Source organism: Emydura macquarii, unplaced genomic scaffold, assembly GCF_026122565.2.
Source record: "Emydura macquarii macquarii isolate MOO-44397 ecotype Brisbane River unplaced genomic scaffold, CSIRO-AGI_Emac_v2 contig_1483, whole genome shotgun sequence".
NCBI classification, from domain to species: domain Eukaryota; kingdom Metazoa; phylum Chordata; order Testudines; family Chelidae; genus Emydura; species Emydura macquarii.
In genome coordinates this window covers 20,125,033-21,167,615 of record NW_027131620.1, presented here as the reverse complement: position 1 = coordinate 21,167,615, position 1,042,583 = coordinate 20,125,033, and the positions used below count along the sequence as shown (strand labels likewise).

Sequence of the window (1,042,583 nt, the reverse complement as noted above, 5' to 3'; positions counted from 1 at the left end):
CCAAGATCCGGGCCCCAGCATGCTAGGTTCTGTGCAAATGTAGTCCTTGTTCCAAACAGTTCACAGTGTCAGTAGACAAGACCTACAAAGGGTAAGGGGATGGGCTATAACACATGAGAAGAATGATAGTTTGGAGACATAGACTATGTCTACACTTGGAGTGTGGGGTGTGTGATTCCCAGAGTGTGTAGCTACACTCATGCTCACTCTCAGTGAGCTAGTGGGCTAAAAACAGTAGTGCAGCCTGACTACTAGCAGCTCATAACGTAGATGTAGCCATAGAGAGATACCTCCACTGAGCCATTGCACCTCTATTGTGGGTGGCAACCACCTCTCCTGTTCCAGACCAGGGACCCCACACCTAAGCCAGTCCACCCCATTCCTGACCTCAGCAACCCCTGCAGTTCTTGTGGTGGGTCAGTGCAGTGCCTCAGTCCAAAGCCCACGGAAGGCAATGAGTGCCCCTCCGTGGATTTCAGTGGGCTTTGGATCCAGTCCTAGAGCAGTAGGTGGTGATCATGCCCATGAAGGACTAGACTAAGAGTAGGGAAAACGTTTTTTCTTGTGATCGATTATAGACAGAATCTGAATCCAGGTCTTCAGGGATGAAGCACACATGTATTTATCCACTGAACCAACCACCCCAAAGCAGTTACAGTGAGGTGCCTGTTAATGTTATCCATTTTCAGTGGTGACTGTGATTTAACTTTAATATACAGCAACTTCAGACAGGCATGTGCATTCTCTACCACAGCTAAGGAGCTGGATGATTTCCTGTCTCTGCTGCCTCTGGCATCTCCCTATTCCTGTGTCTGTTAGAGACAATTATTGTTACTTAAAAATTAAGATAGATACTTAACACAGCAACATGACAGAACATGCAGCGAAGGTATAGGTGAAGAGGCAAGCCAACTTGTTCAAGGAAGAGACTGTTTTCTCCTCAAGGAAATCAGAAACAGCTACTTACAATTATCAACTTTTACCTAGTTCTTCTAAAGAATTGTTTTTCAAAGGGCAGTGGGGCTACAGTGATTTACACCAGCTGAAACAACGAGAGTCCTGTAGCACTTTAAAGACTAACAAATTTAATTTCTACAGGCGTAAGCTTTTCTGGACTGCAACCCACTTTGTCACCAGCTGAGAATCTGGTCCAAAATGAGGGCTTATGTGCTCTCCCACCCCTGCTGTGCAACATCTATGTGGACCACTACCTAGCGCCAATCATGAGAGGCTCAGCCCTCCAGCTGTGCGCAGGAAAGTCCACCTTTAGCAAGGTTGTGAGTGCATGAAAGGAAACAGACACAGCTGGACTGTCACACAGATGGGGTAGGAGACTTTCCTCAGAGAAGCCCGCAGCCAGGCTCACAGGCTAGTCTATAATACTTCCACAAGAGTGGTTCAGTATCAGGCAGCAGTTGTTCAAGCAGCACCAGCCCATCTCCAGGTGCTGAGGACTAGGGGCCTGCTTTCTGATGCAGTTTGCCCATAGCTTTGTGATATTCTTCACTTTACGCTCCTGCCTGTGAGTCTGACAGCTCTCACAGGTATGCCAAGATGGGGCTGGTTGAGCTCACAACTGCCTATGAACCCTGTGTGGGGTTTGCATACGCCATTGCAGGCACCAAGACAGTTTCAGAGTTCAGTCCCACTGCTGTGAACCCACAGACACCGACTGTAAACAGATGTACACAGATGTACACCAGCATGAATGAGAACAGATTTAGCTCATTATGTCACCTTCACTCGCTGCATCGAAAAAGCTTCCCAGTGTGGCCCGTAGGTTGACCAGACAGCAAGTGTGAAAAATCACGATGGCTGGCAGGGGGGAGTAATAGATGCCCATATAAGAAAAAACCCTGAATATCTAGACAGCTGGTCACTCTACTGGGTCTCATTCCACAGCTGATGCAAACTGATGCAGTGTCAGTGTAGCTACATTGACTGACACTGGCTGAGGATCTGGTCCCAAACCAGGGAAAGATTGTTTTCATGACTTTTAACAATTTAATTTTTGTGTTTTATGTGTCTCCCCCACCTTCCCCCTTTACGTTGAAGAGAAAAATCATGTCTCTGGTGGGGGAGGAGGGCAGCAGGGGCTAGATGAGAGAGATGATCCAAGATGGAAAAGCTCAGGTTCTGCCGTATTCCATTATGGACAGGCTGGATAATCTCACAACTTGGCGCACATTTACGTCTCACAGGTTTGGCCCACCTTAAAGATTCTGCCCTCAATTACCCCCAGATCAATTCAGTTCATTGGAGTTACTGCAGATTTACACAGGGGTAAGAGAAAACAATTTGACTCTCTCTTGTTTTTTATGGTGGTGGTAATTATTTTTCATCCATGCCCTGGAAAACAGCAGCCAGCTTTACATGACACCATCAAGCAACAAAGCTTAAATTAACAATGAAAGGGAATGTTTCAGTTTGACGGGCTGCTGCTGTCTGTCTGCCTGAATAAAAATCTAGGGACGTGGTAGCCTGGGACTGTCCTGATTTGCAAGTGATTTGTGAATGGCAAAGTTATATCTGCTGCTTAGCACGTTCCTCTTGCTTTTGTGTTTGCCATTCATTTGAGTAGATGATTGCTATACCAAAGGCATTAGCTGCCCTTATTCTAAAGGGATGAATTCTGGCAGAGCCCATTTGTTCTGTATATTGACAATAATGCCTTAGTTGCCTAAAACCACAAAGGACCTTAACGTAAATACTAGCTACAAGAGCAATACAACTGTGAGCATTGAGAGGCAGGCAGAGTCAAAAAAGTTGGGCACTCAGTGCTGTGTACACAATACACGCAGTGCAACAGTCTACCTAATTTGCACCCACATGTGGCCACAATCAGCCACTTGCACAGTTCACAGTTATCCATTTTGTACACTCAGGTCCATATACAAACTTTTCTAGGGCCCTGGGCCTTCCTGTATATGGCGCTGCAAAAGTAAGACATTTTAAAGACAGGGTTGCTTTGGTTTTTTTATGCCTTTCCTCCCCTTCCCCCCCCCCCCCCCCCCAATCCTGCTCCCAATGAAATCATTGATGCTATGGGTGACTCAGCCAAAGAGGATGAACTGTGCCAGTTGGAGGGGGGGAGAAGGGGGCACATCACACTGTGGAGTTTAGAGGCAATGCCCTGTGACGTTCACATGCTCTGTGCCATAGGATTCATGCCTTTTTTTTTTCAGGCCTGCTCACCTGTTGCTTTGTAGGCAGCAGATGCCTGCAGGGTGCAGAGGACTGTTCACAGGCTGAGGATACTTTTTCCTGTGGGTCACTGGGTCTAATGCAGGGTCGGCTGCGAGAGCTTTACTGTTACCATCCAAAGGCTGTTTAGCCATGTGCGTTGAGCTTGCTGGGTCACAGCTTGGATCCCAGTCACAAGGTGGTCTCCTGCACAGCTGGCACAAACTGGACTTTGTAACAAACCAGATGAAGCAAGAGAGCCCAATGGTCTGATTTAGCCTTGCAACTCTACCTTGTTTTATGAAACCTTAGCTACCCAAAAAAAAAAAAAAAAGCATCAAGCATCCAAGCAAAACCTTGTTTTAATGAAGCCAAGGATATAACAGGCTCTGCAGTGAGATGGGTACATTACACTCTGTCAGCACTACATGGCGGGGAAGCAGCCCAGAGGTGCTTACCAATAAGCTTCAATTTTTAGTTGGCCTTTGAGTGTGATGATCCATGTCTCTATTGGTGTCTGTATTTGTTTGTATCTAGTGTCCCTGGGCTGCTTTGGATTGCTTTCTAGGCACTGGGACACTCAGTACTGCTCTGAAACTATTGGACATTCTGTTAGCTACTATGCTTGCAGGGCCTTTGTCTTGTTTGTTATTAGTGAGGGATTAGAAGTTTAAGGCCTCTGAGCTTAATGGCCTCAGTGGGTAGAGAGCACTGCACTAGCTGTGAAAATGACAAAAATCAATAGCTAATCCAGTGCAGTCAGTCAACCTTTTCAAAGCCTCATCCGTATTGATTTCCAACTGCTGCTCTCCCTGTCCCTTGACGTAATCAGCCTGTTTGCTCAGCAGACAGACTCGCTCTCATTCTTGCTCGTCCTCTCTACGCTTCACATTTAAAAAAGGATCACTTAGATCCTTTCAGCGTTCTGGCTCTTGGGCTGCGGAAAGCGAAATACTTGTCCTGGAGGCAGCAAGGAGGACAGCTCCAGACCAAGAAGGTGCTGCACTGGTGTCAGATAGTTGGGAAGGGGGCTCCAAGTAAGAGAAACAGGGTACGTCTGATCAGATTACGTATCTATGGTCCACGTTGTGGATATAGATCAAAATGGCTCACCAGGACCTTCCTCTCCCTTCTTTGATGAGGCAGCACAGCTACAACACTGATAAAAAAGATCCCAGAGAGCTGATGGTTTTGTGGACCAGGGTCACATTCCTGTCTCTGTCACAGCCTCCCTGGATGACTTTGGACAAGACATTTTTTTCTCCCTCTACCTTGGTTTGTGTCCCTGTGAAATGGGTTCTTGCATCCGCATTTTGATAAGTGCCAGGCAGGGATAAATCATCTCTCTGAGATATGAGTCAGCTACATCCAGAGAATGGTTCCATCAGAGGCAGAGAAATTATTCTGCGCCTCCCTTCAATTTAGTAGGGAATTTTAGCAAATGACTCCCAGAAGCCTTCTCTAACATAGCGCTGATCTGGACTCCGTTTCATATGTTTGTATGCTTTTAGTGTTGGCTGTGCCAGATGTTCGGGAGTTTGTTCCTGACAGACCTTGCATAGTTTAGGGACGGGCAATGAGATCTAGAACCTTTAACCTCTAGCTCTCTAATTCAAAGCAATCCCAGGCTCATAGTGGCTGAAAATCCTTTCAGTTTTATATTCATTGATTGAGGTTAATATGTTAGGAGCATCAGACCAGTTCCTTGTACATGTGTCTACATCACAAAAAACACTGGCATTCATAGGCATCCTTGTTGGCATTTTCAACACAGTACAAAAATTAAAGGGTCCAAACAAGTAAGATTTTCATAAATTTCTCTCCCTTTTTGCACCTGCAAATTGGTGTGCATAAAAAACTTCAGGCAGAATTTTGCATCTGCACTTATTTCAGACATAATTACTGCTATCTGAATGTCTAAGTACCCAATTTGCAATCCCAGCCAGTTCAATAGGTGTCCACGTGCAATTGGATTTACAAAAGTGCCCACACTAATGTGTGTCCATAATTTTGTGATAGCACTCAAAAATATGCTAGGCATATTCTGACCAGAGGAAGACTCAGGTCCCGCCTCAGGGAGCTTGCAATCTAAACAAACAAACAGGTGAACCGTAAGAGGAAAGGATACAATAGCAAGCAAAATGATGAGGCTGCTGGTGGTGGTGATTTATATTCTAGTAGCGGCCAGTGCCCCAGCTGAGGCCAGGGTCCCATTGTGCTAGGCACTGCACATACACATTGTAAGCTACTTCTTCCATCAAAGATCTTACAATCTATATACATGACAAACAAATGGTAGGGGCATAAAGAGGGAAAGTGACTTACTCGATATCTCATGTCAGTCAAATGCAGGTCTCCTGGCTCCCAGTCCAGTTTCCTATCTGCTAGGGCATGATGGTTTTTCTATAGAAGTTTTAAACTTTATTTTGCATGATACAAGCTTCTGGGGGGTGGGCGGAGGATGTGGGGAGGCGTTATTCTGTTTAGGGCCTGATCAGTCATAGCCCTGAGCTACGGCAGCATTGCGAAAATGAGGAGATAAGGAAATATAATTTGCTGTAATTTCCCCCTCCCCCCTGAGGCTGCTTAAATGTGCTTCAAACTCAAGCAAACAAATTCTGTCTGTCATACCTAGTTACATTTAATTCCATCTTTTGTAGCTGGTTTCAGAGGGCAGATAGAGAAGCGACTGAATTACTAAATTATGTTCCTAAAACAGCCAACCAAACAATACAAAAAACACGCCTTCTTTCTACTACTGCCATTTAATGGCTGGGAATGCCCAGCTTTTTTCTCTGTGAATTACGTTGAGGCATTTGCTGTCATTTTAGCTGCAGCTATAGCTCTGGCTTAGTTAGTGCTCATGCAGAATAGGAATACTGAAGGGAAAAAATTTCCCCAGTGGTGAGCCCTTTGTTGATAAGGCCCTTAGTACTATTTCTCCTCTCAAAAAGCCATTTCAGCCACGAAAACCTCACTCTCCAGATTCTCCTGTTTTTCAAGAGCAGTCACCCCTGTGTCTGCTGCTCCATTGTGCTAGCGACTAATACAGAAGATAGGTTTGTCTGCTCAGTGGCAGCAGTTTATTATGCTTGCAGTCTGGGAGGTCTCAAAGGCTAAGAGGGGAACAGCCAATATTGACATGGGAAGCTTCCAAGGAATATATAGGTGCGGTAGGATGTGTTTTTGGTCAGTCAGCACGTGGTGATTTTCCTCTGAGTAGGGCTGAACTAGTACACTGGTGTGTTGTTACAGGAGCTGTGTTGCTAGAGGTGCTGTCCTTTGTTTGAGATGCCCAAGTCTTGACTGCTTGTAGCAAAGATCCCTTTTTAAATGTTCTGTAAAGGGAGCAGTTTCATCCCTAGTGCAATGTTAAGCTTGTTGTGCTTATTATTATAGCCTAAATTATTGCTTGCCCACAATCTCAGTTTGTTTTGTTTTTGAGATTATAACTTTTACAGGTATTCTCAATGCTTCATAGTTGCTGTATGGGCTGTAGACACTATAGTGATGGGCATCACTACAGACTAAACTACATTTAAAAAACAAAGCTGAGGTTTAATCAAGCCAAAATGTTTATACTTAATTGCCTTACGTTAGACTCTGAAGTCTGTATTTAGGTTGCTAAATAAAAGTGGGTGGATTAAAATGGAAGATGCGGGTCTAGAACACCTCTAAAATCAGGCCAGTTTTATTCAGGAGCCTAATATGAATGTAGGAGTTAACTTTAGACACTCAACTTTGCCAATTCTCGCCTACTTGTCTAAGGGACATAACCTGTGATGGGATGAGCTTACCATTATATAAGTAGTAAATAGGTCATTATTTTTTAATCACACCATCAAACATTTAACCAGCATTTCCACATACAAGTGACATATAACAAGGTAGTTTCAGCAGGTTCATTTCAGAGTCAGTTTCCAAAGATGCTAATTGACATTTAATAGTATTGTAATTGATCTCTGTCTTCTTATATTGTGGGAAAATGCCAGGACATATTTCAGCAGAATGGAAAGCAGAACAATTTAATGTAATATTAATGGTATAACCAAGATACACATTCATTGCTGCTGCAAAAAATGAACTATATTACACAGGAAGGAATGTGGCATTTCAGAACTACATTAATTTTCCATACTTTTTTCAAACTACCAATAGAATTTCAGGAGATGACAATTTCAAATGGCAATTAAGTAAATATGTACATGTGAATGAATGTGTGCATACATGTATATTTACACAATAGATATAGCTATACATACACATTTAGTTCATTGCCATTTAAAATTATTGTGTGGGCGGTGTGGCTGTGCATAAGTTGCACCAAGGCAAGGGACAGTTTACATTGCTACAATGCATCTAGTGGGTTGCACTGATATAGCTACATTGGTGTAGCTACTCCAGCTTAAACCTCACTGTAAACAAGGCGTGATTCATCTAAAGATGCATACATTGGATGTTGCAGGTCATTGCTCCTGGGCATTTAACATGTATAATTCACCAGTTATTAGGTTTGCCCCCTTCCTACTTCCATTTGGTAACATAGTATGCACCAGATTGTCAAAGCCATCAATATTTATCACCATTGTCTGAACCTTTTAATGACTTAGCTCCCTATATCAAGCTGTTTTCTCCGTATGTGAAGCTATTATCTCTGTATAAATAATCTCTCTGTGACGACGCTTTTCATGGCTTCTTACTCCCTCTCTTTTGGTTCATGAACTCAGCGCTCACTCGTTATCACCCAGAGGTTTTAATGTCAGAAGTCACAGGACAAGTAGGCTACTCAGCATCTCAGAATTGTATTTCTTACTATTTTTTTTTTTTAAAGGGACACTGTCAAATTGAATTGATATGCCCTAAAATGTGACCTCCTTTATATCTGCTGTAGGATTCATGTAATTCTTCAGAGGTGTTCTTAGGGGACTAGTACTGGACTAATGAACTTATTATTTCTATGTTACTCAGCTGAAACTACTGAAAGTTAGTACTTATTAGCAGAGCAGGTTAATAACTAAAAAAAAGTGCTAACAAATTGTTCACAAATGTTAGAGCTTTGATTTGAACATATGCCTGTAGCATTTACAAACACACAAAACTTAGAATCTGGGATCTGTGATTCAAACAATTCAGACTGATTAATTCTGATGCCCAAACACCAACAGTAGATATTTGCAAATAACTCACAGGCTGCCATTTATTTGCTTCTAATAATGATTGAATATTTTCGTATGCTGAATAAATTGCAAGTCCCAGGACTAGTCTGTGAATGCCTAAGAGAGTCAAACTTCACTGTGTTTTGCCTTTATTTATGATTTATCATTAATTTTAATTATGTAATAATAAAAACTCCTATGCATAGTTCTAGGTACCCCCTAAGAATTTTTTAAAGATACAATTATTATAATTAACAGCTCCCACAATCACCTCCTAACTAACAGCCCATCAACAGAAAAAGAAAATAGACCAGTGGTTCTCAACCCGTGGCCTGTTTGCGACCCAATAAGCACACAGCTGTGGCCCATGTGATATTTTGCTAAAACTATTTAAAGATTGCTGTGAGGATTACCTCACTCCCAGGTCCAGGCAGGGTCAGGGCCAGCTAAGTGGGGAGGTGGTACCACAGAGCTCTGCTGGGACAATCCCACCCCTGCCCTGCCCTGCCTGCAGACAGCGCCTGCCTGCCTATCCCTGGACCCAGCGCTCACAGCTAGAGCAGGACGCTGCCCTGTAAGTCCCGTCTCTGGGGGGAGAGCTGGTGGGGGTCCCCCATGGCTCAATGAGTGGGATCAGCCCTGCTGCTCAGGGGCTTAGTTTGCTGGAGGCAAGGGGGGCATTGCCCCCCAAACAGAAGTGAGGCATGGGGGGGGGGGGGGTATGTGCCACTGCACCACCCATTTCTGTGAGTGTCAAGCTGCCATGGAGGGTTGCTCTACTCAGCCTGGTGTGGGGCAGGGGCTCTGTCCTTCCCACACAACACCTCTCCCCAGCAGCCACGCCCAACTGGGGAGCAGAGGGGGCAGGATAGAGCCGCTTATCCTACCAGCTGAGGATGCTCCTGGCTGCCTCTGCAGCTGGACGCCACATCCCAGGGCCTGGTGCCTGCCTATTTCCTGTACAATGGTGAGTGCCTGTGAGGGGTGGGGTGGGGTGGGGAAAAGGGGATAGAGGCAGTGGGTAGTAGTGAGAGGTAGGAAGAAAGCCAGGGAGAAGTGGGGAGGAGATATGGGGGTGGATGGTGGGAAGTGGGAGCCCGGCATGTGGCATCCCCTTGTCGGCAGCAGCCCCAGCAGGGCTCTGCCCCCGCCTCAGATGAGCTCCAGATGGGAGGTGCCCAGGGCACAGAGCTGTTGTGCGCCACATGATGCCCCCTGCACTACAGCACAGCAGCCCAGAGGAGGACACACTGCTGACACGGCACCTATTTTATGGGCCCAACTCCAGCAAGGCTTACAGTGAGCAGTGGTGCAAGGGGTCACAGTCCTGGTAAAAATGAATTAAAAATGGAGTCGGGTCACTAGGGGATGCACTTTAAGCACTGCCCTACCAAGTGCACGAACATTTATTTCACCTGGGGTTATCATAGACTCTTCCTCGCCCCTCATAAACACACACGTGCTTTTTCCAGGCCACTTTAAGCACTGAGCTCAGGGATTCACAATTATCTTGCACTGATCAACAGACCACAACAAGCCTGACTGTTGTACAGAAACCAGCTGACTCACCAAGACATTAACCGTTAATGTTTTGACTTATTTTGCTAACTTAAAATGCTCTTGGTAGACGTTTGTCAGTGTTGATATGAAAGGTACTATATCAATTTGAATTGCATTGCCGTCAGATAACTACTAAACCTTCTTTTTTTGGTGGCTGTACAATAGAATATATATGGTGCGGATGCGGGCCACATAACACACACAGCTGCATAAGCGGCCCACGATGGTAAATAGGTTGAGAACCACTGCAATCCTGCCAGAACACCCTTACAACTTTCTCTTCCCATTGTAGCATGCCCTGAAGCCTATGTGATTGAATTAGTTACAATGTAACCAGTACTACATCAATTACTTATCAAGAGGGTTCAACTCTAAACCATTGAAAGCCATGGCGGGCTTTAATGTGGACCCATGTCGTACTTTAAAAGGAACACATACTCTCTTTCCACACATTTTTTCAGTTGAAAGGTCCATACAGAGGCTATGTCTACACTACACCCTATGTCGGCAAAACTTATGTTGCTCAGGGGTGTGACTATTCCACCCCCTTGAACAACATAAATTACAACAGCATACACGCTCGTGTGCACAGCTGAGCTTCTCCTGCCGCCATAGCTTCTGCCGCTTGCGGAGGTAGGGTTTTTTATGCCAATGGGTCGGGAGAACTGTCTTTCCTGTTGGCATGGAGCGTCTTCACCATACATGCTGCAGCAGCATGTATGATCTGTACAGCTGCACCACTGCAGAGTTGTGTATATATAGACATGGCCTTAGCAGTTTTTCTTAATCAGTATGAGCTGTGATTGACCTAAGACTTCCTCTTTTCAGATGTTGTTGGTCATTAGTTACACTTCTTTCCAATCCAGTATCAGTCACTCATATGAGATGTTTCTTTCCTTTGTTTTTTGCCCCTTTGCCATTTATTTCACAAGTGATCCCTCCTCCACATACCGGCACTATAGACACTGCCATTAACCTTAGAGATTTAGCTGTTTAAAAGATGGAAAAAAGAAAGAGAATGCTGCCGTTCAGAGAAAAGTGGGTTTTTTGTTAGTGAATCACCTCTACTGTCCCTAGTCATATCACCGTATGGCCACTGAGTGAGTCATTGGCTCTCCCAGTACTTAGCACTGCATGGGCTGCCTTTGTAGGAGAATACTCACACTTTCGGAGGAAATCAGTGGCTCATGATGAACCTTATCCAAAATGAGCCATTTTTAAAATGTTTTTTTATGCAGACAAGCAAACAGCAGGCACTTCAATAGCCACATGCCAGTTAGTGCTTAATTTATTTTAAGCTCTGAATTCTTTCTAGGTACTTTCTCAAGCAAACCTCCCATTAATGCTTCACCCATCTTGTGTCTCTCGTATCCTGGGACCAGCATGGCTACAACAATACTGCAGAACACTTCTGGATAGTTGTCATTTCGACCAGAGCTCTACCACTAACTCACCACTAAAGGGCTTCATTGAGTTCAGCCCTTAGTGACTCAAGAGTGATACAGAAGTACATAATTTCTATTGTTTCTAAGCTTGTAGACTGTAAACTCTTTGGGGCAAGGATTCTCATGTACTGTATGTTTCTACAGTCCCTAACACAATGGGTCCCCAACCAGGTTGAAGGCTTTAGGTGCAATTGTAATAAATAATAGCAAAGCAGTTCATTACTGGATAATTAGAGGTGTACGGTAAAGTCCCTAGTGGATTTCCAGGGTCTGCTGCTCTATCTACCCTGGTAAAAGAGATTCTACTTGGGATGCACACCTCTTTTTTTTTTTTTTTTTTTTTTTTAACTTTTGTCAACAGGCCAGTTCTTGACATCCCTTTTCAGTTTTTACTTAGGCAAAAACTCCCGTTGAAATTAATGGGACCTTTGCCTGAGGCAGAGTACACACAAACTAAATTAGGATTTGCAAAAAATGATAGTAAAACTGCTCCTCAGATCATCCCAGCCAGATAGACATAGACAGACATGAGTAAATGAGAAAAGAGAAGTAAAAAGGGTATTAAAAGATGGGACAGAGAAGTACTAGGAAAAACAGAAGCACCTCTCACATTTCAGCCTCTAGAAGATGCCCAAATGGTCAGGTGTATTCTGTACCATGCCTTGCCACTCCCAAAGATAAAGGTGGATACCACATTGCTTGAGACAGTTAAAATTAGCCTGGACAAAGCACAAGAAAATACATTAGAGAAAATCCTGTACTGGCTAAGGAGCTGGCCTACATAATAAGTTTCCATCTCTAATGACTAAGATTCTATGAACATACTAATACCAGAACTGGGTAAAATTTATGCTTCAGGTGACATTTTTTTGCCCCAAAATGCAGATTCAGGTTGTCCAAAATGTTATGCAAATGTGTGGCTTATTGGCTGAATTATTTCAGTTGGAAAACAAACAAAATATCCCCCAAGACTGAAGCATTTTGTTGCCACATTTTCTAAAAAGCTTTTTGTTTTGAAGTTCATTTATTTAAAAATGACTTGAACTGTTTTATTTTGGGTTCAACAAAATGTTTCATTTGACCCAAAACAAATTGTTTTTACTTTCTAGTTTGCTGAAAAATGCAAAACACTTTCATTTCCTGTTGGCCTGAAATGAATTTTTTTCACAACATTCAGTGAACTACACAACAACAACAAAAACAAACAATTATTCATCAAATTCTAAATGTGACCACTTTTTTCCTGCCTCTTATATCACAAGTGACCAGATGTTCTGAATTTCCTGAGAGGGAGCCTCTGAACCTGTGTCATTGTCACAGATAACCAGTATGTAAACTGGGCTGCATGAGTTAGTTTTTTAGGCCCTGATCCTGGAATCAGCTCTATCTGTGGCTCCAATTGCAATATCAGGACTTGAGATGGTACCATGTCAAGTCTCATGCTGGGCGTACAAAGATTTCACCATTATTCTCTGGTGGTTTACCCACTCCAGGAATTCAGGAGCATTTTTCTCCGTTCTCTCATGCAGTCTTCTTACCAATATAAGAGCATAATATCTGGTTAATCAGGGCGCGTTTGCACACACACATACACAGCATACCTAGTAATAGTGAAGAAGTATGGACATGTTGGCCACATTATTTAATAATTAGGAGGATTTTATTAATCCACATTATGTGAGAATTTTTGCAAAAATAGCTGTTTTGGAATATCAAAAAGGCCAAGCTGCTTGTCATCATTTTGTTACAGACACACCAGAGAAATCAGTGAGTCTGCCTGTGGTTCATACAATTCTGTTGCCATCTTCTTGGAAAGGAAATGTCATGTATAGCAACTTGTTTTTCTATTGCACCAATTAAAGTACATAGGAGACCACAAGAAAAATCAATTCAAAACTGGTAAATCCTTAATGAATGACTGATTTCCTTGCCTAAAGAAATCTCTATCTAAAAGCTGTCATTCTCACAGTTAAGCGAGAAAAGGCCTTTTCCTGATTTTTGATGTTTCTATAATTTTTGTATTTGTATTTATTTATTTACGTTGTCCAGTGATGTCCCATTTTTCTCACTGCATTTGAGTGTTTTCAGAGGAAATAATCTTCTGATGTTTATGTGTCAGTTTTTAGGGGGATCGCAGTTTGCACCCCACAGAATTTGTGCCTGGGTTGTTGCTTTTTTTATACCCCCAAAGTGGATTGCATGTGTCACTATAGTTACTTGTGCCTCTAGTCTCTGCTGACAGTCATGTACTTGGAGATTCAAGCCCTCAGCTGTGCACAGCGATGGGCCTAAATGTAAAGGGTGAAAAGGGGAGTCTGCTCATGAAAATGCATCCCTTTTAGACCCCAGTACTGCAAGTACAGTATCCAGTACTGAGCGGGTGGACCTTTAGACCCAAAAACATTTCTTTGTTTCCCAGGCCTGCTGAAACAGATAAAATCAATCACACTCCTTTTTCCAGGGAGTGAAGCTTCAAAGGCAGGGTATCTGCATAACCGGCCACTGGGATTTTGCATTACTCATCCTTAGTTATTCAAGATTCCACAGGAAATCTACCCAGTTATCCAGGAATACACAAATATATATAAAACACTTTATTGAAACAGTTATGAATATTCTAGGGCCCATAATCATCTGGCACATCTCAACGTTATAGTCTTTTTGAGCCACCCCTTGGCAGCATGAAAACTTCAAACACACACAACATTTATAAAGCGGATATAATAAGCTCAGAATATACCTGCATTCATCATATCTGTCACACAGTGACCAGACAGAATTCTTAAAACAAAGTATTGTTTAATCTTAACAGTAGGAACACAGCATAACATAAGAGCGACAAGATTTTAACGGTCTAGATGCATGTGTATCTTATCTAAGGCTTACCCTCCCCCTGGAAGCTTAGAAAGTCACAGCTGCATCAGACCACCTCTGCTGGGTCTGTGTCTTTGTCACCCTGTTCCTTGCAAACAGCCCCTGACAAGTGCTCCCTCTCCCTCTATAAGATGATTTTTTGTAACCATTTCAAGTCCTTTTCATCTGTCTGTTCCCAATCCTGGCAAAACGTTGGGCTGGAGCCAAGGCATCGGCATCTTCACTGTTAATAGCTTGGCACTGTTTCTTAATGACTCTACCATGTTTATCAAGAGGTTAGAGACATTGTGCTGCTTTCCTGCTAGCTTCTTAACAGCCCTGCTATTAAACTAAATCAATGTATGCACATAGTAAGCTTTCCAATCAACCAGTATAGCTATGCAGTAACTAGCTCAATAACCAGGTCACATACAGTATTCATAACTTATTACAGATCAGCCCCACGTCCTTTACAGATGTAACCTCATTTGTTTAATTTTTAAATTTCATCCACCCTTCTATCTGTATCATAGCCAGATGCCTTTTTAATAAGAAGTGGATAACACTTGCGATTGTAGCCAGGGCCTCTGCTTATGCACTGCATGTTATTGCATTTACTACTGTTGTTTTACAGCCAAGTTGCTGTCTATTGCTGGAATGGCTCGATACAGTGTGCTAAATGCTCATTGTTTCTGTCACATTCTTAACCTATTTCAGTAGAAGGAAATCAATAGGAATTGATTTGAAAATGTCCAACCTTATCAAGAATCAATGGGGACGTTGGGACAGATGCTGAGATGGTGGTGCAGGGTATGGATTTTAACAGGGAACAGAGCCCTGAATATGACAACCTAAAGAGGATGGTTGGACTCCAAAGTGTTAAACATATTTGTTCCTCTTGATGACCTTGGCTTTCAGATGATGCCATCTCTCGCAGCTAAAAGCTGAATGTTATCAACCCTCAAAGTTGTAGAAGAAGATTATGGGAGGGAGAAAATGTTGCACTTAGAAATAAAAATGATGCCAAGAAATGCTATTTCAGCAATTACGTATGTTTAGTAATTATGCTAATGTTGATTCTCAAAAGGCAGTTATTTGCTCAGCATGTTTTCGGTACTTTATCTCTCTACCTGCCTAACCCTGTATTTTCACTGTAGCTATTACTGGTTGTTTGTCAAGTTAAGTGATGTTTGCAGTGCTGAGTGTTGTCAAGGCACTGTTACTTTAGCAGAATTCCTATTTTTTCCTTCTAAATCCAACAGAGCCTCCTTTGATTTTCTGCTCATCATAAATACGAGGGCTTGGGGAGCTGATTTTATTGCTCTTGAGAAGACTCGGGTACTGCAAGTGTTATCTGGATGTTCAGCTGCAGAATAAGTGGGTGGCTCCTGGATTCTCTGACTACACATTTGACAGGGTGGTGATTGGTGGCACAATGCATAACTGCTGCGCTCTCTTATGCTATTGGAACAGTAGCTTATATTCTGCCACTGCAAAACAGCTGAGTGCTAACAGCTGTTTCATTGACAAGGAACTAAAGCTAAATTAGACATTTAACAGTTCAAGGATCCACAGGGTAAGAATCTATGAAAATGGCCACAGGAAGAGCTAACAGCTTAAACAGTCGAGCTAAACCACTCAGCAATATGAAGGCAGAGGCAGCGGTATAGCCACACAAGAGACTGAAGCCAAAGACAAAACAGACAGGAAGGGATCCCCTGCTTGGCAATGTTGGACCATTGCAGCACACCCTCCTTGAGATTAGATAGTAGCCTAGTACAGGAACTGATGGGCCAGAGACCCAAGATTCGACTTCCCATGTGGGATAGGCTACTGCAGCCCAGCAGAGGAATGACGGACAGTTTACAGAGGCAGTTTAGAGAACACCAAGCTAGGCAGCCAGCTCACTACAACAAAGGCACCAAGGATCTGAGATCTATAAGCACAAATAGCCACACAAAGGAATGGTAAAAGGCAACAGTTCAAACTGCAGTGGGGCGCAGGTCATAGCTATGGACTCAGGACAGCAGAGGAGAAGAAACTGAAGACAGCTGTGGAGTAGCAGCGGACAGCGGGCACTCCCAGACAGATGGAATGAAGGCCAGGGTTAGGAGGACCTAGAAAGAGCCTCAGCCATCAATGGCCTGATGCAGTGGCAGAAGGAACAAGATAATCGAGGATCAGAGAGGTCCAACAACATGCCTCCAAATGGAAGGAAGGCAGCAACAGCACATAACCAAGTGCCCCCACCAACAGCAATCACAAACAAGAAGAGGGGGACGAAGACCAGCACCCTTGAAGAAATATGAGATCTAACAGGCCACACTGAGCTGTCAGTTAAGGCCTCATCCCTATGGCAGGCTATGTACCAGTGACCTCTGGCACCAGCACATCAGCAAATGCTGGCACAAAAGACACATCAACAACACAAATTCTTAAGAAGAAAAATGTAGCAACTTGTATGAGACTTGGAGGGAGGAGTACAGGTTGCAGGAGGGAAGAGTTTGGAGGAGGCATCAGGAAGCCGGTCTGTGTGCCCATGGCCAGAATGCTAGCTGCAGTTGGAACACTTCTATAAATAGTTCTCTTAATAAATAGCCAGTTTAATTTTAGAGAGATGCAGTCATCCTATGATGTTATTGAGCATATGGGACATAAAGCACAACACAAAGTGTAAGGCTCAGGATAATCAAGTTCCTAAACTCTTTGAGTACCTTGCCACCTGTTAGTTTTACCTTAAAAAAGTTCAGTATTTAGTTCTTGACGCAGCAGCAAAGCATAATACACAGTATAAAATGTAATTTTCCAGACATTTTGCACACAAGCAGATGTTGGTATAAAGTAGAGAATGTATCTTATTTGAACTTTATAGACTGCGAGTTCCAATTTTTTTTTAATGATTTTTCTTGTAATTGTCATTATGTTTCTGTTATGTTCAGAGAACAAATGAGGAACCCTCCTGTGGCTAATATAGCATCTATTAGCTTTTTCTATCAATGCAATTGTAGATTAATTCGGAAGACTTTTTTTTTTTTTAAAAGAAAATAAATTACATCTGATCTGAAACATTTTGCTTGGAGAAAAAGCCAAACTCAGAAAAGAACACTGCTACCACATAATGATGTGCTAGGTCTAAAAACATGCCCGCAAAGGTTTAGTTTCTTGAATCGTCAAGGCAAGTAACATAGGGCTAACTTGGCATCTCCTCTACAGTTTATTAAGTCACACGTGGGAGCTTTAAACTGGAAAGAGGAGTGACCAAGCTCTAATTATGTCTTCCCTAATGGGGCATTTTGAACAGCAACCGCTTTTGTAAGGTGGCTTTTTACACACACATCACGTCGTCCTACAGATAAAGTGTTCTTTATCTATTGGCTTTTCTTTTCCTGGTGAAATATTGGATCTGATCTGGGTTCTAAAGTACCGCCCAATTCAGAGCAGCTCAAAATTCAATAGTTCTTTCTTCTAGTTTCCTTTTGGAAAGGCATCAATGAAACCCTTGAAAATGTATTAAATGACCAGTGTAGAATAGTATTTTTTTTAACTACATAATCAGACGTGATTGGCACTGAATGCATTTCTGGGCAGCTATATATACCTTAGGAGGTACTTGAAGGAATGGGGGATAAAGGACGAATGACTTTTATCTTCCCCAAAAGGGGGAAATAAAAAGCCATACATGTACTAACTGGGATGTATCACTAATAATCTGGAATAGACCGTAAACCCCTTGTTTGCATGGGTCTGGAGTGAAATTTCCTCCTGTGCTATGAGAGCAATGCAAGACCCACACACCACTTGTTCATTGTGCTGACTTTGCACAATGGGAGAATTTCACCCTTTAAGACAGAGTGCATGAGAGGAAGCATGGCTCAGTGAATTGAACTGTGAGTCAGAAAACCAGGGCACTCACTGTATGGGCTTGGTCAGGTCACTTAACCTCTCTGTGCTTTATTTTCTCTGTCTGTATTTGCTCTTTTTTTTTATAATGAACTTTGAAATGCTCACCTGAACATTTCCATACAATTGCTAAGTATTGCCACTAACTACTGCCAGCTAACACAGTGGTATAGGAAATACTGGGCCCTCCCCTTTACAGATAGCCTCTCTTTTCTTCAGTTTAACTAAGTGATTAGGGTGCCATTAAGCAAGATACTTAAATGCATACATTACTTTGAAAATGTGAGTAGCCTCACTGATTTCAATTAAAAGCCTCACATGTTTAAAGCTAGCCACATTCTTGAATACCTTGCTGAACCTTGGGGTCTTAATGGTGATGAACTTTCACTAAAGTATATTTAATCAGATGCCCCACCTCCTGAATTAAAAGTAAATAGCTGTTCTAAATGAATGCCTAGTCCTATTCCATTATTGCTGAATATTGCATAACACTATCATGCATTGTGCCACACCATACACTGTGGGCCTGATTTTTCAGATCAGCTAAGTGTGCAGTTTTTCCCAATGTGTCACTACCACTGCTGTGTATGTGCAAGTGGGCCAACTGCAAATGCAGCTCTCTCACTGGCTGCATTTGCACATTAAATTATCTGATTTCTGTGTGCAACTGCATGCTCAGATAAGCTGTTAAACTAAGAATCTAAATAGTCCTAAAATGAGGCCTTTCTAACACCTGACATTATTTTGAGTCACATTTCCATTACATCCTGTTACCATACATATATTTGACAGTGTGCAAAGTATACAGATTTGGGGCCACATCTTCAGTTGGTATATATCGGAGTGGCTCCACTGCCTTCAGTGGAGGTAAGCCAATTTACACCAGCTGAGGATCTGTCTCCTGGAGTTCAAATCAACCTTTCCCTATCTGTTAAAAAGGACTCAGAACAGCAGATGGGCTTGAGTATCATCTGCCCTCATTAATGCAACACCTAGACCCCATAGGTTGGTCCCAGAGCTTTTCTGTTTTTTATCTTTGTGCATTTGAATCAGCCCCATAACATTATTTGATTGAAACATCTTTTTAATGAATCGGTTTCAAATGTTTGTTTGACTTTCTGCTCTGAAAGTCTTTCCATGCTTATTTATCACCTGAGCTGAAGTGCAGACCTGGATCTCAGCAGTAAATATCTGACAGATGAGCTTGTGTAAAGAGCAAATGAGAACTTCAATGCTCTGTGTGAGGATTAGAGTTTTCTGTAATAGCTTTGAGCTTAGAGCAGCTTGAGAATGTAGAGGAGATCTGATTCAGAGAAGAAATATGATAATTGGGAGCCAGAGGAAATCAGGGAGAGCTTTGGCCGAATTGCAAATTACCTTTTGGTGCTCTTTTACTGTAATCCCTGCAACTCCAATTATAGTGGCATGATAAACTGTTTGATTATGTCTTATAACACCCTGCCTCATACATGACTTAATCCATCCAATAAGTTTTAATGAAATAATCATCCTGATGATGTCTAATTATAGTGGCTTTTGCTTCTAAGCATAGCATAGTCTAAAGCAAGGTGTTGAACTAACTTATATTTAGCAAGTAAGAGAACAGACCAAGGATCAGCTAGTAAAACACTTGGAAGGCTGTTACTGCTTCTAATTTAGCAGGGGATTGAAGCTCAGGGTGATGCATACAGGTGCTGGAGATATGAACTGGTTTGAGAGTTCTGGAGTGTTAGGCAAAGCTGATTGCTCCATTTGACCTGAGTTTATCTGTAATGCCTTTAGGTCTTATAGCAGATGCACTGTACAGTAGTCTCCTCCTGTGCCTAATCAACCTTCCAGTGCATAAACAAGCTTGATCCAGGATAAGAACAAGAGCTAGTTGGAAAAAAGGGTTTGTTTTCCATAGAAAATTTTGACTTTTGGCAAAAATAAATGAATAAAAAAACAAAATATTTCAGCCAAATGACACAATATTTAGATTCTGAAATGCTGCCATGGAGTCTCATAGTATTTGTACTTCAGGTGCCTTGTGTTGCTATTCTCTTCTTTAAGATGGACTCCCCCCCCCCCCCCCCCTGCCTTGGACTACATCTCCCATGCTGCACTACAGTCTCCCCACTTGATGAGGGAGGCAACATATACTGGGAGTCAGAGGGCTGCAGTGAGTCATCGGAGATGATGTTCAGCTGGTGAGCCCAGCCCATAGAGGAGAACATGGACCTGCAGCAACTGAACTACAACTTCCATGAGGCACTGCGGCAGCATAGCCAAATCAAAGTAGTTTGGTTTTCACCCGAAAACTATTATTTTGGAGTGCTCAGTTTAAAAACAAACTATTTTGCAATAAATAAATAAATCATTTAGTCAAAAACCTAATTTTCTGTTGAGAAAAAATTTGAATTGAAAATTTTCAACCAGCCCTAACAGTTGTACATGGTAATATTACAATGAGGATAGGGAGATGGAGGATCCAGTCAATCAGACCATAGTAGGCAAATTAGGTGTCTAGGGTTTGCTTTTCCACTCTCTTACATCTTGTGTAGTCACTTACAAGTGTGCGGAGTATTGATCACTAGCAAATCAGTGTAGCAATTTGCACAGATCTAGATGATGATGCAAGTTCCAAAGCCTCAGAGAATCATGCTGTGCTTGAGCAAGCATTTTGCAGGGCTCCTAAACAGCTTGATTTATAACATCCAGGGGATATATCTGGAACTGATAGGAAACATTGTGAACACCTTCAGCTACATCCAAAATCCTAAGCATATCCACCTGCCTTCTTACTTTAAAAATATGCAAGGTAAAAAGTTAGACTAAGAGCTAGGTGAAGATCAAGTAAACAGAGATGGGCTGTTGGAGCATGTCCGCTTCTGTCTACTTGAGCAGTCCAATGGTTCAGAGTTTGACTCATAGAATTCAGGTCCCATGTGAGTGCATGAGATAGAAGGGGCTTTATAAGGGAGTTCTAGTTTTAACAACTTTTTTGATTAACAGCTCCCACTAGTCAATTAAACTATTGATTTTAGAGGAATTTACAGCAACTGGGAAAGTCTCCTGTATTCTTACACATTCTTCAAAGGGGACCCCACTTCCCAAAGGCTTACTCTACATTAAAAGACTAACAGTCATGAGGGAAAATGCTATCATGGTAATTAGGAACACAGGAATTGCCAGTTTCATACCCAATGTCCATCTAGTCCATTATCCTGACTCTGCCAATTGCCAGAACCTGATGCTTCAGAGAAAGGAGTAAAAACCCTGCAGTGGCAGTTGTGAGATAATCTGTGCTCAACATCGGTCTCATTTTGATCTGTAATAGTTAGAGACTGGCTTAAGCCCTGAAGATTTAATATTATTCCTTTCTACTACACTTAAGCCACTTTTCCTCCAATATACTGATTTTTTTTTCTTAAGCTACGGCTACACTCCAGAACCTTCCTCTTTTCCCCTCTCCCACCACTATACTTTCAATTAGGTTTTACTTTAAATTCTCCATTTGCCTTGTTGCTGGTCAGCAGGAGACTAGATTCCACAGAATTATATCTCAGCTATCTATTTTCGCTCCCAGGCAGACCTCAATTTTCAAGGGCAAGTTTTGGTCAGAGTTATTTCTGACTGATTCTTCACTACATATAAATATACACAGCTCTTGTACACTATACCTCTTCATACATACTATTTGAAGTTTAATAAACTCTACAGGTTAGAAAACCTGTGCCCACAAAACAAAAACCTATGGTAAAAAGTTATGTCTAAGCTATAAATCCCCAACTTCAAGGAAAAATGATGTCAAAACTCTCAAGGCGCCTTTAACTCTGCATCAGAATGCCTAGGTATTTGTAGCGCATAGCATTTAACCAGGCACTTAACTATAAGCACTTCCTCCTGAGGCTAATTCAAGATCTACATGATGATTTAGGGGCACAGGTGCATTGAGGGACCCATAGGCCTAACAGGTTCCACCATAGATCTGGTGTGAAGCAACATCATGCCTTGGCCCCAGCCCTGTTCTGGTGTACACTGGATTGACTCCTTGAACATAATAACATAACTTTCAGTTCAAACTCTTTTTCTAATCTGGATTATTCGGATGATATCATCCTCGGTCAGTTTGCAAACTAGATCAAAGATACCCTAGTGAGCTTCCAGCTCAAGGCAGCTGCCCTTGGGCTAAGGGTTTCTTGGGTAAAAACAAAAATCCAGAGTTTCAGTGCAAAAGTTGTGATAGATACCTGTGCTTCCAGACAAACTGTGGAAATAGTGGATGCTTTATCTACCTAGGCAGTAAATTGTCATCAAATGGACACAGCTAACCAGGCATCCTGAGGAAAATTAGTTTAGCAGCTTTGACCACAAAGCATTTGTATAGGATCTGGAACCAAAAGAAAATGAAACTATAAAGTACAGATTTATCAAACCTGCATGTTTCTGAGTCTTGTATAAGGATCTGAAACGTAATCCTTCCTTAAACAAGACAGCAGGAGGCTGAAGGCAGCTAATATGCTTTGCCAGCGGGGACTACTGAGTACAAGATGGTTTGACTTTATCAATAATAGGGATGTATCATTGATAACTGACCATGAGAGAACTGAAGTCCTCATTGGCCTCTGCCGGCTGGCTCTTTTTCCCACCTTGGCGACAAAGTCCCTGCACATCGTGCTCTGAAGATCAGACTCGAGGCAGGAGGCATCAGTTCATTGCCTGTGATTAACCTGGCTGCACCAGATCAGTAATAATCTTATCAAAATGGAATAAAGCCAGGAATAAAGCCATACAGAGTGGTCATGCACACTCGGTGCTCTGGACCTCTGTTGTCTAAGCATGTTGTTGTTAACTATAAGCACTGTCTTAAGGCCTATTGCCATCAGTGGGGGCTTAAAGCTAAGCACATGCATAGGTGATGTCTTGAACAGAGATGTTTCCAGGGGTTCTCATACTTTTTTTGCTGGGACCCACTCTGAAAATATTTGAGGCTGTGACAACCTCTATCCCCAAAAGTGAGGACCCCCGCATGCCATGCCACCTTTACTTCTGTGCTGCTGTTGGGGGCGGTGCTGCTTTCAGAGCTGGGCACCTGGCCACTGGCTCTTTGGCCACCCACTTCTGAAGGGCTTGGGCTGTCAGCACCACGCATTTCTAAGAGCCAGAACCCCGGCATGCCTGGGGGCTAACATTTTTCGTGACCCCCCCCCCCATAATATCCTGGCACCCCCAAGGGGTCACGCCCCCCCCAGTTTGAGAACCCCTAGCTAAAATCAATGGAAAGATTACAACTGTTCATAAAGAAAGTGTGCAAAAGCTCAAAATGAAATTTTAAAATTTCAGATGTGTTAAATCCTATTTTCAAGCAAAAATGTGGTATTTTAAAAATACTGAAATTCAAAATTTCTTCTGGATGCAAATAGTTTTGCACTAAAATGTTGAATTTTATATGCTTGAATGATTCCTAGATACCATGGTGATAGACACCTTATAAAGGCCTTGATGGATAGACAAATAGATGACAGACAGACAATGGCCATTTCAGTAAGAATGACATGAGAAACAAAATTCCTGTGTGGTGAAATATCCTGGATGGAAAAATGGAAGGGAGGAGTGAAACTTCATAAAAAATATGTAGCCACTTTCCCATGGGTCTCTCCATAATTCAAAGATGAGACACAGCCAAAATCATGGAACTTAACACCCCAAATTCAGGGATGTTGACATCTGGATCCAAACTTGGTGGCTTTGGACTATCTCAGATGCATGGCTATTGTATACAGTATGTCAGAAGGTCATTGTAGAGACAACAAAACAAAATATAGCTTGTATGGCTATACCAATTACCTGATCATCAGTTGTGAGCAGAGGTAGATGTGACCACATATAAACTACTCCTGAATGTTGTTTTGGATAAGACCTGCCAATTTGCTGGCATTCATAATCTTCTTTACTCTCTGAAGTCCTGGTTCAGCAAGTACCTAGGAACATGCCTAACTTTAAACGTGCATAGTACAATTCGTTGCAGCAAGACTACCAGTTTGCTTAAAGTTAGGCACATGTTTCTAAACCTTGCTGAATCAGGGTCTTATCTATGAACATTCAGGTAAGCAGAGTTTATTCACAATCAAGTGTTCATAGATAGCAAAAGCCTCCTAAATACTACTAGGACTATTCAGTCTATAGCTCCTAACTGACATCTTGAAAAGTTCCTTTTATTATTTTCAAGAGAGATTTGTTGAGCAATTACAAATGTTGGTGGATAATTCATTAATAGAAAAATGCTCTCTGTGCATAAAGCTAATGTCGACCAATCCAGGACCAGAAACAATCCCATTTTACTTCTCAGGTCTATCCTAGGGGATGAATAACCAATTGTAAATATGCATAATGCTCATTTTGCAAAGAAATAATCTATGGGCTAAAATGTGCGCACTCAGCATTTATCAAACAATTGTGAGTAATGAACAGATAAATCAAAAAACACAACTGGTTTGCATATGTACCACAAACAGAGTAAAACAAACCATTCTCTCCCTCTTCTGTGCTGCTGCTTATGTCAGCATTTATTGCCCATTTGTTATGTTTTCTACAAGCACTTTTGTGCTTTCTCCCACACTGCCTCTTGAGCATGGAACGAGTGCCCTGTAACAATCTGCAAAGCCTCACTGTCCTTCAAATTTCTCATTAAAACTTACCTATACCGCGAAGCCTACAAAATACTTGGCAATTGCTAGGCAGTGCATGCACAGTCATAACTGCTTATTACACCAATCAATCATCTCAGTTACCTAATGTGCCCTCCATTTTTTTGTTCTATCCACCTGTTGTCTCTTGTCCTGTTCTTAGATTATACCATGCTGGATGTGTGTGTGTGTGCGAGAGAAAGACATACAGTGCCTAGTAAAATGAGGTCTAAATCCCTGAGCGGGGTCAGACAGTGCTATTACACTGCAAATTAATAATAATTATTATGACTACATTCATCAAATAATTTATTTTTAATTAATACTTCCACCAGTTCTAGTTGTGAGGCATGGCAGTGGCCAGAAAAACTGAGCAGCTCTAAAAACTTCCCAAATTATAGCTGCCTGCATTTCTTTTAAATACAGTAACATTCAACTGGCCTTAAAAGGCAGAAGATCACACGCAACCCACATATATAGTAACTCTGGGTATAAAGCTGGCACCATGTAAGCCAGGAATTACATGAATAATTGGGGAAGAGAGTTGCAAAGATCAAAGGATTTCCCCAAAGCATATAGGTAGGTGACATACTCATGAGAGAAAAGACAGTCTTCAAGATATGCTCTGTGGGTAATATACTCTGCCTTTGCATACAGGTGTCTGTGTTTACATGCCATTTTGTGTGGTTAAAGGTGTGACAGATATTGCAATGCCATGCGGTATCTTTGTGATCCATAGTTTTAAATGAATGCTTTACATATGATTCTGTTCTACTATAGGAGGGAGGGTTATCACAGCTACTCCAGGAACTAAAAGCAGTGGGTGGTGATTAAGGCAATTCAGCCAGGTTGTAAACCACCCCAAGAGAGGTACCACTTGCATATATTGGTTCAAACTACATCCACCAGGACCAACAGCCAAAAGAGCCTGAGTTTAAATTGACTTAGGGCCTTCTTTTTGATCCAGCAAATGGACAGGTTCTGCTATCCAAGGGGGCCCCAATCCTTGTTAGAAAGACTTTGGCCTAATGGGGTCCCATAAGACTGATGGGTGACTTCTGGTAAGCTGTTAGCATGCATATAGGAATGTTTATTGGGTTTTTTAAATACATTTTCTCTGTAATGCTTTTACCTTAAGAATAAATATGCTTGCTTAGAAGAAGCTGTAAATTGTTCATAGCCCTTGGAGAGAAAGCAAAGCATAGCCACTGGCCTTTTTTGGCACACTGACTTTCTGGTGATATTGCAGTGGAAGACAGGGAGCTGGTGCTGCATTAAAACCCCTGGTCAGGAGGGAGTGAGTCTAGGGTCCTACCCAAGACAGGTGATGGCTGGAAGCCAGAAACCTTTAAGTGTGTGTCCTTGAGGGATCCTAGAGGGAGAAAAACAGGTGTAGTTACCCTGAAACTGTGACATATGTGGTGGCAGTGGTGGGAACTATGACAGTGTGAATTGCCATAAGTCCCAATAGTAGGGAAAGCACATGCTATAGAAGGGAAAAGTACATAGGAAAAAAAGTTTCACAGTTGTTTTGTAAAAGGAATAGTGAAGAGAGACAGGGGAAAATGAGTTATGAACATCTGAAGAAAGGTCATCTGCTTGCTTTATGTAGGGAAAGGCAACTCAGTTGAGGAGCAAAGGCACAGTTACTCAGCTTGTTATATTTTGAGGACCAGAAAAGGAACGATGATACAGAAACATAGGGAACATCCATTCCAGTGACAGAGAGCCCAGCAGGCAGGAAGAAATCTCAGAGCCAACCCCTGAGGCTGCTGATAAAGGCAGAACCCTTGTTTCATCCAGACCAAATGCACCACTGTAAGAAATAGTGGGCAGATCTGCAGGTAAACCAAGAGAGGTGATGGCTGGGATCCGGAATGCCCTCAAGGGACCTCAGAGAGGGAGTACAGGTGCAGTTACCCTGAAACTATACAAAAGGAAGACACTTTTTGGGTGGGTTGTTTGGTTGGTTCTTGTTCAGATTCTGATATCCTCGCATTGAGCAGATTGCTGCTCCACAAGTAGTCAATCCCACTGGCTTCAGGGGGACTGTTCATGGAGTAAGCACTATTCAGCATGACTCAGGGTGTTGCAATCTGGTCCTCTGTGAAAAAGGTCTGGAATCCATTGACTTTAGTGGGAATTGAGAGGACCATCACCTCTTTGGATTGCTTTCACTTTGCTGCCAAAATGGCCAAGTTAACAAGTAGCCTTCTCTAGAAAGTGGAAAGTGAGGGCTTGGCGACAGTCATTTGCCTACTCACTTGACAATGTCCAATTGCTCATGATCGTGGAGCAGATACCATAATTCTTTGGATGTCATTTTTAATTGATTTGGGCCAGATCCTATTTGCAAGCCTTTGATAATCCATGGGCCCACTGCAGACAATTTTTTTAAGTGACGATTATAAGACCAAGAGACAGTAATGCTGACTTCTTTCAGATCCTTTAGTTCTATAGTGTATAGTAAATCTATTCAAAATAATATTTTTCACTTACATGGCATTATTCTTTGATCTTGACAGTCTCCATGTGTTTCACAAATACTGACTGATTAATCCTCAAATATAGGTGAGTGAGTGCATTAAGTAACTTTGCTATGGTCACACAGCAAGTCTGTAGCAGAGGTAGGAACACAACCTAAAGGTTCCCACTCCCATTCTTCTAGTCACTAGATTCCATGCCTAACCATACAGAACGTTACGCTTCCTGGGTTACAATGACCCTGCCCCGCTGTGTATCTGTGTTTACCCAAATAGTTCATTCCAAAATAGATATTTAAACTGATGATTTCCTGAGGCCAGTGCAAATCAGACTATCGTTGCTGATGGCTGCACTGATCAGCTTCTCGAAACTGGCCGACAGTATGAAAAACTTTCTGTGAGCATCAAAGGTTTTCTTTGATGCTTCTGCTGCTGGCCGTGACCTTACAAGAAAAATTGCTAATGATCCAGTGACTGTATTTTATTTCAAAGGCATTCATTTATCTACCTCTGTCCTCCCGCATAGTGACACCTAATCAGTTCTGGGAACCTCTGTCACTTACTATTGACTAAGTGCTGTAGTCAGTCCTTTGTAATTTCAGAAAGTCACTGGTGACAAATTGTCTTTCCCAAATAAGGGCCCCAGAGCCTTCACCCTGGTTATGCCTTCTTTGTGATACTAGAGGAGTGTGCCCATTTATTTCGGAATTCAGCATTTCAAAGGGCTTAATGGGCAGTTTCCTGTCAGTAAGGGCTCATTTACACTGTAAGCAGAACTGTGTGTTTGTAACTAGGTCATGACACCCACATGTGACCCAACTGCACCAATCACAATTGAGCTGTGTCCATGAAACAGCCTTTTCACAACACACACAACCCTACCACAAGTGTTTTAGTGCATCCACAGGCAACAGGCTGCCTGCCTGTATTTGATCATGTGCATTCTGAGAAAATCCACACAGCTGCCTCAACAGCAGATGGAGAGTCCAGAAGGCATTTACTATGGTGATCAGATGTCCTGATTTTATAGGGATAGCCCCGATATTCAAGGCCTTGTCTTATATAGGTGCCTATTACTCCCCACTCTCTGTCCCACATTTTCATACTTGCTATTTGGTCACCCTAGCATTTCCATAGAGAGGCACCAGAAGAACATAGGCTGATGTGCTCTGGGATGTCCTACCATACAGAGATGGAAGGGAGGATGACTGGCCAAACTAGTTATGGCTCAGTTATCCTAACAAAGCACTGACACCAATCTGCTGTGGCAAGTCACTTAAACTCCTGATGTCAACTTCTGCTCTGAACTTTGCTGGTGTGAACTGGTAGCAGCTCCACTGAAATTTATGAAATTTCTCTGGGTTTAAACTACTATTAAGTAAATAGTTTTCTGCCTTCTGTTTCTCAGTTTCCCAATCTGTAAAATTAAAATAATACTTAGATTGTAAATTCTTTGGGGCAGGAGCCATCTTTTTGTTCTGTGTTTATACAGCACCCAGATCACTGGGATCCTGGCCCAGGAGTAGGGCTCCAAGATGATGATGATGATGATGATAACCTACCTCACAGGGATGCTGTGAAGATTAACTGGTTAATGTTCCTAAAGCACTTTGTAGATGAAAAATGCTCGGTAACTGCTAAGTATGATATATTATCATATAGATTGAACCTGCCACCAAGAGTTACTTTTGTACTTTAGTCATTTCTCAGGAACAGCAACAATTCTTAGCACTCTGTATAATTTTCATTCAGAAATCTTATCAAGGTAAGGCAGTAACATTGCCCCTATTCTTCAGATGTAGACGCTAACTTACACAGAGAGAAAGTCGTTTACCCAAGGTCACGCAGTAAGTCAATGTCAGTCAAGAACAGAACTCACAGCAGTTCCAGTTGCTTAGTAACTATTAGACCATACTGTCTCCATAATTGCATTACTGTAATAGTTTTTTGTCTGGCTTTCTCCATTCATTCATTCCACATTTACAGTCTAGTCAAATTTCTGAGGAGCATTTAATCTTCTCTGCCACCCATAACCCTCATGTTACCCCTTTACTGAGGCAATTAAACCTACTTACAGTGTATTCTTTTAGAATTTAAATTTATATTTTTAGTGCTAGTTTTTCAAGTGCTTCATGCTTTGGTTCCTTCGTAGTTGCAAGATTTAATTCATGTTTATATTCCAGCTCATACCATGCTCTCAATATCTGGTTTATTCTCATCACTAGAAATCCAGAAAAACTGGTAAACCCCATGGACTTTCACTGGTCTGAGAGGAGAATTAGGCCGATGCTTGTGAGTTGCTAAGTGATTCTAACATGTGGTCTTGAAAACATTTTTATAGTAAATAAAATACAGTGATATAAAACCCACTTGAGTCAATGAAAAATCTCCCCCCTTACAAAGGAAGATGGTCTTGTGCTTAAGGTACCTGCCTGGGATGCAAGAGACTCAATTTCCTGCTCTGTCAAAGACTTTCTGTCTGGCGTTGGGCGAGTCTTTCTGTGTGTCAGCTGTAAAATGGGGATAATATGTCCTTCCTTCATACGAGTGGTGCGAGAATAAACACATGGAAAAGTGTGAGTGCTCAGACACTATGGTGATGGGGACATGTAAGGTAAGAGCCCAAGATAAACAGACAAATTTCACAGTCTTTGGATCAGTCCCACTGTGAGGTCTCATCTCTAGATGAGATATAAAACGGAGTCCCTGATCAATAATGACCCAATATCATTTTTTAATAAATTTGAATCCTAATGTTCTAGCCTCTTAATCAAGGGCGGAGGGCTGGAAAAGTGGGGGGTGGGGGAAAAGGAGAGAGAAAAATTCCAACGAAAAGATACAATATACTGTCTACCTGTCTAGGTTTAAGAGTGGCCATCTTCACGTTAACTGGCCATCTGTGTATAAGGAACGGGCACTGCATCATTCCATTTTTTTTCCTTATGGGATTTACATAACTGAAAAACCTCTGTAACAAGCTTAACTTTTAAAGGAGGAGAAATGCCTCAGAGTTTGATCTAGCATAGCAAAAAGTGACACCCTCCGTCTCACCAATCTCTGGGGGTGCTTTAGAAGATCAGGGAGTTGGTATAAAGTCACTGCCTCATGAAAACAAAAGCCCAAAGGATTGTGTCTCAGGAACCCCCCTTTAAAAAAAGGTGATTGCATATGGGTTTGGCTCACCCTCTGCTGCCAGCCTAAGATGCTAAACTTTAGCCTCTGAAAATATGTGCTACAGACCCTGACATCTTGCCTTCATCCCCTTACTCACAAGCAGGAAAGTTGCCAGCTATAATTCTCCAACCCTAGCCATCAATCTTTCCGTTATTACCACGGTAAACACCGCATTTGTCAGCCTCTAATGTTTCCTGCAATCAGGGCATGATGGATTATACTTCAATTAAAATGAATGGTCAGACTTCATCAGGATTAGATCATAGCAGTCTGAGAGCGCCCATGTTTAATGCCAGGTTGTGATAAAGCCCAAATCCCCCCAGGGCTTCCTTGTCCAAACCCTTTGGGGATATTTTTGAAGCCGCTTTTAAAACTGGGAGAGAGGAAAGAAGGGACAATATATGTTAAAAGAATAATATTGCTTGGCACTTACATAGCACCTACGGTATCATGCAAGGTTCTCAAAGCATTTTTATACACAGTAATTAATTCTTACAAACCCCCGTAGGAGGCAGGTAAATGCAAAATGGAAATCAAAGGTATTAAGTGATGTGCCTAAAGTCACATAGTAAAAGAGTGGCAGAGCAAGGCCACCACACAAGGTCCTATGCAACACTGAAGTCCCACATAAACCCCAGTTTGAGGACTTCAGTACTACATACACCTTTTGCTGGCTCAGGAGAAACTGAGGAGCCCTGACTCCTAGTTCCCCAACTGCCCCTGATCTCAAACAATGCAAAACTGTTTTGTTAGAACCAAAATATGTATCAAATCTAAGTCCCTCTTATAACAGGTATGCGTGAATCATATTCTGACTCAGTTTCTGATGTGGAAGACAGCAGATAATATCCAGCAAGGTTATTAGTCTCTGCTGCGTGACAGAAAAGATATCGCTTTTCACTGTCACGAATCCTTAGTTCAAATGAATGGAGTAACACAACATAAACATTTCTTTGGAGGAAAGATTCTTTTCAAATAGCCACCTTTGCCTGTTTTAAAGGCCCAGCATTTTGAAGAAATCAAATTGGTTTTTGCCTTTGTTTAAGGTCTACATGTGTCAGTCGCCTGCGCCAAGAATCAGAAATCAGAGACTGGCAGATGACTATGTGCTCTTTTTAGCCACATTGGGTACAATTCAACCCCATGCAGAGGCCCGGCAAGAGGCCTATGCACTGCTTAAGTCTTCAAAGCAGGGATTATGTGGGGCTTGAGTGTGGCGTGGGCCCTCTGCACAGGGGTAAATTTCACCAATGGGCTTTCCTTGTGGTTCCACTTCATTTTCTGGGGAGCTAGCCCTGCAGTAATGCAACAAGATCCTCTCCCTGGCCATCCAGTAATCCTAGTAAGCTTAAGTTTTGGAATCAGATAGCTCCATTTTACCAGTTAACATCCTCTTTTCCTTGACATCCTCTACAGCACATTTCATTTGCTCTTTTAATTTATCTCTGCTTTCTTCACAAGTTTGTTCTGGTTTATCCACTTAGGCCTCACAACTGTGTTTATCCAAGTAGACAAGGTAGATGAAGTAATATCTTTTATTGGATCAAATTCTGTTGGTGAGAGAGAGAAGCTGTCAAGCCACATAGAGCTCTGTTTCAGAATACATTTACCCTAGATGGCTACTTAGCAGATTTGTTACCTAAACTGGCTATGACCTGCCTAGTTTCTCCTGTATTTTATTTAGCCCCTCCTATCAATTCATGGAGCTTTGCTTGGTGTGTTAGGGATGTGCCAATGGTGGATGCTCTACTAATGGAATACTAACCCACTGTCATGTGCTTAGTTTCTCCACAGCTCCCCTTTGGGATGTGTGACAGTGCTTTACTCACCCAGCCTCTTGTCCAGTTCCAGGCAGTGAGCAGTACAGGTCTAGAAATGGAAACTCAGCCTTGGGATGGGTTTCACTGGAGCATACCCCTTCCAGGGCTTCAGAGAAGGAAAAACTCAAAGCAAAGGAAAAATAAACAGTCCCCAACATGCTATAGGCCACCCGTCCTTCAGGGAGCCTCTGGCAAACCACAGTCTGGCTCAATGTCCTCTGACAAGCTACCAGATATTATCTCGGGGTAATAATTTGGAGGCCAGCCTGCCTTCCTCTGAGAGGGGATTGGACAGTTGTTTTCAAGTCCTTAGCTGGTGTGGCCAGAAAGAAAAAGAAAGAAAGAACCAGCAGGAATGTGTACAAAGTAACAGCAGCTACACAATTTCACTGAACAAATGATTAGCCACTGCAAATCACCAAGGGGCACTTTCACAAGTATACCAACCAATGCACATGGACTGAGCTACATTAAGTTATAGGACATCATCAAAAAGTTTGACCTAGAGCTGCCACTGTCAGCCAGAAATATCTACTCCCGCCACAAGACAATCAGGCGGTCTAGCCCCTGGGCTGTTTTGTTTGCTTATTTTATTTTTATTGGTGTTTAACTCAGCACAAGTCTTGGCCTTTTGGTATTTTCTGCATCTGAGAAAATACTTACATAAATGTCAAGAGAGCAGACCTGTTCTGAGCTGGGTAAAGCACGCGCGCACGCGCACACAGACACACACACACAAACATTCTAATACAAAAAAACCCCAACTTTTGGGTGACACTTTTGAGACAGCTGCCCTTTCATTCAGATTGGAATGAAGATCTCTCCATTACTAGCCAACCATACAAGGGCTATTTCTCATCATTAAACATATGCCATGGATTTCCAGTTTGCACAGCACACTGAGAATGTCAAACAGTGATACAGAATTGTGTGTCTGCTAACGTAGAAAAGCCGCGGCAAGAATTAAACTTGAAGCTGACTGTATTTCTGAGGTCTAAGGACCCTTTCTGAACTCTCCTCCTGAGAGAACTCAGAAGGTGGTGAAGTCAGGCATATCCAGAGAGGTTGCTCACCCCCTAGGAGATAGTATGGGCATGGAATCTTTCTTTTCATTACATGATTATTTTCCTTTCTTTAACTTATTATTTAGTCCTTGTAGGGAGAGAGGAAAGGAAAGGAGTGGAAGGAGGTTGGGAAGGGAATTAAAAACACACAAAAGCTGTCTTGATATAAGGGTTTATGAGGCTTACAACCTTAAGAAAAAGGTGTAGTTTGACGAGGTTCAGTGATTGCTGTACAATGTCACAGCAAACAACAGACCTTCCATTAGTTTGTTACAGTGCTGGGCTTACATATGAAAGCCCCAGGCCTGCAAGTTATTCCATGTTCATCTATTCCAAGCCCTATTGTCCATTGGATGTTGCTCAGTTCCTTGCAGGACCGAGCTATAGTTACGCAGTAGACTTTGCGAATGTACCTTTGCCCATTGGGAGCTGAGGGCACTGAGCATCTCCAGCACTTTGTTCAACATCTAGCAGGACTGAGCCCTTTGTGCAGTCAGCATTAATAATGGGCCATGTTATAGGCTTTCTGAGAGCTGCCCTGGCACATGGCAGCATTCCTCTCTAACACATCCCTGATTTAAGCCCTGATAAATGGGAGGATTTAAGCCATCTCAATCAGAAGTGTTCCCCCACCTCCCCCTTCCATTTTAAATTACCTTTCAGCTCAGCCCTAGACTGAGTTTATGGGAAATGAAGCGCATGGTCCATGAGGAGATGATGGTTACCTAAGCGCAGCAAAAAAAGAGGGGTGAAAAAGATTTATGCCCTTCTGGAACCCACCTAAGGGTGATAAATCAATAGGACTGTTGATAGCTCTCCTTCTGGTGCAAGCTTATCGTTCTGTTTGATCAGAACCCGTCATCTTATGGGCTAAGAAACTGGAGATAAATAGCAAGCTCCAGAATGACAAAGAAGATATTAAAGATAAAAAGTTTCCCCCATGCCCCTATTTGTCTTTGCATGCCAATTTCTCTGTGGATCCATCTGTATAGATTTCTCTCTTGCCACCATTTTAAAAATTAAATGACCGGAAAAAAAAAATCGCAGAAGTCTCACGTGATGCAAGGCTCATACATATGGCAATCCTGAAAAGAGGCAGTGTAATCACTCAGGGAGGAGCCTCCTGCAGAGTGTCTCATTTCAGTGACCTTTCCCAGCTGTGAATATTAACAACAAAGGATCGGCCAAATCCTGCAGTGCTTCCTCAGAGTTAGCTAGTAACCATCCTTTCATTCTCGCACAGGATGAGTCACGGGGAGGAAATTCTATCAGGTTCCCTTGTGGATTTCTCTCCAACAAGGAACAGGGTTATCTCACCCTTCCCCCATCTCCATGGCACCTGAGTTCCATTGGAGTCATGTTGAAGATGGCTGCTTCTGAGATCTCACCCAGAAAGGACTCTGCAGTGCAGAAGGAGGTGCATTCAATTCACTTCTGTTCAATGACACATCGCTAGCATGAGAAGCTATACAAGTGTTGCACAAGTGTCTCTCTCTCAAGGGTGGGTAAAATACACCCAGGTTAGGGCTATACATTGTATTTGCAGTTTGATCCAGGGTGCTCGGGTCTGAGCAGCGTCCATTCCTGATCTGGAGGCATATTTTCTCATTGCTTTCTTATGATTCCCCAAAACTGAAGGAAATGTACCTTTCTCACGAAACAGAAAGGTGAGTAAAAACTGGGCTGTAGTGCCTTTTTTGTGGACTTGCCATGAAGCTGGAGGCGGTGGGGAGCAGGGAGGGAACAGACATAGGGCATGCGTGTCTCATCACCCTCAGTATTCTCCCTCCTGCTCCTGCCAGCTACTTTCTAATTTTGTTGTAGTCCAGATTTAGCCTTCTGAAGAAATACGCAATTAAAATGTAAATTTAGTGACCAAGGGTCGAGCTTGAACCTAGTGTAAGTGGCTGCATGAACATACACTAGGTCTCAGCTTGGCCCATGTGCCTAGAACAACAGTGACCTATGGGCTGAAAAGGAGCTCTGTGCACAGGGCCAGCAGTAGGCTCATGACACCACTTGTGGCCTCAAACTTGGGTCTTGATCAAGTCCCTCTGCACAAGGGTAACTTTCACTCCTGCTTATCAATGTACCATACATCAAGAGCCAACCAGGTGATATTGTCACACTGTATTAATATTTACATTTCATCCCATCAAATCTCTTCACAAAACAGTTCTATGGCTCCATTACCATAGTAGCCATTTACCATACCTACCTCCATTATCATAGTAGCCATAGTAGGTATTTACCATACCTACCTCCATTACCATAGTAGCCATAGTAGGTATTTACCATACCTACCTCCATTACCATAGTAGGTATTTATCCTCACAACAGCCTGGTTAGGTAGGGCAGTGCTATTGTTCCCATTTTGGGGGAAACTGAAGACCAGCGAGACTAAAGTCAAGAGCCTCCATTTCAATGGGCGTCAGGTGCCTAAATACCTCTGAGTATCCAGGCCTAAGACCCAGATTTTTAAAGGTATTTAGACATTATTCAACATTGCAATGCCTTACTGATTTAGGAGTCTAAATCTCATTCAAAAAGGGATTTAGGCACTTAGGAGACTAAATCCTATTGATAGTTAATTGGATTTTAGCACCTCAGTTCCTAATTCTGACTTGAAAATGAGATTTAGGCTTCACAGTGCTGACAAAGCAATGCCTAAATACCTTTAAAAATCCAAGGTCACACATGAAGTCCATGGCAGAGCAGGGAATTGACTCTAGATGTCCCAAGCAAGCAGCCTAACCCCTGGGCCAAACTTCCTCCCTATATAACATGGGTATAAGAAATTCCAGACCCATAGTTTACAAGCCTATCTCACTCACATAGTTATAGTATTTTTTCATATATGGGTTTTATCTGTAAACCATCCCTTTTTGGCATCTATTCATGTATTCAGTTGAGCAACAGAAGCAAAGCAAATGGTCTGTAAGCAAATGGCTCTAATGCATGGGAAAATTCTCAGCATAGCAAATAAGGCTATTTTGAAAAGTTCCAGAGGGGTAGCCGTGTTAGTCTGTATACAGCAAAAACAATGAGAGTCCTGAAGCACCTTAAAGACTGACAAATTTCTGCGGGCATAAGCTTTCATGGGCTGCAACCCACTTCATGCATCTGACGAAGTGGGTTGCAGCCTCTGAAAGCTTATGCCCACAAAAATGTGTTAGTCTTTAAGGTGCTACAGGACTCTTGTTGTTAAGGCTATTTTGATTTGTTTATTTTTCACTCCCTGCCTGGCGCAAGTCACTTGTACCCTTTTTGAGGGGAGAGGGGGGTGTTAATGTAGTGTTGCTGTGAGGCACTGCATTGTCTGCTTTGCTACAAGATGTGTGAACTTTTATCTCCTAGCTGCAAGAGGAGAAGTAAATCAGAACAATCTGACAGCTTTGTCTTTCAGACTGTTACCCTTGGGCGAGAGGATGCCTCCCCTGAGATCCCATTAGGTGTGCTGTCTCCACCACTAAACTTTCAACAAGCACATTCACTGAGCCCTGCATGTCAAAGATAGTCCACCCGTTAATGAGCACTGGGAATTCACACCCTCTCTCTCTCTCTCACAGTTTATTCGCAAGTTTATTAAAAATAGGCCCCCGTTTAGTGAAGGTGAATCTCTCAGAGTGGAGGTAATATCCATGGTTAAATGTAGGCTGCCTGTTGCACAGAATATGGGATCCCTGTCTCCAGCTGCAAAGGAAGCTAATGTAAATCCTGTCTTTGCCTCTGCTGAGCCAAAGAGAGCAAGAGACACGGTGACAGAATGAAATAACTAGATACAGCAAACCCTCATTATGTCTGATACGATGCTCCCCTCCTAGATATAATAGAGCTAATCATTCATAGACACAAGAGGAAGCCAAGCCTGGAGGTGATGTGATTTCCCCCCGCCTCCCTTTAGCTGATGCGCACATCCCTGACTGAGGTAAAAACCCGTCAGTGAGTATGTGTGGAGAACTCCAAGGCTCTGCAAAGTGAAAACAAAAAATAAGAACACCATGCATTCAGGCACATGAGGAGGAGGAGGCTTATCCCATACATCATGCACCTTGATGACTCCACAGTCCAAGTCACCACTGATTTAGCTTGTGTATGCGGGCAAGAGTGATCTCTGCAGGAGAATGCAGCTGAACCGACCTGTCCAGCACTTCAGTGGCTATACAGACCCTTTATTAGCCTATCTTTAGCAGGAGCCCTTCCTGTTGGAGGCCCAAAGAGACTGACAAACAGCTTCACAAAACTTGGCGGCAGGGAGGCTGCTGTGGAAATCAATCTGTTTTAGTGTTCTCTGTAGCATCCCTCACTGCTATCTTTAAGCAATATTTTTTCCTACCAGAAAAAGAGGGGGGGGGCTCTTTTCCTCAGAGAATGTTACATTAATAAATAATGTTTTGGGGCAACATCTCCCATGATTCGCTTCGTAGCAACAACTAGAAATCCAGGTGTTCCCACTGGAAACATGCTGGTAGCCCAACAGGGGCAGTGACCTCGGGGTGAAGATTCAGTTAAAGTCCTCAAGAAACAAGCGGCTTAGTTGGCCCCATGGTAAGTGCACTCATCTTTTGTCTCAGCATGCCTGGGTTCAGATTGGATTTATATCACAAAGGCAGGGGAGTTTCGTGGTTTTCTGGCTGCACTGCACACACCCTAGCATGAATGCCAGTCGTGGCTCAGGCCTGAAGGAGCAAGGAGTGCTGCATTTTAGGACTAAGGTTCAGTGGCAGAATCACATGGCTTATTAAAAACAGGGAGTGAAGATCAGGAAATGATGTAAAATAAGCAGCAGTGCGTAGGGGAAACGTGCCGCGTACTTGCCAATTACAATAAAATAAAGGCACTAGGACCCAGTGGGGAAGAAATTCTCACCCCTGTCTCTGCGTCAGTGAATAGCTTTCCATAAATACAGAAAATCAGCAATTATCTGTAGAACTATTTGAGCTTTATCTACTTAGAACCAATTCACATCACTTTACCCATATCCATGAGCTCAGCATAAACAAGTAGGAAAACAAAGCCCTCAAACATTCTCTCACTGTCGTTTACCAAAATTTACTATACGCAAGAGCTGGAAATCAGGAGGGCCCAAAGAGAGCCGTGGAGTAGAGCTGGTTATAAAAAAGGGAATTGTCATCAAGGACAACTTGATATCTGTGTGTGTATGGGGCGAAGGGGAGGGGGAGGTGATAAGAGCATAGACAGGCTACAGAATGAATTTACAAGGAAGGATGGTTCCATTGAAGGTCCATAGTGATACTGTGATTTATGCTGTCAAACCCATGAAAGTCAATTAATTTCCTCACACTGATAAGCCCTAAATGGTTCCATCTTACGATAGTGGTGGTTGGAAAAGAGTGGACCTTTTCACGAAAATAATTACATTTTTTCCTTGATTTAGTTTTTCAATCAAAATTGCATCCAGCTCATTGGAGGCTAAGACCATGTGTGTAGAGCCCTGCCAATCCATGGATAGCTGCATTCTATCTACAGACCATTTTCTGTGGAAGGAGGAGCGGATGTGGATGGTCACAGAGGTCATGGATTCCATGACCTCCATGATATCTGGAACAGGGCTGGAGCAGCTGTCAGCCCCAGCTCCCCCAAATGACTGATCACCCGCCGTGCCGGACAAACAGCTGATCAGTGGGGCAGTGCTGGCTGCCAAACAGCTGATTGGTGGCTTGGGGCTGCTGCTGCCACTGCGGATGCAGATAGGGCTATCCATACAAGATGGAGTGCGGCTCGTGGATTGGATGTAAGCTTATGCTCACGGATCTGGATTTTTGTATCCACATAGGGCTTTCCTTGTGTGTTCTTTAGAGGCCTCCTAGACAAGCCATGACCCAGCTCGGTCTTATTTAGCTCATGAGAGAAGGTCCAGAGTACAGCACAAGGCAACATGATAGTGCAAAAAGGAGAAGTAGTGCCAGGATAACACAGCATGAGTTTACATTGCTACTTAGTAACACAAGAAACCATGGCAAGGTACAAATTCTAGACAGCTGGTTGGAGGCGATACTGAGACTCTATGGCCTGAAATATCACTGATTCAAACAGCAGCGAGAGGGCTATGTAGTCTTTGGAATGCAGTGGATGGAGGGCAGCAGCCTGGCAGAATCGCTCTCTTCACGCTCCAAGGGATAGGTTACTTTAGTAAACTACCTCTTTTATTTCAACGTAATGTACTGTAAAGTGTTTATATTAGCGCTACCCATATTAAAGTGTCTGCTGAAGGAGCAGCTAGATGTGTGTGGCACATACATATATTTTGGGTCAGTGCGCTGGGGTATTTTTAATAATTAGTTTTCAGATAAAGCAATAATGACGCAATAAAAGTAAATAAAAAGCCCCATTGTATCAACTGGAAGCAGAATTCAGAGCCTGTTGCTATTTCCTTGTGTTCATCATAGTTGCTGTGCGCTGATCCTGGCTCAGCAGAGCAGCTTCATAATACTGCATCTCACAGCTTTTAAGGGCTGCCATTGGCGTGCCCATGCAGAATGGCTTGGTCTCAATCACAGTTCCTGAGGCTGAAAGTGTGGATGGGGTTTAAAGAAACCTTGATGTTTGGGGACTGCTATCGACTGGATGTAGCTAAGGTAACAGGAAACACAACCAAGAGAGGACCAGGAGGTGTAAGAGAGCGCCTTTTCCCCTCTCCTGAGCATGAATGCTGAGGCTGAAGGAAAGGAATCCTAATGAAACTAATTTACTGGTGCTTCCTAAGTGTCAAAAGACAAGGAGAGCAGAGATGGACACGGTGCAAAATTTGCCTCCAGAGTTAAACACTCCCCTCCCCCCCCCCCCAAAAAAAAAAAAACAAAACTTTGGATTCTTTGGATCCTATGGTTTGGCTCAGTCCTTTGTAAGGCAGCAATCCACATTTCAAACACCCTCAAAGTTCATGGGATCCATGTGGGTATTCAGTGCTGAGGCTTATCTCAATGTAAACCTGTTGGCCCAGAGTATGACCCCATTTGCATTGGTGTAAATCAGTGGAGTTAGCTGCCACCAAAATTTGGCCCACTATGTTCCATGCACTCACTCTCACTCTCTCCTTCTCGCTCAGAAAGGAGAAGAGGGCATACCAGGGTATTACCCAGTGGGTGCCTACACCCCACTTTTTTATGTGGCCAACACTTCACGTCAGGGGCACAGCAGGCTGCTTTGGTAACTGTGAGTCAGGATGACAATGCATTGACAGCACTATAGGTGGCCTCGGGTCTAGATTAGCAGTGTGCATTATAGGTCAGGATGGAGGTGAATGAATGGTGCTGTGTGTAGGGCCTGCCCAAACTATGCATGGATGTAACCAAACTATCAGCAGCCTTAAAATCCTTTCATGAACCATTCAAGTAGGCAACTCATATCTTCAGAAAGGTGCACGCTCCCTCCCCATTGATGGTTACCTACTAATAGAGTGCAGTAGCGCACCCCTAATCTGAACCTGCACATGTGTTATTAATGGGTCGGCATCCCTGAGGGAACAGCAGGAGAACTTAGGGTAAATCGTCAGGATATGTCAGTATTTCAGTCCCAGCCTAGCTCTAATTGAAATCTCTGTCATTTACTCGTCAGGAACGTAGAGCTCTGCCTTTGAATGAAACATTTGACTCTGCCCTGACAGCTCCAGGTGGAAGATTATTCGGTAGCTTAATCGCTCCCTGACAGCACTGGTTACTCCCACATCAGCATCTATTAACCTTTCATGCATTTCCTTTTGTGTTTCTTAAATCTGGGGCTCCTGGTGCCTTTGAGCTTCAGATGGATGAATCTAAAATAGGGGCTGGGTTTCAGTTCAAGTAAAGACTGCAGTGTTTGGATGCTCAACTGGGTTATCTTCACCTCTTGGGTCAGCAATTCTGGTCTGGAAATCTTCATTTACTATGAGCCTTGCAATTTTTGATATATTAAATAAAGCCCTAGCTCCTGGAATCTAGAGATTTGCGTGAGAATCTTTCTTTCTTTCTGTTAATTTCTAGTCCTCATGGTTACAAGAAAAGCTTGAAAAACGTGAACCCAAATGGTCAGAAATCAGAGAACAGCTAAAGAGAACCCAATATTTATTATTTATGAAAAATCTCATGATTTTTAAGCTACTCATTTTTGAATGCTTGCGTTTGGCACTACCACAGAGCAATTTATTAATTACTATTATTATTATCCAGAATCAAGGAGTTCAGGGATATGAGAAAAGGGAGGAAGATTTCCTGATTCTTTGCAAAGGTTAAGTGTTTTAGTTCATCTAAGGTCTGGACAGATGTTTTCAGACTGGTCCTTGTTTCCTCTGATCTGGCTTGATCGTCCCTGATTTGAACTGTGTTATTCTGAATCATTTCACATTGTGGCTTACTGCTTTGTTCCACAACTATCACCAGGCTTCACAGCTCTGAGGTGAATAGATAATAGTTTCAGGCTCATAACTGTATTCATAGTCCACCCCCCTTGGCTGGGTTCAGAACAACATCTGCATGGCTGGGAAAAGAAGGCAAAGCTTGTAACGGTGAGTAAATTGTGCTGTGTTGAAGGACTGATTACTAAAGAGAGTTGCTTGGGATTTTTCAGTTGCATTATTCTCCATTGACTCTAATGCATTAATTAATTTTGTTTAGAGGTGACTTGATCACGGTCTACAATACCTACATGGTGAAGAGATTTCTGATAATGGGTGACTCTTTATTCTGGCAAAAAAAGGCATGATGAGAGAACGGTTGGAAGCTGAAGATAGACAATTATTTCAGACCGGAAATAAGGCATGAATTTGTCACAAAGCTGGTAATTAACCTTTGGAACAATTTACACAGGGATATGGCAGATTCACCATCACATGGCGTCTTTAACTCCTGACTAGATATTGTTCTAAAGATATACTACAGAACAAACAGAAGTGATAGACTTGAAGCAGAAATCACTGGGTGGGTTCTCTGATCTACCGCAGGTCAGACTATATGATCACAATGGTCCCTTCTAGCCTTGGAATCTATGAATCCCTCACCCAACTGTTCTGCAATTATCCCCTAAGTTTTCCTGTCAGTCTCTTGGATTTAGCTCCCAGAGCACATTACAGCTGCCGGATAACAGCAGAGGCCTGGGAAGGCTGGGATTAGAATGATAGAATTGTAGGACTGGAAGTGACCTTGAGAGGGCTTCCACTGATGGCACAGCAAGGATTGTGGGGAGTTTTAAAGAGAAATTAGAAGGCGAAGGGAACAATTGTTTTGGCTACTTGATGGGGAAAAAAAGGAGTGTGTTTAAAGGATAGTGGGGCAGCATGAGAGGAGGTATGAAGCCAAGAGTGGGACAAAGACACTGAGGGAGTAGAAAGGCAAAAGGGGCTGGGAAAGTGTATGGAGAACAAAAATGGAAGGAATAGCAGCAATTTAGGGAGGGCTGGATTATGCAGGTCAGAGTGAGCAATGTAAATTTGATGCAGTAAGAGGCAAGAAACCAATGAATAGATTCGAGCACAGGGTTGGTAAAGAAAGATGAGGCTAGCAGTGACTGTCTGGGAGCAGGGGGAGAAGCAAGAATCAAGAGTCTCAAACAGGGAAAGCAGACAGTAATGAAGAAGGGTGATGACCAAAGTATGGACAAGCATTTCAGTCACGGGAATGCAAGGGAAGAATGGATTTTGGATGCTAAACAGCATTGGCACGTGGCCATTATCACATTTTGAAACTTCAGCTGACTTTTACTAAAAAAAGAAAAATTTTGGAAAACCGTTCCTGCATTTTTGGTACAGCTCTAGTGCTAAATATATAACATGGCACATCTAACAGTAATCTAGTCCCATCCAATATGGCAGCCAGGGGTGTGCACAAGGATTTAAATGTGTGACTACTTCTGGAGGGGCATTTTTAAAGACCACTGCCCCCCCCCCCCACCCAGTGCCCCCTGGCCTCGTTGCCTCCTCCCCCCACCCACCATTGTCCCAAGCTCCCTTCTGCACATCCCAGGCAAGCTCCAAATACTTACTGGAGCCTGTGGGTGAGGAAGAAATGGGACTCAGAAGGCTTCCCCGTGCCCCTTCTGGCAGAGCTGTGCTGCAAGCCCACCTTCCCTGCTCCAGGTGCTATCTAGAGGGACTCAGCAGGAGCGCTAGCTACAGTGCCTTTCCAGGACACATCCCTTCAGCCAGGCGCAGCCCATCTCCCACCCTGGCAGAAAGGAGAGAGGACAGGCTCGGGGCAGAGAATTCTGGGACAGGGTACCAGGGCAGAAGCTGGGGTGATGGCAGAGCTGATTATTGGGGGTCCTGTGCCTCTGCTTGCCTCCCCCCCTTTGTGCATGCCCCTGATAGCACCTGTGACACTTGACATGTCAAGGTTAGTAGTGAATTGGATTAAATAAAATAAGATTGCACTACATTCACACCAATGGCAACTTGACCTTAAATTCAAATCCAAACCAAAGATGTATAGATGTTAGAAACATTTCCAATGATATTTTTTCCCAACCTCCTATTTTCCAAAATCTCTGCACTATCTGGTTATGGTGAGGGAGAGGGTAGAAGCAGAAGAAATGCTAAAATACCACAAGAAATGCTTCCCTATTGGTATTTCGAACTTGACTACAAGCTGGAAGTGCCAGATATTGCACGAGAAAGTCTCTTCTCATGAAATTTCTAGGCCAATTTCACAGATTCAAGTGGTGTGAACAGTTCAAAAACGATTCAGAGAAACTTTTATACTTCTGGGCTCTTCTCTGAACTGAACCAGTGAATCTACTGAAGGTCACACATCCCATATCATATAATGTACCACAAGGCAGCTCAGAGGTTTGTCATGTCATTTCTCTGCCAACAGCCCTGGATATTTTCAATTTGGAGGTTTATATGGAACCCCAGTTTGGTGTCTGTTTTTTGGGTGCACTGTTATAGAGCAAAACACTCACGTACATACACTTTAAAAAATAATCTTCTCCAGTAATTCAAGTTGAGGCCATACCATCTGGATCCAAATTTCCAGGGTGTGCTCATATCCATGGATTTGATTCAAGCTCACCTCTACCAGAAGAGAGAGAGAATTAAAGGCACACTCCTGAATTTAGATGGAGATATACAGAGTAACATCAGAGGGCGAAGTAGAAATCTCTGAGAGGCAGGGACTGATTGCAATAGATAATTTCCTTGATTTCAGTAAGGATGAGGCATCCTCATTTGGATGGTTGGTGGCATCCTCTTATGCTCCCTGTACAAGGTTAGAGAAAGAATGAACATTTTTGCTGCCAGTATGTTTTTGCTCTCTGAATTATGGGAGTATGCCACATAGGTACTTCATAGTAAACCTATATATGGGGTCAGGAGTGCTAACTATGAGGTGTGACTTTAACACTGACAGTTCTGTTTGCACAGACAATTGTTAGGATTGCATTCGTAATTTATAGCACCCATACAATATCTCACCTTAGGAGCACAAGTACACTAAAGGCCTCAAACAACTATTGCAGCTTATTTACAATGACTCCCTGAATCAAAGTGTTCTTCAGGTACGTATTAAGGCAACAATAAAGGAAGCTAGAGTATTTTTAAAATCTTCCTTTATAACGTTGCATTGATGACATGTATTTAAATCATCTGGATGCCATCAAACATGGATTCCAATTTAAATGTCACCGTGGAAACACGCTCTCTCTCTCTCTCTCTCATCCTTTCACATAGTCATTTCTCACCCTCCAATTCCTGGCAACGAAGGGAAGTGAATATAAAAGAAAAGCCAAACAAATGAAACCCTATTTATTAAAACCTAAAATCTCAACACTGAAATCTTTTGCTGCGTTTTTTTTTTTTTTTTATATAAAACTTCCTTGCAGAAAAAGGGGTAAAAGAACCCAGCTCGTTGTGTAAAGCTAACAAAAGGCAAAACAAAAGCGTGCTTAAATGTTAACATTAAAAATCAAGCAACATCCATTTTGGCTCATCTCCTTGCTGCCACAAATGGATGTTTTACCTCTTTATCACTGCTTTTAAGCATTGAAAATTAAGTAAGCAGAAGAGTCTCTGGCATTCTTTAGTTCTACTTTCATGAAAAGCAGCCTCATTTTCCACAAGATTAAAATATGCACTTTGCTAAGGCAATGTAACAAACTGACTTAAATGCTACAATATATTTTTTTCCTAAGAATTTCTAATTTATTTCATGCCGTATCAGAACACTGTTCTGGACCTGAAAAAAAAGTGACTCTGGGAGTTTTCTTTTGACCAAGTGACCTTGTATACCTTAGCCAAAATATTATTTATATTAATCAAATATTTCTATAATGATGACAGCCTATGAAACTGTTAAATTATTATTATTTAACATTTATATTGCAGTAGTAACTAAAGGACAACCAAGTCAGGCTCCAGTATGCTAGGTAGTGTACAAACATACAGGGCAGTAATTGTAAAATATGTTTTTTTATATATAAGGCCAAATATTGCAGTCCATAGACAGGCAACACGCCTACTGATGTCAAAATGCAACCTACTGCCTGGACTAGTCATCTTATGGGGAAAAGTATTTCATGTTACATTGAAAAACTGGTTTTGGTGGACAATAAGCTCTCGAACTTTTTGCATTCAGTCCTGATCCTGCAAATACACAAATGTGCAGCTTTTAACAGTGTTGCCAACTCTCACACCTTTTTTTCCAGTGAGTGGCGTTGCAACCCTGCGAGCCAGATTGCAATGCCCCTCATTCAGATTTGGCCTGGCCACCCTCTGTCATGATGACAACATCAGAGAGGCCAAATTTCAGTGAGCAGCACTGTGACCTGGCATAGATAGTGGCAGAGATGGGTGAGGAGGTGACGGGTAGCTAGGACTAAAGGGGGCACAGCCCCCACCACCAAATCTGAGCCACCTACGTGCACAACCCAACATGGCAGGCGAAACCCCATCTCTGGCAGCGCCGGGGCCAGGGCCAGCGCCGTGTAGCGCTGCCTCAGTACTGATGAGCAGGGAGAGTCCCCAGAGCCCAGCGGCAGGTGGCAAGGTGAGTCCATGGGGCCCTGGCATGGGGCTGTGGGCAGAGTCTGCCCAAGTGTGGACAGTGTCCAGGCCACTAGCCCTGTTCCTAATGCAGCGATGTTGGTGCTTTCGAGCAGAGCTGGGCTGGTGCCAACAAGGAGACAGAGGCAGGACAGGTGAAGGAGAAGGGGGCTGTGGTGGAGGGAGCCAGACATAACAACAGCCAACTGCAGCCGCCGACACTACCACATGGCTCCCTGCATTCCCAGCCCTCCAACTGCTACGGACCCTCAAATAACCCTCCTCTCCCACTGCTCCCCATCCACCTCCCCTCAACCCCATTCACAGCCCCCACCAACCCCTCGAATCACCCCCCCACCCAGCCTCGCTTAAAGCCACCCCACTCCCTGAAACCCCATCCCTAAATAAACCCACAGTCCCATTCCCCAAAGAAACCTAACACCACAAAACTCCTTGCCACAGCCGCCCACTCATCCCACCTCCCCAGCACACCAACACCCATCTCCCCAAATAACCCCGCCCATTACACCCCCATAAAACATGACCCTGCCAAAACCGTCCCTGCACTCCCCATAGCTCCACATCCCCAAACCCTCCCCCACCACTGTTCACTGTTCCCCCAAATCCCATGCCCCAATAATGGGGAGGCCCTCGTGAGTGGGGCTGGAGCTTGTGCCTCCTGCAGGGCATGGGGCTGGGACAGAGAAGCCCCAACTGTGCCCGCTCCCCTCAAGGCCTCCAGGTGTCTATGAGCTGGGTCTGGCTCTAGGGCACAGGGTCTCAGGCCCCCCACTTGGCCCTGGAGAGAGGAGAACTGGGAAGCCTTCTTAGTATAACATAGCAGCTCCCCGACCACCACCACAGCCCACATGGATTTCTTGAGAGAATATTCACAGAAAATGTTTTGCAGCTCAGCCCCCTACTGAACTAGTCCCCGAGTTCTTGCCCATTAATTCTACCTTGATCCGGCTTTTCCAGAGCTGGGCCCCCCTAAGGCAGATTTAAAGTGTGTGTTATTGTTGGCTTGGATTTTTTGTTTGTGTTTTTGTTTTCTGGGCAAAGAAAAAGCTCTCTAATCTAAGGACTAAGATGGAGACCAGCAAATTCATATTGTTCCTAGCCTCTGCTTGCCAGGAGCTGGGAGCGGACACCAGGCGATGGATCCCTCGATGATTTCCTGTTCCGTTTATTCCCTCTGAAGCACTTGGCATTGGTCAACGTTGGAAGATGAGATAATGGGCTAGACAGACCATTGGTCTGACCCAGTCTGGCCATTCTTATGTTCTTATTCCATGGGAGTTACGAAGCACGGAGAACCATTACACTAGTCACAACAGACAGCACACCAACGTTCTAAGCACTGAGAGCTCCACCAATCATAGCAGAAGACACATGAACATTTGAAGATATCAGAGCCACCTCATCAGATGACAAACCCATATCTTCTAAGTACTCTTCAGAGCGCATTGGGTGTTACTTGTGCACAGGCTGCATGGCTATTAGGTAGACAAAGCCTGACGATGAAGCACACAAAATGCATGTTCAAAATGAAGCATAGGTGAGCCTAGGTGACAGCACTTGGGGTTGGAGGAGAGCTTGGAATGCATGTCTGAGGCTGAATCAGAAAGCAGGTTCTGGAAGGACACCTGGCAGTGCTGTGTAAGGAGGGGTGCTGAGGCTACAGGGAACAAATGTTATCCTCCACCTTGGAAGGCAGGTCTGGAGCTGCAAGGGTCAGCACAAACAGGGTCTTGCTGCAGCCTAGAGCAGGTTCTCATTGCGGTGTTGTGTAACGTTTAAATGTAAATAATGTAATTCTTAAACACAAGCTCTCTGTACAGGTTTGTTTTTTTTTTGATAGTGCCAGAATCTCATGTAGTCAGCTGTAAAAAGTGGAGGCTAGTAGATATGTCTGAGGGTTGCATTTAAAGATGTGGTCTTTTCTCAGTAGCACTCAGATGGTACAGTGTGAGTGTATACATGTGTATGTATGCACACACACATTAAAACTCAGATGTCCAGAACAGAAAGATTAGTACAATTATCCTATAGGCTTACAAAACCTAGAACTACACCCAAGACAATCTTTACACAATCCCCCAAAGCGAGATAGATTTTTGATTGCTGACACAAGTACAATTCACTGCACATATTTTTTTTCAGAATTCTGTAAAATGGCTTATAATTAGGAGAAACTAAAAAGTCATGAGTAATACTGAAACTTGGATAAAGTTAAGGGGCATTTTATTTTTTCGGTGGTGGAGTGCACAATAGTGTGAAATGGCAGAGCAGTATAATGGATGTGCTGAAAGGGAGACTAGCATGCAGCACGGGTAGGTTGGTGTTTGAAATGGTGTTAGGAAAACAGGATTAGTGTTAAAGAATGAACTCCTTGTAAAATAAAAGGACTTGTGACCAAAAAAGTAAATAAATACAGTAATTAAAAATAATATGCACTTTATACTGGCATAGACAATAGATCTGACAAGTTTATACAGAGAAAGAAAGACAAAAAATATCCATCTTCCTATCAACTAGGGGCAAAAAACTCCCGTTGAAATCAATAAAAAGAGTCCAATTGACTTCAGTGGGAGTTGGTTATGGTAAGGACTTCAGGATGCCAAGGACTATAAGGATTGTCACTCCTTGGGAAGGCATGACATGGGAATCAATTTCCTCCCATGATACAGCACAATTAGGTACCTTATAGGAGTTTTGCTCTTTCCACTGAAGTATATAGTTATAGTCATGATTAGGGGCAGGATCCTGGAGTGAACACACCTTTGCTGTGTTTGAGTATGGAAAATCTGATGTTATTCTCGACTCAGAGATACGGACCAGTCCACAGCTGCAGAGGAGCCTTAATTTCACACGTCTCTCCTATGTGCTGCCTCCAGAACCCCTGAGGCATTATCCCTAGTCCCCTGCTGCACTGGCATAATGCTTCCAGATGGCCCTGCTCGCATGGTTCTCCCCCTTGTCCTTCCTCCCAATAGGGCTCTGGCTGCTGGAGTCATACGAGAGTTTATAGTAACTAAGGTAATTTTAGAAAGTGCATCTCAATCCACTACCAAACCATTCCTATTCACTAGCACACAGGCATCCCGCTCCTTGTTTTCATTCCTTTACGTCTTGTTGCTGCCACTCTGGAAACTATGCCACATTGTCCAAGGCACAGGAGCTGCTGCCCCTGTCTATGGAAGAGGGAAGCACTAAACAGTTAAATTAACAGCTGCAAATGGCTCACGGACTGTGGATGAAAGTAAATTGGGGTTACTCCAAATTCATTTTTCCTAAGTGAGGCAGGGCCCATACACCCAGACAGCAAAGCAGAACCACCCTGGCTCAGGGCATGAAGCAATCAAACTGGAAGGGTCTGTGGCAGTGTCTATAATTTCACATACCAACAAACCTCCACCACTGGGGCCAGTCCAGTTAGAATAAAAACATTACAATGGGAAACAATAAAAAACAACCCCCCCCCGCCCACACACATTTTGCAGCTGATGGAGAAACCTTAAAAACCAGTTGAAAATCTAAGGTTTGCACAGCCCTCACCCTGGCACTCGGTTGGGGGGTATTTTTTCTGGACCGTTTCACCCATCCCTACATGATGATATAAAAAGTCAGCGCTTCATTGAACTTTCTAATAGCCAGGACATATTTCCTTCGCAACCCCTGTGCTCTCTCTCGCTATGATCTTTCTCCTAAGCAGCATGCCACAGCATATTGTAAAGGGAAAATGGTAATTAGAAGGAACATTCGAGCAGAGGAACTTGTCTGGAAAAATACTTTAGTTAAATGAAGCGATAAAGATTGTTTTTAACTTAATCTGTTAAACACACACACACAGGGGTCTATCCGTCCTCTCCTTTTAAAATAAATAGGATTATTTTTTAGGACAAAGGGGAGGATGATACAGAAGAGGGGTTTGGAATTTAGCCCTGGACTAACCCTTTCACTGCTGGTTCCTGCCTAGAGCTGGTTGGGAATTTTTGACAAGGTGTTTTTTTGTTGGAAAATATGGCTTAATCAAAACAAACTTTTTAAAGAAATGTACCAGATTCAGCTAAGGAGACGTTTCTCATGCCCAGGATGGCATTTCTGCTCAACGCCAGAGAGAAACCAACCTCAGATTAGGCAATAGTCTGGCGATGAGGGCACTCACCAGGACGACCTGATTTAAATCCTTTTTCCAGATCAGGCAGAGTTCTAGGTGAGCACCCTGATCGCTAGACTAATCCATGGTCTCTCTCTCCTTTTCACGTTCCATCACTCCCTTCCACCCCTGCAAAAAAAACCAAAAAACCTGTAAAGGTTTTGATTTTGTCCCAATGTGGAATGGGAGTTTTTAAAAAAAAATCTCAAAATTTTTCCCAGGACAGGAAAGCCATTTTCCACCCACCTCTATTCCTGCCACCACTTCCAGACAGTCACACACTGGTGCTTCAAAGATGATACCTTGGCACATCAGAGTACACCAGAGCTCAATTTGCCTGATGAGAATTAAACTAAACAACTAAACAGCATTAAGGCTGGTTTATATCTTGTGTTTCTAGGGATTCAGATGCAGGGGGTTGGAGTCAGGAAGGGACCTTCCCCCTCCTTCCCGCCCAACTATATTCTGGTTTGTTTCTTTCCTGCCTTTGAAGCACCAGAGATGGCCATAGCTGGAGAAAGAACACGGGACATAGTGAGCCAGTGCTCCGAGGTGGTACTAGAGCTTAAATTCAGTCAGAGCGGTCCAGAATGGAACGCTGGTAAAGATTTTCAAACCCATGGAGCAGACGCTCCAAGCCCTGAATGGGGGCGGGACATGGGGAACTCTGGAAAATACTATATAAGAATTTAAGGCCAGGGTGGCACCAAGAATTCTCTCTCACCTGCTTAGCTGGCTGCTATTTCCTCACATGCCTTGGGGCTAACTGACATATTTGGGGTTGGAAAGGAATTTTTCCCTGGGTCAGATTGGCAGTACCCTTCAGGAGGGAAGGGGGAGAGGTCGCCTTTCTCGACAGAATGGAGCCGCATGTGGGTCATTGTGACCCATAAGCCCCCTGAGTTCCAACTGGCAAGGGTGTTACAAGAATAGCCTGATTCTGGTATGTTCATTCTGGTTCACCACAGAATGCCACGTGAAGTCTTAAATGAAAGCCAGGGTCATGCTGTCATTACCATCACTGTGAAATGTATGCACAGATATTATGTAAGCAATTACACGTGTATACTGAAACTATGTTCTTAGGTCACAGCAGAGGCATCACAGCAGAGGTAGAGAAAAGGATTTCCGGTCAGACAAAAGATGTCCTCCTCCCCCGCCCCCACTCCAGCTCCTAATTCCCTGAGACCCCTGGTCTGCTACAAGGCATTTCCTGAGCCTTTGTTCAGTCCAACTCCATGGAATGAGGTTTCCTGGCCCCCTCTACTCTTAAAGAGACAATATACCACATTACAAATCGTTTCCCTGTCATTTCAAGGGCTTTGGGCATTGGTGCAGCTCTGTCCCTCCTATTCACTGCCTGTGGCACATAATAATTGAAGGTCCTGTGGGCTGTAATACTTAGGTCTAATTTTGGTTGTTGGGTTAAGTGTCTGGATGCCAGGTGTTGTTGGTGGTCTGTGACATAGAAGCGGTCAGACTGGATGATCTGGTGTGCCCTTCTGACCTTAAACTCTAAGACTCAATTACACTTTAATTCTGAATAAGAATGTCCTGATTGGGTCTCAATGTAATTTAACTAATCTGCTTTAAATTCATAGTTTTAGTTAATTCAAATCAACTTTCCTGAGTACCCCTGTGTAGATAAATAAGACCCTAGGTTTACAATCTGTTTATGGTAGCATGTAAGCTGTGTAGAGTCTTTGAAGAAAGGCTGCACTTTTAGTTTTGGGAAATAGCTTCTTTTTAGGGAAGCTGGGGCAAAAAGCAAGGGAGTTTGATATCTGCCTTATTCTCTCTAACTAACCAGAATAAATTCGTAGAGCAAAGCTCCTCTCTAGGAACTGGTGGTTGGGCTGAAATTCCTGAAAGAGGAGACGGGAGACTGCATGCTATTGGTGATTGCCTCTGTTCAAAAACTGGTGCAGGTAGTGTAGATAAAAGCAGACACTGCATCACTGTTTTCTCCTGCAGTGAGGAGCCGACCTGCAAGGCCCAGATATCTACTACTGCCTGCCAATGCTTTCTTGGATCAGTTTAATTTGGGAGAGGGGTCACCAAATTCCATATTTGGCAGAAGAAAGAAGGAAGCATGTTTGTGATAGGATCACTCCTTTTAAAAAATGGCAGCTGTTTAAAACGAGTTCAGAGATCTGGATGTCAGAAGTAGTCTTGGTATAGTTGGGTTAGTGGGAAGCATTCAGGTGAGGTGGCCAGAGGTATGTTATAAATGTGACATAGCACATGGACGTCACCACCACAGAACTGTATAAAATTAATGAAGTAGGCTCTGACTGTAGAGGTTTGGGTATGAGCCAATGGACTAACAGTCAATTCAGAATTAATGACAAAGAAGAAAACAGTAACTTGGAAACAGTACTGAATTGCAATGGAAAGGGTGGGGGAATCTGTCTAATACTGTAGCACTGATCTGAGCCTGGGAGTGGCACACAGGAAAGTATTAATACAGCAGGGTGGGCATCACTACAGAACAGATCAGACACTCGCCATGTTCTTTCTTCTCTTTTTCATACTGATATTTGATATTTCTATTCAACCTCCTGCTTTATTCTTTCAGACTCTGCATCCCTTTTCCTGTTCAAATAGAAAGATAGGAAACTTTTCAAAAGGCTGAATTTCTTTTCTGCAGGAAAATATGGGGTGGTGGCGCTCAACCCCTTTGTGCTCCAGCTCCTCTGAATAAAGCTTGAAGGTCACGGTGGGAAGGGAGGGTTGGTGGATCAATGAGGTGACTGGTTTTTATATTTTGATTCAAAACCTCTCCTAAGAACAGAAATTGCCAGACGGGATCAGACCAGCTCACCCAGGATCCTGTCTCAGGTAGTAGCCAGCACTAGCTGCTTCAGAGGAAGATGCAAGAATCTCACAGTAAGCAGATGTGGGACAATCTGCAACCCCTGAAGGTCTTATCCCAATCTCCAAGAGTTAGAAACTGATTGAAGCCTGAAGCCTGAGGTTTTCTCCCTTCCAAAACTCTTTTTGCATTAACCAGTACAGCTCTGGCTATTCTAATTATCCATAAGTGTCGAGTTCTTCCTTGAATCTTGCTAAGAATCATGCTCTCTTAGATGGGAAGTGAAATGAGTTTGGCAGTCCTACTCAAATCCCATCTTTCCACTCCCTTACCCATTGCTCTGGTTATGGCTACACTGCCGCATAATGCAACTATGGGAGCGCAGAATGCACAAAGGCGTTGAGCTCTAACTGCCCCATATAGATGCTGCTGCCATGTACTAAAAGATACCCAGTTTGCATTAACATAAACCTCTTTCAAAAGGACTATGTTAACCCAAATGAGATACCTTTTAGTTTTCACCAGCAGTGTTCCCAGAGAGCAACTGAAGTGAAGGTTTGGTGCACTCTGGGATTCATTCTCCTGTAATCTGCATTGCAGCACAGTGTAGACAAGCCAGCAGTTAAGCACCCATGTCTAGGGAGATTGCAAGAGACTATAAATGATTTCTTAATTATAACAACTGTCTGCAAATTTGCTGTCACTGGGCCAAATTCTGCTTTCTGTTTCATTTGTGTAAATCTGGATTAATTCAATTGACTTTGATGGAGAGACTCCAGATTTACACTGATATGAGAGAGAGGACTATACAGAAGATTCCTTGATACTAAATGGGGAGATAAGAAGGTGAACCAAAGGAATCAAGATGGACCCTGATTAATCAGTTTATCTGCTCTGGGATATTCCAGGGGTCCTCCACCTTCAACCATGTGAGGTAACATACTGTAGCAGAATCTCCACTAGAGACTATCAGTTGAAGAGAATTATTTCTCCTAGACTGCTACTTTTGTTACTTTTTTTTTTTTTAATTAATGTTTTAGGTAAAAATTGAGAGTGTGGAAAGTGCCACATTCTCAATCCTAGAGACTAAATATCTGTCCACTGAGGTCTGTATCAGATTTCCCCATCACTATAATGTCTTAATTCCTTCTTGCTTCAGCCAGAGCTTACACACATTAGGGATGAAATCCTGGCCTGCGACAGCATGCACCCACCTTTTGTGAGCACCTACGGTCCCTTGGGTGTGATCCTGTCCTCTTTCTCTCTTCTCCTAGCACTCCCTGTCAGCTGTTACCCTCATCAGGTGACTCAGCCCTCCAGCTAAGTCACACAGTCAAAGATGGACAAACCCCTTCTGGGGCTACAAAGGTCCAACGAGGACTACCCCCATGCCTTTGTTGGTGTCTGCAGCCCTATCTCCGGGCTTACTTTCAGTCCCTTCTGGGCTAGCTTTAAGCCTGTTCCTGCCATGTTTTTGAGCACTACTCCCAGGGCTTTCTCCCTTGAGAAGCTTTGTCCTCAGTGTTTCTTTGGTATCACTAAGTCCTGCCCCTCACTTGGGTCTCTAAACAAGCTTTATCTCCTCCTCAGGGGTTAAGGCCATTCCTCCAATGGCTGGTGGAGGGACCTGAGCCTGCCTGCCACGACTCCAGCTTCCAACCCAGGGACCCTATAAACAGCAGCCACCTGCTGCTTCCTTTAATCAGTGGTTGCTGCTGCATTCCCTGGGCTGCTTCCTATTTGGTCTCATCACCTCTTTGTGTTCTCTGCTTACGCAGGGTCTTTCCTAGGCCTCCTTGCCTGGAGAGTTTCTCTGATTTCCAGTCCTTCCTCCTCCCTCTGGTCCCAGCCAGCAACTGACTTGCACAGCCCCTGTAGCTCATTTTAACTGAGCCTGCTGTATTCTGATTGGCTGCTTCTCTACAGCCTTTCTAGGCACGCCTGGAGGACCTACTTCACTGCTCTTTTCCTGGGCAGGGTCTGATAGGTCCTTGAGGCCTCCACTGGGGGTCACAAAAGGCTTGGGACACCCGATCATATGGCCCCCAGTGAAGTTTCTGGCAAAACTCCCATTCCATTCAGCGAGGCCAGGATTTCATCGTAGATGTGCTTCTAATATACCTGCTTCCTGGGGCTTGCCTTTACTCTAATATATAGAACAGCACCAGCATAAATATCAACTTGTCCTTGAAGTTGACTGTTTCTAGGTTTTTCCTGCTAGGCTCTTCTGTTCCTGAGTCAGAGAAAAGTAACTCCTTCATCCTGGATGAGAACTAATATGGGTCCACCTGACCTGACATCAGAGTGAATCAGCTAAAAAAGAAACTTGCATCTCTACACAGGATTCTGAAACTTGGAGCGCTGCTATGTAGGTCCAAAGCTCAATTCTGTTACATAATTCTATTATTAAGGACATTAAAATACCCTCACGCTCTTGTACGTGACAAACCATTACAGCAGTTTTTCTGTGGCTTTGCATTTTGACCTTGCCTCTTGGCTTATGTAACAAAGATCTGCTAACTATTAATAACTTTTTAAAACCACCATCTGCTCATTTGAAACCATCATCTGGTCATTAATTATCCTGTTTGTAAAGTTACCAAAAATCATGGTTGTGAAATTGTTGCTATTGCTGAAGTACATGTGCTCTAAGATTGCTCTTTAAAGTAACTTCAGCAAATGTCCTAAAACAAAACAAAACAAAACAAAAAACCCATTGTTAAATGAATTTACCTTTGTAATACTAACAAATGTTTTAAATTTAAAAAAATTTTATTGTTTCTAAAGGACTTCTGAGTTTTTCAGTTACAAGTTTCAGTTCAATGTTAAAAAATTAGTGTGTAAATAAATAAGTATATAAGGTGTGTACATAAAACTAAAAAGTAACAAAAAAATATGTCAGCCTCAAATGTTCAAGGAAGTAAAAATAGCAACTTTCACAACCCAGCTGGCCAAAAAATGCCCACCCTAATAACCCTGGGGACCACCTCAAAAAACAAAAACAAAAACAAATAACAACAATGGTCACGCTTGCAAAGTATGGGTGATTAATAATCACTAAAAAATGCAAATACAGCATAACAAAGCAAAACCCATCAAGTATCATAAAAGCCTATCCCTATAACCTGCCCCCCAAATAAGAATTTTGGGTTTGGTTCCACAATCATCCTCCTGGAGCATCGGTGCACCCCAGCAGACCCCTGCTCCCTCCCTCGTGTCTTAGCCACCTGGCCAGTGGACTAACATGAGCAACTAAGGCTGGTAACTATATTCCATCTCTGTAGAACTTTGTGTGTGTGTGTGTGTGTGTGTGTAAATGTATTAAAAATATATTTTTAATTGTTTTTTGTTGTAAAAAATTTTAGTATTCACAATAAACATGGCGTATTGCCTTGTCCCCCTAAATAAAATCCTGCTGTTTATGTTATAAGTATAACAATATTTATAAATTTTTATAAGTATATACAATACTTAAAATCTGAGATATTTTTAGGGGGAAAGGAGGAGGGAAGAAGACTGTGATTATGCATTTGATGAGTCACAGTGGTTAGCTGGCACTAGGTGTAGCAGTGCAAGTTTCCCCATATTGTCCTACCAATGTAGCTCAACCCTAATTTGAAGGGACCACCTCTAGTTTTCAGAATGGAGAGAGGTAAATAGCGGTGTCCCTTAGGGATCTGTATTGGGGCCAGGGCTGTTCAACATACTCATAAATGATCTGGAAAAAGGGATAAATAGTGAGGTGGAAAAGTTTGTAGATGATATAAAATTACTCAAGAGAGTTAAGTCTAAAGCAGACTGTGAAGACTATACATTCTCATCCTCTATCACATTATATAGAATTTTAGCACAATTTCAATAGGACCCTATTGGTTTTAACCTTATAAAATTCTAAAGCGTTTTCCCATAAAGATAAGAAAGTTAAAAAAGGAAATTGGAGCAACCATGGAACTCTCTCTCAAATCCTGCCTCTCAGCTATGGGTCTGAATTAGCCAGCTGGACTTAGCCAGTATACATTTCTGCACAATGTAAAGTGCCACTGCATTGTTATCCATATGGACCACTGAACTGTTGAACTGAGCAATGGCTGACAGCAATGGAAAAATCATCAGGGTACTGCATAGCTGGTCTTTGGTAGGACTTCAGCTAGTTGCATGGAGAGCCTGTCTAATCAGTTGACTATAAGCATTATTCTCCATCCCAACCTCTTCTCCATCCCCCCAGTTCATGTATGTGATTTTATTCCTGTCAGCATTTTCACTTTGTATATAAGTCTTTTGTTGAACAGACACCCATCCCACCTCATCCTGCCCTTTTCCTGGAAAGTAGTGAGGTGCAGAACACCGTTGATGTTCAGTCAAGATGTGCTTCTCTGAAGCTGTCTCATGAACATTAGATACGAAAGTCACCTAACATTGGATATGAATTAAATAGGACAACTACCTTTTTTTTAACCACGTCAGTGCAGATGGGCAATAATTCTACCCAACTGCTACATACATAGATCTGTCTGGCAAATATAGAGAGTGCAAGGAGTTGTAGGGTCCTGGACAAGTTCTGAGCCAAGGGAGAAAAGCTTCCCTCCCTCTGGGGATGTTGATTTCTGAGAGGGTTCCCCGCCTACGAGGACATCCAGCTCTAGGCCCTGATTCAAAGCCCACAGAAGTCAATGGGGGTCCTTCCATTGTCTTTAATGGAATTTGGATAGGGCTTCTAGAGAGATTAGCCAGTGAAGTCAATAGGTGGGAGAATGTTCCAGCCCTCTCATTTTCAACAGCTAGTTTCAGATCCTATGCAGCCACCTGGATATCTAGCACCAGAACTGTTCTCAGCTACCTTAGCCTGAGGCCATTCTGGTGCTGAAACAGCGGCACAGACATTGTCTCCATCACACTACTACTGAGCTGAAAAATCTCTGACCATGTTTTAAAGCTTTGATGAATTCCTGCTGGTGATCTGCTGAAATCCACCCCCCTTCCCCCATGTAATTATAAATTAGTGCATTATTAATAAGGAAAGATGCCATCACTTTGCATTCCAGTACTCAACTCTGACCCATCAGTGGATGCTTTTTCTAAGAGTAGTTTAGCAATGAGTGGGTTACTTTGTCACATCGGTTAATAATAGAAAACAGCCTGAGACCTGTTACCAGAGGCATGTAATTCTTTCTGAAGTTAAGAGAGAGACCGAAAGATTTTTTTAAAAATGTGTTCGTATGACAATTGCATCTGAATGTTTACTTTAATTGCCTCATCCTATGTTTACCATGCTAAAAAGATAGGTGCATTAGCAGGGCTTCCAAAGCAGAGAAGGGTTTCATAGTTTTCAGATGGGCTCACATAGCAACCAAGGATCCTGAAAACTTGAGAAAAAACTCATCTATTTTGAGTTGCCATTTTAAGTTTATTTTCACCCTTGTATTGTTTGCCCTAACTCTGGAGCATGTATTATTAACATGATACAGCACCAGGCCACTCTCTTATATAGCACCTATCCTGCAACACATTCAGTTCAGCCCATTAATAAAGAATGTAACAAAGTGATTACTCCACAGCACGGGTCACCAAAACTGGATACATCTCCACATCTTAATTCTGGCCATAACAAAATAAAAATAGCAGCTAACACTCCCATCTCTGATTCTAGAGGGCATCCATATGCCAAAAATTGGCTGGATATTCTATGCAGAGTTGGGGAGATGTCATCTCTTTATAAAGCATGAAATATCAGCCTCTGCCATAGACAGGATACCAATTTTGATGCACTAATGGTACATCAAAACATACCAATGGTCTCATTTGACACAGTAAATCCTGCCTTATGTTCTTGTGTAAAGGTGAGAGATCTAAAGCCTTGAGTTCAGCCTAGGAGGCCCACAAGGCCTAAATCATTAGTATTCAGAGTCCATTTAAGGAGGTAAGATACACAGGACACAAATCAGTAACTAGCTGAAACATATAACCACAAATTGAGCAATGTTTCATGTAATATGAAACTGAATGAGGAACTAAAACTTTTATTTTTTTTCTTGTGGAGCTTCTATTTCTTGTGACAGACCAGTGTTGCTGAACATACATGCATACGGTGAGGCACCTAATATATTTAGGTACCTAAATACCTGGCCTGATTTTCAGAAGTGCCTCCTGTTGAAGGCAATGAGAATTGTGGGAGCTTGGCAAATCAGGCCACATATTAGATGCCTCATTATGGAACTCAAGGTAAACTGTTCCTGATGTTCAGAAAAGTTCAGTTAATTTACAAGTATCTCATATTTTCTTCATGTTTCTGCCTCAGATGGAAGGGGAAAGACCTGACATATTAGGAGATCACCTGTTTTTGTGAAATTTTCAGCCCAAGTTTCCAGACTCAGGTGGTTCAGATATGTTGCATAAGTGTCCAAATTTTGGGCACCTATCTGAATGGAGCAGTTGAACATTTTTAGGTTAACCCATCACTTAATAAGGCTATTGTTGGACTAAAACAATGTTTTAAAAACTGATCCAGTTTGTGTTTAAACCTGTTTATACCCTGGGTCCCAGTGATGCCTTCACTTTTTTTGCAATGATATCACAAAACATTGCTTATAAAGTAGCCAAAAGACCCGTGTAAGTGGATTGTGGGTTATACACAGAAAAAAAATCCTCTTGCCTGAATGGAATCTTCAGAGCAGTGTGCTAACCTCCTAGGTGTTTCCAGCTGGAAGGAAGAAGTTGTGCTGGGAATGGTCTCATTGGAGAAAACTGAGGAAGGGTGAGAGGAAGGGAAGGTGACCTTTGAATGAAGAAGTGAGGAAGTTGTGCAATAAAACTAAGGTAAAGGAGAGATGTGCAACTCATTGGGGCTGAAAGTCTGGCATATTCTGCCTCACCTCCATCCTAGCTGTTCCCTTTCCCGCTGCTTGGAGATAGCCAAGAGCTTCCTTTTTAATCAAGGACCATTGGAAAGCACCAGCGGGCTTCCTCTCACAACACATTGATTGACTTCCCACCGTAATGACAATTGCATCCTGTAATCAAAATTGCAGTTATTAATGGCACGATTATTCCACCCCTCTTATAGCATTGAGCAATGATGACTTGGAAATGAAAACTAGAGTTGATGATTACCTATACTGAGAATGCATGACAGCCACTGGAAAAGACATGATTGCTAGACCTCACTAACAGCCAGCCCCTATTCCAGCATGTTAAATACTTGTTTGGAAGCTGGTGCTCATGGGGGATGTGTGACTGCAGGGACTGATTGAAAATGTAGCGAGGCGTCTGAAGGGACTCTACATGGAGTCTACCTTGGCGTAATTTAAAATTTTTTCCAGCCTCTGCCCCCTTATGGATTTCATATCATCTTAGAATCACACCCACTTGTCAGTGTAGACTCCCATAGACTCACTGACCAGCTTGTAACTTGAGCCAGTGTGCACACGTTTTAACAGATTATTTAATGGATACTTCTTCTCCCATTCATAATCATGTAACAACTCCTCCTCCCTCCCGACCCCCGTGGTCACTGGAGCAGTCACGCTCAATAACCTCTGGTAAGTATGTATTTCTAACTGTCGTTAATGCAGCGCTGGTGTTGCTCATTCTGAAAACAGTTTATCACACTATCTGATTTTATGAGTCCTGTAGAAATGCCCTCAGTGGCCTCTTCTTCTGATTTTTCCTCCCATCTGAATGTAACTGCTAGTGATTAGATAGAGAGGAGTCATTTATACAACCAGTGTAATACATATGCCTAAGCCCCTCTGACGGGAAAAATGTTTTCAACTTGCATCAGACTGATTTATTACCAAAGTTTTTGTAACAGGTGACTCTCAAAGGTTAGGAAGGTTGGTTCAGCTCACTTTTGGATAAGTATTTTAAAATGTTTATTCTTATTGCTCTTCTCTGAGCTTCTTCTAACATTTTGGGGCTGGAAAACATCTTTGGCTAGGAATTTTGGAAGGCTAGGCTTTCTTGCAAGATTTTCAATGCTTCTTCAGACATAATGCATGATCGGTGCACTAGTCGATGATAGCAGCACGCCTATTGTATATCTTAGATCTGTGTGAGTAGAAAGAAATAATGAATTTGCAAATAAAAGCACCGAGTTCAGTTTGCTGTGATTCACCGGGTTGTTATTTGTAATTTACGTGTACTATGACAAACAGGTGGGTATTCACAAAACTGTTTGCAAGCCTGGACATTTCATGGCTTATAGCATGAGTGATTATTTGTCCAAAAATTGTATCAGTAAATTCTTCACTCACTATTTGTTATGGACATAATTTAGGAGAACATTTATGCGTGTACTTAATTTAAACATATGCTTACATCCATTGACTTTAATGGGACTAAAGTACATAATTAACATTAAGCATGTACTTACGTGCTTTCTTAAATCAGTGTCTGTTCTATTGTATTCAGTTATATGGAGCAGATAGTGTGACTTAGGTGATCAACCACATAGTACAAATGAGGACTATCAAATAGTTGGAACAATCCATGGGCAGAAAATTATTCTTGTGAACTAACTGGCAAATACTTACCAGTAATTTAAAGCTTTCTCAGAGAGTCTGGATCATTTTGTGATGGATTCACTAACCAAACAGAGGCGAAGTTAGTAATGAATATTACTTGTAATCAATTGTTTAACAAGGCCTAGTGTTTGGAGAAAATAATCCTCCAGGATTTAGCCCTCAGGGAAAAGAGGTTGGAAAGAGGAAATTGTAGGACTGAGCTTGTAGGAATTAATTGAGCCTGATTCTCATTCATATTAAGGCTCCTTTACAGGAGGGTTTCTCAACCTGTGGGTCCTGACTCAAAATTGGGTTGCTAGAATGTGTCAAAGGGTCATGCGGGAGGCCCTGGGGCTGGGACAGGTTCAGAAGCAGCCCCACATTTACCCCAGGGTGGTGGCTCCTCCGGTTCTGGTCTTGTAGGCCTGGCTAGGCTGGGTCCACTGTCTGAGGTATTGTGACCTGGCACACAGGGTCACAGCACTGCTCAGGTTTGGTCCAGCCATTCCCTGTCATCATGATGTGGGGGGGCGCGGATCAAATTTGAGCGAGTGGCATTGCAGCCTCATGCACCGGATTGTAATGTCTCTCACACAAATTTGGCCCGACTGCCCCTTTCCCCCCACAAACCTGAGCCGTGCTGCAACCCCAGCAGTTGCAATGCCTTAGCAGGAAATTCAGTCCAGGCAGCCCTCTGGAACAGAAGCCACCCCTACGGTAGGCATGGTGTACTTATTTACTACTGATTTGTGGTAATATGTATATTATATGTCGTGGATATGAAATATTTAGTAAGCCAGCAGGTTTTTTCACTAAAGCTATTTACTAGCTTGTGACAGGCCATTAAGGCTTACAAATGGGGCCTGAGTCCAAAAAGGTTGAGAACCACTGCTTTGTACCACTCTGTCAGTGGGAAGGGCCTTAAAATGCACATCATGTAAAACTCCTTTATATTGGTGAAGTGACAATGGTGTCCATGAGAATCAAGGCCCTATGTTTTTCCTATAACTGTGCTATAACAGTAAAGTGGCTATTTAGTTATGAAAACCTGAGTGCGTCTCTTCTCTTCAGCACTTGCATACCTCCAGACTCACACAGTGCAGCAGCCTGTCTTGCAGCAGATCAGCACCTCTGCTTTCTTCTGAGAAGTGCAGAGTGGGGAGGAAATAAAAAAAAGAGTTAACTTTTCCAAACTGCAAACGCAGAGTAGGGTTGTTTTGGTTAGTGTCTTCTGTTTTTAAAAGCTCAGAGTCAGTTCTTATTTTATTGTAGCTGGTTCCTGCATCCTGTGAGCATGGAGGTCAGCAAAGAGGATGGGAGGTTTGAACGAAAGGAGAGGCTTGATACAAATGGTGGTTACATTTTTCAAAGTGGGTGAACTTTTTAAGTTGGATATTTAGGCTTGGTCTACACTGGGGATTTCAGCCATAAGTGGCCAGTCAAGTGGCCTTGTCACTGCCTGAAAGCAAACCCTTAGCGTAGGTAGGCAACTTCTCTAAACCATGATGTGAACTGATGCAGCTGAACTCTGCTTGAAACAGAATTAAAAATATGCTGATGTAAATTGTGTCTTTCAGAGACTTTGTCTGCCGAAAGAAGGAGCTTGCGCTGTTGCAGCTACTCCACCAGCCGGAATCAGGATAACCACCAGTATAGACTAGATTGTAGGCTGGATTATACAATGCATGTAACAGACACACAAAAGAACAAACATGTGCAGCACAAGCTTTTTTAAAAGCGCATTATTATTAACTGGAAATAGCAGCCAGCATCCATCATGTTCGGCATGCCCCACATCAATGCTTCAGTAACAGTTTAGATTATTTCCCTGTAATTGCCTTCCTGAGCTAGCTCACAGCCTAGATTCATTTCCATTAAGGCTTGGGAGGAAGAGATCATTTAACATCTTTTCCCCTCCCTTGCTTTCCCCCATTTGGTAAATTATGCAATTACATGCTCACCACTGTCCCCTGAGCTATGAAAGAGAAAGTTTAGCACTTGATGTGGCAATGAAGCAGCCCAAATGGGAGTAAGTGAAGGCCATAATCTCTGGCATATGTTTTCGCACCATCGCCCTGCAAAGAATATATGAACAACAAAATCAGTCACAAGTCATTTTAGTGACTGTTGCGTCCATTAAATTTGCATAGAACAGTTTGGTGGAAGGGTCAAGAGAGAAACAATAATAACTTTAGAACAAGCCAGTCTGGAATCATCTGAGAGCCAACATCAAATTTACAAATCCTGTGCCAGTTTCTGCCTTTGGTAGCTGCTTTACTTAAAAATGATCTCAATAAAGACTGAGTTTCTTCACTCAGAAGTTATTATCAATGCCTCACCTGCCTTGAAATGAGAACTGAATGTTCTTTGATAAATGGATTGAAACATTTCCCTAGCTTCACTGGAGCATCTGTAAATGCCATCTGAAATACTATTTGGGATTTACTGCAGCACTATTCCTTACCAAATAACAACAGATATTCCTATGCCTCCCACACTAACGGAACACCTATTCTTTTTTCCCAGTGATGCAACAGCTCATACCTGCCCATACCAACTCAAATACAAGTGTTTTACATGGCTGACACGAGGATCAATTATTCAAGGTTGAATGCAAGGATCATGCCCTGTTAAGGACACACATTTTCAGTGCAGGAGAGTTTCATGAGATGTGTACAAATCCTTGAACATTTACCAGTATGATTGTGAAACAAAAGGCAGTATTACATCAGAAGTTCTGGCCCTCTCTCTACCTTGATGCTAATAGGTCCTGTACTTTTAAATATAGGTCCAAAATGACCATGTTACCATCTCCATTCCTCTTTCTAATCTGCACAGGAATCTGATAATTGTTATCACATAAATGAGGTATCAGATGTTTTAAATCTCTCATGTTCTGCAATTATTATAGTTTGTTGCAGTGTTCTTTCGAAGAAGTTTCCGTGACACACATTTTCATTAGTTCACCATTCTATTAATTTCCCATCAGATTTTGATCTTGTGGCTTTATTGTTTTGTCAGTGGAGGGAGTGCAATTCTGCCCAGTGGACCATGTAAGGGGTACAATTAGGCCTCTTGCATGCTCTTCCCCCTGGCTTACCTGTGCTAGGCAAAATCAGGCCCATCATAACTTTTGCTGGTCTCAGCTCTGTCAACTAACTAGAGAGACATGAAAAGTCTCAACTAAGTGTCTCTGAATTAACTCCTGACAACTTTAACTTGGGCCAATTCAGAATCCCCATAAAGGGTGACACCTGTTCCAGACTGATAACTCCATGTTGTGAATGGATATAATTTACATTCCAGATTGCAAATGGGGGTATAGCAGGGAAAGCAACCAATAGGAGAATGAAAGATATAGTAGAGGGCCCTGCTTTGTGTAGTATATGCTTCCCCTTCCCCACCCCCCTCCTCAGGCTGCTCCTCCACTTCCATCCTCAGCCTTCCCACTCAGGCATGTAAATTGCACCGATTTACAGGATTACGGATTTACCAGCACGTAATTTAGGTCACCATTGACATAACCTCTGAATTTCTCTCCCAGCATATTGATCAGATGGCTTTCTGCTTTACAGCTTTCCTAAATTACCCCTTGTTCCTGGGAGGTGCCAAATGCTGTCTCGGCTCTGCACCACCTGCTCTTCTTTACTGTGCATTGGTGAGGGGTGAGGTGGATAAGAAGGGAAAGTGGAGGGACCGCCAAGCTGAGTCAGATGATTTCCCTACAGACCAAAACCAAAGACCTAGTCCCAAAGACAGATTTAACTAGTACCTGGTCCAGATCCTCACCTTGATGTCAGTGGAGCTATGCTGATTTACATCACCTAAGGAGCTGGCCCCATCCATCGATATGAAGAGTAGAAAATTTGGCAGGAATTATTGACTCTGTCATTGATCAAAGCAATTGAGGGGAGGGCAAATCAGATCTTACAGAACCAAAATGCTAGGGGAAAAAAATACCATCCTTTGATGGAGTTATTTTGTTTCAGTAGCCTGGCTTTGGAGAGACATCAGGTACCGAAAACCGCCACCCTGGAGGGGGAAAGAAATACTCATAACAGAGATAGAGATAAAGTAATGAACACAACAACCCAGGGATACACTAATGGAGAGAGATTGTGTCCTGAACTCTGTCACCAAGAGGGAGGGAGGAGGAAAGGGAAGGTCATTTGCTGAATACAGATACAGAAGAGTGAGAGGAAAAGATGCAGTAACAGGGGAGATTAGGTTTATGAACACATCCACGTATGAGAGAGGAACAAGACACACTAATGAGCAGGCTTCAAGCACATGAACACAACTGCCGAGGGGACGGAGGAGAAAGATCCCCATCAAGCATATGAACACAGCCACTCAGGGGAAAGAAGATGGATGCACTGATGTGAAAAGAGACTCCGGGAAGAACTGTTTGGCATATACAGCTTGAGTCAGAAAACACTCTGCTGTTACCTTATATACAAGGAAAGAGAAAATAGGCTCCAAGGGTTTCTTCTCTCACCACAAATCATGTTCTGGAAAGGTTAATACAGCACACCAACATCCCGCATCTCCCCTTGATTTCAATGGGGTTTGTGGGCGTTCTGCACCTCTGGAAATCAGGCCATTTTTGATTAAGTGCCTAAGCACAGGTTCAGAACCCCCAGGCTTGAAAGTGCTTGGCCTAAGTCTCTAGCCCTCCTGGCTACAAAGAAAACCTTCAGTGTGTGAACAGAGAGTAACAGTGACATCAGCCTGAGTTTGCAAAGTGCCTGAAACACTAGCTGTGAGTGGGTGAACAGCCTTATTCTTCTTTAGTGGGGTCTTGACTGTGAAGTCCAATGCGGATACGTTAAATGTCTCTAGTTTTAATTTATTCTCTGCTGGGTTTCTTTTAGGAAAAACATTCAGATTCTTCAGCACCATTGGACATAGTGGCAGATACTGATAGGGTGGGGGGAAGGAGTGGTGGGTGTATTGGTGCAGATAGCTGTTGTCAAGGTTAGCTGGGGTGATGAGTTTGGAATTTTAACATCATCCCTCTCCCCACTCAAAAACGTAAAGTCATCTGAATCCCTGGCCAAAAGGGGGAAGGAAAGAGTAAATACCTTCCCTGTCGCCAGCACCAAAAACTTCAAATGTCTCCTAGCTGTGAAAACCACAACTGACTCCCAGACCTTCCTGGCTACCCAACGCTGCAGCTATCCCTGTCCAGCTATAAAAGCCTCCAAATTTTACACCACCCCACCCCACCGTGTCTGCAATGCAGATGCATTTTTTTCAGTGCATGGGCTTATCTTCATATTGAATATTGGGAGCCGTGAAAAGTAAATTGACTTTGCTATCAAAACAAATAAGTAAATTGGGTCCAATCCTGACTGCACTGTACTGGAGGGGAGGACTGAAGGGGGGGGCGAAGCAGTGAAAGCAGAAGGGATTGAGGCAGGCAATGCTGAATATTTCTGAGCTTCATACACATGATCGTGCTTCTGCCACCTCCTGCTTTTCTATCCCCTGATACAGTATCAGTTTTCTTCCATTCAGGAGGAGGTACACAACCCTCTGTCAGGCTGACTAATTGAATGGTCACCTAGAAGGCCATATTTCCATTGAGCAAAATCTCTTATTTTAATTTTTTAAAAATGCAATCAATTAATCCCTAATTATAATATTTCCTGTCCCTGTCTCTTCTGCCCCCACTCGGCTCTGTGTTAGCCTGATAATGTCACCCCATGGAGCAGATTCAAGTTTACTCGTCCACCAGGGCTGTTCTGTCAAATGAGGAATTGCTAAATATTCACTCTCAAACAGCTGCTGATGTTTAATTTTTACATCCAGTGCTCTGAAAATAGAGATGCAGCGCATTTAGCAGCTGCCAACACTTCGTTTTATTTCCACGCTGGCCATGGAACGTGAGGTGCTACTTATTTCCATCTGCACTGCCACCAAGTTCACTCCTTTGCATACCTAGATTCATATACAGCTCACGCTCCAAACCCTTGTACATTTCAACTCCAGGCTTTCGAACAGTCCCATGCCTGTGCTCCCATTGCAGAGAAATCATTGGTTTAGTTCTGCTGCCAAAAAACAAAACCCCACTTCAAAGCATGGAATGGTTTTTACTTCTCCATTGTTTTTGCACATCAAAGAGTGACTAGTTCTTTCTCCATATCACCGGGAAACATACAGCATGTCCTGCTCCGCCCATCGGAAGTCTCATTTCATTGCTCAGCCTCCTAGGTCAGGACACGGGTTGAACTCTGTCAAAAGTCTACAGGTTGGGGAGGGAGGGAGGAAGCCCATGAGGATCACCTATTTGCTTTGTGGTGCCTGTGAAATCAGACCATTAGGAGAATGGCACCTGTTTGTCTACAATACAGAGAGTGGAATTGAACTATGGAAGCTACGGCAAAGGAGAACACATCGGCCCCTCTGCTGTGAGAGAGCTTGGTAGTGGAGTTCAGACAAAGGTATCATGATGTTAGCTCAGGCTTAGGATGGTTTCTAACAGCACACAACACAACACAAGCTTTCCAGAAGATGTGACTTTTGGGGAACTTTAAGGAATAATTTGTTTAAAGAGCAGCTGCAGGCAATGAATTACAGAAGAGCAGCCACACACGAGGTCAGCATTCTCAATCTGAACAGTCGTAATCCAGAACCTGATATGTTCATGCAAGGAATCCAGCCATGTATCAGGACTTTCATCAAGGATCTCAAGATTCTAAAGCAATGGCTCATCCCCTTTAGCTAAAGAACCTCTATGGCACATGTGACACTACCAATGATACTGGACAGTACAATTACTCTAGTGCCTTTCACCTGAGCATTTCAAAGTGCTTTGCCAACACTGAATAATTAACCCTCCCAGCACACAAATACATTTTATACAGGAGAAATCAAGGCACAGAGAGGTAAGTGATTTATCCAAGGCTACACAGTGAATCAGGAGCAGAGCCACGGCCATTACCCATGGGTGCTAGACAACACTGCTTCTCGAGAGCACAGCAATGACATATCTTCCTTCTAGGCATCTGGTCACCACTGAGAAACCTCATTGCATCCCACCAAAATGAGAAGACTATTAGAACTGTTCATTTAGTTTTAATATGCAGACAGCTAGGGCTAAATGCTGCTAACACTCCTCTTCTTCAATAGGAGAAGTCTTGTGAGCCAAACTGGCAGAATGTGGCTGTTAATGCCTTACAACAAACACTTCTGGGTATTTTTTTTTTTAAATCTTGGGTTAAATTTAGTTCAACAAAATTACCAAGAAAGCATTTGTGTTACATTTTGATGCAGCATGCTGGGCAACATGAGGGAGAAAGAATACAGATACCAGATCTCAGGCAGGGTGTTCCATGCCAGGATTAATGGAAACTGACATGGGAGCCAGAGAATTATCATGACGAATTAAACATAATCACTAATAATGGAAAACAAAGATACCATGGACAGCATCTTCTTGTAAGTGCCTCTGAAATGTCTTCCTTAGAGTGAAGGAGGCTGGGGAGGGAAAGAGGGGAGATGACATTTGAGGCTCCTTTTTCAAATAAACTCGTCCACTAAATACGTATGTGTATGTGTCAAGGAGTACTTGGGATGCAGAATTGTCCATTCCTTAGAGAAGGGAACTGGGAAGTGAGAGGCCAGAGTTCTGTTCCAAACAGTAAAGGTGACTCCTAGAGAACTTTAGGGACAGATTTTAATACCCTTATTCACGCTGAGTAGCATAGTACTCCGAATAGGACTTCACACAAAGTGAGGCACATCTCAGGATAAAAGTATCAAAATCTAGGCCTTCATTGCTTGAGTGTCCATAGGTAAAATCCTGGACCTATGGAGGTCAACTGAAATTCTCCCATTGATTTCCAAAAGGGTGGGATTTCACCCCATGGATATAAAATGAGAATTATCCTATTTACCCTCCACCCTTTGTTAAGCACATTATTTAGATTTTGACCATGAGCTAATCACAAGAATGTTAGTTCAGTTACAAAATTTGAAACAGACAAAAATTGTTGCAGGCTGGTTCACTGCCAATAAAGCAGTCATTCCCACCTATCAACCCTCAAAGCCCACCCCACCCTCAACCGCCTCCTGAAAGCCAGGGAAAGAGGGCATTCAGCAGAATGGCCAGACATTTATCAAATCTGGACTCTGGCAGATCGAGATCTTTGGAAGACAGCTGCTCCGTAAATGCAAAGTGTTAGTAGCACTGTACATGCAAGTACACATGGCATAGCCCTTGGCACCTCCAATTACCTGACTGCATGTTAACATACACATTTCGTGGCTGCAGCTTAGGCCCATGGGCCATATTCTGCTCTCAGCTCCACTGTTATAAATCTAAAATAACTTCATTAAATGCGGTGGGTCACATTCATCCCTGCAGCAGCACAAGGACAGAGAGGAGGCTATTTGCACTGTTCTTAACTTGTTGCCGGGGTCTAAGGTGCAGGCAAGGGCAAGCTCTGAAGCAGCTCTGAGTTGTGCCGTGTGCGGCCATAGCTACTCTCGGGCTTGCAGCAGCAGAGAATCATCAAGGCACAGGTTTACCCCAATCTCCTCCTAGCCTTGACACAATCCCTATGACCGACCCCACCTTTGGCCCACCCCATCTTCACCTCCAGCGCACTGCAGAAGATCCCTGTGATCCTGTGGAGGCTGTGCAGACTCACCTTTGTGCTGAGAGTTGTGTTCTCTGTACCGGGGGAGCTGTGCAGCCTCTTTGTGCCCAAAGTGGGACCTGCACAGAGGTGCATTCTCCCATCAGTATAAAACCAGTGTGGAAGATTAGAAGCAGGGCCTCCCTCTAACCTATTATCTATTATCAAGCAGGTGCTAGCTGAGATCAAGGGTAGGATCATTTTAATATCTGGTATGTCCCCACTTTAAAAACTAGAGGCCTATGAAATCTTAAAGGTAACGAATCCTTCTTTCAGTTTTCACATGGGGGGTTGGTAGCAACAGCATCACTTACAGTACACCCAAGAGAGACACCTTATACAAAAATCAAAAACATCACTCTGTCACTAGATAATGGGCTGCATTTTCATGGAGATCATCCTTTAAGAAGAGGCTTTGCCAGACCTCAGAAGTGGAGGAATTTGCTCTTTTTATATATAGTGGATGTCTCATTTTTGAACCAGTAAATCCTTTGTACTGCCATATATAAAATATAAATTGGCAGGGGGCCATGCAGAGCAGGGGTGGGCAGAACAGACTAATGGTGCTCTCAGTGTTTCTATAAATTAAGAACACCCGACTTGACAATGAACAAGTTGTCTTTATCAATTTACTTTCCAAGACCATGCCAGTGCTTTGGAATAAAGCTTCTTGTCCATTTCATACCTAATCATGTGTAGCATAAATCCCACAGATCAGAGGCTGCTTGCAAAGCTGAGAAAGGATCAGGAAAGATGTTTATCCTCTGATATGATCAAGCCAAAACATCCCCACCCTCACTCCTCCACCATTTCAGATGTCAGGAACCTCAGCCCACTGAACAGTCAGTTTTTCCTTATCCTAACACAAGGTCCCTGGACTCCACCAGTGATGGTGTGCTTTCTGCCCCATGCATCTTCCCATCTGCTTCACTTATAAACAATCCAGAGATTATCAGGAATTGCAAGGGCTCAGCACTTCTCAGGTTTTGTCTCCCTATTTTTAAAATACAGCACAAACTTGCTTAAGCGATTACCCTGATTATCTGAAACAAGGTCACATCCCCCAGTCTCTGATGAAAGAAAGAGTCAATGAATATCTGCAATATTTATAAGCATCCTGTTTAAAGTAAAGGAGGCAGGGCGTTTAGAAAAGCAAGGTTCATTTCATAGAGGATGTGTTGCATTTAAAAACAGTGAGCTGGATTCACCTGTGCCCTCCAGCTGCTTCGGTTCACTGGAGCAGGACGAAGTAGCCAGCCCAAACAACTGAATTTTGCCCATTGGAAATTGCACATAAAAGAGACTGTGGTCTTCTCTCTTGCATCTATCTATTACAACAGTAGGATCTGTTGCTGCACTTACCCTTCCAGATTATATTAGGTGAAGCTGACAGGTCTGCACGGGTGTAAGTTTGATTGGAGGTCTGTGGTCTGAGAGAAGAATCAGGACCTTAAGCTTTTCTGTAGCTGAGAAAAGTTCTGCAAGTCCTGTTAGAAGAACAAAGGGTGTTGCTTGTCAGCAGTGCAGTGCTTTGGCAGAGCAGAGTGGAAGCTCAGGATCATTGCAGGTGATGCAGTGCAGAATTGAGGTGGCTTGACCAAGCTGCAGGGAAGCTCAGGACTGAAAAATCAGGGATAAATAAAGTTCATTGGCAGATGTGAGAATTAGGGAGTTTCCTGCTCTATGTAATTAAGATAGTCAAGCTTCCCATTTTCTCTTTGCAGACTGAAAGAGAACGTCCTTTTCTTATCAAGGACCATCTGCCAGCCTTCTATTTATAGCCCTACTCTAAATAGCCTCTTCCTTTCTTAGGCCATCGTACACTATAACTGTATATTGGCATAACTACATCGCTCGGGGTGTGAAAATTCCACACCCGAGTGATGCAGTTATACCAACCTAACCCCCTGTGCAGACAGCGCTATGTTGATGAGGGGGCTCCTCCCGTCAATTTAGCTACGGCCTCTCATGGAGGTAGATTAACTACGCTAATGGGAAAAGCTCTCCTCTTGGCAGAGTAACAGCTTCACTGAGCTGCTACAGAGGTGCAGCTGAGCCGCTGCAGCGTTTTAAATGTAGACCTGCCCTTAGCCTCATGTGGGGTATATCCATCTTCTCACAAGCCTTTGCAATTCCATCTCTGACTCCCCACAAAGCATGAAAAGACAGAACCCTTCAGCAAAGACAAATTATACACAAGCCATTTTGGAAATGTGATAAAGGGTAGGACGTTTTCAAAAAAGACAATGACAGGGATTTAATAATAATAATAATCATCATCATCATCATCATCATTTAAAAAACCCAATAACCCGGACACCTTTTTTCACTGATTGAAATGAGATGTGGTTTGAGAATTTCCAGGGGAATTACAGCTCTGACACTGTTGTCTAATCTTGTCACTGAGAAGGAATGCTCCAGGACACCCTATTACTGATTCTCCTTTCACTTTGGCCCCAGTTCAGAAAAGGACTTAAGCATCTGCCTAAATCCATCCTTATTCTGCAAAGGATTTAAGCACATGCCCTTAAAGTTAAGCATGTGCTTAAATTCTTTCCTAGGTAATGCTAAGCACAAGCATCCATGCATTGCTGAATGGTGTCCAATTGCACTGGTGTAAAACAGGAACATCCCCAATGAAGTCAGTGGAGCTACAATGATGTAAAATTGTGTGAGAGGCAAGAATTGGATATCATATGTACCTATGACCACAACCCTCCTCATGTCACATGCTAAGCATAGGTGTTTCCATCAATCCTTAAATAATATGTTATCAGAATACCTTACTGATGTATGAAATATAAGGGGGAATGGGCGGAGGGAATCTCTAGTTTACTTTGCTCTGTGAGTGATACAGGGGAGATTACACAGAATCCATGTGTGTTCCTAAAAGAACAGCATGAACAAAGGACCATACTACTCTTTAAAATTACTGGACTGTCTAAAAACAAAAGGCTAAACATAATAGTATGGATTTTTAAAACACCTCCTTCAAGCACCCAGAAAATTGTGAGCCTCAATTATTCATGCACGCAAAACTGCAATGGCAAAAAGGGAGGCCAGGTCCAGAAATGGTTGAAACTCAGGTCCTGCTTGGGCCTAATTTTCAGAAAATGATACCTAATTTGCCCTTGCAATATGCATAGCACAAATAAGTTATTGTGCCTGAGAAACGTTTGAATGTACAGGACATAATGCATGTGCACACAGGCAATTCAATGCACACATAAGATCTTTGTTGGCACAAGAAATTTGTACATGTCAGTTTTCATGTGTGGCTATATTTCACATGGAAAAATATAGGCTCTGAATTAAAAAAAATCTGTGCAAATTTATCCCTGGGGTAATTCCACTGAAGTCAATGGCTTACTGGGTTTACTATGGCTGCCCAAACCTGACCTCCCCCACACATCCATATGCCGGAAGCAGAGGAGGCAGAAATGTTGAACATAAACAGTGAGATAATATGTAATTGCAAAAAAAGACCTGATGATTATGGCAGTTGATAACACATTCGTTATGTTAGAGCTTTTGAGTGCTATGGGCAAAGGAAAGCCCACTTCCCTCCTCCCTATATACAATTACTGAGTATTTGCAATAGCTTCCTGGATAATGTTTTCATGATTGGTCGAGTAACCATTTGGAAACAAAAATCCTGCAACCTTTCATTAAAGGAAATAGGAAGCCAGGAAGATAGCATTATATACGCCATTTTTATGAAACATTAGGCACAAAGTGATATTCATATTATTGAATATTAGAAAGCTCTGAAGGATGCTCAGACAACATGATAGCTTGATTGTGCGAACATACTAATACATGTTTTTGGGAAGAAGATACAGGCTAATAAAATGGCTAACGGGCCATATTGTTGCTGCTGAGAGGGTGATTTTTAAAGCAGAACCACAACTAATAGTTTTAGTTACTTAAAAATATAGATTAGTTTTTAAGACAATGGAAATATTCACAGCTGCTGGCTAATACACCATGTTCTGATTCTCCTCACGCTTACATCAATGTAACTCCACTGGTTTCAAGAGTTTACTCCTGATTTACAAAAGTGAAAGTGAAAGAAGAATCAGGCAACATAGTTCTCCATATAAGCCCAATTCAGCAAAACATTTAAGCACGATCTTAAGTCTATCAATTGGTGAGCAGTTGCTATCTGAGATCAAATGTGGAATCATTTTTATGTCTGGTATTTCCCCTCTTAACAACTAGGATACTATGAAATCTTCAATATAACATCCTTTTCTCAGCTTTCGCACCCGTTTGCTGGGGCCATGGACAGCAATAACATCACTTACATTACCCCCAGGGGAAGCACCTAGTAAAAAAATTGAAAACATCACTCTGCTTGCCTAGACAATGGCTGCATTTTCCTGGATTCTTCCTTTAAAGAGAGGCTTTGTCAGACCATAGAAAGGGAGAAATTTACTCTTTTCTTATTTATAGTATGTGTCTCATTTTTGAACCAGTAAATCTTTTTTATTCCCATAAATGAAGTATAATTTGGCAGGGGGAGCCTGCCTATTTAACAAAGCACTTGGGTAGATGATTAAGCCCCACTCAAGTCAACATGCTTTGCTGAATAGGGATGAACTGCTGAACCAGGGACTTAGAAGCTGTCTTAGATTAATAACTGCACCTTTCCCAATGAACCTTTACAGTACCCGCTACAGAAGAAAGTAATTATGTTTAAAAGTAGCTACCTGTGGTATGAAACAACACTGAACTTGAAGCTGTAAGGGAAGGTAATTACATATGTGCAGCAACTCAGCTAAACCATTTGATAAATACCTGCCCCCTCTGTGCAAAAGAAATACAGATGAAAGCAATATACATACATATTGGATGACATTTTTTAGCAGCCCTTCCTAACTGCTTTTGCAAAAACTGCAACCCATCCATTTTGTGCATGGATAACTTGCATTTGGACATGCAAAATAGGAATGTACATATGTAAATGCCCATGTGCACAAATCAGTATTTTCACACACAATCATTGGTTTTGCACATGTAAGATACACTTGAAAATATTTCAGATGCAATTAAAAAGCCTGCTGGAAATTTGGTCCTTTATCTTTCACATTAAGTAATACTCTGTGTGACACATTCTAGATTTATAGGGCACGTTATTTAAAAATGCTTTCCCGTTTTGCACCGACAATTAACTGGGTCACACAAATGCAGCAGCAATTAATTTCAGACTCAGATGATGGAAATTACACACTGGAAGGATCAGCTTTTCAAGTGCTCAGGGCCAGATTTTCAAATACTCAGCACCCACCATGGGGGTCAGATATTTATGAGAGTTGAGCTCCTATATGGGGTTTCTAATGTTATCTTCAGCACTAGAGACCTGTGATTGCTGCACATGAGGCATGCAAGGCCTGAGATAGTGCCAAACCCTTAGTAGGGCCACAGAGAATGGGATGACTTTTTGCACCCTGTACCAGGCTGTTAGCGTGTTGACCCTGTCGGGATAGAGTGAATTGTGCACAGCTGACTCATTCAGCAAAGTGATTTATTAGCTCTCCTGGATATAATTAGGCTTGGCAGAATTCAATTTTTTATATAATTTCAATGCACAATATTGATGTTTATTTTTACACATTTTTATCAATTTAAATGTTCACCATTGCACAAAATTATGGGTTTTTCAGCTTTTTTCTCTTTTTACCTATTTAAATTTTCACAGTTGTGAAATTATGTGGAGTCAGAAAATGGGGGAGATGGGTGTGACAACAATTATCTCATGATGGTAGATGTCGAGATTCAAAAAGATAAAGCTTTATAACCATTATAACGCAAATTGTCAACATTACATGTCAAAATGTACAAAGTAAATATCCTTAAATCAAAGTTCTCTCAACTCTGAGTTCTCAAGCAGCATTTTTCATACTTGGCCTATCTATACATTTCAATTGTTTTGATTTTGTTGGTTTGTGTATGGTGAATTCGATGTTTACTTACATTTATATCATCCATATATATGGCTGTCTAGATAAACAGGACCTAGAGTGTGGACTGAGCAGTCCTGAAGGAGGAACTTTATGAGCAGCCCAGCCTAGGGCTATTTTGGAACCCAACATACAGCTCAGTGCTCTGTGCTCCTATCTGCCTGACAACTCAGCCGTGGTCTCCATCCCATTCCTCACAAGCAAGTGTCAGCAGCAGAAAAACTTCATGACAATTGGCACCTTTTTTGATCATCCTCTCAGGCAAGCTGAGATCTGAATCAGCCATGGAATCTGACTTGTTCTCCTGGTAGACCCTGTGTGCCCCATTCTGATCTCACACCAGGGTAAATTAGGAGTAACTCCACAGAAGTCAATAGTTAAACCAGTGAGGCCAATAAGATTGTTTCATACATAGATTCTCTGGTTAGCTGTCTTTTGCTTGGTACTTAGAGATCGCTATTTCCCCTTCTGCTGATACTTTCTCATTTAGTTGGCCATCGGTGCAAATATTAATTAACTGAGACTGGAACAGTTCTGCTGTCAGTTGCAATGCTGTAAAATCAGAATAAATCTATTGTCTAAATCTATGGGCTTATTCTAGCTTTACACCAATGTAAGTGACAGCAGAATCTAACACTCTAATTGTCCATTCAGCATTCTCCGAGCAGTCTAGCCAGAGTTTTAAGAGACTTAGGCAGTGCTAAAGGTTTTAGAGGACTTTATTATAACTAAAGTTTCCCAATTTAAATCTCAATTTCCTTCCTCATTCTGCAACTGCGGTCACAGCGGCAGGGGTAAAATGTGGAATGTGTCTCATTATATACGACAGAAACTGAACCAACAGAAATAAAGGAAAGTGCTCAACACATAACTATAATTGTTAGAGTGGAACTGCACTAGCCTAAATGGAATTTCACCTTGGGGGAGACTGCTGAATTGACTCTAAACAGAGGTGAAATTCCCCAGGCAGATGGCAAGTTCTGTGGTTGGCATGCTCACAGTGCTACATTACTTCTTCAGTCCCATAGAGTCCAACATTAAATCTATGAAGTGCTGTTATTAGGGAGATAAGAGCAGCTGTAAGTGCCTCTTCCTGACAGTCGGGAAGTGGGGAGTGCTAAACTAGAGAGTATAATACACGAGGAAGAGGAATATAGCTCCACCAAATTACTCCAGGCCACTGAGGTCTGCTTATTTCAATTAGCACTGGTACAATGAAGTCCTCTGGAGCCCACCATTAACTCTCACCAGGTTCCTTTCCAACCTCACATACAATGGCCTAGGCTGACTAGATCAGCCACCTTTTACTCTAATGAAGCCTTTTTCTTTCTTTCTTTCTTTTTTGATAGCACACTCTATGGCAGATACCAAAAAGAAAGAGGGTATTTAAAATAATGGGCCAAATGCATTTGAGGGGTAATTCAACTGAAAGCATTGACGCAGAATATTTAGTTTAGCTAAGTGGCTAGGAAAGTCAAGAAGTGGCAGAAAAGAAAGAAAACATAGATTGAAACTAAACAAACAAACAAACCAACAAAAATTGTTGCATTCCACCCCCCTCTCTCCCAAGAAGTATATGATGTTTTCTGCTTTGAAGTGAAATGGTTTAAATTAAAGTAGATAATTCTACTATATCTGTACTCAGTACCACTGGTTCAAGAACAGGCTAAATTGAAGTATTTGGCTCACGATGTTTTGCTTTAATACTCTTTGTTTATTCTCAGCTTCTTTTGCCTGGCTTGGTTTAGTGCTACCACATACAGAAATGGCTTGAAGTTGTTTGAAAAACTCAGGCTGGCACATGAATTAAAGTTTGCTCCATGTGAAAGAAGGCGTGTTTCGAGTCCTCAGGTCCCTACACACATTTGGGAATATTCTCATACTTTGACACACTCTTTGCTGTCTGGTCATGAGGGGAACGATGGATTGTATAAATAGACAGAGTACAGGCTAGAGACAAGTTTAATTCCCAGCCCAACCATAAACTTCCCTCTGTGAAGTTAGGAAAGTCACTTAATCTACTATGTGCTTCAGTACCCCATCTATAAAATGGAAATGATACTTTTCAGAGGTGATGAAGGATCAAGTCCATTAATGATTCTGAGGCGCTCAGATCCTACAGCAATAACAGACCAAGTTTGTTCAGAGATAGAGTCCCATGAGGGTATTTTGAGGGTATGAGGGTATTTTGTTCTCAACTCCATTGCTTACAGTACTGCACATGGCCTAAACCAAACCACGTTCGACTTCTTATCTGCCCCCCAAATAGCACCAGCACTATTGAGGAAAGAAAAAACAACTGGGAGAGAAGGTGTGGAATGGGATACAGTCACATGAAACCCTGCATGGGGAGCTGACTGAGGGCAGCATTGTCTGTTTATCATTTCAGAAATGATGTCTATTGATTTTTTTTAAATAGTTTTTAGGGGGAAACTTTCAAAAGGCCCTAAGGAACAAAAGGCCCATTGAAAAATCAATGGAGGTCTGTCTTTCTTTTGAAAGTCTCCCTCTTATTGAGCATTTTCAATATTTATGCTAACAGAAACAACTGGCTTCTTGGGTAGGGAAATTACATGCCAATTGTGGCAAATGGCTGGCTCCACTATGGTGGGTCCCGCTCTTTTCTCTCGTGGTGGGTCAGGGCACCTCCTGTTGCCCCTGTCTCTGGGCATCAGCCTCTCTGGTAGTGCCTGGTGAGGGGGAAGGGACCCGGGCCTGCCCTCTACTCCCAGAGGCCCTATGAATAGCAGCTACATGCTGCGGACAGTGCTTGCAGATGTGCTTCTTTCCCCTAGACTACTTCCCCTTCTCTGACCTCTTGTACCTTTCTCGTGGCTCTTCTCTGGTTCCTCTGCTCAACTGCAGCACTCCTCCCACACTACGACCAGCTCTCCACACTCTCCGGCTGGAGCAGTGGGTTTTTATCAGGTCTCTGATCAGGTCTTAATTGGCATCAGGTGCTCCTAATTAACTTGTAGTAACCCCTGCTCAGTCTACACAATATATACCAGAAAAATTATACAGTAGGTCAGTATCAACTTGAAGATTCAGTTAACATATGACAGACCTTCTTATCTGAGATCAGCTTTGTTATTGTAATTTATAGGCTCACATGCTTTTCTTGGGAATGCCTCTGCATTGGGACTGCATCTCTCACCTAAGAAAAGCTAAAGGATTTTTCTCCTTTGACATTCAATAGGAACCTGTGGTATTGTGATAAACGTTATCCAAGATAGGATGGGAATGTGGCATGCTAGTCTTGTGGCAAAATGTGGGGCATAATGACTGGCCCAGTGACCAGCACATAGGCCATATGAGTCTCATCTCACTCGCACCAGTTTTGCCCCGCTGTAGCTCTCTGGACTTCAGAGAAGATGATTCCCACCAGGGGGATTTCACAGACAAATGTCTAACATGTAGTATTTGTGAGAAATTAAAATAAATAAGCAGTTTTTAACAGTCTCCACTTCCCCAACTCCCATTTCATGCTCCACTGTCTCCCTTTCTTCCACAAATACAAATAACTGTGGATTTCTTCCATGAAAAAAAAAATGTACGTCTACCCTCTGTAGCAACGTCTGCCAACAAAATTTCTTTCAATCACCAGTGCCCCCATTCTGTTCAGGATCTGGTTCCTGGTCCAAACTTCCCAAAATTCTGGGTGTTTGGATCTTGGAATTTTTTTGAGCCTCTCTCTAATGTGTCTGTCGGTGACTTTGGGCATATGAATGAATGGGCCCAGTTCTGTGCTGGCACACACCCATTCAATCTCCTTGTTTCCAGTGGTAAGTCAAAGGAGAATATAGCTAAATAGATATTTATATATGCATGTGCATGTGTTTACTGCAAGCCATAGCATTTATTACCTAGAATTTATTTCTTTGCTTTGCTTCTGATGAAAGGTGTGCCAGATCTTTAATTCCCCCGAGCATAGGGGAAGGGGAAAGCAAGGTATAAAACAACACAACAGCAATCAACATCTGGTAACTTTGAGGAGAAATTTAACAAACTTTTTTTTCTTTCTGCAGCATTGAGAGTTTTTTGGTTTTGGAAGAATCTATCTGTTGGAGGAGATATATTTCACTGAAAGGCCTATTTTTTATGGAGCTAACGTCCCTGCCAGCCAGTGCTAAAGAAAACTGAGTGATAAGAAGAGTCTGAAAACTACTGCTACGAGGGAAAGAGGACGAGGAACAAGGATGGCTATTTTTAAGTTGTGAGTGGTGCAGTAGTATTGCCTGATGTTCCTACGGCACCAAAATTATACTTCTTGTTGACCACACAGTTATTTTTGCATCTCTCCAAATCCAGGGTCAAAATTGTAATGTGTGTCCTGTGAATCATTTGCAATGGGCACCAAAAAAGAAAGCTACATGTGAGAATGGGTCAGTGCACTAACCTTTAAGGTCTGAAGTCTTGGATCAGTTTGTGAAACCTATTGCACACAGATGCTATAGGGATGAGAGAGATAAATGCCTATATTAGACAAGCAGACAAATAGAAAGAGCCAAGAGATCTTATATTAAGGGAGGGTAATACATCTGTGCTATTTAATTAGAACTGGTGCTATGTAGCCCACAGATGAAACAGCAAACAGTTTCTGTTAATTATTATTCTAGATGCTGAAATTAAGCACAGCAGGTAGGGAAGATCCTGCAGTCAGATTTCAAGGAGATATTATAAACTTCTGTGCTAAAGTGCTTTTTAAAAATCATATGCTGGGACACGTTGGTGAATGGTAACCCTAAATTTCCAGTGGTGGAATCTGTGGACTGAAGTCCATGCAGAAGCTAAGAACTGATGTTCAGTGCTGACCTGCTGGCTTTTGATCAATGCTGAGCTGCAATCCGTTCCCCTTCTCCTGGAGTAAACACAGATGATATCTAATTAACCTAGTTTAGGAAAAAATAAAAAGATATATTCACTGGATTTAAGTGGAATGAAGAATTGTACACAAACAAGCACAAGCCTGCAGCAGCTGCAGTCAAGAAATCAAATCAACTACTTATTACTTCTCCTTTCAGTGTTTTTAAACATTTATGGAGTGCCGTCAATAACTGAGTTAATTGTGAATGGCTGATGGTCTATTTGCAAAGCCTTCTTTAACCTGCAAGAATCAGAACTGCTGATGAAGGAACTTTTCATCAATGGCAATAATTATATGGCCTTTAAACTGCTTTTTGCATGCCTTATAGCATGATCCTGTTCAGCTCGTCATACTAGGCTTTGAAATAACAACATCAATGACTGGGGCTGTAGGGCACAGAACAAATGGAAATGATTTATTTATTTTTGTGTGCACATTCATGATCACTGAAAATGAAAGAGCCACCATTTTGCTAAGCAAAGAATCCTCAAAACTCACATCATCAGTGACCCCTGTACACTCTCTGCAATGTGTTGAGGTAGAAAGTCATCCTGATTGGCCTCCTGAAGCCTACTGCTAGTGGCAGCCATCTTGCAAAATAAAATAAAATAAAATACATAACCCCCAACAGTTGTGTGGGAGCCCCATGCCAGGGATGGAAAACTGGTCCCCAGCCTGATTTAATAATAGCAGAAGATTAATGTTAATATTGAATGCTGTGACAAAATATCTAATCACATTACTCTGCTGGCATTTCACTGGCATGGCGCATTGTTCATTTGTAGCTGTTAGCCACTGGCCCACATTGGGGATGGTATGGAGTTGCCTCACGCTAGTGGAAGCTCCAGAAGGCACTGTGCCCTAAAAAGACACAATGCCTCCCAGAGTTCCCAGGTCAGCGTGGTGAGGATGCCCACCTGCTGCTGCCTCCCTAAGAGCTGCACCATGTATTCCCCTCTGTGGCTGACCTGTTCTCCTAACCAGGAGCAGGAGGTTTGGGTAGCGCTATGATTCCACTATCCACTTCCTCCTCATCTCCTTTTGGTTGGCTGGCTGGTGCCTGTGAAAGCATTAACAGAGAGCAATCTTTGAGCCTGGCCGCATAAAAGCACGGCAGTTGCAGCCAGCCAGGGCAGGCACAGGAGCAGGGGGACAGAAAAGTGGTTGCTTGCATTCTCCCCACAACTTGCCATATCCAAATAAAAGCCAACAACAATACACCCCTAAGCGAGTTAGGTTTATTCCACTGGAGAAGTGGATGACTCACTGGAAAACTGATAATTTAGTGACAGAGTGACCAACACTCACAACTTTCTTGCACATTCACAGCAGCTTGTTTCTTTTTCTTAAAGACCCAGATGCTGGAATTGAACAATTGCATAAGAATCTCACCTTCATTTTAAAATTAAAAAAGGGTGGAAACATGAAGCAAATGTACTCCAAAGACTCAGAAAGCATATGAACTCAGCATTCATTATTTAAAAAAACCCAAAACCACAGTTTTGGAAGCCCATCTCATGATTTTTTAACCCTTGGGGTTGGCAAAACTGCAGTGGTCACATAGACAAGGCTGGTAGCTAATCCTGTACCAGTAACTTCAGGAATAAGACACTTAACCAGTAAGTCCAAACACACAGGCATTTACCAGACAAGGTAAAGAATCAGTTCCAATTGCTCTACCAAGAGAAGGAAATATATACACAGCAGCAGGCCTGACAGACTGTCAACAGAACAGAATGGCGCACCTACATATAAGAACACAAGAATTGCTATGGTAGATCAGGCCAGTGAGTGATCTAGTCCAGGATCCCATCTGTGATAGTGGTTGCAGAAGAAAGGTGCAAGAAACCCTACAGGAGGCTGTTATGGTATAACCTGCCCATAGGTAAAGTTTTCCTATTCTTCATTATTTAGAAGTTACCGCATGCCATAAAGCACTAAGGTTCACACCCATTCAGGCATCACAGCAAAACAGTAACAGAACAGGTACTTTTCCATTAGATATTTTCTGAACAATTAATTTATTGCATTTATTGATTTTGTTTATTCACAACTTTGTGTTTAGGAACAAACCACAAGGAGAAGTAATTTACAACCCCTGACTGCCGACTTAGCCTGTGTTTCTGGGACTCTCTCTTTAGCAAGATGGCTGCCATCATTGGAAGTACTGAGTAATATCTTTATTCTCAACAGTAGTTTGCTGATTATACCCAGTGAGAAGTGTTTTAGAAGGTTATGCTAAGCCAGATAGGAGTGTGGAGAAGCAGGCAGGCTTTCTTTCAATATAAAGCTTTAAAACAGTGTTGAATCTTCAATAAATGAAAATTAGAACACCTGGCTCCTATGTGGGGATGCATAGAGAGTCCTGGTTTGAAGAAGCATCCACTGCTTCTCCAGGGAATATGTCAACATATCAGAGAGAAGCATAAGTTCCAGGAGGGGATATTTAAAAGAGACTTTCCACTCAGATTCCAGGCTGTCGCTCTTGGAATTAGAATTTGACTCCTCCCTTTCTGTACTGTAGCCAATGTTGGTGTGAGAAACCTTGTCTTCAGTGCCTGCCATCTGGAAAAGCTTTTCTATGTCTGTCTGCCTCATCAACTCTGTCTTTTTTACAGATTTCAGCTGGAAAAAAATTAACTTTTCTCCATTCCCTGCCTCCTAGGTTTACGCTTTTTCCGCTCTAATTCTATTATATAAACCTGTGAACATACTAGGCCAAAATCCAATCTAAGTTACCCCAGCATGAATGCGAAACCACTCCACTAAAGTCACTGGACATACACGGGGGGTAATTCAGACCAGAATTTAGCTCGATATACATTTACTGAGTTCTTATTTCATTATTATCTAGTATTTATAGTTCTCAATCATTTAATTAGGCATGTACAGTACTAAAGAGAACTGAAGCAGGACATGTTTTGGACCTAACGACCATGAACATTGTTCTTTTAAGATGTTCCAAAGTTCAGATTCTACAGAAAGCATGATGAATATGCAAAGGAAAGCAGAGCACTGGTAGAAACAGATTCTACGGATAATATAGATGAGCTGAATAGTTCTGGCCAAATCATGTACTGTAATTCTGGATGCTCTTCTTCAGAATCATGCTTTGGGTAAGGAAATGAACAGGACTTCTGCTCAGGCTCCAGCCCAGTCATATTAACAGCACTAGAACCACACATCAAACTGCTGAGTGGGTCCAGATTGTACCCAGTATCCATGTGGATGGGACACTATTTGCATTATTATTGCCAGCATTCTGTGATCAGAGAATTTCAACCTCCAGTGCTCTCATTCCTGTACCTTTAGCCATCACAGTGCAGGATAAAACAAACCAATCAACCAACTCCCACCCCCTCTTTCCTACAATTGCCAAAATAGCACTGAAGTGACCATTTCTTGATGTGTCTGCCGCCTTTTCTATTTACTCTGGAAGTGCCTGCTGTGGCTCACTGAGAACCAAGAAAAAACTAAACGCTCCCCACTAGCAAATGGGGAAAAGAGATGCATACAAATGTGAATCGAGATTAAACACGACATCAGTGAATGTTTTCCTTGCACTTAACATAACCTGGCTGGTTTTCTGAAAAGCTAACTCTGAAGAAAGGCAGAAGTAACTTCTCAGCCTTATAATTTTGTCAGCTTCATTTGAAATCTATTGTTTGCAGAGGAACATACAATAGGTATCTAATAGGACTGGGAAAGCCACATATTTCTCATCAACTGCACCTTTAAAGTAAATTGACAATATTGAGTAAAGGGGAACTAATTTTATTTTGCTTCCCTCCAATAAGACAAAGAATTCTCTCTCTCTCTCTCTAATAGCCCCAAGCAATGGTCTTGGGAGCAAAGAATTTTTTATGTCATAATGCAGCAGCAGATCTAATTCACTCCAGCAAATCCTTTTTAATCTGTGGATTTGTATCATTTGCTGACTAGACTGAGAAATTTTGCTGTGTCTAATCCCTCAGCTTCTGAAGGGAAATGGCTTATTTAAATATTGAGCTGCACTTTGTCAACAGCAGAGGGGCAAAAGGTGATAGATGACAGTAATTATGCCGGGTGCATCTCCATTAACATGTCACTTTTTCCAGGTACGAAGTCTGCTTCTCTTAGGGTTTGTTTAATGATCAGGACCAGAAGGGAATTTTAATGACTCTTTGGTAATTATCATGCTCATTTTGGGTTGGATCTCAGTGCTCAAGCAAATGGATGATGAGTTGTGTTGGTTAGAGCACTGGAGTTGGCAGGTGCAATGCAAGCTTCTTTCACACTTCATGATAGTTCGAACTTGCAATGCCCAGCAGTTAAAGTAGGCCAGAACATGACAGAACAAATGGCACTTTCATTCTAAAGGACTTTGATAGCTTTCTGCCTTCTTAAACATCAGAGAGCATAGCTTTTGTGTCACATATGCATCACAGCACCTGATGCTACAGGCCTCCCAATAGCTTATTTTACATCAACAAATTGTATAATTTGCAGTTTAATCAGGATTGGAGACTAGGCTGAAATCTTGGCCCTATGGACGTCAATAAGAGCTCCAAAAGAGCAAGGATTTCACCCTAGATCTACACAGGCAGTAGTCTGGAACATCTCCTCAAGCATCATATTCTTATTACTCTACAATGAATGTCAGAGGCAGTTCATGCCCATGAGTGAACTGCAGATACAAACCTGAATATTTACACTTTACGGTGCAAGTTTAAATAGAGTTGAAGCCCACAGGATTCTATAGAGTGAAAATCAAGAAACAATTTGGCCCCACGTGTTCATTTACACTATGGACTTTATTCTTATTGATGTTATTTGCATTACAGTGGTGCCCAGCAGCTCTGATTATATACCAGAGCTGCATAGTACAAACACCACAAAAAGCCCCTGCTCTAAGGAGCTGGCAGAATGAGAGTAGGCCAAATCCTGGCTCCATTGATATCAATGCCAAAACTCCCATTGACTTAAATGAGACCGGAAATTGGCCCCATGGCAGCATACAATGCCACTGTCTCACACCTAGATATTCCAGGAGAAAAGAAAATATAAATGAGCTACTGGCTGCTTGATTTAGCCTGCAAATATAGGTTTTGTAAATTATTTTCCACAGCCTAAGAGCAATAGAAAAGATTTTATATTCATTTGTGTTTGTTTGGGTGTAAAAAATATCCAAACTTTAGAACGCTGGGCTAACGCATGAGAACCAGAAAGTGAAATTGACCAGAAGAAACCTACTTTCACTGAACAAACTGAGTGAAAAGTAAATAGACACTATGAAGAGTAAAAAAGTAAATGTGATTTTTAACCTTTTTTTTTTTTTTTTTATTGTTAATAGCTTTTCATGTGGCTCTAAGAGATGTGTCAAGACGGAAACCTTCAATACAAAGCCCTTTACGTTATGGAGTGGGTGGAGCTCAGAAAAGTTTGTGCAACATTCATTTACTATTAATGGAAGCAAGGACATGAATCTCACTGTCCCACATTCCAGGTGAGTGCCATAACCACCAGGTTATAAAAATCACACTCTTTTTCTGTCCCCCACAAATGAATATTTATTTACACAAAGTAGAACAGCTTCAACAGGAGTGACTGAGGAAGGAGTGACCCAGAATACCCAATAGTCTGGTGATTAGGGCTAAAGCTGAGCAAATAATTGATTTGTTTGGTTCAGCATGGAGCACGGGTCACCTGCAGGTTTAAACTACTGTAAATGGTGAATTCTCTGTAACCTGAAGTCTTTAAACCATGATTTGAGGACTTCAATCATTCAGCCAGAAGTTAGGGGTCTATTTCAGGAGTGGGTGCAGTTCTGTGGCCTGCAATGTGCAGGAAGTCAGACTAGATGATCATGATAGTCCCTGCTGACCTTAAAGCCTATGGGGGGGAGAACCTGCCCCAGCGCCCAAAAATCAGAAAAAAAATGTGCTTAGTTTCAAAGCAGGTTGTTCTTGTCAAAATAAAACACTGAAGATATTTTGTTCAGGTTAAATAAAACATTTTGAATGTCAATTTGAAGCTGACATTTCATTGAGAAGATGGTGATTTGAAACAAAATGTCAGAATGATTTGTTTCAACGTTTTCAAAATGAACCCTTTCAACATTTCTGAAATGTTTGTTTTCAGGAGTTTTTTCAGCCAAAACTATTCACCAAATCCAACCTGAATTTGTGGATAGTCTCAGTGTCTGGAAAAGTGCATTTTTTATTTTTGCCCAGCTCTAGTTAGGGCAATCACTGGAATGTGAGCAACCTGGGTTCAAATCCCTGCTCCAAATCAGGCAAAGCAGGGTCTTGAAAACAGGTCTTCTTTGGGTATGTGAGTGCCCAAACCAATTGATTGTAACAGGGCAGGGCACGTGCTTGCTCTCTCTTTCTCTGCAAGAAAGGGCTGACCTGACTTTGGCACCTAGCTCCAGGAAAGGGTTCACAGTTGAGACTCCCAAACTGAGATAAGCATCTTCCTTTGGCCGGCCAGTCAGGCACCAATGGTCCACATCTATGTGAGTTAGGTTCCTAAGCACCTTCGTGGATCTGGCCCCTAGTCCCTGCCTTTTCCCTCTGCATTTCATTCCTGGCTAGCACTGGCGCTCCACTCAACTTTCTGGCTTCTGAGAATCCCTTTCTTTGGTGCAACAGGGTACAACTACACTGCAAAACAAAAACAAGCAACAGTGAAGCTTAGCCCAGGTGAACCGACTTGGGTTCACGCTCTGGGGCTAAAAATAATAGTGCAGATGGTCTCGCTTGGGCTGGATCCAGGGCTCTGAGACTCATCTCCCTTGCCGTGTTTCACAGCCTGGGCTCCAGCCCTAGTGAGTATGTCTACACTACTATTTTTAGATCCCTAGCAGGAGTCCTGTGATCCTAGGTCAGTTGACTCAGGTTCTGAGACTTGCTGCCACAGGCTTGTTTGGGTATTTTTGTTTTGGTTGCAGTATATATGTGCCCGAACTCTCTCCACACAATACCTGGGGTAGTCTGGGTGCCTAACTCAGAGCTGTGAATTCCACTTGGCAGCAGGGCACCTAGGAGTTAGTCCCCTTTGTGAACCTGGCCCTGGATCTCTCTGTGCCTCAGTTTCCCATCTGAAAATGCAGTCGATAGCAGGTCCCTACTTCACAGTGGTGTTATGAGGATAAATATATTGAAGACACTGAGGCCTTCAGATATTGCATTTACGGGGGCTGTGTAAGTACTATCGATGGAAACTTCGACTTGACCTCTGAGCTTGTCTTTGGACCCGAGAGCATGAGTAGGACTTGCAGGAATTCCTGTATTCTCTTCCTTATGTGCCAAGGGCTTTCCCCTATGTGTGAATAGCTTTTTATTCACCTACTCACATTCCCTATCCTATCCAGAATGTTTTCTCAGATAGTAGCTGGATAAATTCACTGTCTTGTGACTGATTAGTTTTGTAGTTACATATAACAATTATATACATTGGGTCCAATCCTGTAGAAACAATTCCTGCTCAGTGGGAATTGTACTCGTATCTGAAGGCAGAAGTGGGTCATGTGTGTGGCAGACAGGCAAATCAAGGTTATTGTGAAGCCTTACAGCAACAAAAGATTGTAAGGCCTGAGTCCCATTTCAATTACACCAGAAGTTAAACCCATCAAGATAATTTGGGATATGCTGGCATAAAACAAAGTAAGAGGCGAATCAGGGTCTTTGTATTTAAAACACCATCAGTTAATGTACAGTGCTTTGAAAATATAAAGTGCTCTATAAAGGCGAATAATATTATATAGGGTGATAGGGTCTTCCGTGGCCAGATGGCCCAGTGGCTAGATCACTGGTCTTTCCGTCTGTAACGCCAGAGGGAGTGATAGAGGGACCCGGGCCCTCCAACTCCACCGGGTCCCAGCCCAAGGCCCTGTGTAGGTCAACCCCTGAACAGGAGAGATAGATCTCCCTCCCGGCGGGGGGATCAAAACCCGCTTCCCTGGGCTACTTCCAACAAGTCTCTTAAATTTGAGGCGTGACCCCTCTAATCCAGTTGCCATACTGCTGGGGATAATTTTCAGGCTCCCCTTGGCAGGCAAGCCCTTATTTTCCTCAAGTGGCTGCACTAGCTGGCAGATAGCTGATCTGTCCTTTCAGGCAGGCAGACAGAGAGCTCCTGTCTCTTTGCCAGTCAGCCCCCAACTGAGCCAGGTTCCCTTCTTTTCTCCCCCCTCCAGTCCTGACACTAGCTGCAGGTGGGAGGCGGGGGCTAAGGTTAGCTGAATCCAAAGATTTTCTTTAAGCGCTGCTGGGCTAGGTGGGCAGTTTCTCTGCTCCTTCACATATACATTTGTTTGTTTTTTACATTGCTGAACAGTGACTACTTCTGGCCACTTAGTGGTTTGTAGTTATGGGCTCCCAAGACATGGCTGTGCCTATGCTTTAGGGTCTCAAGAAAGATGTTGGGTATTCTCAAGGCCCCTTTAGGGAGACAAAGAAATTTCTCTTCCCCCAGACTAAAAAAAAAGTCTATCGCAAGGTCTCAGATTCTTGTAAGCAGAAGCCATTCCAATGAATCTTCCCCAATTATTTCTTTGACTATCAGTGCTTGTTGGAAAGATCTGTAAACAAAGGTTGCAATGGGCAGTTTTAATCAGTCAGTCTAGAGCTCTAATCTCAATTCTCCATTTCACCCTTTGCTGAAAAGAAACATACAGGGGCCTCCTGAAAAAGTAATTAAAGCCAGACCACACGATGTAGCTACACAGTAGTGCCATCTATTAATGGGAATGATGGATGCTCTGCATTAATCTTGCCACAGTTCCCAGCCCTACATCCAGTCCAAGAGAATCAGCTGCATGAGTGATTCAGTGAAGTTGCCTCTTGCAAATTGTGTTAATATTTCAACCCAATGGCAGAGATCTGCTCTTTGCAAACTAATCCCTTCTTTCCTTGATGCAGAGGTGGGCTAACTGAATGTTCCCAGGGTTGAGATATGAATCTATTCTGCATGTGCCCATCAGAACAAGCAGTAATAGAGAAACCAGAGGTGTAAGCAGCAGCAGCAACTAACATCACATTCCTGCCATAATGACTACCTTCTCTATCAGGAGCTTAGAAAGCAAGGATCCCTGCCCCAAAATGGATATGAACTGCAGTCTGGGAGGGGCCATCACTGTCTTCAGGCTATACCACCTTGAACTGTTATCCTGTTAGATCTAAACAGTGGAGTCATGTTGACGCTGCTCAGTACACGGTTATGGCAATCCAGTAGGTGGCGCTCTTCCTTCAGCAGAGGGGCTATATTCCAGCTGATGTCCTGACCACTTGTGGTGATTAAAGACCACAATTTTACCAAATGAGAGGGGTGTAGAATTGAATGAGTAATTTGCAATGAATAATTTATTTGATTAATTTAATCTTTCATCCTGTTCATGAATTGTCTGTGAAAAGATCACTTAATTCTCCGATTTCTGCATTATTCAAAATTATTTGTGCATTTTTTCTTCAATCCACCTCAGAATCCCTGACTTATCATTCTCTATAGTAACTATTATAGCTGCTCAGCACTTTGATGCACCAAACCTTGTAACATTCTTGGTATCATGTCTGTTATATTATGACAGAGGCAAACACTAGAGGCTTTCCAGCCATTAGGCTTATAGGTCCTAGCTAGGTCCCCATGAGCACTCAGACATATGAGTGAAGTGAATGAATACTTCATAGGGGCTGACAGAAAAAGGAAAGGTTGAAAATGCCCTAGGAACAATGGCTTAACCAGTTATAGTTAAGGAAAACAGAAGTTCCTAGCTAGGCCGCTGGGCACAGTCCAAAGGAGAGGTAGGGCTTTTGACAGAGTGCCCGAGAATCAGCAGCAGAACCAATGCTCTGATCACTGTTTAATCAGATAGGCCCCCAGGGGAAGATCTATTAAAAAAGGAGTTCCTGATTACCCATCAGATTAGGGTTGGGTAACTAATGAGTTAATTAGCCCTGTACCAAGGAGACTGGATGGAACAGCACAGGAAGAAAGTGCAAAGTGCGAGAAGCAGAAGAGAGAGAAATGCCAGCAGGGCCTGAAAAAAGGGAGTTCTCTGGGAGGAGAGACCTTTTCTCCCCCCAACATTGGAGAAGGGGTGGTAAAGCTGCAAGATATTGCAAATACTGTGACCGGACCAGTGGAGTGAAACACTATAAATAAACTGCATACCATAGCACCATATGTACATAAGGGAAGGTATCTGAGCAGTCTGTGCGACGCAAAGACGACAGGAGCAGATGGTGCCCTGGGCTCCTCAAGCCTACGACCTGCAGCAGCCTGGGTTGTGCCAACTCTCATGATTTCATTGCCACTTCAGTAATTCTGGGTTTGTTTTTGTTTTTTTTTAACCTGTCTCATGAAAACACAATGAAAGGCGTGAACTCTCCAATTTCCCCTTAGTCAAAATGAAGCAAGATGGCCACCATTTCCCTACAGTCTATCTGCATGTGAAAGTGAGGCTTCCTTAAAAGTCAGCTATCACCTCACACTGTTTTCCATGAAGCCAGGGCCACAAGCAAAATGGCAGCCACTCCCTGGTTCAGACAGGGTACAGGAACTGTGAGGAGCTGCAGACATACTATGAAAAGGGGATGGGAAGAATGAGGGGGGCAGGAGGCTGCGGTGTCTCACTGAGGGCCCCTTTGCGTTGTCACCCTGCTGCGGCTACAGCACTTCCTGCCCTGCTCTTGATAACCTGCAGCTCCAGATGTAGAGTTAGCTAGGGTACAAGGCCCAACGCCTTCTCCAGATGTATATAGTTGCTCTTTCCACAGACATTAGTCCCTTATCATGGGTCCAATTCCTTGTCAGAGCACAGCAGCCACTTCCCAGACAAATAGCTAGCATCCAGGGCACTCTGTCTGCAGTAATCTTCTTCAAGCTTCTGTCCATTGGAAGGGCCGGAGCTAGCTGCTGGCTCTGTGTCCACAAGAGTACCCTTCAGGGCCCTCTTTGCTATAAGCCTCTGGCTACAAGATCCTCAGCTGGTCTCAGCTGCTGTGATGACTTGGTATACACCTGTATCGAACTGTGACTTTCCATTGCCATTTTAAGCACCACTGTGAAGAATCTGACCTATGTTTTGAGTATGTAACTGTACCTACCTAGAGATGTCAAGGACAGACTAAGGGCAGGGTATTGCAATGCTGTCAACTCCTGCAATATTAACACAAGAGTCATCAACTAGGATTGTCTTCCCAATCAGAGAGGTCCACCCTCAGAACAATGGGTTTGCTACAGGGAGTGGCCAGGCTGAAGGAATCTGGTTTTCCCTGTTTGGACTCCAAGGGGCCTGGGGTTTCCCAGCTAAATGAAGTGCTGAAGCTGACTAGCTGTTCACATGACAGAGGTGACAGAAACCTAGCAACCCAGGATGACAATCACCCTGATGTTGCCTCTTTGGCCCTCCAGCCAGTTAACATATTTTAGACCCACACCTTGCAGGATAGCAATGTCCAATGAACAAGAGTCCAACAAATAATTCCAAGGCCTTGTGTCAGGTCTCCACCCTCTGATTCTGGGCCCGGAGGCCCTTACATCTTGTTTCAGAGTTTTAAACCATTCTTATCCCCTTATGTCAGGAGACTCATAGACTTTAGGCCAGAAGGGACCATCATGAACAACTAGTCTGACCTTCTGCGCACTGCAGGTCACAGAATCTCACCCATCTACTCTTGTAATGGACTCAACCTCTGGCTGAGTAACTGAAGTCCTCAAATCATGGTTTAATGACTTCAAGTTACAGAGATTCCACCATTTACACTAGTTTAAACATGCAAATGCCCCATGCTTCAGAGAAATGTGAAAAGTTCCCAGGGTTACTGCCAATCTGACCTGGTGGAAAATTTCTTCCCAACCCCAAATATGGGCTCATTTAGACCTTGAGCATGTGAGCAAGACCCACCTGCCAGACACCTGAGAAAGAATTCTCTGTAGTAACTCAGAGCCCTCCCCATTTTAGTGTCCCATCATTGGACATTGGAGATATTTGTGGCCAGTAGTCACATATCGGCTACATAAAATTGTAGGCAGTCTCATCATACCATTTCCTCCATACAATTATCAAGCTCAGTCTTGAAGCCAGTTAGGTTTTTTTGCTCCCACTGCTCTTCTTGCAAAGCTGTTCCAGAACTTCACTCCTCAAATGGTTAGAAATCTTCATCTAATTTCAAGCCTAAATGTATTGATTGTCATTTTATACCCATTTGTTCTTGGGTCCACATTGGCACTTAACCTAAATAACTCTTCTCCCTACCTGGTATTTCTTCCTCTGAAGTGTTTATAGAGAGCAATCATATCTCCCTTCAGCCTTCTTTTGGTTAAGCTAAACAAGCCAAGCTCTTCAAGTCTCTTCTCATAAAGTAGGTTTTTCATTCCTCAGATCATCCTAGTGCCCTTCTTTGCATCTGTTCCAAAGGTTCTGCCAATAACTTTGCAGCTGCCTCCCCAGACTCCTTCCTACCATTATTCTTGCTTCAGGTCTTTGCCCCATTTCCTTCCTGGGCTCCTTGTAATGAGGAGCATCTCTCAGGGCTTTTCCTTGGGGATCTGGCTTTACCTTTGTGTCAGAGTCTGCCACAGGAGGTTGTTCCAATCGTGCCTTTTCTAGCTATCTTCCCTCCCTGGGCTTCCTGTTTCCTACAGGTCATTCCACTCTTCAATGGCAAGAGAGTAACTGCAGAGTTCTTACAGCTAACCCTGCACTCCCCTTCTGCTCCAAAACCTCCTCTCTTTATAACATCCCCCATCTGGGTTTCATCTCGATTATGCCTTTCCTCCTAGATGCAACAACCTTTCCACCAAGACTCCTCATCACAGGCTCCCCTTACAGCAGCCTGGCCTGAGCTGCCTTTGGTGTATGTTATGGCCCAGAATCTCCACAGTATTGAGTGTCCCCATTATGCCCCCTCCCTTGCACAGTTTCACCAACAGCATACCATCTACACCAGGGCATATGCAGGGGACAGTGTAGGTCTGCTCACGTCTGCCCTAGGCTGCTTTGACACCAGGGGAATTCTAGCCCCTATATGCTACTGGAGTGAAGCCAGTATTGACCCCTGAATATCTTATTTCTGTTTAATTAATAAGGTAAAGTTCAAGTCTGTGGAAGAGACTCTCACAACACTAGACCCTTAAATGTGTCTCTTTTGTTCAGTTTGCCTGGATTCTCAACCACTCAATGTTAAAAGTCAATTTCAAACATACCCTAGGAACCCTTGCTCTGGTCAATGAAAGGAACATTTGACAAGAGAGCTGCGGAAGTTCCAGAACCAGTCAAGTGTCTTTTCACAGTTTGTTCACACATCAAATAATCTTGTTTCTGTGAGTTTTCATGTGTCATGTTGCACAACACAGCATGAAAACGGGAAGCCATTCTCTGCTGCTGGTTATTTTAAGGAAGCAATGCTCTCTTGTGCCCACATTTGTTTTAAAATTTTCCAAGCAAAAAGAACAATCACACAATTCATTAAAGAGTTTCTGTAGACCAGAAACATAGGTAACTCAGAGGACCAGTTCACTATATCTCTGCAATGACTACAAAGTGGGTGCAGACACTACCATTCTGATTATATTCACCGTGCATTGGTGTAAGTGATTGTGCAAAGTGCAGGACACCAATGAATTGGGCTCATAGTCTAACATACGAAGTGAGCTGCTTAAAATGGCTTGAAGACTGACAGTAATACCTTGACTCATTTCAAAGAGGATACTACTAAAAATATTCCAGGATGGTTGGTAGTTATTTGCAAGTACATAGAAAAAGATTAAATGTAAGAAGAACTAATTACCTTGTTGACAGTGTCAGAAATAACTGTGGGTAAAGATGCTTTCACTGAAGAGGCTCAGACATTTTCATTAGCAGACACTAACATTATAAGCATTGTATCTATGACAAAAGATGGAGCTCATTGTAGAGGCAGTTGTGATGAGGATTGTGGTGCAGATCTCATTGTTATGGTGAAGACTTTAACTAAAAGAAAACATGCTGCCCTAATTTATACTTTTTAAAAACTTTCCCAGTGATAAGTTGATACTTGTTTTTTCTCTGTGATGGGCCCAGATGCCACTGGGAGCACTAAGTTATTTAATTAAACAAAAAGTTTATTTGTTTACTCTGAAAGCAGGAAGCTATGGTCTGAGCCCATCCATGCTATCATACTGATGTGGGCATCTTGTTTTTGTTTTATGATGTGTGGATTCCTTCTTAACTGATAGGAAAGTTAAGCAAAGACTGGCCAGATTACTAAATCCCCAAGCATAGCATTTTTGAATGGTGCGAGTAACCTTTGGAGCAGTGGGTTGAATTCCTGGAGGACAGAGCCGATATGCTTGCAAACTCTTCATGAGTCTGTCTGGTAGAAGCAAGCAGTGGTAGCAGGCAACAAAGACAGAACAATCATAAATTACAGGGAGGAATTCCCCCAGAGCTTGTAATAAATGAAGCAACTTGAAATAGAAAAAGAGACCCTTCTTTTCTTTGTAGCCTGCCTCACTCACTAACTAGAGTCAGATTTCTTGTTCTGCTGACACCCCATACTCTTCTTTCTCCTTCCTTTCAAAGACAATGGTAGTGACTTTCAAAACTGTGGAAGAGGAAAAGAACAAAGAAAGGAGGTAGACAGAAGTGAGCATGCAACAGACACAGAAGACAAGGACAAGAGAGACGGAGCACGAAAAGCAAAAGAGCAGTGTTGATCATAGGAGTTCTCCAACATCACCTTGAAGAACTCATGCTCAATCTGAAATAAGTGGTGGTAAATGAGCCTCTGGAAGACTTGAACCTAGAGTTTAGTCTCTGCATATTATCTGATCACTATATTGTAATTGCTTATAAAAAGAATAGAGTTTGGTTTTATATAGTGTCTTTCATACACAAGGTATAGGAAAGTGCTTTGAGAAATGAGATATATATTATAATTTATGATGGCAGTTAACTGCAGGCAAACAGAGAAGCCAATATGTGCTCCGCAATACTTCACACAGTGCCTCGTACAACAGAAGTTGTTTTACCAAACACAAGTATTTTGGGCTGGGACAATGAGGTTATCGCCCCCAGAAATAAGTACTTTGGTTTACCACTTCTTTCAATAGTGCTCCTAACAGCATCGCATCCCTTGAGTGTTGTATCTGCAGCATCAATGCCAATTAAAGATGTCCTGATTTTGTTATGGGACTGGAACTCCGATCTGCTGACCCAAAGGTGGGGAGAACGAACATACCACAGTATATAAACCACAAACATGAAAGGAGCATGAAACTTTCTTAACTTTGAACAACTCTAAAAATCCAGTTTGATTTGCTGAAAGCTTCCCAGTGGTTCGTGAGCCAGCACTGAGTTGTACATGAGACAGGGCCACATTTGGCCAGAATTAGGCCAGTCTATGGTTTCACACCAAAGTCAGTTAACCATCACACTTTCAAACATGTTTCGCTGTTCTGTATTAACCCCCTCCCTCTACATTACTGCTGCAACTGTAGAATTGCCAGGCTGCAGGACCATCTGTCCTTGTTGTTCAATAGAGGCATCTGAATCAGAGCTCCAGCCTGCAGTCTCTGCAGAAACCATGGGAATTTCTGCAATAATGAATAAAAGTAGAAAGACTATGGAATAGAAGATCCCGGTTTGGTGGATGGAACAACAATGGTCTCCTGTACCAGTCACTTTGCACAGGACTGGTGGAATGATAAAGGTCATGGGCTTTATGCTAGTTCCACATAAGAAAAACCCATAAAAATAAGGGAAGGAGTTAAATTGATTTCACCTCTGGAAATTACATATGGGCTTGAACCGAAATCCCAGAGCCAAACTATGGAGTATTCAAAATCCCAACCCTAAATTGAATCTAAACTTGCAAATGGTTCCGGTTCTTACAGTGGCCAAACCTCCACATTCCTGGATCAGAAAATCCCAGACTTTGGGGAGAGAAAAATTGAATCCCGATCTAAATTTTGCAGCCTGCACAGATCTCCATTGGAAAAGTGATCAAACAAAGGCAGAAGGGAGGTGCACTGGCAGAGCTGCAAGGGGTGGGGGAGGGGCACACTGGAACAATAGCACGCACTGCAGATCCACAATGCAGTGTATTTGCCAAGCAGTATGTGGAACCTTTCAGAAGTCTGTTGTCTTTGAACCTACTCCCACTCCCATTCCCACTGAAGTCACCTGTGATTTCAAAAGGAGTTGGAGATGGTTCATTTTTCCTACTACCGGCTGGTTCTATTAGTCCCTCGCCTGAACCAGGTCATAGAATCATAGAGTTGGAAGGGACCTCAGGAGGTCATCTAGTCCAACCCCCTGCTCAGAGCAGGACTAACCTCAGCTAAATAATCCCAGCAAGGATTTTGTCAAGATGCAGCTTAAAAACCTCTAAAGATGGAGATTCCACCACTTCCCTAGGTAACCCATTCCAGTGCTTCACCACCCTCCTAGTGAAAAACTTTTTCCTAATGTCCAACCTAGACCTCCCCCACTGCAACTTGAGAGCATTGCTTCTTGTTCTGTCATCTGCCACCACTGAGAACAGCCTAGCTCCATCCTCCCTGGAACCCGCTTTCAGGTAGTTAAAGGCTGCTGTCAAATCCCCCCTCATTCTTCTCTTCTGTAGACTGAACAAGCCTAGTTCCTTCAGCCTCTCCTCATAAGTCTTGTGCTCCAGCCGCCTAATCATTTTTGTTGCCCTCCGCTGGACTCTCTCTAACTTCTCCACATCCTTGTTGTAGTGGGGGGCCCAAAACTGGACACAATACTCCAAATGCGGCCTCACCAATGCCGAATAGAGGAGAATGATCACTTCCCGTGATCTGCTGGCAATGCTCCTACTAATGCAGCCCAATATGCTATTAGCCTTCTTGGCAACCAGGGCACACTGTTGACTCATATCCAGCTTCTTATCCACTGTTACCCACAGGTCCTTTTCTGCAGAACTGCTGCCTAGCTCATCGGTCCCCAGTCTGTAGCTGTGCATGGGATTCTTCCATCCTAAGTGCAGGACTCTGCACTTGCCCTTGTTGAACCTCATCAGATTTCTTTTGGCCCAATCCTCCAGTTTGTTTAGGTCCTTCTGTATCCTATCCCTACCTTCCAGGGTTTCTACCACTCCCCCCAGCTTAGTGTCATCTGCAAACTTGCTGAGGGTGCAATCTACCCCATCCTCCAGATCATTGATGAAGATGTTGAACAAAACCGGCCCCAGGACCGACCCCTGGGGCACTCCGCTTATCATTTAAAATAATAGAGAGAAAATATGCTTGAGTCTTTTTACTGGACACTAACATCCCCTTTGAGCATGTTACTAAGTTCAGGTTGAGAACCAGGATCAATTGCACCTTATATAGTTTATATTCCCTTCCTTCTCCTCCCTCCCACTAATATATGAATACTGAACTTCAGTGTATTCTCTTTGATCTTTTTCTGGTCTGACCTATTTAAAAAAGCAATCAGATAAGATCCTTGAACTCCTGGTGCATATTCTTAACAGCAGACACTGGTTGACTATTGCTGGTTTCAGTTTGATGCAAACTAGTTATACGGTCAAGCACTGCAGGTTACCACAGGAGAGCTTTCACAGTGTGACGTGCACATGGGCTAATTAAAGTTGTAAATGATCTATGATGAAATTTGTCCTAGTGGATCACTGTACTTGGCAGGTCCAGGACAAATTTGCTCACATATATCTTTAAAAGAGAAATTGTGATTTCCCTGGCTCCCTCACCTGGCTCAATAAATATAAACAAAACAAAAATGAAATGTGTTCTGTTTCCTAGCGAATCAGAATCTGCAGCAATACCAAGCAGCCAGCAAATTCTGCAGGTAAATTGGCTTCTTGAACAATCCAAAATAAATCTCAGGGGATAATTACAGAACAAAGAAAATGCCATAAATTCAATTTATTTGACAGCAAATGGAAGGGGAGCAAGAGGCGAAAGAGATTTTTTTTCTCCTTTCTCCAAGTCTTTGGGATATCCAGAGAGTGGGAAGGGTGAGAGATTCTCAGAAATAAAGCCATCCTCCTACGATAATAGGACTGAAGTACCTCAGTGCATGTGAGGTACTCAGCTTCAAGGCAAGCCTCATCTAGGAAACCATCAACCTGAATCCTTGCTAATGGATTCACAATGAGAATCAACCATGAGAAAAATCAGGTTAACCTGAATACTTTTGTACTGCAGGACCTCTGAACCTACGTATGGTGATTTTGAAATGAAAATTGTGAACTCAGCTTTAAGGATTGAGACAGCTTTATCTGTAAGCCCTAGAATCCTGGTACCATTAGCAGGATCAGACAGTAAAGCATGAGCTGTTACAGACAGCAGAGCTTGTTGCTGGAGCCACTGTGTTCACCTGGATTTACTTTCTGCAGATATTAGTCCATGTTACTGTTACCATCTGGAGACCTTGTTCCAAATCCCTAAGTATTTCATCTGTGCTGTATGTAGCCATGTAGGGGAAGTGAGGTTAATACAATGTCAGGTAACAGCCTGGAACCAAATCAGCAGAAATCTATGCGACAGGGTCAGACTAGATGGCTACCAGCGAGTGCTACTATTTGGGTTTGCACCTGCCCATGGCTAAAATCCCCTTCCCCAGCCTAAGGGGAGGAGCTACTGAGCCCCGGACTCAACTGATTACGGGAGGACAATGAATGAAAAAACAGGAATGGGCATGAAGGTCAAAGTCCTTGTCGTCTATCTGGACTAACTCTTAGAGGACGACACAACACACTTAGTCAGCAGGTTACTCAAATATTTGCGCTCTTGAATTTTGACCAGCATATAACAGGACTTTTCTGGGAATATTCTTTCCTCCCCGCATCTTTTTCCTATGGCTTTTGGGGACTACTCAGAGTGTGGCAACAAAAGAAGATATACATTTCTGTATTTGCCCAGAGATACTGTTGTTCACAGACGCAAATGTAAAATGCCCTTGAAAATATATTGCTAGGGAAGCTGAAAGGTTCAAAGAGAACCCAAAGAAGGCTGTTGGCAGTAACACTGCCATTTTAGTTCCTGTAAGCCCAGTACAGACAATACACGATACTATGAAAGAATCAGTTTAGCCATGCTGGACATACTGGCCCAGGGGACCATCTAATTTTAAATACCTGTCTAGTAGCACCATCATAGAGTCACTTCTCAGGTGGGCTCAGAAATCAAGCCACGATAAGCACATTAGCATTATGTCTACACTTGGAGCTCAGAGTGCGATTCCCAGCTTCATTAGACATACTCTTTCCAGCCTTCATCAAGCCAGCATGCTAAAGACAGTTGCTGCCCATGCTACTGTGGCCACACTACTATTGTTAGCATGCTAGGTTTATGAAAGCTAGCATGGGTATATCTGCTTGAGCTAGCAATTACAACCCCAGGTCTAAGTGTAGGCGAAGGCTAGGAGAATGAGGATGTCCTCTTTCAGTGTGGCACTGAAGCAGGTTGTGTTAGGAAACAGTTCTGACAGTCACACATGATGGTCCCTGGAAAGGTCTTACTCACATTCTGCTTAGTGGGATGCAGCCTCTCCTAAACAGACACTGTCATCCACAGCAATCATGTATCACTATTAGGTGGTTGACAATGGATAGTGTCCCTCTGGCTGAGCTGCACTGTGAATTTAATAGCCTACTTCACATGGCACATATCAATACCAAATCAGCTTTTGATTCAGTTGACAGGTCAGCACCTTGATTCATAAGAACCTAAGAATGGCTATACTGGGTGAGACCAATGGTCCATCTAGCCCAGGATCCGGTCTTTTGACAGTAGCTGGTGACAGATGCTTCAGTGGGAGTAACCAGAACAGGGCAATTATTGAGTCATCCAGTCTCAGCTTCTGGCAGTCAGAGGTTTAGGGACACCCAGAGCATGGGGTTGAATCCCTGACCGTCTGGCTAATAGCCCTGGCTGGACCTATCCTCCCTTATCTAATTCTTTTTTTAACCCAGTTATACTTTTGGCCTTCCCAACATCCCCTGGCAATGAGTTGCCATCCAAGATGATTTGCTAAATCTGGACTGTGATCTTCATATTGGTACCAGTGCAAGAATACACACTGGTTCACGGCTTTCACTGTGTTTCTCCACAATCCCAGATGTGCAGCAGGGATGCATTCCTGACCCAGCAAAATTCTGTCAAACTTTGACTGGATAGTCGGAGTTGTGGCTCCACACTTCAGAATCAAGGTTGATCAAGACATATTCACCAACGAAGACTATGCTGATGACACTGTCTTGCTTGTGCAGAAGCCAGAGAATTTCAGTCCTGCCCTTAAAAGTTTCCAAGGCCAAAGCCAGAGATTCATGGATTTGCAGGATTGAGCCAGATCTGGGACTTTCACTCGGTGAAGCCTGGTGTGATGCTATCCTCCTTGCTCGCTATGCTATCCACCTTGGCCAGCACAATGGTCCTCTAGACTGTGCACATTTGATGATGATGATACTTCCCTAAATTCTATAGAAATTTTCAGCCATGGATCTCTAAGAACTTTACAAACATTGTTAAGCATCATAATCTCCATTTTACAGCTGGAACCATTGAGGCACATAGAAATTAAGTGACTTGCCCAAGATCACACAGGAAGTCTATGGTTAAGCAAGGAACTGAACCCAGCTCTCTGTGTGTCCCAATGTGTTAGCCATAAGACGATCTTGCCTCTCAAGGCTGTTTTGCACCCACCTTCTATGGCAGTAGCTGGTAAAGCCACGATCCAGCCCTCCTGTTGAATACCAGGAAACCTGGAGGGGAGGGGGGATTAGTAATCCAGGAAGAGGAGAGAATCTCTGAATCTAGACATTTCTACCATGCTCATCATTAAGCTACAGTGAGCAAAGGCCCCTTTACTCCTGAATGAAAGCATCCACACACACAGATTTAATACACTTTAACTTATGTGCAATAAACTTCACACCTGCAGTTGATTTGTCTAAACTTTCCTGAGTGCCCCAATGTAGATGTGGCCTGAGTGCCTCAGTATCAGAATAAGCTGTATCTCCACTGACTCTACTAACACAATGACTGGATAATTAATGCCTATGTTGCGTGAGCTTGAAATAAATCTCAGTATCTCCACATATTAGCTGCCGCTTAGTCAAAGGGCAGCTCCTTGCATTTTCAGTCATGTCCAATTGTTCCCTGACTCAGTCCTGCCACATTCTAACCTTTTGTTCCCCATGATACAACGCCGTGTAGCTATAAAGCAAAATGTCACTCCACACAATGCACTCCACACATCTCGTAATTGCCTCTGCCTTTCCATCCCACCTGGCAGAGACAGGCCCTTTTGCTCAAAGAGATGGAACCCAACTATCAATAAATCAAAATGTCACCACTGATACAATGCACACATGTAAGTGGAGTTCTTTCTTTAGTTCTCCTTGGCACTCTGTGTCCCTGGAGTTGTACAGAAAGGTATTGGGAACAGCTACCACTCATTTGTCTTACTTTTGCTATAAAAGATTAACTCCTGGTGCCTAGAAAGAACAGAGACCAAATGAGTGGAGGAAGAAAAAATAATACAACCCACCTGCTTAAGCAGGAGTCAAAGAGCACCTCTCAGGTACACTTATCTGTTGTTTGCTTTAAATAGGCTGTACGCTGCTTTCCCCCTCTGATTTCAGCAAGTAGCATTTAAAATTCAAAGTCACAGGCAAGCTTCAGGTCTGCTTTGCCTATGATGAAAAGCATCCTAATAAATAACATTATTTGCATATTTGTGTGTGCTGGGGTGTGGCGGGGTGCAGCCACAGGCCAGCTAAAACTGGACGCCTGCTTGCCTGACCTTTTGCTGGATGATGGAAGGAGGAAGTCATAGATGGTTAATGTTAATATCGTGCAAATTCGATGTTTAATTGGCACCTGTGACCTGGAGAGAACCTTTCCATCAACGTGTGTGAGCTTCAAGCATAAATAGTCTGATTAAACTCAGTGGGTTTATTAGTCTTGGTTAGGAATCTGGGCCCTGATCTATCAAGCACTTCAACATGCGCTTACCATTAAGCATGAAATCAAAAGGACTACACATGTGCTTACGTGCTTTTGCTGAAGCAGAGACCATATTCCCAACCAGGACTCTGGAACAACAAGACTGACTTACCCTCTGAGAATCCATCCCTAGTTTTATACTCAGGCCACTATATGTACTGGGTCAGGACTTGGGGGTTTCTATGTCAGTGCTATTTGCACATGCAGGGTAGACACAAAGCTGATAGTTATCTTCTGCTCCTTTCCATCAAGTCTCAGTATTTTGCTATAAGGAACTCCCAGTAAGCTGGGACGCACCAGCACTTTACATCAATACCGAGTACACTTTGTTAGCCTCAATGCGCAGTCCTGACCTTGGTTAATAACATGTAGCCCCAGGATGCAAATAGACTAGAATTGCCCATTGTGGCTTATTTACCTGAGCAACCCAAAAACTTCTTGTGTCGGGCTGTCCTGGTGGCTGAATCACAGTTTCACAGTGACACCGTCAGCTGCTTCTGGGGCAGTCTCTCTAGAAGTCCCAGCTGTCTCCTAAACTGGTCTCCCTCGATTCACCTCAAGTCAGCCCAGTCCATCAACATAACCCAAAATGAGTTAAAATAGTTAAACACCCCTTAAACACCAGGGCTTGCACTCTTCCTTTGTCTCTATTCAGTTTCTTAGAGGCAGCCTCCATAGGGCTACTGCCTCTCCACCTCTCTGTTCTCCTTCCTTTATAACTGGGCTTGTTTTCCTTATGGCCCCAGCTGTGCATGCCTGCCTCCATAATTGGCAATTCTGGCAGCAGTACCGGAATGTGGTCACAGTCCGGTTGCCTGTGAGTAGAGAAGACTCTACTCTTCCCTTCTTCCTATGACTTGTAAACACCATTGCACAGCCTAAGGCTCCTCCATACATCCCCCAAAACTATGTAAACCTCATGGAGAGCGAAGGGGTTCTTGGCATTTTGGAGGAATCAAGTATTTCCAAGCTTTCTACATGTGCCTATGAATGATACAGCCTTCCTATCCCACTCCATCCGCTCAATCTGTCAGCCCTATCTAGCTATTTCTGTATCCAAATGGAAATTGAAAAGGGTCTGACATCTTTATTAAACACTTTCTTAGACGCTGACAAAGAGCAAAGAAATCTCACAACCCTGCCTGACTGTATGAGCAATGTGTCCTTTGTTCCACAGCAGTTCAAGATCTTTATCAGCATATACAGTCAAACTTTTCCTATCTTTCATGTGAAGGTCCTGGTTCTTTTCTCAACAAATTAGGATGGGTCATGGGGATTTGTTTGTGTTTTAACTATGTTTATTTTAAAATTTGTTTTAACAGATCTTTCTGTGTGTGCATGGGAGAGGAGAGGATCAGATATTTATTTTCATCTGGTTTGGTATCAGCACCGAAACCAAAGAGGGGGGCTGAAGTGCAAAGTTCAGATCAGAACCCACATGACCTCACAGTTCAGAATGTCCTGGCACCAGAGCTTGCCTTCCTGGAGCACTGAAAAAGACTCCCATTGACTTCAGTGGACATTGGATCAGGCTCTGAATAAACAAGACAGACAGGATCAGGCACCCAGAGTTTGGGTTTTAAGCCATCGCAAATGTAAATCCATTTCCTCTCTCACCCCTCTCTTTTATATCATTGTCTCCAGTCTGTTTCTGACAATCTCTTCCCTTCTCCTTTTTGTACCCATATTTCTCTGTTGTTGATTATTGTACTGTCTGCCTTTTTGTCTTCCTCTCTCCTTTCTTTTCTGCTTATTTTCCTCTCGGTTGTGCCCTTTTCCTTTTCATGCATTGTATATGCCTGCCTTTCTTTGTGTCTAGTTTTGAAAGTAAAATCATGATGCTGTGTATTCTGGGTAATTATATTAGTCTGTACCTTTTGGCATTGCCAATGCTTTTAAAAAGGCCGGCTCATTGCCCTTAAAGCAATTTACATAGCATTATGGATTTTTGCATTGAAATGTACTTATCTGTATCTCAAAACATAGATGTGTTTGGGAGATGATTACAGTATGTTTATCAATAGTTTAAAACAGAGCAATGATAAAAATTCCAGTGGGGTCAACAAATAGCTTTCTTGGCCTTTACTGCTTAAGTTCAGTACCACTCTATGTCCAGCAGTTCAGGATTGTTTCTGTCAATGGTCTGCCCCACCACCAATGGATAGATCAGAAAAATGGGATGATCCCATGATTTTCATTCACTAAAGTAAAAATCTGAAAAATGCAACCTGAACCATGAGATTTGATTATCCATAGCTCAGCTAGCACAAACTAAGACTTCTCATTGGGAGGGGAAAAAATTACATGGACCTCGTTTCAATCCAGTGTGTGGGCCCAGTTATCAGTGCTGGATGCCTATGTCAACAGCCCCATTGCTGCCTTCATCTAAGTGCCCACCTGCACCAATATAATTTCTTGAGATGGGAGTTTATAAAGGCACTTTGATGCCCAAGTACCTGTTTTTGGCTCCTAAATTCAGATATAGCAAATAAAATTTGACAATCAAGCTTGCTGGGCCAAATTCCTCTGTGGTGTAACTCCATGGGCTTTGACGGAGTTGTACCAGGAGTGAACTTATGCTTCCTCATTTTTAACACTATAGTGAATTCTCAGTAGACTGATGGGGGGAAGAGGTTTGGTAAATACCAACAGCTCCTTCCAAAGCACAAAAAACAAAAGAAAAGAAGTATTTTAAACCAAGCCCTGATTTATCACTTTAATACCATCTGTGAGCAGACCATTCAAGCTGTTTTTTTGAGGATACATCATTCTTCTTCCATGCCCGGGGCATGCCAAATGCAACAGGGAGAAAATCAGTGGGGCAAAAGAGAGATCAGCTATACTCCTCCAACTCAGTTTGCTCAGGAAGAGCACAAACAAAACGAATGTCATCATCTCATTGTGCCATTTAAGGATGTTAGTGTCTTTGTGTGGCAAATAGGTGACCCGGATCCTTTTTTGGCTGCTCAGCACTTTTCGCACAAAATGCTCAAGCAGAAAGGACAAAAGTCAGAGGAAGACGGAATTTCCATTATGTTGGTGCCTTAAGCAATAGCACCATGAGTGCCTAGAGACTCTCTGCTATGCCACCATGGCATATTACATGTTACAAAAGATGAAGTTATTATTGGCATGATCAATGGGTGGGATGACTGCCTAAATACCCAGAAGTAAAGACTATGGGACAAGCAGCACAAAGGAGAGAAGGGAAAGGTGGAAACAGTTAAAGCACAAATGATTTTACAGTGTGATGGACTGTGTTCTCCACCAGTGAAAACAACTGGGATATCAAAGATTAGTGGATCAAAGAGAATGTGCACAATACAGACTTTGAGAAGAAAAAACTATACAGTGTGACATGGGAAGCAGATTCACTTTAGGGCACCAGTAAAATCTCAGATGCACAAATTTGCAGAGCCATTAGGATATATTGTTTTCTCACTGCAATTCTTCAATGGTGGATTGAGCAGGGTGATTTGCAGTGATAGCAGAGGGAATCACAAGGTTAAATCCCTGTGTGCCCCTTTGAAAATCTACCTCTTTTGTCAACCTGATGGCTGTTTGGAGGTTTACATGAAACAAGCTGGAGATCTCAGCCTCATAAACACAACTTTTTTAAACACATTGTTAATTGTTACCTGTGAAGAAGGGAACTTTCAACAGGATTCCGTTTTAAAATAAAACAATACAAAGGAGAATAAAATGATCAAACCTTTAAAAGTCTGTCCTGCCACTTCAGATTCCAGTTTGCGAAAGGTTTAAAAATTCACTCAAACTAGCCACTTCCCCTTCTTTGGGGTGTTTTTACTGTGGTTTTAGTATTCTTTTAGGAAGAATATTATTACTATAGTCAAACAACAGGAATGGATCATAATTATTTAAGAATTTTCTATAGGCTCAAACACTAAACAGAGGTAGGCATTCTGTTCAGCTTGGATGCAGAAGAAGGCAAAGGAACAAGAGATGCTCTTGGCTATTAATGGTTTTTTCTTGGAACTGGGTGAGCTGAAAATCAGGCCCAAGGATTCTTGTGTTGGCCTAGCAAAACCTGAGGCACCAAAAAGATCAATAGCCATTTTTGAAAATATTGGCCATAAGCTACAGCCAAAGGACCTTCAAAGAAAGCTGTTCCTAGGGGAGAGCAATGGAGAAGTATTGTCAGGCCTTCCTAAGTTTTACTAGTCAGCACTGTGGTATTCTACAGTGATAGCCCCAAACACTACAGGGAGGAAGGCATTGCTGTTAGGAGACAGCACTAAGACTCAGGAGTAGACCAAGATAAAAAAAATTCCACTTTTTTGGGGCCAAAAAATGCACATTCAGGTCAACTGAAAAAATTAGGAATTTGTGGGAAAAAACTCACACAACACCACAACACTAAAATATCCCCCACCCCCAAATTAAATGTTTTGTTTTGACATTTTTTAAACAAAATATTTAACTTTTTTATTTGGAACAACTCTTAATTTGGAAATTAACTTCAGTTTTATTAAGTAATTTTTTTTTAAATCTCAGAACAAAAACAAAACCTTTTGTTGGTCCAAAACAATTTTTTTCCACTTTTCAGATTGCTGAAAATTAAGTTTCAGAATGGCCAACAAACCAAAAAATAAGTTAACACAACTCTACTCAAGAGACTTGTATTTAAGTCCTGGCTTTTTCACAAATTCCCCTATGCAACCCTAAGTTAATTACTCAGTTTCCCTGTGCTTCAGTTACTCTTTTGTGGAATGAGGATAACAGCACCTCCTTGCCTCACAAGGGTATTGTGAGAATAAATATGTTAACATTTGTGAGGTGCTCAGATAATATAGTGATGGAGGCCATGGAGGCCATATAAGGAGTTAAATCGTAATTCTACTGTAGTTTTCAGTGATTGCTGCCGTTAATGTAAAATACTATTGTACTTCTTATATAGAAGAAAGGACAAGAGTTCTTTCCAATTCACCACCCTCTTTCAAGGACATCTCAGGACCCTTTTTATATGGAAGGACTCACCCAGTAACTAGAGATAGATGTGAGCCAATACATCCAAATCTGGATATAACCTTTTCAAAGCTCAAGGGTATTCATAATTAGTTTTGTTTTGGTGCCTTACAGAGATTAAGGGAGCATTATCTTCCCCCCACCCTCCGCCTCTCATACACAGTATGCAAAGTGTGGCTATAGTCAGCAGAAGTGAGGTAAAAATGTCACTGTGGCGTTTTATATTTATTCTACAAGGACCCATTAAAGTCAATGGAAATACTCCCAAGAACTTCACTGGGCTTTAGATCAGGCCCTCAGTCACTTTCACCGGGAATCTGAAAAATCAGGCTGGGTTCTTTCTGGTTCTGTATCATCACCAGTAATTAAGATTATGCCATCAGACCTCAGCTAATAGTATTACCGATGTAATACACGAGAGGCAGAATTGAGTCTAGCTCACCCTCCACAGGACTGAGAACAAAGTTTTGTGTTGCCAAGTGAGCTGATATTATTCAAAGATACACAGAGAGCATATACAATCGAATAAGGAGGTAGCAGTTTTACATACTTACCTTCTGACCATATCATTTAAATGCAAATCCATTGTATAATACAATGCTGGTTTCATCACTGCATCTTCAGAAACTGACATAAGAACTTTGCAATCATTTGTATGTATATGATCTATTAAGCATTTATAACTCTCTCTCTTTTTTCCTTTTATTAATAAATCTTTACTTAGTTTACTAAGGATTGGCTGACAGCTATAAATTTGGGTAAGATTTGAGATTCTGATTGACCTGGGGGATAAATGTCTGATCCTTTGGGATTAGTAAGAACCTCACATATGGTGAAATGGGTATTCAATAACCACTCACTATATTAAACCTGTTTACCTGGATGAGAGCCAAAGGCTGAAATGCTTAAAGGGGACTGTTAGGCTTCTTGTTAGCTAATGTGGTAATACAGAAGTTCTATGGTAATAATTTGGTGAATCTAATTATAGAATAAATTACCAGTTTTGGGGGATTGTCTGCCCTATTTCTTGCAGTCTGCCCTCAGTGTGTCATTCTCAATGTGGTCCATCCCAGCACCCGGTCACAGTACCTTCTTTCATATGAGAAGTTAGACTAAGGGTCTGACACTTGAGATTCCAAGGGACACAGGAAGGTTTAACTTAGGTATCCTAGTAAAATTGCAGTTGTGGCTTATTGCATTCTATCTTTCTAAAAGCACCCTGCATTTCATTAGACATAGAATTCATTTAATTAGACATAGAATTCTCATTTCACTTCCTGTCCTAAATAGTTTTGCAGTGCTACTGTCTGCTGTTCCATTGACACACTTCTTAGCTGTATTTCAGTGGGCAAGATAAGTAATTCTTACATATCAAAGACCTAATTCTGATTTCACTACACTGAAGTCAATGGCGTGTAAAATTATTGTGAGAGGACAACCAAGTCCCATCATTTTCAGAATCTTTGGAAATAAAAAGATGCAATCTAAAATGTAAGATATTATACTATTTATTACTGTATATTAAATCCATGTACCATAGTAGTGCAAGCACAAAGTATAAGCAGCAGGCACAGGTTGGTGGGTTCTCCATAGGTCCGTTTTTCTCTTTCCCTGGGGAGCTGTCCCATGTATAACAAGAGGTGAGCAGCAAAATAAGGGGCCAACAAAAACAAGCTGTTTTTTAGTCCTTATAGCAGAACACTTGACTCTAACAAGATCTTCACTTAATATTTTCACATTTTCCTGTTGCAGTAAGTCTATTGGGATATGAGAGGGTGCAACAGAAAAACCCTAATTCAGGGCTAATTTCTAAATACCTGAATCACCCACTCATCTCCATTTATCCTCTTCTGCTGAGATCCAGTTTTTGAAAAAATATGCAATTTCATAATCCTAAAACAAATAGATTTTCCCCCATAGAATTTAGCTGGAAATAACATTGTCTAATATCATTCTTCTGCAATTCCTTCATATTGTCATTATCCACAGCTTACTCTCAGTGCAAGTAGCCATGCTGTTCTTCATGTTAAAGCAAAGGGAGCTTGTATTGAACACCTCAGTTATGTTTTATTTAAAGACTACACAGCTCCAAATACAACAGAGACAAGAACCTGCCATTCACTGACGCCACCTCACTACCCCTGTGGTGCAGAGCCCTGTTCTCCAATATAGAGGGTGACTTTACAGCCACACCCTGTGTCCTTTATACAACAACAGCTGCTCCACACAGTAACTATGGGGCCCACTAAAACAAGCAAACGAACAAAACAAAACAAAATTGAGGTGGGCACTACAGGAAGCAGGGGGTGGGGTATGAACCGTTCCATGTGTAGGCCCCCAGTTCAAATCTTAAATTGATAATGACCAACAATTTAAAAGCTTTGGGGTGCACAGACTATCCTTTTGGTCTGTGTTGGGACAGCACATAGCACAGTAAGGTACTGGGTCCACATCTGAGACTCCTATATTCTCCCACAACACAAATAATGAATAATAACCATATCATGGAATGATAGAAATGTACAGCTGGAAGGGACCTTGAGAAGCCAGCAAGTCCAGCTCCCTGGGCTGAGACAAGGCCAAGTAAATCTAAACTATCCCTGACAAGTGTTTGTCACAGGACTTATGCACATGGTTAAGTGCTTTGGTGAATCAGGGACTGTGTTACAAGACCTTTTAATAAAGTCACTTTGCCTCTCTCTGACTCAGTTTATCCATCTGTAATATGGGCCTAATGCTGATAATAGCATCTTACTTCACAGGCAGTGTTGTGAGGATTAATCCATTTATGTTTGTAAAAGTGCTTTGAGATCTTCAGATGAAATTCTTAAGGGGAAAAAAGTCTGCTCTAAAATAAGGAATAAAAACCAAATCCAAAGCACTTTGGCCGCAGTGGAAAGACTCCCATTGACTTAAATGGGCTTTGGATCAGACCCTAAAAGTGTTTGTGGTAGATCTTTTCTTTTTCTTTTTTTTTTTTTAAACAGAGAGAGAGAGAAGCATCATGAAGGAAGACATTGTGTGCAAGTGAGAGAGATTACATATCAACTCCATCTAAATAGACAACCACAAGCTATTTAGGAAAGGCGTCCTTGACAGTCAAGCTTAAAGAGATCCTTATATTTCCATAAATATGCAATAGGGCTGAGATAAACATTTCTGTCTTTGAAAGCCACAGTTTTTAGAAGAGGAGAAAACCACTGATTAAAAAACAAAACAAAACGAAACAAAACAAAAAAACCCTCTGCCTAACTCCACTTTCTTTTTGTTGATTTTCCCTCTGTCACAAGTTTTTATTTATTAATTTGGGTAGCTGATTCCATTTCACACCAGAAAACAAAGGCTATTGTGAAGAAATCTTGACTATAAAGAACACCTGCATTTCAAGCAGCTCAGACACTCCACTTATTTACTCATGGTTTTCTCACTATGTGAATTGCAGAAGTTACCAACTATTCAACTCCATTATCTCCTGTAACAGCTGCAAGGTTACAAGACAGCATCACTCTGGACTCCTTTTAGTCTAACCAAGGCTGACACATCAAAGGAAAGCATCTCAAAAAGGAAGGACATTTGTTGCGGGAGGTAACAGCTCTGCATTCAACTCTGCTGTGTTTTGTTTTTGTTGCATTTGTGCCAAACTCCAAAACTCGAGTGAAGAAATTACCAGGACAATGGCACTAGCCTACACCTACTGATTAAGGCTATGGCTCTGCTAATGAAACTGTTTTCAAAGGGAAGAGGTGTCTAGTAGTTAGAGCAAGAGACCTGCAACCCAGAACTCTGGGTTCTCTTCCTAGTTCTGCATTAGCTTGCTATAAGACCTTGGGAAAGTAATGAGCTAATCTCTCTTTACTTTATTTCCCCCCTTCGAGGACCCTAATAGCTGCAGCTCTCTCAAGGGGATTGTGCAAGTCTTACTTAATACTGTAAATTACTTTCAGATTCTTGGGCATGCAAACACCCTTTGAGTGTAAAGAGAAGTATGTGATGACATCTGCAGTCATTCTATGGGATACACACACAGCCAGTTAAACTGATAACATTTGGGCTAAGTCTTCAAACAAATTGAATGGTACTTTACCTAGTTGGTGCTGTTCAAAATACAAATAGAAAAAAGAAACCAGAAAAGACCACGCTCACAAAACTTCATTCAGGAAAGACAAATTAGAGGAAACCAAGAAATATATCACAGAAACGTGGTTCCAGTTGGTAACTGGTCTATATAAAATAAGTCTGTGGTCTCCGACCATTTCTCCGTAATCACAAGAACTGCCATCGCATTTGGTGCCTACATTGACATTATGAGCAGCATAGGGTCTGAATGGGCATATACTGATCTTCTATCCCTACTTGAGAGCTAGTTCTCCTTTTTCAGTTTAAGCACACTGATGGCGCAATGGAAGAGACGTTTGACTTGCTGCAGCTGCTGCTGTATCTCTTTTGTAAGCAAAAGGGAATCCATCTGTAGGGCCGTCAATCCAACACCACTCTCAGGCAGTAGATTCACTTTTAAATGGAGATAGATACCATCAAATGTAGGGAAATGGCCATTTTCACTCAGTGTTGCATTTGGGTCAAGGAACAAATAATACTGTCAAGATTAATAGCAAATGCATTACAAAAGAATACTGGGACATTTGTGAAAAGAATGAAAAAAGACCCGCATGCAGTAGAAAACACACTTGCTTTTATCACATTAACTCCAGGGCATGAAAAGACATCTCATTAACTATTAGAAGGGATATTGACAAGCTATAACAGTTGGTATATGTTTATAAATGATTTACAGTGGGAACCAAGAGGCAACTAATTAAACTCTCCCATTGCAAATTGCTTTCGTCCAGTTCATCTCTTGCTATCAATCCTCCAGCTCAAAGCATGTAATTAGAACTCATATTGACCATCTATAAATCAACTTTGCTACATCAAGAAAGGGCTCTTCTATCTTAACAAAAACTAGATTCAGCCACTTTATAGCCTGATTCCTTGGTCCAAATTTTCATCATGTATATTGAGGTAGTATCTAGAGGCCCTACCTGAAATCAGGACCCCATTGTGCTAGGTGCTGTACATACACGTGCTAAGAGACAGACCATACCCAAAAGAGCTTACACCCTAAATGGACAAGACAGCCAACAAAAAAGAAAGGAAGTATTATCACCCCATGGGACAAGTGAGGGAATGGAGGAAAGGCGAAATCCAGTGACTTGCTCAAGGTCACATAGGAAGTCTGAGGTAGAACTAGCAGTCAAATTCAGATCCGAGCCCCATTTCAGAGCCTTACCCACATTCCTCTCTAAAAATCAAAGTAAGACTATTTCATTTGGGGAGGCAGGGCCAGCCTTCTTCACACAAGCCGCACAAAGGAAACAGACAGGGTCATGTTTTGAAGTGGGGAGCAGGCGCCTGGCCTTGCACTCACCTGGCAGCTCAAAGCCTGACTGTCATATCCAGCAAGGGTACTATGGAAAGAGGAAAGTCGCTCCCAGACAGTGTTCTGGCCGTCCAGCAACAGGATTGGAGGAGCGGAAGACTAGATGGCCCAGTGCCTCTCTGGCCAGTCCAGGCCCTGTCCTTGCTTAGGATCATGCAAATCTGAACCTTTCTGGGGAGGGTGAGAATTATGGGGAGGTAGTAATAAGGCGCATAAAACAGAATACATTTAATTTCAAGGTGGACAGTTGGTTATTAAAATCCAGTTTGGGATTTACCTGAGACTGCAACAGGAGTGTCAGTGCAAGACTGGCAGAGGATTCAATCACTCTACTGCTGCACTTAGCTTAAAGGGGAAGAGAGCATGACCTGGATAACCATGCTTCCTGGAATGGCCTCTGCTGTTGCAGGAGAGATTTCTACTCTCTAAAGATATTGCATTTCAGGGTCTTTGTGCTTTCTCCTTTCCTACTTTATTTGAAATGTAAGGTTCTTGAGCATGAACCCTTCCTTTGCCTCTGACATAGTCCATTCTTAGCACCCCCATCCTCCCCACCCACACACTGCATCTGATATAAATTATACCTCAGACACATGGGAGGTGCCAAGTGCCAGGCCAGACACACAGCAGAGTGGTGACAAGAAGACAGAAGAGGCGTGAAAAATGCATTAACTGTTCTTTGTCAGCTCATGCAGGGGTTTCACAAGCAATGTGGTGCTCAGAAAGATGGCTTGGAATTTCGCTTACAGATTCTTTAAAAAGAAAAAGAGACAGAGAAGAAAGATTTTCAACACAATGGCCCCAATTCACAGCTGAGGTGCAGCAACTTTGAGCTGCAGCATGAATGGAATCTGGCTGTACACACAGCATATGCAGCCTTGGGAAGATCAGTGCTAGAGCAAAGGGCCATGCGATAGCAGTTAAAGCTGGTGGACTTTTTTTTAATGTTTTTGCCACAGAAAATCCTAATTAATGGAAACCAAAACTTTTCACAGAAGTGCATCAGTCTCAATGAACCTTTAATGGGCAAGGTTGCTCAGTTCCAGGGTGGAATTTCTAGTCAGGAGAGAGAGAGAGAGAGACACCAGAATAGCCCATACTAAGGTATTCTTCTGGGATGCAGAAGACCAGGGTTCAAATCCCTGCTTTGGATCAGACAGAGCAGGGACTTGAACCTTGATCTGACTCCATAGCCTAGTTGTGGGAATCTCTCTCCTGATACTGCTCTAACTTAACACAGGGTGATTGATTCTGTGGCTTAGATAACCTGAGATCTTTATACCATCTCTGCATCAATTCAGGCCTGTAGTGTGAGCAGTTCAGCCTGATCCAACTGAGATCAAAACACTGAGACAGACTGACACCATGGGCTGAGCCTGGGGCTTTTCTAATGCTTCTCGAAATATGCTAACGTAAAGGCTTTCTTTTGATTTCACAGCTGCCTTCTCCATGGCTTTGGCAGACTGCTCTCTTCCTTTTATAGAGTTCTTACCTTGGGGGGAAATGGGCTTTTACTGCAGAGTGAAAAGGTAATTTTTACATAGACTCCATTACCTATTTATAATTAAAATAATAAATCCCTTTGTAGGAGAATTAATACCTTCGCCTCGTGCTGAAAGACGGTTTCATAAAAAAGACTCATTAAAGGAACTTGCAGCTAATGCTGTAAAAATGAAGAAAAAAATAAAATTATTGGCTTTTATTGCACCATTAAAGAAGGAAGGGTGTTTATTTTTCCCCTTCATTTCTTACAGCTCATCACGCTACAGCAATGGCAGAACAATCGAATCCTTTCTAGTTCTCATTCTTCCCTCACCTCCTGACAGGGGGGGTCATCTGCCTAAAAGCAATGCTTTGGACACGCCAGCATTCTGAACTCAACTTGTGGGAAAACAGCTGTGACTTCCAACTCCGACACACCCCTGGGAGCTACACACATGGCCATTCCCGGGAACCACATCCGCTCTTGTGCGGGTTCCTGACCTCATGCTGCCCCTGATCAAACCAGCATTGGAGCATATGAACAACTTGCTTTTATTTCTCTGAATCAGTCAACCCTTCTGGGCTTTTCAGGCACGTGGAGAGATGTGGTTTCTTAAGGCCTTTATATCTATCTTTGAAGCAATGTAAACAAGAATGTCTTGTCTTTCTGGATAAGTGTATATAGAAAGTTGCAGGGAAACACTTCTGAACTGCTTAGGTGAGTCTAAAGCACTTTGACCAAGGCCAGACAGAGTCATCTCTGAACAGAGATGTAATTGGAGGCTTACAATGTCAGCTACTGTATGTATTTCAACAAGCATCTCTATCTCAGTGCTCTCTACTTACTGCTGGGTGGTGTTCCCTTATAGCAATTCTGGGGATTAGCTCCACTGGGTTCAGCCCCTCACACCTCCCCTTCTTCTCTTCCACCATTATGGCTCTCCACCTGCTCACAGAGTCACAAAATGGCTGCTTAATGACTCGGCCTTCCAGCCAGGTCACACTGTGATTTCCCCTTCCAGAGAGGTGGTGTGTGTCTTTCCAAGTTTCTGCCACAAGCAGTGTCAAATAGTCCTCATAGACGCTGCCCTGACTATGTCATTCCCACGGTGACTCAGGCAGTCTTCCCCTTCACTGCCCCAAGTAATACTACTCTGCAGCGGATGGTGGGGATCCCAGGCCAGCCTTTTAGTCTGGGGTGCAGTCTAGGGCCATACAGCAAGCAGTTGAGACTTGGATCTTCACCAACCCTACTGCACTCTTCCCTAGACTACCTTCCTCCCATGCTTCTTTGAGCATCTCATCAGCCTTACTAGTCAGAGCCCTCCCACACCCTTTTACCTCAGAGAGAGGGATTGAAGGCTTCCTTCCTGCCACCTCCCACTGTTGCTGGCCTCCTAGCTTTATAAAAGCCACCTGTTCCCTTACAGATGAGCTTCCTTCTAATTAGCATCCTCCACTTAGCCTATATCTCCCCCCATTTGCAGCTTAATTGGCCGATTGAGCCCACCTGGCCTAATTTGACTCTTTCAGGGCTGGTGTGGGAAGTATACCCCACCACAATCCCCTTGGATGTGCTATCCATTGAGTTCAGTAGCAGAACTGAGAGCAGCGGATTGCATCCTGGAAAAGGCCAGGGTGCAAATATACACACGTTCATACCTCACCCAACCTTGCTCAGATCCAAACCTCAGCATGTTCCTGATTAGATACAATAAAGAGTGAAGGTTCCACATCAACCATGCTCAGGATTATGCAGTGTTTATGCCTCTGCAGTCAACAGAGTAACAGGGCAGCAGGACTGTACTGACAGCATTTCCAAGTTCCTCCTTTGCATACTGGGGTCCCTGCTTCCCTAGAGCTCCAGAATCCATGAGGGCCTTCCTGTTCTTTTCTTGGTAGCCCCACAGAGCTGCATGATAGAGTGGCTGCCTGATACCAGGGGGAGGAAAGCATGTGGGCAAGGCGGGGGTTCAGACCTCCACTTCAAATGTGGAAGATAAAGGTATTCCTGAGGATGAAGGGGTCTCAGGAGAAGCACAATTGGAATGAGGGAGCACAAGGTGACGGCTCTGCAGCCCTCTTGGCATTCAAACAGGCCATACATAGTTTGTGCAGCCTACCCAGCCAAATCCTGCCTGGTCCATTCACCCCTCTATGTATGCTCCTTCACCCTGAGCAGCAGCATGCCATTAATTAGCAAACAATATTGCCAGGGCTGGATATGTTCAAGAAGACATTGTCAGTGATGTTGGTGCACAGACAAAGAAATAAACTGAGTAGGTACCTATGTTAGCTTCTGCTGCATTGGATACATAAGCTGTGATCAGAGTGGTGGTGAAGTAATGGGGCTCTTCATTGTTATCAGACCGCAGAAGCACTCAAAGGCCTCACTCTGGATCAGGGCCCCATTGCAATAGCCACTATACACACATAAGGAGGAATGGCACTTCCCCTTCTGCAAAGTACTTATAGGCAGAACTGACAGGTCAGATAAAGAGTGGGGAAGAGACACACTAGAAGGGAAACTTACCAAGGCCCATTATTGTGACATTTCTAAGGTAGTGAGTTACAAATGATGGAAAAGAGAAAAAGCAGCTAGCTACAAACTACTTTTACAAGGCTCCTTCATGCACTAGAGACAGATACATTAGGTAGAAATCATTTTGTACATCTCACCTTTGGAGCATCTCCTTGCTGTGGGGAGAGTTTCTGGCTTACTATACCAACCAGCAAAGCTCCAGAGAATGAAACAGGTTTGTTGCGTTTCAGACATGCCAGGCAAACAATGATAAATTCAAAGGCTGTCCTCCTTTAAGGACTCTCTGTGCTTGCTGCTTTTATGCCATTCTGGAGCCAAAGAAGTCCTGTATAAGCCACACACACATCTGATGCTAATTGAGGTATAATGACTTGGAAATGCAAAAAGCCAATCAACCAAAAACAGCATAGCTTTGATGACTTCTTCGAGGGTAGTCTGTGAAGAGACAATACCATTGTAATATCGAAAGCAGGGACACAGAACATAAAAGTGTGACACAATCACACTTGGCAAAAAGGCCACAGGCTGATCGGTAGTTTATTGTAACCAAGAATGGACATCCAAAATACTCCCATACTCCAAAATAGGAGAAATGGGCAAAATGAGGGTAATGCAAGTTCCAGAAAGGAGCACTGGTAAATAAACAAAGTCCTCATCTAAGGCATGGGACACTGTGCAACAGCATTTGTACAACCAGAGCATTGAAATAACTTTAACTTGCCACAGTAGCAAGAATGAAGATGAGTCAGAGGGAGGATTTTGGAAGTGGACCAGCTCCAAGACGAAGAAAGAGTCAGACAGGATTAACATAATAATGCATTATCTGAGAAACTAAAATGACACAGGGATGAAACTAATAGACCAGAAGCTTCAGAAAGAGAGAATTTGAGTGTCAGCCAAAGGGAGGAGTGTGTGTGGGGGGGAGAAGGTGGGGAGAACAAATAGAAAAAACCCAGACAAGTGTGAAGAAGTTGCTACAACTTGAAAAAAGACAGTTGAAGTACTAGTAGAATAAGTGAAGAAGGGCATCGAAGGGGGGATACATCACTTTGTCAGAAGTTTTGAAGAGCTGTTCTGACAAAATAAGAAGCGCAACAAGGTCAAGGAAGTCAAAAATGAGGAATGAGATAGCTTTAATGTTCTGACAGATACGTAGTTCTCAACTGGCCAAGGCCCATATTTGGGACAACGACCTGAAATAAGAGACGTGAGATGAATAGTGGTGCAGAAGGATTTTAAATTATGTAAGATCGATTTTTTTGGCATAAACAACATTTCCTATAACCTCCATTCTCTATGAGCTAGCATTTCTGATTGTAAATAATTGACACAAATTAAAATAAGATATTAACAAGTCTGTGTGGGGTAAAGGCAAATCTGAGTCTATAAAGAAAGTCTGTCTTTGTTTATGAGGGATGAGTAAAAAGCTGTCACGATCCTCTGGGTACATGGAACTTCCCAGTCATTAAGCTGTAAATTGGGATAGAGTTTAGGACTTGTTTCAGAATGGTAGTTCCAAGCCACTGATCTTAAAAAGAATCTCTATTAGCTCTATTGTTATTAAGGCTTATATCCACCATGCACCTGGCTATAGAGGGCATCAAAATCACACCTACGTGAGAGGGTTTAATATTCTATGCACCAAAAGGAAATGGTGACATCTATAGACAAGCTACAGTGGAACAGGGGGTTGAGATTTCTCCTCACCTCATCATCTTGGATCTTGAATCGGGTAACTTTATTAGCTCATGATCATCTGCATATATATGGAGGCAAATTGCCTCCATCTCTCCTTCCACAGCGTTCAAATAAGTAACTAACTATAAGGTGGTATGATCTGTCGCCATAGCTAAGAACTGAGGTAAAGGGGGAAATTCAGAATTATCAAGGAAAATAAACGAATGAATAAAAATTTAGACAAACTGAAAATATGAACTGGAGTCTAGGTCATTTAAAATGATAATAGAAGAGAACTAACTTTATGAAAGAGATTAAGGGATGATTGTAGGGTAGTTTAAGAGCCATAGTTTGGCTCTCTGGCTGAGATACTTCCAGAAACTCGCACGGAACCTTCTGCAAAGTTCCAACTTTTTTTTTTCTTCTTTTTTGTGCTGGGGTGGGGGAGGAGGGGAGGAATAATTTGCTTTTTCTCCTTATTTGTAGTTTTAACGCCCAGGCCCAGAAGTGGCCCTGCTGAATCATCACAAGGAAGTGACAATCTCTGTGGCTAGACCAGGAACACATAAGCATTGGAAATTTCAAATAAAAAAATTCCTATTCTTGTGAGATTTCCAACCGAATTTTGCCAACACAAAGGCTCAGATATTTTGAGTATTTATCCACATATAATCCACAAGCTTTTTGAAATGGGTCCATCACTGAGTGTTAAGTTTCTCCATACACAACAAGTAACCGTATACTTTCACTTTGAGCAGAGAGGAAGGGATGGGCCAGTTGTTAGGTCACTAGTCTAGGATGCTGAAAGATCCAGCTGCAATTCTTTGCTTTGTCAAAGTCTTCCTTTGTGACCTTGGGCAAGTCACTTAGTCTCTCTATGCCTCAATTCCCCTTCTGTTCAATGGTGATAATAGCCCTGTTCTGTCTCACAGAGGGGTGTGGTGTGAGGATAAACACATTAAAGATGGTGAGGGGTCCAGATACTATGGGATAGGGGGGTCTGTAATAGGTGGCTTGTCCCTTTAGATGCGCCTGGGGCCAGCCAACCCTAGTTATTATGTAGACACACCTGAGTAGGGATCAGGTGACTCCCTCCTGAGAGCAGCAGAAAGCTGAGGGGGAGGGGGAGGGTTTCAGAGAAAAACAACAGAAGGAAGCTGTGGCAGAGATTTTACAAAAGCTGCTGTGAGCAGCAGTTATATATGTCTCCAGCAAGACCCTTGTCCAGAGAGAAGGGTTTGGGCCTCAGTGTCAGGAGGCTGGGTGCCAGGGAGCACAGATTACATCAGAGTAGAAACAACTCCAGCCAGAGAGGGCTAGGAGTAGGGAAGAGTGGCCTGAAAGGGGAGAAGAGAAGCTCCAAGATGTTTTAGCCTGTTTTATGCCAATAAATCACATCTGGGGAGAATGGGTATTAGTGGACCAAAATGCCTGTGCGGCATTCACTGAAAGAGTCTCTAGAAGGGGAAACACACTGGAGGGCAGGGGGTGCTTTTTAACAGGGGCCTATAGGTTCCTTAGACAGGTAAGATACTTATTTTAGATTAATGTGTAGCTCATTAAGAAACGTAGCTGCAAAGTTTTCTGCAGCTCCATGTGAGACATTTATTTGCAAATACACAAATTAGCTGATTTAGTAATGTGTCTGTTTGCAAATCATGGCATGTGACCAAAAACTTTAGCTTCTGAACATTAAATAGACCATGTTCAAGCAGTGACAAACATAGGACAGGGCGCTGAAAGAAATCTTGCAGCTGAAGCAGGTGGGTGTTGCTAAAGCATATCTGTGGAGTAGATGACTCCCAGGTGGGTGAAGCTACAGAAGCTGAATTTGTTGGTGTGTCAGGGCAGAAGACAGGGGCTGCTGGGGGTCTGGCAGAGGAGCTAAGGTGGTGTAGGTGGCTGGGCAGCAATTCAGAGCTGGATTTGTGGGGTGTCCAGGTGGGGAGGGGAGGTGGAAAGTGGGGAAAGCTCAATGACCGGGTGAAGCTAGGGACTAGCAAGGCCTACAGGGGCATCCACGTGGGTAGCTTGGGACAACTCCCGCAGTGTTGCAGACTCCCATGATTTCTTCAGGTGTGATGGGATTTTGGCCAGGGCTGGAGCTAGTCCGACCATGTTGGAAGAAGCTCCAGCCATCTAGCGAATTTCAGACCTGCCCAGAGAAACCCACCCCCCAGGATTAGCTGCTTGCCCACTGCCTCGCCCCCTAGGCTAGAGCATCCAATCAGAACTGTGGCAGAAAGCAGGTAGAGCTCTCTCTCCATCCTGCCTCCCCTCAGCATCCTGGAGGGGAGAGAGACAGATGGACCAAGAGAGGCCAGGAAGGGGACCCTGTTGCAGCTATCCCCAGACCTAAGTGGGATCAGATCTGATCTGGGGGGTGGGAGGGCTGGACAGAACTGGTGTGAGGGCAGAACTGATGCAGGGGTAGAACTGATTTTAAGGCTGGGGGGGGGGGAATTAATTGGTGGACAGCTGGACAGATATGCAGATGAGAGCTCCTGCAGCCAAGGGCCAAAATCATCTCACTCAATAAATCTGGACAAGTGTCACACATCGTGAAGGGGGGGGGGGGGGGGGGGGGGGAAGGAGGGAGTTCTAAATACAAATGAGACCAAAAACACAACATGAACTTTTTCTTTGGAAAAAAGTCTCAATTTTGGGTCCAATCTCATGCTTTTTTTTTTTTTTGGGGGGGGGGAGGGGGGGTTTGACAGGATTTTAAAACCTCTGCGGTTGGCGGTACTGCACCTAAATTTGCGATGAGTGACTGGAGGATTATGGGGGTAGCAAGGGCTGGGTGGAAAGGAGTATCTGAGGAGAGGGGTTGAGTGCTGGTTGATGGCTGAGGAGGCCTGGGCCCCTTTCACCTTTTGCCACTGCTTCCCTGCCCTTTCCCCGCAGCTTTTTCCCACCTCAGATCCAGCCGTGTGAGCAGCAAGACAGAGGCAATTTGGCTGCCAGCTCAGCAGACAGCAGTGTGCTTCTGGAAGTGTAAGATAGGATCACCGACCATTCCTGTGTGACATTCAGTCTGGGTGGAGGGTTCAGAAATCATGAACGAGCTGCCTCCCTTCTCCTGACTGAGCCAGGCCCTGACTTATTGGGTCTCTCCTCCCCTTAGGGCCCCGATGTCCTCTTTTAAGCCAGTTGGCTTAACTGGAATGTACTGAGAAGGCACAGGTGCAGTGGCCCTGTGCCCTCCTAAAAGTCCTGTGTTTCCCTGTGACTAGATTTTTATTTGCTTTCTGTGCACTAGGTCATTTTTCCATTACCTTCACAATCATGAATGCTAGAATCTTCTTTTTAAAAAAAAATAAATAAAAGCTAAACATTTTCCACCTAAATCACATGTCTCCAGGCTCTGGAGCTCTAAGAAATCCACTAAATACCATGAGACTTGTGATAAAGGTCACCAGAGTAGGAAACAGTGGGAATATGGGAGAGGTGGGCTGAATTCATACATGCAGCCTCATGCACTTTGTCTCTGTAATATCCTGGGACCAACCTGGCTACAACATAATACTTGACAGGTCTGACTGTCTTTTTGTTGTGGGGTTGTACAGTATCTATTACAGTGGGGTCCTGGTACAAGGCAGGGGCTCTTTGGCAGTACCAGAGTACAAGAACGATGAAAACCACCACCACAAGTACAGAGATCAGGAAGACACACAGGTCATTTCCTCTGTTCAGGCTGCAGCAGTTCTGAGAACAATAGTTTTTATGCTGGGAGAATTCTTAGATGTGTAAAAGGTGCAGTCCACTGAAAGCAAACTGTTTTACAGCTATATACACTACAAAGAGATGAAGCTGGTGGGAGGGAAACCACGTTTGGGTGGATCAGTGGGATTCAGAGGGGCAGGGGAGAGAGAGGAATTGTTCCTTCCATTGGCATTCAAAAGACAGACTAAGCAAAGCAAACCTATCCCAGTTAATACATTACTAGCCTCAAAGGAAAGGTATTAAATCTAATAGGACACAATCAAAAGGTAAGAGCTTAAAAATGCCTGAAACAATGTGTAAAACAGCACACCTGGTGCCTGCAGAGATTAGAGAAAGCCCGGCTTTTTGTCTGTAGCTGTACAGTTAATGAGATACATTCAGCCCTCAAATACACGTATGGAACTCCCACTGACTCCACCGAGAGTTGCATGTGACTATCTGAGGCCTGGATTTAGCTCATAAAATGCAGGCGGTGTTCAATAAGCTTGATATATCATTTACAAGATGCTGTGAGATAGAATATGCAGTAATCATACCAGAGCACAACAAAACAGAGACAAGACAGGTATGAAAAATTGCGATGTGCTTAGTCATTTATCACAGGCTTACAAGTAGTTTACCAAAGTTGGAGGCAATAGAACAACATGCACTTTTGAGTCTTTAAGCCAACCCAGACAGCAAACACACTGCAGCAATAGGATCAGTGGAATTCTCCATTTCTACTGGGGAACAACTAAACACAAACAAAATCTCTTCATAGGTCTTGTCTGTCTCTTATCTCTAGAATTCCGGTAGGAGGAAGCTTTGGCATTAACTAATTGTCCATTATGGGGTGTCTTGACTTTCCTCTAAAGCATTAGGTACCAGCCGCTATCAGAGATAGGATACTAGACTAAATGCTAGTGAAGGAGGAAGGGTAGCCTTATGGTTAAAGCACTGGAATGAGACAAGAGATATGGGTCCAAGTTTCCATGTGTAGCACAAGCTATCTGGGAGAAATTGGTTGCACCATTTAAACCTTATTGTGTCTCTGTTTCCATCCACAAAATGAGGATAATGCTTCCTGCCTCCCACACTCTGTCTGCCTTATCTATTTAGATTACAAACTCTCTATGGTGGGGCCCATGTCTGTGTAATGTTAGTACAGTGCTTGACATAATAGGGCCTTGATCTCAGTTGGGCCCTTCAGGCACGATTCTAATACAAATAATAAGTAATAATAGATGAACTGCTGGCATGGCAATTCCTGTGTATCCAGCCCACCTCCCCGTCTCAGCAGGATCTCTAGTTCTTTTTAAAAAAAAAAAATGTTTCAGACACTTTTCATCTGTGACAATAACTGCATGTTTCTCTTTCTTCGTGAAATGGACTCACACAGTGCATTGGATCCAAAATCAGCTCTGTGATCAATAAGCTGATAAGAGAGGGCTATAAGAGATAGTAGCATACATGTGGCCAGGAGAGTGCATGTTTTTCCAATTAATAATCACTGAAATCTTTTAAATCATAAGTTAAGTGAATTGCTGCTGATGAAAGTTAGAAATCAATAGCACCAGCAGCTGTATTTATGATGCAAAAGCTATTGCTGGCCCAATGTTCCAGCGAAGCTCTATCAAAATGCATTTCATTCCTCACCTGCAACATCTCTGCTATACCTGAATGCCCAGAGCAGAGCTGGCCATTCAGGCCAAAATGAATGTTATAGATAAATAGGATTCAGATACTCATTAAGATCACTGAAGTAATTTTCACTTGAAGGCAGATGGACAAATACCACAGCACCTAGATCTGGATTTTGAATAACACAAAATTAAGACATGTTGGAATTCAGGATTTTTGGCCCATTATAAAAACAGGAGCCACTTGTAAACTTTGGATCTGGGCATGGGTTTCACATTTGAAAATTCCCAATGTTTGGTTTGAATCTACCCCACAGGTAGACAAGATTGTTTTAACTTCATAAATTTCATAGTGGACTTTATTCAGACATGAAGAAGAGCTCTATGTAGCTCAAATGCCTGGACAGAAGTTGGTCCAATAAAAGATATTACCTTATTTACCTCATGTCTCTCATAGTGGACTTTAGACCTTTTAGCAAACGTCATCCTTAAGATCTTTGCCTTATGGAGCTGACTATATAAAACCATCTGACTTACGCTACATACATTATATTATCACACACACATAGATCTAAGTACTTAGATGTCCCCATTAACCATAGCGGATAAGCACTGCACAAACATTAATGTATTTATCCATACAAACCCCTGCGAGATAGGGAAGTATCATTAAAAACATTTACCAGAAAAGGAACCTAGCCACACAGAGATTAAGTGACTTGCCAAAGTTTACATACACAGTATGTAGCAGAGTCAAGAACTGAACCCCAGATCTTCTGAACCTCAGTCTAGTGCCTGATCCATAAGAGCATCCTTCCTACCCGGCTTCGTTCTCATGCAGTCAACAGAAAAGCTCTTCACCTTGCTATTTTAAGAATAATTATTCATTAAAAGGAAATAAATAAAAAATGCATAAAAATGTAGACTTTGTAAGAGATCATTTACTTTTCCAAACAAAGGAAAGGAAGATAAGAACTAACACAAACAGCTTCCTACAGATATTGCATCTGATTCGGTGAGTAAAATGTGATGCGTGCATACAAATGGTGCCTAATTAACCGCTTAAGGACAGATTAATTGCCATATGTTACCAAGAATGATGGGTGTGCTTCCAGTGCAGAATTAATCGATTACAAATATGTCATTTTGTGAAATATACTGCCAGAAAGAGTTCCAGCCCTGAGTAAGAAGCAGCAGGAAGGAGTGGGGGTGGATTGCATGTTCCATTGCTTTTACTCTTTCTTCTGTGGCTGAACGCTAGCATGTTTCATTGCTGCTTTTCTTTCTGCTGTGTCTGACTGCTAGCAGCAAGCAGCGCCAGAGAACTAGAAAGGAGGAAGAAAGTCTTCTTCTTTCGCAATGCAGCAATCAGTGGGTTGAGACTACCGATACTCATATTTAATGCTGCCTGAGCTGAATGGATTACAGTGACGGAGGTATGGGCAGCAAAAGCAGCTGGGAGCTAGGTTCTGCTATCCTTATGCACAGTAAATAGCAAGTGAATCTGCAAACAGTCTCATTAAAATCAACAGGATAATTCAAGGAGTAAGGTGGTACTCCTTTCCCCAGAGGTAGTGATAGCAGTATCCAGTCTCTATATGGCACTTCCTTCCAAAGCAGGAGTGACCATATATTAAATACTTCAGTAATTCCTCAGATCAAACTCCTTTAAGAGCTGCTGGATTTAGCTTTAACTTTGCATGTTAGTTTTCTTCCTATTTTTCTACTTCATTTTATTTTTGCTTCCATTAAAACAAAATTTATGTTATTCTTTTAACTGTTAAAATGAAGCTCTTTGAGGGAGGGAGAGTGAATGGGCAATAGCCCCATGAAAAGCTCTGCTTCTAGAGTGTCTGCCCCCACCCCACAAATTGCACCAATATTGGGCCTGATCCAAAGTCCATTCAAATCAATAGGAAGATTCCAATGGGGTTTGGTTCGTGCATTAAAGCCCCACTGTTTTTTCTGCAGTGCTCTGATGAAGGATGGCTGTAGATGAGAGTCATTGAAAACTTCAAAGAGGACAATCAAGAAAATGTTCTTTTAGCAGGCTGAGTGAGCCTGACGATTCTTGAAGAGAACTTACCTTCATCTTCAGCAACACCAGAAATGAAGGAATCTGAAAGCAGTGCAGCAGTGGTGCCAAAGAAATTAAGTGCTCCCATAATGCTGCTCCTGCCTTCAATGGGAGAACTGAAAAAAACAAAGTTGAGTTGGCAGATGTTAAATATAAATTAATCCAGCAGATCTCCATATATTTTTTCAGTGTGGACTAGATCTTAATAAAGGATTTGTCTCATGGACATCTCCTCTTTCATTCACGTTCAAGTGGCCCTCCTTCCCACCAATTTGTGATCTCATAAAATCCCTTTGAATATTTTCCCATGAAAGTTGCCAATGTCATTTTATCCATCTTCTATTGGGATTCATCAGCTAAAAAACGAGGAGAAGGAAACAGCACTCTGCAACCAGCGGCTCTCTGAAGATTGCCAGCAAGTCCTCTGAAGACTGAAAGTGGGCCATACTTTGAGAACCACTGAGTTATGCAAAAAAGCGTTTTTCTGCAGAAGATTAAATAATGCTGCAAAGTGGATCTGACCAAAAAAGTCCCTGTTGTTGGTACATCCATGGATTTTTTACTGCCAAAACTGAACAGAAAATGAAGAATGACTGTTGAAATTACTGGAGTTCAGGGAAACCACTTTTGTACAGAAAATGTTAAACCAACTTTTAAACCATGACCAGGAGCACGTAAATATTGAAATAGAGTGGGTTCATTGAACATTAAAGCAGAACCAAAACAAGGGGAAGCATCTAGAACAGCAGTTCTCAACCGGTGGTACGCAAGCCGCCGCCGGAAGTCCCCCCGCACCCGCCCTCGTGAAACTCTGCTGCCGAAAATGGGGAAACGGCGGAAGGGTTTCGGCGGCGGGTATTGTTTTCCCCATGAAAGCCGCCGCATGTCTCTCCCTGCCGCTGCGAAACCCCGCCGCAAATCCCTCCCGCTGCCGCCACGAAACCCGCCGCCGCCGCCAGTCCCCCCCCTTTTTTTCCCCGAGTGGTACTCGGGTCGGGTACAGTCAGGTCCAGTGGTACTTGACCTGACTGTACCTGGCCCGAGTGGTACTTGGGAAAAAAAGGTTGAGAACCGCTGATCTAGAATACTGAGAGTAAAAGTATTATGATTTCAAGGTAAAAGACCTGATCCTGCAAGAAGCTGAGTGGACTGCAGAATGCCTCTTTAACATGCAATGATCTTCTACACCAACACGCTTTGAGTTTAAATACTGCCTTTAAAAGAATGTTCTGTGCACAGACATAATTACAGCAGGATGGGGAGAGACAGTGGGGATTAGTTTTGAAACAGGGAATAAGATTGCCTTCCCCTCCCTCCTGCATTTGGGAAGACAAGGAGAATCCAGCCTTTTCAACTCTCACAATTGTATGGAAAGTCTTGCAACATTTGATATTTTTCTTAAACCCAGCTGCTGGAAGCAACCGGTTAAATGAGTGAGGAAAAAACCCCATACAATGTGAAAAAACCCAACCAACCAACCACAAAGGAAATGTATAGCCCTTGTGGTTGTGGGAGCCCTCCACTCAAAACATGCCCCAAGTGCACCCTAAAAGATCAGACCCCACAAGACAAATAAAAAGAACCCAAATATTTGTTTTAAAACTCTTTTTGGGTGGGAGGAGAGGCTGACTTGTTTTTGGAACACGGTTGGCAAGACTGGGACGCACGGGGCAGATTCTCCTCCCTTCTCTCACTAACTGCTAGCCTCCAGCCAACTGTTTCACTGATAGACTCAACAGGCAGTAGAAACTGCATCTGCAGTCTCCCAACAGCAGGGTCTACTATGACCCTTGGCGAGGGCATAAAAGAGCAGTGCTGAGGGGGGCAGCAACTTCTCCTCCCCTCCCAGAAGAAGGGAGGGAGCACAAGACTGAGGAGCTATAGGTGCACAGTTATGGGGGGGAGGGGCAGCGAAGGAGGGAGAAGCTATGTGGGGGGACAGGCAGAATCATCTCAGATGTCCCAGCTTTTGTACTTCAGAAGTGGCAAACTACCTGCTTCTTGGTTCTTTGTTATGACCTCAGCCCTCCAGCTGCATCATGGATTGTCCTTCCCCTCTCGAGGTGGTAAAGAGTCTAGTGCGTCTGGAGGCCGACTGTCCAAGGTGAAGGGAGTACAGACTCTGGCCTCCTCGAGCATGGCTCACACATTCGAGGCCTTAATAAACCCCCTTATGGGATTTGGCAGGAGAACCCACACCTGCAGGCCAGGGACCCTGTATGAAATGGTTTTGCACCAACCCCTTACTGCTTCCCTAGCCTACTTCCTACTGTGCGCCCGTCTTGTAGGCTGTTCCTCTTCATCGCACCCTGAGATCCTGTCATCCAGCTTCCGGAATGGTTTCTCCCTGGCCTCCTGCTGATTAGTCCTGCTCTCCAGGGCTTCATAGCTTCTTTGGCAGCCCCATTATATCCACAGCTTGTGAGACGACCACCAACCAGCCCCAGCTGAGCAGACAGTTTCCTTATTAACTCTATAGTGACAGAGCCTGGAATCTGTACACAGAGTAGAAAGGCAGAAGGGAAGGAGGAAAGGGAGACAAGGGGAGGGTTTTGGATACTGAGGTAAGGTGCAGCAGTTTAGTACTGGGACATGGGAGAAGATAGCGTGGTGCGAGTTGGGTGTTTCCTGAAGAAGATGGAGGAGACGCTGAAGGAGTTTGTGGGAATAGGAGCATCAGAGAAGATTTCACATGGGGAGCAGGAGAATGGAAACCCATCCATTTGACTGGACATACAGGAGGGGAGCCAGTCAGGCAGTGCCCCAGGAAGTGTGGTGAGAAGGTGTCAAAGTAAGTGCTTGGGGTCTTTATTTAAAAGGGGGCTGGGAAGAAAGGAGCATATGGGGTTGTTGGAAAAGTGTTGCAGGGAATGGACTTAGTTACTTCTCAAACTACCCCATTAATTCTACACCAAGATGGGTTAAATGCCAGAATTTTGTATTTTCACTCCCCCGTCTCAAAATCTGGATCTCTGTTCCTAGGTTAGCATAGGAGTGGTGAGCAGGAGCATTTTCCTGCCAACATTTGAACTCCCTGCTGTCCTTCTATAGTGATCTGCGTCTCTGAGTTTGCAAATAAGTATAATCCTCTGTGTGAAAATTTCATTGCTGGGATGATTTGCACAATGTTACTGAGGCACCTTTTCTCCTCAAGCAGCTAGTCAAACTTCAGGGCCTTGGGGTTGTTCCAGTTAGGCGTAGAAATTGGTAATAGTGAGGTATTTTGTTAATGCAATTTTTGGTTATTTACCTGGGATATACAAACACACAAGAAGCCAAGGACAAAAGGAGCAGTTTCTTTAGTTATGGCCCCAAGCATGTTTAGTCAGCAGACTGTCTCTATCTTTTTCCAAGGTCACGTTGTGCGCACAGGCTAAGGTTTGCTTTTCTTGCTTTTTGCCTCTGTCTGCTTCTCTCTTTGGTCTTGTTTGTCCTCAGTTTCTGTGTGTTCTCCCCCACACGCACCTGATCACAATGCCCCATCATAACCTCCCCCCACATGTGCTAGTTTCTGGGCAGATTCTGGTAAGCTTTGTTTTAGGTGTGGTCCCTGTAACTGCCTGTTATAACTATCTTAAACATCAGATTGAACAAAGTTTTAACTCAACCCATTATAAGGTTTCACCCAGCTCCCAAAACTACAAAGTTTAAATGGTAACTGCAGGGGTAATGCTCATAAAGTATTGTTTTGGGAACTGGGAATGTTTGTTTGATGAAACATTTTTTAAAAAAAACTGTGATAACAATATGTCTGCTGCGTGTGAGAGAGAAGAAGAAAGATGGTAGCAACAAGGGGTCAGCTTGTTCCTTGTGTAGGAAAAATTTGTTTAGGAGATAGATGTCAGCTCTGAGTTCTAGGCAGTCAGGCCTGGTGATTGGAGAGGAGGCTGAGAAAAGGCACCAAGGTTCAAAGCTGGCTGAGACCTATGAAAGCACATGGTTGCAAAGAGGGAAATGTTCTGATTGATTTAGTACCCCCTGAAAAGTAATTAGTGTACAAAGCAAATGTGAACAGGCATATTTATTTAGAAATGAACTTTTATAGTGTAGGGGTTTTAGACTAAATCTCAAGGATGTATACTCTGATTTTGTCTAAGTATTTGCTAAAAACAGTAATTTGGATAATGATGAAGACCTTTAGACATTATTTGTGAAATATTTCCTTTATATCTTAATTGGTCAAGTAATGTAAAATTGTGGTCTATATGTTTAACTGAAAAGGAAGTGTTGTGCTGTGAGGGGTTAAAAGTCTGTAAACTACTCCATAAAACCTAATCCTGCAAAGATTTGCCCACATGCTTAACTTTATACATAGGAGTAATCTCACTGACTTTAAAGAGGCTGCTCATGTGCATGAAGATAAACGTGTGTGAGTCTTTGCAGGATCAGAGTCCTGGAGGGCTGTCTCTTTGAATAAGCAGATTTATTAATAAAGCATACATTTATGCTTTAGGTTTCATATTTCAAGGTTCTCTTTGCAACCATGAGAACTAAAAGCTTTTTTCCTCCCTTCTTCTTTCCTTTAAATGAAAACTGAGGTTCTGCCATAATCACATGGCTCCAGGAGGTAGTGCTTTAGGAAAAAACACCTAATATATATGTGCAGACCTCAGTTTAGAAACGCTGCATAAGTGCATGGAATTTGACAAATTAAGAGACTCACTGAAAACAAAAGGGACTAAAACCCAAGTGCCAATTAAGGGAAAATGGGGGGGGAGGTCAGTTTCAACCCCCCTTTCCCTCCCTTCCACCCCCCCCCAAAAAAAAAAAAAAAAAAAAAGGTTTTTGCACTTGCTTCAAGTTATTCTTTTAAGGAGTGGCAGGACAGCTACTGCTGGAGTGGTCCGGAGAGCTGTTCCAACCTTGAGCCTCAACACCGCTGAAATTTGACGGAGCCTTTCCCCCATTCAGATGACGGGGTGACTGGGTCACATTTCCGTGAGTGGCATTGTGAGCTGATGCACAGAGTCCGTACACCACTCAAATTTGGCAGGCTGCCCTTCCATCCAGATGCAGGGGCAATTGGACCAAATGGTATTGTCACCTGGCGCACAGGGGATCTGTTCTTGTATGGTAGAATGCAGGGGAGTCTACCCAGAACTCAACTGCTGGTGGCACTGACACCTGCATTGTGTGGGCAAGAAAGAGGAGACTTTCTGGCTGAGGGTCTCTGTGCATGGCAGGCATCAGTGGGGACCAGAATTGGGTCCTTGCTGGTGGGGAGCAAGGACTGGAATTTGCCCTCTCCCCCAATACATGAATTGGCGTCACTGACCGAAACCCTGACAAAACTCATCTCTGTCTATAAAGCAATAAAAGATTTGTTCATAGCTCCAAAGGATCTGAAAAAATTCTATTGAAAAGTATCATTCACAATAGATCAGAATCAGCTTGTGTCACCATCTTGCAGTTCCAAGAGAAACCATTTGGATTTTTTTTTCCAGCAGATAAGTCTTGTTTCATTCTCTTTTATTGTCTTATACTGATTATTTTTAATAGTTCTTTTCTTCTTCAGAGTCATAAATATAAAAAGAGGAAAATTATTTTCTACAGAAGCATGTTTCCCCAGCATCCCCTCCCCTTTAGAAAATTGAAAAAGACTTTCTTTTAGGAGACTAAAAATAAGAAGCTAAATATAGACAGACAAGAACTTGTCACTTATATTGAGTGTTTTCATAAGATCCAGTAATTTACAGACAAACGAAGTTCTCCAAACTGATCCTTTAGACAATTTATGTTCGGTGGAGAGGCGGTGGGGTTGGAATAGAAAAATCAAGGAGTTACTAATAGTAATGAAGTGCCCTTGATGAGAGATGAAACGGTTTAAAACACTTTTACTTTTAGGGTTTTATACTGCTGCCCACCAACATAGTATCTGACCACCTCCCGTGGAAAATAGATTGACAGAAGCAAAGTACGTATGGAAATTCAGGCTCTTCTTCATTTTTGGCTTATAGAAAGTTCTGCTTGGGGAATATTTTTTGGGGAGGAGGTCTTGGTGAGGGTGCAGGAGACAGCATAGCTGATGTTGTGACATTCACTCTAGTTATGATGGATGAGCTTTATCAAAGAGGAAGGTCTTGCAGTGATTTTAAAAGTTTGTACGACTCTGGATTTTTCCATTCTCCTTTGGACTTTTCTCCATTTACAGAGCCCTTGGATTGAAAAAGCTCTGTCTCTTAAGTGCTTCTACTTTTTAGAATATGTTTGAGAAAACTTTAAAAGGTTGTCATATTGTCACATTAAAATTTTAAGCAAAAATATTTTAAAATCATAATAGTTTAATTTAATTGGCCTTTACATTAAAATATATATTGTCATTTTCTAAAAATTGCATTTTTTATTACAGTAATGTCCATTTCATTGGACAAAGTAGATTAGAATCAAAATTCAGAGGTCTTTGACAATTTTGTAGGCTAAAATTTTTATAAGACTTGCACAATACTTATCTTTATATTCCCTTCATTTTAAAAAATTTTTTTACGTTATTTCCTAAGGCTTTCCAGTAAAGGTTAAATGCCTTTTCATTGAGTTAATTTCCCCAGTAATGATACTGAGTAAATCTCCCAACTGGATGTGAATTTATCTAATTTATTGGGATCTTTTCTAAAGTTAGACACCAGCTCCGTCTCCTCTAATATCACGTCTAGGACCATTATTGTCACAAGTTACATGATATGCTATTACAGTGAATATTGAATCTCAAATTATGGGTTTTTATGTTAATCTGGATTGTGCTGTGCAGAATAATATTTGAACATGACTAACTATGAAATACTTAAAATGATAAAATTAAAGATAAAAGGGCTGAATGAATCATGCAATAAAGGGAAAAAGACTTAGTCATATTTGCAAAAGTGAAGCTAGACATATAGGGGAGGCTGGATCAATGATATTGTAACATCAGGTGCATCTAAATGTAGGTTGCTAGACCTCATTTTCATAACATATGACAATTCTTTAATGCTGCTAGAGCCCTCACACAGCTGTGCCTGTTTCTCCCACAGATGGCAATAGACTGCATCACCTAACACCATCATTTCCCCCTCCTCCATCCTATCTCAAACCACACCCACCTGCAGTTCAGCTGAGGTGTGGGGAGGGAAGCCCATTATATTATTTTCTATTCCTTCTATAATTCAAAGAAATGAGTCATTATGACCATAAGAACAGAGTTAATATATGTAAAAACTAAAAAGATAAGGAGGGTTAATTCAGTCTAGCCTGGTCTCATACATGAAAAGAAAGTATTTGTGGAGATATTTTAAATGCCTAAAGACAAAAGTATATAGTAGTAGGAGATCTTAATGGTGTTAATGCTCTTGGAATTCTTTTAGAGCTCCTAGTACAATTTCCTAAATGTTGAAAAATCTCTTACGTGTTATTTATACTGCTGTATATGCAGACATGGCCCAGGATCCTATTGTGCTAGGCACTACACAAACAGAAAACGAAAAGGCAGTCACTGTGCCTCTGGTATATGCCTGGAAATGTAAGAAACCTGACCAATGGACTATACCTTTTTTGCATTATATCACTGGACACATTCCAGGATAAATATATGATCTGATCCTGCAATTGGATCTATGTGACCATAGCCTTTTTCCTCTACAAAGCCCTGTTGACTACAAGTGCTCTCTGTGCAGAAACAAGATTCTATCCATGTAAATCCAATTGCAGAATTAGGGCCATAATAAGTGTCATGTGGAAAATATTGTGAACTCTGGCTTAGGACATGTTACTGTAACGGATCACACACCAGTCACTCTTTATTCTAATTTAAATAGACCTAAGTATCATCTAATACAGTAGTCGGCAGACAGACTGCTCTTGCAGAATGAGGAAGTAATAAATTAAATCAATGCAACTGATATAGTCAGTGAAACTAGCTATTAGCAAATCAGTATTTTGCAAAGCCATCTGGATGCAGGTAAGGCTACTTTTGGAACAAAGATTACGTTAATTGTTTTCTGTCACAAGGAAAAGTAGCATCTATTTAAAACAAGTAAGAGACCAGCATAATTAATTTAGAGGCACTGCAAAATAAGTGCAAAGAAAAAGGACATTTTTTTAAAAAGGATGTAATTAATGTCCTGCAGATAAACACAACTGAGCAAACTGTGACACGAAACATTGTTCAGAAAAGACAAAGCCAAAATAGTATTGACACTGATGTGTAAGAGACAAACATCTTAAAGACTGCAATTAAAAACAAGATAAGAACATAACATAAGAATATAAAAATGGTCATACTGGGTCAGACCAATGGTCCATCTAGCCGAGTATCCTATCTTCTGATAGTGGTCAATGCCAGCTGCTTCAGAGGGAATGAACAGAACTGGTAATCATCAAGTGATCTATCCCCTGGTGCCCATTCCCAGCTTCTGGTAAACAGAGGCTATGCACATTTCAGAGCATGGTTTTGCATCCCTGCCCATCCTGGCTAATAGCCATTGATGGACCTAGCCTCCATGAACTTGTCTAGTTATTTTTTTTAACCTTGTTATAATCTTGGCCTTCACATCATCTTCTGGCAAGGAGTTCCACAGCATGACTGTGCATTGTGTGAAGAAATACTTCCTTTTGTTCATTTTAAACTGCTGCCTATTAATTTCATTTGGTGACCTCTAGTTCATGTGTTATGGGAAAGAGTAAATAACATTTCCTTTTTCACTTTTTCGAAACCAGTCATATTTTTATAGACCTCTAGCATATCCCCGCTTAGTTCTCTCTTTTCCAAACTGAAGAGGCCCGGTCTTATTAATCTCTCCTCATATGGAAGCTATTCCATACCCTAATCATTTTTGTTGCCTTTTTCTCTACCTTTTCCAATTCCAATATATCTTTTTTGAGACGGGACAACCAGATCTGCATGCATGGATTTATAAAGAGACATTATGATATTTTCTGTCTTATTATCTATCCCTTTCCTAATGATTCCCAACATTTTGATAGCACCATTGTCAATAAAAAAATAAGACATTAAACAGGATTGTGTTCCTACTACATAAATAGATATCATTCAGAACTCCTCCTGAATAATAGTCACTTATTATTCAATCAGCATCCAAAGGTGTACTAAGCGCTTCCAGAACATCAAGATAACAGGGTCCCTGCTCCTAAGAACTTAGACCCAGATCCACAGAGCTACTTAGACCATGTCTATATGTATAGCACTGCAGAGGCACAGCTGTACTGATACAGCTGCTCCACTGCAGCACGTGTGGTTAAGATGCTCTATGCTGACGGGACAGCTCTCCCGTCGGCATAAAAAAACCCCACCTCCATGAGCAGCAGAAGGTCTCCTGCCGACATAGCGCTGTGCACACGAGTGCTTATGTCGGTGTAACTTATGTCACTCAGGGATGGAATAGCCACACACCTGAGCAACGTACGTTTTGCTGACAGAGGCTGTAGTGTAGACATAGCCTTAGACTCCTAAGTGAGGAGTTTAGGCACTTAAACACCAGCTGTGGTTCTACTGTGATCCACAAATCTCTCCCCAAAGCCTGTAGACACCTAAACTCACTTGGGGCCTACAATTTCAGGGTAAAAGTTACCTTAGCACCTATGTTTCTGCCTCTGGGCATGGGCACTGCTGCCTCCCTCTCGGCATCTTAACACCCATCTCCTGCCTAAGTCCCAAAGCAATTTACAAACCAGGAGAGAGAGGTGTTCAGCCGCCTAAGTAATGTGCAGGGCCCAATCCAGCAGGCATGTTCAGAGGACACCTATTAGATCAGGCCTAACAGCCCAAGGGGTTAGGGCACTCACCTGAGAGGTGCAGATTCCTATTCAAATCCTTTCTCCCTGTGAGGAGGTTGGGGGGACTTGAACTAGGGATCTCCCACATCCCAGGTAAGTAACCAATGGGCTAAAGGTTATAAGGGAGGGCTCACTTCTCTCTGGATGTTTTGTGTGAACTCATCTGATTCGGTCAACACGCTCAGAGGTCACCTACCAGATTGGGCCCCTTCATGCAATTGACATGGCCAGAGTCTATCTTGCCTGGTGTTTGTGAATTGCTCAGGGGCGTAGGTGGGAGATGGGTGTCTGGCCTCCTATCATGAGGCAATAGTGCACCTGCTCAGGCAGGAGATAGGTACCCACAAACCTAGAGTGAGACTGCAGTGTGCGTACCTTACTCACCAAGTGAGTTTAGGCACCTACAGGGTTAGGTAGCAGAAGCATTGTGGAGCACAGAGGTTCCTAACAATGGGACTTGGGCACCTCAGCATCTTTGTGGATCTGGGCCTTACAGTCTAAGGACCTGGTCCTGCAATGACTTCTTTGCAGGCAGATCCGTGGACACTTGCATAGAACCTCATTAAGGATTGGGGCCCTTAGGACACCAAAAAGCTAAGCAGCAGCATATATGTTTATATGGTCAAGGCTTAAATTACCTTGACACAATGAGTTGGAAGCAAGACGGTATTAAAGGAAAGATAGGTAACATCAGGAAGATACTGCAGATGCTCAGTGAGGAAGAGTGCCTGGTTTGACTGAGTCGAGAGGGTTGCTGGGGTGTGCTGGTGTTTCCTGTTTAGAATGAAACCAGACATTCTGATGTGATCACCTGACTCCAGGAGCTTCAAAGAAAAACACCAAATAGCGTGAGACTGATCACAAAATCACAAGAGTTTGCAAAATGGGATGAGAATGAGGAACAGGAGGCCCCTGCCGATCAGCTCAGGCAGGAAGAATGAGGCAATGAACCACTTACAAACATTCAAACAGTTGCAGCTTTCTCTAAGAACAGCGGGACAACCCTCTGGAGTGGATCATCTAATGTGATTCAGTCTATTCAGTTACAGATGGTACCTGGGCCAGAGGGACTCCCAAAGTTCTGTAAGCTGCTTGCACCTAACCTCGAGCTAGATCAGTCCCTTTCAGGTACAAGTTTATGAGCAAGCATAATAAGCTTATGCCTAGAGCTTTAAACTGCAGGCTCCTAGGATGACATCACTGATGCTATCTCGTGATCTTGGATTCCATGAGGAGCTGACTGCCTGCATCAAGCAACAAGAGAGACAGACTGTTCGTCTGTCAGCAATGCCACTGAACTGGGCCTCCTCAAAGTAAAGCTGGACAAACCATGGCATCTCTGGAATGGGGTGGAGGAGAGGCCCTGGCTGATGGTGTTAGGGCAGCTGAAGGTGCTTTGGACATGACTGTTCCTGGGGTGGGCAGAGGTGTGGAAGAGAGAAAACAAAAATTCAGTGGTGATGTGGAAGGTAACAAAAGTTAGATTCCCTTACATTCATTTAGGGCTCATCTACACATTGATTTAGCCTGCAGGCAAGCCAAGGTGTTAATCTACAGTGCCCTCTCCTGCCACCTCCCTAATTGTCATGTGGACTCTGCTGCTGTGCGCTAAAAGTGGGAGTACATCAAATCGCCCTGCGAAACCTGGTAGCAGGGTCCACAAGGTGACTTAGTGCACCGCAGGCTAAGGTGCTGTAAATTCACATCCTGGCTTGCCACACTCTAAATCACTGTGTAGAAAAACCTTTTGTTTTCCATAAATCTGCTTATGCTCTCTCATTTGTCTGTCTGTTGCTATAAGGGAAACTTGCTTGCTGCAGGGCTGGAATTGAAAAGCAAGAACGGCAGCAGGAAGGGAAGCAAAAATGTGCAAGTTAGAGTAGCCCTCACCCTACTTTATTTACAGATTCTCACTTCTTTGAGCTTCTCAGTGTAAATTGTAACTGTTTAGACTCTCTTGCACATCAGGAAGGATGGGCAATAATTGAACATAAGGGAATCTATTTTACACCGCCTCATCCCTGAATTTGGCCCTCTTAATGATGGAATTTCAGTTATTGTTCTAAGTTTGCTTGTGTTTTGGTTTAAACCAAATCCCTAATTTTATATCAGCCTGGTGCTTTCTTTATGGATAAAGATTACAACCCATTTTCTGTCTCGTAATATCTGGTTTATACTATGAAATAGAGATCCCTGGTGCCTGGATGCATGTGTGTCTCCTGAGAAGATTCACAAAAGATTTAGAAACAAACAAACAAACAGTATTTTTCAGCTACAGCAGAGAATGGCTCGTGTCCACCTGAGCACAAAGAAGAGATGCAGGTTTGCCACTTGCCATCTGGGATTTTTCATTCCTGCAGGCTGCAGACTGAGGGAGGCCATGTCATGTGGCTGAACTGCTTCTGTGAACACTCCTGCCAACTGTGTCTCCCTGCCAAATGCTTTGTAGTTGTCACTTGAGGCTCTTTCTTAACAGCGGAAAACTCAGAGAGGGAGGGCTACTGAAAATGGGACTAAGCACTGCCTGGAGGGGCATAGCTCATGTTAGGACGACAATTATTTTATGATTTATTTGTGAGTGCTCCCACCTTCCATCAGGTCAGGGAAGATGTGGAGGAAGAACAATTAAGGAGTCCTGCATATTGTTACAAATTATTTATTTGTGAATGTCAGGTTTCTTTGCCTTTCCAGAGCAGAAGTAAGCTTTTTTAGAGAAGCAACGTGAGAATATTCTGTAAAATGCACAGACTTTGTAGGGATGTGAATTTGGCAAGGACAAAGGATTGTAAAACTTCATGAATTCCGTAGCATCCAGAATGATAGTTTGCTATGTGATCTGAGTGGAGTTAATGGAAGGGAAATATCCTATTTGGCGGTTTTGTGAAGCACTTAGAACTTTTTTTTTGTTTGATGGTCAAAACTGAATTCTGCAAAAACATTCTATTCTGCTCCCTTAGTCCCCTGTAAATTATGCTAGTCTTTTTCCAGGAAAAATGTAATTTCAAAACGAAACAGTTTTTTCAAATGAATTGGAAACTTGCAGTACAAAGAATTTAGTTGGAAAGTCATTCTTGCTGCCTATTTATTTTGCAATATTCTATCCTAAAAATGTAGGGTTGGAAGGGAAATTGAGAAGTCATCAAGTCCAGCCCCCTATGCTGAAGCAAGAGCAACTAAATTTAGATAATCTCTGACAGGTGTTTTTCTAACCTGTTCTTAAAACCTTCCAATCATGGGGATTCCACAACCTTCCTTGGAAGGCCTAGTCCAGTGCTTAACCTTCCTTATTGTTAGAAAGTTTTTCCTAATACCTAACCACAATCTTCCTTGCTGCAGATTAAGCCAATTACTTCTTGTCCTATTTTCAGTGGACATGCAGAACAATTGATCATTGTCCTCTTTATAACAGCCCTTAATGTATTTGAAGTCTGTTATCAGGTTACTCCCTCTCCGCCCCCCTCCCCCCACCCCAGCCGTCTTTCTTTTTCTTACAACCAAACTATCATTCCCATCACTACAGTCTCTAAGGAGGCTGCTATTCAGAACTAATGTTTTGAGAGAGCCAAATGGAACAGGAATATCAAGTTCTCTTCTAAATCTAGAACTCGGGTTCAAACTGGTGTAATAAATCTGCAGAAGAAACTGCAGTTTGTGTCAGTAAGGTTGTCTTCTCAAGGGGTCAGTTTATAACAAGAAAACAAAAGAAGTTAACACAAGCAGAAAAGGAAACTGAAACTTTCCAGGACATGGGTCAGCAGAGAACTGTGAATCTGGATGTGGAACCCAACATTTCCCTATGGACAGTATCAATATGATAGTATGAGCACCTGTGCTAGAAGAAATAAAATTGAGTTTGGTTTAAAACTTTGTTTGGCATTCACTTAGCAGCATTCTCAGCTCATCACACCAGGATTTTCAAGTGAATTCTAAAGCCAGCAAAACAAACCCTCCCATTCCTAATAGTTCTTCACGTCTACAGTTGTAAGTGGATTTAGAAACAAAACCCATCATAAAGTACAGTAGTAGTAGGGTTATATTTGGGGATCATGATGTTAAAAAATTAGCTGGATACACCTTCTTGGCTTCAATAGCCAAAACCCAATGCCTTCTGGACAAAGCAGAACTGTTGTACCTGTGCAGTGCTACTGTCTAGGGTTGTGGGTTTTTAAAATAAAGCAACAATCTTTCTGCTTTAGTCACAGTTTATGTTGTACACTCAACTGAAAAAGAAGAAATTTTAACCTTCTGCGCCACTGTAAGGATGAAAGGAGAACAGCAGGATACGGACCATGGACTTCAGAAAAGCAGACTTTGACTCCCTCAGGGAACTGATGGGCAGGATTCCTTGGGAGGCTAATATGAGGGGGAAAGGAACCCAAGAGAGCTGGCTGTATTTTAAAGAGACCTTATTGAGGGCACAAGAGCAAACCATCCCGATGTGCAGAAAGAATAGCAAATATGGTAGGCGTCCAGCTTGGCTTAACAAAGATGTCCTTGGCGAACTTAAACATAAAAAAGAAGCTTACAAGAAGTGGAAGCTTGGTCAGATGACTAGGGAGGAGTACATAAACACTGCTCGAACATGCAGGTATGAAATCAGGAAGGCCAAAGCGCAATTGGAGTTGCAGTTAGCAAGAGAAGTGAAGGGGAACAAGAAGGGTTTCTACAGGCATGTGGCCAACAAGAGGAAGGTTCAGGAAAGTGTGGGCCCCTTAAAGAATGAGGGAGGCAACCTAGTGACAGAGGATGTGGAGAAAGCTGAGGTGCTCAATGCCTTTTTTACCTCTGTCTTCACAGACAAGATCAGCTCCCAGACTGCCGTACTGGGTGGCACAGAATGGGAAGGAGGCGAACATCCCGCAGTGCTGAAGGAACGGGTTCAAGACTATTTAGAAGGATTGGACATTCACAAGTCCATGGGGCTGGATGCAATGCACCCGAGGGTGCTGAGGGAGTTGGCTGAGGTGATTTCAGAGCCATTGGCTATTATCTTTGAAAGCTCGTGGCAACAGGGGGAGGTCCCTGACGACTGGAAAAAAGCAAATATAGTGTCCATCTTCAAAAAAGGGAGGAAAGAGGATCCAGGGAACTACAGACCAGTCAGCCTCACCTCAATCCCTGGAAAAATCATGGAGCAGGTCCTTAAGGAATCCATTTTAAGGCACTTGGAAGAGAGGAAGGTGATCAGGAACAGTCAACATGGATTCACCAAGGGAAAGTCATGCCTGACCAACCTGATTGCTTTCTATGATGAGGTGACTGGCTCTGTGGATGTAGGGAAGGCGGTGGACGTGATATACCTTGACTTTAGCAAAGCTTTTGATACGGTCTCTCACAGTATTCTTATCAGCAAGTTAAAGAAGTATGGGTTGGATGAATGGACTATAAAATGGATAGAGAACTGGCTAGAGCATAGGGCTCAATGAGTAGTGATCAATGGCTCCATGTCTTGCTGGTAACCGGTAACAAGCGGAGTTCCCCAGGGGTCGGTCCTGGGGCCAGTTTTGTTCAACATCTTTATTAATGATCTGGAGGATGGGGTAGATTGCACCCTCAGCAAGTTTGCGGATGACACTAAGCTGGGGGGAGTGGTAGATACCCTGCAAGGTAGGGATAGGATACAGAGTGACCTAAACAAACTGGAGGATTGGGCCAAAAGAAATCTAATGAGGTTCAACAAAGATAAGTGTAGAGTCCTCCACTTAGGAAGGAAGAATCCTATGCACAGCTATAGACTGGGGACCAACGAACTGGGCAGCAGCTCTGCAGAAAAGGACCTGGGGTAACAGTGGATAAAAAGCTGGATATGAGTCAGCAGTGTGCCCTGGTTGTCAAGAAGGCTAATGGCATATTGGGCTGCATTAGGAGGGGCATTGCCAGCAGGTCACAGGAAGTGATTATTCCCCTCTATTCGGCATTGGTGAGGCCGCATTTAGAATATTGTGTCCAGTTTTGGGCCCCCCACTACAAAAAGGATGTGGACAAGTTGGAGAGAGTGCAGCGGAGGGCAACAAAAATGATTAGGGGGCTGGAGCACAGGACTTATGAGGAGAGGCTGAGGGAACTGGGCTTGTTTAGTCTGCAAAAGAGAAGAGTGAGGGGGGATTTGATAGCGACCTTTAACTACCTGAAAGGGGGTTCCAGGGAGGATGGGGCTAGGCTGTTCTCGGTGGTGGCAGATGACAGAACAAGGAGCAACGGTCTCAAGTTGCAGGGCGGGAGGTCTAGATTGGACATTAGGAAAAAGTTTTTTACTAGGAGGGTGGTAAAGCACTGGAATAGGTTACCTAGGGAGGTGGTGGAATCTCCATCCTTAGAGGTTTTTAGGCTGAGGCTTGACCAAGCCCTGGCTGGGATGATATAGCTGAGGTTAGTCCTGCTTTGAGCAGGGGGTTGGACTAGATGACCTCCTGAGGTCCCTTCCAACTCTAATATTCTATGATTCTATGAATTAGTGACAAAAGAACCCATCAGCATTTGCCTTTTCTTCTTTGCTTAGCTCAAATATTTCCCCCTAATTCAAGACTAGATATTAGAGGTTAATTCCCATGAACAACAGTCTTGCCACCTTAATGGTGCTGGATAACAAGTACACCAGAGTCGGTGGGCATGGCCCCAGCAGCACTGAAAATGCATACAAAGGAAGGTTGAGTTGCTGAGATGCTGTTCACACACGTGCTGAATGTTCTTCATGTCTCTTAGGCTGCTGGTATAACACAAGATCATCATGTGGTTGTCTCCTGCAGACTGATAACTACCATTCTGAGAAGTCAGTTACTTCGGCCTGCACAGCCTCTCCTGCTGTTTTCAGCAAGTCAGAAACAGGGAGACAGCAATACCCAGAGATAAGTCTCAACAGAGGTTATAGGCACAAAAGAACTCATTCATTTAATTCCACCCCTCATTCGTCTCATTCATCCCTGTTCTGACACTAGCTGGTGCAAGGTTAGAGGAGGGCCAACTTGCGCCTTCCCTGTTCAGAGACTGGCTTGGCAGCCATAGCTCCTATGGGCCTTGTGCCAGTAGGGAATCATCGAGATGCAGGACCACCCTAACCATGGCACCTCCTGGCCCTGATCTGTCCCTTTCCTTCCCATCCTATTCTGGACTGCCCCTACATCTGGGTCTAGAAATGTACTCTTTACAGTGCACTTGGTTCTCTATGTCAGGTAATTTTGCTCGTTTCTTTCAAGTGGTTTTCATGGCAACTGTACACTTTGTCTTTCTCATAATTTCCCAAGAATCAAAGCTATACTTGAGTCTCAGTTTGAGTAAACAATGCAGCTCTTAGTCAAGCTAAAAATAAACAAAACCCCCTAAATTCTTATGATAAAATTCTCCCCTCGTTTATACCTCTGCACCCAAAGCTAGAATCAAACTTAGCTTCAAAGGAGTTCTTTATAAGTTGATAAAGTTGTATACATCTTCTCTGTTTTGCATAGCGCATTTTTCTGTCTCTCTGTGTGTGCATATCTTTGTGGGTGGGTGTGTCCATTTCTCTGTACACATTCACTTGATTTTTGTGGTATCTGCCTCAGTGTATATGTGTGTGTCTGTGGGGTGTGTTTTTAAGACTCAAAGAAATTAAAATCTTAACACTCACATTTGTTTTCCTTGGATGGAAATAACTTAGTTTGTTTTACCCTTACAGAATAGTCAAATGATGATTTCACAAAACCACTGTGCTTGGTTGTATCAAAGTTTGGCAGAAACACCAGGCCTCCTGCTGTGTCACTAGCTCATGTCGATAAGGGGGGAAAAAAATCTTTAAACAAATCTTTACAAGCCTTTACAAATAAACTTGTGCTTATTGTAAATTCTTACCACCAAGTTGGTTGGAAAAGGTCATTTCAGGCCCAGAGTTTAGGTTAACACTTCCTAGAAGGAAGCATTGCATCAACAGCCGTACACATCTTAAGGGCATTAAAAATTGTAACGTCCTGAAATGGAGGGGTATCTGAGGGAAACTAATGATGACATTTTAGGTAGGCAGGTTGCTTACACAGGGCTGGCACTGTTCGCTTAGTCTCTTTGCCTCTCTCTGACACCTCTTGACTTTTTCCATTTGTAACTAAAAACACACAACACACAAACTTGTCCTTTCAGTTTTCATCCCACCTTGACGAAGAAACAGAGCTTTACAATTCTAATGCTTCACTGCTGTGCTTATGCCAAAAGTTTGCTCCTAGAATGGCAGCTCATACAACAACACAGCCTTATCTACCCAGCACAGAGATTTGAATGGGTTTAAAAAGGCTTGCAGAAATTCAAATGTGGACTTCTTTATTTAGCATCCTTTCCCAACGTGTTCTATATTTTCTGAAATGCTCATCCTCCCCTCCCCCACACCCCATCACCTCACCGCGCACTGACTCCCTGCAGCATTCACATACACATCTCACTCCCATCACACTCATACCCTAATGCTCTTCTTTCACAACCCACTGGATTGCTCTGGGAAAATACAAACTACTAAAAATGTTAAAAGTTATTTAACGTAATGAGTTTTGTTAATTGTATGGAAATGTAACCTCTTTTACTCCAGGGATGGGACTTTCTCTTTAAATAGAAATTATAAACAAAGGCAGGAAATTTAAAGCAAAGAAAAAAAATAAGCAACAGTGTGTTAGGAAGAAGAGACGAGTTGGAATGGAAGTATAGCACAAAAAAGTGATATAATACACTGCAGTATTTCAGTTTCCATGTAGTCTTTTCATATTTGTTCTATAGATAGGTTTGGCAGAATTCAATTTTTATTTATTTTTTTACAATTTCAATGAATGTCAATTTTTATTTTAAGCATTTTTTATTTTTATCAATTTAAATTTTCAGTTGTGGGAAATTATAGAGGGTCAGACAGTAATTATTTTATGACAGCAGATGCTGAGATTCAAAAAGTTAAAGCTCTATAACCATTAAAACACACTGTCAGCATCACATCAAAATTTTAGCCTTCAATCAAACTCTAATAAGTTCTCAAGCAGAATTTTTCTTACTCTGCCATATCTGTGAATTTTGATCATCGTCAGTGGAAACATATTTTCATACTTTTGTGTTTGTGTGGTGAAATTGACATTTATCGACCTTTATTAATAAAAATCTAATCCTTCCAAACCTATATATAGAACATTGGGAAAAACACTGTTCCAAGATCAGTACAGCTGTGGTGAGCAGGGAGTGCTTTGCTGCAACAAATTGAGCTCCCTTTAATGCTTCCATAGTGAGTTGTCGTCTTTGCATTTGCATGTGTATTGATAAAATGTGCCCAATGGGACAAGGCCCTGGTCTACCAGTGCAAGAAACGCCAAGTGCAATCTGTTTTCCCTATTAGACATGATGAAATGTCATTGAGGGTTTGTCTTGATTAGGAAGAGAGGTTGGGATTAACATGACCTTTTCCTAGTGTAGATTCAGGTCCACACTGTCTACTTCAATTTAGAACCTAAGGTTGACCTTAGCCAGCTAAATTAAAGAGAAGAGTGTCAACCAGGGAAATGGTTGGGGTTTGGCTGATGCATTAGCTGATTTCACATCCTCTCTTCTTCAAACCGATGGACCCAGTAGGATTAGGAAATGGTTTTAGGCTTGTGTAATTTCATTTGCTGAGCAGAAAAGAAACAGAGTTAAACCTTGAGTAAATAAAGTGAGAAAAATAAAGAGGAGTGGCTGGCAGCTGTAGTCTCTGTGCCCTAGTAGAACCTGTGGAGGAGACGCATCACATTCACCCATAACTGTGTTAATTTAAAAAGCAAGTTTTGGGTTGAGTTACACAGAATAATAGTATTCCTGAGAAATTAAAGCTGTTTGACTTTAAAGATGCAATACCCCCCTTCCCCATTCAGATACTACCCCCATATCAATTTACAGGTTCCTAAACACCATAAATGCTCCTTCCTTGGCACCAACATACATGCTCTTGAACTCCCTAGACAGACCCCTACCAACACCCAAACACAGCTAGCACACATGCATGTACATACCACAAAACAGACTAGACTCACTACAAAAATGTGTGTCTCGGCATAGACACACAAATCAAAGCCAGATTTGCTAAGAAATGTTTAAGTTTGCAGTCCACCAAGGGGTGAGCACAACTGCTAGCAAGACTGAAGAAGACTTTAATCCAACTGAATCACATTGCTGAATCCCAATATGTAGAGATTGTAATTTAAACAATCAGGGAGCTGGTTGTATAAGCTCAGGGTGCCCTGATATGTGACCAAGAAAGGGAAATCTTAAACAAAGACTGTTAGAGCTCCCCTGCCTGTCTCTTTCAGTTCCCAGATACGTTTTCAGACAGAAAGCAGCAGTCCAGAGTCCAAACTGCAGGCAATGTGATGTTTATTGGGGCTAAAAAAGCAAGCATAAATTCATAGCCCTTCACTCTGGTCAGGCTTCCTTTCCCATAACCATATCTCTATATGCCGGTAGAGTTTCCTTCCCCTCAACCATAGCTCTATACGCCCATAGAGGTCCCTCTTCTCTTCACCATAAGCTCCATATGCCGACAATGCTCCCTCCCCGCCTCCCCCCTTCTTCTTGATAGGCTTAATTATGCCAAGAGTAGTGCCCCTTCTCCTCCCGGTATCACCCCTTCCAATTCACGGTCATGTTCCATTTTGGAGGGTCTTGAGTCTGGGAGCTTCAGCACCACCTCTTTTGTACCCCTTGGGAGGGGTAGGGAGTGAGGTTACATTTTGGACATGCTCACATTATGGCCTGTTAGTGTTCTTTCTCACATCTCCTTTTATCTGCTTCACCTTGCTCCGATGTCTGTCTTGAAGAGCTTTCATTCATTTGTGCGTACATATATCAAACCCCCACTACACCTTTTAACTACATCCCTTATCTTTTCTCACAGTAATAAAGAAAACCCACCTGGTTGTGGGTAGGCAAAAGGAACATACTATGTCTTTGTTCTTTGTTTACATGTGTATCTGGAAGACCTTAGTTTTCAGGGAGGCTAGCTGGCCCCAGGGCAGGCCCAGAATACCATTCAGGCAGATACACAGGGCTAAATACTCATACAAACCTAAATTATATTGCTACTAATCCTAACAAAGACAACTAAATATTACAGCGAAACAGCTGAAAAAAAAGTGGATTTAGCGCTTTTTTTCTCATACTGGATGAAATGTGTTACCCAAATGCTTAATTATGATCTTTTCGTGCTGTGTGTCGGCTTTTTTTTTTTTTAAAGGTTAAACCTATCTGCAAATATTATTTGTTTAATGTTCTCTCTTAGTTCAGGAGGCAGAGCATGCTCTTCTCAGTCCCTCAAAGCATTAAGACTGAGAATGCTTAAGGCTACCCTGTTTCACAAGCCTACAAGAGAGAGGAAAGGAGAAGTAAATTGAAAATAATTGCATCCTGCAGTGATGGAGTAATCAGCATGAAAATATGATTAGATTCCTAGGAATACATTCAGCTCTCAGATCAACTTGTGTTCCCCTGTTAGCACAGAAAATTACATACCAAGCCACTACTCACCAAGCTGCATTCAGGGTCCCAGTTTGGTTCCACAATAGGATCGTTATTTTAAAGGCAGGAATTAGCCGCAGCCAAAACAACACAATAAACATAACATTGACAAAAAAGTTAACACTGGCTTCCCCAGACCTGAAAGAGTAAAATTCAGACATATTACTAAACACATTTCTGTGTTAACCATCCTGTCCAAAAATTGTTTTGTCTGGTACGATCAGAGTTTCATTCTTAGGTGTTAAATTAGTATATTGCATGTACTAGCATAGTCACACACAACCTGATTATTTACTTGGTTGTACCTTGCTTAGTCATCTGCACATGTACAAAGTTAGGTCCCAGTCCTGCAAATTCTGAAGCACATGCTTAACTTTAAGCATGAGGAGGTCCCATTGACACCACTAAGAGTACTCACGTGCTCAAAGCCAAGCAGATGTGCAAGTGCTTGCAGGTGCAGGGCCTTAGCGTAAAGTGCTACCCAATCAGGAAGGATGCAGTTTACACTCATTTTGCCCTGATGCAAATGACTAACAGTAGAATGAGGCAGAGGTAAATCAGACTCATAGCTTCTTTTCACAGAAGACATTGCAGAGGGAGGCGCATAGGGAGAGACCCACAGATATCTGGGGTAAACATTGAGGGTTTGTTTTTTCTCCAGTATGTATATCAGTCTGAAAACAATAGTCTGTTTCTCTCTGCTTTGAAATATATTAGTTACTATACATATAATATTGCCACTGGTTTGGGACAAGTTTAATCATGTCTGGAAAGGCTAAAAGCAAGTGGGAATGAGTCATGTCAGTCACCTCTAAACCCAAAGCCAAATTTTGACTGGAACCTGTATCTAGTCTGAAATTTATACCATGAGAAACATAGGAATTTATGTTGCTTATTATGATAGTACATATATTGTACAAATGTGTGTAAACTAGGCTGTTTATGTATTATAATAGATATATTAGCATTTTTATCTGTACAGTATAATTATATACAGGCATGCACACATACAAAAGTAGGGTGGTTTATTTCCTCCTCTGTCAAAGCCTATTCTTCTCACCAGATAACTCCATAGCACCAAAATAAACAATAATTTCAGTTCTTTGCACATCAGCATCATTTTGCGAGACAGCCCCTTGTTTATTTCACTGTTAGTGCAATGGGTTGTATAAACCTTGACACACAAAACCATCCAATAGTTTGGTTCTTAAAAAAGACATTTTGCCATGTCTTCAGTTGTTAGTAGGAGGATTTGGCAAAACAAAACAAACTTGGTCGGTGCAGTCATGTGCTATGGATGCATCATCCTCAATGTAAGATTGTTAATACTTTATCTGAAACAGAGAAATTATGCTATACAGAGATGTGGGTAGATTATTATGGTACTTACTGTTATTGTTCCACAGTGTTAGGTTATGATCCCTGTGGTTTGTGATGTAACTAAAACCTTGACACTTACTGAAAGTCCAGAGAGTTGCCAGCTTCTGAAGTGTGTGTCATGGTTAATTGTGCTGTTGTCTAAGGACCCGATTCTTCCACCTTTACTCATGTTGAATGCTACCTTGCCCCAGGACTATCCTCATTGGTTTCACAGGCAGTAAATGGTGGTGATTCTATGTGAGCCAGATGTGGATCTAGTGGAGGAATGGAGACCTAAACTGAGACTTGTTTGAGAGAAACTATAGGGACTTGATCAGAGCATGAATCTGGATTGAAGAGCTACTCATGTAAACTTGAGAGAGTCAAAACAGAGAGACCATTTAGTGCAAACTCTTACTCTGCATGAAATTCTATGGACCAAATCCATCCCTGGTATAAGTACACTGAAGTCAATGAGTTTCTCTTGGGGCAGCAGAAGCTCCTAGGTTGGTCTGGCTTCAAAATATATGTCCTGTGTGGTTAGTCAGTTGTCTTTACAATCCAAGCCTTCTCTCACCCATAATTTTAGAGAAACTTGAGATCTGCATGGGAGGAGAGTCTTTCACTACTTGTCTGAGCTGAAGGAAAGCTCCACAACGTTACACTTTATACTAAGGGTGCATTTACAGCGTTTGCAATAGGTTAATAAAGGATCAATAGGTGTTAAGTATGTTTTAGATATGGAGCACATTATAGATGATTATAAGCACATCAGCAGGTGTTTGAGAAAGGTAAGCAACCTATTGAACTACAGCACAATTAATTCACCATATATTAAAGCACTATTAATCATTAAATATGTATGCTATTTATAAATACACCTTTAATATGAAATGCAACACTTCCAGTGCCCAAACACAAGCAGCTATCAATAAACCGAGGGTTAAAAAGAGCACAATGGTCTTTCCCAGAACAAACAGGTTGGATACTAAGGACATCATCTAGGTGTTCATACCATATCACCCAATACTTAATCTCATACCATTTATCTAATATGTCCTACAGAAAGTTGGTGTGAATGGAAAATGTATTGCAACATCTACTATACGCATTTAGCTGTTTTTTTCAGATGTCACAGTTACATCTATTTCAGTACAGAGAAAAGCTTACAACACAGGGCTAACTACTCTCAACACCTTTATATATATATATATATATGTATATGAGTTTGGGGGAGGGATGTAGCATTTGAAACTGTCAAAATTAGATTCTTCAAATGGGGAACACCCAAGAATTTATGAGCAGCGGCCGCTGCATGTAACAGCTGGAAAGTGGAATACCACTGACCTTGCGTGTATGTACACACACACACACACCTAGATAAGATGTCAAAGTTGTCTAGTACTAGAAACAACCACACACAGCACTCCTACACAATATATAAAATATTCAAGGCTTTGTTTTCTCAAGTATCTGCCAAAGGTAACAGATCTCTACATGTTACCATATAAATTTATAGATTGTCATACGAACTAGCATTGGGGGAAGATCTACAGCAGCTGATGTCTGAATGGGCTGACAATGAGCCATCTTGAAAATTATTGTAGCCTTTTAGTTCTTTTGTTCGACATCTCACCACCTGCTACAGACACATGTGAAGAAGCAGCATGTTTAATGTTTAGAACATGTGACTGGGAACTAGGATTCTTGGATTCTAACCTCAGGTCTATCACCAGTCTACCGGGGAAATTTCTTCACCTTTCTGTGTGTTGATTTCCCCATCTGTAAAAATGAGATCATAATAATTTAGAAGCACCAATAGCCTCAGGTGGTCGACTGACAATGAAGGGGTGGAAAGGAGTTTTGTGTAGGTGGCCGAGTGTCTATTTGTATTTTGTTTAATGCTGCTGAGATTTTGTTTTATTACTAATAACATCTTGTATAGCCTGGTCTGCGATTTATATTGAAATACAAAGATTTGTTATTAATCAGTGCATGTCAAATATTTTGAGATCTTTAGATACAGGGATTAAATGAAATGTCAGTCATTATGATCATATAGATGACGTCATCAAGCACAGAGTGGCCTGTTTCAGCAAGGCTTCTTCTTGCAACTCACTCCAGAGTTGTGGCAAATGGGTTTCTCTGGCATCAAATTCCCGCTTCCAGTGTATTGTGGTAGTCATTTTAACACTAACCCTCCCTGTGTAATTGTAGCAAGTTTATATCTATCAAGATATTGACAAGCTATAGTGTTGCAGCAGGGAAAACAACATCTCTGTGCATGGTGCACTGTTCTGCTTGTATTCTGGAAAACAGTGGGTCCTTCATTGTCTGGGAGTAATAGTCTGCCTGCCATTTTGACTGACTGAATCGTACAGAGAGGTGCAAGCCCCAAGTTTTGTGGATATACAGTGAGGAAAGACCGTGAGCCTTCAGCTGGTTGGTGAATGGTTGAAATCATTGGCTCATTTCTCTTCAGAGTTCTTTTGTGGTGTCATTCTAAGCCATAGTAGATGCCAGAAGAAAATCCAGCACAGTGTTAGCGGTCTCTATTCAGGAGAGATCCAAGACTTGAATAGCAGGGAGGTATTGCAAGTAGTGAGCTAATGATGGGAAAGCTTTGAAAAACTTTGCTTGGCTTCACAGCAGGTGTTTATCAAGTCCATAATTTTCATAAATACCTAGTTCTCAGATACCTAAACATCTTAACCAGAATAGGACGGCTGGTATGTTGACCCCTTCTCTTTGCTTCTGTTGTGAGCCTTAACGATAATGTAAAATCATATGCCCTTCAGCACTACAACAAACAGGTCTCTCATCACCTTTTCTCCACAATCTTACCACCACTTATGCTGGCAGAACTGTGCCCCCCACCCCCCCACCAGGCACAAATGCCAGAGTCTCTTAGTAAAACATTAATCTTGGATCACAGATTTATTGTATGGATTTGCAACACAGGCCATATTACAAACATTGTTTGGGAACATTTACAAGAATAAATAAGATGGACTCGCAGTTGTAAAAAAAATTACACTTCACTGTAATGTACAGTCAAAAAATATATCTGATATTCATTGACTTGACATTATTTACCTTCCTTCTTTTAAGCCAGAAAGGAAAAAAACACTGAATGCACAGTGCTGAGTTTTTTGTTTTTGTTTTTTCATTTTTATTGTACCGTGCTTTATCTATCAAACATCCAAACTGTACAAGTGAGCTTTACCAGTAATCATGAGGACTGGGGGAAACTGCAACAGCAAAGAGATTTTAGCTCTCATGCAATACTCCTCCCAGCCAGCAAAATAGTTGCATCCGGGAAGTTGAAACAGGAATTTAGCAGCTGATATAGGATGCTGCTTACCCAGATGCTCACTCAGTATTGCTGGGTCAGGTGATAACAAGTTTAGTAAAGAACTTTTGAGTGAGGCTTAGACATTTCGGTTTCAGCAGGATGGTGGAAAGGTCAGTGGGGAGGTGGATTTAGCTCGCATGAGTTGAACACAGTGAGATTGCAGCTACATCTTTTGGCGTAAAGGACAGCATCAGTACTGGAGAAGTAAGAATGGCTGAGAAGGCTGAAAGGATAATGCCAGTTCTGTTTTGGATACATGAGGGGCATCACTGGATATTGTTCAAAGCTTGTGACTTCACCATTTGCCTGAGGATGATTTTTAGAGTGGCAGAACGCAGAAAAGCATGCCGAGTAGTGGCAGTGCTTCCACATGCTTAGCTCTCCATTCACAAATACAGCCCCCCTTCAGCAACTCCACATGAATGTGGCTCTCGGAAGCCTCCAGAAACCACTGGCTGATGGACATAACCAGCAAATAGGCCTCCCTAGTGCTACACATCAGAGGTACATCGGCTGCAGTATACACAAATATTTGGTATAGGGTCCTAGTACCTGATTCTGATCTCACACTGGTAACTTCCATTTACCATTATGCTGATAGACATCCAGTGTACATGAGATCAGCCTTGGTCTTAAACAGTACACACTTCTATTTGGATTTCCTCTTCTATTCCAAAAGCATGATACAGCTGGGTGTTGGTTATAAATATCAAATTTATAGAGGCCTCGGTGGTTCCCATTTTGGTGCATTTGAGTCTTTTCTCCATATCAATCATTCATTCCGCCAGGAAAGCCCCCGCAATCACCAACATTTATCATTCAGTTTAGTGCAAAATCTTCCCATTCCCTGCACATTAATAGGTTACATTACAAATGCAGTGTTTTGCCATCTGGATTTCCCTGCGCCTACTGGGAAATCCAGGTCTTTCAGTCTAGTGCATAGTTTTCTGTTTTTGGAGGATTAGGATGCACTGAGGGTAATGTGGATCAGGGAATCTGATAGATGCTTTGAGACAGGCAGAGGAGGGGATACTGAGGTCTGCCAAAAGTTTCAGCTTGAGACGAAATTGTGGGTTACTCTGTGTAATTTGCAAAGTACAATGAAGGCTTTTACAAACAGAGGCAAATCTTCTAACTCAACAAATAAAGTCTCAAGACTTGGAGCCCTTTGATGTTGGTGAGGGTTTTGTCATTAACTTCCCCACATTCCTGTTTTAAATCATGGCAAATGGCACATTTTTCTAGCATACGTTTATAATCCGGCAAAGCCCTGGAACAGCAGGACGAGTTTTTATATGCTTTCTAACTTGTTAAAAAAAATAGAGCATGGTGGTTGTTTCCAGTGGCACCCCTAATAAACTGTTGCAGCCCAGCATTGCTACTGCTTGCTTATAAACCTGGCCCTGTACCTAGAGAAAGAGGTGCCAGGTTCTTCTGGAGAGAGGCGACACTTATGTCTTGTCAAATGTCAGTCAGGAATCTGAAGATGACCAACAAGTAAATAAACAAATGCACATGGGAATTAACAACATCATCATCACTGTTGTATTGAATACCTAATGTTTACCTTTGGATTAGCTGGGCACCCCTTCTAGGCTAATGAATTGGTTGAGGTGGGGAAAAAGAGAGGATGACAGCAGTTTTTTTTTCTACCAGATGCTCCAGGATCTTCTAGGAGACCTACTACTCAAAGCCCTCTGGCAGCCATTAGTGGACTAATGCACAGCCAATGGCCATTCAGGGGATTGCATTTATGCAAAGTACCATATGTCAGATGGCCCGCCTCCCTCGTGGTCATTCCCCTCCACCCACCCTCACACATAGCACGTCTGTTCCAAACTAAAGCAACTGAAAGAACCCTTGGAAGTACAACAGGCCCACAGCAAGCTTCTGAGCTAACCCTGGCAGTGTTTGAACTTCTGTCTGTGGATACAGCACAGTGGCATCATCAGGTGTAATTGTACCACAGGAATTTTACCACTGGGTAATGCTGATCTCTTTAAATTAATCACAAGGCAATTACATTTTCAGGGCAGAGGGGACAACTCTCTTCTCCTCACCCCGCATAACCCATATTTGAATACAGCGGTGACATGCATGCCTTGGTGAGCACTTGATCGTGTTCTCAGTTTGACAAACAAGGATACTTTAAATTTCAAAGAACTCAGCTTGAGCAACCCTTCTGTGTATTATCTCCCAAACCTTCACTTCCTTCTGCTATGCCCTGACTTCTCCATTTGGGCTCTGGGGGTCTTCAGAAATTGGGATTTGGTATTACCTGCATTCTTCCCATCTTAGCATAAACACAGTCGTGCATAATGAAAAGGGTTGTGTATGAGAATAACAGAGAGAGAGAACAAGGTGAGAGTTTCCTAGGTGTACCAGGATTCCATTTAATCATCTCTTTCCAGTGTTGTCTGTTTTCTCCACCCACCTGCCCAGAATAGAAAGAACAAGGGCCCAACCCTTCTGTTCCAAGAGCATGAAACAGCAATGTTTGGAAAGGGATTTAAATACCAGGTTTATCGAGGCCTTGGTGGGCCCCAACATCCCTTTAAGTAACATTCTTTATTTTGTTTGGTCATTCTCGTCAAGTGTTTGTGTGTGAGGAACAGTGACAGCATTTGCTATTTTCAGTTCTGCTAAATCCCCACAGATACAAATTATCATTTTTAGTTGTCCCTAGATATTAGAGGTTGGTATGTAAATGACATCTCCCTGTATCTGTATGGTGGTACATTTGTGTGCGTATAAATGTACACACAATACATGACCCAAAGAACTAAGATACATTGAGTACTGATGTTGTTAGGATAAGTAAGAATGGCTCAGTGTACTGGGATCAGCCACAGAGACTACAGTTTTTCTATAGATGTGAAAATCTTTTATTTTGGCCGAATGGCTCATGCACACAGAACAAGGGGTAAATATTACAAACTTAAATGCTTAAAACTCGATTAGAGTGATAGTCAACGGAGCATTAAAATCTGGCTAGAACAAGACCTGGTGCAAGGAGACACTATGTAACATATAGTTGTTCTGTACACCTCTGCTAAAGTACTTCAATCATGAACTGAAGCACTTCTTGTTATTCTAGTCCAGGGTTTCTCCTAAGTAGAGACTACTGGTCTTGTCAAATGGTAGACAAGAATGAGATCCCCAAAATCATCTTTATTTGCTACCCAAAGGCTCTGTTCTGCCATGCTTATTTACAAATGTTACTCTTGCAAGTAGTCCCACAGACTTCAGTAGAACTACTCATCAGTGGAAGGTAGTACTGAATATGAGTGAAGGTGCAGGAGTTGGGCCCTAAGTTAAAATTTGACTCGCAGGGACGTTTGGTTTGCACTTATATATCTGAAGGCAGAATTTGTCCGGAGGCTTCCAGAAGTTAATTCAATGGGAATACCTGTATCTACTCATTGTGGCGGCAGCCCAATGCCCCTCGTTATTTAGCTGAATCCCACAAATGAAAGGGGTGTGATAACGCACCCATGAATGGAGAAATTGTTCATGATTTGCAATGTGTTTAGCGCCCCAGGTCCATATACAGAATATAATGTGCACTGTTCCACACCAGTAGAAATTTGAAAAAAATAAATAACTGGCACATGCCCTAACTTTGAAGGCATTATGTGAAGGTAAAAAATTGTATTAGAAGATCTGCTGCTCTAATATACCGGTTTTTTTGTTTTTGTTTTTTTTACCCCCTCCCCACACCAAAAAAAACAAACAAAACAAAACCCATGAACGAACCACTCAGAGCTTGTCTTTACGAACAGTTAAGATCTAAAGCTACAGCTCACTAGCATATCACGCATTAACTGTCCATGTGGATCCTGCTATGTTGCACTAAAAGTTCTCTACTTCACTTTCATCTCCTCCTGTTTCAAGACAGGATAGATCAAAGCACACTAGGGAACTTTTAGCATGTGGAAGCTGGGTTCATCCAGACATCTACTGCACAGCATGCTGGTGGGCTGTAGACCCCAGCTTGATGTGCACTAACTGTTCTGCTAAACAAACCCTTAGTCTCTTTCATCTACAGAAACTCATCCAGCTATCCCTTGGATTCTTTGCTTCAATTACCTTTCTTAGCAATTTATCCCACATGTTAATTACCCTTTGCAAGAGGTAGTTCTTCCTGTTTCCTTTATTGTGCCATCCATAAGCAGCATGCCATGGACACTGAGGAGGGGTTGTAAACTAGGATAAAAATTCTCCATTAGTATTCCTATTTTTCAAATGAAAAAATTGATTTCTCAAATAAATTCTTCTAGTTTTTCAAAGAATCATAGAGTTGGAAGGGACCTCAAGAGATCATCTATTCCATCCTCCTGCACTGAGGCTGGATTAAGTATACCTACACCATCCCTGACTGGTATTTGTCTAATCTGTTCTTAAAATCTCCAGTGATGAATATTTCATAGCCTCCCTAAGTAACGTGTTCCAGTGCTTAACTATCTGTAGGGTTATAAAGGTTTTCCTAATATCCAACCTGAATCTCCCTTGCTGTAAAACAAATCATTTCTTGTCCTATCCTCAGTGGACATAGAGAACAACCTTTTAAGTCATGTTTTCTAAATGTCCTATCAGTTTGTTGCTCTGCATTGGACTATCCTCAATTTGTCCACATTTTTCTTGAAGTATCTTGCCCAAAACTGGAAATAGGACTCTGGCTGAGGCTTCACCAATGCCATGAAGAGCAGAACAATGATGTCCTGTGTTTTACATACTACAATACAACCTAGAATGACATTTGCCTTTCAACAACAGCATCATCCCGTTGCCTCATAGCTAACTTGTGATCCACTACAGCCCCTTGGTCAGTCTCTGCACTACTGTTGCTTAGCTAGTTATTCCCCACTTTTGTTATTTGTGCCTTTGATTTTTCCTTGCCAATTACAATACTTTCCACTTGTCTTTACTGAATTTCAATTTGCCGATTTCAGACCAATTCTCCAATTTATCAAAATAATTTTGAATTGTAATCCTTGTCTCCAAAGTGCTAGTAATCCCTCCAAGGTTAGTGACTTCTGCCAATTTTATAAGCGTACACCCACTCCATCATCCAAGTCATCAGTGATCATTCTGAATAGAACTGCACCCAGGACAGATCCTTGCAGCACCCCACTAAATAGAATTTGATAGTGAGCCATTGATATCTACTTCTTGAGAATGGTCTTTCAACCAGTTATGCACCCACCCTCTAGTAATTACATCTAGTCCATATTTCCCTGGTTTGCTTAAGAGAATGCCATTTTGGACTGTTTCAAAAGCCTTACCAAAGGCCAATTCCACTCCCCACTGACTAGTAATACTTTTCAGGATTGATAAAGCCTCTGTTAGCTCTCTTCAAAGCTTCTATTTTTCTTCAACAAGAATAAACCCAACTCCCATAACCTTAACTCATATTTACATTCTTCAAACGTGGTGGCATCTTTATTGCTGTGTGCTGCACTCTCGAAAGCAGTAATAGCCTTCTCCTGGTATGGGACCAGGACTGCACGCACTATTTCAGATAACGTTGAATAAACAACTTTATTTTGTACCTTGGCTAGTACTCTTTCTTCCCCCATCCCTCCACACACTTCCGGTCACTTCTTTTAATCTACTTAAAGTAAGTCATGTGTAGAATACTATGTCAATGAACTCAAACTGATAACTTTGAAGCCTTACACAACTCTGCTCCCACCTTTGCTCTGTTCTCACTTCAGACACCTACTTCTCTCCACCCAAGTCTTCTTCATAGCTGCTACTTTTGTCTATTAATCCACTTTCTTTCATGCTACCCCTAAGCCTGGAGCTGCTTTCTCCTCGTCATGTTCCAGTATATCTTTCTTTCTTCCATTGACAGAGCTCATTGACCACCGCTCTGCCCCTTTTTGTTTGAACTATTGTCCAGGGTATTCTACTTCTGAATTAGACAGAGACCTTTGCTAGTATGTTTTTGTGAATTTCCATGTACAATTATAGCACACTCTTAATATTAATTGAAATTTTTATGATATTAACTTCCTCGTGCTGGTCCTGCTGGTGTGTCCACTGCAAGCAGTGAATGAGGTCTTAAGAACTCTCACACTATGAAAGGATTAACAAAATAATAAAAACCCCAAATCCAACAAACCCACAACCAAAACCCCCAAACAGGAATAAATCCAGGAAGAAGAGACAGTTCTTTTTAAATAGCCTGACTGAAGATGAGTGAACTGTGCCTTCCTCTGTAGTATGGGGCACGGGTCACTTACGAGCCAATAACTCAGTCATAGGTTAGGGGTCTATTACAGGAGTGGGTGGGTGAGGTTCTATGGCCTGCGTTGTGCAGGTCAGACTAGATGATTGTATTGGTCCCTTCTGACCTTAAAGTCTATGAGTCAAACACAAAGAACTTTTTCTTTGCAGGGGATTTGGGAGGGTGGGAATTATTCCCTTTAACTTGATGGACCGAGTGAACCAACACTAACTTAATATCTGCCACTGGACAAAAATCTTGGCCTGTTTTGTAGTGCTTCCTTTCCTCCTCTGTACAAATGGAATTTAGCAGCACACTTGTGGCACCACATAGCTACAACATGCTGCCTGGCATCTAACCACTAATTTTTATACCTGCCTTTTCATTCCCTGCACAATAGTTTCTCCACTCTTCTTATATTCTTGCAGGATTCTTTGCATGGATGAATGGCAAAAAGAGAATTTCTGTTTTCATAAAATGACACAAACGCACTACACACTCATCTGCGGTTACACAACATCATCTTGTGGTTTTGTTGCAAACAACAGAAGGAACCAGCTAAAACAGGACACAGAGAATGGGTGTGGGCAGACACAAGGACTGTACTGCATACAGGATACAGCAGGGACAAAAAGGGACTTACTTGCTACCTTATTTCAGGCCTTCAGGACACACACTTGTAACAACAAGCCTAAAATCCAGAGTCTCTTGATAACATGGGAGATCTAAAGAGTGTCAACTAATCAGGGATGCCTTCTGAACTAAAATACATGGTAATATATTTTTAAAGGAAAACAATACTGATTCATAGATTCCAAGGCCAGAGTATACTCTTTCTGGTGATCATCTAATCTAGCCACAGAACTTCCCCCAAAATAATTTTTTTTGAACAACAGCATATCTTTAAAAAAAAAAAAAAAATCCAATCTTGAATTAAAAATTGCCAAGGATGGAAAATCCACCATGACCTTGGGTAAATTGTTCTAATGGTTAATTACCTTCTCTGTTAAAAATTTATGCTTTATTTCCAATCTGAATTTGTCTAACTTCGCCTTCCAGCCATTAGACTGTGTTATACCTTTGTCTGCTTGATTGACAAAGGTAAAATGCAATCCAAAGACTGAAAGCTGAATCTAGATAAAGTTATGCTGCTTTCCACATTTGAAAATCAATGTGACAGAGGGTCCAACCACAGTCTCTATGGTTGGAGAATCTAGGTACTGACCAAAAGGTGGAAAAACTATGTTGGGGGATGAGGAGTTAAAGTTCTGTTAAACTATTTTCTTCAGTGAAGCTTTGATGGACAGTCTATATTTAAAAAAGCCTGCATTTCCCAGAATCTAGCCAAATGCAGACAGCCATGTCTTATCACTGCATCCTTAAGATAGATGGCTAAATAAATAAAAATCCTGAATCCTGAAAGATCTGGTTTGTCTAAATCAATGTACACTGAGATTAAAATCCAACCATTTCTGATTAACCAGTTAACACACTTTTCTATAGCGACAAAGAAATAAGACTGGGCTGCAGGCTTAGGCAACACATATCCAGTGCTTATTTTTAAGAATTAATGGAATTTCACAGAAAATTTTGCAGAACAAAGCAAATACCTGTTTGCTTGTGATGTAAAGTTTCCTGTGCTGCTGAAACACTGTTCTTAGCTTTTCACAAAATCAACAAATGCCAAACTAGTTTTCTGTTTATGTGCATAACCTTTTGGACAGTCTGAATGGGTAACGGTTTAGAAATCTCAGGGCCTGGAGAGCTGGATAATCACACATTTAGGTCTGATTGTACAACAGCTTGGGAACAGAGTGTAGAAACTTAATCAAACCCAACATTGAGATCATGCTGTGGCTATGCCTACAATGCAGTTAACCCGGCTGATCGGAACCTGGATCTGAGCACCCAGGTTAGTTTAGCCCAAGTGTGAGCATCCCCACTACAAAGATCTACCCAGTGTCCTCACTGCTTCTGCATTTGCCCGTGTGTGCCTGGAGGCATATCCCATGTCATTTGTTCTGAGACGCTGAAAGATTCTTTCCCAGTCTATTGTGTAAGAGCTTTCTGTCCTTCAGGGGGAATTGTGGACAGGACATTGGAGAGCTATCAGCACGCGAGTGATTTAGCCTGCACCCTCACTGCAAAGTGGTCAGGTTTTAGATAGAGTTAAAGAGAAGCCTGGATTCTAATCCATACCCCCAGTTGGGTCAGCTAGCCTGGTCTTAAAGCCTCTCCATAATCTGGTCAGAAGTTTTCCTGCATGGATGGTGGAAAGGGTGATTGGGCTAAATCTCAGGTAAAAACCCAGATTAGCTGTGCATTGTAGACATACACAGACTATAAACTCAGAGGAAGGGATTATCTTTTGTTCTGTGTTGGTACCTGGCAAAATGGGATCCTGGTCCATGACTAGGTCTCCTATGCGCTACAGTAATATAAATAATAATGATCTACAGGATATTATCATCAACAGGTATTTACTTTATGCTCTTCTTTTTAAAGAGGCACTGCACCCCAGCTAATGTTGAAAAATGTGGTAAAAATTACCAGAATTGCAAGCTGAATGCAATTGGTTTGATGGATGTATATACTTTTAGGGTTTGTTTGGTCAAATGGCTGTGAAACACATTTTTATTATTTGCTTCACCAGCACTGACACTAACATGAATCAGAGAGATGTAACCGGTTCATGCACAGTCTTAGAAGTCAAGCAGGATCTGGAAGGAAAAGCTTGTGTAGTAGTTGGTGCAGTGAATCCATAAACCGCTTCCCAATTCCACCGCCTAGGCTTTTGTCTAGGGAGAATGGGAGGGAGGAAGAGAATTTCAGCTTCTCATTGATGGCATTTTCATCATTTGAAAAAATAGATCATGTGGATTAATTGTAACCAAAAGTCTCCATGTCCCCTGTGGTTCTCTCATTTTTCCAAATGGCTGATGCATGAAATTCAAAAATTAAAGGGTGGGATTTGAGAAGAGAAAAAGGAGCTATTTAAAAGACAGAATATACCAGTATTTTTTCCTTTGTATCAAGGAGAGCAAAAATACACATCCAAAGTGGTAGAGAAGAGGTTGGAGGGGATTAGAAAGCAGAGTCTTCCAGCTCATCTCCTGTTTTGCCAATTTGTATGCTAGGTTATTTAAGAAGCGGTAGATGCTCCAATAGAAAGCAGGCAGCAGCAAACACAGGGATCACCTCATCCTCCCAATGGCATTGAGGTCAGTACAGTCTGTCTCTTGCTTCAGTGTGGAAAGCCTGGCCTTCCCCACACCCATTACTGCCTTTTAGTGCGGGGAAAAAAGTGTCCTTCAAACTTGGTTCTGGAATCCAGGAGGCACCCCGACTCTGCTAGGCTAAAATGAACTCAAGTATTCCAGTGCAACCTCGTATACAAATTTATATTGTTCCTGAAAGAGAGAGAAAAGGACAGTGTTAAATTGGTAGCAGAGAGTTTTTAACAGCCTGATTCTGCAAAGTGATGAGAACCCTCCGTTCCCATTTCCACTCCATTTGGCAGGATCAGGCTCCAAGAAGCAAATGTTTAATAACTTGTAGACGCAACTGCACTTCTCTAGCACTGGCAGGGCACAAAAAGGGTACAAAAGTCATTGGAAGGAAAAAGCAAACCCATACAGACAGTCATGATACTGAATATTCATCATTTCATGCACATCCCTACTGCAACTCATACACATACCTGAGGGAAAGCATTCACTCTAAGTGACTGATCTAATTAACCCTGAAGTGTTTTGTTTTGTTTTTCATCTCATTTTTTACTCATTGCACCCTACGGAGATGTGTGTGTGAGGGGTACTTACCAGTGACTCCACCATATTGGATTTGTTATTCCGTAATGTCTTCACTATGTGGAACACATCTATGATGTTTTGCTGCTGAATCATTTCGCACACACTGCAGATGGCGCAGAAGGTGCCACTGCGTCCACCGCCATTCCTAGGCATGGAAGAAAAGAGGCAGTCAATAAAGGGATGCAGGGGACTGTCTCTTGGAGGCAAGCACCCTGCAAAGGGCAGTGCTTTCCCAGAGGCAAATGCATGCACCAGCGGAGGTACCAAATGCAGGCCGCTTCAGAGGGTTTGAAGATGAGGAAGACAGCAGTCTAGAATTTAGAATATAAGAATGTGACTTGGAAGACACTGTCACTGACTAGCTTAGTGGCCTTGGGCAAATCACTTCACCTGCCTGTGCTTCAGTTTTCTCATCTTTAAAACAAGATGTACAAACTTTAAAACAGACACTCGAATGGAAAGTGTACAAAAACTAAGTGATACTAACAAACATTACACTGACCATCATGGACAAGTCTTGCCACTTCTGTGATGCAGATTATTTATATTACAATAGAGCATTGAGACCCCAATAAGGATTGGGGCCTCTAAACAGACATAAGTAGACAGTCCTCCTCTCAAAGAGCTTACTGTGTCAGAAAACAAATAGAGTTCTCCCACAGGGCAGCTCAGCACACTACCAATGGTATGTTACTGTTCAAAGGATTGATAGGATATCCCGCTGCTATAAGCAGCAGTGTTTTTGTGACCACTCCCTATTCTTTACAGTGGTATCACGATCCATCACATTACTTCATTACTTCACTTCATTTGCATCTTGAATGCAATTTAACCTATTTTTCCCAGCTCAAGTACAGGCTGGCCATCAGATTTCCACATTTGTAACTAATTCTTTTTCTCTTTTTGATCTGAAGTATTTCCAGCCATACTTACAGGCAGTGGACAACAGTGCGTCCATCTCTCCCATCATACTGCTCCTGCCATTTCTCTAGCCGTCTGACCACCTTCAGGAGGGAGCGTTTGGAAGGAGGGATGTCCCGGTATGCTGGCCAGCCAATGTACTGCAAATGTTGAACTATACGATATCCATCCTGAGGCTAAAACAAATGGTAACCCACTTCCATTATGCTATCAGAAAGGTTGTGAGGGAAAGCAAGATTATGAGGGGTGGTGGTGGTTACATGTTACATATTCATTGTTTCCACCAAGTTTAACATCACCAAAATATGTAATTATTCTTAGTAATCAGTGTACAAATTAATAACAACATAACTACAACTAAGCTACAGGCCAAAAGGAAGCACACCACAGCTGGGTACAAAGCCTTCATCTCTTTACATAGAACGAAAAATATGACCCCAGAATTAGGGTGATTTCTGGTTTTGAGGACAAGGAAGACTTTTGTGGAGAGGCTTTAGTTGAGACTGCTCCAAGGCTGAGGAGGAAGTGGGGCTCTGAAGACAACTCTTTTTATTCGGGAACACAGCCATCTCATGGGGGAAGAATGAAAAAAGTATCTATTCTCTTTCCCTCTTGCCTGTTCTGGAGGTTGGAGATACCATACAAAGAGGAGACAAAGCATTAGTTTAAAAAACCAGTGGGGGGAAAGAGCTAGTATGGGATCCTCACGGTGATTTTACCAGGAGCACAAGCAGTGTACAATTGCCTCTTCAAAAGCATAACCAAGCTATTGCATAGGCTCAGGCTCAGATTCAGAGGTGGATACCTGGGGCAGAGGGATCATTTTCAAAAGTCAACTGGTATCTCCATTTCTGAACAGGCAATATGGGCTTAGAACCTAACTGATCCAGAAACCTATATTGAAACAACAAAGTAAATATCAAGGTTATCCACTACAACAGTGCAATAACTGTGTTTGGGTCCATTATACTGATAAACCTGGTTTGTGAGCACTGTTGGGGCTGTTTTCCCCTATCTGTAGGGTTGGGGCTAATGGGTGTTGAGTGAAAAGATGCTACAAAGATGACAGTTCCTTATAAATAAGGGCACAGTGGCAACTGGGAACCCCAACAGTTTAGCCAAGCAATACTGCACGTAACTTCAGAGATAGGAGCTACTGCACCCTCCAACACAAAGGGTTGGCAGAGAAGGAGTGGAGATAACAATGTCCTATTTAGCTAATAGAATTACTGATGATTTTACATTGACTGCTATCTGATTAAGGTAACATGCCCTCAAGGATGTATAGAAAATGCTTTCTAGTTAAGCACAGAAATTCAGTTCACATGATTCACCTTGTGATTTCATTGAGAGGTCTTTTACCTCCTAGAGAGTGATGCAGCTATAATTTTCCACCTGTGACAGCAGCAAGAAAATCTTGCAAGGAATCTTGTACCCGACCTTGGGATTTGGTGGCACCTCTGCACCACATGCCCCTTGTCTGTTTGAGTCTGTATTTTACAGAACAGGACTGATGAATGAATAAATGGGGCATCTGGGATTTCACTGATCTTACCCTGGCCATGTTGCAGATACGGAATATTCTGTTGATGATATCCTCATCAATGTCTGCTGAAACAAACTCCACCTGGATTGGGCCATAACAACAGGACGTTTTCTCTGGCCAGTACTGCATGCAGAGCTAGTCAAGATGCGAGAGAAATAGAAAGCAGATCATATACAGGCTAGGAAACTCTCAGTCCTCTCTTATTTTAACCCCACATCCAGTTTAAGAACTGTAATCTAAACACAGCATTACAGAGCACATCCATTCAGAAAAGAACTCCTTTCATTTCCATGAAAGGGTAAATTTTGGAAGGCCTGGTCTTGTGTTTGTGTGTGTGTGACCACAATGTGTAACTGACTGATATTTTGGGTCAAAAGGTATAGTAAAGTGGCTCATAAACAAAGCTTCTGAAGAGGTACAGATTTAAAGGGAGTGTTAATAGATTAATGTCTGTGAGTTAATTTAATATGAAGCATAGAGGTTTTGTGGTGCGAGTTAATGAGGAAACACTCAATACCAAGAAGATTAATCTTAGTTCAAGCCAAGTGGAACTTTTAATTCTCCATGCAGCCAACTTTTTTATATTCTGAGTTTACTAGCAACTCAGGAGGGAGCAATCAGGTTTGCCCTAAAAAAATCACACATCTCACACCTTAAATCATGACTGAACTTTTTTATGAGTCTTTTTCTTTCTTTTTATTAAAACTAGCTCAACTTAAAAAAAAAAAAAAATCACACACCTTTTCATTTGGTTTGTTTTGGCTGAATTCAGAAGTACCAAAATACTGCAAGACAGACTATGATCAAAATATCTGCAACCTGGCTGGAAATAGGTAGTGCCAAAAATTTTGTGAGGAATCTCAATAGAAAGCCTTTATTATGAAGATATTTAGTTACTTTTTTAAACTAGGAAAGTTTAGAAAAACCTGTGATAAGTATTAAAACTTCTGGAGGCTGATCTGAATTGGAACTGAACCTCTCAAGGCTCTATCATCACTATAAGCAACCCAGAAGCATGTTGCATCACACTTGATCTCTCTCTATATCTTCATGCATACGGAACTGAAACTGGCTGGGGGTGTTCCTGTTAACTCATGCACCTTTGCACTTCTTGCTGTTTTTTGTGAAAGGCAAAAGCAAACCAGGATTTGCATAAACCATTCCTCATTTGAAGGCAGGCTTTACTCCACCTCCGTACTTTCAAATGGGTTCCGAGTTCTTCTCCCAAAATATTTGTTCCAATAGTCAGTCAGATTTGGGCTAACCAAATGGTTCAGGGAGGAAAACTGAGGGCCCAGCAGAAGGTGAAGTGAAAAAGTACTCCCCTTCCCCTACATTACAAACTTGGTTTTCATGAAGCAAGACCTCAGAAGTTGATTCATGCACATTTGTGCTTTTTTTGTATTTGTGTTCTCAGATCAGCCATTTACATCCACATTGGGTATAATGTGCCATTGATACACACCAATGCAGGATCTGTGTGCAACTGCACAAGCAAAGGAAGGCATACAAATGCACAGGCAAAACTATGGATGGATCTACAACTCTCACTTTACGAAGATCAGGCCTGTATAGTTTTGAACTATGTCAATATATAAATGATTAATACATAATGATTGGCAGGCGGTGCGCCAGGCTGGCCCTTTGCGACAAGTGGAGGGCAGGGGTCTCAGGAGGCTCTGAGGGGCGCCCCTCAGTGCCTCCTTCCATGTGTTGTGAAGGGTTGGCCCAGCCCCACTCTCCAGGCTGGGGGCAGGGAGGGGAGGTGGTGAGGCCACCCCATTCACTCCGGCGCTGAGCTCTGGGGCTGCCGCTGCAGCAGGAGAGGCGGGCGCTGTGCGGCAGGTAAGTGCGGGGAGGATGGAGGCAGCAGAGCCAAGCCTGCATTTGCGCCCCCCCCCGGCATGCTTCACCTCCCCCCTCTTGAAGGTACAGACCCGGTCTCCCCGGGGCAGTTGGGTGCAGTGCCAGGAGCCCTCCTGCCCTGTGCGGGGGGAGGGAACGTGAGGTGGGGAGGGCGCAAATGTAGGCTTGGCCCACGGGCACCAGAGACCCTCAGTACACCACTGTTGACAGATGAACATCCTCATTTCTAGGCATTATATAGGAGCTGTTAGACTTGCTACCCATCTGTGATCCTGCATTAGCAACCCAACCAGTGAAGAGCTCTCCTCTGTTTTGCCAGGGTGGATGTAGGATTGTTGAAGCTTCTCCAGAATGGTTCTGTGATGTTTTAATATCATCATCACACCATGTAGTGGTCTTCATAATTCAATTTTAAAACTATTAATCTCTATGATAATATGGTGATGATAGTGGCGTAAAACGCTTAGATTAGGTAACTGTGGATAGATAGGTAATTACAATGTCGTACAAAGATAGTGTGGTGCGCACAGCATCCGGATTGATTTTTCCTTGCAGAAAACTCACCTTCGTAAGTGATATAAAACTAATTCCTTGTGCTGATGGCTCACAAGGTCTGAAACTTTAAAACTGTCATTGGTCCCTTGGTCTAGCAGTGTTTTTTCACATTGGTCCAGGACTTAGTTTAGCAGACACCAGACTTCAGGACAGTGTAATTTTCAATTCATTTTTAATCAGATGCTTCACCAAATCCCCCCTTCTTCCACTTAAAATGCAACAAGGAAAAGCAAAGCATGATATGGCATTGCAGGTAAAAGGTGGCCATCAAATAGTGGAGCTCTAATCCTGGAGGATTTCATTTTTCCAGACACTACATGTAAAATAACCATGAAAAGAGGTTTTGTATTTTCAGAGAATGTACAGGACTGTTTCTTTCCAGTTTGTTGGGCAACCAACAAGATTAAAAGCTATTTGGATTCATTCCCAGGACATAAAAGCAGGTTTGATGAATCAGATAGACGATAATGAGTCCTGAGGGACAAGGGATGCTAGCAAAATCGTATTTGAGACTGCAGACACTTAGGACTCAGAAAATTGGTCATGCCAACAGCTTGGTCTTTAGAAAGGCAGAACTGGTGGCCCCTTAATGCAGGGGGGAGCAGAAGAGAATTAGATCCCACATCATTCACTCTGTTTGGAGAACCCTCCTGATGAGAATGCCATTGGTTTTTCCTATTAGCACTAATAAAAAGAGCATCATAACTGCTGCCTTCAAGGGGGGAAATATTTTGAAGACAGTGAGCAGCAGATGAAGAATTAAGTTAGAAAATGCCAAGTGCTCAAGGGCACTTCTCCTGCTGTTTAACAAGAACTACAGTGGGTGAAGTAGTAATGTCACATCGCAAATTTCCTGCAAAATGTGTGATCACCTCACCCCCTTTTGTCGAAAGACTGTTCTTGTGCTATCATGAGGCTGACTGCAAATGCCAGTGCAGTACAAAGAGTAACTACTGATCACCCTGCAAGCTTTAGTACTGAAAATAGTTATAGGTCTGCTACCCAACTAAACAATTTACACAAAAAGGAGGAAAAATAAATTGTGCAGTAAGTATCCATATCCCATCACATACACAACCTGCCTTTTTGCTGACCTGATAGGTACAGTAAATCAGTTTCTCATAATGAGTGATAGTTCAAAAGGTTTGGTGTTGCATTTTGATTAAAGCACCCAAAACATCAGGTGCATCTCCACAACCTCATGCAAATTATCCAACCCTTCCAACTTTGCAAAACTGGACTGGGGATCTCAAGAAAAAAGGCTCGGTCATATGATTTCCTATAAGTCCTACTTCCAGTCAACAGGCAATACCACAAGGACAGGCTTGTTGAGAGAGTTTTAGCATTTCTGGGTCTGGTCTCAAGTGGAAAGTGATGGGCAAAGATAAAGAACAATGGGTGAAAGTAGTGAACCAGGCTCTTCTGAACTACAAAGTTCACTTTGAGTTTTGGGTGAAGATTCACTCTGGATTGTACTTACAGTTGTCCACCCATTCCTACCCAGTTTCCCTTTTGCCTTGAAAAGCAACGGGGATACCTGACGCTCCTTTGATCTGTGAATAAGGCTGCTTGACAGAGCTATAAGAAATCCACCTACCTGGGCAGCATCCATCTCATTCAGCATCACTATTGAGGAGCAGTTGTAATCAAACACCAGCCTCCAGAAATCTGGTACGGTGTTGGGTAAAGGGTGCTGGGTAACAATAAAGGCAGCAGGTTGCTTGTGGCTCTAACAAAAGAATAAGATAGTTAAAAATAAACAATCCACTTTTATTCAGATGATTATTAGACCTGGGAGGCTAAGGCTATGCAATCTGAACCATTTAACCCGATGATACAAATCACACATCCTCTTCCTTGTTATCACTGTGCAATGAAAGAAGCCATCATAATGGGACCCTTTTGCTCCCAACGAACACATTTCATTAGAGAAGCGTCACAAGAACAGGAATTATCCAAATAAATTATTTACGATTTGGGAGTCAGCAAATAACAATAATAATAATTAGAACGAAGAACAATCACTGCTGGAAGTAGAATTTGTCTTCTTTTCGCTGCAGTAGACTCTAGAGACCAGCCAGGGAACTATCCCTCCCCCTTTGATTTTGTTTCCTGGGAGCAGAAAACTAAAGAGCTGGCACATTCAGATGCGAGAGCATCCTTTCAGGGATGGAGTGTGGGGAGTTCAGAGTACAGGACTCTGAAGCTCTCTTCCTGACTCTGCTCTGTGTGATTTTTGTACAAGTCACTTGACCTCAGCGTGCCTCAGCTTCTCTGTGTGTAAAAATGTTTCAAATTATGCTTCCCTCCTTCTGGAGAGTGTTGAGAGGCTTTAATGAATGTTTGTGAAGTACTTTGAGATCACAGGATGAAAGAAGAGTACAAGTGCAAACAATGCACAGGTGAATTAAAAAAACTATAGGATTCTGCACATCTGTGATGGGAACCTGAATCAAGATGAGCAATAACTTTTGAAAAGCAATGTTGACAAAAGGGCTTCTCCTGTCAACATAGCCACCACCTCTCAGGGATGTGTAATACCTATGCCGACGATAGGACCCATGGGAGAGCTTCTCCCGTCTGCATAGGTATCGTTTTCACTAAGTGTTACAGTGGCAAAGCTACACTAAGTGTCGACAAGCCCTGAGTCTCCTGGCTAACTTTCTTGGGGGCTGGATGAGCCATAGGTCGACCATGTGGGTGTGTATCTGGCAGGGGAGGAAGTAAAGGGAAAGAAAAAGGAGAGAGCTTTCTTGAAGTTACAGCTATGGAATGGATCCTCTTCTTTCCTAGGTTCTGCATTTTATGACCCAGGAATATAAGGAGGGGCAAGCCTATGCCTTGTTGATTGGGGTAGGGGTAGTAAAGCCAGTTGGCAGCTTATAGAATTGGGGAGACCAGACCAGCAGAGGCAAGAGTAGTTAAAAGACAGAGGGTAGAGTGCAGTCATTTATTTGTATGTTAACTAAGTCTAAAAATGATGCTAAATAGCACAGATCCCTCCATTCTCTTTTGTGGGGACTGCTGCTGGAACTGCATGTCAGACACAAACTGTATATAAAACAGCTTCTGCTGAGTGAAGCACCAAGTCCCTCTTTCTCTCCCTCTCTGCTGTTAGATAATGGAGATATACTTTTGATGACACTGTGTCCAGTTCACTTGGACAAAATTGGATATTATGTCTCATCCCATTTCTAGGCTTATTTTGTGACAGAGCAAGCCAATAGATTGTACCACCAATTATACAATCCATTCAATTTAACAGATGTTAGACGACAGATACATCTGAAGGTTGGAAATTGTGGTGCCTGGGGGGGTGAGTTAATAAATTGCAGACCGTGTACATCACTGCTAGAGATGGGGAGTCTGGAAGCTGAAGCACAGAGACATTAAGGAGTTATGCAGGAAGGCTGTGGCAGAGCGGGAACAAGACAAAGGTCTGTTGATTCCAAGTCCTGTGCCTTAACCACAAGACTGTGACAACATCTCAAAGATCTGAGTCTGGGATTTGGACATGACCCCTTGCTTCTGTACTAGGCCAGATTTGGGTCCATTCTCTAACACAGTGGCATATCCGATAGATCTACGGTTAATGTATGCCCGGGTTTTCCCAGACATTGCCTTTTTTTTGAGCTTCCTTCCTGTGTCTGGGCAGATTTCTCAAATAACTGACAACATCTGGGGTTGTTTGCAGAGCAGACAAGCTGCAGATCAGAAAAAGCCCCAACTGATCCCTCCCCTGCATCTACAGATGATTGGTCCATTCCCCTGCAAGTCACAGCTGCCGAATCCCGCCCACCCAGGCCCCAGCTCCCAGCCACCCTGACAGGGAGCAACACTGGCCCCTGTCACAGGTACCTCCTCCAGCATCCTCAGCTGTACTCCCCAGATTCTCCTTCTCCCCCTCCCCAGCTCTCCTCCCTCTGGCAGCGTCCTCTTTTGGGAACCTGAAATATTGTAATCGTAGTTAGATCCTTATCTTCAGAAAAGTTGGAGGTTTGTGCCTCCAGAACTCAGTTATCCATTCCACCAAGAGAAACATTACACTTTACCCCAACTATCTGACTTTTTTGTCCCCCAGTTGGAGGAAAATTGCTGTGACCTTGTGACAATACACAGAGCACGCTGAAACTCAGATAAGGGAGAAAGGTAATAATGGAGGCACTTGCAGTTGCAAGAGGTACAAATGAGAAATGGGAGAAGTAAAAAATAAGCAGCACTGAGACCGCATGACCCATGTGAGCTCCCTTGGAGCAAGGTGGGCAACTTGGCAGGCTTCAAAACACATGGAACAAACCAGTGATTCATATAAAGGCAAGATGGGATGGATTGGTTATTCTAGGTGTAATGCTGGCAAATCAGGTGCTAGCTATTGCCGAGGCTTTAGGCCTTAGACAAGCACTGAGAAATTCATTGCTGGAAACCAGTTTGTTTCACTGGTGTGTTAGTATGGCTAAAATGAGTATTTGATTTATAACAATGGGTTTAGTGTTTAGACTTTACAGAATGCTTGTAAATTGCTACATGCATTAATCTCACCTATAATATCTGTATCACATGTTCTAAGGTAATATTTAAGTTTTTGCCTTACATCTGTAAAAAAATGTTTGTCCTGAAACTGTCAGCTTCTCAGAAGGGATCATCTCCTGCTCATTAAGAAGGCTATCAAAACTAAATAGGCCATTGTGGGACACCACAATACAAAGATTGTTAATTGCCCCTTCCCATTCATGAAGAGGTTCTATGCAAAATGGCTCATTCCATCAGCTTGAATTCTGGAAGATGGAAATAAAGACTGATGAACAAGAATTTTTTTCATCTTTTTTTTGCTGTTTGTACTCCAACAAAACCACTCCAGACAGTGTGACACTAGGATCCACACTATGTTCAAGACTGCAAACAATAGGCTAGTGCTGAAAGGAAGGAATCCCAGCCCAAGGAACCATCTCCCATAGGAAAAAAACATTAATAATATGGTTCTGGATGTTCCAGGCTGTGTTTATTCAAAGAGCACCTGCTCTCTCTATAAAGCGGTAAATAAAGAAAGGCAAAAAGTATCAGATGAATGGATTAATTGCAATAGCAGGTCAAGCAATTTGTTTATATGAAAACGTGCATTGGCACAAATGGTGTCACAGAAATGTAAGATGTTATTATGTTTTAGATATTGGCACGGGGGCGCCCTTGACATACTGCACACAGAACAGTAGAACCAGAGAAAAACCGACTGTGGTTTTGCAGATTTGCCAAAGCACAAACACATACACTTTTTCTGATAATGAAAGGCAAATGTGCAAAGATGATGTCAAAAGGTCTTTGGAAAATATTGAAATTCTGGCAGGACAAATTCTCAACTTAACCCGTAACAGGTAGGAATGTCACCATCTAAAACAAAAGCAAAAACCCAAAACCAACTACCTACATTGGTTGGAAGAAATGGTAACACTTCACTTTGTGTCAGATTTACACATGCTCAAAGAGAAATAATTGTTAATGTCCTTTCCAGGCATGCCTGCCCAAAGGCCTCTGGGTACCTTAGCAAAAGGAAACCATCACTATAATTTGCAATAAAGAAGTGACCCACCCAACTGGATTCTACTGTGTAAACAAAGTGAAGGGGGAAAAAACAGCCCCAAGGCACAGGTTCACATCAACCTAACACATGCTTTTAGGCTCTAAAGTGTTGTACACATCTGACCTCTCCCCTGATGTTCTTATCTCTGTAGGCTCAGATCAAAGGGTTGTCGGACTCCCAGCACACTGCAACCTTTTCTTTTCATAGAACTGCCTATGCAGCTTCTCCTTGTTTCCCATTTCTCTTCCAGAACAATCCACCAGCCACCACATAGGTATAGATCCTCCACCCCCTTGCCTGTCTGCGCATTCAAGATAGCATCCCAGGCTTTCCTTTCATGGGCCTATTGCTCAATAAAGCTTTCTGCCAATAAAGGAAAGAGAGCCACCCAACATGACAAACTATTAAGGCATCAAAAATATCCTCAGAATGCCACTGATGCATTTATGCACATATATGAACATCGGAGAATCAGCACGTAGCTGCTCAAGTTGCAAGATGTCAGCAAAAGGAGCCCTGAAGAACAAACATGTCTTGTGTTTGATCAATTTCTCACAAGCATGGAAACAAACTGAGGCCTAACAAACCTGACACCAATTGAGATTGGTTCCATTGCTAACAGTGCCTGTAGGTTGTGCTTACATCCATGAGTGCAGCGTTGATGTAGTTGCTCGATTCACCATCCACAGAGATAAGGAAGGGGAGGCACCGGTCCAAGGGCAGCACATCCATGCAGCGGTTCTTGTCATGGTTTCTTGGCAAGAGGCCAATGCTGCAGTCTTCTGGCCGAAGACGTGGTGTCACAATGTTGAGGGTCTGTAATTGGAGGAGAGAGAGAGAGCAAAGCATTTTAGAATTTACTTCCAAAACTGAGTCAACAGTGTCACACTGTTACCAAAAAAAAAAAAAAAAAAAGGTCCTTTCCAGTCCTACAATTCTATGATTCTAGGAAAGGGGTGTCATTAAACATAGAATACAGATAGCCAACACACTTTGTAGCCTTTACTTTCTATTTTGAAAAGACCCACGAAGCTGAGATCAAGACGTGAAGCTTCCCCAAACATGGGGCTGTTTGAATGCAGGACTTTACTTTGGCCAATTACAGAGCTAGGTTGGGGTAACCTATTTAAGCTTGGATCTATATCCAAACTTCCCCAAAGTTTGGGGGCATTTGCAACCAGGATTTTAGTTTGGACCCACTCTGACTTTGCAATTTCATATTTGAGTTCCTTCAGAACTCTTGAGTGAGTATTTTCTAGTCCTGATGACTTATTACGGTTTAATTTATAAATTTGTTCTAAAACCTTTCCAACTGACACATCAATTTGGGGCAGTACTTCAGATTTGACCCCCCCTCCTCAACAGAATAGCTCTGGTGTGGGTATCTCCCCAACATCCTTTGCAGTGAAGACTGATGCCAAGAATTCATTTAGCTTCTCTGCAATGGCCTTGTCTTCCTTGAGTCCCCTTTTAACACCTTTGTCATCTAGTGGCAGGCTTCCTGCTTCTGATGTTTATCTGCACAATTAACCATCCAATTCTAAGACACCAGACCAGGTTTAATGACATTTTTCTGTTCTCTCATTTAGATTGCAGGTGCTGTCATGGCTACAGGACTAGATGCACCTCTGACCCACTGTCTGAGTGTACCCACGCTGGTGTCAGGCCTTGTGCCTTTACCTTTCCTGGGGCTGGAATTGTGATTCACCAACTTAGACCTCATCTTGGGCTATGGTATCCTGTATATCAAACGTGCTTACTTAACAGGTCCAGCTAGGCTCAGTACCTTCAAGTCTTCCCTGCAGGTCCAAATGGATTTGGTACCTGTGGTTCTTTGCCTAGGCAGTCAGTGACCAGTGCTGAATATACTGACCAGACAGTCTTCTTAAACCAAAATATTGTTTTATCTTAATAGCAGGAATAAAGCGTAACATAAGAGAAAAAGGATTTTAAAACAACAAAAGGTCTACATGCATGTTGATCTTACCTAGGGTCTTACCATCCTCTGGTAGAGACCCTAAGCAGATCTCACTTTCCCAAGCACCCCTAACCTCTGGGCCTAGGGGGGAGTGTCAGTCTTTTCCCAGAAGCTTTCTCTTACCCTGATGGAGAGAGTATGTCCTTTTAAATCTAGATGGTGTCTTTATTCTCCTGTATTCACAACCTTCCCCTCTGCTGACAAACTAGTCCGGTGAGCTCAGTAGAGGGTTGAAGGTAGAACATCAAAGTAAATGCCTCTTGCACTATTCTCTTAAGTGTTGGTAGGCTGATGTCTATTTGAAGCTATTATTCCTTTTCCTGCTTGCATGCAGACAACCTCTTCTTGAATTAGCCTGATGTATTCACATAGTTAAACTCCCTTATGACTACCAGACAAACATCCAGAAGACAGCATTAATATATTATTACAGAGGAGCTGCACTAGTGCCACAGAGGGACATTGCCGCAGCAAACTTAGGATCTGGACCATGAACTTCAAACCATCTGAACATGCAGGATGTCTGAATCTGTGATCCCATCAGTAATTTAGATGGAATGTTACTGTTTGTCCTAAATTGAAAAGATCACTCAGGCCTGTGTAACTGTCCATGATAGATTTCCATTTCTAGACAATCTGGCAGAAAGAACAATCCAATATCTCAAATCCCTTCTTAAAACACACCTCTGTCATGATGTCCAGGGTAGGCTGAGTAATGAAAATGGCCAGACGGGTGCCCTGTTAGCAATTCATCAGTATCTCATTCATTTGTCCAATAAACAAATATACATGTTTTAAGCCTCCAAAATGCACACTTCGTTAAGGATATCGGCAACCCTGTATTCCTATTAATAGCACGGTCTTCCCCTGCTGTCCACCTCCATTGTGTTCCAGCCTCACACCCCACCATTGCATCTTGTTCCCATTCAGATAATAAAAACTACTTGGGGCTGGGCCTGATGTTTTTGGCATGTTTACACAGTGCTCAGACAATGAGAAAACTCTGGGTGCTATTTAAATACAAATGAAAAATAATAATAAATTGATAGCTATCAAATGGTTCATAAAGATGGCAGCTCCTTATATATTTGGGCATGCCTCCGTGTTCTCCATTAAGTACACAGCAATTAGGGCTGAGAAGAATGCTGTGTGTGAATGATGGCCTGTAAACATAGCTTTCAACAAATAGAGGGAGAAGGACACTCATAAGCAAACGAAATAATTCCCTTTCCACAGGAGCTGCCAGCCTCCCAGAGCTTGTAAAGCAAATGAGCAGGATACATATCTGTCTCTCATATCCTGGCAAAATAACCACAAATGTCAGTGTCATTGCTTAAAAGCACGACCTTTCAGGAATCTGGGCTTGGGTTCATTTGACAAGTAAGGTGTACAGAGCCAGAAATGCTTTACAAAGCATGGGCCACTTGAGAAAAGCAGATGTATTAACTGCATTGCCAGTCATTGGGATTCAAATTACAGTCTCCCTGTATCCAAATCTTGGTAAATATATGCCATGTATTAATAGAAAGGATACAGACTCACTTTGCATATAGAGGGTTGAGGGCTGGAAAGGGAGAAAACCATTTATTTGGAATATGGTACACAGTAGCCATCACTTAAAACTGCAGAATGTTATTACTGTAGGTTGGTGCTGGTCAAGACACTACATTGTAGTGGAGATTGTCTGCAGATGGAGAGTTCTGCACTTTACTGTTAATGGCTAGAAAGGATAACTTCTGAATTAACGAATGCCAAAATCCCTCCTCCTTTTCCTTCAAAAAAGCTTTTCAAAGACGTGGCTTTCCCATAAACTAGAGTTGGCTGAAAACACAAGAAGTGATTTACAAATATTTCAGGAGCAGTGTGTTCAGTCCACTGTTATTTATGGGGTCATTATTCATTGTTCCTGAGTTGTGTAACAGCCACCTGGTACTTGGGAAAATGTTTGTGCAGCCTCAGAGTTTATTCTATTTTAGCACAAATGACTCTGCACTTGAAAATCTGCACCTGAAATAGCATTGCTTGTGATTCTCCTTTATACAAAACTTCAGTCTTTCAGTCAGGGTGGAGAAACAATCCCATTCAACTTGGACAGTCACTCACCCATCAAGACTAATGAACATCACACAGTCAAAGTGATCAATTAATAAAGAACCCATAGGCTCACATTTTTTCACATAAACTATGTAGTGAAATTAAGATTAAAATCTTTGTTGAAATTAGGATTGGGTCATGAATGGAGTAAAGTGCAATATTAGCAATGAATATTATACCCACTTTTGGCCTTCTGGCAATCATGAAATAAGACAAAAAATGATAAAACACATATGTAATATGCCAAGTGCAATTGGTGCAGACATGAAAAGGGTCATTTGATCTTACCTGAAATTCATCTTTTATCTGGCTGGAATTTGTCTGTGGATCCAGTCTGCTAATGTTGTAATATATGGACCTGAACTCACAAACGGGAATTGCTGTGTTGCCACAGAGACATGCCTCTAGAATGGCATCATGGACAAAGACGTACTGCTCCTGCAGAGCACAGGGAAAAGACGTTGCAAATTAACCCCCTTCTAAATAAATATCACAAAACTTCACAGGAAACTTAAATACCTTGGAGTTGTAAATGCTGATCCTGTTTAAATTGTGCTCACAACAGATTTCTAAATGCATGTTTTTGGATGCATGCGCACACACATTCGTGTTGTGGAAAATACAACGTGAAGTGCTCCCTCAACCAGTTGCTGAGTGCATAGCCACTGCTACTGAGAGTCTGGTCTTGGCCCTGAGCTACTTCTGTCAAGGTGGCCTGTTCAGTATTGTTCTTTTTACAAAATAATTTTACCATGTGAAAAGAAAACTTGGATCTTATAGTTGGACACAGTTCTCTGCTCCTTAGAAGTGACTGTGTCCCTTAACTCATTTATAATAACCCACAACACAGGAGTAGATGATCCTACTCCAGCAATGTTCCCAGAGCATGGTGGGCAACAAAAGACAGAGATCCATACATACTTCTTATGCCATAGATTTGTAGTGTAGAATGTGTCATCAGCACAAATGTTCAAGCAGGACAAAATCCAAGTACACTCATTATGCCCATAAAAATCTACATTTGTGCATGTAAATAGACAGTTTGCTGATTCAAACTGGAAAATTCTGCTTGCGGATATGTCACAAGATGCACAGTTACAGCATTTTGTGGGTGAATCTGTTTGCCCACCATTAAAAAAGTGGCTTTGTACAACCTCTTTCAAATTTAAATATAAAATGTGAAGCCATCAGCCTCTGGACTCTAGGGACATAGCAAAGGGGGGAAAAAATCAGTGCAATCACTTAGTCTAGGCTGAGTAGCCCACAAAGAGTTTAGGAGCAATTATGCCCTGGCGGGTGGTGATGGACTATCTATAGGTCTTACTGTAATAAAAATAACAAGATGCACTAACAGGTCTATTCCATCTCCCTCTTCTGTAATGGACTTCTGATTACTGGCAATTGGGAAGATGCATGGTATTCCACATGATAAATGGAACGTTCTTTACGGAGACCAAATCCTGGGAATGGAGTCCAGCAGAATTATAATTGTTCCCCTCTTTTCAATGCTCTATTGTCCTGATTCTGCAAGGTAATTAAGCACATATCTAACATCAATCAAGTGACTAGTTCCACTGAAGTCAATTGGTCCATTTACATGCTTCAAGTGTGCTTGCTCATGTACTTAAGTAGCTTGCTGAATCAGAGTCTGTAAGACTTTGGACTGATTAGGGAAATGTATTTTGGGGAATGTTTCACTTATTTATTTAGCTACATGTAATTAATTGATATCAATTGAGGTTTCAGATACTATGGTGATGAGCGCAGTATAATAGAATAGCAGAAAGGGTAGGGATTCTGATGGGTTAATGTACGCTGCAGCTATGTGAGGTACCCACTACGACACACAGCAGGACTCATGAGGTAGTTTGATGCAATGCAAACGGATACAATGCGAGACAAAAATGGAACAAGGCACCAATAAATGAGGAATAAGGTTTATGATTTACCCTCATGCCTTGGGTGCACTCAATATGTGCCTGGATGTGGGAGTATTTAATACATGTCTACTCAAGTTTACTCAAGAATTCCATATAACAAGCTGATGGTAGAAACAAGTGTTGACCTAACTCACTGATGGTCTCCTAACTCACTGATGGTCTCCTCAGCAAAGGCTGACAGGAGGGCTGTCAAACAAGAGAAAATAGCTGCAGGCACCTACCTCTGTCTGTACCAAATTGACCCTCTGGGATCGCAGCTCTCGCACGCAGTTAAATATGTCCACGACACCTTCATTCTCTGCCATGTCAAGCATGATGTCAATGGCAATAAAGCACCCTGTCCTCCCAGCACCAGCGCTGCAAAAAAGAACGAAACCCTGATCAATAGACCACGAAGAGGCAGGGCTGTCAAGAGGAGAAAAAAATCTGTGTGTTGCAGGCACAGTTGTCTTCCTTCATTAGCTGCCCCTTTGCACTGAAGGGCTGGTCTTCTGCGTTGCTGAAACAGCATGAGACATAGGAGAGCGAGGCTAGATGGTGTTCTTGGGAGGGGAAAAGAGAGAGGGACAAGAAGAAATTTTTTTTTCTTGGACACTAATAGGAAGATCAATGAAAAACGATATTCTAGCCCTGTCCAGCAGTATTCCATAAACACTCGAGTTACAGAACATCTTACTATATTGTGAACTGTGACAGAGAAAAAAAAACCCCATGCTCTTTGAATTACAGGCAGCTTTGGAAAATATATTCTGAAAAGGGTTCTCCCATGTGACTGTTTAAAATCACTCTGCCTTATTCAGGTGGGCATGTTGGAAGGGGAACCCAGTTCTGTACTTGCAAGATCCTTCTCCTGCTTTAGTCAGTGGGAATTACATTCAGTACATGGAGAACTGGGTCTGGAGTGCAGAGATTCAAGGTGGCGGTTGTGAGACTGTAAGGAAGGGAGCTTTGGGCTACTCAAGTGCTTAAATGTAGAACCTCCATTGCTTATGAGACATAAACATCTCACATGAATGGTGTTGTCAATGAGTCCCCTCTCCCACCTGGAAATCATCTGAGTTGTCTAGGTGCGAAGGATAAAGAGAGGAGGCAGTCTTTCCCCATTATCCTAGAGGAAAGAGGGAAAATTCAGCTAGAGCCAAGAAAACTTTCAATGTATGAAACGCCAAGCGGTGCTGTAAAGCAGGGAGATATGAATGAACATGAATTAATGCGCCAGATTAATCAAGAGCTGAACAGGGGGAAGATATTTTTCATATGCAGAGTTTTAATGAATAAGTGGCATTTCCTCTTCCTTTATCTCTCTGCTTTTCAAAATTTTAACAAATAGTTATAGCATTTCTATATTTAGAGGACACTGGCAGTTCATAAATATCGAGCAGTGATATTATCCAGCAAGGCACTGGTAGGGAGAATTTGGTAATTACCACTTAGAGCGAGTCATTAAAATTCAAAAGCAGATAAATAACAGGGAGCGAATGGCATTTATTCATTAAATCGTGAAGATTGAAAAATCTCTCCCCTCTTTCTCTGCATTGATGAATCAGGACCAGTCTCTTTCCAAGGCCAGGTCCGTGTCACAGCTCTGAAGTAGCAGATAGAAGTTCCAAGTTGTGGAAAAGAGTTACCACCTGCCAGCTCCTGTATTTTGTATTTTATTATAAATCTATCTGCATGCCTGCCTGCTCAAAATAGACTGAAAAAACAGAGATATTAATTTATTTCCTCTTTTAGGGTGGTCTTGGGATTCACCTCACACACACACTCCCTAAAAGGTATTGGACAGCAGTTGTAACTGGCTTATCATTGATTTGATCTGGAGGTGAAAACATGGGTCAACAACTGTGTTCTCTGACCTTTTCACTAGCTTTACATTCCATCTATGCCTCTTTTATAAACAGATACATTTGAGTGTTTTGTTGGGATGGAAGCACTGAGGAAACAGCTGCTATAGAGTATTTCTTTGTAGACGTCTTTCTTGCAATGGGATACTGCCAACTCTACTTCAGCGGCTGGCGGCCACAGTGCTATTATATGCATATATTAATGCAAATACAAAGTCAAATGCAGCTCAATTAAAAAAAGTGAATGGATAATTTTGTGACCACCACTTGTAGATGTCCTCACTACGAATGGTTACCAAGACAGCAGCTCATCGCCGCAGTGTGGAGGAAGGGACTTTTCACACCTGGCTGACATTGCATAACTGGCTGTGTGAATTTTGGAGGGCCGTTGCCTCTCTCTGATGTATCTGGCACCAGCCGCATATTAGATATGATGGCCCACTGGTCTGATCCAAACTAATAAAAATAGCATTCCAATGCTGCAAACTGATGCAGGGACTTCACTACGTTCCCCAATATATATATTTACCAGGAGTCATTTTCTAGCTTTGGGAAGGCTCAGTACTGGCAAGCCTATTGGCAAAAGGTTGTAAACCTGTACCAGAGAAACAGCACGGTCTAGTGGGTAGCACACTGGACTCGGTAAAAAGATCTGGGTTCTGTTTCTGGCTTTGCCACTGAACGGCTGCATGGCCTTGCCTAGCTCACTTTACCTCGCTGTTACCCCTGTCCTTCATCTGTCTTATACATTTTAGCTTGTTCGCTCTTCAGGTCAGGGGCTGTTTTCTCATCTGTTTGTACAGCACCTAGCTCAAGGGGGTTCCAGTCTCAGTTGGGGACTCTAGTGGCTACTGTCATATCAATTGTCATTATAACAATGACCTGAATAATACTCTGAGTTAGTGAGCAGGTGATCCAATATTTTGAACCTTCTCCCTTCTTAAACAAGCAGATGTTCCTGGTACACCTTGGTCTAATTTGTTCTTAGGAAGGTACCTGACAGATTTCCAGAATGAAATTCAGCTCCCAGCCTTTGGGCTAAGTAAAGGCTAAAAAGACATACAATAGCTGGTGTCGTCCACAGGGCACAGGAACAGGAAGACCGACATCCTGAACCTGAACTTGCCTATGGCTGAAAGAGCACAAAGTAGAAACTGAGGTGCATGTATGTACATGCAAAGATGGTTGAAAGTTCCCTTCTGTGCCCCCATGATTTTTCTGCAGCCACTGAACCCCTCACTTGATGCTGCTCTAATTTATGCCAATTGCAAATGGCCACAAGAGGGTGAAATTGCAGCCAAGGATGGGTATCTCAGCCACACACCATTTTCCCCTGCTACTCCGACAGCGTGGAAGGCATTGGACTAAGGTCCCCCATGCCGCCAGAGGGTTCTCTTCTTTGGAGTGATCCTCCCTGGTCCAGTTATGCCAGTTCCAGGGCCAATTTACACCAGCAATGAAGCATAAAGCAGACACTCCACAATGGAGAATCTGTTCCACTGGGTACAAGGTCACCTCTAAGGCCGACAAACTACACAGTTAACAAAAGGCAGCTGGGTGGTCACTAAGCTGAAAGAAACAGGAAAAGCTTAAGAAAACTGACTGGGAGAGAAATGAGCGATGACAGACAAGTAGACAGACAGATTGCATACCTGCAGTGCACAACTATAGGCCCTGCCTCAGGCGGATTGAGGAACTTCACCTGCCGAACAAAGCCCAAGAGGCCTGTGGCATAGCAAGGAACCCCGTGGTCTGGCCAGCTGGTGAAGTGGAACTGCCGAATCTCTCGGATCTCATGGTAGCCTTTCTGAGGAGACAATGCAACCTCTATTTTTCTCCCTTCATGTCACAATCACCATATTTCACTGCTTTCTTTACCCATTCAGAGGGCTGAACTACCATTTAAATATAATTACATACAGCCACATTTCATATACCACTTCTCATTTCTGGAGATTTCAAGGTGAAAGATCAAGGGATTACATCTTCCACTATCACTAAAATGTATAACGTGAGGCTGAGGATTATAAGGGGGTTACCAGCTCCCCATTCATAGTGCACTGTCTTAAGTGCAGTTTAAAATTGGCTGATTAGTAACATTATGATGTAACTTCAATGCCAGGGGACGTTGGCTGAACCACACCTGCAGAGAGTGACTATTCATGGTACAAATTCCCAGCTCGTTTCCACTATGGTATCCAGTCCCTTCCATTAATTTTTTCAGATGAAGTGAATGTAGTGCTAATGACTGACAGCCCTGGAGATTGAAGTTCATAGAGCAGTAAAGGCACAGGCTGCAAACGAGCAAGCTTCTCTATAATCACCCATCAATGCATTTCAACCCTGAGAAGGAAGGATTGCATCTAGTGGTGAGAGGGTAGATAAGTTGTTTCCATGCCCATCTTTGGCCTCTGGTCAGACTGCAAACAAGGGTATCAGTCTGTTCTACCATAGATACTTGTCCTCTAGAAACTGGACCAAACATCATTTCACATATAGCTTCCAGTTAGTTACACCATTTTGCACTGACATTTTGGGCTGTAACACAGAGACTGCAGGTTTCCATGGTCCATTACCAAGCCCTCTGATCAGCCAGACCTGCCTTTGGTTATATCTAGCTGAACAGTTCAGTGGTTCAACAAAACATGGAATTGGGGCATTAGAAACTGGGACATATTCCAGCATGGCTATGATGAGGTTAAATGAATGTTGTGAGTTTTAGAAAGCTTTAAAATCACTTATCAAGTGCATGAGCTGTGATTTGGGCAGACCTGCAATAGTCTGTTTTTTAGGCTTCCAATTTCCAATAGTGCTTAACAAAAGCCTTCCACCAAAACTACAGATTTCAGGAAAATATACATAGTTAGACCCTCATTATTATTATTATTATTTTTAAACAGCCTCTGCCTGGGATCCAATTTTACTGGTGCCTTTTTTCACCTGAAATTTGCCACTGTGAATAACTACAGTCACTATTCATGGCATGTAGACATCTTTGGATTCATGGATGTATTCAGACATTTGAGTGCTATGAATTGTATCCACAGTTGTTTGTGCTTCCATCTAGGTGCTGATGTGAACTTGGAAAATGCTTCACAAAAATCCAATTGCTAAGGTAGAAACCAAGTCAAAATTTAACACTTTCTGGCTATGTCTGTGTGGGATCATGGTTCAGATCCCAAATGAGGTATTATGGCTGATGTAAAATTGACTGGGGATTTTCCTTACCTTTTGTACAGTAAATGTGCGTATGACATACTCTGCCAGTGGCTCTGTCTCAATTAATGTGACTTTAATATCTCCATAGACCTCTGTGTCATCCGGCCAGTATCTAACACATTTCACCTACAACAAAAAGATTAGACTGTAGGGATGGATGGGGTGATGGATTGTGTAATTCAAATCCAGCGCAAACTGGACCTTTAGTTAAGATTCAGAGAAGTTCACTTAACTGTATAAAAAACATTACTACATTTATAATTATTACTAACATTAGGTAAAGTCTGAAGACCTTCCAGTTATGACTGGGACTGAAATCTGGGGCACTGTTTTACTGTAAGGAGTCTGTTTTCACAAATTTCTCAGTCTAGTTTTGCAGATGTAATTGTTTTGACTAGTTCAGAGCTGCATCCAAATTTCTGAGTACTCATCGGAAAAAGGACCCAACCTTTTGAGGTTTGCCCATCGGCACCAACACACGTTAGTAACTTGGTGGCAACTTGAAACAGAAACACCACACAAGTCTGGCAGCAGCTGCTCTGACTCACATGGCCACCTCTGTTGCGTGTCCTAAACTCACAGCATCTACAGTACAACAGAAACACTGACAGCTAAAATACCACCCTTATGCCAATGATAACCTCAGTCTAGTCAATCCCTCCTGTGTCAGCTGTCTGCCCCTCAGTGTCACTAAATGAGCCATTTCTAGAAAGAAGCTTCCCATGTAGTAATTGGCACTTCTGCAGAGATTTCTTCATCCAGAGTAAGTAGGATATTGGAATTGTGGCCCAATTACATTTTCTGAAGAAAGGATTTTTTAAACTTGAAACAAGTAAAATTACCAACAAGGGGGTGGAGAAAGAGGGCTGGAAGTTGAGGAAAGAGGAGTTTGGGAAGTGGGGAACATAGGAAAGTAGGGTAGAAAAAAAGAGCAGGATAAAAGAGATGGGAAATATAGGGTAGATGGGTTAAGAACAGGGGGATGGGAAGGCCATGCAATTTGAATAGGTATTATTCCCTTTGAATTGCTGGGGAAGAGCAATCCGTGGCCTCAGCTTGGCCCAACTACTTGGCACCTTCCAAACCTCTTACCATGAGCCACTAGCATCTTGGTTATCTTTAAAAGCTGAGATTTGCCATGATGAATTCTCTTATCCGGAATCTTTATATTCCCGGCCCTTGTTTCTGCCATTCTCGTTGTACATGGCCCATAAATGAGCGGAAAAAAATCTGAACCTTCAAAATCTAGCACCTCTGCTATTTCCCATTGATACAGTGGCCCTTAAACAGTCACTGAGACCAGATTAAAGAAACTTCCCATATTCTTGTTCATGTGGTATTTGCAGCTAAAGAATAACTAACATAAGTTACACAGAATTCCACAACGTTTCTGTAGTAAAGGGCTCAGTTTCTCAGCTCATGTAAACTGGTGAAACTTCACTGAATTCAAGAGTTAAACTGATTTACACCAGCCAAGGAGCTTGCCCAATATATTTCCCTCTAGAGGAAGTAAAAACACCATGGAGAAAGGTGAGTATCATGAGTATCAGAGATGAGGGGAAGCAGCTAGGAAATAAGAAAATTAGAGTATGGCTTTAAAGAAGAAACCTGAATGGTTTAATCTGTACTCTTGTTCTTCAAACTGAAGTCAGTGAAAAGCATTTGCAAAATGCTTAGAACAGTATAAAGTTATTACACCCACTGGGAAAACAGCATCCTTACCCTGCCAACTTCCACCAGGTTGGTGACCATGACAACACTTGCAGAATTCTCCTGCCAAATCATTCTCCAGAAATCCTTAACTGTCTCTTGCATTGGTCCTGGGGCAGGAGAAGGGAGAAAAAAAAAAGGACATCTTAAAAGGGTACACTTAACATCATCAACAATCCATTTCAGCTGTTTTCCGCCTATAGCCTTGTTCACTTTAAATCCCACCCTTTCTGCAGGGTATTTCCTTGCTCTTCAAGGTGACATCCACTAAACAATATTGAATTCTTTAATAAAACAGATGTTCGCTCCTGCAGGGAGGGTGAGATTTTCAGGCTCTAGGACTGCAGATACTGTGGTGATGGAAGCATTATAGGTACTAGAGAGAGACATATAATAGGCAAATAGATAAAAGTGACCAATCCAATACAATATGCATGTGCCCTAGTGGCTCTGGGGTTAAGGCTGCATTGAGACTGGCATTTAAAACAGGACTAAAGTCCCTCCTCTTTTCTCACTTTAATATTGACTAATCCTGGCAGAAGAAACATGTAGAAATGAGCCCTTTTTGAAGTTTTCACAGAGAGGGTTTTTTCAGGCTCCTACAGCCAAACAACTAGTAACCACAGGAGGTTTATTAAAGCAGAGATTCTCTGAGCTTGCTTCTCCCTCCTCCTTTACACTGCATATGAAAGCCTGTTTCCTTCCCCAATTCCATTTCTACCCTCACTGTCTCTATGCCCTGCCCTCCAGACTCCCTGTATAGTGCACTCTCTACACCCGTGTGCCCTCAGTCCTCATCTCCTTTCTGTTTTTACATGTTAAAATCTATCATTGTATAGACATGGTATAGAAAGGAGCCTGGGAGCAGGCCAGTTCAGGGGGTGGCACAGGTGCAGTGTGGGAAGGTGGGAGTGAGTGAGCATGACTGGTGGTGCGGGAAGGGATCCAGCAGTGGGGTGTGACTGGTACAGGAGGAAAAGTGAGGGCAATAGGGACCTCAGGACTGTGTAGAACAGAAGCATTGGGAAATAGATATCAATGCTGATCGCTAATAACATGAATCTTCATGTTGCACATATTTTTAAGTGTGAGAAACTCCTCCACCAAAATCTTCACCAACTTCAGCTGAGGCTGCTGAGTTGCACTTTCTATCAACTCAGTCAATGCAAATCCAGGAAGTCACCAGTTATGGACCACCTCCTCTCCCCCATGCCTTACCATGCAATTATCATAATGAAACACATTCTCAGAATCTTCAGCTTCATAACAAATACCCTTTCAGTTCTGACATATAACCCACCTTCATACACAACCAATTCCTCAATCACATTCCCGTGTACAACTTACTCTGACCTCATTCTTCATGGCCAAATTACACATTATTGACTTTACTATTACACATAGGTATGTATGTTCTTTATGTTAATCTTGTTGAGGTTGTGCATTTGAGTATGCTTCAAATATCCTCACAAGCAGTGGACTGGAATGTGCCTGACCTTACTTTCTGTGCATGAATACCACTCCAAACTTACAGGTGTTAAAACACAGTAGATTTACTCTGTGACTGGCTCTTGGATCAGCTTAGCACATCAGTGTCTTTCGAGAAATATTTAGAAGCAGAATACTGTAACTTACCTTGTGTTGCAATGTAATGACGAGGCCGGTGGTATCCCTGGAAAAAAACACGAGAAGGGAAAAGATCCATAAAATCACATGAGAGTGAGCAAACTGGCATGCATTTTACTTCTTTCAGATAGAATCAACTGTTGTGCTGTGAATGAGACACTAGAGCTAACGGGTAAAGAGAAACCCTACATGAGATACAAGGTCCGTCTGTGGAATTACAAGTGGCAGAAAATGCTTTAGTCCTCTTTAATAATTCAACCACCATGAAATGTTTGGAGTTTTCATGGGAACATATAAGATGGATCTGACTGTACCAGAGAGAAAATAAGAATGAGGCATTTTTCACATTTCCTCAAAGAAACAGCAAGGCCTGAAGCTAAACCATGGGCACTCTGGGAAACCTGCTTCACTACTTAGATTAGAAATTAACAAGCAAAAATCTGTGTCTTCTGGTCTGAAACGCACACATCTGCCTCTACAAAATGGATTCAAACATCAGTGATTAAGTATATTTTCAGTTTCCTCCATTGAGGGATCTCTTCAAAATACTGTAACATTATTAAGGATTAAGAGATGCATACAGTGTGTGTACGTGTGGGAGGGTGGCTATGTTTAAAAAGATATTTCCTACTGCTTAAAGAAATATCAGTACACTTACATGACTCCCACACTGCAAGCAGGTAGCCCATCAATAAGCCACAGATCTATATTAATGTTATTGTGAGGGGGTGATATTGATTTCTGTATCCGTAGTACATGCCTCTATTCCACTTGTGTGTGTATGTGGAGCTCTCACATCCTGAAATATCCATGTATATAGGTGGCTCATAGAGAGAAAGAGACAGACAATCCTCCTCCCAAACATAGCACAGATCTGCTATAAACTTTAAATTCTGTCAGCCCTATCAGTTTTGCAGTTATAATATCTCTCTAGGGATGTCTACACTAGGAGCTGGACTGTGTGTGTGTGTCTGTGTGTGTGTATGGTGGGGGGGGGTGATCTCCAGGTCAAGGAGACATACCCATACTAGCTCTCATCAAGCTAGTGCACTAAAAATAGAACATAGAAATGGCAGTGTGGGAGGGGCTAGCTGCCCTCATATGTACCCATGAGAGACCCTAAGTGTTTGCTCAGGGCAGTTAGCCCATCCCACAGATCACACTGGCATGGCTTCATTCTATTTTTAGTGCACTAGCTCAATGAGAGCTTCCATCAGTATGTCTCCCCAAGATGGGGCTCAACCCCAGCTTCAGGTGCAGACATAGTCTAAGATGTACCAAATCCACAAGCAGACATACTGATACAGTTCTCTGCTACACAAGGTATGTCCACGGCCCTTACGTCTATGTAGTTGGCGTTTATGTAGTCTGAGTGGGGGTCTCCATCCAACAGCTGCAGTCTCACTCTTGAATGATCATCTGAAAGATGGAAAGGAAAAGAATAATGTTAAAGATAAAGAAAAGTGCTAAGTGTTTCATGTGTGGTTAAATGGAGAGGAATATGGCTGTCCTCAGGCAGTGGAAAACACAAGAGGGCAGATGTATCACAACTAGGCTTTTCACTTGCTTTTTGTAACTGGTTGATTGAACACATACAGTTGTCTCAAGACTATCCCGGTGCTATCCATAAATTTGTCCATGACTTCCTTTTGGTATGTAAGGTGTCACCTTTACATCTGAGGGTTACCTTTTATTCATAGTAGGCATTAATTATTCACTGAGGTTAATATAATCTGTTACAAGATTTCGCACATAACATGAACGTTCTTCATTTGCTAGATCGCAGCCCAGGTCCTCTTAGAGAAGTGTCTAGATCACAAAAGACATCACTAAGTTTAGAACTAAATGGTAGCCATCCTGGTCTGCTCAGAAAAGAGGCCAACGATTGACAGGACTATGGAAACTGAAGTGAGAGATGAGATTAGGATTGTTAGAGAAGAGAGAAATAAATGAGGTCACAGGAGAAGTACGTAAAATAGTGAATATAAAGATGGTAAATCAGTCACTCCTATTATATGGAGAAGAGCTCTGTGAAGCTCAAAACTTGTCCCTTCCACCAACAGAAGTTGCTCCAATAAAAGTTATCACCTCACCCATCTTGTCTCTCTCAAAAAACAAACGAGGTATTCGATAAAACTGAAAATTACAAAAATTTAAAACTGATACCAAGGAACACTCTGTTTAAAAAGGAATATTCACAACACAGTTAACTGTATAACTCATTGCAACAAGATAGCATTGAGGCCAAGAGTTTAGCAGTATTCAAAGAAACATCAGGGGTATTGAGAACATCCTCAGTTACTCTACATAGGGCACTTATGAAAGTTTGGGCCGAAACATCTAACACCATTATCACGATTAAATACACAACCATTGTAATTTCACATTCAAAGAAGAGGCCTGATCCTATAACACTGAAGTCAAGTGGTGCTTTGCCACTGACTTTAATGGAAGCAGGATCAGGTTATATATGTGTGCATCAGTTCTGGAAACCAGGACCCGGATGCATATGGATGTGTATTGTAATTAATTTTATTATGGGAGGGGCACAAATCCAATAGTCTCTTGACTTTATGGATCAGGTGTTCTAACCCAAATGCAATGGATGAACCTGCAAATATAGGCACACTGTCATGGCTGCAAAACCCCATAATTGCATTCAAAATGGTTATGCAGATCAAGTAGACAGGAGTTAGACTCAGATTCACAGACTATAAGGTCAGAAGGAACCATTATGATCATCTAGTCCCATCTCCTGCACAACAATCTGCAGGCCACAGAACTTTACCCACCCACTCCTGTAATAGACTCCTAACCTAAGACAGAGTTACTGAAGTCCTCAAATGATGATTTAAAGACTTCAAGGTACAGAGAATCCACCAGCAAGTGATCTGTGCCCCATGCTACAGAGGAAGGTGTTATATGATTTGGGTTCACAAATATGGATTTTATGGATGTAGTGAGTACATGTGTATTTCTGCAGGTGCACCTATTGCTCCCAGTTACAAAGTTAGCCATACTTAAACCAGTACATTAGGAATTCTATCTAACCACATGGTTAGACAGACAAAAGAATTTATGCTGACAGCAATTTACAAATACAGCCAGGGAGCTGATTGCACTGTGCATATGGAGGCAACACGCAAAATTTATTGTAGACAATTGTTCATGTGCTATTCAAGGCATGGAGCCAAGCTAGTGAGAATCATATGGAACAGAAATTAAAACAATCTTAAATATAATGGGGGGAAAAAGACAACAGTCCTCTCGTGATGTCACAAGGTGATCAGAACCTTAAGAAAATAAAGTTTGTCCCAACAATGTAATTGAAGGGCAACAACAAATGTTCCTGTCACAGCTATAAAGAATCACAAGTTGAACCTCTAAGGGACAATCCCTAAAAGATGTCTAAGAAGGGGGTAGCAAGAGAAGACTATCAACTGTAGACATTTATACCTGGGGAAGGGCCAAAAAAGGTGGCACTTTTGTAGACATAAAAAATAATATTTTTCTTTAAAGATAAAATTACTGCTTTTTTGTACTGCAAAATAAGCTATGAAATAACAATAATTTGAAATGAAACAAAGAAAACTTAAAAACAGAGGCGGTATTTAGGCTGAGATCCAATTCTGTTTTTGCACCAACTGAAATATGCTAGGAACCCAGTTCTTCTTGTGTGGGATCTGAGGCATAGTATCTCATTGCAATTTTTATAGAAATGAAATTTTATTTCTCATGGGAGAAATATTTTGCTCATAGGGTATCTGGTGTGACAGCAACCTCTGTATATACAGTAAACAAAGGAAATATTAACAATGTTTTACATTTCAGGAGGGAGGGGGGCCTTTAATCTTGTTCACATTTTTAAGGGAACTAGATAGAAGTTCATAAAATAACATCTTTTAAATCACGTTTTCCAATATTTTGCAAAGTTGTTAGGAATGTACCTTGTTGGGGAAGGTATACAGTAGATTAATGCACTAATAATAACTAATAGTAACACTAGGACTCTCATAAAGCATTTTTCATCTATAGATTTTTAAGTGCTTTACAAGAAAAGGCAAATATCCTCTTTTTTTAAAATGAGAAAACTGAGGTACACAGAGGTGAAGTAACATACCCAAGGTCACACAACAGTTTAGTATTACAGCTAGTAGCCAGTTCAGGAGAGTGTAGACCTGAGTCTCCTCATCCTTAGACCAGTCTCCTATCTACTGGACCACACTGTCTCAGAAGCCTCTAATCTCTGGCAAAATAAGCTCAAGTTGTAGTTCAAATCAGAAGTTAAAGAGTGTCAATGAATTCATTTCACATCACAAAATCACCACATATTTTAGCATGAGTGGGAGTCTCTGCTTAAGAGTGGGCTCATGCCTACAAAATCCAGGACTGAGAGAAACTGCAGAAACATTTTAATGACATTTTCTATCATTTACTTTTTGCCATATTCTCTACCCTTGTGAATTAACACAACCATACACATTTACAAAAAATTGGCTGTAAACTGTTTTTAATACCAACTCCAAAGTGACAAGAATTTCACTGAAAATCGTTCCATTCTAGCACACCAAATTCATCATTTCAAATTTGTGCCAAAATTCCCATTTTTGAATAATTTTGCAAGTCCGTGTGAGTATTTCCGCCTCTCATTTTGACACTAGAGATAACCCATTCAATGGATGGTGTACAGAGGCATGGGGCAACATTTTCAGTGAGGTGGAGAAGGGAGTCAGGAACAGTTCAGTGAGGAAGTCAGGAACATAAACTAACCTTCTCCCTTGGATTTAGAAGGTTTTTTATTCCGTACCCATCCCTGACACAGACTTTTTATTTTAATGAGCTGTCTGTGTTGCTGTCCATGGTACTCACCCTATTCCATGTCTTTCCCCACGTAAGGAAATTCTGACTGAATTATTTATGTGTCATTTGTGCTTTTGACAGTAGCTCAAATGCCTTTGCAATAGCTGTCCTTTCTGCGCTTTGCATAATTTTATATACTTCAGTGATGTTCCCTCACAATCTTCTCTGTCCCAAAGGATATTTCAAGACCTCTTTTTTTTTTTTTCCCCCCTAAAAAAAAAAAAATTGTTTCCCTGTAGTATTCTGTATGCATTCTATTCTGTATTTTCTATTTCTATGGACCAAATGGTGGCTTTCAAGTCATGGGGTGTTTTGGACGCTGGAGGGTTCTGTATTGCAAGAGGAGTCTGGGGAGAATTCTGGCTGACTCAGCTGGAAATACTCCAGGGGTTCTAGGAAGAACAGCACTTCCCTTTGACAGCAGGCATCCCATGCCGTGCTGGGTTATATCAAGTGGGGACAGTGTGCTCAGCCCAGGGGAAAAGGAGATGGAAAGACTCATTGTACTTTCATAGATTTTAAAGTCAGAAGGGACCATCATGATCATCTAGTCTGACCTCAGGCACATCACAGGCCACAGAACCTCACCCACCCACTCCTGTAACAGACCCATGACCTCTGTCTGAGTTACCTCAAATAGTGATTTAAAGACATCAAGTTACAGAGAATCCACTATTTACCCTAGTTTAAACCTGCAAGTGGCCCGTGACCCATGCCCCATGCTGCAGAGAAAGGAGGAAAAACCCCAGGGTCTCTGCCAATTTGAGCCGGGGGAAAATTCCTTCCCAATTCCAAATATTGTGATCAGTTAGACCATGAGCATGTGGGCAAGACCCATCATCCAGACACCTGGGAAAGAATTTGCTGTAATAATTCAGAGCCCTCCTCATCTAATGTCTCACCACCAGCTGATGAATATATTTGCTGCCAGCAGTTGCAGATCATCTATATGCCATTGTAGGCAGTCCCGTCATACCATCCCCTGCATAAACTTATCATGGTCTGTCTTGAAACAAGGTAGGGTTTTTGTCCCTACTGCTTTCCCTCACAGATCCAGGTACAATTTACTTCTACATCTCCCCGCCCTCATTCCGCCCAGAAATGGTCTCAGATCTGAGCACCCGTGACTTTGACTGGTTGAGGGAAGATGCAGTGAAAATCTGGACCAAAAGTCCAATAATGGTTGTCAGGTTTTCTTATCTATATAATGGGCCAAACCAAAACCCCAACACCAGACACCCCCAACATTTTTAGAGAACTAAAAATCCAAGCCTCAAAATTATTCTAAATTTTTTAGCCTTACACACATTTTTATTTGTTCATATATAGGCAATCAGATCCCCCTTCCTCACTGGTCTCTTGTCTACAGAGAGAACTCTTCATTTATCCCCCAAACTTTCCTTGCTTTTTCACATCTTTACATTAAAGGCTAAATCCTAAACTCAGCACTGGGGAAACTTCAAAACTGAAGTAATCCTCACACAGAAGACACATACCACCTCCCAGCAGGAAAGCTGAAGGATCTGTGGGGTCATGAAGACATGACCCCAACTCTCCTCCTCAACTCCTCCCAGCTCTCCCCGAAACACCTCTGTGTACTGGGTTGCAGGGAGCCCCACAGAGCATAGCTTCACAACACTCAAGGGACTCGGACCCACTACGTTGAGTCCCTGTATCCTTTCCCCATGTGCAGTGGAACATCACCTCTTCCACTGCAGTATGCAGCTGCAAGAGTTGGAGAGTTTGGGATTGAGAAAAAGACCTACTGGTATCTGCATAGATAGGTCACTGCCCTGTTTTGACACAGTGCTGAGAAAGAGGAGTGAGGTGGGTAAGATAGTCCTCTTACTGGATCATTACCCAAAGAGATGTCAGGACACAATCGGCTGTGATTCACTGAGTGGTGCTGCTGTGAGAGGTTACAAACCCACATTGCAACAGAGGACACTGAGGCACTTACAGAAATTACAGCAAAACCAGAAAGCCCTTCAATGCACTTCCCATGGGGACTTGTGGTTCCTGTTTCGGGAGTGGTGAAACAGTGATAGAGATATTCAGCAAAGCATGTTAATTAGCATCTGCAGCCTTTTAATAAATAAAATGGTAAAACTAATCAGTGCAGACTCTGGCTCTTGCCAGTAATTGCATTCAAACCACAACTGTGCAGGGAGTTCAAGGTGCAGTGGTTTTATTCATCATTCCCCAAGCTACCTTGTTTACTCAGAATTCTGTAGCATGTACCCAATGAGGACATAGCTCCTTCTCATAATTGGCCTTCAGGGAGTCAGGACTCCTGGGTTCTATTTCCGGGTCTGCTATCATTTCTCTGAGCCTGATCCTGTTGCCTTCACTTAGGCAGAATTCCCAGTGAAGTCAGTCGTCAGCAGAGACGAGAGGAACAGAGAAGCCACAGTCAGTGATGGACATCACTTTCCTTCCCTCCCAGGGGCCTGATTCTCCCAAACTAGCATATGGATAACTCCCACTGACATCAATGGGAACTCTTCATTTTCTGTGGCTGAAGAATAAGGCCCCAGCAGATACTCATGTTAGAACTGTTCGAAGAATCATTAAATCTTGCTATGGGCTCTCAGAGTCCCACTCAGAGGGGTCACAGAGAGCGGCCAATGATAGCATGCCTCTGGTGTGGGCTCAAGAAGAGTAAGGAAGGGGACTCTCTCTACACTGCTGCCCAGGACCCAGGAATCTGGCAGAAGAGATATCTTTCAATAGCTGAATTCTGCTTTATTTCTGGCATGGCCTCTTGGCTAGTGCATATTCTGCTGCTCCCATGGCCCAGGTGGGAAATTATGTGAACTCCACTGCTGTGTTACAAGGGTGGCAATTTTGAATTTTTGTGTTCCTCTCCAGGAATTTTTGCACAGGAAGGACATGCTTATGGCCTGATCCAATGCTCAGCCCTTGAAGTCACTGCAAAGACTCCCAATGACTTCAATGGATATTGGATCAGGCCTAAAGGCTCTTCAGATTTCTCCTTTCTTCCCTGGGCACTTTCTCTCCCTTTAACGGCATCCATCCCGAGACACCTATGAAATTGTGAGGCAAAGAATTTCATTCCATTTTATCTGTTCCTGTCTCTTCTGTTACTAACCTCTCCTTGCTGTCTCTTAGAAGGTCTATTGTCTCCTCCTCTGCACTCTTGATTCAATATGTTTTTGAGGGGAAAAAACCCATAATCATGTTATTTATCTTAAGCTCTCGTGCATCCTTCATCTCCTTCTCTACCTCCACTTTTCTTATGCCTTTTCACCCTCACTGCCTCATCTTTCCTATCTGCCTTTGTACCTGAACTTATATTACAATGTTTTATACCTGGCAGATGCCTCTTTCTTAGCTTTGATTACATTTTGCATTTCCATATTCAAGAACTCTCTCTGGATTCCTACTGTATTTATATTTATAGCCAAAAGGCAGGCATAACACTGTCAGACAACAATTCATTCTAGTTGTTAGTACCTGTTAATAAATATTAACCCTTTAAGTCCTCTTTTTATTGTATATTAAATTCATTCACGTATTAACTATTCTTCCAGAATCTTTATGATATTAGCAAAAATTGTGTTTGAATTCTAAGGCCAGAGTGTTGGTTCTTGACCTGTAGGTGACCTGTATTCAGGAACTTCATGTGATCAAGTATTGGGCAGTCGGTGCCTCCAATTCTGTGGGAATATAAATGTTTAGGGAAAAGACCCACCAAACTGATAAACAGTGTCTACAGAAGTAAGTTACAAACAAACATGGGTGACTGATAAGGGATTCTTGTTGTGGTAGATGTTTTCTGTAATGGACTAGGTGATTGGTAAGGAATAATTGTTATTACAAATGGATTCTCTAGCGGATGAAACAACGACCAACTGAAAGATGTTTTTAACTCAGTAAGAACTATTGGTTTTCACAGCTGTCAGTAATAATGACTAGATTAGACTTCCCGTTAGCTTATTGATCATGTAACCTAAAAATACCATAAAAGAAATTCCATAAGTAATTAGCTAAAATAACAATGTCAAAACAAGACACACCATGAAATTAATTGTGGGAAAGCAATTTTCTCCTCCAAAAAGGAATTTTTCTGTCTCACACCTTATAAAAGAAATGGAGCTTGAAAGTTAAACTGGGGAGTGTAAACTGCTCAAATCTCATCAATTACAGAGAAGAGAGACAGCGGCCAACTCTTTGCCTTACACCCAGGATCAGCATGTATTTATTCTTTCTGTATTCTGTATAGTGCTCTCCTAATCTCAGATTGTTAATCTTTGATTAAATAATTCCATTTGAGCCTGTTATTTAACACTTTCAAATGATTAATTTCAAGCACACAACATTGCGAACATTTTCCCACTGTGTCATTTCTCATTCATCTTGTTTGATTTCACTATCTGTATTTTCTCCATGTGCTACCCTTGTTGGTGATCTCTTGAGTCCTAAATTGGACAGAAACTATAGCTTAATTGCCTCAGTCCTCCCTACCTCCATACTCAGTCGTGCCCTCTGCTTACTCGAAACTACCCGAAAAAATTGCCTAACATGTTTTCCCCATTACATACACTACTCAAATATAATAGCACTTTCTTCTTCAAAAACACTGGACAAATAGTCATTTCAGTACTACCATCTCTATTTTACAGATGAAGAAACAGAAGAAAAGACGTTAAGTGACCTGCCCAATGCCGCAGAGTAAATCATTTGCAAAATTGGGATTAGAATTAAGGAATTCCTGATTTACTTTCAATACCATAATTATTCCTCTAAATCAAAAGGTTTCTAAATCTTGCTTCATCAGGCCCAACAAACAGCTTGCTGCTTTTACATCATTGGTGCCACAGATATAGAAGCTGGAACAGAAATTAATATAAATGTATTAGTATATCTTAGCTCATAATCAAGCAGGCGAAGACTCCTAATGTTACAGTGTTAGTTCAATTTCTTTTTACATTTTTTCCTTTGTTACAGTCATTTCATTCTGTTTAGAGATGAGCCTGAGCCATAAACTTAGGATCCAAATCTAGATCCATCTTCCTTACAGGCAGATGGAAACTATCTAGATCCAGGCTTTTGATTCAGACCTGTTATTTAATTCTGTTGTTGCATCAGAATCAGATTATGCAGGTTAACCCACATCCAGCTGGAACACAGAGAAACAAAAACAAAATACACAAACAAAAACAAAATTAGTCAAACTTTTTGAAACTATGAAAATAAAAAGATTTGGTTTGTATATTGAGCAAATGTTTGAGCAGGGAAGAGCTTATTTTATCCAACCCAAGTTTGCCCATTCTGAATAATTACTTTTATTATATATATATATATCACATTGTGCTAGTCATCCTACAAACACAGAGTAAAAGACTGTAAATTTTCCAGAGTAGGAACTCAGTCTGAATTGACAAAACAGAGAGAAAATGTGAGAAAAGAAGAATTATTAGCCCCATTTTATGAATGGGGAACTAAGGCAGACAGACAGACAGTGACTTCTTCCAGGTCACACAGAGATCTGTGCCAGAACCAAGAACTAACTCGAAATCTCGAGTCCTGGTGAAGTGGCTTAACCATAAGATCATTCTTTATATTTACAAGAAAGGTTCCCCCCCCCGGGGCAAAATAGAATGTATAAATGCCTGGGGCCTAATTTTGACCTTCTTTACACTAGCATGACTCAACTGACTTCAATGGGACTGTCAAAAAGTCTCCATTTGTGTTCTTTGATCAGTTTCTTACATCAATGATCTGATACAGGGCTTCTCAAATAGTTTCCATGCTGCTAAACACATATCAATAGAAAGAGAGGGTCTGAGACACCTCCCTTCTCATTCACAATCCCATAACAACCCTGTAGCAACTATATCAATTGTTTACTTGGGAAGGTAAGATTGGGAAGTGTTTAAGTATTTTTATCTGTCAATGTGATTTAGAAGGAGGAAACAGGAATAGAGTTCATTCCATGTGGCCAACCAGCTCTCTGGAGATCACCAGTGAGCGCTCTACAGACTACAGTCTACCAACCTCTATTCTAAGGGCAAAATTCTGCTCTCTGACCGACATCTCAACTCTGATATTCCTGGTCTCCCCTTGAACTCCCATTTGTCGTATCGAAGACTCTGTGTATGTAGAGATAGAACAGGCTATTGGCATCAGAGTCCAGTGTGAAAATCTGATAGCAGGATTTTGTCCTCCAGTACAAAATCTGAAACACATAGCAGGGGGTCGGGTGGGGTGGGGGAATCATAACAAGAGGCTTAGCCTGCAACTAATTGAACCTTTCAAAGGCTGGGCATTTTAAGCCATTTTTCTTTATTTAGGCTCTCAAACATCCTCCCTTCAACCAGATGCTTACATACACACACAGGAAGCCCAGTTTCATTTGAATTTTCACCTACAGGAGATTATGTTCCCATATCTATTCTTATTGCGGTTTTCATCTTCCTTGGCTGTATCCCAAGATGCTGTCTGCCCCTCGGGTAAAGCCTGAAAAATAAACAGTGGTAGAGTGTTTATAGAAAGAGTGGCCAATGCCTTCAGGTGGTTTAACATGACAAAGCTGGGCAAAAATAAAGGCAATGCATAATTCAGTACTCAACCAACCAAACAGCTGTTCTTGAGGAGGAAAAGGCACATCTAATAATGCAAAAGGCACAATTCTGCAGAGACCATTAGCACCCTTTGGCTTATGCTGGCTAAATATCGTTTTCCTCATGAAAGTATGGACCTAAAAGGAATGGGGAAGTTCGTTTGCTTCTGACTGCATATTTATAGGATGAGCGACATTCCCCCTGCAGTGCAGGGTCTGTGATGATTTCACACATGTGCCCCTGGAAAAGACCAGATGGCTGAAACACAGAACTCAGTCTTGTATGATATTTAAATTGAAAGTATATAAGGTGGTTTCTCCTATTTCTGGATTAATAACAGTGTAATGCCAGTCTTCAGTAACTATACCATACAAACCTTCTGCTGGTTTTCTTAAAGGAATTCCTGCAAGGCTTTATCACATCGCCTACACAGAAGGATATTATAGCCGTTGGCTTTGTACTACATAGAGATCAAGCATCAGATGCTGCATAAAATGTGTACACACACACGCACACGCACACCCCCTCCAAAGGAGATGGCCACTGTTATAAACCTGAGATTTGTTTCTTGGAGGGGGAGGTCCCACATCCCACTGTTAGAAGTTAGAACCAGCCCATGACTTGGTCACGTGACTCCCTTTGGATATGATCAAATGAACATTTGTATGGACATAGCCAGGAAAAAGGCACATCTCATGGAACATGACCAGAGAGAGGCTGATTTTCCCTCTTTGCAGCATGACCTGAAAATATCTGTAAATTGGGACGATCTCTTGAGACATAGCCAGGGGAAACTGCAGCATGGCCAGTTCAGAGCAACAGCAGCAGAGCTCTCTTTTGGGACACAGATGGCACTAATCCTCTCTTTGAGCGTCACTTGCATAGCTTCTCACAGCTGAGACAAAAAACCACAACTCAAAAACAGGAGTTCTCAGCTGTAGTCATCCTGACCTTGCTCAGTGTTGGGAATGTAAATGGCAGCTCATGCATATGTTCCACTGAGATTTTCTGTCACTTTGCCGTTCCCGAGGACTACTTGTAAGCAGATGCTATATTCCAAGAGAATCAGAGCAATGTTACCGATTGTATTATTTAGGATTCTTAGGAAATAATGGTTCTTTTAATTTAATCCTTGGGGACTCCACTTTGCCTTCACTAGCAGCCGGTGGCCTGCAATAGCTCTAATTTGAAAATGAACTCGTATGCGTCTTCACAAACCAAGCAGGTCTACTACTGTGTCTGAGTTGGGATGGAAGAGACACATAACAACTAGTATCTACACAACTGATATTATGATAAAACTTGATATGAATGACTCCCTGGCAGATCTTTAATTTCCTCTCATAGGGTTCCAGGACAGATAATGTCAGACACCTCTATGAGTGCTGCTGACAAAAACAGGGAAGGCAAGTCCCAATTCAAAAGCCCAGGAATAAGAGGTGATAACAGTAATTGGTAAGGGCTTTGATCACACCTCTATTACTTTTTACAGAGAGCTGCTACCTAATAGCAGCTAATCTCCTGGGCAAAAAAAATAAACATAACAAAGTAGGAAAGAAAGGCTCATTTTCACTATCAAGGAGAAAGGGAAAAGGTGCCTTATATTTACATTAGGATCTAGTTACAGTAGATTGACCAGAGCATGGCAACAGTCATTAGGCATCTAATCATAAGCTTCTGAGAAGAAAAAAAATCCCATCTCATCCCTATTTATACCAGGGTCAGGCTGTCTTGTCCAACTAAAAGGGATGCAGTCAAATCCAGTAAATCCCACATCAAAGAACCCTATCCTGCCATTGATTTGAGCATGAAACTTCCCATTGAAATTGATGGGGATTTCTACTGAAAATATTTGGCCTGATATGGCCTCACAAAGTTCAAGAGGAAGCTAATGGTTGTTCTTTCTTATTGAACACTGAGGCATTTTACATTCCACTAAAATATCTATCTGTGCTTGAATGAAAGGGGTATATTTCCAGCTTGGCTGCAGCACAGACTCCTGTTTGTGGGTACAATTTGTGCACATGCTTTTCCATAAACAAGATGAACAAAGTGGAATAACTGAACCACTAACAACTGGATCTGTGTTCTGCAAAGAGATAGGTAGAGGTGTGGCCATTAACATTTGCATCTACAGCTGAAATGGAAGTGCAAAAATATTGGGCACAAATTAAACTGCATCCACAAAAGGGAGACTACACCTGAAATTCTGGCCTGGAAGTTCTCTTTATATTACAAGCATTTCTGCACTACTGAGATGGGCCCAGAATTTCAGTTACTGGTGCAATACCAGAAACTTTAAACAGTTTTCATTATGCGAATTTGAAAATCAAAATAATTTTACTACTATTTAAAGCAGGGTGGATAAAAGTCATGATTTTAAACAAATCAAAACAATTTTTCAAATTTAAATTGGATGTTTTATTTATGTGTTGCTAGTTCTTTACTTCCCCCCCCCCCATTTTAATTTTATGCTCTACAGTGAATATTCTGCACTTGTTTCTTTAGTTAAGAGCTTTCTAGTCATTAGTAGAATTTCAGTATTCACAAGATCTGGGCCTTAATTTTCCTACAGCAGTTTTGTAAAATTTAAATAAGATCCCTACAAGTGAGGACACAAACAATATTTATAATTTATGATATACTTTATATATATCCCTCAGATGTATAGGGGATTTGTAAGTGTGCTGGAACTAAGGAATGGGTTAAAATCCAGAGTTCACGCTCAATAGGCAGTGAGATGCCTGAGGTACTAGCACAAAGTTCAAAATAAATAAAATATCCCAGTAGGGCAGCATGGATATGCGGGAGGGTCTTTACTTCTGGGGACCAGTACCAAGGCCATCCTCAACCACAAGTGAAAATGAATTTGGGCATTTGTCCATCTTACCATCCACACTTGCAGTCTTTGCTCATAAGAAACTTAAACCTGGACCAATCCAGGGTGCCACAAGTCAGAACTAAAATGTATTGATGGGTGAATGAGTGACATTTAAATGAGACATGCCCACATTATGCCTCATTCTGTCCAAAGTTATCAGTCTCCATTGTTAGTGTCACATTTCACTCATATGTATATAGATTCATTAAACAACAACAGCACTTGCGAAGGGCCAAGTCAAACTTTGAGGTATAAGTGTATCAGGTGCATGAAAAAATGCACATGATTCTTGTTTGCTGAACAATCCTTGCATTCAGAAGTATAAACAGAGTGCTCATGCAACACCAAATGCACACACAAATCCTGCTTTGTACACCCCAATGCGGAGTTCTACACACATAACATGCATGTACATTTTAGTGTGAGTACTTGGCTTAAAACTTTACCATTACTATAAACTGATGGGGGAGGGAGGCACATTTTAAACAAATATGGGATTCAGTTCCCCAGCAGTTGCGTGGGGTGAAAATGTGCAGAGATAAGATGCCATGGATGAAGGATGACCCTGGCTCAAATAGCTGTTTCATAAGAGTAAAATGATTTGATATCACATCACTAAATAGACTGTAATTTACGAGCAAAAGCAAAGCTGGCAAAGCAAAGTTGAAAATCAGCTCCTTAAAGGAAAAATGTATTTGTATGTGACATAGGCACTAATCTATACAATAAATAAAAACACAATATATTGTGGAAGAGGCATAAAACATTTGTGATTAAAGATTCTGTAGCGCTTTTTGCAAAATAAAGTTGTTAGCCTTCTGTTCAGCCAAATTCCAGTTTGAGACAATATATTTGGTCAATTTGAAATTATCCTTAGTGCCTTCAACAGGCTATGGTTACCCGCCCTAACTTTGTAGTGTTAGTGATGGTAGCTGTGGCTGCACTTTGGCAGCGGGTGAAGTATTCCCCGCAAACAGTCCAAAGTCTTACCTCTAACACAATCAAGCACATCTAGATGACTTCAGAGCAGTGGTGGCCCTTAAATCAAGGGCAGAATTTTGCATGTGATTAGTGGACCTGTAAAGTACTAACTAGAATCTCTTGGAATGAAAGCGGTTATGTAAATCTACAGTATATTGTTATCATTATATATATTATATATACACGTGGCTGGTAGTATCGTGTGGAGCTGGAGCGGCATTGACATTTTTTATGCTAATGTGTTATTTTGAGAATTACCAACCCCGGCATCAAGAGCCACATATACTCTAGCAACTGTTTACTTTCTCTTTCAGCATCAAGACCTAAATATTCGGGCATCTGCAGGAGAGTTACGTGCAGTTTTGATTGCTGTTCATGGGAGCAAGGGGTTACTTGAGTAAATCCCCTTTGGACCTATAAGGGAATAGACCCCATAGTTTCAATATTAAACAAAGCCCATCAATGGATTGTCAAAAAAGCATGCAGGATAATGGAGATGCTAGTTATTGGGCCCTGTCTGTTCACTGCTGTCCTACAGTAACCATAAACATTCACCTCTGTGAATCTATAATGTCACCAGATCAAAACACAGCTTCCTGGCTTGCCCAGAAAGGTAATTCCCAGACTCTATTTATAACAATGTAAGCCAGCACAAATGATACATACCCAATGGACTCTTACTCACAGTGTTTAAAAATAAACTGTTTTCAGTAAGTTATTTTTACAGGAGCTGTAACATATCACCTTATGCCCTCCCCCACAAACTTATTTCACTCATTACTATTACAGCTTGCCAAAACTGAATTTCACTGAGTAATTATGCTGGTTCCTTCTCTCCCCCACCCAATTTCATGCAGATGCTGCATAGTTCTCTTTCAACCCCTCCTTGTTCTCTTGTTCTTTCTTTCATCCTTTTCTCTGATGTTACATTCCTAATTCTCACCACCTCTTGTTTATCCCCCTCTTTAATAACGAACTTCTTGTCTCTCACTTTATACACAGTAGGAACAGTGAATCACCCTGACCTATTCTGAACCAGAGGTACTAGCACAATGGAAAACCCAGTAATTGTTAAGGCACCACAGGGGTCTCTCTTGGTTTGAGTGAACTGTTCCATATGCAGCTTGTTAAGTTGGGCTTTAATTTGATCAATTGCTACAAAGCATTTGGGGCTGCAACAGAGTAGAAAGAAAAAGAAAAAGCTTGCTTTGCTTATCCAGGTTTGGCTTGCATTACTTTAGTTATGCCACACCAATGATAATGGGAGTAGGGAGCTCTGATTCTTCCACTGAGTTTCACATGTTCAATCCCCCAGCTCTTTTGGGGAAGGGGTAGCCTGGGACTCTAAATTATAATTCATACTTGCAAAGGGATGGACCAGCAAGCATTCTCGATCTCTTCTTCTAACACTAAAATCCTATTTCATGGACCTAGAAAGCAGGTAGCCCCCAACAATCACTGTAAAATTATTGCAGTTAATTGAATTAATAATAAAAAGCCTCTTAATATGATCATTCTCTACTCCAGTTGATGCAACTTCCCTATTTATTTATGTGAATTAATGTTCCTCTCACCTCATACTCCTCTTTAAATCCATAGCCCTGTCCTCGTTTCATCTGGGTGATGTGCTGTAGCAAGTCGGCCACGCGGATGGCTGGCTGGAACTGCCCCCTGGGGTAGGACATTTCCACTGGCTCACAGCTCCGGTACGGATGGGTCTGGATGGTCAGAGTTGGCTGAGTCATTTCCCCGTGGCTGCTCTCTGTTTTAAAGACAGGGAGGCAAAAAAAGCTTTCACCTATCCATCATTTCCAGTTTCATTTCTGTGCTGTTTGTCTCCCCTTCCCATAGGTTATTGCAGGTGAAATAAAGAACAGAAATAAGTAGACAACCACATATGCCCAAAGCCACCAGAAAGACTAAGGCACAGTCAAATATTTGTAGTGTAATCAGTCACTGAGGCAACCAGAAGGAGACAGAAAAACAGGCACAATAATGACAGAAGTAAATGGCATATCTCATGAAATAATGCATGTTAATGTCCTGAAATCTGCATGGCAACTCCACTGGAATTCTATACCTTTGTTCACAAAGCAAAACTGCTTTGCACTAGGAAAGAACAAGGTTTTCAAAAGTAACGTGATTTTTGAGTGCTCAGCCTTAGATACCTTAAAGAGGCCTGATTTTCAGAGAATGAGTGCTCAGCATCTCAAGTTTGGCACCCAGAAATTCAAGCACCCAAAACTGTTAGTCACCTAGAAAATAAAGTTTAGGCCTCAAATGTGTATATTTCAGTTTAAGAAATGTAATGTTATCTGAAAGAACAGCAAAATTGTACAGAAATATGACTACCTTGCACTTATATTTCAGAAATGTAAATTTATCAGAGAAACATAATTTCCAAAAGAAATTAATTTAGAAAATATTTACAGTACAAGATGAATGAAGACTCCAGCATCAATAGGTCCAGGCAGGACCCTAACTGTATGGTACAATACTCCTAATAGATAATAGAACAGAAAGCACTTCTATCAACAGATGATCACCAACGAGGATTTTCTTTTTAACCCCAGAAGCTCTGCTTAGATGTAATGTCTAGATTCTAGTTCTTGTTTCTTTCCAAATGAATTGACTGAATTCAAGCATTTGGCCAAGGGAGACTTTGTCTTGGCACTACTTTAGGGATCTCCTAGGGCTCTTAGTCATTTGCATTAGTTACTACTGGTTCTAACCACTCCCACTATGATCACATATCCAATATATAGCTTTGTCTATCTAGAGTGATCCACAGTGACTGGAGATTGTATACAAATGGATAACTTGCTCACTATTGAAAAGGGATAGAAACTAGAAGCTGTTCCCAGTTAGCAACACTACAACAGCCTTTTAGAAGGGGCAAAGAGAACAAACTAATCCAGCTGAAATGTTGGAGTAATTTTAGGGAGATGGACTATAACTACTCAAGCTGAATTTTGGCTAAAGCATCAGGGTGAACACTCCTCCTCTTGCAGAAAACACTATGGAGCTTTGACCACAAGCAGTCAGGACTGCTGTTTTTCTCATTGAAAAGATAGATAAAAGCACATGGGGCAGGGCCTTAGTACCCTTTTCCACATGGAAAAACAACTCTTAAGCAGCCAGAGTGGTATTTTTGTGGCAGGGAGGCAAGATGTCAAGAAAGTTTGCTCTGAAGTTCTGAATGTATCAGAGCGGGGGGGGGGGGAATAGCAGCAATGGACACATCATCGAAGACAGGCCTATGCTAAGCTTTGATGACGTAAGTAAAAGCTTGTGATCCAATTATCAGAGATGTTGAGCGCCTTCCACTCCTTCTGAGATCTACTGCAGTTACAGATGATCAGCCTCACTGAAAAGCAGGTCACTAATGTGAAAATATTTTTCAAAATCCAGCTTTCAATACAACAACATTCATACGACACACAAAAATAAATATGAATTTGGCTTTAGTAAACCCATGAGCACATAGAACATCAATGCATGTGGAACTTAAGGAAAAGTAACACCTAACCATTTGTATAACAGTATTTCTAATACTGTACTAATTACAATGTGAGAACTCGGACAGAGGGAATTTTCAAGGCTTATTAATTCTCCTAGCTGGATTCATTTTCCCAATGCATCTTTCTTCACCTATTCCCTATTAACCTCCCATAATGGAGAGGAAACTATTTTTATGACGGCCCATTTCTGACAGACGTACTATGCTTAAATTTCCATTAATAAGTTTAGTATAAACCCAATTTCACAACTAGCTTCTCTGAGGAATCTACAAGTAATGCTATATTTTTATCAGTCCCAATCAGAAAACATTACAATGTCCCTATTTGAGAGGGAGCCTTAAAACTAATGTACACTTCTATTGCTAGTACAAGGGCATACTAAGACCACAGGGTACTTGTAAAATGTAACTCAAATCAGGCTGCCCCTTCAGAGGTACTTAATTATTGCCCTCTTCACTAAACCTTTAATTTCTGGGCTGTTTAACCTCCTTTCCTACAGCTCTCCTTGCAGAGGGGTAAGCCAAATAATTTTTACCCACTTCTCTTTTAAGTCTCTTCCTCCACATTGGGCCACCAATGTGCTGAAATCTTAAACTCGAGTTTCCTGTGATGTGGACAACTCCATTACAAGGTTTTTATGTGTTTGTCCCAACTGAATTGCATTTCCTAAGGGCTCATTTGGATGGAGAGTTAGTGAGCGACAAGTTAGGGTGTAAATCTGCAGCATACCAGAGCAGCACACACTAACTAGCCCTATGGACCCTGCTATTGAGCACGGAAAGTTCTCTAGCGCACTCTCATATACTCCTAGGTCAAAGCTCTGCCTACACAAGCTCTAAGTCTAGTGCCAGGCAATGCCGAGCCTTCCCTGCTCACTCAGAACAAGCTGCAGGAAGTAACTGGGGAGAAGGCGACCTAATTTAGATTTCTGTGCCTGCAGTACTTTGAGTGGACTCCACGTCCACCACTGGGAGGAGAAGTTGACCTGGTTATTTGTGTGAACTCAGCATGACCCATAGCTACATCCACAGACATTTTATTTTGTACCAAGGAAAAAAAAACTTGAATCTTCTTCACGTACACAAATTGCTGTGTATGAGATGAGTCAAATGTTCAGATGTTCTGCTAATAATGCCTTATGCAAGAAACATATTGTTCCCTCTCTGTCTAATCACCCTTTGAGTCTGAGCCTAAGCATGGTTAATGAAGCACTCAAGCAAGGCACTACACCATCTCTCAAGACGTGCTGTTTACAGCAATTTTATGAACAATTCAATATGTACTGGAAAGGAGAAGTAGCAGCAAGCAAACTCTCATCTCTAACTAGGGCAATCAACCAAAAGGATCTTTGAAACACATTATAGACAGGCTATCCTTTTCCTGCAGGATGAAGAAATAAAACAGACTGCGTTCCTCATGGCACTGTAATTACAAGAAAAAAGCAACAAAAATAACAGTCCCTCTGAAAAGTCACATTTCTGATTGTCATTGTTACACTTAATGTGGGCCACAGCAATTTGTCACCATGCCCCTCCACCTCACATCTTGCAGATGTTGGGGGCAGATCCTGTAAGACAGACTGCTCTCAACTTCCACAGAAGCTAATGGGAATTTAAGATGTTCAGCACCACACAAGCTCATGATCCATTACGAGTCACTCACTAGCGCCTTATGTAACTTTCCACAAGAACAATGGATCAATAAAAAGGAGAATTTGGGGGAAAATGTTTGGATGAATTCACTATGACTCTCTTGGGGAGTAACAGAGTATAATTTACCTACATGAGCTGGAGTATCAGTGAGTTCCAGCTTTGTGTGGTTAAAACCAAAGTTATTGCAGCAGGATATTATGGCATGAAAAGCACTCTACCAAAGAAACACAAAAGAGGAACATCTTCCAGTGTCTGATGGGTAGTCCCGAAGGCAGGACATTATTGCCCGATTGCTACTAAAATATCTATTGTAGAATACTTTTGTTGCTATATAACTAACTAAATAAAATACATAAATAATCATCATCCTTGTGACAGCTGATAAATTCTTTGGCTGATGTCATACACATTACAGGAAGCACCTGAAAAAATAGCTCTGTAATTCTACGAGCTGCTCAGCATGAGCAAATCTCTGAACAGGTGTTCCAGTAGGGCTACAAGCAGAAGCCCTGTCCACCCAGAACAGTTTATGGCACAGAAACTTCCGATACCTCTTTTTGTAACATTATCTTGGTTCACAAACTGAGTTTTGTTACTGTGGGATAACAGATATAGGAAGAACATACACACTGATGGTGTCTGCAAACCAGAAAACCAGACTAAGCGTCAAAAGACTGCAGTCCTACTGCATTGATGTGTGTCCTGAATACCAGAAAAGTTTGTTAAACTTTTCCTTTAATATCCACCAGCTCTTTCTGCTTCTGAAATGATAGGCTACATAAATGTAATCATCTCTGTTTATATTTTTTTCTCTTAGTGTTGGCAAGTGTGTAACGCGATAAGACTTCCTTTGCACAAAATAAATTATATTTTGAGTGGTGTTTGTGATGGATTTAATTACGCACATATCCAATCTCTCTCTACTAGAGTTAGGGCTGTCAATTACTTGACATCACTTAAGGATGGCTGTGACATGGCTAATATCTCTCTCCATTACGCTATTGATATGGTGGTATTTAGTAAAATTAGCTTGCTTTTTTATGCCCATAAGATTTATTACATGTCAAATACCCGACTTGAAGGTGATGTGCTATATGCAATATACATGGTGCTATGACAAACATGAATAAAAATTCTCATTTGACTGATATTGATTTAGCCAAACAGGGCACATTAATTAAGGAAGAGCCAACTGGAAGCATGGTTTGATTTCTAGCCATGTTAGAAGCAGTCTGGAGGGTGCATCTTTCATTCAACTTTCTTTTGTGGGAAAGACAATGAAGCAGCAGCTCACGTGCTAGCCATGCTGGCTCATGACGGACATAAAACTTGGCTGGAGAAAATCAATTCCCCTTGGTTTTAAAACACCACTGCCACATTCCGGCCAACATTTAATACTGCATAAACTAATCTTGTCAGAAGATTTTGTGCATTTTGTTTCCCTGCTTCACTTACAAATGGGATATGTGCTTAAATGAGGAGGGAGAATGCACTGCTACAATGGTCTGGGACTTGGGCCTCTTCAGTTTTAGACCCATTGATTAACTGCATGGCCCTGACCAAGTCAGTCTATCTCTGCCTCATGTGTAAAATGAGGCTCTGCATACCTACCTCATGAGGTGTTAAACAGTTTAATTAATTAGTTCAACTAGTTGGTAAATTGCACTGAGAACCTCAGAATACTTTACACACCTGCATCTCCCCTCCCCCAGCTGCCCCATATTTCCAAGAGCAACTTTGCCCCACCTTGGAATGCCTCATCTGTCACTGAGATCTGAGCAGGAAGTCTTCCTCATTGACTGCATGTGGGCATGTAGTGTCAGTCTCACAGGAATGTCACCAGAGAGGCACATCAAGCAACAGCTGTCAGCTTTCTAATGCAGGTTATTTCACAGCTGCTTATTCCATTGCAAGTGAAATTTAGTAAATTGGGCTTCTGCAGAGAAAGCACTCACTGTTGCCAACAGGCTGGTATGACCTGGGAGGCCACAGTCTGTGATAGATAGAGTCACCAATTTTTAAACCCCTAACTGCTTACAAATATAAAAAATAACCCATCCTTCAGATTAAGAAGTCAATGATGATGCAACTCACCAGTGAAACAATATAATCTTCACCTTCAGCTGTTCAGAGACACTGTGTACATAAACCCCATGCAGATTCATTGCATGTATGCAATTGCACAGCAACATCCAAGAAATGGATAAATCTAGGGCAAATTTCTCCATGGGTGTAAATACAGGCCAGATTGTGTATGGTTTCTGCATAAGTGCACAGATGAAAGGAAGGTACAAGGAGCCTTTCACTGTCTTGTGCCCCCTGTGCAGGGACAAAGCAGAGTTACAATTCCTGCGCTCTCCTAAAGACTGGGCTTGCTTTGGGCTAGCATCCTCTTGAGTCGGTGCAGTGTGGACAAGAGCGTGGAGTATGGGAGCCATGACCAATGTTCATTCTACACACTAGGAATGGCAGCTAGCTAGGTGGAAAGGGAACAATATGATGCACCTTTTGAAGAGTCTCCTCCACCTCCATTCACTTGGGAGCTCTGGGAGATATCAGCAATGCACAATGTCTCCCAGAATAATCCCTGATGCCACACAGTTCTTTACCATACCTAATCGGGGCTGGTCCAATCTGGGCCCTAACAAAACACACAGAACACAGACTTCTCCTGCCTCTTTTGCTTTCAACTAAGTATTAATTTTCCCAGCAAAGACACTTACAAGCACAATGCTTGAATCCAGGGATGTTTCATGTTGTAACAGAAAATTAAGCAGCTAAAGAAATGCATTATAAAAGTATTAATCAAGCAAAGGGTGGGATGGAGGCCAAAAACAGCATCCCCTGTGTCTTTCTATCAACAAATCATGTCACAACTGAGTCTGGTGAGTCATCTAGTGTTACAAATACTGCACATTTATTAGCAGAAGGCGTAACAGATGGGAACAAATATGCCAAGCTGCAGTTCACACAGGGTGATAGATATTGGTTTCTGGGGTTGCTGATGCTCTTTCTCCCATATTTTTACAAAAAACAGATTTGCCATTTTAAAAATCAAACTATTTTGCAGATGCAGCTTTGTCCAGCATCTGGAGAATGGATTGGGAAGCCAGGAAAATAGTTACTTACTCAACAGTAAGTGTAGTTCTTTCAGATTGTGTCATCAGTGCGGAATTCATTCTAGGTGTGCATGCACCATTGGATTTTATTTATTTTTTTAACAGTGTCCATTGGAGCCACCTATGTGCCCCTGTGCCTCCTTGTGTTCCCAGACAAGTTCTGCCATGCCCTTCCTTCAGTTCTGTCACAACTGAAAGCCAAACAGTGGGATGGAAGACAGGTTGTGGATCCTAAATGACTACAATATCTTGAAGAACCAAAGTTACTGTAGGATAAGTAAACATACTTCTTCGAGTATGTAGATCCCACTCTAGGTGACTGGCAAATGGTATCATCCCCAGAAAGTAGTAGTGAGGACATTAAGCTATATCAGTCAAATGGAGATTGAAGTACTGCTTTTCCAAAGCTCGGATCCATGTCAAATGTACAGAGTTTCTCAAACATCAGTGGATTGCTCCATGTGGCTGCCTTACTGATCTCAGAAATGGATATATTTCTGAAGCAGGCCAAAGACATCTCCTGAACCCTAGTGGAGTGTGCATTGATATTTGGAGGGATAGGCTTGCCAGCCAATTTATAGCAGTTGGAAATGAATTGTGTAATCCACTGAGATTATCTGGGATGAGAGAGATTGATCCTTTGATGTGCCAAAAATGACCATAAAAAGGTAAGGAGAAAATCTGAAAGGTTTGGTTTTGGTGATGTAATAAACCATGGCCCTGGACCACATACATAGTACAAAGTTTTGTTTTGTCTGGCAACATGTGGGGATTCAGAAAGAAGATTACTAAAGTGACAGGCAGGTTCAGGTGGAATTCTGAGAGCACTGTAGGGATGAATTTAGGGTGCAGTTTCATCACCACTTTGTCCCAGTGGAAGGATGTATATGGTGGTCCAACCATGAGAACTTGTAGTTCACTGATTCTTCATGCTGATATGATGGCTACAGGAAAGACCGTCTTAATGGCAAGACAATGCTTCAAATGAAGGCTCCTTAAGCAACAGGACCATCACATTAAGATCTCACATGGGAGTAGGGTCTCTGGCTGAACAGAAGGTACAGAGAAGGCCCTTGAGGAATCTTGACATGGTGAGATGTAAAAAGACTGAATGTGACCGCATTGGAGCATGTCATGCTGCTATTGCTGCCAAAGGGACCTTAAGAGAGCTAAGGGCTGACCCTGAAGCAAGCAACATGTAGTTCATCATGTTTGATATTGGGATCTCAGCTGGGTTCACATTGTTTTGCACTGTCCAAATGGAATTTTTTTTTCCATTTCAAGGAGTAAGTCTTCCTGGTGGAGGGTTTCCAGTGCTATAGAAGGATCTGATAGACCTGTAGGGAACAGTCTCTGTTGGTCTTGCTCATCCAGCCAACGACCAGGCTCTCAGATGCAACAACTCAGGGTCCTGGTGCAATATTTGACCCTGGTTCTGTGAAAGCATGTGTGGACAGGTGGGAAGGCATATGGACAGCTGGCTGGATACCTGTAGGAGATCTGACAGCCAAAGTTGCCTCTGCTATTAAGAGGCTATCATGATGACTATAGCTCTGCCCTGTCTGATCTTGGATATGATCCTGGGGATCAGGGGGATTGGTTGGAAGGCATACAGTAATCCTCAAGACCAATGAAACACAAAGGTGTTCAGAAGGGAGCTAGGGCTCACACCTCCCCTGGAACATAAGTCCTTGCACTTGTCATTTTCCAGCATGGCACACAGGTCTATGGTGAAAGTTCCCCAGCAGCAGAATATCAGTTCTAGGATGGATTTTCACAGTGACCGCTTGTGGCTGGTTATTCACATTCCTGCTCAGGCAGCCCATTGGGTCATTGCTGACCCCTAGTAAGTGCAGTTATTGGAATGACTCCATGCTGATGGCACCATTCCCAGAAATGGATCACCTCCAGGCAGAAAGGGGATGATTGAGTGCCTCCCTGAGTGTTTATACAGTGCTTTGCTGATGTGTTGACCATCAGGATCTGCATTGTGTCATTTTGAAAGATGCGTAGGATGTCAGGCTAGCCAGTCTGATGGCTTTCAGTACTGAGACGTTCAGATGTAATTTTAGATTGTCCAGAGATCATAAAAATTGCATTTGCAAGTGGCTCCACCCTGCCCTTGATGGGTCTGTGACCAGTGTCATTGTTGGGGAAGAGAGTGAAAAGGGTTTTACGATGTTCAGTTGGAAGCCATCTGTCCGATGTTATAATAGACCATGCTTAGTGGTATGGGATAAGGTGGCTTCCCAAGGTCATGCTCTGTGGACTGGCTTCTATACAGCTCTCCACCATCCCATCAAATCTGCTGATGAATCAGCCCAGGACAGTGAGGTGCCAAGGTGCAGGAGGGGTTGATGCCCCTTAGAGTACCAGGGGCATTTCCTGGCTTGGTACTCCATCTGCCCATGGTACAATGTGGTGTGCAGTCTTTGATGATGCAATGTTTGAGGGTGGTATGCCCTTCGATAGGGTGGAGGAATATAGATCCCTAAGGAGCATAGGGCTGCTTTGAAATCCTTCCTCACATGTAGGACCCTATCTGTCCACTCACCTAACTGCTCCAACCCCTCGAAGGGCAAGTCTTCAATCTTGACTTGTACCTCATGAGGGATACCTAAAGCTTAGATCCATGGTGCTCTACCAATGATCAATACAGTGATCACAGACTTGGTGTCGGTGTCAGAGACCTCCATCACTACCTGTAGCGCCTCCTTGGCTCTGAGCTGGCCTTCTTTTATAATGTCTTTCAGCTCCCCTCTGTTTTTTGCGATAGTATTTTTCCAGGAAGGGTGTTACCCTGCCCCATATCAAAAGGTCATATTTGGCCAGCAATGCTTGACTGTCAGTTGGAGTGAGGCTGATGAGTATGTCTTTCTTCCAGATGAATCTAAGCATTTGGGATCTTTGCCACTGGGCATATTTTTGGTCAATCTTGACTTCAGGGTTAGTGGTGGGAGTGAAAATAATCAAAACTGGGGGTGAGGGATACCTGATATCATTTTTTGGCACATTTTGCTATTGGTGGAATAATGTCTGGAATTTGCCACAAGGCTCTTGTTGGGTTTAGGATGCCTCATTTATAAGGAATAATTCTGGCAAGACCAGCAGCCGACAAAATGTCAAACACTTTGTGAGACTTCTCAGAGATGATCATAGTCTTAATCTCTAATGTGTCTGTGATCTGCACCAGAGACTTCAGTAAGGCCTTGAAATTGTCCAGTGCAACTATCATTACTGAGGCTACTGCCTCATCCAGAAACAAGGATGAGAGGTGTTTAGGCAGCGAGAGGAGTCATTCGGTGTCTGGATCCCATTCCTCTCTGTACTCCGACAACTGAGATCTGGCCACAGAAGCCTCAGGAGAGGGAAGGACCCTCCTTTTCTGTGAAGGCAGGGATTAGCTCTGACAGGGTGAGCCCTATAGCCCCAGTAGGGTCGCAGTGGCTTACTGTATGCATACATAGGGCTGGTGGGTGTGCTGGCAGTTAAGGTCTGTAGAGATCCCCTGGTCTCTCAGTGGCATCATTTGTAGACCTAACTGGGTCATGGGTTTCTCTTAGATGGTGGAAAAAAGGTGGGGGACAGTGATAAGGAATACACCTCTTCCATAGACCGTGTCATCTGATACAGTGGTATCAGTGTTGAAGACTGTGTTGCTGCCAGTGCATATCTTAGTGCCAAGAGTTGATGCTGGTACTGATGTTGCCATCGGTGAAGTCTACTGTGGCGCAGTCTGCTCCCTTCTGTTCGTCTTCGACGCTGTACAACTTATTCGGCTTGTCTCCCAACATCTTCTTGTGTTCCTCTTTTATGAGAGGAGGCTAAGTTCCTCCTCCAGCTGCTGCCCCGCTGCTCAGAGCAGCCCTATTCAGCATGCTGCTTCCAACGTGTGAGGTGTCATCTTCAATGTTGGGAATGCTCATCGCTTCGGTGCTGATGCCTGGTTCACTTTCGGTGCCACTTTCTCTACAGATGTCTTCAGAGTCACCTGCCTGCTAGATGGAGCACTGCAACATATGGGCTTGATTGTTAGACATGTCTCTGAGTTCAAATCTCCTGGCTCTGACACTTCCCGTGTGCGCACTGCTTCAGAAGATGGAGGTACAGCCTCACATTCCTCAAGTTGCAGGTTCTTGCAGAAGAGGAGAGGCAGACCAAGCAACTGCTTGGGAACTGAGACTCTCCCAAGCAGAACAAGCATCTGCTATTCCTGTCTTTCAGTGGAATCAGCTCACCACAGGATGGACAAGACTTGAAGCCTGTAGGGTTTGAGTGCCCATTCTAAGAACCTGTTCAGGGGGAGCCACTCTGAGGGGTCTGCAAGCAATTTTCAGTTTGACAAACCTTAGAATGTAGATCTGGGCAAAAAGAATAACAGAACAAAAGTAGTTCTACGGGATCTCAAAGGGTTTGAAGAAGCTTTTGAGAAATTTAGCCAGAACAATCATATAGCAAACTGGATACAAACTAGCTTCTCTCTTGCTGCCACTGGCAGTAAGAGGGAACTGTGAGAGGGTCGTTGTCATGACACCCTTTGAGGTCCTCATAGAGGAGGATGAGGTGGCACAGGTGCACATGTAGCCCTGACTGACACTTCTATTAAAAAAATCTGGTCACGTGTGCATGGGGCAGATGCACACCTACAGCAGAACATCACACTCACACATACTTGAAGAACTACTCCTGGTTTGTGATTCTGGTTTTGCCCACAACTCACCAGGCAGCCTTGAGCAAGTCGCTAATGGCCTTCTTTTCAGAGAGGCTGAGCACCTGTGACTCTGAACATCAGCTGGAATTGCGGGTGCACAGCATCTTTGAAAATCATGGTTTTAACCTTTGTGCCTCCATTTCCCATCTGTAAAATGGAAATAGTCATCCCTACCCATCACATAGGTGGATTGTACATATTATTAGTTAAGAGTTTTAAAGTGGTTTGAAGATGTAAAATGCGAGACCAATTTGAGTCAATAATAATTATTGCTTTTCTCTAAACGTTGGGATTTTGAAAGCCTATCTTGTTGTTTTTCTGTAGAAGGTTTGGATCAGGTCATATATAATCTTCCGTTGAGCCTCAAATTAAGAAGCATGCAGTTCACACAGCAATTTAGCTGTCCTAACAAGACCACTGTGCTCTTTACTCAGAATACAGGTGTGAAAACAACTCCAGCAAAATAGGGGCCTCTGTTTCGACAGATGATAAGTGTAGAGCTGAGGATGGACACCATCCTCCCAGTATATTGCAGAATCATACAATACTAGAGTTGGAATGGACCTCAGGAGGTCATCTAGTCCAACCCCCTCCTCAAAGCAGGACTAACCTCAGCTAAATCATTCCAGCCAAGGCTTTGTCAAGCTGCACCTTAGAAACCTCTAAAGATGGAGATTCCGCTACGTCCCTAGATAACCCATTCCAGTGCTTCACCACCCTCCTAGTGAAAAGCTTTTTCCCAATATCCAGCCTAGACCTTCCCCACTGCAACTTGAGACCATTGCTCCTTGTTCTGTCACCTACTACCATTGAGAACAGCCTAGTTCCATCCTCCCTGGAACCTCCTTTCAGGTAGTTAAAGGCTGCTATCAAATCCCCCTCATTCTTCTCTTTTGCAGACTAAACAAGCCTACTTACCTCAGCCTCTCCTCATAAGTCTTGTGTTCCAACTCCCTAATCATTTTAGTTGCCCTCTGCTGGACTTTCATCAACTTGGTTACATCCTTTTTGTAGTGGGGGGCCCAAAACTGGATACAATACTCCAAATGTGGCCTCACCAATGCTGAATAGAGGGGAATAATCATTTCCCTCGATCTGTTGGCAATGCTCCTACCAATGCAGCCCAATATGCTATTAGCCTTCTTGGCAGCCAGGGCACACTGCTGACTCATAGCCAGCTTCTTATCCACTGTAACCCTCAGGTCCTTTTCTGCAGAAGTAGGCCTTCCTTTGTGTAGGGAGCATGGCTGCAATATGAATCCACATTTAGATCTCCCTTAGACAACATTTTGTCTTTGGGTAACTGGGGGTACATCTTCACTGACAGCGGCAAATTTGCAGCCATCAGATCAATCTATCCGGATCGATTGAGCTGTCAGTGAAGACCGCTCAATTGATCTGGAAGTTGACTTGTTAAAACCACCCCCTCAAGTGGCGCAGCACAGTGAAGACGCCACGCACAACGGAAGTTAAGAAGTTGATGGGAGTTATGCAAGCTACTTTGTGTAGCTTGCGTAACTCCCATCAACTGCCACCGAATTTTAAGGTGAGTGTAAACCAGGCCACAATCCTACTGGAAAATGGACACATTCACTCCCTTGAAAAAGAATCCTCTCTTCCCAAAGTCAGTATCGTGACAGATTGCATGATAAATTTACATACTGCAACATTCTCTTCAGGCCTCTTTTTGTTCCCTTGCTGTTAGCTTGTAATTCTGTGCAGTTATGTGCTTGCATGTAATTTTTTCCCAGTCTAACTATTCAGCTGCTACCTGCTCAGGGTAACGTTTAAGACAGCTGCAGTAGATTAGTGTGTCTGGAAGGGAAAAGTTACTGCAAATAATCCAAAATGACAGGTCTGATAAATACCACTGGGTAGATTCTGATTGTCCACACATCTGCTTTCTGATTCATAGCAGGGGAATTGCCTTTTTCAAATTCCACACACATTAAACACAAATGTCCTCAAGGGAGATCCCAAACTGGTAGGCTATTATTACTCTTATATTCAAGGGTACACCTGTAATATGTTTTTGAATAGCTCTTTCTTCTTTAGTCAGCTTAAAGTTTCTTCTGTCCATTCTGCTGTCTCTTTGTTAATATATTGGGGCAGCATATTCTTTTTAAAACTCCAAAGAATAAAAGTTTCAGGGTTGGATATCTGAAGCTATATTACTTCGATTGGTATTAAGACACCAAAATAAAAGTGGCTTGATTTTCAGAGGTGCTGAGCACTGACGGTTTCTATTCAAGTCAAAAGGAGTCATGGCACACTCAACAACTCTTGACATTTACAAGATCACTTTTATGTAGGTGCTGAAGCAGGGATTTGAAGCGTGATATCTAGCATCCAATTTTGAAAATTTGGGGCTTCAGCATCTCCTTTCATAAAATAAAGTTACCCTTATCCATTTTCCCTTGGCTTTAACACAGTGATTCTTTTAAGATAGGCAAAATTCTCCTCTGTGATCTGTACTTTCTATTGCATATTCAGCACTTTTTCTGTACCAAATTCCCATTGACATTAATCTCTGTTTTCTTCAGGTTTATGTATAGCACCTAGCACCATGGCATCCAAATGTTGATCAATGGGAGTTTTGCGCATGACATATGTGTAAAGAAATGTATTGCAAGTAAGAAGTGTGTGGTGTAGTTAGAAAAGGAGAGTTTTTTCTTTATTTTTGCAGTTCTCAATGGACTCAGTATAAAACAGTCTTCTTTCCTAAGCTCAGCCCCTGATTTCTGCATGGAACTTGTTGTGCTCACAACTGATTGCATTCAAAGAAGCAGGTTCTGACCTATTTTGAATATGCAAACACTCATTTATGCACATGAGCTGGGGATCTCAGATCTGATCTTCACATACAATGCATGTGTGTGTCAGCTTTGTAGGCACAATCACTTACATGAGTCAAAATGGTTTGCAAAACTGGAGAATGGATGGAAATTTTGCTCATCAAATCAAATCCTCCACATGAAAGTGGCACCTGATATGGCTCAGGTTCTCATTTTTGTCTTTTATTCTCCTTTTAATAAGGAAGATAGTGTCATTTTTTTCCTGATCAATTTTGTTCACTTTTCAGGATTGCACTGATTGTAATTTTGGTTTTGTTTTGAATGGAATTGAAATACACAAACATTATTTTGGCCTACTTTTTATTTAAGCAGCCGCATCACCAGTTATTCCAGCATAATGGCAAACAGCAGCTCTAAGGGGAAATCACATTTCTCTTTTGGTTCTATAACTACATTAACTTTAGAGTTGTTTCAGTTTCCTCAACAACAATGTGGTGGTCAATCCAAAGGAGGCTTGACCATGAGAACAGTAGTAATATTGGTGCCTAAGCCATTTGACAGTGTCTTTTAGAGTCATTTTCAGATGCAATAAATGTTTTCCCTTTTCTGGAGTACAGTGAGCCATACCTGTCTTCTTACCTAGCAGCGTGGTCGATGGAACAGTGTCTGATGATACTTTGAGATGGAATTCCGTTCACCCACACGACACGGATCAATGGAAATCAACAGAAGATCAACGAGGGAAAAAAAATTACAAAAATGAAAACAAGGTTAGCTGTATCCAACATTCAGAAGACTCAGTCCATATGTCATATCGGGAAATGTAAAAAAACAAAGAAAATTTAAAAAATAAAATAAAATCTGGCACTAGTACCTGAGTAGTAGGAATTCAACAAAGATTTGCTCTGAAGGGTTTTGCTTTGGACAGAAAATGAACAAGGAGAGGATGATGCTAGGTAGGAAAGACACAAGGAAAAAACTTTAGAAACATATCTAGAGAGAGAGAGAGAGAGAACAGTGAGAAAGTTCCTTAAAGAACATGGCAATATTGAATATGTAGGGCTTATAAAAATTAAATACATTTTTCATCTGAGCATGCATAGTAACTTTATTTCACTACTACAATACTACAGCCCCAAACATTAAAGTACTACTATTGTAACATATAACATTTGGGAACACTGTTAAGACTACTACTCAATTTTTTTTAAAATAGGAGTTGTATTTGTTGTTGCACAACAAATACATTTGTGCTTTTGTCTTAAAGAGATGGATTCCTAAAAGCAACTCCCAAAAATAGAAGCTACAAAAAGTTGAGTGGAGTAACAAGAGTAAAATAAGCCTGCTAACCGAATATGATAGATACATTCACTTATAAACCAAGAAATGAAGAGACAATCTGAAGACAATCTTTCTGTGGAAGAATGGAGGGATGAGTAGCTTTTTCATGAGACCTTTTGAAAAGAGACAAACTCTCTTCCAGGAGTTCAAAAGGGCAGGAAAGATGGGGGCTGCTGGTCCAGCTCAGGATCAGCTCCCTAAAGTGGTACCTCAGCTTGGTGGCAAAAGAGGCAGCTACCATAAGTGTGCATCTTACAGTGTGTGCGTTTTTGGGTCTAATAAGCCCAGCAAGTGTGCACACTGTATCACACATGCCTGCTGCGGATCTAATAGCACATAAATGGTGTTAGCTCCAGCTGGATGATGAGCTCTTTGGAGAGGACAAGTGGCTCCTACCTTCTCCCAGTCAAGGAATGAGTTTCTCCAGGCAAGTATTTCCAGATCATTTCCTTGATAATCAAAACAGATCCAGGAAGGGGGCAGTGATCAGCATTCATGTAGGGCATTCACTTTTTAGATAATCTATTTATGGAGCTGCCTTATAAATGGGTCAGTTTACATGTGAATATTTATAGCAATCAATCATTTCTAAGGGCAATTCTTTGTAATCTTTTGTCATTTGTTCCTGTAGTGACAAATACTGACCTCATTTTCACTGTGATAGGAAACAAACGAATACAAAATCTGAGTACATCAAAAAGATGCCAATAGATGAAATAGAAATAACTATTCCATAATACAATAAAAGTAGATAAAATTCAATATACATCAAAGTAAACTTCAGATGCAATTTCTACATCTCTAGAGTAAACATTACTGACAAATTACTTATCCAAATTATTCCAGAGGGTGAATAGAAGTATTCACTAGCTTAGAAAATTTCAGGCGGAATTTCATGAAGTCTGCAGAATTGCCTACTGAACAGATTACATCACCCAGTGAAAGCACTTGCAGCTCTCTCTGTATAACACTTTTCTGTTGCCATATTGTTCATCCACATCTGCAGCTTATAATATATCAGCTGACATAATGGGGAGATAAGTGAACTGTCTCACGGATTGGTCTCCTGGAGCTCTTCACCAACTGCCACTAGGATTTGATGCATGTCTCCTTTCTGGGGCCTCTACCCCAGCTGTCTGGCTATCGTATTTTGCTACCCCCACTCATCCTCATGCATTGTGTTAACTTGGAAGTATCCACTTCTACAGATGAGAAACTGAGGTGTAGAAAGTGTATGTAACTTGCTTAAGATCACACAGCAAGTCAGTAGCAAAGCAGGGAGTGGAATGCAAGTTTTCTAAGATCCAGTGCCCCAAGGGAAATCACTAGATCACACTGCCTTTCTATTAGTTCAGTATAAGCTACCTAGATACCCACGGATAAAAGCCTTACAAATATTTTAAGTAAATTTAATAAAAATCTTTACTCATTTATGTTCAGTGAAACAGACTGGAATGGCAAGAAGGGGAGGTGAATTATTTATCTAAACAAAATCATTTTTTGGGGGTGGGGAGGGAGGAAACAAACAACAAAAAGCCAGATTTTCAAAGATATTTTCAAGGGGAAATCTGCACAGAACACTTGGACATTGGCACAAATCAGTCAAGCAGTGGCTTGCATAACCAGAGGGTTGTGTGCACAATTAACCAACCAGAAGGGTTTTACAGGGATAACCGATATGTACACACTGCATGAAGCTCACCCAGATGAATTTCACCACAGTGCAGAGGGCCAGCACAAAGCATATGTACCACCTAAGTCCTGTTTACGTCCTCTAGGGTGGTGTATGGACTTTGTATGGGGTCACTACATAGGGGTCAATTGCACAGCCACCTTAGAGATTTTTTGAAAATCTTGTCCCCAAAAAATAACCTGGATTTTGCAGAGAATGCTTAGAAACAATTAACAGACAGCTGATATTGTGGCCTAATCAAACGTGGCAGCACCCCTTCACTCTGGGTATTCTTCTCTGTCTCCTTCATGGTTCTGATGATATACAGCTTTCTTTATTTTAAATAATTTCCATTACCCTGTAAATCATTGTGTTACGTGCAGCAGGATGCACCCAACTGGAAGTTAGAAGTTGCACATGGGCATAAAAAAGAATTAGATCTTAATGTAATAGTCAACTTTGAGTGACAGGAAGTCTCAAGCCGCCTTGGATCTGCTTCCTTATAAGTGCAGAAAGGAAAACAGAAGTGAGGTGTGAGCAGAGAATAAGCCTGCCTGAGTAGACACGAAATGAAGGATGATCCTTAACACCCTCGGAGGCACTTAACTATATGCTCCTCTTATGGCCTCGTTCCTGTTACTAGACAGGATAATTTTGGGACCACATCAGAGCTCATTAATGTCAGATAGGGTTCCCCTGTGCTCCCCCATTCTGCTCACCGCTTCTCACTTTGTGTTTCTACGTGGCACTTACGTGCTCCTTATGGGTGATGTGCAGGTTTCAAGCCTTGTATATTTAAGTGAATGCAACTTTGCTCCCTCAGTTAGATGCTTGAATACAAATCTTAACAAATCATTGGCCTTTACACAAATACCTGCATTTTCTAGTCATCTAATCTTTGGGTGTCAGGTGTCAACTGGTTGCCCTGGTGATCCAGCATTCTCCTCTGGACCAGGCCTGTCAGGCCTTGCGTTATCTATGGTCCTGTGTGTGACATTCCTTCATTGTGGTGTAAGAAAAGTGGTGCCTTTGTGAAGGACATATCATTAGTGTATCATTGTTCAGATGATGTACTGCCTCCCCCGTCACATTGACAGGACTGCCAGACTACATGAGATATACTTGCAGCAATAACCCAGTGTGCACCTTGTTGGATACTTCACAGATGCAGGAGGATAATTTTAGCTCCCATCATGCCTATTCTTTCTTGTCACTTCTTTTCAGCAACACTCCTGCATTGAGCTGATACCTTATACAGTTGTGCTGTGTCTCACTGAGGGAAATGGCACTTGCCATGTGATCTTTTATACGAGGGAACAGTCTCAAACACAGTCTCTTAATCACTTTCTCTGGGATTAGCATAAATCTTTCCTGTTTACATTTAGGCAATACATAGAAGATGAATGGCCTGTTTCACCCCATATTACGCCAATATAAAACTGGAACAGCTGGAATAATATTCTGGTCAATCCTACCTGTTGTATTTAACTTTCAACAAAGGTTTATTCATGCTCCCCCAAGATGTTGATTAAACAGGTTAATTCCGTAAATCCTTACCTACTTAAACCTCCCGTTAATTTCAACGTGTGTTATGCTGCATAAGGACTGTATGGGAAATAACAGCAACAACAAAAGGAGTAAGGAATATAAGATTTGGCCTTATAATAAGGCATCTTCTGCTCCTCTTTCAGCAGATCCTGAACTGCCTTTTCCAGTCCAGAGACACAGCTCTTACTGAAACACAAACATTCTTGATAACAAGGGTACATAAAACATCGCTGTCGAAGAGCAAAATTCAGCTCTGTGCAGATGGTCAACACCAGGCCCACATGATACTAACCGGTGCATGGGGCCTGTGTGGGCCTTCTGCAGAGTTTCACCCCCAAGAATATAGATACACATAAGGAAATGCACTCTCTCATCCATGTGTGAAACTGATACTTTAAAGGGAGAGCCCATTTTCGTAAGTATCATATGGGAATTTTAACACGACTTGTATCTAGAGCGGTGAGGATTGGTGTTGGGAAATATGCCTTTCTACAGAATGATGGCAGATGAGCCCAAGAAAAGAAGCTACACCAAATGCATTTTTGGCTGAGGAGTATGGCTATATTCGGCTGCATCAGGCAGCACCACCTTGAATACAAACTTGCATTCAAAACACAAATCACGGCTTTTCTGCCATGTGAAATGCCAGGGTTGCTGAGGAAAATCCACCAGGGTATGATGTGACGATCCACTGAGATTTCTAGGCAATGTCGAAAGAGTGTGGCAGCACAGAGGCTGCGGTGGAGGCGCAGTTGGCTAAGTTACAGTGTCATACCAGTTTAGTATCTGACATGTCCAGTGGATTACTATTCTGCTGTTGCATAGGGATGGATTTAATCTAAGAAGTCTACTTTTTCTCTATGATCATGAAAAGAATATTAAGGGTCAGGTTTAAACTGACAAAAGCAAAGGCAAAGTTCAGGCTGACACTTGGGGCTAAATGTAGGAGGAAGAAAGAGCAGAAGCCTTTGCCCAACTCCCTCTGCCATTCTCCAAAGCTACAAAACCTCACGTTTACAGGCACAGATGGGACAACTGCAAACCTAACTACCCATTTCCATGCTCAGCTCCTGGAACTGTGCAAAGAAAAGTTCTTCCTCACAGGGGCAGTAGGTGAAGGAAGGTATTGGCGGGTGAACCAGGCCTGTGGAGCACCATTTAAAGTGGGAGGGCCACATGGGAAATTTGGGTTCTGCCCCCAGAGGTGTGACATGGCAGGGTGTCAGGTCCTGCCCCCAGGGAGGGATGGGTACTGCCCCCATGGCTTGGGAGGCCCCACCCCTGTGGAAGGGTCAGGAGTTGCCCACCAAGGGGTTGGAGAGCAAGCCTGCCCTGCACTCACCCTGTAGCAGCTCCTGTCCTGTGGGGTTGGCCTGTCTCCTCACTCTGGTCTGTCAACTGTGGCCGCATTGTGCAGGTGAGTCCCTCCCCTTGCCCTACCCCATCCCCTCCTGGTGCTGCCAGATCACCTGCCTCCACCTGGACTGTGGCAGGCCAAAAAATGGTTGGGCCATGGCCCAGGTGGCCTCTGGCTTCACAGTCTATGAGGTGAAGCTTTTGTGTCCTCCTTGGCAAATCAAGTCCTCTATCTTCCATTTTGAACATACACTGTTGGGCAAGTCTTATCCAGACAAACTGGGTGGCTACCTCCTATAAAGCATTTGTAGTCACTCCTTTTTTGTGTTAGGCAAAAGAGGAAAAAAGAAAAACATATTAAGGGGGCATGAGAGACTGCAGCTCTTAAACCTCAGAGAAATAATGGTTTGAAACCGTATTACTTATCAGAAGGGTGGCAATGTAATCCTATTTGTTCTGCTTCAAAATTAGTATGATTTAGTTCAGGCCTCTACAAGTGTCTTTAAGTATTAGCTTTTATTAAGGCAATTTTTGAAAGGAGGATATTTTCTCAACCATGTTATCTGATCCAGAACCATAAATTACCTATGTTAGCATGGGTACTCAACTACACAGGACACAATTTACCTCTGTATCAACCAGCCAGGATGCCTCAGCATCCTGAATTTGGCAAAGAAGAGGGCTGAGAGATTATGAATTCTTACTGATAATTATTTCTGATGGTCCTGAAAAAATCCAACCTGTGATTTACATGGAACTGTGCCAAAGAAGAGGTATTGGCTAAATCTGCAATGATGTCAGACAAGTCGAGGACTCAGTGATTGGAAGTGATAAAAATCTTTAGGAATGCTCTTTGCAAAATTAGTCACAGCACATTCTCTATAGGCACTTCTACAGATGAATGATTCCGCAGTTTTAATTGGTTTTTCAAAATACCTCAAAGTGATGAGCTCATATTACAGACTCAATTCTTATCATATTTCATTTGCTGGCCAGAAATAGGTTTTAAGATTCACAACTGAGGGGGAAGCATTAAAAACTGGTACATTTCCAATATTTTTACACTATCCATGAGTAACATGGCTATCACCATACTCTCCTTTCCTTGCCCTGATGTACAAAGATGCTCAGCACCATCAGGACCCATTGACTTCAATGGAAGATAGAAACAATCATCACCTTTGAAAAATTAGGTCATATCTTCAAGTGAATAGTGTATTGGAGAAAGCACTGCTCTGCCAGCTTTGGAGACTGAAGCTCTCTATTTATCCACCCTACAGCTATATTGCATACAGTGCAGGCAAGTGTGACCTGAGCTGGAGACACCACAGCTGTGTGTGTGTAAAAGAGGAATTTTCTCTCCAGCTTTTTAGTCTCAGACTGCAAAAAGGAGTTGCCAGCATAGATGGCGCAGCCTTTTTTTTTTTTTTTGGTAATACAGACACTTGTTCAGTAAGAACTTGAGAGAGACCACCCACTAAAACATGTCACTAAGGTTACTGAAGAATTATCAGACTGCTTATTATCAGACAGCTGCTTAGTTCTCAAACTGGACCTTATTCAAACTAATAGGACAAAGGTCAAAGGCTTTAAATGACATTCCTAACACACGACTTCAAAAAATGTATTTAAGAACAAGAGTTTTCAAATGTGGTATGATTTCACCTGCAACTATTGCTTTCTGAAAAGCATTTGCTTATATGCTTTGCATCTACATAGAGCTCTCCACCTAAATGGCTCAGCCTGGTTTACAAGCATCAACTGACTGAAGTTTACTGCACCCTTATGCGGAATGGAATGAAGGAAACAGAGCAAAACCCAGACCTCCTTAGGCCCTACTCTGTCCCTTAACTTTAAGACCAGCTTTTCTCCCATAATAATTTAGTGCAGAAAAAACTCTTTCACTCTCAGAGCTCTGCTTGGGATTTGATATCAACCTCCCAATCAGACCAAGAATTATTCTACTAGACCAAACAGTCATTCACCTTATTCAGCATGTGATATAATTATTTAAACATCCCTGGTAAATTCTTCCAAGTAGATTTAGAGCCAGAGGGAGTCCTCTACACCTACCTGATAGTTAACTTGGGGCAGTCACAGAGAAATCTCAGATTGGAGTGTAATACTTCTTTCTAGCAGCATTCCTGCCATTAACTGTATCATTTTCTAATACTTACATCTTGTGCCCAGGGGAATAGATCCTTTTAAGTATCTATAGCTCTCAAAAAGGGAGGTATCCATCGCAAGCAAGTTAAACTTACTGAATCCATTAACATCTTGACAGCTGGAAGAAAAAGCTTCTTCATTGTGAACAGCACTGAGTTTGGTGGTGTTCTTGTCTGAAGTAGCAACAGGACCCATCTCCCTCTGGCTGCTGCTTTGAGTCTCCTTCTGCTTCTTCGCTAGTTTCCTTTAAGGTGTTTTGAAGAGGGGAGAAATCATAGTCAGTTTCTTGCATTAACAACAAAGCAAAAGAGAGAAAAAAAATATCCTTTTTACTTTCCTTCTCGAACTGACATACAGGGCTCATTCCAAAGGGCAAGGAAGTGAATGATTCAGCTTTTAAATAGTTGAAGGGAGTGTGATTAACGCAGAGACCTAAGTCTTTGAAACTGCATACAGCACATCCCCCTAGTAAACGTTAGCAAAGGAGAGATTGATCTTACTCATACCAACAGAGGAAGTGCAATGTAGTTAAAAGGGGAATCTAATAAAGCCTCTGGAACTGGTGTCAGTCACTCAAGGAAGAACAGAAGGCATCAAAACAGGGCAATGATTTGTGCAGTTCCATATGGAGAAAGGGGGTTGCCAGGCTCCATGTTAGGTGGGCACCTAAATCCAGTCTGGAATTTCCCTGTTATTATTCCCACTGAAAAGCAGGACCCAACATGAAGTCCACACTAGCGTCAGATAGGCAGAGGAGGAGTTTCTCTGTGCACCCAGGTAAAACAGTGAGGAAATGAAACTGTACTGGACTTATGTACCCACCTGAAATGGGTTCAGGACAAGTAAGACATTAAAGAATGTGACCTGCAAGAGGTAGAAGCGATTTTAAAGATCAATGTCTCCAGCTATGTCTATGCTACCATAGTGCCTGCATCTATTCTGGTTCCAAGGAGATGACAAAGCCATTGGCATAAAGAGACCTAGTGCCAGCTCTGAACAACCAGTGACAAACTCATGAGCGCAAGGCCCCACTCATGTCCCACAGCCAACAATAAGAACACGAAGAAGATGAAGGAGAAGGAGGAATGCGACCAACTAAGCTTCCACTGACATTTGGCTGTTCTATGCTTCATTCATAGCAGAGAGTAAAACTGTTTTAAAAATGAATACATGGCATTCTACAACCGGCAGCTTTAAAAAACGCACTACAAATCCCTCGCACCAGCAAAGAACTTTGCTTACATGGTCTCCAAAGATAAGAAAATAAAACAAAACAAAAGAGAAAGAAAGATTACCATAAGTAGGGGCTTTAGTCTTCTTTTTTCCCCTACAGAAGAAATCCTAACAACTAAATTATTATGTGAAGAGGTTTTTCTTCACTAAACTGATTTCCTCATGGTAAAAAGGTGCTTGACTTATTTCTCTCCCTTACCTCCTCTTTTTAACTAGATAAACATTCAGTTGACACTTAGAACCATATCTTCTGCTACATATTTCAATTAGCCTTATTTATTTCACAGGGGATAAAGTTTGAGCGGCATTTAGTGAGCTAAAGGATCAAGACTCTCTCATGAGCCTGAGCTGTGTAGGCTGGTTAATAAACTCATGTGCAGGGAGAGCATGGGAGCAACACTAAAACCTACATCTGTCTGAAACTATTACCATCATGATGCCTGTGCAGTCCAGTCCAGAGTAGCTGCATATATGTAAAAACAGTCAATGCAGACTTTTGATTAAATTTTGGATTATGAAATTCATGCCAGTTCCTTGGATTTGTTAAAAATTATGTACCTGGTGTACAACCAAAACAACAAGCCATTGGGAATGCTGATTGTAGTAAAAAACTTCAAATTTAACCGTGGTAACTCTTTCAGTACAATAAAATAATGAGGATTCGGGGTTTTTATTTACTGATTCCGCCCCTCCCCTCCCCCCGTAGCTGAGCTCTAGTTTCAGACAAAAAGCATCTCTCCCTCTCAACAAACTAAACAAATAATTTTCATTCTTTAAACGTGCATATCACATAATCATTTGTTTCAATTTTGCTTAACCATAGAATAATGCAATTTAGCATGTTCTTATGGAAAGTTGTGTCTGACTTCATCTAGTGGTTGGACCACGTCAAAGATTTTGCTACTCCTGCTACTACAAGCTAACATACCCGCTCCTTTAGCTCAGGAGTAGAGGATCAGCCTTTTACATTTGGAGGTCCTGGGTTTAAACTTTGCAGATGACCCAACCAGGCGTATCATTACAGTTGCAAAGCACTTACCATAATTAAACCTCACAGCACCCGTGTGATGTATATCGCTTCATTTTACAGAAGTGAGAAACTGAGGCATAGAGGTTGCATGACTTGCCCAACATCACTCAACAAGCCAGTGGCAGAATGAGCACAGAGCACAGAAAGCCTATTGTCCCTGCTCGAACATAAACTATTTAAATAAAGTCTCTTACTTACGGTAAGCACTCTACAGTAACTTGAAAAATAGTAAACCAGTACTCTATTATGATGAAGCTCATACATTGGAGATTAATGAAATTAAAAGTTTTGCCTGTTTTGATATATGGCAATGCTAATACACAACTGGATTTATTAACTGTGGTATGTGGGCATATGCACCCTCTGTTTTTGTTTACCACGGTACCCTATACTCTACTATACCCTATCAGTAGCAACATTAACCTTATGATTTATTAACCCTGGCATGGAGTTATGTTAATCCTTTAGATTTGCTAATAATAGTGCATTGCTCTGTGGGTTGTTTGGCAACAGGAACTATGATTTCTCAGTGGGAAACACTAATCTCAAATACATAAGTCTTTAATAACAAGCACTCGGGACTGCTGGGGCAAACCATTACCGATTCCCATTATAGATGCTTAAAAATGCTGTGTCAATAAGGGCAAGAATTCCTTATTAATTCCAGATTAAATTATTCCTGCCAATAATTGCCTAGAAGTCCCCCTGCTACATGTCTTTTGAGACATGCCAATAAGCTACAAAGAGCTGGAATTGGCAAACTCCTTTTCCTTTTCAGTGAATGAACAATAGTGTTTCTGAATGGTCTGTGCAGAACGGAAATCTGGATCCCAAATGAAATCTCATGGAAGCCCTGTATAAAGCAGGAGACACAGAGGGCCCTAAAATACTGGCTTGTGCATGTAAAAGAAAATGGTGGTATAAATTGAGTATTCTCAAACTAGCTCAAAGTCACAGAAGCAGAACAAGCAAATGCCAGCCTTGCCTCAGGGGAAGCCCAGATGCGGACTAGCTAAAGATGTGGCAAATTAGGATACAGGTGCATTGGGAGAGCTGTGTGGGGGAAGTTGCACAGAACCCGACAGCTCCATGTATTGCTCTTACAAGTGTGAACAGACACCCCTGCTCCATGAAGAGCACAAAAATTCACAGAGCAAATGCAGAGAAGGTAAGGAGAGGCAGATGTTCTCACTGGAGGGTTTTGGAGCTAAGCTTTCCAGTGGCTTCTCATTGACACCTCCCTTCTTCCTCAGTTGTGTATCTGGACAGAACAGCAGCTCAGAAATAGGCCTATTCAGTCCTCACTATCTTCACAAATACAATCACATAGAACCATGTAGGGGTAGAAGGGACCACAAACATCATCTAGTCTAACCCCCTGCCAAGATGCAGGATGTGTTGTATCTAAACCACCCAAGACAGATGGCTATCCAGCCTCTTTTTGAAAACCTCCAGTGAAAGAGCTTCCATGACTTCTGTAGGAAGTTTGTTCCATTGGCCTACTGTTTTTACAATTAGGATGTTTTTCCTCAGATTTAATCTAAATCTGCTATGCTGTACTTTGAACCCACTGTCTCTTGTCCTGCCCTCTGTGGCTGGAGAGAACAATTTTTCTCCATCTTTTTTATGGCAGCCTTTCAAGTATCTGAAGGCTGTTATCATGTCCCCTCTTAATTTCCTCTTTTCCAAACTAAAAATACCCAGTTCCTTCAGCCTTTGCTCATATGGCTTTCATTCCATCCCTTTAATCATCTTTGTCGCTCACCTCTAGATCATTTCCAGTTTCTCTACATTCTTTCTATATAGCAGTGACCAAAATGGGACACAGTACTTCAGCTGAGGCCTAATCAGCACCGAGTAGAGAGGTACTATCACCTCCTGTGATTTGCGTACAATGCCTCTGGTAATGTGACCCAAAATTGTATTTGCTTTTTCTGCAACAGCATCGCACTGCTGCCACATGTTGAGGGTTGTGATCCACCACAACTCCCAGATCCTTTTCAGAAGTGCTGCCACCAAGCCAGTTATCCCCCATAATGGATTTGTGCATTTGGTTTTCTTTCTCTAAGTGTAGCACCTTACATTTGTCTTTGTTGAATCACATTTTGTCGTCTACAGCCCTGTTCTCCAATTTATCAAGGTCCTTTTGAATTTTAGCTTTATCCTTCAAAGTCAATTAATAAAATAATCACAAAACATAAATTGATTCTAGCACAAGCTAAAGTGTGAGGGATGTAACTTAACCAATAGCTGGGTAGTGCTTTATCTGCCAGCATCTTGAGATATCTTGGCAATTGTAAAAGCATTTATCTGAAATTGCTCTGATTCTAAATACAGAGCTCTTGAAATGATCCCTCTGAATCACTGACAGGTCCTATCAGTGACAAAGTGCCTGCTCTCCTCGCTGACCAGCATCCCATACACACCACCTCTGGAACATCCAGATGAAATGCTATCAGCGCATTAGCGTCAATCACAAGTGGAACCTGGGCTGTCGAGAATGTGTAACCAGCATCGAACTACAGAGTCTGTCACGAGGCATTGAGAAGAAGCTTTTCGTCTCATGCATTATGCAGTTGGAAAGGGAAAAAAAATAACTGGACAGATACTTGGAGGAAAAGACTGATACAATCAGCATGTGATGAAGTGATTGAAATGTCAAAGTGTCAATAAGGAGGAATTAATAGCTGCTTTACGTTTAAGTGCAAGGGAAATGTGCCAAGAAGAAAACAAGAATCCACTAAGGCAGTTTATCAGACTGCTCCTTCAGGTTCAGGAGAAAGGATTTTTTTTTTTAAATATGGGACAAAGTATGTGTGAGGGCATTTTACGTGGTGGGGAGGTGAGAGAAGACTAATGCTTATAGGTAGAATTACCAGACAGAATGAAATCTGCACTGAACAAAATGGAAAATGGATGGTCCAACTGGTTCCAGTAAACCAAGAACTTCCCTGTTAGTAAAAACAATGAGAGTCCTGTAGCACCTTAAAGATTAACAAATTTCTGCGGGCATAAGCTTTCATGGGCTGCAACCCACTTTGTCATCTGAAAGTTTATGCCCGCAGAAATGTGTTAGTCTTTAAGGTGCTACAGGACTCTCGTTGTTTTTGCTGTATACAGACTAACATGGCTACCCCTCTGGAACTTTTCCCTGTTAGTCTTGATCCAGATGCAAACTGAGGTTTGAAAAATGAAGTGGGGTTAGTTTGGTTTTCCCATTATTTTGATCTTCCTGCTTCATGTGGAGAAGTGTAAATGCTGAAAGACCACATGAAATTTTTTGTCACAGGATTTCCAACTGAAAAGCCAGATCATGGAAACATGTAGGACTGGTACATGCTGCTTATAGCATGAGTAACCCCACTGAAGTCAAGCACCATGCCCAGTGATAAGTGTTTGTGGGATCAGATGCCAATTTTGCAGAGCTTTGTGAGGGGGCATGCACTCACCCTATTAAGGAGGAAGCTAAAGAGCTCTTCTGGACTCAGCTAGCACTAAACAGACTCAACTGCAGGGCTTGGTTTGCCTGGAGGGAAGAAGCTTAACAAGGGAAAGACTGCCACAGGAAGGAGCAGCAACCAGGGGAAGACTGCTGTGCTTCTGAGATAGCTGGTTACAAGGTGGGATCAGTGAAGAGAGTCAGTCATGGACCCTGTTGCCCAAGAGACAGCCAGAATCAGGCACAGAATGGATTCTACAAAAAAGGGTGGGGCGGGGGGAACTAAAGACAGACTCTAACCCTAACTAAAAGGCCTACAAACAAGGCAGGCCCCAAATGGGTGACCAAGAGAATGCCCAAGAGTGTGAGTACCTTCTCTTTCCTTTCTCCCCTTTGATCTTCCCTGTAGTTGCGGAAAGAACTTTTTTGTTTGTTTGGAGAGACTCTGGTATACCCTAAGCAGGGGAAGAACTCTGCGAGTGCCAGAGAAAGGAAACAACCCAAACTGTGATCTGATGGGGACTCAAGGCCCTTTTCTACCCAATCCCCCAAACCTCAAACTCTCATCTAAGTTTTTGCTGCAATTTTGCATGCATGCGCCCATTAAAGCCAGAGTCTTCATATGTGTACAATACTTGCACATGTAGACAGATGTCCAGTTTAAATAATTTGCACTCAACATATAGCTACTCAATCTGTGCACACAAATCCAAGTTTTAGGCTACTCAACCCACTCCTCACCTGAAAGAACACACCTTCTAAGAAACAAATTGCCTCCCAAACACTTAAGTGCAAAAAAGTGGATATTAGAAATTTAGAAGTCCCAATATCTAGTAGATAACATCTCAAAAGGTCACATAACGTGAAACTTCGACATTTGTGTGCACTATAAGCAGGACATACATCATTTATTGCCATATTTATACAAAATCAGTTATGAAATTATCAATAATGACACTAAATAATATTATGGTCTTGCTTCAGGGCCCAAATCATGTCTAGGGCCTTATTGTATAAGATGCTGTACAAACACAGATTAGACATAACACTTGCCCTAAAGCATATATACAAGTTCTTCTTGTATATGCAGTACTCTTCTTGTTACATACTTTTGGGGGACCTACATTGCTCAAAACTCGCTTAGTCCTTACTGAGACACTCCCACTTGCTCAGAAAGTCTCCAGAATAGGAATTGTCATTATCACGTTTATCCAGTGTCCGTACAGTGCCGTGCCTCCCACAGTGGGTCTCACCCAGTGTGGGCTTTAGGTGCTAACACAGTATAAATGTCAAATAATACTAATGGGAATTTGCCTGAGTAAAGACTGAATAAAAACTGAAGGCTCAATTCTGCTACCCTTACTCATACAGAAAAGTGTTACTCAACTACTCAAAATAAGAGGGGCAGAATGTAGCCTTAAGTCTGAAGGACCTCAAGGTTTAGCTCTTTTAAAAAATATATTCACTATTCATTTGCAAATGCTGCATCATATTCTTGGCCATATTTCCTAGTGACTTCATTAGTCACTGGGCTCCCTGATAATATTTACACACAGAACAGCAGCCACTTTATAAAACAGTCAAGTGCATAAGCAGTATTGGAAAGAAAAAAATGCTGGTCTAAACTGATTAATCAAATACGCTCCTCTTGAAAACTTAATCTTACAAAACAACATCCCACAAACATGTAATAAATAAAATAGGTCACCTGTTTACTGGCAAATCATTTTATTTACCCTCATTAGGATGGCATAATCACCCTCCTGTAACTTCCTACAACTAAAGAGAAATCAGTTTACTCTGAAGACTCTGATCCTGCAGTTTGGTCTGTGGAGGTAGATCCCTGCATCCATAGGGATGTGTGTGCATGCGCGTGTATGTTATAGACAAGCTCATACACAAATGCAATTGTTCTTTTAATTTTTTTCACATTTCCCATAGAAGTTGGAAATAAGTTCAGCACAGAAACACTGATGTTTTCAAAATTGTTGATAGAAATGTATCCTAATGCCTTCAATGGAATCACTCTTTAAAAAAAAATCTCCTAGCTCAATTATTTCAACTATTACCTTACATATCAAATTACAATGGGAGTTTAAAATGTTCAGCACACAGCAGAAGGTGCTTAGCACTTTTTTTAGATGAGGAGTAAATGAAAGCTACTTATCTGCTGTTGAGTTTCTCTTTCCTGCAGAAAACAACAAAGTACACTAACTGGGTGATAGTATCACATGCAGCCATCACAAGAAATACTTCCCATCAAATCTGACATCACTGCCAATCAAATTATACCCTACAGCCATTATCTATGTAACACACTACACACAGTTAATGGAAAGAGGAGAAAACAAAATCAACACCTTTATTCTTTTCATTTGCTTGGGTATAAATAAAGCCTTTATAAAGATTCATGCAATGTAAAATATTGTATAATGAATAAATGATTAAAGCAGGTGCCTGGCATTAAATGCAAAACCTACATTAATGCAACATTAAGATTTTTTAGCTACAACTGTAGAAAGTAAAGAAATAAAAAATGTAAGGTTTCTATTGCAATGTTAAATAAGTCACATTGTACTCCTCAGTTTTTTTATGGTATATATTCAAAAACAAACAACACAATTGTACACTATATATTTAACAAGACCAGAAAAAAAAATACTACATATATGCAGCAGGACAGAGCTATCAATGCTGTAAGAACCTTGAGACATATTCTTCTAATTTTTACTGATATAAATCCAGAGTGATATTGCATGTATCATGTGGGTAGCAATGATGTGCTTAGTGCTTCTGCCATCAAGAAGACAGGAGTTCACACCTCTTGATCTCTCTCTTTCCCTAACAAAACCGTGAGAACACATAAATAATCCTTTCCATTTGTAGAACACGATATGTCCAATGATCTCAAAGCATCTGCAATAACTACTAACTATTTCACCAAAGGGTAAATTGAAATACAGGGAAATTGAGTGAATCTTCCAAGATCACCCAGAGTAGCGGAATGTGGAATAGACCCAGGCCTCTCTCTGAGACTTCTCTTTAATGACTAGTCCATATGGCCCTCTCTTTACAACAATATAGTATCCTACTCCACTTGTTCTATCTAGTCTTTTAATGAGGTGTTGCCATAGAAAAATCACAATTTACTACAAGGTGCCCAGTGGAGCAGAGTCAGCACTCAACAACTAAGGAGTAATAATATCCAGATGTGTAAAAAGAACACTTAAAAATGTTCATTTGTGATTCTCCTTATTCTTTCTCTTTCCCCCCTGCCCACTAGAACCCTAGTGCCAGGACATACAAAGCTCCTCCTGCAAAGGAATGAGGACCTCTAACTATCAATGGCTTCAATGGGAATTAAGGGTATTTAGCCATCTTGCAGAATCAGGTTCTTTAGCAGTTGACTGCAATAAGATCGGTTAGAATCCAAGGCCAGAAGTTGGCCTTTAAAAGCTATCACAACATTTATGGCCCAATTCTGCAAAAGTTCACAGTGCGTCTCAGTTATTCACAAGAAGTCTTAGTGACTCCTGGGAGACTACACTGGTGAGTAAGTACTACCCAACATGAGGAGGGTTGTGGATTTGGGCCCTTAGTGAAAAGAAACTTCAGGCAAGTAGCTGAGGAAAGGTTAAAAATGATTTGAAAGAAAAATAGAAGAATTACTTCAAGCAGCACAGAGCTGAATCTGAGAAACAGAAGCCACAAATAATGTGTGTTACAGCAGCACAGTCCATGCAGTTGTATTTAAGGATCGGTCAGCAGATCTATTTGAAAACCTGTTTTTCAGGAGTGATAACTCATCCAATTCAAATTTGATTCAGGGTTAAAACTTGGCACACAAGGTCTTGACTAGGATCCAGTTTCATTTAAAAAACATAAAATTATTGCTGTTGTTTATTTGTTTTCTCTAAACTTGAAAATAAACTATTCTCTTTGTAAACTTTCCAAGAGGCAAAATAATCGGTCAAATTAGGTGCATTCCTTTCAGGCAGTCCTTGTTCATCTTGAGTCTGTACCTATTCCTCCAAAGACTTGCTTTCATGCTTTTGGGTAATTTGCCAAAAAGAAATATTAAAATGTACCATAACAATTGTATTCACTTTAAAAAGGTGCTCTGGATTCCCATGAGAAATTTGCATGTTTGTGGCACCAAGATATTCCACAGCATTTTACTGGAAGAAAGAAGATCCCCATGGCCTAACTCTGGTTTACTGGAGTCTGGAAAGTGCCCTCAGTACAACCGCTTCTATATCCAGGGGAGTGAATTTAGGGATTATTCAGTAGTGGGGCTACCCCCCAAATTCACTAAACGAGACAATTATCTGTTGGTGGAACCCATACAACTCCACTAGAGCTGTGCAGAATACTGGCAATGAAATTCAAAAGTAGGTGAAACTGGGTCACTTAGAGATCCAAATCTGAAATTCAGATTAAATTTGTCAAAAGATGTGTTGTGATTTGTCTGAAGCTAGTTCAGTATTGAGCAAAACCTGGGTGATTTATGATTGTATTCTATACCCACGCAAAACTCACCATTTCATGTGGCCTTGAAACCTGAAACTAGGTAAAACTTAATTGTATGTTTCTGGAGGCTCAGAAAGACTTGCCTTTTTCCTTCTTCTATAAAGTGTCCTCCATGCCCTTTGTATTGTTCAAATAATGATGATGACTAACAACAACAAGACCTTTTTTAGCCAAGTTTCATTTGGAACCAAAAGTTAAACTTAGGGGGTTTGAAGCCCCCAAAAGGGAGCATCTACACAACTCATTCTATGCTGACTTGATAGTATATGATGCTTAATGCCATCCCTTCTGTCCACAGATTTAAGAAATTGGATGAGGGAAGCCTAACTTCTCACAACACCTCCTGCGTACCACACTGTCAACCATACATTAATATGTGAGGCTTACTCCTCAGATATCATCAAGCTCTGTTTGGTGGAGCTGAAAGTTTGGGAGGAGGGCAGGGACTAAGCCACTTATGCAACTGCCTGATGTCTGGTTCTGCCCCTGCTGAAGGTTAGGGCAACCTTGAGGTTGCTCTGTATTGTGCCAGCTACCATGGAACAATTTGGCCCAAGTGGCTGTTCCAGAAGCTGTGCTTGAAACTCCCCGTTTCTGAACACACGCCTAACATATCCTCTTTAGAGAGTCTGGTAAAGGATGACAAAGGGATTGTGTTGTCATCGCCACACTGTTCCTTTGGTGAAGTAATCCTCAATTGGCTGTTTAAACCAACCTTATGGACCAGCTGTGAAAACGGTTATAGCAGGACCCAGAATTTCTCAGTATATGAAATGGGCAAATTTCTGCCACATGTAGTCTGCAGTAAGAGGGCACAACTCTAATATAAGGCTATGGGCCAAATTCACAGGCAATGGTGTCTGTTGATCACAAATTAGGTATAAATATACAAAAGCAGCACAATAGTGCAACTTATGCTTTTCTGGCATTCCGAGTGTTAAACGAATAACTTACTAGGTGAGAAGGAAGGGCTGGAGCTAGCACTAAAACTAGCTGGAAGTTATAAAATAAAGAAGCCCCCATCCCACTTTAACTCATGCCCATATAATTCTCAATGCTTTGGACCAAATTCTATTCTCAGTTACACCTATGTAAATCTGAATTAGCTCTAAAAAGTCTATGTAGTTACTCTGAATGTACACCTTATTATCTGAGAGCAAAAGATAGCCTCTGTGGGTCAAATTCAGCTCATGTATTAAAAAAACTAACTTTCACTGAAGTCAAAGAACATAAATACTTTGTTTAAATTACACTCCTTTGGCATACCCAATGATTGCCACGTAGACATGCTCCTGATGCGTGGTAGGTGACCATAAACCATTTTCACTATCAACAACTGACTTAATTGTCTACTATAATCACTGGGCTGGGCAACAGGTTTGGATTAAAAATTGGAACCACTTACACAATAAATGAACGAAATTGAAACCCAGCATGTTACAGGTCAGGCTTAAAATTGGAATATTTGCTAGGGTAAAGTCTGACCCATATACCCACCCTAATACAGAAATGTACACAAAGCCCAGGGTAAGCCCCCTTGGAAATTGAATATATTTTAAAGTAGCTTGTCCCCAAGAGAAAGCAATTCCAATCAATGGTTTTTAGATGAGAATTTCCAGGAAGTACGATATAGAGGGCTGAACTATCAAAAAGGAGGCAATGTCGGTCTTCCCCACTTGCACATCTGCATTTGGAGAGCTGCAAACATAAACTGACATTTCTGTGCACGCTTACTTGTTTTGGAGAGACATGTGTGGGTATAATGGGTGAAACAGTGAAAAAAATAGTATGAAAGTGAAGAATTAAAAATATAGGCTGTTTGAAAGACAAAGATCAGTGAAATGGTATAAAAACAAATGGTAAAGGGAAAAACCATGTACAAACCCCTTCCCCATTACCACTACAATGAACATGCTCAAGAAAAGTCATCTCCAGCTAGGTACTTACAAGTAATAGGAGTAGGAATATGCATTTCTTCTAAACATTGATGGGCAGTCAGATGAAGAAAATGTCCAAAAGGGGGGAAGAAGGAAAAAAAAACCATAATTAGATTTATATGAAATCTTCTTTATTTGAAATGTAAGACAGTAATTCAGTGCCATCACTTGCTTCTTTTTCTAAATTTTTCCTGAGAAACAGCATGGCCCACTGGATAGCATGCTGGATTTGGAGATTTGGGGTCCATTCCCAGTTCTGCTGCTGACTTGTTGTGTTTCCTTAGACAAGTCAGTTCACCTTTCTGTGCCTCAATTTTCCCATCTGAAAAATGTGGATAAAGATACTTACCTATTTCAGTAAAGTAATTTGAGATCTTTGGATGAAAAGCATTATATAAAAGGTAAATATTATTATATCATTATAGGAAACAGAATGGGATGAATGAATAATATTGTGCATCTTTTGAATATCTACACGTCTGAATAAACAGAGCACTGAATAACCAAGTCTCATGAAACGCTCAACTGTTTATTGATTCAGGTAGCAGAAAAGGGTACGTGGTTACTCATTAATGTTCTATGTCACTAATTAATCATGGATGCTTGTTTAGCATTTCCTATTACAAATTATCTGCAACAGGCTTTAGCTCATTTTGATACATTGTATCACAAGGAAACATGTTATGGCAAACATGTATAGCAAAGCACACGGAATTTTTTCCAATGTAGAACACTGGAGAAGGAAAGAGATTTTTTATCATAGACTACTCCACAAGATATGGCACAATGTGCCACAACACAAGGTATTACATCTTGACAAACATGACATGTTGATCATCACAGGTGACATGCTCAGTCATGACAGAAAAGGAATGATGTAATAACATGAACTTCAACTTACTATACAACTTTACCTTTGTTGTTTTGGACACTACCAATACTGAGATAGACTTTCCAAATATAGGCATGTGACAGAAGAATACAATTGGACGTTTAATCTGCCCATATAATTACCATGACTGCACATGGAAACCTGGTAGTTGGGCATATATATGGCAAATTTGTCACATTTGCATGCACAATTATCCATTTTGTGTATGCAGTCATAGTAGCTGGAGCTCAGACTGGGTATACCATCACATATGCATTTGGTATTCCTTTTCTTGTTGCAAATATGACCTACTTCATTTTCTCACTCATGTACAATTTGCTGCCTACAAAGAGATTTCCTCACGGGAAGTACAGCTAATTACAGATGTGCAAAATGATTAAATTGAAACTACACATTTTTCCTCGTAATGGATGCTGTTATGAACTTCAAATGCAGGCCATAATCCCAAAGGTTCCCAAACTTTTGGAATGATTCTGGAATGCAGAGTTAAGCACATCTGGCCTCGATTATGGTTTCATAATAAAATCACATGAAATTCAGGGTTTCACATGATTTTGACAATAAATCAAATGAAATGTAGCCATTTACACTGAGTTTCATTATGAGATTCTGAGTTCATTTGAACCTAAAATCAAAGGGAAACTTGAGAATTATCAGATACATAAACATGATTTATTGGGGAAAAGTCAACACAGCTTTTGTAAAAGGAAGTAACGCCTCAACAAGCTATTAGAATGCTTTGAGGGTGTCAATAAGGGTGATGCAGCTGATATAGTGTACTTGGATTTTCAGAAATCAGCCTTTGAGAAGGCCCTTTAGCAAAGGTTCTTGCAGAAACCAAACATTTATTGGATAACAGGAAAGGTCCTCTCCTGAATCAGTAACTGGTTAAAAGATAGGAAACAAAGGGTATGACTAAATGGTCACAATGGAGAGAGGTAAATAGCGGGACTACAATACTAGAACCTGTGCTGTTCAACATATTCATTAATGATCTGGAAAAGAGAGTTAACAATGAAGTAGCAAAGTTTGCAGATGATACAAAATTATTCAAGATAGTTAAGTCCAAAGCTGACTACGAAGAGCTACAGAGGATCTCACAAAACTAGTTGACTGGACAACAAAACGGCAGATGAAATTCACCATTGATAAGTGCAAAGTAATGCACCCCGGAAAAAAGTAACCCAAATTACACATATGTAATGTCTAAATTAGTTGCTTCCACGCAGGAAGAAGTTCTTGGAGTCACTGTGGATAGTTCTCTGAAAACTTCAGTTCAGTGTGATGCAGCAATAAAAAATGCTACCAGAATACTAGGAACTATTAGGAAAGGGATAAAAAAATAGGACTGAAAATACCATAATGCCAAAAATCCCTGGTGTGCCCACATCTTGACTAGTGGTCCAGTTCTGGTTGCCCTATCTCTAAAAGGATATAGTGAACTGGAAAACGTTCAGAGAAGGGCAATAAAGATGATCTAGGGTACGGAATGGCTAAAAAAAGAGAAAAAAGATTATGGCTGTTCATCATAGAAGAGAGATGACTGAGTGGGAGATGATAGAGATCTATAAAATCATGTATGGTGTGGAAAAAGTGAATGGAGAAAGTTTATTTACCCTTTCCCACAATACAAAGCCCAGGGGTTACCTGATGAAATTAATAGGCAGCAGGTTTAATATAAACAAGAGGAAGTACTTTTTCCACACAATACACAAACCACCTGTGGAACTCATTGCCGTGGGATGCTGTGATGGCCAAAAGTATAACTGGTTTCAAAAAAGAACTAGATAAATTCATAGAGGACAGGTCCATCAATGGCTATTGGCCAAGATGGTCAGGAATGCAACCCCCGCTCGGGGCAACCCCAAACCTCTGACTGCCACAAGCCAAGAGGGGAAGACAGGGATGGATCTTCCCTCTTTGTCCTGTTCTGTGCATTCCCATTGATGCTCAGGTATGGGTGCTGTCAGAGACAGGATACTAGGCAAGATGGACCATTGGTCTGACCCAGTATGGCAGTTCTTATGTTCCTATGAGTAAGGATGTGGAAGGTAAGAACTTATGAGGATGAAAGCCAAAAGAAATATTCCAAAAAGTGAAGTGCAAGAACCACAAATATTGCCAACTATAGTCATTTTAATTGTGAATGTTGTCATATTTTGTGTTTTTTCTTGAAGTCCCAGCTTCTGAAGTTGTCTGATTACATGAGAATCTCACCTTTCATTAAAAAAAAGTTTCTTGCCCTCAAGGTTGCAGAGAAAACTTTGGAAACATGAACCCTAATGGTACACAAACCAGAAGGCAGATTTTAAAAAAGGGTCCATTAGTTTTAAGCCAATATAATGATTTTTGAGGGCCTGGATTCATGATTTTTGCATGCTTGGGGCTGGCACTGCTACACACAGCTCTAGGACTCCCAAACACGCTTTTCCTTTTCATACAATGATAATGAATCTCTAAAAGCAAGGGTCTCGGAAAAGTGGAGAATATCTTAAAGCTCCGAAGACTACACAATATAAAATAAAATAAAAAGCTGGGATCCAAGAAGGTGCCTTTCATTTGTATTCATGTGCAGGAGATCCTCCATGTGTCATTTGCTCAGTGTCTTCTTCTCAGCTACTGAGGATGTAATCAGAATAATTTTCTGTAAAACCAAATCTAATGCAACCAACGATTTCCTTTCAAACATCCAACATAGCTGACCTGTTAACTACCTAAATCCAGTCCTTGAAACACAGTGACTAACTTGAACTGGGTTTTGGGGCTTTTTGAAATGTTAAATCCCTGCTTCTACTGCAGAACATATAGCATAGAACATAGAATATATAGGTGGAAGTGGAAGGAGTCAGATCAGACTCCTAGTCAGGCTATTTGACTGGCCTAACTGTTTGATAGGAAAAGTCAGCTGGCTGAAACTGAGCATATACCATTGTCTGTGTTTCTTTGGGACGAGGTATATAGAGATGGGTAGATATGGCTATAAGTAATATTAGAGGGACAGATGATACATATTAATAGAAGGGAATGGTGCTTCCTGAGCTCTGGAGAAAGCTTCCCGAGCTCTGGAGAAAGCTTCCCCAACCACCCCCAAAACATTGTGGTGGAGGTGGCCATGTAAGTCCCAATATAGAACGAATAAGTCTCAAATAATTATGTATTTACACAAGATTTGGTTCCCCCCCCCCTTTTTTTTTCTTTGAAACAAAACTAGAAAATTACACCCAGATTCCACCCCCAGTCCAACCCCTCCACCCACCTGCTCCCAGTCTGAGTCTCCTTACCCAGCCAGTCCCAGCCTTCCTCAGCATGTCATCTCATCTGTTTCTCTCCTTCACACCCTGGCCTCCAGCTGCACTTCTGCCTAACCTGCCCAGTGCCATAGTCCCACTGGCTCCCAATCCCAGTCTCCTCATCCAATCTCAGTCCTCCCAGCTCCTTGACCCAATCTCTTTACTCTGTCCATCTCAGTTTTCCCCATATCCTGGCTCCTTGTCAGATGTATCTCCCCTCTATTGGCTCCCAGTCCCTGCCCCAGCTCCTAGTCCCAGTCTCCTTGGCCAGCCACTCCCAACCTCCCCAGCCCAATTCGCAGTCTCAGCTTCCCTCTCCCTCCCCAGCTTCTTGTTTCCATCTACTCCCAGCCCCAAGTGGTCCATCTCCTGTGCCATCTGCATTCAAATCAGGGAGATTCCTCCTCCATGCTGCCTGGGCTGAGTGTGGGAGTGGGGGGCGTTCAGAGCATAGGAAAGACAGTAGCCTGGCTTTCAGTTCTGGTGCCTAAACCCAGCCTTGACAAGGCCTGCAGCAGCTCAGAGCAGCAATTGCAGGGACACTTCTGCTCAGCCAGGCTGGAGCATGCTCAGTGTGGATGGAAAAACTCAGCTAGAGCTTTTAAAATGCAAAGCCCTAGCAAATCTCTACTGAACATGGGTAAACTGATTTTTCAAGGGATTATAACTCGGCAAAATTTGTGTGGATTTTCATGGGGACATCAAGCATAGGGGAGCTAGACATTTTCAAAGAAAGTGTCACCAGAATTTAACACTGGCGAAACAACATATTTTTCCCGCTAGTCCTTGGAAATGGCTGTATGGTTTTGGCTTAAATTTTCCCCCAAAATTCAGCCGGAGGCAGACAGCTGGCATGGAAAATTTCAGCCGCATGGTTAAAATTTGGCAAAGTTATAAGTAACTGAAAACAGGGTCATGTAATGGGACGAGTCAGGCAAAATTAATAATAGGCAGTGCCACTAGCCTTGTCTATAATATACACAGAATGTCCTTAAACACTGGTACAAAAGGGCAGGTGGGTGTTTCACCACTGGATGTACAAGTACCCATTGAGCAGCTCCTTCCCATGACCCAAGTCTTTGCCACACTGTAACAGGCAGTTGGGTTTTATTTAATTAGTTTAAGGTTCTAACCTTAAACTAAAATAAAGAGCTAGTTTTCTTAGAAGGAACTAATTCAAGACCTTACATAGCCCCAAAAACTCCATTTTGCCACAAGAGCTCTTTGAGAAACTTATTTACAGTAGACAATGACAGCCTGTCTGATCCTATTTATTCAGTCTCACACTTCCAGGGGTCACTAGAGGCTGTGTCCTCTCAAACCTATAACACTGAAAAGCATCACATTCTTGACTCTCTAGGGAAATGTAAGTCACAATTATGGAGGAGTTAAAACGATTAAGATAAAATAAGAATTGACCAGGCTCCAAACTCTTATGGGATCCAAACAGTCAAAAAGCATTTGCACAATAGAAATTTACACAAATGTATTTTTGGCTTCAAGAAGCATATTTTATGTTAGGCAATATTCAACTAATATCACAAATGAACACACACTATCTTCTATGGAATATTGGTTAAGCATCAGAGGTTGGCATTCTGTATTTTGAAGTTTGTACAACACATCCTAGATGTTTGTCAACACTGGGAAAATGAGTGGGGTTAAGACCAGTATGTTTTTAAATACCATTAATACTTGTCTAGACAAACACTAAGATCTACTCTGATTTCAAAGAGGATGAGATAAAAGCACATTAACTGTTTATGTGCGTCAGCAGGATCCACATGGACAATGCATATGTGGCTGGCAACTGTGGGATATATTCGTGCCCCAGCTTGCTGCAAGCCCTCAGTATCTAGTGTAGGCAAAGACAGTCCTATTTAAGAACTTGTTAGCTGGTCCTGGGTGACTGCAGGATTAAACAAAACACATGTAAACCAACAATCCTTTTTCCCCCATAGGAAAAAAAATCCAACTCTAGTGGGCCTGGGTATGGTTATTCAATTTCAAATATGAGTATTTAACGGAGTCATGAAGATAAATTTGGTAGCTTCACATGTATGCTGAACATGTCCAACCCAAATTGAAGGCCAGGGTCTTTGTCCAGATCAATGCAGATAAAGTTCAGCGAAGCATCCTAATTTGGAGGTGTTTATATGAACCAAAAGTCATTTTTGACAATTCAGCCTTTCCTAACCTCACTCGTGTGTCCCCATTTTGGCAGTGTGAGGTTCTCATTCTCTCTCCATCCTTCACTATTTACACTGGTTAACAAAATACTTCATTCAGAAAAAACAAATTGATTGTGTCTATTACTGATTAGCTCTAATGCCCTGGCCACGAGCAGATGTCACTGTGGTATCTTCCAGCTCCGTCTGAAGGCAGTGCCTCAAGTTTGTATAATTAAATAACTTATTTTCTGCATCATTGCCTAGAAAGACAAGACTATCTTGTACAAGTGCCTCTGCAGGCTGAGAGATGATTCCTTTAAGTAGGTTTGAATTCAAAGAGGTTAAGCTGCTTGTGTTTTTGTTTGAACAATGAGAGAACAAATCTGTTATGAAATGATTTACTCAGCCAGTTGTGTGTGTGTTTTTTTTTTTTTTTTTTTTTTTTTTTTAAAGCAACACACCACAAGATGTTCAAATCAATCTATGGCCCCAGGTGGTGTTTCCCATAACAAGATCTGGTCCCAATCTGCCTTCGTTTGCTAGCGAAATTTGTTTGGTAGGCTCAATGCCATCTCTAACTCCCAATGCCATATGAACTCCCTCCCAAATTGACATGATTGGCTGTGTCCATTCAGAAGAAGTCCAGACCTGATATAATAGGCGTTTGAAGAAAGATTAAAATACACGAGCAGAGAGAGTTAAAGCAAGCTTCACTTCTGTATACTCTTCTTGCCTCTAAAGGGGCGAAGAGTCATCCATAAACTAGCCAGTTGTTCTCAGAAACTGTGTCCACCCTGGCGGCTTATAACATTGTTGAAGGTGCACAGCCAAAGAGGTACAGAAAGGAAAACAGAACACAACGGTTTCACTTGCATGCAGCCAAAAGGGGGAAACAATAAGTAGAGAAAGAAGTTTCATTTCCAAGCTCTAGGAAGTAGAGATGACCTGAAATTGAAACTTGAATTTCTACTCCCTTTAAGTTTTCAGAAGGTTCAGATTCTAATCCGCAATCTGGTCCTATATTGTCAGTGGTTTTTTTTTGGTTCTGTGCCTAATCTGAATGTGATCACTGTTCTTGCAAGATTTCAGCATGAAATGGTGGAAATCTCACAAGAATAGCTCACCTTGCAAGAATTTCACCCTTCACAATAGCTGAAATATCACCAAATCAGATCTCAGAAAGTTATGGGCCAGATATGGATCTGAACATTGCCTACTCTTCCCTCCTCAGCTAAAAGGATGTGAAAAACAGGCATTAATCCAGTGATTTTATACACATAATATATAAACAACCCCTTAGCTTTATAAAGTAGTCCGTGAATTTCCTACCGGTCACTAAGGAATGATTATTTATATGGTGTAGTACCTGCACAGGGGCACTTTCCAAAACAAAGATGATGATAATTTCTGCTTTTAAAAGTTTGAAATCTAACGTGGACACAAGAAATTACTTACCTCTGCTTCTTCGAAGATATTATGTAGGATTCTTACTCACTGGTCACCTGGCCTTTTGCTGCCTCTCCAGCATCCAGTGCAAGAGCAAGGATTACCCAGTGATGGTGAATCAAATCTTCAGACGGTGTAACTCAGCATAACTCCACTGAAATCAGTGATGTCACAGGAATCAAGCTGATTTACACCAGCTGAGGATCCGGCCCAGCATTTTTGAAGAAATAAAATTACCTACCTATGATTCCACTTCTTAAAACTCCCTACGAAATTTTCAAACTCTTGTGTTGGGAGCTGGAGAAGCAGAGATGCTCCAGATCAGCAGTGAGTAAGAATCCAGCACTGATATTTTAAAGTCAAGTAGACCAAGGAGAGGGCCAATGCAAGAAAGCTTCATGGAACAAATGGATTTTACAGAGGGCTTTGACGGAAAAGAGAGGGGTGGTTGGCAAACAAATAGAACAAGGAATACTGTAAGAAAAGGCACAAAGCTGGAACCAGGAAAAAGACTGAAGGATTAATGATGGAGATTCTAATATGTGGAACCTACTTGTGAACATGCATATAGGCTTGATTAAATAAATCGTGGAATACTTAAGAAACAGACTGAAGAGATCTCTGACCCATTAAACAATTATCTTTGACAATGCATTGAGGATGGGAGAGATCCCACATGACTGGAAAAGGTCAAACACAGTAGCTATCTATAAAAAGGGGAATGAAGACAATCCAGGGAATTATAGACCAGTCATCTTAACTTCAGTACCTGGAAAGATAATGGAGCAAATAACGAAACAGTCCATTTGTACGCACCTAGAAGATACTAAGGTGATAAGTAACAGTCAGCATGGATTTGTCAAGAACAAATCATGTCACACCAACCAAATATCCTTCTTTGACAAGACAAGTCTTGTGGATGGGGGCAGCAATAGATGTAACATATCTTGATGTTAGTAAGGCTTTTGATGCTGTCTCATGTGACCTTCTCATAAGTACACTAGGAAAAGACAGCCTAGACAAACCTACGATAAGGTGGGTGCAGAACTGATTGGAAAACCATACTCAGAGAGTAGTTATCAATGATTCATAGTCAAGATGGAAGGGCATATTGAGTGGGGTCCTGCAAGGATCAGTTTTGGGTCCAGTTCTATTCAATATCTTCATAAATAATTTGAATAATGGCAATAGGGAGTACACTTATAAAGTTTGCTGACAATACCAAACTGAGAGGGGTAGCAAGCACTTTGGAGGACAGTATTAAAATTCAAAATGAACTTGACAAACTGCAGAAATAGTCTGAAATAAATTGGATGAAATTCAATAAGGACAAATGAAAGTACTATGCTTAGGAACCAATGAACAATTGCACATATACAAAATAGGAAATTATTGCCCAGGAAGGATCTGTGGGTTATAGTGAATCAAACTAAATATGAGTTAACAATGCTAAAAAAAACCATCCATCATTCTGGATTGTATGAGCACGAGCAAGTAAGCAAAACATGATAATTAATTCTTCCCCTCTACTCAGCGCTGATAAGACCTCAACTGGAGTACTGTGTCCAGTTCTGGGCAATACACATTGGGAAAGAGGTGGACAAAATGAAGAAAGTTCAAAGGAGAGCAACAAAAATGATTAAAGATCTAGAAAACATGACCTACAAGAAAAGATTGGAAAAATTGGGTTTGTTTAGTCTGGAAAAGACTAAAAAGGGATATGATAACAGTCTTCAAGTACGTAAAAGGCTGTTATAAAAAGGAGGGTGATAAATTGTTCTCATTAACCACTGAGGACAAAACAAGAAGTAATGGGCTTAAATTGCAGCAAGGGAGAATTAGGTTAGACTTTAGGAAAAACTACCGTTACAGTTAGGATGTTAAGCATTGGAATAAACTACCAAGGGAGGTTGTGGAATTCCCATCATTGGACTTTTTTACGAACAGGTTAGACAAACACCTGTCAGGGATTCTAGATAATATTTAGTCCTGCTTCAGTGCAGAGGACTGGACTACATGACTTACTGAGGTCACCCCTAGTCCTACATTTCTATGATTCTATGCAGGAGTTCACTTCTAGTTAATGCAAATCCTGAAAACTAGCACACAGTCTACAGCAAAAATTTGGGACTCAGACTTCTTCCCTGATCAGAATTTATTACAAATACCCCCCATACTAAAAAAGACCTCCATGTATTTTAATGTCTCCAGGTACTGTCACTGAAGCATTTATGTACTACTATATAGGCACTGGCAAAACATGTCTGCTTATGCAAACTTTGCTAATTTGTGCTTTTAACACCAAATTAGCAAAATGCACTTACAGAAAATGTGTAAGTATCTCCCAGGTATTTACAGTATATTTATTATATTACTTCATAAGCGTATCCTTTAGTCTCTGACTGGACACTTTGCATGCTAAGCTACAGAAAAACTGTATCCCCTCATACTGGACTGCTGATCACCATCAGAATGATGCTGTTTTCTTCATAGCAACATATATGATTTATAACAAGACACCAGAGGCCAACAGAATAATGAAAGAGGCTATCAACCCTCAAAGGATCTTGGTCTGGGATGCACAAGAGGAGTTAGACATCGCGACTCTCTGCATCACAAGGCCTAACTTTTAGGCGCCTGGTAAAATCACAAAGTCTGAGTTAGAGACCTAAGCTCCTGTACAATGAATGGGGAGAAACAGGCACCGTAGATTTCAAGTCACAAAAGCCAGCATGCTAGGTGGGGAGCTGCCTAAGCTTGCCCATGGAAGATGCCATCTAGAGGACTAAGCCTCACCCCCTCACAGAGATAGACACCCAAGTATGGGCTGCAGGGAGGTGCCTATTTCTGCTAGCGATTCACATCCAGGAATCCTCTTTAGACTTATGTGCCTTAGGTGGTTTTAGCAAGAAGGGGTGGGGGTAGGGAAATGACTCTGAGTGAAAGGGAGCAGATGTGCGCACAATCATGAGAATGACTCTGTAACCTGATGGTTAGAGCACTCACCCAAAATGTGAAGACCCAGGATCCAGTACCCCTGCTTCAATGACTAATTATTTATCCAAAGTGCAACAGCTTCAATAGAAGAGATTGAGGGAGCCTCACATCAGAATAGGCCATAGTCCAGTGGTTACTGAGCAGTGGCAGATCTCTCTTCAAATCCTTTCCCCACTCCAACCCTATCATCAGTGGGCGAATGCTTTTCACAAACCAATCACTCTACATCTGACCTATCAGTCCTTATCCTCAAAGGGAACCTGCACAACACTTTCAAAAGATGAGCGTGGGAGTTTAAATTCATTAATCTGCTAGACAGTAAAAATCATGGACTAAAGAGAGACACTGGATTTACGGCTCATTACAACAATCTATAACCCAGTAACCCTCTCTTTTTGTCCTATGACTACAGAGGTGTTAACAGGCCTCTCTACCTTAAGTGGTCCCTTCCAATACGTGCTAACGACTTACACTAAACTATCCATTCCACCTTGCATTTTGCTGTGAAGCTTGGAGTACCTTTCCCAGATCTGAAGAAGAACTCTGTGGTTCACAAACGTGTCTCTTTCACCAACAGATGTTAGTCCAATAAAAGATATTACCTCACCCACCTTGTCTCTCTGGTGGGTTTTAAGGCACACAGTGGTGATGTATTTAACTGACGAATTGCACACTCAAGTGTTATTTCAATTGCACATGTAAATGCATGCATTGGATGAACATGCATTTTTGTGGGCATACCTTGTGCACTATTCTTTGAAATTTTAGCAGAGTGCACTTTGAGCACTGGTAAATAAGCTGAAGGAAAGTTTTAATAGTGTCTAGGAATAAGTGCCTTACCTTGCAATCCTTCAGTCACATGAATAGTTCTTACTAACTACTGTCTACTAACATAAGTAGTTCTTACTCATGTTACTAGATCCACCAAAGTCAATCGGGCTGCTCACATGTGTTAATTGTACCTGTCTAACGAAGGCTGCGTAGGATCAGACAGCTCAGGTTTTGTCTAGGATCACAGTCATATTGCAAAGTAGAGCTAGTGTCAGAAAAGTATCTTGCAAAAAAAAAATCCCAATACACGCAAAATGCCTTGATGGTATGAAACATATCTGTTGTCTATCTGTTTTCTGAATCATAGCTGTACATTATATGGTAGGAGCTCTTAAAATGATAACAGAAAAGCCAGCTACAAGCTATGCTCTATTTCAAAGTTGGAGAACCAACAGTTCACAAAGAAAGCACACAGTCACACAAAGATGAATTGCTTGAAAACTGTGTTTCTGTCCACAACAGCAACAATTCATACAGTTTCAACCAAACATGAACTAAACCAAACACTCAGAAATCACTTCTCTCCACTACAAGATTTTAATGCCCTGTCCAGCTGAACACATGTTCCAAAGGAAAATGCTGTCTCTAACATCACACCATGCTTGGAGGGGTAATAATCACCCTAGAATAGACCACTCTAGCATCCTCAACTGTGCACGAAAAAAATAAAATAAAATAAAATAAAATAAAATAAAATAAAGCAATTTTCTGCTGATATCTCTGCCACATTTCACAGACAGTCATTTGAAAATCACATGGGAATGCCACATGCATCTGCAAAAACACATCTCCTCTCTCTCCAAATGCACAAAGAAGGATAATTGTAAAATAATGACAAGTTTAAGAAATGTGCAAAACAGAGTAAAATTTCAAACTGCAAAACAGCTCAAATTCCATTTTAATCACACTACTTTGCACATATATAGCATAATTCATCTGAGGATCTGAAAGGGCTTTACAAAATAATCTCTCATCACCTCTTTGAGGTATTGTTGCCTTTTTTCAGACAGGTAAAGTGACTTGCCCAAGATTATTCAGTGATTTGCAGAATCTGGTCTAGAACCCAGCACTCCTATTCTTTAGATCCATGCTTGAACCACAAGAGCCTCCTTCATACAGACAAGTCAAAACCAGACAATTCAACCAGATTTACTATTACAGTCTGATTCCCATAGCCATCTAACTCCCCTGGACAAAATCTCAAAGCAAGAAAGTTTCTTGTCTGCTCGCATCCTCTACCCTTTTCACTTGCCCCAGTGATCCTGCCCATTCTCTCTCCTCCTTTACTCTTCTCCTTAACTTCTCACTCTCTCTAGCTCTTTCCCCTCACAATACAGACATGCTTAAGTCTCTCCCACCTTAAACCCACCCATCATTAACCCTCACTCGCCTCTTCAACTTCTGCCCCATCTTCCTTTCATCTCTAAGATTACTGAACATGCTGTCAATAACCACTTTCTGAAGTTCCTCACTTTCAGTTCCATCCTAGACCTATCCAATTCAGCATCCACCCCGGCACTATACTGAAACCACTCTTACCAGTTTCAAATAACCTCTTCTTAGCCAAAACTTAGAATCAATACTCCATCCCCATAACCCTTTACCTGTCAGCTGCCTTCAACACACTTGGCCATGCTCCTCTTCTTGAAATTCTGTCTCCCATTGGCTTCCAGGATTCAGTTTCCTCCCCTACCTCTATTATAGCTCCAGTGTGTCCTTTGGAGGACCCTCATCCTCCTGTTAGCTTTCTGTGGGGGTTCCACAGGATTCTGTCCTTGGTCCCCTTCTCTTCTTTCTCCACACCTTATCTCTAGATAATGCCATCTGTTGGATGGTCGTCTGATCCAGCCCAGTCGCTGATGCCCTTCCTCAGGTCCAGACTCCGGGGAAGGCCCCAGCGCCTTCCTAAATGGGGAATAGCGTCTCCGTATGAGTCGTAGTCCGGCCCTCAGGCTGGGCGGACGGTCAAGCGGTCTATCGCCCCGGCCCTCAGGCAGGGCGGGCGAGCAAGCGATCTATTTGCCCCAGCCCTTGGGCAGGGCGGGAGAGCAAGCAGTCTATCGCCCCAGCCCTCGGGCAGGGCGGGCGAGCAGTAGGTCCGCTCTCTGGAGCGGTAGGGAAGAGGAGGCTCTCCAGGGGTGGCTAGGGAAGGGGGGAGGGGGACGCAGGCCCACCCATCTCCACTGCGTCCCAGCCCAGGGCCCTAATAGTGGCAAAGGCATTGCCACTCAGTCGGCAGGGCTCCCGCCGCAACATGCCGACGGGGCTTGCTCCTGTCCCAGCCACTGACTATGGCTGTCCCTAGGTCACTTCCTCCCCATATCCCCAGGTACCTGGCTCATCAGGGTCCTTGGGGTCTCTGAGGTGCTCGGTCCGGGGTAGGCCCTCCAGTCCCTCCTCGTCCACAGGTGGCAAGGCGGGGAGCTCCTCTGCGAGGAGCAGCTCCTCTAGGTCACAGGCTTGGGGAATGGCTCAGTCTCAGGCAGCTCTTCCAGGTCCTGTCCTGTCTCTGGGGGCTCAGCATCAGGCAGCTCCTCCAGATCCTGTCCAGCTTCAGGGGGGTATCTCCCATCCAGGTTGCTCAGGGGGCTCGGTCCAGGCCCGGGGTTCTGGTAGCTCGGTCCAGTCCCTCTGGCCGGATGGCCTGGTCCAGCTACGTGAAGGCCCTACCCAGTCTCCAGGCCCGGGTGGGTCTGGGGATGGTCGGGGTCTCTGCTCCGGAAGGCGAGCTTCCCTGGTATCGGCTCGGCTCCACTCCGGCCTAGGCCTCAGCAGGCGGGGCAGCACATCTGCCTCCAACCGCAGTCTCTCACAGACTGAACTCTGGGGCCTGCCTTTTATACTACCCCTTTCTGTAGGGGCTCCGCCCCGCTGTCGCTGATTAGGCTGGCCAGGCGGTCCTATCACTGCCCGGCCTTTTGGTTGCCGGGTAGACTTGTCTGCTGGGCCTGTTTTATTCCAGCCAGGCCGCTGCGGCCCTTCCTCGGGTCCAGACTCTGCAGAAGGCCACAGCGCCTTCCTACACATCCACAAATGCAAATTCAACTACCATCCCCATGCTGACAACTCACAGATCTCCTCCTTCAGACCGGTCTACTTCTGTTTAAATTTAAATCTCAACCTGTCTTTGACATCTCCTTCTAGGTATTGGGGCATCAGCTCAAGCTCAACATGGTAAAACAAAGCTCCTAGCCTCCCCGTTATCCCTCCCCACTACCTCCTTTCTCGATCACTCTAGACAGCATGATTCTACCTGTCATCTCCAACTTGGCCCTCTCTCTAGGTACATATGCCTAGACTATGTCTAAATCACTCTGATTCTTTCTGCATAACATCTCTATACGGCCTTTCCTGTCCATCCACACAGCTATAACTCCTTGTCCATGCCCTCATCATCTTGCATTTCGATTACAGTAACATCCTTCTCTCTGGCCTTGATAAATGCAACCTTGTCCCACTGGTATCCATGGTATCCATTCAATATGCCGCTGCAAAGATTTTCCTAGCTTGTCACGTTGGCCATGTCACCCCCCTCTTTACATCTTTCCACTGGCTCCCATTTTCTATCGCATCAAACATAAGCTACTTGTATTCACTTTCAAGGCCTTTCCTATCCTACCTAACATCTCTCACTCACTTTGGAGATCTTGATTCCTGCCTCATGATGCCAGCCTCTGTTGCCCACTTGTTAATTTTTCAAACAAGCCCCTTTTGTGCTTTCTTCCAAGCTGCCCTTCATTTGGGAGGAGCTCCTGGTAAACATCCACAAAAATGACACACTAACCTCCTTGAACACCCTCCTCAAAACTCTTTTCCCATGATGCCTTCAAAACACTTGACAATGGTTAATGCCGGTGGGCTGAGACCACTGCCTGTCATTCTGGACAATACTGTCTCATTATTTCCTTGTATTCTTCCAAATGTCTGTCCCCATCTTTTGTCCCTTGTCTTAGGTTGTAAGCTCTTTGGGGCATGGACCATCTTTTTTTCTGAGTTTGTATAGTGCCCAGCACACTGGGGTCCTGGTCCACGATTAAAGCTCCCAGGTGCTACGGTATTACAAATAAATAAGAACCACTACTACCACCCATATCCTTTCCCCCACATGAACACAAGTGTTTTATCTCTACTGAGATAACAGCTTTAGTGAAATACAATCAGTCCCAACCAGTAGCTCTAAAATGGAAGCAAAGCAGAGACTTACCTCCTTTTGATGGTGAGCATTGCTCCTAAGAGGATAATAACAAACATCAGAAGGCCAGCTATAACTCCAGCCATTTTCACTGTGTTGTCAGCTTGCTTTTCTGGCTCCACTGCATTGGAATTCTGGGTGGAAGCTCCTTAAAAGGTGGAGGGAGGAAGGAAATAAAAATTAGAACTTGTAGCAAAATCTCATAGGGATCAGATTTTAAGAGTTAAAATCTAATGACATACATATAAACAAATTGCAGTAGACAAATTGTCCATCTAGTCTGATCTACTGCCTTCAGCAGTGGCTAGTACTAGATGTTTCAGAGGGAGGTGTAAAGCCCTAATATAATACACCTGGTTAATTTTACAATATTATACTAGAGGGGAAAATGTCTTCGTCAGGTAGTAATCATCTTATACTCAGAAGCAAGAGAATTAATAGCACTTATAATTTTAATCCTAGATAGTTTAGCTGCAGGTGCTAATTTTATGCATAGAAATAGCAAACAGCATAAAGTTTACAGCGAAGCGTCCCATAATAGTTTCTTTTTTTCAACTTTTAGTTCAACTTTTTTCTTCTGCAGCCAGAAAAATATGCATTTGCCACTACACTGATAATTACACATTCAATAAACATTAATCCAACACACAAAACAACTCCAGCCTCCCCCTCAAACCATCTACTTTGTTCCATGCATGAGTTCTTCTGTCTTTGGCAAGGCAACAAAATTTTCACCTCAACAGAAAATATACACCATGTGCACTTAAAAATCAAATATATTTATAAACTTACTCTTTGAAAAGCATTTCCTCTTTCACTTACTTGCCAAGTTCTGACTTCAAGGCTCTGTTTCCCCTCCAATAGTTGATCACCTTGCAGAATGTGGCTGCCCAATTATTTAGTGGTGCTACTCATGTGAAGCCTATTACACCTATGTCATGTAGACTTCACTAGCTACTGCATCAATTTCCTTCCAGACACAATTTAAATGTGTTGAGTTTGATCTAGAAAGCCTAAAGGGTTTGAATCTTGTCTGCCTTAGAAACTGCAGGACAAATGGTGATATCAATTACACTCTTGCTATTATTTATTTAGATACTGATACAATATCTGACTTCATTGTTGGTTACTTGAATTTACATTAGGGTAATCGAGATCAAAATCTGACTAATGCGCCATCTTTTCTGTTGAAGTCAGACATGGGTTCATGTATCTCCTTGACTTCAGTATTTCACCCTACCCCTTTTCTGAGTTAGGATGTGCTTTCCTCCTCTCCAGGTCAAGGGGTATGGAAGTTTGTAAAATAGTTCAGAGGGGTTGTTTCACAGAAACATCATCAAAAGTAGTTGAAAGACTTTGTACAACTCTATTTAATGGCTAGCTTTCCCTTCTGCACAGCTGCATTGTGTGGAGATCACAAGAAAGAATGAGTTTAGTAGTTACTATCCTTCCAGTTTCCAGTGGAAATTTCCACCATGTTTGCTCCAAGAAATTATTTCTCTTAAAGAAAATCTGATACTGGAATAGTAAGTTGTGTGCTTGGGGAAAAAGGAGTGAGTTAGCATTTTATTATTTATAACTACAGTTGCACTGAAAGGCCATACCTGAGATCAAGACCCCATTGTGCAGGGCACTGTACAACCATTAGTAAGACAGTCATCTGCACTGAGTTTATTTTCTAAATAGACAAGACAAAGGATGAGGAAACAGAAGCACAAAGTGAAGTGACTTGCCCAAGCTCTTATAGGTCAGTGGCAGAGTCAAAAATAGAAATCAGGTCTCCTGACTCCCAGTCTAGTGCATTATCCCCACGAGATGACACTGCCTCTCACTGGTGTGCAACATGCAGTGAAGAAAACACACAGTTCCATGAGCTCATTAACAGGAGAAGATACAACCCATTTCACACTACACAGATGCAAGAATCACAGAGGCGGGAATGGATTCTTTTCCAAAGCCATTAACCTAACAAAAGTTAGGTTTGTGGATCATCAATCAGTGCTGTCTTTAGTAATAAACACACAGGTGCTGAATGATCTAATCAATCTATCCTTGATTGTGATTGTAATTCATAAAGAGCTAAATCCCATCAGACTCTGCTTCTGTATGTGCAGCTATTGGAAAACTGGTTTTAAATTGTGACAGAATGTTATTTTTCTAAGGCTCTCTGGAGCATTCGACTTTTCTAATGCACTCCTCCTCTGCTTCAGATCATGAGCAAAGCTGGTACTGCAGCAACTGGTAAGTTAACAATCCATTCTTTTGGAAAAGGAACTTTAAAATTCAAAATGAGTTTTACTGTATCTGATCTGCATTGATTATTTCATTAAATTAAATATTTCAGAAGAATTCTCTTGACCTCTGAGTTGAAGAGGTTTCTGTACACAAGGAACAGTTATTGGACTGCTTGGGCTCATAGAACAGGAAGTTGCATCAGAAAAGATTTAATGGACCTCTTGTTAATACAATGCAGGTGGCTCCAGTCTGATCTGCTGGTTGAAAATCCTGATTTTCATCTATGCTAATGAATCAGGGTAGCGTGAGCTTAGATGATATCCTGAGTTGTTTAGAAATGGAAATGAGGCCTACCCAAATCCTACTAATACTTTGTACTTTATTAGTTCAAAGTACTGTTCATACACTGATTAAATCATCATAACACCCATGCAAGACAGGTAATTTATTATTCTGATCCTCATTTTACAGATCAGGAAATAGGGCCCAGAGGCATTCAGTGACTTGCCCAGGACCACACAACTATTTGACCACAGGACCTAAGCCCCAGATTTCCTGAGTCCAATGTACATTTCATCAGACCATGCAGTCTGTCAAGGAATTGCTAGCAAAAACCTGAGCAGTTTGCAGAAAGGAAGGAGTTGTAATCTAGGCACAGGAATGGCACGTGGGTCACCAGCTTGCTAGAGGCTTAACGACCTGAAGTGAAAGTGATGTCAGGAATCAGGGCCTTCAGCAGAGCCAATCTCTGGGCAACCTAATGAGCAACAGCTGGGCTGAAGTAGGCTGGTTGATTGGCTAAACTGCCTGATTGGTCGGAAGAATCAGCAGACCAGCTCTTAAAGCTCAACAGCTGCTTAAAGCATTTGCCCATGGCTGTGACCACTCCTGTGCCTGCTTGTTCCCAGCCTTGCTCCAGTCCTGCTCTGAACCTAGCCTTGCCCCATTCCAGGTAACCTGCTTTTGATCTTCAGCTCCAATTTTTGACCTTTGACTTCAGGTCTGATCCTTGGCCCTGGCATCTGACCTCTGAGTCCAGTTCTGATCCTGGGCTCCGACTCCACCTCTGACCCATCTAGTTCTGAAGCTGGGCTCAGATTCCTGGTTACTGATTCCTGTTCTAACCACTACGTTTGACTCCTGCTTTGACCTGTAGACCTGACTCCTGCTCTGACCACTAGGAATGACCGCCTATGTTCGGTCACATGACAAGACAACACCAAGTCGAATTTTCACTTGGAAAATTTAAGGGCAGCAATAAAAACTGAGAATGAGAAGCCAGCAGGTAAAAAGTGAGGTGATGGTTCACATGAAAAACACTCATAAATGATACGGAATTGACAGGATGGCACTAAAAAGGAGTGTCAGCATAATTTAAAATACAAGTTTATTCTGTATCAGGCCTGTCCCACAAAACACGATCCATATTTAAATGCTCCATATTTAAAAAAGCTGTTACAAAGTTGAATTAAAAAGCCATAGACAAAAGAAAAGGGGAAGTTACTTACCTGTAACTGGAAGTTCTTAGAGATGTGTGGTCCATATCTGTATCCCATAGTGGGTTATGCATGTGAACCATGAACCCAGAGTGGGAGAATTTGAAAGCCATGTCCATTAGTTCATGCATGCTCCCTGGCCCGCCTCGTGCCTCTGTGCGAGGGGTTAGGTGTTGTAGCAGACTGACTTTCTCTCCAGTAACTTCTCTGCTATGAATCAGATAATATCTGAAGCAAAGGGGAAGGAGGCTGAGTAGTAGAATTAAGAGGCCACACATCTCAAAGAACCCCCAGTTATAGGTAAGTAACCTCCTCTTTGTCTTCATGTGATGTTCTCCACTGTATTCCACTGTGGGTGATTGACAAGTGGTACCTAAGTAGGAGAAGGATGCGAGGATGTAGATGGTAGGACTGGGCAGACTACTGCCATCCCAAAGGAAGCATCAGCAAAAGAGTTCTGCACCAGGGCACAATGTCTTGCAAATGTGTGAATGGAGCCCTACATGGTTGCTTTATAGATGTCCTGAACTGATGCCATAGTTGTTGTTTTCACTCTGATGGAATGAGCTCTTCATGGTGAGGGGAGAGGTTTGAAAGCTGATAGCTGAGTAGAAAGCAGCCAGAGATCCATTGGGAGATTCTCTGGGTGCAGACTGATTGCCCTCTGACATTCTGCTATAGTGACGAACAGCCTCAGGGATTTCTGATTGGTTTTGTTCTCTGTAGGTAGAAAGCCACGGTCCATTGACTATCGAGGGAGTGGAATCTTCATTCCTCTGCAAAAGTGTGTGGTTTTGAGAACAAAACAGGTAAGTGAATGGATTGGTGAAGGTGAAATTCTGAAACTATGAGTGAATTTAGGGGGTAGGCATAAAGAAACCTTATCTTTATAGAATATATTTCACTCCAAGTTCTCCAGCCCTTCTAGCTGAGGTGATGACTACAAGAAAACCAGCCTTCATGGAAAGGAGGGACATGGAACAAGTAGCTAAAGGCTTGGAGGCTTGTGAGTGCTGAAAGAACAAGGTCTGTGTCCCACTGTGGAGTAGGCTTCTGAGTAGGTGGGAAGGTTCTTATTATGCCTTTCCAGAATCTATTGGTTAATGGATGCGCAGAGACCGAGTAGCCCTGAGAAAGTGGATGATATGCACTGATTTCCATCCAGTGGACTCTCAAGGAGCTGATGAACAAATCTGATGTCTTCAAAGTTAGGATACAGTCCAAGATGAGAGGAACGTCTGTAGTCTCCAGGAGAATGCCTCTTTGTTGTGCCCATGGTGGTAAGTGCTTCCATTTAGCTAGGTAACATTTTCTAGTAGAGTCCTTTCCACTATTACTGAGGATGTCTCGTACAGCTATGGAGCATGAAAGTTCTAAGGGATGATGCACATCCAAATATCAAGCCCTGAGGTGGAGTGGGATGTGGACCAGGTGCTTGATCTTGCCATTCCATTGGATCAGGAGCTTGGGGAATGTTGGGAGGATGATTGGTGGTTGGGATGACATGTGTAGGAGATTAGGAAACCAGAACTGTCTGAGTCAGAAGGGGGAGATTAGGGTGATCCATGTTCTGTCTTGCTAGATTCTGAGTAGAACTTGTGGCAGGAATGGGAGTGGAGGGAAGGCAGAGTTGAAGAGGTCCGACCAAGGAAGAACCAAAGTGTCACCCCGGGAGTGGTGAGATAGGAATCTTTGGGAGCAATATGTGATGCATTTCCTGTTTGCACAAGGTGCAAACAGATCTCTGGTGGGGGTCCCCCACAGAGTGAAAACATTGCACAGTACTGATACTGAATCATGACCAAACTGTCCTAACAGGCTTCAATATGGCTTCATTAACAAGAAGAGCTATTTTTTTGGGTCCAGAAACATGCAGCATGTCTAGGAATTTGGACTGGGAGTCTTGGATCTCCTTGAGAGGAATCTGAAGCTCTCTAACAACTCTGCAGAGAAGGTCCTGGAACTCCGTGAAGTCATTGGGGGTGGGGAGGGGAGGTAGAAGTCACGGCTTCATCCAGGGAAGATGATGGTAGTCTTGCTGGTTCCGGCAGAACTGCCAGATCTGCAGCATACTGTTCCTCCTCCTCTGAGCATCTCCTAAGAGAGGAGGCTAGGGATACTGGTCTCAAGGCCTCAATATGGCCAGTAAAAGGGGTCGATTGGTTGCCATAGGGGCCCCCATGGCATGGAATATTAGCAGCTCTGAGTTAGATGAGGCAGAGATTGGTCTCAAAATTGTGTGGGTCTTTGGGTGGTGAAGGATATGAAGGGTAAGGGAAGAGCGGTTCCCATCAGATGCCTCAATCTCCTCATGAGGAGAAGGCTGATTCTGGTTCCATAAGCACTACCATTGGTGCCATTGGAGGGGAGATGTTTATGGGACAGGTGATAAGCTCCTTCCAGCAGTCAGTTCTCTCAGAGGTGATATTATCAACCTGGAAATGGAAGGGCCCAGTGGAGGAGGAGATTCTAGATCTGAGAGATTGAAAATGTCCTGTGGGGAGGCAACAGATTCAGATCTCCTTGGTGTGAGTGGGATTCTGCTTGTCTGGCCCATTGAAGCCAGAGAGGGGAGTGGTATCAGAAGTTGGCGGTGACTGGACTTAGTTGGTTTTGATGGATACTCAGGGTTTGGGAGGACCCAGGGATGATGGTACTGAAGGAACACAGTCCAGTACCGATGGAGCCAATGCTTATGGGCTTTTTTGTTGCACCTCTGGGACTTAGTACATCCTAAGTCCTCATGGGCTGAGCCAGTGGGCTTGCTTACAGCCAAATCTGGCTTCTTTGAAGTGGACTTAGAGGAAGGCTTAGTCTCATGCTTATGAGGGAGCTTCCTGACAAGACCCAGCTGTGGGGGTTTGTGGAGATAGATTCTCCCACACGAGAGTCAGATTTCACAGCACTCTTTGCTGAATCAGGCCGATGTACAGTGGGGGTTCCCCAGTCTACGTCCAATTGGGGCGTCAAGGCCTTCCTCCATGAGGAATTTGTGGAGACAAATTTTCTGCCCTTTTCGGGTACAGGTGGGGAAAGGTCAGTAGATATTGCACTCTGCCATGATGTGAGCTTCCCCAAAGCAGCACAGGCAGCACTGGTGGTCATCACTGACCAAGAAGGATCATGGGCAGAAAGCACAGAATTTGAAGCCTGGAGTAGTAAGCCCAGTTTGGTACCCACATTAGGTTCAGGATGGGGAAGCCCCCCCAAAAAAACTAATCTAATGCTAAGCAGTAAAAACTATTCAACCTGTTAAGAATCATCTAGTTTGTAAATAGTTTATTTTGTAGAACAAAGCCAAAGTTGCAGACACTAAAGGTTCTGACCAGGATCACGTGACAGTGAGAAGGAACTGGAGAGGCAGTTGGTTCGCCTTTATCTTCTTGGTCAGAGTCACGAGGTTAGTGAGGGCACATGTGCGGACCAACAGACACTGCTTTCAAATTCTCTGGGTCAGGCGTATGATGAGCATGTGTAACCTACAGTGGAATACAACAGGGACCATCGCTTGAAGCAGAAAATACATTTTCAGCAGAGATCTGATATAAGAGATGCAATCAGTGAGGCAAAGAGATACAGGAAAGTTGTCCCTGTATCAGAAGCTATTCCCTCAACAATAGCCACACAGCATGGAAGGACAAAGAAGTGGCTGCTGCTACAGAAGAGTGAGCAAATGAAATGGACCATGAGGAAGGCTAGTCCAAGTGCATGGACAGTTTTATAAACAAGCAGCACTGGGGAAACTGATGAGACTAGATGTGGGAAACAGTTTAGACTAGACTGTCATGGCTTATGAAATGGAGGAGGCATTCAAGAAGGGACAAGAGAGGTCTGGGCAGAAAAGGCACAGGTTTGGACTGACGGCCTGGAAGAGTTCATAGAAGGCATGCTGCATGACATATTACACCGACAGGACACAAAGCTTTCTCTGCTCGGAAAGTCTCCACTGCTACCAGAGCATCAGGGAATTTCCTTCAAAAGAGACTTGATTTTAAAAAAGAAAAATATTGTGGAAAAATGTTATTTAACTTCACCCCCTCTTCTGACCTACTGTATTTAGTATGGAGTTAGCATGAGTTAGTCTGTTAAGCAGAGCTATATCTTTATTTGCTGTTCGTAATGGATAGACTGTACATAGAGCATGACATTTCCAAAAGTACTCAAAACCCATTTTCAAAAGAGACATAAGCACCCAAGTCACTTGAAAATTTTACTCTTAACCTTATAACTTAGGTGCTGTTTGTTATGCTAATGGCCAGCAAATGATTAGGGCCTCTGTAGATGGGGGAAAGGCCTTTGAAAGTTATGCCATGGATTACTATCCTGATGTTTAAAGCTCTAATGGAGGAGCAGCTGTTTAGCACCTCTGAAAATTTGGTCATGCAACTTACTCAGAAGATATCTATATTTAGTTATAAATAAAGATAACAGTAAGATCATGAATAAAATAGTTTCTTTGGCTACCTAGAAACAAACTAACTGCCAACAAACATATTAAACTAAGGACCTATTTGTTTAACAGTATATAAAACAGCACACACACAAGCATTGTTTTAGTAGGCTTGAATTTACTGTTTGTGTTAGCGACGACTGGTTTGCAAATATAAAAATATAATCCACAACAACGGAACTGTAACTATTCATTTAAAAAAAAACCCCCAAACCCCCCAAAACCAAAAACACTTCTCCTTGAGATAAAGATGAGATGTCCCTTCTGGTATCATTTTCTGTCCACAGTTATTGAAGAACCTAAACACCAGAGGCTTAACTCCTTATAAATAAGGACTCAATGGTACAATTTCACCTAAACAAAAGGTTTAAAAGGGACAGAGAGTAATCAGTTGCCAGGAGCCAAATGCTTTTAGCCAAAAGATAAATGCAGAGAAAGCAGCAGCAGACTGTAGGTGTGTTGGTCTCGGGAGGGGGGGAGATGGGTAGCTGTAAAAAGAATGACCAGGCATGCATATGGAATCAGTGGGTGGATGAGATAAACACACAGCAAGGAGTAAAGATTAGTGTTAGTAAACTGAACAAGAATAATGAAAAAAACAATAAGAATCATTGATTCTTAAGATTCCAGCCAAATCAATCATGGAGGCTTTTTTTCTCCTCACTGTATTCTCCCCCTCTCCCCTCCCACCAAAACAGAAACATTTAATTTCTGCTAGAAGCAGATCTGCAGACTTCAGGATAGAAAAGGTTAGTGTGTTCGCTTGGAAAGAAGAATCATGGGTAACAGTGATCTTATTAAAGGGTCGTTGTGGGGATGTATGCAAGCAATGCTGTAGTTAAGATGGTGACAGCATTTTCCCATTATAATTCCTTGCTTATGTGGAGGGATTAATAGGTTAGTTGTAAATTATAAGGGGGTCAACACAGCCATAAGACCAAATTTACAAAGAGGTCTTAATTTGTGTGCACATGCAGGTAAATACAAGGAGGTGAATTCTCCAGTGTCCAAGCTTGCTTGTGCTCCGTCTCTCTCAAGGATTTTTATCTATGCCTTTGATACCATGGATCCAAAATTGCACAGCTTACATCAGGGCTCTTATGTAGAAACTTCTACTAACCCTTTCTATATTCCTTTTTGTACATTATAAGAGTGTTCAGGTTTTGAGCGATGTGGATGTGAGAACCACTGGTACTTGTAGCATGGATGAGAAAACATTATACACTTACCATAATAAAATAAGCATCATATGCTATACAAATAGCAACTAATTAACCTTCAGTACAATCCATGAGGTAAGTAATTAATATTGTTTTGCAAATGAGAACTGAAGAAGAGCAGCTGTGTTCAAGCTAGTGGCAGAAGCCAGAAGTATATAACCACGGTAAAAGGTAAGATATGGGTTTTTTATTTTCCCCTTCCCTCTCTCTGTATTATTGGGTAAAATGGCATACATTTCAGGGAGGGTATAGGGACAGCTTTTCTTTTTAAAAGTGGAACAATCCACCAAAACTCACCTGCTCAAGAGCTAATTAGGACTGTCTAATAGCCAGCCTATCTGGGATGTCTCATATTTGGTTTTCTGATCTCTGTTTGCTCACGTGTAAGGGACAGATTTTGATATCCTTATATATAATGGATGAAATTCACCCCTGTAGAGAGGGCAGCACAAGCCTATGCACTCTTTAAGTCCAATTAAACCCCCAAAATAGCTCTTTAAGTGGGACTTAGCACAGGCCTTGTTTTGGCTCACTGGCATAGAGATGAATTTCAGTCACTCAGCAAAGATTTATTTTTCCAGCATTCCCATCACTTTCCCATAAGTTAGTGCTCAATGTGAGCAAGGCATCAGAATCCAGTACATATTTGTTCATTCACAATATTCAGTAATTGACCACGGCCCTCCCAGTTGTTACTGTAAATTGATGAGATTCTGCAGTGTGCCTTCACAGCACACAACTAGCACCGACATGGAATTTTCTGAAAAAAATACATTTTATATTTTTAAGTACAAAGCTACTAGAGTATGGGGCTGGGAATGCACACTATTGATTCTCACATGTTCAGATGTGAGTGCTACTCAATGGATGCATGCATAAAAATGTCCCTGCATATCTTCAGTCTATAAAAGTCCATATTTTTGCATGGGGCGAAACGCTGTATTGCATTAATGTGGACTTTTGTTAGCATATTCATTGCGTTCATGACTGGACATTTAAGTCTACCTTTCAATCACAACATTTGGGGTACACTTTAACAGATTTATCATCATAACATTAGGCTCAATTGAGCCTTTGACCCAATGACCATTTTCTTTTTTCCTTTTTCAGGGTCTGATGCCCTACATGCAGGAACTGTGGTTTCAGAGCTGAAGGATTGATGCCTTAATGACAATTAGTCCCTTTTAAGCACCTACCTTTACTCTCACTGCAATTACTGTCAAAACGCCATTGACTGGCTTAGCAGAGGAAACTACAAAACATCCAGCAAAGGCCAGAGGTAGGTACAACAGTGAAAAAAGGCTAACTTCCAGTCTGACCAATCAAAGACCTTATAGGTTACAGGTGAGGGTAGAGAGACAGTGAACCAGTAAGAATTCTTCTTCATCATAACCCACTGAAAGAGGAGCATCAGAAGGCAGGATGCACACTATTCTACAGCATGGGAAGCATGAGTCTATGGTACGAACTGCTTTAGGGAGTCTATCTCCTCACACTGTACGGGCTGTATTACGTTGGCAGAATAGGGTGAGTCTATGATAGTGTGAAAGATTTCCAGGCCTTTAAAGTCACACTGTCAGGCACTACCTGACTGAAGGCTTTTAATTCATCTGTGTTCTGGTATTAGATAATGGCCTACTCCACAGCTGGTTCTCTTGTAATCATCTGAACCATTCTACTGCCATTACAGGGGGGTTTTAGACAGTGTCCCTGAAGGAAACTGAGAACCTTAATGCATTAATAATAATCTGTCTGTTTCTGAATGTGGACTCGTAGAGAAACCTATTTAAGGAAACAAAGGCATAATGCATTAATAATAGCCTTGGGTTTGTCATGTCCATGGAAACTCTATTTCAAGACATTGACAATGATAATATATTCATGATAACCTTTTTAAGCAATCCAGAGTAGAGGAGCAATGGTAATTCATGCACATCCACTGAAGAATCTTCATTTTGGGGAAAAGGCCAAGGAATATTGATGACCCCATGTATTGATGGTGGAATATGTAAATTATGAATACATGACATCACTATCACCTCTAGTCACAGATTTACCCTCTTAGACCTACTCATCTTCCCCCTGCTCTGTATCTGCAGCTGCTCTGCCTTGGCTCACATTACATCTCTCATGCCACAACCAGGAGACTGCAGAGTGGCATTAGATGCTCCCTCTCTTCTAGACCTTTTCTTCCTCTCTTACCTCTGAAGAGCAGGGAATCTGATTTTCTCCAGGTAGCTGTCATCCACCTCTCTCTGCATACGCTTCTCTGGTTCTGCTTGCACCTTCCTCTCTGGCTTTGATGCCTGAATGTCACACCTTTTTCCTTACTCATCCTGCTAACTCTCTTTTTAGGAGATTTTAGCTTCCATGGTGATAATCAGTCATACTCTGCGGCCTCTTAGCTTCCTTCTCTGTTCTTCTGTGCAGTGACTCCCATACTTGGGGCCAAGTGGTGGCCTTTAGCCACTAGTGCAAGGAATGCCTGCCACAGAGCCACAGCACCATCCCAGCAAGGGATTGTAAAATGGAGTTCGAAATTAGGGTCCTCCACACAAAACTCTATCAATTCATCTCAGTCCTGATCTTCAACATGGCTCCTGCTGTTCCACCTTGGGGCCTCTGTTGATTAGAGACCAACACTCACACCAAGCTGTGTATCAGTGCTGTGGGGCAGACAGATGTCCTCTAGGAACTAGACTGAGGTCACTAATTCATTTAATTTCTGGCCTGATACACATTTGAATTGAGTTCTCCAGCAAATAAAGGCTAGTGCATTATCTCACTGAGTCACAAACCCTCCACAATACCCATTTTAAATCCATTTAGTTGTATCAAGCTACCAACTTTGAGGAAAATAAGAATGCTCACCAGCCAGATGGGCATCTGAATATTAGGATTCTTGGTTTGTTTTCAGAAAGTGAGGTAAGTGTTGCTGTTATTAATATTTAATTATGGTGCTAAGGGAACCTATACTTAAAATAACTTTTGGAAGGGAGAGACATGTTAAGGAAAAACATTTTCATGTATCTAACCTAAGCAATGCAATGCAATGAAGCTCTTTGAAATAAATAGCACAGAATGGAATAAACCTGTCAAAAGAATAACATTCAATTGCATCAAAAGACAAAATGCAATAACAAATAGACGATGTGGGATTAGATTTGTTTAAAGAATACATTATCTGTCTACCAAACCAGAATATATTTAAGAAAACAATGGAACTCTCTTAAATGAAGTTGAAGGAACAAGACCTATTAGAGGAACAGTTTTCTCATGAAACAAGATTATGTAGGTAGTAGGATTTTTTTTCCCTGACTTTCTATTGTCATTTTTACTGGCATTATTTTCGTAGCATAAATATTTCCTTTCACAAGATTTCATTGGTCACGTTTAAGACTTCTTCTGTTCAGTGACAAAATTCCTTTTGGTTGATGATGCACTAGAAAAAGGACTGAAGAGTCTCACTCTGGACTTGATGCTTCTGATCCCGGGTGGCATTCAGAAACCCATAATAAGCCTGGTACCTTGTCTGTCCAATCCTCATCAGAGCTGCCATCTTGCATAGTCAATATTAATTTGGGAGGGGGATTGAAGCCCATTCAGAAATGACCTTACAGCACTGAAACTGGAAACATGTCCCTTCGAGGATTTCGTTCAACTCGAGATGGAAAAAGAATCCACCTCCCCCCACTATCTTTCACAAAAAAACTGTGTCACACCCCAATATTTTACATCCCATGTCTTTTAAGTTAAGTTGAAGAAAACTGGATTTCTTTTTCTACATTTAAACTTTCTGGATAAAGTTAATGTTTCTGGGTGCAAAAAAATTTGATAGCGCCAGACACAGAATGGGCATGAGGTACAAGGTTAGTGTACACAGCTCTGAAAATGCAGTTGGAATCAGGGATTGACACATGCCAAATCCTGAGCTGCTCCTGTGGCAGTCTGTGGTGATTTTTGTGATATGAACGAGCTTAAGACCACCAGATCAAGGGTTAGATTCTGCAAATTTCTATGCTGTGACATGCCCACTGATTTCAATGGGAGTTTGGCACACAGTTTGTAGGATCTGGTCTTTGTTCTTTTCTTGCCAGCTACCCAGTACTGGAACCCAGGTCTCCAAAGTAAAATGCGAGTGCATTAACCCACCACCAGGAGGTGCCCTGGTCACTCTGAGTGCACTGCAGGTAGCAGCATGAGAACATCTCCATGTACACTCAGGGTGACGTTCACCTGCCGGAACGGGTCAACATGAAGTCAATGCATCGCGTAAGTCCTACTTGAGTGCTATTTTGAGGACAAGTGTTGCTTTGGCCTTCTGCTGGCCCTCTATACAATGGTGAATTTCATCCTCAGTGCAAAAGAGTGGCATGCAGGAGAAAACTCTCCTTTAAATGATAGAGTAACTTCAAAATTGGTTTCTCATGCAGGCAAAATATGAAACAACAGATCAAGAAGCTGCTCAACTCGTTGAATTTTTAATGACCTTCCTTTTCCTGAACTGATAATCACCTGTGCTCAAGAGGCTGGGCGGGTTTCGTGTGGTCACCTGTTGCCTACCTAGTACTGCTAAGAACAAGGAAAACAGTTCCCAGGCAGCATGCACAAGAAAAAAAAGGGAAATAAAAATAAAAATGTACCACTTAATAATAAAAATTACATTTGTTTTAATTTGCAAGAACTCACATTTAAAAGAAAAAAGAAATGAATTTCAAGAGATAAGGAACCATTAGTGAGCCCTTTGCCTTGGTTTCAATTAGGTGTTAAAATGTACTTATTGCATTCCAAGAGTAAAAGAGGTAATCACTCCCTCTCAGGAAAAGTTTGCAATTTTCTCAAAGAAAATGTCAATATAAATATGTGTTGGAAGCGGGGGAGGGAGAGAACAGTTCATTCCAAAAGAATGGATCAAATTAAAATAAATAAAATAAAATAAATGTCATCAAGGAAACTAAGTGGCAAAGAGAATAAAAAAAACTATTTGAATTAAAGCTGTGGCAGAGAGCTGGTAAATTGGGGTTTAATTTCAAGATTATTTTTAAAGTGTGTATTATGCTAATAATAATCATCCAGTGTTCTCTCTCTTTATTTATTTATTTATTTTTTTGCACAGCAATTTAAAAAGAGGAGTAGCCTGTCTGTGGAGAGACATTTATGGATGAAGAGGTAAGGGATTTGAGGCCAACACCACTGAAAACCAATACATACATACACAAGGGTAATGGTATTGATTAGGGAGATAAAAACATATTAATGAATTACGAAATGGCTACAGGAGACAGGACAAATGCACCAAGCTTTCTGATGGATCATCAATATCATGGCAAAGGCTGATAGTAATGCCCAGTATGAGTCTAACCACTCCCTACCCCACTACTTATTTTGATGGGCCAAATTTTGCCCCGGACAATGCTGTAAGTAGGAGATGGGATGGTGGCAGATGCATGCTAGGAATTCTGCCTTCCAGAGTGGAATTCCACCAGTTGTATCTTGACAGCACTACTGGTGAAACTAATTTCAACCCAGTGAGTTAGCATAATGGCTGTGCACCACTTAAATCCCACTTAAGCCATTCAGCACATTATGGGTGTGCATGCCTTGTGCTGGATCTCTGGATGGGGTCATTTTTACTCAGAAAGGAGCACTGTGCACACTCAGGAAGAGAATGCGGCAGAACCCAACATGTGAGTGAGATGACTAGGGGCTGGTCCCCCCCATTCACAAGCTGGCTTCATCCTATAGTAGTTAGTGCTCTAGATAACTCCTTTTTTTCCAGGTAAGGAATCCCTGAATGGAGCTTAGTTGAAATGAAAAGGAAAGGCCAATCTGAACACCTTTATGCTAAACAAGAGATTTCAATGACACCATAACATGATTAGGGAAAACTAGTATGCTGTAAAGCATCTTGACTCCCCCTATTTATTTACTTTTTAACTAAAGCAATTTAATAAAGGTTGTCTAACTTTTTGAGAGAATTGAATTTAAAGGCAAATGGCCTCCCTCCTGCTGGAACAGTGACCATGGAATGGTTTGTTGAACTTCTCAAGTAATTAAAGTTACTCAGCTTTCGGTCTGGTGCCTCACAGCTATAATGTGCTATAATCTCTTTGTAACACACTACCTGTCAAGTCTTATTGCTTAATTATTCTCACATTTGAGTTTACTGCCCTTGTTAATGACAGTTTAAGAGAATATCTGCTATACTTAAGTACAGTTAATGGCCTTGGTTCTACCCTCACTTTCACCAGTGTAAATCAGGAATAACTCAACTAAAGCTGACGGAATTACTCTGGGGTAAAACGTATGTAAGAAAGATCAGGCCCATATACTGAAAAGGAGGTCTATAAAAGGACACTAAAAAGTCTCACATTTATTCTCTCTCACCAGCTCCCAAATGAAATGTGGTCATTCTATGGCACAAGTCAAAAGTGGACTTTCTAATTGCCAGCGCTGCCAGGCCAGCCTCAAATCTGCCTCTGACAGCACTTCTTCTAAAGACACTGTAGTCACACCTTAGCAGACAGCTTTGCTAATGATGCTCAGGATAAGATGGGATAGAATGGCCGCATCTTAGCCAATGTAAGAGAATCATTTTTTGACCGTAGGCACAATGTAATTATAGTTATGCAAATATACTTGGCCATTACTATAGTAGCAGAGATGTTCAATGTTTACCAACATGGGGCGTCAATCCCTTCTTACACCTGGCTGTACAGTGACATGGCCCTATTGACTTGTAAAGAGTTACTATCAGGAGGAGAGACAACCTTATGATACTGGGTACCTTAAAGCAAGAGAGATTCAAAAGCATGGAGAGGGAATCATGAGCTATATGCTCAACTCCCCCCATTGAGTAATCCCCTTTTCCTCCTGCCATCTCCAGAGGTGCCATTTGCAGACATGAACAAATGGGAATACTCAGGAGCATGCACAAGGGCGGGAGGGCAAGCAGCGGCATAGACCGCCCCCCCCCCCCCAATAATTGTCAGGGGCACAAAACTCCTCCGGCTTCAAGGGGGAGGACTGAGCTCCTCCCGTGTGTGGGGAGGGGGGGAATAGCAAGCTCCTCCCAGGGCTGGGGGTGGAGGGAGGGGAAGCACGAGTTCCTCCCAGGGCCAGGGTGGGGAGAGGCACAGAATGTGCCCCTCCAAAAGGATCAAATTTAAATTCCTGTACACGCCCCTGGGAATACTAATCCACTGATGCTGCGACATAATCCTTGAGTATCCTAATCAACACTGTCTTTCTGGATATTCCAAAGTAGTATGGCATAAAGTTACCCATAAGTATATTTACCCCAGTGCCCCTAGTTCATAATCAGACATTCCAACATGTACAACTGCATTTCATGGAGAAAGAAAAGAAAGAACCGTCTATGGAAAAGTACATGAAACAAAAACCAAAAAAAACCCAGAAAAAACCCCAACCCCCAAGCTATGAAGACACAAGACACTTGCCTGTAAACCAAAAGCAATGCTCACCGAGAGCAAGCGAGCATGCACACACACAAGATTGAGTGTATGAGCGCTTGCCCTACACATTACTTTAATAAATTCCTGCTCTTTTCCATTCATGCCAACCAAGAACAATGCTGACAACAGTGATTACCATAAAACAATGACTCTAAGAGCCTTGGGTGGTTCTACCCATCACTAACGTAGATAATCCAAGAGTTTGCATCTTAAAAGGTACCAACATTCAAGAAAGATGGAATGTAGGAAAGCTGGTGGCTCTTTTGCTAGCTAATAAAACAAGATCCATTTGGACAATTATCTCAAAGTTCAAATGCTTATTTAAATCTACTGCAAGCTATCCAAACCTAATTAGACCACCCTAACCAGGAAATCTTACAAGAACAGGATTTCTTGCTTCATTGCAAGGTATGTGGTACTCCCCTCTTTTGGCAGGATCATAAACACAGTAATGCAGCACATCCACACCCAGCCCCAGAATTAGGAAATACAGAGATGAAAGAATGTAATTACAGCTTTTGAAAAAAGAAGTTATCCAAACTTTTTTAAACCTCAGAAGACAACCCAGACACATTTCAGGCAAAAATATGTGTAGCTGCTTGTTCTACCCAAACTTTTCTCATCTGTCCCTATCTCAGCCAGACCTCCTTCTACCACCAGAAAGCCAAGAGAATGTATCTGAAATGAACGTGTAACTCAAGATTCAAATAAAGTGATGGGGAGAAGGGATTTTGAGAGACACAGAATGTTTGTAACCCAGAGATAGGAATTAAGGTGATGATTTGATGAGGAACTTCTAAAGAGGAAAGCAACATGAAGGGGAGGGGACATTACACAGCAGCAGAGCCACAAGTGAAGGAGGGGGAAATGGCTCATCCTCTTTAGGTTTACAATGGTGACACAAGCTGTTTACCACATGCGAAGATGCCAGGTTTAGGCTGGTGCAACTTTACAAGTTTCATCACTAGCAATTGCACGGGCGGGAGGGGGTGCTTTATCCGATCTCCATGTATCCCCAAAGAAAGGCATATGGCTGTCCATGTGGTGAGTGACCTATTCCCATGTGGGAGTATCCTCTTCTGCTAATGGGCCGCTGTCAGCTGGTGCTTCATGGTTCCTTGATGCCTCCCAGCTCCCAAGTGAGTGCAGGAGTAGAAGTGACAAGGGGCAAAAAATTAGAAGGAATCAGCTAAGACTTCTGTCAATGCTCCAAAGAACAGTAGCAAGAAGAAAAGGGCAGTGCAATGGAAAAGAAGGTCAAATGCTGTTTCCAGTTTCATAGGTTTAAATCTGGAGTAACTCCCCTGGCATAAATGGAGTTATTTCAGATTACAACAGTGTAACTGAGAGCAACATCTGGCCTAGAGTTCTGAAACTGCAAGAATACTTGTGGGACAGCCCAGGGCTAGTAAACCTTCATTTCCATAGAGCTCATGTCAAGGGTTTGTGTGTGCTGAAGAAATCCTTATCCAGTGACTCCTCTACTTTTGTTACAAATACGTTGCTTTACTGACACCTTTGTTGGCAGAGTAACCCCCACCAAAGGACTCTGTGAGTACATCCAAAAGAGCAGGGAGGAGTAATTCCCAGCTCAGGTAGGCATACACACATTAGCTCTGATCGAGTTAGCACATTAAAAATAGATGTGTGGTCACAGCACCACAGGAGCAGCTGGGGTAGCCACCTAAGTACATACCGAGGACCTTTGTACTCAGGCAACTAACCCAAGCCACTGTCTGTGCTGCCGCAGCAACACGGCCTTTATAGGATGCTAACTCGATCAGACCTTACATAAAGGAAGGAGGTTTTGGAAACTGGATTTTTGCCTGGACAATGCACACCTGCTTGAAATGAGGCCCACCGCTTAAGTGGTAACTGTAATTAAGTTGTGTCACCATTGTAGTTTTCAACATATTAGCATCACCCTTGCACCCAGAAGGAAGAGTCTCACCTACCTTTGGTCGCCAGTCGGACACAGTTGATTTTGGTCTCCTGAAAACAACAAAATATAGGAGATCGTCAGGGTGGTTTTTGTTCATTTAGAACAAACACATTTTAAAAATAAAATAAAGTTGCTTTTTCCTTACAATTCATCTCTGAAAATGTTGACCCTTCTTCCTTTTCTATTAAACACTTTGTACTAACCAGCTTGTGGACAGTTGCTCCACTAAATAACTGCTAGGAAGTTACAGGGACAACACATTGGCAGTTTTTCTTCTGCTGCACATGTGAGAGAACACAGCTGGTTGATTGACAAATGGGCTTTTCACATTTAACAACCTGATTCAATAACAGGCAGAGAAGCCTAAAGTCAGACACAAAAGTGCATGCAATTATACACCTAATTTCCATGCACCATTGCTGCAAATTAACGCTGCCTGCTGCACTTGGATGTGGCTGCTGGTCTGAAGCCAGAAAAAGTAGGGAGGGCTGAGTGCAAGGCTAACGATGTAGCCTTGTAAAACAAACAAACACACACACACAAAAACCCTCTCATTTTCATTATAGAAACAGAACAGTAAAACAGAACGGTAAAAATGGCTGCTCTGCAGAGAATACTGCCAACCCCCCATGCTGCATGAACATTCCTAGTGAAAACCAGTCTCTGGAAACCAGGACCCCAAAAAGTTTGATGCTGGCAGCAAGAAAATATTTCAAAGTCAGTACGGGAATGTGAGAAAAATGCTTCAAACATCAAAGATCTTGCAGGTCATGAGGAAGATGGACAACTATGGACTTGAATTCCTGGGCATCAGTGAGAGCAGACTGACAGGTGAGGATAAGAAGCGCTTCAAGCAAGAGAAGAAACGTCTCCTCTATTCAAGTCATAGTGACAATATTGCCTCTAAGGGAGTGGCACTCACAATGACAGATTGTGCGGCAAAATTACCTATGAACCGGAAACCTATCAGCCAACCACTATATGCGCCACATTCCAAACCAGCATCCTAACAATGTCAACCATACACTGATACGTGCTGACACAGGAACACAGTGATGAGGCTAAAGAGAAGTTCTATACCCGCCTACAAAATGTGATTGATAGAATACCAAACCAGGACTGACTCCTGGTAATAGGTGACTAACGCTGAAGTAGAATGTGATAACCACAGAAGGGAAAGAGCAACGGGGAAGTTCTGGTTGGGGATCATTAACCAAAATGGCAAGAGTCTCACTGAATTGTGCTTGGCATCAGATCTCACTCTTGCAAGCACCCTGTTCCCTCAAAGACATACATAAAGAAACATGGAATTCACCAGATGGCAAAACAAAAAACACCAGACTGACCACATCTGCATCAGCTCCAGACACAAGTCATCTGTCCAAGATGCAAAGCCTTCAGCAGCAGATGTCAGCAGTGGCCAGAATCTTTGCATTGCCAAAATGAAATTAAAACAGATCAATTTGAAACAGAAAGCAGCCAAGAAAATCAACTGTACAGCACTGAAAACAAAAGAGTAATGTGAGAAATTCCACCTTGAACAAACGAACTGAGCTGAGGCACTGCCAGAGGTGGAAGAAGGTGGGACACCAACTGGACCTGAAGAAAAATGGGCAGTGCTCGGAGACAATGTGATTCAAGCTGCAGCACTCACAGTTGGATATCAACATAAACAGAGGAAGAACTGGATAAGCCAAGAGATGTGGTGTCTTATTGAGGAGAGACAAGCACTGAAAGGAAAACTCTTGAATGCTCAGACCAATGAAATATTGGAAAATGCAAAGGAAGAGTACAAGAAAACAGACAAAAGCAGTGAAAAGCAAGGAACAACAGAGATATGTTGAAGACCCAGCAGCTGAAGCTGTTGCTATTATAGGAAATCACAGAGCTGTTTACCAAGGGACTAAACTTCTCATGTGGAAATCATAGGTACTGAAACTAGGGATCCTGGGGGTGCTGCTACACCCCCTGGCTTGAAGTGGTTTCCATCATATGCAGGGTTCACAGTTTGGTTCAGTGGCTCTCAGCACCTCCACTATAAACATTTTTCCAGCACCTCTGGTGGAAACTTCAAAACAGGAAATGGGCCAATAAAAAGTAAAGATGGAAAAATGCTAACAACTGAGGTAGAACAGAACAACAGATGGGGAGAGCATTTCAAAGAAGTCCTCAATTGACTGAGTCCTACCTCAGCACCAGAGTTTGATGAAACACGTGAACCTGATTAACTTGATATCAACATCGCTCGAACAGAGATGTCGGAAGTACAGGCTGCTGTCAAGAAGCTGAAAAAAAGAAAAACGGCAAGAGATGATCAAATCACAGCAGAAATGCTAAAAGTATTTGACACTACCATCCTAATGAAACTGGCAGAGCTATTCAATAAAGCCTGGGTAAAAGAGACTCATCATCTAACCAGTGGAAATATGGAATAATTGTCAGAATACCCCCAAAAGGGTGATCTTAGTGACTGTAACAACTGGAGATGTATCACACTAGTCTCTGTTGTAGTGAAAGTCTTCTGTAGTGTAACCAGGATAAGAGAAGCAGTGGATGCAAAGCCTAGGGAAGAACAGGTTGGATTCAGGCCCAAGAAATCCTGCATAGATCAGATATTCACACCTAAGACCTTCATAGAAGAATTTATAGAATAGCAGGCTCCCCTTATGATCAATTTTATAGATTTTCAAAAGGGATTTGATAACCTGCATAAGCATACATTGTGGAGTAGTCAGTCTTATGGAATTCCAGCTGAAGTCTTCATCATCATCAAGCCTATGTACAGCAACGCAAAGTGAATTGTAAGAGTGAACAACAAGACATCAAAGAGATTCAATGAGGACATTGGCATGAAACAAGGATGCATTTTATCTCCACTGTTGATTGACACTGCCACAGACTGAATAATGAAGACGTGTATTAGCAACGCGAATACTGGAATAGTATGGGTAGACAGCAAATGCCTAGAAGACCTAGACTTTGCTTGATATCGTGCTATTGAGCAACACCCGCAAAAAGCTACAAACAAAAACACCTTGGCAAACACAACAGACCAAAAAGGCCTTGAAATCAGTTACACCAAAACAAACATCCCTGAAACCCAGATGTCAAGAATAGCATGACATTAGAAAGCTAAAACATCAAAAAAGTAGAACAGTTCATTTACCTGGACAGCACCATATTAGCCAACAGAGACCTCAAGGATAGGAAAGGCATATATAGCATTCACTAAACTCAACTGTGGAAATCAAAGATATACAGTAACAAAACAAAACTGAGAATTTTCAATTCCAGTGTAACCTCAGTGCTAACATACGACTGCAAGAACTGGAAATCTATTTAAATGCTATATAGAAAACTAGATGCCTTTGAAAATAAGATGCCACCTATGGAAGATTCTGGGCATTGGAGAGAGACTTTATCGCCAACAAAAAGATCTGAGAAATCACCAACCAGCAGCTCATTTCCAATAAGAAGGAAGCGCTGGATGTATCTGAGACATGCAGTCTGGATGCCAACACACAGACTCTCACATGAATCTGTCAAATGAAAACCAACTGGAGTGAGGAAATGAGGGCACCCAAGAAAAACCATAAAAACCTTCAGAAGGGAGGGCAGAACAGTGGAACTCAACCCCATAAAGCAGATGGAAGCAGCAGCTAGTGACAGAGGGGGTAGAAAAAAACAGTTTCCACTCTGTGTATCAAGACTGGCAGGAGAAGGATATAATAATAATAATTGCTGTAATTCCTGCAAATTGGACATTTACATACACACAGTGCTACAGAGACGCTTAACTGGCTATTTGCACATGCAAATATCTGATGTGTGGGTGGGACAAACAGCATGCTATATGATTAGCTCTGCCAACAGGTTTACGCAAAACCCAAACCATCCCAGGTCACTCATTACAGAGCTGGGACGACCACCCACATTTTTTAATTGATTCCTCTTGGATTCCGATGGTTTGGATTATTTTAAAAAAAAAAAAGCCTGGATCTGAACTAACCATAGTTTGTGTTTGGTTCTGCTAAAATCCAAAACCAAGCCCCCTTTTAGCCTGTGTCCACTGAATACAGACCACTGCCAGCATTCCACATTCCTCACTCTACACTCATTACTGACAAATCATATTTGTACAGCACGACTGCCATACGCATCTTAGCATGTTGCTGTGGTTAGCAGAGTGACTGTCAGGCAGTAATCTGCTGCAGCGTTTTCTTAGCACTTATGTCTTTAAACAATCTTGTACCTGTCTCAAGTGTAATGAATGTTGCATGAATTACTGTATGGAACAATGTGGCATTAATATGGATACTGTGCGCGTTCTGGAAGTGGCAGTGTGGCATTGTGTGGCTGAATATCTTGCTCCCTCCTACAGCAACAATACACATGATTTCAAACAGTGACTTTGTCCAAATGGCACAAAGTGTGAGACAGACTGTCCTCAGCCTTAGCTTAGGTGCATGGCCATAAGGTGGGAAGGTGGTAAAGTGCCACCCTACTCCATACGTACTTTGCACAAAGACAAGGGACGACCACAGTTTCTGTGTTCTGGGAAGAGCAAGGAAGGTGGTGATTCACTTGTAGTGATGCAAACTGCCTACATAATGTAGGTGGAGGCAGATCCATAGCACCTTCCCATGAAACAGTCTGTGGAAGGTGGTGCAGCTTGTGTGGCCTGAGTGTGGCCCTAACTCCCATTGTGACTCCACAGTGTCCCCACCCCCACCCCACCATGCAAGCTTGTGCCTGAGTTTATCTCTGAGAGTCTGAGTCATATCTGGTTGATTCACTGACCCCACCAAAAAGTTGTGCAATTGTCAGCATTGCAGAGCCAGTATAGCTGCAGAAGGGAGAGCTGTGTTCATTTATGTCTCATGCATCACCACCTAGAATGGCAAGCTACTGAGCAATTCCTGAATCTTTATTGCCAGTGATGAAATACGGAGTGGAATGAACACAGCTTTGTTTTCAGAGAATAGCCACAGCCTGAAACGATGGCTGCAATAAAAAAAGAAATCTTGTTGTGACTTATAAATTGAGCAAATTGAACCTGAAAAGTCATTGACAGAGGGTCGACATGGAATATCTAAGCAGTATTGTGTCAGTCCAAAATTAGCAAGACAAAATCCACAAACTCCCAAATTTGGTCCTGGAAAATGTTTTCTCATGTTTCTTTGGCTCCTTGTTCTCTATTGAGTACAACAACAAGCTGGAAAAATTAGTCAATGTTGAGAAAAAGGTGAGAAACTAAAAAGGAAAGCTTGTTAATGATGCCGTAACTGATCTCATCTGAGCACTCCATCTCCTTCAAAAATAGTATTCCCATTGATTGCTGAAGTGCTGCTTTTCACACTCATGACCTGAAAACATCATTCACTTTTTGGACCACCAGGTTGCAGTAACAAGCCAACATTGTCTCCCATATTATCTCGGATTGAGTTATGAAGCCTTCTATTCAGAGGAAGAATGGCCCAGAATATTGAACTATACAGCTTAAAGTTAAAGTGAACTCTGTATTTAAGAAGTGAAACAGAGCGACTGCATGAAATAATTCTAAAAAGCCCTAGTTTCTATGCTGGAGAAAAACTGATCAGATAGGATTGATTGCAGCTGGGAAAGTCTCCACCTTTGGATGCATTAGCTGTCTCAGACACTGGAGATAGTCAGTGACAAATCTGACAAAGCAGTTCCCTTATGTGAAACAGCTCCTAGGAGATTCAACTTTGGTAAGAGTCAGTGAGGAGATGGAAGAGAGTCAGAGTAGCATGATATTGGCAATTTGCACTGGCCTCACCTTTTGACAGAGGTAACACTGTGGGGCCCCTGAGTCTTCCACAGAGGTGAGAACAGATAATATTGCTATACAAAGGATGGTTCACGGGGCAAATTCACTCAGGCTTTATAGAGAGCACGGAACATAATTCTAAGCCAGTGGCACAGTGGCATGCAGTACATACCGATTAACTATCTGAATGACATATTGAAGCCAGGGGTCAGAATTAAATTCTGATCTTCAGATGGAGGTTGTACCAGATGTTAAAGAAGCCACTTTGCTAGATCCAATCATGTGCATTTTCTTTTTATTGTCCACAGTTCCTTGTGTCATATCATTTCCGTGGAACAAATAGTAGTTAATTGTACTTCTTGCCCTCACACACCCATGAATATAAAAGCCTAGCTTGTGGTTTTTTTTTAAACTTAAAACTCTTTGACACATTTTGATTCAGCATCTGGCTTTTGACAATCACTTGGAGGGAAATAGACACAGTTTGAAAGCAGGTGTTTTGTACAACAAAGCCAAAGTCTATTCTCTGTGTCTCACGTGTTCTATTGACACCCTTGCCTGGCAGCACCACCACATAGACCAAATCCCTTGTGACGGTCCACAAAAAGGAATTCAATGAACGGCAGCTATCTTATTCAAACTCACAAAAACAAACACAGCATTACACAACAGAAGGCAGGAAAGCTCATGATCTGATTTTGCAGCAATTTGCCACACTTGTTTTGTATCCAGCTGTTAATTATGTTCTTTTTATCATAACAATCATGGCTAATGGTAACAGAGCAGACACGAATGTGGATTGAACCCAGCTTGCCACAGTGTGTGAAGCTGAAACAATACCATGCTATTGCCACTCCCTCTGCTGAAGCTGCTTTTTGACTCTATTCAGAAAGTTTCTTCAAATTAAACTCCTACTAGAATCACTGAGTTTCCAGAGGGAGATGTTACAGTTCAGTGGGCAAAAGCGATTTCTTATTCAAGATTCCAGGTGTGGAAAGAAATCTTGTCGTTTCAAAATTGTGAGTGATTAATGGGATTATAGAACAACTTGGTTTAACGTGAGTGGCAAATACGCCATTGAAAGGTTTACACATCCAGATGTGGCATATGGCCAAATTTTTGCCCTGCCTTAACTGCGACACTATTATTGCAGCTGAAATTTTGCAGGCATAAATAACTGAGGGTATAATTTGCACCCACAATTATTTGCAGGGTCTGTTAAGATTATAATCAAATACCTGCCTGATTTGTGGAGCATTTGGGTACTTAGAACTGTAAATAACATATTACGCCTCCAAACAATTCTAGGAACAAAGGTGAACCTGTAATTATTGGTATTTGAAAAATGGTGTCTGCAAAATACAGGCCAGTGTTTGAAAATCTGTCCCAAAGTTCTTTGTCCTGAAACAAGAAAGCATATGGATATTCACCTGAAGTTCCAAATTCTGCTCTTGGAGCTGTGCACAGCAGAGGACAGTCCAGCACACTTTATATTTATTGGACGCTTTTTTCTACACTCAGCACTTAAATTGCACCCAGAGACCACACATGCACCTGCTGTGCCAATAAAATGTATGCATCTAAGAGGCAACTGCATGCTCAAAGGGGAACTTGCATTAAGATTACCTGCTGTGCATGAAGTGTATTTCACACGTGCAGAATGGTCCTAACATGTATTTGAAGAAAGACCTTTTGAATATTTGGACTTAAAAGTCCAGATTCATTAAATGAGTAAGCACCACCTGCAGCCCATATATTTCTTCCTATAACTTAAAAGTTGCAGAATAATCCTGGTGACACAGTGACATGCATTAATACTGTACAGTCAAGTCAGACCCTTCAGGTCCCTGAACTGGCTTGTAAAGTTAGAGTGCACAGAGTATATGAAGCCTTCCAGCTGCAGGATTCCAGAAAAAACACAAACCACATTGCTGCATTAATTCAGCACGCCAGGTGACGCCTACATTTCCATTCATATTATCTAGTTATGGCATATTATTTTGTACTTGAGCAAATAAAGCTTTTCCTTCCCTGGGGACCCATTCACAAGCAATCAACTATCATGCAAGGGGTAACTAACTAGACACAGACAAACATGCATATATTTCACTCTTTTCTTTATAAAGGCAAATGCAATACTGAATTACTTGAATAATGCTGGAAGGAGAAGATATCAGCTGGTAATAAAGCCAAGGTGAGGAAACAGCACATTAAAGAGTTTTGCTGCTCATAAATTATGCTACAGATACCATGCAACAGGAATGGTGATAAATGCTGGCAGTAATACTGTAACGTTATAAATGCTCATTAGCCTTTCTGGTCTATTAAATCATGTTCAATACTTTGTGTGAATGTGGGTGTGTCTTCGTTGTGATGGGGAAGACACTCTGGGGGGTACTTGAAGTGGCATCTAAAGCCTAAGTAGATAGTTTACCTTTGCAATACGATCTGAGAGACAGTATTGCTTTGCTCTTTCAGAGGCAATACTTGCATGAATCTATTAATGAAAGAGATGACTGGATAGAGCACTGGTAAATGTATTAAGAATGCACTGGGCCAGTGGTTTTTAATCTGGGGTCTGCTATGTCTAAGAGGTGTGCAAAAGGTCGTCATTACCACAGAACAGTGGTTTTCAATCTATAGTTCATAGACTATGTCTATGATTTCTAAAGGGGTCCATGCCACCATTAAAATTTTTTTAGGGGTCCACAAATGAAAAAAGGCTGAAAACTACTGTATTAGACAATGGCAGAATACAGAGAAAATGCTAATAAGCAGGAAGATAAACAAGATAGCCTTTTAAATCTCTTGTTCCTACGATATGAGTAATATTTCAGCATGGGAAGTGTAGTACTTGGAAACTGGGAACAGTAAGGTATATTTTGTACCCCTGTTGACTCCATCCTAATCCTCTTTTCCCAACACAGGATAAATATTTCTAGCCATGTAGGCTGGGTTTTCAAAAGGCTGCAGAGGAGTTAGGCACTCAATTCCCATTGAAAGGCTGAGGCACCACTTAAATTTCACTTCAGCTAAAAATCCCAGCTGTAACTGCTGAACTAGGATATAGCCAGATTCAAGAATAGAGGCTAATCCTCCTTCGTAGCTTTTTGTATTTCTCTCGTTTCACAAGCCCTTCCCCAGTAATGACAAGAATTTGGATGCAAAAATAATCTGGAAGAACTAGAGGACAATAGCCCATTCCCTGGAGTTAGTGCAACTAAAAGGAAAAGAATGCACCCTGGAAAGGAGAGTATTGCAGTAAAATATAACCAGTCCCCTTTGTTCAAGATATTTCAGTAAAACAGATCTCCAGAGATGCCAGATGCACCATGTACAGCATAATGTTCCCTTCCAGTTTTCAATGGAACAATGCACCATAGGCCCAGTCAGAGGACCAGAAATGAAGTGTGTGCATTTTTAGGAAGTGGCGGGACAGAGGTGGCCACCTGTACACAAATCCAGTCTCAGTTCTTACTGCACTTACTCCATTCGCTTTGCTAAGAGCCTGGAAGTAGATGCTGTAGCTTTTCAATGGTGAGAGTGGAGCATTCCAATAGCCATTGTAGGTCTTGTTGTCGCCCACCGTAAAGGGCTGCATGACGGGCAGGTTGATGGGTTTCAGCTCGGCCGCAAAGTAATGGGGTGAGTCAAGGTTGGAAGCATTCTTGTAGCTCACAGGGACAGAGAAGCATTCAATGATGTCTGCAGCCCTCCGTGCTTTCTGCAGCCTCTCTTCTTTGACAACAAGCTGATAGACACTAGGAGGGAGAGGAACGGGGAGGGAGGGAGAGAGATGAGGACAAGGTTAGAATACTAAGAACCTCACCAACAAGGAAAGAAAAAAAGCAAAGATAAAGTGATAGTTGGATTGGAAAATTTAGCACTGAAAACAAATGCCTTTCAATGGGTCCCCTTCACAGTTATAGACCCTTCTCCCCACTAATGGCTGTATTCCATTGGTGCTCTGTAGACCAGATTCTGATCATTTGGTCTGTAGTGACTTCACTGAATTCAGTGGATTTACTCAATATATGCCCTGGTGAAAATGAGAACAGATTTCAGTCTTATGTATGTTGTTTGTAAAGCATTCTGGGATTCTCTTAGGACAGAAAGTGCCACAAATATGTAACATTAGCTCATGAAATAGTACATGTAATGTGGAAATTAATATGAAGAACGAATTGCAGTAATTACAAATACAGGCTCCAGTAACAAAGGTGCAGAGATGTGTTAGGAGAATTGACAAGATAGAACTGTGTTGTAGGAGGTACCCATGGCTTTCATCCCACCATGCACCAAATGAGATGGTGGAGGTTGAAAGTGGTGATAGACAGTGCTGCTGATGAATGCTTTTTTAAACAATTTATGCTAAGGATGTATGAACTAATTTGAATAAAATAAGAGATTCATAACTGGGCGTAATATGCACTTGTGCAAATATATATATTTGCTGCCACCTCTGTCCTTTCGGGTTCTCTCCTGGAGCAGAACTAGTGAAGCACTAGCAGAAAGGATGCTTTCACATTACTTCCTCCAGGCAGAGTCTTCTCCTAACCACCCCCAATTGCTAGAAATTGGCATTCACATTGAAGCAGTTACATTTCTATTCCTTCAACACTGTTTGAAAATTAAAACAATTCTGGATCTTTTTTAATCTATGTAAAAGTCTAATCCCAATTTGTATCCCATTAAATTCTTGATCTCAGTGATATCTTGTAGTAAAGTCTTGATGTTTCTAGCACAATTTTGCAGACCCAAGTAGGGTTGCACAGTATCCAAATACACTTTGTTTTCTGTCACAGACAAGTTAACTAAGCCTTAAGTTCCACACTACTACAACGGAGACAGGCATACTGACTGCTTAACACTATTCACCCATTTGACAAAGAGATACCACTGCAGTCATTTCACTTTTTGTCAGGGTATTCACATATGCTGCCCTTACCTGTCTACTTGAGGCTAGTTCTTTGTCTAGTTAGACAGGGGAGATCGATGCAAAGATTGGAACCAGCCAGCAGTGCATCATTCTAGCTGCTTTCATAGGCTCATTGTTGCAGAAATTTTGTTCAGAAAAACTTTTAACACACTCAACATCTCATCAGCAGTTCTACAGAAAACACAGGCAGAGCAGCAACCACAGCAAGCCAGAGAGACCAAACAGCTAACCCGCACGTTTGGTTTAATCACCATCTAATTTCTGGGGATACCTAGGATGCTCCCATGAGAAAGAGAACAGTCAGACCAATGCCCTGCGGTAACAATGTCCCCTGCTGGCTTGGTCCTTTTCCTTCAGTTCTTTTGGGATGAGTGGAAAGTAATGAGCCAATAGGCTCACTGTAGCACTTTTCATCCCCAAGGATTCAAAGGCACTTTGAAAATCAAATCGTTTCAACTACTGCTCAAATACAGTCACCGCTGGTATAGAATGACAGGGTGTAAATAGCCATCCTGTATCCATATGAAATTGCCATAGGAATTTTAGATTGACAATGTGACCACTCACACTGGAATTTGACCAGCACATCTGGCTTAATACCAAGCACACAGTTATGCCACTTCGCTTCATTCAGAAGATGTAGATGACACCTCCAGCTGATTAGTGTCCAGCCAGCAGTGTGGCAAGAAACTGGTCCAGAACAGGTACTGTGGCCTTAGTGAGAGAACAAAGGACAGGCACTCAGGAGACCTATTTCTTAGAATCTAGACCTGGCTCTGCCACTGACTTCCTGGGTGACCTTGGAAAAGTAAGAGTGCCTCTCTGTTCCTCAGTTTACCTACCTGTAAAATGCAGATGATAAAACTGACCTGCTTGGTGAAGTGCTGTGAGGTCTACTGATGGAAAGCGTTATATAAGAGCTAAGTAATGCTATTATTACAGTGCTGACTCATGGAAAGAACAACACCTGCTGACTCACCAAAAACACTGCAGCACCAGGTGATTCCTTGGAGGTCTCCTCTATCCAAGTACTGAGCAGGGCCTTTGCAGCTTGTCAGATCTCACATGTTCACAGCCCACTGTATGAAGACTACAGGATAAGGAAAGAAGGTGTCTTTCTCCTTGAAAGGGGGCTTTAGAAAGGAAGGAAGCTGAGGAGTCCATAAGGAAATATCTCCTAGGGATTTTATTGGCTCTTATTCAGGTTACCAGGTGGACAGTAACACACATCTAACGGGGATGACTAGCTCCCAGCTTCACAATTATTGTTCCAGCCAGTAGCCACCAACACTGTCCATATACCAATCAATCCAGCCAGTTCACACACACCAGACAGCTTCAGAAGCCCAACAAGCAATGAGAAAGCACTGTTTTCCAAATACCGAAAAGTTGTATTCTCCAAGAAAATCTCCCTGAGGCTTGTCAGATATGGCACATTAATGAAGGGTCTGACTTTTGCGGTGGGAGCACCTGCCCTACTGTTTAACTGCAAGATATTTCATTAAAAAAGAGGGCAAAATTGGATTCCTTGATACATTTTACAGGATTTTTTACAGATAAAACCACATTATTTTACTTTAATAGAAGCTATTTAAAGTTTTTGACAGCTCTGTTCTAAATCGCTGATAAAAGCACCAGCCATTACAGTCGCCAAGCATAAACACTGTGTGCAGAGGGAGAAAATGTGCTCTTATCGTCATCTACAAGGTAATCTATTAAACGACGTGTTCTCCATTCGATGAGAACAGATGATAATCGTTCTAAATCAGAGCACTGTTTTCCCACTGCGGTGAGATCACTGGACTCTGGTATTCTGGCAGGCTTCTTCCTCCCTTGCTCTTGCTTTCCTTTCACACTGTATGCAGAACTGGAGAGACGAGCTGAGGAAGTAGCATTCCGGAAAGATATCCATTCGTTTGGGCTTGAGTCTGCCTTTGATAAGATGTGTTATGGGCATCAAGTGAAGGGCGATAGCTGCCACACCACACCTGCCATAGCGCATCAGATCATTCGTCCATCCACTCATGCACCAGTCTAGCTGGGGAAGACCCTGAGTGTCCCAGCTGTTACTGCTTCTCAGAAAGTTAAGTGGCCCCATAAGTTTGGGGTCTGGGCCCTTTAACACTCAGGGTCTTCCCCAGCTAGACTCTCCACCGAGGTAAAGGCTCCTATTGCTGTCACATCTTTTGGAGTTGATGGGGAGCCCTGGCCCATCCTCCCCAGCAGGCTCCAATCCAGGGCTCAGTGACAGGTAGCTAAGTTCTGCATCTTAGAGCGCTAAGCAGCTGCTTCCCTGGACCACTTCCTACCTAAGTCCACTTTTCCCGTATGGGGTAAATTAAAGAATGATAAATAAAGTTTCTGACTTTCACAATCAGTCACCAGTTTCTCCTTTGCAGGCTTTGTTGCCAGGCAGAGCCATCCCTAGGGTACGGCAAATAGGGACAACCGCCCCAGGCCCCGCGCTTTGGGGGGCCCCACACACTGGCCAGATCCGCTATTGCTGCTGCCGCCACCAACAGGGAGGAATGGAGGAGAAGGGGAAGGGCCCGCAGACTTCCCCCCCACTGCGGGGTACTGCCGCCGACGGGGGCGGGGGATTTGCCCAGGGCCCCACACCCCCTAGGGGCGGCCCTGTTGCCAGGTCTCAGGTAGCAAGAGCTCCCGGGCAGTGCTTCCCCAGAACTCAGAGCAGAGGTCTGCTCCCTTTCATTGCCTGCCAACCCTGGCCAGCACTGCTTCTCTTTTTAAACTCCAGCTTGTGCAGGCCTTGCAGACACAGCAGGATGGGGCCACCTGGGCCCAGAGCTGCTCCTTATCCTCTTGTTCTCCAGTGTGGGGTTTGCATACTCCATCACAGGGAGTTATTCCTTCCTGACCCTACGCTGATGCCCTTGCCTGACTTACTGAAGTTTGGAACAAGCAACATTTCGACAGTTAGTGCCCACTCCTGACCAATTTTTGTATTATTTGAGGAAAAGTAGATACTATTTGTTTATTTTTTCCAACACCGTTTTATCCCCTTAGGGGACAAGAAAGGTGCCATTAAGTAAAGCTCAATTCTGTCATTCCTGACTTCAGTAGGGTTTGGTTTCTTTTCTGGAAAGGGGGCTGGCTAGAATGAGCCCAAGATTGGCAAGAGAATCTGGAAAATTTCCCCTCTAGTTGGAATGTGGTCCGAATTACCAGCATGCCGAAGTCATTACCATCCAAACAGCTGTTTGGTGGGCTATAAAAAAGGGGATGTTGATGTCAGTCATCTCACAGCGAACAGATGTCCACATCACAACACTCCCTCTCCCCAACCCCAAATTACACCTAGCTGGACAGTGCTACCATTAGGGCCAGCTAAAATACTCATGTGAGAAGCTTGCATGGCCTTCATCCTTGCTGTATCCATTCTATGAACATCACAGGTACGGTACTACTGGGAATGCTATCAGAAATGAAGGACTCATCCAGCTGGTAGCATAGAAACAACAGTAGCACTCACAGAAGAGCTGCTTTTGTGGGAAAGATATCAAATATTCATGAGGTTGCACACACATTATTCAGAAGGGCCAGGAACTAAACTTTGTCCTTTTGTTTGAGATACACAAACTTTTTATGAACCTGACTCTTAAGGTTCCCTTAAGGTTAAGGGAATTGAAAAGGTATTTTGTTTTGTGGTATGCTTAAAATATTTGCTCACAGATATCTTCAGGAAGCATTATGAAGTGACTCAACATCTACTGCTGATTTCACATGCTAAAGTGCTGTGTAGTAAGTGGCTGTAGCCAGACACAGAACATAGATCATGAGGTAACAGGCCTGACTACCAGATAATTGTACCTTCAGATCATTTTGCCCCTCCTACTTAGATGTCAGCTCAGATTCCAAACACTGCACTTAGCCACAGTAACCAAGAATAAAAAATAAAAAATGACCCTGCTGCAAGCTGACAAAGAAATCAAAGTGTCAAGGCAGCAGCTATTTATGTATTATTTTGCGCAAATCTTATTACTGATGCTCTGTTTTCCATTTAAACCTCTGACATTAAATTTGGTTGAACCTTTTTTATTCGGACACTGTTGTCCAACTTTCAAAATATGGGGGCTTTGATATGATGCTCAAACTCGCATGTAGACTCAGACTGGCACTTGAAAATATACATGCACATTTTATGATTAAGTACTGATTTGGATGTCTCAGATTTGGACAGGAGATTAAGGCCACAACATCTGAAAATTCTGCCCTGTATCTTTATTTTGGTTTTTTAAAGACACACATACAATCCTGAGTTCTGGCACAGGGAGGGAGAAACAAATAACTGAGTCCATGAAAAGCAAACCTTCTGACAACCCATTAGGGACATGCAATGGGATCCAGGCAATGGAAATTTTATTGCCTAGTGTGACACACTGTATCTCCAAGCAGCACCCTGTAAACCCCATATTCACCCTTCACATATAATGATGATATGTATAATACAAAGCATGGTTTGTAAGATATCATAGGAAAAGTCAAGATCTGCTAAAACTCACTGTGCTGTCCAAGTATGTGTATCAATAGTGTGTATCAAGACATAAGATTTTACAATATCGTTAAAAGAAATATACTATAAGTTTAAGAGTTCCTTCTACAAAGGCAGTGGTCTCCACCCAGGATGGTAAGGGACAGTTATCCTGCAAGGGAGTTGTAATTGTAATCAAAAGACTTTACAACGCAATGACAACTGCACAAGACTATACAAAGGAGATTGGTCAACACTATGACTCTATTGCACAAGGCGACATGGGGAGGGCAGGTATTGGGCAAACATGTGAATCAGTAGGGCCCACCTGGATATGCCTGGACTCATATCTACTGAGTACTTGGTCAAAAGATATAAAACAAAGAACAGGGACTGCCTGGCTTGGCCTTTCTCCTCCCCCCATCCACACTGAAAGCAATAGAGACGCTGGAAAGACAAAGACTGGAACTGAAAGAGACTGGCCCCCATGACTGAGGAAAGAACCTGTGGATTAAAGAGCTATAACATCCAGTGGGGTGAGAAAACTGCTTAATCTAGATACTGCCTAGTGTTAAAGGTTTAAGATTTAGATTGTGTATTTATCTTTGTTTGCTTTGGTACCTATCTGTGATCTCATGACTACCACTTCTACTCACTTAAAATCCACCTTTCTGTCGTTAATAAATCTGTTTTATACGTTACTTTAAAACAGTGTATCTTGGTTGAAGTGTTTGGAAAATCTCAGCTCACTTCACAAAAGCTGGTGTATGTCTTCTTCACACTGAGGGAGGGGCAAACTGGGTAATGAACATATACTGGTCAGGCTTCTGACCAGGGAGGACAGGGCAATTTCAGGGTGCAAGGCTGGGAGCTGGAGCGAACTGGCTCGTGCCTTTCTCTGTGAGATTCTTGAGTGGCTCTGGGAGCACTTGTGCCATCTAGCTTCACATGCTGTTGTGCTGAGTGATAACAGCACCTGGAGGGGTTTGCTGCTTGTCACTAGCAGAGTATTGTGAGAGACAGCCCAGGCCGGAGAGTTAATGGGGCACAGCAGTACCCTAGTCCCAGGCTGTACCCTGGGGGAATCTGTCACACCTAACCGTTAACAATTTAATACATCGATGTAAATTTTCCCCTTATGGAAAGTCTGATGGAACATAACAGGGAGGAACCAATTGGATTCTGTAAGAATGGGGCAGGGTTCTATAGAACTTACTCTAAAAACCTATGGATTTCAATTGCAAATGAGATCCATGTCCTATAGTGTACTTTTTTAACCATCCTTTATAGAAGGGATTTAATTCTCCAATAAATTCTATAGGATGGTTAATAAACCTATAGAAAGGTTAGCATTCTTTCTGTTAAAAGCCTACAAGAATTAAATGCATAAGAGTCAAAAAGCCTGATGCAGGAGTTCACTTTTCTGAGCACAAATTGCATCTGCAAAAGGTAGATCCACACTCAAACTGTGATGCAGCCCCGAGTACTTGTTCCTCCAGCCATACCTGTAATCAGGTAGCTAGAGACTCAAGCATTCAGATTTCCACCAGCAGTCAGCTTGTGGATACACATTGTGCAGGCGCGATTTACGTCTGTAAAGTGGGGTAGTCATTTCATATATTTTAAAATGTGACCCTTAATATTTTGTCCTTCTATAGTACCTTTAATGCAAGGATTAGAGTTATATGTACATATATTAACGAATTAAACTTCACAACTCCCCCTGGGAGGTGGATACTAGGCCCTAGCATTCTGTATCCAGGAAGATCTAAGAGGATCACGTTTGGTGATTTAAGGCCTGATCCTCAGCCCATGAAAATAAAAGGAAAGACTCCAATTGATTACAATGGACTTTGGATCAGGCCCACAGAATGTATACTATGTTAGAGTAAAGTTTACCCTTCGAAAACATTTCCATGTAAAAATGCAGCAGCTGTATTAATTTGCTTTTGGCACCAAAGTACATACAGTAGCTGCAGGTCATTTCAGGGGATAGTGCAGGGCCAGGGGGTGTAACAGGAAGCATTTTGCCGAAGGAGAAGACTGAGATATCTGATCTTTCAGTCCTCATCCTCAATGGAAACCTCCACAACACCTTCAAAAGACAAGCCTGGAAACTTAAATTTATAACTCTACTAGACATCAAAAATCATGGACTTAATAAGACACAGGATTTATGGCTCATTACTACAATTTGTAACCCACTAACCCTCCTTTTCCTCTACAACCGTAGAGGTGTTCACTTCCCACTTCACCTCTCTTGCAACATATGTTTACTCAGGGATATTCAGACAGAGGCTTGGGAGCCACAAGTGGCTCTTTATTGTGTCTCCTGCGGCTCTTTGCAGCACCTGATATTAAAACACTGCATGATTTAATTATCAACCAATCTAAGTTATTAACCAATCTGGATGCTTTTACTATGTTATGAACCAATTGTATAATACTTTATATACATTTTGCTGTGAGAATTTGATACACAGAGAGAGAGAGAGAGAGAGTAAATGAAACAATGAATTCACACTAATCAGTGTTTGCACGATGTGCCTAGTCATTTAATGGTGTCATCATCAGCCAGGAAGAGAGCCGGTAGCCCGCTGTTGAAATAAGTCAGTGGGCATTTGACATGATATACAAAATAGTTTGAAGTTGACCACAGCTGCATTGCAGGTCATTAGAAAAACCCCATTTAAAGAAATAGGTTGTACAGTTGCCCTGTCCTGTTCAAAACCGGTTCAGAGATGACCACAGATGCTTTGACAGATCAAAACCTGGTGGACAGATGGTTGGGTCAGAGTGATTAATGACTGTCATAATTGACCACTCATTGCACCAAGCAGATATCACGGCCATGTGCTCTGGTGGCATAAACTACCATAAAAGGTGTCTAAAAGACAAGCGAACTGGTGGATGGTTGAAGAGGTCTGTGTACAACAGGAGGTCACTATTCTCACAGATCTTGGCCTGCAGTGTGACAGAGACCTTCTTATGGTGAATGTGGGGTGGTGCTATGTTGCTAAGTATTGGTAGCCATGGCAACGGAGTTGCCCGTAAAGTCCTGGTAACAACACACATACCTTTGTTAAGCTCTACATCAACCAGCCTCGTGTAAGACGAGCGATACAAGACAGGAGCACAGTACTCTGCTGTTGAATAGCAGAGGGGAAGGGCCTATGTTCTAAGCATCCAATCACTCACGTCCCATGCTGAACCAGCCAATTCTCTGAGAAGGTTGTTCTGAGTGCTGACTTTGGCACACTACTGTGGCTCTTTTGGGTAATGTTGACTGCTAATTTGGCTCCTGACCCACTGAAGTCTGTGTATCACTGTATTAACTCCTTATCTGTTCCACCCTTGTATTTAGCTATGACACCCGGAGTACCTTTCTCAGACCTGAACAGTAGCTCTGTGTAAGTTTGAAACCTTGTCTCTTTCACCGACAGAAGTTGGTCCAATAAAAGATATTATCTCACCACCTTGTCTCTCTAAAATGCAAAAAGCTATTGAAAATAGCTGTTTTTTGTTTACAATAAAAGTGATAATTTGCCCTTCATGAATGATCTCAAGGTGCTCGCATACCAGGGCAATGAGCATTGTATAAGAACCTGAACAGAAGAGAACACACATTCATTAATTCTCACTCCCCTGCCAGGCACAGTAAATATTATCCCCATTTTATGGATGGGTAAATTCAGGCACAAAGAAGTTACAGTGAGTGATTTGTCTAAGATCACACAGTATATCATTGGTGGAACTTGAAAAAGAACCCAGTATTCTTGGCTCCTATATCCCAGCCCCAACCACCTGACAGTACTGCCTCTCTAATGCATCTGGAAGTCTGTAGACTGAGTACACTGAGCAATCCCCACTAACAATAAAACAGGCAAACCCTGAGTATAGTGGGACTGTGCAACATCTCCTGGACATTGTCCAAGGGTATATTCCAGAGAGAGATGAAGGGAGGGCAGATAATGACTGCATGGTCTTTCACATGCAGAGAGAGACAAGAATTCTGGAAACATTCCAGAGCATGACAGTGACTTCCACAAAATCCACCGGGAATAGTTTGCCTATGAGCTGCTCATCTATCATAACACCATGAAGATAGCTCCCTCTTAAAAGCTATAAAATATCCATCAGTAGATAGATATGGGAGAATTTGTCCAAAGCACAGTTAAAACATGCCAGGGTTCAGTCTCTTTCTCAAAGTGTCTCTCTATACAAGAAACAGCCGACTGGTATTTTCTTCAAAACCCCATTAACTGCAAATAAATGTAGCAGATAGATGCTTCATGTGCATCATGAGTAGCAAGGTCAATGACCTTCAAAACCATCTCATGAAATGTGGGGCACTTGATCAAGCTGCACTTCCTGAAATGTTCTGTTGCTTTTATGGAATATGTTATTGTTCCACTCTTTCCAGAGATTCAGATCAAATAAAAACAGGCATGCAGCAAAAGCTAAACCCAAACCCTGAACATCTTTTGTGAGCTAAAGGAAGTTCAGATGCTCCCTTTCCTCCTTTTTTTTTTGTGAGAGTTACAACAAATTGGCACCCTTTGGTCCCAGTAAGGACAGGCTGTATCTCCATCCCAAATGGAAGCAAGAAGCATGGGAAACCTCACAAGAAAATCATTCCCCTCTTCATGGCTTTCCAAGCCCTGTTTCGCAGACTCGCAAACATTCACATATTTAGGTTCTTAAACCAATCCTCCAAGCCTGCTGTGTTTTACTCATCACTAATTTCTACAATAGCTGGTGACTGAGCTCTCACCTGGGTAGATAGATATATCCAGAACTTTACAACCACCACATTTCTGAATGGTGTTGGGAAGACCTTGTACCTAGGGCAATGTCTGTGAACTGCCAAGAAAAATCTAAATCCAGAAAACATGAGCTGGTTCCAGGAAGGTAACCGGGTAGGAGGCTGAGCAGAAAGCTATGAACATATTTATGTTGCTTGGGTTATATATGCATCCTACTTTAAATGCCTCACTTGCCAGTATTTAGTCTGCATGGAAACAAAACCAACAGAGGACATTTCAAAACTGCACACTCCCTTGTCTTAGCCATATCCATAAGCCTGACCTGACTTGCAACACAAATTAGAAATAATAGCTGCTATTCCCCAGTGCAATAGACTTGGTCCCTATCTCTCCAGTTCAATGTTGTTCCATGCTGGCAGATTAAAGATAATGACTGCAGACAGATATGGCTTTCACTGCGACAGGAATTAATGTTAGTGGCTTCGGAGGTGTGTTTTCCCTCCTGAATCACCTACCATCTGTTTAATCAGCAAAAACATATAAAAAAACCAAAAACAAAACAAAAAGGTGTTAATGTCACTTAGCATTAGGCAGGCATCACTGAGTGGAATCTTCTTGTCATGCTCAGTAATTTTTTTTCAAGACAAGAAGTTTCAAGGACAACAGGAGTCACATGGTTCTTTAGGTAAGGCACAGGGCAAGAGGCAGCTATGGTTATATTCTGAGAGAGGAGACACCACTCTGGTGCTGCTTCACCTCAGTTCTTCCATCTCCTTCGCAAAAGCAGTGGGAAAGGCAAGGCTATGAATACATAGGGCCTTATCCTCAGCCAGCATAAGCTGGAGTAGCTACATTGGCTTCAATTAAGCTATGCAAGTTTATATCAGCAGAGAATCTGGTCCGTTTTTAAGAGGAGGAAGTTACTCATCTTGTGCAGTAGAGATGGTTCTTCGAGATCTGTGTCCCTATGGATACTCCACTGTGTCCCTATGGATACTCCACTGTATGTGTGTCTACGCCCCCGCGCTGCTGATCGGAGAACTTTGGTAGCAGTCCATCCTGCCCGCGCATGAGCTGCTCCCTGCCTGCCATAAGGCCAGCCAGCATGCATGGGTAATCCCTCCGCAGTTCCTTCTCTACCGCAGAGTCAACTACTAGAACTCTGAAGTAGTTGAGGGGAGGAGGGGAGGGTCATGGAGCACCCATTGGGACACAAATCTCGAAGAACCATCATGATTGCATGACCGTGAGTAACTTCCTCCTCTTCTTCGAGCAGTGTCCCTGTGGGTGCTCCACTGTAGGTGACTCCCAAGCTGTGCCCACCACCGGAGGTTGGGACTTCGGAGTTGAATCTGATACAGAGGATAGTACTGCGACACCGAATTTGGCATCCATCACTGAATCCTCCGGCATGGCGTAGTGTTCTGCAAAGATATGCACAGATGCCCAGGTAGCGGCTCTGTAGATTTCTGGTATAGGTATACAATTGGAGAAGGTGACGGACGAAGAGATCGACCTTGTAGAATGCATGCGTATTAAAGATGGGGAAGCTACCTTACGCAATTGGTAACAGAGCTTAATACACTTAGGCTGTGTCTTCGCTGACGGCGGCAAATTTGCCGCCGTCAGATCAACTTATTTGGATCAACTGAGTGGTCAGTGAAGACCCACTCAGTCGATCCAGAAATCGATGTCTTAAGACCACCTTCTCAAGTGGCATAGCACTATGTTCCCATCAGTGCAGTGCAGTGAAGACAGTGCACAGAACAGAAGTTGACGGGAGTTATGCAAGTTTTTTGCGTAGTTTGCGTAACTCCGGTTGACTGCCGCCGAATCTCTGAGGTAAGTGTAGACAATCCCTTAGAGAGTCTTTGAGCAGAGATGGCTGTACCTTTTGACCTCTCTGCAATGGATAGGAAAAGTCTCATGGATTTCCTGAAAGCCCTTGTGTTGTCCAAATAAAAGGTCAAGGCTCATTTCACGTCAAGCATATGGAGAATGGCTCCCTATTATCCTCAGGAGGTTTGGGATAAAGGACTGGAAGCTGAATATACTGATTCATGTGAAATGCACAAGGCACCTTGGGAATGAACTTTGTACGTGGTCTAAGTGTGACCTTGTCTGGGAAGAACACAATAAAAGGGGGATGCGCCATCAAAGCCGCTATCTCCCCTATCCTTCTGTCAGAGGTGATGGTGATGGGGAACACCATCTTTCTGGAAAGATGAGTTAGTGAACAAGTGGCCATGAATTCGAATGGTGGTCTAATCAGTCATTTTAGCACTAGGTTGAGATCCCATTAGGGAGTGGGGAGCCTGGTTGTGGGAAGATGTTTGCTTTGCCCTTAAGAAACCTCTTCATAGTTGGGTAGGAGAAGATTGTGTATCCTTCTACCTGCTGGTGGATTCCCCATTTCCATAGTTTTAGTGCCTCTGTGCACAGGGAATGAGACCCGGATCCTTCCTGTTGGTTTGCATGCAGGTCATATTGTCTGTCATGACCCCTGTGTGTGTGTGTGTCTTTGATCAGAGAGAGGAAGTGAGCACATGTGTTTCTGACAACTTTGAGCAGATTGATGTGAAGGCATGTCTCTGTTGGGGACGATTTGCCCTCTGTTGTGTGACCACTGAGTTATTCACCCATCCTATGAGGGATGCATAGGTGGTCAGGAGATGAGGAAGACTGAGCAAATGGGATTCCACCAGTCCAAAGATCATTTCACCCTGGTGGTCATCGGTAGAGGTTTGTTTATATTGTCCCTGTTCAGCCTGTAGACTGAACTGAACCATGCTTGGAGGCATCTCATGCGTAATGTGACATGAGAAATAACTGATGTGCCTGCGGCCATGTGCACCAGAAGCTGGAGGCAATATACGGCCGAAATTTGTGAGCTGGATTGTATTGTCTCTATCAAAGAGAGGAGACTGAGAAATCTGTGATGTTATAGGACCACTTTTGCCTGAGTGGAGTTGAGGTTGGCACCTATGAATTCTAGCCTCTGTACCAGTGTTAACGTTGATTTTTGTTCATTGGTCTGTAGGCACAGATTCAGAAACAGGTCCAGTGTGGCCTGAGTGATTCGTTGAGCCTCTGTGACGGACCATGCCTCCTGAGAAGGCAATTGCCCAGGCAAGGATAAATCGTGGTGCCTTGAGAGCGTAAGTGGGCCTCCACTACTGAAAGGACCTTGGAGAATACTCTGGCAGCTGATGACAGGCCAAAAAGGAGTACTCTTTACTGGTAGTTGTCCTGGCCCAGCATGAATTTGAGGTAATACCTGTGATTCAGCATGACGGAAGTATGGTTCTCAGCCCTTGACCTTCAAGATGTAATCTCCTTCCTCTAATACTGTAATGATTGTTGATAGGGTGATCACCTTGAATTTCTGTGCCTTGATATATCTGTTGAGCACTCTGAGGTCCACTATAGGTCTCCAACCTCCTTTTTTCTTTGGTATCAGGAAGTAGTGAGAGCAGAAGCCTTTGACTCTGAGATGCACGGGCACAGGTTCTATAGCTCCTACACTGAGGAGATGGTTTACCTCTTGATGTAGTAGACTCTCATGAGAAGGGTCCCTGAAGAGGGATGGGGAAGAGTGTTTGGGAGAAGACATATCCATTCTGGATAATCTCCAGTACCCACTTGCCAGAGGTTATCCGCTCCCAGGTGCTGCGGAACAGGGTAAGAAGGTTTCCAAAAGGAAGGGCGAGGCCTTCCAGCATGAGGGTGCAAGAAGAGGGTCTTGACCATTCCATCAAAACTGACACTGTGAGGTGGAGGGCTGAGATGCAGTTGGTTGGGATCCCCATTGGTTCGTGAACCTTGGTTTCTTCCTCTGCAGCTCATAAGATATTTGTGATGAGTACTGATACATGTATTGTGATGACTGGGGCTTAAACAGTGGCTGAAGGCTGTATTTTCTCTTGTAGGGATCGAAGACTCGCCTGTGAATCCTTCAACAGATGAAGAGACACATCAGTCTTCTTGGTGAATAACTTCATCCCTTCAAAAGGAAGGTCCTCCACTATGGTTTGGACCTCTTTAGGGAAGCCAGATGAACACAGCCTTGAAGTCCATTTTAGAACAATGGCCGTAAAAATTAAATATGCTACTGTGTCAGCCGTGTCTATTGCAGAATGAAGAGGTGTTTTAGCCACCAGCTGGTCCTTGTTGATTATGGCTTTTAATTGGACTTTATGGGAGTCCAGGACCTGTTCAATAAAGGGACTGAGTTTTGTATAATTCTGGTAGTCATATTTTTCCAGTGAAGCCTGGTAAGTTGATATGAGGAACTGGAGGCTGGCTGATGAATATGCCTTCCTGCCAAACTGGTCTAGATGTTTCGCATCTCGGTCATAGAGGGTGGGTTTAGATTGGTGCTGGTGATTCCTAGAATTAACTGCATCAACAATGATGGAATTGGGAGGCCGGTGGGAAAATAGAAATTCCGTGCCCTTAACCTGCACGTAATACTTTTTGTCCACCCATTTGCATGTTGGCGGGATGGACATAAGGGTCTGCCATATTATTTTGGCAGCGTCCAGGACTGCGTCATTAACCAGGAAGGCCACTCTGGCAGAGATGGAAGAGTGTAAAATGTCCACCAATTTGTGATAAGGCTCAATCATTTCTGCAACTGTATTTATACAGCTTCTGCCACCCTATGAGCTAGGTCCTGGGATGATTTAAAATCATCAGCCATGGATGGTGGAGGGGGCATCACCACCCTCCTATGGTGAGGATGACAAGAATTGATCTTGAGGAGTGTCTTCCTTCTCTGCCTCCACCCGACCTTCCTCCCCTGGCTGTTCAGCAGCTTCCGAAGCCTTCAAAGCTGCAGCTGAAGGAGGGTGCCTTCTTGCCTGTTGGTATGTAACGTTCTGAGCCTGCCAAAGGTTCCACTTTGGCCATTGAGGATAGAGGGCTCATGGCTGGTACCATGGTTGGCCAAGCCATGGAAGCTGATGGTTGGGTGGACAATACACCTGGTGCCCTTGGTGAGATTGGGTCCTATATAGCGGGTAAGAAGTGGGATTCCAGGTACTCTTGCTCATTTTCTGACTCTGATGATGAGAAAGGCTGCAGGGGGATTTTGGCGAGTGCAATGCTCTGGTAGAACTGATTGTTGGGGGCCTGGTACTAAGTAGGGGCGAGTCCAGTGCATCGGATACAGAGATCTGTCGTGCACTGGAAATCTGGCTGTGCAGATGGAGTCGGTACCAATGGTGTATGTTGGTACTGACAGGCTTGCACTGATGGAGACCTGCCTGTACAGTCTGTCGGTGCCAGAGGAACCATGATCAGTGTCAATGTCCGTGTTGACGTAGCTTTCCCAAGGGCGGATCTTCTATGTCTTTCATGCTCCCATGATACTTTTTTGCCAATGCCTGTCACATCTTTAGGCAGACCAACTTGCTCTGTCAGCTCGGTACTGCAGGTGCCCTGGGTACCAGCCTTAGATGGCTTCAGTACCATTGGTACTGATAATACTGATGGAGCCAGAGATTGCTGCAGGGACTCACAAGCCTTATCTTAGTGGCCTTACGTGAGTTGCTCATCTCTTTGGGATCACCTGCCTTCGATATAGAAGGCTACGGTGAGAGTTCTCACCGGGACTCCAAGAGTGGGACTCCAGGAACTGATGGGCTCTCTCCATGAGTAGGAGTTTGAGCCTTAACACCCTGTCTTTCCTGGACCTGAGTTTTAGTTGCTGGCACCAGCTACACCTTTGTGGATTGTGCTTTTCTCCGAGGCAGCGAACACATTGCGAGTGCCCATCAGTCACTGGGATAGATTCCTTGCAACTGAGGCAGTTTTTGAAACCTGGAGAGCCAGGCATATCCTTGTCCAGGGAGGTCCCCCCACCAGGGTTGCTGGAATGCAAACCTTTCTTTTCTTTTTGGCACATCCAAATGAAACCAAAGGAAATAACAAAGGAAAAAAGCTTCAAAGGAAGCTAAAGTTAACAAAACTAAAGGGAGTTAGTGATCTGTGAACGGACAGCTCGGAGCTCCCTCTCTAGCCAGGGGCAGTTGAGAAGGAGCTGAGAAGGGAATGCCTGCACATGCTGGCTGGCCTCACGGCAGGCAGGGAGCAGCACATGTGCAGGTGGGACAGACTGCTACCAAAGTTTCTGATTAGCGGTGCAGGGGTGCAGACACACCTACAATGGAGCATCCATACGGACACTATTCAAAGAACTACTCCTCCTCCCTCCCCTCTCCACTGTTCAGAGCTGGAAATGCTAGGTCAGGATAAAAAGCATTTCTATTTTACAAGAATTTAGTTAATTTAATGCCCAAGAAGAGTGCAAGATCTATAATGTTATAGAATGAAGGTTTTTATGCACAGAACAGGTACATGATAGCCAGATATATGATAAGCTGCACCCACAATTGTCCCATCAACATGCTTCAAAGCTGAGCTGCAAGGACCACCTGAAGGGGTGAAGGAGGCGTTCCATCTCCACGGTGCACTGAATCCCATGGCCCTCTATTGACACTGCTCAGCATGAGCCATGTTACTGAAAAGGATGACGATATAAAGGAGATATGTACGCTCATCATTAGGTAACTGGAGTAGGAGCAGGCAGGTGATGTCAAAGCCATGCAATTGCATAATCACTTGGCAGGACACTGCAAAGTATTCTGCAAGCCTCCTGATCCCAGCCACTTCCTCCCAGGACAAGCAGGGGCGAGGGCTGCTGAGAGCATCATTCTAGATTCTCTACCCCAGTTCTGGACACTTTGTGCTGTTCAGGCAATGCAAAATGACCAATTTCTCTCCAGCTGGCCAGCTGTGAATCCTCCCTGATGCGGGGAGCTCTCAATCGGTGTAGCTCGCTCCTACACAACCAGCGCCCCTCCTCCCCACCCTCGGTACAGAGTTGCATTGGGGAGAGGAGTGTGTGTGTGTGTGTGTGTCAGAGGTTGGAGGAAGAGGGTTGGGAGCAGGGCAGCGCATGCCTGCACTCTGCCAGTTCTTAACTGGCATATTGCCGTTCATGCTCTGCTCTAACGTACACCAGGGCCAGGGCAACTTTAAAATCAAGGAGCCATATTTGGCTCTTTCTCCTTGATCATGACCCCTCCATGCCCAGCATATTTTGGCACAAGCAAGGACTCAGCACATAGCGTTCACCCTTTGGAGAGAAACAGCATCTTGCACCAGTATCAGCTGCTCTGGCTGCTCAGGAGTCTGTGCTGGCTAACACAGATAGAAGTCACACCCAGGTTCATTCCTGGCTGACCCAGTGGCCCTCCCCCACCCATCCGCTGCCTTTTGTTTTCTTTTTTTTCTGATCTCTGACTGCTCCTAGTTATGCTATTGCCTTCTGCACTTGCACATTCTGCACACTGCCCTCTCTTCTCCTCCCCACCTTCCTTGCTCACAAGTACCTTGTCTCCTTTTCATTAAATCAACCCTTTTTTTCCCTTCAGTTCTCCACCAACCATCCCCTTTGCTCTCAGGATGTGCTGTGGAGGGATGAGAGCTGACTGACATGGTGTCATGGCTGCCAAGGCTTCCTTTTGTATTGTCTCTGTGCATTTATGATAATCCCCTTATTCCACCTCCAGCCCACGCACTGGTACAACAGCCCCCTTTTCTGGTTCCAAAAAATTACACACTCATTGTGGAGGAAATTAACACCTCAAAGCACACTATAATTAGGAATTCTTCAATTTGGTTTATGCTTTTTTTCAATTAGGCCCTCTATAATTTTAATCACGGGAGCATTAACGTGTTTCCGGAATTTATATACCTGTGGCATAATTAAGTCCTGATTTTTTCTTAATTCTACAACAGCCGAGCAAAGCTTATTCATCTTCCCTTTCATTTGCATTTGTGTGTTACTAACAACCATCGACGGAGCACCTGCTGTTATCACAGTGTCCACTCCCACGTGGCTGGGGTTAGAGGAACTCAAGGAAGACGACAGAACAAACCCCACACCCCATCTCTAGTTGTAGCCCTGTGTCTTGATTCAAAGCAGAGGCTGCCAGTTGTACCGAAACTGTGCACCATTTCTGAGATGGGACCATCTGCCAGCCGCTAAAGGACCACAATGGGCAATGGAGTCTTTCTATTGTCTTCAATGAGCTTTGCCTCCAGGCTTGAATGCGTCACAATTATTTCACTTGTCATCTAAGTGAAATTTTTACCCAGGTTTATGCAGCTCAGAATTAGCCCCCTGCTTGAGATAATGGAGAGTTTGTTCAAGCTAGGAGACATGAAAATAGAAATTGCTTTTAAAGAGAAGCCTCTCAAATTGGCAGTTATAGTCCTTTTCCCTATTCCCTCCTTGTTTTACGAGTTGACAGCTGAACGTGAGAAATCTGTGAGGATCAATCTGTGATTCTTATTTTAAAGTTCAAACTTCATTAATCTTTTGATTGCTGGAATTTAACCTGACAGCTCACCTGGACAACATGAAAGGTTTAGGCCTAAAGCTCATCGCCCCACCTCACATCATCTTCCAGCCTTTAAATAAAAGACACTACAAAATGCTAACAAGCGTCAATGTGCAGTTAATAAAATGGCTTTTGACAGAAAAAAAAATGATCTTAAATGTGTGATTTCATCGTTAAAATATTGTAATGAAAAGATATATGTAAAATTCATAGCTTTCCCCTCTGATTTTCTATCCACATTCAAAGCTCCCTATGGAAGAGATGGTTAAAGCGGCTACATTTATGAAGGCTTATAAATGGACAAAGGCAGTTATATGACTTATAAAGGGACAATGTACTCAGATGAAGAGTATGCAAATCCTGTAAGAAAATGTATTTACTGTACCAGATCAGAGTTTTGATCCATCACACTCAATATCCAGACTTTTTGTAGCCAAAATCAAATGCTTCAGAGGAAGTTAAAAACCGCACAGTAAATCTACTCAATTATGCAAAACTATATATATAGGCTTGGAAGGATTAGATTTATTTGTAAATGTCAGTAAATGTCGATTTCATCATGCTCACACAAACCAAGGACAAATATTTCTATTGATAATTACAATTTACAGATAGAAAATTAAGAAAAATGCTTCTTGAGAACTTCTTAGAGTTTGATTTAAGGATATTTTCTTTGTATATTTTGACATGTGATGTTGATAGTTTGTGTTTTAATGTTTATAAAGCCTTTTGAATCACAATGTCTATTGTTATTAAATAAATTATGGTCTTCCCCCATAATTCCCCACAAGTGTGAACATTTAACTTAAAAATATTTGGAAAAATGGTTAAAATCCATAATTTTGCACAACTGTGAAAAAATGAAAAGAAAATATTAAAGAAATGATTAGAAATAAACAGCGATATTATACAAACTTATAAAAAATAAAAATCAAGTTGTGCCAAGCCTACACAGAAAATATTAAATATTTCTGTTCCTGACCCTTACAGTGATCATCTTGTGCCCTGAGGCGTGAAATTTAATTATACTGATAATTACAAATATTATTGGTCATAAAATCATCCTTTATTATTTAAAAAAACAGCTCCATTATGACAGTGGCAGAGATAGAAACATCTGACCAAGGCTTGCAGCTCAGTTCATCGGTGTTAGAGAACATTAATGAGGAGACTCAGGGAAGCTTGTAATGCTTCTACCTATGCTGTATCTTTCCAGGTGTTACAAAGATGACATCAGCCTCTGCAGCTGACACTCTCCCCCAGCACTCTAATTCACAAAAAAATGAAAGGAAAAGCAAACAAACAAATCTTGTTTGTGTTTAGCAGAAAACACCTCCCATTAGTTTAACCTCCAACTCTTTTCAAAATTAAGCAGAATACCATGCAGGAGAAAGCCAGCTCAGATCAGTTCAAAACAACCCCGTAAGGTGTATTATGGGAGATGTTAATTAATTCAGATACAATTGATAATATTCATTTATCATTAGATAATATAAAGCTAATAGATTTCTAGTATAACTGTTTCCCCTCAATCCCATCACCTAAGTCATGTAATGCAAACACTCTGCATCTCAATATTAGTTTACAAAAAGCCAGCCATACTTCTGTATGACAAGGCATTTATACTGAGCCTGTCACTGTGCCACAGCTGAATCATCAAGATTATTGGGAGCAGGATTTAAACATCTGATCCTTTTTGCTGTGTCACTGATTTTTGATTCTCTTATTTATTTTCAAGCATTTATAAAAGGTGTAATGTGCTTACACTATTCAAGGGTTCTGTCACCTTAAAAACAATAAATTGTAACCTTTTGCATGGGCTTAATGAATTCATTAACAACAAAGGACCGACAAGCTCACATGAAGCCAATAAAAATCCATTAAGAAGTATCAAGGCAATGAGCTGAACAGCACAGTTTGCTCTGCAGATGCCACAATATATGCGCCAAAACCACCAACTCGGACAAGAAAATGAACCCCAATAAAGCTCACAGATTTATATCTTTTTGTTTGTTCGTCTCATTCTTCCTCTAAGCCAGGATCAAACTGATCAGGCTTGTAAACAGTGTTCCATGAAAACAGAAATGCATATGGGGCGTTACAAACAGAGGTATGTCAAAAAGAATACCAGTGACAAAAACCATAGAAAAAGTAAGCAGCTACCAGAAAAAGATAACACCACCACCAATTGCCAACTAACACTTGAAGGCTTCTGTTCTAGGGAGCCTGTGAGATAGAGAGAAGAGAGTGGACTGAGAAAGGGAGAGAAAAGGATGGCTTGAAAGAAAAGGAATAGTAGAAAAGTGATGGGGAGCTACGGTCAGAGAGGCAAAGAAGATACGGAGGTGCATGGACAAGGGGTGAGGGAAAGAGGAAAATGGCCTGAGAAAGAGGATTTCAAGTTCCCCAGTCAGAGAAAAGAAATACCACTAAGTGATCTATGCCTCCAGCCAAAAGTTAACAACTCCATTTGACTTCCAAACATCCAACTATTATAAGAAACTGCTTGTGGATATTTCAAGGATGTATAATTGTTTCTCGGAATAATTTCAAGTAGAGAATGAACTCAAGAAAGTCATAGGCTGCTCCTGGAAAATTCACAGATAGAAAGACTAAATATGTCAGCTATATAATTCACTAAGAGATATTGACTCAGCGTTACTCAGCAGAGGTTCAAATGAGTATAGAGATGGAAGGACCCAACAACTCCTAGTGGTAATGTAGGCTGCTGCTCTATTTCCTTAGCCCAGAACTGACTCACTGTCATACTCAAATCTCTTTCAGGGCAGAGTTTTATTCTTCAACATAAAACTTAGTCAAAACATCAACACAAAAAGCAGCTCCTTTTTTCCACCCTGAGCTGCAGCTTCCAAATATTTTTCCTTGCCTTTCACTGCTGAAACGTGTGTGTGTGTGTAAAGTTCCTGAAGGGGTGACATCAGGACTCAAGAGTAAAAGAAGATTAGGAAGAATTTTTAATTTTGGGTTCAGCTGAGTTAATGTTCCCCATTTCCTTCCCCTGGGGTCTCTTGCTTGTTCTCTAATGCCTTTCAGATAGAATGCCGATCACACCAATTCAGTTCCAGCTAGAGGATGCTTAACATGCAGACTGACACTTCTTGTGTAGCACCCTTTCCTGGGATCCCTGACACTTTGCGTCATTGAAATGTTTGCAGGCAGCATTTTCAAAGGGTTCTCCTGGATCTCAGCTGGTCTAACATTTCAAGGCCGTTGGCTTGGGCTTTTGGAGCAATACAGATAATTCATAATTGCTGCCATTTTGAGAAATTCTTCAAAAATATTATCTAAGTTTTTATACTGTCCTCCTCTCTGTAGTATCAGAGCATCTTGACTCTGTTATTGCTAGCTACAGATTGTGAGGACAGAAAAGTTCATGCTTATGTGCCTTCTAAACAACCTCACTTTAGCTACTCACCATAAGGAAAAATACAGCAACACAGGACGTCAGGGTTTAGTTCAGTTTAGTTTAACTCCCCATGAAACTGATATACAACAAACTCTGGTTTGAAATATCCTGCATCAATAATCTAAGAGTGATTCTTTAGGCTATACCGTATTGTCTGTGCCCCAGTCAAACTACAGCAGAACAGACTTAATAAACACCATTTATATGCCTGCATTCTATGCGTGCATTAGTTTTAATTCTATACTCACATGCTTCCTTTCAAAAGCCAGCAAGGCAATGATAATAAGAATGATTATGTTTGTAACCATAACTGTGTAGTTACTACTTATACCTCCACCATAGAGAAATCTGTTAACCTGGAGAAAAGGGCCGATATATAAAAGGCTCAGGAGAAACTGTCATACTGGATCAGCCAATGGATCTGCCCTAGAAGTAGTCAGTACCAGAAGCTTCAGAGGAAGGTGTATGAAACCCTATCATGCACCATTATGAATTACCACCATTTAGGGGAAATTTCTTCCTAATCCAGGTAGTTGTGCTTTCAAGGGGTGATGTGGAGAGTAGGAATTCCAGGAGGGACTGTGAGTTGGGTAGATAGCACAATGCCTGCTGGAGAGCCAAGGAGCATAGCCACCTTGCCAACCTGTTACATGACACAGGATCCATTCAGACAGCCTCACTAAGTAGTGGTGAAGGGGAAGTGAGCCCATGACTCTGCCCCTTTGAATAAGCTAGAGGAGTTGTGGGCACCAGCCTCACATGCACCTTGTGCTTTCCGAACAACAGGAGTGTGATTGTGCTGCAGTTGCAGGAAGGGAAGGAAGGATCATTATCCCCCAGTCTAGGGGTCTAGCACAATCCAACCCCAAATTATCGAATAACACGTTTCACTTAATTAGGCACTACTGGCAGGCAAATAAACAATAGGAGCCCAAAATGAGATTGGAACCTTGCTGTGCTCGGTGCTGTACATATACACAGCAAGAGATATTCTCTGTTCTAAAATGGCTTATCTCCTTTAAGTTCCAATTCCTTATTGTAACAAAAATGCCTTTCAAACAGAGGAGACAGACACACAGAAGTGCACATGGCTAAGATGGAAAGATACCCACATGCAGCCTGTCTGCAAACGTTAATACAAAACTAGAATTCTCCTCGTGGACTCAGGCCGCATTCTGCTTTTCTTAAACTTATCTATAAGTCAAGAAAATAGGGGTCATTGTATTAGGTAAGCCTAACACTTGGATGTAGCATGTAAATATTTTTCTCATTGCAAATGAATGTATAATAGAGACTACAATATAATAGAAAACAGGCTGAAAATTCATAGGAATGCCATGGAAATATTTTCATAATGGCTTTATTTTCTGAAAAAGACATTATTCACGGAATGTGGTAAAAATATAGTAAATTGGGCTTTGAGAAAAATTGCAAGACTGTTCAATAAAAAGACAAAATAGCAACACACTTAAGGCAGCGGGAGGTAAAACGAAATACAGGAAAGTGCCCCTGAATAAAAAAACAAAACAGTGAACATTTATCACTCTCTTCCAGCACAGCAACCTTTCTAAAGTATTCAGATAATGGGGTCTAAATACTAGTCTTGTCTGGAGTACAAGGGATAAGAGTTAGAACTTTAAAGCAGGTCCCACTGGAAAACTAGAAAGGTTAGTGGAGACCAGATCAACAAGTAAAACAGAAAGAAAGGGTCTGCCCTAGGTCTAACTGGATCTTTTACTTAGGAGCATCCAAGAGTTTGTCAGGGAAAATTGTTACTCATTACAGACTTGGCAACTAATTCGTGTAACACATTTCATTAAATCAAGTAACTGTGGAATCTGTAAACTGATTCAGAGGGGGTCAACTTTTCAAAGCAGCCTAACTGTCAATGGGATTTATGAACCTAAATCACTTGAGAAAATGGACTTTGGCATTTTTGAAATTTTCCCCCTGGAGTCTATTTTCAACGCAAGAGCTCCAGATCAAAGGCAGTTAGTAGCGGAGAGGAGAAGCTAATGGCTGTCGGGTGGCTTAGAGATGTATTTTGGTGCATTTAGCTTAGTTCTTTGTGGGCAAATATCAACAACAGCCACCATCGCAAGCAGCACTAATTCACACCTTAGGCAACCTTGGCAAGGGCTAAGTAGAGAATGAACTAACTGGGATTTCTCCATAATATGATATGGGGGTGGGGGGGGGGGGGCAGAGGGGGATTTAGGGAAACTTGTCCTACTACCATCAGTAGTGGCTAAATGGAAAACTTTAGTCTTCTGTGCGGACACCTTTCATCAGCATGAAATTCACGTAAAGAAGACAGTTTTAAAAAGGCAATATGCCATCTGTACTTTCACACTCTCAAGTCCAACATTGTATATCTCACCAACACAAGTTGTCTCTTTCTCAGGGATTGCTGGAAACATGGTCTGCAATGTCACAGCTCCAGCGCAAGGGCATATGTGTGGATGCCTGCCCACAAATACCTTCGTGAACAGAATCTCAATTTGCCGAAAACAACAGACCAGGTTGATAAGACAAATCTCACTGCAGCTCACTCAGCTGTTGGGGTCAGAAACTGTGCTCACTTCTGCTGGTGCACTGGGACCAGCAGCTGAGATTATAACATGTAGGCGAGAGGAGTTTGGTTGGGTCCAGATGCTGAACTAGGACTTACGTAAGGTTCAAGGATCCTTTGTGTATTTCTAGCACTATTTACAAATCACGATATAAAGAAAGGGCTTTGCCATAACTAGAAAGAGTGTAGTTGTAGAAGGTATGAAGTCCTGGTAACCTGGGCAGGGTGATGCTAAAGACCCAGCTTTCCAACACACGATTTTCCATATTGTTGCTTCAACACTGCAAATACATCTGGAGCAGATACTTCAAGGTCAATCACCAGTGCCATTGTATCACTAATCTCTCCCTAAGGTTATCTTCAAGATGCAAATAGGTGTGGGTATTTGTAAAAGGTTCTGAGGGGGTAGAATCTATAGCACAGCTGCCTTTTATTAAGCATATGTCAATAGCAGCCACATTATCAGACATGAATGAGAAGTGTATGCATGGCTTGGGGGATGAAAAGAAAAAGCACAGAGAAAAGAGAACCTTTTACCTGACAGGTGCTCCACGGGACTGAGCAGGCTTCAACATGACTGTGATGGTAGTGTCAGTTTCATTCAAGGGGGAGTCCGTGTCATATTCAGGCATAGAAGGCGCTGTGGCAGAACAGAGACCAATGTGTAAATCATGCACTAGTTTTTGATTTTGGGAGCAACATAACACAAATCACTGTTGCATAGCATTTTTCATCTGAGATGTTGAAATACTTTACAGATATTATGGGTAGAATTTTTCAAAGTTGTTTAAAAGATTTGGGCACCCATTTCACATTAAAAAGAAATAATGTGAATTAGACTCCAAGTCTCCTAGATGGCTTTGAAAATCCCTGTCTAATTAGTTAAGCCTCAGCACTCCTGTGAAAATGGCATCATTTTCTACCTTTTCAGATGGAGAGCCACACAGAGATTAAGTGACTTGGCTTAAGGTCACATAGTGTGTCAATGGCAGAGCTGAGATAGAAGCCAGGAGTGCCAACTCCCATTCTCCAGCTCTTATCACTAAATTACATTTCCTACACCTGAGATGCAACTTTCACTGTATAGAGCTGAGCTATGCTAAGCCTTTGTGAGCTGTAAAATAAATTTTGGACCAGGAGAAGATGCTTTCTTACTTTCTTCTCTCTCTCTCTATTTGGTATTTAGTCTATCCCACTGTTTCGTACTGGGGATTTTCAGGAAAACAAGATATTTGCTTTATTACGAGTTAGCTTTTCCGCTACTTCTCTCTCCTTCTTGCTTCCTCACTTGAAATCAGCCTCCTCTTTGGAACAATCCCATTTCTTGCTGTGGAAGAAGTGCAGACACTACAAACAGCATTGGGATTTCAGGTGCGAAACAAGCAGTGGGAGCAGAAGAATCCCATAAGGTGCAAAGATTCAGGATTTGTGCACATGCCTTTAGCTAAAAAAACCAAGGAGGGATTAAATGCAGAAAATATGTTCTATGAATAGCCTACTTCCACTCAGTGCAACTAAAACTCAGACTCGGTGAAACTGCATTGTGGGAGGCCCATATTTCTCTATAGTGAGGCCTGGTCTACATTTACCTTGAAATTCGTCAGCAGTCGACAGGAGTTACACAAGCTACACGGAGTAGCTTGCACAACTCCCATCGACTTCGTAACTCCTCTTCTATGCGGCATCTTCACTGCACTACGTCACTTGAGGGGTGGTTTTAATGCATCGACTTCTGGATCGATTGAGCGGGTCTTCACTGACCGCTCAGTCGATCTGGATAGATCGATCTCACAGTGGCAAATTTGCCTCTGTCAGTGAAGACGTACCCTAACTTGCTGGTCAAATCAGCCTGTTTACAAGCAGCTGATGTCTCAGAAACTGAAAACTGTCAAGATCCTATTTTCTATTAGTAGTTCCGCCACTGACTTATTTTTGACAACCACCACACAGTAACATAATTACTACACAGCTGCATGATGTTTACTACTTTACGGCCCAATCCTGCTACCACTCAAGTCAATAAGACTTGACTGCAGTGGAAGCAGAATTGGGCCCTTAATTGTGACCAAGACATGATTATTATAAATGTATACACACACATTTCTGCAAGATACGAATACCTTGCCATAAAAAAAAAAAAAAAAAAAAAAAAAGCGTTACCAAAAAGTCTTACAAAAACATTAAAACGTGTGGAAACATGTCAGTTATCAAAAGCCCAACACAAAGATTCTTTTTCCTGAACACTGCCTTCTTGGGCATTGGTCTTATGACAAGTGTAATGAGAGTTTTCAAGTTATGAGCACAGGAGTGACCAGGCAATGAAATGATCTAATGTTAGTGACTATGCTGTTGCCTGGGTGAAGCCTCTGAGACTCCCTACTATGAACCAGACGTTTCAGAGGCCTCAGAAAACCGACTGGGCTGATTGCTCCTGTGCAGTTAAGTGTGGGGGTTACGCTAATTTAATTTCTGAATATTCAGTGAACATTAAAATAAAAGCAAATGGAATCAGAGAGGGAAAAGTACTAGCATTATTGTGCAATTGTATCTTTTGTTATGTTACAAGTGTGCAGAGTGTGCATCATGTCTCCTTCTAGTGATAGACTGTTATTCTCTGTGTGGACCTATGTGGCTGCTATTAATTAATGGAGTTATGTCTTTAGCTCAGATATAGAGATCTGCACTTTTGTGCTGAAAGGCAAGGGTCCAAACCCTGCTGATTATTAGTGGAAGGAAGGGTTTCATTGTGCTTTCTTGATGTTTATTTTCTCATTTACATCTAGTACACTGGCAACATTGTCTGCTTTCAAAATTCGTTAATAAAAAGGAAGTGGACATGCATTGCTGTGCACTGGTTTATATGGCAATTGGCTATGATTTGAGGCATCACTATTGTCTCAGGATACCTGCACACTAAACTTCTGCACTCAAGGTTTGCCTTAAGCTTTCCTGCTAAGATATATTATGCTCTGCTAGGTAAAGATATAAAGAAAAGCCAAAGAGATTACTCACTGTTTTCAAAGAGACGAAAAAATGAACCAGGTGAATAACATGTTGTCCCAATGCCATCATTTTAATTTTAAAATCTCTCCACAGGTCTAACCCAGTACTTGGTTCTCCCCCATCCAATTTTTCTACCCTCCTCTTAAACTCATCCTTTTTCTCCTACAGGTGCAAAAGCCTTCTCCTCTGCAGCTCCTGCTGTCTTTAACAGCCTTATCTTTAGTGTTTTGATGACATAAGACCACATTTTCAAAGGAGTCTCTAAAACTAGGCACATGGTGTAAATGTACACTCATAGTCAGTTGCCGAGGAAATTAATGATGTCCTCTAACACTATGACTGCATCCACAAATGAGATATATTTATTATTAGGTACTATTTTCACCCCCATCAAATGTGGATGCTGGGGTGGAGCTCCCTTTTAAAATTTGCCCCACAGAGTTTGTATGGTGTTAGAATTATCGTCATCATTATTAATACAGGATACCACCATAAATTCCTTTATTAAAGCCAAAAGGTATTTACACAGCTGCTGCAAACTTGCCTTAAATGCCTAAGCACTCATCACACCCATACAGTAGCATGAAGTTATAGGCATTGATCAGGTACTTACAACAGGACTAGACCTCTAGACCTGGAATACTCAATCCCATGTTGGCTGGGTCGAACTGGACCGGAAGGTACTAGCAACGAGTCCTTTAAGAGCTCACCCTTTTATACCTTATCTATAGGAACCTGCATGACTATCATCACTGCTTCTTGAATTCCTTTCTTTGCTGAAACCCATTAGGACCATCTTTGATCACTGGGGCTTTTCTTCAAAAATTTGCCTCGGGTCTCATCAGCCACACTCCAGATCTAGGGTTTCCCATTCAGCCACATTCCAAGCTCAGTATTTCCAATAAAGCACACTATCTTTTAATGCCTTCCCACAACTGCTAAGCACCTGGACTTTACACAGACTGCAGAGCATATGGACGCTTTAGCCAAACTAATTTAACTCTTTATGTACCTATCTTACCCTACATATAGGAGATACTATGCCAAGCAATTTTTATTGCTTTATTAGTTGGCTCACTTTAGATCTACAAAGAACAAGCCACGGCCAGTCCTCTTCCCTTCTCTCCCACTCCCCGAATGCAGTACCTGAAATTTTAGTTGCAATCCGTGTTGTGATGGGAGGTCCGAAGCCCTTTGCTGTGCTGGCCTTGATGGTGAATGAATAGGTAGTCCCTGGATATAACCCTACAAAGAGGTGGTGAGTTTCATTCCTTAGTTTGAAGATCTTTCCCCTCTGGCTGGACAAGTCAGCACTGGGATCCAAGGACCCAACAGCTTTGTATGTAATCTGCAAATAAAGAACAGATAGAGTCAGGGTGATTGTGCTGACATCAAAAGATTGTCAGGTAACGGGCTCCTTGCCTGCCTACCCCTTTCTGATTCACCTCAAGTCTAGAGACTGAAAAAAAGAACAGATGCAGTTTTATCATCTCCAGTGAATGGCCTTTTTTTTTTTTTTTTTTTAAACCTGGATGCTGGAGATCCAAACCTGATGTTTTAGTCAAGGTTTTACTTAATAGGAAGGCATAATTCTTCCCTGCCACCACCAACAGGCTAAGACTTCAGCATAAACTGATCCAAGAAGTGGATGAATGATTTTTTTTTTAAGCAATCTCTGAATTTCTTCAGCCAAATTAAAGTTGACAGCATAATCTGTAGGATTTTCATGAATATTTCAGATATAATTCCCACCCTCACGCCTCTCCCTGTGATGTGAAAGGATTTGGGGGCAAATTTCCCATCAAGTATTTTTCCTGTGGGTTAATGGCCTGATCAAAAGCCCACTGAAGTTAATGAGAGTTCTCCTATTGATTTCAGTGGGTTTTGCATCAGGCTCTAAAACTGTAAGAATTCCTCAACTAGAGAGAATATTCTTTTAAGAAAATGAAATAAACACTCTGACGTCATTAAACAAATTCCCCCCTCTCCTTGCCGGGGTTTCTGAGACTGTTTCAGACTGATTCCCCCTCCTCCCCCCAGTTTTATCCTTGGTTTTCAGGGTTTGTGTATGAGTGCTGTCCCAGATTTCCATCTCAGAGAGTTGGCAGCAGGGTACAGATCCAGACAGATATTCATGAGTACATATACTGCAAGTGCTAACGCACCTTTAGAGAAATCCAAGCCCAAAGCACACCTTTGAAATTCTGTCTGAGTTCCATTATGCCCACCAGTAGCAACTCTGTTGATATACAGACATTGGAGGTAAAACTCATGACTTATTTACCAGCCAATTCCTTCCCTATGTTTCAAATTCAATCCAAAGGCAGCTCAGTTTCAACTGAGCTGTCAATATAATATACTGTGCTCTACTGCTCCCCTAACCTTTCCTGATATTACAGGATCCTTGCTTATTTGTAATGAAACAGTATGAATAAATCAATGTATGTTAATATATAGCAAGTCTTCAATTTTTTATGAAGGTCTTCATAAGAATCTAATTCCTGGCTTTGCCAGAAAAAGTCTTTGAACATTTTAAGTCCCTTGTATTATGACAGGAGGAAAATGTTTCATTTTGAAGAAAAAACAAGTATATAATGTTAAAAAGGAGTATCTATAACAACAGTGAGGAAAACATACAGAGGCTGATTCCTACTGACACCATGCAGGAGGAGCAGGGTCTACGCATATGAACACTGTTATTTGGAGAGAAGCAGATCACAGAAGAGATACCCAAAGACTAGGCTGGATTACAAAGAAAAAGAGTGAATTCTACCCAGGTTCCTAATGCCATAGAGCTACAAGAACTGAGAAGAGCGGTACCCGCAAAAGCAGCTCTATTAAATCAGTTTATCAGTAGTTTCAATGCAACCAGAAACTGGCTATACAGAGTCAGGTCTCAGGACAAAGGTCATTTAAAAAACCAACACATTGTAAGCAGAACACTTTACACTTTATTCTCCATTGGGGGTAGAGCAGCAGGAACAATTGCAGATGCCTCACATCTTCAAAGAGGGAGGCGAAGAGGCTTCTAGTTAAAACACTATTAGGTTCTGAGCAAAGATCACAGCCCTGGCTCTGCCACCAATGTGGCAAATTTATAAAATAAAATATGTTCATTCAGTGTTAAGTTTTGAGTCATAAGCAGGAGTGAATGTTAAACTCTTGGAACCTGCACACAGTGTTTGCACTAATAAAGTGTAGAAATAGCAATTTTAGAACAGTCTTCAGGGACTGGATAGGAGTTCAGAGATCAGGAAATTGGGACTAGAATACGGAAATTTCCTGCGCTAGGTCACTGAAAATCATGCCCATATGATGGTCAACCAGTATCCTATGTGAATTCTGTTAATGGGCTCAGTACAGGTCTTAGCAGACTGACTGAGTTCAACAATTCAATTCACACAGACCACTGCGTTTCCATCCGATGGTATTGACTTTTGATAACATTAATAGGGAGATCATAGAGCAGAAGTGGAGGAATCTTGTACTACAGCTATCCTTCATCTGTGGATAAATAAAAGAGGCTATGCATCAATAATGCATCCACCTTCACCATCTACCTTCATTTTCTTTTAAATTAACAGACAAAATAAAACAAAAAAACAACTAACAACATCAGAAATTGGATACTTAAAGCAAATTAAAAACTCTGGCAATATTTTTGATACCAAGAAAGTTAGGGAGATTTACAATCGGCTTCTATTCATTAGAGTCTGCACAAAAGATTTGCATGGGGGGACACATGAACCACAGAGGAACTCATGAAGTTTTGAACCTCATTCAGAGATGAATCCAAAATTCATCAAAGTTTTGGTCGGGAGTAAGCAGTGTTCAAGAGGGAGGGCCTGTTTCAGACTCAGTGTTGCAGCTTGGGAAATTAGAGAGAGAAGCCCTGCCAACAAAAGTTTTGATTCAGATCAGAATATTAAGTTTCTCATAGGGGTAGAGTGTTTTGGGGCAGGGTAGGGAAAGGGGATTATTCTTGGTATTACAGTGGCATGTAGAGAACCCAGAAGATGAAGGCCGCATTGTACAAGGTGCTGTACACACAAACAGATGAAACAATCCCTGTCCCACCCACAGATAGAGAGGGAATACAGGGTAATAGGAATGCAAATATGTTTCTGCACAGGTGAGCTATGGGCACAATCTGTATGTAGCATTATTTGAACGATAAGTAAATAGGCCAGCATCAGTAGATTGGCTCAACATCTGCCCACCGACATGAAGATGACTGGATGTGGAAGCTGCGGGATGTACATGATCCTGGAGGGGATATCTCAAAAGATCTTTGTTTCTATGAATTGCTGCTTAATAGAGAAGATTCAAGGGTTGGAGATGCAGGTGGAAACTCTGGTTGAGCTTAGAAGGGGGTTTGAGCAGATGATGGAGCAAAGAAATGAGGAGGCTGAAGGGAAAAACCCAGACTTGCATATTGAAGCAGGACCAAAGAACTCTGAAGGGAGAACGCTGGGTGAGGAAAGTAGCCAGTAGAGGCATGTGACTGCAAGAATCCAGCAGAGGAAAAGACAGGCTAGTGAAGGAGAAACAGAGCTCAGAAACAGGTTTGTGGAGTTGGAAAATGAAGAAGGGGCACAGCAGGTGGTAACTGAAGGTGGGAGGGCAAGAAAGAAGAGAAGAGCAGCTAGTCCTATACATAGAGTGGATGAACCAATGGAGATACCACCAAATAAGAGCTCCAGGAGGATACAGGAATGGTTGCAGAGGATTGCAAAGGAGAATAGTAGACGAGATGGTCTATGTGATTGGGGACTCCCCTCCTGAGAAGAACAGACAGGCCTGTAACCGGAGTTGATCTGGAGAACAGAAGGGTGTGCTGTCTGCTGGGTGCTAAGATACGGGATGTGGATCTGAGGCTGAAGAGGACCCTAGTGGGAGTGGGAAAGAGTCCACTGATTGTCCTTCATGTGGGTACAAATGATATAGCTAGATTCTCACTGGAATGTATCAAAGGAGACAATGTCAGGATGGGAAAAACTCTTAAGGAAATTGAGGCTCAGGTGATCTTCAATGGGATTCTGCCTGTCCCTAGAGGAGGACAACAAAGGCGTGACAAGATTCTGATGATCAACAGATGGCTCAGGTAGTGGTGCTATAAGAAAGGCTTTGGGATGTATGGTAACTGGGAGGCATTCATGGACAGAGGACTGTTCTCTTGGGATGGACTTCACCTGAGTAAGGAGGGAAATGCATTTCCAGGATGGAGTCTGGCACAACTGATTAAGAGAGCTTTAAACTAGGGATTTGGGGAAGATGGTTGGGAGATGCCTGGGTAATCTCCATGCCTGATTTTAACATTCAGAGGGAGGAAAATGAAGTAAGGAAGGACACAGCAGTGGGTAGGAGAATGGACATTAAGAGGAAGGGTAGCATAGATACCAGTTTAATAGGCAATACTGGCGGTAGAATGACTGTGCCAAATCAGGTAAGGAACGTGAGCAAAGCCAAGCAGCAAAAATTAAGATGTTTGTATACCAATGTGAGGAGCCTGGGTAACAAAATGGAGGAACTAGAGCTACTGGTAGAGGAAGTGAAACCAGATATTATAGGGGTAACAGAAACATGGTGGAATAGTAGTCATGATTGGTGTACAGGTATTGAAGGGTATGTGCTGTTTAGGAAAGACAGAAATAAAGAAAAGGTGGTGGAATAGCATTGCACATCAATGATGAGGTAGACTGTAAATAAATTAGAAGTGATAAGTGAGAAGTGATAAGACAGAGTGTCTGGGTAAAAATCACATTGGGGGAGAAAACTACTAGAGCTTCCCCTAGGAGAGTGCTTGGGGTGTGCTACAGACCACTGGGATCAGATTTGGACATGGATAGAGACTTCTTTAATATTTTAATGAAGTAAATTCTACTGGGAACTGTGTGATTATGGGAGACAACTTCCCAGATATAGACTGGAGGACAAGTGCTATTAGTAATAATAAGACCCAGATTTTCCTGGATGTGATAGCTGATGAATTCTTTCACCAAATAGTTACTGACCCAACAAGAGGGGATGCCATTTTAGATTTGGTATGAGCGAGTAGTGAGGACCTCATAGAAGAACTGGTTGTAGGGGACAACCTTGGTTCAAGCGACCATGAACTAATTCAGTTCAAACTAAATGGAAGGATAAACAAAAATAGATCTGTGAATAGGGTCTTTGACTTCAAAAAGGTTAACTTTAAAAAAGTAAGGGAATTAGTTGGGGAAGTGGACTTGGTTGAAGAACTCATGGATCTAAAGGTGGAGGAGGCTTGGAATTACTTCAAGTCAAAGTTGCAGGAACTATCTGAAGTCTGCATCCAAAGGAAGGGGAAAAAATTCATAGGCAAAAGTTGTATACCAAACTGGATGAGTAAGCATCTCAGAAAGGAGATTAAGAGAAAACAGAAAGCCTACAAGGAGTGGAAAATGGGAGGGATCAGCAAGGAAAGCTACCTCTTGGAGATCAGAACACGTAGAGATAATGTGAGAAAGGCCAAAAGTCAAGTAGAGTTGGACCTTGCAAAGGGAATTAAAACCAATAGTAAAAGGTTCTAGGAAGAAAACAAAAAAAGAAGAAGTGGGACCGCTAAGCACTGAGGATGTGGTGGAGGTTAAGGATAATCTAGGCATAGCTGAATATCTAAACAAATACTTTGCCTCCGTTTTTAATGAGGCTAATGATGAACTTGGTGATAGTGGTAAGGTGGCTAATGGGAATGAGGATAAGGAGGCTGAAATTACCACATCTGAGGTAGAAGCCAAACTCAAACAGCTTAATGGGACTAAATCAGGGGGAGCGGATAATTTCCATCCAAGAATGTTAAAGGAACTAGCACATGAAATTGCAAGCCCACTAGCAAGGATTTTTAATTAATCTAAACTCAGGGGTTGTACCGTATGACTGGAGAATTGCTAACATAATTCCTATTTTTAAGAAAGCGGGGAAAAATGATCCTGGTAACTACAGGTCTGTTAGTTTAACCTCAGTTGTATGCAACGTGTAGGAAAATATTTTGAAAGAGAAAGTAGTTAAGGACATCAAGCTTAACGGTAATTGGGACAAAATATAACATGGCTTTACAAAAGGTAGATCATGCCAGACCAACTTGATCTCCTTTTTTGAGAAGATAACAGATTTTTTAGACAAAGGGAATGCAATGGATCTAATTTACCTAGACTTCAGTAAGGCATTTGATATGGTTACATAGGGAATTATTAGTTAAATTGGAAAAGATGGGGATTAATATGAAAATTGAGAGGTGGATAAAAAAGTGGTTAAAGGGGAGACTACAATGGATCACACTGAAAGGTGAACTGTCAGGCTGGAGGGAGGTTACTAGTGGAGTTTCTCAGGAATCGGTCTTAGGACCAATCTTATTTAACCTTTTTATTACTGACCTTGGCACAAAAAGTGGGAATGTGCTAATAAAATTTGTGGATGCCACAAAGTTGGGAGGTATTGGCAATACAGATAAGGACCGGGATATCATACAAGAATATCTGGATCATATTGTAAACTGGAGTAATAGAAATAGGATGAAACTTAATAGTGGAAGGGCCTGGGCATATTGGCTGACTATGAGGATAACTCACAGGATGAGTATGAGCTACCAATGTGATGTGGCCATGAAAAAAAGTTAGTGCGGTCCTAGGATGCATCAGATGAGATATTTCCAGTAGAGATAGGGAGGTGTTAGTACCGTTATACAAGGCGCTGGTGAGACCTTATCTGGAATACTATGTGCAGTTCTGGTCCCCCATGTTTAAGAAAGATAAATTCAAACTGGAACAGGTGCAGAGAAGGGCTACTAGGATGATCCATGGAATGGAAAACTTGACTTATGAGAGAAGACTCAAAGAGCTTGGCTTGTTTAGCCTAACAAAAAGAAAGTTGAAGGGAGATATGATTGTTCTCTATCAGTTCATCAAAGGGATAAATACCAGGGAGAGAGAGGAGTTGTGTAAGTTCAGTGCCAATGTGGACACAAGAACTAATGGATATAAACTGGCCATCAGGAAGTTTAGACTTGAAATTAGACACAGGTTTCTAATAATCAGAGGGGTGAAGTTCTGGAATAGCCTTCCAAGGGGAGCAGTGGGAGCAAAAAACCTAGCTGGCTTCAAAACTGAGCTTGATAAATTTATGGAGGGATGGGATGATGGGACAGCCTGATTTGGCAAATGACTGATCTTGGACTATTGGTGGTAGATATGCCAATGGAGTAGGTTCTGAGTTATTACATAAAATTCTTTCTTGGGTTTTTGACAAGTGAGACTTCCCACATGCTCAGGGTTTAACTGATCACCAAATTTGGGGTTGGGAAGGAATTTTCCCCCATGGCAGATTGGCAAAGGCTGTGGGGGTTTTTTGCCTTCCTCTGTAGAATTGGCCACAGCTCACTTGCTGGTGGATTCTCTGTACTTTGAAGTCTTTAAACCATGATTTGAGGACTTTAATAACTCACTCATAGGTTAGAGCTTTATTACAGGATTGGGTGGGTGAGATTCTGTGGCATGCTTAAACTCTTCTTTGCTTTCCACATGAAGAACCTTGAATTTGGAAGTGGGTTAGGAATACATATAAGGAACCAAACTGAAAACCAGAGGGTCCAGTTTCTATTCCCAGTTCTGCCACAGGCCTGGATGGCAAGTTACTTCTCTCTACACCTCAGTTTTGTCAATTGTAAAATGGGGACTATGATGCCCACACCTTTTAAAATATTTGCGCTCGATGGATGAATAGGATTAGATCATGGCTAAATATTGATATTTAAGCAGCAAATTCAAGAGTGAGCAGCGAAGTAAATGTGGTAACACTGAAAACAAGGCTCTGTTTGATTTGGATGAGACCCAATTCCTCTCCCATCGCAGGTAGATCAGCACTTTTTCATTCCCAGGAAATGTGACTTCTGTCTTTTAAGGTAAGTGAAGGACAGTAGCTCTAATGCAGAGTGCGGCATACTGCTGGAAGACTGCATAATCCCTTTGCCACTCAGCTCTCCCACTGCACCTCAAACTTGTGCTGTAACACCCCCTGCAACTGGAGTTTTAGCTCTCTCTGAATGGCTATGCCAAAAGCATCTTCCATCTCATCTGAAGCTTCTGTTCTAGTCCTGGCTCCCTACACAGCTCTGCCAGTGTACCTCAGTCCTGATCAGCAACCTACCCTGCTACTCCAGTATTGGACTATCCACACACAACTATGCAGCATACCTCACTCATGACATGCAGCTTCCTGCTATAGCAGTCATGGGTGTTTCCCAATCAGAGACTTCAAAGTGTGTGACGTGTGATGGGTTCATGTTGCTGAAAGAAAAAAGGCTATAATAATATTACTTTTCTAGAGTGTATTTCATGTAAACAACCCCAAATCTCTTTGCAAACAGTACAAGCTACTTAGAAGATATATAGACTAATCCCTGAACGCAGACCACCAAACTGACTGATTTCTGGGCAAAGTTTCCTGATGTGAAAGGCTCCTGTAGTGACTGATTATATCTTCACACCTCTTTTCCCTTAGGATTCCTCCACAGGTAGGAAGTGAACACCTGTTTATTTCCATGCTGAATCTAGACTGTCATGCCACTGATATACCAAATGCTTGACTACGAGATTTTAGACTATCCCAAGTCAGCTTGACACAATAGATAGTACTTGTCAAATCACATCTATCCATTCTTATCAAATATAACCAGGTGCAAGAGACACACCAAATAGTAAGTATAGCGTGGCTCTCTCCTTCTCTGAAGCTTATGCAAGTTGAAATTGCCAAATTGGGAGTAATAACATGGAATCAAGAAATGGAAAATTTAGGTTGAATAAGAAAATTGCCTAACAGTGTGACCAGTTAGACTATGGAGTAGTCTCCTAAGGGAATTGATGGTAGCTCCTACCATGAGTCATTTACAGATGTATTGACACATGACTGCAGATCACACTATTTTGGGAACAGCCCTGCAATGGTGCAGGGATGGACTGGATAGCTCTGTCCAGTCTCTAATATTTGTGGGTCAAATTCATCACACCTCAGCCCTCCACAAACAAGGACCAGAAGCAGCAGAACCTGTGAGATCTTACTCCATGTACAGCACATGTGTGGGGGGAGGCTACTACTTGAGAATCTTTGCAGGCGCTCCACACCCTCTGCACCCTCTGACAGCTGTGATTCCTTCCTCACCACAACAAGAGAACATTTGGGGGTTGTGGTGGCATCCCTGGGCTCTGGAATGACTCTGCTGCCACTTGTGGTCTTGGATGAAGAATTCCATGATCCCAACTATTGTATTCTAACCACAGTTGTCATCAGTTCAGCTAAAACACAGCACAGCCAGGGGCAACCCAATACAAAGGAAATCTAAATAATCCTTGGGATCCCTTTCAATGAGCTAATAAATAGTGTTGCTTCAATGTATTCACATCATAGTTTAGAAGTGAAGCAATGAGAATGTAATAAACCAGAAGCAATAAGAGAAGCTACACAGATAAACAACAGTCATGTTCCCACCACTATATGAGGAATGGAGTACTGAGTCAAGTACTCATCTGACCTGACTGGCTAAACATTATTTATTCTGGATATGTCCTGAGGAGTGTCAAGGCTCTGTTGAATTTAGCTTATGTTAAATAACACTGTTCACAGTGTGTGTGACCTAAGAGCATCCCAGTGCTAGAGCATAAGGGACCCCATGATATCTGGTAAAGTTTCAGCTGGCCTGACCAGTTCAGTGTACCCCAATTCATTAATGTCAAACTGTATCTGATCTGTGTCATGTAAAGTATCATTGAAAAACTAATACCACAATGATCATTAATATTCTTGCATGGTGTCTGTTCAATAAACACCCAAGGGACCACACAAATGTGAAGGAAATGTTGGACTAAAATGTGTTTACCAGACAAGTCTGGGGAGTGGATAAACTGGTTTCTCCCAGACAAAGGAAAAGCCAACACATCCAGCCAGGTGTAATTAGTCAATTGGCCTTTTCATGTCAAGTGGCCATTCATTTCCATCAGAGGAGGCAGGAACAGATTAATATGCATTATAGCAAAGACCAATGGGGAAGAAACCACCATGGAACTTCCTTCACCACTAGAGTGCATGTCCCATTTGTCACATTTGAATAAACTTTATTTGGGAGGATGGGTGAATATTCAGAAGAGTCTATTTCAAAGGTTCACTGGACTATAAAGAGAGGAGCAAAGAAACCACACCTAAAATGACAAAGAAACTGAGCCTTTGTCTTTGAGGAGAGATCCTGACCAAAGGGGTGGTCTGCCATCTTGCTGGAAGAAGTATGTGGTAAGAATTTTACCCAATATCTAGACAATAGTTAGGTAAATCTTAGCATTAGAAATTTTTTTTTACTTTTATGTGTATATAACCTTTTCAGTCTTTATCCCTTATAGCTGATCCCACTTAAAACCTATTTCTTTGTAATTAAATAAACTTGTTTTACTTTTAATCTAAACCCATCCAGTGCTTTGTCTGAATTGAAGTGATTGTTAACTCCAGCCATGCATTTTGTCTCTTTAGAGGAGTAAACAAACATTACTATTTCTCTGAATGGTCCAGGAAAAGACTAGACATTGCAGAGCGCAGAGTTTGGAGAAAATTCAGGACTGTGGGGTTACTGGGGTCATCTTGCCAGATGTAACCAAAGCTGGTGGAAACCAGTGAGTGACTGTGTTGCTGCAGGGGGGAAACTGTTTATAGCAGAGTTCTGGATCAGGATTGCACAGTATATGGAGTGGATGCTTGTTGCTGACTGTGACCATCCCAGATGGGAGCTGCAGCAACTGAGAATTTAAAGCACTCAGGGTTACAGGGCAAGTGGTGGCACAACCCCTCACTGGTCTGTCTTGCACCCCAGAACATGACAATGGAGTTATGTTCAGTCCACATCCTTTGTCAATATCTATTTCAAACCATAAGGAACCAGCTCAATATCAGAAGGTCAGCCCTTGGGGGAACATGATGCTGACAGTGAATGGTGACTGCATGTTTCATTTGCAAGTGTCCAATGACACACAATCAGCATATTATATCTTAGAGCATATTCAAAAGGACATAAGAAATCAGTGTAAAGAGTGTTGTGACATGCAGGCATTTCCCTTCTTTCACTATTTCAATGGACTGTCACACACAGAGTTTTCAATCAAGTTAAATTAAATGTTCACCCCTTTCCATTAAACAGAAGAGACCCAGATTATTCGTCTTTTGGTTTTGCCCATTCAAGTTAAGATCTCATAATATCTCTAGCATCAATGAAGTAAAAAACCCAACTATATGGAATCTGGTTTCAAGCTAGGAACTTTTTATCTGCTAGGAAAAAAACCCTTATAGTACTTTGCTAGAGAAGGAATTGAATGAAAAACAAGCAACCAAACACTCCAGTTTCTTTGAAAATTTTACTGATTGTGGAAACCTTTATTATAAAGGGGAAAACTGAAGCAAAGCTAGTAACACTATGAATCATGGGGATATTTTCCACTGTGAAACTTAAAAAAATATATAAAGATTTCCCACTTACCACACACAGCTTTCATGAAGATTAGTTAATGTATGCACTGTCCTTTGAACACTAAGTGCTATAGAAACAGCAAGTATTATTATTCCTAGCTTTAAAACATCATGTGCTGACTTATGATGGAACATCTCATGCTTTCTTGAAATCCCACTTCACCATCGGCGACCCCATGAGTGGTGTGCTTTCTCTATATATCTGTAGGCTTTAAATTAAAGTTCAAAGTTTTCCTCTGTGTAGTACAATCAAATTGCATGTTATTGTGCATTATTTCTCATAATTCATCTTCCCTTTGCCTTAGAAAATTAGTCCTGTCCCTTAGAACCAAGAAGTATCTCCCTGTAGATGCACACTTCTATTTACCTAAACAAACAAATCAACATCATCACATACAAAGCCTGGGAAACACACCGGGTACATCTACACTGCAGTGCAAGCCCAGGGTTCAAACTCAGGTTCAAGCCTCTACCCCCATCTGTTGATACCCAAATCTCACTAACCCAGGGCTTGGACACCCCCTTCTCTCCCCAGAGATGGAGTCATGCCCTGACCCAAGGTTCAAGCCCTATTGCTCTGCAGCATAGACGCAACCCCACTAGTACTCTGATATTCTGCCAAAAGTATTCCACAATCCCACAAGCCAACTTTCTTTGTCCTCTGGACAGTCAAGTCTGGTGGACAGTAACTTTTTTCCTATGCTGCACCATGAACAGAATGGCCACATTTTGGGAGGGCGCCAGGAAGCCTGTGATATAGGTGGTTGGACTTGGAACCATATCATGCACGGTAGCTTCTGGAGCCTCAGGTTGGGACCCAGGGTTCAACAATTCCTAACCTGGGGTTACAAATGAATGTAGATGCTCAAGCCCTAGGTTAACAAACCCAGGGTCTGCTAATTTGAGTTTTACTAAACCTGGCTTGCACTGCAGTGCAGACATAGCCACTGACACATGGCACACGACGGGTTAACATTTACTTTTCAACAATGGTATTTGTGAAATGGGTTTCACATATTCAACAAGAGATATCACAGCAGATCATGGTTGGTACAAATTACTTGCATTAAAAATAATGGTGGCTATCAACTTTCAATATATACATCTTTAATTAAAGCAACAGTGAAAATAAAAAGTGCAACAGTGACAACATTGCAAACAGCATTGGTTTTTTTTAGGGGAGCAGGGGGGGTGCTTAAAATTACAGAGAGGTAAACGACTTCTCTCCGGCTCTTCTTGTCCATGTGCGATTGAGTGTCTTGGATCAAAATTGTCAGGGGCTCCCAGGTGACAGTGTTCCTAGGGTGCAAAGGTTGGTTCTGAGAGGGGAATGGCCACATGGAGCACTGCTGCAGGCGTACAATGGGGAGAAGCTGCTGCTGGTCCCAGTACCCAGAAACTGTCCAGAAACTGAAGGACATGGCGGGGTCCTGGATTAAAGGACTACATGGCCTGATGGCTGAGAATCAGGGGCGAGCTGGATAGTAATCCTTTCTACATCCCCTTAGAAACAAAATTGAGCTATTTATGTCTTGCTCTTAGCTTCTGTTATAACTCCCCTGCAGACACGGAGAAAGTGCCGAGAACAACAGATAGGGTCCTGCAATAATTGTGAGCCACAACATGCGTTACAAGGCATGTTGTACCTCAGCAAGGATCAGTACTTTTTGGGCCTTTACCAGGCATGCAGTGTAAATTTATACCTCATGGAAACTATGAACACTAACCAAATTTCTTTTCCTGAAAGCACTGTCTGAATAAACTACTGATTTTTGCACAAATTAATGCTTTTGTTATTCAAATCTGCCTGCAGGCAGGGTAGAGAACGTAGCTGCGCCGTGCTGTTGGCCACCATTTTGAAACAGCGAAAAGGACAGGGGTTGACTGGTCCGAACAGATGAGAGAAGGGGAAAGGAAAACAGGCAGATGGGCAAGTGCCCTCTGTGCTGTGGTCCTATAAAGGATCAGTAGCCATAGCTTTCGCATATCACAGCGGCCTACTGCTCAGGCAGAACAGCCATCGTTTTTGGAAACATGTACAGGTGGGCTGAACACATGGCGCGGGCTGAGGGAGAGAGGCAGGGATGGGATATTTGGAAGGGCTCATAGCTCACATCCGCCTACAATGCCTGCTGCCGTGGGGCATCCATAACCGAAGCCAGAAAGGCAGTACAGCACAATAATAATAAAGTGTATAGATAGGTACTTATGTGCTGAGGTTCCCTTCATGGGATCTGCCTCGTTGGTCCTGGTCTGGGTTAATGGCTGGAAATCAGGCTCAGCCCGTGCAGCGGTGGGCTGTGGGCTCTTTTGCAAAGGGCAGGACTGAGACTGGGTTTCCAGCTGGCCGTTGTTAGGGTTCTGAGTCTCCCCCAAAAATATCCTGTCTCTCAAGGGACAGCTCCTCTTCAGCATCCTCTTGCTCATCCTCCAATGGCTCTAGCCAGTCATTTTTGGCGAGGGCGAGAGTGCAAGTAGCAGGTTCTGAATGGTGTCTGATCTGGGGTGTACTATAACTGTGTAGAATCCTGTCCAGTTCATCGAAAAAATGGACAGGTCACACGTCCCCAGCCAGATTGTCTCCTTTAGTTCCTCGTTTCAGTGTACTTTCACCTGAGCTGCCTGCTCTTTATTGGGCATGGGTCAGTGTCCTGGTTGTGACCCCTCGTGGACATCTGCTTTGCAATATCCATAAAAGAGGTCTTTATTCCAATGGCTGGCCACAGAAGCTTCCTGAACCGATGCTTCTCTCCAGATAGCGATGAAATCTGGGGTCTCAGCACTGCTCCAAGCATCTGTGCAAAGCATGTTGTGAGGTTTTCCTTGTATTGCAAGAATGCTAATATGTTGGGATCCAAAAGCAAATGGGCAAAATCTGGCTCCATGCCAGCTTTTAAAGGGGGAAGGGTCATCCTGGGAATGCGACAATGGAGCTGAGTGGGCCCACAGGTAAACAGACAGGCCAGCAATGGGTCGACCTGCAAGCACTGTGGGATACCCATTGGAAGCATGCAAAAAGGGGGGCAAGGCAATTGCATCCACATGAACAACAAATCAAACTAATTCAGTTTTGAGCAAATGTTGTCCACTTTGCAAGACGACTGCAGAGTTCACTATAAACATGGAGGTAGTGGACAGTGATGGATTGTGTCCTGCGTATACAAGCGTTTTCAAATCTTGATCCAGTTTAAAACCCCAATGTAGACAAGCTCAAAGTGAACTGCATATCAGTCACAGGTTCTCTGTCTGTCTCGGTCTCTCTCTCTCTCTCTCTCTTTTTTTTTTTTTTTTTTAAAATAAAGGTTTATAGTCAGGAGGATTATTGGCAACCTTATTTAAACTATGAAGGTGCATAGGGCCCTTATCTTCCAGGGGCCCAGCACCAACACAGCTGTACTTTGACAGGCAGAGCACTCCCTTCACTTCCAAGCTTATGGTTTTACCTGACTTCAGTGTCCATAGACTACAACCATCAATAAATTCCTTATTCCCTTTCCTACGCGACAGGCTTCAGGGGCTCTCCATGGCTTCCCACTCCATGCAGTGGAATCAGTGTCCACAAAGCCTCCAAAGTAGGTGAGCAGACATCTATCACTGCCTAATCCTGGTTTCATGTAGGTAGGATACTCTTGAGGGTATATATGTATGTCACAGGCATGCAGATTTGGGGGAACTGGACATCAGTGAAGGGGAGTTGGATGGGTCCCCATGTGTTATGTTGCACAAGGACTGCAAAAACTAACCAAGCCCTCCTCATAAGAAAACTTATATTGTGCCAGCTAATCTAAGTTCTGCAGAACCTCTTAACTGAGAAGAGTTCAGGCAAAAATAAGACTATGAATTTTTAAACTTGCTTCACACATTCCACTCCACGCTGTAGTAAATCCTACAAACCAATCCTTAAGTGACATCCCCCAAAAGAAATAAATAAAATAAATTGAGTTTTGGAAGCCTGAAAGAAAAATCCTGGAACTTGAAGCTGACAGAACATAATTCCTTTGTTTTGCATGAAGTTAGATGTGTCACCTCATTGGGAATGCAGCATTTCCAGGGTGGACTCTCAAGTGTGGTATGATTTAGCTGTGTAAGTGACTTTTCCACACCTGAGTGAATCTCTGTGTCTTCAGTTCATGGTGACGTGTGGAGACATCTCCTCTGAATTCAGTTTGTGTGCTCATCACCCCTCAATCCAAGTTTCAGGTTCCAGTGAACCCATGAACTCAAATGTAGGAGATGGGCAAAACTTCAAAGCTTCACCTCGTTTCACAATGAAACCAGATGAATCCACGTGTTTTGCCACACAGTTAACACTCACATATGAACCAGGCTGGGTTCCCTCACAAGGCTCAAGAGCCTTAGCGGCACTTTTGATTAATCTGAGTTGAGTTTGCAACATTCAAAAGCACAGGATTTACAACATGTCTGAAAACAAAATGAGCTTCAGGTTTTATGGCAAATCACCCAAAAAGACTAGTTATTTTCCAAAGGACTGCCTTCCCTTTCCACGTACAGGCTGGATCCCTCAGCTCAGTGGGCAGCAGGAGGTGCTGTCACAAGATGCTAGATAAAACTCAAGATTGGGGACCACTGGACTAGGCCATGGAGTCTGTCTTACCCTCCCTTCCCTACGTGACACCCCCTTACAGGCCAGGATTGAGGCACATTAACATAATAGAATGAGAAAACTTTGCCCGGCCATGCCTGTGCAACTAGCTGTTCTGTAGATAAAAGAAAAAGCTTCTGTCTCCAAACCTGTCAGTCCTACACCTTTTGTCACTGTGAGTGTGTGACATACTGTGAGTAATTTGTAAGTGTAAAATAGTGAATGTAAAATTGAGCACAGTAGCATCAAAATGTTTAATTTAAATATGTAGTGGTTTGTAGTCCTTAATGGTATATACATCAGTACATTTTTTAGTCTGAAATTTAATTAAGAAATGAAAACTCACTCACCTTTACTAGACATATTCTCACTCAGGGTGTTTCTCCAAACTTCACTTTCTGGGTGAAACACCAGGGCACCGACTATCACCAAACACTTTGGAGGAGATTGATGTAATAGAGGGGGCAAATCAAGTAGATTTAGGGATACAAAGTAATGTCAATGCCAGCTGTAACTCAACAGCAAAGAATGATTACAAACTAATGAAACAGATCCACAACTTTTATTATACTGATTTGTTGTATGAGTTTTATATCTTGGGCTGTAAATTCCACATTTCATCTTGGCAAAGTAATGCTTTCAGCAGATAAGTATAGCTCTCTTTCTCACTTTCTACAAAGTACAAACTCATGCACACACACTTCATGTATATTGAATTTTAACACCACTTTATTATAAGTGTCATTTTCTTTGTTGGGCTCTCACCCCCCCCTACATAACTTCTGCCCCTGTGCTTCCAGTTACATTAAAACCCAGTATCATCACTCTCTTCACCATAATACCACATCTTTATAACACTTAACACTCAGGTCCTTACGACTAGGATCATAAAGAGTGAAGTGCACACACTGAAAGAGGGAGGTGATTAAAAATAACCAGTACGATATCAAAAGGCTCTGTGGGTTGGATTAAACATCAGATAGCCACAGGTTCCAATCCTGGAGCAGTAGGGTGGGGCTCAGCCTTATATTCTGCTAACGCAGGCAAATATCACCGAAGACTTGCCTACGTGAACAATTAGTCCATGGCAAGCCGGGGTGTGACTCTACCCCACAGTAGTCTGCCAGGCTCTATCTGTCCATGTGCACCCTGCAACATGCATTGTGGGCTTTGATCTAATCCCATTTCAAAAAGGACTGAGTCAAAGCACATTAACGAACTGTTGACATGCGTCAGCAGGGTGCACACAGACAGTTAGTTCCTAGCAGGCTAGTGCAGGGCAGACTCACACCCCAGCTTGTCATGGACTCAACGTTCATGTAGTCAAGCCCTTAGTTTACTTCACCTCCATTCACAGAGCCACATTCTGGCCTCTTTTACATGGGTTTACAAGGTGGGAAAAGAATGCAGAGAGCCCTTCCCCCCACCTCTTGTGTTCTGTGAGCGATGGTAGTCACCCCAAAAGAGACAGAGGCACGCCCTCCCTCCCATTCCCTGCAACAGCAAGTGGCAGACACTCAGACTGTACCTTTGTAAAGTGGGCAGAGGCCTCCAGCCTCGACTGCCGCATAGTCCTTGGACACATTCTGTGTATAGCCAATCAGAATAGGCAGCATTACTCCAGCTACTGCCACTAAGCAGGTGTCCCTCTAGATGTCCCGTGATGCAGCAATGACTGGTAAAGCTATAGTCCATCCAACCAATAAAGTCTATTTTATAAAATGGATTAAAACATCGGCCCCTTTTTCCAGAGTTACCCTGATTTGTATTGAAACACAAAAAGGCCAAGTGAGGCAATCCCTGTGTCCTACACATGGCCTCTAAGAAATAACCCCCGAGAGTGACAAATGTTGAGTAAGAAAAAGATATTGTACACAAGTAGGAAGACTATCTCAAGGACCTATATTCACAGAGGGATCCCAGTGAGCTTTACAAACTGATTTACAAATGAAACAGGAATCCCTCTACCCATCACTGAAATGCAGCCACCTCATGTGGCAGAAAGTGGCATTTGTTTAATGGCACAACCCTGCAAGTTACAGAGCACCTTCAATACCACGCAGTACCTCACAGAATCAAGCCCAGCATAGTACAGCAAGACCACACAACAGCTTTGTTCACCAATGGAATATCATACAAAAGTTAAAACTACAGTGGATTTTTCAATAGGAAGAACAGTGTTATTCCTCACTGGAATTTGGCCAGGTCACTGGTTAATCCCTTGATTATTTTGTGCTATGGAGATCTTTAAGGAATACAAATTGTATGGAGCTTACCCTAACCTGATTAAATATATCACAACTTTCTCTGCTAGCGATAAAGACAATCTGCATGAGACTCCAACTAAACACAACATTTAAGCACATGTTCAAGTCCATTGTAATCCAACAAAGCATTTACACATACATATTTAATTCCCATTGAAGCCAAGGGGTTTTAAGTTCATGATTAAGTGCTTTGCTTAACAGGGACATGTGGCTGAATCAAGCCCATGTAGCATCTTTTCTATGTAGACAAAGGGCTTTGCTGTGGTGGGTAAGCAACACTATCCCCATTTTGCAGCTATGGAAACTGATGTAAAAAGCCAACCTTTATCCAAAAATCACACAGCAAGTCCATGGCAGAGCTAGAAAGAGAAACCAGTTCTCCTGACTCAGTCCGGAACCCTATCCTTTGGCCCATATGCTGCCTGCCACGCTGACGTCTGTTATCCAAAACCTCACTTACACATTCACTTTTTGTCCTCCTCTTATTTGTTTCAGATAAATGAGGTTTCCCTTTCCAGATGCACGGGCTGAAAATGAAACAGTGGCATTTCTAGGATCAAGCAAATTTGCAAGATTAGTCATATTTTGCTAATCATCAAGTAATCTGATTGGCTGAATGTGTCCAAGTGCTTCATATACAATTACATTCTGATGCTGAGTTTGCTAATGGGATGGCAAAGTGCATACAAATGATCATTCCTGGGCATTGTCTGCTCAAAACAATGAAGCTGCTTGCTGTTTGTACAGCTGTGCCTCAAGTTATACCATCAAGCAGTCCCATATTTGGGTTCTCCTTGCCATAAGAAAGACTGAAAAAAACCTGGTCAGGGTAAGTGAAGGATTGAAATAGACTGTGTAATTTCCCAAACCCATTTTTCTATTTTTTAAATGTATACCTACATATTTCCCATTTAGCGATAATTCCCTAAAGTATAGGCTTGCTGGTTGCAAAGAGTTTGAAAACTGCTGCAAATCGGTCTGCTCAAATTCAGCTTTAAGTAACTGAAGGAAAGACAAAAAAAATGAAACAAAAATCTCCCCCACAAACACACCCTTGTCATAAATAGGCGGGCAAGAACTTCCTTCTCATGCCCAGTTAAAATCCCTATTTTAATGTTCTAAGTAATAGCAAGTAAATTCTCCCAAACTGCCTTTCCCAGCAAACAAGCGAGGTTGGCTTATGTTATATTCTAGCTAAGAAATGGTCAGCCTTGACAACTAGATAATATGAAGTGAAGAAAATAAATGTCTATACGCAAAATATTTGCTTGGGATTTAGTGGTTAAGAGCTGCCTCATATATTGGTATTTATAGCAAGATGGAACACATTTTCCTGAGTAGCTGCATGAAGGGAGACAAGGTTGAAGCCATGAATATTATTTAGCTGTTCACATGGTTTTAATTTTAATAAGAATACTCCTGCTGGTCCAGTCTTGATACAACAGCGTCACTGTAGGAGAGAGAAATTAGGACAGGGGAAAATGCTTTATGTCAGCCATGCAAAGCTGTCATGAAAATATATGGACCCAGGCTCATCCATGCAGTCTGTGCTTCCTCACAAACTAGTGGAGAGTTCGGCAGAAATTGGAGAGTGATGCATAGGTCAGGGGACCCATGGTACCACAACTAGTCAGTTGGTTATGCTGATGGGAGAGGGGAATCCTGGGAAGCTTGGGAAAAGGATAGTCTCTGTGGATGATCTGAAATCCACAACACTGGTGTATCTGTTAGGGTTTTCCTGTAAAACAGAAGTGACCCCATTTTAAGGATGTTTTAGAAACAACTTGTAACTGCAAGGGTGGACCCCTGTAGGAGCTGCCAGCCAACTGAGCAAATGAAACATAGCAAACTGGGTGCGCAGGTGTACCTCAGAGAGAGCCCCCAGACAGGCCTTTAACTCACCTCCACCTTCCCCAGCCATGAGCAGGGTAACTAGATACTCCTGAAAAACAGGAATTCCATGCTGAGAGCCATTCTGGCTTCTTAGATATGGTTGGGTTCTTTTTTAAACAAAGAAAAATTTTTTTTTTCATAAACCTGTTTCGGAGCTGTGCTGCTGTGGAAGGGGATGTGCCAACAACTTTTCACCCTACCCAAACTGCCCCCGACTCTCTGTCTAAACCTTCTCCACATACTCTCACATCCTTCAAGCCCTGAGATGTTCACTCTACTCCCTCAGATCCTAAATTTAGGGCAACATCTCACCCTCTGCTAACAAAGCTGACATTGTCTCTCTGTCGAGGACATATGTTCTTCCACTTAGTCTCCCCCATTCCACTATTATAATAGAAATATTTCAGCTGAAAGACATGATTTTTTTGCCTCATATTTCAGAGACCTTCTTTTACAAGTGGTGTTTTCCCCCAGAAGCCTTTCATTCCAACTCACAGAATATTTATGACTGTTACAGAAAGGCCAACAACGGACCCAGCTTGTAAAAGTTGTGCCAATCACACATATTGTATGGGTCTTTGTCTTCAAGGATTGTAACAGTACAATACTAGGCTGTTCCCCAGAAGCAGTGTGCAACTGCTCCACCTCACAGCTGCAGAAAATGGGCAAATGCTACTGCATTCTGGACACATGCAGCTAAAGCAGCAAGCCCAAGAACTCTGTCTGGTTTCCTTTAACTTGGGGACAATGGGAAACAAAGAAAAACAGCTAAGATGCTGAAAAGCAGGAGAGCGCACATTGCCTGTATACATGAGACAAAATGGAAGGGGTCAAAAGCTATGAACTTTGGGGAGGGCTAAAGATGTGTCATCGTTCAGTAGCAAAGATGAATTGGATAGGAATAATCATAGCAGAAACATTGCTGGATAAGATTATGGCTCTCCAGAGCAAGAGTGGCCAGCTGATGAAAATTAGAAGAGCACTGAGCAAAGACTAAATATTTACTATGATATGTGGATACACACCAGAGGCTGGGTATACAATAGAGGAGAAAGAGGAATTTCAGATAGCAGTGGACCAAGTGATCAGTGAAGTATCACAAGCAGAGTGCCTGATTATTGGAGCAGATCTCAATGGACATGTTGGAGAACACTGCAAGGGTTTTGACAACTGTCATGGAGGATGAGGCTTTGGAACCAGAAATGAAGCTGGTAAGGATATCTTAGAGTTAGACAGAGCTTATGCACTGATTGTTGCCCACAGATACTTTGTATAGAGGGAGAAGCATTCAATTACATAAAAGAGAAATGCCAACAGGTCCCACATTGACTACTTCTGACAGAAAGAAATGTAAAAAACATAAGACACAGTAAAATTATTCTGGGAGAGCAAATTGCAGAGCAACATTGATTGCTTGTAACAGACTTCTGTGTGAACAAACTAGCAGAGGACAAAGACGAGTTGTGGAACAAAGGATAAAGTGGTGGAGCATCACATAGCAAAGTTGGTCTGGGATTTAAGGACGAGATTGTACGGAGGTTGGACAATGACAAAACCAACCATGATTTCACGAATGAGGCTTGGGGGAAAATATACAAATATATTATAGAAACTGCAAAAACTGTCTTTGGACTAATGAAAGGAGAAAAATTCCCTGGCAAGTGTCTTGGTAGTGGTCCAAAAATAAAGAAGAACAAGGAGGAATACCTTAAACAACAAAAGAAAAATGAGGAAAGTTATGAGGTAAAGAAAAAGGCAAAGAGAGCGGTTGTGGAAGCCAAGTGTCAGGCAGATAAAGTCTTATGTACAGAATTACTTGGGATGAAAGAGGAAAAATGAAATAAACAGATTAGCCATGATCAGGCAAAGAAACGCCCAAGTCCTCCGTGCTGTGAAGTGTGTTAGAAACAAAAACAGAGAGTATTTGTGGAAGGCAGATAAATCATTAGAACAGCGGTTCTCAACCTTTTTTTCCCCGAGTACCACTCGGGGAAAAAAGGGGGGGGACTTGCGGTGGGGAGGGATTGGCGGCGGCGGGGAGAGACTTGCGGCGGCTTACATGAAGGAAACAATACCCGTCGCCAAAACCCTTCCGCCGTTTGCCCATTTTCGGCGGCAAGGTTTCGCAAGGGTGGCTGGGAGGGCACTTCCGGCAGCAGATTCGGCGGTGCAGCACGGCTCGCGTACCACCCAGCCTTCTTGTGAGAACCGCTGCATTAGAAGATGCCAGTGTTTTTATGAAAAACTGATCAATGAAGAGAATCCAGGGAAGCCACTGAATGTAAGCATGCTCAAGCAACAATACCACAAGTCCTATCACCATGGCGGAGACTCAGACACTTACTAGAGATGATGAAATATGGGAAGGCAGTGGGACCACTCTGTGTACCAATTGAGGGACTGGTGATGATGACAACCGTCTTCAAATTAATCCTCTGAACTGGAAAAATGACTGACCAGTGGAGGAAGAGCACACTGGTCTTTATCATCAAGGATAAAGGGGAAATGCAAGAATGTAGTATTTAGTGAGCCATCAAGTTAATAAGTCACATGATGAAATGGCTGGAAAGAATTATCGAGCAAAGATTTGTGAGGAACCTGAGTGCCAACTAGGTAACAACCAGTTTGGGCTTATGCCAGGAAGATCAACAATGCATGCAGCATTTGCTGCCTGAATATTGCAGAAGTACAGGGAGGAACACCAGGTATTGCAATTAGTGTTTGTGGACTTAGAGAAGGCTCATGACAGAATACCTAGAGAACTGATATGATGGTGCTTGCAGTCATGCAATCTGCCAGAGACGCATATTCAGACTATTATGGACACATAGGAGGATAGCACAACGATAGTGAGAGCAGCTATAACTATAGTGAGCCATTGACTTGAAGGTAGGTCTACATCAAGGAACAGTCTTAAGCCCATTCCTATTTATGATTGCAATGGATACCTTGACACAGGGGGTTAGGGGAAGTCTCCATGGACCATTTTTTGCCAATAACATTATGTTGTGCTATGAAGACAAATATGAACTGGAAAGGAATCCAGAATGGTGCAAGGCTGCATTAGAAGAAAACAATTTATTAATGAGCCAATAAAAGATGGAATACTTGCTACGCTTCATTAAGCAGGACAATGAGAAGCCAGTGAAGCTGGATGGTATAGAGTTAAAGTCTGTGCAACAATTCAATCACCTCAGTTTGGTGGTAGGCTATATGGAATGTGCATGCAGATGTTAGAAGTCTCATGAAGACGGCTTGGTGAAAATGGAGGAAGTTGATGGAGTTCTTTGCAATAGGAATATGCCAAGTAAACTAAGGAACAAGGAGTATAAGACCATGATTAGGTCAGCCATGAGGTACAGGTCAGAATGCAGGCCAGTGAGGAACAGAAAACCACAACTACTTTACACTGCCAAAATGAAAATACTCAGGTGGATTCTGGGTAAGACAAGAGCTTATAGGCTATCCAGTGAAACCATACAAGCCATGATGCAGGTAGCCCCCATCATGGAAAAGATGAGGGAGTATCAATTGAGATGGCTGGGTCATGAGAGATGATGAGATGCGAGATACATTGGCCAGAGAGTATAAGATCTAGTAGTCATGGAAAAAGACTATGAGGAAGACCCAGAAAAATTGTGGTTCAAGATGCTGAAGGACATGAAAAGGGTCAGAGTCAGTTTGGAAGATGCACTTGACGGGAATGCTTGGAGATTACGAACAAAAGCCACCAACCCTGACTAATGGGACAAGGTGAAGGCAAAGAAGATTGAAAGTTACTGTTATTGTTTTACTCTTGAATGAATTTCAGGCCTAATTTTCAATGTTGCTGAGAACCCAAAACTCCATTTGACATCAAAGGCGGCTGGAGATGCTCAACACCTTTGAAAATCAGGCTCTATGTCTGTTGAGCCATAATTGTTTTAGTGTAAATACCCAGGATATTTCTGTAGCTACAGTAGGTGCTATATTTACTACTAGTACTGAGGTGGTCTGCCCCAAGCTGATTAGCTGCAATAAAACAAGTCTTCAGGATTATTCCCCTGAATTGCATTTTCATTCAGGCTCCAGGCTGTAAAATGCATGGAGTATAAAGTGAGTTACAGTTTTTCTCTCCTGGAAAAATCAATGTTTCAAACATTTCTGCACTAAGATATTTCCAGATATTTACTGTCTGAAAATGAGATATATTCCATCAGAGAGCTAAATACTTTGTGTAGAGGGGAAAACTGCAGTAACCTCATGGTAAAGAAAACATACATCAAAGCTGGTCTGAAGCAGATTGAAACAACTTTTTTTCCCCCGACAATCATATCCTAACACAAGGATTGTACCTTGCACATCTAATAGCGGCCTTTACTGGCTGGTAGTATTCTTAACTAGAAATATCTAGATCCTGTCTCGCAGACTTGTTTTGGTTTTGGATTCCTTCCTAGCCTCCTATATCGTATTTTTTGGAGAGCTGCCTACTTTCTATCTATCTTAGGTACTTATATGGCTCCACTTCACCACAGTAACTAAACACCTCACAATATTTAATGTGTTTATCCTCAACACCTCTGAGAGGTACGGAAGTGCTATTACTTCCATTTTACAGATAGGGAACTGAAGCACTGAGAGCTTAAGTGATTTGCCTAAGGTCACAAAGGAAGTCTGTGATGGAACAGGGGACTCCAGTGGACCATCCTTCTTCCTATTGAGAATATTGCTCAGTTATCAAATTGAGAGCCATGACAATTTTGAATCAAGAGGGGGGCCTCATGAAATGGATTGGCTGTTGTACAAACACATAGTTCTAATAACACTGCAGGAAGTAGGAACACAATCGAGGCCATTTTCTCCTATGGTTGGATGGTACTGTCCTGTTTTCTTAAAGTACAACAACCTGTGCCCTCCCACAGTGGAAGGACACCATTTTGCAGGAGCACAACACACATTTGGGCATGGAAGTCAGGCAGCCGGGTGACCGACAGCCCAATGCGAAACATTCAAAATGGATGTTTGCTGACTTTTGCTATTGCAAGCAGCTGCATGTGTCAAATTGGGTGGACAAACTCTGAAGCCAGGATGGGATATTTTTCCCATAATGTGCTCTATTTTCTATCCCAATGTATAAATATTGGAGTTCATCCATAATTTGAATAGAGATGACTATATTATGTTGTAAGCAGTACTGAGTTATGCAGAAAAGATTATCTACACCTTTCGTCTGCAATATTTCCTGAGTTTTGAGTTGTTCACCCATACATGAAGAGCAGGTTGTCTTCATTCTATACACACATACATACACTGTCTAAACTAGAATGATGCAGCATCTCATGGAAGCCAGGTCTATTTTGCAAGCTTTAATTTCACTTCTTAATATTTCTCATCTGTCTTTGTATTAATGGTCTTTGCCTACACTACACTCTGTGACACCTTCCAGCTAAGGGCTGAATTCTGCCATTTGTACTGATACTGAGCAGTACTTCACTTCACCAATAGCCCCACTGAAGCCACTGGGACAAGTCATGGAGCAAAGAGCTATGGAGCAAAGAGTATGGGTAGGAGAATCTGGCCATGAATATCATTTATAAAATTCAGTTCATTTGCTTTTTACTCTCTCTTTCAGATCAAGATGCTAAGCAAGGATCTTATATGGAGAGGAGAAATTGGGTATAGTCTGTGTATTTTTTTAACTGAAATAAGAGTGTATATCACATACATTAAAAAATATGACATTTTGATTGTATGTCTCTCGCCTACCCAACATATGTTGTATATCTTACACTGTATGCTTTTTGAGGCTGTATCATCTTGTCTTCCTAGCACAGACCTCTAACTGCTCTCTGCAGTGCCTCACGAGACACCTCTCTCAACTTAAATTTTATCTTTATGGTCCTGCAGCCAATTTTAAGCCCACATGACAGTGCTTGCAACCAGATCAATTAAAATTAATTTTTCCAACTACTTCAAATGTTTTGCTAATTTCCAGGTAAAGTACAACTGCTGCACTCCATTCCATCTGGTAACTTTGGTACTTCAAAAGAAAGATGAGGAAAAGATAAGTTTTCTATTCCATTTTAATCACTGGTTTTTTTAAATCTCATCTCTATGGGTAAGACATCCCACCCCCATCATTCTTAAATCACATTCAGTGTATAATGTGCACCAACACACACTGCAGATCTCCCTTGCTTTATCTTTCTCCATGTAACTTGGAAGTTGCAGGGAATCTTCAGTGGAGGACACTTATCCCTCCTCCTTTCAACTGAGTTCTTTGGAGATGCTCCTTCTCTGGATCTTCAGCTCGGTTTAAAGGTATTAAAAAGACATCACAAGAACTGAGAGGCACAAATATCAACAAAATAAAAATAATCTGATTTATGCTTTATGCTTTTAACTCCCCTTTAGGAATTTTTGGCTCAGCCCCTTCTTTACCTTCCACTAACCACCTGGAAAATTGAGTGCCAGATTTGGTCCCTCTCTGCCATACAAACAAAAAGCGAAACCTTTATCAATTGCCTTTTGACTCTTCAATCTCATATGTAGCAGTTTCCCGCTCTGCCAAGCATATTTCCTGACCTCCATTAACAACAGAGAAAAGTTTCATTAAGCACATATCTGTGCAATTAACTCTTCCCCCCACATCTTGTACCTTTTTTGATGGAGCGGGGAGGAGGGAGATGGTGAGATAAAGCGGGAGAAAACAAATTGGCTTCTCAGGTAATGTGATGTTGTTCACAGTCCTGCTGCGGTGTCTTGGACACAATCTAAAGTGGGCAACACAGTCATATTAGCAGCAGCAGTATCACAGTGGGGTTAGCGGAGGTAGGTAGGGACCCTAACCTTGGAAAGGCTACGGCCAGAGGACACCCAGAACAGAACTAGCACGGCAGTATAGCATAATAACAACGGTATACAATTTAAAGAGGAAACTATTTTAAAAAGTGCCTAACAAGGCAGCACCTGAGAACTGAGAGGGAATGTGACAGAGTTTTCCAGAGAGATCGTTTCAGTGTGGTAGTTGCCATGGCCAAAGACAATATGGAAAGAGACAGGGAGATGCAGAGGCAGCACCTGAAGGAAACACAAAGCCAAAATGCAGCAGGGAATGCAGTACTGCAAGTCCACACACAGTCATGTCATGCAGCCCTCTGGACAATACAGGCTACTGGGAACAACTTCAACTCCTGCCTGCTGTACCCATGCAGCACAGCACAGCTCCCAGAGGCCACATCCCTCCCAGATCCCAGCTCAGGGCACTGAGAACAGCAGCACCTGGGAACCGAGCCCTCTATTGTTCTTAGTAACTTCAAGCTTTGGCACTCCATGGCAGAAGACCCACAAACCAGAAGAAGCAGAGCCAAGACAAACTCATCTGTGACTTTAAGCTCCCTGTTTTGTGCCCTGAGCTGCATTACTGAACTTCACTGTTTTGTTTCACTGCTGGTTTAATGAAAAGGATCTCTGTAGTTAGGGAACAGATTGTTTTTACAATATACTGGGTCATAATTAAAAGCCACTGTTTCATTTTTTCTTTCAGTTGAATGTTCACTTCTGTTTGTTACATAATAGATTATTTAGTAATAAAAACTTCAAAAATGTCATGCGTAAAGAGTCAATGGTGTATTTTACACAGAAAATAATTGTGTTTGCACCAATGGATAAGGTTTAACAAATGCATGTAGGCAAAGACACATGGTGCAATAGGATTGTCATAACATTGCACTTCCATTGCCCACAAATAACACCCAAGTGCAAAAATAATTCCCCCCACCCCCCCACCATAGGTTAGCAGGTGGATGTACAGCTGCACAATTTCAGGCCTGAGACTCAAAATAAGAGCAATAGGCATTGTAAAGCTGCCTGTAGTGACTCAAAAGTGAGAGTATCAACCTCTAGGCAGACTGTTAGGAAGCAGGGAACAAACCCTGAACTGGCTGTGAGTTCTGTACTTAGATTTCACCAACCAATTATCAAATGTAAACTCCTCAGGCATTATAACAGCCTAAACATGGAGTCACAGACAGATGCTTTCAGTTCTCTCATCTATCTCGCTACCTAGGTGGGCAGAATCACAGCAGTATTCAGGTTATTCCGAGTCCTCATAGATCAATCACTTACTGCAGGTCAATTGCACCTTAGATCTTACACCAAAGGCAATGCTTGTAGCCAATACCATAATAAATTATACAAAGATTTATTAAACAGGAAAAGGAAACAAGTTATTTACAAGGTTAAAGCAAGAAAATATAGATACACAAATGAATTACAATCTTAAATTTCAAAAGTAATCAAAGCTTCCCTAGTAACCTAGCTTTATATGTCCTTTAGGACTAACCCAGGCTATGCAGCTGGGGACCTCTTGCTTATGCCTAGAAACCTTGCTCCCCAGACTTCAAGCAGCATAGAGAAACTGTTCCTTCTTGTTAGGGGATTTTATCTCCCTCCTCTCTTGTGCTCCGAGCTGCAAACTCAGTGGATGGGAAAAATCCATTTGCATGACTTATCTTCATATGGGAGGGTAAAACAACAAACATCTTTTGTTCTCTTTACCATTCCACAATAGTCCATCTGGTATTGATGGATCTTTTCCTCTTTGGCAGGATGTAACACCTTTTCTTGGAGACAAAACCTCACAGTAGTTAATGTCTCTCCTCTGTCTGGTGATTTACACACTCAGAGTCTTGCAGTACAACTGCTCAAATATTACCTTACAATATGGGATACAGATATGATAAGTGAGATTAATGCATGCTGCAATTCACAAGCATTTAATAAAGCCTAAACACTAAACCCATTCTGATCATTCAAATCCCTATTTTAACAATACTAACACAGGTGAGCCAGACCGATTCCAACTATGCATTTGTCACGACTCCTTTGAAGCACAGGTACTTTGGCATGAACTGGCTTCCGATTCTCCAGTGTCAAAAGCATCTCTGACAATTTTGCCCTGGTTATTTGTATTTTGTATCAGCTGCCTTGCTGCCTTCTCAAACCACTCAGCCTCCCCCCCGCCCCATTGCAAAGGTTTTATCTCTTAACTCTCACAAATATTGTGCAGAACACAACATGCTGCTATAATGTGCAGGCTTTTTTTTTTTTTTTTTTTTTTTGCTGTTTCCAATCTAATCAGTAAACAGTTCCATCTGCCTTTTGAATGGCCACCCACCCACCCACACACCACTGTCATTCTGCAACCACTAGAAGATAGTTAAATGGCTCCTTCCTTCTATCCAATGGCTGTGAATGGCTTCTTTAGCCGGAGAAGCAGAGGGTAAGGTGGCTGTCACAGGATATCTGGAGTGATGTCCACACCATTATTGCCCATAGTGCTTCTGGGGCAGACAGTCCATCTCCCACTAATTTAAATAGATCTGAGCTCTGACAAATCCTAGCATCGTGGGTCCTCCCAGAACACTCTGCATTTATGGCTGTAAATGTCTCACAACGGTGGACAAGCCCTTGGAGACCATGAAGAAATACCCCTTTTTATTTATAAATTCTGAGGCCTGTTGGGGAGGGGGCATGAATCACAGGCACATGGGCCCCAAATACACTTTGGAAATCCCATGCATGTAAAACCATCAATAACCTCCTGAGCATTAGCAAGCTTTATAACCCAATGCAACAATACATTTTCCCCATGAGATCACACACCTGCATGACAAAAGGTAGATCTCCACATGCCAGATTGCCTTGCTATGGACCAGTAGTATGCAGGGAATGCCAGATGGCAATAATAAACCATTTGCCCACAGATCTGCAGGTTGAAAAGGCATGGGGAGAACTTGTACAGCTTCTCCTTATTTCTTATTAAAATCATTTGGAGGCTTGAAAGTGAAACAGATTTATGAATTCACATGGGAACTGAAAAGAGTAATCACACAATAATGGAAAAGGCAGATTTGTATTGATTTAAATTAAGGGTAATTTATTGCAAAAATCATGAGTTGCACGAAAGACATTGCCTAAAGACACAGCAGTTGAAGTGAGCTTTGATATATTTTATATATATATACATACACCCTTATGCTGTCAGATGCAATCCGGTTGATTGACTTTAAATAATTTAACATTATTGCCCTGCAATGGTTTCTTTATAAAATTACTGACCAGCAAGATTAGCTAAACAGAGTCACAGGAACTCGTTCTCAGGGAACTGAATTGTTATTCACTCTGGATATATCTACATTATGAGCTAGGGGTCCGATCCCCCTGCTTGTGTACACATACTTGGGCTAGCTCATGTGCACTCGGAACGACTCAGCTCAGCTCCGCTGCCACTACCCGTGCTACCACAGCTACACTGCTATTTATACTCACACTAGCTTGGTGAGATATAGCGTGAGTATGTGCATATGAGCATCGGGATCACATTGCCATGTAAACATAACCCAAAAGGTGTCACTCTCCTCTAGTCTTTTAGAATTAGTGGCAAAATCTGACCCTACTTCTCAGCTGTTGCACTCTTCTTGGGCAATGAAAGCAAACATATTGTGCAATTCAGTGTACCACAGGATTCTCCTGGCCAGCTGCCCTTGTACCTAATGGGGAGCTCCATGAACTAGTCAGGGGGCCTTTGTTTGTCTCAGAATTCTTAACACTGGCTAGTGGAATGACTCAAGTGTCATGGCTTCCCCTGAGGGGGTTCTGGTGTGCATCTGAGCCATAAAAGGTGCTGGTATTTCCCATATAATAAACACTACTCATGACAGATATAGGCATGAATTGATAAAGCCTTTTCTATACTGTTGTAGGCCTTTCAGGTTTGGTGTTCTCCCGTTGACTACTGCACAGTAGAACCAGACAACTCTGACTACCCCAGAAACAGGGCACTCATATACCCCATCATTCTTGGAAGCCAATATTTTCTAGCCAAAAATTCCTTGTTCTTTTAGTGCTGTGTCCTCTACAACTGCAGTCATTGGAACATGGCAGCAGTCTGCGGTTACTAGGAGTCACTTCCTGTACAACTAGTGCAAGTTAACTAGTGCAAGAACAAGAACCTTGTGTCCATCTTGCTCCTCCCTTCAGCCATTCCAAGAGAGGAGTGTGATGCTGTATAAAGTGGAGGGGACCATCTACATGAATATGGTCAACACTTTTACAAAAATTGTGATAAATGCCTTGTGAGGTATTATTGAAAAAGTTCTAATCTGCTGTGTATTATCTCATTATAATGGGGTATATCAACATTATGTATGAAGATCTGAAATTTTGATATATGTTTGTAACTCAAACAAGTTGCGACTCTAAGAAATGCCCACAGGTTAGCCCTTCAGGAATGACAAAGGAACTGTACGCAAGAGCATCTGTAGGTCACTACCAAAAACACCTCGGATGGTATGTATGCAATAGGAGCAAGCAAGAATTTGCATTTTATATGAAGGACTGCTGGCTAAGCACGTACACAATTAAACTACTTCATAGAATCATAGAGTTGGAAGGGACCTCAGGTGGTCTTCTAGTCCAACCCCCTGCTCAAAGCAGGACTAACCAGGACTAACCTCCGCTAAATCATCCCAGCCAGGGCTTTGTCAAGCCACAGCTTAAAAACCTCCAAAGATGGAGATTCCACCACCTCCCTAGGTAACCCATTCCAGTGCTTCACCACCCTCCTAGTGAAAAACTTTTTCCTAATGTCCAACCTAGACCTCGCCCACTGCAACTTGAGACCGTTGCTCCTTGTTCTGTCATCTGCCACCACTGAGAACAGCCTAGCTCCATCCTCCCTAGAACCCACTTTCAGGTAGTTAAAGGCTGCTATCAAATCCCGCCTCATTCTTCTCTTCTGCAGACTAAACAAGCCTAGTTCCCTCAGCCTCTCCTCATAAGTCTTGTGCTCCAGCCCCCTAATCATTTTTATTGCCCTCCGCTGGACTCTCTCCAACTTCTCCACATCCTTTTTGTAATGGGGGGCCCAAAACTGGACACAATACTCCAAATGAGGCCTCACCAATGCCAAAGAGAGGGGAATAATCACTTCCCGCGATCTGCTGGCAATGCTCCTATTAATGCAGCCCAATATGCTATTAGCCTTTTTGGCAACCAGGGCACACTGCTGACTCATATCCAGCTTCTTATCCACTGTTATCCCCAGGTCCTTTTCTGCAGAACTGCTCCCTAGAACATCGGTCCCCAGTCTGTAACTGTGCATGGGATTATTCCGTCCTAAGTGCAGGACTCTGCACTTGTCCTTGTTGATGCCATGAGACTGAAAGGATGTTTCCAGCAAAAAGGGTTCAAGATATAAAAGGAGAGAACAAAGGTTCCTGGCCCCCTCTTTCCTATCCCATCTCTAGACCGATGAACTCTAACAAGGGAAATTTTGAACAAGAGGACTGAGGTCTCCAATACTATTTGGGCAACCCAAAAAGACTTATAGAAAACTAGCTCTAATTCACTGATAATGTATTTTACATGCTTTAACCTCTGCATGTCATTTATTTTTCTTATATAATAAATATTTAGTTAGTTTACTAAAGGAATTGGCAGACAGTGTTGTCTTTGATAAGATATGGGGTATACCTTGACTTGGGGTAAGTGACTGGCCCTGAGGGGCTGGAAGAACCTAATGTGATTTTTGGTTTTAATAAGCTTTCATCACAAAAGTCCAGTTTGTATGGTTGGTAAAAGAGACTGTCGCCCCGAGGGGACTGTCTGTGGCTTGATGGGAAGCTGGTATAGTGATCCAGGAGCACATATACGTTGCTGGTTTGGTTAAATCTAACTATAAAATATACCATCAGTTTGGAAGTGTCTGCCCAGTTTTGACAGTCTGACCTGATAGTGGCACTCACAGATGTGACCCACTCTAGACACCGTGACAAGAAGCTTCAAAATTTGTTCCTACTCTCATTAATTCAAAACTGGCACTATTGTTTTGCTGTCCCAAGCTATTGTAGAGATTGGCATTCCCTTAGCCTTTCAACTGATACTATTTCTAAAATTATTTATCACCTAGAGATCTTCAACAGACATCTACATGGGTTTTTTGCTTATCAGCAGATCTGATCCAAACAGAATGACTGACTGAGTAATAATGATAAAGGAAATGGCAATGAGGTATTTTTGTAGCTCTCCCCACCCAGCAAAATTACATCTGAGACCTGACCCTAAGAGCATTCAGACATCAATTACTTCACATGTAACACTGGACAAGCATCTCCAGACAACTTATTGCTCTCAGTTGGCCACATTTTCAAAAGGAGCCTCAAGCCAGCCTTCCTTTGTGCGCACACGTTTTAACAGTCATGTGGTTCATAGATACGCTTTATTATTTGAGTAGGAGACAACACTTAAGGGGGTTGCCTGTATACATTCCATCATCTGCGTGCACAACTGTTCATGCTAGAAGAGCACCCAAGAACAAAAGTAAGGCCACATTTTGAAAAATTGGGGTTTTTTTTAATTAAAAAAATTCCTTTTATGGATACCATATCAGAATGCAGGGTCCAATATAATTTATAATCAATTAAATAAACCTATAGTACAACTCCATTGAGTGGGCTAGGATAACAGCCTGAAATGCCAGAGATTAAGAATCTCGCAAAGGCAAACTAGCACAAGAGACAACAAAGTCAGGCAGTAATTTACATTCCCAATTTGCAAGGAAATTGTGATCAATAAGGCTAGAGAAAATGTAAAATATAACCAAGAACGGAAATGTGTGTGAGGGACTGGGGGGAGGGATAGATTAATAACGCTGGATGGCAGGGCTCCAGAATTGAGAACAAAATCCCAAATTTCTATTAATAGATTAAAAATCCCATGGATCAAATTGCAGAAAGAAAAGGTATTCCCTTGATATTGATACAACTCACTGTGCAAACCAACGAGAACTGGAATAAAGATTTATATTGTTTTTTTTCCCACCTGACATTGTGTTTGACTGTAGTTGCAACATTTTAAACTGAAAACTCTAGGGAATAATGTAAGCAACCAGAAGGAAATGTCAACCAGGCGGACATTTCTCATGAGAAGTGGCATGGCTAAACACACCTGCTGTGTAGTTCAATTACTGAACCAACTTTCTATTTATTCTTACTATTTTAACAGATTCAAAGCACTTTTGCCTCCTGCTGATTGAAGTGTGATTCTACTCCGTAAAAAAAAAAAAAAAAAAAAAGGAAAAAAAAAGCTATTTTATGGCTCCATATTTAGTGGCTTTAACATTTCCACATGAAATTTCCATAATATCGTTTTACAGCTGATAAGTAAAATGATGGGCCAGATGATCAACTGATGTAAATGGGCACAGCTCCATGGAAGTCAGAGGAGCAATGCCATTTATACCAGATGAATGTCTGGTAAAGGGATTTGTTTTCTTTTGTTTTGCTCTCTAAACAGCCAGCCTTACAAACTCATCCTGAGTTCCAGATTTCAAGCTGGGTACCTTTTTTCTCTTATATCAATAATTGTTCTGGAGGCTAAATGCCACCCTGAGTGTTCCTGTGCAGGCACCATGGATTTCAATTACATTTCTCAGACAGAAGTGATTGATACATAGCAAATAGTTGAGGGTGCACAAGATATCCAGGAGAAAACTAGATGAATTCTATTCTGTGTTGGCTCTGCAGGGCTAACAAGATACGTTTTTTGCTCCTTATATCTGTAGGAAGTAGATGAGACACTTCTACTTTGGGAGCTGATCTACTGTCTATGAAGGAGCTATTTTTACACTCTCATTTTTCCACAGTTACACCAGACTTTTCAGTTCATGTCCATACATCATACATGGGTTTTATCACACAATGCTGCCAAATGTGGTCTACCTGGAGCTATCTATCATCCATGCCCAGTGCTTTGCAGAACTAGGTATTAAGAGCCTGTTAGAGTCGGAAAGTGGAGTCAGTTCTCTATTCTCTTGAGCTCAACCACAATCTGCTTTCAAATGACTTCCAACAGTAACACACTTACGTCGCTATAATATCCTTGTGTAAACAGTTGGCCTGGAATCGTACACTATTGGAATCTTATTCCCAGCTTCCTATAACATCAATCTGGCTGCACACTAAGCTTCCCAGAAAACATGGCACAGATTCACAATCAATCCAACTTTTCTTATTGGAGGATATGAATGAAGAAGAACAAATACTCAGTTCTAGGACTGAAGCTATCTGCAGTTTAGAGGAAAAGTAGAGCACCAAGCAGAACAGAAGCTTGTTAACTGCTTTCAAGGTTTCAAGTCATGAGAACATAAAGCTGGATAAATAATGTCCACATTGATACCCTGAAGGAGTCTTTGGATCTTTGACATTTTAAGCTTCCTCTCGCTTTCTTTAGTAAAAACATAAGAATGGCCATACTGGATCAGACAAATGGTCCATCTAAACCAGTATCCAGGTCTTCTGACAGTGGCTGGTGCCAGATGCTTCAGAGGAAATGAACAGAACAGGGCAATTATTGAGTGATCCTTCCCCTGTCGTCCAGTCCCAGATTATGGCAGCTGGAGATTTAGGGACACCAAGAGTATGGGGTTGTGGCCCTGACCATCTTGGCAAATAGTCATTGATGGACCTATCCTCCATGAATGTATCTAATTCTTTTTTTAAACCAAGTTGTACTAAGCCCTCACAGTCAGAGTAAGTTTTTTTCTTCTCCTCCTTTACAAGCCTGGAGATTTCTCTTATGCTTTTGGAACAAAGTCAACAAAGTCAGACAAAGAGCAGGTAGGAGCTAGTCACCTCTTCCCCTTGTTCCATGGCCCCACAACCCTGCCTATGGACCTCAATCCTGATCTGCCACATTCCTGTTAAATTTCTTGTCCTGTCCCAAGCCTGGGATACCAGATTACATAGTGGTTAGTGTAATGTGGGAAAGTGCCCATGATCGACCTAGACTGAGATCAAATCATTGTCAATTATGACCTAAACTAGAATATCAACGCAACGCTTTAGAGAGAAAAGATTTTTTGCATTAATTCACTGTCACCATATCCTCAAGCTTTCCAAAGTAAGAGACTGAGTTCCTGTAATTAGGCTACATAACAAGTAGGTAAATGTTCCCAATAGGGGGTGTTCATCATATTATTAGAAGAATGGAACAAAGTGGAAGGAGGGGGAAGAGGAGGGGGGAATCTGAGTGACAAAGCATAAAACAACAATCTGCCATGAAATCGTTTTTTTTTGTTTGTTTGTTTGTTTTTGGCTTCTCATGTTTGTATGACCTACTACTGAAAAAAAAATAGAGAAGTCTGGGGAGAGAATGCTCTTTCCACTATTATGAGAATAACCTGCATAGCAGAGCTGAGCAAATAATTGATTCTTTGATTTGGTGGCTGAACCAAAAAACCAAAAACATTTAGTTCAGGTCACTTCAAAATGACATTTCTGAAATGAAAAGTTGATTTGAAATGAAATGTCAAAATGGTTCATTTCAACGTTTTTCTAAACAATCCATTCTGATATTTTTTAAATGTTTTTCTCTCTTTTTTGGCCAAAACTATTTGTTAAATTTGACCTGAATTCACAAATAGTTTTGGTGCCTGGAAAAATGCATTTTTGGGAGCAAATTTACCATTTATCCAAAACATTTCTCTCATCTCTACTGCTTAGTTTAGGTCTCTGTAGGCTGTTATGCTCTGTCTGTGTTTCCTTTCTATACTTTTTTCACTCCCAATCATTTTTTGATCGTGCTACAAGTATCAACACAGATCAATGATCTGACAGCTGCTGAATATACTTAGAGCTTGAGATAAGATGCACTTCAGACGCAGCCCTCCGTATTAAGTGAAGCATCAAAAGTGCTAATGGAGTGTTATATGCAGTGTTGTTGTAGCTGTGTTGCTCCCAGGATATTAGAAAGACAAGGTGAGTGAGGTAAAATCTTTTATTGGATCAAATTCTGTGATAGAGAGAGAAAAGCTTTCCAGTTTACAGAGTGCTCTTCTTCAGGTCTGGGATATGTACTCAGAGTGTCAAAGCTAAGGTGGAAAGGATTGTTTAGCATATATAGTTAACACATAATTCAGGGGACTATTCAACTTGAAGTGGCCAGTTAACATAGTCATAAGAGGAAGGGACCCACAGCAAAAACCCCAACAAACTGAGGGTGAAGGGGAGGTGGGGCTAGTGGGTTATAGATTGTTGTAATAACCCATAAATCTAGTGTCTCCATTCTGTCCATAATTTTTAATGTCTAGCAAAGTTATATATTTAAGCTCCTGGGCTCACCTTTTGAAGGTGTTGTATAGGTTCCTCTTGAGGATGAGGACTGAGAAGCCATGATCACTATATGAAAAGTGTTCACCCACAGGTGATATGCTGTTGTCATCTTTTATCATTTTTCTGTGCAAGTTCATTCAAGAGCATAGTGATTGTCTTGTTTCACCCACAAAGTTGCTTTTGGGGCATTTAGTATCCTGATGTGGCACTCCACATGTCGTGATAGGCATTTGTAGGAACCATGGATCTTGAAAGGGGTAATGTGTGGGGCTGTTCATAGCAGTGGGATTATGTTCTGCAGGTTTTGCCTTTGTTATTCTGGCAGGGTCTGGTGCCGCTTTGAGTGGGTGTGTCTTGGTCTGTGGGGATCTTGCTTCTGATGATGAACTTGAAGAGATTGGGGGATCATTTGAAGGGCAGAAGGTTGATTTTAAGGTTCAGAAGGTTTCTTTCAGTATGTGATGCTCCTTGAGTAGGGATTGTAATTGTTTAACGATACTCTATCTGGGTTCCAGTGTGGGATGGTAGGTGACAACTAGGGGTGTGCAGTCAGATTTCCGTATTGAAGCAAATTGTCTCGGGATATTTGGGTGGCCCATTCATGATGTGGATCTACTTCTCTGGTGACATATCCTTGTCTGGTGAAGGTGGTTTTGTCTGTATTAAGGTGTATATCCTGGCCTCTTTCCCTCTCTGAGTACATTTCCCATACCTGAAGAGCAGCTCTTTGTAAGCTCTGAAGCTTGTCTCTCTCACCAGCAGAAATTGGTCCAATAAAAGATATTACCTGACGCACTTTGTCTTTCTAATGGAGTGTTAATGCTCTAAAGGGATAACACTGTACAGTGGCCATAGCAGGAAATTAGTAATGAAGGAGTTAAGTGAGGAAAACAGGTTTCTTATTTAAATTAAAAGCCAAACAAAACCTATGCCAAAGTCTTTTTTGGGTACTTATATAACCCCATTACCATAGTATCTGAGTACCGCACAGTCTTTAATGAATTTATCATAACAACATCTCTGCGATGTAGAAAGTGCTATTAACTCCATTTTACAGATAGGAAACAAAAGCACAGAAAGACTAAGTGACTTGCCCAAGGTCACACAGGACATTTGTGGTAGAGCGTGGAATTGAACCCAAATTCAAGGTTAGCACCCTAACTACTAAACCCCTCAGCACTTTTACTGAAAGTATTTTGGTGAACTTCAGTTTTTGCCTATGCTCCACATATTTCCCTTTAGTTAGTGCTAGCACAAAAATAGGACATAAAAATACCATGGCAAAAAATATTCCTACAGTACATCTAATCTGAATGGAGCCATACAGCCACAGAAATATCAGAAAGAGTGTAATTTAGCATAGAATTTCAAGTCCACAGAGATTCAAGATATTTGCGTAAAAATCTGAATCCAACTGACCCTCCAAATCTCTTGGGATTGATTGGTCACCTCATGGGTCTTCTCTTTTTTTTCCCACTAGGAGCACGTCACTGGTTTACTAACCCTAAGACTTCTAGGCAGCAATGTAATAAGCTCCATTTCAAAGCAGAAGGTAGTTATTACATATTAGTGGAATCCTACACAGTAAAAACACAGTGCACTCCAGGGACTTGAGCATGAAGAGAAAATGCTGTTGAACAGAAGGCAACATGTCTTTATCCACACTTTAATCCAGGGGCATGTCTGCTTTGGTGGCAAGGGGTGGAGAAAACAATTGCCACCTTACAGAAGAGCTCTGCCATATCAGATGTTACCTTCTACAAGAAAATGACAGCTCTCTGAGGGGCAACAGAGGCAGAATGGGCTGCACCAGATTGCAGTGTGTTTAGCTGCCGGCAATATTTATAAGCTGTACATTTTATAAGCAGAAATATTTATAAGCAGTAAATTCAGAGGATGGTACAATGTTAAATGCAGGGGGAAAAAAGCAGCAGCCATATTTTACATTGGCTGAAATGCAAAATTCCTGAGGTGAGGGGAAAAGGACGGCTAGGAAAGTGACCTTCTCATAGGCAATTCATGTCCTCCCCATATACTGAGTCCTAGAAATAACACTGACTGGACTTCCCAAATTATCTAAAGGCAGGCAAAGGTACATTTATCTTCTAAGCTTCTTGCAAGCACCCACCTCGCTCTTTCTTCTCATTAATGGCACAAACATAGACTTGGAGCTATTAGTTGCCCAACTTTTTTATCCTATTTCTCCTCCTCCATTATTTTGGGGATAACATTCCTGTCGCGGAGTAAGCTATGATCATTAGTGTTTTTCCTATCATTTCAATAAGGGGTATCTCACACTAACCATTTTATGGGTCAACTGCATAGTCCAGGGTGGTTCCTCATCTAAAACTGCAGATGGAGTAAATTCACCCGAGGCCTACAAGCAATGGTGACATTTATGCAGAAGCTTTCATCAACACTGAGAATCTTTCTTTAAGGTGGTCCACCTGACCATTCATGTCAGGGCTTTCTTCAGTTAACAATTCAACTAACACAGATGCACACATCAACGGCTCTATATAAACACATTCTCGCTCACACACTCATTCACACAAATGCATGGGCACCTCCACACATACTGCTTGACCACACTGTAAAATCACCATGGTTTAGCACAGTTGCTACCACCAGTGGACATTTCCCCCCAAACAGCTAGGATATGCAAGGTTTATGGGACCAACCCCCTTTTACAGCCTCCTTTGATGTCATACCATGAATTCATTCTGAGAGTAGTATAAAATCAAACAGGGACTGGGCCATCCATTGGGAAAAGAACCTACCTGGCTGGCACCGTCCAAATTGGGGTGTTTTTCTCTTTCCAAGCCTAGGGCTGAGATCAAAAGACCTGGAGGGGTTTAAAAGATGCCCTGGCAAAAAGAAAGGGGTAAAACAGTCAGATTAGCTGGATGCTGACAGGGATACAGAGTCAGCATGCAGTGAGGCTGACATGTGGATAGCCTGATTTGACAGCCAGGTTCTGCAGACAGCCAGCTGTAAATTGGTGCCCAGAGAGAACAGGGTACACCACAGCTAAGTCATGTTTCTATGTAGAGGCTCAAGGGAAATGTCAAGTGTAGGTAAGGTAATGTGTGTATAGATCTCTCTTTTACTTTTAAACCTACTTCTCTAAGGTCTGTGTACCGTTTGGAAAAAAAATAAGCCATACTTTGTTGTGGAGAAACTGCTTCTGTGTCACTGCATACTATTACTGACCACAGGCTCTGAAATGAGAACTTTGGCAGGGTCCAAGATCCAGTGCAATGGCTAGGTAACATGGGTACCAGTCAGGGAGGAGTAACCCAGAGACCCATTTAGACGGTGGCTGGATCACAGGATCCCACCCCAGAGAGAAGTGGAGGCACAGGCTTGCCACTTGACAGGAGTGCACTTGAGGGATAGGAACAGAGTCTCTGAAGAGGGGCCAACCCAGGGACTGTGACACATGCAACTGCAGATATATGTTTGACTCCAGTACAATTCAGAATCACTCACTGACATGGAAGAAATATTTTGGTCCTTATCACACAGTCAGATGACCAATCACAGGTAGAGGACCCGGTACCCCAATTATGTTATCAAGAATGTATTCACAGATACTTGGTCTTGATAAAATTGCGGATTAAACCTCGTCAAACAGTCTCGACTTGGAGATCTGCAGAGGCCACTTCAGTATGGAGCAGAGCTTCTAAAACACAAATGTACATGACATGGAAGAGCAACGGGGCTAGCTGCATCTCTCTCTGTTGCTTCTTAGGCAAAGTGACTTCTCTGAAGGGTCCCTTCATCCCAGACTTTATGTTTTAAGAAAGCATCAATGTCATGCTTCCCCTATTAGACACTTCAAATGTTTTTACATCATTATCCCATCATCCCTCCTACCAAAGAGTGACAAAAGCAAACACTGAGCTATCCATTTACAAGGAGACACTGCTGCACATCAATACAGCTTGTTCATTTGAAGACTATTAGCAACTTACTTTACCTGTAGGGGATTTCTCTTGGTCTAGGCAGGCTTTTGCAAAGGTCTATAATGCCTTCCTTTCTTGGTATAAATCTCTTAATAAAGCAGCTAAGAATGGATTCACCTTCCCTGCTGCCATGAGCACATTGCTGCTGGGATTATAGTAGTTAAAATAGTTGCAGGCAACTAGGGACTTCCTCAAAACACTTTCATAAGCAGCTTGCTTGGTGCTTGATTACCACCACAGAGGAAGTTGGGTGCCTAAGAAACTTGGCTGACAGCAAAGCAGACCTTTGCCTCAAGCGAAGCAGAATGAGTTCCCACAGTTCCCAAGTCAGTGTGATTTATAGCCCAGGGCTATGTCTCATTATTCTTGACCAAGCCAAAGCTGTTAGAACATTGGACATTAGCTGTGTGAAGGACTTGCCTCTTGCGCTCTAGTCAGAAGTTTTATTTAGCTGGAATTCTGGTTTACTGTACATGGAGATTGGGAAAGAGCAAGGATTTGTGCAAAGTGAGTTGGTGCAAAGCAGATATATATCTGGTGATTATATTATCAAGGGAAAGGATCATCTTGGATGTAGCAAGCAACACCATTTGCTTAGTTAGGATGTGGTGAGCATCACCCAAGTTGTACAAAGCATGAACGATAGATGGGCTAGGATGCAAAATGCTGCCTGGATAATTTGTGCAGTACCTACATGTCCTCATGGTGTCTTATTTAAAAGATTATTGGGTTAATAATGGTAGCCACATATTTTTCAGAAACATGAAGGACTTTATATGGCATTGTGAAAGATTGAGAAGTGGGATTCTCCTAAAATGTATGTCAGATTTAGAGTAGCATCAAGGTAAATAAAATTAAACAGTTTGGAGAAAGAAATGTTTCCTTTGTAATTAAACTAGTAAAGAAATAACCACCTAGGCATAGAAGGTAAAATTAGAGAGAAAGGCACGAAACATTAGCTGCATTCATATCACTTTCCTTCTCCAAAATCTAACTCATTCTAGCGCCACACAATTCTGTGGTATTTCCCCAAGCGAAGAACTATATTAAAATGCTCTGCTGGCTATGTCCAGTTTCATTCCAGCCATAAAAAAGGGTCCTTATAGCAGACAGGTTGTGTGATGTTTATGGAAGAAGGGAATTCACTGACCCTACTCAAAGTGCCTGGTCACTAGTTGGCAGAAAATATCCTCCCAATGAAAAATGACCACTGCTTATGAATTTTTTTCTCAGGGATCTAAAGAACATAGAGTTTGGGCAGTAATGTGAGCTGGAAAACAGTAGTGTCTTATGGCATCCTTTGTACTTGATGCCATCTGAACATAGGAGGGGAAGGAAGCAGGTAACTTGAATATATGAGGTGATATAATGCACACTCATACATAATCAGAAAAGGGGCTTTAATACCCTGTCAAAGTGTGCATTCCTACATGCCTTGGAGAACACCAGGCCAGCAGTACGTGGTTCTGGTCAGGGCTTCACCTGTTTATTAATTATAGGAAAATGAGGCAGGGTCATTGTAAGTGTTCTACAAAATCCAACAAATTCTGTAGTACACTTTGGTATAAGGAGAGTCTAGACTTCATGAAAACGAGAGGATGCAGACAACCTCTAAAAGCAACTGGCCAAGTCTTGAGCCCATAATCTGTTTTGACCAGACACATAGCAGGAATTGTGGTGATTCTCCCTGTTGAGAAAGCCTGAAAAAGGGACATGGGTGACTGCTAAGAGGAAGGTTTCCTGGACCTTTTCAAAGAGAAGGCAGAATGTTGGAAGTATTGCAGGGGAAATGAAGCGAGGATCACTGGTGGTTGGAACAGACGGATTATGTTCAAGGCGCCTGGGCTAAAACTATTGAAAGATGGAAGGTTTGAACTCACCAACGGCTTTAGGGGACCACTGAGGGGCAGTGATGTCAGACTTTGGAAGAGGGACAAGAACCAATCATTGAAAGATGATACTGGTCTTAAGAGACAGTAAAAAGGTGGATGGAAGTTGTACCAAAGGAAAAAGACTTCAGACTGAACTGTGACCCAGAACAGAAGCATTTGGGTGCTGTGGATGGAAGACTTTGATACAAGACCTGAGCAGAGACAAAAAAATCTGGGTGAAGAAGAGCTGTTGGAATTATTGTTGGCAGGTTTATTTTGGACTTTTGTTTATCTCAGATGGGGTGAAGTTTTTGGTTTGGCTGAAAGGCTGAACTACATAGAAAATGAAAGGAACTGAGGCAACGGGCTGCATTTCCCTGCGGACAAGATACGCTCTTCACGAGGTCCCCATTGAGCAATATCCATCCACCTACACACACTGTCTCCACAGCACTGCCAGCTGTTTCCAGCTTAGGAGACAAACATGGGAATCAAATGTAGGTGTTCCACAGGACAGGTCACTATCACCAAGACATTTGGGCTGCCTCGCTCTCATCAAACCATTCAATTTTCTATGTCTCTTGGTTAGCTGGTCATCATCTCCAGTGGTTTTGTTATTCATCCACACTCCGTGACAGGTAGCCAGCAGTCTGGGTATCCTCTTCTCCTCAATCACTGTGACTTTTGCTGGATGATTAGGACAACTGCATAGAGCCATGCTGCTACTAGGCTCTCAAATTGTGATTTCAAGGTGATTTGAGCTCCCTTGCTCCTTGGTTCGTGACAGTGGGAGGGAAAGCAGAAAGCTCTTTTATTGTGTGTGCTTGGAGCCAAAAAGGGAATTAACCAGTCTAGTACTGTATCTGCTCCAAAGTGTATAGAATGTCAGGGGGATAATCAATTTCACGATTCTATAAAGCTGATTGAAAAATGATTACACAGCAAGCCCAGGACTCTTTTTTTTAGGCTTGCCGACTGCCTGTATTTCCCAGGAACAATTGCTACTCTAGGCGAATTCAGAGTGCAACTGGGATAGATGTTACTTTCAATCTTATCAGGGAGTTTCAGACATTTTTGGGTATGAGACAGAACTTAACTGCACCAAGTGTTACACAAAGAGAGTCATTTGAAAGAGTTATCTTCTAATGAACAAGACATGGCGGGTCAGTGAATCCCCTCCTGCCAGCATTGGACCTTAGTTCAGAACTAAAGAGAATGTTTTATAGCCTGAAGAGGGAGAATATTTGTGGCCTGGAAGCTCAGTCTGATCTAAAGTTATTGCTATTCCCACATTTTCTTCTGCCAATAACTAATATCAAGAAGGCAGGGGGACAAGTGATTTTTATCTTGTGTTCTCATGGTCATATTCTTTTCTTAACTGAATTTCTTGTAAATATATTTAGTGCTGATAACAGGTGCCAGATTGACAGCCCTGGAGAGTAAATTCCTTTATTTAAGCTACAGAACAGGTGCAGCATGGGCAGCGGTGCAAGCTGCCTTCTTGCTCCCTTTTCCTGCCTCCTCCCCCAAATGCATCTCAAGGTTAACCTTCTGAGACCACTTCAAGAATAAGGAGGCCCATTCACTTCCTGGCCTATCTACTGAGAATAATAAATACAGAGCTCATTAGCACTAAATACTTGACATAACACATACAAAAAAGATTAGTGGCAGCAAGTTTCAGAGCCTGGGTCAACTGACGACAGCTCACACTTCAGGGTTGGAAACAGCAATGTAGATGGTTGGTTTCGGGCAACAGCCTGGGCTCTGAAACTTGGGGGAGTGGGATGGGATGGGACGGAATGGGCAGGGTCTCAGAGCCTGGGTGCAGCCCAAACCTGAATGTCTATACTTCTATTTTTAGCACCACAGCGCAAACCCAGTGAGTTCAAGTCAGTTGACCCATGCTCAGACTCATTGCCACGGGTTTTATTTTTGCTGTGGAGACATCCCGTAGAGACTGAAGGTACTACATGGTCCTATGCCCATCATTTCCTGTGCCCTGGAATAGGGACCCCACACTAGCATGAACCACGAGCAGTCTCTTTTTCTGGGTTCTGGGTCATAGTTTTCCTATTGATGATTCCCTGGGAATTTTACTGTTTTCGTTTCTTATACATGAAACTAAATGTAACATGTAAGATAAGGAGAGGAGGAAAATAAAGTAGGTAAAGCAATTGTGAGTCCCTCTGCAATGTATTCAGGCTATTAAGGGTTTCATTAAGTTTACTAATAGGTTGTTAACGATAAAATATCCTTTTTTCGTTTTACCTACTTTCCAAACGTTACAGCCAATTCTGCCATGCAAGCTTTTCCTCTCCATTGACATTAATTAGCATGCCATATATTAAGGAGTGCTTTTAATGAGCTGTTATTTCAAATGATTTTATTGGCGTGCAGTATTGTTCAGTTTAATAGCACATAAATGACAACTATAGAAATTGCTTTGATAAGACTCAAGCACTGAGGGGGATACTCAATCTCCAGTACTGTACCTCAGTCGGTCCTTGGTGCTGAGACTACTACTAAATATGCAGAGTAGCTGCCTTGTCATTTCATACTTGGGAGAAGCAATGTTTTTGCTTTTTTAAATCCTAAAAAGCACTAGCTGCATCCATATAAGGAAGGGGCTATCTACTCTGTAGCTGGGAGCATGCTTCCCAGATTAGTTAGACAGATGCACCAGTTCTGCTCAAGCTAGCATATTAAAAATAGCAATGCAGTCAGAGGGAGCAAGGGGGGCAGCTCAGACTAGCTGGCTGAGCACAAACCCACTTGGACTCTTTGGATATGTACTCAGGTACCCCTGACTACACTGCAAGCTTGAGCAGAGCTAACACATGCCTGTCTATCCGAGCTGGGAAGTATGATCCCGGTTGCAGAAGAGTCATATCCTAAGAATGTAAACTGCTCTCTCTGCTATGCTCTACAAATCAAATGGAGAAATATGATTTATGAGTATATATAATATGTGTGTGTCACATTTATAGGTACAGTTTCAGTCACACCTATCATATAATGGGTCACATAGCATCATATAATGGCAGCGTTCACTTTCCATTATATGCTAACAACATGTCTGACATCAGAAGGAATGGCCTGGTGTAAGTCTCTTTGGGTGTTTTCACAGCTGATTCCACCACCTTATCATTACATTGCGGGTATGCCGCGGACAAGGTCTGGTGATCAAACTTCCATTTACATATAAATTCTTTGAATTCTTCCAACGCGAACTGGGGGTCATTATCAGTAAATACTTCATCTGGAATGCCGTATCTCATCAAGTGGGTTTGCAGTGACTTGTTTCTTGTATCAGGCAGAGCAGGGACCTCCCAAAAGTTTGAATAGTAGTCCAAGTTTGAATAGTGTAAACAAGTGATGCTTTTCCTTGAAGGTGAATAAGTCCATTCTCACCGTTTCCTATAATTGGGTGAACAGCTCATGCGGTAGCAGAGTTTCCTTCTGGTGGTGGTTATTACACAACTAGCAGATGACACGCTTCTATCAGGGAGTGCAGTTATGTATTTATTCCTAGCCAGTATACACACTCTTGAGCCTGTCTAAGACACTGTCAATGTCCAGGTATGAGGCATGTATTTTTTGCATGACATCCTTACATAATGAGATGAGGAAAACAGTTCTCTGTGCTTGAAATGTTATTCCATCCTGCTCACTTAGCTCATCTTTAACTTGAAAATATCATTCTGCTCCTATCAGTACTTGATTCTGGCCACCCTGCAGTAGTGTTGCTCTGTTGACTGCCTAGAGTTGAATGTCCTTTTCTGTAGGCTCTTTGATTTCCATCAGCTTTGCTGTTGAAACTAGGAGATTGAAGCCATCAACATGCTGCACTATGTCCTGATTCACTTCCACCAACTCGCTTATGCTGGGTCTATATGCCCTGTTCATGGTGTCATCTAATACCAGTGGTCATCATGACAATACCTGACAATATCTTTTGCTTCTTTCACTGAAGCGATAATAGTCTGATGCTGCATCATTAACAGATCCATGGCTTGTTTGGCTGTATTCCCCAAGAGGGGTCTGTGGAGCTTACCATCCACCACCACAATCTTCAGTTGGTATAGTCCGCTAATTTTTGGGTTCATTACTATGAGGTGACATTTTCCTATGGGCTATATTGTGCTCCTGTTGTACATCATTAGTGTGCACTTGCTCTCTGTAATGGGTGTGTACAAGTCCAGTTCACCGCAAGGAATCACACTACAGGAGACCCCACGACCCAGCTAAAATTACTTCGGATGTTTCTGAATTAATACTGTTGCATGCCAGGAGGTTGGTATTATCCTTTGTTAATTTTCTGGTCCCACAGCCTGAATCTGATATGTTCTCAGACTCAAGGAGAGAATCATGATGTCATCATTGCTGTCTGATGCACCATCCCCCTCTTGTGGAAGTCAGGATGAATCTTTCTGAAAACTTCCTCTGCTTTTGCACACTTTACGAAAACAGTTAATCTTGCCACTTTCCTTGCAATGCTGCCCTAGTGAGGGACACCTCTCCTTTACCCACTCATGCTGTCTTCCACAGTAAATCCATCTCACTGTAGGTACGGAACCATAGCCACCTGCTCTCCTTTGCTGTTCATAGAATCATAGAGTTGGAAGGGACCTCAGGTGGTCATCTAGTCCAACCCCCTGCTCAAAGCAGGACTAACCTCAGCTAAATCATCCCATCCAGGGCTTTGTCAAGCCACAGCTTAAAAACCTCCAAAGATGGAGATTCCACCACCTTCCTAGGTAATCCATTCCAGTGCTTCACCACCCTCCTAGTGAAAAACCTTTTCCTAATGTCCAACCTAGACCTCGCCCACTGCAACTTGAGACTGTTGCTCCTTGTTCTGTCATCTGCCACCACTGAGAACAGCCTAGCTCCATCTTCCCTGGAACCCACTTTCAGGTAGTTAAAGGCTGCTATCAAATCCCGCCTCATTCTTCTCTTCTGCAGACTAAACAAGCCTAGTTCCCTCAGCCTCTCCTCATAAGTCTTGTGCTCCAGCCCCCTAATCATTTTTATTGCCCTCCGCTGGACTCTCTCCAACTTCTCCACATCCTTTTTGTAGTGGGGGGCCCAAAACTGGACACAATACTCCAAATGAGGCCTCACCAATGCCAAAGAGAGGGGAATCATCACTTCCCGCGATCTGCTGGCAATGCTCCTACTAATGCAGCCCAATATGCTATTAGCCTTCTTGACAACCAGGGCACACTATTGACTCATATCCAGTTTTTTGTCCACTGTTACCCCCAGGTCCTTTTCTGCAGAACTGCGGCCTAGCTCGTCGGTCCCCAAGTCTGTAGCTGTGAATGGGATTCTTCCATCCTAAGTGCAGGACTCTGCACTTGTCGTTGTTGAACCTCCTCAGATTTCTTGTGGCCCAATCCTCCAGTTTGTTTAGGTCCTTCTGTATCCTATCCCTACCTTTCAGGGTATCTACCACTCCCCCCAGCTTAGTGTCATCTGCTAACTTCCTGAGAGTGCAATTTACCCCATCCTCCAGATCATTAATGAAGATGTTGAACAAAACCAGCCGCAGGACCAATCCCTGGGGCACTCCGCTTGTGACCGGCTGCCAGCTAGTCATGGAGCCATTTATCATTACTTGTTGAGCCCTATGCTCTAGCCAGTTCTCTATCCATTTTATAGTCCATTCATCCAACCCATACTTCTTTAACTTGCTGTTAAGAATACTGTGAGAGACCATATCAAAAGCTTGGCTAAAGTCAAGGTATATCACGTCCACTGCTTTCCCCACATCCACAGAGCCAGTCACCTCTTCATAGAAAGCAATCAGGTTGGTCAGGCATGACTTTCCCTTGGTGAATCCATGTTGACTGTTCCAGATCACCTTCCTCTCTTCCAAGTGCCTTAAAATGGATTCCTTGAGGACCTGATCCATGATTTTCCAGGGATTGAGGTGAGGCTTACCGGTCTGTAGTTCCCTGGATCCTCTTTCCTCCCTTTCTTGAAGAGGTGGAGGAGGAGCTTTCGACAAAGTTCCATGGCTCCCACAGCTAGCTGCTGCACTTCAGGGCACTGACAGCTCTGACACTGGCAACATGTTTCATTCACAAAGAATGAAGCTAAATGCAGTTTTAGTTGAACAAGTGGAACCTTATTAATCCCTGTGCATTAATCTGTCCATTTGGCCGAGTTCCTTCCAGCCTAACTCCACCCCTTCCCTGGTGTCTTGTTAATAACAGCCCCTCCAGGGAACATGGGCCCTCTGACTGCAGTTCCACTGACCATGACACAGCTGTGGAATGCAGACCGGAAAAGTGGATTTTTACCATTTTTATATTTGGCTTGGGTAGCTACCTTTCTTTCACTTTTTAATAATTCCTTTGCTTTCCTCTAAAGTGTAAATGAAGTGTCTCCTTGATGCTGTCTTTTCTTTTTTAGAACCGTTCACTCAATTACACCAGATTGAGGAATCAAGCCATCAGTTTTGAATTCTTAATGCTATAAATTTGCTAAATTGATCAATGTTCAAAGATGAAAAGAAAATAACTATCCGGAAAGGAGATATATATGTGTACTTTATTTTCAAGTTACTCAACTACTTTATTTTTGGAGTTGGATGGTGTAATTGTGCAAGCTCAAATATGAAGCTGTTGAACAGGTTAATCTATTTAACCATAGCTGCCTGGGCAGATTGGTGCTTAGAAAGATTATATAGAAAAATGGAATTAAGAATCAAGAAGAGAGAAACAGATACACAAAAGATGAACAAGAACAGAGCAAAACCATAATCTATCGAGCACAAGGAATAAATCACTGGCAGGCACACAGAAGTAGAAGTACATCAGTTTATGAATGAACAGATTAGATGCTGCCAAAGATATTTTTAAAACTGCACTCTAGCATATAAATGAAGAATAAAGTGCTTTCAAACATCCTCTTAAAATTCTCTTTGGCTCAGAAAGAAACATATGTGCACAATATAAAATTAAGCTCCCAAAATCATTTCAGTAAAAATATTCTTTTCTGTTGCAGGCTTTTGGCCTAAATCTTCTCTCTTATATGGAAGGTACATCATCGTAAATCCATTGGCTTCAACAATGAAGAACAATAGAGAGAGAAATTCAGAGAGATGGTTGGACTCAGTGGCCCATGTTGTACTTTTCTTTGAATGTTTAATAATTGTATACTTTTTAAAAAAATGTAAAACACCACATGCCATTTCAGACAGTCTGTGCAGCTTACTTGGTTGTCATATTTTAACATATTGCATTAATTTAACTTAGTTTTTCAAATCAATTAGTTGTGCATTTCAGATCACAGGGTTACAGGATTCTACAGGATTTAAAAGTGCATAATTAACAAATGGTTAACAAGATAACCAAAGCTGCATTTCTCTGCTTCCCAGATATGAACATCTTCAGGCAGCAATGAGGGAAGTGTGATTCAGAATTCTATACACTTCAGTGAAGTTTGCTCAAAAGTTCTTTAAAGCAGTGGCTCTCAACCTTTTCAGACAACTGCACCCCTTTCAGGTGTTTGATTGGTCTTGTGTACCCCATGTTTCACCTCACTTAAAAACTACTTACAAAAATACAAAAGTGACACAACATTATTGAAAAATTGCTTACTTTCTCATTTTTACCATGTAATTATAAAACAAATCAATTGGAATAAAAATTTGTACTTACATTTTAGTGTATAGTATATAGAGCAGTATAAACAAGTCATTTTACTTTGTACTGACTTCACTAGTGCTTTTTAATGTATCCTGTTGTAAAACTAAGCAAATATTTATATGAGTTGATGTACCCCCTGGAAGACCTCTGCGTATCCCCAGGGGTACGCATACCCCTGGTTGAGAACCACTTTTTTAAGGCTCCTATTCTGGAAAGCATTCCTAATTAGGACATCATTAAGCACTGACTTAACTTCAAGCATGTGCTAAATCCCACTGAAGTCAGTTGGGTTTATGTGTATATCTAAGTCCCTAAAAGGCTATACTCACTCTGGAAAGCATTTAAATACACCCCCAGCATTAAGCAAGTGTTTAAATGCTTTCCTGAACAGAGGCCCAACAAAATAACAGAACAGAAATGTTCTAGTTTGAACATTCTAGTTTGATTAGACACAGATACCTCCGGTCAGTTTTTTTATATATACAGAGAAGGTAAGGGGTGTGTGTGAGTGTAGTATGAAACAGAAGTGTGAAGAAAGGCAACAGTTATTTGAAGCATTTTCTCTGCCAGCACCATATAACAAGCAACTAGACATAACGAGCATGCATCTCACTCCACTGGTTTTAATCAATGTAACTGTAACTCCACTGACTTCAATGCCGTCAACCCCTTTTACATCAGTGTATGTGATAGGAGAATCATGGCCATTTTGACTCTCCAAACAGCAACCGGATGTGTCAGCTCCTGTATTATTGTACACAGAGAGTAATAGAGTTTAAGGAAAGAAGAGACCATCAGATCATCTAGTCTGATCTCCTGTATATCCCAGGGCATTCAGTACCCACACAATAAACCCAACAACCAAAATTAGATCAAAGTATTACAGCCCACAGGAGACAAAACTACTATGTACCACAAGCAGAGAACAGAAGGGACCCAGGTGCACCAGTACCCAAGGCATATGAAATTTCAGGGTAATGATTAAGTGAAATACAGCCAGATAATCCTGGCAAGTGACCTGTATCCCATCCTGCAAAGAAAGGCAAACTCCCCCCCTTCAGGTCACTGCCAGTCTGGCCTGGAGGGAAAATTCCTTCCCAACCCCACATATAACAAAAAGTTAGACTGTAAACATGTGAGCAAGAACCAGCCAGCCATGCACCTGAGAGAGAGAATGCTCAGTGCCACCTCAGAGTTGTGCATCCCTGATGTCCAATGTCCCATCTCCAATGCTTCAGAAGAAGGAGATAACTAAAACAAAACACCATGCGTATTAGCCTTCTTTTGCATCAACAGAGAAACTGACCTAGGACCCTACTGTATGACAAAAGTGCACTGGCATTTCTAGAAATTATATTAGCTTCAAATGGGTGAGAATAGGGATCCCCATGGGATTCTGCTGGTGAGGGACATTAAATTGCAAGAGCAGGTGTTCATCATGTCTAAGTGTTGCCCTCAGACTGCACCCAGAAAGCAATCTCATTAACCCCTGCTGTGTCTTGGAGACAGGACAGCAGGATTCTATGGCCAACAGCAACAAATGCTGTATAGAGGTCCAGAATTTTGTGTGGATTTATAGTGCCTGTCGATTGCCAAGAAAAGATCATTCATCAGTGCCACCAGCACCATCTATTTTCCAAGTTCTGGCCTGAAGCCTGACTAGGAGGGGTCCAGGATATTGGCAGTGTCTAACCAATCTGCTTCCTGAGAACTCACTAAACATTGCAGTCGGCAGCCATATAGTAAACAATTTATTTTCAACTGCCCAGCCCTTCTTTGATGCAATGCTGCAGATGAAGTAGTTAACTACAAAGTTAATTTACCTGCACACATACGAAAAAGCCTTCCTTAGGTGCAATTCAGAGGATAAAGCAGTCAATTATGAAGCTGATCATAGCTGCAAACATAAGTAGACCATACGTCTGCAAATTTTCACAGTTAGACTGGATTATTAAGGCATTCATAGCAAAGATTACGTATAATGTATTCTTCATATAACTAAGTTTTTTGGACCCAAACAGAATAATATATAGCAGTCCAAGATGCATATCCAATGCATGCATATCCAATATTAAAGCAAAATATTATATGTATTATTAGAGGAATAGTACGTGAGTATACAAAGCCTGTATTGTATACATATGTATAAGTGAGTAGAGTTAAGGTTGTACATACCATCTTAAACTGATTTCCTGAGGATTTTTGGTGCTTAACCATGTACCTTTAATGCTCTTGCTGCTCAGCTAAGTTAGCCACCCAGGTATGTACAGCATAAACTTCCTTCAATGAACACTCAGTATGCTTAGCAAGAAAGCTTCATACAAAATTTATCGCATATGCACAAAATACAACAAAGACTGTAACCTGATCAAATCAAAACAGATTTTCATGGGAACATCCAAAATTCTCTCTCCACTGAGGGCTATTTCTGACAATTTTTATCTTTCTACCATTTCAACTATAGAGCAGCACATAAAATGGTTGCAATTTTTTATTTTATTCTATTTCATGAAGGGAATGAGTATTAATTGCTTTCCTGAACCAAAAATGACAAACTAATTTCCCCCTCAAGTTTTCCAGGAAAACACATCTTCTTACATAACTAGGCCTGGAAAAATGTCCGTCTGAAACAATAAGGCTTCAAAAAGTTATGAGTGGTTGAAAAACAGGAAACAGATATGCATGTGTAATCATGAATTGAATACCCTGGCTATGGTTATAGTACCAACTAATCACAGAAATGTAGGGCTGGAAGGGACCACGAGATGTCATCAAGTACAGCCCCCTGCACTGAGACAGGAGCAAGTAAACTTTGACCATCCTTGACTGGTGTTTGTCCAACCTGTTCTTAAAAACCTCTAAAGAAGGGGATTCCACAACCTCCGTTGGCAGTCTATTCAAATGCTTAATTGCCATTATAGTTAGAAAGTTTTTCCTAATATCTAATTTAAATCTCCCTTGCTGCAGATTAAGCCCAGGACTTTTTGTCTTACCTCCAGTGGACATGGAGAACAATTGATGACAGTCCTCTTTATAACGGCTATTAACATATTTGAAGACATATCAGGTCTCCCCTGAGCCTTCTTTTCTTGAGACTAAACATGCCCAGTGTATTTTTTAACCTTTCCTCACAGGTCAGGTTTTCTAAACCTTTTATCATTTTTGTTGCTCTCCTCTGGACTCTCTCCAATTTGTCCATGTGTCCTAAAGTGTGGTGACCAGAACTGGACACAGTACACAAACTGAGGCCTCAACAGTGCTGAGTAAAGTGGGAAAATTACTTCCCATCTTACATATAACACCCCTGTTGATACATCCCAGAATGATATTAGCCTTTTTTGCAACTGCATCACATTGCTGACTCTTTGTGATTTACTATAACTCCCAGATCCTTTTCAACAGTAGTACCACCTAACCAGTCATTCCCCAATTTGTAGCTGTGCATTTAATTTTTGCTTCCTAAGTTAAGTATTTTTCATTTATCTTTATTGAATCTCCTCTTGTTGAATTCAGACTAGTTATCCAATTTGTCAATTTTGAATTAGAATCCTATCTTCCAAAGTGCTTGCACAATCCCACCCAACTTGGTGTCATCCACTAATTTTATAAGCATACTCTCTACTCCACTACCCAAGTCATTAATGAAAATATTGAAAAGTAGCAGATCCAGGACTGCTATATATGTCTTCCCAATTTGACAGTGAGTGATAACTCATCTTTGACAATGGTCTTTCAACAATTGAGAACCCACTCTATAGTAATTTTATCTAGACAACATTTCCCCCATTTGCTTATGAGAACATCATTTGGTACTGTGTCAAAAGCTTTACAAAAATCACAATACATGTCTACTGCTTTCCCCATTCACTAGGCTAGTATTCTGGCAAAAAAAGAAATTAGGTTGGTTTGGCATGATTTGTTCTTGACAAATTCATGCTGGCTATTTCTTATAACCCAAGTATCCTGTAGGTGCTTACAAACTGATTAATAATTTGTTCCAGTATCTTTCCGAGTCTTCAAATTATGCTGATTGGTCTATAATCCCCGAGTCCTCTTTGTTCTCCTTTTTAAAGATAGGTACTACGTTTGCCCTTCTCCAATCCTCTGGGACCTCACCTGTCCTCCATGAGTTGTTGAAGATAATTAAGTACCATAGGATTAATTTCATCAGGCCCTGCCAATTTGAATACATCTAACTTCTTTAAATCGTCTTTAACCCATTCTTTTCCTGTTTTAGTTTGTATACCTTCCCCTTGTTAATGTTACTTGTGTTGAGTATCTGGTCACCATTAATGGTGAAGGAGATTTAATAACAAGGTTAATAACAGGTGTCATCTGTTACTAAATCTCCTCCCCCGGTAAGTGGAGAACCTATACTTTCTTTCATCTTTCTCTTGCTCCTAATGTAATTAAAAAGCCTCTTCTTATTGCCCTTTATATCCCTTGCAAGGGTAACTCATTTTGTGCCTTAGCCTTTCTGATTTTTTGTCCCTACATGCTTAGGCTGTTCTTTTGTATTCCTCCTTAGAAATTCATCCATGTTTCTACTTTTTGTAGGATTCCTTTTTGATTTTCAGGTCCCGATGGAGCCATATTGGACTCTTAATATTTTTTCCTACCTTTCCTTCACATCAGGATAATTTCTAGTTGTGCCTTTAATATAGTCTCCTTGAAAAACTGCCAGATCTTCTGAATTCCCTTTTCCCTTAGATTTTCTTTCCATGGGACTTTAACTAACTCTCAGAACTGGTAAGTAAAGTCTGCTTTTTTGAATTCCATTGTTCTTATTCTACTGCTCTCATGCTTTCTATTATAATGGACAGTGGTTTCAGGGGATCAGCGTGGGAGGAAATTTACTCCTACTCTACTGTAAATCCAGGAAATGCATCCCACAAACATTGGCCTGATATATGACCCTCTAATTCAGCGATTTTTTTTATGTAACTACCTCTCCTGCAGAGAAAATCTGAGCAAAGTGACTGAGGAGAAATAGTGCACTGGCAACAGAAGAGATGATGGAGGTTGGATCACAATTTTACATGACAAACTTAAATATATGTAGCCTCTGAAGTGCAATTTGAACTCAAATCCACTGGGATTAGAGAAACTAGACTCCCGACATACTATTAAAGAGTTTGAAATGGTATAAAAGCCCCTTACACTCTCATTCCAGGCATCCTAACACAAAGATTTGCTGCACTTGGAAACTGTGACTAAGAAAGCTGGATAGTTATAAGCTACAAATTCATTTTTTTTTTCCCCTTAGAGACCATGCACAACCTATAGAGGTAATAATACATTAAGAACATGACTGATGAAAAGAATAAACTTTGTAATGTTTGAAGATATAGTTTGTTACTTAGACAATGCCTCTAGGTATGGCTTATTGGAAGGACTTTCCCAATTTTAAAGCTGAGCAGATGAATATACTGTAGGTACTCTTTAAATGCCTCTAGGATTGAAATGCATCATAACAATGCCTTCCACCTTCAGTCAAGTAACATGAGGGATATTTCACACAGAGGATTGTTGGGTATTTCTTCTTCTTTTCCTTCTTGACCATCCAGGAAGTCCTGTGAACCTCTATAATCAACAATTCCCAGAAGACCATTATACACAAAGGGAATAATTTTCAAAGTTGGGTGCCAGAATTGCTGTATCTGAGTTTTCATTAGGCATTTAAGATGGCCTAAAATAGGTAGTTGGATGCATAGGTGCTCAATTTTAGGACATAAGTTCAGAAATTGGATTCAAGCCTGTACAAAACACTTGGGTGCATGTGTCTATATTATTTATTACAACTTGGACTGTCGAACAAGTGGCTGAGACAAATGTTCAGCCTAAAATAGAAAAACTCTAGCACAAAACTGATCAATAAACTTGAATCAGGTCATATGTTCCTGTGACCCACAACAGCATAAGCCTTTATATTATGTAATACTGAATTGATGATGCAACTTGTTTAGGGCAACAAAGATGTTTAAATACACATTCATACAAAAGCCTTGCAGTGATGCTTCCACATTGCATAGAAACTATTATATTACTGGCTTAATCACAATGAGCTGTAAGTCAGTTTGATTCTTACCAGGCATTTTAAACTTTCAGGGGACTGGTAAAAATCACTGAACAGCTGCGCTGCTTTTAAATGCAGAGGAAAGGAGGGGTAGGATAGGAAAGAGCCGTTAAAGCAATTTTATTAGATCTTGCCAATCACAACAAACTAAGAGACACAGCTGTAATGTGGCCTCTTTTATGAGTGTCACATACACACATCTCTCTATAAAATTTTCTAATCTAACCAATATACCAGCACAATCCGTCATTCTTCTTGTTTACCTGTAGACTTGTGTGAACACCTATCAATCTGCCTGTCTGTTATGTGCACCTGTATAACTATCTTCCCCCATTAACTTATCTCTAGAGCTGTTGATTTTAATCTCCATTCTGTTGCTTATTTTTCTATCAATCTATGCATATCCCCTATGGTTTACCTATCTGGAGATATATATTAACATCAGCATCTCTTTACATGCTTATTGTATTAACTGCCTACCTCTTCACCACATTCACTCATTACCAGCCTTCACTAACTTCTCTAAGACATACTATAATGTCTCTGTCTCTCTTTCTCCACATAACTGGCATCTTAATATTTTCAGCATCCTGTTTATCATATTTTCAACCCTAAGCTATCTTATTGTCTTGGACAGGAGCTTTCTGTTCCCTGAGAACAGACTTTAGTTGCATTCTGATTTGGAGAGCTATACGGTTCTTTCTTTAAAATATCTAGTGAAACAATAATTCTCAAACCTATTGTATATAGTTTTTTAAAAAGTCAGTCTTAAAAGCAAGGCTGTAGCTGTGTTATTTAACATTCAATGCCAGACTCCAAGAGCAATATGAAGGATAAATGTCAATCAGTTGCAACTTGAATAGTCAAAGAGGCTCATTATGGTCTTTTCAGTTTATTTAAGCTCTTTAGACTTATACATAGTCATTATGAACTTAGTGATTTTGACGGCTAAACAAATTGCTTACTGAAGATTTTGCTGCTGAATTTTAACCCAATTCCTCATGTGAAATCTGCACATGCAAACTGTGATGGCAATTTGTGTGATGTGGACACCTGACTGCCAAACAACTGTGAGAATAATAGAGAAACAATGTGAAAATCTGCCTTAAAATAAAGTAAATAGAAAGTTAGTGGGATATCCAACTTATTTATGTAGAGGCATTTTAAGCACCTAGGAACAGCAATTTTAATGAAAGAGGTAAACACAATAGACTAAAATCAGAGGTGATGGGTAAAGAGGTGTAACAAACTTCAGTAGAGTAGGTATAAGTAGTCCTAATGGTGTCTAAGGGAAGCTCTAACTGAGCATAAGAGAATCTAAGTTACAATATCTTCCACAATGCCTGTGAATATGGCCCATTATTTCCAGAAGTGAAGCTGACCTTGACTTCATTGACTCATTCATAAAATGCATTTCCTGAACCCTAACTCTGCAGGAGTTTCTTTTTAAAAAACTGATAGACACCTGCGCTTTTGGAGCAGTAGTATCCCCACCGACAAATGAAGCAACAACAGTGAAGTTCCTAGAAAGCGGCAAATTGGTTAGATCATTATTGAGTCTCAAACTCTCATTGGCTGACACAGTAATATCACTTCTGAAGGTGCTATTTTCAGGAAAGTTGATTCTTGTGGAGACCTCATTAAAAACACCACCACTCTGGTTCATAGATTAGGGATGTTGCTTTATCGGCATATTTCTTTAAAACCACCCACCATTGCAATACTCCTCACCAGGCCACTGTTGGTAGGAAACAATAGGATTAGCAGCACTGACCAGCTGCTGACATTTTAACCCCGGGTCAGCTGAATCTATTCAGAGCAGGTCAAGACAATGCCATGATAGCAATGCCTGAATCCTGTCTTCAACTACTGCTACTACTAATGGAATTAACACTAGTGCTACAGCCATGGTGTGACATTTTAAAGATAAATATCAGCGTAGACAAAACTGATGGGTATTAACTACCCATACAACTGAACTTGAGATTAAGCGGATCTAGCCATTTTAGATAGTACAAAGATATTTACCTATGTATGAAGGCACTAAACAATATAATTAGGAAGCAGAGTTCAATTGCTACCTGGGTTTAGAATGATCTATTTATTGTGGAGTGCCCTGGCTTGAAATCTACTGTTGAGAATACTCTGACCTCCTCACTGAACTAAGCACACCTGAATATCTATATCATGCTGGCTCCAACTGCATCATTCATGCTGAGAGTACTTGTCTTGGAGGGCTGTAGAGAATGAGGCTGTCTCAGGTAATACCTCCATGCCAGTTTGCAAATCCCCCTATACCCAGTAGACAGCATCTCTGTTTGGAGAGATGTTTGTGTGTTCCATTTTAATTTTCTGGATGTTTTAATGCTTGGTTGTCCTCCTTATTGAAGAGAATAGAGGAAGAGGAACAGCTGGAATTCACCTTCACTCCCCTATTGGTGCAGCCATCAAAGGTGCATTGAGTCATTATCAGGAAGGGAAATTTGTGTGTGCACACCTCCAATGAGATTCACGAAGAGATGTGATTTAAGAGGCAAAGCCATTGTTATGATGCATTACCACCCTGGAGACATATAGGCATCTCTACACAATCTCTCAGCCAGAAAAGCAACTCAGATTGATAAGGTCCTTTCAGTGAGCTGTGCCCACAGGTAACGTTTAAGCAGCAAACTGTCTCTTTAAAAATTAAAAGGAGTGGGTTTTTTTTTGTTTGTTTTTTTTACCATTTACATTCTCTATTTATTTATTTTTATATTCATCCTTCTATAGGTCATTGGTGTTCTCAGAGAATAATGAATTTGCAACTTATACCATCAAGGCAAGTTTCTAAGCAGCAAAAATAAGGGCTGTTAGATAATCTATTATCTGTGTGCATGTAAGGCTTTGCAGTGTTCCTTTAAAAACATGTGCATTCAGAGCTCATAACAAGGGGATAATAGCACCGCCTAGATCCAGCTATAGTCTAGACAGGTGAGGTGAAATCTTGCCCAGCCCCCCCAGTTTTGCCAATGTGTCTCAACTGTGAGCTACAACACTATTGCTTATTTTAGTCTAGAACTTTCCCTGAATGTAGGTTATTAGTCACAGAGAACTGTGAAGGAGTTTGGCAATATATACAAACCCCTACCAGAGATTAGGCTGATGCCAGTAAACTCAATTTCCTTTTTTGACCAGAGTCATTTCTAAAAATCAGGCTTCCAGATGTGAAAGGCTTAGTGCATTAACCTCACTGTAACACCCAGCCCTCTGAAATCTGCTTTTATTATAGAGGCATCTGGTAGCATTGCTATAGTTACCAAGCTGGCTGAAATGGTACACATTTATCAAGAGGAACTTCTTTCCTATGGTGTCTTTTTACTGTATCATTTCAACCTACGTTTTTAATAGACGCAAGGTTAGATGATGTAATAGTTTATGAAATCACATTTAACTTCTGGGCAGCAGACTACAGAGCTTGTGTAGGGTGCAATGTCTAAGAGTTTGGTGGCCTCAAACTAGTCTTCATTTGTTCACTCTGAAAAACAAACTATGTTTGACATCGCTGGCACTGCCTCTCAACGGGTCCACTAGGACTGAGATGGCAGGTGGTCTGCTGGTCAGAACTGAGGGGAAGTAGACTAATAGGCAGGATTATTCTTTGGGATACATCCCCAACATAACCAATTTATTTATATAAAGTATGTGCTGATTCTTTAGCTCTCCCAACATCCTGTGGCAGAAGCGGAGATCACCGAAGTGCTTTCCAATCCTAGAAATTATTTTACATCCATTTATACTAGTTTATGCCTTCGAAAGCTACCTTCGCAAGGAAAGAGGCTTTAAGCTCTTTTTTAAGCTCTTACGTTTCTAGTTTCCTCCAAGCAGGTGGGATGCAGCAGGGCATATCACAAGGCTTGAAAGTTAGCTTTGGACTATGCCTTAACAAGCCAAATACTCCTTAAGAATAAAATATACTTCCTGAGAGAGAACTGTGTGCTAACTTATAGCTGTGGGCAGGTACTCTATTATTAGTGCCTTTGCTGGAAATAACACGCTGAGGGCAAGGAACTGTTCAGCCTGGAAATACCTCAGTCAGAAGGGAGAGAGACAGGTATCCACCCAAGAGAGGTGAGAGTGGTGGGGGAGGGCTGGGAGTCAGAGTGAGCGCTGTTGGTATATGAAGGGGAAATATAGGTTCCAGTTTACCTGATGTGAGACAATCCTTCTCTGAAATTCTGTGAACGCCACACTTAGAGTATGGATTTTAACAAGTTAGGCACACAGATGGAGTGAATGATCAGAATTATCCATTTGTACAGGCAATTGCTCAGTTTGTGCATTCATTCATATTAATCATATGTACAATTAAGGGATAGATTCCTGAATTTTATTGAGCTTCACTAAGCCATCTTCCCATTCTACCAATCTTGGAACCAGCCAGGGACCATTGCAACCCTTGGCATAATTTAGAGCAGCATTTAAACAGCTCTGTGTTATAAAGGCTGGATTGAACCCTCCGGGACTATATTGCTCTGTAGCTACACCGCTTCCTATTCAGGAATGCCCTATTAGAGCAGATCCCTATGCCCTTTGCACTGCTCGAGAGAGCAGGGTCTGATCTTCTTTGCTGTGCAGTTGTGCACCTAACCTATTTGAAAGCAGGCAACTGTGTAACAGACTCTGAACTGACAATCTCATGATTTAAAGGATTTACCTGTAAACAGACACTGCACTGGAACGTATGAATGTACTAATTGACACCTTTTGTAGCCCATAAGACAAGAGACAGGAAAAATTTACAAAATAGTGTCAGTAAGTCAATTTAGTATTCTGTAAAAAGGGGGAACTAATAGCAGAAAAAAAGTATTAAAAACAATAAAAGAACCTACAATCATACTAATAAGTTTACCAGAAATTAATCCCCACCTCCTACCCAATCTCCACAAGGGCTCTGGTTGGTATCAATCCTTCCAACCCTTCCTTAAGGATTGGGGCCCTCTGTGGACCAGAGGTCCTGTCCATTTGCTAGATCAGAACAAAAAAACAGGATATATATATATTTTTTTAAATCCTCTCTTTGTTGGTCCCTGGAGAATCCAGTTTGAACTAATATATGCAAAACTCTCCAGAGGTGGCTTCAAAAGGCTGATAGCTGGAGGAATTACATTATCATGCCCCTCCTCCTAGAGAAGTTACACACAATCTCACAACAACAAACAATTGCATTTCTAATTCAATGGACCCCAAAGGCATGAAACTAATTTCAATAAAGTCTAACTCAATTCAGTAGGGTTTATCCAAGATATTGCAGAATATTGTTATATTGGACATAGGATGTCCCATCACATTACAGATGACGGACCAGATTTCAGATTAATGGCATACATCCTTTGGTAGGTTCTATCCTCAGATTATTTATTTCTACCCATTATTCTAGGCACCGCATAAATAAAAGAACATATATTCCCTGTCCCAACAGGTTTACCATCTAAAGACAAAGGATATGTATACCACACAAGTGAAGTTATCAGGGTGAAAACTGTATTGTGAAGATGTAGCCAAAGCTTTGGATAATACATTTTTATTAGATATATGGATTATTCCATGTTCCATGAGGGGATTGACATGGTCAGAGTAATTTAATAAGGAAGATGTTTACTACCTGCGTTTCGTGAATACCGGAAAGAAACTATATGGCAGAGAGAGGAGGTGGCTGCAGTATTCAAGATGGGAGATAATGAAAACTTGAAAGTGTTATAGCTTTAGGGGCAGAAAGGTAGGGAAGTATATCTTGGAAATGATGTGGAGGAATAAAGGGCAGAATTTGACACTGGCTGGATGTGGGGCAATGGAGATAATTACAAATCACATTCAGATGTGATTTCAAGTGGAGCTGTTTACTAGATCACACATTACAGTGACAGCAGCAAGGTACCATGAAGATTCTCACATATTTTTATCAGGCCTCCTTTAAACACCTACTGAAATCTCTGAAACATTATGGGTATGCTGACCAACACACCTACACACACATGGAACAGACCCTCTGGTACATACTCCTTCACAACATTCTGTTCTCCTTACCTCATAGAGTGTAATGATACCATTGGTCTCATTTGGAGGTTTCCACTGAACATAGATCTTTTCTTCAAAGGGTCCGCCTTGGATGGATTCTAAGGGAACAGGTCCAGGAACTATAAAGGAAAAAGATGGTAAGTCAGTAACTCTCCACAACAGTCACGTGTGTATCCTCCAGAGAGGCTGAAATCTTCTAGCAATGGTTGGTGCTCTAGAGCTGAGAAAACAAAGTGTGGGCCAAACAGGAACATTTAAAAAGACATTAGTGCCCATTGCTATTGGCCCATTCTTGACCTTGGTGTCCAAACATGAAAACTCACTCACTTAATATTAACAAACAACAAACACTCATGTAAAGATGTACAGTGATCCACCATGACTACCTCCACCAGCACGACAGAGGCAATTTACTGATAGTATTTATCTCAGAACCAGAGGTTATAGAAGATACAAAAGACAACCTAATCTATTACCAGTTAGTGCTTTGTACATCTGCACATACCCCAGGTTCCCCTATCCCCAACACGATCATGCAAGAAATTGTCTAATTCCATTGTCAAACAATTACGCATTTATAATCGTACAATTTATAATATATCAAGGTATTTCATTTTGTTGTTAAATGATGTTTTTCATTTTCCAACTTACTTCATTCCTTTAAAATATTAAGACAATAAAAATACATTCCTTAAATAAAAAAGAAATGTAACAAATGTGACTGATTTAACATAGCCTCAAATACAGCAACTTGTGTCATATAGTAATATTTAGCCCTTGCATAGTATTTTCACCAAAACCCTCTCTACAGAAGTGATTAACAAGTATTATTCCCACTTCAGAGAAGCAGAAACCGAAACTAAGACACAAACATGCTTAGGTCCCGATGCTGCTCATGGAGATCCAAAGCAGAATTGGAGCCTAAATGACTTGCTTTAAGTCACATGGAAAGTCAGTGATAGAGCTGGGAACAAAACCCAGTTTGTACTCTACTTACTGGACTAGATGGCTCCTAATTCAGGAAGCACAAAGGGTCAATAAACACACCTATGGGTGCTTCAGGGTCAACACTTAAACTGATCTAATCTTGCAAGCTTTACTTCAACAGCACATTGTCTAAACTAAATCTTAGATGAAAGTGCCAAAAAGTATTTGTTTATATAAGATTTGCTTCAGTACACTGCAGGAGTCATTTATCTCAAAAGTGTAATGGATTTTGTATTTAAAGCATAAGATATAACAGGATTCATGCTCTGTGTGTTTTAGTATGACACTGAGTTTAAAATAGCATAAGAGTTGTGTCTTCTATACAAGCAAAACCAACATAAAACCAATAGGGACTGAGCCAGAAAGACCTCCTTTTAGATGCAAATAAATGAGCTAAGCCAAATATTCTTCTTTTCTTCCCAGCCTTTTGGACCATTCTATTCCACATCTTATCTTCTGTTTCCTGTTTTAGATAATCTTCCATAATCACCACAAATAATTCTTTAATGAGTTCCTTTTCTTCCCCTTTTGCTCTACATGCATACTCTTCTTGAGTTCTAGGAAGAAAGTTATTCACTTCATAATTTTATTGTTAAGAAATATTTACAGGAAGCATGCTAATGGCTACAATCTTCTTTGTCTTTTAATTAACTTATAATTAAACAGGCACTTTCCAATCACTGAGTGACGATATGATGGAAGGAAATGCCAGTTTGAAGGACCGGTGTTGCACAGTTGAATCATTTTCTTCTTTAACTGATTGATGGCTTTGTTTGCATATCAGCAACAGGAAATATTTTCATTTTGTTTTGTTTTGGGGGTGCTTTTTTCCTACTGTCAGTATTTCAGGATTAGCTCTGGCTTCAGAAAAACCAAATTGTCTTCAACTTGGTGCAAAGGTAATGCAGCTTCTAGTGATGGACAGACAATGGAGAACACATTCAAGAGCCACTCCTTTCTGCTGTGAGAAATATTTCCCAGAAGGAAGAGCAAGATTTGTCATATTCAAGAGTAAGATTTGCCAAGAGACATCAGTGTCTAACAACTTGGCCAGAGAGATTCCCATTTGGCTCACATTGCAAAGCTGTAGCCTATTGACCAGTAGGGTCACGATTTAAATCTAAGATGTGGTAAGAAGGATAAACAGAGAAAGGCCAATTGTCAGCCACAGACACTTCAGTAGTAGATCCATATCCCACACCTGGACACTCAACTAGGTATCCAGGCACGTCAATTCCTGTATTACACACTTATGTAGCAATAACAGCATCCAAATGTGAAATTTAACCTCGTATTCAGATGCTCATGTTGAGAAGCTGTATGGAGAGTTTGTCCAGCTAGCTGGTGGGAGATGGACAATGGAGGAAGTCTGCTCCAGTATCTGGACAAAAGGTTGCTCACACCATACTTCTCTTTCAGCAGTATAACATGAAAGGCTATGACACCCTCCCCATCTTTGTTTTATCACATTTTGGCTCATTTAGGCAGGCATGTTGGGTGGATGTTTTTAACATGTTTGAGATATTAGACTCCCCTAGACCAGATGTTTTATTAACAGTAAATGGGAGGGAAAGCAGGGGACATGAAAAACTTTAAAAATAGCACTATCTGAATAAACATTAACTGATGGAAAGAACTTCACAAGAGCTCCATTTTACTAAGTGGAAGAAAGAATGAAGGAATATTGCAAGTTCTCCAGAAAACCTTGAGCAAGGAACTTTGAAATAAGTGCGTCATCTCTGGACGAGTTGGTTCAGCATGTTTAGACTAACACACACAAAACAATTGTAGTATCTTGCCTAAAGAGTGGATGGACAAAAGTACAGACAGACTTATAGGAGAAAGGATTGTCTCCTCAAGGTTACAAAGTGTTCAAAGGGCACAAGTGTTCAGGAGAGTTTGTCTCCAGAAATGAGGTAGTGAACACATAGGACCAAATTCTGTTCTGACACACATGTACAACCCCCAGTGACTGCTATGCAGCTGCGTGAGTACATAGGAGTCCAGAGTTTACCACATATTATCTAGGATTATGGCTCAGACACAAATAAAAGACACATGCATAGACCCTCGGATTTTCCATTTGCGGACTTTGGGTAAATTATTGGAGGTCAGTGCACAGCCCAAGAAATCCCCTTTGGCATCATCAAACAGCTATGCCAAACCACTCCACAGCGGCCGCTGAAGCTCTGAGGTTGCGAAAGTTCCCACAGTAGCTATATCTCTTTTTCATATAAGGCAATGACTAGTGCAACTGCACAATGATGGATCCACCACACCTGTTCCAATGCCTCACCTGCCTCTGCCCCACACCTCAAAATCCTTGTAGGAGAGCACAGAGATCTCACTCACAGAGCTGCGCTCCATCCAGGGGGTATCTGGGCCTGTATGACTTCAAGTCTTGCTGCACTGACTCTTCATGAGCAAGTCTTCATGAGTCTTGCTGCACTGCCTCTGCAGCAGAACACAGATGCTAATGGATTTGGTGAGCTCTGCACTCAGAGGAGGGAGTAGGGTTTTCCCCTTTTAGGCAAACAAAACTATTTCACCATTGGAAGAGGGGCCTGAAGAATTAGAAAACACAGACCACTTGCATGGTTTTCATCAGAAATTGTCTTCAATAACATGTAAAACCTCCCCCTTCCAATACCTTTTCAAAGATCTACTGGTCTCTCAAACCTATTGGCCACCAGCACAGCTCATAACCTCTGTCCAAGAGGAACAGAGATGGAATGCACAATATCTTAGGGTGCTGCATGAAGTGACTAGCACAGACACTGCAGAGAACAACTTCACAGGCTCCATGCCCACATTTTTAGGGAAACACTGTATTCTCTCTCTAAGTTTACCAGTCTGTAGTACAGGGTGTTTATATTTTCCTCTAGTCTGAGTCTTGTGCATTTACCACTGAGCCCTCAAATATGGTGAATTAACAGTCTGTACAGGAAAATGTACCCTATATAGAACCCTAGAAGGAAAAGGAGGAGAGGAATGAGTTAAATAGCAACAATGTTCTAACATTCTGGTTATAACATCATGGAATAATTACATCCAGTGGGGAATTTAATGTACTCTCCTTTTTCACCCACACAATAGTCAAACACCATCTACACAGATAGCCAGATTGCACCTTGGCACAGAGATGCTCCAGGGCTGCTCATCTTTATCAATATGAAAGACTGATTTCCCCGGTAAAGTAACAATTTAAGATTTATCTTTCATTACGGTTACAAGGCCACTACAAATCCACCTACTCAAGCAAAATTCTAATGCTGTGAACAGTAACTAAGTAAATGCACTCCCAGTCCTGTCTGACAAAAACTCTGATCATTACCCTGAATTAATAGAAAGGTCTGCCATCTCCTGGAGTCCCCTCTGTGATATACTGTAATGCCAGAGCCACTTTCATCACAGATAAATTTAGCTCAGCAGCACCTAATGGCTCAGGCAAGGGAAAGATGTTTCCTTATAGCCCATTAGACAGAGTGGATGCTTGCAGCCCATGAGGGCTCTTAGTTCGAGTCTCAGCTCAGATGGCTTTGTTACAGAGGGCAATTTGTCCTGCAATGCCTTGGAAAAACCTTACCGAATTAAGTTAAACCTTACTGAATCGTTTAATACTATTAGGGTCCACAGTAGTAAAAAATATTATTGTTTATGTGTTACTGTAGAATTGCATATAACTTTTCTAGGACACTGATTAATGTAAAGCTTGGGGAAATGTTAGGAACTTTAAAGAATTGTTTGGGACAATACGTGGGAAGTGGGTTTCCTAGGAGGTACTTGAGAGGCCTTTTGAAGTTATGCCTGGAGACAAAAACCCATTTCCTACTGATTACCTGCTCCCAGGAACTCCAGATCAAAGAACACCTTGAACTGTATAAAGGGGGATTAAACTTTCCATGAGTGTGCTACTTCTGAACTGAGGCTTTTATGAATTTGTGACAACAACAGGGACCCCTCTGTTGGATTTGAAGGAGTAATCACCTGCCAGAGCCCATACTACATTTGGGGTTGATCTCTGTTAAGTTTATTAGCATGCGTGTAGGTTCTTTAATTGATTTTAATGGTTTTTCTGTGATGCTTTTACCCTAAGAATAAATGTGGTTGCATAGAAATTGCTGGGTGATAGCTTAACTGAGGACAGTTACACTATTAGTCTCTGAATAGAAAGCAAGCAGGTCTGCTTAAGCAGTCTGTCTTTTGCTGGGAATAATGCAATGAAGGCAGGGAACTGTTCAGCCTGGAGATACGTGTCTCTCTCCTTTCTGACCAGGGTGTCTCCACACAAGAGGGCTGATGACCAGAGGAGCTAGAAGCCTGAGAATGGGTGCTTTGCAAGACCACCGAGCAGAAGTACAGGGGTAGCCAAGCAGGTACCCTGAACTGTGACAGGCTTAACAGTTTAGGGATAATTTTCCTAGCCCATCACTTTGACCATGTCATCCCTCTTTTTGTATCTCTTTACTGGCACCATCTTCTCTATTGTATCAAATATAAACTGCTTGTTTTCAGTTTCAAGGCCCTTCACAACCTGTCCTCACTCATTCAGTATTGAAAGGTCAACTCCTGCCTCTGATCAGCCCATGATGTCAGCCTCCGTTGGCCATGTTAAATTTCCAAAACAAGCACCTTTGTGCTTTCTCCCAGGCTGCATCTCATGCTTGGAAGATGCTCTCTGTAAACATCCACAACACTAAATCATTATCCTCCCTCAAATTCTCCTTTGCTCTTAGGCCTACAAAAAAATTGACAATGTTTGGCTACTGGTACGCTGAGACCACTGCTTCTCATGCCAACCAATACTGTCTCATCATTTCCTTATGTCATGTCCATCTGTTGTCTCATCTTATATTTAGATTGTCAGCCCTTCAGGGCAGGAACTGTCTTTTTGTTCTGTGTTTGTACATAGCCTCACACAATGGGTCCTGGTCCATGACTGGGACTCCTAAGTGCTACAATAATACAAATATTAATAAATAATCATACATCTGCAAGGTACTTATTATGGCATAAGAGTGGCAGAATCTGGCCTCATTAATTTAGCATCATAGGTGTACCTGATGGTAGGTTACCGTGTGGCCTAGACTGCCCAGAATTATGGAACAGGTGCATTCTGGAAATTAAAATGATATATAAAAAGCTACATTAAAATGTTATTTAGGTTGCAAAGTTAAGCATTCAAAAGTTTGCATGTGCCAGAATTGCAGTTGCCTATGCAATCTTATTTCTGGTCCTCTATGCATCCAACCTATGAATGGGCAGACCCCTATGGAAAAGATAGTATGCAATCCTTTAATTAAAGGCTGCATTATAATGCATATTCACCAAGTGGCAGAATTAAGGATGGACAGTCAATCATAAATCTCAAATTTCCTAACTTGAGTGCTTGACTCTGTAACTTATATAACATTCTTTTTCACATTTCATATGTATATTCCCAGTTTTTGTTGTTTTTTTAAAGGGAAGAAAGTAAAATTCTGTTATGTAAACTTGTAACAAGCCTCACATCACAGGTATCAGCTGGGTTTGAACAGTCTTTGCCTTCAGCACACATTTCTACTATTTGAGACATTAGATTAACCAGCTTCCCTTACAATAAATAAAATAAGCCACAGGACTAGAGAATTTTGTCTCTGGGGGCCACTGGAAGTTTGGCACACACCACTTCCCAGAACTGGGCCCTGTATTGTTGACTGGCAGACATGAATACTACTTGCAGCTTCACAGTGCTTTACAGACATTATCAATGCCACAAAAAGTAGGTAAATATAAAAAATCCCCATTTTATTTGCAGCAGAAGGAAATCTGATACAGAGTTGGTGTGACACTATCTCCGAGCCCACAATGCCATTTTTCCCAAGTCATTTTTTCCCTGAATAGTTACTTAGAACTTTAAACCATGAAAAAAAACCCAAACATTTTCTTACCATCCTCTTCAGTCTGTACCACCAGCTCCTCGCTCTCCATTTTGCCCTCTGGATTAGAAAGTGCTAGCCTCAACCGGATGGTCATGAAGGGCCGAAGGCCTCTCAAGGTATAGTGTGAGGATGTCTGGATGAGTTCCTCTGCCTCATACTTCTGCTGGTTAAAAACGTACTGGTACTGGACTGTTAGGTTGTAGCTGTGGCAACGGGTCACTGCGTAACCAAAGGGCTCCCATTGTAAGGTCAGCTGCCGGGAGCGGATGTCAACAACTTCCACATTCTGTGGTCCATGGACTGGATCTGTGCAGCAAGTGAAAGAAATGAAAGGGCTTTAAAGGAATCAGGCATCCATGTATCTCTCCATGTGCATTATCTATGACACTTATGGCCCAGATTGCTGTAGTAACTGAGCATCTATCTTTAATTAATTTGTCCTCACAACACCCCTGTGAGGTAGGAAAGTGAAATTATCATCATTCTGCAGATGCGGAACTGAGGCACAGAGAGACTAATTTACCTGCCCAAAGGCTCTGAGGTAGGGCAGTATCTGAACCTAGTTCTTTCATGCCCCAGCTAATGCCCTAATCACTGCATAGCCTTCCTGCACAGAGAATGAGGGCGTGATGGTGTGGTGCAGATACAGGTTTATGAGAATGAGTTTGGAAACATCACCTTACTTCGCCAGTGCTCTTGTTCTCTTTTTTTAAATGCTTCAGAGACACTCAGATACTTGATCTAATCTACTCCCATGCCCCATTGCCAAAGCCTTGAGTGAGTTGAGTGACCTCTCACCATACCATCATATATATTCTTCATGTACCATGTTTTATAGAACAACCATTTTAGAAATACATCTTGACTGGTTGAGACTATTTTTTGTGTCCCTCCATCTATAAAGTCAGACAACTTTAATATCCTAAATCCCATACCACTGGGAAATTTATCATCGGTGGGGGGAAGGGTGGAAAATTAAAGTAATGTTTTAAAATCTCATACTTTCTTTTCAAAAACATATGAATATCATAATGTTAATGTCCAATATAACAGGAAACAGGACCTTCCGGAACCAGTACTAGCACCTAATGCTATGGATACATGCTGTAAACATTGGAACAGATGCCATACAATAATGAACTGCGGTGTATCCCCACCAGAGAGCGAAGAATCTCCCTTTCCCACATCTCTCGCCCTAATGGTCACATGGGTAAAGAACTGTGTATTTATGCACCTCAGGCCACTGTAAGTTTAGAGCGAATATAGGAAACATTCCTCTGACAGGCTTTTTTCTCTTTTTTTTATGAAGTGGCTATTTGAAAGTGCCCATGGACCTGGAACATTCATAGTAGCTGCAGCAGAGGTTAATTACTGGTTGAAGGGCAGGAGAAGTGGTCATATAAGTGCCATTTATTAGATGAATGCCACAGCTACAGATGTAATATAAAGTCCAAATGAAGTTCATTATTCTTATTCTTTCTTTATAGTCAGCTTGAGCTAAAGATGCATGTGTAAGAATAATTTCCACTTGTCATTCCTTATTTATGTTTATAGTATAGTTCAAATGCTTTGACCACTAAACCTGCGCTTTAAATGGTGAGTGTGAGAGTTTATAGTTGTATTTTACACAAAGATTGAGGGATGATCGAGTGAATGATTGAGATGCATTAGGTGGTAATACTATATTATATAAAAAACACAAATTTTACATGATAGTTCCCAAAATTATATGGTATTTTACAGTTTTAATCAATTATTCCTCAACCAATGCTACAAGAATGCACATATATGGAGTATAAAGAAGAGAAAATTAGTGAAATATATATAATTTTTATCTGCAACTTCTTAATTTTAGAGCATAATTTAAAATGTTTTACCCACATATTCTGCCCTCTGTCAGTTTCAAAGAGTACTACATTTTCTTGGGGGGGATAGGAAGGAAACAGTCATAAGGAAACCAAAATAGTTATAGAAAGAAAAAGAAAAAAAGAAATAAAGTGGGGGAAATGCCCTCTAGAAGTTGTTAAGAAGTAAAGAACAACAAACAAAGTTTCCACTTCTGCTAACGTATGAGCAGAGAACATATTAATGTTTGGTCAGATGTGTCTCACTGCAAAATCTGTAACAATTAACAATGGGGCAATAACTACTTCTGAAATGAACATTTAATACATATTAAAACATGCACATGTGCATTTTAAAAATAGGATACTAAAACTAGGCAGTGTAAAGCCTGCAACTATTTCTCAAATAATATTTCTCAAATTCCTGCAAATAATTTCTCATTCAGTAATTGTTACTGTATTCCAGTTTTTATAATCATTCTTGGCACTTCCATAGCATATTCAACTAGGGTTTGCAGGGTTCTCTACAAACATTAAAGCCTCAACCACCACTTTGTGAGGGACGCTTTATAGTCATTATATATTGGGATAAACTGAGGAACAGAGAGATCTAAGTGGCTTGTCCAGGAACACAGAGTCCATGTCAGAACTCCAGAACTGACATTCCCTGCTCCAGCCATTAGATAACACTTGCCCTAGAGAAAGACATATTTAACTCATTACATTTAATAACAGCTGCTATTTCTGAGGTGAAAGCAGGTAACTAGACAACAGAATACAGCAACACTACATAGAGTGACTTGGTGGGGGGGGAGGGGTAAATAAATATTATACCCAGCTGAAACTATCATGGGAGATACAGGCAGGCAAAACAATCACCTAAAATGGAATTTAGTCAGGCCACAGGGATCTAAAACCCACTATGCAGAAAGGGCTACAGAATTTCTCAATCAAAAGATGATGCCTTGCCCCAGCACAGCACCACCTAACACACTGGTGCGGGTTCGGTTCAGTGAGGTTTCATCCTGAATTTCATCCTGAACTGTCTTTGAACTAGTCCCTCCTCCTTCTTACCTCCAATCTGTGATCTCTATTCTATTGAGCTACTATTTACAAAAGGCATTTGGTACAATGCCTATTTTTCACTTAACAATGGCTGCTGGCTTCTCCAGTTGGATAGACTGGGAAAGGGATAGATAGACAATTCTGCAATGAAACAAAGCAGTCTCTTGTTCATGGAGAGCTGTCTGGAAAGTGAAGAGGATGTTGAGTCATGGGAGATGGACATCTCTCCAGTCATCCAAGTGCTTTATTAAACTGGATTTGAAATTGCAGGAGCTTGAAAGCCATTTGTAGCAAGATGAAAACCCCACAAGTTTCCCCCGGGATGGATCCCTGAAAAGCAGTACCACTGAGGTCACTGGTAAAGGGAGTATCTTTATTCCTGAAGAGCCGCATCTGATACAATCGGAATCATAGAAGTATAGGACTGGAAGGGACCACGAGAGGTCTTCTAGTCCAGTCCCCTGCACTCAAAGCAGGACTCAGTATTATCCAGGCTATTCCTGACAGATGTTAATCTAACCCGCTCTTCAAAACCTCCCGTGACGGTAATTCCACAACTTCCCTAGGCAATTTATTCCAGTGATTAACTACCCTTACAGTTGGAAGCTTTTCCTAATATCCAACTTCAACCGTTCTTGCTGCAATGTAAGCTCACTGCTTCTTGTCCTATCCTCAAAGGTTAACAAGAACATTTTTTTCGCCCTCCTCCTCGTAACAACCATATTTCCTTTCTTTTAAAATTTAAATTGTAAAGAGTGCTCCCAAATAATAAATAAAGTAGAAAAAGTGAGCATGCACAGGAAGAAAGGCAGACTGTTTTCACTCTTAGAAAGGGCAGGAAGGGTTTGGGGCACTAGCAAAGCCGTGTGGGGAAGAATCTCTCCTGAGCATTCAGGCTCTGTACCTATTAGTAGCCAATCGCTAATTTTCATAGGAGAAGTGAATGAATACATTTCCTGGTTCCACAGTTCGTTTCAATGAAGGTTTCTACATTCAGAGATACTTATGTCCAGTTCCATCTCTTCACAGATTAGCCTTCTTATTCACAGACCTTGTGCTAATCTTTGACAGAATCGCCATTTGCCACCTTGTAGTAATTCATCTCTTTCTATCTGCCCCTTTTCTCCCTTAATACTTCTAAAAACCAGGCTCTTAGGGACACCAGCTGGGAAGACGTAGACGTTATTGACCTGCCTAAGGATATATGGCAAGCGTTAGAGACAAGTTTAGACTCAAATGCTCCCAACTCCAGATTCCATGGATGGTCATTTAGGATATGCTGCCTCATTAACTGAATGTTTACTGTCTAGCAGCCAAGATTTTAGAAGGTGTGAGGTATAAAAACAGGATCCTCACTCAAGTTTCTGGGTTATTTTTTTTCATGAGAAAATGTGGTTTCCCTTTTACATCAGTGATATTGCTGTTTTGACATAAGGGCAGGCAGTAGAGAATGGACTGTGTGTGTGGTCCTGCCATAACTAAGCAGTTCCAAATTTATGGGCTTCTGAAGATAATGATGGACTCCTGACAGGCTAGGGTACCTATCCACCTATCTAGAGAACAACAATCATTGTAGTATCTCACTGCCGTGTCGTTTGTGATGGTAAGACCTTGGGAATGTTTAAGGCACAGACGTTTAAAAAAAATCAGGATGGGCAATTGCCTTCACCTATTAGTATGAAGAAGTGTGGTCTCATGTTCAGAGATGGGAACAAAGAGCCAATTAATTCTATTCTTAATTGATATGATGTGATGCTGACCAAACCACTTTGCCACTATCATCACGATCCTGATCTTCAAACTGGACACATCGCCTCAGGCAGGATTGGATGCAGCATATAAAACAATCAAACTGTACTTGAGACACAATAATTAACCTGAAATTTCTGGAACAGAAAAGATATGAGAAAAAAATATCTATCTTCCTTCCCAGTCAGCATTAGTGATTGCTCCCTATCCCTACAACAGATGTTTTGTCAACAGGGGTTTACAGCATGTGCTAAATGAAAATTTTTGCAGCCGTAGGCAATTAAAGGAACCAAAAGAACGCTTCTGTAAAAACCATCAGCCCCTTAAAGTGCAAAGACAAGCAGAAGCCTTTTCAGGCTTCATCAAAGGGAAAGGATAACAAAACAACAAAAGGTAAAGAAGGTTCCACCTCTGGCACCTCCCTGCTTTCAGACACCACAGTCACTAGGAGACTTGAGGTCTCAGAATGCAGCTAGGCAACAGCAAACACATTTGCACTAGGAGACATCCATGCAGCTGGAGATGGAAAATAAAAACTTCATGAAATTTAAAATGGTTATTTAATTATAGGTATTGTCTTTAAATTATTCATGTTATGGAATGAATAATCAACTTGGGGTACCTGGTTAATGGGATCAGATTTGCCAAATGCACTGGTGCCATGGGTAGGGATTGGTTCTGATTCAATGTAACCTCACCCAGACTTTCACCCCAAACCTGAATTCAACAGAATGTTCTGAAGTTTGACTTTAACTTTTCACCTACTTTTCTTACTCACCTCTGCACTTTGTAATTTCTAGCATCACAAGAGATGAGAGAAATCCACTTCTGTGCCATCTCCATCCCAGCTTCCAACAGATACTTAGCACTTTTCTGTAGATTCTCAGATGCAGTCTGGGACCTTTCTTTTGTTTTTGAACTACTGAATCTTTCATTGGGATAACCTGCCTATTAACAACAGATGTGGGTCGGACTCACACCAAGAAGTTTTTAGGCTAAATCTGTAACCTTAATTTAGAGACCCATCTCTACCGACAACCTGCAGTACATGATACAGTATCCTTCTAAAAACTATTTTTAGGATATCCAATTGCCAGTTGATCTGTCTCCTACTTTCTGAGTCCAGCCAAAGGAAATGTGGATACTGCAGTGATGATGAAAACTTGGGAACAGGCTGCAGCTTTCAGATTTATCAGCAACCTGACCCAGGGGTAGATGCTGGCCATCAAATTGCCTTTTAGTTTCTTGGGAGAGGGGAAAAATACATCTATGCAAGCTCTAGGTTCAGAGAATGGGAAACCTGCCTGGAATTAAGTCAGTGAATTGAAGTAAACACTAGCAGGTTTTGTATTCTCTCTCATCCTCTTCTCTCAGTTTCCATCTCTTTCTCTGAGAACCAAAACCATATAATTTAGAAAATGCTCTTCTATTTCCAGTCTCATTTCCTCTGCAACACAAACCATTTTTTTTAAACACATTTTAAGCCTGGAATTGTTTGTTGTTCTTAAAGGACAGTGATCTCAGTCTATTGTCTATTTATTCCTTCAGCAGTTTCAGCCTCTTAAATATACACCTCTCTGTTGTAGTCTTATTACCAGATGTTCAATGGTGTCCATGCACAGTGCAATCTATTGTATCACCTCCACTCATTTTTTATAATGGGGCAATGAATTATTTTCTCCAAGAACAAGCTGAGAACAAACAAGAAAAATGATAGTGTTTCTAATCTGTAGTCCTGTAGCTGATTTGCCAGTAGTAAACATTTGATGAGTGGCCAATGAGTTTAATTTCTATAGTCTTGGAACGGAGATATCAAACCTTAATACATCCTGTGACCCAAAGTCTATAAAATAATGCATGATACAGTCGACCATAAGCCATCACTGATACTGGCATGTTCTGGATGGTTTCATATTCATGCTCTTCACCCTCCCAGCATTTAAGGAAGAGAAGAGAGGAGAGGAATCAGAGCTGGTGGGTTTGGGCTCTGATAGTAATTCTGCTCCATATTTAGTTGGCGTGGTCATTACTGGGCGACAGGAAGCACCTCCTTGGACTTTGTCTTCCCGATTGGGACAGTGAGTAGACTCCCACACACTCCCTGCCCATCAGTGCCGGAAGGCTTGGAGTGATGGTCATCAGGAAATCCGTTCTCTTGCAGGACTACCACTGACAGACCTCTCCCCCAGACTTGAGCTGGGTTCTGTTTGTTACATAATGGAAGGGGGAGCTTGCAATGAAGCCATGTGACTAGAAGTTTGGAAATCTGAGTTCATTCCTAGCTCGTCTCAGAATTTCCTGTATGACGTTGGTCGAGTCTGTTAGGGCATTATTTCCCAAAGGGCAGATGTCCACAACCTGGATCAGCACACGTGGTTATTGCGAACAAATTAAGCATTTGACTACATGAGCATTTTTGTGTACAGCCCAGAGCTTCTGCTCAGTTTTTAAAAGCTGGTCTTTTTAAAGACAAATACCTACCTCACAGGGATGTTTAAGTTGTAATTAGTTAATGTTTGCATGTGAGGTGATTAACTCCTCAGATGGAAAGCACCATAGAAGAGCAAAGTGTTATCAATGCAAAATTTGAAACAAGATGGCTCATAATGTTGTACTTCTCTGTCTTGCTACTGAAAGGAATGCCAAATGCTTTGTGAGCCTTGTCATGGCATTGAGAAATATAGTGGTTCAAGGTCTGAAACCTGCTGTATATTTTATTCTGGGACAGTGCTAAAAATCCCTCCTGATCCTAGGGACTAGAGGTGGTTTTAATGTCTGATCTCGCAAACTACCTGAACTTATACATGTGCTTTGAACCACTGGGAGGCTGAGATTTCTCCCTAACTCCTTTGAGAAACCTTTGCATTTCATTGGGATAGGGCACTTGTTTCTAGCATAGAGCTTGCAAGATATTGGTCCTTAAAATGAAGCCACACCGCTTATATCTTGCTTTAATTTTCCAACATGGCTTGAGTGGCTGCTATCACAAAATCCACCACAGCTAGAAGCAAAATGATTTATGCCATCTAAATGCCTAAGTCTTAGCTTTCAGATGAAGCATGTATTTACAGCCTATAAAGCATTAACCTAGCACTTGGTGTTTGAAAGAGAGGCTGCTAACAGTATGTTAGAATCGAAGTGGAGAGAAAAAAATAAACACAACAAGACAGTATTCAGAATAACCTAATTTGACTATCTAGGCATTATCTAATTTATTAATATATTTATACAACCTCCATGAACTTCAGTTTCCTGTATAAGTTTCCATGCTCACATGGACTTCAAATGATCTCTGTGAAATTTAAGGGAGAAAATACCCAAGGAAGAAGTATAATGGGCCTGTTGTAACTTCTCTTAAACCCAGGCAAAGGCATCCAATCTTTGGGATTCACTGGAAGTGGGAACCACAGCAGCGATAGGAACACTAACTTTTATTTAAGTTCCGTGGAACTATTGTGAAATGCTAATGGTTCATTCAATGGCAAAGAATTGAAAAAAATTATATGTCACCTATGCTTTAGGATCCATCATTGCTTTGGTAAGCTGCTGTGAATGCTTTCCAGACTAGTAACCTTTGCTAAGCACTAACTCTGGACAAGTGAGCAGAAAAGAAAACATCTTGATCCATGAATCTTCAGATGTGGTCTTGTTCCCAAAAGCTGGCAGCAAGATACTCTACTCATATGTCACCTGACATGTTCAGAGTATGCATCTCATGCTGCCACCATGAATAGATGGTCCATTTTGGTGGCTATTTTGTCACTCCTTATTGAGTGGTGCAGATGATATGATATCTTTCAATCTTCAGTGGCTCAAGGTGAGCCGTAGGAATAGGAAGGTTGATGTAGATTGTTAATAGCAGGTGTCTGCTTTATTTCTCCCCCTCTCATCGGAAGAAGAGGGGAAGCTTAAAACAAAGCATTATGTTCTACATATGAAACTAGAGCTGAGCAGCGAAGCTAAATTGAGACAATCAGTTGCTGCCCTTCAGGTTAACTACCTGCTGCAGGAGCCTAACTGCATGAAATTGGTGCTGTCAGTAATGACACAGCGTCAAGCAGAAGGTGTCCATATTGCTCTGAGGCACCATTGCCCAGGTCTCCTGACCCTACAGAGAACGTAAGGCAGAGTTTATTAACAAGTGCAGATGTCCACTGATTAAATCTCGTTTCCCAGCAGTAGATTACATAGACACAGAGCACAAAGGGAAGACAAATGAGTGTGACAGGCGCAGCAGCTTTCAAAGAGTTTTGTTTAAGTTCCCTGCAAAACGAAAAGAGTAAGGAAAACACGTGCGGGTGTGTGTTAGAGAAGGACAGAGATTAATGCACTTGCTTCTTTCACGTTCCTTGTTATTCTAGACCAGGCGGAATAGTCCTAGCACACTGACTTGTGCCCATGGCACGTTGCTGGCTTTCTGCTCTGGAGAGATTCAGTCAAGGAAGCTCAGATAACATCAAAGCATTTAAATCAGGTTCCCTATTCCTTTCTTTAGGGTAGGTTATGTTAAATAATAGATGGTTTAATAGGTGTAAAGTAATACAAAATGATTAGCAAGAAACACTTTCCTGTCAGCTGGGAAAGCGAAATAGCACCTCCTTCTCTCACTAGGTAGTCCTTCCCGGCTGCTGTGGAGAGCCCCTTGAAGGCCACGTCTCTTCCTATTAAGGGTAGACAGTTTCCTCTATAGCAGGCAGGTTCCATGTATGGAGACATTACTTGTAGCTTACAGTCACAGGACCCATGTCACTTTCTCCTTCACTCATGCGCCTCACTCTTAAAGGGGCAACCCTTGAAGTAGGATGCAGGGATGAGCACACGTGGCCCAAGTCCGCCCTGTTACAATTTCACAAGCGTTGAGTGGAGGCCACCAAATTCACCTGTGTAGTCAGAAACTTAACCCAGCTCTCCAGAGGTGAATGAATAATGTCACACAGGGCAGATGAAAAAATAGCTTGTTCTCATTATGTTTAACCAGTTAGATTGAAACCAAAGCATGAGAGAAGCTGTGCTGGCATCGTTATCCCCAGGCATTCAAGAGCAGCATATTTTTCACTGTCCAGTTAAAAGGGTTCAGATGAGTTCTGTGTAAGCATCAAAGCTTTACTGTGTTCAGCCAAACCAAAGCAAACCTCCAAATCTTTAGAGGCTGGAAAGTTAGGTGTTTTAAGATAAGCAGCAGAATGATGCAAGTCTAAATACTGTTGCTGGTTTAGCAAATTGGAAAATGTCTGCCTCTCCCAGCCCTGGTGGTAACCTCAAAGTTGACGATCGGGAAACATTTTACTGTCATAGGCAGCTCCACATTTCTGCCTATATGGCAGAGTGGATTTTATATCCAGTATCTTGGATACTGACACAAAAAACTTAAATGTGGCCTTGAGTGAGTCAGTTAACCTCTGTATCCGTTTTCTATTATGAAGTATGAGTTCTCACTGTAAAATTTAGTGCTAGCAGTTGTTCCCTGGATTTCACTTAAAGACATACTGAAAGCCTGAACTTCAGAGTCATCAACTTACATTAAGTAATCTAATGAACAGTGTAGATTTACCGTCTTGATGGATATCCCTTACAGACATTTCCTACAAAATGTGATAGGGATGAAACCAATAGGACTTTATAGACCCTTAATAGAGGTCAACAGAAATGACTGCTGGGTTGTTTCCATCGCTCAGATTCTGGAGGCAAGTGGGTACAGCAATGGTCCCATATATAAGCTAAGCAACTCCTGAGTGGTGGCACTAATAACTAACTGCCTTCTAAGGTTCTGAATGAGAGCTTGATAAGTAATAAGGACTATGAGGAGCACAGACATATAAAATAGCAGTCAGTGGTAAGACCAGAACTCAGGATCTCCTGACTTCCAGCTTAATACCACTTCTGCTACACTACAGAGTATTTGGCTTCATTTTCCCATTTGCAGAACACTGATTTGGTGGCACACTATCCAACGGCCAGTCTCATTCAGCTCTAAACATAGAAAGTTTGGCAAAAACCTGGTACGTTTGAGAACTGCATGAAATGCATAATTTTCTGACTAAAAAGAGACAGTACAACATTTCCACGTGAACACACAACATATTCCTAGTGGAAAAAAAAGAGTTAACTTGTAAAGAGTTTTCATTTGTAGATCTCAAAATGTTTTAAAAGAAAAGCATCGGTATTCTTGTTTTACAGCTAGAAAAACTGACTGAGAGAAAGTGATGTGCCCAAGGTCACAGTGACTTAGTGCCTGAGGAAAGATCTCCTGGACTTCATCTTCAAAACTATCCACTAGACCACACAGTTTCCAATGAATCCTATTCCAACAGATCAAACTTCCTTAAGAAAGTGAAAGTCTCTTTGGTACACTTCTGGGCTGAAGGAAGTGGGAGCTCAGAAAACTATTGAAGAAACAAACAGCAAGCGCATTTAAGTAGCACGGCCCGAATCATACAAACTGATGTATAATTTGGTGTGGGTTTGTTCATCCAACTCCATAGTTCATGCTGTTCATCTCTTAGCAGATCAGACAAATAATCACAGACAGCTTGTTCTGACAACTGTCTCTTTGCCTGAGTGCCCTGTGTGTGGACATGGCAGTCAGAGAGACAACTGTCCATCCCTGAAGCTCATCATGTCTGTCTGCGACAAAATGCCTTTGTTGACTCACACAAGAACATGGTGATGCATGTGGGCTCTGCGATCACATTTTAATGCCTAGACAGCAACAATGAGGTATAAATGCCTTAAAAGATTAGATGGATAAAACTGAGATTAAACAGGAGATAGATAACATTTAACTATTATTGTAGTCTCTTGGCACTGTCCTCCTCTGAGAGCAGGCAGGCATAGGAAGAGGATTTGGCTAGAATAGGATTTAGCTGTATTTTGTGTTTAAACAGTATTTTAAATCAGTTCTACTGTCACTGTTCTCAACCTAGATCGTAGAAAAGGCCAAAGGAAGGAGAATAGAGTGGAAAGCAGATTTTAGGAGGAGGACAGAAAGACAGGCAAAAAGACTTAAAGGGGTGGGAAGAGAAAGAGGAAGAAAGTGGGCCCTCTGGGGCCTGAAATAAGTCAATCAAATGAATGCTAATCAAACAGTTTGTTACTGAGAATGAGCTTTCTACACTTATATAGGCCTCTAACAAAACACAAAAGAAGTTAGCTATTATGATAATGTCTGAATAGGCCTCAGAACTAAAATAGGACTTTTATGATGGTATTCTGTGAAAGACAGAGTCCTGCCATGTGATTTCATCTATGAATACCTACAGGTAAATGTGTGCCTGGGTCAACCAGGATTGAGCTCCTTGGATTGCTAACTTGACAGTTCCACTATCGTGATTCATAAACACATTCCTTAAATTTTTGGTTTAATCTGGGTTTTTCTCATTTCCCAAATTTTACTTTGAATTCTGCATTCAAAACACAACCAGTGTTTCTAAAGAAAATTCTATGGAAGACATCAAACATCTTCTGATTCCTTGCCAAAACTATGGTAAACCCCAACCCCTGAATGATTTGGAAGCAAAACCAAAAATCAATGCAAGTTCATTTAAAACTGGGCCCAGATTTGTTAGACATTTGTGAACCTCAACAAGTGTTTTAATTAAATGAATTTATAACAAAACCTGGAACCAGATGAATTTTCTGTGGATACAGGCTCTGTCAATCATTTTAAGAAGCTATAAATGTTTCCTTCTGTGGTAGGGAAGTTAACACCTCAAATGGACTTCAACGTCCAACGGAAATGGAGCCCGTGTACACCCTGCTAGCAATACTCCGGTGTCTTCTGTCTGGGGTTCACAAAGGCTTGACAATGATTTAATCCCGTAAACTACAACTCATCACAGGGAGGTTGATAATTCAAGAAACAGATTGATTTTGACTCTTCTGCAGTATGGAGAGTGTGTGAAATGAATATAGACTCTCAGCATCCCTCCACAGGTAGTCTCAACCCCAGCTCTTTCCCTGCCCAAGCACAAATACTGGATGAAGCCAGATCTGACAGCTCTGCTAACTGTTAATTGGTGAAGAGGGTAAGGCGGGATTGTGACCCACAAGTAAGGCTGCACTTGCACGTAGAGAGCTGCCCCCACCCAAGGAAAATGTTTCTGCAGCCATTGGGCTGGAGTGAGCTCCCAAAGTCCAAGATCTCCCACTGGGGCAGTGGGCATCTGCAGCCACAAGAACTGGCTGAAAAACCACATGTTAGCGCTTGCCCTACTAAAGTCGCACGGACAGCAAAGCCTATAGGTGAGGCAAGAAAAAAATCCAGCATGTAAAGTCTGCCAGGCCTGTGCTTTACACACAAGACCATCCCTACTCTCACTTATATTTTTAGCCAAGCTGCTGAATCTTAACTCATAAACAAGCTTCAGGATAATTAAGCAGTATATTAAAAGAAAAAGCACTTGTATTAGCATTTGCTAAATGCACTTTGTTATATTATGTAATGATAAAAAGAGCTTTGATCCTGCTATACCTAAGTCTCTATTGTTCCTCAACAAACTGCAAATAATAATTTAAAACAAATAAAGGATAATTACTGATTTTATTAAAATCATCTATCATGAATTCATGTAAGTGGGTGTTATTCCAAGGCTGGGAACAGAATGTACATTATTATGCATTTTGATGATTAAATACAAGAAGATGATTAAATATGTAAATGAAAGTGCAACTACATAGCAGGTAGACTTGTAGATTTCTAGCAAGCAAAAGGAAAACATGTCTGTTTGCAACATATTTTATCTTTATGATCTCTCCCTCGATGTATCATTGTTTGGGGACACGTTAGTCCATCTCTTTCTAATGGAGTGAGTGGACAAGATTGGATTAATAAAAAACCTACAGGTTTTGTTAAAGACATTCTACATGTACAAAAATAAATGAGGTATCAAAATGGTAGCTCTGAAAACAGTGTAAAGTGGTGGAAGATTCTTCCCCATAATCATTGTTCTCTTTAATTACTCTGGAAAAACAAAGAAAAGCATTTTTTAAGATAGCTCTCTCTCTTATTGCTACAGCTTTGTTCTTGTCACTGTGTAATCTGCAAGGAGAAAACACTTATCTTGCTGTAAGTCTAACTCTCAATAAAAACAAATTAAAAAAATAAAGGAATCCCCCTCCCCCGCCGAACCCTAGCCAAAAAAAAAAAAAAAAACAACAAACACTGATATTTCTTTGCTTTAATTAAAAAAAAAAACCCTTAGTACATCATGCACTTATTGGACTGAACTGTGATCTCAGTTAGAAGTTTTAAGTCACCGTGTTCAGTAGATTTATTCCATATTTGCATTGGTGTAATGTGAAGGAAGAATCAGCTCTATTTGTGTCTCCTTTCAGTTTACTAAATGTTTATCATTTCCATCATATTACTTTATGAAGAAGTGGGCTGGGAAGGGTGGAGAGTAGAAAAGGAATTTTTATTTGGTTTTATGAACTGGGGAGAAGGGGGAGGAGAGTGGGGGGACACAGAGTCCAGTACAGCGCTCCTTACTTAAGCAAAAGTACCATTGAAGATCACCGATTTTATCTTGAGTTCTGACAGAGAGAAGTAAGATCAGATTTGAAGTGTAATTGTCCAATCTAGTTTTATCATCCAAACAAAGAGCAATGAAAAGAATATAAAGAAAGCAGACATGGTAACCAAAAGTATGGCCCAGATTTTTCAGAATATCCGACACGGTTACCTGCACAAATTATAAATGTGAACACAAGTGGCCAGTTGGAAACAAAAATGGACATTTGGACGCAGAATTGCTGCAATTGCAGATGATCACAATTATGCTTACAAATTAGTTGTGCAAATGTGAATGCTTTTGCACATGCTGTTTGGAATTTCTGGTTTTATATTTCAATAGTTTCAATTTTCATAACTGTTTTTAGTAATAGACAGGATACAGATTTTTTTAAAATATGATTTTCATTTAAACTTTTTACAAATATACAAAGCTTTTTGCATGAATTATTTATGTGGTTCCTTTATCACAAATATAAACACTTCTAAAGGAGAAATGAAGTCAATTATTTTCGGTTGGCAGTAATAGAAAATAATGCATCATTTTATTGAAAAGTGTATTGTGTAACAAAACACTGAAAAATAATATTTTATTGGATGAACATATATTATTTTATGAGTATTTACATTTTAATGAGTACAATTTTCAATAGTCCTCAAGGTATGTGTAAGGCAAGTGGAGCTGCTACTCTGAACGGCACCTACTCACACTGCATTTAGTCCCCTAGTTATCCTCTTCCTGGGACTTTGCTGTTTTGGTAACAAACAAAAATGTAAATCTCAGACTAAGCTTTCTCCCTAAGCTTGGCTGCTCCTAAGGTTTCTCTGCAGAGACCTGTCTGTCCCTGACTAAAGAGTCACTGTATCACCCTTATTTCTGTAGGCAGTGTTGAGTCAAACTATTGTTACTCCTGGGGGATTCTGTATCACTGGGCAGAATTTGCATAGAATTAATGTTCTGTGCAGAATTTCCTTTTTTCCCACAGAATTGGCGCTGCAGAGCTGAGGGTGCTACTAGAGGTGGCTGGACCCAGGACCCAGTAGAGCCCAGTTCCCCAGCTCACAAATAGAAGACACTGCTGGGGGGAGGGGTCGGATCTGGAGGGTTCCTGGCAGCTGCAGTTCCAGGCACATCCTGAAGGAAGGAGGCAGAGTGCAGGAAACTCAATGCAAGTCTGGGACCCAGCTTCAGGCTGTTTCTCCTTCTGGATCCTTGGGCTCTTGGGCATGTGCATGTGTGAGCCATGGGGTTGGAGGACTCCCTGCAGCTGGGTTCTGGGAGGAGAGGGTGTGGGTGTCTGGCCCTGTGGCTGGGCTCTGGACAGGAGGGGCAGAAGGACAAGAACTGGGTTGTTGTAGGGGTTTCTTTAACTCTACTTCAGGGGAAATCTTTGTTGTTGTTTATATTGTTACAGACATAATTGAAACTGTAGTGATTATATTGTGTTATTATGACATAAAATATGCAGATTTGTGCAGAATTTTAAAATATTGAGCACAGAATTTTTAATATTTTGGTACAGAATTCCCCAAGGAGTAAATTGTTGTGACTTTTCCCCATTTCTCTAAAGCACCTTCTTCAGTCAGTTTTGCCTACTTGCTTTGAAATGTTGTCAGTCTCCAACATCAATACGTATTTTCACCACCTGACGGCTGAAAACATAGCAGATCTGATCATGCAGCTGGATGCACGATAGTGTATAAACTTAGAACAGGACAGTTGGCACTGTGCTTTAGACCAGGCCAATAGCATGCAGGTGTGCACACACAGACACGCAAAGAATGTGCCATGATTGTTACTCAATACAGGGAGCACACCAGTCAGTCCTGTCTCTGATATCAGGGAGGAGTAACAATAAATTAGTGATGGGAAGGGAAAGCAAAGCTAAAAGAAGGAAGAGAAAAAATCTAAAATGACATGGAATGAAAATACTGGGAGTGTGTTGTAATGACAGACTTAGCATTTCTTTTCGTCCATTTAAATCATATTGTACCTCTAGTGCTGCATTTATTTGGATAGGCAGTTCGCAGAAAACTGAATACAGAGCTAAATGTTCAGAAGCGCACACATACTTGAGCCAGCTCACCTTGTATACCCCATGTATGTATGTAGACCCAGATATGAGCATAAAAAGTAACCTATATGCTTACCCAAACCAGGGCTTCTGTGTGCACAGCTCAAACACAACCTTTGGAATGTGTGGCTATTCTAGGCATTGCAGACATGTTCTTGTACCTCTGGAAGAGCCAAATTTTGCCAGACTACGGGAAAAATGAGTGCCAAAAGCTGTATTCCAACCAAGGTAAAACTCTGCTACTTCGTTAACATTGGTGTATAAATTCTTAGCTACTTGAAAGGATTTCTCTCTTTGTATATCTGAGCAAGCAGTTCACTGATGTACCTTACTTCATGTCCAACAATAATACTTCAACAGTTCCTTTTATCCAATGATCTCAGAGTCCTTTCAAACAAATCGACAAATGTTTAACAATTAAGATGCACAAAATACCTTGGAAATAGATTAACACCATTTATACCCATTTTACAAATGGGTAAATTGAGGAATGAGGCGATTAAGTGAATTGGCCAAAGTCGCAAAACAAGTCAGCAGCAAAAACGGGAATGAATCCAGCAGTTCTGACACCCCAGTCACCCTGCTGTAACTGGTACCATCAGATAGCACCTTATGTCTAGCCATCCCTCTTTCACCCCAATAACTCCTCCCCCGTAAAAATATTCACTTCTAGGATACTAAACACAAGTTACAGTGATTTTGTAAGAGAAAGAATATAGATATTGAATTTGTCCTCCTTCAAGTGTATTGAGCTCGTTGAGTGGGAAAAAAGCACAACATCCAGCACATAATATTCATAATGTAATCTGAATGTGAAGGCCAGAGTGGCAGGATTACAACAGTCTTGTTAAAATCCTTTTTTTTTTTTTTTTTTTTTTTAAAGTCTCTCTTAATTCCTAGTCTTTCTTTTAACCCAAGTATATTTTGTTCAAACGCAGCAGCTTTTTTAATGCAACTGGATTAATTGCCTGCTCAGAAAATGGCTTGATTCTAAATTGTTCTAAATTGCCTTTAATACCTGTAATCTTTCCATTGTCACGTGGCACCACATGTATTATTGAAGGTTTCTATTATCAGGGCATGCTCTGGGTTCGTTCTCACTCTAACATTCAACATAGCAGGAGGCACGAATTTGTGCAATGACTCATGCTGAGCGCGTCAGGCGCTGCTCCTAAAGGAAGGCTTAAAAATTGATGAAATCTCCACCAGGCTCACTGTACAGTTGATTTCATCTTGGGCAAGCTAAGAGATGAATTCTGCATTGCCTGCTTCACAACTCAGAGTTTGTTGGGTTTTTTTTAAAGGATTATTCCATCAAACTGTTTTATTTTGCCTGATCTCAACTGCTTCTTTGCTACAAAAGAGAGCTGTAACTGTTTACCATTTCTTAACCCTCTGTCTGCTGTGTTATGCCTGTGGCCATCCTCCAGATCTGGTATGCTGCTCATTTGGTTGGCAAAGGAGATACCAGCAGCATCCTCCGACATACTAACAGTGTGTAACACCTTCCCTGGTGCCCACAAAACCAGTGCTGACAGGTACAGAACACCAAACGGAAGACATATTTACACATCACACACAATTGAATTGCACCCACTTCTGTGGAAGAGAATGGCAACCAATCAGTTCTCAGTATGCTACAGAGAAGGGAAATTGAAAGAACCAGAGGGAAAACCTCTATACATTTGGGAGTGTGGGGGTGTCATAGGAAGCTTATTGTTCATGGAATGCAGATCGGAGCTCGGTTTATATGTTCTCGTACATGAGTCCTAAAGAGATCATCACAGGGTGTGTACCTGAACTACAGCACCCCCTTCTAGCTAAATGTAGTTGTGTAGGTAACACTTTGCCTCAGTTTCCCCTAATGTCATCAAACAGAGTGATGAGGCTTTACATAGGGAACAATGACCCTTCTGAAGGGTGTAGTTTATTAACCAAAGACCCAATGAAAATACAAGCAAGGCTTCACCCTACCATCTTAGCAAGTAGACAGAGCATCTCAGTTTAACTGTTCCCCTCTGGGTTCAGCCCTCCCCTCCAGCAGGGTTCTCTTGGCTTGGGTCCCTTCCCTGGAGTCAAGCATCTTACCACTGCCTGGGAAGAATCTTTCCATGGAGCCAGGGGACTGTGGGGCATAATCAGCTGTAGCTCTTCACTGGGGCAGCATGTCGTTCCTCACAGACTGGGCTTCCTGCCACTGTTTGGGAGTTTCCTGTCCCCTGGAGCACATCTTCCAGGTCTCGTGCTCTCAAGAGTTCTCCTGCTCAGCTTCCCCCATAAACTCCTCTCCTGTAGAATTTCCTGTTTCTAGGACCAACCCCAGCTGAGCCCTGGTAGTCCTTTATCAGGCTAATTAGCTGTCAACCAGCCACGTAGAGATTTAATTAATTCCAGGTGTGCCTGGGTTGGCTCTTTCTGCTTCCCAGAAGCTTGTCACAGGCCCTGAAAGGGCCAACCACTGTGACAGAGAGAAAATCACAAGGTATTTTATTTATGTACCTTAGGACTAATTGCTAGTCTTTGGTTCTAACGCTTCTTGGGATTTCCAACCGAACGCTTAACCAGCTAAGCAATTCCGCCCGCCTGCCACCAGCTCTCATGAACAAACAGTGATGGAATATCCATGTGGAGGGAAAACAGAGCTGTCCTCATTTCACGTCATGGAGGCAGATTCACAGCCCTGCTCCACTCCCTGCAACCTAAATGAGTGGGACAAAAGAAGTGGAAAACGCTCTTACCTCCACATCTAGGGATTCATTCCCCAGTGGACAGAGAGCCAGCTCCTTTGCTAGTAACCACCCACTGACCTTGCCCAGGGGCCAAAGAGGAGCAGCAAGGACATAGCTTAAATGCAGTCTGACCATATCCAGCTGGCGGAAGGTCTCTTCGGAACCACTGGCTGACACTGGGACAAAGCTGGGCAGAGAATCTGAGCATCATAACTGCTGTGTGCACACACGCACACACACACACACACACACACACACACACACACACACACACACACGTACGCACGTCACCCTGCGTGGAAGTGATCTTAACCACAGAAGAGAACCTGACCCATTATATTTAAGTGAAGTCACTAACATATTACCCAGCAACCAATGAGTAGCAAGAGAGTTACTCGTGCCTTGTAAGCTATGGAGATTCCATTCCTCCACATCAACGGCTTTATTTTCGGTAGGGCTTTTCTGGATGAACACTGCCTCAGGTGCTGTGCCATTTCTTACTGGACAAAAAGAAATCAACACTGTTCCGTTTTGGGCAACCACAGTCTGTTTCTGTTCTACCATGACATTAGCAATGAGGCGACAAGGAAGCAGATGAGCATCGACGTACAGAAACAGCCAGTGTTTTTAACAGATTTAGGCAGCTGAGCTCATTTCCACCCCATTAGGATCATCTGTAAGACAGGCCTACCAATGAAAGCATAAGAGATTAGTTTTCCCCTCACTGGCTTAAGCGATGCTCTGGGCACCAAAGTCCAGATTGTGACACTTTCCAGGGATATTGCAAAGTTTGTGGAGGGAACTGATCCATATTCTGATTTAAAATTTCTCAAGAAGGCCATTTTCACCTGGGTGTACCGCATACCAATAGATGAATGTGTCTTGCAAATTGTATGGTGAGAAAGCAGCAGCAGATTCTGATTAGGAATCCCTTTACTCAACAGGTGGGGAGGAAAGCTTAGATTCTCTGAGAAAAGACATGATGATACAATGCTTCAACAACTACCCACACAGCTCACTTCCTTCACTTGCAGTCCAAGCAACCCCACTGAGAAACTTATACTTCCTCCTTTTTATGGTACGATTTCAAATATCAATGAATTAATACAAAGGAAATAATCTGGCCCTAGTTGCTACTTTTTCCTCCCAATTGTTTATCTGGAAAAAGAGCAGAGGGTCAATTTGAAGGCTGGTTGTCCTCCAGCTGATTGTGATTTCTTTCTGGTCAGAGCAGACTGTGATAGAGAAGGAGGGCCAAGAAAAAGCTTAGCATATTAAAATAACAATATCCCACTAGAGGCGCTTCATCATTTGTTCCATAGATGGCTGTAATTTATCTCAAGCAGTAGCATAAGGTTTGAAATGTAGGTATTCTCTACAGCTGGAAGTTTCAGATGTTGACAGAGTGAATTCAAGCTCTTTAATCTTCAAGATATATAAAATCTCTCACACACACACACACGTTAAAAGAACATTAGTATGGTTGCAAAGTCAAGCACTCAGAAATTAAGAATTGGTAGAACTAAGATCGCTTGTGCAACTTTAATTTTTATCTCTGGTGTTTATGCATTATGATATAGTCCTTAATTACATGATCATATACCGCTATTTCAGTAGGCCCCCTTTCTCATTCAATACACAGGATGGACCTGCTCTTGGAAAGAATCAGGTATGTATAGTGAAGGAGGCTGCCACTTGAGTTAATGGAGTAACAGATAACAGTAGTAGGTTGTCATCTTCTATGCAGAGCAGCACTAGAGAGAAATGAGACACTGCCAATGGATGACACAGACATTTGTTGACAGCAGAGAAAGAGATTCCAGAATCTTTGGGTCCATGCTAGGTTGTGAAGGGGAAACTCTTTTGCCCATTCTCCACCCAAGTGTGATAACATCTACCGCATCCCTTTCAAGCTGTCTCTGTAACAGTCCTATTTCTTTCCCACCTGCGGTTTCTCACCCCAGTCCTAGTCTCCTATGCCAAGCAAGTACTAATCTCAGCCTTCAGAACTCCCAATCTCCCCACCCTTAAATTCCAACTCTCCTTGTCTGCCCATTCCTAGTTCTACACTCACACTCAGCTCTTCATCCAATCTGTCTCTTCCCCTCCCAGTCCCAATCTCCCTCCCTGGGCTCCTTGCATAGTCTCCGTTCCTCCCCCCTTTCCCCTACCCCCAGCCAGGCTCCTTGTCCAGGTCTCTTTGTTCAGCCAGTCCCACTTCTTCCCCATGCCACGGCTCCCCATCAGATCTGTCTCCCCTTCACCACCACTGGTTTTCAGTCTCAGTCTCCCTGCCCAGCAAGTCCTAATCTCCCCAACATATGATTTCAACCTTTCCCCACTTACTGGCTTTCTCCCCCGTCCCCTATAACTCCCCCACTCCTAGTCTCTTTGCCCGGCCACTCCAAGTCTCCTACACACCTCAAAAACTTAACCCGGGTTCCCCTTTTCCTTCAGCACTCCTTCTCCCCAAGCTTCTTCTCCTAGTCTAACTCCCCATGCCCTCCAGCAGATCTAACTCTTGTCCCTTCCACACCTGAATCTCTCAGCTGCTTCCTTCATGGTGGCTGAGCCCAGCAGGATGTCATCGAGAGGAGGGGAGAAAAAGGCTCAGGTGCCTGGACCAGGATCCAGCAAGGTATTTGGCAGCCCAGAGCTGTAATTGCAGGGAAAGTCCTGCTCTGTCCTGGGCAGGAGCATTCCCAGCGCAGACAATCTTCAGCAGGTTTAGGGGCTGACTTCTAAACAACCTCTACTGAGCATGTGCAAACTGTGATTTCTCAAAGGCTTATAATTTCGCCAAAGATTAGTGGATATTCATGGAGACAGCAAAAGGCACATCATCCCTGACACAAAGGCCACCCAAGCCAAATTTCAAGTCCCTGCTCCAAAGCATGGAGGCTCGAGGAGTATTCAAAGAAAGTGCTGCCTTTTTTTTTTTTTTTTTTTTTTTTTAAACCATGGACAGAACTTCTCTTTCCCTAGTCTCGTTCCCAGAAAAGGCTGAAACGTTTTGGCTGAAATTTGTTCAAAAACAGTCAGCCTGAGGTAATGGAAAATTTCAGCCTAAATAGTTAAAGTTTCTCCAAATTATAAGCCATTGAAGACAGGATCTTATCATGGGAATCATCTGGAAACCTTAACACAGCTGCATATAATAGGTTCTTCGCCAGCTTCTGCATTTAGCATGTTCCTGGGGTTAAGGTGCTGGACAGGGATTTGGGATATTTTGACCTTGTCTACACTGATGGTGGTGTGTGACAGTGAAAGGCTTCACACTGGGGAGGCAGTGTGGTAGATGGGGGAGGCACTGTTTGGATATGTACAGAGCACTGTAGGATATATATCCCTAGGGTTCTGGTGTGTCTTTACTCTACTCACTTAAATAATCCCTCATCAACTACTCTACTCTACACACCACTGTAGTAAGTGTGGACACAGCCTTCCTAGGAGTATGTACACCACCTACCACTATGGTGCCTTAATATTGGTTGGGATAGCTACACACCCCTGTAAAACAAGTAATTAAAAATACAGGATTGAAGTGCACTGGCAATTAAAGACTACAAAGTGTTGTAAAACCCAAGTGCCAATCCATGTCAAAACTGTGGTATGATGGAGCTATGTGGGGAAGCTTGCAAAACAATTTATTACATTATCTCTGGTTCCAATGAGAGTACTAGTCCTTTATTTTTTATACACTTCACGTTCACATGTACAGGACTTTTTAAAAAAAACAAACCACACCATGCACTAACTGGCTCTCAGTAACCAATCAGATTTTAGGATATAGATCAAAGAGGGAAAGAACTGTTCTTGTTTTGAGAAATTCAGAGGGTATAGTTGCCTTTTCTCTAGCGTAGACGTTACCAGCCATATGAAATAGCACAGAAGCATCTAATCAAATCCCAACAGCTTTGGGAAGAGTTAGGTGCCAGTATATGAATCAAAAAAAATTCTCCAGTGAGAGCAGTTTATTGATTTGTATATTTCACTCTCTTTGGGATTATTGTTCAATTACTTTTATCCTCTGAGATGAAAGTAGTTGAGTACAACATCAAAAGCAGATAAAAAGTCGCATGTTTCAATTTTTCTTTCAAATTTGCATAATATCCTTTACAGATCCGATTTTCAAGAGAACAGCATGAGAGTAACAATGAAGGGTAAACTTCATCAGGCACACTGCTAATCTACATCTCTCCGACTCCTCTGGCTGAAATTAACGTCTTCTCAACAAAGTATTATTCCTGAGCAAATGACAATGTGCAAGAACCACTTGACCACAGCCCTTTCAATCACGTGAGCACTTGCAGATTGTTGTTGATTGAATTAGTCAATTAATTCACCACTTGCAAACATTTTACATAGTGTATCATTCACAGTACTAACCTATAGCCCCATTAGAGAGCATGAAGTGTGATTGTGTAAGGAAAGAGACCATAGAAGTGACATTTTGTTGTTCCATATTTAGTCTCCCTTAAAAGCCTTCTGGCACTTTGCTTACAAGTCAAAACAAGATTTTATTTTATGTTATTTATTTATTTTGCTAACTGCAGAGTCCTGCTAGCTCCACCTACTACATACAAAACAAGCTGTTTTCTTTCTATTCCATGCAGTGTCACCAACAGCATCTGCAATTAGAATGTAGCTATCTAGTTTGTTAAGAATGCACAAGGTGAGACTAAATACAGTTTCCTCTTCCTTAGGTATTTGCTTCTGCAGGACTGACAGCAGTGATGTGCTGTCTTAGGTTTGTATGTCAGCAAATTAAAATGAATTCAATTCCAAAAATAGGGAGGGCTAAATTCTCCAAACTCTGAAGTACAAAATGTAATCATATCCCTTCCTATTCAAAGGAACTCAAGTTTTAGTAACATATTGTGTATTAAATAATTACCAAAAGAACTGAAATTAATTTTGTCCATTACTGAACTCCAGCCAATGGTGGGGAGAAATGTAGCAGTTGTTTAACGGGATATGGCAAATCTACACAAAAGTTTAGTCAGTAAAAGAAGACTTCTATACACAATTAAAACTATTGTATGGGGGAAATGTAGATCAGCAGAATGTGATTGCCCATGTTTGAGTATAGCCTTGATGCTAAGACACCAGGCCAAATGACACCATCATGGTAGGTAGCTGTTCAGGGTGAAGGTCCAGAAAACTAATTTTAGCCAAATAAATGATTATTCCCATTTGCTTATTTGTGGAATGTGTATTTCCTCATTTACACAGACAAAGTAACCTGGTTAACACACAAAAGGGGTCAGACCTCATGACTTCATGATATTTATGGTTCTCTAAGGTTGTGTAGTAGTAGGTCGCTTCTTGGGGTTGAGTAAATGCTTGTATTCACAGGAATAGAAACTGTTTTTGGATTATGCAGAAGAAAGATTTACTTATAGGTTTGACAAAGAAGACCCCTGGAACTTTCAGGGGATATGGAAAAATCAAATCCATAGTAGCTAGGCTTCTCCTATAATTGCACTATTTACATGGTACCCTTTTTTCCCTTAGCAACAGGCTTATGTTAAATCAGAAGCTTGCAAAATATATTCTAAGCAAGGCTAGCCTGTAAAGTATGTTGTTTTTCTTTTAGCTATATAATTGCAATAGAAATTCAGTCATGAATATTATTAAACTTTAGAATATTGGTTCTAGGGACAATAGATTTTACCCATAGAAATATTAGTGCCCCACCACAACATCAAAACAACCACTTTAAAACTTGCAGCAGCACATTTAAAGTCCATTAGTATGTGATTTCAAATGTCAGACTTTGGGTATGACAGCCAAATTCCTAGAATCAATCACCCAAAGGGAATTATTTCACTCAGAAATTATGTGAAGAGAAACTAGCTGAAAATAGGATACAGAAAAATGTAAAACAGCTTTACAGTGTAACAGCTATCTAAATAAGCCTATACGTTATCACATTTTCTTAATTGGCTGATACAGTTACAGACAATTTCTTCTCCTACAGAGGGGCAAATTTGGAATACCGGTGTCTGATCTGCCCCCACAAAAAACAAACAAAAAAACACAACTGCATGTGAAACCTTGGATTGGGCAAAGCCAATATTGGGTAACTGAATACTAACTATGTACTGTGGGCTGGCAAATATGGAGTTTGCTACACATAATACATCAATGGGTATTTGCAGATGCAATTTGCCAATGCAATTTAGATGCCAATTTTTTAAAAAAACCCACAGTATTATGGATTCCATTTTCAAATATTTGGGTTTATTCATGTGCAAAATAATCAAAACCAAATAAACAGGGAGTCTGAATTTCTATTGGGAGAAATCCAGCCCTGTGCTGCACTTGCATGGTGACTAAACATAAGGAATCTTTCTCTTCCACAGAAACAGCACGGTAGGTTCTCTTCTTAGTGGTCAAGCATTACTGAAGGGGTATGTGGACTTCTGGCTGGCTGAATTTCCATAGTCCCATGAAAGTTACTAGAGGATGTCATGAGCCCTCAAGCTGGCTCAATTTATATGCTGTGGTCTGCAGCTTTCATGTGTTTCTGCTGTTCAAATGATATGTTAAATGCACCCAGTAAGGGATTTCCCTTACGTTGCCCTGAGCAGTCCTGCCCTATGGTTACAGGAGGAATCATGTACTGTTCATGAAGCTAGCCCTCTTTGTTACACCCCTCCCTCCTGGGTACCTCCTGTCACACGTCCAGTCAAGTGCTCCCTCTTGGCTGCTCACCAAACTGCCACAAAGGGATCCAACCACTGGATCCTGTGTGTTTTTAGCATAGAGAGTCTGAACAGAATCCAGGCACTGCCACTGTCCTGGGGCTCTCAGGCGGCAGTTCCTCCATCTAGTGCTGCCTCCTGAAAGCTGCAACTCAGTCCCCTGCCTAGCCCCTACAGCGAGTGCTCAGTCCTCAGATTCCCCCATAGCTCCAACACACCATCTCTCAGAATCCCACTGAAGATGTGAATCTTCTGGGTTACAGATGAACTCTCTCAGGGGGCACATAAGGTGTGGCACATAACACATACAGATTTTACACAGGACTTGCACACAGCATTGCTCTTAATCACACAAGAAATGTGCAGATTATGCAAAAATAATAAACTCTACACCCATTTCCTTCCCTCCCTCCATTTCCTCACAACTCCAGAGCATCCTTTGGGCTGTGTCAGGGTCATCTGAGGCCTTCCAGCATCCTTCTGTTGCAGTGCATGGCTTGTGTGCCGAAACATGAAGCCTTCTTCCCCCAGCTTGGCTATTCTGACCTTGGCTGGGTTCCTCTCTTTCCCGTCCCCTGCCCAAACTTCCTGGGCATTTTTCTCTGTCTTCCTCCTGTGATACCTTTTATAACCTACAGCTTAGTCACTTGTCTCTTTGTCCTCCTTGGGGAACTTTCACTCTCCAAATCCTCGGCCTCCTGTTGAGGGACATTGGAAAAAACTGTTTTTTCCTAGTTTGTTCTTCCTAGGTGAGACCTATTCAGGCGCGAATAGTCCTTAATGATTGGGTATTGTTAGCCCTATATCACTACACATTGGAATATCAGTCCAATGTAGAGGCAAACAGAGACCACAGAAAAAACAACTAGCCCTTACCTTCAAAACTGAGTTTGCAGCTTAGTAAACACATATACAGAAAGTTCATGATCTCAGACAGAATTCATAAAATGTAAATAGTTAGACTTGCAAATCCTCAGAAGGTGAGTGTATAAGATTAGATAGAAAAGGCAAATGTCTATATTGTGATTTCTTCCCCTCACAGTTTAAGATGGTCCAAGGATTTCTGATCTGGTTGGTCACATCTGGTTTCCACTAACCCATAACATCCATTGGTGGCTGATGCACTAGCAATGATATTTTCTTGTTTAAATAGGAAGGAGCTAAAACAGTCTAGTGGCTGGAGCCCAATTGAAAGGGAAGGAGAATGCAGGATGAAGGACAATGAAGAAAGAGGCATCGACCCAACACATTTCTCATGTTCCCACTTGAACATGAAGAACCAGTACTGATCAAAGCAATGGAAAAAAGCATACTATAGTCTTCCAAGTGCATGCAGGAATGTATAGGCAAACATAGGCCGGTATATAGTAGCGTTTTCTTCATGATTCACTGCATAATTTTTATAACCACCCTGGAAGATAAATCACATATGCATAACGAAAGAGCAAAATGGCTGATCCATAGATTTAAGAAAATTCAGCCTTGGGAGAGCTATACGATTGATATATAGGATAAAATGATGCCCTCACCTTTTATTTTAAACAGTTGTATATATCTGATCAGATCTTGTTTTAATGCCAAACACATCTCATAATATGCACGTTGATGTACTAATGGAAATAGCAACTCAAACACTTACCAGCACAGTACAGTAACGGAGGAGTTATATATATGGAATCACACCAAAATTGTTAACTAAAGCTATGAAAATCACATCACATCTGGTTTGGGGTTTTGTTACCAACTTAAAATTCAAACCAAGGCCTTCACAAAATTTTTGAGGGCCACTGAGCCAAGTTTCAAGTTAACTTGTTCCAATTTGTGGTTTGGAATGCTATATAATTTGCTTTTTGCAGTTTTTAATGCAATACCAGCTGAAACTCAGTAGTTCTGCTGCAAAACCCAATTTAGGAGCTACAAGCCCCACATAGATCAACAAGAATATTGACCCAAACCCCTGAGAAGTGAAACAATTGGCTCTCCTGGTAACTGGAATGGAATTAGTAAGGATTGCTCAGAATCGTCCAAGTTTCTTTACGTTGCCACACCGGAGACTCAGGTTTCATCTCATTAAATAGCGGGAAAATGAAATAAATTTGCCTGGAGTTGTAATATCTTGACCATCAGACTACTATAATAATATTATCAATTTAAGAAAATATACATAAAGATAAAGTAGCATATTGTGATTTATAGAAGTGGAGTCTAATGCAAGTGTCCTCAAACTGAGGTCTAATGTACACTACATCTAAAACCCAAAAGTACTTGGTGCACAACATTCCCCATTTTAATGAATGCTATACAAAGGACTGTCTGCAGTGTTGTTGCAGCTGTGCGGTTCCAGGATATGAGAGACACAAGATGGATAATATCTTTTATTGAACCAACTTCTGCTGGTGAGGAAGACAAGATATTACCTCACCCACCTTCTCTCTGATATAAAGGATTCTCATTGTAATACTATGATTTAAACCAAAGTGTGGCAAGTATAGCCTGTAGTACATGCACATGCTTAAAAAACCTCCACAATTATAGTTCCAGATTTGATCTAGATTTCCTATGTGATATATTAGGGCTTATCTACATAATGCATTAATTCACACTAGCGGGGTATAAATTCTAGCATACACTAGCATGTTTCACATTAATTGGATCCTGCTGGCTCATACTAAAACTTCCCTAGGGCACATAAATGTAGTCCTGTTCAAACACACCCTGTAGATAAGACCTAAGTCTTTCTACCCTTCTGTAATACCTGCCATCTAAGTATATCAAAGCAACAAGCAGGTTAACTGTTATCGGTATGGTATTTAGAAAAATCACTTTACAGCACCATGTTGTCCAGATTTCTAATGCCAATCCACAACATGCCTTCAAATTCATATCTCAAGCTTGTGTCAAATATTGAAACAAGACTATGGTTAAAAGGAGTACATTCCTAAGAGTCAGTTTCAATAAACAGCACATTACAGTGGGAACATATTAATCTTGTACTCCTCCCTGATGCCACACCTGGAACTGGAAACTATAGTGGATCCATAATCTCTTTACTTTGAAGAGTATTCTCTTTATCTGGACTCCTTAAAAATTGTATGCTCTGCAGACACCCCTTCTTCACCTTAAATTACACCAGTCTGTTACCAGCGCCAGAGCAAGATGGTCCAAGAGTCAAACCTACTGCTTCACAAGTATAAGGAGTAAGTATGCCAGATGAGATTCGCAAATATTTCTTATTGCATAACATTCTCTGTGTGCCCTGTGTATAACATTTCCATTCATGTTATTGCTTAATTTATATCTAAATCAATGTGGCATAAAAGGGAAGTATCGATTCACTGCAACAGCCTTATGTCAGAATCCCTGGGAAAACTACAAAGCAAGAAAGACACTCCTCTTGTGTAGTGGCCACACTGTCCATACAAAGACATCAAAATAGGCAAATCTGGTTGCATACTAATGAAGAGGATTGAGTCTTCCCCTCCCCTTCAAAGGGAAAAGGTTTTGATCTTCAAGAATAAGAGGATGAACCAGAGTGCATGGCTTATATTTACAGAGCCCAACAATGTGAGTATTGTATTGTAAGCAGTACTTTTTCTGTACACATGGAAGGAAAAAAAACAACTTAGTAATAGAAAAGTGCCAAAAGTCATTAGCTACAGGGTTAATATTCTCCTGAAGCTAATCCTCCTATCCAAGATGAGACAAACCCAGCTTCCTAGGAGATGGCTTTGAGAAGTGAAATAAAGCTGTATTCGGCAGCAGTGGACGTAGCACATCTGGTGCTTCTATTATATATGGAAATTAATACCAACATAGAAATAACCATAAGTCAGTCTTACTTAGTCCATCAGCTGAAATACAAGCCTTTATATGAGAACACATTTTTGGCATTTCCAAGCTTATACTTTATTGTGATAAAAAGCCAGCCTGCCAGTTAATCTAGGTTTGCTAATTGGGGATAGATGGGAATTTGAGAAGCGGGGGCTTGCATCCAACTGTTCACATTTAGAAATAATGACACTTTGGGAAAGAGATCTCCTTTAAATGTATGTGTATATTTAGCTTTCCCAGGTTCCGGGACAGTGATAAAGAGCCATATCCCATAGGAAGTCAGCTATAGACAATCACGAGGCAGAGCTAATGTACCTGCTCTTGTGAACATGCTTTCAATGGGACTACTCACATGATTCAACTTTTACATGTGCATAAGTGGCTGCAGAATCAGGACCTAAGTACTATGGTGATGGATACTATAGTGTCAGTAGACAGATATAGTTTCCCAGGTAAGAAAGTTTGGGTCAAAAAATAGCTATGCGCTGAAAAACACTGCCCACACGTATGCCTAGAATTAATTCAGATTGTTTAAAATCAAGCCCATATAAAAAAGAGGGACTATCAAATTTGGTAGGCTTGGAATCTAAATGGCAGTATATAACACACTAGACTGAATTTTTCCAATAACTTATTTCTGGTAGTGGCCTATGTTTAATGTTTCAAAGAAAAGTGAAAAACTCAGTGTGTTGGGCCAGTTGTGAGATATTATATATGGGGAAGGTGGACAGCTGGTCTGATATGTCCAGTGTCTGATACTCTGAAGCATGATATTTTATTCTTTTTTTCTGAAATTTTCTTTTTTAAATCATTTTTAAAATTTAATACATCAATGTATAATAATAAATAACAGAAGCCCACCACTACAAGTGGCCCTAAGATAAAAAAAGAGTCTGAGCATGGAATGCAAAGAAGGAAAAGACAAATGATTTAAAATTTCACCTAAAAGAAGAACAGTAAAAAATATTATTCTTAAAATGTTATAGGAAAAGGTTAGGCTCTTTCAATGTGATAAATGTAGGGGTGAAAAAATCCAAAGACTTTCTAGAGATGATAATCATTCTAGTCATAGTTAAACTGCCCCAAACTCAACCTGACTCTGAACAGTTTTGCAACTTGATGACATCTGTCTCAAGGTAATGACGCTGTGACCAAAGTCATCTTATGGCAACTCAGAACAACTTGCAGTGCATGGTCCCATGTAGAAGTATGGATGGCAGTAGTGGTTAGCCAGTATAGAAAAGCAGCTACTACATAGAGACATGCACTTTTAGAGCCCATCCAGAGTCAAATGTAACATCCTGTGGCCAATTGTGGGTATTTCCCTGTTCCATTGGCTGGTCCACATGACGGGCAAAGATTCTCAGATGATGGAGTAGTAACTCACGATTGTAGCAATGAAGATTCTGGGTTCAGGTCACAAAGATGAGCTAAGTGAGAAGTCAATAAAACTGGTAGAAGGAAAGTTGCAGCCAGCACTGGGAAGAAGCTACTGCAAAATAACCTGTACTCCAGGAGACCATCCAGGAGCACGAGGACAGAAGAGGTCCAGTAAACAAGTAATGTCAGCCACTCAGGTACCAGAGTTCAAAGAGACCATCACTGACAGCCAACCAAAATGAAGGGATAAAAACTCATCCATCAGCAATATTCTTCTCTTATTCTGAAGCTGGAAGTTTCTGGGCCCAGTGAAGAATCTGATTATTAATCAAATGCGAATAAAAGAGGTTTCCTTTTACGTGTATTTCAGGCTGACGGAAGGCTACTGAATTACTGAGCAGGCAAGCAAAGACTTCTACTAACACAAAAGCATGCAAAGTAATGAGATAGACAGTGTAGGCTTGTCCTTATTTTGCCTCAACCCTGTCCTTGGAGGTACCAACTCTAAGGTTGAGAAGGTATTTTAATCCTAACTAGTCAAATTTTGCACTCAATACGGAGGTACTCATTGTAGGCCCACAGTTAATGAGGTACTCTGAAACAGGCTTTTAAATGGGCATAAATTCCTGGGGCCACATAGATGACCTTTTAGTGTGATATTTCACATAATTTTATGGCCTCTGAATTTTCTATACATTTTTTCTATAGTTTTTCTTTATAATTTGTAATAGGAAGAATCTGAAATTTGTCGGTGGCTGGAGTTTGTCCAGGGCAGATTTAGGTCAACTGATAACTTGAAAACAGCATTGTCTGTCTACAAAAATTGGCAGAGATCTGAATAATCTAGAGTAGCTCTAGTTTTGAAAGAAATTAAGAATTAAGGGCCATTTTTGCCCCATTCTTCATAAACAAGTTTATTCTTATAAAATCTACTTCAGACATTCTCCAGGAAAATTGCCTTTTTTCAAAATGGCTGCTCTCTTCCACTTTTCTCAGTAGGACTGAGGACATTGGCTGTCCCTTGTTAAGATGGCCATCGTTTTCCTTCTGTCTGTGTAAATGGAAGTTTAGGCTCACTTTAGCAACGATGGCCACCCTCTCTCATTTTTCCCAACTGGAGCGAAATCATGCTACCCTCAGTGAAGATGGCTGCCCATATAAAAATAGGAGACAGAAAGGTTCACTGCACGGGAGCAGGGAGGAGGAGAAGGAATTGCAGGGAGAGGGGTAGAAAAGAATCAGGGGACGGAGAGAGAGTGCATGTGTGTGAAAATGTGTGCAGGAGACTGAAGTGACCGGAAACTAGATTATTAGCCATTATCAATTTTCAGAGTTTTCCTGTCTGCCTATACAATATTTCAAACTGTATTTTAGTGTGACTGCTATATTTTTTTCTGGGGTAGGTAACCTTGGAGATAAATTGTTCTTGAATGAGCAAACACTTTTGTCCTTAAAATTGTTAGTGGTGAGATATTTACATCCTTACATAATCCCAAGAGGAAACAGCTGGCTCTAAGGTATACTTGTGGCTTTTTCAATTAGATGCTTAGGATCACAACAAAAACTCGAGAGTGGGTTGTTAGCTGCTATGTAATTGCCTTGCTATGGTAGGCAGTGTTACACAAACAGTGAAATCTAGCTTACCAGGAAAGAATATATTTGGTTTGTTTGTATGAAATGTGTGGTACAGTGATTGTCTTTGAATATTTTATTTTGTACTTGAATACAAACTGAACACAATTATATCCATCTACTTTCATGAGTTATTTTGCATTCAAATACCAGGAAATTGTAGGCATATTATGCTAAAGACTAAACAATGTAAATGAAGTGCATGCTTGAATATATCAGGTGAAGTCTAAATCAAGAAATAGGTTTATGACAACTGTTTCTTTAGGTGTATGAAAACTTCTACAGCCTAGATATATACTACACAGGTAGTGCTGAGATGGTTGCATTAGAAATGAGTGGAAGACTAAACAGACATACCAGAAAATTAGGGAAATAAGACATTCAATCTATTTGTTCACTGAACAGCCTTGAAAGTTAAGAACACACCCTATCAAAGCAGCTCACAATTGGGAATGTAAAAAAGATGTTAAATGTAGAGCATCTCACATATCCACATGTTATCATGGGGAGAGGCTGCACCCATTCAAATGATCCTGGAGCATATTTTGATAATCTCTTTATTTTAATCTAAGCATAGGACTGAGTTTTGATCATTGTCTAATTCATCCAAAAGAGTTTCAACAGTTCTAGAGACAGAGATGGGATTTGTAAATTAGTAATCGCTGACCTGTGATTGGCCTTCACTCAGTAATCAATGACAGAGTAGATATTACCAGAGAGTATAGGATTTAAGATGTAAATTCTTGGTAGGAGAGTGAAGGGAAATTCCAAAAATCTTTCCAGGCACTGTCAAATAATTCAAGCAGAAAGGTTCTGAATGCCACTGAAATTACTAATAAAATCAATCACACATCATGATCAATGGCCCCCAAACCACAGCCTGCTGTAAAATTCCCATCTCTTTAAAGATTGCTTTTCTTTATCTTTTTGGCCACCCATTTCCCTTAACCTTTTAACCCAAGAACAACCACACAAAACTGTACTGGTTAACCTGCAGGGTCACTTCTGCATAATAAACTTAGTCACCTACCATCATCCTCCTTACGTAATATGTTTGTGCATCCTGGGTTCACTCCTGCAACCACTTATGTCAATAGGACCTTTGCCACTAATTTTGGTAGAAGCAGGATTTGGTCTATCAACCACCTCATCTGCTAACACAAAAGCTCATTTCAAATTTTACTGCTGGGCATCAAGTAGTATCCCAAAATTTGCCTTTTTGGAGATATAAAAAGCCCTTGTTAAATCCTATGACCCTAGAAGTTTGATATGCAAATAATCTACACTATTAAGGCATGGAGTCCATCCTTCCTGTCTTTGTAAGATTGGAAAATACATAGTAGGAAACAATCTGGATTTAAGTGTTCCATGAAATGTGGCTTCTGCCTCTGACAAACTTCCTGGAGGTGAGGTCAATTACACCCAATCTAATTTTTCCCTTTTTTACATTTCCTCTAATTGCTCCCAAATATATCACCTGTATCACCCTAAATAACTTCTCCATCATAGGTGTTTACCAATGTTCACGAATTATATTCTCCCCCTTCTACCCAGCTGTTCCTTAGCCAAGCCAGTTATGACTAATTAGATTTTATAATAGGTCACTCTCTCCAGCCCAGAACAGCTTTGGTGCCATCCTCCAAATTCCCTCCAGTTTATTAGTATCCTGAAGAAAGAGAGGTACTGGTTAAATAAAGTGAGGTGGAGAACACATACCTACTTCCTGCATCAACCTGGAACCAGAACATTAGAAATTTCTGCAGACTCAGCCTATCACAACATGGCTTTGGTAGGGCCAGAAATTGTATCTCAAGCACCTCATGAGCAGTCATGAAGAAAAATTTTAAATGAAAGAAAAACACAAGGGTGCAATGTGAAAATGATCAACAAATACAATCCTGAAAAACAAATGATCATTTGTTGAGCATCAGCACTGTCACTTAGATAAGTAAAATGTTATGTCAGGACTCCCAGGATACTCCCCATGTTAAGAAAAGAGAACACTGCAAATGAAGCAATGTCATCAAAGAAAAACTGGAATTCTGTGTCAGTGGGATTCACAGCAGGAGACTTGTTTCTTGTCCCGTGGAGCTTACAATGCAGATCAGACCATTTTTACACAGGGCTGATGGTGCATGCATGAGGAGGAACTTTTTCAAAGGCACAGAGGATACCCACGGCTGGCCTATGCCAGCTGACTTGGGCTTGCAGGGCACAGGCTGTGGTGCTGTTTAACTGCAGTGTAGACATCCAGGCTCGAGCACAAGCTCTGGGACCTTGGGGGGTGGGAGGGTCCCAGAGTTTGGGCTGAAGCCTGAGCCGGAATGTCTACACAGCAGTTAAACAGCCCCGCAGCCCAAGTCATCTGGCATGGGCCAGCCCCCGGTGTCTAACTGCAGTATAGGCACACCTTTTGATTGTCAACTCACACTGGGAATTGGGTACTTAAGCATCCCATGTGCCTTTGATGTTCAATTGCCTACTTTCTCCTGCAACAACTTGAAGAGGGACTTTAGTGCCCAAGTTATAGACTGTTCTAAGTGTAAATATAGGGGAAGCACTGAGAATGACCACAGGGGGAAAAGAGAACAAAGAAGAAGTGATTAGACATGAGGAAAATCACAGGGAGCAATAAAGGGGAGGAGATAAACTGAGCTAAGCAGGACCTTTTGCAGAGCCTTCACATTAAAGACAAGATGCTTCTGTCACACTTCAGGACAACAGCACCTGTATTCTCCCTCTGTGATGCACTAAAGGCACCCACTCCCAAGCTTCCAGTTCCGAGCCCCAGCCATCACCTCTCACCCTCATGCCCAGCTCCCTGCCTTCACTCTGTTATTCCCAGCAAGCCAGATTGCCTAAGCAGGCCAGTGTCTGCACTTTGCTTGCTCTTTGAAAGCTATGAACAATGTAATTGCCAGCAGTTATGAGCTTCCACATAGCTCTTTCTAAGCAAGCACATTTATTCTTAAGGTGAAAGCATTACAGAAAAAACATATCAATAAAAGAACCTACGTGCATGCTAAAAAGCTCGCCAGAGGTCACCCCAGCGCCAGTCTCAGGCTCTGGCAAGTGTCAGTCCTTACAACCCTTCCCTAAGTATTGCCCCTCCTCCTCTTTGGACAAAAGGTCCTGTCTATTTGCTGGATCAAAAAGAAGACTTGGGTCTGTTTAAACTCAGGCTATTTGTCCAAAAGGCCTTTATTTGTCTGTTCATCTCTGGAGATTTCATTTTGAACTAGTATATGAGAGACTCCCCAGAAGGTGATACTTCTCAGGAAGTGTTACAACCTGCGAGAATTTGTCAAATCTCCTCCTCCCCCACTGTTCTTGGTTGCTGGAGGGATGCGCTCCCCTCCCCCCACTTCCATGGAATTATATAGAATCCCTGCCCCACAATGATACATAAACATAATACAGTAAGATCTCCCAAAAAGATTGCAGGAAATTGCCATACCTGTCACACTTCAACTATTACATGAGGAAGTAGAAGGGAAAGTTCTCTCTTTCAACTATGTTAGGTAGGTATTTCCAGTTAGAGATTGGGGGTGGGTGGGAAACAGACCCTTTAATCCATCCCCTCCACCCACAGACCAAAATATCCTCCAAAACTTCAGTGACTCACATGGCACAGAATGCGTACCACAACCTAACCCAATTTCAGCCAGTTTTGCCTAAAAGAGTCTAGTTTTGGCTCATCTCTAGTATCGTTAGCCACTGTTCTTTGCTCCACAACATCTTCATGAGTGTCACACAGGGCGATGAGACAGTATTGTGCCCATGCCCAGCTGATCTCAGCCTAAGAATTCATGAAGCTTTACCCCTGCTAAACCTGGAGACATCCAAATTGTGGCCACTGATACACTCCAGAAAACCCTTACACTTTCAATACCATAATTACCATACCATTGTTTAAAGGTTAATCATCTGCTTGGTTCTAAGGAACAAATTTCTTTACCATCAGTCAGAAATCAACATGGGATGCATGTCATTCATCAAAGCAATCAGAGGAACACAATTCAGAGTCAACACCATTTATCAATGTCAACTACAGGAGAAACTGTATTTCATCCAACTAAAAACAAACAGATGACAGGCATCACATCTGAGATGATGGGCAAAACTATCTTCTTTGTCTATACACCAGTTCTCATCAAGTCCCCATTGAGGTGGGATTGTGCCTGGGGATCTGTACTTGAGAAAGGGAAAGGAAGGTGTTACGTAGGAATCAGAATTCTAAAATATCGCATTCTGTGCAAAAAAGAATCAGGAAATAAAACATTTTCAAACGAGGCCACCAGGAAAAACTCAAAAGCAAATTATACTAAATAGTCCAGATTCTCCTATCATTTGTATGGCTATAAATCCAAAGTAACTCCATTGGCATTGATGCACTGGTGTGGAACCGGGTATAAGACAGGAATGAATCATGCATCAGATATTTTCTGAGATTGAAATGTAAAAAATTACTGAGGGAGCTATTAAAAACACACACTTTTCCACTAATAACAGCAAATGCAGTATTTTATTCTTATTTAACATTTATGTTGCAGTAGCATCCAGAGTCCTCAATCAGGATTAAACCCCTTTGAAGATATGAACCCTGTCCAACAGCTTATGATATAGGAAGAGTTAGAGACAGGGATGCAACAGACAGATGTATATTTTTTATATACATTTTCATAGGCAATATAAGGAGAGCAATACTTTTGGAGGAATCCCTACATAACTCCGTGGTTTCCGCTGAGTTTCCAAAAATCTCAAAAGGAAATCCAGGGAGTGTGAATCCACAGGAAAAGGGTAAAACAAAAACAAAAAACGAAACAAACAAACAAAAAACCCACAAACAAACCAAAAAATAAAAAACAAAACAAACCCTCACAGCTTGCAATTTAAGACCACTGGACTTTGTGCTACTTAGATCTCAAGCCACTTGCTCAAATAGTCACCTTCCTTAATCACCCTGGGAAACAGCACAGTCCCCTGGGGACTCCTCCCCATCCAATTGGTATGATAAGAAGAACACAGGCTTGGCACAAACCTCTAATAGTGTCAGGTATATTCAAGCCTTTATAAGTTGGAGCATGGCTGGAGCTTCCAATGATGTCCTAGTTGTATTGCCAAAATGCCTAATAACAGGATCTCACTGTTTTTCTTGTTTTTATGTACGAGTTCTATTTGTTAAACCCACCAGGCAACAAATTTCAGGGCAATTAAGATTTTCTCAAGTGGTTTAAACCACTTAATCTTTGGCCCTGTGCCTTATCATAACACCCAAGGCTGGCTATAATCACCCAGAAATACATTGCTTGATGTGTCTTTATTGCTTAATTATCAAGGTGAGATGTTCAGATTTAATTAGGTGTTTAATCATAAACACACACATCTCTAAGCCTTACTACAAAAAAGTTTACTTAGCTAAATAATATTCTCTATCTTTTTTAGTACTCTGTTCTCTCATGCTATTAAGTTATACTTCAGTGTACTGTACGTTAACCTTGCTACATGGATTTCATACATGAGGCAAAAAAAAATAAAAAAAAAAATCCAGTTTTATTTTCACCTGTTTGCACTATGCCAAATTCTGAGGTTGTTTTTCAGTCTTTACTTTGGGTAAACTCCCACTAAAGTGATGAGTCTTTGCCAATGTGGTGAATTAATTTTTTAAAAAATGAGTAAGGACTTTAACATTTGATTTATTATACAGCGGTTAATGTTGGGGTCTTTCAGGTTTAGGTTCCTATTTGCTGCTGTTGGAAAAATTTAGTCTAGGGTTTAATTATCATTGTTTGGTGAAAAAGAGTGTACATAAAAATGTACACAACATATGCACAACTGAGCTCCGTAATCTTCTCACCTTTCATATGTTGCTTGTTATATTAGCTTGTAAGTTTGTTACAGTAAGAACGTAACTCTTCATATGTGTTGACAGTATGCCCCACATTCTGCTGCTACTGAAATATAATAAATGTATTTAATGTTTTCCAAAAATCACAATGTACTTTGCAGAACTACTCACAACTATAAACTATTCAAGTATCACATACGAATCACACCAGGTCACTAGAAGGCAGCATGCTGCAATGACAATGTTTCCAGCAACTCTGCACAACAATATTAGCGTCACAAAGTTAATACCCCATGATGTAACACAGAGCGATAGGAATTAGACACAATGTAGCTATCCTTATGGGGCATTAGCCAAGACACCAGGCTGAACTTCCTTGTTGTTGCAAAAGAGTGCCATGGGACCTTTCATAATCACATGTGGTCAGATCCTCTTACATTTCATCCCAAAGATGGAGATTCAAATGGACGTACACATCACTACGATAGCTACATGGCATATTTACCTCTTAAACGATAGCTGTAGAAAGACTGAAGTTTGCCTAGAAATGGCAGCTGAAAATAAAATGATACATGAGAAGCTTTGGGGGATGGATCATTCAATTTTAGCTATGTTATTTTGCTCCTAGAGCATCTGTAGGCCAGATAATAGGGAGGGGGGTGTCTTCACATTGCATTCAAAGGACATTAAAAGAGAATCCTGGTCTAACAGGCTCAGTAATGTTATGTCTTCAGAAACCCCTTAAAACATTATACTAGAAGCAGGGGTCTGTACCGGAATAGGTCAAAGAGCTTTTCTCTAAGTGGTTCATGATATAAAACATGTTATCATTAGGTACGCAGGAAATGTAGCCATCAAGAATTCACAATATTACTGGACTTTGCCTTATGGGCTTCCTACTATGTAGTTATTCTACTTCTTCCCTTGCTTTGGTTGCTAGCTCTGCCTCGTTATTTTTATTTAAGAGATTTCAGTTTTATTACTACATAATTTAGAGTTTGGACAAAGAATGAAGGTGTATTCCTGGAATATATCTGCCCTAGCAACAAAATAGATTCTCCAGTTACTGAAAGCTTCATTCACATGATGAACCAAAGGCAGATCATGAGAGTCCGTCAGTAAGCTCTTCAGGGCAGAGAGTGTGTCTTGCAGTGCATTTGCACAGCATCTGACTGGCTATTGCAATAAAAATACTGATTATTCTCTACCTGCTTCATTTCGTTTAATATCGTGAAGCAGGGGATCGCACATATTATGCAAAATAAGGAAAACAGTTTTAATGCTCAACACCAAAATTTGACAACATTGGAAAAATAAAGAAAGTTTCCTACAGAATGGGTCAGTACTCTTCTATATGGGGAAAAACAGTAAAGGTTTCCCTGACACAGTCTTATCACTGTGTGCCAAGCGTGACCAGCTGGGGGAACCTCTAGGGGAGAGAAGGTAGTTCTGTCTCCATGCTGTTCAGTCCTTCACTTATCTACTGAGGAGACTTTTAAGAAGGGTGCTGTCACAGATCTGACTGAGCTCTCCCTACCAGTCACTCAAACTCCTGTGAGGGTATCCAATTGCTGAATCCCATCTGTCTTTAGCTTGCTCGGGCTGGGCAGAGTTGAGGCACTACCCTTGGCTTGGGCCTTCAGACACAATTCCAGGTGTACGTCCCGTGTCTGACACTCCCCCTTGGCAGTGGGGGCCCAACAGTCCAGTGGCCTAGTCCCCGAAAGTAGTGCTGTCTCTGCTAAGCCTCACTGGAAGCTCTTGCATGTTGCCCAGAATCCCACCAAGGTGGTGAGTCTTCTACTTTTACAATTTACCACTTCCAGGGCATGTGGCAATGTGAAGAAGTCAGTTTTGCAGATGAAGCTGGAACAAGCTAGCTCCACCTGCCTAGTGCGATGAATCACAGGTGGCTTGCAGCAGAACCACCTGGGTGGCCGGACCACTCGATTGGCTGGAGGAATCAACAAACAAGCTCTTAAGCCCAGCAACAGCATTAGGCTAAGAGCTGCTCAACACCTATCCACAACCGTGATCACTCCTGTGCCAGCCTTGCTCCAGCTCACTCAGTTCCTGACAGCTGGTTGCTCACCCCAGCTCTTGCCACTAGGCCTGATCACCCACATTCCAGTCCATGAGAGGCAGCAGAAGCAAACAGCCACAGGCTTAGCAAAAGGTTTAACTTAATTACTCAAGAGATAAGCACATAAGAGCACAGATCATTTAGGAAGCCATACAGCCCTTGAGCACAATGCTCTGTGCTCTAGTTCACCTTTTTTTTTTTTGTGGGGGTGTGTTTAGTTAGGCGGAGTTCCACCCCTGACTTATCAGGCTCCTGCACTCAGCTTGAGCTGGTGAAAAGAGTGAGCGAGCGAGTATAGCAGTGCCTGCCTGTTTATAACCTAGCAGTGTGCTGTCATATGACCTCCTGATCCGCCTCAACAAGTCAATACAGACCTCCCACCATGTAGCTTCATTGCCAGGAGACATCTCCCCTCATAAACCTGTTCTCCTAGATAGGACCAAGCCTGTGGTCTAGAGTGGTTCCATTTTAATGGAAGAGCACTGACATTAAAGATCCTTTGTTAGTCCTGTGCTACCACCCCTTGGAATTCACATCCATCCTGAAAATAAGGGGACAACAAGAAGGGCAACCAAGCCCCATATTCAAAAAGACCCTGAAATCTGACACACACACGCACACACATAAAGGACTCAACATCAAAGAGAATTCATAAGCTGTACACAGACAGATTCCCCAAATTTTCACATGTCAATGAAGGCTCTGCATGGTTTGGATCTAGTCTACCTCCCTCCATACCATGCTGCTGCATTTGGTTGCAATCAGCAAAAACGCTTGCCTTGATTCCCCTTTCACTCTTTGAGGTTTAAGTGGGGGTGAGCTGCTTGAAGGGTCCTCAGCTGAACTCATCAATCCCTCCTCCATCCCTGGTGTACCGTAGCCCAAATTTATTATCCATGTGGAAAACTCATTTGCCCCTCGAGGCTTTTGATGCATTGAATTGCAATGTTCAGAATGGGGATGCTGCTATTTTATTTTGAAGGCAATAGTTCTCATCTTGAATGATCTTATTTGGGCCGTCACACTGTGGAGTATGTTTGAAGTTTGTCACTTTATGTCTTTTACCCATAACAATTGCACAACACCTAGAGTTATCATATATATGGTGGGAGAGTGGGGGAGAAGTTAGGATTTATTTTTTGTTAAGTAGACCCTTACTTACTAAAAATAAACTTTGTGAGCTACTTTAATTCAAATAGGCCACAACTTTCACCAGAGGGAGTTTTTACAGAAGTCTTTGGCCTATATTATCTCTGCCTTAAGCAGAGTTGGTACTTTGTGTATTTCTTGACTTCCTGTAATGGAAACTAATGGCAAAGATGGATGACTGCAGCCGGTTTCATTCAACAGCAGATACAACACACTAATTTTTAGTACTTTCTACCATCAAGATTCTTTTACACACTTGGATTACTCAAAGTTTTCCAGAATTGCAGTTTTTGCACTCACCCCCTAAAAATGTCATCTCGTAACAAAAGGGCAGTGTGGATATTTACAGCTCTTCATCATTCTAGTCCCGTGAATTTCAGTGACCTCTTGACATTTTTATACATCAGTTAGGTCTCCAAGGTCTAGCAGTGCAGAGCATCCGGTCACTCAGATATAAGCTCAAGAACTCTGGGTCATGAGTTTTATCTGTAGAAACTCTTGCATTTGCGACTCTGCCTTGTTTGATAAAACAGGGATTTGCTTTTTGGACTGTAAATGAACTTTAGATGTACTGCATAAGATAGTCCAGAACACTACAGTATTCAAACTGGAATAAATTAAGACTTAGGAGTTAAACATTTGAAACATCCTTTTAACTTACATATTTTTTCTTTAACTCAAGCAATGAAAAGGTATTACAATATTTTGGCCAAGGAATTTTTTAAAGCTTTTTAAAAAAAGGTTTTCATTAAATGAACTGCAGCAAGTGTAAAGAAAACTTCATTCTTGGGATAGCTCAAAATACTGTAGTTTGATATGAACAACACGGAGTTTGATCTTCCAACAATTACACATGTAATTCTTGTATTGCTTTAGGATGCATGTTCCATTGTTTATGACTCAGTAGGCATCCTTTGAAGCACTCCTTGGATGGCCTCATGGATGCACAGTATATTTTTAACAGGAAGTGCCTGAATTAGATGCATCATATGTTCATGACTATTAATGGGAATTTGTTCTTCTAATTTCATGTCTAGCAAAATTTAACTTGCAAAATTGTCCTTTCTGGCTGCTTGCTGAAAGAAGAATGTTCACAGAGACCTGGAAATAGAAAAAATAAATAGAATCTCCTCCAGGGCAGAGATAAAACAAATATTTCCAAAGAAATAAGTTTCTACTAGGTCCTTTGATTTTTTCCATCTCAAAAGCAGCCCAGCTGCTCTCCATCACTGAATTCTCTCTTGAGTAGTGATTGCTGACTATATCATGTACACTGCATATATCATGAATGACAGTCAGCAAAAATTGTTTTGTTTGTAAAATGAATACACATTCCCCAAACTCACCAAGTAATAGTGTGTAAATTATAAATTTGGAAAGATTTGGTCTGAGTTCAACATTCACATATCCTGCCCATGCCTCCTTTTATATACATACATATATACACATATACACCATACGTGTGTGTGTTTAGAAAGAAGAGTGTGTTTTACAGATTTATACAGCTATAAATTTGGAGATTCTCTACTATGGATTTGAATTCAATTATTAGATGTTTCAGCTCATGTCTCTCATCATCAAAAAGGCAATTTTCCTTAGATTTGCATGATCATCTTAGATTTTACCCGTGATCTACATATCATGCCAGCATTCAGAGCATGGCCTTGTCTCATCTGGATGCCTCTAGAAGCCTTTTAGCACCAAGCATGTATAGGCTGCTATACACAATGTAATCATCATAGTCAAATATCTTTTAACTACATAATAGGTCAGCATGTTATCAAGGGGCTCTTTAGAGTTGCAGCACAGTCTTTAGTATCTCGGAGTGAGTGTTTTCAACAAGGTGGGACACATCAGCAAACAATGACCTACGGCAGAGATTTTGGAAATGGGATGGTAGGCAAACTTGCATGTCAGTGTATATTTATTGAGGTAACAAGGCAACTGTCTCCTGTCACACATCACACCAAGGAATTCCTCAGGTTTGTCACACACTTTTAATAACCATTTTCTTTTAAATATACCCAGTGGTCTTATAAAGGAAAGAACATGATTGATATACTATGAAAAGCCAAAGTGATTCCTCAGCCAGGTGCTTATTTACATGGGCACCTTTCCAAGCAGATTCACATTTCAACTTAGAAACATTAAATATCTTATTCCTCATCTCCAGCTTCACAGATGTTCATGCCTGATTTGACACACAGAGGAGGTAACAATAGGTTAGAGCAGAGCTAACAATAGCAAGTTTCAGCACTCTGAGAAGATGTACACATGTGGGCTTACTGCTGTAGAAACTGAACTGAGTTCTGGGAGAAGATATTCTCATGGAGGCTCATTGGAGGAGGTGAATACTCTTCAATGGGGTGGCCAAAAGGAATTTCAGGGGTGGGGTGTACTGGGCAAAACTCCTGACACGACTACACAGGGCTGTATAAATATTTGAGAGCAGGGAACTTTAATATTTTACACCTCTCCACCTGGGTGCCCTAGTTTGCTCCATGGGTAAATATGAGCACTTCTAATTAATACCCAGTGGAGGCTGGCTTGCCTGGCCATTTTCTCATCTGAGGAAGGCACTGTCTTAAATGATATACCTGCCACACTATTTGTTGGTACAAGGCTATTTCTCACTAACTCTCTTAAGACAGGCAAAGAAAAGCACCAAAAAGCTTGTAAAACAGCACAAGAACTGCAATGTGCAGCAGGGACCCAGTGAAGTAATCCTACAGCCTGTGCCAGCTCATTTGGAAAGATATTTCCAATTATCCTGCCTGGGCAGAGGCAGCCAATCTCAGGCAATCTATTCTCTTTCCCCACATCAGTCACTTTTAAATACTCCACACTACCATTGACCCCATGGAAAAGGATATTACTTCTCTGCCTTGGCTGGAAGTGATAAAATCTTTTGAGGAACAGAGAAAAGCTTCTGGGGGTGAGGGGAGGAAATGGGTTTTTTCCCAATTCAGACAGTGAAAAACATAGCTAGATGGAGAGCCTAACAAATCTGTTAGCGCTCACATGGCTGCTAGACCAAAGGAATCACAATAATGGGCTATTCTTCGGTGACTGCAAGAGTAGAAAGGAAATAAACCATGCTCTCCATTTATAACACCTTCCTAACTCCATTAATGCCATTTGAAAGGTGTTAAATGGATTGATCGGCTTCAGGGTGAGGTGAAGGGGAAAAAATGAGAAGAATGGTCTAATTTATAAAAGAACTAGAAATAGATGGTCACACAGTTCGTTGCTTAAGCAGGCTGAACTGACAGGTGGTGGGAGGGGCAGGAACAGAGTCTCCATCTCTGAACTTGCGGCAATTAAACCTAAATGTTATTCTTACATTGTTTAAGCTGCCCCTTTTCTTCTCTTTGCTGTTTTATCACTTTCATATCAACCACAACTTCCTCTTAACACTGTACCTTTGGTGCTGTGGGCAGAAGAACTTCTCTACCTGCACCGCCAAAGGGGTGCTTTTTAGATGAACTGAAACAGTTTTGACTGGGCAAAGGTAAAAATTATCTTCCCTGATCCAGTCACAGCATGGAGGGAACAACAGGGTAAATATCCAGCCTTACTTCTTCTCAGCAAATATAGCTCCTAATCTACAGCTGCTGCTATTCAAGCACTGAATCTTCATACTTCCCCACTCATCCCCCACTATCCAGTCTAGCTGGAGCTACAGAATTCTCCAGCTAACCTGCCAGTAGAGATTCATTGTTTGGCAACATCATCTATTGATCAATTCAGGAGCAGCAATGACTCCCTCAACCTATTTCAACCCTTCTGAGCCGGAAGATTTGCTGGGTGCAGCCCTCAATCCCACAAAATGGAAATTAAAATTAAAAAAAATTAAAAAAAGATGGCAAGGATTGCCAGAACTTTATTTTGGGACTGGGATCTAGAACTTTACAGGAAAACAGTAGTTTTGTACTGCAAAGTCTTTAATGTTTGAGTGATATCAAAGTTATAATGAAAGTCTACGGTAGTTGTATGCAGAATTTCTGATTCAGGGCAGGATGATATACTTAGCAAAGAAATCTTTTGATTTTCTTGGCTTGGACTCTGATGTTTATACCACTAAAGGGTCCATTGTCTATTGTTATTTCTTCAAATATATCTAAAAACACAGCTTCTCCAGCCTGGTTTTCCCCTTGCACTTTGAAAAAAAAGAAAAACGAAAATGCAATGAAGGCTGCACAAATGTCCAAATTACCTAGTGATCCTGGGCAGCTGGCTAATTTATCTCTCCCAGCATGCTAGTAGGGGGTGAAAGGTGGGGGAAGAGAGCTTGCTTTCCCAATCTTCTGGCTACATTCCTAACTTTTTCCCACTGCATCCCACTGCTCTGGGATGTCGAACATGTTATTTGTGCTTGGATTCTCTGGCATAATACTGTTTAATTTAAAACACTGCTACCACATGAAAGGTTCCACAGTTTCAAACAGAATTTATAGAAGCATACATTGTTTTTGCCAAAGGCAACAGCTATAAAATAGATAGATTTCCCTCTTCTGTTTCTTCAGTATTGTTTGGTTATTTTTTTAAAAACTTGTATTAGGATGATGAAAAACTTTTACAATGTCAGTCCATCTATTCTATGTGGTTGGAACATGGTATTGGATCAAAAACTTCAATTAGATTTCTGCTTGAAAAAACAGCCAACCTACCTTGTTCTGCTACAGTATAGCACAAAAGGTGGAGCTATAAACACTGTATGAAAATAAGGAGTATTTTATTACTATGTTGTTGGCCATCTATGTTTGAAGATAGCTATGGTCTTAGCATGTTAGTATGAAATTCAGCCATCTCCTAATTAGTAGCAATGGACAGCATAAGTATCTGATGGACTAACTATGATCATATGAAATATTTACAGACAAAATGAAATGTTTACAGCTAAAATCAAAGTCTCAGTTTTGCTCAAAAATAGTCTTGCTAAGCTCATACTAAAAGAAGCAGCTAAAAAACTACGTGGGTCCAGAGTTTCAAAGGTGACTAGCAATTCTGGGTTCCATACTTGAGATGAAAATCAGGTTCCTGGGCCCTTCAAAAGAAAATCACTTGTCACTTTTGAAAGTTTTGGCTATTGAATACTATCCTGTTGTATCTCTATGGAAGCCATTGCTGCAGTTGCCAGGATCTCAGACTGCTAATACAGAGGAGCAGCAGGGGGGAGAAATGATCCATGTGATCATGAATGGGACGTAAGGTTTCTATACATTATGATGATGTGGACCTCACTATGAAAGATTTTGAGAACCCCTGTGTTAGCATAACCCTGCTATTCATAAATCTTATGAATTTCAGCAGAAGCAGGCAATCTTTAGAATCTAGTTTTCAGACAAAGATAATTCCTAAGCCAAAATATATGCTCATCCACTGCACCTGCAATAGTGTACACATACACCATGGCACATCCAAGACACCCACATTCAAGTATGCTAAAATTTTAAGTCTATACTACAGAGGGATGACTGTGTGCAAGTACCACTTGCTCATACAATTATCTGTTGTGCTGCATAAATGTGCTTTCAGACGTGCAAACACAGGTTGCTACAGGCACAAGTGCGTTTTTTGCAGGTCCATCTTTTCCAATCTTCAAACATCTAAACGTCAGTTTTCTACAGCTCTACCCATGTACACTAGCGTTTAACCAAGTATCTTCCTTGCATATATGGGCCTTTTGGGATCACACTTTACTGATCAGAAAAACCTGCCACAGGTAATAAGTGAAGATGTCTTCACTTTGTAGCTGGAAGCAGTCTTGACTATTTTTAATTGCATTTTCATTGAGCACAATTGAAAAAGTTTTTATGTTTGACGCATATTCTTTACGCTAATAGGGAATACCACTACAATCAGTAAAACCTTCAAACTGGTAGAAATGTTTTGATTACACCCACTGAACAGCTAAAATGTAATTAAGCAAAATTATCTGTTATCATTGTTTAAATTCTTAGCATGCAAGGTACTTCACTATCATAATATAGAGATTACTGAGATATAATTAGACACAGTATTGGTGTTTCCCCAACAATGACGTTTTCACCTAATCACATATATAGGTCTCAAATTGGGGCACAGTTTATATTATTTTATTTTATTTTAAGGTGAGATCTTTAAAGGGTGGGGAAGAAAAAAGATCAAAATAGCTCAGATCTCAGATCCTCTCCTCTGCCCCAAGTAAGTAGGGAATGTGATCAGTAGTCTTTGGAATATAATGAGCAGATATTCTCTTCCATAAAGAACAATGGTGGCATTTAAACTGTCCTTTACCTTTTGCAGTCTCCAATTGCATTTCTGATGCTTTGAATTATTCCCTATTCTAGTTCTGTCTGAGTGCAGCCATGTGGAATGTTAGCTGTTGTACCGCCACTGAATAAGGAACACCAGTAAAACTTATTGAGGCCATTTGGAAAAAATGAAGTCACATATTATTTGGTGCTAGAAATAATAGAGGCTGGCCTTCCTTTATTTCACATTCCAAATGCTTCATGTCCTCAGCATCTCCATCACACACTGCAGTACCCTGCTTACAGTTCTTTTCTTGGGCACAAATGCAATTTTAGTGAATGTTTTTCCCTATAGCTTTCTGCTACTGACTCATTTATTTTCTTCTACATTTTCAAACTGTGAATGCTTCCTGGACCAAGATGTATGCTTTGTATCTTGCCATTTTCTCTTTTCAGAACATCTGTTAACCTCTATTCTCTCTAAAACTGCATTTAGTATTGATTAAGTTCAGATGAACTGAAATTTCTCCAGTCACCCCTCTATGGGAAGAATCCTATAGAAAATTAAATACTCTGTCGGTTTTTTATATTAGCCTATAGAATTTAATAGAGAATTTTATTCTTGCTGTAGAATATTATTGGATGGTCTTAAAAATTCTCTACAGTGGGCATAATTCTTTATTAAATTCTACAGATTTTTAGAATAATTCCGTATAGCCTTACAGATTGTATTCCTATTGAATTCTATAGGCCTATTCCACAAAGGTTCACAGAATAACTACAACACAGGTCAGAGCTCTCCAGTGTGCCACAACTCTGAAGTAGGTCAGCCTTTAGAGGTGTCAACATTATATATCTATAGTCATTCAGTTGCTGGCCTTTCTGCTGGAGGCTTCCCAAAAAGAAACCAATTAGTTTTATTTCTGAAGTGACTCTCCTATCCACCAGGAAAAGCAATGAAACCACCAACTTATTTCCAGGCTGGAAACTAAACAGAAATCACGTGGCTAAATCATTCAGTCACAGCTGATATTCACTGAACACAATTTAGTGATTCAAATGAGAAACTGTGTCCCCTGCACCAACCAGAAAATGGTTTTAATGATGGGTGTTCATAAGCATTTCAATGTTTCCGCTTCACATTATTTTGATGTACAGCGTACTGAATTTTATTTATTTTTATTGCATTAAGAATAGTTATTTGTTTTATGTGTCGCACTTTTTGATGTATTATGATTTTGTTCAAATGAGCTATCCATCATGGTGAAAGACAGATTAAAACAAATACTACTACCAAAGAAAAGTGTATGGTAATTTGCATGGACTGAGCTGCAAGCACCATCCCTCAAAGAAATGTAATTTCTACTTCCTCCAAATGCCTTCATCATAGGATTATCAAAAAGTCAAACATAGTAGGAACTTGATATTTGCTTAGGAAGTGTGAGACACATTAACTGAAAATAATCCATCCTAACTTTTCAGTAAATATTTATAAACAGCAGCATTTGCAGAAGTCTGGGTTGGTTGGCAGACAATTTACCAACCAAAAACAGGGATAAAATCATTAAACAATTTACTCATTTTATATAATTCAGCCTGCTCCAATTCTCATTTCCTCTTCCCACCTGCCAGTAGTTCTGAAATTGCATGATGTGCCTCTTCTCATCAGAATTCAGTTTGAAATTCAACTGCTAGGAGAAGCTTTCCAGAAAAAAAATCTCTAACCTAACTGTAATTGGTAATTTATTGTGTAACACTGGGAAAAAGCAATAACCTTTGCTTAAAACTGCATAGGTCTGTAAGTAATGGATGGAAAAGTAAATCAACCTCTAATGCCAACCTGCAGGGACAGTTAGTATACTGACTATTTCAACAACAAAAATATAAAAATACTTAAAAAAAAAAAAAAAAAAATCAGTTAATGGCTTTTGTTCCCTTTTCGGGGAAACTGGAGGGCTTAAGATGATTGGAAATGGGCTTTTTCACCACCAAACTAGCACGTTCAACGTTAGCCATAATCAGTAGTTACCAAAATACGTTGCTCTATCACACGAGTAGTGACCTTCAGTAAGTGAAAAGTGTGATGGTCTCCATCCAGTTCCCTGTGGACATATATCCATGATGCAACAATCCCCACCACAACTGACACTTTGGTTATCTATGCTGGAGGCCTGGAGGCAGGATTGACATGAGACTAAGTACTCTGGAAAAAAAAAAACGGTTAAAGGGTTTGTGGGGGTGAAGTGCAAGGGAAGAAACAGGCAGTCCAAGAATTAACTGGTGGCCTGAGGGTAGGCCCTAGTATTTTCAACATTTCCCCATGTATTTTACAGGGAGTTCAAGCCCCTATATACCTCAGCCCACAGTTTCACTACATTGCCATTGTCATTGCCACAAAACACATTTTGGCAACATCCGAGAACGTTTTTATTTTCTAACTTTAACCTGCAATAGTTTAAAGGCTTATAGGTTTAATAGAGAATAAATATTTTGCAGTTTCCTAGACACGTTCCCCTGTGCATTCCTTTTATTGACAGCTCCATCACTGTTCTGTATTCGTATTACAGTGCCGTTCATTTGCCTGTACTGACACATTCAATCTATTTATCCCTCTGCTGTCCTTTTTTTCTCATCTGTTTATCAGCCAGCAACATATTCATTTTCCATTTAAATCTGATCCTGAAATTCAAGGAACAAATATGAATTCAGGGTCAACTGAGAAAATGAAAAGTGGCTGCTAACCTGTGTCCAGCTATAACAAAACAGTAATGGTATTTTAAAAAAAAGTTAACATGTTCCGCTCAGCTTGCACACGATGACCTCGGTGGTGCAAGAATGGCCTAATCCTCCAAGCATTGTGCAATTTTCTTGCCCAACAAAAAGACCAAATACTTGGCTGCATGCCTGGTACCTTAATGGTACCTTAATGGGGACTGGGCAAAGGGAAAAGAATCCTCTCCCCCCAACCAGAGAAGCCCTGAGGATGTAATAAACCCATCCGTGGTCTTCCCACCAGTCCCAATTTGCCCCCTCCATACAATAAAAAGAAGGATCTTTGCACAACTGATTTGCACAGCAAAACCACACAGAGCAACATGCCAGGGTGTTCTCTGATCAACAGAATAATTGCTTTTCAATATCAGGAGTGGATTTAACTCTTGGGCAATACTTTGCTGTCCTGATTCTCAAAGCCAGTCAATATTGCTTTTGATGGCTCAAGGGTTTGGATAAAGTACCTTTTCCCTTGCAGGTACTTATTTCAAGTCTAGTCCAAGTCAGTAGGGACGGAAAGATGTTACAATTGAATGGTTTTTGCCCCTACATAATATGAATTTATATATTGGTGGTCTCTACCCAGTTCCTTATGGAAAAAAAAAGCAACACATACTGAACAATAAAAATCCCACAACATCACCACCCCTATTCTGGCATTCTTACTGACAATGTCACAGGTAGGCCAAAGAAGAATAGATCCTGGAGACCAAACTCCCCTGTAACCTCAAGCAAAGATGCCTTCAGAGCAAAACTAAAGCACATTATCAAGGTAATGTTATGCAAGAGCAAGCCATCAAATACAATAAAACACCATCTTTGATTTTCCACCAACATGCACATGAGATGCACAGAACTTCTCCTGAAAGCCTAGGAGTTTGTAATTATGATGGATTTTTTTTTTAACTGTTTAAGGCAGTTTATGAGATTGGGTAAGATAGGTTGTGTAAGACATGGCTAAAAATGATCTAAGATAGGGAGACATATGTTTACAAAAACCTCATAGGTTTGTGTGGGTATTGTGGAGGGAAATGAAGATGGAGTCTCTATTTCTTATGAGAACTGGTCTGTAGGAATGACTGCCAAAGCCTGAGATGGAATGTGCCTTTCTAGCAGATGTTTAGTCTCAGAATGTTTAACAATAACAAGATAGTTATGGGCCTGGGCGCCAGCAGGTGCGGATTGAGGAGGAAGACCTTGCAACTTAGATAGGGGCAGTTGAAAAGTACTAGGCCAACATATTCCTAGATAAGTAATTTTTAGTATGTATTGCCATGGAAACTGTGACATAAATAGATTTGTTTGTGTAAGGCTATAAAAACTTTTAGAAATGTATGTTTAAGGTCACCCCTAGCATATAGGGACTACCTTCTTTACGTAAAGAGTAAACTTTTGACTTTGCTAAATTGCTGTCTGGCTTATTTGGACCATCCGCTGGGCAACGGATGTGTAAGTAAGGACCCTGGAGTTTGGGTTCTTCCACAGTATTCACGTGCATTATAATTTCTAAGTGTACATTTTACATATATTCAGACAGTGATTTCATGCAGTATCTTTGACTTTACAGCAAACCTTGTGAGTTGATTTTATTAATTTTTTTAGAAATTTGTTTAAAATTATGCTAATGAAGGCTTTTGCGATGTAGTACATTTGGCAATACACGTAAATCCTGGTGGTCCACATATCTTGGGGACATCCTAAATCCAGGGATAAAGAAAGTTTCATAAAAAATAAATTTCAGTTTCTATATAAAAATGGATAAGGTAGAGTTCTAGATAACTGGGATTTACCTATATTGGTTTTTGATTTATCTCCATGTGCATGTTCGGTTTAAAGACATGCATAGTCCAATCAGCATGTAGGCTCAGGCAATTCTCACAGACCAAACCAGCAAAGAATTGTTAACATATGACACATCCTATTACGTGCTACAAAATTGAAAAGAAAATTAGATCCTTGCATTTCAACTCTATAGGATGGTGAAAAAAAACAACCTATGGAAACACTGTTCTTAAAATCTACAGAATTTAAGAGAACAAATTTCTGTAAAGCCCTATTGCTTTCATCCCAAAAATACAATCAGGTAGTATTTTTCATTAGAGGTTACCCTACTTGGCCAAACATTCCCATTGACTTCAATGGTAGTTGTTGCATGAGTAATAACAGGATTTGGCTTTTTCCTCTGTAAAGATTGACACAGGGACCAAACTGTCCCCAATGAAATGAGATCCTCATGCTGGAGTGAATTCCCCGCCCTCAAGAGGTGGAAGGAAGCCATAGAAACTATGCTGGGAATGTCTTTAATGTAAACCTTTTGAACCTCAAAAAGGTTCATTTGGTGCAAGTGTTATGGGTGAAGGTTCGGGCATGGATTCCTAATCAAACCATCCCTCACCCATTACACTAATAACAAACAGAACTAAAGTAAGTTTGGATAGAATAAATAATATAAACAGGCAATATTTCAAATAGAAATATTCTAACTCAACAGCATATACAAAAGTAAATACGATCATAAATAGAACCTAGGGCTCCAAACCCTTTGGGTGGGGGAAGAGGTCCAGTTAAGTTTTAATTAGAGTTTCAGGTTCCTCAAAATCTGAATGAAGTTCTACCTGGTTACCATCTTAAATCTTTAAGTCAGCAAGGGTCACTTGGAATTTGGTCCAGGATTCCTGACAAATATATGCATTTGAGGAGCTAATCAGTGGAACTGGCCCAAGATTTGGGGTTGTAACCAACATTGAAATCCAAACCAGGTGAATCTCACTGGAGTTACAATTAACTTCAGTCATGAATATGTGAAGATGCTGGGCCAAATTTTCTGCTGGTGTACATTGGCACCACTCCATTAAAGTCACAGAAGTTTAGATCAACAGATAGAAGATAAAAAATTAAATTGAGTCTGGATACAAATTGCATATATAAAGTTCTCAAATTAATGGTGTTGTTAGAGATGGGCCAGAGATACAAACTATTGGTTCAAATCTGAACTTTCTAAAGACCAGGAATATTGCAATAGTGACTCCTTTGTCAACCTAGTACAATGATAAGGACCATGAGTAAAGCTTGTGTTCCATCTACCCCAAAGTTTGAATATTGAATATTTGAATGTTGGGGACTTGAGCTCATTTCTAGATGGCTCTGTAGCTTTAAAGTTGATATGCACTGCAGAAAAATTTATATTATTTTATATAGAACAAACCTCAGATAGAGTGACCATATGACATCTTTTTCTAAAAAACCTCATTTATAGAAAATGTAATATAATTAACATGTATTTCCTTTCTTTGGCATATAGAGCAGCCTTGTTTTACTGGATGTTTGCTTATTCTTATTGTTGACAGGTAAAGTATATAGGTGCAGATCTCTGTTACGACATTTATCTTTCTGGGTTGTCCCATCTCACAACATAACTAAAGATAAATGCCATATGAAAATCAGTTATCCATTTAATACTTCCTCTATTGTTCTTTGATCGATGACAAAACTCACTATTTAACACTTATTCCCCATGCACTCTCAGCACTTTTTATTCTCCACAACTGACAGCTAAAGAAGTCACTTAACTCCTGCTATAACGCACACATGGAAGCTGATGGAATACCCATCTGAATGGATATATCACCCTATAATGGGGTTCCCACTCTCCACTAGAGCACTTCCTTGTGTCTGTGTCGGGGAACGTGGTTCTTACTGCGTTGGGTGCCCCGTTGGTGCTTGTGGCTCACTCTGTAATAGTCTTTCTTAGGTAACTTGGCCTTTCGGCTAGGCCATCATTTAGTCCCCCCCGTCTGGATTACAAAGTACAACAGGACAATCATCCATATGCCATCTCCATACAGTATCCAGCCCAGTTCAGGGCTCTGTGCCACTATATCAGCGGCTGGCGAGAACACAAGCCCACAGACTACACCAGGCTCCAGTCCAGGGATCCTACAAGCAACAATCCAGGTCTGCTCAATCCCAGCTTTGTTGCTGTTATCCCTGGGATCCTTCCTACCCAGCCCCTCTATTTTCTTGCCTCCTTCTTGTTTTACTGCTGGAACTTACTCTAATCCCTGTGTCTACTTCATTCCTCCAAGCCTCTTTCCAGGCTCCTTACTCCAAGGCAGGATCTCAGGGCTTACTCTCCTCCTGGACATATTCCTTGACCCTGTTGACCTCCCTCATCCCAGGGAGTGACTGCAGTCCTCCTTCCCCTACAGCACCCTACTACTCTTATCTTCTGTGCTTTATAGAGCTGGCCCAGCCCTTCCCCAGCTGGACTTCACTCTCAATTGACCCTGGCCTTCCCTCTCACAGGTGACATCAGGTAACCTAACTGGCCTCTCAGGCCCACAGTTAGCCTTATCAGGGCTGGTGTCAGGTACACTCCCCATCACAGACCTCCATCTTTTCCTGAGCAGAGAGGGAGGTTGGTTCTTGAGCCTCAGCTAGGCTATCAGAACTGCTGTTTGGTTGAAGTTGCTGACTACAGGCCTCGTGTAAGCATGGTACAGAATAGGCCTGGAATACTGAGCTATCAAAGATTCATTGAACCGTCTCTTCATTGCAGGCATGTGTATCCTGAGGGATACAGAGTTACCCTAGAGTCCTTCAGTCTGCGGAGAGAAGTGTCAGCGTCAATACTGAAGAGCTTAGCCCTTCAAAAGGGAGATCCTCAACAGTGTTCTGAACCTCCCTTGGAAGACTGGATGTTTGAAGCCAGGAGGCTTTATGCACGACTATAGTTGCCATTGAGCATGACGCTGTGTTGGATGCATCAAGGATAGCCTGCAGAGAAGCCTTGACAAAAGGCCGCCCTTCCAAAATGAAGGCCTGAAACTGTTTCCTTTGGTCCCGTTTCAGGGGAGCAATAAAAGCATGTGAATTTGGCATAATTTGTAACGCCATATTTAGTCATCAGGGCTTGAGAGTTTGTGACTCTAAACTGTAGAGTGATGGAAGAGTAGCTCCTTTGCTCCAACAAGTCCAAATCTGAGTTCCTTGTCAGGGGGAGAGGTCAATTTGACACTGCCTGTCACAATCTTTTACTGAGGGCATCTGCCACCAAAGAGTTAAGGAAGTGAGGGAGGAAAAAGCATTCCCGACTCTTAGCTGGTATAGAGTCAGTCTGACTATGTCTGTCTGCCCTGTTTCAGGTAGGCAATATGGTGGCAGGCATCCGGGCTGGAGTCAGCCATGTCTCACTGATACACAGAGCAATTTTACCCTAGGTAGCAAAGTGTCCACCAGAGAATGTTAAGTTTCCTGGATTTCTTTTAGGGCAATGGTTTAAACCTGTGGTCCGCAGACACCGGGGAGGAGAGTGGGCACAGACTATGTCTAAGTGGTCCGTGAAAGGTTGCCATTACCATATAATGGTGGTTTTCAACCTGTGGTCTATGGACCCCTGGGGATCCACAGGCTATGTCTATAATTTCTGCATGTCCATTCAAAATCTTTTAGGGATCCACAAATGAAAAAGGGTTCTAGGGGAACCTGGAGTGACTGTAATTCTCTCTACCAGATCCTGAAAGGATCAGAAGTTGTTGGCATAAGCTGACAGGGGAGATATAATGGCCTCCTTGGGAAAGGAGGAGGATGTTGGTGTCTTCTCAGTCACCTGCTCTTGCTCTTTAGGGGTCTCCTCTTGAGGTGGCGGTCCTGCTGTACCAGAGGTTGTTGACATACCAACAGCTACCGCGGTACTGGAGGAAACTGTTTGGTACACAGTTTTCATGGGCGGCAATTTTAGTAGTCCAAGGATTTCATTAAGCTCACTGTGGTAATGCACAAGGGAAAGGCATAGGACTCCAGGGACAGCAAGAATGTTTGCTGATCACAGATCAGGTCTTGGCATTCAGAAGGTTACAGAGAATGTTGGGAGGGTAAAGAAGCAAAGTCCTGGACACATATATCCCAATCCAAGGGCGTATCCTCTCCCGTATCCAGGGGTGGAGCCCCTGGTGTTAGTACTGGGACTCACATATGGTCCTGGAGACTGAGGAAAGGCAGGTGAGTGAGATGGATGAGATTTTGTGCTGAAGTGTAACACAACAGATGGAGGCTCCAGCTCCGACCGGTAGGATGGTACAAAAGAAGTATCTCTTTCAGTGCCCCTTACAAGGGATGAAAAGGTCCTTAAGAGAGAATAGTTGGTACGTGAGCGCCTGGGGGGTGCTCTATCAGAGTACAGCAGTGCAGTCCATGTGTCCCCTGGGGATACAGGTTAAGGAGGACAGTATGATACAGTAGTGTATGATCAAGGTGCTCCTTGCAACTGCAACCTGAAGAAGGTGGTACTGAGCTTGATGTGGATGTTTTAGAGGAGTCCCTGCCTCTAAAGTCCTTTTATCTGGGGAAGGCTCCTCTTCTGGTACCAACTGCAGAGTTGGTCAGTGCTTGCTAGATGACCCTTTGGTGCATGAGTTGGGAGTTTTCTTAATTAGGTACCAGTGCATTGGTGCTGGTGCCCATGGAAGCCTCAAGAGCATCTGTGTCAAGGGGGCTGAGCTCTAAGTGCTGACCTTGAAAGTGGTTTCCCATTCTTCTTGGATTCTTTGTCCAGGGTTTGAGGTCTCTTTCCCTTGGACAGCTTTGATTCCAAAGCGGCCCCATGGTCTTTGATTACTGAAATCAAAGGCATTTGTGTGGCTTGAGTGACAGAGACCAATGTACATGAGGCGACCCTATAAATCTCAGAGTGCGCTCCAGGAGAAGTTTCAGCCTTTCCTTCCTCAGTTTGTGATATCTGCTTTTAAAGTCAGTGCAGACCTTGCACTTTGACAGGATGTGGGACACTCCAAGACAGCAGAGGCTGCTGGAATGCCTGTCACTGAGGGGGAAAGTCCTGCAGCAGGTCTGACAAGCCTTGAAGCCCAGAGTCCTTGGTATAACCTGAGCAGGAAAGCTGCAGAAAGAACAGCAGAGCACAGGAGACCATGGCAAAAGAAAAAGAAGGAATTCAGTGGGACAACCTTCCGACCCTCCCAAAGCACAAATGTGCTTAACAAAGGAAAAAATAAGCAAATGAAACAAAGCAAATGAAATAAAAACAGAAATAAGGAAGAAAAACAACAACCAAGAGATGAAAGCAGAAGGCACCACTCTGAACGGTCTCGAGCCAAGATCAGTGGAAAAGGAAGTGAGGTGGCAGTGAGTTGGCACTCCCCTACGTTCCCTTGCACTAGAACACGAGGCTGCATAGAGCGCAGGCGCGGACCTGCGGGCACTGCTAGTTAAAAATCTCTGATCAAGAGCGCATGGGCATGCACGCACATCCAATGGTGGAGCACTCAGAAGGACATATAATCGAGGAACCTCCAGACATCATTGCCTCCAGTATAACAGACACACATTTTACTTGCGGATGGAATTTTGGCTACAGGCACGATGTGCCAAAAACCATTAAAGATATTATAATTCCAATTAAATAATAGTAAATGCACCTAGAGAAGCCAGTTAGCTTTGCATTTACTCTTGCCAGTTTCTAAATCATAGCCTGCCTGAATAGACCCCTCCATGTTGGTGATGTCATGTGTTAGACAATGTGGCAGAAAGCACTTTTCTCCCTCAGAGAGACCCAAAGCAACAGATGGACCAATTAGCTCCCTGCCCCACAACACTGCTGTTTTTCAAGGTGAGGGTGCCAAGGAAGATAATTGCTTTTACTGCTCTCTTGGAATATGCTGCATTGTTTGCTGACAAACTCTCCTACTCTGAATACAAGCCACAGGGCCCTGAGCACTGAAGCATTTATATTCCTTTGTAATCTATCTACCTAGGAAAATTCAGCTTCAATGCAGCATCTACAGTTTGGGTGGGGAGAAGGCATCTTTTATCTGGTTTTCCGGCACTGTTGGCTGTGGCACAAAGAGTCAAGTGAAATGCACCATATCGCATGAACCACTGCTTTTGCCAGATTTACAATATATCATCCAGGCTACCTGGCTAAAGTTCTGAATAGCTCTCATTTGGAAAAAGTGATTGTGATTCATAAAATTCAATTGTACATACAATACATAATTGATGTATGCACAAATCAGCCTTCCAGAAGTGACTTAAAATCAAATTTGTGACCACTTGAGAACACTAAGGAAGCTGTAGCATTTTTCACATGAGTGAGGGTACTAAAGTCAGTGTGCTAACAGAACCTACCTAAAAGTAATTTCCATCTGTAGTTTCAGCTGAAGAAGATTTTCTTTATTTGTATGATGTTGGCATATCTCCTATTGGGGTCACGTGGCTGCTGTGCCTAACTGCGGAGGTGTCTGCATTTCAGAGATAGCTGGTTTAACTTTGTATTGTATTTACAGTATGTAAAACATTTCAGGACCTTTCCAGTTAAAAAGCACTAATTGACCACCAAGCACTAATAAGTATTATTGTGAAGACATTAAAAATGCAACTTTTTATTTAAAATTATTGCATGGTTAGTCTCCCTCTCTGATATGTCTGTTCTATTTCTTAGTGTTATTTCTAAAATTAACCCACTGTTTAAAACATCCCTAACCCCGTCAATCTTTAGTACACTTTTGTACAATGTGTGCTGCATGACACTGTATCTATTTCAATTGTTACGGGCCGAGAAAATCATATTTTAAATATACTGGGTCACATGCTACGAATCTAAAATGCTACTAAAATTATCCCAAGTCTCAGAATAAACATTTCATGCATTACAAACCCAGGTTAACTTGTTAGTGTATGCTTGAGACAATGTCAGTGACACGTTATCCCATGTGATTTCTATGAGACTTTGCAATAGGCTGCATTACAGCAAACCATCGCTCCCAAAGGACAATGCAGGGGATGTTGCTGCTATCTTCTGATGAGGATGCCTTTAATCAGTGTTACCACTATACCTGGATATCAGACTGACAGGTAACAAAACCTGTGTCAGAACCTGTAACAGAACTCGTGTCAGTAATGAATTCCTCTCCCCTCCCCTCATACACACCTTTTAACAACCAACCACACACAACTGGATAGGGTACAGCAAAGGAGTTCCATTTCTTTGGAAGCATAAGGTATTGGTCACTGCCAGAGTCAGCATGCAGAACTGGATGACATGGCATGAGACACTATGGCATATTCTGCATACCGCATTGTTAGGTCTCTGCTGTGAAGAGTTACAATTTAGAGCTAAAGTCCTAGCCCCAGTGACTTAGATGTGATTGTGCATGGGCCTAACGGTGTACTTGCATGGAGCCAATTGTGTAATGAGAGTCTAAATACACCCACACAGACAAAACAGCAATGGGCGGCAAGCAAGGAAATGTTTTATGTACTCCATGTGCCTCACTTTACTGTTTCCGTCTATTGGTTTAGACACCTGGTTAGTTCAGCCATTTTTTGCCTCAACACTCACCAATTCAGTTACTACCTACTTCCAGCCCTCATTAAAAGCACCATTTTTATTTGAATTTGCTCTCAGCCCACTGACTAATTCCCATTTTTTTTCTTTTTCCTAGGATGGCAGGCCCTTGTCCAGTCCAGAACAAGCAGCAACACCCTTGGGATGACTTGGCTAGGGGTGGGGAAAAAAGGAAAAAACAAAGAGTGGGACAAAAATCAAGAGGAAAGGGAATTGAAAACTGCTTGTCCTGTGAAAATATTTGTAGATATGCACTGCCTAGAACTGTGTACTCATTACTTCTACCAATCAGGAAAAGTGTCTCCAGGGAGACAATATGGATGGGCCTACAAATATCAAAATGATAAAGTTCTGCCAAATTTGCACAGTTACACAAAGGAAATAGGGCATTATTTATAGCAAGTGGCAAACCATTGCTAATTCATTTGACAATGACTGGAAAACCACAATGAGCTGTTATGGCAGTCACAGGGTTGCATGGAGCAGTTCTGTTGTAATTCAGTATTAAGTAAGATCCATTTATAAAAGGTGATAGGTAGTACTTGAAAGTTCATTGCATCAGGGGATGGATTTGTAGGAGGTAGATGGATATTAGAAGGTTGGGTGATCCTGATCAGGATTGGAGCCATGCTGTGCTAGGTGCTGCACACACACTTACAGCTAGAAACAGTCCTTGCCCCTAAAAGAAATTTACTGTCATTTAGACTCAGTTGACATGCTCACGACAACCCTTCCATTGTGCATGTTGCTCTGTTTTGCCTCAATATTTGGGAGTGCAGGGGTGCGGAAGTGGAGGAAGGGGCTTTGTCCACACTACTGCCTACCCTAACCCTACACAATCCCTAGTGACTAAACTGACTGTCAGTGAGAAGTAAAAGCCTCAGATGTCCATCCAAAGCCCCAGGACCAGTCTGTGGAAGCAGCACGGTACAGCTGACAGAGCACAAGGTTGAAAGTTGAGACCCTGGGGGTCTATCCCCAGGTCTGCCACGGACTCCATGTGATCTCTTATGCGTCACATATTCCCTGCGTCACTATTTCCCTAGCTGTCAAATGGGGAGGATGATACTTGCCCACCTTTGAAAATCACTTTAGACCGCTGGACAAAGGGCACGGGTAACAGTTAAGCATACAGCAGAACCTCGGAGTTACGAACACATCGGGAACAGAGGTTGTTCGTAACTCTGAAATGTTCACAACTCTGAACAAAATATTAAGGTTGTTTTTTCAAAAGTTTACAGCTGAACATTGACTTAATACAGCTTTGAAACTTTACTATTCTGAAGAAAAATACTGCTTTCCTTTTTTGTTTTTTAAAATAGTTTATGTTTAACACGGTACTGTACTGCACTTGCTTTTTTTTTGGGGGGGGGGGGGGGGGGGGGGGGGGGGAGGCAAGAAGAAGTCTCTGCTGTTGCCTGATTGTGTACTTCTGGTTCCAAATGAAGTGTGTGGTTGACTGGTCCATTTGTACCTCTGGTGTCCGTACCTCTGAGGTCCTACTGTACTTGGGTCATTCTTTCATTTTAATAACTTGCTGTTCTTCACCACATGGGGCTGAGGGAAGTGTTGAGTGTTAGGCCTATCTATCCGGCCAGGGTACTTAGACAGCCCCCAACACCACAGTATTTGGACACCCCACAGTCTTTAGTGTAACACCACTCCATAGCAGGGCAATGGTATTCTCCCCGCGTTACAGACAGGAAACTAAGGCACAGAGCAGCCAAGGTCACACAGGAAGTCTGTCCTGGAGCTGGAAATTGAACCAGGCTCTCCCAAGTCCTAGGTTAGTCCCTTAACCACCAGACCATCCTTCCTTTCCAACAGCTGTCTAACAGCCCTGCCTCCAACCCAACTCTGTCACACACACACACACACACACACACACACACACACACACACACACACACACACACACACACACACACACACACACACACACACACACACACACACACACACACACACACACACACACACAGTTCTGCACTACAGCACAAATCACCCTGCCCCAGGCAATAGGCATTCTGGCTTGGTGCAGACCTGGTGTTTTCAGAAGAACTCAGCAGCAAAAGAAACAAAGCCATAGACACGACTGTCCCTTGTCTCATTCACAAGTGAGAAGCAGCATATTTAGTTTACAGATCTCTGCCACTCACCCTGCCCTCTTAGCTCCCATCACCTCCCTTGCCACACACACTCTTTAATTATGAAATTGACTTTCAGTTGTTTTCAATATACCCAGGCATGATAGGCAAAACACACACCTCCACTGTACGTGGACAGCTGACTCTGAGATGTCTCCTAGATTCTCTCCATGCAGAGGCTCCAGTAGAGAACAACAACTAAGCAATGATGATTTGGGGCTGATCAAACAGTGCTTCACACCATTGCATCACAACGTGGCTGCATCTGCATATACTATGTCAAAACAACTGCATCAACACACCACTGAGACAGTGACAATCCTGGAGGTGAGCCAAAACCAGAAACATTTCTCCAAACACATCTATCAACTCTGAACATTTAGATTAAATGGGATCAGGATCCAAACCACATTTGCTATGGATTTTGACAAACAGCTGATAATCTATAAAGACAGCCCTTGTGTTTTACCTATTTTTAGTTGTGATCTGGAAGCCAAGTGCTTAAGGGGCTAATCTAAGTTCCTCTCCTGCAAGGTGCTGAATTCCCTCAACTCCCAATTAAGTCACTGGAAATTGAACAAGATCAGCCCCTTGGATGATCGGTCCCTTAATGATGCCTTCAGAAATGGACTAGTTCAAACGGCTTATTGTGCTGCTGCAACATTAATCGGGTTGATTTCACTTTTAAAGCATTTGGCTAAGAACTCCCCAGCCATGTGGTTATGGAGGATGGGCACCTCTGCCCAGTCAGCAGAACTATTATCAACCATTTAGATTCCTCCTTTCATAATGGCCATGTTCTAAAGCCTGATACTCAGGGTGACAGAAAACCTGTGGTTGGGGATTTTTTTTTATTATTTTTCATGTTGCCCTGCAGAGTTTTAAATAAACAATGATAAAAGTTCACAAAAGCATCTGAGTCTAGACTGCACGTTAGAAATTCACTCCTAAGGGTGCTCGCTGTGACGGATATAAAATCATGTCTTGCGGTTTTTTTATGACAATGATTCCTTTCTTTTATTGTAATTTTTTATGTGCTTTTATTCTCAGTTGTCCACTTTGATTTAAGATACGTCTTCCCTCAAGCCTGGGAAGGCAACATGAAACAGGCATATCAAAGCTAAAGAGTTATTTACTTGAAAAATGCCAGCTTTGAAGATCCTTTTTCACCTAAATGGAATTTTTTTTTTAAAGTCTGGTGTAAGCAACTACCCACTGAGCAAAATCACTGCTCTCCTCCTCATACTACTGCTTCTGGGCAACAACCCCACATTACATGATCCATGCAATGGCTCAGGTGATTTATAAAGGTGCCTTAATGGAGTTTATGGCGTTAAGATGAAGCACCACTCTCTCAGAGTTAAAAGCATAACACAAAGCTTGATGGAGAAATATTAAAGAAGAACAGCATGGAGAAACGATTTAATGGTCACCTTTGCAATAGTGCACTGGCATTACAAAGCCCTTTCCCTTCCATAGCACCCACAGGGGAGTGAGTGATTGGTGTGTCTGGAGCAGAGGAGTGAAGGAAGGAGGCTGAGGAGTAAATATCCCTAGGCAGAGTAGATTTGAGGTCCCCCACAAAGCCATTTGATTGAACTACATTGTAAAGCCTATATTCAGATTGCAACTCTCTCTTCCCACAACAACTTCTCCCCTTAGCTGATGTGGACGAGTGAGGATAACAGTCCCAAAGGGTGAGGGAAGAGAAGGACTATCTGAAGTCAGGATGCATTTGTTAATATGGGACAGGTGGGGGGGGGGAGGAGGAAGAGGAATCTGTGATATGCCCCAGTGAGGGTTATGACAAGGGAGGAAGACACATCCTATTTTTCCAGAGGGTTAAAGTTATCACTCTAAGTCAGTCTGACACCCTGTTGTAGCATTCTGACTGGGATTTCAGCCAGGCCCTAGATGAGTGGGGTCACCATGACCGGGAGCCAAGTACAACATGAGTTTTGTTTTCTCATCTTTGCAACTCTGACTACTCACTTCCAAATACCAGCAGGAATTACACTCTATTTTCTTTCAAACACTTGAAAATACATGAACAAAGGGAAGAATAATGGAGAAACAGGTTGATCCTCTTACCTATGATCTTGAAGAGGGAGCATCTCAATCATATATGGATCCTCTGAGATAGCTTACCAGTTTCCCCACTCTCTTATTCATGTCAGATTCTCCCCAGCTGAAATTGAGTGTGTATGAGGTTTTGACACTTTTCACAGCACCATGTGACTTCTAAAGCCCTCAGTACAAGCAGGAACAAAACAGAAATTGAGTATTCTCATGAATTACTGAGGGATAATCTGTATGCAAATCTGCATGATGTTTGGTTAAATCATGAAAAAGCGATGCTGAACCAAAACTGTAATTACTAATTCCCCTCTGTCCTTTTGCTCTCTCCCACAGTAGAAAGGTTGCTTGCATCTTTTTAAGCATAGTTCTGCTTCTCAAAAAACGAAGGGGGAAAACTTCAGAGTTTCCTTGTAAAACAGATCAGTCCTTTGAGGGAGTTAAAGTGCTAATGGAAATGAACAAAGATTTTTGTTTAAGAGCTCAGACCAGGCTTGCAGGTATCCTGGAGTAGAGAGGTTTGTTGGGTATTTGGATGCTCAGTTCATCACGCAAAGAACAAACAGCCAGCAAACAAATGTGGTGTCCTTTAGAGAGCATGTTAAATCACAAAGCTAGCTCACAACATTAATCCCAGAACCTATCTGAGTAATTTTATATGACCAGTCTGGATATATGGTCACAACTGACTGGTGTAGAGGCTTACAAACATCACAGTTTTCTCAGAAACCAAAGGGTGCAAGACCCAGATCCACAACAGCTGTAAATCTGGATAGATCCAGTGAAGTCAGTGGAGTTACACTGGTTTACACCAGTTAAGAATGTGACCCCTCAGTTCTTGGTGACTGAATAAAAATAGAAAGACCAGGAAATTAATGAAATTCTAGGAAATTGGAAAGTTAGCTAAGATTAGAAAAAAGCCCAGTTGTATCATGATAAATTTAGGACAATATTCTGTTCCATATTTCTCTCCCCATCCAATTTCTATATGTATAACAACATTCTCAGGATCACAAGGTCTGTGTTTTAGAAGGAAACTCTGCTATCCATCATGTATGGATGTGAGCTGTTTATCCCAAGGTAAAATTTGATCCAAAGAAACTAACTAATCCCACGGTTTATTCCCATCAGCAGCCAAGTTTAACTCTCCATTTGTAGCACCACAGCTGGTTGATTTGGAAATAACTGACATTTGGTGTCATTGGGTATGTCTACACAGCAAAGGAAAACCAGCAGCTGGCCCTGACTCTGGGACCCTCCCCCCCACAGGGTGCTAGAACCTGGGCTCCAGCCAGAGCCCAGAACTCTACACAGAAATGAAACAGCCCCACAGAGCGAGCCCAAATCGGCTGGCACAGGCCAGGCATGGGTTTGTCTTTGCTATGTACACATACCCATTAACAGTGGACCGCTTCATGGAGCGACTAAAGAACAGGAGAGGATTAACTGTGATCAAAGAAAGATTCTGTTGTCATTTACATAGCAAAAGCACTAGAAAGTGAGGCAAGACAACAAACATGATGCGCCAGCAGAATTGTTTCTGGTGAGTATGTTTCTCAAAGCTCTCCAGCAGAATCACTGAATTTTTAAAAGTCAGGAGGATGAGCTACACAGTAAAAACCACATTATCCAAAGGAACATCCTCCTGCAAAAGCAAACCCACAGTTATGTGCACAAATCAGGTCCTAAAATTACCCAGTTTGTACACACAATTGCAATAACTGCATACATATAAACAAGTGAACAATCTACACATGCAGATTTCATGGGTCCAGTCTCTGTATCTAAGCACCACTTGGTACAGCAGCCAAGTGGAAGAGGCATATATAGCTTTAACCCACCATTTGCTTCCCCTATTCAAGGGCCAGGTTTGGATCTCACAGGTACATGCACATTTTTGTGAGTGCAACCATTTTTCCACTCTTCAAAAATGTGGTCCTAAAGGTCTATGCTTTGAGAAAGACTTTCAAACTATTAAATACAGGCCTCAAAAACGTTCTAAAAGGAAAAGAGATGATCCAGAAGATGGTAGTTACATGCTAGCATGGGGTTCAAGATATTCCTCCCCCCGGAGACTGGCCCCAGGTAATGCAAGACTGAATAACTGTTAATAAGTCATAGGGGAATCAGAAATGCTAGAGCCCCAAATTTGCCCTCACTCACACCCTATGCAACCACAGCAAAGTCACTGGAATTGCATGGGATGTAGCAGAGGGCAGACTTCTGTCTTAGGTCTCCATATTATAGCAAGATATTAGATAAAGATCAGGAAAAGTAGGTACTATAGTGAAGCAAGGAAGGGAAAATTCAGTAGCCAGCACATCAGAGAGCCATCAGCATTATGCTCATCAAGGCTTTGCTAAACACCATGGTTAGAAGAAGTATTTTGGAATTTGAGTGAGCCTATGCTGAACACATGATGTTAGCCATCATTCATGTACAGGTAGTTCCAGCAGAGTATCATGAGGACACATGGATCTCCTACAGTGCTGTGATCTACTAATTCAGGCATACACGACTGCACAAAATAATATCTTCTGCGGCCACTGCATTTTGAGAGACACCTTTTTTTGCCTTAAGGAACAGATTAGCAACCCTGCTAGCTGGAGAAGAATATAGCTGGCAAGTTCACTGTAGCTTCAGCTATATTCCCAGGAACATATGGAGTCTCGATGTATTTTGAAGACTAGAATAAAGGTGATTCTGGGGAATCCAATGTTCACAGTCAGAGTTTAAGGCCAGAAAGGACCTCCAGATCATCTAGTCTGACCACCTGAATTTCATGATACAGAGAAATTAATAGCAATGACAAGAGCAAGTTCAAGCAGTAAGACACAAAGTATATTTCCCCTCACAGACCACTGTTAGTAACAGTGTCATGATCTTCTAAGGTGGCCATTTGAATCAAGTTGTGCCCAAATGTGTTACAATGCACAACTAAGCCCATGGGAGATTAGGCAGACCAATAAAATCATTTTCCTTTGGGGAAAGTAATGGCTGAGTGGACTAGACCACGAGGTCTTTCAACTCTAGTTTGCCTACCCAAATTCAGTCCTGGATGGTAGTGGTTGAAAGCTGTTGCTATCTGATGGCTGTCCAATGATTGAGGTCAAACAATATAGTGGTTTCAGTCCCCTTCACCATCAACAAGTGCCCATAGCACCAAACTACTGCCAGCACAATTTTAAATTTCTTGGTCATCTCAAATAAGGACTAAAAAAGAAAAAAAATGTGAGAGGAAATCAGTTTCCACTGATAAAAATGCCTCCTTCGATGAACACTGAATTAAAAAAAATAAAAGTAACAAACTAGTGAATTCACCCATTGACTTTCACCAAACCCAATATAAACAAGACATTGTAATATCTATGTTCATTACATTAATAAAAAGTACTTATTAGGCAAACTATTCTATAAACTCTGCAAATCTTTCATGATTCACAATGTATTTAACAATACGATTTTACTTGAATGAATGTATAACATGCTATAATGACTATACTAATATAATAATTAGTTTTTGCTTCCGATCTATCTGCCACTTTATAAATGTACAAGTCAGATCTATGCTTTTTTTTTTTTTACAATTACCATTTCTTTTGCTCTATTTAGAAACAAATGTAATTACTTCAACTAGAAGAGACAGAATTACTTTTGTAGCAAAGTCAAAACATGCATCAACACTCATTTTCTATAATTATTTCACAAACAGCTCTGCCTAGCTTCTTTCTCAAATGAAGAGAGTTTTCAAAGGCCTTTGGCTACTTAATAAGCAACGTACAATTATAGGCAAAATCGAGGAGGGGAAAATAAAATAAAAGAGGTTCCTTCTAGTCATTTAACCTTCTCTATTAGCCTCTGGGTTTAAACACAAATGAAATGTAGAGAGCTTAATAATCCTCCATTCTGCATTTGACACTGAATGAGTTGTAGACTGGAGTCACTCCCAAGACTGAGGAGGCCAGTTTAGGACTTACGGAAAGTCTGAGTGGCAATATGACGCATATGCCTACGATTGTCCTTTTGGTCATATTTTAATAAATGAACAAGCATGTGTTAATAGCATGGCTGTAAATCTGAATATAGAGTATATGTGTTGCTGTGTTTAAACCTAAACTGCTGGTTGGGTTATTAATTGAGGCTATTAGACACAAACAGACCCTGTCTTTGTATTAATTATAGCCAAGTCCTTGTCTTTTCTGCACCATGAAGGACCATTAAGGATGAGGAACAGAGGAACAAAACTGGGGTAAGAAGGAGACTGGGTGCTTTTGACTGCCAGAATTTCTTCTCCTCAACTTCTTGAAAATTAAAATAAAGCGTGACATGAGTATGGTAACAGGGTATTCCATCCACAAGCTTTTAACGGAAAGATGCACAGAGGGCTCTCCTTCATCCTCCTACACACTTTCATCACCACCTTCAACTCCCTGAGTCTGGAGCAGTGAAAGTTTCTGTCTTGAACTTTATGTATCAAAAAAGAACTATTTTAAATTCAAATAAGGCTTCTCAGTTATTAGTTATTCTTTTACTCCTTTGTGTTGCTCTGAGAGAGAATATTTCGCTCAATTCTCTTCCCAAATAGATACCTGCAGAGGTATTGGTGGATAAATAGGACATTCTAATTCCCCCAGCCTCACCAATAGGACAACTTTACCAGTGATAAGGAGATTATTCTCACTGAACAAGATACCAAGGCAGAGGATTATGAAGTCATGACAGGTTTGGAGGCGGAGTAACATAGCACATAGCAAGCAAGTGTCCCAACACCACAGAATTCTAATAAGTACAAGGTTAACGGGTAATGGATTAGAGTCAGGTTTAAATAAATAAGTTGAGTTCACAGGGTGATGAACTCCAGTTTAGCAAGGCAGAAAAAATTAAATTTCTAAAGATAAATCCACACAGTTGCGAGCAATTTGTAAAACAGTGTTGAGTAGTTTGCTATTAATTTAAAGGATATTCAGTGCCAGTACAGGGAATGATCAGAAAATCTCCAATCTAGATATTTAAGCAGAACAAAAAATTTGGATGTTTCAGGAACTGAAGATTAATTTTAATGACTTGAAAGAAAATTGAGAAAGGAAATTGCCTTTCTAACCTTCTTCACCCTCAGCAGTTAATGCCTCACACTGGCACTTGCTACGCAAGACTAAGACCTCATCTTGACTTGTCTTAGGATGGCAGAACCGGTAACAGAAGGGATCCAGACCTAAACCCGTGCTGCATTTCAAGGTGTGGATGACACTTGCACATGTGATCTGTAACTCTGCTCACACGCCTGGAAGCAGGACACTTGGGTTCAATTCCTGATTCTGCCACTATTTACGTGCAATGTAAGCCGAGACACTGGACTTCACCATGCTTCAATTTCCCCATCTGCACTACAGATAGATCAGATTTGGGATTCATATTTCCAATGTGAGGGTGAATAAGAGCAAAGGGTGCAATGAGGCCGTAAAGGGCCAGGGCGTGGGCCTGGGCCACCCCATCCCAACCTTCAGCTGGTTCTGAGCGGAGACCCATAGCTGCCGCTGTCTCCCATTCCAGCCGCGCCTGAGACAGTAGCATGAGGTGGCCCCGCTGCCCGCACAGGAGGTCACAGGGTGGGGTGCCCAAATCTCAGCTCAAAAAGGGTGCCCCTGCCAGAGCCCCAGTGCTGCCAGCTGGGAGGGAGGCCCTAGTACTCCCCTGAGCCCCCTGCCCTGGGTAGGGCAGCAGCAAGGAGTCTGAAATCCAGAGTGATTGCAGTGGGCGGTAGCTCAATACTATATAACTATCTAGATCCATTGCATGGAATAGAGAGGCCAAACGACCTGGAAGAGACTATCCATCCCACCCCAGTGCCAGACGCTGGAATTAAGGGCCTGCAAGAGTGTTAAATTGGGCTCTGCCTCCAACCTGTCCCCACTCCTCTTCTTTCACACATCCCACACCGAACCATATCATACACAGCCTCTCCCCATTTCCATCTACACTGCCTCCTGCTTCCTTTCCCTCCTCCCCTTTCAGTCTCTCCTCACTTGCACCCTCCTCCTCCCCTCCATGGGGGAGCGTGGCAGTGCTGTAGTCTCCACTCAGTGGCATTCTCCACCACTGACAGTCTGCTGGGATTTCAGTGCTGCAAGGTAATAAACCCACTAACCACTAGTCAGTCCCTGGAGCCTGGGTTCACGTCTCAGCTCAAAAGACAGGAACAGAATGGCAGCTTCAGCCTTTATTTTAGGCTACCTACAGTCAATACACCGCCCCGCGTTGGCTAGAGGGAAGGAGCGAACCATGCAGGCAGGTCACTCTCTGATGCCCCCTACTGCTATCTGTGTGTACTGCAGGCAGTTTAAACAAGCCATGGCTCAGTCTGGCTGAATGTCCCATGCACCCTTGCTGAGCCCAAGTCTGGCCTGGAAGCACCACCGATGTTTTCGGGGCTATGTTTGATCTCTAACCAGGGGGAGTCTGTTTTCCAGATATTGGACCCAGATTCTGAGCTCATTTACACCAGTGTAAATCCACAAAAGTCATCTATAAATGCCAGACCCCGTTGTACCTGCCTCAACGGATGCTATGAAGATGGATACATGTAAGGAGAAGGATTTACCTAGATGAAATGGATTAGATTAGATTAAACTGATTCCCCTCCCATCCCCTCGGTCACTACCATCTCTCTAAACCCATGTCTTTATCTAATGAGACAGCAGAACCAAACCTGATCTATCCCTTGGCTCATCTGCTTTGGGGACTACCCACTGCAGTCTGCTCCTGCCAACGCTGCCTACACGCCCCCATAGCAATAGATCTGAAACTCCACAGTGACTAGACTGACCCAGAGTGGAAAGCACTGGGAACAGCACAAACACTACGGACAACACACCACTGGCATTTCCATGTTATCAGAATGTGCAGACACAAACATTCCCTGCAGCATAAAATTGCACATGAAGCCCCATCTAAGGGACAACTGTCAAATATATTTAGCTCTCTAATAACTGGTGCTTCTGCTTTTAAAATGAAACTACTACCTACCTAACCCACATAAATCCCTGTGTTAGGAAATCTAAAGTGTAAGCAATAGACAGTGTCAGTGTTGCTAACACCAGAGACAAGTAGTTTTAAACCATTGCCATAGTCATTTATAACAGTCACCCAACAAAAAAACCCCCAAAAACAAAGTAAAAATCCCCCAAAAGCAAAAACCTACATTCCACACAACTACAATATCTTTCTTCATTCACCATCAGCCCTCACCCCAGTCAGACTAATCTTAACTTTCTCTGAAAGTTTGATTCAAAGCAATATGCACATCAACGTCACAAAGAAGTTAAGTGTAGCCCAAATAGAAGTTTGCTCCTCAATATTGATTTCCACTACGATAGTCCACTAAACCATGCTGCACAATCAATCCCTACTATCTTTATTCATGTTTGTTTCTGTAATGCATCTATAAATGTAAATTTAACATTTCTACAGAGTTTACTTGCAATTTCTGTTCTTCACAAGCTACTTTCTATTTCAATCATTCCACTAATAGCTCCCCTGGTAACATCACCAACATGCAAGTAACAGATACACCTCACCATTTAATTTCATTTGGTCAACAGTAATACAAAGGAACAAAGTTTAAACTGAATGGGAGTGGTACTGGCTGGGATAAAAACAGAGTTAGGCCAATACCGTGCACCTTTGAAAATCCCCCCCTGGATTTTCTTTTAATGTTTTTGTGTCGGTGAGTACTAACTTTTTAATGGATAAGACTCTTTTTGCCTTTATAATAGGCAGTGGGGAATGGAGCACTGCCAGCAGCTTGGGAGAGCCATGACATTTGAGAGCCAGACCCTTGCTTTCTACCATGGGTCTGGGTATGCAAACCCCAATGGAAGGAAGGATGAAAAGCGAAGCCCAGGAACTAGGCAGGCCCCTATGCTGGTGTACTGTGTAGGGGCACCATGAGGCCCTTAATTATTGGTGTTTATTCACCAATAATTAAACATTATTTGCATTGTGTTCGTGTCACAGACCCACAGAATCTGTGCTATGCCCTGGCTTTTAAACAGCCTCCTGGAGAAGCCACTTTACTGTGGCATACCCCTGAGGCGTCCCACTCGTCCTTCCAGGTAAGCCATACAGCTTCACCGCCTTCTAGACAGAGCGTTTGGTCTCCAGCACTCCTGCTTCACACCGTGAATTCTGCCCAAGGACTCCAACTGACACAGCCTCCTGGAAGAGACTTGTACGCTCTTTAGGGACTAACGCACATCAGCAAGTATTTGAAGTGACACCGAAGCAGTGTTTTCAAAATGGAGTAGGATTTATTAGTCAACTGGAACACAGCACTGGTTAAAGCATTGTCCAGTCTAGTCAAGTCAGAGCTATTCACCAGCCAAGCTGTAATGAATTCCATTTTCAGGCTCTGTTTCTGACTTCCTTAGTCAGTCCTGAAAGAGAGCAGCCTGCCTCTGCCAGAAATCAATTCTTCACTTCCTGCCGGCGACCTCCCAATCCTTTCTTCTCTAGGCAGGACCAAGCTGAGTTTACAACTCCAGCTGAGAGGCAGAAAAGCTCCTTCCTCTGGGTTGTTGATTGTCAATGTTCTGGAGATCTGGACTTGCCACTGTTTTCTCAGGTTTTCCACTAATATGGGTCAGCCTCTCCCTTTAATGACCCACTGAGTCCGCTTGGAGGCAGGTGACACACACACATCTATGTCTCTTGGTTTGCCCAGAGACTTAATCCTGTTTCCCCCACTAGATAGCAGTGCAAAGTACAGAGAGAAACAGAGGCACACAAAATATTCATATAAATAATACAAAAAAATTCCCACTTTATCACAGACAGCATCTATGGGTTCCAATTAGGAATCAGATTCCCATTGTGCTGGGCACTGTATAAATATATAAAAAGACTGTTCTTGCCCCAAAGTGTTTATATTATACACACACCCTACCCCCACCCCAGGGAAGGTGACTTCCAGGTGATAAATTGGAGGTATGATATGCCTCCAACTTAGGTTTTTATACTGAACTTACTGTTGTGGTATCAGAGTATCTAGATGCTGGAAGAGATTTTCTCCCCACCTGCTTCCAAGCAGGTGAAGTTGCTCATACATTTAGCTCAGAAACTTTTAACTAAGAGGGTGTCACATTTGTTTAAAATTCAAGTTTTGGAGACAATTTTTCCTTAGAATATTAAATCCCATGTAGCACTTCTCTCCCTTTTCTGATGTCTCTGAATTAATATTTATTATATATTATATTATATGATATTAATATTAAGACTGTGGCAAATATGAAACCAAGCAGATTTTTAAAAGGAAATGTAATTACAACCCAGAATCCCCACAATCCCACCTAGTTTAGAGGATTGACACTGAATAATGTTCAATGATGACACATCCTGCTAGAATGCTGGGGAGAATTTAAGGCTGCAGGGTTTAAACCCCCGTCACACCAGTCAAACCGAGGGGGCACGCCAGAACAGAAGTCTGGAACAGAACTTGAGAGGGACTGAGATTTGAAACTGTGCTTAGAGGGAGAAGGAGCTGAGCACACTTTATTCCAGCAGGAATTAAGTAACAGCTTGGCTCTGGAATTCAAAGGTTTGGCTGTTTTTGTTTTTTTTTCCCCCCACTTGAACAAGAAATAGAACATATGACAACAAAAATAAATAATAAAAGTTTTGAAATATACATTATGAAAGAAAACAGGAATGAGAGCAGGCAGTTTGAATGTGTGACCAGACACTTTCTCAGCAGTGCTCACTCCAGCTTTACCATATCCCCCATGAGCTCAACAGCATTTCAGAAGATTCCACCTTTTTTCCTCCTACATTTAGTGCTGCATATTAATATCATAATGGCTTAATAAGAGAAGGTTGATAGAATATATCATGAAGGCTGCCAAAAAGCTGTGATATTCTGAAACATCACATCAAATCTCCACTTATAAAAGTCTCCTTAGTACGGGACATCTTGGCACCCATATATTGTGTCAACTATCAGTGAAATACACCGCTTTTCAAACCACACTGACTGGCATGATTCATGTGGCTTTGTTTCTAGGATGCAAATAAAAGCCACATAAAACATTGCCATATTTCAATACAACTTAAGGTATCACAACTTTGAAACCTAACTACGAGCCAGAAAGGATAAAAAATCTAATTTCAATTCAAACCATTTAACATGGCTATTGATCTACAGACCAATTTTCAACCAATCTCCATTAATGTAGTACCCAACAGCCTGTGTTTGTGCATACATAAAAGGTAACTGGGTTTGCAAGCACCCAGATTTCTACAAATGTCTATTTGTACAAGGGGAAACAGATTTTTTTACCATGATTCTTGAACATTTTGTGGACACGTTAATGAAGGCAAACTAAAAATTTTAGAACTAAGGCAACAAAATTCATAGAAATGACCTCTCCCCTCCCACACACAATCATTCACAAAGCCAATCTCTCTAGGTAGTCTGTGATAATTGCCCACTCTACTGACCTTATTGAAAGTGTTGTAAATTGGAGGTCCCTTGCGAAAACAACCTGCAGCTCAAGAATTTTGCCTGAGCCACCAGCAGTTACCTATTTTGTCCACGAGATGCTACAGTGTCACTTGTGCAGCAGGCAGCCACTGTAGTAGTCATCTGAAATATGGGCGTTGCCCCATGCATTCTGCAAGGACAAAGACCTGGTGCTCTGAATTCACAATTAATTAGGCAACCCGAAAGGGAGTGTTGGGAAGGGGCATACTGCACATCTCACACTTGTCCTCACACTCTCAGATAGGAACAGATGGAGTGCTGCAGGCTACATTTTGCTATTTCAGTTCTGAGTCCTTTCAGGAAGGCAACATTTAAAGAGGGTAAAGCAGGTGATATACCACCAGTAACCTGTCTGTTTAACCTGGGAGAGTATCACACAGCTCTGATAAAGTAAGATTTGTTCCATACACTCTTAAAAGTCATTTGTATTTGGCCTCTTTAAAAGGTATCCCTTTCTCCTTTCAACACATTCAAAGCCATCGTCTAAAGCTAACGTGTCTGACAACTCCTATTTAAGCATCATATACGATGGGAATTTTTGTCCTTCTTTCTCCATCCCTATCCTTGATTAACACATCTGCAAGTAAGTAACATTTTCCTTCTATATAAATCAGAGTGTGGGACCTCCTGATACTTTCCATGCTGATGCTTTAAACTGCAGTTTCACTAGCAGTTGTTTGAGACCAACAATGAAGCAGCTGGGCCAAAGTTGGAGTCAGCTGATGATGGAGGCGGCTTCTTTTTACATACAAACAGTAGCAATTAAGGGAAAGGAGAAGATTGAACAGGGGTCTTCTACTTCTCAGGAGGTCTCCCACATCCTATGAGTGCTCTAACCACTATCTAAAAGCTAGAAGCTAGGCAGCATCAGCCAGATTTGAAGGTGACTGCCTTCTCTGACAGCCAGATTTTGAATGGGACCCAATTCAGGAAGTGGCCTCTGAGTACATTTACCACATCAGGTCCTGGGTGTAACTTGGGTGGAGGGACACATATCTTCCCATGGTTCATGAATAGCTCTGGGGCTTAGTTTGGAGCTAGGTGTCTGGACTCCAAGAGAAAGGCAGAAGAGAAAGTGACTCCAAGAGAAAGTGCACATACCCAGAGGCAGAAATGTAAGCACTGAGGGAACTTTTACCCAGGAAATTTAGGTGCCAAATGGGTTTAGGCACCTACAGGATTTGGCAGGAGTTTTGTGAACTGCAGAACAGCCTAAAACTGGGATTTAGGTACCTAAATCTGGGGTTTAGGCTCTTAAGTACCTTTGTGAATCTGGGCCTTTGCCACTTCAAGTTCTCATGTCAGACTCTGCTTTTAGCATGCATTGTTAGCTTTATTAAACAGTCTAAGTCACAGGCAATGCTCTATTTCCTTTTCATCAGAAGAACTTGCAGCGAGATTCTGAACTGTTTTAGTTGTAAGGAGATGCCTTTGCCATGGAAGGAAAGCAGAAATAATAAAACTGATTATGCCTTCAGCATGCAGGTGCTTTTGTACAAGCTAAAGTGTAATTTACTATCCTTTCAGCATGGGTCTCCATTATCTGATTTGGAGATTATTTTAGTATGATTGAGCACATCTGTAGAGTTTGGACACAGATAAACAAGGATGGACAGTTGCTTATATTAATGAATGAACTCTATCCATGTAAGGCAGGCTGACATGCTGGAATTGTAAACCTGGATCCAATTAATGTAATGAGTATAGAAGGCTCGGATGCATCTCCGATTGAATGCAGCTTAGAGTGCCGATAATACACAAGAACATAAGAACAGCCATACTGGGTCAGACCAATGGTACATCTAGCCCCCAGAATCCTGTCTTTTGACATTGGCCAATGCCATGTGATTCAGAGGGAACGAACAGAAAAGGTAATCATCAAGTGATCATACTGTCAGCCATTCCTCTGGCCTTTGGCAAACAGCAATAGCTGCCTATCCTGGCTAATAGCCATTGATGGACCTATCATTCATGAACTTATCTCGTTCTTTTTTTAACCTCGTTATAGTCTTGGCCTTCACAACATCCTCTGGCAAGGAGTTCCACAGGTTGACTGTGCGTTGTGTGAAGAAATACTTAATTTTGTTCAATTTAAACCTGCTGTCTATTAATTTAATTTGGTGACCCCTTATTTTTGTGTTAAGAGAAGGAGTAAATAACACTGCCTTATTTACTTTCTCTACACCAGTCATGATTTTATAGACCTATTATAAACCCCTTAGTCATCTCTTTTGCAAGCTGAAAAGTCCCAGTCTTACTAATCTCTCTTCATATGGAAGCTTTTCCATACCCCTAATCATTTTAGTTGCTCTTTTCTGTACCTTTTCCAATTCCAATTTATCTTTTTTTAGATGGGGTGACCAGATCTACACGCAGTATTCAAGATCCAGGCATACCATGGATTTATAAAGAGGCAATATGGTAATTTCTGTCTTATCTTCTATCCCTTTCCTAATGATTCCCAACCTTGTTAGCTTTTTGACTGCTGCTGCACATTGAGTGGATGTTTTCAAACAACTATCCACAATGATTCCCAGATCTCTTTCTTGAGTGGTAACAGCTAATTTAGACCCCATCATTTTATATGTATAGTTGGGAATATGTTTTCCAATGTGCATTATTTTGCATTTATCAACACTGAATTTCATCTGTCATTTTGTTGCCCAGTGGCCCAGTTTTGTGAGATCCCTTTTTATCTCTTCACAGTCTACTTTGGACTTAGCTATCTTGAGTAATTTTGTATCTTCTGCAAATTTAGCGACCTCACTGTTTACTCCTTTTTCCAGATGATGTATGATGGATGAATATGTTGAACTGTACTGATTCCATTCCATTCCTACCCTCTTATCCCATGACCACTTATTTTGCTTAAAAGCCTTTAGTGAAGGACATTGTCAAAGGCTTTCTGAAAATCTAAGTACACTATACCCACTGTATCACTCCTGTCCACATCCTGCTTCAGATATAACTTAAATTTTATTTTCTGTTCCTTTTTTGAGTCTTTGGCTAGCTGTTCTGCAAGTTCTTTTATATATTTTTACACTTCACTTGCCAGAATTTATGCTCCTTTCTATTTTCCTCAATAGTATTTAACTTCCACTTTTTAAAAAAAAGAAGATGCCTTTTCGCATCTAACTGCTTTTTACTTTGTTCACTGGCACTTTTTCAGTCCTCTTACTTTGTTTTTTAATTTGGGATACACATTTAAATTGAGCCTCTATTATGGGTCTTTACAAAGTTTCCATGCAGCTTTCAGGGATTTCACCTTTGGCACTTGGCACTGTATCTTTTAATTTCTGTTTAACTCACTTCCTCGTTTTTGTGTAGTTTCCTTTTCCAAAACTAAATGCTACCATGGTGGGCTGCTTTGGTGTCTCTCTACCCCCACCCCAGGGATGTTAAATTTTACTATGTTATGGTCACTATTGTCAAGCAACTCAGCTATATTCATCCTTGGACCAGATCCTGTGCTCCGCTTAGGAATAAATCAAGAATTGCCTCTCCTCTGGTGGGTTCCAGCACTAGCTGCTCCAAGAAGCAGTCATTTAAGGTTTCAAGAGACTATCTCTGCATCCCAAACTGAAGTGACATGTACTCAGTGAATATGGGGATAACGAAATCTCCCATTATTACGCAGTTTTTTATTTTTTTTATAGTCTCTCTAATCTTCTTGAGCATTTCACAGTCACTAGCACCATCCTGGTCAGGTGATCGGTAATATATCCCTACTGCTGTATTTTTATTATTCAAGCATGGGATGACTATCCATATGGCACACTTTGATTCATTTAAGATTTTTACTTCATTTCACTCTATGCTTTCTTTCACATATAGTGCCATTCCCCCACTAGTACGACCTATTCTGTTCTTCCGATATATTTTGTACCCTGGTATTACTATGTCCCATTGATTATCCTCAATTCCACCTAGTTTCTATGATGCCTATTATATCAATATCCTCATTTAATACAAGGCACTCAAGTTCACCCATCTTAGTGTATTTAGACTTCAAGCATTTGCATATAAGCACTTAAAAATTGTCGCTTTTTAGCTGTCTGTCATTATGTGATGTTATTGAATGGGACTCTTTCATTTGACTGTTCTTCTCATCAGATCCTACCCATATTTTATCCTCTTCCATCCTCTCCCTCCTTACTAAGATATAGAGAATCTCCATTAATAGATCCTCCCTTGGGGGATGTCTCTGTCTGAACCGCATGCTCCGCTGCACCTGTCGGCTTTCCTCCAGCCTCAGATGGGAAAAAATCAATGATTTTTTTTAAAGATTTGTTTAAATCTGATTTTTTTTTAAATTTAAATCGGATTTTTTTTATTTTTTTCAAAATCATCAATAAAATACTAAATTTCTCTCTCGTTTAAAATATAACAGTTACAATTAAATCTCATCACAAACATGCTAAACCTACACTTACAGTCTCATAAAAATGAATTAATGGCTCTAGTCTGTCCAGCCTAACTACCAGCTCTTGATTCTTGAAAGTTCTGGGCTTTCAGTTTCTGTTTCTCAGCGGACTAAAGTCACATGTGCAAAGAAAGACACAGGCTGTTTAAGATTGTTGTTGTTCTGTTCTTATGTGGTGCTGGAGCTGGGCCAAGCAAGGCAGAAGAGTTAGTTAAGACACTGTCTTAAAGGCACAGAGATAATATTTTCATCGTTCGGTATTATTCACTGAATGCTGCAAACGTGGCAAAGATGAGAAGATACTTAGAAGAAATGGAAGGATATTCCTTAACAAGATATGGCTACACTGCCCATTTAATGCATCTTTTAGCCAAAGACTTAAGTATGTCTTCTCCAGGAATAAAAGAAAATGTTGAAGTTGCAAAATAGTTCTGTAAGAACCATTTTGCTTCAGCTTCACTGAAGAGAGCAGGAGGATCCAAACTAATTCTCCCTCAAGATGTTCGATGGAATTCTGTGGTTGATTGTTTTGAACCATTTATTAAGAACTGGCCTATTCTCATAAAACTTTGTGAAGAAAACCGTGATAAAATAGATGGAAGTATCTTTTGCAAAGTTCTAACACTGGATTAAAGAGGAATGTAGAGGATATGCTCAGTATACTGAAGCCTATATCCATAGCGTTAAACAAGCTTCAGAGAAATAGTTGCTGCATTGCTGATGCTGTCAAAATTTGGAAGGCACTTCAAGAGACATTAAAGAAAGAAATACCTCACCAGAAAATTAAACTGCAGGCAATAAAGAAGCAAATGGATCAAGCACTAACTCCATCTCATTTTCTTGCGAACATTCTCGACCCCAGATATAAAGGTAGATGCCTAACTTCTGAAGAAGATGATGCTGCCATGGCATGGGCATCTCAAAATCACTTCTCAGTTATGCCAGTCAGAATACATTTCAGGGCTGGAGCGGAACCATTTAAACAGTACATGTTCACTGTTGATGTTTTGAACGAAGTGTCTTCCCTGAATTGGTGGAAATCAAGAGCTAGGCACCTTGAAACAGAGTTCCTTCACTTGCTAAGCTAACTTTTCACAGCAGTAGCTTCCTCTGCAGGCAGAGAGAGAATATTTTCATTGTTTGGTATTATTCACTCAAAACTAAGAAATCAACAGGGAGTTGAAAAAGCAGGAAAACTCGTATTTCTGTTTCAGTCTATGAATAAAAATGACAGTGGGAGTGGGGAAGATGAGAGCTAGTTGTAGAAGTTTCAAGGACAGTGTGTGTTTAGTGCTGTGTTGACTTGTCTGTTAGAGTTAATCAAATTTGAAAATTAAAAAAAAAGAGTTTAAGGACAGCTGTCAGCTGGCAACTCAGGAGACTGCTGCAATTGCAAATGTGAAACATTAATGTAACATTTAAGATTTAGTTTAATAAAATATAAGTGCTATTGTGTGTGTGTGAGTGTGTGTGTGTGTGTGTGTGTGAGAGAGAGAGAGTGTGTGTGTGAGAGAGTGTGTGTGTGAGTGTGAGAGATTTAGTTCTTACTATTCCTAGTGTACTGCTACTGCATCTGCAGCTTGACACAGGCAATGAGTATTACGTACTATTTCCTAAATTAACAAAAATCAAGTTATCTAAAAAAATGACACAAAGTACACCCTCCTCCCAGATGTTGTAAAATGCTGTAGTGAGTTGTAAATTAACATGTTTTAGTGATCAGATTTGCACCATTGTTTAAGAAATATGTGAAGTAGTATCAGTGGGAAACTTTATTTAAATCAATGATTTTCTTGGTGATTTAAATCAATGATCTAAATGGCCTTGATTTAAATCAATCCACCCTGCCCCAGCCCTTAGTTTAAAAACTGCTCTACAATCTTTTTAATTTTATGTGCCAACAATCCGGTTCCATTTTGGTTTAGGTGGAGCCTATCCTTTCTCTGTAGGCTCCCCCTTTCCCAAAAGGTTCCCTAATAAATCTAAACTCCTCCTCCCTATACCATTGTCTCATCCACACATTGAGACCCTTCTGTTCTGCCTAGCCCTGCCTGTGGAACTGGAAGCATTTCAGGGAATGCTATCATAGAGGTCCTGGACTTTAATCTCTTACCTAGCAGCCTAAATTTGGCCTCCAGGACCTCTCTCCTAGCCTTCCCTATGTCATTGGTACCTACATGTACCAGAACCACCAGCTTTGGATTAAACACCTGTTTGCATAAAATGCCATTCCAACTCTTTCACAGTGAGAAATTTGCTCCTCTGTGAGAACAAGTAAATATTTGCTCTGTATTGCCAGCTGGATCAGGAGAAAACTATAAATTGCCTGACTGAGCCTTCCATAGACAACAAATGGGAAGATTGGCAGAAGATGCATATCAGGGGTTCAAATGCACAACACTAATTAGAACCAACACCTATTTGGAAACAGCATCAAGACAGAAATAAGAACACAGCATATAGTAGATGCAAAACAATTTTTACCATATGGGATTTACACCAGGTATTGCAAAGTTTACATATTTAACTTCTTCATTCCTGAATTATTTGGAGGCGGGGAAAGGGAAAGGAACCATGGGCAGTTAGTAGCAGAGAAAGAGAATGAGTGAGTGTACAGGGGTGGGAGAAAGGAGGAGAAAGGAAAATATCTTGCATTCAGACATGATGTAAGAGAATGTTTGTGGAGTGAATTATAATAATGGACAGAATCGCAGCCAAGGCCACACAATGTTTCTGTGTGCATGTGTGGAATTAGGGGAATCCCAATTCACTAGGAAGTTAATAGTTATCACCTTAAAGCGCTCAGTCAACACAAAGTAAATCATACATCACTACATGCAACTCTGGAGCATAGGTTGAAATGCTGGGATATTTCTGCACATCCCACACTGGGTAGGGCCTTCATGACATTAGAGCCTCGAATGGCAGCAGGGTCAGCAATATTGTCTGAACCGGCATACTATGGCTTCAGTCCCGGAAAAAATATCCATAAACCTAAGGTATGTCTACATTGCTGGGGCTACCGGGATCGATGCAGCAGGATCGATTGAGCAGGCTGTGGAGACCCACTCAATCAATCCCAGAAGTACTCTCGGGTCAACACCATTAATCCACTCCCTCCCCAGAAAGGAGTCAACCAGAGAGCAGCAGTGTAGACCAGGCCCTGGACTCTTACTCTCAGCAGAGTTCCATTAGTTACTGTGGGATTTTGCCCAGGAATATGAATTCACACTTGTGGATCCTCTTCAGGAAAACATGTTATAAATGCAAAAATCAACATGCACTATAGCAATGAGACCAATAAGAACAACATAACAGAACTGGAAAGACCTACTGCATGTATTAGGTTAACAAATGATCATTCTGAAGAAAACTGAACCAAGTGTGTCATATATTATAAGGTCAGAAGGGACCACTGTGATCATCTAGTCTGACCTATATAACACAGCTCATATGACTTCCCTGAACTAATTCCTGTTTGAACTAGAGCACGTCTTTTCTAAAGACATCCAATCTTGATTTAAAAATTGCCATTGAAGGAGAATCCACCACAGTCCTTGATAAATTGTTCCAATGGTTAATTAAAAGAAACTCTCAGTGTGCTGAATGAAGCATTGATCAATGACCCTAAGCAGCACAGTACCTTTCATTCAGAACATTGGAATAAGGACTACTTCGTAGACCTATGCTAGGTCATGTCATTTGTCAATCACCTGCAGCCAGCAGCATGTACTGTACTTAATGATTTTCCATATAGCCAACATTGTCCGTCATTGATTCAGATGGGAATGCATCTTCGGATTATAAGAAGTCTACTGAAGCCTAGATGGAACTTCTGGAAGGCAGACAGACTCCTTTACAGAGTACTTAGAACGCAGCATTGTAACCATTCCATTAAACATCATCTCCATGGAAAATGCAAACCGTCATTTCTGTTGTACCATTTTTATAGCTGCAAGTGCAGCAATTTCATGTGGCTTCTGACCACTGTACATTTCATGTTTGAAGGAGTACTGTGCAGAGTCATGGAGGCAGTATGATCAGTCAAGTGATCCAGAGATTGCGGACCATCTTATAGAATCATAGGATGCTGCTTGCTGGGCTCAATGGGAGGAAGCAACAGTGGCACTTGACTTTATGCGGTTAAGCTGGAAAAGCTTAAATTCATTAACTAGGTGCGGCTCTACATCCATGTGCACAAAGCAGACCAGCAGTTACTCCAAATCAGATAGTCAGTCATCTGTTGGAGGTCGCCAAAGTTCCTGTTGACAGAGTTGCAAAACAATAGCTACATGATGAGTGGCGGTATAGTCTAATGAGTAATCCAGCTGATAGTAAATCACTATTCACTAGTCTAGAACTGGATAAAGTACTGAAGGATTAAAAAATGGGTACAGCTCCCAGATAGGATAGAATTGCACTTGAATTCATGAAACATCTGGGTCCTCGCGCTCAGGAATGGCTTGGTCTGTTTTTCAACAGAGTTCTGCGGCAATCCAGATTGCCTAGAATCTGACATCAAGCAAAGTTTATTGCCTTGCTGAAACCTGGGAAATATCCACACTTGCCTTTGAGTACAGACCAATTTAAATTCTAAGTGTCTGCTTTAAGGTACTTGAGCATCTGATTTCAGAAAGAATTTTACTATCCGAGGAAGGCATTCAGGCACCAGAGCAAGTTGGTTTTCTCTGCAGTCGTAGTAAATGTGATCAACAGCTAGCACTTACAACTTTCATCAAAAATGGATTCCAACATAAGCTGAAGACTAGTTCAGTTTTCCTTGACCTGACCACAGCATATGATATGGTTTGGCAGACAGGGTTTTTGGTGAAATTGTCTAGACCAAGTTTGTTAATATGTGCAATTTTCACTGTTTCAGAAATCACCATTTCTGTCTGCATATTTGTAATAGAACAAATGCTTGGAGGCACCAGAAGAATGGCCTCCTGAAAGGATCAGTATTATCTCCAACATTATTCAATTTATATTTGAATAACCTACAATATACCGGGTCTTGTAAGTTTGTTTATACAGATGACATTTTTTAGAGTGTTCCAAATGCAGATACGGCAGCTATGACTGATTATTGTCATCGGTGGCACCTGATAACAAGTGGGAGTAAAACTGTGGTAAGTGTTTTCCACTTACATCATGCACAAGCGGGCAGTGAGCTGAATATACTTCTCAATGCTCAGAGAATAATGAATAACCCACAACCAGTCTATCGAGGCTGGATAGAACTCTCACATATCATGACCATCTTACAAAGACAGCAACTAAGGTCAAAATGCGGAACAGCCTTTTCGGAAAACTGGCCGGAACGACACGACTGGCCGGGTGCCAATGCCCAAACATTATGCACTGCAGTCTCAGCACTGTTATTCAGCAGCAGAGTACTGTACTCCAGTATGGGCTCCCTCATCTCACACAAAGATGATCGAGGTACAACTGAATTCCACCATGTGTATTATTTCAGGCACACTTAAATCTACTCCTTTACCATGGTTCCCGGTTCTCTGCAATATAGCTCCGCCCAGTGTTCACAGAGAGGAAAGCGTAGCAAAGTTCATAACGAAACTGCATGATATGCCACATCTATGTTCAAGACTTGTTTAATCCACTGCATAGTTGTCTGCCCTCACGGTGCCCATTGTGGGTAAGTTTACTGGGTGATGGATTTATGGATTTATGGTAGAGGATGAGTGGCGAGTTTCATTGTCTTCAGAGAAAGTAACAAATAATAATCTTATCTTAGACCACACACAACATCTACCTGGGTTTGATTTACCACAAAGGAAATGGAGCCTTCTGAACCGGTTTTGTACCAGACATGGAATTTGTGCTGCAGTGGAATTTCGGTGGCATTTTGGAGATAGTCCACTATGTCAATACGGGCAGCCACAAACTATGACACATATTGTTGAGGACTGCAAAATGACTCAACTTCCTGGAGGTCTTCATGCCTTGAATATTGTCGATAAGAATGCTGTGGTTTGGCTTGACCAGATTGCATACACCAAATAAATAATAACCCTTACTTTTAAGAATTTGCACCTTATTTCCAGTTTGAATTTATCTAGATTCAACTTCCAGCCATTGGATCTTGGTATATCTTTTTCTGGTAGACTAAAGATCCTCAATTATCAATTTTGTGTTCCTCAAATAGGTACTTATTAACTATGATCAAGTTGCCCCTTAACCTTCTCTTTGTTAAGCTAAACAGATTGAAGTCCGTGAGTATGTCACTATAAGGGTAAGTTTTCCAGTCCTTTAATCATTCTTGTGGCTCTTCTTTGAACCCTCTTCAATTTATCAACATCTTTCTTGACTTGTGGACATCAAACTGGACACAGTATTCCAGTAGTGGTCACACAAATGCCAAATACAGGGGTAATAAAACCTTCTCATGATTTCCCTCTTTATACATGCAAGGACCACATTAGCTCTCTTGGCCACAGCATCAAACTGGAAGCTTATGTCAGCTGATTATCCCCCATGAAATCCAAATTATTTTCAGAGTCACTCCTTTTCAGGATAGAGGCCCCTATCCGGTAAGTATGACCCACATTCTTTGTTCCTAGATGCATAGCTTTACATTTGGCCATATTCAAACACATATTGTTTGCTTCCACACAGTTTACCAAGAGATACTGATCACTCTGATAGTGATTTGTCCTCTTCATTATTTATCACTCCCGCAACCTTTGTGTCATCTGAAACATTTATCAGTAATGATTTTATATTTTCTTCCAGGTCATTGAACAAAATGTTAAATAGGAAGGCCAAGAACTGATCCCTGTGGAAGCCTACTAGAAACACACGATCTCAATGATGATTCCCCCATTTACAATTACATTTTGAGATTTATCAGTTAGCCAGTTTTTAATCTATTTAATATGTGTCATGTTAATTTTATTGTTCCAGTTTTTTTTAAATCAAAATGTCACATGATACCAAATCAAATGCCTTATACAAGTCTAAGTATCATCAACACTATTATCTTTATCAGGCAAACTTGTAATCACATTAAAAGAAAAAGATATCAATTTAGTTTGATGGGATCTATTTTCCATAAACCTATGTTTACTGGCATTAATTATATTACCCTCCTTTAATTCTGTATCAAGTTCTGTATCCTCCATTCCATTATTGTGTCCAGAATCAATGTCAGGCTGATAGGCCCCTTACAACCCAGATCATCTTGTTTACCCTTTTAAAATATTAGCACATTAGCTATCTTCCAATCTTATCAAACTTTCGTAGTGTTCCAAGAGTTATTAAAAATCAAAACACTAACAGTTCAGAAAGCTCCTTGTCCAGCTCTTTTAAATTCTTGGATGCAAGTTATCTGGAGCTAATGATTTAAACATTTCTAACTTTAGTAATCACTTTTTAACATCTTCCTGAGTTATTATGGGGATGAACTGGTTAAAAATAAATGGATATAACTTTATACATACATTCCAGCCCATAAATGACATGTCTCAGTTCTGCTGTATTGCCTTCTCTTGAATCTGACATCTTTCCCCTGGTTTGTAAGACAATAAACTTGATTAAGTTATCTTCATTTTTAAAAGGTAACCAGAGTAAGTGCATTTTAAAAATTCCAAATTGAAAAATTCTACCAATTTCAGACTTTTTAATCTTTCAAATGAGGTACTCGATTGGATAGTGATGAAATCTTTCAAACAGAAGGAAAGTTTAATGGTGCTCACTGATTTTTAATTAGATAGAGATATAGCTGATTCACACTTTTCCTCCCTTGTTCTCCATTAAATCCTGGGATATCTTTGTAAGAGCCATAGACAGAAAAGAGGGAAGTCAGGACTTTCAGAGTCTTTCGTTAAACTTGGGTGATGGGCTCACTGTAAACCTCTTCTCAGTGTTCTGCATACCATGATGATTAGTCTAATAATTTGAAGGATTATTGGCAGCTAAAATGAGGATTTATGCATCTGAAGTGAAATACACTGTATTAGTAAAACATCTGTCAGTTTCTGCAATTCAAGTCTGTATGTCTTTAATAATATTTAAAGTACTTTAATATGATAAGAGCTGGATCTAGTTGACTACTACACTAATCCCAAAAGGGATACCATAACTCTCCTCCCATCTTGAAAAGTTCCACCATAAATGACTCATGGTGTCCTCTCCAATAACACACTGACTAATGAAAAGTACATATGCCTTAGCATGCAGAAAGTGCTACAGGAGTTTTCACACTGGGAAAAGCTCTTTTAATTAGGATTTCAACTTTAAGATTGTAACACCTTAAAAATACACATTAGTAATTTTCACTGTTTCCGTTTGTTTTGTTTTGTTTTTTTTTCAAAAAAGAGCCACCTTGAAATTTAATTTGTTGTTTTTACAACTTCTGTTGGACGTGTGTTGAGAACTTAGACCCTGGTGCTGCTAAAACATGCTCACGTACCTAACTTTATGTCCGTGGAGCTATTCACAAGAGCCTATTGCTTCTTCATCTGCTCAGAACCTTAAATAATACATCTAAAGATAAAAAAGAGCTGAAAATGCAGTCTTGTATCACATAGCTTTTTATGTATTACTCTAGCAAGAACTAAAATTTAGACAAAAATGCTTCAGAAATTATTATTGTTTTATTAGCTAATAAAACAGTGAAAATATACAGCTTACAATTGTAATAACATAATGAATTTCAGAAAGCTCTAAAAACCTTGTTTATAAACAAGTCTCTTCAGCACACTTCTTAATAAATGTGGAAATATTTAATAAATAGCTCATGTGGCAAAATCAGGCATATTTCCTTGAATAAGTTATTAGTGAATAATACATTTCATTTTTAACTGTCTCTAGACACACCTGAAATATTATTTGCAGATACATTATTAAATTACTATTCCATCAACATTCTCTCAGGCAAACATGGTTAGATGAATGACTGTCACCTGGAGCCCATCTTTTCCTCCACCTTGATCCTTCAGGGATGTCAGGATGATTGGTCAAGTAACATCATAATTTCTTCAATGGCAACAGGCTGGCAGGCCACAAACACTGGCATGTGACTTCAAATGAAGCAAGAGAGGACAACTGTAGAGTGCCAGGGAGAAACCATGCAGGGGCAAATACCTTCAATACCCTGCATGGGGAAGGAAAGTCAACATTCCTGGAGTCTGATTCTCCTTTCACTTATATCAATGGAACTCCATTGACTTCAATGGGATAATTACTGATTTACACCAGTGTAAGAAAGACTGTGATCAAGTTTATATTGCCAACTCTGGAATCAACTCTGTGATCACTGAGTCATCTGGGGCCTGATCCGAGGCCTATTGAAGCCAATTGGCTGTGGTAGCTCAAGCCCTTAATCTCTGTGCCTCAATTTCTCCATCTATGCAAAGGGATTTAGTAGGGAATGCTTCCTCAAAGAGGGCTTAATTCATTGATATTTTGAAGTTTTCGGATACTATAGAGATGTGGGCCACAGAGATGCTTACAAACAGCTTGAGGAATACAGAAAGAACTAGTAGATTGCCTTTAGTAAAACGTTCCCCATTTTCAAGTTACCCCATTGTGAAAAGCTCCTTTCTACACATAAGATATCTTTGACTAAAGAGCTGTAGAGCTCAGAAGGCAGAACTCACACAGGAATGCAAAACCCTTTCTGTAATATTAAAGAACACATTTCCCACATTAACATAGGCAATCCACTGCCCAAGCAGCAGTAGCTAGGTCAACAGAAGAATTCTCCTGGACGCGACCTACCTGCATCTACACTGGATGTTAGGTCAGATTAACCACAGCACTCAGGGGTGTAAATTCTTCACACCCCTAAATGCTGTAGCTAGGTTGATCTAAGTTTTAGGCATAGACCAGGCCTAAGAAGTATGACACTTGGATTAAAGGAGAACTTCTAAGTGCTGCTAAGAGTAACAGATTCCTAATCTTCTTTGTGGCCTAGCCACTGGAGGGCAACACCAATCACACACAAAAGCCACACACACTACTGAGAGCTTTGCAAGATGCTACTCAAAAAATCCAAGCACTTCAGGAATTTATGGACTCTGGGGTCTAACTAGCTGGAGAAGAAATAGTGATAAAATTACCAAAAAGAAAAAACAGCTATCCCTGTTGCTGTGAAACGAAAGAAACTACTTATTTAAGGCCTACACAAAATATAGGCTATGGCGTTTTGTGCTCTCATGCTCCATCTGCTGTTTCTACAGCAGTATTTAAAATTTACACAGTAGTTCCCAACCACTGCCAATGCCTCTGGTGAGGTATATTGGAAAGGCATTAAACAAAAGGCCATGTTCATTTCAATATTTCAAGCTCTGGAGGGAGGATGGTGGGAAGTATTAATTTGACAAAATGTAAAACAACTAAATTCTTAAGGAAAGAAATTGCTCCTAAATGTCTTACAAAACATTGGAGGGTTAAAACATAAAGCGATAAAAAATTCATTTAACAGTGTCCCTTTAAATTTGGCTCATGCTTTGCCTTCTGCATTACATGTTAGAGCTTCCAAAAAGCCAATTATAAAGTGCACTTTATTCTTTGTAACGTTTAAAATTGGGCACTTTAAGTGTGTAAATCTAAATGCCTCTTATTATTTGAGTGCTTTTTAATGCAGCGTTGTGCACATTAAAAATGCATTTGAAAACGAAAGAGGCATTTAGATTTCAGCTGTCTTTAGAAAAGTGAAAAGGAACAAACACATAAGCAGGAAATTGGACAGCAGTGTTTGTCACTTTCCTCCAGGTAAGTGCGTTGACTGAAAAACAAATTAATAAAATCTGTATTTTAAAAATCACGTGACTATCTTTCATGCTTCCTTTTAATTGGTCGCAAAAATTCCTAGAAGTAGGACTTTAGGAGCAGTATTTAGTTTCTTACTTATTTTATTAAACTTAAACTTATGTATTCATTATTGATAGGAGCTATTTTTACACAAAGAAAAAACCAAAGGGTAATCTGTATAACAATTTTAAAGTGAATTAAAGTTTGTGTTTTAAATGACCAGAAGGCATCTCTTTTATTCATCCTCAAATTCATCATGAAATCGGGTTCTATTTTGAACCATCTTGCAAATAAATTAGTTTTTAAAAAATTCTCAAGTTTCCCCAAGGCTAAGCCTGAATTCCTAGTCTTCAACACATTGCCCGAGAAAACTGGAACACACTGTGGTGTGGGTGATCTGTGCAGCCATTCCACTCCTCTACTCCAGCCTGTAAGTAGAGGCAACCAAAGGGCATAGCATCTCCCGTATGTACAGACTAGCATCAGTGATCCATAAAGTTTATGAACCCTTTTGCTATCACCGCCGCTACTATCCTGGCACACTCCACCTCCACCAGTACCAACACTTCATTATACGGGACCAGTGGAAGTGGTGACAAACTAATTCAAGCAGCACCTCATTTTTAACATTATAATGGTGACCACCCAATTAGATTAGTTCAACAGATCTTTAACACAACTATGAGGCTGAGGCGGGGCTGGAATATTTTTTTATCAACTCAGCAGTGACACTTTGAAAATAGGTTAATGATTTTGCTCAGAAATTCTCACATTTGTTGGACAATCCTACACTTTATTTTTTTTAGGGGGGTTGCGTCATGGGGTTTTGGGTTTGTTTCTTTTTGTTTTTAAATAAAGGTGACAAAAGTGAAAATTCTGATAAGACAGACATTGTTATCATTGTGTGGCAAGGACTCAGGCTGAGACTGCAATGTCTAATATTAGTGGATTTAGGTCCTAATATAGTATGATAACCAGTAAAAGTTGACTCTCCTATGCATTTTTAAAATTATAAATCACAAATGTATCCATGAAAAAGCAGAGCTGGACATTTCTACAGGGTTCTTTCCTTTCATCCCCCAACCTCCTACCCATCATCCACTCCGAAACAAAGGGCTTTGATACATCACTCTTCATTCATCACTCATTACTTACAAACAGAGGCATACGGGAAGAAACTTTCATCAACAGCAACTAAATGTCATTTCTGAAATGACACTTCCTAAATAATACTTTGCACTGTGCCTTCCATCCAATGACCTCAAAGCACAAGTCAAACATTAAGTTAGCTGCACAACATCCCTAGCAAGTCAACAAAAAGCTCTCTCTTTGTGTTTATGGATTGGGGGCACCATATTGTCAGAGGTTCTCAAGTATTCATGGGGCACATATGCCATTTCAAATGTAGTCATCATTTAAATGTACTTATCATTAGCACTGAGCGCACAGAGGGGGCAGAGTCTCAGCTGGCGTAAACTGATGTTGTTCTCATGAAACCAATAGAGCTACACCAATTTACACCAACTGAGGTCTGACCAAGAAGAACCACACACAGGAAAGCTCTTTCATACTTACTCTTTGAAATGCGTTAGAGACAGCTAGAAGAACAGACCACTTGGAATTATTTATGCCTATGCGCAAAACCAAGACATTTACAAAACAAAGGCCTTTTAAATGAATACCTGAAAGAAACTAATCCTAAAAGTACCAAAATGCAAAATATGATAGAAAATCTAGACAGTTAATAAAGATCCATTAGACATTCACAATGTCAGAAGCCACAGAATGTGCCATTTTTTATTAACTTCTCTATTGTTTTCTCTTATCCTTTTAGTAAAAAACTACCTCTTGTACTGGATGTGGAATAAATCCCCCCCAAACCATATGCCTCAAAATACACCCGAGTCTCCTAATATAAAGGCCATCAGACTATTTTGTTATATAAATTCTATAGGGCTTTTCCATAGCCGAAGGACCACTGTAAGTAAATAAGGAAAAACTTGATTATCTCTGTCCTCCAAACTGAAGTGCATAGTGTTTTAGGTATACTTGGACTGAAGTTTAGTTTCCAGATAATCTGTAATAATTATTTCCCTGTCAAGTCTTTACGTAGGACTCTCATTTTAAGAACTACATTTTGGTAACGACTGAGTTGGATATTTATGATTGATCTGAAAGCAAAAGACATGGTTTCCCTGGCCTGTGCAGTTCTATTACGCTGGGGAAGGAGGCAGAGTATACGATACAAATGGAGAGGTGGTTAGGGGCAAAGGAATGAAGTGAGGGCCCAGGGGAGGGACAAGATCCTGTTTATGCAGATCCATTGAGCTCAGTAAGAGCTTTCCCTGTGTAAATCCTGAAGGATTGGGTCCACAAGCATGTTTTTGCCTTGTAATTTATAGAAAATAGGGAAAGATAATCTTCCTTGAGTTGCTCCTGGGTGAAAGTTCAATGCTTAACTCATGCTTAGCAAGAACACATACCTAACATTATCCTCTCCAGTCTCCTACGGCTAGTTAAGCTTTTCATGGTAGCATAAAGCAACAACATCTTGGAACATCATCTCATCTGACACTCCCCCCCAAAATAACAGAAGCAATAATAATAATACAGTAATAAAGGATGAAGTTTTATGAAAGATGCCACTTAACTGAAGACTAAAAAGACACCATGCAATTTGAGTAAATTGCTTTTAGCTGGGGACTGCATGACAACTGAAAAGAAGCATCTGGACTGCTTCTGTTTTTTTGTTTTTTGTTTTTTTTTTAAAAAGAGATTATTCTATAAATCGTGGGCCAGATCTTCAGATGGCATAAATTGTTGTCTTTAGTGGAGTTAGCATCTGAGGATCCGGCCCTATATATATTTTATTTTCAGGGCCACATCAATGAGAACACACACTAGGTTAAGAACTACAAAAAGAGTGCTGCATATGCAAAGTGAGAAATTCTGCCTTCAAACTGGTGTAATTACTTCTTTAATGCCCCTCCTCTCCTCTCAAAAAGAGGCTTATGCATGAGAGACTCAAAACACAAGGAAGATTTTGTCTGACTACCACCTGAATGTGTGCAAGAAACTCCAGGTAACAATCATGATGCATGTTTCACTATGCGCCGAGAAAGGGAAATCAGATTCATAATTAAAATTCCTACCTGTTTACACATGGATCAACCTATTTAATTAGAAGTGCCACAGGTGCAAAGAAAAAAATACCCCCCCCCCCCCCCCCATTAAACCACAGTTTCAAGTTCGAGTTGAGCTCTTTGCAGAAACTGGGGACTGATTCTGCTGTCACTTGCAGCTGTGTAAACAAGGAATAAACACACTTCCTTGAAGTCAATGGCATTACACTAGTGTACGCGAGAGAAGAATCTGGACCCAGAAGTAAGATTTTATTTCACTAGCTTATGAAATAGCATGAAGGTGTGGAAGGAAGGCACACATGCCTCATATACTATGTTCCAGCTAGTTTTCCCCACACTAATTCTGGATACAGGGCTGTCAGCCTCGAATGGGCACAGAAAAGGACAGCCATATAGTCAGCTTTCTGGAATGTAAACTGAAGACGGCACTCTGGAGTTAGTAGCCAAGGAACGTAAAGAAAGGTAAAAAAGGACAATCATCTTCTGTCCAGCCAGTATAAAAGCAGAGGCTAGGCAGACTCACCTCTCTCCCAGGAGTTCACAAAAGCCAATTGTTAGCAAACCTTTGCTTATTTCCACAATGAGAGCCACCAGGGCCTCCATGAAAGGTGTTCACCAGCTTGCTACTTACAGAACATAATGCTAAATTCAAACAGAAAGACATTTTGTTAAACATTTTAACAAAATAAATAGGAAAAAATGTGATGTGGAAATGAATAAATAGATCTCATGCTAATAAATAAAAATCAAACTGTGTGTGTGAGGAAAACTAGCTTATCCTGATTTAAAAAAAAAACAAAAACAAACCAAAAAACTAGAATTTAAATCCACCATTAATAAAATCCCCCTAGAAAACAACCAGACCGAAACACTATCATGACAGCCTCATTCTAACATTAATAACAACTGTATTTATGCAGGCTAAGATAAGAGATCAAATCTTATGCTTCGGGGCATGAGCTGATCTCCTGCTGGGGTTAGGATAAAGGAATTTTCTCACCAAATATATCTCACTGCTCAACTGGTTAAAGGCATTCTGGTCATGCTCTGTCTTACTCTGGAGTTAGCTGGTACTGACCACTGTTGGAAAAAAATATCAGACTTTATGGAGCAATGATCTGCTTCAGTATAGCAAATTGTATGTTCTTATTCTATATCCAAAAGAATGAAGGCCTTTCCCTGGTTCTACAATTAGGGCCTGATCCTAGGATGTGCTGTGCTCTCTCAAATTCCCTTGAGTTGAAGGGGGTCGCAACTTGAAGGACTGGGTCTTTAACATGTTCTGGTCTCAAACAGGACCACTCAGATCCTACACAAAACTTCTAACTTGCATTTCCTTCTTTCACTTGTGTCACCCTCTGCTCCCAAATTCATTCTGTTCCCTCTATCACCACTTCTTGTGACCTAATCAACCCATTGCAAATTAACTTCTCTGTGTTTATTCCCTTTTCATTCTCCATAGAGTTCACAATTGAACATAATACACCATTTGTTATCTCTGCTAGATCTCTTCACTTGGCACTACACAGACTTCTCTAGCAAACACTTACTGCACTATCTAGTTCACCATCAACAGTTACTGAAAGAGGCAGCTTTTTCCTGAAATGCAACTAGATGTGGCAACTGACTTGCAGAGAAACTGGACAGATATTTGGCATTGGCAGTCCTTTTAAAAATCAGAATTGAACTCTTAAATTGCAAAGTTTAACGGACCATAAATTGCATATGAATTTTATAAGCTTAGAGAGGTGAAAAGATTGAGGAAAAGAGAAAAAGAGAGTACCAGATCAAATGCACCATTGTCAAGAACATGCTCTAGGGCACATAACACATTTGATCAGAAAATGTCTCACCTGCTTGGTAATAGACTGCGTGCTGCTTCCCACTTGTAACAAGGTGAAGAGGAGATAGGAGGATCAGAAAACGTTTATTACCTGTTTGGTCAATTTTGTCACTGATGGAGAAAATCATCCTCTGATATTTAAAGGGACTAAGCCTCAAGGATATGTTATGGTTGAAGCCCCTCACTTTGGTGTAGCTGTCAATTCCCAGACATAGAATTCAAGGATAAAGGACCAAAATGAGGAGCATAGCATTTCTGTAACTTAGCCTTATCTCTCCAGTTCACTTGCCAAAGGCTACTGGGCTGGAACAAAAGCGGAGTCTCAATCACCAACAATATGCTGAAGTTAATGGACAGTCACTAGAGTGCTTGCCATCCCCACAGGCTTTGCAGAATCCAAGACATCAAATAATGCTCAGACAACATCCTGCCGGACATAACAGGTCACCTGCTATGCCCACTCTCTCTGGGAGCCTCTTGCTATCTAAAGAATACCCAGCAACAAACAGTTGTGTGTCATTATACTACACAATCTTTTATATCAAGTGTTTCAGCAAGAAGGCAAGCCTGAATGATCTGTGGTCACTACTCTTATGTAAGTTAAAGTAATAATGGCCACTCCCCAGCAACATTTATCAACAAATCAGAAAGAAAAAGAAATCTAAGTAATAAGTTCCACTCACTGGTATTCTTAAAAATGAGTTTTGTGAAAAAAAAACCAAACAGTTTCCGTTGAATAGGAACCTATTTTAAAATTATCTACTCTTAAAAAGTGTGTGTGTGTGTGTGTATGTATAAAGAGAGAGAGATGGAGAGCGCAAGATGGGAAACGGTTAACTACAGTAAGTATCCTCATTAATTCTGATTACAGTATTACGTTCAAAAGGCAATTTTAGGCTAATATACTTATGTTTCAGCTGCAGAAAAATCCATCTCAAATAATTTAATATGCTACTTATAATCTGTTTTGACTAGTAGTTATTTACAGAAAATATTTCAGGCTTTTATGTGAGTGTGAGAAAAATAAAATATTAAATTACAGCAATATAAGGATCCTAAATCTTATATTTTAGCATCAACTCTACATATACATTTTTTTCCATTAAATTATAAAAGGACACCATCAACTTTAAAGATAATTCTCCTATCTGAAGCTCTTTTTAAACCCATTATTGTTACAACTTATGTCTATTGAGTAACTCAGAGAGATTAGAGAAAAATAATTCTATTTTCCCAGTTTGTTCATTTTGTGCACTTGATAGTATTCTCTACAGCCAGTTCCATGAGTTCATTACAGTAATTTTTCCTCATGTGTGACTACCACTCATGGGAACCAGGAAAAAGAAAAACATGTTTATAAAATATGAAAAGGCAGCTGCAAACTCTTAAAAGTTGGAAAAGTGACTCTGCAAGGGTCAGAAAGAGATTTCCCCCTCCCCGCAATGTATTCTGATGTTTTTCTCCCTTTCCTTCTGAAGCCTCAGAGATGGCCATAGTGAGAGATGGGACACTGGATAGAGAGTGCCAGGGCTCTGAGGTGGCCCCAAGCATTCTGTCTCCCAGGGCTTTGTTGGCTGGTTCTTGCTCATATGCCCAGGATCCAACAGATGTGGGGTCAGGAAGGAATTTTACCCTAGGTCAGATTGGCAGTGGCCTTGGGGGCAGGTTTCACCATCCTCTGGGGCATAGGGTGCAGGTCATTTGCCAGGATCATCTAGGTATATGTCACTTAATCAATTCCCTGCCACTGCAGGGGTCTCAGGCGTTGGTGCACCTAAGTGCCTCCTATTCTCTGCCTGTGGCACATAGTTGTTTAGTCTCTTGAAGGCTTTAATGCATTGGTCTAATATAGAAGTTGCAGGGTTTAGTGTGCAGGTGCTGGGTGGGGTTGGTGGCTTGTGATATACAGGAGATCAGACTAGATAATGTGGTGGTTGCTTCTGGTCGTAAATTCTGTGACTCAGACATGAGTAGTATCTGACACTACTTTGAACTTTTGAAGTTCCCTCTATTTCATGGCAATAGTGTGCCTTTCAATTCCACTGCAGGGGGGAAAAATCCCACCTCCCCATATACACAGGTGAAGTATCTCCCCACTCATCCTGTGTATGATATACACACACCGCACTTCAGTAAGCATAGATCAGTTGAAATGGTAACAGCTGCTTCAGCAAGACCACTTTTTTTGAAGTAGTATTTCAACACTATAATAGGTCAAGACTAACTTCTATTTCCTTAGACTTTTGATCTGAGCCATTGTTCCGTTCAACAGGAGCGAACTCACATCCTCTAACCAGAAACACCCAGTCTCAATACCTGCTGAATACAGAGGCAGGTTGGATGTGACCCTTTTAAAATGTCTTTTATTAATTTATCAAAAAGAATGTACAGCCCCTATATCCTGTTTCATGAGTTTGTTCTGTGAAGAATCATTATGGCAGGGTCTCTCATTTTTGGGTTGGAGTTTTTTTTCTTCCCTCTTGTTTTTAGCATCTGAATCTCACTTGGTTTCATAACTTTAGCTTTGTCCTCACAATAATATGAATTTAAATCCCACTCCATCTGTAAGAGCTCTCTTTGCTTGAAAACTAAACATACATCTGCCTTTTAGGAAGAATATTTGAATAAGAGCTTGTTAACCTTTTTTCAAATGAAGTTTTCTTCAGGTTCCTCCCACCCCCCCAAAATAGTGGCCTTTTGTTTTTGAAAAGTTTTCCTTTTCCCCCATAAAATCTAAAAGAAGGGCCTCTTTTCTCCCACCCTTTTTCAGTGGCAAAACTGGGAAAATGAAAATGGCACATTTTTAATTTGCAAAATTTAGATGGAAAAATTCAAACAAAACGCCCAAACCCTGTTTTTGAAACTTGTGAAACCAAAGCTTTGAAATATTTAACTAGTTCCACTTTTAAGTACGCCAGGATGGCTGAAAAACCCACATCCAGTTCCCAGAGGTCTCTGATCAGACCACTAACATGTGCATGATCCAACTGAGATTTTTCATAGACATGCTCATCCCTGAGCCCATCCCTTCCCTCCTAAAGCATTTGTGACTGACATCGGTGACACCCATCCTCTTCTCCTCTAATCGCAGCTCTGTGCTATGGCTCTGCTCAACCATTGCTCTGGCCCTGCCCAGAGGTATCTCAGTTCCCTTCTCTGCACTCTCCTTAAGTAACCCTTCCCTCTGACTGACAGCTTACTGCTGCCAGTTCTGAGATCACTCAACCCATCTCCACCTCACCTGTTGCCACAGTCTAACAGACAAAAAAACCATACTCACTTGCCAAGATAGTGCTTGCCAGGACATTGGGGCATATGGCTTTTTCCAGCCCGTAAAAAGTCAGTAAAAAAAGCATGCAGAGACTTACTGTATTTTGAATATAATTTAGAATGATCAAATGCAGCTGCAGTTATCAAAGTTCTGCCTTGCGGAAAACCAGCCACCGTATCAGTGGTATAAGAAAGCTTTTTGTATGGATACATACTGATTGGGGAAGTTTAGATAAGATATTATCCATTTTAATAAAATCTCCTTATGGTTATTTAAAGCAGTACATTTCACAATCAGTTTTTGATAGGGGATTTATTTAATCAAAAACCTTTCTAAAGTCCCTGAAAACAGCTTTCCCTCACTCTGATCAATAATGTGACAAATCATTGATGATTTTGATAAGAGTTGTCTTACAGGGCAATAACTTTCTAAACTCATGCTAAGATAATCTTGGTCACGCTTTAGTTTGATGCAATGCCTGCAGTAAAGAAAGTTACATTAGATAATTGTAACTTTGTAAGTTATCTTCCATAGCTTCACATGAAGAGGGAGGGAAGAGTGGTTCAGTGGTCTAGATCCAAGACTGGGAGCATGAGTTCTAAGAGTGGCTCTGAGCAGGACACTGAAAATCAGGCTATAAGGTACCACCCAAAGCCAGAGGCAATAAGCACCTGCTTGGCTTCAGCAAGAATTGTTGATACCTCTGAAAATCTTGTGTCTCGGTATCCCTATCTCTGTAGAATAAGGCCTACATCAAAATGGTACTGGGGATTATTTCATGGGATACCATCAAAACAAGTCACCTTTCTGAAAAATGTGTATCTACTATACTTACAATCACGACCTATGGTTTCTAAAACAAATATATTAGCAATACTTTTTTGGTTTACATGGTGCACTTGGAAACCATTTCTGTAGTCAGTTTTGGTGTTTGTACTATACAGTCATTTAGGGACTTGATACTGCAAACTCAAATATGAGCATAAAACAGGGCTATTTACATGAACATAGCTGCATACATGTGTAAATGTTAGCTGTTTTTTCATTGCTGAAATGGCCTTGCAAATAGGGGAATAGAAAATGTCATTGCGCGCGCGCGCACGCACGCACGCACCAGTATCTACTAAAAAGATGCTCCATCATGAACTGATTTTTTTTTATTAGGCAGTTTAAAAAATAAATCAAGTTTATTAGGCAGTTTAAAAAATAAATCAAGTTAATTGTTCAGAACAATTCTGAAAGATTGTTACTATACTAATCTTATTTATTTATCCTAATAATAACATATTTTGAAGAGGTTCTACCACCAAGTATGAAAATTGGGATAATGATTTACATTTTTTAGTCTATTATCTGAGTTACCATTATGAGGATATTATATAAAATCTTCAGATATTGGCTAAGCTTCTTCCCTCTCTCCTTAGAGGCAACGTTTAGATCATTAGAATCAATCCAACCTAGTGCCTTCACCAAAGCATAAATGTCATCACTATCAATCTCAACAATCTCTGTATGACAACTAACATTAAGGCAGTGACCTTCTCCACAGTTAGACTTTCATTAGTAAATTAGATAGGGGGAAAAAGTGACATTGGTTAGCCAAATCCATCCGATTACTTACATCATTATTCAGAATGTTAGTTGATACCATTTGGAGTAAAGGAAAACCCAATGATTTGGAGATCATTATGGTCAGCACCACTGCCCCTTCCTCTTTCTCCAGTAAAGCAAACTAGAGAATTTAAAGCAAGTGTTCTTTATAGAGATGACATGCACAAGTTTGCAGATGCTAGTTTTTGTTGTTCCTGCAAAAGTGTGATTGCACCCATTGTTTAAGCAAGACACCTAATTTGGGCAAGTTAGTGTTTGCAAATGCAAATCAGGAAATTACAGGGCAAACCAAGACCTGCCATGGCACAATCGCAGTTCCTGCATTGGAGAGTTATAGTGATTGATCCCTTCAATAGCACCTGGCAGGCATAAACTACTGCAAAAGGTTGCTGGGAGGAAGCAGTGCTGAGTTGTCCATTGCCCCCTCTTCAGCAGCTTGTGGAGCTGGCTGGACACAGGGGAGCATGCTGTACAGTGACTGACTGGGACCAAAAATCAGCCCTGGCATTTAAAACACACCGGCCAGAGTGCCGCTGAGCCCACGTGGTGGGAGAAGGGCAGGGGGAAGGAGCGGGGCTAGGCAGGGGGAGTAACTGCCGCGTTCGGCCAGACCCACCTGGAGGGCCTCATGAAAGGCTCTTGAAAGGATCACACCAGCCCTTGAGTGCACTGCCCCTCTGGCATTTGCCAGAACTGCCAGATGACCAATCTACCTGTGATGTCACTGTACCTTCTTAAGGACTGGTGTGGTATGGGTGTGATGCACTCCCTCTACATGCTCAGGCACTTGAGAGGTTATATCTCTTCGGGAATGTTGTAGTTCCATAGTACTTTTCAGGGCTGTGACCGAAAACAAGACCTGAGCCCCGAGTGTACAATTACCTGTATGCACAAATCTGGATTTTCAAGACTCAATCAGGCTCCAATCACTGAAACTATGACCTTCAACTAGTTCCCATCTTAGCCACTTAAGCCAATCTATCAGACAGTGATTTGTGCAGACGGCTAGAGAATCTGACAGCGATTCTGGTATTTGAAGGGTTATATGGGAAGGCAAGAAGAATGAGCAGAGGGGCATTTGCTGAAATACTGAGTGTGTGAGGATGCTGGTATCAGCTCTTTCCCTCTATGTGCAACAACTGTAGAAAATCCCCCAACCATCTGCCGGCTCCTGCCTATCTGACAGGTATCATACAACATCAAACACTTGAGTGCCAGATCTTCACAGTTTGTATGAATGTCACTGCTGACTTGTCTCAAGCAAACACTGCATGCCAATTGCTTTACTTGCCCATTTCAAAGACAGCAGAACACAGTTAGGAAGCTTCCTTCTTCTTTTCGCTGCACTCAGCTCCCTACTCTTCCCCATTTGGAGAGGGAAGGAGGGCTGGTGTGGGTTCTCATGCTGTGGCAGTGTGTGATGAATACTAATGCAACAAGACTTAATCCAACCATAGAAAAGCATTTGGCAAAACTTAGTTCCTGCTGAAAATACCCTAAACCCCCTTGAAGATGTCAGGTTGGTTGATTTACTTGGTCAGCATGGACATTTGGAATCACATTTTTGCACAAGCTCACTAAAGCCCATTTGCTATATTATCCTCATGGTGAGGGAGGCGGGGAAAGAGCTACATCCTTTAATCTCTAAACTTTTCTCCTTTGTTTAAACTATAGCAAGGAACATCTAGAAACTTGCCAATGAAATGTGATCAAAACCCTGAGAAGACAGCAGTTTGGAAGGAAGGGACTTCTAGTGGGTTTCCTAATCCATTGACATGCAACAAGCTTGATTTCCCTGGGCAGATGATGAATAAAGAACATATTCAGAACACCAAGAACAGGTTCATCTTTCACTAGGAAACTTAAAACTGGATTACAGAACTGGCCACCTCCATCCCTTCAAACTTCCTTGATGCAAACAGGAAGAAAAAAAGTAAGACATCCTGCAACGTTCAGAAAGCACTGTAAGCTGCAGCAGGTAAAGAGAAAAGTTATTCTGCCTCCTTGAATGGAGGACAAAAATGTACCTCTCCCTCACTTTCTAATATTTGCCATTAATGCCATTGATTTGTTTAAACTTTTCATTAAGACAAAGTTACAATAAAACGTTATAACATACTACATCGTACATTGTTTATTCAGGAACAGGTTAATATTCAAAGAACCTGGTTAAAGATTCCAACTTGCTGTTTGGGAGCCTTCCTCCTGTGAGTATGCTAGATAGAATGACCAAATTTCTAAATACCTACCCTTATTTTGGCACTTCTCTTGTACATAGTTGGTGAGAAAGCTTTTCAATTACAAAGACAGTCCATATTTTACTATAGCACAATTCCATAAGAGGAAAGGTCACATTTTTCCAATAATGTGCAATATAAAGTCTAGCTGCTAACAATAACAAAGAAATTAATATTGATTCAGATTGGTGCACACAAGGAAGTTTTATGGTGGAGTCCAAATGAATTTAAGATCTGATTTGATCCTGTAAGTCAAAAGCCCGGGCTGATAAATTCAGCTTTGCATAAAACTCGCCATTTGGGTATCAGCGGGTGGAGATTTGCAACATTTTGTAGAAAAAATAAGGTTGGGAAGAAAATTAAAGACAAAGCAAAAACAGACATTTTGAAACAATCACAGAATTCCATATTGCAAAAATATTTCTGAAGTTTGAACAAAGTGCTGAAAGCTTTCTGCTTTGTGACCAATACTGCAAAAGTTACCTAAAGAGAAAAAATGTATTTACTATGCACATAAGCTATGGAAAAGTCCATAATGGGCTTGTGTTAGGGTCAATGTGACCATCAGAGGAATAGTTTGAAAGATTATCACTGGCTTGTCTTTCTTCTTCGCATCTTGGGTTGCCCACTTCTGCAATGAGTAGAAATGTGCTGTAGATATCTAAACATCTGACTATGCCTATTAAAAGCATGTTATGTGAACAGAGAAATAAATGTAAGCAAACATAATACACACCCTGAATTCAAAAAGCTCTCCAGACAATACCGCTATAACAAAAGAGAGATGGGAGTATTGTCTGTTATTGGGTTAGTAACCCGTTGGTGCACAGAAATAAGAGTAGAGCTAGACACTGCTTGCACTGCACTGCAGCTATGTTCAGGTTCCAATCACAAAACTCTTAAACCAAAACTATGGTTCTACTTATAAAGCATAAGATGCCCTACCTGCACATTTTGTTCTTGTCGTGAGTGGAGGCCCAGGGGGCCCTGTGCCCCCTTCACCAGGGCGGGTAAGGAGCACTCTGATCTCATACTCCACATCGGGGTCCAGGTGCCACAGTTTGTAATTCGGGGAGTCTACGATGTGCGTTTCTGCCCAATTTCCAGTGGTTGTACGGTACTCCACCTCCTTCAGTATTATAGGCCCATCTCCAATGATAGAATTGGCATTGGGTTTGATCCACAGATAGGTGGCGCCGACAGCCAGCAGCTCAGGAGGTGCAATGGGAGTGGGAGGCTCTGCAAGCAAAACAAAAAGGTATAAGATGCTTGTGAATGTTGTATTAATGGAGCTCAACTTGATTGGACTGTTACAATATCCCATGTTCAGCAGAAAGGCTTGGTGCAAACTCTGCTCTGTTGCACAGGTGCACTTCCCATGGGTACACACCTGACAATACTTTTACATGAGATTGAACTCTATGAAACAGAGCATAATTTGGCTTTATATATTTCTCACTGGGTGCCATAAGCGACTCCAGAAGGCAGAAAGTCCTACCTTTTATGGAAAACAAGGAGCTATATAATATTAAAGAAAAACAAGCTTTATCTATTAAGAAATATCCCTCACAAAACACAGCTCCTAATCTTAGCCCATCCCACGTACTCATCACAAAATGGAGAAATGTATCCTCTCCCAGCTCCCTAGTAATTTACCATACAGTGATTATTATTATTAAAAAAAAAAAAAAAAAAAAATACAATGACTTGAACAGGTCACCATTGTTCTCACAGTTATTTCCTATTCTAAGAATAGGAGAAAATGGCAGTGTATCAAATGGAGAGCTGTGGGCAAAGACCATCTTTTTAATGGTGACTACTGTATTTAGAGGGGCTGTGGTTTCAAAATAGGATGCATTTTTCAGACCAAATTACATGACAATGTCTTTACAAATACACTTGAAAAGGTATTTAAACGATTGAAAGGTCTTTGATTGTTTAATGGCATCACAAGCAGAATGCTGCTGAAGTTCAATGTAACTGGATTCTCGCTATGATGGGGCTCAGAGAGAAACTAAAAGAGAATTAACAGACTCCACGGTGTTCAACAGCAAAATATGTTTAACTTCACGAGTGATGGTGCTAAAGCCAAGTCTGCATGAGACTTGAACACTGATGTCTGAGAGACATCATCAGGAGGCAGGAACCAGACAGGTGCATGTTACCTCTGTGATAAAAAGGAGAGCAAGCCAGCAGGACATCTATCCAGCACCCTTTGATGAAATCCTCAAGAAGTCTGCAGGGACCTGGTTGCCTGCCTGATTTTTTTGTACTCTCCGTGTATAAACAACCTTTGCATATTGGAAGCCACATGAATACCGTATGCCACCTGGTTTTGAAAACCTGAACTGAACTGTGCAAGATTATGAGCAATTTCTTTAATCACATCTGGTCTGTTTTCCACCCCTCTAATTTTGTTGATCCTCAGCCCAGAGGACATAGAAGATCTCTTTGCTTGTGAAACTAAGGATATAGACACAGAAGACATTTTTTTCTAAAGGAAAGAAGTCCTATAAGAGTTAGTGACACAGAACCTTTTAAGTTTTAGAAATAGATTTCTCTAAGAGTTACTGTAAAACCCCTTTTGAATTTAATGGAATGACGGGCTTTCTTCCTGTGATTAGTCAAAGGAACAAGTGCCTTGGCGGCAAACCACAGAGAAGCCTAGGAGATTTGCAGTGATGGGGGATTGAGAGCAAACATTGGAACATTCCTCTGTGAACTCCTGCAAGTGAGGAAATGCCCTAATGAACCTTAGGAAGCGCCTTAGTTCCCCACTCCATTCCATAACTTAGAAGGTTCATTGAAGGGGAATGAAGGTTACCTGCAGTTCCCCACTTACAAGACTTTTGATGGGGAAAAAAAATCTCCACTGATAAGCTTTCCTAGCCAAGGGGGTTTTACTCCGAGCTCTAATTCTGTAAAACAAGTGCTCAAACCAGGGCTTATCTACCTGGTCCACAGGGCAGACTACAGGGGTGAGAGAGGCAGTATGCACTGAAGTGTTGTACTGTAACTGCCCCCACATAGCCCCTGCCAGCAAGAACTAATAGCGAACTAGTTCAAACTGAGGTAGACCCATTTCAAACAAGACTACGTTGATGTGAACTAGGTACCTTTAAGTTCACGCTAGCAGGGTCTACACAGGGCAGTTACAGGGGCAACACTTCAGTAGGCATTGCAACTCACACCCCTGTAGTCTGCACTGTGGGGCTGTGTACTCAAGCTCCTAGATTTCCAACAGCCATTTGATGTCTTATACCATGTTTAGAGGAACCAATGTTATCTAGCAATCTTGCTTAAAATGTGAACTTTTGTAATTTCATATCTCTCAGCTAATTGTTAGTCTTGGGCACCATTTCTCATTTCACTCAGGGATATCTGGTAAAGCTGAATTCCTTCCCATCTTATTTAATAATTTATTTGCCACAAATTGGCAAAAGAAAGAGAGACAGTTCCAAAATGTTTCTAACATAATTCAGGAACTGATTGTCACTTCAAATTTGACCTCTGCTCTAGATCTACTCTATTTATTTGCAGGCTGATGACTGTGGATTTTGTGGGTGGGAAGGAGAACAGGCAAAATTGGGCTTATTAAACTCAGCTGTAACTTTCATTATTAGGCAAATGCTATTACTCCATAAAATCCATTAACTCATCTCCTAACACTTATTGGGGAAAAAAACAACAACAAAAGCAGCAGCATCACAGAACAAAACCAAACCAAAACAAAAAACAAAAACACCCACCAAGCAATAACAGCCTTCCAAAAATAAACAAACATGAAATAAGATGAGTGCCAAACTTCACCACTTAACATTCTCATTATTACATCACATCTCCAACCTCCACCTATACATTGCCTATTTACGCTTTGCGAATGCAAAGGCAGACCCCTAGGTAATGCCACTGACTTCAAAGAAACCATGGGTAATTCTGCAGCATCAGGGCCCGAGATTACATCACACCTAGGCCTGGATACACAAAGGGAGTTAGGTGCTTAAGTCTCTGTTTTAGGCACCTAAGGGTATGTCTACAACACAAGGGGGGGAGGTTCCCAGATCTTGGGCTCCAGCCTGAGCACAAATGTCTACACTGTAGCCCCACACCCAGAGCCCCACAAGCCTGAGTCAGCTGACATGGGTCATCCACGGGTGTTTTATTGCAGTGTAGACATACCGTAAATCCCAGCTTTGGGCCCTCTGTGCTGCACAAAACTCCTGCTGAACTCTGCCAGCACCTAAACTCACTCAGCACTTAAGTTTTCAGGGTGAAAATTCCCTCAGCACCTACGTTTCTGCCTCTGGACAGACATATTGCTGCCTCCCTCTAGGCCCTCAGATACCTTTCTCCCACCCAAGCCCCAAAGTGAGTCACAAATTGGGGGAAGACAGGCACTTGGCCACCTAAGTCATGAGCGGTGCCCAATCTTGTAGGTGTCCTCTGGGCACAGCTACCAGGTAGGGCCCCTCACACAAAACAGCAGCAGAGAGGAAGGAGGAGGACCTCCCTCAGAACTTTTAGCCCAGCGGTTTAGGCACTGACTCCCAAACTTTTCAGTAAGGCGACCCAACAACTGTATTTTGCCATCTGATCTGTGGGCCAGCGAGGTTCAAATATGGTGGGGGTGGGAAGAATCATAGGCCATCATCCATCTCCCCCACCTCCTCCTCACCCTGCTATGGGGGGGCAGTGACCACCTGCAGCAGCACCCCGCACCCCAGCACTGCAACCGTAATCCCATCCCAGTGAAGCGAGGAGGTTGGGGGGGAAGGATTAGGGAGTGAGCCCACCCCGCCCTCACCCCGCAGCAGCGGCTCCTCTCCCATGAGGCAGGGCCTGGCTCTGCGCTGCAGACATTGCAACCTGGTTCACCAGGAGGCAGCACAACACAGGTTTGGCCCAGCCACCCCTCCTTTGGGACTGAAAGAGAAAGAAGACAAGCCTGAGAGTGACTCTATATCCTGATTAGAGCATCCCCCCAGGATGTGGGAAACCCAGGATCCACCCCACTGTGCCAATGACTCTCTAATTAAGTATCCACAGAGCGACAGCTGCCACAGGAGAGACTGAGGGAGCCTTACATCAGAATATCCTTTGGCCCAGAGGTCAGAGTACCCTCCTGAGAGCTGGGAAATCTCTGCTCAAATCCCTTCTCCCTCTCAGGTGGAGGTGGAACTGGAACCAGAACTGGGGGTCCCCGCAGCCCATATGGGTACCCTGACCACTGGACTGAAAGTTATGAGGGAGGTCCTCCTCCTCCCTTCCAATTTCTTGTTAAAATGGTTTAGGGCCAGTGATTTTCAAACCTTTTTCATTTGCAGACCCTAAAAATTTTTGAATGGAGGTGCTGACCCCTTTGGAAATCTTAGACATAGTCTATAGATCCCCAGGTGACCCCAGGTTGAAAACACCTAATGTAGGTACCTGACTGCAGGAGAGGGGTCACAACTGAGAATTGCTAGCAGCATTGCAGATAGGCTTTGTACCCTCCCTTTCTGGTCGGCAGCTCCCTGCTTAGATTGCTAGCTTTTGTGATTTGCAAACTAGGGCGCCTTTCTCTCTCCCCATTCACTATAGAGGAGCTAGGCGCTTAACTTTGGCTTTGTGAAGCACAGCAATTTTCCAGGCATTTAACTCCTTTTGGGCATCCAGCCCCTTGACTTCATACTCATCTGTAAAGCGAGTAGAACTAGAATGGTGATACATAAATAAGTAATAAATAGCTGAACAAATAATTTAATGAATAATTGATTCAATACATTCCAGCCCTATTTGTGGTTTGTTAGTGTAATTAATCAATTTTATGTGATTAATTTATTATTCAAAGTTACTCAACAAAATTCCTGAGCTGTGTTGCTTTGCTGTGATCGACCACAGAAATCACACTTATTTGTTCCCTGGAAGAATGATCAACTCTTATTATCACAATTCTAATTGGAGCAATAGAGATCTACCAAAAGGAAAACAAATCAGTGCCATACACACAGTCCGTTTAAAATTCAAACAAATGTTTGCACACTTAATTTTTACACTGTTCTCCAAACTCCATTCAGAAACATTTTAGTGTCAAAAAGCTAGCAGTTTACACAAGAAAATCCCTTTTCAAAAAATGTAAAATGGGTAGATAGATTTTTAATGAAAAATATGAGTATCACAAGCTGCTTACAATTGATTTTTTTTATTCTGCACCTTAATTAAAAAGATTTTACAGATTTATTTTTCAATGTCAAAAAAAAAAAAAAAAAAAAAAAAAGACATTTTACAAGTCAAGTTACATCCCAAGTTAGGAGACATGAAATATTAAGCCCCAAACTCCTGGGTATCACATAGTCTAATAGCAACACGATGTAAATTACTTTGGGATTTGGCTGAGGATTAGAAAAAAGATTTACAGGCAGAACAGTTAAATTAGTAGAGCCCCATCTTTTATACACATTCAAAGTAAATTTAGATACTCTAAGGATTAGCAAAATGCTTCAGATTAAGAAATCCACAGTTCTCCATTCCTCTTCACCTCAACCCTAAATCGGTCCAAATCTTTTGGTCCAATGTTTTCTTGTTTCCACATATTTCTGCCCTTTCAGGTTCTGATTAGGAGCAAAAGTGCCAAAATACTATGAGAAAAAAGACTGTCAACCCAGTTCTGCAGGTTCAAGGAACTTGAATGAGCATTAGTTGGACTAATTATTTAGGCCTCAATCCTATCCCACTGAAGTCAACAGGAGCTTTACATCAACTTGAATAGGACCAGGACCAAAATCTTAACCTCATTCTGGCCCTAAATATTGCAAATATTCCACCTTAAAGAATTAAGCCATTATTTATCAGAGCAAGCATCTGGATCAGGAACAATATATTTGCTGTGGCCTATACAACTGAAGTGCACTTGTAACAGTTACAAATTGCCTGCCTGATGCTGTTATGAGCTGGCTATTCTAATTAACATTTATGTGATTTTATAATTGATTTTAAATGCTTATTAAACAGAGTAGTGACAGATTGAGGATATATGTGTGTCAAATTGTGAGCTCCATTTTGTTTTTATGAGTTCTATTTTGTTCATATTAATGTAACCTTCATTTGGGCATGTGACCTTCATTTTATACTACATATCTCGTTTGTGGATTAGAGCAGCCATTTTGTAGTAGAGGTTTGACACCTAGGGGAAAGATGATGTCTGAGAAACTGTGACAGAGCAATCAAGGGTCATCAATGATGAATGACTCTTCTGCTGGAACAATGGATTTTCTTCTGGTAGGGCCCTCAAACAACCACATAGAAGTCAGCAGGGGGTGTTTCTCTAAATTAGGAGGAGTGATGATCACCGCCACATAAAAGCAGACCAGGCTAAGGAGAAAGAGACGGCAGAAAGGATTGTCTAACCTAAGAACATCGACCACATCCAGGACTTATGGAAGGCAAGAGATCACACCTGAGTCGAGGAGTACCTTTCAGGAACTTATTTTTCATAGATATGTAAATCTAGTGTGCTTTGTAAGTGTACAGACAGATTTTTCAAGCTATTTAGGTGTTGCTGTGCTCTGTCTCTCAAAGCCAACTAATTTGGGAGCCTAAATCTCATATTCGAAAGGAATTTAATCACTTAGGAATTTAAAGTCTATTGACACACAATGGGATTTAGACATCTAAGTGCCTAAATCCCTTTATAAAATGAGATTTAAGATCCCAGATCAGTTAGGTGTTGAGATACTGAGTTCTGCAACACCTACATACCTTCAAAATCTGTGCCATAGCATCTGTGTTTAGGAAATTAATTTGCTAAGCCTGTGCTCCTTATTTGCCTGCCATGTTGTCCTTCAAGGGGTTAATCAGAAGCTCAGAGTGTCCACAAAAAGGTGGAACTGAGGAACCATGCAGAAGCAACGGGGGGGGCGGGCCTCAGAAAAGCTCTGGGATTTAAATCAGCCAGACTGCAGTGTCCCATTGCCCAAGAAGGGGGTTAGACAAGAGGTCTACACCTCGGAATGCATGAGAGATCCCCAGAGCTAGGAATGGTGACCAGTTACTAGCCAGGCTCAGAGGACTTAGCAGCAAGTGGGATCCAGAGGTTGGGTCAGTTCACAACAGAATGGCATCTGTTCAGGGATGGAGCCTGGGCCAAGTTGTGACAGACATCACCTATTGCAATGTGACAGCTGATTTGGCCAGGTCATCAAAAAAAAATCCATCAAACTCATTAAATTCACAAAGGATTATATGAATTCATGCTATTATGTTAACTAGCTATATACTGCGCTCAGGAATGCAATTTAGGCCCCCCCCCGCTCCAGAGACATTTTTTAAAACTCTATTAGTCACTATGAAAACAAAGAAAGTAGATGGACACTTTAAAGAAAGGACAAAGGGCATACAGAATAAAAGGCACATTTAACCTTTTTGTAAGGAGACTATTACAAAGCATCTGAGTTCTGTACAATTCAAAAGTGCAGATCTGAAGATAACATTGCACTTCCAGGGAGCTTTTCAAACAAAGATATCGAAGTATTTTACACAGACAGATATCAGTATGCCTATTTTACAGATGAGGAAACTGAGGCACGTGAAGTTTAACTGACACATGCTAAATCATAAGATTCTTATGATCGAACTGAGAATACTGCCCAGGTCTCTTAACTCTCAGTCCAGTACTTTAATCATATGACCATCCATCTATTCTTATGGGCATCAGGACCTAGGCTCATAAGATCTAGTAGCAAATTAAATTTAGTTTGTGTCAGAATCTCAACTTTCCCACAGTGAGGGTTTTAGACCCAGCTCTCTACACACTGTTTTTAAAACCAAATACTTTCAAATAGAGACCAAACCAGTCGAAATAGCTTGAAAAAAGCACGTATGGGGCAATACAGCATGAGGGAAGCTCACTGGCAACACTCTGAAGACCAGTCAACCTGCCAATCAGGGGCGCCATTACAGATTTTGGGGAGAGGAGGGCTCCATGTCAGATTGAAGGAGGGTTTTGGGGTTTTTTTGTTTTTTTGTTTTTTTGCAGATACAATTTCTAAGTTATCTAATTTCTTCCTATATAAAGAAAGAAAATTAAATATCCACATTTTTAAGTTGAGAAAAAAGTTGAGTCTTCTGAGATGTATCTGGGCCACTGCAGGCAGGAAAAGAAAATAAACAGGCACAGCAGCTCTGCACAGCTCTTCCTCTTGAAAAAGAAGTTGGAGGGTTAAATCTTCCAATCCTTAATCAGGTAAAACTTCTATTGCCTCTACTCAGAATTCAACGTGATCAATAATTATACACATCATACTTAAATATCTGAGCAATCTTATCCAGGGATACACATTTCATACGCATTGGCGCAGGGACTACATTTTCTAGCATATTCTGAACAGTGCTGAGCACACAGATGGTGCCCAGTGAAGAATACAAATCATGACAATAATCGTTGACTTTATGCACTCTGTGGATGCAATTTCTGTTCTTTGTTCTGGTATTGGCCTGAATACAGCTGAAATCCCACCCTTGTGCTGTGTCTCTGGATGATACCCCAGACAGGATGGCAGCAGCACCAAACCTGCTTAATGGCCCATCAAGGGAACTCAAATGTACAATGAATCCAGTGAAAGAACCCAGGGGCTACACCTTATGAATCACCAGGACATGTAAGAACATGTGTATGGAGGACAAGGGACTCGGGGGCTTTTCCATGCCATGTGCTGTATGGCTGTGTTTGGGACAAAGGAAGTAAAAGCCTCATGGCAGAAACTATAAAATGCAGCTGCACCATCTCCATCTTATCTTCATTCCTGCTTCCTTCTTGCCTCTGGATCAACTACTCTACATCTGAAGCTGTGAAACAAAGGACCGAGACCCATTCAGATACTGGATGTACACCAGAGGAACAGTACAAGCTTGCAAACTCCACAATTCTGTGTGAATCTGATATATATACACTTTGTCATCATTTGTATGTATCTGATTGCTTTGACCATTGAATATCTCTCTTTTTCTTTGTTTATTTCCTTTTATAATAAACATTTAGTTTTAGTTACTAAAGGATTAGTTAGCAGCATGGTATTTTGGGTAAGATCCAAACTTATACTGACCTGGTAATGTGGCTGACTCTTTGGGGATCAGGAGAAAATTTTGGTTAAAGGGAATAGAGTTTAGATAATATCTCTCTTTACTGGATCTAGTTGCTGATTGGGAGCCAGAGACTGAAATTCAATAAAGGGGTCTGTGTATTTCTTGTTGTAGCTTCTTGATAACCAGTATGGGAAATCAGGAGCACTGTTTACGACTGGTTGGGGAATCTAACTTCAGTGTTACCCACCAGTTCTGAAAGAATCTGGTCTCCTTTTGCAGCCTGCCCTGCTCTTAAAATTTTCAGATTGGCTGTTTTAGGCACAGACAGGTCACACCTCATTCCTATTTCACAGGTTCATCTAAGATATCCATAGCCTTAATCACCGGCCCTTTCTTATCTTAACCACCCTGCCTCTGTAAAGAAAATACTGACTTCCTACCCCGGGGGCACAACCTGGGAGCAGCAAACTTGCATTCCACACTCAGGCTGCTCCGCAGTTAGGAGCTCTGCCTGGGGCTAGAACACAGGCCTTGATCAGACCTCCTGTATGAAACTCAAAGGAGGGGCTGGAGCCTCCTTACCCTCCCTAAATTGCACCCCTGCTGCCAATAAGGGAATCATCTGCAATGTAACCAAATGATGAGAAAAAGCAGGCACAGAAGGACCAAAAGTAAAGGAGGAACCCAAAAATGTCTTAAGAAAACAGAAATCCCATGCAAATGAAGCCAAAAGAATGGAACAGAGAGCATCTGAAGAGAAGCAGCCAGAGACAAAAAAATATAATCATTATTTAAGTCTATCAAAAGCAGGAAGCCTGTGAGAAATCAGTGAATCTGCTAAATCCCAGAATAAAGAATCTCTGAAGAAGAGAGGCTAAATTATTTCTTTGCATCAGTCTTCACCACAACATCATGGGAAGATATCTGAAAGAGAATAGGTTCAGGATAGGTAAGGATGATGCACTTTCAGAGATTGAGATGTCAAAAAATAAAAAAAGAGGTGGCTTGGGACAAACTGATTAGTTAAACAGAATCAAAACCCCAGATAGCATTCATGCTAGGATACCAAACGAATTTTAAAATCAAATGGCCGAGCTCCTGACAAATACGCAAATTCACTCTAAACTGTGTGGGAAGACTAGGAAATAGCAAATACATTTGTCTTTTAAAGAGTTGCAGAGTAATCCTGTGAACAGATCAGTAAACCTTAAGCTTTTACAAAATTGCAGAAATGGATTAGACTAAACTACTTCCCAAACTGAGATAATCTGTGTGGTAAAATTTCCCCTAATACTAGCCCCATGAGCAATGGGTTTCATACCAGAAATACCATAGTTATAATAACAACATCCTAGCAGGTACCAGTTCTCTATATGTACCTTATGTTTTTTGCAGCTTTAATCCAACATACCTGCACATATCTGGAGCTCCTGTCAGTGCTGTGAACAGTGAGATGTGATCATAGTAGAATGTGATTGCTCAAAAATTTACAGAATCATGGGACTGGAATGAATTTTCCTGTAGGCAGCAGGTAATACAGTGGAGATCAAACAGGATGAAAATACTTGCATGTTAGTGTCTACAGTCATGTAAAAGGCTATGGGCACAGACTGGTGGTAGACATTAAATCTATTTCAGCCCTAATTTAACTGGAAAGTTAGCTGTGAATTTTATTCTTGGGTTATTGATTATACTGACAGTCTCTTGCTTGAGATCAGTAGCTATTTGAGAAACTAAAACATAAAAGTCCTTTCACTGGAAGAACTAACGTGGTACTGAAACATCTCAGATGATTTCACTTGCTTTAATTTGTCTCTATCAGGGCTGTCAATTAATCGCAGTTAATGCATGTGATTAACACAAAACAGATTAACTAGATTAAACGAATAGTTGTGATTAATCGCAGTTTTAATCCCACTGTTGAACAATAATAAATATATTATAAATATTTTTGGATTTTTTCTACATTTTCAAATATATTTATTTCAATTACAACACAGAATACCAAGTGTACAGTGTTCACTTTATATTATTTTTATTACAAATATATGCACTGTAAAAAGATAAACAAAAAAATACTATTTTTCAATTCACTTCATAAAATTCCACTCAATCCTACTTCTTGTTCAGCCAATCTTAAAACGAACAAGTTTGTTTACATTTATGGGAAATAATGCCGCCCGGTTCTTATTTACAATGTCACCTGAAAGTTACAACAAACATTCACATAGCACAGTTGTAGCAGACATTGCAAGGTATTTACATGTCAGATACTCAAAAAAAAAAAAAAAAAAAAAAAAAAAAAATTGTATCCCCTTCATACTTAGACTCGTGGGCTCTCAAATTTTACATTGTTTTGTTTTTGAGTGCAGTTATGTAAAAAAAAATTCTACGTTTGTAAATTGCACTTTCACGATAGAGATTGCACTATGGGTCTTCTAGGAGGTGAACTGAAAAATACTATTTTTTAAATCTTTTTACAGTGCAAATATTTGTAATAAACATAATAATAAAAGATGAGCACTGTATACTTTGTATCCTGTGTTGTAATTGAAATCAATATATACGAAAATGTAGAACATCCAAAATGTTTTAATAAATGTAAATAGGTATTCTATTATTGTTTAACAGTGTGATTAAAACTGCAATTAACTGCAACTATTTTTTAATCTTGCGATTAATTGCAATAATTTTTTTAAAATTTTTTGACAGCCCTAGTCCCTGTACTAATCTTTTTAGAGGATGCCTGCTTCAAAATTTCACCAGTTTAAAAGACACTCTTGGTTTCAGAGACATCTGATATCTTTAAAATAAGTAATTTGCTAGAAATGGTTGAATCTTTCAAGCCAGTGAACTTTTAAGAGCATCCACTATACTAGCAGCTTTCATCTGCAGTTGGAAATGGCTGAGTAAATCTAGGACAGAAGGGGAGCCAAGTGAAAAGAGGCCTGGATGTTTGATCACTGAAGGGACCTTCAGATTTAATGAGCATTTGTACATAATGTTCAAACATTAGAGACAACTTCTTTCCAATGGATGATGAAGGATTGTATTATGGTTAAAGCATTGACTGGAACTCAGATCTGGTTTTAAGCCCCAGTTCTAGTACAGACTTATATGACCCTGGACAACTCACTCTGTGCCCCTGTTCATCATCTGTGGAATGGGGATATTTCCCTGTCTCTGCCTTGCCTATTTATCTCGTAAGCTCTTTGGGGCAGTTACTGTATGTAAGAACAATACCCATCACAATGGTTTCTTGAAGTACTACTGAGATAGAGAAAGTAATTTCAGTTCTTGCCCTTAATCCCTGTTCAATGATACAATGCAGTGATCTGTTACTATAGGAAGGCATTGTATGTCAGACTGCTTAAAAGTTCTTGCCATGCTCAACAGAAAGTATTCAATGATCTACCATTCTTTCTCCCACACATTTTTTGCATTAGACAAAATCATTTTTTTGCAGAAGCTATCACATGTCTACACTGGCAGAGACTAACATTTCCAATTAGATGCAACAGTGATTGCGCTTATGTTTATTATTTATTCAAAGTATGAAACATGAAAGAACACCTAATTCTAGAGCATAGGCATATACGACGACATTAAAAATGCAAACCATTTTTCTTCTCAAAAGAACCCAGGCAGGAAACTGGAATTTCTCCATTATAGATTCCTGGAAATCCACACCACTACACTTTTCCCTGAGGTCAGTTTCAAATAGATGGGGTTTGCAGCATGCCTTATAAATTAAAACAAAAACAAAAACTGTAATGGGGTGGCCTGCGCCTTTAAGGACCAGTGGCCTGGAGCTGTCAGTTCCATACAATTAGCCCAATTGGGTCTGGTATGGAGGAACCAATTCTCCTACAAAGAGCAGCAGGAAGCTTCAGGGAAGGGGGGATGCTTAGGGAGAGGGACAGACAGACAGAGTCTGCTCCAGCAGTGAACCTTGAGGATTCAGGAAAAAGGACTCCATACAAGGAAGGCCTGAGAGACCCCAAATGAGAAAGAAACTGGGAATATGGAGTTGATGGAGATTTTTGAGAACTTTATGTTGGGACTAACTTTAATGTTAATAAATCCAGTCCCAAAGAAAGGGTATGCTGCACCAAAGTTGTTTTGATAGTTTGATATAAGGGACCCTGAGCTGAAGAAGAGGGAAACTGAGGCAGGGTACCTGCAAAGTGACCTTATGCCACAAGTGGATGCTCAGGAGGTGGCTGTCCCATTTATACAACCAGCAGGAGATGTGGGGACTGAATTCCATAACTAAAGAGCCCTCCTGGAGAACTCCACCAGCCTTGCTCTCTTACATACTGAAGGAGTATATTGATCCCCGCTGCTTCAAATACCTTTGGTAGCCCCAGGGTGTAAGTTCTAAAGAAATCTTTGTCAACCATCTTCAGCTTGGAGCCCCACATCTGGCACTCCATCTATTATCCCTCTTCATCTGTTGCTCATCAATAAATCAAGGTGACGTGTGATGACAAAGCTGTGGAACGAGACAACTGCAGGTCGCCATATCAATTACAGAAACAAATTGTGAGTCAGACAGTCCATTCACAGAGTGGATGTTCAGAATGGCCTGTCAGAACACACACAATTATCCCTGAGATGTTTCTGGAAGCACTCTGATTTCCTTTAGGAGGGTGAATCATCAAAACAGGCCCTTCACTCCAACTTCCTCTCACTGGTAGATCTCAAAGTGCTTTACAAAGTTGAGTAGAACCATTATCATTTTACAGATCGAGAAACTAAGATGCAAATAGCTTAAATGGCTTGCCCAAGGTCACAACGGCAGCACTGAGAGACGATAATCCAGGTCTCTTGACTTCCATTCCAGTGTCCTGGGAGCACTGCACCACGCTATCATCCAAGAGTGCCTTTGTCCCAGTTCAGTAATCAATGTTCTGGCACTCATACAATCAAACTCTCGTGAGCACTAACAGATTAAGATGGATGTGTGGGAGTGGGGAGAAGTGACTTTAACACACTGTGCCCTACTCAGCTCTTGAAAATTAGTCTTGGTAGCAATAGCCTCCTGCTCTTGATACCTCTGACACTCTCACAATGTGGTGAAAAACGTTACCTGTCAAACTGTTTTTATAGACTTTTTTTTTTTAAAGCTTTCATAAAGTGCCCCAAGGGTGGGGGGAGAGAACAGCTGGTCTGTGGTTTGTGTCACTGTCTTTTGTAAATGATTAAAGCAGCAAGATCAGAAGATATGACAAATGAAATTCTACTGAGTACTAGTGGGGAGAGAAAATGTCCCCTCCAAAAGGAAACAGAATCTTGTTCAGTCCTCTGGGGACAGTCAATACAACAAATATGTACAGCAATTTCTCAGTGTGCCTAGTCCTTAGAATTGGACGGACTGGTGCAGATAAAAGAATCCATTTGAACAGTCAAAAATAACATGAACTAGAACATTTGAGGTCAGAAGCTCACATAATTTATCCCAGCTCCCACCACCACCAGCATTTTTCAGAGGTTTTTTTAGTTTGTTTGTTTGTTTCTGCATTTTCATCTGTGACCAGAAGTCCTGAAATATTAAAAAACCTGTTCTCAGTGTGTTTTTTGCCTGATCAGCAGGAGGAAATACCCTGCCAGAGAATCCATGAAAAAAAGCTACTCATGAGATTTCCAGCTCAAGATATTTGGATAGGCATCCTAAATGAAGGGTGCTTATATGAATAAAGCTTCTGAATCTTTTCTATGTTCATTACTAGTTCATAATGGGTCCATCCTGGTAATGCAAAAGCAAAGAGGTGATCTCTTGCTGCTTTTATTTTTTAGTTGTAGGCATCCATATACAAAGAACCACCGATGCCACATGGAAAACTTTGGAAAATATTCTAGGTTATAAACATTCTGCCACCAAAGATCCTGATCACGTCCTCATTGTGTGGTGTACAATCATGCCGGCAAGAGAACTCCTTAACATCCCTTTTTGCAGCAGCAAGACAAGCAACTTGAGAACACCAGATCACTCACAGCTAAGTTACCTAACTAGTATCCCTGGACCAGCTTGGAGGCTCTGTACTTATAAAAGCATCAGCTGTGCGTGTCCCATGCATGGCCAGTCGGCAAATTCTACACTTTCAACTAGCACACAGCCAGCGCTGCTCTGTCACTTGCACATGGTAGACAGCACAGTTTCTACCAATAAGGTCAGAACAAATCATTATGTTTCTTCCCGGTTTTCTTTACAATCAAAGGTATTTACATGAAAAACAAAGTCTATGTTTCCAAAGACTTCACCCACTGTTGCTCATTCCCCAGCTAACAGGAATCATAAGCTTCTGCTTGTGACATCCAACTTATGACCATGGAACTGATCAATGTTCGCCAAATGGATAAGGATGGAGTTAGGAGTAAGGAAACTTAATTTCAGGCTTCTCAGAGGGTGTTGCAAATAATACAAAATAAAGCATGTTTACATAGCCTCCTTCCCAATAGCCGCAGGGTGTACTACAAACTAAGAGCTGCAGTGAACGCATGTACTTTAATTTGGATTTAAAAAGTCAATCTGTTTTTCAAAGAAAAATGAGAATGTATTAAAGCTCCTGTGTTCTGATTTCTTCCCCCATTTAAACAGTTTGTCATGATTTCACTTACTATTTTATTCACTCTGTTTATGACTATAACCAGCTGCTAATGTTTCACATTGCTGTCTGAACTGTATTCACATAAGTTATCGCTCCCAGTTTTACACCTCAGTAAAAAGCAGTCTGAACTCTGAATCATAGTGTTTATACTGCCACTGCCATTGACAAGACTATTCGGCAGCGTGCATTATAAACATGAGGGATTTTGTTAGTGAGTGATTGCTTGAGTCTCCAATTATTTTATTCTCCAAAAAAAATGGTATAAGGATTTTGCAACAGCCAGTAGAGGACTGGGTCACTAAGGTAGTCAACCGAGTGCTATAGGGCCTTTTGCCTCAGTTGGAAGTCCAAATCTGGCCTAAGAGTATATTTGTAGCACTCTGACAGCATTTGCCTGAAACATCCTACCCTTGAGGAGAGCGTTGATTGTTCTGGGAAAAAATTAAGATGGTTCTGCCAACTCATTGCTGCAAGAGCCTCATTAACCCATCTGGACACACAAGTCATGGGGAGTGCCCACGGGAGAAAATCTAGGGTGTGGGCTGAACAATCCCAGGGAAGGAACCTGGGGAACAGCCAAGCTGGGGAAGAAATTTTCACTAAGCTTTTTAATGGTTGATTTTTTTGGTTAAATCAAGAGGTCAAATCAGAGGAAGGGACAACGGGGAGGGGATGAACTTTACTTTGTCTATGGACTGCATCTGGAGAACGGGCAAGTAAGATGCCTGTTCATAGGTAGTGCTGCAAAGCCAGTACCAGAGGATGCTGATTCAGTGGCCTACGTAAAATGAGCTGGTTCTACTGGCAAAGTATCACCATTGCGCAAGCCACCAGAATTGGTGCCCTGAGTCTCAACAGCAGTCTCAGCAGCAGGGCCAAAGACTGAAAGGGCAAGGAGACTAAATGGCCTTTTCAGCCCTCGATGTGGTTGCTACAGATTAGAGCTGTGACATATGAGCAGCGTGCACAGCTTGCGCTAAGGGGCCCCACGCTGTGCCTGCTGTATGAATGAACAATGTGCCCTCCAACATTCCGAGTCTGAGTTCTTCACCGGCACTAAAGTGACTCACCGTGCTCTGTAGCGCTGGTGACGCACAACATTAAAAATCTGCCATACTGTCTTGTTTATTTTTTCTTCTCACCTCTTCCCTTCATTCCTTCACAGTTTACACCTGCCTCTGCTGGAAGTTTGCCAGATGTCTAATTATACCAACCCTCCCTTAACATTTTAAAAACAAAAACTAAAAGAAATTGCACAGGCATAATATCACTAGTTCTGATGATTTATAGAGATATGATTTTCTTCCCAATGGTTTTGAAAGTAGAAGTTTTAGTTGATTCAGCCTTACAATAACTGTCTAAAGTGCAGGCAATGGAAAATGGTATGTGTGGAATGGAGAAGACAGCAGAAGAGACAATGCATGAATGGATTGTAGGCTAAATTGAGAAAGGCCTTTAAAAGTTAAGAGTAGAAGACTGTATTTGATACAGTAGAAAAAGGGGAGCGGACTAAATAACTGACCAGGACAAAACTCCTTACATTAGCATTTGGAATAGATCTGTGCAGAATGAGATGGGTGTGACGAATTAAGAAACTGCAGAAGTTAAGTTTGGAAATAATGAGGATCTAGATGAGAGTTTTAGCAGTATGTACAGGAAAAAAGGCTGAACTTAGAGATGTTATGGAGTAAAAAAATATCAATATCTGAACATGGACTGGATGAGAGGGGTCTAGAGGGGACACAGTCAAAGATGACAGAGAGAGTGTTGATGTCTCCAATGATGGAAAAGTGGAGGAAAGAGAGAAGACAAGTGATTCCAGTTTTGATCATGTTCAGTTTAAGTTTGCTGCAAGACCTCCAAAGAGCATTTGTTAGATCAAGATGCAGGATCAAATGGAGGGAGATAATTGAGGAGAGGTAGATTTGTGAGTCATCGGCACAGAGATGGTAGCTGAGGTGGCACTAGCAAATGAGATCACCTAGAGAAAAGGTACAGAGGGTGAAAAGGGCTTCAAATGAAGCCCCGTGGAACACCCATAGCAGAACAGAGAAGATGACCCAGCCAGGATGCAGAAGGACCACCTACGGAAGTAGGAGAAGAGACAATAGAAGACAGTCGTGAAAAGCAAAAAAAGGGGAAGATTTCAAGAAGGCTTGAACAACTTTGTCAAAGAAAGTTGAGACAGCAGTACAGATGGAGCAGGGCCACAATATATAACAGGCAACTTTTCTTCAGATATTCATGCCTAAAGCCCAAACTTTTAAAAATTCAGGGTCCCATGGTGTACATGATGAATCTGGGTATTCCCTTTGCACTCCAGAATCCTGCACTTGTGGGTCATGTGCATAAATACATACCACTTGATCTCACTTGCAGTTACCTGTTGTGCTTACACATAAGGGCTTGAGAATACAAGGAATTGTGTTGGCCCATGTTGGCCCTGAGAAGAAAGCTACACTTCACACTGGTGGCATAATTCCCAGCTTGAGGAAAAGCACCCATGCTAGCTCTGAACAAGTTAGCACCCTAAAGAATAGGGTGTGGCCGCAGTGGCAAGACCGGCAAGAGGAGTTAGCCTCCAGAAGCACGTACCTACCATCTCCAATGGGTACATACTAGGGGCGGCTAGCCTCTATTGCCACTCGTGCCACCATGGCTATACTCTATTAAGCATGCTACCTTGATCAGAGCTAGTACGGATTTGTTGCCCAGATCTGGGAATTAGACCTCAGGTGCGAAGGGTAGAGACAGCCACAGTTAGAGACTTTAGCCCTAACTGTAAATCTGATGAGTGTCAATGCTGAAGAGATCAAACTCCTAGCATAGCCCTGTGAGAAATGGGTGTATTTCCACTACTGGAGGAAAACAAACAATATATTCATTCCACCAGAGATTTCCCTTCTGTCTCTGAGATGTAATGCCTTTTCCAAATCACCAAGGAGCATGATTTCATTTAGGCACTGGGCAGCTTGTGCTGAAAGTAGACAATACAGCAGTGCTTAAAGGAGCTGCAACAGAAGCAGAACACTTCTTGACACAGTTCTGAAAGCACTTGCGGTCCCCATGTAATATAGATGAAACAATTACCAAGTGGAGAAAGTTCATGTATATTCATAAAATTTTATTAAACAAAAATTGACAAAGCCACCCTGACACCAAAACGAGTCAGTACAGACCCATTAGCTCTTGCCAACTCTTGCTTTAATTGTGTTATAGGTTAAAGTGTAAGGGCATCAAACATCAAAAGAAGGAATTACCGTGACATTCTATTTCATTAACTTTTCATACTATTTGTGCCTCAGAAGCTTTAGTATGAATCCCACCAGAGAGTCAGAGGATGCTTTTATTTTTTAATAAAGAAGAAAATAGATTTGGATTAGTAGAATTGTATCTCATTTCCCAGCGTAAATTAAGTGAATTGGATGGAAGATTCTGCGCTCTAATTGCGAAGCTCATTACAAGAGCTCACACAGATTAGAACTGAATGCTCTTCTTTGAGTCTTGATTTGTACTTTAAAAGAAGAAAATTGCACTCTCCCCCAATGGCTCCCTGTTGGCATGAAATGTTACCAAGCAGGGGTCTTCAATCCTGGAACAAATCTCATTCCTTGGACTCAGCCTGGGAGCACTGCAAAGTGACCTTTCTTCACCTGTGAGGGTGAGATGGTCTAGGCAACGCATGTACAATCTGTGAGTGCAAATGATAACCAACCCAGATGTACATGCTAGGTAATAGCAGACACATTGTGCCTGCACTTTTATGCATAGGCATTAAATACCTTTGATTTAAAAAAAAATACTGCAAGTAGGAGCAACATAGTCTCATCTGCTTTGACACTGAGGCTGTGTCTACTCTGCAAATTATTTTGGTATAATTTACATAGCTCAAGGGTGTGAATAATCCACAGTCCTGAGCAACATAAATTATACCGACCTAAGCGCCGGTGTGGAGAGCGCTATGTTGGCAGGAGAGCATCTCCCGTCAACGTAGCTACTGCTTCTCACGGTGGGAAGAGCTATTAAGCCAATAGGCGAGCTCACTCCTGTCAGTTTAGAGCGTCTTCACCAGAAGCGCTACAGCAGTGCAGCTGCTGTAGTGCAGACACAGCTTCAGTCTCTCAGTGCCTAACTTTTAGGTGCCTCGAAAAAGCACAGGAAGGACACTGATTCACGAAGCCTGGGTTAGACACCTAGGCTCTCTGTACAATGCATAGGGAGAGATGCAAGCCCAAGAATGCAATTTGTAAAAGCCAGCATACTAGGGGAGAAGCCACCTAAGCTAGCCAATGGGAAATGTTGACAAGAGGTGGGTGTGCTGATATCCCCCTGTCATGGAGATAGGCACCTAAATCCAGGCTGCAGGGAGCAGCCTAGCTCTGCTTCACAATTTACCACCAGGAATCCTTCTTCTAGTGTCCGGCAGCTTAGGCGCCGTCAGATGTTTTTTGTAAGAAAGACTTAGACAGGAACCTAACAACTCATAAAACAGGGGGTGAGGGGAGGAGAGAAGAAAGAGGTGATGGTGACTACTTTATAACTTTTAGCCAAATGGTTAGAAAACTCACCTGGGATGTGGGAGACCCAGGTTCAATTCCCTCCTCTGTTGTAGGGGGAGAAAAGACTTGAACAAGGGTCTTTCACACCTCTCAGGTGAGTGCCCTAACCACTGGGTTATGGGTTATTCTAATGTAGGTCTCCCTCAAACTCTCCTCTTGAAGCTGTTCCACTGTATAAAAATATTTAAAAGAGTCATGGGGGCAGGGAGATTGGACACTAGGTCTCCCACCTGGATGCCCTGAGCATCAGGCTACAGAGCCATTCTCTCTCTCAGGCCCAATGACTAAGTATTTATCAACAATCAAACAGATTCAGCACGAGAGAGAGGGCTCCACCTCAGAATCTCCCATGGGTCAGTAGTCTGAACACTGTCCTGGGAAGTAGGATTTGAACAGAGGTCTCTCTTCTCCCCCTCCAACACAAGGAGGAGTTAAACCTGGAGCTCCCACATCCCAGAGGAGTGCTCTAACCACTGGGCAAAAAGTTATAAGGTGGGCACCACCAGCATCTCTTTATGGTTTTGAAGGCAACCCGATCTGATAGGCAGCCGCTGAGCACACCTCTTGGATCAGGCCCTGCACAAAATAGACGAGCGATCCCTTATCTTCCCCAGTTAAATGATCTGGGGCCTAAGGAAGAGAGAGGGGTCTGGATACCTAGAGGGAAGCAGCAGTGCACATGCCCTGAGGTGGGAACTTTTATCCTGAAAGTTTAGGCCCAGAGCAGGTTTGGGTCCCTACAGAGTTCAGTGGGAGCTTTGTGGATCACAGCGGAGCCTAAAACTTGGACTTTAACTGCCTAAGTACCTTTGTGAATCTAGCCCCTGCTGCCTAACTTAACGTAATTGAACCTGGCCTTTCCAAAGGAGCACAACGGCAGGAAACAAGTTTTCATCGGTCACCTGACAGTGTCTTGAATGTGCCATCTATGGTCTCACTGCTCAAACTACATGTGAATCCCAGGCCTGATGGTATCTTAAAATTTCACAACACTGGGCTCCATTAAGCAAAGCCAGCTCAACCAAACAGGCCTGCTGCACTTGGCAAAATATTCGCCCTTCTACAGGGCAAACTAAATCCTCATGCTTTCTTTTCTTCCCTGAACTGAATGGTCATTTTTCATTATCTCTTAGTGATTACACTGATGCTTTCTGATATATCAAACAAGCTATATCGTCAGTTTAAATTCCTTAGTAGACTTGAAATAATTGCTAAAAAAGCCCAAGTGGGAGAAAACATGAAAAAAAACAAAGCCTTTAGAAAGCCCAGTTTCTTCTTCATCTAAGAACATACAAATAATGGCAGTATCCCATACACCACGGTGGGCAAATGTTGACTTTTAACTATTGCAACAGTACACAAACCAGAAGTTTCCCAGTTACCCTAAATAGCTTGCTTCTGAATTATTCTGTTGGAACTCTAAACTGGTTCTCTCCTTTCAGAATATTGGAGATTATTATAATGGGTGAATCTTCTACACTATACATTATCTCCTTTATTGGTCTATTGCATCAGTCTGCAATATCCAACTAAGTCAGAATAAATCTAGGGAATCCTGTTACTCTGCAAGGCTGCACCAGGTATGTAATGGTCCACATTTATAATGCCAACTACACTCGCCATCCATCCAAAAGGCAGGTCCCCTTTAAAAGTAGTTTGGTCCAGCTTTAGTTGTGGCTCATGTTCTTAACTCCACGAACTGCTTAGACTCATCTATCATATGTTATTAAATCCATTTCAGCTTTCTGCATGAGCAAACTGCTAATCTCCCACAGAGACTGACTACTTAAACTCAACCAGCACCAGGAAAAAAAGAAAAGGGGGTTTAAAAAAAAAAAAAGAAAGGAAATTTGGAAGCTGTCAAACATGTAATTTTGGGTCAACTCAAGTTCAAGCGGCTTCATCAGTTGCTATGCTACCATCCTATGAAGTGGGAAAGGATGAAGGCAACAAGGTTTTATAGCTTTACCAATACAGGCTATTTAGCAACTTTTGCTTTCTGACACATCCCTGTCTGCAAAAAAAGGGATCGTTAGTCTGTAAGCTGCTGAAATGGCAAGTGACTGGAGGTACCGACTGCTATGAGCTGTGTGGAATGGTTTGCCTGGATTGATTAAGTAGCTTAATCCATAGCAACCTGCTAGGTTTGCAGTAAGAGCCTAAGGCAGGATTTTTCTTTTCATTTAAGGAAAAGTGGGGAATTAAACATCCACTGCCATCCGCCTCCCCCCAGTCAGCCATCTAGGGCAGAGGGAACAGATGCAGAGAAATCAATGGAAGAGACACAACGATTAGAACGGGGTTTGAAAATGAAAGGCCAACAATGCAGAAGAAATTCTAGACACAACAGCATCAGGCCTCCCATTTCACCACTGGCTGTGCTCTCATCTCTAACCTCAGTCTTTTCTGACATACCACACATATCACAGTACCACTATGCACACGTGCTGTGCTTTTCAAAGCACTAATATATATATATATATATATATATATATATGCACTGACCACTTTGGTAAGGTAAGTATTATTATCCGATCTGAGAGCTGTGGAAACAGACAGTGATTAAGAGATGGCCTTAGGGTCACAAAGAAGGACTTTGGCCCCCCGCTCTAGCACTAATAAAGTAATAATACATTATAATGACATCGCCTAGCTCTTATATGGCATTTTTCATAATTAAATCTCAAAGTGCTTTACAAAGGGAGTTGGTATCATTATCCCCATTTTACATATAAGGAAACTGAGGCACAGAGCAGTGAAGTGACTTGCCCAAGGTCACCCAGCCAGGCCAATGGCAGAGCTGGGAGTAGAATCCAGCCTTCCCTACTAGACTGTACCACCTCCTTACAAAAGACACTCATGGGGGTGGTGTTACTGGTTTAGGGACTTTTCAGTCCATAAAATAACAAAGCCCAAGTTTAAGCCAATAGGACTTTTCCCTGTGACAGGGGCGGCTCCTTTTGCTACATTTAGCCACTGAAGGACAGACAAGAGCAGAAGTAGCCTGTTTAAGGCTAATGCTGTAGTGATGCATAGCAAATATCTTTTGATGTTCTGATGGGCCACTGAAGTCAGAACAGGACAGTGGGACATACCTAGAACATCAGATCAGCACTGAAGGAATTTAACTGACATACCTACACTACAAGCTGCAGCAGCAAAGCTGTAATCAGCTAGCAGAACTCTGCTGCGACAGGACACCCTGTGCGTCTGCATCCTTTACATTATAATGGGCGAGAACCCAGTAGGGATTTCTCAGTTTGTAGGAAACAACTCTGCCAGGTGAGTCAGAAGGGAGCCTTTCTGGCAGGAGTTGTGCTGAGCTGCTCTCTGCTGGAAGTCACTCTGCAGATCTTACAGCCCAGACTGAGGTTGCAGGAATATTCACACAGGGGCTGAGGAATGTGCTCAACTCAGAAGACATGAACAGGCTTTGATCGTTATCACAGCTCCATTTCATTCACCTTCTGGGACCCACAGTATTTACAATTAAGATCTGCTTGAGGGAGAGGGTTTTGGCATGTAAGATTCCTTTGTCTGGGTCTTCTCTCCATGACCTCTGAAGTGGTCCCTAGAGCCACAGTGGAGTACATAGATCCTTCAGGTGGCAGCACAAACAATACAGTCCACAACTGGACTCTTATGATGAGCTCCAAGAAACCGGACAATAGCAAGGGAGGCTGGAGTGCTAAGCCTTAGCAGAGACTCCTGATCAAGTTTTCTTATTCCTGCCTGGGAGTACTTCCCTGAATTGAGAGTACCTGGGGACCTAGGAATCCTACCATATTTGCTCCTGCCCAGAAGCCTGGATAATGCCCAGCAAAGGCCATTCTTAATTATACTGGAGTGTAAAGCACTGGAAGTTTGAGCCTGGTCTCCTTTGCTTGCCTGTCTTTTTTATTTTATTTTTTATAATTTAGAATGGATAAAACAAGCATGAAAATCCAAAAACCCTTTGCTAACCTGGGTCTCCTGCAGATTTGTTGTCTAGATTTATCACCCACTGCTCTTCCACTGACCCCAAACCCAAGCTTAGACCAGGGGGCTCCAAAGCCCCTTTCTAGCACTGACTATTCATCGAAGCTATTCCTATCGTGTTTTATTTGGAGCTTTCCCAAAGGGAAGTGGGAAACTCCAGAAGCAGAAATTCTTAAGAGAGACTGACCATTTCCAGACCCTGAGAAAGTGAAGGACTTTCATAATGAAGTTCTTTTAGAGATAGGATATTATGGGAGGGGGAAATGATAAATCCCTGGGGGAACCTGGGGAGTTTGCAGCAACCTTGGATGTGCAGATGGATCCGAACACGAGTTCTAAAGAACGTTTCTGAGTTGTACAATATCCATGCCATTCAATGTTCCTTGTGTACCAGAACATCCCTGTTTACTCTCAGACCAACATTACTTGCATTATAGTTTACCTCTATGGAGTGCACTTCATCCAGGAATCTCAAAGCACTTTACAGCAGTTAATTATGTTTCACCATTGCAGACAGCAAATAAGTGGCAAAGCCAGAAATATAGCTGAATCATTCCTGATGCCTATTCTTTAGCCAATAGGCCATATTGTTTATACATCAGTATAAACAATCAGCAAGCTGATAAGAGCATAGTATGGTGAACATTAGGATTGTTACTTCTGGCGGCAAATGGAATTGCATTTTCTAGCTGAGTGACTTGAAATTACATGGTGGCTCTAAGAAAATACAGGGGTCTAGTTTCCTCTCATGTCACGCCTGCTTCTCTAATGTAATGTAAATGAGAGCTAGGTGTACAGAAAAATGGGAGAATATGCTCCATAATGTGCTAAGACTTGAATTTTTACACTGGTGCTCATGAATTCCCCAATTTCGCCTGCTTCACTACACCCTCCCCCCAACACACACACACACACACACACACACACACACACACACACACACACACACACACACACACACACAACTTTTCACAACTTCTGCCTCCAAGTGCCACTTGGAGAATACCTAAGCATCAGCCCTATTATTCCTGACCACGCTCCAGCTCCAGAAGGCATTTTTCAAAATGCTTTCTCTGTTGATTTCAATTTGTGTGAACATACCTTAAATAGGTTTGCAGCCCCTGAATTTCCTCAAACTAAAGCACTGCTTTAAAAACATCTGACACTAGCTGGATAGCTGCAAAAGCCTGCCTGTTTTAACAACTCAGCTTATGTATCAGCTGTGTTCTGTAATGTCTCACTCCTTTTTTCTACTCCCACTAAATACATCCATATAAAAACAACAGTCCATTCCTTCCATTGTACTTTAGTCTGAGCATGGAAAACTACATCCAGTTCCACTCAATCACACTGAAATCATGCAACAGAGTAAATAAGTCTGTGGTTACAATATTGTGAGAAAAATTGGTTTGGACAGTACCCACCAGATATAATAAGACCCCTGCATGGTCAGCTTCAGAATTAGAACCCAGGATCTTCAATATCACAGAACAGACTTCTACAACCGGAACTGAAAGAGTCATTACAGCCACAGGTACCAATAGCAGACTACCCTCTCGCAGAACAGCCACTGGAGGGCAGACCTTGCCAGTGTATTATAAATGTTCCCCAAATTCAGCCTAAATTGGGGTCCAAATTCAACACCAGGGACCCAGATTGCACTTTGTTATAACTATTTCAATGGTATTACATCAAATATGAAAGTGGCCCAAAGTAGTTAGTGCCAAATCACATCAATGCCTTTTAATCTGCTTCTTATTCCAAACAGCACTCTATAGGAGGGAGAATTATTTGTGAGAAGAGAACTTGATAGATGGCCATCTCCTTCATCCCAAAACAAATCAGATCCCCTTTAATAAACACCCCGAGAACTGCCAGTCAGGAGATAGCTCTGCATCTGGAATCCCTCTGCTAACTGCATTTTAAGACTTAATGTTGTAAAAACAGAGAAAAAAATTGTGCAATTTTAAGAGAGTTCATAGTGGGAATATACCATCCCAAACATGGAGAAACTAATTTAGATATATGCTTATTTCTCCATATGGAAGAAGGAAGGAATCATAGGAAGTTTGACTGGTGGACATGCTCATCTTAGAGGAAACTTTTTCTGACCTTCTTCATCTTCATTGACCCCTACACATGGAAAACAGCCAACCAGGAGACTAGTTTTGGGGAGAAATGCAGAGATATGAGCCAAATGGAAAAAGAAAAGTGGACTAAGAGGGAAGGGGAAAAGGAACTACAGCTTTGAACACTCTTATTTTGAAAAATGAACATGCAGATGTCCAATCAACATGCATACTTTTGACCTGGTACCTGCTTTGCAATTTCTCTGTCAAAGCACACTTCTCTGCCCACAGGTTAAGGCTGAGTTTGGTATTATTCCTTCTAGTGGTGTGAATCTTACCTATGGCTTCTTAATATGCACTTTTGGATTCCAGTTGATGTACTGACAGTGGGCTGGAAGTTCCCTAAATAATTTGCATCAGTTTGAGTTAGATGTTGAGCATCTACCAGAGATCCAACGCAGGCTGTTTGTATTGGTGGTTAGGGACGGGTCAAAAATGACAAGATGGACAAACTGTCTCCTTGATTCAGGTTGCATAGAATTTTCAAACCATCCCCTTGAAGCTTATATTTTTTTCTTTAGGCAAGAAGAATTAACACTATGGGTAAGGATTCTGCTTCTCAATTCAATGCAGCAGCCATTCTCTTTTAGATTCAATTTTCCTATGCTTGTGCCTAAGGCGTCTGTGTGTGAAGAAGGTCAGTAGTGACAGATGAAGCAGAGGCCGAGTTACTAAACTGAAGATTTGGGTTTGAACTCTAAACATTTATGCCCTTTGAATCCTCTAAAAAAACCACCAAAAGCAACAGTATTGGCTTTGCATTTACTATGTACTCTGGAGTTATTAAAACACAGAAGGGTCTAGTCTCCCACTGTTGTGTATATGTGGGACTCTCGCTGATACAGACTGGTAGGGATTTGAAAACACAGAGTCCACAGAACATTGTTTTTTCATTTTACACTCACATGCACTTTATGAAAAAAAAAAAAAAAAAAAAAAAAAAAAAAGTTAGTTGCTTCATTGCCTCATAATATGTGAGACACAGAGGTCAAATTTCACTTCTAATACTATCATTTATGCTTTATATAGTCCTACTAACGTACTCAGATTTCAAATGAATCTCAACACTTAAAACAATGCTGCTGTTCCATTGTAGCCCTGGTTATTTGTTTATTCAAGAACACCATAAGAACAGTCAACTCTGTGCCTTGTTCTGCTCTAGCTTGTACTGCTCTAAATCCAGGTCAATTCCAGCAGAGTAAATGAAGTTAACATAGTAAGGCAAATGAGCCATGAATCTGCTCCTCAGTTCTTGAATAACCTGAAATAGCAATAACTTCTTATCCCACATGAACTAATTGATAGGAACCAACTCGATAGGGAACTAATTCACAGACTGTGAACTGTGCTTGCTTTGAAAACATTTGCTTCTGAGTGAGACCTAAGTACTGCTCCACAATTCAACAGAAATGATTAAAAAGAAACTTGCAGGATTTAGGCTATAGAATAATTTAGCTATCAGTGTTCTCAAGAGGAAAATCAATCCCTATCTATCAGGTAGCTGTGCTAGAAACCTGCTAGCAAAAACCATATTTAAACAGCTACAAAAAGCATGGTTCTCTGGATTGTAGTGTGAACAGATTCCAAGCATCCCAATCCTGGATGTCACTGTAAATTGTTGCTGTGGCAATACTGTGATGACCAGAAGTGCAGGTAGGGCATGAAAACATGAACTGAAGAGGGACATGGAGTTTCTAGGTAATACATTTATGAATAATATAACTATGTTGGGTTAAATCCTGAGAAACAAACAGGAAGTCAAAACAATGGCTCAAAATAAGACACCCCTCAGCAAACACCTGCGTGTTGTTACAGAACAACGAGAAAGCTATTGGCTCAAAAGTGGTCTGGCACGACCATCAACTGAGCCCACCAAATTAGTTTGGGTAAGCAGATCCAACAACCAAGATCAGACACGCAAGAGATGGATAGAAAGTAACTCTCTCTATGAGGGGGTGGGTTGCTGGGGGGCTGGTCAGACTGACACAAGCACCCGCTGGGAATGTCTGAAGAAGGTAGGCCTGCCTGGATCCCCATCACAGTATGGGAGGGCTTTAGGAAGACAGTCATGCCAGTAGAGTGTTTTAAAGTCTCTCTCTCTAAGTATTTTATTCCTACCATTAAGATTAAACAATACTTTGATTTTACAAAGGCTGTCTGGTCACTGTATTCACACTGGTCAAAGACTCCTGAAGGGTGGAACTACAGGTGCCAAGCCCAGTTGGACTTGTTAGGTAAGCAGGGTTGATCCACAGCATACTATAGCCCAGTGTCTGGTCTAAGAGGGGGAGAATTGCATGATTCCATCCCCAGGAGAGAAGAAGTCATGAGACCCGACACCTGAAGGCATGCACTCAGAGAGACCAGAAAGGGAACAGAGGTGCAGCTAGCTCTGTAACCATGACAGAACTCTTCAGAAGCCAAGAGGGCAGAGGAACTGCTTTGAAATTTACTGTGCATGTAAACTCCAAAGGAACTGCATGTAAAATATTAGTGGAAGAAGATGCATTATACTATCATTTGGAATGCTAGCTTATCACTCATGACTGCCTGTGGCACATCATTTTGGTTCACAGTCCTTACAGTCCAAGATAACAAGTACTAACGCCATTTGGTTACCTTGTAGCAACCACAATACTAACACTTCACACCATCTTGTAAATAAAAGTGCATTTACAATGGAATGCTGCCTGATATTTTATAATGTCAGCGTGATATACGACACAGAGGACACACAAACAGCAGCAAATAGGCACTATTCCATCACAGAAAAAGGGTTTCTGCCCTATAAGAATAGGACACTCACCTGCAGCCTGGGTAGTAAAGCAATTAGAGGGTCACTATTTTTCAACCTACTCAAGGGAAAACAGTAGAGTTAGGCCATAGGATTAGCTATTGAAGTGTGTTTAATGCTCTCACATTCATGCAGCACTTTCAATTTTGCCTCCCCAAAATTCCACAGTGGTTTCCAAACTAAGGATTTCATCATGGCTTTTGCACACATTCTTCAGAAGCCATAATATGGAGATCAATACACACAATTAAATTCACCCATTGCTGACATTCAAGCTATAAAATGAATGCAGATTCCATTTTCTCAGCAGCAGGCTCACAGCTATGGACCTGCCTTCCACTAGATATTAGAATGACCATGGATCTTACAGTCAGATGCTAGATCCTTCTTGTAACATTAGCCTTCCCCCAATACCTTCTGAAAATGGCAGAATGTTTTTGACACACTAGTAGCGAAGGGGAAGGATTACAGTTCTCAGACTACTGTACACTATAATTCTATTAGGGCATGTTTAGATACCACAGTCATATGTGCAATATAGATACTAGATCAAGGACACAATATACCTCAACAGTATACTATATTACAGGACGAGAGAAGAATAGCATGGCCAGTTGAAACTGCATTGGATTAGGTAGGCAAAATACAATTTTAGTAGGTCTATGAATTCTCCCAATGGAGTCAGCTTAATTGCAAATTTTCATCTTTAGTTCCAGCAGAAAACTCAACTGTCAACTTTCAATTTGCTCACAGCAAAAGGATCATTGATCTTTAGACTCAAGGGCCAAACTTTTCAGAAGGACAGCCTTGATTTTGCAAGCGTAACTCATAACTGCAAATTTTACATCTACAACTTTGTCTATTTTAATTGCAGGCACAAACCAGGCAGCTTGAGTTATAAGGACTTGGATTTGTGCTTGCAACTCATTCTCTGGAAGCAGAATGAACCTGAAAAAAGGTGAAGTTGGGCTTCAGATTGCCAGAACGCTCAGGACAAAAAGACTGATTAGGTTTCCTAGTTCAACCCTTTAAAATCCAAGCAATAAGCAGTTATGGTGGATTTTAATGTGTCTTGGCATACAAAGTTCATTTTCCCAACCTACTCTACAGAAAGGTTTTCATCAGCCTTGAAACAAATGGACAGTCCAACTGCTGACAGAATACACAATGGCATGAAGACAGCAGAAAAGCGATTGCTGGTGTGGCACATTTCCACAGATATCCAAATCAGCACTTCCGTTCATTGGTTAGACTAGGCTCCATCAGCTAACATTCATAATTAGCCAACTTGACCCAAATGGCCTTTGCAAATGTCTTTAAAGTGTTTTTACTTGAATTGCATGTTGTGAACCTATGCATTTCTTTTTGATTTGTCAAGTTCAGTGCCACCTCCAGATAGTTAATAACAGCAGTATCTAGCTTTTCAATCAACACAACCTCAAGAGACCTACAGTAGCCACATGAAAAGAAAACAGCTGCATGAAGCATCAGTTTTATGAAATTCCATCTGATAAAAGTTAATTACTCAGCTAGATTAATTCATCACTGAATCGCACACAGTTCTTCCCCTCTGAAATCATAGCGCACACAGCTACGAGGCTAAGCTTATGCATCAGCATCACCCAGATGAAAAGTATTAATCGGACATCAAAGGCACAGAGTAATGAAAATCTATCCACCTAATACCTTATTTTAAAAAGAGCTCCTCTAATTGGGCTAAGGTAAGACAGCAGCAGCTCTATCTGTTCAGAGCAAGTTTCACTTATCTCTGGGCAGTGTATATTGCTTTTAAATTCTTCAGGACTAAGAGAGAGTAATCTCAGGGAGGCATTAGCTCAAAGCAAATTTATCAGCTTTTGTTGTCCATCTTAAGGTGCCTGAGAACTAAGACTCCGTTGTTCACAGATTCTAAGGCCAGAAGGGAGCACTGTGATCATCTAGTCTGATCTCGAGTGTAGTACAGGCCAGAAAACCTCCCCAAAATAATTCCTGGAGCAGATCTTTTAGGAAAATTTTCAATCTTGATTTAAAAATAGGGCTTTAAAGGAGGAAAAAACTCAGCAGGCAGCACAAGTAGAGGAGGGCATTCAGAAAGGCAGAATTCCCCTTCTGTATAGCTATAGAATCTCATGTGTGTTCCTGCCTATACATCCGTTCAAAAGAATTCAGGTACTGGAAACATTATTTCAGGAGATTAGGAAGAAATAGTGACAAGCAGAGAGGTAAACTCTACAAAAGTAAATACCAGATCACTTCTGGGGTTGTTGAAGGAAAGAGCAGGTGGAAACAGACAATGGGTTGACTGGGCTTTGGAAGAAGCAATGTTCTTTACTGTTCAGTGGACACTGCAAGAGAAAATGCTGTGCACTACTGAAAATTTCAGTTTTATAGTGGCTGCATCTCCCTGCCTGTCGGCATACCACTGCCAGCTGGAGATGCTGAAAACAAAAACGACTGTGTGGATAAAGGGTAATTGGACAGGGAATCACTTTCCCACTTTCATTGTTTAGGTTCTGATGATGTCTATTTCTCTGTGTTCGCATTTTTGTCTCCATTGTAAGTGGATGAGGACAAACAGGACTGGTATCCTGGGTGCTTGCTACTGACAGATGTGTATGAAATGAAACATGTTGCTACTTCATATGCTCTCTGTAGACAAGTCTACTTTCCCCCAGTCAATACTCAGTACATAGTAAAATAGGAATTGCCCAGCTATGTATTCAGTCTGGTATCCTGCCTCCAACCTTAGCCAGTGGCCAGCTGCCTAGGAAGAAGTCACAGACCCCTAAATTGTAGGTGTAGGCCTGGCCTGACTCAGAGGCTGCTCCTAGAGGGAATTGCTAAACTGACTCTTTTCAAGTGGAGTGGTGGATAACTAGAGGGAGCCTGACTCTAAAAAACACCCATTGAAAACTTTCTATCTTTCCCTGCATCTCTTCAGAGGGCCTTGCGAATGCCAATCGAAATGATGGGGTGTCTGGTGGTGATGTTTTGACAGAAGCAAGCACATCATTAAGGAAAGGGCTGTCAGCATGTATTTTATTTCCTCCCCAAAGAGTTAGGCTATTGCATGGATCCTTTTTTTTTTTTTTTTTTTTTTAAACAAAATATTTTATTATTATTTTACTTTTATAATGGAATCACGAAAGATGGTGTATTTTGCCTGTGAACTAGGCAGATTACAGAGTCACAGTGGATGACTGCATTTTGCTGACTATACTTTTATTCAAAAACAAAGGGAAACCAGTGGAGATGGATTAATTGCACAGCCACTGGGATAATTGGGGGGAGCCTGTGCTACACTTTCATGCTTTCCTGTATTAATTCACTCTCTCTCAGAGAGGCTTCTAACATTTCATAGGCAGAACTGGATAATAGAGTAAGATTGTATAAGAATTCCAGTATGGTATGCAAATTACAATACAGGTTTATGTAATATTGATAGAAACAACTCATGTCTTGTATGTATAGCCAGCCTCATCCTCAAGTAATTTATGAACTGATGTACACCTGCAGTACCACTAAGGTGCAGCCACCTCTGGGGTGGGGAGCAGCAGACAGGCATCTAAACAGGCATTCAGCACAACAGAGCAAAGAAAAGAAATTTTGGCAAATGATACTGGGACAAACAAATGGGATCTTGAATGTTCATGCAGATCACACAGCCCTCCACTTTTAAAGGTCTTACCTGAAAGACTCTCATCCACTAAACCAAATTTCCAGCTCTGTAAGATTACTTGTGATTATATCTGCAGATTCCAGTCAGTACTGAGGACGAGGCTTCAATTCGGAACACGCTATTGTATAGTATGGAAGGACTCATGGGATCAAGGCTGTTGCTATGTCTATATACACAATGAACACACTGGATAAAATTGTCAATATAAAACCTGTTTGATGAATAAGCTCATTCATTTTAGGTACTATAGAAAGTCTTCAGCTATATCCATGCTCTCATAAGTGCTAAGATCGGTCTTTCAGTGCTGTCATGCCTCCAGCTCATGTATATTTGCCAGATATTTTATCAAACTGTATGTTATATACATACTATAATTTGTTGCAGTCTTTGTGATTTGTTGGGGTTTTTTTTTTTTTAACATCTGGTTGACTGCAATCAAATCATCAAAAATTAAACAAAAAATCACACACGTTTCATCATTTTTAATTACTAAAAAAAAAAAAAAACCTTAATGGGTATTTGAGTTTTCCTAAAGATACTCTCACCCCAAAGTTTCCAAAATAGAGAACAGATGGTGATGGTGTTTACTGTAAATTTTAAATCATTTCAAACCCCCCTCACCCTCCCCCCCCCAAAAAAAACCCACAAAAAGACCCACAAAAAACTAGCAACAAAAAAGCTATAATTTCAATGGGTTATTTTTTTAAAAAAACAGTTCAGCAGAATAAATGTCTTCCGTTAAAATAAACCTTATTTCTATATTCAAGCTGACCTTATTAAAGAAATGAATCTAATTTTAACCTAAGTGAAAATAGCTCCCCCTAAAGCTTCTTTTAAAGAACAGGAGAGGCATTTTTTGAGTAATTGAATTTGCAATTCCTTCTGCAGTCAGAAAATAAAATGCTAACTGGTGAAAAGTGACGCACACACAACAGATCTCAGAGGCAGTGTGTGAATGATTTGCTTGCCTTTCACCACTAAAGATTGTGTGGGGTTCAGATCCGGACTCAGATCATATGTAAAAGCCAGGCAGGTAGTCTTATCCTAGTCCTTTGACATTTTCCAGATCTTACCCAAAAGCAGCTTTAATTAAGTAAATTGGCATTTTCTCCTTAAGACATCCAAATCAAACGGGCTGAGGTGTACTGGGAGGACAGAACAAAAATGTTTGCACGACCCCAGTTCCGACTAGTTTGGTTAATTAATATGAGGACTTTCATCAGCAGTCATTCACTCAAAAAAAGCAAAGAGTTAAACAAGGAAGACGAGATTGCCACTGCCCTACAACACATCCTGGTAGTCCCAGGGTCAGAAAACACATATAACTTTGCAATACATTATCAGACCCCTATATAAAAATTATTTTTGCTTTCTTTCTTGGATCAATATTTCCTGCAATATTAACCCACCACAACCCCCATTCTCCAATTTTATTACTCTAATTAAGTTTGCATTTGTTAATTTTCCTGAAAATTGAACCCTGTGGGGTTTCTGCTGATGCTTAGTTTAGTGATGATTTCAAACAGGAGCATAGTAATTTATATAATGAAAAACAGGCTCCATTTCTGCAGAAGCTAGCTAAATACATGAAAACTCGTTTTACATATCAATTGTTTGAAATGCTATTTCAGGTGAACATTCCTAATGCAGCTCAGACTTTTATACCATGGGCCTTAGGGTCCCAAACATGATCATTTAATTAGACATTGTCTAAAAGGCCCCTGGGTTCACTTTTTCATGAAATTTAACAAATATCAGCTTAGAGGGTGGTGTAATGGAATAAATGTTTTGTTTTACACATGGGATATATACAAATGCAATTAGCTACTCTGTGATTTAACCCTGGGATGGCAGGATTTACTAGTCCTAACCTAGTAGGGTGAAGAATACACAGCACAATGCTGTGTAGGCTCTTGCAAAAAAGACATTATCAACTCGATATCTTTTGTATGAAAATTGTGTGCCTGGTATAGTTGCAAGTAACCAAGGATCAAACCCACCAAATTCCCTCCTTCCTCTCAGTCTGTATATATATAGGACTGTCAAATGTCTACTGCAGTCAGTTTTACCATTTCCCCTATATATTTCATTTCTCCCTTGATGAAGAGAATCTTGAAAAAAAATGAAGGGATCAGAGGAGGGAGGAGAGAGAAGCTCATTGTCTTTATTTCTTAAAATAATCTGATTGCCTGAGCACTGTACAGAGCTCCTTCCCAAGTAGCCATCAGCAGATGAACACCTATGGATAGACTAAGCAAGATGTGAAAAGATAGAGGGAATTACGTTTCTTGGGGGCACACTGCTCCTATGGAATTTTACATGCCTGCTCTTTCTTTCTAGGCACAGGTAGGTTTTTATTCCCGTAAGGCAAAACGGAATTCTTTTACATCAACAACAAATCTTCCATTTCTACAGTCTGATCTGAATCTCAATTGGATATGGATGCAGATCAGGCCCAACAGCTGTTTTACAAATCCTTTCTGGAAACGTTTGTGGACACTCATATTAGGTCTGGGTGAAACAGTTGCAAAAGAACAATCACTTTGAAGATGTGCCAAAAGCACCAATTCTAATTAAGCCCCCTCCTCATTTTTACATGTCTACATTTCCTTCATCTACTCGGGATTGGAAGCAGAATTGACAAAGTACTATAAGAACTCCTCCCCACACTCTGATTTCCAATCTGCAAATGCAAGATGTTCATATCAGCGTGCAAACTTCTGTACGCTTAGATGAACCAATCCAAAATTCCAAACCATTACTAATTCATATTGGGACCTGAATACAAAGAACAACTTCATTTTTTGGACTGAGTGCTAAAAACAACAGCATAAATCAAATAAAATTTGTCCATGCTAGGTTTGGGTTTTTTTCAAAATATACAAGGCCGTGTTCTGAAGCCGCTTCTCAGTTCATCCTTAGTCCTTTCTCACACACAACTCATCAACATTTCTCAGATATTTCAGTGGCAGTTCTGCCTTTCTGTGGGAGATCTAAGGGCTGAAAGCTGATTTAAGACGTCTAGATCTGGCTCAGAGCAATGACTGGATGTAACCTAATGGGACACCAATGAAACAGATAGTATCTGTGTCCTGTCCTCATTGAAATAGGGTAAATGGAAGTTAGTTCTAATGATATCATGCCTATATATTACAAGATGCTGAAAGTTTTAATACAGTAGCAGTGAGATTTCTGCAGACTCAAACCTGGGATTCTCATCTCCCCATGCTGTGTCAACGGAGTTGAATTAATTGTATTCATAACACGGTTTAATAACTTTCCAATTTGCCTTTACACTTAACTCATGTGAAACACAATGGACAGACCCCATTAAAAAAAGGATGTGTTAGGACAGAGACATCTCCAAACAAGGACAAAAGAGGCACAAATCTAGGACCCTACTGAGATATAGCATGTCGGGAATATCAGTGTCACTGAACAAATGTTTTAAGTTCATGACAATGCGTTAACATCTTCAACACTGGGTCATGGCTTCAAAAGCAGTTCAGCAGTAAGATGTGGTTATGATGGAGCAGATGTCTCTAAGGTACCAGCATGACAAATAAGGGATATTAGTGAGGCAAATAGTTTAGCAATGGATTAGGCACTTGTATGCATAAGAATAGCCTGTGCAATAACACTGCCAGTAGCTAAGAAAAATCTACAATGGCTTACAGTCCTCCTACTTCAGGGCATAAACTGATCACTATCTGAGACCATGAAAAAATATCCCTCTAAGGTATAACATTGCACAGTTGGTGAGGTACATTATAACTGAATTCTTTTTGGCCTACTTTTAGCATATTGTGAGTAGGCTGTTCTTTAAGACCACTCTTATGAAAATGAAGTATTCTGCAACAGTGAACTTAAACACTACGACATACACTAGTGTGATGCTGGTTGGATCAACGTTGCCCTTTTTAATAAGGGAGATATGACATTCTGAGGTACAATCCAGACCAGTGAGGAGTTCTGTCATCCTTGCCCTGCAACCTGGGGTGTCTCACAATGTTTTGCTGCTGTAGGTCCTAACCTGGGCCCCTCACAAACAGCATGCAGCTCACATCTCAAGTGTCTGTGTATAGCTGCAGCCTGCCAGCACAATGCAGTCACACTCTGGTTTCCACCAGCCTTGATTACCATTTGCAGGGTGACACCAACACACTCCTGGTCCCGAATTTCCCCCCAAAACATGAGCTCTGCATTATCCAGCCTCTCTTGGACCATTCAGATATTTTAGGTCCACTGCCCTTCTAAAGAGATTAATATCCATCAGGTTTGCTGATTTAAATGGAATTACCCACACAATCCAGTTTAAACTCAACACTGGATATGTTATGATTAAAGACTAACACAAGTTAATTTAACTACAAAGAGAGGTTTTAAGTGAGTACAAGTATAGGACATTAAAGTCAGAAATGATTACAAGAAAAATAAAGATAAAATGCTTTCTAGTAAATAAAACTTAAACTAGACTTGATTCAAATCTCTTACCACATGTTCCCAGTAACACAGCTGACCACATTCTTGTGCCAGGATCTGCTCCCAAAGTCCAAAGGCAGTTTCTTTTGTCTTTTTAAATGAAAGATAGAGGATGGATAGGGAGAGAGAACTTAGGGTGTTTTACCCCTCATTTTTATAGTCCAGTCCCCCTTTGAAATGCATTTTCTTGGGAATTATCACTAGATAAAGTTTATTCTCACTGTGAGGATGGAGATAAGGAGTCACATGGTGAAAAAGGTTTCGTGTTGTTTCCTAAAATGCAGATACATTTGTTCCTGCCCCCCCTTCCTTGCCAAAAAATAGCCACCTGATAGGTTATTGCCAATCAACTTTGATGACTCCTGGCTACAGGCGTCAGCTTGTCCTTTGTCTTTGAGAAAATGGTTTATCCAGACTTGTCTGGTAAAAACATTTCAGACCTAATTTCAGCTTATGTTTATAACTTTACAAATAATGTTGCTGCACACTTTTCATCATGATATTATTGAGCAGTGAGTTATTCAAATTTTACCTCACAAGGCACATTTTGTACAAAAAACATTAAAATAATGTGTAGGGTGTGAAAACAGAGGTGCATTTTGGCACAAGAGGACACTGACTTAGTTGAATCCCCGATACAACTCTGTTGCATAGACATTTAGGAACTGCTGCCTGACTACCCGTTCTCTTCCTCATCAGCTGCTATCTGGAGTAGCAACTTGAGTGACATACCATAACGTTATCCACTCCTCAGGAGGTCTATCCACATCTAAGAATTTTGCCACAAGAAAGGTGATAATTTTCCTTGCATCTTTCAAGTCTTTGGGCCCTTTGGTTTCCACAAGACATACTTTATCTTCTTTCCAGTGTAACTGAACAAAAATGTTTTGCATGTTCCTTTAGAGCTGAATGGAAAATAACCAGCAATTGGCCGGTGGAAAAATTGAGTTGCTAGGATCACTCATAATAGTAGAAGTTTATTTTCAAATATGACAGTGCTGTTCCTTCCATGGGACTGCACTGCTGACATCTGTTGCTCTTGGTTTGTGTATGCATATGTGAACACCTTTTAAGGAGGTAAAGCAGGAAAGCCAATTTTTTTTTTGAAGGGAAATAAATAAGGAGGCTATATACTAAATTCTGCTCTTACACCTGTGCACCTCTATTGGTGTGGAGTTGCATAGGTATAATGGAGCAGAATTTGACCCAAAATCTGTACCAAATCTATTTCTTGGGTCTGATCTGCATTTAAGTTACGTCGGTATAGCTGTGGCACTGAGAGATGTAAAATATCCACATCTCATGAGCACCATAGCTATACCGACCTAACTGCCAGTGTAAATACAGCTAAACTGATAGAAGAATGCTTTTGTTGACATAGCTGTCATTGCTGAGGGAGGTGGAGTGTCTAACGTGACAGAAAAACACCTTCTGTCATTGTAGGAAGCATCAACACTGTGGCTCTACAGCAGCTTAGCTACAGCTTCATAGCTGTGCTGCTGTAGTGGCCGTATTGTAGGCATGACTGTACGTCTTTTTCCTCTGATCTCTTGTTTGCTGAACATGTTAGCGCCTTAGGCAGCTCCTTCTGTTATAAAGTTAGGATGGAAGTTTGACTTGTTACTGTGTGTGTGTTGTGAACGGGGCAGAGGTGAGAAGCAGGCTGGATATACATTTGTTTCCCAACTGAGATTTGCAGCAATGCAGCTTTTGAGAAGATACAAAAAAACCCAGGAAGCTTGTGCAATGAGTGCATTAGTCTCTCTGATGGAATAATCATCCATACCTGAGTGCATTCCTCTCATCCCCTTCCACCTTCATGGACCATATCAATGAATCAATGGTCACTCAGCCTGAAAACTGCTCAAGTCTGTTTTCTTGTTCCATGATGTACCTGTAGAGTCTGGTCTTGTACAGCTTCTGTCCAAAAGCAGAGTTCAGCTTGTCCCCTTTCCTACCATCACCAATAGCTACAGAGCACTCATTTAGGGCAAGGATCCTACAGAAGGCCAAAGACTGAACTCTCATTGAGTTCAATGGGTGCTGAGGGTCCTTAGCACATTGTAGAATTAAACAAGTAGTACACCATGGTAAACCATCCTCTGGGTAATTCTTTGTATATCCACGTTTCAAAAGTCATGCAACAGACCTCCCCATTATAGTGTTTTGCATGTGCCAATGCATATGAAGTTTCTATAAGAAATTCAAGGCATTTGCTAGGCAAACCAATTCAGACAGCATGCACCAAGCCAAACCTTCTATTCTTCAGCCCAATTTTAGAAGTCGGGAAAAACCATTAGCCAATGTTTTTCCTGTTTTGTCCAATTTTGAGCACCTTCTCTTTTCCAGGTTCCGGATAGGGGTGTCTGGGGAGAACCATTATGAAAGGCTGGTTTTGCAATATTTCTAACTCTACTAATAGTAGTAAGCACTATAAATCTCATGAGAAAGCCTGTTCTCGCAAGATTTCAGGCCAATTTTGCTAATCTGAGTGATCTGAAATTTGCAAATGAAGGTGGGGGGAAAAGAACAGCCAATCTTAGTTATCTGAACTAAGCTAAACCTAAGCTACTGAAGTTTGCTTCCACTAGGCAAAATTTAAAATCAGAACCCCTACTATGCCTGGCAAACATTAGATATCAATCCTTGCCAACAACCATCATTTAGATGCCCAGAACACTCTTGAATATTCTACTAACCTTTATAAAGTGGTTCAGAAACACTCAGGGCCTGATTCTGCTGGCCTTAAATTGACTCACACTGATTTCAGAGATTGTTTGAACTAACTAAGGTATAGAATCTGGGTCTCAATAATTAAGCCTCACCACACCTCTGAGAGGCAGGGAAGTATTATCACTGTAATACAGATGGAGGAATTGAGTTAACATGACTCTGGGTACAGACAATAAACTTTGGGAGATATAAGGAGAAATCAAGGAGACACCTTTTTATAAACTAAAGCAGACACCAAGGTCCTCTATGATGCAGCTGTCTAGGGAGCTCTGAACTTCTGTCAGTCTTCCACTGATAAATGATGGCTGAGAGCATATTGCAGGTTGCAGCCAGGGCTGGATTCCCAGTTAGGCACAGTAGGCACATGCCTAGGGACACCAGCATTCTAGGGCGCCTAAACAATGGCGGATTCTGCACAGGCCAATGGGGCCCATGCCCAGGGCCCCTGCTCCTCGCCTAGGGCTCCGCTTCCTTGTTCCTCCTCTTCCCCCTGAGGTCCTACCCCATGGCCAGACTGAAAGCTGGAGCCCAGGGGTGAGCATATTCCCACCCCATCCCAGAGCTGGCCAAGCCAGTTGCCGCAACCACTCCCTCCCCCATCACCACCCTCGCACATGTGCGGAAAACATGAAGGTCAGCTGTAGGTGCGGGTGGGTGAGCCAGGGAGCACCGAAGATGCTGTGCCTAGGGGTGCATAAGGTGTAAATCCAGCCCCGGTTGCAGCTCTGTAAAATTCCCCAAAAGATACTGGCATTTTCCGAGACTGAATAGCCTGCTGATAAAATAGCACTTATACTAATGTAATGATGAACTCAGCATACTGAATGTGTTACCAAAAGGGTTTCTAGCCTGCTTGAAGTATCTGAAACCTAGGTGGATTTTTTTTTTTTTTTTAAATACATACACAATATTTCAGAGTGTGCTGCAGCTCATTTCAGAACACACAGCCCTTCCTCTGTCTCCCTTCTTGGCTGGGTTGTACAAGTGCTTATTTTCAGTTTAAAGCTAAATCTTGAAACACTTAATTTACACTGTTCCCCATGAGAAAATCCAAAGCACTACAGCAAAAGATCAATTTTTGTGTGTGTATTTCCTCACAAAATGCATATTGAAGCAGTCATAAATGCTAGAAAATCTAATATCCTTTAGGGTGTGCATGTGTGTAATGATAGCCGTAATGGTGAGTGATAGGTCTTGGTATTTCACAAATGGGATTATAGAGCCTTGGAGGCAAAGGGTGAATGTTGAATTTACCCCGCACACTATGCCCAAGAACAAGAAAGGACTGGGAGAGCTAGCACCAAATTAGGTCCTGGTTATATTTATTCTGAAAGCATACAGTATATTTTTGCTTTACATTAAGCCCAACCTATCAGTTTTGCTGGTGACTAAGCTGTTGCCAATTTTAAAAAATAAAATAAGATACCCCCCTGTGCCTCTATTGCTGCAGAGTTTGATGTATGCAGGTCTGGAGGGAATAATGTTTCAGGGAATTTTCATCTGCTAAAGCTAAATCCCAGAACACTGAAATGCAAATAAACCCAGCCCTACCACCACCACTTGCCTCAAGGCCTAATTTTAAACCTATGTAAACTGAAGACATTCTGGTGAAGACCTGCTCAGTGGATTGCCGAGTGCTTCTACCATCAACTCCAACACTCCTTCAGAATGAGAAGCATAAGCTGTGTCGGCAGGAGAGGAGTCTCCCGACAACATAGAGTAGAGAAAACAACTCAAGGTACGTAAGTAACATAACTGAAGTCGACGTACCTTGCATTGATGGAGCTGTGCAGTGTAGACAAGCCCTGAACAGTGAGTTAAACCTGTATGCCACTACTAACTTATGTCCCTAGCATTCAGGGTCTGCAGAGGATCTCTGATGAGATGTTGATTTACATCATAGATGCTGTAGTTCCAGGGAACAACTATGAGAGTGATAGAAATTCTGACTTTGTTGTGGATTAAACTAGACCCAAGCTGCAACACTCCATTCATGTTGTTTTACTGATATTTGTTAGTGAACTTAATGCTGGTGGAAAGTGTTAGATGGTGCCAGATTCCAGAAGCAGACTCCCTTTTATTCTCGGGTTTAGCAGGGGCAGTAGTTGCGCAAGCTTCCACATGTTGTGGAGATGTGTCACATCTGACTTGAGCGACCGCCCTCTAGCAACGTGAAGAAAGTTCAGTCTTCCCGGCCCATTAATTCCTGACCTCTTGTGTGAATTGTGACATCAGTTCCTTTTATGGACTAAAGAGACCAGCTAATTTTGCACGGGACACTGAACAGCTATCTGACAAAAAGGACAATTTCACTTACTATCGCTGTGGCTGTGACAGAGAAAGGCTTCTGAACCTGCTGCCTTAACTTTCTGTGCACTTTTTTATTGAACAGTAAAAACTTTTAAGACATTTGTGCTGACATTGTATTGACTCCAGATAAACTGCCACACAGGCAATGAAAGTCTCTCTGCAGAAAAGCGTCGAAGTAACATGGAGTTAGTGTCACACAGAAAGGTCTGAAAGGTTGTGTGTGGCAACAAAGCCGTTTCTTTAGGATATATCCTACATGCCCATTATTTCCTTTCTTTGTGCATTAGTCATTGCTGAAATATGAAACCTGGAAAATGTATCCATGCTTGCCTAAAAGATTCCTTTCTTCTAGGAGGAAAAGGAACAGAACCTACCAAAGTATCTTCAGCCTCTTTATAACTTTGATGGCAAAACCAGACCTGGCCATTATAGGCAGAAGAATGTCCCATAGCCCTGAGATACTTTCCACAGGGCAGGCAACAACATTTAAACATCAGAATTTTAAAGAAACTCACTAGTTAATCAAACCAGATAGTAGGAGCAGAAGTAGCTGAAACAAGGATTGCTGCACTGAGGGAGTAAAATGGGGCCCAAGGCTCGAGGGCTACCCCTCCTGCTGCTTACCCCCAGATTTAGAACTGTTTAGGGCAGAACCCCATCCATCCTCTGGGGGCACCAGGTTATAGGTGGCACCTTCCCTTTCCCCTGCCATGTGACCTCGGGGGAGAACAGCAGAGATCAGCTGGACAGACTCCCACAGGTAGGAGGAGAAACAGCCTAGGCAGGACCCCTGGCAATTTCAGTCAAAACTGCAGAACGTTTGCTGAGAAACCTCTGCTGGTTGGCTCTTTGCTACAGCCCTCCCCGCTCCCTCACAATCTCTTCATCTCAGCTTCACTCCACACCTGTCTCATCTACTCACTCCTCCCTTCCCCTCCCTCATCCCCTTGCTTTCCCCTTTCCATTTAGCAGATTCCCTAAAAAAATCATTGCACTAACATGACATTTGCTACCATCACATTGTTCACTCTGCTTATGCATCCTACCGCTTTACCTCTTTTTGTCTTGTATATATAGATAATATTGTTTCACTGTTGCTTCATACTCCCCAATCAATTTTTTTATTTGTATCATCATAGCACCTAGAAGCCCCTATAGTGCTAGGGACTGTACAAACAGAACAAAAAGACAGCCTCTGCCCCAAAGAGCTTAAAGTCCAAGCAAAATAATAATAAATAATAATAATAATAAATTAAGATCATGGTCTATACAAGTTCCTACACAAGGAGAAGACATCCCATACTAGAAAGCAATGTAATGTAGAAGTCAAAGATATAGTAAGATTAAATGGCTGGATGTAGAAGTTTGAAACATTCGGACTGGAAATAAGTTACATATATTTAATTAAGGTTAATTAACTATTGGAACAATTTCCCTCACGATGCGGTGGATTCTCCACCACAAGAAATCTTGATATAAAGATTTAGCTCTCTCTTAAATACATACCCCACTGCATTCACATGTTATTGAGCTCAGTGCAGGAATGACTGGTTGAAATTCTATGGTCTGTATCATGCACATGGTTATATTAGATGGTCACAATTGCCCTTTCTGGCCTTAAAAAAATTCTATGAATCAGAATAAATTATATGTAAAGCAATGTGCTTCTCTCTCCTGAAGTTTGGTGAAAATTCAGATCCTGTTTTAAAACCATTTCATGGACGGTGCATTGAGCATGTGGACCTTTCTACTTGAAGAATGAATGCTGAGATTTTAATCACCTGTCTGGATCCAGGGAAGCAAATAGGGAAGAAAACTGTAGCATATGCACACAGTATTTAGAGTTACACCCTTCTGCCAAATGCAATGTCTACGAATGCTTACACATAATTTGCAGAATTTCTGGCAGGTGTAGACATAGGGCCAAGTGACCATCTTGCATATTTAGGAGGCATAAAAGATCTTTCTGCTCATTGCCCTCAGTGCACACTGTAGCACTGGAAAGTGGAGGTAAGCCTTGTATGCCTTGGATATGCTCCATGTGATCCACAGAGCCTTTGACATCATCTTGTCCTTCACTAATAGGCAATACAGAATGAATAGGGCATTCAACTGTCACAAGTAGTTTGTACAATCAGTGCTTGTTTTCAGAGTTCTATGCATATATATGAAATCTATAGCATGATAAACAGTGAAAACTGAGGCAGCACAATGTACATTTGCTTTAATATAGACACAAGCAGTATCACACTGACTTATGAATTTTCATATTTAATTTAGATACCCTCAGTTCTGAAAAATATCTGACGCTACTGTAGAATTTCTGGTCTGCGACACAACAGAATTTAGGACCGATTTGCTGAGGAGTACATGAAGCCATGGTTATCACTATCACATGGCTTTCTTCAACCTAGGCAACTGCAATTGGACGGCATACTCCAAACTGGCTAACCAGCACTTGATAGAAATGGTGTCAATATCCCTGGAGGTACTCCGATAGCACCACACCCTTGACATCAGCCAAAGAGTTAAGTTTGAAACTCTTCTGCATTTGCTTGTAATGGGGTATGGGAAGAAATTATTTTCACAAGTCCTAGGGTAGAGGGATGGTGCAGGACAGAAGAAAATAAGGTGGAAATGCAAGTACAAGAGAGCTTTATACTCAAAAAGCCTCAGCCCCAAAAGCAGGGAAGACAGTGACAGCCCACTGGCTCGCAAAGAGCAGCCCAGGTTTACAGAACAAATAGCACTGTACTGGGTTGTTAAAAGCTGATGAGGTTACCAGAAACACCCAACCAATTTAAACCAGACTAGAAGCTGCAAAAGAAAAAGGATTTTAAAACTCTTCTGCATCTGCTGTAATTAGGAAGTAGGGGTGGAGAGGGGAAGAAAATTAAGGAAACTAGAAATCCAGGCCTTTTCCATTTAATTTGTATTTGTATCCCGCTGAGTAACAAACACTTTGCAAATTGTATTCCCCCTTATGTGACTCGATATTAGCTGCAGGCTAACAAACAGGACAGTAAAGCACATGCTAACTCTGGGTTACGGGATCCAAAAAGGGAGTACCTAAGATCTTGCAGCTATTTGCATCTCCCTCACATACACACCCACAATCTGATGGAAGGTTTCCTGCTGTTAAATTGATGTGCAAGACAAATGGAAGAGAGAGAAATGGGTGGGAGGAAGTCTTGAGAAAAGGTAAAAAGGAGAGGAGAGGAAGAGGAGTGTGGGGGGGACTGGCAGAGCTCCTTGAAGCAGGGTTTGTTGTGTTTATATGATGCCTAGCACAGTGGGGTAGTGGACTATGATTAGGGTCCCCAGGTGCTACTGCTATAGTACTTATTCATAATAAAGGAAGGAAGACAGAGAAAATCAAAATAGGGAGAGGATACATACAATAAAAGGTCAGATTATGCGGTGCCTTCTTGTGTTCATCATTCAAGATAATGGCGCCATAGTAGTAACTATACACAAGGTGGTGATGGGATGTAGGTACTTAAAGAAATTGCATACGACTAGATCAGTCCCGTTCACGCAGGTCCCTAGGAGTTTGGCCAGTGACTACAAAGGCAGCTACACTAATTGGGTTTGTCATGAACAAGGCATGCCAGACCAACCTAATTTCCTTCTTTGACAGAGTTATTACCCAAGTAGAAGGGAGAAGCCGTAGACATGACATATTTTTATTTTCATAAGGCTATTGACACAGTCCCACATTCTCACAAGCCAACTAGGGAAATGTAGTTTAGATGAAATTACTACAAGGTGCACAACTGGATGAAAAAACTGTACTCAAAGAGTAATTATCAGTGGTTTGCTGTCAAACTGGAAGGAAGGTATGTAGTGCGGCCCCCCCACAGGGGTCTGCCTTGGGCCTGGTACTATCCAATGTTTTCATTAATGATTTGGATAATGGAGTGGAGAGTATGCTTGAAGTGAGGGGAGGAAAGCTAGACAGCTGTGGCCTGTTCTGGGCATCACATTTTAAGAAAGAAGTGGACAAATTGGAGCCAGTCCAAAGAAGAGCAACAAAAATGATATAAGATTTAGGAAAAACTGACCTAAGAGGAAAAGTCTAAAAAAAATGGGTATGTTGGGAAAAGTCTTGGGAAAAGGCAACTAAGGGGAGCCCTGATAACAGTCTTCAAATATGTTAAGAGCTGTTAAAAACAGGATGGTGATCAATGGGTTTAATATGCAGCAAAGAAGATTTAGGAAAATCTTTCTAACTATAAGCATAATTAAGCACTGGAATAGGTTGCCGAGGGAGGTTATGGAATCCCCTGGAGGTTGTTAAGAATAGGTTAGACAAACACCTATCAGGGATAATCTAGGTATACTTGGTCCTGACTTAGAACAAGCGGTATGGGCTTGATGACCTCTCAACATCCTTTCCTGCCCTACATTTGTATGATTCTACTGAGTCTATATATAGGGTTGGAAGTATTAGATTTTTATCAGTAAACATCAACTTAATTGCACAAACACAAACCAACAAAAAATATTTCCATCAATGATCAGAGAAATTTACAGATAGACAAAGAAAGAAAAGGGCTGTTTGAGAACTTAGAGTTTGATTTAAGGACCTTTATTTTGCATATTTTGATATGCGATGTTGACAGGTTATGTATTAATGGTTAGAAAGTTCTAACTCTTTGAAATCAAAGTCTACTGCCATTAAATAATTATTGTCTGACCACACCCCCCATAATTTCCCGTAACTGTGAACATTTAAATTGATAAAGGTAACAAAAGCTTAACAACAAACAAGGATACGATCTGTAGGCATTATTTAAAGAAAATCACATTTAAATTCCACCAGGAGTCAGGGCCTGCAGCAGAGCCCCTCTCCAGGCAACCTAATGAGCACAGCCGGCCTGTAGTAAGCTACCTGGCTGGCTACACCACCTGACTGTCGAGCAGAGTCAGCAGATTGGCTCTTAAAGCCCACCAGCAGTGCCATAGGTTTGGTGGCTGCTCAAAGTGTTTGCCCATGACTGCGACAGCTCCTGCGCCTGCTCGTTCCCTGCCTTACCCCCAGCCTCATCTCATTGAAAGTAATCCATTTCTGACCCTCAGCTCCAATTCCTGTCCTCTGACTTTGGCTATGACTCTCAGATCTGCCTCTCAGAGTAGCTCCCTGTACAGCTATTAGATGGCACATCAACCACAGGCTCCAACAGATCTTCTCAATTCCTTGCTTTGAAACTAATGAGATTCTGGAGCTGCCAATGCTCATCTCCTTAGTGTTGAGCACAGCGACTTGTGTGTGCAGTTCACAAGTTACATCATCCTTTGACCAAAGCTTGCCAGCTCTTGAGCTTAGAAGTGCTGCCTTAGCTTTCAAGTTCCTATAGTCAAACAGCAGTTCAGTTAATAACTGCTCAGACATCAGTGGCTCAGTTTAAAATGTCTGTTCACACCCCCCTCAAAACACAAATGACTCATTTCCAATCCCTATCAAAAGCTAAATCTTTTTGGTTGCCAAAATTTACTTTCAAATTGACTTACGTTGCTCCTAACCAGTAAAGCAAAGGCAAGTCCCTCCTACTGGCACCTTTGGAAAGTGTTCACGTACACAGCTTTACGTACTCAGTTCACGTACTCAGTTTAAATCTCCATTTCACAATGTGTTCCTTCAGAGCACATAATGTCAAGTAGGCCTGATATGTCATACTCAGGCCCTACCACCATTCTCTTCAACGGAGTTTCATTGTGCCTAATTTTATTTGAGACTGTCTCCCACGTCACTGAGTTAAGCAGAGGTCATGGAGAGATCTCCTTGTCGTGAAAGTAGTTCTTTTATGTGCTAAAGGTTTGCAGACTCAAATACAAAGCAACAGAGGAACCAAACTGTAGGCTGTCAGAAGTAAAAAGGGTTGGTAGAGCATGCGCTATGCATTTAGGCAGGTTACTGCAGTCAGTGCATAAGAAAGTATTCATTGAAAGCACTGGGAATTTCTCATGGTAAGCAGCTACAAACTAAGTTTCTTTGGAGACTCACTAGCTCTTACCAAGTATACTGAGCAGAGTTCATCAAGAGTAATTAACAAGCACATTACCTCTAATTGGTCAAGTGTAGTGACTTTGTTCATCAGCTAGAAGTCACTCTCTTCCATCAAAACAAGCTAAAGCCACATTAACTGTAGTAATATTACTATTAACCATTCACATAGTCCCAGATGATAAGAAGGGATATATTTTCTAGGAGTTAGAACAAAGGAACTAGCAGCGAGGACAGCTGGATTCTAGTCTTAAGATCACTCACTAACTGGTATGACTTAGGCAACAGTGACCTCCAATTATAGGTTACAGTGCATCAAAAAGGGGGGTTAAAAGTAAAAAACAGGAGGGGTTGGTTTTTTTAAATTTCTCCAACCAGCTCTATTGTGGATGTCTCACATTGAGAGCACTAACGCCTGTTAAGTCCACCAAAGACATACATACTCTGTACCTCAGAAAATCAGGCTTAAATTCTCTCAGATTGGGCATTTAGAAATTGAAGAACTAGAATCAGAGGCCACTTAAAAAAAATGTTGGCCTCAATCTCTATATGGCTAGATGTTGTAATACTATTTTAAAGCACTTTGAGATGGTTGGCTGAAAGGTACTATAGAGTGCAGTTTATTTTATTACAAGAAATGGTTACACAACTCCATCTTTTCCCACGTCTAATTCTGAGTGAGGTAAGCAGCATCACCACATCTCTAGAAAACCATGCTTTCTGAAAGTCTTTGACAGCTTCTTGTTAAACTGCAAAGTTTTTTGGTTATATATATATTTTTTTTTAAAAAGGTTTTTCCGTTCCAGAAATAGGCTCAAGTTATCAAGGGAAGGGCTCACCGTGTGATATTTTGAATCCATCTGGAACAAGAACAGAAAATCTTACATCTTACAGATGCCTGCTCTCATCAGACTGCTGGTTCAGTTTTGCAATATAAAATAGCTTGGATACCTAAGAAACATTCAAACTTCTGAGCATTTTTTTAAGCTAAATTTCTTGAGTTCCAGCCATCACTAAATGGATGTCATCTTTCAAACCATAGTGCTGCTGGATAGAAAGAGAAAGAAAATAGGGAGACCTTCTTCAAAGGTGCCAGGAAGCAAAACATCTTTACAATTCAGAAACTATTCTGGTAGAAATTCTCCTGACACAAAGACAGAGATGACTGGATTTATCAAAAGGTCAGAGATGGACCAGTCCCTTCCATTGTCTTTTTAAGCTCATTTTGAAAGCTACAGCTCTATGAGCCAGATTCTCAGCTGTGTGCATTAGCATAGCTCCACTCAAGTCAATAGATTGATATCTGTTTTACATTACCTGAAGATCTGGCAGATTGATCACTGGCAGATAAACACCTATTGCCATGGTTATTACATTTCTATAGTGGTTGAAAACCAACATATAATAGCTTAATTAGATTCTGATAAAGAACTAAAAATGCCTGGATATTGAATATCATCTATATTGGGCTAATATTCTATACCTGTTTTACAATGGAATTACAACTATTAAGTAGTTATCGTTAGGGTTATCTTTAAATAATAAATCAAGTTATTTGCACACAAATCCAACCCAATTTCTGCTAATTTCAACTCTTTTCCAGTTATTCGCATTAGTCTGTTCATCCTAGTGTGATGAGCACAAAAATCACTATACAAAGCTGGGCACACAAAGGTGGTCAGGTTGCCTAAAACAGAGTTTAAAGTGAAGACTACCAGAGCATCTTAGGTGGGCCAAGATGCAGTAGAAAATGTAATAACTGAATGAGCATGGACCCTGAAAGATCTTAAAGGGACTGTTCTCTCTAGACCTAGATCTGAAGGATAGCTTTCCAAGAACTAGCACATGGCTCTTGTCCATCCTGTATCATGGTTTACACAACTACGTGAAAATAGCTTTGGGTAAATTGCATATTCATCTCAAGAACTGCAACTGTGCATTAATCGGCTCCATTCCACACACACACATACGGCCAGGAGAGATGGAAGCTTAGGTCTTTTGACCCAGAACACTTTGGTCAGATCTAAGATAGCTAGGGAACTCATTAGCACCTTATTGAAGTCAACAGGCTGTCCACCTTTTGGAAGCTATTTTTAAACTCCTTACTTCCGTTCTTCTGAAATCAATAACATGCCTTTGGAGAAAGTCCACAAGCTGAAGTGTCTGACTGGTGTACTTCTGAGAGGTATCAGTAATTGTCTCTTTACCCACTTTGTCTAGCTCTGCAGGATTCTTAAAAGCCCCGATAATCACATTGGTCTGTGGCATTTGTATTCATAAAAACAGATGTATTCACTTGATTGGCATTTCATGTGCTTTCTCCATACAGATGAGATCTGTTGGGCTCCCTCCACTGTAAATTTATTCTTAGTTGAGCTGGTTTATTCTTATCTAAGGCTCTCATATTATTGATTTTTCTTGCTCACTCTTTAAAGACCCTGCTGCTCCCCCTCCATAATTCAGAATAAACCAGGAAGTGAACCAAAATATTCATGTGCAAGAAGTTGTGCTCATTTGGGAGGGACACCAGCAAGGAGGGCTGGCTAAAAATGTTGAACGGCTAGCTGTGATTCGGAATGTGCACACATGCACACCAGCTCTAGCACTTTGGCCCTGCTTTGTCTGCTTCATCTGTTCTTGCGAGCAATCAGCTGCCATAGGTGCTGGAACTAGGGGTGCTGCCTCAGCCCCTGGCTTGAAGTGGTTTCCAGCATATACAGGGTTTACACTTTGGTTCAGTGGCTGTCAACACCCCTACTATAAAAATTGTTCCAGCCCCCAACAGCTGCAGAAGGCAGCATTCAGAGACCAGGATTCTTTTGAGTCTCAGAGTCTACCATCAGCTGACATGCCATTTTGTAGCTTTTCACAGTAGTAATGCACTGAAGTGCATGAGGTATCCTTCCCTTATAGGAACAATTCACATAGGTTTGACTGCCACCTAGCAGTTACATGTCACAACAGTCGCAAAGTTGACATAAATCACAGCAGACACTTTACTGATACCGATATTAGTGACAGACAAAACTCAAAGGGTCTGTCCAAATTATCTAAACTTTGCAGGACTGCAACCCTATGCTGGCAATCTTGAGAAGAGGCTCTATTCTATACTTGTCACCTATTCTGCACCTGGCTGGAAGATGCTGAGAGCTCTTAGGCATATTCTTGCAAGACTAGAAAAGCGCTAGTGAGGCAGACAACAATGAGATCAAATGATTTAACAATGTATGCAATTTTAATTGTCATGCTGTGTCTTCTTCCTTTCAGTTAAAACCCAAAGACCAAAAAACAAAACAAAACTGTATTTTCAACACTTCTCCCAGTCTCAGAAACAAAGAACCTCCACATGAAATAATGCAAAATAATTACACAGGTGTAATTAAATCAAGCTGTTCAACATGTATTTTAAAGAGCAACCCACCCCCAAGAAAGTTTTCAATTGGCAAAAAGACAACTCTAAATTTGATCAAAAAGTTTCTGAAGGAACATTTTTCTGTCAATAATGCTGATTCAACAGAATCTAAAGGTTCTGTGGGAATGTGTCAGTGTCCGTCCACAGTTTCGATGGAAACCAAGTTGGGCATTTTTCAAAACTGTTCCATTCGGCAAAACAAGTCACATTTTGAAACAGAAAAATTTTGGAAATATGAAATTTTCCACATGACAAAGAGTCTGGTTTCCACAAAGCTCTACTCAAGTTATCCTTAAAATGCAAGTCTCATTTTTTTTTTTAAAAACAGGAGTGAGTACTGGAAATCGCCTTGCGAAACTGACAGATTCTCTTGTCTCCCTGCCTACTGGCATACTGGCTCAGTTTTGCAAGAGCAAAAGGTTTATGACTTTTTATCATTCATTTTCTTCCAGATTTTGCTACTGTTTCCATAAATGCATAGACCAGGGATTTATCTCATGTGACCTGCATCCTCTCCCAGCTTTCTCAAAGTCTAATTGAAATCAGCTGAAGAGAAGCTGCCTAAAGCTCAACCCAGACTAGGAGGAGATGCTGGTAGGATGAAGGAAATGCATGGAAGAGCTTGATCCCTGTAACATCCCCTGCTATTGGGGGCATCTGTCAAGAGGTTTATTAAGTCTGTCTGTATCTTTGGAGCTCTTTTATATTCAGTGCTATAGACTTCCAAATAGCCACAGTGGCCATGAATCTAATTTCCATGTCTGACTTGGTTAAAGATTGTGCCCTATCCCACAGACCTTGCTACCGTAATCCTGCACTTTCATGACTGCTTTATTGCAACTCCGACAGGAATGAAGCCACAGCATGAAAGAGTGTCAATTGGTACAAAACCAGAGCAGCTTGTTTTCTTAGCAGCACAGGTGATTGTTAACACATCACATCATGGACATGCTGATATTCAAAACCCTGCACAATGCTGGCTTCAACTACATGAAAATGCCCCCTCCCTCCTTGACTACAATTTCCCAAAGAGATACCATGATTTCCACATGAAAAATGAAACTCACCCAATAAGGGAAACAGCTCTCAGGAGCTGGTACTGGACCATGGAACTCATTCCTGTAAGAGATACCAACCACAGATGCCGACCACTGCATTCATAACTGCACACAAAACTCATTTGATTTGGCTTCCCCTCAAATCACACATGCTCAAACAGCCATTTAAAATAAACAAGTTATTCTACTATAAGCTATAAAGGAAAATACAGATGGTTAATTATAAATACTCAGAGGCGACTCATCCTATGATGATGGGAGCTATAAAAGGTAGATCAAAAAGGTTGCGGTTCAGTATGGTAAAACACCCTGAATTGCAGGCACTCATCTGGGCCTTCTTTGAACAATGTGCACCATTTGGAACAGCAAAGCAGGGCACAAGATCTCCCAAGATCAGACTCTGAAAATTTCTACTTCTACTGAGTAGCCAGGTTTAGCAAGGGTTTGCCAGGGGGAATAAGGGGATGAATCTCTTCACATGGTCACAAAGGAGCTGTTGGGCATTTCCCAGAGTTTCTGGGCTCCTCCTCCCCTTGGACTGAAGATCCTATCCACTGCTGAATCATAAAAAAGGCCCTGAGTCATTTCAAGTTCACCCTTTTATGGCAAAAGCCCTTTCTTTGTCTCCAAGCCTCTGGAAAACCCAGCTTCAATCAGTCTATGCAAACCTCTCTAGGAGGTGGTACCTCTCTGGAGTTGTTAAGTCTCAGTGATTCACTTTAATCACCTCCCACTGGTTTTAGTTCCTGGAGGCGCTCTGGTAACCCACGTCTCCACAGAGTAGAACACAATCATACCTAAACTATTCACAGATTTAATACAATATGGTTCCCAAGGATAGTGCATGGGATTGCAATATTGGTCTCCTTCCAAACCTGCTGGGCAGATAAGGAAAGGAAAATTCCAAATACCTAGGCTGTGCACACAAAGACCACAGTCCCTCCAAATCAAATCATCACACAATGGAAATGGCAGCAGGCTCTCCATGGTCATGAAAGAAAAGGAAGCGGGAGTTGCCCCTCAACTGCCTCCAATTCTGTCCCAAAACCAACATTCAAAAGTTCACCAAGAGCAAGGGAAAATTAAACATCCTTTCACAAGCCTCAGGAAGGGGTTCACGTCAGTGTCCATACACAATTTGGGAAAAGATGGAACATACAGAAACAGATCTGAATCTATATTAAACATGCAGCTAAAAGGTATTTCTAAGAGCAGACTGAGAGCTGGACTGTTTTTATTTGGCTTGGAAAAGTTCAGATACTTTGGATAATAAGTAGTAGCTATCTATCACAGGTAGAGCAATACAAGACTATTTGGTCTATCTACTGAATAGGAATGGTGCATCCTGTATCTACATATATTGGAAAATTATATAACTTAACACTCTTGGAGCACCTTAGAATACTGGATGCTAATTGTTATATAAACACTAAGTGAAAGCATCATATGCACCACCTGCATCCTGTAACTCTTATGTGGAGCACCTTCATGTTCAGAAATATGGTCTATATACCACTAATAAATAGCATTTTACTGCTAATAATTCTTTAACACCCACCACCTTTCATCTGAGGATCTCAAGGACATTAAAATAGTCAGGATTTGGGAATACTGAGACATAGAGGTTGAGAATTTAAGTGTGAATTCAAGGGTCGCTTGTCTATCTAGACATTGATTGATGGTGTTCCTTCCCCCTTTATTTTGCTGAGGAAGAATAATGGTCAGAGAATTGCAGAGCGGAGAATGGGGGCGTTACCATCTTGTTTGTTTAGTAATCCAGGATGGTGGTTCCTGTAGGGGAAAATTCAGAGCTTGCCATTTTTTTAACTTCTCAGTTATTTAGTTATTTTTCTGTTTTGGGGATTCTTGCTCATATGGAATGCAAGTAAGAGTGAATGCAATATGGATGGGGTATGAAAGGTAGTTGCTATCTTCTTTCTCTAGTCACTGCAACAATTTTTTTCCCCAAAAAAGCACAGAAAAGGCTTTGTGGACCTCCCCACAGTGTAAGGAGATAGAGTAGTGCAATGCTATTGGCGCTCAGTTCAAGTTAGGAAGAAAGATTACTTTCTTGTAATAAAAGGATCTCTTGCTTGAGTTTGTTTTCTCCTTCCCTGAAGACCTGGTTATGCAGTAAGTCAGAATCCAGGTAAAGAATAAAACTATCAACTACTTCCTAGCTACCACCACCTATTAGAACTGGCTTACCCAGGTATATAGCTAACTGGAGGTCGTGGCTGTTTCTAATTAGCAGCGCTTGAGGCAGCCTGGGACTTCTGCTGACCACGTAGCAGGGGTGGCCAGGACAGGCAGGCACTCCAAAGAGGCTGGAGATAATTCCGGAGAAAAAATGCCAAGGACTGATTACAAAGCTAGTTTCTTCTTCTTTCTTTATCCTCCCACACCCTCAGCTACATAGGGTAACCACCAGTTTTTGCCATTTACTAGCGGTGGTTCACTCTTGGGTAACTGCCAGAAGTTTTATGGTGTGTCTTGCTCAGTTTTGATTTTGGCATATTTCTGAATCTTAAACAATTTCTCTCCTCTTGTTCTGGAGCCTCTTTCTGCAAATCTAGCCATACCCTTGGCTACTGGCACAAAATCACACAGGAAAGGCAGTGGCAAAGCCAGGTTAAGAACAGCTTACCTCTTCTGCTCTATCTAGACAATTCTCCATCCTTGCATTAAATTAACGGATACTTATTCCTCTCACTTGGTTCAATATAGACACAGTAATAGGCAACAGTTATACATCCATTAAAGATGAGCTCAGATCATCCCACCCTAAATTTAGATGATGACATTTGAATCCAGATGCAAACTTCTTGACTACACTTGCCATCAAATTGAGTGGCAATCGACAGGAATAGCTTGCGTATCTCCTGTCAACTTCCTAACTCCTACTTACCCTGGTGTCTTCAGTTTGCTGCGCCGACGGGAAATGAACTCCCGTCGACGCAACATTACTTCACCTGGCAGAGGTGAATTAATAGCACCGATTTCCAGATCGATTGAGCAGGTCTCCACTTTCGCTCAATCGATCCGGATAAATTGAATTTGCCACCGTCAGTCTAGACATAGGTTTGCCTCAGGAACAGAGAATGCCCATTTGTATTTACATAGCACTTTTTAACTGAGGAATTCACAGTAAGGATTCAATCTCAACACCTGCATGTGCTAGGGAAAGTAGTAGTAGTATACTCATTTCACAGATGGCTAACCTGAGCAGCAGTCACTAGAAAATATTCTCTGCTGCTTCTGTATAGAAACAGAGGTGTCATTAAGAAAGCATGAAATACAAGAGGTTGGGTAGTACTGACAGATAAGCTGTCTGTGCAGTGCAGGCTCTGAGCCGTCTTCGCAAACCACGTACTCATCTTGCATACTGTAGCTCAAAATTTCCACATGCACAACTCATACACCCACAATGCTCGATGAGCGCTCACACAGATATGGGAGCACAACTCCACTTTGTGTTGAATATACGCTTGAAAATTGAGCATTGTGTGTAAAGGATGCCTCAGCCACATGTTAAAGAAAATGATTTCTTGTCCCAGCTCTTTTCATCTGGAGAGCTGAATGGAAGGAAGAAGAAAAGGGTCTCCTTGAAAGACTCTACATCATTCTCCCCATTCCTTCACATCACACTGATTGCTAAGGTATTTTGAATGGTGGATTCTCTCCTCCCAAACCAGTTTGTGGAATCATTAGCTGGAATGAAAAAAGGAAAAGCCAAGTTTAAGAAAGATCAGGTGTGGCAGAATGGTGAATGGCTGAAATCTCTTCTCCCCCTTCACACCATCACACATCCATCTAACGAGTAAAACGGTGTACTCCATTAACTAGCCCATTAAACAGTCTATGAAATGAGGAATCTAAGCAATTAGCTGTCAGACCTAGACTTCAAGGAATGGAGCACTCTATTTCCCCAAGTCAGTGGAGCAAGCCAGAATAAACAAGCTGAAGTGGCTTTCTAAGCCAGCCAACAGTAGCAGAGCTGTTCTCACTCGTGAGAGTAATTTCTGACACAGCAAAACCTTTATAGACAGTTCATACAAACCACATTACCCATGTCTGCATGAGGAGGTCAGATTAAGCAACCTCATTACAAACCATAACAAATCTACACTTCTCATGATACTGTGCATGCAAATTCTAAGACAATCTAATTTCACGTACTGAAAAATACACAAAGAGAGATAGCAGCCAACCCTAGGGGGAACCCTCATTATCGCAGCTCAACTGACACTGTAGGTAGTGCTGGCACAAGAGACTTTTTCCTGTACCCAAGGTGATAATTTTGAAGATCTTGATTAATACGCTTTACTCAGGCAGACAAATCCAAATCTATCCAGCAGCTTTTGAAATCTGGGTGACTCAGATAGGGATTTTCATGTATTTCACTTACTTATCTGAATGTTATTATGCATAACAGAAAAAATGTTTGAAGAATAATATTAAAACATAAAATGCATGTAATTCCTGAGCATTCCTGACCTCATCACCTGAACAGTTTATGATAAGTGACTGGATTGAGTTTTCCAGATGATAGAAGTGGTGCAATACATGGCTATAATTTTTCAATACATCATTTCACTCCCAGAGTCATGCCTGAGATATATGGATTCCCATCTCACTTTCTTGATGCACTTGCAGTTCTTAATCTGTTGTATTATTGTGTGATCATGGGGATATCAAGCTAGTTGTAATGAATACGTTAAACCTGAATATCCTGGGGTAGAGAACTATCCTTTAACCAAGGAAATGAAAATATAGGTGCTTGGAAGAGTTATTTTCAATTCCATTTCCTCCATTTAAGCCTTTTATTACATATAAAATCACTGGAAATCTGTGGGCATCCTGCTTGCTGTATTTATCAAGGACACTAAGCCTTCTTTCTTGTGCTACACAATTCACCCTTGTTGACCTCCCAGGACATGCATGCTTTGTTGTCAGGTGTGTGCATTGCTCTACCCCAGAATCACAGGGTGGGAGGGAGGAAGAAAGCCAGTGATGTTGTAGTTCTTGAAAAAAAGTGAATAATTATTTTACCAGCATCTACACCCGCTTTTCCCCATGCCCAAACTCTGCCTAATTCAGCAGCTGCTTTTCCTCTCTGCACATATTCTGTGCCGAGTGGTGTCTCTAGAACACATTGTGGTTTCTCCAGAGTGGTTTCTCTTTCCCCAGCAGTGCAGCCTACTTTGGAGTTCTCTCACATCCTGCCACTACTGGAGTGAGCTGGACCTGGATTATATCAGCACCCTAGATCCCTCCCACTCCCAGACAGGCTTGGCTAAGGATTAGAAATTAATTGGAGCCATCTGCACCACATCCTAGTTCAAATTCCTGGACTAATCAAACTTCGTACAGCTACTTCTTGGGTTTTCCCTTCCGTTTTTCCTACTGACCGTTTACTTTGTTATGTGGCCCTGTGTGTGCACTTTATGTCTACAACCAGCTGTTCATAAGAGTATAGATTTATTTTTAAGTGTTTAAATAATTGCCATGCTTTTCACAATAGAATCTCTTGATTCTGCCTCTTTTTTTTCCATGCATGTACTATATGGAGAAGACATAGTGGCTCAGATCACCAGTACAGCCTTCTCTGAGTGGTTGCTGGTGAGTTAATAAGTTTAGGATGAAATTACATAGTGACAAGCAGCACTGCTGAAGAGGGCTTGAGAGGAAATAACAAGCAAAGCTCCTAAAAAGAAACCATCTCTGCCTCTCACCACGCTGAAGGCATCAGCCTCGAGTGCCTAAAGAACTCAAAATATAACAATGATAAAAGCAGAGCTGTCCCAAATATCACATCAGAGATTATAGACTTTATATCTGTGTTGACTAACCAAACCCTTGGAAAAGCAACTAAAGGAAGTCGGAGGAGAACCAGAAAACATGCTAGGCAGTATATAAAGGGCTTTGTCAAACATCTCTACACATGTTCTAGTAGATATGGAACAGAGATCAGAATTGAAAGAATTAACATCAAACAGGGGCAATGCAATGAGGGAACTTTACGCAGAGCAAAACTCAGGAGAACTGGGTAGAGCAATCTAGTCTATACTCACTGCAGTATTTCCTGATTATCTGTTATCAGATGTTCTGACTCCCTCATACCAAGTTACTCCAGTCCTCTACCTAGACAGGCTGGTACACAACTAGAATCAGCAGACAAACAATAGCCAGATAAGCAGTCAGGGGGCTTTGTGGAAGTATGGGAGGTCAATTCAGAAACGCTGATTTTAGAAATGAGCTTAAGCCCTATTCCATCAATTTTTCCTCAAAGCTTAGTGATTTCTCACCACGCACTTTTATTTACTCCACACTGTACCCTAACCAAAGCAATAATTGCTACCCTTTGGTACAGTGACTCGTAACTGCACACAGGATGCTGGAATGGATCTGACAGGTGCCCTACACAGTGACCAATAAGCCCTAATTTGACTTTTTTGAGAGGCTTGGCTATGGGTTTCTCATGTTTTTCCACAATAATCTTCTATGCCATTTGTGATTTGAGCAAACCTGTGGTGATTTGTGATTTTGCAGCAGAATTACCTAAAATGTGTTATTGAGACAATGAATAGCAAGTCTGCAAACCCAAAAAATATGCCTGTCTAAATCCATGCAAAGCAAGACTTCCCATTTCCACACAGCTGTAAAGTTGAGGCACAGAAAGGATAAGTAAAGTAAATGTAGGTGGTTAGCAAGGCCACCCAGCTTGTCAAACAGAGTTGAAAATAGAACTCAGGAGTCCTGACTCTCCCTTCCTTGTTCTAACAGACAACAATACCAAGGCGAAGAAAAACCAAAACAAAATACTTACCTGAACCTCTCAAATCATTTCTAAACCACAAACACTCCATAGTTTTCAGATAGCAATCTCCCATCAAAAGAAAAAAGTGATGTATTTTCTATAGAGTGGTGACAGCTGTTTAAAAAACATATGTTATTTACTAATATCCTCTACTGGATGAAATAGTCCTGCCTTGTTCATGTGCACAGAAGCTCCCTGTATCAAAAGATCTAGAAGCTGCTTATTTAGCTCCTTAAATATACGTTTATGGAACCATGATGCCCCAGTCAGCAAAACACCTTAAGTGCATGCCTAACTTTAAGAACATGCATGATGATGCCTTTTGCTTACCGCTTAACAGCTTTCAGGATCAAGCCCAAAAAGTGCAAGTTGTCTTCCTGGTGCTGCACGTACAACTGTAGTCCATAGATAGTTGGGCTATATTTTGCTGTACATTTGTTCTAACTGTACATAATACATACAGACCATTTGATTTCTTGTATAACATGTTTCATATGATGGTCTTGGAGACAGTTATATAACTTGAGGATAAGGCCACTGAGCCAAACAGTATTGTAGGCTGAGGAGAGGTCGCTAAACATGGCACCACACTTTTGGTTGGATTCGAAGGCTGCTTCAATATAGTCTGTGGCTGCAAAGACCTGACCTTCTGTTCTTGCTGAAGCCAGTCTGCTCTTTAGGTAAGGCCTGCTCAATTTGTGGCTCAATCCTGTTTAACATTAAGCGTTCCATAATATTAAATGGAACTGACAGGAGGGAAATGGGACGGGAGCTCTTTGGATCATGGTTTGGTTTAATGTGGTTTCAGAATGGCAACAATGCTCTTTTCCACAGATGGAGAAATTTTGCAATGCAAAAGCAATGCAACATGAAGTCCCTCAGCTAGTCTAAGAGTAGAGGACCTGCATGGGTAAGCTGCTTGGGGCGTATGTTGTCAGGCCCTGGTGTCTTCCTGGACTTGAGGGTATCCAATGCAGATTTGAATTCAATACAAATACAAGAAACACAAACATACAAATGTGTAATACAAGAAATCACCACCAATTGTCGTTTCCACATCATAGTCAATGGACAGTCCAGTCGGACAAGGCTCCTAAAAAATGATGTCCCACAAGGGTCAGTCTTGGCCCCTATGCTCTTCAACCTCTTTACTGCTGACTTTCCATACACCTCAGCTATGAAGCTCGCATATGCTGACAACATGGTCATTCTCTACTCCAGCAAGTCCATTTGAGGACAGGCAACAGATCTTAGAAAGGGACATCCAAGCAATGTATACCTATCGTCATCAGTGGCAGCTTCGCCTTAACATTAAAAAAACAACCTGCTCAGTCTCCCACCTGAACAACAGGGAGGCAAACAAAGAACTCATAATCCGACTCAACAGATTGTCCCTGCCATTTCCAAGCACCCCAACTTACTTAGGGGTAAAGCTGGACAGAACCCTTTCTTTCCACTACCATATCAATAGAGTGATAGCGATAGTGGCAGCCTGGATCAACCTGCTGTGGAGGCTGTGCAGTTATAACTAGGGTGCGGATTTCACAACCCTGTGCTCTGCTGCTCTGGCACTTGTGTACACTCCAGCAGAATACTGTGTGTTTGCTTGGGGCAGGAGTACACATACACCTAAGCTGGATACACATCTCAATGCTGTCCTGTACATTATCAGTGGATGCCTATGCCCCACACCTGAGATGGCTAACTGCAACCAGGCAGGCAGCATTCAAAGCTGCTAAAAGCCTACTCCGTCCCCTTCATTAAAGGATCCTCCAGCCTCTGCCGGCTCAACACCTCAGGAGCCACAGGCCTTTCATAAGAGTGGCTCAGGCCTTCATTCAGGCAGATAATGGCCAAAGCTGGAGTGAATGGGTCATGAGCCAGTGGAAGAAGGAACACCACCCTGGCAGATGGCAACAACTGCCTCCCATCTCCACCTCACCCATAGGCTGCAGCCTGCCATGAAAGCAGTAGACCCGCTTAAACCACCAAAGGATTGGTGTCGGTCGCTTCAACTCCTGCATGCACAGCTGGGACCTTTGTGCTACTGCAGCCTGTGAGTGTGGAGAAATACAAATAGCCAACCATCGTGTGGAGGAATGCCCCATCAACCGCCGTGAAGGAGGATGGGTCTCCCTCAACCTCCTGACCAACACCACACTGGATTGGCTGAGGCCTGCCACATACAATTGCTGAATGAATGCTTGAATAAAACTCTACACCACATGCAAGAAGACAGACTATTTGAAATATTATTAAACGGGCCAGAATTCGTGGCATTTAAGGTAAGTGGTAACGATGTAATTTGAGTGTCTTTCCAATATAACTAACAGTTTATTCAAAGTTCTGTAGGTCCTTAAGATTTTATACTGTCCTTACTCAGGCAAAACTCCCACTGACTTTAGGATTTCATCTATTGTCACACAGTTTCTTTCTGTAGTTTTTCTTTTATTTCACTCAGAGTAAATATACAGGGCAATTAAAGACTGTTGTACAAAACTGTGGTAATGTACTACATGTGTAACAGAGATAGACCTTGAGGTAAGAATTAGAAGAGCACCCGAATCCCACAGAAACTTCAAAACACTGTAAAAGGCATATAATTGAATGATATACATTTGTCTTCTTCGATTCTTTTGTTTCTGGAATGTGTGAAGAAAGCAAGTACATGTTTTGTCAATTATTTAAGACTTACTCCAGCTGATACAGAAGCCTGGAATATCTCTACAGGTATTAGCATAATCAGCGATGGCAGAAAGGATTTTTATGAATACAAGCAAGGTATTATCTGTGTATAAACTTGTTGCCATAATTTAAACTCAGACATTTGTTTCATAAAATCACCACTAAGGATTGCAACTATTTTACTGCTGCTCTAATTTTGTTAGAAATCTAGGATTGCAGAAGCAACAGGATTGCTTTATATAATTTCATTGGCTAATTTACTTCCTTAGATGGAAGCCTGCCATTCCCATTTAAATCAATGGGATTAATAAATTTATTCAAAAGCAGAATGTCCTTCTATATTTATCAGACTATATTTATGCATGTAGTAGGAGTTACTCTTTTCTTCCCCCCTCCACATCCAAAGAAAAAAACACCACCTTTTAAATCTTGCTCTTTGTTCAAGCAACGTGATTGTGAGTGAAAGAGAAAGAATGTGAGAGACAGAGCATTAGCCTAAATCTAGAGAGTTTAGGGACAAGACGGTCAATTGAGCAAAACTTCAATTACAGACTAATTTAATGTAGACCCAAGTACATTATTGCAATTCAATAAACATCTCTTTAAAATTAAGTGATTCCAATTGGCTTTCATTTTAGCTGTGTGCACGCATTAGGAATTTGTTTTTATCCACACCAAAATTAGTTAGATTCTTTCAGACGCACTGATCCATGCAATCCCAAAGTGACATGGGACTAACCTCAAATCAGCCACTGAAAAATTTACCAGATTAGAAAAAAGGAGCAAGACTTGGCAAAATAATACTTTATCTTCCTTCAACTATCTCTCCTTATCAGTTCTCCCACCATGATGCCTTCTTGATCTAGGTGTCTAGGTGCTTGCATAACCCCAAGAATGAATTGATCAGCAGTTCTTCTGCTAGATGCTCCATCCATCAGTATTTAAAACTTGTTCTTCCAATCATCTCACCAGCAAACATTGTTGATCAAGAGACTCAAGCACCTCCCTAAGGTTTGCGATCAATATTTGTTTCTTCTGGAGGCTTGCCTTATTCCTTTCTGAATACAGAACACTTCTAGATACAACCACCTATAGCTGTCTAAATCCATTTCAGACATGGATTACTTATTTTACACACTCCACATTTGATCCTGAAAGGTGCCCAGCACCCACTCCCATTGATCTCAATGGGAATTGTAAGAACTCAGTGCTTTGTGGGATCAGCCCCTTCACCTCTTGTACTTTGAGTACCCATCATACTACTCAGTGGCAGAACCAAGTCTAGAACTCAGGGCCCCTAGACACCTTGCCTTGGGCTCAGTCTCCACACCACCCTGCCAAAGACTGAAGACCCGTGTCACTCTCTGGGTTGCTACCCCACACATATTCCATTCTTCAAGGGATATGACATATGGGCCAGTCTCATGGAAGGCAAAGTCAGTCCCGATACCATTTGCTACACATCAGCCCATATGGTTTTCCACAAAGTTATGCATTTCAAGCAAACTCAATGCTAGCAGCTAAAATATTTTGCATTCAGACTCTGGCTACCTTTATTGAATTTATTTAAATATTCCCTCCTTCTATTATAAATATAATATTTTTAATCAAGTATGATTAAAACATTTAAATTTTGCACCTAGCCTCCTGGCAGTCCCCCAATTTTCTTTCAGAGAGAATTCTGGCTGTGAATCGGTTTTTAGCACAATCCTTTTAAGGGATTCTGACACTGTGGTATATTGTACCTGGGGCCAGACCAGTGCAATAAGTCAGCATGATAAATGACAATCTACCCAGTGTATCTTTTGTGCTCTGAGCCTACCCTGTTCCGAGCTCTTTGGGCAAAGACTGGCTGTATTTTTTGTTTTGGGCAGTTCCAGGCACACAGACAAATGAGTGATAATAGATAGCACTGGAACAAAGACATGGCTGCAGACCTCCCCAATTAATATAGTTGCTGCTGCGCACTTCAGGGCAGCAGATGAGCCCACCATGACACCATTCACATTGCAGCAAAAAACACACCATGGCACCATTATAGGATCTTTTGTGCCTTCCAAAATATTGTAAGGGAACAAAGCTGAAAATCTAGAGATGGCCAAACTGTTTGGTGGAAAAAATAAAGCATCATTAAAAATATTTTAATTATGTCTATTATACATATTTATAAGGGATGATAAATAGGGTTGTAGCCAGAGAAAGTTTCCCTTCTTCATTCAGTTTTTAAAAAGAGGACTGAAACTCTTATGTAGCTTATACCCACTATTTTGCTTACCTTAAAAGTGCTATAAACTAAACTAATGAAGGTGGCAGATCTTCAGGATTGTAAATATTACACACAGAACAGCTGCCATTTGGGAGAAAAAAGTGCTATGTACACACACACAAATGTATGATACATATGTTGTTGGGTTCATGCCACCTACCTTTCACAATTAATTCTGCATAGTTTGAAACTCCAGAGCCACCGTCTGAGCGAATGACACATCGGTATTTGCTAATGCTGCGCTGAGAAGTGTCAGCTACGCTGACTGTAGCAGAAAACCGTCTGTGGTTGACCACCCTGGTGACCATCAACGCAGTGTCCCTTCCATTCCACTGCTGCCAGGGAAACCAAGAATAAAACAAGCGGTGAAGATGTGGCTGTAGAGCATATCTGTAAACTACCGACTGGTTTTTGTTCTTTATTATACTTTATAGTAACACTGTAAAAAGTAACCTTTTAATTTATTTGCATCTACAATGTTAGAATTTATATTGGTGCAAGTGTCCATAAGACCTCCAAGTGTGCACCTATAAAATTTACTGGATATCTGTTTCTGTGCACTCACATGCACTAGTACCCTTGCATACTGATGTGGGGGTTTGCACATGCATTCAAGTTTTGCCATGTATTTTTGGATTGCATTTAACAGCTTGACTCATTCATTATACATATGACAATGGCTAGGTAGGGAGATGATCCATACTTCCAGAGATGCTCATAACAGAATGTATTTGCATGCTTAATTAGTTTGTGCAACTTCCACAACTGAAACAAATAGTGAATAGTTTTTTGTACAGCCCTTTATTTGTGGATGTTGAGATTTGGCATTTTGTTACACACAAATTTGAGGAGACCATTTGCAAAATTTGGATTGAGATCCACATTTAGATTTCAAACTCTCCCAATTTTTGACAATGTTCAGACCTTCCAGGATTTCAGTTCACACTCATTTTGGCTAATCTGGATTAGCAATCTTTCACAACAACTGGAACTGAGGTAAGGGAAAGAACTAGGCAGATATGTGAGTCAGGCTGTGAAAATGTAGCTTCATTTTGCCAAATTCCAGTAATCAGTCATTTTGGGTGATGTCACTTTCATGAAATGCTCCAATTTTGAAGAGAGGTAAACAAGTTCTCACGAACAACAAAAATGCTTTTCCCCCCAAACCCCTGAGTCTGGGGGGGTGGTACATGTTCTTACAGTGCATTAAGGTCAGAAACATTTTTTCACACCTCTAATCATAATGGCAGATGCATCTGGCAGCAAGAATGATTAAGCAAACTAATGATTAAGCAGTTACACATCTCAGAAGGTGTCTAGGCTACAACATAAGAAATTTCCAGATAAAAAAGAACTGCTAGAATAAGGAGGTGTGTGGCACCAGCACAGTTAAAGAGACTTCAGTCATTTTGTATAAAGCATATTACATTTCTTACTGATTCAAATGTTTCTCCCAGACTGATTTTCATCCTTTCAACATTAGACAAAATTATTCCCACCCCCATCTCTTTCCCATGTTTAGAATGCAGCAGAAATTCAAGCTTAAATTTGTTTTAAGTTTTAACTTAATTCCTTAGATTATCACAACGCCTTTGTTAATACATCAGAATATCACAGCAGCTCTGGCAATGGTGCATACATGTCTTCAGAAGGTTCTGGAAATGTAGGGTCTATAATAACAACAACAACAAAAAATAGGGACTAAATTTTGCTCTCAAAACCCTAATTCAGCAAATTGCTTAAGTTCAATTGTTTTAAATGGGACTTACACAGGTGGTTTGCTGAATCCAGACCTCAACTGCACCAGTGTACAACTTCTTTAAGTACAGTTGCCTTGCTCAGACTGAATCTAAGTGTAAGAGTAGATTTTGACCTTTTGTGCATTTAAAGTAAATATAGCAAAAGAACGTCTGATTGACTTCATTGGGATCTTAGTAGTTTAACAGTACAGAGTTTAGAGGAAGAGAAGAATTGTAATATTTAAAGCATCTAAAATAGCTTTAGGTACAAAAAAAGTTGTAATATTAAGATCTAGTATCTGGAGCACTTTGAGGGCTAAAAATAGTTAGTTTCTCTCCGGGGGAAGCTGGGTTTCTAGTTTGCTAAAACTTCCATTTCTAGCCCTATAGACTGTGAAGTTCAGATCTTAAGTCTGTTTCTGTACCCAGACTTCTGGTACAACCAAGCAGAGCTATGGTGCAGGACATGTGGAGGGATAGGACTTTTTACTCCCCAGATCCTGGAGCCAATTGGGGGTTGGGTTCAATCCCATAGTAACACAGAGCAATCCATGTGCTGTGGGGGGAAAGCAGTGGGAGTTGGAGCAAAAGGTGTAGCCAGCTTTGCACCAGCTGGGTATTCAACCTAAGGTAAATCCCTAGCTGCCCCATTAGGGCAGTTTTTCAACTGCTTTGTCTGCTGGTCCTCAACCATAGGTCAATGCGGGGGAGTGGATGGGAAGAGAGGATTCCACACAAGGTGGAAACATTTTTGATTTTTAAAACTGATGTATTTATTTTAGTGGCAGGTGTTTGAAGCTAGTTGGCCATTTGGACTGTTAGGGTAACTCTCAGGGGAGATGTGTAGATGGCAAAGGGCAAGTGAGATGATCCAAGGTACCTGATTATCATTTTTTCTTAGCACGGTGACAATGCCTAGAAGCAGCAATAAAGTTAATAGCAGGACTCAGTCACGCCATCGTTGACTAATATGAATAAGACCTATTCCTATGCAAGATCATGACTTACTCATATTTGTTACATTTTCCACTCTGGCCACCTGCAGCACTGTCTCAAACTCTGAATCACAACTTTAACCAGCTTCTTCAACTAAGTCTTTTGGAATTTTGCCCCCCTCTGTCTCACCTCTTCCCCACCGCTACTCATTTTAACTACGATGGTTAGAAGGAAAGACCACTTGATTAGACTTCATGGCACTTTACCTGCAGCCAGAGTTTGTCGTGCTGAGACCACTTCCCCCCAGCGATGCACTGGAATGTTGCATTCTGTCCCACGTTGACCTCCACATTCTGCAGACGTAGGAAGTGAGGCGCTTTTCCTAACAAGAAAAAATCAAGGTATTACCCAAGTAGAGCGTGACAGTAATTGACAATGCTATGCAGCCACAGGAAGATCTAGAATCAGCATATGAGAGAAATACCAGATTTCCCCATGGACAAAGTGACTTCACAAAGCAAAGCCAACTTTAATTATTTAGCATGGAGAGATTGATCTTATGTGATAAGGACAGATGGATCATGTACCACTTTGGCACAATAAGAAAGTGCACTAAGTATCAGTTCTACAATAGAAGTTCACAATCATTTCTAACCAGCAGAGTTTCATTATTATTTGCTACAAGGCAAAGAGCAATTCCTTCTGTGAAATGGGAAAATGTCAAGATTTAATGGGTCAAAAATTCAAACAGTGAATTTGCAGTGTGTGATTGACTCAAGCAAGTTTTCCCAGCCCTTTTTCAATTTCACTAATTCTGAAGCAAAACCCCGCAGTTTCAGATCTCTATCATTTCGCTGTTAGATTTTAAACGTCCATTCCCTTATTCACCAAAAACAAATCCAAAAAAAAATCCACACACACACCATGACAGTTGACTTTCAGAACTGAGCAACAAGGCCAGGCTGTTCCATGTTTGAAAATTAATTTAGGGGAAAGTAAAATGTTACAAGTTGAGCATACAAGGCTATGAACTTTATAATATTCCAGCTGACCATTTTTTAATGAAATTCACCTGTGTAGTTTGCCAGGACAAAGCTTGAATACCACTTCAGTCCTCAGCTAGACCCTTTGTGCTGTTCTGAATTTTATTCTGAGTTTACTATTAGTTTAGGATGTATTTTAAAAAGACTGACAGATCAGTGTACATTATTATGACTACACCTTCAATAGGCCATGTCATTTCACAGACCATACCCAGCTATGTTCCCAGGCAACCTCCATTAAGTAACTGAAAACGGGGGTGGGCACCTATAAGCCTTTATATATGCTGAACAGATAACAGCATCTAGATATCAATTTACATGTACATACACAGGTACAAGCAAATTTGGCAGACAATAACAAAGGCCAGTTGAAAAGTTGGTGCATTGTACATACATGTCTGTACTATATAATATAGTGTTTGTCATTCACTTTGATTGCCAACAGCTCAACCCACTGACCTAAAATATCACTGTATCACCCCCTCTTACAGCAGTTGTGTCAAAGTCTATGGACAAACCAACCTTTGGCTGGAAGCGGGTTATGCAGCCCTGTCACTTGAAACACCTGAAACCTTAGCACAAGTAAACAACCTGCCACAGCAGACGTTAGAACAGCAGAGTGTCTGGATAATTGAGATATCTAATTTTCCCCTTTAGTGCATCATTTGGGGCCACTTCTTTGCACGTCTACTGATTTTTAAGCTTGTGTCTGCCACACTTAAGCTATGAAAAAAAAGTAAATTGTGTGAAAATAAGGGTTAATAATTTCAAACCCCTCCTCAGCAGGAGTATCCCACCAGTGTTCTGAGTAATAACAATTGTCAAATGAACATGGTTCACAGAACACATAACTGATATTCCAAGGTAGCTTTTAGTCCTGGACCTCTGTGGGTGACCCTGAACAGCAGAGGGGTGAAGCATTAGAAAAGACTGCAGAGCATTTATAGTTTATAGAGAACATTACACTACACAGATTGAAAAAAATCCCCCAAAATAGAGTAAGACGTGCATGGTTTAGGCCACTTTTAACCACTATCAGTCTCTCTTTTTAAGCTTCAGCTGTGTGGAAAACTTAAAAACACAAGTATAGCCATACTGGGTCAGATCAATGGTCCATATAGTCCCGTATCCGGTCTTCTGACTTTGGACAGTGCAAGATGGTTCAGTGGGAATCAACAGAACAGGGCAATTTCAAGTGATCCATCCTCTGTCATCCAGTCCCAGCTTTTGGTAGTTGGAGGTTTAGGGACACCTGGAGAGTGGGGTTGTCACATCAAGTTCAACTCCATCAGTGCAATTCTAGCAGCCGGATCCTACAGTCACTGAAGTGAATGGGAGTTCTCCAGTTAAGAACCCAGGATTTGTCCACTGATACAGGCCAAGTTGTGACACAGGTCTGTTTAAAGTAAATAGGAAGAAGGCAGCTAAAGGCCAATTCTTTCTGAATATTTACAAGGGAAAACATTTTTCCTTCTACATTTAGCAAGGCACAAAGTGTTTTAGTTGTCAGCTGTGGGCAATAAACAAACATCCAGAACATGAGGGGACTGGAAGGCTCAGAAAGTGATTAAGCTTTTAGGGCCAGATTTTCCAAGCTGCTCAGCAGGCAGCAATTCCCACTGAGAACAGGAGCTGTGCATTGTTGAAGATCTGATGCTGAACAGGCGAGTTAGGTCAGCGAAGTATGATATTTGCAGTGCTGCTGTTTCGCTACATAGATTTCATGCACATAAATAATGGCGTCAATTCAGGAAAGCACCCCTATTCAGTAAAATACTTAGGTATGTACTGAACTTCAAAATGGGATTTACACACATACTCAAGAAGTGGGATTAGGCACCAGCTTGAATGCTTCACTGAACTGGCAGCAGAGACAGTGTCCTCTTTTTCCCTTTTTAAGGCCAATAACTTTCTTGTCCTGTAGCTTCCTCATGATGGTATAAGCAGACTCCTTGCTACTGAGAGGTATCAGCCAACACGCTACTCGATGTCAGCACACCATTTAGGGGATTTGTTTGGATGCTGCCAATCAGCTGCAACATGTGGTTCACATTGATTGTAATTATATTTTAATGAGGCAAATGCACCCAAAGGCATAGGCAACGGGCACATGTTATAAATATACATATAATACAGTTATAATGGCAATTATCCATATCTTAGCTATCAGAACTGCCCTGTTATATTAAATTGGATCATGTCCCTTGATGTCTATCACATTACATGTTAACTGTAGGAAGCCACTATTTGAAAATTGCAATTGATCCCTGTTGTATGCAGCTCACTGAGGTGACGGTAAATAGATATATGATCAATGTGATTTCAGTGAGTGTAGCAGCTGTACAAACCTACCTGAAGCCATGAATTGGTGCAAGGAGAGGTGTAAAGCACAGTAAATGGAGTGGATGGTTTGCTGCCTTTCCAAGTATGACCGGGTAGATAGAAGACACTACTGTAGGAGCTGTACATGCAACATTAGATCACGACTACCAGAACTGAGGTGTCACCCAATGGTGCAATTCAATCCCAAACTCTTCATTTATTCAAACACTAAAAGGTCTGGGAGCAGTTGAGGATTGCTCAGGAGACCATGAGTCTCAGCTCAGTTAACTGAATTGTTTGAAGGGGAAGAGCACACGAGGCATGGCTTGACTCATTAAAGGGCATGAAGTATCTTATAACATTTAAGAAAGAGATTTAAAAACATTTCACTTAAAGTAGCTAAACCAAAACTCTGGATCTGCACAAACACAGCGAAATTTCAGATCCGGGCCCTGGGACTTAGCGCATTTCAAAGAAAGTAGAAAAATCCAAATAGGACACATCACATTTGGATGAAATTGGGGAAATAAATACAGCAGTAACCAGCTTGCACAGTGAAATGGACTTGCATTAAATTCTCTGTATAAGCTCAAAAGCGTGTCTCTCTCATCAACAGAAGCTAGTCCAATAAAAGATATTACTTCACTCACCTTGTCTCCAGACCACAGGAAGTTGAACACTTTGAAAAATGATACATATTCTTTAAATACCTTTGTGGAACTGCTGAGTGGGTTTACAGAAGATAGCTTTAGGGAATCTCTTCTATTGAGTGAATGTTGCACTAATTTGTTCACATGCATTCTTTTTTTAAGTTAACTGTACTATCAAAAAACCTTTCATTCTTCCCCTTGAATGGTCTGAATAAGAGCTAATGAACAATCAGAGCTTTATAATAACGGGAAAAGATTTAAACAGACATTTTGGCACTGGCTGTAGATTAAGAGCAGTGCTGCCTGTTGCACAACTTGCAAAATTATGTATTTATTCAAGGCTGATTGCTTTCACTCTGTAAGCGTTTTGGGAGGATAAAAGACGATGTTTTAGAGCTGATTGAACTGGGTGAATTGCTCCGTCAGACTGCAAACTCTGATATAACACATTAAACATGGCTAGAGAAAGAAAGAGTGCTTACTGCATGGATGGGCAAGGACCCTTACTTCATCCACAGCTATGTACCCCGGATGTCCCTTCAAAGACACGGATTCAAATATCACCTGAAACACAATGAGAAAACCTTTTCTTACAAACACTAGCTGCAGCAGTCATTTTAGTGTTTGCCCCCTCCCACCCAACCCAAATGCCTGAATCATTTGGGATTCTCTGACTCTGTCATGGGTGGGGAAGAAAGACCTGTTCAGTGCGCACACACATATCAAGATGTACTCTCAATTTTGGAATAGAGACCCACCTGAGCTGGGATTCTGTGCCAATCTGAGGCCCACTCTGGAAAGTCAATAGAAATGGAGGTGTTACAGATCCTAGAAGTGGAGGTATTACAGAAGTGTTACAGATCCTAGCAAGTGGCCCCTCAAGGCTACTCATTAGGACTCCTGTAAGGGGAATCCAACCCTCTGGTCTCGATTCCTTGGCGTGTTTTAAGCCCCTGAATCCTGAACAGAGTCCAGCCACTTCCTCAATATCAGGGTTCCTAGACATAGTCTCAGGGCACAGACCTGTTGTCTAGCACCCCATCCTGAGAACCAGAACCCGCTGTCCAGCTGCCTATCCTCTTTGGGAACAGGAGGGGCCCCTCAGGCCCATACTTAAAACACACCCTCTCCCCGAACTCCACCCCAATGTTGTGAAATTTCTGGATTGTGGGTATGCAGCAGTTGTAAAACAGTCACCACTCTCACTCTTTGCACAGAGCCTACAAATTTGCTCTTTTATACTTAATCCTGTAAAGCACAAGCGTACAGATCACACAAACAACAAGACTCTTTAACCACACCATCCCTCACTAGCTCACCCTTCCCTTGCAAGCCCTTGGGGCACCATCTGGGTCCAGGAAGGCAGACAGAGCATCCCAGGCCTTATTCAGGCTGTTACATACTGACTGGCCTCTTTCCCTTCCTTCAGCCAGCCTATAGGACTTTGCTGTCTCCTGCCCCATGCTTCCTCTTCCTGGCTGGCTCCCCTGTTTCTATGTGTTTCTTTATTTAAACCCCTCTTGGTCACCTGGCCTCTTTTGTCCTGGTAAATTTCCACTGCTCCTAGCCTTCCCTCTTCCTTCTGAGGGATAAACTGGACTGGATTTTCCAAGGCCCCAGCTCACCCATTGTTCACAGGTGAATAAGGTAACGGAGTCCTAAGCACCCTCACTGTCTCTGTCAGGTGTCTACCTGCTACGGGAGCTATCTGCAGGGCTAGATCCACAAACGTATAGGCATTCATGATACAGCTGTTTTTTCATAATACAATTTCACAGTTTCAACCAAAATTCAGAAGTTGTACCAAGTCCCAAATAGGACACAGGACATGGTTGACTGATGTCTTTCATATGCTCCTTAGCTGGGGAATTCAGGAGTTCTTCATGAGCAGGATTCCCCCAAGTAACAACAAGCCCTGCATGGATTCTTCTGGAGGAAGAAACTTGATTAGGCTTACATGCAATTACTATGCAAACAAGAAAACTATAAAATCACAGCAATGCATCCTGGTCTCCAGCTGCTGGATTGCAATAAAAATCTTCTATGCAGGTAGACACAGAGTAGTTTCAGCCCTTCCTTAATCAAACCAACACAAATGGAGAATGAAATACTGTTCTAAAATATGATATATAGTATCTCTACATGTGCTGTATCTTAATTTTTTTAATCTATCCTCATGGAGGAGAGGATGTGTTCAGAAGAGCTCTTTAAGAGTGCCATATCATATGGCAGTGAAAATGACCAAGCAATTTGGGGCTGCCCACGCAAAGACATGAAGTTACATAGCAGAGCAATAATGGGCTTTTTCTGTAACTCTGAGAATGCTCCTGGAATACTGTGCTCATGTTTTGGATACCTCATTATTAGACAAGTGTAGACAAACTAAGGGTTCAGAGAAAAGCTCAAATAAAAGAAAAACAAGCCAATGCAATTTTTTAGGAAAAAGAATTGAATATGTACAATTTGCGTAAGAAAAAGCTAAAGGATGGGGTGGGCAGTACAGAATTGCTTGCAAATATCTGAATGGCGTATAAACAACAAGGGAAAGGAGAAATTTGGCATGGTATGACTGGGATAAAGATAAAGGATAATGCAGGCTGAATATCAGTAACATCCTGAGAATGGGGTCTACTAGGTTATAGAATAGTCTCTTTCCCCCAAACGAAGGGGTGAAAGTGCCATCCTTTAAGCTATTTTATCTAGATTCTGCCAAGTACTAGAAGAGCATGGAAGTAAGTGGTCATCACTGGCTGGTGAGAGGATCAACTAGATCTAAATTTCCCCCCCATACACACACACACCCCAAATACCCATATGATCTCATAAATAGAAACAACATTTTGGTGTTCTTTTTCATCATCAGTCTTTATTCCGACAGTGGTAACTCCCTAGTCGTCACAAGATTACCTGAGCATGGTTCCAAGGAATGCATGAGTAATGTTGATAGATTCCACTTTCTGGAATGTATTTACCAGTGTGATCAGATTACACAGCTGCTATTAGAGATGAAATCTAGTGCTGCTCTGAGGCCAATACAGATTGCTTGATACAGTGATGTGCAGGCTTCAAGAAGTTCAGTTCAGATAAAAACCCAAAATGCTTAACCAAAGTTATCTGAACCTGTTCAGATAGGCAGAATCAAGTTGGATCCCCTCACAAGAAAACCTATTCTGACTGCGTCTCCATCAGCATGACTATAGCTGGAGCTATTTGGAAGAGTGAAAAATAATGGAAAGGAATATTAATTAAACTTGTAAAGCATTGGCAACACAGATTCAAGTTTCAGTTTAGGGCAAAGCATGGGTGCATTCTTATTCAGATTCCTATACCTACAGGTAGTTGTATGAGTTGTGGGATATTGAGGTGGGACGACTTAGGGTGGTGAATAATGGAAAAAAGTATTTGAATTTGTTGGCTAATTATACATATGCTCATGAATTATTCAACCAGTTCTATGAGGGGAAAAAAAACACTAAGAATTTGAGAATATATTGTGAAACTCAAGTGATTAGTCTAGGTATAAGAGGGTGAAATTCACCCCTGCACACAGGCTCTGTGCCTGTTCCCAAATACTATTGAAACCCTATCTTGAGAACCTCCGTGGAGCAGGCCCTTCTGCTGACTCTCTGTTTAGAGGTGAATTTCACCCACAGAGAACTTTTTTATTGATAGAAAGATAAACAGCTCCATTTTGTCAATACTTCATCTCTTTTCCATTTGCTACACTTCATTTGATATGCGGTCAGACATTCCAAGAGCTGAAAACCCAAGACAGTCATCTAGAGCAAACAGTCAGTGGCCTTCTGTAATCAAATAGCATTGGTTTGTTTTGCATTAGGGGTCCCAAAACTTTATTTCTACCTCCTTTTTTGTGGAAGAAAACACTAAACTTGTACTACTCCTAGTATACCAAGATCACACAAAAATTAGACCTTTTGAAATAAAAGTCCTGAAAAGATAGATTCAGCAAAAGCATTGGAAATTGTGTGATACATAAGAACAAAGGGAGCTAAGGATTTAAGATAAGAAAAGATCAATAAATAAATTTAGGAGTGGCATTTAAATACATAGGAGAGTGGTTCCCAACCTTTTTGGCTCGAGGGCCACAGATATCACTGTTACAACCCTGAAGGGCCACCAGTCTCTGCCAGAAGCCCTCCCGCATCTCCACTGCAGCCAGACAGAAGGAGTTCAGCAAGGAGGTTGCCTCCCTCCTCGTTGATCTCCCATCCCCCTGGCTGCAGCAGGGAAACCACATTTGTCCTGTAGCCCTGTGCGCTACATCTGGGGCCTTAGGTAGTGGCTCCCTCCTGCAGCCAGGAGATCAGTGCTCTCCTCCCTCTGGCTCCAGCATGGACCCCAGCATCTATGGACTCAGGTGGAGCTCTTTGCTGTGCTCCCTGCTACAGCCAGAGCAAAGGAGTGCCCATCCCCTTGGCAGCAGCAAGCAGCCTGCACCAGTCTTTTAGCCACATGGCAATGCATTCCGCCTGGGTCCTTAGGCAGCAGCTCCCTTCTGCAGCCAGTGGGAGGGGAGCCCCTTCAAAAGCCCCCGATGGCCACTTTTGGCCCTCGCACCACAGGTTGGGAACCATTGAGTTAAGGAATAAACTACCTAAGTACAGCAGCAACAGGAGAAATTGGTGACACCAGTTATTGAAGAGTTAGGCAAATACCTGAGAGAGAAAAACCACATACTGGAGTTATGCATGCACTTTTGAAAGAGGAAAGTCTTCTTGATGAGCCTCCTACTGGCTTCCTAGTCCTATAGTGTCATGCAAGTCCATACTGTGGGAACTCTTGCTTCTTCTCTTTAAAATGAACAAGTCATTCAAGAAACATTGCACCAGTCAGGAAGATGACTCAAAACATTTCTGCAGCTTCTTTCAAACTTAGGTTGCAAACTGTAACCTTAATATTGTTTTAATTTTTAAATACACATGAGGAAGCTAGGTTCATCTGGAAAATAGTCTGCCCAAAAGGAACATTAAACCATATTATCAGCTTATGTACTCTTCCACTGAAGCAAACTTCTCCAGAGCCCAGATTTCCCACCTTCAAGAAAAGTCTTCTGAGAAGGATTAGACATTTCCATTAACGATCAGTATCTGGCAAAAGCAAAGGCTAGTGAACATAAGCTTCTGTGGTCTACTGTTGACTATCCAATGTGTATGGTACACTGTACAGACACTTACTGAGAAAGATAACTCAGTATAACTACTGCTTACTGAGTTAATAGATGAGAATCAACCTCACGCATTCTGCCGTCCGCCCCATGTTTCCCACCCCCTCAATGGTCAATCTACAGAACAGAATGGAGGAATCTTTCAGTGCTGGCAAGCCTGCTTCAGAAGAGGTCTCACTCCTTGCCTGCCTGCCACCCTGAATTCTTCATGCTCTAATTTCTTCCCCCAAATCCAAGCTCTCCGAACTCCCTTCTCCCTTCGCACTGCACCAACCTAGACCCCAGCACCACAAGAAGAGATCAAATGTTCTGGGAGGCAGAGAATTGGGGCCCAGGGGCCTGAAGGAAGCTGGGAAGCATGCTAATTTAAAGGCCCAATTCTATAAATCTAACATGGTTTTTTTTTTCTTACTTTGTTTGAATCCCAATGGGATTCCTGACTCATTCTAAGAGTTGCAGATTTCGGTCCTTAATGCTGTTTTGCATTTTAACCAACTGCTCAAAGTTTAACATAGAAACAGACAAAACACAAAGCTTTACACTTTTGGAACCTTCTTAAATGCTCTTGAGAATAGTAAAATCCAAGCCATTTCATACTTCTTTCCCAATAAACAACCTTTACATGCCAGTGCTACTATATACAAACAGTGTCCATGTTCACAAAGTAGCCTGGTTCATCTGTTGTATTACAACTGTTTTCTTAAGGCATGGATCAATAATGTTCCCTGCTGTACACATCACACTAGCTTTTTCTGGCAGACTCCAGACTCCATGCTTTTGATGCATTCTGGAGCTTAGCTCATCTTTACGGCAAGCAATTATTGAGTTATTACATGTATAAACTCTCTCCCTGTCCTCTTATGGCTTTTTTCTCACTATGCTAAACACATTCAGGCTGGGAATCCAAGTGTGAAATTCTAGGGGTACCATTACAAATCTCTACCATGCACATAACAGGATGCCTTTATAACTGGATAATTCATGTGAATCTTGTGCAAGCTTGCCTGCACTGCAAACATGACCTCAGGAAATCGACTTGGTTACCAGTATTCAGATATTCAGTATTCAGAGAGAGAGAAAGAGTACCCACCTGCTGTTGTCAGCCACTCAGCTGTGGAATGCTATCTGCCTTTTGCATAACCTCTTCTACAGTAATTCCTACCCTCTTTGTGCCTCTGATCAGCAATTTATTTATTTCTTCCCCTCCTACAATGTGTAGTGGGCAGTTCCTTGCCATTCATTTTTGTCTCCGATAGAACAGTAAAAGTGTCCTGCATTGCACTTACTTTTTCATAAGTGAACTCATTTACTGCAATTAAGACCAAGAAACTGCATAAAAAAGAGTTTGGAACAGGCCGCATGATAGCGCAGTAAACAGGTGGCTGCAAAATTAGTGTGGCAAAATATAATTGAAACCTTCAACTTTGTCGTTTAAAATTATAACTATAATGAGTTTCTCCTGGAAAAATCAGCAAGAGCCCAAAGCATAGCTTGCACGTTCCTAATAAAAGTTTCACTTATCTTAGCTCCTAACGTGGCATACTGGTGCTTCTGCATAAAAAAAAATTGCAATGGTCCCTTTCCACAGCCCAGCTACTCTGTGATCTTACAAAGCCAGCTGACTCCCAACTCCCCACCGGACAGCACTGCAGCTGCTCTCTACATCTGCCTCTCTTCTTTGGATGGACAGCTCCTTCTGGCTAAATAGTCTTGAACCACCCACTTCCTTGTTCCTCTAGTGAACCATTACAGAAGAGCAGAGTGCTACCTGCACTTGAGAATATAGAATTCATCTGCTTAAAAATAGTCCTTTTGTTGTGAAAACCTTAGCTAACTGATGAGACAACAACTATAAAATTCCAGCCACATCCCGGACTCGATCAGCATTTCTAACATCTTTCACCCAGGCAACTGTCTCATGTCACTGAAAAACCCCTGATTAACAGTTGATGGATCCTGGTGGATTACATTAAATCTCCCAGTAGTCCTTGATACACTTAGGTGTTGGTAACAAGACAGTAGCTCCCGGTGGGGCTACTCTTAAATGAGTGCTCAGCCTATATCACATCCAGGTTAGGCTAGTGCAATGTTCTCCTAATTGAGTGAAACTGATGCAGGAGCTTGAACAGCAGCAGAATGAGACTGTCCACTTGCTCCTTGTGGCAGGATGTTATGTTATGTCCATATGGTCCACAATCTACAGAATGCCAGAAGGTCAAAGCAAATAGTTTAAATTTTCTATTGGTATATAACACACCTTACAACCTAGGGCTTAAGAAACTTGACTGGTCTTCTCCAACTCCATATCCCTGCCCATCTGAGGTTGACTGCTGGGAAAGATCTGTTCTTATTCTCTCATTTCAGAAACCAGGACTGGGACAGGATGCAATGGGTTTGCTGCTCTTAGTCCCATTCCCATCGGACAGGTGTCCATATTACTGAAATCACCATCAGCACTAACTGGAATTCAGATGTTCTTTCATTCAGCATGCCCTCCAATCACAATAGGTACCTGGGCTTTTGAGCTAGCGGGACTATCAGTCTTGGTGGGAGCTGGCACAGTTTCAGCAGAGGTAGTCCTCAGCTAACTCCCACTCTTGGGGAAAGGGAAAAGAGCTTTCAATACCAGAGAGGGGTTCTCTCTAAGACTAAGGGAAGGAGTCAGCTAGGCAGCAGAGGCAAAACTGTGCCATAAACAGCCCTTACTCTAAACATATGCCGCTTTATTTAGCAAGTTTACAAGATGGCAAAATGAATCCAAAGATGTTGCTGTCATGAGCTGCCAGGTTGCTGGTTTTAAGTTAAATCAGTAACTCCAACAGGGAAAGGGAGGGCTCAGGAGAAAAAAACAAGCCAATGAAGAGCCTTCTCAGATTGGGAACCTGGGCCAACCTTTCAAAAACAGAGCAGCAGTCTAAATGCAAAGCTGAGTGAACAAATGTCAAGCACTTTTGCTCATGTGATCAGCTGGGGTGCATGGGCAAACTGGGTTAAGTGTGTGCAGATAGGTAGTTCAATGTCTAACCAGACATATGCATGCATATTTACCCAATTTTATGCAGGACCATGGTAAGTGCAGGTGGAAGGGTTTACACTCTGTATGCTCAAAACACACAAGTGCTGACCAACAATTGGCTCAATAAAGCCCTCCATCTAAAAGCTGAAAGCCTTCCAGAAGGCAAGAGTGTTGAAAGAAGCAGCACACTTCAAGAAGTCTGGATGCTCCCACTATGCAGAATCAACACACACAAACCCATCTCTAAAACTAAGACTTTATCCTGGTATAAGCACCACTCATAAGAGGATCTCAAAGCATGTCAGCCATCAATGAAGGAAGCCTTACACCATCAATTAAGCAGGTAAGTATTTACCCCCATTTTACAGATGGGGAAACTGAGGCAGTGAGGTTGCTCCAAAGTGGTTCACAAAGTGACCAAGTAACAGAGGCAGTACCAGAATCCTGTCCCTCAGTCACAGCTAGAATAAATTGCCTCTTGCATTCCCCTTATGTCTGCACGCAACATTGCAAGGGTTCTTCCCCTCTAGTACCCACTGCAGGCCCTCTGCCTTTACACACCAGTCAGCCCTCCAGCTGAGAAGTGGTTATTTCAAACCCCTTGCAGGGTAACAGAATGTCCAGGTGTAATCCCAAAAGCTCATGAACTATTCCCTGGGCCTTGCACTCATCCCGTTGCCTTTCTCCAGCTCTGGTATTGAGTATTGTCCTGCCCATTTGTAGCCTTTGCACCCTTCATGGGGGTGAGTAAGCCAGTCAGCTGGCAGCTTCTCTCTGCTTGACTCTCAACCTATTTATAAGGCCCAGGTGCCTGTTATTATCTGATCCTTTCTTAGTCCCACCTCCTCTGGCTGACAAGTAACTACCTAACTACTGCCCAGGTGATGTAAATGACTAACAGACTTGAACCCTTCCTTGCCTATGATGGGGTGAGAGCTTATGATATATTGTAACAATTGCTCCAATATCATATTGTTATTTCAGAACTAACATTCATGACATCCTTGGCTAACAATAGCCCAGCCCCAAACCCATAGCAACAGAGCAAACCGTTGGTGGAAGAAATGTTACCAACACATACCTGATAAAAATGAGGCCAGAATGTACTGATGGCAAGCTCTGCCTTCACCCAACCTTCCGTAACAATCCCCGACACGTTCCAGATGGGGTTGCCCTGTGGTCCACCATTAACCTTCACGTAGACGTTCAACGAGCCAGGGCTGAAACGGTCTCTGCTGGACAGGTAGTAATGAAAGTCGATGCAGTGAGTGTCGTTTTCCTTCAAGGTGGGCAGCAGCAAGTGAGCTTTCTGCCCAGATGCCCGTCCAGAGCTATTCACCATCATGAAGGAACCTAGAGAGAGCGAAGTGAAAAGGGGAAGGGAAGAGAAGAGTTTTTTGGGGATTTTTTCAGGACAATTCTATCAGAAAAGTAAATGATTCTACATGATCCCCAGCAGTCAAAAAACCAAAACATTCATCTCAAAGCGCTCAAGCCTCCTATTCTATGGATATAGGACTTACAGGGTAGAGATACAAGCAAATTTTGGGCCTGCTAACACCAGAGTAATTATAAGAGCTCTTATTTTTTAATTTTCTTCTGTCAATCTCATTTTATATAACCTGGCAGTAAAATATTCCTTATGTTAAAATTAATGTACCTGTAGATCTTTTTGGTCTATGTTTCATATAGCAACCAGCCTTCCAAAAGGTGTGCACTCCCTTAGCCTACCTGGCTTCCTCTATGGCATGCCCAGAATTAAATGATGCAGTGGTGATAGCCCCGGTTGGTGTAGCACCATTGCAAAGCTGTGCTAGCTTATGCCAGCACAAGATCTAACCCAGCATCCCTGCAGAGTAAGCCTCTACAGACTTCACAGCATTACCACCACCCCAGTTGCCAAAGTCCAGAAGAATTAAAAGTGTTCGTGTAACAGTGACATTCCAGCTAGAAACGATGTAACAAGGAGAGCTAATCCACCAGTGGAAGGAACAGGACCCAGGTGGCCTTTAGAGTGAAGATGCTGGAGTGGGAGGGGGGGTAAAAGATTAGAGGGGATTCGTGAGGTTTGTTTGTTAACCTTGGAGCTTACTTGATATAAACCATATCCGGGGGTTTTGAGGAGCCCACAGCTTGCTACACCAAGCATTTTATTTTGACACACTTTGGTTTTAAACTTGTCTCTTCCCGGACGCATCCAGTGACAAAAAACATTAGCAATAGGAAAGCCATTATGGGAGTTATTTGGCTAGATTCTATTTAAAGACTCTGCTTTCGGTGTGCGTACATGCACACGCAGGAAAACTGGAAAGAAGCACTGAGAGGAGGAAAACAATCTCTGTGTTTCAGCAGCCAGGCATGATCATTTTTAATCAAACGCAGCCCTCTTGACATTCTCAGTTCCGATTCAGCTGCCAAGTCATGCTACAAAATGTATTTCTCTGCTGGCCTCTTGCAGTTCACAGAAGATTGAGTTTGGGAAGGCTCACTTCACTTCTAACCTATTGAAGTTCCCTTTTCCTTTCCAATCCATGCTACAGCAGTGTGACAGACACCCAGACGAGCCAGATAAACATTTTGATCAATTCTGCTCAGTGAACAGCCATATGCTATAAATTTATATCAACGGACACCGGCAGCATTCTCCCACAAAACCCTTCTCCCCCCCCCCAATGTTCATATTACACACACACACACACACACACACACACACACACACACACACACAAGGATCAAAAGAGGCAGATGCAGAAGTCAGTCAGTCAGTCTTTTATACTAAAGGAATAAAACCCTCTCTTGGGACTTTGGGAAATTCAATCACAATGTAATTAAAGCTGAGAAAAGGATTGCACTGAGCAATAAGAACAGGGACAGGCAGAACCTTTCAGGACCATTTTAACCTACATCTCGAGGTGTTGAAATAGAAATGGATGTTACCCAAGAAACTTCAGTTGGCATTCAGAGTGAAGATGCTGGAGTGGGAGCGGATATACGAGTAGAGGGATTCATGAGCTTGTTAACCCTGGAGATTACCTTATATAAACCCTAACTGGGGGTATTGAGGAACTTTTGGATCTTCAGGAACTTTAGACACCAATCTGAATCCAAACTTCACAGCTGACCCCTCTCTATAAGAGGGAGACCACGCCAAGGTCCAAGGCTGGGATTTTAAAAAGTGTTCTTTGTCTACCCAAATTCTGCTCCCACCAAAGTTAATAGTGAAACTCTCACTGTCTTCAATGAGAGCAGAGTTAAGACAGTGCTGAACCCGTTGAAAATCCCACCCAAACAATCTTAAATTTAGGGAAGTTTAAACCTAGATTCAAGCCTTGTGACTTGGGCTCATCCATGGCTAGGAGGCACAACACTGCTAGGCTTACATGGTCGGGTAGATAAAACATTATCAAGATCAGATGACATTGGTTATGCTACTCACTTATCTGACCCTGGACAGTGAATGTAAACTGCCTTATTTTCCCTTATAAAAATTAGAATAGTGATATTTACCCTTCTCTGAGATCCTTGGAAGAAAACCACTTTATAAATGCTAAGTAACTAACATATTTTTTTCCTACCACAGTAGTATAGTAATTGCTCTAAAATGCAATGCCAGCTGTGATGTTTGAGAAGAGACCTTATGCATTTGCCAGGTGTCAGACTTGGGCATGATGGAGCAAACAGCCAATAAAAATACTTCAATGGAGACAAAACAGAGCTTCTATACAAGGCCAGGCCGTGTGGTCTAATGGTTAGGGCACTGGGTTGGGACTCTGGAAACCTGGGTTCTACTTCTGCTCCCCCACTGACCTGTCATGACCTTGAACAAGTTACTTCACTTCTCTGGGCCCCTCCCACCCTTTATCTGACCTGTCTGCTTAGTTGGTAAGATGATCCCTGCCCCAAAGAGATTACTTTGTTTGCACAGTGGGGCTGTGATCTACAGTAGGGTGACTAGGGCCTACTATCATACTAATTAAGATTTATTTCAGTTTAACTGATTTCCATACAAAAATAAAGTGTTTTCTACTGAATAAGAATGTCTTCGGAGGTTTTGTTTTTTTACATAAAATTTAAAGTAATGGTTATTTTTTTTCTCCACCACACAGAAAATACTGAAACATGGTTATTCAACAGAATGGCAATGGACTTTTATGTGGCCGTTGTTGAGAATTCCAGAACTGATTCAGACTATATGTATAGAGGTTGCCATAACGTCAGTGGAAAAACAAAACCTTTTGTCCATCCCAAAATACATGGTTAAAGTCTTAGATATTTAGTTACTGAAGACAACAGGCAGGTTTTAGGGGACAATCTACAGCTACATAACCTCTTATTTGCAATATAAAACATATTCCCTACAGTAAGAAGAGGGATATACACAAGGGAATACTGCAGAAATTAAGATTAACTGGCTGACGTTAAAAGCTAACAAGACAGTTTCTGCTTGTTAGAGGATGAAAACTTAGAAGAGCTTGCAACCACCGTACCATCTACACTGCAGACAGACACACGCATGGTCTAAGAGTTTTGCTGGCCTCCTCATTGCTGATGAGCTCTCCTGTAGCATCTTCCACAACACACACATTCTCTGATTGGTCAGGGGACTGCGTCCCATCCTTGAGGGACATGAGCTGGCTTCAATAATACGTCTTCATTACATCCTGGTTGGAATATAGCAATGCCACCTATCTGGGCATGAACGCTATAGCCCCAGAGAGATTGGAACTGGCATAGAATACAGCAGCACATCTGGCCAGCAACATGGGTTCTCACAAAATGCCTCAAACCCTGCCCTCTCCTCGTGATGCTCCCTTCCAGTAGATCACATCAGGCTCAAGCTGTTCTTCCTTATGATTGAGGATCTTAATCATTTGATCCCCCAGTATCTCTGAAAGGTTGTGCTATGCTCTGGAATCAGGACCACAGTCATCAGCGCTGTTCCTCTGTCACAAGGAAATTGCCCACCGCAAGGGTGAAGCGTCTTTGTGCAGAGTACAGCATGCAGTGGCTGGTACAAGACCATGGAACTCATTCCTCCCAGAACTAGTGTAGCATTTCAAAATTTATTTGTTTCCATTCCCTAATAACTGGGAGCCAAATTCCAATATCTTTATTCACACTGAATGACACATTGAAATTAATGGGACTCTTTTCTGAATTAATTGGATTACTTGTGTAAGTAACTATTTACCAAGCTAATGGAGTTACAAACCGACCCTGTATCAACAAACCCTCATCCACCCCATTGGTCAGAAAAGCATAGAAGGAACTAACACGTAAGAGACACAAGCCACATTATTCAACACATCATTGAAAAACATAGATACAATGGTATAAAAAACATAACCAAAAATGATATTAATCATAGGTAAAAGTGTTTTGTTTTTTAACTAGAGCACTGTATATTTGGTTTTGAAAAATAAAAATCATACCCACCTACACTACCAGTTTGCTACTATCATGTGGGAAATTCAATGTCTTAAGAACCACCACCAAAAATATGCACTGAACTATACACAGAGCACAAGAAAAAGTTATCTGTGTTATGCAAAAGAGCATGCCTTTATACTTACTGGACACAAAAGTGTTTGTTAAAGCAACTTGAATATCAGATCAACTTAATTTAGCATTCTTTGATCAACAGGTTAGCTGAAATAATATCTTGCTGTCACTGCTAATTTCCTGAAAATCACAAAATGAACCTGTTATGTTCAGATCAGTCAGGAAGAAGCAGGAGGCGGTAAATAAATGATTTTTAAAAAATCCACTAGAATGACAGTGAATATAAAACTGAACACTCTTCCATAGTTATTAAATATACCACTGAAAATTGGTGAATTAAACAATGAAGTGCTCTCTAGCTGGCCATAAAATTCAAAAAAATTTCCCCCACTGGTGCATAATGATGCCTTGATAAGCCTCCTATTATTGATGCATCTGCAACTTATATCCTCTTTTCAGAGCTGAAATGCTACTGTGTAGCAGATGGTGGCTATTGTGTTTATACATCAGCACTTTATGATTGCATTTTCTCACGTCTGCAGTAAAAAGAAAGCAGTAATTGAGTTTTTAATGGCTTTGCGCACTGTTCATTAAGATTACATGAGTGTGTTCTGACAAATGACAGCTGAAGAAATGAGCCAAGGAGAGCCCCTCATGATCACTAGAGTAAGACCTCCATTAATGCCATTTCACTGCTGGCTTTGTACAATCACTCTGTTTAAAAGTGAAAAATATTGCAGTCATTAAAGAGTAAATGCAAAATAAACAGAACACTGTCAAGTTGCTTGACTTCAAAGTCTGACATTAAAGTTATCATCAGTACATAGGGAACTGCCTTCGTAGGACCAACTTCAATCCCTGAACTCATGAATATACCTTCCAGTAGCACCAGCGAGAGCTCTGTGCACATGTTCATGGGCAGAATTCTGCCCCCAAACCGTTTCAAAGAAAAAAACCAGAAGAAAACCACACACCACAATGTGAAATTAAAAGACGAAATACCTGAAATAGAACCCAAACATCTATGAAGTTTTGTCCTGCCTCACCAGTTATGTAGCACTGGCATCACGGATTTGCAAGCAGGATGTAAAAAGAGCTCATTTCAAACCGTATCAGAAACTAAGGGGGAAAGCTATGTTTGTCCAGCTGGATATGCGAGTTAAATATTTTGGGAAAAATAGTTTAAATATTCTAGTAGGGAATGACAACACACTCAATAGATGAGAATGAAGATGCCTATGTGGGGTTTGCAAGGGAATATGAATAGGAGAAATGTTTGTTCCAAAGTTTGATGATAATTTTACACAATGCAGTGGGGCTGGAGCTAATGTGAAAAATAGCATATGGTTAAAGGGAACAGGTCTTTGGTTGTTATATTGAAAAACATCCCTCCCATGATGTGGGCATATGTAAAAATATTTAACAACAACAACTGGAGCCAATGTCCAAGATGAGAAGGGAGTGGAAAGATGGACAATTATACCAGACACTGGGCTAAAAACATTTGTCACATCTCTGTAAATAGAGTGAAATAGGAGGGTTGGGGCCCCGAATTTCTCTCAATGGGCCTGATAAATAATGTAGACTCAAATTTCAACCTGTACATCCTCCCATCAAAGTTTTCCCAGCACCCAAATCTAGCCACTCTTTCCCTCCAACAAAGAAGTCTGGAAGAACAAATTGATATTATGACATGATTTGGAGGTCAACACTAGTGACAAAGTGTGAACTACAGTACATTTTTTCTTTACCAAAGTCATACAAACCAAACACGTATTTTAACTTGCCCTGGTTATTGAGATAAACACTCATACCATTTTAGGTATGTGCCTCAAATGCCATATTTTTTAACATACAATAGGACACACAATTACAATATCATCATTTAAGAAACAGTCTATGGGTGAGCACGATGGCACATGGTATTGGATAATGAAAATAATTCATACCATGTAGTAAAAAAAGCAGCTTAGAGCTCAGGCACCTTTGGGTATGCCCTCAGAAATCTGCTCCCCTCTAGCAGAGGGGACTAAAGATAGTTGTGCACATAGAAATTCAAAAGTTATTTGAGACATTTTTTACAGTTATTACTCCATCATCAATTGTTAGAGCAAAAACATGCCCATATGTATTATTTGGCAAGTGTGCCTTCTATTGAACTAGACTAGTAGTAAAAGGAAGCTAGAGTCACAGTTATTTTCATGCATATTAACATCAAGTTCAGGTCACTAGGATTCACAGGGTCATATTCATTCATTTGGATGACTGTCAGGTATTCACATAACAAACTTAAGGAGCATCATAATTATAGAAAACAATTATTCTTGTGTAAATGTATACCATGGAGAGTGTTATTTATTATTCTCCTGTTCCAGAAATCCTATCAAGAAGCCGGAATTGATACCATATTCCTTATATTACCAACCCCATGACATGAATGGCAGATATCTGAACGAAATATTTGAAGATAATATGGATTATTTCATTAATTCATTAGCAAAAGAAAAAAAAAGAATGTGTAACAACTATTTGGGCCACCTCCAATTTGTACACTTGACAGTGTCCTTTGAAAAAAGTGTCTGCAGCTCTTGCTTTACATAAACCCAGAGACATATGGGATGTAATAGCCAGAACTGGGAATGAAGGTTTCCCAGTTTCCTAATTACAAACCATAGATTTTTCAGTAGATTCCTCTGACTGCAATCAGCTATTGCACAGACATTTTCAATGGCATCCCAGGACTGCTTAGGGGTAAATCACAGGTATAATTAAGCTATTCTCCTTTTTTAAAATGGTTTCCAAAGGTTGGACAAGGGTGGCTCACAGACACTGTTAGATTATCAGCATCTTTCAATAGTTTCCTGCCAAGTGATAGTTTCCCTTCACTAAGTCTTGAACTAAGGAACGCATGGTGCAGGGGATCTGTCTGGGCACCAATAACCAGACAGAAAGAAACAGCATTCCTGTCACTGGCTAGAAGTGTACAATGGGACACAAAAAATATGTATTTAGATGGGTCAGTGTGACAGATTTCCTGTGATACAGCATGTGAATGTTCTCAGAGGCTTGTCACAGATGGGAATGAATTATTGTGGCCAAAAGGGAACACCAAGCATTTTCAATGACTGTACAAAGTAGACATTATCCATACCAAAAGAGTGAAATCATAGGCACTCTTAGTGAGAGGGTGGTCTGGTTAAGGCACAGGACTTGCAATCTATAGACCTGGGCTCAATTTTTGATTGACAGATTTTCAGACTTTCTGCAAGACCTGGATTTTGTGATGTGTGACCCAAAACATTTGCCTGCTTTTCTGCTCACACGTACATGTACACACAGATGTCACACATGATGACAGGGTGAGGGCACAAAAAAAGAGACACATATGGGTCTCTCTAGCTCAGCCCCTACACCTCCATGCCTTAATTTTCTTATCTATATAATGAAGCTGTCTCTCTGTCTCAAATGGAGAGGGGTCAGAACCTTACTAAAATAAAATATAAATTGTGCTGAAATCCTCAAGTGAAAAGTAATGGGGATATTTATCTTTTACTGTTATAACTTCAAGGCAATGCTAGAAATTGTGTCTTCCAGTAGCATTTACCTAGCATAGACAGCACTGTTGCTTAACATTCACAGTATAAAGCGAATGTGCAGTATCAAGCTCTGATTTAGCAATAATTTCATCAGAGGACATTGAAAGATAGGTCTAAAGAAAATTAAACTGAAGATTAAAGGCAGATCTCCTACAGAAATATCAACAGGAAGCACATGGGTGAGTTCTGGTGTCCAATAACAGATGGCAGAAACAAAATAGGTAAAATGTTCAGCATGGGAAGGGCTTGCCCTTAGCTGTATGCTACCATTCTATGAATATACTAAGATGTCACTAATGGCCTCTTCTAAGCGTCCATGTATAGCCTCCATTAGGCTTAGTGCAGATGATCTATTCATATAGGGTTCAATTCACCCCTGGACAGAGGGCCACCCACAATTATACACTTAAATCCCCAAAATGGCTTGTGTCTGCCCTCGGTTGAGGGGTGAATGTCACTCACACCACACAAAATCCTGAAGGGTGCGAAGTATCTGCAACAATGCTGGACTTCAATCCGAGCAATAACTGACTCAAAGTCAATAAAAAAATTCCACCCTGACTTCCGCAGTGCAGAGTAAGAACCAATGTGAGTCACTGCTCCACACGTATCAGCTCTGTCAGATTACAGGAATGTGTGCCTGCGTACAGCATTGCCCTCTGTCCATATAAATGGTCTAATGCATCTGAGCATGTCTGAGAGTACTATTGGTTTGAACAACACTAATGGCCAGTCCCCCATTCTTCTCCTCCTACTGTACACATATTCTCGGTTTATAAAACAAAGTTTACTCCCCAACAATTCTCAGAAGAGGGTGCACTGGCTTCCAATACTCAAATAGCCAAGAGTACTCATTGAGGGAGCTAAAATATCTATTTGCCCAGTTATTGCAGTTAAAAAAGAAAGGGCTAGTGGAAACAATGGAAATCATCAGGCAGGGTGGGGGTGGTAATTCAGGGTAGTAATACACTCGGTTTTGCTTGGTATTGGGAATCACAATTCCACAAAAGTGGGAGGGAGTAGTGTTTAAGGGGAGGGGTTACCCGAATGCTACTCTCCAACCCCCCGGAAATAAAGTATAAAACCTCAAAAAGCATGTGGCTGCAGGAGGGAAGGGGTATGGTGTGTAAGGGGAGAGTGCAATATAACTATTGTTAAAGGGAAAAAGAGAAAGCCAGAAGTGGGAAGTGACACGTGTTGAATCCTGGATCCAGGGACCAAGGGAGAGCAGATATCTATCACCTTGTTCCCCGCTGATTGGTAAATTGGGAACAATTTGCAAAGGTATTACTTAGAAACCAGAGTAGGAAAAATTGCTGCTGTGGGAATTACAAACTCAGCAGGGGTTAATCTCCGAGAACAACAGGATATTGTTAACTATTTGTGGAAAGGGTGAAACTCTTTACAGAAATCTGGCTAAGCAGCTCAAATCTAATGCCTGGAATGTCATGGGGCTGCTGAACAGAGGGAAAAATATTGCAGGGATCTGCACTGAGCTCCACTAACCACCTGCTGGGAACTGTTATTTTAACCCTTAAAAAACTTCACCAAAAGCCTTATGACAGATTTGGTGAAAAGTGTCAAAACTGTTTTATAAAAAGAGGCTTGCGACCAGGTTCAGCAAACTTTAACAGATCATTTTGTAAACCCCTCTTACCGAATGCCCGTCTCGGGGAATGGCCTTCTGGATTAGAGGGTACCAATGTAGCAAAGTAATTAAAAAGTTATTGGCCTTTCAGAGCCACCTGGCGAACAACCCTTGGGGACTGTACTCTAGCTCAGTGCACTCTCAATATCAAAGGAGTAGCTAGAGGGAATTGGACCTCTGACATCCTATTGCAGGCAGGCTTCGGAGATGGGTGCAAATGGGGATGGTCCGGAGAGCCGGTGTGGCAGGTGCGGGTTGGAACAAATGACACATAGTTTCTGGTTGGGCCAGAGGTATATGATCCACGGATGGGACTAATTTGGGCAGAACAAGTTAACACTTGGGAGGGATGGTCACAAGAACCACCACCATTACGATGTATAGAACAAGTATCCCCTCAGCATTGGGTGGAACAGAAAAATAAAATCTGCTGGGAGGGATCAGCCATGCTCAATGATCAGGGGCTAAAGGATGGAAGGTGGGTGGAACGAGTGGGGTTTGGACCAGGAAACTTTTCCTTACAACTAGGAAACTCCACCTATCAAATCCGCATATCAGCCATAAAACAGCTCAATGTAACAGGACACCAAACAATTCCAATGAACTGGACTGAGACTGTACCTGAACCTTTCTGGATCAATTGGAACTGCCTGACACAGCTTTTAAAACAACTCCAAATTGAGCAACGCAGAACGCAGGTTTTGGAAGCCCAGGCCCTCCAAGGAACCAATGCGTTCCAACTAGCCGCTAAATTGCCTGCTGACTGTGCTTGAATTAATGTAGCCTGTGCCCTTCCAACAGGCTTAACAGACTCTCATTCGCTCTTCAGTCGTATTACTCATGTTGTAAAAATATTAATCACATTAGTTGTTTTTTTAATTATGTTTATGGGATGTTTAAAATTTTTCACCATCCCAGCCTCTCCCCAAAAGCCATAACTGTAATTTTACGCATATTGTTCAGTCAGTAACCCGCCTCCCTGGTCTCCCCATAGCGTGACCAGTGGATTGAGGCATTGGGCCATTTTGAGCCAGGGCCTCCTGGACCAGTGCCCCACCAGCCAGTGTGTGGGAAGGATGGACACCTGGGCCTTTCTTTGAAAGAAAGTGGGGGAGTGTAGGATAGTATAGAGTTAAAAGCTGGAAAAGTGGTCAAGTCTAAATTACAGGGAACGCGGTCAAGGCAAGGGCATATCTAGTTTCTGTTAACTGGTGTGAATTTTAGTTAGAGTCTGTTATCTCTCTTCTTTTCCTCTCTTCCTGGACATCTGCACAGAGGATGAGTCTATCACCATTTTTGTGCAAGGTCTTTTGGTGCGAAGAAAGCATTATCTTCCTTCTCCCCCGGCATGCTTTTACTTCAAAGAATGTTAGTGTAAAATGTATAGGTTTTAAGGTGATGTGCCTGACCTCTGCATGGTAATCCTGTAAACAACAAACAGGGGCAGGTATAATTATATTCATCATGTAGTTGTTAATATTCATTTTATAGGTGTTAATGTAACCAAATAAGGGTCTATGGGGAGTTGCTGAAAATGTATACATTTACATACTGTTATGGATAAAAGAATTGTAAAGTAACCCCCTCATTTCTCACTCACGGCGTTGAGGTGGAACGAGCAGGCAATAAAGGGTTCCGTCTCCCCAATCCACCCCCAGGACAACCTGTTTGGTTATTTCTAACAGTACTGACTTCCATTCAGCATATGCCACAGGTTTTCATAGGCACCAAATATATCTAGACCTTACCCACTTTCCCCCCTCCCCTCTGCAGGTCTCTCCTCTATACCACAGCAATAAGAATGGGTTCTATTGAAAGAGCTCGAATGGCTAGCAGTAGTGACCTATAATTCGATGGTCTCAGCAATGAAGAACTTTTGAATAAAGCTCTGCTGCAGTCACTAAGGGAAGTTAGTGATACCTCGGTCACCAATGAGCTGTATTTTGAGACTGTCCTTACTTCAGATTGATAAATACCGTGCTAAATAGAGGCTTACACAATAGACTAATGGCTTTATTAGCCAAGGACCTATTCCAATCTATCAGGTAAAATATCCTTATTGTAAAAAACATATCAGTCTCTTTCTACCCAATAGACCAGAACAGCTCGGTAGCTTTAATTATAGCTTACTGGTTATAGCATGTGCTTTTAAAAAGGATAAAGGCATACTGAATCCTGAAAGTCCTGAACCGTTTCATTGCTATTTGAGTTCAGCGGGTAAACAGCTATTTACCCTATCAATCACTTTCTTTATATTTTATATTGCCTAAATAGTTTTGTTTTTAATTCACACAACAAAAACTACATTTAAATAAATAGTGTTCAGGTTATGAAACCAGCAAGCCAAATAAAATATTGGAACTATGGCCCTCATCCAGCAAAGAACCTACATGCATAAGCACACACTTAATTTTACAGACATTACAAGTCCCATTAAAGTCAAAGGGCTACTCACGTGTTTAGTGTGAGTTTAAGTGCTTTGTTGAATCTGGGCCATAAAGGGAAGGCTGACATAAGTAAGATGTATAAGCATTGATTCCTTTCAGTCTCCTTTCATTATTTCTGCCAATTCGTAACTCCATAATACTTACGTGTAATTTTCTGGATGTTTCATTGGAAGATCATTATTCAAGAGAGTGCCTTATTTCCTTTGGTTATCTACATTATCTGTCCTAAACTGTTGTATAGTGCTGCTGTTCAATGGTGTTTTCCACCATGGAAGTTGAAGCATTTCAGTGGTTGGTGAAGTGATTACTTTGTGTACATTTCCAGCAGGATATAGGCTGTGGAAACTTTAGAACATTTGGGATCAAAATGCTCAAATAGTGCTGCGGTGAGCTCAATATAAAGACAAGATGCTATAGTGACACCCAGTTTATGTGACAAATCATTAACTATAAAAAAACTAGTTTACAAAGGAGGCAGCCTTTAAAGACATTGTTAATTTTGTTAAAGAAACAAAATTACCTGACCTATTTTAATGCCTGTTGAGATTAAAGCTAATTTTAAAAATCTCTGCTCACTGTTTGTTGAGCTTTCCTTTTGCATTTCGCCCAGTTTAAACAATGAAAATAAGGCTACTAATATTCACTGTAGGCAGTTAGCACTCAAACTCAAACTCAATTCTATTCACTAGTAGAATTCCTGTGTATGTGTGTGTGTCTGTGTGAGAGAGAGAGAGAAAAATACTGCACAGGAATGTTTAGTTGTTGAGCAAACTGTTTCTTGGAATTTCTCTTTCCTCCCAAAGTTCCATGAAAACATGGTTGCCTTATTATTGACCTTACATTTAATGAAAACAAATTCAAAACAGAAGTTGTGGGTCCAGCTTAGACCTGACATTGTCCCTAAAGGTTGAACTTATTTGTATGCGAAAGTATGGGAATACCTTAAAAGTCGCCATTAGTGACAGTGGGATGCCTGCTAGTGGTGGATCTTGGTGCAAATTTTACCTTAAACAAATATAAGGTCATATGAAAGCGGAAAAAACAACAGTTGGACTGCAATTCTTTCAGTTTCCAAGTCTCATCAACATATTGGACCTCCTTGGTTTGCTTGGCTTTAGAAAGCAAAACTAAAATGGAATGAGCAATATAATGATAAAATTGCAGACTTCTCAGGTATTTACACATTAGATGGCACAATGCTATTTTGATGAGTTACATTTCTGGGTTCCACTTACCTTTGCAAAATGCTCAAATCTGTCATATACTGGAGCACTTTATATGCTTTATGCAGAATACTGGGTGGATTCTTACCTTTTATGTTTGTGATAGGAAAGCATATTAAACATGGCAAAAGGAAACTATAGCAGACCAAGTCTCATAAAAGGAATCAGGTTTTACCTCTTAAATCGGATTCAGATATTGCAGCTATGGGACACTGATATTTTACCACATTGAACAGAACAGCACAAAAGCCAAAAATTCATAATGAAGAGGGGGCTATATGCTAAAGGGTTTGAATCAGGTCCTCAGCTCTGCTGAGCTGTTATTGTGAAAATGGGCCAAAGCATTCTCTCAGCCACTCTTGTAAATTCAGAAAGCACCATTGATTTCAACAGCGTAACAGAGAACAGCATTTGGCTCAATGAATTCAGAGGTCTCATCCATCACCTTAGTAGTCCACCAAACAAGCCGCTCCACAGCATAGCACAGCTAGCAATTTCTTCAAAGGAGCAATCCAGGGCTTCAAAAACAGAGGCTGATGCAGGCCAGCCCTGCTTACGAAGGAAAACCATGAGTATAGAAAGCGTCCATAGTACCTGCTCACATATTTACTAGCTCTGATCAGTGCTAACAATTCCACATCCCCATGAGGACAAAAAAACAATTTTTTTTTTTTTTTTTTTTTTTTTTTTTTTTTTTTAAATAAGAGACCAAGACAGACAGGCCAGTGTTGTCATTGTAACCATGTAGCATAACATAATTTACACTGGTGTGTTTCTTAAGTCAGCCCTACCTCTTTTCAGGTGTATTCTGCCCTGAGAAGCTGAATTTTGAGGGTACATTTTACAAAAGTGGGCTCATACCAAAAATAGAGGAAGGACTAATTTGATGGGAAATTTGAAGAACTTTTCTGGTGAATGAGCAATGCCCTGCTATTGGCCAGTTTTAGGAACATAGGAAGTGCCATATTTTATGACACTGGTGATTTACCAACTCCAGCAACCCGACTGTGGTCTATATCAGCATTCAGAGGAAGGTGCAAGAATCCTTATGGACAATTAAAGAATAACCTGACCATAGATTTTGTTTGTTTGTTTGTTTGTTTATGTTTGGTGTGCAGGAGTTGTTTGTTTTTTTCCCCTAACCACAGGCATTTAGCAATTGGCTTATGGCCTTAAACATGTGGATTTATATCCCTTAATTTTATTATCCTTTCTTTTCATCTATTCAATTGTCAGAGAATTATTCAGATAAATCTATTATCATGCATATATCCAATTGCTACCTATATATATGTCTAATACTTTCTTTAATCATGCTACATACTTTTACTCAGTGAAAACTGGAAGCAATGAATTTCAAAAGTTATCATGTGCTCTGTGAAAAAGTATTTTCTTTAGCTGGCTTTAGATTTGTTGACTTTCAGACCCATTGTCTGTCCCCTTGTTTTGGTATGATACATAAACAGATGTACCCAGTTTGCCTTCTCTATACTGTCAATTTTGCATATTTTTAATCATGGAGTAGGCCCAATTCCTTTCAATCTCTATAAGAAATCCTAACATTGTGTTTGCTTTTTGATCATCACTGGGTATTGAGCAGATGTTTTCACTCAGCTGTCCAAGTAGGTCTTTTTTTTCTGAGCGGCTGCAGTTAATTTAGACACCACAGCGGGGGGAAAAAGCAGCTCAAAATATTCCTTCCAATGTCAACACCTTCATCCGGTTTATTACACTAAATGTTAGCCTTTGAGGAACTTCAGGGAAACTCTCAAGTAATTTGGCATCAGCTGCAAAATTTGCCACCTCACTGCTCATTATCTTTTCCACATCATTATTTAATGTATTAAACAGCAGCTCTTGTATGGAGATTCATGGCACCATTGTTAACCTTTTGCCATGTTGAAATTTGACCATTTACTTTAGTGTTTGCTGTCTCTTAACCAGTTTCTAATCCTGAACAGAGTTTTACCTTTCACCCCATGACTACTTTGTTTAATAGCCTCTTGTGAGGAACTATAAAGCCTTTTTAGAAGTCCAAATAAATCCATCAATTCTCTAGCCACTGTGTTACTGACACTCAAATAATTTTAGTAGATTAGAGAAGCCTGATTTGCCTATACAGAAGCTGTACTGGTTTGTCTTTTACATCAGTGGTTCCCAACATTTTTGAGTGAAAGCCCCACTCGTTAAACACGCACCCTCCCCATCACACCTCCCAACCCGGCCATAAACAAACACAACACTACTAAATGACATAAATAATAATAAATTACTCTTACCTGAGCCTTCCCTGGCGCAGCGACTTCAGTGTGGCCCCACCTCTTTCCAGCCTAATGGACTGAGGGTAATGGAAATGGGCCCTGGCAGGCCGGCCGGGGCTATTCCAGGCCCCTACCAGTGCGGGGCTGCTCCTCTCTGGCCAGGCATACAGCTACTGCGGGGTTGGGGTCAGAGTGGAGCTTGGCATGGTTGAATGACCTCTATATTACTGAAGTCTCATGGACCCCCTGTAATCTTTAACGCCCTGCCCCCCGAAAAGGGTCCTGCAACCCAGGTTGGGAACTGTTGTTTTATATCATTGTATGATACTTCATTGTTTCAACCAATGTACCTGTTCTTGAAGTAAGAGACACAGGCTAGCAACTCCTAGGACCACACTTGGGGTTATTTCTGTATATTTTTTGTTTGTTTTTTAAGTTAGGGTCAACATTTACTACCCACCAATCTTCTCATTTAGCAGCAGATTAATAACTTATCTCATTTAGCAGCTCAGCCACTTCATTTTAAAAGTTCTTTCAGAACTCATCCATATACAACATCTGGTTCCAGTGACTTGCTGTTCTTTACAATTGTATTAAAGCAGCTCCTGAGACTTTAGTTGGACAGTACCTCACCTTGACAGCCTTAAAGAAGTAGGTCTAGGATCGGACTTTAACATTCTTGACGGTAGATAAATCATTGAGCTTTCCTTCAGTATCCGTATCCTTGCTAGTGGATCCTTACTCTCTGATGGCCCTGTTGACTGACCAATTCTCTTGACGGTTTCATGCTTCTGAAATACTTTGGAGTGCCTTATATTTGGGACTCATTTGCTCCTCATATTACCTCTTAGCCCCAGTTTCAAGCTCACCTTACATCCCCTTTTATCTGCTTCACTTGGACTGAATTTCCATATTTCAAATGGTACCTGTTTGGCTAGAATGCAATTCTCTCTCCCCAAAATGTACTCCCCTTTGTCACCCTTTACGGAGCATGAAATCTCTCCTGAGAAGTCCCTCTTGAGGGGCAGGTCTCTCTACAGGCTTCAATGAGATTGCAGAACAGAAACAGCTAATACAGCTCTGGCTCTTCAGCTCACAGATGGGTAAAAAGCGTGTACTGCCTAGATCTGCAATACTGAGCATTTAATCCTGGCCTCAACTTCATATCATAGCATGGATTCCCTCATATTGTACAGGCCCAATTCTGCTTCCACTGAAACCAATGGTAAAACACTCACTGTCTGGTCTCTTACCTCATTTTTAATCCACTAATCATCTGCATTAAAATCCATGGATTGGATAACTTTGGAGGTTATACATTTTAATCACAATCAGATAATGCATGTTTGATGATGTACATTCATTGTATACTCAGGAATAAAAATTATAATCCAAATATGATGCTTAGTAACAATTTAAACTACTGTATACTTGATTGGGGTTTTGATGTAATTAAAGATATGAATTAAAGATGGCTAATGGATAAACTCAAGAACTTCAATCCTGTTTTTGGAATCAGAATTACTACAGATTCAAAAAGGAACAGGCATGGGGTTTCCTCATTTAGTAAGACTTCTCTGTACCATTCAATAAAATGTTGCATTTGAGACCATTTCATAAACAGTTTGAGCAGAATGTGCTCAAACTAAAATACTCACAGGAAACAACTTTCTCAGAGCCTGCTCTTGCTGTCAATGAAATCAAATAATAAAGCTCCCATTAATTCCAGGACTGGTGCGAAATATGAAAAAAGTAAATGTTCCCCTCCAGGATTAACTATATTTGAGTAAAAATCATCCTTTGCATCTTCATATAAATTAGTGTTCATTTTACATGTGTTTTGTTTCTGATTAATTAGAAAGCATTAATAATTCATGTAGACTATGACTAACTTTCTGAACATCTGGCAGCAATCTGAGTTTTTCATTAACTCATACATGTATATTACTGATAAGCCTTACTGGTAAAGTATAGATGGTGGTTCAGATTTCAACTCCCCTTAAGAGTTTTCAAATCTAGAGTTTTGTTATCCTGTTATAAAAAACAGAAGCTACCTGTGAAATCCACATCTTCATTGCAGACAGCCCCGATAGTCAGAGATATCCGGACCCTGATTTTAGGCCTAGGGCCTTGTGTAACATATTGTAAATTTGACACTAGGGGAACCAATGACCTATCCATGATCCCAATTAGGTCCCACCTCCCCCATCTGAAATATTTGTCCTTTTCTGGAACCCTATTCAAACAACCAATCTGACAAGATGGGAAAGATTTTGTTTGGTTTTACATTTTGGGTACCAGCCAAGAGTGGAAGAAGGAAATTGGGTACCCTATGTTTCCAGTCCCATTCTGGAGGTGCAAGAGTTCTGGAATCACTGAACATCAGTGGAATTACTCCAAATTTACATTCGTTTCACTGACATCACATTCCCTCTACATGTGCAGGGAGGCTGGGTTTCTTTAATATCCTGCCTCTACTGCTGCTGATGGAATCTATAAATTGCTGACATGAGTTCCTTCACCATTTACAAGTTTTCCCCTCAATTTCAAACCAAATATTAAACAAAGAGATATCCACTTCGCAAGCATAATTTAGAAGAAATATAGCTTTTTTTATTACAAAAATGTAAATCATACAGATGGATTTGCTGATATTTCCCCAGAGTAATTATAGCCTTGAGACTTCTTCATGCAAAAGTTATCCAGATAAGAAACAAAATCTTTAAAGCATTTGTCAAATAACTCTGTTCAGCAATATTTCCTGCTCTGAAGGTAGGTAAAACTAGTATCAGCAGGTTAGTTTAACCCGAACCCCCTTTGCCTGGGGAAAGCAGCTGAGATTATCCCATTGTCCCACATCCATATACACAAGCTGGACTGAGCACTGCTCTCATTTTCTGATTACATGCAGCAAGGCAGCCTTGGAGACAAGAAATCAGAGGAAATTCTGAGAATGTCTCAAATATACATTTACATTAGACTGCACGATATAGCTACTGTATGTTAATTAAATACATTCATTTCATTTTTCAGCAATTGCTTAGAGAGATATATATAGAATGGTCACCAGTAGAGAGTTAGTCATTGTATACCATAGATTTTCCACCCAAGCGTTTCCTGCTAGTCACACAATTCAGAGAACTAACTGAGGAATGTAAAAAGACAGGTGTTGACCTTCATTTTATCATATTTGTGAATTGCTAATCACAGAGCTCCACCTTCATCACATTAGGGCCAGGACCCTAGTTGTCCGCACCAGAATGGCACTTCCTCTGGTGGGACTCAGGAACCTGGTTTAACAGGCAGAGGCCTGCACAATAAACCTTGAATTAGAAAATTTAAACCTAGAAGATTCCTGAAGGAGATTTTTTATTTTATTTAGTTGCCCCACAGCAGCATCTGCGGCACACTAAGAATATGTAAATGTAGTTTCATAGAGGCTTTATTGGCACTTGTTTGGGATAACCTTCATAGCTCATTCATGGCTTTGGCCCTCGAGCAATGCAATCATTCCAGATCGAGTCTAATAAATCCCTTATACCACTTCACCCATCACACAGCCCCTAAATGAATGTGTGTGGATAATAATAATAATAGGATGTTGTATCACATCCACCTTAACAATCAGCCTGTCAGATTCAGTGGTGACACAATCCAGCATTCAGGACAATTCAAATGCTTCCTACAAAGACAACATAAGGAAACTTATGCTGTCTTCAACAAATAGAGTTATTTTATGAAGTGTCAAACTGTACTGCAATACATAGGAACAAAGAACCTACTCTCCAACCAGGGCACTGATCCTTCAAGTATGGTATTTTATTTCTTGGCATGGTTCTCTGACACTTCACTGGAAGGTGGATAAAATAAACCAAATTAAAGGCACCAAGCTAACGGTTCAATGATGTTCTATATATGGATGAAAAATTCCCATCCTGTGAGCAGTCAGCTCTTAAGATGTTCAGAAAACGCACAGAAATATTATATACAGCTTGTTGAGAGATGCTTTGTCTAGTGGCATAATTGAAATATTAACGTTCTAAAACATAACCCCTGTTGATGCTGTATTCTGAATGGCTCTATAAACACAAGATTTTATCAGTGGTTGGGTAGGGGATTTACCCAGGGTAGGTCATTATTGGCTGTAGATATAAATGTTTTTTTTTTTTACATTTAAAAACCAAAGCTCTTCTTCCTTCATTTCGCTTATTACTTTTGCCATATGGGGCATCATGATACAAGCCACTGGAGAGATGGAATTTGAAGCAGGCTCCTTCTCACAATTTACTTTGTAAGTTTGCCTCCTTATACTGTGAGGAAGAATCCAATTTCCAAACCTACAGGCAGTCCATTTAAAATTCATCGTTCCATTTTAAACAGTTGCTGCTTGTGGCTCATGCTTTGAGCACATCCAATTATGCCTCTCTTGGTATGGCAAAGGCTCAAAATATTCCACTAAAAGAGCTAGAAACATATATGAGTTTGTATTTTCAACCTGGATTCTTTGTTAGAATTGGTTTTACAGTATTGTACGCTCTAAATACAACACCAAAAAAGATTTTCCCAGATCTATCCAGACTTTTTACAATATTCTAATCTCTTCCTAAAAATTTCAGATCCAGCATTGGAACAGTTTTATTTTAAGCAACTATTTCAGACTTATTAGTTGGGAACATTCAGCTTAATGTTCAGGAACTGAATAAAGACTGGGGTAATTTTTTCCCCTTTTAAATTGTTTCTGTTCTCCAGACTCTCAGCTAATATCAGGTGGACTAATTTGAAGGAACAGCAGAGTACAACGTATTATTTGCAGAATGGTTTAGACTCAGCATGCAGCAGTTTGCCTATCAAATTACTATGCAAGACTCATGTTTCTACCAAGTGGTATATCCTTAATCTTATCTGAATTATCTCTGCTGTTAGAGTACTTAGTTTCTCCTAGATACTTAGCCTTTGTTCACTGTAAAACACATTTCCTCATTCCAACTGCTGTTTATCTGCTTTATGAATCCAACAAGATGAATCAATGACAGAGATCCACCATTCAGGAAGCCCTGAAAACACAGGTACCCCTAATTGGAAAGCTCCACCACATTTCACAAAGAGGTAGAATAAAAATCTAGGCAGTCAGACAGTCATACTATCAACATAATAGTCCTGGTAGCTATTTTCCTGATAACAATGCTGCTGTGCAGGCAGACAATGCACACGGACCAACGCTGGGATGGTTCTCAGGGCTGTACTTCCTGTGGTTCTAGCAATGCTGACCTAAAGCCTTTGACAAATGCAGTTTAAAGCAGGACAACAATCTTTAAATATGGCTTTTATTCTATCTAAATTACTTAGAGGTCTTCAATCCAGTTCTAGTTTTGCAAGCACAAAAAATGAGGCTACAGCCAGTTGTTTCTGCATTTCTGCTCCTTTTGTAAATTGTGGGCACATGAAGCATGGTAGGGTTCGGCCATATGCCCAATTAATACACAATCACATAATTAGACGGCAAAAATCCCACCAATTGTGCTCAAAATATGTGCAAAAAATAATTACTTTTAAGTGCATATTTGCACTTGCAAAATGAGTGCATTTTTCAAAATCAGATCCTAAATCTATACTCAACAGTGCCATTATTTAATACTGCAGATATTTCTGGTGCTATATAGGCAAGTAAGGCTACAACATTGAGGAAATCTAAAAGTATTTATAAAATTCTAGCCACATGGCTCTCATACACAAAAATATCCAGTTTCTTTATTTGTGTATGTGGTATCAAAACAGAAGTGAACCACAAAATATTCAAAAAAGGAGAAAAAGACACTGAAAGACAGACACTATATATTATATAAACTTCACAAAGACTCCCTGAAAGAGTACATTACACAACTTGTATTCCCAAATCAATGCATTCTAGTGAATGAAACTATCCGTTTCTACAGGGAAATTGACATGTGTTCAGGTTTTCATGAAAAGACAGATAAGACCCACAGTTCACTTTCTCAACTCCACTCTTACCTTTTAAACATGGTATGAGTGTGCCCCCCGCCCTCCCCCATTTGGGGGAATGTGAGCTTCTCCAAACACGGAAAGCTGTGAAATACAGCTTTTAGTTACCTGAAATGTTCAAACTATGTCATGCATCAGGCACGAAGCTTGTCATTTTAGCAGTCCAAGTCCCACAAATTTTAGTTTATATGTCCCAAAGCTGAAAGAAACCATTGGTGTCCATTCATGCAAGATCCCAATAAAAACTTTATTCTTCTGTAAACTGCAAAGGTTTAAATGCAATGTATATGAGAAAAAGATTGGGTGAGTATAAGACCTGATGAAAATTATTTTTACACCATTTAAAATCGTTAAGGTTATACTCTACTTACATTAATGTATTAACACAGGAATTGTCATACCAGACTAGACCAAGAGAAATGACCAGTCTCCAATAATTCCAAAGAAAATACAAGAAACTTCATAATGAACAAATACAGAAAAAACTGCCTTTAGGAAGAGGTTTCTTTTTAAAGCCAGGTGGTTAATGGTACAATTTGAAACATGAGGCTTTATATCCCTTATGTGCTATCAGAAAGTGGTATTCCCAAGAAAGAGAAACTGAGTAGTTATTGAGCATTCAGCATAGATTTGCCACCTTTTTGAAGATGCAGCACTGGACAATTTGTTGCTACAACATGTTTTAAATGAGCTGAGAATCTGAAGACCAGCTGGATACCCATAAATTTCAGAATTTCCTTTCCTCTGATACGCCATTAAAGAGGTTTCCCTGATGTTTTATTGCTGTGGTATATCATTTAAGGGGGTAGCCTTTCCCCTATCAATAAATGCCCTAAACGTAAAAACAAACAAACAAAACACCATCTCTTCCACCTAAAATCATTCAACAAGTACACAGGGACTTCACTGACTATAAGCTAGGGAATACAGTGCACCAGTCTCTATTTTTGGTGTCCTAAATAATGGTGGCTGAGTGGCAGGACCAATATTCAAGATTCAATATTACCCAAGCACATTACCCCGCAGTAGAATTTACAGGCATAATCAGTATAAGTATTGGTAGTATTTGTTTTAAGTATGTGCTGTTTGTATAGGTGCAGATGTTGATCTTGTTATGCTTGCGGGGATTTTTACATATTTGGGGAATAGTGGTAACAAATCTGCTTTATATGAGCATAGGACAACCTGGTCAAGAATGATACTGTAATATCAATACACCAATTCCAACATCACATGTGGGATCTGTTGCACAAAGGCTTGGGCTTTAAGTTGTCCAAGGTAACAAAAATCCAATTTAGTGGCTACATAAAATTGTTTATAAAAAGTCAGCAAAAGTTAAAGAAAAAAACTGAATTAGTCCAAAGAAAAAGATGAATTGATACATTAAGGATCGTGCTAAAATCATGTCTGGTAAACAAAAGGAGAACAGAATCAGAAATTAAAGGATCAAAATTGGTGTGTTGAAAATTAGACCAAACAATGAAGTAAGATGAGCAGAGTGGAAAGACTGAGCTTTACCACCATGTCTGCCACCATCTTCTGATACTTCAGGATCCACCCTAACACCATCGATCCTTCATCCATCCCAATATTGAAAGGCATCCTGACCACACCAGATGAGAAAGAGGAAACCAGTGACATCACCACTTCTGCTAGCTTAGGCTAAATCTCACACAGCAACTGAAATCAGAGACTTGAGTTCATGCCGTCTCACCCCATCCCTTGTGTGTCTTGCCCCCTGCCCCTCCCCCAGTTGATTTCTTCCCTTTCCTCTCTCTTCTTTTTGCCTTCTTCAATAACAATCCCGCTTACCCACCCAAGACTGCATATTTTGCAACGCTGTTGTGAGGCCATGACCAAAGAGGCTGCTTAAATCAATGCCCTAAACAGCCTGAGGCTGGTACAAATTTGACAGATCTCAAAATTTCTCCAGCAACAAGGTACAATGAAGGGGCAACACTAGATGCAGAATCTACATTTTCTATCTTTGCTAATTGTTTTGTCCCCTTGTATGTGTTTGTCTTGTTGTTGTTAAAAACAAATCAACAACAGCTCCAGACCACCTCAACTAACTTTCTTTTTTTACCCAAAAGGCTCAGTTAATACCATCTAAAAGATTGTCAAACAGGGGATTTTCCCCTCTGATATCTCTACAGCTAAAGGGAATAAGGAATATTGTTAAAAGATACTTGGTGAATGTGTAACGGTAAAGGCATTTCCAAGCTGCTTTCTACCATCCTGGATCCTGGGCTCAAACTGGCCTGTTGTAAATTAGAACAGCTGTGTGGCTGCTAAATTTACATTGGCTGGAGCCATTCCCCAGAGACTTCTGAGCAGGCCAGGGATCACTGGAGCACAGTGTCCTTCAGCTCTGTGGCTTCATGCCCCCTCTGTTGGTACAGAATGCAAGAGATAGTCATTTAAAGCAGGTGAGAAAGTATTAGAAATGCTTCAGCCACATGAGTACTCCTGAGAGTTCTATGCTCTCTGCTGATGGTTACTTTTCCTTCTATCTAAGTTTCCATCCTTCTGTTTATCACAATTACTGCAAAGAACAAGCAAAGCTCTTAGCCACTTCAGACCTTATAGAGGCATTGATGTCCTTGGCTAAAAGGAGCCCACACCTGGAAAGATGAATAAATGATGTGTATCATCGCTCTTCATTGCTGGTCAGAACAGTCTGTTTGGATTCTCTGCTGAGAGAAACAACTAGCATAGAAAAACATTTAAGCATTAGAAAGTCTGCAATCTCCCCGTTATCCATGCCAGATTGGCTTTCCATGCCATATTGCTCCACAGACTCTTGTAATGAATCTCTTTGCAAATGCTTTGCATTCCTTTTCATCTGCACATATGGAGGCAGGATCTTGGTGAACCAATGTAAATGGCTACAGTGACATTAACTCTCTCTCTCTTTTTTTTTGTTCATGTTATACCATCTGTTGAACAAAACAGAACAGCGGTCAACGTTTCAATTCGTTGTGAAATACTGGCAGAGGAATGCCAGCTGAATTCCTGACTTGTCTGTTCAATTAAATGAAAACAAAAAAGGTCATTTGTTTTAAAATAAAAAGAGATGATAATTATACAAAGAGTGTGAGTCAGTGCTGTGACCAGCACTGGGCAAGCTAATCATAGCCAACAGTTTATCCAACAAATGCAGCTTTCTCCATTTGAGAATTATCCATTATGACAGATTGATGTTTGTGAATTTATTTGGTGTTTGTAGTACTTTGAATCCTGTGTGTGTACATGTTTCAGCCAAGGAGTTGCTTGTTAACTGTTCATTTCTCCTAGTCATGGTGGCAAGCATCTGGTTACCTAAAGAATAAGATAGTTTCTTCTCTGATTGGACAATAGAACCTTTATGAGCAAGGGACAATTATTTCCAGGATGAATAACAGGATGACAGGCTTTTAAAAATGCCATACTTGGAGAATATTCCCCACTACCTTAATGCAATTTCTATATATCCCTGAAGGGCATCTGAGGCACCAATGAATTCCTAAGGCCTTCTTGTCAGGAGACCTGTTCCTATCACTCAAAAGAATGCCTGGAAGCTGATAATGTATGGCAATGGTGCCAGCAAAAGTAAAGAAAAATATTGTTTGGTATCACTGATACCAAGTCTAACATCTTAAACTCATGACCTACTACAAATGCATTTGCAAGTCACTGAAGCAGACAGTTAATGTTTTGAAAACTAACACTCACACTTGCAAGTAACTATGCCTGTGAAACTGGAGAGCATGTTGGGGTCCCTTTGAGAGCTTGTCCCATAGCATGTTGAAATTGCAGTATCTGCCCCATCAATATCTGGCACTAACATGACAGAGAGACAAGGTGGGGGAGGTGATTGGACCAACTTTTATTGGACCAACTTCTTTTATTGGACCAATTTCTGCTGGAGAGAGAGACAAACTTCAGGACACCTGAAGAAGAGCTCCGTGCAAGTTCAAAAGCTTGTCTCTCACACCAACAGAAGTTGGTCCAATAAAAGATATTACCTCACCCACCTGGTCTCTCCAATATCTTGGGATGGACATAGCTACAACAACACTGCATACTGACATGATTTAACCATTTAGATGTGTCATGTTTACATGGTAAACTGATCTTTGGACTCCCTTTTGTATCTCTCAGTGCACCCCTCTGGAGACCAGTTTTGCTCCCCTCACACCTCTCTAGATGGAACCATGTGGTCCTACCACTCTGACTGGATCTTTCGGCTGCAGTTCCCATTTCACTGACTTTGATAACATGACAGAGGCCCAACTCCGCTTAACACCTGTAAACCCTTTTCCAACAGGTGCCTGTGACCAGTAGCTGATTTAAGTGACTCACAAACAGCCTCTTCAAAATGAAATTATTGATTCACTCAAAGCAAGCAGAGTAGAGGGATAAAACAACAGAAGGCCTAGTTACAGTGTAATCTGTTCCCTTAAGGACACTAGAGCCCAGCATCAGTCCATTGCTGTCCTTAGTGCAGTCCTTTTAAGAGTTTGGGAGTAAGGAAGGACCTAGGAAATAGGAGGCACTGGTAGAAAGGAAGCTGTCCCAGAAATATGTAGCGCTTGGGAGGAAAATCTGGTATGATTTTTTTAAAAGTGCATGATCAGGAGCCTTACAGAGTGGATGGGGCAAGGTTCCCTTCTCTCCCAGCTAACCGGAATGAGCTTTGTGAAGGGGACCAGCATATATGTTGCCTCCTTGTTCGTAGAAGGGAGAAATGCCAGGAGGAGGAGGAGGTCTGTTTGTTGCATTCTCTTAGATGGAGGGTGAAAGGCCTAATTGGGAAAGAGAAACAGCTGTGGGAGAAGCTGATGAGGGTCTACAGTTGGCCTAAGTTACAACTCCAGCTCCAAGTAGGAAAGCTGGAGACTCCTGTCTTAAGAGAGGGACAGAGTAAAACTCAGCTCTGGGAGGAGGGCTGACAATAGACCAGGAAAGACTACCAGGACATACCCACAGGGACACAAGGATCCATGCTTTTGTGCAGCACTCCATTACAGGCCAATTCACCTAGTTCTTACCTAAACTTTATTCTTTCTTTGCAAGTTCTGGGTAAATTCTACTCAACCCAGACACTTCTGCTCCTGGCCTGGAGGAAACAGACAGCCCTAGAAGCATTCACAGCATCTGTCAGATACCCATCCAGTTAATGCTGTCTGCTCACCCTCTTCCTCCCCAGGCTAGAGTCATTAACAGTTCGGTGTCTCTTTGATCCAGCATTAGCTCCTCTCCTGTTCCTTTTAGGAGATATGCTGAAGAGGAGAATATTTCCTGTTAATTTTAGAAAGTCATCTGCAACAGCAGGGCTTTACTTCTTGGTGGCAATTCTTTCCCAGGATAGCACTGGTACAGGACATGTTATGTCTGTTTTAAGTGAAAAAAATTAAATGTTTTTCAACATTAGCTATAGATTCAGGGATTCCAAGGTCAGAAGGGACCACTATGATCATCTATTTTGATCTCCTGTATAATACAAACCAAACCATAGAATTTACCAAAAATAATTCCTAGAGAATGTGTTTTAGAAAAACATCCAACTTTGATTTAAAAATTGCCAGTGATAGAGAATTCACCTCAACCCTTGATAAGTTGTTTCAATCACCATGGCTAACAAGCTTTCACCTTATTTCCATTGATTGAGATACTACCAATGCCTCCATAATATCTCAGCTAGCATCAAAGGGTTAATTATTAACTTCTAACTCCCCCTTCTGAAAACACACATAGAATGCATCATCCCATATGTAACATTGTGTTTTTCCCCTCAAAGTTTGGAGTGTTTTTTTACTGTAGCTTGGATTTTCAGCAACAGCACAGGAAAACCGCAATAGCAACGTAGTTCAATTAAACCTATGTAAGTCTCATCTGAATAAAGCAATATAAGTGTCCTTGTGTGCAGCAGACCATAACCGCTAAAGAGACTTAATTCCTGCTGCTGGAAATGGAATTCAGCCTTTGATAGATTGTTTCAACAGGCTAAATGGATGAGATGGTTAAGAAGAACTACACACCGCATTTCTACCTTTTGTGCAGAATTGCAAGCAAGTGAATACTGCTCTGATTGGAACAATAAAAAGTCCCAAATTAAGTAAAAGTACATTCAGCTGAATATACAAATCTAATACAGCACACCTCCAAGCCATTCTCTTGGTCATCTTGTTGTGCACTTTCTGGTGTAGCACAGATCTGGAGGACAAAGAGCTCCAAATAATTAAATATTTTCCATTGAAAATATAAAGTTAGAGAAGTCAGGTAATCTAATATATCAGTGCACTGGCTTATTTAACTCCATAGTCCTGCAAGCAAAAGGGAATTTGGTGATCTCATACTATAATGTACTCATTCATCTCCACATGTTGCTTAGATACGGTCCCAGCACTCCTTTGAGACTTTTTCACTCGTGGGGCAAATTTTCAAAGCAACATCCTAAACTATCCCTGTCAAGCGTTCAAGAGCTTTCAGTTGTGTTCACAAACCCCATGTCTGTGTGCACAAATGCCCCCCCTCAGTGTGCTAATGTGGATTTTTGCAGTCAAATTTTGAGGGAACAGTTCAGGAAGGTCATTTGAAATACTGGCCCCTCAAATCATAGCAAAATAAGAAGGTCCTTTCCTTTATTTAGTAAATGGCAAAAATGTAAGGGCTAAATACTGCTTACCAAACTGAGTAAGGATTAGACATTGTAACAGAAATGGCCTCACTGAAGAGAATGGGTTGCACAAACTAGTGCAAATAATTCATTCTTGATCTTTGCGTGTTTAATGAATAGCCCCTTCTGTTTAGAGTAAAAGTATTCTTGGGTAAAAGTATTCCGGCTACATGAAAGGACACGATCTTTTCCCCCCCAACACTCTAGAAAGGCTCTTTGACCACAAAAATTTGAGTCATGGATTGTCTTCTGGATGTCCACATAGTAATATCAAATTAATTTTAACTAATTATAGAAGGATCCATTCCATTCACTGTATATGTTACCTACAGTATATGCAGATATTAACACAAACAAACTATTACATAAAGCAGCAGTTTACACAAAGCTTAAAAATTTGGGACATTTGCTGACCACTAACATCATTAATTTCTCTTGGGCAATGAAAATAATCAAATCATTTTATACAAATATTTAAGCTGCGTATGTTTTCTGCATCTTAATATTTCACTAACACTACTTCTTTAAACATTTAATTTTCCTTATTTACTTTTTGGCTTAACCATACCATGCAGTTGGTTTTCAGTTGTTTATATTCTTAGAACAGTTAATTGTTTGTTACGTATTATATGTTGAAGTGGTATCAGTATTTAGGTTCTTTGAAAGTGACAGCCTCTGAATAGCAACATGGAAGAGGTCTCCCAGGAGATTGTCCAGGATGCAGTACGTGCTCGCCTCAACCCTGGTGGAAGCGAGCAGAAAGCAGCGGCCACACTGACTGCTGGTCAGCAAGCTACCACCCTGCCCCTTAAACAGTGAATGAACTCCCCTTCCCTTTCCCCCATGACTTGAATGTTAAGAAAAAGTTTTGCATCATTCCAAAACATTTTTATATTAAATCATATCTTGTTCAGGAGGGATTTGCTGGGCACAGATATTGATGGGGGGGGTGGGGGGGGGGGAGGCAAACAACATATAGGAACAGAAATCAGTCCTGCATCTCATTGCAGAACCTGATTTTCAAAGCTTCCCTAATGAAAGCACTCCGCGGTTAGCTCTTAGCGTAGTGCTGGCATCTGGCTGCTCATAATTGGCGGCCAGTCTTTCTGCCTCCACAGCCCAACCCTGGGGGAACCTCTCACCCGTCGCTTCACACACATTATAAAGAACACAGCAAGCAGATATCACAGAAGGGAGGTTCTTCTCACTCATGTCCAGCCTAGTGAGGAGACTCCTCCATCTACCCTTTAAACGCCCAAAGGTACATTCTACAACTATTCTGCAACTGCTTAACCTCTTATTAAAACACTCCTTGTCACTGTCAAGGTGACAGGTGTACGGCTTCATTAGTCAAGGTAGCAAGGGCTAAGCAGGATCCCCCAGGATCACTATTGACATTTCCACACCCCCATGTGATTTTTTTGGTCAGGGAAGAAAGTGCCCGCCTGCATCTTAGAGAACAGCCCCGAGTTACGAAATACACGAGCATCATGCACCTTCCCAGACCACCCCACATAGATGTCTGTGAAATGACCCCTGTGATCCATAAGCCCACACAGGACCATGGAAAAGTACCTCTTGTGGTTTATATACTCGGTCGCTAGGTGGGCAGGCACTAAGATAGGGATGTGCATCCCATAAATGGCCCCCTCCCCCCCCCCAGTTTGGGAAGCCCATCATGGCAAATCCCTTCACTATGTCCTGCACATTATCCAAAGTCACTACCCTTCGTAGCAGAAGTCTATTTATGGCACTGCACACTTGATTCACAGCTATGCCCACTGTCGATTTGCCGACTCCGAATTGATTTCCAACTGAGCGGTAACAGTCGGGGGTTGCCAGCTTCCAGAGAGCGATGGCAGCTCTCTTCTCCACCGTCAGAGCTTGTCTCAAGTGAGTGTTCATGCACTTCAGGGACGGAGCCTGTTCCGAGCACAGTTTGAGGAAAGTTGCCTTTCGCATATGAAAGTTTTGCAGCCACAGATCATCATCCCACAGCTGCATAACGATGCGGTCCCACCACTCTGTGCTTGTTTCACTGCACCAGAATCGGTGCTCCACGGACTGCAGATGACTCATTACAGCCCTGCAGCAATCAGGAATTGTTCTGTTCGATATCTTGTAGCAGGGCAGCCTCAGTGGCCTTGGTGTTGTCTCTGCTTCGGCTTCTTGTTCTATTTCTAAAATAATCGATGATAAGCCACGATGTATTTGTCATGCTCAGAATTATAGTGCAGAGTTGAGCTGGCTCCATATCTCTGCAGCAATGGTGATCGCGTGGAGTAAAAAAAAAAACAGCGCGAAGATACTTTTCCTGTTTGCTGGGGGAGGTTGGGGGGGGGGGGGGAAGGGTGGTGGAAGCAGCGTTGCATCCTGGGACGATGACACTCGTCCCAACAGCCACTGTGGCTAGTTGCACTGTGGGATAGCTACCCACATTGCACTGCTTTGCAATTTGAATTAAGGCTGGTCATTGTAAATGCAAGAGACAAGCGCAAACAGCGTAGTGTGTACACTCTGCTGCGATTTCTAAAAATGGGCTGCTGAAAGTCGAATTAAACAAAGTCGACTTTCTGCAGCAGTGTAGACATAGCCTTAGTTAAGATTGTGCTCACTGCTAAGCATCAGCTTAGTTGCACTCTTACGTCTACATGTTCCACATACTCTGTTACTCAATCATGCCATTTTCCTCCTCTATTTTCCGTTGCCTAACGAATCCATTTAGATTCAAACTTGATGCTTGATTTACTCATCCACTTAATGGAGGGTGGAAAAAAAAATCTACTCATTGTTACTCCCAGACATTTTTTGCTTCTGCATCTACTGCTCTGTTCTACATCGAACTACTGAAATCAACTTGCTGCCTGTTAGCTTAGTTCTGTGACATGGTGAACACCCTTAGTGTCCTCTTACTGCAATGGGCATTACAGCACTCTGCACCCCGCTGGATGTGCTCAGCCCCTCAACACAGATTCCAAAGGGTTGTAAATCTCTACTTCATGGGTAAAATTTTCAAGAGTATCTGAGTGACTTTGGCTTCAAGGTCCCACTGAAAGTCAATGAGCCTTAAATTCTTAAGGACCTAAGTGACCTTTGAAAATGAGATTTAAGAGCCTGCATCACTTAAGCACTTTTGACATTTTTAACCTGCAAGTCTAATTGTGACCTCTCTTCTACCTTCCACAAAATTGCTAACTGACAAATTCAATGTTACAATACACCCATTCAAAAATGAAGAATCAATTGATAGCAGATTATAAACAGACTTCTTGTGAATTTCTTGCATTTTATGTTGAGAACAAGACCGGGAAAAAAATATTCTAACCCATAGTCTAAACCAGCTACAAGAGGGTTAGATAGACTTGATCATATCTAGAACAACTGAAAAGAATTCGTGATCAGACTCATTCTCTGTGTACTGTATCAGACAGCTCCCTGACCTCTGCCTCAACACCATCAGGAGAAGAAAAATCTGAAACCACAATTAAGCAGGGTGAAGAGCAGAAGCAGTGCCTTCTTTCTCCAACAATTCCTTTTTCAAATGCAGAAATCTTTGACACAATTGTGCGGTCTTAACTAGATCAGGGAATTAATGTATTTAGTCTAGACCCTTGATAAATCACATTTTTTAACAATTTGTTTTACCTTGCAGATAACAAAAATCTCTCTGAACTGGTAGCTAGAGAGATTATGGGCTTGATCTTTCACCCACTTAAATCAATGAGAGTTTTACCATAGACTTTCGAGACAGCAGGAACAACTCCGTGAATGCAGGCAATTTTCATGCATCAGTCTCTATACCTTTTTCCTTGCTTGCCAGTCTCCCTTTTAGCAGGGATTCCAAAATACACTTATTGCTGAGCTCAATCCCAGGGCTTCTCAACAAGTTGGCTGCAAAACTGGCAAAACAACCTCTTCAGCTATAGCTCGCTAGCCCAGAGCAGCCACACTGCTATACTCATTTTTCAGAAACTCCCATTTAGCGTACACAGAAGCTTTTATACTAGTGCTTAATACAGATTATGGCTTGGTCTACACTTACCCCGGCGATTTGGCGGCAGTCAACAAGAGTTACGTAAACTATGCAGAAAACTCGCATAACTCCCATCGACTGCTGTGCTTTTCTTCTGTGCGCCGCCTTCACTGCACTGCACCGATGGGAACTGCATTTCTGTCTCCCACTTGCGGCAGTGGATTAATAGCGATGACTTCTGGATCGACTGAGCAGGTCTTCACTGACCACTCAGTCGATCTAGATAAGTTGATCTGACGGCGGCGACTTTGCCGCCGTCAGTGTAGACATAGCCGCCTATGTCTCTTAGGAGATAAAGAGGATCCTTGGCTGCCATTGACTTGAATGGAAGTGGAAGGTGCTCAGAACCTTAGAGAATAAGGCCTGATATTTGCTTCAATTAACTGAGCAAGTTTCCCAATTCTGTGGCCCAACACTGGCACAGGCCATTCCCAGGGAGAGGACAGGAAGCATTGCAAGTTTGTCCACATGCAGAATTAACAGGGTTATTGGCTCTGAGAGCAAGGATCTTTTCCTAGGTATCTGTGAAAGCACAGTCATCTGTACAGAGGCTCAAGACCTCTACAATAGCTACAAGCTTGCCTTACCCCTTTACAGAAAAGATCACACAGGAAATGCTTCCCTTGGAACACCCAGCGGGGGTGATTTCATGGAAAAGGGGGTGAAATGGGTAAGTTAACACTACAGGAGTCAGCATTAATTAACCGGCCAAAGTCCCACAAGCTGGAGAAACGCTAATAGATGTCGTGGAGTGTAGGTTCTCTCCTCTCCACCCTCTTTGTGCATTTCAAACCCCACAGTCACCATGGAGGAGCTCATAAGTGGGGGAACAATGTTGTGGCAGCAGCCAGTAACTCCTAATGTGAGTTAGGTGCCTAAATACCTTTGAGGTTCTGGATCTCACTTCCTTCCCTGATCTCCTAATCCAGATCCACAAGGTTCCTTTCCCCTTTGCCCACAGAGGAAAGGAAGTATGCAATCCCTTGGATTTTAATAGTCAGATCCCCTATCTTCTGCTTTCTGGAATTTATATTCCTATCAAAATAATTCATTTTTCCCTCCAATTTCTCCATGTGAGTCTCTAGTTTAAAGTGCTCTGACTGTAAACATGAAAATAAAATGTACTCACTATCATTAGATGTACTAGGGGGAAATTCTTTCTCCTGTTTGAAGGGGAGGAGAGGGGAAGGAGAGAGGATCAAAGACTCTGAAGAAAACATCCACCCTCCATCTCCAGGCCCAGCCAATTTGGAATTAAAAAAGCTAGGAGGGAACTTGCTTGCCCCCAACAAAAGCACTCTGTGTTATGGCTCTGGAAACTAAAATTCAAACAGAAAAGAGTTTAAAAAGCAAACGAATATGGTATATAACTAATGTGGTACTTGGGTTGAAATGCCAAAAAGGATTATTGTTTGAATGCAGGGGGAAAAAAAAAATCCATCAGCACAATGGCCTCGCCCACTACTAGCTGAATACCCCTATTCACTCTTGATAAGAGACTGCTCCAGATACACACCAGAAATGAACCACATCCACTCTATACACACATCCCATTGACTCCCAAGTCACCCATAAACCCTCTCAAGGACAACTTGATTTTTCTCCTCTGTAGGGTAGAAGAAATATCATGTAACTCATTCTACCAGTACAACTAAAGAGGACTAAGTGCCTAGCCACAAGATTTCTGAAAAAATAAAGCACAGAAGCATTGCAAATAAGGGACTAATTCAGGGTAATTGCCGTCTATTTTAACATAGGATGTGAAGCATGCAAATATCTCAGATTAGTGTTAATTTCAGGGAATATGCTTCATTTTGGAGGCAGTTTCTTGGTTGTTTGGTATCTTAGTTTAACAGTGACTGAGTTTAGAATGCTAGTAGCAATCACTGACACATGGATAGAAAGTAAGTCATGGCAGGGGAAGACACCTGAATGGTATGTATTAGAGAGGAGTAGTCTGAAACCAGGGGTGGGAGTTCTAATCCAATCAGGGCCTATGTCCTTGAGCAAATCACTCAGCCTTTCCTGCCTCAGTTTCCCCTTCTCTAAATGGGAATGAAAATACCTAGCTATGCTACAATGTTGCTATGAGGATTTGTTGTTAAAGCACTCTGGTGGTTAGAAAACCTCAGTATTTCTGATTACACAGTTTCCAAAGCACTGTGAGATCATTTGAAATGAAAGCCAGTACAGAAATGCGGTGTTATTACCACTATTCTAGGCAGATAGAGGCAGACTTGACTTCTGCTCAGACCTTTTTACTGTTACCCAATACTCCCTCATTTAACAGCTGTTACTGCTATGCTTGTTTGCCTGTTTGTATTGATCTTAGTTTAAAAAAATCTTTAAGGCAAGAACAGAGAATTTTTTTTTATTGCAGAAATAACCAGTCCTGCAGTAATGCCATCTTGTCTCCAACAGCCCGGAGTGAAGTCAGATTGAGGGAATGATTTAAGACTCAGTAAGCCGACTAGTGCAGTTTGTGATCTTTTCCCTCGCACTGTCCAACCCCTTGCTCTCGATTCAGTATTTGATATAGTCTGTTTATCTACTGATGTTTCCTAGAGGCCCCTGTTGCGCTTTATCAAGCATCCTGGAGTTGGGTTGCTGCGGATGCTAGCACGGTCTCTCTGCCTCAGTGACTCCATCAGATCTCAGATCCAAAGCTGCCAATTCATTTAGGTCGCTAGGCCAACAACACATTTTCCATTTGTGTGCGAAACTTAGAGTCGCCTGAGGGCATCGAAGTCAGAGACTCACCAGTAGGTCTCAGATGTCCCTTAGTTATTCAGCTCATCTCATTCCAAACTCAAATTTTGTTCTTCCCTACCACGAAAGCCTGCTGTTTTCACACAGTTTAACCTGGAAAATTATTCACACATCAAAATGCTAATCCTTAACCCAAAATGCACATGCTAAGTAAAATTATACTCATCACTCATAGCTTTTCCCAGTCTTTCATTTTTGTATCTTTTGAGTTCCATGACTGGCACACTGATGCTATGGTCAGTCACTCTATGACCTTACTAATTTCCCATCAGTAAAAAAAAAAAAGAAATCTTAATCTTTTATTTTCAGTTTTGTCTAATAAATGTTAGGGAGTATGGTCTTGCGGTCTAGCCACAGTAATGGGAATTAGGAGATGGAGGTCTTAGGCAAGTTACGTAACCTCCCATGTCTCAGTCTCTACAGCTGTAATAGTGACAATACTGTTATTACTTGCATATGTGCAGCCAGCTATTTATTATTTGTATTCCTGTAGCAGCTAGGAGTCCTAGTCATGGACAAGAACCACATTGTGCTCGGCACTGAACAAGCACAGAACAAAAAAAAAAATGTCCCTGCCCCATAAAGTTTGCACACTAACAGGAACTATAAGTATTTTGTTTGTGACGTTTTAAGCATGGAAATACACCTGCCGCTTAAATTCAAATTCATTTTTTTAAAAAAACTCCTTTATTCACCCTTTATTCCCTTCTCAGCCATTGCTGACCCTCTGTTTACCATCTTATCTTTTGTTCAGTTCCTTTACCTTTTTAAAAACTGGATGCCCTCACTGGTTTCTGTAATTCTATTGTAGAGGGATGTATTTTATGATAATGGATTTCCTTTTATTCTCTTGCATGGCAACCTGAGTGCTTTGATAGAAGGGGACTGTGTAACATTAAATTCTTTTGTTGCAACATTATTGCAAAAATCCCTTTGTACCCCTTTGATGGAAAACACCATAAAATTGCAAAGCACTATTACTAATTCTTAATATTTATTTTCAAAGCTTAAGCATCAAACATGAACATATAAACCATGTTAAAACTGAAGTGACCACAGACTAGAATTCTACTGGGAAGAGACTATAGTCCCAGATTCTCATAGGAATGTAGGCTTCTAACTTCCGCCAAAATATCTTTGAAGATACGAGCCCAAGTGCATTATGCCCATACACCTCAGGTAGATTAATCACAATGGCTATTCTTTAGGTGCCTAATCCTATGCCCAGTAGAGTCAGTAGCAAAACTCCTATTGATTGTAATAGTTCAGGATCATTCCCAAAAGGCAGATCTCTTGTGTTGTACATGTAGACCCTAATTCTTCACTACCTCACATTTTGTGTTGTCATTTATCCCTGTACAATGTGTACGTACAGTGCTGCCAGGCTGATCTCGTGGGGTTTTACTCTGATTTTGCACAAATGGAAGTGGTTATAAAAATTTGCAAGGAAGTGGAGAATCAGGCCCTGTCAGATATGTGCCAGGTTCCCTCTCGTAGCTGTATCAGCCTGGTTATATTAAGATACAGGAAAGCAAACACTGCAAAAAACTTGCTATAAGTTCAGCTCTCAGAATTTCCCTTGTTGCTAAAGCTGCTGTTGAAAACCTTATAAACTCAGAGATGGAACTTTTCAAGAATACAAGGTTAGCTGTAATAAATCAGGCTTTCTGTAGATCTAGATTTTTATAACTTGCTTTTATGACTTTAAGCTTAGGCAGTGAGTGTCACTTAAATAAGGCATCCATACAGCCTGTGAATTCTCGGATTGGATTAAAGTCTCCATGTAGGGTATCACCTCCTCCAGCATTTATTGAATGTTGGCTGGCAATTAAGGTTCTTTACAGCTGGGACCAGTTCAAAAAAAAAAAAAAAAAAAAAAAAGTCACTTCCACTTGCTGTTTCAGTGTAAGTTTTAGCTTGTAAAAATAAAATAAATAAGCCATTCCTTCTGTAAAAAAAAAGTACTGATAGTGGGCAACAACAAGTAGAGATCATGGTAAAGAAACCTGCAACAAGTAGAGATCATGGTAAAGAAACCTGCAAAACTAGCTGCTATCCCTTTCCTACCTATATTTTTAGTGGTTTCTTCTGAACTAATGAAAGCTGCTAAACTGACACATTGGAAGACTAAAGTTCTCCGCTTAATCACAGCACAGTCAGCAGCAGGGCTAGGTTTCCCCCTCATTACCCCAGAGCTATGTCTCAACATCAGGATACAACTGCTTACATCTGAAACTATGATGACAACATTTACCTGCTAGGACTTAGCATATGACAGCCAATACATAATCAAACAACCCTCTGGTAACACCTTTCAGCCATTAACAACTGGGAAAGGCAGAACTTTCTGCACTTGCTTGCAATCAATTTGTTCAGTAGTTTTTAAAGGAAAATAAACTGACAAAATAGTAATCTCTAATGCACCAAACTGAATCTCTTTAAAATGAAAAACTCTTACAAAAGTCGCACACATGCACATGCTCACACACGTGTACATGACTGGTGTAGTCTTCCACATTCACAAGTTAAGTATGGCCACCATGATGACTATTAGCTAAATGGGCCAGTTTTAGGCACCTTCCCGACTACTTTGTGAGAAAGTAAGCAGTCATGGAGGAAAAAGGAAAGAAAGCCCATATTCTTTAAGAATCTGGAATTATTCACCCTAATTATTAAATTCCCAAAGCTACAGTGCCTGTGCCTCAAACTCCCCCCCCCCCCCCCCCCCCCCCCCCCCCCAAACAAACAGGAAAATAAGAACTCCTGTCTTCTTTAATTTCACATAAAATTTCTTTCAAGAAAACTAAAATCAGGAAAGACTATGTGAATAAATGCTGAGCCTGTAGTTGCTGCCTACACACTCATAGCATGATTGGCATTTACCACTGCTTTTTTACAATATTCTGGAGCTAGAAACATGACGGAAAGAAAATCCAACGCTACTTGTCACCAGGCCTGGCTTCTCCGCAGCTCCTAAATACATTCTACCATACCCAGTCGCTGGCAAGACTATTTGTTTTCTTCACAGAAGTAAGAAAACCAAAAACAGTCCTTACTTTCAGCTCTATCCCCTTCAGGAGCTTCTGGCAGATTCCCAGGTCTTGCTGGCTCTGCTCCCTCTCTGGGACAGCAGCCTCAGGCCTATCACCTTGTTCTCTTTGCTGCAGGAGAGAAGACACACCCCAGGAGTTCACTCCACTATTGCTGTGTTCCCCCAGGCACAGCCTGTCTCAATCAACCCCTCCTTCCAACTGTCTCCTAGCAGACCTATATAGGCCCAGATGTAGCCAAGCCCTCTTGAAATGGCTGGATTGAACTCAGCTACTCAGCCCCAGGGGCACTTGGCTGAGTCTATCTACAGATACCCTGTAACACTACTCTGTTCTATACCATCCAGTCCCACTACAGACTTTTTGCCACATTGCATTTTATTCTACTAGATTAGTATTTAAAAATCTCCTCTCTCAGTATACTTTGTAATCCAAAATGTGGTGAGGAAGGGAGGCAGGAACACAAGGTCTGCTTGATGCCAAAAAGATATTCAAAAGTTCCAGGTATCACAGGAGACAACTTTATTACTGAAGATTTATTTGCTGTCATTGCAGTCGTATGCCAACCTCTCAACATACAAATAGCGCTAGCATCTTGAAACAGATTGTGTTGCTAATAAGTGATACAAACTGTCAGGAAACAGCAAAGGGCAATTAGTAAATCACTATCACTTGTGATTGCTGATGAAATTTACAGATTATTTTTTTCCTCTCCCATTACTTAACCCTGCAAATGATCAAGACAGCACCTTGAAGATTAATTCTATTAATCAAATTAGCTGGAACTTTTAAAAGGGAAAAGGTATTTTATTCTCATTCACATTCCTGGCAGAAGTACAGTAGGATCATATAATAGCAATGCCGAGTGGCTGATGCCATTGAAAAACTAACATATTAGGAAAACTTTTTTTCTAAATTCATCTAGAGCTACTCACTAAGATTGTTTAAGCACCTTGAAGTGAAGTTGTAGTCTGAAAAGTGACTATGCAAAAATGGCAAATCCTTACCCTACACATGAGATCCCTCTGTGCTTATTAGAGTTTAAGCTGCTTTCTTTAGTAACTACAATAACTTGTCACTGCTTCTATTAGCCCCACAGTCCCAACATAACAAAGAACCACCTGAATTCTATTCCTCTTTGCACATCAGAGGAATTGTTTACCAAGAGCTTGTCTACACACAGATTGTACTTGTTTAATTATACAGATGTAGTTAAAGAGATAACCCCTCCCCCACCTCACAGTGGATGCAGTTATACTATTATAAAGGTGTTTATACTAGCATAGTTGATTCCCATATGGGAACAGGAATACCCCTACTGGTATAAGTCACCTTTATTACAGTATAACTGTGCTCATAGTAAAACAGTTGTACTGCTTTAACTGTCCCCCCCCCCCAACCCCAATCATGCTCTAACAGATAGCTAAATTGGTGCAAAATCTGTGCAGGGGCCAGGCTTCAGTTGCAATCACCAGTGACAACAAGCTCTAGGCAACATGGATTATACATGAGTTACTGAGGGCATAATTAGCATCTAAAACCTTTACTACTTGTGGTGATACAATTAGTGGAAGGAAACCAATCTTAGCTCTCAGATTCCAGGTTGTTTTCAGGAATGTCAGAAAAAAAATCAATGAAAATTGAGCACAATTGCTATATACATTTTGGAGGGACCATGAATAGGCTACTCTAAACGGTCATTCAAGAGCAGAGTTGCAGGAGAAGGTTCAGTTGTGTTCCAGAAATGCATCCTCTTGGTAGAGAGTGAATGGAGCTTCAGGGTCTGAGGGTTTCCTGCTATGGAGAGTGCTTAGGTGATCAGATAGTTAGGAATTGAGGTAGTAAGTGGATTTCCGGGAGGGGTTTCTGAAAACTGAGTGGAGAACTTTAATACAAAATTATGTATAACAAATAGAAGAAAGGGAAAGTTGATAATAATGAATATAAACCAGAAGCTAAGAATTGTAGAAAATTGATAAGAGAAGCAGAGGGACACAAGGAGAAATCTATGGTGAGCAGAGTCAAGAATAAGGAGGTGTTGGGGTTTTTTAGAATATCAGGAACAAAAAGAATCCTGACAATGGTATTGGTCCATTTCTAAGCGGAAATGGTAGAATTAGCAATAATAATACAGAAAAGGCAGAAGCGTTCAATAAATATTTCTCTTCTGTATTTGGTGGGGAAAAAACAAATAATGCAGTCATGTCATATATTACAACACTCGCTCCATTCCACTAGCATCTCAAGAGAATGTTAAACAGCAACTACTAAAGTTGGACATTTTTAAATCATCAGGTTCAGATAATTTGCATCCAAGAGTTTTAAAAGCTGGCAGAGGAACTTGTTGGACCATTAATCTTGATTTTCAAGAAGTCGTGGAACACTGGGGGAAGTTCTGGAAGAAAGCTAATGTTGTGCCAATATTTTAAAAAATAAGCAGGATGACCTGGATAATTATAGGCCTGTCAGTTTGACATCGATCCCGGGCAAGATAATAGAGCGGCTGATATGGGACTCTATGAATAAAGAATTAAAGGAGAGAAATATAATTAATGCCAATCAACATGAGTTAATGCAAAATAGATCCTGTCAAACTAACAATATTTCTTTTGCTGAAATTACAAGTTTGGTTGAGCAAGGTAATAATATCTATGTAATATACTTAAACTTCTGTAAGTCATTTGACTTACTACCACATGACATTTAAAAGATATAAAATTAACATGGCACATATTAAATGATTTCAGAGCTGGCTAACAGATAGGTGTAAATGTAATTGTAAATGGCGAATCATTAGTGAACAGATGTATTTGTAGAGGGGTCCTGCAAGGATTGGTTCTTGGCCCTTTGCTACATAACACTTGTATTCATGAATTGGAAGAAATCATAAAATAATCATTGAAGTTTGCAAATGATGCAAAATTCAACAATTGGTAAATAAGGGAGGGCACAGGTCACTGATTCAGTGCTTAGTAAACTCAATGCAACCAATCAATGTGTATTTTAATATGGCTAAATGTAAATGTATACATCTAGGAACAAGGAATGTAGGCAGTACTTACATGATGGAGGACCCTCTCCTGTGAAGCTGTGACTCTGAAAAAGTTTTGGGGGTTGTGGTGAATAATCAGCTGAACACAGGCTCCCAGTGTGATGCTATAGCAAAAGGGCTAATACAGTTCTTAGATGCATAAAATGGAGCATCTCAAGAAGCAGTAGAGAGATTTTTACCTCTGTATTTGGCACCGTGTGACCATTGCTTGCAATACTGTTTTCAGATTGGGTGTCCACAATTCAAGAAGGATGTTGCTAAATGATACAGGGTTCAAGAAGGGCCACACGAATGATTAAAGGATTAGAAAACACGTCTTACAGTGATAGACTCAAAGAGCTTAATCTGTTTAGTTTAACAAAGAAAAGTTTAAGGTGTGACATGATTACAGTCCAAGTATCTCCTACATGTAGAACAAATATTTAATAATAGGCTATTTAAATGTATCAGAAAATCATATAACATGATCCAATGGCTAGAAGTGGAAGCTAGACAAATTCAGACTGGAAACAAGGTGCATATTTTTAACAGTGAGGGTAATTAACTATTGCAACAATTTACCAAGGATCATGGTGGATTCTCCATCACTGACAATTTTTAAATTAAAATTGGATTCTTTTATTTTTAAAGATCTGCTCTAGGCATTATTTTGGGGAAATTATATGGCCCATGTTATACAGTAGGCCAAACTAAACTATCACAATGGTCCCTTCTGGCTTTGGAATTTATGAATCAATTGTCAAGAAATGTCTAACAAAGATGGTATTTTTTCATCTTGATAATAAGGTTTTTCTCTGGTTCAAAATCTGTATCAAAGCAGATCATATTCTATTCCCAATGTCCAAAGGCAACTGTTAGGGAACCTTATTGGTAAGATGTTCTTCAAATGATTCAAATTGGAAAGTTTGATATTTTGCTCAAAGAATGCAAGATTTGGATTTTCCCAGCTTACATGAAGTACCTAAAGTAGGTAATTTTCCTTCTTTAGTTCCCAAAGCTGAAATTTAAAAAGCTGAGATTAAACTTCTCTCTCTGTTGGCTGCCATTTAACCCATAAAACCCATTAATCCAAAACTGTAATTTTTTTTTAATCATATCTGATATACAGCCAAAAAATGATCTCTCTCCATCACTTCACCTATCTCAAGTTCAAGTATGAGACAGGTTAAATGTGAGGTTCTAGTCTGGGCCTATATGTACTTATAAGTATTTTATGACAAAGCAAAAGTCATTTTTTTAAACATGTAGTATTACTGACACCAGATTGGATTGTAACTGAACCAGAATACCATACACCCAAAGCCTGAGGTAGAAAGAGAAAACATTTAGTCTAAGTCTTCTGTGTCAGATGCCTAAGAAGTAAAGTGGGAAATATTTTCCTCTGTTACCTCACAATCCCTTTTGTGGATTGTATAGATCCTGGCAGGGCTATTGCCCTGGAAAATAGCAAATAGAAACAGGCTGTAAAGACTGAATAGAATAAGTCTGGGAAGTGTGACATATTGAGGGTATGTTTCTGTCAAACTGTGAACGCCATTTTGGTTGTAACCTTCATTGAGACCTTGACTTTGCATCGTAACCTCCAAATTGGATCAAGACATCCAGTTTGTACTGTAAACTAGGCTGGCCCTGACAAGGGCAGTCTATTCCGGACACCATCTTGCTCATACTGGGGTATCAGACGGCTTGCAGAGGTGTAACAATGAAAGGCATCAAGAAAGAATGACTCTTCCCTGCTGGACAATGGGTTCTGTATTGATAAGACCATTGACTCGGATTGACCTTCTAGAAGCCTGACTGCATGGATCCGAGTCTGGAATTTCCCAGCTGAAGCACATAGACACAAAAGGAACAGACTGTGTGAAATGCTGGGTGTTTCTCTGAGCAATGGGCCAGAGCATCCTCACATGCAAAAAGCCAGACTAAGGAGAGAGATGGCAGGAAGGGCCTAGACTAAGGATGATGACCAAACCCAGGACTCGGAGATGGGGTGAGATCAGACTCAGAGAGGTGCATTCAAGAGTTGGCTCTTCTCCATCGATTTGTAATGCTACTCTGAAATCAGACACTTTTGTATGCCTTATTAAGAAGCTCTTTGGTTAAACCTGTGCTCATTGCTTTCCTGCCATTGTCCCTGAAGGAGTGAATTAGAAACCAGAGTGCCCACAGGCAGTGGACTCTGATGTCTAAACAACTGGGGGCTCAGGAGAGCTGAGGCACTGATTCCAGGGTAGAGATGGCCAGACTGTATGGTCCGACTACCCAAAAAAGGGTGTCAGACACAGGATCCGCACCTCGGAGTGTGCCCAAGTGAACTCTTCTGCCTAGACGTGGTTGGCTTAAAAATCCATGGCATCCAGTGGTTGGGTTCACTTACAACATTGGAAAAAGAGTCCTGAGAGAAGGACTGGACCAGGTTGTGACAGAATTCCTCCACAAAACAAAAATAAACCATTACAGGAGGAAGTCTCATGAAGATGGATGCTTTGGAGGAATCCCCAAGTCTGGAGGATCTCTCTTTCATGAGAGAGTCTCAAGTATACAGAGGAGAGGCCTTCTTTGCAAAGACAGACCATACTGGAATGTGAGCTTTCTCTTCCCATTACAAATAAGCAGCCTGGACAGAAGAGATTTTCTAGTGCTGTAAGATTTTTAGAAAACCTTGGAACTACTTCCATTTGCACAAAGCCTCAGATAGGCCAGACTTGTAACCTTCCAGTCCACACTGGTCTGGAATACAACAGCAGAGGGATTGGAGGAAGCCCTCTGTGCAATTGTGCTTATTTAATTTTGTAGTTACAGCTCACTCAAACTGCTTTGCTACTTGGGAAGCCACACACAAATTAATACAATCAGGAGCAAAAGTTTCAGAAGTCTCCCAGCAGCACTCATTAGCATACACTGCCAAGAGATTTGATAAAGTTCAAAGCTTATCTTGTAGCCTGCATACACCAATGTTTGCTCAGAGCGGCAGCTGGCCAAGTGATCTCTCTTTTTTTCTCAAAGAGCAAAATTAAATTAGATTAAATCATCTCCCCCCCCTCCTTATAGAATTAAGATCGTGCTATGAAAACAAGCAAACTGACTTTTGAAATCCTGGTTCTATTACTCATTTAAAGGATACACAGCTGAGTGATGCCTTCTGCACCAGGGCAGCTGCATTATAGTAGAATGATTATGCAATGTTTTCTTGGCAATCTGAAGTAAACGTGATTATCCTCCTCTTAATGTCTCTCCTGAGGCTGGGGAGCAAAGACTTGGCAATGGGTAGGAAAAAGATTCCTCAGGGATGGCACTAGTGAAAGTGACATGAATGAGGGCTGAAGGGAAATGGAGACAGGAAGGAAGAAAGGAGAGATGGAGCTTCCCCACGGGAAATGATGGGGCTTTTGGGTCTTGAGTGCTCTTGAAGATCTCGCCATTAGTCACTAGCTGTTAGTTCCTGTGGACTAGGGGAAGAAACTGGGTCCTGATGCAAGAAAAATGTGAGCAGTAAATGAGAGGCAGTGGCTGAGGCATGAGATGACAGGGGACAGAGTGATAGAGAAGGAGAGGGCATAGGAAAAAAAGGGAAGGAGGGAGCAAACCGGGCTGAAGAAGAAAGGAAAAGCTGAATGAAGGAGAACAAAGATGTGAAAGGGAGAGGGAGTAAGGTTTTAGGTTTAGACACCACAATGATAGCAGCTGGCATATAAAATCATAAAATGGAGTAAGAGCAGCGTGAGAAGTTTAAAAGATGACTTAGAAAATGAAGACTGTGGGCAGAAGAGCTCAAAGGCCAACTCACCAGGCTGTGGAGTCAGTCAGCACGTATTAATTTAAACTATTTTGTAAAAAAAAATTGGTCCCCCCTCAGCCTCCATGCTGGGGTAACTATGAATGAGGCATTCTGTAATCTATCTAGTCTGCTTTACTGATTCATAAGGCTTTGTATAAAACACTTTTTCTGATTGTGGTGTCTCTTTCAAATATCCCATAAGGCTATAAATTTAAACAAGAACAAACGTAAAACACAAAATACAAGTGGCAGTGGGGGAAGTCGGGAATGTCTGATATGGACGGCAATATTGCAGTAAGACTTCTGAATTCTGGAGTGTCTCCAACGAACTCAGAATCCACAAAGGGATTTAGTGAAAATAGTCCCTTTTAAAAACTGTTGTAAACTAATATCCGCTGACCACAGTCAGTCTGGCTAGTGTGGTAATCAAGTTTTATTTTTCTGGGTGTGTCTACACTAGAAATGCTACAATGGCACAGCTGCAGCTGTGTCGCCATAGTATAAACACTTACTACAGTAATGGAAAGGGTTCTTCTATAGATTCAGTAATGTCTCCACTAGGGTTTAGGTCAGCTTAACTATGTCTCTCAGGAGGGCGAGGGCGGGGGGGATTTTTCACATCACTGACCAGCATAGCTAGATCGAACTAAGCCTCAGACTCAATGCTTAGAATTCCATTCACATCACTGGTTCAGCTCAAACAACGAAAGCTAGAGGTATCAAAAAAGCAAGAATGAAAGATATCAAGATATACTTAAGAAGGAAAAGAGTGACAAGGAAACTGGATATTGGAAAAAACAATGTTGTTTTCACATGTGTCTGAAGAGGAAATCTACAGGTATGTGTGGGTCCTTTGGGTTATAGGGCATACTTGTTTAATTTAAGGGGCAGTAACTTGCCATTGGCAATTTCCCAGTGGAAATGTTAGTCGTTTTGCTTAATGCTACTCTGGAAGGCACTCAGGCCAGGATCCTAAATGGTATTTAGGCACCTAAATCCCATTGAAATCAATGAGAGTTGGATGCCTAAATACTTTGAGGATTTGGGCTTCAGATACTGTGGTGATGAACATGGTAAAAGAACACGCATAAGACAGCAAAGAAGAATTCCAAACACAGTAATGTTCAACGCATAAAACATTTGTTCTGACATCTTAAAATACACTGAAATGCAAGAATGACATCTGTTATTTCTAACTTTCCAGGAGGGGCACCTGCTCAAGCAGGCTTTCATTCTGTTCCCCCGATAGCCTCTGCCAGAATTGTTTTCATTGCTGTACCCGTACTAGAGGTTTGTAAGAATAGACTAGATAAAACACCAAATGGGCTTACAGCCCAAACCAATAGATGTCAATGGGAGTCTCTGTACTGATACAAAGGAAGTATGGCTAGGCTGTCAGTGCAAGGATTCTCCTGCATTAGAGCAAGAGGGCCTGAATGATCCAGGAGGTCCTCTCTCTCCATTGTGTACTCTACACGATGTATGCTGTAGAGTAAGTGCAATGCTGGCATTTACTCCAGTAGCTCCATGTTATCTTTCTGATTGTGCTGACACAGACCTGTTACACTCAGTGAGACCTATATATTTTGGAAAGCGAGGAAGAGGATGTGGTGTGGAGGTCCCTGTGGCCCCGAGAGTATTTCCAGCAGCTCTGAGTACAGAAACCACTGACTCACAAAGCAGGGGCATTGCCTGTTGTGGAGGATGAGGAGTGACTTCCGGCACAGCGGTGGATGAGGTTTCTCCACAGTCACAGCTGTGAAGTAGAGGATGAGCAAACATACAAACGCACAGCTGCCAATAATGCTGAAGTGCAAACAAGAGCCCCAGGAGAAAATAATGCTCCCACAGTCTTAGATTATAACCTCTTTGGGGCAGGGACAATCTTCTTCTTCTGTGTTTGCACAGCATCTACCACAATGGGGTCCTACACCATAACTAGGGCACCTAGGTGCGACACGAATATAAATCATTAATGATGGTCTGACACCTCACCCCTCTGCATAAACCACATTCTACACAAAATGCTACAAGACTCCAGAACACGCTCCAGTGGAAAGGAGTCACAACCAGCAGTTCCACTTGGATCTATGCTCACAGCCTGAAAATATATCTTGCCTTTAAATTCCATCTCTCACTTGTCTCATGCCATTTTGCTACAGCTGTTCACTTAATTCAGAAAGATCACATAATGAAACATATGCTGGAGAGAAAGAGAGTCCATTAGAATTCATTGAATACAGCTTTTCATTTGAAAACTCCCCTCAAATATACAAAATTGTTTTACTTTGCTGCATTTTTCAACGTTCATAAACATAATTGCATTTATTTTTCTAGTCAAGACTGCAAAACAAATGATAATTTACTATATTACAACCTCTATCTCATAGGATTATAGCCACAACAGTTCCAGTACACTTACAAAAGGGCCGGATGGGTAAGGAGTTGGTGGATTGCCTACTGTAGGAAACTCAGACAATTTTTTCCCCGTGACGAAATATGAGCATTGTTGCTGTCAACTTTTTTTTTCTACACATACCAACAACACCTGGAAAACAGGCTTACTGAAACAATATGTCTTCCATGTGCCCAAAAGAAACATGAACAAATACAATGAAGATTTGTACATTAAATAGCCAGTATAACAAATATTTTAGTTTGCTATTTGCTAGGAACAACTGACCTGATTTTTCCTAGGTTCTGAGAATTTCCTGGTGGAGTCAAAGAACTGACAGCACTCAGCCCCACTGAAGCCAGGCCGAAATGAATCCTTTTTAAATAAACAATGGAGTGTTTGAAAGCTTTGGGCTGCATCTAGTGCTTGTTACAAACCCCCAATCCAATGCATTGTGAAGTCAATGAAAAGACTCCCATTGACTTGAGTTGACATTGAATCAATTCTACAGACCCAGCTCTCATTGAAGTCAAAGGGCTTCTGTGGGCTTCCATTGATTTTAAAGGGTTTCAGATAATTTATATCTAGGACCCAATCTATTAAGGGTGTTGAAATTTGGACCTACATACTAGTGAGACTACCTAAATAATCGTCTGATCACAAAGTCTCCCGTCTTCACACTACTTCCTCAATTTCAAGATCATCCTACTCAGCTGTGAGACCCTATAACTCCACCCCAGCTACACACTCATTTGCATCTACTCCCTCTTTTGTTCTTTACTCACTTTCCATTTCTCTTGCTTTACAGTTTCCTTTGTCAACGAATTGTCAATTTTGTTGTCTGTTATGCTGCTTCAATACACCCGTCCATATCTGTCATGCACACATTTCCTTCAGGCCCGTTTCCTCCAGTAGCACGTTCTTCCTTCTCATCAACAATCCTCACAACTTCCCTTGGACAGGACAAAAGATGATATAGGACAACAGGTAACTCAGATTAGAATCCCTTCAGGAAAGGGACTCTCTCTGGTCTGTATTCCCTAAGTGACTTACTAATAAATAAATAAATAGAGAATATAGTACAGTAATTCATATAATCAAAGATGCAGGTTTGATGACTGATTTTTAGAGGTGCCGATCTTCTGTTGTCTTCAGCTGGAATTGGGGGCATGCAGCTCGTAAGAACGTCAGGTCCTTAAACTGGTAACTGGAGAAGTCTCCAGATTATAGATGAAAGTGTCATAGGCAGAACTGAGGCTGGCATTAGAAAATGAATTGTGAATTTCCTGAGTTTCCAACAGCTAAGATTTTTGGTGCTGTGAATCACAATCTATTAAGGTGTGTGAAGGGACAATATACTCTTCTCAACCTTTTACCCCTATTTTAAAGGGACTGGGGATAAGCATTTAAAAGAAAGGGCCTCATTCATTTATATGTCGCTCCAGTATTATACCAGTGCAGCCCTGTTCATTTCAGTGCAATTACATACATTCAGTGCTAGAATAAAAGTTGCAAATCAAGCCTATTTTACTGAAAGATTCTTAAAACAATTTTTTCACATGGAAATAAAATGAAGGGCTTCTCCCAGCCCGCCCCACCCCCTGGCCCACCCCCAATCATTTATGGAGTATTTAATTAAAAACCCAGAGTGCTCACACCTCTCAATGTGGCTGAATGACACTATTTCTTGGCTCTCACTCAAGCAGTTTCAAAGTACCATTGGGATTGGGACAGTTAAATGGCTGCTATCAGATTCATGGAGCTTGATTCAGAGAGGTGTCAAGTGTAGCCTCTGAGGTGCTGAAAGCTCTCAGCTCCCACTGGAGTCAACGGATACTGATGGAAACTGGCACCTTACAGGACTGGGCCTATAAAGAAAGACTATATGGGATGTGTGGCTTTTCATATTTTCTCTCCCAGCCCAGCCCAGCCATGTCATTACAGCAGTGCCCCTGATAGTGCTAGGGTCTGGGTAATAATGATAATGGTAAGGTGCTAACATTCACAGCCAGGAGTGCTGGGTTCCTGATAGCTTTCACACAGAAGGAGGGAAGAAACAAACTGACAATAGTTCCAATGCTCCATTTAGCACAGCCAGGGTACAGTGATTGTATGGACCCCTGAGGACAGCAATTCATTCTGGACCATTAAAAGCCTTCCCGGAAGTCTTCCTTTCAGACTCTTGATATTACATCTCTATCTCCCACACATTCTGGAGAACTCTCAGTGGGCAGACAGAGTGTCTGCACAGTACTGTGGGTGAAGTGTGATTTAATTACAAAAAGTACCATTGAAATATACACTGGACACATATTGACCTTGACCTCTCTTCAGGAAGTGTAAGAGGACATTTTATTTTACAATCACAGTGTGAGAACGGCAAACTAGTGAAAATTCAAATGTAATTCCCCTTCTTCACCAGAGTGCATCTTAAAGGGTGAACGCACTTAAATATTAATGGTCAGCTCCTTCTGGTAACTCAAATTTAGTAGAAATGGTTGCCTTTAATATTCAAAGCTCCTCAGCTAAGCTCTCAAAATCTAAGGGTATGTCTATATTATGATAAAAAACCTGTGGCTGGCCCAGGTGAGCTGCGTGGCCTCACGGGGTTCAGACAGTGGGGCTAAAAAATGTAGTGTAGACATGTGGGATCAGGGCCCAGGTTGTAAGACCCTGTAAGGGGGTAGTGTCTAGGAGCCTGAGCTCCAGCCTGAGCCTGAAATTCGTGAGCCTGAAATGATTACCCTCACTCGTGTCAAGTAGCATGTTAATCTATGGAGAGTTCCTTTAAAATCAACTGGCTTATCTGCAGAATAAGGTATTACTTGGTGGGAGTGAGGAGGCCAGGCAGAGTTAGCCCCTAGATAAATTTAAGCTTGGTCCTTATAAAGATGCCCCCCCCCCCTTCCTCTAAATGCCAGTGTTCAGTTCTGACACCACTGTTGCTCATCAGATCAGTAGCAGAGATCTGGGGATTTGCATGTTGGCTTTTCAGTTGAAGGGAAACCAGTGACAGAGTTTGGATATGCTCTAAATGTAATTTGTTTTGTTGATAAATATGCCAGTTCTGAAAAGAGATGGTCAGACAGCATGCAGGCCAATCTGTTCTTCTAGGAATATCAGCCTAACACTAACGCCGGGTTTCCCAGGAACAACTGAAGTCAGCTGAGGCAATCAGAGCCTCAGGAAGGCCGCAAACTCTGCTGTTGCTCACAAAGCAGCCTCTCCCCCACAGCTGCTTTGACACACAACTCTGCATAATTCAAAAGTAACCTGGCTTGTCTTTTCAACAGTCAAAACTTGCTCACACACTAAGAAAAACTTGGAAAAGTCTGTGTAAGAGTGCCACCTGGTAACTCCCAACATAACATTACAAAGCCTCCCATGGTCCCTGTGTAGCACTACTCTCACTCATGAATCTGGAAAGGTAAAAAAACCAACCCTCAACGGAAACTTTTTTTTTTTTAATTGTACGCAAAAGTGAAGGGATGGGGTGTGACTGGAGCAGAAAAGACCACTTGTTGGGTAGAGGACACCGGACCAACTATAGAAAGACCAGCTCACATCACATAAGTGCAAGGGGCTGTCCATGTGCTAGGTGACTTTTTTTTAAAAAGACAGGCGGTTGTCGAAATCTGCGCAGGAGTTGTGGAATGTTGGCCACGGTCCTGATGAGGCTAGTCACTGAGCAGAGTGAAGGTAACAGAGCCACCTTGCCACTGTCCACAGCACGGACTGTGATTCCGTGAGAGGCAAGAATGGTAGAATGCGGTGCTCATTTCTGCAAACAGTTTATTGCAGATCATACCGGTCAAAAAGACACACTGGAAAAACAGTGGTGGTTTTTCTCACTGAAGACATTTCCCACATTTCTGTAAGAAATGCAACACAGAATACATGGTTGACTGGCATACATTTTTTTATTGAATTCCTTTGGTCATCTGAAATCCATGCCAGTACAGCCTTTAACACCACACACCATCATGTTTGCTCATTCTCTCATACACCCACTGAGCTAAACTGATGGCTGGCAAGAACATGCAAACTGCCAATGACTTAAATGGAACTGCACCCCCATATGCCATGCTATGCATTTGGTCTATTGTATCTACCGCAGCACAAACAGGGCTCAGCACGCATTGATTGGGAATATCTGTAATACTTACACACAACAGGATGAAGTGACAAGAGGCTTTTCCTTCTGAAATTTTAAGACAACCCATTAACGTTAGCTAATGAAGATGTTTGTGAATTAAATATCACTTGTCTTTATTCCCAGCTGATGTAAAGGGAGGTGGGGCACTAAGAGAAAACAAACAAGGTTTACAGAGAGAGTGATGGGGCTCTAGTAACAGACAGTACAATGCAAATTATCTATTGCAGTAAATTGCCACAATTCCATCCATTTAGATTGAGCTGTACCAAATTACTTCAGCAGATGGCAAGTGTGAAAAATCAGGACAAGAGTTGGGAGGTAATGGGTGCCTATACAAGGCAAAGCCCCAAATATCAGGACTGTCCCTATAAAATCGGGACATTTGGTTACCCTAATAGTGAGTGCTCTGTGCTTCCAGAGAAATCCTTTTTAAGTTCAGTATCAAAACTGTAAACAAATCTATTTACTTGAGAGTGGGAAAAATTGATTCATCCTGAGTAATTTCCCTTGAAAAAGATTTGAAAAAGAATTTAAAAAACTCAGCCACGAACAGACAGCTGAGGTAGATTCTCCCCCGCCCCATCTCAGATGAGAAATTGGATCATGATTCATCATACACACAGTTGGATTCTAATTTGTTCCTTTAAGAACTTTCTTTGTGTATTTCCATGTAAGCAGGAATTAATATACTCAGACATGAGAAAACGTTAATTTTTATTGTATGGCTTTTGAAAAGGACAAATGTTATGCCTAACTCCTGTTGGCATCATTCCAGCCTGAAGAAAAAAGGCAAAAATTAATGCATGAACTGTGCTTAGAGGTACACTGTGTTTAGTTTGCCTAACACTAGTTTCTCATCCGTAACTTACTATTTGTAGTTGAAGAACCTCATTCTCATCTGAAGTGGATGCCAGTGTAAAGTGATAACCCCAACAGGGAGGACTGACTGGGAGCTTTCAAAAGTTATGGTATATGCCACTGGAACCCACTCAGTACAAAGGGATAGGCATAATGGGCCAAATCCACTCCTAAATTAAACCACACAATGCTAGAGAAGCCAGTGGGGTTTAAGTCAGAGGAAAATTTTCTCTGCTGGCTCTAAATCATGCATGTGATGGTATATTATCTCGTGTGTGGAATGCACATTGGAGGGTGAAGACTGGATAATTACTCAGGCAGCAATAATGGATGACCACCCTGATGTGCATGCTTTCCCTGTGAAAGCCCACAAAGCCCTCTGCTATCACTCAGACAGTGGAATTGCCCCTCTGGGAGGAGAGAGGTACTCCTGCCCCACCTTTGCCACACCTGAGGAGAGGAAGGTCTTACCACAGTCTCTCTCTCTCACAGAAGAAGAGAGGCCCAACCTGAACAAAGAGGAGCAATGGCAAGCCGCCCCACATGACAGCTTGTTTGGGTGCCTTCCAGGCCACTACCACTCCAAATGAGGGGTGAGGCATAGGGAACTCATGTGACGATGGACCTAGGAGTACATCTACACTGCAACAGAAGACGTGTAGCATGGCCACAGCTGGCCCAGATCGGCTGACTCAGATTCTTAGGGCTATAACATTGCAGTGTAGACGTTTGGGTTTGGGCTGGAGCCCTGGCTCTGAGAGTCTGCAACATCTACACTGCAGCTTTTAGCCCTGATGCCCAAACTCCACAAGCCTGAGTCACCTGACCTGGACTCAGATTCAGTGTTATAGGCTTTTTATTGCAGTCTATATGAACCCTAGACTGCTTTAATCTAGCCCTGCGGTGAATCAGAGTATTCCCCAAGCTGCTCCCAATAACAGTATTTCTACAGAGACCTAGTCCCATGTTAAAGCTACCTTTTCCATCATGATCCACAGAGGCAGGTGTGTGCCAGCAAACACTGTGTGCTTTTCCAGGGAGATGAATCTGCCCCTTGGCTGCAGCAGCCCCCACTGGTGTAAGCAGGTGTAAACTGCACCCAGGTGATGAACAGGGGTCCTAGAAATCTGTTTGCCAGGGAAAAAACGTGGAAGGTGTGTTTTTACAGAGAATATTTCTTTTTTACATTTTGTGAAAAAAAACTTTTTAACTAAATTGTACTGAAAGTAACAGTGTCACTTATTCAATGTGTGCAACCTCCCCCTCTTGTGGCTGATTTTTGAATGCGCTTTAAATTTACATAACTGACCATATTCCAATAAACTGCTTCCCGCGTACAGAGGTTACTCAATGGCAGATAGGGATTCGTGTTTTAGCACATCTCAGATTTCACTTAACTGAGGAGACCAAGGCTTTGAGCACCTGGTCCATGCTTGGAATGATGAGGACAAAGAGTGGGGTTTCTCACCAGATCTTCACTTTGAATCATGGGGAGATGGACTCAGAATCCGCTGCCTCATGGTCTGACACGGATGCAACACCTCTTTCATAAGGTGAACTTTGAGGCGGAAATCCCTCTGACTTTCAGTTCTGGTGGGGAAATTTTGGTTAATTGAAATAAATGCTACGGAGAGCTCCAGCAGTGAGAAGGAACTGGCAGACTTGTCCCATTTATGCCCTCAGATGTGCAAACAAAGAGATATGGGGCACATGCCGCCTAGTGGTACTGCTGGCAAAAGTCTCAGACTCATGTGCATTGGACATGCACACACCTACATGTGCATAATCACTCAAAGGAGAACATAATAGCTCCACAGAAGTAACCAGGAAGGTAATAGAAAATCCAACACTGAATCAGTGTCAACAATGTGACACTGCTGCAAAAAGATGCATGCCATATTGATTTTGTATTCATAGTAGAATCGTGTGTAATACAATTAAAGTAATTACTCCAGTCTAGTCAGCCCTGGTTAGGTTTTCATTGGAGTTAATTAGTTAATGCTTGTAAAGTGCTTTGAACCTACAAATGTTAAATACTTTCATTATTATGATCCCTACAACTGCTACTGGCCCAGACATGTCCAAGTTGCTAGGAACGCTGCATGTGTCACAGTCTGACAAAAGGCTTTTATTTTTGCCTGCCTGGCCATAATACAGGACACTTTTTCCTTAGAGAAATGTCTGCCGCTCAGAAGCACGCAAAGGGCGGTGTACTTGGATATCTCATTCTCTAGCACTCAGTAGAAGCTCAAGGACAGTGTTTCTCTAGCACCATCCAATACTATCCCTTAAAGAGTGTGGGGGGGAGGGTTCAGGGTCTTGGAGGAGGATGAGCCTGCATGTCACCCTGCACTGGAAGTGAAGGAGAAGCAATAGAATAGGCTTGTTTTCTGTGACCAGAGCTTGTAGAATAGAGTTGCAACCATTCTCTTGCCAGGGCTCCCCTATGAGGTATTGAATCAATGCATGGTAACACACAGAGTTCAGGTTTGGGTAACAACTCCAAAAAGACATGTATACACTGGAAAGACCTAAGAGGAAAGCAAAAGTAATGAAAACAGGCTTGGGGGCGTAAGTAGGGAAATAAGACGCACTGTGTGAAGAAAGGTTAAGGACTGGGTCACACTGAGTCCTGAGAAACTAAGGCTTAACTGTCTACAGAACGTAAAGGAGGTTATAAAGAGGGCAGCAACTGATTATTCCCACCAGACAACAAGAACAGAACAAGAAATAATGTGATAGAGTCACAAAATAGAAAATTCATGGTAAGTAGTAGGAAAAATTGTATAACTCAAATAGTGAGTGGAACAAGTTGCAAAAAGGTAGAAATATCTCACTCACTGGGGATATTAAGGTTTCATTAGATATCCATTTGTTAAGGAAGATTTTGCTATAATCTCTGCTGCTGCTGTGGTGCAAGGAGATAGACTAAAAGTCCCATCTAAGTCAGAGGATTGGTAGCTCATGACTTATCTCTGTCAGATTTTTAAAAGATAATAACAATGTTTGTTTATTTATAAAACAACCAACATCTGGGGTCTTAATTCTCTAATTAATTGAGCTCTTTGTTTATAGTCCTGGCAAATTAATCACAGAGACTTCGTCTACACTGGCAGCAGTGATCAATGGGAGATACGCAAGCTACGTAATGTAGTTTGCGTATCTCCAGTCAACGTACTTATGTTTACAGGGTGCAGCATCTTCATTGCACGGCGTCAATGGGAGATGCCCTCCTGTTGACGTAGCCTCACTCCTTTCGGGAAGGTGGATTAATGCAGTCGACCAGAGAGCGCTCTCCGATTGACTGATCAGGTCTACCCAGGCCCGCTCAATCGATGCCACCGCATCGATCCCTGCTGCTGGAGCAGTGAAGACATACCCAGAATCCATGGAAAACAATATTATTTGCTAGTAATTATCAAAACCAAAATGTCCAAAAAAAAACTAACATTGATAATGGAGCATTTTAATCTTTTTTGGGCATTTTGATTCAAAGAATAAAGAGCAGAAAGTTGTCCTTGGGTGGAGACCCTTGTAGCAGAGTGTCAGCATTGAAATAAAAAGCACAATAGATGAAGCATCTGTTTCAGAAGAGCTGAACACTCACAGCTCCAGCTGAAATCAGAGAGGCCTGCTGATGGTTGGGAAACCAGACATAGAATGTACATAAAAACAGTATTGATCATGGAAATGTTGATACAGGCTAGGGTAGAGTGGTGCTACACCTTGTCACCACATGACAGCAGGTAATAACACAGACATAAAAAGCACTATTAATTAACAAATCTTGTATCCATTTGGTAAAAGTCACTCTTTTCCATGTCTCTGGATGCCACCAAAGATACACAATATGATACCTCCAGCTGTAAAGCTAGGAAATGGCACAAAATATCTTCATGGTAACAAAAAATATCATGCTATATTACTGATTTTTCTTCTGCCATTCAAAATACCATGGCATAGGTTTGTTTGTTTGTTTGTGCATGTGCACACACATGCACCATTCAGGGTTGTTATCTATAAATGGATTTATATAGGATCCCAAAGTGTGTAAATCTATATGTGCAGATATACTTGGCCCAACTTTTGCAATATGAGTACAGAACAAGATATCCCACGTAGGCATCTGGGTGCCATAGCCTAAGTGTCCCAGATTGAAATTAGGCCTTGCATTACGATCGCATACCATGGTCACCATGAAAAAGTTGCTAACTAATTTTACTAACAATTATGCACGGTCATATCCAAAATAATATAATATTTCCTTGTAGTTAGAATAGGAGTCTCTGATACCAATCTGTTGTCTCTGATACCACCATTTATTTGTACTACAATAGCAGGCCCAGATCAGGTGTGTTGAGCATTGAACAGACATTTAAAGACCCTGTTCTAAACAGCTTCCAAGCTAAACTGAAAATTGGAAGCAATTGAGGAATTGCTCAGTCAGTGTGGTCACTATTGGCATATTTACTTTCTAATGGCAACAACTATGTACAGAAATGAGAATTGGCCTCAATATCAATGGCGACGTAGACTGAAAGAAGAGGAGGAGCTATTATTGCACCAATCAAAGAAGGAGCTGTTGGAGACCTTGTTCTGCCTTTAGCAGAAGAGCGGGAGCTGTGGTCCTCCTTATTCTAATCCTTGCAGGGGTAAAAATCCCTATTGGATGACATTCTGGATTGGTTTTGACCATTTTTCTCACGCTTACCTTGTCAGAGTACAATGCAGTAAGTGGACGCAATGACGTTTTGTGTTGGCAAAATTGATCAGAGACCAAAACCATCAAAAGTGACCAGTGATTTTCGGTGCCAAATAGAATACCTCTAATGTGACTGGTTTCAGAAGGTAGCTGCCATACACTTCCTGAAAATCAGGTAGCTTTAAGGTGTCAAGTTGAACACCCAAAATCACCCGTCTCTGGAAAAGAACTTTCACAACCCAGTTTACCATACACAAAGCAGCATGCTACCAACCTCTAACTTCCAAGAGGCAACAGTACTTCTGGGAGTGATGCTGAAGCATCAGACAGCTTTCCAGAGAAGAATTGCCAGTTTAGATGTCCTAGAAAACAGAGAACTTGAATGCCTGTACCCACTGATAAATCATTAATTTGTGTTATTAGTTCCATCTCTGCTGACATTCTCATAAACACTGAAACATCATTGATTTCCTGGAACCCAAGACCAGTCAGGGCAGGGCCAGATCCAGTTTATCCCATCAGAATACATCCTTCACCAAGAACCAGCATTTGTCACTTGTATACTGTATCCCCAAACACCACGGATTGCTAATTCACAGCAACGAAGTTAAATTGTAATGAACTATTAGAAAATTCGACATCCCTGGACTTCCCAAAAAGACCAGTCCTTCAAGGTGTTGAGAACCTCCAGTGACATGCTCAGCACTTTTATCTCCCCTGGCTTCAGTTGGAAAAGAAAGCACTCGGCATCTCTCAGGATCAGGTCCAAAGACTGGCCAAACCCCGGATCATTTTATCTGAAACCTCACCTCTCCTCAACTGAGGGTCGAAATAAAATTGATCCAGAACACTGCAAAAAACTGCCTAATGTCTGTGTTTTGCAAAGTTGCCCCAGTTTTGTCCAGGTCTAATCGTTATGCATTCCTGTACTGGTTACTTTTAACACAAAAGCCAGTTGCACAAAAATCGACGAATTCCAACCCATATAAGTCAGCACAGTGCTCACATGTCGACAAATTCTCATAGGCCATCCTAACTAAATACCAACACTGTCAATGGTCTTCTCTTTTCTGCATGCTCCGTACCTACCAGTCGGGACAGCTGGATCCATCGTTGGCTTTTCCCAGGTGTTGATCTGCTCCCAGGTAAATCCATTGGTTCCCAGTGCCACGCTATAACCACAGTTACTGTAGTGTTCATCAAAGGAGCAACCACCTGAGGGCAAGAGAGCTGAATAAATACTTCTGTCTATTAATTACTTCTGTCTCATTATATTATTTCATTTACATTAGTGCTTTTTATATACCATTCTGCAAGGGAAAACAAAATGCAAAATGAATTTCTGATACATTAGATTTCTGTATTTGCTTTAGCGTATCAAGGAAAGACTTCTGGATTTCATCCCGGCCACTTTTTTTTTTTTTCCTGGTATATCTTATTCTCTCTCCTTCTGATTGTGCTGCTGTTAATTAGGCCATTTACCTTAGATTCAGCCCCATGATTTAAGAATTTGAACAGCAGTCCGGCATTCCAGGCACGAGCATGAGGATTTAGCTCTGAACCTCAGTAACTGTTTTCTAGCTACCGAGCTTGAGAACCAGATGTTCAGATAGGAGGGAGGAGTAGAAATCCAGATGGCAAATGTTAACCATGGCTTCATTGTGCAAATTGTCATGCCCTCCCTTCATTTACACTTCTAAACATTCAGAAGTGCAAGGTTAATGGATGATTTCAAGACCACATCTCTCACACTTACTTACCTTTTAACTTTCCAGTGCCATAGGTAAGGATGTGATGAGCCATTTGTTTGACTCAATACCAAGAAATGACGATTCGTATAGTGGGAGCCCATTAAAGTAAACCCTTGCTGCAGTACAGACTGGATACCATTATACAATTTCAACTTTTTTTTTTTTTTTTTTTTTTTTTTTTTTTTGCATATTGTGACCCTAATAGCATCCCAGTGCAAGAGGCTCACTGGTATCCGGCAGTGAGTTTCAGCTGGCCTGACCCATTAAAAGTACCTCAACTCACGAATGTTATTACCTGTATCTAGGTGGTGTCATGTAAGATATCAGTAGAAAGCTAATAAACAACTGATCATTAATATTATTGTATCATGCATGTATAGAGGACAAATTCAAAATTGAATATATATTGGAAATTAGGTTATTAAAGAGTGTCTGTCAGGCATGGCTAAAATTACTACACCCAAGACAAAGGAATGTGGTTTCTGGAAGATATTTAAAGGTACATTAAGAAAAAATGGGAATGCAATTTACTCAGAAGGTAAACAAAGGGAAGAAATAACCTCTCAGCATCATAGCAAAGGGAAGAGATTACAGGAAGCAGATCAGTTTGCATTTTATCAAACACCAGCAGGGGAATAAACCAGCATGAAACTTCCTTCATCCAAAGACTCCATGTCACCATCCTTACTATATGAATTAACTTTACTTTGGGGGTAACTGTCAGAAGAATCCATTTCAAAGGTTCAATGGACTACAAAAAGAGGGGCAAAGAACCACAGGAAATCTTTCATCTAAAATAACAATGGAACTGAGCACTTTGGACTGGTGAGAGACCCCGACGAGAGTGGTAAGTCAGCAATTGTGCTGGAAGGTAGGCTGGTAAGAAAGCTACCCTGAACAAAAGCTTTTGCTTGTTTTGTTAAGTCTTAGCCTCTAGAAAGTGTTTTTTACTTTCATTTGCTTGTAACCATTTCTAACTCTATCCTTTATACTTGAACTCACCTAAAATCCTATCTCCTTGTGTTAATAAGCTTGTTTTACTTTTAATCTAAGCCAACCCAGTGCTGTGTTTGATTTAAAGGCAAAGTTAACTCCAGTTAACGTGGCAAGCTGTGGGCATTGTATCTTTAAAGGAATAAACAAACCTTAATATCTTTCTGAATGGTCCAGGAGAGAGCTGGGCATTGCAGAGCACATGGTTTTAGGAAAATTCGGGACTGGGAGGTATTGGGGTCATCTTGCCAGGTGTAATCAAGGCTGGTGGAAGCCACAGTGTGGCAGTGGTGTAACAAAACAGGCTGCTGGAATCAGAACTGCTGAGTCAGAGCTGCTTAATACTGAGATACTTGGTGCATGCTTCTATGGTGGCTGGGAGCATGCAGACAAGAGAGCCACAACAGCAAGCAGTTTGAGGCAATCAAAGTTGCAGGGCAGGCAGTGACACAACCTCTCACTGGTCTGGACTGCACCCCAGAACCTGACACACACTTAAAGTTGCATATTTCACGTAGCCAAGAAAAGGTTGAGATGTACCTATGAACAATTTACAGATGGGGAGCAAAACACAAAAACACTCAGATGAAGTGACTTGTCCTATCCTGAGGGAGGTGGGGTTAAGGGGGGGAAAGAGGGGCTTTTAGGATGCGGAGATCAAAACATGTTTTGAAAAAGAAGGAATTGTGAGAGAGAGAGAAGTAGAGGAGAAAAGATGTGAGGAGGGTTAACAGATGAGAGAGTATTCCTTTGATAGGTAAAAGAGGAGAGTATAATGAAGAAGATGAGTCAAAAACTTTCAAAGTTTTCATAATGCCTACATTGGTTAGCCAGCTCCATTGATTATCCTTTAACTTTGGTTCTGTAATCTAAAGGTTATAAGGTTGCTTCTTTAAAACATTTATCAGTGAAATGAGGCACTGAAACACAGGGGTTTAATAATTCTGATGTGCAAACAGGAATTGGGACTCCTTTGTACATCAAAATGTGTCTTTGACTTGCTAGCAAGCTGTGGATGTCAAAATCAGGGGACCACTATACGATTGTTCAACAGGTCTCCAGAAACAACTGTTAATGCCAGAGCTGTGACTGGATGTCAGTCACTGAGTGCAGTATTATTTTTCTTTATAAATAGTAAAATGTGAAATAGACCACACTACCTTCTAGAACTTGACAATGGCTACAAAAAAGGCTACAATACAAGTATGTTTATGCAATAAGGAATCTGGTTTTAGGAATTTCCCAGGAAAATGAGAATTTTGCTACTGACTTCAATGTGGCCAGGATTTGGTCCCAGATCATAAGAACAATGAAAAATAATGTTGTCCTATTGTTTGTGTGCCTAGGCCTGGTTATGGTTTCCTGATTATCAAACTGCCCCAGCTTTCTGCTTATTTGGCCCTCAGGCAGTTCTGCTATTACTGGCACCAGCTCTCTATAGTCCCCAGAGACTACATGCCAAGTGAAAATTAGCAGAGCTCAGGTACACTCTACCTGACTCCCCAAATGCCCCTTACACCAAGTATGGGGGAGTTGCTGTAAGAGCTGGCTAAACTGGTTTTATACAGGCAGATGTCTCCCATTGTATCAATTAGCCAATTAAAGCCAAATTCTAACAGCTCTACCCTATGGAAGTAGTCATGGAGAAAAGAGGAGAGAATAAAGGCCTAAAATGTAAGAAAGGCATTTTTGTTCTCCTGTGAGTGGAACATTTTCCCATGAATATAGGTATAGTCTTCTGTCCCTTGAGTTCAGTTGAGTCAAGTGAAAATTATAAATGAAAAATTCTGAATTTGGATAAAAATAATCTGTTATTGATTTCCAGTTTTTCTACCTTTTATAGTTTTCTTATCATATTGTGTCTTTCTTGATCTCTACAGTCACTTGTAAAACTGCTAGCACATGGCACGCTCACAGAGCCAACAAACTGGCTTCTCTTAACTCTCACCTCTGGGTGGCAGTGCCAGGAACAGAACCCAGATGTCCAGAATCACAGTCTGGTGCCATAACCACAAGACCAGCCTTCGCCTTTGAACAATTCCAAACTGTTCACTTGGATTATTTGTTTTCTGTTGTTTGTGGCAGGTGATTATAGGTCATGTAAGTCACAAATATTTCTGCTTCCTGACTGACAAACTTTTAAAAATTAAACAAACAGCAAATAGCAAACAAACAAATAGCAGACTATACAGTGCAAACATTTGGCTGAATGATCATTGATCATTTATAATGCAATTTGTAAAATTATTGGAATTGGCTAACTGTCAAATAAATTGGCAGCTGTCTTAACACTTGTGAATAAATAGACCCCCCATGAATAATGGAATGAACTTGTCATTCCTAAACACAAATAACTTATGTGGTATTTGACCAGCACCAGCCAGAAGCATTGCAAAATGAAATGCTGGGCATTAATTTATAAAGAGGAGGCTTCCAGCTGGCCTACAGATCATGACTCAGAACAATCACATAGACTTTAATTAGCATATATTCTATTTTGACAAAGTGTATTCATTCCTTAGATTTCTATGAACAAATAGGCAATTTACACCTACAAGTACTCCACATTTAGCAGAATATCATCTCTCCACTCATCAAAGTTCTCTCTCGGGGATGCTACACCTGTTCTGGTTAATTATAGCAATTCCCAGATCTGCCTCAGTTGAACTTTTTCTCTACACCAGAAGAGGTGGGCAGGCATTGTACAAACCAACTATTCTCCCACTGAAACATGACAATATAAAAACATGCGAATCCTTCAACAAGAAGAAAGAATAACGGAAAGTATAGCTTTGACATAGCTGCAAAATTAACGATTTAATGAGTGCACATATTTTCTGGCCATATTTTCCGGCTGCACAGAAGTATGCAAGAGGAAAGAACTTGAAGTTTAGGAAAGGCTACAGTTGTGTCGCATCTTCCTGCTACGTACACAGGACAGCTGTCAACTGCAAAAGGATCAAGCTGAAGTCAGATCCGATACTCCTGACAGAATTGATTACAGTATCACTGCTTGATTACAGTATCACTATTTTGCCTCTGTTACATGGCCCCGATGCACACCCTACTTGGCTTGCCAAATGGGCATCAGCAATGAAGGAATAGGTAGCCGAGGCCCGATGGATTCCTAGCCTTAACCATGGTAACATTGACTCTGCACTGCTTTGACTTTCACTACCACATAGGCAAACAAGGCTGGCTGTGTTGCTATGCTGACATTGGTGTCTCAGTCAGCTGTGCTCCTCTGACACCTCTGTAGTTCAGAAGATGTGTAGAGCTACCAAACGCTTTTCAGAACCATATTAACTTGCTCTGCAAGACAACCTGCCAGTTGTACCCTACCTAGTCCGGAAGAATTAGGTGTATAGAAATGTTCCCTGATGTCTTCCTTCCTGATTTTTCCTTCTTAAGCATAGTACTTTGCAATTGTCTGTCCCGAATTTCATCATGTTGATCTTGATGACAGAGTATAACAAGCATCAACCATTATTTTGTATTATTTCATTATCCTATTGAAGGACCAAAGTATTTTAAGGGGCCAAAATATTTTATAATTAAAAAGAAAAATCTACAAAACCTAAATATGAACCAATTATGTTTGTTTTTGGAGAGGGAGAGGGGAAGCAATTAGATAAGTGGTTACTACAGAATGCTCCTGTAGTATAGAGAACCTGAAACACAGCAACACTGTGCTAGCACAAGAAGAAACTGATCAATCTCATTTCACTGTCCAAGCTGAGTGAAATGTTAACACGCTATACAATTCAATTTTTAACCATTTAAAGAAACATAGGAAAGAATTATTATAAATACAGAATATAACTAGTTCGCACACTTTATAATCACTACAGACTGGCTTTCTTGATCTCAGCATAGTTTGATTCTAAATCTGTAATGTGTGGCTATATTAATCAAACTTCATTATTTTTACAATATTCTAATACATATTAGCTTTGAATTATACATTTGTAAATCTTCTATAACTGTCCAAATGAATGGATAAACTATATTTGGTTAACTATTCCCCGTGCTTTTTATTGCTTTCATTCATTTAGGTCAAAAGGTTCTAATCGGAGTTCCTAAACAGCAGCATCTAAATCTATGTTCAGGTACATACAAAAGTGGCTTAGTTATCTGCAGGTGCTCAGCACCTGTGAAAATGTCAGTGGATTGCAGTTGGTTCTCAGTGAGTTGGTGTAGGAAGGATATTAGCAAATAAGGTCATTTAGATCTGCAATGAATGTGAATAGCAAGATTCTCCTGTGTATTACTCACTTGTCAGTAACACATTAACAGCAACAATTTCTCAACGCAGTACAGTGTTCTGGAATAACTGTCCAAAATGTTACATCTTAAAATAGACTGGGAATTTTTCCACTCAAACAGCAGCTTAAGAGGAAGCTTGAAAGTGCTTGCCGGAGAATCAAAGTGATCATCAGTTGAGTGAAGGTGGGAATCAATCTTGCAATCAGATATTGGGAGTGGATAGGTAAGGAGGAGATGCATTGTGGAGGGCCTTGAAAATAAGGACAAGATGTTTGTGTTTGTAGGGGCAGATGCTAGTGCAGGGACTTGAAAAGGTGGGATAACAGTCAGAGCAATGAGCCAGGAAGATGAAATTAGCAGTAGCAGCATCTTGAATGGACTTCACAGGATGAATTTCCTGGCAATGAGGCCAGAGAAGATATTACAGTAATCAATGTGCAAGATATCAGGGCTTGGACAAGAGAGTGGCAATATGGGTATAGGAGAAAGACGGGATCTCGGAGAGAAGCGGCAAGATATAGACAGCCTGGATGTGTGGGTCAAAATAGGGCAAGGCCAAAGATGAAGCAAAGACTATGGATCTGAGTGACAGAGGTTGGTGGGGTCCAGTATGTTAGAGTACAGAGGACTTGTCGGGCAAAAGATCACGAGGCTCCACTTTGGCCATTTAAGTTTACATTTCAGGTGGTGACTGAACATCCAAGAGATGTCAGGAAAACAGGCTGTGATTATGGTTTGGAAAGAGGAAGAGAGATTTCAGGTTAAAAAAAAAGGAGATTTATGAGTTATCAGTAAAAAGATGACAAATAAAACTGTTTCTGTGGCTAAACGACCCAGAGATGGTTTATAGAGGAAGAAGAGAAGGAAGCAAGGATAGAGCCTTCTGGCACTCCCATTGAAAAAAGGGAGGAGAGGATAATCCACTGAATGTAACAGTGAAGGAGCAATGCCAAACGCCAGAGAATGAGGAAAGGTGTATTAGAATGGTTGGGCCAGTCACCACAGAACATTGCAGTATTTAATAGTTGTAGCAGTCCTAGTTTAGATCTGCAAGTTTTATACGTACCAGGAAAAAGCCATAAAAATATTAGCCTCACTTCTTTGACAGAGAAAAGTGAATGGCACTATAATGGAACTCAGGTCTCTAAACCATGATTGGGACAATGACGTGAGGCTTGTTGCAGCTCAGTAATTCGAGATCTAATGTGCTCTTTACAAGTAAAAATGTATTTTTTTTTTTAACTGCCAGTCCTGCACATTCAACCTGGGACTGGAATCTAGGGGGCTTTCATTTCCCACGCAACCACTTGAAATAAAAATTCTACAGGCTAAAGGATATCCTCACTTATGCCAATATAACCTCAGAGCATTCCACTTATGCCTCCAGTGACCACTCTGTAACTGCACTGCCTTTGACAAAACAGTCCAGCTCACTCTCTCCTAGCAGAGTTGGCTTTATAAACCCAACATCAGTAAACTAACTTTTGTTTCCACAGCAATGGATATTACACACCGGAAGCAGCTCTGAGTAAGAATTCTCATGTGGTCAATCCTAAATATATAACCAGACCCTCAAAATACCTGTCTAAAGGAAAAGACCTCTTGGGTACAGGCATGGAATAATGCAGTGGGAGAGTGGAGTCAGTATGGTCTAATGGATAGAACACTTGACTGGGATTTATTCCTAGCTTGACCATTGGGTGGCCTTGAGTGAGTCATTTCCTGTCTCTTTGCCTCAATTTCCCTATCTGTAAAATGGGGATAATGATGCTTACTTCCTTTGTTAAAACACTTTGAGAGGTACTGATGAAAAGTGCTTTATAAGTATTTTATCATTATGTGAGGTTTGGTTTACTTCCCCAATAGATGAAAGTGCTCTTGAACGTGTGTTTGAGTGTGTGAGAAAAATCTGTTATAAAATACTTTTCCATGACTTAAAGTAATACAGAAGATGATTTTAAAAAACATCAGTTAGATGAGCATGACAGACACAGTGCTGACATGAGTGATTCATGTAGTTGCCACAACATACACCAAACTGTTCTCTGCAGGTTAAATCCCCTAGTAACAAAAAGGATCTGCCCCAGCTGGTGGGTTTCAGCATCACTTGTCTAAGAATCCCAAGCCCATCATTCCACAGAAGGAATAACTCTTCCATGGAAATGCAGGCTGCAAACCAAATTCAGTCCTGATTTATACTGTGTCATTTCCACTCCTGTCAGTGGGCTCTGACCACTCAGCACTTCTGAAAACCAGGCTATTTGTGTATGCTCCTGAACACGGATTTCAGCTAGCCATCTCTCAATACACTGGTCTAGAAGGCACGGTCCCTCTATAGATACACAGATTTGTTAGTCTTTAAAGTGCTACAGAACTCTCCTGGTTTTTGCTATAGATACACAGTCACCCTTCACTGAAGTGTAACTAGTTCAGAGGTGAACCACAGCATCTCCCTAACAGCCAGTGAAATTAATCGTACAAATGAAGAGCAAAAGAGAAGAATATTAGATTCGCCATATTAAAAGAGGAATTTAGAAAGTCAGAATTGCCCAAGTTAGAATTTAGCCATGATACAGGCCTAAACCCCACAAAGTAAAGACTGGGTTTTTTTTTTTAAACTGTATTTATTTTATTTTATTTATTTATTATTTTTGCTTATGGAATTAGATACAATGGCATGAAGTCCTTTTTATCGTATTTGTACACTTATTTAAACACTCTCTTGGCACACACTTCTGCAAATTCAATTATGTATTTTCAAATTCAGTTATATATATTCACCTTCTCAAAAGGTGAAAAATGTCCACATGACGACAGAAAGTTCAAGCCAAGTGTTAAAAATGATGAGGCTTTCTGGAAGAGCAAAGACTGCCTTTGGTTCTACCTGTCCCTTCTTCCCGTCAGCTAAAAGGTAGCACTGGAGGCTAAGGTTGAAAAGTGGGACAAGAGGAAAAGGAAACGTAGCTGATTTCAACTTAGCCAGATGCAACCTGCGCAGAGAATGACCTCTTGTTAGCAAAAAGAGAAACCCAAACAAGCAATAAAACAACCTTCCTTGATTCAAAAGGGGTCATATCAAAGCAAACAATGGCTCATACAGAGAGGATAAAATAACCCCTATTTTACACTGCAGGCTTGTAACAATGCCACTGCTCATCTGAGTGATGCTAATTAATTTTGAGCAGACCTATCATCAGTTACTGAGTCTTGCCCCCGGATTAAATGTAAACCAGCCTTGCATAAATTGAATGCTTTCTTTGAATATATAATTGAATTTGCAGAAGTGTGTGCCAGGGGGGTGTTTAAATAAGTGCACAAATACGATAAAAAGGACTTCACGCCATTATATCTGATTCAGTAAGCAAAAATAATGGCAGGGCACGTTCCAATTAGTGTTTGATTTATTTATTTTAACAAATCCAATTAGTGGAATGTTTTATAAAGTCATCCAATGTCAAACACTCATGCACTCATCAGATAGAAACAATAATTCTAAAAGGGATTTTTTAAAAAAAACCAAAACTATAGGAAGGGTCATTGGATATACAGCGTATCTTAATGCATGCAGGAACACCACAGGATCAGGCATTACTTGATCAAGCATTTGCATCATTCCCAGAAGAGAAAGCGAGCATGTCAGCAGTCTCATTCTTCCCTCTTCAGATTTTTCCTCTTGGGGATAAACACTTATTTATTTAATTTTTCCCCCTTTTAAAAAAATATTGAGAAGAATATATGAATGCCCAAAGCAGATCTAGAAAGCAAAAATATACCTGGAGCACCAACTGTTAAGCTTTCCCTAGAGGGAAATGGGATTTTGGCTCTCCACAGCTTTGCAAGAGGCAGAGGATGAGTATAGAGGAAGGGACGAGTCCTATAACAATGAAGAATTGCTGATATACCATAGGACTCTTAGCACAAGAACAGGATTGTTTGCTTTAGCCAATAATTATTTTCTCTTCCAAACATGCTCATGTTTACAGAGTCAGAAGAGATGCACTTGGTCCATTAGAACAACAACTTCTAGTGGAAGAGATTTTTGTTGTCTTTAATATATACAAATTTATTCCATGACTCACTTCAAAGGCTTTTGACAACTTATATTTTATATAGCATCCTTCATACAACACAGACACCCATAGGGCTGTAGAAAAGAAGAAGCTTTATACAGCTGAATAGGGAGATATGCATACAGTGTTTGATCTTCAGTGACAGAGTGTAGATGAGATAAATCCCTTGAGAGGACCCAATGTATCTTCTCCTAGGACGAGTACCTCATGCTGCGTGTGCATAGTAGGGCACTCCAAAAAGAGATGGACCTGAACCAGAAAGCTACATCTGAACTTTGGGCATGTTCAGAATGTAGATCTGAATCGCATCTCCAGTTCCCAAACAAAGTATTCTCTTTGGTAGTTAAATTTCTTGAGCACAGATGACTTAACAGTATCCAGAAAGGGGGACGGATTCCACCAGAGATAGGGAAATTGATTTTATTATCCTCCCTTCAATATGAACACTGTCCATCCAGGGAGAAAAAGAAAACCAGAGTGTACCTATGACTGCTGGAGTCAGGATGGAATGTTTTTCCTCCCTTTCACACCTATGTACAGTGTCAAACCAATAGGCTAAGTGCTCATTCTAAAGCCCGTTGAAGTCAATAGAAAGAATTCCAGTGAATTTAAAGGGGTTTGGTTCAGGCCCCAAGTGCGTTATAGGGCAGGGGCTAGCATTCATCTCATTTGGAAAAGTCACATAATGGCCACTGCAAGGACAAAATATGAGATTTGATGGACAAGTGACCAAAGTCAGAGTGGAAAATTTTATGTTCCTACAAACAGTGCTAAGATTTTAAAATACTGTCAACTCACTCAAGTACCCTTTTCTGGATAGTGCTCTACATACAGAATTGATGTGATCTATCCAGCCCTCCTCAGCTCGACACTATGGGCTGGGCTTTTCAAGGAGGCGTAAAGCAGTTAGATATCCAATTCCCATTGAGGCATAATGAGAGCTGGGCACCTAAACTCCCTTAATCTGTTCTGGAAATTCCAGCCATAACTATTAAGGAAGATGACGTGGGCTGCAGGGTGGGGGCACAAAACACTCAGATGACAGTCTGTTCAGGTGTTAAAATATCTAATTCACTGGTATGTTCACAGGCATAACAGGTATCAGCAATCAATCCCCTAGTAGTAGCCAGAAACGTATTCTTATGTCTTCCAATTTTAACTGACTTTAATTTGTCTCTGATATACATGGAATTCTTTTTCAAGAACTTTGATTTATGGCCTGTATGAGTCCTGCATTATCTAACTGGTTTTCTGGCCACTTTCATGGTTCATTTTAAGCTAATGATACAGAAGGTTTTGCTAAGTTATTTGGCAAATTATGCTTTGCTGGAGTCTGCAATCATCCCACTGAAGCAGATACCTGTTGCCTCACCCTCTACCTGTTCCTTGAAGAATCTTGCATTCACCTGTTTCTCCAGGTATCCAGTATACTTTGGATGTTTCAAGTAAATCTGAAGGACTTCTCCAGTACCTCTAACCATCCACTTATGATAAAGTTTAGTCATGGCTCTTCTTTGGCCGTGATGCCTGTCAGTCAGCTGTCAGTCTGGTCAGGGTTTGCCTGTCTGCCTTACTACGTTGTGTTTGGTTTCCCTTTCTTTCAGTTGTATTTTTGAATGTAGGTTTGTGCAACTGGGGTTGCGTAAGAAGTAAAACTCTTCAACTGTATAGAGTCTATGCGGAACAAAGGTGAAGGAACAATCGTTACAGTGGGGGTGCTGAGAACCATTCAACCAAACTGTAAACCCTGATATATAATGGAAACCACTTCAAGCCAGGGGGTGAGGGAGTACCCCCAGCACCCTTAGTTCCAGCAACTAGGACTGGGAGGCAATTCTTCTGGTGTATTTCTAAGAACTACCACAGGGCTAGATATGTATCATTATTATCATAGTTAGCTTAATGTAATAATTGTTTTGCTGTCTGAAGAGCTCTTTTGGCCATCATGTTACCTCTGACAAGGAAGTGATGTGCTCAGACTCATACTGTAGGTAATGGCATAGTCATGAAATTCCACACTTAGAAACAAGGGTTTAATGTCAATGATCAAAAGTCTGGTCTTCCACACCTAGTAATTTGCTATGGGTCTTAATCGCCCATTTATTGCATGGTTTATTAAAAGGAAGCCATCCATACATTTAGGCAGAAATTTTCAAAAGGAAACTAGGGGAGTTAAGCACCCACTCCCTTAAGCCTTTTTGAAAGTCCCAGTTTTGGGTGAAGTATCTAACATCCATGTCCCCTAGTCAAATTCAAATAAAACCCCTCCAAGCCTTAGACATATCCTCCATAGGATTTCATGACCTTGAATCAGCTCTTCTGTTTGGACTTTCTAACTAGGCTACTATATTAGAGTAATTTATGTTGTCAAGAACAAATTATTGTGACCTCCCTTATTTTTGTATTCAGTACCGAAATCCATAGAAAGTGTTGTAGTAAGAATGTTCAAGCAACACTGCAAAAAAAGACATTCTTTCCTTCTGGCAAAATGTTGTTCACATTTTTTTTTTTTTAAACTGAAAATTACAACAATGGGTTCAGCTGGGGACCTAAAGTTGCTCTTTTATCTGGCTCATCCTTGCAAAACTGATAATTTCAGCTTATGCAAAACCGTATCTATTTCAACATGAAACTCTGGAAGTCATGAAGTAATAATAGGCACATGATTCATTAGATGAACTTCATACACCTCTGCACTGCTTTCACATTCAGCATGAAGTGTGCATCTTTCAGCTTTTGCATTATAAATCCATTTCCACATACGCTTTGAAGTGGCTTGTCTACAAGCTTCTTCATTTACATGCACACACGCGCGCATACACACAGACACAGAACATGCAACCACCAACACAACTGTCTGTATTTCCTTGCATAGATTGCCATTCTGCAGAAGTCATGTATCTAGTGAATAATGCACCTAGTGATACCGTGCCTGGCTTAGTTAAATCTTCTTTTAAAACTAGTGGATTGTCAAACAATTTTGATCTGCTCCGATGCCTGTATTTTTGTCATCCCACTGCCAGGCAAGGTCATCTTCCAGCAGTTCCCTTAAGAGTTTATTGACCACAGGTTTGGAATGGATTTTGCCAAAATGTTGATCGTCCTCAAATCTCTGTAGATCCATTTTACAGCTATTATTATTACATTTGAACAAGCAACTAAGCTATCTATGCTCCATTTATCTCTAGTTAGACCAATGTTTAATTCTTAAATTCACTGTTAGGGGTCTTTCTCTGCAAAGCTTCCCTAAACTTTTCATTGTATTCCTTGAGAGTCCTGGTCCAAATTGAATCATCATCCATTACAACTTCAGCACCTAGTAATCCATCAAGAATCTTTCAAATTACTTTCAAATACCTCAAGAACATAACACTAAATGTCATTTGTTTAAATATATAATGTCCAAGTGACAAACTTAGAGCATGACTCATCTAGCTTCACTTGCCAGAAAGCATGTCCTGCTTCTAATACTAAGAATATCATCGCTTCTGATAGCTAAGCTGTCACTACCTTCGTGGCTTAATGGTAACTTTTTATTGCTTTATTTCAATGTGCAGATCTATGCGTATCCATAATTGCACTGCTTTTTTGGCTAGAACCAAGTGTGCATGTTCTTGATCAAATGCAGAGACTTCCACAGACCCAGTGCACAGGGATCGTTTCCAATCTTTCCTATGGTGATTCTTCATTTTGGCTTTTTGTAATGATGCTACCATGAACTAGTGGCTTGCTCTGCACTGTCATTTAAATCCCAAATCCAAATCTTGCTCATTTCCGTGATTCAGGTTGATGTTAAAACAGCTTCCCAGAGCTATATGTACCTCTCTGACATTTCTATATAGAATATCTTTTTTACTTGGGAGCAACACAGTTTTCCAAATTACATATTTGAACTTTAAGCAAGCCACACTGCTGCTGATTTACTCATGATTATTAATAAAATACATTCTCTCATAAGGAACACTTTCAGTAATTCCAAAACATATACATACACCTGTCACATCTCTATCTTCCCTCTCCTTGCCTTTAAAAGTAGTATGCTTGCACTGCAGCTGGGGCTGTGACATGAAGAATTGTCTTTCTTGTATTAGAGGTGTTTTCTCTGAAGCCCCCATGGTAAGACAATGGTTGGTTAAAATGGGAGCATTTCTGGGAGGTTTTTCTGGAAATCTAGTTGACTTGGTGAAAACAAATTCTCTTCTTTTGCGGTTTTCTGACACACAAATTCACAAGTGATCTAGTTAGGTTTCTTAGAGAAGTACAATGCTTTGTGGCTGTCTCAAACATGCTCAACATGGGTCTAATTCTGCTCCCATTAAAGTCAATATGAGCAGAGTTAAACCAACGTGTTGAGTACTTTAGAAAAAGTTCTTTATTTCAGGAGATTTCCTCTCATCCTTTTTCTGTTCAGGTTTTTCAAAACTTCTGAGAATGCCCAGTGTAAACTAGAAGTTTAAACAATGGCATTAGTATAGTTAAATCCACACTAACATGGTTGTTCCCCATGCTAGCGCCACAATTCTGTACTCATGCTCACAAAAACATCCAGAGGGTTTGGGGAAGGGAAGTAAAAGTGAAAGATCCTTGATTGCCCTTGGTTCTACTCTCAAAAGAACAGCTTTTAGGGGATTGGCCACAGTCTTAGATGCGCTTGTGTCCCTGGGGGAAGCACCTTTACCCTTCTTGTTTTGTTTTAATGCAGTGGTTCCCAACCCGTGGCCCAGGGGCCAAAAGTGACCTGCAGGATCTTTTAAAGTGGCTCACCGCTTCCCTCCGACTGGCTGCAGAAGGGAGATACTGCCTACGGACCTAGGCGGAGTGTGTTGCTTCAGGGCTACAAGACCAGTGCAGGCTCCTTGCTGTCGCCAAGGCGACAGGAGATCAGCGCTCCCTTCTCACGGGCTGTAGCAGGGAGCATGCGAAGCGCTCCACCTAGGTCCATAGGCACTGGGGGCCCTGCTGGAGCCAGAGGAAGGAGCGCACTGATCTGCTGTCCCCCTGGCTGCCACTGCCTAGGGACCCAGGTGGAGCACATGAGCTACAGGACATGTGTGGTTGCCCTGCTGCAGCCAGGAGATCAGCGAGGAGTCCTCTCTGGCTGCAGTAGGGGAGGAGAATAGGTTGTAAAAATGAGAACTGTGGCCCTTGACCCAAAAACGTTGCAAACACAGTTTAATGTGTATCTTTTTAGCATGTGTTTCCCATTTTCTGGCAGTAGGGGGTGCCATGGTTGGGCCTGTCTGCACATGCTGTGCATATATAGGTCACAGAGCGCATGCTCTGTAAAGGGGGGTTAAGAGGTTCTCTGTGTGGTGGAGTGGTGACAGACTCTAAACAGAGAGAAAGGTATGTCTGCTGCAGCTGGTACATCTTGTCAGACCACCCAGCAGAGAGTGACATTGTTTTTTCACTTGCTGTATTGTAGCCAAGGTTCACATATTTGGATTCTCTTGTAGTTTTCAGTGAATGGTTAAAATCCACCTTGTCTCTCTCGAACTTGACTGAATTGCTCTAGGGGAAGGGCAGTTTGCAACACAGCCAGTAATTCAGCCACACTTAACTTGCTGTCCTAATGCCTTAAATTCTTCCTGCAGTAGACTTCCATGATGCAAGATGAACTCCACTGAATAATACTGAGGGGTTTAAAAATAAATAAATTCAGAACAGGCATAATTAGGGCTCTAGCGCTGTACACACCTCAAAAAACTGAGTTTTAGCTGTAATAACGCAGATAACAAATATTAGTTACGTACCATTCAAATATCCTAAGCATGTTTAAAAATATAGCCATCATCCATTCTTGAATATCAACAATATGATTTTAATAGCCAATTAAATTTTAATAACATACACTAAATTGCAATGTTTATTGCACCTTGTTCGATTTAATAAGGTGGTTATTGCAAGCTAATCCTAGTGGGTGGTTGTATAAAATACATTTATTGACGTTTAACAACTGTTATAGCTACAGGTTTGCACATTTATTTATTACAGGGTTGTCGGGCCTCTATAAATATTTCTGTACTCATTGCTGGTACTTATCTAACATTTGCTATTGAATTTACATTAAGTAAGCCTAAAGGGTATTTGAAGACATATTTTTTTTTAAGTATTCTCAAATAAGCTAGGGTCTTTATTCAATGTGCAAAGAACAAGCAGACCCTGAAATAATTATGGCTTACCAGCTGTTTTGTTTTCAGGGACTCTGGTGTTACATTGGCTAATTTGGACTGGCAGTAAGGTCAAGGGCCAGGCTCTGTAGCAAACTTTGCAAAGCTTAAGGGATTTAGAATGCCACCTGGTCACAGCAGATCAGACAGCGAGGAACCAAAAAGGAGACTGATACAAGCTCTGCTCTCTTGGCATCCTGATTTTTTTAGCTCATTTTTTCCATCATACCTGCATTATTTGTGCCTTCCCCTCCTCCTCCAACATACATGCCTGTACTATTTGCATGACACTACTCAGAATGCTTTTCAGGGATCACAGCAGAAGGGGTGAGGTGAGAGCATAGGTCTCTTCTGCAGTGTGGTGTAAATGTGGGAATGATGGAAAGCTTTGTTTACCTATGGTCTCCAGATTTGTGTGTAGTGGGCATGTGTAAATTCTCTGGGCAAAGTAGCAAAACAAACAAACTACAACATGTGCCAAGAGCAAATAAAAAGATCCTTGTCTAACACTAGATATGAATTCTTCAAAATACAGCTTCTTTCCTGTTGAACAAATTTCCCTAGTTGCAGTACACAAGTGTGCTCACACAATCAACAGTACAACAACCGCGGAGATTCCACTAAAATATCTGATCCCTGGCACATGTTCAGAACGGAGCCGGCTGCTATTTTCTCCTAAACTGTATATAAAAGCATGGCAGCAGCTGGAAGGGGGAGAGGAGGGGGAAAAAATCATACCATAACATTAAGAAAATTTCAATTACCACTATAGAAACACCTGAAAAATTTGCAGTGGGGAGGAAAAAAACCAAACCAATAACGGCAGAGGAAACATTTGTATGGTCAATGGACAGAGCAAGATGCTATAATTCACACTTCTGCCCAGTTTGCTAAAACCTGCTCAAACCCAGAGAATCTTGATAATGCTTCCGCTGTTCCCAATCCCTTCCATCCTTCCGCTCCCCCACATTACACCTCTTAACCTTACAAGCAGAAGCCATAAAAATGGTTCTCTAAACCCCATCTATTGCAGCAGATTATTCTGCTGAACATGTGCTTTTGAAATGTCCTCAGCTGGCTATGGCTGGTGACAATTCACAGGTAATCTAAAACCATGACTATCAGGCTAACTCCAGCCATCTTTCATAGCTGCAATCCTGCTGTTCCGTTCATTAGGGAGTTTGATGCTGTTTGCCTCCATCCATTTATGCAGACAAGCAGCAATGAGCTTTTTTGCACAACTCAACACTATCAACTCAGGTTTTTAATTTACAGGAAATCATTCCAATTTCCAAACATATGTTGATTTACAATTCACATTCAGCCTAGACTTCACTTAGAACAGGATTGTTCTATCCATGCTGCATGTGTATTACAACACACACCAGATAGCAAAAGCTATAGCTGAGGTTGCAGAAAGTTTCCCATTAGAAGTTCCCTACATTTAGATGCTTCCGAGCTTTAGGGCATTTCTTCCCTTGGGGCTCAAACTTCCAATGTTAGATTTCAGTCCAAAAGTGACTCGAAGGAAGATTTTAGGATTCTACAATTTTTAATACATTTTCCAATCACCATTTTTAATCCTAGTTTAAAATGTCAACTTTGAAACTTTGCATGTAAATCATCCGTACTGAGAATTAGTTCCTGGTCCTCAAAGGTTTTTAGGAGCTTTTCATTGAGTATTAAAGCTATTTAGGATTATATTAAGATTAGATAAATAGCTAGATAATTGAACAGAAGCCTGAAGATCAGGTCCCAACTGGGTTAAAAAAATTAATTTAATTGCATCTGGAAACACTCATCCGTGACAAGAATTGATATTTCTCACAATTGTGAATCAGACTAATATGGACTAAGGAAAGACTATATTTAACTGGGAAATCTGATCTTGTTAGCATAAATAGTAAAAGGAATAAACACAGAGAATTGGAAAACAGTAAGGGAGTTGTTGTACTTTGTTAAATTTAATCCAGAGAGGGCCGTGCAGCCCGGGTTTTGCTTCAGTGGCACATTTTTCCTTTCCATTTCAGTTTTTTTTCAAGATAGGAGGAGGAAAATATATGCAGCCAACAACGCATCCATACTTAAGTGCAGGAAAAGTATGCTAATTGATTTACCGATTACATTAGTTATTCTACTAACTTCTAAAATGAAAATCAGGCCAAATATATCTCAGTATTCATTCTTTTGGAATGGTTCCTTTTTTAGCTTAACCAACTCATTAAAGCCCACTTACAACTTCCAGTGCTGAGGTTTCTCAAATTCTAGAAGAACTGACTGGCCAAAAACTTTGTTAACCCAGAGTTAAGGTTGCCCAGTAGTGCCTTGCACCCTTCCAGAATGGTTCTACAGCCCAGCCCCCTGATCCCGCCCCTTCCACTGCCTCTGGCTCCTTGACAATCATCTAACCAGCCAGAGGCAGCACTGGTTGCATGTTAGTCCCTTCACTATCCCTGCATCCTAGCCCAGTCTCTCCAGCACATCTTAGTCCTCCCTGCTCAGCCCCGCTCCCCATGGGGTGCAGACCTGAGGGGCAAAGTTTGGCATAGGTTGCAGAGCAGCCTCCCAACTCCTGCACTGCAGAAACCTCCCCTCACTGCTCAGATTCCCTCCCCATTATTCCCTAGCTCTGCATCGAAATCGTTAAACCTCTGAAAATGTAACACACAGTTCATGTGGGGGGGAGGGGAAGAAGGGATGCAAATCTCTTGGCCAAATTAAGGGGGTGGGCGTTGGCCTATCTATCCTTTCATCAGCCGACTTGTTTTCCAGTGATTTCCATATATTTGACAAAACACATCTAAATGGCCCTCAGAGGCCCTCTCCCTCAGGGCCTTATTCAGTAAGTTTTAACATCTTGGATTGTATCTAATCCCCTCTCTAGCCTCAAATACTAAACCTATGGTATTCTGTAGTGTGGATGCAAAAATTCTACAGTACCTTTGCTCTAGAACTCATCCCCTCCTCTCTAGCATGCAATGCCATGTAGCAGGCACTCTTGTGAAAGCCAGCTACAGCTCTTGCTCCTGGACTTCAAGGTTAGGATAATTAAAAATGGGGCATATTTGAAACAATTTTTTGTTAAACACGTCTATCTCCTACAAAGTGCATATTTGATATTAATGTCCAGACAAGGGCACCAGTCACTGGATAATGCTTTAGATCAGGACTGTTTAATTAAACTGAGCAATCATTAAACTGAATTTGATCTCCAGTGTGTTTACAAACAGAAAAGAGAGGACGAGAAAGATATAGTCAGGATAAACAGACTGGCTTTAAAGTCTTCCCTCAGGCAAGTTTCCAATTGACTTGATCAGATTTAAAATAACTATTGTGAATATGAAACTTCAGTGATGAAGACCTGTGTTACTAATAAAACAAATCAATTGTGAGTTATTACAAGCTTGTCTTTGCCTTCACTGAAACTTGTGAGATTTTCTCAATCCTGTTCATATACATTAAACTTCAAGATCATGCTGGCTCACATGCTTGCTTTTTAAGCTATTTGTAAGCTATTTGAATTTTTAGGAAACCTCTTTTGACAGGCACATCATCATTTTTAACAATTTTGGCACATTAGATAACAGCTTCTCCACTGTGAAACTCTCAAGTTCCAGGACTACATTTCAGAGTCTGTATAAGTCACCATCCTATCTCGTTTCTAACTACTACAGATTTTCCATTAGTAAATGTGAAAGATTTAAACTACCACCTTTTATCTAATTAAGGGTTTATCTGAAAGCAGAGACCTTCACAGAGAAAATAAGCTTGTGTGGATTTTTTAGCAACAATTATTCTCTAGTTGGTGAATTTCCTAGGACCTAGCTAGGGTTTCATACCTCTGCCCATTTCTACCTGCTTATCTATGACAGACAGAACAGGATTTACATATCTTTAACAAAAACCCTCCATCTGATTGTGATGGGGGGCTTAACCCCCATCATGTGCAAGGGTAGCAAATGCCCCCAGTTCATCATGCTCTGCATGTGGGGAGGCGAGTAGTTAACTGGCTCCTGGTCAGAGGGAGTGGAACTTAGCCATAACAAGTAGAATGAAGGAGCTCAGTCAGGGGAGAGACCTCTGAGGAGACAGGTCTTTCTGGTTGAGAGAAGCCCAGAGGTAAGGTAACAGACAGAGATATTGGGAGTAGCGCAGACTCCTGCAAGGGAAGCCCCAAAATAGGGAGCATTCCTTAAACAGTTTATATTGTTGTGCTTAAAACATGCATTTCCTTGAAATGCAAAATCCATAGTGAAAGATACTGATGTAACATTAGCGACTGTACTGAGGATTACAATCTGTTCCCTCGATACAGATGAGAACAAGTACTGCATCAGCAAGTTGACTGCCTCCCAGTTTAGACAGCCTTTAACTGAACTTTGTTGCAAATTTAAGATTTATTTCTTTTTTTTACAAAAGGCTTTAACCCCTGCCACATTTTCCCAAATGTGTTTAGAAATTCTTGGGATAAAATCCACTTTGCACTTAACACCTTAAAACTCTCCTTTCTCTCCCAAACTATGTTCCTTGGACCCACACCCCTTGCATTCTAGCAGTGTTGGTTTAGCCCTTCATTCCTCTGAGATAGAAGGAATCCTCTGGGAGCCAAAGTGTAGGAGAAGGCGTGGCTGTAAAACGTATCCCTAAATAAACTATAGCACTCTTCACTTCTCATGAAAAAGTCACTGAAATATACATAAAACAATTCTGGGCAACTGTAATTCAGGTTTCTTAAGGCAATCCTAGAGAGGACAATTCCCCAGGCAACTCCCCCAAAGGGCTGACGTCATGAGTTTCAGAGGAGTGCCTCCGAATTTCCCCCAAACTTGAACTATATAAGACTCTGCACTGCCTTTAAAATGGAAATAATCCCATTGCAAAATGAACAAAGAAAGGCAAAATATCTGTCTTCCTGCTTCAAATGGCTACATGTGTCTAAATGTTTGAAGTTACACTTGAATGGTTTACACTGGCCAAAATACAAAGAAACAAATCTACTCATGTCCGTGTGTTAGATTCCTGTGCCAGCACTATGCAAAACAACAGTACACCATGGGGCACGAGATCACTGATAACCAGCCAGAGGTTATGCACAAATACTAGCGTGCCTCTGCGCTCCAATTACATTCCCAACAATGGTCCCCTGGAGTTGCCTTATTGCTGTAATAAAGTTATGTAGCACATTGATGGAATCCACTTAAAAGAAAATCTAACGTGTAATGTAATTTTAACAGTGAAGTCCATGACGGGTACATTAGCTCCATCATTTTAGAATGCTGAACAACAAGCTAGAATCAGCTGCAATCCAAGCCAGTTTCCTAAATACATAGAAAATTGCTGGCAAGTGTGCAACCCATTCTTAACTTCCCGTCCATCACCTGTGTCACACTCAGGTACCCAATGTCACATGAATCTTGAGTGCATGGCTCTCACTGCTCTCCCCGGGTCTTTTCACTCTCTCCCTTTCATAGTACTCAATACATTTCATGCACTAACGGGCAGTATTACCCTTCCCCGATTAATAAACTACTAAAGGACCTGTGAGGGAGTGCTCATCCCACACACCTCATGAAAGGGTTAATATGAGCTTGAGAGGCCAGTTAACATACCTGATGGTTCCTGGAGTGTGGACCAGGCCTAATTAGAGACAAAGCCCTGCTGAGGAGGAGCTGGGTTTCTATAAAGAGGCGGGTGAGCCCACCTAGAGAGGGGAGACCAGAAGAGAGGAATTGGGGAGTTCCTCTTTCTGAGAAGCAGCAAAGAGAACAAAGCAGAGCAGAGCCGCTTCTCCAGGGTTTAGTTGGAAGCCTGACCAGAGACAGGAAGGGACCCTGAGGGGCTGTAGCCTGCCTGAACCCCCGTGTGAGGTAGGGAGCGTGCCAGCCCTGGATCGTGGGGGTTGGTCGAGGCACAGAAGTCTGTGATTAAACAGGAGGACAGCGTAGAAGAGCAGCGGAGGCATGTTTGCGACAAGATGGCTGCCATTTGAGCCCAGCCAGTTTGAAAATTTGTGATTTACACACACACACACACACACACACACACACACACACACACACACACACACGTTAGACTTTGGTGAAGGACTCTGTGGCCCTGGAAAGAGACTGGACGACTTGAAGTGGTCCAGCCAGAAGGCCAAGTGACTTCTATGACCAGAGAAGGCCAAGGGACAGGGGGGAAACTGAAGTTGTTGCAGAACTACATATGGACACAAGGGGGAGAGCTGGAGCAGCAGTTTCGCTACAGGGCCTTCGGACTGGCTTCTCTTTTACCCTCACAGAGAATTAGGTAAAACTCACATCCTTTAAGCCTCTGAGAATTTTAGTGCCTCTTTGAAATAGACATACAGATGTCAAAATGACATTGTACCCACTAATAATAGAGCAAACAATTATTCCAACCCAAACTTGATTTTAAAAAGGCTCGTTGACTAGTAGGCTGACAATAAGGTCCATAATGTCACTAAAGGTGGGCTATAACAACAGTAATACTGTCTCTTCTATTTTGTTGAAGAAAAATCAGAAGTTAATGGATAAACTGCCTTCCCTTATGTCCCAAATGTTCAACATGCTGCACTGAGCAGACCTTCCAGAAAAGATACCACTTCAGGGGTCATAGACAACGTTTCCCCTTTTCAAAGAAGCAAACATCCGCCTCTGTCAAAGGAACTCTAACCCCATGTTCATACATCAATATCGGTCGGTTTTCCCAACTCTTTCTTAGGAAATATCACCTGTCTTGTAGAAGGCCGCATCAATTTCTGTTCTTATGAGGCTCACCTGTGCATTTTTATGAATACACCTCTGATTTCTTCAGACTAGTCAAAAGCATCACGCCAATAGGGGCCAAAATAGTAAAGATGTCTTACTGCTTCTGTCATTCTCACATCAGTGAGAAATATGTTCAAACTTTGCTTCTATAGAATGTGCAGCTATTTGCTCATATCTAATACGTACAGGAGTACATGTACAGCATCCAGCTTTGATGCATGTTGAAACAAAGTTTTAGATGCAAGTACAAGCACTGGCATTATACAGATGCAAACACATTCACGCACTTTAAAGTCCAATGTCTGAGTGAGCACATTTGCACCTACAAAACTCTTATTAGGGGCTTAAGTTAAATTCCTCTAAGGAAATGGTTAGGGATAGGAAGAGTAGGGCAAGCTACCACAATGTGGAAACCCAAGGGGTATGTTTGAGCGTGTTATGTTACGTAGATATGTTTGAAGGACAACTTAAATGTATCCTTACATGTAACTTAATATAGTGTTTTAATACAAAACCTCAAGAGGAAGAAACACCAAACCACAGGTTGCCCACTGAAGAATTAACTGAAAGGAGGAAGCAAGAAGTTGCCATAGACTCAGTAGAAACTTGGGTATATTAAACTTGGCAGTTTTTCTGGTAGAACTTTCTCTGAAATCAGAAAAAGCAGGAGGGCCTTCTTGGTAGTTATCAGGTTCCATTTTAGGTCACATGAAAGGAGCTTATAAGTGCTGTTTTTTAGACCTTTATATGGTATTATCTGGTGTTAGAAATATGATACTGCAATGAAGGCAGTAAGGGAGTTTTCCATTGAGGATTGGAAACCACTAAATATTGGTAGGGTTTTTTTGGTAGCTTCTCATTTGCTACCATTCAGAAGAAGAAGTGAAGTGGAAAGGGTATTCTTTTCCCCTTGGTTTTAATCTGGCAGAAAGGGTTGAGAGGTAACCAAGGGATCACGGAGCTGAAGGCCAGCTATGGAGCTCAGTTCAATTCATGTTTAAGTGGTTTGTTTAGATCTCAGCCCAAGGGTTTCTGCCAGAAGACGTTTTACTCTTGAGGTGGATTATCGGAAGGGGTGACTCTAACATGACTTACTGGAACTTTAAGTATTGGACATAAGGGATCCCATCAATAGTGCATTCATTTGATTCAAAGTGACATCATGATTTAATCACCCCTTATTCTCTTTGCTAGCCCCCATAGGTCTACCTCCCCTGCTGCAGCTGCACTGACAGCGAGCTACTGGGGCCAGGCACCATTCCTCACCCTCCAAGGCCTGGCCTTCCATAATCCCTCTGCTCTGCCTCAAATACCCCTATGCAATGCAGAAGCCAAGCCGTGAGGCTTCAGTGAACTGCCACAATTTGGGTGTGCTGAGATTTTCTAGCCGACGTTTCTAGGCTGCAAAATAACAACCATGAATTTAATTTAATTGCAAGGAGCTGAAAAGTTCAGCTAAAGAGTCAACGGTAGAAACAGTTAATAGAGGGAAAAATTAGAGTGAAGTGAGTTTGTGGCCAGTGGCTTTGTCACAGCTGTAAATGAACAAATGTTCCCAGTGTGCACATGCCCTAATAAAACTAGGTGTTTAATTGCATTTTTTCTACTATATGAGCTGTTGCATTAAAATGAGGGGGAAGGTGTTTCAGTTTGATCTTTCAGTGCTTGAAAAAGTGGGATTTTGTATTAGAAAGCTAGGCACACACTGTGTTGAGAGTTTCCCATACACAGCTGTCTAAACACCTCAGTACTGGAATATTCCATTCCTGGACCATATAGCTTAGTCAATGGACATGAACCCTAGTCACGTCTGTACGTTGCCCCCACTATATTCCAGTGCTCAACAGCAATACTTTCGGATATTCCTATCTGAGGGATGCAAAGTGCAAAATAATCAGAAATACCAATTATTTCTACATGAAGTTGTATGAAAAGTGTTCCAGCTTCAAATAGCTTTAGCACAGTACAGAGGAGAGAGGGCACTGAACTGAGATTCAGGTGACCTGGGTTCTATTCCAGCTCTGTTTAAGACTTCCTGCATGCTTTTAGTTCCCCAGCCTGTAAAATGGCGATAATGGTGCTTAAAGATACTGGTAAAGTGCTTTAGGCACTTCAGAGAAATGCTAACAAAGAACTAAGGGAGTTTCCAGTACTTGTCCCTAGGATAATGATGTGCTAGCTTCCACTGTCAGTCTGTTTTAGCAGAGTCCAGAAACAACAGTCTGAATCTGGATCTCACTGTGTTACATACAGTATCATAGAAGATGAGGATTGGAAGGTACCCCAGGAAGTCATCTCGCCCAACCCTCTGCTAAAAGCAGGACCAACCCCAAGTAAATCATCCCAACCAGAGCTATGTCAAGCCGGGCCTTAAAAACCTCCAAGGATGGAGATTCCACCACCGCCCTAGGTAACCCATTCCAGTGCTTCACCACCCTCCTAGTGAAAAAGCTTTTCCTAATATCCAGCCTAGACCTCCCCCACTGCAACTTGAGACCATTGCTCCTTGTTCTGTCATCTGCCACCAGTGAGAACAGCCTAGCTCCATCCTCACTGGAACCCCCTTTCAGGTAGTTAAAGGCTGCTATCAAATCCCCCCTCATTCTTCTCTTCTGCAAACTAAATAAACCTAGTTCCGTCAGCCTCTCCTGATCAGTCGTGCTCCAGCCCCCTAATCATTTTCATTGCCCTCTGCTGGACTCTCTCAAATTTGTCCACATCCTTTCTGTGGTGGGGGGCCCAAACTGGACACACTACTCCAAATGTGGCCTCACCAGTGCCAAATAGAGGGGAATAATCACTTCCCTCAATCTGCTAGCAATGCTCCTTTTAATGCAGCCCAATATGCCGTTAACCTTCTTGGCAACAAGGGCACACTATTGACTCATATCCAGTTTCTTGTCCACTGTAACCCCCAGGTCCTTTTCTGCAGAACTGCTGCTTAGCCATTCAGTCCCCAGACTGCAGCTGTGCATGAGATTCTTCCATCCTAAGTGCAGGACTCTGCACTTGTGCATGTTGAACCTCATCAGATTTCTTTTGGCCCAATTCTCCAATTTGTCTAGGTCACTCTGTATCCTACCCCTACCCTCCAGCGAAACTACCACTTCCCCCCAGCTTAATGTCATATGCAAACTTGCTGAGGGTGCAATCCACCCCATCCTACAGATAAATTAATGAAGATAAAAAAACACATAGGTCTTGCACACACTTGGACATTTTGCTGCTTTATCTACACTGGTGTACTTAAAATAGCAACACCCAATCTTGGGTAGGCAGTTATACCAGTATAGCTTAATTGACTTCAGGACCTGAAATAAGCTATACTGATAACTGCGACTACACTAGGCTGTTAAGGACATAACTGTTGACAAAAATTCACACCCCAACAGACATAGCTATTCCAGGAAAACTTGAAGTGCAGAGCTGCCCTTGGAAGACAGTGGCTGGAGAATGAGCTCTGGTCTTCTGATGGATTTGCTCAATGACGTGGCATATGCAAAGAACTGGTTGCAAGAGTGCCCAAAATATCACTGCACCAATTCCACTGGCACCTCTTTGGAAGTACTTGGGCACTAGCACAAAGAGTTCTTGGTGTGCATCTGAGGAGGACTGACTGTGGCCAGGGTTTAGGGCTGGAATGAGAAGACTCTATGCAAGAAATAATCTCATGAAGGTATTTCATACCACTGTCTCTGCTCCTATTTCAACATTAGCTCACTTACAATTCTCATACTCCCTCTTCCCTGCCCTGTGCCAATCTAAACATCTGTTACTTCATTTTAATGGATCTTAAATATCTGAAGATCCTTGAGTTTTAATTACCAAAAGCCTGATAAAAATTTCAACCAGCAGCTGCTGTCAGTGAGTATCCCCCTGGAGACATCCATCATGTGGTATTGGGGTGGGAAGAAACAGAATGAGTGTAAAACATTGATCTGGACTGTTGCAGTTGCTAGGGGAGCTCACTTCATGCCATTGGCACCTACAGCTCTTAGCGACAGTTGGAAAGAAAAGAGGGGGAGAGAGATGCTGGGAAATAACCAAAATCCATTTCCACCTGCTGCACCCTTCCCAACCCCAGCATGAAATTAAGAAAGCTGCAGTTCTCCAGATATCGTATCACCTCCCCCCAAATTACTCCAGCTGCTATAAGCAAAACAACAAATTCCTCCTTCTCCTCCTCCCTATATTCCTGGGCTACTTGAAGCCTTTGCATCCGTAGAAAATGTTCTCCTGCACTTGGAGCACTCAAGCAAGGAGTTGATCCTATAATTTTTTAATTTCTCTGAGTAGGAACCTTATTGTTCTGAAGGAAAACAAGTGACCTTAAACCACTGTCTTCCAAATTAAATAGCATCTGTTTTCCCCAGCGGGCTGGAAGAAATTGATCCAGAGTTTTACAGAGAATTATTGTGCAGCCAATGTCTCGCAGGCCCAAGGCACAGGAGGTATGATGCAGGGGTAATGTAAAGAGTAAAATAAATCCACATTCCTTCCTCTCCTCCCCCCAAAAAACAAAGTGTCACAATCCTGAATGTGTGAACAAAATCTCATGCCATGGTCTGCCTCTAGAATGGAAAGAGCAGTTCTGCCACTAACTTACTGTACAACTCTGGTCAAGTCACTTAACCTTTCTGGGCCTTCAGGTTATCCCTATGTAAAGCGGATACTTACCTACCCCCGAGTACTGTAGAGAAGCTTATTTGTTTGTGAAAGGCATACATAATATGGGAGGTTTCATCTGCTATGTTATGCAAGGGATACAAGTCAACAAGCACCGCTGCATGCCCAAAAGTGTTTCTTCTTCCCACTGTCATTGTGTGAAAACTTTGCTGAGATTCTGCATAAAGTTGCAACAGAAAAAGCGTTCCAAGCTGCAATGTGGTTGCAGGCTGCATTTTCCCAATCCACCAATCTTTATGCACGTGAGTAACAGTTATTCAGTAAGGGTTTGCATGACCAGGTCTGTTGCTTAGTGCAGAGTGACTATGAGCACATCATGAAAGAAAACTGAAGATTCCTACAACACTTGGCATGGGAAGACTCTCACTAAAACATTCTGTGCATTCTAAAGAAGACCTCAACTAGCAGCCCAACATCTCTGACATGGGTTGGTTTGGTTTTAGATTTCAGGACTACCCACATAGATTTGCTAATACCAGAGATTAAATAGCAAGTCAGATTTGCTGGGAAAACAGGATAACCTTGAAGTAAAGTCACAAAGACCTCCCTGCCTCTGTTTCCCACCTTTAAAAGGGGTGCTCTGATACTAAATACATTAATATTTGAAAAGTGCTCTGAGGATCTCTGAAAATGCCAAGTACATTCATTTCTGGCTTTGTGAGAACCGTAAAGTGCTGCTCAGGATTTAGCAGTTTGCACAGGTTATTTTGCTTGTATGCAAAAGAAAAACACAAGTTAAGGGGAAATTCTCTGATTTGTTTTTCAACAGAATTACATTGTTTCTCGTAATCCTCCCCAGCAGCAGAGGACTCTTTACGAGTTCCCAAATGCTACTAGCAACCTTCCTTGTCTACATAAAATTAAGAAAAACTATATACACATATATACGCATCAGCAGCAAGAGTTCTCCTTTAGGAGCCTGTGGACAGTGGTAATATGCAGTGACACAAACAACTTTTCCAAAACAAAGGAGGATTTATTTTGCCCAAAAATGTACACAGCACTTGGAGAAGTTGATTTAATATAAGAGTCCTACACATATACTGTCTCACCTACACTTGGTATTCCTCTCAAGCGCAAGGTAGACATGACTTAGCGCACAATTTCCCCCCTACCTTTCTGCCAGGGGCATCTAACAGATCAATGTCTTTTTGATCTCCAGATTCTCAGCCTATGTAAACAGCCCTGTCCCCAGAGTCAGGGCTGAGGAATCTCTCTTCATGGCTATAAACCTGGCTACTGTCTGAGGAGACTTCCTTATCTAGGCCATAGTTTTGCCTTTCCTTGTTCCTTTAACAACTCCTTTTGATCTAATGCTATGCATTCAGGCAAGGTAATATTACACAGATATAATGAGGGGTATGTTATTTATAATAAATAATAAATATTTCCCAGTTCTCCACTGTAACAAGTAAGCAAACAGTTTCATGTATCATGTAAAATCTTGGCAGCAATATTGATTCTAATTTCATTGATACCAGACATAGTATTATTTAACCCTCTTATCACTGGCACACTTTGCTCATTAAAAGAAAATGTTAAGTTCTAATGTACAAATATTTGTTGAAAGCATATTTCAAGATGTATGTTCAGTTGCAATAACATTTCAATTTACAATACTGACTGTGCTGGCTTTCATTCAATCAGGGAAATAATACCATGTGACTAATTAGCTTCGTGAAAATTTAAGATTGCAAATACAAACTTCTTGTGAAATATATGCCAGGCAACAATTTTTAGCTGAACAAAGAGACCAATTCTGAAGCAAAAACACTGAGAATGTTGTGATCTCTTTGCAGACAACTCTGACAGAAAATGCAAAATTCATCAACTAGTTTTGTTGCAAAGCATATGCTCGGACCCATTCCAAGGTTGCTAATCAAATACTTTTCGTTTAATTTAAAAAACCTGTCTCTTTCTCCAATCACTGGCATTATTCATGAGTTGTATGAGTGAAGGCTATCAAGGTCACTCTCTTGCAAACAATAACATTCTGACAAAGCTGGTATTCTCTGCGTTTGTACTTTTTGAGATTTTTACAGGAAATGATTCATATCCATGGTACTATTTCATGCACAAAGACCACATATTGTTCATAGCACTAATGCAAGACTGTCTTAGCCACATACCAAAAACAAAAGCAGCAGCTACCCTGCACTCTCAGAAAGGAGAAACATAAAAGCAGATGCATCAGGGAACAGCAAGCGCAGCAGAGGAAAAGCAGAGGTACAGAATCTCTCCTCAATCATTTTTTTAAAGGGCCTAATCACAGGTAGTGACTGAGTCTTTCCTTTGGGGAGGCCATAAAGTGCTGGAAACTCCCTAGAGGTAAGGGCCAATGGTTCCCTTGGGGCCCCACCCCTATTCTGCCTCTTCTTCCTAGGCCCCACCTCCACTCTGCTGCCCAGCCCCCCCAACCTTACACTCTACAGCAGGGCGCCTCACCGTGCCCTCCCATTCCCATGGGATCCTTATTGGCCTCAATTCCCCACCACTCCAGGATCCTACCCGCCCCCTCTCTCCAGGCTTATTGCTGCCCCACCATTCCCCCTAGGGCTCAGTCCTGTCCTTCCCTTCCTCTCCTCTCCTCTCCTCTCCCCTCCCCTCCCCTCCCCCCCACACGCCCCAGGAGGGGAAGAAGAGTGGCCTTGGCTGCTGCCAGGGTGGCTTAGGGGTGCGGGCTGCCCAGGAAGCTCGGGTTAAACCGGAGCTGGCCCTCCAGAGACAGGAGCTCCATGGCCGCCACCACTTCCCCATGTGGCACAGAGGGCAGCACGGTTCATTCGGTTCCCACGGCTGAGCGGTCCCAAGCTGCAGCTGAGCCAGGGAAGTGCTGCCTCCCTGGAGTCAGCACCAAGGGGAGGGCCTTGAGAGCAGGGCAGAGCAAGGGGCAGAGCCTCCAGGGAAGAGGTGGGGCAGGGCTACGTGGGGTCCGGTTACCAGCAGTTAGAAAGGTGGCAACCCTATCAAGGTCACACTGGTTTTTACTACTAACAAAGTTTCAAAACATGTTCAGTTCTGAAATGACAGTTTCATGCACTCAAAATAGTCACTTTTCAGCCCAAACTTATTACTAGTTGTGTTCTAGCGAAAGGTGATCTCTCTTTTGGAAAATTTGTACAAAAATCCTTCCTTAAAAACGTTTTCTTCCTCCCTGAAATATAACTCAAAGAGCTGAACTTTGACACAAACTCAGCCTGTAAATATTCCGTTAATTTTAGTGGTAAACAAAAAAAAAAGGTTTTAAAATCACACACACAACCATGTAAAAATGTGGGAGGGAGCAAGTGCATTGGAAAACATTAGGATACATTGGACCTGTGTGGAGTGACAACCATGCAGCTACAGGATTCCAAGAATCAACAATCTCAACTGTTGAAGCTGGAGGTGGTTTCTAACTCAAATTGTACAACTGAAGTGAGAGGGTGCTGAAGGTTGCCGACAGCAAAGCACTTCTCTGCAGCCTAACAAATGTACAGCACCTTTAGGCCCAGTCTGGAGCAGCCATTAACAACATTTCCCTACATTACCCATTGTAATCCTGAATGCCAACGGGCAGAGGGCACACCATACCATAACTCTCTTCAGGCCTGGCACATGCATTTACCACAATTTACTGCTGTCATAGTCTGTACCGAAAAGGTGTCATGTAAGGGGTCTCATGCAAGCTGGTCATGAATATTATTGTGTGATGTATTTAGAGACAATGTATAAGGAATTATAGATGTGTGCTGGAAATCTGTTCCTCAAATGCGTTTGTCAGCCAATGACTTAGCCCAGCCTGTCCTAGACAGGACTGTTGTTTTACAGGCTTCACTATGTCTCCAACGTAAATTAAGGAAGGTGCGACCTAAGACAACAAAAAGGACATTTACATTCAAGGTAAACAAAGTCATCAAGCAAGCAAGTGGGGAAAGATGATCCATTTAATCTCAATTGGGGATGGAGACTGCACTCCCAAGAAGCCTTCCTGCCTCTTGAAATGAGGTCAATGAATTTTGGCAAAATATAAGTGGAGGTAAAAGAAGCCAATTTTGTCATCCTTCACCTGAGGAGACAAAGAAACTAAATGTTTTGGACTCTGTATTGGATCCTAGCTAAAGCCTGGCCAGCCACATTGCAGGAATGACTGTGGTAAAAAAACTACTTTGAACAAAAGAGTCTAGTTCGTTAAATTAGATTTTAGTCTTCGGAGCATATTTTTACTTGTGTGTGTTTGTAACAATTTCTATCCCTATTCCTTCCACTTGCTATCACTTAAATCTAATAAATTTGTTTTAGTTTTATAAAACCATCTCAGTGCTGTATATTAAATTAAAGGGTAAAATCTTCAGCCAACCTAGCAGGTTGGTGTGTATTGTCTCTTTGGAAGCAGCAAACTTCTGTGAGGGTCCAGTGAGAAGGACTAGACACTATATGGGAGACTTGGGATTGGAGGAGCTGGTGGTGGCACCCTTCAAGGATCAACCAGGCTGGTGAAACCAGGGTAAGGCCATTGTGCTGTGAGAACATGCAACTGGTGGCAGGGCTCTGAGACAAAGCTGCTCAGCACAGAAGCCTCCAGGGATACAGAAAAGCTGGTGACACAACCCCTTACTGGCCTGGGTGAAGCCCCACAGCATCACATCCATCATGCTCCATCAGCAGTAGCAATGATGGAATGCTAGCATAGACAAGCACTACTATTTCATGTAGGGAGGGAACAGTCTAACAGGCCCTGGTCCATAAGTGAACAACATGAGGTATTTAGATGAGGTGGTTGTTGGGTGGCTGAGCATATGGGGACTGAAAGCTGCATCAATGGTGGTGGTCTCTAATCTCCAGTACGTCACCAGAGCCTGTTGCAGTTTTGCAATCTCTAAGCTAGTTTACATGTGAAATTGTACAGAAGTGTCATGCTGGAAGCTGGCAAGAGGAACCCCCAGTGGCAAGAGCAGTAGTAAAGCCAGAGTGGATACTCACTAGTTGTGGAGCAGTGGAAGTTCCAACATAAGCTTCCTCTGTGCCTATAGGCAGCCCAACAATACACAGGACATCAGCAAGCCTGTATCCCAATGAGCAGCAACAGCTCAATCATTGTGGGCCAGTTCATGCTTCCCTCCCCGATACCCACTTATGCTCAGTGAGAACAACCGCTGTTCTAATAAAGATATGGCAGTTCTTCCCAGACCCTCAACAACTGCCGTTGTCAATGCTTTGGCATTGTTAGCTGCCCCTGTGCGCTGACTGAACCACATTGAGGTAGATTTAGGTCAGGACCCACTGTAGTTCTCCATTAAACTTCTGTAGGTGGACTCAAGATGCATATTATCCCTGGCTTCTCTGTGCCGAACCTGTGGTGTGTAGACTACATTATAAATGCATGTGGGAGTGCCAATATGTTCTCTAAAAGCATAAAACATAAAGATGGCTCATTGTCTTTTTGCATGAGATTTTGAGTGCATAGAATTGAAAAGTGAGAAATTACACAAATTTGGATTTTGGGATCTAAGCTATACATATATGTTCATCTCTCAATGTTTGTGAAAAAAGTTGGAGTAAGCAGCATCTGCTAGGATAATAATAATAATTAATAGCAATGGATGTTAAACTTCAGCTCCTGGAACGGCTTTTAAAACTGTCTCACTTTGTTGACAGAACATGTGCACCATCCTAGAATTCCAGAACAAAATTATATTCTTATGAGTCATTGTTGCCCCCATTTTTAATTGGTGTGAGAGAGATTTTGGAATCTCCCTGTCTCGTCAATTTCAAAACAATTTCAAGATTTTCCAAAATACTTCTCTATTAGCTTGTACCCTGATCCAGTTTTCCTGCAGTTTGGGGCAACCTTTCCATCAACATAAATGTTTGATGGGACAATTTGTACAAAATCTTCCTTATTATAGTTCGTGGTAGCACTGCCATAATTGAGGCTGACCAGGATTTCCATTTTAATGGGACTTAAGGGGTCTATAAATGTATTTTGAGTTAGATGATCAACTGCAAATAAATGCCTGTAGTGGTTTATGAACTGCCTGAATTTTCTATGGCAGTTCATGATAAAATAAGTCAGTTATGACTATTTCAACATACCATCTGACTAGAATTTTTCTATTGTCTCATGCACTTTTTCTTTGGATCCCTTCATAAAGGATCTCGACAGTCTGAGGTATTATATTAAATATGTGATTCTTCCAGTCTACTGGTAGCAAAGATTTTTTCTGAGAAGGTTGATATCATTGCTGATCACAAAGTATAATTGTAACCTAGAGCTCAGTCAACATAATCTTGCTGAAAACAAAGTAAGGGTAAGTGATGGAATTATCTTGATACAAGGTATTAGGCACATTACTTATGGCTGCAAGACAGGATTTCAGAAGACAATTGTAACCAACATTAAAACAGTGATGCTCTTTGCCCCACTGATGAGACTAGGCCACAAAAAATGGTTACTTACCTATACAGTAACAGTTCTCCTGAAACTGATCTGTGATGATTTTATGAGAAGTGTATATCTGGGTTATTGAAATAAGTAGTGTATGAAAACAGGAAGTTTAAATCAACAAGAGGTTATAGCAGAAGCCCTGTTCCAGAAGATGTATCAACTCCCTAGTTACATTCATCTGGAAGGGAGGAAGTGTGGAGGACGTGGGACTGCTCTGTATTAATTTTATGGTTACTATATGATTGATTGCTGTAAGGGATATTTCCTGATTATGGAATTAAGCCAAAAAAGGCTATTAAGAAAAACAAGCAAAAAATGAAACAACGACTAAGGTAAGATGCTTCCCAGAAAAAAAAAAAAAAAAAAAAAGAAGAAAAAAAGAAACATTCAAGGACCTTAAGAAAAAAATATATCAGAGCTGTTAACTGGGACAGGCCCACCTGCCATAGTTCCAGCAACATTAAAAGACTCACTCTGCCAGGGCTGGGAGCCTAAGATCAAAAGGATACAACAGTTAAACTCTTTCTTTGGAGAGAAAGAGAGATCAGTTGTCAAGGACCATTCAGGGGAGCAGACCAATAGAGAGAGAGGCTCTGCAGAAGGAGCCTGAAGAAGCTGGGCTATAAGCTCTAGGTAGATAGGCCTGCATGGAGACATTTTAAAATCCTTGATCCCTTAAGCTATATGATGTTTCTACCATTAAGAACAAAGAATACTGTGGAATTGAAAAGGATGCTTAATCACTTGGTATATGCCACTGGTTGCAGCTCTCAGAGTACTGAGCAGTACTGCAGGTACTGAACTTCAACTGGGCTGGTACACAGGGGTCTATAATCCAGAGCCTGGTCTAAGGATCAGAGAATCTCAGGATTTTGCCCCAAAAGGGATCAAAAGCTTGGATGCTTGTCCCCTATGGGAATGCACTGAGACCCACAGAGGAGCTCTAGTGCAGCTCACCCTGAACTGTGACAGCGGACACCAAGGATTTGCACAAGGAAGCGAGTTGGATGAAGTTGGGCTAAGTATTTGCTTTTTGGTATGTGTTGGAGACAGAAGTGAGTGTGCCTCCTGGGATGAGTTAATTTAGTGTTGGAGGCAACATGAAAGTGCCAAAGAATGCCAGAGCCTTTTCCAAGTTATTTCTATGCCTTAACGTAAGTGGATGGGCAAAGTGCATCCTGATGAAACCTTAACTGTCACTAAACAAAGTTTTTTGTGTTAATTAAAAATACACATATTAGATGGCTCCTTTTGGAAGCAAAGAAAGATTTCTCCCCTTCTTGTGGGCAGACTAATATTGCATTTTGTTTACTGGCTCCATCACAATTCAAAACAGTCTCCTCTATAGAGCAAGAACAAATCTGCTTTCCTCTTCTTTCATTAGAAACAGAGCAGCAAATTTTAAAAATTCCTAATTAGCATTTATCATAGCTTTTCAGGTACAATCTGCACTAATCTCGCATCAGCTTAAAGAGAAGGCTCCTTGGGAGGCTAGTGATAAAGAAGGCATTTAGCACTTCATCTCAGCATACTATTCTAGCAATCCAGACCATTCCTAGTCTGCCACTGTCACCATATAATCTGAAAGAGATTTAAGGTACATACCATACCTTGAAAAATATGCACAGTTTAAGACCTTTTATTAGACAAGTTTTCCCAAACTCGCTATTCATAATTCACATGGACAGCTAACTCTTGCAAAGGCATTCCAGTAATTCAATACCACGTCATTTTCAACCAGCAGCAAAGGGGGCTTCCCGGCTGAGTACAGGGCAAAGAGCACATGGGGACTATCATGCTGAAGTCAGAGTGGAGATGTACATGAAAATTTAAGACATTTTGTTTCACCTGTTATTCAGTTAACTAACTTCTCTGCATGTCTCTCTTCTGTTGAATCAGTGACCTCTAGCTCCTGAGAGCAACAATATTCAGCTTTACCCGTATGCGAGGCCCTGAACACCATCTGTGGCATGCATGGGGGGATGTGAAAGGGAAATTTCATCAACTGACCTGCAGTAATTACAAAAGCATCAGGTTCCCATTTCTTTTCTTCACCACGAAGTTTTGCAGCAGCTGCCCACGTCAATCATTATCTCTTTATAATATGGTTTTATGAGGAAGCAGCAAAAACTGAAGGTGTGATTCCCTGCTTGCCTACACAGACACACTAGCCTGATAAGAGTTGGTGCAAGTACAGATAGCAGCTGCAGTTGCACGGGCGGCAGCAGCAGAGCTTAGCCAGGCCAAGTACATACCCCAGGGTTCAGGACGATTTGAACTCTGCATACGGTAAGCCGTAAATCTGATGGCATTGCCCATACTGCCACAGCTATGCTATTATTTATATTTGCACTAGTTCTCATGGAGCTTGTGATAGTACGCATATGCAAGCTAGGAATCATATCCATAGCTCATAGTGTAGACCTAACCTTAGGAGAATATGTCCCTAGGCCGGAATATGGAGTCTAATGAGAGTTTTCTCCCTACTGTGAGCAAGAAATGAGCAAAAGACCAGAGGAAGGAACTCAAAAATCCAGTCTGGGTCCAGGACAATGAAACAGTTGGGGAGAAATGTTCACAGATGAAGTTGCATGAGTGTTGGGTAAGGAGAAATTTTCCCTGGTCCCCGCTGATCGCAAACCCTTCCATTTCTTTATTTGTCAGTGTTACTTAAAAACATTTTATATTGGCCTCTGTGCCTCCAGAATGTGTCTGGGACTGGAACCAACCAAACCCAAATTCACCAGATAGAGCTGTTCTCAAGGCATCTTCAGCCACAGGCAGTGTGATCTCATGACATTTGTAGCCCAACTTTGAAGATTATACATTTGCACTTCAGGTTCTTAGCTAAAATAAAACTTTCTGAGGTTCACCTATCACTAAAAGAAAGGATAGTGCTACATAACATGCAAATGCATGGCGAGACTGTGCTGCAATTTGACAGTAGCCAGCTTTGCTCTAGTGAAGCTATGAAGATCTTGTAAACTCATCTACTTCGACCTACTACTGCATCTTGCTTCTGGGAGCACACAGAAAAAAGATCCCTTTGCATCTGTCTCTAATTTGGTTTTTTTCCCCGCCCCTCCTTTCCCTAGCAGGAGAGCCTGGCCACATAACAGGTTTTTCATTTTCTACCAAAACCACAATATCCTTTCTACAGAGAAATTAATCTGCTAGGCACTGCATTCTGCATCTCATTGGCAAGGCACAGACAATCAAGACAAAAGCCAAACAAGAAAATCCCACTTTTATTGCCATGTCCAATCTCATGGGGGAAACCACAATCTGTAAATACAGAATCAGTATAAGAACACAGCACTTGCAAGCTCCCAGTCACTCCTTCACGCTATAAACAAACAGCAGAGTTGTAAGTTCTTTCCAGGGTAATACTTGAGAGCCAAGGGTAAAATTTGTAGATTTCACCTTCTAAAACTCCTCTCTCTTTCCTCTAGTCTTCTGTTGAAAGGAACTGTCAGGAAGATGATGAGAGGCTGGAAAGAAATGCTGAGACCACCAGGGAGACATGCAAAGAACAAAAAAAGAGAAAAACAATTGACAATATAGCTCAATGCTGACAGCCCAGATCTGCTGGGGCAGTTGAGATACCCGGTCTGAATGCTGACAAAGTCATACTCATGGGAAGTTTTCTCCTCAACAACATCAGCAGCAAAGCACCTCACAGGCTGTCTACAGTGACCATCAGAAGGGGGGAAAAAAACAAAAAACCACACACTTGTGGCCATTTTCCTTCCCCTAGCTCAAGAGGTAACGGAAGAATCCACCGATCTGACAGGATGAAGCTCTGACATCAATGGCATGGAACCTGCCTACTCCACTCATGTGATATGGACTCCAAATTATTAGGTTTAGCCTGTTTTTACTCTCCGGAAGGCCTGAGAACAATGTAAATATGCAACTTCTGCAGGGAATGGAAGCCTCCAACATACTATTATAGATATTATGTAGTCGTTCGATTTTGAAAAAAGGATCAGACTGAAGAACATAAGATTTGCCCTAAGTGATCAGACAACTGGTGACCAGTCTGCATCCATAGTAGGTAATAGCTAATGCTTCAGGAAACACCACCTGATCACTCCCCTCTAATATTAGCCAGACAATGAAATAACTACAGCTTAAAAATGTCCTAATCAACCAAAGGGAACCACCTGCATGGAGTAACTTGTAGAACTGAGGCCTAATAGCCTAGTCCAGGATGCATAGTTAGAGAATCAAATGCAAATTTGCTGTATGGTGCAGTCAATGCCATCTTAGCTCTGTCTCCAATTCCCTCCATGAGAGTTTATTGGCCTGCATAATCTCTGGTTTCTATAGAAACAGAAATACTGTAGTAAAAAGTGAAGGAAACATATTAAATTCTGACAGCATAAAAAGATTGATGTTTGGGGTTTGTGCGTGCATAATGCACATGCATGGCTGTGTGTTTAGTCTTAGCTGCAATTCCTGCCCTGCTGGTCTCATCTGATATTTATAATCACTGTGATCTAGTAACCTTTTCCCCTCTTTTTGCAATAGCCTCTGTTTGCTGCCAGGACAATGAGGGATAAGAGGGGGTTTTAAACATATAGCTATCCATCCATCCACCCACCCACCCTGCAAGTATCCTCATCAAAATCATCAAGAGGCCCAGGTGCTGACCAAAGAGGAAAACATGTCATAATTAGTTTTTAAAATTCCCTTTGGATAGTGCTCCCTGAATATCGAAGGCTACCCGGGGCCTCTTTGCTATGCAAGTGGCGTAACCATAGAGAGAGTCATTCAGAACACGAGAAGCTAGATCAAATTCCATAGTACATCTGACATATTATTCCAGTGGGTTATAAAACACTTCTGTTTCCCTGTTGATGAAAGGGCAATTTTATGACCAATTAATTAATGTAACTTAAATAAACTAAAATGAGGGTATCAGCCCAATGAACCATCTAGTCCAGTATCCTGCTTCCAGCAGGCATCAGCTTGAGAGGAGGGTGTAGGAACCCTGCAAAAGAATATTAGGAAATAACAGCTCCATGGGGAGAAAGTCTGTTTCTAACCCCAGGCATTGAATGACTGGCTGATGTCCTAAAGAACGAAGGGCTTATATTCCATGTAGAATTTCATCCTAGATATTTTAACTGTGTATATTCATATAAATGTCTAATCCTTTCAATCCTAGTAAGCTCTTTCCCAAATATATCTTGTGACATTGCACAAGCTAATTGTATGTTCCTTTCATCAGTTCTAAATGCATTGCCTTCTAATTTTTTTGGATGTCTCTTTGTTCTTGTAGTGAGTAGTGGTAAATAGCAGCTCATGAAGAACTAAACAATGCACAGATGGTGCACTCCATTCGCAATGTTGCATTGTGTATTGTACATTAGAACAAAGAATAGAAGATCACTTGCTTGCTTTTTCACACTGGATTGGTTTGTCAATGTGTAATCAATAACAGCAGTGCGCAAAACAAAGGAGTTTGAAGAAGGGGTCTGGCTGAGGCAAAGGAAGATGCTTGATTAACAGGAGAGGGAGAGAGCTGTAGGTGGATAGGATAATATGGAAAAAGTGCAATGCTGCGAGCAGGAAAAGGTCCTAAGGGTTTGGCAGGAAGAATGGGAACAGTGTAGGCACCAATAAAGGAAGAAAAATGAACGCAAAGGTCTCAACTGGGGTACCGGCATGGCAACTTGTGTTTGAAGCAGAAGGCAACTGGGCTATCTAATGAAGGATTTTGAAGAGCAATCTGATCTGGTCAGAATAGTGGGAGAAGAGGATTTTTTTTTAGCAGCAATCTGAATAGACTGGATAGGGACTGAGATGAAATCCAGGAAGGCCATAGAGGAAGAGATTTATAGGGAAGACAGGCCAGAGGTTCCAGTTCCCTCCCACAAGTCAGCAGAGGTTCCAGCGAACCAAAGTGAAAATCCCCTTTCATTGCTCAGGAGAGCCACAATGCAAAATAAAACCCCAGTTGTCAGAACTCAAACCCAGTGCTAGCTACCCAGTGTAAACCAAATCAGACAAATAGCCAACAGTGTCAGGGATCTGAATGCCACATACTGCCCAAGGAGACCCCCTCCACCCTCCCAATCATCAGGAGAAAGAGAGAACAGTTTTCCCCCTCCACTCAGAGGCTGCCATCTTTATACAGAATCTTTCATTAGCTATCAAGAACAGCTCCCATTAGCAAATCAGACTCCAGTGGGATCCTGCTACCTTCTCTCAGTTTTTTCAGATCCTAGCTTCCCCTGGTGCCCCCTTCCTTTCCCACTGTTCAGTTTTATGCAACTTCATTATATCAGGGCAATAAAGAGGAGGCATGACCATAGAAGTCCTTAAAAAAAAAAAAAGAGAGAGAGACCCACCCACTGCTCATCACAGGCTACTATCCTCTGAATTCTAAATATTATAAATATCTTTCAAAAATAGTGCTAGAAGGTTACTAGAAACACACTCAAAAAACCCACAAGCGATGAACTTTGTGCAGAACTTACACTCCTTTCTAGATAAGGCTCTCTCCTAGATGAAGCTGGTGCACAAAGTTAAAGTAAACAACTCAGACACATTTTTTGTGCTCCATAAACAACATAATAGTTGGGAGGGGGAAATGAGTACTGTTCAAATGGAAATGGGATAAATTGCTCAGGAGAGAGGGAAAATTAAGTTATAAATAAAAGCCCTGATAGTATCCATTTAATTTACAAGGAGATACAGGGGCAGGACTAGAACCATGTTCTTCAGGAAAGTGTCCTGCTAGCAAAGTCAAAGGACAAACTCCACTACTAGAGAATCTTTATGGAGTAGCCTGAATTCCTCACACTTACCAAAATTCACTTCATTTCTCAATCATATCATGTTCCTCTTTTGTAATGCAGAGACGGGATGCCTATCTACCAGAAACCACTAAGATTGTGCTGAATTGTTCTGTACTCTCATAGGATACAGAGCTCTCAATTTATGGGATTTTTTTTTTAATCATTGAACAGTAAAAGCTTATAAATTAGAAAAAGGTCACAACATTTCATTGGCAAAAACCTATATCATGAAGCAGATGAACAATGGCACTTGGCATAACGACATACTTTTTTCATTTGTTGCTTCCCACAATCCTGGTGTGTGACACTATTGTTTTATTTTATGTCTGTTTCCCTCTTTTATAAATAGTGTTTCTGTGTCTGTGGGGAGCTTAGAATGGCTAGCCAAAAGAAAAACTTCTCACAAACCAGATAAGCAAAACCAAATTCACCGCCATCAGATTGATCTATCCGGATCGATTGAGTGGTCAGTGAAGACCTGCTCAATCAAACCGGAAATTGATGCGCTAAAACCACCCCCTCAAGTGGCGTAGTGCTGCGTTGACGAGAATCCATTTCCCATTGGCGCAGTGCAGTGAAGACGCCGTGTGGAAGAGGATTTACGAAGTCAACGGGAGTTATGCGAGCTATTCGGCGTAGCTTGTGTAACTCCCGTCGACTGTCGCTGAATTTCCAGTTAAGTGTAGACCAGGCCCAAGTCTCCTCTCACCACCACCACTAGCCAAGACAGAGAAACCCTCTCACTGCTCACAGATAGGGCAACAAGATCATTCCTGAACCCTTCAAAGCCATACGTTAACCACACCATTCCAGTGATTCTTAAGAATGAAAAGGGGTAAAACAAACATGAAAACCCAACTTGATACCACACATGACAACTGAGGTCTGATCCAAAGCCCACTGGAGTCAATAGGAGTCTTTCCAATTACTTTGGTGGTCTGTGGACCAAGCTGTTACTTCCCCTTCCGCTGTGGATTTGGCACTCTAGTGCTCCCACTACAGAACTAGGAACACTCAAATTATAATCCCACCTCTGACTTTGGAATCCTATGTGGCCTTAAACAAGTCACTTCCCCTCTGTGATTCAGCTCTCCCATCTATAAATTGAAGAAGATCGTTCTTACTTCCCTACAGAACCTCCTGGGTGGGTTGGGAGGATACAGAAGGTAATGCCCATAAAGCACTTTGAAGGTGAGAAGTGTGATGTAAGTGCTAAATTAATCCACTGGAGAATGACAAGAGCCCGACAATTTTCTGTTTGGGCCACTAGCCAGACAAAAACACATTTTATTTTAAATGGTTCTGGTTTTGTATATAAAATAGGGATGGCTAGAGCTCACGAAGGCAGAGCTTTTGCAAAACTTATGGACTTTTCAGGGTTCAGAGTTTTGGAACATTTTATTTCTGTAAATTAAACTCAAGTTTTTCCCCAAGAGGTGTTGAGGACTCAATTTTTTTTTTTATTAATTAAAGCCAAACATTTTTCCTGCTAACAGGGAAGTATGTCAGACATATCAGCCACAGAAGAACCCAGTTTCATCCCTAATGCTCTCACCTGGTAATTGAGATGAGCAAAGGTGATCAAGCTGACAATCCATGGATGTGTGCATCAGGGGCACAGGGCAGAGCATTCTCAGGAGAAGGCCCTCAGCTATAGAATTCACATCACCTATTATTCAGCTGCACCTGAGTTGGCTTGCCTTCAAGACTGCAAGGCCTATCTATTTATTACATCTTTTCCTCAGTGGGCAGGATTGAGCATGGAGGGTTTGCTTTTGTGAAGGTTGGGTGTGCGGAAAGGGGTGAAGGGTTCTTTTTTTATGGTTAATATTTCAGGACTGGTTGTGGTTTTTAAATTGCATGTGCAATTAAAGATTGAGAGAGGTGCACAGTGTGTATGAGAGAATGCGCAAAAAAATTACACACAAATGAAACGATAGCTGGAACTAGACACTGGGCTATTTATAGGGCACATAGATCATAACTAAAATTTTTCAAACCTGGCTAGAGTCTCTAAAGATAGGCTCTTAAAGCCACATTTGTTTGAATAGAACTCTATAATTAGGCCTTGGCTACATACACAAGTTGTACCACTTTTCCTATACCATATCATTAAAGCGGTACATTCCCTTAGTGTACTGGTATTTTCTGCTTCCCACTGCCTATTCTCCTTTTAGAAAGAGCTATGCAGGATCCTGCATATGATGGCCCTTGGGGAGAACTAGCAATTGCCCATCACTGCCCTCCCAATGCTCCCTGAAAGGAAAGGGCATGGCCTGAATATCTGATTCTCCTGTACTGTGTGTTATTGGTAGGTTTGGCAACAGAAACCCACCTCTGGAGAATTTTCTCTCTGACACATCAGAAGCAGAACTCCAGCTCTGCAAATGCTGCTGTTGCAGATCTGACTTGTGAGAGCATGGAGCATGTGTTGTGTGGAAAGCAGCAACAGCCTTGACAAAGAAATTGCACTAATTAAGCCTTCTCAAGCAGTCAGCCAAACAGGACTATTTTCCTCCCAACTGAAATACAAGTGTTGCTTTTTAAATCTGGCAGGACCTCACTGCTCTGACTGCTGAAATGGATGACATGTCCCTTCAAGAAGTCTTTGATGCCCCACCCCTATCAGATGAAATCACTTTGAGTCTGTTTCTATCAGTGGGGGTGGACACCAATCTCTGCTGGTCCTTTAAACAAGTTATTTTTCTCACTCTCTCGCTCTCGCACGTGCTCACTCACTCACTCTAAGGCCCCTTTACATTTGCACTATTTTAGGCCTTGTCTACACTACAAAATTGTCCCATGTTTAAACAACTGGGTTTAACCCTTATTAACGGAGATAACGCAAAATGCTGACCAGTGCAGATCAGGACAAATTGTAAGTTGTGGTCAGCATCGTATCAGTTAACAGGCATATTCAGATATGGTAACATTTTATAATGCAGACAAGGTTATAGAGGAAGAAAATGTATCCTGGTGAGGCCATAGAGTATAGTCTGTATCCTCCCTTCACCAAGCTAAATTCCAACAACGAAAGGGGGAGATTTTCTACAGAGCCCAAGGGAGTTTGGACAGTAAAGAATTTGGGTGCTTCACTCTGTTAGACTCTTTGAATATCACCCCGTAAATGTGTATGTTGCGCACAATTCAATAAAGAGAAAGAAAAAATATCTATATTTTTCCATCAAAACCACTGGTCGATGGAAACGGAGAATCACCAGGCACTTGTAGAGCTTTGCAAACAGGCTTTTTTGAGTTTTTTGCTGATTTCTCCCAAATGAGGGTGGTGGGGAAGGGAGGAAATGCTGCTTGTCATTAATGTAGCATAACAACGATTTTTGCCTGGAGCAGACGACGACTTTATGCCAGGAAAGATAGATAATTCAGCACAAAAAAGTGCCTTCTTACTTCAATTAGGGGACGGAAGGGATCCTCACGGACTCCTGTGCATTTAAAAGGGAGAGGGAGGAGACAAAGCAATGGCAATGAAGCTTCACGATTCCTCTTTGGTGCTGCAGCTGCTGCTAAGTGAGACACATCGGGGTTTTCAATCTGCCAAGCTTTAAATGTGACATGGGTGTTATTTTCTACTTGGTTACATCAACGTAAATGAGGAATCACTCCACTGAGGTCAATGAGCCACACCGGTGTCAGGTGTGTAGAGAGGAGAATACTGTCCTCATCACCATAGACTCTGAGCATCTTTCAGTAGTGCATTCAGTGATGTAACTAACATCTGCCAGGTGAGCTTTATTCTTTCTCTCATCCTCTCCCACAGGGGAGAAATGCATCTGCAGCACAGTTTTGTTATGCACCACAAACGTGCAAGAGTAGGAACACTAAAGAGAGAGAAGAATGTTCCATTGGACTGCGGAATAATGTCGGAAACTGTGATGGGGACGTTCAGGTCTAGTTGTCAGAGCCGGCGGTCAGAGCCAGAATCAAGAGTCCAAAGTGGAGCCGGAACAAGGCTGGGGTAAAAGGAAGGCTGGTGCAGTACTAGGAACACAGCTGGAGCAGCCTAAGGCTTGCATAATCTGTTACCAGTATCAGACGGGAGAGTTCCAAGTCAAAGTGACTGAGCTGCTGTGTCTCCTGTGAGGCTCACATGCCTGATCTCAGAGTCACCAGACCAGCTCCTGGCTTGTGGATTGGCTGGAGTCTAGCACAGGAATGATTCATCAACATACGTGGCTCAGTCAGGTTTTAGTTGAGGGATGATTCATCGCCTTACAAATCGTTTCCAAAGGAAAGTAATGGAAGCCCCATTGCGAGAGTTGTTTAAAACTACACTGGACAAAGCACTGAAGAATACAACAAAAAAGGCTCCACAACCAAAAACAATTCTGCACTGGCCATGGGATGGAGAAAATAACCCACAGCAATAGGCTCCTTCTCTATTATCTATTATCAAAGTGAGTAAAAAGCAACACCAGTGCTGGATGCTAAAAACAAAACTGGGATGGATTTCTCTTTGGAATATATAGCACTTCCCAAGAGTTTAACTGAATGATGCAGCATTTCTCACATAAATAAGTTAGAGTAATGAAAGTAGGAAAAAAGCAAGGTCTGTGTAGGCTGAAGATAATTATGAGTCTAAAGAGATGAATGCTCATTATAGTAAGAGCCAGCTGACTTGTATAACCTGCACATATAATAGCCTCAGTGGAAGGTAACCCTGAGCTGCTCTTTGGTGAGCTGGTTGTTCTACAGCTGGAGGCAAATAAGGCTGTATCTGAAGCCTTCCAATCCCTGGCTCAGTGCCTGAGCTGCTATGCATCTCCTAAGTTGCAATCCTTTAGTAAAAAGAATGGAGAAGTCCTCTTTAAGTGGTGATATTTTATTCTGTAATGTTTCTCCCCCCCCACACACACACACCTTCTTTTCATCAAACATCCTTATTGCCTCAACAGAAAGACAGCCAGAAGTCTCCTGCAGTTCTTTTCACTCCACACCAAACAATGCTGCATGGAGTATATTTGCTTTTCTCTTGAACAGTGTTATTTTCTGGCAGATGCTATGACTGCCACTTAAGATTTCTTTTAGATTTTCTCTAAGTGCTAGGTAGACTCCAGAAGAATCAGCAGAAATAACACTTAGTGCAAAATGATTTCCCTTCTCGGATCCTGCTGCCTTACTCCAGGCTCCACAACCAGCAGAAATGGGGAAATCCTCTCTGCCTTTCATTACTTTGGTCGCCTCAGAACAACGGCATGTCACAAAGGGTTATATCTGCCAGCGTCTCACAAGAGTCCAGGGCCAATACCTGAACTGTTTTAGATAAACAGAACCAATCCAGTTCCAGCTTCACCTTGGTGTGAGCTCTCTCAGGAGGCAGTGTGGTCTAGTGGATAGGAGACTCAGCTGGAACACAGGAGGCTTAGGTTATATTCTCAGCTTTGTAAGTGATCTGCTCGTTGACCTTTGGCAAGTCACTTCACCTCTCTCTACATCTGCTTTCCCTCTCATCCTTTGTCCATCTTGTCTATTTAGACTGGAAGCTCTTCAGGAGAGAAGGACTGTTTCTCACTATATATTCGGAGAGAGCATAGCACACTGGGGCCTTGATCTTGGTTGAGGCCTTAAAGGCGCTGCAGTAATCCAAACAAAAATAACCCGGACCATTCACACATAAAACCTCTTACCTATGGAAATTATTCCTTGGCAATAGGCCTGATCCTGCAAACACTGAATCTTTTATGTGACTTTATTCATGTTCATATTCCCGAGTCAAGTTATGCATATGTTCAAGTCCTTGCAAGATGAGGGAGTTATAAAATACATTTACATGTATCAGATTTGATGTTCAGCTTGTACAACAAAAACCTAACATGGACTCCTGACAAATTTTAAATCTGACCCTAAAAATACCAAGAGTATATGAAGATCCAATGAAAGGTCATTCAACCAGGTCAGTGCCAGATGCAAAAAGGTCCTCTACCTAGAAATCTCACAGGACACAGATGGCATAGCAGAAAGAGTCTATTCAAAGTCAGGCAGGAGTGAGCACATAATCTTGAATCAAATTGCACAGGTAAGAGAGAGGAAGAATAAGGAATATTTCACACACCTGATTAGAGTTTAAATATTCTCTTCAGATGAGAACAAGTAGCCAATGTAGTTACCTAAATAAAAATATTTAGCATGGGAACTGAGACGTAAGGAAAAAGACCAAACACATTGACACATATCAATGGAGGAAATAGACAACACAGAAAGACAGAGCAAAAGTCTCCTCCAAACATCTAAGCATGAGATGATGAAAATGTACAGCTTTGTTGGACTGCTACAATAGTCACATATACTGACAAAACTGACATCAGTTTGTAAATGTTAACACAGGCAGCAAAAGAAAAATTGAAAAGAAAAAACAAGGTAGAAAAGAACTCCTAGGTCCCTGACTTCAGAAACTGCATATAAATGACAGGAAGGGACCTCAAGGAATCGAGAGCCAAATGTAACACACTGGACATCAGATGCACACAGCAAAATTTGTCTGTCTTATCTTAGTAGAAATGCCAAAAATTCTCATTCATACAAGAAGATGGAATCTACTTAGTGAATGAGTCCTTTGCTTTTAATTAGCACAGATCTCATTAAAATGGAGGGAATGGCTTCAGAGTCTAAGCATCAGATATGAAAGGCCTAAGCTTTCTGAAACTGGAAGTTTTAATTTTGTCCAATTCAGCTTCAGTGCTCAATCTTTTCAAATAGATAAAGGGAGTCCCATGCAGTTTACCACATGGGTGACTTCCATCCTTCTTGTTCTGCATTGATATTAATACATCATTTTTAGCCTGAATTAGATTCTATGCATGCAGAAATGGCCCCGTGCCCATTTTTCACATGCAATACCTTCATCTGTGCAGACATAAGGGAGTCGGGCACCCTACCATCCGATTTCCAAACAAAAAGATGCATGTGATTCAGCGACACGAACTTTTGCATAACCAATATAGAAAATAAAATGTGGGTATACAAAATCAGAAGCAAGGGCTCAAGTTTGTCCCTGGATATCAACACTGTATATTTCAAAAGAGTACAGCTTTGTTCCAGTGCCCATGGCCAAAGTTAACCCTTGCTCAACTGCTGTTTGTCGTTTGGATGCTTCTTTCCACCCAAAGGATGCCTGCAGCACAGTAAAAAATCTCTTCTATGTAATATGTTTTTGTAGAGCACTTTGGGAAAGAAGGTTTGATATAAAATATACAATAATCTAAGTAATAAAATATTTATATCCAGGAAAGTGCAAAAGAAACCTCAAACCATATTTTTTGGGGGGTGGAGGGGAGTTGTTTAGGGGTAATGTGCAAACAAATGTTCCCCCAAAAACAATTCAACGCCCACCTGTGCCTTTTGTCAGGATATTTCCAAGTAAATGTAACCTGACAGGCAGCTCTCCAATACTTATAGCATTTTCCCCTAAGAGACAGAAAATAATTAAAATTCTCATCACAAAAGTATGTTTTTTATTTTTTATCCCAGACTGCAAAATGGTGATGTGGTTAATCAAAGCAATCCTAAATGGTAACATTATTATTCAAGCTTCTGTTTCCAAACTGAGTAATTTAAATTAATAGATTTTCTGCTTTAGGCAAAACTGACTGAAAAACACAGTAAGCCTTGTAATAGAAGAGAATAGAAAAAGAAAAAACCTTATACAGTTACTGAAGCCAGAAAGTCTTCATTCAAATATATCCCAATAACTTCTTCACAACATTTGCTATATTCCAGAGCACAACATGTTGAGCTGCTTCATATCAAAGAAGGATTTAAAAATTTCAGAAATTGAAATAAAAAGCCTGCTGCATCTTCTTGAAGTAAATTTCTCCAGTGAGTTTACGTAAGTTACATAATAATCATATTTACTGAGAGCTAAAAGGCTAAGAAAATTATTAATGGATTAGTCTCTCATTTATAGGTCTGAGTTAAGTCTGAAGCTATGTCTACACTGACGGCGGCAAAGTCGTCACCGTCAGATCTACTTAAGTGGATCGACTGAGGGGTCAGTGAAGACCCGCTCAGTTGATCCAGAAGTCGACGTACTAAAACCACCTCAAGTGGCACAGTGCAGTGAAGACGGAGCGCAGAAGAGAAGCACAGAAATTGATGGGAATTATACAAGTTCTTTGCATACTTTGCGTAACTCCCGTTGACTGCCACCAAATCGCCAAAGTAAGTGTATACCAAGCCAGAGAGAGAATAATGTTGAATGTTCCCAGCTTTGCTGGGTGTATACATCTGCATTCTAAAACCTGCCAAACAATTCAGCACCATGGACAGTCTACATCCACAGGTAGCTTGATTTCCTAAGGAAATCAGCTTCTGAAGTGTCTATTGACATTAATGGGAGCTTAACATTGTTGAAAATCAAGCCCAAAATGAGAGTAGCAACTGGTGCGTTGCAGATGGTGACTGAGATGTACTGACAGAGCTGAATAGGTGGCCCCTCAGCCTGTATTATACTTTGCTCTAGTCTACTTTTATTGAGCCCTCACTTTCTTAAGACTACATCACACCTTTAAAAAAAAGAGGGGGAGTGGGAAAATAAAAAGCAAACCAGTATGCCTAGGAACTCACAATGAAATGGAAGACAGATGGTTAAGGACAATGACAACATGATTTACATCACTTGAGGTATACCTGGGGCTTGGGAAGTATCAAAAACATCACCTGCCTCAGGACCACTGTTAAATGCACTAAGTTACTGTCTGAGCTGCTGTTTAACATTATGAGATGATAGACTGGGGACAGAAGGTGCATCTGAGCTGAGCAGCTGTTTAAAATCACTGGTCCTCATTGACACTAGTCTCCACTCTATCCCACAACCATCGAGTTACTATATAAAAAGAATGCACACTTCCAAAATTTAAAAAAAAGGTCAGCCATTGTTTGCTTGTTTATTACTTTGAGTTGGCCTGGATTCTAGACACAACCAGCACAAGCTATCCATTTGTGGTGGGTTTGAATCACAGAGATGCAGAGTTATGTTAGTGGGGAGCTGTCAGTGCTTCCTTAGCCACTTGTCTCTACAGTGGTCTCCTGCTGTGCTTTTCTGTATGTATGTGATGAAATAAAGAAAGTCTCAGGACTGGTTTCTCCTCAAGACTTCTTCAAAGCAACAGACAACTCTGAGCATATTATGCAAGGTGTGAGTTTTGAAGAGGTAAGGGAAGGCACTGTGCTCTCCAACGCAACAGAACTTGCTGACTACAGTCCTTCTAACATAATCCTAGCCATCCCTGACACTTGAGGCACAATCTATACCAGGTCTAGAGAGACTCTCATTGAGAACTAGGACACCTCCACAGAGGAGAAGAAATGAGCCAGGGGATTAGAGAAAGGAAAACTCATCTGATATTACAGAGGAATATTTTAATTCAGCCTGCTTTGCACAGGATCTATGCATGTTTACCCTGAGTGTGCAAATGGAAGGCACTCACTTTGTTACAGCCTCTTGCTATCTGAGTCTCAAAACAACCCTGATTGTGTCCCTGGGAAGTACGTCAACACACACCCTAGCCAAGGTGGTAGAATGCAGCGAGGTTGAATACGGGAATGGACATTGTCAGTATGTGTAGAATATCAAGGGGAAAACAATGAATATCCAGAGTAACTGGGAATGGTCTTCATGTTATGAACCAGTGGGGCAAAGGGGAAGGCCATTCTTTGATACTGGGATTGCTAGAAATGCACAGGAAATTGAAAGAGGAGCTGCTGTATCAATGTTTATCATTGTTATTTTAATACACAATTTATTATTCTGAATGTTAATAAATCCAAACTTCACCACAAAGAAGCAGAACACAGAATCCCTTGAACAACATATTATGCAAACACTATTCCACTCACCCCCATGTCCCTAACAGAAATGAAATCCATGTAAGGGGAACAGAACTAAATGTATCAGATCAAACTGAAACATAAGGCGAGATTTCAGCAGCAGCAAGACAGACAGCTCTCAGTCCCTAGGCCTTTGATTTAAAGAGTGCGAGTGACAAAAATGCAGCCAGAAGAGTGAAAGTCTTTTTTGATAGCTCTGTGATACAGTCATTGGGGGTTTTATAGACATGTTGCGCTAGAGAGCTCCTAAGCCTCTAGGTGAGCTGTCGAGTGCTCTTCCTGCATGTCAATGGACGCTTTCCCTAGGAACTAAACAAAACAGCAGCAGCTCTCTCATTTCCTCATGGTTGGTTTGTGCTAAATGACTGCTTTAAAACTTCAACACTAAGTCTAAAACGTGTAAGTGGCTCGTGCACATGGAAGGTGCATTCTGAGGGACAAACTGTTCTTTGTTACAGCAGGACAACTCCATTTTTTCCCCTTTTCCCCTTTGTTACATTCCAGAACAACTCCATTTTTCTGGATGAACTCTAGATCTGCACCAGTGTAACCAAGAGCAGAATTTGGCTCCAAGACACTAGAAAGAGCAATCTTCCATCACCCTGCAACATATGGAAAGGAGGATTTTCTTCTGAGACAACACAGCTCCACAAGTTGAAGACCCCTTTGCCCCCCTCTTCATCTGAAGTACTTATCTGGCCCCCATTACCATAGTATTTGAGTGCCTCACTGTCTCTAATGTAATGGCCTTCACAAGAACCACGAGAAAGAGAAGCAGCTCACCCTGTAGAACTACTGAAATCAGAACGAGAGGGTAGGGTGTCAGCCGAGATGGCCTTCCAGACATAAAGACATACAATTGAGTTCAGCATCCATGAGGGGAATGTCACTGGTTAAGTGTGTGAATCTGGCAGACCTATTTATTGAGTCAAAAGTTTAGCTGGGACTTTTATGAGAGAGGCTCTCTCACATTCAGGAAACACGTCTGCCACAGACCTCTTTGTAGGATTTGTGAGTCTGTCTGCAAAATATCTGTCCACCCTTTTGGCAGTTATTTTTTTACTCTGTTTGGGTAACCATTAACTTTCTAAAACCAATATGAGAGCTGTATATTGAGTTCAATCCTGTTAAGTACTGGGATTCTATTTGGCTTTTCAAAGTATAAAATGATCCACTTTAGCAGTTGAGATTAAAATGTATGCATAGCAACAGCTAATTTAAGTTTGTTTTTCTGTTAAAAAAAAAATCCACTTAAAAGTTGATCATTGAGCATCAGCTAGTGTATATTGTTTTATCTGAGAGCTTATTGCAGTTCCACACTTAACCATAGTGAAAAGAAGATTGTGACGTCAGCACAGGAAGAGCAGGAAGAAGGGAAAAAGTGTTGTGTAAGGTCAATTTTCTCATTTCCTATGGGACATGGTGGGTGAATCCAACCTGTTCCGATGGACTGCTTGTATTTTCAAAGTTTCTGAGAACCTGAACCTGAAGACTGTCCTGGCAAAGAAAGTTCCCAACAGAGACTCTGATCCCACACTGAACTATTCATGTCAGTGGGACTCCATTCAGGCTCAGGGATCTGCTCACGCAGAGTTCACTACAGGGTCAGATCCACAGTCAGAAAAGTAATATGGGAAGGGGAAAAAAGCAGGACAGCTTGTAGCAGTGTGCAAAGAAAAGTCATTTAGGTTGAGCTGATCAGATTGCAAGGGAGGGGGGAAAAAGGATTGTCAGTAATAGGTGACTACTGGAGTATCACTAAGGGCAGAATTTGGATTAACTGTTCAGCTTTAATATTGCATTTTCTAAATGCTTGATTTCTCATATTTAATGTGGTGGTAAAGCCGGTTTTGCATGAAATAGATAAACACAGTTATGTTCATGCTTATCCAAAAAGCATTAAAAGTAGTTTTCTATATTCACAACTCAATAGGATAAGACGGATTTGTGATGATCAGGAAGCCTGTAAAAATGAAAATAAAAGGACGAGAGGAAGAAATTTGAAGTGTGGGTTTATAATAAAAAATATACTAAAGAACACATTATAGTAAAAGCATGGTGGGTTAATAGAAGGAACTTGCCAACATAGAAAGATTGTAAAAGGGCTGATGATAGTCTAGTTATCCTGTTTTTACTACATTTTCACTTTTGTCAAATATATTGTGTATCACAGTAGCACCTAGATGGCCAAACGGAGATCATGGCTCTATTGTTCTAGGCACTTTACATACCCATACTAATAAACTGCTAAGAAATACTGGTATATTTCTACTTTGGAGAAGGAAGAAAATTAGGAAGTTTTCATTCAAAAATCATTCATTGCTAGGAAACAGTTATGAACATTCTATCGGTTTAGTCAGATACAATATATACGCATAAAAGGACATATACAAACCTTTCCCTCCCCCTTTAAATAATCTTTAGGGAATTATGCCTGCAATAATTGTGCTCATAATCATATCTGATTTCTGACACACATCCTCTAACCTGTAAAAAATTCCATGTACATCAATCAAATAATTTTATGGTTTACCTTCTAAGACATCCATGTAAAAATCGAGGAAACAAAACCAAGACATTAAAAATATCACATAAGAGGATCATAGAAGATTAGGATTGGAAGGGACCTCAGGAGGTCATCTAGTCCAACCCTCTGCTCAAAGCAGGACCAACCCCAACTAAATCATCCAAGCCAGGGCTTTGTCAAGCCGCACCTTAAAAACCTCTAAGGATGAAGATTCCACCCCCACCCTAGGTAACCCATTCCAGTGCTTCACCACCCTCCTCATGAAAAAGTTCTTCCTAATATCCAACCTAGACCTCCCCGACTGCAACTTGAGACCATTGCTCCTAGTTCTGCCATCTACCACCACTGAGAACAGCCTAGCTCCATCCTCCCTGAAATCCCCTTTCAGGTAGTTAAAGGCTGCTATCAAATCCCCCCTCATTCTTCTCTTCTGCAGGCTAAACATGTCTAGTTCCCTCAGCCTCTCCTCGTAAGTCATGTGCTCCAGCCCCCTAATCATTTTTGTTGTCCTCTGCTGGACTCTCTCCAATTTGTCCTCATCATTTCTGTAGTGGGGCACCCAAAACTGGACACAATACTCCAAATGAGGCCTCACCAGTGCCGAATAGAGGGGAACAATCACTTCCCTTGATCTGCTGGCAATGCTCCTACTAATGCAGCCCAATACGCCATTAGCCTTTTTGGCAAGAAGGGCACACCGTTGACTCATATCCACCTTCTTGTCCACTGTAACCCCCAGGTCCTTTTCTGCAGAACTTCTGCCTAGACCATCGGTCCCCAATCTGTAGCAGGGCATGGGATTCTTCCGTCCTAAGTGCAGGATTCTGCACTTGTAACCAAGTGGGGTTCACTAACCACCCAACAGATCAAAGACTGGTTTCTTTTTCCAGCTTCACATTTATGGGAACTAATCCTAGTGTAGTAAGACAGCCCAGGAATGAGAATACACTCAAGAGATTAGGAGACTCGTTCGGCTTGTCTCACCTACGCAACTAGCCCCAGGGATGCACGTGGAACTACTCGCTTGGAGCAAGGTGAACAGTAAATCTGGCACTACATTAACTGGAATTTTATAGCATCTGGTTTGTAAATAACCCCTTGCAAAAGGACTTGATCCAAAATCCCACTGAAGTCAGCATGAAGATGCCCACGGACTTCAATGGGAGTTGGGTTGGGCCCCAACTAAACAATCTTCATTCTCCTGCATATTTGCACCTGGATTCCTCAGCTTCTGTCTCCTATTTCTTGGTCTGCATTTTCACAGCCTGAATAAGTTATCTCCTTCTTACTTTTACAGCACTCATTGTGGTGGACTGACTGGAGGCCTGCGGAACAGGATATTCCTGTTTAGTGTGTTGTTGATATTTTTAACATTCTACAACTTCATTCTAGACACAAAAATTTTGTAAAGGATTTTTTGAGGGTATGTTAAGTTAGAAACTGCATTTTAGGTCAGTTTACTTCACTGGACATCACTGAAAGGACTTCAGCTTCATAACGGATATGATCAGAGTCACATCTACCTCTATTACTTTAGGGCCAGATCCTGCAACTGGATCTGCACAAGCACAGGGGCTCTAGTCACATGCAGTTTACAGGGCAGGATCGGGGCTTTAGTCTTTCTGCTTAAAACGCTGGAGCCAATGGAAGCTGGATGAACACAACATTACCTACAGCACAGGATTCTCAAACTTTTCCATAGTGTGGACCACATTTGAATGAAGAGCTTGTCTCATGAACACCTGGCCATTCCCAATTGTGCAGACCACCTCGTCTCATTCATGCCCCAGTAACATTCCTACAGCAGCTTGCAGAAATTGCATATAGAGAAAATATCTATCAGTGAATCTTAGTTAATCACATGGCCTCCATCACCTTAGTACCTGGGTACTTCACACTCTATATATTTATCATCACAACCCCCTTGAGGAGTAGAGGAAGTGCTATTATCCTCATTTTACAGATGGGGGACTGGGCCAAAGAGACAAAGGGCCAGATTTTAAAAAGCATTTAGGTGTTGTGATATAGCAAAGGCCGAGGGCAGTAGAAGAGTGGTGGATGGGAGATATGTGAGCCCAAGAATGCTCCGGGCCTTGTTCCCTGATGACTAACTCAGAGCCATTAGGGGGCAATTAGGAGCAGCTGAGGCTGATTAAGGACCAGCCAGGTGCTCCATAAAAACCTTCTGCTCCAAACAGTCAGGGGACGAGCTGGAGGAAGTAGGAGTACCGTGCTGAGCTGTGCAGTGTTCGGAGTGCTGAGCTGTGCAGAGGAACGGACTGGAGAGCAGAGTTCTGGCGTGGAACGGCCAGGAGGAAGGTACCAGCTCAAGAAGCCAGAAGGACTGAAAGAGGGGGGAAATTAGCCCAGGGGAAGAGTGTGCAGCTTGGAAAACAGTACCAGCAGCACATAGCTGCTTCTCGTAAGGCCCCTGGGCTGGGACGTGGAGGAGCGGGTGGGCCTGGGTCCCTACCTCCTACCCTAGGGAGACGGGCAACTTCCCGGCCCACTACAAACAGGAGTGCTCAAGACCCACTGGGGGAAGCCGGCCATCTGCCACAGTGTCTAAAGATGTAGATAAGCATCTAGTGGGATTTTCAGAAGCACCTAGACACCTAACTCACAATGGGCACTTTTGGCGGTGGACAGAATTTAGACTCAAGTGCCTAAATCCCTCTTGAAAATTCTATTTAGGCTCCTAAATATGCTAGGCATTGCAACACTGAGTGCAGCAAAGCTTAAATACCTTTCAAAATCTGGGCTAAGTGATTTCCCCAAGACTACACAGGAAACCAGGAATTGTACCCCACTCACATGCTAGTACCCTAAGCACTGGGCCATCCTCTCAGAAAAGCAGCGTTTGCTAAAAATTCACTGAACACTTTCCTATTGGTTAATATAATTTAGCAGATGAAAAAAAAGAGAGTGAGAGAGAGAGAGAGAGAGAGAGAGAGAGATCATGCCATGTGAACAGACCACTCTCCATTGACCATACTTTGAGAACAGGAAGCCTAGGTTTCACTCCTCAAGAAAGTACAGTTTTCTGATCAACTCTGTATTTTGTCCCTATTCTGTGGTATAATATTAGATACATAAGTAATGTAGGAGCTAAGGGAGACAGAAAGGTACATAGATGCTGAACACAGTAGAATGCTCCCACCCTGGTATGACAGCCTCCGTACTGTGGAGGTGGAGGAGGAGGAAGATCTCAGGGAAAGAGAACATCAAACTGGAGTGGAGGGAAACAATCCCATAGTTGGGACCCTCCTTCCAGAAGGTGCCATGGTATCCTCTCGCACTGAGGATACCTCTCTAGGGGAGGGAACTCCACTTATTAGAAAAAGTCAGGTAATAGTAATGCGGGGGACTCGAACATTAGAAACCTAGATAGCTGTGTTTGTGATGACCGGGAGAACCGCATGGTGACTTGCCTGCCAGATGCAAAGGTTGCTGATCACTCAAGACATCTAGACAGATGTATGTGTTGAGTGGGGGAGTAGCTGGTGGTACATGTAGGTACCAATGACCTAGGGAAGGCTAGAAGAGAGATCCTGGAGACCTCTCTTACCTGCTACATTAGAGAGTGGAGTCCAGGACCTCCATGGTAGCATTCTCTTAATGCGCAGGGCCAGCTAGACAGGCAGAACTACATGTTTCAATGTGTGGATGAGATGATGGTGTAAGAAGGAGTTTAGATTTATTAGGAACTGGGGAACCTTTTGGGAAAGGGGGAGCCTATACAGGCCCACTGGATTGCTGGCATGTAAGGTTAAAAAGGTCATAGAGCAGTTTTTAAACTAAAGAGTGGAGGAAACCTGACAGGTGCAGAGGAGCATACGGTTCAGACAAGGACATCCCTTAGGGAGGACCTATTAATGGAGATTTTCTACATCCTAGTAAGGAGGAGAGGATGGAAGAGGATAAAATATGTGTAAGATCTGAGGAGAAGAACAGTAAAATGAAAAAGAGTCCCATTCAATTAAATCATATAATGGCAAAACAGCTAAAAAGCAACATTTTAAGTGCTTATATACAAATGCTAGAAGTCTAAATACTAAGATGGGTGAACTTGAGTGCCTCATATTAAATGATATTGATAGAATAGGCATCACTGAAAGTTAATGGAATGAGGATAATCAATGAGACACTAATACCAGGGTACAAAATATATTGGAAGGACAGAATAGATGGTACTGGTGGGGAGTGGCACTGTATGTGAAAGAAACCAAGGAGTCAAATGAAATAAAAATCTTAAATGAACCAAATTAAGCCATAGAATCTCTATGGATAGTAATTCCCAGAATGGAGAGAGGTAAATAGTGGTGTTCCCCAGGATCTGTCCTGGGACCAGTACTGTTTAACATATTCATAAATGATCTGGAAAAAGGGATAGATAGTGAGGTGGCAAAATTTGCAGATAATACAAAACTCCTCAAGATAGTTAAGTCCAAAGTAGACAGCAAAGAGATACAAAAAAGATCTCACAAAACTGGGTCACTGGGCAACAAAATGACAGATGAAATTCAATGTTGATAAATGCAAAGTAATGCACATGGGAAAACGTAATCCCAACTATACACATACAATGAGGGGGTCTAAATTAGCTGTTACCAATCAAGAAAGAAATCTTGGCGTCATTGTGGATAGTTCTCTGAAAACATTCACTCAATCTGCAGCAGCAGTCAAAAAACCTAACAGAATGTTGAGAATCATTAGGAAAGGGATAGACAATAAAACAGAAAATATCATATTGCCTCTTTATAAATCCATGGTACACCCACATCTTGAATACTGCGTGTAGATCTGGTTGCTCCATTTAAAAAAAAGGTATATTGGAATTGGAAACGGTACAGAAAGAGACAACAAAAATGAATAGGGGTATGGAACAGCTTCCATATGAGAAGAGATTAAGAAGACTGGGACTTAGCTTGGAAAAAAGATGACTAAAGGGGGAGATATGATAGAGGTCTATAAAATCATGACTGGTGTGGAGAAATAAGGAAGTGTTATTTACTCCTTCTCATAACACAAAAACTAGGGGTTACCAAATGAAATTAGTAGACAGCAGGTTTAAAATGAATAAAAGGAAGTATTTCTTCGCACAACGCACAGTCAACCTGTGGAATTCCATGTCAGATGATGTTGTGAAGGCCAAGACTATAATGGGGTTCAAAAAAAAAAAAAAAAAAAAAAAAAAAACTAGATAAGTTCATGGAAGCAGGCCCACTCTCAGCAATTCCAGGCTCCAAGGCAGAAAAATCCCGCGATTGTCCTACCTCTTTTATCCACAGCCCGACTCACAGTCCAGTCCTGCTCCCCCGCATGGTCCCTCCCTCTCTTCCATACTCCCCTTTCCCCCAGCTGGCGAGCAACAACCGGGGAAGAGCTGAGTGGGGGTTGGGAGGGACGTGACAAGCAGCGGCCAGGGGGGGTCGAACGGGAGAGGAGAAGAGAGGGACGCAAGTGGAAAGCAATGGTGGGAGGCCAAGTAGGGAGTGGGGGGGAGGAGCAATGTGGCTAGTGGGGAGCAGTGGAATGGGGCTGGGACAGAGCAGGGGTGTAGTGTGGGCAGGGCCACAAGCGGAAGAGGTCCCGGCTCTTTTGAATTACTGGACCCCTGGGCAATTGTCCCCTTTGCCATGCAAGCTCCCCCGATCAGTGGGCCTACAGGGAGGATAGGTCCATCAATGGCTATTAGCTAGGATAGGCAGGGATTGCTGTCTGTTTGCCAGAGGCTGGGAATGGCCAAAGGGATGAATCACTTAATGATTACCTGTTCTATTCCTTCTCCCTGAAGCAGTTGGCATTGGCCACTTTTGGAAGACAGGATACTGGACTGGATGGATCTTTGGTCTGACCCAGTATGGCTGTTCTTATGAACAACTCTGACATTTTAAAAATGTAATCATGAGAATAATGAAGTTCAGAATGACCTTTTCTGTAAGGAATCTGAACCAGATATTGATTTCAGATAGAGGAAGAATTCTGTAGAATTTGTTGCATATATGATAGATTGAGAAACGGATGTTGTGCCTTTAAATAGAGTGAACACTGTAAAAATGAGGGGCTTACATCTCCTTTCTGCACATAGCCTGAGACCTTCAGGCTGGGATTTTCAAAGTGCTCCTCCCTGGCCTGACTCTGCTCTCAATAAGATCAACAGGCGTTTTACCACTGATTTCCGTGGGAGTAGTATTAGGTGCTTTTGAAAATCCTACCCCTACTTGCTATTTCCATTCGGTGCACAGGAAGGGCTGTTGAAAGTCATACCATGACTGTATTCTCCAGACATTTAATTTTCACTCTGTTGTCTTTTCCTAGTTTCCATTCTCCATTTTAGTGTTTTCAATAGCACTCACCGCTATAGCATTTAAGCCTTAAGCTGAGTCAACAGGAAAATAAAAATGTTTTTAAAATTATGAAAAAGGGGTTACTTTTGTTTTTGTTTCTTAAGATTACTGACAAACAGGCATTTGTTTTGTAATGTGATCTAACCACTTGGCCACATTAAAATTTTCTTTTCTGGACAAGACATCATCATTTCAGTTCCTAGAGAACTCAACCGTGTCATTACAATGATAGTACTGGGAAAGCTGACAACTGAAATAGCAACATCAGCATCTGCTCCTGAACTATTTTAAAAAGGAGCCAACCTTCTTGTTGTTTCTGACAACAACAACAAAATAAATAAAATCTGATGGGGTGTATGTCCTTTGAAAGAGGAAATTACATCGTTCTGTGAACTACCTGGGATCATACTGGCAACGTTCTTTATAAAAAAAGAACACCACCTGTCTGTTTCTATTATATGTGCCAATCAAGTCAGTAACACCTACGCATAAGCAATTTGATTCTTTTTTCTGCCTCCTATGGGCAAGTAGATTAAGGATGTTGATTTGACTGACAGGTGAAATATAAACAGAGATGATAGCTTCAACATAGCTTCAACTTAAACACATTATGGGCTGATATCCAACAAAGAGAAGTGCTTTCAAATCTCTGAAAAATATACTTCTACTTCAGATAATATGAAGACAGATATAGAGTAGAAATGGACTGAAACATTTCCTGAGAAGGCCAGTAAAGTAAGAAATGCAGCTGTTATCCATACACAAAATACAGAGAGATTCAGTCTCATGCACATACCGAAAGACAGACACAGGCAGCTAATGACCATTACGGAGTTCGTCTGTGATATTGAGGGAACCACCCTGTGGCTCTTAATTATTTTAGTGGGACAGTGAGAAGCCAGTCTTAGGTCTGACCTATGAAACCAGATACTAGCACAATACACTGTAGACATATACGGAGTGTATACAGACATGCAACTATTCAATGGACAGATTGATTTTACTCACTATTAGCCTAATCCTGTCCCCAGTAAAGTCAGTGGCAAACTCCCAATGACTTCAGTGGTGCAGGATATGGTGCCATAGATATACTTCCATGAGACAAAATAGGCCCAACTGTTCTATACTCTGTGGGTATTTTCAACGTCCTCACTCAAAAACATTCTCCATCCTAGTGTTTCACAAAGTAGGAGGCATGCATACACACCCCCAGAAGGGATGGGGTAAACAGACCTCTCAATTTCTCTCCAGAATCTCACCTCTCATTTTAAACAATAAATAAGATTCTAACTGCTACAGCTACAGAGAAAAGTTTTGAAAATATGACCCAAGCATGACCAATTCAGTGACCACCGCCTGAGTTTGCAGAGAGCCTGAAACAATGGCCCTGAATTGTGAATGGCCCCATTCACATCAACAAGTGCTATCTATCTAAAGTACTTATATGCCCCCCCTTTACCATAATATTTGAGCACCTCACAATTTATTTATCCTAAAAACAGCCCTGCGAGGTAAGGAAGTGCTATTATCCCTATTTACATATGAGGAACTGAGACACAGAAAGGCTAAGAGTCAGATTTTTAAAGGTAACTAGTTGCCTAAGGATAGAGATTGACATTTAGACAGATTTTCAAAAGCAACTAGTTGCCTAAGTCCGATTGAAAACAATGGCCCCTTCTGGCCTTAAAATCTGAGAACTTCTATCCTATCTACTCTGAGACATCACTCAGTTTGGGTTGGCCTTTAAGGGTATGTCTACACTGCACACTAATCCTGGACTCTAAATAAGGTTTGAGCCTAAGCCCCTTTTCTAGTCACACACAAATCAGTCTGACTCAGGTCAGCAAGCACTCAAGGTTCAGGTCCTAGAACCTTACTAGGGGGATGGGTCAGAGCCCCATTTCTGCTGTGATCCTGATCCAAGTCCTGTCATTTTGCAGTGTGGATGCAGGTAAAGCCACAGGCCTGAATTGGAAGATCTGTGTAGCCCAGTATGGACACCTTAGCACAGCTACAAGACCTGGCTCCAGCAACTGTGAGCCAAGGACTACAGTACAATGTGGACGCTCAAGTGTGGGCTTGGAAACAGAGTTCTTAAGTTCAGGTCCCACAGACCTGGGTTTACAATGCATTGTAGATCTACCCTAACAGCACATGGCACGATTCGGGGAGGGGGGGCACTGTAGTGTTAGCTCAAGGTATACCTTGAGCATTGCCCCTAACCTGACTCCTATCCACACACGAAAATCTCTAGCTCAGATTAAGTGGTGCTTTAAACGTAAGTTTCCTGGCACATCAGGGAGTGAGGGGTGAAGCTCGAATGCTGCTGAAACTGAAGCTGGTAATGCAATGGGGATGCAGCTACTCTGGGCTGTTAATACAAACACTCAGCACCTCGAAGTTTGTTTTGCAGCGTGCCTGCTCTCACTCGAGGTGGGCTCTCTCTAGAGGAGCGTAGATAACTCAAGCTCCCACTGCTGTGAAGACAGCCCTGTAGCTTTGTTTTCATGAAGTGGGGGCCCAGCTTTCAAAGGTTTTCAAACACTACCCTCTCCTATCTCCGTTCCTCAAGATACCATTTGTATTGCATCAGCAGCCAAATGCCCCAACCAGGATTGCGGTCCCCATATCGTGGTCACTGTTCAAGCACACAAGTAGGCACAGAACTTGCCCTGATGAGCTAATGTAAGTTTTTCCTCTTAGGGTACCTACACAACAAGGGCAAGCATGTGTATGTGTCGCATGTGAAGGCATACCTGAGCTCGCTTTAAACAAACCAGCATGGGTACTAACAGCCACAGCAGCACAGGCATCAGAGTGGGGTGTAGAGCCGGACCCTGGACCTTGGGAACTTACTCGCATGACTAATTTGTGCTGATATCCATGTTGCTGCAAACCAAGCTAACCTGATCAAAGCTACCTTGGGCATGGCTGCACCTGCTGCAGTCACACCTTCCCACAGCAATGTAGACGTACCCTTCAATATTCACGGTAACGTGACTCAATCTGCTCTGCTGCCCATGAACAAGACAGCTGTGGTACTTTGTGAAAATAAAAAACACCATTATGTAACATATCATTACACGTACACGCATGATATTACCACCATCTCGCTCCGTTCAGGCCCATCTTTTCCCCTTGCACTGCTACCTGAACTGACTGAAATATAGGGGAAAAATATTTCAACTAAACACATTTTGGACTAATTTTTTTTTTTTTTTTGGCCATTTTTCAGCCATCTGCTTTGCTGACATATCTCCTCCAGCACTTGGCTCAAAATGCTTTTTTTCTCCAGCTTGCTGGGTCTCCTGCAACTTCTGATGCTGTTTACAAAAGAGTGGCCTGAGTTGCAAACACTTCGCTACCTTCCTTCCTCCAGCACTAACAGCCACTACTCTGCTGGGCATTTCTCAGCCCCACCATATGAAATAAAGGACAGGTGAATAATCTTGCACAAATCCCTTAGTCTGCCTCCAAATTTGGGCATTCATATGAAGAGCAGCCCTTCCCTCAAACAGCACAAGAAAAAAACTGCCTGAATAATGAATGAAAAAACGTAGTGCAAACATGATTGAAACGAACAAACTTTGTGATCACAAAAAGCTTTTCCAGTATTTTATCAGCTTTAGTTTCCAACACAGCTAATGCACAATGCAGAAGATCCCCCAAAGCCACTTAATTGCAGATTTTGCATTTAAGTAAAAAATTCTCTAATGAGCTTTTCAACAAATATTCCATCAGTGCTCAATTATGTCCCTCCATTCTTGGATCAACAGGTGCACATGGAGTTTGCTTGAGTCTAGTGCCTACTTCTCCAAGTTGTTTTTTCCAGGCCATAGCACAGAATGATTTCCTGATGCTGCTTGTCAGTCAGTCAGAATGGAAAAAGTGGTGAAAGGTGCAACAAAAGATCAGTATGTTTACACACAGACGCAGCAGGATGCCTGGGCAAAGAAAGACCAGAGAAGGGGGAACATAAATGTTCATTCCTATTTTCTAAGACATAATAAGACTGGAATACCAAAACATTCATGTTATTAAAAAACCATCATCATGCAACTCAAACGGTACATTATGGTACACGCTTTCTCATTGTAGGTTTGTATGATCTTGGCAACCTGGAGTGGTCCACAGATGTTAAATGCTATTAGAACACCTCAGGGAAAGCTCATGAAACACTATTCTGTCAAGTTCACAGCTGCTGCTCACTGGAATGTCAGACAATTTCCAATTAGAAATAAAGCGCAATTTTTTTTTATTTTTTTTTTTTTTTAAAACAGTGAGGGTGATTATCGGAACAAGCTACCAAGGGAAGTAGTGGATTCTCCATCTTTCGATGTCTTGAAATCAAAACCGGATGCCTTTCTGGAAGATATGCTTTAGTCAAACACAGGTTATGCTTTGGTCAAACAAGTTATTGGGCTCAATGCAGGGGTAACTGGGTGAAATCAAGAGGTCTGTAAAGTACATATAATTAGGACCAAAGCCTGTGATAGTCAGGAGGTCTGACTAGATGATCTAATCATCCCTTCTTGTCTTAAATTATGAATCTATGAATTCATAGTGACTATTCAGGTGCCCAAATCCATTTTTCAACTTTTAAACTTTCTATGCATTAAAAAAAAAAAAAAAGAGTAAAATCTGCTGAGCATAAAGCCTTGTTTGAATCCACATTAAATCATACAACAAAACACTGAGGTTTAAAAAAAATAGGCTGGATGAAAGTCATAAATCCACTAGCTTGATGGAAATATTAGGAAAGCCACAGGGACTGAGAAAGACTGTTTCAATACATCAATGCAAATGCTCAGAGTTCGATAAAACTCAGACAATAAGAAATTTGCTGCAGTCTTCAGCAGGTAGCAAGAAGGCCAGGCAGAGCTTTAAAAGCTTGACACAGAGGCTGACAGTTAAAAGAAATTATGGGTAAGCAGAAGGGTAGAGGTAGAAGGAAAAGAAAAATAAATAAGGGAGAAAAACTTGGGAGGAGAAAGACAGCCATTTGAAGAGGGAAAGCTAAGGAATCATGACTAGGACTAGCCCAACTAATATTGTTGTTCATGCAGTGTTGGTTAGCCATGTCGGTCCCAGGATATTAGAGAGACAAGGTGGGTGAGTAATAGCTTTTAGTGGACCAACTTCTGGTGGTAAAAGAAACAAGATTCTGTGCTTACACAGACCTGAAGAAGAGCTCTGGGTAAACTTGAAAGCTGGTCTCTCTCACCAACATAGGTTGCTCCACTAAAAGACATTACCTCATGCACGTTGTCTACTAATATCGTCAAATGTGCTTTACAAAAACTTAACATCGACAATCTCTAACACTAATATCAATAAAAAAGATTTAGAGAAATTAATCCTGGTGCTGAGGAAAGCCACATCATCACATTTTCAAAGATAACCTGTTGACATGCAACAGTCATTTTTGGGGTTTTAATAAATGGTGTTGTGAGGTCTCCATAATTTGTCAGAGAAAATATTTTTACCTTCAAGCCAGGGAGTTTAATGTTGAAATTCTAGAAGAATATAAAATGGCCTTATTTTAGGCAATGCAATTATGTTTTGTTACTAACATGCATTTTCTTATTGTGCATTGATAAGCTATAGCTTGCCTTTGAATTATCCCATCATTTCAGATAAAAGCAGCAAGGAGGATTTAAGAAAATAGTTCACCTTCCACATAGCACCTTGTCCCCAGTGCGAGGTGAGGAGACACGAGATATAGGGGGGATGGACAGAGCGGGGCACACAGGGTTACTGGAGATCACAGACTGGGATTCAAGAAGGGCTAATGAGGGGGACAGACTAGGGCAGAGGCACAGGAGCTAGTGAGGTGGCAGCATTCAGCCAGAGGCTGAATGTGAGTGAGATGCAGGGACACAAGGGGATGGGAGGATGAGGGGTGGCTGAGTGGGGACAGGGACAGATGTGTCTGCCTGAATGGGAGAGACTAGGGATCAACCAGAGTCTGCATGGTCATCAGTGAAACGGATTCCCTCAAATGGCTGGTTCTGAAATTACCTTCTTACTTTGTCAGAAAAGCCCTGGCAGAACCCCGTTAAAAAAGTGTTCCTTCACTAAGCAGTTCTTATCTTCTTAAGCTGAGGGAGGATATGGAAGGTCTATCATGGTTTCAAAAGCAAACCGTGTTAAGCAGCAGAGCCTACTCTCATCTGAGTATCTGAATGGCCAATGACACCATACGAATCTGAGGAATCATTTTCCTCATATTTCATTTTCTCTTTCACAATAGTTCATTAATCTAGAGTCAGAAATCACTTGTGCGAGAATGCAGCAGCAAACCCTATGAATTCAATGAGCTTCATATAGAGGCAAGGGTCCATCTTAGACCCCTGGCCAGCAAGCGTTTATTCACATTCTTAACTTTAAGCACGAGTAGTCTTACTGAAACCAGTGGGGAACTCACATGCTTCAAGTTAAGCAAGTGAATAAGTGTTTGCAGGACTGCGACCTTAGATTGTAAATGTTACAGTTCAGGGAAACTGAGCCAGAATTCTCCTTCTCTGGTCCCTGAAGGACACCCATTCCACATTCCTGGCTGCTCAGCCATCACCCTCTCTTAGGCAGAGACTCTCGGCTCTCTGCATCCTGATCAGGAATTTTTCAGGCTGCACAACTCTCTGCCTATACTGTGATATCCCCAGCAAAGCAGATGCCTCAAAGGCCTGAATCTGTCTTTGCTTTCATTCCAGAGGCTACGAACACCATAATGGTCCACAGTTATAAGTTACCACACAGCTCTTTATGAGAAAGCACACATTTATTTTCAAGATAAAAACATTACAGGGAAAAATCTATTAAAAACAATAACAGAATGTACACACATGCTAAAAAGCTTATCCAAGATTCCCCCAACTCCAGCCTCAGCCTCTGGTAGGTGTCAGTCCTTCAAAACCCATAACTGGGTTTTCCCTGGGGTTGTAAGTTCATAACTGACTCAGATGCAGAACCAGAATGATCATGAATAGTTCAATCTTTCCTTTATACACCTTGGGTCGTTGGTCTTCACCTTATGTAACAGGTCATCATAATGGCCCCCCTACCTCAGGGTATAGCTTCCAGAGAGTCGGTTTTTGTACAACCAGAGATGGAGAATTTGCATTCACCTGTCCCTAGATATTCCCCAGGAATTCCACTTCACACTTTTTGTTCCCAAAGTCCATTCTTGTCTGGCACATCGTTCAATGTAGTCCTTTGAATGCCCAGGCGTCCATGGATTACCTAGGGAGGTGGTGGAATCTCCATCCTTAGAGGTTTTTAAGCTGAGGCTTGACAAAGCCCTGGTTGGGATGATATAGCTGAGGTTAGTCCTGCTTTGAGCAGGGGGTTGGACTAGATGACCTCCTGAGGTCCCTTCCAACTCTAATATTCTATGATTCTAGGTCTTATATCTGCCACACTTTGCCCCCTGAGGGGTTACATACAATTCCAGCCCACAATAATACATAAGCTATTCATTTAATACAATGGACCTCACAGTTACTTAAATTTAATTCAGTAAGATCCCCCAAAGATATTGCAGGAAATTGCCATATCTGTCACAGTAAGATCCTTGGGACAGGGACGATGTGTTACTGCGTGCTTGTACAGCACTTGACTGGGGCTTCTGGGTGCTACTACAATACCAAATAAATAATTATGAACCCAGGTCACAAGTTCCAAGAAAAAAAGTGATTATTGGTAGTCATCTATTGGATCATCATCTATGAATTAACGATTAAAATCTACTTAACAAAATTATAATCAACAGTTCTAACAGGATCATTGTGAAAAAAAAAGAGGGTGCTTTTATGGCCCAAATAGCTACTTCCCATTGCATCCTTCATTTCAGCTGACTGTAACAAGGAAATGCTGTTTAAAAGCAAAATCTCGAAGCTCTAGTGATTCCAACCCTTGACAAATTCCATATTGCTGATGCTGAAAGAATGGTTAATACTGAAAAGCCTGTAGTCCTAAACCTAAAAACTACAACAAGTTTCCTTTGTTGGATTCATTTGACAGTATCTCACTCTTGGGATGAAAGGATTCGTGAATTGTCTAGAAAAGGCATCAAATTCTCACAGATTTTTATTACTGTTTTTAACTCACTCTTTTAAAATGGTCTAGACAGTCTCAATTTGAAGTCAAGCGACTTAAAATTAAGCCATGCATTGAAGTGCTCAGCACCTCACAGGTCTGAATCTTAAAGCACCCAGCCTGCTCTCTGATGCTGCACAAATAACAACAATCAATAAAACAAAGTAGACAGCAAAATGAAGGGGGGAGAAACACACATTCCAATTAAGCCAAAACCTACTGCTTCAAAACAGTAAAAGGTATAAATCAGATCCCATGCCCTTTAGTGTGATATCGACAACTATACGGCCTAGCAAGCAGCCAGCACGTTACTATGTTTTATTTTGTTTTCCATATTTAGGCTCAAATCCGAAGGCTGCAAAATGTGGGTAAATCTACAGGGTCCTATTGCAGCCACTGGGTCTCTATGCAGGCATAGAGGTCTGCCTCTGCAGAGCAGCTTGCAGGATTAGGGTCTCAGTGGGTGACTCCAATGAGGAAATTGGCAATTATTTTCCAGTAGTAAAAAAAAAAAAAGATCACTTTAAAAGGAAATCTGTTAGGGGACATGGTCAGAAATATTGCTCTTAAGGTGCACCAATTGTGCCCACCTTCTTCATTCATATGAACGGACATTGCATTGACATTTACAGGAACGCCAGTATTCCAAAAATCCCCAGGGAGCAGGATTCATTTTAAAATTTATTTATTCAGAACAACAGAGTGAAAAGGCTGAGCAAAAAAAAAAAAAAAAACCCAAAACATTTCATGAATAGCAAGACACCTGCAATTGGAGATACAAATTTAATGCCACTTAGGGTTTAACCGGTTCCTGGCTTATTTTACAAACAAGTTGATTATTTGTATTTCCTCATCGGAGTCACCCACTGAGACCCTAATCCTGCAAGCTGCTCTGCAGAGGCAGACTCCTATGCCTGCATAGAGACTCACTGACTGCAATAGGACCCTGTGTTCTTTAAAAACAATGAAGTTATCACAGCCCTGCATGCAAGTTATCTTCACTTTCAATGCAGGCCAAAATTTTTGGTTTACCAATCTTAAAAGAGAGCATCCCTTAATGCAAAAATTTGGAAGCCTTAATGCTGATTAGATGCACTTCAAATAAACTAGTATTGCTTTTTTCCCCTTCCCAATGATTTATTAAATCAGAATATGAATGAACAAACAAACGAAGACTGAATCCTGCCATTGACTCCAAACAGGATTAGACACTTACATGGATAATGAATAAAACCATAGTTCTATAAGGATTTTTTTTAAGTTTCAAAGATACACACACACACACACTTCAGGGCGTTCATTAACCAGTCTCTAAATTACAACGGCTAAGCGAAAACTTCTCCCACAAGCAGATTATTTCATACCTGCCCACTTCAAGACTTCTTACATGCTCCTCTGACGAATCTGACAGTCATTCTCAGGGATAGGATACTGGATTAGATGAACTACTGGTCTGCAGTTCCTTTGAATAATTTTCTATTGTCTAAATGCCATACTTGATTGCTAGAATTACACATTAGTTGGGTACATATATATAGATATATATGCAGAGCTATTTTCTGAAAGCATATTACTAAATAAACATGGGTGCTTATTATGCAGGCATAATGATATCGTCAGGGAAGATGCTAGGCTTGTTTTACAGATTTATTCCTTACCTCTGCTAGCTAAATTGAAATGCAGCTGAGTGATAAATCAGGAAATACATGAAATTATGGAATAAAGGAGCTGTCTTGTCAAATCTGTTAGTGGAAGCTGCAATTTTATATATCAGATATCCAGTGAGAAGGACAAAGAACCTTCTCCTGGGACTAGCCGAGAGTTTTCTAATGTCCAGAGTTATGTCCAGTTGCTAGCTTGGTGTTTTTGTTGTCTTCTTGAAGTGACTCCCAAAGGTTCACACAAGCATCCACAAGTTTCAATGCCAGATTTCTCAGCTAGTGCAAATGAGCAAAGCTCCAATGACTAAGGGAGGTACATCAGTTTATGCCAGGTGAGGATCTGGTCCTGGGTGCTTATCCAAAAACTTTCTTGAGCTGGGAGTATGAGTAGCTACCTGCTGCTCCCTCTTCATGATGTCATGGCTCACCTGTCACTGCCCTCCCAAATTCTACATGAAGATTTCATTTCAAGAGCAAGGAATCCTGACATGTTTACAATGTTCCTTGGGTAGGCCCCATGATTTGACTTTCACAATCAGTAGATCATGAGGAAGCAAGAGGGCGAGAGAGTGTCTACTGAAGGATCAGCAGCAGAGAGTGCTACAAGCCCGTTAGAAGGTCACAGAGAGGGTAGAGAGTCTCTTAGTGGGTCGTGGGTGGCAATGGAGCTAGGGACCTATTGAATGGAATTGCAGTCATGCTGGAAGATATGGATAAGAAGGAAGGAATTGAGAAGATACCAGTCTGGTCTGATTCCTGCCAAATTAATTGTTCTGATTCTGCTGCTTATTCAAAATCATCAGCTGAACTGGTGATGGGAGTCTCCTGGAAACTACCAGTGGCATGGGGTGTCTTTCTGGCCAAGAGTAAAGCGCAATACTAGGGCCTCCACACCTCTGGCAAAGAGGAGACAGAGCATGGGAAACAAAACATAAGCCTAAAAGTCAGAACTGCTCAAGCCATATACACATCTGACTTGGGAGAAATTCTGCAGGTCAATGTGTAAGCCAGCATTAAAAATAAATGGTTCTTCCTCGAAGCTATGGCTTGGGAGCCAAATCAGTCTAGATCAATATAATGGCTTTTGGTCACTGTCTGAAGGTCATGCCTATCTGAAATGACCCAACCATCTCAATCCCTCTCCTAGCAGGCAAGTGCCCACTTCACAACTGGCAGCATAAGACAGGGAAATCAAAGACTGAAGAGTTATTTCATGGTGATTTTCTTAGTAGGCCTGGCCCGAGACACATTATCAGGCAGCTCCAAGACTTGGGGCTATAGCTGCCGAAGCTGCTCATCTTTTAAAGGATAAATAGTGGACTGCGTTCTCCAAGATTGTTTAATCTGCCACTTTTCAGGAACATTAAACTCACTGAAAATTAAACAGAAAAAGCAACTATAGATTATCCTTCTGTAATGCTTATCTGAGTCTGCATTCAAACACTGGCTGTGGCTAGAGGTATTTTGCTGTAAGACGACCTCTGGTATCAAAACATAATTAGTAAAGGCTGCTACACTTTTGGCCAGAGTAACTGAGGTTGATAACTAATGTCTGCAAGTGTCTCAGTGCAGTGGAAGATTCAACAACTGTGGAACTTCTCCAAGGCTGGCTTCACTTTCCAAATTGAAAAGGTTTCCTTCCCCCATCATTAAAACCTGCCAAAGGCACACCTGGGGACCAAAAGCCTCCTCCTCCTTTGGGATTCCAAGACCAATAAATATTTCTTCACAGTGAGATCAAAAATCCCACCTGATAAAATGGGATTAAAAACATTCCCACAATACCATAATGAAACCTAAGAGCTTGAGGAAAGGTTGGGGGGAGTGAGGAAGATATTAAGCTTTTTTAGTTATTTATTTTTCCATGATAATGACCAAAATTTACACAATGCTCAAAAATCTGGCATGCAAATTCAAACATCACTGTAATCCCTGTTTACAAAGCACACAGAGAAATTAAAGCAGGCTTAACTAAGCAGTGTTTGTGAATATTAATGAGCCTAAATTCCAAATCCGGGCTTTAAAAATGTAAAAAAGGGTAAAAAAGGATTGTGTTCAGACTAATTTGTATTTAAGCAGGATGCTTTGCATCTGAAATGCAAGAAATGGAATAATGTACATTGCGCCGAAAGAGCATTAAAACGAGTGTAACAAACAGTAAAGTCTTCAGAAACTTGAGAGGATATTCAGACATTTAATCTGATTTATTGAAGCACACTGGATCCCTAATGGACACGGACTCACTTCAAATCTCAATTTAAAATCATCCTTCTCACTTCAGTAAAATATTCCATTGCAATCATGGTATACACTGATAATGCTTTTCACCTGAAAGGATCCCAGGGTGCTTTCTAAAATGATCTATTAACTGTCCACAACAGTTCAGGATAAGAAGCAGAGACGACTGTCATATCCACCGTGGGGATTTTGAGCTTGATCTTGTAAAGTGCTGAGCAGTCCCTGCAAAAAGGTGAGTGCATTGAAATCCCATCAACTTCAGTGAGAACTGAGGGCACTTAGGGATCAGACACCTCAGGGATCAGGGCTCTAAGGTAGCAGAATTTATTTATCCACCCTGAAATTTGGCCAACACACTAGGTCAATCAGCTCACTTACCATGAAAACTGCCACGTTCTTTAAAAACCTAGGGCCAGATCCTCAGCTGCTATCAACCAATGTAGCTTCATTGAAGTCAATGAAACCATGTCAATTTGTAGAAGTTGGAGGCAAACCTTGGTTTTGTATCCATCCAAAATCCAACCTCTTCCACTATACAGTGCCTCCTTGCACCCCATTTAGGCTTCAGAGTTTAGCAGGGTAGAGAGTGGTTGATACTGGGAGAGAAAGTTTTTGGGAGACAAACAAAATGGAGATGTTTGTTGATCCACAAGGGCAGTTCAGTAACTAATGCAGCCTTTACAATACAGTATTTGTCTGCTGAATTTTATGTACTCTACATGAATGCAAAGGTGGGATGACAAGACTTGGGGTAACTTATGTACAGGTGGACAAACAAGCTACTGCACTCACCTAAAGCTGGAAGTTTTGTTAGTGCGGCTTGCAGTTGTTTTCCTGCCCAAATTAGAAGTGTTCTGTGCACACACACATTGGTGAAGGTGGAGATTGGGAATGGATCAACGAGATGAAGGTCACCATGACTAAGAGGTAAAAACATCCCTTTCCACTGTTGGTTTTTATTTAGGTATTTGCAGCAAGCTTAGCTTTGCAAACAAACCAATAAAAAGGTACCAGATGCCAGAGAACTGTTTACAGAATCTATTCCCAGTTTTCTTCAACTCTAAACAAAGAATAAGACATAAGAAACCAGAATTACTTGTCCTGGTATTAAGTCACCCAGCTACACAAACCGGTCTCCTTTTATGTTGTTCTCCCCAACAGTCCTGCTTCTCAAGAAAGCCACCAGCCTAGCTGCCTTCCCTTCTCACATAATCAGAGTGGAGGGAGGGAAGCAACTGAGTCCAGTTAACCTGTGCTGGTAGCTTCTTCTCCTCTCTCCACTTTAGGGAATAGGGTCATTAGAGACAGTGAAGGAGTTTCTGGACCAAGATGGTCTTCGAAGGGTTTGTACATCCTGCTGCATTTCTCTAATTCGGAAGCAGACATGTGATTAACATGCACCCATAGATATCAGAAGCTAAATCTTTGCCTTGAGCAAACAGAGATTTAGTCCCAGTGATTGTTTTAAATATAAAAGGGACTTCAAAATAAATTGTGAGCTCCAAGTGCACAGAAGATACTTGAGTATCTTGTACATAAACCCATGAGCCTTACAAGCCCTGAGAAGCCAGGCCTGTTTATTTCTATAAATTTAACTTCTCCAGTCCCCCACCCATCCCCATTCCTAACCCATCTGTGCTGATTACAGGAACACAGACAGCTGTGGCCTGTATTATTCAGCTTAAACAGAGATAGTCGGTTACTGAGCTCAAATGGTTCATTAGCTTGTCAGGCCTGGCCTCTGGAGATGGGAACCCAGCATGTCGAGTAGAATTATTCAGAGACAGCAAAAAAAAGTTAATAGGCCATGAGATGAGCAAAGCAGGAACTTTTCCAAAACTTTAGAGGAGGGAGAATTCCCTTCCTTCCCCTCCAAATATTAAGGCTTTATTATTCCAATTGTGAGTTAGAGATAAAGGATTATAACCATGTCCTGTAGGTTTCAAATGGGAGTTTTCCTCCTGGCTTCATGCATAGATGGCTAATTGGTCATGCCTGAGTCAGAATCACAGATGTGTACAGCCTAAAACACAACTCAACACAACCTCAGGAGCCTGCATGGCATGCAAATGAGCATTATTAGATTTTCCTGCCAAAGTACCCTCTATGAATCTCAAAAGCACTCAGCCAGAGCTATGCAGCTCCTGCATGGTATGCTGCAACTCGGCTATTAAATCCTCTTTAATTACTGAAACAAAGTCTTTCCCCCCTCAAATCCTTGCAACCAAATCTGCCATTGCCTCCTGATGTCATTCACAGCATCAAGCCTTTGACACAAAGCCCAGATGTTGCCCATTACTTACATGCACTCCTAGTTACAGAGGAAAGAGCTCTTATTTCAGAGCTGCTAAATGTAGTGACATTTGCCAGAGTTTCAATTTAATTCATCTTGTGCTGCAAAGCCCCATTTCCCAGAGGTAAATATTGCTGTCTAATGAGGGAGAGTCATGCACAATTACACTGTGAGGCAGCAAATGGCTAAGAAGCCTGCAAAAGGCTGATTTGTTAGACTTATTCCTGGAGATAAGAACTTGGCCAAGGATGGACTCAAACTCCCAAAGGTCAACCCAGGACAGCACCACTTTGTACATGTGCAGGGATCTAGAAGGTCCTGTCCACATACCTTGTGATAAAGAAGATAAAAATGTTGCAAGATACAGCTACATAGGGACTGGGTGACATGGTGGCCTAACCCTGACAGCCATTATACTTTGGGATGCGTAGGTTCATGTCTTCATTACAGTAAGCGACAAGTGAACATTTGGGGTTTCTCAACTAAAGATAATGTGGTTCAACTCCATTGACTTCCCATTTCCTTACTGCAATGTTATATCTGTTCCGAAAAATCTCTTGAGCCTTGTTCACTACCAGTTTTGTAAAATTCTCTCATTCTTGCTGTTATACTGGTGGTAGCACTACCACAGAGAGGGCATGTTCATTTTTATCACAATGTGGTCAAGATGGCCTCTAAGGAGGGTTAAATGACACAGCGATAAGAACACCAACACTCAGTCTACACTAACACTTAAGCTGAATTGACTTTATCCTATTATACAGCTTTCATTAAGAAATCTATTTTTAAGATGTAATTAGTGAAATTCTCTTGAAGGTTAAGAAAAAAACCACCTTTATAATGGGACCACTATTCCTGTACAAGTCTTCAAATTTCTCATCTAGCCAACCTTAGCTATGTCCTTTCTAAGTTGGATTCCTTTACGGAGTACAATTGCAGAAGCTTCAGAGATAGTTTCCAGTTAAGTGTACTCAATTAGCATTTTTATTCTGACACCTGAACTTGTTCCAGATCTCTGATATGCACAAGTCTAAGTGTTGTGATTTTCCATCAGAAGAGAGCATGAAAGGAATGGATAGTTTTCTACACACAGCAGTAAGAACTGATTTCTCCGACTGGCTCAGGAGGCAACCCTTTCATCCCAAGAGCCATGTTGACTGCGTCCACTTCAATGCATCCAATTCTGTATCTTATTGTGTTAGAAAGAAACCTTCTTGAGTTGAAACATAGCTCCTTAAAGAGACAAACCATATGCACATCAGTAGTGCTTCCTTGAAGACATTCTGTTAGAAGTTTTTAGAGTCATTCCCCCTCCCTCCCCCAACAGGCAAGTGAAAAATAGTGACAACAAGTTACATTCACCGTCGCTTTAGCTGCCTAAATCCAAAATCAAGCCCCACTGGGATTCACAAAGCCCCCATTGAGCTGCCACTGAACCCAATAGGAGCCAAAACAAACTTGGTGCCTAAATTTTAGCAGGAAGAGTTCCCTAGGTACCTACGTTTCGGTCTCTGTTCATGCTCACTGCAGCCCCTTGGCCAGGTGTACAGATGCCTAAGCCCCAGAGTGCTGCACAAACCAGGGAAAGAGAAGTGTTCCTACAACTAACTCATCTGCAGGACCTGATCCAGTGATGTGTGCTCAGAGCTTGCCTACCTGATCAATCCGCTATAGACAAACAAACACAAAATGGTGGGGGGGGGGGGGAGAAGAGAGAAGCACCCTGAACTTCTAGCCAAGTAGATAGGACATGCACCTGGGATGTTGGAGGTGCCTGGCTCCTGTCCCACCTCCACCTGAGGGGGAGAAGGGATTTGAACAGGGATCTGACACCTCTCAGGGGAGTGCTCTAACCACTGGGATATGGGATATTCTAGTGTGGGCTTCCTCAATCTCTCCTGCTGAAGCTGTTGCACTGTGTATAAATATGTTTAAAAAAAATCACTGGAGGACAACGACTGGCTCCTGGGTCTCCCACCTTCCAGGTGAGTGCTCTAACCACCAAGGTCAAAGAGTGATTCTCATGCTCACTTGCTCTTGACCAGGGATTCTCTCTCTATTTATTCACAGAGCAGCTGTTTCAACACAAGGGGCTGAGGAAACCCATGTCGGAATATGCCATAGCCCAGTGTTTAGGGCATTCAACCGAGAAGGAGCAGATCCCTGTTCAAATCCCTTCCCTGGCTCAAGTCCTTCATCCACCTCAGGGAGAGGTTTCCCACATCAGCACCCTAACCACCTGTTTTCCCCCCGTTATTATATTGGGAGCCTAGGCCCCAAACTCAGGTTTTGGGAATCTCAGTGGTTTTCTAGGTGCCTAAAAGTGAGGAGTGATGACACTGAGCATCACCGGGCAACAGATCTTTTGTGAATCTAGCCCAAAATAATCAAGCCCAAATCAAACTCAAAGATGAAACAGGGGAAGCAAACTGATGTCTGCATCCCCAACTTGAATCAAATCAAAGTCAAACTCTAGAAGTTCAGGTAAAGAAGGTAAAATGACTTGCCCACTGTCATCTGCTAGAGCTGAGAATATACCCCTGACCTACAAGGAAAGGTTAAAAAACTGGGCATGTTTATTCTTGAGAAAAGATGACTGGGGGGAGGAAGGAACCTGATAACAGTTTAAAGTACATAAAAGATTGCTACAAGGAGGAGGGCGAAAAAAATTGTTCTAAACCTCTGAATGGGCTTAAATTGCAGCAAGGAAGATTTAGGTTAGATATTAAGGGGAAAAAACTAACTATAACGATAGTTAAGCTCTGGAATAGGCTTCCAAGGGAGGTTGTGGAATCCCAGTCACTGGAGGTTTTTAAAAACAGGCTGGACCAACACCTGTCAGGGTTGGTCTAGGTTTATTTGGTCCAGCCTCAGCACAGGGGATTGGACTTCCTGACTTCTCAAGGTCCCTTCCAGCCCTATATTTCTCTGATTCATCAAGTTTTGCAGTCAGCCTAGGGGCTTGCTGGGACAGCACTATGGGAGTTTAAGTAGTGTTGTGGGGATGCGAACTTTTCAGTGCAGATTTAAATCTTCAAGTCATCAGTAGGATTTGAATACAGGAAGTGCAACATCACAGCATAGATGTGCTACTTGTGCTAGAAGGAGTAAATCCATTAGGAGGCAGCAGTAGCGGGCTACAATTCTCTATATAGACCAGCCACTAGAGATGATCACAAGACACACTTTACATGAGTGTTACATGGCACATGTTGTAAAGTTAAGTCATACATTTCACTAGCAAGTATTAGCACTTCGATTCAAGGAGCAACTAAAATCAAGGACTGTGTTTGAGGCCGAGAGTGGGGGGATTAAGAAGACCACTGACCATCCACTCTGATTCCCATTCTGCTTTCCCCAAAGACCTCTAATCCACACATCCCCCACATCAAACACCAAGGATTACATCAGTTCACTAGCTGCCCTTCCAGCCAGATTCTCTAATCACACCACCTCACTGTAATTCCATAATTCCCCAGTTTGTGACTGAGAAAGTGTGAGAGAGAGAAGCATTTCAGAAAGCAGTTAGAGGAGCCCCAGTCTGTAGTCTTACTGTCAATCTCTGACAGTTCAAAACATGGTACATGCCAGGAAATCACACTAAGCACCTATCAGTCAATTCTCACCCATCCATCAATTCTCTCCGAGCAATCCATGCTCCTTTTAGTGAATTATTACCAAGCTAGCATGTAGTCCACTGAGTGTTTTAATGGCCACTAGCCTGTTATTACAGCCCTAAAATAAGGATTGGTATTATTACTGACATGACACCTGCAGCACAGCCTTTGAAATAACAGAGCAAGAACAGCCACCTGCAAAAAAATGGCCAAGGCATGTCAATACAGCAATCAATTCACCCAGATGAATTTCCATTTACCCCAAGACGTGGCCAACAGCCAGTGGTTCTCAACACGGCATGTGCACAGATAGCCATTCTGATGCAGAACAGTGATTTGAAACATCTCTTTTCTATCACATTCATTCTGGTTTTTCTCTGGTTTGCCCTCAGTTTTTCCTCCTTTATTTCCCATTGACTTGTTCCAAACCCCAGTAAAATAATGTTTACCTTCCCCGATAAAAGGTTTTGCACAATACTCCTTATCTATGCTGAAGTGATGCCAGTCTTCAGCAAACTCCTCATAAGGCATTGGGAGAGACTAATTTATAGACTCCCCAAACTAATAATAATACCCTATTAATATAATGAGTTTCTTCTTGAGAGATCCCAAAGCACTTTACAAACTTTAGCCAAAATTTTTCAAACCTGGCTGCCTACTGTTAGGCAACTGAATCCATATTTTGGCTCCTCATCACCTCTGAAAATCAGGCCACTTATTTCAGCAGCCACAGGTGGTCAAGACCTACGTTATATCCAGAAAGGCCTTTAGTGGATTATTTAATCCATCCTCCTCCTCTTCCTTCATCTTTTTATTCCTCCTGGTTGTCCGGGACAGTTCCCCTTCCAACATCTCTCCTGCCCCAAATAAATAATAATAACTGGGCTTTGAAAACATACAAGATGACATGATCCACTAGAGTAGGATTAAAGTTAGTTTTGTAGCTAGAAAACTATACAGGGACCATCACATTAGGAACATTAATAAAATGTATCAGCAAAGAACATAAGAAGTACAGAAAATGGCTACAGCAAAGACAGCCAAGAAGGGGCTAGCAAGTAAAGCAAAGCAATGTGTGTGTCAAATCAAATGAAATAATGATGCTTCTCAACAAGTCAGACCTGCAACAGTGTGTAGAGTCTTAGTTGCCCAGCTGAAAAATAATTAGCAAACAGTAGTGAAAAAATCTCACAGAAAAAACTGTTCATGTGAGATTTCCGGCCCACTTTAGTGGGGCCAAAAGGTTCACCTTTAGAGCCAAGTTGGGCCCAGCCTTTGTTCAGGTGCACAGGGTGGAAGGACAAGTTTAGGAAGCTTTCCTGTCTTATCACCCAGCACACAGATACAATTACAGTCCCTGTACTCTCCTGAGAGCACTGATTGCTTCCTGCTTGCGGCCTTGTGGTGACAAGCCATGCCAACGTGGATATAACCTGGATTCCCACTGTACACCAACCAGTCGAGATGGGCCTTCACCCTCCAAGACTTTACACAGCATGTCCACTCTCTGGGGACCAATTGCATGTCCCTGAGGCAAATGTCTCTTGCATCTCTCCCTAGGGCAGCGTGAAGCATAGACATAGTTGGGGTGGGTGCAGGGGGGGGGGTGTATTGCCCCCACAAACAGAGGCATGGCACGAGGTGGTGTCACGCAGGGTCACATGCCACTCCCTTGCCCCCTCTCCCCCATTTCTGCAAGTGCCAAGCTACCAGCGGGGGTAAGGGAGAGGACATGGCTCTTCCCTTCTTCACCTAGCACCTTTCGGTTCATGGGGCACGGAGGAGGTAATGACAGGTGGAACAGCTGTTTCCCTGCATTCTGGGTCCCTGCCTTGGCAGCTGGATGCTGCATCCTGAGTTCTAGTGCCTGCCTCTTCCTGAACAACAGTGAGTGCCCGCGAGGGGCAGGGCAACGGGGGCAGAGGGTTGGGTGTGGGGGGGAAGAGATAGTGGGGAAAAGGGAAATGAGGTGGAAAGAAAGAGAAGCGGATACACGGATGGCCGAGGCGGGAAGCAGGAGCCTGGCATGTGGCATCCCCTCAGCCACAGAAACACCAGAACAACAACATCTCTTCAGCAGCCAGTGCCGGAGAGGCCACCAGCAGCAGTTGGGGCTCCCCCCATTAAGCCGGAGTGTCTCCCCAGCCCTGGTACCACTCCAGACGGAGGGAGAGAGCCCATGAGCCACAGTAACTGGCTTCAGTGTGCATGTGATGCTTTGCCCCTCCCCCGCAAATATAGCAGTCTAACGACAGCTATGGTGTGAAGGCCTCTCAACACCAGCTGGTGCCTCGAAGGAACCATCCGGCCCTTCAGCAATAATCATCCAAATATCTGCATCTCATCTGAATGGAAGTGGCCCTCTGAACCTTCTGAGCTACGCCCATTGCCAGACATTTCAACTCAAGCACACCACTTAATGATGGAAAAAAGAAGAAAAGAAAACCCCCCTCAGCTAATCCAGTGGCAGATGAGTCCATAATTGATCCAGGAGGGAGATAAATCCCTAATTAATCCCAGAGGAAGACAGGGATCTTTTATTTAATTAATTAATTTATGGATACCTGTTTATGTTCACATTACAAACAGGCAAAAGCTAATTACTTTATAGTGCCAGTAAAATCCACCCTGGGAATACAGCACTCTTATCTAATGCCACCTGCAGCGGGACTAGGCCGCTTTGAATTATATCAAAGATCAAAGAGCGTCTATGCATGGTATTATCATATTTCCTCCTCCCTCCCACCCACCTTCCTTTCAACTTGTTCATTCCACGAGACCCGTTTCCATTTCACATCACTCTGTCTGTTAGATTTTGTTACTCTCAATTATTACCAGACATTCCTGCTACCCACCCTCGTCCCTACAAATCACAGCGACATGAGATCCGATATATCCATGGTGGCTTAGAACAGCCATAAATATGACAGCCTCAAAGTGGTAGTTCATTATGAGTTTATTCCCTCCTTTCTCCCCCCCCCCTTTTTTTTACCGAAGCAGCTGTGGCCAGGTAGTTCATCTGTCAATACCAGACGCAGCAACAACCATTCATATACTCAGTGATTCCCCACTTGCTACTGCTAATAAAGGGTATGTTAGGTACAGAGCAGCATTAATTAGTTATAAATTGACAGTCATTACCGTAATAATGAAATGATGTGTGAATATAAAATTTGTCTTTTTCAAGTGATGTTTACTAAAGAAAGATTAATAAGTTAATTTTGTTTTTACTAACAAACCTATGAAGAATTCAGCATATGTAGCATTTGGGAAGGGAAGAGACACATTTCCATTCATTTCTGAACCAAGAGCAGTTGAACACCTTAAGTGGGATGGGAAGAATGATCCCTGGTAGTCAAAGGCAGCAAAACAGGATATATTGGTGATAAGAGGGTGTAGTGTTGGTGCAGTCAGGTTCGGAGAGCATGGATTCAAAGCTGCATGTCTTGACCCGCCTTGATTCCCTTTTAATCACTTATAGCAGTGAAAAGTGATGCAGGAAATCAGTTGGTGTCAAACAAGATGGCTGACAGCATTCATGAACAGGGGTCATCCATAGGAGGATTTGTTGGAATTCCTTTGATTCCTCCAAAATGCTTTGGACTAGGTAACACCTTTGGGTGGACACAAGGTGAAAAGTGATAGGGAATTGGCTAAAAATATAGGGTCCATGTATGCACATGTGGTGAGATCCCAATGATTTAAGTAAAATGAATCCAGTTGGTATAACACTTCCTTTCTCTATGATGATTTGCTGGTTTAAAAAAAAAAAAAAAAAAAAAAAAAAAAAAAAAAAAGGAGGTGTAAACAGAGATGGATACATTCTACAGATCTCCACCTTATGGACTTTGCCCAACCTGTGTGTCTTTCCACATCCTCTCTATCCCCTTTACCTCTTTACACATTATTGCATTGGATCACTCTGGCCATTCTAGAATTCTCAAGACATTGCTGGAAGCTATTTCTGCAAACGAGACCATGTGTGAGAGGATAAAGGGACAACCAAACTTAAGTCTGTGATGATTAACTTATAAGTGCTTTTCAGGAAAAGCAAACATTTTCCTATTAAATAAGACTTATTAGTTAAGTGCTGACAGTGCAGTCGGTACGGCTCAAAATCCCATGAAAGATAGTCCCTACCCCACTGTGCTTCTCTACCTGTCTGACCATAGCACTGATTAAGATGCAATACAAATTTAACCTACAACAGTTAATAGGAAGCACCACACAAGAACTCAGGGTATGTCTACAGTGACGGTGGCAAAGTCGCCGCCATCAGATCGACCTTTCTGGATCAACTGAGCAGTCAGTGAAGACCTGCTCAATCGATCCAGAAGTTGACGCTGGTAAACCACCCCCTCAAATGGCGTAGCGCTGCGTCAACAGGAACGTGGTTCCCGTCATCGCAGTGCAGTGAAGATGCCACGAAGAAGGGAAGCACAACAGTCAACGAGAGTTATGCAAGCTACGCAGAGTAGCTTGCGTAACTCCTGTCGACAGCCACTGAATTGCCCGGTAAGTGTAAACCAGGCCTCAGCCTCCATCCCCAAAACTTAAGCCCTATACCCTCAATCTGAAGGTCTGTCCCCCAAGAATTGGAACACTGCCCCAGATGCCATTCATGGTCAAGGCAGAGAACTTTATGATTTATACAGGATGTTCAAGATATCTCAGTGGGATGTAAGATAAAAACACCTAGATGGGTAGATTAGCCTTTAGTGCTGTGAAGAATTTATAGAACTGCCATTCCTTAAGATAACAGGGAGACCCGCAAACAGGACAGAAGCAAGTAGACTAGCTGGTGGAGACTACCAGTCATAGAAACTACTGCTCATGCTATTATGCCTACCTAGTCCTGGCCATGCACCGCCCCTAGATTTAACCAGCTAATTATGTCGTCTTGGATCCTGTAACTGTATTCACTGTTCACGCAACCTACAAAATGTCACGTTCATTAAGACTCAGACTAGAGCTTTAATAATTTGCAATAAGCAGCTCTGTCAGGGTGGCAAAGGGTAACCTCCTATTGGCAGAGCCAACATGAGCTGAGCTTTCTCTTAGTTCAAAATTGCTTACTTCACAAATCACACTTAGTGCAATGCCCCTGGGATGTCATTTAAGGGAATGACATCAGCATCTCTAGCTTGCTGGGCCTATGTCAAAGGGTAGTCCTTGGGAATTCACTGGATCAGCCCCTCTAGATTGCTGACTGGGTTTATGTCACGTCATTGGTGTTTGTGAGAGGACTAGCTCAGCTCCTCAGAGTGCTTGGCAAATGTCAAGGTACAGATACCATGACTTCATTGGACCAGCATTTCTCAACCGTTAAGTGCGTGCGAAATCCACGACTTCTGTGCACTGCTTTGCTCTTCAAGGAACACAGACCTTTGTGAGGATACTGGCCAGGGATGTAAAAGCTTAACCATTTAAACGTTTTAAATAGCTGATTACCGTTTAAACTGCAGCAGGAGGGGAGAGGCAGCTGAGTTCAGCTTCCTGCGAGTGAGAGCAGCTGGCCAGCTCTTGCTCACGGGGAGGCATGGAACCCAGCAGCTGATCTTGGCTCCCCGTGAGCTGGAGGGGAGGCGTAGAGTCCAACGAAGGGTTAGCAGTGGGGAGCGCCACAGAGCCCAGTGCGGGGGGAGCCACAGCTGGGTTCGGTTCAGCTCTCTGCAAATAAAAACTGCCCAGCTAGGGCAGCTGGTGGGGAGGGGGTAGATGCCATGGGGCCAAACCCAACACAGCTTGCCCCCCACGTTTAACCATTTAAACATTCTATTTTTAGAACATTTAAACAGGTTTTTAATTAAACTAATTTTTATAACCCTAATACTGGCTCAGCATTTGTAATTCACTGGAACGAAGTGAAGGTCCAGACTTATTATGAGGTCTCTAGCTCAGCTCCTCTCACTTTTTGGGATGATGCCAAGGCAAAGGTCACTGAATTTACTGATTCATGACAGAGAAAGTGGTCCTAAAGGAGATTATGTAACACTCTGCCAAGCCACTGGGATGGATAATCTCTGAGTAACTGAGAAACATCAATGTCAAAGGAAGAGGCAGATGAAAGTGTGACAACAAACCAGCCTCAGAATTCTTATCCTTTTTCCTTCAGTAACGAAGGCCTTTGATGGAATGATAAGAACTGAGTTCTGGTTTCTGTTTGTTACAAGTGGCACTCTGCAAGATAGGCACCTGCCCCACCAAATTAAAGTTTGGTTGTACTGACAATGAGTTAGCATGTATAGGATGATCAATCAGAAAAGGGAACCAAGGAAATACTGCCAAAGAAAAGAAGTTTGATCCATGGATCTCTGCTCATTTGGAAAGACTTTCCTACAAATTGTCTGTGTAGGATAAACTTATGCTGCCATAAAAGATGCACTGAGTAAAAAAAAGACTCTCTTTCCATCAGCCTCGTGAAAGGCTTTTTAAAATTGTAAATAAAAGTTTGCATGTACTTGGTTTATTTTCCATCCTTAGTGATTTTCATAGTAATGTTTATACAGTGCTTTGAAGATGTAAAATGCTTAAGTGCTAAGTACTTTTATAAGATATCAAAGTAGTAGCTGTACCTTCTAGAGAATAAGTGAAGCCATCAAGTGAAATAATTGGTAGTCTCTAATACTGTGGCTGGGCTGGATAACAGTTACAAACATCAAATTTTGTAGTTTTATATATGGAGAAAAGTGTATTCAGAGCTCATGATTTTGGAAAGAAAGTGATCACTGAAGAATTAGGGAAGAATTATCTTGCACAACTGACCTCTAGTATATTAGAAGTATTTTCATCTCTTTCTGAATAATCAAGTGTTGGACACTGTTGGAAACCGGACGGAAGAGATGACAAAGCAATGCTATGACCCATTATGGCAAATGCTAAGTTTCTACATTGGACCTATCTTTCCACAGCCAGATGCAAAAGAAGTTGCTGTTCTTGACTCCTGGAGCTTAGAGGTTAAGATACAATTGACAAGACACCATGTAATAAATAAAAAGAGGGGGTACAGTAACTTACTGATCAGTGAAGTGGCATAACATACAAGGCCATAGTTTAAAGGGCCTTTTTTTTTGGGGGGGGGAGGGGGGGGAAAGCACCAAATATGGATGCATTTATTTAGTTGGAATAACTGACATTTGTGCATGACAACAAGCATTTGTTAGAGTAAACTGGATAGTCTGGCATTACCTAATCTGCACACGCAACTGCCCATTTCCTCATCCAAAGGTTAGTTTTGAGCATGTAAATTATACAAGCAAAAAAAAAAAAGAGAGAAGCTCTTCAAATGTTTCTGGTTCAGGACAAACATCTGAAAGTGATAAACATCTTGCTGTTCTGTGCCATCATGAATAATGGGCACCAATAGATAGCATGATCAATTAAACACAACAGCAGCAGGACAGCATTGGGTGACCAGGTTAAGGTGAATGTCACACTAGAGGGGAAGAACACTTATGTAGACCAACAGAGCCTACAGTCTTTTCTGCCTCCAGATCTTAAATCTAGCACATTTAATGAGCACTAAAATTCATCTGAAAAATTGACAGGCATGGGAGGGGTCAGGAGAGGACCCTCAATAGAAGGAAATTTTCAACTTTAGACTGTACTGGAAATTAATATGACAAAAGTCATTTAAAGTGTTAAAAAAAGAGGTGCTGGAGTGGATTACTTTTGATGAAGAATAGGATGCAGCATATATCCTATTACAGTATATACAGCACTGTAGAAGAAAACAGGCTGCAAGTTTCCCTAAAAATAAACATGAATTCCATTTGGGTTTTTTCCTCTTAGTAGTAAGCTCTGGCCTCTCTAGCACTTTTATGCAATAACTCTTCTTACACATCCCTATTGATTCTGATTAGGCTTTTTTTTTTTTTTTGGGGTAAATTCTCATTTTCTTTTTCTTTTCTTGCCCTCAAGAACTGTACAGAAAATGCCTTGGGAATCTGTGCTCCTCAGCTGATGACAGCTCATAAAGGTTACCAAGATAATGCATTAAAATCTCTTCGTAATGTCACAGCTCTGCAATGCTTCGGGTTTATTTATACAGTACTTTTAGAAAAGAGAAAGTTTTTACTTTTATTTTGAATATTTTAAACTTAGATTTAATCTATTTATAGAATTCCTGAGAAAGCGTCTGGGAAAGCACTAGTTCTGTGGGGTTCCTCCCACTATGCCCCTTCCAAAACACAGAAAATTTGGAGTAAACTAATGATACTGGTCACTTAAATTATTAGATGAAAATGTAGGTGTCTACAGAATGGATATCCATGTCAACTTTCAACATGACAATGACCTTGAGACATTTATTTAACAACTTAGAGTGTCAGTTACAGCAGTTTAGATTCCCTTGCAGCCACTCACCATTGTATTACTTAAAGCCACCTTTCAGCAACCCCCCTGGATTTGGCCCATCTTTATTTTGTATTAGATGACAGAATGACAGATAAAAGGAGAAGCAACAAAAATGAATGGAAGTAAATTCTCCATTAGAGAGGCACCATATTGAATGAAACACCAGGGCTTGAACTGGGAACCTCCAGAGCTAACAGCAGGGACTGCTACAACTGGAGTTAAAGAACCACAGCTCTAGTTAGGGCTGGAACTGACTGGGCAGGAGACCTCTAATGCACATTGTCCAGTGGGTTACAAGACAACCAGTACTTCTCTCTTCCTCCTGTAATAGATAGCAAAGTCCTTAGAGATTTAAAGGTGCAATACACACTACAGGTCACTAAGAACAGAATGCAAGCCAGAACAACAGAGCACTGAACAGGTGCACTTTTTAAAATCAAAATAAAAAAGTCAATAAATAATTCTTACACAGGCCACCAGAGAGCTGTCAGATTGTAATGACTTTCAGATGTTAACAAGCCCGTCCAGAGTCAAGACAGACTTTGAATTTAAAGACACAAGTTTCCATATCTCATTCCCAGCTGCAATATCAGGAGAGGTGGCAATGTGCTCTTAATTTCCATCCTACGTCATCTTTATCATTCATTTCAGGGAAGAGTCTAATCAGAACTTTTCTTGGCCTCGTCGCAAAGGCTTTGGCCCTTCCCTTATTATACCAGGCAAATGGGGGTGAGACAAGATGTGGACCAGGGAGCCTGGCATTAGCAGCCATTTTGGTCTCTTCACTGATCCCATCACCACGTTTAAACCTGCCAGAGGTTCTTTGTCAGACACGTTGCTATTGACTCCCTGACTGTGAGGAAGGGCCGTCCAAGGCAGCTTTCTTCCTTGATGTTAATTTCAGGATATGTGACATTGTGATCAGTGCAATGAATATTAAAACAGTTCCCAATACGCCTAGACAGCATTTTCCTGACCCAGTCTGACCCATCTGTGTTGCTGATTTTTAAGCCAACTCAATAACTAAAAGGACACTGTCAATTATTCTTGAACTTCTAGTGTGTGATATACTCTAGAAACTTGAGATGAAAACACTTTTGCCTTCCACTCGTCTTATTTGTTAAGTAAAATTTGTTTAATAAAATGTTACATTTTATTGTGCATCTACTAGTGGTTGGGGGGGGGGGTGTTAAAAATTGTTCAAAATACGCCTAATTCCAATCCCATTAAAGCCAATGGGAATTTTGCTATTTTCTTAAAGTGAAACAGAAATAAGCCAACCCTAAATCCTTTTGAAAATCCCACCCTAAACTGAACACGCTGCACCAGCATTCCCTCTCTTCCAACAGCATCTCCTGCTGCAGATTTCAAAGCACTTTAGAAAGTTTAACAAATTAGCACTCCTCTGAGGCAAGTCCTATCATCCCATTTCACAGAGAAGGACAATGAGGAAGCAATAAGACTAAGTCATACAGCGCACAATAGCAGAGCTAGGAACAGAACCCACTTCTTTTGCCTCTCAGTCTGGTGCCTTCTCTGTTGGACCACAATGCTCTTTATTGCTCCTGATAATAAAGGAGAAAGTTACCTACGTTTTTTCACTAAATGTTCAGAGTTGGTTTCTGTTTGAAAAGAAAGAGACTTTTTTTTTTTTTTTTTTTTTTTAAATTCCAAAGCCAGGTTTTGTCCCCTAATTCTTTATGTGGGACCAGCATTTAATAAGGAGCTATTTTCAGCTCTAGTTTACATTTCTCACTAACCAAGTGGATTGATTTATAACATACAGACAAAGAAGGCGGCATTTTTTGCCAAGTTATATCTAAAACTGATTAGAATGTGGAATTTCCATCCCCTAGAAAATTAAAATATTTCAGAAATTGTTTTCATCCCAAACCAGAATGAAAAATTGAATTTAAAAAAATATATATTGATTTGTAACTGTCAAAACGTTTTTACATTTTTAAAAGGAAACATTTCAACACTCCTAAAATCAAAATGTTTCATTTTGTTTTATTAAGCAGATGCAGAAAGCTTTGTTTCACCGTCAAAACTGCATTTTCTCATTGTGGCACATTGCCTCACGGGACTTGTAATTTGGGAGCTCGATGCCCCATTTTCCCCTATTGGCCAGACTCCCTGGCTGGACTTAATCTCTCAAAATGACCAAGACTCGCATGACTTGATCATAGGGAAATACACATTGCATTATGGGAGATGTAATCCTTCATGGAGCTTAGTCCATATGGGAGAAAGGGGGCTTGAATTACAACCCCCAGCAGGCAACGATCTATTAGATAAATACAGTTTAATTGCCTTATTGAACTGATTCAAAACTCAACATTTCAAGTCAGTTCAACACAATGAAATATCCCATTATGGTTTGAACGAACCCAGAACAAAATATTTCATTTCAATTTTAAAGGTTTTGGCAAATTAAGATTTTCCCTAACGAAAATTTTGATTTAGCCAACACTGCATTTTTCATCAGAAAACCATTCTGACAGAAAATCCCTGACTGGTTCTAGTTATAACAATTGTAAAGTAACTTGTATTTTGGAAGCTGCTTTAGAATGACCATGTCCTTTCTGATGATTATATTAATTCATGTTTTGGTTGATGTATACCAAACAGGACAGCATTAAGCCCTCCAATGTCTTCCTTGCCCTTCCCTTTCAAAAAAACCTGTCAGTTCTGAAGCAGTCAGTGAAAGCATCTGATGAATCTGTAAATACCAATAAGTGACTCCAAAACAAAGCAATGAGACAAGATTTCAATATTCAACAAACAGTTTCTCTCAAGGTTGGGCAGATGCATCCTGTTTTTCCTTCCTGTTATAACAGGATAAAAGATCAGTCTTATTCCACAACATTGAAAATACTTGACCCAGAAAACCTCCAGCAGTAAAATAATATTGTTTAACGGTTGCAGTTTTCAAAGTTATGCTGTACAAAATGCTCTATTATGGGAAACAATGGATGCTGAAAGGAAAATGAGGACAGGAGACAAACAACATTGCAGGCTTTTAATTCCTATTGAATCCAGGGTACAGAATCAGAGGCTACGGCTACACTGATGGCAGCAAAGTCACTGCCATCAGATTGATTTCTCTGGATCGACTGAGTGGTCAGTGAAGACCCACTCAGTTGATCCAGAAATCGGCGTACTAAGACCACCTTCACAAGTGGCATAGTGCTGCATCGACGGGAACACGGTTCCCGTCAGCGCAGTGCAGTGAAGACAGTGCACAGAAGAAGAGCAGAGAAGTCGACGGGAGTTACGCAAGTTTTTTGCGTAGCTTGCGTAACTCCCCTCAACTGACGCTGAATCTTGGAGGTAAGTGTAGACAGGGTCATAGAAACGTAGACCTGTAAGGGATCTCATCTAGCCCACTCCACTAAGGCAAGACCAAACATATTTAGACCATCCTTGACAGGTATTTGTCTAGCCTATTCCTAAAAATTTGCAAAGACAGGGATTCCATAACCTCCCTCGGAAGTCTATTCCAGTGCTTAATTACTTTCATAGTTAGTTTTTTCCTAATCTCAAACCTGAATCTCCCTTGCTGCAGATTAAGCCTATTACTTCTTGGTCCTACCTTCAGTGGATAGGGAAAACAATTGATCACTGTCCTCTTTATAACAGACCTTAGCATATTTTAAGATTATCATGTTCCCCTTCAGTTGTCTTTTCTCATAACTAAACTTGCCCAGTGTGGGGTTTTTTTTTAAACCTTTCCTCATAGGTTACGTTTTTTAAACCTTTTATCATTTTTTGTTGCTCTCCCCTGAACTCTCACCAGTTCCACATGTTTTTTAAGGTCTGATGCCCAGGATTGGACACAATACTCTAGCCAAGACCTCACCAGGGCTGAGTAGAGTGGGACAATTACCTCCCATGTCTTACATACAACACGCCCAGAACAACATTAGCCTTTTTCATGACAGCATCACATTGATGACACATTCAAGTTGTGATCCACTATAACCCCCAGATCCTTTTCCGCAGTACTACTGCCCAGCCAGTTATTCCCCATTTTGTAGTTGTGCATTTGATTTTTCCTTCTTAAGTATAATACTTTGCACTTATCTTTATTGAATTTCCATCTTGCTAATTTCAGACTAACTCTCTAATTTGTCAAGATCATTTTGAACTCTAATTCCATCCTCTAAAGAGCTAGCAATCCCTTCCAGGTTGGTGTCATCTGCAAATTTTATCAACATACTCTCCACTCCAAGTCATTAATGAAAATATTGACTAGTACTGGACACAGGACGGGCACGTACAGGACACCATTAGATGCATCCTCCCTGTTTGACAGCAATAACTACTTTCTGAGTACAGTCTTTCAATCAGTTTTGCATCCACCTTATAGTAATTTCATCCAGACCACATTTCTCATGGTTGCTTATGAGAATGTCACAAACCTTATAAAAAAAATCAAGATATATTACTTCTACAACTTCCCCCATTCCCTAGTCCAGTAGCCTTGTCAAAGAAGAAAATTAGGTTGGTGTGACATGACTTGCTTTTGACAAATCCATGTTGGCTATTATTTACAACTCTATTATCCTTGCTTACAAACTGATGGTTTAATAATTTGTTCCACTATCTTTCCAGGATTCAAGTTAGGCTGAGTGGTTTACAGTTCCCTGGGTCCTCTTTGTTGCCCTTTTTAAAGATAGGAACTACGTTTGCCCTTCTCCGGTCTTCTGGAACCTCCCAAATCCTCCATAAATTCTCAAAGATAGTTGTTAATGGTTTCAAGATTGCTTCAGCACCCTAGAATGAATTTTATCAGACCGTCCCACCTTGAATACATTTAACTTATCAAAATATACTTTTACCAGTTTTCGCTATTTTAGCTTGCCTTTGGCCTTCTCTTGTTGTTAAAAACCTTAATTTTGGTAAGTATACAGTCACTATTTACAAAATAGGCATTAAACACCTCAACCTTCTAGATGTCAGTTATTGTCTCTTCTTCCTCGCTAAGTAAAGGAACTCTACACTTTCCTTCATCTTCCTGTTGCTCCTAATGCATTTATAGAACATCTTCTAATTGCCTTTCATGTCCCTTGCTATGTGTAACTCATTTTGCGCATTAGCCTTTCTGATTTTACCCCCACACATGCATGTGCTATTTTTTTGGACTCTTCTTTAACAATTCATCCCCAATTCCACTTTTTGTAGGATTACTTTTTGATTTTCAGGTCATTAAAGAGTTCTTGATGGAACCATATTGGCCTCTTACTATTCTTATCTTTCCTTTGCATCAGAATAGTTTGCAGATGCACCTTTAACATTGTCTCCTTGACACATTGTCTCCTGAATACATTTTTGCCTTAGATTTTCTTCTCATGGACTTTACCTACCAGTTCTGAGTCTGTTAAAGTTTGCTTGTTTGAAGCAGACCTCCTACTTTAAAAAAAAGGGGCGATCCAAAGGCACAACTACCCCTTCGTAATCCAATAGTTTCTCACCCTTCCCAAACTAAGAAAAAAAAAGGCTGAGCGACTCTGAGTGGCATCTAACTATGCAAACTGTGCCACATCCTCCAATTAAATAATAGCAGAGACATCATTTAGGGATGGTGATTATAAGAGGAGTCAGGACAAAACATACCAACCTCCCTCCACATACAATATTATACATCTGACTAATATTTAGTGAGGTTTGTTTGCATCTCTCCATGTCCCCAAATATTAGCCACACTTTATGTCAAGATACTGGCCTGGATAAAGCAATGGTTTGATCTGGCACAGCAGACTCCTATGTTCTTTTCCTAAACTTAAGTACCCACAACTGGAGGAGCAGAGAGCACTTTGGGATAGACATGTCTTCTGTTATGAGGCGACAGCACTTAAGTGAAGCAGAATGGTTAGAGCTCCAGCTTTGGGATGAAGAATATGTGCTGGAACTTGCTTTAATATTTGGGGTGTGAAGGGAGATGGAGGGGATACTCCCTTCACTTCCACTGGCACTGTTGCTTGGTATTAACTATCCTGATTCAAATTGGAGAATCTTCTTTTTTCTGCCCATCTGTCTCCACATCACACAGATCTTTCCAGTGGGGAAAAAGAGGCTTCACAGCGGAGAAAGACACAAACCTGATATGCACTTACACCAATTTAATGCTACTGACTTGATTTATTCTCCATTTATCACAAAGCAATGGAATGGGAGGATCAGGCCCAGGATAAATAAGGGCTTCTTGCTACCCAATGGGAAAATGCTTTTGTTTTTTCTAGGACAATGCTGCCCTATTGCATCACAACCCAAAGTGAAGCCAATATTCATCATGCAGAGCCTTATGGGAAGGTGGCACAAGAGATCATGGGCATGGTAATGACCAACCTAGATAAATAAGTTAGTGATGGAGTATGTGGCTGCTAACATGTATGCTTTGGATTTGTTGGCAGGAAATGGGAAGAAAAATATGCCTCCTGCTGGCCAACGTGTAGAGTGTCATAAAGATGTTCGCTCTCAAATCAGCCTCAGAGTCCGCAAAATTCTAGCAGGAATGGGGCAAGAGGTAAGTTACAAGGTCAGCAGAAAACCTAATGACCCAATTTTGAATCACAGGAATAATGAGAGAGACTAGAAGCAAATAGCTTCATAAATAAATTCAAATTTGCTAAAGACCAAAAATCCCCCTCCCCCATGCTACTGCTCATATGTCAGTTTCCATTCTCATTTTGGAACCAAAAAGGAATTAGGAACAATACCTCTGGCAAGTCTGGGGGACTATTTTCCCCCAGCTGAATTAGCATCTCTACGCAAATACGAAAGAGCTCTTGGGAAGGAGTGATGGGAGGGGGGGAAAAAAAAAAAGGAATCAATCCTCAGATGTTGTTTTGTTCACCACAACAAAATACTGCAAATAAGTTAGGATTAATTCTCCTTTGAGAAGGGGGGGAAAAATCAGGCTCATTCTGTTCTTTTTTTTTTTTTTTTACGCCTACAGACCCATTCTGTGCTCAGTTACATTAATGCAACTGCCTCAGAGCTGATGGGAGCTACACCTGTATAGTTAAAGTGCAGAACTGGTCTCTTGGGCTAAGGTGTAAGAATTGCAGAACACTAATGCACAGAATTATCAAACCACATGACCAAGGATGAGGACAATGGTGTGAAGAGCATCAACACCACCAAACAAGGAATCATTGCACTCAAGCTAGGTTTGGATCTCTCTGTAACTTTCCACATCTGAACTCCCCAAATACCCCTCATTTCTTCCATAATTACTACAAGTCATTTTATTAAAACACAGTGCAGCACCATTAACTGTTACTTAGGCTTACCATTCAAAATGATGAGGCAATATCATCTTAATGATATTTAAGGTTAAGATTCTGTCATGGGTATTTTTAGTGAAAGTCAGGGACAGGTTGCAGGCAATAAACAAAAATTCACAGAAGCCTGTGCCTGTCCCTAACTTTTACTAAAAATACCCTGGGGGAGGGGGCAAACCAGCACTGCCAGGGCTTGCAGGGGGACTGACCCAACCCGAGCCACTGCTCCAGTGGGCTGGCCACTGGTTAGCTGTTGGGCGGCGGCTCCAGCCCTGCCCCAGAAGTCATGAAGGTCCCGGAAAGTCACGAAATCCATGACCTCTGTGACCAAATCATATCCTTAATTACATTAATGAATACCATCACAGCCTCGAAGTTTTACATGCAAGCCTGAGCAGCAAAGACATTCTTAACAGCACCACTGTCAATACTTAGGAGCCGAAGTAGGATGAGTGGAAGGATTGTGGAGGGGAAAAAAATTGCAAAACCAGGAAATACAGATCCCCGTTTGTGGAATGTGGTAGTTTGTCCAATCCTCTTTCAGGCCCTGTCAGTGAAGACAGCACAGAGAAATATGAACCACCGAAAAGACAGGCACAAAGATTTTTTTCTTCTACTTCCCGAGATCTAAGAGCAGTAGCAATCAGCAAGCACCTCACACTAGCTGCCTCTCGCTGTCACTTTGACAGACAAAGATGTACTGTGACCACTAACTGGACAGAGAGATGGTAAAGGCTCGTGCTTGGAAATCTGGAAAACTGGACGTCTGCAGCATTCAAAATAGGATGGCTTGGGGGAGGAAGAGAGGGAAGAGATTCTTTGTTCCTCTGATGACATGTTCAGAATTTAATCTAGGCAGCACGCCCTGTCAGAACAGCAAGGCTAGACACTGAGTCCTCAAAGTAAATTATTTATCAGAATTGCTGAATTTATGAGTTCTGACTAAACTGTCAAAAAACCTGGCACCAAAAGCCTAAGCTGGAGATTTGGTTCTCTGCTTCTCTCTCCCTGTGATTGAGCAGAGGGTTGCAAAGGGGAGTTTGCTTTAATCCCCATTTCCTGAATTCAACACCTCCTCAGTGAGAAGTGAAAAATACATAGGTTTATAAATTTCTAGATACTGCAGGCCTGATTTTCAGAGGTGCTGTGTCCCCACAACTCCAGATGAGGTCCTAAGAGCTCCCAGTGCTCAGTGCCTCTGAAAATATCAGTCTCTGCCACAATAACTAAGTACAGCAGGCAGCCAATGTTATTAATTTACTGTACACCAAAGACTGATATATTTACTCTGCAATGATATTGTAATTGCCATGCAAGTACCCTGCCTTCACATGGTAAATACTCTATGCGGTAATTAATTTTTCAGGCTGAATATATGTTTGGTAGTTTCTTATAACGCATGACCCACCGGGATCTGAAACACTGTTCACTGCCTATTTTAAAAAAGACAATTACTCTTGAAGACCAAAAAAAAAAACAAAAAACAAAAACCCCACAAAGAACCAAAATCACAACATAAACCACCACAGAAATATTAAGCCTACTGCATTTAAGGCTAAATTCTCCTCTCCACACATTTCACGAGATCCAATTTTCCAAAAGTAGCTGCTAATTTTGAGTGCCCACTTTTTAGACTGCAGGACTAATTTTCTGGAGTTGAAAGCACTCAGTCTTTCTTAAAATCATGACCAAGGAGTCTCCAGCCAGGTGCCCAAAAAGTGAGGCACCCAGAATCAGTGGCCTGGGCGTCTGTTCTGTGCTCCCTGCAAGCCTGATTCTGCCTGATGCCAAGTATTTCTGCGCAGTGCTGAGAACCCTCAAATCCTGCTGATGTCATTGAGAGTCCAGGCTGCTCAGCGCCTCAGAGGAATGGACCCTATATAAAGTAGAGGAATATCTGCAGATGCAGGGAGATCAGGAAAGATATCACGAAAGCCAGCCCACAGAATGAAAAAATTTAGCTCCTTGTGAAGAGGCAGTTTTTTGGCTCTCCAATGACTGGACGTTTATCAACAGCCAAAGGCTGATCATTGTATCCTCGAAGTCACTGAGGGTGCTCCCCAGCTACAAGGGAGTACTTTGCTTCATGTAGTATCAGGCACTAGGGGTCTATTCCATTTAAGCTTCCATCCAGGAGAAAATAGTCTTGTACTTCTGGCTGGATCTTGCATCATTTAGTTCCTGTCTCCTTTCTTCCCTCCTCCCCACAACTCCCACCTCCTCTTAAGGACTCTATCCCTGCATTTCACACTGTTCTTATCCATTGTCTCGGCTTATAATTAGTTCATCAATAGTTGGTGTGGGTGAAGATGAATCAGACATGAGGATTGTTCAAGAATTCGAATGAATCCTCATCTCCCGGAGTTACAATGCAAACGAAAGATTAAGCAATAATGAGTGAGTTGTGAACCTGAAATAATGCACAGTAGGGTTACATCTGAAGGCCAAGACAGGCTTAGTGCCTTAAACTGATCCTTCCTTCCTTCAGTTCTCAGAATGCAAAACAGTTTCCTTGTACTGGAGTTGCTTAGCAGGCTTTCTGGGAGCTGAAGGGCTCTCTCAATGTCAGTGACCGGATTCTGGGCTCACTTGCCCCAGCCGTACCTCAGTTTAACTGCAATCTTTCCAGTGGAGTTACTGACAGGAGAAAGAGTGGAATCAAGCCCCAGCATTCTATTCTTCTCTTCCTTCTTTCATGTCCCCCCCACCCCAGTGTTCGGTACTGTATTGTCTGTTACCTAAAAACATCTAAGCACAACCTAGGATTCTAAATCTTATCTGCGGCTGAGACCTTTGGGCCCAGTTGTGCATCCCATTACTCAGAGGCTGATCCTGCTACCTTGCTGAAGTCAGTGGGAATTTTGCCTGAGTAAGAACTGGGAGATCATGAGGACCTATAAGAAGTGTGTGAGGCTTCCAAGGGGTTTGCCACGCCACCACAGGGAATTTTACCTGAACTGGGAAAGGAGTCTGTTTTATTACTCCTAAAGAGAGAGCATGTGAGTTCTCTTCTGATAACCTGCGCTTAATTGGAAATATGGAATAAATGAGGACAAAAGAAACCCAGGGACATTTAAGGCAAAGGTAGTCTTTAGCAACTTTGCATATTTAAGTAAGAAGAAGAAATAAATTAATGGATAATCTTCAATGCTAAGTTTATACAGTATGGAAGTTATTTTAAAGAATGTGCTGTCGAGTGCTCTTATTTTTTTTAAAAATGAATATTGTTCTGCAACAAAGTGCATGAGATACCCCTAATTACTACCCACTCGAGTGCTGACAGTGTGATTACCACCATCATCATCATCATTTATTTGTATTACGGTCGCATCTGCAGACCCTAACCGGGATTGGAGCCTAATATGCTAGACGCTCTACAGAAACATAGTAAGAGACTGTCTTTGTCCTGAAGAGCTTACAATATAATGTGTTAACTGTTGATAAATGATTTTTTTTTTTTTTAAATGGTAACCACTGTAAACAAAGGTGTTTAAACCCATAATGTTTTGTAGAGAAGGAAAAGTATTACTAGGTGATTCAATCCATTCCCCTGCCCGTGAAGGATTGTTTCCCACAATACAGACAGTTATAGGAAAGGAAACCTCATATACCTTTAGGTCTAATACTTACTCTTCTAGAGCTGACACGCATTAAAGTCCAGTTTGCCAGGCCTACAGCCCATTGGCCCATAGCTTTATGAACTTTTAGCACTATTCTTAAAATGAGTTTCCCCCCACCTTGTCTACAATGACCACCAAAGAGAGAACATATAACTGCCATAGTGAGTCAGACCAATGATCCATCTAGCCCAGAAACCGGTCTCCTAACGTGGCCAGTACCAGAGCTTCAGGGAGAGTATACATAACACAGCACTCGGAATGATCTACCCCCGTCTTCTCCTCACAACTTCTGGTAGTCAGAGGTTTGGGAGCATCCCAAGCACAGTGTTATATCTGTGACCATCCTGATTACTAGCCATTGATGACCTTCCACCATGAATTATCCAGTTCTTTTTTGAACTCAGTAATACTTTTGGCCATCACTAAAATCACATGGAAAAGATTTACACAGGTTAATTGCACGTTGGGAGAAAAAAAAAAATACTTCCTCTTGTTTGTATTAAACCTGTTGCCTATTAATTTCATTGGGAAATCCCTGGTTTTTTATATTGTGGGAACAGCTAAATAACACTTCTTTATTCATCCTTTCCACACCATTTGTGATTTTATAGACCTCGATCATATCCCCCCTTCGTCATGTCTTTTCTATGTTGAACAGCCCTAGTTTTTTAAGTCTCTCCTCACATGGAAGCCATTCCACACCTTTAGTCATCTTTGTTGCCCTTCTCTGAACTTTTTCTATATTCTTTTTGAGATGGGGCAGCCAGAACCGGATGCAGTATTCCAGGTGGGGGTACACCAGGAATTTATATAGTGGCACTCTACTTTGTCTAATTTTCTATCCCTTTCCTGATAGTTTCCTAACATAGTTGATTCGTTTGCTGTAAAAGCCATTGGCAGACTAGCTTCCACTATGCACAGAAAGAACATTTCCCAGGTGTGCAGCCATGAGACCACGCAAAAATCTGCTTATTCAAAACCCATTACTGCTTTACAGTCCTGAGCCCATCTTCATAGGCCGCCTTAACAACTGCTTCTACTAGCAATTTCCAAGATTATCTGAAAAAGCTAACACAAGTTCTCTAAAATGGTATCGACACCAAGGGTTTTAAGTCTTTTTATGTTGCCAAGTTGCTTTCATACCTTGCAGTGCCATTTGAGTGTGTCAGTCAGGAAGATCAAGTATCTAATGCTGTGACTGTCTAAATGCTTCAACACCACACTGCCTGGCTGTCATGTCTGCTTGGGTAAAATATTTTTTCAGCTCCCCTTTAAAAACAGTTAGCACCAACTAACCAGCTACCAGTCAACTAGGAAATCTCACAGCTCTAAAAGGCAATACAAGAGATTGCTTTGGAAGAACGATTGGATTTATTTCGGAAGATTTGATTGTATATGCAGGTGCGTCACACACACACACTTTAGTATCATAATTAGCAATTTACCTCAAGCAGATATCCTAATATGGACTCTTTTGCTCAACTTAGCCCCATCTAAAGGCTGATCTTACTTTGGTTTCTCTACTACTCTATTCTGGGCAATGTCATTTTCCCATTTTGACTGCCGAGCCCTCATCTTTCTCAGTGATGGCAAATACTCTACAGGTCATCTTGAGCAAAAGCCTGTCCCAGTGTTCATTGTTAGTGGTCACTAATTGTAAGATGCTCTGTGTAGCAGCATGTCTTTTTCTGTGTCTCCAGTATTATGCACAGCTACAGCACTACACATATATAGTAACATTATTATTATTAAACTGTATGCTAGCTAGAGAGGATGTAAAAGAGCAAGCCAATAGGAAAAGAGAGACAAAGAGGCTAGTAGGAATCCAATGAATAGGAAGGCAGGCAAGCTTGCTTGGAGTGAAGATAAAGGTCATGCTGTGTGGACGTTCATTACATGTTATTAGATGCCACTGATATTGAAGGTACTATGCTCTTGGGAATGTATTTCAATTACGTTGGCTTCTTAGCTTTGTTAATAATATGTGGTCTCAGGGTTAACGTCCTGTCTTATGAAAGTCATGAGCATCAGTTTGGCAAGCTGCTTCACCTGGGGAGTAAGAGAAACAAGACTGCATACACCCAAATCCTCATCTCACAAAGTGCAACCCAGCTGTACTGGCCTGTGTACTCTTGCAATCCCTTCCCCTCACCTACAGAGTGCAGCGGAGAGAGAGAAGAATGGACTCAGCACCAGACTCCTAGGAAAGAATGAATCCAGCATTCGCCTGTAAATTTTGTCAAAGTCCTTGTTACAACACTTCCTGAATTTCTCTAGGAGGTGGAGGATCAAAGGCTTTATGGATATTTTCAGCTTGAATGAAATCTTACTCTCAAAACTATTTAAATAGCTCTCTCCTTTAATACTGGAATATAGATAGCTCCTTTTCTAAATATCAGATATTTTAGTTGGAATTACCAGTCTTTCAAGCAGTGCACTTGTGACGGCTATACATTGGTTAACTCAGTGATTAAACAGAGAGAAACATAAGTCTCTACAATTTGAGCTAAACAGCAAGGCTCTATAGCTGCAATGCTACAGAATAAGTTAGGAAGTGTAGAGATGCTACATTTCTTGTGCATTCTAGATGCAATCTATGGTTTCCTGGGGCACATTTATTGCTTGGGCAAAAACAAGGACGCCCAGAGCAAAGCAGTCACAGGCTGCAGCTATATGGAGCAGTGGGAAGTTGTTACCATATTTCTGTACATAGTTCGAGTGTTTATCATGACACTAAATCGGCTCATCAGCAGAATACTACATGGGACCAGAGTGGAAAAGGCAATGTGCTAGAAGACCCAGTGAGCTGTCATATTGCAATGGTTGCTACAGAACCAGGTGACATGCTGACTTTGCCTGAAAAAGATTCAATCAGTAATTCCAGCTCTTTATGAAAGCAAGATAGTACAGCCAAGTGCTGTAACAGACTCACGTCCTCGAGGAATCAGGCACAGATGGGGATATGGAGGACACACTGATCTGAGGGTTACCTTCACTTCTGAAAAGCTTCCCTGTAGAGTTTCCTGCGCAATGCCCTCACTTTCTATCATGGTACTTGCAAGGCTCAAGAGTCCCTTTGCTGTGTGGGAATAGACTTGATTACAGTGGAGAAATCCTTTTGGAATCTCCACTCTGTATAAGATGGAAATTGCCTTTGATTTCAGAAATGTTTCCTACTTCTTGAGACATATTTTCTGTCTCGGGCTCAGCTCTGGTAATATTTTGTTCTTTGTGAACACTGAAGTCTGGTTGCGGTTAAATCTTTGTTGCAGCACTTTTCCTAAGGAGTCCCTCCATGCTGGACCACTTGGGTTAAAGTTGAATCAGTACCAGGAAGAGAGGTGTCCAAACTCGTCATCTCAGCAGAAATTCTGCCAGAGAAAATACCAAAATGAACAGCATTGCCCACATAAAAATGTGTGCTTTCCATGAGCCCCTTCCTTGCTGCCTTTTTAAGGTGGGCTACTAGTGTGAGGTCCATAATAAAAAATCCTGTGCAAATGTTATGAAATGTTTGATGGTGTAAATTTCGGACTCAGAAATCAGGATTTCACGAATGCAATGTCTTGCAAATACTGATTTGACTTTCTGTACAACCTTTGTAGAAGAGGTCTCTGCAAGCTTTGCTAACTCGCTGTATCTGAAGAAAGTCATCCACGATAATGCATGTCTGTCCATTCCAGAAAAACAAATCTGTTGCTACTCATTGCCAATGTCTGTCAGGTAAATGCAGAGAGTAATGGTTCCGATGGCTGTTTTTTCTCAATGTTACATACAATCTCAATCTTCTCCTATGGCATGAATTTACCTGTTCAGTCCTAGTCAGGAGTCCACTGTGAATTTTGGAAAGAGATGCTCTCCAACGTAATGTAGGTATAAAAATCTGCTGTACTTTCATAAGTAGGCCATGAGCTATATGAAGGTCATTGTGGTCTTGTCAACATGTAGCAGATATGTTGGAGGTTTATTCTTTTGACTTCATCCTGTTTGGCAGAGTCAGGAAGATTTGTGGCAAGGCTCTTTATTTGTGCATCTCTAATTTGCTGAAGTTGGCCGGCTGATGCTGAAATTGCTGTCTTCATAAAGTCATTGTAGACCTTAATTTCTCTCTCTAAAATGTCTTTTCATCATCCATTAGTGGCTGTTTTTTCAGGACTCTGGATACAGTGCCTGCTGAGTGCCTTCTCTGTGACGTATTTAATTTTGAAAGACAATTGCCATAGACAGAACCTTTGTCTCATGGGAGGGAGTAGCAAGGGGAAAAGGCAGCCATTTCCTGGATATGAACCCAACAGGGCCATCCACTAAGTGCCTATGGCCTGGGTTTTTTTTAAATCCAACCCTGAAGGAAATGCATTTAGCCATTCACAGCCCCAAGTCACTGCTACAACTTCCTCTTCATTATAGCTCTGATCTGTAAGATTTCTTGATATAAAAACAATAGCTGTCTGGTTTTCTGTTTCTGTAGAAACAATGCTCCTAAGCCAAAATGAAGATCCAGCAGCTGCCACAGTTGTTGGAAAGCATACTGAGTGCTGAGTTAAAACAGGTGGAGACACCCGTTCTTTTTTCCCCCCAAACATTTTTTGTTGTGGACTCCCCTGGAGGCCTATATTATAACCATTAGAAAGATCTGTCAAATTATTTATTAATTATGCTAAATGAATGATATTAAACTGGAAATGTCCTGGTGCCCAAGGACAGCAAGCAGCCTCTTCAGCTCATCTGGATCAGTCTGAATCTGCTGTTGCTAAATCTGTTCCTTACGATTACTATCAGCTCCTTCCCAAATTCTTCTCTCATTCAGGGTGAAGCCATCTTATTGGCTGCATCTCAGAAACGCACCCAGTAATTCATCATGTCCAATCTTCTCTCCTCCACCTTCCATCTGCTTTGGAAATGACTCCTGACAAACCCAACACAATAAAAGGTACCTTCTTCTGAAAGCATTGTGGATCTGCAGTTATGCCTAGGAGCAGATTAAAACAGGGCCCTCTAACCAGGGTGAAGAGTACAGTTAGTTATACAGATCCTTTTGCAGAAGGTGCTTGCTAAAAACCTGCATTGGCATTGAACTTTGAAAATATTTTGGCCTCCAGTCATAAAACTAACATCTGGTTGACTGCAGGAAGCATGTGTCTTTCTCCATATGTTTTTTTTAAATTGAGTTGTGTGAAGTTCACACCAGTGAGGATTTTGCTCTGGGCTTGGTTATAACCACTATTGCTGCATACCAGTCTGTCAGAAATAACCCCTGCATCTTCTATTCTTTTTTGAATTTCCCCAATAAGGCTATCAGGATGCATCACAGAGCTGGGAGAGCAAAAGGAGTTGCACAGGGCAACAGTCTTATTTTGTACTCCTCTATAAACTTTCACACCCTGTGAAGTCTCTTGGATTCATCTCTCATATTTTGTTTGTTTTTGCCATCAGTGAAATCTTTCCTTATTTTCAAAACTTCCCACCATCTCATCTCTCCTCACAGTATGGTGGGGTTTTTTGCTTTGGTTTTGTTTTTTAAAAATTTTTTTCCTATGCTCATGTTGCAGAAAGGGATCAGAAGTACTTCTGATATTACGTTGGAAGGCAGAGAACAATGGACACAGACTCTAGACTTATAAAAAAGAGCCTCAATTTGAAACTTTATTAAAGTCATCTTGCTATACTTCGTGGTCCTCTCTATGAATTGAAGGACCAATAACTTTATGGTATTAACTCCACACACTGAATCAAGCCTGGTCAATGGGATATAAAGAGGGCATAATAAACTTTAAAACTACTAGCAACTAATGGAGATGCTTCTTTAGTTCACATTGCAGAGGCCTGTGTTTCTAAAGTAGAAGATCCCCAGTTATGTTCCTGTGTGTGGTTTAGCTGATAAATGAGTAACTGTGTAGGAATATGGGCACATATATTGTATGATCTGACAGTATGTACAGTAAACATCAGAAATAGCTTTTCCATGAGAATGATTACTATCACATTTTTATGCCACTGCAAAAAATAAGTCGTGTGGCACATACTGTAAGCACAAATATTTTTAAAGGAATTTTTTTTTAATTTAACCCAATCCTTCAAGAGATTAAAGTAAATTCTACACACTCAACAAACCCATTTCCAACCCCACAATAGTTTTTGCATTATAGTTGCTTCATTCTGGTTGTAGAGCCGAAGAAGGGGAGAGGTTCTTTGTGTTTCAAGAAATAAGGAAAAAGTTTTGAACTTCTAAGGAAACAGAAAGGAAATGTGTTGAATGAGGACTGAGTCTCTGTGATGAAGTCATAAAAGAACAAAGTGTGTAATTATGTTTTGTTAACAAGACAGGCTCCATGCAAACAGATTATGACATTGGCAAAGACCATTCATAACCCGCAGTTGCATACACACAGCCCTCAGCACAAAGCATGAAACACTGTTAGCACCTACCTTTATCTGCATGGAGCTGAAGGCAATTCACTGAAATTTCCTCCAAGCTATGAGATGCCAAGAGAGCTCCCAGTGCTACCCTTTAAAATATAGCCTGGAGACAAACAGTGTTCATCTTCAACAATCTAGCCATTCACTGGCAGAAACTGGAACATAGAACAACTGTTGAGCACTATGGTAAAGGAGCAATGGTGTCTCACTCCCTCTCTCAGCTCGCCTTATATTGATGAGAAACACAGCAATTTAACATTGCACGCATTCAACCTGAACTCCATCTTCAAACAGTTTTTATGTCTTCAGATATATTATATATTTTAATTATATGCATGCACACACACAAATGTCTGCAATCTAATTTTTTATGAGTATTTTGCATGTCTGGTGCCTGATTCTTCCCACTCACAGGATATGTGTAACTCCCATTGAAGCTGACGCAAGGGGAGTTAGGGTGAGCTGGGCACCAGAGAATTCCAGGCCTCCTATCACAATCAGTCTAAAGGCCTAATTCTTCCACATTGCCTACAACAGAATGAGCAAAGGTGGCTGAACTTAAGGCACCTCTTTGCTATTATGCTAATTGAGAGACAGGCCCCTATATTTCCTGCCCCAAGTGTGCAAAAATCAAGAGTCGGGCCCCCCCCACCGCAAAATAATTGGGGTTAATTTGTTAATGTTTCACATTTATATTGTGGTCGAGCTCAGAGGACTTCAGCAGGTCAGGCCCTATGGAGCTAAGCACTGTCCACAGAACAGGATAATTTCTGTCCCAAAGAACTTACGGACTAAAAGATATTATTTATTTTTAAATGTCTATATGTCATGTTTTGAAAACCTTTAGGAGTTTGTTCTCCACAACCATGAGATCTAGAAACTTGCATATAAAAACCCGCACGAAAGCTGATATTCTCAAATAATCATATGTCTCCAAGAGCCAGGGGTTTTAAGGAAAAATATGAAATATCATGTAACTTGCAATGAAGTCACAAGAGCTGGCACCATTTTGGCCTTTTGAATGCTTGTGACAGTCTGTACCCCTATGTTCATCCCTTTTACAGGACTATAATACATTTTGTACAAAACATACCTTCTGAGGTCTCATTTGAAAACTCATGATTTGCTGATCATTATTGTCCTGGAAAAATGTGTGGCAACATTGCATGTAAAGTTATAGGATTCCTCTGTATGGTATTACTAAAGGATGTTCCAAGTCTGGGGGAGCAGCCACAAACCAGTTCCCCAGTGACAAAAGGCTGGCCAACACTTCAGCCAGGTGTCAACAAAAATGAAATGGACCATCACCTAAGTGTTCGTTCTTTAGCAGGAAAGATGGGGGTGAAAATCCACATCTTGATGAAGGAACAGCTGGGGGTTCCCATCCACCCAGACTGTTTCCTGAACCTCAACTGGAAATGATTCTCAAAGAATAGAAAGAACTATAAGAGGAGAGAGACGAGACCCCAGATTATTCCTCCTTTCTCTACCCAAGGCATCCACAACAACTGAAGAACAAAGGAAACAGCTCCAGCCAGAAAGAAGTTCAGCCGGCAAGACTTTTGAAACATGTGGTGAGAACGACATTTGCTTTGAATTCACTGAGCTTGTTAAATTAGGCATTAGTTGTGTTTTACTTTTATTTTCTTGTAATCAATTCTGACTTTTATGCCTCATTACTTGTAGTCTCTTAAAATCTCTCTTTTGTAGTTAATAAACTCGTTTTACTGTTTTATCTAAACCCCTGTGTTTGGATTGAAGTGTTTCGGAAATTTCATTTGGGATAACAGGATTTGTGCACATCATTTTCTATTAATAAGATGACAGACTTTATATCAGCTTGTATGGTCCAGGAGAGAGCTGGGCAGTACAAGACATACATTTCTGCAGGAAGCCTGGGACTGGAAATTTGCTACTATTGCTCTGCAGTGTAATTAAAGGGTAGCTCGCTATAGCACACATACAATATAACTGGGAGTAACCTACATACTTGAGATGGGATTCTCAAACTTTTTTTGCTTGGACCCCCCCCCCTCAAAAACAGTGATGACCCCTCCCCATGCCATACCACCCTTACTGGCATGCATGGGAGCTGACAGTTTGCAACCCCCCATAACAACCTCATGAACCCCTGAGGGGTCACAACCCCCAGTTTGAGGACCCCATACTAGAGGCTGGGTGAGAGCAGACCTGGAGTGGTAGCTCTCACAATGAAGCAGTGTAAAAGGCACCCTATGTTGGAGAATTGAGGGGGACACAACTGTTCCTCAATCCAGATTGTACCCAGGGTAATGTCACAATGCTGAAACCTAAACTTTGAATGAAAAACTAACAGTGTGAATGCAGAAGAGGGGCAGAGTTAAGTTTGTTTGGGCTGCTGGGGAATTTCATCTTGGTTCAAAGTCTCACAACATATATACAGGGCTGCACATCCAAGGATTTAAAAATGGTACTTACTTTCCATTATTACAGTATGTTAGTGGTTCAATGACATGTCATTACCCAGAGTTATATGATCATATATTTTAAAGACTGCGTGATGAGTGGAGAAACAAAAATGCATGGAGCAGTTATTTCTTTAAGAGTTCCTTTGAGGGCAATTTCCCCTCTCTGAATAGCATCACCACAGAATGAAAACTTACTAATTTTTGCCCAATTGTGAATAAAATAAACAAACACTTAACACTCATATACCATGTTACATTTTCATGGCACTAGGGAGGGCTAACAGCTGCACTCACAAGGCTGGAAAAGGCCCTAAGATACCCATAGCATATATATTAGATAGCGGTAAAAGATCCAGGCATTTCATATCATCTGTTATTTCACAGAAACCCAAGAGTTTGGAGTCAGTTAAATCCCCACCCCCACCTCAGTCCAAACACCCCCACTCCCACACTTAATTCACTTAAAAAATAAAAACGCATCCTGAATATGAACTGCTTAAATAAAAAGCTACTGCTCCAAAGACAGTCGGTATCTCTTCACATAGGTGTCTTCACACATTTATCATGTCGGCTTCTCTTCCAGAGCCCTGATGTAAAGTCAGGAAGTTTTGTACTTGTACTGGGACTGTGCAAAGACTCTTAAGGATATTTGGACCTTAGGTATCAATTTCACTGTGATAGATGAATGAACCAAAGACATTCTACATGCAGGAGATTGATTCTCAATCCCCCTACACATGCAGGGTTCTCCCTACAGAATATACTATAGTGTTCTAAATGACTCAGGCTTCGGGACTTCCACCACACTGCCCTTGGAAGACTAATCCACCAGCTCTAGGCCTCAACACAGACAGATTTTCCCTTGATATTCAGCTTTAATATTCCTTTGCTCCATTTTATCTCACTGTACCTAATTAAGCCCCTAGGACAGAACGCAGGGTACTAGCTGGTCCATGATGAATGAAGTAAGTCCAACTCAGCTTTGTCCTTAGTGGCTGTGGGGAAGGGCTATATGAGTAGCTGCATGGGAGATAGAAGAAGGATAATGCCTTTAGGAAGGTCAGGCTCCAATACCCCAGATCATAGCATTAGGTTGATCTCCAAGCTATGGAATTTTTCCTCCTGCCAGTTTTCAGGTTGCTAACCGATTATACACTCTTCTTATAAACACAGTACTGCTCACAAATCTTCCTCTCAACCTGCAACATGAAACCTGCTCCAGACAGAGCCTGTGACTTGCAATTTGAAATGTGCACGCCAAAAGGCTACTCCCACTGCCCCCTCTCTGCAGAATACCTATCACCTCCCGGAGAAGCAATGTCAAACCTAATTTGAGGACTAACCTAGGAATTGCCGTAAGAGAGAGAAATGTATCAGCATTGATCAAAGGCCTCATTTGTGACCCAAACCGGATCATAATCTAAAGTCTCCAAAGATGAAAAGTTACATGCCCTCTTTCCCATTTTGGAATGAGTACAAAATGACTTGCCAAACATACCACAAAGCTTCCAGCATTCATATTACTAGGCTCTGGTGCACGGCTGCCATCTTACATTCCAGGGTGACTTCATTTCACCCATCACCTGTACGTATCATATTGGCATTGTTCACTGAAGTCAGATCAGCTGAGGTTTCCAGCTGCTGAGAGTAGCAAGTTAAAGAGGATCAGTGTGCCAACAGATGCCATTTTCTGGAGGAAAAAAACCCCAGGATTTATATTCCCCTGGTTTCTCCCCCTTCTCCCACCACCCTGAGAGGTTTAGCTATAGGTTACAAAGTCTACTTCATATGCAGCACCATACTATGGCATTGTACAGAAATAGAACTTGTGTGAAATGGATGCATACAATACAGTAACCAGATAGTCTGGATTTTGCCAATGTGGATCCAGATTTTCATGACATATAGTCTGGGGGATTTAACCAAACAGACACTATCTTGTGGAAATTTAACAATGCAATAAACCATTATCTTTACAGTTACTCAAACATACCCTCTTTAGGTGAAACCAATGTTTGCACCTGGAATGCTCTGCATATGCCATCTCAAGCCTGGATTAAAAGGAATGGGATAGTCAGAAGATGGCAAATTACTTGTTATTTTCACAGGGCTCTCCAAGCTTCACACTGTCACTTCTGCAGCATGTTTGTAGAATGGGACAGAGCATACCCCTGCCCACCAGCACAGATTATCTCCATGGACCAAAGTTTATATTTCAGATTCCCTTTGTTTGAGTTCCTTTGTGAGCAGGCCACAAGAAGAGGGATGAGGGAAAGAGATGTTACCACAAAGAATGGCACTGTCAAAATATATTGCTAAGGGCAGGTCTACCCTGGAAGGGCTACATCAGTACACCGATGGGAAAGCGCTCTCCCTTTGGCATAATTACTTCACCTCCACGAGAGGCAGAAACTGCGTCACTGGGAGAGCGTCTCCTGCTGACATAGTGCTGGCACGGACAGCGCTTAGGTTGCTGTAACTTGTGTCACTCGGGGGGTGGCTTTTTCACATCTCTGAGCAATGTAAGTTAGCTCAACTTCAGCAGTAGTGTAGACCTCCTCTAAGGTATGTACTAGATCTGTGTGTGATCCAACTGGCCACCGCCTGAGAGCCCCCTAGTGGCCAGAGGTCACTCTAATACCGCGGCTCTGTTTTCCCAGCCTACAGGCAAGCCACCCTGTTAGAGTACACATGGTGAGGAGATGGAGGTATAGGGCCAAATTAAGTCCTGAAATCACCCCATTAAGATCAGCTGAGTTACACCAACTGTTACTTTAACCCAAAATGTCTTAATATACATTAATGAATCTATGAATGATCATAGTTTTTAGATGCCCACTCCTCTTTAAAGTTCATTCGTCAGAGGAGGTCTCGGTCTCTTCCCCCACCACACACCCTAGTCTCAGTTTTTCATGTAAAGGTTTTATGGTTTTACTGTGGAGATCAGGACCATTAATCTCACACCTGCCTGAGCCTTGTTCCTGAATACACACAAGTTATGTTGACTACACTTTTGAGAGATTCTTTCATGAGATTCTTCAACTTGCAAAGGCCAAAATGAGAGACAAAAGGTAAATACTGTAGGCAGTTTAAAAATACACCAGTTGCTCATTCCTTTCAAATAAGTAGCATTCAATTATTACCTCAATATGCTGGTTCTGAATTGCTTTATGATGCATTTCTATTTGTTTATATAGTGCCTTTAATCAAAAGTGCTTTGTTTTTAACAGGCATAGTATAGAACATATTAGTGCACGGTCAATTACCATTTGAATAGTGTACAAGCTAGTACATTACACAACTTAATAAGACAACCCATTGAGTGTGGTGTCTTTTTCTTACCTGATGTCCATCACATTGTGGAACATGTCCATTGCAGGATATATGAGGCTAGATATTTGTAAAGTACACAGACAGTGCTCTAATAATATAAAAGCACACAGATCGCATTCTAATAAGAGAGAAAATAGTTAAATTAATATGTATGAAATTTAGCTATGATTCTCTGCTTCTTGGCAAGTTGCCCAAACGGAAGGAAAAGCATGCGCACAACTGCTCCAAAGCAGAGGGCTGATAGCACTACACAATGGAGCTGCCAGGGGTATCCTGAATTTATATTAAGGCTCAAGTCCAGAGCCAATACCCCAACACACATAACTAGGGTGGGGACGAAGCAGACATGCAAGAGGCAAGAAAGGGAGGGGAAAAAAAACAAAAAAACCACATCCCCACTGACATTCCAGGTCGCAGAATGGCTATGAGGCAACTCTATGGAGACTACTTTAGCCCAATTACTTGAGTAGCTTTTGGAGGGTCTTGTATGCTTCTCCAATGTGTGGGAGGGAAAGAGAATGGGAGGGAAGTCACAGCAGCTGATGGTCTTGGCCCATCATTTCTGAAGCCACTCTCCAATTAGTATGACATGCTGCTATGTAAAGTGGAACATATCTCTCATCTATTCTATTTAGTTCTTATATTGGCCAATCACCAGGGGGCCCCACATCCTAAACCCACCACCATTCACTGGTACCACAACAGATCCCTTGCAAAGGGGCAGCCATGGAGATGAGGGCCGAACTGGGCAGAGTCCCAGGGCTGCAAATCCCAGTTTAGCTCCCAAAGCATCTACTGAGTCCAGAGAGTTTTTCTGCCTTCCCCTATCAGCCTTAACATGATAAAAAGAAAAGAGTCTCCCAAGACTGAGACTTTGAAAAGTGAAAGCCCGCCTTCACTAAACCAGTTGTCAGCCGCTTTCAAATTATTCATGCAGAAAATTGCCCAAACTTTTCTCCCGGCATAAAAATGCATTTGGTTCTGATTTAAAACAAAGTTCAGCTCCCAATTTTTTTAAAAGCTTTTATCTTTAGGAAATATGGAGGCTTCAAAGTTCTATAATTTGCACTTCACTTGAACACTAATGAAAAGAAATGTTCTTTCATTTCAAACTATTTCCTCAGTCAATTAGACAAATCCTCTAAGTGGAGTTTGTGAAGTGATTCGTGTCCAGGAACTTAATTAGTACTTAATTCTGGAACTCGCATCCACCCTAACCCACACTATCCATTAAGTGTCGGCCACACAGCTAACACAGTGACATAGACATGCAGCCTGTGAGGACACGGGCCTTGGGACAGAAGGGAATATGGAAGGGTACTTTTAACCAACACAGTGGCTGGGGCAGCCAGTCTGAAAGCAGGTTGCAAAAAGCAATCATATGGGAACACAATTAAAATGACTGAACTATCATACTTAAGATGAGAGGTACCACAGGGGTCCTAATTGCTTGAGGACATTAAAAGATCCTTTATTACACCTTTTAAGAGAGTAGTGGGGCTAGCCCCTTGCTGAATTCCAGTTTGAATTGTTACATACAAACCTCCCAAATTCCTGCCATGGCTTCAGTTATGTTATCTTGGTCATATCTGCTTGTCTTAGAGAGTTGTGTAGTGCTGTTCTAGACTGCCAAAAACAAGAGCTACGTTTCATCCAGAAATGGCTACTACTTCAATGATGATCGGAAAAGTAAGCATCATAAGTCCAATGGAGCAATTTGTAAAGTGGTTTGGGGTTCTTCTGGATGAAAAGTGCTTACAATAAAGTTTGTGGGTGTTCCTGTGGGCAAATGGAAGTAATCCCGCACTGCTAGAGCAATTCATGAGGGTGACAGAGCGGGGCATAATTTAGAGCTGCCCCAAGGCTGCTCTACTTTACATGAGTTGCTTGGCAAATGGCTTGCAGGCCGGCCTCCTATATCAAGGAGTTACAAAGGTCATTTAAAGCCACCTTGCCCCCTCCCTCAGTTTCTCATGTTGGCCATACCTGAGGACCTACGGAGTACTTCCAGAGTACAATTACTGTAGAATCTAGGCAGTCAGCCAATGCAAACAGTGAATTCCCCAATTTGATAAGTTATGATTCAGCTCTGCCACTTTGCCCTCACCTCAGACAGGAATTGCTGGGCAATCACAACAGCCTGAGCAGAGGTAGGAAAAAGTGTCTGTAGTAAGCGGAGATGTGAAGCATACACACAAGAAGGGGGAACCCCATCGTAGGTGGTGAATAAGTATCTTACGTTATTTTGCAAGAAGCTCTGTGAAACTTATACCCAGCTTCAGTTTTATGCCTTGCTGTTTTCTCAGTTAAGGAAGAAATAGTCTGACGTGCTAGGGACCCCTGTAATATCGGTTTTCCAGGAATTGGAAAAAGGTACTTCCCAGCATAGCTGCTAGAGCAGCCAACCCCCACTATGATCTGGCTGTCAGTAGGTCTGATGGCTTCCCACAAAGACAGGGCTCTCCCATTCACTTTATAGAGTAGAGTATGTTTATTTTCTCTCTCTCCTACACACACACACAAATGCAAGAAACCAGGACTATGCCTTTGGATTCAGTAATATTTTATAAAATGTGGGAAAGTTAACATTGGGGTCTGCCTTAATAAATAAATAGCGTTTCTCTGCAATTGCACCTTCTAATTTTATGACACACTTTTTACTTCAAATACCGTGACACTTCAGCAAAAAGAGGGGAGCCAGTGTTTTGCAACACCTCTATCAACTGCTCATGGCTCTTGCCACTGGTCTAGAATTCATAGACCCATAAACGATTAGGTTTGGAAGGGACCTCAGGAGGTCATCTAGTCCCACCACCTGCTCAAAGCAGGGCCAACCACAACTGAAAACTAAAAGGCTTTATCAAGTCGGGCCTTAAAAATCTCTAAGGATGAAGATTACCCATTTCTGTCACAGGCCTTTGGAGAAGCTTCTAGGTTGGTAACATTCCAATCTTAAAGAGCCAGGTCCTAACTTGACTTACACTGGTGTAAATCATAAGTAAATGATAACATACTCAGTCCCTCGGAGTCCTGATCCTCATGTTGCTAGCCAATGCCCACCATATGGAATTCGAAGGTGCTCAGTACTTTGTCAAATCAGGCCTCAAATTCTTTAATTAAATTTAATTAATGTGCACTTGGATCTCTTGGCATCTCAACCTACATATTTCCTTTAAGGGTCCTATATATTTACACACACTTCCACAGCTGTAGCAACTGCTTGGAGAAGGTCTCCAAGGAACTGAACAGGTGCATTCAGTTTACACAATGCTGCAGCTGAAGAAAAACAAAGAAATTGATCTAAAGAAAACTTTAAGCAGTGGCAGTGGCAGGAACTTGGCAAAAGAGGGGAAAGGATTGCCAAGAACTGCACAAATGAAGCAAGCCCAAAAGTACTTCATGAAAAAGCTATAGTAAGTTGTCATATTTCTGTTCTGTTTATTATACAGAAAGTACAACTTATTTCCTCAGCCATAAAATATACATATAATTTTGCAGTAATTAGGCCTTGGAGGGGCATAAATATTCCCTTGGATTTCTCTCAGTTCACAAGAACACTGCAGAACAGTTTGAAAACTTGAAGATTACATTTCCCTTTATCCACAAGGCAAATGTGTGCGCACACACATGGTGAGCTCTGCCCTGGTTTTGCCTGCCAAGGGAAATATTATTGATACTTTATAACTGCAAGGCCATAAAACTCATAAATTTTGTTTACTCCAAGACAGCAATAAATGGAGAAAGATAAGGAGCATTGTTAAATTAAGCATCGTCTTTAATTTGTTTGTATTTTGGCAGCCAAAATTCCAGATGAAATTTGTTTGTGGTAAAAATCAAGTTGTGCACACAAGTTTCCCTTTTACTGCTCCCATTATTGGAACAAAGAGGGCTGCAAACTCTCTCAGGATACCATCAGTGTTAAGTGATGTATAAATCAACTCGGTGTTTTGCAGAACACGATCTGACCTGGTGCTCAAGTTGCTCGAAGAGATTACCCTTAGGAAACTAGCCACAAAGGTAAAACCAGGTGTGCAGCAGCCCTGAGGAAGTCCATGCTAAATAAATAAATAAAATGAATGCAGCCCTCCAATTAATAAGGAGATCAGACCTGCTCTGTGCAGAAATAAATGGTGTTTCCATAAGACAACACCATTAAGCACTCCCCACTACCACCGCCCTCCTGTGTGCGGTCTTAGATCAACTGGCCTGTTTGTGCCACTCAGCTGTGTAGTTCCCATTTGTAAAAATGCAGCCTTGGCTGCACCTGCCCTGAATTGCAATGGAGCTACTCCAGATGCAGAGATAAGGTAGCTCAAATCCCTAAATCATCCGAGACTCCAGAAGGAACTGGATGCCTGCGGAGGGCAGAAAGGATGTCAAAGATCCATCAAACAGAGGGTAGCCGTCTTGTCAGTGGCACTAAATAGGTATAAATGCATATGTTCACCCAGGCAGAGACAGCACTGTGGGGAATTCGATGGGGGAGGAGGGGGAGTGAGGCAGTTCCCTTTCCAGACGGGATAAATTAGCATCTGTTTTGTTCTCAGCTTTGAACGCCCAAATGCAAAAAAGAGAAGGGTTGTACGACTGAAGACATGAGGGGGCCTGTTACACCAAACGGCAAACATTTTGGAGGATAAATTCAAAAGGAAAAGCCTGGAAAGTATTAGTAATTCTTCACAGGCACCCTCAATGCCTGGACAAGACCATTTGCTTTGCTATGGCCAACTTTGTGCAAGCATTTCCAATACAGACCCCTATTTCACAGGAGTTTTATAACTCAATTATGCAAATTTGCTGTACACTATCATGCAAGAACTTGGCTGGGTTTTCCCTCTGAAAGTGACTTTCTTAAGAAGGAGAAGCACCCCCCACTGAGGGAGCAAAATAAAACATAGCAAGCAGTTCTCTTATCCATTACCTTACATTCAAATGTGTCCAGGTTTTAGCCCACAATCACTGAGGCGCTCTCACTTGGACACCACCCCATTCAGAAAAATCAGAACTGAACACAATAGCTCTTCCATATGAAGCATCCATGCACAGCAGCATTGATGGTCTTAGCGGAGTTTCTAGAGGACAAGAGTCCACAGAACAAAATCCACCACACTTGCTGGTAAGCCTCAGAAGGGAAGAACTAATGGACATGAGACAACTCCCCATTCAGCCATAGAATTGGTTTCTCAGTTCATGTCTGAGACATATTGGCAGGGCAGCATATATGTTAATCAAAGACTTCACTGTCCAGGCTACCTGTGTGGTACCAATGGCATGTTTTCTCTTTTTAAAAATCCACACTTTAAAAAGGAGACGAACTAATAAATATGTATTAGACAACAACAGAAATTATTTCAAGGAGTAAACAGTCTCTTGTGTGCTGGACAAGCAGCTATAGTACATGTTTTTGAAATGCTCATTAAACTATTGTGACTTACCAGGTAAATAATATATAGACTAAAATATGCCTCTGAAACCTACCAAAGTACGTATGGAAAGCATCTAAATAATTTATCCTTTAAAAATGTTTAAGTCAGTATCTAACTAAACCTAAATAAGTATTTATTTGAGGCAAAGTGCCTCTCTCCCTCTTCAAAGCCATTTAATTCTCTTTGAAAATAGTACTCATTTTAATCTTCTGCGAGGCCTATAAACCCTCGCCCTCCTCACAACCAAGGGTGAACAAAATAGATCTTAGAACACGCATAATAGAATTGACAATTTACTTTTTGTTGCATGCCTTTCCATGACCTTCACCCTACATTGTCACCTTATGGCTCAATCCTGCAAGCAATTCAGACATATTGCTGACTATCATGAGTAGTCTGTAAAGCTGGACACTATGTACCATTTTAGTTTGCTTGCGTGGTTATAACCTGAAGATGGCAGCTCGGACAGAGGGCATCTTTACTGGCAGTATACATATCTTCTAAAGCACAAAACTTTTCTCCAATGTCTAGCAGCCTATATAGTCAGTTAGCTAGATCTTGTAACATTATCTGTAAAAAGGCCACGGGGCAACTTCCAACGTTACTTAGTCCTACCGATTCAGTCCCATTTTGCAGTCCTGAGAGGTTGGGATAACCTTCAGAAAAGCATCTAACTTTGAACTTTTAGGTTGCTTATCCAAACTGAAACCAAATTCAGATCACTATTATTATCCATCACTAATTATTATTCTTTACTTTCTTTGTAAACTATTGTTTGGTTTAAAAAAAAAAAAATGCCAAAAATAAAGCGTATGTTTAAATAGAATCCACTCAGTGACACAAAATAACAAACTAGAGAATTCAAAGTCAAAGCTGACACTCCATCCCATCCCTGGCTCCTCCCCTGTGATGTGAAGTAAGGACAGTTCCAGTTTAAATTCACTGACTTTTTGTCTGCTTGTGTGACAACTAGGGCAATAGTTTTAGGTCTGTGAAGCTCAAAAAAAGGTCTTCTTTCTCAATGGTAAAAAATCCCTGGAGTTGTGACTGGACCCTGACGATGTGTGGAAAAACAAACCAAACTGTTCAGAGACACAGAGAGGGCAAATCTTTACCTAATGACCAAACCACATTTTGGCTACATTCATTGATATAGAATAGGACTGCTTTAAAGCATTTAAAAAAAGGGTAAAGATGCCAGATAAATGACCAAGACATCTTGAAGCAATGCTGGAGGGGGAAAAATATCCTTAGATTTATGTGCAGCTGGAAACGCGTGGGTGGTGGAAAAGAGTCTGCAGAGGGTGCAAATTTCATCTTCCCTGTTATTCATCACCTTAAAAGATGCTTGCTTTGGGCACAGAAAGATACATTGGTAAAGAATTTGTAATGTATCTTGAAAAGTTGCAATAACATTTGGAAAATGAAATCGTCACAAATAAAAATGAATTAAATGGGTATTGCAATATCTCCACCAACACAAAATGTATATTATGAGCACAAGCCCGCATCCACACACAGGCACTTCATATAGTTTGCGCGTGCACACAAAAAATTAACAAATTAAAGCAGCTTTTCAAAAACCAAACAGGAATGCTCTCAGGTTAAATCTGCTCCCTTCTAACAGGTTCCAAAGAGTGCACTTGACATAGGATGCAAACACTAAATGCTACTTTCAAATTGATTTATCCTATTTTCCCACTTCAAAACAGCACATGCAACTGAAGTGATTTACACTTATAGAATGATATTTTCACACTAATTTTTTCAGACTCTAGCCTTGTTCAAACCAAATGGGAGTTTTGCAGGTGTACAGACTGGTGGATTGAGCCCAATGTATTGATGTTAGAGCAATGGTTTTAACTCTTAAAAATTACAAAATGCAAGAGAAAAAAATTACTAAAATTTGCTATTCGTACTGCAAATGCAATTGCAATTAGTTTATTCATGAGGGTCAAAGCCAGGATATTTTTCTTATTTAGGTATTCTTGCCCTTTAAGATGCCATCAGAGAAGGTCTTGCTATGACCCTAAATTGACAGGCTACTTGGATTGCAATCCAGACTCTCTCAAGCTGCTTCTCCTATGAAGATTCAGTAATGAGAAACTTCACAGGAGCAGACTGCTCACATCTGTGTATGCATTTTCCACCTTTCCTGCCAATTTAGCTTGTCTAGGCAGAGGCTAGCTTCTTTCCTCCCTTCAAGCTCTCAGATCAGATCGTGAAAAGGACAAAGTTCACTTTAATTTCTGCTTAAAGCAGCCAGTTGTTTCCTAAGAGGAAAAGGGTGGTTCCTGCAGCATGCCAAGCACTTCCTGTGAGGTTGCAGCATGCTCCTCAATGCCATGGCAGGTGGGAGAGAATGGGCCAGACATTTCCTGCTGCAATTCCTCTGCTTTCCACAGGGCTCTATAGCAGAAACAAGTTTCTGAGGAGTCACTAAAAGGCAGTGCCAATGGGACTCTTAGGAGGCACACCTTCTAGAATTCTTCTGTCACTGTGGAGAGAGAGTTTAGGGAGAAAATCCCAGACATTCCCAAGATCTTCAAAAATGTTAATAGCCTTGATTCTCCACTAGGTCCGAGCAGAGCTTAGATGTAATCAAGACAGACTACCACAGGAAGCTATTTGTAACCCCTGAGCCTCAGCCACCTGGCCCTGGCAGACAGGCCGTAAAATCCATTGACCATATGCCAATTGAGGATCAGGCATAGTAGAACTCCACTTTGCCACTCTCCTTCCCACATATGGCCCCACCTCCAGAATACCTAACAAACCCCACTAGTGGCACGAGGAAGGGGGGAGCAGCTGGCATTGAAACAGTAGACCTTCCTTCACCAGCTTCTGCCAGCAGAGTTTTGCGATACAATGCTATCCCCAGCCATTTTAAAGCCACTGTTTTCTCAGACTGAAGATTCTACACCCAAATGATTTCATTCACAATGTGAACACGAAAGAACACTTTCAGCTTAAACTCTTTTAAATCCCACCTCTGCACCTTGGAATGCGACCATCCAATCACAAGGATTTATTCTTTTTTTTTTGTTTTGTTTGTAAATCTCATGGCAATAAACAAATTGTTTAACTGAAGTCCCGATGTGAAGTCTCAAAGAACCTGCAAATGATCTTGATCCCCTTACTGTCTCTCAAAGCAATAAGAAATGAATTATCCATCTCCTTGGTGCTTGTTTTTCATTGTCTCCAGCACCAATCAGGGATACCTTCACTTCTACTTCCAAGCAGCAATCCTCTCTGCTCTTTCCTACTCTAACTGGACAGTCATACCTGAAGGTGCCTCTCAAATCTTTAATCTATTTTCTTTCCCTACCCATGGAGTAAACCAACAAGTTAATGGGCAAAAATGGGGCCACATTAGTGGGTAATTAAAGTCCTGTGGATTATCATATCAGGATTTAACACAGCTCCTCAGGCCACTATGTGTGGGTTCCATAGAGTGCAAGATATTAAAGACGCACAATGTTTGCAGTGGTGGTTTAAACCACAAGGAACTAAACACCAGTTTAGAGGAATCTGGGTCTTAAAGCCATATCACCCTCCCTATACCTTGGATTCTGACATTGAAATCAATGCTGGTTAGTAGCCTGTGATGATACTGGATCTAACTGGGATGCTACCCCATCTCAGATTTCCGTTGCAGGCCTACTCTCAGAGTCCCAGTTAGGGTCACCTCTAATTATGACTGGTTTGTGCTGCAGGCTTCAGATCAGTAGGAAAGTCCAAAGGCATGGGCTTTCTCCCTTGAAAAGGAAAGTTCTTAAAACTATATTTCATATGACTAAGTCCTTGCTTCAGGCACTTTTCCTGGATTTTTTTTTTTTTTTTTTTTTTTTTTTTTTGGGGGTGGGGTGGGGGGAGCCTTGGGGGTTTTTAAGCACTTTTAAACTACAGAACACTAGATCTTAAGTAGTATTTCTATTTGAACTGTAGCCAAACTATTCTTTAAAAGATCCTCTAAAAATGATCAAAGCGGAGGGAAATAAAATATTTTTTGTAAGTTTCCTTTTTAAATGTGCTGTCAGAGGTTTTTGAGTGTCAAGGTTCAAATCTCAAACTGCTGGTCACTAGAGAACTATAGGGTCAGTGGACAAATTGGTTCACTCTATGAGGCAGTAAATCCATGACAGAGGAAATCCTGCATAGCACAGATGACAAAAGAATTTGGAACATGCAGTGTCTCATTTTATCAGCTGATAGGACTCCAAGATTGAAAGGTCCATGGTCTTTCCAGATATTTTGTATAGGTTTTGTGTGTGATTCCATACAGGGACAGAACTGCATCTCCTTCTGTTGGCTTGTGCCTTTTCTTGTTTTTACTAGTGATTTTTTCATGAACACAGGATCTTTGTTTCTTTTGCCACTGCTGCTTATTCTCCACCTGAACTCATAGTGCTCTTTAAAGATGCTAAGTCTGCAACCCTTCAGCACACTGTCTAATCAATCACCACTGAATCTCCTCACTCCTTCCAAAAGCCATAGTCCATTGCTTTGCTTTACCCCAGAAAGCCAGGGGATGGTGCTCTCAAAGGCAGATGCCAGTGCCATTCTTTATACAGGCCATCAAGAAGAATGCTCAAAATACATCATCAGCAACCCTTCTCCGACCCCAAAGAGCCTAGAACTCAAATATGTGCTGTCCTCCAACAGCACAAGGAACAGGGCACCCGTAGCCACTCTTTCTTGGCCCACTTCTAGTTATTATTTGAAGAGCAACTTTATAACTGACTGGCTTCTCCCACCATGTAGATGGAATCCATTCAGTAAGAGATGGTAGGGCAGTCTATGTTAAGATGACATAAGGGATTTCCTTTTTCTCAAGGATGACATGAGGCAATAGAAGTTTCGTTCTGACCATCATAATGGAGTTTTCACTCGGTCGGGTTTTATGTTTACTATTTTTCACAGAATCTGGAAAAAAAATAGGAAGAAGAAAGCAGATGGTGATTGTATCTGTGACCTCACTAGGGAAAACAGAGGATAAAAACGGATTTTAAAAACAAACAAGATTAATGAATTATACAAAGCACTAATCATCTTTCAACATGACTGGAAATTGGCTTTGCTAATTACAACCAGAGAAGAAAACAAAGACAAATGAAATGGAATAAAATAATCAGGTACTAGGCTTTTTGGATCTGGTGTATATCTAAATTTTGTTTTAAAATACTTTACCCATATGGAAAGACACTAGGCACCAAGCTAGATAATATATCCTCATCTCTGCAATGGCAGAATTAAAAAGTCGTTAAAATGTACTAGTTATTATTAGTTGCCTTAAAAATAGGTGGTGCAAAACTTGGAACCAGAATGCAAACCCCCCTCCTGTTTGGAGTTGATCAGATCCAGGATTCTGGAATGGAGTCATGGATTCTGGAGAGAGATTGCAACCCTATGCAGTATCTTTTGAGGGTATTGTATTACATTTATGAATGGTTTAGATATGATTGTGTTGTACTCCATGCGGGAGGGTTACCACAGCTCCTCCAGGAATTAAAACAGTGTGTGTGTGTGTGTGTGTGTGTGTGTGTGGTGGTGAGGGGGGGAGGGGTTTGAAAATTAAAGTGAGTCTCAGACTAAATTCTAGAAAGTTAGTACCCCCTGCAGAGATTTGCATGTACTGTCCACATTGGGTTTTCCAAAGATTCAAACAAAGAAAGGGCTTTTGGTATAAAAAGGCTGAGTTTAAATTGTCAGGGCAGCCTTTCTGATCCAGCAAATGGGCGGGACCTCTGTGGAAGTATGGGTAAGACTTTGGCCTAGTAAGGGCTCCTAAGACTGAAGAGTGACCTCTGAGCAGCTCTTAGCATGCGTATAGGAGCTTTTATTGTTTTTGTTTTTTTACAGTAGATGTTTTCTGCTTAAGAATAAATAGACTTGCTTAGAAGAGCTGTGTGGTAACTTGTAACTGCTGGCAATCCACTGTTCCTTGGAGAGAGAGCAAAGCACAGGTGCTGGCCTTTCGGCAGACCCGTTTGCCAGAGATATCACAATGTAAGGGAGGGGACTGTGCATTCTTAAACCCCAGGTAAGAAGGGAGCGGAACAAGGGTTCTTACCCAGAGACAGGTGACAGCTGGAGACCTGAGATCTGACTAGACCATAGAGAGGGGAGTACAGGTGCGGTTCCCTGAAACTGTAGCACTCATCTCCAGTTAATAGAAGTTATACGCATACTATGATCTCTGTGCATCACAAAGGAAATGCCTGTCTTTTGGGGAGTATGGGTTGGGTAAATTTCTTGAATAAAATTCATAGGCCCATCCAATACCGGGAATAAGCCTGATCTATAATAGGTCGGAAGTGTAGCTGGTTAACACAACAATCATTCACGTTTGGATACCTAAGCCAACAGTGGCATTTCTCCCTAGGCGACTTTCTCCATGTCACAAGACTACTTCCCACTTCACAATTTGATCAGTTCCTCTCTAGAGACGTCTAGAACTGGACTAGTAGGAACTGCACAGTTTAAGACTGAAGTTCATTTAAAAAGTTACATGGGATAGACTTGCATAGAGTCTCTCCTGGCATTCTGCATGACATCAGCTAATGCAAGAAGCATTAGGAGTGGGTCAAACAGGAAAAATGCCAACCACTATCTGATGCTTAGTCCAAATCTCTAACTAATATCCACCTCTCTCCTCCCAACCCCCCCTCCCACCTTTGCTCAAGTCTGTCCCAGAGTCTCAACAGATTTGACAACGAGTGCTGAGATGGCCGCTGTTTTCAAACCTAGCAAGCTTTGAGCTTTCCTCAGATTCCGGGGACGCAATACATTATTGGGTATCTCTCACAAAACACGAGCAAACTAACCATAAATAAGTCAACAGAGACACACTCAGGCTTAACACCCAGCACCTCTAACTACCAGAAAGCATACTGCTAAAGGAAAAAACAATTTAGGTCCAAGGAGGATTTAAGTGCCAACAGTCTGCCTGGGAATGGGGAGAGGAAGCAGGCAGTTCAAGGACTTGTTAGGTGGGAGAGAGTTGGGGAAACAATGAACTATCTATGTTAGAAAGATAGGGAAGGGGCATAACAGCTGGTCAAGGAGGGAGAAAGGAGAACTCAGTTGTGCTGAACAAACTGGAGGGGGTTTTGAGAAAGCATCCTGTTTTTCAGGAGTTTACCTGTCACAAACTTCCAGGCTTTCTGATTCACACAGCACTCTTCTGTGTCTCACTTTCATAAGCGCTAAATTCACAACCAACAAAAAGTTGAGTGAAGGAGAGTGCACTCCCTCAGCACCAGGCAAGGCAAGTGAAAGGGTTTAAGATTTGTGTGTCTTTGGGGGCTTGAGTGGAATGTTATTTTAGTCTTCCTTGACATTGACCGCTCCTTATACTTGTAATTAAAACTACTCACCCCATGACAAGAATGAGTAATAGTCCCAATCTAACATCTAATCTGTGATAAACACCATGGCATCTCTTTTATTTCCAAATGAATTTGTCTTATTAAAAAAGTAATGAGCTATTAATTAACTTTGCACTCATACAAAGCTGTTTAATTCTCAATCCAATTAACAGCAATCTGTTGAAGGATTCTAATGATTATTTTAAATTTGCTAAGAGAAACATCTTTGCACCTTTCACAATAAGTTATTTATAGAATGACTCATGCTGAATCCTGCTTGTGTTTTAATTCAATGACATTTTTATTACACTGCAACCTGTCTCTACATCAATTTTGACAGCTAATCATTTAGATGCAGAGTGAGATGATGTAGCTCTAAAACTTCCTTATTTGGGAACTGTTTTTTTTCTGCACACTAGTATGGCCATTCATATCTGTAAATACACATAACAGCACATACTTATATATTATGGACCAAATCCTCAAGTCTGTACCAGATTTCTGCTCAGACTAGTCTTCCACGGATTCAAGTTTTGTTGAATAAAGATTTCATGTATCAGCCCTGCAAAAATGTCAAAAAATTGTCAACCCAGAAACAAAATCTACTCAACTGCCCTTTCCATGGACGATATTTATAATGAAAATACTTATTTTTCTTGCTTTATTTAAAATACTGTATTAGCCTTCTGTAAATGGGCAAGTAGAATTTTTTTAAGGCTGCTGTATATGCTTGGATGTGTCATATTATTAGACACAGACATAATGGTACGGTACTAATATATTCATACAGTGCTTTTCATTGCAGAGGATGACAAAGAGCTCCAGAAGAATGCCATATCAATAAGAATCACTTTGCCCATCACAGAAGCCTAGCCACCTCTAGAGTGGAAAGCTGCAGGTTTTAGTGCACAACAATGCTACATAACAATTTAGATATGGAACTTTAAAAACAACTTATTCAACTCAAGCTGCAGAGGGTTTTTAGGTAGGCATGATGGGATTACCCAGACCCCACCTCCAAAAAAGACTCCAAATTAAACTAAACCAGAATATTAACATTGAAGTCCCAAATGTATACATGGAATTTGACAATTAACCATCAACATCTAACTAGAATAGGCACAGTCGGATAAAGTTACGGCCAAGATCCAATTGTGATCAGTACCGAGGCCCAGAGACACGGGTTCAAATCTTGTTTCCTGAAAAAGGGAAATGAGTAACTTGGGCTTATTCTAACACCTCCTGGATGTTAAGTCCACACCACAAAAAATGCCACGCAGTTTAGCTGAGTAGAGGCCTAGAGAATGCTGTGGGTCAGAATTGAGCTGCACTGGCATTAGAGCACAGGACTGGCAGCTCTGGCATGGACAGTGCCTTCACAGCACCTGCTCTTACTCAGTGTTGTTACTTTCATAAGCATCAATTTAACCTATACTGGCCTGGCCTGCTTTATTTTTTTAAAAAGGATTTCAGGCAAGTGTTTGGATCCTGTCTATCTTCTGCCTGTTTTGTGAATCCCTCGACTTCACGACCCTATTAAGATTAGACTTTGGCATGTTTGTTTGACAGGGGCAAAACATTTTCATTTTGTGTTGTCATCACTCCTATACCCACTGCTACTGAGCTGAGACCAGGGACAGGCAAACCAATTTTTATACAAGACAACTAGAACAAACTGCAAAACTAAACACACACACCAAAATTTTTCAGATGTTCAAATAAAATTTCACTTAGCTGCATTTGCCCCATTCACTTCCTGTCCTCTTCCATCTTGCTCCACTTCCAGCTGGAAATGGAATGGCACAATATTGGACTTTATCTTGCTTCTGCTTAAGTCTACTACAAATTTCTCAGACTTCAGTGGCAGGATGATGATAGCCTATGAAAATAACCCCTCATGTAGTATCTCTAGCCTGACAAGAAACACGATATACTGCAATCAGAAGAAGAAAGCCTTTTCTTCTGAAATTTTACAGACATCGGAGACCCAAATAGCCCTGATAAGCCTCCAAAATGTAGGGTGCTTGTCTGCATTCAACTGCCAATGCTTGCAAGATAGCCCCAGGACTAGCGGAGATGCTGGGCGGAGGGGGGTGGGGGTCTCACTATCATGCTCTGGCATTCCTGGTTCCTATGTAATATCTTGCAGGCCAAGTACAGAGTGGAGAGTGAGGACACTTCATCTTTTGATTGATTAAGAACATCCCTGTGTTTTATTCTCTCCTGTGTAGACAGTTTATTTTGCATGACTCCAATATTCATCTGCATGCTTCACAGCCTCCTCCTTCAGAGGGGATTCATGTCACAGTTTGTTGATTTACTGTTTGCCTTTGATTGAGGTTGAGGACATTTCATGTAACTTTATTATCTAACGTGCATAAGCAGAGCGTGTCGACTTCTGGGCCTATATTCTTCTTTTAAAACAAACAATCAATGCTTTGCCTCTGCCTGGATCAGAGGAACAGTCTACAGTTATTGATCTCTTCACGTTTCTTGTTCTATTGACCAAGTTGTCTATGGCGCCATAAAGTTTCCCTCCATGCAAGAGATGTGCAGATTACATTAGTTTACCGTGTTTAATGTAGAGATTACACTATAGGCATATAGTCAAAACAATGAGAGCTAGCCTACATGAATCCCTTTCACGCCACAGTGGTTTACGTGCACATAGCTGAACCACTTCTAGTACAGCCACCTCTGCCCTATTTTTTCGTACTGTAGGTTAAAAGATTTCACCAGACCCTACATAGCTACCTTTCAACTCTACCCTATATGGGACAGCCCCCAAGACTAGTTAGAATGTAAAACCCAGGATCCTGGGGAGGATGGATGCTTCCTCCTTCTTTCATAAAGCTCAGTCCACCTCCCAATGCTTTATGAATCATCTTCATCCACAAACCTCACACAAAGGGACAATTGAGCAAAGCTCCTTTCCGAACCTAAATAAGGCCATTCCCCACTCCCCATCAATTCTATTCCTTGGGTTTTTATAAATGCCCTGCCCTCATCTCCGCAGTATCTGAGTGCTGTCCGGCATTGCATTAAGTGATCTACGTCTTATGCAAGATTTGTTCTGTCTCAGCCTCTCTCCATGGAGAGAATTGTGCATACAGCATAGTGTTCTGTTTCGGTGGAGTTTCATTTGGGGGATTTTTTTTTAAAGTATGTTTATGTTAGAGAAGGTAGGTTGACTAAGCCTGCCTTGCACTCGGAGAAAAGATGGTGAGGTTTGCGATGTTCCTCGGTTCTCGTGGGAGTTCGGTTCACAGTCCTCTGACCAGTCTCCCTCCTCTATCTATACCTGAGAAATCTCCATCTCCTGCACAGATGAGTTTTACCCACACATGCTGCCCTGCTCATTCAAGAATCAAGACAGAAAATCAGAGTAGAACCCCAGTCTCTGGGTGCCAAGGTAGAGGACAGACTGACTTCTCTGATATCAAGATTTCCCCTTTTTTTAAAATGGTGAGAAGTACTCTTAGCCCTGTCAATTTTCAGACTGCAGCCTGAGAAAGTGTTCTCTTTTAAAGCAATACCTCTAAAAGGAAAATTTATGTAACTGCAGCCTGATTCTATTAGGTGCTGAGCACCTCCTGGGAAATCTCAGGTGCTTCCAAAACTTTTACAGAAATCAATCCCATGGTACAAGTCAGTGGAAGTTGAGGGACACAGCACCATGAAGGATGAGGCCTTCAGGGAAGTAGTACTATTTAAAGAATTTTTGAAAAGGCCACCTGATAAAGAAATAAACCCAGTAACGTTTTATACAAAAGCAGGTGGCCACTAGTTCCAACCAAACTGAAATGAGGTTAGGTAACCACAACACAAGCCAGGAGCACTCATCACACTGTTGCTCTGAAAACTTAAAGGAAGCAATTAACACTTACAATACGTACTGCTATTTCTGCTCCATGGTGAGCATGACACACTGCAGGTAAGTGTAGAGACAGTCTTTGTCCCAACGCAAGGACCTTACAACCTGTAAGTTGGGATATACACCTACAGTGCCCCAGAAGGTACAATGCAAGAGACAACAAACCTTTAAACGAAGTAGATTTGAGAAGCGGAGAGAGCTGGGGGCATACCCTCACCTCTTTCATTGTTTTGTAGCAGTCCAGCTGAGCGAGAGAGAGAGAGAACATTTTGCTTTTTTCCTATTAAGATAGATTTCTCTGAGATTGCTGTGTGTAACCATAGGGGTTGCAAATTGTTTCAGGAAAAGGATTAAATCTTTTCACCAAGTCTTGCTAATTTTAGCTATTACTGTACTTCTGTTCAAGTTAATTAGGAGAGTGGGGAGCAAAAGAAAGACAGCCCTTAAGACATTGATATTCCCACGACTATAGCTACTCATCAGGGTACAGGTATTCTGTATTTACACACCAGCCTAGGTCCCATTAAAGTCAGTGACAAAAGACATTGATTCCAATGGAAGCAGGAGCAGGCTAATCCCATAATGGCCATATTATCTTGAAGTCAAGATATTAAGTAAATTCAAGCCCTTATTGCAGACATGAAGCAAATCATCTTTCAAATGCATACATGAAGGTGCAGTGTTTGAGCTAATGCTCAAATTTAATTTAAGTACAATTCTTAAGCTGCAGAGGGAGGGAGAAATATCATTAAATTTATTTTTAAACCATGGAAAACATTTTTAATCAGTAATGGGTTTTACAAAACCTTTTTATATTATACATATATATATGCATGTGCACTAGTGTCCCTTTAAACAAACATGTGAAAATTACACAGTAGCAAACCTATTAAAAGCTGAAGTTTTTGTACAGCAAAGTTATTCATTTTAATAGGCCTGGGATGTAATTAGATTCAAAGATAGGCAATTTTAAATATAAAGTTTTCATCTAAAAATATTTCAGAGTACTTTACAAAATATATAACATGGTAGAATCAATTCAGCCTCTATTAGAATGCAGCTACATCTGGGGAGGAAAGCGGCAATTAACAGTGCACAGCAACACTGCAACAATTTAGAATAGCAATTGAGGAATAATATCATATCTGATTAAAAACGAGAATGCAGTAATTTTGGCTTGGATGACAATGATAAGCGTTTAATGGAATCAGACTTTTAAAGCACTATTTTTTGGTCTGTGGAGAGCTGGGTTCAAATCTACATTAATTAAGTGTAATGCATCTCTTATACTGCACTAATTGCCTAGTGGATGTGTAAAAACTCCCCACAGGCCAAAATAAGGTTGGTGATATTGTTTGGGGGAGCATCACCAGCCTTACATTAGCCTGTGGAGTAGTTTTTTACATATTCATTAGATAACTAATGCGGGCCAAAAGATGTAGATTTGAACCCAGCTCTCCGTGAAACACAGGGCTGCATTAGGGTGAATAGACAGAGCACAGAGGTGGAAGTTTTAATCACAGCCTAAGTGTATTGCCCCTTTTCACCTTCTCCTTGGCTTTACTGAGAGCTCTGAGTCTTTTAGAAGCATTACTAAAGTTTCATCCAGAACTAAAAAAAGAAAGTTGCTCATCTCCTATACAAAGCAAAATGTGTCCAACAATAAAATTTGCCACATTCTCTAAACAAATTCCATTTTCTGTAGCAATGGCTTCTCTGTACTGGGGAGCAAGTTAGAATGCCCGCATCTCAGCAGCAGCCTGAATTCACATGGTTAAAATCGGAAGCCACTGTCTGTATTAATATCTCTAGCTTCGCCGATGGCAAACTGCCTTTCAAGGCCTCACCATCTTTTTCCAGTGACTCCTGCACCACTTAATTTTTATGCATGCTAAATACAAAACAAAGGCATGCCTGCTCTTGACTACTCAAAGCAAATAATGCCCAGAAAGAGATGAAGTGGGGCACCCTCAGAAAACTAGATTTAAAGCTGTGTTTACACTACAGGATTGGAATTGGTGAGAGCAGCAGCAGTATATGCACCAACAGTGCTGTGTCTCCCCACTACGCCATTGTGCTTGGGCTGTGGTTTTCACTGCACCTATTCTTGTGCTGTACTCCAAGACATTCAGAAATGCTTTCTCAATTCTGATGTTATGTAGCCACAGTGGGTCATCCCAAGTCTTGAGAACAATTGCATCACTCCAGGCTGTGGTCTTGCCCTGGACTGAAAAGCAACTCTCCGTTTGAGCAACATCCTCAAGAACTACACAGTACTGGCTACTCCAGAGGTACTAGCTGGGAAGTCCATGGTGGACAATATTGCTGTGGGATAACAGAAGCATCTTGAGCACTTGCTGACCTCATAGGCACCATTTAAAAAAAAAAAAAAAAGTCCTGGAGCTCACTTATATCCATTGACCATTAAAGATATTTTCCACTGGTTACAGCATGCTGCTTCTTTTAATCTTGGCACTTTTTCCAAGCAGGAAGACTGATAGTCTGCAAGCAAAAGCACTGATAATATACCCTGTAGCAAATCAGAGAAACAAAGATTGATTCATGTTCTGATTCTGTACAGCTGCAGAGATTGGAAAATACCGACTGATTCATGCCCCTCCATGTCTTCTGACAGAGCATGCCCTTCCAAAACATGATGTAAACTTCTGCACACCTCTACTGCCCCCGATACTCAAGAGATGACAACTGCAGGTAAGGGGCAACCTGTTGAAAGAGACAGTGCCTCCTTGGATCCTGGCTGCTTAGTTCCAATTCTCTTTTATTATATTTATATTAAAATCATCTAGAGTTGCTCAGGACACACATGCGACTCACAAGCCCCAGAGCAACCCCCAGCTTCTCAGAATCATTCCAGACAAATTCTGCTAAACATGGGCAGAGGCTGTTTGTAGCTGCCAATATACGGCCTCTCTGTCTGTTAGCTCATTGTGATTATGAAAGCTCTTCCATGTTGGATTACCTCTTTTCACGTCTGTTATTGGAACAGCTGCTATTTCTAGGCCACTGGGCCCAGCATAATTTACATCATTGCCATGTGTAAACATTTGCGTAGTGTCCACAGACAAGGTGATGGGCAAAGTAGATCGAGCACGCTCAGATTCAGTAAGGTAAGTTATTACCCAATGTTAATTCTTTATTAAAAACTGATATATACATACACATGCACACACATACACATACACACACTAACCAACTGCTGAACTGGTGTTCCTAGTAGTCAATATACAGCAATATTCTATACAGCATGGCCTAGGTTATCCAGAGGACAAAACATATTCTGATCATTATATCGAATACTTCACCCATTAATTGACATTGAAAGAGCCTGATTGTGCCTTAGAGACATTGGCCTGTATTTGGGGCAGTGCAAAAATAGAATAGACCCAGGGAAGCCATGAGAAGGGTTGTGCCTCAGAAAGGCACGAACCCATCCTGGAGCTCCCAGGCACACAAGAGGAGTGTTCATGCACCACCATCCCTTAGGTATTATTGGCTCTCTTCTCCATGTCCACAGCTGCTTTGTGGCGACTTTCACTCAAAGAGGCACGAGGATGGAGCTGTCCATATGCTCAGGAACATGCAGGGTCTGTGATTTGGCCAGGTCCTGTGTATTACAAGGGTTTTAAATGGATGGGAGGGCTCTTTTTGTCTCCCTCCACACACACACCCCTTAAGCCACTACACAGCAGGAAGACCCAATACTGACCCTGAGGGGCTGATCCTGTTTCGGACACGGAGCTTCACATAGCGGAGGTTGGCTACACATATACATGCGTCTCGGTCTTCAACACCAACACCCAGCAATGTGGGGAGAGAAAGGGTTAAGGGCTATTACAGTGGTCTATTTATATGGTGGGTGAAGATGTTAGGGTTTGGGCAGTCAGAACAATTCACAACTCATATTGTGGATTGTATATTTTAAACGTGGTAAAACGCCCACAGTCTGGGATAGGCACTTGAACAGAGCCAAATAAATAAAGTCATTGTGAGGCCCACTACAATCTAAATCTGGCAGCTTTGAGGACACATATGTTTAATCTAGGTTAGAGTTGATTAGGGTCATATCTTAGGGGCTATTTATTGTGGCGCACACGTGGGGATGGAATGAGCATGGGATACTCAGTTCTTTGCTATAGCAGTTGGCAATAGATATTGACAGTTTTCCATTTTTGCAATGAATATGAATGTAGCCCAAATAGGATGATCATGGGTGCTAAATAAACCTCACACCTTGCAAAGACTTAAGCACACGCATAATTTTACAAACAGGAGTAGACACACTAACACCAATGAAACTGCTCCTGCTCTTAGAGTTAAGCATGTGCTTAAATCTTTGCAGAATCAGGGCCGAAATCTGTATATGTTACAGGTACATTATAGAAACACCCACCCTTTAATCCATACTTCTTGTCAAAATCCAAAACATCTGGTAACAAGCTGGTATTTAATATACAAAAAGTACCACCATAAATTGAATTTTAAAAAGCACAGTTGGAGGCATTTAGGGTGCTTGGTTGAAAAAACAATCACAGCCCTTCTCACAACACACATGCCCATTATCAAAGCAGTGGAAGAACAAATCTTTGTTTTTGTTAGCAAGGCGATGATCTAACAGATGAAAAATAAAAGAACCAAATATTGACAGAGCATGAGGATTCACAATCAACGCACCGCAAGGCATCTGCCCTTGCTGGGAGTTCAACAGGGGACTTTTGCATCAGAAGCATTGGGGCTACCAGTTGAGCTGTTAATAATAATTCCAGCTGATGTCCGTAAACAAAGACATCAGGCTCATGATGGAAGACCCTGAACAAGAGATTGGTGAAAAACTGCTAGGACTCAACTATATTAACCAAAGCTGCGAACGATGTAGTAGCATCACCACTGGTTGTCCTCACGCAAGTGAATAGGAGCTTTGCTGGGCTTTGCATGGGACCTTTGAACATCCCAACCACTAAAAAGGTAAGACTGTTAAATGCGTCTAATTTAGACAGGCCAGCACCTCCTGTGTGATTAGCTGAAACCCTACCCAAAATTCCACTTCTTGTATTTTATTGTTAAGCAATACCAAAAGGGCAAGGTAGATTTCAGTCAAGTTAATCCACTTTAAATGAACCCTCTTACCAAGCATCCCTGCCTCCTTAAATCAATTACCTTGCCCAAAATGACTCTCTGGTCTATTTCATTAAAGTACCATCTCTCCACAGCCTCTCTTTTAAGCACTGTAATTTACTTTTAATAATTAATAATAAAGGAATTCAAAATGTAGTCATTGAGCTTACTTAAGAGGTCTTTAATCAATTAAAAAACTCCATTAGAACTCAAATGACCCTCTTAAGAACCACCCAGGGGCTTCAGTTCCTTCCCTTTCACCCCCATTCAACACAACAATTAGCTCTCCATTATACTATGTACAAACACACACACAAAATCACGTCTTTGCTTTCTCTTTTCTAAATGAACAAAGATTAAGGGGATTTTAAAAAAATTAAAAAGCCAAAGAGAGAAACCAGATGATTCTGGGGATCCTAAGCAGCCCAAACATTCAGGAAATTGTTACATTAAAAAAGATGGAAATTTGGTTCAAATCCCTTCTGGTGTTGGGGGAGGAGAGGAATGAGAGCGATGAAGTGCAGAACTGGCTACAGGATGTTTCTTTTAATTGTGGCCTTGTTTTCTGAGCAGGGGGATCAATAGTTTCTATGTAGGAGATTAGTTTCTTTTAATTGCTAGAGGATAGTAGTTCACACTAGAATTCGCTACTTCTGATTTTCTATACAGAATTTGAAACTTTCTTTTTGGGCGAGACAAGAGAATGAATGAGAGACATTAGAGGTGTCTCAGGAAGAAACCCAAAACTTCGAAAGAGGTGCTTTTAAAGCGCCTCTGTGTGTCCAGTTTAGTCTTTCCCCCAAAAAGCCAACTGAGGAATCTAAAAAAATAGGGTACTGCTGCTCTTTTTTCTTTTTTAATTATTCTAGGGCTACATTTTCCAAGGGTTATTTTAACTGCACCTGCCATATTTACAACACATGTCCATTTGCTTATGCGAATAAATGCATTTAAAGCATGCATAAAGCAGGTAACTATATTACACCACCCAATTTAACAATCTGCATGCCCAGTTAGCAATTTTCTGGCTTTGGACATGCAATAGATGCACTTGAAAATATTGGGGACAAAATTAAGGACTCCTTTTGAGAAAAAAGTTTGCCCTAGACAACTGATGCCTTGGCTGCATGTGAAAATTGATCAGTTTAACTCAATTTAGTTAAATCAGTGCAAGACCCTTCCGTGGGCATTCTTCTTATTTCAATTCCTCACCAAGTTAATCTAACCTGAAATAAGTAGAGCTGTGCAGAGGCATAAGTTCCCGTTTGCAAAGGATTTTGAGATTTCAAAATCTGGCTTGGTTCCAAATCAGAACAAAACCCCAAAATTTCAAAATTCCGTGCAAGGAAAAATTCTAGGAGAAAATACTGTTTTGGGTAAATCAAACCGTTTCATTTTGATTTTAACTTTTGTATTTTGTATTATATTATTGTATATAACATAATACAAAAAAGTTATTTCAAAATTAAAAAGCTTAAACTTTTTGGAACAAGGATTTCAATTTGATGTTTCTACATCGCTGGAACTCCTCTCCTCCCTCATGTTCTCTTCCAAAATGAAATTCCAGTGAAACCAATTTGATTTCACTAAGCATTACAATTGACAGAAAATGGTCCAGCCAAAGTTTCTCCAACCAGCTGTAGACACAAGTCACTCATACTAAAATAATCATGTCCACACAAAGTGGCTGCAGCAGCTTAAATCAATTGCTAAAGAAATTTAGGCCCTGCAGTTCAGATTACTGTTTGAACAGAAGTACCCTGTTAGAAGAGGACTACGCTAATGCAAACTAGGATTCTTGTAGTTTGCACCCTCAGCGTCGAGCCTGGAGAGTTATAATGCAGTACTTTGGTGAGCACTGCTATCACACCCCAGTAGCCTGTTCTGCAAGGAATGTACACAAGCCCTTAATTGAAATCAGGGAAGGGGTATTACCAGACATCATGGATCATTAAACAAAGCACCATGTCTCCGGGTTTCTTATTAAAAGGTGGCAAAAAGAATTTAAGGGCTTTTGCAACTGGAGTCTCAGATACAGTGACCTATAAGCAGATAAGTTATAGCCCATTATAATTACGTGTTTGGCTTTCAAGAATATTGCCATAGTAAGACTAACACCCATGACAAAACACACGATAGACTTTCCTCTACCTTATGCAATAACCACAGGGAATAAACACAACAGAAGGCGGAACAAACGAACAAAAGAGTCTGTGGTGCATCTGTCTTTGAAAAGCTGGTGAATTAGCTACCACCACATTTCGGAAAGATCTCTCTTAGAGTGGTGCTGTATAAAGCACTCACAAAGTAGATCCCTCATTGGGGTGAAATCCTGGCGCTATTGAAATCAGTGGCCAAACTTCTATTGACCGCAAGCACAATGGGGTCACAATTTCACCCTAGCTGTATTCTTCTTTGCACTGACTCTCTACCTTTATGGTGCTATTCTGTTAAAATCTGGAGACACCTCAAAATTTATGTCTGGACTGGACATGAGACATGCACTATCCTCCTCCAAATATAATGGTAATCACATCTCATGTCCCTTCCTAACAACAACTTAGCATAACGAGAACTGCATAATTTGTGGTCTTGCCATTTGACTAATAGCTCTTCAGTTCTCATTTATCCAATCCAGTGCATCCTACACATTTAGTTTCCCTCTGGCTCTTTCCCTCCTCTCTCTCATTTTTACAAACATCCCTGTTTCCCTGCCGCCTCCTCCCTCTCCACCAATCACCAGATTTAAGGATTTGCTGCAGTGGCTTTACAGATAAATTCAGTCTCAGTCCATTTATCAAGGAGGTTGATGTCTGCCTCCCGCCCAAACACACTACTTGGACAGGAGGTGCAAAACCGGTGCAGCTTTCAAAACTTATTTAGGGAAAGTGAGATGCTCAGCACAGCAGTTTCTCCCCTCCATCCGCCAAATGAGGAAAAGGGTTTCCTTTAAAGTCTGTGTAAATGTTGCTTGCAGCATTAAATCTTTGAAAGAGCTCTTAAATCAGCTATAGAGCAAGTCACCATGCTGCACACTTCCCTAATACTGGTCCCAGCATGCTTCCAATTCCTTAGGATATAAAGTCCCTTCCTTTCCTAAACCCTTGTTGTTTGGAACATGACTCTTTATGACAACACACAGCCCAGAGTATAAAGCAGTGGTTTCCAACCTTTGGACTGGTGGGTCAGTATCTCCCCTTCCTAAGCCCTACTTCAGCTGCTGCCATCATTATTTTCCTGTCCCTTTACACCCTCCTGTGCTTTTCCACCCCTGCTCATTTTTGCCCTTCTCTTCTTTTCTCAATTTCCTTTATCTTTCTAATTTTTATTCTTTGGTTTTGTGGTTGCCCTGTCCATTTTCTCTGTTCAGGAAAAAGCTACAAGCCACTCGCCATTGGTGGGTGAATGGAGACGTGAACATATGCTCTTTCAGCTGAGCAGATAGGCCCAAGCTGCTTGCTTTCAAGGCTGAGGGTTGCTACCTGATCCTGTGACCCCGTATGCATGAAATATTTCTGTGGCCAGCTGCATTAGAGGCTACAATGCAATCAAGGACAGAAAGTGGATGGTTTTTAAAAAGCCACCTCCTGCCCTACCCATGGTCCCAAGATCATATACTTGCATTGAGGAAGGACAGACCCAGGGTCATGCAATGGTCTCCTCTGCTTTGTGCTCCACCTAGACTAATCTGGACCTCCTCCAGTTTAGGAAATACTGACAAGGTCTCTACCATTCGCAGAATCAGAAAAAAGCGGGGAGCATTACAAATGGAGAGGGTCCAACATCTGGGCAAGAGCTCTAGGTTCAAGCTGCGATACGGTGATCACAAACATTCGTTCAAATTTCAAACTGCTTTTGGTTTTGACCACGTTCAGACCAATTTCCACTAGCTAGCCTACAGCAAGTTTTGGCTTGCATGAGTGTTTTGGGAATGGCTGTTATTTGTACATATCACAGGTGAAAAGGGTATTTTTATCTCAAGCAAGAGCTTTGTTTAATCATTCTTAATCATCCAATTAGAGAGCAGAAATGTGCCTAAGGTGTCTCCACAAAGGATCACAGTGAACTGCTTGCAAATAGCCTACAGGCTAAAATTTGTTTGCATAAACTCTTTGGTGAACAATAAGAAATAGAAATTAATTTGTAAAAATACTAAAAGCCTGCTTGGGGATAAATAGTGGAGAAAAAAAGGCAAAACTCATTGCATAAATGATTGACAATGACCAGTTTTCTCAGCTCTGGTTTGGAGATGCTTCAAATTTGGGTGAGGAACAAGGCTTGTGATGTTGTGCTAAATATACAGAGTACTGGAAGAAAGTTAGCCAGGGTCCTGCATTCCCATATAGGGAAGAGTGGCAATGAAACACTTCAAAAGCACCCACAAATGTGTGTAGGCTATGGAGATGAAGGAGTAGCACCGTAACTAGAATAGTCTGTGGACTCCAGTAACAAATTTTCTTAAGGGTTTCTTGTGCCTCCCTCTAAAGCAGTGTTTCTGAATGACCGGTCCATGGGATTTCCCTGACACAGTTTAAAAAGGCAGCAAGCTGGTGCTTGATGTCAAAAAGGTTGAAAAACACTGCTCTAAAGCATCCAATTCTAGCCACTCTCAGAGGCAGGATGCTGGACCAGATGGACCACTGATGTGATATTATATGGCAGCTCCTATATATTCAGAGGCATCCAATCCCACTATCCAATAAAAGAGAAGGATCACCGGTACAGCTCCCAGTAGGTGTTTGCCACAGCTATGTTAGCCCGCTGCCAGGCCTGGTCCTCAAATAGATTTCCTTCTCATTGTTTAATGTGCATAGCGAAAGCAGTACCAAATGTGTTCTGTGCAGGCCATTGCACACAAGCAGTCACAGCATCGTAGTTTAGCAAATCAAAATTTTAAAAAATAGCACCATCAAGCAGAGGAAGCAACAGAGAGAAGATTCTGCAGATGTTTCTGAGAATAAAGCAGATTTCAATTAAAAACAGAATACTGGAAACCAAAAATACAAACGAAGCAACACATGCATAGAAAAAGGTTCAGTCAAATGCAACCATAGGTCAGCTATTGGGAAGCTGGATCTGGGATGAGGACAGATGGTTTTGGATTGGCAGCCAATAGGTAATGAGTAATTTACACTAATTTTTCTCCTGGTCAATTCTAAATCCAGGGCTGAAAGAACATGCTTCTTTACCCCTTTAAAAAATCCTCCATTCTTTCTCAGTCATGAGCAAATTAAAAAAAACCCAAAGAAATAAAGAGGCAAACCCCAGCAATACTGTAGCAAAACCCTTTTTCTACAATTGTCCTCTTGTATGTAGCAAATAATCTTCCCTGCCTTGTAGTAGCACTCACAATAAACGAGTGTAGTCAAGAAGTCAAACCACCACTGAGTAATTCAACATTCCATAAACCAGCAGAGCCCATTGATTAAATTCTTCCATTTGCAGAATTTCCACACATGTATTCGCAATTTAGTTCCACCAACTAAAGCCACCCGGACATTAAGCTCAAGACTGGTAGAAGAGTTGAGCATCTACAGCTGAATAAGATTTTCAAAAGCTCAACTCTTTTGACACTCTCCCCCTGGTTGGGAATGCCTAGCTCTCTTAAAAATCTGTCCTATAATCTCTGAACTAACATTGACTAGAAATGTCAGTATTTCAGTAATAAATGCTTTTCCCTCCTCTATTTCCCCACCACCAAAAAATTGAATATGTTTTTCCTGAGATTTTAACATAATCCCCACTGACACACTGGATATTACCTTTCTGCACCGAGTGGACGTCACTGAGACAGTAAATCAGTTTGAGCTAATACAATATGCCAACTCGCTCAGCAAAGCCAAATATTTGACAAAACACACTGAAATCTAGCAAGACAAGAACCATCTGGGAATTAGTGTCCTGCACATCAACTGTCTCCAACTACATTGTAGAAGAAAAATTATATTTTATATAGACAAAAATCAATCAATTGATCTACAGAAAAAAGTGTGTGTGTGTGTGTGTGTGTGTGTAGATAAATATAAATATTCTATTACCAATAACACTGATATAGTGAACACATGTAAAGATAGCTATCTGTACTTATTGAAAGTGGAAAGCATTAGGCAACTTTAATTATAGGCATCTGTACCACTCCATATATCATCTAGAAGATAGAGATATAGAGATAACAGGAGCCACCTAGTCATTGCGGGGGCAGGGGGTGTGGAAGAGGAGGCAGCTCAGATGTCAGGCTAACATTTATTTATTCGGTGAGTTGAAGGGGAGTGTCTCTGAATAAAGTGGTAGATGGTGAAGCACATAAATTTCTATTTATTTTATGACAAAATAGAAAAGAATAACCTTGGTCCATTATACGTCTCCCTGATGTCCGGAAGAAATGCATTAACCTTTTTCTCTGCTGCAGCGTGGAAGTATGTTAGTCACAAATTAAAGACATGGTCTCACCTCAAAAAATCAATTCTCAACAGCCTTTCAAAACTTCCATTTACCAGCATTCATGTGCTTGCAATCACAGTGTCCTTCTGAAAAGGACATCTTGCCCACCTAGGGACAAACCAAATCTGCCCTGCCCACATACGTCTGTTGAGTCCTCAGAATGAGGCAGGTTCCACCACCGGGAGGTGGTGCTAGTCCATTGCGGGCCCTGAGTAGGACTATTTTGGGGGGGGTTCCCACACATAACACATAATAAGTTAATAGGAGGATCCCTTGAACTGCTCAGGGCCCTAAACAATTGCTTCATCTGCTTATGCCTAGCACTAACTCTGCCAGCACCCACATCAACACACCCGGTCTCACTGGAAATGTGTCCCCGGCATGGGCACATATCTATGTTGCAAACGCAGCACGAGCCCGTACTTACCTGCTCCTGCAGACAGCAATCCCTGTACACGGTGTAGAACCACAGAGCTAATTACAGTTCCAGGAACAAAACTACACTGCACCAAGGGAGGGAGGGCATGCACATAGGCCACACGCTCAGTTCATGGTCCCTGTGCATTAGAATGCACAGCCTCGGTCTAACATCGTTAGAGGAAGTGCAAGAGTTACCTGTTGGGGATGGGAAATTTTCATTTCCTTCAGTCCCTCTCTTTCACTTCCAAGCCCCCTCATCCCCAAAAACACTCTTGTGCTCAACTCCCCTGCCCCACAAAGTTCCCTCAGTGAAGATCCTGTGCTTACCCTTCTCTTTAACAGGTCCCCACTGCTCCCCCCTCTATAAGCCTCCCGTGCTCACATTCTCCCAGTAAAGTTTCCACTGCTTCCTCAGTGAACTTTCCAAGGTGGCTCTAGTGGTTCTCCTACATTCTGTCTTGCCTTGTCCTATAAAATCAGGACACCTGGTCATCCTAACACCCACTGACATCAGCAGAGATCCCGTAACTTCTGAAGAACTTGCATTTACCACTGTTAGAGAATAAAACCAAAACCAGAATCTGAAAATATTTTACACTCATATAGTACCTTCTATCAGGAGATATCGAAGTGATTTATCAATGCTCGTTAGTTAAGCCTCCCAATAACTCTGGGAGGTAGAAAAGCAACATATATCCTATTTATAAAAAGGCTAACCCGAGGTACAGAAAGATTTACTTGCCAAAGATAACAGTGAGACTGGCAGAGCCTGGAACAGAAGACCTGGGCTTCCAATTCCCAGTTCCCTGATCTCAACATCGCCTCCCTATGTGCAATAGTGGTTTGCCTCACACAGGGCTTGTCTACACTTACCTCCGAGATTCGGCGGCAATTGACTGAAGTTACGTAAGCAACTCAAAAAACTTGCGTAACTCCCATCGACTTCTCTGCTTCTCTTCTGCGTGCCATCTTCACTGCACTGAGCCGACAAGAACCGCGTTCCCATCAATGCACCACTAAGCCACTTGAGAAGGTGGTTTTAGTACGTCGATTTCTGGATCAACTGAGTGGGTGTTCACTAACTGCTCAGTCGATCCAGAGAAGTCGATCTGACAGCGGCGACTTTGCGCGTGTGGAAATTGCTGTGAAAAGGAAGTCTTATGGAGAAGCATGCTTCTCACCCAGTTTGTATATGCCATGTTCAATAGGCTGCTTTTAAAACCCAAAGTCTGATAAAAAAGACAAGGTTTCATTTTCACCTGTGAGATTACAAAACCCAAGCACTATGAGTCAGAGAAATCTTTGATCCTCCTAGGTAAACTGGAAACATAAAGAAGGATGTAATAGACTTAATTCTGAAAGGCTAATTAATGGTGAAGTGAGACTTGGGAGAAGCAAAGGGGAAAAAAATCTTGATTCACATTCAACTGGAATGTATTCCTCTTTAATCATTTTCCCCCATGTAATTTACATGTATTATAGATAATGTGCTTGAACTCGATTAGTTGTGATTTATAATACTGGTGTAAATACTACCGTCTTCCCCCAGGATTTCTTTGGAATTAAGGTGATTTATCTAAAAGAGGTGTTCGGGATGCACAATATTTTAATACAGCAGAAACGAGTCAATATTTATTCTCTGTTAAAATTAAAAACAAATGTACTCATAATGAGAATAAAAGAGGGGTCACGATCAAGCACAATACAAGTGCCCCAAATTTCACCTACCCTAGCTTGCATTTCCTCATGCTATTCCATTCCTTTGCCTCTCGAGGGCACAGACTACTACTGCTACCTCTCAGTCACCACCTGCCAAGCCTCTCCCAATCCAAGCCTCCAGAATGGAAAGACAACCAAGCATGCAGGAATGGATGTCGCTGTGTTGTCATTGTTCTGAGGTGGACAAATATCCAGAACGTCACAATCTTTAGTTCTGTTATGACCTAAATCCCAGTTGAACCCAGATCTGCAGAATGCATTAAGCCACTGCAACACCACACCTGCAGCTGGCCTGTGGCTGCTGACTCAGGCTCATGGGGCTCAGGTTACGCGGCTATAAAATTGGAGCATAAACATTCAGATTCAAGCTGCAGCCCCAGCTCTGGGACCCTCCCACCCAGAGCCCAGGCTCCAACCTGAGCCAGAACATCGACACTGCCATTTTATAGCTTCGCAGCTCAAATCAACTGACATGGGCCAGCTGCAGGTGTTTTAGTGCAGTGTGGACATGCCCTTAGTGATCTATTCTATTGCAAGCATCAGACAAGCCACCAAAATTACCGGCCCACATCTTCAGCAGACAGTTCTCTAATTTGTAACAAAGCTTCCCAAACCCCCCAAGAGGTAACTGTGGCGGCCAAGGTCCAGCGAGGAGTAGTGACATAGTAGAGCTGCTACACCAATTTGATGACACCAGAGGGTCCTCCTATGTTGGAATGATCCTCCCACAGCTAGTTATGCTAGCTTTAATGCCACTTTGCACTAAGTGTGGCACGAAGGAGGTGCAACACAGCACAGCATTTGAACAAATGTTTGATGCTCAGATTTTAGTTCTGAAGTCGCTAGAAATTTTCTTTCCATGAGGTGCAGCTCTCACTTAAAAAAGTTAGAAAAATGATTTAAATTGTTGAATTTAGATCCATTCTACTCTATTCTCCCTCTCCCCGGCCCACTATGGTCGCAGCAAATAGGAGTATTTAAAGGGATACTTAGATCAATCAAATCACCTTTATGGAACTAGGACATGGACTGATTTGCATATTTAGTAGGTATGTTTTATAAGCGTACACTGGCACACCCCACTGTTGCTATGACAGCTCATTTCTAGAATCTAATGTGGTGGCATCAACAGGCACTACATGAAACACCCTGGACGCTGGAGGAAGGGATGGATATTACATATTGCTCGTAAAAGAGAATAAAATAAGAGAATAAAGGCAATAGATTGGGAGCCTGAGGATATAAAAAAAAAGAATAAGTTTGGAAAGAACTCATTATTTGTATTTCTTACTGTGGCAATAATTTAAATGCTCAAAACAACAATAGAAAAGGAATGGAATTGCAGTTAATTTTCTGAACACATGAATCCCCTTCAATTAGTTGATGAAACAACACAATCCGTTTTCTTGCCTTTTTTTTTGTTCTTTAATGGGATTTGAATAATCAATTACTCAATTTAATTGCAATAGCCCTGGTTTCTCCCTACAGCTTCCTATAATTGCAACTAAGGTGAACAAAACAGGATGACATTAATTGCATGCAAGATGTTTGCAAAGGGTATATTACGGTCACACTATGTGGTGTCATGTAGAAAATTTTTAGTTACAAAGAATAAACAGGATCTTTCTGTATCATACATTATATATAACACAAAAAACCCACTATGTAAAAAGAAAGTTAAGGCTGCAGAGTTGAGCACCCAAAAGTCAGGAAATGCCAGAATTAAGATTACGTATGTAACCTTAATTCAACCCCACCATGTGCTCAGGCATTAATATAGTATTTAATTACATGATCACTTACTAGTTTTTCTACAGGACTGCTGCCTCATTCAGTGTACAGGATATACTGTGCTTATTGAATGAGCATCTAGTCAATATCCTGTTTTATCCTCATTTAATGTGTGGTTCTATGCCTGATACACTGCACACCTTTCAAACCCTGCTCCGAAGACAGAATTATTAATTTTCTCATGGGCTTTTCTTGGGTGCTGAGTGCTACAGTATCCATGTGCTTCACAAGCATTAATTTATTTTCACAACGCTCCTATGAGGAGAGGGCATTATCACCCCGTTTTACAGACTGGGAACTGAGGCAGAGAGAGATAAAGATCAAAACTGTGCACGAATTTAGGGTCCCCAATTTGAGAGACCTAGGTTTCCTCGGAGTACTTAGCATTTATATGTTCAAAGCCCCAGCTCCCATGGACTTCAGTGTGAGCTATGAGTGCTCAGCACTTCTGCAAATCAGACCTGAAGGTACCAAACCAGGCACCCAGAAAACGAGAAACACAATTAGGGACCACCCATGAAAAGTTTGGCTTAGGTGACTTACCAGGCATCACACAGGAAAGAAACTCTCCTTTCTCTTCCTGCAATCATTACCTCATTCACTACAGACCTTCCAAGTTTTGCAACAAATGACACAAAGGTCCCTACACCCAACAGCCTCCTTTACTTCACAACCCTGATTCATCCCTACGGCAGGTCCATCCAATGCACTGAATGAGGCAGGGGGCTTGTGAAAAAAAATCATGTAATCAAGAGGATATCATAATAATCCATACTCACAAAGGGGCTGAATTAAGGTTGTACATGTTCTCTTAACGTAGTCTGTGTGTAGGATACATATTGCATGAGTAGATAAAATAGGAAATTGTTGGCCTGACGCAGTGTACTGATATCCAAGGAAGCTCCCACGGTCCTCTATGGACTTCTGATCAGGTGAATTAAAACAGTTAATGACTGCAGTAAGGTGTTTTTCATCATTTTTGTTATATGTTTTGTTTTCTTGATGCTCCTAAATCATAATAGAACGAAGGACAGACACTGAAGAGTTCTTAAATTTGTCTTCTCTCTCCGTGGTTCAACCATACTTTTTGGTTAGGAAGACAGGAATGCTGGTCTCTATTTTTTGTTTTGTTTTTTAAATAAGTAGAGGGGCAGTATATGAAGAATGACAGATAGGTCATGCAAATATCTGACTAAATGGACAGGTCAGAATTGGGTCCAGCTGGTATTATTAGAGAAGCATAAGGTTAGAGACCATGAAGACCTATTAGATACTGCAGCCTAGTTCCCCAGGAAATGTAATACAGGGAACAATTCTGCATATTCTACTGCTCCAAGCAGTCTAAAGTTAAATGGCCCCAAGTAATGGGGCTTCCACCACATTCTTGGGAGACTATTCCACAGCCTTACTCACCTCAGTGTCAAGATTTTCCTGATGTTCATCGTAAATTTTCCCTCATTTAATGTTATCATCACTACATGCCTACTAAATAATTCCTCTCCCCCCCTTCCCCTCTCTCTTTGGTGTTCATACCTTTCAAATATTTGTCAAGTTCTCCCTCCTCCCCCATTTCACCCTTAGCTATTACTTAGCCAGCTTAATCATAGCTAGCTCTTTTAATCTTTTCTCACAAATCTAGTCCCCTGATCATTTTGACATATTCCAAACGCCTTCTAATTTGTCAATTTCACTATGGTAACCTGGTTCCCGATGCTGAAGGCAATGTTCCAGATGCAGTAACACAACCATCATGTAGAGAAAGATGATTTTTCCCTCTTGTGCATGCAGCTTAAAATGGTATAGGCTTCTTTTTGCAGCTAAATTTAATTGCATAGTCATGTCTAAATTGCTGTGCACTCTCACATCTAAGTCCCAGTATTAACACATTTCAGGTTCCCCCCCACCCACCCACCCACCGTAAGTGTGTGTTTATTTCCCACAGACATATTACAGTAGCTTTCACTTTCCCCAGCTGGAGCTAAATTTAGTTATTTTCTGCCTATGAGTCTAACCTCTCTAGGCACCTTATTAATATTTCTCCATCCTCATCAGTATTTGCAACCTTCCCAATTAGGTATCTGGCAAAACTCATGAAATATGCTTTTATTCCTTCTTCCAGATCATTAATGAAGATGATAAATAGGACCTGACCCTGTGTGTATTCCTTGCGGCCTCCCACTAGACAGTTCCACACAAGTGAAAATGTTGTGGGAAAATAATCATTCTCCACTAAAATCCAAATACACCTTTTGTGCTCCCTTTGTAATTAAAAAAAAAAAAAATAGTGGACAAGATTTATTCAAAACCCATACTGCTTATGCTTCCATTACTTTCTAGGGGCTCACTCCTGCAAGGTGTCAGGTATCCTGAACTCATATTGAACTCAATGAGAGTTGAGTGTACAGTCAGCATCTCACAGCAGAACTTGGTACCTTGCAGAATCAAGCACCCAATGTTTTTCTCTCTCAATATTTATTCTGCTAGGGATAGAAGTCTGCCTCATGGGATGTTAATTGCCAGCATCAATCTTCTTTCATTTTTGAAAATTGGAACTGTTTGCTTTTCTTGAGTCTTTCAGTGCCTTCCATCAGCACAGACAGTACCTGAGTTATGGAAACCTCAAAAAAAAATGTGGGAGATCTAATTTAGATCCTGACAAACCTCCGCACAGCAGCAATACTGAGTGCCTAGGTATTTATAACCATGCATCTAAACATTTATATTTTGTGCATTTGCTAGACTTGCATCAATGAAAAAGACCCATACTGGGTCAGACCAATTGCCCATCTACTACTAAATGTGCATATAACTGTAGAATAGGTATATTATTGTACACATAAAATATACGTCGATATGTTACATTAAAGACACCCAACATTTTTCTACAAGGGCTATTTTTTGCTTGGTAAATTCATTTAAGGACAAGTAATTATGCAGAGTCAATTTACATCTCCATCCCTACTTTCTAAGGCTCTAGGGTTAATCTGTGCCAGCAGGGACTACGTTCAGTTTGCCTATTTGTGAGCTTGTCACCCCTCTGCTGATTTCCACTATGTGCCGATCTCTGCTAATATGTACAGCAATTCCCATTTTATTATTCCCCCATATATAAACGCCATCTGAGTCCCTGCAAGGAGTTTAGGAGACACACTCGTTAATTCACACAGAAATCGCAGAATCCAAACCAGTGTGTTCAAAACCTGAATCAGTCATGAGGAAAATCCAGTCAACGAGCTGACAAAGTAGAGTTAAGGAGTCAGAATGACCAGGAAAAAAATAAAATAAAATAAAATAAATAAAACTGTAGATACATTTGCTTTAAAGAGAAATTTTCAGTTTAAAATCAGGTGTTGTAAAACACAAAGCACATTTTACTTGTTACTTGTAAGACCTTTGGATTTTAGATGATTAAAAAAAAAAATCTAATCATCATATATGCTCTTTGAATACTCTGAACATCTCTTTCTGCTTGGACTTCGAGGCTGAGACTGTCATTTTTTCTTACAGTGCCTAGCTCCATAGGGCTCCAATATAGTTACATTTAAAATACTATAAATGTTAAATAATTGCACAATTTATAAACAATTTCAAGTTCTATGTATTGGACTAAGACCCAAGTAGTTTAGTAGTGATGACCCCAACAAGGTTCTATTGAAAGTTAAGAAGTTTCTGTAGTAAAAACATAAAAAGAGAAACATAATTTGTGTAGGTTTCTGAGCCATCACAGAGTTTCATGAAATTCCTTAATAAAATTCTGTAGATAGACTTGGAAGGATTTGATTTTTCTTGGTAAATGTTGATTTCACCATTCACACACAACCTGAAGAAATATATTTCACGTGATAATCATCAAAATTTGCACCTAGGTAAAGTAAGAAAAAAGCTGTTGAGAACTTATTAGAATTTATTTTAAAGATATTTACTTTGCATATTCTGACATATGATATTGATTGTTTGTGTCTTAACAGTTATAAAGGTTTGACTTTTTACATCTGAACATATACCATCATTAAATAAATATCTGACCCACCCCATAATTTTCTACCACTGAAACTTTATCAATAAAAATAAGGAAAAATGCCTAAAACTAATAATTTTGCACAACTGTGAAAATTTAAATTGATCTAAATAAAAAAACATTTAACAAACATTGATATTATCCATTATAAAAAAAAAATCAAATTCTGCCAAGACTCAATATAGGCTAGGTTAAAATAAAACCTATAGGAAAGCTTATCTTTTCCTACTAGAGTCTACAGGGTCTTTTTCTCCCACAAGGGTCAGATTCTTAGCCCTGTAATGTTTTGATTTCAATCACTGCAGGGGAAATGCTGGTGTAAAAAAAATTATTTTCATTTGAATTTTTTTAATTTCATTTGTGGAAACGTTTCTATTGGTTGTAGGTTTTATAAAAGCTTATTTTCACAAAAGTTTAATGTTGGGTCCATTTTAATTAGGAAGCATCCAGGTGGACAGCATCTCTGGCAATAATGGTGTATGTGTGAGTAATATACAATATGTCTGGATTTCTGGTAAGCAAGACAACCACCACTGCCTGTTTACCTTCCATGCTTTCACATGCTGGACCCAAGCAATGGGCTTCGGGCTGCTTCTGCAACATCCATTCCCCCTAAAGGGAATGAGTCAGTGTTGACAACAAGCAGCCAGGACACAGAGGCAGAAAAAACGAGAAGCCACTGACCAATGGGTGTTTCTGATCAGAAGATCAGATTGGCTTGTTTAAGCCAACGCCTGTAAGGGAACAAAAGGGTGTCTGTCTCAAATCTAATATTTTGCTTTTTTGTGGGGGCTGGAGTTAGGGAGGGGGGGGGGAAAGCAGTCCACTTCATCTCACTGATAGCAGAGTGCTTTCTAGATGCTTAATTTTATTGGGTTACCATATGATTCTATACACTCACACCCAGGCTGCCTGTCATTGGCCTCAGAAAACAGAACAGAAGGATCCACTATGGTCTTCAATTCTGCTATTATTACAATGGTACAGCAAGGAACTGGACAATACTGAATTTCAAAGGGTGCAAATATTGAATCAGTACTTTGCCGTGTACATGCTCATGCTTAATCATTACTGGAAAATAAATATCATGCAAATAACAGAGTAAATACATGAGAATTAATAGAACTGAGCAAACACCAAAACAAAAACAAGAGCAACAAGCAGCAAATTCACTTCAGTGGTGCTAGAGATGCTTTTGTCTTTGCTTGTCATGAATATTCTAGAAAACAAAATTTGCTGGCAGCTCTTTTTCAGCTAATAACGAAGACCATTCATGCAAAGTGAATTATGAATCTGTGAACACGAATATTCATAGTGCAAACCTGATTCCAAGAGATAAGCTCATCCAGTGAGAGAACAGAAATAGTATGGTATGACCTGTATGCTCAAAGTTACCACCACAGCTTGACTTTCAGCCTACAGGTCAAAAAAGTATTCAAAAGTGTTATTTGTCAATTAATTTTGGATAGCAGATAAGTTAGAGGAAATCAAAAGTTGGGGCAGAGGCAATAGTCGGTCTCAGAATCCCTGGGCCGCAGGAACAGGTGTCCAATTTTTTTTTTTGTAGTTTGAACTCTGGGCATTACTTGCTGCCTATTCTGTCTCCCCTCCGCCCTCACAGTTTCTGCTGCCAGTCTCACCTGCTGACCTACCAGAGCAGGTAGGTCTCATTAGATCCAATCACAGGCTTGTATGACTCTCCAAATCAAAGGGGCTAATGAGCAAGACAGGAAGTCTTTCATCAAAAACCCTAAAAATAGCCAGTTGAAGGTAATGTTTGTGTTCTGTTGTTCTTAAAGAAAAAAATAAAAACCACAGCAAGGAAACTTTTGGGCACTACCTCAGTGTGGGTGGTGTGGGGATATGCATGTACATTTGCTATATTGAGAAGAGAATAGCAACTCCACTTGCTAGGTTAGATGGTATGTGACTGGGCAAACTACAGGAACATATTTTAGGCTTTAGTGAATCCAGGTATACAACTAAGAAGCAAGTGATTTTTTTTTTTTTTTGGAATCACAGATGTGTCACGTGTATATGACTCTCTGTCACAGGACCTCCAGAACAACTTCCAAAATAATAATTACTCCTCTCAGAGCATTTAACTCATATTAAACCATACTGGAAACACTAAATAAACTCCACACTGTTACCACATAAGTGGGTGAATGTTGACAGAAAATCCATGTCCTGAAGAAATGAAGTGTTATGGAGAACAGTTTCCCATCTGGCTGATGGGAACGTTTTCTTTGCTCACACAGTGAATGCTGCTGCGATGCCAATCTGACATATGGCTATGTGAAGTCAGTTTCTTTAATTTCTTCTCCTCCTGCCTCCACTAGGTGACTCTTACCATTCAGATTCACCCCTATCATCTTCCCCTTTATTTAAAAAAAATGTTAGTGTCACCACTTCCAGCCCCACTGCTTTGGCTAATAAGGGACCACCCCAAACAATGTGCAAAATACAGTTGCCACGTTTGCACATCTGTGGGCGTCCTTCCACCTGTGGGTGTTCTGCCTGCATTAGCAGAGCATCTGGCTTTGATTCTGGTTCATTGTGACATGGGTCAATGAAATAACAGCAAATCCCAACCCTGTGGGATTGCAAGAGTCAAAACTGTGAAATCCCAGCAAAGGCATCCGAAGTACCACATGGAGGTCTTCTCCCATTGAAATCAATGGACATTCCTCCCCCACACATACACCTGGACCACTGACTTCAAGGAGAGGAGAGAAGGATCAGGGCCCCGAACAACACATCAGTTAGCTTAGCTTTACAACATTATGGAAGGCAGGCAGGCAAGTGATCTGCCCATGTTCCACGTACACCTTTAAAAGCATAGGTTGCAGCCAACCCGCTTGCAGCCGCCAACTCAACTGCAGCCAGGAGCTCTGCTCAGAAATTTGACATGCCATCACTATCTTGGCAGGAATTCAAGATCATGACAAGGCTGGGAACGAGAAGAAATTTCATCTGACAGCAAAGTACAAAGCATGGGACACTTTTTGTAAAGAGAACGCTCAAAGTAACTTCTGCAAACATTTTATTCATCCAGGAACAGTAGGCTGCTCAAGCAGCCTCACTGAACTATGCATGCAGCACACGTCATCAGCCATCAAATCCTAGAGCCTTTCTGGAGGATTGAACTGAAAATACCAAGGGACAGAGCCAGGCTCCACCCCCTTAAAATACATGCACTGGATAAGAAGCTCAAAATCGCTTTATAACCACTGCACCACTCTGAACTACGAGACAGAATTCATTTTGATTCTATTTAAAGTCCCAAGCCCACAGTCCCAGCAGGAAACAAGAAACTAAGGGGCTGGCCCTGAATTAATTTATAGGGACTAATTAAAAAAGAAAGAGAAACCCAAAGGAGACAGTGTCAAATAGACTCATTCTCACTGGGGTTTTCTGCCTCTCTGCTTGCTAAGCCTTCCTCACAGGTGCACAAGGTCCATGCTGCCCTCTCTTTTCTGGTTCCTCGGCGCTATGCTAAATAATAAATAATACTTAGTACTTATTTAGTGCCTCAGATCTTCAAAGGATTTTAAATACCTTAACTGATTCATCATAATCTCCCTTCTAAAATGTATAATGCCCCGAGAGCCAGTCTGCAGTCTACCCGATATTTCAGAATGACAATATGATAGATGGTGTGCATTGATCAGACATTAAAAGCAAGTGGGTCTGATTAAAAGATGTATGGTTTGATTAAGACATAGGAATTGTCTCTACTATGAAGAAACAATCTTGAGATTTTGCAGGAATGAATAGCAGCAGCAGCAAAAGTTTATCATATAATGACTGCACAAAAAGACACAGGGACAGATTGTGATGCCCTTACTCATGGGCACAGACCCATTCATCACTTGCTTATGTCTTCACAGTGCGAGTAACAGCTCTGCAATGTTTGAAAGAAATGACCAAGGAGGTGGAGGATGAATGGCATTTAGAAAACAGAGGCTAATCAGAGCAATGAAGGGCCTATATCCAGAAAGACTGAGATACATACACAGAAAAGTAATGTCTTCCTGAAAGGAGCAAGTGCCAGCCTGGTGAAATTCTACCTAAGTAGTGCTCACACAGTGAGAAATGGGCATGCACGGTCAGAAGATTGCTAAACTTTTCCTGCACTAAAACCTATAGAACCAGAAAAGAATGCTTGAATGGGAAAAGGAATTCTGTGGTTAAAGTCCTCCAGTTTAAATGAACCAACATGTGCAGCCCAGCCTCAATGCTATGATATACAATACAAATCAGGATTCCTGAGTAGACTGCAGTGTATTACAACAGAAGACCAGTTAATGCCAAACAAATTCAATATAAGAGCTGTACTCTTAATGGAAGTGACTCAACTTCCAAGCCAGCATTAACAGTACAGAGGGAATCTCACATTGGGCAGTCTGGAGCAGCTCATCAGTTGGTATGCTGATTTACATGAGTGGAGGACCTGGCCCTCTTTGGATTTTCAATAAGGAAATCTTCATCTGCAGCTACACTTACATGAAAGATATTAAACCACACTATTACAAGAAGTTGAGGCTGCAGTTTTGGAGCTGTTTTCATCCAAAGAATTACAGGGAGATGCATCACCTTACTTCCCACTATAGATAGTACAAATACTTTGCATAAGCATACATACTCACTCACCTCCTTTCACTCACAGAAGGCATTACAAAAATTGATCAAACCTCAGACCACCTCTCTCTGGAATACTGAAGGCAAGTATTATTTTTTCAGATGGGTGAATAAGCCCAGAGATAATTAACTCAAAAATCACCTTAAATTTTGGGTGCTTGGTTTTAGACACCTCACCTGATATTCAGAAACACCAAAATACACTGACTTCAAAATGAGTTGAAGGTGTTTAGCCCTGAGGGGCAAAATGTTCAAACATCAATACCCAAAGACATATATGACCCCTCTCTTCCCTATATTTGGTGCACCTCATTCAGCCAAAAAGCAATGCTTACCGATTGTCCTTTTTTACTCTCTTTATTAATGGGATAATAAAATAACTTCAGCAGCAAAGCAGATACCAGAACAGCTCATTACACTCCTCATTATAAAAATAATAAGCGCTGAAAGACAATGCAGGTAAAATTGTGAAGACACACCGATCTAACTATGGATTAATCTTTCAGGGTTAGGTAAACTGAACTGAAAGAAAGAACTCTTGTACCAACCCCATTCTACAAGTTCCACAAAGCCTCATATCTACATCTCTGGCACCACAATAGTTTCCACAGTAGCAGATCATGAGGCCTTATTAAATGAAGATACTACAATATTCTATAGTAATCATCCAAAACCATTCCCATAATGTTACTGTCAACTGCAGGGATTGGGACTATACAGGGAGAACACCTCAGGATTATACCATTAAGATTTAAAATGAAAGAAATGGGCTAGAGTGGGGTGTAGATGAGGCTGGGCATTTGCAAAAGAAACAATGGGTATGACCAGGAGGTTGAGAACCAGCTGGGCTTTACCACACAGAGCCCATTTATGGAGGCTGTGGAAAAAGCACCTCATTTATCAGAAGGAAAAAAAAATCATGCCAACCAGGAAGGAAAATAAAGTTGAACTGTATTGCTAACAGTTCCCCAAGGGGAGTGGGAAGTGATTACTGAGTTAAATGGCTACATTGTTAACAATTGCCACACAAAGTATCTTATGCTGTAAAATCCATTTTTCCCTGCCAATTTACTAATGACAAAAATCTGCTAGTAAATGAATTAAATCACCCCTAAATCTCGCTCCAGCCTCTCCCCTTTTTTCTTTCCCCATATACCCCATGTTCTAATACATCATTTTTTGTTTTAGTTTTATGATCTGGCATCAATCTTTGAAAACATCCACCTAATACATGCCCAAATGCTCAAGAGCTTGAGTATAGCGAAGCAAGGTAAAAGGAAGGACATCGTGACATAATCAACATTGCCATCAAGAGAAACAACAGTATCAAACTAATCTGGCCATTGTGTTCAGGGGAACTATCCCCCATGCAACTCACTGTCCCAGTTTTCTTCTGAATGTTATTTTAAGGATGTAAATCTCCAGGATTTCCACAGGCAAGAATAAGAGTATATCAAAGAGCATAAGACAGTTGTAAAGATATTCCATATGTCAAAAGGAAGAAAATATGCAGTGCGCACGTGTATTTAAGGGAAGTATTCCCCCATAAGGTAAGTCCCTTATCTTCCGAAATGAGGGTCAGCAGTTGCTCGATTGAATTGGGATTTTACTGCAGTGTATTTTAGGGGAAAGTAGATGGAATTAATTAGATGTGGAACCTACAGCAAGAAGAGAGTTTAAAACCTCAAGAGCAGATCTGCAGTGTTATAAATAAAAAGATGTGTTCAAAATAGTGTTCAACTAAAAATAATTGGTGAGAGAGGAGGAGGAAAAATGTTACAAATAGCGCTATCCAACAATTGCATAAAGAAGGGCCAAAAAAGAAGATTAAAAAGCTCTCCCAGTACCAAACAAGTAGTAGAAGCAGGAAACCAGTATCAATTTGTTACTTTCCAATGCTGCTACATAAAACTTATGTATCAGAATTGGAGGAAATGTAAGTGGGCACACAGGAAGGGATTCAGTTTTGTTTTGCCTTGAACGCTGAACTCTTGGCTTCCCCCTTTTTACATGTGTTACCACACAGAAAAACAAACAAAAGCAGCCAATTTCTTGCACAATGACTTTTCAGAATGTTTAACAAAAGGCTGCTGAATAAACACATTAGGCATTAAAAATAGTTCAATCAGCAAGTAGGCAAGAGGTATTTACATCTTAATAGTTGTGGAGACAGCACCATCTGATGGAAGACAACAAAAGTGCATTGGGTACAACAGAGAATCTGTCACACAACTTAATTGAAATCCAATAGAAGTGCGGGATGCATGGACATTCTGCATAGTTGCTTTTATCATCAGAATATTCGCTCTGCAAATTGGTTACAGGGGCATTAAGAACTCCGTGGTTAAATATAATCTAAAAAGCAGCAACACTTTCCATATAACCTCAGTCATGGAAAGGGCTCGGCAGTCATATTTCTATGTATAAATAAAATGGGCTTATTTTGAATAGCAAGGCAGGCATTAAAGTGGGAAGTGAAAGTTGACGTTAATCAGGCAGATCAAACACTCGCTTTCCCACTTAGAGAATGGACTATTTCCATCCGGATTAGCCATTTGCTTTCAGTACACTTGCTTTTGCTCTGCGCCTTTTATCATTTCATCGCTCTAATACCCACGTCTCCCTTCCAAGAAAAAGTTTGCAGTTTTACTTCGGGATGAATTTTTTCCTAAGCATGTGGTCTAAGTGATTCACCAGAAGAGAACAAAAGCCTAGGGTCTAGTCTCAATTTGTTTCAACCCCAGACCTATAGATCCTGAAATCACATTCAAAACAGTAACTAAAAATGGGTATTTAAATTTAAGACCATAACCTCCATATACGGTTTTACCCAGGAAAGGGGCTATTTAACAAGGTTACTTTTCCTAGTGGTTTTTAATAAATCTGATAACTGTGCTGTTGCCTAGCAATCGAAATATAATGCCGTAGTTTTGTTATTAAGCAGCACTGGACTGATTTCAGCCCGTACTCCACAGAGCTGAATGGGAAGAGCTCTTCTACCCACTCTCCCCTCCTCCCGCCAGACTTTCTTTAAAACGATTTTGCAGTGGAAACATTTCTTTCAGGTTTACACGCTCGTCTGATTGCACGGTCCCCCTTTGCTGAGCTGCCTTACACTTTATATCTTAAAGAAGCCGTGTAAAAGTCACGATCTCTCTTAGCATCTTAACCAAGAAAAATTCCTCGCCATGAAAGGAAGCGACCCGGGCACCCTCGCTGAAGGTATGCGATGATTTTTCATCTCCAGTTCACAAAGGCAATTAGGCGTAGGAAGTTCTATTTACTCATCTTAAACATTCAGGTAAAGGAAAACTGGGGAGAGAGGAACAGAGGGTGAGGGACAAGGGAATTTGTTTGTTTGAAAGATTTGCTAAGTAAAAAAAAAAAAAAATTGATTCCACACCACTGAGGAAGAGATCCAAGAGAAAATAGAATTTATTCCCATCCCCCCCCCTTTGATCCACCTGAAAAATTGGGGAGGTGGGGGGGGAGAGGCAGAAAACTAACTCAATGGGCACCAGTCTTGTCATCCTGAAGGAATTCCAGCAATCTCTAAAGGAACTAGTTGGGGGTGGAGGGGGAAATGGACGGCTACTATTAAGCTACATACGCTCTAAAACACTGTCCCTACAGATTAAAATAACTTGACAAGTGTGAAACAACAAGTCCAAGTATCTCGGCCATCCAGAGAAAGATATTTAAATTCTGGGATCCCGGGAGAAAAAAGCTGCCACTGAACTTCTAAAAAAAAAAAATGTTGCCCAACTTTGGTTTCAAGGTACAGTATAGTGAGTCAAATGCTCACTCCTGCTTTTGATTCAGAACAACTGTTTACTATAAAAAGGACTCAACTGTCTTGACTCCAGGAATGAAAGGGATGCTTTCATTTCACACCAGCCACAACTTTTAAAGAAACATACCCTGCCTCCCTCCGAGATAGATATATAAATAAAAGCCCTTTTCTCCTGTAGAGCCGAGCAAACAAAATAAAACCTTTACAAGGGAGTTGGTCTTCAAAACCATAGCGGGGTCTCAGCACTTAAGATCAGTCGACGTGACTTTTAATAGGATTGCTCTTTTCCTTGCCATCCACGGGGCTTTTAAGAGACAAATCGAAGCTATTTTTCCCCAGCCCGTGATCCTTTAGAAAAAGCTTGAGGTTAAAAATAAATAAATAAGGGTAGAAGAAAGGGCAAATCCCACTTAATTCAGAAGATCGCATCCAGCTCTCCTCTGGCTTTTGTATTTAACCCCCCAGACACACACACACACACACACACACACACACACACCCGAAGAGATGCTCGCAAAGAGCGAAACAAGCAAATCACTGCAAAAGGCAAACTTAACCGCAGACAGAATTTCCATCCAAGCCAGCCCCACACAGCCCCATTGCCCTGGATGGCCACCCTCTCGCTGCTAGCTCACTCTCGGCCCCCCGTTAAGTTGAAAGCAGCCGCCAGGGCTGCCTGTAGAACAAGGGAAGGGTAGATGAACTCACCTGGGAAGACCTGCCCCTCTGCTTTTTGCAACAGCTGCAGAAGACAGACAATAGTGGCCAGGCTGTGAATCATTCTTTATCGGAGTTCACATTCCCTTCCCGCGGTAGCAGTGCAGCCGGCTCTCTGAGCGCCTCGCAAATATCCCCTGCATTGGTACATCAGAGAGTTGGAGACGTATCTCAGGGCTAAAGCCGCTATCCTGATCTGATGAGTAGCACAAACTGATTGAAGAAGGGGGGAGGCAGAGCGGGGGAGGGGGGAGAGAGAGAGAGAGACAGAGCCGAGAGATTTCCCCCGAGTCCTAACGCCTGCCGCTCGCCGCTCCCTTTCTCAGACGCCGACACACCGTCACTACCCAGACTTCAGCTGACTTCGACCGAAACTCGTGCTGCCCCTCCCCACCCCAGGCTTGGCTTTTGACAGAGGGCTGCCCCCAGGGCAATCAGTGTCATTCAGAACCTTCTGCACCCGAGGAAGAGCAAGAATCCCGTACCACGCCGGGGTTAGGATTGTACGACACCAAGCCGCAGACCCGGCGTTTTCCTGCATTAAACTGCCTTCTCCGTCTTTGAGCCATTGTGCTGCTCAGCGGCGTGCACAAAACCCGGTCCTCTTCGCAGGGACCAAGGGACAACATGTTGCAAGCCAATTACGTTCCCTGCTCGCGCGCTCTTTCTAATGGGGTGGGGGAGAGTCAATGCAAAATCGCTCTCATTAGCCAAAGAAGCGGGACTGTGGTTAACCGTCAAGCCGGCACTGAGCTGGGAAGTGAAGAAGAGACCCCCTGCCAGGCCTAGAGGAGTGAGCAAAAAACTGCAGGTTGCACGGCGTCCATTATTCGATCAGATCTTCTCAATGGCTCCCAGGCATTTTCAGCTGAAAATAGTAATTTGCATGATTATTCACTTAACTTCAGATAAGCGTGGCTGCTAAATACCTACTCACACTCTGTTCTGCTGCGCGCACACACACAATTAAAACGGTGACTCTGCTTACCCATGACTCTGAACATTGCATCCCCTGTCTCCTTTCATTTTTCTTTTAATGAAGAGAGTAGGAGGTGTCCCCCCCCCTTCCCAATACTCTGCACAGGGGGGCTAAAAGACATGTCCCCCCCCCTTTGATCTCGGATTTACAAAACAAATTAAAGCGAGGACGGTCTCACCCGGCCTGAAGTGACTGTTTTGTCCTGAACACGCCAAGAGATTCTTTTTGACGGTAACTTAACTTTCAAAAGCAACCCTAGTGTTCCTCTGCAGTGCTTTTGTGTGTGCATTTAGTCCGAACACCCCCGGTTTAGTGGAGCTCTGCTTCCTCGCTGATTCTAATAACGCTGTTAATTGTTCAGCCTCGCCCCCTCCCCAGCTCCTTTAGTCTCCCCTCCTTTCTTTTTAATTTTTTTCTCCCGCTGAGCGACCTGTTTTCTCTTTAGTCTAATTTCTCACACAGCTCTTTAATCAAGTTCTCAGGCGAGCAGCCAAGAGGCTGTGCCACTCCGTCGATAACCAGTAGGGGGTAGAATTGCATCAGGAGTGATTTATTTCCATATAACCTTCTCCTCCGGTCCACATGCATGGCACCTCCTTGGGAGGGTTGCAGACTTTAGGCAGGGGTCTGGATTGACAGCATATATTAATGCACACGAGTACCCTCGTTTTTGCTAATTGTACAGGCTCTACGCAGGTGAGCACAGCTATAAATGATGTCCTTTTTGGCCCCATCCCAAAAGGGGGTGTACAATTAAACTGACACTAGTGAACTTCTAAACAACTCAAAGGACATACCTCACACAGGGGGTAGTAAGGAACTCAGGACAGGGGGCTGAAAGAGTCACATACTGGATCTGGGTTTTACAAGGTTTCTGGACAATTACATGTTCACTCACATTGGTAGCTGTGTACATAGAAAGAGGAAAATCCTGCCCCCATTGAAGAAGGCTTTGCAGTGGGCGTGAAGCAGCAAGCCCTCCAGTGCTGTGAAGCAAGTTAGGAGAAAGGCAGGCAGAGGAGAATTCATGCAGAGGACTTTGCTGTTATGAGACTGCGCCACCCATCGCTGTGGTTTATCCACGAGCTTGAGTACAGCAAGAGCAGGGTAATAAATAGGGACAATATTTACAAATGTAACTTATTAGCAGAATGTCTCACATCCCCCTCCACTAACTGGTGCAAATACCAGCATCAGAGCCTACTACTGCCAATAGTTAATGGAGTTATTCTTTTCCCACAAGGCACAGAGGCTCATTGTTTTAGCACTGAAGATTCCAGTTTACAGCTGCCTGACACCCCAGCTCACAGTCACTTCACAACTCTTTCAGAGATGGCGTTGTGACAGATATAGCAATATTCTGCAATATCTTTGGGAGATCTTCTTGTATCAGTGTGTGCCAAATATTTCATGAGAGACAATGTCGGTGAGGTAATATCTTGTAGTGGACCAGCTTCTGTTGGTGAGAGAGACAAACTCCTGAGCCACACAGAGCTCTTCCTGAGATCAGAACTGTACATAATTCCACAGGAGTGAAGGATCATAGCTCCTGAAGGAGCTAAGAACAGTGTGGAAGGTGGGTGATGAGGCAAATTCACTCAGCTTGTAACACCTCTACAAACTACTAGCACCTGGAGAGGCTCACATATTCTAGTTCAAACTGGATTGTCCAGAGAGAAACAGGCAAAAGACTTGTGGCTAAACAAAAGCTACATTTTCAGAAATATATTGATTTCAATTACAACACAGAATACAAAGTATACAGTGCTCACTTTAGATTTATTACACATATTTGCACTGTAAAAAAAATAGTATTTTTCAATTCACCTCATACAAGTCCACTTACTCCTACTTCTTGTTCAGCCAATCACTAAGAAACATTTGTTTACATTTATAGGAGATACTGCTGTCCACTTCTTATTTAGGATGTCAGCTGAAAATGAGAACAAACATTGCAGCCGTCGTTACAAGGTATTTACATGCCAGATATGCTAACTATGCATATGCCCCTTCACTCTTCGACTCGTAGATTCTCAAGTTTTACATGATTTTTTTTTTGAGTGCAGTTATGTAAAACCATAATTCTACATTTGTAAGTTGCACTTTCATGATAGAGATTTCACTTATGAGGTGAACTGAAATACTATTTCTTATCTTTTTATAGTACAAATATTTGTAATAAAAAATATAAAATGAGCACTGTACAGTTTTGAATTCTATGTTGTAATTGAAATCAATATATTTGAAAATGTAGAAAAATGTCCAATATTTATAACAAACCATAATAGAATATCAATTTAAATTTAACAGTTGCAATTAATTGCAGTTTTAATCACCCTTTTTTAATCTCCTGATCAATTGCAATTCTTTTTTAATTCTTTGTCAGCCCTAAGCTGAATATATATATAAAACTTCCAAATCATTTAGAAAATGTTTTTACAGAGATACTGTCAGATATTGTCAGGAAGATTTGTCTGGTACTAATGCAGCTTTAGGTTAAGTACAAAAATTTTCTTGTTATTGCTTAGGCTGTACACTTTCTGCATTTTCCTCCTTTTGAAGGAAACACTGTATGATGTCAGTTTCACTTTCAGGTTCATTAGTGCCGCTAGGGAACATTTATTCATTTAAAAACAGTTATGTTCATGGGCATTTTGAAACGGGTAACATTTTTATTGGTCTCATGCTTTTAGAATTTAAAAGAAAACCTTTCATTTTCAAACAAAGACATCCAGACTTTGTTTAAAATTACTGATATTTACCACATTTTAGTAATTTCATCTTTCAGTGAATTGTTTTTTAACAGTAAAGAAGGCTGATTGGCTGAAGAAATAGTCAGTTTATTGACAGATCCATATTGTTTGTATTACTATAGCAGCCAAATGCTAAAACCAAGATCAAGATACCATTGTAGTAGGTGCTGTAGATATGCCCAGTAAGAGACAGTTCCTGTTCCAGAGGTTTTACAGTCTAACTTGACAAAACAAACAAAGGAACTATTATCTCCATTTTCCAGATGGGGCATCGAGGCCCAGAGAAAGATTAAGGCACCAATTCTATAAACACTTTGTTAAACACTTATATAAGTATGTGTTTAGTGCTACTGAAGTCTTTGACTGGTGCTTAAATAGCTTGTCCCAAGTAACAAGGAAGTTTGGAGGAGAATGAGGATTTGATCAAGCTTTCAAAGTTCCAGGTTGATGCCTAACTACAAGACCATTCTTCCTCTCATTCACTTTTCCTTTAAACGTCTTGGTCCATGGAACTTGTCAAGGGATAAATGGGAAGAAGCCACTCAAAATGTCTTCACTTACCACCAAAGCATAAAGGAGAAAGTCATGTTCCCAAGCCCCAGGCCAGAGTCCTGCCACTAATGCTGACTAACATTGGGACAGATAAGGGTATGCAACTGTATCCTTTGCAGTTAGGATCATGACCTACCATACAGGAAATTTAATAAGCCACCCAATGCTCTAGCTGCACCCTTCACACCCAAGATCACATGTGCCATGTGCAATTATTTTGTGAATATGACCCAAAAATAGTTTTCAATCTGACCCTATCCTACAATAATATATTACATTGGCCTAACTTTTCTAGCAGTGATAGCTCAGGCAAAAGCTTGCTCAGGTAGCTCAGAAAAGAAAAGATTAGAAGTCCTTAAAATATTCCTGATCCTGTTGGCTTAACGCCCTTAACTCCACAAACGGCTCCCATCTTTTCCATGAGAAGCTAAGTCCCAGCGACGTAGTGACTCTCTTCTTTTCATAACTTACTCACCCCCACTGTGCACTTACTCAGGAAACAGAAACAATACCACAGGTAACCCAGTGGCAGCAATAGAAAAATATCCATGGTAGACATGACAGTCAGCGAACAGCCCATTGCCTGAAATGTTTTTGCATGAAATATTTCTTTAAAAAGTTCGTGAAAATCTAAGTCTGTTCAAATGTTATCAGGAAAAGGGATGAATTTGTCTCCTCCCAAATCTTGTTTGTTACAAACAGATGTGCAGTGGCAGCATGTGTGCAAACTGGCTGGTGGAGGGGACTGGACATTGGTCGCCCAGCCAGTGCAGGACATGGTTCCTTTTCCTGGTAATTTTTCAGCATTAGAGAGACACCCTGCTGATTAGTTTATATGGCTGAGAGAAGGGGGAAAAAGGCTTCCCGCTCTGTTCCTTCATTAGCGCACATGTGCATCACAGGGTAGGGTTTTCCCTAGTAAGAGGATAATGAAATCTCATGGCAAAACACCAGATGTCAAAAAGGAATTCTGTCCCATATTTACAATGCAAAATTCAACAGGTGTATAAAGAGGTTTTCATCTTCCACTGAAGCACTTGGCATTCGTTCAAAGGCAGGAGACTGGACCTCTAATCCAGTATGTGGAATCCTTGGTTTCATCCTATTTGTGCTAAAAGAGATTAAAAATACAATCTGTATTTTTGTACTATATTGCATCCAATGACTAAGCCGATCACTAGACTTTTGGGAGGGAAAAGGGGTATTGTAAGCAGCCTTCCATGCACAGTACAAGTGTCCAGAGCACTCTCAAGTTCCTGACATTGGAACCCTTCTATAAATTGTAAATTGATTCTGTTCACACTTGTGTTTAGCACAGGGGCACTCAGAGGAATAAAAATGTGGCTGTATTTGGAGGGGCACTTTCTGTGGGCTGGATAATCTGACTCCCCCTCTCTGGGGCCAGAGAAGCTGGCTGTCCCACTCGTCACCCCCACCCTGGCGCAGGGCAGGAAGTGATTGCTCTCCCCGCCCCTGAGTTCTGTGCCCCGGCTTCTTGGAGGGCCATGCCATTGCTTCCTCCCCCTTGCACACGCCCCTGGTTTAGCATGAGGCCTATGCAGATTCTTTGGGGAATTTAAGCCCTGCACCATCTTCCCTGTGCTCGTTCTAGCTTTCCAAACTTCTACATGCTTTCCTTAATTATTTCAACAATTTTTTAAACTTAAAAATAAATTCAGAAAACCCTGGTCCTTCTGTAGTATTGGCTTCAGACTCTCCCCTGCATCTCAAAGGCTAGGCTGTTCACATGCACACATACACAGCCCATAAAAAGGAAAAGGTCAGAATTGTTGGCATCTGAACTATTACTCAGTTGATAAGAAGCCAAGAGTGTGAATATCAACAGGGAGAAGACCTCTGACCAGCTGCCTACACCCACCACCCTTCTAGTAGTTGCTTCTGTCTTCCACATCCACACAGTTGTCAGAATATTTACAGCTATGTGCATAAATACAGATACCAGCTGTCTCTTTTAATCTGAGATGAAATCATTAATAGATGTCAGACGAGTTGGCACTGATCTTCTATGTATTATTTTCATTAATAAGTTCCATCTTTTGCGGGAGGGTGGAGTTAATAACCAACCATCAGTAATTCAGAAATACAAGTTCATCTTTATATTACACAATGTCTCTTTACATGGAATGCCAAATAACTCAGATCCAGTAGTTTGTCTTGGACGATGCCGGGAAGCAGAAATTGCAATAGATGAAAACTGTATGCAGGGATAGATAAATAGGAATGTATGGCAAACCAGAATTAAGTTAGTTGATCCAGCAATCGTCAGTGGAAGTAAAGTATCAAATAATCTAGCTTCTCTTCTAGTGGGGTAAATTCAGGACTTGAAATAGGGGCTTCTTGCATACTAGTTCTGTGAATACAGCACTGGGGGATTCTAGGATTGCCTCTTGAGGATTTCCAGATAAAATATGATAGAAGTAGAGAAATATTGTTCAGGTAGCCCATACAGATGCACCTACAAACTTATCCTGGGATCGGAATGCTATAGTGGGTCTATTATGGCTCCTGCATCATAACAAATATACAAGATTCTGCATCTGGAATTCAGGTAACGTTTTTGATGATGCACAACAGAATCTATTTTACTCTTGCAGAGCTTTGTGGTTCTGTGACACTAGCAAAAGCAAAGGAAAAAAATACACCACTCCATAATTGTTTCCACTTAAAGTCAGAAAATTAACTCAGAAGAGCATATTTTCAAACTCACAAACCATGACATGAAGTACTCATTTGAAAACACACTTTCAAAAATGCATGTTGGTGTCATTACTATCATCTTCTGACTTACCACCACCATGTACATATTTCTTTGTATGGAGGATTTGTTCCAGGAACTTATGGTACATATGTGAAGGTATGATCATAACATGGTAGGCATACCCACACTAGATTTAATTTAGCTAGATCAGGTAATAACAGTAGTGAAGATGTGATAACATGAGCTAGCTGCCTCCTTTCAAGCCTACTGTGAACACTGGATAGGTACTCAAGTTGTTAGCCTGCACTAAAATCCATACCACCACCACCTCTTCCCTACTATTGTTACCCATGCTAGCTAGAGTAAAACTACCCATCGTACAATCTCACTTTCACATGTACACTTACAGTTCAGATTGCGTTCCTTATGAAACACTGAGCAAGAGTTATTTACATTCACTCTGAGGAAGGCAGCAGCTTTGATGCTTCTTTACATTTGATGTTTTCCTCCAAGCACTATTCATCACACTAACTTCAACCCACAGGACTCTAGGTTTCCAATGACCATTGAGCAAGTTCTGCACACTATATCAGTGTCCCGAAGAAACATTTTGTAGTTATAAAACAAAAATTTAGATTTATAGAATGTAAGTGCAGGACATTTAAGATGTTCTGAAAGAAACTTCTGGGTCACCATATGTAAAATAGGGAGTATCTGTGTTAAACTGGGATGCATGGTAACTTTTACCTTAACCATAAAGAATGGAGACCCCTAGATAATGAAACTGGCTGCCTCACACCACTACTACCCCCAAAATTGAATCATTGGGACCACACGAAAGTTTGAAAATAACTTTACTTGTATTGATATCAGTGTACTAGAAGAGGTAGCTGAGGAAATATTCATATATTCCAAAGCCAGAAGAGCCCATTGCGATCAACTAGGCTGATGTGACCTCCTGTATAACACAGGCCAGAGCACTTAAACATAATTCTTAGAGCACATCTTTTATAAAAACATCCAATCTTTGTTTAAAAATTATCAGTGATGGAAAATCCACCAGGAATCTTGGTAAACTGTTAATTATTCTTACTTTAAAATGTATGTCTTATTTCCAGTCTGAATTTGTTTACTTTAACTTCCAGCCATTGGGTTGTGTTATACCTTTCTCTGACACACTGAAGAGCATATTCCCCTTACATGGATTTCATCTTGTGTATGAAGGGCAATCCTGAGACTGGGAATTCTGACCTACCTACCTAGGAGCTAAAGCAGACTTCCTATTTGGGTCCCTATTGTTAGATATATCAATTAATGCACACTTTTAGATGAATATGGATGAAATACTATTGGCTCATTTGTCCTTCGTTAAAAGTGTCTGTTGTTCAGATTCAACATTCTTGTCCTGGCACCTGTGTTCCATATAAGGCCCAGGCTGACTATAGTATCGGAAAGTTTAGGCCCATCCTAGGACAATAGGATTAGCATGACTGGATCAGACCATTTGTCCCATTTAGTTCAGTATCTACCCTTTGCAATAGCTCAGCAATGCTTTAGAGGAAGGTAGAAACTCTCCATAATGCACCTATAACAGCTAACGTGTTACGCTGTAGTTGGGAAAGGGGAATAAATTTCTCCAAGCCCCACAGGTGATCAGTTTATGCCCTGAGGCATATGATTTGATTATCCTCATTTCAGCTCATGTAACTACAAATGTTATTGGCAGTGATAAAATTACCCAGTTTTATTACATCATATGCTACTATATATATATCAGCCATTCATTTTTTAGTTTCAGCTCTTCATCAAATGGCTTTCACTAGAACAGATGATGACCTTTTACATCTAATAGTAGCTCAGGACACTGAAGGCTCCTGATTAGGAGTAGAATGGTTTTCATATCTATAGATGAGACTCATTCTTGAATATTTGATCTTCCTCATCAGCCCAAGCACTCCTTTGTGCCTGCGTTCTTAACATAGGAGGAATTCATCCTCTTCCCTCTCAGGTCCTCCTGCCATTGCACCTGTGAGGTGATGGATAGGCAGAACAATGTCGTTTGCTCATGAGGATACTCAGCCAACATGATAGAATCTGGTTCCTTTTCACTCAGTCAATTGTTGCGTCAGGAATTCTAAGGAGAAGTTATATCTCCATGCTTCAGCCTGATGAATTGCTTCGAAAGGCTTAGTGCAGCCAAGATACAATCCCAAGACTGTGTGGGCTGTTAGCAGCTTCTCCATCAGCCACAAATGCTTAAAAACCTGCATTTCCTTCTAGCCATGCTTGACATGAACTATCACAATATTATGCGGGCAATGGACCAATTGGGAGAAATAGCTGTTCTCAAAATCGCAGCAGACTGCAACTGCTCAGAAGAATTTTGTGAACCCAAAAGGTTCGGAGTAATTTTGTTTGCCCAAAATTATTGCTCTGAATAGTTTATGTAGAGCACAGACTGTGCATTGATATCCAACTATGTCACAGCAATGTCAAACAAACATCAGTAACGCAGAACCAGGTCATGCTACCTTCTCCTAATGCTTACAGGCCCTGCATAGTGGTTGTGGTGGCATCAAGTGTGCAGCTGAAGAGGACATGCCCATAGGCAGAGGGTATCCACCTAAGGATGATCCAGCGGTTTTTCAGTTGTAAGAGCAGGCTCTCTCCCAGTTTCCAGACAATCTGAAAATACCATGTAAGCAAGTTCTCAACATTTGGGTGCTAACTGCTTTTTACATTTGTCTGGAAGAAAGAAATGCAGTGAGAAAGTGGAAGCTCCAGGATCTTAGTGAAATGAAAAAAAATAAGTAAATAAATAAAACCCTTCCAAACCTCAAATGCTCTTGTTCAAATATATTGTGAAAGTCCTCATCAGCTTTTATTTTATTGTAAGTGATTCACCTGTTCCTAAAACATCCCTCATACTTAAGCCTTCTTGGCTTTACATAAGACATGCGTAGTTTACTCTTCACAGGAGAGGCAAGTTTTTTCACGTGTATAGCGTGCTAAACTCCAACCCCAGAATGGCAGTTTGCCAGTGAATGAGGATGACTAACGTATCACATACATTATACACATATTCAAGAAAGTGCAGAAGCGTATGTGAATGCTTATAAGGGACTTGCAAGATCCCAGAACATCCATTTTTAATGGAAGACTCCTGAAGTTCATGTAAATTTCCCTATAGACTATATTGTAAGTGGACATCATGGTATGAAATATTTATTTAATTTCTTTGTCTTATTATGCATTACTACAGGACCTCAGGTGAGCCTGGCACTTTTGCAGTACTTTGCAAATGTGAAGCACCATATGCATCAGCATTATTGTTATTTGCTTCCCTCCCCACCCACCCTTTTAACAATTATTTAGTGATATGCTTACAAGATACAGTAGTATTCTTAGATTCCAACAGGGCCATATTTTCCTATGAGGACTACAGAGTCAGACACTTCATTGCTTATGCAGGCAGAGCTGACAGGTGGTAACTCAGTCCCCTGTTGCAGAACCTGCAGCAATTTTGCAGGATACTGGCATTAACTGTTACTTTCAAGTCATCTAACTCACTCCCCTTTTTCTCTTGGTTGTTTTATCAGTTTCATATCAACAACTTCCCCTTGACAGTGCCCATTTGGTGCTGCAGGCAGAGGAGCTTGAGTAGTAGCATTGCGACATCAGAGGCAACTCAGCTAGTCATCACTTACTCCCTCCAACAACCTTAACCTTAAACCCTAACCCTTCTGCCTACCTCAGTGTCAATGAGTGCTATCAGAGAGCAATGCTGGCTGGTGCCCGGTGGCTTGAGAAAGTCCTGCAGGCAGCCTGCTCAATTCTCTCTTACTTCCTTGCAGTGACTTACTCTCACACCAGAATACTTGAGTCTCCCTTTTGTGGGTGTGACACTGGCAGACCAGGTGTCAGCTCAGGCCAAGACCCCTAGGCCTCAACTGAATACTGATAAATGCATAGCTGGGAACCAGTCTGGTGCACCTGTGTGTTAGCAGTGTTAAAATAGAGGTTAGGGTTATCAGAATATATGTTTAGACTTGATGAAATGCTTGTAGGATGCTGCATGTAATAATCTCACTTATGACATCTGTAACCCATGTTATAAGGTTATACAGAGTGTTTGCATTGTAAACCTCTGTAAATGTTTAAGTTATCAAACAGGAAAGGCACATTAATTGATGTAAAATGCTGGCATCCTATAGAACTTGTTAGGGCCTGCCCACCAAGAAGGCCCCTGGAAACCAAATGAGCCACTGTGAAACATCAAAGATCTTGTTAATTGTTCCTCCCTACACACCCGTAAAGAAGAGTGCATGTGGATTCATCCCATGAACCTGAACTCTGTGGGAAGGGAATAAAAAATCCAGGACAGGAGGAAACTGGATCTGTATGCTGCTTGGATTTGGGAGAGCAAGATTTCTAAGGCCTTGTCTTCCCGATCACTTATGCCAGCAAGACTTTGTCGCTCAGGGGTGTGAAAAAAAAGACCTCTTTGAGCGACATAAGTTTTGCCGGAATAAGTGCTAGTGTAGACAAGACCTAAGCATAAGCAAGGAATCACCAGCTGCTTAGACGGGCTTATCCCTACAGTACATATAGAACTCGCTTATTACAGTCTTAGATTTCTAAAGGCTGCTAACTCATTTGTATATGTATGTTTATCTACTTTAATCTTGTACATAATTAATTTCTTTTTCTTAGTTAATAAATCTTTAGTTAATTTATTACAGGATTGACTACAAATGGTCTTTGGTATAGGATTTAAGCTGCAATTGACCTGGGTTAAGTGATTGGTCCCTTGGGACTGGGAGTAAGCTGAATATTACAATTTTTTGGTGCCAGGGACCATCTATCACAAAGATAGGCTAGCCTGGGTGGCAAGATAGACCAGATTGCCCAAGTCTGTGACTCCATGTAAAGGCTGTAATAGTGCTTGAGGGATTCACACTTGGTACACACTAAATACAGAACTCACAACCCGTTTGGGGTTTGTGCCCTGGTTTGTAACAGTCTGGCCCGAGGCTGGTACTCATGGCTGCTGAGCCACTCCAGACATTTTGACAGTGGGGCCTTATTTATTTAGTCTTTTCCACTGTCAACCAATGCTTTCTACTTTATTAAGGAATCCACAAAGGCCCAAGATGTAGGGCTGTCAATTCATTTAGGCTTCTCCTCCTTGGCTCAGGCATCTCACAGCTCTCCTTCTGGGACCGTGCAAGTTCAGGTCCACTGCAGTTTTAAACTAGCTCCTCCCCTAGCTGGCCCTGTTTGTAGTTCAATCCCTTTCCTCCCTGCACTGAGAAAAGGCAGAAGTTGGTGTCTCCCCTGGTATAAGGGAGGAAGCAGCATACATGCTGCCCTCCTTCCTAAGGCTCCTCCCAGTTGGCTAGACAGTGGGCACTCTGCACTAGAGGAACCCTGGTGCTAGGCGTTTAAAGAAACAGTGGCCTTATGTATCATCACAGCCCCTCAAACATTAATTATTCCCTCAGGACCATCTTCCCTGTCTCTCAAAAACCTGACTCTACCTTGGTCTTATGCTGAGAGGAACAGGTGACTGCATGACTCCACAAACCTTTGAGATTGGGTGTGAATGCACCCTTCAATCAGTGGAACTGTCAGGATAAGTTAATTGCAAGTCCCTCAACTAAGACAAAAGAGGTTGTGAACCCACCGAGTTTTGGGCTGGGTGGGTGGTTTGCTGTGGGGTGTGTGCACACGTGCACGTAGGGAGAACACACAGACAGGGGACGAGCAAGAAAGCCACGCGCACACGCATGCGCACAGTGTGAAGGAGCAGCTGAAAGCACAGTGTATGACCCTGGAAGAACCCAGGGAGAGGTTTTTGGGTTGAGGATGCTGGCTGACAGACAAGCAGCTTGGACCTGTCAGCAAAAGATGCTGTTTCCCTCTACATGATTCCTTCTGTGTTCAGAGACACAGAACTTTGTAAATAAAGAAAGCAAAAAAATGCCTATCACAAAATTCTCCTCATAGGAACAACTTGATCGACTGGACTTTTTGGCCAGCCACTTGGGTAAAAAGGGTGAACGAACACCTTCCCTAGACCTTTGTCCCCTCTAAAAACCCCAGGGATATTAGAAGGGGCACACAATAGAACAGGGGTTGATTGATCCCTAACCCCTTAAAGGGGCAGTCCCCATTACAGTTGGTCATCTCTCCCACTGACCGTTCCCATTTGTGTTACAGGCAGATGACTATCTGCAGCACCAAACAGGCAATGTTTCAATGAGCTAAGACAGTTTTGGCTGGGCAAAAGTAAAGTGATACTGCCTCAGCCAGGCATAATATGCAAGGAGCCATGGTGCAAGTCTCCAGCCTCACTTCCGTTCAGCCAGTATAGCTCCTGACCAGAAGCAGCTACTGCTATTTCAGCACTGAACTCCTGCGGCCCCCCTGCCAATTCTGTGGGAGCACCTCAGTCCTGACTTGCAATTTCATTTGCTGCCTCTGAAATATGCAAATGAACTGGATGGAGGGAGTGATGACTGACTGAGTTACTCTGATGTCACAATGTTCCTCTGCCTGCAGCACCAAATAGTTACGGTGTGGAAATCTGGCCTCTTCGGTTTTCTGATTACCATCAAAATCAGTTGGGTTCTTCCCATTAATGCATAGGACATCCCCTGAAATTTGGAATTGATCAGATAGTTTTCAAAAAAGTTATTGCATTAGAGACAGATAAATGCCACTGAGTTTCAGTTTAGACCTCACTTCACTGGGCCAATAAATGATAATAAAACATATTTGGTTGAGGGCTGACTCCATAAAGCTACTGAAAAAACAAGTTGCTCATATTAGGTATGAGTTGTGTAATAAGTGAGTTGGGCTTTACAGCTTTCTAAATAATCAGACAAAGAGTCTTTGGCTTTGGAAGTACTTGTAAAGCAATCCAGAACTGACATAATAACCAAATGTTTCTCTAATAGCAATTATGATTCTTTTTTTAAAAAAACCCAAACTTCTTACCTGAATTCATTTTCTATTTGAAAGCCAGTCTTGCTAGTTATTAGCTATTCTCTTCGCAATCACAATCAGTAAATTATTAAACATCTGACCAGGCTTTGTTTTAAAATGATTCTTTCATGATGCTCACAGATATATTTACCATGAACACTGAATATTTTTGAAGCCTCCAAGGACATATGAATGATTCCTAATTAGTACTTTTAGCAAAAAGCCTATGTAATTAGCAGTAGGAATTTGATCTGAATCACAGCTACTGGTGAAGTTTCTAGGTCATTTGCATAGTCATTTAAAAAAATTAAGCACTTGGAAGTTGGAAGCAGAGATTTTAGCTGGGGAAGTTACTAAGTAGCTGTGCATTCAAAGGGTGTATTAAGAATCTGTCACCTACTGGACCCATAGTAGGAACTTCATATGGAAAAGCAGCAATCTTACCACTTAACAGAAAAAAAAATATGAGCTATCTGTAACAGCAGCTGATCTCTTCTCTTAGGCCTCCTGCCACTAGATGGTGTGATCATCACACTTTCTTCTTTTTAAACAAAACATTCAAATTCTCTTTCAGGACTGTACCTTGCATATCTACTTATTGGTCCTTTGCACTCATATAGCACTTCCCTCTGAGCTGAAAGCCCTTGACATACATTAATGCACTTACACCCATAATAACCCTGCCAGGGAGAGAAAAGTACTCATCTCCTTTTCAAAGATGGGGAAACAGACAGAGAGGTTAAGTTACTTGCCCAAGGTCACCAAGGAAGTATGCGGTAGAGCTGGAAATATTCCTAAGAGCTCTCAATGCCCCATTCCATGATCTTGTGGTTAGAATGAAAACATGGCAACTGCAGTTATTATAGTGCTATTAATTCTTCCACAATCCCACAGAAACCACTGACCACACTTGTAATTCTCCCTTCTCCTGAAGCCATAAAGATCAGCAGATCCAAGCTAATTTGAAAAATTCTGCCTCTGTTTGGATGGTTCACAAACAACTGACCATTTTCATGATTTTGTTCTTTTAAATTATTCAGTGGGTGATTTCTGTCACTAACCAGAGGTTGTTTGAGAGCAGTTTGTTGTGAATATTTGCTATCTGAAGTTCAACACTTTGTTAGTTTTAATTGCATAGAGGTCACGCATTATGTTTGTTCCTTGATCAGATGGGCTTAACCTGAATCACACTGCAGGTATAAATACTCACTGCCAAGGTCAAAACTTGGTTCCGGCAAATAAATAATTGCATAAAATTTGCTATTTCTCATACAGCTGCCAGCAAACTAGAATATTTCATGAAACAGAAAGCTAGAACAGTCACACACAGCAAACAGTCTTCATTAGTTCATTTAAAAATGTCAGCAAATAAAGTGGGGGTGAATTCAAGACTTTTCATTCATATTAGCAATGCATATATTCCTGTGAGTAGCCTTAGGCTACTCTGCACATCAAATCACAAAGGCTTGAGCCAGCACTAGAGAAGTTAATGGAAGTATTTGCCATTGATATCAATGAGTATGGAATTGAGTCCTAATTGGACAACAGGATGCAGAACATGTCCCCACATTGGATTTGACCACTGATACTTTGATCTAAAAGTGACAGTGCTACCATTCCAGGTGCATTTACTATTCCATACCTTTCCAGGTGCAAACAAATGGACATCATACCAAATGGACTGAAGGTGAAAAATCCATTACGATCGACAATCTCTCACTATAGTCTGAGTAGTATGTCACACTCAAAAAAACTACAGAACCACCTGATCAGCATCCTGTACAGCAAACAGAAGATGATCAAGAAAGAGCTCTCAATACTGGAGACTCTCATAAAAAAACAAACCTCCACACAAACTTCCACATGGCTTATCTTTACTAAGACAAGACAGACCATTTACTACACACCACTTTGCTTCTCTACAGCAGAAAGAGGACACTAAGCTATCTAAACGCCTACATGCTACAAGGGACCACAGTGATACCCTTAACTCACCCAATAATATTGTAAATCTATCCAGCTACACATTTAGAACAGACTCTTCTGTCGGGTTATCTCAGGGACTCTCTTTCTGCCCCACCACCCCCACGCACATGATACAGTTCTGTGATGACCTGGAAGTCGACTTTCACCATCTCCGACTCAAGGAATATTTCCACCACACCACTGAACAGCACACTAACCCTCAGATACCTTCTCACCGACGCTACAAGAAGAAGAACTCTGCATGGACTCCTTCTGATGGTCGAAACCACAGACTCGACTTTTACATAGAATGCTTCCGCTGACATGCAAAAGCTGAAATTGTAGACAAGCAGCAACACTTGCCCCATAACCTCAGCCGTGTAGAATACAACGCCATCCACAGCCTCAAAATCAACTGACATTATAATCAAAGAGGCTGACAAAGGAGATGCGACAGTCGTCATGAATAAGTCGGATTATGAACAGGAAGCTGCTAGACAACTCTCCCACACTACATTTTACAGGCCACTGTCCTCTGATCCCTCTCAGGAATACCAAAAGAAACTACACCATCTGCTCATGAAACTCCCTGAAGAAGCACAGGAACAAAATCTACACAGATACACCCCTAGAGCCCCGACCAGGGATATTCTATCTGCTATTCAAAATCCACAAACCCGGGAATCCTGGATGCCCCATCATCTCAGGCATTGGCACTCTTACAGCAGGGTTATCAAGCTATGTGGACTCTCTCCTCAGGCCCTACGCTACTAATACTCCTAGCTATCTTCGGGATACCAACGACTTCCTGAGAAAACTAAAATCCATTGATGATCTTCCAGAAAACACCATCCTGACCACTATGGATGTAGAAGCTCTCTACACCAACATTCCACACAAAGATGGACTACTAGCCATCAGGAACAGCATCCCTGATAATGCCATAGTACACCTGATAGCTGAACTTTGTGCTCACCCACAACCATTTCAGATTTGGAGAAGATTTATATCTTCAAGTCAGCAGCACGGCTATGGGTACCCGCATGGCCCCACAGTATACCAACATTTTCATGGCTGACTTAGAACGCTTCCTCAACTCTCATCCCAAAGCGCCCCTCCTCTACCTATGCTACATTGATGACATTTTCATCATCTGGACCCATGGAAAAGAGTCCCTTGAAGAATTCTACTGGGATTTCAACAATTTTCACCCCACCATCAACCTTAGCCTGGACCAGTTCACACAAGAAATCCACTTCCTGTACACTACAGTGCAAATAAGTGATGCCACATAAACACCACCTTATACCGAAAACCCACCAACTGCTATACATACCTACATGCCTCCAGCTTCCACCCAGGTCACACCACACAATCCATTGTCTACAGCCAAGTCCTATGATACAACCGCATTTGCTCTAATCCCTTAGACAGAGACAAACACTTATAGGATCTCTATCAAGCATTCTTAAAACTACAATACCCACCTAGGGAAGCGAAGAAACAAATTGACAGAGCCAGACGGGTACCCAGAAGTCACCTACTACAGGACAGACCCAACAAGGAATACAACAGAACGCCACTAGCCATCACCTACAGCCCCCAGCTAAAACCTCTCCAACATATCAAGAATTTACAACCTATCCTGGAAGACGATCCCTCACTTTCATAAACCCTGGGAGGCAGGCCAGTCCTCACTTACAGACAGCCCCCCAACCTGAAGCAAATACTCACCAGCAACTGCATTCCATACAATAGAAACACTAACCCAGGAACATATCCTTGCAACCAACCCCGTTGCCAACTCTGCCCGCATATCTGCTCAAGTGACACCATCACAGGTCCTAACCACATCAGCCACACCATCAGGAGCTCATTCACCTGCACATCTACTAATGTGATATATGCCATCATGTGCCAACAATGTCCCTCTGCCATATACATTGGCCAAACCAGACTGTCTCTATGCAAAAGAATAAATGGACACAAATCAAACATCAAGAATGGTAACATTCAAAAACCAGTAGGAGAGCACTTCAATCTCCCTGGACACTCAGTAACAGACTTGAAAGTTGCCATACCTCAACGAAAAAACTTCAAAAACAAACTCCAGCACGAAACTGCAGAGCTGGAACTCATATGCAATCTTGACACTATCAGACTAGGTCTGAATAGAGACTGGGAGTGGCTAGCCCACTACAAAATATAATGTTCCCTCTTTTGACATTCACATCTTCTCATCAACTGTTGTGAATGGCCTCATCCGCCCTGATTGAATTACCTTGTTAACACTTGCCCTCCTCACTGTGATGTAACTCACCCATCCTTGCATGTGTATATATGCCTACCAAACTGAAGTTTCCACTTCATGCATCCGACGAAGTGGGTTTCTGCCCACGAAAGCTTATGCCCAGATAAATTTGTTAGTCTTTAAGGTGCCACAGGACTCTCGCTGTTTTGCTAAAAACAGACTAACACGGATACCCCTCTGGAACTCAGTGCTACCATTGAATCTCCTCTTAGCCATCAGAAGTAGAAAAATGATCTATCCTTTCAGGCTTCCTGCCATTACTGGGCAAGAACACTACACATTAGTGTACCAGACATTTTCTTCTCTCTCTCTCTCTCTCCCTCTCCCTCTCCAACTCTTCAAAAATCATGCCAGGCCTCCAAATCATGAGATTATTATTAAAATGATTTTGAAGACAAATTTGATTTCTTTTGGATTGAGCTAGAGCGTACAGAAAGCAAGCTCATATTCTTGTGTCATCACACGATCCCAGGAGCTGGTGTTTGAATCAAGATACCAAACACTGCAAGAGTCTCAGTGAAGTGATGAGAACTGGCAATGTGGTACCCTAAGCCAGTACCATCATCAAGAAAACTGGGAACTGCCTAGGTCACATTCTCATCTCCTTTACAAAATGGTGTAAGTGATGCTTGTGGATACCCAGGCAAGCATAACAGCAGCAACAGGAGGTGGGGAATAGGAGTAACTCCTTTTACTTGCTATATTTTCTAGACGCACTCCCACGTCAGATATGCCAGCAGTGAGATGGGCATGGGGCGGGGGTGAGAAATCAGGGCCTGGCTCACATGATGCCATCTTGATAAACAGGGTTTAAAGAAGACCTCAGAATTCTTACATTTTGGATTCCAGAGAGCTGGGAATGTTGGAGAAAGCAGCTTGTGATATAGAGAGATACCAGAAGAGACCATAACTTGGGTAGAAGGCTGTTAGCTTAGATGAATCTGGAATAGCCTCCTTTAAGGCTGCAGGGTAAGGGCAGCACCCACAGCTCCTTTAGAAGGATGGGATTAAACAAAGTGTGTGTCTGCTGGGGGAAGAGCCTGCAATTAAAGGAAGTTTATACCATGAATATCTTGGGTGGTCATTTGAGAAGTGAAACTCCCTGGGGCAAATACATTTATCTGCTTACCCAGTCCTAGCTTTGTGCAGGCGTGCTTGCATAGGAAATGCCTAAGGAAAATGGAAGGGGCATGAAAGAATGCCAGGTATGCTTATCTTCTCATCTGTTTAATTCATGAGCGAACTCTCCATAGCTCATCAGAGAAGAATGCAGACACTACAGTGATAGGTGCAGTGTGAAAACCTACAGAAGATAATTTTAGTACTTCTTGGACTAAGGCCCACAGCACTTGCTGGCTTTCCATGGAGGGCCGGCTGGTCACATGGTGCTGGCTCTCATCCTTGCTTCCAAACAGCTAAATTTCATTAAGACTGCTAAAAATAATATAGCAAGTGTTTTCCATGTAAGCAACTGTTGTAGTTGCCACAGAAATGGTAGAGGACTATGAATAAGTTGTCCATGTGGTTGCTAATGGGAGGAGAAGTGTTTATAAGAATTTCTTTATGAAGGGGTGGCTCACTGTGAAAACGTTTAAGAATCCTTGTGACACAGAATTAGAGCTGCTCAGTAATAATTTAATACTGTACATTGACCTGGTTATTGAGATTGTTTACTATATAAATATAGTTTACTATATAAATACGGTTTAACAGGGGGTTGTAAGAAAAAACAAGCAGGAAGGAAAAAGAATGGCTCCAGATAAGTTACTTCTCTGTAAAGATGTGAGTTGTTAAGACAGTGGAAGGACAGGGGACCCAGATTACACACACAACACCCCCACTGGAGGGGTCTGAAGAAGTTTGGCCTGCCTAAATTGCCATCAGGGGATGGTAACCCGTTAGACATGCATGCAGGCTGTTTTAAAATCCTTCTCTCAATTTTTTTTCCTACTGTTAAAGGAAATGATATGTTGGTTAAGAAGCCTGCTTTGCCACTGTATGTCACTGCTCACAGACTCCCAAAGGGAAGAACCACAAGTACTAGAACTCAGCTGGACCTGCTGGGTAAGCATGGCTGATACTCAAGATCTTGTAACTGAGGACCTGGTGTAAGTGTGGGAGGACAGCAGAATTCAATCTCAAGATAGGTAAAAGTGTATGAGGCCCAGCACCTAAGGGGGGGCATCCAAGAGACCAGGAAGGGGACAGATGCAGCTAGCTCTGGAACTGAGGCACCTTGGATAGGTGAAACATGCAGTTGCTAGAACCTCCTGAGCAATAAACATGAGTGCAGTGCACACCTGAGGCAGAACATTTCACCCCTCCTCTCACAAACGTAGGTGCCAAGCATCCACCGAAGACAGCCAAATTGACTCGTGGTGTAACTCCACTGACTTCTGCTACACCAGGGATGCATTTGGCCCACAAATTCCAAAGCAGAAGGTTTGAATTCAGTGCTCAGTGTTTTGGTAGCTGCAGCTAATTGCTTTTAGTTTAAGCCAAAAATAAACCTGTTATGTCTCTGTGGTGAAATCGATAGCCCGGCAAGCGAAGTTGTTAAAAAAACAACATCCAAAAGCTGTAAAATCAGGGATCTCCCAGCTGGGAACATTGCAAACTTACTGCAATAGGTGTAAGAGTGGCTTCCAGCTGAGGAATATTTCACACAGTTCCTATCACCTCAGCCAGTGGGAGAGATTCCTTCCCTTTAGTCCATTTATAGAACTGCAGCCTATGGAGAGCAAAAATCCTAGTCATCTAGTGTAATACTTATGTGGCCCCCCAAATTCAAGGATCTCAAAGAACTCTAGGAATGTTAATGGAATGAATGTCACAACCTCCTTGTACAGCAGATGTGCTGTACTTGGTCTAAAGCTGGGAGAGTCAGAGGTTAAGTTCCTTGTCCCAGATCACACCAGGGGTCAGTGGCAGAATGGAGACTAGACCCCAGAACTCCTGACTCCCAGTCCACCCTGACCACTAGACAACCCTCTCTCCGAACTTCAGGACAGCTTGCATGTTACTGGTCACAGGACCCTGGAGTGAAAGGGCTTGAAGGTATGCAACACAGTTGGACCTGTTGCGATAAAATGGTTGGGAAATGGGGTGGAGGGAGCCCAGAGATCCAGTCGAAGAGCGATTGGACCACATAGTTCCATGCAGAATGAGGTCAGAGATCCAGTCTAAGGGGTTGGATTACACTGTTCATCCAGAATGAGGTGCAGGAAGTCAGTCTTATCACCTAAGTGGTGCACTCAAGAGGGACTAAAAAGAATCTATGGTGAAGATTTCCCTGTAGCCATGATATGGGGAAATTCCAGAAGACTGCTAATGTACCCATATTCAAAAAGGGCAAGCAGGATGATCTGGCTAATTATAGGCTTGTTAGACTGATATCAGTCCTAAGCAAGATAATGGAAAAGCTGGTAGGGGATTCAACTGAAAAAAAATGAAAGGATAAGAATATAAATTAATGTTCGCTAATGTGACTTTATGGAAAATAGGTCTTGTCAAACAAACCTGATTTCATTCTTTGAGATTACAAGTTTGGTTGATAAAGGTAACTGGGCAGATATAATATACTTAGAATTTTGTAAAGCATTTGACTTAGTATTGCACCACATTGATTAAAAAATTGGCACTACACGTACCAGTAAATCAGATATTAAATGGATTAAGAACAGGCTAACTGTCAGATCTTAAAAAGTAATCATGAATCGGAAATCATCATCAAAAGGGGTGTTTTTCTAGTGGCGTTCTGCAAGGATGGGCATTAGCTCCAGTGCTATCCAACAGCATTTTCATTAGTAATTTGGAAGTAAATATAAATACATTGCTGAGAAAATTCATGGATGGCACAAAGACTGGTGGAGTGATAAATGATGATGAGGACATGGCAGTCAGAGTGATCTGGATCACTTGGTAAAAAGGATGCCGAAAAAATGGCGCAGGTTAATTTAGTTTTTAAAAAGAGATACAGACCTTTTATGAAAGACCACATTCCTCATCAAAATGTTGCAGCTCTAAACTGTTTATTGCATTAATTAATATGTTGCCATTTCATCCATATTTTCCTTTACATAACAAGTATTTCACCAAGTTTTCCTACCATCGCTTAAAGGAAAAGCTACAAAACCCTAAAGTAACAGAGTTTTACTAATGTCTAGGAGGGCAGATGTTTGGCTCAGAGGCATCTGAGTTTATACTAGCACCTAGTGTGAAAATATGGGCAAAGTTCCCATAGATTAAGTGTATAATTCCAGAGAGGGGAGTTGTAATACACAGAAAGGCTGATTGAAAGGAAAGTAGCCCTCTTGAAGAGAAGAGGAGTGTGTAAAGGGACTGTTCTGTATCTTCTCCCCTTCGAGAATCCCTATGGAGTACACATATTCTTCATTCCCCACTATCACACTAAACTTGCACCATCCACCCACCTTTCACATTCCTCACTTCATTGTGTCCTGTAATGTAAATATACTTTTAGCTGTACACTGATTTTGTATATTTCTTATTAAATGCCTTCTAAAGATTTTGAAAGGAACAAATCCCTGGGTATACTGAGGTAGGTGTCAGTTGCATATATTTCTCTGTGTGGTTGTGTTGGGGGGGAGGAATATTTTTATGAACAGAATTGGAATGATTGATCTGTTTGGTATTATGGGAAGTGCTGATTACATGGTGCTGTATGTTAATTTAAGTACATGTGATCATTGTTAATCTGTTATGTTGAACTATATTAATTACAGTCTTCGGCAAATAACATATAGGACCAAGTTTCTAGACCAGCTGGGGAATGGACCAAAGGAAGTCTTAAAACTGCTTTCCATACTTGATATCATGCCCTGGGAGGAGATGTACAATATTTAATAGGGGAAGCTGAAAGTGAGGGCTGAAAATTAGGCTTGTGTAGCTTCAACCTTAACTACGTAGGACTGCTGCTGCTCCACAGTGACTGTCATTTTTGTTTCATTCCTATCTCTAATGAAACTCATTCTTCTGCCACAAGTAGATAACTAATCCTGGATACATTGATCAGTGGAATTAAGAGGGCAGTAATCAGAGATCCAAACTCAAAAGCACACTCCCCTACTTTTGGTTCAATCCAGTCAGCACCTCACTCTCAAGCCCAGCCTTTCCACAGGCCTTCTCATCCATTCCAGAAAACAGCTCTAGTTTACTGGATAATCTCTATGAGGTGGAAAAAAAATACCATGTGATTTAGATAACTAATCACACTTGGTAAATAACAAGTGGCAAAGAGATGAAGGCAAAAGTTTTCAAATGCAGAGGCTGAAGTTTATTTGCACCGAGGGACTGATCCTGAGCTTGTATTAATTATGTAGCTCTTTTGACATCACTCACACCATACACATTTATACCAGATGAGGATCTGTCCCAAAGCATTCAACTAATTATGTGGAATGGATACATTTGTAAGCTCAGTGTCTGTTCACAGATAACCCATGAACAGGGAAAAAAGGATTGGATTAATTGGATAAATTATTCTCAGTGCATATTTTGGTCAGCTCTAATTTACACATTATGTAAAGTGATTTTTAAATCTTGGTTTACACAGCCTTTAAAAACTAAATAAATGAGGAACAAATCATATGTAAATCAATGTAAATCAGTCATTTATATACACAACATTTTCCATGCAGGGTATTTCTTACAATAATATTTTACTCTTCCATGGCACCTTTCATCTGAGAGTAGCTCAAGTGAATTACAAATACCGACTAATTAATTTCTCAAAGGGTTATTACAGAGATGTCCATTCATGTTCCCTCATTCCCTAAACTCCTACCCTTTCCAAGCAGGATTGAGGAAGGGGATCATCATAACAGGAAGAGATTTCAGTAGGTGAAAATGTGCTCCTAATGGAATTTTTCCTTGAATCTGCAGCCCCTTCTTTCTCTCTCTACGATCCTTGAGCTGTGTTACTATACAAGGTTTGTTCTCAGCTTGTAGACAGGCAGTTGTTTCAGTCTTTTGCCATCAACAGACTGTGCTGCTGATAAATCATCACTTTTCAGCTTTTTGTGAAACTGATAAAATACAAGCATTGACAGCTTCTGCATTAAGGACCATGTCTGCAAAATGTGGCCTCCTTACACATGCTACATTGTGTGTTCACACTTATGGATTTTGTCATTGTGTGCTGATCAGCTTACATGCATGAATACTGTTTGCAGATGAAAAAGCTGTCACTTGTCCACACACATATTAGTGCTCAAGAACAATAAGGCCTTTTTCAAGATGGGACCTTTTCATGCGTGGTTCTTCGGCTGCAGAAATAAGTTTGAGCCAAGATTGGTATTTTTTAGCAGCATGACCATTAGCAGTGTGTTTTGGCAATTAAAGCAAGGGGGTATTCCTTTTATAAAATGGACTCAGTTAAATACAAATTACAAACCAGGATCTGCCTCTCCAGCTGAAGGTGAGCTGACCCATTTGCATCCATAAAAATAAATTTGACTAAAAAATGGTACCTGTCTAGAATTTAATACCCTTCACTGTGGAAGAACCAGGGTCTGCACAGCTGCAGAAACTGTTAGGCCAGCAATTAGGGACACTTCTCTGATTCCAGCTTTATTCCTGTAGGGCTTTTCTACACCGTAAAAACAAAAATGCCAAAGTCCAACAGTTCCAAAGCACATTTCCTCCACAGAGATTGTCTATCAGTATCGAACAGAACCAACTACAGCATAATTACAAAATATAAACAAGCAGAACTCTCCTCAGCGTAGCTCAGCCTCTTATGGATCTGAAGATAACCAAGCTCAACTATACACGAGTCCACCCCAGCAGAGAAGGTGATCCTGCACTCACTTGAGAGCAACTCCAAAAGTACACCACTCCGGCTTGGCAGAACCTCCCTCTAAAAAGGTGCCCCAGAGGCAGAGTGCATCATGGCTATGGGACCCCTCCAAAGGCACCCCAAGGTCCCTACATTCTCTCCATCATTAATGGTCAATCAGCAAATCAGGGACTAAGTGACAAACTGCAGGAATAAATTTGCACCTGCTTAAATGGATGATCTGTTAAGGCTGGGCTGAACATTTGTCCAATGGACTTACTATAGTGTATCAGACGAACTTCTCTCCTTTCTCATATGAGTCACTCACTGCACCGAGGCAGTACAAATAAGCATGGCTTTAATATTTTTATCTTCCTAACAATCCCTCCAAAATAAATCAACCCCTTTTATACTCCATGTGCTCTCACTGTGCCTGAATAAGTAATATAAGGAACCCATATTTCCCTGAAACAGCCTATCACGTCCTGAAGCTTATAAGACACGTTCCTGTATGCTGCTGAATTGATGAGGATAAAGATAATTATTCTTCAATAATCAACCTGCATCCTAACTTGTGAGGATGTCTGAGCTTTTAGATAAAATGAAACCGTATCATCTCTGTCCTCTAATGAGGGGGCTATGAATCCATCTTTCTGCAAGGGCAGAATGTAAGGACCTTTCACATCGTCACTTTCATATCAAATTCTATCCTCCGTTATGCTCAGCAACATGCATCACACAGCAGAATTTCCTCCCCTGCAGACTCTTCCCCGAAGCCACCATGATGCTAAAGTGGGTGAGATATCTCAGTGTGCTGCAAATAATAAGAGAAACATGCCTTTGAGGATTGTAGCAAAAAAATGCCAGTGCTGGCATTGATCCAAGCAGTGGGGAAACAAAATTGCCTGTGGAATCCAGATTAGATCATGTGGGTACCCTGCAGTGTTAGTGCAGATCAGTGGCCAATGAACTGATTGTGTGCTGTATCTTTAATTAATTTCTTCTCCATAAAAAAATGTAGCAAGACATGTCGCCGTTAAATTGACAGAGATTATAAGAACAGAATTAATATTGAAATATAAATTTAAAAAAATAAAATAAAATATATAGTCCATTTTATGGAATCTCTTTATCTCTAAAAACTATCCAGTTAAATAAGCATTTAGAGAACAAAGAAAAGCTAAACCTGGGTAAAATTCATGAACAGCAATACGTTAGTAGTGTCTATAATCTCTATGACAGTGCATGTAAGGTTTTCCAGACTCCAGGTTAGTATTGTTTGCATTAGGTAATAAAGACTGTTTTCAGCTGTAGATTTCTAGGGTATTTCTTCCTCCATTAGAGGCTAATGCAATTGGAAAGGGTCTGATAGTCAGGGTTATTCTCCAAAGAAACATTTAATAAATTACGTGAAACAGATCCAAAATTAAAGTCGTAGGACTCCATGAAAGGTTATATGGAGACTAGGTTTGGTTTGAGGATGACAAATATCTACTGAAACTGAGTCCTCTATATTAAAGGATTAGATTTAAAAATTCAAAACACTAATCAAAGACATTAAAAGTAGAGGCTGAAGGCTACCTTAGAGCAACAAAGCAAGCAAAATATATGGCAGACAGTCATATACACACTTTAGAGTGCCTTTTATCTGAGATTCACATACAAGTCAGCAGTTTGTGTACTCTAGAATTACCAGTATATGCATATTATGTATATATTGAGGACATTGCCTATTCATACATCAACCAGAGAATGGTTATGTTGGTTTAATTGTACAGTTAGGTGTATTTAGTGTAGTAAGACTGATAAGTAGGGTGATGTCTATGTTAACTATGTAGTGTATATAGAAATGTGAATAATGAATATCGCTGTGAGAGATACAAAGCTGCAGTATGACAGAAAGGTAAATTGTATACATCTATGTTTTATATAAACATTTGTATTGTGTCTATAGCGTCATACATACATAGGTGCAAATATGAGCATACAGCTACAAACACTATTATATGTAAAATATCCATCTATGCCATGACTCGGGGCTATATCAGATTTCCACTGGCATTTGCAATATAAAGCACTAAAGGAGTACTTACATCTTCTGCTTTAATTTTTGCCTTGCCTGACTTCAGAAGATGCAAAGGAGAATAATCCGACAGCATAGCACAGCCTGAATTAGTCAAGGTCTGGGCAATTAGCATCCTTAATAAAAACCGCTTGAGGATAAGGTATATTTGGAGGCAATTTAAAAAAAAAAAAATCTAATTTTGATATGCTTGGGATTCAAAGCAAAGCTTTCTGCTGTCTTCAAAGCATCACTGAATGTCAGTAAGAGGAGAAAAGTATCAGTGTGCTCTTGTTATAACATACATTTATTACCATCTATTCACTCATAAATGTCAGTGTTATTTCACTCTCTCATTTCTCTCCCAACTAAAGTGTGGCCGTATCTACTGAACCTGGGCTGTACAATTTCTCTACAATTTAAATAAGATGCCATCCTGCTCTACCGTGGCAAGGTATACATGTAACAGAGCCTTCATAATAAAGAAACCTTAATGGTTGTCAGATTTATTCTTCTCATGACATAAAAGCAAAAATTGCATGGTATAGCTAACAGATATTACCACTTACACCTGGCATATGTAAATCACAACAGCATGGAATGACATTACAGAGCTGCAAAGGGTCACCTGCTTTCACAATTGTCAATACTTACAACCCTGGGAGTCTAACAATAGATGACTATATAATGTGTTCTCAGCTACAAGGCTTGAAATTTTTACTCAATCTATTCCACCTATTGAATTGTCATAAAGAAGTCTGTCAGGCTGATGGCATTCCATCAAATCAGCACGATCTAGCAAATTCACAGACACACAGACTCCTTTTCCTCCCTATCAATAGAGCATTGGTTGGTGTCCTTGACCAAGTGAGTCATCTCAACCACCTCTGATCCCACTGAACACCCCATGTGGTGGCATGCAGGGGAATAGCAATAAGGACGTAACTGAAGTTTGAATACATCCTAGTTAAGGGGTGAGGATCTCCACTGTTTGAATAGAGCAAGTGTTTTGTTATCTGTGTCACACTGCACCCACCACCCTGATGGAGTTCTGTAGTTTTCAGAGATGCTCACTTGAACCAGTCCTGAAGAAGAAGCATATGAGGAAAAATAATATTTTGTTACACAAACTGCTCTCAGACTTCTAAAAATATTTAAGATGCACTTAGGTGTGAATAAGATTGCTCTCTCCCTCTCTCCAGTACAGGCCACCTGGAAGAAGGGGGTATTTAACAGGGATGGATAAGCCACAAAAAGTTTGGATAATTAATACCAATATTCTACGGTCCTACAGTAAAAGCCACTAAAGGTGGATACGTTATCACCCACCCACCCCACTTGATGGATGGCAAATTTGAGGTATGGAGATGGTAAGGACTAGATTCACAAAAGAAATTAAGTGCCTCACCGCCACTTTAGTCCTCTGAAACCCAGAATCAGGGCCCACTGGGATTCACAACCCCCCTGCTCAGCTGCCACTAAACCCCATGAGTGCCTGAACTCACTTGGCACCAATACATTTGCAGTAAAAGTTTCTGCCTTGGCATGTGTGCCCTGCAGCCGTGCTTCAGGCACCCAGACCTCTAAGCCCATGATAGATTCACAAACTGGGGAAAGATACGTGTTCCTCCCCCTAATTCGCCTCATCTGGTAAGCGTGCTCAGATTCACCTACCAGATCGGGTCCCTACAGATGAGCTCACACAATAAGGCTTTGGGAGGGGGAAGACATCCCTCATAACTTTTAGCCTCGTGGATGTGCAAGACCTCCAGCTTAAGTTCCTCCACCCCCACCTAAGTGGGAGAAGGGATTTGAACAGGGATCTGCACCTCTCTGCTACTTTCCTGCAGTCCAGATTTAGGCACCTATCTCTGAGAGAGGGGTGAGACTTAGCACATACCCCCTCAGGTTGGCACCTCCCCTTGGTTATTTTAGGCAAGGAACCACCCAGCATTCTGGCTGTTGAGATTCCCATTCTGCAGTGCCTTTCTCTCCCTATTCATTGTATAGGAAGCCTAGGCACCAGACTCAGGCTTTATGAATCATTAGGATTTCCTAGGCACCCAAAAGCTGGCATGGTGATGCTGAGTTTTATCACATCCAACACCTGAGTTTCTTTGTGAATCTAGTCCTAAGTGACTTCCCCATGGCCACATAACTGTAGGAGAGTAAAGAGTTAAAAGCTGAACAAGTGGTCAAGCCTTAGCTACAGGGAACAGAATCAAGGGACAGGCAAACCTTGTTTCTGTTAATTGGTGTGAATTCTAGTTAGAGTTTGTTATCTCTCTTCTTCTCCTCCCTTCCTGGCCATCTGCGCAGGGGATGAGTCTATCACCACTCGTGCGCAAGGCCTTGGTGGGAAGAAAGCATTATCTTCCTTCCCCTCTGGCATGCCTTTACTTCAAAGAATGGTAGTGTAAAATTTATAGGTTTTAAGGTGATGTGCCTGCCCTCTATATGGTAATCTTGTAAACAACAAACAGGGGCGGGTATAATTATATTCATCATGTAGTTGTTAATATTCATTTTATAGGTGTCAATATAACCAAATAAAGGTCTATGGGGTGTTGCTGAAAATGTATACATTTACATACTGTTATGGATAAAATAATTGTAAAGTAACCCCTCGTTGCTCACTCACGGCGTCGAGGTGGAACGAGCAGGCAATAAAGGGTTCTGTCTCCCCAATCCACCCCCAGGACAACCTGTTTGATTATTTCTAACAATAACAAGTAAGTGTCAGGGTCAATAGAAGAACACAACTCTTGACTTCCAGTTCCCCTACATAAGCCACTGGACAACACTGCCTGTAATAGTTGGGGGTGTTACCTGAACCTTATCTAACCTATATAACTTGGGCTGGAAGTCTTATGGGATCTCCTCCTAAGGTTTTTGAAATAGCTGTTTTGGCCAGATATATTCTATGGCCAGTGCCTCATGGGGTTTCGACTCATTTAGTTCTGGTCCCAGGTGGAAAGAGAAAAGTTTTTTAAAATCTCTAAACACATAGGGTTCTAATTTCAAGCAAGTGTGCATATAGAGATGCTTATCTTTAATAAGTTTCCTCATCTGTAAAATGGGCATAATATTTTCCTATCTCACTGTGTTGATGACCACTATAGAATACCATAGAAATATCTATAATAAAAAGTACCTAGCAATGAAGTCACCATTGCTGTTGCTATTACATTTGGTGCCTGCAGGTACTAATCAAGGATCAGGGCCTCATCATGCAAGGTGCTGCACACAATGCAGCAGACAGTCTCTGCCCCAAAAAGCCCATAATTTAGGTTATGACAAAATAGCTGGAGGAGAAAAATTGGGGGGAGGGAGTGACAAGGTAACAAAGCAAGCAAGTTTTTATAAAATAAGTAGAGATCTCAGCTCACTGTTTACCCAGCCAATTCTCTGTTAATCATAGATCTGAAAGTGGTGTCAACTACTTCTAGGCCAACACATTTTCAGCACTGAAGTTTTCAAAGGTCAACCAACTGACCTCAACTTCAGATGCAACAAAATTTGCATGTGCAAAATTCCACATAACATTTGCATGTGCAAATCAGGCATCTAAATGCCAAATTTTTAATGTAAGGCATGTGAGGTAATATCTTTTATTGGATCAATTTCTGTTGAAAGAAACAAACATTTTCAAGTTTACACAGAGCTCTTCTTCAGAGACCTCTAGTTTGAAAGCTTGTCTCTTTCACCAATAGAAGTTGGTCCAATAGAAGATATTACCGCTCCCACCTTGTCTCTCTAACATCCTGGCACAAACATGGCTACCACACTGCAAACACATTTTTAATGCACACGACTGTGTATTTAATTTATGCATCTACAGTTACCAACAGTTGTATCTGCATATGGACAGTAAAGCATTTGTCTGTAAAATGCCATGAGACGTATGGTGGAATATGCATTATAACAGCTTATGTGACGTGCAAACATTGTAGAATAGAGCTCGAAGTAACAACTCAGTTGCCATCCGCATGCAGAAGTTGGGACATTTGTTTGGAAATTTAGGGGCTGTTTGTGCAAGTTTGGCTCTAAGGACTTTCCTGGGGGTGGGGGGAATCAAAGAAAATGAGCCGGGGAGGAAGAAAACCTTTGCGTTTAAACAAACATCTTTGATGACTGCAGACATGCCAAGAGAAGATAGTGTGGAAAGTGACTGGATTTATCTGAAAAGACAATGCAGTTTGAAGTGTTTCCAATGAAGAAAGTTCCACTTTAAGAAGTTTGTCATTCCAATTTTTCCTGCAAACTTTGTTGTATTCTATATTTCAGTGAATTTTTATCTCCTCAGCCCATTGCCACAGGCTACAGGTCTGGAACACAGCCCAGTTCCCAGCTCAGACATAATGGGAAAGGGGAAAAAAACCCAGTATAATAACAGAGCTGGCCATAGCTATTTCCACTATCATAAGGCTTTGTAGGATCTTCTGGTTCACCAAGCAAGTCAGAATCAGAGGGGTACCTTCCTGATACTGCTGCCTCTACTTTCTCTATCGTCACCAGCTGTTTGAAGAACACCAGCTGAGGAACAGCATAGTTTCCAGCAAGTGGCTGGCTGCCAAACAGAGAAACACAGCTATACTGCTGACAAAATCTAGAGTCCATTCTCTTGTTTCTCTAACAAATAATCTCATGCTGGCTGGCTGGCTGACAAAAATAAGTGAGAACTCTGTGCCACAAGACCACATCTTTTTGCAGGATGCTGGTGGTGACTCATCTGCAGATCAGATGATGCCATGTTAGCTGGTTGGCCTAGCCATCTAACTTTCAAATATGTAGTCTCAGTGGAACCACAGATTCAATTCCTAATAGGGGCAATTCAGCACTTCTTCCTTGTAAAGTAGATTAGCAGAGCTCCATATAATTTCATGTGCTGAGTCTTCCTAATGAGTCTTAAAAGAGCTCTTATCTGCTTTGTGAGTATTTTGAAGATCCCCTGATGTTTGGTTCAATGGAAGGGGACTGATCTGAAAGTCAGGAGCCCCAACTAGATTGCCAATGATTTTCTGGTGTGACTTTTGCTAAGTTCCTTCCATCTTCCAGTGCCTTAGTTTGCCTATCTGTAAGATAGGGATAACGTTCCTTAACCTGCTTAGTAAAAATCTTTGAGACCCAATGAGTAATTTTATTTTTATGAAGATAAGGGTATATCTTGGGGTCATCGGCCAAAATTTCCTTTCCCCCTGCTTTTGTGGGGCTTGCTGTGTACTGGTCAGTTACCATGCTCTACCCAAGAGGTGGATGCATCTCAATGGTGTTATGTTTGCAGGTCAAAAAGTGATCTGGGATAAGAGACACTGTAAAAGGTAAACTGTTTAGGGGGAGCCCCTGGCACATCTTAAGAAGATTTGTCTCACTCCTCCTTTCATCCCTATATTCCTGGGGACAGAGGAGGGAGAGAAGGAAGGAAGGTAGTTGGATAAATGCACTTCACATTAAGGCATTAGCAGCATGACACACAGCCATTATTTTTTAATGACTTGGATGACCCCTTAGTACATGTGTCCAGTACCAGTAGGCCATGTATTTCACGCCTGCCTGGTTTTTAAGTTGTGTTTATCACAATTTGCTCCACTCACCGCCGGTCTGGTGCCTCCTTCTGGTCACTGTGGGGATTAGCTCTATAGGCTGACACCCTCCTCCACAGTTTGCATGCCATCATTCTAGTCTGCAGCTCCTCTCTCATCGCAAGAACTGCAGCAACCTCGTCGTCATGAAGCCCTCCAGCCAGCATCCCCCCTCAGCATCCCCCCTCCTTCTGGGATAGCACAAGTCCTTTGTTCTTGAAGTCCTAGTCAGTCTTCCCTTTCACTGGCCCTTGGTACCACTCCCTCAATGGAACCCAGGCCCACCCTCTACTCCAGGGACCCTCAGCTCAGTACTTCCAAGTTTTTCTCTTTTAGCCTTTGCTGCTCCTTCCCGGGACTGGACTGGACTGGACTGGACTGCTCCCCCCGCACCCTCTATGTACCAGCTCCAAAACCCTCCTCCCTCTTCCCAGGGAGTGACTATACTCTCTCAGCAGCAGTCCAGGCTCTAGCTTGCTACCTGGCTTTATAGGTCCTGCTTGTTCCAGCACAGGTGTGCCTGTTCCTAATCAATCTCCTCCTCCCTGGCTCTTGCTCCAGGTATAGCCTGTGGAGTTAATTGGCCTACCCGGACACCTTAACCCCACTCAGTCCATACTTAGAAATCACATTCACTCCTGGTGTAACACTAGGGTGTTATTTCTGGGAACCAAAGGCAACAGCTGGGAAAGGGTCCGTTCTCATGAAGAGGAAGAAATCTCCCCTGTCATTCAATACACAGTTAATCATTTTACTAAGAAGCAACAGCACTTCAGCTTTTCCTTCACATTTTAACTCTTCCTTTTTGTGTATGGACAGTACAGCCTCTTTACAGCTGCAGAGGAAGTATATATGGTACGTCAGCAGCAATGTTATGCACAGTACCTTCAAACATTAGAGATAATTGCCTTTAAAGGCACACTGTCAAGAAGGTGAGTGCCCCCAATTTTCTCTCACACAACCTTTCCAATGCCAGACATCTGTATGATAGTGTTTACGGCCAAATAGGTCCCTTTGGGATGAATGCAGTCCTACCCCCATCTCCCAGGTCCTATCTGCTAGACCCATATCCCTTGCCTCCCACAGCTTGTGTTCTGCTACTGATGGCCTGTTTCACTCTCCTCCACGTAGCCCTCACTAATTGGAAGCTACCATTTAATGTTAGTGTTGATTCTTCCTGCTGAGAGTTGGATTTGTTTACTTGTAACCAGTCTACCCAGACCTTCGTGTGCACCACTCTCTTTGTGGCCTAAAACAAAGTCTATTGAATGATGTTTTAGTCCTTATATGCCTTAATAACTTCATGTTAAGTACAAGTGAAAATATAATCCTAGGATTGATTTTAGCTTTATTACACTGAAAGACACTAAATATAACTTTGAAAAACCTGTCTGGATTTTCTGAGACCCACTGCAAGATGCTTATTCCAAATGGCAGCTTAGCAAACTAGCTAATGGCTGGTTTATTTACCTTCTACCAAAATATAGACACAAGTGCTTGCAAATAGGGGAACATTTTTAACAGGGATACCACCCTACTGAATGCTTACAGAAGAAAGAAAGCCTTCTTAAAAAGGAGAAGAGTTAGTTATATGCAAAGGAAGAACTGAGTTTATTGTTGTGACAATCTGGAGAATCTGTCTGTGTACAGTTTATGAATTCTGTTTGATATTGGGGGCCACATATCTGTGCCAGCTTGCAGACTCCATTTAGAACATGGGACTTTTTGCCTTCTCTGCAGTCTTGTCTCCATATTGACCTGAGACCCACAGGAGGTGACAGGAGAAATTGTTGTACTAACCACAGGGCTCACAAAGTAGAGTCATTAAACTTTGATGATTGTCTATTCAAATGATGGCTACTACCCAGGCCTAACCAGGTTTTCAGGTCTGAATTCTATGGGGGAGGAGGGAGAGTGGTAACTAAGCAACAGATCAATTTGTGCAGGACTGATCATCTGACTAGCTTGATCAGAGGGTCATCTGGCAAAGGGGTCTGGAGGTTATAAAGAAAAGGATCTCTCCCCAGCTGTTTTAGGTAGACAGACATTTTTGTAGCAGAGGGGTCATTTTCAACTGCAACTCCAGCAGAGGAAGAAGAAAACTCATTGCAGAGGACAGAAAAAAAGACACTTCATGATTCAGAAGAGAATCAGGAGGGGAGATCCTGGATTCCCTAAAGGATTTTGACTTAAGCCCAAATAATTCTGAAGAGTGATGAGGAAACTGAGGCAGGGACATGCCTACTGCTGTTTTATTGTTTTCTCTAAATTTCTTGTTCTAACTACAGTGAAGAACAACTGGTTTTTGGACGCCTTGCAAAATATGTGTGTCTGTTTGCCTGTCCTATCACATGACCCTGAAGAGGTGAAGTGTACAGTGGAGCACTCCCGGGGTTGGAGCTCTAGGAAAGACACACTTAAGCTGCTGGGAAGTGTGGGGCAGCAGTCAACATTGGTCAAGGGCTCACTGAGCCCAAAGAACCCACTTCTATGAAGGGGTAGCAGCCAAAGAGCTTATTCCCAGGAAATGTACCAGGAAGGCCAAGGAAAGAGATAGTGCTTCAGCCTACTCCAACCAAGGAAGCTTAAGGGCACACGGGCCCAGTGCATGAGAGCCAGACACAGCAGCCTGATGATGTGTCTCCCCAGAGAGAACTTAGTAGGCCTGTGACAGACAAGGCAAACAAGCCCCGCATTCAGAAGGGAGACACTCAGTGAGTCCCCAATATTAAATAGAATTCATAAAACTGCCCCAAATTGTCACAATCATATAATAAAGCTTGGAGTATATGGGAGTGGGCAGCACATTTACAGGAGTTCCTCACTTCTTAACTGTTCCACAGCTCCTGATACCTGAGTGGGAGCAAGTCCCCTCCCACTTCCTGTGAGAGGCTGGCCATCCTCCATACAGGCTGGCCAGTGCACAGGAGACCTTGGGCTCCTATGCATTTGTACTATGCCCAGCAGCACAGGGTCCCAACACACAACTGAGGGAGCCGCCACAAAGTAAGTTATTAACAGGTGAGAGCAGGAAGTAAAGGAGAAGACTCTGTCCAAATGAAATTGCCTGGGGAGTTTTAGGTAGTTAGATCAGATTTACTATTGGAATTTGGCCAGGGCTCAAGTATCTATGTTCTTGTTGAAAAAAGCACAGTGAAACACCCTTCTGCTAAGACTTCCCTTTTCCTTCTATTACTGCAGGCTGCCTGTCCCAGAGAGGAGAGTCTTCAATTCAGCACACAAGGCCTGCTGCTGGTCACCCTGGAGGCACTTTTACCAGGAGTCTACTCACTGGTAAAAAAGAGGAGTGATTCCATCTTCACCCCCAAAGCACAGATGTATGCACACACCTTAAAATGAATCAACTCCTCCCCCTCCAGTCCCACCCTATGTTCCTACTTGCCCCAGCACACACCTTGAATCATTGCCTTGCTCTTGCCTCTACTTCACTCCATGACACAATTTTATCTGCCTCCTGCTAGAAATAACAACTTCCCAGTATTTAGCCACCTCCTCATTTTCCCACCCTCGGCACAAGGGCATATGTGCTCTTTGGATCTTCCTCAAGCTAACTATTCTGAGACATGCTAACAAAATATATGACATTACAGCCTGTCTGAGCCTCAGCAGCAATCACTAACACTACATTTTCAAATCTAATCTCATTTCTGATTAAATTTTTTCTCCCTCCCATTTCTAATCTTACTTGGTGATGTGATTTGTGCAGCTCAGTATAAATATATGCTTTAGAATTAAACTGGTTCAGCAATTTTGACAATGATTTCTTGGAAATTAAGCCTGGACGATTTGTTTGGCTGAAGCAGAATCATTTGAAACGTATCTGATGGAAGGGCTATAAAGCACTCTGGAATAGAGCACACTAATAAATATTAGCAATGGAGATCTCATTCATGTCTGGTTTCAAGGGTGCTAGGAAGATCTCAGTGGGAATGTGCTGTCCTCTGGTAGCATGCTGGAACAGTGTTAGACCAAGTGCAAACAAAGTATAGAGATCCATTCAGATAACACCCGGTGTCTGTTTTCAGTGTACGACAACGGTTGCTGGAGTCACTTTAAGCAAGAATTCAGTATGCACATCTGTGGATAGGGGAAACCAGGGCTGGGGTAATTGGAACAAGCCAGCCAAGAGATGGCCCAGTTCCTCAGCTGTCGCAGAGGCATGCACTGCTCAACTCAGTAAAAAAGGTGCAAAGATCCCACGACTGTATTCCCTTTATTGTAGGCCAACTGCAAAACAATCTAGTCCCCTTACATAATTTAGCACAGTCTGAAAGCCTTATTAAATTAGACCAGCCCCAAATGACCCGAAATGGCCATCATGACAGCCATGGATAGTCTGAGCACAACACAAACTGGGACCCCTCATGTTTTTAACTTTCTAATGGAAGTATTACAGGTGTGATTAAATTCTATAACAAACTAAAAAACTTACTGTATTTTTGCTTTACCTAAGCCCAGGCTGTCTTATACAAAGGAATGTTGTTTCACCTGTTTTCCTGTGTCTCCAGTGTAAATTGGGCCAGGTAACACATCAGAGGACAATGAACAGTACATCTGCATAGAAGGTAAACAAAACCATCAAGCTAGATGAACAGGACCACTTAACGATCATGATGAGGGATGGAGCCTGCACTCCCAGGAAGCCTTCCTGGCTCTTGAAACGGAAACAATCAGTTTTGGGAAATATAAGCAAAGACAAAAGGCCATTTTGGGGTCCATCACTAGGAGACAAAGGGTGAGCAGTGCCTGAGGAGCTCATGAAAAGTTGATCATCTTGGCCTGAAAATCAAGGGTAGCTGTGAGAAAGCTGCTTAGATAAAGCTTGTAATTTGTTGAAGTTAAGTTTTACTCTCTAGAAAGCATTTTTTGCTTTACTTGTAACCATATTTATGTCTTCTAATCTTATTTATTAGCACTTAAACATTGGTTCTGTGTTAATAAACTTATTCTTGTTTTATCACAAAACCATCTCAGTGCTGTGTATTAAACTGCAAGGTGAGTCCTCTGCTAGACTACCAAGCGGGTGCATGCTCTGTCTCTTTGGACGCAGTGACTTTAATAACTTCTGTGAGTATTGAGTGAGACTTGACTTGACACTGCAAGGGAGATGGTTTTGGGGAGACTTGGGACTGGAGAGGCTGTTGGTGTTACCCTGCAAGGAGTAGTCTGGCTGGTAAAAGCCAGGAGGGAGGTCATTGTGCTATGAGCAAACTGCTGGTCTCAGGTTCTGAGCCAAAGCTGCACATCACAGAGGCACTCAGGGTTACAGGGCAGGCAGTGACAGAATCTTTCACTGGTCTGGGTGAACCAGCAAAGTGTCACGTTAGTGTAGTCAGCAGGATTTACACACCACTTGCTGTTTGACTGGGGTTCACACTTCAAGCATTGGTATGCTAGTTTTTAAAGTGCTTTTTAAGTGAGAAGGCTGAGAACAGTCAAAGACAGGTCATAATTTTGTTATTTTCTATTTGTATGTTTCAGGTGAGGAAACTGAACACAAGGAATTTTAAATGAGTACCAGCAAAGCAGCTGCAAAGTTAGAACTCACCAGACTGGAGGCTGATCAGAAAGATAAAGAATGGTAAGATGTCAAAGCAGCACATGAACACCAAACGTGGGCAGCCAAAAAGCAAGAAAGAGAGCATGAACATCAAATATGGGAAGCAGACCAGAAAGCCAAAGGTGCACAGCACAGAAGCACTCAGGGCTGTAGGGCAGGTGGTGATACGTGAGCCCCCATAGCCTCATACAATCATTTTCCCATTCTTCTCTTCCCTTATGTTCTCTTAAACTCTCTGTCCTCCCTCAAATTCTCCTTCTTTCTGTCCCACAAGTCTTCAATATCTTACTCTTCTTTTCAGTCCACCATGCAGAAACACATGCACACCTGACCTGCCTCCGCCCTACAACTCAGCTGCCTACCTAACCCCCATACACAAGCTGCCCCGGGACGTCACCAGCCCCCCACCCAACACTCATACAGATCATCAAATGCGAAATTGGAAAGGGCAGAGGGAGGAAGATCAAGGCTAAGTCTCCAATACAGAGGCAGCACACCACCCTCATTTATTGCTCTAGATATTTTCTCCTATCCATCAGCCTCAATTCTGTCTACCTACCTAGGTCAGACCCTAAGAGAGATCAGACATTATGGAATCCAGGTTTCATAAAAGGGACAATATGTCACCAGTATACTGACACTGAAGCTTTGAGCTTCTAACTACCTGTCTCAATGCCCACAGACAGGAGCAGGGTGGAGTGGGGTAACATTAGAACCCCAGTGTGAAGGTGGCAGAGTAAAAATTCACTCCCCTTCCAAATTAATTAAGCTATCAATCAGAGCTGAGTGAATAATTTATTTAACGTTTCAGTGGTTGAAACAAAAAACCCAAAAACGTTCATTTAGGGTCAAACAAAACATTTGGGTCAACCCAAAGTGAATGTTTGGGGGGTCGGGTCCATCTACATTCAAGCTGGGAGTATACTTTCCCATTTGGGTGGATGTCTGTGCACTAGCTTTGCAGGTTAGCTGCCCCGGTGCAGATGGCAGGATGGGCTAGCTGCCCCACCAAGTACCTAGGCTCCCAGGTGGGATTGTATTTGGGGCAGCTACATTTTTATTTTAGCACATGAGCTTGAATAAAGCTAACACATGGACATCTACTAGAGCTGGAAATTACACCTCCAGCTCGAAGGCAGATATAACCTTCTATTTAGTATCCAGATGTTTTCGCACCTTTTTGGTTTTTTTAAAAATAAATTCAACTAAGTTTCAAAACGCAAAATTTCAAAATGAACAGTCAAAACATTTTGTTCGGAAAATGTCAGAAGCCAGCTTTTAGACTTAAAAAAAAATGATAATTTTTTTCCAGCCTCAACTATTTGATGAATTCAGCTGGCATTTATGGATAGTTTTGGTTGAGCTGAGACAATATTTTTGCGTGAAAAGGCTATTTCAACTATCCAGCTCTACTTACAACATCTGATTAAGTCCTTAAAAACTCAAGTACAGAAACACTGACACCATGTTCTAGATGCAGCAGTTCTCTAGCTGAGTTTTATCTGTTGTAAAAAGTGTTAATAAACTCTTTGTGCCTTTTTAACTTGTTCGGCTATTTTCTTCATGTCTGGAAAAGAACTTATCTCCAAAGTGGCCAAAGTCAGAACAGTAGTTCTCAATTGTCTTCCCATCAGAAGCTGTGCTGGACTATATTCAGTAGTTGCTATTGGTGTTGATATGTAACTCAGAAAAGCAAGTTATGGATCTTCCTGCAGTAGGATTTTCATGGCTGTCTGAGCTTGTCCATTCACTGGTGGGTAATATGGGCTGCTAATAACATGATCAAAATAATATTTCATTCAGAATGACAATTTCTGCTGCAATGAATTGCGGTCCGTTGTCCATCACTAGTTGTTTTGGAATACCAAAGTGAGCTTCAGACCCCTAATGGAGACTTGTCCACTCTTCAGGGATTAATGCACCTTGGCAAGCATTTGCAGTGACACTCAGATAGCATTGTCAAAATAGTAGGTTTATTCATTAACTGGACCACAGCATAGGAAGTCCTTAGGGTAGTGTAGAGAAATTAAGGTTAAAGCATAGTTAGCCCAGAGTCCAGCCAAGCTGTAATGAATCCCTTGGTTCAACCTCTGTCTGACCTCCTTCGTGAGACTCCAGGTGAGAGCCCTGCCTTCTTCCAGCAGTCAACTCTTCTTCCCCCCACTTCATACCTTCCCAGTCCTTTGTTCTCAAGCAAGGGAAATGCTGTTCAGCCTTCCTAAAGAGAGGTGGTGAAGTCCATATCTCTTTGGATTGTTGGTTGCTAGGTGTCAACATCTGGACAATTTGGATTTGCCATTGTCTTCTCAGATGCTCCACTGATATGGGGATTAAAGTCCAGTCAGCTAGGTGACACCCACACCTCTGTCTCTTAGCCTACCTGGAGAGCAAACAGTCCTTCCCTACTCCACTGAATAACAATGCAGCATATAAGGGAAACTGAGGCACAAAACAGGACTCAAAATATTCATCACACATGTTATGTCTTTCAAGTTAATTATTTCTATGTACCTAGAAAAATAGTCCACTATGATCAGGTAATGATGTCTTCTGAATTCGCATAAATCTGCAGCTAGTTGCATCCAAGGTCTGTCTGGTAGAGGTGTTTGTACACTGTAAGATTCAGCATTGTCTCAAATTTATGAGTACTTGATCTCCTTTCAAAAGTTCAATATCACCATCAAATCCTCCATCAATTTCTTCCATCTTTCTCACTAGGCCCATCATGGCTGCCATGCTGCAGCTGAGAAGGTTGTTGGTCTTTGATCACATGCACTCTGAATGCATAGCTTTTGTCATTGTAAGTTGTTTATGTGGTGAACTGGCCTATGCAGTTCAGAACACTTCCAGGGCTAGTCAGAGCTGTTTCAGATGACTTCAGGGTTGAAGGTGATTGTAAATTTCTTCTGAGATGACTGGTGATGTCTCTTCCAGAGTCAATTTTAAAGTCAATAGTCTTTCCATGAATATTCAGTTTCACTCTCCAAGCAGGCCCTGTCTCATCACATGTAATAGATCCTAGAATCAATGGCTCTTGTTTCTCTGTAATATGGGTCAATACTGTGACCGCTTTGGTGTGGCAAACAGCTGTAAAAATGTGCATATTTTGTGCATTTATTACACTTTGCAGCTTTGGCTTGACACGTCATCTCTTGGGTTATGAGTTATAATCCACACCTTGTGCATTTAGACTGAAAGTATGGTAATGGCTAGTAGTGCTCATGCTGCATCTGTTAACAGCTTCTAAGATATCCAGAGGGGTAGCCATGTTAGTCTGTATAGTTTCTTGTTTTTCAAGTTTGGCAAGTTGCTCTTGGTTTTGTCGTCTCACCCATTCAGACTGCGGTGCTACTTGAATACCTGTGTGTAGGATTAAATCTGTTTTTAATTGTAGCTGCTGTGAAAAATTTGTATCTGTTAACCCAATAACCAACCTGTCTGATATTTTCATTTTTTGTAGTTCCTAAAGAAAGAAAATCACCTCAGTTTGCAGCCAATGCATGCAGAGTTCTTATAAAGCATTCCACATTTTCCACTTGTCCTTGAATTCTCCAGTGAAAATACACACTTTCGTAAACAACATTACTCTGAGATATAAAGTAGCCAGAACCTTTTCATGGTCATCCTTGGGACTGTCTTCAGTAAAGTCAAAGGATTTAAAGATATGCTCAGCCTGGTTCCCCATAGCATAAATTAAGGAGCATACTTGTATATCTTCAGTTTCCTTGAGGAGCTCTGTGGCAATTTGAAATCTTGCAAAATACTGCTTCCAGTCTGTTGCTTGTGAAGGTTTGTCAAAGCTGATATTCTTTACGGCATTGAAGCGTGGAATATTTATGAGATCCTGCAACCTTTGTTGCTTTGTTCATTCAGTTTCTGTTCTCCTCTGGCACTAGTTTACTCTTGACACCATGTCATGTATGCCTTGTCCACGATAGATTGAAGAACTATTAATAGTAGGCCAGGTTTATGTACCAGATATGGACTGACTACAGAGTGACCTTCCCAGGGAGGTATACACCATGTGTGTTCAATATAAGGTCCTTTAATGCACTGCCAGGCAGGCTGAGGTTAGCTTAAATAAGGTATGTTACACACAGCATAACCTAGTGGCTGAACAGTATAATACAATTTAGCATTCTATTATACAGAAAGCAACAGCAGAGATGTAGCATTGTATAAAAGGCATTCAGTATAGATTCAAACAGCCATACACCTATGCAGAGATAAAGCAAATTTAGATACATCTGCAGATCAAGGAGCATCTTTACTTGTATAGTGCCCAGGATTACAGGACCCCACTCCTGAAGAGGGCCTCTAGGCACTGCCATAATACAGCACTAATGGAGGCACTTAGTCCTACTCCAGACAGTCCAATAGTAATTCCTCTGCTTTCCATTTCAGCTTTGGTGGCCTGGTGATCTAGACATTTAGCAGCCTCTTTTAGTGCAAGGAAATTGCAACTGCTTCCTCCATAATTAATTGGAGGTACTGCTGGATACAACAAGACAGAGGGACTAATTTAGCCTTGGTGAAATTCTTCTGACATCAGTGAAGTGACATGTCCTTACACCAAGGTTGAATTTGGTCTGAAGTTCTATTTTCATTCTCAGTCCTTTTAAATGCTACTGAAAGACCTTTTCTTGCTGTCTTTGTAAAGGGAGTATAATTAGATTAAACAAGATTCCTAGTATCTTGTTATAGTAAATCTCTTTTCCCCCATGGACAGGAGTAGTCAGAAAGAAACTTACCTTTAATTGAAAATGGCAATGGAATGTAAAGCAGTTTCCAATTGCTTAATCCCGTGTAAAACCTGACTAACGGTACTAATAAATTTTACAATGTCCTCTATGTAAAAATATAATATATGAAAGTTAGAGAGGGATAGATTGATCAATGGATGTTTTCTGGTGATTTTATATCTTTAGAAACACTAATCTGTAATTTCCCTGTTTAATGTATGTACCTCAATTAAGTAATTTTTTCTAATCATGTAAGGTAGCATTAGAGATCATGGCAGGTTCTCTTTTACTCTAAGGCTTCTAAGCAGTGAGAAGGAGGCAGAATATTAACAAACTGGTGTGGAGAAATAGAGTTGTAATTAAGAGAGTTCAAACTGAAAGGGGATGGGAGAATATCTAACCTTACCAGCCATTTAGCCCCATTTGTAATGCACTTCTCATGGTGAGATTTGGAGCGTCTCTCTCTCTTTGGTACAACTGAACCTTCCCATCCAAGGAGGGCTTGTATCCGGCTTATAAGTGCATTTCTGAAAAGTGTTATGTCTTCTGGAAAAGCATCAACTGGTTCAAATATTTTCCACTCCAGAAAATTTCCCTATACACACCAGGCTCATGCACAGTTCCCACAACCTTCTCAGTTATTTAGTTCCAATATTAGTTACCTCACACAAAATAGCTAAACTGGGGCTCCCAAACTTTGAATGGTGTGGAGTATATTTAATACAGAGATTCATGGGGGCACATTCCCTCCCACTCCCAATGATATTGATCACCCCTGGAAGTAAGGAGTCAGTGTCATGTGGTCACCCAACTCTCCACATCCAATCAGCAAACATTTTGTAGCCAACCAGTAGTCCATAATATATATATAGCTTGGGAATGCCTGAGAAAGATCAACAGCTCAGTATGAAAGAGGGAGGCCCATAGAAGAGGAGAGAGTAAGCAGAGTGCAGTAAGACTGTAGATACTAGAGCTGGTTGGGAATTTTCTGATGAAACCCTGGTTCACTGGGAAAATGCTGATTCATCTAACCGAGAATGTTTCCCAGTAATATTTCAGGTTTGAACTTTTGTCAGCTCACAGGCAAGGTTCCTTTGAAAACCTGCCTGCTTTTCTGGTGGGCTGATGGGAAGCCTGGGACCCTCAGGGGTCCAGGATATGTAGTTTTGGAGTAGCCCTGCTATGCCAGGGTGTCTGTGAGCCCAGCTGTGGAGCTAGAAGCCTGAAAGCTTTAGCTTTAGGGAAATCCACATGGCAGGGCTGCCCTGGAACCACAGCCCCCTGGGAGCTGCTGAATGAAATTAACATGATTCTTGTCCATTTCACAGCTGCAGTAAGCAAGTGGACAAGACTCCTGTCAATTTTGGTCAGAAGTTAGGAGTCCCAAGGAGCACAGTTTGTTTCAGAAACACCGTGTGTATTTTCAGAATTTCTGGTTGGTGAGAAATTTAAAAAATTTAAAAATATGTGATTTAGTTTCAGTTGGAATGAAGCCATATTCTGAAATGTTGAAATTTCCTGTCAACCAGAAATCCTGAGTTTCAGCCAGATACAAACAAGCTAGTGTACAGGATGAGGCTCTGCAATGAAGCTAAGCATCACCAGGAAATAAAGGCAAGGAGCTCATTACAGGAGAACATGTCCCAATGACTTGCTTCAGTTTCCAGCAGCCAGCTGTCTTTGTGTGTGAGTCACAACTTTTATTTACTGATTATTAAATAAAGTTTCCACTTCTGGATGTACGGACTAATTTTCTGTGGCTGAAATCAATAGCAATACCAGAGCTATAACTTTCCTCCATTCACCCTAAGTAGGTGTTAACTTCAAAAGTCTTTTAGTGATAAATTGCCCGCCAGCAAACAACTCCCATCTTGAGTCCTCAACATGTAATTACTGGTATCTTTGAGAGGTAGCACTGCCTATTTCTCTAGTTTTAAATCTAGGAATTTATAGCATCTGCACAACAGTTGTGTAGGTATAATACCAATTAGATGAACTCTAGAATGAGAAGACATGGACTCACGGTACATTTGAATTTCAAACATCCCCAAAGTTTTGGGATGTTCAGATTGCTTATTTTATGCTCCCAGGCCTAAATTTTCAGAAACCAAGCTCCATTTTATGGGAGCACTTGTCATAGGCAATTTTTGCACCCACAGAATTTGTAGCTGTCCAGAATACACCTCACTACATAGTCTGGAATGTTATAAATGATTTGGGTGGAAATGGATTATGGGGCAGTGGCATGTTAGTGAGGCAGTCAACGGTGCATGGGCAATACAATGTGCCACAAGGCTACTTGCTGCAAGATTGTTATTACTACATAGGAAGCATGTGTATCTAGTCTACCAGGCTGCGGTGTGACACAGTGCTGGGAGCTGCCAAAAGACAGCCAGGACAAGAGCAGTTCTTTCAAAGTCTCTAGGAGCTTATTGTGTGTTCCCTGAGGCAGGGAACATGTCTGTCTTGCGCAGCACACGAGGGGTGCTTCATTCCAAATCATCAAATTGATCATTACTTGTTGAAACTAAGTCAAACTGCACACAAGACTGAGAACGTCAATGGGCCAGGAATTAGGGCTTGCAGCTGAGCCTGGGATCAGCTAGCTCCACCTCCCTAGTGGGCAACTGAAGACTTGCACCCGAATCACAGTTGTCTTGCTGCAGAATCACCTGGTTGGCCAGACCACTCAACTGGCTGAGGGGGGCAGTCAGCAGATCTGCTCTTAAAACCAGCAGCAGGGGGCTGACTGCTCAAAGCACATGCTCATGGCTATATTAGCACCTATGCCTGATTGTTTCCAGCTTGGTTCCTGCTTTGCCTCACTCCAGGTAACCTGCTTCTAACTTTGGCATCTGGCCTGACTCCAGTTCTGATCCTGGGCTCCCAATCCTGGCTACTTACTCCTGCTCCAACCCCTAGACCTGACTACCTATGTCCCAGTCTCTGACACAATGAGACTAATCCTCACACCTGTACAGACTTGGGTGCAAACAATAAGCACATTCTCAACTTTATGCATGAGCCAACTAGTGCCCCTGAGACCAGGGCCACTAATGTATATAGAGTTAAGCATGTGCTTATCATTTTCAGGAATAGGGCCCTGCTCTCTAGTTGTAATGAGGAAGTCAGGTGAATTTCAATATTAAATGTCACTGTGAATATTTGGCACAACTTTATCTACCACTCTTTTGAATAGCTAACAAATGTGCAGCCTAAACACTTGCAACATGTAGAACATAGACAAACCAAAGAAAATAGAAGGCCTTTTTTATTTTAAATGGACCCAAGCTGGAAAGCTCAGATCCAGAACCACACAAACCCAAATTTTTGGGGTGGGGGCTTGATCAAAATGTCAGTTTAATACTGTGGATATGCAACTCATGTTCCCCAGTGTTTGTGGGTGCTCCATTGCAATGTTTTGGTATGGGTAAATCAGATTCCTCAAGCCCCTAAACGATGGAGCTGGGTCATCTTGACTTTTTAGTGTAGACGAGGCCTAACTCTATGGAGGTATGAATAACATCTATCTGATCTGAACACAGAAAAAGTAGCCACATGCCCCAGTGTGACTTGATGCAGCATGACTAAGGGGAAAACTAAACACTTTTCACTCTGTGCAACCAAATAGTTCAACAGGGGCTTTGCATACTACAGCAAGTTATTGATGATGTACATTTCTGTCTGATATAATAATTTCTTTCTTTCCAGGCAACTTGAATCTGAAGAGTAACTAAAGCACTCAAGACACCTGCATGTGTGAGTTTGCCTTTCATTATGACAAAGCTAAAGGAGTGTGCTTAACAAGAGAGCTCTTGATCTGGATTATGCTGCTTTCCGGCCCCCTCCTCCTGGCTTGCCCATGGGAACTCAAGCTTTTACACAGTACTGCTGAATCAAAAGAGGTTCCTTAATGAAGAGTTCTCGCTGCATTAGTTAACATTAACATCAAGATAGTGAACACTGGTCTCAATACTGAAAAAGTATTGTTTAAGCTGGACAGAGGAAATTTCAGGACTGAGGAACTTCTCTCCATTGCTTCTGGATCAGTCACTTCTGCAAATTTACTAGGGGTCTTTAGTCCTCATCAATATTTGTTAATTTCTCCATGTAGGTGTATGAAACCCACCATAATTAAGGGATCATATCAATGAAACATTGTCACAAAGGTTTGGATGGAATGTTCAAGGCACCCAGCCCATTCAGGTGCTCCTAACTCCCATGGATGTTGGGTTTTTTTTTTAAATCCAACCCATTATCAGGAACAGGACCCCATTGCTATTTGGCTTGGGACAATGGAGTGGGCGGAAATCAAGTTGTCAGCCAGGATGCCTAACTTTTTTAAGATCTCAGGGACCCAGTGACAGGAGAAGTAATAGAAGCTAATACTTGCCTCAGTTTACCCTCCTGTCAAATGCTTATACTACTTTCCCCTGTCAGATGTTGAAAGTCTATTTTTAGCACCTATAAATTGCTTTGAGGGGCTTGGATACAAAATTACTACTATTTAAATGCTAACTTATCAGCACTTAAAGCTGCACTGAAGGCAAACTATTTATTTTTAAAGCAGGAGATTTTAGTGACAATGACAATATATTAGAGCAAGCAAGCAAGCAATGTAGAGCCAATCATTCGATTATCAATGCAGAAGAGAGACAGTCACTTATTGCTGCCCGTTAACTATACTTGCCTATTAGGAACAACCAAGCTACTGATTAAATGAAGTTATATTTGATAATTTTTTTTATCTGTGATTAGCAGGTGGTACAAAGACAAAGTTCTGACCGCTGAAGGTTTCCAGGAACATTCTGCAAATCCAGCTGTGTTAAGCCTGGGATCATTGTCCTATTCAAACCCAGAAGGTGGGGCAAATGTCCATGTTGACGTGGGTTCAAAGAGGACTTAGAGCCTGGTGCATGCTCTGCAATGGGCTTGATTCACCTATCATCAGGAATCGTCACTATTGTGCCAACATTCAACAGCCATATTTCAACCCATCTGTGTATATAATGGGCTGCTGCACATATGGATGCTCTTATTGCAGCTAGCAACCTCTGTTGTCATTACAAATCCACCCCAAAGCCGGACTACATGTGTGATGGACTGCGCCTTTTAAAAGGTTTGAAGGAGATCTTACTTTTTTCAGCTGATTAATTTCAGATCCTTGTTTATTCAAGAAGATCCATTCCAAGAACATCAGGGCCATTAGAAAGATAAACATTACATGTTGTTGTAGCAAAGAAACTAGTCTTTATCAAAGGCAAATCTTCATTTATTTCACGCATTGAAGAATGGAATGCTGTATTTACTGAATTGGCTGCTGTAGAAAGATCATCACTCAAGATATAGGATTTGCTATGTAACTATAGAAGAGTAAGTCTGTTCTTTAACATAAATTGCAACCATGCCACCATATGTTATGATCCATTTATTTACAAGTTAATCACAGATAGGCAGGTCAAGTGTATTGCCCCATGTTCTTTTTTCTGATTTACCCTGCTCCTGGGTCATTCTACAACCCCCACCCCAAGCCTTTCCTGTAGTACTTCTCTTCCTCAGGCTTCACCCCCTACTCCTTGCACATCACTTCTTACTAGCTATAGTAAGGTACCTGTGATGGCTATTTCCTGCCATGTGTGATAGGTTGTTTAAAGACTTTCAGGAACACAGCTCTCCTATCTTCTCTGGCCTTTCAGCCAAGGAAATTTAAAGGGTTTGTAATGTCAGGTCGAACCAAAATGGTAAAGAAAATGCAGTGTAATCTGATCACTGAGATGAATTTTTCAATCTGCACCAAACCGAATGCTACTTTATTTTACTTGGCTGTTTTTAACACATCCAATCAATATTTTCAGAACAGAGACATCAATCAGTGCAGTTAAGAAAACCCCCCACCAGAGCATGCCTTCATTTTCCTCTCTGAACTGTGCACTGAAGTCAGTGTACATCACACTGAAGCAAACTTTGCACATTTACAATGAACTCGAGAGAGCCAGCAAAGATAACTCTCTTGTCACAACTTTTGTCGGCTTACACGGGAGATGCTTTAGCTTCTCCTTATCCACAGTGTCTGAGACCAGTGAAACTGCTGGTGTTTCATGCATAGAGGTTTACCTTCCAATAGCGGGGTTACCCAGTATTCATGTGAGCCAACTGCCATGGACAAGACATGGAGTGGCACTTCTTCTTTTGACTGGCTGTCACTTTCATCATCTTGAGTCTGCTCTACCATGTGCAGATTTTTCTTTTTGGTCCGCCGGATAGCAGGCTTCCTTTTCTCCAGTCCACCTGTTCTGTTTGACTCTTCTTTCTTTTGTTTGCAGGCACACTCAATGTGTCCCTTTTTGCTACATTGTCAACACACTAAGTCTTTACACCAGCATTCCAATGCATGGTGATCCGGCTTTTCACAGCGGTAACATTCCCGGCTCCCCACTATCTTCTGGATAGGTTCTTGTGACACCTCATGCACTCTGGTCAATGCACTGAGCTGTTGGACTAGTCATTTAAGAGGGAGCAGGGGCAGTGTAGTTGTGACTTATCAGCTCACTCCAGCTGGACTTAAAACAGGGCAGCAGGGCTCCAGAGGGAAGGGAGACCTGGTTCTGGTTGCCAGAGTCAGTCAGGAAAAATGGAGGTGAGAGCTGTCCGGTCAGTCAGGAAGGGCAAGGGAGAATGAAGAGGTTGACAGGTGAGAGGTGGACTGGAGAATTTAGTCTTTAAGGTGCTACAGGACTCTCATTGTTTTTGCTGTATACAGACTAACACGGCTACCCCTCTGGAACTGGAACTGAAGGAAGCTGTAGGAAGTTCCTGGGGAAAGCAGGAGAGCAGCAGATGGAGTTGGCCTCTGACTTCTGAGGTGCAGCCAAGGACTGAAGGCAGGGGAGCAGCAGAGGGATTTATCTGCTGTCATCTCCACACTAGAGAGCTGGACCCAGGAGAACAGCTAGAGGGCATATAGGGTGGTTGATGCCCCCCAGTGAGGATGATCTCTCAGCAGAGAGACCGAGGTTTTCCACCCAGGAACACCAGAATTGTAATCCAGCTGGTAGAGCTGGGGTGACTGCCCTGGAAGAGGAGCCTTGAAGAGGCAGGGCTAGTGGAAGACTGTGGAGTATGGGGCACTGAGGGATTAGATGTCCTTGGATTTTAAGAACTATATGCACAGGGGTGATAAATAGACTTTATGTTGGGGCTTATGCTTTGAGCTATTTACATTATGTTTTGGTAACAAATGAACCCCAAGAAGGGGTATTATTGAGGCAAGAAAGTTTCTGGTGCAGTTCTTGGGGTCCCTGAAAAGGACAACTGAGGCAGGTGCAGTGGCCATGCTGCAGCCTGCTGTGGGAGGATACTCTAGGTGGGGCCACCCCATGACATCTCCACTTTCCAGAACTGTATGGAACTTACTACCAGGTTCACATTTCAAACTAGCAGGTGGTGCCATAGTGGGTGGTAACAAAATCGGCATTACTTTCCTGAAAGTGTTTTTTCTGGGATCACTGCATCAAGCCTCTGAACTGAAATACGGGCCTGACTTCAGAAGTACTGAGGACCGGCTCCTGCACACCCTCTCACCTCAACACAACTTCCCCCACCCTCCAGTCCACACTGGATTGCCACTACACGAGGAGCATGGGAGGCTAGAAGGGGCAGGCTGAGGGCAGATAACATCAGCCCTGTGTCCTGCTTGGGAAATCTCAATGACTGTCTTGAAAGCAACCTCAAGTCCCCTTTGCACCACTGCAATGGCACAGAGGGGACTTACGAGGAGCTAAGGATCTGGCCTCGCTGCTTGCTGGAAGCGGGCCTTTTTTTCTGATTATACTGCTACGCTTCCACTGTGTCAACAAGCTCCTTTTTTCCTTTGCTGAGGTTGACGCTATTTAAATCTCTCTCCATCTATATCAACTCACCTGCTGTTTGCTTTTCACTCCTGTGCATTGCCCCTTGTATGTGCTTTCTTCATAGTGGATTTGTCTTTATTTATTAACTAAGCTCCAACCTTGCTGAGGCCAATTTCTGACACCTGTTGCTATAGTTTCCAAAGGAGTACCTCTAAGAAAGCCTGTTAGAAGCTGATCCCACAGTCCACTGGTCTAGGGACTTCTATGGACTTCATTATCATAGTATCCAAGTGCCTTGACATAGCCTGAACGCTTAGAGAAATGTAAGATGAAACTCTGCATTAGCAGCCTCCTGTACAACTAAAGTAGCAACAATAAGATAACAGTAGGATGGCATATCCAAATGCTCCCAATTCCCTGGAGGGAGACTGATAGCTCAGTGAGGTCTATTCTATGAGCCATCCAGATGCTGGAGGTAAAAATTGATTCATCTGTTCCTTTTATGCCTTATTTAAAGCAAATTTCTGGCATGCATAGTGAAGAAGATGGTTTGAAATTCCTCAGGGACACTCAAATGTTACAGACTATGCTTGGTAGCCCCACAGTCTTAAAATGTAAAGTGATAAAAGATAAAACCACTACCCAGGAAGATAAAAACATGAGAACAACTGCCAGCTTCTCAACATGGGAAAGTCTGAAAAAAATGTTATCACTGCCATTAGGAAATAAATTGCAACTGCCTTGGAGTTTTATTCAATACCTCCTTTAAAATGAGATTCCCTCTCTTCCCCCACACTCACGCTATATATTTTTCCTGATATTTCTGGAGCTACAAAAACTCGCAGGAAGAGACTTAACTGTAAAAACTGATTATGTTCACCTTAAATTGTGTGTCCATATTATCTTTGGCAAGATTACATTGTCTGTCCAAGGGGCACTTCACTTTTTACAACCATTCAAAGCAATTCATTGGTGCCTATAGGAAAGATTCAAAGAGGAAACGAAAGAAGAAGGACATGCAAGGCTCAGAAGAAGATTGGATGGGAAATTAATTCCAGCTCTTATTTTTCTTTTACATCTATTTGTAAAATTTAATTCTGTCTCTCTTCTGCACGGAAATATAAGGCTTGCAAGCTCCTAATGTTGCAGTATGTTTTGCATAGTACAATGTTTGCTTTCGTATGCTGATATATTATACCACACTGTAATTGCTTGGTTTGCTCTCTCTCAGATGTTAACGTATGTTTTAAGTGTTTAATTGTGTTTTGGCTCAATAGTTTTCTGCAGACCAGACATTTATTTATGACTTCTCGCTAGAGCTGGGCAAACATTTTCATACAAAACATTTTGGTGAAAAATTCAGATTTGGCTTATGAATTCCTGAAATGTTCTGGCGTTTCTGTTTTGTTGACTAGTTCCAGTAAAAAAAAAAACGGGGAAAAAAAAGCGCATGTTTTTTAAAAAAAAGTGTGATTTTTGAAACAAGATGTTTTGATTTTTCTGTTGGAAATGACGCTCTTAAAATAATTTTGTTGCAGTATGGAATGGAATGGTTCATTCAACCCAAAATTTTTTGGGGGAAAAATTAGCTTTTTGTTAGCTTCAAAACATTCCCCCTCTCCCCCCAGAACTCCAATGAACTGAAAAATCCATTATTTTCCCAGCCCTACATCAGAATATTTAGATTGTTGCTCCAAAGTTACTGCAGATGAAGTCAGAAGAATCTTGACAATTAACGACTTCATTAGGACTAGATTAATCTTCTCCTTAAATGTTCCTTATTCTGAAGTAAAATCCTGGCTTGCCATGTGTGCTCACATCATGGGTTACCACCTGGAGAGAGGCAGGCCTGTGTGAGGCTGCTATGCTCTCTTTCACCATGCATGCACAGGTGGAGGAACAACAAGGAGTTGTGTCTATCAGCACAAACTGTGCCCATTAAAGGGCATATGCAGATTATTTTTCCCTTTGAGCAAGAGGGGAACCAGGGATCAAATGGTGACTGAGGCCCAATGCTCTTGGTTTGCTTTCGGGCAGTGCCACCATGTACTGCTCCATCTTCAAAGCTTGTGGTAACTCCTCATTGAAACCCTAACCCTATCTTTGGCAATAGGGAAAAATAAAATGATACATCTGAAGCATTGCCAACCCCAAAGGTTGAAATATCAGACAACAGACCTAAAAAAAATCACGATTGTTGCCTTCATCAGGATTTTAAAAACCTGTATATTTGGTCTGTCTTGATTTTTTATCTTCTCCTGCCTACCCCCAGTGTGTGGGGCATTCATGTGGCCAATGATCCCACATTTATTAAGGTGATTTCAGACCTTGCTGCAGGCACTTTCATTCCCACATCTGATTGTCCCCCTGCCCAGCAATTAATTCTGCCTGCACATCAGTTTTGTGCCCCCAGATTCACTCTGCTTCTCCTGGGTTTTTTCACCATCCTGTCCCAGACCAGGGGGCAGTGGGACAGGGCAGCAGCAGGATTACCTTCTTCCCCTTCAAGCTGGTGATGGGGAGCAGCAGATCCAGAGCCTTTTCACCCCTCTCTGCCCCTTCCCAGGCCGCCTCCTGCGACCTCCTCTCCTCCTGTGAGAATGGTGTCTGCTGCTGAGGGGTGGGGAGCAGGGGAGGGAGCTCTGCCTGTTGCCTGCAGCAGCTCTGATGGGCTCTCTTCCCCAGGAGCCAGGGCAGTGAGGAAGGCAGCCAATCAGGGAGGTTTTTCCCCAGGCACATCTGAAATTCTCAAGAGGGCAGGTGTTTCTTACCCAAGTGGGAGCCTGGCTCCAGACAACCAGCAAAGCAATCACGAGAAAGTTGTCTTGAGTTTTTAGAAATTCAATCCTTTGGGACAGATCTTACAAAAAGGAAGCAGTAAGTTCTCCCTGACTAATAGTGTTGGTGAGTTAAATACTGGTGAAAGTGGCCAGACAGCTCTGGAAAATGAACCCCAGTATCCAGTGGGCAGACAGCATAGGCAGAGTTACAAAAGATCCCCCACCACTGATGACCAGTGTGCCTCATCACGCCTCGGAGGGATCTCTTGGGTAGGAAAAGGCGGTTTTGTTTCCATACCTTAGTCTCAAAGAGGCTGGGAATTAGTGACAAATGTTGCAGCAGGTTCTGTAACACTGATTTAGTGACTCCTCAAATGGCTCATTATCAAGGTACATGTCCTGTACGTCAGATCCCTGCCTCCTGAGCTAAAGGGATAATTCTGTTAGTAGAAGCTGACTTATCTTCCAAGCCAACAGAGGAGGACATATGACTGCCAGTATGTAACAGCTACCTCTCCATTAGGAACTGGCCTGAGACCACCAGCTCATTTCACACTGGCCACCAAAAAGCTATCAGATAAGAACTTTTCATTACTTTCGATATTGGACAGATTTAAGGAGGAGACCTAGAAATGATAAAACTCTTTTTTTTCTGACCTAGTTACAGACCTGCTTCAAAGGCCTTTCAGGCACTATTACAAGATTCCATCCCCCACTCCCCATCCCAAATTCAAAGCAATTCAGTTCTATTGCTAATACCATTTTTTGGTTCCATTTGAAAGGATGCTGATGCATACCCTAATTCCTCTGGGAGAGCTGGAAAACAAAGTCACAAGCTTAATCCATTTCAGCACAGTGGCTGAGACTGATGTACACTGACTCCACAAAAGAGATGCTGGGATGATTCAGTTGACTTGTTAACAAGTAGACTTACAGAAATAAGTACATTTGGGAAGCACTCTAACAAATGGAGAGGACAAGTTTCTTCTTACTCAGTTCCTAGCCTTCAAAACTTTCACAGATAGAGAGTTGCCTTTTCAACTATCCTCAGTATCACAGCAGTGGCCCGTGGATAATTATCTCAAACTATACACAATATGAGCGCTAGACAGGTTTGTCAAAAATGATTTTGTTTCTGAGGTTTATTACCTTGTTGTGAAGATTTTTTTATGAGAAAAAGATTAAATCATAGCCCTGGTCTATGCAGTTCATTAAGCTTCTAATCCTTAAAGAATCACTAAGCAACAAGCTATTGAAATGCATTCCATCATAGTATAGTCATATTGACCATAATAATCTCCTAGTTCTTTCAGACTGGAATAGAGCATAGGAGCTGTGCTGTAAATTACACTCCAAAACTGTTTTAGACTTCGACATAAAAAGAAAATGAATGCAAAGGCAACTTTGATTACTTTCTGCATGTATGAATGTGAGGAAGCATAAGTCTACTGAGCTATTCGCTAAAAAAGTGTATTAAATTTAAGAGTCACTATTCATATTGTTGTATACTATTACACAAAATTACTTGATGTTGTTTGTTTCCACAGTGGAATGACGTAAACTCCTGCCACCATAACATCAAGGAAGATCAATATTTAGCAAATATCAGCTCAAGAAATTAATATTTTGATAACCCCAAAAACATGATTTATTGCCACATTTAAACTATTTAAATAAACTAACCACCCCAAAAAAATCACCTCAAGTAAATAAGCTACCTACCACCACATCTGATAACTCACAGCTCTACTAAAAACTCTTCTACCTAAAACCCTTTTTTAATATAAAAAAATTAGAAAATACAAATTTAATGATTATGAAAGATTAAAAGGGTGAAAAAAAAAATATCAAGCACTTGCAAGTTAGGAAATGCCAGAATAACCTAATTCAGCCCCCTTGTGTGTATGTATTATGATACAGTCCCTTCTGCATGTAATGCAAGGGTATCTATGAAAAGTTTGGACACAGTAATTTGGTGGTAGAGGCATGGACGGAATCCAAGGCTTCAGGGCAGCATTCAACTGCCCTAACTACAAGATCATCCTTTCTCTTCCTGACTTCCACTGCCTCGTTCACTACAAACCTTCCACCTTCTGCAATAAATGAGGCCTACAAACCAACTCCTTCAGTACACAACCCTGATTCATCCCAAGAGCAGACCAGTCCTGTGCACTGAATGAAGTAGGGGGTCTTGTGGTAAAAAAAGAATACGGGATCACATAATTAAAAACGGTATCCTAATACACAGGGGGATCTGAATTAAGGTTAATGTAAGAATGGTCATACTGGGTCAGACCAAATATGACAGTGGCCAGTGCCAGATGTTTCAGAGGGAATAGGCACCATTCATCCTGGCATTTCCTAACTTGACTTTGCAACCTTTTAATCCTTAACTTTGTATATACTAATTTCTTCTTGTTTAATTTATGGATGACAGCAACTTTAGCTAATGTTAAACATTTATTTGTGACTTTTCTTTGGATTTTTTAATACAAAGAATCTTTTATATACATATACATAAAATTGGTGCCATTATCATCTTTGTGAAGAAGCTCCATATTTCACCACTCAGTGCCATGTTGAATAATACATTGCAAGTACTAAAGTAAACTGTATTCAAATTAAAAAAAAATTTTTTTTTAAATGTAACTTCACTTTTATTGCAACTTCTAAATGACTTTTTTAAAATTGTGTAACAGAAAACTGAGTAGGGACTTATATCTGTAATTTCCTCCTTTTTAAAAAAAATATATACATATATATATAAATAAGCATATACATATACAAGAAAAGGAGATGGCATTTTGTATCTTAATTTAATGTAAACCAATTCTGAGGAAAGTAACAAACAGTTATCCTTCAAAAAGAAACAGTGTAACTTCCCCAGGACAAACCCAAAGGAGCAGGGTAGGAGCTTAGCCAAATTGTCTGCTTTCATTGCATTTCTTCCCATGACCCTTCTTTGTATTCATGTTATGATAGTCTGAGGGAAATTGGTTATCAAAGGCAGTCAATGCCATAGTGACTCTCCTTCAATATGCAAATGAACTGGAGTGAGCGAGTGAGTGATGCGTGGTTGATAATCTGTGATGTTACAATGCTACTGCTCAGATGGCAGCAAATGGGCACTGCATGAAAAAAAATACCAAGCTTTTCTAGCATTCCAGTTTCCCCAAGTTTCTTAATAAAACAGCATAAAAACACATTGAGCTCTCTCTCCAGGCATTAATTAGTGGCTGAAATCTGGTTCAAATTCCTTATGGTATGTTTACAAAACAAGGTATTGAACAAAGGTCAGATGCTGAGGTACAAAAAGAAAATTCAGACAATTTATGATCTTGCTACTGAGAGCCCATAATAATGAATAACTTGTATTCTGTTAGCAGACGACTTGCAATAGGGGAAAAAAATGAAATGCACTGAAAGTTATTTGTTGAGCTAGTCCTGGAAGAGGCCTCATGAGTCAAAGCATCAACTCTTTAGAAAGTAGGAAAGTTTCTATATGTTTCATTACCTCAGACTGAATGTCTCCACTTATTTTGTTATGGCTACCCTACTTGGAGCACTTTAATGAACAGTCATTTACCAATTGTAATAGTTGAATTTGTCTCTGTATTTGTGGGTTTTATTAGTCTATGCCTAATAATACTGTAAAAGTAAACAGAGTGGGGTAATAAGCATCCATTATTTGAGAGGTTCCCACTTGCTATCCGTATTGGTTCTACCGAGGAAAAGCTTAGCTTTGTCACTATAGTGTCGTTTGGAGAGTATACCAGGTGCCCAATTATCTCTTCCTCACCCTCTCTGCTAGACAGGCTGCAGATATCTTCTCAGATCAACAGGAGTTGCTTACATCGTAAGATGGGAGGAGATTTGAGCCTAGGAAGCAAATTGGTTGAGCAAAAAGGTGCTATTTTTAATGTATGATAACTTATATCTGCACTTTAGACCTATCGGTCCTTGTTTTACTCCTTAAGCCATTTTTTCCTCTCAATTATCCTAGTGCAACCTGATTGAATTTGACTCAATGAGTCTTCTCTATGTTTCTTTCTAACATTATTGCTCCCGTATGTGCTAAACTCTAAACTTAGATACATTCAGGTTCAAATCCCACTAGAAATTGGCCCAGAACTTTGCCCATAAAGCAGAGTGAGCCACTAGGGATTTTTTTGAAAATTGAAAAAGTGTAATTAGCCTCTTTTTTTTTTTTAATTCCTATATCTCCATGTTTCTTCAGCTATAGCTGGAAGAGGAAATACTTAAAGGATATTTGTTCTCAGCATCTGCAGTCCAACAAGAACCAAGAAATAACTGATAGTTTGTGGAAGAACATATGTTGCAAGATTTCCCAGACCAGACAGCTTTAAACTGTCATGTACAAACCTAACTTTACTAAGTTATCAAGGGAGATCCAAAACTCTTGTAAAATAATGGGGTTCATACAATAAGAATTCCCCAGATACACAGGAGACAGCCACCCAGCCTTGATATTTTGCTGTTCCTAAAACTGACCAGACTTGTGCAAGCCATTGGTAAGGGAACCCAAGCCACATAGAGCTCAGTTAGTGCTGGATTTGAATACAAAAATAAAATCAGTGAAGATTTTAGTAAAACTTGTTGTATCCTGTATGAACCTATTCTTCAAACTCAAAACCAAAAAACTTTTGGGAAAGTGTGGAAAGACAAGATGACATCAAGTTTTTCGTATTTTACTTTGATCTTGTAGCAAAACTTGTGCAGCTGCTCACATGGTAAACTTTCAATCATACACAGTGATTTGTCTTCTCACTCTTTTCACTAGCTGTGGTGGGATTCCAGGTTAAAACAGTTTAGTGGTCTTAAAAAGGCTCACCCATTGTGTCCTTCTCCCTGTATTTTACAGACCCACTAGGGGCTAATTTATGCTAGTTTTGCCATAAACACTGTCACCATCCCAGTCCTGCAGATTTACTTTCAAATCTGGTTTTGTTTGCCTTTCTTGATTGTGACAAGCAATGACTGATTTCTTCCTGAAAGGCCATTAAGAGTAGGGCAGGTAACAAATGTTCTAACGTTTGACACCTCAAAAACTGAGGTTTTGATTAAACAAGGGAAGTGTCTCCTTTCCCTTAAACTTTTGTTTTGGTTGACAAACAAAATTTTCGGCTGAAAACCTTAATAGTGCTGGTTGGAAAAGGTTTTGTTCTTCCCCGCCCCCAAGAAAACTGACTTTTTTCCCTGAAGAGAAAAACCTAAGTTTTCTATTTAAAAAAACAACAACAAGTTTTCCCATCAGCTTATTAAGGAGATCACTTAAAAAGGTTTCCAGCAGACTGCTATCATTTGTTATGCTCTAACATCAGCAGATATGCAGGGCCGCCAGTCATTTTCTGCAACCTTTTCTTATGCAAATAAGTTGTTTGTTCTGTTTACTGCTGTCCTTGAATGTTTATGATAAGATATTGTCTTTCTGGTCCTCCTTTTTCCTTTGCTGTACTTCATAATGCACATCCACAGATTTTCCTGCAGATGTTTAATTTTGGTTTGCCACAAGATCTTTTCTTGATTCTGAGGATCTGATCTCTTCTCGCTTACCCTTGTGTAATTCCACTGACCTCATGGAGTTAATACTGATTAGCACACCAGTGTAAGAAGAAGAAGATCTTGAGTGTCTGAATGTTTTAAAGAGACAAGGTGGGTGAGGAAATATTTTCTATCAGACCAACTTCTGTTGCTGAGAGAGGCAAGCTTGCAAGCTTACACAGAGCTCTTCGTCAGGTCTGGGAAACTTACTATCTAAATTCTTGGGACCAAGATGGCTGCAACAACATTACATACAGAAATGTTTTAACAGCTAACTCTACTCTTTTGTGCATCTATATTTTCCCTGATCTCTGCAGCTGCTTGAAGGTTTGATTTTGCTTTTTCCCCCAGCAACTTCCATCTTCTTCACCTTCTATCTAGTCTGTTTCTAACACCGCTGGGCAATTGCCCCACCCTCAATTCTATTAACCAGTGATAATTTTGGCAGTGCAAATGACATGCTATTGGGTTTTTGTTTTCCTTTTCCCCTTGTATCTTTATTTTCTCAGACTTACCTGGATTGCCACTTTTTTCTGTACTTTTGGGGCTATAGAGTCTGGGTCTGATCCAAAACTCTTTGAAATCAATGGAAAGCCTTCCTCTCAGTTCAAGGAGCTTCGGATCAGGTCCTCTGTACTTCAAGAGCTTTAACTGGCCTGACCTTCGGAAATGCTGAGCACCTGCCCCTCCGACTGACTTTGGCTGGAGTTCTGGTTGCAGTATTAATAGTTGTTAAAGTTAAAATCTGCACAGTTGCCCACAATATTGCCCTCTAGCCTCCTTTATAGATGGAAATGGCACCGCACTGTCCATTCTGGAACTCTGTATTTAAGACTAGAAAGTGTCAGGCTGGTCCACAGGTGCAAGGTGTAGCCTATAGAACTAGCCTGCTTGCTTGCATTATTATTATTAGAGATATTTTTCAAATATATTTGATATGATTGTGTGATGAAATAATAAAATTAGATATTTTATTCAGCTGTAATGCAAGGTACCTTCCAGGCCACATCCTGGATGACAGCTACTGTTCATATATATATATATATTCGACCTTTGGCTTAGATAGATGTAGAATAGGATAAGATATATATGGTCATAACCTTTATCCTAGACAGGCCACGTCAACATTTAGTCTAGATAAGTATCAATAATAGAACAGGATAAGACATATATAGTTATAACCTTTACCCTAGACAAGTCAAGAGATATTAAAAGGGGAAGGGGCTGTCCCGGTTACACCCAAGAAACTTCACAAGAACACCACAGAACCCACAATAAGCTAGAAATAACAAAGGTGAGATAAAAGACCACCTGAAGAAGGATGTGGATACGTCAATAATACGTACGAACCTAGCAGCCAATAGACAACATGTACCCCAAAAGTTTGGAGGTGGAAAGACCAAGTATGGGCCTGGAAGGAGGATCCATATTCTTGGGGGTATAAAAAAAATCAAATCCAGCTCATCGGGGCAGTCGACTGTCAGCTATCCCTGCTTAAAGTTTTTATTTAGTGTTAAGCTTCATTCTTTATTTTATATTCTTAAAGTTGTAATGTTAGTCTTAGCTTATAGCTCTTAGCTTCGAAGCAGCTCTTATTCCACTCAACTCCAACTTAAGAAATTAGACATCGCTTTCAACCAAATCCAGGAAGGGTGTGAGTATACTAGTTTAAAGCATATCATAAATTTATCTATCAAATAAGTCTTTGTATTAATCTATTATCAATTTGATTATTCATTTTATTTTCTCTATAGTAATCATTTGTTTATTATTTTGTGTTGTTTTAATAAATTTATAAAATTATACAAATCCTGGTTATCACTGGAATTCTTCCTGTGTTGTACCCGGGGTCCTTATAAAACTTACCTGAAGCCTGATTTAGGACACGAACCTCATGATCCTTTAATTAAAGAAATTGGCAAACCTATTACCCTATTCAATAAATTAATAACTATAAAATCAGGCTACAAAGGAGACTCCTTTTCCCCACTACGTCTGTGTTTTAGTGTCCCCCCTATGGCACAGATACCCCAAAGGGAATTGCATGTGGGTAGAGGTTGTGGCCATACATCCCCCTTTGTTGGATCACAGAGCTGCCATGCAGGGCGTGAAGGAGCAGAAACACTCCCCGGGCACACAGGGAGTTCTAGAAGAATTTTACCTCCTTTAGGTTCGGTATTCTTACCACAGATCTACTTCCCTGTAGAAGGCAAATCCACTCTCAGACAGGTGTATCTACAGCAGATCTGCAGTAGCTATTAGCCTGTAATTCTCTAAGCTTTTGCTCTACACTCCACTATAAGCAGCACTGAAATCATTAAATTACAGCAGTATAATAGTCTTACAAAGAAATATCAATTACATAAATGGGAGGAGAATTTGGCTCTTAGCTTGGAGCATAAAATTATAGCAGATATGGAGGACATCTACTGCATCACTAAGTCCATCTCCTTGTAGGATCAGGATACAGTTCCCTATATGCAGTGCTCAGACAGCAAAATTATTGTACAGATCCTACTTGGTAAACTGGAAGCCTGATTCTTCTCCATTTTACACTGGCATAAATCAGCAGAACTCTAGTGACATCAATTTAGTTATGCTGGTATAGAAGTGGTGTGGGATCCAATACTACACATCTCAGCAATATACTTTTCTCACTTCACTGTGCCCTTATTTACATGGAAATTGGAAGCAAAATAACTAAATTGGCTGTAATCACACTTTGATGCAAGTCTGAGTGGGCACACAATGAGTTTGGGGGTGAAGAGGTAATATAAATAATGTCTAACTAATACGCTCCCCTTTTTAATGCACCTCAACCTATTCTCTGCTGATGCCCAGGCTTGAATCAGAGAAGCACAGAGCTCAGTCCTTTCAAGACTTTAAAAAAAAAAAAAAAGTATTACCCAGAATAAAGCCACCAAGAGAGCGTGCCATACAATTTCTTATGGAACAACATTTTATATATACGAACATCTGAAACTCCAGCTCTTGGAACACTTGGAAAAAGTTCTCTTAAACTATCATGTGGTAACTGTTGGTGTTTTCCCAGACAGCTTTTCTCATTTGGTTGCTGTTACATAGCTTTCAGTGCAGGTACAGCTTAGTGCACAGACATTCACACCCCTCTCTGAGCTTCTCACAGAGAGATCTTCTCAGTCACTGCAGCTTGGCATCAAAAGTGCATGGGTGTCAGCTGGACTGCTCAGCTGCAGAGGAGAATGGCGGTTCAACAATTTCCCCTCCAAACTCCTTAGAACCTCCTCAGCAAAAACAGTTTGAAGATCCTTATAGGCAGCATCAGTTCTGGTCCCAGAGTAAATACTTGCCCATCTTTGCAGAATCCAGTAAAATAGGGAGTGTGTAATCCGTATCCAAATTAGCACAGGCTCTGGGACACAACTCTCACCACAACACACCTTAGTCTTGAATTGTTCAGCTGCTGAGTCCACAGGTCTAGCTCCAACTTGTCCTATATTTATATCCCTGCTAGACTGCTCACCCTTAATGGAAACCTTCTGCACAACTTCAGAAACAGCAACTGAGCATGCCCAGTAATTATCACCTCCTCACCACACACACTATGCCTCTGGACGCTTTTAAGTGTCCTGCCCCATTCTTTGCACACATGCAGAGGCACAGAGGATTCAACAAAAGTCCATCTCCTCCCCACTGTTTTTCTTCCCTTGTTAGATTAAAAGCCTCAAGATAATTGCTGTAATACAAGCCTGTGGGTTACACACTCTTATTTTGGAATAAGTGTAATTATATGATTGATATAAATTGTTTTATTTGTTTTTACTGGTTTAGATGAGATTAACCATAGTGCCAACTACAAGCATTCAAAAATCCTGAGTCAGATTTCACAAAATTGCGAGAACTTTAAAATGTGTTGTTTTCTTTTACCTTCAGGTTTTTGGACCTTTAGACTGTACATAAGTCATGTTTTCCAGCTTTTCTCCATTACCAAGAGGGTAGAAACATAATTCTTCAAATACAAGCTGAAATTCTCACAGTCACATAACTCCGGGAATTGGGTCTTAAAAAAAATGATTGTGAGACTCCCAATAGAGTTGTGAGTGGGCAACGCTGTATTGTAATAGGGCACTTGCATCAAAACCAGGGTGTGCAATGGGTAACGAGGACAAAGGATACAACCGTTATACTCCCTTTTCCTGCCCTTCAGATTAGCTCTGTGCTGAGGCTCAGGCATGCAACCCAGGCAATAGTTTTAACCAGCTTTCCTTTTTTATATAAAAGAATTCCAAGTAAATGTCAGAGTTCTCAGGATCAAACTCTGCCCTGGTGTAATATTTATAGAACAGCCCCCTTACTATTGCATTGAATCTACAAAGATCCATCAATGCATCTGGCTGAAAGTGACTTGAAAAAGGAGTCTCATGCTGAAACAGGGATGGCTAGTGTCTAGAAGGCATATTCACTAGCTAGCAGCAGGCAAGGATGATGGGTTTTTAGGGCTCTGTTCTTTAGGCTTCTTCTAACATCTGCAATTTCTCTCCATGAATCCATGGCAGCTGTAATATGTAGTGGAGAAGAATTCTATCCTGGAACATTTCCTGCCTAGCAGGTCTGCAAATTGGTAAGGATTCGGAAACAGATCTTCTACTGCTGCTTTAGCCTTTTCCCTACATCCCCTCAGCAAGCTGTTGGATTTGATCTCTTGTGATTCCATCGATGTGACTGAAATTCTAAATTGCTCCAGCCCAGCCTTACCTATGCAGAGCAGGAAGCTCCCTTCTCTGGGGACAGAAGTGCTTTCTCCAATAAGTACTTGCACAGAGAATAGCAACAGGAACAAATTAACTTGTTATTTTGATACCACACAGCTGCAGATCTGGGAACAGATTCCCTAGTATTCACTCAGGGAGATGTAAAGTGCACCTCTCAGCACCAGCAAGGTCCATTATGGCCTAGAGTGGAGTCATTGGAGGCTATTACTGCCTGATGCCCAGAGCAGAGGCTGAGGAAAGGATGTTCTGAACTGCCACAACCCCCAATTGCCATGGCCTTACTGCTTAGATCTCATACTCTTTGGGCATCCCTGGACTCAAATCTCCCCATGAGCAGAAAGGAATTGCAACTGCTTTACTTCTCCCCCTTATGGATGGTCTATTCCTCATGAAGCCCTACACTGGTGTTAACCTGTGCTGAATCTAGCCTCTAGCTGGAAATAATTTCATGGTCCCAGTTGTTTCAATTTTATGGAGCCCCATGATAATGGGCGTTTTACTTAAACCCTCAGTTCCTGGAGACAGACTGCATGAGAATCTCAGCTTTCATTTTAAAAGATTCTTGTCCTCATGATTGTGGAGGAGCGCTTGGAAATATATCCCAAGAAAGGCTCAAGCCAGGAGACATAAAAGCCAAAAACTGTCTTTCTAAAATATCCCATCACTCTCATTATTTGAGGCGTCTTTATCATGATTTTTGAATGTTTTGGGGTTGGTAATATTGTAATTTTTTTTAAAAGCCAAGAAATGGCAATAGAGGTTAGAAAAGTCATAGCAGAAAAGCAGCAAAATGAGCCTGCATTAGCCCCTGCAAAGATCAAGGTGACGTTTCCTTTACTCCTTAATATCAACTAATGCAGTGAGACAAAGGAAGAAACCCTCATTCAATTAAATAGGCTACAGTGTGGTCTTTGTAAAGCAAACCTAGTGAATTAAATAATTGAAAGTAATTTGTCAGGAGATAAGGAAGATGAGCACTCTTTCCTTCTTGTCTGAAAATAAACTAAAATATTACTGAAAGACGGCAAACTGAGAGACAGCAAAACGTTCATAAAGGCAGGTGAACACCATATACTGCGCCTCATGCTTGAGAGGAGCGCCTGGTAAACATCCGCAAAATTCTCCTGTCCCATGCTGCCTACGGAAAATCTGTCATGGGTTAGACCACTGGTGTGCTGAGACCACTGCTGATCAGTTTTGTCTCATTGTTTCTTTGAACTCCCCCCGTTCAAACTCTCTGTATCCATTTGTTGGCTCCTATCTTTTATACTTAGCCTGCAGGCTGTTTGCGGCAGGGGTTGTCCTTTTGTTCTGTGTTTGTACGGCACCTAGAACAATGGGATCCTGGTCCAGTGCAGGGGCTTCCAGAATACAAATAAATAATATTCTCACTCATATTTACAGGTGTGGTAACATGGCCTTTTCACAGTCTACTGGAAAGAGACCCCTTAGCTGACTGCTATTGTTTGGCTTGATTTTTCCTCTTCTGGGACAAGAGAAATGCTTGCTGCAGTGTCACAATAAATCTGGTACCTACAAAAATGAAACCAAGAGTCCCATTCAAACCAGGTCGGGTGTAGCTTGTAATGTAACCTGTAGAAAGATAGCCCTCCTGCATGCGTCTCTCAGCTAGTGTACTCTGTCAGTGATCTGAGACACACACTTGTCAGTTACGCCCTGCAGCCCTCTTCCAAGTACAGCCTGCCAGATTGTTCAGGGACACAAGCAAGTATCCAACTAGAGAACAGGATAAGATCCACACACTCATTTTCAATTGAGACCAGAGCAACATTTGAACCTAAGACTCCAGGGATAAAACAAAAGAATGCTGACCCAGGGTGCCACCTTGCCCACCGAAGCTTGCTTTCAAAGATATGCTTCATTCTGCCCCCCAGTGATCTGTGAAAGAAGGGAGAGAGGGAAGGGAATGGAAAAAAGGAGAAGCTGGTTTTAATATACAGATGTGTAGATTGGGGAATATATTCCCCAAACATCTGCATAACAGGATAGTCACCAAGAAAACCTTCATCTCTTACAGACCATCATCTAGCTTTGAAAACTAGGACAGCATTTTCATCAGTGAAATTTGTTAGCTAGTAGTAGCATGGATGGCAAAATAGTCTTGCTATTATTACTTAGCAAGTCAGCCGTACTCTTGGCTGCTCTCTTTCTTGCAGGTAATTCCCCACTAGTTCTATAGGGCTTTCAGAGGACTGACTCAAAGTCCTGTGTTGGGTTGTTGGAAAGGGCACGTTGAAACTAGAAATGGTTTTTTATCCACCAACTAGCTGTGCCACTCAGCCACTGGTAAATCAATGGATAAGTATTGGCTTTGTGGGATTGCGCTTCTTCGGATTCCTAGCATCTCTGGCTGCTTCCACCACAGGGATACTGTTTGCACGCACTGGCCTCCAAAGAAATACTGGCTGTAAGAAGTTCGCAGCTGGAGATAATAAAGAAAAATTGAGGGCAAGTATATATCAGGAAAAAAATCACTTCTGTTCTTAACTGACCAAGACGAAGCAGGGGAAACCAAGTCATTAAATCCAAATCACAGCCAATAAAAGGAGATAGCATTATCTGTTGTTGAGGGATTTGTAACAAAGGAAATAAGACGGTAGCACGGGTCCTCTGCATTGCTGCTGTGCACCATAATTGCATTTATTTGTCAAGAAAGAAATGGCTTGGTCTAAATAAGTACTGTACAAACCTTGGCAATTGTTCTTCTAATTTGTATAGGTTCAGTGGTACATAAAGGAAATGCACACAATTACTTCAGAAGAATACATTTTCTTTCAAGAGACCATATAAGGGATTTTGTTTGCTTTTGTCCCAAGGATAAGAGAAAATAGCAGAAGATTGACATCATAATAGAGTTCAAGTGCCTTAGCTGTATACTTACTCTAAAAGAATTATAAAAAAGCTGAAACTACTGTACTTTTTCAGTGGGTATGGTATAGGTAGAATATTTTATAGCTTCCACAAATAAAACAGGCTGTTCCTTCTCTTGTCCATCAACTGAGGTAGCTTTTAGAAGATATAATGCAGTTGATTCAAATCTGGTCAGCTGCTGTTGCCTAATGATACAAGCAAAACAAACCCAGGCTGTTTAAGATGGAGGGAAGGAGGGGGAACTGCCATAAAACACTGAGTGAGAACTGTCTTTTCTTTTCAGACATGTGGCAAAACCAAAAGGCTGTTTTTCCCCCCGAAGTAGGAATACAGTGGCCATGATTCCCCAGACCTATTTATTTCCTTTTCATAATGTGCCTGTTTGCAGGCAATAAAACTGTCACATTCAACTTAAGAGCAATAAATATAAAGAAAACTTATTTAACGTCATCTGCACAGTGTCATTATCTGCACAGTGACACTAGGTATTCAGAGCAGTACTCTGGTGAAAAGTCATTTTGCAAAAATGACAATTTGAGTTGCATCTATTTTCATTTCTGCTCCTATCACTTCCCAGTCATGTTTATTCCATTTCCTGGCCAGGAGAAGGATGGCGATTGCTCACCCATCTCTCTGCTGCTGCTAGCCTTGCACGTTTGAACCAACTTCTGAACACCAAGCAGTAATGCATTCTGCTCTGCCCGGTGCATTCATGTTATGTAGGGAACCAAGGGAAGGAAAAAACATATGGCATGTGAAAAGGCAATGACACAGCTTGCGTGGCAGAAAGGTGTGGCAGATCAATTCACAGTCCAGATGTCTGGGACCATCCCACCCGCTCTTGTGATTCCTCTCAGTTTTCACAAGCTCAGCATCAGGGTTGGTACTTGAGTGAGTGATCCTAAATGAATATTCAGTATTATCAACTTCACTGAAGAATCCTCTCAGGTCCCCCAAAATCCTGAGATTTGAAAAATAAAATTGGGGGTTCTTATGTGCTTTTTTGGTTTTTCAGACTTTAGGAGTATTTAGGTCACATTTCCAAGCTTTATTCCCCAACCAGGAGATCCAGAAACTTCTTAAAATGAAAGCTGGGATTTTCATGTGATGGCAGGGCTCCAGGGGCTGAAGTTTTACTTAAAACACAGAGGTTTGAGAGACTTGCCATAAAAATCACAAGAGGTGCTGATGGTTCAGTAGGTGCTGCTTCTCTTAGTGCTGAGCTAAGTAGTACTGAAAGAATGCACCCCAAGAAAGTGCTGAGCCACTTCTTGTTCTAAGCACAGCTAAACAGTTCAATTACCTGTGGCATTTAATGAAAGAGCTGAGACGCTTGCAGCATTTTTGCTGCCAAAGCAGAGGCATAAATCCTGATATCCTGCCTAAGTTGTCTCTTGGCCAACCACGTTCCCTCTCCACAAATTCCTGCTTAGTGATAATTGGACATAGCATTCTTGGCTTCCTGTCACTTGATGAAACTTATGGCCTGTTATGCAGGAGGTCAGATGAGATGATCATAATGGTCCCTTGTGGCCTTGTATAGTGTTGTTGTGCACTAATGAACAGCTGTTCCGTTCCATATGGAGATGGCTGTGTATCACTAGTTGATTCAGTGATCCCAGCATGTAAGCTGTAGAGTACGAGATGCTTGTAAAGTGTCTGGGGATAAAAAGTATAGTTAGAAATGCAAGATATTATATGAATCTTTATTACTAGCCCAAAATTAAACTCTCAGGGTATCTTGGGGCTGATGGAGAGGGGAAGGCACCGTTAGAAAGTAAGGGGTTTGAGATTGAGCTCTGTTGCGCTCCCTTCAGCACAGCTAGTATCAGACTTGGCACCTAGCTACAGAGCGCCCCATTGATCTGCCCTCTGAAAGCCTTCAATCCCCAAAGGGAACAAAGTGCACCAACAGAGCTAAGTTGCACTAACATTGCTGCAAGAGGAGATAAACAGGGTCAACAATGGTCCAATCTGTGTTGTTTTAAAAAGTTTTACATTTTGGTGGGCACTTAGGGGCTTCCCCCACCCTTGCTGATCATTTAGAGGGGGCCCGTAGGTCCAATTTATAGGAGTCTTGGGATGGGGAGGAGGCTACAGATATATAGAAACTATGGGGAAAAGGAGAGTAGAACAGGGGGATCCCTACTGCCAGAATGGGGGGCAGGCAGGATCAAGATCCTCCCCCCCACAGTGTTCTGCACTAAGTATACAAACACACACCCTCTTCCTTCCAGGATACGCTACAGGGAGTGAGTAGACCCCATGTCCTCCCTTCCCCCACAAGATAGCACCCAACCTGCCTATGTAGAACAGTCCCTCCAAACTTTTGCCTCTAAACAGAAGGGAACAGGGTTATTGGCTACAGGCACTCCTAAAATATCCCAGCACTCTTAATGGGAATTGGTCTGGTGAAAGCTGTGACGCGTCCGTGCCCAGGGCAGCCACCTGAAAATGCCAAGGTCAGGGCAGGCTGCAAATGGAGAGCAGATTCTCCCAGCACTGGTGGGTGGCACTGAAGTCAGACTTCCCAACCAGCCACAAATTGCACTTCTGAATCCCTACAGAAGCCAATACACAAATGCACACAGCCCCCTTTACTGCATTTTAGCTCCAGGCTCCTAAATCACCACTAGGTTCAGTAAAGAGACTAGTTGTTTAAACTCTATGCTCTTTACTACAAAAGTTCCCTCTGACCCCAAGGGGTCAGCCACAGTACCAGTTCAATATAAGTTTGGATCTTACCTAAAATACCATGCTGCCAGCCAATCCTTTAGTAACTAAAACTAAAGGTTTATTGTAAAAAGAAAGAAAGAAACCATGAGAGAAATGTTAAAGGGTCAAAGCAAAGCAAATACATACAAATGATTGAAAGTCCATATATATCAGGTTTCTAGAAGAAATGTGGAGTTGCAGGCTTGTACAGTTCCACTGGTATACATCCAACACCTGGATGGGTCTTAGTCCTTTGGTTCAGTTGCAAGTGAATTGATCCAGAGTCAGGTATATGTCAGTAACTGAACAGGATCAAAGGCAAAATGGTTTCTGTGGTTTGATCTTATATACTCTCTGTCTCTGGCCATGCGGCCTGTGGAAACTTACAGGAGCTAAAATAGAGTCCAGAGTCACATGGGCCAATCCTGGTGACTTCAGGTATGCCATTAGTTTCTTCCTGGGCCCTTTGCTTCTGTAAAGGTTTTGATGGGCCATTAAGCAGGCTATTGTCCTGCCGCCTCTCTGTCTGGGGTGTGTCCCAGCCAGCACAATTTGAAACACAGATATATCAACTATATTCATAAACTTCTACTACACACATAACACATGAATATAAACATTATCTTACTTAGCATTTTATAGCCATTCTAACAGTACCTGACATAGCATACCTCCCATGAATTATTATGATTTTGACATATTGGTGTTAATCAATACGACAAGTGCCCCCCCCCCACTGATCCAGCCAGTGTGACATCCCCAATGTGAGACTGGTGTAGACGGGAGTAATCAGAGCTCCTGAATACACCTCAAGAGCCCCCCTTGTCTAGACAGCGTGACAAAAGCATCAAGGAAAACTGCTACATAGGCTTTGATCTCCTGACATACTTACTTTGCTGCAGAATTGGTCCTTTGGAGCAACAGTGGGAGATGACCTAAATCTAGTATGTCTGACCAGCCCCTCCCTCCTGAAGAAGGATGGTTTCTTGGGGAACCCTGTTCATCTGTATTAGATTTTACAGTATGAGGTATATGGGTGAATCACATCCAACTATGAAGTGGATCAAAGCTCACCCATCTATGCGTTGCTCAAGACTCATGTTTTTCTATTTTCAGAATTATTCAATTTCTGTGTAAATTCTGGTGCATCTGTATTCTCAGACTATCAGCCAGGTTGATGGAATGGAGATACGGGGGATTTGATATAGGATCTTATTGTCTCTAGACATGCTTGTTTTGTCACGAGAGTATTGGGAGTCCTAGAAGTTACTGATATTAATTCATGCATAGAATATTGCTTAACCTATATGGCAGGCCTAGTGATCTTCCCTATAAAATCAAAACAATGAAATAATTAAGCTATTGAACACGTGCTGAACTCTATATGATCAAAAATCCTCACTTGGTGAAATTTACACTTCAAAAATAAGAGCCCAATCCCATTCACATAAATCAATTCTTATACTGTGTTAAGAGCTGTCAGAAAGGCACCCTCCAGGACTCTGATAAAAAAAGATCATTGGTCTAAGCATCTTCCAATCTGCTGCTACTCTAGATGGAGAATTTTAAGTGACATGTCTGAAATTTCAATCCACGTGTGTCACCAGGCAAATAGTTTCTGCCCCAAACCTGCAATCTGATCTGTATAAGCGGTTGGGTGGATTTACATTGAAATCAGTGGCTCTCCACATGAGCATAAGGTCACAGGTCTAGGGTCATACTCTTCCTTTTGGGTGCCTTTTTCCCTTTAACTTTGGTGCTACACATTGCTAATAAAAAAACAATAATCTGCCATTATTAGTCTCGAGAATAGGTAAAACCAACATTTCACAAATATTCATTCAAATTCAAAACAGAAATATAATTCAGCCATGTACACAACCATTTTTGCTTCCCACCTAAATTTACTAGCACAAAGACTCATGACAAGTTAATTTTAACTACAAATGCTTGATTGCTAGAAGCTAACGTTAACATCAGATTTTACTATGGTATTTGGAGTTCACAGAATTGTAGTAACTAGAGGCCCTAAAATTATGAACTGTTCGTATTTGAGAATTTCCCAGGCAACAAAGCCTTTTAGAAGAGATAAAACAGAGGGCTAAGAGAATAAAAACCCAAGGTATAATGACCAGATATCTTCAATAGTTTAAGGAAACTCAGCTGCTATAGCTTCTCTCAAGAGTACTACTGGTTCACCTAAAGAAACTTCTGTCTTCCTCCCTCCCCCTTCCCTGTCCGTGAATAAATAAGTTAAAAATCATATTCAATTAATATCAAACACTGATATTATATGATACTCCAGATACAGTAATAATAGGGAAATTGATGGAACACTATTATAATTAAAATGGGTATAAAAGGGAAATAAACTATAAGTGATACCGCTTTGGGCAAAATATTGCAAGCATTAATGACCTCATAGGCAATCCTGTTAGGAAAGAAAAGGAGTTATGTTCATATTGATTTCTTTTAGTTTAAGTGATAAAGTGAAGTAGTAAGGTCAATGTTTGCAATCAAGTGTGCTTATCATATTGAGTTAGTGAAATACAGCTGGTCTGAACCAGGTAGTAAATCAAAGGAACTGAAACCAAATCAAGTGTCCTTAGAAATATTTATGACAGAGTGCAAAAATAGTCAGAGTATTTGGTTAATGCACAGACTCAACTCAGCCATACATACCAAGGCAGCACCATTGTTGTTAAAACAAGAACAGAAATGGAAGATTTTTGCAGCTGTTCTGGCCTGCTGGAGGAAACAGTTCTTGAAACAACTTTGCATTATATAAACAGATGGTTAAAACAAGCTTAAAGGGCATCAAAGAATATGGAGAATGCCCCAGCACAGGTCTCACTCACCCTGCATTCCTCTCTACAAAAAGTCCAGACATACACCAAGGGCTTTCTTTACAGTGTACTATACAAGTCCTTGTCTAGCTGCCACATAAGGCTCTTACCTTCTCCCTAAGTACAGAATGCAAGATCTCACTTTCCTAAAACCCTGGGTGTCTCTGCTCCTTCTTGCCAGCCTTCCCCCAACCCCTTCTTCCTCTTTTTGTCTCTTTTAACTGCCCTCAGCTGACTGGCTGAATCACCTTGTTATCTGGTTAATCATCCAGTATTTGACCAATTATCTGCTCAATTTAGCCAACCTGGGGATGCTTGCCAAGTGCACAGAGTGGTGAGTCAGTCTTAGGCTACTCACGCTGTCACAGAGACACTTTTTTATAAATGTTATGAAGATTTCAGCAACTGGCAAAGGGTTGATGGAGTAATTGAAACTTGAGCAGGTATTACGTCAAAGATGGCCAAGGCATGTGCCACAAAGGTGCCAATGGAAAGCAACTTACAGAGGTAAGTCACTAATCGGACCAAATCAGCCGGTGTTCAAGGCATGTCCTAAAATGGCTGTACCAACAGTTATGGCCTAACTTGTCTTACACAAACTGGTGTGACAAGATGTGTTTCACAAAAAGATTGGGAAATTCCAGTCCCAGTTGCAAGAGCTCAAAAGCTGATGTCTTGGTCCATAATTGAGAGCTAGCCTCTCTCGCCATGTGTTTTGCTGGACAGCTCAAAAGTATGAGTCACTATCTGAATTGTTCATGCCAGCAACTCTAAGAAAAGGAACCAAGTTGAATCACACAGCAGATATAGGAGAAAGGAGCCTATTGCCTTCAACCCATCACTTCTGAAAAGCCGATGACATCTGAAAGGGAGAAGACTAAGGCCTTGGGCTGGCTCCCTGGGAATCCTCCTGGTGACAGTGAGTACTTATTTTGGTCAGGCACCTGTAAGTGTCTCTTTCTGTTTTTCAGGAATTTGGGTTCCCAATAGTGCACCAGGAAAGGACTACAATCATGTCCATCCTTGACTCCCCCTGTGTTTGCAGTGTCAGCTCCTGCTATGAACAATAGATGAGTAAACATCTAGTGACAAGTGACACACAGACTTTCTCTTGAGTGATATCCCAAATCAATCAGCTGACCACTTCCTGAAACTGAGTACCTAATTAGTAAGGGCGTGTACATGCTTGTGTATGGGCTCTAAAGATTGTCACAGAGTTTCTCCGTTTCTGAACAGGTTCCAGTCAAGATTGATGAAAAGTAGACTTAAAACTGAACAAGTGTCAGGATCCCAAAACAGGCAGTCAGGATAAAGGGCCAGAGCAGGTGCAAACCTGAGGCATGTAGTGCAGAGTCAGGTTCCAGGTCAGGGTCTACTCCAAGGGACAGAGTCCAAGCCAGAAGGCGAAGTCCAAATCAAGCTGAGGTGAAAGCCCGAATCAAAGGCACCAGTTAAAGCGCAGTCAGGGCAGCTACAGGGAATCCATGCTGCTGCCTGGATGCTTTCTGGAATGTCCCTTCGGTTTATTTAGGGTGGGGAGCCAACCGGGAGCCATGGGGCTGCTGTGTGCCAAACCCCTTGAAGTGGAATTGCCTGTGGTTTGTATCTACAGCAGGTCATGGTTAGTGGCGTGCAAACTGATTACAGATGTTGCTAGGTGGCAGCATGGAGATGCTAGCAGCTCTGCAGGCCTGGGCTCTAAACCCATGAGACCTTACAAGTTATTGTTATTCACTAATATTAATGGTTTTGTACTGCCTTTCCAGTTCTAAGTGTACACAGACATAAACTGAGACCACGTGTGCAAGCTCCTTGCACTGCACGCAGTTTATATAGCATGTCGTAAATATAGGAGTTTAGTTTAGGTAGCTGGGAGTGTTAGATCCTGCTGCTAATATCATCCATTGGGAAATAGGTTAAGAGGGTTGATAGCTATAGATCCACTGGGAAGAAAAGCTGGGTGAATTGGTATGTGAATAACTGACCAAATTGTTTTGTGATCTAGCTTTGGATTGTTTTTCCTCTGTGGTGTTACCAACACCAGTTAGCATAAGTGAGGCCCTGTTCTGAGGGATTCTTAGTCAAAAATCTAAACAAAGTCACCTTCCCAACAGAATAATTGAATCTGTGTTGTTTTCCATTGTGGTTGTGTAATATGATTCTGAAAACCTAAATGGTTATATTGACCAGTTTCCTAATTTATGATGCCAAATCATAGTCCAATACCATTTTTGCTTTCTTATCATCTACACAGTTAGTTGCTATCGTTAAGGATATTTAGTAAACTCCATAAAACTAATTTTAATTCGTTAGCCCTTTTTCCTTCATTAAGCAATCAAAATGAAAGGAACACTAAGAAAGGCTGCATGGGTAATCAGTTAAGCAGTTGCTTGAGGAAGGTTATAAAACAAACGTGTCTCACATAATGCTCGTTAGCTATGCAAGTCAGGGAGCAGAAACAGTAGCATGTAACTCTTCAGTGCAAACATGTCAAAGTCTGGCAATTGAATATCGGATGGGCTGAGTGATTCAGATCAGATCAAGTCCCAGGGCCCCGCTTCCATCCCAGGCAATGGTCTGGGCATCTTTTGAAGCTGGTGAGGGAAACTTTTCCCACAATATGGAGTGGCTGTGGAGCCACTCCACTGAGGTTACTGCAGCCCCCTGAATGAAGTAATACTTGGCAGCGCTGCTGCAGGAGGAGGATCCAGAGAACCGCAGCAGCAGAGCATCGGCTGACCCCTTCTCCTAACCCAGCTGCACCCACCCTCTTCATGCTGCCAAATAGGGATCCTCCGTGAAGCTGACTTCTGCGTTGTACGGAACTGCCTATCCCCTGGTGCTAGCACCTTGGCAGAGACTGGGTGGAAAATATTCCACAAAGTGGAAATTCAAATATCATTGGAGAATTTACTACTGCTCAGTCCCCCTGGATCCAAGATCTGTCCATGAACTTCCCCATTGACATACTGTGGAACCAAATAAGTAGCACTGTTAGCAAGCCAGAGCTGGAGTTTGCAGCTATTGTGTTTGGGGCTGCATCCACCACTGTATTCTAGTTACTTTATATGGATGAATTTTGTAATCATTTAAGTCAGGGACAGGCTAGAAAAAAATAGTGAAAGTGTGGGCTGTTGTGTTAATACTCTGAACACTTTTATTTTAGCCTGAGTTTAAAAGTGTCTGTAGCAGAAACTACACATTTAGGCTTGTTACAAAAGCCACTGCATAAAGTGCAATACAGGGACTAGAATGAAAGCATTATATTCATTTGACTTTGAACTAAGCAGGATTTGACCAGTGCTCTCCAAAAATGACAGGCTAGTGTATTAGCCACAACAGCATCCCGCCCTCCACCTCTCAGGCAGCTATTGCAGTCCCTGGAAATTCAGGAAAAGTTCTGGCAAGAAATGCAATTTCAAATTAACCTTTGCAATTATGGCTGCTCAGCCGCCCCTTTTCAGCTCTCCTTACGACAGAGAGTCCATCTCCCGTGAAATTCTATTAAAAATGCTTGAAAAATAAACCCTTCGGCAGTGACAACAGTTCAAATTAATGTCAACATGTCAGAACATACGTCTAATTTCAGTTTGGAGACTTTAAGATTGGAATCCTCATTAAAGGCATCATCAGCTGTTTCTAAATAGCCTTCAGGTCTAGAGAGATTCATTTCAAATGAGGAACATCAAGGCAGAGCAGAGAGAACTGTTTAGATGGTACATTCATTTCAGTCACTTTGCTAAGGCTGTGCTGATCATCATTTTGGATTTAATAACTTCTACGAAGTTGCTACATATGCAGTTTTGTAGGTCCCGTCTTACATGTTTCTCCTTCATGGGAGACAGCCAATAGAAATACACTTTGTAGCCTCCAGGGAGGTGAAAGTGCACCTATTTGCTCATTCCAGCAATGTGAGAGTTATTACAAATCTGGGCTCATCTAGTAACCTGACAGTTGTAATGATCCTGCACAGTGGGACCTGCTGATAACAAATGATAGAGCTGAAATGAAACTGAGTATTGAACTGAAACTATTAGCCTTCTCTAATTGCATATACTCTAGTGAAAAACTAGAACACTAATTTATATGAAAATTGACTCTAGCATACTGGAACATGGAGCCTGAAATTGTATCACAGTAGCAGCCAGAGGCTCTATTTGGGATCTGAACCACATCATGCTAGGTGCTGTACAAACCTAGGGCAAGAAGCAGTCCCTGACCCAAAGAGCTTGCAAGACAGCACAAGTGGACAAATACAAGGAAGGAGAGAGGATGAGGGCAATGATATCATGGTGTTACACAACCTAACAATATAAGTACAACGTGATTGCTAACTACTGTAGTGCTGTTTTTCACTCCTCTTCTTGTTCCTGTGTGTTTTTTCTTTCAACCTCTCCCGGCTTCTCTTTTAAAAAAAACCAAACAAACAAAGAAAACTCTACCCCTCTCTCTGCTCCCACACCTTCAGAATGCAGGTCCTCCTGCTCCAAAAGTGTACATCACTGACATTTGATCTAAAGCATGGATTCCCAACATTCTTGCCAGTAGACCAAACTGTTTTCAAATCCAAATGGAGCTGTAACAAAAAATGATTTTTTGACAAAACTGAAACTTGGGGCTGGAGGGAGGAATCCATATTCGTTCAAATTCTGGGATTTGGTGAAGACAAATGTTCTGGTTTTTCAGCCACTGAACACAACATTTTGGTTTTCAGTGGAAACCTGAAAAATGAAATCTTTCACCCGGGGGAATGGGGGAAGAGTGTCTTGACCTGCTCAAGGCAACTCTTTCCTGTGTGCTACAGGAAACAGGCACAGACAGGTTAATGAAAAGCTAGAATTTTAAAGCCTTCTCTCGTCCATTTGTCTTATTGCAAAGTGTCTTGATGCTGTCACAGAGCGTACCCACGAGTAGAAAGACTGAGCTAAATTAAAATTGGGGAATATCCATTGAAATATCCCCAGGGAGGTGGCTGACCCTACCCTTAGTGTTGCTGCCACAGTGCTCCTGGTACATAAAAGGCACCACTACAAAGTAAAGTCTGCCCAGCCCCTTCTGAGCACATGAGCATCTGTACTTGGAGCTAGAGCCAACACAGCGTAATCCAAAAATTCTCCAGGCAATCACTTACATTTTTGTCCTTTCAAGATTGTCAGCTAAGTGAGGCAAGAGATTCAGGACCACATCAGACATTAGCTTGGCCCCCACAGCCCCATTAGCAATAGAAGGCATGTGACACACAAGTGAGCAGGTCTGATTCAATCCTGTAGAAGGCAGTGGTGTGCAACTGCATGATGACAATTCCATTACACAGTGGTAAGACATGATTGCTGCAGCAGTGTGGCCAGGAGATACAAGGTGCAAATGCCCTAGGCACCGTTGCTTCAATAATTACAAATCAGATCAAGCCAAGGATTCAGAACCAACCCAGCCCTTAAGACCAGTCCAGTACAAAGTATAGGCATAACAGCACCCTGTGGGGCTCCTTGGTCAGCTGCTCTGCATCCTACTGCTTGCTTTCTGCCAGCAAAAGGCTGATTCCCTGCCTGGCTTTCAGTCCTGGCTGCTTGCTATCCTGCCCTCCCTCTACAACCAACTCCCAGGTGGCTGCTTCTGGCCTGCTGCTCATGCAATCTCTGGCTCTCTCTCGAGTGATGTTCTCTATGACTGCAGGATGCAATTTCCTCTTTCCTGTTCTCTCAGCATTATGGAGCTTTCTGCTGGCTGGACATTGAGCTGGGAGTTACAGTATATTTCCTATCCCTCCATCTGCAAAGCCAGGTTCCCTTAGTTAATATGAATTCAATAGTACAGATCTGTTTGGGGGAGGGAAAATGATTTGATCCCACTTTAAAAACCCTCCCAAATAGTTTTTCATTACAAAATCATATTGTGAGTTTAAGGTCTGATAAGCAGGGCAAATACTAATGTGGCCCATTGGGAACCTTGAAATCTCAACTTGTCAATGGGACACAGCTCCCACTTCTACCCCTTATGGGATTTGCAATATTGGACATTAATCCCATCACTGATCTAGGATTGAAATCTGTTCAACCTGAACTTCAGACCAGTATAATTTCAGGGAAATTTGCAGATTAGGGGAGGACACAGGGAGAAGAAACTTCACAGGCAAATTGGTTTCTTAAAAAATGGTCTTTTAAGGTGCTTCAAGGTTTCTTAGAAGTAGTCCAGCAGACATGGGTTAATGGGCAGACTGCAGGTGAAGTTGTCAAAGTGCATGATAAAATGCAGTTCATATTGGGCTTGATTAAGCCTTCATACTCTGTTGCATGGAACAGGTGAGGTCCTGCTGTTGTATGCCTGGAGGAGCTGTGGGAAAGAACCAATATTCAGTCATGATTCCTTCCCTTATTTACCCTTGGTCCTAGGAGTAAGCAATTCACTGCAGCCCTTCACTGGATGCATCTTAATCTTCCCACCCTCCCTTTCACCAGTTGAGCACTGCTGGCTGGCAGGTGAAGGGAAGCAAAAATCAAGCCTCCATCCATTCCTACCCTTCCCCATTCCCTAGTCACACACTTGCTTGGTGGAGTGGGTACTGGCCAGGTGGATGCAAAGCAGAGAGAGCAGAGCCACTCAAATTCCCTTTCAACTGAGATGTTGCACTGATCAGTCAGAAACTTGGAACTCTCAAAAGCAGATATCTTCCCCCTTCTCTTGCTCTCCTTCTGTTTTTCCTCCTCCTTGACAGATACAAATAAACCCAGCAGGGGGCTGCTCTACTCTGATAGGTTCACTGAATGCACTCTGAAGCACAAATATTTCCCTTTATTCCATTCAGCAAATGCATATCAGGTAAAAGAGAGTACAGGAGTGAGTAGGAGGCAAAGTGCCCCCTCTGCCTGATTCAATAGTTTACTCAAGGGAACAGGGATTGTTGCATAAAGAGATCATGTTGAGTATAAAACTCTTAATACTTGGCTGTGTGCAAATGCTGAATTTTTCACCAAATTACCCAGATTCAGCAAGGTACTTAAGCATGGAAATAGTTCTATTGAAGCAATGATCATGTGCTTCTGTATCATGATGAATCAGGGCTTTTTGAGAAAAATTCTTGCCATTTCATTATAGACCATCTCATAGCCCCCCTATTTTCTATTCGTAAAATTTTCATAAATGATAGTTTATGGCCTGAGACACGCAAAAGCCATAAATGCTTTATGTCTTAATGTGAAAATGAATCTTCATCAGAACAATATTTCAACTGTGAATTTCAAAATGCTACACATTCAGGCTTGCATGCAAATAGTCCTGTTCTTAAGAGAAAAAAGTAACTTTTTGCAAAATTAAAATCAAAGTGAGCACCATAACATTTCAAGGCAAATATTTTTTAGGTCCCGCATAAACACTGCTACAATTTTGCAGTTACTCAGAGGCTACCTTTTCATCTCCTGCCTACTGTATCCTTTAAAGAAACAAATAGACCAGTTTCGTTGTTAGATTTTCTTTGGGCAAAATGATCTATAAACAGTAAATGCCAGTTGTTAATTCTTCCTAATAGAAGTTATGGAATTACTACATCACAATGTGTACAAACCCCTTTGTCCACAACAACCTACTTAAGCTTGTAATATAAAAAGCAGAATTAGGTAAACTAGCAAATGATATAGGCAATTGTATATCCCAGTGAAATCTCCACTGCATTCTTGTCTTGAGCATTTTTTAGGGTGGAATTCACCATCAAGCTAGGATTTAAGTAGTGTACAGTGTTTGCTGGTCTTCAGTAAGAGTTGTAGAATTTTGCCCAGAGGTGAAATCTACCCCTGTGAAAAGTATTTACCCTGGCAAAGCATTGACAAGCTTAGGACTTGGCTTTTTAAGATAATACAATGTATAATACAAATAAAATTAACAGACTGTGGTGTATAGATTTAGCTGCTGAATGAATTAATTGTAATAGGTCTGTTGATCTGCCTTAATAGTACCATTTGATTAGCAACAAATGCATTCACTTGGCAGCTGTATTCCTTAATCAAGTATTCATTAAGCAATGGTATACATATGTATAAATGTCAGATTTATGGATCAGAGAATGCAATAATTTCATCTGCAAAAAGGTGGATTAGCAATACTTACAATTAGTTTTCATTTCAATAGGCTCATCACAGGTACATATTGCTACATGCCTAGGTCCTAGTTTTCAAAACTATGGGTGCATATCCAATCACACAGAGTTCCCTTTTCCCTTTCACAAGCTCTACTTGGAATCCTTTGACATGCCCTTTCAGCCCTATTGCCCAAATACATATGTGTATGATATTACAAACCTTTTCTTTTTCAGGTGCTAACTGTCAAAACTCCATAATTAATGTCTTTGTGTGCGCACAAACCTTATTTGCATACAACCACGGCATGTAATCACAATATTCGCACACAGCAATGAGGCATCTGCAGTATCCTATGTTACTGAAGTGATGAAGTGGCAGTAGAGAAAAGCTGCCATCAGGAAGGCCTCTTTTTCAAGAGATCATGTTTATAACAAAAATGAAAAATGATCATGAGCAGCAAACAGACAATTTTTCCAACTTGGCATTCAACCCAGGCCTATGACCTCGGGTGAAGGCTGTCCTTCCCAAAGGCATTCTCCACCTCTCTTTCTCAAGCACATGCTTTAACCACCCTTCTCTGGTATATGGGGAAAAGGAAGTGGTCTGAAATGATCTCTTTGTTCTTCAGGAACCAGAATACGCATCTCACCACATGGTAATGTTATTAATATAATAATATGTATGTGAGGTAACTGAGCATAAACCAATGGGCTGTGGGCTTCTGACTAGTGTGAAAACTTTCTCAATAGTCTGCAGAAAGGACTGTTTGCAGGTGTCAGTTCTGCACGGATCATAGCTGAGCTTAAAAAGAATTCTTGTATTTCATTAGAAATTCTGCAGGAGAGAATTCTTTTTTTGTTTTGTTTTTTGGAACAAAACATGGTCCTTTCCATTGACAAGAGGAATGGTGAAAACACTATCCAAGGCAGAAAATAACATACTCTGGAGACCCTCACTTCCATTGTTATAGTGATATCTGACTGATTTAAGAAGGCATGTAGAGAGTTTCTTGGTATGACTTCAGCTGGTGGCTGGTCAGACATGTCCAGGATGGAGCTCAGTACTGCAGAGCACTACTGCCCCTAGTGTTGATGCCTGATTGTAGTTGTGGTTTGATACTGGGATATATTGCACTCCACAGTTCTGTTTTAGTTATTCCTAGCCAGATGAATCGCTGACGGACACCTACACTACACTAGTTCATGGGGAATTAGAAATGTGGGAATTAGTAGAATGACACCCCAGAAAATAGAACTTGCTCCACAAAGGATTGTATCTTACTTTTCCCTGAACCAGGCCCTAAATTCTAAAAGGCCTGCTTTCCCCCTACACAGAGGTAGAGGTGCTGGGCTTACAGAAAGTAAAGACTGATTTGTAGAAAGCATCTTATTTCGATGGACTCTTACAAAAGACAAAGACAAAGATCCATTCCCCACTGCTCTAAGGTCTGACCACAGAATGCTAAATACAAGGGAAGCCTTAAGGCTTTATAGAGAGTCAAAGAAATAGGGATGGAAGGGACCTCAAGAGGTCATCTAATCCAACTTCCATCACTTAAGCAGGACCAATTATTCCCAGACCATCCCTGGCAGATGTTACTCCTATTCTTAAAAACCTCCAGTGACTGGGATTCCACAACCTCCCTCAGAAGCCTATTTCAGAAGCTTAACTACCCTTAGAGTTAGAAAGTTTTTCCTAATATCTAACCTAACTCTCACTTGCTACAAATAAAGCCAATTACTTCTTGTCCTGCCTTCATTGGATATGGAGAACAATTCATCTCTGTGGACTCTGTCCTTTTTGTAACTGCCTTTAACATATTTGAAGACTGTTATCAGATGCCCCCTCAATCTTCTTTTCTCAAGACTAAACATGCCCAATTTTTTTAACCTTCCCTCATAGGCCAAATTTTCTAAACCTTTTATCATTTTTGTTGCTTTTCTCTGGACTCTCACTACTTTGTCCACCTCTTTCCTAAAGTATGGCACCCAGAATTGGACACAGTCCTCCATCTGAGGCCTTATCAGTGCCAAATAGAGTGGGACAATTACCTCCCATGTCTTTCATATGACTACACCCCAGAATGATATTAGCCTTTTTTTTTTTTTTTTTGCAACTGCATCACATTGACTTTTATTCAATTTGTGATCCACTAACCCCCAGATCCTTTTCAGCTGTACTACTGCCTAGCCATTTATTCTGCATTTTGTAGTTTTGCATGTGATTTTGCCTTCCTAAGTGAAGTACTTTGTACTTGCCTTTACTGAATTTCATATTGTTGGATTCAGACCAATTCTCCGATTTGTAAAAATCATTTTGAATTCTAATCCTGTCTTCCAAAGTGCTTGCAAACCCTCCCAGCTTGGTGTCATCTACATATTTTATAAGCACACTCTCCACTCCATTTCCAAGTCATTAATGAAAATATTGACTAGTACTGGACCCAGAACTGACCCACTCAGACACCACTAGGTCATGTCCTGCCAGTTTGGCAGCAACCCCCCCCCCCCCCCCCCCATCTGCTGACCGGGAGGCTTTTAACTGCTGGGGCCAGCTCCCTGATTGGCCTCAGCTGGCCTAATTGGCCTAATTGCCTTGGAGTAGCCCCAGCTGGATCACCCAGGGAACAAGGATTTGTTAATCCTGGGACTAATATAGATACCCTCCACTACTCTCCTGTAGCCATCAGGTCTGGCCCCATCACAATATGTAGATATGTCTTATGTACAGTTAACAATGTGTGTGCTGAAGAAGTTTCTTAGCATGCTGGCTAAGTTACCTGTGGCAAGGTCCTTTAGTACTATGTTGTATCATATACACACGGATATTTCTGTACTGAGAGCATAGTATCTGTACACGGTTGTGATAACCAGGTCTACAAATTTACCCTAATTGTAAGATCAATTGTAAAAAGCGTATGAAAGTTCATAAGACATTATAATAACCTATCGTAACAAATGTTGATGGAAAATAGGTTAAGTTGTTTTCAAGAATGAATGTTATAAACAGGTGCAAAAGAACCAGACAGAGAGGCTAAATTAGTGCAAATAGAAAAGCCACAATGATATGATTCAAGGACTCTATTGAAATCATGCTTGGTAAAAACAGAAGATGTGTAATTGGAAATTAATGAAATAAAATTGGTGTTTCAGATATTAGGCCTAACTGGTAGATAAAATAATGAGGGAATGATCTGTTCCACACATCACTGCCTTTCTTGGTCCTTAAAGAACAGATGGAAAAACAGAACAAAGAACAGATGAAGACTACTGGAGCAAGCTTCACCACCACCCGTACCCTCCTGGGAGCCCGGGCCTTTGTCACCCTAATCCTGAGAGATGTCCTGACCAGACCGGGCCAGAGAGGGATCCAGATGATATCACCATCCTACCAGCTCCAGCTGAAACCCTAACACCACCTGGGACAAAGCAGGATCAGACTTTAACAACAGCAGCAGTAACAGCTCCAGCCCATCTCAACTAACTTCTTCTCTTTTACCTAAAAGGACAGTTATTACTGTCTTTTATACCATCTAAGCACCTGTCACACAAGGGAGTTTTCCTTCTAAAATACTTCCTAGATAAAGAGAAAGGGAACAAGGAATGTTGTTAAAATAAACACAACATTTAATACTTTACACTTCAAATATTTTAACCGTTTTCCTTCTTTTCTGTATCTCTAATAAAAGGTTAAAAGAATTTTAATGGTGTGTTTGCCATAGTACCAAGCAGGCTGAGGTCTCTGAATATCAAACCCCAAATGTTGTTTAGTGTAGTTTAATGTTGGACAGTGACTGGGTTTGGCTAATACCTTTGAGCCATTTATTTAATCTAAATTAATGCAACATCCCCTACACAAATACTCCAATGTTCAGGGTAAATTCAGGCTGCAAGTGTGCACTCCAGAGGCTGTAGCCAGAAAAGAGAATACAGAAAATAAGTGTTCATCCTTGATTCTGATTGCTCCAAATGCATGGAGGAGGCTGTTCTGTAGGGGGATCGTTGCAGGATCGGGTAAGGGTATATGTAAGGGTATATGTAGGATACGAACTTGTTGAGCACAAATGGCTAAGAGATGTTGCCCTCTAAGTGTGAGGCTATGTTTTCACTGATGGCGGCAAATTCGCCACCGTCAGTGAAGACCTGCTCAGTTGATCCAGAAATCGACGTATTAAGACCACCTTCTCAAGTGGCATAGCACTGCGTCGATGGGAATACGGTTCCCCTCAGCGCAGTGCAGTGAAGAGGGAGCGCAGAACAGAAGCACAGAAGTCGACGGGAGTTACGCAAGTTTTTTGCGTAGTTTGCGTAACTCCGGTTGACTGCCGCCGAATCTCCGAGGTAAGTGTAGACAAGCCTTGAGTCCACAGACAAAATAAGATTTACTATGAGCTACAAGAATTTCCCTTTAACATTGTGTGATAGAAACCTGTGATCCTTGAGCTGAAGGACTCGGGTTTGTAGTTCAGGTCCCCCTTTGTTGTCATCTGTATGACTGCTTGAAAGTTCTCAACAGTTAATATAATACACATCACGACTAGGCACTAAGTCACACTTCCTCTCCTGGCCAGAATAATCTTAGTGGGGATATAGAGAGCTGTGTATGAGGCTAAAAACAGAGAATCACAATAATAGTGCTTTTGCATACCTCATGTATTTTTAATTGTACCTGTAATGCACCTCGCATGGGGGGGCATGGGGATAGTGAGAGGGGTACTCTACCTCCACAGTGGAATTTCTTGAGTATGAGCCATGGGCTAAATTCATCATTCTTTTGGAGTCAGGGGTGAATTTGGCTTATATGTCTTTATTAGTTAATTCAGTGACATATGTCATTAAAAAATGACAGTTGAATTAGTAACAGAGAGCCAGTCTGTATCTTGCACGTTGAGATGGGTGTTTGGGGTAAATATTTCTGTGCACAGTTTAAAATCAGTGAGCCCTGCAAGTCTGTTTTTCTAGTACCACTTTTGATATATCAAATCTGATGGGAGGTTAATAGCCTATATTGATGGAGTTTTCAAATTTCAAGTGCATTTGCCAATATGCATCTCACTGGCTCTACCACTTCATCTTCCTTATTCAGTGATCTGAAAGGTTGGCGTTTGAATGCATTTACCAAAAATAAACAAGCCACCTTTGAATTTTATTAAAAGGCTTGACACCTACATGTATCCCACACCCAGAAGCTAAATCAAATTTGCATGTCTCTTTATTTGCAGTATAGCTAAGTGCAGGATACCAAATTGATGACCTGGGATGGAACGTAGTAAACACTTCCTGCTGAGTAGACAGGAGTGACGCTAGTTTGTCACCCATCATGCAAATAACTGCTTTCTACAGTGATTATCAAGCTATTCAAATGACATGTTGCTAACAGTTAAAAGGATATTAAATGTTTAGACAGTCGCTGCCACCCACAGATCTTTCATAGCTAAAGCACTGGACTGCGGGGAGAACAGATGGGTTCTTTTCTACTTCTGCACTGGGTTTATGTGCTATATATGCCTTGTTACACGGGGTTAAATTCACCCTGGGGTGAATTTCACTTTTTGCAACGCTGGACAAATCACTTAACTTCTGGACAAATCACTTCACTTCTCCATATCTCTGGCTTTCTGCTACTAGGAGCCTTTTGCCAGAAGCTGTCACAAGTTCTGAGTTAAACTTGCCCACAGTGTCAACGAAAGCTCTATTAGGTCATCTAATCCATACCCTTGTGTGCAGTTATTGTCCACACTATCTTCTAGTTCTTTCACCTGTCCAATCTTAAATATCTCAAGTAACGAGGTTAATCTGCAGCCCAATAGGAAAAACATCCTAATGTTGAAATTTGATATGCAGCGGACAACTTCTAGACATGATTGACTTCCATGGTTTTAAAATTAGCTACAAAGTCCAAGCCCCTTCTCTTCTAGTTCAGAGGCAATTTGTGCCAATTTAGTTTTAAAAAACCCAGCAGGTGTATAAATAGAATTATTGCTGGTACACTGACAACTTTTACAAATTATTAAAATAATATAATTCTTTTATTTGTATCGTGTATACTTATACTGCCTCTCCTATACCCTCTTATCTGTCTGATACCCTCTTATGGCTTATGTAAGGGGAAAAAATCCTATTTTAATTAAATATTACTGTTCCTAGATATATCCCTCTTGTACCATGCTAAACAACTCCCCTCCATGTCATTTACTCCCTTCAAAAGCTTGGACAGTGTCATCGCATTCCACACTTAAGGTTTGATGCTGAGCCTCAGCCAAAGGGAATCTTTCCATTGATTTGAACGGGCATTGGATCAGGCCCTCAGTTATCATTTAGCCCAGCTATGCTGTACATATTTAATTCTTTTAATCTTTCCTCATAAATCTCTCAGCCCTTAAATCATTTTAGTGGCTCTTCATTGTTCTCTCTGTATCAACTGATGAAAGCAGGAATGTAATTGCCACTGTGTTTAACACTCAAAAGCGAGAATATTTTTCCTCCACTGTGCTAATTCTGTCTGTTCCCTCTTGGCAAACAAACAGTTATTCTCTCCCTGCCCCTTTTGAACAAAAACAAAACTGACAATGTTCTTTTTGCTTAAACAAGTCACAATGTGAACAAGTGCCAAAACATATTTGTCGGTGCATCCTTATCCTTGACTGCTGTATGCACAGCCTGTGAATAGTGGGTGCTTGCTGAGTAGTGCTGCATTTATAAGCCACTCGGTGCAGAGTTTGCAGACAAAGATACCTTTATTTTGGAAACTTTGGTGTGACAATTAGCATTTCAAAGACTGAGGTAACTGTATACCAGCCAAGAAGCAGACTTCAGGCTCAGGATCAATGGCATCACTCTAAACACAATAATCACATGTATCTAAGTCGAAGGGTCCTCACTGGCAATTGCTTCATAGATGAAGGTACGAAGTGGCATATCCGAAAAGGTTGCTTTGTATAGTTTGTTGCTATAACTTGAGGGAAAGCCTCACGGCATTTGCCTTTAGGGTGTAGTGTTCTCAGGGCCATCCCTAGGACGGTGCGGAGCCCAGGGCAAATAACACTGTGTGGGCCCTGCTTAACATTTTTATACAGGTGAAATCTGGTTACAATGAACGTCAAGGACAGCTGCAGCCTGCAGGTTAAACATTGATAGCGCCTCGCTGTATAATTACAATGTAGTTATATTATACTGTACTTCCAATCTCATGTAAAATTGTAATGAAGTTCAAATAATAAAAAAAAAAAAATCTCACCGAGCACAATATTTTCTCCATTTGTCTCTGTCTCTCCTAGTGCTAGCCACTCTATTCTAAATAACAATAGGGCTGCTCCTTTGCGTTAATTAAATCGATGCCTTCAAACTAAACCGGAAACAAAAGGTCGCACCTGTTCAAAGCCAAGTTCACCCCCACCCTGGCTTCCGGTTCCATCCCCATGTTGAGTGCAGTTTTGTGAAAAGCTAAAGACTTCACTTCCCAGGTGCCTATGGTCTCACTACCATCAGTGGGTATTTTTAATGTAAGTACACATCTGCAATACACACGCACATTCTGATGGGTGCATACAAAGTATTACATCTGACACTGTGATGTTGAAGCACGGGGCCCCCCAAAGCGCAGGGCCCGGGGTCAATTCACCATACCCTAGAGACAACTCTGAGTGTTCTCCACCTTATTGTTGCTGCCAGTGCCGTATAAAATGGGTGGGTAACTTCCAAATAAGTTGTGGTTATAAGGTGGGCAAGATAAAACAGCAAACACTGGGTGGGAGTATTCTATTATTGACATGAGACTGATCATTATATATGCCTCTATGGCCCTTATCTCCTTAATGTGAGCACTTCAAACACTAATTAGTTCTCCCCAACACTAGAGCTGGTCAGGAATTTTTTGAGGAAACTTTGTCAGAAAATGCTGATGCATCAAAACTAAAAGTGTTCATGGGAAGGTCCCTGGCTCACCCAAAGCTTTGTCCAGATTTCTCAGGTCCAGGACTGGGGAGGAAAGAGCTCCTGTTGGAGGAGTTGCACATTGTATAAATAATTAAATGTTCATAGGGCTTGTGAGACTGACTCTATAGCCCATGGTTACAGGGATGCAAGGTGTAGTTCCTGCTTTGAATCAGACAGAGACTAGAACCCAGGCCAGTTACATCTACAGGAGTGCCCTAACCACCCATCTATTGGTTATTATTGAGTGTACTGTGTTTTTGAATTTATATCACAAGGTCTCTACAGTTCATCATAGATTCCAAGGCCAGAAGGGGACCACTGTGATCATCTACTCTGAGCTCCTGTATGAAACAGGCCAGAGAACTTCCCCACAATAATTCCTAGAGCAGAGCATTTAGAAAAAACATTCAAACTTGATTTTAAAATCGCCAGTAATGGGGAATCCACCACAATCATTGGTAAGTTGTTCCAATGGTTAATTACCCTCAAGGTTAAAAATGTGTGCCTTATTTTCAGTCTGAATGTGTCTAGCTTCCTGATACAGAACAGGAAAACTGTCCACGCTCTTGCAAATATTCACAGGATGGGTTTCCCGCCTGTAAGGCAATAAAATATTATGCCCATGTCATAGATGGGGAACTTTGGTTCATGGATTATCACTTGCCTCACATTGTACGAGATCTATGGCACCAACCAATCTTCCTGTTGCCACCTCCAATCAGGGCACAGCTCTTTCTTGCTTGGGAGGTTGTGTGCTTTTTTTTATGTTTGCAAGAAATTAGACAGCAACCTGTTCAGAGCAGAGACTGTTTTATTAGAAATTTGCACAGTACCTAGTGCAAATTGGCCCCTGTTCTGCTTATGATCACTGGATACAGCTAACAAATTAAGTTGTTCTGTGGTCTGGGTTCAAAAACCAGTTTTTTCCTCTGTCAGCAGGAATGAAAGTGTACATATGTTCTAGTGAAATATTTATGACTGTCTGCATGGCCCCAGTGGGAGATCATTATCTGTGTATCCAGAACTTATCTTCTCCTGATAATGTGAAAAACACTCAACTCCACTGGCAGTAAAGGTGTCAGAGCTGTGAATACGATTTTGGGAGGAGGGCCTTTCCTCTGATGCAGATATTTTGGACACACTACATAATGGATTGACAAGCCCCAACTAGTAAACAGAGGAAACATACCCAACTGAGCGCTGGTAATTCTAGTAGGTTATTCCCATTAGAATTGGTGATACTCTCACCACTGGCCACCTTTCTGGAATTGTCAGTTCTTGTTATCGGATACTGTGTCACAATCTTTGGTGGGTGTTTTTGAGGGGGTAAGGAGGGTGTCGTTTTGGGTTTTTTTTGCCCCAGCTCCTGGAATCATGTGATTAAATGAGAATCTCAGGTTTCATGTAAAGTTTGAAGCCCTCAGGTTCTGGAGAAAAGCTTGAAAACATGAACTCTAAACATTCAGAAAACCAAAAAAGGGCAAAATGTATTTTTAAATGTATCGTGACTAATTCAGGCTCATTATTTTTTGAGGCTTTTGTTCAAGACTTTTTGAACCTTTGTGGTTGGCATTACTGCCCATCTACCACATCAATTAGGTGAAGGCACAGACCTCAGGAATAAATAGGAGGCATGTTCACAGACTCTTACATTGGGGTTAAGGTCCATGCTCAGGTTTTCTTCCAGTCCCCTTCTTCCATCTGATGCCCTCATTCTTTAATCTGTGGCTGCCTCTTCACATTCTTAGTTCCCTCTTCTTAGTGCAACCCCCACCAGACTCTGAGTTTTCAGACTGTCTCTTTCTGGATGCTTTGACATATGACTTCATTTCAAGTATTTTGTGCTTTTTATAGAAATCAACAGTTTTAAAAGCTAATCTGGTTAGTTTTTCATGATGACTTACTATTGCTTAAATCCATAAAGCTTGTAAGTCCACTGTGTTTAATTTTACTTCTAAGGGGTAACTTTTCTGGGGAGGGAGAGGGAGAGAGTGCAAGTTGTATAATGTGAATTTTTTGTTTTCTCTGTAAATAATTTTTTAATGGACAAAACATTTGATTTGCAATTTTCTAACTTCTAAAAATTGTATGGGTTTTACTGTAACACTTGAAAGGAATAAATGGTGACCCCTTTCTGGGTATAAAAAAAAATTGACATATGACACTTCCATCAATGGGGGAAGGCCAGTATCTCTGGCAATTGAATGCTACAGTGCTTCTCAATTCAAATCTTGCATGTGATAGAGTGCAACATACTCTGGGATGTAACATCTTCTGTGGCATGAAAAGGAAACAACCCAGAGTCAGGATGAAAATGTAAACATCTCATAAGATGCATGTCTGTGCCCTGCAATTTGCTTTTGGATGCTTGGAATCGAAAGGTTTTTCCAGCTTAAATCTTTATTTATGGTCTTTAAGTTTCACACAAAGTAAATCTGGTCTGAATTTGAACCCTTGGTTAGCTTTCTAATATTTTTTTTTGTGCAGTAGGTCAATCTTTGCCAGTGCAGAAAAATACAGAACAACTCAAAAGTACATAAGGTCATGCACAAAATTGTGTGTACACCATTTATACTTGCAATTAAAAAAATATGGGTAATTAGATGTGCCAAGTAGCTACTTAGCCATTTTGTCATCACAGTAGTTGTGCATTCAATTGTAATTATCGCCGTAATCCTTCAAACAGTTGTGCATATGTTTAGTTTTGCTCATGTGGGACTACTCACAATAAAGTTAAGTACATATAGCTGTCAGCAGGATCAGGGCCTGTGTATGGTGCAATTGCTCACATGTAACTTTGAAAATCTGGGCCTACAGTTTATAAAAATAAGTGACTGTTCAAATGTCAGCCTTTGAAGTCTCAGAGTCACTTCTTTAAGTCACAGCAAAGGATGCCAGGCACAGACAATGAAAAACTATTAATAAAACAGTTGAAAAACATAGGCTAAAGCTTTTAGTCTACTGAATCTGCAGAGTCAACAATTGCAATCTGAGCTGAAACTCTAGATCTATTAGCCTCCCGGCTACATTTTGTAGATTCCCCCCCCCCACACACACACACACAAAGGTACTGAGCCGTTAACTCCCCTTTTGAATCAAACAAGAGAATGGGCGGACATTTTCAATCAGGATTCTCTGCAACAGACCTCCCCTGTGTGATTAATGAAATACTGAAGAAGAAGAATGCACATCAGCTCGCTCTGCAGAAAGCATGCACCACCTCGGAGAAAGCTTTTGATAAAAGGAAATTGCTCTGTATTAAGAGCTCTTGGGAGCCAAGGCAGAGACAAAAAGTTACATTCAGTTCTCTATAAATGAGATCTACTCTATAACTTCACAACTTTAATGAAAATGAAGAGAGTGGTTGGGCAGGAAGACTGTTTGTGAGCTTCCATGGTTTGTTCAATGAATGCTTTACAAAAATATGGGCTTGTAAATGAGTACATTGAATTTAAGCCAAATATAGTCGTCAAACTGCCTCTGATGTTGAGAGGCAACACACATGACTCAGAAGAGGTGCTAAAAGGAATCAATGATGAGAGCAGGAAGTAAGAATGAGAATCAACAGGTGCTTAATGTAGAGCATGCTCCGCAGTTGTGCAAAAGACCTCAGCTCTCCCAGGCAAAATATAGATGGCTGCAGGGATTGCATTTTAGATGGTCAGGCACACTAGACACTTGTAAGGCAAGTGGAAGAAATCAAGGTGGAAAGCACCCCCAAGTTAAGGAAGAGGGCAATGTGAAGGCTCTATTTGGTGCAGAATTCATTTCTGGCAAGATAATGCCACAGATTGGATATTACTTTTGCTTCTCTGCTTGCACTGTTTCCCTTTTCCTCAGATTCCCAATCCACTACTGCTCACTAACCTTGAAACTCCCACAATGCCCTCTCTAGCTCCCTGTAAGACCATCCCTTCACCCAATACTCCCTGTTTCTTCTTGTTACTATTTCCTTATTAAAATAACATTGTACAATAATAGCCCAAAATACTCGTGTCATTGTGAGCTGTATAATTGCTCCGATTTTTGTTTTACACACAAGTTTGAGGCTTTTTCCTCCTGAAAAAAGAAACCTTTGCAACCTTCCTAATTTCTCCTGGCTAACTGGTATCTGGACTATCTTGTTCCACTACAAACAAAGGATTTTTTTTTTCTTCACTGGAGAAACCAAGCCTCATTTTTCACTGAAATAAACCCACTGATAAAATAAATCAGAAATAATATTCCTCTCACAGAGAGCCTGGGAAAAAGTAGGGAAGGAAAATATGAGAGGTTATAAACTGAACTACGGGATCCCATAGTACAGACAGACAATACCGACAAACAAAATCCAGTTTATCAGGGCACCCGAGCAAACCCCAGGTGAAATGTTAGTGAGTTTCTATGGGGAATTGGTAACAGTAATTAGAAAATATAAATGAAAGTCAAAAAGCGAAGTGTGATAAACAACGAGATCCTTGCATAAAGTTATTCTATAAAGGCTATGTAACTAATATTTTAAAGGTGGATGGTGTTTAGGCTAGATAGCCAGGAACTCCTGAGTTCCAATTCTAGCTCTGGCATAAAGTACAGCCTTGATCATGACATAAAAATAAAATTTTAAGTGTCCACTAATTCTGGGTGCCTCAATTCTGTGCCCAGCTTGAAATCTCTCTCTTCCAGAAGAACAAAATACCCACAGATCTGATTAGAGTTGTCTGTACTTTGCATCTCTGAAAATCAGACTGTTTCAAATTATAAACCCAGAAATTGAAATATCCAAAATCATAAACCACTACTGCAAATTTTAGCCTCATTCCCCTTCTTTGTAAAACAGGGATGGTAATGCCAGTCACAACTGTGGTGTGAGGATCAATTAACCAGTGTTTGTAAAATATTAATTTGTAAAACACTAGAAGTGGTAAGTGTTAATAAATCAAAACACTGCAATGAAATGTGCATGGTAAATTTGAAGGAAACAGCCCTAGACATGAGAGAAAGGACTTAAGAATTGTGATACTCTGTTACTGAAATATGAACTGACAGAAGGTGACAGTGATGAAGAAAAGATGGTTCTCTGGAATATGTAGTTTATCAAGCTGACATCCGTAGAAAGATAACAGACATGGTGCTTCAGTAATAGATAGGGCACATGAAAATAGAGCCAATGCATAATAGGAGGGGGTTATTGTATTAATTTAAAGGAATATATGGGGCAAGGGTGTTAACATAACTCAGTCACTTGTCCAATATTAAACAGTGTTAAATAAAGTCCAGGGTTTGGTATCCAGAGATCTCATCCTGCTTAGTACCTTGGCAAACACGCCATTAAAAATCCTTTAAATCTTTAATAGAAGATACAGAAAAGAGGGAAAATCAGTTAAAGCTTTTGAAATGTAAAATATTAGGTAAGGATGTCATTTTAACAATATTTCTTGTTCCTTTCCCTTTAGCTCGAGAGACTTTTAGAAGGAACACCTTTTGTTTGATAGTCTTTTAGATACTATCAAAATGCTGTCCTTCTGGGAAAAAGAAAAGAAGCTGGTTGAAATGGGCTGGAGCTCTTGATGTTGCTGCTGCTGCTGTTAGAGTCCAATCCCATTTTAGCCCAGCTGGTGTTTGAGATTCACATGGAGCCAGCAGATGTCATTTGCACCCCTCTTTCTGGCCCCATCTGGTTAGGACACCTCTTTGGATCAGTGTGATGAAGGCTGGGGGTCCCAGGAAACAGTCAGGTGGCAGCCATGATGGTAAAGCATGCTTCAGTAGCTTCTGTCTCTTCTTTCTGTATTTCCCCCCCAAAGTCTCTTTCTTAAAGGAGCCAAAAAGGGAGTGATGGGTGGAGTAGCCCATCCCCTCATTATTTTGTCCACCAATTAGGCTTAACAGCCAACACACTCATTTTGGTTCATTAATTTCCAGGTCTACATCTGTTTTTAACAAGCATGATTTCAATATAGACCTTGAAATATATCAATGTAGTCTGTTTGTTTGGACTAATTTTATATCTTTTTTGAACCTGCTTATCACTTCATTATTGGAAGCAACTTGACTTACAATAACCAGTAATAACAAATGTGAATGGAAAGTAACATTTTATGAACTTTTGTATGCTTTCTACAATTGAGCTTAAAATTAGGGTAAATGTGTAGGCTCCGTTATAACAACAGGGCTGACATTTGCTTAATCTATTACAAATGGAGTATTAAGGACTTCAAAATATTTAATAATCTATAATCAGAGGGAATAGTAGTGCCTAAAACAGGGCATTCAGAATCAGGAGTTCTATTCCCCACTTTAGCCACTGAGTCAAATTCTAAGTAGTAGCATATCTTTTGCTAGTTAACTCAGCTATAAAACTGGGGATAATATTGCAAGAAATCTGTGGCTTATGACAGATATTGCAGTCCCATTCAGTATCTTTGAGGACCATATTGTACTATGTTTATGTATCACTGTGGGCCAGGGATTATATGCAACTCCAGAGGGAAAGATTATCACAACTCCTTCAGAAACCAAAAATTGGTGTAGGTGTGTGTGTGCTGAGGGAAGGAAAGGGAGGCAGGTGATTAAGGTGAATTACTTAGGTTGTAAACACCTCCAGAGAGGTACCACCCCCTGGGAAAGCTTGTGCATATTGGTTCAAACTGGGTTTTCCAGAGACCAACAGACAAGGAAGGGCTTTTGATATTAAAAAAGGCTAGGTTTAAAATGAATCAGGTCCTTCTTTCTGATCCAGCACATGGACAGGACCTTCTTGTGGAAGGGTTGGAAAGACTTTGGCCTACTAGGACCCCATAAGACTGATGGATAACATTTACCTTAAGAATAAATGTGTTCGCTTAGAAAGAGCTGTGGGGTAACTTGTAATTGCTGGCAATACACTGTTCATAGCCCTTGGAAAAAAGGCAAAGCACAGCTGCTCGGCTTTTGGCAGACTGGCTTGCTGGAGATATCACAGTGTAAGGTAGGCAGCTAGGCAGCCATAAAACCATCCGCCAGAAGGCAGTGAAATAAGGGTTTCTACCAGAGATAGGTGACAACAGGAGTCTTGAGACCTGCCTGAGCATTCTTAGAGTGGACCACAGAGGGCTGGACAAAGGTGCAGTTAACCCTTAAACTGTGACATGGCCACCACAGGCCACATGGATGTGAGGTTATGCTGCACACTGTGGAAATTCAAAAGTGCCATTGGGACCAGAGCCTGGATCTTCCTGTTTTAGAAGCACAGGCTCACACTGCTGAAGCCAGAGGAGATGCTTCCTTAGCTATCAGCAGCATCGAGCCTCTGAAGCATGGTTAAGCAGTTCTGAGTCCATCCAGCAGGAGGACAGATTGTCACAATTTAAATACCTCACAGAGCTGCTGAGGGGCATTTTTCAGCAATGTTTCCAAAGTACATTGTTTCCCTAGAATGAAAAGTGCTATAGATGTGCCACATATTAAATATGACCTTACAGATACTGTATATGCCTGAAAAGTTCCAGAGGGGTAGCCGTGTTAGTCTGTATACAGCAAAAACAATGAGAGTCCTGTAGCACCTTAAAGACTAACAAATTCCTGCGGGCATAAGCTTTCGTGGGCTGCAACCCACTTCGTCAGATGCATGAAATGGAAATCACAAATGGGAGGTATATATATACATCCAAGGGTAAGAAACAACAATGGGGAGGACAAGTGCTAACAAAGTCAATTCAGTTAGAGTAGATGAGGCCTATTCTCAACCGTTGATTAGAAGGTGAGAATGTGTGAACAGTGACAATTACTTCTTGTAATGAGATAACCATTCCAAGTCCCTGTTCAGACCCAGTCTGATTGTATCAAGTTTGCAGATGAGTTCCAGTTCTGCAGTTTCTCGCTGAAATCTGTTTTCGAAGTTTTTTTGTAGAAGTATGGCAACTTTCAAGTCAGCTACAGAGCGTCCTGGGAGATTGAAGTGCTCTCCGACTGGTTTATGGATGTTACCATTTTTTATGTCTGATTTGTGTCCATTTATTCTTTTGCGTAGTGACAGTCTGGTTTGGCCAATGTACATGGCAGAGGGGCATTGCTGGCAGAGGGGCATTGCTGGCTCATGATGGCATATATTACATTAATAGTTGAGCAGGTGAATGAGCTCCTGATGGTGTGGCTGATGAGGCTAGGACCTGTGATGGTGTCACTAGGGTCGATGTGCAGGCAGAGCTGGCAACGGGGTTTGTTGCAGGGATAGGTTCCTGGGTTAGTGTTCTTGCTGTATGGTGTATGGTTGCTGGTGAATATTTGCTTCAGGTTGGGGGGCTGGCTGTAAGCAAGGATAGGCCTGCCTCCGATGGCTTTAGCGAGTGAAGGATCATCTGCTAGGGTCGGTTGTAGATCTTTAATGATGTGTTGGAGAGATTTTAGCTGGGGGCTGTAGGTGATGGCCAGTGATGTTTTGTTGTTTTCTATGTTGGGTCTGTCCTGTAGTAGGTGACTTCTGGGTACCCGTCTGGCTCTGTCAATTTGTTTCTTCACCTCCCCAGGTGGGTATTGTAGTTTTAAGAATGTTTTATGCCATTTACAACTTTTTTCCTCTTTCCCCTTCATTTTATCATTAGTCCAACCTGCAGGTGGGTCAATAGGAGGCATGTAGTTATAGTGCCTAATCACATCTGCTGTCATTGGATGATAACTTTGTTATCAAGTTCTCAGAGGCTGAGAATTGGTATATTGATTTCCTTTCCTTGCCGTAATTTAATCCCCATAAGCCCAAAATTGTACCATTGCAAACTGAGTTTTGTGCAGAATAAACGAGCGAGAGCCACATTTTCAAGTGTTCAGTGGCTGTGGATGTAAGGAGTCTGAAAGTATAAATCTTACACTTGCAAACATAAACTGGTGTCATACGTAGAGTGCCTTGGCACTACAGCCAATCCCAAACTTTCAAAATCATGTCAGGCTCCAAAAGTCACGAGATTATCCTAAATATCATGATTTTTTAAAAGTACTACATTGTTGGGGGGTTTATTTGTCCCTGGATTTTGAGTCTTTAGGGGTTATATTTACAAGCCTTTCCCTACAACTCTGCAGACTAGAAACATTTTAAAATGAAAATTGAGATTCTCACCTAATCCAGTGACTCCAAACATTGGAGCTTTAAGAAACATTGAAAGTCTGGTTACATGACCACAAGAGGCAGCAACACTGAAATCACTGCAGCATTCTGTTCCTTAGGCACAAATACAGACTGCAGGTACCTCTTTATATACTTAGAAAATGTGCTCTTGAAATATGAATAGGCATCAGGGTCAGCCATTGAACAAGGCTGTGAAGAGTGAATGATTTTGTTGTCTCCCTGTTGATCAAGGTTCCATGGTAGGAAGTCAAAAATCAATATGGATCCAAACTCAATTGGTGGGGAAGTAGATACAATTATGGGCTGGAAATTAGCTTATAGTCTTTGAGAAACACAACTGAACAGCTTCTGTGCTGCTCATCGTACATGGCACATATGGGGAAAGAGGCTGCACCTAGGAACCTGGGACTTCACCTTTGAGAGTCTGATATTCTAGTAGAATGTCAGCACCTGTACTATTATGCAGTGTTGTGGTAGCCATGTTGGTCCCAGGATATTAGAGAGACAAGGTATCAACTCAGAAGAGCTCTATGCAAGGTCGAAAGCTGGTCTCTCTCACCAACAGACGTTGGTCCAATAAAAGATATTACCTGACCCACCTTGTCTCTCTAAGTACCTGTACATGAAAGATAGCATTCTAAAGCCACACAAATGCTGTAGAGGAACCAGTGGAGGTTAGGTTAATTTTGTGACTTGGTTCTAGTTTACTGCCCAGATCCACAAATGATTAAGAGAAATACAGTAAAACACAAAAAACAGTGTACGGGCTTATACCACCCTCATGCTTTTGTACCAAAGCCAGGAATTGCTCCCTTGATTTAAGGTCAACACCTCATCACCATCCATCTAGTCCAGCACAACTTGCTTTTTAGCTCTGCATTCCTTGAATTGTAGCCCCATGACTCAGGCAAACTGGACTCTCTTTGAGCTTGTTTTCCCCCGGAGCCATGAGCCTATAAATAAATCAAGATTATTTCTATTGTATGGTCCAATTCTTTTAAGCCTCTGAGAGGGCTTTTAAAGGAAGCAGCCTGAAATCTGTTTTAAAGTGGACAAACAAAAGTTTAAAAAAAACACCCAAATCTCTCAAGGCTGCAAAAGTATCTTTGCCCCAGTTATTTCATGTTGTGAGATCCCTGCAACTCAGGCCAGGTCAGGACCTTAACATAGCAGGCAGGCACTGGAGCTCCTGCCTACAGAAGTGCATTTTGCACCCGAAGAAATAATCTAAGGGGGATGGAAGAGGGAATTTGGCCACCCAAGAACAGTAGAAAAGGTGAAGAAAAGAAAATGAGAGTCTGTCTGTGCAAACAGTTCAGGATGTTAAGAAAGTGCTCTATGAAAGAGGTCTGTGTATATATAGATAAGAGTGCCATCTACTGGCATGTAAGAATATGTAGCATTGTCTGTTAATAATTTCAATAAAGTTGTTGTTGTGCTCTGCAAACAGCTTCCTGACTGAAGTATGTAAAATAGGCGTCTCCTTCCCTTATCTCCCTTGTTCCCACTTCATAAGAGAGGAAGCCACTCTGCCTGAGACCAAAAAGACAACAAAAGGGATGCCTGTGGTCAAGAAATCTTCCATGATACCACAGGCCTCATTTGAAGCCAACCCCTGACTTTCTGTAGACCACCTTTGTGAATGGCAGGTGCTACATCTGTTCTGTTCTCACAGATCAGGTAGTTGGCCACAGCTAATGAATATCCATATGCAAAACCAAATGCTCACATTTTTTTGCAAATACAGCTGATTGCACGGCAAAGAATGTCATGCAAAACCAGAGACTAGGTCTGAAAAGTTGGCCCCAAATGACAAGACAGATTTGAAATAAAAATAAAACACTTTCTACTCACTAATTAATTTTTCGTTTTCCTCCAAAATGTGGGGGGTGAGGGATGTGGATACATTAAGTATTTTTCATCTACCCAAGAGTCCAATATCTTCTTGTAACATCATTCTGGAGAAGACAGCTATGGAACCAGTTATTAAAGAAATCATTATTGTGAAAAAAACCACAATTCACTGGTACAGATCTGATATGTTACCCTTGGAAGTATTTGCTTCCTAGAGTCAGTTAAGATTGTGGTAATGACCACTTCAGTGTGAACACATTAAACACTAGAACACAGTGTACAGTTTGTAGCAAACCATCTATTATGTTAATGTCATTTTTTCTGATTGCAATTTGTTCCTGAACAGACAGCATTTCAGCACTTTTCAGGGGCTATTCTATATGAACAAATTTCAGCCTATTTCAAACTGTTTGGCAGCATGGTCTAGTGGATAGGGCCAAGAGAGCAGGACCCAGGTCCAGTCTCTGACATTAGCATTGACCTGATATGTGATCCTGGGTAAGTCCCGTGCCTTCATTTTCCCACTCTTGGGAGATAAAGATCCTTTCCCTATTTTGAAAAACATTGTGAGATCAGTGGCTGAGAGAGCTATACTAAAGCTGAATATTATATAGAGCAGTGATACTCACCTCAGGGGTTCAGGAGCCAAATTAGCGATCAACATTACCCAAAAGAGCCACAGTTGTGTGAATTCATTGTTTCATTTACTGTTTTTATATATATATTATTCTCACAGCAAAATGACTATTAACTGCAATTGGTTAATAACATAGTAAAAAGCATCCTGATTGGTTAATACTTATATCAATCAGTGTTTTAATATATGCCAGAAAGAGCCACGGGAGACACATTAAAGAGTCACTTGTGGATTGTGAGCCTCAATCTGAGTATCACTGATAGAGAGGGTTGCCCTGACCAGTCAATGGCTTTTATGCATTCACCTTGACAACCATCTCTGCTCCAAGCAGCAACAGAATATGCAAGGGACATTACTGGGTTGGACTGCAGGGCCCAAGCATAATTTTTTTCGGCCCAGTAAAAACTTGTAACGCGGGCCTCCTCCCACACACATAACGGGGGTTGCAGCCTGGGCCAGGCCCCCCAGGGCCTCCGGGCCCCAGTAAAGTGTACCCTTCCTCTCTCTCCCCCACCCTATGTGTGGGCCCTGCTGGACTGTGTGGTGTCTTAGTCTCTATGATAATATGATAGATTCATGCTGTGGCGTGAAATGTGCTTGTTTGAGGACTGTCAAGTTTGAGGTAATATCTTTTATTGGACCAACTTCTGTTGGTGAGCAAGACCAGCTTTCGAGCTTGCATCGAGCTCTTGTTTGTTTGAGGACTCCAGCTGCAAGCACGATTTGGCACGCTAAATGACTGTTTTATATTGCATTTATTGTACTTCATTGTATAAATACTGTGAAGCAAAAAGGAACAACTATAGGATGCATATTACATTCCTGAGCATGGGATCAGTGCATCAGAGAGCACTCCTGAAAGTGGCATAGAGGACTTTATTCCTGAAACCTCCGATTCCTCAATTACAGAAGGGTAGGAATTAAAAAGTAGAGGGGTGGATAATGGACAGCACATTCCTATAACCAGATCAAGTGTTTCATGTGCCCTGTGAAGGGAGGCTATAACAGCAGAACCTTGGCTCTGCAGCTATTGATTCCCTAAGGACTTGCTCAGGCCTGGCCCTACACAAGTGTGCATGGGAGAGAAAGTGCCAGAAGCCCTCCACACCTTGAACCCATGTGGGCTAGGTGAGCACTATGGGTGTAATTGCAGTCCTCTGAGCTCAAGGGCAGATCTACATGAGCTATGCGGCTAGCCAGCCTAGAGCACTCCCTAAGGATGGACTGTGGCTTTAAGGATCCCTGAGCTCTTCTCAGTCATTTCTGATTGGTTTCCTGTCCACCTCATCAAAGCTGTAGAATCTATAGAGCTGCACAGGAGCCAGCTGCATTCTCTTCTGCCTCATACATCACTGGCTTAGCTGTCAGCTGGGTTCCGCTCCCAGAATTTTTTCTTTTTTTTTTTTTTTGATTGACAGAAGGCAACTCTCACTGGACGGACATAGAACCTCACATCCATTAAAGCAACTCAACTGACACTCTGTCAGCTAAAAAGGAAGTCTGTGTTTTATTGTTGGTGAAAGTTAACGATGATGTATGACACAGAACAAACAGCTTGATTTTTCAGGTGCTGGGATGTTCGCAAGCCCTGGGCAGTCAAAAAAATCTTACTTTGTTCCTGGATTGAGTTTATGCCGTGCTTCCCAGACAGCATGCGCACAGGGAGAATGAGGTTGCAGCTCCACCAAGCACTTCTCTGACAACTGTAAGCTTCAGAGTGCCACGAGAAAGAACCAAAGCATCACACTTCAAAACACGCAGAGCCACAGGAAGGGAATGTGCTTAAATGATGATGGTTTGTGAAGAGTAATTAACACTTAGGCATAGAAGCGAATACATGAGAGTTTCTGCATAGGAAGGAATGATCCTCAACTAGATTAACTTAATATGTACAGCCCTAGTTCATTACAAAATAAAGAACTAACTAAAACCATGGTCTGTTCAGGCTACCAGCTCTCATTTGCAGTGGACCAGTTTTTCTGCCTCTCTGTGCTGGAAGGCAGGGTATTCTTGGGAGAGGGTTAGATAATGTGTGTAATGCAGCTTAGAAAGCAGGCCGTTTCCTCCCTGCTGGGGCTTTAAACCTAGGTTTTAAAATATTTTCCCCCTTCCTAAGTCTGCAGATGCTATTTTAAATGGGGTATGGTGGCGTAGAGGGGCAGTAATGGAAACTATGCCTGGTGGCAGGGCAAATGAGGGCAAATCTCTCTATGAATATGTCTCCACTGAAAAAAAAAAGTGTTCTTAATTATGGTTAGCCAACTTGGGTTAAAATAGCTGGGAAGACAAAGCCACTTGGTCTTTAACTCAGGTAAGCAGCTTGAATTGAAACCTATGTGGAGCCTGGGGTTGAACTCAAGATGCTAACCTGGGTTAAAAGCTGAATTGCTGCACCTTCCCTGCTATTTTAACCCAAGATTACTAACCTGAGTTAGGAACGTATCTTTTTTTTTTGCAATGAATACATTCCCAATATATGGTGGGGGAACAAGAGTTGCTTGGGAGGTGCAGGGGTTGACCCTCCCCTAACACAAACTCCTGGAATTGGGAAGCAGCAGCAGCTGATATAGGAAAAGACCATCCCCATGTAAAAACCTGATTTTGAGGGTGTAATGCAGTCAGCACTCTCTTCTGTGACTGAGTCCAGGCCAAGATTTAGGAAGTCTCAAAAGCTAGTGAGGAGGCCAGGGAAAAGTTCTTCCCATATCCAGTAACCTCACTTAGGAGTCCCTTTTCATATTAATTACAAGTGATTCCTGTCTTTACTCTAGCAAGAAGGTCATGGCTGACTGGGAAACAGCTGATGGAACTGATATTAGCATTAAAAGCTATTTGTCTCAATCAGAAAACAGAAATAGCCAAATACTTAACAGTGGCACATGTACCACCAGTAGCTTGAAACTGATCATTTTGTTTTCCGAGTACTGCTCCTTTAAACTTCCAACATCTCTGCCTGTCTGCAGACAACAGCCATTTTGACCTTTGCATTACTTGCAGCCTGCTACAGAGGAGTAGCACTCGTGCTCTCTTATAGAGACTCCCGTTTTGTTGCTATTGCATGTTTCTTGCTTTTAAACAAGCCTTTAAGACAATAAGCATGTGGCTGCTCTGTGTATGGGAAAACATATCATTAATCACCTTTAAAAAGCCTCTTCCATTATAGTGCCAATAGCCTGCACGAAACCTTAGCCGTGGGTGCATCTTTCCTATTTTCTGAGATTTATAACAGAGCTGTAGAAACTTGCTTTGGGAAGTGTGACACTCTTCACTCTTATATTCATCCTTTTCACAAGACTATGATACATTTTGTACAAAACATGCCTTGTGAGGTATCATTTGAAAACTCATAGTTCACTGAACATTAATGTCCTGGTAAAATATGTGTGGCAACTTTGCATGTAAAGTTATAAAATTCCTCTGTATGGTATTACCAAGGAATGTTCCAAGTCTGGGGGAGACAGACCACAAATCGTTCCTCAGAGACAAAAGGCTAACCAATGCTTCAGCCAGGTGTCAACAAAATCAAATGGCCCATCAACTGGTTAAGTGGCCATTCTTTGATAGGAAATAGGATGTCGGTGAAAATCTACATCTTGACAAAGAAACAGCTGTGGGTTCCCATCCACACAGACTTTCTGTCTCCTGAACCTCAGCTGGAGATGATTCTCAAAGAGGAAAAAGAACTATGACAGGAGAGAGGAGATGCCTCAAATTATTCCTCCCTTTCTCTCTACCCACAGCATTCACAATACTTGAGAACAAAGGAAACAGCTCTGGGCTGGGGGAGGGATCCTGACCGAGAGGAATGCAGCCAGTAAGACTGCTGAAGCATGTGGTGAGAGAGCTTTGCTTCAAATTCACTTAGCTTGTTAAGTTAGGTATCAGTTGTGTTTTACTTTTATTTTCTTGGAACCAATTCTGACTTTATGCCTCATTACTTGTAGTTTCTTAAAATCTATCTTTTTTTGGGAATAACCTTGTTTTATTGTTTTATCTAAACCCCGGTGTTTGGACTGAAGTGTTTGGGAAACTCCTTTTGGATTTGTGCACATCATTTTCTGTTAATAAGATGACAGACTTTATATGAGCTTGTATTGTCCAGGCGAGAGCTGGGCAGTACAAGACATACATTTCTGGGGGATAGTCTGGGACTGGGAATTTGCTGGTGTTGCTCTGCAGTGTCATTCAAGAGCAGCTGGCTATAGTACACGTATATTATAACTAGTAGTAACTTACAGGCTGGACACTGTGTGTGTGGAGATCGGGAGTGCGAACTCCCAGAGCAAAGCACTGTAAAAAGGTACCCCCAGTTGGAGAACTGAGGGGACACAGCTGTTCATCAGTCCAGACTGTACCCTGGGAAATGTTACAGGAAGAACAAGGCATCTGCTGAGAAGGGATTTTTATTTTAGAAAACTGGAACAGAATCTGCCCAGTTTGCTTTGGAATTCTAAATATAATCCCCACCCTTCCCTTTGTGCTCACAGAAGGCAAAGTAGGCTTCATTTTTACAGAAAAAAAATTGCAAACCTCTTTCATTTGATCCATATGGCAGGTAAAGAGAGCCATGCCCAGCTAAGGGACAAACATGCCAGGATTACAAGTGCAAATAAGGGAACAGGGCATTCCACAGATGACATGAAATAAAACGGGCTTTCACAGTCCTTGGAGGTGTTTATCTGGAGTTTCCACCTAAGAGGAGGATTTAACTGCTAGAACAGCATCAGCCACAGAGAGGGCTACCCAGTACTCACTTCTCTTATCCCTTGGGATTTAGTAACTCTCTGGAAATGGGATCCCCAGCAATCCCTGCAGTCATGGCTGGCAAGTGTGATGTTTTCTATGCCTCGGGAGAAAGTTAACCCTCTCTCTGCCAACCAATTAATGGGGCCTATGCACCCCACCCCAATCTTGTTATAGAAAGTCATGGCATGCATCTGAATCTTGATCCTCCCAAAAATTTCCATTTTTAAGTATCCAGGATTGGCTGCATTAATTTTCTTCATAAAATTTTGTTCCGGCTGCTTGCTATTTACAAAACTAATTTAGAAATGGGCCCCAACTAACATTGCAAATCTGACAGTCCTTCCACCATCCCAAACCCTCAGAGTCTGCTCCCCAGAAAAGTTTCAAAAGCTGCATAAGGTGGTGGAAATCACACATCAGAAGCTTGGTGCTGTTGATGCTGAACCTGACCCTCAGCACTGGTTTGCTCTGAATACTGGAACCAGAGTCCAAACACCAGCTTTTTAGCCCAACTCAACAAAAAGAAAAAAAACATTCACACTCTAACTTCAATCTAAGAAGATTCAGGATGTGATATGAGGCAATAAAGGACTGGAAATTCAGTAAAGGGTGAAACGAGGCATTCTCTCCCCTCCATGGCCTGTTGGGTAGAGGAATTGTGCTGTGTATCTCTCTCCTCTAACTGAATTTCCTTGCACAACCTTAACATTTTTAATATAGTTTTTGTGCCTGCAATAGACATTTTCCTCTGTCCTTGCTCCCTGCAGTTATGCAGCCCATTTCTCTTTGTCACTTAGTGCAGAACTGTAGCCCTGCTGAAGGTTTATCATTACAGAAACCGGAAGGCAGGGGGGAGAAAAACACCCCCACTGTTCAAAGTAATGGTTCCATTGATTGATACCAAGAGCTAATGTCAACTTTATTGAGTTGCTCCAAATTCTTGTCGTCACCAGGCAGAAAGTCCCAAGATTCCATGCTAATGCTCACAGGGAGAACACTACTCCTGCCTCCAAACGATAGTCATTAAGGGATTAACGTGAGAACACCTGTTCAATACTGTAAAAGCATGAAGGCAATTTGTTGGGGGCTCACTAGTCTGTGATGGTCACTGATAAGACCAAGTGGGGGAACAAGCTACAAGAAAACAAGCCTTGTTACACTTGGGCAAAGATCTAGGCACTCTGCACTGCTCAGAGTTAAAACTTTGTATGGCTCCCTGATAACGAACTGGTTAACAACTAACCTGTACGTGGAAAATCCTACAGAACTTGAAATAAGGATGGAAGCAAAAGGGTACTATACAAATTACTATGGAAAACCTACATGGAGGGCTTCTCACACCAGCACCTATGTTGCTGTGGTGGTGTATATGAGGCAGAAGAGAATTCTTCCAAGGCATTCACTGCATTAGGCTGCCATAGTCAGCCCTATGTTGCCCTCAAGACCTGACATAGGAGGAGGGGCTATGGCTGGGGCAGCACCATAGTGAGGACAGAGTGTCATAAGGTAGGTCTATATTGCAATTAGACACCCACGGCTGGCCTTCGCCAGCTGACTTGGGCTAAGGAGCTGTTTAATTGCAGTGTTAGTTGCTCATGCTTGAGTTGCAGCCTGAGGTCTGGGACCTTCCACCTCACAGGGTCCTACAGCCTGGGCTCCAGCCCAAGCACAAACTGCTACACTACAGTCAATCAGTCCATTAGCCTGAGTCAGCTGGGACAGGTCAGCCACAGGTTTTTAACTGCAGTGTAGACCTACCCTAAAGGGCTGGGCTGTGGCACATGCTGCTAGGGCCATTCTGGTTTGTATTGCTAGCCATAGACAGCCCTGGGAACCCCCAAGAGCAGCCCACAATTGGGAAGGTGCAAAGGTAGCTTAAAGCCACATTTGTGGTACACTCCAGCCCTGTGCTGTTCTTCGGGAGGCATGACACAGACACTGATCTATACTCTTCAACAGAGCTTTCTGTAGGATTTTATGAAATCCTATAGAAGAAATGAAGTTATCTACTAGATGTTACAGCATCACCACCTCTAAATAATTTAATTCCTCCTGACCTCTATAGGAAGATAAATTAGTCCCTTCTACAGAATTTCATAGGATGGTCTATATAAAGAATGAGATGCTTTCAGTAGCGTTTTAATAGTCTATAGGATGGTAGATACACAGAGAAGCTCTTATGGCTGCCCATAAGGGTGATATTGATGTGCTAGCATATACATTACTCATTCAGGTAAAATAAAATTGTCAGCAATTTGAAAACGTATTACACGTCCATCTTGTATGCATGCATGTGGTCAGTTACCTTTGTCAATGCTTTAAGGCTTTGGATGTATTATAAATATGATCCTGAAGAGCAGATATGCTGGTGCTGTGATTTAACACCAGCAGTGCTACAGCAGCTTCCCTGCGCGGGAATGGAAAGTGACAAAGTATCATGTCCTGTACAGCAGACTTTTTATTTTTGGTTAAATTAAACTTTTTGCATAAATAGTCATTCTGCCTGATTATATAATCTCCCACATTTAGAACGTCTTTGCTGCAACCATGGCAACTCACAGAGCTGAACGCAAGGAGTTCAAACTTTGTTCTAAATTTTCTGATGAGGTGAAGAAATGGCTCCAGAAACCCTCCTCGCACAACTTACAGTCCTTTCTATTAGCTGCATGCAGTGCTGTGGTAGCCTGCAGAAAGCTCATTGGTGACCTGAAGAAGAGCTCTGAATAAGCTTGAAAGCTTGTCTCTCTCTCACCAACAAAGTCAGTCCAATAAAAATTCTTATCTCATCCATCTTATTGCTCTAACTTCCTTCCTATTTGCCTCTAGGGTTCAATGCAGCTTGGACTGATGGCACCATAGTCCTAAATAGAATGGGATGTGAACAAGCTTCTACCATAACCCAGTTTAATTACCGAAGTCCATTATAATGTCTGTGCAACTGCAACATGATTATAGAAAATAAGTGTTGACATTCTTTCTGTTTCAATTTTTTATAAAAGAGAACTGAGCAGTGAATTAGCAACCTTGGAGACTGAAATTTGTTTATCCACAGAATAAATACAGCACACATGGCGTCACTGCAAACTTCCCCACCTAGCCCCACTGATATGCTTTATCTCTGACCTGGAGAGATGACCTGTAGGGACAAAAGGATTCTTGAAGTTCATCCGTCATGCTGTAACTGCTGGCAAGAGAGAAAATCCAAGCTAATGTTTAGAGCAAGGGACTGTGATGCAGGACTCAGAGGGACTGCTCCTCATACCACAGGGCCCATTTAACTCCCACTGCAGTTTATTCTGCTGTTGCAGAATGGGGCTCTTTGATTTTATTCTCAGCTCTATCAGTGACTTGACGTGATCTGGGACAAATCACGATACCTCTTGTAAGACTCCATAGCCTGTTACCAATCCACCGAGTTCCCAACCAGTCTTATTGTTTAGCATTTAAGTTATAAAGGGTGGGAAAATAATAGGATTACTAAAACTGTGTGCATTAAATAGCAAAGGACTGAGGCAGCTAAAGAGGGGAGGAAAAAAAAGGCAGACAGGAAAATTGTTTTAATTAAGCATGATGTAATGTGTGCGTGTACTATAATTCTTAGTAGTTCCCTAAATGGGGTAAGTCATCCTGTTTTTCTGATGCCACAAGCACCCCTGCTGAATGTGGCCAGATTTTCCAATGACTTTTAAAAATGCATCTGTATGTGCACTTGGCTGCAGAGGTGCAATCGTTCACTAGCAGCATTTTGCTTTGCAGTAGCACAGATGTCTCAGTATTGGGGCTGCATTGTACTAATTTCCAAAGGTCCTTTTGAAATTTTTATCAAATCCACTAATTCTAATACTCATATGATTGTGATTTGGGGATTACAGCACAGTAGCTATGATCTGATCAAGGAAACAGTGCGATATTATTTAGTATTCTATTTAAAACCTTCATAGCGACAAATGAAAGTGATGGTATCACACTTCTTATTTCAGGCATTTTAAAGTTTGTACAAGGATTTAATCTCCTGCTTCAACTGGAAATTTACAGCAATAAAAGACCTAGCAATGCACAAGCAATAAAAAGCTAGAGTTACAATTACATTTACAAAAAATGAATAGCCGTTTGCGGACGACACTAAGCTGGGGGAAGTGGTAGATACCCTGCAAGGTAGGGATAGGATACAGAGTGACCTAAACAAACTGGAGGATTGGGCCAAAAGAAATCTAATGAGGTTCAACAAAGATAAGTGCAGAGTCCTCCACTTAGGAAGGAAGAATCCCATGCACAGCTATAGACTGGGGACCGACGAGCTGGGCAGCAGCTCTGCAGAAAGGGACCTGGGGGTAACAGTGGATAAAAAGCTGGATATGAGTCAGCAGTGTGCCCTGGTTGTCAAGAAGGCTAATAGCATATTGGGCTGCATTAATAGGAGCATTGCCAGCAGGTCACGGGAAGTGATTATTCCCCTCTATTCGGCATTGGTGAGGCCGCATTTAGAATATTGTGTCCAGTTTTGGGCCCCCCACTACAAAAAGGATGTGGACAAGTTGGAGAAAGTCCAGCGGAGGGCAACAAAAATGATTAGGGGGCTGGAGCACAGGATTTATGAGGAGAGGCTAAGGGAACTGGGCTTGTTTAGTCTGCAAAAGAGAAGAGTGAGGGGGGATTTGATAGCGGCCTTTAACTACCTGAAAGGGGTTCCAGGGAGGATGGGGCTAGGCTGTTCTCGGTGGTGGCAGATGACAGAACAAGGAGCAACGGTCTCAAGTTGCAGGGCGAGAAGTCTAGGTTGGACATTAGGAAAAAGGTTTTTACTAGGAGGGTGGTGAAGCACTGGAATGGATTACCTAGGGAGGTGGTGGAATCTCCATCCTTAGAGGTTTTTAAGCTGAGGCTTGACAAAGCCCTGGCTGGGATGATATAGCTGAGGTTAGTCCTTCTTTGAGCAGGGGGTTGGATTAGATGACCTCCTGAGGTCCCTTCCAACTCTAATATTCTATGATTCTATCTCATGTATAGTTAGTGATTTTGACTATACCTAATCAATGACAGTGCTAATTACACACTTATAGCAATTAATTTCTGTCCAAATACATCTGAATTACAGCTCTGTTATGGCACGGATACCTAGAGATTCTGTGTGACAGGGATCCACATATTTTTCCCCCTTCTTCTGGTCTGAGCTCTGGCACCATTAAGTGCTGGTCTGTCGCAGCAGAGTGGAGGGAAAACACAGATTAAATGCAATAATTAATTATGTGCATTTGAAATTGAATAGGAGAAAAAGCATTAAACATAGGGCAACTGAGCTTATATATTAACTGTAGCTTGTTGCTTTAATTTGGTTTCTCATTGATGCTTTCTAATTCCTTTTTCATTACGTTTGGAGTGGGGATAAATTCTGCCAGAGTTAATACTTTTGTGGCGATGCTAGACCCATTTTTAATGCATTTATTCTCCTACCTGTAGGAGATGGATCTTTTTGTTATCTCCTCCACTGCCTGATAATCCCGCGGAGGATTCAATAAAGTCAGACATTCAAAGGAATAATGGCAGCACTGTTAGCCTGACATATACACAAAAACACCAGGCTTCAGAATAATGGGGGCTGTTTGGCATAAACCAATAAAAAGCCACCTGAGCCTCCCTTGCATAATAATGGAATCCAGGAGCTTCTCTTGGAGCAAAGTAAACAAGTAAGTGAATTAACGGAAGGCCTGGCCTCTTGATAGGCATTATTCACTTTTCTTTATGAGGTAGTTCTCTTGGAATTTAGCGAAACTTGACTTGCAACTTTTGTTTAGATTTCTGTGCCCAAGTTTTCTGCTTTGAGGATACAGCCCTCAAAGAAGCATGAGATACTTCTTCCCAACGGAAAGGACAATTGGTGCAAGCCATAGCTGGAGCTGCTCAGTAGTGTGGCCAATCTGAGCAGTCACTGGGGATGGGCAGAAAGGGATGATTCAGGTAGGCTTGTGTCACAGCAAAAAATATATACACTATACAGAATCATGGATCAAGGGGAAAAGATTACCTATGAGGTAACCTTAGCTCACCTTTCTATACTCTCTCACCCAGCTCAAAATTGTTTCTGGTTGGTCCGGTCCAGTTTGAACTGACTCACATGAATAAGCTTTCATTTTTAACTCTCAGAGCACTGTTCTGCCACCTAGTAGATTTTAATGTCAAGAAGCTCTTCCTGATCAAACTTTTCCTTTGTTCCATTCTACCTTTATATAGCACTTTTCGCTTTATTCCATTACACCTCCTGGTAATGTCTTTGGGCCACAGTAAAAGGTCTGTTTTCCTCATCAGCCTCACCTTCTCTAAATAATGACAGAAAGTTGTATTCCTTTTCTAAAACCCCAATCCTGCAAGCACTCACATGCACGCTTAACTTCCTGCACGCATGGTCCCTTGAAGCCAATGGGATTTATGTACATGCTTAAGTAATCTGCTGAATTAGGGCCTTCATCATGATTGAACTTACTTATTTTAAGCTTTGCACATAAATCAGTCCCTCCAGTCTCAATTATTTCTATTGCTTTTCTTTGAATCCCCTCTGGTTTGACATCTTCCTGCTCTGGTGGAGTTCATGAATGAACATAATAATGTAGCTTTGCTCTTGTCATTGCTGTATACAGGATTTGTTAATCTTCCCCAACCCTACACACATACCTCCTTTACACAAGCTCACGAAGCTTCTTAAGCGACCCCAAAATCTCCCATTCTGCTTTCATGGTAGCATTCCATACCAAGCATTTGTGACCATGACTACCATGTAGTGCACCTTTTTCATCTTTTCCATTGAAGCAAGTGCAGGGGATGGGGTAAGACTAAATTTGCATATTAAACTTCATAAATCCTCTAGACGGCTTCTAGATTTTTCTAATGCATATGATGAAAAAGCAGTCTTACAGTTAACAGCAGAGTACATATACTAGTACATATCAATACATCTTGGGTATCTTCCATATATTTAGATAGAAGGCTTTCTGCAACCCCCAGTGACTTTGAGTGGGAGTAGGATCATGCCCACAGTGCAGATTTTTAAGTGTGCTGCACACAGCTAGTTGAATTTGTATCTGCTCAGACAACATTTCTTTAGAAGCATCACTGAAGCCATGGCAAAGACTTTGGAATATTTCAGGGAACACATGGCCCCTAGGAAGAAACAGGGAGACTATTCTGGAGGAAGAATTGACAATCATACAGGAATAGGAAGTTTGGTGATCTGCCAGAATACAGTGAGGAAGGAAACAAGGACCAAAATCCACTTATGCCTAGGATGCCAATACTATTAAGCATGGTTGCCATCAGAATATAAACTTTTTCCAGCAGTAACCTTATCACAGAGTGGCATAGGAAATACTGCAATATTACCCTATGCTGACTACTTCCATGATCAAACTCACATTACTGTTCATAGAAACATGGCTAGAATTTCCTATTTTCTAACTACCCTATGTAGTCATGGATATCCTGGTACAGTAACAGGGTGCTAATTATTGATCTTTTAAAAGTCACCGTTGTATGGCTGGCACTGTAATGCAGCCCTGCAAAAATACGTAGCTAAAGAGCATAGCTGTTTAGACCTTAACTACTATTACTGCTTTCCTTGCAAAAGGAATTTGTTTATGTAATCCATATTTCATGAAGGCAAATGAAGAGGAATCACAAATGTCCCATAATTATTTCTGCTTGACGTTTAATTACTCTACTGAATGAGCTGGCAATATAGTCATGGGCAAATAAAACTCAGATGAAATTTTTTCTTTTTCTTGAAATTTTGTTTCTAAAAAGGGGGCTGAGGCTATTCAGTGATTGTTACAGCATGTTTAAATACTACATTTTCTAAGAGATGCAATGAGTTTAGCTGTCTTAGTCCAACAGGTGTCCACCTCATAAAACCACGATTTGGCTCCCGGATAGAAGGGTAAGGCCCAGAATGTGAGACTCTTGTTTACATGACTGGTTTCGTTGACCTCAGTGGTACTGATTGTGAGTAGATGCTTATCAAGTTTGAGCAAGGTGCTCACAACCTAGTCCTAAACAAACAGATCAAGATGGAGCTTGAACTTGCCTTTCCTTTTATCGAGATGCTATCATTAGAGTTGAGACACCTTGAAGTAGGGCTGGCTGCATGTGTGTGGTGGAAGCTGGCACTGTTATTATCCATGCTGTTCCTCCTTTATAGATAAAGGATTGAAGTAATCAGTGCTGTCACTCAAGCACCTTCCATAGGCACTAGAGACCCTGGGAGAAAATGATTTCAAAAGAACTGAAAACATTGAATTGTTTTGGTGCCTGTCTAAAACGAATATGGAGTGTTGGATTGAAATTTATGTGTTCAGTCACTGCCGTGTGAGAACTACATGTGCCAGAGGAAGTAATGATAAAACTGCGGATTGTCTGAAATGTTTATTAAATTACTAATGGAGAAAACACTTGAGTAATGCGGTCATCCCAACTGGGTACCAAAAACACCTTTATATCATATCACACCAAGGGCATATTGTGTGTGGGGGGAGGGGGCAAACTGCCAGCTCTGCTCCAGTAGGTCTCACACTTTTCCTCCTTGTGGTGGGTCAGAGCACCACTGCTTACCCCATCTCCAAGCATCAGAGTCCCTCCAGTAATGTCCAGTGGGGAGAGGAGAGGGAAGGGACTCGGGCCTGCCCACTTCTCTGAGTCCCAGCCCAGTGGCCCTATGAGTAGCTGCTAGGTGCTGCTGACAGTGTTTGAGGCTGCAATTCTTTCCCTGGGCTATTTCCCCTTCAGCTCCATGTTCCCTGCCCCCTCTCTTCCTGGGCAGGGTCTCGTCTCTCAGGCCTCTGACTGGGGATGTCTCCACTCTGCTTGAGCAAGTTTCCCCCATCCATCCCTGTACCTTTCTCAAGGTTCTTCTCCAGTCAATCACAGCACTCCTCCTACTCTATCTCCAGCTTGCTCTCCTGTCTGTCTGGAGCAAGGGTTTTTATCAAGCACCTGGCTGGGCCTTAATTGGCCTGAGATCTCCCAATTGCCTTTGTTGTAATCCCTGCTTTAGTCAGCAAAGGAATAGGGCCGTGATCATTGTGGGGCTGATATATCTCCAATTGATCACTCTTTGGCTGTCTCATAGTGTGTGTGTGTGTGTGTATATGTACGTATATATACATTGGTGTGGCAGAATTCACTTTTTAAAAAATAATTTTGACAGATTAAAAATAAACATCGATATTAAGGTATTTCCCAATGTTTATCAATCACAGTTTAGGGAAATTATGGGGGGTGGGGAATCAGACAATTATTTAATGACACTTGATTTGAGATTCAAAAACTAAAGCTTTATAAACCATTCGAACAAACTGTCAACGTCACATGTCAAAATATACAAAGTAAATAGTCTTAAATCAGATCAACAGATCACACCTGTTTCTGCTATTCATTCACTAGTCCATTTGTAACAAGCCTAATTCAAAAGTCTAAATCACTGAATTTTGACTCTAATAAGTTCTCAAGCAGAATTTTTCTTACTTTGACTATCTGCAAATTCCAGTTATCAATGGAAATGTTTGTGTCTGCGGTGAAATCAACGTTCATCAACTTTTACTGATAAAAATCTAATCCTTCCAAGACTATGTATATATAATATATACATATGTACATATTTCTATTTAAATACTTTTTAGTTTTGACTTTGCTAACTGCTGCATAGCATAGTACTTCTAGTGTTCTCTATACTACCATTGAAGTGACCATTGCACTATAGCATATCTATATTACAATCTGGTGGTCTTTGCAAAATTTAATATATTTCAGTCTAAAATGTTTACCTATATGTATAGAATATAGTGTATGCATTCATTCCAAGAAAGTTTTATGAAATCTACAATTAATGTGCAGTATCAAAGATGCATGTTTTCAGGTGAGCTGTAAAAGGACCATGTTGCAGCTATCAGTTGCAGAGATGTAGTTAGGTGCATTTCCTGAACTCTCATAGCTGGGAGCCTCTCCACTGTCTAAAAGAGTCAACGGGCTATATAGAGAGTGGCTACTGATTGGTTTCCTAGATCTAGGAGTAAAGTGCTCAGTGCTTCTGTAGCGTTCGTGTCTTTGCAAGCTATTGTGACATTTTAACACTACCAAGATTCTAATTTTAAAATCCATCAAAAACTTCCCAGGCTGCAAGTGTATCTAAGGCTCAGAAATGGAGCCAGGTTTCGTTTTCATTTGAAGTATCCAAACTGCTGACAATTAAACCTAATTGTACAAATAAGCTCCTTAACAGAATGCACCGTTGGGCTTTCATCCAATCTAGTGCTAGCAGAAGAGAAATCTATATGCAGAGAGTCTGTCAACTTCCTGTAACCTGGGAGGACAGGACTTGATTGCAGTTTAATAGAAACATTAAATGACCCTGGTCTCCATTCCTTTCCAGGAAAATTCCATTTTTCCTCTCATGTGAAGTTTAGCTTTAATATTCCCCTATCCTCAATATCCTGCATTTCCCTTTTTCAGTTTTAAAAAAAAGATATCTACCTTCAAGAAGGACTAAAATTGCCAGGTCCTTTTATTTTGGGCTGTGGTTCTGCCAATCCAGAAAATTTGAGGGGCGAGCTAGGGATGAGTGAAAAGCCCCGTGGCTTTTCGTGGAGAGACCCTTTGTGAAATATTAATGTTTCATTTCCCTCTAGGGTGGAATCTTTATATTTTTGTTGCCTCTTGCATGACCCTCATATCTTTCCTGTTACTATATCTGCCTGGTGGGCATCTCTCTATACCTATGATTATATGGAATAAAGATTTTCCTGGGGATTGGCTGAGTTGCTTTTGATTTTCCCCCCTCTTTGGCTTAATTTTAATTTATTTTCACTTATTCTGTTAGATGTAAGTCTGAGAGCAGCTACACAGGATGAATAAATCTAAATATCATTACCAATAATTGGATAAGCAGTGTCATGGACTTCTGTAACACTTTTAAAATCATCTTTATTTCATGTTACACCAAGTATATTAAAGGAGGTGGACTGTAGACCAATATGGCAGAGCAGTGTTCTGGTTTTTATCCTAGGAATCAGCACTTTGTCTGCAATGGGTTTCAAAAGCTATGAAATCATTATCAAATCCTTTTAATTAGAGATGGGACCTAACCAGACCTCAGACCAAATACTGCCAAGCTTTGGAGAAGTTTAGAACCTGATATTAGCTCCGTACCTTGGGTCCATCTCTCATGGTGATAAATGTTCACAAATAAATACAGCTTTTTAATCTGAAAATTGTTAGGTGCTTATGGCACCCATTAGTGCAGTCTCTAGGGCCCAGATCTTCAAAGGTATTTAGGGTCCTACTGTAATACATTTGTGGATCTGGGCCTGAGCACTTCACAAGCCCTAGTGTTTTTATCCTAACTACACCCTTGGGAGGTTCAGAAAAGCTTTTATCCCCATTTTACAGTCAGGAAACTTAGGCACAGAGAGGCTAAGTGATTTGCCCAATGCCACAAAAGTAAACTGTGGCAGAGCTGGGATCTGAACCCAACTCTCGCCAGTCCCAGGCTAATGTCCTAACTGCTGAATCATCCTCCCCCTCATTACAGCAGCACAATTTCATTCAACTTTTGCTTGTACAGCATATATCTCCCTTAGTCAAGAGACCTGGAACACACTGCCCATACAGCTAGCCAACCAAAAGTATCCAGGGTGGATTAAGGTTGATCAGGGCCCCTAGATCCATCAGATTTTAAAGGACCCCTCAAGCTCTGAGTGCTCAGACCAACATCTCTCCTCTTCCCAGATGAATTTCTCTATCACTATCCAAACCTCACAACGTTTGCTACAGCTCTGTCCCCAAGGCCTTCGCACAGGTGCCGCTGTGTGCCAGCCAAGGGGGGTTTATATTGTGTAGGCTGCTGTCAGCCTAAAATAATGTGTAGGATGTGACGGGTTAGTCATATGATTACCTCCCTCCCATGGGACTTTGACTGCCACCTTCCTGACTGCTGGGAAGCATGGTGCAGGACACTAATCCTTGCCCAGGTACTCAGAGGCTGAGGTACTGCCCATTGATCTTCTTGGATCCTGGGAGGAGGGTGCAAATACAACACACTGGGTCACTGGGTGATAGCAGGGGATACTACCCTCGTGTCTTACTCTTCCCCAGTTACCAAGAGGGTGAATCTATCCATTCTACCTCATTCTTGTTTTATAGGGCTCTCCTCCCCTCCAACACGGCAGTCTTTCCCAGCCCTACCTCCTATCTCTGGGGGAAAGAGGTGCCTCCCTTTTCCTTTCTCATTCTTCCCCCTTTGGCCACAAAAAGGCTCACTGACTTTAAACTGCAACTGTGTCTTTGCAATGAGCCTCCTGACCGGAGCTTAGTTCTCTGGACCCACTGTCAAGTTCCAATCAGGTCACTCAGGCTTGAACCATGCTGTGAGCTGATGCTCCCACCTTAGAGTCTTGTGCTCAGTATTCTCCAATTTGGTGCCCCCTCTAAAATAGTGACCCAGTTATTTTTGCTGCAAGGATTCTTGCAGAGCCCACCAATACCTTCACTCACTATGGAAATGCACTTAGCTGCCCTGTGCCATGTTGCACCATGGAAAATTCTGCCACTTGCCCTAACGTTTCTGCAATCAGCCCAGTTTTTGAGGGTGATTTTGTAAACAGATTTCTTTTTAGGCAGCATGGCCCAGTAGATAGGGCATCAGACTGGGAGTCAAGGAGAAATTAGTTGTATTTTTGGCTCTGCTGCTGACTTCGTCATTTAACTGAGATACACGCAAGCTATCCCATAGACATAATGGGTAAAATGATGCATGAACACCTTTTTAAAGGATTTTGAGGTGTATGGATGAAAAGGACTATATATCTGGTAAGTATTGTCTGGTCAACACTGCTACTCTCTCAAGCTTTGTATTTTTCTGGTCTCAGTGGTGTTTACAATTTCTCCCAGTTTAGCATCTGAAATGTTCATTAGTCCTATTATATCCCTGATCAGATTGGCACTAAAAAAATGATATGGTACCGTCTCAGTATGGTGCTGGTTATTGCAGAAAGGCCTAGCCCTCTGCTGCAGAAATGTGTAATGGGTACAACACGGTGCTCCTGAATAGGAGCTTCAAAATCTTCTAAAACAAGCCTTTTTCATCAACTGGGACCCTGGAGCACATGAGGCTAGTATCTGTCACTTATGTGAGTACAGGTGAGGAAGGGTGTAAGATACCAGGAACAATTGCAGCCCCTGCATTCCAGTGAATGACAGGAATGAAGCCCCTGTGACCCTAGCTGTTCCAAAGGGCCCAAGAGGAGAGGTGACATGACCCACTTTCTTTTGCTGCAAGTTTGAGGACCATGTCCACCTCATTCCAGGACCTGCCAGCAGACGTGGCCACTTCGGTGAGGCGCACTTGTTACTAAGAGATGGCGCAGAGGGCACAATCCCTGCATAACATGCAGCTCCAGGATGGACAGTCTTTCAGAGCCCTCTTGTAGAGGGACAGCCCTAACTAGTCCCTAGCATGGACCTGTGTCATAATGGCATAAGGTGACCTTTAGCCAACTAAGGAGGAGCACGAACTGGTTCTGAGGACACCTAAACAATCCTCATCTGATGTGCTCTGGTCAGAAAGCTGGGGTGCAGGGTTCACAGAAGGGATCTAAAAGTAGTAGGATAACAGCAAAACCTTCAGAGTCAGAAGATCCCCAGCCAGAAGGGAATATAACCCATTCATATGTGGGGGTGCATAAAACAATGTCACTTAGAGGTATTTGTGGTTCTCAGATCTGCAGCGTCTGCACCACTTCCCTGCCGCGGGTTCGTCGTCTTCTTGCTTTGCGTTTTTGTTTATCATCTCATATTTCAGTAAGCTTCCAGCTTTATTTGAATGTGTCTTAGAACAAATAAAAAAACTTAAATTGATTCATGAGAATTCACAGCATTTTAATTACGGGGTATGTTTTCCAATGATTTAAAGGATGATAAGAGCTTGAAACAGCCTGAGATTCAAGAGGAAATGAGAAACATGACATTTTGAAAAGGAAACCAATTTTCTTCAACTTAAACTGTTGCTCATATAAACCAAATTATAAATATACTGTGTGACTGTAATGCTACAGAAGGTTGCTTATGAAAATATGATTAGTAGTGTAATTTTCTCTAAGGTTTCCACTGCTCTCTTTCCTTTACTGGCTTTAATGCAGGAAAAATTAAACAACCCCTTGTCAATCCTCCCATCTTTCCAAATGGAAATAAAATGACAAATCAAATACTCCGGGATGGCTGGGGGGCATCTGCTCTGCCATGTAGGAGTACTCAGTGCAGTTCTCATGAGCTCTGGAGCCACACAAAGTAAAGAATAAACTCTCTTGAGATACATGTGTGCAAGGACATCTTACTCATGTGTCATGACCTCTTCCAAATGTTCAACCCACTGTTAAATTCTGCATGCATTGGCGTCTACAGTTAGTAAAGGAGGATTAAATGGACATGGAAAATGAACTAGCCTTTATACTCTAAAGATGATCCCTCCACAACTGCGTGGACTGGAATGGTATGAGGAAGCTTGGCGCGTTGGTGCCTACAGCATAACAGTTCTTTGTATTTATAGCCTACTTCAAAAGATCGAACCTTTCGGCATTATGAAATTCACCAATGCTAAATTTCACTTTAAAAAAATCTCTCCTTCTCTACCTGGATATTAAAAAGAACGGGGCTTTATCGTGGTGCTGTTAGCCAGAGCTCATCCACTAGCATGCTTCCCACACTGCTGGAGAGGGAAGCTACCTGCAGTTCCTCTGTGTAATAATATGAAAAGTGCTTCCAAAGATGCTAGGCAAAAGTAAGATTATTCTGTTTAGCAACAATGACAGGAAAGGAAATGCAAGGAGAGTATATGAATGTACCAGATGTGGATTGGGTAAGTAGATGTAGGGTGGAGTTTGCCTTTTGTAGACTGATTGAGACTGACTTCACACTTGGAGATCAGTGGAAGGCTAGCCAGAGCCATCCACACAGAGATGGCTCAGATGGAGCCATGAGCCCAAAGCCTCCCCTGGCTGCAGGATTCCCTGGAAGCCCCTTAAAGAGGAATCCTCACCACAGGAGTAGAGGAAGAGAATTATCTATGGTTATAGGCACCAGGGTGAATAGTCTTTCCTTGGGAACCTTTGCTGGGCATAGCAGGAGAAATTGCGTGCTTCCTCCATAGTCTCCCTTTTTTCCCCAGCCATGGCACCCCCAAGCCCCACAGTCTGCATGCTTATATGGATCCCCAGACTAACAGAGGCCTCCATGATGTCTACAGGAAGGGTAGCTCACCCCACCAACCCTCTTTTGCAGCAGAGAGCGTTCTTCATGCACAGATCCTGGGAGCACAATATCCCCATTGCAATCTAAGTTGTACCCCCAAACTATGCCCATTCACATGCACACAGGAAATAGTGCATGTCAAATGTACATCCACAAAGAGCCTAATTCTGCAACCCTGTTCTCTGTACACACATGGATTTTGTTTATGCAGTTGCCTGTACAAGAACATACAGGATTTATTGTGCACAACTTTGTTAGAAATAACAAACAGGTTGTCCCTGGGGTGGATTGGGGAGACAGAACCCTTTATTGCCTGCTCGTTCCACCGCAACACTATGAATGAGCAATGAGGAGGTTACTTTACAATTCTTTTATCCATAACGGTATGTAAATGTATACATTTTCAGCAACTCCCCATAGACCCTTATTTGGTTCCATTTACACCTATAAAATGAATATTAACAACTACATGATTAATAAAATTATATCCATCCTGTTTGTTGTTTACAGGATTGCTGAACAGAGGTCAGGCACATCACCTTAAAACCTATTAATTTTACACTAACATTCTTTGAAGTAAAGATATGCCGGGGGGAAGGAAGATAATGCTTTCTTCCCCCCAAAGGCCTTGCGCAGGAGGGGAAATAATTATTTTGTTAGCCTCATCCCCTACGCAGATGGTCAGGAAGGGAGGAAAAGAAGAGAGATAACAGACTCTAAGTAGAATTCACACCAATTAACAGAAATGAGGTTTGCCCGTGCTATGACCCCGTTCCCTGTAGCTTAGACCTGACCATTTGTCCAGCTTTTAACTTTTTACTCTCCTACAAACTTCAGCACAGCTTTTGAAAAATATGACCTCTAGTGCTTTGGTAAAGACACTAAAAATGGGTGAGGCTAGTCAATACCTATGGCAGCAGGGAGATTGTGATATTGGACTTTAGCTGTAACCTTGTCTACCTGCATCCTGAAAAGATTCTTGGGTGTAGCTCCTCAATACTGTAGACTAGCCCAAAGAACCAGAAGAGAATGTAGCTTCCAAGAGAACACTTCCTTCATTTTCTCTGGGTCTAAACCTATAAATGGAACAATCTAAGATGTCACACTATTTCCACCAAGTGTGGAAGTGAATGAGTGGACAAAAAAAAAATCTCTATAAATTGCCTGTGGGGCAAAAATACAAGAAGAAAAGACAAGACTTTTCCAATAATGCTGTCGTCAGCACATATTTTTTGTCAGGCTCTAGTCACAAATCACTACCTTAGGGACAGTTATGACAAGACAAACTGGATTTCTGATATCTGAATGGATCTGGCAGGAGGAAAGGGGAAGATTAATAAACCAGGAAGCTGCTATGCCTAAGTAGCCAGAAATGTTGGGAAACAACCTACAGAAAGTCATCCTGACAGCAAAGTGGGAGTGTACTAGAATGTGATGGGGGCTTATATAGTCCTATGACTTAGTGCCCATGGCAATTTCAAGTTTTTAGAAGTCACATAAGAAATAACACTGTATGTGTATAGAGAGACAAGCTGGGTGAGACAATATCTTTTATTGGACCGATTTCTGTGGGTGAGAAACACAAGCTTTTGAGCTTACACAGAATTCTTCTTCAGGTCCGGGAAATGTACTCAGAGTGGCACAGCTAAATATAAAATAAAACTGGTTGTTTAGCATAAGTAGTTAGCACATATTTCAAGGGACCATTCAAAATAAAACAGCCAGTTAATATCCCTCTAGTCATAGGGGGAAGAAGAAAAAAAGGCGAGGGAGGAGGGTGCAATTAGTGGGTTACAGATTGTTGCAATAAGCCATAAATCCAGCGTCTCTGTTCAGTCCATGATTTTTAGTATCTAGCAGAATTATTAATTTAAACTCCCAGGCTTGTCTTTTGAAGGTGTTGTGCAGGCTTCCTTTAAGGATGAAGATGGAGAGGTCAGATAGGAATATCGCTTTGTAAAAAGTGTTCACCCACAGGTGATAATGATGTTTTTGTCTTTTATTATTTTTCTATGCAAGTTCATTTGAGAGAGTAGCGATTGTCTCCTTTCATCCACATAGTTGTCACTGGGGCATTTAGTGGTCTGGCTGAGATACACTACATGTTGTGATAGGCATGCATAGGACTTACAGGTCTTGAAAGGTGTGTTTTGGGGGTGTTGATCATCATCGAAATGGAGATATGTCTGCAGGTTTTGTATCTGTTTTTCTGGCAGAGTCTGGTGCCACTTGGTGTTGGGGGGTCCTGGTCTGTGAGGAGCTTGCTTCTGATGATGAGTTTGGGGGATTATTTGAAGAGGGAGTTCAGGAAAGATTTCTTTCAGAGTGAGTTGTAATTGTTTAATGATACTGTGTATGGGTTCCAGTGCGGGGAGAGGACAGGGGGAGGAAGTGACAACTAGGGTGAGTGGTCCAAGGGTGGTTTATTTCTCTATTGAAGCACATTCTCACAGGGAATTTGGGTGGCCTGTTCCATAACCCAATCAACCTCTCTGGTGGAGCATTCAATTTGATGAAGACAGTTTGAAGTGACTGCAGGTGTATGTCCACAACTGTCTCCTCGGAGCATAGTCTGTGGTATCTGAGTGCCTGGGTGTCGATAACAGATTTCTTGATATGGAGGGTCGGGGGGGTTGTTACTGGTTCTGTGATGGTGGGTGTGGGGAAGCATGGGATTTTTAAATTTAGTTGGCTGTAGAGTTCCATTGCTGATGGTGGTATCCAGGAAGTTGATATGAGTGGGAGAGTGTTCTAAAGAGAGTTTAATGGCTGGGTGGGGGTGGTTAAAGTTGCAATGGAAATCTGAGGGCGTTAGGTCATCTGGCTGGCCAGCGAAAATATCATTGACGTCTCTCATGTAGATAGGGAGAAATACAATTGTAGAAATAAAGAAATAAAGAACTAATTATAAAAAGTCCACACTAAGGGTAGTGCTAACCATGATAATGTGAAGATTCACACTATCCAACATGTTGAACTTGCAAAAGCCGTGCACTGGGTGCATGAATATCCCCTAATGTTCAATTAAGATAAGGCTGTTAGGGTATTGTTCACTCTGCCACTGACATCATCATTTTATTTTTTTTGCCAAGGATGAGGCAAAAGAGATCAATAGAAATGGAGCAAATAAGAATACAGCACATAATGTCCCATACCTCAGAGCCATATTAAATGTGTTCATCATTCAGCACTTGGGCCCCACTGCTGCCTGCCAGGCTGGGTCACCTATTGAATCCCTTTCACCTTGTGTAACGTCTCATTAACTTGTCAGCTATAAGGATCTAGTTATTCCCCATGACCACCACCCTTACCGACCCAGGGAGGGATGCCTCGTTTTAGAAGGAGCAAGCCACCCTTGCATATCAGACCCAGAGACTGCTATTGTGGGAGACTCTTGCGTAGCCAGGCAAGGGATGGGCCTGTTTGTTATTGAGTCCTCCTGTGGTCATGCAAGGACGGCTCAGAGTCTGGCCCTTTAATAAGAACCCGTCTGTATTTATACATCCCAGGTTTTACACGTCTATCTTCCCTACCTTAGCCAAATGTGATTATATTTCATTAGGCAGTTAGGGGTGGGGGAGGAGACTAGGAGAGTTAGTGTAGTAGAAAGGCTACTGAATGGCTTAGGCTACTGTTAAGGGAAAATACCATTTATATTTCTAGGTCATCTGAATCTGGAACATCTCTTATGATTGAAGGCTAACACCTAATGGCAGTTCTGTAGCATAACTTGTAGAGCAGCTAGACTTCTTTGGGAGAACAATACATTATCAACCGAGTGGCTGTCTCAAAGGTGAGAGACTCTTCAGCTCTATATAGACTCTATAGCACTAACCATGTAAAAATGAGTTACCTATTTTAGTTGTCACTGTTCTATTCAGGTTCTTATATGCAACATAGCATTTCATCTTTGAAGGTGAGGTAAGGGGAATATGTGGCTCCAGAGATTAGGAATGGGAACCTAAGTCTTTGAACAGATCATCATTTCAAATCCAAACCAAGCTAATGGTGAACAGGTAATGAGACTGACCTCCATCCCTCTCTCTAGGTATGGTCCCTTCATAAGAGGGATACTGGTGATGTCTTGCTGGGAAGGAAGCTTGCATTACAACTGTCCATGTCACTTGTCCATTGGGTAAACAGCTGATTTAAGTTTCTAGGGATATCAACCCAGCACCTTGCATGACTGATCACAGTAGGTCACTTAAAGAATAATATAAAAGCATCCATGCACATGTTAAAACTGCAGTGCTTTCCCAGCTGGAATTTGCTATCATTCATTTTTAACAATTCCTCTTCTTGCGTTCCATTTCCCCAAAAGGCTGCCTGCTAGCACTCATCTACCTTCCATAGGATCAATGCGTTTAACCTTCAACCATGCAACTTCAACCCTGATGAAGCTTAGAAAGCCAAATGGACTTTATAAGTTACAAATAAACACCTTGTAAAAGACCCGACACAGAAGATCCCTGGCTTCGATCTCCCACAAAGCTTATGGGTGACCCTGAACTGCATCCACTCAAACCAGGGCAGATGCAGATACTTGCTGCACAAATGGAAATTAAAGACTCTCCAGTTATGGTCACCTAGAACAGACCATGGAACATATAACAACTCAATGTCCAATTCACAAATACAAAGAAGCCATCACAGCAATACTATCTGTTACTCCGGATGCAATTATCTGAAAGTCAAATTATAAGTTGTCACTCTATATTTACATCAGCCACATGGTGAAGAAGAAGAATACAGAGAAGTAGCATAGCTGCATGACTTCTGGATACCTGGGGGAAGAGAAGGGAAGGACATTGAATGGAACCATCATGACAGCTTCACCTATTATGTAACACTTGCAGGAATGCTGAGGAAAGCTGCCCTTAGAGGTCAGTTAAAGTTGTACCTGACCAGCCATGAGGAATGCAATCATTGGTAAGTGACATGAGGCCACTCCTTGCTCTAGAAGCTTAGGTCCAGATCCTCAAAGGTATTTAGGCTCTAACTTCCATGGATATCAATGGAAGTTAGGAGCCTAAATATCTTTGAGGATCTGAGCCCTAGTGTTCACTTCTGCAGCACTCCGTTTTCTCTCCATAATCTAAGGTCTCCCAAAGCATAGCATGAAGCACTGCCTGTAGGCCACTTAATGGCCATAAATCCATTTTTTACCACCACTTGGCATTTCCTAGATAAACATTTTATTACTCTCTTAACAGAAACCACTTTTTACTTGCTGACAAATCAGAAAGCAGAGAAAATTCTTCAGCACATTAACATAAACTTGGCACCTGACTTCAAGCCTTCAGACATTCTGGCCCCATTAGTAGCCCTGAGAGGATAAATTCTGGAGATAGCCAAGCATGACTCATATTGACTGTGGTGGAAACATTTCCATCCAAAGTGTTGAACAAAATAGCTCTAGCAGACACACAGGGCCACTGATGAGCTTTCATTTCTAACCCATCATGATTCCTGGAAATGAATTCTGTTAAACCCTTCCACTAAGTGTCACTAATCAAGAACCAGATGGATGTGGTAACTAAGTAGCACATATTGGGCCTGCTCCTGAGGTCATTAAAGTAATGGAAACTTTGCCAAGGACTTCAGTGGGATGAAGACCAGGTTTCTGGGGCCCATGCAAGATTTCACGCCTTGTAGGAAATATATCCATGTGATCATTGTAGGTTACTGATCTAGTCTGCTTCCTGTACTTGCTGGGTTGTGGAGCTTGTGCTTTGAATTTAAGGATTTTGTGAGAGGTTTAGCTGAGTTGGGCCAAAGACAAAATGCTTAACCTGATGACTCCTAATCTTTCACATCGAGAGCAGTGTTTATCTCTGCAATGGGATTAACGAGACCCCAGATCTTGAATGTCATCTCATGTTAGAAAAGTTCATGTCCAGATCAGGCTCTGAACTTTGCAGCTCACGCTCATTTCTAGTATACAGGTTAGCCTTGACATGATTCAGATCAGCTAAAACGTACAGTTCATTGTGCTCCTGTGGACTGGCTACATATGCTTTACACAATCTCATGAAAAACAAACAAGGGATAAATCTACATTTTAGCTGGGAGGTGTGATTTCCTGCTTGCATAGACATACTCATGCTAGCTCTGCTCAGACTAGTGCACTAAAAACAGCACTACAGCTGGGGTAACACAGGTGGCTGCTGCCCAGACCCTTCAGATATGTACTCGGGTGGCTAGCCCAAGCTGCCCACGCTACCTCAACTACACCGCTATTTTTAGCATGCTAGCTTGAATAAGAACTAGCAGATGTACATCTACATGAGCTGGGAATTGCAACTCCCAGCTCAAATATAGATATACCCAAAAGGTTTTGTGCAAAGCAACATACATCACATCTAACCAAACTGCTTAGGGTACACACAGCAACACAACAGTGCTCTTACACCTTATACCATATTTTCAGGAAGAAAGATTGTGATGTCTTCTGCAAGAGTGTATTAAAAGGACTAGCAGAAAACATAACAACTTACATGTGGTGAAAAGTTCCTCTACAAAACCTGCAAAGCTACCGCCACATCGTTCCTTCAATCTCCCCTGCCACGACGCATACAGAAAACTGGCATCTAATTACAGCTACTGGTAGCTATGACAAAACACCCTATTTTTGTTATCCTGTCCTCCTTAACCACCACCCCCTTGTTTGGTTCATCCACCTATTATGTCTTGTCTTGTAGACTGTAGGCTCTTTGCAGAAGAGACTGTCATTTGCTACAGGTTTATACAATGCACAGTATTATCAAGCCTTTACCTTGGTTCAGGTCTAAGTGGTACTGCAATATAAGTGTTAAGTGGCATGCTTTAAAGTAATTTACTAGGATAATCAAAAAGACGTAAACTGTTTAATAGTGCAGTTACCTACATCTAAAAGCAAAGTCAATGTATTCTCACTTGTGCACTTTGGAAGTCTTTTTGGTATGCAGCTCTGTGCAATGGAATCCAGTTCATGTAAATTAGCGCACCACTTCTTGATGCCAGGAGGTGTAACAGACGAACACTGGAGAGTTAATGTCTGCTTTTATATTTTAACATTGTTAGTGCTCATGATGGCCAGCTAGCCCAGGAGACAAACAGCAGAGTGCAAGCTTTCCTCTCGCTGCCTTGCCTTCATCACTCCTGACACACAGAACTACCTTGAGAGATGAAAGGCTAGTTTGCCTCCATGACCCATTCAGTCCCTGGCCACTTTACTGAGACTGCTAATAAAAGTACCAGCTGTGATGGTGCTTCTTTACAAATAAAAAAAAATGTGAATAGGAGCTGAGCTGAGACCACCAACTCACTTTATAGGATCCACCTAACAGTCATCAAGTGATGGCTAACCTCGGAGCCATATCCTCAGCTGGTGTAGCATTGATCTCCATGATAATTACACCAACTGACGATTTGGCTCTTATCCTCTGGCAATTTCTCCTGGATTCACACTACTGATAGAGACGGAAAACTACCAGTATTCCACTTCCAATCTTGCATGCCAAACAGACCCCTGTAAAGGCAACCCCTCTGCCAACTAAAAAAAAAAAAAGTAGCATGAAATAGCCACTTCTCTTGTGCACCCTCAAGTCCATTCAAGCAAAGAATATTGTGTCTAAGATAAGCTTGCACATGTGCTGTGAAATCAAGAGTGATTTTGCTGCTTGCATCACTCCAGAAAGCCAGTAGCAAACCTGTCTCTTAAGAGACACTATGGTGAAAGAGTTACATGTGTTTATAATGCGGTTCTTACAGCTTTTTAGGTTAATGTGCTAGAAGGAAACAATATTTTGCTAATTGTTCTTTATACAAAATGTAGAGCATTTTAAATGAAACTGTAGCTGCAGGTACTAGCAGTCACACTGCAGGATCATAAGCTTAATGTAAAGTAATCCATTCTTCAACCACCATGTTCACTAGCTCTTTATTCCTCAAATAGCTATGAGCTTGTATTTGCTCTAGAAACAGGCAAAATATTACCAAAAGCAAGAGCTTTACTTACTGCTACAGCATAATCTTGAACAGATGCTTCTTTGCTGGAAGAGGGAGTGTGGTGAATGCCAGGGACCAAGTGGCAAGGCTGGCGGATTGTTTTCCTGATTCTGCCTTCACTGACTGCACGGGAAAGTCACTTCACTGGTTTGCGCCTGGTTTCCTGGCTGTGCAATGGAGGGGAAGGGGGAGGTCATAACACCCATCCTACAGGGTGGCATGGAGGCTTAATTAATGTTTGTGAAATATGTTGGGACCCTAATCTTTCAGACTGAGAGCAGTGTTTATCTCTGCAATGGGATTAACGAGACCCCAGATTTTGAACGTCATCTCATGTGCCATGAATTACTGCTATTATTTTTTACTATCTTAAACACATTTGAGTGGAACTTCAAAACCATCTACCTGTGTGCCCCATAAGCAGGCAATAGAGGCTACAAACAAATCAACACCTTGAATCTTTTATCAAAACAAAGATACAGGCCAATAATTTTAAACTTGACTATCAAGAGTTAAGCAACTAAATCCATATTTGCGTACCTAAAGCAAAGCTGTTTGTCTAGAATGCTACATAGGGATAGCCAGAAAACAAGAATTCTGTTCTATTAAAGATTTTGAGGCTTGGAAATTTGTTTTCATTCCACACTAGCATGAAAACAAGGGCTTTAAAAAAAAAAAAAAAAAAAGATGCAGAGAGCTTATCTTTCCCCAGAATAACCAATAGCCAGTGGTTAGAGTACTCATATGGGAGACACAGATTCAAGTCCCAGCTCTGCATCTTGGTTATTCTGGGGTCTCCTTCTCTCCCAAATTTTCATGCCGAACCTGAGATACCTCCCCAGGAAATAGATATGTTTCCACAACAAGTTCTGGTTTTGATGAAATGGCATTTTCTAATGAAAAAAAAGACAAAATTCCCAGGCAGCTCTAATGCTGAACTCCCACAAACTCCCTTCAAAGCTACTGAATGTTAGCAGTGCTCAGATACATTTAATCCGAATGATTTGTTTCACAGTAAGAAAGACACAAGAACAAAAGTAAAGTCTTTATCTGTGCACAGTATGTAAAAATCTTCCCAGCTGCAGCAACAGAGTACAAAAATGGCAGCTGTTTCTATACAGATGCAGAGAGGTTTTTCTTAGAAATTTAAATGGGCGATATACAAAAAGAAAGAACCAGTTATGTTGGAATCATTGCCGGATAGACTGGTATCCAAAAGAGAGTGGAAGTTTTACAACTCTGTTCTGACTTCGAAAGATGGAAGGTGATTAACAAACTCTGCATTGGAGATCTCACTTGAAATACACAAGAGAGGCATCACATTTTCATAGTTGCATACACTGCAGATACTCAGTTCCAGCTAAAGTGAAGGGGATTAAATAACTGAAGTGTGTGTGTGTAGGGAAGGAACTATATTTAAACATGAGTAACTGTACAGTATCACGAGACTGAGGCAATTCCATTTTGGTATAATGAAGGGAAACTCTTGGATAAAACCTGTTTAGATTATGAATTGTTCACTACACAACACATTCAGTTACAACTGTCTTGCAAAATATATGATTTTAGGTCATTTTTGGTTGAAAAAAATATATGTTTGTACTTACTTGAGAGTCACTAACTGCAAGAGACCAAAACTGAAACTTGAGATGAAGTCAAATTGTACAGTCCTTTAATCCAGGTAAAGTGCCCAAGCCAGTGGGAATTTTGAGTAAGGACCTCAAAATTTGGCCCTGAATTCATAGTTAAATATATTTGTAACCAGTCATTTGCAGAGTTACTCAAGTCAGTCCTTTCTATTCCCCTTTTATTAGTGGAATGTCTGGTAACTAAGGTGTAACCTTTATCCTGGCATAGGCCCATCTTAAATTTAAAAAGCTCCAGACCCTCATAAAGACAATGTGGGGCTTTAGAATCAACGGGAATCACCAAGTCTCCTACTGCCAATATTAAATGGAAAAACTAATGCTGCAGTCAGTCTATCCTCTACTAATAGAACTCTGTGCTGATGAACAGCAAGGGGAAGTTATTTATTATTTGTATTGCAATAGCACCTTGCAGCCCCAGTCATGGATCAGGATCTCACTGTCCCAGGTGCTGTACAAACAGCACACAAAAGAACAGTCCATTGCCCCAAAGAACTCATACTCAATGACAACATCTGTTTCTCCACATTGTATTGCCAGGGGGCCTGAACTTTTTTTTAGTGACTAATGTGGAGACAGAGAGTGTGGGCTAGTCTTCACGATCCATACTGTCCTTGGTCTCATTGCTTAGGCTGATAACTAAGGTGGGAGGGCAATGTCAGTGATGGCACTGATAGACAGTGTTTCAGGGCATAGGATAACCTCTAATGGGGACTAAGAAGAGGAAACTTTTCCACTGAGCAGAGGATTAGATTATTATTTGCAGGGTTACTTGCCCATTCCTCTAAATGACTAACAGTGGTACTAGCCACTGTTAGTCCAGATAATGTATTGAATGGACCACTGGTGTGATCCTGTGCTCCTCTGTGGACATTTTTTCAGTTGAACCAATAAAACAATTTCATGATTAGGGTTCCTAGTCACAACAGTATTGCAAGTATTAAATAATACCACCATAACAGGTCATAGTAGGACAATAACTGCTGGTCACTACCAATCCACCTACATTTCTGCCAGTGAAATTATAGATCCTATAGGCCAACTGTAGCTGTTAGTTACGTTGGTGGGAATCAGAAATAATCAAATGACTTGTCTTCATTGGAATTGCTCTGTACTTACACCAGTTGAATTGAAACCACAATTTGGCCACCGTAACATTTTGCCATTCCCTGCACGCGTTTCCTCCAGGTTTCCCCGGGACATGTTTTCCAACAAATTCTAACTGTGCTTGAATCTTATTTTTTTGTGGTTAATAGTCTTTTCAGTCTCAAAGATTTAATTTTCTAACTTGTTGGCTTTATCACTTAACATTTTAGTGGCAGAGCTGGGTGTGCTGCCGACAAAATAATAATTTATATTGTATCAGTCAGTATTACTGCACTGTCTTAATCTTTTATAATGGTTTTTCTGCAGCTTCCAATTTTCCTCCGAATAAAACAAATTACTTAGCAAATGGAATATCTTCTTGTCATAATAATTTAATATTAAAATGTCAATAAGATTTGGTACACACAGCAGAGGGCACAAAGGTACAGCACCAGAGCAGGAATAAAAGTAAACTTAATAAAGTGAAGGGGGAGATACAATAGGGATTGAATCTGGCTCCTGTACCTGATATTAATGAATCTTTTTAATCCTCCAGCACAGTGCAAGAATTGTGTAAGCAATAAGATGATTGTGTGCACAATTATACCTGCTGCTGGCCCAGTTCTATATGACAGACCTGCAAGTCCAGTCTACAGTCAGGGGAACTGGTGCAGTCTCCCTGTGCAAGCAAGCAGAGATTGATGTCTGGCAAGAATACACATGCTGCATCGCCCAGAGCTCCTCTCTAATGGGATGAGGTATGGGTGGAATCAGGAGGGAAAGGGGAGCAGGGATAAAAGATTAGATGCTGGCATGGTGCCTATAAAGTAAAAAATATATAGTGAAACTTTCTTACAGTTTGTCACAGGGCCTCTACTCACTGTTAGAGGGCGCCTCCTCCTGGTTGCTTTGGGGATTAGCTCTTTTACCTGATGCCCACTTCATGCAGTTCTTCAGCCTGTCATCTCACTCTGCAGCTCCTCAGAAGCTGTCATAGCTTAGTCCTCAGGAAAATGACTGCATTGCCCTTTCTGCTACCAGCTCCCTGATTTTATAGAAGCCCCATCCTTCCTGCGCATGTGAACTTCCCTTAATTAGGGCTCTTTTCTGAGCCTAAATGTCACCCACTTTGCAGCCTAATAGGTTAACTGGTCCATCTGGCATTAACCCCTTCAGGGCGAGTGTGGGGAGCACCACCCTATCACACAGGAAAGGCATTTTTTTTAACAGGACTTCACTATCAGCATTACAAACAGTGTAGCTAGAGTTAGAGGGCTTTTTGTCCTCTGCAGTGTTCTCTACAGCATAGTATTTGCTCTAGTTCTTTGTCTACGCAAGTTTAAAACTAGTCACCACTTTTCTTGAGAGCCCATTCCACAGAACTAACGGATCTGACTGTTAGAAAACTGATCTGGATGTTCAGCCAGTGTTTTCCCATTAGTCCTACTTAGCACTCTGTAAATGCCCCCAAACAATTCCTGTCCCACCTTCATTTTTACATTGTCAACAAGTATTTGGACAGTCAGCACATTCCCCACTCCCCCACTTAAGATGTGATTTAGCAAAGTTATTCCAATGTAGTTTCTACCCATGCTTATGAGAAAAGCCCTTCATTTCTATTGCTGCTCTCTGCATTCCCTTGAATTTGTCAACATATTCCTGGGGTTGAGCTGCTAAGAACTAAATGCAGCATTCTAGGCATAACCTCACCAGTATCTTCTGTGCTAGACTTGCTTCCTTTGTCGGCTACAGCGCATCTGCACATTCAGAGCTAAAGCACATTGGCTTGATGCCATGCTACCTTGCAAAACCACGGAGTTTTCACTATCAATCAGATTGCTCCTTCAGCATCAGCTGTTTCCACTGAATATCTCTCCTGGATTTTCTATACATCATCCTGCATGTTTTCCCAGATGAATCTCATCTAGCTATTTTTGCCATATTTCTAAGCACTCTGGTTCAATGGGTCTCAAACTTTTCAAAAGGAGTCGTCCCTCCCGACTTTTGTCTAACAGTCGCGCCCCCCCTTCAGGAAAAAAACGGCCTTCAGCGCGGGAAGCGCCCCCCTAACAATCGCCCCGCCCCCCAAATTGCACCCTCCTTTCCCCCTTCTGAAAGGGGCGGGGCCTTTCAGAAAAAAACCAGGGGGTCGCTTCCCGCGCTGTAGGTCCTAACAATCACGCTCCCCCCTCCCCCTTCAGGAAAAAAAACAGGGCCTACAGCGTGGGAAGCGGGGAGCGCGGCAGCAACAACTTGGGGAGCAGCGAGCACCGGCAGCAGTGCAGGAAACGGAGGCAGCAGTAGCAGCACGGCGAGCATGCCCGGCAGCGGCGGGGGTGCTGCTGGTGCTAGAGGTGGGCGGCGGCTGCTTCCATCTCCGAGGAGCTGGACTGGCTCTGTCCCCTGCTCTGCCCCCCCACACCCTTTTGAGAGCCAGTGCTCTAATTCCCCTCGTGGTTATGTCTTCAGTGATGTTCGCAACACCTTCCAATTTAATTACATTCACAGATGATACTGATGCGCTATTTACCTTCGTTTCCAGCTCATTAAATAAGACTGGACCTAGCAAAGTCCCCCAGGCACCCCTATGGCCAGCTTCTCTTCACTAGATACGGTACATTGGTGTCTGTTGTTGTCCATTATTTACGGTCTTTCAGGTACTTTTCAATCCCTGAGAGACAGCTTATATCCAAGCCAGTTAAACTGAGTTAGTTTCAAGTAAGGTTTAGTGAGTCACTGTATAAAGTGATTTACTATGGCGCAAACACAGACCAGAAGCTATAAAGATTTGATGCGTCTGCTCTTTTAAATTTAATAAAACCAATAACCTAGTAAGCTCCTTTTAATAAGACTAGCCCCCCTCCCAACTCTCATCCAAGTGTATTACCATAACACCTTTCCACATCAGACTGTATACAGCAGATCAGCTCATCTACTCATACATGTCGTGTGTTGGTCCATTGTACATTACATTCCATCCCAGAATCTTCAGGTCCTTTGTGGTCTTTTTAGAGCCCCGTGGATCCTCTCATCACCCTCCCCCTCAGTCCTGTGTTGAAGGCACCATGCTTTTGGCTGAACAGTGATAGATGGATGGAACTCCCCTGCAGAGCCCATCAGTGCTGTTCTTTAAAGTTCAGGAGGAGGTCACTGAGTGATGGAAAGCATTACCTCCTACTCCAGAATGCACATGCTCCCTTTACAGCCCTCTAAGGTGATTGCCTTATAAAGAGCAGCAAGAGGCTGCAGTGAAGGAGGCTGGGGAGTACAGGAATTGGTGGAGGTTGCAGAGGGTGTGAAAGGCTCCTACTGGAAAGACTGAGACCAAGGAAACTGCAATGGAGAAGACTTGCAGAGAGCAGGAGGCACTTGCTAGTCACCCTGACTGAGAGAGACAGGTTTGGGCCTGGATGCCACAAGCACAGGGCTGAGGAATGCTAAGCTTCAGCCAGATAAATATTGGGAGTATAAGGCCCAGGTCCTGTTAGAGACCCTGACTGGGGAAAGGGTTTGGGGCCCTGGAAGCCAGAGGACTGAAGAAGGCTGAGTTCCAGCCCAGTAAAGCCAGAGAGACTCTGGATTGGGACCTAGCACAAGGAAGAAGGGCTGGGGACTCCATCACTGATGGGAAAGACTGACTAAAGTGGGATTGAGGACTGGAAGGCCAGTATATAATGACTCAGTAAATGGCACCCCAGGAGGGGAATGTCTTTATCTGTAGAGACTGAGAGTTATTAAGGAGCCCAGAAGAGGAGATAAATTAGTAGCAGATCACTGTGGAGTGAACTCTGGCCATAAGGGGCCACTCGAGAGGTGGCTAGACCTTGTACAGGTACACATCTCTTGGCTTCTATTACATATACAGTACGTTCTATGATACTGCTTATTTGAAAGAACTACCCATGTATACATAAATATCCTCCATTTATTTCCTAAAGGTACAAGGAAAATATGAGGAATTAGTCACAAAATTTCTTGAATAACTCGAAAGATTGAAAAAAAAAAGTGAGGTGAAAAATGGAAGTTGCTTATGGGTCCTTTTTGAAGGGGGGCGGGGGAGGCTGTTAACTGAAGAAAATATTAACTATGCAATTTTTTTTTTTTTTTTTTTTTTGGCCATCACACAGCTACTATGTTGCACCATTTTCATCAGTGGACAAAGTGATCCCTATCTATAAGCATGGGCTATTTTGCAGTGAGACCTAATTAGGTAGTATTGTAAAGTATTTGGGATCATCAGATAAAAACTATTACTTTCTATTATAAGCATTTAAAATGCTTTGGAGTAAATAACCAGAATGATTATCTAGTGACTGAACAATTATAATCAAGTATGTGTCTGCATACACAGAATAAAAATATGTAATTATACATAGCTGACCTGGGGAGCTTTAGCTAGAGCTTTTGTACAACTACCTCAGCTGTCTGTCAACCCCAAGTAGCAGTCAGAATATTTCAGGAGGATCACAGCTGCCTCACAGTTGATATACAAATTCACCCCACTATAATCACTGAATAATACATTACACTAATCTGATTGGTATTGACTGTTACAGTTGCATTTGTGACCTTGGGGATACATTAAATCAAAGGGGAAGCCATTCTTGTTTCATCCAATATCCTGTGGTGATGAGCAAACCTCATCTGCAAGTCTCTTTTCCTTGTATTTCTTTCTGTTCCATTTGATGTGACATTAAGATGGAAGTTAGCATTTGAACAGAATGGGCTTTTTTATCCTTCCTCTTTTGTCTGAATATATTCCATTGTTCCACTACAGAATAATAAAAACTTACACCTTTTTGTCCAAGCAGTGCACTATGATCCCAATCTAAAAAGTGTCGGAATCTAACAGAGCATTCCAAACCTTGGAGTAATTGGTTTCTCAGCGGAGACTATAACTAATTTGAAGAAGCTCTTTGGAATTCCACCAAACGTGCTTCTTATTTACTCTAAGAAATGGAGCTTAGGAACTACAAATTCCTGTGCTTTCAGGTAAGATGCACAATGCAGTGTGCATAATGTGCTAGTCACATGAAGCGCATCGTACACAAATGAGAGAAACCAATCTCTCCTTGATTTTTTTTTTTTTGTCATTAACTGATGATAGTGATATAGAAAAGAGCTGGTGATGTGTCCAGGAATAATTGGAGAGGCATTGATTTAACTGCTATCCTTTTGCTAGACAGAGAGAGGATGATTAAAATATTTTGTTGTACACCCATCATGTGTAGCTCATGTACACCATTTCTGGTGTGTTGCCAACTTCCCTGAGTCAGTCTTGTGATTTGTGAGCCTTCACCCAAGCTGTGTTTCTATCCCACAACACAGCTGTCTCGTACCTTATTTTAAACAAATGAAATAAGCCAAAACTTCAAAATAATCTAACTGGCAGGCACATTTCTCTCATATGCTGTCATACAAATAAATTTTTTCAACTGTATTCCTTAGCTATCTGGGAGTCTATACTATGTTAAGGTTGAGTACATGTCAGTAATTTAAGATAAAAGACATTAAACAGATGTAATTATTCCCAAAATAAGCATTACAACCCTAGGCAATTCAGAGTTAAAATAAAACTTCAAAGAAATACAAACACATTAAGGTACAGAAATGCACAGTTTAGCACCCAAACAGCCTTAACTCCACGCTGTAGTAAGACCAATGGGACAGCTATATAATTAGGGTTAATGCATATTTGTGTTCGTGGTCTCACAATTCCCTGAAGCTGATTTTTAAAGACATTAGTTTTTTCATTTTTTTCCCTAGTGGTCTCACTGAAAACTATCTCCATGTCCTGTTGAATAGTGCTGAGAAGTGCCGGCTAGCGATAAATGGGGGAAGTGGTGTGCCATCTGGGTGCACTATTCCTGCATCTGGCTATCATTCAGTCTTGCTTCTCGGAGATGCTAAAATTCACAAGAAGTAATTAAAGGGCCCCCACTTTGTCTACAGAGCACTTTTTCAACTCATGGCCTTTGTTCAGATACATTTACTTTTTCCATCAGTCACATGAGTACCTAAGTATTGCTGCAGAGAATCATCATGGGACTGTACAGATGCTTTCTCCTTTATAAATTTTTCACACTGGTTCTATTAAGTTGAGTGGACTTCCACCCTGCAAGAATAGAACTTGATCCCTCCAGACCAGCAAATGTTCAATGCAGATACCTCGATGAAGAGAAATAATGCACACAGACCGCTTCTCCTACTTTTTTCATTAGTCAGCATCTGTTCAGTACATAAGTGAAGGTTTCAGGAGAAAATAAGGGATATTTTGTGGAACCCAAGGAGCTGTCTAACTAAGAAAGATGCCCTGATGGTCCTTGGAAGTGTCTTGAGGACAAATCAGCCCCTAGTGATACCTCTATGCAATGCCAATTAAGTTAATGGGCAGAAAATTCTCATGTGAATGGTGCATGAAAACTCAGATATGGTTCTTTGATGTCCTTGTCAGGGTGGCTCTGTGCCCCTCAAAAACTCTTTATAACCAAATTTCTAGGGGGCTCTTCCACTTCCCCACCAGTAAACTCCCTGCAATGGTCTACAAAGAAAACTTAATTAAAACCCCACATGACACTCTGAGGGAGAAAGATTACTTGCTACTGTAGTTGGAGATATTTCAATGGGAAAGGCCAGAATCCAAAGACAGGAGTTAACGATCCTGTTGAAATTCAAGAAGACAGTTGGAGGAGACAGCTACGGTTAGCAGATCAAACAGTCTGGTCACTTTTAATCCTGCCCTTGGAAGAGCTGATCTTCAATATGAATGCTAGTTCTTATAGCACTATAGAAACATTTAGATAGCTGCTGAGATAAAGGAGAGAAGCTCTGATTCCCTTTTCCACTAGTTTTACATTAGTGTAACATCATTGACTTCAGTAGTGTAACTTCTGATTTACACCAATGAAACTGAGAAGGAAATCAGACCCAAAGAGTACACAGCAAACAGTGATCAATACTGTATATCAAGGAACTATTACTGTTTCCTGCTCCAGCCCCTAATGCTGCCAAGGGCCAGGGGAAAATTCCCTGGGGGGAAGCACAGTTGTCTTATGTTGACCTTTTCAAGTCCTGGTACAGAGGGGGTGTTGGAGATGGGAGGGGGCAGGTCTATGGTGCACACTGCTAAGATTTTGGGTTGCTCTGGATTATGACGCTCTTGGGAGGCTGCCATAAATCAGTGTTCCCTCAGGGCTGCTCTCACTTACACCAGAGGCTGTTTCAGTCCCTGGAGTAGCTCAGGATCCTGAGTGTGCCAAGGCGGCTGAAAGTTCCCTTTACCTTGCCTCTTCTCTTTAGGCTGTGCCTCTGGTGCTTTGCACTCAATCTCAACCTTGCACTTTGCCTAGACCAAGAGACATATTTTAAGTAATAGAGGACAACTGAGAGCCCACTCCAAGCACAGATTCTGCCATATGTCACTGTCATGTTTTCTTCATCTAGATCGTTTGAAAAAATGACATAAAATTTTGCTCTTTAAAGAGCTTTGGAACATGCTATTGCTCTTCATGGGTTGATCAAACGGTTATTGGTTAAAGAGAGCTGGTCACTGGTCTACCAGAGGCAGCCATTCAGCAGCTCACAGTGTGCTGTAAGCAGCCAAGAAGTATCAGGCAGATGTTCAAAAAGCCAACTGCTTGTCTGGTTGCCTTCTAATTCGTTTTTAGGAGACATGTTAAAAAGAATGAGGCCAGCCGGCTGCTTTGTGCCAGCAGTGGGAAATGTGATGGTGTCGTTTAGAAAAGTCTGCAATTACACACTCTGAAAGTGGAATAGTTGGGAAAGACTATGTGATTGTGGGAGAGGGAGGGGGGGAAGATTGCTGAAAATAGTCAACAGTTATAACATTGATCAAAACACAAAGTTGTGCAGGTCTTTGCTTTGCTTTGTAAACTTGCTGAGGAACTTGATTGAGAAGTTGCTGAGGAACTTGATTGGAAGAATTTGGCTGTGAGTATATGGGATGGGTGTGGCTGGGAGAGATTGATGACATGTTAAATTGCAGTAGCTGTTAGTGTAATTAAGTAATAAACCTCTCCAGGTAGTAATTGTAGGACCCTCACATGGCGTTATAAGGCAGGAGGCCAAAGACCAAGTGATTAACCAGCTGAGAAGTACAACAATTCCCTGGAAATGTGCAACCTGGAGTGTTACTGTTACAATGCAATAGAATTTTATAAATAAATTTTAAAAAAACAGGGTCTATAGTTCTACAACACGGGGAATAATAGGAACATGAAGACAAACTCAGAGGTAATCTATATATCTATCTTTTTTTAAGGTCGCCATGGTTCTGTTTATCCCACATTGGTTGTGGTATCAACACCAAAGTTATGCATCAATAAGTCCATGTTTAAAGAAGGGACTGAGCGGAGCAAAAAAATCACTGAGGGGTGAGGACTAAGAGGTCCAGCAAAAGCTGACCTGTGTATTTCTACCTGCTCCCCATATTTTAGCACACACAAACTGAGACCCATGCTGTTTCATTAATTTTACATGGGGGGTAATAGGTGTCTATATAAGACAAACCCTGACTATCGGGACTGTCCCTATAAAATTGATATATCTGGTCATCCTAGCGCATGCATGGATTAGAACTTGTACCGTCAAAACATATTTGCTCCTATGGCTTTGCAGGTACATATTCTATGCACAAAAGCAAAGCTTTTGATACGGTTTCTCACAGTATTCTTATCAGCAAGTTAAAGAAGTATGGGTTGGATGAATGGACTATAAAATGGATAGTGAACTGGCTAGAGCATAGGGCTCAACGAGTAGTGATCAATGGCTCCATGTCTAGCTGGCAACCGGTCACAAGCGGAGTTCCCCAGGGGTCGGTCCTGGGGCCGGTTTTGTTCAACATCTTTATTAATGATCTGGAGGATGGGGTAGATTGCACCCTCAGCAAGTTTGCGGACGACACTAAGCTGGGGGGAGTGGTAGATACCCTGCAAGGTAGGGATAGGATACAGAGTGACCTAAACAAACTGGAGGATTGGGCCAAAAGAAATCTAATGAGGTTCAACAAGGACAAGTGCAGAGTCCTCCACTTAGGAAGGAAGAATCCCATGCACAGCTATAGACTGGGGACCGACGAGCTGGGCAGCAGCTCTGCAGAAAAGGACCTGGGGGTAACGGTGGATAAAAAGCTGGATATGAGTCAGCAGTGTGCCCTGGTTGTCAAGAAGGCTAATGGAATATTGGGCTGCATTAGGAGGGGCATTGCCAGCAGGTCACGGGAAGTGATTATTCCCCTCTATTCGGCATTGGTGAGGCCGCATTTAGAATACTGTGTCCAGTTTTGGGCCCCCCACTACAAAAAAGATGTGGACAATTTGGAGAGAGTGCAGCGGAGGGCAACCAAAATGATTAGGGGGCTGGAGCACAGGACTTATGAGGAGAGGCTGAGGGAACTGGGCTTGTTTAGTCTGCAAAAGAGAAGAGTGAGGGGGGATTTGATAGCGGCTTTTAACTACCTGAAAGGGGGTTCCAGGGAGGATGGGGCTAGGCTGTTCTCGGTGGTGGCAGATGACAGAACAAGGAGCAACTGTCTCAAGTTGCAGGGGGAGGTCTAGGTTGGACATTAGGAAAAAGTTTTTTACTAGGAGGGTGGTGAAGCATTGGAATGGGTTACCTAGGGAGGTAATCTCCATCCTTACAGATTTTTAAGCTGAGGCTTGACAAAGCCCTGGTTGGGATGATATAGCTGAGGTTAGTCCTGCTTTGAGCAGGGGGTTGGACTAGATGACCTCCTGAGGTCCCTTCCAACTCTAATATTCTATGATTCTATGATTCTATGATTCTATGTAAATACTAGAGGTCAATGTTCTCACAGATGCTTGCACCTGCACAAGAATGGGATTGAGTAACTGGGAGACCAGCTTGTCATATCCTTCACTCTCCTCTTGATTTTTCTTTCCTACCTCACCTCTTGCTCTTCCACCCCCAAGAAACTGAATAGAAAAGTTGTACAGATATATAACTTAAACCATGCTTATGTTCCTCCTGAATTTGGCCCATGTGCTCTAATTTCCAGGCAATGAGCCTTTCCTTTATGTGCAAGGATGGTTGGATGGGTTAGGGATTGTGAGCAAGAAGCCAAACACAGATGAAAATGCCACTGTCAGGCACTGGGTTTTTTTGAGTCAAACTCAGTAGGGCAAGAACTGCAAGTGCATCCAGTATTAGTATTTTGAAATAAAAAATAGAGCCAGACCTGCTCCTGTTCATTTTATTGGGAGAAGGATCTGGTTATCACAGGGTGGCTGGCCCTTTAAGGGGAGGTGGACCCAGTCCCACCTGTGATGGATCAGCTACCTCTCAGCTGAGACTTATCAACTACATTCTTTTGTTGAATAATACTTTGTTGGTGACCTTATGACATGGAGTGTCAGTGAGTTCCACAGGTTACTTGTGATGTAGAAGAATTCCCCTACATCATTTCTCAATTAGTTGCTATTTAATTTTGTGTTATGTCCCTTGGTCTAGTAATAGGAGCTGCTGAGTTATCTTTTTTAAACTGTTCATTATTTTATATACCTCTCTATTATCACCTCTTATTCCTCTCATTCTAAGATAATTCTAATCTTTTAAATCTCTCCTTATACAGCAGTTTTCCAAGCTTTCTAATCATTTTCATTGACCTTTCCTAGACCTTTTTTTTTTAAATTTCTGCTATATGCTTTTTTAAGATGGGGGTAATCAGAACAGATCACAATATACATGGTGAGAAGTCATTCTATATAATGGTTGTGTAATATTTTCTGTATTATCTTCAAACCCTTTCTTAATAAATCCTAACATCTTGTTTGCATTATTTTACCACCATTGTACATTGAATAAAAGTTTTATTAAGCTATTGGCAATGATGCCTAAATCTCTTCCTGAGTGGTTATGGTTAATTTAGAAATGAACAATGTGTATGAGTTGTTCAAATCATTTGTTTGTTCCTTTCACTGTGCATCACCTTGAACTTCTCTACATTGGATTTGTTCTGTCGTCATACTGTCCCTTTCAGAAATATCTTATACAGCTCCTTAAGTTCTTTAAAATGGAAATCTACCAAATCTACCAAAGTTGTTACTTTGGCCACATGAACATTTATTAATAATCTAAAAAAGTGGGTTAACAACACACACCAATTCTAGTACAGTTCCTTGCGGCATCCCACTATTCACTTTTTCCCTATTTTGTCGTTTAACCACTCTCTGATCTTTGTCTACAGTGGAGTCACTCTTGAGCCACATCAATATAGGTGAGAGAAGAATGGGGTCTATTGTTCAACACTAAATAATGGCTTAAACGAACATAGTTCATTTGTTAATTGTTCATGAGCTATTCACCATGGCTATTTCCAGTCTTCCCTCGTATGAATGAAAGTTTGTTTGTAAAATCTTCTTTTGCAGTATTTGCCCAGCTTTAGTGCTAGCCACACATTCCTTTTAGCCTGCCAATAGGATAACAGCTGATCATTTTGATAAGGATTGTTATTCCTCTAAGTAGACCCCTCACCATTTGAGAGCTAAGAATGGGAGCTTCCTTTTGCATTGAACCACCTCCATCTTTACCAGATTGTTTGGGGTCCTATAATCCTGACAGCAACTAGGTTTATAGGCCCCCTGCCCCCGACATCAGTGGGGCTCTGTGAGGTACCCATGGGTTGCAGCTTGCAGGATCAGAGAATGGTGCTCTGTGCTTGGGAGGATAAATGGGCACCAAAAAGCTCCAGATGTCTGGGATTGTTTGATATATGCTGCACCTGTTTAGCCCATCTCTGCAATGTTACTGAACCTACCATTTTAACACACTTTTTTAAATGTCCCATACCCACTTTTCAGTCTGGAAGAGAAATTCTTGCCTTCCCTCACCCCAGTTCCCTCTTCTCATCAATGTAACCTTGTTTATCTATGTTTTCTTGTGCCAGTAAAGTGACAGAGGCAAATTTCCATCCTGTTTTATTTACTATTTCATAAGATGTTTTGGGTTTTTTTCACCCTCCCTCTCAGGCTTTACTAAATGAAGCAGAGAAACTGCACTAACTTGCTGGGGACAAGTTCTGAAGAGAACAAGAGAGCTGCTCCCCCGTCTTGATAGCAAAGGCATTTGCTACTCAAACTCAGCATTGTGATATACAGCAAATGACTGCCAAAAGAGAAACTCTGAAGGCAGTAGGTAAACGTGTGGCTTGGATTAATAGAAACATTATCCCTGAATTAAGGGTTCCTAACTTCTGTGAACTAAGGATTTGCTACAACTCTTTATATAGGGAGTGGATATATAATAATTACTATTGTACACATACAGTAATTATTCCTTGAAGTGTTTTTGTAGCTGTGTTGATCCTAGGATATTAGAGAGACTAGGTGGGTGAGGTAATATCTTTAATTGACCAACTTCCATTAGTGAAAGAGAGAAGCTTTTGAGCTTACACAGAGCTCTTCTTCAGCTATGGAGCCATGTCTACACTACAAAATTAAGTCAACCTAAATTGCATTGGCATACAGCCGCTGCAGTTATGAAATCGCTTGTGAGTGTCTACGCTTTGCTTCTTGTGGAGGCAGTGCGCATCCTCACCAGAAGCGCTTGTATCGATTACACTGTCAGTGTGGGATATTCCCCTGAAAGCCAGTAACAGTCGACATAAACAATGGAGAATCTACACTGATGGTGCATCGACCTAACTATATTGACCTACTATATTGATTGAACTATATTGATCTACGCTGCTCATGGAGGTGGAGTTAAGTCAGCGTAGCAGGGCAATTACATCTTGATCTAACTCTGTAGTGTAAACCAGACCTGGGAAAGGTCCTCAGTCTCACAGCTAGATACAAGGTGGAACAGATTGTTTAACATAAGGAGTTAACACATATTGTACGAGACAATTCAAGGGGAAGTGGACAGTAAACACTTCTACACTCGTAGGACAAAGGAGGGTTAGTGGGTTATAGATTGCTATAATGAGCCTGTGACAGGGCACTCCGAGGGACAGGAAGCTAGAGGTTAGCACACCTGACTTCCAGCCCCTAGCTCCTCTGACTGGCTGGCAGAAGTGCTTGGTTCCTGATCTTGGGCCAGGAATATTCTGATATCTATCCACATCTGTGCCTCAGTCCTGAAAGCAGGGGGTATGATAGGGAGACTCAAGCCCCCCCTCTCCACTGGGTCCCAGTCCAGGGCTCTGTGGGAATGAGCACGGAAAGGTCCTCCTAGTACAGAGTCTAAGTCTCCAGCCTTGAGTTATTTCCTATCTATGACCCTTGGGTTTGGAACATGGTCCCTATAGTCCAAACACTCTGTAGTGGCTCGCCTGCAGTACCTCCCCCTTGTGGTCTTTTTACGGTGTCCTCAGGTCCCTGTGGGCTGGGGGCGGGAGGTTCCTAGCCCCACAACGTCCTTAAAGTCAACTAATGCAGCTCACTCACTACTGAGTGCTCCCCAGTCTCCTCAGCAGTGGTTCTCTGTCAGGGACTCAGTGTTCCTCCCATCACGGCTGACAGGCTTGTAGTGAATCTCCCCTCATGCAGAGAGGCAGAGCTAGCTCCTGCCTCTTTGCCATTAGCCCCAAAGTGAGCCAGGTCCTCTCCTTTTCCTCCCCCTCTGGGCCTGGCATTAGCTGCAGGCAGAGTGGGGCAGGGCTAGCTGGGCCCCTAGTCTCTCTTTAACCCATGTTTTGCTGGTGTGAGGTTCCTCTGCTCCATCACGGAGCCATAAATCCAGTGTTTTTAAGTCCATGATTTCTAGAGTCTAACAAAGTTATGAACTTGAGTTCCCAGGCTCCCCTTTTGAAGGTGTTGTTCAGGTTCCCTTAGAGGATAAGGACTAAGAGGGCAGATGTGGAGTGATCGCTTTGTGAAAAGTGTCCGCCCATGGATGACATGTTGGTTTTTGTTTCATCATTTTTCTGTGCGAGTTCATACGAGAGCGTAGTGATGGTCTCATTTCACTCACACAGTTGTTATTGGGGTCTTTAGTGCACTGGATGAGATACACCTTATGTTGTGATAGGCACATGTAGGACCCATGGATCTTCAAAGGTGTATAAGGCGGCGGTATTAATCATCATAGCAGTGGAGAGATGTTTGCAGGTTTTGCATCTGATATGGCATGGTCTGGTGCTGCTTTTAGTTGCTGGGTCCGGGTCCTGGTCAACTAACTCAGCTTGTGTTATGGGGTTAAAAATAGCAGTGTGGATGTATCTGTTCAGGCAGGAGCTTGGGCTCTGAAACATGGGAAGGGGGTTTCAGACCCTGGGTTCTCACCCAAGTGGGAATGTCTACACAGCTATTTTTAGCCCCATAGCACAAGACTGAGTCAGTTTACCCAGGCTCCGAGGCTCACCGCAGGGTGTATGTGTTTTGTTTTGTTTTGCAATTTAGACATACCCTTAAACTATCTGTGCCTCAGTTTTGTTCACACCTTCTTATATGGGAATAATATATATAGTCAAGTGGCTACCCCCCCAGAGGTGCTGTGAGCCTTTATTTAATGTTAATAGGCTGCCTTGCAATTTTTCACCAAAGATGCCGTAAGTGCAATGTATTAATTATTCAAAAGGGACAAGCAGTGGGAAGGGGTTCTCTATCTGTTGGCACTAGATCAACTAGTTAGCAAACATTTTTCACCTCTGAAAATAAAAGGAAAGTTTCAGACTCCAGTTACCTGCCTCTTCAAAAAGTTTTCTACTTACTTCCTGTGCCCAAGCATCAATTTTCTCCCTCCGGTCCTGTAGGACCCTGTGTTTCTGAGCATAGCTTGTTAATGATTATTCCCTTGTCTCAGCATAGTATCACATGGATAAATGTGAAGATATTATATATTGGTTAGCAGACTTACTGGAGTCTCTTGTACTCAGTGCAGCAGAATTATTCTATTCCAGGCAACCGCTGTTAAAAAAAAATTCACGCTTAATATTTTCATTGACTTTTATTTCTTAGCCTAAGTGAATCAGCTGAAGAATGTGAAATGTCCAAAACAGATGTAAGAATATATTTTAGTTGGATTTCAGGGGATACATGTTGCATGTTAAATACCACTTGGCAATTATTTAATGAGGTTTAACAAGTATGTAATAGATACATTACTTATGACCTTCATGTGAAACTTCAATGAATATATTTAATCAATTGGCAGTCAATTAATATACATTAGATTTTTCGTGTAGCACAGGGGCTTTATTTTGACTGTCTGTCTCTCAGATTAGGCTTGCACACCTGTTAACCATTTGCTGCCCATATTTTACAGCCAAATATCTATACAAAGCTTCCTCAGTTGTATCTGTGATGTATGAAGACACATTAATTTGTAAGCACAAGCTCTTACATGAGTATGTATGCCTGTGCTTACCCATTATACATACTGTGTTCCATTCAAAGCATCAATGCATGCAATTACTTGTTCTGCACATACAAAGATAGGGGCTTTTGCATATCCAAAACATTGGTGCCCACAAGTTTTTGTGCTGCAGTGAGGGAAGGCTGCTGAAAACTTGGCCTTTAAGAGCAAACACCTAAATTGTATTTCCTTTCTTTAAATGTCAGGACTTCCCCTGACTAAAAAGTAACATTAGGTTGGGCTATAGGAGGACATTGTAATTCAGTGTCCCAGGCTCCCATCACTCTCATAAGGGATCTTAAACTATCCAGAAACTCCTCTGAATTCTCTAAGTCATTGGTTTTCAAACTGTGGGGTTCATCCCCCCAGGGGGACACGGGAGGGATGATCAGACTGGTTTAGAATTTTTTGTTTCTTCAAAATAGTGTTGATCAAATATAAATTCCTCCCACTAGCTGGGTCTCCTGCTCCTACCATTGCAGCTAGATTGAAAGAATGAGGAGGGAGAGACAAGGAGCCAGGGAGTGTGACCGCTCCCTGCACAGGAGGTAGGGGCTGCCCAATTCCAGCTCACTTGCCTCTCCAGAGACTGATGTGCGTGTGCCCCTATGGGGAGGTAATACCTCCCTGCCTGCACTGGCTCCAGCACATGCATGCTGGGGAATTGGGCCAGGGTCTGAGACTCCTGCAGCCTGTGAGTGATTCTGGGGAGTCCTGGAGTAGGAGCCCAAAGAGAGGGGCACGGCATGGTGGTCTGTATCCTGCTGTGACTGCCCAACCAGAGCATGTTCTGGGCAGAGAGCAGTGGGGCACCCCAGCCAGGTGGGCTCCCAGGCCCCAGGCATTGCAGAAATGCGATTTCTTAGAAACAATGGGGTGCACATGGGACATAACTCTCTGAAGGAATGTGGGGGCACAGCAAAAAATGGCTGGGAAGTTCTGTTGTAAGTGTTGCTGTATAACTAAAACTTAAGAGGGGGTGATGAATTTATAGGGTGACTGCCCAGCTGCACTTACGAACTTAAGTTTAACTACCACTTTTTTGGTGTCCATCTACACTAGGATAATTGTCTAATGCTGAAAATAATTGTCTGCAATAGATTCTTGCTTTGTTAGAAAATGATGTTGAAAACAAGCTTAACTGGTAGTGCTCATGGGATAAAATCATTTTCCACCCCATTCCAGAAAGTGTTATAGAGACAGCATGGGGTGTTATGCTTTCTGTAAATAAGTGAAAATGGCTTTGTCCCTTCTACTGGTGCACAAACAGCTAAACATTTTAACACCTGTTTGGAGGGGGTAGAAAAACAGATGCAGAATCGTTGGGTGCCGACCAATTTTCAGTACAATGGCTTGTTTTCCTGGATAGGTCTTTTGTTATGCCTCCACTCCAGCTGATATATAACCTCATGATCTAGTTTCCAAACTCTGTCCTCTGTTCCTCATCTGATTCCCCTTGTGACTTCGCAGGCCTCAGAACATCACAACATGTTGCACAGAGAATGATGTGCAATTTTTTGAAAAGGACAAATGATTATGTGAAGATAGAAACTGTGGTGGGAGAAGTGAGAAAACAACCCAGATCTAAACACACAGCTGAACTGGCTTAAAAATGTATAAAATGGCAATTTCAGCTGAATCCACCATCACTCACTCAGAAAGTGCTTCAATTCATTTTGGAGGAAGAGCTGGGGTAGAGGTTTTTCTGCAGTATTTTAACACTTGTCCATGTGTCTCTGCATATCTATTAACACAGAACACTTGCAAAAAAACCAAGATAATTGGATTTGTCCAGTTTTAAGTGATGCACTTATTTCTAGGATTGTTTTTATTGCAAATTCTGTGATTCTTGCTGATTTCACATGTCCTCCCTTTAAAGAAAGCAGCAGCTCCAAATCTCACAGTCCCAGGCAAAGCTTGATGTTGAGATCCAAAGGGCTAATAGGCAAGAAGTTACATCTTGTTCTTGTCTTCTGCAGGAAGGACACCCCAGCAGATTAAAGTAACTGGATTTTGATCAGCATTTCCCATTTGCACTGGGCTCTTTGTAAATTGAAATGTAAAAGGTCAAAGCTCCGAAAGCATTTTTCATTTCTCAAGAGGTCCGTTCACTACTATAATTCAACACCCATGCCAAAAATGATAAGATTTTGGAATCTCTCCATGATATGTATTGATGTCACAGGTCAAATATAAAGGCTTCCATGTAATTTATTTCTCCAAGCACACTGACGATAATAACTCAAGCACAGAGCAATATGTTAAAACTAAATTATATTCAATAAGGATGACTTATGCTACTCTTTTAAAAACTAAATACACATGGCTAAATTTGGAGGTGCTCATTACTGTGGCGTTGTGGCTTCCACAACGTGCTTCAACATTGGACAACCATTAATGTGCATTGTTCAAATCAACGTTGTGTTTCTTGAGTACATCTCTATGGTTCCCCCCCTCTCCTACTGCCACTCCTCTGTGTAGAAACACTGAATTAAATTATCACTTCTGGTGGGATGGCTTCTTGTTCTGTTCTGCTTTGCACTCTGCTGTCTGAGGCACAAGAATAAGAATTCTCCCTGGTATTCTATAAATAGGTTTTGTGGATGTAATGCAGATGGTAATATATCCAAGTAAGGGCAAATTCTGTATAAGCAGCTTTGATGTGTAGTCCTTTAATGATAATTTAGCTAGAAGAAGGTGCTAGAATCACCATACTGGAAATGGAACTCCTCTATCAGTAGAGTAGGTGCAGCACAGGAATCTGCTATAAACAGCCTTTCCCCAGCTACCCAACTAATGCACCTTAACAATTCGGAGTGGCTACTTCGAAGGGCCAGTGGATGGTTCACTATCTGTCCTAAGACTCTCAAACAGTATGCTCTATGGTGAGGTTCTGTGCTTTGGAACTGGATGGAGGCAAACATCTTGCTACATGCAGGCCAACAGACAATTGTTAGCTGAGTAGCAGCTTTCATTGACTACCACTGTGAGCATGATTTGAACTAGTGATGTAGAGTGAGAGTCATCCTTGTACGGAGGGCCAGCACAAGGCCCTCTTAAACTCTTGCTATGTTCCTCTGTACAAGACTGAATTTCACTCTTAAAGCTGAAAAGGCTCATATGCTGTTACCAATATCTTTACTCTGTCCTGTTTCTTATTAACGTGCTTTACAACATATTTTGCAACCTGCTTCTCCTTGCAAGTGTTTCTTTCTACTACAAAAGCTTTGAGCCAATGGGATTTGATTCAGAGCATCTGACTGTGATTGGACAGGACTAGATTATTTTAGGCAGTAAACAGGTCTCCAAGAATCTGTGAAATTATAACAAAGTTGTTTCTTATTGCAAACGCTTTCACAGGCTTATGAAACTGGCCTACGCATCAATCATTCAACTGCTAAGGTTGGGGTAAGTATTGACGGCCAAATTATCCCTACATCGCTATGCTAGATAAGGACTGGCCATAGTGCATCATCAGGGCCTGGGGAGCACAGTTGGAAAGGATGTAAGATAGCTCTGTTTAAGCTCAGAAGGGATATGTTCAGGTGGAGGCAATGGCCCTGCTACTCTAGTGTGACAACCTTTTTACACTTATCACAAGACCTAGTGCTTATGTTTCTCCCCCAGGGCATAGGAGACACACCAAAGTATAATGTCTCCCGATACTACTGCTCACAGGTTGTATTTACCTCTCCCCCCACCAGAGTGACTCCACTCATGAGATGAGTATTTACCCCCAAAGTTTGTACTGAGTCTGAAATTTGATTTTTGTTGCATGGCTTAATTTTCTGTTAGTGCAATATTCTGGTATTATAACTCTTCAATATTTTGGGAGAATAGCTCACAGACTAGGACCCAATTAACAACTGTAGCTGTGAGCTAGCTTTCAAAGCTGATACATATCAATGACAATTATACCAAGTTAGGCACCAACAGATCCCTACAATGATGAGATCAAAGGTCAATTCTACAGCTGCCTACAAACTCTGACAATATCCACAAACATGACTCCCACTGAGTGATGAGGGATTTCAATGTCAAGACTGGCGATGACAACAATGGAGTAAAGAAACCAATGGGCAAACACCACCTTGGTTCCCAAAATCAGAACAGTGAAAGGCTGGTAGAACTGTGCCTGGTGTCAGGGCTCATAATTGGTGGAACACTATTCCCACACAAGCATATTCATGAAATAACTTAGCTCCTCCAAATGGAGTCACCAGGAACCAGACTGACCACCTAGGGAGTGGAAGGAAATTTAGATCAACTTCTCAGGATGTCAGAGCATACAGAGGAGCTGATATTGGAAACAACCATAATTTGTGTGGCAAATTAAACTCAAGAAAAACAAAATGCCAAAAAGCACCAAGAAAAATGACAGCAAAAGACCAAAAGACAAGACATTACAGCCGCAAACAAGAAGTCAACATTGCTAGTCATGGTATATGCTGCATGTCAGTATCATAGGCATCACAACAACTGCAGCTGGTTTCCACAAGAGCAAACCTAAAGTCTAGATAAAGTGAGGATATATAAAAGTGTGTGAAAAAAAGCAGACACGACAAAGCAAACATCAATGCTTCAGAAACAAAAAAGCAGCAGCAAACAATCTGCATAAAACAAAGAACAAAACAGTAAACAAGCACCATGAGAAGTGATGAATAGAAATATGTGGATAACATCTCCAAAGTGGATGAAGTGGGTGCTGAAAGAGGTGATATTAAAATACTTTATCAGCTCAAGAAGGTTTTTGACCAGCCGGAGGCCTGTCAAGGATAAACAAGGAAAGACTAATGACAGAAAGAACAAAGAGTGATAGGTGGAGCACTTTCAAGAGGTGCTAAACAAAGCAATATCACAAAGAGCTATTGACTTGGGCAAAGAAACTAAACAGCCAGAACTAAACATCATAACCCCTCATATCACAAACAAAGAAGTGAAGGAGGCTATAAAAAAGTTAATGCTCAGGAAAGATGAGGTTAATAATCAGTTATAAAAAATAAATCTAATGAAAACCACAGCAACTCACAATTCTTTACTTTAGAATACATTTACATTTACAATACTTTACTTTAGAAGGCAAAGGAATACAGGAAGTGACTTTAGTTACATACTTTGGCAGTAACGTGCAAGCCAGTGGGGATATCCAGCAGGAAATAATGTCATGAATTTTCAAGGCATCAGCTGCATTTACTAGCTTAAATGAGATTGTGTAATTGAAACTCTCTCTCAGGTACTTGAGGCTTGATGACAACTTGTACCTGGCTTCCCCATTGTTATCTATGCCCTTAGATATGTAAATGTTGCCTTCTATATATTTTCTATGTTTCCTATTTTGCTGTATCATTTCTACCAACTGCATCTGAGGAAGTGAGCCGAGGCTCACGAAAGCTTATGCCTACTGAAATTAAAATTGTTAGTCTTTAAAGTGCTACAGAACTCAAGTTGTTTTTACTAAAAATATATTGTGAGTCTTACATGTACAGTGATGTCAGTACTTACACAGGCAAAATTCCTGGTGTTATGCTTCACTTTTTTGCTTTATAGCTCTCCTTCTCCCTCCCTGATAGGAACCTGGTATTTGGCTCATCTCTGATCAAATGGATAATGTGGACCATGGTAGAATGCCTCAATCTAGATTCTAGATGGTCTGCTGAAAGAAAACATCACTCCTTAAGGACTCAGCTTTTAGTAAGAGGCAGCCTCTGGCTTGTTTAGTAATAATGGGATTTTGGGCCCTCTACCTTGTAATGTTTGTCTGAACACTTGGACATTTTTCTGCAGGTTAATAAATAAAATAGCCCAAATTTTGTATGCACAATTTTTGTAATTGCATGAACAAATTGGATGCATACTTGAGCTCACATTTTGTACCTGCTCCTGTGAAAGTTAGGGTCTATAAGTTTCCAGGCTCTGGAAATAGATGGATTTGTATTAGGTGTATTATTCTAAGTTTCATAGGGTGCTGCTCTGCAAGGGCTGGGAATGAGGGAAAGGTCCATTGTTCGAAGGACGTCTCTTCGGAATCATTGGTAGGTCCTACCTGTAACCAGAAGGTGCACCATGCAGTGGCTGTCAAACAAAGTTGTCAGGGAGAGCTTAAAAGTAAATGGATGGGTAGGAAGAGCAAACAGATTAGGGGGAGGCTTTCTAGAAGCAACAAGAAAGGAAGGAAACAGTGCATGAAATAAACATATGGATGGACAGAGAGGAAAGAATAAACTGAGAACAAAAGGCCTAAGGGGAGGAAAATGATCAGGGAAACAACTCAGGAAATAAGGCTAGGAAAAAACTGAGTAGAAAATAGGTCAGTTGAGAAGTTTCAAAGTCGTCTGTGTGCAAATGCAAGAGAAACGGGACAAAGAAAATAGGAACAAATGCACAATGTATAGTAAATGCACACCAAGGAGTTCACAGTATATGGACTTAAAGAATACCTGAGGAAGCAGCAATGTTCTATTGGGACCTATATGGCAGGATATGGACTGTGTAGTGGAGGTGTAACACAAAGCCAAGTGTATCTTTACGTGCATAGCAATCAGGAAGTTATAGCAGTGACTGTTAGAGATGAATCAGTCAGTCAAAACTTGAGCTTGATTCTGGCTCTGTCCCAGGAAGATGAGCCAGATATAACGTTTAGGATTATTATGCTGGCTGCAGGGCAAAGCCCAGATTCTGCAGCATGTAGAACAGCTCTCTCATGACTTTTTGTCAAGGTCAAGGAGAAGTTGGGATGCACAATGCTAGATCACATTCCTGTCCCACAGCCATCGCTTACGCCAGTAATATTTTTTACTAATGGTTGCAATGCAGAGCTGAGGTAGCTGACTCACAAGCAGAGCTGAACCAAGCATTTTCTGCTTTTCTCCTTGAGTCTTTTTGTCTCCCTTGTGAAATCATCCATTGGAGGAACCAATATATTGTGGGTGCTGCATTCCTGCTTAATCCTTGAGTGCAGTTAATACAATTGCCCACAATCTCTCCTATAGCACAGTTAGAGAATCTTGGAGGAGCTACCAGGAGGCAGAGTCACTTCTGTGAGTCAAAAGTAGTCATGCAGGGAAACATATAATGCTATGGGATTAGTATGAATTTTCTATAAACGCCGCTTCATGATTGTTTCTGATGTAAATAATTTTTAACAATAAGTGAGGGGACATCAAATTTGTGTAGCACGTAGGTAACTGTGGGACTAAAATGAGTCACATCCCTAAATATGATACATTTCAGAGTTATGATTGGGTTACGTGGACCACAGAGATTGAACACTATATATGCTGCTGGTTGTAAATTGAGTTTTGGAACTTTGAAGTATGACCATCATACTTGTAGAACATATTAAAAATTCATGAGTCACGCTGAGCTAAACTATGTCTGGATCTCCAAATTATGCATCTTACAACCTGTGGACTGGGCAGCTTTGAATAGTGAGAGTGCAGAGGAAGAAAATGTAAACTCCTGGCTGGACAGCTAACCACTGGAGTCACATGTGCACACTGGAGGTACTTGTGCCAAATTTGGTGAACACTATCAGCTGAATTTCATAAGTCTTTGTTGAATCATTATTTGAAGGCTAACTATATTTTCTCTGTCCAGCTCTATAGTTGGTTGAATACTGCTCAGTGACTATATTTGGTAAATTTCACTAGTATTAGTCAAAGAATATAGTAAACAAAAGCTATTCAAACACAACTTTTTCTGCTACTTGATCTGCTGCAGGGCAAGTTTTTGTCTGTGAAAACGGCAGTGAGAATTGCAAGTTTTCTAACAAGTTACATTTTATGAATGAATTGAAGAAGAGGCAGGAAGCTGCAGATATTCGGAAGTGATTGACTGTAGTCTGTGGTTATGTCACAGGGCCACTGACATAACCACTGACTTCAGGAAGGGCCCATGCTGACCCTCTGAGCTGCAGATGGGAGCAAGCAAGTGCTTCAGGTGGCTTCCCTTCAGCTAATTAGTAATGGGCAGCAGCTGAGCTAGAAAGAGTCTTCTAGAATAACATAGAAGGAAGGGGGATAGAAAGAGAGTTCTCTCTAGAAAAGGCCTGCAACCTGAAAGGAACCCACAGGAGCTAAAGTGGGTCTCTGAAGGGGCAAGCCCAGAATGGGGCCTCAGAGTAGACAGTGGGAGCCCCAAAGAAAGCTGTCAGGGTCCCTGGTAAGGTAGACAATGGGGTAACTCCTGTCATTAGGCTGGAAAAACAGCTAACAGTGACTTCCAGACATGACAGTCCTACTCCTGGAAACTGGGCCCTCAAAGAGGGGTCTCCCTGTCCGGGTGGGGTCAGGCTGGAAGACCCACAGGGAGCAGCATAGGTTCTGATGGGGGGAGCCATGAGCTGGGGCCTGCAACAGGAAGAAGAAATCTGCTGGGAACAGGTTAGGTTCTTATGGGTGAAGTGCTGAGATAAGGGTTTATAAATAGGAATAGAGAGAACTGTGGCAGTAAACTGCCAGAGTCCCCGGGGAAGGGAGGCAGTGGGGGAAATCCTGCTGGAGAGAAAGCAGTACAAGAGAAGCACTGCAGGGGCCAGGAGAAGGGGCCCAGAAGCAGAAGGTTTCAAGAAGAAAAACAAAAGAACTTATCAGTTTAAAGATTTATTTTTGACTTTCATTTGGACCTTTCTGTTACACTGGAAGGGGACTGAAGGTGCATGTGACTGGGCCAGAAGGTGGAGCCATGGAAGACCTATCAAGAGGCTGATGGCCTGCAGGAGGCACTGGAGCTGAGGAAAACTTCAGTGATATGTCCTGACACAACGGGTGGTCTAATGGTAAAGAGCACCTCCCATCCAAAACTGGTACACTTTATCAGCTTTGTATATAAGATTAGGGCTGTCCTAGACTTAGGCCAAAGCGCAAACACCACTGTGCAGCTGAGCAGTCACCTTCCAGTCACAAGCATGATCTGTTTTCTATATATAAAGTCAATTAACAATTCAAGCAGTGATGTGAATTACGTGAGAAACTTGCTGGCGACACTACGTGACCACACGCAAAGTGTGTTAGTGGCTACTGCAGGACTAATGGGACTGTTGCAGCTACAATTATCTAGGCTGCAGAGCCACTTGGCACCTCCCAAATGACAGGCCGTAGCTGAAAGCCACAGTCTGCCCCTAACACTATTCTGTGTTACTTAAGACTGCAACATTTCTATGTGAAAATAACATGCTTTCACATCTGCAGGATGTGTGGATGCCAGTTTGTTTCACCTCTGTCATATTGTAGTTTTGCAGACATGGGAAGCGTTCAAAGCCTTTTTCTGCTCTTGCAAATTGCAGTAGATGTATGTTTGGTGAGCATGGCTTACGGCCCCTCTGTCTACCCAGTGCAATCCAATTACTGCATGTGTGACAGATAAAAGCATCGTGTCTACTGTAAGACTTGGCACCGTGGCTTAAACAAAGGCGCATGGCACCAAATAGGCACTCCCACTTCTGGCTTAGTTGTGGAAATAGCTGTATCATACCCTGACACTGACAGCTAAAAGCTAAGGAGAGGTCCACTCATCAATCACTGACCCAAAGGAATCTATATTCGTTAAGCAGAATGACTGTCTCCAGCACATAGGATGCTAAAGCTGTTACTCAGAGGGGCTGGAGATAGTTTTGTTTTGGTCCATCAATGGGCATAAGTGCAGGAACCTGTTTCCCAGTGCCACTTTGGCTTAGTGGGGCCCTAACCTATTTGTATTTGGGTTTATTTCTGTAGCCAGTTGAACTACTTGTTTACATATTCATTATCAGATCAATGTAGCCTTGTTTTCTTTCAGGAATCATATATGAACTGATCCCAATTTTGGCAAATACATTTGTTATTTGTAAGTATTATCTGCATACTTGGAACAATTTTTAACATATCGGCTGTTTGCAGCGTGTTCTATTATGTTATTGGCCTAGTTATGGTCTGAGATTGGTCATCTGTGTCACATGGTCTACTTTTTGCCACCTAACTACATGACTCAATTTTTAAAATAAGAGTAAAATGAATGATGAATTGTGAGTATTTTTATTCATCCATGAATCCCCTCATTCACATGCAAAGACGTGTATTTGTATGAAAAGCAGCCAGTCTTCAAACGTTTGTGTGAATAAAATCTTTATTATATGACTCTTATTTACACAGGGAAATTAACACAGGACCGAACACAAACTAGGTACTCTATGGACTAACAACATAAGCCTGGCCCTTCCCCAAAAAGCTTAAATTCTAATTGTTCATGTGAGATGAGTAACTGCAACAAATAATAGGAGGGCTATGTGCCATTTTCCTGGTCTGACCTCTATTATACTTCAGAGCTGGCTTTGCACCAGACAAGCATGAGAGGGGTTGGGCTTCCAGAGACACAGTTCCACTCCATGCTTCATTCGCAAATAACGGGGCTTTGCCAGCAACCAAATATTTCCTTCTTGCCCTAGCAGCAAAGCGTGGGTGTGACTGTGGGTGATATATATTCAACCAGCACAAGACTTCAACCTGCCACCTTCAGGACCAAATCCAGAGCATTTACCTGTTTTGTTCTGTTTGCCATATACACACATGATTTATTACAAAGAAAATGGTGCCTATTCCTTTTATGCATGAAACAGATACATTTGATATTTTCTGCATTTAAACTATTCAGTGTTTTGAGTGGCTGCATTGCCTCTTTATAGCTCCAGAGAGACATAAAGAGATATTGAGTCAAAGGCACAGATTCTTTCAAACATCATCTCTAAAGTTTGGTGTGATCAAATACTCCCTGAAGAAGGGCTATATCTGCAAAACAAAGCCTTCCAGAGATGACCCCTTTAAAAAAAATAAGTGGTACTTGGAAAAATAATTGTTGAGACGGGGAGAGCCTCTTGTAAAACTTCAAAAAGTGTGGTGACACCCCCGTATTTTAAAAAATGTTCTAGAGGTTTCAAGAAAGGCAAACTTCCCCTGTTTCTCCCCTTCTTGTAGCCCTCCTTCCTGCCTGTGGACCTGCTTTGCACAGCGCTTATGCACACTAGTAAACTCACTGACTTGAATGCAAAGTAAGCATGTACTTAAACCTTTTGTGGAATCAGGGCCTGTGCTATGGCTGAATAACTAGACTTGTCTGATACCAGTGGACACAATGTAGTTTGTATTCATGGTCCAAATTTCATCCTCTTTGAAAAGTCATGAAGCATAGTTAGAGCCCTTTATTAGTTTCCTCTATATGAGGCAGACTTCTCTTTGGTCTAAGGAAATATCAAATGTCATGGAATCCTGCATGAAGTCGTGCTGAAGTGATCTTGTCATTTCTCAGAAGTCCAGGTACTTAAAGTCAATCAGTGCTTGATTTGTAACAAAAGAGGGACCGGGGCGCAACCAATATTTTACTTTCAGAACTGACACAGCAAGCCCAGAGGTGCTGGGGCTCTGAACTGCCAAGCCTAGTGGTGTCGGGGCTCAGCCTTGGCAAGCCCTGGCACAAATTAAGCACTGAAGGCATCCTTGTATCTCCTTCCCTGGTATCTGGACATTTATGCCAACCTCATCATCATAGTGTGAGGGCCTGGCCCCAGATCATTAAGATTTTGCCCAGCCCTGCAGTCCTTCTGCCCTCCACTGCTTTTTGATACACAACTTCTGCCAAAAATATTTTCTTCCATTTAAAGCTCACCATCTTCATAACCATAAACCTAGTGGTGCTGTTCCATACATTCATGACCTCCAGACCAGTGCTACACCCTTAAAGAAATTAGCTCATGGTGTTTTAAACTGCTGGTTATGCACAATTGCTAATGCATAGGCAATCTTGTGCCTAATTTGCACATGCACTTACTGTGATTGCATGGAAAAATGGGGTAATTGCACACGGAAATGGAAAACTATGCACTTAATGACCAATTGCACATGCCGTTACCCAATTTGATTATGCAGTCATAGTAACTGTCAGCAGGGGTGCCTCTTGGCATCTCAAGTGGCAGGATGTGGGGGGGAGTCTAAAGAATTTACAGAATGTTTCCTAGAATTTTACCAAATAGCGTCAGCTTTGCGAGCTAACTAAAACAGCAATGTTGCAGCCTACCGGGGCCTTCTGTCTTCTGGTCGAGGAGTGTGACTAGAATTGTAGGCTGGTAGGGGGTCACAGGAGGGGTGGGAGGTGCAGATTAGGGCTAGGGACCTGGGGGTCTGAAGTGGGATTGAGGTGTTGGGGGGGAGGGGACCCTGGCAGAGGGAGGAGATTGGGGTGGACCCTGGGGAGGGAGGGTTTAGGGGCTGGAGTTGGGTGGGTCAAGGGGGGATGGGCCTGACCAGATCTGATCCTGAGCCATGAAGTTGAATGGCATGGTGGTGTCCCTGACTGCCAAAGAATTGCTTGCACAGTGCTATGCACTAATGAGAAAAACAGGCCCTGGAAGCATAGCCTTTTTCCTCCAGGAAAATCAGGTTTTCAGGTCTGTATATAGAGAGGAAAAATCTTAGTGTTCTAGCAAATATATTTTCAAAACACAAAACCAGCCAACCAAGTTCTCTCTCATTTTTTGGCAATATCGATAGACTGACCAATAACTGACCATGCCATGGTTACTCTCTCATCCCTTTCAGCTCAGAGTTGAGGTATGAAGGTGAGGTAGGGAGGGAAAGCTTGAACTACAGTTGTCACTACTATATTTTATTTAGTGGCTACATAAAAAGCCTTTGGTTTGTAAACATGGTGGTTCTAACTAGAGATGTGAGAATAATGAATTTTTTAATTCACTGGCAAGTCCGCAGAATCAAAAAACTTTCATTTTGGATTGACCTGAAAACAAAATAAGGGGCTAATTGAAAAGTTGGGAAAAAAATAGTTTTGCATCAAACAAAACATTCTGGTGTGATTTTGAGCGTTTTTTAAAACCTTTTAAAATAATTTAATAATAAACGGGCATTTCTTAACAAGACATGATTTACAATTGAAAAATCAAAACATTTTGATTTCTTCAGAATTTTTGAGCCAGAACAAGTCACCAAAGTCAACACAAATGTGTGAAATGTTTCAGCTGCTCCCACATCTGTATTTTTTTGCCTGAGAAAAGTTTCTGCAGAAAAATTTCACCCTGCTCTAGTTCTAGCACATTCTGGCCCTGTCCACTCTGGGCAACCAAACTTGTTAGACGCTGTTTAGCTAGGTCTATATATAAAGTCCTCCGGTAGGTGACACAATAGGGCCAGTACTATTCATTCATGTATCCAGGGTTGGGGCGGCATCCCCTTGTGGCCCTTCCGAGCACAAGTCACAGAGTGGTAGGTCTCTGTCCAAACAAGGTCCAGTATAGTCGTGCTTTGGTCCTCTGGCCAAAACGCCCATCAGTCCTGCCTGTCTCAGGGCTGCAGCCAGGGGTTTCTCTTCCACCAAGAGAAACAGAGCTCGGTCATCCTTCCTGGTCAGCTCTGAACCGGGCCAGGCCCTCTGACAGTCTGACATCAGCTGCAGGTGTAGAGAGGTGAGGGCAAGCAGGTCCACAGGCTTTCCCTAGCCCTTTCATTTCCAGTGCAGAGCTTTGACTCCTTAACCCCTTCATTGCTGGCATAGGGCCTCTCTGCCCCATCACAATCCTGTGTGGTCAAGAACTGAATAAACATTCCTACAGTGTTGTCTCCTAACATGCCCTTAGTCTTGTGTGTAATAAAGGCAGGACATGCAGGAATGCTGATACAAGACTTGTTTATGTCCATTCCCTTGTCATATGACAATGGTCAGGCTTGCTGGTGATACCATGTCACATGACAGAGGTCAGTATCCACCAATCCCAGAGCCACACACTTAAGTCTTGTGAAAACTGGGGGGCGGTGGGATTCTGTGGAAACCAGCTCTTTTTCAGTTGTTTTGAAGCTGTGATGCGAAATACAGAGGGGATCTTTCCATGACGTTCAAACACTTCACCTTGACAACCCTTTGCCCCTAGCTCTGGAATCTTTAGCAATTAGCTTCCCTTTCTTGGAAAGTGTAATAAATCAAAATGAAGCTATCTGGTCTCCACAGGACAAGAAAAGAAAATGTTTATTTGCTTCATAAACTCCCCGTTAGAGAGAGAAACTGGAATTGGCCTCATTGCATGACAGTCTGCAAAAATACCCAGCGTGCTTTGCATTGTCACTGAGATGTGACCAATAAACCTGACGTTGTTAAATGTTCTCATTTAGCCAGTATATTTTGATAACTCTACTTCCTGCTGTCACAGGAATGTGGAGCTGAAAAATAAAGCTGCACTTTATAAAAGTATGTTTAATGTTCACACTGTAAATTTGCTGGTTGTGTTTTTAAGTTTCCTTGACGTCTTTTATTTGTTTAATACATGGGTCTATAAAAGCTGTTCCTCTTGGCCTGCTAATGAGCAATAGGGGACACACAGCCATTTAAAACTTGGAACCAGCTACCAAAATGAGAGATGCCATAAAGGTTGCTGGAGCAGGAAACTTCAGATGTGTCCAGCCATGGTTTATTATGCAGTAAGACGGAGCACACTCAGCACCAGCCACATGGCCTCGTATTCGCGTGCAGTGATGAATCAGATAGGGGATTGATTGCAGGCAGGGAGGCCTCCATCATCTGGGGCATTCAGACTGGGAACATTGGCAAGGATAGCCTCAGTTCTTTAGCAGTGGTTCTAATGGTGGAATGCCGTTTCAGAGCAAGCTATGGATCCCATGCTGCTTTTTGGGGATAGTCATTCTGGCAACCCCAACAAATGGTCCCTCTTAGCTTGGAGATGAATCGTTTTTAGCTACGAACAAATTCCAAGGGGTCTTAAATTGGAACTATTTTCTGTGTGAAGGAAAGCAAGGAAATCTCAGCTCTCCCACTGCCTGGAGACTTGTATTCTCTGCCCTGTCAGAGCTTTGTTGGGAGGGCTGTGCCAACGGGTCCCCACTCCTGTCAGTGGCATGTGGGATTGGGGGCTATGGCAGCTGGCGAGCCTCCGTCAACAGAGGGAAAGGTGGGTGGCGTGATCTGAGACCTCACCCTGAATGGTGCAATATTCGTTCCGTTCCGCCTCCCCTCTGGTGGAAATGCAGTGGTGCAAAGTGCTGGTGAGCACAACAGCGTCTCTCTCTGACTCTCACTTTTCTGGTATCTGACCCAGATCATGGGCCTCACACATAGTAGCTGCCCTTGAAAGGTCAGCGTTTGTCAATAGACACCACATTGTATGTGGAAAAGTAAGCACCTGTGCACATACAGACTCTTCAACATAGATGAACCTGCTGAGCAGCAGGGGAGGGATGGAAATTCTCTGTGAACGGTATAACTCTAATGAGCAATATCTTTCAAATCAATTGCCAATGAGCATAGATGACGCTCACCTCTGTCTTATTTGTACTGAACGGTGCTATTTCTGTTCTCTCCAGAACTCCCTAAAACATCTTTTCAGTTCTAACCCTGAAATGGATGCCTCTATCACATATACAGATTTGTTAGTGCAGCAGGCTTTAAAAAAAAAGACCCAAGTCCCAAAACTTTGGCACTGCATTATCATATAATTCACTGGTACCTCTTCACGCCTTGGTCCATACTTCATATTTATGAGGCGAGTTACTGCCAGCTCTATTCCCATCTGGTTTGGACTCTGCACAAGGAGAAGATAGCTTAGTTTTTTTCCAAAAGGCAGATGGATAAGTGCCAGTCTGACTCCAAGGCATAAATAGGGACATCATCCCCCACCCCCAACTCCCAGGATCTATTAGTGAGTCACACACGTAAGCTCACTCTCACATACTGTAACAACTAAAGGGGGAGCATATCTTTAAACCAAGACTGGATTTAGCCCTGATATTTTAAACACACACAGGTATGCAGGAGTATAATCTGGTGATGGTTCATGCATGAGAATATACTTGGTGCTTTTTAATTTACTTTTATAACAGGTGATGCTCCATTGATTTAAATCTAGTTGTTCTCACTCAGTTTGATCCTGAAATGATTGGCAGAAACAAGGGCTACATTACATCTGCCTCAGTGTTCTGGGTTGTTTGGATGGTGCCGTAAACTCAACCATCATCATCTATCTTGTACTACTGTGTAGTGGGTCCAAACGAGTTCAGGGCCCCATTGTACTAGTAACTGCATGTACACAGAGTAAGAGAGACTGCCTGCCCCCGGAGTTTGCAGTCTATCTAGACAAAGGTGGGAAGGGAAACAGGACCAAGAGAAGCAAAGTGACTTCTTTGGGGGTTTCACAGCAAGTCAGTGGCACAGTCAGGACAAGAACCCAGGTCCCTGATCTGACGTAATCCACTATCTGATAGTGCACATTGCCGCTCAGTTATTGTTGACATGCTGGGAGGCAGATGAGACCCCCAGTTGTATCAGCTCTCATTTTTCCACAACTGAATCTCACTTAGTAATTTTCTGTCCTAATGTCTCCATATTCCTCTGTATCTCTGCCCCACCGTAGTTCATTGTATCTCCCAATTTAGTGTCATTCACATGCTGTTCACTCCCTCTAGTGCATCATTAATGAAGATGGCAACGCTGAAATTACTCACCCTTTGATTGTCCCACTAGACACCACTTCCCTAGTTCAACATGTTGCCATTTATCATTATTATTTTTAGGAGCCTTGAACCAACTTTCTGTCCATATAACAGTGCCCATATCAAAGCCAGTTTTAATTCATTTTGAAATTAAGATTTCATGAGATCCTGCAGCAAATATTTTTCTAAAATGCAAATAAGACTACACCCACCACGTTCCTTTCAGCTCCTAACTCTGTAATTCTATTGTAATAAGTATTGAGTTTGTCTGGAAGATTGTTTTCTGTACAAAGCCATCCAGTTTAAAAAGATTTCTGTCTCTTAATATTTGTTTCAAGTTTAGAAGTTACATTTATGGGATGATGATTAACAGGATCACTCTTTTTCTGAAGACTGGTGCCAATCTTTTCCATTCTGCTGGTATCTCCACAGATACCCCAGTTTTTTTCTCAGAAATGAGTCGTCAGTGAATTCATGTATTAATTCCCTTAACATCCTAACATGCATATAATTTGGATTATCTGATTTTATGTGTTTTAAATTTCCCAAAGATTCCCTTACTTGATTTTAATTCTGTTACTTCCTAAGTCTCCAGACCTCTTTTTCTACATATTTCTTGTTTAAAGATAGAATCTAATTCCTTTTTAAAATCTATTTCAATAATACACCCAAGAGCCTGTCACATGTTCTATGTAGCATGTCTGCATGTGCACGTGTAGTTCACCTGTGTGTATGCCTGTTTTTGTGTAGTGGTGACATAAGAAATGAAGACATAAGAAATACCTTCTGTGATGCAATCTCCTCTGTCTGAGCTGGTGGGAACAGTGCTAAGCACATCTCCCTCAGAAGGTATTCCTTACATATCTTCCAATGGTAACGAAGTTTAGCCTGGCAAAAGGCCATTTTAGGTGCGACGTATGCCTTGAGGCCAGTGAATCTGCGTCCTTTGCTCTAACTCTGTTTACTCAGAACCAAATAAACCAGCCCTTCCCAATCAGGCTAAATATTTTGAAACCTGAAAGATAATTGTTGTCCAGCCTGTGACCATCTCACCATCAAATTCCCTGCTGACTTGATTACAGCAGCATATTGCAGACGGTGGACTTGTTTCTGTCAATATCAAAAATAAGCAGCAATGTACCCAAATGAAATATTGATCATATAATAAATATTTGATTGTTTTTCAATAATTCAACATGCTATAAAAACAACCAACCAAAAAAGCCCCCACGAACAATGGGAAAAATTCCCCAACCCCAAGAGAGGACCCAGAAAGAATGAAAAACATAAAATCAGTGTTAAAAGCAGACCTTCCACACTCATTTTTTAAAGATGATTTCAGGTTCAGATACAATAGTAGAGGCTTTGATGCACTTAATGATTGAGCTAGTTGGGAGGGGAACTTATCTCCTCTGTCTCAATAATTTATCAGGAATAACAGTTCAGCGGGAAATATACCATGGGTTGCATCTTGACGGAATAAAGAACAGAATCTGCTGCTGCAATGTTGTGTTTTGAAACAACTGTTTATTTTGATGTGCTACTTTCCTCTTTCCTTAAAGAAACCATTTTCTCTCTCCCATACATTGCAGTTTGTGCCAGATTTACTTATTTTTGCCCCTAGGTGAAAAAACAATCTTCCAATTTCCTCTGCAATGGACTGTAAAAGCATATACCTGTGGCGACAGCTTGCAAAACATTAAACACTCATATTACTTTTTTGTATGCATTTACTCTGGAAGCAATGAAATGATTCCAAATTATTTTAAAAAACCACAAGAAGTGCAGTTTTATCTGAAAAGTGACTTTGTAAAAATGGCTTCGGGAGGGGTGAGGGGGTTCTGTGTTTATTGCCTGTGGAGCTCTCTCTTATCACATTTGCTCAGTTTGCACATCCAAAAGATGGGGGGAAGGGTTCTGTTTTTTCAGTGCTGCAAATTCACCCTAGGATCTGAAAATCAAGTTGGTTTATTTCTAACTGAGAAATGAAATCTTTGAGATCAGAACTTCAGTTTTGCCAGTTCTGTAGATGATGCATATCCTACAACAGAAGTCAGCTCACTCGCCCATAGCTGTATTGGCTCTGGTGGAATAAGGACAATAAAAAAAGTAATAAAAGTTTGTTTTCATCAGTAACATCAACAAGTATGTGCCTGACTACACATACAGGGCAGATCTATTGCACAAGATTTTAATGTAGTCATAGGGTAATGCTCTAATGATTGTATGTTGTGATGAAGTTCCAAGCATGTTTTAATAGCTAGTAGAGGTTTCTCAAAAGACGTTTCTATTCTTATTGCAAGGTTCATTTTCTGCTCTGCCATTTGAAGAGACAAATGCAGATTTTGCACTCACAAAATGGTGCCTGATCATTTTTGAGGACACTGGATGTTGTGAACACAAAAATATCATCCAGCTTGAGGCTGATTAAAAATCTGTCCCACAATGTCTATAAATTCATTTTAAGAAATTATATAGGTTAGCTGAGCAAGTGAGAAGGGGACCATGCGAGGTGGGACAATGATTTCCAGCAAGTTGAAGCTAGCAGCTTTCTGGATATGGCAAAAAGTGTGGAATCTTCCCCGTCATGGTCATAAAAGGGGTGGCACTGAGGCATCACAAAATGAGATGAAGGATGAGACATGCTCACTACAGGTAAGGGAGGTGACCTTCATAGGAGTCTGCATCTTTTCTCTTGCTCTTCTCCAGCCTTATGCATCTCCCTCCTGCCAGCCCTACTGCCTCTTCACTCCTCTCCTGAACCAGTACTTCAGAGTAAGCATTACTGCTCAAGCCCCCTGACCCGCTCCTGGTCAGTCATCCTGAAGCATCAACTACTCATGGACACCATGCTAGTGCGGGTCCCCATCTCTTCTGCCCGGAGGAACAGATGGTGGCATCCTTCTGACATAAGACATTGCAATGGGTTGCTACCCAGACTCAAGAAACAAGATGCCAGTCTCTGTATTGAATCTTAAATACCAACAGACATATAATTTGTTAAGAGAACACTGGCAACAACAACAGGCACTAGACACTAATTTATATGAACTGGTGAGTTTGTTGAAAAACAGCTTAAGTGAGCTGTAGGGAAGGGGGTAAATCATCATTTTTACACCACTACTGTGAAATTTACATGAAGTGTGTTATTGATACAGATTCCTTCTTCACTGAGCACTAGTTCCTAATGGAGATCAAAGTTCCCATTAGATCAGTTTATGAAGCGACTGTCCCTCATTATAGACTTCGAACAAGTTGAACAAAAACAGAATAAAAAAAATCTGGGGCAGCTGTTTCCTTCACATCATAGGGCCTGGTTTTTAAACGGGCAGATGTCTGCTCCCCTGAAATGCCCTGTGTAAAGACCTTAATTAGTAAATTTCCAGAATTTGCTTGAGTTCAATGAATCTTTCTTGCTCTCTGAAACTGAATAAGGAATGAAGAAATATCTCATTAGTTTAAAAAAAAAAATCAAGCTGTAAGAAATGATTCACCAAGATGTTAGGATTATGTATGTAATTCAAACAACAAACTTATATGGGATGCAAGTGAGCAAAGCAGACTGGTTTGGCAGTTTGAGTAATGGGGAGAGCTTGATTTTATTTTGCTTCCTGGATAGTTCATGACTCTTAAGGCTCCTGATTAAATCCAAAGGGAAGTGCAAACCCTGGAAACTATCAAGAGCTGACAGCATAGCGCTTAGCTTTATATTTATGAAAGGTCACTACCTAAGAGAATCTTATTTTGTCTACTCAAGATGACTCTCCACCTACTCGAGTGTCTACATTGTGTAGAAAGATCTCAGCACTACAAGCTGCACTTACCAAGTCTACAGACAGCTACCATCATTTGTAGCAATGATAGTACATTGTCAGTCTACAACGGCTGAGAAGGCTGCAATTGTCTTCCTATTCTGGGTGGTGGTGGAAGACCCCCTCTTCTCTTGCTCCTTCTTTTTCTGCATATAATTCTTATGCTAACCCAGTGCTTTTCAGCCAATACATAAACATCTGCTTCTAGCGGAGTCCAGAACACCAGCTGTAAAAAGGAAAACCAAAATTAAAAACAAAAAAAAAAATTGTTTGGTTCAGGTTTTGGACTCACTCAACCCAACTGTTTAATATAAACAATATTTCTGAAGCCTTATTCTTGGGATTCCATAGTGTTACATGATTTATTTAGGCCTGAAGACAAGTTTAAAGGAAATATTTACTTATCGTGGGCCTGAGGATGGATGGCAGGATTTGTCCTGTGTTTTCTATAGTCTGCTTCTATCATTTCCCTTTGATGGATACATTTTTTCTTCTTTCCCTGGAGCACAGCCTGCACCTTCCTAGTTGCTGTCACCCTCCTGCTACTATCTGGTAAGAATGAGACAGAAAGAAATTTAGCCTCTGTTTTGCTCCCCTAGTCCAGCCTTCACTGTTGTTTCCTCAATCAGCTGCACCCTAAGCATTATATAGCTAATTAGCAACACCTTGGAAGACATGAGCTAATTGCAATAAACACTATTTTTTTAAACACAAAAAGTTGCCTTATTTATAGACAAGTTTGATTGTGAGCAGTCTCATAAACTGGGGTATAATTTCCATCCCAATTAGCATTCTTGGGCTCAGAAAGAACTTATTCTGGAAACGCTTAGGCACATATTCGCAACTGACGCAAATCGCCACAGTTCCACTGAAGCTGATTTACACAAGCTAAGGCTCTGGCCATTAACTTTCATTAGGTAAAAATAAACTCTACAGTGTCATCTCACAGTTCAAATGAATACAGAAATCCCCAAATTGGTCTTCATTTCTTACTTTTCAGTAATATGAATACAAGTATGTTTTTATCTACACTTAAAATAACTTCTATCAAAGCAAAAATCCTCAGCTAAAATACAAATATGCAGAACCAAAAAAATTATGGCCATCAATATTCTAGGCTTTGCCATCTTGCTTTCCGGGGGAAATATTTATACAGTAAGGCCCTTAAAATTACTATACTAGTATCAATGGAGCTGAGCTGATTTACACCAATTGAAAATCTGGGACTCTGTATTCTGTATAGTGTCAAGAATAATTCTGCACTGGCTGACGGGGATGAGCTATGTCTTCTCCCTTCCTAATTTCAAGGCCCTTATGATAAAATCAAATATACTGTATTACACAAACACATGTGGCAAAGCAATAACAAGAGCGGGTTGAATAATTCATTTTGAATAAATTATCCAATGAATGTATCACCTTTTCTTGCTCAAGAAACAAACCTAAATTTCTTAAAGTTGCTGGGCTTGATTATGGATTCATACTAGTATAGATCAAGAGTAACTCTGGTTAAATCAGTGGGGTTCTACTGGTGCAAAACTGGCATAACTGAGATTAGGATTGAGCCCATAAATTGTAAGTCTTCACTAGAGCTAGTCAACAATTTTTTGATGGACCAGTTTTTCAGTTGGAAAATGCAGTTTTGTCAAAAACAAGCTATTGTGGGAACATGTCCATTTCAACAATTTTCAATGGGAAAAAGTCAAATGAATCCTTTCAACTTACTTGTTTTGATAAGGTAAAAATGTTACATTTCAACTTTTACTGATTCAATTTATTTCATCTTGACTTTTATATCATTCAATATTAGCAAAACAAAGCCTTTAAATTGTTCCAAATAAAAAAAAATTGGCATTTTCATTCCATGAAAAAATTAAAAATTTCAGTTTTCCTTCCAGTTTGGAATGAAACTTTTTTAAATTGAAATTTCCCACAGAACTGAAATAACTGTTTCCAACCCGCTCTACTATTCACTGAATGGTTGGGATAAATATCTTTTCAGCCTAAGGGTTGTTCGTGAGTTGCTCATTTTGATTATTTTTTTAGTCATTATCTGGGATATGCAAGTTGTCACTGAAGTTACTTTGGCATTATTTCTGCTCCTGTGTCGGATGATTGAAACTATGTTAAAGGACAATAGTGGTGAAAAATAATTGAAGAACTGTAAATAACAAATACACTTTTGTCTCCTACACCTACTGCCATTCATGTGACAGACAGCTAGTCCCCACCAGATCTGTTTGCAAATAGTGAATGAAAGGAGTATGAACATAGCCAAATCAAACAGCCTTTTGGAATTTGAACAAATGTTCACAACCGCCTTGTGGCTGGCTAGCCAGCCGGCCGGCCATCCTCTCTACATATTCCCTTTTGGTAGCAGTGCCTCTGTCTCTGTTTCCCCTCCTGGTCTTCAGCTGATCCACGCTTCTCCACGCATGCACCTTTTAGATCAGGTGACTTAGCCCTCCATCAAGGTCACAAAAGTTCTACCTTTTCCAGACACACCAAAGTAAACACAAATTCTTTCACCCCTCCTGGCATCAGTCTTCAGCAGATTAGGGAGGTTCTGATAGGCAGTAATCTTCCTCAGATCCTGCTCCCAGCCAGCTGGCATTCCTCCCAGCCAACCATTAACTGAACTGAACTGTTCCCTTTTAGCTCCTCCCTCACAATCTGATACTGACTTCAGGTGTCCCAGGGTGGGATTGATGGGGTCTTGAGCAGCCTACTAACCTGTTCCAGATTCATGCGAAGTTTGTATAGCCCGTCATACAGCTGTACCAATGGGGGACATAATAAATAACAACAAATATTGGAGTATTTTTCCTTCCACACAGGAGAGTGTAATTAGGCTTAATTCATTAATGTTTTACACCACTTTTTCATTTGCAGACCCCTAAAAAATTTCAAATTGACGTGTGGACCGCTTTGGAAATCTTAGTCTGCGGACCCCCAAGATTTGCAGACCACAGGTTGAAAAAAACACTGTTTTACAGGATGTAGGGAATACGATAGTGTGGTTAAAACCCAGGACATGGACTTTGGAGACTTGGGCTCTGGGCTAGATCCTCAACTGGTACAAATCAGTGATTCCATTTACACCAACTGAGAATCTGTCCCTCTATTCCCAGTTCAGCTTCAAATAACCGTTGAACTTACTCAAGACATTTAACATCTCTTTGCCTCAGTTTTCTGCAGGTAGCATGGGGTAAATAATAATTACCCACCTCACAGGAGGGTCAGGAGATTAAAATAATTGATGTCTTTACATTTCTTATGAGCTCTTCAGATGGAAGGCACTGTACAGCAGAAGTGCAAAAAATTATTATAATCATGTGAGGCTTAATCTTTGTGTTTAACTAATCTAATTTGAGGTCCCACAGCCCAAGGTGCTATAGAGGTTGTAAAGTATTAGTCATTAAGGGTGTAAATAGAGGCATCGGAGGAGAGGCTTTGGGTGAGTGGCTGAGAGAGGGCATAACTAGAAAGACTGGGCTAAGCTGCAGAGGTAGTATTTAGAAACAATGGCAGCAATCCACTCAGGTTTTAAGGTCCTTCTGAGTTTCCTTGAGCAATGGAAAAAATAGCACCACACACAGGCAGGGATGGATTCAATGGACAGCTAGAGTTCCATGTTTTAAGAATAGAAGACAAAACAGAGGTGGGTAAGGTAAAAGTTAGTGCCATAGAAACAACGGTACCAGCATCTCTGCTTCCTACACATATCTCTAGCTAGCACTATACGACAATACCAGTATCTGCCATTGAGGGATCTTGGCAAAGTCCACCCTATGGTTGGCTCTAGCTCATCTCTGTGGGTGGAGTCATGATTATTCAATGTGTGCATGCATTGGGTAAGAATGAGTCTGGATCACAGCATGGTGATCACAAAGGAAAAGGATGGAAAATGTGCAATAACTGCACCACCCGCCTTTATGCTGCTGCACAGTGATTGGGCATAATCCCAGTCCTTGCAGTCAGGGAGTGCAGTGCAAGGACTCTATGTGGCTAATGCCAGCAGTGGTACTGCATTGCCCAAGCAGCAATGCTTCCCCTGAGCTCCCAGAAGCATTGGATCTGTGTCAGGCGCAGAGCTTCTGCAGATAGGTGCATCACACATGCACGGCCTCTCCAAGTCTGGTCCTTTAATAGAACCTCCTTTGAGGTTTAGTTTGGATAGTCAGAAGTTCAAACACTCAGATGTGTGCCCACAAGTCATTTTGTGGGTTCAAAAAGGTGGCTGCAAATGTTCCTAGGGAAATGAGGGGCTGCAAAAATCATCTAGAATGAGAATGTCTTCCTGTCCATATTAATAGCATGTCCATTCCTCTGGCTCCCCTTCCAGACAATGGGGTGGCAGGATTTTTGGTTTAGTAAACATATTTGTCTGTATTACAGACTGGACCCCAACTGGGATCAGGACTTCCTTGAAGCTCATGTAGGTTGACTCATGTCCATCTTGATGTAAAAGACCGGTCAGAGCTTGTGGTACTAATGAGTCACTGAGAATCCAATTAAAACCCAAGTGTTTTAGTTCACAACAATAAGAAAGTTCTGCCTTATGCGGTCCCCCAGAGCGGAACCCATCATGGCACACACAGCATCAGCAGCCGCTGTCTCATTAGTTGGGTGTTTGCGCTGGCTTTATGGGTAGTAGTTGGATGGTGTCCAATTTTGTTTTGAATGTGTTTTCAGACAATCATGAAAATCATGACACAATGTTCCCATATTGGCAAGTGGGATGGAAAATCAGGGAGTGCCTCCAATTTCTCCTGTTTTACTCCTTACCTATATGACAGAGCCAAGTTCCTCTCCCCTTTTCCATCTGTGGGCTTGTTCATCACCTGTCATTGCCCCAAACTAGGGTGCTATTGCTGGTCATCTGAAAACCTTATTCTTTTGACTGTTTGTTTCCCCACATATCCTACAATGCTTTGGCACCAAGACCAAGGCACAGAAGCACACCAGTGAAACAGGTGTAATAGTCATCACCGTCAACAATAGATCTAAGAACAAACACCCTAGACTGCCACAACCTCATAGCCAACCACTTGCTACCACCAGTCTTCAGGCAATCACAACCACAGGACAGCAGAGGAGATGTGCTGCACCAGTCCTGCAGTGGTTTGTGCGGTGGTTGGGGCCAACTATGTTTAAAAAGGACTCAGTTTCAAGGGGCTGAGTAAGTCTCTTTAAGAATAGGAGCCGTGAGGAACAGAGAGCAGTGGTTCCTCTTTCATGCCAAGATCTCACTCTCTGTTAGCAATATGGAAAGGGCAGAGTAGTTGCGATCCCCTGGCACCTTTTTGTGACTGCTCAGGTTGTCAGTCTATGGAACAGAAAATGGGTGGTATAACAGGACTGTTCAGACGCTGGTGACCTCTTGGGGACAGCGTTCACGAGTGACCCAGAGGTAGAGAACTGCCCTCCCAAGCCCTTTGAGCTCCCCTTGTGTCTCATATCTTGCCGTCTGAGATTTATTTTTTAAAGTATAGCCACATTTTTTCCAAAGGGAAGGGAAATTTTTCACAAGGGGAAAAACCCAGAAGGTGAAAACAGCCTTGGTGCTGGGTCCACCTGAGCTCCAGAGCTTTCTTGCAAGTTGGCTAACTCACTGCAGTGCTTGACAGCAAGCAGACAGAAAACAAACGGCTCTCCATCAATCTTCCACGAGGCGGCTGGGATCAGGACTTCCTTGAAGCTCATGTGGGTTGGCTTCATCTTGGAGAAGGGCTGCCAAATAGTCGGGCTCGCTCTTAAAACCTTTCTTTGTGCTTTGCACAACCTAGTGAAATTGGTTAACCTCCATTCTGTTGATGCATTGGCAGCAGGATGCCCAACTCCAACAATGTGAACAAGCCTCTGTTATGAGTAAATTCACAGCTTCATGTATTTAGATTAGCTCTTACTTCGTACTTCACGTTCGGTTTAAAAATTCTTGGTTTTCCTCCTTCAGTGCAGCATACTCAGGGTGAACGTCTAAAGGCTTGTCTATGCTACAGATGCTGCAGCTATGCTACTGCAATGCCTTAGGCCAGGTCTACACTACAGACCTATATTGGTATAACTATGTCATTCAGGGGTGTGAAAAATCCCCACCCATGAGCAACGTAATTATACCGACCTAACCCACCATGTAGACAGCGCTATGTTGATCAAACCTCTTGAGGAGGTGAATTAATTATGCTGACAGAAGCAGCTCTCCCATTAGCATAGGAATGTCCTGCAACTGCACCACTGTAGCACTTCAGTAAGACAAACCTTTAGTAGAGACATTTGCTATAGAGACAGAAGGGAATTTTCCCTCACTGTAGTTAATCCACCCCCTTGAGAGGCAGTAGCTAGATCATCAGAAGAATTTTTCCATCCACCTAGCAGTGTCTATACTGGGGCTTAGGTCAGCTTCCCTATGTCTCTCAGGGGTGTCAGTTTTTCACACTCTTGAGTAAGGTAGCTAGGTCGACCTATGTTTTAGGTATAGATCAGGCCTTCCCTTCCAGATCTCAGTTTTCATTCGCAACCAATTAAATTAGTTCCACCTATGTCAATGCCTTGATTTCTGGAGGAGCTGAATGGTTCCTGGATACCTATAGAGCTTTGCTTTGTACCAATATTTCCATACATGTATTTTTACCAAGATATATTTCTTGGAACCCTTACAACTTACATTGGGGGAGGGAGTGCTTATTTGAAAGTGACCTCTCTCTTTGTGCCAAGTAATTCTGACAGTGCTCAGCAACTCTTTCGTGATCAATTCTAAAATGATAATTAATAGGTACTTCATCACGTCTTTCTTCTCTAAGTAAATATACATCCCTCCAGCAGACATTAGTATAGTAGAGTGGAATCTTTTATTTCAATGGTAGAGGATGAAAAAGTATCTTTGAAAAAGGGGTTTTGTTAGCAAACTTGGAGGCTTTCTAATTAGGTAGACTAGGAAGTCTCTGAAAGAAACAGCATTCTGTTTCTCTTGGATTTGTTTTATTCCAATGCTTTATGTGTACTTTGCATAATAATGCAATGGAGTTGACAAAAGATTTATTCCCAGCTCCTATAAAATGACACATTACAATGAGTTTTAAATAGAGAGAAGAAAAAAATCCAAGAAAAAAAGGTAATTATGCAGTCTCTTCTTAAAGTCTGTAAATGTTATGGACAGAAATTCAATTAGTGCAGGAGAAAATGCAGAAGCTTTCATTTTTTCCCCCTTTCTTTAATCCTTTTAATGCTTAGGCAGCCAGGCACATTACAATACCAATTTTGCCCATATATATATACACACATATATACACACATATATACACACACACACACACACACACATTAAGCTGGCAGGATGTTATCACAGAATGTAATTGGATTCCAAATGCCCATGTCTGGTTTTAACAAGAATCATTCATTCACTTGGACCTTTGTCAGTATGTGCTATTGTGTAAGGGCCCTATCTAATTCTCAGCCAGTGGGAACTTAAGCAGAGTTCACCTATACATTTGACCCTTAGGAATGATAGTGATTTCACGGCTTGATTCTGCAAGTGGTTTCACGGCTTGTCAGGTGGGACTGGATGGGCTCTCAGCACCTCGCAGGACTGAGCCCCAAAGCCACAAACACTGTAGTTGCAAAAGTGTCATCTAGTGGTGAAAGTGTGTAAGAAGCAGTTGAATAAAGATTGCTGACATCTGTCATTTTGCAGCAGCCTTGCAAAATTGTCATGGAAATTTGCTCGCTTTGTTTCAAAGTTTACCTGCTTGCCATATATTACAATGATGACAACATCCGACTGAATGCTATTTTACTTGCCTGCCAAAAGTAATAACTTGCTTGAGTTGAGAAGGAATGTGCAAGGCTGTTGTAACACACCATGCCTACTGATCCAAAGGGATAGAAAATGCTTTGGCAGCAAGCCTCTTTGCCCTGGCAAGGGGGAATGCTGTCTCTCATACAGAGCTAAACGCAGTGTTTTATAGGTGTAATTTAATTGTACACTTTTTTTTCCTCTGTAGTTTCCTCAAGTATCACTTCCTGGAGATGGCACTTTCTACGAATGTAATAACAGCTGTGATGTGTTGGCTCTGTAAAGACTCTGAATATTAGTATCTTCCAGATGATAGCACAATGCACAATGCACTGGCAAGGTTCACAAGGACCATTAGAGTACTGGCATGTAGACACCTGGAATGTGTAATAAAATACTTACATATCTCCAGTGTTGCCTTTTGATAAACTTTCTCACAAGTAATGAATGTATCAATTGCAAAGCTATACCAGTGATGTGTCTGTGGATTGATAATATAATACAAAGCAAGAGCACCATCTAGCGGCAGACACTGCAGGGTTGACTATTATTGATGTGCTTGGAGGTTCAATAAAGTTGTTGTTCTTGCAGTGCAAAAGGTTTCTTGACTGCTATACTAAACATTATTCAATAGCTTATTAGAGTTTCCTAATCAGAAAACCTCACTGCAGGAATAGACTTTTCTATTCAGTACCTGCGCGGCATGCTAAACTTGACATTTATAGAAATACAATGAAGCCATTTTAATTTAACATCCCAGAATACAACAATATAATAAATCTGCAAGCTGGAATAATATATAACATGGACACCCTGGGGAACAAATGGATCTGTTTAAAAGATTGAGAAAACAAAATCTCCTCTTACAAGAATAATCAGTTATTAGAGGACTATGCCAGTCTAAGGGACATTTTATTGGTTCCTGGCTCAGGTCAAAATGACTTGTATCAAAACCATGTATAAAACACATGTCTTAGCCCTTTACGGTTTTCTAGTCCATACTAGAGCTCTGTGAATAACTGATTTTTGGTTTCCTAGCAATTCTGATTTTTTTTTTAAAGTCATTACGGATTGACCCAAAAGCTAATTTTTTCAAATTTTTTGGTGAATAAAAAAAATTTTTTAGGGCTAAATGAAACATTTTGTTCCACCCAGAATGAAACGTTTTGTTTCAATTTCAAGCATTTTTTCATTTTTCATTTCCAGAAATTAAACTGGAGGAAATTTCAAAACAAAAAGTTATTTCAAATAAAAAAGGGTTATGTTCTGTTTTGACAATGTTGAAATGTCTGACTTTCTTGGAATTGTTTACATGACCAGCTTGGCGAAACGGACATGAATTCATGAAATGTTTTGGTGTTGCCGAATCTGCATTTTTAGCTGAATAAGGGTTTTGCGGGGGAAAAAAGCCCAGTTCTAGTCCAAAGCCCCAAAGTGTAAAGATTTTGTTCAGCCACAGCTCAGATTTACAGTAAAGCCTCCTTCAGCCAGAGTCCTTGGAAATTGGAAACAGAAGTGGCTAACTTGTCATAGTCCAGATTTCCCCTTTCCGTGATTTATTGCCAGGATGGTGCTGATTTTATAAAGGGTGTGAAATTCTTTTGGGGCCTGTGAAAAATCATTGTGTTGCATCACAATGCATCAGGGCCAAGTTGTAACACTATGATCAAAGGAATATGGACATTCTTTGAGCTGGACATGTTGATATTCATAACTCTATAAGCCCACCCCAATGTTTCTCATCCAACTGCGTCTTGGGCTTGCATGATCATTTACACCAATAGAAAAGGATGTCATACATCTCAACCTGCCATGGTCCTAATGTGGGGTGCTATGTGTGAACAAACACCCACAATGTAATTATTCCTGCAGATAAAGTGCAGAAGGATTCTTTCCCTATGTGTGAATGACTCTCTGTTCATGATTGCATTTCTAATGTAAATCATTTTCAACAATAAGCATGACACAATGACAGACAAGGTGTAGGTCAGCAGTGACTTGTGCTACTGATTGCTAAAGGCGGGGTTTTAACCATTTCCTTGCCAGATCTAGAGAGGTGCTCTGCTTTCCCCCCTCCCTCCATCATAATTCTGTATAAATCTGTTTTTGATAGCTGCTGTCACAACAAAGGGGGGTGCTGAACTGCAATCTCGAGCAACAATTTGTTTTAGTTATTCTCTGTCTTTTGTTCATTTTTCTTTTTCAAATGTAGTACATTTTGGTGCTCCAGAGAGTGATTTTAAGTGCTGACAAGAGCCTGGCATTGCATGAGCTTCCCCCGCACTCCTCTGACAAAGTGTTTCCATTCTGACTCACAAAGAACCCCTCCACCATTCCAGTTCTGGGTTTCTCCTGGGTTACCCAGCAACACCAGGTGGAGGATGAATGTCCACAAGGGACTGGACTGGGATCACCAGCCTCACTTGGTTTGGAACCTATACCCGAACACTTTAAAAAGCAATCATTTTTCTTTCTATTTGTTCTTCGAAAACAATTACCAGCAGGAATGATTAATGTGTTACTAACTATGCCATTGTTTCCTTACCCCCATTGCTCATGAAATATTTTAGTAATGCAAAGTACTGAGGAAATAAATTGTTTCATTCAAATCTGATTGACCAACTAGAAAGGTCCAGTCCAGCTTGACAGGTCCTGTATTTGATCACCACTGTATGAATAATGTGCACACTTCTTAGTGGTATGCAGAATACTTTGGACAGGAGATTGTATTTTTCTTGCAAAACAACTTCTTTGCCATACTCTATGGTAGTTTTCAATGAAAGGCACAGATGGCACCAGAATGACTGTAGGATGCAGGTATGCAAGAGTCTTTCATGCAGAGAGCTAGATTGTGCCCCTGTTTTACTTGGTTGAGGAGAGGAGGAAGAGGGGGGCAAGTCTCCCACTGTTTGGCTGAATAAGTCCTACCTGAATCTTGCATTCATGTCTGGTCTGAATCAGCCCTTGCTGTCTAGATACCATGTAGGTAAAACAGTGGGTGAGGAAGGGTCAAGAGCCTTAGCTACACCCACCCTAATTGCTGGCTAGAGGAGCTAGCCAGGCACAAGAAGTAAGATGTATCTTTTCAGGTAACTTATTTCCTCTCCCAGCTATTCCCCCTAGACCAAGATGGGAGCGGGGGAGGGATTGTTCCTCAGAGAGTTGTCTATAAGGTACAATGGCTCCCAAAGCTACTTTTAGACTGTGCTTTTAAATACAGCTCTATCCCAGATTTGACATCTTTAGTTATCATTCAGTGAATGCACAGAGTTTTAACCATTCATTCTCCAAATGCTGGATTATTTCTTCTCCTGACACTCCTGACATACATACACTTTGGTTATGTGATTAGTTATAACACCTACCATAAATCTTCTGGTGTTCTATGTGTGTAAGCCTCTCACCAGCTCAATATAGCTTGCTGTCCCCCTCTCCTAGGTCGTATAGACATCGATGAGCCTGCTACATGTGTGGCTAACACAGCTGGGTCTCTTAGCTCATGCATTAATATCCAGTGATTACAGGTTTAAACCTACAGCCAATGCTCCACAGAGAAGCATGGTGTTGTACAAATAGCATTGCCTTTTAAAAAAGCAGACCAATCCTGTGTGTGTTCTGCCTTGGCTATTTTTGAAGAGAAAGTAAAAATTGCATCTTTCAGTCTTACTGTCTTGCCTACAAATAACTGCAAAGCTCATATGTTTGGAGGTTCAGTTTGACCAAGCACCCAAAATGGTAGACGTTTCTCTGGACTATCCCAGCTTCTTAGGTCTGCCAAATGACTCTGGACACACCACAAGAACAGAGTTTTTTTCCATATGTAAACACTTCTGCTACCAGTGTCAGCTGGAATCTATAAGTACAGAGCTGTACAAACAATAAAAGTTATGGAGAGAAGCAATCAACATTTTATAGAAACACAAGAAAATTTCATTTCAGGTTTCATTCCAATTTCCTGTGAAGCTTTGCCTTCACCTTATTTTTATCTGCCCTGGTTAGACCTATCCCAAATTTTATTGAGATCTTTTTGTTATTTCATCTAAAAAGTTTGCATTTTATAAAACCAACACAACACTTGACTTCCATTGCAAAGCCTGTAATATGAGATTAAGTTCATGATATTCAGCTATTGATACGGCATGGTATCATCACAAAGCATTTCCCCCCAAAAGTCTTTGAGATATACGTAGTACCCTCTTTAAAAGAGCTTATCATGGATGTATCACCTGAGGATCTATTTCTAAGTGAGATTCGCACTGAATAAGTATTATCCTTCATAGAATTTTAAATACATTAGATAGGAGCCAGGCATTGAACAGAGTTAAAATAACACTAAGCTACATTAATATATAGCTCTATTTTGTAATTGTTTATAATACCTTGTTATAAGATTGAAAATAAAATGTCTTATCTCAAAAAGCATGACGTTCTCTATTTGCCAAACATGAAAAAGATTTTCTCTGGGGGTTCTGGCCCAATTTCAAGCAAGACATTATTGCAGATCTCATGAGAGGGGCTTGTTCTGTCTGATGAGATTTGTGTGTCTCCTTTGTGCTGCTCCGGAGGCAAAAAGGTGACATACAGTGGCCAGATCTCCCTACACATGCATCCCCTCAAAAAAGTCCCATACTCTACCCACTAGATAATGCTTACACCCACACACTATGGACTGACCTAGACAAATGGAATCTAAGGCCATGGTGGTGTCACAAAGCAGATGTTAACCTATCTTAAATGGCCACATAAGGAGTCCCCTTCTCCAGAAGAATCCCCAGCTAGTGTAGACCAACTGAACAACATTAGGGCATCCCCTGCCTCGGTGCAGGGCACAAGGCTAGGTAAAATGGGGTGTGATTAGAGGCTCCTTGCACTGTAATCTGGAATAGTTCCTGGGATTATTGGCAGTTGGCATGACACAGAGCAGTCATGAGGCTACACTACATTATGCAAAAGCTTGGGAATAGCTCAGAAAGCACAGGGATCAGAAACCTCCTTTTGCACCCCATTCTTGATCTGTACTGAGTACTGCTCCAGTGCAGCTGAGGTTTGGACCCCTAGTGTTTTGCAGTCATTAAAACTGACTCCATTCATAATTACTTCAAATCGACTGCCTACCATACTTTGCATGCTATATTGTGTAAAACCAATAGCAGTATATATTTCCTCTATGGATTTCTCTTTTGGTCAATGGAGTCATGGCTATCTAACAAATATGCTCCTTTCCCAAGGAAATATTCCGATTCATTAGAATCTCCTTTTATTTTATTTATTTATTTATTTTTGTGCACAATGTATTTTATATTTCGAATGGTGCTGTTTGTAGACAGAAGCCAAAAAATGGTTATGGTTAGCAGCCACATGGTAAGCATATGCTGCAGAGGGAGTGAAGCAATGGACTTCAGTAAACAGTAAAGATTTATGCTGATTTTTAAATGAAAAATGACAAAAACAACCTACCCGACGTATTGCTTGTCTTTACTAAAATAGATGCCAGTGTTCAAACAATCTGAAAGATAACTGAAAGCAAAATTCTGATGCAGCATGGAGGTTTTTTGGAGGAGAAATTTTCAATCAAAAAGATCAACTATATAAATAGTAAATTGAGAAAGATTACTCCTTGAATGTTTAAAGTGCTTTTCCCTTGGTTTTATCTTTGCTGTTCTTTATTGTTGTGGAATAAGGAAATAGCTATTTTCCGAGGCATTGTAGAAAAGCACATTTCATATTATCCAGCTCTTTTTTACACACACACACACACACACACACCCCGACTGGATTACCTCAATGTTTATTGCAATGGGTTACCTTCTGAAGTCCACTCAGAGACTTTAGCTTTAGCAGAATGTGGCCACCTGTTTGCTTATTAATATTTCACCCATGAAACACATTACAGCTCCGCTCCAAAAACGACGCTGGCTCTAATTAGCTTTAAGGTACAACTAAAGGTAGTGTGACTAATAAAGTCCTATTATTATTTATTTGTATTGTGCTAATGCCTACATTCCCCAGTCTGGGGTCAAGGACATATTGTGTTAAGCACTGTACACACACATACACGAGTGAGAGAACTGGCCCCTGAATCAGAATGATATCTTGTAGACAACCTCTGTCCTACTGCTCCAATGATCCAATCTGCCAGTTGAGATCAGCTGGGATATTCTCACTTGACAGTCTTCAGATTTAAACGCTGCAGGGCTGGTGGCAGGTCAGTCCTTGATTCTGGAATTGACTTCTCCCTTTGCTCTGACAGACTTGGATTTCTGACTTTCAGTGAACATTGCAAAGCCTAACTATTGGCTCAGCACTTCCTGATATGGTACTTTGAGGACATGTGGAGCCAGATTCTTTGTTTTTATTGATTGATCTTGGTTTCTCTGGATGTGGATGTCGTTTTATGGTGTTTGTACATGTAACAGGAGGCCATGAATTAGGAGAAGTAAGCAAGTTCCTAAGTACAACATTCTCACTTTCATTCACACACTCTACAAAAAAGATAGAATGAGAAAAATCAAAGCAGCCTTTATTTATATAGGCCCCTAAGGGCTGCATTCTCAATAATGTTATTTTGTCTGGACAAGATCATCATATCCCAGAAGAAAATCCCACAGGAGAGGTAGGATTTCACCAGCCACTGTGGAAGTTGCAATGCATGCCATCTTTAAGGCATCATCACACTGGAGGCAAAGGGGAGTGGAAGGAATATATAGAAGGGCAAGGGGCTTGGTCCTCCAGCAATAAAATGTATCTAGAATTCTGATGATATCCTATAGATCTCAGAGCATAAACAATGACATTCAGATATAAGGACAGCCCTTCTGTGCTACGGTTCATGTCTCATAGCCTTTAGCAGCATGGCTCCCTTAGGAAGCAGGAGGTTGTAAGCCTTCTTCCTCATGCCATGCCCTAGCCCCATCCTGTTCACCCCAATGGATGCAAAAATCACAGGACTCCCTGGAAGTTACTCACCAAAGGAATTTCCCCATCATTCAGCTGCGGGATGATGCCATGAGGTACAGCCACATTCTCTGGAGACCTGACCGTGCAACGCTCTTGTAGAGAAGCATCCTTGGGTTTAGAGGGAAGGAAGATACTGCTCCTTTGCCTCCCTTGCCTTTGAAAGGGATTCTCTGATCTTTTCATCATCTCCGCCCCACCCAGCAGAAAGAATGATAAGAGCTTTTATGAGCATCTTTGTGGCTGCCCAACAGTGTCTTTATGTCAGAGGACCAAATTCTGCCCTCAGGTCTGACATGCACCTCTCCAAACTTTGGCAAAGCTTAAACAGTTTAAAGAGCTGGCAGCAGAGTCTGTGCTTAGCTGTTAATCCACTAGCATTTTGCCATCCTCCCATGAAGTGTGGCTGTACAGACCTGCATGTCTGCTGCACTAGATCTCAATAAGCCGTCCGGATTTAACAAAATGCCTAAATCATTCCCAGGTTACTGTAGGATACAGTCAGAGCTCATTCTTTGATTCAGTTGACTGAATGCTGGCTGCAGCCAACAGGACCCAAAATAATTTGAGCTTGTGACCCTCCTGGAGGTAATGTGGGTAGGTGGTTTAGAGGTGCCTACATGACTAACTGGAGGTAGAGCTGCACAGGAAATGGTTTTCCTGTTCTGTGCAAAATTTGTGATTAAAAAATTTTCCCATTTTCAATTGGGACAAAAAGTTGAAATCTTGAAAATGTTTGTGAATAGAAAATCCAAAAATATGTTTGTGAATAGGTTTCAGTCAATCAGACTGTTCCATTTCAATAATTTTGCAACATTAAGTTTTGATTTTGACAATTTCTGATTTTTTTTTAATTGTTTAATTTTTACTACAATTAGTTTTAATTACTAATCAAAGAGTCATTTTGAACTGGATAACTGGACATTTTCACTTAGAAAATGCTGAAACAAAACGTTTCAACCATTTTCAATCTTTTCCCCAAAAATCTTTTGAGTTGAAACATTCATCAAAACTGGCCCTTTCCTGTGAACAGTTTTGGGTCTGAGGAAAAAAAATGTTTCACTGGAAAATCCCAGACCAGCTCAAAGTCTTCTTCTTTTTATTAAGCCCATCAAATGGGGTCTGCTATATGAATCCTCTCCCTCCAAAGTGCTTTGTTCAATGCCGTGGTCCTCCATCACGCCACATGCTATCATGACATCCTACCATTTCTTCTTGGCTCTGCCTCTATCAGTACATCTATATGGCCCATGGCAGTAAGCCTCTGAGCCCAGGTTGACAGACTAGAGCTCATGGTGCTCACGCTATGGTGCTAAAAATAGTTGTGTGGACATTGTGGCTGGGGCTGAAGCCCAGGGAAGGCGGTGGGCTTACACCACTCATCCATCTCAGCATTCGCATTCCCGTGGAACAGATCACTGACTCTTGTTTCTTCTTTGTTGCCCAACATTAAATGTTTGTTGCCGTACATTAGAACTGAGCAGCCCACAGTTGAATTGACTTTCCCTTTTAATCTTATTGGTATCTTCCTGTCACATACTGTACAACTTCTATCTCTCTATTTGAGCCAGGCATTTATTATCCTAGCTCTAATTTCATCCTCCATTTCCACATTTTCCTGGATTCTGGAATCCAGATACGTGAAACATGCATTTTTGGTATTGTCTACCTATCTAGTTTCCAAGGGCAGGGACTGATAAGGGCCCAGCAAGAGGGATAAGGTCATGACAACAAATAGAGAGACACGCGGCTAAATGACTGATGGTATGAATGGGAGAAACTGAGTTAAACTTGGTGTAGCACCCTACACAGCCATTGGGGAAGGCAGCCTTGGACAGGATATCTCAGGATACCAGCTGAGCGCCCCCAGCTCCAATGACAGCTGTGGATGCTCAGCACATCTGCAAATTGGGTCCAAACTATTTCAAGTCAGGCATTCCAAATCAGTGACCATGTTAGAAAACTTGTCTGTAAATAACTTGCACAATATTACACAATAAGTTGGTGACTAAGTCAGGAATATGTCCCAGTTTTCCTGGCACCCAGGCCCATTCTCTGATCACTCCCTCAGAACTATGCTTTGAAATCCCAGGACTAACACCATTGACATCGATGGAAATGCTCTGTCGTTACACCTGTGTCACTGAGAGCAGAATTTAGCTCATTAACTTAAAAGTTCTGAATGGGCATCTCAAACAACAGAGGAAAAAAACCTATAGGGCCTGATTCTGACCTCACCTATGCCGATGTAAATCAGGTGCAACTCCACCCAAGTCAGTGGAGAGTGCATAAAAGTGGCATAAATAAGATGAGAATTAGGGCCAGAAAGTTCACTGCTTGACAATGTCTTTTTAAACCATTTGCAGCTCTTAGTCTGGAACATTGTATAACAAGGTTCCTTTTGTTGCAGGCATGGATGCTATCACACTGTGTGGCTGGTGGCTGGCTAATACTGCCTATCTTCTTGTTGTCATACCACCCTGATTTCACTGGCCTCAGGAAGGTGATGGATAAAGCGTATGATTAGGTCAGACAAGTTGAACCTTACAAAAAAACGAGCTGGATGATCAAGGATGAGTGAGTATACTTTAATGATACTAGAAATTAGCATATCAAAATCCTGTTCTTTAATGAGTTATAATAGCATGTCTTGGCAGAGGGAGGGGAAAGCAGCACAAGGTAGAGGGGTGTTTTATATTGTAACAGCATGTTTGCATCTCTGCTGGGCCAGTTTAGGACCTTGATCAGAAACTTTACTTGAATTCATAAGTAGCGGTAGTGGAAGAAATGTTAATAGGCACATATGGCGCTGCTTTAAGTTAAAAGAAATGAACTTCATGTAAGGTCTTTTCTTTTCCATTTAATTGCAAGGTTTGTATAGTAAAGGCCAATCATTGACAAGATGAAAAACATATATAAAAACCCATCTCCTCTGCATGACCCTTAACAATATCTTAGACAGATTTCCCACTGGCTATGTCAGGAGATGAACTATCTCTGGTATGACTGCTGGGGCATGGAGCAAACGCCACTTGAAATGAACAAACTTCGCCAGCAATTATTTTCATAACTATAACATTTGTTTTCAAATCCCATGTGGCATTAATTATTTGCCCACAAAATGACAGGCGTAGAAACACAGTGGCTCTGAGGATGATTTGCTCTCCCTCTACCTTATGAATCTATGTCTCTTCACAGCTCAGAATTGTAACTTGCAAACAACTGGCAGAAATAATTCTTCTTTTAAGACTTCTGTTTGCAAGATTCAAAGGGAGGGGGCGAGGAAAGGGAGGTTAAATGTCCCATTAACTAATCTGCCAAAATCAACTCTACTAATATTTCTTTACCCCTCACCTACTCAACTCACTAAATTACGAAATCTGATTGAAGCAAGCCAGTGTCTCTCCAGCATTGCTTGTCAATAGTCAGCCTTGACATCTTCGCAAGTAATTTAAAAAAGTGGTTTGAGTCAAGATGTCTTTTTTTTCCAGGCTATTCATTTAAAAATAAATAACTGTGGATTCATTGTGTTCTCCGGGAAGGAAAGCCAATATATTTCAAAGGTTACATTTCTGAGAACTTCACCCACACACATGCCACAGACTAGCAATATTTTTGTATTAACAAATGGACACTTCAAAGTTTGAGATGAAGCCATAGAAATGTATGAGACAAATCCCAAATCCTCATGCCCCTCAATCTACAAAGGGGGTGGAGAAGAGGGACTGCACTCCTTCCTCCTTGATACTTTATTAATTTTGCATTGCATGATCAGTCTGCCTTACTGATAAGAGAAAGAGTAAGAGATTAAATCCCCAGGTATCTAAAGAAGCCTCTTAAACTGTTCACGCAACATATGCATGCCCCAAAAATCTGTATGTTTGGTTGAGTTACATGCACACAAGCACTGATATATGAGAAACCAGGCAACTGTGCACATAAGTGCCAATGTAATGAGCTTGCTTGTGCAAATGGGTGTGGCATGAACATTTTGCAGCTGCTGCATCTGGAAAATTTGACCCCTGCCTCTGGCATTTTCTGTCAGGCACTCGCTAGCTAATACCACAAGGCGTACCAGGGAGTGAACGTGCCTCCAACTGAGTTGGAACGGATAGGACTCCCATTGTGACCCATTGGTGCTGTTCTTTGATCTGCCCGAGGGGGTGCTGTAGAGCAAACTATCTTTGTGAAAGTGAGGGACACAGCGGCAAGCAGCAGCAGAGATAGCAGCAGCACTGACCAGCTGCCGAGGTGGCAACAGCAGCAGGGACATTGCTTGGCATCCGTCCTCCCCTCCCCCGCATTTTACAGATGGGAAGTGAACCCACATGAACGCAGCTCTGAACGCTAGGTCCTCGCTGACCACAGACAACCAACTGTGCGTGGGGTGCAGCAACGGGCGCGGTGTGTGAAAGAGCCATTCATTCACTGGACTTTCACACTGCAAGGCAGGAAACGGAGGCAAAGAGCACTGCCCAGCGTATTGGGGGGAAAGTGCTTGCTTATGGTTACATGGTTGTGGTGTGTTCCCAAATTAATGCTGGATGCCTTGGAATAAAAAAGGGTTTCGTTTGTCACACACAGACTCGGTGCTTGTGAGTGGGGAGGTGTTGCCTCAGAGGGTCCCGGCAGTGCGTTCAGTTTTCCCAGATTATCCTTTGCTGCGCCCACTGCCTCAGCTGAGAGGCCAGGCACAGGAACCAAATCTGTGCCTCTTGCGTTTTACTGGAGAACAAGGCCGAGAGGCTCACTAGGCCAGCTCAAGAGGCTTTTCATCAATGGAATTTAAACTCCAGCCGTATCTTTCAGTTCCTCCCCCAGCCAGGCTGAAACATTTTTCCACTTGGCCTTGAAAGAGTCAGGATGGTTCCACATCACAACACGAAAGGGTAGATCGTTGATCAACCGCCAGTGCAGACCTGCTGGGCAGCTGGGTCGACATTTCAAATGAAAAATAGGTTTATTAGGGACCATCAGAGCATAGCCTGACCCACCAGTTGGAGACACTACCTCATTGTCTGTGATAAAGCACCTCTGAGTAATGACAGGTTCAGCCTTAGTAGTAAGATAAATGGGGAGAGGAAGTTGGCTGAGAGCGTATCTCCCTTGTTACCAACTTCCACTGACTAAGACAGGATCTGGTGGCTGCTGTGTGAGATACAGCGATTTCAGTTCTCAAGTGGGTGGCTGACCTGGTTCTTGGGTTTGGGATCAGGTGGACACTCACTGCTTGATTTCCCCTTTGGGTTTCTAGCTTAAACTAAACTCAAATGAAATAACTACGCTTTATGAGGTTTTGTGTAGAGACAACAAATTCACCCACACCCATCAAAGTGCAAGGAGCTTGCAAAATGCAAGGATTCACTATTCAAGGTTTAAAGCAAAGACCAGGCCTTGCTAAGGAAGCACTTGCACAATCCAGGCATCATCCTGTGCTCTTGCCACTATGGGCACAGAACTGAAAGTCAGCCTGGTTTTAGGGATCTGGCCCAGTTGAAACTAAGTCCAGGTTCTCTCGAAAGGTTCACTCCCCAAAAATCTTGAGTTGAACTCTGTGTTTCTAACAGAACCTGATACCAAGTGAGTTTTGTGGGTTCAGAGGCTTGATTGCAAATACTTCTCAGGGCTCCCGTTCCAGGTTACCATTCATCAGTTCAGTCTAGTTGTGCAGATAAGGAGATCTTTCACTTGGAACAAGTTAGAGAATGGCTGTCATCACCAGAAGAATGGCTAAGCCCAGAGAGCCGAGAGCAGTCTTCATTTATACAAGTATCTCCTAGGGCAGATTCTGTAGTCATCACTCTGGTGAAACTTCCCGAGGCGACATCAGTGACATCAAGAGCAAGGATCTGCAAGATCTAGCTTTAGGATTATGTCAATTTGTAAGACTGATTCTCTTAAATAAATTACTCACTATGCAAGTCTGGAAACTGCTTCAGTTCATATAGGAAATGTACATAAATGTCAAAGGGTCCTAGTAAATTTCAGTCACTCAGAACACTGTAGAGAGTAATTTACAGTTCCTGAAGTCTCTTCTTTTTCCTTTTATAAATTCCTCCATTAAGCATCATTCTACAGTAAACAACTGTTTCAGGACATGACAAACTGTAACCTAAAAATGCATCAACTTCCTGCAAAAAATGGAAATTAAGAAAAACAAACCTAAAATAAAAAGAGATGTGAATTTAATATCCTATTTTCAAAATTATCAAGCTGTCATCCACCATCTACCTAGTACCAATATTGAGTAAGATAAGATAAGAGTGTTAATGACTAAGTGAATTTTCTCCTAGACTCATGTCCAGAGATACAATATGGCCTGAAAGCGAGGAATAACTCAAGGCTGGAGATTATTAGTGATGTGAAAAATAAAAATGGGGGAGATGGATCTCTCCTAAATTAATATCTTCACCTAAGTGAACATCCTCTCTTCCTCCCAGAGACTTTTAGGGCCACCCATTACCTTTGAACTAAATACACATCTCCAGCTGATACCACTGGGAGTTGCAAAATCTGTGTGTAGGTCAAAGGTACGATGTAGCTTACTTGCATTTTGGGTTATACATTTTATAAAACGGTAGGCAAAATTGGACCCAAAAAGTATGTGTGGGCACACACACATGCAGCTGAGAGGCTGGCATAGATTTATTTAGTTCCACTCCACTTGCTTCCTCATCATTCACATTTCTTCCTCTCAGGTTACGGCATATTCCGTCTGTGACCTTCTGTGTCCTAATGTGCAATGACCATCAATGCACAAATGGTCACAGTGTTGGTGGTGTAGGCTGGATACCAGCTCTCATGATGTTTAGTGTTCCTCATAAAGCCCCAGCTTCTGGTGGCATCTGATTGTGGGAAAAAGCACCAAGAAAACACAGCCCAAGGGCACCCTGAAACCTTAGAAACAAGACAAAGGAAAATAAGGCATTTCTAAAAAAAAAAATCTCATGACTTTTAAGCCACTCTTGTGATTTTGAGAGTCATGATTTTTGAATGATTGGGGTTGGCAATACTGAGTTAGTGACAAGATGCTTTGGGATACAACTCAAAGTTTACAGGCTCCTTTAACCCCAAAATAATATGTGTGTGTGGGGTTGGGGGAAGAAGATATTTTAGTTCCCAACCTCTTTGTTGCAGAAGTAGCTTATTCCTGGAGAAGGATTTTACATTGGTTTATATCAATTTACATTTTCAAGATAAACTTTGCAAAGTAAAGTTTGAAAAGCTTAGAATGAAATGAGTTTAGGATAAAAAAAACTGAAATTCTTCTTTACATTTCACTTCCCCCCCAATCCCGGGACCTCAAGGATTTGCAAGTAGAAATGTCTAGCTCTGCTTCTTAGATTCAAGAGTGTGTAGTGTTTCTTTAGGTTGTGATACAGCTGTATTGTTTCACCCCAGACATGAGTCTGTATTTCAGTGTTGTATGAAGTGATTCTTATTATATATGTATATATAATATAGATGGACACACATGTATGTATTTATATGGAGTGTATGAATATTCTATTCTTGAAATCATAACTATCTTCCATACTAAAAATATCACGAAACAGATGTAATGATAAATTGAAACTCAACCCATACATTATCAAGAGACACAGAGTAGAAAATAGAGCTAGTGAATCACAAATACTGAATCTAGCTAAATTAACCTGTATTAATTACACTCTTTTCAAAGCTAACCCAACATCTCTGAGCTCATCTAAATTAATGCACAAGAAACAAAACACATAAAGGGCAATGGTAATTGGAAAGCCGCCGAAAATGTATTTTCCATACGCTTCTCTGATTCTGAAATGTATTGCAGATTCGTTAGTATATCACTATGTACAAGATAGATAGAGCCACCCACTCACATGCTGAATGGCATCAGCTTTATTAACAATGTTCACGGGCAAGTTAACTCATTCCAATGAGGTTCTGCCTTAGTTCTTCTTCCCAACCCCACCAGGACAAGGTAGGCTGCTAACCCACCCATTGATGGAGTAAATAATAGGCCATGCTTCTGACCTAACTGCAAGGACCATCAACCATAAAATGTTACTAGCAGCTTGGTTAGCTGGTATTCCCCACTTTAGACCATCCACCAAAGAATTCCGGCTCTAAGTGCAAATCCAGAAGTCCATACCTGCATCTGAGTGGCTTACACTATCACACTTTCAGCATGCTGGGCCGTGCAATGATGTGTTGATTCTGTGTTGATGCCAAGGGAAGTTCCTCATTTCCTGAGAGATATACCATCCAGACCAGTTAGTTCCAGCCAGGGTGCACGGCACCTCCACACTGGCTGGAGAGAAGTTCTGACCAGAAGCACCAAGAACATCCCTTGCAACTATGTCTAATTCCACTTCACCTCGACTGGGAGTGCTAACTTGGTTCCCAACATTCAGTCATTGCCCCCATGATGTAGACTGTGGAACCATGTGGTAAATGTATTTATTACGCTGCCATCTGCCCTCTGTCCACTCATCCCTCTCCCCACAGTTTATTCCAACATTTCAAACCCATCAGCATCTGGCACCTGTTAAACACGTTTCCTTCTCTCCAAAAGGGCTAGAAATAGTGACCCAGATCCTCAACATGTGTAATTTGATGTAGCTCCCTTTTTTTCACTGGAGTAGCTGGGGATCTGAGCTAAAGAGCTTTCTATCATTGGGAATGACAGTCATTTCGAGCCTGGGAGGTGATCATCGTGATCTTTTTCTATATAGAAAAGCTGTGTTAGGTAATTTCATGAGGCTTACCTGGCTTTCTCTGAGATCGGCAAAGCTGGATTCACGAGCGCCTCAGCCAGTGTACATTGAAATCAATTGAGCTGCATTGATTTACACCGGGTTACGACCTAGCCCATGATACAGACGCATGGCCTTATGGGTGGGAAGACACAATAATCTCAAAATTTTGCAAAACTCTCTAAACCAGTCCTGTAATCATTGTTTAACATGGGCAGCATATCCTGAATTTATGATGGTGCTGGGTGGTCTGAAGGTTTTACCAGCAAGCATTTGGGGTTAGCACATTGTCAAAGCCATACAGATCTTGCTAAAGAAGTGCTGATAAAATCTTTACACTGCCCCCACCTCATTGTACTGTCCATCTCAGACACAATACCTTTGAAAACTAAAATATCTGCGCTATATGCAGTTCATGCAACAGAAACAGCTAACTAATACTTCAGTGCCATAGAGGAAAACTAAACCTGGTGATTTTTCTGCCTGCTTAAAAGCCCTTAACGTTTATTATGAAAATTCAAAGCCACCATTGAGCAGTTATTAAACTTTATTTTTTGCCCTTAATAGGTTTCCCCAATTCCATTCTGCCCCTTTAATATCTCAGTTATGAGTCTGATTCCTGGTGGATTCAAAGTGAATAAAAAATAACCTGAAAGTTTCATGAAAAGCACAGGTCACGTGATGCTGATTTCAGACTCAGCTAGGGTTATTCTGATACCAATGCTTAGGTTCCACTCTGACTTTCACAGGCTATTATACTCTGCAGCTTACCCTTGAAATGCTGGCTTCATCTTAAAATCAGGAAGGAAAGATATGGATCTCACAGAATCTGGAACTATCCCATCCAGCCAAGCCCCTCAGAAAAGATTTATTAGCCTGTGAAATACGGTTTCAAACATGAAGACAAAAGACACACAGGGTGGTGAGGAGAGTAAAATCTAAGATGCCACAACAGGACTGTGGTCTTCACATTGCTAATTTCTCATTTTTAAGAGGCCTTCTGGGTTGCTAAGTCCCTACAAAACACACTGCAGGTGGCTGCGTTTCATTTCTAAAGAGATAAGTAACTGTTACCTAATACTTAACTAACAGGAGAAAACAGTCGGGGTGCTCATCAAAATGTTCAATTTAAACCGGGCAAGTGTATCCTTTATTACTACTTTTTTGACAGTTTTGCAGATGTTGATTAGATAGATAGATAGATAGATAGATAGATTAGCCACTGTGTCCGAGTGGATCTAGGGACCTTATTGGGTCTTCAGAAAAAATGACATAGTCAGTCTGGGAGGTTTTAAAGGTCATGGGGTGGGGGTGGCCTTCCTCTACAGCCTGGGGCACTGGTCACTTGCAGGTTTAAATTAGTGTAAATGGTGGATTCTCTGTAACTTGAAGTCTTTAAGTCATGATTTGAGAACTTTAGTAACTCAGCCAGAGGTTATGGGTCTATTACAGAAGTGGGTGGGTGAGGTTCTATGGCCTGCAATGTGCAGGAGATTAGACTAGATGATCTTGATGGTCTCTTCTGGCCTTAAAGTCTATTAGGCTATAGTTTAACTGAATTGTAGCTGACTTTCAAGCACTGTTTGATTGTTATTAGTATTTTTTTGCAATGGAAGGTCATTTTGCTGCTCATAGAGGTGGGCAACACTCAGAAGTTGGGCTCCATTTTCAAAAAGTTTGGCCCTTCCACCAAAACTCAGTTTATGTTTTTGGGGTTGGGGGTGCTTTTCTTTCAGAAACCGCTTCCTGTGTTCAATCCCTTCATTCCCATGCACCTTTGAAGACACCAGCTCAGCTCTCAAGCAGCGTCCACTTAAGTTTAAATTCAAACGAGCAAAAGCTAAGCATCATCGTTATTATGTTTATTAATGTGCACTAGGGCTACTCAGCATGGAACGTAAAGAGCACCCTAGAAGTGGCCAAACAAAGAGAAAACCAAACCTGTGGGATCTTCACAGGTGGTAACACCATGGCAGAATGGTGGGGAGAGGAGTCCATGGGTCCTGATCTGAAATGGTCTGAACTTGGTAGAAAGCTTCAGTGGGTGAATACTTTCACAAACTGGTTCTCCTTTCTTTAAAAGTGGGTGTGTGCTCTTCATAATCTGAAGCACCTACGCATCTTGTTCTCTCCAGGAAAGCATGCCTTTAATATTAAACAACTTTTAAAGTGCATGTATCTTTGCCTAGAAGAACTTCATACTTCAGTTCTGATAGAGCTATTACTTGTCTAGTCTTCCTCATGGCAGGTTTGCAAATACTGCATTTGGTGTGGTGGTGAAAGTGCCATTCATTGACCAGGTTTGCTGCAGAGGGAGCGGAGAGGCTTTCAACTTGAGTGTCCGCAGTAACAATTTCCTTTGTGCTCTCACCGTTCATTTATATTGGCTTGAAAGAGGCAATCGTCACTGTTGGTGGTAACCTTCAAAGTCCAGAGGTTCAGTCAAAAGTATGGATGTTTTTTCAACCATAATGTCAACTAGCCAAACGTCTTTGTTGCCGAATCTCATAAGAACAGCCTTTATCATAAGCGCCACTGTTCAAATGATTCCAAAAATTACTCAGAAATAACGTATTCATTGATTGTTGGGGGAAAATCCCACAAGCCATTAGCTTGGTGAACGTTATTTGACCCTCTGTTGAACTGTATAAACAACAAATATACAAAAAAAAGTGATGAACTGACTGACAAAATTGGTTGGGAACAAATTAATGATCATTTGGCCTGATTTTTCTTTCATTTAGGCCTCGATACAGCAAAGCATGTCCTTGGTTTTAAGAACTCACATTCACATCAATAGGTCTTCTGGTTTTTGAGTCTTTAGGGGGGTGATGGTCTCAAGCTTTAATCCACAACCACTAACACTTTAGGGATTTGGGTTTATTTTAAAGAAGCTGAGATTGCTCTCTATAAATACACCAGGGAGGAAGAAAAGCTATTGAAGCTAAAGGACAATGTTGGCACAGGAACACATAGGGATAAATTGGCCAGGAATAAATTTAGGCTGGAAATTAGACAAAGTTTCTAACCATCAGAGAAGGAAGTTGTGTAACAGCCTCCCAATCGTAGGAGTGGAGCTAAATAACCCGAGTTTTAAAAGGGAGCTTGATAAATCTATGAATGGGATTATATGTTGGAGTTGCCTGTGACAGCAGGAAACTGGACTTCTGGACTCAGGTCCCTGCCAGTGCAATGTCCTATCTTCCCAGTCTCTTGTAATCCTATGACTCCAGGAGCTGGGGCTTTAAATAAAATACCAAATATCATTAGATACTCAATAATATCACAAGGGCTGGCAACATTGAGATATTGTGCAACTTCCAGGAAATTACTGCAAAAATGCTTCTAAGTAATTGAACCTGCTCAGAACCAGCAAACATTAGCTCTTTAGAGCAGGGACTACCTTTGTGCAGAGTGCCTAGCACAATAGAGTCCTGGCTCCTAGTTGCTACTAGAATATAAATAAAAAATAATAATTTGGGCATTGACCATATGGGGCTGGGGCTCTACAGAGGTCAATGGAACTTTGCCAGTTTACAGCTATTGAGGAACTGGCCCAAGATCTGACCATTTTTGTGGGAACCAGCTGGTGTTTTATGATATTTAAAAAATTAAAGTTTCTCGACCTGGCAGTCAGAAAAGAATGGTGCATTGCAGCAGGCTGGTGGGCAGCGAACAGTAACTTACTCTCTAGTCTGAGAAATATGACACAGCATGAAATAGTAAGCGTAATGTTTAATGCTCCTGCGAGTGAGGAAGAAATAATACTTGCTCAAGCTATGTTAGATACAAGCTTTCTCCACTGACCTATTTAAAACACACCTGAGTCAGATCCTCACTGCTGTAAAATGGCACAGCTCTATTGCAGTCAATGCTGGAACAATGCTGATTTACACCAGCAGTGGATCCGCTTACCTTTTATTCCTATAAAATCCCTGCTGTTCCTGTCCTACGTGCCTCCTGATCAGAGACCATTAGCTGGCCACCAGTGAATGAACTGAAATGATCAGTTTTTCCTGTGAGCTACCCCAGCAAAGTTTGAATCCACATCTCCAGAGGCTAAAGAATGCTGTATTAAACGACTACATCGTTTTGTTCTGATGCTTCTTTTTATTTTAAAATAACTTCCTTCTTTAACTGCAATCATTTCAAAGAACAATAGCGCTGCGCAGTGCCTCAAAACTATTTAAGACCTTTCCAGCATTTTCACCTTTTGGGGAAAAGTAATTACCCACTAAGCAGTCACTCATTCGATGATGCATCATAGTAATTTTTCAGCAGAGAAAAGTTTAGCAGAGCTGTTACTGGCTCTGCCAGCCAGAAGTTTCCCTGAATAGCTCATCTCATAGACAGATCACAGGCGTCTTGTCTGGAGTGGTGTGCTGATCATCTACAATCCCTCCTGGCGGGACTTTATGGTGTGCTTGTGTTCTTTCAGAGGCATGCTTTCGTGTAGCCCATCTCACTAACACTCAGTGCCGTAGAATAGATCCGAGTATCAGAATGTTGCAGGTAGGGATTTTGCATTAGAAGCAAGGATCCCATGTAATCAAAACACTAACCTTTGCCCTAATGGTTACTCCGTTTGCCATGCGTACGTGATAGCTGAGTAAAGAATGGCCGGTGAGTGCACATGCTTTGTCCCATATTGTGTAACCCAGATGGGCACTGAGATTGCTGTTCCTGTTGTATCTTGGACTTAAAAGAGAAGCAAATACAGGTAAGACCAAAGAGGGCACTGAAGTTAGAAAATGCACAGAGACAGCAGCAGTATTGAGCTAGCAGAACTTGGGCCTCTCTTCTTTCTAATGAACATGGGGTGAACCTCAAACTTATTTGGTTTTAATGTTTAGTTTGGGGAAGATTCCTATTTCACTTTCCCTGCCGAGGATCTCTTGAGCAGGGGCGGGGGTCCTATCTTCTTCATAAGTATCACTTACGCATGCTATCTACCATGGAGCACTCCTCTTAAAGAATTTTGCCTGGTTGCAAATGTCCAATGGCCACATATTCAGAGACCATGACGTGGCAACAGTAAATTCAGAGAGTGCCCATCCTCTTGCCATGGGAAGAACACTGTGAAGACAATGAAGAACTCTCTGATTAAGTTTATAACTGAAATTTTACCATGGGGGGTCAGATACTCTTATCAATCTGAAAGTAGTGTAGCCAAAGGCAGTGAGAACTTCTGTTGATCTTGTTGCAAGAATGCAATCCTTTGGTTGCCTCAGGAAAATGCCTCTTCCATTACCTGCAGTAGGCGTGGCAAGCAGCACAAGTCACTATGTTCTTCCCTCTTACGCTCGCTCCATGCTGCCATTTGACGACACTGTCTGTAAATCTGGGTTTTTTCTTTTTCTGGAGATTCAGACGTATATCCCAGAACTCTTTTAAGTAAGATTTTCTGCAAGGGAAAAGCAGATGGACAAAAAAATTATATTGAAAGTACAGTCTCAAATCTTGATTTACAAAAAGTAATAGTAATCTCCAAGGAGCCCTAATTGCCCATGTTTTTTGAGTTCTGGACTTAATTATAATTTGCTGCTTCAATTCAATCAGCACAAAGCCATTCAGGATGCAGACCTGCTCTCAAAAGAAACATTACCATAAATTGAATCTCGGCATCATGGCGAGAAGCTGCCGTCAATGATCACTTGGAGCAATTCAGGATAAAAATTTTGACTCCACTTTGAATAAATATGATTTCTGAATACATTTTACACACTTATGAACTGTAGATCAGAAAGAGGCAACACTCTTAATCATTAATGACTTGGATAAAGGAGTGGAGCACATACTTATGAAATTTGCAGATGACACCAAGCAGGGAGGGGTTTCAAGCACTTTGGGGGACAGGACTAGAATTCCCAATGACCTTGACAAATTAGAGAATTGGTCTGAAATCAAGAAGATGAAATTTCAAGTACAAAGTATGTCACTTAAGATGGAAAAATCAACAATACAAGTACGAATTACAGGATAAGGGCTAGGTGGTAGCACTGCTGAAAAAGATTTGGGGGTTATAGTGATCATCAACTGAATATGAGTCAAGAATGTGAGGGAATTGCAAAAAAGGCTAACATCATTCTGGAGTGTGCTAAGAGGTGTGGTGTATGCAAGACACAGGAGATAATTGTGCTGCTCTACTCAGCACTAGTGAGGACTCAGGTGGAGTATTGTGTCCAGTTCTGGGTGCCAAACTTGAAGAAAAATGTGGACAAATTGGAGAGATACCTTTTTTTAAGGACTGTGGGGGCTTTCCCTAAACAAGTGCTAGCTTGATGCCTTAAGAACAAGGTCATCATTTTCTCCTATACTGAGCTGCACTCTGAGCTGTTGCCTTGATACCCGGGCAATATTTTTCTAAAGAGAATAATCTTGTTCTCAAAACCCCCTTTATAAACTTCCATAAAGTAGTTTGATTAGGCAGTACTGTAATGCTACATCACCAGAGTCACCCTTCTGCTCTGCTGATCAGCAATCAACTAATGCCTGCTATCACTTCTCAGCTTTTAAAGAACTTTTTTCCTCCATTTTGGGGGGAGGCATTGGTTTTGGGCGTTTTTTTGTAACCTGCAAGAATCAAGGCATTGGATAGATGCTTAAAATCTCAATATTGTCCCTAGAATATAAGGACAAGTGGCAGATCCACCCATCTGCTGCTCTCCATAAAGGGTACATCATTACTGGATAGCAACCACAGCATCTAAGATAGAAGGTTTAAGGGTGAGAGCTGCATGGATGCTGCATGCACCATACTGTGCAGCTTGCAGCTCACAGTGGCTTCCCATTTCACATGATGCTACAGTTTAGTCTCCTGCTCTAAGCATGAAAAATTGCCATAAAGCAACAGGTGAGGAATTGGCACTAACAGCAGCAGCTCACTTCTTAAGGTCACCTAGCAGGTATTCATGAGTATTGATAAAACCCAAATTCTATTACATTGCAGTACTGTTTATTATTCATTCCCTACAGATTCCATCAGATGGATCTTCTCCTTAGAAAAATGAGACTGGCCAGACATGCAAAATTGGAGTCCAGTTTCAGGTTCAGGTTTAAAAGACCACCTACCAAAAGCTTTGATAATGTTCAGATTCAAGGTTCTGTTTGCTTCACTATAAAGATGATTCATAATCATAAAATTCCAGTCTGGGTTCAGTGTGGATCCAGAGTGTGGAGGATGTTGAGATTATGGGTTCAGGTTTGGGTCCATCTCTACTTTAGTCAGCTAAAGGGTATCCTTATCTGATGTGTCCTGATAACAGAATGAATGGACCAGTTCAGGGAACAATAGGAACTTCCATCCCACCAAACTTTGTCCTCTTTTTGGAATAAAAAAAGAACCAAACTATTTAGGAAGTTCAAATATCTACTTCCCTTTATTTTGTTGCATGATTCCATCTGGGGCCAGAACCAGAAGAGTTAAGATATCTTAAAATACATTAGTCCAGAGACTGAAGATTTTTGGATTAAGTAAATCTGCAAGATTTTGCAGACTCAAATGGTTTGGATGGTACAGATACATTTTAGTGAAGTATTTGAACTCTAGAGGTTCACCCATCACAATGAGATTAGATTCTCTTTAATGGAGGTCAAAACAACACCCGTTGCAATTGTTGACATGTGATGATGATAAAACACAAACACAAATATCAGTCTAAATAGCACGAGATTTTAAAAATTCATCCTCATGACCAGGGAGATTTGGAGAGAAGACATCTTTAGCATGCTGAAGTCAGCTCTGTTGTGCCTCAGCATTGCCACATGGATGGTCTTCTGGAGTTTCTCAGAACTTGCAAAGCTTTTACTTGGCAAACTTTTCTCTTTTTTTTTTTTTGAGGAGAAAAGGAAAATATTATCCATTTTGTGGTCACATTTGTGTATTCCAGCTAAGCACTAGACTGGCCCTATGTACTCTCCCAACTTCATGATTTATCTCTTTGAATGCTGTGGATAACTCCATGCCTGGAAGTAATCAAATTTGTTATAACCAGGTACTGTGGTTTGCATCTCCACTACATACTGCAAATGTCTACCCCTACAAATCCACCTCCAAGTAAAAGTCCTGCTTTTCTGTGTTGGGCTTATTAAAGATAGTGTGAGAGCCACACATATTAGCAGCTACTTAACAAAAGCTCTTCTGTTCCCTACTGACACTACTGATGATGCACAAACCTAAGGTTACATCTACAGTTGAAACACTACAGTGGCACAGCCTGCAGCGCCCCAGTTGCATCTCTGTAGCACTTCAGCATAGACACTACAGCAAATGGAGGGGTTCTCTCATCGCTTTAGTTAATCCACCTCCTCGAGAGGGGTAGGTAGGTCAACGGAAGAATTCTTCTGTTGACCTACCACTGTTTGCACCAGGAGTTAGGTCAGCTTAACTATGTCATCCAGGGGTGTGGATTTTTCATGCCCCTCAGAGACATAGCTATGCCAATGTACCTTTTGGATGTAGAGCAACCCAAAGAAAGCTAAAGAGACCTTGGCCTCCATGGACAAGTCAGATTACATGCACAATTTCTATCTGCATGTGAATCTGTAAGATGTTGTATGCACAAAAATATGAGTGCAAATTTAGAATATGAGTTGATGCCACTTTGAAACCTTGGCCCCAGAGATTTGCTAAATTGGAAGGGACAAAATCAGAGATGAACAAGGTGTTCATTCAGAGTTTCCAGGAGGGTAATATAAGAAATAGAAAATGAATGCAAGACAAAAGAAAACTGAAAATCTTTTTCACTGTTGTCTGTTGAGCTGGTGTTTGAAATCGTTGCTAGGGCAGTGAGAGAAAATGTTCATCATTGCTGATTTGTTAAGGTAAGCGAAAAAACTCCAAATACATCTACAGAACCTGGGATTATTTGAGGTTTCAAGCATTTCATTCAGAGGCATAATGCAGTGCTGCAAACCATACTGCCTGGGCAATTTATTCCATTGGGATACAAAAGAAGAACCCAAACTCAACTAAAAAAAATAAATAAATAAAAATCTCACCAACCGTACACAAATTCAATGCAGTGAAAACATATTGCATCTGACATTCAGTCAAGAGATCTCACTCTTGGGACATGGTTACTAGATTATCACTTAATGAGATCATGCAGAGTTCCTGTCCTCACTTTCTAATAACACCACAACATGAGAAACCAGACAAAAGCACAGTCTTATATTATGGTACCAAAGAGAAAAAGAATAGCCTGTATCAGCCACACTTTTTAAGGACCCAATCCAAATGGGAATGGAAATCTTCCTATCAGCTTCATGGCTTTTAGATCAGGCACTATGTATATAGGAATTTAAAGGGGTTTCACTATATTTATTGCTATATATATATGCTGGCTTGGAACCCAAACAGCTAGTGTACTCTTTAGCTTGGATCATGTCAGGATCGCCAGCAAGTTAGCAATGGGAACCATGATCCCAGATGCAGCTCAGACAACACTTTAGTGGGAAGTTTGAGCGAATGCATTTAAAAAACTTCATTTGTCTCTAACAGAACTCACACAGACCAAATACTGTAACATAGCTCTATATATAATCTTTTACCATTTAATTTCCACAAAGACTCAACACAGCTCACAGGAATGTGGGTGAAAAGTAAATAAAAAGGGGTGCCAGCCCTTGTTGAAGCTACAGTGTGTTCTGAAGGTACCTAAATGTTCAAGAATACTTATTTCTCTTTAGGGATGAAATTCACCCCTGTGCAGGGGGTCAGCACAAAAACTAGGCTGCCATTTAAATGTGGCCTAAGTGGAATTTGTGTGGTGTATAATCCTTGCTCTGGACTTCTGCACAGAGGTGAATTTCATCCTAAATGCCCTATCTGCTCCATTGCACATTCACCCTGTGCTACTTCTGATGAGATCATTTCAAAGTCATTACCAGTTTCTCTTAATTCTCTTCCTGTATCCATAGATCATTTTTCTTTTTAGTCCCTGCCACAAAAACAGATACAATGAGGCTCTTTCAGACCTGTTTCAGAGAGAGAACATTTACACCAAAGTCTAATCCCATAGTGCCATCTACTGTGGATCTTAAAGACTAGGCAACAGTAGAAAAGATTCCACGATTTTTTTTCCAGATCATTTTTCACTCTCCCTGCCACCCTCCTCAAATGTTAAACTCCAAACAAGAAGCTGCCACAGAACAGCAGGGCCCATGCTCTGGCTTTTCGGGCCATTCAGAGTCTCATGATTCTAATTAAAAGAGCGAGAAGTAAAAAACAGCGCTGCTGTGGTGTGACCTTCCTGACAACTGCTGATTTGCTCTTTACACACACAAATAATGTTCTGGTTTCTGCAGTAGAAGCAGGGCCAATAATTGCACTAGCACCGCTTTACGAACTCCAGATGGGAGCTGGCACTTCTGTTGATGAGAGTGAACTTATAATTCTGTAAAGCTCTCTATTGCAACTCTTTTCCAGAGGTGGAAGGTTTAGGAAATGGTGGGTGCTAAGATCCCCCACTGATGAGCCTAGAGAGAGTAGTTGGATATTATTCTTCCCAAGTTCATGATTATTAGTGCTGGGGGGGGGGCGGGGGGGGGCTGTTGCAGACTGCTGGCGTGTCTCCCCAGCCCAAGAAGCTTTCCCGTAGGTCCGCTCACGCTTTCCTTCAGGGCATAGTTTTAGTCTTCAAACGCATAGCTCCCAAAGCTATTCCCTGACCAAAGGAAGCTGCAAGGGGCCCAGAGGCTTTTCCCTGTGCATCTTTCCCATTCCACTTCCTGCCACAGAAACCCACATCTTCCCAGAGCTCCCTCCTCAACTGATCCACTTGCTGGCTTTTCTAATCACTTGATCAATCTCAGCTGAGAGGTCACAGGTGAGGCTGGGTCCAACTTCCCTTAAAGGGCCAGCCACCCTGTGAGAGGGATTTGTCTAATGATAGACAAAACTCCTAATGATTCCCAGTGCTTACTCAAACAACACCTCAGTCTTCACCTGCTTACCTGAAGTTCCTGTAAAATTGCCCTGAAAATCTGGAAACAGGCTGTCTTGTGAACTATCTGACCCTTCCTGCTTCGGGAAGGGTGGGAAGTAATACAACAGCTCCCATAATAGATAACCCGGAAATTCAGAGGTTCAAGGAAATATAAAATAAGGGGGGTGGGGATGGTGGGATCGGAACTGTTCCAAACTTCAAAAAAAAGTTACATTCAAATCCAGCTCATTGGAAAAAAGACTGTAAGAGGCAGGGGGATGAAGCAGACCACCCACTGCAAGATTTCCCCCATGCTTGTGGCATCAGTTTTCCCACAACAGGGGTGGGGGGTGGACAGTCCCCACTCAACAGCTGAAGGATCTCAGGTTTTGGGATGCAGGAAAAATTATGATTTTCTGAGTATCATTATTTTCTTTATATGCATGTATCGTCATTGTATCTGAAGTTATAAATATGACATTCCACATGGATTTCAACTGTGTCTTGCTCATGTGACCCTGGACTCCTTCTTGTTTCTGAGAATTTCCACAAGCTTAGCCAAAACAAAAAGCATCCACCCATTGGGCAGAAGATATATAAAGGCCCTTAAAATGTCTCCATTTTGTCTTCATCTCCTGCTTCATTTCTGTGGACTGGATTTCTAACAAAAAAGCCCTAAACAAGGATTGATGATTCCCAAGATGTTTGAGTAATTTCTAGAGACTTTGGCAAATTAAGAACTTTGCAACTCAGTTGTCATCTATACTTTGAATTGAAACTGACTTCTAAACCTTTATTCTCATCTCTATGTATATGATCTTTTAACCAATACTCTTTCTTTTTTAATAAATATTAGTTTAGTTAATAAGCATTGGCTTTAAGCATGTATTTGGGTAAGATCTGAAATATTCATTGATCTGGTTGGTACTGTGTCCAGTCTTTTGCGATTGGTAGAACTTTCTTCAGATATGATGGATAAAGATTTTCAGTAATCCCATCATATTTGACTTGGCTGTCTGGGTGGTGGCCAGAGGGCTGGATGACTTTAAAGGAACTGTATTTTTATCTTCTGAATAACCAGAGAAGTGATCAGAAGCTGTTTGTTGCTGGCTTGGTATATCTTATGGAAGAAAAACCACCAGCATTGGGAGTCTGCCTGCTCCATTATATGCAGTTTTGCCCTATTTAAGCTATCTCAGCATGGCTCCCATAGAGGCTAACATCATACCCTAGTTCCCTTGAAACACAGCAGCACAGAGGAATCAGACCCCATCCCTAATTGCTAATACTTGTCTCTGTCTCTCTGTCTTCCTGAAGAGTTGCAGTCACCTCAAGGCTAGTTTGATCCACTTTTCTTGCCTTGTCTCCAGTTGAGCATCCAAAAATCAGGGCACTCCAGACAACTAGTAACCTTTGAAAATCTTGGCCTAATCATAGAATCATAGGGTTGGAAGGGACCTTAAGAGGTCATCTAGTTCAGTCCCCTGAGCTCATGGCAGGACTAAGTAATATCTAGACCATCCCTGACAGGTGGTTCCTAAGCACTTTCCTAATACTAGTTTTCCATGTATTCGGTAGTTGCCATAGAAATATTAGTGTAACCCAGTCATGAATGGAAGGCGAGGTGTTCAGGAGACAGTCTCTCTACTAAAATGTGATCCACACTATGAAAGAGTAGAACTGGTAGAAAAAATTTTTGATAAACATTTTCTCTTCAAAAACTGCCCTAGAGTGGAAACTGAAATGTTTCATGAAAACGTATTGGTGTTGATGGAAATTTCATCAAAACCCATTCTTTCTTGATGATCCTGGTAGCTACAGTCCAGTAAGCCTTCAGTACCAGGCAAATTGTTTGAAACTATAGCAAGGAACATTATCAAACTCATAAACACGATATGTTAGGGAAGAGTCAACACGGTTTTTGTAAAGGGAAATCATGCCTCACCAATCTATTAGAATTCTTTGAGGGGGCCAAAAAACATGGGGACAAGGATAATCCAGTGGCTATAATGTACTTGGACTTTCAGAAAGCCTTTGACAAAGTCCCTCAACAAAAGCTCTTAAGCAAAATAGGTAGTCAGGCGATTGTAGGGAAGGTCTTCTCATGGATCAGTAACTGGTTAAAAGATAAGAAACAAAGGATAGGAATAACTAGTCGTTTTTCACAATGGAAAGAGGGAAATAGCTGGGTTCCCCCAAGGATTTGTACTGAGACCAGTGCTGTTCAACATAATCATAAATCTGGAAAAAGATAGATCTGAAAAACAGATCTGGAAAAAGGGGTAAACAGTGAGGTAGCAAAGTTTGCAGATGATACAAAATTACTCAAGAGATTTAAGTCCAAAGCTGACTGCGAAGAGTTACAGAGAGATCTCACAAAACTGGATGACTGGGGAAAAAAATGGCAGATGAAATTCAGTGTTAATAAATGCAAAGTAATGCACATTAAAAACATTATTCTGACTATACATACAAAATGATGGGATCTAAATTAGCTGTTATCACTCAAAAAAGAGATCTTAGTGTCATTGTGGATAGTTCTCTGAAAACATCTATTCAATATTCAGCAATAATCCAATAAAAGGCTAACAGAACATTAGGAACCATTAGGAAAGGGATAAATAATAAGACAGAAAGTAACATAATGCCATTATATAAATCCATGGTACATTCACACCTTGAATACTGCATGCAGTTCTGGATGCCCCATCTCAAAAAATATATATTAGATTTGGAAAAAGTACAGAAAAAGGCAACAAAAATGATAAGGAGTCTGGAACAGCTTCCACAGAAGGAGAGATTAAAAAGACTGGCACTGAATATCTTAGAAAAGAGACAACTAAAAGGGTATATGATAGAGATCTATAAAATCATGAATAGTATGGAGAAAGTGAACAAGGAAATGCTGTTTACCCTTTTACATAACACAAAGCCCAGGGGTCATCCAATGAAATTAGCTGGCAGCAGTTTTAAAACAAACAAAAGGAAGTATAGTACTTCTTCACACAATGCACAATCAACTTGTGGAACTTATTTCCAGGGGATGGTGTGAAGGCCAAAAGTATAGCTGGGTTCAAAAAAGAATTAGATAATTTTATAGAGGATAGGTCCATCAATGGCTATTAGCCAAGATGGTCAGGGACACAACCCTATGCTTTGGGTTCTCCTAAACATCTGACTTCCAAAATCTCAGCCTGGATGACAGGGGATGGATCGCTCAATAAATTGTCCTGTTCTGTTCGTTTCCTCTGAAAGCATCTGACATCAGACTCTGTCAGAATCCAGGATACTGGACTAGATGGATCATTGGTCTGACCAAATATGGCCATTTTTATGTTCATCAGAAAAGTTTCTCAGCCTCAGGATGGAATTACTGGTCCAAGAGAGAGACATACTCACCCCAGAATAGCAAGTAGTCCAGCAGTCATTGCACTCACCTGGAACACATGAAATCCAGGTTCCAGCCCCTGCTGCAAATCAGACGGAGCAAAGCCTTAAACCTCCAATATCCTAGGCAAACAAACTAACCAGTGGGCTGCAGAGTCAAGCTCTTTCTTAGTCCTGTGGCTCTGGACCATTCCACAACACTGTAGAGGAAAAGAAAAAACACAATGCACCTGGGCGAGTAATAACATCCTGCCTTGAGGCATGACTATGTATAATTCAATACACCTTTCAGCGGAGTATTTCCACAGGCCATTTCAATAGCACCGTCCTTCCCTATAGCACCCACTGTGACTCTTCTAGCAAAGTTTTCCTATCCTTGCTTCATATGCACATGCAATCTGTAGTCAGGCTGCAGTGTTAGGGATGACAAACTGGCTAGATGTCTTGCTATCTGCATATGCTATGTAAATTCAGTCAAAGCTAAAGTCAATACACTACCTCAACTTAATAACCCAGACCCCTCAAATACATTGGCTGGTGCCACCTAGTGGAAGAGGGAATCACATTTTTCCAACAAAAGTCTCTGTCTTAGGGTGAAATTATGCTCTGCTTTGAATCTACACCTCCCACCTTGGTAACCAAATGTAGAATTTGACCCCAGGCTTTCAACTCCAGCATTTCAGTGCTTCAACATCCTTTGGACACAAGCCCTGATGGGTTATTAATGTGTTCTGATTTATACCACCAGATCTGAAATGTGTCATGTCAAGTGTCCCATTAAGCTTTGTAGTGTCATGCTGAGCCATGATTGAGTCTGATTTGTTTCCTAAATAACACGAAATGTGCGGATGACAGTTCTGGAGATGGAAGAGCTGCTCATCTGTATCTGGCCATAAAGCGAGTCTCAGGAGTCAGCAGCAGTTCAAACATCCCCCAACTACTCTGGAGGGGGCATCTGGAAGAGGATTTCTTTCTCCATAGCCCATTCTGCCCTTGGCCTCTGTGTTGAGTCAGCCAATCAGGGGATCTGTTAGTGCCAAAGGTGATGGTGTTTTATCTGTTGGCACCTGGAGACAGCCAGCTTCTTTCATGTAGCCACTGAACAGCCATCACATCGTAGTGACTCCTGGTCATTGCTCACCCTCATATAGGAATGTGTGGTCCATTACAAAACCCATTGGTTACTCAGTCCCCACAGTAAGGCTACCTCATGCTTGGGTCATGCTGTGGAGTGTAGATCCTGTGTAGAGAGACCCAGTGGGCTGTGTAACACCTGTCCAACCCTGACTACCTGTGTGCACTCCATCAATATCCAACCTGCCCATTATCGTGAGCAGTGTCACTAGAAAAGTGACCCTCCTCACCCCATTTGCTTTTCTAAGTAAGTTTATTGCATCAGCACCTTACAGCATAGCTAGGAATCACACCTCTCAGATGCTGTGTAGAGGTACCCATGCTATGCTGGGCATCCTGCCATGGCTACACTGCTATTCATACTCAATGACAGATAGCACAAGTATGTGTACCCGAGCAGGGGAAATCACACCTCTAGCTCACAGGGTAGACATAGCCATAGAAGGAAGGGTGCTGCCTACAAACACCACTTCCTGCAGCAACAGAGTTTTCCTTGGATGATTCCCATCCACATAGGACCAGACCTTATGTTGCTTAGCATGTGAGAGTCCCCCAGGCCACAACCAAAGGCAACGTGGCTGCAGGGAGTAACCACATCTATGGAGCATGTCATTTACAGGTGCAAGTTATCACATTTCAGTGGGCGAAGGAATGGGGGCACATACAGGCAGGAGCTGATCGCTATTGGCTAGGGATGGGCCCCAGCCCAAAACTATTGACCCAAAAGCCTCTGAACACTGAGGCTATTCAGAATCTGAACCTGGATCCAAATTTTGCAAATGGGCCACCCCCATCTTCAACTGAACCAAATCCCCTGAGCTTTGAGGGGTTTGGACACAGAATTTTGCAGCCTGGGCCCATCTCAAATTGGAAGTATCCTTGAAAAAACCACAGGAAAAGGGGAGAGATGTGAAAGAAGCAGAGGAAATGGTAAATCTAGGGCATCCTGGCTGGAGGAGCGAAAGATTCTCTGACTTGAACTTGATCAAAGAGTCCTTCCCACAGTGATGATCTCTGTTTAAATTAACTGACTTATCCTGCTGCCTTTCCGCCCCCTCCCCGCCCCACTTGCGGCTCTTCGTTTCCCTCACACTCTTTTGAAGCACAGGGCTCCCTCTGTGCTCTGGCTGGCCTTTGAACATCAGGATGCCGAGGTTTCCTTTCTATATGTATTCAAAGGAGCACGTAGAGATCCTGCCTCCTTTCTGGCTCCAGCTCTGTGATGGCTGCGAGTGACACCGATGATCCCACGAGCTATTGCAGAGGGGTTTCTGCTAGAGGGGGAACTGAAAGCCTGCCTGACCTGAATCTATCAAAAACTCTCTTCTAAAGACCAGAGAGTGCCACTAACAAATGAGGACCTATTTCTGCACCACTGAAGTCACTGGAAGCAGGACTGGGTGGCTACAGTCCACTACGGAGGAAAAGGCAGGGCAGGGCAGGACCAATTTTAAAGGAATTGTCTGGGCATGGGGTTGAGGCAACTTCATCAATCCATTCTCTCACCAGTAGGAGTCGCCAGCCTCTCACTTCCTCCTCCTCATCGTCATCCTGTCTCTCCTCCCACTGAAAAGAAAAACTTACTCTATTGCTGCTGGTCCCAGACCCTCTGAAGAGAAGCAGTGGAGGCAATGGGGACTCCAGGGGTGAGTTATAGCCACAAGAGTATAAGCTGAATCCACACAGCTGATTATTATAAGAAATCGCACTTACTGATGCTGACTCTCAGGCCCCTTATCCTCAGACTTCATATCAGATGAATAAATAAATAGCCCTGGGGGAGTTTCCTCGCCCTCCCCCCAGTATTTGTTTAGGATTTGTCTTTCACGTCGTCAATTCTCTCTCAAGCACTTGGCTGGCTGGTTCTTATTGACATGCTCAGGGTCTAACTCATCACCATATGTGGGGTCAGGAAGGAATTTTCCCTCAAGCCAGACTGGCAGTGACCTTAAGGGTTTTTTAACTTCCTCTGCAGTGTGCGGTGTGGGTCACTTGCCAGGATCATCTGGGTATACCTCACTTAATCCTTTCCCTACCTCAAGCATTGGTGCACTTTGGGCACTCCTATTCTCTGCCCATAATAGTCTATTTCCTTACCCGAGTCTAATTTCAGTTGTTGGGTTTAGTGTGCAGGTGCTAGGTGGTGTTGGTGACCTGTGATATACAGGAGGTCAGACTGGATGATCTACAGTCCCTTCTAGCCTTAAACTCTATGAATCTATAAGAGTCAGTCTAGCTCAGTGGTTCTTAACCTTTCCAAACTACTGTATCCCTGAAGCCTGAGTCCCACCCCCACGGGGCTGAGGCATGTAACTTAGTTTCATGGCGCCCCTGTGGCTCCAGGCAATTGCCTTTCTTGTCACCCCCAATACCAGCTCTGCACTTGCGACCCCTCTAAAACCCCAGGTTAAGAAACACTGGTCTAGCTGCTGTTTCTATTCCTAATAGTTATGAGTAACTATTAGTTTATCATTTACTCAGATACAGCATCAGAGAGCTGGCTGGAAAACTTCAATGAAGCCACTTTTTATAAGAGAATACAGTTTCACTGAAGTCAAAATGCTTCATGAACTTGTATCAATTTCATCAACATTTCATTGAGGAGAAACTGGGAAACCTCCTATTTTGACGTTTCCAGAATGAATGTTTCCATTTTTCATTTTGAAAGAACTTTTTTTTGTTACATTATAAAAATATCAAAAAAACAAAATCAAAAGGAAACATTTAGATCAACCCAAAACAATTTTTTCTTGAATTTTCCTTGGTAGAGATTTCAAAATTTGGGGGGTTTGTTTAAATGGAATGAAGACAAAGGTTGACGTCTTGAAATCTTTTGCTCTGTGGAATTTCTGTCCTCTGTCCAGCTCTACTGGCATGCACTATAAACTCCTAGGGAGATTAGAATCTCTGCGCAGGTGTTTGTACCACATCCATCATGAGTATTTGAGGAAGAGCTAGAATCTGGTCTAATCTGAAATCTAATGTGTGAAGGCGCCACTTTCATCATCGTGGCACCTGACTGTCAGCTGTTATGTCTCGATCCTTCTTTATTTGTGGTGTTCAGCTCCTCTTCGTCCTCCCACCCCCTGCCCAAATGACAAAGGATAGAGAATCTTCAGACTGACTCCAACCAGGAGCAACTTTCCAAACGAACTATATAGGAAAAGGCATGACAAGCAACCTACCTGCTTCTCTGAACACAAGACTCTCAGCATGGTTCAACAAGCAAAAACATTTGCAGTCCATTCCTTTAAAACCCCCATCAAAGTGCAGACTTTTTGTGCAAATGTCTCCTACCCTGGGGTCTGAAACTCTTTTCATTCCAGTTTTCTGTTTGTTCTTTCTGTTCTTCACCACTTGAGGGCACCAGCACTATATCCAACGTCATCCCCTGCAAAGGTGACACAAGGAAAACCAGACAAGATGCACATTTGAGGGTGGCCTCAGATCACATAGTTCAAATCTTGAGCCCAAATCCCAACACTCCAAAGTGCAGCTCAGCTGCTATCCTGGGTATGGGCTTGGCTCAATGTAGGACACATGGAGGCCAGAGATTAGAGGAGGCCCCAGGAGGTGAGTCGTATGCATGTGGCTGGACCGGCACCGGCATTTGCAGGAGCTCTGTAAATAGTTCTCTTAACAAAGAGCCAGCAAATACGGCTCCTCTCATGTTACTACCCAGCACGCTGGACAAGACATACAGAGCCTGGAAAAAGAAATCAAACATTTAGATTGAGGTGTGAGTTTGGAGATCAGACACCTCCAGACGTCCAGGATGATGGCGTTGTGTGATTTGGCTTGGGGTTGGCTCTAACTCAGTCATGAGGCAAAAACTACCCACAGCAATTGGGCATTTGGTGGGCAGGGAGCCAAAGTCTGCCCAGGGGTTGTGTGCCTCTTTCGGGGGCAGGATTTGACTTAGTCCGGGCAATTTGATTTGCTCCACTTCTCTTCAGGGCCATAAATATACTTTACATCCAGCTCACCCTCGTTACGAGTGGAACGAAATGCATCCCTTGGATTAGCGCTTCTCAGCTCTGCTCCATGGAGCACTGTGGGTCTACAGAGTGCTTCTAGCTCTTGCTTCTAGGCCAGACTTGAAACATCTGTTGGTCTCCAAGCAGTAACACTTCTGGTTTGTTATAACCCTGTCTGGGACATTAAGGGTTTCCAGTAGCTTTTGTGACTAGCTATGTTCATTCAACCAAACCTCTCTCTGTACCTTACCCAGCTGCCTCATGCCCGTCTCCACTGGGTGATTCTTTGCTGTGGTGAAATTAGCTGATGACACTAGCAGTGTGGGAGGAGGCCAGAAAAGAACTAAAAGTGACCAGCAAATGAAATAAACAGCTCAGATACAAAATGAGGGCTATGTCTGTTGTAAGGATATTGATCTCAAAGGCCCAAAAGAGTTTAAGGTGTTTATAAACTCCCACTGTGTAACATTAAACACGGAAGCTAGGTTTGGGGTTATTTTTAAACAGAGCCCATGGTTTTACTCAGCTACATGTCAAGCACCCAAAAGCATTTATTCAAATTGAAAGTTTACGGGTTAAAAACACAAGAAAGTACAATAAACTAAAACAAGCATTTATATTGAAACTGTGGTTGAGCAACTGTGCAAAATAGACTTAGTCAGACCTTATCAAAGTCTCTCTTCTTTTGGGAAATATTAGAGTTTCTTATTTTCAGAACAATCTTTCTCTGATGAGAAAGAAAAGATTAAATTTACTCTCAGGACGGATGTGAAGGGCATTCACATATCCTGTTCTTAACTGACAGACACACACCAAGTGGAGGAGAGACAGGATAGAAAAGATAGTTGAAATACAGCTTTTGTTGATGGTTTTGGAACACTGGACAGCTGGTTAGTTACAAGTGGATGCCTTGTCTGGCAAATCAACCAAGACACCTGCAGCTTGGACCCTGGTTACTTACAATCTGATCAGGGCCAGCATCTGGTTGGATCCTTTCTTCTTAGACAAGGCAGAGAGGAAAGGAACAGTGGGGGGAAAGAAACAGTGGGGTGGAAAATAACACAACAAGGGAAGGGAACACAATACAGGATTTGACACCCCTTTGTGGTGTAGCTTATTAGCTATCCCCATTGGTGGGCTGAAGACTGGATGTCATGATAATATGATGACTTTCAGCATTCCCAGGTGAAAACAAAGTTCCTTAAACAAGAGCATGGCCCGCTGACTTTCCTCTCAGGAAGACAGTCCTTTAGATGAGTCAAGAGGAGTTGCAAAGCTGACAGAGCGCGGGATGAGCTGGAGGAAGCTGAAGAAGAGCCACGCTGAGCTGGGATTCAAGATGGGATGGGGATGAGAGAGAGAGCTTAACTGAACTCTGTTTCAAAGTTTCTTTTTAAGAAATCCAAAAAGGGACATAGTGGGTAGCATAGTTCATCCTCATTATTATTTTATCCACCAATTAAGCCTAAAATCCATCACACCAATTTTGGTCTGTTAACTTCTGGTTCCACATTTCCTGTTTTTACCCAGCATCATTTTAACAATCCTTGAATTATATCAACAGGTCTTTCTTCATCTGTTTCTCTTGCACTTATTCCAACATTCAGCATCATAAACAACTTGACCTGTTTTTCGTGGTTTTTGTAACATCTTCTGACCTTTCACATACTGTTTATATTTGAGCTCACAACAGGAGTGCATTTTGTAGGCCCAATAGTTACAACGTGCCCCAAGAGCTGCACCCATCACTGGTGTGAGTGTACATACACACACTGAAGTCAGTGTATTGTCCCCTGGTTTCCTAATGTTACTTATCGATGGAGTTCGAGTTACCATAGAGAAAGCATGGAATCAGGGTTACATGGTTGGGGAGGGAGGTCTCCATGAGAGGAACTCATTCTTAAGAAAGCATCCATAGTATGCAAATATTGGAGAAGCCCTGATTAGGGAAGGAGCTAATATCACTAGCTAATCTTACAAGAGTAGGTTGGAAGAGCTTGGTTTGTTTAGTCTAGCAACAAGAAGGCTATGAGAGGATATTATTGCTCTCTATAAATACATCAGGGGACAGATATCAGGGAGGGTGAAGAGCTATTTAAGCTAAAGGACAGTGTTAGCACAAGAACAAATAGGTATAAACTGGCCATGAAAAATTCAGGCAGAAATTAGAAAACAGTTTCTAACCATCAGAGGTGTGAAGCTCTGGAACAGCCTCCCAATATGAGTTGAGGGGGCAAATAACTTCATTAGTTTCAAAAGGGAGCTGGATAAATTTGTGAGTGCCGTTGTGTGACAGAGCTGCTTGTGATGGTGGGGAGCATGGCTCAACAGCCCTTGGGCTCACTTCTTGTTTACGTCTTATGTTCCTAAAGTTCATGCTTCAGAGTTCCAGCCAGCCACCTGCAGAGGTCAGGAAGGGATTCCCCTCTGCCCAATGTATGCTGGGTTTATTTTAAATCCAAGGATGGCCACAGCTGGAGGTGGGACATTGGAGAGGGTGGCCCCAAGCGTTTTCTCTCTCTCTCAGGTGCTTGGCTGGCTGGCTCTTGCTCACATGCTCAGGGTCTAACTGATAGCTGTATGTGCGGTCTGGAAGGAGTTTCCCCCCGGGTTAGATTGGCAGTGACCTTGCAGGGGTTTCACCTTGCTCTGCAGCATGGGGTGCGGGTCACTTGACAGGATTATCTGGGCATATCTCACTTAATCATTTCCCTGTCATTGCGGGGCCTTGAGCACCTCAGTCCGTCCTGTTCTCCGCCTGTGGCACACAACCGTGTAGTCTCCTGTGGGGCTTTGATGTGGTTTCTGTTGCTGGGTCTGGTGTGTGGGTGCCGGACAGTGCTGGTGGCCTGTGATATACAGGAGGTGAGATTGGATGATCTGGTGGGCCCGTGTGGCCTTACAAGCTCTGACATTAATTCCCTGACTGCAACCTTCACCTGTTCTATCCTCTGAGGGTCCAAACAGTACCTCAAAGAAAGCTCTGGAAATGCCCTTCAATCCCAGCCTGCGCCGTCCCCACACACTATGTCAGATTACAGGCACTCTTCTGCAGAGTTGGTCAAGGTTGGTGAGCTGTGACGTGAACAGTTAGAGAGTAGGGTGAAACCCTCACGGACGGAGGGTGGTCTTGGGGTGAAGGCACTGGACTGTACCAGAGAAGAGATGAGTGCGACCATGGGCAAGTCATTTAATCTCTTGGTGCTTCAGAGTGCCCATCCGTAATGATTATAATATGCCCTTAGCCCTAGCCTTTCTTTGTCTTGTTTATCTCGCTCTTTGGGGCAGAGACTGTCTGTTATTGGGTGTAGGGGCAGTGCCCGCACAATGGGGTCCTCATCTCTCTGGGGCACTAGTGTAATGTAAAGACTGCTGGTGCCATAATAAAACCTCCTTTCACTTTTAGTCAAATGAACTTAAATGAGGCATCTGTGAGGACATTCAGATTCAAAGTTCAAGGCTGTGTAGATCTGGGCTGGCTGGGGCTTATCTCTAGTAGTGAAATGAGCTATATTGAGAGGATGGTGAATGGCCACCTGCGCTCACAAACACAGCCTGGATAGAAATTGTGGGAGTTAAAGGGGAGTTGTGACCCTGCTGTTCATGGATCAATGAGGCATCTCATGAACCTGAAGGCCCTAATGGGAATTTACATGACCCTTGCCTAATTCCTCCATGTCTCTCAATAGGGTACTTTGCTCTTCTTGATCCTTTTACCCATTAACCATCTGTTATTAAATTGGGGATGTGACTAGAACTGGCTGATGGGTTGCAGATATTGAAAGGTTGGAGTTCACAAGTCCTTTCCCCCCTGTGGTTTACAGAGGATTGCTGCAAGGTTTATCACAAGCGGTGAGAGCCAGCAGCAGAGGCCTTGCAATGGACGCATCTGAGAAGAGTTGCAAAGACATGTCTCAGAGATCATCATGCTGGCTCCAGCAACTGTATTTGCCTGTTTTGTTATTAAGCAGAGTCCCTAAAATGTAGGTGCTGTATTAGACCCAAATAAAGGCCGTTCCTGCCCCTAAAGAGTTCATGGCCTAGAAGATAAGTCAAGATACACTGGGAGACCCAGCGGAGAGGTTTGCTCTGACATTTTCCCTTTCGATTTTCATTTGTCGCTCAGACCCACATTTTGCAAGTGTTTGTGGGCCTCCATGGCTAAGATGAGGGTGACCCCTCCAGGAAGACTCCATGGGTCAGAAACACCTAAGGTCCCTACTTATAGGCACATGTTTTAAAGACTTTACCTGCAGCTCCCTTAGCATATAGAATTTCTCTCTCCCTCCTGCTGAAAGGGACAATCATGCTGTCCCTGCCTTCTGTGAAACTCCTACGTGAGAATGTGAACACAATGATGTTTGGGTTCATGTCAAAATCCCACATTGCTACAGTGGTTTGAAATTAGGACAAACGTTCAGCCAGCCATGATTTTTTTGGACCCATCACAATTTCATTCCATTCAAATGTGACTCCAGGTAATAAGACATGTCACATATTTTGTAGGAAAGAGTGAAATATTTCTTGAAAGCTGTAGCTTTTACCTCATAACATTGTAAGGCCTTAATCCTGTAAGCTTTGCTCATGGGATTATTTAAATCCTTTTAGTGTCAAGTGGAAAATGGCTAGAGAAGAAGGAGAGAAGGAAGAGACACCAGCCAGGAGAGTAATTTGATAGAGTTTTCTTTATACAATACTTTGAATCTTTGATTGAACTGTGGCTTGCCTGCTTTGTCCCTCTCTCCAGGACTGACTCACTTGGCAAAATGTAGATTCCTTTCGTTTTTCTTTCAGAAGATTGACAGGTATGGAACAGACAGATCTCATCGGTCGCCTTCTATCTCGATTTCACTTCACTTTGTATCCACTATCTGTGTTTCCTGCACAATGCTATTATAATGCTCTCTTGATTTGGTTTAAAAATGAACAAATAGTATCTGCTCCTTAGACATTATAGCAGGAATTGCAAATGTGACTGTCACAGCCTATATGGGCCTGAGGGTAGTGGAATAGGACAGAATCCAAGGTCTGTTTTCTTCTAAATACATGTCTTTGTATGTATAATTTGTGCCAGCTGTTTCTTAGCAGTAAACATATATATTATGGTGGTGCCCAAATTGGAGTTGGGTCCCTATTGTGTTAGGTGCTGTACAAACAGATAAGAGAAAGCCCCTGCCCCGAAGGGCTTCCAGTGTAAAAGACAAGCAACAGACAAAAGACAAGGAATGGGGGATATAACATACAAGCAACTGAATATGATGAAGAATTGACACGGCTTTGTAAGTTACAAACAATTCTTCACACATCATTAGCTACAGTCCAGCTATACTTTGTTTAGACATGTACAACTAATAGAAATCAATGCAAACAAAATGACACTCTAATGGAAATCTTTGAAAAGCCAACTAGCTCAAAAAAGTATATGTGATCCATTATTAAGCTCTAATTTATAAGTAGACCAATAATACGAGGTCTAATATATTCTGACTGATCCCTTTCAAAGCCATTCTCCTTTTAAAGTGACCATTAAAACAATTACATGTGGCTGAAAATGTCCATGTTTTAGAAATAGGATTTTACAACACCCATGTGCTAAAGAAATGTTACAGTGCTGTAAAAAAAATCTCAGTGCAAGCAGCTAGTTTGCTAAACAAATATTCATTCCCCCACTGTGTTTGCAACCCAAACATTGCAGCACTGAGCACTCAGAAGTAAGACTGATTCTAAAGCCTAGTAAAATTCAGCATGTATTTTTCCCCCAGCTAAACAGATGTAAATGCAAAAAGTAAACCAAAGATAAAGACAGAACTCTAGATGGAATTTTTAAAATAGTTTTAATAATCTAAGGAGTTTTTTTGTAATAAAGGTTGGGAAATAAAGGTATTTGTTTAAATGATATATTCAAACCTGAGTGACACTTTACAATCAAAACCTTCATGTTCTTTTAAAACTTTTTACTTTGTCATTATTGACATACGTGACCTTTCCTTTCAAGTATTAACACAGTTCCTTTTAACGCTCAATATGCAGCGGCATTATTTCAAATGGCCACAAGGTGGCAATGCAGAAAACGTTTTGCAAGAACTAAGAAATAAGAGAAGGTGCGGTGAATACTCCATCTCTGTACGTAGAGAAGTGTACTGTATGTATTGATCTGAGGGTATTTCCAAGAAAAACCAAGTGAATGATATTGATTCTCAGATATTGTTTAGTGACATATTTTTAGCAGCAGAAAACCTGCACCCGTCACAGTGCTCTGTGAATCCACAGCAGACACTGTGTAGAAGAAGCTATACAACATCATGTTACATTTAAATCCTTTCTGGATTTAGCGAGAACCCAGACTGCTCTAGTGGTGGTGGCAGCCCATGAATTATCATTAGCCAATTAACCTCTTCACAGCAAATTGAAAGAGGGAAAAGGATTTCCCATCTGAGTCATATGGTGATGCAAAGTGAGAAAATACATTTAGAAAGAACAAACATAATGTAACTGAACACATTATCTGTCTGTGGCATTGAAGTCAGCAGGATTGCTCTCAGTGGCAGCAAAATCAAGCAAGCATGTGAGTGTTTGCAGGATTGGGGCCTCAGTGTATATCTACACTGCACACTAAGCTTAGGTTCTGACTCAGGTTTGCGCCCAAGGCCCACACAAATCAGTCTAACTCAGGTCAGCAAGCACTCTGGCTGGGGGTAGCAGAGCCCAAGTCCTGCTTTGACTCAGGACCAAGCTCTGTCATTTTGTAGCATGGACAAAGGTCAAGTCTCAGACTCCAGGGAGAAGGGATGTATAGTGCAGTATGGACACGTTAGCATGGCTGTGCATGCTGGGTCCAGCAATTGCAAACCCAGGTTTACAATGCAGGGTGGACACTCAAGTACAGGCTTGGAAACATCGAATTCACAAGCACAGGTCACACAGCCTTAGTGTGCAGTGTAGACACACACCCTCAGTGATTAACCAAGTTATTTTAGTTGCGTTCTCAATGGGGTTTCGGGAGATAGTTGAAGTTATGTTCCCAGAATGATGAAGGTGGCAGGGGAGCACCTTTTTCAATAGATAGATGGTTAGCAGAATCCCCAGCTGATTGATTGATTGATTGTTTTAATGCTGCGGGGGTTATGTTGTAATATTAATCAATAGGGTACCTAGATCCTCTGTTTAAGGGTCTTTTTATTTCTGGAACTGATTCATCAATACTATTGTAACCTTTGATCCTCCTCTCCCAATTTCTCCTTTGATCACTTGTCTACAACCGCCATTTGTTACATCAGGACTGAACTGAGATTATAAACTCTTCAGAGCATGAACTGTTCCTTGCTTGTTTCTGTGAAGTGCTCACTCAAAAAATAATCATAATAATTTGTGGTTTCAACCATCCTGCCATTGGGTGGCTAACAGGCAGGATGGAGAAATCAGGCAAAAGAGACATTGTATGCTGATGTATTGTGTCCCTAATGCTTTGTAAAGCTCCACTCTGGATCTTTCCAAATACCCTCAATCCTTTGGCAGCCTTTCAGGCAACAACACATTTATTGTTCCCTTGTGGAGGGAGAGAAATTGGATAAACCGCCATTGTATAACTCAGGGATGCAACAGCTTATCATTCATCCAGCTAACTGGCCTTTCTGGCAGTACCAGCTTCCGGGACAAGGTATTTGCGAATATGACATTTCAGTGTTGGACATGATGCTTGACTGCCATTCCCCAAGCACATGTAGGGATGACTTTCACAATGCTGCCAAACCTATAGACACAGGAGGTTCCTGGCCATTAGTTGCCCACCTCACTGTGGACAGGTTGAACTACTAATGTAAACGGTTCATCATCAGTGCCACAAAGGAGGTAGAGCTGCTTCATTTTGCTGAGCTAACCCTTTGAGGTCCCTGTGAAATCAGGAACTCCTCCCCCATTGTCAGCATCCCAGCTGGGGTATACTAGAGGTTCCTTCCCCTAGCTGTTTAGCAAGAAGTCTCCATCCACTGTTCTCCTAGCTCCCTTAGATGAATGGACAAAAAATGCGAAGTATCTGATTATTAAATGCATTCCATGACTCTGGCTGCACTCACTCCCTATTCTCCCCCAGCTGGCATGGCAGAGGAATATGGGACATGATGGATATTAAGGTCGTAACCCTGACCTTGAGGCTAGTGAGTGGAGGAAATGAAATAATTTCAGAGGTGGAACCACATCTGCTGGAACTGGCTCCTGATGTGCCCTATTCTGGAGGCGTCAAAGGCAAAAATAACATTCTGGTGCAGTGACGGACTTGGCTGTCTGGTCTTGAGCATGTCACATCTCTGCAAGAAATCCTTCAGCTGTCTATTCACTCGTCATTGGGAAATGTGTGTGTTTGACACTGAGGATCAGGGAATGGAACAGGGGGGAAGAATTTTGAGTTTAAAATCAGGTGTCAGTGGAAACAACTAATAATTAAAACACATCATTTAGAAGGATCCATACCTGGGGCAGCCAGACCCTTAACCAAAGAGAATACAAAATGGGCAAAGAAAGACAATGTATTTGATAAAAAAAAAAAAGATGAGAGGGCCCAGTTCATTCTCAAGCTGATGCTGGTGTTTCCTTGTGCGCAGTGGGTTGGGAGGAGGAGAGAGAACATAGTCTGTGTGGACACTTTTCTGCTCTCACAGGGACGTTGAGGACCTCTGCTGCAAAGTCTGTACTCTGCCTCCACTGACATCACTGGGAGCTCTAAGTATGCAATAGGACATGGAGAGCCCGAACACGAGGCAGAGATCTGCAGGGTGAATCTCACTTGGAACAGAGCTTTGCCCTGTCTTGGGAGGTTTGCTCCGCTGGAATACCAAGGCAGAAGTAGGGAGAAGTGTGGGTTCAATGCCTCACAAGCCCAGGGCTGCCTTGTTACCATCAGGCCTGCTTGCATTTTCCACAACATCAGCACCAATCTCTGAACTTCTTGCATGCGCCCCACTGTGCACTTCCCATGGGAAGAGGGGCAAATGAAAGAGCAGTTCGTCCACTAGGCTTGCACATTGCAAACCAAGATCTTAGCCAGAGCCACCATTCTTGTCTACAGCATAAGTCCTTGTAACTCATTTCCTTCATGAAATATTGCAGCTTCATCAATGCCATGCCCAAACGCATGGATACTTGGCTCTCCCACAGAACACACCAGCAGAAACTTTTAACAGTCCTCAATGAACTAAGCCTCACAATTCCCCTGCCAGGTCAGGACTCATTCTCCACATTTGGCCAAGGGGGAGATTGAGGCACAGAGGACTAAGATGGCTGTTCCAAAAAGTTGAGCCCTCATCGCTTTATCTCAAATCAGCATGAGCTGCAGACACTAAGCACCTCGGAAAACCCCTGTTTTACAGCACTTACTGCTAATCAAAATGCTGAGTCATAGCAAGTGGCTGCATTTGGCCCTGCTTTCCAGGAGAAACAAACAAAACCATTTGTTTGGGTGACTTTTTTAGAGAATCCGGCCTTTCCCTCAGGATTTCAGGCTACAGGTTATATATTTACCCTAATGTCTGCCTCCAGGCAAGCCAAACCCCTCCTTCTCTGAACAGCCTCCAGTCCATCAGAAGGATGGTCTGGGGAGGAAGGGTGGTTACTTGATTAAGTCACCGGAGTGGTCCTCAGGAGATCTAGGTTCCATTCCTGGCTCTGATACAGATTATCTTTGGATGAGTCACTCCATCGCCCCGCACCTCAAATCCCCCTCTGTAAAGTGGGGATGATGCCCTTTGTCTTGTCTAAGCTCTTCTGGACAAAAATTATCTCATCCCATATGTAGGTACAGCCCCTTTGCAATCTAGTTTGGGGCCCCTAGGCACAACTATGATACAAATAACGTAATATAAAGTAAGAGGCCAGTGGAACTACCTCTCTGCGTTGACAGGCCACTCATGTCCAGAGCTGCAGCTCTCACAGATAACATCTTAACAATCTCAGAAACCCCAGCTATAACCTACGGCTCCTCTTGAGTGGTGCCTGTGTAAAGCTTGAGATGTGCAGTTTATCACCTTCTACACTGTCCAGAGAAATAGGGGGTGGGGGTGTTTCTGTTTTTAGGCTGACAGCAGGGACCCTGGGGTATTGGATTCCAGGCATAAATATAAGATGACCTCTGACTTGGAATGAAATGAAAATTAAAGTATTCATTGTCCATTCGCCTCCAAACACAGTCAATAGCAAAGATCTGAGCATCCAGGTCAGCATTTCATAGCTGCCTTGCTCCTCCCTGGCAAACCCCCTGGATTCTCCACACCTCTATGGACACTTGCCCCATGCTGCCCTGTTCTCTCCAGTAACCCTTCCACAACCTCCTTGCCAATAGCCATGGTGCCACAGACTGACCAGCCTCAAATCCCACTACCCTTCTCCCTCCTAAGAAATATTGATCCTGCCCAACAATTGGAAACATGGCTTAACTGAGCCTTCTTTTTAATGACTCCTTTGCATTCCCTGTGCTCCTCAGATAACACACTCTTCGGGACTGTTTGCTTCAATGAAGCGTGGGGAAGGGACATGGCAAAGCTATACAGAATAATGAATGGTGTAAGAAGGAGGACATCCCTGACATGGGAAGTCTGTGCATTTAAAACCAATACAAGGAATTTTTGACACACTAAGACTGTGGAACTCATTGTCACCAGATCGTCCTGAGGCCAAGAGCTAAAGCTTCCCAAGATTCAGAGGGCTGGACATTTACATGGATAATGAGACTGTCCTGTTACATTAGTAGGGATTTTATTTTAAAATAAACTATGGAAGGAACAAATTCCCATGCGTTAGAGCATAAACCAGCCTCTAACTCTGGGGCATTAAGAGGAAATTTCCCTGGACACAGGTTACCCCATTGCTGCCTACTGCAGGGTTTCAAGTATCTTCTAAAATATCTGGTACCTGCCAATGTCAAAGGCAGAGCACCAAACGAGATAGGTTCACTGCTCTGATCCACTACTGTCCCTCTAGTATTTTCTGAGGCTATTGATTTACCCCAGAGTGTGACCAATCCCTGACTCATACTGCTGCCAGCACCTAAAAGTCTCCTTTTATCTCTGCACCTGAAACCAGCTCCAATACTTTTCATCCCCCACATCTCAAGATGAATTTATTTTCCTGAGACTATGGCTCCTATGGCCTTCCTAGGAATAACACCATCCACCCCTACTTCTGAGCTAGAAAGACATGTCAGAGAGGAACACTGCATAGGTGCAGTTTAATAACAGGACTGTGAAGGGTTTTGTTGTATAACAGTGAAGTCAATATAAAGAATGTCCTGCCCCAGAAAAGCTAAATACAACAAGGCTTCCCTCCACTGCAATTAATATGTAAGGCAGAGCTTGCCCCTGCTAAAATCCCAAGAGCAAAAGGTACCAAACCAGCCCACACTAACCCTCTTCTCAGACACCCTTCCTCTCTTTACCAAACTAAAACCTGAAGGTGTTTTTGCACATCCCTCTTATAGTAGGGCTGGGGTGGGACTTAATCATCCACACCTAGCCCAGACTGTCTAGCTTGCAAATCTCAGCATTCATGATAGGCAGCTGTGGTTCTGCCACTAGGAAGGGAGGGGAAGGGTTAACTCCTTCCCTGCCAAACTATGGCTAGGGTCTCTGTATCCCAGCAAAGGGCGCTAGCATCAGCTGTGTTTTTCCATAGCTCAGTTTTAGATGGATTATAACAATACCACAGCCTTGCTATTTCAAAGGCAGGGCATAAAGTAAGAGTGAGTATCTAGAGGCCATCTGTGCTTTGGGAAGGTCCTAAAGGGTGGGCTGCTACAGCTGATATAATATTGATTATATATTGCTTGATGCGGAAATTATTGGGTGAGTTTCTATGGCCTGTGCTCTGTAGGGTGTCAGACTAGATGATGGTAATGGTCCCTTCAGCCTTGAAATCTGTGTGTTGCTTCTTCTGGACTAGTCAGTCTATTTGGACAGAAAGCGTACTCTCTCTCCCTATGATAACTCAATTCCAGTGTAAAGCCCCATCAGATGTCAAACCAGAACAGTTAACAAAGTGCCCTACAGCCAGTCATTTGCTAACCATTTCCATGTTGCTCTTGTTTTATTTGAGGAGGGTAAAAGAGGGTGATAAATCCTATCCATCTAAGGTACTTACATGGTCCCCATCATTGTGGCTCTGGGCTTTAGTTTTTCTGTGCCTCAGTTCTTAATCTGTGAAATGGGGACAATAGCCCTGCACTACTTCTCAGAGGGATTCTGAGGATAAATATCTTAAAGACTGTGTGGCGCTCAGATGTTACAAAGTTATTTAGGCACCAACCTCCCTTTGAAATCAAGGTTTTGATATTGATGCAAACCACAACTCGACGGGAGTTAGGTGTCTAACTGGGTGCAGTTTAACAACACTTCTGTGAAGGGTTTTGTTATAGAACACTAAAGTAAATGGAGAGAATGTCCTTTCCCTATAAATACAAATACAGCAGGCTTTCCTCTGCTGAATCAGAGCAGTGCCTGGTCCTGTCTTCGACAGTGGCTGGCACCAGCTGTTTCAGAAGAACATTCCTGAAAAGAAACCCTGCAGTAGGCAGAAATGGGATAACCTGTACCCAAGGAAAGTTCCTCCACATACTTTTGAGGATTTGGGGCTAAGTGACTTGCCCAAAGTCACCCAGGAAGTCCATAGGGGAGTTGAACTCAAAGCCCAGACTAACGCCCTAACTATGGCCCATCCTGCCTGTCTACAAGCCCAAGATCTGTACAGATAACATGGAGTCAGAGATACCTTCTCACGCCTGGCATTGTTCCTCCCAGACCAGCGTGGGTGCTGGGCGCTGTAAAAGAACCTGGGGAGAACTGGCTAGAACAGGCTTGGAGACACATTGGGAGGAGTGTGTGCTGCCACTGGCCATGCGGTCCCTGCTCTGGGGAAATATATCACACTTCAGCCTCCAGGATTGTCAAGCCCACACTTCCCTCAAGCATTAAGGGGAGAATTTCAAAAGCACCTAAGTGATTTAGGAACACAAGTCCCATTGACTGTCTCTTAGATTCATGCTCCTAACTCACTTAGGTGCTTTTGAAAATGCCATCCTAAATTCACAACAAATGTTAAAAGGACTTGGAAAACGGGGGTTGGAGAGCAACTAATGACAGAGATGAAACAGGTTTTAACCCCTGGGGTTCTGTGTATCTGCAGTTAATGTCTTTGATATTTCCCTAAATAATTAATTGACAGTTGATCATATTTATAAGGTTATTATTGCTGTATTACACAAGCTAAAAGCTAATAATATTTCTTGATACATGAGACCCGTTTTCTGTATGCTCTATTTCAGTGGCAAATGAGAAACAGAATTGCAAAGCCATGTTTCTTAGTTTAGAAAAACAGTTGTGCTCACTATAGCATTTGACTGGAGGTCCCCTGACAGCATATTCCTCCCTTCATGAGCACAGGTTCTGGCCCAGAGACAGAGAGAAGGAAAGTTCAGTCTCCGCTGTTTAGCGTAGCTTCTGCTGAGATGTGCCCCTCTGGCAATGTCTTCTGTGGGGCATTGTGGGGACAAAGAATGCTAAGGGTGCAGTCTGGCCCAGCCATGCCCCTTCCTAGTCCTCATTTTCGCACTCCCTCCTCTGCTCTGCCCCCACTCCACCAACCTCCCACCTCATAATGCCCTTAGGGCAGCTGCAGAGACAGTACACAGCTGGGGGCTCTTAGCTGGAGCAGCCTCAAGTGCTGGGGTATTTCCTGGGGATATGGGCAGGTTATAGCTGTCTTACAGCCCTTTTGCACCAGCCTCACTCATGAAAAGGGGCCGTAGTGTAATGATCAGTTGGGCCCCCATAATCTCTAAAGGAAAATTATTTGGCGCACAATTCCTCAGAGAGAAGGAGGATGCTGTTATACATCTGGGGGAGGGTGTGGAGGAGTGGTTATAGGAACAGCTGTTGCACTATATGTTAGGAGAAACCAAACTGACACCCAAAGACACATTTCTTGAAACAATTACAGCAAATCATTTAAAAAAATGAAAAAATGCAAGTGTGATTGTCAGTGTAACCGACTGCCAGTCTAACCCAGGCAGCCCCACAATTCAGGAATTCACACACATAGGCAAAACTTGGATCGGTAATTGTCCATGGGCCCAGCCCCACCAGTGATAGTCATGATGGAAGTTGCTGTACAGAGAAAGTGCAGGCATCTTTACCATGAAATCTAACCCTGCCCTGAGTCCTACCTATTGAGGGAGCTGCAGCTGGGGTGAATTATTACTGTTTATTTGTATTATGATAGTGCATAGGGGCCAGCTGAGAACAAGGACCCGTTGTGCTAGGTGGTGCACAAAGACAACCTAATCAGGCCTGACTGGTTTTTTTCCTAGTGTAGACAAAACCTGTTACAATATTCCTTTTCAGAATGATTTGAATTTAAAATTTTGTGATAACATATCATCAGAAGTTACCAAAGCTGTAAATGAAGGAATACAGGGAATAGCGATACAGCTTATAAATTCTGCTAAAGCCTGCTGGACTAGCTTTTCCATTGGATTTTTATCATGCCCAACTCATGTATGTTATACGTTTGTTTTTCATTTTGATCATCAGGGTTCATTCCCTGTTCAAAAGCTGATAACATAAACGTCTTGAACAAATCAAAATGGGGTGCTCTTGTTTTTTTCACGAGCATCAGTGCAGCATGGAAATGTCTCTGCTCCAGCTGGCTGGCTGCTGCCTGTGTGTATTTAAAGCCAAGTCACAAGGGCTGTGGGCATAGCATGTATAATCATGCTCATTTTAGCTACTAGACTGACAAGTCTGGGGGACAAATTCTGACGTGAGAGAGAGCCTTTGCTTATCATTGCATCTTGCATGCCTAGGTCATTTCCTAAGAAACGCACTGAACACAGATCAGCCATGAACGTGCATAAACAGTATGAAAGACATACAGGAGCAAGACGCTTAAGCAGAACTGACTGCACGACAAAACTCATTTTGGTCCTTCTGAATAATCTATTACTTCACCCTGGTTGAAAAACCCCAATGGCCAAATTCATAGTTACCCTATAGCCCCTTTGGGCCAGCTAAGCCAGTGTAAAGGGGTCATAGTTCAGGCATAACTTCCCAGTACAGAGACCTCTCTGACAGGTCTGTCCTGCCTCCATGGAAACCCTCCCTCTTATCCCAACACAGGAGTGTCATAGGCTGCGATGAAGGAAGAAGAGCGATGCATTAGGGGCAGGAGGAGGCAGTGGTGTACCGTGGGTCTCCAGCACCCGGGGGCCAATGCTTGCATTAGCACCCCGCCCCCCTCACGGCAGCAGCAGCAGTGGCAGCACCCCCCAGGGGGGGCTCTGTGGGCCCATTTCCCACTCTCCCCCACTATGGGGGTGGCAGGGTGCAGGAGCGACAGGGGCAGATGCCCCCGGACCGCCCAGCGAGGGGGGAGGGCATGAAAGGCTTTGTCCAGGAGCCCTGCCGTTGGGTTGGCTGCCTGGCCCCTGTGTGGCCGGGGTCCCCACAGCTCCCTGGTGTCATTGTGTCCAGTGCGAGGATGGAGGGGCCGGGAGGATCATTGTTCCCTCTGCACCCCGGTGGCCTCTGGCTGCCTGCAACAGCTGGGGACATCTCCTCCGAGGAGGGCCCAGCCAGTGCCCCCTCTGGCTGGCTCCTGGGGAAATGACCCTCTCCTGTCTCTCCCCCCCCACCCCAATCATCCGCCACTGGGACGAGGTGTGACCAGGGTGTTCTTGTGCCCTAGCAATTCTGCTGGCCAATTGCAGCAGTGGTGAAAATCTGAGCAACCTTTGGGCTGCCCCAATCTGCTTTGGGGCTACACTGGCTCCCTGCCAGCCCCTGAAAAGGGAAGGATGAGCTGCCTCTCCTCTGTCCCTGAGTTGGGGCCAGCACTAGGGCATCGAAGTATGCGGGCCCCAACGTTTTTATTAAATGGAAGCTCTGAGAGTGTGAGCTGGGTTTTCTTCTTTCACTTAATGGGTGTATTGGACCCATCACTCCCTACTGGTGACCACAGAAATGTCGACAAGGCAAAGGGATGTGAGGTATCATGTCGTCTACTCTGAGCAAGGCTAGATGAAAAGGAAGCACCAGAGGCGATACTCATCTGGTCTTGGCCCAGTTCCTCTGTCCCCTGGGGCAAGGTCTGAAAACAGGGGAGATGGTGCTCAGCTGGTTTTGCTTCTGCCAGCTTCTCTCTCCCTAGCTCACTGAGGGCAGAGAGTCCTATTACAAAACATGTATCACGAGAAAAATCATTCCAAAATGGTGCTTAATATTTTTAAGAGTTCAAAATGTTGTTTTAATGATTTCCATTCCCCAGCCCACCCCAGATCAATGAGCTTTCAACTCCTGAAAGCCACAGAGGCAAGAGAGAAAGGTTAGGAAACAGAACACACACTACACCCACATGAATGTTCACTGCCCAGCACACACACACTGCAATACAGGCCGGGAGGGCTGGAGTGCCATCTCTAGGAGGCAACTGTCACAGATGCATCCCTCAGTCTCCTGCGATCTGAAAGGAAAAATGCAAGGAAAGGGCATTAGCTACCCACATGGATACACAAAGCAATCATCCAAGGTCTCTACTTACTTCCTCAGGGAGGAATGCCCCTCCAAGCCCTCATGGGTTACCCATGACCCTGACAATCTGTATCTTTCCTGGGGTCCCCACAACAGAAGGTGAAGCAGGGAGATGGGGGAAGTGGCTATGTCTCATGGAGGGGCCTGACTGGATCTCTTCTCTTCATAACTGGGCCCAGGCCACTCCCATCCCAGCATACTGCAGGGAGACCAAGAAAAGAGAAGAAAACTCTGAGGTCAGCAAAAGAACCACAAAAATAACAAAAGAAATCATCTGACGAAGTGGGTTACAGCCCACGAAAGCTTACGCCTGCAGAAATTAAATTGTTAGTCTTTAAAGTGCTACGGGACTCTCATTGTTTTTGCTAAAAGAAATCAAGAAAGAGAACAGCTGTGCAACAAAATATTCAGCCATTAGAAGCATCACAGTAACGGAGCCACAAGCACCTTACCTCCTCCCGCAGCACCACCCAAAAGCAACAGGTCCAGAGTCAGTCCTGCCGCAGCGTTGGGGAGAATCTGGCGTTGTCCACAGTGTGAGCGTGAGGACACTTCAGGACATGGCCCTTTGTCCTTCACTATGCACACACAGCCAGCAGAGAACACCCTGCATCATTCACTGGAACGCACCAGACATGAACAGGAGGCAAATAGACATGACAAACCAGAAACGACATGCATCTGTTCCAGGGAAAGTCCAAAGAGTTCTGCTGGGAATTATGGGATAGGAGCAGCACTCCACAGGCCCTGCAACGGTTGCCGGGAGTGCTCAGCATGTGGTTGCACTGGTCCGTGTGCCCCCAAAGCAGGACGGCTAGCGTGAAGGCAGTGGCATTGCACTCCTGCAGCTTGCATTGGCACACTACACTGGGGCATGGTGCAGTTCTATAGGCAGCGGTCTAGGCCGCACGATATAAATTAAACCAATTCCCCAGGCAAGTACTGACTGATCTATTAAAGGTTAGGGCAGGGCAACACACAAGGCAAGTCTAGTGAGCAGGGGCAGCTTTTCCAGGATCACGTTCAAATCAACAGCATACTTTGAGAAAACAGAAATCTATTGGGGGAAACAAATGCGGGGTCGGGGGGAGGAAGCAGGGAATTGGCATAGTCAGGGGATAGAGTTATTTTAATTTATGGTGACTTCCAGCATCCCTAACAAAGAATTGCTGATGGTGCCATTTCAATTGTCTCTAGGAGCGATTATATTGTGTGAGCAATGCCAGCGGCTCATCAGAGATCTCTCTACTACGTCTCTTTTATTTTGGTTTTACAAACAAGGTGATGGGGGTAGTACTTGTTTGGCTGGTCTTGTATTGTATCTGACCTTTTTCTTCCACCCTCATACCATTGGAATTCATAAACTTCCAGGTCTTAGTGTGACAGAAATAGAAGATATGCACAGAAGACCCACACTGAGTAAGGAAGATAACACAGACCAGCACACACCATGCACATGGGCAGACGGCCACATCTGCAGATTCAAAAACAGGAGTAGATATATGTGTAGAAACATACAGTGGAGAACGCATAAACACACAGAGGAACGTAAGAGAATAAAAGGGCTGACAGACTGGGTCAGACTATGATCCATCTTACCTAGTATCCTGTTTCCGTGTTGGCCCATATCAGAGCTCCAGAGGGATTGCACAGATCAAGGCAATTATGAAGTGATTCACCCGTTTTCCACTTCTGGCTTCTGGTAGTCAGAGGTTTAGGGTTGCACTGAGGATGGTGTTGCACCCCTGACCATCTTGGGTAATGGTTATCGAAGAACTTATCTGCCATGAATTTATCCAGTACTTTTTTAACTCAGGTGTATCTATTGGCAACCACAACATCCTATGGCAATGAGTTCCACAGGTTAGCTGTGCATTGTATGAAAAAGCACTGCCTCGTGTTTATATTAAACCTGCTGCCTATTGAGTTCATCCAGTGTACTCTTGTTTTTGTACTATGTGAAAGGATCAAAAGCACTTCTCTATTCACTTTTTTGCACACCATTAATGATTTTATAGACCTCTATTATATCCACCTTAGTCATCTCTTTTCTAAGATAAACAGTCCTAAACTTTTTAGTCTTTCCTCATATGGGAGCCATTCCATACCCATGATCATCTTTGTTGCCCTTCTCTGAACCTTGTTAAAGGCTCTCTGATAATCTACATACACTATCTCCACTAGATCACCCTTATCCACATACTTGTTGACTTACTCAAAGAATTCTAATAGATTGGTGAGGCACGACTTCCCTTTAGAAAAGCATGTTAACTCTTCCCCAACAAATTGTGTATATCTATGTGGCTGATGATAATTCTGTTCTTTACTATAGGATCACACAGGAAAAGGCACAAACACAAAAGCAGGAGGAAAGGAGACATCCTCTCACCCACCCTAAAGTTCCCTCCTTCTAAACAGATACTAGACTGTTTTCCCCCCTCCTGGTTATTTTACAAAACAAAACTAGCTCCTTACAATAAATAACCCCCTGGGTTTGATCTCCTTCAGAGACTTAGCAGTTTGGGGTAAACTAAACTGGTGTCTGATCTCCCTGTGGAGATTTACATGCCTTCCTCTTTTTTCTGCTGACTTCCTTCTTATAAGGAGTCTTGAGAGACATCCTTACACTTTCTGAAACTATTTGGCCAACCGGGTGGCGTTTCTCTCTCTCTCTCTCTCTCTCTCCCTCGCTCTCTCTCTTACCGCATTGCAGAGCTTGCGGGCAATGAATTACCTTTGAAAGGAACATTCAAACAACAGCAAAACCATCCTCTCTCTTCCTGACAGCTCGCTAAATTAATTTATGCAACCCACAAACACAAATTATTTTTTTCAATGATGAAATAGGATCTAAACCTGCGGCGATTATATCTTTTTCCTTTCTATTCAGCTTCCTGTTTAACGGGGTGCGCTCAGATTATTGCAAGAACAGTTTGAAAATAGAAAACTGGGGTCTTCTGTTAACGATTCCCTGATTCCTGGAGTAGTTATCTATGAAATTAACATCAAACGGGATCACATGTATTAAAATGCTTCTAACCTATTGACGATCAAAGGACGCGATATGGTGGCGGGGTGGTTTTATTTTTTTACCTAATGAAGATGTTTGGGCCAATTACGCTGTGTCTCCCTGATATCTACAAACCTCAATGGGAAGATTGTATCGTGTTAATTACACTAATCAATCCCAATATTTTTTGCGTCTGGATGCCTGAGGCTTTGGGGGCAAGCCTGTTTCATGAATTCATTTGAATTCACACAATAACATATTTAGACCCTTTTATTTCGTTATAGGTTTGTTTGTTTGTTTTTTTCTCGTACCAAGACAAATGAAGCAAGATGTCCTACAAAGTGCGAATCTGATTCTGTAGGTTTTATTCAGCCCAAACCGCTTGTGAAATCAGGAGGAGATTTAGGGAAGGGCTAAAGTATGGGTAAAAATATTTTTTTAATATTAAAATAATTAATTATTATGCAAGATGTCCAGCTTCCAAAACAGAATTTCCATCGGCTAGAAAGTCATCAATTGGGTAATTAATCCTATTAATGAATTGCTGTGGTGATCAGAGATGCTAGCATTATGCCTGACGTTTAGAATGTCCCCCTGTTACTAACCATTCAACCAGGTGATTCTCAGTAATAATGTATTTCTATCACGTTGGTGGTGGTGTGACTGCCATTACTGGCCACGTGAACTAAAGTAGAATTGTGTCTAAAGCACAGGGCAGGTGGCTGAGATGGCTATAGTTAAAAGAAAGTGCGATGGAAATTAACTTCTCTCGCTTTTTAAAGTTTCAGCGAAAGGGTAAAAAGAAAAGAAAACGTGTAAACCTCGCCCCCCCCCCCCCCCCGTTCTGCACCAGGTATTCACAGGCAGGAAAGGATCGGAATTGGCTCGGAGCGAACTAGTTAAGGGGGGCTCCGATGCTCTCCCCAATACTCGCTCTTTCGGGGGGGGGGGTCTGTCTGCTCTGTAGCGGGGGAAGGGATGTGAAAGTCACTTTCTGCCAAGTCATAACCAGCTCGTCGAATTGGGGGGTTTAGGGCATTAAATATCCTCAAGGGGGCTCCACAGGCAGTGCTGCCCGAGGAGAAGCTCCCGGGTCAGGCTGACAGGGTCATTATTAAACCAGTCTAGGAAGGGAGACGTGGGTGCGAGGCGGTGTAAACGAGCCCCGTGCGAACGCAGCTTTGTTTTCTGGGCTGGGAGTGGACGAGGATGGCGGCGGGACAGCTCGCACAGGAGGCAGGAGTCCAGCCACCGCAACGTCCCAGCGACCCCTGGCGTTGTTCGCTTCCCTGCTGCTGCCCGGCGTGGAACTGGCAAACCAGCAAGAACTGGGGGGCCTGACCTTACCTTACCCCTGTCCGCCAGTGATAGCTTCGCCCTTGACTTCAGCGGGAGAACGCACAGGCTTCCCGACACACTCCTACGGCAGATCAGGGGGTGGCCTGAGTCCCCTTGTGTGGGGTGGGCTGGGGCCGTGGCCGCCTCTCCTCTAAGGGCTGCGTTCAAAGCCGCAGAGCTTTGCGATGTTTCCTAGCATCTCCGCCCCCTGCAGCTTTCCCTCGGGCAAACCTCCCCGTCCAACGGGGCACGTCTCTCCCAGTGAAATCAGGGGGAGGGTGGTGTGCGCCGGCCCTGAACACTCAGCTTCCAAACAGGCAGGGTCACTGGTGCAGGTGTGACGGAGTGGGAAGGCAGAGAGGGATGGAGCTGTTCTTTCTTCTTGCCTTTCTTTCATTCCTTCTCTGGCTTTCTTTTTCTTTCTTTTTTTTTTCAAAAGCTTAAATAAAGGAGGCATCTTCCCTTCATCCATTCCTAACGCTGCCCTGCCACCTGCACATCCCTCCTCCACCACACAGCCGGGGTTGGTTATTAGACTCCTCCAGCCTGCGGTCCCTCTAACAAACCACGCCAGCCGCAGTCGGTATGTTTTCTCTTTATTGTTTGATATATTTATGTATCACATTATATGTTAAAGATAAATTTTCTGATATACATTTTTCATCTTATTTACCACAATTACACCACACATACATTTGAAACAGCTCCACAGATCTGGTGGCTTGCACAGAATGAGTTTTGTGTAGTTTTGTTTTTGTATCCTGAACACTTTCAAATCCAACAATATTTTGTTAAATTTAGAAATAATGATTTAAAAAAAAACTGAACTGCAGGTCTGTGATTTTATCTGGAGACAAAAGGCTTTGATCAAATGGGATTCCTGGATATAAGTTAAACTGGAAGAATTCAGCATATTTATTTTTATTATATTACTACAATGTAAACATTATAGTTCACTGGGATTATTGGTCACCAGTTGTTACCATTTTAATTGGTTGGGCTGTTCATATAATCTAGTTCTTGTCTACACTTCTGTAACCACGCTTTACAGGGTATAAAAGAAGGGGTCCTCCCTGCCCTCATCCACTACTCAATACCTGCTTTAATTTTACACAAAACAACCCAAATCCATTGGGCTGACAACTGTGTTTCAAATCTTGCAATCTTGACTTGCATAATATTTGCAAGACTATTACCTTGAAATTGTAATAATTTCCAAATAGGGCATTTTATTATTATACAAGATATGTTAGAAAGAGAGTTCAGACTATTGTTTAGCGGGTAGGAGAGGTGTCAAATATTTTTCTTCAAATAATTTCTAAATAAGAAAAAATATATATTTAAATTTAGCTTATTAAAAAGACTGCAGGGCGAACACTTTGTTTTATCTTTTTAGGTTCTATGACATAATTTGTTGGATGCACATAACTAAAATGATTGATCTTTTCTTTAAAAGGATGCCTAATTATTTGGCTATGCAGGTGTTCAGTGTAATTCTCTTTTAATGCAACTAGCTCTGGCCATTCTTTAGTCTTCTGTGTTGGTTCTGTAAGCCTCGATGAGGCCTTCTAAAGAATGGATGAATCCAGACACGCTGCATATACCCCCTATAACAAAAATGGCGACATCAAAGAAAACATGGTGCCAGAAAAGCTTCCTCCACAAGAGCTTGAGGTGGAAGAGACTTGGGAGCAGGAAACAGAGGCCTGCACCTGTGAGGCTCCCTGTAAGACCCATCAGGAGGGCAAAATGAGGGACATAAATAGCCATTAACAAGGTGAAAACTACCAGGGCACATCTGAGGGCGAGTCCCCAGGACTTGAGCCTCCCATCACCCCCATAACAGTTAGGAAAGAACGCCCTGTTTCCTTCTTGGAAAAGGGATTTCTCCAGGACTTCCACAGCTGCAAAGAAGGGCAATGGGTAGGAAAGCAAAGCTTTGGCCACCAAGAAAATGTTGACTACCGCCCTAATGGTGGAGGGCAAGTTGTCTGTAATGACTTCTTTAGTCTCGTCAGCCCAGGTCAGATAGGCTACCAAGGCAAAGAGTCCTTTGAGGATGCAAGCTGCTATGTGAGTCCAGTTCATCATGCAGTGAAACTCCTTGGGGTGCTGCATGTTCCCCTCTAAGGAAGGCAGAAAGATCTGGGAGGTGTAGCTGAAGACAATGATGCCAATGGAGATGGGGAACTTCTTCACATCAATGTAAAACTTGACTTTGTCCCAAGCCCAGTCACGTGCTCTGGAGAGACAGTAGGCAATCACCAATATGTTGATCACAAAGTGGGCCAAGGTGCAGAGCAAGCTGAACTTTGAGACAGCCTTGAGGTTCTTCAAGAAAGCACAAGGCAGGAGCACTGCTGTGGCAATGATAGACCAAGATTTCTGGGAGACGGGCAAGTTTGGGAAGCTGTTGTACATCAGGTTCCCACTGACCACCACATAGAGAATACAGGTCATGACCAGCTCAATGATCTGAGCCACATTGACAATCCTCCCTCCAAGCTTGGGAAACCTGGGAGCACAGCAAGCATTAGCAATGTCCACATAGGAGTCTCTCACCCTGACTATCTCCCCATCTTCATTCTCTTCGTAAAGACAGGCAATAAGGATTTTCCCAGTGTAGCAACAAACCACTGCAGCGAAAATAATTAAAAAGAGTCCTAGATATCCACCATGAAGGATAGCATAGGGCAGGCCAAGAACAAACATCCCCTAGAAAGAGACAAAATGGATACTGTATTGCTCATTTTAGCAAGAGACCACACACACAGCAGCAGCACGATCACACACACACACACACACACACACAGAGCAGCAAGATCACACACACACAAACACAAGATTCTACGCAATGCAACCAGATCACAAACCAACAGCAAGATTCTGCTTCATATAATCAAATATGAGAGGGAAATGAAATGGACAAGGATTCGTGCTTCTCTGGTCTGTCCAGAACTCTTTTTAAATATATGTATATTTCCTGAGCTCCTAAATGAACTGAAGAAACATAGTTTAATTTAAAATAAAACCACATTTGCTTGGAATTTTTTAAAAAATCTGTATTAAGAATGAAAGGCAAAGACTCAACCTAGTCATTTCAGAATTGGAAAAGGAATAGTCCAAACGATTTAATAAAACATTCCCTCTTATTATTATTATTTTGTTGTTGTTGTTACTTTCAATATTTTAATTTCACAACCTCGAGTGTCTTCTATCAACCCTTTAATTTCCCACTCAGACATACAGGACATTGAATCTGGTATCCATCAAAACAAAGACCCCATTTTAAGGTGCAGCTCTGAGCACAGGTTTGGAAATATTCATGTGGCCAGATTAAAAATTATTGGGCTGTGTTCCCACTTACAACACACACTCGGCTGCTTTGGAAATACTGAGGATACTTCTGCTTTTGAGAGTGCGAGTTTCTAGTGGGATCTGTCCAACATTATTAAGATTCTGAAGTAAAGGGTGACACCTTTAAAAGTCTCTGGCTATTCGCCCAAAAAGACAGATTTTCCATTTGAAATTGCCTATGACCCTGTAAGGAAACACACTTTTTATACGTAATCCCTATGTAGCTAGGAAGTTGTGTGGAGCGGTTGCTAGGACAGGCAGACCCACCACTGCTGTTCTTTTCATGTGCATGGTGCCCAGAAGGAATGGGTGAACTGGGTAGGAAAGTGATCGGTACAAATGAATGAACAGGGGGAGGATTTCTAATAAACGATGAGAGAGAGTCGTAAAACGGCTCAGATTTTACTTGCGACTGGCAATCAATTCGGGGTGGCACCTGTAATATTCCACTGTCAAGGCAGCCTGCTGAGAAATTAGGAGTGAGGGGCGGCGTGCCACTCAATCCGTTCAAACCCCAAACGAAAATCAGTCACAAATACTCATCTCACGTTTACAGCAATGACCCTCCTGGCCAATAGCTGGACTTTGGGAGACGACAGCCCAAATGGGAAGAACACGGTTCTCAGGTGTCTTCGTTTGATTTTGCGATACTTTAACGCTTAGGTGGCCCTGTCCTGATGGCTGGTCAAGTGATTTCTATGTAAACAGGAGGGAGTGGGCGAGAGCCTTGCTCTGCTTCGCGGTTTTCAACTTTCCCGGGCGCCTGGTCGTTTTATGTGGCGTGGAAAGGGGCTGGTAGGTTTTTTTTTCTTTTAATGATTTATCCCCGAGCCCAAGCAGAATTATTCCACGATGATCAAACCATAAGGAAAAGCCCAGAGAGATGGGCTGCCTCCCGTATTTACACCATCTGTTGCCCTGACCTTTCTGGTCGCAGGCCCGTCTCACAAGCCTTTTCCACCAAGCAAATACAATTTCCGAGAGGGGAAAAAGCATACAGCTGGGGTGGAGAGACACGCTGACAGAGGTGTGTCACCAGCATGACCTGAAACTATGCCGTGAGTTTGTGCGAGCGTGTAAAACACCGGCACACAACCCCACAGCACCCCCCACCGCCTGTGCGTGCCATGCCCACCTTGTATGTTTCAGGGCTCTGCGTCACACAGCAGGCAAGGGAGAGATTTCACGGCTCGCTGCTGGTGACCATTATTCTGAACCTTGTGGGTTCCCAGTGCCCCGTGAGATGGCCCTGTCCCCATTACCTGGATTGCGTTGGTGACATTCCACCCCGCTTCCCAGGCAGTGATCTTGGGCTTGCCTTGGCCGGAGAGCTCGGAGCTGATGCCCTGGTCCTTGGAGGCTGAAGGGGGCAGGGGACCCGTGCCATCCCTTTGGTAATGGCTATCCCCTTCTACGGGAGGCTCTGCTCCTTCTTCGCTAGCGTCCGACTTTAAGATGTCCATCTGCAGCCCTTGCCTGTGCTCCAGATCCAGGTCATCGCAGTGAGCGAACCCCACCGCCTCTTCATCGGTGGCTGCCTGGAAGCCCAGCCTCGCAAACACGCCGCTCACTTTCGCCTGGGACTTGTTGGAAACCGAGGTGGCGACGTTGGAAATCTTGCTCCGGATCAGAGTGGCCATGTTTGCTAGCTCTCTGGCCGGGGGTCCTCTGGCCACCAAGAAGCCGCTAATCCTCGGCACCAGGCGAGGAGGTTCTGCTGCGGGGCTGACAAAGCCGCTATCTCCACTTCCTACCGCAATTGGACCTTCTCCCCTTCAGGGTCCCCTGGAGCATGACCCCGCTCAGTCTGAGCTCCGTGGCGCCTCCAGCTCAACACCTCGCCCTCTTTCTGGTGCATATAGACTGGGGAGCGAAGTGGGATCCGGGAGGGGGGCTCTCTGCAGTGCTGGGCGGGAGAGGGGGGAAGGCTGTCTGGATGCCCAGCTTGAGCTGTAGAATAGCCCTGTTCCCTCTCTGAGCAGCAGAGGCGCGGGTTGGTTGTCTCCAGCCTCAGAGATGCCAGTGCAATGCAGAGGAGCCTAAGGGGAGAAAGGCAGGGGGACGTGTGATCACCAGATCGCCAACGCAAGCCTTTTGCTGTGCACACCACGTCTCCATCCCAATGCGCCCATCTATCAGAAGGAAGGGGAGAGGATTGCTGCATTTCTGGGGGAGGTACCACAGTCCTCATCAAAGCCCTTCTTCCCCCCCCCCCCTTTACACAGCAACACCCACACCTTCTAGGCTCTGCCATACACACTGGAGACGTAGAGGGAGAATTGGCGGTGGAGGGAGACAAGGGGTAGTTTCCCCTCTCTGATTTAAAATATATCTATCTTCCCAAAGGAGTAGCCTAGCCCTGATTTGGGAGCCGATTTTCGCTGGTAAGACAAGGCCCAGAGAAAATCTCCATTGGATGGTCAGCTTCCGTCATTTTGTCTCGCCAACAATTTTTAAGTGTAGTTAATTTTGTTAGAAATCTGTGGATTTTTTTTTTTTGAGCCATGTTTAGACAGGACACTGGGGCCAACCCCACCAAAATCCTGTAATATACAAAAGACGTATATGGGAAACACACACACACTGAGATTTAGACGGCTAAATACACTCTCTCTATATTTTATAGCTAGCTATAGATTCCTCGTTATTATATGTATATCATACCTCTGTGTCTACCCATAAAGATGCCTTCTTATTGTCTATATAGTTTATATCTATAGTTTAAATATAGATTTCTCGTTTTACGTATATTCTATTGCTCCAGCCAGTTACAGATTCCGTCCTATTGCTCATATATTTTATATCTAGATTCAGATTCTACTTTAATATACATAAATTCTATATCTGTATGTAGATACAGATTTCTCCTTATCATCCAAGTGCTATAACTACAGATGCACATTTAGATATCGCTTTATTACATGTAGATATATAATATACTTTAATTTTGTTTTCAAACGCTTACATTAATTTTTAATGTTTTTAAATTATTCATTATATTTTATTTTATTATTTTATTTAAAATATTTCCCTGGGCTGGGCAAGAGACTGCCCGGTATGGTAAAGAACTGAATAATCACTCACTTTGTTATTTCATTTGGGGGAACCTGAAAGGAAATCGATACCACTGCAAGGGAAGACACAATTTTACAATAGTGTTGTTCAATGGATGGGATCTTCCTTTCCTCCTTCGGAAATAATCACCCGAATAGGGTTTTTTATTTAATTTAATTTTATTGTATTAAGATGTTAACTGCAAGCTGTAAAAATCCATTTACTGTTTGCTGTTTTCACAAGGCACAATACATATTTGATTTCTCGTTAAAAATTAATTTTAGTTGCTAACTTTATTAAAGATCAGCAGAATTGTCGACACTACAGATTATCTTCTTACCTACGTATTAAACGACAGGTGACTAATACAAATCTGATTGAACTGAGAAAAGGAAGTGGATGTGGAATGAAAAGAAAAACGACTAGAGGCTGAAGAAATACATCCACCATGTCTCGTGAGATGTCTTTAATAATACAGTTAAAACGAGGATTTCATAGGCTACAATGTAGCTGAATTGGGCCAACAAGAACTATCACTAATTAGAACTTCAGCAAAATAAGAACAATGAATTATTTTGTTATGGTTGTTGTTTGCATTGCCAAGTGTATCCTAATTCCATGCTGGTTATGTTCCTTTGTGCTGATCCTCTGGGCAGACCTGGGTGCGAAAGGTCAAAGAGAACCCAATCCAATCAAAACTATGATGCTTATTTATAGCAAACGATCCTCTGCAAAAGAAGGAAGGCCGTGAGGTGCATTAGCAAAACAGGGCTCATCTCTGCCTTTGCTTTGGAGAAGCAATTATTACATATCATTGCACAAATAGGTCGAGAAAGACAAGCGCTGCCCATTTTTGTCCATATTTAGAAACATCCAGCATGCATTTGGGGCTGTGAAATTATCGAATCGCAACTAGCATTTAACTTCCATTTTGAAAAATCCTCCCAAATAAGAAAAACATCTGATCACACAGTTAGGTGTGTTCTTTTTAATCGATGAATCGCTATTTCCCTCCTAGACACTACCGGTAACGGAAGCCGATTTTTTTTCTTTTCTTTCAACGAGTTTTTAATAAAGAACGATAGGGTTTGTTGTCGAAAACGATGTCGGCAAGGCATGTCGAGAAGCGCGATCAAAGGAAGGTTTTGCGATTCATCCAAGCCATGTTTCTTAAACTCAACCCTGAGTTCTCTGATCCCCAGAACATCATAGACCGCTTCACTTCATCAGACTTTCGCGAACTGCTTGTGAAACTGACTTGAACTGTGGTGAAGCACTGAGAATTTTCCACATAAACCAGAGAACGAAACACCAGCTAGACAAACAAAAAATGCTCTCTTTTGCTGGACTGTCAGCTCAGCTGCAGTTTTTCTACCAGTCGGGTATCAAAGAGAGGAGGAAATTATTAATTATACAGTAAGTTGATGGTTTTTCTAATGCCACTTAAAATATCTTTTTTCCCTTTCCTCCAGTTTATAATGTTCATTAGCATACACTAAAAGAAGAAATCTCTTTGATTTTTTAAAAATCAAATGCATCAAGCTATATGGAAGAGCTACGCATTACTAATTATTATCTACAGACCGAAGGAAGCCTTAAAACTAACGATCCTATTTACTCTCGATTGTCCCAGGGGAAGAAAATAAACAGTTGTGAGGAATGGAGATATTTGAAACTAACCTCTGGCTTCCCTCTTTGTTTTCTCTGGTCCTTTTGGCTGGGAATGGCAAGCAGATCCCCGTTGCTAGCATGATATTTCTGTGCATGCCCCGTTTGTGGACTTTAACCATTTCATCAAACGGGAAAAGCCCCATTTCCCCCAGTAAGTGTTCTTAGTTGTATGATGTCACTTGCACCTCCCTCATCAGAAAACCACCAGCCCAATAAGCCCTTGTCCATCTCTCAGCCCATCCACACCAAACCTAGGGCAGCCCTGACAGACACGGAGACAAATAAACGAACTCAACCCCGGACACAGCTAAATGTAGACTCGAACCAACAAGGGGGGGCAGTGTAAATCGGTTTCCCCCCTCACCGATTAATTTCTCCAGCTCTTTATTTGAGCCCAGATCCTCGAGGGCCATTGCCCTCGTTTAAAGAGACCACACTGACAGTAGAAGCAGGGCGGCGGGTGATTGTGGGACCAAAACACCCACGCGTGTTTGGAGCGACTGGAGGATCCTCTGGCACGTTTAGCGCCGGGCGCGGTGTGTCACAAACACAGGGGCTATTGCTCAGGGCTGGTGTACTGAATCCAGCATGCAAGGCTAGATGCCAAAACATCAGAGAGGGCAGCAGACACCGCTGGTCCTCGCAATCCACACCCCTTGCCTCTGTCTCAGCTTTCTTTACTTCTCCCCCCATGGCAAGGCATCAAAGACGCTGGGTGGAAAATCCTGACTCCTGGGAAGTCAGTGACAAAACTCTCACCGACTTCACTGGGACAGGCTATATCCCACTGTCTTCCTTACTACCCAGCTTCAGCATGCAAGTTATAGCTCAAGAGAGCATCTCCCTACGAGTTCGCTTTGTCACCCAAACACGTCTCTCTTTTCCTGGCACGGAACAATACAAGCACAATTCTCTCCTCCACGGCAAGGTTTGTTCCACTGACAGCGCCGATCCTGATCCCTGCGGCATCGGCTCTAAAGAAGGATTTGTCCAGATAACTAACTTGCGTCTCTCTGCAGCTCAGCATCGTTACCAGGGAACAGAAACCAGGGTAACAGCAGCATCCTAACTAAGCTCCGGTTCCATCCACGCTAGGTTCGCTTCAGAGTCCTAAATGCTTCAACTCCCCGTGATACGCCCATTTGTACATGACTCTGCTTGGCACCGGGAGAAGCGAAGCTAAGAAATGATACCCAGACTCCTCGAATAAAACATTGCAGCTCGATGAACTACAGCTTTACATTTAATCTGGGCTTCCGAAACCGATCTTAATTTAAAAACAAACAAACCCTGCCATGCAACTAAATTTCAAGTCAATCACCAGCTAAGTGAGTTTTTTTACACACGTAAAGACGGGAACTCCGTCTGACTGGTTTTAAATTCTACCGCAAAAGAAAACAAACATCTTAAAAGGCAGTTTGCCTCTGAATAAAATTGAAAAACAAGAAACAATCTAACAGACAAGCAATACGTCCCCTAGAGGCAAAAGACCCTATTTACATCAATCCACAATGGAAAGGATTCTTCCTCCACACCCCTCACCCCCACCCCATACCTGCGAATTCTTTCACAAGAAAGAAACTTTCTTCTCTCTGTGTGTGTGCCGGAATGAGGAGTTTTCCCACAGCTTCCTTCAGCGGATTTAGATTTACCCTAAACTTTTGCCACGGTCTAAGGAATGGACTCAAGATATTAAAAGAAAAGAAAAAGAAAGGAAAGAAAGAAAGAAACCCGCAGAGAAGGAGGTTTACGTTTACCTATTCTTTCTTCTCTCTTCATCTTCGCCGGCAGTGCATTATTCCATTAGGAAGTGGGTGGGGAATGGATGAGGATCGGGGCTAGCACAGAGAGAGAGAGAAAGAGAGAGAGAGAAGAACTACGTCACTCATACTTTCCCCCCAACTAATAATGATCCCCAAGCAGGATGTTACATCTAAACACTGTCCAAAGGTTAGCAGGTCTCAGGGGTGCGTTTGATCTGCACATAATTTCAGAATGGAGCTAAAGCAGAGCAAATAACGATTCCTAAAAGCCCCTGCTTCACAAAGACGAAGGGTTTCCATTGATTTTTATACTTGGCTTGTCTATATAAAACCAAAGGTCTGGACGCTCTCTGCAGCCGAAGTCACACCGGGGACGGACCGGCACGATCTTCCTTCTCACCACTTGTATTTAAACAACGCGCGTCTCATTTCCAAAGTCGGGACGGTGTGAGTGTCTGTTCCTCAAGGCAAGGCTGAACCGAAGCTAAGCAGCTTGTCTGTGTTGACGGTAAGTTCTCTGTGAGCCTTGCCAATGTGCCAGGAAATCTAATGGGAATGGAACTGCCTTACAAAGCTTTCCATGGGTTAAATACACTTGCCCTTATCTCCACAGCCCAGGCACTGTGCAATTTGCAGTTGCAGCTCCTGAATTAATAACCTGGGGAAAAGGCTATTTGTGACTAAAAATCCTAGGGAAAAATAGGAAGGGTGGTGGGGGCAACAGAGCCCCCACAAAGTAGGATCCCTTCCTACAGCTGCTCTGAGCACTGACTCTTCTAAAGTGAACTGCAGATGGACATAGCTAGGCAAATTGCTTTACAAATGAGATCTCAGCTGGAAGCAGTTCTTATTCAGGAAGGGAAACTGGAAAAATATAAGGCCAGCGCCTGCTGCAAAGTCAAGGGGAGTCTTCCCATGGGTTTCAATTGGCTTTGGATCAGGCCCAGCATTGCCACTACCGTCTTGCACATTTTTAAAAGGGTGTCTATGAGAGAAGGGGATGATGGGCAATTCCTTTGCTTTCTGCCTCAGTGATCACGCATCCAACCTGCTCCCAGTGCAACATACAAGAGATGTGGATCTTCAGAAAATTAGACCCCAGCACACTGGCTCTGGTTATGTGTGTTCCGTTTAGGGGCTAATCTTACAGTAATTTCTCCAGTCAAATAAATATACTGGGAAGTCAATTCCGAATTCCTTGCGCATCCCGAACTCCAATTGACTTGAAAGGGAGAGTTGGGTGAAAAAGCAATGCAAGATCAGAAGGTATGTATGCGTTTTCAGTTGAAATGATGGGTTTTGCTTTGGTTTCATTTTAGCTGGTTGATGTACTAGATGGATGAGAGACCCCATGTGACCAGAAAGAATTGTGGGTACCTGAAGGTGCGATTGATAGCATTTATGTATAATGAAAAGGCAGCTTCCCTGTAAAATGTGTACTTATTCTGTACTTAGATATAAGAATGTATGTTTTGAAGTTAAATGACTAAGACAGCAATCGTCACAAAAAAGTCAACATTTGCCATACAGTTACCACAAATATTTCCTAATTCTGAGTCTTGGGCAAAAATTGTGATGTCAGATATTATTGTGAGGTAACTATTAGCAACTGCTGATTTTAAGAGCCACCAATGTAATCAATAATTATATCTATATTTATATATGAGTGGATAGGTGTAGATTAGATCACAAAGGTCAGAAATGGTAAAGATTTATCAACCCATTAATAAAAATTAGAGCCATATATTGTACAGTATCTAGCTATCCCTCTGGTATTGTAAACATGCACCTTCTTGTTCTAAGCTTTCAGACATGAGTGACTATACAGTACAGAAATTCATTCCAGTTCTTTCTCCTCCCTCCTCCCCATTCTCCCACCTCCACAGAAGCCTTGGAGGGGAATTCTGACAGGATAATAAAGAGTTGCATGATACACTATAAAAAGGCAATTAGGTAAACTGCTGGATTGGGACAAGCTTTTGTGACCTGGTTAATAGCTCTGAACAGAGCTGGGAATTTCAAGAGGGTAGGGAAGGAAAAAGACACTGATATATCAGTATGCTTTGGGCTGGGAGGGGGGTGGAGGAAGGGAGTTAGCAACAGTCACCTAACTACATCTGCATACTTTCTGTATAAGATGTACTGAAAGTCTTGGTATTATGAGAAAGTAACATTGCGAAATTCTACCATATTCTTCATTGGGCTGGACCTTTTGTTAACTAGTCATTTTTTTAACTCTGCTATAAAAGTTTATGGATGAATTTGAGGGCACCTGTATTTGTATTATAAATTGTTATTTTATTAGCATTCCAGATAATGGGATAAAAAGATTGTGAAAGAACTGAGGGTTTCCATCAGGAACACACTATATCTGAGTCTCACCAAAAGAAGTAGGTACCATTGCCCCTCATACAGTACTATAAAGCATAGAAATGTGGAATAAATACTGAGATAAATTCAAGCTTCTATTATTATGAATGAATCTTCATCAGCATAACATTAACGTGGAACAGTACAAGAGTTGGTTACAACAGAAACATTCTGTGACTGGTTAGATCCACACCATCAGGACCAAATCCATCACTATGGTTTTCCAGAAACAAAGAGCTAATATACACTTGCAGTCAGAATCACCATTATTTTAGATTAAGACAATAGTATATCAAGAAAAAACAAAAGGTAAAATATCCATGAGAAAGAGCACATGGTGTGTGTCTCCTTCTTTTAACAATCTGCACAGAACATAAGGGGGGCCATATTGGCTCAGACCAATGGTCCATCTAACCCAATATCATGTCTTCAGAGGTAATGAATAGAGCAGAGCTTTTATGAAGTGATCCATCCCATGTCATCCAGTCCCATCTTCTGGCAGTCAGAGGTTTAGGGACATTCAGAGCATGGGGATGCATCCCTCACCATCTTGGCTAACAGCCAACTGAACACAAAATGACTGCCCTACTCTGAAGACAGCAGAATTGTTAAGATTTAAAAGGGTCAGTACAGGTAAAACAAAGATATAACAGATGCATAACTAAAGGCATCACAGATTTAGATAAGTGTCTTTGAGGATTTGGCTTGGCAGGAATTTTGCCTGAGTAGGGACTGAGTGAAAACTGAGTAACATCTTCCAGATTTGGTCTCAGATTTTTTTTTAAACACTTTTCAATACTTCCTCTCTGACATAAACAAAACTTCCCATGAATCTCTGTGATCTTCATATGCCACACAAGCAAACCATCATGAACAACAAAGGAAAATCTTCCAAAAAATGAGAATAAGATTAAAAAAATGCCCTAGGAGATATTTCCATTAGGCAGGAATAAAATTTAACTGTGACCTTGGTTTTCCTGTTGAAACGAAAAGGAGGCAATAGTTGTTGCTGTTTGTGAGACCAGATTTCCAAGCTCACTGTGAAAATGGCATTTTTCCCATGGGTTGGATTCATGTTAATAGGGTTTTCATTGACAACATATATAAAGCTTCATCTCTGTCAAATTAAATGAGCATTTAAATAAAATATTCATATTTATGCCTTGAGTAGTATATAGTATATTTCCTAGGAAACAGTTATAGTGTCATTTTGAGGGTAGAGCAAAAAGCATAATATATGCTTGGTAATATTTAAATACTTCAAAACTCAAATGAAAAACTCAGTATTCTTTGCTTTCTGCTAGGATTCTGTAATCTGATTAATATATTCCAGTCAGTTATCAAGACCGTCAGAACTGGATGAGCTCCATTTCTCCTGCACAAAACTGAACTAATGACAAAATTCTGGTCCCATTTGTAAACAGCTGCAGAAAATTGAGCATCAACATTTCACTGTATTCTGGCCAGTAATGATCTAACACATAGCATCCTTGGCCCAGGGAGGTTGTTCCTGTGCAGAGTAGGAATAATTTAGACTAGGGAGGAACTGGGAGGGGGAGAGGTTTCTGTGTGCACTTAGTTGCTGTTACTCGATCAAGTATGCTTACAAACGTGCTGAGTTCACACTTCTGACCCATAGGCCTTGTCCCAGGATGTCACCACACAACTCCTTGCGTCGGAACAAAAGAACATAGGAATTACCATACTAAATCAGACCAGAAATCCACCTGGTCTTGGATCCTGTCTCTGACAGTGGCCTGATACTTCAGAGGCAGTTGTAAGAAACTCCATCAAGGACATTTATTGGAATAACCAGCCCATAGGATACGTTTTTTCCTTGGCAGTTAGTGCTTGGCTCACATCCTGCAGCTTTAAAGATTGTATGCGTTTATTTTTTCTCCATGGAAGGTCTGGGGAATGACCTCTCTGTTGGCACTACAGGAGTCTGAATTGGAGCAGAAAACTACTGCCCTTTGCTCCCTTGTGCCCTAGAGGCAGTGCCCAGCCCCACCAAAACTTGTCCCTCAGTTGTTATTTTTCATCCTTTATTTTGTGTCCATTCTGCAGTGAGGAAGGAAGACCAATACGCTATCATTTGAACCTATGGCAAATTTATTCCAGCTATACCGGAAAGCGAACCTGCAGCAGCAGCTCAGAGTAATGCAAGATCTGTTACTGAATCATAAGTGAGTAGGTACTCCTGGGGATGTGTCCACGACTAGCACAGGAAAGCAGTTTGCAGATGTTATTGAAATGCTCCCCTAATGGCAGAACAAGAATACACCGCACAGCATATTTTACCCACACCTGTAGGTTCTGAGATTGAACTGTTAAGGCCACATTCTGAACCAGCCTCAAATTAGCCTATGCTTTTGTGCTTCTGCTTTTAGGCACACAGTTGAATTTTCAGGCAAAAATTAGCACTCCCCATTCCCGAATTTTGCATATGTATGCAAATTGGGCAGTCGGGCACCCAGCTACGGGATATGCATGAGCAGATGCCTATGCACATGGGCAGGATGCTTGCCCACTTTTGTGCCTAGAGCAAAAACTATAGACTGGTGCTATAAATTTGGACCTGAAGGTTTAAAAAGCCTTGGTGTGAAAGCAACATGGGGAAAGAATTGGGGGCAGGGGGTTGGAGAAGAGGAAGAAATATTTCTCAGAATTTCTTCATGCTTGATGGACTTGAGCACCAGAACAATACAGTTTCCAATATTGCATTGCTTGCTTCAAGATAATGACACACTGGATCTGACATGGAGTGATTGCGAAGGAAGCTCCCTCCCCATCACACTTGCCCACTCCCCACATTCCACAATGGCACCACCTATTTTTCTTTATTTAATTTTATTTTTGAGACCATCTAGGTCTCACCATGATTTATCTATGGCAGGACAATTGGTTGTACAGGGAGAATGGCCAGATAAAAAGTACCCAGCTTTCTTAACTGGGGTTTGGGATAAAGCAAATATAACAGATTAAGGAATGAGTGGCTGACTGACACCCGTTATCCTGCAGTTACTACCTCTTCCTCAACACACAAACATGTACACACACCTTTCCAAAATACCTGCACCTAGGGCTTGATGCAAAGCTCACTGAAGTCCATGACAATCTTTCAGTTGACTTCAGTGGGTTTGGACCAGGTGCATAAGGAAGAATCTAGCTGTGACATAGTACCACAAGTATTACTCTGGGCATAGTATTGTAGAATAAAGGCAAAATATGTCACCACCTATACTGGGCCAGTACAAGTGCTGAAGCCAGCAAAATTCCAGTCCTACTGTTATCTCTCTGAAACGAACCTCCTTGCCAGTTTGTGGAGGTGGCTGAAATCATCTGAACTTGTGACTCACGTAAAGATGATGCTACTCATAGGGACAGATTTGGACAATCATAGCTTTGGATTTGCAATTTTCAGGTGCCATCAATTATTTGTGCCTGCACAGCCATCGGCATGAAAATAGAGGACTTGCAGAGGCCAGGATGAAAATCAGGCCCATAAAATATGCTAGATATACTAATGGATATATCACAGGATCATCATTAAAAAAGCCAAGGAACCGGGATCAACAGGGCTGAGCAAGGAATATGTCACTATAGCTCGCTGTCCAGTCTAAACCAAAAGGCAGCTAGCAGTCCAGGGCAACTCTGTAAATGTTGTGCAGCTTTCTACTGCCAGGTTGGAGCAAACAGAAAAATATAAAGTCTTCCATGGTGGTTGTTTAGCCTCGGCCTCTCTGCAGCATAATGGTGATGATGCTGGAGGAAAGTCATACTGAACTTGGCTTCCCACGATCTGCAGTGCAGTCATAGACCTTTGCTAAAAAGCTTTTTTTCACAGAAATACTCCTTAAATATTGCCATTCTTAAACTGAAACCTAGTAACATGAGCACAGTAATCCTGTACAAGTCAGGGATGATAGGTCTCGAGGGCACTCTGCACCCAGAAGAAGGTGCTCTGTAGTTTGGGGGATCAGCCTGCATGTGATCAAATATATAATTCTCAACGTAATTAAACAGTAGATTTGCTCCAATACTGCAGTCAGACCCATTAGTATGGACCCTTGCACCTGTTGGAAACTGAACTAGTAGATCCCATCACAGAATATTGGTTTATGGTATTGGCCATGTTCTAAGTTCTAGTCAAATAAAACAATAAAGGAAACCACTCCCTTCACCTCTTTACACCACCAAGGGATGGTATTTATTCCGTATTATGAAGAAACTGTTATAGAGTTATGATATTGCTTGGGTCCAGTTTAATCCAGGTTATGGGATCAAATAGAAGAGGGAAATCCCACTCCTGTACTTTTGACACTGCAAAGGAGCTCCTCCATGGAAATAGTTGTGAACTGTGATTTCACAAACTCACCATTGTGACTTCACTGCAAAATCAGAGGAAAGAATGGGCCAGGTAGGAAAAAGCTTTTGTTTCCATGTTCAATACGATGCATGATACCAAGAAAGTCAGGTGGGCACTTCTGTACTTATCCTTTCCCATAAAGACAGGAAGAAGGGACAAGCAATGAAATGAACAGGGCAAAAATAATTAGAAATATATAAACATAAATACTTTTTGAAATGCAACAATTAACTTGTGAAATTCATTGCTGTGGGACGCTAACCATGCAGATATTTTAGCAAGATGAAAAAGAATATCAGCTGTCATTACACTATTCAGGATAACAAACAGAAGGGCAACCAAGTATCATGATTCACAGCATACAGTGCTCACCAGCTGGGCTTGGAAAGAAATTTCCTCCCATAGTATTGTACGGCACAACTGGCACATTACATGAAGGCTTTGAAGGCTTTCTTTGAAGCATCTGTTGTGGTGCTGCCCATGCCCTGAGAATGGATCGGGAATATGATAGGCCATATGCATGTGTTGTGGGAGGGCAATTCCGGTGCCCTAACCATACCTAGCTTAAGCAACAGAAAACAGGAAAATGGCAAATGACATTTTTAGAAAGTTTAATAGATTTACAAATATTAAGACTCTGCGCTTCTGTAGCATCTTGTATGCCAGGGTCTGAAAGTGCTTTGCAAACACTAACAAAGGCTCACAACACCAGGAGCATGCAATGTTGTTGTAGCCGTGTCGGTCCCAGGATATTAGAGAGACAAGGTGGTTGAAGGAATATCTTTTATTGGACCAACTTCGGTTAGAGGGAGAGACAAGCTTTGAAGCCACACAGAGCTCTTCTTCGGGTTATTTGGGACCTGAGGATGAGCGCTGCGTAAGCTCGAAAGCTCCTCTCTCTCATGAAGAGAAGTTAGTCCAATAAAATATAATCCCTCATCACCTTGACTCTAACACTCTGTGCACTTATGTAGGTGAAATCCCCCTTCTACAGAGAAGGAAACTGAGGCAGAGAGTGAAATGTTCTACCCAAGGGAGCAACAAATCAGTGGAAAAAACAGGACCAGAACCTAGCTCTCCTGACCTATATCCTGTGTTTTATCTTTATCGAAGCATTTTTATGGTCCATAACACTGTAGCTTCTGAGCACTTTGCAAAGATTAAGGAATTGCAACACCCCTGTAAAGTATCATAGTTCCTATTTCACAAACGGAGACACAGAGGGGTTAAAGGGCCTGATTTTCTGTAGTGCTAAGTACCCACAGCTGCCTTGGACTTCTATAGGAACTGCTGATGCTCAGCACCCGGGAAATTCAGGACCTAAGTTAGCTGCCTAAAATCACACAGACAGTCTGGGGCTGAGCCAGTGATAGTATCAAGAACTCAGGCGCCACCGACCTGTGCCTTATTTACGAGACCATCTTCCTTTCCTTTAACCCCTGGATTGTGATCCCTCGCCCTTCATTTTGTGTTCCTCCAGCATGAAAATCCCTCTCTCTTTTCATTTAGTTAGTTGCAACAGTGCTTTCCATTGCATCTTTCCTTTCCTGTTTCATCTCCCCTTTTTGGTCCCTTTCAAGCCAAATGAGCACTCAGTCCACCCTAGCAGTGATTTAACAGCACTCTGTATTTTCTCTATGTACCAGGCCAGCACTTTTATCTTTTCCATGTTCTCCACTGTAGCTACCAAACACATGGCTACTGTAAATAACGTTGATGCCTGAGGCTCACGGGGGCTCAGCTGTATGTTTGCAACCACTGATCCATCTGTTGACTATGCCAATGACTTCACATGGGATGAGCTAGGAGGGAGAATCCATTAACGAGAAAAAGTCACTCCAATGAAGATCAGCATGTTTGGTTTTTTCCTCTCCATGCTGCTTTTCTTTTATCTTATTCTCTTCTGCAATTTAAGGTGAGTGGATGATGGGAGAAATCTGGCTGCTGTTATTTATACCCACTCTCTTGTCAAGGCTGTGTTTAAATATCAATAAAGGAACACGCTGCTTTGGGGCCCCATAGTGTATAGGTATGAGGTAGTATCCCTCTAAATAGTTTGTGAGCCCTCTAGTGGTGCTCACCGTGTTCTGTGTTTTAAAAGTTGCCAGAAGCCTGTCACAGAGCAGCAGCATGTGCAGAGGCAGGCCTTGTGTGTTTGTGTATAGTTAGCAAACAAGGTTATTTGGCAGCCAGCTCTGCCCATATGGTTTCTTCATATTGCTGATTGTTGTGTAAACAGAAAAAAAAGACAACAACCCCATGGGCCCATGATGCTTTAAGGCTAAATGGAGCCCAGATTCACTAATATTTCAGGGACTGACTGTGGAATTTGAGCCCCTTCCAGTCACAGGAGCCATCATCCTGAATTTATATATCGTGATTTATCCTCCCCTGTGCACGGAAGCTCAGAAACAGGGGTTCTCAAACTGGGGGTTGCGAGTTTATTACGTGGGGGTTGCGAGCTTATTATGGAGGGGTTGCGAATGGTCAGCCCTCTGTGCATGTCGGTAAGGATGGCATGGCATGGGGGGGTCATCACTTTTGTGAGGGGATTGTCACAGCCTGAAATATTTTCAAAGGGGTCCCAGCAAAAAAAGTTTGAGAAGCCCTAGAGTCTATCGTCTTCTCTGGCAGTGGGCTGACAGTGAGAAAACAAAAGGCCATCCCATTCAGATCTCCCCTCCAGCAGCAAAACCAAAGGGAAGGAAACTCATGGTCTGATCCTTCTCTCTGGCATCTTAGTGTCTTATTCAGCAATAGCACCTAAGCACTCATGTCCTATTATTATTTTTTTGCAGTAGCTCTTATGAGCCCCAGTCATGGGCAGGGCCCCATTACACCACACATTGTACGAACGCAGAACAAAAAGACTGTCCCTGCTCCAAGTTGCTTCCATTGTACAAAGAATAATCCTGCAGTGGCATGGAGATGGCCCAGATACTGAACAGGGCTTTTCCCATCTCTAAAGCTCAGTCCCACAGCAACTTCTGCTATTGTACCATCCAGTCTGGTTCTGGTCAGAACAGTTTCTCTCATCTTTAAGCCACAGCTGCAGTATAAAGATCTATACACAAACTGCATTAGAGTTAAAACATACTTTCATCTTTCTGCCCATACCCCCATTCCTCAATTCCCCACCATGGAAGGGGCTCTGTATACATCTCCATTCCCCTTCCGCCACATGCCAGGGCTCCAGGTGTCCCCCACATTCCCTTTCCCCCATACCATTGTCCCTTATTCTCCTCCCCCTGCCATGGGCTCTGTGTAGTCCCTCATTATCCCCTTGTTTCCACTCTCCATTTCCTCAACTTACCCCTCTGCCACATGACGGAGGCCCTACGTGTCCCTGATATTCCCCTCTCTCATATCATTGTCCCCCATTTATCCACCTTCATGCCAGGGGTTCTGTGTAACCCCATTCCTTCCCTTCCCCTGCATGCCAGAGGCTGTGGGCGCACCCTCCCCTCACCTGTCTCCACTGCTGTTTCTTTTCTTTCCTTTCTCTCTGGGAGACAGGTTACTCCGGGTGACAACATTTTTTAAATGTAGAGGGACAATAGGCAGAGTTGAAATGGGAGGCATCCTTATGCCAGAAGGTGTTAATGGCTGTCATCAACTGGTTCTTTGATCTATAGACAATTACAGAGGAGGTTGAAGCTGCTAGCGCAGCTAACCTGATGACAGAGGCTCTGCGCGTCTCCCGTTTTCCCCCTTCCATTTTCCTGATTTTCACCAAAAATCAATAGGGTTCTGCCCACTGATGCCCAGAACGTTCCCTAAACTTTTGAAATTGATCAGATAGCCGTGTTCAAGAGTTATTGCATAACAGATAGGGAGGCAGACAAACAGGGAAATGCATTGAGTTGATTGTAAGACCTCATTTCGCTAGACCAATCGATGAAAAGTTCTGTAGAAGGGCACAGTGCTAGAATGAAGTCAAATGTTCACAGGTGGCTTCTGGCAGAAAGCACCTGCCCTGCAGTCCTGTGGCCTGATTCTTCTGCTGCATTATCTGCTTGATGCTGCAGGATATTGAGCACTCTGGCCCTGACCTACTTAAGCACGTGCTTAATTTAAAGCATGTGAGTAATCCCACTGAAGCCAACAGAAATTTTTCCATACAAAGAATTCTGAATGAAACATTTTTGTTATTGTAGACATTTTTCACCAAATACATCTCTCTTTTCTTGATCAGCTCTAGAGAGAGTAGGTGTATTTGGAGTGGGAGAAAGTTTAGGGGGAAGCAAAGAGGGGGATGCACAGAACCTGCCGAATATCACAGAAAACCATGGAACTTCTCGGTCCCCATCATAAATTGTTGCTACACACACTCTCTGCCCTCCTTCCCCCTCAGCACCAACACATTCAAAAGCTTGTGACCTTGTCTGGAACTAAACACAGGATTACAGCCCAATGCTGTTATGTGCTTTGCTTACACACACATGCACCCACCCGCTTACACACACAAACCCTGGCCACACTAGACTAAAGACTTGTGGTAGCACCAGTTGTATTACAAAATGGCTCACAACTATTTTCCAATACAGTTGTCTGTAGCACAGTTCAAACAATTTCTCTCCTCCCTCTCTGGACTCTTCTTATAGGACCCAATTCTGCCCTTGATTGATCACTTGCTGTAACCAATACTCTGTATATATGATTAGGTAGACGGATATAACATGGATGCCCGATATAAGATCCAGTATAAGTGCAAACATAGGAGTGAATCTTTTAAAGATGACCAGTGATATGCATCAACATACCTGGGAGTCTATTTTGAACCTGTTGTCTCTCCCCCTCCTTTTCACTCATGCTTAGTATCAACCAAGAGGATAAGAGACAGTTTTCTAATTGTGTTCTGATGCATCTGTCTATCCCTTTGAGGGATTTTTTTTGTGGGGGGCTGCAATACTATTCTCTTTGGCTCCCCCTCACCATGAAAAGACACCTAAAGGAATATTAAGATGGCCAACTCTGAAGATCACCTATTGTAGCCTTTAAGGCAACAGAGTGGAATTTCAGGCCAAGTGCCACATCTGCTACACTGTTTACTGTATGTTTGCCATTTATAGGTAACTTACGAAGACTACAATAGATAAAAAGGGAACAGCATCACTGTGAGAGCCCTCTGCAAAGCACTTCAGTGAAGCAAAGCAGAGAAATCAGGGAATTGCTCCAGACCTCTGCAGCATCAGGAAGAGACAAGGAGACTATGGTCTCAAAAAAATAAGACTATAATAAAGTAATCAGTACGATCTTATTTTTTTAAATGAACTCATAGAAGCAGGTTTTCTCCCCACTGCCCCTCCCTTTCCTCTTTTCCCATAGCTCATCTTTCACTTTGTCATGTAATTCCCTGTTGGCCAGATGCAGTCTGCTTCGTTCTCTTTTTCCATTACACACTCGACTGAGCTGAGGACGAAAGGACCTCTGGATTCCAGCAAGAAGGTAATTAATTGACTTTCTGCTCTCGTTGCTATGCCGCAAAGGTGGAAGCCACAGCAGCTACAGTTCATTTTCAATCCAGGAAGATCAGCTGTGAATGGCATCATTATGGAGATGATCATCTGCCTGCTCTAATGACAGTGACTCGGGCATTGGGCAATCTCAGGGAGAAGAGAAAGCTGTATGAAGAGATCTGGGATCTTGGGTAAAACACACACCTTTAACCTGTCAGTCAGGTACTAGCATGTGTAGCATTTTCCTGGCCATTCTGTCTCCATTTCCTGTTTGCTTCTCTTCAAAGCACAGCCTGAGCAAATACCCCAGCTGCAAAGCCGCCAGCCACACACTGACTTGTATTTCCCCCAAAGGTGAGCACTCCAAAAACAAGAACCAACTTCATTTAAAATAAATGGCTGCTCCTGCACCAAATACAGGTCTCAGAATTGCATTCACCTGTTCCTATGATTAGAATTCAGCACATTCCAATTTTCTGATAAACATTTGTCATCTCAGAATTATTTATGCACATTACGTTTGTACTGGATGGTTTTTTACTAGACTGTCCTGGTCTGGGTAATTTAAGGCTGGGATTTTCAAAGGTGCACAAGGAAATTAGATGCCCAATTTAATACCATTCCTTTTAAAGTACATGCATGCTCATGGTAAATTTGCTAATGTGACTAACTAATAAATTCCAGTAAAAAATGCTCAGAGAATTTCTCAGCTCAGAATAATAATTGTAATTCTATTGTAGGAGAGATAATGGGACTAGTTACATGAAATGAAGTTACATATGACTAAGTGTTTGCAAAATCACATCTCGTGTCAATAGCAGAACCAGGAATAGAAGCCAGATCTCTTGAATAGCATATCCATGCTCAAATAGTAAATAATGCTCCTTCTCTCTCCCAGTAGTGATGAGCAACCCTGCAAAAATAAACCAATGTGCATTCATATGCTGGAAGAAAAACAATCAATAAGGAGAAAGCTTTTGATTTTAAGCTTCAAAGAGTTTAATATAAACAAAAGTGAGATGCAAATTATCTTTTTAAATTATGAAAAAATAATTATTTTCTTCTAAAGGGTTTTTATTTCTTTATTGATATAGATGGATGCTATTCATCAAACACATTATTCAGCTGGTTTGTTTTTGTTTCTTTGTCAAATTCCTTATTTCAATAATATTTTTGGCAGTGCTCAACCAGCCCTATGGTTAGTCCAGCACAGTTCATTGAGGGTCAGATTCTGATATCCTTACTCACACTGAGCAGTATCTTACTCTGTAAGTAGTCACACTGAATACAGTGGAACTATTTGGGGCATATGGTCTTAGTCAAAGTGAGTAAAGGGTATCAGAATCTGACTGAATAATTTATTCATTACGTTACAGTAAAATTGCTCAATAGATTAGTAGATGTCCTGAAACACAGTAGAACCACTGTAGTTCCACTGTGTGGATGGAAGGGAGAGGAATCCACATTCTGTTTTGTTTGTTTTCAACCAGCTCTCCTTAATTGTTTATTTTTTGCACTGATGCTACAACACACAGCAAACTCAGGAGCACATTTTCTATGAGTCTTCAACCAGGACTCTAAAACTGGGCCTCTAATTTTGCTCACACACATCAGTGCATGTGAATACACTGTGAATGCATGTGAATATCTGTGGGTGCTAATATCCTTTGTGTATGTAGATTAGGTAACTAGTTATCTAACTCCCTGCACGATGCCCACCTTTCCCAGTCTTGAACTTGCCTAACTGCTGGCCTTACTTAGCCAGTTTTCTGCCTCATAGAAGTCACACAAAGATTTTTTTTAAACTATCTGGAATTGATCCAATTCGATTGCTAGGAGTCAGACAACTGCAGATTTCAGATAGAAAGACAGAATCATTTCAAAATCAAGAGTGGCTTTTTCCCAAAGTCACTTTCCCTGTAAGGGTATAGCTACTCTGCAGATGGGACGTGTAACTTCCAGTTTGGATAGACTACACGTTAGCTTTCATCAAGCTAGTGCACTAAAAAAAAGCAGTGTAGCCACATCAGCACAGTCATCTGCTCTGGCTAGTTCACCAAGTATGTACCTAGGATCTCAAACAGGATTGCACTCAAGCAGCTAGAGTGAGTCACCAACCATGCTGCCATGGCTACTTTTAGTACGCTAGCTCGATCAACATTAGCACGTTACCCAAGCTGGAAATTACACCTCCCAGCTGCAGTGGAGACATGTTTATATTTTTGTTTCTATGCATCTGAGAATAAATATAGGACCCAGAGAAACTTAAACCAAATTATCCATGGCTAGGATGAAGCTTTACTCAAGATGGAGGAGTCTATACTAAACTTTCTCTGACACATGCAGGCCAAAGGGGGGCTAGCTCTAATACTGATCAGGCTTGAGGATAGCTCCTGTGACCTGGACTGGTAGGGGATGTCTTCTTGACTTTCTCTCTCCACTCCACCTCTAAAACTCTTCAGAATATTTGAATCAGCTCAGTAAACCCCCCACAACACCTCGCCCAGTAGTTGTGCTTTGCTCTGTCAATTACCCATAAACTGCTATTCTCCTATGAAATGTGACTTTACTCCCACGTCTACTGGTTCTCATGGCCTGTTCCAAAACTAGGTTAAATCCGAAGAAAGACTCCCATTGACTTCAATAAGCTTGGCGCCAGGCCTGTGGCGACTTCATATGAAATTTTACAATCTCAGTTCACAAGTAAAAAGATGGGTTTTCCTCTTTGAACATCCATCCGTGCAAACAGAGTCTGAAATGTAAAGGGCGATCAGGGTTCTTTCTGGGTGCTGCAGCATCAGGATTGACATTTCTTGAGTCAGGTGCAGATGAACGAGGCATCCTTTGCAGTCCCCTCTGAAAATGCAGCCGGTATGGCTCACATTTTCAGAAGTTCATATGGGATGTTGTGTGCACAAAAATAAGCAGGCAACAGTGTGCTTAATTTGTGTGTGCAGACTGCACCTGAAAATACTCTTTCTCCCTCCCCAGGCCTTACTAAAACAGCTGCGATCTGCAGAGGCACTATAGCTGGATCCCCTCAGTATAGGGGTATGTCTACCCCACATCTGGACGGTGTCATTTCCAACTCTGGTAGACATACCCGTGCTAGCTCAGATTGAGCTAGCACGCTAAAAACAGAAGTGTAAAGTGGCAACATGAGAAATGGGCGTATGTACATAGGATCTTGGACAGGATTATACACAGGACAGCTAGCCTGGCCCACCACATGTGCTCCTGTGACCGCACTTCTATTTTTAGCATGCTAGCTTGATCAAAATAATTTGCAGCTTGAACAGACATACCCTTGCTAGCTTAATCAAAGTATATCTGCTCGAGCTGCAAATGACCACCTCCAACTCCAATGCAGACATACCCTACGTGTACATCTGCACTGCACACCACTGGCATGCACACCTCAGTGAAAAGCAAGCTGCATCCACACTTTGGGGTGTAGCTACATGTCAGTTAAAGGTTCTGACAAGGGAGGAGGCAGCAGAGAAAGGCTCCAGCAGTGCCCTGTTACCAGAGCCTTTCCCTGCAGTGGGGAAAGGCTCCAGCAGCACCCTAAAAACAGCAGCATAGACGTGGAAGTTACTGCTTGGGCCCATAGAGAGCTGTGTAGAGTACATACCCACCGGGTTCCGGCTATCTACGCTATTCATCTAAGCAGTGCCTCACTGTCTACTCTGCTATTTATACCCGGGGTAAGGCACAATGTATGTACTCGATTCACCTCCATGAGGAGTGTGAAGCGTGGACCTACGCTAAAAGAGAGGGAGCTACTCGCAGGATACTCTTCTTATCTCTGGAATCTACCCATCCCCTCAGTCTGAAAGAGCCCAGACCTATCACTCTTCAGACCCATCCCTTTACTCAGGCTTCAGAGGGTCACAATAAGGAGCAGTAGCTGTCATAAAAGGTATTAGTTGGGTTTTGATTTAATCCTTAGCGAATTATTTTTCTGGTCTCAGGTTGAGATGCAGCTCCCAGCTTCATCTTTTCATGGGATTTTGGTTTTATATTTATGACAAATACACCCAGGGTTAGATTTGTGTAGGAGCCTAAAGATACAGCTAGGCATCTATTGGGATTTTCAAAAGCATCTAGGCTCCTAACTCCTATTGGTTGCTTTGGGAAAAGCCCCTAGGTGCTTATCTGTACTTTTAGGTCCCTGAATACTTATAAAAATCTGGTCCCTGGAGCACAAGATAGGGGCCTTTTTGTATAATAGAAACCAAAATGTATAAATACTAGTCTTTAACAAAGGTAACCTCTCTGCTCCCTAGTTCAAGGACAGGTATATATTCTGAGCTGATTTAGAGGATGGTAAAAGATATGAAAACAAGAGCTCAGTAGGACCTGAGAGTGCAACATTCCCATAGTAAATGTAATCTAGTACTTCAAATAAAACTATTATATTCCTTTTCAAGGGCCATGTTTCTAATACAAAGACTGAGGCAGATGGTAGTGCAGACCCTAAGGGGAAACATGCTTGTTTTACAAAGCATTCATCTCCTGTAGCCTGCACTAGCAGAGTAATAACATTTGATGGTATTCACCACTAGTATTTCTCCACACGGAGTCTTTTGCTGTTCAGTGCACAGTTTTGGGATGGTGTTCAAAGAGAAAAAGGGTCTCTGACTCTTCCCACAGTCCTGCTCCAGCAGCCACCCCTCTGCAGACGCACCCCAAAATCTTTTGCAATAGTTCCACTATATCGCCTATGAAGCACTGTGGGGAATCAGTGGAGTAGTTTATGAGGCACTTAATGTATTTGAGAAAGATCCATTTGTGAGAAGCTGAGAAATCCCAAACCTGAAATATCCTGTACTCAAGCCAGGCAACTGTAGATTTACGCCTAGCCAAAGGGCTAGGGTTAACCTCTTCCCCACCATCCACTGCACAAGATCTATTCACTCCATCACATACTTTTAAGCTCATGCTGCCATTTAAACATTTAATTAACAACTGACATAATCATGCTCAAGCTCTGGATTTGCGGGGAAAAGAGGTTAGATAATTAAGAACCGCAAAGTGGATGATGACAAATACTATCAGCTTGGCATACTTTGCCATTCCACAAAGCTTCTCCCCTTCCTCCGCATTGTGCATGAGGCTCAGTGTCTGTGAAGCTCACACAAGCATGGGTATCTTCTCACGCACGCAGCAGGCTCCAAGAGGAAGTTGGCATATCTGAGCAGGGGAAAGGTTGCCTTTGTTTGGACAGATGTTATTCTAAAAATCCAAGGGTGTTATTTAGCTACATTCATCGAGATAATGGCTCTTCACAGCACTGGGGTTTGGGGAATTCATTATAGTCCCCCTGAGCAATCAGTTGCTCCTCTAAAACCCTCCTTCATTTTTAATGATTTCTCACTTCCCTGCAGTATAAAGCACCAAGCCCTAGAGCCTATTGCACTATTTGCCTGAGAAGGTCAGTAGCAGAATAAATATTTGCCCCTCCTGCGTCTCATTCAGGGCTTTATACGAATTAAAGTTTTATTCCATAGTCAAAATCAGGATTTTTTCTTTCTGTTTTTTTTTTTTTTGTTACTGTTGGACAGTTTTCTTTGATTCCTAATTGTGCACCATGCCAAAGCCTTGCTATTTGTATAGGGATGCATCTGTGAATGTGATGCCTTGCTCTAAATTATGCCCTAGTGGTGGCAAAGTGAGGCGTTATTGTAGTTCACCATTCATAGCTGTCCCTACCCAGGTAAGAATTTGGTCCCACCCACACCTTTCATGGGTTGAAATGGGAGCAAAGATTGAGTAGGAATCAGTATTTCTTCAGCTGCTACCCAAGGTGCAAAAGGCAGAGAGGTCTGTTTGGAGAGCATGAATTCTTAGGTATCAAGATGATAGGTGCCTTAGAAATACCATAGAGAGAGCGATAGATGCTACCACATATGTCACCAGACTGGAAATTAGAGATGTCTTGGATACCTTCCCACACAGACTTTGCTCCTTTCAAACACAGGACCAGATTGTGTCCTCTAGATTGGCAACCAGAGAGTGTTTTCTACGTGAAGATATCAACTCTTCTCCACAGAGGTCTTGCGCACTCACTGACACAGTTCTTCATATTCCCAAACCTGAGGGTCTGGGTCCGTGTTGAGGCAGGGGCAGAGACTGCATGGAGTGGGGAAGAAGAATGGGCAGGGTGGGAATGGGGTAAATGTCCATTGTCCGTCCCCCTCCCACTCCCTGGAAATTACTCAGTAACAATACAACCACCCAGGGAAGTGGCATGGGGGAGTTTGTATTCCAGTTCCACAGCCAGGGACTATATTATCTTTGCTGCATAGCACCCACCAGGTTCTGCAACCAGAAAGGAATCCCTAGGAACATGATGGCTAGGTAAGCAGAGGGGCACTTCTAGTGAACTTATGGCCCTAGCTTTATATGGATCCCTGGGGAACTGCCAGGTTTGAGAGCAAACCCCATAGCCTTTTCCATGGAGGAGGAAAAATCACCACCTACCCACAGGACAATGTATGGCTCCCCCACAATCCTCTTCCATGGGAGGGGTGAGCTAAGCCATTGGGACTTGCAGTTTGGCATTGATGAGGATTTTGATGCCTCCATATCTGCCCACCTGTAGAGCACCATTATTTTTTAGATCATCCCTAGAAGTATCCAGAGGCAGCTGGTCCAGAGCATCAGAGATTGGATTGATCCTCTACAAGGCAAGACACCCTACCAGCATTTCCGTGGTGATCCAAACAATCACTGGCAGCATTAAAGCTGCCATCATTTAAAATAATTACATTTCTGATCCTCATGTCTGGAAAGATCTAATTCTGCCATGAACCAAATGCTGATGGTGCAGCCCAAGTAAGGCAGTAGTCATATGAGCTGGGCTAAACCTTGTTATAGGTTGAATTAAAACCTGGTTGATAATGATGCATGAACACACTCTTCATTTAAGATAGCTGAAAGAGACAGTTAAGGGGTCACACCTAAAACAAGACCTAATAGAATCTGCCCAGAAACTAGCACCATGTGGAAGGGGAGAACAAGATATTGTTCTGACCAGGTGTGTGTCTGTGGGTGTGGCAAAGGCTAGCTGTAAGGTCGGGACAGACAGACAGAGAGAAATGCAAAAAGCAAGGAAGCCAAGCGGCAGCTAGTAAACATAGTGTGACTCTGGAAAAAGCTAGTGAGAGTGCTTTTGGGTCTGGTGTGGGCTAAAGAAATTTGGGGCTGTAAGCCAAGAAACTGCTCCTTTTGTTCTTGGTTTCTCATGAGTTCAGAGAAGCAGAGCTTCCTTTGTACATTGCTTGTGAATAAACAAGACTGCAGAGTCAGACAAGAAGGGATGCAGCAGAAGAAATGGGCATAGAACCAGAGAGAGTAACAATATGGTGTGGGGTTTGCCTACCCCTTTCAGACGTCACCAGCCTCCACCTCCAGAAAAGCTCAGCTATAGGACTGATGTTTGTGCTCTTTTTTATGCTAAATGCCCTAGACCAAATTTCTCCATGGCATTACCTCAGTGGTTAATTTGATCTATTTTTCTTACAGTTCTGGATTCTTCAGATGTCTTTTTCACCAGGGCACCTCAGGAAGGTGTTTGGCTGAATAGTGGAAGTGCATCCATCTTTTAACATCCATAAATATTTACTCCAAGTGCCTTCTCTTTTATTTGCAAACTGAATTGCCGGTTTGGAACAGGCAGCACACCAGCAGCAGCTACCAATGAATCGTGCTGACCGAACCTGTAGGCCTGTATAGCTCTTAAAGCGACCAGCACAGAATATTTTGTTCTGAAGCTGATATGATGTGCAGTTATTGTTGTGACTAACTGCCAAACGCACATCTGTGATGATGTAGATTGCAGGTCAGGAGCAGCTGAGAGCAATGGGGAATTATTTTCTCATCTTATCTTGCTGCTTTGTCCAACTCATGCCGTCGTTTCTGTTTTTTCCCAGCTTGGCAGGTCCCAGAAGAATACATCGCTGTCAGAGTCACACCAGATAAGAGGGTCCATCAAACAAATACATTTGTGTGGTTTCTTTACCCATCTACTATGCACTGGCAAAACCATTACTCTGTGTTGCTTGCATCTAACAAGATTTGAGAGGAAACAAATCCAAACAATTGAAGTTCTGAATATATATTGGTAGTAGAACTGTTGTATTTCTTGGATAAAGAAACATAGACTTTCTACTGCATATGGCTTCTGTCATAGAGCCCAGGATTATGCTGAAACATAATGATAGTCACTAAAAGTGAAATCTCTCCCTGCACAAGAAGCTTGCACATATCCTATACACCTCCCATGTTCCAGTTAAATCCTGTTTTGAGGACATGAGAATATTTTCCAAACGAAGTGTCCATTTTTCTGTTTTAGAAAAGTGCATGTGACTGTTATGAACAAGATTCTGCCATCCTTACTCACAAGGAGGAAAAGACAGCTTCTTTATGGAGTGAGCTTAGCCTCTTTGGAGCAGATCCTCACCTGGCATCAATTGTCATAGCTCCAACTGAAGACACGGAGCTAAGACAATTGATACCATCTCAGGATCTGCCCCTTTATTTCTAAGGCAAAGCCTGCATGGCAAGCAAGGGGTTTGATTCCCAACTTGCATACGCATGCTTGCGGTAGCTCAATGAGCACTAGTGTGAGTATAAACAGTAGTATAACCCTAATAGCATGGGCAGTGGCAGCTGCGATGCTGAGGACAAATCTGCCTGACCCTTGTGGGTAAGAACTCAGAATGGCTGAGACATGCCATTGCTGCTACTGCCCATGCTGCTGCAGCTACGCTACTATTTATCCTCATGCTAGCTCTCATCAAGCTAGCGCCAGTGTGTGCACATGAGCTGAGAATCACGTCCCTAGCTTGTAGTGTAGATCGAGCCGAAGAGCCACAACTAGATGTTGTGCATATAGCTACAAACTATTGAAGAATGAAAGTGGTTAAAGACCACTATTCGAGCAAAGCAGCTTCATCAGGTTCTTGTAAAGATTACTGCAGGGCACATACATGCCAACAAGAACACAAACACACACACAGATACAGCTTCATTTTTGTTGGGTTGGGTATTTTCATTTGGATCTTCCCTACCCAACAGATACTGTAGGTATCAAAGACAACCTCTGTGGCTTCAGGCAGGAGCCCCAGCCTTTTCCTGTCCTGTCACAAAAGAAGCCTGGGGTGTAACTTGGCCATATTCTAGAATATTAAAGGTTTTATATGCACTTCAACAAAGTGTATGTTTAATGGCAAACCAACCATACTTAAAAGGGGTTGGGGAGAAACTATCAGAGAATATGCATAACAGCATTTTGGACTTGATTCTTCTTCTATTAAAGACAATGGCAAAACTCCCATTTGCTCCAGCTGGGTCATGATCAAGCTCTAGAGAAGATGAAACCAGGAGAGGAAAAGCTCTGGTGAAATAAAGTGCATTTGGGATCTCTAACAGCAGAGAGCACAGAGACATTTTCTGAACAGGGGACTGGGAGTCAAGATTTGCTCACTGTGCAACCTGGGCAAGAAACCACAATCTCTCTGTGCCTCAATTCACTGGTCTGTACAATAGGGATAATAATAACCATAGTCACGAGTGGGTTGTGAGGCCTAATGCATTACACTTTATAAAACTCCTTGATGTCTTTATTGTTTTTAAAAGTCACTGTATCTTAAGTATTTCTTCACATGGAGCCTGATCCAACCTCACTCAAATCAGTGGTAGAATGTCCATTCGCTGCAGTAGAAGCTGAATAAGGCCCATCACAAGGGTCAGCCCTTTTATCTGCTATCTCTGAATGTCAGGATTCTAAGTTTAAAACCTCTGGCTTATTTTCTAGCTTGCTAATGTTTTCAATTATGTGGAGCCCAATTCAATATCCCTACCTGATTGGGAGGCAGCAGGAGTTGGCTTTTCATGTTCTGTGACCTAGAGCTGACTCCATTTGCTGCCTATCTGACTACCTAGTGAAGCAGAAAATGAACGCAATACAGCACAATTAATGACAGGACTGAAAAACACACCAGATCCCAGGGGAGAGCAGGAAATTTGGCTCTTGCACAATGATGGAGTTTTTTGGTGGTGATTTTTAATTGACACAATTTTAAGTTTTCTTTTAGAGAAGGACAGAGATTTATTATTTTCCTAAAATTGGCTTAATTGCACATGATAGCATTAAAATTCACACCAGCTGTGTGATTCTTAGGGTGCCAGGAGGGGAAAATGGTTTCTGTGGCATTAAACAATCTGTCTGTCTTGGCAAATATTGCCATAATGTTTAAAGCTATGGCAAAGAAATAGTATGTTAAACTCTTTAAAGGAATTCACAGATGATGATTATTACAAATATAATCAATGCACTAAAATCTAACCATTAGACAGGATTTTGGGGACATATTTTTAAAAGAAATCTCAACATAGCCCTTAAGTTTTGCAATTTTGCACCCAAAATAAATTGAAGATGTGAAATTGCCAGTAATTAACTGCAGGTGCTAATGGTGGCATTTATACACCAAACTCCCTGACTGTGTCCCTATCCATTGTAAGAGGATGTCTATCATTAATAAGATGGCTATTATTTGTACTCACAGCTAATCATGCCTGCATTTTTACATCTACAGTTAATTGCAGGCACAACATTGAAGGCCATATTTAAAAAAAATCTGTGGCTGTTAACATGCTATTTTAAAATATGCTATATGTTTATTGTAGCACATGTCCCTAATCCATAGCAAACTGGCACTGTTTGTATTTTGTGAGTTACAGAGGCACATGGAAACCCTTAGCCAGCTACTTCAAGCAGACTTAGCCAATCGTGAGGGCTCCCATCTTCAGAGTGTTTGTGACTTGCATACTTGCTGAGACTCAGGCTTTGAACATCTTGATCTACAAGGAAACAGTTCTAGCAGGTAAGCTAAAGGGAAGCTTTCTGCTGGTTGAGCTGCTAGGAGTTCAGCCAAGCTTATTTTAGCTGTAAGTCACTCTTGTATGTCGCACACATTCAGATGCTGTGAAACAGTCAGTGTGAGCAGCCTGATTTAAATGGTATGCATGCTCAGGTTTTTACAATGTAGAGAATGGCACTAAAAAGCATCAAAATGTGGGATAATAGCCTGAAGGAAGAGGTATGCCAGAGAGATACTTCACAGAATCATCAGCAGGTATCATTAATACAGGATTCATTTATTATTTCCCTAAACCATACATCTCAGTTTGCCATGTGGATTTTGTGAGAGACAGATCTTCCTTCCATTGAAGTCAATGGGTCACTGGCCATTGCCAATTACAATTTAAAAAACCCAACTTTTCCCTTCCACTCTTCCATATTTAAAATAAAGACTCACATCCTCTCCCCCAGTCTGGAAAGCTGCCAGCACTCCCAAATGAGAATTCCCCCAATGTAGGGGAGACCCTGGCTGACTTACTGAGTTGTCCCGTCTCTCCTCCAACCCCTACTCAGGATCACTCAGCCAGATGGTGGGGGCATGGCTGGAGTTTGCGGAGTTCTGGCAATTCACAGTTAGCAGATGGCCTCTTTGAGGCTATAGTGAGCCAACACAAGTTAGAGCAGTCCCCTATCAATACCAGGGTGGGGGCCAGTATAAAACAGTCCTAGGAGGAGTGAGCTGAAGCTTTCTCCCTGCCACCCAAGAGATACTTGGTGTAGCAGAGAACCTGGCAGTAGTAGGCTCAGGAATGCCAGTTCTAATTACACTTTATTTTCACAGTTTAAGAATGGCGAGAAATGCTCTGCACCATGTGAACTATCACACTGCTTTTCTGAGCAAGAGTGGATTCAGCGCTAAGTACATGTCAAGTCTCCCTTTAAAAATACAGCCAAATGACATTTACAAATTCACACTGTGAAGGAAGTGATATATTGAGTTTGTTCTTAGGCCTGTGAAAGATTTCCAGTGGATTATGAAATAGCTCAGCCAGTGATTGACTCATCAGTTATCCAGAGAAAGCCAGGGATCTGTTCATAAGACCTATGAAGTTCAAATTGCATCTCATAACAGCAAAGCTTTTTTTAAAAAAAATGCCTCCATTATTATGACTTACGTATAGATAAATTCACAAATAGTGTGAGGATTATTGCAGGTTTGCTCATCCTCCTTAAGAATGCATACATTAATCCACTGCTTACTAATCTCTAATACACCCATACATATATTTAAAATATGGAGGGGGAGTATGTCGAGCAGTTAGAGCAGAATACTCAGACTCAGGACTCTTGTGTTTAGTCTCACTTCTACCATTAACTCAGCACATGACTTTGGAAAAGTCCTATGAATTTTTTGTGCCAAGGTTTACCCATCTGCAAAATGATAAGAATTATTATTTTCCATCTCACATGGACATTGGGAGGCTTATTATA

At 41.7% G+C, this 1,042,583-nt stretch overlaps 2 protein-coding genes and 2 long non-coding RNA genes across 4 annotated transcripts; all 4 read right to left on the bottom strand.

The window, feature by feature from the left end:
- Nucleotides 1-52,630: 52,630 nt before the first annotated feature.
- LOC137157183 (uncharacterized) lies at nt 52,631-55,094 on the bottom strand. Its single transcript, XR_010921025.1, has 2 exons — nt 55,004-55,094; nt 52,631-53,030 (listed from the first exon to the last, which is right to left on the bottom strand). It is a non-coding gene; the product is annotated as an uncharacterized lncRNA (long non-coding RNA).
- A 5,936-nt stretch (nt 55,095-61,030) lies between these two features.
- On the bottom strand, nt 61,031-79,233 carry LOC137157181 (uncharacterized). The gene is made up of 3 exons (XR_010921023.1): nt 79,181-79,233; nt 71,756-71,880; nt 61,031-61,293 (listed from the first exon to the last, which is right to left on the bottom strand). It is a non-coding gene; the product is annotated as an uncharacterized lncRNA (long non-coding RNA).
- Nucleotides 79,234-160,846: 81,613 nt separating this feature from the next.
- On the bottom strand, nt 160,847-779,721 carry PTPRT (protein tyrosine phosphatase receptor type T). Its single transcript, XM_067554415.1, has 33 exons — nt 777,981-779,721; nt 623,701-623,826; nt 565,562-565,833; nt 556,762-556,843; nt 552,531-552,646; nt 549,750-549,924; nt 484,953-485,246; nt 381,984-382,280; nt 375,076-375,185; nt 312,148-312,349; nt 308,536-308,638; nt 282,879-283,152; nt 273,614-273,650; nt 254,795-254,930; nt 238,974-239,003; nt 226,890-227,038; nt 219,586-219,663; nt 219,351-219,386; nt 204,488-204,675; nt 198,860-198,947; nt 188,947-189,023; nt 187,614-187,650; nt 185,991-186,088; nt 184,278-184,394; nt 182,702-182,856; nt 179,427-179,562; nt 177,554-177,703; nt 173,836-174,009; nt 169,216-169,347; nt 165,207-165,332; nt 163,664-163,827; nt 162,740-162,875; nt 160,847-162,328 (listed from the first exon to the last, which is right to left on the bottom strand). Exons 1-33 carry the CDS (start codon nt 778,051-778,053, stop codon nt 162,275-162,277), a joined length of 4,422 nt encoding a protein of 1,473 aa, XP_067410516.1. The 5' UTR covers nt 778,054-779,721; the 3' UTR covers nt 160,847-162,274.
- A 229,041-nt stretch (nt 779,722-1,008,762) lies between these two features.
- SLC32A1 (solute carrier family 32 member 1) lies at nt 1,008,763-1,013,563 on the bottom strand. Its single transcript, XM_067554654.1, has 2 exons — nt 1,012,799-1,013,563; nt 1,008,763-1,010,894 (listed from the first exon to the last, which is right to left on the bottom strand). The coding sequence occupies exons 1-2, from the start codon at nt 1,013,174-1,013,176 to the stop codon at nt 1,009,707-1,009,709; spliced, it is 1,566 nt and encodes a 521-aa protein (XP_067410755.1). The 5' UTR covers nt 1,013,177-1,013,563; the 3' UTR covers nt 1,008,763-1,009,706.
- Nucleotides 1,013,564-1,042,583: the final 29,020 nt, after the last annotated feature.

What these genes read in the sequence shown, in the direction of transcription:
- PTPRT (XM_067554415.1), bottom strand. Translation starts at nt 778,053, where the DNA reads ATGATTCACAGCCTGGCCACTATTGTCTGTCTTCTGCAGCTGTTGCAA. An exon ending in TGCAGAATTAATTGTGAAAG is followed by an intron (nt 485,247 to 549,749) that starts GTAGGTGGCATG and finishes TTTTGCTTGCAG; the next exon opens with AGCCTCCCACTCCCATTGCA. An exon ending in TCCCGTGGAGCACCTGTCAG is followed by an intron (nt 283,153 to 308,535) that starts GTAAAAGGTTCT and finishes TCTCCCTCCTAG; the next exon opens with TGTCTATCAGCTTGTTGTCA.
- SLC32A1 (XM_067554654.1), bottom strand. Translation starts at nt 1,013,176, where the DNA reads ATGGCCACTCTGATCCGGAGCAAGATTTCCAACGTCGCCACCTCGGTT. An exon ending in ATGTCACCAACGCAATCCAG is followed by an intron (nt 1,010,895 to 1,012,798) that starts GTAATGGGGACA and finishes GTCTCTTTCTAG; the next exon opens with GGGATGTTTGTTCTTGGCCT.